At 43.4% G+C, this 1,057,550-nt stretch overlaps 4 protein-coding genes, 4 long non-coding RNA genes and 1 pseudogene across 32 annotated transcripts; 4 read left to right on the top strand and 5 right to left on the bottom strand.

Moving 5' to 3' along the window:
• The first annotated feature begins 16,560 nt into the window (after positions 1-16,560).
• Positions 16,561-33,348, top strand: LOC109445524 (uncharacterized). 2 transcript variants are annotated; one of them, XR_012497525.1, is made up of 4 exons: positions 16,561-16,708; positions 17,096-17,223; positions 28,017-28,175; positions 29,424-33,348. It is a non-coding gene; the product is annotated as an uncharacterized LOC109445524 (long non-coding RNA). The 2 variants fall into 2 exon arrangements; XR_002137049.2 differs by lacking the exon at positions 17,096-17,223.
• Positions 33,349-39,283: 5,935 nt separating this feature from the next.
• Positions 39,284-42,563, bottom strand: LOC141572450 (large ribosomal subunit protein uL24-like; annotated as a pseudogene).
• Positions 42,564-95,461: 52,898 nt separating this feature from the next.
• LOC141572238 (uncharacterized) lies at positions 95,462-120,044 on the top strand. Of its 3 annotated transcripts, XR_012497522.1 has the most exons (6): positions 103,298-104,243; positions 107,551-107,795; positions 108,591-108,752; positions 108,889-109,956; positions 111,637-116,473; positions 116,603-120,044. It is a non-coding gene; the product is annotated as an uncharacterized LOC141572238 (long non-coding RNA). The 3 variants fall into 3 exon arrangements; XR_012497523.1 differs by lacking the exon at positions 103,298-104,243 and adding an exon at positions 95,462-95,700 and having other exon boundaries at positions 108,591-109,956; XR_012497524.1 differs by lacking the exons at positions 103,298-104,243; positions 107,551-107,795; positions 108,591-108,752 and adding an exon at positions 95,462-95,700.
• An 88,237-nt stretch (positions 120,045-208,281) lies between these two features.
• On the bottom strand, positions 208,282-214,600 carry RASSF10 (Ras association domain family member 10). Its single transcript, XM_019729463.2, has one exon. It carries the CDS (start codon positions 212,877-212,879, stop codon positions 211,380-211,382), a length of 1,500 nt encoding a protein of 499 aa, XP_019585022.2. The 5' UTR covers positions 212,880-214,600; the 3' UTR covers positions 208,282-211,379.
• Positions 214,601-261,356: 46,756 nt separating this feature from the next.
• On the bottom strand, positions 261,357-515,902 carry TEAD1 (TEA domain transcription factor 1). Of its 8 annotated transcripts, none has more exons than XM_074336011.1 (14): positions 515,487-515,902; positions 436,957-437,212; positions 337,974-338,038; positions 335,537-335,599; positions 335,385-335,447; positions 322,592-322,603; positions 321,645-321,779; positions 320,430-320,476; positions 319,502-319,563; positions 318,410-318,534; positions 301,547-301,720; positions 279,388-279,528; positions 275,178-275,330; positions 261,357-269,115 (listed from the first exon to the last, which is right to left on the bottom strand). In XM_074336011.1, the coding sequence occupies exons 2-14, from the start codon at positions 437,111-437,113 to the stop codon at positions 269,002-269,004; spliced, it is 1,311 nt and encodes a 436-aa protein (XP_074192112.1). In that variant the 5' UTR covers positions 437,114-437,212; positions 515,487-515,902; the 3' UTR covers positions 261,357-269,001. The 8 variants fall into 8 exon arrangements, with proteins under 8 accessions (XP_074192112.1, XP_019584935.1, XP_019584946.1 ...); XM_019729376.2 differs by lacking the exon at positions 515,487-515,902 and adding an exon at positions 514,753-514,896; XM_019729387.2 differs by lacking the exon at positions 515,487-515,902 and adding an exon at positions 451,633-451,750.
• Positions 337,046-359,714, top strand: LOC141572236 (uncharacterized). Of its 2 annotated transcripts, none has more exons than XR_012497518.1 (4): positions 337,046-337,184; positions 337,282-337,417; positions 337,864-337,959; positions 359,113-359,714. It is a non-coding gene; the product is annotated as an uncharacterized LOC141572236 (long non-coding RNA). The 2 variants fall into 2 exon arrangements; XR_012497519.1 differs by lacking the exon at positions 359,113-359,714 and adding an exon at positions 338,391-340,607.
• On the top strand, positions 515,438-671,556 carry LOC141572237 (uncharacterized). 2 transcript variants are annotated; one of them, XR_012497521.1, is made up of 3 exons: positions 515,438-515,514; positions 608,559-608,670; positions 671,394-671,556. It is a non-coding gene; the product is annotated as an uncharacterized LOC141572237 (long non-coding RNA). The 2 variants fall into 2 exon arrangements; XR_012497520.1 differs by lacking the exons at positions 608,559-608,670; positions 671,394-671,556 and adding exons at positions 558,344-558,427; positions 558,898-560,036.
• On the bottom strand, positions 628,895-783,464 carry PARVA (parvin alpha). The gene is made up of 13 exons (XM_019729368.2): positions 783,046-783,464; positions 680,334-680,423; positions 680,182-680,252; positions 678,501-678,603; positions 658,380-658,520; positions 654,186-654,301; positions 650,612-650,670; positions 648,192-648,211; positions 646,718-646,779; positions 645,736-645,804; positions 642,080-642,181; positions 641,260-641,332; positions 628,895-630,909 (listed from the first exon to the last, which is right to left on the bottom strand). Exons 1-13 carry the CDS (start codon positions 783,299-783,301, stop codon positions 630,833-630,835), a joined length of 1,239 nt encoding a protein of 412 aa, XP_019584927.1. The 5' UTR covers positions 783,302-783,464; the 3' UTR covers positions 628,895-630,832.
• Positions 783,465-797,803: 14,339 nt separating this feature from the next.
• Positions 797,804-1,001,108, bottom strand: MICAL2 (microtubule associated monooxygenase, calponin and LIM domain containing 2). 13 transcript variants are annotated; one of them, XM_074336000.1, is made up of 36 exons: positions 1,000,953-1,001,108; positions 974,652-974,722; positions 951,001-951,341; positions 913,907-914,114; positions 910,308-910,424; positions 908,850-908,951; positions 905,091-905,246; positions 901,651-901,751; positions 897,129-897,386; positions 895,828-895,943; positions 894,857-894,983; positions 894,155-894,245; positions 892,866-893,013; positions 891,605-891,804; positions 891,135-891,241; positions 884,433-884,504; positions 881,043-881,192; positions 879,450-879,572; positions 878,079-878,297; positions 877,749-877,850; positions 876,412-876,537; positions 867,086-867,193; positions 865,916-866,102; positions 864,562-864,650; positions 863,201-863,303; positions 852,433-852,616; positions 850,699-850,868; positions 845,965-846,039; positions 841,183-841,337; positions 838,617-839,940; positions 824,727-824,833; positions 820,286-820,378; positions 817,411-817,504; positions 802,651-802,753; positions 801,301-801,374; positions 797,804-798,151 (listed from the first exon to the last, which is right to left on the bottom strand). In XM_074336000.1, the coding sequence occupies exons 3-36, from the start codon at positions 951,262-951,264 to the stop codon at positions 797,967-797,969; spliced, it is 5,838 nt and encodes a 1,945-aa protein (XP_074192101.1). In that variant the 5' UTR covers positions 951,265-951,341; positions 974,652-974,722; positions 1,000,953-1,001,108; the 3' UTR covers positions 797,804-797,966. The 13 variants fall into 13 exon arrangements, with proteins under 13 accessions (XP_074192101.1, XP_074192105.1, XP_074192104.1 ...); XM_074336004.1 differs by having other exon boundaries at positions 802,651-802,750; XM_074336003.1 differs by having other exon boundaries at positions 838,617-839,937.
• Positions 1,001,109-1,057,550: the final 56,442 nt, after the last annotated feature.

Genomic DNA, 1,057,550 nt, shown 5'->3' with positions numbered 1-1,057,550 from the left:
AATCCATGCGCTTTCCCTGGATTTCCTCGCCCCTGCCGTCTCCCTTTCCCTTCAGGTCTCTCGCTCGCCTTGGCCACTGCGGTTGCGGACGCCGCGCTCCTTGCAGTCTCCTGGGATGTCCCTCTTCTCTAGGTCCCTGGCTTGCGCCTGGCTCACCGCTCTCACCTCTCCTTCCCCTCCTTTACTCGGGGCACCCTGACCAAAAGCAGCATTTCCTCACTTCCCTCCCTCCAACTCTATCTAAGAAATCAATTCTAGGACAGAGCCTTCCTAAAATACTCTGGTTTGCAAAATTCCAAACGAGAGAACGCATACTTAGAATTAGAAGGCTTTTTCATCCAAGTGTTCTAACGTTCTTTTCGTTACTCTTGACTTCCAGGCGTCCCGTTGGAGCTATCATTCTCGTAGTTCAAAAGAGAAAACTGAAGCCCGGAGCGATTCAATTGCATTTCCTTCCTTTAGCAGGGTTTTGACTACCTACTATGTGGCAGACACCGTCCCAGAGGCCGCCGTCTCTACTTCAAAAACTGTCCCCGGAGTGAGAAAGAAACAAATAGCTACAGAAAATAAACATTTCATAACAAGATACAACTTGAGTACTGAGAGGACGGAGAATCCGTCTTATTTTGGCATCTCAAGCACTTAGCAGACGCCCTTTAGCACAAAGAACTCCCAACCTTTCTAGATGTTAAACTCCCTGAATACAACGACCGTGCCCCTTTAGCACCTAATGAGTGGGGTGGAAGCGTGGGGGCAGGAGCCTGGCACCGTGTAAGTGTGCCATAAATGGGTGCTGACTGAATAGTGAACAAATGGAAGTAAATCACTGCACTCGATTCTGTGATCCAGACTAGACCCTATGATTCTAAAATTCTAGCCTTGTTCCTTGAACACTGACACTGCATTTTGTGGAACTGGGCCCCATCCCCAGCTCATTGCCAGGCACAGAGTGGAGTGGTTGCCCAGTAGTGCTTGTGGCCTGAGTGTTGACTGTTTTCAAGGTCAACCAATTTCCTTGATAGCTTATTACTTCTAAGTTCACATGCAAGTGGAATCATACTGCTGTTTACTTTGTCTCTGCCCTGATGTCATAAGGAGACCACTCTATGTAAGTGGGATTTTAGCGACACTCTTGCCAAGATACTGTAGACAAGATGAAGAAATACAGGCCTGGATTTTAGTATAATTAATTGGACGTATAACTGGTTAAAAAACCATAACTTAAAGATACTGATTAATGAATCCATGATGACCAGAAGGAAGGGGGAAGAGAATCAACATCTGTGCAGAATCTACTCTATGCTAAATGCTTTCCCTGCATCTTCTCCTTTAACCCTTACAGCCCCATTTTATAGACGAGGAAACTGAAACTCAGAATTTAACCAGCTGGCCCAACGTGAAACAGTAGGTGGCAAAGCCATAATTCAAACCAGACTTATTTGACTTCAGAAGCTTCATACCACACCACTTACAATCAGGATGACAGAAGGCTCTCTCCAGGGCCCAGATGTCAGGACTTTTATCAGTGCTTTGACTGGAACCCCAGAGGATTTGTATCACATTTCCAGATGACACAAAGCTAGGAGGGGAAGAAACACCATTACGCTATATGAATAAGCCAAATGCAATGTTGGAGCAATAGGCTGAGTCTAACAGGGATAATTGTGGGGTTCCCACCCTGGGACACGAAGTACTGAAAGGTAGGCTGGGGGCAGAGGTATCTTAACAGTTGCATGTCAGAGCAAGACTAAAGGGTCTTAGGTGACTGACATTCCAATCTGAGTCCTCAGTGAAGTGTGACTGCCCAAATATGTGAATGCTGTCTTAGGCTGAATTGATGGAAGTGTGATATATAAAGCAAGATTGGTATTACACTGCTGCCCAGCGCTGGTCATTACATACATTGACTATTGTCTCCAATTAAACCTTGGCAAAGAGAAATTTTCTACATGCACAGAGAGGGGGGCCAGGGTGTAAAGAGGCTGGAAATTATGTCATATTAGGAAAGATTAAAGGAAACAGAAGCTTTTGTCCCAAAGGGTACAAGGTAACTTTCTTCACATATTTGAAGAGCTGTCAAATAGAAGAGAAATTAGACTTATTCTTCAGGGCTCTAAGGGGTGGAAAGGGGACCTGTGGGTAGAAACTCTACAATGAATAAATATGAAGAATTTTCTAACAACTAGAGCCTCCTCTGCCTTGATAAGTTGAGTTTCTTGTCACAGAAAGTGTCCAAGTAAGAACTGGATGACCACGTGGTAGGAGTGGCGCTGGAAGAGGTGTCCATTTAGGACTGTGCCCCTCTGAGATGATGCAAGTTCTATCCTCGCATCTTTGTTTTCGTTTTTTAAAGTTTATCACCCTGCCTTTTCCTACCCTCAAAACAATCTGTGGCCTCAGTGGCTAAGCTACTGTTGCTCCTCACGTGCTCCTGATCTTTCATATATAATTATACCTTCACTTGTGTTCCTCTTTGTTGGAGATCCCAAACACCTCCATTTTCCACTAGTACCTACTTTCCCTTCATTGTCTACCTTCCAGAATATTGAATTTTCAATTCTCTGGGCACTGTTAAGATCATAATATTATCCTCAATCTGAGGTTCGCTGAGCATGAATAGAATCACATAGATAACAGAAAGGGAAAAGAAAACATTTATTGAACACCTAGTGTGTGTCAAGTGATTTAAGTACATTATCTAATAGAATCTTCATGTTAACTTCAGCAGTTGATATGCTCACGCTCCACACTTGCTGGCTGAAATGACTTTTACCAACTAACTTAACTTCTTTGTACCTCAGTGTTTTCATCTGTAATATGGGGATACTCTAGTGTCTACTTCACAGGATTGTTGCGAGAATTAAATGAGATAATTGATAGAAAGCCCTTAGCACAATACCTGGCACACAGTAAAGATTCAATATGTATTAGCTTAACAATTATATGAACTAGATAGTTACTGTGCCCATTTTAAAGATAAAGCTAATGAGGATAGAATAGTATAATCCACAGTAGTTCCCCCAACTCTGATTCAATGGTCAGGTATATTAGAATTAACTGAGCGGTTTTTTAAACCACAGATTCCCAAGACCCAATCTGGAAGATTCTGATTCAATATCACTGGGATCTGAGATGCGGTCAAATCTGAGAACTGCTGGTCTAATGGAATAAGCACAGGCTCTGAAGTCAAACAGATTTGAAAAGCCAGTGGTGGGACCAGGAAGTTATGCAGCTGTGCTCTCTTTGGAAGGAAGTTGGGAAGTCCTGAGATGGACATGTTGAAGTTCTTGAGGAAAACCAAGAGGAATGTGTTGCTATAAATAACAACAACACTTACTGCAGGCTTACAATGTGTCAAGCACTGTTCTAAGAGCTTTAAATGCATTACCTCATTCAATTCGCATAAACCCTTATAAGATAGGTATTTCAATTATTCTTATTTTACAAGTGGGAAAACTGAAGCACAGAGAGGTTCTGAGGTCTCAGGCTGCTTAGGCGGTCTGACCCCAGAGCTCACACTCTGAAGTACTTCAGTAAATCACCTGCACCTTTGGACAATTCCTTTGGAAAACAAAGAAACTTACTAATTTAGACACATAGATTCAGGCATCATCAACTCAAAGGTGGTGTCATCTATTCAAAGGTGGTGAGTATTGTTTTTTAAAATTCTCCAATTGATTGGGGTTTCATGTGGGGGGATAGGAGAACACCCAAGACTATGTCTCAGGGATGGAGGCATTACTGTCTCACACTTAGGGAATGCAAGAAACAGAAGCCTCATCAACTAACTTAAGCCCCAAGGGGGAGATTTATTAAGAGTTGACAAGTGTATCTCATGGACCCCTAGAGTAAGAAGTACAGCAAGTCCTCACAAAAGACTAGACCTGGGGCACCATTGGGTAGAAAGCAGTTCCTATCTCTTCCTGTCTCCAGGGTCATGTGGCCTCTGGACTCATCTTCTCTCTGCCCATCTGCTTTATGATTCTCTTTTTCTGTAGCTCTTCACCCCGCAACCCATTTGCATGGGGGCCTTCATGAATGCTCTCAACTACTAAAGTGGGGAGGAGGGAGAGGGAGGGGGAAGGGGAGGGGGAGAGAGAAGAGGGAGGGGGAGGGGAGGGCAGGGATAGAGGGAAGAGGGAGAGGGAGAGCAAAAAGGGAGGGGGCGGGGGAAGGGGAGAGGGCCCACAGGCTCAGACAGGTATTTCTCTAAGTAAGGGGCATGAGCTGAGCAAGATTTCCCCCAAAAGTGCTTACTGAAGTGAAAAAAGAATCAGAACAGGAGCAAATACAGAGTAATAGAGCAAAAGAAGAAGCAAGAAGTGAAAAGCCAGGTTTAGAAAACTTGGGAAGAAAGTCTCTAAAGACAGGTTTAGGGACAGCCAGATGGCTCAGTTGCATAGGGTGCGAGCTCTTAACAAGGCTGCTGGTTCAGTTCCCACATGGGATGGTGGGCTGCACCCCCTGCAACTACAGATTGAAAACAGCAACTGGACTTGGAGCTGAGCTGCGTCCTCCACAACTAGATTGAAGGAAAACAACTTGGAGCTGATGGGCCCTGGAGAAACACAGTTTCCCAATATTCCCCAATCAAAGAAAAAAGACAGGTTTAGAAGCAAAATAAGGAAACTTACACTCGAGAAAAAGGTTTTGGTTAGAACAACAAAGAGATTTGACTGTAAGAAAGCTGTTCTACTAAAACGACTTGTAGAACCAGGAGATGTACCAGAGGATATTGGGGAAATCGAGAACAGAAACAAAGATGACATGGTACCAGACAATAGAGATCACTTTTTGAAGACATTTGTTATTTAAGGGGAAACTAGATAAAGAATCATAACTATCTCTTAGCAGCCAACCTAACTGAAAGTGGCGTATGTTCATATGTGTATTCGTGGTTTGATTTTTTTTTTTTAATCAAAGTTGACATATCTGGGCATGCAAAAATTGGAATTTAAAACATTAACAGGCATTAATAGGTAACCAGTGTTCATAACTCTTTCAGTTGCTTTTGAAAAGATCTTCCTTGGCTCTTTTTTGAATGGGATGGTCATAGCAGCTCAGGATGGGAGAGCAGTAATACCTCAGTTGGAATGTGTCCTAGACCATGTAATTAAGCATTAGGCTAGATCTTGCTTGCAGTCCTGGCCAAGATTCCAGAGATCTCGGTGCTCTAATGTCAAAGGGGCTTTTCCATTTGGCTGAGGGGTGTTTGCTAGAGGGAGCTAAAGCACCAGTGACCACATAGCTTCTCAACAGAAGCCCTAACAAACAAAAAGACACTGTCTTCCCAAAACTGGCATAGCTTTTGCCCTGCTTTGCTAGAATGAGCAGCACCAACATTCACTTTCTGGATAAGATTTTTTTTTTTTTTTTTAAAGAAGTACTCTAGTTAGTAAAGCAAAATGAAGTGTTAAGACAAGCCATTTAAGAAATGCATTAACTCAAAAAAAAAAAAAAATGTCAATGTGCTTTTGAAAAAAGAAAAAGGGGATGGATTGGGGGATTTGATCTAACATTATCAAAGCATACTGTAAAACTGTGGTGATTAAAATAGTCTGGTATTGTTTAGAAACAGACCAATAGATGAATGAAGAGACATAGCATCCAGAAATAGACCCAAAGAATGTGAAAATTGAATATAATATAAAGGTGAATTTTAAATTCTTTGGAAAAAGATGGCTTTTTCAATAAATGCTACTAAAACAACTAGCTAGCCATACGGAAACATATAAAGCTTGCTCTCTTCCCTAATCCTTACACTAAAATACAACCCGCTGTTATTTAGGATTTAAAGATAAAGTGTGAAATCTATAAAAACAGTAGAAAAAATATGGGTAAAATTTTTATAAACTTGAAAGGTCTTTCTAAGCATAATACAAAATCCAGAGACCATACAAATAAAGGTGAATTTCACAAAAACACACACACCCCATGAACAAAAGAAAGGGACAACCAGCAAACAGGCCCACAACACACTATTAAAAATGCACCATACACATTCCAGTTAAAAGGTCAGAAGTCGGGGTAGTGAGCTCCTAGGGGCATTATTTAAAATTGTCATTCGGAATAAAGGAATTACTCTTTATAAAGTTTTACTCCTTATAAAGTTGTCTTATTTCATTGGCCCTCTCTTTCTTTTTCTTTTTCTTTTTTTTTTTTTTAAATAAAAGTCAGTACTCCTCAAGCATTATCCCAAGTAACAAAGCCTGTTCAGATCCTCTGCAGCCATTCACATAAAAGGTAATGATCCAAAACCTACCTAAGGAAAATACACCTTGCACAATCATAAGAATGATTCCTTCTCAATGAGTCCTTTCTTTCTCTTTGCAATAAAAAAGCAAAGAACATCCATTGCTTTTTTTTCAGATTATAAAACCAATATGTTTGTGACAAAAAAATCTGGAAAACACAAACATGAAGAAGATAAAAATAATCTGTAATTTCATTAAGCAGGTATGACCCCAGTTGAAATATTGGTGTATTTTCTTTGTTGAGTTTCTTTTGTAATTGTATCATATTGTGACCTAATTTTTATCACACTGAAATTGTGTTTGGCAACCTGATTTTAAAAATTAATCTGTTGTGAACATTCCCCCATGCCATTAATCCTTCCTCTTCAACATGATGTCTAATGGCTACAGAATATTGTGTTGTATGGAGGAGCCATAGACCATTATGCAAACTCCTCACGTGATTTCTAATTTTTCTCTATTATAAACAGTTTGAGTAGAGTATAGGCTTATGAGATGGGCCCAGAGCATCCCTACCCTACAGCATTACCATAGAGGGTTTTAAAGAACCAGTTGATAAAGATAAGGAATAAAACTTACATATTTTTTGTAAGGTTGCTGTGTTTTCTCCTCCTGCTACTGCTTCTCTATCATCAATCTTATGTTAAAGACACCAGAAAATTTATATGCTGTCCAGTTACAAACAAAACTGGAAATGACTATAACTTGATAAGTGGTCTTTGGAAAATTTATTACCCCAGTTCTGTGTTTCAAAGGGCACTCCAGCTAACCAAAGGATTGATTAACAATAAAACTTACTGTAAATAAAGATCTCCAAATCTTGAGTACAAATAGAGTCATGTAGTTCTGGTTGTATTGTTATTATTTTCGCCCCAAGTGCTGTCTTTTCCTTTATTCATCGACTGCTAAATCATTTCTTTGTGCATTTGTACATATGCCAGAGACGGGCAAGGAAATATGATCAAATGATGCTATTTCTTAGTCCTTGGGAGATTGGATATATGACAAAGTTGAAAGTCATCAGCAAAACAAGGTTGTAAAGTGACTATCTGCTTGTAAATTTCCCTCTCTCGGTGCCTTTGTCCACATTAATCTGGCTCACACCTGCTTCTCTGCTTAAAGGTCACTTCCTCAGGGAAGCCTTCCCAGACCTCCCCAGCCATAAAAAGCACCCTGTACTTCCTCTCTCAAAGCACTATCACCCTTGTAATTTTTTGTCTTCTCATATACTCTGTGAAGCAGATACCACGCCTGTATAGTTCACTCATGTCTCCTATAGCTATCGAAGTAAGTAGCACATTCACAAAAACAAATATTGTTTGAAAAATGAATAAAAACCAATGAAGAGATGTAAAAGTGAGCTGTACTTGTTCCATGGATACACACAAAATACCTCTTTCCACAGAAAACATAGGAATCACTCCCTTCAGTTACCTGCCCCGCCCCCATCTGAAAAAACTTCCCAAACCATCCTTTCTAAACTAGCAGCCTCCCCATTTCACCCCACCCCTGTCATTCTCTACCCCTTTATCCGTCTTGAGTTTTTTCTTCTTTTTGACGTTTCTTTGTAACACTTACTACTACCTGATATTTCATTATATATATTCATTCATTTATTATATGTTCCCTGCAATAACGTCTGTGAGAGAAGGGGTATTTTTACTGCTGTACCTCCCGTACTTAGTATAGTCTCTAGCATATAATAGGTGTATAGATATTAGTTGAATGAATGAGATTGAAGGGAGCAGCACAATTGGGCCACTTTGGGCTTCAAGTAGTCTTATCAGACCTCAGCAAAATCCACTACAATATGACATAAGGAAAAAAGAATAGACACATTTTCTTCATTTTTTTTTCTTTAATTAGTTGCATTGTTCTTATCACGTATTAGCCATTTTTAGAGTTGCCACTATCAATATTTTTATGTTTTACCCTCTGATAATGAGTAGACAATATGTTTGAATAAAGTATTTCATTGGGTATAAAAAGAAGCAAACTTTTCTGAATATTATAGTGAGAATGTTGCAGGGAGGATTGTTTGTTTTATTTTGTTTTGTTTTGGGTTTTTTTGGTCAGAGAGTCAAACAATAGAGAGTAGGAAGTTGATTTGCCTTTGAGAAAATAAGTTGTTATATCAACTGGATAGTATGCCAGCCTTTAAAATGTTACATATGAAGTTAGACCACAAATATAAAAAAAAGTCAAAGAAAATGTTATAAATAATGCTACATGAAAAGTAAGACCCCCATAGTGTACAGAGTGACTATAATTTTGCAAGATATGTACATAGAAACAAAGTTGTAAGTGTTCATAGAGACATGCCAATCATTTTATTGAAGAGGTTGTAAGATAAACTTTCTGCACTGTTGTTTTTAATAATAAAAATAATGTTTAAAGGAAACCGGGAGAGCCAAGTGTCCCAGAACACTTCTTGTGCTCTCTGGCTTCACTTGATGTTATTCAGGTTTTCTCTCCTTCAAGCCACCAGTTATCCACCTTGAAATTGGACAGCCCTTGAGACAACTTGCCCTGGTTGGGCTGGCATCCCTGGAAAATTCCAACATGATCTGCTCTTGGGCCTTGGAGACCTTTTTGGTCTCAATAAACTAATTAAGAAATACCAAGAATTGTATTGTGAAGTTTCAGGTTCAAGATGAAATTCAAAGTAACTTACCGCGTCCCCTTGGTGCTTAGCATTATTTTTATTTTCAGATATTCTCTAGCTTGAATCTCTGCTTCTGGGGAAGATGCTTTGCCACACAGGAACACTGGGAGCTAAGGGATGGCCGCACCCCACACTAAGTCATTGTCTTAATCAAGGGTACAGTCTGGGCCCCAAAGAGAAGGGTTTATATTTGCCTCGGGGTCTCAGTGACTTCATGCTTCTTAGAGACAGTGGGTTTTAGAGACTGAAGCTGACTAGCTCTTCTGACGTAATCCTTTCCTCATTTACTCCTCCACTCTCTTCCGTTCTCACAGGTGCCATGTCGGCCTCTTGGAAGGTCGATCATGACTCCTGTTTAGTAGCTAACCTTTCCAAGCAGGTGAAGCTAAAAGAGTTGGCAACCTCCCTATTGAAATCACACGTCCTCCCCCACCCCTGCCTAATCCTAAGAGTGAAGGATACATCTGATAAACAACAATTTCATTGTACCAGGGAAAAAGAATACAGGAAGACTCCCAGTCTATTGAATACTTCAGACTGGGTTTCAAGTATCCAGCTGTCTTCATTTGCAAGGCATCAAATATTTTCATATTCCACGAATGGGGCTATTGAACAATGATGAATGAATGAAGTCCAATGCAACCATTTTTAGTATGGTAATTGTAATTAAAAGGCAGTGGAATGATAATCTTGTCCCAGCACATCTGAGATCTCCTTTTCATTTTCTCAAAACAATACTTTCTATGTCTGGCTGCAGAGACTTGTTTCTTATTTTCCTCTTGGTGAAGAATAGGTAAGACTTGACACTCTTCTAAAACCAAAGTGCATTTGAAATTGTGGTTTTGGCTAGGCACAATCTTCCTTTTCTCCATTTCTTCGTTTGCACATTCTGGGGGATAAAATTTCTGTTCCATATCTAGTGGTAAATTACCATGAACCAAATCTATGTCTTAGGAATGTAATTCTATTATCTATCTATAACTATTTTTTTTAGTTCAGGATAATTTGTTATTACTGTTTAAGAAGAGACAAGAGGCATACCTAATAATAATGACTAACAGTTTTATTGTGCTTACCATATGCCAAGTATTATTCTAAAATGAATGCATGGACTCAACCCAACACAATTGACCCAACAACTCTGGAGGGAAGTCTCTATTTTATCTGCATTTTATAGATGAGGAAAGTGACACAAAGAGAAGTTAAATAACTTGTCCAAGATTCTCAGCAAGTAAATGACAGAGCCAGAATTCAAAACTGGGTATCAGATTTCAGAGTCTCTGCTCTCAATCCATGTGCTGTCCTCACAGAAGCAACTGTGGGATAGAAGCATTATCCACAAATTTATGGGTGGCCACTGAGGCTTGGGCAGGTAAAGTTATTTGCCCAACATTGCAAAACTGGTGAGCAGCTAATCTAGATTTCAACCCAGTCTTCAGGTCTCTTTGGCTCTAATGTCTGTGTTCTTTCCATCCCCCAAATAACGCTGCCTCAGCACTTTTTATTCCAACTGTCCTTTTAAGTATATCGTGGCTTAATTAGACTTGTGTGGGCTAGTGTGAAAATCCAGTCATCTCAAAGAACTTTTTTTCCCCATTACAACATGTTTACAAACTCCTAAAGGATCGCCTTATAAATGACTGTTTGCAATTCACTACGTCTGAACGTTATGGATTACTCAAGATGAAAAAATAGGATCCTAGTCTAAAATCGTAGGTACCAGTCTTTTGAAAAGGCAAACAAACAGTCCATTTTGTTTCTTATTCTGCAAGCGTCTATCAGGTTGGTTGAACTAGAAAAATGCATGTCCTCTAAAACAAAACAAAACAAGAATAGAAAAACAAAAACCATAAATAACGTTTTAATTTTCCCCCCGATTCATTACTAACCATGCTTCTAAACTGTGCTTATTCTCTGCAAAGCAAGCAGTGAGAGGCCATTAACTGCAATGCAGAAAGCTTCATTTATTTATTTTTTAAAGCTTCCCTCTCCAAGTTTCTGTTTCCAGGAAAGCTCTTGGTGCACAGTTGAACACACGGGGGAGAGTGCACGACATAAGCTTGCCTTGAGAACGAATCTAAAGATAAAAGCTTCTTGAAAAGCAAGCAGTCAAACCTGATTATCACAGAAGCCCACAGAATAACATATCACTCATATTTTTGTACACATGAAGACCCACAGGGCCTTGTTCGTGTATGTGTTTATTTCTGTTTCTGCAAATTTTAAGCTGAACTGCAACTTCCATGTTCAGCATTAAAGAGGCTTTGCTGTGCTTTGAAATTTGCTGTCATCCATTTCCTGTGCATTATTACTCTTTTGGAGACCGACTCAGCCAATGACAGGGTCCTGCTTGCTCCATCCTGCCTGGGTCATTAGAACCTGATTTATTGAACAATGTTCTTCCTCTCACCATGTGCTGTCCATTAAAAAATATCTATCCTTGAAAACAGCTACAACCCTTACAATGGAAACATTTTAAGTACTGGTGAAAAGACTATGCTTGGGAATCCATTGGTAAAGGAACCGCTCTTATGAGACATTAAAAGGAGCTTATGTGTATTTGAACATTTACTTCACAGAATGCAGACCAAAAAAATTGTAGGACTTCAGATTTAAGAATGCCTGGTATTTTGCCTTTAAATCATTTGAAATCTTATCTATCTATCAATATATATCTATCTATATATCTATATATCTATATATATATGACTAATTAATGTTAATGGAAACATTTCATTTCTATAGCTACATTGTTCAACAAAAAGTTGCTATTCTCTCCATATATATTTGTTGGTACACTTCTCAAAAATAGTTGTCTATATTTCTGGCCTCTTCTTATTCACTTCAAAAAACTTCCTTATCCTCTCATATACCCATTTTTCTGAATGACAGCCTAAGTCCAATGGCTTTTCTTTAGTCCTCAGTCTCCTTAACTGAACAACACAATGAACAGAGTTTAGTGTTGGAAAAATAATTATCAAGGTTAATTTGACATATATTAGGTGATACGCAAAATAGTATTCTGCTGCGTGGTAATTGTGCATAAATATAAAGCACATATTGTAAAAAGTTTTTCATTGAGTTTTTACAATAAATTTTCATTTTTCAATTGTTCTTTCTGCTTTATTTGATCAAATAGTTAATTTAACTTTATTTAATATCATCTATGTGCTAATCGCCACGCTAAACATTTTTTACATATTATTCCATTTAGTTCTTACACACATGCTAAGATTTTTGTCCTTATTTTACCAATGATGAAACGGAGGCTCAGAATGATTAATTTATTCAAGAGTATATAGCTAATGATGGAGCAAAGATTTGAACCCAACATTGTCAGACAAGAAAGTACTCGCTCCCAGCTGTCAATGCCTACACACAACATCAATTGTGATAGTTTTTCCTGGCACCACAGGCATTTCAATACTCATTAAACATATCCATGTAGCCAATCAGTTGGTCTGGCAGTCAATAAACATTTAAGTGTTATGTGAGATTCCCAGATCAATAAGACACTGTCGCACCCCTCAAGGCAGTCATGGTCATAGACCAATGAGATAGTTATCATAATAGAGAGATGTAGTAAGTGCTTGGAGAGTGCAGAATGATCATAATCAGCCTGGGGAAGTGAGGAACATTGTTAGAAAATGGTTTTGATTTAAATAGAGACTTGAAGGATATATCGTTTGCAAGCAGAGAGGAGATGGACTGGATCAAAGGCAGCTAGGCTCCAGCATCTGGAAGCTGGTGTTACTATGCCTTCAGCTGGCTCTGTCCTTCTCAGATCTCTGGAGTTTGTCTGCGTAACTGGAACACTGGCCAGCCTGTTCTCGTCAAGGAGAACAACATATCTTAGAGATAAGAAGTATCAGATTCTTGGGACTTCATTTTCTGTTAATGCTCTATTCCCTTTCCTCCCTAATACTTTTTCCAGTGGTTCTCAAGGTGGGGCTCCTGGACCGCAGCACCTGGGAACTTGTTAGAAATGCACTAGACCCCACTCTAGACTCACTGAATCAGAAACTCTGTGCGTGGAGCCTAGCAATCTGTTTTAATAAGCCCTCCAGGTGATTCTGCTACGTGCTGGGGTTTGATAACTACTGCTATATACCTGTCTTCTATAAACTTTGGAACAGTAAAGCTAATGTCCCTAAGAAGCGTTGAAGTGTATTGCATCTGTTTTGTTCACCTTGGACACCCAGCATTTAGGCCAGCATGGAACACATAGTAGGTGTTCAATAAATGTTTATGGAAAGAAAGAATGAATGAGTAATTAAAAAAGGAATTCCACAAGTGTACAGAAAGCTTCAAGTGCCAATATCCCTAGAAGAACTAACGTAATTCCACTAAATTTTAAATGTGTGATAAGAATGGGAGGGGGCAGAATGTGAGAGTTCCTGGGAGGAAACGAGAATTAACATTTGTTGAGCACTAACTACGTGCAAGGGGCTTTTTAGAGGCTTTCTGATCTTCACCTGAAAGATTAAAACACTGAGGCTCAGAGAGGAAATTTTCCTCGAGTCACACAGCTGGCTGTGGGTGGCACAAACCCAGGGCCCTTACTCTTTCTCCTCTCCGTGGTATCTCTAAAGAACACCCCTAGCCCAGGGATGGGGCACGTGGAAGCAGAAAGCCCTGAACAGAAAGACAAAGCCCTTCAACCACAACTTTGCCTGTCATCATCACCATCCTCTACATATTTGTTCCGGACACTGAGCTAAGCAGAGTCTTTCACCTATTAGCAGTGAGTTCTTAGGCGTTTGATACCATTGCCAGTCTCTTCTTCAGAACCCTCCTTCTCTCCATTGGCCCTGATGTCACACCGTCTCCGTCTTCTCTTGTCTGAATGTGACTTCTCAGCCACCTTCACTGACTGACCTTGAGCGGAGACATCAATTTGCAGTCCTGTCCGCATATGGGCGGGGTGACGTTTCCCCATGCTGGGTCAAATTAAGCTGCCAGCTGCACTCCTGATGTTGCCCTTCATGAATTCCTGTAAGTTTCAGTTTTGCAGTCACATTCACCCCAGAACCCAAAGACTAGTTCCTGGAAAGGGCTTCTCTTTTTCTTCTTTCCCGACTCTTTAAAGACTCCCTGTTTCCCTTAAAATAAAACCTAGCCGGACCATCAGCTCTAATGTGTCTTTTGGAGCAAATATTAATATAAGACTTGATATTATATTATATTAATTATATTATATTATATTATATTATATTATATTATATTATATTATATTATATTATATTATATTATATGCCTGGTATTATAGTAAAATAAGAGTGGGTTTTATATTAATTTTTGCTCCAAAAGACTCATTAGAGCTGATGGTCCGGCTAGGTCTTATTTTCGGGGAAACATGGTTTCTTCCATTCTGGGAGCTTCAATAATGTTTTCATGACTTTCCACCTGGCAGTTCCAGCCCTGTGTCTCACTTATCTACCTATTGGATGTTTCACTTGGGTGTCCTGCCCTCACTTTAAATGCAACATGTTTGAACTGAACTCAATTTATTCTCTAACCTTATTCTCCCTCCCAAATTATTACTGGTTCTGTCACTGGCACCACATTCTACTTGTCATCAGGCTTTTAAACCTACCCACTTGAGTACTTAACCTGTCCCTTCCTTTGTAGTTTCTCTCTCTTCTTCCCTCCATCACTCCCTCCTTTCCCCTTTTCCCTCCCTTCCTTCCTTCTTTCTCCTGCCTTCCTCCTTCCTTCCCTCTCTCTCCTTCCTCTTTTCACAAGTATTTATTGAGCACTTACTATGTGCCAGGCCCGCATTGTATTTGCCTAACGGGAACCTACATTTTAGAAGAGAGAGAAAGCCAACAAGCAATCAAATAAGCTAATCATAGCTTGTGACAAGTACAGTAAAATAAATAAACAGGGGGCAATGTAGAGAATAATGAAGGGGGCAGCCAGGAAAGACCTCTCTGAGGAGACGACATTTAAGCTGAGACCTGTGGGTAGCAATGAGTGTGGGAGGGTGGAGTGAGGCTCCATTGGGGGCCGGAGCTTAATGAACTGCTGGGGTAGTGGAGGGGCCAGGAACGAAGTGGGCTGGGGCAGATGATGTGGGACCAGGAGGACAAGTAAGGAGTCTGGAAGCCTTCAGAGAGATTCAGGTGGGGAATGGCCTGGTCTAACTTACATTTAGAGGAATTATAGAGCAGATATTTATCTTTCCAGCTGCTCTCTGGAGAAAGAATTGGAGACACGGGGAAACCTGTGAATTTACCTTTATCTTTCAGCATCTTCCTGATAGGATGTCCTTCTACTGATACTCTCCCTTCCATCAAAAGGGTGAGCGTTAGGTTCTGCACTACTGAATAGCTGTTTCAAAAAAACAGGGTCTTGGGCATTGGTAATGAGCAACATCAACAACGATAGTAAATCTTATTGAGTGTTACTATGTGCACTCAATATGAGTACTTACATATGTTACAAGTTTTAATGGTCAACGGTACTAGAAGGGGTATCTGATTATTATAATTTCACAAGTAAGAACAGAGAGGTTGATTAAGTTGCCCAAAGTCACACAGTTACTAAGACAAGAAAGACTAAAGAGATCATTTCAAAAAAATAAAAATGGTCAGGCTTTGATTTTTTTCCCCCCCTTAATGTTTTCCATACTCGGAAAATTCAAACTGTATAAAACTATACAAAGTAGAAAGTTAAAGTTTCCCATAATCCTGCCTCTAAGATGTGATTTTTGGACTTTCACTGTGGTTTTGCCCCCAGCAATGTTGGAATACTTCATATTGGCAATGCTGAAAAGTTCTTGAATGCCCAGGTCCTGTGAAGGGGCTGGTCCTCTCTGAGGATGGTTTAGAAACTAAGGGATGTGGAGCCAGTTTCTTACCATCGCTGCTACAGGAAGTAGATGCCAAATTGTTCTGGCTCCAAAAGGAGCCACACCCATTTGGGGTGAAAGAACTTTAGCGAGTTTACATCACTACTTGAAGAATAGGCCAAAAACAGCAGGAGGAGGACAATGAGAGCTTACCTACACCAACAACAGGACATGAAAAAGTCAGAGGCGATAAAGAAAGCAAAACAAAACCTATGAAATATATATAAATCTCTATACTCATCCCCCACCCCTGGACTTCCTGAAACTGCCTCTTTCACGAGAAAGCAATTCACTTCTCACTTGGCCCTCTTCATGTTTTAAAATAAACTTTTAAAAAGGAAAGAAAAAATTCAGATGCGAAATCTGGTAGTTCATTCCTCCTAATTTTCATGTCTCATTAAGAGAGATTATTTGGGCTTCCTCTGTAACGAAAACTACAACTTCAGCAGGAAAACTAATCACAGCACGGCGATATTCTGGTGTCATTGTATAATTCTGAGTAAAAGCTAGAGGTGTTCAAATTTCTAAACCCGACAGTCCAGAGGCAGTTTTCCAAGCGCAGCTAGGCCACGCTCACTGTTGAATAGGAAAACTAATTAGCATCCTGTGTGAACTATCTTGTCTTTTTTTAGGACCGGAAATCAAATGGGAAGGGTTCCCTCCTGTTCCAAGTGAGTTCCAAAAGAATTACTCATGCTCCTTAACCTATGAGTCAGGCAGGAGTCTAGGAGAATGTTTCCAAAACAGGCGGACAATAAGATAAACAAAACCATTGATAATGTGAGAGGCAGGGCTGTCTGGAGCGGCAGGGCTGGATCTGGTCTAGAGCAACAGGACGGTAAACCTGGGATGGCTGAGCTTCCCTGGAGAACCCGTGGATAACGAGCTCAGCAAACCAACTCGGAGCATTTCCTGAAAGTGAATATCCAGGAGGAGGTTTGTTTTCAGATCCTTTATTCAACTTCTTTGACTTATAGAGCACCTTTCCCCCAAGTACAGGAATTATAGCATTTTCCCCCAAAGTGACTCAAGGGGCTGACTGCCATCACGCTGCACAGCCTGGCTCTCTAAAATCTTTGGCTACCCATGTGTTTTGACATCTCACAACACAGGATATTAATCATTTCTGGACTCTGGGCTTCTTCCCAGTGTCCATGTTTGCCACTGTTGATCTACAGCCAGAAAAATAGCTCTCAAATGACAGAGGCTTTCCCAAATCGAAATATAAAGCAATCGAGAAAGCTCAGCTTCGGAAATAACCCAGCACTGAGCTGGATTGTCTTCTGGGCACGTAAAGGTCAGCCTCCTCTTTTCTCCCTTTAGGAAGGATTCTGAAGCCAGGTCTCCGCTCTGAGCCCCGAGGGCTTATGGGCATCTCCTGAGCAGGGGAGTAAGGAAGAGGACACCGCCCTACCCGCCGGATTCCTCTCATCCCCAGAGAAAATGTCAGGGTGGGTGTGCAGGGTCTGACTAGTGTTTTTCTTCCTCCCCTATTAAACCCACTGGGTACAGAGGCCACGCTGGGGTGAGGGTGGGGTCCGTCCTCCACAACGTAGTCAGCGTGATCGTAAACACTGCTCTGATCAACTCCCTCCTCTTAAAAAGTGTTGAGGGAGCCCTCCCCACACACACCTACAAGAGAAATTCCAAAGTTCTCATCGGCCATCCAAGGCCCTTCACTCCTTGACTCTCTGCCTAACTCTGAGCTTCAGCACCAGCCACTTCCTGTCCCTCTCACCACGCTGGCCTCATAGTTATTTCCTGTGTACTGTCAGCTCCCCTTTCTTTATTCATGCTGCTCCTTCTACCCTGGAATGCCATTCCCCTACCGAGGACCTCCTGCCCAGGCCCTGAAAAATCACTTCTTGGTGCAGGAGGGCCCCTATTCCCACCCTCACTGAATTCCTTGCTTCCTGACCTGTGTTTCCCCTGCACTTATCGGCATGCTCTCTTCTAACAGTTATTATCTGCGTGGGATTGTCCATGTGTCAGCTTTCCCCATTTGACTGTGAGCTCCCTGAGGACAGGCACTCCATCTCCTCTATCTTTGGCTCTTGGAAAACTGACAACGTTTGATTGAATCAAGGGGAATTTTATACATCAGTTATTATACTCTTTGGTATTCAGATAACAGCCCGAAGTTTAAAAGAAGTTGCATTCGAACAATGGTCAGGTTCAATGTGCCCCTTCCTTGTGGCTTTTTGCAATTTCAATCTGACTTTTAGTAACATTCAGCTTGCACCACAAGATTTGTGGTATTCAGTTTCAAAAGGGTTTCAGAGTGCACTGATATCTGTGTTCACTTGTTTCAGATAGGGACAGAAAGCATACCTATATTCTACTGCAAATTTCTCTTTCACACACACGCACACACACACATACACACACACAGCCCACAGAGATAGAAATTCCTAATGATACATGAATGAGGCTTATGGTATAGAATTTAATATATAATAAAAATTTTAAACGCTATGTAATACAAAAAGCTGATTAGCTAACAGGTGTTTACAGGAAGGCACAGCAGGTCCTCGGCAGGCTAGGTGCTATAACAGGACACCAGAGAAGGCAAATGCGTGGTGTGATTTGGGAAAATGTCACACCTATCTGTCTTCCATCCTTAAACAAGCTTTTGCTCTCCTCAATGTTTGTACATGCTGTTCCTCTGCCTAGAAAGCCTTTGCCCTCTACCCAACCCCTTCATTAAGCAAGTGCCTTCATCCTTCCTGTTTCAGCTTAAACATAACTGCCTCAGAGGGGTCTTTCTAGACACAACCACCTAATATTCTCCATTTCAGCCTTGTTGATATTTCCTTCAAAGCTCTTGCCAATTATTTTATGTTATTATTATTTTATTTTATGTCTGCCTCTCCCATTGGACTGGAAGAAACTTGAAAGGAAAAGGATTCATGTGAGTTTTATTTATTAATGTGTCCACAACACATAGTAGGTGCTCAATAAATACTTTGGGGTGCATGACAGTAGTCTTTTAAACCAACATTTCCCTTGGAACTTGGGGGAGTTGATTTTATTAACTCAGTGCCATTTCCTTTCTGGTCAGCACTGGTCCCACTCCCCCTGAACTTGCTTCCCATGCTCTTATCCTGGGGATACCTCTCATCACCTTCTCCACCGACCACATTCCTATTCAGCTTGCAACACCTTTTCATTCGCCATCTCATTGTGACACTTTCTCTAGGCTGTTAGTTCCTGCTGCTTCTCGCTTCCTTAAACACTTTCATTTTCTTCCACATTTTGCAGTAAAAGAAACAAACATGTTTCTTTGATTACAAAAACTTGAAAATGCTCCTAGAAAACCTTGAGCAACTACCATCTAGGTGTATAAGTTAAAAGTAAAATCCTCCCTTCCCATTCTCATGGTTCCAAGTTACATTTGGTACCACTGAGTTCTTTTCTCTGCATTTACAAATATACATTAAATCCTTTTTTTTCAATAAAAAAGGGGCCATTGTGTACTTTTAGAAAGCAAAAAACAGATCATACAAAAACACTGTGTAGTGACATTTTTCAATTACTATCTCTCATTTTTCACTTCACATTAGAATAGAGAGAGCAACCTTGATTTTTCAATGGCTGATTGTTGGTCCATTGTGTGCTTGTACTGTCACTTAAAAAATCAGTTTCTTGGTGCCTACTTAGCTCCTATTTTTAAAAAGTACAAGCAATACTGAGATAAATCCCCTTATGTATTTGAGTGGCTATCTCTCGGGGATATATTCCTAAGTGTGGAATTATTGTATAAAATGGCATTCTACTCGGTATTTTGATATCTACAGCCTGACTGTCTTCTAAAAAAGGAGTGCCTACAGTCCCATCCATAGTGTGTAAGAAGGTCTTAATCTTCACAGCCACGACTAGGTATTATCACTGTATTTCATGTTTGTTATCTAATTGGTCAAAAACTTTCCTGTATTCAATTGCTGTTGAAACTGAGTGTTTTTCCTATTTAATTTCCACTTGTATCTTTTGTTTGTAAACTATGTTTATATCTGTTGCTTATTTTTAAATTAGTGTGTTCAATTTCATTTTTTCTCTCATTTGTAATGACTTTTTTAAAATTGTGGTAAAATACACATACAACATAAAATTTACCATCTTAACCATTTTAAGTGTACAGTTCAGTGGTATTAGGTACGTTCACTTTGTTGTGCACCTGTCACCACCATCCATCTTCAGAACCGTTTTCACTTTGCAAAACCGAAACTCAGTGCCCATTAAACAACTCTCCATCCTCCTCTCCCCGCCAGCCCTTGATAACCACTACTCTCTTTTCTGTCTCTATGAATCTGACTACTGCCACGACTTTTCAAATAGCATGCATATAAACTTTTGTTTGCTATAGAGGGTAAACATATTTTCCCAGATTTCCAGCTTGCTTTTTGACTTCCCAATATTTCTTGTCATATAGAAGGTGCACATTTTTTAAAGCTTCACATTTTTATGTCAGTAAATATGATCATCGTTTGCTTAATGGCTTTTGAGTTTTATATTTTGTATGAAGAAACACTTTGCCCTAACATGATCGAGTATTTTCCTGATTTCTTCCAGTAATATAAGTACACTAGTCATGCCTATGTTTCAGCACTTCTCCTTTTGTATTCTAATTTATACTAATAACTAGCACTAATGAGAACTGTGTTAAGTTCTATTCGTGTATTATCTCATTTGATTTTTATAACAAGTCGATGAGGTGGGTCCTATTATTAACCTCATATAATGATGACAAAATTGAGGCTTCCTTGTCACTCCAAAGTGGTAAAGCTGTGATTTGAACTCGAGCCATCTGACTATACTCTAACCACGAAGCTATGAATCTATTTTCTCTGTTAAATGGTGCTTCTCGAGGTTGTTAGTTCTGTCTTATCTGTCTTCCAACTCTAGTGCACAGGTCATCAACAATTATTTTTGGAGTGAATTAATTCTCATTATTTCCACTCAGCATTCCACACACAGCCTCACATACTGCTGTTCCTATCTTTTCCTCCATCATCTCACTGCTCTATGAATTCAGTCTTGACCTTCCTTCTAAGCACAAAGAGCTGCTTCTTTTTCACTGGGAATCAGCTCTGCTGGGTGCTCAGTGATCTCCTCAAGCAATCCTGCCACTGTCTCAAGGTAATCTGACTGCCTTGTCAAAACATTGCTCCCTTCACAGCGTTCCCCCCTGGGACCACTCCTACTTCATCTTTCTGTCCTCTCTCTTCTTGAAGGAGTAATAAGCATATGCCTTCCTCGCTGGCTCATGGACCATAATTCTATCATTGTCCTTTTCTCTCTGGAGCCCACTCCATCCTTGTATGACTTAATTGATTTCCTGTTGAGTCCCCCTCCTTCCTTAAGAATTTTACAGCCAGGCTCCCAGCGTTTATTTCTCCAGCTCCCACCATCTCCCCTAAGGACTCTCACTCTTCTATGGAAGACCTTTTCTATAGTCTGGCCTCAAAACCCTCCATTTTCACAATCAAATATCCTTCCTCTCCTAACATCTCTTACATCAGCCCAGTCCTGACTCCTGATTTAGTCATTGTGAAGATGCTCCTTCCTTATCTGCCTCTCTTGTCTTTCCCCTGCAAGACAGAAGAATTGAATGGGGTCAGCCAGGTTGATGGAGACTCAGATTTCCTGACACCTGCATCTACATGCTGGGGTGGGGTGGGGAGGAGGGCTCAACAAAGAAACAATGGATTCTGCCAGCACTTCTGTCTGGGAGAAAGCTGCCCCTCCAGCCCTCGCCCTGAAGTAGACAATTCAGTTCCTCCCCATATGTCCCTGGTGCCTTTTGAGCTGCTGTCCTGGTGCTGGAGCTCAGAGCGAATGAGTCCATCAGTGAGAAGTCCCTGCATGAGCCCTTTAAGAGGAATGCCTGGGACTCCAGCCACCTTCTGTCTCACTCAGCCACAATCTCCACTGGTTTTCACAGCCAGTGGTTGTGGGGATTTCTCTTCTCAGCACTGGAACCCTGGGCTGGGGACGTGGTATGGGGCTGGGACTCCTCACTCCTCCAGGGGAACCTCCCCAGTGAAGACATGCCTCCTGATTTTTAAACGCCACACACAGGTGTGGGACCAGCCCATTCCACATCTCTGCCCCTCGTACCAATCTCGAAGTGGCTTCTTCTGTATATCCTTAATTGTAGGACTTTGGTTCAGCTAGACTTCAAGAGATTCTCAATAGTGGTTGTTCTGTAGTTTAGTTGTAATTTTGATGTGACCATGACAGGAGGCAAGGACAGCATTTATCTACTCCTCCATCTTGACCGGAAATCCTTCTCATCACCATGTTTAAATTAAGTCTCTAAAGCCACAGTAATCTAGGCCTTTGGAGTTTGGTTTTCCTTGGTCTTCAGCCAGCCACATTTAGCTGCTGCACTCAGCTGCAGTGCCAATGTCCTGCTTCTGCCTGAAAAATCCACTTTGATCTCATGTCACTGCGCGTTTTTGGTTCTCCTCCTACATCTCTTGCTACTCCTTCCGTTCATTCATTTAACACATTTTTTATTGAGCATCTATCATATACCACGATGGTGCTAGGTGCTGGGGATACAGTGGTGAACACCACAGGCTTCATCACTGATCCACTGGTCCCTGAATTGTATAAAGTCTGACAATTAAGTTCGCAAACTTGTTGGAACGGAACGATGTTGCTAACATTTTTTTTGATATCAGAGGGATTATTAATTATGATTTTGTACCAATTGGACAAACAGTTAACCAAGTTGACTATTTGGAGGTGTTGAAAAGGATACATGAAAAAGTTAGATGACCTGAACTTTTCACCAACAATTCATGGCTCTTGCATCACGACAATGCACTGTCTGTGAGGGAGTTTTTAGCCAGAAAACATATAACTGTATTGGAACACCCTCCCTACTCACCTGATCTGGCCCCCAATGATTTCTTTCTTTACTCTAAGATAAAGGAAATATTGAAAGGAAGACATTTTGATGACATTCAGGACATCAAGGGTAACACAACGACAGTTTTGATGGCCATTCCAGAAAAAGAGTTCCAAAATTGCTTTGAAGTGTGGACTAGGTGCTGGCATTGGTACATAGCTTCCCAAGGGGAGTACTTCGAAGGTGACTGTAGTGATATTCAGCAATGAGGTATGTAGCAATTTTTCTAGGATGAGTTCGCAAACGTAATTGTCAGATCTTGTATGGTCTAAGAGCATAGACATCAGACAAGCAGTTATGTATATTCTCTGTATCAGCTACTGGCTGTGTGTGTGTGTGTGTTTGTATGTGTGTGTGTGTGTTTACATATTTACAGAATGTTATAAAAGCATATACAAAAGGGAGGAAGAGTGGGAGAGGGGAAGTCAAGGAAGGAGAATTGAGGAAGTAATATTTAAAAGCTGAGATCTGCAAGATGTGTGAGGAATGGAGAGATTGGAGAGTTAGCTTCCAGGAAAAGGAAGGAAAATTGTGAAGGCTCTGAGGTGAGAAGGAGCTTGGCAAACTCAATAAACCAAAAGAAGGCCAGTGTAGCTAGAGTGCAGGGAACAAGCGGGTGGGGAAATGAGGCTGGAGCCATGAACGAAGGGCAGAGCGTGCAGGATCTTGTAGGAGCCTGGACAAGGTTTGGGGTTTACTCCCAAGAGCAATGGGCAGCTATTAAAAACCCTCTTTCCCCCTGCCTGTTTCCTCATTTGGGGATGTGCCTCATACATGGGTCTTTGGTGCTCTGTCCTCTCTTGCCCATCCAGTCTCATGTCTGAGTCTCTGGTTGATTCCTGAATCCTAACACCTTCCTGAATTCCAGAACTTTGCCCAGCTACCTGTTAGGATTATCTGCTGGGGTCTCTTGCTGGTACTGCAGACGTAAATATTGGAAATCGACCTCATCTTCCTTTTGAAAATCCTTCCTTCTTTTGTATTTCCCATCTTGGTCAATGGCAGCTCCACAGGCCTCCCATCTTCCCGGAATGGAAATGCTGGAATCTCCTTGACTCCCCCTCTTTATTTACTTATTTATTCTGAGGCTATAGCAGGGACCAAAGCTGATGGAACTTGTATTTAAATGGGGAGGACCAACAGTAAAGACATCAGGGTATAGCATAATGTCAATTCGTAAATGATAAGTGCTATAAACAAAAATAAAGCAGATAGAAAGTGATTGGGTAGGATACCGCTTATTTGCATCAGAGAAGGTCTCTATGAGGAGGTAGCGTTGAGCAGAAGCCAGAACAACATGGGGGATCTAACCATGTGGATATTTGGGGAAAGACTGTACCAAGTAGAGGGGACAATTAATGCCCAGGTCCAAGGGAAGCAGCAAAAAAGGTCAGTAGCTGGAATGTATCATGTGATTGGTTCAAAGTAAAGAGATGAGGCCAGAGAAGCAGAATTTACAGACTACAGACTATGCTGTAAGGTATGGACAGGGGGTTAACATTTAATTCTAAGTGAGATGAGAAGCCTGCAGAGGGTTTTCCTCAGAAAAGTGACGTGATCTCACATACGAAGACCAACGGGCCCGCTGGCTGCTATGTGACGAATAGATTACTGGGAACAAGGTGAAGCCCTCACAGCATTCCATGTTTTCTCCACATTCACAGGGTCCTGCTCACATCCATCCCCTTCACCCATCCTCAGGGCTACCACCCTAAATGAACCCCTTCCATCTCATACCGGAATTATTACTGGGGTCTCATAAATAATCTGCCTGCATCCTTCTGGATTTATCTTCCAGTTGCACAAATTTCAGCAAGCCATTGCCTTGCTCAAGCCTTCAGTTCCTCCTCACCCTATATGAATGAAGTACAACATTTTTAGCTTTAAATTCAAGGCTCTTCCTTCCTTCCAACCTTATCTCCCACTGCTGCCTTTTACACACCCCAAGCAAAAAGTCTTACTGTACCGCTCAGTTCCCCGTTGAAGCTTCTTGCCTTCCACCTCCAAGCATCTGTCCAAGATGTTCCAGCTCCCCATAAAGCATCCTCGCACTATCCCCCATCTCTGGAAGACCCAGATTCCTGACTCTTTCCTGGTCACCACAGGGAAAAGGGATTTTTCTAGCCTTTGGATTCTTACGACTCTTACACATTTTCACTAACACTACGCATTCTCTACGTGGTTGTAACTCTTTATCATTCACATCTCATCTCTCTCATTAAATTGTAAATTCCTAGACATTAGGGTCCAAGCAATGTATCTATGCACTTTCCATCCACACTGCCTTACCCAATGTGCATGGGGAGTACATTACAGATGTTTGTCAGATGAATGAATTGCTGGTTCCAGAGTATTTAAGCAGTCCATTTGGAGAGACACAACCAAGTTCCAAACCCATGAAAGTGAACAATTTAAGATAGCGTATAATGGAGGGTAGCACGTAGGGACTGCAGGAATTCAGAAGGGACATCAATAGAAGGTGGACTGATCAGGGAAGAGCTGATAACAGCTGATGTTTCTGGAGTGCGTACCATATGCTGGGCTCTAAGCTAAACACTTTACAAGCACTAGCTCCCTCTTCTCAACTATCTTATGCTTGAGGCACTTTATATGATACTACAGATCAGGAAACTGAGGTAGGAAGGTGAAGTCGTTTCCTCCAAGTCATGATACTATGAAATCTGCAGAGGCAGGACTTGAACCCATGTCTGTCTGACTGGTTAGCCTGTATCAACCACTCCACTTTTCTGTCTTTGAGAATGAATGAAAGACTCTGCTGTGAAAATGGGGTCCGTGTTTTATTTCGTATCTTATTCCAGCATGAATCTGAAGCAACTAAATATGAGCTGAGCCATGCCCGAGAAGATAACTAGGATCTGGAGATGAGATAGGTGTTTCAAGTTAGGGAAGCAGGTATGTGTGGGCTCTAAGGCAGGCCTGAGCAGAAGGAGGAAGCTGACTAAATTGGAGGATGTGTCTAGAGACTCGTTGGGTAGGCAAATGGAGACAACGTGTGAATGGTGTTGAATGCCAACGAGAATTGTTAGGTGTTGATGTGCCAGGACCTAAGGAGGTGTTGTAAGGTTTATGATCATGTCTGGACATAACCCCATTCAAAGAACCTTCACTGGGACAGAGTTGGCACTGAGCAGGCAAAGGAAACTGCGGATTCCCTGAGTAAGCCCTTGTTCCGTGAGAGCTGACAATGTTTTGGGAGCAAAAGCCTATAGGAGGCAAACAAAGCACAGAAAGCTATAACTGGTGGAGAACAGTGGGAATGAAGGAGTGAGAGAACTTCCTAAGGCCGTGGCGTTTGAAGCAGGCCATGCAGATGAGTGGGGATGGAGAAGAGAGGATGGTGGCCATTTCCAGGTCTGGGGAAGGAGGTTTTTAGAGAAGATTATCCTGGTAATCATATACAGGCTGGGCCATTGAGCAGTCTCTAACATATTTCTGGGGGGTGAGGTGCACTTAAGGCCAAAAAAATCCACCTGCACAGGCAGCAGCATCGTAAAAGAGACTTAGGGGTCTCCGCAGTCAGCAAGCTCAGTGTGAACGAGCTGCTTCACCTTCAAGGAGACAAAGCAACCTGCCTCAAAAGGTGGTCAGTGTCGCACCTCCAGCTCCCAGACTGTATCCTGAGAATTTTGTCAGTTTTGGGGGCCACGCTCTACACTAGCCATTCACAACTGGGAGTGATTTTGACCTTCAAGGGACATTTGACAATGTCTGGAGATATTTTTGGTTTTCACATTGGGAGGGGATGCTACTGACATCTAGTGGGTAGAATCCAGGGATTCTGCTAAACGTCCTACACTGCACAGGGCAGCCTCTTCCCCCACCTCCCCCCGTACACCCCCCCAACCTACCCCACCCTCTACACCCTCCCCGCACCCCCACACCACAACAAAGAATTATCCAGACCAAATGTCATTACTGTCAAGCTTGAGAAACTCTGCTCTAGAGAATGAAGATTCCAGAGCATGTAGTGAAGGGAACCATTTTTATAACACAGTCATTAGGAGCAGCTGAGGAATCTGGGAGTGTTTATGCTGCAGGAGATTTAGGGATCTGAGAAATAGCTCAGAAAAGCAGAAAGAACTGAATCGTCCAGAACAACCGCCCAAATTTCTACCATCACTCTCCCTGACTATTGTAATAGGAGTCCAACCAGACCTAATGTCTAGAAGAATAAGAAAGTCATTTTAATCACACACACTTATATAGCATTGACTGTCTTTCAGTCCCTAAGAGCTGTACATATGCCAATATATTTAATTGCCACAACAAACCCATCACAGCCATTTTTCTAATGGGGAGACTGAGGCACCGAGAAGAGGATAAAAAACTTGCATAAGATCACAAATCTTAGTGAGTAGCAGAGCCAGAATTTGAACTCAGGCAGCTGTGCGCTTAACCACTGTGCTGCATTTGAAAGAGCCAGGTCTCGGCTCACATTCCAGCTTTAGTGCTTATTAGCTGTGTAACCATGGATATGCTGCTTAACCCCTCTGAGCCTCAGTTTCTTCATCCTAGGGATAATAAGATGCTCCATAGCTGTTTTGTGCTGTGATAAATGTAGTTCTCACAAGACTCAAGGAGGTACATATTTATTGCCCTCATTTTACATATGTGAGGACTATATAGCTTAGAGAGGTTGAGGGAATTGCCCTGGGTCACACAGCTAGGAAGTGAAGAGTCAGGATTTAAACCCATCTCTGTCTGGCTCCAGCACGTGTTTTGAACCACAAAGCTATACACTTGCAAGCTTGTGGCGAGGGTGGCATGACAAAGCATATGAAAATTGCCTGGAACATAATAAGCAATTAACAACAGCGGTTTATTATTATGTTACTAATCATAGTTATTATCTTCATGACCAGCTCAATCAGGTGTGCAGATGACAACACAATACTCCAGCCAAAAGAACAAGACTAGCAGAAAATGAGTGGTGCGGTGGTGTGTGTAGCACATAACCCCTCAGCCAGCTATCCCATAATCCTGAGCTTCCGCTTCCCTGCTAAGGTGGTGTCACTTTCGATTCATATGTCTTGCTCTTTGCATAATCTGCTATTCATAGAATAGGAGTGGGAAGAGCAGGGACAGTGTGAGGCTAATCTAATGTTAAGGTTCCATAGCCCATACATTTCATAGAAACCATTTAGTCATAATGTGTGTTTTTTTAAAGATGAATGTAGCGCCTTGTGCAAAACCAGAAGAGTCACCACACACTCCACATTGCACTGTGAATAGAACCACAGCTCACTTGATGGTTAATTCCACCCAGGAAGGATTTAGTTTTAAAACAATTGCCTGATTTCCTTGTAGGGAACACTGTGTGAGTGTTTTCCACAGAGAGGAAGTGACATCTGCTCGCTGGAGGGCTGACAGCACATAGAATCTGCCTGCAATGGATTCTTAAACATGGAATCGTGGCCAAAGGGATATCAGACAGGAGAGACCAGAGAGCTGCTTGCCGTGATGGAGGTAGGTACAAAGGGCACCGGGCACCCTGGACAGGGGCCCACCAACTGCCTTGTCAGGTGATCAGAGAAACTTTCACAGGAGGGGATATTTGAGCTGGATCTTGAAGGATGAACAGGAGTTTGCCAGGTAAAGGAAGGGGAAAGGTACATAGACAAGCCAGAACAATAGCACTGCAAAAGTTCCGTGCCTGGGAGAACATGGCCATTCCTGAAATGCTTCATGGCTGGTTGTGGCAGGAGCTCAGGGAGTGAGGATGGTGAGGCTGGAAACGTGGGCTGGAGTCAGCTCATGAAGGGCCTGTAGCCCTACGATGCCCTCTGGACAGTGTATTGTAATGGAAAAGATTTCTGGCAGTGCAGGATGAGGAGAAACAACCTGGGGGGGTTCGCTGTGAGTCACACCTGGTTTTGAATCCAAGTTTCATTACGTATTGGCTAGGTGACTGAGGACAAGTTACTTTACCCCTCTGAGTCTCAGCATCCACACTTATAAGATGGGGACATGATGCCCCCCCCCACCTCACAGGGATGGTGTTAGGATGAAACAAGGCGAAGCATAAACTCCTAGCACAGTCATAGCACATTGTAGGCTCTCAGTGACTATAATTTCCCTACTTATTACATAGGTGAGGGGCAGGTATATGGATGGGATTACAAATTATCCAGTTCAACCAGTTGCACACCTAGAGGGAGCAACTTGCATTTGGAAGGTGCATGGGACTAGGAGACAGCTTTTGTCTTGTCAGAGGCACTGATGTGTGACGCTAGGCAAGTCACTAAACCTTCCTGGGCCCCAGCTTCCTTTTCCAAGAAAGAATAAACTGCTCTGTCTACCTCCGAGGTTTGCTTTAAGGAGCAACTGCATATGAAAGCCATATATAAGGAGTAGACAGAACGAAAGTCACCCCTTTGTCCTACACAGACAACAGGCATATTCTAGTTATCTTTTGTGGGGTAGCCAATTTCTGGTATATCTAGGCAAATGTGATTAACAAGGAAAAATTTAATACAGAACCACTCCCTTTTCTGACTCACTAAGTAAATGAGATAATCTTGAATATTGTATTAAAATAAAGAATTTGAAAGTTGAGTTTGATTTTTGGCTGCTCTATGCTAAGCATTTTCATATGCATTTAATCTCCAGTTGAACAAAACGAGGCTGCCAGATGGTTAAGTGATTTGCCTCCAATCACACACAGTTAGTAAGTAGTGAGAATTTGAAACCAGTGCTGCCTGTTTTTACCTGTAGGTGTATTTCCATTGGAGCAAGGGCTGAAACCAGATCCATTTGATTCGATTATAGACGCAAACAATTCTGTCTTCATGGGACCCCATCGTTTCAAGTGAAGTCACCATAACATCCCCAGGAATGCTCCGAACATCTCGAGGCATCTGAAATACAAGAGTTTCTGGTTTGTCCTGGGCCATGTCACAGCCTAAAATTTAGCGAAATGCAACCTCAGCTAAACAAATGAACCAGTCTCAAATTGTAGAAGGGCCCACAGAACAAAAGATATGGGTGTCACTTGCTGAAAGATAGCTTTCATAGCTTTGAAACAAAAGAGGAATTCAATTTTTAAAAAAAGTTATGGATTATATTGAGTGGGAAACTTATTTAAATATAAAACAATGACATGAGATGAAAAGGTAAACAACAAACTGAGAAAATATTTGTACCAACGATGATTATTCAACTACATGATATATGAACATGAAGAAGTAACTTGCATGAAAACAAAACAAAAAACAAGATCTCAATAGATCAATACGACCTAGAACATGAAGAAAAAATGTACACAGAACAAAATACAAATATTAAACACTTATCTTGGGAAACATTTTTCTGAGTAGTAATCAAAGAATCATACTGTAAAATAATCTTTAATATCATAGTAACAGGTAATAGTTTTATATTTCTTAATATTTACTAAGTGCTTAACACATATATATTCACTTAACCCGAAAACCACGTTAGGAGACAGTGCTATTTCCATTTCATAGGGGAGGACACTGAGGCCCTGTGAGGTTTAGAAACTTGCTCAATTCAGACAATAGTTAGGGAATAGCTGAGATTTAAATCCAGATAGTCTGGCTCTTACATCCATGTTACACTTAGGAAATTAACAAAAATAAACATACTTAGAAGTAGAATATTCAGTGTTAGTAAAGTTCTTAAGAGACTCAGTGCCTGTGCCTTTATAAACTGGTACAATTCTTTTGAAAAGCAATATAGTGATAGGTGGCAAGGACCATAAACCTATACCTTTTTGTTCTAGTGAGCTCACTCACTGGAATGTAGATTGAGGAAAGAATTCAACAGAGGCAGAAATCTAGATGCAGGCAATTGTTCACTGAACTGTTATCTAAGGCCAGCCCTGTCTAACATAAATATAATTCAAACCACATATGTAATTTAAAATTTTCTAGGAACCATATTAAAAGAGATAAAAAGATACCTGTGAAATTAATTTTAACAATGTCTATTATTTAACCCAGTATATACAAATATTGTAATTTCTATATCAATAATCAATACAAAACACTTTTATTTATTATTTATTAATCATTCGAATTCTGGTGCATATTTTCTACAGTAGCCCCTCTTATCTGCAGGGGATACTTTCCAAGACCCCCAGTGGATAGTACCCCCTGAAACTGTGGATAGTACCAAATCCTATATATGCTATGTTTTTTCCTACACTTACATACCTATGGTACAGTTAATTTCTAAATTAGGCACAGCAAGAGGTTAACAATAATTACTACTAATGAAATAGAACAATCACAAGATACTGTAATAAAAGTTATGTGAATGTGGTCTCTCAGTACAAAATATCTTATTGTACTGCACTCACTCTTCTTCTTGTGATGATGTGAGATGATAAAATGCCTTATTAAGTCAAGTACTTTCACCTTTTCACTTACAGGAAGTGCTTTATGGCTACTTTTTTGGCATATCGAAATTTCCAGCATCTCCACTCTTGCATTTTGGGGCCATTATTAACTAAAATAAAGGTGACCTAAGCACACGCACTGTGATACTGGGACAGTCGATCTAATACCTGGGAGGGCTACGAAGTGACTAATGGGCGGAGCTCACACAGCTTGGAGATGCTGGACAAAGGGGATGAGTCACACCCAGGGCAGCACAGAGCAGAGGGTGCAAGACGTCATCATGCTCCTCAGAACAGCACTCAATTTAAAACGTATGAATAGCTTATTTCTGGAATCTTCCATTTAATATTTTTGCACCTTGGTGGGCCCTGGGTAACTAAAACCACAGAAAGCAAAATCATAGATGAGGGTGGGGGCTACTGTACTTAAATTACATCTCAATTCAGACTAGAGACATTTCAAGTGCTCAATAGCCACATGAGGTTAGTGGCCACCATATTGAATAGCACAGATACAGAATAGCAGAATATGGGAAATGGACCATAAGACCTAACAGTGAGGAGAATGGTTTAGAAAACCATGGGATATCAGTCTCTGGAATTGGATAAAGTCATTACCAATAGCAATAATAAAAGCCATAAAGAAATATAGAAAAAGTTTATGCTTTTTTAAGTAAAAGAAAATCTAAGAATATAAAATATTAGGTTAGTAGATATTGAAAATGTGCCTATATGCAGACCATGGTGAAAGATTTTAATGTTGTGTAAACATTAAAATAGTTGTGTTAGCATACTGGGATTTAAGGTTAATTTCTTTGTCCAATTTTCATTTAAATAATCATTCAACATTTATTTCTATTAAGAAACTTTTTTAAACGGAAAAAGGACAATGAAGGAACCTTTCATATACTAACACAAGTATTCAGACATTCAATTTTTTGTGTTTTTATAAACCATATGTCCTAATACATTTCACAAACTATTTATCATGTGCCTTTATCCATATTTTGGTATTCTCCTGATACGGAATTTGGAATTGGCGATTGCTGGTCTTTTTTGTTTGTTTATGTTTATACTCTTAAAAGGGTTGAGTTTCTAAGAAAACCATTCACAAACCTTTGAATAATACTTTATTTGGACAGTGTAATGCTAAGACCATTGTCCACACTTTGTAATATATTTAATACACATTTTTGTGTAGTATATTTCTTTTCTTTGAACTAAGTATGAGCTATACTGAAAGCTCACCCGAAGATATCCAGTTTCTGTGCGGATTTCTAGATAGAAACCAATGAATAAAATCCTAGCTACTTCAGAAAAATGTATAAATTTTTATTTCAGCTTTCATTAACACGTCCAGGTCAGAAGGAGAGAAGGAGAGAAGTAGATGAGTTATATAAAGAAGGATGACTGGAACCACGAAAAGGATTCCAAAATAGAATCCAGATTCCCTCCAGAATTCAAATCGACTTCAGAAATGGCTGGTTAGATAAAGAATGCTGACTGGAATCACAGATGGCTGTGATCCTGAACTTGGAGAGGCAACCTTTTCAGAGGCGATGCCATGAGTTTGAGGTCAGAGAAACCAATTCTCTGCCCTTCTACTACCTGGTGGAGCTGCGTCTTCACTTCCATATTTGTATACCTGGAGGTCATAATCTCACCCTTAGAGGGAAGGAGGATTCAATAAGAGAAGCTGCTTCTCTAAAGATCTTGGATTCTCAGAGATCATTAATTGCATACTCTTATTTTACATATGAGGAATGTAAGTCCAGAACGGTGAAAATGGGCTTGGAAGCCAGATGTCTTGCTTGAGTCAGGGTTCTTTGAGCACAAATGCTGGACGCCCAGTATCTGGCGTCTGAGTGCTGAGTTCCAGCATTGGCTCTGCTGAGCTCTGACACGGGGACCTTGAAATAGTCGCTTACACTCTCTGTCTCAGTTTCCACACCTGTAAAGTGGGGACAATAACTACCTAATTCAAGACCGAGTGTGGTGTGTGGCGACTAAAAAAAGTCAGACTAAATATGGTGTCTGGCACCTTGCAAGCTCTCAGGAACTCTTTCCTATTCTTAGCAGTAATTTATGAAACTTTCTTTGAATACTTTCAGAGTTCTCAAACCACTTCTTATAATTGTTCTTATTTTGCACTCAGCATGTATATTTTACTCATTGATTAGTTGACTCTTTAGAGCTTAAATGCCAAGGAACTGAATTTTGGTATTTCATAGAAAAATAAAATAGGGAGTTGGGGAAGGACCATCACTGGACCACCACTAGAGGGAGTATTGGCGGAATTTTGTCTCAGACATTTTGGGGCAGACAAGTTCTGTCTTGGGAGAGGGACTGATGGAAGGAAGGGAAGATGGGGGTTCAGGAAAAAGTTAGGTATGGAGGTGCCATCTTGATGGAGGAGAGCTTGCAAAAAGTGAGCGGGAAGGCAGTGATGCATCCTGGTAATAGCCATCATTTATTGAGCACTTACTGTATGCTAGGTCCTGTGCCGCATCATGATTAGTTTTTGTCTCTGGAAAATGGGAGTAATAATAGTACTTCCTTTGTAAGAGTAGTTGTGAGTACTTAGGAGATACTATGTATCAAATATTGGAGCAGTAGTGCTTGACACATAACATAAAGTTAGTTGTTACTACTATTACTATTAAACCCCTCATGTTCGGGTGAGGAAGGCTAACTAGCAGGCTCAAAACCATGGAGCTGCTAAGTGGGCAGATAGTACCTGTTGTCTGACTCAAAGCCCTTAATTCTCTAGAGTTCCCTAGTCCAGCAGTCTCCCATCGTCCTCCTGCCCATTCCAGCCCCACCTTCAACCTTCCAATAATGGCAGGGTGGGTTCTGCCATCACACAGACCTATATTAGAGCCCTGGCTCTGCCATTCCCTGGCTGTGTGACCTTGGCAAGTCATTTCACCTCCTTACAACTCAGTTTGCTCATCTGTGAAGTGAAGGGTCATATATTTCATAGGGATTTTGTGGGGATTCCATAAATTTTCCAAGTAGAGTGCTTAGCCCAATGTTTGGCACACAGAAAGTACTTGGTGGTATTGTGCCATTATTATAAAGTGGAACCCTGTGTTCTTCTCAAATAAAGTTCCTAACCATTGACATTTCCATACCTAATGTTTATTCTAAAACAGTCCGTGATAAAAGAAAACTATTGGAAAGCTGAGCTTGGACAGCTCTCTCCCTCTCTTTGTAATATGCCATTTTCTTAACTCAGCACTGAATGAAACTATGTGGCCATCTCTTCTGACTTCTGAATTCATCGATGGTGTCAGTCAGTGATGAAATGTCAGAGCACTTGAATCCGACTGTCCCACTGCCATTCTCTGGCTTTCCCTGGGTGAATAGTAACATTTTCAAATGGATAAAAATCTCCAGGCAACGTTACTCTCCTCCTCCAGAGCAGATTTATTACAGAATGGTTGGCATTTCCACACGCTCTGCATTTGTCAGTGTCAGATTCATACGCATTCTTAGGTCTCTATACATATACAAGCATAATTTAAATCTCCAGCGAACAAAGGCTATTTTTCTAACTTGGAGATATTCCAAAAGAGCTTTGCATTTCATCTATCTTTAAATGTTTGTGCAATATAACAGTATGGTAATATCAACTGGTACGGGGAAAGACAGAATAATCAGCTCCCAATAACAGATCGTGTGCCGTGTGTCAGGCACTTTTATATACAATATTTTACTTAACTGTGAGATAAGTATGCATTATTCTCAGTCTACAGAAGGGGAAACTGAGGCTCAACAAGATGAGCTACTTGCTCAAAGTCACACTTACATGTATACATGCAAGTCGAACAAGCTAAGAGTGGCAAGGGTGGGACACAAACCGTTCTGATTCCATATCCGATGTCCCTGACATTTTATCACAGCTGCCTCTGCAGGATAGCACTCATTCATTCATTCAAAAACTAATTACTGAGCACCCACTATGTAACAAGCACTATGTGAGGCTCCGATGATATAGCAGTGGGAAATATGAGCAAAATCCCTGCCTCCAAGGAGCTTACTTACATTCTAGTGGACAAACAACACAATTCTGTGACTCAGTGAAAAGTTCGTCTTCTCTGGGTGGAATGGAGGAGGGACAGGGCAGAATACAAGGATGGCTGAGAGTGTGGTTTCTGTTCCTCCCCAGATCACACCAGTGTGGGACATGTCCAGGGTGGGCATTTGGGAAAGGTTTGAGAAGAATGATGGTTCATGAAACCGTGACAGTTCCTAGCAGGTGTCTATTCTCTCTCCCCTGCAATATTTGAGTGGCTGTCATTTTAGGGCTCAGGGTTTTGACAGCACACATTGATTGCTGCTCTAGAGAAAAATATCAATTTATCTTCCTGTTGCTATTATTTTCAAAAACAATATTGCTAGCTACCATTTATTCAACAATTTCTCTGTGTCAGACGCTGTATTACATTCTTCGTGTGCATTGTCTAATTTAATTTCAAACACTGAAATTGAGATGCAGGGAAGCTAATGAACGGAGAAACTGAGATTTGAACTTGAAGCGCTCAAATTGTAAAGCTCTAGTCCTCTCCCCCCACACCAAGCTGCCCCCCTGTGGTTCCCCACAAGGCTTTGGAACTAATTCATGGTTTGCTCTGTGTCTTCTGTATCTTTGCACCTCAACATGGTCCATATACCAGCAGCATTGGCAGCACCTGGGAGCTCGCTAGAAATGCAGTCTCAGGCCCAGCCTAGACCAACTGAACCAGAATTTGCTTTCTTTCTTTCTTTTTTTTTTAATTTATTGGGGTGACAATTGTTAGTGAAATTACATAGATTTCAGGTGTACAGTTCTGTATTACATCATCTATAAATCCCATTGTATGGTCACCACCCAGAGTCAGTTCTCCTTCCATCACCGTGTATTTGATCCCCCTTTACCCTCATCTCCCACCCCCCACCCCCCTTACCCTCTGGTAAGAATTTGCTTTCTAATGAGACTCCCCACATTCAAGTTTAAGAAACACTCCACGGCATTCCTTGCCAAAAGATATGACATAAACACTCTGAAAGATGGTGGGGTGATACTTCTCTGACTCCAAAAGTTATTTCTAGAATTGAGTTGATGGGTATTGTTAAATTTAATAAGAAGCGAAAGGTTTAAAACTTGTGGTGGCACCTATTAAATAAAATTGGAATGGAAGAACTGCCGAGTGATCTAAGAAGTTAGCTCAAGTAGAAGAGGTGAATTTGTGTTTCACGGATGCTTTCAGAGGCTTTTTAGTGAAGGGGTGCTCGCTGTAAATGACAATTGTTTTTCCCCCAATGGAAATCTAAATCTTATAGACAGAAGTTTGGAGGATAAATAGTGTGTGGGTTGCAGTCCATTAACCTGGATATAGGACAAGGTGTGGTGAACTTGAGCTTTTATCACAGATTTGTCCATTGATTCACTTCATAGTCTTGGGCAAATCATCAGAGCCTTTCTATGTATCTAGTGGTCTTGACCTGGGAAAATTCTGCATAATTGGTGGTTGTTCTTCTGTCATTATAATGATGAAATTGGGAAACTTCTTTTTAAGGCAAGTCTATTAAGTGAGCTAATTTTAAGGAACCTCCCAAATTCATTGGCGCTTCCTAAACTATTTGCTAGTCCCTTCCATCAAGCGACAACCCAATCAATCAAACCATTAAAGAGTATTGGAAGGTTGCCACATGTCTTGGAGTACAAAGGGAATAAGGTTCCTGGGACAGAAAATAGTCATTATGAATCACTTTTCATCTGCTCTTTGTTCTGCAAAAACTAAGCCGGGTGATGAGTAGATAAAGAAGCTGAGATGACAGGATGTGGGCCTCGGGGATTAGGTGGGCGGCAGGGAGAGGACGGTAGTTCTTTTCCTGTTTTCCTACTCGGGTTTGGCCCGACCCCTCTTGCCTGGCAGCCAGAGCAGAATTTCCAAAGGCCTGTCAAGCATCTACCTGTGGAACACAAAGGGAGTTCAGGTGCCACACTAGGAAGGCAGAGGAAGTAGAGACTCAGAGTCATCTTACCTCCTTCTCTCTCCCTTCTATACCCAGTCCTGAATCCTAACCCTTACACCATATCTTTTCTACTCGCCCTCCACATTCCATTCCTTAGTTCGAGCCCTCTATTTTGAGGCCTTCCTAACTTCCAGGACAACTGAAATCCCTTGCTTCCTCCACAATATTTAATGCTCCCCGTTGGTCTCAGAAGTCCCACCACCTTGGCCTAGCATTTGGGATCCTGAATGACATGGCCCCACACCGCCGTTCTAGCCTCTTTTTTTATTGTGGTCCTCTCTTCCCAAGCTCCAGCCATGATGCTGTCATCAGCATGTCCACACCGCCCCACGCGTGTACCCCGCTCCCTGCTTTTGTCCTGACCATTCCACGTAGACTGCTCCTCACCACTCTCCGACCATCAAAATCTTCCTGCTCCCTCCAGTGGGTTTACATTGCATTCGAAGTCTGTGAAGGCTTTCCTAATTTCTACTTATGCCTTATCAGAGTCTGTCTGGCATGATGGCTTATCACAATTGTTTTCTCCTTTGTCAGGCTGTGGGTTCCCTGAGGACAGTGACCATATCAGAACCATTTTTGTGTCATCACAGGCTAACAGAGTCCATGCTTCTACAATGAAGATGATTGCTGGAGAAGGGCCACCACCCATGGGATGCTACAGGGATATACTTAGTATGTATATACCTCACACTAAGGCAGAATGGTGCCATTGCTGTGAGATGCAGGGAAAATGAATTAACCTTTCTGTGCCTGCGTCCTCCTTGGTAAAATGGATAATAATGTCTGCTTCACAGTGTTGTTGCAAGGATGGGAATGAACGAAAGTTCAGGAACATGCAGGTCCTGCTGTGTGAACGTTTGCACTTCTGTGACCTTTATCCTTTCTCTTCCTCCTGCCCCTTCCCTTTGACTTGACCTCCCCTACTAATTCTTCAAATCCCCACTTTGATGTCACATTTTCCTGCAAGTGTTCCCGACTGTCTCACGTCTGTGGGAAGTGCCCCTGACCTGTCTTACAAGACCCTGGCCCTCTTCTGTCACACATTCATGTCACTGTGATGTAATTCCTTGTTAATAAGTCAATAACTAGAGCAAGAACATTAATATTTATTGAGCTTTTACTATGTGCCAGGGATTATGGTAGGTTTTTTTTTTTTTCCTGGCACTATTTTCATCCTCACAATGATTCTATGAGACAAGGTTATATTATTTCCATTTTACAAATGAGGAAACAGGACAAAACAGATTCAGTAAATTGTCCACGATCACTCAGCTAGGGAGTTTCAGGATTGAGCTTCAAACCCAGCTCTGCCTCACTTTGGACTCATATTCTTAATACTGTGCTAAATGGCCTCTGCTCCAATGTACATCGTGCTCTAGAATATGCTACTTTAAAAAAGCAAAAGCTGAAACTGAAACCATGTTTAAAGCAGTGCTGGGTTAATTGATAAGCTCTGTAAGACTCCCCCACCTTTCTCATCGTTCTCTGGTTGGTAGCATGGTCGGGACTAGGAGACTGCTGCAGTTAACTGAGCTCATTAGAAACCCACGGAAGTGAATTAAAGAAACACGACTGGTGCCAGCCTACCTAGCCACATTTTAGGTTCCTGGGGCATATGGGCACCAGCTCATTTAAAAACCATTTTTAACAAAAGCACACAACAGAAATGTTCAGCATATGTTAGAGTAGGTAGAGACTCATGGAATCCTAAATCAACTTGCTTTTTATAGCCATTCAGAGAGGGGCCAATTATCGTGAACCCTTTTTCCTTTCCCTGCATGCACACTGGGGAGAGGCCAGGCTGAGGAGAAGGTGGAGTAGTGCTGTGGGTTGGAGGGTCTCAAGTTCCCAGCCCCCACCCTCTCTCCCACCCACCTGCCACATCGTTTGAAATATGCCGTTACGTCGTCCTTTCTCTCCAAGGCACCACCACCTCTAAACAACACCTCCCAAGAAAGTTTTTTTAAACGATGACATAAGTAATACATGTTAACTAGAAGATAGGTTTTAGTAAAAAAAAAAAAAAAAAATCCTTACTCCCACTTTCCTAAAGAAAACATTTTGGTGTTTATCTTTCCAGTTATTTTTTTGATAATATATATGATATTATATATATATATGATATTATGTATATATAAATACATATTTTTTCACATATGTACCCATACACGTTTACATACATGAATTCCTTTCCTTTCCCAAATTGTGATTATATTAAATATTGTGTAATTTGTTCCCCCATTTACTAGTACCATTTCTAGTTAATAGCACACATCTACATTGTCTGATTGATTGATTGATATTTTAACCGTTTTTAATGAAAGCTGATATAAGATTACTTTATTCCTACATCTTCTCGATTGTTTCTTCCTTGTATTTGCTCTTTTCCTTTCCTACTTGGAGAGATTTGGCTTTCCGTTCAAGGGTCTTTTGGCAGTCTGTGTCCCGCTTCGATCCAGTGATAACCCCCATGCTGGGGTGCATGCCCCCATGAAGAGTGGTGCCGTTAGCCTCCTCCCACTGCACTCATTTGGCATAGATGACATATTTCTCCCTGTAACCTTGGATTACTTTGCCAGTTTGCTGCCCTTTGTAATGCCCTTGCACAACCTGAACTTCACCATCCTTCTGAATGAGCACAGATCAAACTTTGTACTTCTGTCTCAGTTCTCTGGAAAGAGAAGACATAATCTTCCTGCGAATGTGGGCAGGTGCATGAAAATACCTTTTAGGGTTCTTGCTCCCGTCAGAAGTCACAAAGGGGTTGAACTTCATTTTGACCATGGGCACTTCAGCAATGGCTGCAGAAGGGAAGAGCTGCATGGTCATTTGTAATGGTGCTATGGCGTTGCATTGTATGGCTCATCATACTTTATTTAACAATCCAGTATTGTTGGATATTTACGTTGTCTGACCAGCTGCTGTTGTCAACAACAGCTCGTGGGACACCCTCAAACACCCCACTCGGAGCATCTGTGCCATTAGTCCTTAAAACAAATTCCCCAGGCACCATATCTTAAAAACAAATTACGAATTACCACTGGGTATTGTAATCACTCTTTAGTAGCTTGGTGTGAATTAATTTGAAGGCCCCTTTCTGTATAACAGTTATGAGCCTTGAAAAAAAGGATGCTTGTTGAAGGTGAGGGTGGATGGGTGTTCGGGAGAAGTGGGTGGGCAATAGGAGAAAGTATGTCTTGGGGCTTGAAGACATTACTGGAGGAAGGCAGGACTTGGTGACATGGGACTAACTGGGAATTCTAGGGTCAGACAGAGGACGTTGGATTAAAACAAAACAAAATGAAACAAACAAAAATACAGAGAGGAGAGATGGGAAGCCTTCAACATTTGCCTCCTTGGTTTGCAATATCACCAACACCAAACCCTTGGCATGAAATCTTGGAATGGCCATCTTTGTTGGCCTTTTGGAACATATTTTGACAATCAAGAGCCACAAAAATATTCAGACTATATGATTCACTAATAGCCCACCTGGAAATACGTCCTAAGGAATTAACACCAAAGAAACATGAAGCTCTGTGCCCAAAGATGTTCCTTGCAGTTACTTAAGTAACAGAAATGTGTATTTGATGAAAATAGTCAACAGTTAATTATGGTGCACCTACTTGATAAAATAGCATGTAGCCATCTGATACCAGCTGTATGATCTTGGGCAAATTGTTTAATCTCTTCTCTGTTAAATTGGGGTAATAACATTAATTCTTGCACGTGTGTTGTCAGGATTAAATGAGATAATATTGGGAAAGCACCTAGCATGGTGCGTGACACATGATAAGTATTGAACAAATAGCAGCTAAGTACACAAAGAATCTGTTGCACTTATAGAAATGAATGTCATATAAACAAAAAGCTTCCCACATGTACCTGTCAATCATGGAGAACCCCTGCATCTGGAACCTTATATCTATATAACCATATATCAGTGTGGACTTTGTGGGTCCCCAGTTTTAAGACCTGGACACTCAGTTTTGTCAATGCCCTGGGGTGTCAGGCTCTGAGAGTCTGTCCTTACTCTAAATTAACAAAGGCCTGAGGTAGATACTAGAGTGCCAGTATATTGGCTGATTAAGAGTAATATAAATATTATGTGGAACAAAGATACCTGTCTGAGCACAATGATGCTTTTACTCCCCAGAGGAAAGGAGCAGAGGGAGCCAAAACAGAAGCAGAAGCTACAATATGGGGTAAAATTATAGGAAACATCAAACCCTAATGAGAGAAACAACCCAAATGTTCATCAATGTATGAATGAACGAAACAAAATGTGATATACACATGCAATGGAATACCACTCCGCTTTAAAAAGGAAGGGCATTCTGACACATGCTACAACATGGATGAACCTTGAACACATCATGCAAAGTGAAATAAAACAGGCACAAAAGGACAAATACTGTACGATTCTAGTTATACGAGGTACTGAGAATAGGCAAATTCATAGAGCTAGAAAGTAGAATAGAGGTTCCCACGGGCTGCGTGGAGCATGAATGGGAGTTATTTTTTAATAGGTATAGAGTTTCAGTTTGGGATGATGGTCATGTTCTAAAGACAGATGGTAGAGATGGTTGCACAATATACTTAATATACTTAAGGCCACTGAATTGTACACTAAAAAAGGGTTAAGACAGTAAATTTTTATGTTATATATATTTTATCACAAAGAAAAACCCCTTAAAAACCCAAAACCTAACAAGAGAGGCAGTGCAATGTGGTGGCTAAGAGCATGGGCTCTAATGCCCGACTATCTGGGTCCACAGTCTGCCTCTACCTCTTCACTAGCCATGTGCCAGTAGACAAATTACTTATGCTCTCTGCTATCCATCTGCAAAGTGAGGGCTTAATAACATCTACAGCTCCTAGAGTCATCATGAGGATTAAAACGAATAGCTCTATGGAAAGTACTTAGTCTTAGAACAATGCTGGGTACATAGTGAGTCCTATATAATTGCTCGCAAAAAAAGAAAAATGCTTTCATGGTTTTTCCTGAGTGATCGTTAAAGTGGGGATCAGAAATACTCCGTCAGTAGGACTGGCGCGTTATCTTTGTGCGACAGTTTTAGAGAGTCATAAGGTTGCTTGGCAGACATGGAACCAGAAGAAAGGACTTAGAGAACAGTGCATCTAATGTATCCAGCTAAGACAGCCTGCAGAATTGGAAACAGTGAAAACCCAGTGACTAAAGCTCTTTGTCTCCCAAGAGGGCGCTAGGCCGAGTGGCTGGGGCTTGCTCGTGGTCCATTGTCGGCACTTCCAAGGCTCCTCTCCAAAACGTGCGGACATCCCAACTCCCTTGGATGACCTGCCTTTCTCTGCCCCATTCTAACATGGACGGGTCTTTGCAATTTTGTTCCCTGAGCGACTTCTATTTCTCTGGAAGAACACACGGAAAATGACAGCGGCCTGATTTATTGGTGGTTGCAAAACTGTGGGTGAAATATTTTTTCATTCTGTTACTGGAGCTGTAATGGCTGTAAAATTTAAAAAACAGATTTTAAATAAATCATTGTTGCCCAGTATTTTCCCATTTGTAAGCGATTTTCAGTTGGACGTGTCTGCTTGTTCAGAGCACTGCATGCAGCATGAGTAATGAGATGTGAAAGGGATGCTGGATCAGGCCACTGGGTCCCATATTCATTCCAGCCTGTTACCCATCTCTGGATTGTCTTTAAACCCTAAGTGAGTGTAATGAGGGGCTTGATGTGGTGTCGGAATGTCTAATGAGCCCTATTCACTTGCTTTTACACAACGGTAAACAGCTGTTGAACTTCTCCTTCTGAGTGGTTTATTCTTAGCTTTCTATGTCTTGAAGTAACTTTAGAACCAGCAATGCTGTGTACACACGTGTGTCTGTATGTCCACACCCCTGGGACAGGAGCTGCTGTCACTGCTCTAAGGGTGTGATTCCCAGATGTGGCTCCACCTGAATGAATGGGTGCTCTTAAATCTTTTTTTTTTTTTTTAATTTTATTGGGGAAGGGGAACAGGACTTTATTGGGGAACAGTGTGTACTTCCACGCCTTTTTTTCCAAGTCAAGTTGTTGTCCTTTCAGTCTTAGTTGTGGAGGGTGCAGCTCAGCTCCAGGTCCAGTTGCCATTTTTCTAGTTGCAGGGGGCACAGCCCACCATCCCTTGCAGGACTCGAGGAGTTGAACTGGCAACCTTGTGGTTGAGAGCCCACTGGCCCATGTGGGAATCGAACCGGCAGCCTTCGGAGTTAGGAGCATGGAGCTCTAACTGCCTCAGCCACCGGGACAGCCCCAGGTGCCCTTAAATCTTACCCTACGCTAAACAGGGGCTGATCTTCCTGGATAGTGTTAGAGTCTGAGATGATCTCTACTTCTACGCCTGGCTGGTAAAGAGAGGAAGGCAGCAGCTGAGGCTGGGCTCCCCTAAAGCAGAATAACAGACACTGACAGTCTGTTATTCACACCCCTCCAGGCTAACTGAGCCAAGGTGCTTGGTCAACCTATCTCTGCTTGGGTGTCGGAGGACTTTTTTTTCCAGAACTGCAGCAGGCTGGAAGTGCTGTGGAATTAACACTTCTGGGAGTATCCCTAAAGCAAGGACTCTTGGTAACTGAGGCAGAAATAGCCCAGCTCCCTCACCCCTTGGTTGGGATAATTACAAGACATGTGCTTTATTTTGTTTTCCCAGATGTTTTCCTGTGGGATTAAGTTCCAGTTGCCCACTGTGGTCGCTGGTTCCACACACGCTCCTGACAGGGGGGTCTTCTCCTTGCTGTGTCACTTTCCACACTCCCCTGCTGTCGGTTCCGGAACGTTTCAAATGCACCCATTACAGCTGAATTCCTGTCTCGAGGTCTGCTTCTGGGAGAACCCACCGTAAGATAGATGATATCAGAAAAGAGCACAAGATTTAAAAGTAGAAGATCTGGGCTTCGTCCTGGCGCTGTCACATATCACAGGACTTCAGGTAACCAACTTCAACCTCTTTGAGTTCTAGTTCCCTTAATAATAAAAACCAGATCATAATAACCCCTATCTCATTCACTGGTCCATGTGTAAAGCCCAAGTGAGAATAAGAAGAGGAGGAGCTGACTAGGAGAAAGTTCTTTAGAGATATTCATCATATTGTTTTAGGTGGCTCTGCCCTTCCCCTATGTCTGCAGAAAGCCCCCCCCCATATTTCTCTACACTCTTCTTCTCCATATTCTTACTAAACCTGTGTACAACTCAGATGAATCAGCGTTGTTATAAAAAAAACTTCAGGATTTTAGCATTTTTTAATGGTTAATTCTTTATGATTATTTTAACCCCGATTTCTTAATATGAAAATTTTCAAACATAAAGAAAAGTTTAAAAAAAAATAAGCCGATAAACCCTGGACCTTGCTTCAATAATTGTAAACATTTTTCCATATTTGTATTAGCTATTGGTCTATCTATCATCGATCTTGCTGTACTATTTGAAATTAATTTCTAGAGCCCATGACACTTTACCCCTAAGCACTTTAGCATACATTTCTCAGCTAGGCCAAGCTCCTGCATGTACAATACCCTTCTTGCACCTAAGCAGATTAGCCTGATTTCTATAATATCATCCAATATTATACCTATATTCAATAGTTCAAATTGTGCCAGGAATGTCTTTTATAGCTTACTTATGTTTTTAGCCAGGATCCACTCTAGGTTCATTGCTGAATACTTTTGCTTAAAAACAACCATCTGGGCTCTGATTCTATGTGTGCGTGTGTGTGTGTGTGTGTGTGTGTTATGCTTGTCCCTAAGCATCCTTTTTCAATGAGGCCAGATCAGTGTGTGGCTCTCTGGGCCTTCGGCAACAATGGGACAAACCTGAGCCTTGTCTGGACATGCTCAGCTAGGTCTCCGCTGCCAGCAGCAGAGAGTTCCAAGCAGGTGGTACCTGCCAAGTCTGCCTGGCCATTCACATCAGGGCAGCAATAACCACCTCTGTGGCCATCGGTAGTGGTCACACCTGCCAGACACACACACAGAGGTTCTGCCAGCAGCATCAGTTGTGGGTTGAAGAAGATGGCATCCTGCCCAGCGATTTAACGAGAGATAGATTTTATCCTTTTTGGGGACAAGAAATCATACTACTTGGCAGGTAGAATGCCTATGGAGACAAGTCAGTAGACGCTGTTTTTCCAAATTGCCTGTGTTCCTCTGTCCCTTCCTGTCTTCACAGAGATGTTGAAATAATGGAGACAAAGGATGACGGAGTTTAGAGAGCAAGCAAGAACACAGACCAGAATAATAGTAATAGAGACTAATCCCACATGGAATTCATCTAAATCTTCCCTGCCAAAGCATTCTCCTGTTTCTATACTTCCTATGTTAATTCATGATCCCACCATACAGTCACTCAAACCAGAAATCTTATATCAAGAATGACAAACAGATTTTCACATTCCTGTCAACTCCAGTCAGGTTGTAATGGCTGCCGGGTGCCCCGTGTTGAGGATTCTGAGGCCATGGCAGGGGCAGGGGATGGGTGCGATGGTTAGTGATCTTTGCAAGCAGCATGGGAAGGGGGCTGCAGACACTAGGGCCACATGTATGCTAGGTGACGCTTACGGTCAGCCGAACTCTTCTTTTCTCTCACCTTTCAAATATAGTAGGTCACAGAGTCTTGTTTCTCTAGCTCTGATTCTTTTCTCTCCATCTCTACTGTTCCTTCGTAGTTCTGGCCTCCTTGTTTCTCACCTAGCTGTCTTACTGGGCTCCCTGCCTTTAGGCTCTCTCAGATCTAATCCCTATTGCCCACAGACAATTTTTCTCAGCACATTGCCTCACTGCTCACATCTTCCATTGGCTCCGCACCACTCCCAGGATAAAATCTAAAGTACAGCAAGACATATTAGACCCTTGATGATTTGGTCCCTGTCCATTATTCTGTCTCATTTCCTGTCACGCCGTGACTTCCTCCTTAGGTAAATATTCCAGGCACAACTGCTTTGTACTTCCCAATAGGGCATGCTTCTCCGCGTCCTCCGTGTTTTAGCCCAAGCAATTTCCCCTGCCTGATATGCCCTCCTCTGCAGCCCTGGCTCTATGTCTCATCCTTTAACATGCTGATATATATCACCTTTTCTTACTTGGCAAGTGTCTCTCTTTCACCCTCCCAAATCAGATTTAGTGGCTTCTTCTTCCATGTGCTTCTGTAGCATTTCGTGGATCAAGCTATTATTACTTAATTCATTATATTTGCACTTATACATGGTTCATTCATTTATTCATTCATCAAATGTTTATTGAGCAGCTTCTATATACCAGGCACTGTTCTAGGTGCGGGAGATAGAAAGATAAACCTAACAAAGTCCCTGCTCTTAAGGAGCTTATATTCGTGTGTTTGTGTGTGTGTGTGTGTGTGTGTGTGCACATGCATGTTGTGTATACAATATGCAAATAATCAAATCCATAATTTAATATCAGATGAAAGGTTGACAGAAAGTGGGGTGCTGCTTTAGCTAGGCTGGTCATGAAAGACATTTTTGGTCATGTAATCTTTGAGCAGAGATTTGAGTGAAGTGGAGGAGTGAGCCAAACTGACACCTGGGGGAGGTCTGCTGCAAGCAGAGGAAACGGCGCGCAAGTGCCCGGTGTCTTGTATGAGGGAGAGCAGGAAGCGAGTGAGGCTGAGGAGGAGTCAGTGTGAGGGACCATATCAGAGTCAAGCTCAGCGAACGAGCAGAGGTGCGGGCTTAGCATGTAGATCCTTCTGGAATAGAATAAGGCCTTTGGAATTATTCTGCCTGAGCACAGCAGTGCCTGATGCATTTTGTGCAGGGAAATGACATAATCAGCTTTGTTCTTTAAAAGCACCAGGCTGGCTTTTGTGTTGAAAATAGACTGTAGGGATGAGGGTAGAAGCAATACTCCAGGCAGACAGGATGGCATGCACCAGGGTGGGAGCAGTGGTAACAGTGAGGAGAGGATGAATTGCTGGCCGATTTTGAAAGCAGAGCCAGTAGGATTTCCTGACAGCTTGATGGGGAGAGAAAGAATCAGTCAGTCGAAAGTGATTGTAATAAACTGCATGTAAAAATTGGTTCACATGTCACTATGTCTTTCAGTGGTTCTTAACCATCCCTCCCCGACCCCACTTTTCTTAAATGCTGGATACCTTTGAGAATCTAATCAGAGCTATGGATTTTCTCCCTGAAAAATTCACTGTGCGCATACACATAAACAAAAGTGTCTATAATTTCTGAGGGTTCTGGACCCTCTAAATCTCACCCGTGAATACTGAAGTCAGAGTTCCCGCCCTAACCTTTGGGTTCCTTGGAGCTGGCCACGCCATATTCGTCTTTGTTTCCTGAGCCCAGTAACCTGAAGACAGTCACTGCTCAGTAAATGTGCCGGAATGAACCAGTGAAAACTAGCTACTTCTTTATTCTAACTCTTCAATTGTCCTGGCAACAAGGAAGCATGTTCGATGTATACCCTTACCACTAACTGGGAGCTATTATTGCACTGTAATAATAACCAAACCAAACCAACAAACAGAAAAGCTGGAGAGAGGGGAGAAGGAAAATACCAGGCAAGGGAATTACAGCAGGAAAGCATTTTTTAAAATGTGTCTTTCAAAAAACATTGGTGGAGATACATAAGGGAGGAAAACATGTGAGTAAAAATGTAATCATTCTATTGGTAAGGTTGGGACATTTCCACCTGAGCTGCAGGCAGAGGGGGTGGCTTGCTTTAGAATTTCCGTACAAGATGAGAGAGATTCTGGGGTTCTGGCTGCAGCCAAGGCCAGGCCAAGCTCTGAGAAGGAGGGACGGAAAGAGGGAGGGAAGGAAAGAGGGAGGGAGGGAGGGAGGGAGGGAGGGAGGGAGGGAGGGAGGGAGGGAGGGAGGGAGGGAAGGAAGGAGGGAGGGAGGGAGCACTTTATCCTGAGCTCAGAGCCCATGGGGGGGGGGGTGGAGGTGACAGAGAAAGTTCTGATGGGATTAGTGACCCAGAAGCAGGGCAGTTTGAAATGACCACCCTGGCTCTCAGGAATCAGTTTGGTTGTGAGGACAAATAGCTCACATGAAACAAGCGGCCTTCAAGCGGCCTTCTAGAGGGCCCAAGAGGATATTGTCAAGACAATGGCCTTTCTCCCCGTGAATTTAACAGGAACCTTATTTAGAAGTTGAAGAAATCCAGGAGGCAGTCTCCATCTCCTTTTAACTCCTTTTCACAAAAGAGTTAGGAACCATAAAAATAAGCGCAAGCAGCTCTAAATTGTGCAAATTATGCTTGTTATTCCTGAATCTGCCTGTTGAGCATAGCTGATGATTCCAATTTAGCAGGCAGGTATGTAGTCTGGCCCTTCCTCTGCCATAGTTCCTTTCCTCCTGATACTGATCTGTCGCGTTGTTATTACTCCCCTTCCCCTTTACAGGTGAAGGAGATGAGGCTTAGAGAAGTATTCACCGCTAGAAAGTGGTAGAGGAAGAATTGGGACCCAGATGTGGCTGACTCCAGCCTGAGTTGTCTCATTCACTAGGCTGGGCAGCCTTTTTAAATGCCTACATCCTCATCCAGGAGAAAAACAATTAGTCCTTCTTTGTCCTGTGAGTCAGAGGGAGGTTGGAAAGCGCTGCCTGCTCACCCCTTCCCCCCAGCTTACACATCTCATAGAAGAATACCACAGGAGCCCCACTCCTGGCAGGGATCCAGGCTGGGACAGGCAGCGGCCAGGAAACAGGGCTCTGGCTGCCTGGGTCCTGCTGTTGGCATCTCTTTTGTACCTTCTTTGATAGCTCCTGCTTGAGAAGCCAACTTGGAACATTGCTGCTGTTTGGGGAGGAAGAATGTTCTCATCTTGTCTTTTTCTGGGATGAGGTGGCTGGCCCAGTGGAGACAGCAATCAGAACAGATTAAATTCAGATCGTGTGCATTTTACGACCTACGCCCAAGGGTCCAAGGATTGGTTATAATTTTGGTCTTCATTTTCCAGACATTTTTTTTGCCTCAAAGTGTAAAAAGGCACATGAACTTTTAAAATGATGCACAGCGAAGAGCAAGAGAAGGACATGGGGGCACTCAGGAGAGAAAACTACCTGAGTCTCTAACGCGTCTCTTCTGAGCGTCTTACAGGAAAGACAGAAGAGCTCCCAGACAAGGGGAAAACAAGTCTTAAGAGGCTCTTGTTAGGAAATATGCTGGCACTTGTCATCTACCCAATGGTTCCTAATCCTCTTGCATGAGCTGAAATCCCCTTGAATTGGATTATAAAATTCCTCTTGGTAGGAGGCACTTCTGCTTCAAAATGCAAAGCCCTTGATTGAGAAAGAAAACAAACACTAATTTGAAATTTCTTGCCTTACCAAAGAAGATGTAGGCAGACGCTTGGAAGGAAGCCCGCGCTTGCCTTTTGACCCCTCAGTTCCCAGATGTGTGCTGGGCTCTGAGACCGCCAGGTGAGGGCAGCATCCTGCCTTCCACGCTCTTCAAGTCAAGCAGCATTTCCACGGGAGCTGCGACTTTGACGTGCTTTAAAAAATTACTTTAAACATTCAGCAATGAGAAAAGAAAGCCTTGTTTAGACACCGAAGACCCTTTTAAACGACCAATTAATTGGATCAAAGCTTCCCTCAGTGCAGGGATAATTGCATGTAACTGGCTAAAGTCTATGACCTGGGATTGGATGGATAAATATCAGATGGCAACTCAGGGAGATAAGCTGGCAATTGCAAAAGGTTGAGGGCAGTGGCTGGAACATTTTCTCGCTGATGGCAGCTCAGTACTCGCTGTGGAATGTATGATCTTTTCCTAGGCCTGCATCCCACCTCTGATTTGTGTGTCACCTCTGACCTATTTCTGTCACCTCCGATGATTACATCCTGAACTCTATTTCACCTCTTGACTTGTAGTTTGGCAATAGCGTCCCTTAGTTTTCTGAACACCGCTCAGGTATTAGAAGGTGCCCTGGGGCTCTGCTGTGGCTGGAGGTGGGAGAGTTGGGTCTGGGAACAGCTGGGCCTTGGTTGGGAGCAGAGGGGTGTCTCTTAGACCTCATGCCAGCAGCAGGGCACCGGCCGTGGGATGCCATTAAACATCTCAGAGCTCAGCGGTGGGAACAGAGACGTGCTGCTGTTTCGTGGCTTTGTGCTTAATATTGTGCAGGTTTTCTAAAGGGCTGGTGGTTATGTGATTTCTTTTGTCAGCTGTGTTAGGATCTGCGCAAACTGTGGCTGTCTCCATACTCTTAGGGGCCTTTTGATCACAAAGAAACAGGAATTGTGAGTATCCAGGAGCAGATGGATCAAAGGGTCTCACTCTTACTCAAATCCATGCCACCTACTACCCAGCCTTACCCACCATGTTTCCTGCCCCTGACACGCACACAGATGTGGCAGGGCTTCCTCAGTAAAGAGTAAATCACAAGCTCATAGTGACACAGTTTTCTCTTGCCTTATCCGGATAAGGATGAAAAAGTTTCTTCCTCTTTCTCAAACACTTGAAAGTTAAGCAAACAGGATTTCTAAACAAAGAGGAACTTCAAACAGAGGATTTGCTGTCATTGCCAGTTCTTTTCTCTCAAAGTGTGTCTACAGCCTTTTTCTGGGAGGGGCAGGGAGACCTGCGTGAGGCCGCTGAGGAGCCACCTCGTCTGTGCCTTGAGAAAGAAAACAGGATGTGGCAGAGCCAGGAGATTCTGGACCCAAGGTTGGGGAGATTCCCAAGTGGCCAGCTCAGATGGGACAAAAATGGATAAGGGAATATAGGCTTTGTTTCAACCGATTCCTGAAAAGAAAAAAAAAGAAAAAGAAAAAGAAAAAAAAAGTCTTTCTCTCTTTTTTCTTATTTTTATAAATTGATAATCCATGTACATGATGCAAAATTTGAAAGCTCCCAAAAAGTAGACAGGGAAAAATCAGTCTTTTTCCCCTCTTCTGGGCCCCAATTAATCTCTGTGGAGGCAACAGTGTGCAGAAGAGACTGGGAATAGGAGACAGTAGTCCAGCACTCAGCTCACAGGCTGGTCTGGGTCAGAGCCTCGCAGGGTGTGAGGAAGGAGGGCTGGCGCTGGGGAAGAACAGAGGAAGCCAGTGCGATGTCATTGGAGGAGGAATGGGCAGCTCATGGGGGTTGACTGGACGTGAGGAGTGGGGTAGGGTGTAAAACGTCAGAAGTGGGGATCCCATGACTAGAGAGTCAGTTAAGGGAGGCAAAGGAGGAGCCTGGCTGAAAAATGGATGGTTGGGACCACACCAGTTGCAGGCTCTGGAAAGTACAGAGAAGACAGACAAGTACAATGTAGAGTTTAGTTCCCAAAGAGCAGGTGGAGCTTTGCTGGGATTTGTAGGTCAAGTAGGGTTTATGCATGGGTGGCCGTGAAAGGGAGGGCATTCTACAATATGGGAACTACAGGGTCAAAGGGCAGGAGATCAGCTCGAGAGAATAACGGGGACATTCCACTGGGCTGACATACCAGAGTATGCTAGAAAACACAGTTGGACCTGATTATAGACAACTTTGAAAACTGGCCAGAGATATTTAACCTTGAGATGAGACTCATGAATACATTTGGGAAGATGAGGAAAATAAAGAACGTGGTTTCCAATGAGATTTTACGTATGTCCTGCTAACATCCTATTTGGGCACCTTCTTACTGAAGCTTTCTTTATCCTTCTCTCCAAAAGTTAACCCTTAGCCTTGTGCTTTGTATAAACTTCTGCTTTTCTACTCACTGCACCGTGTTGTTAGTATTCATTTACATACCTGGCTTCCCTACTACAGTGTCTTTCATATTTCTCATTTTTATATGTTTGGAACCACCAATAATAACAGTAGCAACAGTAATAGCTAGTATTTGTTGAGTGCTTACTGTGTGCCAGACACAGTTTTATGTGCCTTATTTATTGATAATTCCTTTCAATAACCCTATGAAGCAGATATCTATTATCAGCCCCATTTTATGGATGAGGAGACTAAGGCACAGAGTAATTACTTGCCCCCAAGGTCATAGTGCGGGTAGGAAGGGGCCAGGATTTGAAGCCCAGCAGTTTAACTACAGAACCTATACTCCGCATTATTTTAATAACAATGATTCCCTGGAGATAGAGCCACGTGTTTTACATGTAATAGGTCACACACTCCCTCAACAACTTTAGGAGGCAGGTCTCATTACTGTTCCCTAGTGGCTGATGAGGAAACTGAGTCTTACGCGATAGCTAAGTCATGAAGGAAGAAAGCAAAGGACCTGGACCCAGACTCTTAGACATGATTCCGTACTCCCCGGCCTGTGCTCATTAGGTATTTAAGGATTAAATAAATGAATGAAATAGAGGAAGGAGGGAAAAAATGAAGGAATAAGGGAGGGATGGAGGGAGAAAAAAGGAAGGAAAAAAGGAAAGAATGGAGTGAAGGGAATAGAGGCAAAGAAGTCCAACAGGATAGCTCTTACTCAGTTACCTCTTAAAGCCAATCAGTGCTGGTAATGTAAACACTACATCAAGTAAATATTTTGTAAGAGGACTCTGGGATTAAAACATTTAAATCAAAAGACTCCTCACTAATGTGAAACTCTGAAACATCACAAGCTGATGGGGGAAATCCTTGGGGGTAGAAAGACCTTCCTAGAGTCCAGGTATATAATACAGCAATGGACTTAGTTGCCTAAGTCCTGACATACCTCCTTGGAACAGCAAATTATGAGTGTTGGTTACTTAAAAATCACCCATATCTAAAAGACGCCTTCTTTTGAAGCATTTTTTGGTGTTTGGTTGTTCTCAATGGATACTATGAATTTCCTCTATTATTCTATGAGCCAAAGTGACCATCAAGATGAATGAAAACTCAAATGGTTCCCTTTTTTCAGGAGGATGTTTTTTGGTTTTATAAAGTGTGTGTGTGTGTGTCTGCTGCTGTCTGTCTGCCTCAGGAAGAGAGAATTTCTGCAGGGTAGGCAGGCCTGCTGGAGAAATTTTTCTTGGGTTATTCAAGCCATGCCTGGTGGATTTGTCTACCACACAGGAAGGCCTCAGCTTAGCATATTGACAGGAGCCATATTTTCCAAACCCCAAATAGGGGCATGGTGCTGACCAAGCATTGAGTTCTTCTGCTTTATGAATGTAGTCCCGTGAACTTCTCACCAAGACACATCTGTCATTAGTCATTTTACAAATTGCCTTTATGGGAGGTATAATGGCAGGATGTCAGGGCCATACAGGGGTACAGGGACAAGTGACCTTTGGACCCCCCAAAGCCAGGGGTCTTTAAGGAGAGAGGGGTGCGGTCTGCCCCACACAGGGAGCAGGCCTTGGTGACAAAGCATTGCTCAGACTCCTGTGGTTAATGAGCTCACCCTGGGGCCGCCAGGCGGTCTGCTGTGAGCTAGCTGCCAGCCTTTCGGGCTATGAGTCAGCTGTGGGCTGTCATTCATCCAGCGGGGCTAGGCTGTGGGTCCTCAGGAGGCTCCCAAACCCAGCGCGGCAGCCTGCAGCTGGAGAGCAACGGGAAGGCTGCCCTGCCCAGGCCATCCTCCCTGCTTCCCTTCCCTTGATGCAGGGGTGGGGGTGGAGGGGGGAGCAGCTCCGTTGATTAGAATTCAGGGCATTGTGAAGAAGCCCCTTGTCACACCCACAGCCCGCCCACCCCTGCCAGAGAAGGAGAGCACAGCTTTGTAAGGGGACTCCCCGCATACAGAGCGTTTCTTTGAAGCGCTCCAGAGATTTTACTGAATTATTCTCCTTTGTCCTTCATATAATTCCAGTGGCATTAGTCAGCTTAAAGGGTAGCATCTCATCCTACTTCCCTTTCTGCCTGGACATACATACACCCACTAGCTTCTCCCTCCAAACCCTTTTCTTTTTCAGCTCCCAGTTGGTGGTTATTCGGACTGTGCTCTTAACCCTTACATTGGATGAGGTGGAGGGAGGGAAAGAATATACATTGAGGTTTGCTAAGGTAACCACTGTGGCAGGAACGTTTGCATGTTTCATCCTGTTGATTCTTCACCATAGTCCTCCAAGGTAGGACTTATCAGTTTCATAGATGAAGAAACTGAGGGTCAAGCAAGTTATGTAATTTGCTCAAAGTCACAAAGCCACTGAGGGGCAGAGCATGGATTCAAATGGAATTGCTTAAGCCTTGCTAATTCTATTCACAAAGAAGTAGGGTTGTTTGAGGGAATCTCTATTCTTCACATTGTTTTTTGTTTATTTTTTTGCAAAAAAAAAAAAAATTCCTTCCCATGTCCCTCACTTGAGAAGACCTTCTCATTGACTGCAGGACCAGGTTCTCGGTCATGGGTTGATTTTTGGCAATGTGATGACACAGTGTTGCAAGTTGCACACAGGGTGTGGTCACCCACTTGACCAGGCTGCATACCAGCCTGGATGATACAGAGAGCCTACAGAAAGCTGAAGATCAGGCAGTCGATCTTTCTCAGTCCTTGGAGTTCTGAGCACAGTCACTGACCAGGAGTGTCCACTCTCTTCTCCTCCACCCCCCCCCCGCCCCAATCTCCACACCTCACACTCCTACCACGGCCTCGAGATCCTCTGCTCTGTGCTCTTTCCTCCATACTCTTCCTACTGGAATTTTCTAAACCAAGGTATATCCACATAGCATCATCTTCTGTTTAAAAACTACCATGTGATCCAGCAATTTCCCTCTGTGTATACATCCAAAGAAATGAAATCAGGATTTTGAAGAGGTAGCTGCACTCCCATATTCACAGCAGCATTATAATATAATAGCCAAGGCATGGCCATGAATGAATGGAGAAAATGTGGTGAATCCACACTGTGGAATATTATTCAGCCTTAAGAAAGAAGGGAATTCTGTCATTGGCAAGAACATGGTTAAAACTGGAGGACATTATGCTAAGTGAAATAAGCCTGACACAAGACGACAAATACTGCATGATCTCACTTAGATGTGGAATCTAAAATAGTTGAACTCGCAGAGTAGAATAGTGGTTGCCAGAGGTACAGCAGTAGGGGGCAGGAGGAAGGTGGGAGAAGTGGGGAGATGTTGCTCAAAGATTACCAACTCGTAGTTATGCAAGATGAATGATCTCTGGAGATCTAATGTACAGCACGGTGACTTTAGTTTTAACAATACTATATTGCATACTCGAAGTAGATCTTAAGTTTTCTCACCACCAGGAAAATAAAGGTAACTATGTGAGATGATGGATAGATCCTCCAGCTTGACTGTGGTGATGAATTCACAATGTATATGCGTATCAAGACATCACATTGTACACCTTCAATATATACATTTTTTTCCTTGTCAATTATGCCTCAATAAAGTTGAAAGAAAACAACAACAACAACAACAGCAACTTCCCTGCCTCCCAAACCTATGAGAAAAACTGAAAATCCCTCAGTGAGTCACAGAGGGCCCTTCCCACTCTGCCTCCTTTGCCAGAACCATCGTTAGGCATTTCCTTCCATGCACCAGAGTTAAGCCACTGCAGAGTGTGCTCCCACCCCTAACTGGGCAGCACTTTTTCAGTCCTTCCAGCCTTTGTAGGTGTTCTTCCTTCTACCTGGAATGGCCTTCCCTCCTGCTCTGGTGGCAACCTCCTTCAAGAGCCCGCTCAAATGTCACTTTCTCTGAGAAGACATGCACTTTTCATAACCCACGGTGGGTGCTAACCACGCCCTGGCTCCCTGAATTAGTGCCTGTCTTCTTCAGTAGCCCAGCAGCCCTCAATGACAATGGCAGGATTCGCTGGCGTGTTGCTTTTGCGCCTGAACTGTGTGTAGCAAGTAATTTGCATTATTAATCGTAAAAGCGCTCAAGTTTCTGATGAGCTGCTTTTGTTATAAATTGGAGTGGATTCAACGTTATTCTTATAATAATGTCATTTTCACTCACATGTTTTCTGGAGTAGGCGAGAAAGGGGCGGGGTTGGAGCTAACTTGCTGATAATTGTTCCAAATGTTAAAGAAAAAAGGTTAAGAAGGGATCAACAGATCTTGAGATACATTAGTGGGCTGTGGATAATCCATGATGCAGGCGGGGTGCATATTTGCATGGAGAATTTATTCGTGTGTGTATGTGTGTGGGCATGTACATGTGTTGGGGGCAGGGGTGCTTTATATATTCATGTTAAAAAAATACCCCCGGGGTAAGAGCAGCAATTATTTTCAACATATTGAAGGTTAACTGTGATCAAGATGGAACGATGTGGAAAATAATTGACATAATGTTAAGAGGGGAAAAAAGGCAAAATCTCAAACTATGTATACATTATAAGTCCGTAAAAAAAAAATCAATGCAAATCTGGATGAAAGGCAAGCTAAGAAACAAACAAAAAAAAGCTGTGATTTGTCAGATGGTGAGGCGATATATATACAATGGTTTGTGCAGTAGCTGTCTCGTAGACCCAGGTCTCGTAGACCCACCTTCTGGGTCCACCATCACCCAGGCTGGACAGGGTGTGGTCGGAAACCCTGTAGCTGTTATCAGCCCATCTGTCTAGCTTGATGTTCCCAGAGCTGCAGGGGGTAACAGAGCACACCATCTGCAACCAGTAGACCTGGTGCCCACCCTCCTCAAAGGGATAATGGAAACGAAATTCTTCATGCTGGTGGTTCCTGTTTGAATCAGTCAACACCCAAGTATGAGTCATCTCAGCCCTCACTTTGTTAATATTTCATCCTTCCCATCATGCGCTGGACCTCCCCTGCCTTTGACCTAGCGCTTGACCTCCCAAACCCTATGACAGACGTTTGGAATTGCTTGTTTCCCAACCACCAAACCTCCAGAGAGCTTCAGCTTTTTCTCTGAGTGCTCCTTCCCACTCCTTCCTTATGATGAAGGCTGGCTTGCCCCGAGGACACGCACACCCTGCTGCCCTCTCTAGTCTCTGCTGTTGATCCTCCACACCCTGCAGTCTTCGGGTTGGAAAGTATTTGTAACTGTCCTTGTTCCCAAATGCTGCTTCCACAATATTGTTTCTCCACCCTTTGAGGGTCATGCTGCTCAGCTCCACTGCCCTCTTCCTCTCCATGGTACCATCATTTTCCAGTCCCCCATCATGACTCTTCATCCACTGAAGACTGAAGGTTTATGACTTTCCTATACCCTCCCATCTCGGTTTTCAACCTGGTCGACCGGTATCTGCACGGATGTCTCATCCAACACGTGGCCCCATCCATTTCTTTCTTTTCCTTCCCAGTTAAGTTCCTCCAGAGACTTGTCTCTACTTACTGTCTCCATTTTCCTTACTCCCCTCCCCTCAGCCACTCTAAGCAGGATGCCGGTCCTGCATGCCTTCAGAACACCTACTATTTGGGTCACCAATGACCTCCATGTCATCAAATCTAAGATATTTTTTTCCAGTCTCACCTTACTTGTCCTCACAGCAGCAACTGATACTGTTGACCATTCACTCCTAAAAACACTTTTCTCTTGGCATTAAAGACAAAATATTTTCCTGGTTTCTTTCCTAGTTTCCTCGAATGTTTTGCAGGCCTAACCTTCTCATTCTGACCAGCAAATGCGGATGGCCCTCTCCTCTTCTCACTATACAATCTCTTCCTAGGTGATCACATCCTTATCCCTAGCTCACTTCTCTGTAGAGAACATGGCAATTTATATCTCCAAATGCGACCTCTTCTCTGAGTTCCAGGCCCACAGAGCTAACTCTTGATTTGAGTTTTCCATGTGGAAGACTCAAAGGTAGCTCAACCTCAGCAGACCCCAAGCCAAACCCACAGTCTTCCCCACGTAGCTGGGCCTCTTTCAGTGTCCTCTGTCTTAGAGGACAGTCCCATTGTCCATCTAGCTGCACAAGCCAGAAAGCTAAGAATCATTCTTGGTATCTCTGTATCATGCACATCCTATCTGCAATTTATCACCAAGGATTATTTCGTTTCCTTCCTTGAAGTTTCTCCATCTACTCCTCTTTATCTGCAACTCTGTGCCCTAGTCCTAGTCAACATTACCATTTGCAAGGACTATTGCTATAGTTTGGGCTACCCCATATCTAATCCGAGTCCCCCCAGTGCTTTATAGGGCACTGGTAGGCATCTTCTTGAAGTCATCACCTAGTATGTCATCTTATGCTTAAAACCCATGATGACTTTTCATCCGTTTTAGGACAATGACAAAACCCTTCATATGGCCTATAAGTTTCCATTCATTGTCCCCACCCACAATTTCATTCTTTCCTCTCTAGCCTACTTCTTTCTTTTTCCCATTCTCCCTTGTTCCCCTTTGCCACAGGGCCTTTGCATGGCAGTCTCCTCTGTCTGGAATATTCTCCATACCCCTGGCTTAGTTAACTTGTACATATGCTTCACATATCAGGGCAAGCATCACTTTCTCAAGGAAATCTTTCATGACCTCCCCTAAGAGGTCAAATTTCCCTTCAATAAAGTTTCATTACACCCTGCATGTACTTCTTCATGGCACTAATAGCAATAGACAAGTCTATGTGTCATTGTTTGAGTAGTGGCTTTCTCTCCCACTAACATTAGAGCTCCATGGGGGGTAGGAATCATGTCTGATTTTGATCAACACTGAGTCTTCAACACATACTATAGCACCTCAGCTCCTAATTTAAAATAACAGCCTCCATTACTCTATTTCTTATAGCTTTATTATTTTTCATAGCAGTTATAAATAGCCGTATATGCATGTACTTATTTATTTATCGCCTCACTAGATTGGAAATTTCATAAGGACAGATAATTTACTTGTCACTGATGTATTTTATTCCCAGCATTTAAACAGTAGTGCCCAAAACTACTCTATAAGTAGTTTTTGCATATATAGTAAGCATTTAATAAATGTTTCTTGTTGAAAGAATAAATGTATTTTGCACAGTAACAAAAACAACAACTTTCCCCAGCAACAGTACAGTATTTAACTATCCCATCTAACTATTATGTACTTGCATGCCTGTATTTGCCATAAAAATTTCATTAAAGAAGAACTCCTAAATTTACTAAAATGACAAAAGGAGGACATTCAAATAGTGATACAGATCTCACCCACAACGGCAGTGCAATCTTTTAAGTAACTCTTGAGTTATTACTCGTCTCCTTCAGGCTAAGTGTTCTCCTTTTCATAGGCATTGCTGAATTGCCCTTCAAAGGGGTTTTACTAATATTCATAGCCGCTGGTGGAAATGGAAATGCTCATTTTTCCTACCAGAAGGAGGGTTTTCAAAGAACAAACTGGCTATAGTAAAGGTAGATTGAAGAGGGTGGAGATCAGCGGCTGGAAAGCCAATTATCTAGGAGCTGAAATCCTAGGGGAGAATACTGATATCTACCTTTATGTCTTGTACAATAGAGCAGAGAAATGACAGGCTTAGACTGACGCGACAATCTTCCCAGTTTCCCAAAATCTTACCATGTGGCTTCTTTAGGTGATAGCCAAGGAAATCTAGGTCATTTGCGCCACCTACTGTCCAGATTGGAGAATGGCTGGCCGATGTCAATGCCGGGGGACTTTCGTTTCAAGAGATTTCTATCCAGCTCTCTCTTACCCGTGACTTTCTTCTCCTTTCCTCCTTACAGCACACTTTCTGAGCTATGAATGGACACAAAAGCATGGTTTGAGAGGGTGGCTTTGGGAAAACAGGCGCTCGGAGCTTCCACCCGTGCTTATTTCTGGCAATGTTTGAGCCACCTGTTTCAATTCAATGCGCTCTCAGGTCCAAGTAGGCCCTGGAGTGACTAAGATGAATGAGATGTGATTCTTCTTCCTAAGGATCTCAGAGCCTAGGGGGAAAGTCAGATACAGAACAAATCATTGAAGTGCCAATGTCGTGACAGAGACAATACAGACACGGAGGGAGATGAGAAGTCCACTGGAGGGCTTCAGCGAGGAGATGATATTTCCCTATGCCCTGAAGGACCAGCAAGGGCTCACAGGTGGAAAGGAGGATTGCCATGTTTGGCAGATGGACCGGCATATACAAAAGTAGGGTGGCAAAAACATCTATAGCCTATTCTGGGAGCAGCAAGAAGTTGATAACTACAAAGAGTTTGTTATAGATCCTTGCATGCTTTTGAGATGTGCTTTTATGTGATTATTTGTGGACAGAGGTGTGTGTGTGTGTCTGTGACTTCCTTTCATTTCACTAAACATTATATTTTAGACATCTCTCCCTGTCGGTGAATCAAGACCTGCAGTGTTCCATTGTGTTGCTCTATCACAGTTCCTCTTTCATGGACGTTTTAGGCGGCTTTCAGCTCTTCACCTTGTCTGCCTATCTTAATGCACATGTGCAGGTATTTCCTAGAAGGGAAGTTGCTGAGTCATTTAAATTTTAAGAAATGTTGCATACGTTTTGCAGAAACGTTGCTACATTTAAATTTTGATTAACATTTTTCAATGGCCTTCCAAAAATGTTCTTCCAGTGTACACTCCTTATGGAGTAGCTAAAGTAAGTCTTGTAAGCTAGTAAATTTTTCCCTTTTCGGTTTAACCCATGTGCGTAATGTTTTTCTTCCTAAAATCATGATTCTGATAGTAATCCTGCATGTATTGAGTGATTTGCTTCTCACGTAGTCATTGCAACAACCTTCTAAGACTGTTGGCATTATCCCCATTTTACAGATGGTAATAACTTGAGGCGTGGAGGAGGTGGGTCATATCCACAGTGCCCCAGGTAGTCAGATCCAGAACTAGAACTCAAGCCTCCGGAATCCTAAAGCTCGTTCTATTGTGTTGCTAGGCAACACTTCTCTCTTTTGGTTTTTGTGCCAATGCTACTTGTTGCCATGGTGCTGCTGGGACAAACAGCAGTGGGTTGTAATTAAGCAGTAAGCTAGAATCTTTGCTCCTAACAGAAAAGGGTCTTTCTGCCCTTATGTGTAGGTGGACAGAGAGGGACAGCTGGATGGGGCTGGCTGGTTATCACGTGAGCTTCAAGTGGAACAGATGTTGGTCTTCACTTCTGTCTGCTTGAAAGCACTCCCCAGGAATACATGGACAGGATGTCTTGTCCAAAATCAGCATCCATCCTCAGTGTGTGCCTTTTCTACTCAGTCTACAAGAAATAGGGACATGGCTGTAAACAGCGCCCGTTCAGGAATTAGACAGACCTGAGTTCAAATCCTACCTCTGCCATTTTCCTGTAAGTTACCTACATTTTCTGATTCTCAGTTTTCTCATCTGAATGAGGACAGTCATACTCACCTCACAAAGTTCTATGTGTGAATTGAATGAGATAAGGGGCACCAATCACGTAGCCAAATGTTCAACGTTCACTACCATTTTTTAAGTGCTCAGTACATGCAGCCAATGTTAGTATTGTTATTTATATTTTTCACACACCCATTCCTCTTTGGATGCTTTGCAATCATCAAATGGGTTCCCCAACATCCTTAGCATTCCATCACTCAACATCGAGTAGTGGGAATTACAAAATCTCATCATGTTTTTAGACAACAACACTCATAAGCAGATTTTCAGAAGATTTGATGTAGTGAAGTTCTGTACTTCAGAAATGCAGTATTAGCCCCAGGAATGAGTCATCTGTAGTAGGAGGAAAGTGAAACTATTTTTCAAAAAACGACACAATGGAAATTGCACAATCCAAATTACTGCAATTGCCTTTTCAGAGGAATCCAAGGAATTTTTTTTTCTTTCAATTCATTCACTTGACTTTTTGAACATCTATTGTATGTCAGGCCCCATGCAAGGGGTGAAAAGATGAATAGACTATGGCCCTTGCTCCGGGGAGCTCACAGATTAGCAGGGGAGACAGGCATTTAAAACAATTACCGCAATGTGATAGCTGCTATAATGAGATCTGTCGATGGTATTCTAGAGACACAGAGCAGGAAGTCCTTAACATGCCAGGGGGAAGGGTAGTACAGAAAACACCACACAGAGCTGGAACCAGCTGAGCAGGCAACAGGAGCAAAGGCACTTAGAGAGAACGATGGGAAAGCCAGAGAGAGCGTGTTGTGTTCAGATTGGGGCGCAGGCTGCACACAGGAAGGGGTGAGGAATGAGAGTAAAGAGGCAAGTGTCTGCACCCACATGCAGCAACACTGGCCAGGCCTGGCCCTGCACTGTAGAACTCACCCCTCCTAGAAGCACCCCCTGCCTGCTCCCCTTCTTGCGGTTCTCACAGCTTTAGGCCTCAACCTCCTGTTTGCCCTGTGTCTGCTCCTCACCTTGCTCCTAATCCCTTGCCTTCTTGCCCCATGAGTCATCTTCTTCCTTTGTCTGTCACACCTGACACTCAGATCCTCATCTTTTGCTTCCCTTGCAAAGATGTTTCACCGCCTCTGGACTGTTAGTGTAAAAAAAAAAAAAAAAAAAAAAAAAATTCTTGCACTTGGTCTGGTCATTGGTGTAACCCTCAGTAGGCACAGAACCTAATCCTGGTTTTGCCCTGATCATAATATGAATCTCACTCCAGGACAGCCAGGAGGAGTTGTCTCCATGGTGAACAGCACCGATTCCCTTTCCAAGGCTGTGTCCTGAGGACATGGCTCCTCTCCAAGCCCTCTGATGTTGTCAGAGGAGGCAGAGCAAATGCCATTTCTGGCCTATCATTGACCTGGAAGGGAAAGACATAGGTCATCCCACACATGTGGTTTCCATGGAGTCCCAGCTGTGCCTAAGGATGTGACTTTCTGTCCTTCCACCTCTGATTAGTGGGAGAATACCAAGTTGCCTTTCATCTTTTCTCCTGGGACATTGAATCAGTCAGCTACTCCTCCGCAGAATTCTCCTGCTGGCTCAGGGCTCTTCCTTGGAATGGAATTGTCTGCTCTGTGGGTGCAGTTCCGGGAAGGGCTATGAACCCCTCCACGATGAACTGTGCCAGACAACTGAGGACAGATGCTTGCGTGTGGCTGCTGGTCTGGCTGGCCCTCCGGATGCCTCACTAAGTTAATCTACTCTAGCAGGGCAGGCTGCAGACTGTATGACTCATGGGGATGCCATGTGCACGGACTAGGGTGTGAATGTCACCTCCTGGGGTTGTGCAATGCAGGGTCCTCCACCCCAAACTCTGGGGGCAGGCCCCCTTCAAGGCTGAGGACATACAAGTGTGTGTGCATGTGGATGGAGTGGGGAGAGGAGCACAGGTATATAGCAGCAGCACACGCACCCTCATGATGGTGTCTGAAGGGACAATGGGATGTTTGGGGGTATCAAGGACTGGGTAGGTCAGACTCCATGATCCATCACCTCCCTTTCCAGCCCCTAGGGATCCCTGTCAAATTCTGTTGAGTCTGAATGGACTCAAGGGCGTGAAGTTTACCACAATCATCGTTGTATTTAACCTTGGCTGGATGAAGCCTAGGTTCTTGTCTATTTCTTGGACTTCCTGGTTTAGATGAAGATAAAGTGAACTTAGAAACCATCCTTCCTTCACAGCACATAGAAGTACATCTCACTCCTAGTAACCTATTATGAATTTTTTTCTTGAATGTATTATTGAATGAATATATTATTGAACATTAAGCTCCTAAATATTATTCTTTGGAATGTCCTGTCAGGCAAATGTGGAAAAGTGAAAAGAACCCAAAGTCCTGTTGCACAGTCTAAAAGAAGGTTAGTGAAATTCCAAAATGTCTTTCTATTACCTGCTGTAGGATCTTGGGCAAATTCCTAAAGTCTCCATTTTCTCAAACAGATATAACAATAGTGCCTAACTTAAGGTTGTTCCCAAAATTAATGACGTAAGTTACATGTAAAATACTCAGCACTGACCTGGTACAGTAAGCTCTCAGGCATATTAGTTATGATGGTATTGTATTACTTTCATTGATAAAGCATCTGAGTATTTCTCATAAGGGAGCAAAGCTAAATGGACAATTTGGGGCAGTGGCTCTCCTCACTGAACACTGTCTGGGCTATGCACTGGCTAATCTGACATACTCCCATCCCCACCTCTGATTTTAAAAAGTGTAGGTTCAAAGGAATAGCCAGTTGTTGGAGTCAAGCCAGGAATGGGGTCACTGTAGTTGGTGTCTCTCAACTGCCTGAGAGACAACATGTCAGTCTCTCCACTCAAGTCCTGAGCTGAGCCCCATCTGAGCAGCCAGCCAGGAGAGGTCCAGAGAAGAGCTCTGCCTTTGCATCCACTCTTTTCTGCATGAGAAGACTCAACAGCCATGGAAGACCTAACCGTAAGTCTACCCTTGCATTAACAGGAGGGGAAGCAAACGGGAAGGTGTGCTGTATTTCCGGTCTGAGGCCTGGATCTAAGAAAATAGCTTTTATTTTAAGGTCCTTAATGTCAAGAAAGCTTTCTTTGAACTACCCTTGGGTTGGAGAGGTTAGACCTGGCTTCTTTCTACTGCCAGGACAGTAATGCTGTTACCTATTGGTAGCTTAGTACCATTCCCCATCTTACCTACTCTCCCCCAAGCTGTGATTGCCGAAAGCCCAAGTACTAGAATATTCCAGCACTCCTTGCCAGCATTCTGTGGTAGATTCCGCTGATCAGAGGCACTTACTTGCACACGATTTGGAATGCATAAAATAATTGGAAACCATTGTATCACTTCTCTGGCAGTGATGAATAAACATGTGGCTTTTGCAGATGTGAGGTATCTCAGAGTTCTGCACTTTCCTCTGTGAATCACCACCAGCCTTGGGGCTACAGCCAGCTGTGATCACTGCTAGTTTCCCCTGGCTGCTGGGATTTCCTGCTTCTGAGACCTCATAGAAGTAAATCTGAGAGCCAGCCATGGCTTTCCCTGATGTTTGCTCCTTCAGCCCCTTTCCATTGTTCAGTAAGTATTGAATACGCTGGATTAAACCCCTTCTTGCTTAAAAACCCTAGCAAGGTATTTCAGTTTTCCTGACAAGTAGAAAATGCTTGGCTTGAAAAATCTTATTGGTAGGATTGAAAACTTAGATTGAGAATGTGAGTCTTATGTCTGCCCCAACAATCCAAAACTGTTCTTTATTTCTGAGAAGTGAAAACAGAAAGAACAGGTCTTCCTGCCCAAAGATATACACCACGCTTTCTATCAATTTAAAACATCTTTTAAAAACGTAAATACCTACCGGGAAACTAATGCCCCATACATTCTTTGATTTGATAATCACCTTATCTAACCCATAACTAATATCACTTCAGGAAAAAGCTTAATTTAATTTTGTGCATAAAGACCATTAAAAATGCATTCACAGTTATCAAAAGCCTGCCCATATTTTCAGCATCCTGACAAATCAAGTTTTGACTTTTTTTGTTGCCTGCTTTGTCTTATCTACAGGCATATATAATTTACACAGTACTAACTATTGTGAAAACACATTTTTATATTCTGCCTTTTGCCCTTAACAGTACATTAATAAGATTTCCATCCTGTTATATAGACTTCCTGTCATATTTAATTCATAATATTTAATTGAGTAGATTGACTGTAATTTACTAACATTTCCCCCCTGTGGCTGAATATTTAGGCAGGTTCTAATTATTTTGTTAGTATGCTTAATACTTTGGTGGACATCTTTTTGCTTCTGTTGATGAATCTCCTCAGGATAAATTCCCACGAGTGGAATTTCTATGCTAGGAAGCCTAACTGCCACCCCTGGAACGGATTTCCACTCTCATCTCACCTAACCCCTCCGTTTTATGCTTGGTTAGTTACTTGAATGGGATAGGAGGGAAAAGGGAGAAGTAATCAGAGAACCTGCAGTTCTAAAGTCAAGCTGACAGATAGGAGAGACTTTGGGCCACCAGAAAGCTGTGTGAAGGGAAATAGTCCTGAGAGACTGGGAAGAAAGATTCCAGGCCTCTGAATTAGTCAGGAGTAGCTAACTGCAGCCACAAAGAGCCCAACATAATGAGTAAATGTATTTCTTACTTAGCAGTAGGCAGGGTTACTCCAGGGACCTCCAGAGTTATTCAGGCTATTTCATCCTGAGGCTTTTCACACTGCTGGGGTCCCTGGTGTCCTCTCCATATAGCCAGCAGATGGAGAGAGAGAGTGAGTACAGTAGTCCCTCCTTATCCACAGTTTCCATTCCTGCAGTTTCAGTTACCTGTGGTCAACCACATCCAAAAAAATTAAATGGAATATTCCAGAAATAAACAATTCATGAGTTTTAAATTGCATGCCATTCTGAGGAGTGTGATGCAATCTCCCGAGTCCCGCTCCATCCCACCCAGGGCAAGAATCATCTCTTCATCCAGCATATCCACGCGATACCTGTCCATTAGTCATTTAGCAGCCCTCTCAGACATCAGATCCACTATGGAGGTATTGTGGTGCTTGTGCTCAAGTCACCCTTCTTTTACTTAATAATAGCCCCAAAGCACAAGAACAGTAATGCAAGCGATTTGGATTTGCCAAAGAGAAGCCATACAGTGGCTGTTATGTATCGTCAGTAGGTCAATAGTAGCTTAACTCATCGTCCCGTTACCTGTGTGATTCATTCACCTCATTTCATCTCATCACATAGACATTGTATCACATTACATCATCACGAGAAGAGTGAGGGCAGTACAATATTTTGAGGGAGAGAAACCACATCCACATAACTTTTATGACAGTATGTTGTTATACTTGTCCTATGTTATTATTGGTTATTGCTGTTAATCTCTTACTATACCTACTTTATAGATTAAACTTTGTCACATGTATGTATGCATAGGGAAAAACAGTGCTACCCACGGTGTCAGGCCTCCGCTGGGGGACTTAGAACATATCCCCTATGAATAAGGGGAGGTTTTCTGGGTCAGGCGTGTAAGCGGTCTCCATCACTTCTGCTCACATTCCACTGTCCAGAGCCCAAGTCACAAGCTGTCACTCAACTGCAAGGGAAGCATAGCTCAGGTGTATGCTCAGGAGAAAGAGGGAAACATGGATGCTGGGTGCACACAAGCAAGTCCCCGCCAGAGTCCTTCTCAAAAAGGAGCCAATCAAGCCTGAGAACAGGAAGGGATGGGTGGTGGAGAGAATGGAGTGCTGCTGCTTGCACACACTCTGCATGCAAAATAATGCAGATAGAACATGCCTTTCCAGATTCTGACAGTTTTAAGCAATAACTGCTTAGGGTCACACAGTTCCAGGGATTTCCACACACACATCTCCCATTCACCCCCCACCCCCATTCACACAGGAAGAAGGACAAAAGGAGTCACTTTTTACTTTTTCCTGGATTTTAAGGGAGGCAGGCACTAGTAATATTACATGTTAACTTTCTCTCTTTTCTCCTCCCTCTTTACAGCCTGGTTCCTTCAGTTCTTAAGCTTCATCAGCTGATTCTGTCTCCAGATCTCTTTTTTTCTTTCTGTATAAATTCCCCCCCCCCAGTTTTATAGAGAAATAATTGACATATATCACTGTATAAGTCTAAGGTATACAGCATGGTTTGATTTACATAGATTGTGAAATAATTACCAAAATAGGTTCAGTTAACACCCATCTTCTCATATAGATACAATAAAAACAAAAGAAAGAAAGAAAAAAAAGGAAAACTATTTCTCCTTGTGATAAGTACTCTTAGGATTTACTCTCTAACAACTTTCTTATATATCATACAGACCGTTAAGTATAGTCATCATGTTGTATATCACACCCCTAATACTTGTCTTGCAACTGAAAATCTGTACCTTTTGACCATCTTTTTCTAATTCCCCTTTCTCCACCCTCTACCTCTGGTAACCACAAGCCTGATCTCTTTTTCTATGAGTTTGGTGAGTTTTGTTTGTTTGTTTTTGTTTTAAATTCCATATACGAGCTTATACAGTATTTCTCTTTCTCTGTCTGACTTATTTCACTTGGCATAATGCTTTCAAGATCTATCCGTGTTGCTGCAAATGGCTGGATGTCCTAGTTATTTTATGGTTGAATAATATTCCATTGTATGTATATATATAGGTATATATATATACACACATATATACACATATATGTATATATATGTATGTGTGTGTGTATATATATATGTATATATATATGTATATATATATATGTATATATGTATATATATAAATCTTCTTTATCCATTCATCCATCATTGTTGTTTCCATCAGGTTGTTTCCATATCCTGGCTATTGTAAGTAATGCTGCAGTGAACATGGGGGTGCAGGTATTTTTTCGAGTTAGTGTTTTCATTTCCTTTGGCTGTATTCCCAGAAGTGGAATTGCTGGATCATGTTGTAGTGCTATTTTTAATTTTTTCACGATCCTCCATACTGTTTTCTGTAGTGGGTGCACCTGGCTCCAGATCTTTAGTCTCATTTTTCCAGTTTCCTGATCTCAGGTCATCCTTTCCTGCTTACTGGATGTTTATTATGTGCTAGTCATTGTATTAAAAACTTACATATGTAATGGGAAGAAGAAAAACATTGCTGCAGTTTGAGCTCATTAACCTAGAAAGGTGGCAGAAATCCATTAAGGGGGAAACTGTCTTTTTGTGAGGGACAGACCTTAATGGACTTGCTTGGCTATAAAAGCAGAGGCTTCTCTGAGAAGAATCGAACAGAAAGAGGTTTTGCTACAAACAAACATAGATCGGCTATGTCCCTCGGCTGACGGCCGCAGCTCCACTCCAATGTCCCTTTCTTGCAGCTATTCTCTCTGGGTTCTGGTACCTTCTCCCTTCCCTTGTCCCTTCAGGCCTAGAGGTGGTAAATGGTTACTTGTCCTCTTATCCAAGGTGCTTCACCCTAATCCTTTTCAATAATCCTTTCCCTAAACTCTTTTTATTTAACCTGTTGGGTGGAGGGTAACATCAGCGCTCTGCTGGGACCTGAACAATCCAACGCATGGCCTCCTTGCTCACACGATGTGGTCAGGTCCTGGGATTGGACCAGATTGAAAACCAGAGGCAGAAAAGAAAGGGAGGGATCAGATACCAGCCCAGGGCGTAGAATTTGCTCTACTGGGGTCAACACTGTCAAAAGCCATGACCCACAGCTCCTCCATGGGTCTCCAGCCCCACCCACCTGTTCCCACCCCTCACCCTCCTGCTCCCACACTGCTGCAGCCCCTGCTCCATGCAGCCCCCCCTCCCCCCCACCAGCAGAGGCTTAGGGCTGGGAGAGTCCCTGCTGTCCCTGCCTGGCAGATATGGGAGACGGACGGATGACACAGGAGGATCTCCTGTTTGCACCACACAAAAGACTGTGTGGTTAGAATCGTAAGGTCTGGGGTTGGAATCCTGAGGGAGGTTTTCTCCAGAAACTTTTTACACATACTTCTGTCACAACAGTGATATTTTAAATAATTACATGAAGAATAACTTTCAATGATAAATGAATTCTGTGGATGGCTAGCACCTAACATTGTTCCTATGGTGATGTGTTTCAAATGTGTGTCAACCAAGTACCAAAGACAAGGAAATGTCCTCCTTTACTAGGTGAGGACAGAACACACACAACCCAGGCCCCTATTATTTATATTGATGCCAAGTGGGAGCCTTGTGGTTCCTGAATAGCATAAAAGCTATCCCTGCCCTTCTCTCTCTCTCCCTCCCTTCTGAGAACTCCCAGCTGCTCTGTTTGGAGACTCAGGGAGGATGGAGTGAATCATTTAGGGAAACCACTGGGCTCCCAGTGGCATGGGCACATCAGTCGAATGATTAACCCCTCACCCCCCATCCCCGCAGACCTGTGGCCTGGAAGTCACTCTGTCAGACTTCTCTCCTTCTCCTCGGACAAATTAGCAATCTAGCAGCGGCTGGAAACACCCTGCCTAGAAGTGAGATTGCTTGGTTTCGGTCTTTTGTGGCTGTGCTGAATTACTCCAAGAGTCCCAGTCCCAGTATTTAAACAGTCATGCCCTGTGGATGAATGATGATCCTCAGAAATGGCACCAGCCCTGGGACGCATCTCACTGGGGGACTTAGATGCTGTGGCCTGACCACACAAGTGACCATGGAGAATTATGTGCAACGAGACAGCACATTTGCAAAGTCTAAATGTTCCCTTGAGCTAGCATTTGAATGGCTGGCTTGTCTTTAAAATGTGTTATAATCAATTTTGTGTTTAAATATGTGTCTGAAATGATAATGGATATCAATAAGTATATGAATGTATCTGCTTAACAAATTGTAAGATTATAAACAAGTTAGAGGCAATGTGACGTAAACAAACAAACAAACATGAGCTTTAGTATTAGACAGACCAGGGTTACAATCCAGGAACTTTTGACTTATCAGCTGTGTGTCCTTGGAAAGGATACTTAACCTCTCTGAGCATTTCCCCTTGATTGTGAAGTAGGAATAATAGCACTTTACTTATCTCACTTGGCTGTAGTAAATATTCAGTGGATCAAGCCTATAAAGTGTCTACTCATTGCCTGGCATATTTGAAGCTGCTCAGTAAACATTCAGGATCTCATCTCAAACATAAATCTATGGAAATTGGCTGCACTTAACTATGAAGAACAGTAGAGGGCAGACTTTACAAAGATATTTGTAAAATATTGTCTTTCAAACCATCTTCAAAGAGGAAGGCCAAAATTTCAGAAATCACTTTCTTAAGTGCTTTGGTTGAAAGATGCCTCTATCACTACTTTTAATTTCTTGACAGAAATCAGAGCTTTCCTATGTTGCAAGAATTCCAAAGGAGGCTATTGGGCAAAGTTTAACTGACAATTTTCATCACCATCACCGTGATATGCGTGCCTGGCTCCCAGATGATGGTGGAGCAATTTTAACAGGTTTCTCTGACCAACTTTCTGCCAAAGATTTGATGACAAATAGAAGAAATGAAAATTGCCAAACTCTCTTTACATCATTTCAAATTGCATCATTTCAAACTACTCTGAAGTTGGTGATGAGAAGCATTGTGGAACACAGAAAGTCCACTTGCACTGACTGGAAATCAGAACACATTTAGTTAATGATTAGGATTGCAGTGGGTGCCAATTCCTTTCCATGATGAAGGAATAAATGGGCAGTTTTATCACTGCTTGATATTTTCAGTAATATAGAGATAAAAAATGGCACCTCAAGTTGCTTAAAACTGGCATTTCTTGGGTTACTAAAGATGAACATTTTTTTACCTGTGGATTTGAACATTACTTCATTTTTTATAAATGGCTTGATTATATTTTTGTCTCATTCTTCTATTTGAATCTTGATAATTATTTTCCCTTAACTTCTCCAAAGGGTTTGCTGTAAATCATTGATTAAATCATTGATGTCATCCTTAGAAAACATAAGCTATCCAGTTCTCCCAGACTCTGATTTTTCTACCGTGTTTTCCCAAAAGTAAGACCTAGCTGGGCAATCAGCTCTAATGCATCTTTTGGAGCAAAAATTAATATAAGATCTGGTCTTATTTTACTATAATACAAGACTGGGTTTTATATAATATAATATAATGTAAGACCTGGTCTTATTTTACTATAAGACCGGGCTAATATAATATAATATAATACCGGGTCTTATATTAATTTTTGCTCCAAAAGACGCATTAGAGCTGATTGTCCGGCGAGGTCTTATTTTCGGGGACACACGGTAGCATATCCCATAGCACATGGTTAGCACTCAAAAAGTTTATTGAATTGTATTTTTCAAAATTATTTTATATTTTAAAATATAGCATTTAAATATAAAGAAAATATATATTCATTTTTTAAAACAGTGAATACATAAGCAAAGTAGAAAGATCACCACTCAAAGGCAAACACTAGTTCTATTAGGCATTTTTTGTTTATTTTAATGGCTAAATACTACGCAATCAAGTTATATTCTCCTTTACGTACATTCTAACTCTCAGTTTGTTTTCACTTTTGTTCTATGATAAATAATATTGTCAAAAGAGCAGAAGCACCAACTTATAAATATTTGTATTTATGGTCTCTCTCTTCTCCATGTCACATAATTCACAACATACACCAACTTTTCACTTTCCCACCCAGAACAGTAGGTCCAGAGGAAGACAGTTTTGCTTTGCTGAGCTGGGGAGAGCAGACTTACGAATGGCTGAAGGTATAAGGAGTAGTTTACTAAGAAGGTAGCTGGAGTTGCCCAGAGGAAACAAATATCAGAGAAGTACATAGGCTGTGAGATCGAGAAAATGAGAGAATTGAGCTTTGGGGAGAGAGAGAGAGAGAGAGAGAGAGAGGATCAAAGAGGATTTTAGGAAAGTTTTGATGTCTAAACCAGTGTTATACATGCTGGTTAGTGAACTGTTTGTTATCTTTCTGTGCTAAGCTAATTCCCAAACTCAAGTACAAGCATTTAGAAACTTTTATAGAAATTTGACATTGCTGCAAAACCCAAGTGGACTTGTCTTGCTGAACAGAGTGTGGGCAAGCTGCACACAGGTCTCATGCAAAAGGACCACATTACAGCATGCAATATTCAGCTGTTATTTTATCAATGGTAACTCAAAAGTTTATACAAGTCTGAGAAAATGCAAGATTAAAAAAATGAACTCTTCGTATTTTTGAAAGATTAGAAGCCATTTTGATCAACTTTTAAAAGATGTGAATTAGATAAACTGACTTGCTTATTTGTCTGATATTTTGATAATTTTAATGATCATACTTCCATGCTAGGAGGTAATGTAGTATATTTTTTTCAATGGCAGATAAGATCTAAGGCCATTAAAAAAAAGAAACTTGGAAGAACTGACTTTCTACAGATTTTTACAGCATGCTCCATAATGCCACAATAATTATTAATAAAATGATGATCTTGTTACTACATATCTGTAGAAAGTTATTACTGAATACTTGTCAAATTCGAAAACACATTTTAAAATTTTATTTTCCATCAACTGAAACCTATGCAAAGACAATTCACAGATTTAGAATCCATTTCTTTTATCAAAAGATAATTTAAATTTAACCTCAATTCCACAGGCTATTTTGTTGGAACTGGCAACTGTTGAAAGATTGAAGATGAATTTTGAAAATATAGCATCACTTGATTACTTTTGTATAAGTTAAAAACCAAGTATCACGTGTTTCCTGAAATTGCTTCAAATCTCTTCTCCTAGACTGTCAACAGACCTCTGGGAGACAGATTTCTCTACTATGAGTGTTATTAAAACAAAATATAAAAAGAGTTTAGGTGTACGTTATCTACTGTAAGTCATGTGTCACCAATCTAACCTAGATTAAATAAGTTAAAGGAAGAAGCAAGCTCAATTTTTACATGAAAAATTTCAAATGCTTATACTATTACAGTATTCTTTCAAAGTGTGAGTGAAGAAGTTTAATGTGGATATTTTGGGAAGATTAATATTTGCTATTTTACTCATAATTTTTTGTTTGTTTACATTGTTTAGTTACAATTAAAGAATGCTGAAAGTTATAAGTATAATAATTATTTTCTTTTTTAATCACAAGTAGTCATAATTTCAATGTGGAAAGTTCTTATAATTTTTTTCTTATCTCCTATGTTATTCTAGTTCTGGTTATATTTATTGAAATTTAATTCAATGTTTGTTGAATCTAATAATAAAAATTGGACTTGTATTATATGTATTTTTAAATTTTATTTTTGTAATTACTCATTTTTATTGCATTTTATGAAAATATCAGTCCATGATGGATTGGAGATTTTAAAATCCTGGTTCTTCAGCACATGGTTTGAGAAGTACCCATGAAACCACTTCTCAGGGCCCATTAGAGCTTTTCAGTGAGAACCTGCATTAGCAATCGAGGCTTTGGGAAGGCAAAGTTATGCTTTATTTCCATGTAACCCCCTTGCTGAAGGAGGCTTACAGCAGAAGCAGGCTCAGGGTTAGCTGGATCACACATTGTGTCATTCTAAACTTGGACTGCATTTAGTATTATTTCCTCAGAGTTCATTCGAGGAGTGAAACGTTAATATATTAATTAATTTCAAGGCTGGAAATGATAGGTCTCATAAAATTTGTTTGAAAGATTAGAAACAAGAGACACAAGGAGAATAGAGTCCTAAAAGTCAGAAGACCTGAAGTCCAGTCTTAGCTCTGGGTTTTGCCTGCTTTATAACTGGTCAAGAGGAACAAGCATCTCCCTTGATCTTGCTTCTTCTACAGGCCACCGTCCCAATTCTCTTTTTGACATGGCCAAAGGTTTCAACATTTCTCAAGAACAGTCTCCCACACTTACCACCTTCCTTCCTGGCTCCCTTTGGGTCTCCCCTCGCCACTAGCCTTACCCTCCCATGGCATGTCTCTCACCCAAGCCCTCTGCTCGCTCTCTCTGTGGCCTTTGGCGTCACTGATTTCCTGTCTCTTGCCTTCTGTGATGCTCTTTTGGTTCTTCTCCTGCTTCTGATTCCTTGTCTTTAATCTCTTTCACTGTCTGCCTTGTTCTCTCTCTACCCTCTAGGAAGGTGTTCCTCAACCCCCTTCTTTGCCAGTCCCTTGGGGACCTCATTCAAACTCACACGTCCCAGGGTTCATCTCTCACACTTATGTAAGTCACATAGCTGCAGATACAACTTTTCCAAAATTCTAACTTTTGCTTCACAGCTCAAATTTTGATACTGATTTTTTTAAAGTCAGTTATTTTCCCTGAAGGGATGGGCTTATTTCATTCATTTTCAAGAAAATATTTGCCAATTACCCAAGTCTAAATGACCATAGTTTATCAGTCCTTCAAGTAAAAGAGGTTCTCCATGAAGAAAAGCAGCTAGTTCAGCTCATATGTCAAGTGATTACACAGTGCTTTGCCTGGTATGCAGTATCCTACTTGCCCTATGGCAGTGTCGTGGCTGAAAAAATAATATGCTTTCTCTTTACATCGAGCCTCAACTAGCCTTTGAGCCTAAAACTATGGTGACTTTGTTTCCTGGATCTCAAATCGGACCACGTGGTTTGCAAAAGGATTTTTAGGCCAATTTGAAACACAAGGGACAGGCTGAAAGGTAGATGTTCTGATGGCTTTGATAGCTTGTGTGACTGACCACGAGAATGCTTGAAATTAGAATTACCTTAAACATCCCTGACATAAGCCACCAATGACACTGGTGAATGCCGAGTGCCTCGAGGAAAGTAATGAGGAACGGTGAGATCATGTCATTATCCCACTTGGAAACAGGCAAATCCTTGAATGTCAGACGTAGCATGGTCTAATTCAAGTTGACATTCCATAAGGGCGCCTCTTAGAACTGCCTCTGTTAACAAACACCAGACACCGAAATACCAAGTCAAAAAACAGTCTGGTAAAGACCACACCTGCCCTACTCTCTTGCACACACAGCTGATGAACATTTAGACTAGAAATGCTGGGTAGACTGTTCATCTGCCTAACTTTGGAGGTGGATCTGATATGGTCATGTGATCACAGGTACCACCTGTTGGGGAGACAAGACTCATAATTAATCCATGATTGTTGGACAGGTGAAAAAATGGGGCATTGTTGAGAAGGCGAACTGATTACGGTCTTGGTGCCTCGCCCATCTGGCTGGTTAGAACACATGCTCACCCTGCCATATGGTCCGTAGATGGAGAGAAGGGAGAAGATTACAAGATACCAACGATAAACGGACACTACAGCTTTCCTATGTAGCCAATACGGGAGGGGTCTTATTTTTAAATTTTCTTAAAAATATTCATGAAGAAAAGGGTCTTTAACTTTAGTCCCAATTCTGTCATTGGGATATTTTGAGGTTCTAGCCAAGCATGCCATTTCTCCATTCTCTCAAACAGAAATTGTAAATATTTCTACCCTTTGCCTTTTTGCAATGTGTGTATATTAATTGATGTTTGATGATGGTTGGGGAATTTATGACAGAAATGTCATATATTTAGCTATTATCACTGTATTATTGTAATTTTATCATGTTACTTATTTAATATAAAGGCAATATATAATGTCAACTGAAATTTAGTGGATATATTAGGTGTTAGGCATTTTAAGTGCACTACATGTGCTAACTCATTGAAAGCTTACAAAATCCTACAATATAGGAACTATTTACCATCCTTATTCTGCAGAGGAAGAAAGTGAGGCATAGAGTAATTAAGAGACTCATCCAAGTGCACACAGTTAATAAATGGTGGAGAGCCACCAAATGGTGGACTAGCTGATTCCAAAGCTTGTGTTTTTCAGCATTTTACTTTATTGTAGGTAAAATGCCGTGTTTCCCCGAAAATACTGTAAGACCTAGCTGGACAATCAGCTCTAATGTGTCTTTTGGAGCAAAAATTAATATAAGACCCAGTGTTATGTTATGTTATGTTATGTTATGTTATGTTATGTTATGTTATGTTATGTTATGTTATACCCAGTCTTATATTAAAGTAAAATAAGACTGGGTCTTATATTTATTTTTGCTCCAAAAGACACATCAGAGCTGATTGTCTGGCTGACGTCTTATTTTCAGGGAAACATGGTGGAAAGAACATAAGAAAAGGAGAAGATTCCCATGGACTTTTTTGTGCTTCAACAGTATCCAAAATAAAGAGCTTACAAGGTTCATTTCTAGTTTGAATGCCCATGATTCTGTATCTCTCTGCTTTCATCCTCCGCAGAGAGGAGTGAAGTAGAGGAAAGAGAATTTGTTCTGGATTAGGGAAATCTGGGTCTAAGCCCTGCCTCTACCCATTTAGCTTCTCTTCATTGACCTACATTGTCCTTGGGTTCAAAATGGAAATGATGATCCACCCTTCACAGGAATACTGTAGGAATTAACAAAATGATAGGTATGAATAGTACTTTGTAAACCATCAAGTACTTTGCAACTGTTGGTAATTATTAGCATAATTAGACTATAATTACTCTAAGATACCCATTTGTGGATTTCTTTCCCACGAAGTTTTCACCCTTTGTGGTGGGAAGGGTGGCCCGTATAGAGGCACTCAAGTTCCAATACCCAGTTATACCCAAGGAGAAAAGAGAATTGTTATTAAGCGCTAATGTGCAATTAGTACTTGAAAATAAGATTAATTGTGCAGGACTTTGTTCCACTAAATGGTACCTCTGTGGCTTTCCAAACTTTACATGCTTCAGCGTAGTCAAAGGGGAAACAACAGACATTTCTCCTATTAAGTGATAAAAATGGGAGGAAAGCTGAGTTTGCAATGAGGCTAAAGGGCTGTGCCACTTTAGCAGTGCTACAGATTCTTGTAGGCTGGGACCTAAAAAAGGAATTCAGTTCGCCTCAACTCAACTTGATGCAATAAACTGAGCTTTTTAATTTACTGGACATTGTGCCAGGGGCAAGGGCTACAGAAATGAGTACGACACAGCCTCTGCTTCCAGGAACTCCTAGTTACAGGGAGGACACAGACAGAAACTCGAAGTTAGAGTGTGGGAGGAGTAAGGCTGGAGGAAATCCTAGAGGGGAGCAAAGGCAAGGTTTCTTCTTCAAGGGACTTGTTCTCACTTCAGGAGCAAAGGAGTGGGAGAGATTTATAAGGACAAAGAGAAATAAGGCTCTCTTTTTGCTGTTTTTCTCATTCCTAGGGAAGGTCCCTGCCAGCAGGGACTCTGCCATTAGCAAGTGTCTACAGAGAGGTTTTTTTCTCACTATGTCCCACCTTTTTAATGACTATTTTCGTTCCTTCAACTTGAGATGCTGGCCTGATTTTAAAACACTTATTTTTAACAGCTACATCAATGGGAACTCTGAATTTAGTTTTGCTGACGATGTCCTTGTTTGAAAAGTGGAAGAAAGCAAGAAGGTTTACTTGTTCAAAATTTATTTCTGTCAAGAAAAATTGTTGCAAGCCTTTGAAATTCAAAAAGGAAAAACATTATTGGGTGTCCTGTCTAGCGCATCCAGTGGGTTCTTTCATATATTTTATCCAGAGTACAAATCTTTAAGTTGTAGAAAAGTTCATGCAAACGATTCTCATCTCTGAAAAGCAAATTAATTGTGTGGATAGAGTAATTTTGCACCACTTTGCAAATTTATTTCAGCAATATTCCTTATTGCCTACATACGTGTGATTCTTTGAATTATCCTTTGAGCGACTTGTACATCTTACTGATTTCCTCATTCATTAATGAGTTAAGTAAAATTTTTAATATGTGTTCATTTTATGTTTGTATCATAGTCATGATATATTTTTCTTTCTTAAAAAAAATTATCTTTTAACACTTCTGAGCTAAGAACTCAGAAAGAACTGAGAAGTCTCAGAATCTGAGAAAAAACTGGGTGGTGATGTGGGAAGGATAAGAAGGGAAGGAAACTTAAGTTGTGTTACATACCTATTAAATATTATGACTATTATGATGGAAGGAGCTCGTACGCAAGTATATAGATGATGTAGTATAGAACTGTACACTTGAAACCCATATGATTTTACTAACAAATGTCACCCCAATAAATTTAATAAAAATTTATAAAAAACATTATTAATATTAAACGTTAATACCTATTAAATATCAAACCTTTATGGCATCATTTTGTTTAATCCATACAATAGTCTTGTGCCTTTCTACAATGCCTTTTTTTTTAACCAAGGCCTCCTACTGTTTTCTAAGTTAACCAGGATTATACTGGTGTAGTGATAGGCCATGTTATGGGGTGAATTGTGTCCCCCCAAATTCAGAAGTTTTAGCCCCTAGTACCTCAAAATGGGACCTTATTTGGACACAGTCTTTATAGAGGCAATCCAGGTAAAATGAGGTCACTGGGTGGGCCTTAATCCAGTATACTGGTGTCCTTATAAAAAGGGGACATTTGGACACACATGTACAGAGAGAACATCATGTGAAGATGAAGGCAGAGGTCTGGATGATATATCTACAAGCCAAGGAATGCCAAAAATTGCCAGCAAACACCAAAAGCTAGGCGAGAGGCATGGAACAGATTTTCCCTCACAGCCCACAGAAGGACCCTGCTAACAGTCTGATCTTAGACTTTTAGACTCTGGAACTGAGGCATTAATATCTGTGGCATTGAGCCCTCCGGTTGTGGTTCTTTACTATAGCAGCCCTAGCAAACAAATACAGGCCATTTAAAAATTCTATCTATTTTTCTACTTTAAAGAGTCACTGCTATTTTATTATATGTGTAAGGGACAATCTAGTGCAGTAAGGCCCATTTCTTAGCCAAACCCCATGGTCAGCTCACAAGCTCACAGTGAGATCTCAGTCAAGTCTGAAGTCTGAGCAATGGACAGACATCTTGACGTCAGGCAAAGGGATTTTCAGGCCAGGGGATTTCTGTGTGTGCCACCTCAATGAAAGGACCAACAGCAAGGACATACTACCTCCCTCTCATCAGATTCGGGTGACGAGAAAACTAGCTCCGTCTCAATTCTCACCAGCCTTAATGGAACATATTATCCTCTGCTGCTCTGAAGTTCAGTGGCATTGACTGCATCAAACTGAAGTCACACAACTTATTCTTTCTGGAATGATCCCAAAGAAATGATCCCATGAAAAGGAGCTGAGGTTTTATTGTGTTACAGGGAAGCAAAGAAGGGTACGACCAGCAGTGTGCCCTGAGCTAACCGATGTTTCTAAAGGGCCCCTCTGGCTGCTGAGCAGAGAATGGAGTGGATGGGGGGTATGTTGGGGAGGAGAGAGCAGAAGTGGGGACATCACCCTGGAGGCTGTTACAGTACACTAAGAAAGAAAGGAAGCTGGCTTGGATCTGGAGGCAGTGGTAGAAATGTTAAGAAATAATCAAGCTCAGGATATTTTGAGGGAAAATGGTAGGACTTGCGGAAGAATTGAACGTGGCAGGTACAGGGAAGAGAAAAACCAAGAACGACTCCAATGTTATTTTTCTTTCCTTGATAAACTGGAGGATAGTCTATGAACCAGGAAGGGAAAGGCTTGGAGGAGGGCTTAGGTTTTATGCCTACCACGGAGGTAAATGCTGGGAAGGGAAAAACCTCATGCCCTGGTCTCCTGGAAAGCAGATTCATAGAAGATCAAGTGCTCTTTCTTCCTTTAGATAAACAACGTAAATTATATGCTTGTGACAAAGTGCTATGTGGGCTACCAAGGAAGCTGCCAGTCTCCTATACAGGGCTGGGGGCCAAGTGAAAAGGGCCGTGGGAATTCTAAGTATAAAAGAGAATCCTTCAGCACGCCCTCCGCCCTCCTGGAGGAAGTGTTGTGGGTCCAGAAGCAGGGGCAGGTTGGTAGGAAGCTTTTCAGCCAGAGAGAGCCACTGGGACAGAGAAGGCTGTCTTTGCTCAGGAAGCTAAGGCTTGGAATCCCAGGGGCAGGGATCTCATCCTGGCTCCTCTCTCTGTGGGAAATCCAGTTCCCAACTGGATGTCTTGCTGACACCTTACTTTACTCCACATTTGTGCTGCATGCTTCACCTTCTGTCCTCAGTGTCTACACATAGGAAACACCCAATAAACCTTGCTGAATAAATGAAGAAAATACGTTATGGGTGCAATTATTTCTTTTTATAAACAGGTCAAGAAGTTGGCAAGTAAGTGGATACTGAAGAGATGGTGTGTCTTGATTTCAACAACACATTTGAGAGAACCCTCCTAATATTTTGAGATTATTATAGAAATATTGGAAAATAAATATGGGTTGGATGATAATCTACTTAGAAGAGTTCATTAGTGTTTAATTTATTATACAAAAAGGAAGCTGGTATATGAATTATTGTCCCATATGGGAGGGTAGCAAGTGACCTCCATATGCCTCAGTGTTAAGCCCTGTCCTGTACAACATTTTTAGGAATGACTTGGATTAATATATAGAAGTTAAAAATCATTAAATGTGTAGCTATTTTTAAATTGAGAAGGCTAGTAAATGCCAAAGAGATAAGACTCAAGATTAAAAAATTATCTAAATGGAATTGGATACTGTACCACAACTAATAAGATTATATGTAACAAGAATACGATTCTTTTTAATGTAATAAATAAATGTGAACAAGAAGAGAATAGGGAACTCTTGGTTTTTCAGCAGTTCATGTGGAAAGGCTTTGGCCTCTATCGAACGTAAATTCAATATCAGCTCACATATCAACTAGGCTGTTCAAAAAAAAAAAAATCAAATGCAGTATTAGGATGCGTTATAAGAAGTACAATATCTAGAACATAGGAGGTGGAACCTATAGCCTCTGCAATGCTTTGAGTACCTCTAAAGTACTGTCCACAGTTCCAGGGGGTATATTGATAAACCAGGGTTTGCTAATCCTAGTTTTATAGTTTTCTGACTATTAAAGGACTACTTGCTTGTGATAAAAATTTTAAAAATATGAAAAACATAAAAATCGCCCACAGTCCCATGACCCACAGACATTTCTTTCCAGGTTTTTTTCTATGTATAATGTTTCCACTATCAGTATTGTACCATATATGTAATTTTGCCTTATATTTCTTTATATAACATTCTATAAAACAGTTTATCAGAAATGAGTAAGCATTTTGGCTCTGGAATCAGATAAATTACAATTAGAATCTTGGTTCCACCACTTAATTAGCCACTAAAGTTAAGTCACTTAACCTTAGTTTCAACATCTGAAAAATGAGAATAATAATAGCACCAGTTCAAAGGGTTTGGTATTCATGTTTCCTATGTCATCATCATCACCATCGTTATAAACTCCTTTTCGTATTCCTATTTGATATCAGAGCTTTCTCCCCCCCCCCAAACTGATTTCCAGTTTAATGTAAGACAAATTTAGTTTAAAACAAACAAAATCCTTTTAAAAGAAGGGTTTTTGAAAGTATATCAATAAAGAAAAACAATTGTTTAGTATTTTATGTAACAGAATCTTACTAGTTTCTTGTGTAGCAGTTTGGATTTGGTCTCTATCATTTTATGGAAGCAAATACATTCCAAAAGGCTTTAATTTCTGCGGTCCCAAGAGAAGACATACTGCAATCAGGGGATGAGCTCCCAAGAACAAGCAGAACTTCTCTGATCTCCCAACCAGAACCTGGCAAGGGGCATAGTTAGTATTTGCTGATGACCTGCAGGGTCAGCCTCTTGGGAAAAGACACCACAGGATGGTGACAATGGAGCTCAAAGAAGTAGAAACACTCCTCCATCTGCTTTTCCTTTGACTTAACATTGCCAAGAAAGTGGGTAAATACGTTGTTTCCCCGAAAATAAGACCTAGCTGGACCATTAGCTCTAATGCGTCTTTTGGAACAAAAATTAATATGCTAAAAAATTTTAGTATAACATAAGACCGGGTATAATATATAATATAATATAATATAATATAATATAATATAATATAATATAATATAATATAATGTAATGTAATGTAATGTAATATAATAACATAACATAATATAATACCTGGTCTTATTTTAATATAACATAAGACCCAGTATAGTATAGTATAGTATAGTATAGTATAGTATAGTATAGTATAGTATAATATAATATAATACTGGGTCTTATATTAATGTTTGCTCCAAAAGATGCATTCGAGCTGATGGTCCAGCTAGGTCTTATTCTCGGGGAAACACGGTAGGAAGAAGTGAGGACATTTCTGGCCCTGCAGGAATCCCTGGCCATCCTTCTGCTTTGCCTCAAAGACCACCCTCTCCCATTTCCGAACGCCTGTGGACCTCCTAGCAGAGAATGCCTCCAGCCCAGCAAAGGTAATGGGGGGGGATGTCCAGAATGAATGTGCCCACATACTCTCTTTCACCTGAGGATCTCATTGCCTGCTGCCCCGAACACCTTGTCCTTCCCTCCAACTTCAGAGGAAATATATTCTCAACCCCTCTAAAAAGGCTAATGCTTCTTAGAAGCCCAACACTGATCTTCTCCAGAACAAAGCTTCCACAATTATCATCTCCTTTTTCAGTCATCTCAATCCTTCTTCCTTTTACGATCCTGAAAGCCTTCGTGTTAATTTGAGTAAATATTTTCTAATGACTGTGGCAGCCTATTGTAAGAGATCAATGGACACCACACAGGTAACAGATTGTACTGTGTCAACTTTCTCTGAAGCCAACTTCCATATGTCCAATATCTGCTTCCAGCCACACATCAAATGCAAAACCTGACACTGTAGGTTGGAGGTTGCCTCTAGTGAGGTCTCCTCCCATCTTTCCAACTCTGTTCAACTCTACTGATCTTTTCATATTCCAAACTATCGGGTATGTCAAGACTTAAGATTTTTCAAAAGATGCCATTGAGCTTCTAATAAAATACTGACTTCGTACTGTGGCCTACAAGGCCCTCCATGATCTGACTCCTGCTCTCAGCAACCTCATCCGGTACTGCTCTTCCACATACTCTTTGACCATGTTGATTTCCTCTCTGTCTTCTTAAATGCACAGAATTTCCCTTGCCTGTCCCCAACTATTGGGAGAATGACCCAGGAAGAGCCATATATAATTTAGGCATGAGCAGCCCAGTCCTAGGACACAGAAGGCACACAGTAAAAATTTGTAACATTAAAAATGAAAACAGGGAGGGGCTGGCCCAGTGGCTCAGGTGGTTGGAGTGCTGTGCTCCTAACACCGACATCGCTGGTTCAATTCCCACATGGAACAGTGAGCTGCACCCTCTAGCTAAGATTGTGAACAACAGCTCTCCCTGGAGCTGTGGTGCCATGAGCAGCCGGAGGTTGGCACGAGCCACCGTGGGCTGCTGAGAGCTGCCACGGGCTGCTGAGAGCTGCCATAAACTGCCACGGGCTGATGTGGGCTACCGTGTGCTGCCACGAGTGGCCAGTGGTCAGCGTGAATGTGCAGCAGCCATCGTGAGTGGCCGGCAGCCGGCGAGAGCTGCTGTGAGCTGCTGTGAGCAGCTGACTGATGACCGGCAAGCGGCTGCCTCAGCCAAGGGGAGTGCAAGGCTCATAATACCAGCATGGGCCAGGGAGCTGTGTCCTACACAACTAGACTGAGAAACAACGGCTTGAACCAGAGTGGGGGGGAGGGAGGCGGAAGAAGAAGGGGAAAATCATTTAAAAAAAAAAAATGAAAACAGGATTTCCGGTTAAGATGCTGGAGTAGATAAATGCTCACTTTCTGTCACGACCACATAAAAATTACAACTAAACTACAAAGCAACCATCATTGAGAATCGCCTAAAATCTTGCTGAACCAAAGCCCTGCAACTGAGGACATGCAGAAGAAGCCACCTCGAGACTGGTAGGAGGGGCAGAGATGCAGAACAAGCTGGTCCCACACCTGCCTGGGACCAATTAAAAATTGGAAGGGATATCTCTGCTGGGAAGGTCCCCCCCTGGAGGAGTGATGGGTCCTAGCCCCTCTCCAGCCCAGGGTTCCAGTGCCAGGGAGAGAAGTCCCCATAATTTCTGGCTGTGAAAACCAGCAGAGCTTGTTGTGACTGAGTGAGACAGAGGGTGGCTGGAGTCCCAGGTGCTCCTCTTAAAGGGACATGCAAGGACTTACCGATGGAATCACTGGCTCTGAGCTCCAGCGCTAGGGCAACAGCTGGAGAGATGACATGGACATACTGGGGGGCTAAGGGGAAAACTGAGTTGTCTGGTTTCAGACCGGGGTCTGAAGGGGCAGCTTTCTCCTGGATGGAGGAGCTGGCGGAGGCCATTTTTTCATTGTTGAGCCCTCTCCTTTCCTTGTATGCAGACACAGGTGGCTGCTATATCTGAGTCTCCATCAAGCTGGCTAATGCCGTTCATTTGCCATGCCCTGGTGATTTGAGACCCCACCCCACCCAACTTTCAGGCACACCCAAGCTGCTTCCTGTGGCTTTTTCATACAAACCACCTGCCTTAACTTAAGCTACAGACTTTCTTAGGGTCTCTTAAAGGTTCACAGAACCCAGATAAGCAGCACCTGGTTTGAGCGTGTCCTGTGCCTCTGGCTGAGCAGCTCTAAGCCGACAATAGTGGCAGCCAGCCTTCGTTCGCTGCTTGGCCTCTCGAGGCACCTCCTTGCTTTGTGGCTCAAGCCAGGTGGCCCCAGGCAGGGCACAGGCTGCAGCTGAACTTGGCCTGAATTAGGTCCCCACCCAGGTGGCCCTGGGGCTGGCACACCCAATGGCCAACTTTGAACTCAGCTGGAGCATCACGCAGACACCTCTAAGGATGACACACCTAAAGGGCAGACTGGGCAGGCACCACAGCCCTGCTAAAGTGAATCCTGCTCTACAGGGTCAGCCCTTCCACAATCACTCCTTTACTATAGTAACGGCCAATCGTCACAACCAATAAGCCAAAGGTCAATTCCTCCCATTGATGTGCAAAAACAACGACTTGTCCTCCTGTCAACTATAACAGGAGGACATATACACTCCACATAAGAGACACACCTGGAGCACCTGGCTCCGGTGACCAGGGAGACTGTGCCACAGCACCCCACAGGACACCTACTACATAAGACCACTCTACTATGACCAGGATACATAGCAGCCCTACCTAATACATAGAAACCAACACAAGGAGAAGCCAAAATAGGGGGAGACAAAGAAAGAGGTCCCAAATAAAAGAACAGAATAAATCTCCAGAAAAGGAACTAAACAAAATGAAGATAAGAAACCTACCAGATAGGTGGCCTGATGACTCACTTGGTTAGAGCGCAAGCTCTGAACAACAGGGTTGCCAGTTCAATTCCCACATTGGCCAGTGAGCTGCACCCTTCACAACAAGCTGCTGCTGAGCTTCTGGAGGGGTGGCAAATGGCTCAGTTGGTTAGAATGCGAACTCTTAACAACAAGGTTGCTGGTACAATTCCCACTTGGGATGGTGGGCTGCGCCCCCTGCAACTAAAGATTGAAAATGGCAATTGGACTTGGAGCTGAGCTAGATTGAAGGACAACAACTTGGAGCTGATGGGCCCTGGGGACACACTCTTCCTCAATAAAATTAAAATAAATAAATAAAATAAAAAATAAATCATTTTTAAAAAAGAAACCTACCACATATAGAGTTCCAAACACTGGTTATAAGGATGCTCAATGGTCTCAGGGAGAACTTCAACAAAGAGATAGAAAACATAAAAATGGGCCACCTGGTGGCTCAGGTGGTGGCTCAGGTGGTTGGAGCACTGTGCTTCTAATGCTGAGGTCACTGGTTCGATTTCCATATGGGCCAGTGAGCTGCGGCCTCTACAGCTAAGATTGTGAACAATGGCTCTCCCTGGAGCAGGGCTGCTGCGAGCAGCCAGAGGTTGGCATGGCCTGCTGCAGGCTGCTGTGTGCTGCCATGGGCTACCATGTGCTTCCAGGAGCAGCTGGTGGCCAACGTGCATGGCCAGCAGCCAGCGTGAGTGGCTGTGGGGTGCTGAGTGCTGCTGTGGGCTACCGTGTGCTGCCATGAGTGGCTGGTGACCAGCATGAGTGGCCTGCAGCCGGCAAGAGCTGCTATGAGCTGCTGTGAGCAGCTGATGGACGACCGGCGACCAACTGCCTCAGCCGGGGGAGTGCAAGGCTCATAATACCATCATGGGCCAGGGAGCTGTGTCCTACACAACTAGACTGAGAAACAATGGCTTGAACTGGAGTGGAGCAGGGGGAGGCAGAAAAAGGAGGGGGAAAAACATAAAAATGCATGTAGAAAACATAAAAAAAAACAACTAGTCAGAAATAAAGACAATAATGAACTGAAATGAGTAATGCATTATAGGGAATCAACAGTAGATTAGATGAAGCAGAGGATCGAATCAGTGACTTAGAAGATAAGTTAGCAGAAAACACCCAAACAGAATAGCAAAAGAAAAAAGAATCAAAAGAAAAAAAAAGAAAAAGAGGACAACCACAAGCATACCAACATTCACATTATCGGGGGACCAGAATGCAAAGAAAGAAAGCAAGGGATTCAGAACCTATTTGAAGAAATAATGACTAAAAAGTTTCCTAATCTGGTGAAGGAAATAGACATACAAGCCAAAGGAATGCAGAGAGTCCCAAACTAGATGAACCCAAAGACGCCCACACCAAGACACACTATAATTAAACTGCTAAAGATTAAAGACAAAGAAAGGATCTTAAAGCAGTGAGAGAAAAGCAGTTAGTTACCTACAAGGGAGCTCCCATAAGATTGTCAGCTGATTTCCTAACAGAAACTTTGCAGGCCAGAAGGGATTGGCAGGAACTATTCAAAGTGATGAAAAGCAAGGACCTACAACCAGGATTACTCTACCCAGCAAAGCTATCATTTAGAATCGAAGGACAGATAAAGAGCTTCCCAGACAAGAAAAAGTTAAAGGAGTTCATCACCAACAAACCAGTATTACAACAAATCTTAGAGGGATGTCATTAAAATGGGGAAAAAAATTAAAAATATGAATAATAAAATGGCAATAACTACATACCTATCAATAATTACTTTAACTGTAAATGGATTAAATGTTCCAATCAATAGACATAAGATGGCTTAATGGATAAGAAAACAAGACACATATATATGCTGCCTACTTCAGATCAAAAGACACACACAGAATGAAAGTAAAGGGATAGAAAAAGTTATATCATGAAAATGGAAACTAAGAAACAAAAAGCTGGGGTAGCAATACTTATACCAGACAAAATAGACTTTAAAACAAAGCCTATAGCAAGAGACAAAGAATGACCTGGTATTCTCACTTCCGGGTATTTATCCAGAGTTACCCAAAATATTACCTCTGAGGAGATGTGTTGATCCATACATTCATTGCAGCATTATTTGCAATAGCCAAGATATGAAAGCAATCTGAGCGTCCCTGGATGGATGAATGCATAAAGAAGAGGTGGTTCATATACACAAAGGAATATTACTCAGCCAATAAAAGAATGAAATCTTGCCATCTGTGGCAACATGGATGGATCTAGAGGGTATTGTGCTGAGTGTAGTAAGTCAGACAGTGAAAGACAAATGTCATACGATTTCACTTATAAGTGGAATCTAAAGAACAAAACAAACAAACAAACAGGAACAAATTCATAGATACAGAGGACATTTTGATGGTTGCCAGATGGGAGGAGGGTTAGGGGTGGGTGAAAAAGGGGAAGGGATTAAGAAGTACAAATTGGTTGTTACACAGTAGTCATGGGGATGTAGGGTATAGCATAAGGAATATAGACAATAATATTGTAATAACTATGTATGGTGTCAGATGGGTACTAGATCTGATGGAGTGATAGATGGGAGGGGGGTTGGAGACAGGGTGAAAAAGGTGAAGGAATTAAGAAATACAAATTGGAAGTTACAGATTAGTCATGGGGATGTAAAGTAAAGCATAGGGAATATAGTTAATGATATGGTCATAACTATATAGTGTCAGGTGTGTCGGGGGGATCATTTCTTAAATTATGTAAATGTATAACCATTATGTTGTACACCTGAAATTAATATAAAATAATATTAAATGTCAACTGTAATTGAAAAATTAAAAAGGGGGAAGATATAGGTGAATAAGAGGTTCAAAGTTCCAGGTATAAAAGAATTAAGTAAATAGGATATGCTGTACAACATAAGTTAATAATAATTTGACAGCATTATATAGTGTCACATGGTTGCTGGACTCACCATGGTGATCACTTCTTTAGGTATATAGATGTTGAATAATTATGGCTTACACCTGAAACTAATATAATATTGTATGTTAGCTATATTTTTAAAAATGTTTTTCTAAAAAAGAAAAAAATGGAAAATGATCTTAAGAAGGAAGTGAGAGAAAAAAAGAAAACAGTTTTTTTAAGGCAGCCACAGGAATTCTAGCCACTAATCCCAGGCATAGATTGAAAGAAGAGACAGAGATCTAGGAGATTTTGGCTTTTGAGAACTAACCAAAGAAAGCCAAGGTTTCTCCAGCCCTTCTCTGCCAAGAAGCAGTGAATATTTTGGTAAAGAGTTTGTAGGTCATTCTGAAGGAAGAGGAGCCAGAAAAAGAGAGTAAAACAAAACGGCACAATGCACTCTCAGTGGGAGAAGACAGTATATATATTTTTTCTACCTGACTCCCTTGTCTCTTTCTTCCCTCCTCTTTCTATCCACATCACCCTATGACTACCATATCCCATAACCCAGGTCCATCTGGTATTTAGTCTATTTTCTTATCCATACTGATATCGTCATATTCAAATTCACATACATAAAATGGGGGACATTTTTGGTCATTCTTCCTTTGATACAAGAATGAAATTGGTGTTACAGATGTGTCTGATTTTGTTGCTTAAAAACACCTTGTGGAAATTCCTTGAAGTCAAGCTGTATAGCTTGTCATCGCCTCAATTGATTCATTTTCATGACTGCACATATTCTATGGATAGGATATACCATCACTTATTCAACCATTCTCCTACTGATAGGCACTCATTGTTTAAAATTTTTTATCATGGAAAATTTCAAACATATACAAATGTAGAGAGTCTAGAATAATAGATCCCATACCCTAGTTTTCATGATTATCAATTCAGGGCCAGCCTTGTTTTTTTTTTGTTTGTTTGTTTGTTTGTTTGTTGTTTTTTTTCCTAATACCTCAGTTCATTGTCTTTACCCTCTTGGAATATCTATCAAGGAGCAAATTCCAGACCAATATTTTACGATGGGCATTCACCTTATTTATGTATTTTTGCCACTCTAGGCAAAGCTGCATTAAAGATCCTTACGCATCAATTCTAAGATACTGGCCATTCTATTTCTCTGGGATAGATTTCTAGGAGTGAGTTTGATGGATTGAAGACTATAGATATTTTTAATTTTATGGACATGACTCTAGAATTTTACTTGTTAATGCATGTATCTAACTTTACCAATTCTACTGCAACCATCTGAGGGCAGGACTGTATTTTATGCCTCTTGGTATCGCTGGTCATGGCATAGGACTTGACAAAATGTGGCAAGTGCCATTACTTCTCTTTTTTGTTGTTGTTGTTTTTCTCCCTCTCTTTTTTCTAAGCACACCACAAATGTCTTCCTACGCAAATACAATAGTCAGTTATGTGACGTTAGGCAAATGCCACTCGATGCTTTTGAGGCTATTTCTTGCCCCATCTCTAATGTGGAGATGTGAGAATAATGTGGGATAATATATGTAAGAGAATATTGAAAGCCAAAAAATGCCGTATGAATACAAGGGGATTTTCTGTTGTTGTTGTTGTTGTCATTGCTATTATTACTTTAAAAATTTTAAGAATTTTTCTAGGGGCATTTGCTTGGCATGAACTTCTTAACAAATAACACTTCCACCCAGCTGAGTTTTTTCTGCCCAGGCTCCTGGGAGGGTGCTCTGCTCAGCACCATGGGAGCATGTTCTTGGTTCACACGGTGGGCAGTGCAGAGCGGGCTGGAATCCCAGCTAGGGTAAGAGAAGCGGGCAGCATGGCAGCTTGGAGCCTCCCCACTTGCTGGTGTGGGCTTCATTTCAAAAGCTCTCAATTCTCCTGAAAATCCCTTTGTACTTCCTTAGTCCCAGTGGCTGAGTCACAATTTTCAGAAGGCCTTAGATATTTGGACAACCTACAGAAGCCCAGGGAAGCCTTCCATTCCATTTGATTATTTATGGATTGCTTCCTGTGTATAAGGCCTTCCATCAGGTCTCGAGGGAAAGATGCGGTCAGGTAGGAAGAGCAGCGGGCAAGGAGTCAGACTGAGGACAGTTCTAGTCCTTGCTTTACTCATGTGCCCATGTTCAAAGCATCCTCTGTGCCTCAGTTTCTACTTTTGTAAATCAAGAATAGTTTTCCTGCTTGCATAGCCATGGGACACCAGTCACACTATATTCTATATGGGTGGTACCTTCTAAATATATGCGTTGAATGGTGCTCTTGGATTTGTGCAAGGCCTACTTATAGGTTTTGTTTCCTCCCCGAGAATTGAAACATAATATATACAGAGGTTCGTATAAACGGTAATCCCTATGTACCTTTTAAATTAGAGGAGTTTCCTCATTGATAACTAATCCTTTTTAGAGCCCCTTTAAACCTAGAGTAATACTGTGGGCAGACTCAGGATGGACTCCGATGGAATTTGGATGTCTTCTGCTCATGACCATAATCGGAAGGCCAGGATATGCTCCTGCTTCAGAGAATGGCACAGAGAGTACAGGTCACCCAGTCTTTGCAAAAGCTTCTCAAGACTCAAGTTGATGACAGTGGCTCGCCTCCTTTGTAGTTCTCTTGCTCTGGCAACATTCCAGATGCCCACAGCTGGTGTTTTGTCAACCACAGGGCACGGTAATCCATGGTCAACCCTAAAACCTGGTGGAATTTCTTGGCTCAGAGATCCAGAGGGCCCTGGAGTCTGGGCAATCTTCTTTGCCCTGCTCAATTGCTGGTTTGAATGAACGTTAAGAATGATTCTCAGATGCAGAACACCGGCAGTGGTCGCTGAAGCTCTTCTCTTTCCATCAGACCCTTCCTAGCACAAACAGAAACTCAGCTCCCTCAAGGAGCACAGGAAAAGTCACCTAAAGTGATAGCCCCATGCAGATGTGTGCATTTGATGTGTTAGTCACTTTGTGTTTACAAAAGCAAGCATGCTTACGCTGGGAGAAGGAAACTGGAAGACCTGCTGCACCTTTTCCTTGAGATTAATGGCTGTGAGATGTTGCAACAAACGTGAACCCCTTCTGGGAAAGGGTGTGCTGCTTACCTTCGGAGCCCGCCAGCATGGTGGTGAATGCTAAGGGAGTGCTCCACACCCTTTTTGTGTAGCTCCTTTCCAACGTGCAGCCTCTCGCTGTAGCATCAGGTTCCAGCCTACAGAGCCCAAGTGGGCTGCTGGACAGAAGGAAATGTTACTTTTCATGTGGTCAACGTGGGCTTCTGTCCAGCAGGAGAACACTGTACGTCCTCTGAGGCTTGCCTCTTTAGTCTTGCAGCTGAGCCAAACGGAGATGCCAGGAAGAAGGTGCTGCCCTCTGGTGTGTGTATCTCTCGTTAGCCAGGGCCAAAGAGACGTCAGCCCGGGAGTGCCTGGTGAAAGGCGCTTTCAGTCCTGGGCACCCGCATTCCCAGTGCGCCTCCAGTCTAACCTGAGAGGGCCTCCCTTTGCAGTTGGAGCAAAATCTCTCTCCTCTCAACACTATGGGAGGCTGGGGTGGAGATGAGGGTGAGCAGAGAAGAAACCCGCAGTTGTGTATATTGTATAGTCTATCCCCACTCACAAATGGCTGACTCACCAATGGGACCCTTTCCTGGAATTCCTCTTCTCACTTACAAAGATTTGAATATCTAGAAACAAAAAAGAAAAAAATAGTAGGAAAGGGAGAAAAAAAGTACTTTTGGCTTTTCTCCTCTTTGGGAAATTAGCTCTAGTCACACACAATAGAAAGCTCTGTGTACATTGTGCTGACACAATGGGCTGGAAGTGAACCAAACAACCGTATGGATCTCTCTCTCTCTCTCTCTCTCTCTCTCTCTCTCTCTCTGCGTGTGTGTGTGTGTGTATGTGAATGAATGACTTCCAATGGACTAATAGCCAGTTTTGTTTTGCTCTTTTGGTAAAAAGAAAAGGAAGTGCCTAGTACACAAAGCTGGATAAATAATAAATGTCTTATCTATTCCTGAATACAGATTTCAGAACCAGACAAGAATGGATTCAAATTCCATTTGAGAAATTTGGCAGCTCCTTGACTTTGGCTAATTCACACAATCACCTTGAGGATCAGGTGAGAATTTCTCACCTTTAAAATGGTACTGACAAGCCTGGCTCATAGCTGATAGTGAAGATTAGATGAGATAGTGTGTGTAAAAGCACCCTAGTGAGTGATGGGAAGGTGAGTCTGGAGAGAGAGGCAGGGACTGCGTGTGGCAGCCTTGGAAGCCGTAAGAAGTATCTTGTCTTTATCCTAAAAGCAATGGGAAATCAAAGAAAGTTTTAAACAAGGTAGTGACTAATGGCTGTGGCATGGAGAAGGCATTGTCAGGAGCAGAAAGGGTCAAGATCAGAGACAGATAGACCATTTGGTTGTTGCAGCAGCCCGAGTGACTACACACATGACCCTCTGTGACCCGAGTGACTTCACACATGACCCTCTGTGACCCGAATGACTTCACACATGACCCTCTGTGACCCGAGTGACTTCACACATGACCCTCTGTGATGTCCTGGTTCTTGGCACTGCACCTGCCACTAATTCCATAAAAGTGCTTTGACCTTCAGGTTCCCAATGGTGGGCCCACCATTCTTACTAACTTCACTCCTTGGGTCAAGTGTAGCTTTCGTTTGGTTTTGTTAAATCAATATTTATTAAATACCTATCATGTGCTAAGAACTCTACTGGCTGAATATGGAGTTTAATGCAGAGATGGCAAGTAGGTTTCAACTATTCACTAGTAGAGCTCGTGTTGAAAGGGTTCTAGGACCCCACAGTTAAGAGGGCCAGGATTAATTAGTTATGTCTGCTTTGGGTGAGGGAAATGTTGGCAGCATGTGTGTCACATAGTCTCCATCTCTGGCGCGGGGGCTCCCAGCTCCTATATTCTACCCTAGCTCCATCCTAGTTCTGCCCAGACCATATTACCTTCAGACTGCTCCTGCTAGTCTAGATACAGTAGTGGACATCTGTAGTTGTTTGCTGCCTATGAACTATTGAAAAGAGGCGTTCATTTACTGTTGGGACTGTTATACTAGCAGTATGTTAACTGATAGGGACCTCCATGTGGAGAGAGCGTGCCTGATAATGAACACAGAGGAAAGAGGAGATAAAGAGGCTGAAGAGGAGTAATAGTTTGAAGCCCTGGGTCTTGGAACATATCCCCCACAGATAAGGGGGGATTACTGTAAAGGCAGTAATTGGAGTAAATGATTTCTGCAAGTTGGGGAGATTTTACAAGAGACTCTCACTCCCACCTAACCTCTGACCTCTGCTGTGGAAAGCTAGAGGGAGAGGATGCAGTGCTCAGGGAAAAGCTGGCGTGGGGTGGGGTGAAGAGCAAGAGTAAGAGGGAGAAAGCACAAAAACAGAAAAAGAGCATGAAGGCAGCAGATTTGGGAGGAGAAAAACTTACTTAACTTCTAGCATTGCAGAGAGATGTCAATAGGGAATTTACACCAGAACAATCAGTTATTGAATACAGGTAGAAGATGCTTGAATAATTGCAAGTGAAGATGCTAATAATTCTCTGTATTTATTAACAAAAGCCATTACAGCAGATGTGTATTCTGATGTGATGGACCCAGATTAGAATTACCAAATAATAATAATTTTCAAAAGAGATGAGCATCTGAGCATCCAAATACAACCAATATGAAAATATTTTCTTTACCCTAAAAAAGAAGAATTGGATATTAACATCACATCAGGGTTGTACGGTTTTCATTACTTTGTTTAATGTTCCCCTGTGGCTGCAGTGATACGAATGGGAATATTTGCTAGAGACAAAATAGGTGTGGGTCTTCTCCATAATTGACATACTTAGTACAGCTTAGTGAATTGGAGGAGCAGGTGAAACGTATGGAGTCAACTGTTTCATCTATGCTTCATTGATTCATTAATTCATTTACGCACTCAATCAGCCATGTGTGCTGAGAATCAACTGAAATGTGCTTGGCATTGGAGACACAGACATGAGTCAGTTCTCTGTTTTCAGTGAGCCCGGAGTCTAATGGGGAAAGCGACCATGCAAATAAACCAATTATTACAGTGTGAGATGTGCTGTCATAGTGGAAGGTACAAAGTGTAGAGAGCATAGCCTTGATGGGATAGTATATTCATGATCCTGTAGGAGTTTCCAGGTCGAGGGAATAGAAAGGGGATTCCAGGCAGTGGCAGAAGCATGCCATGTACAAAGTCAGCGAGGTGAGAGGCAGGGCATGTTTGGAGGACCAAGAAATATTTGATATGACTGAAACTTGGATATGGCGAGTAAGAGCCCAGAGTAAGAATGACCTCCTGCATACAACAATAGCCATTCTCAAACTTGGCTGCACATTGGTTGGGGGGTTTTAAAAATATTGATGTCTGGATCCCAGCCAGGGATTCTGATTTAATTGGTCTGAGTGGCCTGGGCATTGGCACCTTAAAATCTCCCCAGATGCTTCTAATGTGCAGCCAGGGTTGAAAACCATTGCTCGAGGAGATGGAAAGCTATTGAATAACTTAATCAATTTATATTTTTATAATATTACTTTGGCATCAATATGGAGACCAGAGACTGGTGGCAGGGAGACATATTAGAAATTGATCTCTAATATCACATATATGAGTAGAGAAGATGAAGGTTTTAAACAAGACCTCCACGAAGAAGGAGGGGAGGGAACAGATCTGAAAGATATCAGGGCAGGAGAATTGGTGTGCTGGTGGTGGGGGGTGGACGTTCTGACTTCTGGGGTGAATGCTGGTGCCTTCACTGAGATAGGAAATCTGGGAGAGGAAACAGGGTTGGTGCATGCTTAGGTGTTTGGGAAGCAGGATTGGAAATGATCGGTTCAATTTTCCTCTTGTCGGGTTTAAGGCACTTGTCGAAGCTTTTCATCTTTCAAGGCCTAGGCAACACATTATAGGCTTTTCCAGTTGTGTGGATACCACGGATCAGATTGCTCAATATTCATTCCATTCTTCTAGATGCTTTCTGATAATGCAAAGGCTGGAGAGGAAAAGAATCCTCTCTTTGCTGGACCCCAATGCAGCTGGGGTTCTGCATGATATTTAGGCTCTGCCAATCAGATGTATCCTCACGAGGTTCAATAGGGGGAAGTGAAACATGGTGAGGAGGAAGCCAGGCTTCTGTTGCTTCTAGTTCTGCTGACAAGAACGGTCATGCAGGCATTTGCATTTTGAGTCTTTGTTTTTTGTGTGTGGAGACATTTGAACAGAGGTCACAACTGCCCTCCTCTTACTTTACAAAAGAAAGTGGCACCTGTCATCCCTTCTCCCCCAAATCTTAACAGAAGGCTGCTGGTGAAAAATCCTCCTGGGCTGCAAACAAAGGAAGAATTTGAAGTATTGCTGTTTATGAAGCCTCCTTTAACCAAGGGACCATTGATTTGTTACTGGGCTCTTCTCCTGCCTGGTATGTATTTCCATCAAGAGAAAAGTGGGGCTTCAAAATATTAGATTTTGGTACACACTGGGACGTTATAGCTTCAGATCTATTATGGTGTGATGGAGGGGTGATAATTTTCATTTAACCACCTCTCTCAGACATCCCCCTTCTTCTGACAGTAAAGCCTCTTAGAATACAGCCGAATACCAGTGAGAAGTAATGAAAGCAGACTTGCCTCATTTCCTCTCTCACCAATAAACTCAGGGCAAAACTCTACTCTGTCCCTCTGTCTGTCTCTCTGTCCTATAGAATCAGCACACTCAACATCCCAAAAACATGCTGGGAAATACTAATCGCCTAGGAGATGTGCCCTCTGCAATTTTCTCCATTGTCAGGAAGGGAAAAGAGCTTGTTGAGAACTCTCATTCCTCTGGTTCTGACCCATGTCTCATTTGTATATGTTGTATTTCAAGGAAAAGGAGATGGTAAACTTCATGTTTATCTCCCCAAAATACCAATATTATTTGTTAAAGTAAAAGTAACACATGAGAGGTAAGAAGTGTTGTATATTTTTCTGTACACTTATTTAGACTCTTTTGTATTTGCTTATTTTACAATAAGATTATTGGATAACAAATTTAACACTTAGAGACCTGTCAACGGAAATGAAAAGAAGTAAAATCTTCAATTTATATACTTAGTTTTGTTGCAGAAAAAATATTGACTAATCAGTAAAAAATTATAGATTTAAACAATACATTAGTCTAAAATACAATATAAAATGGAATGGAAGTAAAAATTATAAAATGGAAGAAGTGAAAATCACAATGTTAAATGTTAGACAACGAAAAAGATTTGCATATGTATTTTTAAAAGGATAATGGTGAGAATTAAGGTTTATCATAGTTATGTCCCACTGGGTACATTAAAAATATGTCAGCTTAGATTTTTAAATTAGTATTCACAGTGTATCATACATTACATTATTTGCAGCCATTTAACTAATGATGAAATATTTTAGGTGCCAACTTAAAAATATGCAAATAGGTACATAGTTTTTCCAAAGTTTTTTGGAGGGTATGACAGTAAAATACAAATGCAAAGACCACTTGTCTAGGGACAGGTCTACGGACCTTCTTGATAACTTCCACCTTCTCCTTCTAGTCCAGCTGCCCCACCCCGACCACCGGGAGGGCTGAGCCTGGGTGGGAGCAGAGAATGCAAATTAACTTGAAACTTGGCTGGAGGGCAATGCCCCTGGAAGCCTCAGCCTGCTGCTGAGGACCAGTTTTCAGATACATTCCCAACTAAAACACAAGGAGAGATGTCAGGTCCTTGGCTGTTTGCATTACTCATGCCTACAGTCCCTTCTGTCAGGCTAATCCAGACTTGACAAAAATTAAAAGTGTGGGCATGTCTTGCTGGGATGCGTCACACACATGTCACTCCACCATTTACACATGGCTGACTTTACAACCATTTACAACTTTCAGTTACAAGCAGGAACACGCTAGTTTGTTTATTAATTGCTATTTGGATAAATGTTAAGGGTTTATGACCAGTTGCCTATAATGGAAGAAATGAAAAATGGGTCATTGACATGCTTTTCTCCACCTTCCTTCTTGCCTTGGTCCCCGTCTTGAAGAGTCTCTACCAGCACACTTCAGGCCACATCTGGCTCTTGTGAATTAAAACGTTTTAAAACCCAGGAGCTTTCACTCACTAAGAGATTTGGAGTGGTCTCCGGGAGACTTCTTGCCTCAAATTGTCTGTCTGTCCATGATTTAGAAACCCCACTGAGATCCTGCCATCTTGAAGTCTTTGTTAGGGAGCCAAAGCCCTTCAGGCAGCTTCTCCAGATGTCAGCGCCTTGGCAACGCCCTGGTTTGAACATGATTTTAATAGCGACTAATTCCCTCGGCTGTGGCATTGCCGCAAAGGGCTCATCGTTTTACAGGCAAGTTTCAACAGTCGTGTAACCAGATGAGAATATTTTCCCAAACAATAGCATTGTGGCAGAAAACAGCTAAGGCGTGTCATGGGGGACAGCTGTGAGGCAGGTAGCAAATGGAAGGTGGGATGAATAACCTACTTGCTGGGGTGGTTACTTGTTTACAGCTTTAATAGTTTCTGAAGGGAAGGGGGCTGTGGGCAACTATGGGCAGATTATTTTTGGTACATTTGTAATGTCCAAGAGGGAGTTTGCACTCAGGGATAATGGCTGCCCGTAGAGTTGGTGTAGATTGTTTAGAGGAGTTATTCCTCAGATCTAAGCCAAGCTTGGGGGGAGGGAAAAGCCACCATCCAGAAGCACTGCTGGGCACACATAGGTCTGAAGCAGCAAATCCATCCTTTGTATTTGATGCGCCATCATGCGATCCTCCTGTCCCCTACACCCACCCGATATGGGTCATCAGAAATCCTGCTGCCCCCTTGGGTAAGCTGCTGGTCCTTTTCTTTAGGATTCTGCTCCATGTGCTCCGGAGGTGGCTGGTAGGTGGGTGGGTACCAAGAAACTGTGTGCCTGAGGCTGGGATGTTCCGTCTTTGCGATGTCAACCTCTGAAATCCATGGCATTACTCAAACATCTGTCATTTGCCTCCTAGCCTATTATAAACTAACTCACCAATTCATTTAAACCTACATGGACTCTTGCTGGAGGTTCAGCTTAGGCTGCCTCCAGCCATGTAAAAGCACAGAGGACATGTATGTAGTGGTACTCGCAAAAAGGCCACCTTTCCTTGCATTCATTGCCAATGAGCGTTATCACTCCTTGAAAATCTGCTTTATGGCAGGTTCTTTAAGAAGATCAGTGTGAATTCTTATCTTTGGGCTACCAAGCAAATAGTCTTTTCCCCTTTTCTCCAGATGAAGAAGCTGAGACTCAGAGAGATGACTGAATTTTTCCTGAGTGAGTGGCCCCTATGGAGCAGACCCGTCTGCCTCAGTATGGAATCTGGGTTGTTTCCACTCCCTTTGCTGCCATAACTCTGTTTTCCCTGAACTTGGGTAAAAAGTCCACAGTCTGGCCATATGCCTTGTGATTTTGTAGACTTTGGCCCTTCTGAGTTTTCCCAGCAATAGAGTCCTGTTTGTCTTAGATTCCTTGAGAAGATAGTGGCTCCAGACTGCCACTTCTCTCAGCTGCCCTTCTCTGGAATTTCTCGAGCTTTGCCAAGGTTTCCTTGCATTTCAATGGCCAGGCCAGTGCTCCAGAGGCTAATGTCCTTCTGTATGTATGATGTAAGGATAAGGAGCCATTTCTGCCTTGGTTTTTAATTCCCAACATTGGCTATATTCTAAAATTTTTGAGTTGGAAAGAAGCTTAGGAATCAGCTATTCCAGTGGTACTCAACCTTAGGTGTACATGAGAACCACCTGGAAGGTTTGTGTGTTAGGTGTCTATTGCTATATAACACATTCCCCCAAAATGTAGCAGATTAAAATAACAAAAATGTATTATCTCACACAATTGTTGAGGGTCAGGAATCCAGGAGTGGTTGAGCAGAGTGATTCTGGCTCAAGGTCTCTGATGAGACTGCAATCAAGCTGTTTGTTGGGACGGCAGTCATCTGAAGGTTTGACTGGGGCTGGATGATCTGCTTTCAAAAAGGCCCACTCACATGGCTAGAGGTGAGGTCATTTTTCTTCACCGTGTGTACCTCTCCATGAAACTTCCGGAATGTTCTAAAAACCTGGCAGCCAATTTTCCCAAAGTCAATGATCCAAGAAAGATCAAGAGAATAACCAAGGCAGAAGCCACAGTGCATTTTGTAATACAATCTTGGAAGAGACATGCCATAACTTCTGATGCATTTTAGTCACCAGACAGAGCAGCTCTAGTTCAAGGTGGGACAGGTCGACACAAGGATGTGAATTCCAGGAAGTGGGGAAAACTGGGGACTGTCTAGGACTTTGGATAACACAGCTTGTTGAAACACAGATTTCTGGGCCCCAACCCTAGAGTGTCTAATCCCTAGGTTTGCAATGGGATCCAAGACTTTTCTAACAATTTCCCAGGTATTGCTGGTGCAGCTCATCTAGGACACACACTTTGAGAACCACTGATCTATCCCTTATTCTGATTTTGTAAACGATGAAACTGAGTCTCACAAAAATAGAGAAAAAAGAGAAGCAGAGAAGTATACCGACAATTAATTATTAAACACCTATGAGTTAGGCACTAGTCAGGAGCCTTTATATACATTTTCTTGTTTCATACAACAAATCCTGTGCATTATGCACCATTTCATGAGTGAGGAAACTGAAACTAAGTGAGATTAAGCAACTTGCCCAAATTCACATTCATAGTTACTGACAGGAGACAGGACTGGAACCCAGGTCTCCTGATTCTCAACTCAAAGTCAAAATGCTTTGTATAATCGAAAAGCCCCAAATTTGCTATTCTATCGTAGGTGGAGTTGTTTTCCCTCAAAATGCATTAGCTGTGTTATTATGACTCTATCATACAGGTTAGGAATCACCCTGTAAATTGTACCCATTAAATTCTGCAGCTCATAGACCAAAAATTAACCTTAGTTTCATTGGAAGACTTAGAGAGTCAACATTTGTGGTGCTTTCCATTAGGTTGGTGCAAAAGTAATTGTGATTTAAAAGGTTAAAAATAATCATGAAAACCACAATTACTTTTGCACCAACCTACTAAGTCTTGTAGAACATGTCTAAGAAACACTGGTCCCAGCAGGGATCCACAGAGGACTCGACAATTACACCCATAACCCACAGGACATAACCTCAATCTGTTCAAGTGAGGAACTTGCTTGCTGGTCACAGTTCCACCATAATCTTGGGCAAATCTCTCAAAAACCCTGTGCCTTTAGTTTATCATTTGTAGACTGGAAAGAGTAAGAATTGCTCATAGGGATATTGTGAGGGTCCAATGAAATAATACACGCAAAGTCTGCAAATTGCCAAGTGCCTTGTACATAAATCCTATTGCTGCTAATGCATTTGTCAATCCAGTGTCTGCTTATTTCTGCTCTTTGGTTCTTATCTGCTGTTCTTAAGAATAGGATGCTGGACTTGACGAAAAGCCCTTTAGACATTGAGATGACTGTTTGTTTTTTCTTATATGATGTATATTTCTCCAGGCAGAATCAGCTGTAGGGTAAGAATTTTTTAAAAATGAAAAAGAGGGAGAAAACAAACTCTTACTATATGCAGGACCCTGTGCTGGATACTTCACTTATTTACTCCTTGTAACAAGTCTATAAAGGCGATATCAATATCTCTGTTTTAGATGTAGGAACTGAGGGAAAGAGATATAAGGTCTTTGCTGTAAGTAGGAGAGCCAGGAGTTTACTCTCTTACATTAATCGCACAGGGCCTGGCTCATAGGTGATGTTTAATGAATGAAAACTTTTAAATATTGCTCTCATGCATCTATCGGTGCTGAGTGAAACCACCCTCTCACCCTATTGGATGGACTTGCTGGAATCAGATATTTCAAAAGTAGCCACATGAGAACTTACTAATCCTTTTTCCCAGCATGGAGCATGGTAGAAAGGCTTTCTCTGGTAGAAGGTGAGATTTCTATTAAGCCTCTTATTGCTGACTTTTTCCTCTATTATGGACAATCCTGGGAGCCAAATTCCCCAATACTGACCACTTGGTAACATTTTAGAACATCCAGAAAGTGCAATGGTCACTAGGCGGCAGCATGGGTTAACTAAGAACCAATGTGCTTTGGGGGCAGGATTAGTAGATGTGCAGATTAGAAAAATTCCATCAACGTAGTACCTCTTGATTTCCACAAAATATTTTGAGCCAGATGGAGGAAAGGGAACTGGACCCAGGGAGCTTCAAACAGCTGTTTGAAAATTTTATACTCAAGAAAATATTAATTCAGTGACATGTTATAAGGTTCCATCCTTGATCCTATTCTATGCAACACTTTTATTTGTGCTTTTGTCAAAGGTTAATGACCTGCTTATCAAAATTAGAGATGACATTAAGCTGGGAGGGATGGAGAGCATGTTGTATAATAGAATAAAGGTTTAAAATAAACATTAGGCAAACTAAGTTACAACTTAACAAATATTAACATTAAATCCACTGCATGGATTCAGTAAAAGCAATTATCATAAAAACAGAAAGGAGAACTGGTTTGTCTGTAGTAATGACTTGGTTATTTTAATTAATCATAATTACAGTCAGTGTTTTGATTAAGTTCATTTTAGTTAAGAAGGTAGGTAGCTAAAGGGCTCGAGATAATATACCTTATCATATGGTCCCCATAAGTAGTTGGGCTGGGCTGTTGGATGAGCAGGAGAAACGAAGTTGTGAATTTTCAACACAGCTGTATGGTTTCTAGAGGGATATTGACATATCATAATACACAGAAGACGGAAAGTAAAAGTATTAGAGAAATGGACACTGAAAACTTTTGTAGGACTTGGAACTATTCAGTCTGAAGAAGAAAAGAGTTAAAGTAAGGCAGTTATGCTCAAATGGCTGCTGGAAGGGTTAGAGCCAATTGTGGGTCACGTACACCCAGTGCGTAGGTCGTTATGGTCTGCATTATGGCCTTCATTCCTGGATCTACTTTATTTTCTCAACCTTTTCTTTTTTGTTTTGTATCCTCTTTTTAATTAAAAACTTTTACTGAGGGCCAGCCCGGTGGCTCAGGTGGTTAGAGCTCCATGCTCCTAACTCCGAAGGCTGCCGGTTCGATTCCCACATGGGCCAGTGGGCTCTCAACCACAAGGTTGCCAGTTCAATTCCTTGAGTCCCTCAAGGGATGGTGGGCAGCGCCCCCTGCAACTAAGATTGAACACGGCACCTTGAGCTGAGTTGCCTCCTGGATGGCTCAGTTGGTTGGAGCGCGTCCTCTCAACCACAAGGTTGCCGGTTCGACTCCCGCAAGGGATGGTGGGCTGCGCCCCCTGCAACTATAAAAGGCAACTGGACCTGGAGCTGAGCTGCACCCTCCAAAACTAAGACTGAAAGGACAACAACTTGAAGCTGAACAGCACCCTCCCTAACTAATATTGAAAGGCCAACAACTTGACTTGGGAAAAAAAAAAAAAAACGTCCTGGAAGTACACACTGTTCCCCAATACAGTCCTGTTCCCCTTCCCCAATAAAATCTTTAAAAAAAAACAAAAAACTGTTACTGAGATGTAACATACCGACGGTAGAGTGCACACTTGTGATGTGTACAGCGTGATGGATTTTTACATATGTATCTACCTGTGTAATCCAGAGCAAGTTTTAGAACAGGTTCTTTTGTACCCCAGAAGTAACCACTATCCTGACCTCTATGACTATAGATTACTTTTATCTGTGATGGAATGACATACTTGTAGGATATATTCTTTTTGTAGAGGCTTTTGTGACCCACATTATTCTGAGAGCTTCAACCATATTATGGGGGAAAGTGGTAGTTCATGATTTTTCATTGCTGCATAGTATTCTGTTGTAGAAATATACTACAATTTATTTATTCAGCCCACTTTGAATGACATTTGGCTTGCTTATAATTGTGGTCTATTTTTATGTGCCCTCTTTTAAGCTATGTTAACTTGTCTTCTTATAAATATTTATAATTTACTTAAAGTAATTTTTTGATATAAATACCTAATGTGCTGAAGAATTAGATCCATTCTGTGTTGCTCCACAGACAGAAACCAGCACTTAGTGTGTTTCTTGGCACATAATAGGTGCTCAACAAAGGTCTGATGGGTTTGATGGATTATTGGTTAATTGCTTAGAACCAATGATTAGAAGTTACATAGGTATACATTTTAGTCCGATTGATACAGGTTAGCTAGCATGTCCCTAGGTAGACAGGGAGGTAGGTCCCTGGTGGAATAAACAAAGACAGTCATATCCTAAAACTGCAGGTTTTGAAATCACTCCTTCGCTCCAGGACGTAATGTGACAAGGCCTTGAGGTTAATCATAAAATTCATTTTGTCCTGACAAATGGAGCAGATCTGATAGATAAGAGTAGGTTACTTTGAGACAGGTTAGTTAGTATGATTGCTAGGTAGATAGGTAGGTCCCTGGTAAAATAAAGAAAAGACAGCCATATCCTAAAACTTCAGGTTTTGAAATCACTCCTTTGCTCCTGGACATAATGTAACAAGGCCTTGAGGTTAATCATAAAATTCCTTTTGGCCTGACAAACGAGCTGATCTGATAAAGAGTGGGTTACTTTGCTAATTCCTTTAGGATGGGCACGCAGAACAACCCTGGTAGACGAATTTCATTAGAAGGCACCAGTTCCCTTCTTCAAACAAGTTCCCTTCTTCAAATAGCTCCCCTTCCCCAAGCCGGCAAGGGAAGGTATAAAAGTAAGAGCTTTTGCCTCAGTCATGGGGCACCCCCCATTCGGGAACCCCTCCCTCTCGGGAGCTGCAACCTCTTCTCCTGCCTCTAATAAACTATCCTCTTTTTAAAACTTTTTGCCTCTCCCTGGTCCGTGTTTCCATTCTTCGGCTTCACGAGACACGATCCCGGCCCACACTCAGAAACTGCTGACAGATCCAACATCACCTACATCACCTATAAAGAAGAATTTTCTTAACATCAGCCCCCTTGAAACTGGTAAGTGATGAACAATAAAGCAGCAAGTTCCCCTTCTCTTGGAGGGGTGAAAGTAGACGATATGACCCTCCAACAGGGAATTCAGAGTAGTGGACACTGTGGGGGCTCTGTCCAGATCTCCCTGGACCCCCTTTGCCATTTCTTGTGCCTCGTTCTCAGCTCCTGTGTTCTTTTGTTTCTAATGGCCAAGGATGCCATTGCTGGGAGCGCAGCTCTCTTGCACTTGGATAAACTCTGAGGCGTAGTTTATCTTCAGAGCTCCCCTGTGGCATCAGGCTGAGGCTTGGTCTCCAGTCTCACTCTGGGCTGTCTTCTTTCTCTTCCCTTCCCTGCTCCTCCCATTCTCTTACTGGTTTCTTTCAGGAGTGCTTCCTTAATATATCACTTGGACATGAATCCTTGTCTCAGGATCTGTTTGTAAAGGACCTGACCTAAGATATTTAATGAAGAATGACTTGATCCGATCAATTCTGACAGAGGATAAGTCAGTCCAAATAGTATGGAAATAGGTCAACTTGTCAAGTCCACTGTAGCTGTCTTTTAAAAACCTAGATGATGTCGTCTTGACTGTCTAAAGTCAGGGATCCCTGTTAAAATCTGGAAAAGCTGAGTCATTAGGCAACGCTGGGAAATCAGAAGTGGACCAGCTTGTGGAGAAGGAAAAGAAACTGGAGCAAGATGGGCTAAGAAAATGGTAATGTAGGAACTGACCTCAATGAGGAGCTAATCAATGAGGAGGTAGTCAACAGTACAAATCGCAAGATCCAAATTGGGTGACTAACTCAGACTCCAGCATCTATCTGCAAGGGAAATACGCAGGCTCCATTGGAAATAGCATCAAGGTTCCCTGAGTTTAGACCAGGATCCCAGCTAGTGGCTGGTGGCCAGGATCCAAGGCAAAAGTCTTATCCATGCAGGTTATACATAAAAGTCCGGACCAGGCGAATCTTGTGCCCCACGCAGAACTTGTTAGCAAAACAAAATTCAAACGTCTTATGTTAATGGAGCAGAGATTTCTAATAGGCTCTGTGCTCTGGTTAGGGTTGGAGACAGGGAGAAGGAAACAGGGAAATATCTGTGGGGACTAATGTGTCCTTGGTGCACTACTGGGTACTTTCCATGACCTTGAATCTTCACAACGCCTCTCTGAATAAAGTGTCATTAACCTCATTTTTCAAATGTGGAGAATAAAGCTCCAAGAGGTGAAGTTAAGTGCCCTGTCACTGGTTAGGGCGGAATTCACACACATCAAACAATGGCTAATTGAACAATGCCCTCTGCTGGCCTGTACCAGGGGAGTGGTCCAAATGATGATTGCCACAGGGTGTAAACAGAACTGGCAGAGGTGCCAAACCAGCTTTGTAATAAATGAACAAAATACCTGTCATCCTCAGGGTTGCCCCTTAATGCCAGGTATTGGGAAATAGAGCATTACTTGTCTCAAAGCACTTTTCTAGATCTATAAAAAGTTCCAGAAACTTTCCTTAATTATTCATATAAACTCCTCAATTGGCTTGGGGCAAAGGAGGAGGAAGCAAATTGTGTTAGTCCTTCTATCTGTTACCTTATTTAACCCTCTCAATACCAGTGAAGAAGGTATTAATCTTTTTACTTAAGAGATGGGACTACTGTGGTGGCCAGTTAGCTCAGTTGGTTAGAGCGTGGTGCTAATAACACCAAGGTTGCTGGTTCGATCCCCACATGGACCACTGTGAGCTGCGCCCTCCTTTTAAGAGAGAGAGAGAGAGAGAGAGAGAGAGAGAGGACTACTGAGGTCAAAGAACTTGAACTTTCCTAAAATCACACAACCTATAAATGTTTTCTCTGATTCTGAGTCTATGTGAGTTATTCTTTACCTGTGCCTTGCTTTCTGCAGCATTCTTGAAATTATCATGAAATGTATCTTTATGTTGCTGGTTGGTTGGCCTCTATAACTGCTTGTCTGCTAATTGAGGGATTTGTTCTTTGTTCAGGACTTGTGATGACTGTCCTTGCTGTATGTTGCCTAGTCAGGCCACAGCACAGTAGCTCCTTGGGTCCTTGGTCAGTGTAGACAACCAAACATGAAAACTTGGGCTGCAGAGTCTGCTTTCAAATTGAGGATATCCACATAGGTGGTGTATATGTATGAAATACAGATATTTTCAAAGTCTCCTATTATGAGTGTGTGTTACTCTGTGCGTCCAGCACTTCTTCCTTCTTCTAGAAATAGCCCTCCTTCATTTGGAGAACTTTGCCCCCCTCACTCTGGCATGGTCCCCATGGACTGTAGAAGTTGATCCAGGGAATGGACACGTGATCCAAACCAGACCAATCAGAATAGTTCCTTGGGATTTTTTTGAACTGGAGCTGAGAAGAATTTTTCTCAGATGGTAATGCAGGGAAAATAAGAGCCTGGAACTTTGGGGAGCATAGATCCATCTTTGGAGAGAAAATCAGTTTGAGAGGATGAGGTTGCCATGTAGAGAGAAGCAGAGATCCGAAAGAATGAGAGAGAGAGAGCACGTGAGTGATGGAGCGCTGATGGAATCCATCATCCAGTTCTCTAACTTCAGCTCACATGTCACCCCATGGTTATGTGACCCCCAAAATGTCCCCTTGTTCCCAAAGCTAGTCTGAGTCATGTTTCTGTCACTTGCAACCAAGTCTGGTATAATATATTCCATCTTTTTTTTCTATTGCTCATTCTTAGCTTAAAGCTAAGACAGCATATGACTCTGAAATAAGCAATTTTGATTTCAGTTAGGCCTATGGGATTGCTGCAAAGCTAATAGCTTCATCCTTAAGTTTGAAAGTATCCTCGTTTGCTCAAAACAGCCCTGGTTTGTCCTTGTTGCCTTAATTGTTACTCTAGTGCCTCCGTTCAGCTTATAAGGGCCTAACTTGGATGATAAACCATATAGTTACTTTATTTCAGGCTCATCTAAACATTCCCTTTTTGAAGCCTTTTCATACTGCCTCACCCTCAACTTTGAGCCATCATCCTATAAGTGGGAGTCCCTGAGAGACAGAGATAAAGCTCACCTCATCCCTCTGTGTAGCCCAGTGGAGTTTTGTACAGTACCTTGCATACTGTATGAACTCAGCCAGTGTTGGCTGCATTGAGTATTTATGCCTTAAAGTGACTGTTAAACAGACTCACCTAAAAGCAATCAATTTGATTGATGTGCATTAGTGATGACGTGGATTTCTAGTCCTTCAAGTTTGAAGGGAACCTAACATTTATGGGACTTATTGTTATTAGAGAAACTTTGGGTATGTGCTTTCATTTAATTCTCTAAGATAAGTCTTATCTCCATTTCTACAGATTAGGAAATTGATGGTCAAAGAGGGGAAGAGCGTCCCCTTGAACCCGAATGTCCACCGTACCACGGGAGCCTGCACTGTTTCAAGGGTTCACTCCTTCTAAGTGCCAGTCTGCACGGCAGGGGCTGGAAGTTAACTGCTATACTTCCCACACGTTTTAATAGTTCGGGTTCTGGGTGTGATTTTAGGTCCCCTCCAATCTGATGCTGTGTTCTACTGGCTGGAGAACTGAGTTCATTCCATAGGGTGAGAAGTGGGCACAAAGCTTCCATTTTTCTGGTGCAGGTCATGGCAGAAGCATGAGAGTTCTGGAGACAGCAGACGTACTTTCCCCTCTTTAGTGGCTTCCTGATTGTGGTGGGGGCAGCAGGTCCCTTGAGACGCAGACATGCATTGTGGTTTTGGGTGTCATTCCTAGAAGCTCAGCCTGGAGTCTGTTTCTTCAGTTCTGCCATTGATTCTGTAAAGTTAGTACCCTTACAGCAGGTATAGGGGGAGTTCCCCTTTCTGCAAGCGAACCCTAACATTATGTGAGATTATGTCTGCACATACACAGGGGCATCACAGTTAAGATTCAGGGGAGCAAGATGGATTGATTTTCTTTTCTATAAATACAGAGGGTGCCAAAAAAATGTATACACATTTTCAGAAAGGAAAACTGTATTAAAATTGTAATACTCTGATGCTAAGCGAAATAAGTCAGACAGAAAAAGCAGAGAACCATATGATTTCACAGATATGTGGTATATAAAACAAAAACAACAAAAGAACAAGACAAACAAATGAGAAACAAAAACTCATAGACACAGACAATAGTTTAGTGGTTACCAGAGGGTGAGGGGGGTTTGGGGGTGGGAGATGAGGGTAAGTGGGATCAAATATATGGTGATGGAAGGAGAACTGACTCTGGGTGGTGAACACACAATGGGATTTATAGATGATGTCATACAGAATTGTACACCTGAAATCTATGTAATTTTACTAACAATTGTGACCCCAATAAATTTAAAAATATTTTTTTAATTGTAATACTCAATATAGACCGATAACAAGAGATGAATACAAGTCACATTTGACTCCTGGAATTACAAGAGGTGCTCAACGTGGTTACCATCAGCGTCCAGACACTTTTGATTACGGAGAACTACTGCTTGAGCAACGTTGACCAAAGTGTCCACTTGTATACACGTTTTGGCACCCCTGGTATATATGCTTTAATTCTCTTCTTCCCTTTGGTAGTGGAGACAGAGTCTGAGGACCTTCATCCAGGCTTCTGGCCCCTCATGTAATAATATAGAGTTCAATACCTGCTCACTTTCTATTGCCATTTGCCTGGCAGGAGCATGGTCTCTGCCCAGTCTGATTCAGATGACGTCATATGGAAGAAGGAACCAGCATAATCATGATCTCACTGCTGTACTAATGTAACCATGAGAAAATCACCTGGAGCTTTCCTCAGATTTATATATATGTTAAGGTAGAACTTTTTTCCCCCCCTTTATATCAGAATCAAGTGAAGGTATGTGTCTTTTATTTATTTCCTTGAAATAATTTTCTTTAGCATAATCACAGTTTGGTTTCATTCTCACAACTGAGCATTTTTCTTTTCTTGTTTGGGGGGAGGTGACTCGGAGTCATAGAGAAATATTCATCGTTTGGTGTGGTTTTCTTGATTAAAGGAATTGTAAATGGCTATTTGAAAAACTCAAGAAAGGCTTATTCTTGTATTAATATCAGATAAAACTTGTGTCTACAATTCATCTCACAGAGCAATTGGCTATTCTTTAAAAGTTCAAAAACGGTAAAATAAGGAAAATGAGAATAATCATGTCATAAGTCTTAATTAGCACAACATCTCAGGGAATGGGCTGTCCAATCATTAGGGTAAGAAGAAGCATTTTTCTTACTAATTTCTATGTAGTATAATTTTGGCAGACTCCAGAAAGATCCATACATCCAAAGACATTCCACTGCCCTGGCTCACAAATTGCTTTGAATTTCTTTAGGAAGGTGTGATGGTTGATTTTGCTTGTCTTGACTGGGCCTTGGGGTTCCCAGACATTTGGTCAAACATTACTCTGGTGTTTCTGTGCGGTATTTTTGGATGAGAGTAACACTTGAATTGGTAAGTAGGTGGGCCTTATCCAAACAGTTAAAGACCTGAATAGAGCAAAAAGTCTGGCCTTCATCTAAGAAAAAGAATTCTCCTGCCTGACCTCCTTTAAGCTGAGACACTATTGTTTGTTTCGGTTTGTTTGTTTTTTTCCTGCCTTCAAACTGAAACATCTGTTCTTCCTGGGTTTTGAGCCTGCCAGCCTTCAGAATGGAACCACACCATTGGCTCTCCTGGTTCTCCAGCTTGACAAGTCACCTGCAGATCTTGGGACTTCTCAGCTTCCATCATCACGTGAGCCAATTCTTTATGATGTATATGTACTGTAATTATATATATAATATAAATATATTACATTCATATAATATATATAAAAATATTGTATATGTGTATGTACTCGTATGTGTGTATATATACATGTGTGTGTGTTTGTGTGTGTGTGTGTGTGTGTGTGTGTGTGTATTTACCCTATTGGTTCTCTAGAAAACCCTGACTGACAGAGAAGGGACAAAAAATATATATACCCACACATGCCAGAGTGGAAGTAGGACTCATATCTGCACACTAAGCAATGAGTGACTGATCTCCCTGATTTCATGCCTTTTTCTCCATGCTTTAATGCACAAATGTGTTGGAGCAGACATTATTCTCAACAACACACTCTTCTTTTTCAAACAAAACTAAATAATAGTATGTGTTTTTGCTTGTTTTGTTTCTTAAGAAAAGATGGTTATCTTCATGTTATCTTGGTAATTACAAATTGCTTACACCTGGGAAATTAGTCGCCCAAGGGAGAGGAGGGACCCACTTGAAGGTGGTTATCACAGGGCATTTGCTGCCTGCCCTGCCCTTCCTCTACCATCTTCACATCTTAAGCCTCTCATATCCCTGGCTGCATAACTCCCATCCATCTCCCAGGGTGTGGTGTGACCTCATCAGGAATTTTTGTCTTGACCCCTACAATTCAGTCGGGTGCCTATATCAGACATTGAGGCTCCATCAGATCGCCTGTGATCCTTTTAATATTTCTGTATACCCCTCCCTGGCTTCCTGGCTTCCTTCCATTTTCCCTTTGGAAAGCTTTTGCTTCCTGTAGCCTACACCTGTGACTCTTCTCCAAGGGAGGTGCCCTGGGCCCCCTGGCAGGGGCATGTATAATGTCTGGGGATGGATGTGCCCACCCTTGCAGCAGTCTCTAGCCAATGACTGGCAGAGTGGGAGTCTGAAAGCCCAAGTTCTTCACTCCTGTTGGGACAAACTCTGAGGCCTGGTTTGTACTCCAGAGTTCCCCTTTGAGTGAGCCGGAAGCCACTCTCAGGGGGACTTATGCCTCTAATCTCACCCTTGTTGGTCCTCTTTCCCTTCCCTGTCTTGCTTCCCCCACTCTCTGGTTTTACCTAGGAGCACTACTTGAAAAATTGCTTATCACCAATCTATCAGGGGCCCTACCTAAGATGGTGCCCCTCCTATGTGCTCCCATGGCCCTCTGGGCATTATATAATAGTACTGATCAGGATGAGTTGTAATTAATTCTCTATCCTCTAGCCAGCCACCGCCACTGGACTGGGAGCATTCTGAAGGCAGGACTGTGTTTTGTCCATGGCTATATCTCAGGACTAACTCAGGACCTGCCAATGGACTCAATGAGAGTTTGCGAATGAATGAATGAACCTTGAACCCCAGCTATCCGAACCAATCCCAACAGAAGGTTGACCCCGGGAAAATATCTGGGTACCTCTAGGGAAGCACAGGTTCTGAACAGAAATTGAACTAAATGCTTTCCTGCAAATGGAAAGAGAGTGTTAGGGGACGCTGGACACGGGGCCTGGGCCTAGAATAACTGCTTCTTCCACATGCCTTTCTGTGTGTCTTCACCAGCACAGTCTTTGCTTTGGGTTGTGGCTCGCATTTCCCAACAGGTCTTACTCTCAGAAATGTGCAGATCTGTTTTCATCATTTTTAATTCCTCTGCAGCCTCTGTATCCAGCCTCGCAGATTCCGTCACAGCATCGATATTCATCTCTTAGCTTCCAGCTCACTGTTGGCTACTGACCTGCCTCAGAATTCCATCCTGATCTTTGTATCCACCCCATCAGGTCTGCTGACTCTTGTCCCGAGTCTCCAAGTTGTCCCATAAGCTGTCTTTTCCAGATGGCAGGACCCAAAGTATTGGATTCTAATCACAGCACTCCCAGCCCACTCTGCTGCCCCCTCCCTGTGCCAACCCAGTGTGGAATGTGGTTGTGACCGAGAAGCCCGATCTGTCACCATGGCACCACCATCTCCAGCATGTCCAGGCAGGCCTGGGCAGGTCGCCAGGGTTTTGTTGACATGAAAGGTGGCCCATAGGTTTTCCAGAAGAAACTGTGATGATGTCTTGGTAATGACACTGGCCCAGATGGGGACCTGAGCAGGTTGGAAGGCTTTACATGCTTAGTCATTTGGAGTTCGGGAAGATGGTTGGCCACGGACTGATTTTATCCTGAGGGAGGATACCAAGGTCTACTTGTCCAGTTTATTGGGGGTCAGGGTGAGGCATAGAAAGAATAAGTCATATAAAAGAATCAAAGAGCCTGAGAGAAAGAGGGCCCTACTGGAAGGGACGCCCACCACCTCAAGGAGGGGGCCCTCCAAGCAGGTGTAGGAGGGGAGAAGGCCATTGGAAAACGCTATTTGGTTGTAGAGAAAAGATGCCTAAATCTCGTGGACTGAAAAAAAGAAAGTACTTGAAAATGAACTTCGTGAACTCCTGTTCCTTTCCCCATGCTAATGTGGCAGGAGCCATCGTTTTGTCAAACATTCACAGGCAAGCTATGAGCACTTGGGAGTCAGGCGGTGCAGGAAATGATGGTAACCTTGGCTGAGCAATCAAACAGAGGGCAGAGGAGATGTTAATGATTTACAGGCAGGAGGCCTGGGGATTCCTTCCACCGACTCACTGGGATCACAGAACAGGAGCTACAGAAGGAACTGCAAAGATAAAAGGCTCCGTGCAAGGTGATCCCAGGAGGAAGGTCTGGGCAAACAAGTCTGGTTTCAAGTTTTCTCTCTCTTTATCGCTACCATCCTGCCCATTCCAAGTCCTCATCTCTCACACCCGCACACTTGTCAGAGACGCCAAACAAATAAATCTCCTTGCCTTTCTCCTTCCTCCTTTTCTTCAGCAAGGAGTGTCTTCCTTGCACCAGGCATTAGGGAAATAGCAGTAAGCAACGCAGAGCAGAATCTCTGCGCTGTGAAGCCGGTGCTCCAGAAGGAGAACATAGACACACGTATAGCATGTCATAGAGCTGTAAGCCACGGCGAGGAGGGGGAAAGGGAATACTGGTGAAAACAGGTCGGGGAGGGGTCGCATGTTAAAGACAGAGGTCAGGGAAGCTTTGCATTTGACGTTTTTCCTGAGCTCCTTCTCCATGCCAGACATCATGCTAGCCACTGCGTATTCACTGGACGTACATTCCAAATAAAAGGATGTGATTCCCGCCCTTGTAAAGCTTACAGTCTGGCTCCTTTTCTGCACGGCTTGAATCTCCCCTCAGTATGGCTACCCTGGTGATCTCCCTGCAATATGGGGACCATCACATCACCACCGTGCTCAAGGCCCTTTGATGACATTTCAATGCCTTGAGGATCAAATTCTGGCTCCTAAGCGGCTTGAAGCCCTTTGATCTCTGTCCCACCCACGTACCAGTCCAGTGTCCAGTCATGGCCTTCTTTCCCTCTAGCTAGGTAGACACCCAGTCTAATTTCCCTGGAATAGTCCTGCTTCATGCTGTCATCCTGCCATAGTCTGTCACTTTACTTTCAAAAGTGTCTCAGTTTGGACAACACATTATACAGTCACATTCTTTGTAATACACACTCAATGCTTCAGTTGTACAAACTAGCCACTGTTCTTCCCAAACACGTCCTATTCCCAGCTCTGTACTTTGCTCACACTCTCCCCTCAGTCTGGGTTACCCTTTCTTGCCTTACTTGTCTGATGAGACTCTCTTTATCTTTAAAAAGCAACTGAAATGTTACCGTCTCTCTGTTTCCTGGCCTCTCACCACCCTCCCCTCTCCAGTTGACAGCATTATTTGTTCCCTTCTCCTGCTCCTAGAGCAGCCATTCTTTCTCTAGTGCTGTGGGCTATACACCTTCATCTTGGTGTGTCTCCACCTCTGTCCTGGGGTTGGGGCCTGTATCCTGTTCAGCCCCGTGTCTGCAGGGCCTGGCACAGCATCTGATCCCCAGCAGTTTCTGAGTAAGTGTTGATTAGGTTGAATGCACTCAGGGTAAGCTCTAGCTGCAAATAGAATGGCTTAAAGTTTTAAACGCTTTCAAGGAAACTATTAGAACTTGAAGATGGGGTCCACCATGCATTTTCACCCCAATCTGTCACATAATTTCTTCAACGTAGAATGAAGTTGGTGCCCCAACAGTGGATCTCTTGTTGAGCTGCACCTAATGTTCCAACTCACCGGTGCTCACTCACCTGTATTCCATAATGGATCACTCTTCCAGCTCCCCTGCCTCCTGGGGGAGAGCTGTTGTGACATGTACTCTATGTCACACCAAGTCTTTGGTCAGGGGAGCAAAGAAGGATATTCTCAGTCCAAGGACTGGGATAGAAGGGAAGTGAGATGTGGGGTAAAGAGCAGGAGCAAGAAAAAAAGCATCCCTAATCCAAAGCTGACATGAGAACTTTCTAAAAAGAGAACCATCCAAAGGAAAGTTTTGGTATCAGCAGCAAATTTTCAAGCAGCTGTGTCATGCAGGGTGCCATGTGGGGTCTAAGCTCCCGCTCCCCACATAAGAACGCAGGACATGGTGAGGCCAAAAAGGAACACCCACAGAGCCACAGATAGGAGAATCATACCACTATAGTCTCGCTGGCGGCTGGGTTGGAGACACAGGAAGCAGGAGCCACACGATCTGCAATCTGCTGTCCACTTCTCTGCCAACCAACCAACCCCACTGGCTAGCTGCAATCTGCTGTGCTACCTGTAATCCGCACTCGCTAGCTCAGCCACCATCTTCTTGCTAGCCCCCATTTGCTGCTAGCGTAGCCACGGCAGTTATATTAGTGGCCAATGGCTCACTGGTTACAGCTGACGGCCAACTAGCCACAGCTGATGGCCATCCAATCACAGTTGACGGCCATTTACTACCTGAGCCAGCACCTTTCCTTGTGAGGCTGAGAGCCTGGAAACTGCACTCCTGGCTCTGTCCCCACAAGCTGGAAAGACCATGAGCAATTTTATGTTTATCAATCCTGAGAAAGGGAGAACTGTGGAGGAAATTTAACCAATGGCTTTAAAGTTAGGAAACCAATGGTTAGGAGAGGGGATGAGAGGCAATGGAATGAGTACAAAGTACGATGTTTAAATCCTGGCCTACCATTCACGCAGGTGTTGATTTGTTCATTTCTATGCAGTCAGATTCACACAACAAATACAGAGTGCCTCCTTTGGGCCAGGCACTGAGTAGGCGTTCAAAATACAATGGTAAGAAAAATAAAAGACCCAGTCCATGCCTGTCTAGTGAGGAAGTCAGAAGGTAATCAAATGCTCATGAGATAAAAATGCCTGTTTTAAATAGTGATAAGTGCTCTGAAAGAAGCACACACAGCCCTCTACGTGCGTATAACAGTGATGGGAGCAAGTCCAGTCTTGCCTGGGAGAAGAGATGGGTGAGTTGTGAACTGAAGACGGAATAGGAGGCGTGGATGGGGCCAGGAAGATGGGCCTGTGGTGGCTCCCCAGGTGGAGGTAATAGCATGTGGGAAGGTCTTGCGCCAGAGAGAAGCACGGCACACAGAGTTGGTTTAAAGCCCAGAGGGTGACAGGAAAGGAGGACAAGATGAAGCTGAAGAGAGAAGAGTGGACAGATCAGACAGGGCTGCACTGGTTACCTTAGCACAGGTGATCTAAGAGCACAGAACGACAAGGGAAGATTTGTAGCAGTAGGGATGGGAGTGGGGTATGTATGAGTCACCTGATCAGATATATGCTTTGAAAACTTCATTTTAGCTGCAGGGTGAAAAGATTTCGAACTGGAAAGATCCCTTGGAAAGCCACTGCGAGAATACAGACCAGAAATGGGTAGGAGCTTGGACTAAGGAGGGGACCATGCAGCTTCCCATACCCAGAGTCCTTAGTGTGTAATCCTATAAAGGAGATAATGAAACAAAGTTTAGGGTGAGTAAATAGGCAAAGTGGTCTCCCTTCCTCCTGACATTAGACAGGCAGCTGACGCTTGGCCAAGGCTTCTGGGCCTGTTCAGCTCTGCTTTCTGAGATGGTTTTTGTTTTATTCACAGAAGCAACCCTGTGTTTGTACAGGGAAATGGGGACAGGAAGCAGCCCAAGACACATTGTAGAGAAGTTCCTTTCCAAAATATTTTTGAGGTGTAAAAAAAAGAGGACAAACTATATAGATCCCAGCTCTCTGGCTCTCTCTCTCACACACACACACACCCCAGTGTGAGGTTCCTTGGGTAAAAACTGACATTGGCCTCAACTCGTGCTAGGGAGGGCCAGTGCTCTAGCTAGGAAGACTATTGACTCTGGGGAGTGCTGTTATATCTGAGGCTTCCTTGGAAAAGAAAACCCTTCCTGTCTCTTGCAGCCAACCCAGTAATGAAAGTTGCATAGGGCTGTGATCGGGTAACGCAGATAAAGGCCTCTTGTGTTCATCCCGTGTGTGCAATATCAGGTAACGTGCCCTTCCAAGGAAAATAAAGAGTGGCCATCCTCCAACTCAGCAGAGAAGGAGAAAAAAACCTCCCCCATTTCATGTGGACAGCTGGAACAAAGGCTTCAGCGCTGGTGAGTTTACAAAGTGCACAGCTCACAGAGACCCACACATTTGCATTAATCAGATGGGGTTACTGTAAGCACAGTCAGAGATGCTTCTGGCTGAAAGGAAAATGTAATTTCATTCTTTTTCCCTCTTAGAGAAACAACCAATGAAGGAAAGCTCATGTTGAAGCACTGACAGTGAATCACTCATTCCTGAAGACGAATCTGGGCAGGGACACTTTGCAAAGCTGACTGTAACTAAATTATTCCTGCCTTAAAAGCCTGCAATCAAGAGGGCCACACTTTCCTTTTCCAAATCATGATGGCATTAACCTCTGCAGCTGGACTGTCAATAAATAGCTTCCCTCAAAGTGTCCCTAGGTTATTTCAGCAAGTCCCCAAAGCAATGCCCCAGTCCAGTGTCTCAGGGCAAACACCTTGGGACAATCCCCTCTTCTTCCTCTCTGGGTTGGCTGCCCACTCATCCCACACTCCCCTACTGTTCCAGCCTTTTGGGAGAGTGCCAGCGACCCTACCAAGGGGACTTCTCTACCCAAAACTAGTCAGGAAATATTGGAGGGTTCTGAGCAGAGGAGCGCATGCTCCCCTTACCTTTAACAGGAGCCCATTGTTGCTGTCTTGAAAACAAACTGTAGGGGCGGAGAGTGGCAGCAGGTAGAGCTGTAGAGCTTACTGATATGCAGGTGAGAGATTGATGGCATTTGCACCTGGATAGTGGCAGTGGAGGTGGTGACATGTGGTCGTACTCTGGATATCTCTCTCTCTATATATAGATGACTATTTCTTTAATTATTATTGTATGGATATTTATGTTATTTACCATCCAGGAATATAAGAAACATTATATAATGCTTAAAGATGAGAGAAAAACTAATAAAACATTTTTTTCAATTATAGTTGACATTCAGTATTATTTTATATTAGTTTCAGGTGTACAGCATAATGGATTGATATTTATATAATTTATGGAATGATTTCCCCGATTAGTCTAGTACCCACCTGGCACTATACGTAGTTATTACAATATTATTGACTATATTCCCTAAGCTGTACTTTACATCCCCAAACTATTTTGTAACTACCACATTTACTTCTTAATCGCTTCACCTTTTTCACCCAGCCCCTCAATGCTCCTCCCATCTGGCAATCAGCAGTTTGTTTTCTGTATCTATGAGTCTGTTTCTGTTTTGTTTTCTGTTTGTTTGTTTTGTTCTCTAGAGTCCACATATAAATGAGATCATATGGTATTTGTCTTTCTTTGTCTGACTTAATTCACTATTATAATACCCTCTAGGTCCATCCATATTGTAGTAAATGGTAAATTTTCATTTTTTTTATAGCCAAGCAATATTGCACTGTATACATGTACCACGTCTCTTTATCCAGTCATCTATTAATGGACATTTGGGTTACTTCCATATCTTGGCTATTGTAAATAGTGCTGCAGTGAATGTAGAGGTGCATCTATCTTTTTGAATTAGTGTTTTGGATTTCTTTGGGTAAGGATAAATACCTAGAAGTGAAATTGCTGGATCATAAGGTAGTTCTGTTTTTAATTTTTTGAGGAACTTCCACAGTTTTTCCATAGTGTCTACACCAGTTTGCAATCCCACCAACGGTGCATGAGGGTTCCCTGTTCTCTACACCCTCACCAACACTTGTTTTTTGATTTACTGACGATAGCCATTTTGACAGGTGTGTGGTGGTATCTCATTGTGGTTTTAATTTGCATTTCTCTGATGATTAGTGATATTGAGTATCTTTTCATGTCTGTTGGCATTCTTGGATGTATTTTAAAGATGTAGTATTGCCTAATTGGAAAAGAAAAGAAAAAAAGAAGTTCAGAATAGCTCCAAGGTCCTTGGCTGAGAACTAACATGGACAGAGCTGCCATGAAATGACATCACATTCCTTGAGTAGGAAACTAGCTTCATCCATGCTGCTTGCCTAAATAAGCCCCAAAATTGTTACCTACTAGTTATTCAGCTCAATACTGGGAATGATGAAGGCTGTTTTTCCACCTTATTTATTGAAGATTATATTTACTTGTAGCAAACACAATAGAAGTCACTTGTTACGCCAACAAAGAAAATTTTAAACATATCATTTTTAAAGTAGCAATTGGGCAGGCAAATTTTTTTTATCATAATCTAAGAACTGTAAAAATAAATTATTAAAAGGTGAAGGAAAATCTTTTTTCCAGCTTTATTGACATAAAATTGACATATAACATTGGGTAAATTTAAGTTGTACAATGTGACCATTTGATACAAGTAGATATTGTGAAATGTGTACCACAATAAGATTAGTTAACGCATCATTTAGCTCATATAATTACCATTTTGTTGTTATGGTGGGAGTACTAAAGCTCTAATCTCATTGCAACCTTCAAGTATACAATAGAGTATTGTTAACTGTACATATAATGTTGTACATTATATCAGAATGTATTCATTTTATACCTAAAAGTTTATACTCTTTGACCAACGTCTCCCCATTTTCCTAGCCCTCAGCTCCTGACACTCACCATTCCTCCTTCTGTTTCTATGAGTAGCCAAGACATTGGAACAACCTAAGCATCCATCATCAATGGATGAATAGATAAAGAAAATGTGTGTGTGTGTGTGTGTGTGTGTATTTCACCCACAAAAAAAGGAAATTCTCCCATTTGCAATGACATAGATAGACCTTAAAGGCATTCTACTAAGTGAAATAAGCCAGACAGAGAAAAATACTATATATCTCATACTATATGGAAAATCTTTTATTGAAGAATTAAGAAGTATGCACCTACATAGTCTTTGGCTCAATGAGGACATTAAGAGGAAAATTTTTATTGCTAAAAAGCAATAAAAAGAGGAAACAAAACTAAATACCAGTGACCCGGCAAGGGCTGTCCTCAGAGGAAATTTATGGCCTATAATGTTCTTACAATTGGAGAAGAAAGAATAAAAAGTAAGGGAACTAAGGACTTGTCTTCAGGAACAGGTGAAGCAACAATAAACCAATATGAGTTAATTAAAATTTAATTTATTGATTTAATAAAATTAACATTTACATAAAAGCTTATAATAAACCTAAAAGCTGATTCCTTAAAATAGCTAAACGCTTAAGAAACCTAAGTAAGTAAAAAAGAGAGAAAACAAAAAAGGGAGATTCAACTCTTCGCAATAAATTCAAGAATTTAGAGGGAAAAGCTGACTTCCTGACACAGTACATATTACTAACACCGACCTAAGAAGAGGAAGAGAGAAACTGGAACAGACCAATTACCACTACTTTGAAAGGTGATTAAAGATGTACAATTCAAAATGGCCCCAGAACTATATGAAACTTAAAAGCTTCTGCACAGCAAAAGAAACCATCGACAAAATAGAGACCACCAACTGAATGGGAGAAGATTTTTGCAAATAGTGCCTCCGATAAGGGGCTAATATCCAGAATATACAAGGAACTCATGCAACTCAACAACAAAAAAACAAACAACCCAATTGAAAAATGGGCAGAGGACTTGAAGAGACATTTCTCCAAAGAGGACATACAAATGGCAAATAGACATATGAAAAAATGCTCAACAGCACTAATCATCAGAGAAATGCAAATCAAAACCACAATGAGATATCACCTCACCCCAGTCAGAATGGCTATCATCAACAAGACAAATAGTAACAAGTGTTGGAGAGGCTGTGGAGAAAAAGGAACCCTCATACACTGTTGGTGGGAATGCAGACTGGTGCAGCCGTTATGGAAGGCAGTGTGGAGGTTCCTCAAAAAATTACGAATAGAATTGCCATATGACCCAGCAATCCCTCTCCTGGGTATCTACCCAAAAAATCTGAAAACATTTATAGATAAAGACACATGTGCTCCAATGTTCATTGCAGCTTTGTTTACGGTGGCCAAGACATGGAAACAACCAAAATGTCCTTCGATAGATGAATGGATAAAGAAGTTGTGGTATATATACACAATGGAATACTATTCGGCAGTAAGAAAAGATAATATAGGAACATTTGTGACAACATGGATGATCTTGAGAGTGTAATGCTGAGTGAAATAAGTCAGACAGAAAAAGCAGAGAACCATGTGATTTCACTGATATGTGGTATATAAACCAAAAACAACAAAAGAACAAGACAAACAAATGAGAAACAGAAACTCATAGACACAGACAATAGTTTAGTGGTTACCAGAGGGTAAGGGGGGTGGGGGGTGGGAGATGAGGGTAAGTGGGATCAAATATATGGTGATGGAAGGAGAACTGACTCTGGGTGGTGAACACACAATAGGATTTATAGATGATGTAATATAGAATTGTACACCTGAATCTATGTAATTTTACTAACAATTGTCACCCCAATAAATTTAAAAAATAAATTAAAAAAAAAATGGCCCCAGAACCAGATGGGTTCACGGGCTGGTAACAAACCGTTGTTTGTTCCTTGTCTCTGTCTTAAAACCCAGCCACACCACTTGGTTCTCCCACAAGTGACACTTAAATAATCATATTATTTGAATTCTATTCATTGGTTTTCTGCTTTAAAAATCAACCCGCAGACAAAGAAAACTTAATTAGGATTGTACTACCATATTCAAACGTTATAAATAATTCGACATGTTAAAATATGGTCATTTGACAAAAATAGGGAGGATATTTTAAGGAGAAAGGTAAATGGCAATGTAAGTGCACTTAACAGAGAGCAAGTGTATAAATGTGTATAAATTTGATGGATCAAGATGTAGCGGTTTAAGTATATTATTTAATGATAATCATCAGAAGAACTCAGAGTAAGACTATCACTTACAAAAGTCAAGAAAGGGAAGAAGGAATGGAAAAGAAAGTGGGAGGTGGAGTAAGTATGCTGATTTCACCCTATTTCATATTGAGGAGTCAGTAGATACTACCTAAGATGGATAAATCATAAAATAAAGATCTAAGTATAGAAGTTAAAGTTAGGGGGGTAACGTCCAGAAGTATTGAAAATAGAAACAGTGGAAAGTAGTGACTTCTGGGAAGTGGGCTGGTGTAAAAGAGATACAGTACTTTAATTTTATTTTGCACGCTTATGTTCTGTTTGCATTTTTAAAATCAATTCTTATAAATAGCAGCATTCATATATGCATGCATAGAAATGGAAGAAAAATGAGCCAACACAATGGGGGACTTTTGGGGAGAGAGAAAGTCCCTGGCTGTGGCATGGCCAAGGAGGAAATTTCATGGGAAGACACCTGATGAGCAGTTTTCAGTTGTTTGTGGTGGGGTGTGCCCTGTGAGTCACACTTCACCACACCCACATAGTCTGCTTTGCTCCCAGATAGATCAGAGGTCCTCAGGAGCTACTGAGTTGGACATCCAGGTGGGCTCTGGGTGAACACAGATGGCACATGTGGATTCTGGAGCTGTCTGACCAGGAGACAGCCAGCACCCTAGTTACACAAAGATGGATCCAACAGTTTCTATCCTGAAGAGTTCCAGGTCTATAGCAGGAGCCAGATATGGAAACAGACTTTTGCTTGGGACTGTTTAAAGATGAAAACAAACTGCCAGGTGAACATGGAAAAGGAAACTCCTGGAAGAGTCAGGGAGGTCACTGTAGAGAAGGTGACCTCTGAGTGAGCGTTGAAGGTTGGAGGTTGTATCTTGCCAAGAGAGAGGTGGCTTGTTCCTGGAATGGTGGGTGGTGGGCGTGGCTAGACTAGAGGTTGTGTGGGGTAGGGAGATTGACACGAAGTAAAGCTAGAATGGTAGGCTGAGGTAGGTCATGATGACACTTGTATATAAGCAAAGAGCCTGGCCATTAGCTGATGGCCAATGAAGAACTGCAAGTGGGAAGATGGCATGACCATCAGATTTGCACTTAGGAAAGATCGCTGTAGTTTCTGACACTTATTAAGGGCACGATTAATATTAGCTGTTATTATTAATACTATTTCAATGGAGTCTTCTTATCTTGGGGTGAGGGAGAAGGCATACAGAAGTTTCTACGTGTGAAAGGAAGCCTAGAGGGACACGGTAGGGCCTATAAGCATTAGGATGCTGTTTGGAAGTTGAGTTCAAAAGTAAGGATGATCCTTGGCTACAGTCCTGCTATAAAGGAATAACTATGGCCATTTTGTCCTGCGGTCTGCCTGCTGGCACCACTGAGCTGGGGTGGGGGTGGCAGAGGGGCACAGCAACAGCAGGGACTCTGTAACCAGGAGAAACTGCCTTCATAGAGTGAGTGTGAGCCACTCCCACACTCAGCTATAGGGTCTCATCTCCCCCCAGCCCAACCCCAGCCCTAGGTTTTAAATCATGTTTTCCCAATACAGCTGGCAGCAGCTGCCTTCATATTTCCTGGGCCTCCTCTCCACTGACAGTTCGTTCCACATGACCACTCTCAGCGGAAGGGCACTGAGAGTCGCCATCTGTGACACAGGCCTATCCAATATACTTTTTAACAGATCAGAGGCCAGGGTTTGTTTTGTTTTGTTCATTGCATGCCAAGCTGTCACCTAGAGCTTAGCGAAGGGTATGAACATACCTATAAATTATCCAGTATTCAAAGGCGATTTTGATATTCCTATCAGGAGCCTCTTTATGCTCAAATGAACAAGCGGTATTTTGCAAAGGTAAGCACTCAGAGGGAGCTGCTAATTATTTGAAACGGGTTCTTGGGTGACTGCAAAAAGCGATCCAAGGAGTGGTTCACCATGGAAGATGAATCTACACTTGCTGGCGGGGGATTCACTTGGGAACTATTTCAAAAAGTAAGAGTGACCCATTGAGTGTTTCATAATTCAGAAGTAGCTCATGTGACAGCAGCAATGGGATTCAAAAGGAACCCAATGGATTTTTGTTTCCCTGATGGGACAGAGAGGTGCCCCAAAGCACTGTTATTATTGAGGGGTTAGGGTGGTGGTGTGAGGGCAGATTGAGTCACAATTGTTGAAGGAGTGGACCCTGCAATGAAATTCTTATTAGGTGTGGGAGAAGGGGACATTTAATCTCAGATCCACCTCCTCGTCCGGCTTTCTCTACTCCTTAGAGCTGGATCTGCTGATGGTTCTCACTACAAGGTCTCAAACTCTGAGCCAATCTCAACAGGCAAAGGCAGAAACTTTCAGTCATTCATCTTTTTATCCGTTCATTTATTCAGCACACAAACACACACAGTGACAGGTATTGTTCAATGCATAAAGGGATAAGAGAATATAGAAGGCATGTTTTATTTCCCCTCAGAGTAGCTCACCAGCTAGAGCTGGACACATAAATAACCTTAATCTTCAATTTTTTCTTCCAGGCCCTGCCCTGCCCCGGAGTTGGTCTCTGCCCAACTCTGGTTTGCTGAACAAATCCTGCCCTATACGCTCCCCATTGCCGCCCTATGCTACCATGAAATGATAGTCCCTTGCACCTAGCTTCCAAGTTATGGGACTGTCTCAAACATAGCAGAATGAAGAAGAGGATGGTCAGAACAATGAAGGAGAAGTGAGAAGGCAAGGTTGTCAAGAGCAGATACAGGGCAGGAACAGAATATGAGATAGGGGAGGGAGGAACGGGGCTCCAGTAGCTCACCCCATATCTGTATATTATCTAAAACTTAAATGTCTAGTGTCATAAAAAAAAAAAAAAGGGTTTTGTATGAGGCCCAATATTTTATAGCAGTCAGGATCAGTGATTTGAAGTCAGGCCAACCTGAATTCAAGCCAGTATTTTTCTTAGACCCAGGTAAACAGGACCCTGCCCTGGTGCCCTCCTCCCTACCCTACACACACATGCACACACACAAACACACTTTAGAGTGACTTTCTTAAAATTTTCTAGGTGCCTCTCTGGTCTATCCACATCCCCTAATCCCAGCTGGGATCTGCACAGGACTTATCCTTGTTTCTCCCTTTGGAGGTTGTCTCTGACCCTCTAGCCCATATGGGGGTCAACCAGATGTCCTCTTTCCCCTTCCTAAGAGAACAGCCTGGTTATTGAATTGCTTCTGCTGGGTCGAATGGTACTTCTTGCATGAGATTGAGCTGCCCATACAGTACTGAATGCTGATTTTGGTACTTTCACTTTTGAACCACAGTGGACATCTGGGCTACCAATGTCCACTGCTGGCCCTCGGGCTTGAGCTGCATGTGTGCCTGTGCTTGGACTCCCCTGTCCCTGTTCTGACCACCGTGCTGGCTCCAGGGTACAGACCCAAGAATGATGGGGTGATGGCAGACTTCCTTTGTACACATCTCCTCAGCTTCATATTATGCAAATCAGCAGTCTTAGGGGGAGAACAGCCTATCTCCTCTGGGGGAGGGGGTTTGAGACCAACTGTCACTCTTACAAGATCAATGGGTCTTCTGATTGGTGACGTTTTCTCCTTTCTCTAACCAGTGTGATAACATGTCCTTCCCTGGGTTGGTCTTGAACTGTGTTGGACCATGCAGACATTCTTGTATTGAATGGACTGCTCTCCTTGCTCTGTCATGGACCCCCTCACCTACCTTAAGAATGACTATCTTGGTTTCACGATTCTTCTTCAATTCTAGTCCATGAATTTGGAACAGAGCATTCAGGGAAAGAGAGAGAGATTAAAATGACCATAAGGAGTTAAGGTTGTGGAGGAAATAATGGATTTGATAAGAAAACAGTTAAGGAATCAAATTTGTTTTCTTTGGAGAAGAGAAGGCAAATGGGTGGGTTAATTCTCACCTTCACGTATAGGCAATTAGTTCATGCAGGGGATATAGACAAATTATTCCTTATGTCTGCGAAGATAACAAGAGGGAATGAAATTAGGTGAGAGCTGGAGAGATTTCAGAATGATAAAGGATAACTAGAGAAAGCCTTCCCTCTGGAGGACATTGGAAGGGAATTAGACAACCACTCACTCAACCAGTGTTCTCTTGAGATTTGTCAGGAGGTTTTGGGGAGATGGAGACAGGTGAAGTGGGAGGTGCAGGTGCAGTCCCAGCTGTTTTTATCCAGATGTTCAGCCTCAGCAGAAATGTAAAGTACTTAGCTGGTGACCCTGAAGTATTAACAGTCTTAACACCCCCTCCCCCCCTCCAGTAGCAAATGGAACTAGGATTTTCAGGGACCATCCTGAGCAGCAGGGCAGCCCTTCTGGACTGTGTGTCTCCCCTTCTCTGACTGTAAAAAGGGATCATAAACTTGCTTTTTGCTCTTTTATGTCTGGGAATAGTTGTTAAGGTTTATACACAAAAATAAGTTCCTTGGAAGATTCAGTCTGTTTCCAACCCACATCAGCCAAATTCCTGCAGATCATGTTCTCGGCACACCAGGTATTCCCACCGTTTCCCAAACATACCCTGCTCCTTACCCCTGGCATCATGTCTGCGTAAAATGAGCTCCCCTACCCTGTCCCCTCTCTATTCTGGCCAATTCCTACTCATCTTTTAAGTCCCAGCTTAAATGCCATTGTCTCTGTGAAATGTTCCCCCACTGCGTCAAGCTGAGTCAGACTGAGTCCTATTTCTGTATACTTCTTTGTCTACACTAGTGTCTCCTCTCTGGACTGAGCTCAATGTGGATCAGAGTTGTGTTTCAGTCAGTCAGTTGGTCAGTCAATTAGCAAATGTTTGTTGGGCACCTACTATGTCAGAGGCACATGACAGGCACTACACATACACCCATGAACAAGAGATGGGCTTACTCCCGCTAGGAGCTGACAGTGTGGGTGGGATCCGAACAGATAAAGGGGCAATTACAATTCAATTTGATAAGTAAAATTCCTATAGATGAAGCATGTGGGAAAGTGTGTTCCAGACAGGGAACGACATGTGTAAATATTGGCCAGATAGAATGCGGTACATTTAAGGAAGAGAAAGAAGCTCATTATTGCTGGAGGATCATACAGGCAAGAGATGAGGACGGAGAGGAGACCAGGCGCTGCATTATCCTGTGCCTTTTGAGCCCTTTCAGAAGACTAAGAGCAAGGAGGAGCATCTGAAGGGTTTTAAGCAGGGAAGTGACATCCCAGATGTGCACAGTGAAAGAGGATTCTGTCTGCCTTTTGAGGACCAGACAGGCAGGAGATGTTGTTGGAGGCAAGGACAGCAGTTAGGAAGGATCCTGGTGAAATACGGTGGCCTGCTCCAAGAAGGTAGCAGCAGAAATGTAGACAAGTGGGTTGAAGCATCGATTTCACAGGCGGAATGGCCAGTTTGGTGGTTTATTGGACATGGCTACAGGTGGAGGGTACAGGTGGTGATGGAGGGGACGACTCAATGGGAGCGGCTGTGCTTCTTTCTTGAACAATGTTTACTGGAGCTGTGTCAGTTTCCCAGGGCTGTTGTAACCAAGCACCACAAACCAGGTGGCTTCGAACAACAGACATTGATTGTCTCATGGTTCTGGAGGTCAGAAGTCTGCAGTCGAAGTGGTGGCAGTACCACGCGCTTTCTGAAGGCTCTAGGAAGGATCTGTTCCAGGCCTCTCTTAGCTTCTGGGAGCCTCAGGAGTTCTTTGCTCTCTGTGTCTCTTCACATGGCATTTTCCCCATGTTGTGTCTGTGTCCAAATTTTCCCTATGTATAAGGACATAAGTCATTGGGATAGGCCTACTCTATTGCAGTATGACCTCATCTTAATTAATCACATCAGAAACAACGCTATTGTCAAATAAGGTGACATTATGAGGCACTAGGGGATGAAGACTTCGATATATGAATTTGGGAGGGGCACATTCAACCCATATTGGGGGAAGGAGAATCATTCAAGAAGACAAAGGGCTCATGTGGTGGAACAGGTTTGATGATAGAGAGATGAAACCTTGAGTGTGGGGCATGTGGTGTTCAGTAGCCATGTGGAAAATCGAGGAGATGCTTAAAAATTGTTTCATATAGGGGCTGTAGGGCTGCCGGACGGCTGAGTTGGTTAGAGTCCGAGCTCTGAACAACAGGGTTGCCAGTTTGATTCCCACTTGGGCCAATGAGCTACGCCCTCCACAACTAGATTGAAGACAACAAGCTGCTACTGAGCTTCCGGAGGGGTGGCCGGATGGCTCAGTTGGTTAGAGCACGAGTTCTGAACAACAAGGTTGCTGGTTCAATTCCCACACGGGATAGTGGGCTGTGTCCCCTGGAACTAAAGATTGAAAATGGAGACTGAACTTGGAGCTGAGCTGTGCCCTCCACAACTAGATTGAAGGACAATGACTTGGAGCTGATGGGCCCTGGAGAAACACACTGTTCCCCAATATTCCCCAATAAACTAAAGAATTATTTCATATATTGGACTAATGTCCAGGAGAAGGAAGGTATGGGCTGGGCTAGGAGTATAGATTTGAGAGTCTTCAGCATAGAGGGTGGATAAGATGGTGAACCTTTGGAGAAAGTTGGACAACATGGGGAAAGTGATAAGGAAAATGACCAACTCATCTTTGCAACCCCAGCACCTAGCTCAGCCTGTGCCATTGCTTTCAATGTTGAATTAATAAGGGTCTGATGAAATAAAAATGTTTCTTCCACTCTCCATTAGTTCAAGATAAGAAGGCTTTGCATGAATGATGGCTCCCCCACCTCTGGCTCTGTGACATGAAGGGAGTGTACTTTGTAGGAATGAGAAACAAGCATCCTTAGGTTTCACCTTACATTCACCTGGAGACCAGGTTAGTAAATTTGTTAAAGCCTCCCACCAGGGAAAGCCACAAGGTCAGGGTGAGGGATCCTCGGGTCATGCCCATCTCTTGACTTATAAGAATATGAACAGAGGAGAGGCATGTGAGTCTTGCTGTAGCAAGATTTCCCTTTTACTTGAAAATCTTCACCTTTGTCATAAGTCCAGCTTTTCAATAAACTAAATTGAAGTTCCCAAATAAAGCCTTTTCTACACCACCTCCTTTTCCCCCAAATTCAGAGACTGGTCGTAATATGATCTTAGGGGAATTGGAGGCCAAGTGACTCTCCCACCTGGCTGCCCCAGAGTGCAAGCTGCAGGGAGGGGGCTGGGGGAGGTGTACTCATCCGATGGGTGGTTGATCCAGCCGCCTTTGTGCCTGTTGCCTGGTGACGTCCAGAGGCCCCTATCTGAGAACCATACTCTGGCTTGCTATTGGTCCGCTGGTGGCATTTGTTGACAATAGACACATCCCTGGCCCTGGACTCTGAAAGAGACCTGGGAGCTTGGATTTCAGGCTTCAGTGCTTGTCCAGATGCAGTTCTTTAACTCTTCATGTTCCTGGCCAGGAAGGCCCAGCTGCAGCCACTAGAGTAGGTGCGTGTGTCCACCCAGGTCTACAGCACCGTTCTTCTGTGCTTGGGAGTGTGCAGCCAGGCTCGGGGCTTGTGGCAGGACATGGTCTTCTTCCCTTCTCACGTTTTCCTGGGTTTCCTTGTCAGACAGTTTAAACAAACAGATTTTGTTGGCATAACAAGTCATCTGAGCTGAGCTAGGAAAGGCAGTGAATATTATTATTAGCAAGAGAAAAGGTTTGTTTTGTCAATATTCTAGTCTGAAGAATCTGAAAGACCTAAACCTCTTCTTGGAGGTGCCCAGGAATCTGCACATGTGATCCACAGTTTCCTGGGATGGAACTGGAGCTAGACAAGAGAAGAGGCTAGAAAAAGATCCAGGGACTGTTGGGGGAGGGTTGAAGGGGGCAGGAAACCAGACAAAGAAAGGATTCTGGATGCTTCCAAGGTGGACCCTGTTGGATCAGTGAGTAAATCCGCAGCCCAAAGGGGTGATGCCATTTATGGAGTTCAGTTCTCCACTTGGGGAGCACTGGCATCTGGGGACCTCAGGGAACTCCCTGGACCCTCCCCATGTCTTGATTCCTCCCCATCTTCTGCCTCCAGCACCCTTTAGAGAATGGGTCAGCTGAGGGTCAGGCTGTGACAACCTGAATCAGAGCAGCTGCAGGGAGGACTGAAGGTTGCCCAGTGAAGGATAGGAGAGTTCTGACTGGTTCCTCAAAGGTCCCAGCTCCGATCGTCTAAACCTGGCACTGCTTGGAGGAATGTACAGGCCCAGCCTCCTCATCCCTTTCTCTCCTCCTACCTGTAACAAACCCCCTAACCTGTAGGCAGGGAAAACAGAGGATCTTGCAAAGACCAAGTAAGTCTGTGTGTCAGGCATGAGGGGACACTGGGAAACAGGAGGAAGGAGAATGGGCTTCCATCCCCTCTGCTGTAGCCAACTACCCAAGCCCCCAACCTACATTCCAAGAGGAGGTCCCAAGAGGATCTCAAGACAGGAGAGAAAGTACTATGGGTTTCAAGCTGCCAGCTTAAGATTAACTGACCTATGTCTGCAGCAACCAGCACTCCAGAGCAAGTAGGATATGGGCTGGGGCGGAAGGGCCAAGACCCCATGTTCAGGGAGACATGTACTGGGGCCCAGTGACCTGTGAGTCATAGGGATTCTGCTAAGGCCCACTTCTTTTTCTGAAGGGCACTGTTGGGTGGGAGACAGTGAAAGGACCCCTCTCTCCAACAGGGATGTGGATTATATTTATGCTGCTCCTTTCATTTTCTTAGGTCGTTTTTCTGCCATTAACAGTTGCTCCTCGGGGTTTCTAGTATGACTTTCTCTTTTCTGTGCACCTGAGATCGCAGGAAAAGTAGCCATTTATGCCCAATGCAGTTGTAATATGCCCACTGAGAACTCAGTAGTACTTTGCCACCATCAGTTTCCACATCCGTTTAGCGTTAAGAACCATAGAAATTGGGCACAGGTATGTTTTAGTTCTACCTCCCCCCACCCCCAGAAAGAGGGGACTGGTTCTAGTTCAAGCACAATAATTTTCAACCATTTCATGGTTTTGATTGTTTGTTCCTTATAAGCATTATTGAGAATGGAAGAAGTGTTGGGATAATAAATATGGTAAGAGCCATTCCAACATTAAAAGTGGAAAGAAGGTGGATTTCACATAGCATAGTTCAGTGACCTTGAAATCAACTCTGAGAAAGATTCTGAAACAAAAATTGTAAGAGAGTTTATTAGCTTGCTAGGGTTGCTGGAATGAAGTACCACAAACTGGTTGGCTTAAACAACAGGAATGTATGGTCTCACAGTTCTGGAGGCTGGAAAGTCTGAGATCACGGTGTCAACAGAATTGGTTCCTTCTGTGGGCTGTGAGGGAGACTCTGTACCATGCTTCTCTCCTAGCATCTGGGGGTTTGCTGGCAACCTTTGGCATTTTTTAAGAAGTATCACCCCTATCTCTGCCTTCGTCTTCACATGATGTTCTCCCTGTGTGCATGTCTGCATCAAAATGTCTCCTTTTTATAAGGATCCCACTTATACTGGCCCAGGGGCCCATCCTACTACAGTATGAGCTCATCTTAACCAATTACATCAGCAATGACCCTATTCCCAAATAAGGTCACATTCTAAGGTACTGAGGGCTAGGACTCCAACACATGAATTTTGGGGGAACACAACCATAATAGAGAGCTTTTAAGCATTTGGTAAAACAATCAGTCATCTCTAGAAACCAATGTGAGTCTACTAAGAACACACCATATCAGTCTAATCAGATTTCCTGCTGTCACATGGTTAAAGATGAGTAGTCAGATTTACCTGGAGAGATGGGCAGGGGCCAGAGCCCAACCGCCCTTATGGCCACACCAAAGGAAGATGGGCCTTTGCCTGCGTAATGTAAGGTCTGACTTCTCATTTGTTCCAGGGTTTCTAAAATTCAGGAGTGAAATAGTACGACAAGGAAATTAACTCCCAAGTGGCTTCAACGTCAGTTACTAGGATGGCAGTCACCATATGTGTGTGTGTATATGTGTGTGTGTGTGTGTGTACATATATATACATATATATATATACACATATATATATATATATATACACACATATATTTAGGGAGGCAGTTCTCAGAGTCATTTATAATGAAATCTCTCAATCTTGGAAAACAATCTCCCTACACTTCCTTTGTCATCAGACTACTTCCTTTTGATTTCCAAGCCTCATTTGCACCTCTTCCCACAGAGTCTGTCTGAACCAAAGCAAATCAGTCTTTTCGCCAGGAATAACAGTACAAAGGAGTGTGGGTGGCAGGGCCCGAACGCCCAAGCTCGGGCCTCCATTTCCCGCCATTGTTCCCTCAGTCAGGTTCCCAAACACTCTTTTGGGCTGTCCTGGGGGGAGTTTTTCCAGATAAAAAGTGGCCTGGTTGGCTGCCAGTGATTCAGGCAGGTTCACAGCCTCAAACCTGTTTTATCGCTCATGCTTATCACTGATCATCAGCTGCCAGCAGACAGACAATAGGGGTAAAGAGGCGTCTTGGCTGAGCCAGGTCGTAGGCAGCCCCAAGGGTTTCAGAGGCCTCCACACAACCAGACTCAGGCAGTCTCAGCAGGTTCCTCTAAGTTTCCCGGCTTGGAGTCCTTTCCATATGAAAGCAGCACGGATTCAGTGAGGTCCCTTGGCAATATAGCATTTCCTTGGGGCCCATGCAGCAGAAATGGATCTCTCTGTGTATATTGATTCATCCCTTCTTCAGCCCCATTGTTCGAGAAGCCTGGGACCTCAGCGACTTCAGCCAGCCATTCCAGGGTCCACTGGACAAGGGGCTCCAAAGGAACTTTCAGAAAGTTGTTTTGGGTTGGGTTTGCTTTTCCCGCTGGAAACTTTATTTAACTTAAAAAACAATCCTGACGCTACAACGAGTGAAATCTGAATAAACTCTGAATTGTACAAATGTCAAGTCCCTGAGTTTGCTATTGTACTACAGTTATGCAAAGGTACATATTTTTTCCAGCTTCCTGCGAATCTGTTATTATTTTAAAGTAAAAGCATTATTTAAAAAGTAATCTTGATTGTTTCCCAAAACCCAGTCCATACGCCTTGTCTTTGAAAAGCCATATAGCATAATAGCTGAGAGCACAGGACTTAGGCCAGACAGACCTCCGTTTCAACGCAGGTTTCACGCCTACAAGCTCTGTGACTTTGGGCAAGTTACTTAATCCCTCTGAGCTTGGTTTCCTTATCTAGAAGATAAATCTGTGCTTCCCTGGTGGTGTGAATACAGGACTAAATGAGGTAACTCATGGAAAGCACCTAACAGGATGAATGCTAAAGCACATAATAAATGTTCTTTTAAAACGAATCTATTGAATAGAAGAGGCAAGTATGTGTTTTCAACAAGGTCAGAAAGTCATGTGTGTAGCTGAAAGAATTTTTTTTAGAGGACTCAATGGTGAGTTAAGAGGGCCCACACCTGGACATAATACAAACATGAGTCAAATGCCTGTCGAATTGTTTGAATTCTGTCCTAACTTTTTTCCCTATAAATTGTCCAACGTTTCAGGTTACCTAATGTAGAATTAGATTCAACAGTTAACATCACAGAATAAGCAACATTCCATTTCCATCACAACTAGGAATTGGCTGAAGCCTACCAGCCGGGTGTCTGGGGCTGCGGTGGGGCGGGACGCAGCAGGGGCTGAAAAGTGTTGGGCCCCATTGCTCCCTACCTCCTGAGTGAGAGCTAATTAAGGGAAACAAATGTTTGTGAAATATCTCAGGTATCTGAACTCCAGGAAGAGAAGGGCCACTTTGTCCAGGAGAAGCCTCTTGGCCACCCATCAGTACCTCCTGGAGATACAAGAATCGGTCCTGCAATGCAGGGTCTCAGCTCCCACTCCCCACATAAGAATGCAGGATATGGTGAGGCCAAAAAGGAACAACAACGGAGCCACAGACAGGGGAGTCATACCACTATATTCTCGATGGTGGCTGGTTGAGACACAAAAGCAAACATCCGCCAGTACCCCAAAGAGGGGTCTCCCTACACCCCAGTCTCACTGGCAGCCTGGCGAGACACAGGAAGTAGGATCAACACGGTCCGCAATCCACAATCCACTTGTAACTGCACTTGCTAGCCACAAATCCGCGCCTGCGAGCGTAGCCACGGCAGTTATATTAGTGGCTAACTGGTTACAGCAGATGGCCATCTGATCACAGCTGATGGCCATCTACTACCCGAGCTAGCACCGTGAGGTCGAGAACCTGGAAACTTCTCTCTGGGACTCTGTCCCTACAGATCCCAAAGACAGACAGCTTTTGTCATTCTCTTTCTAGACCTCCTCCCCTTCCCAAGCTCTATGTTCCAGGCATCCTGATGACTCATCATTGCTCATATACCACCTGGGTTTCTCCAAACAGGTAGTCCATATACCTGGGAAGCCCTTCCTTCCATGCACTCCTTTAGTCTCACTCACCTTGGCTGGTTCCATCCCATGCATTTTTCAAAGCTTCCAGCAAATGCCCTTGGAGACTTCTCTGCACCACCATTCAGAGGTCATCTCTCCTGTTTTGAACTCTCCCAGCCACAGGTTTAGCTCTTTCTTGCAGCCTTTACCACGTTAATTCAATATAAATCTACGTGTTTTATGCACCAAGCTCTGTGCTGGGTCTCAGAAATGCAGGCATGGATAACAGAGCATCTGTGTGTTTGTGTGTTGGGGTGGGGATGGGGTGATGGGTGTCAAACAAATAGTCACACAAATAAGTATATATTTGCAAATTGTGATCAGTGTTTTAGGGGAATGAATTACAGCTCTAGTTTAGAAGGGGAAACCAAGAAAGACCCTTCTGAAGAATAAACATTTAAACTGAGACTTGATGGATCAGTTGGGGTTGTCTGTTACCTAAGTGAAGAGTGGGGGTAAGAGCCTTTCATAAAAAACAGTAGATATGAAGCCCACAAGGCCAGAGAATAATGCGGTGTTTGAAGAATTGAAAGGAGACTGGTGAGGAAGCACAGAATGGAACTAGAGTAAGTGAGGATAGTAGGAAGTTCAATCATGGACAACCGGGAAGTCATGATAAACACTTTGAAAAATTTCTCAAGTGCAATAGAAGCCATTAAAGGCTCTTAAACAAGTAAGTAATGTGGTCTGATACGTAATTTTAAATAGTCCTCTGGCTGTTATCTAAAAACAGAAGCAAGAATACAAGTGTAGCTACCAAGAAGACATTGTACCTTCTCCATGGGAGAGATGGTGGTAGCAGAAGGGATGGTGGGAAGAGGAGAGATCCTAGATCTGTTTTGGAGGCCTGGCATTTTATTGGATGTGGAGACTGAGGGAGGTGTTAAAGATGACTCCCAGATTAATGGCTTGGACATCTGAGTGGAAGATGGTGCAACCCAATGAGAAGAGCCATGTTAGAAGAATAGCAAGTTACAGCAGAAATGTCCGAAGAGGAATTTCACATCTACTGTGTTTCCCCGAAAATAAGACCGAGCTGGACCATCAGCTCTAATGTGTCTTTTGGAGCAAAAATTAATATAAGACCTGGTCTTGTATTATATAAGACCAGGTATTATATTAAAATAAGATCGGGTCTCATATTAATTTTTGCTCCCAAAGACACATTAGAGCTAATGGTCCGGCTAGGTGTTATTTTTGGGGAAACACGGTGATGTTGAAAGTAGAGGTGTCAAGTAGGCAGTTGGATCTACTGATCTTGACTTCAGAAGAGAGGTCATGACTGGAGACATACATTTGGAGAACCATCAGCATATAGTTTTAAGTCATGTGAGTGAATGAGATTGCCTCGGACCAAGGTGTAGAAAGAGATGAGAAGAGACATAAAGAGGAGAGGAGAGGGAAGCAGAGGAGAGTTGAGAAAAGACTGGAAGAACATACAGGCTCAAGGTTCAGAGAATTCAATGTTCTGCTTTGTATTAGAATAATCTCTGTTCCTTTGATCTTAGTCAAATTTGTATCCTGGATTTGCTCTTTCAGGGTTCGGCAATGAATTTGAAATTAAAGAATCTGCTTGGCTCTGAACTGTAAGGGATGCTATAAATTCATTCAGCAAACCCTGATTGATCAGCTACTATGTGCCAGGCACTGTGGTAGAAAATGAGGGTAAAATATAAGTAAGCCAGTCTCTGCTTTCAGGGATCTCACAGATTCCTGAGGAAAACAGACAGGAAAAAACACCAACATCAGTGACACCTACGTCAATAACAATTAATTGCTCCCGGGGTCCTAGGTATATGCCTAGGGATTTCCATTCACTATTTTACATAATACTGAAGTTGACCCAATGGGTAATATTTTCCTCGTTTTATAGACAAAGGAGATGAGACTAAGCGAGTATAAATTATTTGCATAAGACCACACAATTGGCTGCTGGCAAAGTGAAAATGTGAACTCATCCTTGCCTGGCTCCCACTCCGTGCTCTAAGTATCACCTGAATATTTCTCCAATCTGGTCCCCTCATTCCAGGGGCAGACAGCACCGCTCTCTTATCTCTTGCTTTGGGTTCCTGCCACAGCCTTCTTATAGTTTCTTGCCTCAAATCTCTCCCTGGTTTGATCCATTTTTCACATTGTAGCCAGTGATCTCAAACAACAAATCTTGGGTCTATCCCTTGCTTACAACCCTCAGTGGCACACCACCAACCCTCAGGATGGATCTAAAATTCTAAGCCTGATCTTCCCGGCCCTCCCATTATATCTTGCACATTCCATACTTTAGCAACATTCTCTGCTCCAGCAAGAAGGGGCTGCTAGCAATTTCCTTCCACACAGTTGGCTGCTCCTCAGCTCTGGCCCCCTATTCTTTTGTCCTTCTTGAAAACAGGCTCTCTTCCCACCTTCACCTGGCCAACCTCAACTCATTCATCAAGACTCAACCTGAGCAGAGATCACACAGGAACCCGTCTCAGACCTGCACTCATCATATTGTATGACCACCATCTCCTTATGTGTTGGTTTTCATCACTAGACTGAATTTCATGGGGACAACCAACATTCTTCTTCATCTCCATATCTATCCAGCACCTACCACAGTGTCCAGAAAATAATAGTCACTCAGTAAATACTTGTTTGAATAAATGAATGAGTGAATGATTAATTATAAAGCACTAGGATGTATTAAGTGCCAAATGAGTAGAACAGACAATAAGTTTAAGAGAAAGTGGGAAGTGGTCACTTCCAGTTGGGATAGCCCTAGAGGCTTCACAGATAAGAAGAAATTTATGCTGGGCCTTGCAGGATGAGATAACACATGTGAAAGTGCTGGCCCAGTGCTGACCTGCAGTTGGTGTTGAATAAAGGTGAAATGAAGCTGATCTGGCTAGGTGGAAAGAAGTGGGCAGGACATTCCATTGGGGCAGGTGCTGGGGGCAAATGTGTTGAGGTGGAAAAATACAAGGCATGTTCAGGAAACAACCAAGAGACCTGTTTGGGGCAAAGGATTTGCATCCAGGAAGACAAATAGGTTGGGAGTGTAAGGTAGACAGTGCAGGTTTCTCATAATTTTGTCCAGGGTGGTCAATATACAAGAGCCACAATGTTGCCTACACCTGTCTTTTCCATCAAGGAGGTGTGAATTTGAGTTTAGGGAATCTTTGAAAAATGCAGGCAAAACACTTAAACACTCGGGGTTTTGGGACAGGGGCTGAGTGGGGGAGGTATAGGTTAGGTAACCATTTGGTGTCTCTGTAGTGTGAACAGCAGACCAGTGTTCATTTTTGCTCTGCCTCTCTAGCTTTGCTTGAATCAGAGAATAACTGAATTGACCTAGGAAAAAAGTTACTTTAAACAGGAAATGCAGTAGGGAGGAGAATGGGAAATCCTAAAATCATGCCAGGAGAGGAAGCAGTCAATACTGGTCAAGCTGAGAAGAATGGGGCCCACTTGCTGTACTTGGCTCCTGGCCTGCTCTTGAGAACACCCTACCTGTAAGATGCTTGATAGCAAAGGATAGTGACAACTGGGCATGTGTCATGGCAGCCACTACCAGCTGTTTGGAGCCAATACCAATAGTATACTGTGTTTGGAGAAGGAAAGCAAAGAATGTAGTTGAGCAACACACAGGAGAGCTCTGTCCCCTCACCAACACCCCCACCCCCACCCCCGCCACACACACACACACCTGCATCCTGTGTGTGACTCAAAGGAGATAGCATGCTGTAGCGAAAAAGAAATTGAGCGAGAAGTTCTGAGCCAAGAGCTCATCCACATCTGTGCTATATACCGGCTGCATGGACTTTACAAGCCACTGAAACTCTCTACGATGTGGTCTTCTTTTTCTTCTGTTGTTGAGGGAGGTGGATTAAGGGTTCCTTCTAGATCTCAAGTTCTACTACTCATCCATGCTTTGGCTCTGAAAAAGCAAAACCAAAAGGATGTGTGTATATAAAAAAAACTGATTTATGATAAGGACTTGGCAATTATGGAGGCTGGCAAATCCAATATCCCAGGTGGGTTGGCAGCTGAAGATGCAGGAGAGTTGATGCTCCAACTGCAGTCTGAAGGCCGTCCCCTGTGGTACAAGGGAGAGACAATGTTGCAGATGAAGTCTGAAGGCAGGCTCTCTTGCTTGGGGGAGGCCGGTCTTTCTGTTCTATTCAGGCCTTCACCTGATTGGATGAGGCCCAATCACATTAAGGAGGGCCAGCTGCTTTACTCAACGTTCACTGATTTAAACATTAATTTCATCCAAAAATACTCTCACAGAAACACCCAGAATAATATTTGACCAAATATCTGGGTACCCATGGCCTAGCCAAGTCGACACATAAAATTAGTCATTACACTTTGTTATCTAGCCTTAGATTCTATGCCAGATCTCACTCTCAGCCACAAAAGAACATTCCCTATACTGCCCTATATTTTCCATCCCTTATTCTATTGCTCACATAGTGCCTTCCACCCCATATTTCCTTCCCCATCTATCTCTTAGTTCCATTTATTGAAATCCGACATTTCTTTCACATGTAATTCATTTACCACCTCCTCTTGAGAGCATTGTCACATTCTAGTAAGAAATCTCAGATAATTTCCACAACCTCTGTATGCCTCGGTTTCTTCTTCTGTAAAATAGGGATAATGATTCCTAATAGAGTAGAGTGTATGAGCTAATACATGTAAGATAGAATAGTTGCCTCACTGTCAGGAGTGTTGACTTTTTATTGTTATTCTTTACTTGTCCCTCATTCCCTACTAGAGATCTGTAAAGCATAGTAAGTGTGGCTGGGGATTTCACAGTTATCTTAAAGGTAATGTGCTTTAAAAACAGACATCTACACGCAGTGACTTTACTTTTGTTCCTCCCTTTCACTTGTAACTCAACAGTCTTAAATTTCTAATGGTTATAAGAATTTTATTCCCCGGGGTTGTAAACACACAACAATGTCTGCTTTCTTTACAGGCATTAAAAGATGTTGAAGGATAATTGTGACCACGTGTGATTTTTATCTTATGCAACGTGGGATTAGTTTTAACAACTGAATCCTTCCTCCCTAGGTTACTAATGAAGCCTTGGGGATAAGCGGCCAGCCAAAATGTTGGCCTGAGGCAAGGTGGAGTGTTCTCACTCTGCCTCTGCTTTCAATGGTGGTCCCCAGTGCCGCTGCCTATTGATGCCTGTGGGTTTAGCGCTCTCAGACATGCTCAAGTCCAAACCTTAAAGGGCTGGCTTTATTGGCTCAGTTACTAGCTGTTTAGCAACTGTATTTCAACAGCCTGTAAACCATTCACTGTTGTGGGGAAATGTAAATGAGGGACTCTGAGCCCACAAGGAGCAAATGCCTAATCAAGTGGGTGTCACCCAGGCATGAAGGCCACAGAGATGCAAATGACCAACTTGAGACAAAGAGGCCCCAATTGTCCTGCTTGGATGTCAGAAACCATGATGGGAAGAAATGGGCCAGAGGACCCTTGATGTAGATGGAATCAGAGGGGAGGAAGGGAGGCTCCGCATTATCCTTGGAAATCAAAGTGGAGGTTAAAGACTCCCACATGCTCTTATTGACTACATTTTGGGAGCTATCAGCAAGTCTGGCCCAGTGGAGAATAAAAGCTTTTATTTAAGAGTCCATTTTTCTGGGTTATTTCCCCATATTTGCAACGTGTTTTCTCTCTGGTTGTGTTGTTGCTGGGAACAGCAGTTAGGCCTGTGGAAACTGGCGCCAGGAGAGATCACTGGAGTAGCTGCCTCCCTCCTCACCAGGCTTTGGTGAGGAAGAAAAGGTTCTTAGGATATCCAACAGGTGGAGCAAGCCTCTCAAAGGCCACGTCTGAAAGCCTGGACCTGCTGTAAACCAGCAGAGAGAGATTAACTCGCGGGCCGGGGGCTGAGAAGGCCCTAGTTCCAAGCAATATGAAGTTCCTTATGCGTCTCCTCAATAACCTCTGCAATGTTAAACTTCAAATACCTATCCTCTGGCTCCAATATCCCACAAAATCTTATTTTTATAAACATGTGTGTACTGCCCTTTTTTAGAGTCTAAGCTCATGGAGGGCAGGACTAGCTACATTTTAAGTGCTTACGAGCCACATGTGACGAGCGGCTACCATATTGGACAGTGCAGAGCTAGACAATCCATCAATTTTCCTTATCTCTATAGTAAGGATGATAAAGTAGAATAGGCAAGCAAGCACAATAATGTGTATATTTTAGTGCTCTTGTGACTATAAATGAGAAAGAATACACTAAACACTTAGCAGGTACCTTGCATGCAATAAGAGCTTGTTAAATGTTTGCCTTAGCTCATCTGGGCTGTTATAACAAAGTACTGCAGATTGAGTGGCTTATAAACAACAGAAATTTCTTTCTCACAGTTCTGAAGGCAAGATCAAGGAGCTGGCAGATTCAGTGTCTGGTGAGGGCTCGCTTTCTGGTTCATAGACAGCCGTCTTTTTGCTATGTCCTCACACGGTGGAAGGGTGGTAAGGTTGCTCTCTGAGGCCTCTTTTCTGTGGGCATAAATCCCATACATGAGGCCCCTCCACTCATGACCTAATCACCCCAAAGGTCCTACCTCCTAATAGCATCACAATTAGGGCGGGTGGGGGAGTGGCACATAAACGTGCAGTCTAATGTTAGTCCCATCTCATTCTCTATGGATATTTCACACTTCCTCAAGTAAGGTTACACGTTCTTTGAGCTGAAGAACATTTATAATCTGCTTTTACCTGGTGCTCTTAACCAGGTTTCTCATTTTTCTCATTTCTCAAATTTTCTTAAAATTCTGTTTCTCTCTGCGTATCTACTTTGCTTTCTTCTCCCCACTGACCAGCATCCTTTGTCTACATCATAACTTCCCCCGCCTTTCTTGCTATGACATGACCTTTTGATAAACTATGATGGACTGATAATTGGTTTGGGTTCTCATTATTTCCCAGTTCAAATTTCCAGGAGAGGTAATCTGATTGGCCTGATTAATCTTTTCATGCCAGTTCATGACCTATTTCACCTGAGAATTGTCTGCCTTGGGTTCAGGTGCCCATCTTTGATCTAATCAGCTGTGGCTAGGGATATAACTTCTTATGGTACTTAATATGGCCGCCTGGAAATCAGGGGATGTGCGTGGGGTGGTTTCCCTGAGTGGGGGTGTGGACACACAGTCACTGATTAATAACGCAGTATTCTGTTCCTCTCTGTCACTGGGATTTCCCAGTTGAGCTTATCAGTCTGAGCCTGACAGAAGGAAGGTTTCTTCCCTTACTTACTACTGTCCTTGACCTTTGGGATAGCTTCACCCAAGAGCAGTGCATATAATTGGAATCTGTAGGAACCCTGTTTGCTGGAGGCTGGTTAGGAGCAAGGCAGTACTCAACCTCCCAATGGGAGGGGGCTGCATATTGTCTACCTTCTGTAGTCCCTGAGGAACCCATTCTTGGTCCAGACATTTATTATAACAGATTGATGCAAGTGCTTACTTTGCCAATGTCCCCATAAATCAGGGTTTTTCTAAGTGGAATTTGTGGTGTGAAACTCTCGCATTAGAATCAGTTGGGAATGCTCATCAAAAATGCAGATTCTTAGTCCTGAATGCAGATTCTTAGTCCTGACTGCAGACCTATGGATAAGAAGCCCAGAGAATGTGGCTTAGGAATCTGCATGTTTATAAACTCCACAGGTAAGTACAATGCACAGTGAGTTTAAGAAGCATTGCACTAAACCACCCTGTGAATCTCATCTGCTTCAAACTGTACTGCTCCATTCTCTGGACTTCATGAAAACACTTTAGGACACTGGAGAACCTAGAACTTTTCTAGAACTTTCCAGGTAGTCTAAGGTCCATCCAAATATTCTCAGAAGCAGATATAAATAAGCATGCAGGTTCTGGCCACCATCCCTTCTGACCCAAACCCTGGATTCAATCAGGGAGCACCCAAACTTTACCCCTGACTTGACATTTCCCATGGAACAGCAAAGGGATTTACTTGGTGTTTCTTGTGCAATAAATCAGCACAAATCTCAAGGCACCACCTTGGATAGAGTCCCTCTGGGCCAGTTACCGGAGTCACAGCTCAGTGGGTTAAGCCCACAGAAGCCCCAGGCGGGTAGAAAGCAGTGCAAGTGGGGCTGCCTCTCTGCAAAATCACAATGGAGCCAGTGTTTGCATTAGAGCCAGACAATAACTCTGATTCAAGGGACAGGATGCCAAGCTGAAGGGTGCTCTGGGTAACGGAGAGGACCTGGGCCCCTTTCTTGGCTCAGTTTCTGCCTGGAAATGATTTCACGTTTGTCTTTAATCCTATTTGTCTTTTTTTGATATCTTTAGGAGAGTGAATAAAAATGGTCATCCATTTCTTCCAGGGTAGTCACATATTTTTCATATTTGATCCACGAATGTAGACACTATCTATGCCAACCTGTCCTTGAAGTATATGAGCAAGATACGTGCTTTCTCCAGATTCTGGAGCAAATGAAGTCATGTCCTTAACAATGGGTCAGAATTGACATTCAGCCTTTCTCAGCAGTCGACACTGAGCTCTTTCCGTGATGCCTCGCTGCACTGTATCACAGATTTCCAGCTCTAGTCACTCCACATATTTTAATTTCTACTCTAGGACAGAAACCACCATTTGATTTGTGAACATTTAATGGATTATGTGCTTCCTAGAGAGACTTTCCTCTAAGAATCTGTCTTTAACAGTCTGAGAAGTCTTCAAAGTAGGTCAAAGGTACAAATATGATTCCTATGAGGTATGATCAAACAATACAGTGAATGTTTAAATAAATAAATAAATTATTACAGTAAAAGACACATTACCATTAATCGCCCTCAAAATACTCCCCCTCACTTCAAACACACGTATCCCATCGTTCTTGCCACTTTCTGAAGCAGTTCTGGAAGTCCTCTTCTGGGAGTGCCTTTAGTTGCACTGTCGTGCTGCCTCGATGTCCTGAATTAATTCAAAATGTTTACTTTTCATGGTCATTTTGACTTTGGGGAAGAGCCAGAAGTCGCACAGTGCCAGATCCAGTAAATAAGGTGGATGAGGACACACTGTAATGCTTTTATTTGACAGAGGTTACCACACCAGAAGGGATGTGTGACACGGAGCATTGTCATGATGGAGGATGAAGTAAAGACACTCACGAAAGAGGACTTCCAGAACTGCTTCAGAAAGTGGCAAGAACGATGGGATAAGTGTGTTTGAAGCAAGGGGGAGTATATTTGAGGGGGATTAATGCAATAAGTCTTTTATTGTAATAATTATTTTTTTATTTAAACATTCAACATATTGCTTAATCACACCTTGTATATGGTACCTGCTTATTCACCTAACAGAAAACCTACTATCCTCTCTCTTCCCAGCCTGGAGCTTGGTTAATTATATTTAAGTTTCAGCCTTGCCCTGAATATATCTCACTCTAAAAGGATGGTTATATAGAGAAAAATTAACCTAGGCTTATAAAAATCAACTTTAGCACAAGAGAAGGAGAAAAATGGCCCAATATTCTAGAGTAAAATGTCGATTTTTCTCCCTCTGATGTAGACTTTTTTTGTGTAAAATCAAAATATTTTTAGAAACTATTTGCCTTGTGTTTTCAGGAATTATTATTGAAATTCGCCCATGAAATAGGAACAATTCTTGTTGAAAATAAAACTGGTCAAATTAGAAGTGACTTCATGGAATTTAAAATGCAGTATACATTGCCATCCATTTTGGGTGTAGAAAAATAATAAAATATGACACTGTATGAAAAATATGTTGATGAGAGGATAAACTGAAGAAATTATACTAGAAAATAGAAAAAAAAGATATGTAAATGAGAGATAAAAATAAGCAGAATGAAAAACAGATCCCAGGATCTATCTTCTTAATATTATTGAAGAAGGAAAGCTGAAGCAATAATAAATGAAAATATTCTTGACTTTACAAACAAAATCAACAATCTAATCGAGTGTGTATTCAATGTATTTTATCCAAAATAATCAACAGCTACAAAAATATTGGCAATTAAAAAATATTCCCCAGAAAGAATTATCTAATAAAAAAAAAAAGTGGCTATTGACAAAAAAGAAAACAAAAGATTGGCCTTCCTTAGGCCATCCCCACATAATAATGAATGCCAAGAGGTGAGGAAGAAATGTAGAGATGAGGTTATTACCTATAAATTCAGGAGAATTGTTATCTGGGTGACTTAATAGAAAGATATCTCAGAAATGCAAGAACTAAGAAAATGTTCTTCTCATTCACTCCTCCTGAAGGTTCCCCTGAGAATGCAATGAGTCCAAAGTAAGAGCTTGGGACAAGTAGGAGGAAACTGGAAATAAATATTAAAACCAGTTACACACACACACACACATATATAAACACACACACACACACACACACACACATTATATATGTGCTGGTAGGGACTTGAATATAAAAATCTGAAATGGATAATTATTTTTAAATTGTTCAGTTAAAATTACTGGAAATGGGGAAAAGGACAAGTAGCTAAGGAAGAACACTTGATTCCTCATTCCACATAAAGAGGAATAAAAAGCTAATGTTTACTTTTTAAGAAAACAATAAATATGGTCTTCTGGTTGTCTATTATCAACTTGCTATCATTCTGCGTGGCTGCAGAGAAGCCACAAACTACCTTTCCTAGAATAGCCTTCCCTGTATGGTTCTGGTTAGATTTTACCTGGGAGAGACACTCTTGAGAAGACTGGAAGGAGAAGTCATTGTTCTTCTGAGACAGTTGTGACCACAAAAGTGGGCAGTTTTGTGATTTTACAGGGTCTTCCCAGGGGGTCCCAAGAATCGCCAGCTTCAGACCTTCTCGCTCAGATCTTGGTGGCAGATTCGCTGACCTTCCAAAGCAGTGCCAGCCCCTAGTTCCTGTATCAAATCTTTCATTCCTGGAATAACCTGACAGTCACTTTCCTGACTAAATCCTGCCTGATACATTTGAATTTAAGAATTGCTTCATAATTTAGCGATCACTCATAGAATTTAAAGCAAGAAGTCTAGTTTCCAAATCATTGAAGAAGGTAAAGCAAACAAAATACTATCCATATAGCAAAAGACAAAGAAAGAAAAGAAAGTAAACAAAGAAGAAGTAAGACATAAAGCAAGATGACAGAAGTGACACCAGGCATAACAGCCATGTCAACAAATGTCAACACTTTTAAACCCCTTTAAAAATATGCAAAGACTCAGGTTGGAGTAAAAACAACAAAGCAATTCAATGATTGCTTACGAAAGATAACTTAAAATGCTATTAGAACGTTGAAAATAAAGAATGGGGTAGGGATATGTCAGGCAAAGGCAAACAAAAAGAAAACAAGAAAGATTTTAAGGTAATAAAGATTAAAAGGAAAACTCAACTTAAAAGATGAACAACTAGTTCATGAATACCTTCTCATGTAAAAAGTTCAAACAATACAGAATTAGATAGAAGTAACGATAACCACTGCTAACACTTTTGTGCATATCCTTTTAGTCTTCTATCATCTATCTCTTGATCATCGTCCTTCCTTTCTTTCTTCCTTCCTCCCTCCCTCCCTACCTCCCTCCGTCCCTCCCTCTGTCTCCCTTTCTTTTTTTCTTTCTTTCTTTCTCTTTCTTTCTTTCTTTCTTTCTTTCTTTCTTTCTTTCTTTCTTTCTTTCTTTCTTTCTTTCTTTCCTTCCTTCCTTCCTTCCTCCTTCCTTCCTTCCTTCCTTCCTTCCTTCCTTCCTTCCTTCCTTCCTTTCCTTCTTCCTTTCCTCCCTCCCTCCCTCCCTTTTTCTCTTTCTCTCTTTCTCTTTCTTCCTTTTCTTTCTCTCTTTCTTTCTCTTTCTTTCTCTCTCTCTCTCTCTCTCTCTCTCTCTCTCTCTCTCTCTCTCTCTCTCTTTCTTTCTTTCTTTCTTTCTTTCTTTTTCCTTCTTTCTTTCATCTATCTATCTATGTCCATCTATGCTGTGTTGACTCTCAGATGCATCTATTCTAAAAAGTACCATTCTTTTCTGTACATCTAAGAAAGGAAAATACTACCAGTTAAATTACAACATGCCAAAAATTGTGAGACACATCCCAATTTCAGACAGTAAAAAATACCTAAATCTTACAATGTATGTATTTCTAATATATTTATTTTTGTATAATTGACTTATTTTATCTATTTATCTACTGTGATTTTTCTCTCTTCTTCTAATGATATGACTTAGGAAATTTTTTCTCTATCAGGTCATAATTATCTACCCCATCAAAAATGCCACATACAATTGCATAATTTGAATGTACCATCATTTCATCATTTATTAATTCTTTCTTCTGAATGTTAAAATTAATATTTAGGTTTTCTCTTTCCTTCCTTCCTTCCTTCCTTCCTTCCTTCCTTCCTTCCTTCCTTCCTTCCTTCCTTCCTTCCTTTTTTTTGCAATGACCACTGTTATACATTCCTGTAGAACATTGTGTTTTTTTAGATTAGATAACTAAGTGTGCATAAGCCCTTTCAAATACAAGCACCTTTAAAACTTGGGTAAATGCTGGCAGATTGTCTTCCACCAAGACGACATCAATTTACATTTCCATCAATACTTGCTTCCTCGTCAAATTTAATTTTTTGCCAACTTGATAAGTTGTTTTTGTGTTCATTTTCCGGATTACCAAAGAGGTTGATCACCTTATGTTTACCGTTTCAGCACAATTTTTCTTCTGTGAGTTAACTTTTTATGTCCTTTGCTCATTTTTCTACTGGAGATTTTTCTTTTCTTAGTGATTTTTGGATATCTTTAGGATTATGGATAATAGTCCATTGATCACTTATGTACCTTGCAAATATTTTCTCCCCTTGCACTGCTTCCATTTTTCACTTTGTTTGATGAAGACAATCATTTGGAGTATTAAATATATGTAATCAATTATGCCAATTTTTTCCTTCACAGATTTTAGCATTGTGTCCTGATTAAAAAATATCTTTTAATTACAAATTATTTAAAGTGTTCTCCTATATACTCTCACAATAAGGAAATGTATCAAACGTTCTAGGGCCACAGTCCTATTGGATTAGGGCCCTGCCCTCATGCCTCATTGAACCTTAATTACCTCCTGAAGACCCTATTTCTAGAGACAGTCACCTTGGGGGTTAGGACTTCCACGTATGAGTTTTGGGGGGGACACGAGTCAGTCTATAGCATTAAGCTTATTATTGATATTTCATAGTGTTTGAAGCTACTGTGAGCAGAGAAAGAACTGTGTGGCAGAGCAGAATGCAGAGGAGGCATGAGGAAGAATAAAAAGTGATCTCTGCCTGTACCTTATAGGGACCCTCTTATTCCAAAAAGGTTTCATTGATTTATTTTCCAAACAATGGCTATACTAACGTACATTTCCACCAACAGAGTCCCTGTTTTCCTACATCCTTGCCATCGCTTTCATTTCTAACATCTTTGCTACACAAATGAGTGAAAACTTGTACCTTGTTTTTATTTGGATTTTCCCGACTGGTAGCGAGGGTGAGCATCTTTCATGTTACTGCTTCTTTCAGTTTTTCTCTTTCTGTGCATTACTTGTTTGTGTCATTTCCCATTTCTCTATTGGGTTGCTGTCTTTTTGTTTTAATTTGTAGACTTTCTTTATATGCATGGGATACAGATACATTGTAAGTTCTCCATGTGCAAATATTTCTTCCATGTTTTGTCTTTTCATATTTTATAAATGATGTCTTCTGATGTGTCAAAGTTTTTCATTTTAATATAGCCATATTTATAACTCTTTTCTTCATGGTAGATATTGTCAAGAAATTCTTCCCCACCCAAGAGCATAAAGATATTGTCATATACTTTATTTGAATAGAATTAAAGGCTTATGTTTTACATTTGGATATTTAATCCTTCTAGGAATTAAAATGAAGTATGAATATAATTTCATTTTTTTACAGTTAGAAATTCAATTGTCCCAACACCATTTATTGACTATTCTGTCCTTTCTGCACTTATTTGCTATATCTCTTCTTTTGTGTTATACGAGATTCCTTTCCTGGAGATTTTAATTTCCAGGCTTTCTACTCTGTTCTTTCAATCTGTTGGTCTCTTCCTGCATCTAGGAGCAACTTGCCATATAATAGGGAGGGTTGTGCACACACACACACACACACACACACACACACACACAATACTGACTCACACTTTCTGTCTTCTATGTAGGCCTTCGTCCTCATTATTGTAACCTCATTGTTACAAAATGACTGCTGCTTCTCCCGACTTCATGATCATGTTAAAGGAAGAAAGAAAAAGGAAAAGGAAAGAGGAAATGGTGACACCTTTATTAGGAAAACAGAAGCTTTTCCAGAAATCCATCATAGTTGTCTGCTGATGTCTCATGGACCATGACTACCTGTAGTTAAAAGGGGTTCTGTTGCATGGAACACTGTAAATCAGGGTTTGGCAAACGATTGCCCACAGGCCAATCTGGCCTGATGCCTATTTTTGTAAATAAAGTTTTATTAGAACACAGACACCCTCATTCACTTACATAATGTCTATAGCTGCTTTTGCTACAACAGCTAATTAGGTAGGTGCAGCAGACCATATGGCCACAGCTGAAAATGTTTACTAACTGCCCCTTTGTACAAAGTTTGTGGACCCCTAATCAAACGAAGAAGGGGAAAAGGATAGATAAAGAAAAAAAAATCCTACATTTTGTCGGTAGCCAGGGACCCTTGAAGAAAGACTCCCACTCACCCTGAGGAGGGCAAGTTGTCTTAATGCACACATCCCACAAAGAAAAAGACAGATATTTAAAGATAAAAACTAAAGTAAAAAGGCACTTACTGGAATAAATACATACTCGTATATATGACTTCTGGCAATTAAATTCGCAAACTTGTTGCAATGATGTTGCTAACCTTTTTTGATATCAGATGGATTATTCACTATGGATTTGTACCAACTGGACAGTTAACCAAGTTTACTATTTGTAAGTGCTGAAAAGGCTGTGTGGAAAAGTTAGACGACTTGACCTTTTCGCCAACAATTCATTGCTCTTGCATCACAACAATGCACCAGCTCACACAGCACTGTCTGTGAGGGAGTTTTTAGCCATAAACAAATAACTGTATTGGAACACTCTCCCTACTCACCTGATCTGACTCCCAATGACTTCTTTCTTTACCCAAAGATAAAGGAAATATTGAAAGAAGACTTTTTTTTTTTTAATTGGGGAATATTGGGAAACAGTGTGTTTCTCCAGGGCCCATCAGCTCCAAGTCATTGGCCTTCAATCTAGTTGTGGAGGGTGCAGCTCACTGGCCCATGTGGGAATCAAACTGGCAATCCTGATGTTCAGAGCTTGCGCTCTAACCAACTGAGCCATCCGGCCGCTCGAAAGGAAGACATTTTGATGACATTCAGGACATCAAGGGTAATACGATGACAGCTCTGATGACCATTCCAGAAAAAGAGTTCCAAAACTGCTTTGAAGGGTGGACTAGGCACTGGCCTCGGTGAATATCTTCTCAAGGGGAGAACTTCGAAGGTGACCATAGTGATATTCAGCAATGAGGTCTGTAGCACTTTTTCTAGGGTGAGTTCACGACCTTAATTTTCTTACCTCATATACAGTGTCCACGTTCTGCTGGGCAGCAGCCCTGATGTCTGAAGGGCAATGGTTTAATCCTCTAACCCTATTATTTTCCTATCATTTTCTTCTCATTAGGACAGAGGAGAAAGCTCCTCAGGTTTCATAAGTCCTTTCTTGGGTTTGGGAGGAGAGCAGTAAGGGGAGAAGGCTGTGCGAAGCAATCTCTGTTCTCTGTCCTCACCCTGCAATGAAAGGGAAACATAACACCATCTTGCAAGTTACACCAAGAGGAAATAGTTCTCATTGTATCTGTAAGAGTGTGTAGTGGTAGCTGAAAAAGAGATCACAGGATTCTGGAAAATGTGCCCTCTGAGCTTTTGTACAAGTCTTAGTGGCCACTGATAGCTTAGGTTCCCTTTCAGCAGTCTCACTGTATAGATTGTTTTATACCCTTGACTGGCCTGAATGTGGAAGATCAGCCCACGAAACCTGGCAAATGAAGAGTGCTGATCTTGCTGGATCCTAAATAAGAAGAATAAATCCATGTTGGTGTAGCAACTGCTGAAAGCCATTACCTCCCTTGGGCCGGGAAGGGTGTGAGATGGGAGTCATTACAGGAAGCCACAGAAGTTCGCTGTTTAGAGAGAGCTGCCTGCAGGAGCTGTGGTCTCTTCTAGGGGTACAGCCCACAGCAACTCTGAAGGGAGGGGTTGAGGGAAATTGATAGCCTGATGTCACTGTTCTCCCTTCCTCCCATCACCCACCAGTACTTCCCATTGACATTACCCAACAGGAAGCTGGAGGATAAGGAAACTCACTGATGCAGCTCACACAAGCCAGCCCCTGGGTACACAGCAGGGAGGGGAAGGGCGGGAGTGGCTCTGGAGGGACAGGCAGAGGTAACTATCACAGCGGTGGTCCTTAGTTAGCTTGTTGACTGGAAAGAAGACTTGGAGTCCTAAGGTAGATGGGTGTAACTTTTGAACATTTACTTTAGGGCAGGGAACCTGTTATTAAATTTGGGAACTCCAAAACTGCAGAATGTAAAGGATGTTACTATAGGGGGACAAAGGGGGAGGGGGTGGGGGGAGTCAATTTCCCCCTAACTGCCCTAGATCTTCCTGGATATATGGCACACATTTTCTTTTCTTGACTGTCTTAAATAGATTACTTAATTATCTTTTGATACAAACCATTGCTGTTTAGAAGACTGATGATCTTAGTTTTTATTATATGCCAAAAGAATTGTTTCTTTTTCTTTAAAGGGCACTAATTACTAGAATATATCTCTGTGATGTTTGTTCCAGGTCACTGTTTTTTGGTATGTTGTGTGCTTTTCAATATGTTTCATATCTTTTTTTTTTTTTAAGAAAGTTTTATTATAGTTTTTAATATTTGTTGCATCCTCTTGTTTTGTTTTCTTATTCAGGGACTCCTATTAGCTGCATGTTAAATCTTCTTTATCTATCTTCAAATGTTTTCCACTTTCTAATTCTTTTTCTCTCTCTCTTAATTTCAATTTGAGTTTTAAAATGATCTGTTTTGGTTATTCATTCTGTTGGTCCTTCTAGTTTATTCTTCATTTCTAAGAGTATTTTTTTCTTCTATTTATGATTTTTCCTTTGAGTGTTGTCACCTCATTTCTGAGGTTTTTAAATTCTAATTTATGTTGGTTTTTTCATATATGGTTTTCTTCATGTCTTTTGGCTAATTTTGAAATAAAAATTTATGGTTTTGATATTTTCTATGGGTACATCAGTCTAGCATTCTTTCAGTGTCTGTTGGGGATGGTATAATTGTTATTCTCTTTTTTCTTTTGTATATAATATAATATAATGCTTTTGTATTACATTTGACCTCAGTAATTCTCAGTTGCTCATTTTAATGCAAAATTAATTTTCCTGAACTTTTCGAATGGGTCATGGTTCAAGGTAGCTTTATTTTCTGTTGTGTTCAAGTAGTGAAGAGAAAAGCAAATACAAATCTTAAAAAAGTATCTATTGCACTTAGGTCAAATCACTGCTTCCTCCATGGCAGAAGAAATCCAGTGCAACCACTTGCCCCCAGGGTAGAATACCATATTAGGAGTTCAGGGTTGGTCACTACCAACCAGCTGAAAGCTTAGCAGCAGCCAGTCAGCCTTGGTAAGGGCAAATCCATTTTGTTGAGTCCATCACAGCTTCCATCTGTGCAACCATGGTGGCTTTGTTTATGAACCCCTTGAGAAAGCAAGAGGATGGCTGCAGAAGAGGTCAAAGGACATCCATAGGGCAGTGCCATTTGTCTGCCTGTCACCTTCTCACTGATTACTTTTTATGCCATAGGATTTTCCCTGGTTAAGACTCTTCTTATTAAAATTCCAACTCTGAGGCCTATTATGGCGACCACACTAACTTTACCTCTGGTAATTTAATGCTGCTACTTGGCTTCTATTACGCTGCCTGGGCTCTTTGTCCCATATTTAAATTAGTAGGTCAATTTTAAATGCAGCACTTCTTACCACAGAGCCCACTACATTGCTGTTCAAGGATGTTGGGTTTTCTTTCATCAACGCTAAAGGGTAAAAGTTAATGGAAAACTACAGTAACCCTAGAAATCAGGACCACCAAGGCCAATAAGCATATAAATATTAATAATTAAAAGCTACAAATTAAAACAATGAAAAGATACCATTTTTCACCTATGAAGTTGACAGATGTACTTTTAATGAAGCCCTATGTTGATAAAAGTATGAGAATCTTACATACTGCTGGTGCAAGTGGAAATCTGTACAACCTTCTTGGAAAGCAATTTGGCAACATTAAGAGCCTCAAAACCGTCTGAACTTTGACAACCTTGATAAATCAGTTTTACCCCAAGGAATGCATCCTAAGAAAATAATCAGATGCACAGAGAGATATACATACAAGAATTTTCGTTGCATCATTATTTATAATGGGAAATTTTTTAAAAAAGTAAGTTCTAGCAACGGAGGTGGTTAAATAAATTGTGGTACATCTATAGTACATTGAAAAGTACTATGTTCTAGATCTGTGCTGTCCAATATGGCAGGTGCCAGACACATGTGGCTATTGAACACTTGACATGTGGTTAGTCTTAACGAGATGTGCCATAAGTATAAAATACACACTGGAGTTTGAAAGACAGAATAATAATTTAAAAAAAGAAGTTAAAATAACCCTTTGGCAATTTTTTATACTGATTACATGTTGATATGATAATATTTTGGATATATTGGTTAAATAAAATATATTATTAAAATTAATTGGTCCAATTTTTTTTACTTTTTTAATGAAGCTATTAGAAAATTTAAAATTAATATTTGGCTTGCAGGATATATCTATCGGACAATACTGTTCTTGGTAACAAATTACAAAATGGGGAAAAATATGTTTTCAAGCACCATTATGACAGGAAGCTTTTATGGTTTAATATTACGTGCAAATCAGCATGCGAACTTATAATGGGGCAAACTGACATCACGGGCCTTTTGATGAGATATACCAAAAAGAGCACAGCATCACTCAGGAAATATTCCTGCCCAAAACATATGGCCTGAATCTAATCAGGAGGAAACATCAGACAAACCCAAACTGAGGGGCAGTCTAGCCTGTACTCTCTAAATATATCAACATCATAAAAGACAAAGAGAAGCTGAGAAACAATACTAGATTAAAGGAATTTAACAACCAAATGCCACATTTTAAAAAGATGCTCTAAAGAGCATTATTGGGACAATGGGGAAAATCTGAATATGGACTATAAAATCATATTGTCTTAATGTTAAATTTCCTGACTGAGAGTACTGCTTTCAGGACGGCTCACAACTCTCTGGAACTGATACTTCTAATTCTTTGCGTGACTGGCTCCTCCTTATTACTTCTTATTGCTCAGGCCTCAGCCAAAATGCCATGCTCTTAGAGTGCTTCCCTGACCACTCAGGTAACGCCACAACTAGCAACCCCAGCCCCACTCCAATGATGTCTTCTCTCCCTTTTATCATCTTCATAGCACTTAACACGCCAGAAAATATCTTGTTCATTTATTTGTTCCCTTTTTTATTATCAGCCTCCCTGCTTCTAGACGGTAACTTTTATGAAAGCAGAGAATATTACCTGTCTTAGTTATCACTATAGCCTCAGTCTAATAACGGACAGAGAGCAGACATTCAATAAACATTTGTTTAAAAATGTATATCCAGAACGCAGCCTTCTCAAGCTTTCCTCCTAAAGCTTCTCTCTGTAGTGGGTGTGAGCAGCAAATCCCAAAAGGTCAGGGAGCATGGACCTGGAGAGCTCACAGCAAGCCAAAAGTGCGTATGAAATAGTTCTTTTTCTAAAAAGCCAATGTATTATTTTTCTATTGCTGTATAACAACTTACCAGAAACGTGTGTCTTACAACAACACGAATGTATTGTCTCACAGTTTCCATAGGTCAGGAGTCCGGCATGGACTAGCTACGTTCTCTCCTCATTCTCATAAGGAAATGAAGGTGTCCAGCTATCTGTGCCCTCATCCAGAGTCTTGACGGGGGAAAGTTATGTTTCCAAGCTCCCCCCTGGGTGTTAACAGAATTCAGTTCCTGTGGGAACTAAGGTCCCTTCTGTCTTGCTAACTGTAGACCAGTTACTGCTCTTGGTTACTAGAGGCATCTCTCAGCAACTTGCCATGTGGTCCCCTCCACCTCAGCAGTGGAGACCGCCCCTCACCCCCCACCCCCTGCACTTCCCTGTACATCAAATCCCTCTCACGCTGTGAATCTTTCCAACTTCTCCTTATGCTACCAGCCTGAGAAAATGGTTTGCAGTTAAAGGGCTCAGGTGATTATGTCAGGTCCACCTAGATAATCTCCCCATCTTAAGGTAAACTGGCTTTATAATATAACCGAAATCCACAGTTCTGGGAATTGTTCAGGGCATATACACCTGCACCAGAAAACCTTAGGGGACATCTTAGAATTTTGCCTACCACAGTCAAGTTCATTTTCCTGTCTATTTCATTGTATATTTATTTGCTTTGATAAATATGTTTATTTATATTTGTATATAAATATATATATTCATAATATATAGTGTTTATGTATTTGTATTTTATAAATTATATCTTACTTATCTGTATTTATATGTAAACAGCATATAATTATATCATAATATATTACAACTAATTAATATATTCTATTTTATATAAAATAATTTTATTATATCATAATATAGTTATATGTTATAAATAGGAGTTATATACCGGGGTGCCAAAAAAATGTATACAAGTGGACACTTTGGTCAACGTTGCTAAGCAGTAGTTTGCCATAATCAGAAGTGTCTGGACGCTGATGGTAACCACTTTGAGCACCTCTTGTAATTGCAGAAGTCAAACGTGACTTGTGTTCATCTTTTGTATATATTGAGTATTACAATTTTAATAATTTTTTCTTTCTTAAAATATGTGTATTTTTTGGCACCCTCTGTATTTATATACACAATAGTAATGTCTATATAAGATATATATGTATATAATTTGTATAAAACAATATTTAAATAAAATTAACTGGCTAAGAAAATGTAGGATGGCTTCCCTGTGGCATTATGTACCATCTGCCCACCACTGCAGACCCAGTTTGAAAAGCCCAGACAGCATGGCTCCATCAAAGGGTTGCTGTAAGCATCACATGAGGCAACACATGAGAGAAAAAGGAGACCAGCCATGTAGTGGGTGCTCCATCTACTTTTGATGAAGTTGAATCAAAGCCTTAGCCTCCATCACCTGAGAGTGTCCTAGGCTTAGGCAGATGGTGGCAGGAAGCTAGGGCCTGGCAGGCGTGAGGAAAGAGCTATAGCCGCTATTTGCAGAAGGGGAAACAACATGAACTTCTGACGTGGAGTCAGACAGACACAACCTTTCACCCTGTCTCTCCCACTTGCCAGCTTTGTATCCTTAGATCATTAATTTGTTTTTGAATTTTGGCTTCTTCATCTTAAAATGGGGACAATTAGACTTACCTGATAGGCTTGCTCTGTATCAAATGAAATCATGGTTGGAGAAGTTCTCAGTCCAGGGCTCACACTAGAGTAAGGACTCTATAAATGCTTGTGGTTCCAAATCTGGAATTTTCCCCACTGAGCTAAGCGTCTCAGGTAGGGCATTATGTCTCCGCAGGGCTTCTAGCACAAGGCAGATATGTTCCTAGAAGGGGTAAGACCTTCTTAACCTTGGCTCTGTGCTTGGCACCTGCCAGACAAAGAGACAACCCTTTGGTTCTGAGCAGTCAGCCCTGGGGAGGGGAGGGCAGCCCTGGCAGAGAGCTGGCAGCCGAGGAGCCGGTCACCAGGGCAGAGAAGCCTGGGAGTGCAGGGGTGTGTGAGCAAGTCCAGATCAAGGGTGGCTGTCTTTGGGGCTCCGGACTTAGTGGGCAGATCCAGCAGGCCCTGGGACTCCCTGAGGCAATGAAAACTCTCTGCACCCACTTTTCCCAAGGAGTGGTGTCAGTGCGCCACAGGCCAGAGGCCAGAAGCATCCTCCTTCACCCAACTGTCCTGTCATTCCACTTCAACAGCCCTCCCTCCTCTGCCCTCATTTCCTCCCCACGCACTCCCACTCCATCTGCCCTCCTAGCAGATTTCCACTCTGACCTACAAATTCAATGACTCTTATGTGAGGAACTCTCACAACACTTACAAATAATCGTAACCTAGACAGATCCATTTGTCCGTAGGTACAGGTACAAAGTGCTACTGTAGCAGCAAGAAGGACCCCTCAGCCTGGGGCAGGAGAGAAGAGGGGAGGGGAGGGGTCCTCTGGGAGGGACTCCCAGGGGCTCTTCAAGACTGGGCGGGCTTGTACAGCTATAGAGGAGGGGGGCTTCTAGAGGGAATGGGGGTCCACAAACATTCAGGCTGTCCTCTGGACATGGTGCGACTGCAGCTCCCTGCTATTGCTTTAGAATTAGGTGGGGAGAGAGCGGGGGAGGGTTGAGGGCGGGGAAGTGTGGGGGGAGGAAACAAGAGAAGAGGAAAACAGACAGATGTTTTTCTCAATCTTTTTTAGACTGTGAAGAAAGAAAACATCTGTGAGGAGTGTGGTGCGGGTGACGTGAGGAGGTAGTCTAGGGTGTGTGTGTAAGTGTGTGTGAGAGTGAATATGTGTGTATATTTGTGTATAAGTGTGAGTGTAAGTGTGAGTATATATGTGTGTGTCTGTGCATATTTGTCTCTGTGTGTGTGTGATGTGTGAGTGTGTGTGTGTGTGTGTGTGTGTGTGAGAGAGAGAGAGAGAGAGAGAGAAACACGGGGCAGCCAGAGAGCATTTCAAAGTGGATCAAGCAAGAACCAGGCTGACTAGGAAGCAGCCCGGAGTCCCCTCAATGCAGAGATAAGTCATGCCATCTGTCCTGCCTAGGCCACTGAAGGCACCAGTGCAAGCTCTGGGTCCAGGTGTTATTGCCCAAGTTGTCTGTTCTTCGGCCATATCCCTCCCTGTGACAGGCCAAGCCAAAAACAGGCAGGATTTACAACGTCCCCACTACCTCACTACAGAGGCATTTTTGCTAAGATTAGGGCTGGTCAAGTTATGAAGCCAGTGGGTCCAGGGTCATAGTATGTCTTAGGCCTTCTTCTAAGCGCTTTGGATCCCATCAATGACACTGGCTGCCATGGCTGCTGGAAACTGACTCTCAGAAAGAGGAAGGGCCTCCCCAACCCCACCCAAGGCAGGGAGTCTACAGCCCAATAGGAATCCTATGGGACTAAGTTTGTTAGGGTTGTTAGGAGCAGGTCCCAGGTAGAGCAATTGCCCCAACACCTTGCTTACCTGCATGTGTTCTGACCTGAATGGCATAGCCTATAATTAACTATGCTGATCATATTGGCATTAGCAAATCAGCTAATCAAGTCACAGGGTGATTAGTTATAAAACCAAACCAAACAAAACAAAACAAAAATCCTGGGCTTGCAAATTCTTTAGCTCCAACAACAGTAGCTTTTACTCCCACACTTGCCTAGCCCGGGCATTTTGATTTGCCCTCCATCCAGCCTAGAAGAGGGGACTCAGGTGGGTGATCAGGACACCAGGAAGAGGAAAGGGAGGTGGAAGAGAGGGGGGGAGGAAAACGCGTGACCAGATGTTATGCTTCTGAACAAATAATCTGGATGTCATAAATTGAGAGGAATCATGAGATGGGAAGCAGAGTCTCCTATCAGCATAAAAGAGTGAAAGAAGGGAAGGAAAGAGGGTCCCAAAAGATCCGGCTCTGGGACACTGGGAGGGTCTTGTGATTTTTCTCTGATACTTGCCATTCTGCACTGAACGCGATGCATTCTTGGTCCTTGACAACAGGGAAAGGAGGAAGAGGAAGTAAGCACAGCCTGGGCAAAGAAAGTAAGGTAGAGTGGACAACCAAGAAAGATAACCTGCCCTGTGACGCAGCCCAGCAGAAAGCAGCAGAGCAATACAGGTGTGTCCCCCTGCAGTCCTGATGGAAGCTTATTAGAGAGAGAGGAGCTGGGCCGCCAGCCAGCGCTGGGTGTGGAGGAGCGGTCTGGAGTCCCCAGAGGAAGTGTCAGGGGAGATGGGCATCCATGTACCCTCCATACCCGATCACATCGCAGCCACCCACTCCTCTTTCTATGCCGACCCCCTCCGAAGTGGGCCTGTCTGCCTCCGTTTCCTTTCCTTAATTCCCAGGTAGGGCCACACCTCCTCTCTGGGCCAGGGGCCCTGTTCTACATCTCAGTCAGCTGGTGAGGCCCCAATTCCTGACCTAGATTCTGAATGCTCCTCCTCAAGGCTGAAATTGCTTTCCCATCCTGGGCCTGCTGCGGCATTTGCCTGCCCTTGGCTTATCTGGTTAGATCTGCCCCTGCTCACTGCTCAGGCTGAATGGGAAAATTGTCTGTTTGCTACTGTATTCCTGCTGTTCCCCTTGGGGCTAGTTAAACCACTTCCTGAGTCTCTGTATCAGGACAATTTCTAAAACCCCAGGCCATACGGTGTAGACATATGGGCTTTGAAGAATCCAGCACCTGTGAGTGGTGTGACCTTGGGAAAGCTAAAATTTTTACTCCCCAGTTTTTACAAGTGTCAAAGGGGATATAAGACCTACCTCATGGCATGTTGTAAGGATTAAATGAGGTAATCCATGTGAGACACATAGCACCACGCATGGCACATACTCAACTGCCACTAAAAGGCAATCATGAAAGGGTTTAAAGCAATGGGTAAAAGGATGTTTGTTCATTTTTTGGCACTTCATTTTGTGTTCACATATTTCTTATTGCTCTGTTTTCCATGCAGCTCACACTGTCCCCCGCTGGTATTCAGGACCCAAGGGGGGTTTGAAGGGCTCTGAGGTGGGCAGGACAGAGCCCATGCTCCCTGGTACTGGGCAAAGTGGTCCAGGGGGTCCAGCCACCTCTTGGTCACCAAAGGCACAGGTGTTGCTCAGGACATTTGATGTCTCTTAGCACAAGCACAGCCCAGGGAAGAGGAGAAAGCAAGGAAAGGGGATAGAAGGAGTGGGAGGACCCAGGAAATGGGAATGCAGACACCCAACAAGGGCCTCCCTACAAATAGGGCAGAGACAAACCTAAAGGCACTGCTGTGCCAGGACAAATTGCACTTGACAAGACTCCAAATGCCAGGCTGTGCCTCCACCCTCTCTGCTCCACACTTTCAAGACCCATGGGCAGGGCTGGGCTGGAAAGATGCTGCTGTTCCACATTGATGCTATCTGCTCAGCGCTTCGCCCAGCTTCATCAGCCCTGCCAGGCTCCACAGGGCTCTAATTACTCTTCCCAGGAAAAACATGGTTCACAGACGGGGATGGGGATACACGCCATTAGCCTTGGCCCAAGCGTCTGATCCCGGCCTCCCAAAGCACAGAACAACCCCTCATCCCGAGGAAGACAAGCAGAAGAGGGCTGTCAAATCAATAGGTCTGGGGCAAAGAAGGTCACAAAGCAGGTTCCTAGAATGTCCTTCCTCTGGTCTCAAGGTCAGCTTAACTACAGCCGTCATGAGAAGAAGGAGAGGACCCCGCCTGGATAGGAACTGGAACATCGGAATTCCAGGGCTGGCTCTGTCTCAGACTCCTCGTGTGAGACACGGAACTAAACTAACAATGGACCTTCGTGGGCTGAGGCTGTAAGGGAACAAACCATGGCTGAAGGTTACGTCACAGACTCCAAGCACTCAGAGTCTGGGGCCATCTCAGCCTGGACAGCACATGATCACCAGCCTGATGTGGATCAGCTGTGTGTGGCTACAATCAGCTGTGAATGTGCGTCATCTAACCAGACAGCTTGTTAGTACCTGATGTGTGCTCCCCAGTATCGCTTACCTCAGAGGCAAGAGGGGTCGCCTTAAGCCTCACCTGTTTCCCAATCAAGAGAGCCCTCTCTGCAAGAATGGAAGTTCCATGAGGGCACTGAGCTTTATCTGTTTTGTTCACTGCTATATCCACAGTACATAGTAGATAGTCAATAAATATCTGATGAATGAATGAATGAATGAGTGAAGAATGAATGAATGAATGAGTGAAGAATGAATGAATGAATGAGTGAAGAATGAGTGAATGAATGAGTGAAGAATGAATGAATGAATTTCTCCACCTTACAAGGCCAGGCCCACAAGTGTCAGCCTGGAGCCATGGTTGCTACAGAATTCTGCCTCCCCTGTCTACTATAATTGGACACACTTGGCCTCTCCTTAATATCTTCCTCCATCTCTAGACCTTAACTATACATAAAAATTGCCAGAGGAACTTCTAAAAAAAAAAAAAACAACTCGTGGCATTGTATAGTTTTGAAATACCAATTAAACCTGAGTGATCCTACCACGCAGCTGAAGCTGAGAATCGCTGCTCTCGGCACAGGGGAAAGACAGGACAGAATGTCTGTAACACTTTTAGCAACTTTCCCCAACAACACACCCTGCAGCCTTTTCCTGTCACCTTTAAACTGGCAGGTGACCCTCTCTGGAAAGTCCCACCTCCATGTTTCAAGCCTAATTATCTTCCTCAGTATATATTTACCCCAAAGGAAAATCATGCTTCCTTTTCACAGGAAAGCTGGTCTTTTTCTGCTCACTCTCTTTGTTGTGCCTTAGTGGGTGACGTCAAGCCACCCTCTCACCCCCCAAATTCAGTAGGGGACAAGGCTGGGCATCTCTAGATTCACACACACTTCTAAATCCTAAGGGCATAAATGTCACTTTCTCTCACTAACTCTCTCAAATAGACCCACGATTTTTGCAGCTCATCGGGACTGTAAGATACCAGTCCTCTTTTTATTTAGTCTCAATTTCGTCAGTGTCACTTGGTTTGGGCTGATGGAAAGGGAAGAGATTATTCACAGCACCACCTGCTAAGCTGACAACTTCTTACCTTAATAATTCTGCTAAAGAGCCCCCGTTAACTGCCTTGTTTTCTGTATAAACCTGGAAAGGTTAAGGGTTGCTAGACCTATTTTCATTAACCTCTGAGAAGTCCTGCATGGCTATGTTTAGCACCTCTCCCTAGAGCAGGGGTGTCCAAACTTTTTTCAATATTTTTCACCAAGGGCCATATGCGGTAAAATACACAAACAGCCGGGCCACTCACTCGAGGTGAAGTACGTATTGCCTCACCTGGTTTATTTAAGTAAACTAAATATATTTTTGGAATTTGCTGTGGGCCAATAAAAAATGGATCGCAGGCTGCAGTTGGCCCATAGGCCGCAGTTTGGACACCGCTGCTCTAGAGTATGTGGGTACTTCTCCCCTATGTCTTGTTGCTTGTGTCACCTTCCCAAATGTCTACCAGCTGCAGCTCCTGTGGGGCCCACTTCATGTCTCATGGGAGTTTTGCCGATTATACATTTCATGCTTATTTTTCTGTCAGTTACAGACCTTTTGCTTTTCTTTCTCTTTATCCTCCCCATTCTCTTCTAGCCTCTTTCTGCTTTTTCTTCCTTTTTCCCACTTGTGCCTCAGTTATGCTGGAGACCCTCAAAACAAAAGGTGTTTTTGAGCCCTGACTAAAAGCTCAAAATGGTTGTCTCAGTGGCTCCAAAATGCTCTGTGGTCTTGCTTCTTCTGGCTGGACTGGGGACTCTACGCCCAGCTTCAGGCCACTTATATGTTGTAGTCACTTTGGCAAAGGCTGTTGATGCCCCACTCATATAGTCTCTACCCTTTCTACCTCCAGCCTACCTCAACTGCAGCATCTGGCCCCTGGGCCTGGGGGTTTTCTCCAGCTGCTGAGCACACCTGGTGTGGGTCAGGTGCTAGGAATTAACACCTTTCCTCTCCCCCAGGAGCAGCTCTCAACCAGTGACTTATGGGAGCTGGTGGCTAAAGCCCCCATTTCACTGCTTCTTTGGCAGGATAACTCCAAGTGCGTTTTCTACACTGGCTCCCAGACTTGCGCAGAGGGAGGAGGCTCCCCCTCGCCACACCTTCACTGGCTGCCTTTCCTTCCCTGTTAAACTTTTCTACTCCCCTAGTAGTCACTATGCTGGCTCAGGGTATGCTTCTAGGGGAATCCAGACTAAGAAAGGTTCTGAGCGAGAAATGAAAATCCTGTGGGCAGATTGGCAGGACCAGCAGAGGCTAAGTCTGTATTGCATCTCTTGTACGACTATGTAGAGACAGGACATTTTCAAGAGAGAAAACCCAGAAACAGGCATCCAGGAGAGAGTGAAGAGAATTTATTGCTCTCTCTGCTCCTCTTCCTCCTCCTTTCTTTTCTGTTCTTTCACCTCCCTTCCCCTCTTTCTCCACAGCCTCCCATCTTTAGAGTATGGCCCCAGGCTCTGTAACTCAGCCCATTTTTCCTCCCTTTACAGCTCCCAGCTGCAAGCTGACCTGGATGTGGGTGTCTGTCTCCCTTCTCTGCCCTGCAAGTGGCCCTCAAGAGCACCCATCATCTCTGAGCACAGCCCAAAGTGCCAACCTTTGTCTCAGGTCTTTTGGAAAGAAGTCAGCAAAATGATTCACTGATGAAAGAATCCAGTCTTAGGCAATAAACCCAAAGTCAAACCTAGGCATTTTTTCCCCTATTAGATGACAGGAAACCTCTTATCTCTCTGTCAGCTGTGTCAAGAAAGTGACTAACATATTATTTAATATTTGCAGAAGTGATTTAAGGACTTGGGATCGAGGCCACTAAAAATGTACAACAGCAGTGATGGGGGTTGTACAGAAGGAGGGGGTGCCTGTTCCGCCCTCCGAGCACACTGGAATCACACGGGCTGCTTTTTCACTCTATGCATGAGTGCATGCAGAAACCCCACAGGGACTCTCAGATGCATTCTGACTGGGGTATAGGTGACCTGAAGGGGCTGCAGCAAAATCACAGCCATCGAGAGCCACTATTGCTGACTGCTTGATATCGTTGCCCTCAAGGGTATGGGGTGAAGGTACCCCTAAGAACTGTGACAGTTCCCCCCTGGACCACTCCTCACGGACCAGGTAGTGTGTGATACCCACCTACCATGTGTGTTCTTGCAGGGGAGGGGAGTTGTACAGTGACTTCCATTTCCCCTCCCAGAATGAGCTCGGGGGCCCAGGGGGCTGTCGGGAGGGGTGCTGTGCTGCAGCAGGGCTCCTGGCCCTGTCTGCACGGGGTGGGTCAGAGCAAAGCTGTCCTCTGAGCTCAGGAGCTGGAGGGATGTCTTGCCTGCACGTTCTGCCGACACATTTGAATTTTCTCTGCCAGATAGAATGATTTATTTGTATGTCTTCATCGAGGGCAATTATTTTTTAGCACCTTGCTGGGCCTGTCTCATGAGTGCCTGTCTCACTTGGAGAGAAAGTGAGAAAAACAGCCTCCCTTCTTCTGTCTCATCCAGAAATTCTCTTCTTTCTCTGGCACCATCACACAGAGATGAGGAGTTTGCCTTTTCTCTTGAGAGACACTGATTCACCCATAAAACTCATCAAGGATGGTATTTAAAAAGCACCTCCCTTTTGGAGAGTGTTTTCTTTTTTAGAAAGAAAAAAAATTCAACTCGCCTGCTTTTTAAATGAAAAACAAGTAGCATAAAACTTTGTTCAACAAGTAAACCTAATACTAACCATGTCTTAGATATCCAGATATAAATAGGTGGGTGGGTGAAGAGGAAAAAGGGAGGAAAGGAAAAGAGGCAGAAAGACACAGGACAAGCCCTGGTAACAGAGAAGAATCCATGGAAACTAGGGCAGAGAGACAGAGACAGAGAGACGGCTCTGTCTGACGGGGATGGAGGGGAGAGAGGGAGAGCCAGCAGGCAGGGAAAGAGGCGAAAGGCAGGCACATACTAGGTCAGGGGTAGAAAGACACAGGGGAGAGACAGAGCGGGAAGGGACAGGTGCGCAGAGGGCACAACCCCTCTGGAGGCCTCCTGGTTTCCCCAGGAGACCTCTCCTTTCCCCACTCACCAACTTCTTAATTAAGGGTCAGTTCTGGCTTCTGCCACATCCTTGCTAACCCCCACCACTCCCCCACCCGTTTACCTCCACCTTGGACCTCCTCTCCCACTGGCCCTGCTCCTAAAAGGCTTTTACTGGCCAGATGTGCTCCCTCCTTAAATGAGAGCCAGATCTGACACTCTCCTTCCGTGTCACCCACAATGGTGGGGGCCGTGTCTATGGGATATGAGTTCTGGTGTTTATTAGCTGTTACACGTGGGGCACGTCCCTTACCCTCTTTGAGTTTTCACATTTGCAAACTGGCAGTAATAAGAGGTCTTAGCCTGCTCCAAAACTGGCTTCTGGGGTTTTTGTTGGATGTGTCTGTAGGTGTGTGTGCACAGGTGCGTGTCTGTGTATGTATAAGAAATAAGGAACACGAAGACTCACTGTGAGCTGTAAAATTATATACAAATAGGTGTTATTACTCTGGTTCTTCTGCTCTTACTGTCCCGTTTTTCTCTCCTCTGCTTGCTCTTTATCTCACCCCCTGTGAACTGACCTTCTCCAAGACTTGTTTTTATTCTTCTCGGTTCCTAATTTCTCTTTTACTTCCTCTCTCTTATTCTATAGACTCAACTGTCACCCACAATAGATGACTCCCCAAATGACATTTCCAGCCCCCCTCCTCCCCCTCTGGAGCCGCAAGCCAGGCTTCGCTGCCTGTGTGCCTCGGTGGTGCTTCAGATCCAACGTGCCCAGTGGGGCATGCCTAGAACGCCTCCACATGCCCTCAGACTGGCCCTTTCTTCTAGAGGATTGGGACAAACACCATGTCTAAACAAACAAGACTTGGTTTCCAATCCTGACAATTCTGTGGATGTGTTACCTTGCACTAATCTTCGCAGTTGCAATTTGCTCTCCGACAGAATGGGAATAATCAAACCTGATCGAGAAACAGAACGTGGCCTCACAGTGATGAAATGTTAAATGACAGCACAGAGAGGCGTGGCTGAGAGGGCACATCTGGGGCTAGAGATTCTGCAGACACTTCTCAAGCACCAGTGAGTAAGAGGCTGCAGGAGGATGACGCGCCCATTGGCAGGGTGGCAGGCTTAACTCTAGCGAGCTGGTAAAATAACACGGAGGTTAAGAGCCCAGACTCAGGAGCCAAAGGTTGGCTTTACTACTACTTACTAGCTGTGCTGCTTTGGGAAAGATTCTTAACCTCTCTGTGCCTCAGTCTTCTTGCCTGTAAAATGGATTGTCATGAGGTAAAGTCATCAGGTAGATAAATTCATGTGGGCTGCTTGAATAGTGCCTGGCATGAAGAAAGTACCACACCACTGTTTTATTTAACAAAAGATATGCTGGCTGTTAGTGACATTATTTATCAAAAGTTGCATATTCATTTCTTACTCAGGAGGTTTTGGGGGACTTGTGGCAGCTAGAAAATAAGGGGCCTGAGGACAGTCCCCACTGTGTGTCGTGCCAAGTCTTGCTTCACCTCCCTTCATCCTGTAATCCTCTCTCTGCAGGGAGACCAAGCGGGCGCTCATCACCCCCCACCCACACCCCACCCTCTGCCTCAGAGCCCTGATGTGAGCTGCTACACGTGAACCCAGGCCAGTGACATCACCAGGCTAGACAGACATGCTTGTGCGGGCAAGAGGATGACGTGAAGGGAAGGATGAAAAGTGCCTCCAGGTCCCAGTTTCCCCAGCCCAGGTGACTCAGGCACATAGCATCATGGGTCACTCCTGGTGCTGTGGCCGGGCCAGCAGGGGTAAGAGAGAAAGAAAACAACAAAAAGGCCTGAGGACTCCAGAATGGGACCGTGGAGGGGCTCATGGCCTGTGAAGGGGCTGGCTTAATCCGAAGAGCAGTGAGGAGAGACAAGAGCAGTTTTAGTCAAGAACAATCTCTCTGGTCCCTGGGTAGAAGATAGGGCTTAGTATAGGGAGGGATGGGAAACGAGAAGAGCAGGTACAGAGCTGTTGTGGAAGGAAGATACAAAGACCTGAATCTAGGTGTCGGCAGGGGGAGGGGTGGACAGTCTTGGCTGGCATGACATCTCCAGGACAACAGAAGGGAAAGTACTTGGTCGACTGAGACAAGCCCTATGCCTGTCAAAGGGTTGCTTCACCTTGAGGAGACTCCACAAGGAAAGGAGCAAAACTGCAGTATTTATTGCTTCCTTTGACACAAACAGATTGGGTCTGTACCAGGAGCAGAAGCCAGCAAACCCAGAGAGCAGGCAGATGTGGTGGTGCCTTTGGGGTCCTCACACTTGAGCTGGGGAGGCAGGTGCTCTGGCTGAGGAGACCCCATATTTCCTGCCTCAACCAGGTTCAGGCAAGAGCCAGGGAGGACCTGAGCCTCCCCCAGGGGAGGGACCTCTAAGTCAGACCAGCCTGAGATTCTACCCTCTCTACTCCTCACACCAGTCCCCAGAGCAATGGGTGGCATGTAAGTTCAGGTAAATTACTGCCTTATCAAGACTTTTGTCAGCTGGTTGCTTCATCTGCAAAATCGAATGATGATAAGAGAAGGAATAAGTTAAGTGATACGTAAAGCTCCAAGCACAAGGCTGTCACACAGTAAGTGTTCAATTAAATGAGGCACTATGACGATTACTACTTATTGTCGAATCTCCACCTGGCTCTTTTCTCTCCTTGTCTTGAATACCGCCAACACTTCCCAGTCTTTCTTCTCCCTCTAAGACTCATTTGAGACACAGTGAAATCCTCCCCTATATGCACAAGAGAACTTAGTGGCGGGGGGGGGGGGAGCGGGGGTCTAAACAAACCATCATAGGTTCCAGGTGTGTAGAGTCTGCTTCCTTCTTTGAATAGATCTACTCTACTGCCAAGCAAGGAATCAGAATCTAAGAAGAAAGGAGCGTCCAGTTATTAAGCGCGGCTCACATCAGGCACGTCACTGCACTACCAGGTAGAATCCTCACACCCCTAGCAGGAAGGATCCTTGCCCTCACTTTACAGTGTGAGGACCGCAAAGGCACCGCCACATCTGCCTGCTCTCAAAATATGAAATGAAATATGGAGAGGTCAGCTGGCATGATTGAAGGTCACACAGAAATAATCAGGGAGGCCAGGGTTAAATGGGGGGCTATCTGATTCCAAAGTCTGGGCTCTTACTTGTAACTTCAAATGCCTCATAGAACCTGCTGCCCCTGGGTGAGCTGGAATGACCATCCTTTTGGTTAACAGCCAGAGAAGGAAAATAAGTCATCCCGTTCCACGTGGCCTTCCAAATGGAATCGCCAAAGGAATAATGTTCAGACCTAACTAACCCAACGTAGCTGTGTCGGGGGAACTGGGTCACTGTGTGCTTCCAGCCCTTCTCGGTGTGGCCTGGATGCAGCAATGGTTGTAAAATGGAAGGGCTGTGAAAGGAGACGGGCTGAAGATGTATGTGGGCAGACAGCTATCTGGGCAGCGTCTCCAGTGCACCCAGAGCCCCAGCCCAGCCTTGACCATAGCCAGACTGCAAAGCAGGAGAAATTCCAAGTCAGAAACCCTCTGAAGGGCAGACAGCACACTCCCCACCCTGACTAATGGGACACATAAACTTCATCTGCTCCCATCCCACTCTTCCTAGCTTCCAGTCCTGGGAGGAGTGTCCACAGTTGTCATAGCCAGTGCTTCTGTGTGCAGTTTAGACGTCTCTTCCCCCGCCATGATCTCATTCAGTCACGTGTTGGGGTAGAATCCACAGTCTGGGGTTCGAGTACAAGCTCTGCCATTTACTGGCTATGAGCCTGGGGTAAGTTACTTCCCTCACTACAGCCCTGAGAGATTTTCACTGGGTAGAGAAGGAAATGGCAGAAAATAGTTTTGTATCCCGGTCTGTGTGAGTCCAAATCCAAGCCTCTTTCTAAGGGAGCATGTGGTCCATAGTGAAAGGAAAACCTCAGCAAACAGGGTTTTTGCTCCTACTACCATCTGAAACACAGCTCAGCAAACTCAACCATCAGCCAGTTCAGCACGTTAGGCAGGAGGGCAAACAAAGCTCTCTATGGAGCTAGAATGCACGCTTTCTCTGTCTTATTCAGGTTCCGTCCCTGAAGACACCCCTGGCTGCATGAGCTGTTCCTTCTCTGTGGGACCCCATGCCATCGTCTGGATAGTGTCTGGTTCAGCACAGACTGGCTGTGGGAAAGCTTTAGCCTTGGGGATGCAGCTTCTCTCTGGGGTGCAAATGCTGACCGGTAATTCAAGGTGGTGGGAATCTGGGGACTGGGGCTGTGACAGCCCAGGTGCCCCTGAGAAAGAGCCCCGTAGGGCACTGGCTGGCTGAGGACCACGCACAAGGCCCGTGGCAATGGGAAACCTTCAGTTCTGAGATATTCCCACCTTGTTTCCTATACCTGTGAAGGGCTCAAACCAGTGTGACTTCTGGAGACTGGGCTGTGATCCAGCACCCAGCAACATTGCACAAATAGGGTGCCCTTTCTCTCTGACTTGTCCTTCTTGGTCCCCTTTTTCTAGGAGGAGCCAGAGCCACACTTTGCAGTACCTGGTCACAGAGTCCAAAGAGTGGCAGTTTCCTACTCTGCCAAGCACTAGGGATACTATTGTAACAAGACACAACATGGCCACTGCCCTCTCTGGCGTAGTGAAGAGACATGAGTTGGGGCAAGAGGACCAGGGCTCTCCTCCCAGCCCCAGCATGTACCACCCAGATGATCTCACCCTTTTCTAAACTCTCTGAACCTCAGTTCCCTCAGGTATCAGATATGTGTAATGATGCTTCCCTCATGATTCAAGTGAGTAGAAGGATTTAATCAAATAAAGGCGAAAGCACTTTGCTAATCATAAGGATCATATCAATCTTAGTTATTACTGTTAGTAACGTGAATATTACTCTTACTGGCATTGCTACATTTTTCCATTCAGGAAACTTTCTCTGCCTGACCTGATTATTGTGCCAGAATCTGGGTAAAATTTCCTTTGCTCAGCAGGCTCTGACAATATTGATTGATCTACTCTGGATCATTAGCCTACTTTTTTTTTTTTCGAGACATAAATTCACATACTATACAATTCAACCATTTAAAGTACACAATTCAGTATTTTATAGTACTTTCACAGAGTTGTATAACCTTCACCAAATCCAATTTTAGAACATTTTTATTCCCCCTAAAAAAAACCCTATACTCATTAGCATTCACTCCCATTCTCTCCCATCAACTTCCTCTCCCCACCGTAAGCAACCAATAATCTTTTTGTCTCTGTAGATTTGCCTGTTCTGAACATTTGATAGAAACAGAATCACATAAAATATGGTCTTTTCTGTCTTATTTCTTTCACTTAGCACAATGCTTTCAAGGTTCATCCATGTGGTATTTCATATTTTTATTGCTGAATACTATCCTATTACATAGATAAAACACATTTTATTTATCCAATCATCAGTTGATAGGCTTTGGGTTATTTATATGTTTGACTATTATAAAAAAATGCTGCTATGCACATTTCATGTAGACGTTTCTATATAGACATATGTTTTCAATTCTCATGGGTATATATCTAAGAGTGGAATTGCTGGGTCACATGGTAACTCTATGTTTAATATTCTGGGCAACTGCCAGGCTGTTTTTCAAAGGAGCTGCACTATTTAACATTCCCACAACCAGTGTACAAGTGTTCCAATTTCTCCACACCCTCACCAACACTTGTTATTATCTGTCTTTTTGATGATAGTCAGCCTAGTAGATATGAAGAGATATCTCACTGTGGTTTTGATGTGCATTTTTCTAATGACTAACGCTGTTGCACATCTTTTCGTGTGCTTATTGGCTATTTGTATATCTTATTCAGAGAAATGTCTATTCAAATCCTTTGCTCATTTTTTAATTGTGTCGCTTATCCCTTTATTCTGAGTAGTGAGTCCTTTACATATTTGGGATACAAGTCCCTTATCAAATACTGATTTGCAAATATTTTCTCCCATTCTATGAGTTGTCTATTCACTTTCTCGGTGGTATTGTTTGTAGTACACAAGTTTTGAAGTTTGATAAAGTCTCAATTTATCTATTGTTCCTTTGGTTGCTTATGCTTTTGGAGTCCATAAGGTCTACTTCTTAAATGGGTTCTGCCTTTTAAAACATGTGTCTATTGTTTAAATAAAACTTTGATATTAAATATTTAGCACTCATTCCAAATCAAGAAAAATATCAGTGAATCATCACTATAACCTTAAACAAGTTGCAATAATTAAATAAAACCATTTGGAACCTTCCTGCTATGAAAGAAATGGGGGCAAGGACGGTGTTTCCAAGCTGGCTGGAAGGCGGTTGAGGTGAGCGAAAAGCGGTGTGGGAGTTGGCTGGGAAGGACTGCGGGTAAGGGACATTCCAGGCAGAGAGAACAGTATGTTCAAAGGCTCTGGTGTCCTGTCAAACTTCTTACAGAGTTCCATCAACCCCACGGACCCTCCCAACTGGTAAATGGGAAGGGAAGGGTGAGAAAGGTGGCCTAGGAACCCAGCCCTGGCCTTGCTTGGCCCTTGGAAACAGATGCAGGACAGGTAACAGCCTAGCTTCATTCCTTACTAATCGCAGTCCCAGTACTTTTCTCACTCCTTTTTCCCTTATAGCAAGTCCCCCTGAAAGTGTTTTGCATTGGGCTAACATAGAGTGGATGCTCAGTACATATCTATGGAATTAATCAATGAATGAATGAATGACCACAGGAACTAGAAACCCCTCTGGAATGACCTATTTGTTTTCTCAGGGGTTTGTTTTCAGGGTCTTCATGGAACCAGAGTAATATAAAAAGGTTACTCCCCAGGAGACAGAGCAGGAAAAAGACCATCCTTTCTGTCTGTGAGGTGGTATCAGGAGTTCAGGACATGCTCTGCTGTGGAAATGGAAAGGATCCTCAGATGAGCAAGGAGAACGTGGAGGCAGCATGAAGAGCACAAGTAGCTCATGAGATCCTCATTTCAGGGCGGCAGGCAGAGAGATTTATTATAAGGTATCGGCTCATGTGATTACGGAGACGGAGAGTTCCCACAGTCTCTGTCTGCAAACTGGAGATTCAGCAAAGCCTGAGCCAGAGAGCCAACGGTGGAGATTCCAACCCAAGTCTGAAGGCTTGAGAACCAGGAGCATGGCTTTGGTTTCGGCTCAGGTCATCAGGCAGAGAATCAAGTCAATTTTCCTCTAAGTTTTTGTTGTATTCGGACCTTCAGTAACTGGATGAGGCCCACTCACACTGGGGAGGGCCATCTGCTTGATTCAGTCTACAGATTCCAATGCTAATCTCTTCCAGAAACATCCCAACACACACAGAAACAATGTTTAACCAACTATCTGGGCATCTTGTGATCCAGTCAAGTTGACATATAAAATTAACTCTCATGTGGGGGTAGAGAGGCAGGGTGTCAGGAGCACACAGAGCTCATGATTTCACTCTGGACTTCTGATGATGGAGGCAGGGAGCTTGGAGGAGAGCATCTCACAGAGAACAAGGGTCGCTGTAGGGCGCTCTCTTGATTTCTGCTGATGGCAGCCCAAGAGGCTAGGGGAGGGCATTCTTAGTTTGCAGAGGTCAGAGGAGAGAACTCAAGATAGAATCCTGGTGGAAACTTCAAGGTCAGAGCCAGGAAGGTCAAGGCACTCAGGGAAGCAGGCAGTGGTACTTCTCCAACAGAGCAAGGATGATGGTTGGGAGGGCAGGGGTTGTCTGCTAGACGCTAGGCATTGCCCAGTGGCTCAAGTTCATAGTATAGGCTATTGTATACCTATGCTATGAGTGGCAGGTGGCATTGCTATGTTAGTTGTGCTGTGGCCCATGAGGCTTCCTGGATTCTTACCCTCTAAATGAAACCTCCAAATGTTTGTAAAATGTAACTGAAGAGCTATAAATAAAGATGAGTCTAAGTTAGTTTTGACGGATTGCCTTCTCTCCTCATTTGGGTCAAGTTTTCCTGCTTTTTTACACTCCTGAAAGTTTTTTTTCTTTAGATTTTATTGGGGAAGGGGAACAGGACTTTATTGGGGAACAGTGTGTACTTCCAGGACTTTTTTCCAAGTCAAGTTGTTGTCCTTTCAATCTTAGTTGTGGAGGGCACAGCTCAGCTCCAAGTCCATTTGCCATTGCTAGTTGCAGGGGGCGCAGCCCACCATCCCTTGAGGGACTCGAGGAATCAAACTGGCAACCTTGTGGTTGAGAGTCCGCGCTCCAACCAACTGAGCCATCCGGGAGGCAGCTCAGCTCAAAGTGCCATGTTCAATCTTAGTTGCAGGGGGCACAGCCCACCATCCCTTGCGGGACTCGAGGAGTTGAACCGGCAACCTTGTGCTTGAGAGCCCACTGGCCCATGTGGGAATCGAACCGGCAGCCTTCGGAGTTAGGAGCATGGAGCTCCAACCGCCTGAGCCACCAGGCCAGCCCTGAAAGTTTTTTTTTTATTGGATACCAGACATTGTAAATTCTATCATGTTGGGTGAAGGATATTTTTATATTCCTATAAATATTCTTGAGCTTTGTTCTAGGATACAGTTAAGTTTCTTGGAAACAGTTTGATCCTTTCGGGTCTTGTTTTATGATTCATTAGATTGTTTCAGAGCAATACTCAGTCTAGGGATAATTATTTCCTACTACCGAAGTAAGATCTTCTAGAGTGTTTTACTCAATGCCCCGTGAATTATGCATTTTTCCTCTATGGCTGATGGGAACAGCCCTATTGTGCACTGGGAACTATTCCTTTAATCTTTTTGGATAGTTCTCTCTCCAACCTTTGGTAGTTTTCTCACACACATGTGTTCATCATACCCTGCTAAAACTTGAGGGGGGCTCTCTGCAGATCTAAGGGGTTTCATCTCTGTGCAGCTCTCTCTTCTCTGGTACTTGCCCCTGTAATGCATATTCTAGCTGCCTTAATCACCCTGTTCTCTCACACCATCTCCTCAGCTCAGGAAGCCTGCTGGGCTTAGCTTGGAACCCCCCTCCCTGCGTCATGACCTGGAAAGTCTCCCAAGGCAGTAAGTTCGGGCAATCATTGGGCTCACCAAGTTTGTTTCTTATCTCTCAGGGCTCACCACCTTTTATTGCCTGCTATCGGTGTCTTGAAAACTTTTGTTTTATGTATTTTGTCTTTTCTCAGTTGTTTCAGAAGGAGATACCCAGTCCCTATTATTCTACCTTGGCCAAAAGTGGAGTCTCTTTCCATTTCTTCTCCCTTTTTCTACAATGAGATGTGTGTAGGAAGATTTTGTAGAAATTATCCATAAGCTGTCAAATGATCATGTATGTCATTCTTCATTGGTCCAGATCACCGTACTAATGTGACTGCATTTGATATTAAAAAAAACAAAACAAAAAAACAAAGAAAACCAACTCTTTACTCTTCTGGAAGCTTGAAGATTTTTAAAAAGGGTACAACACATGGCCATCAACCTCCAGAAACTCACACTCTAATGAGGCTATGGCTACATTAATAAATAACTCCAGCAAGACTAACCACTCTGCCATCCTAACTGTTGAAAAGCTGATGTGGCACCTCTCCCTGTGGGCTGAGAAGAGGATAGGGTGGGGCCTAAAAGGGGTACACAACCCAGCAAATTCATCCCTAAATTGGAGATTTCAAAAGACTTCCTGATAAATGGAAAGCCATAAATGTATCTGTGATGTTTATCTTCAGAGACTTAGAGGAGCAGCCTGAAAGACGCTAATATAGATGTAATCTTAGTTTCAGTGCAAGGTGGCAGCTGGGTTTGGTGAATCTGAAATTAAAGTCTTCCTGAGGCCCCTGAAAGTGCTATTAATATTCTTGCCTACAGGCAGCTGCAGGGCTCGTTGTTCAGGTGGTTGGTTCACTGAGATGCGGGTGGCAGCCTGTAACATGCGTGGACATGAGGCTTTGGGGGAAGACAGCCTGAGAGTAAAATCCCAGCATTGCTGTTTGCTTTTTCTGTGAGCTGGGGCAAATGAATAGGTCTCTCAGAGCCTCAGTTTCCCCAAGCTATATATTTCTATGACTACTGAAATCACTATATCACACATGAGAAAGTAACATCAGTAACACCTCCTTTTCTGAAGTCCCATTCAAATCATCTACTTTCTGTTAATAGTCCCCTCTCACACAGTAGTATACAATTATTTAGCTTTCAGCTTTCTTATTTCCAAAACATTTTGTGCTTGTCAGGCTCAGGTGTCTTCGCTGAATTTGTATGTTCCCAAATCTCTGAAATCTTTTATTTGCAGACTCGCCTTGGGCTACTTCTAGTGATGGTTACTCTCACGTGTGCCATTTCCATCATCCTTTGGGAGACAACCTGTTTCCAAAGACTGATCTTCATTACAGTGTTTATCACATTTCTTTGTGAATTATTGGCCATTTTCCCTGATTGTCCCACTAGAAGATGAAACTCTTAAAAGCTAGTATTATTCATGTTGGTATGACTGACACCTGCTATATTGAAGAAAACAGTAGGTCCTTTTTGAAATAAGCAATAAACAATGAAGGGACATGGTGTCTGGAGAGGATACACCTGAAATGGATCAGAGGTGGGAGATTAGCGAAGAGCCCTGTTGGGGATAATAATTCAAGTAAAGTTAGTCAGAACACAAAGGACATGCAGGACATCCTTTCTGAAAAGCAACTGTGAAAGAGGCAGTGTGGCAGACAGAAAACAGCACAGACTCCACTAGCAGGTGGGCTTTAGTTCAAACCCTAGCTCTTCAGTGGTTAAAATGTGTGACCTTGGACAAGTGATCACACCTGTCTGAGTTTTAGTTTTATTGACAAAGTAAAAAGGGAGAAGTAATAATGAGTAATAAGATTGTGATAATCATGAATGCGCTTCACCAAATAGTCCTGGCTCTTCTTCTTAAGGTACTTGGTAAGACTGCACTTCCCTTCTTCCTTGATTTCAAGCACGGCTGTACTATTGACTTTGGCCAATGAAATTTGGAAGCCTTTAAATTAGTGCAAGATTTGTCACCGTTTCATCCTCTTACTCTAAAGATTGGGAACATTCCAGAGGTGAAGTCTCCTCACCTGGGTCTCTGAGTGAGTATGAATTGCAACAGAACCCCCACTGACCTACAGAAATAAACCTTTGTTGTTTTAAGCCATTAAGATTTGGGGGTTGTTACTACAGCATAACCAAGCTCATTATTGACTGTTACAAATCTTTATAAATTTTTGAAATAATTAAATGAGATGTTTTAAAAATGTCTGTGTCAATTTTTAAGTCTTTGTGAGTTTGACATTACTGGGTTGAAAAAGTTATTGAGTTTGAATATGGTGATATTTTTGGTGAAGCAGTAACCCTGTGAAGTCTATCCATAAGACAGCTCCCAGCCTCAATAATTCTCAATTAATTGAGGGGCTTCAGCTTTGTTGGAAAGAAAACACACACACACACACACACACACACACACACACACACACGTCAAGAGCAAGGCAGTATATACCAGCATAGATATCTAGTGTCGACAATCAGTATTCAGCAAGCTCTAATAAAGTGTGAAATGTGTGGCAAAGGGAGTTAGTAAAGGGAGAGACCAGTTGTAACTAGAGGAAACGGGGAAGGGAGTTTGGGAAAAGCCTTGAAGGTGGGTCAGGTATGAACAGATGGAGAATGAAGAAGACAATTTATAAATCTCTAAAAACTCTAAGATACACCTAAAACATCTAAGTCTCGCTCTTCGTGTTGTAATCCTCTAATAAGAAACGAAAAGTTGCATTTTTACTTGTCTTTCCAGGGATATCATCAAAATAGCATGTCTTAGCACAGTTCTTGGCACATAATAAAGACTCAATAAATATTTGTTGATTGAATGCAGGCGTGTATGGATGATTGGGCTTTATAGAAAGACAGACCTGGGGTCAAATCTCAGCTCTCTCTCTCTTACTGTGCAACCTTATAAAGATGATTGATTGTCTCTGTGGTTTACTTTCTACATCTTAGCATAGCTTTATGTTTAAACATGGCACAGTGCTTTGCATAGTGGCAGCTCAATGAAGAGAACAGTCTACTGTTTTTCCATGTTGAAACATAGCTTTCATAATTATCACAGTCAATATTCTTCACAAAGTAGAAATACATTCTTGGCATGAGGGAGCTTTCTAATATATCACTAACATAGAAAATAAGCCAATGAGCATCATTATACCTACAGTTTCTTCTTTTTGTTGGCTATTTTCTTTAGGATCAGCTCCAAAGTCTGGACTGAGTCACAGGAAATAAACATATTGATGGAAAAATCAACATCTCAAAGGGGTGATACAGGAGGCAGTTCCCAGCCAGTGGTATCATGGAGCATAATTACAAGAGCGCAAATTCAGCTGACGAACTTAGATTGGCTCAAAAGATCTGCTTAGGCTTGTCGGCAGACTGCCTAGCAAAGTTGTTTTCCTGTGAAGACTCATTCTCAGTTTTAAATTAGTCTTTAGTCTTCCATCCAACCGCTCTCTCCCATCTCCCAAATTTATCACTCTCACCTCTGTGGTTATTTCAATTCCTTATTAGTGAATGATACCATCTGAGGGTAGTACAGCTGGCTGAGGGGTGCTGGTTAATTATTTCCTGTGTAGTGTGTGGGTCCTTCCTTGCTTCTCAGATGCCCCAAGTTCCTTTTCGTATCTTTCTGTACTTAAAGCTTTTCTGTGTTTATCATATAAGTCATAGGTACTGAGTTAAGTTGCAGCAAAGAAGGTAAAATCCGTAATTCTACAATAGATGACATTTCTAAATATTCTTCTTGTAACTAAACACTGTGTGTGTGTGTGTGTGTGTGTGTGTGTGTGTGTGTGTGTGTGTGTTACTATCCTGTGTATCCAGTTCATTCAACAATACTTCATATCTACAAGCAAACTCATGATGTACGTTCTCGTATTTGGTCTTTTCCAGAGTTAACTTGGTGAATGGTACCAATCGTCCATCCAGTTGGGCTAAGGCAGAAACCTGGAAGATTTTCTTGATTCCTCTTTTTCCCTCAATACATCCACCCTCTCCACACCCAATCCATCAAATGCTGTAGCATTTCAGCAAGTAAACCACCCTGGAATCAGGCCACTTTTCTCTGTCTCCACCGCCACCACACAGGTTCAAGCCACCATCATCTCTCCCCTGGACTCCTTGGTAAATAAGATCCCTATAACCTCTTTAGTAGAAAAGGACATGTGCAGCTCAGATCCCCCTTCAAGGAAAGACTTACTGTCCAGCTGTGGTGAGTGTAGAAGACAGGCTGCCTCCAACTGTTAGTTTCTGCAGAGTCTGCCAAAGCTACAGACAGCCACCTCGCCCGGGGTCATGCCCTTCCCAGGCATCCCATAGAAGTGGGGGTACAAAAGCCTGGTAACCTCAGCCCAATGAGGCACAACTCTGATTAATAAGACTCCAGAACTTCCCCGCAGCTTAGCTAAGCTTTTGTCTGCTTATCTCGGAGGATCTATCTCAGGGTCTCCTCCTGGAGAACTCAGCCTGAAACACCCTCCATTTCCTCTCTACTCTTTCTGTATACCGCAGCCGTGATGATCTTTCTACAGTGTAAGTTGAATGATATCACTCTCTCACTTAGAACGCTTCAATACTGCCCCATTGCTATAAGGTTAAAGCCCCAAATCTTAAACACAGATATCTGGCCCTCCCTACCCTTCCTTTCTCATCTCATACTCCTCCCTCCCTGTCCATCTGACAACTCAGCCATACGGGCTCCGTTAGTTTCCTGGGGCCCCGGAAGCCAAGTCCCACAGACTGGGTGGCTTAAACAACAAAGGCTGATTCCTGATGCAGGTGAGATCTGAGGCTAGAAGTCCACAAACAAGGTGTTGGCAGGGCCATGCTTCCTCTGAAGACTATAAGAGAATCCTTCCTTGCCTCTTCCTAGCGTTTGTGGTTTGCTGGCAATCTTCGGCGTTCCTTGGCTTGTAGATGCATCACTCCAATCCTCCGTCATCACATGGCCCTCTTGCTGTGTCTCTGTCTTCATATGGCCTTCTTCTTACAAGGACACCTGTCATATCGGATTAGGGGCGTACTCTACTCCAGCGTGACCTCATCTTAACTAATTGCATCTGCAACCACCTATTTCTAAGTAAAGTCATATTCTGAGGTATAGGGATTAGAACACATCTTTCTTTCTTCATCATATCTTTGTTTCAGCCCAGAACACTGGGTTCATTCATTCAGTCCCTGAAACAAGCCACACTCATCTTGCTTCAGGTCTTTTGTATGTTCTGTCCACAATTTCCCAATTCTTATCCAAGTCCTTCATCCTTTCAATCTCAGTTAAAAACTCATTCTCCTTAGGTAGACTTTTCTATCCCACGGTCCCCTCAACTTAGGTCAGTTCTTCCTACGCACAACATCTCATATTTTCTTTCACATATGACCACTTCTAATTGTATATTTGTTTGAGTAAATTCTTAAAAAATGGCTGTCTCCTCCACTAGCCCATAAGTTCCACGAGAGAAAAGACTATGACTGTCTTGCACACTATTGTATTTCCAATGCTGAGCATGGTGCCTAGCACATAGTAGGTGCACCATAAGTACGATTACGTAATCAGTGATTTCAGAAATCTTTTATCGGACTATTAGGTTTTTTTTTTAGGATTTTTATTGGGGAAGGGTAACAGGACTTTATTGGGGAATAGTGTGCACTTCCAGGACTTTTTTCCAAGTCAAGTCGTTGTCCTTTCAATGTTAGTTGTGGAGGGTGCCGTTCAGCTTCAAGTTGTTATCCTTTTAGTCTTAGTTGTGGAGGGCGCAGCTCAGCTCCAGGTCCAGTTGCTGTTGCTCGTTGCAGGGGGCACAGCCCACCATCCCTTGCGGGAGTCGAAACTGGCAACCTTGTGGTTGAGAGGATGTGCTCCAACCAACTGAGCCATCTGGGAGGCAGCTCAGCTCAAGGTGCCATGTTCAATCTTAGTTGCAGGGGGTGGAGCCCACCATCCCTGCGGGACTCGAGGAATTGAAATGGCAACCTTGTGGTTGAGAGCCCACTGGCCCATGTGGGAATCGAACCGGCAGCCTTCGGAGTTAGGAGCATGTAGCTCCAACCGCCTGAGCCACCGGGCCGGCCCCGGACTATTAGGTTTTATTCCTCCTTATGGTTTTTAAGTCTGAAGTGTCCCTGTTTCCAGGAGCTATGGTGTTCCCCTGACACAGAAAAAACAACTTGCCGAGGAGATGGGGAAGAGGGAGAAAGTCCCAGTGAATGGTGCTTGAAGTTGACCCCAAAGATAGTCCCTTAAAAGAGAGCATATTCCTAGAAGACAGAACCTTCTTCCAGGGGCTACTTACAAGTCTTTGCTATCCGACATAAAAAGAGCGCAAGAGACCTATATTACGTTCTGCAGATGTGAACTTTCCTTCGATTGTGACTCTGCAGAATTCAGGCTTCTCACAGGACCATACCAGAAAGCTTAATGGATAGCAAGGGAGCAACGTGCAATTCCTTAAGTATTCCTCGTAGAGGAGAAAGGATGCCTCATTTATCCAAGTGATACTCTGGAAGGTAGAGCAGGGAAACAGTCCAAATACAGGAAAATAACTACTGAGAGAAGGTTGAGGTTGGCAGAAGTGGAGGAAAAAAGTTCTAGTTAAGATGTTATTTAAATGTACCTATTAAATGAAGGGTGTCTTCTAGTCTATTTTTTGAGTTGAGAGGAGCGAGTAGTTCTTATTTGATGAAATCCCATTTCAGCTCTCTGTGTGCTATGCTTCCCGAAGCTTCCCTTTCCCTCTTGAAGATGTCCTTTGGCTGAGATTCCTTTCCCTCTTGTTTTTCCAGTCAGAGGCTCTTATCTCCTTCTGTCATTAGCCACAGCTATTGTCATCCCATCCTTGGCTGGGACCAAGATTTATCAGCTGACCGCGGCAAAGAAGTTTCCCAGTTGGAGGTATTATCGCACAGTGCTGCAGTGTGCCAGAGTAGAAGCAGGTCTAATAGAAATAATTAACATTCTGAATTCTTTAAAGTTGTTTTTTCACCTTCCCAAGTACATGACCTTTATCATAGAATGCCTCAGGAAGATTGGATTTTTATGGCAGAAAGAATGTAAGAAGACTTACCAAGGTAGTAATTAGCTCTGGCAATCACAATTTAGGCAGCAGGAGAATAGCTTTGCACCCAAGGCTACCATCTTGAGAGATGGTTTTCCAAATTCTTTTGTCTCTCTCTTTAGGTGTCAGGGTCCAAGCCTGGAGGACCTGGTTCAGAGAGTGCTTCCATGAGGTGCAGAAGACACTCTTGTCCTTTGGGAGCCAGCACACTCTATGCAAGAAGAAGTGGAGTAGAAGTAAAATACAGCCCTCTACTTTCTAGCGCAGGAAATGGCGGGAGACAGAAGGCGCCATGGAGGCCGGAGAACAAAGCTATGGGTCTTGTGGGCTTCCTCCTGCCAGGCCAAGGAGCGAGAGGTGTTAGGTAAGTCTAGGAGAGCCAAGAAGCCTGCGCTCTCTGTTCCGCAACCCACTGAAGCCTGGGAGGAGAAGGCTAATTCCCCGCCATCCACGCGGAGCTGAGGGACCACCCTGGTGGCTCAGCAGTCAGCAGAGTCAGGCCCTATGGTTCAACTTTCCGAAGTCATTTTTGGTTCCAGGGTGGTAGAGACAGTCTTCAGAAATACCTGACAGGCCCGCAAAGGAGTTTGCTGGAAGAATCATCATGGCAGGGGTGAGGAATCTCAGTACCCAGGATTACTGAGTAAAATAGTCACTCATGCCAAATGAGAGTCTCATCAGAGGCGTTTCTGATGCCCTAATCCAAGGCCAGGATGAGTCAACCAAAGGTTTCCCCCAGGTCCTGACCAAGCTGAGTGAGGCCAGATCACAAGCACGCTTTCATACAGACCAGAGGAAGCAGGGCATCTGCCCAGAGACCCTGACTCCTCCCCATGGCTGTGAGGTTGCATAAGCCACCACCAGCCCTCACACACACGTCTGGACATATCTTTGGGAACAAAAGAGATGAAGGAAGAATTTTATCTGAGAGACTGAGCAATTTTACCCAAGAGAGTTAATCTAAATAAATGTTAATATTGGGTTTCATTGAGTTAAGCTTTAAGGGGAACACTTAGATTTTCTCTTTGCTAACCAGCTGGGTGTGGGTTTGGGAGGAAGGCTATATTAGATAAAGAAAAATAAAGTATATTTTCTTGGCACATCCAAGTTACAGTGTGAAGCTAATATTCTGCCTCTGATACACAAAAATAAAGAAACCATGAAAGCACTTATCAAAAATCTGCACAATGCTTAAAAAAAACAAGCAGTCAGTTGAGGCAGAGTAAGATGGGTCACATTCCAAAGGCCCCCACAAGCAAGGCTGACTGTAGCTTTCATGACTGCACAAAAATATAGGAAGAAATTCAAGAAGTGAACCAGGATGGTGGATTCCTCCAGCAATTATTCTGTCCTCCACTTGAGAGTGGGGTCCCCACACTCAGTCTTCAATCAGACCCACCTTCTAAGGGTAGATAGTCTGCCCATGGAGGACACCAGGTGATGTCCATGGAAATGAGACCTTCCCATTCCCTTCCCTTCTTTGGTAATACCTGTAGGGGTTATGTCAGCAAAAAGATCTGTTTAAAATGACAAAGCTGCTAACTTAAGCATAAATATTGGCATAGTAGAAAAAAACTAGTATATGATTAAAACAGCCACACACATCTGGTGACCACTACCTGTCCCTCCCCATTAGGACAAGCCGCAGTGACTGGGGCAGTCTCTTCCCTGTTTCTCCTGTAGATTCCTTTCTTTCATTATCCATGTGATTCTTTCCCAGATCTTCTGCAAACTGTGCTGAGCCCTGTTCCATCAAGACCTCAGCTGGTCCACAAGGGCCAGTCCTTCATTGCATCTGGGCTGAAACAATAATAATCAGCAAGCTCTGGGTCCTTCCACCTACAAAGTCTTTATCTCCCATAACTCTCTATCCATCCCTTTTTTGTTTCTATCTGTACAACAAACTCCTATGAGCTGTGGTTCTCCTCCAGTGAAAACCCATTTGGTCAAGTGCCTACTGCCAAAGGTCAAACATCCATTTTCCATCAGGGCTGAACACAACCCTCTTTAACTGCTGGTGGGAGAGGACAACGCCCAGGTTAGGTGCCTCCACTTCCCCAGCCCACTGTTCACAGGTTTTTACTCTGAATTCTGCCTGTGCCAGCCCAGCAGGTTCCCAGGTCCTGGCTGTGTTAGAGAACTGGCCACCAAGTAGTTTCTGATGCATGTGGAAGGCATATCTGGGCCCATCTCACTATTTCCGCTAGTGGGGACAGAGAGGGAAGGGCTGGCTTGGTGGGGTCCTCTCACCCACAAGGCCCAGGCTAATGGCGTTAGCATTAGCCCTTTTCATTAAGAGGGTAATGTGCAATCCAGTCTTCCCAACACAAGGAAATGACAGGGGAGACTCCCACACCCTGCCTGTCTTTGCCCATGATGGTGCAGAGTACCAGGGGTCATCCCTTGAGGAAGCCATAGGGCCATCCATGTTCTCTAGCCAAACTTAGCAGGAGTTCACAGGGACATAGACAGCTGGGCCCCAGGTCGGTCTCTCCTGTCCCACTGGCACATGCACCCCATGAGAGCTGGAACCTTGCATGTCTTGTTCACTGCTGTGCCCTGGCGCCTTGTGCCATGCCTTCCATGTAGTAGGTACCCAATAGACATCATTGAACAAACAGACGATCAGACAGATGAGCAAAAGAACCATGAGGTTCGGTGCATCTTGAATGCATAAAATCCCATCTGCAAGGGAAGCCTACAGTCAGGCATCCTTTTAAAAAGTCCTCCCATTACACCTTGCCAGTCCCACTCCCTTTTTCAACACATACTGTTTCCTGAAAAAACATCTCTGAATGATGTCTAAGCATTGCCCTTATGCTGGCACCTTTTTTCACCAAAGTCAAGAAAAACTCGTCTATCAAGTTTCTCTTCGTTTGAGCAGAGGCAACTACCTACCGCTTCAAAACCAGGGCTCTCTCAGCAGCAGCTGAGGCTTTCCACCTAATACCACTCCCCTGAGTTGGAGATGGTCTGGTCTTGGCTCTCCCGGCCTCAAACTGCCTGGGGCAAGCCCCATTCTGAGGCCAGGCCCTGGTGGACATCTGAGAGAGGTCACAACTCCCTCTGGATTCTGGCAACTCTCATCTATGCTCTCACGCGGTTCTCTGTCCAAGGGAATCTGTAGGATGTATGGCCAAGAGTCTCACTGGATATTTGACCACAGGAAAATCTCTTAACTTGGCTAAGCCTCAGTTTTCTTATCTATAAAATTAGAATAACAATGGTGCCTGTCTTATAGGATCATTATGAGAACTAAATAAGAGGATATATATACAGTACTTAGCACAGTGCTTGCAACGTAGTAAGCTCAATAAATGAGAGCCATTATTATTCCTGTTTGGTGTGGTTTATTCCAGTTCTTTTGTTGTAAAAAAAACAAAAACAAAAAAAGACAACCCACAATCTGAAATAAATGGAAAAAGCTCTCTATCACTATGAATTCACTCAACAAAGACTGCCTCAGGGCCCGTGCCAGGTCCTGGCTGGGACAGGGAAGGCCTGAAGGACATCTAAGCTGAGTCTTTAAGTTCGCTGGGCCTTCATGGATGTGGATACCTGGAATGGCTCACACATACTCTCTGTTTGCATGTCTCACTTTTAGTCTCTAAAACTCAGCCAATGCCCTCTGCCAGTATATTTCCCTGGCTGCACACATCCCAGGCTAGATTCCTTGGGAGACAAATTCTGATATTAGCATGTAGGAAATTTATAAGGGAGCCCTCTTGGGATGGCTACCTGTGGAAGGGAGCAGAAGAAAGCAGACTGGGTAGAGGGAGCGGCTGAGCAGCAATGCAGCCCCAAGAAAGGCCTCAGCCACCGCACGGACCTGTCCCACATTGCAAGGAGTGGGCTAGGCCTGGTGCTCCCAAGTTGAATCAGTCATCGGATGCAAGCTGCCTCTGAGAGATGTGACCTTGGGCGAGACAATTTTCTTCAGCAAAGACAATCCCCAGAGAGGGCTGTCAGTTGCGGGTGATCTCTGGAAGCACACTCTGAAGATGGAGAGTAAACGCTTTCATCCTGAAAGGGGACATGGGTAGCACGACATAGCATCCGCCACATACTCCAGCCTAGATTTTACCAGTAATAATGAGATGTTGATTTCCATCTGCTTGACTCCCAGCTCTCAATTGGTCTATTACATGAGCGGGAAAAGTGGAAAGGAATTGATTAGTCCCGTGAACGCTCCACCCCATTAAAATCTGTGTTGTCCAGATTGGAAGATTCTCGTCTTCTCTTCCATAGCTTCGAGTCTTTTCTTCATTGCTAAGCATTCCTGCTGTCAGGACTAGAAGTCAACCAATGAAGGGGGATTCATGATAAATGTAGTGAATCCAAAAAATGCAAACTAATAATCATGGAATAATGGCCAAAGAGTGGGAGACAGGACAGGAACTGAGCTCATCTCTACATTGGCCTGGGCCTAGTTTAAGACAGTTTTGACACTTCTACTGCTTTTTTTAAGAGAGAGGAGGGCAGGCAGATTTCAGTCTCACCTGCGAGAGCCTTGGGCTGTCCGGTAGATCTGCTGTCATTATCAGTTTGGCACAGTCTATCTTAACAAAATGTAGCTGGTTGTTCTGCTGTCTGTTGGCATGCTCCAACAAGGCCAAATTCGAGACGTCCTGAGCATAAATGCCTATTTGAATGAATGCCGGGATCACACAGTAGATTTGCAAACATGTTCTCAATTATAGGCTGTTCTCAGGATACTGCAGCTGCCTTTCTACCCTAGAAAGAAAATATCTGACTCCAAACTGAGAACTGAACTTGTATCTCAGGCTTATAGCAGATTTTCCTCAAGTTTCTGAGTCCCCAGGATATTTTTCAGATTTGTCATTAGGACCCTTGAAAACTTTTATGAATTTTAAGAATTATAAACAAATCCTAAACTCACTTTAGTAGGTTTATTGTAAGGGCACAGGTGAAGCAATTCTGAAGCTATTGCATATGTGGTTATAGAATTGAGAAATAAGTGAATATATTAATGTTGAGATCCAGGGTTTTCACTATGAAAAAAGGGACATATAATATGGATGGATAAACATATTAAGTAATATGTTAATTAACTAGATGGTGGGACTCCTTTCATAATGCATCCCTATATCAGATCATCATGCTGTACATTTTAAATAGCTTACAATTTTGTTTGTTGATTATATACCTCAATAAAGCTGAAAAGAAAAACAAATATAGGTTGGGAGAAGGCAAGAAATTTCCACGGGTTGGAAATGGAGATATCAGGGTAAAATCATGATTTCTAAAACATGTATATGTATGTGACGATGCGTGTTTTATGTGCACATATGTATGAATATGTGTGTATATCCCCTAGATCTAGCTACCAAAAGGGTCAAGAAGCACACATACCCCTAATGAGCACACCTAGCCCTCAGAGCTTGGTCTCTAATATCATCCCCCCCAAGAGGAAACAGGCTTCTCAGCGAAATGGCTGATTCCAGGGTGAGGTAAGGTAGGGACAAAATGAGCCTAGAGCATCTTATGCCAGAAATGCTCAATAGAGAGAGGAGGAGGGAGGGGGGGCGCTCTACTAAGGCATGTCACAAGGACACGGGAGCCAGATAAGAGCACTCCCGCTGGCCAAATCAATTAAGTACACTAATGAATTATAAAGCATTGGAAAAACACAAGCATTTGTAGCTCTTTACCAATAAAGAATTGATAAATACATAAATGGAGAAGGAAGAGCTCCATTTATGGAGGGCTGCAGTTGGAAAATGCTCATTTTACAACCATCGTGATAAACATAGGATTAGGCAAGACCATCAATGGGAGCAAAGTCTAGGAGGAAAGTTTGAAGAAGCACAGAATATGTGAACCACCTTAGTCTCCACAGATTGTTCATTAGTTACAATCAAGAAAAAAATAGGAACTACAGAGAGGAAAAATCAAACAACACCTCGACCAGGTGATCAAAATTAATATCACCACGATGGACAGACAGACATCATGAGTTTCCAGATGTGACACCCTGAGAAGGGCACCATGTCACCTATGCAGTATCCTGGTCAAGAATATATAACCTGAATTTAATAATGAGGAAACCTCAGATAAACTTACAGAAAAGATCATCCTATTGACACAAAGGGGAGAGGGACTGAATTCTTCAAAAATGTCAAATCATAAAAGACAAAGAATAGACCAAAGAAAAGATGCAAATAAAAAAGACCAAAGACAGACAATAACGAGTGTTAGGGAGGATGTGCAGAAACGGGGACCCTCATACGCGGTTGATGGAATGTAAAATGGTGCAGCTGCTTTGGAAAACACTCTGGCAGGTTCTCAAATTTTCACATTGAGTTACCATGTAACTCAGCAATTCCATTCCTACATATATACCCAAGAGAGATGAGAATGTATGTCCATATAAAAACTTGTACATGCATACTCATAGCAGCACTATTCATAATAGCCAAAACGTATATAATAGGCAAATGTCTATGCATTGATGAATAGATAAATATAACGTGGTATATCCATACACTATGGGTTATTATTTGGTGGTAGAGAAGAAAAAAATACCAAGACATGCTACAACCCAGATGATCCTTGAAAACATTTCACTATGTGAAAGAAGCCAGTCACAAATGTGCAGAACAGGCAGACCTATAGGGACATAAAGTGGGTTAGTGATTGCCTAGGCTAGGGAAGGAAGGGTAGGGGGTAATTGCTAATGGGGGAAGGGTTTACTTGGGGTGATAAAAATGTTGAAACTTTGGTTGTGATGCTGGTTCCACAATTCTGTCAGTATACTAACAATCATTGAATCTATGCTTTAAATGGATGAATTTTATTGTATGTGAATTATAGCTCAATAAAGATGGTTTTAAAAGTCTCATGTTCTTTATTTAAAACACCTGGAGCAACAATATCTAGCAGTATAATTTATCTCTATAAAGAGAAATTGTTAAAAATAAAGAAATAACACACACACACACACACACACACACAGATTGAGAAGCATGGAGGCCATTTGTGACCTTGGCAGGAGAAGCTTTAGTGGAAAAACGAAGACAGAAAGCAAACTGCCCTGGGTCAGAGGAACGGGAAGTAGATGAGTACGTTTGCAGTGTAGGCAACTCTTTCAAGGAGCTTCCATGTGAAGGAAAGCAGAGAGATGGAATGAAAGCTAAAGAGGCATGTAGGGGCTGGAGAAGATATTTCTTTTCCTTTCTTTCTTTCTTTCTTTCTTTCTTTTTTTTTTAAGCAATGGGTATGTTTGAATCACAATTCCGGACCTCTGCACTGCATTTGGTTGTTATGTTTCTTAAACCTTTTTAGACTACAGTTTTTCTTTCCCAAGTCCCTACTTTGAGTTTTGATGCCAATGTTTTAGGGGAACTAGACCCTCTGTCCTGTAGTAAGTCCCACATTCTAGATTAGTCTTTTTATTTCCTTGTGGTAAAATGTAACTTGCTCGTTCTCCCCCATAAATCTTGTAACCTTGCAGTTGGCTTTAAACATTTGATCCACTTTAAGACTTGGCAATGATGCTCTGAGGTGGTGCTGTGTCTACAAGTTGGACCACATCGGGAAGACACTGCTGACTGCCTGGTCTTGGCAATGCTGGGATTGGTCAGTGGGTCCAGGTGGTTGTCCTGCCCTTCTCCGGGGTACAGCGACCATGAAGGGAATTACCAAAGGTCAAATTAAAAGTCTTCTTCAATCCATTTAGGAACCATTACCTGATTCCCTACCACCTGCCAGCCACTCCATTGAGGAGATGCAGAAATTTAAAAAGGAAAAAATTCCTCCCTGCCCTTGAGAGAACTCAGTGGGAGATAAAAGAAAAAAAGAAAATTGTGAACAGCTCTGGCCTTACCCCATGAATGCCTTCTACCTCGGTAGGTTCACAGACCTCGAAGCACTTACAAGACACAGCCTGGGGGCCAGGTAGAGCTAACATAGTCTCCTAAGATATCCGGGAATTCTGGTCAATGTGAACTTTCCCGTTCTCCCTGGAGGAGTGAGGAGTTTTCTCTAATAACCACAAGGCACCCACAGGCCCAGTCCTCTTTGAATCCCGAATTTGAATTTTGTGTGTGTGTGTGTGTGTGTGTGTGTGTGTGTGTGTGTGTGTGTGTAGCATGAGCAGCAGAAGTTTATTAGTAAAGTACATGGCGAGACACGGAAGGGGCTGACCTAAGGGAGGGAAGCAGCGAGTCCCGAAAAGTTTGACGTCCTAATTCAGTGGGCGATGGACATTTTGTTCTGTGTGTCAGATTTTAAAAAGAAAGTCTCACGTCCCATGGAGTGAAAGGGTCTTAAACACAGTTGCTTTAAAATGTCTATGTCTTAAGTACCATAAAGCTACGTGTGAATGGGGAGACAAGTCAGCACTTGGCAAAACTAGAATTTTAGAATTGGGTCAACTCAGCTTTTATGTGCTGCCCAAATGCCTCGCCCTTCCAAGGCTCTCACTCGGCTCAAAGCCCTCAATAAGACTTCTCTCCTTGAATTCAAGAGCATTTTGTATTTTGCTCTGGTGTGTAGGATAAATGAAAATGGGGAGCATAACTCACCACTAGTGCCAACACCTCAGAGAAAGGGTGTCAAGTGTATTCTGAGGTTATCTATCCTTTTTAAAAGAGGCTCTGCCAAGTCACCTGGTGCCAGGTATCCTTGGAGGGGAAGAGAATGGGGGCAGCTGAAGGCTTTGTTTCCGTAGCAGGGTAGACACTCCACTTGGGGCCACTTCTTTCTCAGAGTATTTCTATTAGGGATACACACACCTTTAGAAAGTGATGAAAGCACTCTGTATTGCAAAAACTCCCTCTGCATTTCTAGCAATGTTTCCTAGCCTGCTCTGTAGTTGGAACAAATTCTTTCCTCACCTGCCCCTCCTTCCCCATTTCTGCTCCTGAATGCCACGCCAGCCCTGGAGACTGAAACAACAAATGACACATCTGCCCTGCTCATGATGGAGAGGAGGAGGCTGTGGTCTCTCCTTAGCAGTCCCACCTACCACCTCCGGACCTCCTCTGTGGAGAGTTCATCCTGGTCCTCACCAGGGGTAAGTGCCTTCCCCACAGGTTGAGTTAATCAGAGTTCCCCAACCAAGTTCCCTTGACTGAAAAGGAGTCTGAAAAGCACAAAGACGGGGGATTTGCCTCCCTCCTCATCTGCACTGGAGCCCAACCAACAAAAGGCCAGAAGCTATCACACCAGTTGCATCATCCCCAGTCACCTAGTTTCACACAGTCTCTTTCTTCTGTTTTGTTGTTAACTTTACATAACTTCGGCTCGTGTACCACATAACTCATTGGGAAGCCTTTGAACTTGTCTGTTTGGCGATGTATAAGAAAATTCTGAAGAATATCCAAATTAAGGAAAATGACAATTCCAATTGCTAGGGGTATAAAGTTAAGGTGAAGCAGGGTGGTCTTGCATATGCTTATATATCTGACATCTATCATCCATGCACACGCTACGAATGCCTCCAATGACACTGAAGTGATAGTTGCCGTGGGGAAGTCATCAAAGTCATAGGCGGTCTTTTTCACCAGCCTGTCTCTTTTTTATTATCTTTTATAATAAGACATTTGGATTTATTTGCAGGTTCTTACATTGGGATCATAAATTAATACTTTATTTAAACAAATTGACAAACTCTGAGTCAGATATTCCCCTACTGAATCATGTATGTATCCTTTGCATTAGAAAGAGGGAACAAAAGAGACCTACAAAATCTGAAGCATTATTGAGAACCTTCAATGTGCTCAGTCCTTTTCTAGGGAGGCGGGTGGTCTAGCTCTTCCTACTGCGCCTGGATTCAGATCCTGAGCCAATCAACCACTTGTCTGTCCTCCCAAGTGAGACTCCACTTCCTCACACATAATTAGGCAAGATAACACTTAACACTCATGCAGGTGTTGAGAGACTTAAAAAAGAGAGCATGTGTACAATATTGGCTCCTGGTGGGTGCTCATTTCCAGTTAGTTCTCTTTCCTATCACATTAAAAATTTGGAAGCTTTTTAAGAATTCGTTAAATCAGTACAGCAACTTTGGAACATGAGTTTTGAAGTCCAACTCCCTGAGTTTGAATCCTGCTTCCCTCTCTTATATGTCCTATGACCTTGAACGTGTTCATTATATTTGCTATGCCCCAGTTTCCTTATCTGGAAAACAAGGATAGTGGCAGTACCGATCTCATAGGATCACTGTCGGGTTTAACTGAAATGAACAGTCCCTGGCATATAATAGGTGTTCAATAAATAGTAGCTATTATATTCCAGAAGCTGGGAAATAAGAGCGTTGGAACAAAATTACACTTTGTCATTAGGAAAAACTTGCTCAATTGAAAAGGAAAATACTGTCCCTTTTCCCTAAGAGGAGCAAAACTTCCCCATTAAGGAGGTACTTAGGTTGAAATGTGCTATCAGGAAGCCAAACTTTTGATGGATTGTGGAAAGTTCTGTACAGCACGCAACCTGTGAAATGAAATAGGTTACATTTTTGTAAACTCTTCCCACTCTGAGGAGGTTAGTGCCACTCGGGGTTCCCCAGGGACAATGCCTGCTTTTGTTGGGATTGACATTTAAAAGTGTTTGACTGTTCAGTACACCTTATTTGAAGAGTTGCTTTTACTACAATTTAATGGCAAATTCCACTCTGGATTTCCTGCCAACAAATCTATAAAGCTTTGTTTGAGACTGAAAGCATTCAGAAGTTTTTTTTTTTAAAGTGGGAGGTGCTGGGTGTACATGAAAAAGAAAAAGGAAAAAAAGGAGAAGGAGGAGGAGAAGTTCTGTGGGTGTAGGATGAGTGTTTGATGTAAAAACTGGCTGGTTGGCTCCAGAGTCGAGCAATTACAAAAGCTTTTAAAGGACCAAGACGAAGCATGGGGTAGAAGCGCCAGCAGCGCCATCTGCGCCGAGCCTAGAAGACACAGCCCGGGCTCAACAGCTTTGTTCCGGTTCCGAGCTGACGTGATGACAAAGCAGCTTTGAGGACATTCTTATCAGAGAGTGACATTACATAACACCTGCTCTGCATGGCCTGATGCGGCATCACAGGTTGATATCCAAGACTGCACGCGGATGTTAGGCTCAGGAAATAAACGTGTAGTGGTTCTCATGCCGCTGTTCACGGAGGGCACCTGGTTGACGTGCGTTTCGGGCTTATGTCCACAAGGTTGCATTTGCATAAACCCCCTGTATCCATGTTGGAATAACATAGATTAAAAATAAAATTAAAGTGTCCATTAACAGAGGACTTTATAAAAAGATGGATAAATATCATACATATAGTCTTAAGTGAGAAGAGCGGTTGCAAAAGGTTAGTAACTGTATGAAGTAATGTATGTGAATTTTAAAATAAGACTATATTACATGTTATTGACAGAAGCAAAAATGTGTTGAAAAGTACAAAAATTTGCCCAGCAATCCCACATACCAACTTCAGAATAATTAGCTCTGGAGAAGAATGAAGGGATGAACAGGAAGGGAAGGGAAGGGATGGGAGCAGGGCTTTACTTTCAGTTGAAATGTTTTTCTTTAAATCCAAAATAAAGAGATCTAGATAATATGTTAAAATGCTAACCTCTATTACACCTAGGTGAGAGGTACATGGATATCTGTTGTATTTTCTGTTGTTCAAGTATTTCAGAATTAAACATTAATTAAAAATAATGGCATATCTGTATGATGGGATATCATGCAGCCATTAAAAAGAATAAGGGAATTAAATAGGTTATTAGAGAAATATGTAGAAGAAATATTTTAGGTAAAAAACAGGTTTCTGTACAGTATGATCTATTTTTGTTTAACAACACACACACACACACACACACACACACACACACACACACACACACACACTCTCCTAACCCTTTTCCTGGGCTCCACATATTCGATGCCTGAAATCTCTATTCACATGTTACTAAAGCAATCAAAACACCCTACTGGATCCAAACCAACCTCTTGATCTCACCCCCAAGACATTCTCATCTCCCACTGTTCCCCATTTCAGTACACGACACCATCATCCATCACTCGCGCAGGTGAAAAGCCTAGGAGTTGATGACAATTTCTCCTTTTCTCTCAAGCCCTGCTGGTCCTACCTGCCTAGTCTCTCATCCACCCCTCTCCCCAGTCCATGGTCCCTCATTGGAGGCCTGAAGGATTTTCCCAATCAGCTCTCCTAGCATCAATTGTTGTTCACTACGATCAGCCAGGGTGCTGTTCAATAAAGAAATAAATCACCCCTTACCTAAAACCCATCAATATTTCCATTGTTCTCAACTCCTTAATACAAGTCTGTATCTTTGCCCTGCCCCTGCCTCATCCAGCTCTGTCACCCCCTTCTCCCCTGTACTCGTCGCTCTGGAGTAGTTTCATTTCCCTGGGGGCATCAAGCTCCCTCCAGGGCCACTGGACATGCCGTTCCTCTTGCTTCAAATGCTTGATTCTTTTTTGTTTTGTAATCAGAAATAACCCATACGTTTAATTAAAATGTCCACACTGAGGGAAGATCAAATAAATTTGTTTAATTTATTTGTTTAATATTTCATTTATTTATTTAATTCAGCAAACACTTAACTGAATACCAACCATGCTCCCAGACTGGTGCTGGATGTTATGGCTCCGTTGTTTGGCTTTCACACCTCAAGCCCAATTGCTACAAGGTTTACATAAGGGCTTTCACAGACAAACAGGAACATCTGTAGCGGAGCCTACCTCTGCTATGTGATGGGTAGAAATGCACACACTTTTATTTCTCATAGAACAGAAGAACTACTAAAATAAGCCATCTTCTTAGGGAGACAAGGCGAAACAGTTGCCATCCAATCATTTCCCTCTTGCTATAGACAACTACAAGTCCAGAAAACAAGTGATTTTTACCATGTTCCCACTGACCACTTATTCTGCGATTTCTGCATCGACCGTGTTGTAAGTTTACAGCCCTGTTGCTAACTTTGTGTATCTGAAGGACTTGCCTGGAACCTCACTGAGGAGCTTCAGGGTTGCAGCCCAGTGTGAGCAGTTTCTGGGATACACAGACAAGTGCCCAATGCACTGTGTGCCCTGCCTGTCGGAGCTTTCTTGTCTCCTTGGGCAGGGTTCAGATTAATGACTCACTTCAAAATCCTCAAGGCAAAAATCGGCAAGGAAAACACGTCTTTGTAATACCTGAATTCTCTAGGTTGATTATTGATATTAATTCAAGTCAGTTTCTGTTTTTCCTTTTTGTCTTCCTAAAAGACCTGAGCGTACAAGAAAACACTCAGTGAACATCTGACTAATTGTAGATAAATGGGGATAGTTAGGTTAGCATAGCATTTAAAGCATGGGCTTTAGAACCAGAGAAATCTTGCTCAATATGCTCTTTTTTTCATGCCCTGCCTTTTGCTTCCAGACAAACTCCTACTCATCCACCAACACCCACCTTAAATATCACTTCTGGAAAAAATGCCCAATGCAATCAATCTGAGTAAGCAGTTCATTTCTGGGTTCCCAGAGCATGTCTACCTTGTTTATTTTAGCATTTGCCATATTGTCTTATAATTATTTGTTTACTTGTGTGTCTCTCGCATTGAATAAGTAGGTTCTCCGAGGCCAGAGCCATACTTTACTTGGTTTAGTGTGGGGTCTCTCCTATACAATAGTGGTCAAATATGAGCGCTGGTAGTCAATCAGACCTGGGTTCAAGACCCAGCTCCACCTCTTCCTAGTTATTTGACCATGTGAAGTTACTTAATCTCTATAAACCTCTGTTGCATCATCTAAAAGACATCTACCTTTAAGGGTCGTAGAGAAAATTAAATTAGGCACTGCACATAAATGTTTGACATGGTACACACCAAAGAATTTTGAACTCTCATTTTTATTAACTGCATAAATGTTTGTTAGCCAAACTAATAAATGAATGACTCAAACCTCTAATCACGCCTCTTTCATGCAGACCGAAGAAAATGTTGTAGAGAATGTCATTGACATATGTTCACTTTTTTTCATAAAAAATATAGTTAAAAATAGATGGGTGCTGTAAACGGTCACTTGTGAAGGACACCTGTTAGAAGAAAATATGCTAACTTTTCTAAACTGCTCCCTGAGTTATGGTATAAAGGAAACAATTCAAATGCTGAAGGTCTTATAATGCATATTTCAGTCTTCCTGTTTGGGCAAGTGATTTTCTCTGGGAGCCGCAAGAGCCAGCTTAATTAGTGGTCATTAGAATAGATGCAGCTAATTGCACATCACGGAAAAGCATCTCATGTCTATTTTTTTTTTTTCACTTTGTAATCTTCTACCCTTATGTTTCCCCAGCAATTTTTCTGCGTACTCCTGATTGAAGTTGAAAATATAGACACATTTTCATAAAAGTTTGCAGCGTGTCAGCCTGCCTGAGGCGCTTTGTCTTTCCTTAATTATGTTAATAGTAGTACCAATTTCCAGAATGGCCACGGTGTGCTAATCAGACCGTGTGCTACGTGTCAGATATACCTTCTCGTCACCTTTCCCAGAGCTTATCATTGTCTAACATACCAGATAATTTGCGTCTCCGTTATTTCATTATGTATCATCTATCTCTTCTCCCCTCCTAGGAAAGTAAGAGCCTAAGCAGGGATCTTTGTCTGTTTTGTTTCCTAACATATCTCAAGAGATTAGAACAATGACTGGCATACAGTAGATGCTCAATAAACATTTGTTGAATGGACGCATCTTCACACAACCCTGAAGTAGTAGCTAGTATTACCTTTACTTTATTTTCCCTCTCTTCTTCTATCTCCTACCCCACCCACACACTCTGGTTCATGCCATTGTTAATCAGTCTAGTTGTGTAGGACCCAGCTCCCTGGCCCATGCTGGTATTATGAGCCTTGGGCTCCCCCCTGGTGGAGGCAGTCTGTCGCCAGTCATCAGTCGGCCTCTCACAACAGCTCTCCCCAGCTGCCGGCCACTCATGCTGGCTACTGGCCACTCACGCTGGCCACTGGCCTCTCATGGTAGCCCGCAGCAGCACTCAGCAGCCCCACGGCAGCTCACGGCAGCCCATGAGAGTTTATGCCAACTTGGGGCTGCTCATAGCAGCCCAGCTCCAGGGAGAGCTGTTGTTCACAATCTTAGCTGTAGAAGGTGCAGCTCACTGGCCCATGTGGGAATCCAACGGGTGACCTCAGCGTTAGGAGCACGGCGCTCCAACCACCTGAGCCACCGGGCCAGCCCCCATATTACCTTTATTTTAACTGAGGTCCAGAGATATAAAATAAACAACCCATTACAGAGCTAGTAAGTAGCAGCTGTTCCCCCCTGGACTCAGGGTTGTCTGACTCTAGATTCTGTACTTTCTTCACTAGGGAATTCCTTATTGAAATCAAGTCTTTTTCTGGAATACATGCATCCTCTGTGCCTGGGTTGGCTTGAGACAGGATTTGAGATCGTGATTGTGTTGTCAGATCTAGATAAAGAGACAGGTCAGACTGCTGGAGGGGCCTTGGAGCCAGGTTGTCTGATTATAACATGCCCTGATTCTGTACTCTAAGAGAACTTTCTGGTCTTTTCAGAACCCCATTTTTTTCCCCGTGTGCCAAAAGTTAATACAATCTCCTCTGCCTCATACAGATCTCCCAAACTTTCTATGAAGTCTCATGGTGTCTGGGAGAGATTCCAGCTCTTTGGAGAAAGGTGCACTCTAAATGCTAGGTGTTATTAAGTGTTATTAGAGCGATCATTTACTGCTAATTCTTTCCCTTTGATATTCAGTACTAGGCACCTCGGTTCCTGGACCTCTCTAGTCAAAAACTCAAACCTCTTCCATTCCCAGCTCCTTTCTTTTGTGTACTGAAAGTTAAGAAAACATTGGCTGAGTTCCATATTTCCATTCTGAATGTGGATTTTGGTGAATGAGCCAAATGAAGAAACCATGACCAACTGTGGGAGGTTTGGTGTCCTCTCCTCTTATTATCGTGCCTACTTCCTCAGCAAGACCTCCTAATTCCATAGTTTTCGGCTGCTGTTTTCACGTTGATAGCTCCCCAATCAGCATCACCTTCCCACTTCGTTTTCCAAATTCCAAACCCATTTTTGCGACGGCCTCTGGCACACCTCCACCTGGATGTCTGAAAAGCAGCTCATATCCAGCATAGTCAAAGCTCAACTTTTCATACCACCGAGTCTGAACACCCTCTCAGTTCTTTGTCCAAAAATGAATGGAATCTGTCATCTTTTCTCCTCAATTGCCATTTCCTCACCACCGACATTCTGGCATCACATTCTGTCCCAAAGCAGAGCTGCCTCATCCCTCTCTCCTCCCCTCCATGTATACCCCAGCTCTGGACCCACATCATTGCTTACCTCCTCCCTGGTCTTTCTGCACATGGTTTCTTCCCATCACACACAGCTACCACAGCTGTCTTTTGACAGGACAGATCTGATGATATTACACACTCCAACTCTGGGATCTTTAGAACTGGTCCCCAGTCGATCACGCTAACATCATGTGCCCCATCATGTGCTAATATCATGTCCCCATCACCCTCTTCTGTGCATTCCCTATGCTTCACACTCTCTACCCTCCCCTGCAGTGGTCCTCATTTCTTCATGCTTTTGCACACTCTGCTCCACCTGTCTGGAATGCCTTTCTTCCTCTTCGCCACCTGTCATTCACGTACATCTTTTAGGCCCCATCTCTTCTGCTTTTCAAATTCCTCTAGGTGGAGGAACATCCTCCTCTGCAGTTCTGTAGCCCTTTATAAATGCCATCTTATATTAGTCAGGGATCTCTAGAAAAACAGAACCAACAGAATATATGTATATAGGAAGAAATTTATTATAAGGAAATGGCTCGTGGTATAGGGAGGCTGAGAAGCCCCACAATCTGCTGTCTGCGTGGTGGAGACTCAGGAAAGCCAGTGATGTAATTCAGTGCAAGTCCAAAAGCCTGAGAACCGGGAGCACCAAGGGCAAAGCAAGAGCGATGACCCGGCTCAAGCGATCATGCAGGAAAGGATGAATTCCTTCAACTTTTTGTTCTATTCACGCCTTCAGTGGATTGGATGATGCCCACCCACACTTGGGAGGGCAAACTGCTTTACTGAGTCTACCAATTTAATGCTAATTTCATTTGAAACACCCTCCCAGACACACCCAGAAATAATGTTTAGCCAAACATCCGGGCATCTGTGATCCAGTCAAGTTGACACAAAAAGTTAGCCATCACAACTTCTCACACCAGTTCTTAACAACAGCAATCATATAGCACATGTTTTGCCACAGGCACTTTTCTCATCTCTATACACTCATCTAATTTTTGCAACAACCCAAAAAGTAACTGTTATCTTTATCTTCATTTTATGAATCAAGAAACTGAGACCAGAGTTAAGTCACATGATCAAGGTCACCCAGCCAGGAAATAGATTTGCCCAATCAAATCAAGACTGTGCCACAGTCCATGCACGTGACCATTCTCCTTTTTATCTCTCACTGTGAGATTTATGTACCTGTCTAGACAGTAAGTTTATCAGTCTTCCCAACTTTAAAACTTGGATAATTATTACTAACACCTATTTTTCAGGCTTTGGAAGAACATTAACAAAGTTTAGAAAATAGATGAAGATGGCGAAATTAGCAAATCAAATATTAAGCTATTATGATTATCACCGTCAATTATCACAGCAGTCTCCTGACTGTAATCCATCCTTTCAGTCCATCCTTCTCTTTGTTGCCAGGTTAGCCTTCTAGAACACAGAGGAAATAATACAAATCTACGCCCTAAAATCCTTCAGTGAGTCTGTACTGTCTAAAGGACACAATCCAAACTCTTTAGCTACACCTATGGCTCTGCTGGTTGTTTTCTCTACTGTTCCCTTACAGGCAACTTATACTCCACCATATAAATTAACTAGCCCTATTCTGAACACACCAATGACCCTCCTTACGTATTGAATGAACGTCTACTCATTCACGAAGACTTGACTGTATGAAAACCCCTCTGTGAAGCCCACCCTGGCATCTTCAGGCAGAATTAGGCCCACTTTCTTCATGCTGTTACAGCCCCTTGGACATAGTGTTTTATCTGTCACCCCACTATCAAGGAGATTTCACTAATTCAATTTAATGAATTTGTGTAACCAAGTGTCAGCTGGACCTACCGCCTTCATGGATATATTAGTTTCCCAGGACTGCCATAAACACTACAAACGGGGTGGCTTAAAACAACAGTTTTATTGTCTTATAGTTCTGGACGCTAGAAGTCTGAAGTCAAGATGTCAACAGGGCCAAGTTCCTTCGGACAGCTCTAGGGGAGGATCCTCCCTGCCTCTTCTAGCTTCTGGTGTTTGCAGCCGTCCTTGACGTTTCTTGGCTCACAGATGCATTACTCCAGTCACATAGCCATCTTCTCCCTGTGTGTCTTCACGTCATCTCTCCTCTGTGCGTGCCTGTCTCTGTGTCCAAATGTACCCTTTTTATAAGAACACCAGTCATAATGGGTGAGGGCCCACCCTAATAACTTCATTTTAACTTCATTACCTATGTAAAGACCCTCGTGTTATATGGATGCTAAGATTACATTCTAAGGTATTAGGAGTTAGGACTTCAACATACTTTTTTTTTTTTGGGGGGGGGAGACATAATTCACCTCATAACAATAGGAAATTTTACTCATCCAGAACCTTTAATTTTGGACCCTCAGGCAGTGAAAAGTCTTCCAAAGCATTTCTGTGATTCTCATGGCTTACTTCATTCTTTTTCTATATCCTCTCCTGTGTTCAGACACATTGTTTCAGTTCCAACGCATTATTCCCACAACAGCATATCTTCAATATTTTCAATAACTAATCCAATAAGATGAGGAATTCCAAGCATTTAGCAACTTCACTTAATAAGAGGAGCCAGGTGCATCAAGCATCTGCCATTTTTCTCACGGCATCTCTTTCCAGAAGCTTGCTCAGTTTCCAACCCAGGATTCTCCCAAGAGACCTTCTTCATTGCCTCCAGCTCCCTGGGAAACATAGTCCAGTTCTCACCTCCCACCCCCCACTTGTACTGCTTCCCTCACTGACAGCACCCCTGTCAAAGCAGCTTGGCTTCCCCAGCCACCCCTCTCATGCCCAGGATATTAGCAAAGAAAAATGTTGTCCACTTGTTGCATTTTTATTGATCAGTTACATGCTGCCATAAGGCTAGATGCGGATGTTACAACAGAGAGCAAGACAGATATATGCCCTATATATATGAGTGTAGAGTCTGGTGGGAAAGATAACTCTTAAGTGTGTGGTTGAAAGTAGGATGAGTATTATGATAGAGGTTATATATAACAACAATAAAAACAAGTGATACAACTTTATAATGAGGATATACTGTGTGCCAGGCACTGTTCTAGACTGTGAGACATCACTATTCTCATGGAGCTTACATTCTTTTTTTTAATTCATTGGGATGACAATTGTTAGTAAAATTACATAGATTTCAGGTGTACAATTCTGTAATACATCATCTATAAATCCCATTGTGTGTTCACCACCCAGAGTCAGTTCTCCTTCCATCACCATATATTTGATCCCCCTTACCCTCATCTCCCACCCGGAGCTTACATTCTAATGGGAGACACAGACCGATAAAAATGTCAGGTAGCGGTAAGCGTTATGAAGAAAAATCAATCAGGATAAAGGGGGATAAAGCAGTGTAGGAATTGTATTGGTTAGGATAAGTTTCAATTGCAAAAACAGGCAACATCAATAAGGAGGCTTAATATTAGGTTTGCTTGTTTCTCTGAAATCCAGAGGTAGGCAGTTCAAGGTTTTTAGAGTAGTTTCCAGGCTCCCTCTATCTTTCTTCTCTGTCATTTTTAATGTCTTACATCTTCAAGATTGCCTCATTGTGCAAAATGGCTGCAAGAGTACCAGCCATTACATCTGAGGTCCAGAAATGAAGAGGGGGAAAAGGGAGTGAGGGTAAATAGGGGGCACCTCTAAACTAAGTCTGCTTTTTTTTTTTTTTTTAAAGCAATTTGCCAGAAATCTCACCCAACTTCTTCCTCTTAATAGCCAGTTCTAAATGTAAGGGAGACTGGAAAATGCAATTCATCAGCTGTATATAATGCTATCCAGAATATAACCAGAGATTATTCTCAAGAAAGAAGGAAAAAATGGTATGGGATAGATAACTTGCCATATTGCCTTTTTCAGAAAAAGCGTTGCTTAGGCTGACAGCTGAAAGAGGAGTAGGTGTGGCCAGGCCAAGAGGAGGGCAAGGGAAATAGCACTGCTGCAGGTAGAGGCATAGGGGGGCTGATGCACCCCAGAGGGATGGGACCAACTTTGTCTTTTTTCTGCAGTGTCTAGCTTAGAACCTAGCATAGTGCTCATCTCAAGAAGTAGTTGTTGACTAAATATTGGCCACTAATTGGGAGCTTATTCCACCCAATGTGTAATCTCCACCCCCAGAGGAATGCCCCCTTAGTTATTTCCATCCTGCTGACATTAAAGCAAATGACTCTTGGTGAAAACTCATCTGGTGTACAGATACAGACAGGCTGTGCATACAGGTACCCAGAAACCAAGATATGAAGTTATATGTTGCAATAAAACCTGACCACAGCTTCCTAATGAGTCAAGAACACTGCTTCAAGACCAATGCATCTCGCATATTAAGTGTCCTTTGTTGTTTATAGCTGTCTAAGCTTCTGAGGTTGGAATTAAGACAAGGAAATGAGAGAAAACCTGCCCAGCCCTTCCTGTTGATGAAATTCCAATGGAGCCTGGCTCTCTGGTTTGGTGATTATTGAGCCACGTCTGGAAGCTCTGACACTGGGCTAGTCTACTCTTCTGAGCGACCTGGAAAGCTTCGATGGGATGGCACAGAGGAAGACCAAATCAATATGTGCTGCATTCAGAGCCTGGCTCATGCTAGAGGTTCAATAAATACCGGCTCCCTGAATGGTTGGGACAATTGAGAATGGGTTTATAGGAGTATGACATTTGAACTAAGCCATAAAGGGTGAATAGAGGTTCTTGCAAGAGTAGGAAGAAGAGACAGATATCCTTCGAGATGGAAGAAACAGTCTGTGCAAAGGGAAAGAGGAAAACTCAAGTGGTTTAATGATGCTGGGGAGGGTGGAGGTGGGAGATGAGGCTAAGATGTCTTGTGTAGGACAGTGTTAAGATGTCTGGACTTTCTCCAGTGGGTAATAAGGAACTTTTGATGAATGCTGAGCAGGGGAGGGACATGACTAGAATCACAGGCTCATTCATTCCTCTCCTCCCCAATGACAGCTCTAGTGTAAGCCTCCCCTTTAGTCACAACATTGCTTCCACTGAATACCTCTCTCCATTCGTTCACTCAGACTTTTTCTTCTCTCCTTCCCAATTCCTGACATCATCATGGGGGCCTTCAACATCCATGCAGACATAGCTCCCAACCACTATGGCCTCCCATCTTTGATGGCCGTGACCTTCAGCCATTCTCTTTAGCCATGCATTCCCAGAGCCACATCATGGACCTTTTCCACTTTGAGAAGCTCAAAGCCCAGTTGTTCCTTTCCTTTGTCATCCATGAAACAACCAGAAGAATCCAACACATCATTCCCCTGCTTAAAGCTCTTCAATGATTCCCAGGGCATTGCGGGAAAAAAAAAAAAAAAAAAAATACACTCCAAACTCCTTCCCGTGGCCTTCTGGACTCTACATGTCATGGTCTTTCCCTACTTCTCCTATCACATCTTAGGCCACTCTCCCCCTCACCTTTCATTCTTCCTTCCTTGGCCTGTCATCTCTTTACAACTCATTGTATCTCTATCCCCATCCACACCAAACTTCCCAAATTCTCTTTAATTGCTGTCCCCACCTTTCCACTTCCTACTCACTCCTTAACACTTCATTTCTTAAACAAGAACCCAAAACCACAAACTGTAAGGAGTTTGTGGGGGGGGGGGTGCTAAATTTGACTCTATTGAAATTAAAGACATTTTCGAGAATGATCAAAGATGGCAGAATACATAAACACTGTGCCTGTGTCCTCCCATCAACACATTAAAATTACAACTAAATTATAGAACAATCAACCTGGAGAACCAGCTGAAGTCTAGCTGAACAGAAGTTTTATAACTAAGGATATAAACAAGAAGCCACATGAGACTGGAAGGAGGCACAAAGACGTGAAACCGGCTGGCCCTAAACCTCTGTGTGGCGGATGAAAATTGGAAGGGATATCTGGGCTGCAGAGGTTCCCCATGGAGGAGCAAGGCACCCCAACCTCCCCAGCCAGGAGTACTGGTTCCAGGAAGAGGAGCCCCCACAACATCTGGCTGTGAAAAACAGCTGGGATTCCAACCGTAGGGATAGGATAGAAGACAGTGGGAAACCCAGCCGTCCTCTTAAAGGGCCCGAGCACAGATTCACTCGCTCGCAGGTACTCACCCTGAGCTCCGGCAGAGGGTCGGTGCCTGGGGTTGGGTGGGGGGCGTCGGAGACATATGGGGTCAGACTGAGGTGTAAGGCCTGGTGGGGCAGAGGCCTGGAGGACAACCAGCATTTTCTCTGCGTGAGGTCGTCCTCCCATGCAGCGGCAGGCAGACGCCATCTTTCCTGTGCTGAGCCCGCCCCCTATGCTTACGGCCAAATCTGAATCTGATTGACTTGATGAGCTCCACAGCTCCACCCTGCTGACTCACTGAGACCCCACCACACCAACTCCCTACCTCAGAAGGCTTTATCCAAGGCTGAACCTTATCCGAGGCAGCAACCAGCAAAAGACGGCAGCAGGCCTTGGTGTGTCCTGGCTTTTTGTGGTGCTACCTCAGGCCCCGTACTGGTGGCAGCTGTCCACAATTTGCAGTGTGGCCTCTCCCACATGCCTCCAGGTCCAACACAGCAGTGACCAAGTGTGGATCACTTTGTAGCTCCTACCATGTAGTCTCTGGCTGGTCACAGGCAGTGAGTGACCTGGGCTGCACTATAGCCCCTCTCAAGAGGCCCAAGAACCAACATACCAGGAGGTTGGCTTCAGACCACAGCAGATCACTGCCCAATTAGCCCCTCAAGTGGCACACCCCAAGGGCAGTCTCAACAGGTACCAAAGCCCACTGGGGCAAATCCCACTCCATGGGGTAGGCCCCCCAGCCCAGTAGCCCATAAGCTGTGGACAAGGCCAAATCCCACAGCCAATCAGCTTAGGGGTCAGTCCCACCCACTGATATGCCAATAGCAATCAAAGCTCAAATATAACAGGTGGGCACACACAAGGGATACAGCTGGAGTACCCGGAGCAGGTGACCAGGGAGACTGTGCCAGGGCCCCACAGAGAATTGACTACATAAGGCCACCCAGCAAGAGATATAGCAGATCTACCTAATACATAAAAACAAATAGAGGCAGTCAAAAGGAGGAAACAAATATGTTCCAAATGAAAGAACAGGAAAAACCACCAGAAAAATAACTAAATAAAATGCAACCTAATAAAATAAATAAAATGCTTGTCTCTGGCAAGCAACCTACCAGAGACAGAGTTCAAAGCAATGGTTATAAGGATGCTCAAGGAACTTAGTAGAACTTCAACAAAGAGATATCAAGTCTATAAAAAGACATAGAAACCATAAAAAAGAACCAGTCAGAGGTGAAGAATACAATAGCTGAAATGAAGAATGTACTAGAAGAAATCACCAGCAGACTACATAAAGCAGAAGATTGAATCAATGATTTGGAAGATAAGGTAGCAGAAAACATCCAATTGGAAGAGCAAAAAGAAAAAAGAATTTTTAAAAAATGAGGATAGGTTAAGATACCTGTGGGACAACATCAAGCACAACAATATTCACATTTCAGGGGTACCAGAAGGAGAAGAGAAAAAGCAAGGGATGGAGAACCTACTTGAAGAAATAATGACTGAAAACTTTCCCAACCTGGTGAAGGAAATAGACATACAAGTCTTGGAAGTGCAGAGAGTCCCAAACAAGATGAACCCAAACAGACCCACACCTAGATACATTATAATTAAAATGGCAAAGGTTAAACAAAGAGAGTATCCTAAACAAAGAGAGAAAGGCAACTTAGTAACTTATAAGGGAGCTTCCAAAAGATTGTCAGCTGATTTCTCAACAGAAACTTTGCAGGACAGAAGGGATTGGCAGGAAACATTCAAAGTGATGAAAAGCAAGGATCTACAACCAAGACTATTCTACCCAGCAAGGCTTTCATTTAAAATTGAAGGACAGATAAAGAATTTCCCAGACAAGAAAGAGCTAAAGGAATTCATCACCACCAAACCAGTATTATAAGGAATGCTAGAGGGCCTTCATTAAAATGAAAAAAAAAAAAAAAAATATATAAGTAATACAATGGCAATAGTTATATATCTATTAACAATTACTTTCAATGTTAATTAATTAAATGCTTTGATCAAAAACATAGGGTGGGTGAATGGACAAGAAAACAATGCTTTACATATGCTGCCTCCAACAGACTCAGTTCAGGTTGAAAGAAACACAGAGACTGAAAGTAAAGGGATGAAAAAGGTAAATCGTGAAAATGGAAATGGAGGGAAAAACACACAAAAAGAGCTGGGATAGCAATACTTAGACCAGATAAAATAGACCTTAAAAGAAAGGCTATAACAAAAGACAAAGAAGGACCCAGTAATCCCACTTCTGGGTATTTTTCTGAAGAAACCCAAAACACTACTTTCAGGGGACCTGTGCATCTTTATGTTCATTGCAGCATTATCTACAATGGCCAAGATGTGGAGGCAGCCTGAGTGTCCGCCAATGGAAGAACGGATAAAGAGGAGGTGGTACATATATACAGCAGAATGTTGCTTGGTCATGGAAGAGAGTGAGTTGTTACCATCTGTGGCGGCATGGATGGACCTGGAGGGTATTGTGCTAAGTGAAATATGTCAGACAGAGAAAGACAGACGCAATGTGATTTCACTTATATGTAGAATCTAAAGAACAAAATAAACAAACACAACAGAAACACACTCATAGATACAAAGAACATTTTGATGGTTGCAGATGGGAGGGGTGTTGAGGGGGTGAATGAAAAATAAAAGGGATTAAGAAGTACAAATTGGTTGTTACAAAGTAGTCATGGGGATGTAGGGTATAGCAGAAGGAATATAATCAATAATATTGTAATAACTATGTATGGTGTCAGATGGGTACTAGATTTATCAGAGTGAAAGATGGGGGTTGGGGGACAGGGTGAAAAATGTGAAGGGACTAAGAAGTACAAATTAGTAGTTATGAAATAGTCACGGGGATGTAAAGTAAAGCATAGAGAATATAGTCAATAATATGATAATGGCTATATGTAGTGTCAAGTGAGTACTAGACTAGTCAGGGGGATCACTTCTTAAATCATACAAATGTCTAAGCACTATGCTGTACACCTGAAATTAATATAAAATAATATTGAATGTTAAGTGTAATTGAAAAATTAAAAAGGGGAGGAATGAAGTGGGATAAAAGTTCAAATTTCCAGGTATAAAACAAATAAGTCATAGGGATGTAATGTACAGCATGGGGAATATAATCGAAAATATTTTGATAGCATAGTAGTGTCAGATGTTCGCTGGACTTACGGTGATCCCTTCCTTAGGTATATAAATGCTGCACAACTATAGTGTACACCTGAAACTGATATAATATTGTATGTTACCTATAGTTTTTAATACAAATCTTTAAAAAAATAAAATTAAAGACGTGTTCAACAATGGATACCAGTTAAAAGATGGAGGACAGATTACAATAAGCTATTTACACTTGCTGTAAGGTAAAAGAAAAGGTAACGTTCAGAACATATAATGAACTCCTACAAATCTATCAGAAAGGGGAGACCCAAAGGAAAAATGGTTGATAACAATGGGCAGTTAACAGAAGGGGAACCCAAAGAACAAGCATATGAACAGCAGCTTCACTAGAAGTCAAAGAAACGCACACTAAAGCAACTTGTAAACAGTAGAAAGTTAGATAGTATCAAGTGCTGGTGAGGCTGTGGGGAAAACGGGAATCTTCACCTCTAATAAATCCCTAACTTGGTGTAGCCCATTCAGGAGAACAACTGAGTAGTTTAGCACTCAAACTTCTGGGTTTTAAACCTTAAATTCTCACATACATCCACCAATTTCTATGTGTGTTCATGCCAACACTGTTTGAGATAGCAAGGACTTGGTAACAACTTAAGTGTCCCTCACGAAGGAATATATCGATTAAAGTGATGGAACACCATGCAGGTCAGAAAATAATTAGATCTACATATTGCAATGTGGAGTATTCACAGGAACGTAATGTCATACGGAAAAAGACATAATGAGCTTTATAGCCCAATAAAGGTCATGTATATTAAACATAAGCACACAGTTTCATTCTATTTTTCAAGGATGCATACACATACGTGAGTAAATGGATTGAGTCAGCACAGTGCTCAACTTCAGGGTTACCATTCAGTTTCCTATGTGAATGGTGCCCTCTGGAGCATGATTTCAGAATGTAACATGAATGGTGCCCCCTGGAGGTGTGCAATATGCAAGCTATGAATACGTAAAATGGTTTGGAAGCTCATGGATTAAACACACTGGAATTGGTGCCTATGGTGGGAGTAAGAAAGAAAATGGGAGTATACGGGAAGAAGGGGAACCTGCCGTGAAATAAGATACAAGAGGGCCCTTGCATGAATAACCTGAATGAACAAAGAGGATCCACTCAATTCTGTGGTCTTAAGGTGGGGGAGGGGGAGGGAAGGGTGGACCTGGGAGAGGGGTCTTGAGCTGGATAACCAGCAACCTAATAAATCCAGTTAAGAAATGTACATTTTAGCCTCAAAACTGTGGGGAATCCTGGAAGAGTCTGAAACAGGAAACGTTTTCATAGGAATGGGTAAGGGGCAGAGGCTGGGATAGTGTCCTTCAAAGTAATCCATGCTCAGTCTCCACATGAGCAGTGGAGTCAGCGTGGCCAAAGACGCCCTCAGTCAGGTGTGCCTGCCTGACACAGAAGTCCTCGGAGGGCCCAGCACACCCTCCCTTAACCCTATGTCACCTTCCAGATGTGACTATGAATAGTGCACTGCTGTCTGCCCTGATGGCCAAGGAGTCCATGTTGCTGATGATGCACCTGTGCCCTTGGGGCCTTCAGTCAAGACCTCCATGCTGATACACAGGATATTAATTTTTTGTGAGAATTTTTTTTCATTGGCAAAGACTTCACCTCTCAGACAGATGCCTGGCTATGTATGCAGGAATTTCTCCTCCTTTGTCTTTTCCTAAACCCTCACCTGGAACATACTTATTGGCTCTATGATTTTGAGAAAAATCACTCCACCTCCTGGGTGGCAATACTTGGACAAGATTTGATCATCTCTGAGGCTCTTCCAATACCAACCCTCTGGGACTCGTGAGGGATCTTTTTTTCTGGGTGTGCCAAATACTTCATGGGTATAATGCGCCTGGTGTGACATAACAATTTGGCACAGGTTTTGGAGTCGGGCTTGGGTTAGAATCCTGCATCTGCTACTTACCAACTGGGTGGCCTTGATTTCTTTATCTGTAAACCTAGAGGTTAAAAGTTCTGTCTCATGAGATGAATGCAGAGACAGTACATGTGAAAATACTCAGCACCGGATGTGGCATTTGGAAATTACTCAAAAAAACACATTTTTTTCTCCATCCCTTTCCTATTTACGAGAACACATTTAACAAACATTTTCAGAACAAATTTCACAAATGTCATGATCAAATTTTCTCTTTTCCATAATTTCAGGATGAGCTCAGGTGTGGTATCCTGTCTAGAAAGAAATTCCTAGGAAAATCTAAACTGTTAATTAGAGGCTGTTAATAAACAACTGGGCTTGTGTATTTATTTTGACTTCATTTTTGATACGGCGGGTAAGGAGAAGCACAAAATCACATGCGATGTATGACATCACCTTCTAAGCATAGGAGCTTTTCTGCTTGACTCAAGATGAAATAAGATAATGAATATTTTCTTTTCATAAGTCTGGTTATCTTATTTGTAAATCCCCTTAATCTCGCTCGTGTGGAGTTTTGGCCCCTCCTGCTGAGAGAGAGACCATGCTATTACTAAGCAGTGCTCATGGAAAGCAAGAAAATGGGAAGGAGAGAAGGTGCCATGTCCTCTTAACATTTCTGGGAAGATGACCTGCTCTTTCTATTTTAAGGATCTTTTTAAGTCAGTGGTTGCCAGATCCGGGTTCTTGGGGCCACCAAGAATTAATTCATTAATTTTGATTAAAATATTTTCTTACCAAAATATAGTTATCTAATGAAAGTCAAAGGGTGATGAAATAGGCACTGGCATGCATAGTGGATTGTAATTAGAATAAATCTTTTGAAAAGAAAGCAGTTTGGCAATTAAGTATCAAGCATTTAAATGTTTGTGCTCTTTGAGAATTCTCTTTCTGGGAACCTATCTGATTGGGGGAGGTCTAATTAGGGAAACGTGCACAAAGAAGCTTTTCACAGTGTTATTTTATAACAGTAAAAAATATTGGAATCTTAATAACAGGAGAACAGTTACATGAACTATGGTGCATCCAACAAATGGATGGAGCCATTTACCAAGAGTCAGTGAGAACCTGAGCATAAAAGCACGTATACAATCTCATTAAAATAATATATATTTAAAAAAATAAACAAAATATGAAATAATCACAATTCAAAAGATCTGGAAGGAAATATACCACATTTTGGTAGTGGTAAGCTTTTGGTAACAAGATGTCGAATCATTTTTCTTTCTTTTTACTTACATTGTTTTCAGGTCCACCATAAGGACTATTGTATATCACTTTCCTAATTAGTAAATTGTCATCAGCAGCAGCAGCAGCAACATCTTGTTTTATAAAGAAATAAACAGAAATGCCATATGGAATCTTTTTGGTTTGGTCAGATGGCCAAGAATGGGGTAATTAAGATTAGATACAATAAATTGTATTAATTCCAAAAAAGGATGGGGCTGGCTGGTGAGAAGCCTACTGTGCTTCATACTCGTCTCCCCAGGATTTATTAGCCTTGGAGAACAGGAGAAGGGTTACTTTTCCCAGGGGCACTGAAATCCTAGTGCCGCTGTATTCACTGCCATGCATTCATTTTCATTCTTAGTGCCATGATGATCATAAAAGTGAATGCAATTTTTTAAATGTCTAGCACTTATTACCCACTTTCTAGGCACAGGCACTGTCTTGGTGCTTTTTATACCCATAATTCACCTTTCTCAGGCTTGCAAAATCTCTTAGTAAAAGGAACCATTGTCTCCTTTCCTTTTCCCTCACCTGTTCTCCTTTCTCTTACCCACACAGAGAGTGCCTTTTGAGGATATAATTGATTTGGATAAAAGAAAAAATGGGCAGACGGGGCCACCTTTTGTTATAAAACAAAGGCTGCTTGGTGCCTGAAGAGTTGACTGGAGAGGCATCTTCAGGTGGCCAGGACAGGAAGGTTCTGGAAAGAAGGCACCAGAAAAATTCCCACAGGCCTTCTCCCTGTGATGTGGCTTATTTGCTTTACAGGCTTCAGGCATATTTGCTGACGTCAGCAGCCTGTCAAAGTTTAAAATAATAATAGTGAAAAGGAAAACAGCCCCTTCTGTCAGGCAGTCCTGTTCTGCCAACTTCTGTGTTCTCTTTTGAGTTAATGAACGTCCAAGAATCACCTCCCCTACCACCCTGGGGGGAAAAAAAAAGCACAATAATTTTAAAACCACTAGGTCAGCCCATTGCCAGCATAAACCATTCAGACAAGTCGCGTTTGTCACACTCTAATGAGGATTTTACCTCTGCCTCAAAAGGAAAGCTATCATTAGGCTTTGTGTTTATGGGATCAAATGATTGTCTAGGGACAGTGGGTTCCTTTCGGTCCCTTCCTCATTTTAATCATGCTCAAGACCAAATACATAGATGTTTTCTGCATCAGACGAAACTAAAAAACCATAATTATGCCAGCTAATGTCTTCTGAAAACATCAATTAAGAAACCGGCCTTTTAATTCCCATTTTACTTGAAAATTTGAAAATATCCACACATGTTGTAATAGCACGGCGGTGGGGGGCGGGGAGGCTGATGGCTGACTCTCAAAAAGAGACAGTCCACGAGGCTTGCGGAGGTCAGGTGAGCAGGCCCCCATTGGCAATAAAGAGACAGAGAATCTCTCCAAGGGAAGAAACTTCTCTATAAAACAAGACCTCTTAAGTTATCTTCACATGTAGTGTTGAAACTGGAGCCAGCCCCTCCTCAGTTAGGTTGATACCAGGCTTCTGCACCAGGCTGGCACCACACACACACCCCATTGTTAACACCTCCTCAGGACAGATTAGATCCCACATTCCTCAGAAGTACTGAGCTCCAGAGGGAACACAGCCAGCAGAGCAGGCTCCTTCCACAGGGGCAACAACTAGCTACAACTGATAAGTTTTCATTGAAATAACTGGACTGATTACACTGAGTCCCCACCAGGGTTCTGGAGAAAGGGAGGGAGGGAAAAAGAGAGAGAGAGAGAGAGAGAGAGAGATTGAGAGGTTGCACTTGCATCTCCTGGAGAGTGCAAAGGTGTGAGCCAGACAAGAGTAATTCAAATCATTACCTCACTTTGATACGCTTTTATCTACGGCTGCAGGCTATTGGTAATCAAACTATTCACCTAAGGTGTACTATTAGATGTTTGATTGTATTTTTTCTTTTTCAGGCCTTATCTAAGAAACCCTGGTATTTAGACGATCTCAATTTCGGTTTGCGCAAGTAACATTAATTCCTGACCAAAGATCCTGAAGGTAGACTTAGGTTTGAGTAAAATATGTTGAGGTCATGGTTGGTTTTAATCATATAACTCAGTTCAAAAGCGGAACTCTAACAAAGAGCTTTGCTTTCAAGTCTTAGTTTCAATGGGAGTGCTTATTAAACAGCAAATTTAGTTGTACTTAACTTGAATCCTGGAACTTACCTTTTATTTTTTTCTGAAATAACAGTGATTGAGCGGATGAAGGGGCAATATAAATGAAAGGACAACACGCATACCTTTTGGGAGGCAAATCCCAAAGAGCCAGATTAAATTTTAACCAGAGATTGTGTCTGTCATCTGTATCTCAAACGGGTTACGTATGGCTTTTGTAACAATAAAAGGTTATTTTGGAAAAAGGATCTCATTTTAACATATACTGTATTTACTAGGAGGAAATACGGGCTTAGACTTCGATACAGTTCAGCCTTTGAAAGGAACTAAAAGGCAAACAATTTAGCAGATGGGTAATTCCCAAATCTGCAGAAATGTAAACAGGCAGGATTTTGGTGCCTATGGATTTTATCAAAGATGTAAGTAAGGCTGAGACCAACACCAGTGCCTCGTCCTCTTTGGCTAGTTTTAACACGTTCACAGTCACAATTAACATTCAAGGAATTTCCTTTTCATCCAAGTGTTTCTTTTAAAAGCATTTTATGCCACAACCTAAAATTCTAGCTGCCATCAGTCCTTCCCATACAGAAGAGTAGTGAAATCCCCATAATACCCTTTTTTCTGTTTTTGAAATTGGGTCGGACTACGTCCATTTCCCTGGGGCATTTGTTTTCCAACTTAAAGGGTTCTCACCTTCTCCCTCCTTCCTTCCCCGAAAAGAGCTTGGATTGGAGACCAGGCTTCCTCGTGCTACACCCTCCTCTACACTCACCCCGAGCCAGAGGAGCGCCGCTGCCAGGCAGGCGTCCCGAGCCCTTCCGGGCCCCGTCGGAGCGCTGCTGAGGGCCAGACGCCCGGCCCACCCGCAGCCTGGTTTCAAGTCCCCGCCCCGGCTTTACAAGAAAGGGAGACGCGTCCGTCTCCCTCTCGGGCCCTGCTCTTCCTACACAAGGGATTCACACACGGGCACCGAGTCCGAGTCCTGGCTGTGCATAGAGCTCAGCCCCGTGTCCGAGTCCTCGTCGTTGCCAGGACAGCTCTTGGCCAGTCCGCGCGCCTGGTCCACCCACACCTCAGCGCAAGCCTGAGGCCGGGCTTCCCGCGACGGTGCGCCGGAGCCTGGAGTCCCATCAGGCGCTGTCGTCGGCTCCAACGTGTGCAAAGTCTGGAGAAGGCCCTGCAGCTCCAGCTCCTTGCTGTCCCATTGCTGCTGGCTGTAAGCCAAGTCCGACTTGACCGCCTCCAGGTCCGTGTTGAGCCGGAGCCCGATGTACAGGCTGGTGCTGAGCTGCGTCCGGACCCGCTCCTGCTCCAGCAGCAGCTCGCCGTCGAGGCTGCTCTCCGGCTCCAGGGGCTCCTCGCGCGCTGCGAGCTCCTCCTTGCGCCGCCGCATCCACCTCTGGTTCAGCTCCTCCTGAATCTCGGCCGAGAGGCGCTCGAGCAACTCCTCCTGCTGGTCCCGCTGCTCCTGCAGCCGCAGCAGGTCGTCGCAGCGCCGGGCAAGTTCCTCCAGCGCCGCCGCCTGCGCCTCGCCGTCCAGGGTCCCCGACGCCGCCGACTCCGGGTCCTCCCCCCGGCTGGGCCCGTCGAGCTCGGGGCCTGCGCCCACCAAGTAAGTGTCCTGCACGTAGTTGACGCCATGCCGCCGCATGCGGTCCAGATGCACCTTGGCCTCGTAGCGATCGATCTCGCGGTCCAGCTCCCGGAGCCGCTGCACCTGCTGACGGATGGTGTGGTCCTGGGAGAGCACCAAGTGTACCAGCGTCTCCATGCGCTCCACCGATGCACTCTCGGTGGCCCGCGGCGACGACGAGCAGGATGAAGCTGTAGACGAGGAAGTGGACGAACAGGGCGACGACGGCTGCTGCTGGCGCCGCCGATTGAGCTTGGCCAGTTTGCGGAAGGCCTTGCGCACCACCCGCCGCTGCTTCTCCTGGGTCATGGCCGGGCTGGGCCGCGCCGGGACCCCCCGGGCCGAGCAGGGGCGCTCGCGACTGCGCACCACGCGCGCTTCGGCGCTGCGGGGACCGGTGTTGGGCAGCGACGCCTCGCTGCGTACCAGCACGAAGCGCACATTCTCCTGCTCGTCGCCCCAGGCGGCCCAGAGGCGCAAGATGCGCGTCTTGTTGGGCAGGATGCGCTCAAAGCCCCGCCACTTCTCCACAATGCAGTAGCACTGCGGGGGCCCGCACAGCAAGCCCGGAGGCAGCACCTCGTCGTCGTCCTCGTCGTCCTCGTCCAGGGGTTTCGGCAGCTCCCCCGGGCCTGGCGGGTCGCCGGCCGAACCCCGCCGCCGGCCCCGCCGCTGCTTCCGTCGTCGCCGGCTGCCGTCTTCCAGGAGCACCCGCACCACGTCCGAGCAAGTGGTGCGGCGAGAGAGGCCGGACACCAGCTTCTCCTCCTGGCAGATCCACACCGATATCTTCTTCTCCGATGGATCCATGGCGCAACCGGGAAGCAGGTGGCAGGCAGGGCGGGCTGGGCCCCGCTGGAGCCGCAGGGGCAGCGGGCAGCTGGGCAGCTCTGGAATAGGATAGGAGCGCGGGACCCTGGCCCGGGTCAGCACTGGCCCTTCTCCCTCTCTACGCACCGAAGGCAAGCAACCGCGTGGGCTAGAGCGGCTGCGGCTGGGCTCGGCACAGACGGCGCGGTTCCCAGGGCAGTGCCACGGAGCTAGGGCTCCAAAGGCTCTGGCTCTGCCCAAGACTCCCGGGGCCTCCGGGTTTTGCTCCTCCCCACGTGGCTCCTCCCCTTCCCGCCCCCAGCGCCCAGAGCGGCGGCCTGATCTCGGGAGGCGCAGTGCCCAGACCCGCCCCTCAAAGCTTAGCCATGCCAGGCGCGCCCAGTCCGCCCCTCTGCAGCGCTGCCCCCAGTCGGGAGATTTGGCCCCTTCCGCAAACTCGCCGCTAGGCTGCGTGTGGGATCAGAGGACTGGGGAACCCCTGTGCTGCAGAGCCTGGAGCCCGTGCCTAGGCAGGGATGAGCTCTGCATCCTCCCTTTGCCCACTGGCTGAACTTGCTTGACGACGCATCTTGACTTTCCTGGTCCCCAGACCCAGTTCCTGGTCCTTCAAGGTAGGGATGTCTGGGGAGTGCCCCTTGCAGACAGGGAAACCAAGGCATGCGGTGTCTCTCACAGAGACAATTACTGATATTGCATGACCTCCAGCAGGGAGCTGCCTTGAACGTGGACGGCCTTCCAGGCTTCCTTCTCAGGAAGCAATATTTGCTTATTTAAGGAGAATAAGATGGGGCAGTGTGCTTTGTGAGCAAGTGAAGTATAGATGCACAGTCACAGAAGGATAGGGGTGTGTTCTGAGAAATGCCTCCTTGGGCAATTTTGTGGTTGTGTGAACATCATAGAGCGCCCTTACACAAACCTAGATGGTGTAACCTACTACACACCTGGCCTGTACGGTACAGCCCATTGCTCCTAGGCCACAAGCCTGTACAGCATGTTATTGTACTGAATACTGTAGGCAACTGCAATACAATAAGTGTGTATCTAAAAATAGAAAAAGTACCATAAAATACAGTATAAAAGATTTGAAGTGGTATATCTGTGTAGGGCACTTACCGTGAAGGGAACATGCAGGACTGGAGGTTGCTCTGGGTGAGTCAGTGAGAGTGGAATATGAAGGCCTAGGACATTACTGTTGTCAGTAAAAGGTTGGTGTCACCAATCCAATTCCAACAGGAGTCTCCAGTCTGGGTGTGATAAAAGGACAAACGTTATTCAGGTAAACAGTTTGCAAAACAACGGAACACAGCTTCTACTGGAAACATAAGTGCACTCCAGAAGACAAACAGGAGGCCCACTTATATAGAGAAAGTGCCTGCCCTGGGTCCTGATTGGTCCATTTTTATGCAAATGAGGAATCCAAATTTGCTCAGTTTGATTGGACCAAATAGCACTGTCGTGATTGGTTGGATTCACGTGTTCTTATTAGTTATTATGGAGCTGCTCTGATTGGTCAGTGCAGATACAAATAAGGATATAATTGTGCAGCTCTAATTGGACAACAGAGGCAGGTCTCAACCCATTGGTTGAAAGATGATTTGGGGAACACTTTTATGAGGGTTGGCTCACACAGCAAGAACACTGTGCAGAAGTCTGGTTGTTCTGTCTGTGACTTTCCCCTGAAATGCAGAGTGTGTGAGAGGCTCCTGTCAGGAATGGGGGCTAGACTGATTATGAATTGGAACCCAATTAACCACAAGGAGTCCTTGGCAGGTATATTCCTTCTTGGGGTCAACACTGTACACTACTGTAGACTTTATAAACACTGTACACGTAGACCATACTAAATTTATTAAGCAACATGAGATTAAATCAAGTCAAGCACAAGAGAAAAATGATACAATCAAAAGACTCGGTAAACACAAGATGTCTGATGCTGCTGTGTGTAACAGGGTGTACTGTTTTACAGCAAACCTTTCTTTACAAGTAGAAAGAGTACACTGTAAAATAAATAATGATAAAAAAGTATAGTGTAGTAAGTACATAAACCACTAACATAGTTGTTTATTATCATCATCAAGTATTATGTACTGTACGTAATTGTATGTGCTATACTTTTATACAACTGGCAGCACAGTAGGTTTGTTTACACAAGCATCACCATAAACACGTGAGTAATGGCTACAATGTCAATAGGTGACAGGAATTTTTCAGCTCCATTATAATGTCATGGGACCACTGTTGGATATGAAGTCCATCGTTGACCAAAAACATGGGTTATGTGGTGCATAACTGCATAATGGTCTAGGTTGGAGGGGCACATTCAGAGGCTGCTTCCGGTTCCCTGCAGAGTCATGTCTGTGGCTCCCCACACCGCCTCGGCTTCCCACAGCCTTCTTGGCATGGGGACTCCTGTTTCTAGTGAGAGTTTGGGGCCCAGACCCAAGTCACAAGGTCTTTTCCCACATCTCACCTACAGAAAGGGAAGCCTAGTAATTACCGTGACAGTTTCTGGTATTTTCCAGCATCCAGATGTGGTCAAGATAGGAGCCAAATTTCACAGCTCAAGAAAACCAAGGATACAATGCAAATGAGCTTTTTTCATCTTCAGGTGCTGATTATGATGGTCCCTTGTGGGCAGGGCTTGCCTTCAGCTTATCCTTGTGAGCACAGGTTTGATGTCCCTCCCTTGCTTCAAGACCTTGGGGGCTCCCCTTTGCCTTCTGAATACAGCACTTTTATTTATTCCCTTATTCACTTGGTGAATATTTATTGACTACCTACTGTGCGTCAGGTACTGTGCTGGGGGTTTGATGATGAACAAGTCACAGCCCGGCCTGCAAGGAGCTCACAATCTAGTGGAGAGCACAGCTGAGTAAATGTTTCCCACACAGGGTCTTCTGTGATCTGATGAGGGAGAGCTTGAGGTGCTAGGGGAATGCTGGAATAACATTCAACCCAATCTGTAAGCGTCAAGGAAGGCTTCCCTGGGGAGTGTTGTCTTAGGCAAGACCGGAAGCACCATATCAGTCTGCCAAAGGAACACCAGATAGAGGGGAGGAGGCAGGCAGCATTCTAGGCAGAAGGAACCATATGTGCAAAGTCAAGGAATGAAAAGAGCATAGTAATTGCTGGAGCTTCCAGGGGTTTAAGGGAGAGGAATGTCTAAGAATGAGGTTGGATGAGTGTGTGAGCATGAGCCGGGTCAGGAAACACCTTTAATTCTATGTGTTGGTATTTGGACCTACCCTAAGGGCAGTGAGAATCCAGACAATGTAGATTCTGAGGTCAGACTGGATTGAGGGGGGATTTCCATCTCCCTAGCATGGTATCAAGGTCGGGGAGGGGGTCTCATAATCTGTCCCAGCCCCCTCCCTCAACTCCTCCCTCTTAAGCTTGGATATCCCTTTCTTCTTCCCCTCTCACACATGATCATTAGGGCTTTGTTATCAGGTGCCATCCCTACTGGATTTTCAGTTCCACAGGGGTAGGGATCATATCTGTTTTGCTCACTGTTGAGCCCTCAGCATTTAGCACAATGCCTGGCACATTCTAAGTTTACTCAGTATCTGTTGTAAACAAATGGATGAAGGAATGAGTCCTACATTATAGCAAGTCAACACCTTGCTCATACAGAACAGAATCTGCATCATAGTGCATCATACTTTTGTACCTGCTTTCCCCACTAACTAGGATCCCTCTTAACCGGGAAGCTGCTAGTCAGCCTTCAGAAGCTCAGCTCGAAAATCACGTGCTCTGGGAATCCTTTTTTCCCTCCTCCAAGAAGAATTAGTTCTTTGCTCTTCTTCTGCCTCTCTGAATGCAGAGGTTACAATGTGTTGCCATGCATTTATAAATGTCTGTTTTACCCCACAAGACTTAGCTTTTTGAGAGAGTGGATTGACTATCCTATTTATATTTTGCTCCCCAGGACCTAGAGAGTGTCTGGCACATAGTAGGTCCTTGATCTTCCACTGAGATATTGTGCTACCCTCCAGGTTGTTATAGTTTCTTTCTAGAAGCAGACAGATTTGTGGAATCCCTGCTTGAGGAATGATACATATGAAATTTATTCTGGGGTAATGAAAGGGTAGAGTGAGGGATCAAGGGATCCTGGGAAGGTTGAAGAAGGTGGGGCTTTAATAAGTGGAGAGAAGGGGTTGAGGATATCCTTGGTGGGAGAAATTACACACATTAAAATGCTAAGGTGGATATGTACATGGTCGTGTACCAGTGTTTTAGAATGGGGGTTCTGGGGGCACCTGCCTAGATTTAAATACCAGCTATAAATTTTCTAAACTTTAATTTCCTCATTGGGGAAAAAAAGGAGAATAATAAAACCTTCCTTATAGATTTGCCATGAACATGAAATGAAATAATGTACAACACATAAAAGATTTCGCACAGTGTATGGCACATAACAAATGCTTAATAAAACATAACTAGCTTTCTCCACAAATTTGATTGGGTACCTACTCAATAAAGGCATTGAAGAGACAGCAGTGAACTAGACAGGCATGGTCCCTGCCTTACAGAGCCCCCGGTTAGGACTAGTTTGGGTATTTGTTGAATTAGGAATGTATTTGTTAGATTTGGCTAAGCTATAGTAACAAATAGAGCCAAACATATATATTGGCTCAAACACAACAAAGGTTTGTTTTCTCTCACATAATAGTCAAAAGCCGGTGTCCTGTTTGGTAGGTGGTTTTATTCCAGATAATGATACAGGGACCCTGGTTCCCTCCATCTTGTGGCCCCAGAATCCCCTAGATTTCATCATCGACATCCAGCCAGAGGAGGAGGGGACACACCCTGTTCTTCAAGGCCCTGGCCGGGAAATGGAGCACACCACTTCTGCTCGCATCTCACTGGCTAGAACCCAGTCACATGGCCACCTGTAACGGCAAGGGAGCCTGGGAAATGCAGTGAGTGTGTCAAAAGAAGAGGAAGTAGATTTTTATAAACAGCTAGCTACCTGCCATAGAACGTTTATAAAAAAATGGGAGATGAGGCAGAGAGAGAAGTTCCAAAAGTCTCTAGGTTGCAAACAGGTAGCTAGGCCAAAGGCTAATTCTGGTTGTCTTTGACAGAGCATACCCTTTCTGGGTAGCCATGAACCCAACACTCTCTGTGTCTCATATATGACCCAATTCACATACATTCACAGCACCACCTGACCACTGTAAACATTTGAGTTTGTGACTCTTGCTTCTATGCATCCTCCTAAGATTAAGTATCCCATTTACTGGTAGGGATTTAATGCTATTGATATGCCATGGCTCCCATATCTGTGGTCCCTTTCAGATCTCCTGATCTCCAAATATGCATATTCAGCGGCTTGCCTTATACCTTTACTTAGATATCCCCCAAACACCTCAAACATTTGTTAAAAAGATAAGCTGAACCCAACAGCTTTCCTCCCAAACCTGTTCTGACTCCAGAAACTCTGTCTTGGAGAATGGCCTCAGCATTCACCAAGTGAGGCCAGAAACCTGAAGCTCAACCTCCATCACTCACCACCTACCTCCTTTTCCCACAGAAGTTCTATGATGAGGGCAGGGGATTTTGTCTGTTTTGTTTTCTGCTTTATCTCCAATGCCTAGGACATCGACTGGCACCCAGTATGTGTTTGTAGAATGAATGAATGAATGAATTGCCTTAATTTAGACCCTTATTATTTCTTACCTGGATTCTGCACTTTCCCCCACACTACTCTCTTTATCTCTGGTCTTGCCTTTCTCCCATACTCCCTATTGTCCAATGTTTCACGACTCCCTGTTATGTTCAGAATCAAGTCCCAACTCTGCAGCAGAGCCTGTCCACCCTCAGGATCTGATGCCTGCTTTCCTCTCAGCCTGTCCACACCAGCCACCTCCTTGTTCACTCTGCTCTTTCTGACGCCCTGGCTAATTCCTACCCACCCTCCAAGTTTCCACTTAACTGTCACCTCCTCTTCACACCCTTCACTCACAACAGCCTCCAGGAAATAATGCAAATAAAACTGTGCTTTATGAAAATTAATCTACATCAGTAGGTGTGATCCATTGAATTTATGATACGTTTCTGTTAGGAAGAACAATGAGTTGTGGGGGAAGGTAAAGAGTGGACTTAAAAATTCAGACTGTGGGCTGGCCCGGTGGCTCAGGCAGTTGGAGCTCCATGCTCCTAATGCTGAAGGCTGCTGGTTGGATTCCCACATGGGCCAGTGGGCTCTCAACCACAAGGTTGCCAGTTGGACTCCTCGAGTCCCTCAAGGGATGGTGGGCGCTACCTCCTGCAACTAAGATTGAACACGGCACCTTGAGCAGAGCTGCCGCTGAGCTCCCAGGTGGCTCAGTTGGTTGGAGCGTGTCCTCTTAACCACAAGGTTGCCAGTTCGACTCCCCCAAGGGATGGTGGGCTGTGCCCCCTGCAACTGGCAATGGCAACTGGACCTGGAGCTGAGCTGCACCCTCCACAGCTAAGATTGAAAGGATAATAACTTGACTTGGAAAAAGTCCTGGAAGTACACACTGTTCCCCAATAAAGTCCTGTTCCCCTTCCCCAGTAAAATCTTAAAAACAAAACAAAAACAAAAACAAAAAACATCAGACTGTTCTCATTTAAACACTTCAGTACAAACTGAGAAGATGCATCCCAGCACATCATGGACATTTTGGGTCTTCATTCTCAGGGTTGCACTATCCAATACAATAGTCACTAGACACATGTGGCTATTGAGCACTTGAAATGTGGTTATCTGAATTGGGATGTGCTATGAGTATAAAATACACACTAGGTGTCAAGACTCAATACAAAAAAAATTTCTTACTACCTCATTAATAATATGCTATATCACTACATGTTGAAACAACACTATTTTGGAAATATTAGATTAAATTACTGAAACTATTTTACCTTTTTCTTTTTATTTATATATTAATGTGGTTACCAGAAGTTTAAAAATACGGAACTCATGTATTTCCGTTAGACAGTACTGCCTATGGAAAGGCCCAGAAACTTGAGGAGATTGAACTTCTCCATGTGTGGAGTTACCATAAATATCCTAAACAAGTGCATGTGTATCTGGGTTATGGCCATCTCCAGAGGAACCCATTGTATATCTTTTCTGATTTTGTAGTTTGAATGTTTCTTTTTGGTTTACCATGTCCCTTAGAAAAGCTTCTTGCTACAATGTAATCTACTCCCTTTAGGCAGCCTAAGAAGCTTACTCCTGAGTTCCACTCTGCAGTTGGATCCAATGGAAAGTCAAAGTATAAATAAATGGTTGCCTCCCGGACAGGACTTCAGCGTCCTTGATCATCTACCACCCCTCAGCTCTGAGAGAGGGCACATAGATTCAGGCAGTGCTCTGAGCCAGAAAAATACATAGGCTTCCTAATAAGAAAAAATATACAAAATATAATTATAACCTGGCAGAGGCATTCATAAACAGGACATAAAAATACAAAATTCCTAAAAGATAGGATCGATAAATACAACCACATTAAAATTTGAAACTTCTGATTGAAAAAATGCACAAGTCTATCATATCTAATGTTAAAAAGTCCAACAATAACACAGAAGAAAATATTTGCAGCATAAATACTGAAAGGTTAGGATTCAGGATGTATAAACAACTCCCAAAATTTAGTTTAAAAAATATCATGCAACACTATGCAAAATGCATGAAGAGTAGATTACCAGTAGACCACAGAAGAGGAAACAAGTGGCCAAGAAACATGAAATAATACCCAACTGGATCAGGAATCAGGAAAATGTAAATTTAAGTGAAACAAGGTGCCCTTTTTCTGCCAGTAGATTGTCAACATTTAAAAAATGTATAACATCATTGGCCAAGATGAGGGGCTATATCCTCTCATATACCACTGGTCTAAGTCAATGTATCTATTTTGGTCATGTCTATTAAAATAAAAATGTGTGTACTCCATGTCCCAGCAATTGGACTTTATAGTATGTACCTTAGAAAAACACATGTGTGCTCAGGAGGCATGTACAGGATGTGTACCATTTCACAGCCTGGTTACATTGAATACATTGTAACAATGGATACATTGAAGTGTTCACCAGCTAGGAAATGGCTGAACAGACTGGGGGATATCCACAATTTGACACCTTGGGAGCAGTTAAAGCCAATAAATTAGATGTATACGTATAGGCTATAACAAACCTCCAAGATGCATTGTTCAGTGCAAAAGGCAAATTTCAGAGTGCTGTGTCAGATGGGATCCCATTTATATGTAAAAATATATACACTAAACACATATACATAAAGTCACACTGTATGTTTTTCAGAGGTACGGATAGCTGTGTACCTGCACAGAGCAAGGCACCCAAGGATACTCCTCAATTTGAAAGCAGTGCACCCCTTCTGGAAGAATAAGATGTTAGTAGAGGGAGAGGATCAAAGAGAAAGTTAGCTTCATCTGCAATGGCTTTACAAGAAGAATTTAGTCACGCATCACTGAATTATGCACTTACAGTGTATAATTTTAAAAAGTGAAAGGGCGTGGGTTGGGATCTCTAAGTTCTGGGTCTGCTTTAGACCTTTCCTTTACCTGAGTGTCTCCTTTCTGCGGCCGCCGCCCCAGGAAAAGTAGCATCTGTTCTCTGTCATCTGAAGGAACGCGCATAACCCACTACTTTGTTTCAGTGCTGTGGAGATTAAGTGTGCTGCTGGCTGAGGAGGAGTCTAGTTAAGTACCTGGTTTGAAAAATGTGCTTCACACCAGATCTTTTCTTTCTCTTGCAAGCGGCCTTTTAAGAAGACAACACAGTTCTCACAGTGGCAACAGAGACCTTTGCTAAATGTCCTCACCTTGGATCTCAAGGGTGGCATGTCATTTGACATCGTGGTTTTTTATTCATTTATCTTCCTAAAACCTAGGAGAGGTAAGACATCGCTCCCTCACTCATGAGACAACTGAGGCCAAGAGGAAGGGATCAGCCAGTTTCCCAGCTCACAAAGCTCTGTGGGAGCTGGTATTTAGTCAGGAATTTCTACCTGTCCAATCTGTCAGTCATAGTTCATGGCAGCTGTGAAACACCCAAAACAGAAACTTCCGCCCTTAATTATTCTGAGCCGTGCAGAAGTGTGACTGGACCTTACTGTCTGAATCAGTTCCTCATAATGATTAACCACAGAAAATAATCCAATTAATGGTGTGTACGGAAACGTTTAGTTGCTCTCAGATGCTTTTGGGAAAACCTGGGAATTGCCACACTCCTCTAAGAGAACCCATTCCTGACCAGATGGAGCTCCCAGCTGGGGCAGAGATGCTGGACTGTCTTGCTTAGGGACACGGCTTCTTACCGTGAGGTTAACAGGCCACCTGCTCAGAATTGCCTGTGGTGTTATTAAAATGTAGGTTCCTGGGCCCCATTCTATACCTAGTGAGTCAGAGTCCCTAGTGGTAGGCCCAGGAATGTGCATTTAAAGCAATCTCCCCAGGGGATTCTTATGCTCACTAAAGCTTGACCCCACCTGCATTAGGAGAAAAGACCCAGAGACAAGAATGCTCTTAGCCGGAATGCTCTTTAGCCATCTTGGCTCCATAGATGGTAATGATATATAAATGACACGCATACACAATAGGGTGGTGGGCAACATATGACAGATGAGAAAGAGATGCCCCTGGGAAGAGAGAGAAGGGAAGAGACAGAGCAGAGCAGGGAGCAGCTGTTCATTCTTTATCCTCTGAAATCTTGTTTTTTCGGTGAAAGCCTAGGTTACAAGGTGATAACATAGAAATGTTTAAGTAAGGGAGTCTAAAGTAGCAGTGACTTCAGCCACCTGAAAGACATTCTGGAAGATATTAAGCATTCTTAGTCTTTGTTCCAACAAAACCAGCCTAGCTCCTGATTCACAAATCATCCTGGGAATATATAGCACTTACAGTCAGAGAGAAGTCTCTCAAACAAAAAGCATCGTCTGTTCAAAAGTCTATGACATCACCAATGAAGATTATGTCAAAAGGGGTTTTGTTTGATTAATTTTCATTATCTGTTGGTACCCAGTTAATGAAAGGTGATACTATTAATGAGTGTGTGAACGGGACAGTGTCTTCGTTGCCACATCTGAAACATTCCCAGCTTTTTCAGGGTAGAATAGCCCTGGCCTAAAGTATGGCCTTTCTTCAACGCAGAGAGATACAAACTCTTTCTCTCCAACTGCCCCAACGCCAAATTATTGTGTGTCAGCTGCTCACCACCGGGACACAATATAAGGCCTGTACTTGAGTTACTCCTATTTAATGTGAGCAAAATGCTAGCTTTCTTTTTGCAGTGAAGTCGATTGAGTTGGACAAAGTTTCAATACCACATTTCTTGGTTTGAAAGCGTGATTGTTTTAGTAGCTGGTGTAACTGCAAAGAACGCGCCAACTCCCTTTAAGAAATATTGTGTAGACGAATTTAAATTTGTTAAATGGAACCTTTCATACAAATAATAAAACCATCTTCATTCACAAGATGTTCTTTTCCCCACTGAGGAAGAAATAGAGACACGTTTCCATTGTCATTGCGTCCTGTCCCGACTGAAAAGGAAGGCTGTGGGCTAGATAAGCAAGAATAGGTTACATCTGGGTAATGCAGCAGCCTCACCACGCTTGCTGAAGAAGTTCCTCTTTGTTTCACCCCTGAAGCACAGCCTTGTTTTCTTGGGACCATGCTCCGAGTTAAACCTGGGGTAGACTATGGATCCCTTACACTTGATTTGGTGATTGGGAGACCTACACAAATGCAAACCTAGAACACAACTGAACCCTTAATTGCTTAAATCTGTGAATAGGAAGGAAGCCACTCAATCTTCCAAATGTTTTGTCTGGTTGCTTTCTCTTTGAAATCGACTGTTAAACTATAAAATTAAATCACTGAGTTATCAGTCTGTGAGTATTTGCTACTTTGGACTATATGTTAAAGAATTTTACAAAAAAAACACACACCATACCATAAAAAGTATTGCATCCATTTGATCTAGCCTTCCACTTCTCAGCATGCATATACCCAAAAGGATTGAAAGCAAGGTCTCAGAAAAATATATGTACACCCACGCTCATGGCAGCATGAATCATAATAGCCCCAAAGTGAAGCCACCCAAATGCACATCGATGGATAAATGGAAAAATGAAACGTGTTACATACATGTAATTCAGCCTTAAAAAGGAAGGAAATTCTGCACATGCTACAATATAGATGAATCTTAAGGATATCATGCAAAGTGAAGTAAACCAGTCACAAAAAAGACAAATACTGTCTGATTCCACTCAGATGAGGAACCTAGGGTCGTCAAATTCAGAGACAGAAAGTAGAATGGTGGTTGCCAAGGGCCGAGGGGAGGTGGAAGGAGAATTTATTGCTTATAGTTATGGAGTTTCCGTTTTACAAGATAAAAAGAGTTCTGGGGATGGACAGTGGTGATGGTTTCACAATAATGTGAATGTTCTTTAGTGCCACAAACTGTACACTTACGGAAAGATGGTAAATTTCATGTTTTGTACATTTTACCACAATTTAAAGTCATAATAATTTTTAAAAGTAGTTCCGATGTTACGCCTAAGCTCTTATTAAAGGAAACTTCAACTTTTTCAAAGTGTCAATGCTTTCCACATGACTTTCAAAGTAAATATAATATTTTGTTAATTCCATGGGTCTTTCAGGAAACCAAATTTCTGATCACTGTTCATTTGAAGAAAGCCTTGGTTTTCCTTCTGCTTTCACATACTTTCTCCATTAGCTCCACCTACCAGGAAGCTTTGTTGAAAATGTGTGTTGATCTGTGGCGTTAGTGTTCTGGTCTTTATCAGAAATGTAGGTAAAGAGTTGCAAGCTTTGGTAAGTTTGAAAAATGATATCTGGGTACTGATAAGTCTTTATGTTGAGAGGCTTGTAACTATAAAGCATATTCTTAATAAAATTAATGTTCTACCCAGTTCACAGAGCTGTGCACAGATTAAATGGCACAGGCCTGCTGAAGTGCCTGGAGACAGTTGATATGAACACATGTTGTCATAGTAGATATTTGCTTATTAAACTATAACAAAGAATGGAGCTGGATGGACCCAAAGACATTATTGTTGCCCTAATGCTCCCTCTTTCCTGGAGGATTAGGTTTCTAAACCGGTCTCTTAGGAGCCACAAAAGATAGGGCTCTAAATCCCCATTCCTATATCAGCTTGTGAAGCTTCATTGGTTTATATTTTATACGTTGGGGCTTTCCTTTCACCCCCAAAAGCTTGAAATCCACTGACCACAAAAATGCATTGCTTGCCTCTGCCCATTTCGTTCCCTCCTTCCTGCTCCCCACTGTTCCAATTCCATATAGGAATGAATGCAGTCATAGGGAGGCTGCATCCATCCTCAGCAGTGGGAATGGACCTAGCACCCCATGACCTAGGCCTGGCCAATTATTACGTTCCATCCCCCCTCACAATGATTGATGCAGAGACAGGTATGTGACCTTAAAGGGTGTGGCTAGAGTAAATCTCAGGATTTTTGCTGATAACATTGTCACCCAGATTTTCTCTTTGTGCTATTCTTAAAGGAGGTCATGGCATGTAGCCCCAGGGAACACTTGGCAGCCATTTTGCAACCAAAGGGTCTGCCAAGGTCTGCCTAAGTATCTTCACTGAGGAAGCAGAGCCAAGAAATGGTGAGAGGGAAATCAGTTCCTGGTTAAGTTGTTTGAGCTAAACCTGAAGCTTTCCAAATCTTTTTGGGCTTTTCCACTCCATGAGCCTGTAAATTCCCTTAATAATTTAAGCCAATATGAGCCAGCATCTTTGTTAGTTAGAACCAAAAATGTCTTGATCCATGTCAAATGGCCCCTTCATTTTACCGATGAAGAAAGTAAGTCCCGTTGATGCTACATGGTTAGTTAAGATGCTACTATCCTAGTCATTTAGAGCATGTGTGGGATGAGTTTGGCAGCCATGAATGAAATAGGAATTCTTTTTATTACTAAGCACTAATTGGATGTGCTCTGAAGCACTGAAACTGATTTTCCTCGTGCTTGACTTCTGGCAATCAATCTCATTGCTTTAGGGCCATTCTGTGTATTATGGGCCCTGACGATTCATTAGAAAGAAGAAAGGATCAATTACTTGGAGAAAGGTGTGCAGATCTCATTTAAGAATTTTATTTAATTTATAGCTAGTTTCTCAGCAACTCAGGATGCTGCTTTGCCATTTCCTCCTAAACTTGTCATGTACTTTCATTTCTTGATAATCATCCCTTATTACCAGGCATTTATTTTTTGAAAGCACAGCCTTACTGCTCTGTCTTCTTCCCTTCTGGGCCACCTCTACAGCTAGGATTTCCAGATTCTGTAGGCTCTTCCCCTGTGAACTCTGAAACGTCTATCATTATTACCTGTATATAACATCTACCTCAACCAAACATTGATCTCATCTTTCCTTGGGACTCTGTTATCTATACCTAACCCTAACATTACTTAAGAAAATGCTCACTGAATCTTGAAGGAAATATCCCCTAATGGAGAGAAAAGAGAGGAATCCACATTTATTGTGCTGGGAGAGGTACTAGATGCTTAACAGATATTCTCACAACCACCCAATGGGAAAGAGGTAGTCTAAAAATAAAGAAACTGAGGGTGGTGAGTTGTAAGGTTCAGATTCAAACCTACGTGTGTGCAGTTACAAAGACATTTCCTTCCACTCCTGGCGCTGAGCAACAGGCTTTGCCTTTTTGTGAAAACTCCAAATAACAATGACTACCTGGATCTAGTGTGGAGAGACTGAGGCCTCCTCCAGGTCAAAAGGAGAAGACAATAGAGATGTTTGTCAAGCTTGCCAACCGGGGGGAGTGACCGCCCACACACCACGTATTTCCCATGTCTGCTACCTATGCCACAGCTAGTTCTAGAGGTTTCCTAGGAAGACAGATGGACAGGTGCACCAAGAAGTCTAGCTATAAAGTTTGTAAACGCGAATGTGTTGGGAAGAATGGTTTTGCCTAAAGATGAGTTTACATTTGTAGTTTGTGTCTGAGAAAACTGAAAGTCAGGTAGTTAATTATTGTCTACTGGAGGTGAATCACGAGCCAGGGCAGGTGACAAGTTTGGGCCCTGAAATGACCAGTGCACTTCTGTGAATGCACCGGGCAGCATACTAGCATCCTTTTTCAGACCAAAATTGACACAATGAAATACGAGAATGTCACCCTCCAGAGTTGACTCATTTAGGAGGAACCACTTTACATGCCATGCCACAAGCTGACTCCCAGGGTCTGTCTGTCAAAGCACACAGTGTGGTATATAAACAAGCAGTGAGAAATGGTCAGTTTTCTCTCTCTGAAGAAATAGGGGAACCAGGAAAGGAGAGAAGGTAGCAAGGTAACTGGCAGGAAAGATACTGTCCCTTTGGAGACATGCATATACCTTAGCTGGGTAGTGGACGATACTGGAAGTGACATGTCTGATGGTTGCAAAGACAGTGGTCCTCACATGGGGTTAGTCAAGATATTCAGAAGGAAAGAGGCTGAATCTGGTCACAGAATGAATGAATGAATAAGCAATGCAGTAGAAAACAGTGCAAATTGTGGATTCATAAAATTGGAGCCACATTTGTCTCATTTCCTCATCTGATGAATATCAATGATTTTCAGTTTTTTGGGGAAGAATCTTTGATTGTAGAAGGCAAGGAGGCAGATTTCAGGGGCTTTTGGGGCTGAATGAAACTGGTGGTCCATCACCATAGCCAATGATTTAATCAATCTTGCCTACGTAATAAAACCTTCATAAAACCCCCAGAAGGACTAGATTTGAAGAGCTTCTGGGTTGGTAAACACATGAGGTGCTGGGAGAGTAGCACGCCCAGAGTGGGCATGACAGTATCTGGGTGATGTGAATACCATCCCACCTGGATGCTCTGTAACCAAAGTCAAAAATTTGAAGTTCACCACTGCCACCAATATTTATATAAATTATAAGGGAAGAAAGAAAAAGAGAGAAGAAAGAAGTGTGTGTGTAAAAAGACATCATAACATGTAAGGAAGAAATTGCACAGCTGTGACAGTCCTTGTTTTTGTCGCCGATCATTAGGCAGAGCTGATATTTATAACTTCCTTCCTCCGTTATTCATTCCATGTTTCCTTCCTTTGCTCTCAGCCAGGATATAGACTGGTGCGGGTCGAATGACCTCAATTTTCATTTCTAAAGAGTCTAACTCTTCAGCGGTTCTGCCTGTTTTTCTGTTATGTATGACTATTGTTAATAGTCCTAAGAGGTGCCCCCAACCATCCCCTGGGTTCCAGACTTTATCCTCCATGCCCTCACAGTGAGGCAGCCAGCCAGTTTTTCCCTGGTTATCAGAACTTACCATCCAAGCAGGAAGAATAACTCCCTTCTTTGCCTTTTAGTTTAGTGATCCAATGAGCCCAAGCTGGTTCACTGCAATGGCACGTTGTGTCCCCTCGTGGGAGCACTCTTCCCTTGGGTACTCAGACCTCCAAAACATCAGAACAAAGTTCTGTAAATGCTTCCATCCCTGGATACTTGGACCTGTGTGTTTTATCTATGAGAAAAACAGAAACATATATTAGTTGCTGATTCAAAGTATATGAGGTCTGGCAATGAAGTTTGCGAACTTGTTGCAACAATGTTGCTAAACTTTTTTGATATCAGAGGGATTATTCATTATGAATTTGTACCAACTGCACAAACAATTAACCAAGTTTACTATTTGGAAGTGCTGAAAAGGCCGTGTGAAAAAGTTAGACGACCTGAACTTTTCGCCAACAATTCTTGGCTTTTGCATCACAACAATGCACCAGCTCACATGGCACTGTCTGTGAGGGAGTTTTTAGCCAGTAAACAAATAACTGTATTGGAACACCCTCCCTATTGGCCCCCAATGACTCCTTTCTTTACCTGAAGATAAAGGAAATACCGAAAGGAAGACATTTTGATGACATTCAGGACATCAAGGGTAATACAACAACATCTCTGATGGTCATTCCAGAAAAGAGTTCCAAAATTGCTTTGAAGTGTAGACCAGGCACTGGCGTCAGTGCATAGCTTCCCAAGGGGAGTACTTTGAAGGTGACCATAGTGATATTCAGCAATGAGGTATGTAGCACTTTTTCTAGGATGAGTTCGCGAACTTAATTATCAGACCTCATATGGTTTGGTACCTTTCAGGTCTAAGTCATAAAAGACATTGTGGTTTCTGCCTCTCTCTCAGATCACTTGCTCTGGGGAAGGAAGCTGCCATGTTGTGAGAAAAGATCCAATTGGTGAGGAACTGAAGTTTCCGGCCAACAGCCAGCAAGGAACTAAGGCCTCCAGCTAAGCGACGTGAATGAGGTCAGAAGAGGGTCTTCTAGCCCCAGTCAAGCCTTTGAACACCTACAGTCCTAAATGACAGTTGCCTGCAACCTCATGACATGCTATAAGCCACAACCACTCAGCCAAACCACTCCCAAATTCCCGACCCACAGAAACTGTGAGCTAATACATGTTTGTTGTTTTAAGCCACTAAGGTTTTAGGCAATTTGCTATGTAGAAATAGATAAGCGGTATAAAATTATAGCAGCAACACAGGCTCAGAAGCCTAACGTCGTTCTCAAAATTCCAAAGTTTCTAATCTGGGCCTTGAAAGATGAGTAGGAATCATCTGGGAAGAATGGCAAGAGACACAGCAGATGCAAACATAAGAGAGTACGGGCAGCATTTGAGAACCTTTAAATAGTATGGTTCAGCTGGGAAAAGAATATGTTTAGGAGCAGAAAGAAATGGGTGAGCAGGCTGTCAGAGGCTAATTATGAGGATGATATTTTTGTCATTTTTAAGATGTTTGGACTCTAGCCTGTAGGTAAGGAGGAGCCGTTGACCAATAACAATAATGGACCAAGACAGTGAGGAGGATAGATTTTTTTCAATGATATAAGGAAAACAACTCCATGTTTTAATTCTCTTTTTAAAAACGGCTTTACTGAGGTTTAATTAATATACAAATTAATTGCAGATATTTAATGCATACCATTTGATGAGAGTTTGGACATCCAAAAGGACCGCAATCAAGGTACTAACCATATCCAGCACTTTCCAAAGTTTCCTTGTGCGGCTTTGTGTGTGTGTGTGTGTTTGTGTGCATTAAAAACACAACATGAGAGCTACCCTCTTAACAAATTTGAAGCACACAATACAGTATTGTTAACTATAGGCAATTGTATAGCAGGTCTCTAGAATTTACGTAGCATAACTGAAATTTTCTATCTACTGAACATCTCCCTGTCCCCGACCCCCCAGCCCCTGGGAGCCACTGTTGGTTGTTGTGCTTCTATGAGTTTGACTATTTTAGATAAACTCATATTAAGTGTAATCATGAAGTGTTTGTTCTTCTGTGACTTCTGTCGAGGACATCATGCTAAGTAAATGAAGCCAGTCACAGAAAAACAAATGTATCTATTCTTAGATTAAGAATTTATTCTTAGCTTATCAGATGTAGTCCTGGCCCGTCTATTCAGAAATCAGAGGACTTGACACGCATGTCTTTGATTTCTCTTCCCTCAAAGAAAACTTTAGTGTTCTTATTTCAACCTTCCTCCCCTGTCTTCTCTCTCACTGTTCTTCTTCAAATATATTCTACATGTACTCTGGTAAAAAAAATAATAATAAAATAAAATAAAATCCCATTATGTTGACTCAAATGTGCAAAACTCTACACAATTTCTTTTCATTTTCATGTGTCTTTCCACCAACGATTGAAAACCTTGATTTTGCCCATTAAAAGTATCTAGCCTCTCTTGATTTAAAATAGCTCCCGTGGGTTAAGAGCTCTCAGAGTTTTACCCTTTCTCAACTGCTTTGTCCTTCCCTACCTCCTTCTCCCGTTGGTGCCTGTGGACAGAGGGAGTCCTGGGAGACATGGAGGAACGTCCGCCTACGTTATGTTGCCCCAAACAACTCAATTGTTAAAGGAGCAAAAGATTTGAAGACACTCCACTAAAAAAAGATATGGATGGCAAGCAAATAAGCAAATGAAAAATGCTCGGCAACATCAGTCATTAGGGAAATGCAAATTAACATTACAGTTTGATAGCATTATACACCTATTCGAACGACGTGCATTTTTTACAAATGTATTCAAGTCTGACAGTACTAGATGCTGGCAAGGATGTGGATAAACTGAAACTCTCCTACAACAACCCCACTCACAGGTATTTACCCAAGATAAATGAAAAGCTATGCTCATACAAAAACCAGCACGTAAATGTAGATAATGGCTTTATTTATAATCACCAAAAACTGGAAACAACCCAAATGTCCTTCAACGGATGAATGGGTACAGCAGCTGTGGTGCTTCCCTGCGATAGAACACCACACAGACAGGAAAAAGAAGGAACTACTGATTCCTGCCACACGGAGGAGAACCAAATGGAATCAAAGTAACATTGTTCATAGGTCTAAAGTTACCAAATGATCCTGTCATTTTGAAAATCCATGCTTACCACCTTAAGAGACTTTATAACTACTTATTATTCTTGCACAGCTGTCCTACATGTGGTGAACACGACAAATGTTTGATGATTGTGCCAGAAGGTCTAGAGCTCTTCTCCACTTGTAAAATATAGTGTAAAGATAAATACAAATGATTGCTATTTTTTTTGTCATTTTGGTATATACTTATATAGTCAATATGTGGTTTTCTGTATATGCCCATATACGTTTTAATTGGAAAGATTTCTGACAGCATTCATTTATCATTAGAGGTGATCAATCATGAATGCAAAGAATTTTTATAAAATCAGACCTAACGGCTTATGAATTTTGCTTAGTTCTTGAGTTTGGGCTACACTCTATTATTAAACATTTTTAATCATCCCAAGTCCCTTTTGTGATGCTACATTTAAAGAAAAGTACAAGTCAATGAAATCTGATATTCAGTCCACATTCCCCTCCCCCACCCTCAAATGATATGAGACCATAGAGATGGATACTTATTAGGAGGCTTATTGCACTGGTCCTGGTGGGAGACTGAGAGCCTGGAGCTGGGTAGGGATGGAGCTGGGTGAGGGTGGAGAGGACGGGACAACGCATGGAGTAGAATGGGCGGAAAAATTATGTGTTCAACAGAGAGAGAGAGAGAGAGTAGTCCTGGCAGAAGAGACACTGATTTGTTGGTTGTGTTATTCTCGAAATATAGGACAAGTCTTGGAATTAACACATCAAAAGAATCTATAAGGAAAACCTTTAAAATATAGGATGATCTCTCTTTTTTCTTATTTTTCTTTGTCATACAGGGGAAGTTTAAGCTCGCTTCAATATGAATTTTTGAGTATAAAAGACTTTTTCTTCCAAGATATTGAGATCCGTGGGCTGTTGAGATCAGGATAAGAGGGAAACGAGGGAAACGGTTCAGGCTGCAACAAGAGATCTGGGTTCAATTGAGGCTTCCGCACCCTGAGGGCTGCCAGACACCCTGAGAGAATAAGGGGCTCCAGGACCACACAGTAGCTTCTTTAGAACAATCATCCACAGGAGAGGGTAGGCTGGAAGCTCCACGCAGGTCTCTTAGCCGTTTGAGCGCCTGAGGTCTGTGGCCAGATTGAGCTCTCTAATCATGGGCTCAGAGGAGAATGATCGCTCATCCATCACCAACAAAATGTTGTTCCTGCACTTCAGAGCGTCCTCTTGTTATTTAAAGGGCGTTTTTTGCCTTCTCAGGTTCCTTTGTCAACAATCCCCAGGAAGAAGGCCAGGCTGCTGCCTGCAGAAATGAATGCAAGCTCACATTTTATTTGCGACGGTTTAATCATTGTCTCGATCACCACTCCAGCACTGCCTTTGTTTGGAAAGGTGATATGTGGGAACACTTCCCTTTCTATGTGGAAATTCACAGTGGGGCCGAGAGAGTCCAGTGATTAGCAGAACCTTAAAACTCACCTAGAGAAAGAACTTTCCTTGAGCATGTGTGAGTACACTCTAAGGAATTAGGTAGCGTGATAGCAATTATCATCGCAGGTAAAGGAAGACATCTCTACAAATATTTTGACATCTCTGTATACTCACTTCCCCTCCTGCTGGGCCTGTAACACAGACACAGCTATCAAGACAAGCAGGCCAAAAGAAAATGTAAGTTAAAAAAACAAACAAGTGACAACTTTGGGGGGCAGGGAGGATGAGAAACATAGGAGGAAGACAGGGTGGCTCTCTTTCACTTCTCTCTCTTCCCCCCTCTTTCTTTTTTTAAAAATAATTTATTTTTATTTTTTAAATTATAGTTGACATGTAATATTATGTTAGTTTCAGGTGTGCAGCGTAATGGTTAGACCTTTATATAACTTACAAAGTGTTCACCTGGATAAGTCTAGTACCCACCTGACACCTGACACCATATGTAGTTACTACAATATTATTGACTAGATTCTTTACGCTGCACTTTACATCCTCATGACTATTTTGTAACTACCAGTTTGTACTTCTTAATCCCTTCACCTTTTTCACCATCCCCCAACCCCCCCTCCCATCTGGCACCCTCAAAATGGTCTATCTATGACTTTGTTTCTGTTTTGTTAGTTTATTTTGTTCTTTAGATTCCACATGTAAGTGAACTCAGATAATTAAGTTCGCAAACTCATCCTAGAAAAAATGCTACATACCTCATTGGTGAATATCACTATGGTCACCTTCGAAGTTCTCCCCTTGGGAGGCTATACACCAATGCCAGCATCTAGTCCACCCTTCAAAGCAATTTTGGAACTCTTTTCCTGGAATGGCCGTCAGACCTGTCATTGTATTACCCTTGATGTCTTAAATGTCATCAAAATGTCTTCCTTTCAATATTTCTTTTATCTTCAGGTAAAGAAAGAAGTCATTGGGGGCCAGATCAGGTGGTAGGGAGGGTGTTCCAATATAGTTATTTGTTTACTGGCTAAAAACCCTCACAGACCGTGCCGTGTGAGCTGGTGCATTGTCATGATGCGAGAGCCATGAATTGTTGGAGAAAAGTTCAGGTTGTCTAACTTTTTCATGCAGCCTTTTCAGCACTTCCAAATAGTCAACTTGGTTAACTGTTTGTCCAGTTGGTACAAATTCATAATGAATAATCACTTTGATATCAAAAAAGGATTAGCAACATTGTTGCAACAAGTTCACGAACTTAATTGTCAGACCTTATGGTGTTTGCCTTTCTCTGTCTGACTTACTACAGTCAGCACAATACGCTCTAGGTCCATCCATCATGTTGAAGATGGTAAGATTTCATTCTTTTATGAAATATTCCGAGTAATATTCCATTGTACATATGTACCACCTCTTCTTTATCCATTCATCCATTGATGGACACCCAGGCTGCCTCCACATCTTGCTGCAATGCTGCAATGAACGTACAGATGCACATGGCCCCTCAATGTAGCATTTTGCATTTCTTCATAAATACCACGAAGTGGGATTGCTGGATCCTTCTCTCTGTCTTGTTATAGCCTTTGTTTTAAAGTTTATTTTGTCTGGTATAAGTATTGTTACCCAGCTTTTTTGTTGTTGTTGTTTTGTTTCCATTTTCATAAAATATCTTTTCCCATGCCTTTACTTTCAGTCTGTGTGTCCCTTTCAATCTGAAGTGTGTCTCTTGTAGGCAGCACACACATAAGTAACGGTCTTATTTTCTTATCCATTCAGCCACCCTCTGCCTTTTGATTAGATCATTTACTCTATTTAGATTTAAAGTAATTGATAGATAATGTAGTTATTGCCATTTTGTTACTCATATTTTGATTCCCTCTTTTGTTTTTCAAGTATCATTTATCACCCTCTGCATTTATCTTATCCGTGTATTTGTTTTTATTATTATCTGTCTCCTCTCCTAAAATGAAAACTCTTTGAGAGCTTGGCTATTTTCAGTGTTGCTTATCATTGCATCTCCAGGGCCTCGAACAGAAGTAGACATTCAATAATATTTGTTGAATGAATGGAGATGACCCCAAAAGTGGACTCTTAGGAAAGTGGGCCTGGGAAAAGATCTTTGGCTCCAGCTCCATCCAGACCACATCGCGGGAAGGCATTCATTTCCCTTTGTCATACAATTACAGACTCTTTTGGAGAAACAAGCATACCTTAGAGCTGCAGCCATGCGCAGGGGTGTTAGTAGCTGTTTATAACTTCTCCTGATCTCAGTGTGAGTGCTCTCCCAAGGACAGGGAGCTAAGATCCCCAGCACTGAGGAGATGGGCATTAAGCGGGGAGAGGGGGGCATTTGGGAGTAGGATAGCTTTGAATGTGTCCATGTCATCCTGGGTTTAGGACCAGCAGGGAAAGTTCCAGAAGCAAGAGCAGAGAGGTGGAAGAGTACCCCATGTAAACTGTACCTATCTGTTTATGAGCTTTCCAGGCAGCTGGGCTCGTGCCTTGGAGAAAATAAAATTTGTTTCTCCTTCTCTGTCTTCTACATCCCTTGGCCCTGGCCTCTGCGGTACTAGAACGTGGGTTAGATCTGGCTGCCTCATTCATTCACTTATAAATTCATTTAGCCAATGTTTATTGAGCACAAATTTGTGCTGGAAATTATGCCTCTGTGTGTTCTCAAAAGGTTCCGTCTTGTGGATTCCAAGAGCTTTTGTGATCTGCTGGGTAAAACATTGCTTTCTAAGGAAGTCACGCTCTGATAGCTGAATAACGTGGAACACGAGCCAGTTTCAAACTGGGATTTGTCTGTATTGCCTGCCACTGTCAACAAATTGTTTCTCAGGCTGATGGATGCTCCTTGACAGGCCTGGGTCGAACCACTGCAGTGAGTTTTGCTAACGTGGGGGGTCTAATGCTGCTGCTTTTGTTGCTGCTTTTTGTTTATTTCTGTTGTTTCTTGCGAGATTGTTTCCCTGTGTGTTTCATAGGTTTGGATTATGGGCTGATGTTCAAGGGTGTTAAATTGTGGGATTTCTATGTAGTCTGGGTTGTAAATGTGTCTTAAAAGAGGTTTTGTTACCAGCTCAGAAGGTTTCTCATGTCAAATTCCTGGAGACTCCCTTGCAACTCAGTGTAAATTTGAACCTCAAATCCCTGTGGGTATAATCCTTTAGTTACAATTGGCTTCTGGTTACAATTTCTCAAAAGGGAAAAAAAATTTTTTTTCTTACCCAGAGCCCTTTAAGATGGGCAAAATTTTTCCAGAATGTACCCTTAAAAGATATTGGCTCTATGCTGAGGTCTGTTTAAGGCCTTGTCCCTGTCCCTGAATGGACAAGGAAACTCAAGCTTGACAACTCTGCCCTCAAGGACAGCCGAAGTGTCAGATACTGCTTACAACTCCTTTTTTCATCTTCTGCTCCATTTTTGGACCCTGAGCATTTCCTTCCTTTTCCTTTTCCTTTTGCAAAAGTGTATTGCAGAAATGGATGTCCATATTTATTATACATCTGTCCTCTAATGGTTCATAATCCACAATAGACATATTGTTTCAAAACTAAATCAATAGATATTCAAAATGTGCTATGTATAAAGTTCCACGTGGGACACAAAGAGGGATAAAATACTCTGAGCTGTGCATTCTTAGGCAGTTTCACATATATTGCTTTGTTTCATTCTCACAACAATATTATGAGAAAGTTATTATCCCCATTTTTCAGATAAGGAGACTGAGGCTCCAGATGAAGCAGCTTGCTCAAAATTACTTGTCTAGTCAATGAGAGAACTGGCATTAAACCCATGTCTGTCTGACTCCAAAGTCTATGCTCTCCCACTGTGCCGTGCTGAGGGTTCAAAGAGAGAAGCCATAACCAGCAAAGAGCTCAATACAATGGAAGAGTAGAAAAATAAAACAACAAAAACTGCATTGCAGGAGATGCTGTAAAGAGTAAGGACATGAGTGGTTGCTGGTGACACAGGCCAGGGGGCTGTGGCTTCAGGGGGACTCCAGTGAGTTGAGAGGAGAGACTTGGCTTCGGCTTTGAAGATATTGTCTCAGTGGAGAATGGGAGAAGCACGTTCTTGACAAAGGGGAGAGCACAAGAAGAGGAGGGGGGAAAACGCACATGCAGGCTACGGTCTCCATGAGCAGGCATGCGTGATTATGTACAAGTGTGGCTGGAAGACAGGGGAGAAGTTTGAGGCCAAGTTTGGAGGGCCTTGATTGCTAATGGACTTGGGCTCTACTGGGTAGGTAATAAAGAGGCTTTGAAGGCTTTTCGGGGGTGGAGGTAGCCAAGGCAGTAGTTTAGGAATATGTAAATAGAAGTCAGTTATAAGATTGGCTGGGAGAGAAGAGGGAAAAAGAGAGAAACTAGTGATCCTGAATTAAAGGGAACAGTAAAAAGCAAATGGAAAATATGGCTAAATAGCCATTCCTCCTACTAAGAGTGCTAAGGACACTTGTTCTTAATTAAGCACCAATTCAATGGGAATTTGAGCTCTTATCAGGGTATAAAGCACTGCCACATTCTACGGACTCAGCACCAGCCAGGCCACTGGGGCTGAGTCCCAGGGGCCAGAGCTGGTCCAGTGAGCAATTAGCCAAAATTGCTGGGAGAAAGGGGATCCGTGTAGGCCGCTTCTTGGGAAACACGCTGAATGTCAATGCTGGAAAATCTTGAGTTCTACGTCTAAGCTCATGGGTGAGTATGATACAGAACAGAAGGCAAAGATAAAAGGTGGAAAGACAGGTAGTGAGTGTTAGAGCAAATGGGTCTGAGACTTGTTTTAATTGGTGGTAGGATGCTTAGCACATTGTGGGTCCGCTTAGTTTAAAGACAAGAGGCTAAAATGAGCAGCTTTAACATCTGAGCTGGAAGGAGACATAAAGATTATATCCCCTCCTTTAAACTTCCATGTCTCTGTCACAGCACTTATCATAATGCATCGCAGTTACCTAATTCCATATCTCTCTTCCCCACTAGACGATGTGCTTTCTCTGGGCAGGTACTGTGTCCTATTTATCTACAGTCCTGGCATCTGGTACACATTCCAGCACAGAGCATATGCCCAAGTAAGAGTTAAATTAATGATGGCTTGGGCCAGGGGAGTAGCAGGGAGAGTGGTGAGAATTGGTCAGTTTCTAAATACATTTTTGAAGGTAAAGCCAAATGAATTCCTAATGGATTGGATGTGGAGTATGCAAGCAAGAGTGGAATAAAATGAGTCAAGGTTTTTGGCTTAGGAAACAGGAAGGATAAAGTTACAATCATCTACGATGATGAAGGCTGCAAGTAGGACAGGTTTCAGTGAAAAGATCAGGGGTGCGTGTTTGAACATGCAGATTTGGGGTGTCCATTAGATATCCAAGTGGAGATATCAAGCGGCAGTTGGTTTCTCACGTTTGAAATCTACAAGAGAGGTTTGGACCAAAGATAAAAGTTGGGGAGACATACGCATAAAGATGGTATAGAAAACCTGAAACTGAGTATTATCACCAAGAGAATGAGTTTAGACAGAGAAAAGAAGTCCAAGGTCTGAGCTCTGGGATATTGCAAAACACCTGGGGAGAAGACACTAGCAAATAAGACTAATAAAGAGGAACCGAGGAGATAGGGAAAAAAAACCAAATGAAAGGAGAATCCTGGAGGCCAAGTTAAAAAAGCATCTCAAGCAGGAGGGAGGGAGCCACTGTATCAAATGCTACTGCTAAGTCAAGCACGATGAGGAGTGAGCGCCGGCCACTGCATTTCGCACGTGGTGTCCTCGATGACCAGGACGAGACTTCGGTGGCTTGCTGGGGGCAGAAGCCCGGGTGGGTTGAGTTTAACATTTTCGCTGCAATGTTTGTCTATAGTCGAATGACATTTCCATGCTGCTGACTGTGGCGTTCGACTTTTTAAGAAAGGAAGTTTAGGAAAGCAGATGTACATTTTTCTATATTTTTGTGTTTTTCAAGAATGAATAACAATAGTACATTTTTTTATACTTGAAAGTAATCATTTCTTTTAATAAAATGTAGCACCTTAACTGTACTTACTTAAAAATATAAATACTGTAATTATTTTCTGTGGATGTTTGATACATTTTGGAGAACAAACTTGAAATCAACGCAGCGAAAAGGTTAAACGAGAACAGGAGGAATGGCATTGGAGACGAGTGCAGACAACTCATTGTAGAGGTGCTGGAAGGAGAAGCAAAAAGCTGGGGCAGCAGCTGGGTAAAACGGGGTTAGGGGAAGGCATTTGTTTGTTTGTTCATTTGTTTGTTAAGATGGGAGAAATACCAGCATGTTTGCACACCGATCCAGTATACTGCAAAGGCTAAGATTTTTAGACAGACCTAAGTTCAAATCCCCAGTCTTCCATCTTCTAGTTATTACTCCTGTGATGGTACTTCGGGAGGTAATTAGGATTAGAAGAGATAATCAGGGTAGCGCTCCCACGAAGGGGATTGGAGGGCTGACAGGGGCCGTTCGAGGGCTAGCTTCCTCGCTCTGTTCTGTCATGTGAAGAGACAGTGAGAAGTCCGAGGTGTGCAAGCCGGAAGAGGGCTCTCCCCAGAATCAGATCATACAGGTACCTGATCTAGGACTTCCAGCCTCCAGGCCTGTGATAAATACATTTCTGTTGTTTAGGCCACTCAGTCTATTATACTTTATTACAGCAGCCTGGGCAGACTAAGACCGACTCCTGGGGTGACCGGTTAGCTCAGTGGGTTAGAGTGCGGTGCTCTTAACAACAAGGTTGCCGGTTCGATCCCCACATGGGCCACTGTGAGCTGCGCCCTCCACAACTAGACTGAAACAACTACTTGACTTGGACTTGATGGGTCCTGGAAAAACACATTTAAATAAATAAAAGTTTTAAAAAAAAAAAAGAGAGACCGACTCCTACTTTGTGAGGCTTTTCCAGATGGTGAGCTCCTCAAAGGTGAAAACTAAATGTATTTCCTTGACTCTTGACAATCGCTATATAGTAGACTCTTAATAAATGCTTTTCAAATAAATACCTGTGCATAAAATACTTCTTAACCTTTTTGAGCCATAGTTTTACCTTTTAAATGAATGTGATGGCACCCAACTCAGAAGATTAAATAAGATAAGGCACATACAGTGCATAGCAAAGGGCCTTGGTACTTAGTATGTGCTCAGTAAATGGCAGTTTTATTATAAGTGCAATGCCTTCGTTTCACCGATAAGGTGTCTGAGGCCTAGAAAATAGTTTGCACAAGGTTGCAGAGTGAATGACAGAGCAGAGTTAGCTCTTGGACTCAAATTTCTTAACTCTCCACATAACCAGAGAAATCACCTACAAAGCCCAGGTGTGTTCCATGGACAGCGTGTGTTCAAGCCTCTGAAGACTGAGTTGTTGAAACACGTGGATCTGAGGAGTTAATGGCAGCTCTGAAATCTCTGTAACCTCCCTACACGACCAACGTAGGACTTCCTGTCTCATTTTGTTGGGATGCTCAGCAAAAGTGAGATCCTCACACAATGGTCCATGTTTCTCTCACAGCGTTTTCTTGTTTGTTTTTGTTTTTACTTTTACCAGAATTCTGGTTTTAACGTTTTGGGTAATAATCCTTGTTATTATTTTCATACCTAGGTCAAGGGACAAAACTGTGCCACATTGCTCGTTTTGTTCATTATTAGCTTTTAGATAATTATAAATCTAGACGGCTGATTCTATTAATTATAACTCCAGGTGACAATGTATAGATCTAAAATATGTTTCTGGGCAATATTACAAAATTTTACGATGCTGGAACACACCCTCTTTCATCATATTTGTAAACAGATGAATAGTCCTCGTCAGGATGAATGTGGAACATTTAGTCAACCTTTATTAGTGGAGGACTATATCCTTTAATAAGACAGTAAATCTTCAGCAGAGTTTATAGGTTGTCTTTCATCCAAAGACCTCAAAGTAAGTTTGCTAACTCTGTGTCATTATTAATCATCCAACCTGCCCAAGGAGGCAAGCGGTGGCTGTTTCAAAGCGAGAAACTGAGGTTCCAAGAAGGCTCTGTGACTTCTTAGGGTCATGAGCAGGGTCATAAGAAAAGAACTGGGCACAGAGCCCAAATTCCTGTCTCTCAGGTCGAGGCCCCAGCCCTCCCCACAAGCTCTCTAAACATGTCCTTTTGATAGAAACTATGGCTTGCTACCTTGATCTATTAAGCAGAAATGAACGCTGGACCCTTCTTCAATGACTTGGGGAAATGAAAGTTTATTTTTAAAGTTACTTCAAGTCATAAAATGCTCAGTTCAGTGTATTAAATAATAACACTGAAATAAGTAAACAGCTTTGTAGTCATAATGATAGTTTGGATTTAAATGGAGCCTGAGCTCTGAAAAGCACTGTAGTTCACAGGCTTCTACAGGTCTTTAGTCATTCTGGCTGCCTCTCTTTTTCTTTCTCACAAGTCTTTTCTCCATGTCTCCTTCACACACACCCTTTTCCTTTTAGGGAGTTATGTCTTCCTATGATCAGGACCGCTCAAGACGAAAGAAAGTCTTTCCTGTCACTGGATATAGAGACCTTCAGGCCGTCTGGAATAGGATGGGGGATCCCATTCCACAAGATCCTCCAACAAGCTCTTATGCAGTTGAGTGTAGATCCAATTTTGCTTGGAGGTCAAGGATGAAAGTTACAAAGACTTATTGGAACGTATCAAACTTTCAAATGGTCCTCTAACTATTCCAGCCACCCTTCTATTTGGATTGGGGCCTTATAACTATTCTGGCCTTATAACTAGTCTGACCACTGAAAGGAAAGTTAGTTGAGAACAGCATTCTCCCTTCACCTCTCAGATTAAGGCTGAGTGACTGTGGAGTGACTTTCTCAATGGTGCAGATACAAGATGGAGGGTAGCTGCCTACCTGACTTCAGGCTTTTAATGAGCAAGACAGAAACCTATGTCAGGTTGACCCCCAGAGATTTTGATTGTGTCAGCTGTTGTTAATTATCCTGACTAGCACAGGAGTTGAATAGTGCCATAACAAAGACATTCAAGATATGTTCATTCGCTTAGCAGTTAGGCTAGAAAGACTGCAATCCATGACATGCAATGGTAAGAAGTTGAGTAAAGCTGGGCCTACAATAATTTGGAAAGCAGACCCTGAGCTGACTGAATTTTTAAGTCTAAGACACAGGTCAGCAAACTTATCTAAAAGAGCTAGATAGTGAATATTTTCAACTTAATGAGCCATGTATTATAGTTTCTTTTGCAACTACTCAAATCTACCACTGCAGCGTGAAAACCACCATAGACAATATATAAACAAATGAGCATGACTATGTTCCAATAAAACTTTATTTACAGAAACAGGCAGTGTGGTAGATTTAGCCTGTTGGCTGTTATCTGCCCACCCCTGGTCGAGGGGAAGAGTTTGGAAAACAGAATGTTAAGTTTGTGTTGCCATTGGCTGTATTTGACAAGAAATTTCAATAAAGAGATGAGTTCCAAAATTATTGGCTGGTGTGCAAACAGAAATTAAAGAGAGAAGTCAGAAATTTGGGTCTCCGACTTTCCATAAACTGTAAGTGGGCTATGAATTAGCTTAGCTGCCCCCAAAACCCACTCAGATGTGGAGGAAGAGGACAAATGTACAAGGAGAAACCTCCTAGAGAGCAGAGCAGGCTTGGGGTGAGAGAGGTAATATTTGAATAATGATCTGAAAAGAGTGAAGGATGAGCTAGGTGGATAGATGTGGAGAAAACAGAACAACAAGAAAATGCAAAGGCCTGAGGCAGGAATGTGACTCGGACCTTCAAGAAACCATGAGGTTGCCACTGTGGCTGGATTAGAGGGAATGGGGTGGAGGGACAGCAAGAGATGACATCAGAGAGGGAGGGTAGATGGGCCTGGGGGCTCCTGGAGCATAAGTCACACAGGGCCTCGTAGGTAATTTTGAAGATGCTGGCTCTTATTCTGAATGATTTGGGAAGCCAATGAGTGTGTTGAGAGTGTGAACAGGGACACGTTCTGATTTATGTTTTTAAAAGGATCATTCTGGTTGTGGGATTGAGAAACAAAAAACAAAGAGGGGAAAAGATGTAAGCAAGAAACCAGCCAGGAGTCTGTTGCAATAATCCAAGCAAGAGATCATTCATTCATCCACTCACTGAACAATCATTTCTTGGCCACCTCTTAAGAAGACATTGCCAGGGATAATGTTTCAGTTATTGTGGGAGATTTCCTTTAAACAAAAATGCCATATGCATGCTGTGAGGGCCAAGGTTAAATGTGCTAACATGTTGTGAGATCTTCCAGATCTAAAAGTTTGGAAAAATCATGAGAGAAAACTGTCCTGTGAATTGTCCAGTCAAGATGGTGCAGTAGGTAAATGCTGTGCTTACCTTCTCTCATGACCACATCAAAATTACAACTAAACTACAAAACAACCATCATTGAGAATCACCTAAAATCTTGCTGAACTGAAGCCCTACAACTAAGGACATGCAGGAGAATCACCTTGAAACTGGTAGGAGGGTCAGAAATGCAGGACAGGCTAGTGCCACACCTGTGTGTGACCATTACAAATTGGGAGGGATATCTTGGCTGTGGAGGTATCCCCACCCCAGTGGAGTGAGGGGTCCCAGCCACTCCCAAACCCAGGGTTCCAGTGCTGGGGAGAGAAGTTCCCATAATATCTGGTTGTGAAAACCAGTGGAGCTTGTGACTGAGTGAGATGGAGGGTGGCTGGACTTCCAGGCGCTCCTCTTAAAGGGACTGTGCATGAACTTACTCACTAACAGAATCACTTGCTCTGAGTTCCAGCACTGGGGCAGCAACTGGAGAAGCAGCAGAGATATACAATGGGGAACTGAGTTGTCTGGCTTCGGGACAAGTCTGAAGGGGCAGCTTTCTCCTGGAAGGAAGAGCTGGTGGGGGTCATTGTTTCTTTGTTGAGCCCTCCCCTTTCTTAAATGCAGAGGTAGGTGGCTGAAATATCTGTGTCTCCATCAACTGGCTAATGCCATTTGTTCATCACGCCCTGGTGATTCCAGGCCCCACCCCACCCAACTTTCGGGTACACCCAGTGGCTTTTTTGTACAAACCACCTGCCTTGGCTCATGCTGCAGACTTTCCTAGGGTATCTCAAAGGTTTGTGGAACCCAGACAAGCAGCATCTGGCTTGAATGTGTCCTGTACCTCTGGCTGAGCAGCCCTAAGCCCGGTACTAATGGCAGCCAGCCTTGGTTTATGGCTTGGCTTCTCAAGCACGGCACAGGTGGCAGCCATCTGCAGATTTATTTGTGGCTCCTGCCAGGTGGCCCTGGGTGGGGCACTGGCTGTGGATGAACTTGATCTGCAGCAGGTCCCCTCCCAGTTGGCCCTGGGGTTGGTGCCCCTAGCAGCTAGTTTTGAAGTGAGGTGGAACAGCCACCTCCAAGGATGACACACCCAAGGGGCAAATTGGGCAGGCACCAGAGCCCTGCTGAGGCAGATCCTGCTCTGTAGGGTCAGCCCCTGTTCCACAACTCCTCCACTGTAGTCAAGGCCAGTCCTTACAACCAGTGAGCCTAAGGATCAATCCCTCCCACTGATGTGCAAACAGCAACTAAGGCAGAAGTACAAAAGGAGGGCACATACAACCCACATAAGGGACACACCTGGAGTGTGTGGATCAAGTGACAAGGAAGAATGCACCACTGAGCCCCACAGCACATCTACGATGTAAGGCCACTCTACTAAGACCAGGAAACATAGCAGTCCTAGCTAATACATAGAAACAAACATAGGGAGGCAGCCAAAATGGGCAGACCAAGAACATGCCCCAAACAAAAGAATACAACAGAGCTCCAGAAAAAGAACAAAACAAAGTGGATATAAGTAATCTACCAGATGCAGAGTTCCAAACTCTGGTTGTAAGGGTACTCAATGATCTCAGGGAGAACTTCAACAAAGAGATAGGAAATATAAAAATGGAGATAGAAAACATAAAAAAGAACCAGGCAGAAATAAAGAATACAATAACTGAAATGAAGACTACATTACAGAGAATCAAGAGTAGATTAGATGAAGCAGAGGATCAAATCAGCGATTTAGAAGATAAGGTAGCAGAAAACACCCAGTCAGAACAGCAAAAAGTAAAAAAAGAATCAAAATAATTAAGGAGAGTTTAAGGGGCTTCTGGGACAACCTCAAGCATACAAACATTCACATTATAGGGGTACCAGAAGGAGAAGAGAGAGAACAAGGAATTTAAAACCTATTTGCGGGGGGTGGGGGGTGGGAGATGAGGGTAAGGGGGATCGAATATATGGTGATGGAAGGAGAACTGACTCTGGGTGATGAACACACAATGGGATTTATAGATGATGTAATACAGAATTGTACACCTGAAATCTATGTAATTTTACTAACAATTGTCACCCCAATAAATTTAATTAAAAAAAAAAAAAACCTATTTGAAGAAATAATGACAGAAAACTTCCTTAACCTGGTGAAGGAAATAGGTATACAAGCCCAGGAAGTGCTGTGAATCCCGAACAAAATGAACTCAAAGAGGCCCACACCAAAACACACCATAATTAAAATGCCAAAGATTAAAGACAAAGAGAATTTTAAAAGAAACAAGAGAAAGGCAGATAGTTACCTGCAAGGGAGCTCCCATAAGACTGTCAGTCGATTTCTCCACAGAAACTTTGCAGGCCAGAAGGGATTGACACAAAATATTCAACATGATATTTTGGACCTACAATCAAGATTTACTCTACCCTGCAAATCTATCATTTAGGATTGAAGGACAGATAAAGAGCTTCCCAGATAAGAAAAAGCTAAAGGAATTTATCACCACCAAACTAATATTATAAGGAATATTAGGGGGACTTCTTTAAGATGAAAAATATATATGAATAATAAAATGGGAATAACTACATACCTATCAACAATTACTTTCAGTGGAAATGGATTAAATGCTCCAATCAAAAGAATGGATAAGAAAACAAGACATTTACATATGCTGCCTACAAGAGACTCACTTCAGATCGAAAGACACACACAGACTGAAAGTAAAGTAATGGAAAAAGATATTTCATGAAAATGGAAACAAACAAACAAAAAGCTAGGCTAGCAGTACTCATACCAGACAAAATATACTTTAAAGCAAAGATTATAACTGGAGACAGAAGGACCTAGTAATCCCACTTCTGGGCATTTATCCAAACAAACCCAAAATGCTAATTCAAGGGGACATGCTCATCCATATGTTCATTGCATCATTATTTACGTAAGCCAAGATATGAAGCCAACCTGCATGACCCTGAATGGATGAATGGATAAAGAAGAGGTGGTACATATATACAATGGAATATTACTCAGCCATAAAACAAAAACAAAACAAAAAAACACCTTGCCATCTGCAACAACATGGATGGACCTAGAGGGTATTTTGCTGAGTGTAGTAAGTCAGACAAGGAAAGACAAATGTCATATGATTTCATTTATAAGTGTAATCTAAAGAACAAAATAAAGAAACAAATGAAACAGAAACAAACTCATAGATACAGAGAACATTTTGGGAGCTGCCAGATGGGAGGGGGTTGGGGGCAGGGTAAAGAGGGGAAGAGATTGAGAAATACAAATAGGTATTTACAGTATAGTCATGGAGGTGTAAAGTATGGGAATATAAAGTAGGGAATATAATCAATAATATGGTAATAACTATGTATAGTGCCAGGTGGCTACAAGTTAGGAGGAACACTTCCTAAATTATATAAGTGTCTAACCACTATGCTGCACACCTGAAACTAATATAAAATAATATTGTGTCACCTCTAATTGAAAAATTAGAAAGGGGGTGGCGATAAAGAAGAATAAGAGCTTCAAAGTTCCAGGTATAAAACAAATAAGTCTTGGGGATATAATATACAGCAGAGGAAATACAGTCAATAATACTGTGATAGTGTGGTACAGTGTCAGATGGTTGCTGGACTTATCATGGTGATCACTTCTTTAGCATAGGGAATATAATCAATAATGTGATAATAACTCTGTATAGTGCCAGGTGGGTGCTGTTGAACTGTGATGTACACCTGAAACTAATATAATATTGTGTGTTAGCTATATTTTAATAAAAATCTTTTTGAAAAATCATGAGAAAATTTTTCATTTTTTAACACTTGAGAAATTTTTAATAAAAAGCTTTTGCGGCTTATGAATTTGGGGAATGAAAAATAAAATGTTTAAGAGCAGATGACATCTTCCTGATGTTATTTGCTATATTATGCAGTAAGAAAATTTTAATGTACATCTCTTCCCTACCAGGAAATTTAAGCTGTAAACAACTGCAATGTATGATTCTAGATTGGACCCTGAAATGGGGGGAAAAATCTATGAAAGACACTACTGAAACAATTGGCAATGTTGGAATATGGACTGCAGATTAGATAAACGATGTGAAATTTTCTGAATTTTATAACTGCACTGTGTTTATATAATATCCTTGTTCTAGGAAATATAATCTGAAGTATTAAAGGGCACATACACAGAGAAGAGGCACAATGTATACAACTTACCCTCAAATGGTTGAGAAAAAATATGTATAATGCACATATGTGTAATGTATGCACATACAGAGATTGTATATGTATGTGTGTGTATATATAGAGATATATGTATATGTGTATATATGTACCAGACGTGTCAAAAAGATGTATACAAGCGGACACTTTGGTCAATGTTGCTCAAGCAGTAGTTCGCCATTATCAGAAGTGTCTGGACACTGATGGTAACCACTTTGAGCACCTCTTGTAAATGTAGAAGTCAAGTGTGACTTGTATTCATCTTTTGTTATTGGTATATATTATTATAATTTTAATAGTTTTTTCCTTTCTTAAAATGTGTATACATTTTTCTGGCACCCTCTGTATATATATATACACCTATGTATCTATGTGTGCCTATATACGAACAAATATGGCAAAATATTAACAATTAGTGCTTCTGGATAAAGAGTATATAAGGGTTGTAGCTATTATTCTTGAAATTATTTCCCCAAAAAAATGTTTTTTAAAGGTTTTATAAACACTCCAAACTCAATTTCCCCATCCCCCCCCACACACAAAAAAGGACAAAAAACCAGTTAAGCTAGCTAAGCTGTCGAGTCCCCTCCAAAGGAAGAAGTAGAAATATTTCTATCCCAAAGAATATTACAATTTTCATAGGAAAAGGTGGAGGATGCTGAGTCTTCTCTGCTTGAACACTTCCTTTTCCAGCCAGAAGCTGATAAACTTTCTTCTCTCTGTCCACTTGGCCCTGGCATTTCAGAATCATCTCAACCATTTGACATCATTAGTTCTCAAACTTGGCTGCATGTTACAACAACTAGAAGATCTTGAAAAATGACTAATGCTTGGATCCTACCTCCAGAGATTTGGGTGTCTTGGCTATGGGGCGTGGTGGGGGGAGGTGGGCTGGGCATCAGAATTTTTTAGAACTCCCCACGTGATTCTCCTGTGCAGCCAGTTTGGAGAACCCAGTGACCCACACTGTATTACCCCCCATCCCAAACTGAGCTCAGAGCTTTCTGGGGTCCCGGGTATGCAATAATCCCCCAGGTCTCTGGCCTCATTCTTTGGCGGCAGGGAGCACCTTTCCTTTATTGATGGCTTTGTGTCCCCATCTGGGATGCAGGCTGCAGGGTGCTTGGAAGTGTCCATTCTTGGGGTCCTTGGGCATCACTCATTTGTTCCAGAGTTTCTACAGCCAAATTCAGCACTTAGGGGAGTAGGTGGGGACTGTTTAGGCATTACTGTGGGAAGGTGGCCTTCTGAAGAGAGATGGTGTGGGGGGAGACTTGTCTTTCAGTGGACACCCCTGTTCTATCCTGAACATCTTGACTTGCTTCTCTAACAGCCCAGAAAACCCAGGTGCAGTGTGCAACACTTATCAGCATCTGCGACTGGTGATCACAGGACAAGTCCCTGAACAAGCACAGAGTGGTCAAGCAGGGTGGTCTCCAAATCTTTCCTACTGCACAGACAGGCTCTTTGTTCCCTCTCCTCTTTAAGTCACCCTTCTACATTCTTCCACAGGAAGTTGTTTTCACCAGCCTCGGGATGCCAGAGCGGAACAGCCTCTGGCATCGTGGAAGGTACTGCACAGGCACTTTTCATCTCTAATCGCCCCTGGTCACCTATTCAAAAATACATTTTTAAAGCAATGGGAGCAAGTTACTCATTCAAATGCTGTTAACAAATAACAGGATTTAAGTGTGTAATTGGTAGCTACCTGCCTTTGAAATTTTGCCCTTAAGAGTTAAAATTTCTGCTTCACTGGGGATTGGGGGTGGGGATAGGGGAATGTCCTTGTGGGAGGAATTTCCAGTCCCTGGAATTTTATGTCTGATCTCCCTCCCCTGCATCGGAGCTGGAACTCAAGATCCAGCGCGAGATTGCAGGAGAGGGTGGGCTGGGGACAGTCCTGGGGCCTATAAGTGTTCAGCGGCTATACCAGCAACGACTGCTCCCCCACCCCATGCCAGCAGACACCCACCAGGACTTGCTGGATCCCATGTCAGGGGAGTCAGCTTACCAATTACTCTCTGGATCATCATTCCAGGTTGGATGGGATCATAGAGGGCGGAATGAAGAGTTGCTGCAGCCCAGGCTAGAGGTGGAGGGCTTCTTGGAGGAAGCCCATCAAGGAAAGGCTGAGGTGTGGTGATGACATGCCAGAGCTTCCCAGCAAACTCAGCTGGGCCTCTCCTTTTCACTGCAATGGCTGCCTCCAAAGCAGCCGGGAGCCAAAAGCTGGTGGACAGCACTCTCTTCTCCCACCTCTAATATAATTATTGCTTTTTCTTTGAATAACTATTTGCTGAAGTCCTACCCTATAAGACACCCCACACTATCGTACCCGCCAGGGAGGCTGCAGAGTCTGGTCCGCAGAGTAAGTGCCCAGTAAATGTCAGTGCTCTTCTGTGGTTTAAGAAAATATGAAGGCTGCCAGGGGGTATTAAGAGACAACTTGTGAGTTCTAAAATGGGGTGAGTAATAAGGCCAGTGGATGGGAAGGATGTTAAGTTTACATTAAGGCAGGAAAGGGACCTTACCCGTGTTGGTCAATCCATCACCAAGGATTGACTCTTCTATGGACATGTCCAAGTTTAAAAGACTACTCAGGGTCTAGGAATTCAGAAAATACTTATTGAAAGACACAACGATGCTAAATTAGAGGTGGGAGAGGGGGTGCAATGAGCCAGGCAAGAGGAAGGAGAAAAGGACTGGAGTTTCAACTTGAGGTGGCTCCTGAGACTGTAGGTAGAAAGCTGGGGAGGCAAAGGGCTGTATGGAATGCCACTCACCCCGCCTCCCTTGGGGTTTCAAAGGGGATTGTGGGGGAGGGAAAAAGGAAAAGAAAGAGGCTGACATAGAAAGAGAAGGAAGATAGGAGTCAAGGGTCAAGTTCTCCAGTTCTCTGGCTCTAGTAGTGAGAACAGCAGGCTCTCCTCAGGGGAAATTCAGTCCCCTTAATGTCCCCCTTCCTATTCTGGATTTGACCTCATCAGGCTCCCCACCCTGCCTCACTCCACCCACAGACAGGGACTCAAAGATTATACCTTGAGAGCAAATGCATTCAAGACCCAACCCAGTACTTTACATATCTTACCTCCAAATCTAGAAATCAAAGCCTTAGCTCCTCTGATCCTACAGCTGGGCTTTCTCTGCTTAAACCTCCTTTCAAAGTTCTTGTTTTGGATCCAGTTGACACTGATCTACATTTTTTGTGACAAGATTTCAATTACATTTGCATTTATCTATTGATTTTTCACACCCAGCCTTATTCCAAGAAGGATTGGAGGCAGCTTCTAAAGTTTCAATGTAGTAACTACTTTGATCCATCTGGCTTTTCACCCCTTTTCACAAACAGCTGTAGCCATAGACACAAAATACAGATTATCTTTCTAGTTTAGTTGTAAAACAACATACAAAGCACCTTTGAAATCTGGCACCAAGTTTTAAGACATGTACAGTTTACTTAGTATCCCGAGAAAATTAAAACAGTACGGGACGTCCCGGTCATAGAAAACTATGAGTGATGTTGATACAGGAGAGTTAGCAAGTCCCTAGGTAGACAGGGAGGTCCCTGGTGGAATAAACCAAGACAGTAATATCCTAAAACTTCAGGTTTTGAAATCACTCCTTTGCTCCAGGACATAATGTAACAAGGCCTTGAGGTTAATCATAAAATTCCTTTTGGCCTGACAAATGGAGCAGATCTGATAGATAAAGAGTGGGTTACTTTGCTAATTCCTTTAGGATGGGCAAGCAGAACAAACCTGGTAGACGAATTTCATTAGAAGGTGCCAGTTCCCTTCTTCAAACAGCTCCCCTTCTCCAAACAGGCAAAGGGAAGGTATAAAAGTAAGAGCTTTTGCCTCAGTCATGGGGCACCCCCATTCGGGACACCCCCACCACACACACACACACACACACACACACACACACACACTCGGGAGCTGCAACCTCTTCTCCTGCCTCTAATAAACTATCCTGTATTTAAAACTTTTTGCCTCTCCCTGGTCCATGTTTCCATTCTTCGGCTTCACGAGACACGATCCTGGCCCACACTCAGAAACTGCCGGCAGATCCAACATCACCTACATCACTGTGGGCGACCTGGGTGGGTTAAGGTTGGAGCTGTTTAAGACATCCAGGTTCCCCCCAGAGTAGCCCCCCCGCCCCAGCATGAGGCTGGTGCTTGTGCTGGACTTGGAGTCAGAGCTCGGGACATCCAGAAGAACAGGCTCCTTGATTCTTTCTTTGTTAGGTGCAAAGGAAAAAAGAGGCGAAGAGGTTGTGCTGGAGAGAGGTGTTTTGTTCAGACCAGAGGGGAGTTAGAGGAGGAGGGGTTTTTCTCTCTCTCGAGGAGTCCCTGCAGGGCCCCTCGTTTTGCCAGCTCGGACCTTTTCCCAGCCACACTTCCATCCTGTTTCGCAGGGAGTCAGTTGATCCAGCTGGACCTGTACTCCTGTGCTAAAAGGCCTCTTGGCTGAAGCCCAGACTCAGCAGGGAGGGTTCAGCTTTGCACTGGCGGGCTTGCTATGTGGGGTCCCACCCTTGAGGGCTCCCACCCTGTGGGAACCTAGCAGGCGCCCCTTCCCACATTCACAGAGGTTGCAACACAAGACTCGTTTCTCTGGTGTTACCTGAGTGAAACCCGAGAAAGCTTCACCTGGGGTTAAGGAGCAGGGCCTGTGCTTTCTGCCTGCGACTCGGGGCCAAATCTGTTCTCTCCTCACCCACAGCGCTACAGAGAACGCAAGGGGGGGGGGGAGGGGGACTTTAGCTCATTTTCGTTGTTGGTTATACATTTACATTTAAATGTATACATTTAAAATAGACACCTTTCTTTTGAAAACGTCCGAGAGGGCTTCCAGGAAGCACAGCACGGGGGAAGAGATTTAAACATAAAATGAAGCAGCCTCTTTGGCCAGAGCGGAATACTTGCCCACAAATACCTGCTTGAGCACAGAGGAGGGAATAACCTAAGAAATTCCTTTTGTGAGTCCATTCAACACTTGGCATCCATCATCCTATTCGTTTTTCACAACACTATGATGGTCAACCTTGTCACCACTGTTTGACAGATAACAAAATTGAGGCTCAGAGAAATGGAGTAAATGGTCCAAAGACCCACAGTTAGGCAGTGGTAGGATCAGGCTTTGAATCTAGGCTGTGTGATTCGGAGTCCTCAGCTCAGCGCCCCCATATACGCCTCCTCTGTACTGTTACCGCCCTGAACCATTCAGGCCTGCTTTCCCTAGCTACAAGGCAAAGCCAAATAGATGCGAGCAACGTGACGCTCACGCCTCACTCTGATTGGCTGAGGAGCCCCGTGTTGGTTGTTTGAATCTTGAATGTTGGTCAGGGAGGCAGGCACTGCCTTTCACATCTGACATGCGTCTCCCATTTGTGGTTGTTGCCTGATTCCAGCATGCACTTGAGTTGGCAATCTCTGTACTACAACATTTCCATTGACTGCGAAAAATTTCAGCTCTGTCTTGCTTTGACACCAGTGTAATTTGAGGCTTGCCTTCGGAGGTCACAAAGTTCTCTAGGCAGCTTCTAATTTTAATCCACTTATATAGAACTTTTATAAATTAATTGGGAATGTGGGAGAGTGGTCACCAAAGACAGTTTTCATTAGGTTTGAATCAATGCTGAGCTTTTCCTGAGAATAACACTGTTTCAGGGGAGAGCAGAGTGAGCTGTTGGATGACAGTAAAAACGAAAAAAGAAAAAAAAAAACCAACTTTTAAAAAGTCCTTGTTTTGTTTGATGAGAATGTAATCCAGGTTACAGGCCTTGGGTGGATGAGAGTTTTTCTGTTCTCACGCTTCCCCCCAGGGCCTGGGAGAGGGCTGGGGCATAGCCCTGGGGAATTTGTTTCCACCTGACAAAGGCAAGAAAAAAACGGTATTTTCCTGTTTTTTTTTTTTTCTTTTTTAGAGGCAGAATGAATTTATGAGAGTGAGCCTTTTTGAATCCAGGGAGAGCAGGGTTCAAATCCACATTTTTCTCACTTCATAGCTGTGTAACCATGAAAAGTTACATCAAAGTACATTTTTGAGTCCAGTTTCCCAGGAGTAAAATGCAGATGAAAATACAGACCTTGCTGGGGCGCTCCAAGGATGAGAGGCAACCTGTAGAAGACAGGACTCCATGCCGGACTCCAGGGATGGCTCTTTGTAGTATGTCTGGCTCTTAGCAGGAGCAGTGTGGCAGGCACTGCACGTCCCTGATGTCACGGTGAAAAGGAACTGCTCTAATTCAACATGGACAGACAGGCTTCATAAGACTAGCAAATGCTGCATGCCACCTCACCTGATGTGGGACGAGTGTCTGGTTTTCAATGATAAAGAGAAGCAGACAACCCACAGCACGCTCTCCCCGGTCACCCACCTTCCCCCAACATCAACATTCAGAAAAGTCTCCTTCAAACCCCTAAGTCCTCCTGGGCGAGAAGCCCTTAAGTGGCAGTTTGCTGCCCTCTGCTGTCCAACTGGGAAACTCCCTGGATGTCTTTGGGAGCATTGCCTGCCTTAAATTTAATTCCAAGGAATTTGGGTACCTTGGGTTTGCCCAACCCTTCACCAAGAGTCTTATGATGTAGGGACTCTATTCCCGCTCCCAACACAAGAACACAGGATATGGCAAGGCCAAAAAGGAACACCAATGAAGCCATAGATAAGGGGTTCATACCACTATAGTCTCCTTGGCGGCAGGGTTGGAGACACAAGAAGCAGACTCCACAGGATACGCAATCTGCTGTCGGCATCTCTGCCAACCAATCCTACTTGCTAGTTGCAACCCGCCGTCCATTTCTCTGCCAACCAACCAACAACTTGCTAGCCACAATCTGCACTTGCTAGCTTAGCCACAGCAGTTATATCAGTGGCCAATGGCTAACTGCTTACAGCTGATGACCAACTAGTCCCAGCTGATGGCCATCTACTACCTCAGCCAGCACCTTTCCAGGTGAGGCTGAGAGCCTGGAAACTGCTCTCTGGGACTCTGTCCCCACAAATGTGTTAGTACCAGGACCGGCTACATAATCTGAGGGGCCCAGTGAAAAACGCAGGGCACCTTGTTAGAAAATTTATGAAGAATTTCAAGACAGTGACAACAGAGTACTAAAACCAAGCAATGGGGATTATTATTGAGGGCGGGCCAAGTGCAGCTGCATGCGTGGCATGCAAATAAAGCTGGCCTTTTCTGATTATCACCTGCTCCTGACATTAGACTTCTGGACTTCTGACGTGGTCTCGACAGTTCCTTGAGAAACTGAAATTTAGTAGAACATGTTTGGGGGAAAAGGCCTCTTCTAATAAGCTAGATTGGCGTGGGGGAGGCGTAAGTTTCTCTTGACTATAATGCGGTAGGTAGCACAAATCTAATCGCTCTCCTGCTTACTATTGGAATTTGAGGGAGGCATCCCCAACCACCAAAAAAAAAAAAAAAAAAAAAAAGAGAAAAAGAAGAAAAATAGTATCCCCCACCACCAATTCAGACTCAGGAATTAGATAGAGATTCAAATATCCATTTTATTACAGAACAGCCTATGTTGGACAGAGCTTACCTATAACTAAAGAGTGTGCTAAAATTCACTCTCAAATTTCACTAGGAGAGATCCACACAAATGAGAATGTAGACCAATTGCTGTCACCCGCTAACCCAGTGATTCAGTGCACTTCCATGGGGAGAAATAAGGAATGGAACAAGATGCCTAGAGTAACTAGAGGAAAATCTCTCTCTATGGAAACCAGAGCGGTGAAGAGAAAGTGTTCTCCCCGTGTTAGTTAGGCACTAACTAGGGAAATAGAAACCGCGTCAAGTATCTACGACAAAGGGTATTGGGTGCCGGGAATTGGTTTCACAGGTGGTGGAGGTTCTGAGACGCTAAAGCCCAAGGTGAACAGGAATAGGAAATTGCTCCCACTTTCAGGGTGAAGGAGCAAAGGGAAAAGGTGGTGTTCCCAGATTCCCGGGCCAGATCCCTGGTAGAAGCTTGGACCCCCTGTGGGTCCCTCACATAGGAGCTACAGCCACTGCTCTTCCTGAAGTGGAAAGAGACAGGGAGCTAAGGCCTAGGCCCTCCCTTCTTTCCTCCTTGGTCTCCTACCAGTACCTTCCATTGGCCACACTCAGCTGAAAGGCAGCTGACATAGCAGCCAGGAGAGACAACATACAGGGCTCAGTTCCCCTCATTTCAGAGGTGGACAAAGGCAAGAAATGGATCTGAGCACACACGGCCTCAGAAGCCTTTTCCATCCCTCTCCCCGCTCCCTCTTTCTTTCCTGCCTATTAATGCGCAGATTGAAGTCAAGATCTTTATGTACATTGGTTGTTACTGTTTTCCGATAAATATTTCATAAAAATCAAATATTGAAACACATTGTAACCACTGACGCCCCTTAGCCCACCTCCACACCTAAGAAGCCCTAAATCCATAGGTAAACTATTAAATCCAGTCAGAACTTTCTTTACCAAGCCACTAGATGTCATATTGATTTCACAGCAGAATTGGGAAGCCCCTGCAAGAGCCCAACACTTGGCCAAAAAAAAATGAACATCTTAATACTTGCCCTTAAAACATCACAGTCAGACTTGTTTATATAATGATTGAATAAGACTTTACTGGACAGACATCACAAAAGGGAAGCAGTGAAAGCACTGGAAAGTGAACAGAAGCAGTTAGATTTTGGTGGAAAGTCCATTTCGGTGGGAAGCACCCTCCACACGTGGAGAGAGAAGTTATAGGACGTGAGCTCCTCATTTCTGCTGTGGTTAGCCAGGGGCCTGGTGTGGGCCATATAGTGTAGGACATTGGTGGTGCTGGTGGAAAAACAGCTATCTTTTTGGTCCATGAAAACAGAACATTGAGTTTAGGGCAATTACAGCTGCTAAAGGGATCCCCAAATTCTATCTATTCATACCTCTGGCTGACCGCTGGACCATGCATACACACAGCAGACGCACAGCATCTCAGCTGAAGACCAAATGATCTGAAAGAGATTACAGCTGCCACCCAAGAAACAGAGTTTATAGTTAGAGTTCAATCAAGGAAAGCACCTGTTAAAATGAAATGAAAAATATCATAATTGAGAGCCTCCACAATTAACATTAACAATATATGCAATCCAGTTACCCACCATATGAAGAACCCTCCCCCAAAAAAATGGGACCCATTCTTAAGTGACAAGACGTTATGCTAAGTGAGAAGAATAAAACACAAAGAACTATATGCTGCATGATTCTATTTATGTAAAATTCTGAAAAAGGCAATATCGCAGGCACAGAAAGCAGACCTGTGCTTGCCTGAGGCGGAGAATCAGAGAAGGAGATTAATTGCAAAGGGGTATGAGAAACTTTTGGGGTGATGAACATTTCTATATCTTGATTGTGGTAGTAGTTATACAACTACGTACAATTGCCCAAACTCAACAAATTACACGCTTAAAATGACAGAATTTTACTGCATTATAAATTATACCTCAATAAAGTTGGAGAAAAAATAAACGAAAAACAATCACAGCCAATGGGCTCTTCCTCGTGGCTGCAAGATATCTGTGCATGTTTCAAGTGTCCTTTGTATTCATATCATGGTCCATTACATAAATGAATCAACTTTTTTTTTCTTCAGATTTTTATTGCAGAAGGGGAACAGGACTTTATTGGGGAACAGTGTGTACTTCCAGGACTTTTTTCCAAGTCAAGTTGTGTCCTTTCTGTCTTAGTTGTTGAGGGTGCAGCTCAGCTCCAGGTACAGTTGCTGTTGCTAGTTGCAGGGGGCGCAGCCCACCATCCCTTGGGGGAGTCGGACTGGCAGCCTTGTGGTTGAGAGGACACGCTCCAACCAACTGAGCCATCTGGGAGCTCAGCCGCAGCTCAGCTCAAGGTGCCATGTTCAATCTTAGTTGCAGGAGGCAGAGCCCACCATCCCTTGAGGGACTCGAGGAGTTGAACCGGCAACCTTGAGAGCCCATTGGCCCATGTGGGAATGGAACCGGCAGCCTTTGGAGTTAGGAGCACGGAGCTCCAACCGCCTGAGCCACTGGGCCGGCCCGAATCAATTTATTTTTTAATTCTACTGTTGCTGGACATTTGCAATGTTTCTTGTTTTCCTTTGATTGGACTAATAGGGCTATAACATTTTTGTACAAATCTGTGGAGCACTTTTGCAAGTATTTCTTATAAACCTAGGTATTAATTTTGTTTGATTATAGATTATACATATGTTTGCCTTTCTTAAGCAATGCTAGATTGTTCTCTAAAGGGGTTGTACCAATTTCCACTTCCACCAGCATGTATGAAAGCTCCATTTCTCCGTATTTTTACCTACACTTGGTATTATCAGATTTAAAAATTTTAAAGCTGCTGGACTAATTTGATTTGAACTTGCATTTCCCTGATAACCAGTGGAGTTGAGTATCTTTTCATGTGTTTGTTTATTGGCCGTACAGATTTCTTTTTTGGGTGGAAAAACTGTCCTGCTTTGGGCACATCGTGAGAAGGCAGGGTTCTTTGGAAAAGACAAACATGTTGGGAAAAACAGAAGGTGGCAGGAAAAGAGGGAAACACAATATGAGATGGATGGACTCCAGGAAAGAAGCCATACTCATGAACCTACAGGTGCTGAGCAGGGCTGTGGAGGACAGGACCTTGTGGACGTCACTCATTCAGTTTTGCCAGCGGCCGGAGCTGACTCAGCAGTATGTAACACACACCTCTACAATTCAGGATTTAATATCCAGGCAGAGACAACTGGGAATCTTGTGTCCGCCAGACAATGTGCTCCTACAGCTTGGAGGAAATGGTGGTCTAGAGTAGAGAAAGCGGAGGTGCTAGAATGGCCTTGTCAGAAAGTTCAGAGGCAATGCTAAGATGGATTTCTAATTTACTCTGCACCACCTGACTATGTGCCCCAGATGGACAAGAAGACACTTTCTTCACTAAAATAACAGGGAACGCACTAGTGAATGGGGGCACCAGCAGTGCTGAGAAACTCGGGGGTGGCTTGGAGATGGCTAGTAGACCATGGTAAGATCGGGACAAGACAGATGGGTACCCATCAAAAATGTTCCCTGACTGTTTTAATTGTAAAATACTATCATTGGGTGAGAAGATGTCAGCTGTTGCGATGAAATATCACTATCCTTCACTCGCCCTTTTGGGAATTAAGCCTGTCCTTAGACCAAGAGCCCCTGATCAAAGGGGAGGCTGGGACACTTGAAGGGTACTGGAATGCCACAGAAGGCCATCAAAGGGATCTATAGGCATTTGCCAGAGGATCTGTACACTAGGGAAAGAGAAACAGGTATCTTTGTAGGATTACTGGGTGTAGGACCTTGCTGTTTGGTTTAGGATGGGAGTTAGCAAGTTTCTTTTTCCGTAAAGGGCCAGGTAGTAATTATTTTAGGTTTTACAGGTGACAGGGTCTGTTACAACTAATCAACTCTGCCATTGTAGCATGGAAACAGCCATGACAAGTAAATAAATAGTAGTGGCTGTGTTCTTATAAAATTTCATTTATGAAAACAAATAGGCCAGGTTTGGCCCATAGGTCATAATTTCCAGATCTTGGGTCTTAAATGCATTTTTTTCCCCCCAGAATTAGGAATCACTTTATTTTTTTAATTAAAAAAGTTTAAATGACAGGTGATGTTCAATATTATTTTGTGAGCTTCAGGTGTACAGCGTAGTGGTTAGACATTTATATAATTTATGAAATGATCCCCTTGACTAGTCTGGTATCCAGCTGGCACTATACAGTTGTTACATTATTGACTCTGTTCCCTATGCGGCAACTCATCCCTGTGACTATTTTGTAATTACCAATTTGTATTTCTTAATCCCTTCACTTTTTTCACCCAGCCCCCCTTGAACACAATTTTAATAAAAATTCCATATAAGCTTGAAAATAATGTATAGTCTCCAATTGTTGAGCTCAATACTTTGTTCAAGTCCTCACCTACACTTTTTTTGGTCTGCTTTATACATTTGAAGCTATGCTGTTAGGTGCATAGACTAGAGTTTTATTCTTCCTGGGTAATTGAAATTGTACTGATTGAAACTTGTATCATTTTGAAGTAATCCTCATGAACTCTAGGAATGCTTTTCCCTTGGGCTATACTAGTGTGAGAAGATAGCTACAACAGCTTTTGGGGTTTTGCTGCTGTACTTTGTATCCTTTCTGTGCTTTTATATTCTGATTCTTTCCTTACCATTAGCACAGAGCACAGCTTTTAAGTCTCAGCTTTTTGGGAGTCAAAGCCAATGTGAGAATGTTTACTAAAGAAAATGCAGTTAGGATGTCAGCAGCCTGTTACAACCTGGATAAATTTACCATGTGGGGCATTACACAGAACAAAGGTGTCTTGAAGGCAGTTTAAAAAACTCTAAGGCTTCACAGGCTTATACAACACTGTTTTTTTTTATTGGAATTATATCAGTTGCTCACTGCTTACTTAACAGCTAATTTGGCTTTCAATAAACAGTGATGTTTATTAGTCCCCTGCAGCCAGTAAGCTAGGAAGAAATGATCAGGGGTTCCCGGCAAAGTTGCTTATTCCCTGATCTTACTAAAAGGCTTTACACTTCCCTTGGCTCCTTCAGTCTCTTTACTCAGTAATGTTAGTTTACCGAGTGTGTTCCTCTTTCTGCTGGACTCAAGTTGACTGGAACTGCGGGCACTACCAAAGGATCTTTTTGATGTATCAAAGCTCCTTGCTGTAGAGGAGGCAGAGGGCAAAAGGTGCCGTACAGCCAGTGGTAGGGCCAGAACTGCAAGGCAGGGAGCTTTTCCACCTCTAAATTCTTGACATTTACTAGCTTTTATGACCCTAACAAGGGCTCAACTTCTCCAAGCCTCAGTTTCCTTATTGGGAATGATTCCTTTATTGAAGAGTAGGCGGGTTAAAGGAAATAGTGACCATGAAGGTGCCCGGCATATAAGGCCTCAACAAAATGCTCTACAGTTCCCTTTCCTCTGCCCTGAGTTCACTGGACACCAAACATACCTCTCAAATTGTGGCAGGTGAAAATACGTATCTTCAAAGGAAATGCAACGTTATTTCTCCTCTGTTCCCACTCCTACCACTGCCTCTTGGGATCCGAGATAGGCTTTACCTCATATTTCAAAGAAATGGGGAGAAGGAAGACCCTCTGAGGTCTAGTTCAAACCGAAGGATCCCAGGATACATTCAGTTCTGTTGTTAGGCGCCCAAGGTCATCGTTGTTTAATAAAGTTCTTACCCTCCTCAATCCCGATTTCCCCGCCAGCCTTGAGCTGCTTCCACGGATTCTCAGTGAGCCAAAATGCAGGGGCCAAGAGTCCAGGTTTAAGAGACAGCGTAACCTATAAGGCCCCGCCACTCATCAGTCATGTCTTTGGATAACCTATCCTTTCGAAGCCTCAGTTGGGGGGTAATAATGTAGTCATCGGGACCATTGTGAGAATCAAAGGAAACAATGTATACACATTGTACCAACACTTGGCCTGTGCCCAGCTTATAGTAAAAACCTAGGGAATCCAAGGCCTCATTATGCATGTGTGTGCTGCACACGCGAATCACGAAGCCCACAGTGATGCTGAGGACAGAGCTAGGGCATCGCAGCTCAACATACAACCCAGCTACTAAGTATGTAAGCACCGTACAGGCAAGAACGGTGCTGTATTGTCTGCTCTGCCCCTGGGCCCTGGCACATGCCCAGCAAGGTGGGTTAACACAAGAAATGCTCAATGGCTGGGCTGGTGTGCTTTTTGGTTCTCCAAGGCCCTACTAAGGTACCATGGTTTCTCAGGGGTGCCTGGGATCCACAGAAAAGCTGTTCTGTAAAACTCGTCAATTTTAATGAAGCACTAAAGAGAGAGACAGATGGACAGACTGACTGACTTGAAGATGTTTTTAAGAAACCCTGCTAGACATAACACCTAACTAACATTCCAACTGCTGAGCTTGGTGGACGCTGTCAAAAGGTTCACGGCTTTGACCTTCTTACTCTGTCCTCATATATATAATCACCCACAACACACAAAGCACATTTCATTTTCAACAACATACACTTTTGCAGATAAAAAAGGTGACCCACACTTTCATTTTCTTTATTTTTCATTGATATCGTATGAATACAAAGTTTCTAGAAAGCTACAAAATGTCTACCACTTTATCAAGAAGGCATCAAAATGTGTCACTTTGCAAAGACATGAAAACACCTGCAGGAACTGACACAAAAATAGCATTTTTAGAGTGATGAAATAATTGCACTTAACTGTCATGGATATTAAAGTTATCACACATATGTACCGCGAAAGCTAGAATACATTTTTTTTTTTTACAAAGCACTTTATAAAAAAATTCTCTGCACACAAACCCTATAATTTTCATATAACTATCATACTAAAGATAAATTCACTTTAAAGCCAACACTTAGAACATTTTTAAACAAAAAGGTACCAGTACCTAAACACAGACATTAACAAATACGAGAATACTGTACTGCCAAGAGGTTTAACCAAACGCCTTTTGAAAGTTTCTGCAAATAGGTTAAGAAAACGTGTGTGAGAATTTGCCCCCCACCCCCCATCTCTCCAATCTACCAAAGGGGAACCTTCTTACCCAAAGGGAGGTTCCGTAGCCCACTCCCAGCAGCAGTACAATATCAAAGGAACCACTGACCAGATGAAACGCTTACATCACAAGCCCATTTTATACACATGACATGAAGACACGGACCGTGAAAATCCCATTAAGTCATTTAGAATGTGAACAAACACACGTGGCAAAAACCAATTAATTTACATAAAATTTAAGCATATTAAAGAATTAAAGGCTATTCAGGTTTCTCTTTTTAAATGTTACAAAATTTTTTTTTGTCATTTTTTTTTTTTAGGCACATACTGTTTTCGTTTTTACTTTATCTGCAGTCATGAGCCTACTGAAAAAGGCCTACAGAAGTGAATCTTTCAAGGAGGTAACAGGGAGATTTTTTTTTTTATAGAGGTGCAGTTAATAGCTAATTTACACAGTGAAACTAATCACAGAAAATGACTGATGCACAAAAATGAAAAAAAAAATCAGATTGGTTTCCAATTGATTTACGCCTAGATTCTGTCAGCCTCTTAGAGAAAGGGTAGGGAGAAACAATCTCATAATGGAAGCCAGACGTAAGAGAGTCAACCTGAGTGGTGGAATCTACTGGAATCTGACTCCATTCAATGATGAACGAGTGAGGAACATAAATGCTATTTCAAATACTAAAATGACGTAGTGTGGCATATGACTGACTCAATGTAAATTCACAGAGAATAAAACAAGTTGCGGCTTAGGAAGTAGGACAATAAATACAAATATTTCATCTTATTTAATGGTGCATGACTTCAGTGAAACTATCCTTTGCAATGCAATAAATTTTAAACACAAAATCTTCATTCTTAACGATGTAAGCAATGAGTTTCTGAGAGAAAACTATTGCTAAACAAAGCACAGTAACAGTTGAAAAGAGAAGAGGAAACAAATATTGGACTAATTTCTTCCAAGTCGTGGTATATATAGTACACTGACAGAAAGGGGCTGAATTCAAGCAGCTAACTATAACTTGTGTTGAGTAATTTTTCTTTTCATTTGATTTTTTTTTTTTGTAGAAATTTCTATAAATACTCACAACTTGGTGGGGATAGAAATCACTCCTGAAATTTCAGAGCCCAGAGAGGGTGTTCTTAAAGACACCAGATAGAGAGACAGACAGAACATATGCATTAAGAGTTCAGAGGCTAACTTTCAAAGATGTCTGCTGTCATTTTTAAGTCTATATTGGTACAGAAAAATCTTTTTTTCCTTGGCTTTTGTTTGGCTGGTGTTTTTGCCTTCTTGTCCTTTTCATTCCTCTTCCTTACCTATATCAGCTTTCCCAATTTATGCAATGCTTTGATCAAAGCCAACATGGACTTTCAAGGGTTGCCCTTTTGAGGGCTGGAACATTCTTGGAAAATGCCGAATTGTGAATGGTGCTCTTTGGAAGTTTCTCACAGCACATTCATACACAACACTCAGAGTCAACATTTTCACCCTAAGAAGAACACTTCAATTGTCATGACCCTAACTCATTTTTGTTCTGCACTGGCATCTCAGTTTGAGGCTTCCAACTCTCCAAATGGTATCATCGTGGGAACCAGGTAAGTGCGCACTGTCGTCTGAATGGAAAAGAAAGCCTCCACAGAGACTGAACACGAACGTTAGGAGGAGGACAAGTCTGTCCAGTGGCCGAGAGTCTGTCGTTTGTGTGGAAGTTCCTTCACGCGGATGCAGGGCTGGGTGATGGGCAGAGATGACACATGGGGTCATCGGCACACACAAACACAAGTTCCTGGGTCCACTCCTGCTGTTGTGTGCTCCCGACGAGTGGTAGTGGGGGGGTCTCCACGGCAGACAGACTCCCAGCAGGCAGCGGCCATGTCGTGCTCTTGTGAACAGAGGCTTGTGGTTGGTTACTCATCCCGGTGAACCAAAGGCATTACGGTGATCTCAAAATATTTTTGGTCTCTCTACAAATGATCGTTATTATGGCAGCACTTTTCTAAGCTGGAATCTCAAACCAAAGGCACTTTCATGCTAGAGTGCAGAAGATTCACAAATAGCTAAGTATTTGGTCGTGAATTTAAAAGGCAACATTAAAAGTACAATTTGCTTTTTCATAGTCAACTATGAAGTTGCAAAACCTTTCATTTTGGTATATACATTGACGGTGTGGTCAAAGAGCGACCTTCTGTTCAGTTTCAGCTTTTAGACCAAGTGGTCAGTTGTCTCTAGAACTGGAGAAAAATGGGCTTACCAAACAAAATGCAAACAATTGCTGCTTGTTCTATTTTAAATACTGGGCCAATTAGTCAATGGACATTGAAAACTGGTGTAAGAAAAGGCTGGCGGCACAACTAAGGTATCACTAAGGCACTGCTTACTGGAACGCTTTGGCAGCTCTGAATTTAAAACTCTCTAAAAAAGTAACAGTAGTAAGAGAAATGCTTCCAGCTTACAAAAGGGCTCACAGTTCCGAGGCACCCTTTTGCACTGCACACCCTACACGCAACATCTCAAAGATTTAAGGCTTTTCAGAAATGACTTGTGCAGGGCTTTGCCACAGAAACATCAACATAAAGAAATGAGCGGTGCTGACATATCCTCTTAATGTTACAGGTGTGAACACCAACAGACAAAACTGGTTCTACCCTTCATTAGGACAAGCGTAGTGTACCAGAGCATATACAATATTATACACATTATAGGTACCAGGATTTGAAAAGTTGACTGTCATCTCATATGATTTAAATAATTTATGGTTGTACAAAAACAAACTGCTAAAGCCACTACAGCATTGAAACCTACAGACTTGGGTTTTAAAGTCATCCGGGGACTTGTAACACCAAGTGCTTGGAACGGGGCCTGTTTTTTTGGCTGGTCTGAGTGTGGGACTCTGCTGCTGGGATGCTTAGAAAAGAGACATTTGACTCGGAGCCTGTGGCGGGTAAACTGTCCTCAGAGTAAGCAAAAAGGCTCATCAGATTTCATATCCGCTTGTAAATGCCTCCGAGAGCTCCAGGCAGACAAGGCCCTGTGGGGTGTGAGAAGCAGCATCAGGATGGGGGTGATGCTGTGGCAGAGGGGGCTCTTCATCTCCCTCTCTCTTCTGAACTGGTGCTGTTCGCACATCTGTAGGGATCATGTAAGCCTGAGCACCAAAGAGGAACAACCTCCCCAGAAGAGGCTGAAGAGTAGGCGGCAGGCATCCCAAAGCTTCCCCCTTAATTCTGCCACTAACCAAGCTGTGTGATTTGGGGCAAGTCATCTCCCTTCAGAGCCTCAACTTTCTCATCTACAAAAGGAAGGAGAATAGATCATGCTCTCTTTGAGCTCAATAAAGAAACAAAAGTTACTATCAGCCCTCTTCTGGAACTGACCCCTCTCTCCTCCATCCCTCCAGATGACAAGACATGTTCCAGAGGCTTTCACAAATTACAAACAGCATTGAGCGTAAGGCAGAAAGTAGAAGCCCAGAGGAAATGTACTGAAATGATGAAAAGTTTGATAATGAGACCCATGAGCTTATGAGAAATAATGAAAATAGCTGGGATTTATTTTTACCCAGTAAACTAAGAGTTAAAGATCAAATTAGAAATGCTCTTTAAATAGGTGTGAGTTGATCAGAGGGATGATGGTGACCAGCTGTTCCCAACTTCCCCAGGGATGAGTGTAAGAATACTTGTGGCAAGAGAGAGTCCGCTGTGAAGTAGAAGTTCTAAAACAGGAAGAAACACAGACACAAGGTCACTTGCGTAATATTCCTACCTGCCTCTTGATGACTTGAAATAGGGAGAGACACTATCTTGGGGGGAAATGGAAGGAAAAAAGAAAATCTCAAATACGGTATTTGTCACCTGTAAGATCCAGGGCAGAGGTTCTCAACTTTTGTGCCCCCTGGGACATTTGGCAATGTCTGAAGTCATTTTGGGTTGTGACAACTGAGGGCAGGGGTGCTACTAGCATCTCGTGAGCAGAGGCCAGGGATGCTGTCAAACCTACAATGTACAGGACAGCTCCACACAACAAAGAATCATCTGGTGCAAAATGTCAGCAGTATTGAGGTTGACACTGGTCTAGGGTAGTTTGGACATTCTGGAATTCTAGGACATGTTCTTGAAGAAGTCCTGATTTTATTGTAGGTCTTGCTAAGATGGAAAAGAATGCCAACAGACCAGAGCCCAGCTCTTCAGCTACTCCATTTAAGTTGTGGAACACTGGCCTCCAATTTCTCCAGTGAAAGCATGAGAGGTCCCTGAATGAAACCTGGTAGTGGAGAGTCACCAGGAGAGGAAGCACCTGGGAGCGAACAGTGAAGACAGAGCCTTGGAAAGGCTTCTTTATGGTTTAGAAAGCTTTACCGACAAAGGGAGGAGAGACTGCCGTAAAGGGCCAAAGACCAAAGACAGATGTGGATTTGATGTTGAACACAAATGCCAACCCAAGGTCTAATATGGGAGAGATGAAGAGGGCCAAGAGTTTGGGTGACTGGACCAGTGGATAAGATAGGAAAAATATATGCCCTGGAGAAAACTTGAGAAGAGCAAGACAAGAAATAACTTTAATAGATCTTAGAAATGTTTTAGGAGCAAAATGTAATCCTCAAGGTTGTTCATGTAAACCCCCCAAACTCAAATACCAAGGCATTTGGGGGAGGACATTGGTGGTGAACCATCAGAGGGCCCAGGAGACTCTGAGTCAGCAGGCCAGGGTATGCTGTTCTCTGCAGCCAACAGAACTACCTCCTAGCCGGCCTTCTTGGATCTCAGTGTGTTTGTGCTTTGAAAAGTAAATCCCAGGAGTCCTCCTGGCAGCACGGAAGAGACTCATTCCTGGGTGGGTATCAGACACCTCTCCCCTGGAGTTCTGGGATGGCCTGGCTTTGAGCCGTGTAAATCATTTGCCCACCTTCATAGGATCCTGGTCCTGGAAGAGTGGGGGTTCCTTTGAGGGAGGAAGATGCAGGACAGGAGCAAGAGAAGCATCCCTACTAAAAGGAGCGACCAACAGAAGTTGTAAAGATGATGATCATGGAAGCTTAAGGGCTTGGGCTGAAGAGCAGATGGAAAAGCAGACAACTGGGGCAACCCTTCCAAGTCCCACTTGGAATCAGGAAACAAATGGTAGTCGCTTTACGAGGGAAGATGGGCACCATCCTACTAGTTTATGTACGGGATGCACGTTCCACATGGGGTAGGTTTTGCACGTTCTCCCCTGGTCTTCCCAGTGACCAATGGCATGAGTTTGGGAGAGGTCAGCCTTGGTCCAGTGTTCTATTGCCACGAGCTGGCCACGCCCTCATGCTCATGACCACCAGATCCTAACCAATATACAAGCAGGGTCAGAGCAGACAGTGAGACAGGAAAGGGGGTGTATAAGTTACTTGGATGCGATAAAACAAAGTTAAAGTTAGTATTTTCGGGCTTGATATAAAAGTCTTGACATGTTTCACATCTTATGAAACTTATTTCATGGTCTACGGTGTTAACATATTCCTCACAATTACAAAAATGTCACTTTCCTCTGGGAAGTTGGGGGGTATGCCCATTGGGGGTATTTCCCAATGAAGCACTTGTGTAAAGAACTCAAGATAGGTGGCTATATCCAACCAACTGTGCCTGTGCCGTGCTTTGGAATATTTGGGTTGGAAAGTTGAATCTCTCCTGGGAAGGGAACACCTCCCAAATGATCCTGTTTGAAAAGGTCAGAGATAGATAGCTGGGCCTCTTAAACCTCAGTCAAACAAGTACTGTGACTAACTGAGAGATGACAAGAAAATGGATGATGTCCTTGGAGAATATATCGATCTACAGAAACAGATTGAGATATATATACATACATATCAGCACCTAGCAAACTGAGTGACACTAAATAGATGTTCAATAAATATGTGTTGAATAACTATATATGTATATGTGTATATATGTATACACAAACACATAGATACACATATAATCATAGCAGGTTAATATGCATATTGGATCACCAGAAATCAACAATTTATCCACAGGCTGGTGAGGATGCTTGTGAATTTCTGGGAAGCAGAGATGCTAAAACTGAAGAGCCTTTAACTTGTTTGGTTGATGAAATGTTCTCCCAGCCACAGGATTTTCTATACTTTGCAGCTCACAGTGCAGTACTCATGCCAATTTTAATTTTTTTGTTATTAAATTTCAGTGGTTCAAATATTTACGCATCTTAATAAAAAATTTGGTTGTCCATATAAAATATAACTGCACACACAAGACTATAAACATTGTAAGTTTAGATTTTCAGTATTTATCTACTTATTGCAAAAAAAAGCCATCTTTTCTTTTTCATTAAATAATCAATCATCACATTAGTACAATACAATTTTATATTTTTAAATATACTATATATGTTAAGGATAAGGGGTGAAGGTTTCTTCTTTTGTAATACCTGTTCAAGAGTTTAATGGATTAGGAGATTAGTTTTAACCTTGCAAAAAAAGTACAAATTTGTCTCATTAGGATATTTCTACCAAGCATTTCTTAAGGCTATATTTTAACATTTGGTTTCAAAAAAGAAAGAAAAGTTTCATTTAAAAAATAATTTAGTGAATTACATTCTTTCATAACTTCCACCCTAATTAGTTACAAAGATAAGTCTAAAGATTCTTAGTTTTGTGTACTAATTTACATTTATATTTAAAGATTAATTTTACTTGTATCTTAAAACAAGAATTTTATGTTGGAAAAACAAAAGAACTAAATACATTTGTATAAAGGCTGTAAATGTCCCATGGCAAATGCTCTGTCTGAATATTTTCTACCACAATTAGAAACAGGTCTCTGCAGACAGAGACTTGGGTTCTTAAGGTTCACCTTTCCCGAGAAATTGTGGGCTGCAGATCTGAAGAACACATAGAAACAACTCGATTTCTCTTTTTACAACTGTACCAGAACTTCACAGCTACAATGATAGTATGAATACATGAAAAAATGACTTCACTCAAACAGGATTTAGAAAAGTAGGGTGACCTCAGGGTCAGGGGACCACCCCTGCGCGGTGAGGTTTACAGTCATTCAATAATGGAGAGAGTGTGTGTGTGCGCACATATGTGTGTGTGCGTGTATGTGTGTGTGTGTGTGTGTGTGTGTATATACAGGTATCTATATATATAAATAACCATGTTCAGTCCTTTACAAGCCTGTAAATATGATGTTGTGCTCCATGTTCACTATTTGAAACTTCAAATACACAGGCCATGCAGAGGAGAGTTTCTTGTGTATCCCTGTTTGTTACCACCTGTTAAAAAAAAAAAAAGTATATATACATATAAACACCACATGGATGAAAACATATTCCATCTATGCCATGATGACTATGATTTACTTGGAAAAGAACAGTCTAACGTCCAACAAGTGGATTATCAGAGAGCTGTTTGGCCTCACGCTGCCCCCTCTAGCACTACTTCAGGATATGATGGGTCTGACTTGAATCCTGTCTGAGCTGAGTTACCATATGTAAGAAAGACCTTACAGACAGGGTCTCACCCATAATCTGAGCCCCAGAAGAATTAGTGTGGGGTTTTTGGGGGGCCAATTTCTTTACAACAATGACAATTTTCTAGAACTCTGTCCCACGGGACAGTCATTTATCCTCGGAATTGTCTGCCATCTTATTTCTAAACTTGTACTAAATTTGTTTCACAATAGCCAATGACAGACACAAGCTCCATGAGTGGGCTGCCCAGCACTATTAACCAGCAGTGCCTGGTACAGTAAAATATGTGCGGAGTAAAGGAACAGTGGTAGAATCACGTCGAATGGATCATTCTTTACGCTTTGAATTGGGGAGCCTGGTCCAGTTCATGGAGAGCCTCATTCCCCCCACGTACAGGTTGCTTTGCCCAGTTAGTTTCCCCGACCCTTAAGGCATCCAAGTTCATGGTCTCACAGAGCTTGTAAATTTTCCCACCATAGCAGTCTGTACTGTAAATACTTCATAGGTTTGTATGATATTATTTTTAATGTCTATCTCATCTAGTGGACTTTAAGTTCCTGAAGGACAGAGACCACATTTCCCAGTAATTAGTTATCAGTTTACTTTTTGGCACACAACAGTTACTTAATAAATATTTGCTGAATGAAAATTCACATACTAGCCAGCATACATTGACTGCTTAATATGTATCTACTCAGTATGAAATGCTATATACACATTGTCTCATACAATATTACAACAAATCTGTGCCCAGGTGCTATAGCACTCCCTTTCTGACCGAGAAGGAGGCTGGGGGGTTAATTTGTTTAAGGTTATACAACTGTCAACTAAGAAACCCAGCTCTTCTGATTCTGAAAACCTTTTTCTTAACCATTACGCCATGCTGCTCTAGATAAACGAATTGATACAGTGATGAATTATTTATGTTTTTTTGCCCCTGGGCAATAAAAACTTTTCTCAATACTGGTCCCCACATGCTTTTCTAGTCTTCCTGCCACTTCCCTCACAGATCAAATACTCCAACCTGCAGGTCTTTCATCCCTGAAACCTCTCTCTTTCTCATCCCCATATCCAAACAAATGCCATGTCCTGCTGCTTTTACCTCCTGCATCGTTCTTGACTCCATCCTCTTTCCACTGCCAAGGTACCACAAGCCTTATCTGGACGTCTCTACCGGGAGCCACGCTGCTCAGCACTAGTCCCACTGGCACACAGCAGCCACCAAAACTTTGTGAGAAATATAAATCTGAGCAGATGCCTGACCACTGCACTGTACACCTGAAGCTGAAGCTGAATAATATTGTATGTCAACTATAATTTAATATATATATATAGTTACAGGATATGGAGTACAGCATAGGGAATAGAGTCAATGGAACTGTAATAGATATTTACAATGTCAGAGGGGCAATAGATTGGGAGACGGGGGTTACTACTTTGTGAGGGGTGAAATGTCTAACTATTACATTGTTTTGTACACCTGAAACTAATAATAAAAAAGTGTGTATGTGTATATATATATATATATACACACACACACACACACACATTATATCTATATCTATATCTACCTATATCTATCTATATATCTGAGAACAACACACTCTTGCTTGAAAAGCCTGATGGCCTATTTTAAACTCTAACACTTTAGGATGAGGAGAACACCTGTTCCATCCCACCAGGCCAAGGAGACCCTGCCCAGGCTGGCAGTTCCTCCCCAGCCAGCTCACTGCTCCTTGCTCTCCACCCTTTCTCCACAGCAGCCACATGACCCCGTTTTCAGTCCTCCACTTGCCGCCTGCCTCCTATCTGCAGTCGGCTTCCCTATCCTCTCTGCCTATTCTTCTGGCAGGTATCGCTTAAGGCTTCTTCCTCAGGAGAGCCTTCCCTGACCTCATGAGCTAGGTCAAAACCTTCCAATACATGCTCTCTTGGCACCATACACCTATCTTTGCAGCCATCGGCCACAGTTTAGTTTCCATTCATTTTGTGATCACTCGAGGAATGCCTGTCTCCCTCACCAGACGCCAGGGTGGCTGCCCTGCCTTTCTAGCCCACAGCACCCCAGCACCTGGCACTTAAGTATATGCCCATGAAATGGCTCCTTTCTTGATAAATCTGAAAAATGTCTGTTTCTCCATCAAGGCAACTTAAACTTCGTCTTTTAACATCCCTGAGAACTCCCTACGTCACTCCAAGTACAGGTACCTGCTCAGGTAATTAAACTTCCCTGTACTTCACGATGCCTGTCTTACAAGTATATTACGGCCATTATTGCCTTGTATTGCAATCATTTATTTACATGCCTTTTTTCCCCTACCAGGCCAAGATTTACTATGAAGACAGTCTTTCTGTCTTATTTGTATTGTATTCCAGCAGCTAGTACATACAATCTCTCCATAGTTTAGCTGAAGGAATTAAAACATTCTTAATAACCTTTGAGGTGGAGAGTACAGATTTGAGCAGTTTGTTTGTAAATAGATGAGGACACAGATCCAGATATTTTAAATGACTTCTCCAAGGTCATAAAGTAGAGCTGGGTCTTAAACCCAAGTCTTCTGATTCTACGCTCATGAAATACTCTGCAAAATGTCTTTTCCATTAATTTAAATCTTAATTTATGCCTATTACTGATTCTATGACCTTGGGTAGGCCTGACATTACTTATCCATAAAATGGGAATAAAAAGGACCTCACAGTTCTGCAGTGAGAATTTTATAATAGAACATTTACAAAAGGTTCAGCACGTGCCTGGAACCTCTATGATCTAGCCTACCTGCTCGCCAACTTTCTATGAAAGAATACATCCTGTTTAGGCTTCATGATTGAGATTCTAAAGGAGGAAAGAAAAAAAAAAATGTTTCTAGCAGCCTATATGTCTGAACACAACCTCAAAAGACGATAGGAATACCGGGCCTGAGGTTCAGTTGCCGTCTTCCACAGTCTCTGTTTGGATGTCGTCACTAAGGCCCCGCATCTACAGGTTCTCCTCAATTCCTGAATCACCCCAATGAGATCAGCAAGTCTAACCCACCAGCCAGTAAGGTCTGGATCTGGTCTTGTGCACACAGGCTTTGTATCCAACGGATCTAGTAAAACACCTACAACTATGTCCAGCAGCTGCCATCCTGGCCATGTTCCTACATGCCGCCCCGAGGAAGAGCTGCAAAGTGCTCTTTCTCTTGTTATCCGTGAGACGATGTTATTCTGCTAATCCAGGAGTGCTGGTTTGATTTCAACTTTTCTAAAGCTAAAATATACTATTTCTAGCAAATGCTTATTGAGCACTACTAATTCTTTATATCAAAGATGCTTATTTAGTTGCTTAATGATACACTTTGAAATTCATTTAACATGGTGTGTTATCTGGACATCTACGATGCTTAAAATCACATCTCCTAAAAGGAGCATTACTGACAGTTAGATGGACTTTAAATTTTTCCCAGGCCTTATTTTCCTCAGTTATACTCTGTGAGGTAGGGTTTTAGGGACTGAGGACATATTCTTTAACACGTTGCGTACGGATCACGAGAATCTTCGTTTTTTTCTGAGCCATGCGTTAAGGACGGATAACGAGAATTCTTGTTTTTACAGTTGACTCTTTTTATTTTGCATATTTTATTTAATTATTTGTAGACTAATTATTTATAGAATAATTTATAGAATAATTTATTTGTAGAATCTATTATTTATAGAAAAATAATAAATGACATACAAGCATTTACGCTTTAAAGAGAAGAGTGCATTTTAAAGTAGTTTCTTTTAAAAACCTGCCGGAACAGAGGGGTATGAGGGATTTAAACCCCGCCGTACGCAACGTGTTAAAATGCTGAAACAGGGGTGGCTGGTTAGCTCAGTTGGTTAGAGCGCGGTGCTCTGAACTAACAAAGTTGCCGGTTCGATTCCCACATGGGCCACTGTGAGCTGCGCCCTCCACAACTACATTGAAACACTTAAATAAATAAAAGTTAAAAAAAAATGCTGAAACAGACTGAGAATTAGTTTTTAAGAACTAGCTAAGGCTCCTTTCAAGAGAGGTAGGCTGGCCATCCACTCAGTTTTGGTAAATTCCCGAGGCTATTGAATGCCTGCACCAGGATGCCACACTCACCTGCTGCTCACCTGAGCAATACGGTGACCTGTTCTTACATACAACAGATAGTACCCGTATGACAGCCAGCACCCCAAGGACCTGCTAGCACCCCAAACCTTGAACTGCTCAATTTTCGCCAAAGATCATTAGAGAACAGGATACTAATGAATCATAGTTACTAAAGAACATGTCTTCCGAACTTTCCCTCAGATTGCTAGTTTCTAAATTTTAGAGGGACTTGGACACGCTTGAGCATCCACTGAAATTCTCTCCCTGCAATAAATGAAACCCGGCTCATTTACCAATCCCCTAGAGCAAGGATCTCCACCCCGTGTGCAGAAGAACCCCTTGAGGATTCTCATTTTATTAATCTACGGGGGGGTGGTGGGGGTGGGGTGGGTGGGTCCAGGCCTCAGAACTTTTAAACACTTCCTGGACCGATCCTAATTTGCAGAGGCTTTTAATCTTTAAAGTTTTAAATCTTCATTTCTTTTTCTTTTTTACATTGGTGTGAGGGAACTGGCTCCTACTGGCTCTTGAAAATTATTATTGCATATTCAGGAATTTCATGAGCTGGACAACCACTGGTAGCTTGAAATTGCCTATGAGGGGGCATTTACACCACAGAAATGAGCAAAAGCTATAAATCAGGGTGTTTCTTTTATGCGGGGGTGGGGGCGGTTTAAGGTAGAGCCTTTTCTTTTTCCTACCAGCACATGACTGATTGAGGACCATGGTCTGTAACAACGCAGGCCTTCAGAAGCCTACTTGACCCTAATATTGTTTTGCTGACCCTTTTAGCAAAATTGCTTCCACCAAGTTTTGTTTGGGCATTTCTCCTTCTGTTTAATCAAAGAATATTATTATTTTTTTCAATGAGCCTTATGAAACTTATTACTATATATCTTATGGGTATATTCTGAGGAGAGCACTATTCTTCATAACCTTCCCAAGTGCCCTAACGAAGCCTCCATGAAAAACTTGTTTTAAAGTGAAATATGAAGCACCCCTCTCCTGCACCACGCACCCAGAATTACCCAGGGGAGCCAGCAAGTGCAGCACCTTTGTTTTTTCCTTTCCCTGCCCATTAAGTTTTGACCATACTTTTCAGCCTCTGGAGAATATTTCTAACCCTTCCTGGTCATGACATTCTATTCTAATTTATATTTCTTCTGGTACTGAGCTCTCTTAATGTGTGTTACTTCTTCTAAGACTGCAAATCCTTCACAAAATGAGTCAAGGTATGTTTGAAGTACAAAACCTACTAACTCAGCTTTTGCCTCATTTATGATTTGCACAACACGTTGTTGCTAAGATTCAAACTTGGCCGACACTGGAATTACCCAGTGAACTATAAAAAGTATACATGCAGGGTCCTATCCTCAGAGACCCCAATTCAATGAATATAGGTTGCAATGTTGGCATCAGGATTTTTAGATATCAAGGTCTTTCTCAAGGTCTTTCTCATTTGTAACCAGAATTGAGACCCTCGGACCATGACTTTTTATTACCCCCCTGAATTCCGGTGGTGCCAAGTTTAGAAACCCCAGCCAGATGAGACCCCGTCTCCTCTATACACTTAAGCCGAACCAAGCTCAGGCTTGCCCCTTGGATGTATGAATCCACTGCTGATTGACTGCCTAAGGCCCAGCTCAGCAGCGCGGTCCGATCCCTGGCCCCGGCCCCTGTGCCTGTCAGATCTACCTTCTTATCTTTCCCCACCAGCCTCATGGCTGAATCTGTCAAAACAGGGAAGAGACAAAACAGTTACCAATAAAATTGTGAAGTTTTCCAAAACACTATTCATCATATATTTCTCTGGTAAGTGTTTGAGCTTGTGGATGAAGTTGATCATGTATTCACACATCGGGGAGCGGTTTATTCGGTATACAAATCGGCCATTCTCAAACCTTGCGTACTCCGTCTGTGAGGGAAAAAGGTTTTGAGCAATTTGAGACTTTTAACTTCAAAATACATGAAAAACAAAGATACTAGTGCCTATAAAAGCATTTTATTTTTTCAATATGAAATGTCTGCTATATACTGTACTATTTATGCAGTTTATTTAATTTAAAAAAATCCTATCTCCAAATTTAATTCATACTCAGAAACCATTATTTTTCTGGAAATTAAAAAAAAATTTGGAAAAATGATCACTATAAATAAGAGTTGTAGAGATCCTTTTCAGCAAAGGTCAGAAAAAAATATAACCACCTACTTAGTGCTTTTCTACCTGGAGATCTGAGAGAGCAGGCATGCCTAGTTAGAATTCTTCAAAGAGCCCACAGAAAATCTTGTTTTACTGTGATAAGGTCTCCCAGGCCAACAACCAATGCAGCTAATTTCTTGGCTTTAGGAAAAACGACTTCAGACTCACCATGAGCTCCTGACTGTTAGTTATTTATGTCTTTAGTTAAAAAAGAAAGTAAGAAAACACTGGTATATATGCAGTTTGAAGATCCCACTGAAGCACTCAGAAATAAGAAACACACTCCTGGATAACCTTGGATCAAAAAGGAATTAAAAAGGAAATTATAAACTATCTAACGAGTAATGAAAAGGAAAATACATCAAAACTTACGGGACTCCATGAAGCTATACTTGGAGGAAATTTAATGAAGCAGCTTCATGTCTTCATTATTAAAGATGAAAAATTACAGAACAAAATACACATCTTTAAAAAAAATTTTAAACCCCACAAAATAAAACAAAACCACAAAAAAATAAAAAGAAACCAGGAATAGGAAATAAATAAAGATAAAATCACAAGTCGATGTAAAATAGAAATTAAAAATGTAGACAGAATAAATGTAAAGAGGTTTTTTTTAAAAAGACAAAATAAACCCTTCACAAGCTTAAGGAGAAAAAAGAAAAGCGACAAAACCATAATTACAGTAGAGATTAGAAGATTTACAAGAGGTTAAGTTCACACAACTCTAAGGGAGAAAAAAAAAAAAAGCAAAGACAACCTAGAGAACAGGATGCTTTCCCAGCAAAACACAAATTGCTGATACTGAACCAAAAAGCAGAAAACTTCAATTGGTCAGTTACAGTGGAAATACCTAGAAAGTTGTTTAGAGACCTATAGACCAAATGGTTTCATGCTAAGTTTTATGTAACCTTTACAGAACAGTTATTTTCAATGTTATTCAAACTACGCCAGACCACAGAAAAGACAGGTGTCCCAATTCTTTTTATGAAACTGATGTATATTCAATAGAGAAATTTGATAAAGAGATTATAAAAAAGTACAGACTAATAATCACTTATGAGATCTAAAAATTGTATGTAAAATAGCAAACAGCATGCATCAATGGAACCAAATTAGAACTTTCTTCAGAAATGCTGTGGTGGTACACACATAGGACATGTATTAACTTGTGAGGTCAACAAATGGGAGAAAAATTGGAGAAAAATCATATAGTAAGAGTTGCTGAAGAGGCATTTGATAAAATATTACAGCTATTAAAAATAAAAACCCTGAATAAAATAAGTATAGAAAGAAATCACTTAAATATAAAATAAAGATCACTTATAAACCAGTAATAAATATAATCCTAAATGGCAAAACTCCAAGACAATTTCCACTAACTTCAGGAAGGATATGAGGACACTATTACTTATACATCAGTATTTCTTTTTACAACTATGTTGGAGATTTTAACAAATGAAAAGGTGAGAAAATAATAATTTTTAAAAACTGGCATAAATGTTGGCAAAAGAGATAACAGATAAAATGTGATGGAAATGCAAATAGTTCTTGATTGGAAAGATTTCATATCAATAATATATTGATTTATCCCAAAATAATATCTAAATCTAATGCAATCACAATTAGAGTGCTCAAATAAGGTTTTTGTTTTGCTTTACATTTTAAAAATAATCTCATTATTAGTAAGAATAAATGCTGGTTACTAGCTTAGAAACTATTTGAAAAAGATTAATGAGATTGACTTCCTCAGCAGATATCAGAACATATTATACAGCCATTGTAATTAAATCAACATGGCACTGGGATGTGTAGAGATAAACAGAGGGTAGAGAGAATAGAAAAACACCAGGAACAGCTCCCAATATATGTGGTCACTTCCAGGGGACAGATCCATTCCGTCAGAAAAGGATGAGTCATTTAATAAATGGTCGATATAAACACCTGTCTATTTGGAAGAAAATAGCAGACTCCCCTTTCATACCAAATGCAAATACATTCTAAATGGATTAAAGGCTCACTTATAAAACTCTACCTGCCACATTCACACTCCTTTCTCCTTGAAAATTCCTGGGATTTCATCAGTCAAAAACAACCTTTCACTGCTCCCTGAACTAATGCAGAGCTTTGGGTGTGTTATCTGAGGACACGATGAAGGATAATTTGAAGTCTGGGAAACTGAGTAACTATTTTCTCACATGTACCTGTCCAGGCAGGAAGTCTACCTACAGATAAGCCCTGACAACAACTGACAACATGGCTATTGGGTAGCAGTGCTTAGCACTAAGCTTCCGCGTTCCCAGCCACGTTCCAGGTAACACTGCTTCCTCCTCCTCAGAAGCAATGAAAGGCACCTGGTTCTACGTCTCCGGCCCTGTCTCACCACACAGCCACCTTTTCACCTGCCCTTCCTTGGGCTTCCCAGACATTGCACTGAGCCAGTCCCCCAGCACCCTCCTCCATTTTTGTCCTCTGCTCCTCTTTTGTGTCTCCCTTCCACTCACCCTAGGGCTGAATGCAGCTCCCCAAATTGAACCCTTATTTCTATGCCCTTGCTCTTCCCTCTCTGCAGCTAGTTCTCTATTGCCATAGCTTTAATTATCCTTAATGGTTAGGATTCCCAATTAATATCTTCAGTCTTAACCTGTATGCCAAATTCTTGCATCTATCATCCCCTACTTCCCCTTGAATTCCTTATCTCCTTATCTGTCCTTCCAAGCATAAAACGTGTGTTCCTCCTCTTGAATCTGAAATATCCAGTTTCTGAGTTCCATTCAAAATGTCTTACTGGATTCCCACTGTCACCATTTTAGTGAAACCCATGACCCCTAAGCTGAAAATGACCATCTAGTCAAATCACCTGTATCCTCTTCTGCCAGAGTAACACTCTTAACACCATTCTTAGGGTGCCTATACTATACTCAGAAAACTGAGGGCCTGCAGCACCCCAAATCCTCATTGTTCAGCCCAAGGTCTTAAGAAACACACCCTCCCCCCTCTTTCTCCGCAGTGCATCGTCTCTCTCCCAGGCCTCAGCCCGGCCTTTGTCATCAGGTTGGGCTCCTGGACCTGCGAGATCCAGGACAGCTGTGAATAACAGCGTCTCACTAAACATGGATCGATTGGGTGAGGGTAGCAGACACTGGAAAACACACCTTTCAATGGACTGTCAACTGCAAACATCATTCACACAGAGCAACCGACTCTGAGAAAACGAATATATGAGTTTTGAAAGGGAGGAAGGCATGAAATCACAAAGCCATAAATAGGGATCCTAGTATGTACTGGAATAGACTTAAAATAATTATAATAAAGGGGGTGGAAATGGCAAAGCAATAATACCAATCTCAAGGTATCTGGGTTTTAGAAGGCCAGAGCCTATCAGCTGAACACCACCCTGGCTGTTCTCTACAGGGCCTGGGGGTGCCCTTGGGCCTGGGGGGGGGTGGGAAGGCCTCATCCGATGGACGGCAGCTTCCACACCAGGACACCCCGTGAGAACTCATGTAGGACTGAACACTGCTGGCTGGCCGGCAGGGCAGGGCCGACTTCAGAGACAGGGAGGGCTGCCACGGGACTTCCTCCTTGCCTTCTTTCAGTTGCTTTCATATCAGTCTACCTTTTTAGAAGTAATAGGGGAAAGAAGTGGGAGAAAGGGGGATGGGAAGGAGGAGACACCAAACAAAGTAAAACTCTTTGCCCCAACAAAGCTTTGAAGGACAGCAACAATCTGGCCTTGAATGAAGGTTCTGGTGTACAGAGGCCAACTTACCTCTACTTTTTCTACTACTTGCTTCCCAAAGGAGCAAACTTTGGTGGAACAGGTGACTGTCATATTTTCAGAACTCTCATACTGACTGGTTACACCGTAAAAAGCCCCGGCATCATCTTGAATATTGCAGTTTAAATCGGCCTGTTGGAAAGGAAATGCTGGTAAGGGTTATGCTCTCAAGTCATGGCAACGAGCAGTGACCGGCAGGGTCTGACCTCCATTCTGGCTGAGTAGAGGGCAGAGGTGGTTGGGGAGATGGTGATGTGATGCTCATCTAGAAAGAAATCCCATAGCTCCTTGGGCATTTTTTTTAAGAGATTGCGATCTTCTTTGTTTCATTTTCTTGCATTCAGTATCAGAATAATGCTGTACCTTTGTAATAAAAGATCCCTGAGGTCTTTGGATATGTGCAGAAAGCAGTATAGTTGACCCTTGAACACCATGGGAATTTAGGGGCTCCAACCACCGGCACAGTCGAAAATCCATGTACAACTTTTGACTCCCCAACAATGTAACTACTAACAACCTACTGTTGACCAGAAGCCTTACTGATAACATAAACAGTCAATTAACACATATTTTGTAAGTTATATGTATTAGATACCATATTCTTACAATAAAGTAAGCTAGAGAAAAGAAAATGTTATTAAAATCATAAGGAAAACACATTTACAGTATTAAAAAACACACCTGTATATAAGTGACAGTATTAAAAAAACACACCTGTATAAGTTCAAACCTGTGTTGTTCAAGGCTTGACTGTATATGAATTGAATTCATATTCACTAATCTTTAGAGATATTTAAAAGCACAGGAGAATCTGTAACTGACTGGCCATTTGTTATATATAAAAACAGAAACTTCATTATAAATTATAGCATGTGGAGGGGAAACGGTTCCTACTAAAGACTGGCTTATAAAGATGGTAAATAATTAACATAAAGCACCACTCATTTAACACATTTTCATGAGTACCTACTATGTGAGGGGTCATAACAGACAGGTAAGACTGGATTACCACCTAATAAAGGAGATATGTACATAAAATAGCTATAATTTAGATAGAAAAATAAGTACCATGTCAAAGGTACCCTGAGTTGAGACCATAGGAGACATTGGTTTCAGCCAGGAGTGTTATTTAAGGGATGGTTAAGATTTACACATGCAGAGAATGGCTGAGGGAACAGTGTGGGCAGAGGACGGCCACAGAGCTTCACTCTCGCTACAGTGCAAAGACTGAGGAGACTGGGAGAAATGAGTTTGGAAATGCAACTAGAGCCCAGGTTGCTGAGGGCTAAATACAGCGTTTGGCTGTATCCTGGAGGAAATGGGGACACCTTGAAAGCTTGAGCACACAGACGTGATGTGATCAGAACTGTGCTTCAGAAAGAAATATCTCAGCGTGGTATAAGGTCCATGGGAGAGGGAGGCTGGGAGGCCGCAGCCTCTACATTGCTGACTGATGGTTCCTTTCCCTTGAATATGTCCTGACCCCTACTGCACACCAGGCACTGGGTGTGGAGCTGGGGGTCAAAGAAAGAGCACAAGCTGAGCCAGTCCCTGCTGTCAGGCGGCTTACGATTTAGTAGGGGGACATCACAACAGAGATAAGCACTCCTGAGAGAGGCACAGAGAGGCATGAGAACAAACAACGGCGGGGAGGGGGCTCTTGGGGTCCAAGAGGCTTACGAGGACGATGCAGCTCAGATCCAAGGAAGAATCGCTGGTCTAGGCAGTCGGTGCATGGGCGGGGAGGGGTGGCCAAAGGGTCCACGGCTGGAAACAGTACTAAACAAAGGCTGGAACACAGAGAGCAAGGGAGAGAGGGTGGCAGGAGGGGTTGGGCAGGAGGGAGGGTTTGGGTCTTATATCCTAAAACCAGAGGGAAGTAGGAGTGATAAGCATATGGATGGTGAGACAGTGAGGGGTTTGGTCAGACTTGCATTCCAAACAGGCAGCCCCTACCTAAGGCTGGAGGACCCTCTGGAAGAATGAGAGCCCGTGAAGGGTTATATAAATAAAGAGGCCACTAGAGCAGTCGAAATGAGAGAGGTTATTTGGACTACTGTGGTGGTTATTAAGACAGAAACAGTTAGGTCTAATATACAAATGAGACTATTTTGAGGTCTGGCACATTTTCACTCATTTTAATACCTTGACAGCACTAACCACCATGAAGACCTGAGCCGGCCCACCGTATTTTGCCGTGTATAATGCGCTCCCGGGTATAATGTGCACCGATGTTTTTGGCCCAAACTTTCAGGGGAAAAAAATCTTTCGTTTCAATTTTTTAAGTCAAATTTTTATTTGTTTACATTTAGGTACTTGATTTTGTATTATAAAGGAATTTTAGCATTTTTTTAACATTATGGTACAAGAAATTTTATGCAACAAATAATTACAAAACACAAGAACAGATCATGATACAAGAAATTTTATGTACCGGTAACAAATTTACGATGTTTACGCATCAAGAGGGCCAACAACTCTTCGTCTTGCAAGTTCATCGTAAGTTCAACAAAACCGATTATTGTATTCCAGGGTATTATTTTGCATGCGAATATCGTTATTGATTTCTAGAGTTACACTTTGAACTCATAAGCATAAATAAAAGAGTTAAAAACATTTATATAGATATGGAATTAGTACTATCCAGGTATAATGAACATCTTTATTTTTCTCTCACATATTGGGGCAAAAAGGTGCGCATTATACACGGCAAAATACAATAGTATGCATCTGCATTTGAATTTCTTGAGTTGAGTATCAGGAAAATGTTCATTTCCTTAGGCAAAACTTCATATCTTCCGACTTCATTATAAAAAGAGCTATATATATTTTATATTCCTTCCCCCTTTCACCTTATGTGCCAAGAAATTCAAAGCTAAATTCAGTGCTCAACTGCAGGTACTTCTAATAGCTGCTAACAACCAGTGTGCAGCTCCTTTGACTGGATTCCAATCTGCTTGTACTTGTCCAGTTTTATATTATCCATAAATTTAGTAACACTCCCTCACATTTTGCTTTGTGGAATTATATATGTGGGCATAAATCATAAATAAATAAAAATACCCAGGTGTGCATTTTTCTCAAGTCAAAGATTTGACATTTGGCTCCAGGAAAGAGCCGCTTAGCAGGAAATAATGGATGTCTTTCCCTAACTGAGATCTGTATCAGAGCTACCCAAGGCTGAAGAGGCCCAGGGGTCTACCTGAGCTCCAGCCTTCAGGGAAGAAAGGTACCAACACATCCTAGGCACACAGGAGCTCTGACTCTGGAATTACCACCTAGCTGCCCACAGGGCACTGAAAGTGGGCCTTCAAGAACTGTCACTGCCTTGTTCTGCCACCAGCTGAGAACACGGGGCTCTGAGAAGCAACTCAGGTGTTCTGCGGCATTGGGACTGCAGTGATGTTCTTCCTGGGATTTATGCTCTTACTACAGTCGGCCCTCTGCATCCCCGGGTTTCGCATTCGCGATTCAACCAACCTCGGATCAAAAATATTAGAAAAAAGTTACATTGTTGCTGGCGTGGACTATGGTAGTTAGGCCTAGGATGGTTGTGTCTGCACTGAACACGTACAGACTTGTTTCTTGTCATTATTCCCTCAACAATACAGTATAACAACTATTTACATTGCGTTTATATTGTATTAGGTATTATAAGTAATCTAGAGATGATTTAAAGTATATGGGAGGGTGTGCTTAGGTCATTTGCAAAAACTAGGCCATTTTATAGAAGGGACTGGAACATCATGGATTTTGGTGTCTGTGGACATTTCTAAAACCAACTTCCTTGGATACCAAGGGATGACTATATGATGATGTAGTTTGTGCCAACAAGTTTTAGCATTTTTAAAAATGTAAATACAGGGCGGCCGGATAGTTCAGTTGGTTAGAGTGCAAGTTCTGAACAGGGTTGCTGGTTCGATTCCCACATGGGCCAGTGAGCTGCACCCTCCACAACTAGATTGAATACAATGAGCTGCTGCTGAGCAGCCAGAGGGGTGGCTGGAGGGTACATTGGTTAGAGCACGAGCTCTTAACAACAAGGTTGCCGGTTCAATTCCCTCATGGGATGGTGGGCTGCACCCCCTGCAACTAAAGATTGAAAATGGCGACTGGACTTGGAGCTGAGCTGCAATTTCCACAACTAGACTGAAGGACGACTTGGAGCTGATGGGCCCTGGAGAAACACACTGTTCCCCAATATTCCCCAATAAAATTAAAAAAAAACACACCAAAACATAAAATGTATAGAATGGTTCCATTTATATTATAAATAAATAAATAAATAAATAAATAAATAAATAAATAAATAAATAAAATGTAAAAACATACATGTGGTAAGTAAAGAAATCAAACTGGAAAAAGGGTGCATATTTTATTTCTATCCCTGAACTTGCCAGCCTCCCCAGAGGGTGACTAGTGTTATCTGATTCTCACATGTCCTGTTAGAGTATTTAGCATTTAGATATTTAAGCATCTACTTTTACTTGTACTTGTCCAGTTTTATATTATCCATAAACTTAGTAACACTTTTTTGCACAAACAGTAATACTCTTCTAAACCTTGCTTTAAAAAAAAATAACGACATTTTTAGAACTCATATAGTACTGATATAGAATATCAGTGTTACAAAAAGCAGCCACTTAAAAACCGAACAGCCCCAGTTCATAGTGGCTGCATACTATTCCATTGCCCAGATGCACCATAATTTAGTACGTGCTTGACTGATGAATACCGTGTTTTCCTGAAAATAAGACCTAGCCGGACAATCAGCTCTAATGTGTCTTTTGGAGCAAAAATTAATATAAGACCCGGTATTATATTATTATATTATATTATATTATATTATATTATATTATATTATATTATATTATATTATACTTGGTCTTACATTATAGTAAAATAAGACTGGCTCTTATATTAATTTTTGCTCCAAAAGACGCATTAGAGATGATTGTCCAGCTAGGTCTTATTTTCGGGGAAACATGGTATTTAGGGTGCATCCCAACAACAGCACAATGTGTATGTGTGGCAGAAAAAGTGCATCAGAAATTACTGTTACTGTCCTTTCTTTCAACCTTAAAAAATTCCCAGCTTTGAAAAAGAGTATTAATGGGCTATAAATACATTGTTAGCTAACATTGTAATTTAAACAAACATCACCATTCTGATGTAATCAAGTTGTTTTGAAAGACTGGTGAGCAATCAAAAGCAGTTTGGTGTTTTTGGCGTCAGGAGTGGAGTGTGGGAAGGAGCACAGGGAAATAAGCAATGTGTGGAGGAGTCAACTGGAGAGTAAATGGAGTAGGTTATTTATTTTTTTAAACCGTCAACCTCCACTTACTGCAGTGATTTAACCAGGAGGGAGGTTCCTTAAGAATTTTACCTCAGTTCCCTCTGCACAATGTTTTGTTTTCTTTCATTGCTTTTAATGCTCCATTTTTCACTTTATGCACTCCTGTGGCATTATTTTTGACAAGCAAAAGATGTGCAATGTAAACAACCTGGACACTAGAGATCTAATGCAAACACAGACATAAATATACCAAACAATCTGTCAATAGACACAACTGAAAAATGTGAACCAAGTTCAGAATGGTATTTACCATTATTTGATGTTTACAAAATTGCTGAAAATTTTTTCACAGCTTTCATGTTTCCATCTCTGTGAGTTTCCATGCTTATGTGACACTGGTGAAAGGAGCTGTCCCATAGCAGCAGCATACCTAGTAGATTTTTGACACCTCGAGTGGATCATTTTTAAGAACACTCCTTCCTTTACTGTACGAAAGTATTTTCAGTAAAAATCAGCACTCTGTTTTAACTGTGTTTAAACACGAAAAGTTTAAACACAGAAACTCCCAGTCGTAACAGAGAATGACAGAACTGAAATACCTCAAGCTCTGTGTTTTCATCTTCATAGTTACTGTGGTATCATTGCTCATGTGTGACTCTACTATTTTACCCTGAGAAGACGCAGTACCACGGAGACTGCAGCTCAAATGATTCCAAACTGTTAAGAACTTATTCTAGAAATGAATACAAGGCCGAGTCCACATGTGTTGTTAAAGCAGTAGTAATACAATGAATAAGTAATATAAGTGTGATAATTTGAAGCATATTATATATATGCACGTATAAATGAAATAAAAACTCAACACACACCTGAAATCTATGTAATTTTACTAACAATTGTCACCCCAATAAATTAAAAAAAACAAAAAAAAAACAAAAAACAAAAAAACTCAACACTAATTTCACCAATTGTTCAGGACTTAGGCCAACAAAGGAGTTTGTTTTTTTTTTAATTGATGGCACTGTTTAGAACTGTGGACACATGGGGATAATAAAAATGAAAACAATTTTCAGACGGTTTTGCCATCTAAAATTCTCTATAAACAATGAACTTCCTGATTGCCTGGAACTGAGGCAGACCACGCCCACCATCTCACCTTAGGTTCACCACTGTCCCTTAGATTTCCCAAAATAATGTTAATTAGTTTTAATTGGGAATGGATGACCTGTACTTATAATGACAGGAATGATAAAAGAATGAAACTATTAAAGAATGCACATCATGAAATCCTGGCCTTAGAAACTATCTCAACAAATTATGAGTTTTAAATTTATCCTGGTTATCTTTTTTTACATGAAGTTAAAGTATAATATATATTCAGAGTAATGCACCAATCACAAGTTTACAGCTTAATTTTCATAAACTGAACACACCCATGTAACCATCCCCAGATGAAGAAACAACAGAAGCCCTCCCACCCATGCTCCTTCCAGTAAAATCACCCCCACACCTCACATGGGTAACCTGGATCCTTGTATAACATTATACATGAATTCTGTCTGGTTTTCTGAACTTTAAGTAAGTGTAATCACACAGTGTCGACTTCTTTGTGTTGGCTTCAATCGCTCAGCATCACACCGTGAGACTCCCCCATGCTATTGTGTGTACTTCATTCATCTTTGTTACTGTAGCGTATTCCATTGAACGAAAAATACCACGATCCATTGATTCCACTATTGATGGATATTAGCAGTGTCTTCAAATTGGACCTATTATGAAGAGTGCTACTTGGAACTTTCTTAAATATGCTTTTGACGAACACGTATATACATTTCTGTTCGGTGTTCCTAGGAGTGGAATTGCTGAGTCATTAAGTCTGTGTGCATTTTAGCTTTCACTTAGATAAGAGGGACGGACGGTTTCAGAGTTACTATCTTTCCTTTTTCTTTTTTAAGTTTGAGAAAACTGGATTATTGAATTATTAGTGTAAGTTTAATAAGTTAGATTTTAAAAGGCCTCTCAACCAACAGTAAATAACCAATTTGCTATTACAACTACTTTGCAATTACTCTTGAACATGGAAAATAATCATGTAAAGCCATCCAACCATATCACAGCTGCTCTTCAGGAATTTTCTAGGAGGAGGTATTGATGTAAAACACAATTATCTGTCAGCTGATGACATTATGATGATCCCAGAAAGAAATGCAGTCACTGAATTCCCATGAAGCAAAGGTAATCTCAAAGAAGGAATGCCAGCATTAAATCAACAACAAAGGAGACAAACTCTGTAATGAGTCTGGGAGTCACGCCGTGTTCATTACACACCCTACTGACAGCTCAGAGCACACCTCCATTACAGAATTCTGAATTAAGAAAATGAGAACACAATGTGCTGGTATCAGAGATGCAAACTATTTCTCCTAATCGGTTTTTCTCCGACCACAGGATATTTTCTACAAGCAAATGTATATTTTAAAAAATCTAAGAAATGGGTAAAACCAGCAAACTTATCTTCCCAACAATTTCCAAATTCATACCATATTCTAGCCCTTGGGGACAAGTCAGCCTAAAATATGTAGTTGGTTACGGGCCAGGTTTGGAAGTGTTTAAACACACACACACACACACACACACACACACACACACACACACACACACTTGCAAGTATGGCTGGGTGGGTAGGGCAATTCCAGGTAAACAGGCCCTTCTAAGGAATCTTTGCCCATTTTGTCCTAGAACAGACTACTACGTATGGACTGGGTTCAAAGGCCAACCCAAACAAAAATCCTTTTTACAGTAGCCGGACCTGTCTGTCTTCTGGCTAAATACCTTCAGATACTTTAAGAGAAAACTTACTATGTGCTGGACAGATCTTATTGTTAGGTATCATTAGTTTTCCATTGCTGCTTTAACAAACTACCATGAAATGAGTGGCGTACAACACCACAAATGTATGATCTTATACTTCTGTAGGTCAGACACCTGACATTGGTCTCACAAGCCTAAGATCAAGTTATTGGCAGAACTGGGTTCTTTTCTTGAGGCTCTCTTTCCTTGCCTCTCCGTTTCTAGAGGCCACCTGCATTCCTTGTCTCTTAGCCCCCTCCCCCATGTTCAAAGCCAGCAACCCCAGGCTGAGTCCTTCTCACACTGCCAGCTGTCATCTCTCTAGATCTCGTCTTCTGCCTTCCTCTTCCACTTTTAAGGAACGTTGTAGTTACATTGGGCTCACTCAGATCAAGATATCTTCCCTACCTGCTGACTAGCAACCTTAATTCTCTTTGTCCGTGTAGTGCTTCGTATTCCCAAATACCATGGATAAGGGCTTGGACATGACCCATTAAGGTGCTACCGGCTCCCCTGTAACTTCCACCTACAACTCTGCCTTCCGGAATCATGCAGATCTAAGAACACATCTGTAAGACGATTCTGCAATTTGCTTTCATTTCCCCCTTAGTCTCACCTTTCCTCTCCCCCTTCTCACCTACAACGCTGTTCAGGTGCTATCTGCTCCCCAGGATTCAAGTTTTACGTTTATTTTTATTAAACTCCATCCTCATTTCAGACTTCCCTTTCATCTAGTCCAGATACTGACTCTTCATCTGCCGTTATCTCATCTCAGACATCTGATCACAGCATGGACAGCAGTCACTTCTTTGAGTCTCACTGTCCTCATCTGTCATCACAGAGAAGAACTGCTTCCAACAGTCACCACGGTAATGGGAGGAAATAATGCATATGAAACTCACCTGTACATTGGAATGTGCTAAACAGATGACAACGGTTAATCATACTGATAACCACTCCTAGCAGCTTATTGATTTAAAATACAGACCAGGACAGCGATAAAGACAGAGCCTCAATCACATCTACAGAGGTATGACCCAATGTAAATGGTGGCTCGTAATCAATAAACAAACTAAAAACTGTCTCCACAGAGCCAGTCCGAGCACCAATGGACACCGATTAGGTGTGCAGCACACATACAACAATGGCTTTTTCCAAACAGAAAAATCAGTAGTTTTTTTGATTTGTGAATTTATGACAAGTCTTAAGTTTGGGGTGTAACTGCTCAAACAGGTACCAAATTACCATCTTTCTCACGGAGATATGATTGAGATATTATAGAATTCTTTCTGGAAACTCACTAATAAATGTGTGTTGAATGAATGTAAAACCTTAGGGTGTATTTGTGGTCCTGGGAAACAATACAAAGCCAAAGGAGAAGCAGGTTACAGGGCTGGACAGAGAAAGCTGCCTGCGTCAGACAGCAAGGAAACAAGAAAACGGAACATCAACTTTTCCCACATTTTCCCTACCTCATCCTTGTCTTACACTCATTACTCCTGTAGCTAAAACATTCCTGTCACCAGACAAGATGTCGGATTGGTTTCTCCCCTATCCCCTCTTATCCAGTTAGCCCATTGATTCACTGATGTGTTCCACTGTTTGACTTCATGCTTTTGAAATTTAAAAAAAATTAAAAATGTAATTTTTAATTACATCTTCAAAGAATGATCCTTCCCATTTCATGGGTGAGGAAAAACAAGACCTGGCCATTATATGGGATCCAGAGCTCTGAGGGGAGGGCTGGGCCAGGAGATCGTCTCTGCAAAACCTCAGGCGTCTGGAAACCTGGCTACAGGGGGCTAAAGTACCAGGAGAGCGTGCGAAGGTTGCTAAGAATGAAATTGCATAACTCAAGCAGAAGAGGTATTAGACTGATGACAACTACTTTGTCAATGGCTTCGGAAGGAAAACGCCTCCTGGAAGGAACAAGGAGGAAGCAGATATAACCCCAAAGCAGGGTAGAGGGCAGGGGCACCCCGTCTGGAAAGGAGTAGTCTGTGGACACTCCTTTCCCGCCCGCCTCTCCCTTTCACCCTGAGGACTTGGAAGGGCTGGGTGGGAATTACTTAGTTGCAGAAAGAACACATCAAGAGGATAGTCCTTGACAAGAGAGAGTAATAGGCACTGATGGATGCTAGCAGAAGCTGGCATTTTCAAACCACCACTTTGAACCTCTCCTCTTCATCCTCTCTGAGCAATGATCAAAGGACCAAGATTTCAAATTGTGAAGCAATTTTTTCCAATGGCAGCATCTGGCTCCTTGGCAGGCGGCACTGGGAGCTGGTTCTGCTACGGGCGGCGATCCAAGCCTGCCACATGGTGAGGCTCGGCTGGGCAGGGCACCTAGTGGGCCTGGCAGGTGCTCTGCAGGCACCAAAGGACAACTGCTTTGCACTGAGCTGTGAGCGTTAGGCAGAAGTGCCCCACGAGGCAGTGTTGGCAGGGGGGTCTCTCTGGCAGGGGGCGTCTTTCCAGGAAGCTGGCTACTCCCAAACCCTCCTGCCGGACACATTTGCAAACATCTGCTCCTGGACAAGACCTCTGAAGCCAGCCCATATAAGCAAACAGAGGCTTGGGGTGGGGGAAGCTGGATGACCATGGGACAATTTCCCAGTAAGGCAACCTGCATTTGGGACCTCGGTAAAGTTGCTCATAGGGAAGCAGGCCTTTGAGTGTGTTCACTGTGGGCCACTGGACCCCGGCCCAGCACAAAGGGACAGCAGCTGTAGTTCTCCTGCCACAGCTGTTTTTAATAAGAATAACAGGAATAAACTCAGCCCCCACTCTTCAAGTTACTTCCCGCTAATTATGGAATATATTTACATCTACAAAATAGGATGTAAACTCCACCAAGTACCCTTTTATTGTGCAGATTGACACCCCTATTTGAATTTCATAAACATTTAGTACTTCAAAGAATATTAAAAGCTTACTCTAATTACGATACGCACTGCTTGAAAGGCTTTCTGTTTGCATTGCAAATTCCTACAAATACCAGTCTTCATTAAGAAAAAATTCAATTACTATCACCCACACAACCTCAGGTAACTGCCACTGGTGGCTTTACACAGTAGCAGGAATGAAAGAGCCCAGGTCTCAGCCCCAAGTACAAAGCAGCTGTACAGGCTGGTTCTGTCCAATGGAGGCAGTTAGAGTCCTGGACGCCCAGCTGAGCTGGCCCTTCACTCACCACAGTGATCAGGTGTGCGAACGTCGGTCCAGGACCACCCGTTCTAAACCAGGAAACAAGATGTTTTTTCTGGTCTGCAGTTTTTGTTCAAGAGTCTTACACAGATCAACAAAATCAACCAACTAACAAGTGCAGAGTTGCCAAATAAAATACAAGTGACCCAGTTAAATTTGATTTTTAGATAAATAACATTGTTTGCTTTAGTACTGTAGATCCTAAAGATTGCATTGGGCATATGTACCCTAAGAAAGTATATGTTGTTTACCTGAAATTCAAATTTAACTGGCCACTTGTATTTTTATTTGCTAAATCTGGCAACTCTCCCAACAATTCACCTTTACTGAAAAGAATAACAAAAATTGGGACTTTAAAAAGACGTCTTATGCTCAAGCTATTTTAAGTGAGAAAAAAATGAGGTTGCCGAATAATATACATAAAGCATAGCTTTTCTTTTTTTCTTTCTTTTCTTTTTCCTTTCTTTCTTTCTCTCTCTCTCCTTCTCTCTCTGTCTCTCTCTCTCTCTCTCTCTGTCTCTCTGTCTCTCTCACTGGCTCTCTCTTTTTTTTTAGTAAAAACCAATGGTGTTTGTCCAATGTTTGTAGAAGCATATAGAAAGTCCAGGATACGTGGCTGAGGGGGAATCTCACTTTTTCTTCTATGGTCTTTTGAACTGCTGGCACTATTTACAATAAACTTGTATTGCTTTTGTAAAGTAAAAAGTAAATTAAAATGGGGGTGGGTAGGTAGGATGCACCTTGAATCTCCACCAGCACAGGGAGAACAGATTTCACATTTCATCAAAGTGTGAATTTTAGACAACTGACCAAGATCCCTGCGGCGTTTATGACTATGTCCACATAATTCACATATTCCCTGCAAAACTGGGTCTGGAAATAAGCAATCAACTCTTTTATGCCACCTCAACTCTTTCCTTCTCAGGCTTTTCTTGAGGTATGGCTAGAGAGAGAAGCCAGTCATGCCTCCATCAACAAGGCAAATGCTGAGAAGTGCAGGTGTACCGTGTATCTGCTTTCCCCGACCTCTGATTAGCAGCAGCTCTTGGAGGGACAGTGGCTTAGCATCTCAGCCTGTAACCATGGCAGGGAGCAGAATTAAATAGCCCCATCCAGGAAAAGATGGACCCCTGACCTCAGTTTTGTCAGCAACCACTGAGCCAAATGACCCAGGACAGAAAGCATTTAGAGGAACAGCTGTCAGCTGGATTCTCCTATGAGGTCCAGATAACTCCCAATTTAGATTCTGCCTAGATGTCCTGAAGAGTTCAAGGTTAAAAAAATATTTATCCATGGTGGACTGAGGTTAAGGGATTAGGGAAAAAGCAGAGTGAGATTCTGATCCCATTTTCTAGGCTGTCTTGTTCTGCCTTACATTTTCAGGGGATTCAGAAAGGGTCCTTTTAAATAAAGTGACTGTCACAGGGATCAATGTTTCCACCCTCAATCTCACTATTCTTCAGGTTCTGTAAGGTCCAGTGGCTACAGGGACTTCTGTCACCTCCCAATAGGACTGTGCACAAACATCCACTTCCCTTGAAAACTCCTTCCCACTCCCCTTCCATTGACCGTACTCATTCAAGATTTAGCTCAAATGCCACGTGAGGCCTTCTGGAATGTTCTCAGGCAAAAAGAGTTCTTCCTTCTACCTCTGTGGGGCCACATTTCCATTACATCTCTTGTCCCGTGGTGCTGTATTTATCTGCCTCTTACTCATGTCTATATCCCCAGTTCTCTAGGAGCAAAGTCAAGTTCAGTGAATGTTTGCTGAATGACTGACTCACTAGTGATGTATTTATTGCTAACACAAATGATTAAACTATTTCTACAAGAGCTTAACAACTCCAGACATAGATTGGAACAGATTTTGTGTGAGTCTCTTGCCTGCCCTTCAGTAAATTCCCTGAAAAAGATTGCCCAACAAGCTATCAGATTCCTACTATATCTGCCTATGATATCAGAGCCTGGCTAAGTGGCACTTACAGCACTGATAGATAGCAATTTCTCTAGGTGTACTGAATGAAATAACATAACCTTTCAGATAACAAATTAAAAAAAAACACAACTGTTGAAAATCTGCTACATACATTGCCCTGCTGAACACACAATAGCTACAGATAGGATCCCTGCTCCCTGGGGCTGGCCTACAAAGTTTAGGACAAGGGGCTGGAAAACAGGAAGAAAGCAATAACAGACAGCAGTAAATGCAGAAAGTGCTAACAAGCTCCAGATATTTTTCTTACAAATCAAACCAAAATGGGCGGATGTACAAGTTTGTTGACTCCCTTATTCCTTTATATAAAATATCAGAACCGGCCTGTCAACAGATGATTTTTCAAACAGACCTTCGGTGAAGATCACCATACAATCCCAGTCTACCCCAAGGGAACTTATTATGTATTAGCCCATAAGTACTTCTGAATATGGTGGTATTTCTTGCTAATAATCTTCCTTCCACTTACGTCATCCCATCACTTAACACTGTTCACATAATTTCAGAACTTAACGTCATTTTGAGATGAGGTAGAAGTAGAGAAATGGAAAACTGAAAGGCCCTTTCCTTATTGATAGTTTAAAACGTGGGGAGAAAATCATTCCGTTTTGCTAACTTCCTTTTTAATAAATTAGCAACAGGGACATTTGGTTCCCAGTGATAGACTCAAGTCTACAAATTCAACCTAAATCATGGAGAATCCAATTAGAACCAATCTGAATCTCCAGAGGGGGTCCATTCAGCCAGTTTACATGTGCGTCTGGTTTCTCCTCCTTTAAAAACAGCCCAGTTGTTTTTTTCTTTGTTTGTTTTTTTAATTTATAGTGCCTGTCATTTTGTCCAACAAATGTGAATTCATTCCTACCAGAATAAAAGCATCTTCTAAAGGCTCCCTCTTGCTTTCCTTTCTCTGTTTTATGAAATCTTCTCATATCTGCTTTGGTTAATAAAACTAGGCTTTCTTTTTCTTCCCCTAGAAAAATAGGTTAAGAAAATAAGTTGAATGACTATAAATATATTATTAATTGTTTACACTGAATGATCATAATTCTAAGAATTTAAAAAAGTAAAACATGGGCAGCCGGTTGGCTCAGTTAGTTAGAGCGCTGTGCTCCTAACACCCAGGCTGCGGGTTCGATTCCCACACAGGCCAGTCAGCTGCACCCTCCACAACTAGAGTGAAAAACAAAGGCTTGACTTGGAGCTGAGTTGCTGGTGGGCGGCTGGTTGGCTCAGTTGGTTAGAGCACAGGGCTCATTACACAAAGACGCCGGTTTGATTCCCACCTGGGCCAGTGAGCTGTGCACTCCATTACTAGGTTGAAAACAACGACTTGACTTGAAGCTGAGCTGCACCCTCCACAACTAGACTGAAAACACACACACACACACACACACACACACACACAAAACGACTTGACTTGGAGCTGATGGGTCCTGGAAAAACACACTGTTCCCTAATAAAAATTTAAAAAGAAAAATAAATTAAAATAAAAAAGTAAAACATAAATAACCATAGGGTAGCACCATATATCCTGATTTCTAAGACACTAGTACTTTAATAATCATTTCAAAGAAAAATGAAACATGATATTAGGTTGGTGCAAAAGTAATTGCGATTTAAAAGGTTAAAAATAATTGCAAAAACTGCAATTACTTTTGCACCAACCTAATATTAAATGTATATAAAAAATTTGTTTAACAGGATACCTACCCATACAGTTTCATGTTCATATTACTTTCTTCTTTTTTATTCCAATCAAATTTGAGACTAAGCCTTCATCATACTAATGATTCTTCTGAATAGTTTTTGGCTATAAGGTTTATAAGTAACATGTTAGTAACATGTGATCTCTTTGAACCACTGTCCCAAAGCTTCACACTCTTGAGCACTGTTAGGACAGAGAATAGAATTTTGAGGCCCCTCCAAAAATAACAGTTTCACTGAATTTCTTATTTGGTTAAATCCATAATTTTGTTTATTTCCTTGAGTAAACTACATGCGTCTGGAAAGGAACTTCTTTTGAAAGTCAGCTCCAGTAGGTGGGTTTTTGTTTTTCAGGATGCATGACTCACACCCACCTCTTCTTGCTTTGGTATTTCTGTGATCAATTCCAAGACAGTTGGCATTTTTATCTTAAATTAGCTGCAGTATCTGCCATTTCACTGGCATCCCAGCCGCATGAATCTCAATGCGGAAACGAAGCTCAGCCCTGTCCATTTGTGGGTGGACGGCTTCCTTTCTTAGGGCCAATCATTGTATTATAAGGAAAAAAGGAAGTATGGCTTTCTGCCACTACCAAATGTTGGCCTCACTTATCTCAAATCTGCTTCCACACTTGTCCTCAATAATGACAATTGTGACGCTGCATCAAACTGTAATTTTTTGGAGACATTTCAATTAGGGATTCAAATTTAAGCTAAAATTTGTACTAGTTGTATACAGTACTACTAGCACAAAGAACTAAGGTGACAAGGAGATGGTGAGATGCCCTTTACACTGGCCAGAGTCACAAAGGGCCGGCGATGGAAACCACATCATGGCTTATTATTCCTCTGTGGAGGGGAGGGCCAGGCATTTATGAAATTGACTGTAAGAAGCATCCCACTTTTAGAACTGTTGAAATGGGAATAAGTGTGTCTTAGAAGGGAGGGAATACGGTATGTGTAACCTTATTAATAGCTGTTTCCATAGAGAATGAAGAAAGAATAAAGACGTTGAGTAGAAAGAAAAAAGAACTGCAGATGTAGAGGAACTCAAAAAACAAAATGGCAATAGAAAGTTGCTTTGTTTTTAAATTATGCCACGCAAGGCTGATGAAGATACTTGGGGTACTTACTCACTCACTATTTGACTTTAGAAAGCAACTTGGTGATTTACACACATACACATACAGACACATATATATTAAAAGCCATATTATCAATATCTAATTAAATAAGAGTGGTTCAACTATGACATACCCAGTAAATAAGATATCACAGAGTCATTAAAATGGTAACTAGGGATATGATAACATATGGTTACATGGAAGGGTGTTTGATAAAGAAGCAGGGTACCAAATTTAATGCATTCTTTGATTCAAACTACATAAACATGTATTACATTAGGTTATATTTGTGGTGCATTTAGGAATGAATTCAAAATTATCTTTTACCTGGACTGTCTAGAATATTATGATATTGCCTTTGTATTTACAATGTAAGAACTATGCTGCTCTCCCCTCCAAAGGCCGCTAACAGGGAGATATTCCTCTCTCTAGAATCCGTAGGCTGCAACCAGAACTTCCTGGTAACAGAAGTCTATTCACCTTAGCCCCCATGTAAACGTACACCAGAGCATCCTCTAATAACAGGACTTCACAGAGAAACCATGCTGCTTCACTTATCATCACTGGCTTCCATGCAAGTGAAGTTCTGTGAGGTGTTTCTAGCAACAGAGCTGCTCCCTGAAGAGGCCATGCACGGGTTCAGTGGAAAGTGCATGGATGCCAGAGTCCAGCAGATCAGGCATTGATTAGCTGTGTGATTTTGCAGAAGTCACATTGCCTGTCCATGTCTCAGTGTCTTTCCATGTACAATGAGAATAGTCACGTACCTCCCAGGGTAAGTGTGTGCTTAAGCCCGGCACGTGGCTTGGCTAAACAGGAACTTATCAATGGTCATGTTCACACCTGCTGAAAAAGAGAGGCACCCCTGCCCTCCTATTTCTGCAAATCTCTTCTCTTTGTAATTAAATACGGTGCAGAATTAAAATGCACAGGAGTGGATAACAAATAGGCAAGGAGGAAGAGAAAGGAAATAAATAGGGAACTATTACGAGAAGGAAAAGTTAATGAAAACAGAAAAGGCAAAATGCAGAACGAGTCACTGTAAAAAAAATTCTATTACTCTTTTGGCTCAATAATTGTTAAAACCACTGACTGCTCCCTACTGCAGATACAACTGAAGCCTGATTCCTTGTGCTTCCTAATTTTTCTGCCCACCTACGTTTCCTATACAAGTGAAGACCCACCTGCAAAGCACCTGAATGCACATGAACTCAACTGAATGCACCTGGCATGTACCTTGTCGTGATGCTTTCACTCACAAGCCCCCTTTTCTACATGTTCGCTGTCACCTCTGCCTACCTAATACTTGCAGACATAATGATTGGAAGAGGAGGTAACCCCTAACATCTCACTGGTAGGAATGTGAAGTGGTACAATCACCTTGGAAAAGAGTATGGCAGTTTCTTAAAGAGTTAAACGTAGAGTTACCATATGCCCCAGCAATTTCACTCCTAGATAACTATCCAAGAAAAATGAAACCATATGTCCACCCAAAGACTTTAGAGAAGCATTATTCATAGAAGCCTAAAGTCGAAACAATCCACAAGTCTATCAAGTAGTGAACAGAGAAGGAAAATGTGGTATATCCATCCAACGGGATAGTATTCAGCAATAAAAATGAGCTCACCACTGACTCATGCTACCACACAGACGTACCTCAAAAACGTTATAAGTGAAAGAAGCCAGATGCAAATAACCATACGCCAAATCATTCCATTTACATGAAATGTCCATGAAAGGCAAATCTGTACAGGCAGAAAGTAGGTAAGTAGTTGCCTGGGCTGGGAGCGGGAATAGGGACTGACTGCAAATAGGCACAGGGGGTCTTTTTGGAATCACAGAAATATTCTAAAATTTGGTTGTAGTGACAGTTATACAAGTCTGTACATTTTTCTAAAAACCATTGAATTTTATGAGTAAATTTTATGGTGTGTACATTTTATGGTCCATAAATTACACCTCAATAAGTCTCTTTAAAAAAAATAAAAAAACAGATCTCAGCAGATACACGGCCATTCACAGGGGCCTTCAGATGTCTCACACTATTAACACATGAGAGGTTATAAGGCTCCCAGGGTAGAGGGGCAGCCACGCTGGCAACCTTGGTTCTGCAATTCATTGATGTTTTGGGGTGCCTGAAACAAGTGGAGTGACCGCTACTTGGCTCACCACCATCCCATTTACCTCAAAGTGTCAACTGGCAAAGAACTGAGGTGTCCAGAGCGTGGCTTACGTGCAGGTACTTCAGGTAGCACTCAGGATTCCTTCAACAGCAAACTCCTGACCTAGTCTAGGCCAACTGAGCCCAGGTTAAACATGGTGGACATTTTGAAAATAGAATTTCAGGAACAATCATATGACCCAATTAATAGCCTGATTTTGACAACCTAGAGGTCTCAGGCACTTTGAGAAAGGAAAAGGGGAGAAGAAAGGAGAGATTGGATAGTGGGTCTCTGTTGAAATATACTGAATTCACATAAAAATAAAAAATCTGCTAAGCAAATTGCTAACACAAAAGATATTTCAAAGAGAGTATTAAACTTATTTAAGAAACACCGATTGGAGATATCTACTGATAACCAAGGATAGATATTCTAAGAGTAATTCACTTTTACATTGGAGGAAGCCAATTATATTTCAAATTTCAGCAAATTGTAAACCTAATAATTCAAATTGTCTTTCTTCATTTAACATAGTTACAACTAAATTTCTTTACAAAGGTTAAGTACTACTAACAACTATACTAAGGAGTGATGTCTTCTATCGTATTCACAGGAGTGCTCAATTTTAATTCTGCAACTCTTAATTCACTAAACGAATATCTAATTCGGAGTAATTGTTTCTAAATTTGCACATTTCATACTAGGCACCACACTAAACATCTGCAATCTAGACCTCACTATTTGGAGATTCATGACTAAAGGGCCTCATCACTGAAAGCATTTATTAAAATCATCCCAAGCAAAATGGGAAATTTTGGAAGCAAAGCAAAAACAACTTTCTAAGCACTTTCCATTCCACTTTATAGTCAAATAACATGCTAATTATAAAAAAACTTATTATCATTAAAAACCAATGCTATTTAATTTGGAAGTACTGAAAATGGTTTCTTTTCATCATATCCTATACTTTCTGATTAATTTTAATTAATTTGGGTAGAACAGCCTCTTTTTATAGCCTTCACAATAATGATTCTTATACTTTTTGATCTCAGGATCTGTTTCCAATCTTACAATTTAATGAGGACCTCAAAAAGCTTTTGTTTCTATAGATTATATCTACCTGTATTTGCTGTATTGGAAATTCAAACTGAAAAATTTTTTAAATATTTATCACCTAATTTTGAAAAAATAATAAGCTCATTATAAGTTAACATGTATGTTTTTAAAAAAATTAGACATACTTTTTCAAAAGTAAAAATAAATTAGTGAGAAGGGTAGCGTTGTTTATATTTTGCACAACTATTTAATGTGTGGATTAATGGAAATACCTATATTCTCATACCTGCTTCTACATTCAGTTTGTCATGACATGCTTCTTTGGTTGAAGTAAACAAGAAAATCTAGCCTCCCATAAATATGTAACTGGAAAAGTAGAGTATTTTAATAGGCTTTTCAGATAATTGTGGTTATTTTTCTTTGATACTATGCCAAAACTTGACAAGTGAAAGTTGCTCAAAGGTTAGCTGCAGTCTGGATTCTAAAACCATATCAATGAACTTTCATACTCTGATAACATCAAAATCCATTGGCGTATCTTGCACAATCTCAAAAAAAAATCACATGTTAATATGACCGTGGATCTCATCAGAAAAGTCTTTTACATATTGGGAAGCTGTCAAGTTCACCGACATGTTTGAATACAAGTTTTCCAAAATTCTTATTTTTACTTAAAAGCTCAAATTTTATCTTTGGCAACAAATATTGCCAGTGGTTTTCCTTGACATGGCAGGCAGAGTCACTGCATTCATTTTCACTGTGTACTCTAGGTTCAAGATATAGTAAAATTCATAAAGGACATTCTTGGTGTGATTCGTTCTTTTTTTTTTTTTTAAACCTGTGTGTGCATACCAGCCTGATTGAGCTAAGGCTTCAGTAATTTTACCCTATTGCTTCTAAACCACCAGTGTGCATATCAGCAGAGTGCAAAAGGCAAATCATGTCTTAGTGTCATAGTAAAAATAGTTTCGACCTTTTCAACCCATTGAAAGGATACTGAGGAACTGTCTAAGGGTAAGCGGGCCACACTTTGAAAACTGCTGTGTTATCACATAACTGACTCCCAACCACCATTCAAATCACTAGGTGGCAGCCACCAATTTAGAAAGCGGAAATGACTTATTGCTTTTTCTGATTATCCACATGTATTACCCATCCCAAGAACATTAATATAAGTAGAAGGGTATTCCCACATTCAAATTCAATAAGCATGAAAAAAGGAAATTTAGTAACTATACAAGGATGGTAGAAACTAAGCAAACTAAACTTAATAAGTAAACTTCCCTCCAAAGAATTTAAAACCTGAATTTTTCTTTAATTCATCCATTGGTTTCCCCATTTGTTGGGCTTTTTTTGTGTAAGGCACTTGCTTGGTATTGGACACACGGAGAGTCCTCCATTGACGGGCCCTGTGGCCAGGGGCCAAAGGATGTGAAACAGCCAGGAAACAGAGCAGAGGCACTAAAATCAAACATGATCCAATTTCAAGTCCCAGATCCCCACCTTAATAGTTTGGTAGCTTGTCCTTTGTAATCTCTGCGTCTCTGTTTCCTTAGTTGGATACGAGGCAAATTCCACTTACCACTGTGAGGACAGGAGGAAATGCATGTAAAGCATGAGTGCAGTTCCCAGCCCCACAGCAGGTATTCAATAAAGAGTTGCCACTGTTATGAATAAGGTCCCCAGAGGCAGCCGGAGTCCAGGGAGGAGTGGGACACACATCCAAATGATTGAGACTCAGCATGGGAACTGATTAACTACAAAACGTGATGGGAGTAAAAGAAAAATCAATGGTCTGCTTAAGTGAGGAAGGTGCTATAATAAAGGAGCCACCATCTCAAGGGAAGGAGAAGTTGGCCTGATGGGAGAGGAAGAGAAGGGGGAAAAGCACATCCAGACACACACAAAAGCTGGGCACACGATGGACAGCAAAGAAAACACCCTGGAACCAGTTCACTTAGGGCCTTTAATGTCATGCTAAGGAGCTAAGATGTTTGGAGCAATTTCCTTTTTATTCTTCTAAAGACTGAGGAATTATAAACACTCAGCGCTAGTAGGTCACCTGGTCTCCTGTTGCATGCCTGGCCTCCCAGTATACACACATTAATACTGACGGCTGCCCTAATGTCTCTGACCCATCAGCAGTCCCCTGGCCCGAGACTGACTAGTGGAGAAGGAAGAGCAAAGCTCCTTTCAGAGGCTGTGAGACGTTAGCAAGCCCCAGCAGCTGGGGAATCTGCACTTATTCTTCTAAAGCACACGTGAGGCACATGCTGGGCAAAGCCATTGTGCGTTCTCTCACATAAAATCTTGAAGCACACAGCTTTATCTTCATCCCAGCCCCATCTTTGCCTCAGGTCCTATGCTCCAGTGGAATTTATAGGTCACTTTACTGAATGGACTGAGAAGAACCAGAAACAGGGTTTAGTGCCCCATGTTTTCCATCATGATTCCAGCCATCTGTGAAGCCTCTCATCATTGCATGAGTGAGCCCTGAAGCCCCAAGTGGCCGCCCATCTCTTGACCTTTGAGATGGGCAGCAAAGGCCACCTAGGTGCATCGTGGGGATGTACCAGAAGGCCAGCATGGGGACAGCCCCTCAGGTGCGAGTCTGTGACCCCTCGGCGATCCCGCAGACGCATATGAGGGTGCAGTCAGTGTGAAGTCACGGCCAGTTGTGCTGCTCCGTCCACACTCATGTAACGGATGCGATCATTCAGACAAAACCACTGAAATCACAGCAAGGTCTTACTCACCCAGAATTTTACGAGGAAGAAGGCATTTTGAGGGCCCTTTCCAAACAGTTCCTTTAAGCCACCTTTCTTTTCAGGAAATTTGTCATAAATCTGACGAATGTCCACTGATTCGAGCAATGGGTCACTGTAAGAATGGTTGGCATGCCCAATGTGCACGAAGAGGTGTTTGTTGTACTGTAAGAAACCAACAGAAACATTCCCATTACAAACCCTTTGATCAACCTGGGACACATCCATCTTGAAATGGATAAAGAGCAGTAGTCTTGAAATCCTGGAATTACACCTTGAATAGCCAACAGTCTGTGCCTTTGAAAAAAATGAAGATGTTAAGAAAAGTCATTATAGCTGAGGGTAAAACAGTCAGTTTTTTAAAAAATTAAAGTTGATATATAATATTTTATTAGTTTCAGATGTACAATATAGTGAAACAGTCATTGCCTTTTATTGACAAGGGTATATATTTTCCCAAATGCCTAAAAAAGGCTTTCTGTATACACAGTAGTAAACAATAGCTTAAGTTACCCAACTCCCAAACCAAGAAATAATTCTGTTACCCAGTTTCACCTGACTCAACTGCAAATGACAGCGGTACCCTTTGGAGCCCATTACTTACAGTGTGAGCCCACTAAGTACGTGTGTGGTTAGCTAACATCATCACCCAGAATGCACGTCTCATGCCAGCTCCCCCACCTGCATGGATGCAGCCCACTGAGCAACAGAACCCACATATTTCTTCCAGCAGGAGTAAGAGTGCTGAACCTCTTTCTCACCAGTGCACTTCGTAACCAATCTAAAACTACTCCATAAGGGCTGGTTAATACGTGGTTGTCAGAGCCAAGTTAGAGTCAAGGGCATAGATCCTGGAGAGGATTCATGGTACAGGGCTATGAAGGGCTGGTAACAACACAGACAAACAAACAAACACGGGGTCACTCATTCACACAAAAAGAAAGAAACAACAACACCAGAACCTGGTTAAGACATTTAACTTACGCAGGAAATCCTTTCTTCTCCTTGCTTTGGTATAAGATATGGTAACTGGATCACAAAGGAGTGTGTCCAAACCAGTGGTTCTCACCCAGGCTGCAGCAGAATTACCAAGGAGTATTTAAAAATCACCAGTGCCTGGGCCCCACTCAGGGTAAGCTGGAATCCCTGCAGTGAGGGCAAACATTAGTCCTTTTTCATGCTCCTCAGGTAAATTCCAATATGCAGCCAAATTTGGGAGCACTAGCCTAGACTCTCTACTCCAGACCTTCCATACCTGCTTCTCTTGCTGAATAGGCCGTAACACCAACCAGATGTGCCCCAGACAAAGATGTCTGGGCTGCCGGGATTCCAGGAAGCTCAGAACCCAATAGGGTTCGTAACCCCATGTCCCTGTTTGCCTAGCAGCCCCTATTCACTTCTCGAGTTTAAACTGGCAATTCTCCAACTAGTGTCCTTCCGATTACTGATCCCATAGGAAATGACAAGTCACAAATAGAAGAAGGCTTGGTCACAGCTGCCTGCCGGGAGTACTGCATACAGGTTAAGGGTATGGGGTCTGGACTCAGCCTGCTCAAGCACAAAACTTTGTGTCCACTGCAAATTAGCTATGACATTGGGCAAGTGCCTTCCCAGTCTCTAAGATGGGGACAACGATGGCCTCTCTTTCCCAGGGTTGCTATCGGGGTTAAATGAGACACTGCTTACGAAGAGCTTACTAGAACTCCTACCCAACAAACAGCAAACTCTCACTAAATGGTAGCTATCATTTCTTTTTATCAAGCTCTCTTGTTTGACAGTCACAGTGTAGACTAGCATATTAAAAGCACTGTGGTAAAGAAACATTTTTTAACTTTGTATAACCCAAAGTTGCCCAAACTCATTTGATCACAAAACCCTGTAAAAATATCCTGAGGACGTGCTAGTTTACATCTGTGACCTGCTGTGGATCTCTGGCTGCGATGCCCAAGGGCACAAGGCCCACCCCTTCACGCGATGCCAGCTGCCCGCAGTGTTACACACACGGGGTGTGGCCAGGGCCCGGCTAAGCCCCTCTCCTGTCCAACATCAGAGCGATGGACAGCTTCACCACGGCTTCAAAATCCCTCAAAGGTATCAGATGAAATGACAAAAAAGGGACCCTCTCAAGCTCTGACACGTACCCAGCCTGTTTCAGCTATCTAGTGGCTTTCAGATAGGACTGAGACTGGAAACGACTACGAAAGAACACAGTATGTCGGGGCTGGAAGAGAATGAAAAAGAAAATTAAATAATGAAAAGCCATTGCTGCGCTAGGGAGGTGTGGTTATGGGGTGGGGTCGGGTGGCGTGCCTTTGATCACTTTGTACATTTTCTCCAGTGCTGTCACATCCTCTTTTCAATTATAAGTAAACAAAAGCCCACAGAAACGTATGAGGCACTACTGCTAAGGAGCTTGCAGTCTCATCAGTGGCTAAAAGGAGAAAAAAAAAAACCCAGGCAAAGTTGGGGGCACAGACTCTGGGGAAAGGCGACGTGAGATGAGAAGATGCATGAGGGTGTCGTGCCTCGTGTCTGGCTGCTCTGTTCACTCTCTGGTCACCCACCATGACAGGAGCTGAGGCAAAAGCCCATTCAGTATCCAGACCAACTGGCCCTCTATATGTCTACCCCCCAACCCTTACTAATAACCTCTGCTTGCAGCAAGCTCCCAGCCCTACCCATTTGTCATTACTTGTGCCAGCTGTGGACAGTGAGTGTATAGGAAAGAATGGAACATAAGCAGAGCCTTGGGGACATCTGTGAATGGGACCTGAGTCAGGTGAGCGCCAAGTTCTCAGCTCTTCTGCCTCCCCAGCCACTCACAGGTCAGAGCAGAGCCAGCGTGAAGTTAACAAGCAATGAGACTTAAAGTCTTTCTACTCTCGACATCGAAAGGTCCTGGCAAGGTACTGTTGGAACTCAAGGATGACAACCCAGACTGCTACATGTCAAGAGGTCAGGAAAACGCACGGAGGGTAGAAGTAGCCACACTTCAATGGGAACCATGAAGACACAGCTGCAAAGCAAGGTGTTGAGTGCAAAGCCCTAAAACTCTGGAGCCAGATAAAAACCTGAAATCTTTTCCTCCTCTGGACAATGGGGATACAATATACCTGCACTACAGAACACATCTGAGGATGGAAGGAAATAACGCACAGAAGATGCTTGGCATAGGGCCTAGCATATAAGAAGTGCTCAATAAGTTGTAGCTGCTGAGGCTACTAATGTGCTGGTGTATTACTATGCGAGATTAACTAGATCCTGGGGCAGGAGCAGAATAACGTTTCTGCTTCAGCTATCCCTTCTGCCTAGCAAAGAAAAAAAAATAAACACAAGTAAGCCCAGAGACGGGAGCAGGTGTGAAGTTGAGTGACTGTTCAGATCCATGATTACGGCCCATCCATGACAGGCTCGGGGTGTGGGCCTCTCACCTGCGCCTGATGGACGGAAAAGAACTTCCATCCATTCAGTGTTATGTTCAGCGTGCTTTCTCTACATGTGCCTGAGGTAATCCTTGCCTCACAACGACACTGTACGTGGGTTTTATTAGAATCATTTATAGATGAGGAAATAGACGCTTCAAGATGAACGGACTTGCCTGAGGTCACACATCTCGGAATAGTCGTGGAGTTAAGAATAAAACTTGGATCTGTTAGGGCCCCCGCCTATGCATTTGCTGCAAATATCAACCACACAGTCTCCCAGCAGAAAATGCCTGGACCCTTCTAATGCGGATCTACTTTTTCTGTAAGTTGATTTGAGAAAAAAGGAAGAAGCCAAATAGAGATTTTAAAACTCTAAGATGTTAAATTAGAATTTGGGACAAACATCAATCATGATTCACAGATACATCAGATAGAGCCTTCAAACGTTTCTATTTTGAGGAAATTACCTTTGTCCCAAGTGGCTCAAGTGAACTGAGATGGGGCACACTGTCTTTGCCAAAGGAAATCGGGCCCTGCCTCTCCAAGGCTGGTGACTTTAAACCCAACCCTGACTGCTGGCATCTGAGTGGCTTTATTCCTGCCAAGAGGTGACTTTGTTTCTAAGAATACAAAAGACTAAAGAAGGTGTCCTGGAGACCATAGTAGTGAGACAAACAGACGTCCTTCTCCCCTTAATTCAACCTAGATAGGTCAGGAGTCCCTTTGCCCCCAAATCCAGAAGGCTGAAAAGAAAAAAAATCTACCTGACATGTTTGGGTTCAAGTGTTAATGAAATTAAAAATCAAAAAACCACTTGGTGAGGCTCTAACTACAACTTCCCATCCTACCAGTTCTCCTTCTAAAGAGAGAAGGCTAGGGCGGGTTCTTGACTTACCTCCCTCCTTCCCAAATAAATCCCATTTTCTTTCCAGCAGTGGTGGTTTTCCCAAAACGGAAGGCAAAACACAAAACCAAGAAAAAAAGGGTAATTCTATTCTATAAGGCAGAAAACAAATATTTGCAAAAAAAAAACCACAAACCAAACCCCCAAATATTTGGGGTAATATATCAGCAGAAATAGGGTGAATGTCAATGAGTCATGTATTCGTACTAAAAGCCCAAGGCAATTTCCTCAATATCTAAAATAGGGGTTAACACTGGCTTCCATTCATTTACAAAGGCACTCAGTACATATGTTGATTATCAAGAAATCAATGACAACAACACAAAAGGTACTCACTGTGCTTATTTCTCTTATACATTTCAGAACAAACCAGCACACCTGGCACTGTGCTACGTACAGGGAATCCATGAGCTAATAGTACAAAGCCCCTCTCTCCATAGGCCCTACAGAGGGACTGTATGGAGCTAGCTCACTGCCTCTAGAGTCAGAATCATTTGTTTGCCCATATATAAACATACATGTTCTCAAAGATTCCTATAGAGAAGACTGGGACTAAAGACAGTCAAAATCCTCACTTTTGCATATCACATGACTTAAACCAGCATTTACCTGCTTTTCCGTATGGATGACTTTGTTCTCCAGCATTACACATGCAGTGTTACTCATTAGCAAGGAGAACATCTGTGGAACTCACCTTGGAAATGTGAATCAAGTTACACAAGTTGAAGGTAGCAACTGTGACGAAAACCAGGTTATCCATCACATGTGAGATATGTAAGATTTCAGAAAACTGACCTTCCTTTCAACTATTCTCAGGTAACCACAAGAGGATACGTTCATGAAATGACGAAGTAAATAAAAAAAGAAAAAGCTGGGGCCCTAACTGAGGAGACAGAGGAACACACTGACCAACAGCTGGGCTGCTGACCTAGAGAGCAGCCAGTGTGGAGTGGGCAAGGAGCTGCAGAGCTCCTGGAGGAATGTCACCAACAGACCTGAGAGAGTCCCTGCCTTATGTGACCACCTGGAGGAGAGTTTGAGAATTCTGTTAGAAATTTTGAGGATGAATTTGTGTAATGTGAAAACTGAACAAATAAAATAAGAGGCAATCACAACCCTACAAAAAACAAATGGCACAATCAAGAAATCGTTCTAATAGATCACACATTAACCACACTGTGTGCAAAACTTACACTGGTTTGCAATATAAACACTGAATGTTAAACCAAAAATTGTGACATAACCACATTGGGAGGGTTACAAGTAAAAGGGGTGGGGGACAAGTGCTAAATTTAGAGTTAACTCCTGAGTTTCCATAGTAAGAAATAAAAAAAAAAAGTCTAAAATTGATGGATAGAGATATATTAGCATGTAATTTAGAAATACAGAGATAACACATGAAGAAACGGCTGATGGGCTGTAAGCAGCTGTCCCTTAGAAGCTGGGAGATGGGGAAACTTGGGGCAGTGGCCTGCTGCTTTTCTATAGGCCATGAATGCGGTTCAACTTTGCTTATATGTAAAGCAGGTTTATTACTTTATTAAATGAAATAGACAGCCAATCAAAACCTATCATGAAACATCATGGAGTTTTTTGAGGCAGGGAAAGAACTCTAAAGGGAACAAAAATATTAAGAGTCGTGCTTCAGGATGTTTATCGAGGTTGGCTACCAGTTCCCTGGACTCAAAAGGCACTTGGTCAGATCACAGAGCCTTCCTACAGCTCAAATACTCAGGACAACCGAGCAGAAGCTGGGATCCCTGTCTGCCTGTAGGGCTCACCAGAAAGACCAATGTTACACCGGCAAAATCCTGTCTGGATCAAAACATCCCACCACTCAGCAGCACCGGACATGATCTTAGTATGCTGACTTCTATTTTGACTTGGAGAAATGCACATTTTCTCCTTTTGTTGCTGTAATTCCTCCAGTTCTTCTTCACAGCAGGGACAAAGGTGAATGTAATCCTAAAAACTCAACAAAGTTACTTGCAAAGGGTTATTTAGTTACCCTCGGGATTTCACATTTCCTCCACCCCCAAAGCTGTTCTAAGAGGTTCCTTTTTCTCCTAGTCCCTGGCTTTCCTTCTCTCTGCCGTTGAGGGAGTAGGGCTGAGCTGTCTGGACTCGGGAGTCAGACGGGTCTGGTCTAAAGCCTGGCGATGGCACCACTGCCTCGCTGAGCCATCCAGGATGGGCGATTCTAGCCCTCTCTGCGGCAGTTTCCATACCCATAATGCCAGGCTAACAATAATAATGCTTACATCAAAGGAGTGTCACGAGGATTAAATGAGATAATGCATAGGAAATATATAATGCTGTGCCGAGCACGTAGTTTATTATTACTATTATTTTCCCAACTAATGTTTCTTTTCTTCAGATGAGATCATTTGAAACTAAGACTATCCCTCTGACAGCAACAAAATGGAAATACTAAAATTTAATGCAGAAATTAAGAGAAGAAAATTTCAGAAACATTAGGGTGATTCCTATGGTTCCGACACTGCCATTAGCTACTGTAAACTAGGGTGGCTGAGGTGGGGGCACACGGGGCGTGGAGTGATCTGGCCCCTGCTCTTCCCTTACGCTCATCAGAGTCCACTCTGAAGCATGGGAGACTGTGCTTGCAAGTGGGGCTGGGGAGCCTGGGACGGTGCCATCATCACAGATGAGACAAACCAGAATAACACAACTCCCACTGAGGGTTTATTTTCTTTGTTTCTTCTCTCTCTCTCTGTCTCTCTTCCTCTCCCTTTCCCTCGCTCTCTCTTTTTGAAAGGACTGCCAATGCATTGTCCTCCAGAGACCTCTGATGAGGCAGCTCACTTTTTGTGGAAAAGGAAGGAAAAGCCCTATAAATCTGCTGGTTCTTTGGCATCAGGGCAGCTCCCTCGAACACTGCATTACACTGTCTGGCCTGAAGATGGCGGTCTTTTCCTAAATTTATTCCAAAAATTCCAGGTATTTGAAGAACGTAGTTAAAACCTTGAAAAATGACTGCTGTCATATAATACCAAGAAAAAATTATAATCCACTTAGGAATTTAAAGAAACCAAGACAAATCACTCATGTCAAGGGATGATAATGTACAAGTTGGAACACAACAAGGACAAATCACCTACATTGGCTTCCTGTCATGCTCCTGCCAGGACTCTTGGTCCAGACACCCCCAAGGCAGTCTGGGCAACCTGTCATGACCCCTAGTCCCTGCAGGGCGGGGAGTGACTGCGGGGCCGAGCTAAGGAGAGTGACCTGCATGGGAAGGGCTTGCCCGGGCTCCCGCCCCAGCACCAGCCCTGTCCTGGCTATTTAGCCCCAGTGCCACTTCATTTCTTCCCTGTGCTCTTTCCAAAAGAAACATCACTGAAAACAAGAAACTAGGAGCAAGTCAGTCTTTCCTTCCCAGATCTCACACCAGGATGCACTGCCCTCACCCCCACCTCTCACCTCCACCATCATCTCCACAGAGGGGCTGCTGTTAGAAAGAAGTGCAACGTCCCCACAGAAGTGCAGCTGTAAGGAAGAGCCCACTGTGAGTGCGGGGACAGCAACCAGGAAGGCAGGCGGGTGTGGTGCTGACCTGCCAAGGAAAGCAGATGGAGCCTGGCTGGGGCCTCTGTGAAATATCTATAAAACCCAGATTTCCAGATGCTTTCAATTGCCTCATCCCCAAGTGGTAATGAAGAGGGTGAGTGTCCAGAGCAGCTCAGATGCTGAGAATAAACCACCCACTATTATTGTGAGAGGTGCACGTATGAGCTGACACGACAGCTCAGCAGTCATACAGGACAGGGTGGGAAATCCACGCATACCACAGTGCAACGTCGCCTCCATCACTGGAAGGCACTTATCTCCCGTGTCTCACTGGAAGGCCACACTGGGTAAAATGTATGAGAAAAACCTGGGAGAAACAAACACTGGATATAGCCAGCCATCAGGCCAGCTGTAGCCTTCCTCTGAGAACCGGGAGGGCAAGTGTGTTTTCTGATCATTTATTCTAAGCATGGGATGCAGACATTAACAACACATGTGTTAAAATCCAGGCTCTGCTGGTTTTGAGCTGTGTGGCCTGAGGCAAGCTGCTTAACTATGTGGGCCTTGGCTTCCTCCTCTGAACATAGGGATGACACCTGGTCTGCTCATCTCTAGGGTTCAATGTGAAGGTCAAATGAAACAGTAAACATGCCAGTTCTGTGTGAGCCACAGGGAACTGCACAGATGCAGGTTTGCAGGTTTACTATTAATGAGATCCACACACACGCCATGAGCTGGAGTAGAGGACAGAAACCAGATGTGCCCAAACAGTCATTTCCCATAAATATAGGACCCCACCATGAGATGTAGCGACCACCTCAGCAGCCACTGCAGGGCTTGGAAACTTCTCCAGAGGAAACTTGTCCTTCCCCATCCAGTCCAAGATACAGGCAAGGACCCTGCTGGCAATCTGGAACTTGAACCTTGCTTCTGACCTTATTTCCTTATTTCTCCAACCTACTCCCCATTCAAACCATCTGCCCTGGTTTCTGCCAGAGGTCTCATGCATGTCACTTTTCCTTAGAGTGACGCTGGTCACATTTTCCAAACCAAAGTGAGGATTTGTGGTTTAACAAAAGAATTTTAGCTGACCTGTGCATTTAGGCCTTTGAAAGAAGCTATAAAGATACGAAGATTAAATCATCCTTGGGCCTACATCTGACCAATTGCCTTTATGGAAAACAATAAGGTTATCTGCAGGATCTATATGCAGAACTTCAGTGCAGGCTCCCTGTCATGCGGGGGACCCGGCTCGCTGCGCCATTTATCTTGTGGGGTGGCCTACAGGGTCTCTGCTCCTGCTCCCCACATAAGAACGTACGATATGGCTAGGCCAAAAAGGAACACCCATGGAGCCATAGATAGGGGAGTCATACCACTATAGTCTCACTGGAGGCAGGATCCACCCGACCTGCAACCTGCTGTCTGCTTCTCTGCCTGCCAACCAACCGACTGACCAACCAGCACAGCCGCGGCAGTTATATTAGTGGTTAATGGCTAACTGGTTACAGCTGACGGCCAACTAGTCGCAGCTGATGGCCATCTACCACCCAAGCCAGCACCTTTCCACGTGAAGCCGAGAGCCTGGAAACTGCTCTCTGGGACTCTGTGCCCACACTCCCCTAGAGGGGAGAACTTGGGGCTCCTTCAGGCGGTGAAGATTGATGACATACTCCCACATATCCAGGAGGTTCTATGCTTTCCACTGTTCTAGCCAATTAGAAATAGAGACCAGGACATTCCATGCGGCAAAATCCCTTGCCTCCTGGCTGAGAAGTTGCCATCACCCAAGCCTGGGCACCCTTCTCTCCTCCCATGTAACCCAAGCCAAGTGTCTTTGGTTTGCTCTTTCTACAAATGTCCTAATCACCTTCCTTCACTGGCTGCCCCCTGTGAGCTGATAACAAGCCCTGGCCTCTCCACTTCCCGGGATGGTATTAGGTTGGTGAGAAAGTAATTGTGGTTTTTGCAATTATTTTTAACCTTTTAAACCGCGATTACTTTTGCACCAAACTAATACATAAGTATCATTCTCTGTGAGATTAATACATGGGAAAGCACTTGGTACATGGGAAGATCTCCCTAAATATTGGTTATTGTTGCAACCTTCCCCAAATTCCTCAAACCATGGGCTCTGGATTCAGACAAAGTTCAAATATGCAACCCCACCATCTATGAGCTGGGTACTGGGCTATTACTTAAACTCTCTGAGCTTCTCTGTTTCCAATATTCATGTCAACAGGTTTCTTTTGAGGACAAAAAAGAAATAGCATTATCACAAAGGCAATCGTGATTCCTTCTACGTTCCATGACTCTTCCAATTATACCATCCTCGCTTTCAAAAACTCAGTCATTTGCATTATCCTCTTCCTTCTACAAGTAATTATTCCCCATCACCTTTTGATGTCATCCACACAACGTCTCTCCCCTCTGACATTCACTATTTTCTGTCCCCTCGGCCACTGCCTGTGCCCTGGTTTGGTCCCTGTCACCCATTTCCAGGACCAGTAACGTTCCCCTACCACCAGCCCGTTCTCTAACCTGCCAGTCATCATCTGCTGACACACACGTCAGATCCCATCTCTTTAAAAAGGGGGTTAAGGTGGGAGAATATATGTTCGTATTCTGCTTTGCATGTATTAAGATCTCTGGAAAGATTCACAAGAAACCAGTTCCTTACTTGGGGTGGAATAGGAATTAGAAAGAAGAGAAGTCTCCCTCCATTTGTTTAAGACTTTTGACCACGTATGAATTTACTACCTACTCAAAAAAAAAAAAATTTTTTTAATTTAAAAACATTTTCTGGCTCCCACCTGAGTTTCAATAGTGTTAAAATCACCTGCTGTGCAGAACCTCCCAAGCCAAATCCTTTCCGTCTGTCTGGCTGTATTTCCTGCTACATTCCCACAAGGCACTCTGGTTCAAAAACATTTGTGGCGTACTTAACAGGTTCAGGGATGTAGCTAACTGTAGTTGCCACAGTTACACAGTGAGACTAGTCCTATTGTGTCCCCTGGACTGACTGAAGGTGGGGCCGTGAAGTCATTGGCCCCGAATCTCACATCACTGGTAAGAATTCAGATATCAGCCTCCTCATTCCATGAGAACGAACATGTTGTCACAAGAGCACGAGGAGAGAGAAGTTCTCAAGTCGAGGTGGGAGCATTCCTTGCTTCTCTTGCGCCTTGCCCCAAACCTGGAGAAGACTCCCAGAACCACAGGTCGGAAAAGCAGCTCAGAGAAAACCCAGCCCAATGCTCTCCCCAGGGTGAAGGACCTTGCACATCCAGCCTGTGATTGGGGAGCTCATACTTTGGAAGGCAGTTGCTTTTATGTTTAAGTAATTGTTCGTGTCTTCAAAACTACAGTGAAGTGGTTAAGAATACAGAGTGGAGCCCAACCTTGGCACAGCCACGTCCTGGCTGCGGGTCTTGATAAATGTGCCTTCGTGTCTCGGAGCCTCCGTTCCTTCATTGATAGACGGGACATAAGAACAGTACCTGTGTCAACACGCTGGGCACGCTGTGCTTATAACCCCGCTCAGGAAGAGCTAGTGGTGGTCAGTGTTGCTCTCACACATAAAGGTGTTTCTTAGGACGTGAGTGTGCTTTCCCTGTTCTCGTTTGTTCCTGTACCACACTGTGGAACTTTTCTTCTTCAGCGAGACAGTGCTTTTTCAAAACCTAAAGAGACAATGTCCTTGTCCCTCTCTCGCCATCCCAAAGCTCTCCCTTCTCTGGCCGTGTGACTCCGACCTCGCGAAACCCTCACACTCTTTCTGCACATAGTCCCCCTTGTTCTGCCGTCCAGACCACGACAACATCAAACAGACAACCTTGTGCCGGGGAAGTCTGAACAGGCAGGGGTTTGCCAGCTGTGGAGCAGGATGTGGCTGAGCTGAGCTGGGGACGAGGGGGGGCGGCTGGAGGAACCTGCCGTGTCCCAGGGTGGGGTAGAGGAATTCCGCTGGGCTTTATCAGGAAAACCACTCCCCATGCATGCACAGGCTCCCGCTTACAGCTCACCAAGACCAGGCTGTCATCTGTCTAATGCGGCAGCTGCCTCACGCAGTCTCCAGGAACTGGGCCCTGATTAGGGGCAAGGCACTTGTAAATAGCCCACCATGAGTGGAGGATCTTATACTTAACATTTGAAGTCCTTTGATATGCAACACTGAAATCATGTAGAAAGTGTGTTTTCAAGCAGTACTAACCACTTCTAAAACAGTCTTAGTTTTTTAGATCTTCCTTTCTTCACCCTCTGTTGTTTTTCTCTTAGCTTCTAGCAGAGCCAAAGGTAACAGAGAGGAACTGACTTGCTGGTTCTCCACCAATATAAACAACCACCGACTTGGGGAAATGTTGCCATCTGGTTGATACACGATGCAGAGCCAGCAGGGGGCGCACATCCCCCGGAGTGTTCAGCCTTCAGCTCCTCAGTGATGACAGCCCGCTGTAGACTACAGAACAGGCTACTCACTGGGTACAAACGGACCACAATCTTTGGTTACAATCTCAGGATGTGGAATCAGCAGACAGACCTGGATCTGAATCCTATTTCCAACAGCAGCTGGCTGCCTACCACTGGGCCGGCTACGTCAGAGGATTAAATAAGATAAGATACGGCTATCACTACTATTACGGCTGCTGGTAATACTAGTGCTAAGGGTGGCAGAGTCATGACGGAGTCTTTAGTGGTGGCAATGATGACCTATGTGGTCAACTTAAGAGAGAATTTCCAGAACAGTGGTAACTAACGGAGACCACCCTAGACTGAAGACTCGGCAAACGGGGTTCTCCTCTTCGCTTTGCTGCTCCCCAAGCATCTTTTGCGCCTTATCTCCTGTTGGGAGATAGCACACCAGAGAGTTCAAACCTAGCACAGCCATTGATTAGCTGCAAGACATCAATCTCTCCAAACCTCTACTATAGAATGGACTAGAATGATGTACCTTATAGGGCTGTGATGAGGATAAAAGAAATCACTAACGACAAATGGGAAGCACTGCACCCACCTCATTAATGTGTTTCATTTTTGCCACCACTATCTATAACCCCATGATTCCAATACGCCTAAGCCATTACAAAGAAGTAGGGGGAAATGTGCGTGCATGCTTGTATGTAGACAAAGATCTAGTGAATCCAAACGTGAATTCTAGTGACTTCACAAAGGTGACTCTGTTTAGGGACCCTGGATTATGATTCACTTTGTTGGCTTCCTTATCAAATGAACATGCTAATGTTCGATGTTAAGTTTTACGTATAGCATATCCACATTTGTTTAAACATACCAGACACATTTATTTTAGATGACTTTAAATCTTCCTATAATTGGAACAAAAATAGAGTAAAATTAAAGTCGGAGAAGCCATGAAAAGTCTTAGAGCCAAAGAACCCACTCTCATGCTACAAATTTTTCAGTGTGACACTACGTTGGTCTTGAAGTGCCATTACACCTTCATTGTAATAGCACTTTGTGTTTGCAAAACACAGAATATATTATATAATTTGGGAAACTGGTGCTTGAGACATTGTCAAAATGCTTTAAATAATTTTGTTAATTCTTCCCCATTTCAATTAATCAATCACCTTTTTTTTCCCCGTCAAGGATCTGCTGCTTCCTCTAGCACAAGAACCATAGTTCAAGCACTCACATTTCCACTAAAATCAAATATATGTGCTATTCACAATCTGCCATGAATTCATTTCTATACATTAAACTCATTTGCATATTATTGCAAAATAATGATTTGTAACAGGACTAGTAGAAGTGACATTAACAAGTGAGACTGACGTTATGATTTAGTAAAACAATTTCACAATAGTGGTACAGCTTTGGCTGGCATTATCTGATACACATCATTTAAAGTTATAATACACAAGCCAGAAACATCAATATATATATTATTTTCTGAAATTATACTTTTAAAATCTAAAGAGCAAGTAATTTTCAACTGTGAAGAAGGATCCTTATTCCATATTAGCCCTTAACATTACCTCACATTCTGCGCGTGTATGTATGTGTGTGTACTTGTTTGGCTGGTTATTGCTTGTTTTCTGTACTAGGATGGAGGCTCATGAAAATAAGGACTTAGTTTCCTTTGCTGTTGAATCCCTAACACCTGAAACAGTGGCTGGCATGTAGTGTTTAAAAAATACTTGTTGAATGAATTCTAATTTCTCTCAGCCCCAACTCGTGCCCTCTAAAATATAATTATTTTTTCAAGAGGCCCAAGGGTGTTGACTCCCTCCAGGCCTCCCATTTATTTCAGGACCGTTGACGTCACGTGTTGGAGTCCAATCTATTGAGCCAAGCCTTTTCATTCATCAGGAAAAGGCCAAATCCAGTTGAACCGCTCAGACTATTATGTGTAATCCTGAACATACATGAAACGTTATCTCTGGACTCTAGTCCAAGGACTTGGTGGGCTCTGCCTTTAGAACTATCTACCAACTTTCACTTACTGCTTTCATACCCCCGAGTCATCAACTTCTGGAATGTTCTCTCTTCTTCCCATGACCATATCAACCCTCTGCCTCTCAGAGTAAGGGTTACTCCTCAAGGAAGCCTATCGGTTCCCTATTAATCACAGCATTCGATATTCTTCCTTCCTAACAGTCACCACACTTTGCAGTGACCTCTTGTGTGATTACTATTTCAAGTATGTCTCCTCAGTAGCCGTGACACTCCATAAGGGCGGAGACTGGCTGCGTGTCCCGTACGAGGCCCCTCCTCCGTGTGGCACCTGGCACGTGCAGGTACTCATGAATGATTATGGAATGGACTAAACGAGTCTATCAGTGATTCACAGTGTGAAGCCCAACAACCACGAAGAACAACAGAAAGAACTGGCATCCTGGGTCCCGCTGGTCCTTCACTGAAGAGGGCAGTCACACTGAGGGGCTGTCATGAGCTTTTAAAATAAAAAAAATATTTTTTTCTAACAGTGATAAAATATTCTAATCTTTTAACCAGGGAAACAACGGCCATCTTGGGAATTTTGCTTCCCAGTGCCTTGGAGTTCTAGTCCTAGAAAAAAATTAAAAACTCGTATACAAGCAAAGAGAGAGATTTGTTCACACAGGAGATAGGCAGACTGAATATACGGTTTAAGAGACCTTTGTAATTGGTGGTGGTTTGCAGTAATATAAAAAAGTATATTGAAACAGAAGATTTGGGCTCCTAGCCCCTACGCTTATTGGCTAAATATCTTGGGTAAGCCATTAATGTGTCTGGGCCTCAGTTTCCTCACCTGTTAAATGGGGAAAACAGAATCTACCTCATGGCACGATGAGGACAGAATGAAATGATCAATGATAAAGTACTCTGTAGGCAATGAGGTGTTACACAAACGAGTTATGAAAAGCAGAAGCATCATCTAGGCCAAAGCAAAGCCTTCAGCCAAAGAATCATCTATACTTCCCAGAAAGAAGTAGCAGCCTAGAATCAAAAAGTAATCTTATTTATTTCAGTGCCCCCACAGATAGGGATTTAAGCCATCACCACCACCCTTCCTGTAAAACCACTTAGCCACTTGAGAAAAGAGTGATCCAGTTGGCCTTCTCTTCCCTGTTTTCTTTCTTTCTTTCTTTTTTGAGGTAAAAGCATTATTATTTTATTTTTCCTCGTTTTTATGAAATTCCTTATTTTCAATAACCTAATTTTCCTATACCTGCCGTGATGGACCCAATCACTGACTTTACATCTCTTTCTTCAGTTTTCCCCCTCATTTTGGAGCAGGCTCTATTTTTGTACCAGCTCCCAGGGTTCACAATTCATAGACAGAAATGTCAGTGGGTTACCCTGGACTCCCCTGAGTCTCCGCTGTGGTGATGGCTGGTGGAAGCCCCTCTGCCCATCCTATCATCACAGGCTTTCCACTGATGTCATGTACAAATACTCCCTCGGGAGGTCACCTGCCATTGTTCAGTATCAGAGTTTAAACATACCGGATACATTTATTTACGACAGATGGTGAATTCATTCATGCCACTTTCTCCTGATTAAGAGAATGATAGCAAAGCAGCAGACACACAGAGAGCCTGGAACCTATGTGCTTTGGGGGGCCCTGGAGATGAGCCGGGTGGATGAGACAACATAGAAAGGAGTTGGTGAAGATCCCAAAGACAAATTCACGATTTCTTCCATTTTTGCCTTGGGCTCACCCACACACAGACGCAGTGCTCATACTCACAGCCAGAGAGGGAGAGTGAGGAAAGGGTCTTGAGCTGGCTGGGTGGGAAAGAAGGGGAGGCTCACATGTGTATGAGGAAAGCTGGGCCTGGCTGAGAAACAATGGGATGATGGGCACTTGATGGGGTGGGGGAGACAACACACAGAGTCCAGATGCCAACCTTACTGGCATTTATGATATTATAGTGCATCGCCTTCTATGTCAAACTGTTAAAAGTACCATCTTGTTACTTGTCCTTAAGAAGATAACGCCTTGCTATCTTGAGAAAACACAGACTTGGAAAGGCAGTATAGAATAAGGGCTAAATGTTTAGGCTTGAGTTTTAAAGACATGAGTCTGAATCTCTAATCCATCAGCTATTAACTGTGTGACTTTAGGGAAATTACTTAACCTCTCTGTTTCCTCATCTATCAGACAACGCCTACCCTTACAAGGTTTTGGTGAGGATCAAACGTGATTGTATACATAAATAGCTCTGCCTTGTACCAGCCATGTGGCAAGGCTCCATAAATGTTAAATTTTACCCAATGTGAAAGCCTAGTAAGGCCCTTCCCTTCAGCTCCAGAACTTCCTGGAGATTCAGGTCCAGAGCATCCATAACCTTTCCCCTCTGAAGTTCTACAGACATGCCAATGGAAATACCTTTTCACGTCATTGAAAGGCTGCTTGGCTATTCCTCCCCAGATCTGTGTTCACACAGGTTATTTGTCGGGCACTGAGGGCAGGGTAAAGGAGTGTGAAGGTGAACAGCGATGGAAGCAAATTCTGGATTCGAGGCACACCTGTCTGAGCACACTCACCGAGTCTGGGTCTCGCTGCTGTTCGAGGAAAGCGGAGAATTCCACCAGGCGAAGTTTGGTTGTGCCAATGGAGCGGCCCTGCCAGGCAGGGACTGAGGGAGCTGGGGCTGACGCAGGCTCAAAACCTGAAAGACCAATCGTCATCTTTAATGCTGGCCACCCGCCTTCCCTTGAGCCACAGGCCAGTACTGGGGCAGGGCCTACAAAATGGACGACCCAGGAGGAAAGGCCAACAGTCTGTTCCACCCATGTCTAGGGGTAGAACTAAGTTAGGCAATGGAGAAATTCTGGCCAAGGATCCCAGAGGCAGTGGCCCAGAGAAGCACAATGCATGTGGCTCCTCACAAAGCCAACTTCAGCTCAGGTTATGGGCTGTGGCATGAGGACACCTAAGCCTGGACAAAGGGGCTGAGCTGGGGATCAAGGCGAGAGGGACTGAAGAGTAGAAATGAAAGCTTGCAAAGATCTCCTGTGAGACTGGCACATGCTGGACTATTCTTGTGTTCATCCCCCTCCTTTCTTAAGACTGAAGTCACCAGCACTATAGAATATTCTCCCAGAACGCTCCACGGTATTAGAGCAGAGCATTTTCAGTTTGTGCCCTACAGCAGAGAGCAGCTCCACCACGTAAATGCTATGTGCATATGTGTGTGGCGGGGAGGGCTGGACAAATTCATGATGTCTAGTTTGCGCTCTCATGGAAGCTCTCCTGTAAAGAAAGGGTAGTGGGAATTGAGACCTATTTATCTAAGAAAGGGTGAAAAACCCTATCTGCCCTCAGGACTGGGATTGCCCAATTCAGCTGTTAATGATGAGGAAGGAACCACAGCCACTTCCCCTTCCAAGGATGACACAGGGTACTAAGTGAAAGTGCTCAGCTTCCTGTTTCCTTAAAAACCCATCTGAAGAGCTGTCAGGAGGTGACCGAGAGAAATGAGGGACCTGGGAGGGGACACACGTGTGACCTTCCTGAGCTCCAGGCTAACCCTGCCTTACAGAAGGTGGGGGCAAGGAGGGGTGTACATGGCTCTGCAAGTCAGGGGGGACATGTGGCTGTGGAACAACAGGAGAGGGAGCCCCACAGAGACTCACCTGGAATGGGGGCTGTGACCGCTGGCTGAATGGGGTAGGCCTGCTGCACGAAGGGCTTGACACTGGGGACAGAAGGATGGAGAGAGTTAGGAACAAAGACTGGAGCAGCAGCTACTCCCCAGGCCTGGCTGTGGCCTCTCGGGGCTAGGGACCAAACCTGGGGTCCTTCCCACTGTGAGGTTCCCTGCCTGCAGGTGGGAGCACAGCCCAGGCAGAGCTCCGCCAAGACAGAGACAGTTACTGTTTCCAATGGAGGCGGGCCAGAGGGTGCTGAGGACTAAACCACCACGCCTCACGCCAGTTCCATGGGACAAGCTAGCCATCTACCTCTTCACCTCTCTTCTTGTCCCTGCAGAGACTAAAGTCAGTGGTCACCATTTCCAGGCAAGGTTTGGCACGTGCTTCAGGCTCTCCTCTAGGCCAAATAGCTCAAGTTCTTTTGAAAATATAGGGGCAAAATTTCCATTCTGCTTTTATCCCTAGACTGCCCCCATCTTCGGGTTTACTGAGCTTGCTTCCCCGGCGCTCAAAGCATCAGCGGGATTTTCTACTAGCTGCCCAACCACAGGGAACGCCAGAACAGGATGGGCTATAGGATGGCATCCATTGCCCTCTCTCTCGGGCAGGCACTTCTCAGGAAGAGCCCAGGCTCTGCCCTTCAAAACCACGAGGGGACAGGGACTCACTTCCTGTTTCCTGCTGGATGATCACTAAATGGAAGGTGGGAGTGAGGTGTTTCCATGTCCCCCGGGTCTGAGTAGTCTCTTTCCTGCTATTGGCCTCAGTAGACAACAAAGGGGGATGACTTCGGTGATTTCAGGTTAAATGTCCCCTCTAAGCCCCGAGGCAGTCTGGTCCCAGGAAAACAGTACCCGGGGTGGAGTGTGACCAGCCCCTGCTGTCCATACCAATCCCTCCTCAGACTTACTCTTGCGAAGATCCTGGCTGCCCTGTTTGTATCATTCCCGGCCAGAACTGGAAAGCAAATGCAAGAGGCTTCAGGATTCTGAGTTCATGTCAAAGCACCGTTCAGGATGTCTACACATTGCAACCCCTGCTGAACAGCAGGTTCAGATCATCTACCAGCTGCAAACTGAGCCTCCCGAAGAGCAGACGTGGTCACTGCTGGGCCTCACACTGGAACCTACGTCCTCGGCCTGGCAACCTAGGGCTCCCTCTCGTTCCTCTTCCAGATAATACCCAAGGACAGCAAACAGGCAGCAGCGTCTGTGTTCTCCTGACATCTGGTAGGTCTGGGTGCACTGCAGAGACTTCACAGATATTTCGTCTGACTGCTCTATTCATACACCCACCCAGCCTTGTCTTTCTTCCTCCATTCGGAAACGCTCCTGTGCAATGTTCTGCTCTATAACTCACAGCACCGAGGGCCCAGCCAGGGAAAGGACAAAGCTCAGAACAAGAGGCCGGGAGCTCCAAGCCGCAGTGCAGATACCTCTGCTGTGAAATTTCCTGAGGCTTTTGGTGCCTGCCAACGCCCTGCTGGGGAGGCAGCACTGTGTATAGAGAGGTATAGAGCCCTGGGTTTGAGTTCTGATGTTACTATCTAGATACTTATGACCAAGTTACCCAAAATCTTGTTTTGTTACAAAGTGACCTCAGTTTTCTCATCTGTAAAATGGCAATAACAATAAGGGGCATTTAAGATTATTATGAGGATTAAATAGGATCATAATGTTAGGCTTCTCAACCCTTGGTACATACAAAATGAAACTGTTAATAGAATACTTTGTCCCTTTAAGGGCTAGTTGCCATAAAGTGATCCTGAGGACACAGGAACACAGACCAAGGGCCAGAAAAAAAACAGAGCAGAAGAGATAGATCACAACATAGAAGGGCTCTGGAAAAGTGATACTTAATTCCATATCTTCAAGGACTAAGGATTTCTTCTTCCTCTCTCTCTCTCTCTCTCTCTCTCTCTCTCACACACACACACACACACACACACACACTCCCTGCCTCCTTCCTTTCCTTTACACCCAGCATCAATTTACTACAGGATGGTCTTTTCCCTCTCTTACACCTGACCCAATCACAAGAAGTGCCAGGCAGACAGCGTCATGCTGGCCTACGGTGACCCCATGCCCCTAGGGGCCATCATTTCTAGATTTGGCCTGTGACTCACCCCCGGCGCCCCCGGGAAGGTGGGGCGTGGAATCCCAGGAAGCCCCAGCTTGTTGTGAATGGCAGTGGCCGAGACGATCTGGGCTGACGACATGGCAGCCATATGCTGAAGTGCCTTATCCTTTGCAGTCTGATCCTTGAAGGTGACAGTGACACACAAACTTAATACAGAACGCATGGCTACCAGGCAGCTTACACAGGCACAGCCACGAGCACATGGACTAAAATACAGAGCCACAAAAGAGGCTGGAAAAGCAAACATGCACGAATAAATAAACACAGCCAGAAGGCTAAAACACACTCAACCTACAGTAACTCTGAACATTCACTGAGAACACCGAGTGGCAAGTTTTTTTTTTAAAAAAAAATTTTGTTAATCCATTTTCCAACAGAATGGGAAGCCTCTGAGAAGGGCGGGCAATGTATTTATTTTTCCAGCTTCCAAAGGGAGAGTTCTCTAATTACTTAACACATTCAAGGTAAAAAAACAACAACAAAAAACGGCCCTGCTTTTTTTCGGGGGGAGTGATTGGGGGGAGAAGAGGCGCAGTTGTGCATCTGGGGTAGGATCATCCAGAGTGTGGGGAGGCCCTGGCTATGTGCGCTGTCAAGGGGCCACAGTCCCAGGAGCTGCTGGAGTCATGCAAGGCCTGGAAGCCCTGGCAGACACCTGGGGGCGGGGCTTAGAAGCAGCGGGGCGGGTAGGGGCGACGTCGGGCCAAGCAGCATGCTGGCGGGGCGCATGCGCTCTCAGGTATCCCCGCCATGGGTCTAAGGCTACAGGGGTTCTTTTGTAGCTGAGGACACGGGATGCTACCAGGTAAGTGGTTTCTCCTTTTTCTAAATTGATCTTTTCTAGAAAAGCCAAGGCTGATAACACAAAGCTAGCCAAAAAGTCTGCCAAGCACAGCTAAAATACAGAATACTCAATTTGGTGAAAATACTTACCATGCTTGTCACCTGGATACAACAATAAACAATTTGTTAAAAGGATTGCGTACAAAGGCAGGGTTATTTTTCTTCTTCAGTTAAAAAATATATATGTATACAAACATACAATACTGGGGTGTAATAAAATGCGTAGGAGTGTGGGGTTTGTTTCTGTTTTTTCACATTTTAGGAGGAATGTACGACCCAGATATCTAGAAGGGCAATTACCGATACCTGCAACAATAAAAAACTACGCCCAACTCCTTAGAGCAGGTTCTGTGGCTTCCCCAGTACAGATGGAGACATGGTCAGACCCCTGGTGGGGGACAGGCCCTCATGATGCAGGCAGGGCTTGCCGCTTGGGAAACATGTCAAGGTTCCTGGGTGCTAGTAGAACGTGTATAAATCTACCTGGCCCAGACTCCATCAAAGCAGGAACAAAACGGTGACATCAAAATAAAAAGAGTACCCTCCACAACTGCCATTCAGAGTTCAGACAGGGAGGAAGGTCAAGGGAAGCTTCAGGTAAGACACTGAGTATCAGTGTAGAGGTGGCTTCAAGGTTTACCCAAAGGTGATGAATAAACACACTGAAACGCCAAAGGCAAGGCCAAAGGAGAAGGAAAAAAACGAATCAAAGCCTAAAACACAACTACTAGGGGCCTCTAAGAGAGACTGATTTGGTGCTCCCCAAATGGCTTAGACACCACTTTGTCCCGTAACTGCCAGGAATACCATGTGAATTTTCAAAAAGTTTCTATTAACCCTTGAAAAAAGAGCCTAATACTTCATAAATTTTTGTAATATTTTTACACATTTCTCTAGCTCTCAACTGAAGAAATAATGAGCCTCAAGGAACAGTTCTTCAGGGACGCATGCGGTCATTATGAGTATCTGTAAGGTAATGTGCTATCGCTGAATGCCACCATGAGGACCCTGGAAGGCTGAAGGATGATGGGTCCCCAAAAGAATGGTGACTAGAGTGAGGCTTTTGCCGCCTCTGGTCAGATGGCATTCTTCGAGTTGACACTCCATTTGCTAACCTGCTCAATGCTCTAACCTAAAGCTAGCTTTCTCAGGTAACTTTTTAAAAAAGATCTGAAACATTTCAGATACTGAGATGTTGGGAAAAAGACAAATCATTAAGTCTGGAATTTTATGTTAAACTGACTAGGTGTGTGCAAATGCCCTAAAGCCAAACCGAGCCTGACACACACAGATCTCAATACCAGTCAATCTATACTTAGCTGGTCCTATGGTTTCACCTGCCACCTGCCCCATCACCCCCTCAGAGGGTAATCCATGTACAACAGACAGAAAACATGGCTTCGTCACACTTACTCCCTTCTCTGTCAAGAGTACCTTGACATCGATTCAAACTGGTTGGTTTCTCTTTGGACCAGTCAGTTTGGACTTCAGCCCCCAAGTCACTTAATCCCTAATGACAGGTTTTCAACACCCTCAAGGTTGACTTCTGAAATTGAATTAGTGGCATAGGTATAATCATAGGTGCCTTCTCCAACAAGGAACAAGCCTTACAACTTCTCCAGGGACCAGACTGGGAGCTGGGAAAATGGCAGCCCAGACTTCCTGCCTACCTGGCTGATGTAAATTGAGGAAAAACTACAAAAGAGCTGTGGGCTTGGCTCTATTCCAAAAGTACGTCATGAGGCTGCTCTTAGACCTGAGAGTGCTGTGTTTATGAAATGCTGATGACAGGGGCAATTCTGCCCGCCCAAATACACAGTGCATTTGTGCACACTTGGGTGGAGTAACTCAGGAATTGAAAGTCCAGGTCCAAGTGGAAATGAGTAGAAATGAGGAAAGGAGAAAAGTCACCAGCTTTGCTGTTTATGTCACACAGCTTCAGAACATGGTCTTTTTCTTTTGTTAAATAAAGTAAGGTGTGACGCTGTTGTTACCCAGCATTCTATGAAGTACCTGAGTGAAAACAAAAGTTCAAAAGCAGAGGAGCAAATCAATTGCTTCTGTCGCACTAACTTGCTGTCAGGAAAAGGCGAACCTGCCAAGACCTGGTTCTACACCAGCCTCTGTCTGACATTAGTGGGTTGTATTATCTTGGGCAAGTCATTTAACACTCTGTAACTTTCTACAAAATAAAGAGTTGCACTTTTTTCTCTAAAGCCCTTCTGGTGCTAAAAGTATTAGGTTGTACTTTTACTTTTAGGTTGTGCAAAAGTAATTCCGGTTTAGAAGGGTAAAAACAATTGCAAAAACCACAATTACTTTTGCACCAACCTAATATTTGTAGCTATGAGTGTGAGTTCTATTATAAGCAAATACATCTTAATACGTATAGCCAAAAATCCACTAGTGAAAAGAGCAGAATGTTAAAATTTGGGCAGCTCTTGGCCACCTATCCTAATAGAGAAAAAGCCAAGTGTGGAGAGGAAATTTTATCTCAAGTAGAGGTTCTGTCTGCACTTGACCTACCTACTTGAGAATAGGCAATTTTCTGCAAATGGACTAAAATATCTATACCAGTGATTTCCTACCTTTTGTAGTGGAGACGCTCTGACTACACATTTAATTTTATAACATCTCCCCTTTATATATAATATACATGATACACATTTACAAATTAAAAGGATTAATATTTTTTTTGTTTAAAATCTAAAGTAACCCTGCAGCTAATAAGCACTGCCAGGGAGATCTCAAAATCAGAACTGAAAGCCTGGCTGTAGACCCACTTATCCTGAAATGGGAGTACGGAATGATGCCAAGCTGAGAGATTTCAATGGAGGGATCTCTAAATTGTCATTTTCGACCTGGAGATACATGGTTGGCTTTGAAGAAATTACAACTCTTAAGAGTCAGTACTGAGTAAATTGTTTCTGTGTCACTCTAGTCTAATATCCTAGATTTTTAAACATTCCACTCTATCCTCACCACTCCCATCCCCAGACTAAAGGGAGAAGTAGGGGGTGGGAGTATTGCTAATCCATCCAAACACTGAAGCTTAAGTAAATTAAAAAATACATGTTACTTTTGTTCACTATATTAATTTTATTCTAAAATGTTTTCATACCAACATTTCTGAGATGTGGATGAACTTTACGAAGGATGAGCACATTGTTTTATCTTGAAAACTGTTTCAAGTCAATACTGAGTTATCGTTGACGGTATCTTAGATTACAGGAAACACTCTGTATGTGTATGTGTACATATGAGCCTGCATGAACAAGAAAAATGTGTCCCAGGAAAAAGCTTGGACAACTTCACACTGATTCCATATTACTGATTTTAAGCCCCTTTATGAATGAGGCCACAAAAAAAGGTGCATGTTTGGGGAATAAGGAAAGAAAAGGCAGATCTTCCTTTTCCAACGGAACACTAACTCAACACTAACACTGACCTAAAATGTGGAAAATGTTTATGGAGCTGACGACATGGGTCTAAGACTGTTTGTTGATGGTGTGCTAGGAACAAATAGCCCATCTGACCTGAGAACGAGGGCAGACCAAGCACTCTAACTCAGGTGCATGTCTCAGTACCCACTTGCCTTTCCTCCTTGTCCAATTTCTGGCATTCCACGGTATCAATGGCCTCACTACCTTAGCCGTCTGGGGACCAGCAGGATGTGTCATGCATAAACGCCTCAGCCCGAAGCCTTTCAGGTTGTTATTGTTACTAAGTAAACAGGCTTTCATATTTCGTATTTCATGAAGCAGAGCAAGGCTGCCACTACAACTCTGGGTTCCACTAACTCCCTCCTTTTAACTGTTAAAATGTACACAATGTTTGGAAAATGTCTACATGTAATATACATGACAGGAAGACAGCCACATCACAAATGCACATCTGGAGTGGTGTGCTACTCCAACTTGAGAACATTTTATGAATCAGTTTCTGGATAGTATGGGAGTCTTGTCCCTCTCACTTCTCTGCTTCCCCAGCTTTTGATGATTCTGGGGGAATCAATTATCTCATAATTTGTAGACATTAACCATAAAAATCATATTAAAAAGATAATATTAAAAGGTCACATGCTTGCATGTATAATATTATAGCTGTCATATATCAAATTTTAGTGAAGAGCCTACTAAATCAATATATTCCAAACAGTTTATTTATTCAGGGACCATCATTTCATAATTTAAATACTCCAATCTAATTTATTCATGTAGAAGTCCACCAATAAATCAGGAGAAATATATAAAGTAAGAAAAGAAAAAAAAAAGAAAAAAAAAGCAACAACCATGGATTCCAAAGCTTTTGATAGCTATTAAATGTTTTCTCCAAATACACTTTTCCCAGCAATATAAAATGTAGTACAAGAGAGGAAAAGATAGCAATTTGCTTGCGAAATCACTTTTACAGAAAAAGATAAAACACAGAGTATTTCCCTAAAGTAATTTTGCAGATGCTGTTTCTAATCTTGCACTATGTGGATTCACATGACCTCTACAATTATTAGCAGTAGCCCCTGATCAGATAAACATCACACAACTCTATGAGGGTTTTGAAGAAAGGCTGCCGGGCACTTGAATTTTCTAGCCATGATCTCCAATTTGTTTATTATTAGAAAAAGCAGGAGTAAGTACAAAAGGGGGCTATTTCCGTCAGGCAATAGCTCATGCTGAGGAGAGAAGGCACATTCACACTTCTCCTGACTTCCATGTAATGAGGAGCAGTTAATTCATCTTATTGTATTTCCAAATGCCAAAGACTCCATTCACATCAAAGAAGAATGTTTCAAGGCTTTTGCCATTGTTCATTTTTAAATGTATTGAGCTATATTTAGTATTCGGTAATTGTCAATAGTGTTTCCTTTGATTCTGATGTGGGGCTTGGGATTATTCAGGATTGGAGACAGGATCCAAGTGATTGATAGGTATGCCTCACGACTCCACCAGGAACCTCCACCAGGAAGCCGGGAATTTAGATCAGCGAATGCCAGGTCTGGGTGCTGGGGAGAAGGCACCCTTCTCATCTTAGCCCCCTTGCCCTTCTTAAGTGACAGCAAGAGGCGGGAGGTAAACCTCCCCCTGAAACATCAGAGGAACCCAAGTAGACAGCAGACTCAAGCTTAGGTCTAGACAAGTACCCCACCATTCATCTTCTCTGTTTAATTAAAGCATACAACACAATGAAAAGAGGGCTTGGTGGAGGGGACACAATGCAAAGGCATCCTGAGTCAGGGAAATGAACCCTCACCCTTGACCAGCACCCTTTGGGGAGGCAGCATGCCAGAGAGCCCTGGGATCAGACATGTGAACCTGGGCAAGTCACTTAGTCATCCTGAGACTCTGCTTCCTCATTTATAAAGTGAGGGGAACAACGCCCACCTTCAGGACTGCTCTGAGAAGTGCATCAAGCACTCCCTCTGCAGCGCCCACAGCCTTGCCATGTGGTGAACTTGCAGTCTGGGGGGCCCATGTGACCAACCACCCGGCTGGATCCTGCCTGAGACCTGAAATGCTTAGTGAGCCCTGGTCCTGAATACATAACCTTGGCGCTCACTGTTATTCTAGGGCATTTGTCTACATTAGAGACCCATTAACAATGGGATTTCTCTAGGAAGGGATAAAAATGTAGAATGAGGCTGTTTCAGTCGCCCTTAAAAAGAAAATCCAGACCTGGCTCAGTTCACATGGAAACGTAATGTGTTCAATCCTCTACTTTACACTGAGTTCTGCATCACCACACCACTGATGACAGGTTCTAATTCCATCAGACCCAAGCACGAGAAATTAACTGTCTCCAATCTTAAGTTTTCACTCAGTTACATTAAAAACAAGGCAATGAAAATATCGTTGAGGAGACAGGGTACATGTCATGAATGCAGAAGAACTCCCCAGGGAGAAGGAGATGCCAGGAAAAGCAATGTATCATTTCCCAAATCCCGCGACAAGGCCAAGCATCTTGGTGCTGGCGCCCAGACAAAGGAGGTAGCTGGCCGTCCCAGGCTTTCTCTGCCTTTGCACAGCTAGCAGTCACCTCCTGACAGAGCAGAGTGGCTCAGAGGGCCATGGGGAGCAGCACCAGGTGAAGTGAAGCACGTCTCCCCGGTGGACAGGCCCATTCCTGGATGGCATCAATGGTGACACAACCAGGATTCAGCAGTGTGGACTGCAGCACTGCCCCAGCGAAGTTCCTGAACTCCTCAAGAGAATTAAATCAACAATTTGAACTTGAAGCTCTCTGCTTAGTTGAAGGAATAGCAGATTGGGGAGAATGGCCTGTTCAGAAATCAAATCACACAGGCCATCAGGTCGAGGATGAAGAAAATGGTTCGGGGAGCACATGTAGCTCGTAAATGAGTCACCAGCAAACGGACAGAATCATAGCAGTGCGGGCCTTTTTCTGCTCTGCTGGGATGATGCAGAGTCAGCAAGTACAGGCTTTTCTTCAATACACATCCAAGCTTGACATGAATACGTCTACGCCCTACGATATCTTCCTGCTGAGCTTAGTGCGGAGTGAAGTCTTCCTGTCCTCTCACTACTGTCCTGAATCATGCACTCACCAAAATACCCTCCAGACCATAAGTGGCCTGGTCCATCTTTACAGGAAGAGGAAGCTGGTCTGCAGGGTGGTGGTGGTCTGAGGAGCTCGGCTGGGGCTCCCACAAGCCTCCGAGCCAGCAATACAGGATTGCCTTTCTGCTGCGATTTGGGGAAAGGAGGTCTCTGGGCAGGGCCTGAACAACCTTTCGGGACAATCAAACATATAGTCTCAGAGAAGGAAACTTTTAAGTAGGAACTCTGAGTAGGAAAGAAAACTGCTTAATGCATGGAGAATGCTTTGCATTCTTTCTACAGGCTGGGATAACAAATCCCTGGCGCTTAAAAAAAAAAAAAAAAAAGAACAGTTAATGACCTTTTGATGAATTAATGTTGAGTGAAATAATTCAAGTAGAGAATAAGGTCTAAATTTTCAGGCCAGTCCTCAGACCATACCAAAGTCTTTTCAGATAGGCTGTTGTCCTCTCACTGCTCAGTTGCAGAGTCCAATGAAGGGCTAAACTACGCAGGGGAAAGGCAGAGATGGAAGACAATGAGTGAAACTGTATGGGTGATGCTGCTTACAGCTGCAGCTGGTGACACAAGGTCTAAGGGACGTATCTAAGTCAACAGCCTTGGGATTCCTAAATCATGTTCTACAGACCTATAAGCCACTTACACAGTGTAATTGCATAGACCCATTTTCTACTTTATAACTAGAACCAGGCCTAGCTATACAGCTGTGGGTCACCTAAAACCCACCTAGCACCTAAGAGTGGTGGGTCAAAAGGATTTTGTCCGGGCACTGGCCAAACACACGGTACTCCCATCACAGAGAAATGACCCCCCCCCCAAGCTAAGTTCTCTTCTCGAGCAGCGGTTAGCACTCTGACTTGTTTCTTGGATACTTTAGCCAAAAATATTTTAAAAATAAAACAAAAACCGAAAGTATATGTTTAATGTCCAAAATTCTGGCACTCTTATCCATCCTAGCAGGCATTTCCTTATCCATCCTAGCAGGCTCTTGAATCTGTACTGCACTCTGCTGACCCCTGCACCCTGTTTCCCTGCTGCCCCCATCTCTGCTCCTGGTTCTTTGTCTTCTCACGGCACTCCCTGACCATTTCAGTTATCCCCTAGATTTTCTTGTTCCTTGTATCTCTCCCTCATGTTTGTAGTCTCTGTCCAAAACCATCCCAAAGTGTTGGCCGAGTCTAACTTGGTATAGGCTGCTATAAATTGTGGAGAAAAAGTCTTATGTTGGTGCCAGTGACTTCAGTAGAAATCCACAGTAGACAATGGGTAAAAATCTAGAGTAGTTTTAGGACAAGGGCAAAAGGGGAAGAGATAGTTTTCACTGGAATTGATTTTTCTCAGGGAAATGAATGGCAAGGAAAGACACAATTGGTGGGGGCTTGGGGAGAGGAGGGAGATTGAGACTGTTGTGGAAGGAGGGTGGGCAGAGGAAATGAGGAAAAATAAGAATAAGGTTTTGCCATTAGACTTTGTTCGCTGAAAACAACTTTTTAAAATCTCATCATGAAAATGATAATTTCTGGACAGCACAAACATGAATGTTTCGTATGTCATTCTCTGCACTTTTAAAACTTTTGTTACATTAGAAAATTTAGCAACAGCAAAAAGTTCATAGCTAATTTTGATGTACACCCTCAGTTTACTGTCATTACTTTAAGAGGATGCAACCTTTAATAACCCAAGTTGTAAATGCTGCTGTTGAAAAGTTTTCGTGTATACTTTTCAGAATTAATAAGAATAGAACGTTTAAACATAATGGACTCTTTAAAAACAACGAGGAAGAAAGAGTACCCAGCAGTCAGAGAGGACTGGAGGGGGAAGCCCACACCTCTCCCTCAGACTTCACAGCAGCCCCTAAATTGGTCTCCCTGCCTCGTTTTGCCTCTCTCCTACCTAGCCTCCAAAAACTGTGGGGAGATCTTTCCAAAGTGTACATATGAACCACCCCCATGTGCTCCTCACGGCCCACAGATGACCCTCACTCCTGCATGGCATAGGATCCAGGACCTTTCTGTAAGACTCCTCCAGTGGCATTTCCCATTCCATGCACAAACTACACGGCGTTCTTCATGGTTCCCCAAACACCCCTGTATTTCAGTGGAACTTCTGCCTTCCTCTATGCTCAATTTTAATGGTACCTCCTCCACGAGGCTTTCTTTAGTTCTCCCTTAATCTTTCACTGTGCAGTCTTTGCACCACTCTGTTAAATTTCTACTGCCGAGTCCCCCGACCTTCCCCCAAGCTGGAGACAATCCACTGGAAATCTTGTATTTTCCCCAAATGTAGCCAAAAATAACAGAAAAGTTTAGTGTTCCTGAAGAACACTCTGCTTATTTAACTCTCTATGCCTGACATCTCCTGAAGGGTATACAATGCATTGGATTCTCAATGGAAAGTTTACAGAATTGAATTAAGTCATCATGTCTGTGCTTTTAGAGTTCAAATCTACATGGAAATCTTCAACTTTCACTAAAACAAATTTTGTTATAAAAATTTAAATGAAATTAAAGTGCACATATTTGGGGGTGACCTGGTTCACAAACAAGCCCTTTGAGAACCACGGCAGTTAGCAGAAGCATAAAGCTGACCTTTGGAACTTACTCCAACAGATTTTCAAGAGCGTGACTTTGGTAGCTGGGATGACTCATCCGTAACTGTGACATGAGAATGACCACTCTATTCTTGAGTCTGTTTTCTTCAGACGGATATGGCAGAACAGACTGCAGAACTTAGATAATGCGGAATTTAAAATGGAAAACGAGGGTTACCGCGTTACCTGGGAGGGACAGCTGGGAGGCAGCCATCTCCTCTTCTGCCTAAAGCAGTGTGGTTTTTCCAACCTTACTCAACGGAACAGCCAAAGAGGCCATTGCTAAGGATCAGAGTGTGAGCTTTGATTAAAATTACCTTTACTTTTTTATGTATTGAAAGTTTCAAGTACGATTTCAATCTGAAACATGAGTTTTGCCGCTTAAAAAGGGCTGGAAAACCATTCGCCTAACAATTCTACCACACCCTTCCCCAGGAAGTGAAGAGAGGCTTATAGGCAGGAGGGAGCCCACGAAGCCACACCTGGCAGTGGCCCCAGGTGTGAGCAAACCTCATATTTAAACTCCAAGGGAGGGCAGGGAAATGGAGCTTGGCGTCAGTCTTCACAGGAGAGCCACAGGCCTTTGTCCACCCCCGAGAACAGAAATCCTGTGGCAAAATGGTGAGCAGCTTGGCTGAGGCAGGCACTGCAAGGACAGGTCCTGAGATGGTCAGTCACCAGCCACCTTCTCCCAGAAGCCTTGCTACATCTTCTCAGGCAAAGCACCACTGTCTTTTTTAAGTTTGGATACTTCCTGCCACCCCCACTGCCCACCCAGAAGCTATCCTTGCTGTCGGTTGGAAGGACTTCAACTTTCTGTAGCAAGTTTATCACGTTGGTTATATGTGGGAGGCCAAGAAGACATGCTTATCAGCTTCCTGACCCCACAACAAACTCAACAAGGATACTCATTCCTGCCTCCCACTAATGTGCTGTTAGACTCCAGAGCTGACCCAGAAAATGCGGATGCAGGGGTGAGGTCTACCTCTCTTACAAGGAAGCCAACAGACCTGAGCCCACTTCCTGGGGATAGCAGGCTAGGAAGAGCAATGAGGGCATCTTTAACACCAAATGCCACGGAAGGTGAAGGCAGCAACGTCTCCTTAGGCAGGTGACAGACAGCCTTATTCTCCTCAATTGTCCTAATGCCCTTAGCGTGGTGACACAGCAGCTCGGCAGATAGGATCACATCACCCCCTAAGTTACTGACAATCACCACAGTGACAGTCAAATTAAATCCACATTTTGACCAAGAGCCCAAAGTAAACAATATCTTACTTCTAAAATGTGGGTACAGAGGGAAGGCTGGTATCAAGGGCTACCTGCCTAGATCCAAGAAACTTGAGGGGTGACGGGTTATGTGCTGTATGAAGCCTTCCACATGGAAACATGTGCTGCTGTGAAGCCTTCCACTTGAAAACATTCCTCCGTCTCTATTAGATAAAACCCTGTCTGAAAGAGCAGTGGTTTAGGATTCAGAAAGATCTGAGTTCAAATCCTGACTCTGACTCTTAACTAGGCCTGATGGCTTTTGCGAGTAAATTCCTGGAACCCGGGCTGCCTAAATGCTATTCCTCAGAAGCCACATAATGGAGCTTCCTTTGTGGTGTGGGTAAAGGAGAACACACACCAGCGGCTCTGTACCACACTGACTCCTGCCTTTCCATTCCCTCACTGCAGCACGCTCTCCATTCTGCTCGTCCGAGATTCGCTCCACATTTGCTTTTGGCTCTTTCTGCTAACACTTATCCAACAGTGCCCTACATTTCACATTCCCATTTACATGGCCTGCTCCGTGAATAGGGGTTGGCTGTTAACTGCCCACCGTGATGAGCGACACGCCTGGAACACTCAGTTGGTATTAGCTGATGGGAAGAACAAAGGCCTCCATTTTCCCAAGAATAATGTGGTAGGGAGGAAGGAAAGAAACGACAAGAAGATGGAGGTGGTTCTTGGAACTGAAATGCTGAGCCAGTTGCTACTTGACTGCCTCTGTGTCCGCCTCCTCCTCGTGTCTGCCCCCAGAGGAGAGTGAGCCAGGGCTGCGAGCGAGGGGAAGCCTTCTGTTTTGCTTTTTTAAGAACAAATACAAATACAACTGTGTGTTTGTGTGTATGCTATGTATACAGTAATGGCAAAACTGTTTCCAGTGAGGAAGAGTCTGAAAATCGCCAAGGGAGAAAATGAGTGCTTCCTGTCCCCCACGGGGATCTTCTGAACAGGAGAGCCTCACTTAGAGGGCCTTGGGTCTCGGGCTGCGTACCCTGGAGAGCCTGTGTGAACCACACAGTGTAGAAATAGAGCAATTCATAACATCGCAGACGGAAACACAAAATGGAGGTCTATAAACTTCTTTGTACATCATAAATCCGTTAGCTCAGAGAAACTAGAAACAGAGTCAGAACTTGAGCAAACATTGTGGTAGTTATATCCACATAGAGAGGACTGCACCTTTGGTTAAAAAGCAGGATCGAAGAAGTTATCGTAGTCTTCCAACTGCTCAGCCAGTGCAGCTAAAAGCCAGCCACCATCAGCCACACGTGCGAGCGAGCCAACATGCTGCCCACTGCAGAGGGCACACCAAATGCTCCTTCCTCGTCACTAGGCCTACTCCACAGCCAGCCTCATTTGCATTAAAAAAGTTAGAGGACTTTGGGGGGGGCGGTCCCAGTGTTCACCACTCAGTGCTGTGAAATTACACTTTGTTCTTTATGTTTAGAACAAACACATACATTTACTTCATGTATGGGAAAATATAGAAGAGAACAAAAAATGGCATATGGGAAAGGCAACAACAGGAGCTACAAATTTGTTTTTTATTATAAAGTAGAACTCCTCTGTGCAAACGATAATCCCTTTGATTTTTAAAACCGGGCATTATAAAGAAAAAGTTGTGGGCTTTACTGCAAATTTTGGAAGGGGAAAAAATGGGAAGTTGCATTTAAAGAACTTCCCATGCCTCAGTTTTTGCTATGAAATATATTTGAAGAGATGGGAAAATGAGGCACACGTAAAAAAAAATTTTAGAGTAAACTAAAGTATAAATGGAATTGCAAACATGGATATTTGATCAGGAGCTTTCCCATCTTTAAAATCCATCTTTTTTTAAAAAAAGTTTTAAGACCTCAAACTAAATTTCTTTTTTAATAGCTTAGAAAACAGTATTAAACAACGTGGAAGAAATCTGACAGAAAATATGTTGGAAGAACATGTAAAAAAATTACATGAAAAAGGCGTATTTTTCATAAGTATCTTGAAAGTACATCAAAAGCACAAAATAACTTCTAAATATTTTCTAAAAGTAATTACATGATTACTGCTGTGGAAATGATTCTTGTTTATAATTTCTACACCAACTTCGTGTCTCTGAACTTTTCCTCCTCTCCTATCTTGGTGGATATTCGGAGGGTAAAAAAAAAATCAGGTTTCTGTGCTGGAAAGTTATTAAGACCAGCTCTCTGCTGCATTTGCATTGTTATTAGGGGCATACACACACACACACACACACACACTCACACACACACACATACACACACACTGAGCTTAATGTGAGGCTAGTACAGAAACAGAGAGATTAGACACAAAGAAATGTAAACAGCTCTCACATGCGAGGAAACTAGGTTACAAGAATCCCAGCACCAGGCATTCACCAGTCACCATGGAAAACAGGAAGTGAGATGCATAGCAACCACAAGCCAAAAAGCAGGAAAGCGCATACCTTTAGCTTGGAATGAAAATCACGAGATTTCCTTCTGGCAAGAACCTGAATGTGACTAGACACCTGCAGGGTAGGGGAAGGGAGGAAAACAAAGGAAAAGCCTGTAACCATGGAGATGAAAAGCCCCCTACAACTGGGCAAGCCAGACGTACCTTAATGGCGGCTTGAATTTCTCGAACTTTCTTTCTTGCTAAGACCTGTATATGACTAGACACCTACATTGTTCGGGTTTATGAGGGGAAACAAAACAAAACAAAACAAAACAAAACAAAAAAGGAAATCAAATATAAAATTGCTACTCCTTAGGAGGGTTTGGGGTGGGGTGGGGGAGGGAGGTTATTTGCATCTCAACAAAGCTCTGCAGTTAGGAATACACAGTCCCAGCCAGACACCAAGCCCCCAGCGCTGCTCTAAGCTTTTCAGACTGGGTCATCACTGCAGTGACTTGATTCAGGAGGAAAGTTTAGGCTAATCTAGTTTTTTCTCACCCGGGAGCAATCATGGGCACGGGATGAGAGGGGGAGAGTGGGATTGTTTTCTTTATAAAATTAAAAAGGTGGGGGTAGAGGTAAATGAAAATATTTATAGCTTCTCAGTATCAGGAGGGAAAATCCCTTTTTCTCAATTTAGAAGAGACGATCCATAAATTAGCACATTCTGCAGAATCAAAAAGCTGAAGCTGTCGGTTGTATTCTGATCTCATTAAGAGGCTCTGGATTCTGTAGCAAATGTTAAAATAATACTGACATGTAAATTAGATCTCAAAGTGAAATGGAAAGACCCAGTTAGCAGAGCATTTTTTTCCCCCTTATAAATATCTTTAATCCTTCCACTCTTTTGGGTATTGACTGGGTGCCAAGTGGATTTACATATTATTACAAAGCGCAAAGTGTGAATACAGCCAGCCAGCCATCCTGTTAAAAATCTGGGTTGAAAACCACACGGATTTGCTGAACAACAAATTCACATTGGAGAGGTATCACCAACTGCTGCCTAAAAACATCCCCAGGATGCCGGAGGGTGGAAACCAAGCCAAGCCTGGCTTCGGAAACAATGACTCCACTGGGTAAACAAATTTGCATCTCTTTCGGAGGGGCTTGGTTAAATTTAGAAGAGTCCCCCATTGAAGGGGGTTGGGCACATGACCAGAGCTCACAGACCAGCAGACAGCCCAGGTCCAGCACTTTCAGTATGTTGGGAATTAGATCTTGTCTGTTTTTACACATTTCAGAAATTTAGAACCTTCCATGTAGAAGTTCAGCGACTCAGCCTGCGAGACAATTACTTCATTTTCAACACTCTAGCAACTCTAAAACACAGGATTTACGACAATGAAAGATCCTTTTATCTTTAACTTTGTCTTGGAGTTTAAATTATTAAATTTTTTTTTCCAATTTGATTTTTTTTTTTTTTAAGTATGGAGAAGCAGGATCTCCCCCATCCTCTTCACCTCTCCATCCGGCTCCTGCTTTCACTTGTATTCCCCCAATTTTGTTCTGTGATTCTCTGACTTAAGGAGGACCCCTGGCCACTGTCGGGGAACACCCACCGAACAATGCCCGGCCTCTGCACGCTGGCAGGAGGCCACTTCCCTCCATGCTGACTCAGCAGCCAGGCTCCCGGCTGGGGCACATGTAGCATTCCTGGGGAAAAGCTCTCCCCCGTCATATACACTCATAAAAACAACTCATCACTGAGCAGAGCACTGGAATCGGCTGCTCAGGCTTCAAGAGACCGCGCTGAGCGTGCCTGGTGGTTTCAGTATAGTTTTTAAAATCCACGTCAGATCCATGAGCACAGGTAAACATTAAAAAATAATTTCTTTTTCTGTTAACAACTCACCCGTGAGGTTTGTCTGATTAGTTTTTTCCCTTCCCCTTTCTTTCTCTGTTTTTAGTTAAATACCAATTGCTCATCCATTCCAGTTCTGAACTGGGTCTGAGATGTGGGGCTGCTTTACATCAGAAAGGAGGAGGAGAGCCAGAGCCCTGACAAAGGGCAGAGGAAAATTCCTGACACTGCTCTGCACAAAGGTATTGAAGTTGTAACTTCATTTCAGTCACAGCAGCTACTGACAAAAAGCCATAGCTTAAGGAGCAACAGTTCCCTGGACGCACATCATTCAGTACCATAGTCAGGCCAATACTCACGGCTGCTAGTGTTACTTTTTCACTGAAATGACTCAGACGTAAATTGTTCCAGGATTTTACAATGCGCAAAATCTCACAATTTCATGACGTGCAAGTATATTTGCACCTGTAGCTTTTGCAGTGTTTGCCGATGCACAGTTTGGGAAAGAAGTAAAACTTTTAAAATACAGCACAGGAGCAGTTCATACACTGTCCTTAGCAATAACACTTTCCCACACATGTATAAAAAGAACTCTGGAGACCACTTAGGAAAGGGTCACTGAAATGATGAACAGTGAAAACTGAGCCAATTTAAAACACCAATTTAAATAGCACTGACGTCCTTACAGGGAACTCAAATTGGGGGCTCCTAGGAGCCAAAGCACAGACAGCCACTGCAGCCAAAATGCCTCGTTGGGCCATTCGCTGACATGCACAATTTCCAGGTAGGTTATTTTACCTGTTTTCTGGTCCTCGTCTTCCCTGTCCTGAGTTTGATGTATCTGGCTATCAATTCATTCCTACCTGAAAGAAAGAAGAATTTACAATAAGATGGGTTACCAAAAAAGGCACCTAAAAGCTAAGAACAGAATTCAGAATCAGTTGCAGCTGTAAGCTTATTAACGCTAGAAAAATAAAACAGTAGTGTTTGTAAAATTACTAAGGAAAATTAGGATGAGGGGCATTTAATTATGAACTGTGATCAGCAGTGGAGGATAGGTATGTGCTTTTTTAAAATGTGCCTTTTCGTTTCTTTGCATGCTTGTCTCTAAATGGGTGGTGATTTGTATGCGCCACAAACACGAGGATTAATGTGGGAGTCCACAAACCCGGTTCTGTTTAGTCTTATTTTTCATATTCATTCCTCCTCACTCAGGTTTCTGTTTGTAGTTACCTTCACTTAACAGTCGTTGTAGATACAAAAGAATGAACTGCTGTGACCACGGAAAGCCTACACTAAGAAGTTAACAGCATGAAAGCAGACACCCCCTAAAGGTAGTCACTACCCTGGTAACTAACTATACAGAAGACCCTGTCTTTGAAAAAAAAATGACTCAACCTCCTCAAAGCTTTATAACCTCTGGAGGAAAAAAAAATGCCTAAAAGTATAAACAAATACCTCCTATCCGTACCACACCAGGAGACTGAGAGGTTTCAAACAGATAATCTGACTCTCTGAAGGACTATAATATCATGGGAAAGTATGGCCTCAAAGCTAAGTGGGGGAAATGTAATAATACTACGTGAAGTAGAAACCCACTCATACAAGACATGACTCCAAACTGTAACTATAATCATAACTGTTTGGGTAGTTGTATGATTTGTGTTTGCAGTCTGACTTCCCCGACATACTGGATACCTGAAGAGAGCAAGAGCTTTATCTATCTCATTCCCCAAAGCCTCCCCAGCACCCAGCACACTGTAAATGAGGAAATAACACAGCTTCTGGTGAAAGCGAGTGACCACAACCACCAGATCGCCCCTGGCAGAGTAAAGAACTGGCAGCACTAATGAGGACCCACGTGAGAATGTCCTTATGGAAACCTTGCCTGAGAATTTAAATGCTCCCCCACCGCTGCCTAGAACGTTCCTATAATCATGGTTCCACCCTCCACCTGCCTATGTTAGGACCATGCAATACACAGTCACCACTGGAAGACAAAGGAATTGTGGAATGTTGGGGCTGGAAGGTACCTTTGGATCATCTATTCCCACTCCTCAAAGTCCTTATTAGCCAAAACCAACACTTCTAGAATTCAGGAAGGAGTCCATTTTAAAACATTTAAGAATAAAAAGACCCTCCTTATCTGTGGCTTCCTGTAACTTTCTCCTCAGATTCTTCTTGTTCTTCCTAACAAGAAACCAAGCTAGTTTCTTATGCACATGACTGCCTTGGCGATGTTAATGACAGCTTTCAGGTCCCCCTGGAGTTGTGTCCTTTGTTATCTGTGACAAGCTTTGGAACTCTCCCCATACATCCTGTGACCATCCTTTGTCTCCTTTCCTTTCCTCGCCTGGAGCCCAGAACTGCGGTGATGTCCCTGCTATGACAGGTCCACAGCAGCCTGGGTCTGTCACCTCTCCTCCTTCATACTCCACTTCCGTCAAGGCAGCATTTGATTTTGTGGGGCCAGAATAAATAGTCAACTTAGGTCAATTTGAACTCCTAGGACTTTTTCATATTGACTACTCCTCAGATATATCCCTACCCCTGTGCGCAGTCTCTTCATGCATAGTTAGGATTTTCAGATCCAAATACAGAATGTTACAGTTTCTTTCTATTGCGTTTCATCCTGTTAAGTAAAGCCTGTCACTCCAGCCGGTCAGGATCGTCTCAGATCCTCACTCTGTGACTGAACTTACCCTTTAACCCTAGGAAAAAGACTTCAAAATTCAGTTTTGAGGACTGCTGCGCTAAGGATTCTCTTTCAAACTTTTGAGAACTACCAATATCTCCTGTAGTGTCATCAGGTCTACTTCTCCATCTCTCAGATGGTTGTAGAGATTTTGCAATTTGTCTCAAAGGCTCACTGATAGCAGAGCCCAGATAGGAGCCCCTAATTACCAGAAGCCAGACCTAAATGACAGTGTCTGCAGATGAGCCGAGCATCCTCCATCTCAGGGCCTCACTGCGCACCCTGCTCAGCGCTGAGCGGCCAGGTCAAAATAAATCCAGGGCTCTGTACTTCTGTACTACATGCAACAATTTCATCTAACCTTGTCCAGACGGCAAAAATGTCTCTTGCCCCCATACTCAGCTTATTTTCTGGGAAAGCAGAAATATCTGGTTAGATGTGACTCATCACCCATATAACTAATTTCTCACGTCTCACGGCGTTTGGTTGAATGGATGTGATCAACATCCAGGACAGCCACATGTGACTATATATCCTGCAGTCTCTGCAGATGACACCCCTTGGAGTTAAACAATGTCAACTCATACTTTGATCACAGTACTTCTAGAAATCGCTACAACGACCCTCATCGAGTGCTGTGTACAGCGTACTATGCTACAGTCACCACGCCACTGAAAGCTCGTCCTAACTCGCATATCCCTGTGCTTCAGGCGAGTACGAGCACCTTTCACAACCCATGTCCTTTCTTTCATACCATGTTTCAAGCCATGACGAATAATTAACTTGAGGTTCCCATGAGTTTCTTCTTGCCTCCATAAGGAATATCACTTATTCACTTTTTAAAATTCAAATTCAACTAATACTAAAGCTGCTACTGTGGTCTAGGCAGTGTTAATCACTTTATTTCATGTGACTTTTTTAATGACCATGAGGGTGACTTTGTGTACAGAGAACACTATTCGCGTTTACCTACTTTTTAAAAATGTATATTTCACTTGTTCAGTTATTAAGAAAAAAACTTAAATACCTTTAAGTTCTAAGTTCAACTCATATGTCTCATAATTTTTACAATCACTTTCAAAGGTCCATTCAAATAATGTTTGGCCCATTTTACAAACCTAAAGTCCTTTAAATATTTAAATCTATGTATTTAGTTTAGAATGTACTTAATTATTTTAAATATTAGAACTGTTTAATTCAACTTATAAAACTTTCCCTTAACCAACTCTTAGAAACCTAATAAATTATCTTCAATGCTCTAATATTGCTTACAAATCTAGTTAAGACTTCAACACTTCCAAAAAGCAAGTCTAAATCAATTAGTGCATGGCACATTTTAATTTGGAAATAAAATATAGGCTAACCTGTTGTATGGGCCAAATTATTTTAAGTAATTTCTTGGACTATCAAATGTGCATAAATCCTTTAAATAAAAAACATTAATACTATAGCTTTAATTCTCTTAAAATCTCCTATTTTCAATTCTAAATTTTCCCAGCACTAAAATATGCTTACCATTAGGGAAGAAAATATGCCATTCCAAATGATTTTGGAGTACCTTTTTGGTTGCTTGGGGTTGTACATATTTTGGGGAAATCAACTAGGTCCTAAATGGATTCTTGTCAGGGACGCTGGCTGATAGGATGCCCTGAGGCCTATTTACATTTCTATAGCACAACCCTCTAAATGGTGTGGATGCATATAGCCCAGAGCCTGGGATTTGAATCATGGTACTAAGGTACAGGATTCCCTTACCAAGGACCGAGAGCTCAGCAGCACCAGCTATCAGTGATGTGACTGGCAGTGGCCCTCTGGCCCACACAGCACGCTCTTGTTTGGTAGCCATGATCAGAATGTTGTGGATTAGGAATGTTACCCCTCACTTCTCTCTCTGTTCCAAAACACACACACACACACACACACACACACACACACGCACACGCACGCGGTAGTGCTTCCTCCAGCAAGCCTTGCATTGCAGAAAAGATTGTCAACGAAGTTGACTTTCAAGTTAATCATGGTATTCCTAACAAATCAGACAGTCAGTCATGTGGGGACCGTCTACCTGGTGCCTTGTGACACCTGTCTGGTGCATCCGGGACATAAGGAGCGAACAGACAGCCTGCCTGTCCACAGAGAGTCCAACATAAGGGCTAAGATACAAGGGCAAATCAGCTCCAACATCAGACGACTCGTGCCATGAAAGAAGTTCTAGCAACGTGCATGGGTAATTGGCCACAAATAATTCAGAAAAATCTAGAAAGCCTCCCCCAAAGGACTGGAATATAAGCGAGGCCTTTAAGGAGAGATGACATCCTCTCCATCATTTTATAATGGAAAATTTCAGACATACACAAAAGTTGTTTACAGAATGAATTTTACATTGTTGTTGTTGCATTTCAAAATCAATGGCAGGCATAATAACACTTCTCCCTAAAAACTCAATGTGCATGTCCTAACTAGTGATAAGACTGATTTTGACAGGCAGAATGGGGCGGGGGGGGGGGGCGAATTGAAGACCATTTTAGACAGAGGATGCAGCATTTCTTTAAATGCCTAAGCAGGAAACTGAGACTCTTTAAAAAAACCACACCCGCTGACCCTTAAACTCCCTTGATCACTGCACACCCTTTCTTTCTGCACCCAGGAGTCTCTGGTCCTCCATTCATAGCATACACAGTATTCATGATTCATCTTCATTATTCTCTATAAATCCTTGTAATAGCTCATAGAGCTGAGTGGCCAAGTCACACTTCACCACTAAGTGTCATTATACTACTGCTTCTATGTGGCATAAAATTCCTTTTAGGAATGCACACCCCATCCTTTCTTTATGTCTGAGATGCTGCGGCTGAAGCTGCCCTTGCTTTTCCCACAGGCAGTCGGCAGCAGCAAAGAGAAACACAGCCTGACCTGCCAGCCACTTTCACACTGTGATCCTAACCAGGCACTGCAATCCAGTTTTTATGTTTTTCTCCTAGATAGTATAACACAGTTGAAAGTCAGCCCATCATCGGCTTCTCCTGCATCCGAGATTGCCGTGACATTTTCTTCTAAAGGGGCAATTCAGAGAGAGGTCCCTGCAGAAAGGCCTGGAGTTTGCACTGTGTTTGCCTTACCCAGACAGAAGACTGGTTAAGGTTGTTGTGGGCTGTGTGTATAATGGGATGTGGCCTCAAGGTCGTGTTTGAGGCACAGCAAATGCAGGGTCTGTGGCTAGAAATTGTAGCCCAGAGACAGTCAGCTTTAACAGCCTAAGAGCCACTTTGCAATTGAATGGAGTCAGAGAGCCACAGAGAAAGAAGTAACAAATGCTCCTCTTCCTTGGCTGCAGCCATGTCTAAGGCAAATTCAGACATGCAGAGAGCTGAGCTGTCCCGGGCCTGGGGAAGGTGCTCTGGCTGTGTACTCTGAGGAAACCTCTGCTGGTCCTCCCTTTGCTGGGAAGGATATGTGAGGATTCCCCACATTAAAAGAATGAGAATCAGAAAGAAAACACAGCCTTCTCTTGATTGCTAGACCTGTTGTATCAAATGGGCATCAGTGCTATGGTTGCAGACACAGGGTCCTCCACACCCCCTAACAAACCCTAACTCAGTTCAACAGCACTACTGGAATGTTCCTTGCTAAAACCTTGAGCTTTCTGAGCTCTGTACCTGTGTGCCCAATTGCTTTCATGGCCTGTACAGTCCTCACCCATTTCTGCATGTCTGGATTCTGCCCACCTTTCAAATACCTTGTTCTTCATGAGTCGTCCAGCTGGAAGATGCCTCCCCTCTCTCTAAATGTCCAGTTCTTGGCCTTGGCCTCTTTGCTGCGGGCCCATATCCTTCCTGCCTTATAGTCTATCATTTTGGTACATGTCATGGCTCCAACCAGATCATAAAGTCATTGAGAACAAGAACCAATGTCATCCATCTTTGCTTCCTCTTCCCAGGCAGCCCAATTTTTGTGGAATGAGTCATGGTTAGAGGCAGAAAAAGGGCTCCTACATCCTTACAATCCAGTTTGACCCTGAATCATCCACAGAAAGGGAAAAAAGAGAAAAACAGATGACCCAGTGGGAGGAAGCAAAGAAAGATGCCTTCCACAAATGACAGCAGCATGGGGCAGGGCTCTGTCCTTCAACAGGAGACGGAACAGCAGCACCCAACAGAGCAGCTTACAAAGCACATTCCCAGGCAAGATTCTACAAGATGGGGTTAAAATGCTTCCTAGCCACGGACCCTTTTTTATCATCTAAAGGAAAAAGATATCTTAGGACAGCAAAGTCAATAACCAAGAAGCACAGATGTAGGGGGCCCTGTGGGAACCCAGTGGCACCAGTTAGGGACCGTTGTACACAGGGATATGTAGTGACCCTGTCCTCCTAAGGATCTGGGGCTCTTTGTATCTATGGATGTGGCCAGAGGAGGCAGCAAGGTGTCCTTATTAACTAACCAGTGAGGAATTAATAATTAACCTTTGCTTCCATACTACTGCCATTTTCCCAGCAACGCTGGGAAAAAATGAAGGTCTACCAAGTTGGCGAGTCACCCATTAGTCAGACAACAACCGCACCTGCACATACAAAGCACAAGCAACGTGCTAGAATTATGGGGGTAAAAGATGTCATCGCTGCCTTCAAGGAGCTTATATAGGACTGTCACCCATGAGAACAGTGTCAAGCCACCCTATCCTTCCCGAAGCCTCTCATTCATGGCACACAGCACAGCTGTCACGGTCCATTTATCGAATGATTGATTGCATGATGAACGCCTGCCCCCGCCCCACTCCCAGACAGGAAGTTCCACAGGGACACAGACAGAGGTTGGGTTTTACTCATCCCTGCACCCTGGTGCCAAGAAGACCACAGCTCCTCAGGAAGTAGACACTGGTGGAAAGACTGAATGAGAGAGATGGAGAACCAGAGTGGGAGAGAGGTATAAGACTAAGACGGGGTAGAGGGAGGTTCCTGAAGAATAACATTTGAACCATTCCCGGAGTGTTGCTAATGAGGAAGTTTAGACACCAGTGTCTCGGTTAATCCCCATTATAAATCATTGACCAAAAATCAGCACTGATGTGGAAAATCACCAGGAGGGGCCAGGCAGCCTGTTCTGGGTTGTCAGGGCTGGTACTGCATGTTCCTGATCTAAAGGTTTACAAAACGGACTGATGGCCTTCAGGAGGTAAACAGTGGCAAGTCCCTGAAATAACCTGTGTCTGCATCCACCCAGGGGCTTAGAAGGAACAGCTTTAGAAGATTGAATACACAGAGGAAGGCTGTATTAACCCCTGGTTAGTCAGAACTTACTCCTGTTAGCCCTTCAAAATGGCAATAACCCAAGTCCCACCTTCTCGGAGTTCGTATCAGTCAATGGCAACTGATAAGATTATCAAGTGATGGCTCCATAAAACACTGTGTTCTCTTTCATTTTAGTGGGACAGCTTACCACACATTTGCGTTAGACTACAACGGTCAAAAAGAGACCAGCATGAAAAAATGTCTAATGCTATGTATTGACTACAATCCCTCTATGTTGTATAGAAGATATTTTTTTGGGGGGGGTACTTATTTCTAGAAGGAAAATATGAAGTAAGTTTTTCTAATGGCTCATTCTCTATGAAGCAATAGATGCTACACAATCACCTTCTTAATCCTCTAATGAATAATTTAGTAAGCCTTAATACTTTATGCCTCTAGTTATTCTTCTTTTTAATCCATCCTACACACAGCTACCTAAAACACAGCTCTGGTTTATCCACTCTACTGCTTCAAGACCTTTAGTGGTGCCCCACCGCCTATAGTCCGAAGGTCAAACTGCTTTAGTGTAGTATTCAATGTTGTCCAACCATCTTGCCCTAACTTTTTATTTTGCATCACCACAACCCCCCAAACCCCCTAATTCATTTTGCCGCCATCAAAAACTCCATTTTGCCGCCTAGCTCCAGTTCCCTGAACCATTCTGTCTTTCTAAGGTTTTGCTCACAATTGCACTGTCCCCTACGACTACCAACCAAAATCCTTCCTGATTCAGCTCAGATGGTATCTCCTCCATGAAACCCCACTGGAAGCATGTGTGAAACATGCACTAAGTACGGAACCTGCGGAGAGGAGGGAGCCAGGGAGCCAGGTGCCTGGAGCTCAGCTCACAGACCAGTGGTTGGAAAAAAACCCACAATATTACAAAGCAAACTGAAACCAAAGACACTGTGAGTTAAAAACAAATCGCTTAGTATATGAGGAAAGCGATGGCTTGACTCTGACGGGGAAAGTAGCATAGATGAACCATTCTGTCCCGGGCGCATAGTGCATTACTTCTGCATGTGTCAGGGCACTGCCCACATTCTGGGTCTCTTAAGAGTTCCTCGTGTAACAGACCATAAGCTCCTTAAAGGCAGGGTCTATGTCTTCAGCATCTTTGGATTTCATACACTCAAGGTGTGCATGGAATTTAATGGAACCTAAGTTTGTTGCCCCCAACAGCAACCTAAATCGACCCCTACCCACACACTGTCAGGTGAGTTTTCACTCATTTTTCATGCTCACATCTGATTATGTTGCTTTTCTATATTTGTAGGTCCTTGTCAACTATAAGAAAAACATACACTCCTTAGCCTAGTACCCTGTAGAAGACTCCTCTATTCTAGTACAAAAAGCTTCAGAGTTCCCCAAGTCATTGTCATGCTTTTTCATACCTCTATGACCTTGTAAAACCATCTATCCTTAAATGTCCTTTCACGTCTCTTTTGCCTGAAAACTCCTATCCATCCCTATGAGCCCTAATTGAAGTACTCCTCCCTGAAGTCTTCCAGGAGCCATCCAAACTGGGTCAGTCATTTCCTCATTCACATCCTCATGTGCCAAGCATATACCCCTGCTTTTGCTGCACTGCCATTACTTATCTATGGGACTGTTCATTCCCTGTTTAGAATAGTGACTGCTCCATGGCAAGAAGCTATCTAATTCTCTGCAACCCCAGATCTGGTACCTATGAAATACGGACTGAATGAATGAATGAATGAATGAATGGGCTCTCCTTTACTATACGAAGAAAATCAGAAAAAAATGATCTAGAAAGATTATATAAATTGGACAGTAATGACAAAATTACCTGAAATCTATAAGCCCTTGTACAGTTATGACTATTTCAGTGACAGGCAGCACAATTTTCCAGACCTTCGTTCTGCTCTCTTAACTTGACACAAGAAAGACCAACACATGTGCTTTTGCTCCTGACTCCTCTCCCCCGCCACCGACCTCCACATGCCACGGTAATATGGACCTGGTCCAAAAAAAAAGCTAATCTCAACATTAACCCAGGAGAGTCTTGTTAATGAAAAACTTCACTAAGAACACTCTGTTCATTTATTAATTATTTGGCATTAAAGGAGTGTGAAATCCACACGTTCAAAGTGCTAAAAACTGCCAGTCTTTAAAGGAGAATCTCTAATGGTGGCAATGCTGCAGACTTGGTTTTGCTTTTCTGTTTCGGACTCAGATGTATGATTGCCTAGATCTTTTTGGGGGAGCTGGACTTGTGTTATTAGCTATGTGAATGTAAGCGACTTGCTTAACTTCTCTGGATCTCTAATTTCTTCACCTGTAAAATAGGGGATAAAATACGGAACCTGAAGGCTTGTTGCATTAGCAACAACAAATGGCAGTTCTGGCACCTCAAGGTGACTCCAAGTAGTCCTGTAACTATTATGTAATGTCCCTGCACTTGGTTCATGTGTTTTCATGGCTTGAGATAATATACAAGGTTTCCTTCCAGGACGCTGTACCACATGGCATCCAGTATAAACCTACAATGCTACTTTCAGTGTTATTGAAATTGAACATCTTTTCCATGCTATACTGAAAAATGTTTTCAAAATGTTGGCATCATCTTAAATTTTCAAAATGATACGGCCATGATCATTGTTTCCAAGTAAAAGGAGCACTTTATTGTGATATCTTCACATTAACATTAAGAGGGCATCATGCAAGCTACTTACTTGCTACAATAATCTTTTAATTTAGAATAGATTCTTCACTGAATAAAATAGCAGGGATTAGGTTTTTGCCAAGGGCTAAGTGTGGCCAAAATTCTTGTAATTTGTGGCAGATCGTAAAATTATCTCAGTGAACAGGCCGGAGGCATTGCATTAAACAGCATGTCCTCCACTGGGTTTCCAGAATTTAGTTCTTAGTGAGTGTAAAAATACAACTATCACTGGAAGAATTAAGTGTCAACTTCTGCAGCTACTATAGCAGTAGCTACACAACAGTGAATTATGCAAGCATTAAATCAAAATGACACTCACATGGGATTACCCGCTGCTTAGAAAACATGCTCAAGAGAAATCGAACTGTCTAGGCCCTTAGTAATTCTTTTAAAAAGAATATGGAAACCATGATCATAAAGGACATTAAAATATATATATACTCAAACTGGAGAAATTGAAATTTGGGGGTTAAGCATATGAAATAATATGGTTTAGCGGGTAGAGACGAAGCGAGGTGGTAGGAAGCTGGACAGTAACGTGGTGGAAACCTCCTACGTGTCAGCACAGTCCTGATTCCCATTTTACAAATGCTGAGCCTGAAGTTCAAAGAAATGAAGAAACTAACGCGAGTTCCCCATCCCATTAAGTGGTAGAGTCGGGATTTGAAAGCAGCTTTACCTTCCAAGCTCATTATTCCTTAGCTTTAGACCAACTGCTCTGAAAATCATATAATAAATTAACTTGTCATCAGATCACTACTAAGTGTTTAGTAAGAACACAATCTTAGAAGGGGGCACAAACCAACCATGAAGGGGCCTGAACGGCATCTACACCATTTTCAAAGTCCTGCATGTACCATGTTCAAAACAGGATAAAACTTCAACTCCTCTTACTGTGCTCAAGGCCGACATCATGTGGCCCAAGGAACCCCCTCCCCCGTGTTGAATATTTTCTACATAAAAGGCACTGGGCTAAGCACTGCAGGAGATACACGCTAGAATAATACATATCCTCTGCCCTCAAGGAGCTTATAGCTTAGGAGGAGAAATGAGGCGAGACGCCACACAATGGGAATAAAGGGCAGAGTATTAGGAGGAAACGTACTGAAGAATAGTCTGAGGTCAAAGTCCAGAGAGGTTTCTTCCTCTGGTTGCCGTGCTCAGGCCACACCCGACTGGTCTCAAAACTAGGAGTAGCCAGAGGCAACGCTGTCCAGGCCAGTCATTAAGGAGAGCAGTGGCCTATGAAGTGAGCGTTCTATTTTATTTAGACGGTGAACAAGCAAACCAAACAGGTTACGTCCTTAGGTTGAGTTTTAGATTCAGGAGAGTCGACCCATTTTGATTATTCTCCTTTTAAATTTTGAATTACCCAGCTAATGTGCAATATATTCTCCTTTGTAAAAAATCAAAATGTTACCTGTATAAACCCACGTATTTTATCTTTTCTCCTGCCACTCTCTACACGCACTGCCACGTCAGGTTGGGTACCATTCCTTTGTGTGAATGATGCCCCCTTAGCCCTCCCTGCCCTGATGGTCCCATCCAAGCTTGCTGAACACTGATTTCTGAGTTGCCAAGACCCAGTTCAAATGGTCCTTCCTAAGCGCCTGGCAGTGGGCATGCTCGGCCCTCCAGGCTCAGCAGAGTCCATGCAGACATGTAGCACGGTGTGGCCACACAGTGCTCTTCCTGTGAGTGTCTTTGCTCATCTTTGACAAATTATGAGCTTCTTGAAGGCAGGACCCACATCCTGCCCCTGTAGTCCCCCCTTTAACTCCTGGCTCTGTTATTGAGAACGTGCTACTTAATGATACTGCTACTGCGGATTTTAGCCCCTTCCTGAAAGAAAAAATGTTGGAAGAAGTGACATCATGGCACACAGGAGGTGGTGACTGAATGTTTTCTTTGAAGAGGCAGGAAGAGAGGGAGGGAGAAGGAGCAGGAAGAACAGAAAAAGAACTGTGCTGGCAGGCACTGAGATATAAAGAAAAATACAACAGGGTTCCTGCCTTCGAGGAACTCATCGCCTAGCTGAATGCTCATGGAATGCCAAAACCCCCATGGAACCTTTCCTCTTCCTAAGCTCCAAGAAATGGAAGAGGCACCCACAATTAGAACTGCGATCAGGGTGGCAATAAAGGATGGTGAGTGGCTATTTTATTCCCTAGTGGAAAGAAACTAGAAAACTGAAAGCTTCTTTAAAATAAGCTCAATCTACTCTGTTTCTATTCTTGTGATGTTCGGCAATTTCAGATTTCGCATCCTGCCTTAATCCACCAACCACACAGAGGTTAACATTCAGTATTTCAGAGGGAGAAACAAATTTCCTAAGAAACATCTCCACTTTTACCATAGGTAGAATAGGTAACAATGAACCGGATAAGATGCAGATGAGTTGATGTGGCTTCATCTGCAAGCTCATTCACTACACGTCAGTTTGATTTTTAAAGGCAGAGCCCAAGCTACTTATCCTTATGTGGCTCCAGCCCTGAAGGTTGCTTTGAAAAGACATCTCAGAGTGAAATTATCCAGCAAACCCTTGTATGGATAGAAGGTTCCACAAGTCAACAACCGCTTAAGCAGTTTAAACCAACAAGCAAGATGCCCTCTATTTAAATGCTATGAGTGAATCTATTTTAAGCCTTTAAAAATCCTTTGGGCAGGTGTTGAAGCTGTGTACAGACTGAGCCTGTGCAGGCTCTGGGGGCAGGGGAGGGCAAGCTCCACTCTCTATGCAGGCAACATTTTGTTCAGACAATCTTCCTGCAGCAGGTCATGTGACGAAGGCCAAATAAACAGCATCTGGGGATTTTCAATTACAGACCTTCGCCCAGCATGCCTGCACTGTAATCTCTACCAGATGAGGCTCAGGCCTCCCTATTTTCAATAATTCACACATTGTGTACACATAACATGACAATAAGGGCATTCATGGTGCGGCCTGATTCGCAGATCAAAGCTAGCAAAGGGCCAGCTGTAAGATTCGTGCTGCTGGATGATTCGTGCTTTTTGCACAGGCTTGGAAAAACTCTCTGCAGGACCCGGCAAGCCGGCCTCTTTCCTGTGCGGTACGCTGAGCAAACTCTGAGCATGAACTGGGCAAAGCCCCCTGGGATGGCTGGAGTGGCGACCAGTTCCATGTGTATTTGCGAGTACTGGGCAACTGCAAACTCCAGTCTACTCAACAAGCTCCTCTTACAGAGGGGCTTGCTTGGCCAGTGCATGACCTGTGCAAAAAGCTCTTCCACTCCAGGGAGCAGGTGGTTCTTGAAAACAAACCTGTTCTTAAAAGATAGTGAGGTTCCTGTACTTAATAAACCCTCAGCTAGATGCTCGAGTTTACAAATCCACTGGACGTGTAGATTTCATTTAGCTGTCACACACATACAAGCGACTCAGACACAAACTACACAGAGGTGTATTTTTAATGCGTGTCCAGAGCTTTGGGTCTGGGAGATGAAAGAGGACACTGTTGTTATTACTGAAATCCCTATACATTAACACAATTAACTCGTGTGTGTAGACTAATGCATTTAGCCACTGTGTGTGTGTGTGTGTGTGTGTGTGTGTGTGTGTGTGTGTGTGTTTACGTACATGCACGGGCACATGAGTGGTTTGAAAGCATTCAGAATTCTCAAGCCTACAACATTCCAAATGTCTATTGCCCTGCAGGGAGGGTTGCAACTGGAGGAAATAAGGACACCACTTCCTCATATAAAGATTTCATACCCTTCAATCAGGGCAGGAACCCGGAGAAAGCCATAATGGTGACTTCCTCAGCAGCAAACACATGCTGCTCACCAGCTGTGGGCTGTGTGTCCTTACCCCTTTTCTCTCTCATTCAGAATGGTTTCCTCTTAATCACAATAATCCCAAAAGTGCTAAAACATATCAATCGTTGGGTAAGCCCTGCCTACAAAGGGCCAGCCGGCTGGCTTTTATAGCCTTGTCCAACAGCAGCTGATACTTCATTCAGTGACAAATCCAATTTAGCAGTTACAAGAGGTTTAGCATCCCTGAAAAAATATTGGGGTTGAGCTGGTATTCTGAAGTCAGCAAATGCTCCACTGCCATATTGTTGCAGAGATTATTCTGCTGTCATATTTGGATGTCTACAACCGTCTCGCACCTTCTCTACTCTTGCCCCCCATGATTTGATGATGGTGATGGTGGTGGTAGCAGTGGCAACAACAATTCAATCCCTGAATAAACAGGCAACAATCATACTTGGAAACTGACTAAATAATGTGATTTCACTCCCACACTCCCACCCCCACCCCACCCCCAAACACACACACACACACACACACACAGAGACAAAAAGAGAGTCAGAGAGAGAGAGAGAGAGAGAGAGAGAGAGAGAGAGAGAGAGGTAATTAGCTCTATTTTTCAAATGGGAATTTCTAATACATTGAAGGAAAAAGCTATGGGGTAAAATTAATTTCACTCTAACCTTTGGATTCTAGGTCAGCTTTGAAGAGTAAAAGGAGACAAAACGTAAAGATTTTACCCTGGGGTTGAAATTTGTCTTATTAAAAACTACTGCAGGACTAACGTGAAGACCTTGTAATTAAATTTTTTACATCTATTTTAAATATCAAAAGGTTAAAACAAAGAAAAGTTTTAAGCCATGATAGATGGAAGCAAAAAAATTGACAAGAAATCAGTTTTTGAATATTTAATATAATCGAAAGATATATAGTCTTTACAGATAATTATATAAATTCAATTTAAAAGAATATCCACTGAAAATAAATTAGGTACTTTAACTATAAAAGGATACACAACCAACAAAATACCATTTTTAAGCAATACCAAAAGGTAATGTACAAAGTAAAATAAAAGGGAAATGATCTAATAGGAACGTGGGCTGATTATTCCTTTAATATTAGACTTTGTAGTCAACAGTTGGTTATTTATCCCAGCTTCAGTTTTAACGATACCAAAAAAGTGACCACAGAGACATCTGGTTTAAAAAAAAAAAAAAGTTTTCAGTGCCATAAATGAGACGCGCGCAATTGTGGTTGGCAAGATATCAACAATGGAATATTCCATACATGGAGTTCTTATTTCATGTGGTTGTAAAACTTTATTCTTTTCTCCGGATTTTTGAAAACATACACTGAAAATTAAAACACAACAAACACCCAAAGCCTGCAGACTAGAGAACACATTTAGCTTCTGTGAATAACAGTCCATTAGATTAATATTTTGTCAATGTCACTTGTCACAACAAAAGCAGCAGCATTTATAATTTACTCTAAAACTGGTTTAATTAAAATTAAAAAAACCACGACAAAGTTATACTGAATTTCATCTGCCGCATTGTAATTACTTACTTTGTAGCTGACTATAAACAGTATTTTATTACATCCACAAAAATGCATTTAAAAACTAACAGCAATTTGCAGACACTGGAAGAACTGAGGGAACAAGTCCTATACTTCTACTTTGAATAGAGAGTTACTTCCTCTTCCTCTATTTAATGTGACATCAGAAAATGAGGACCCATGACCTTTCTCAATCTGAGGGGACCTACAGGTCTGTCCACATTATCTTCTCTTAGAGCAGGACTTGGACTGCTCGAGAACACAGATTTGGCAGAACCAGATCTATGTACCTCCCTCCCAAGACCAAGAAAGAGACTCACTTGGCTCAAATTCAGCAATGAGACAATAGAGGCTGCCAGGCATGATGGATGACTTAAAAGGCTGAAAACCACCATTTGCATCCTCCCAGATAAACAATTAGCTGAAAAAAATTTTTTTTCCCTTGGAGGCAACTTCCAATACTGTTAATATGCCTGGCAGAGGTGAGTTAGTTTAGTGAAATTGTTCTTACTTTAAGAACATTTGTCTAAGACATTTTCTGAAAGTGTCTTACTGGAATGGAAAGAAACAAGTCTTTTATTTTGGATAAAAAACACACAAAGTTTGGAATATTAAAAGTTAGGAAAGGCTTAGAAACTTGTAACTCCTTTAAAGCCAGTATCAAGGTTTTCAATGTTATTTGATTAATTTTTCCATTCCCTCTTTGTTTATTTCAAATCCATGTAACTCTTAAAGGCAGCATAATACAAAAAAAAAAAAAAAAAATACAAAAAAAAATCACTCATTGAACAAGGCAGGCAGGCATAAACACGATTTAAGCATGAAAGAAAGGAAATGGTCTTCACACACAACTGCTGGATAAAAACCGGTAGTTCTGAAACTGCACATGGGCAATTTTATGGAGCTCATGAGGATCCAGGAGGGAATGCTTCAGAAACGAGAGAAAAATATCTTAAAAGTCAACCTGCACTTTTCTCGAATGAATTTACAGGACAGGGCAAGAGTACCTCCGGAAGTTCACCAAGCCGCCATTAATAAATGAGGCAGCAGTGTGGTTTCCACGGCAACCGAGACTCCAAGTCTCCAGCAAGCTTAGTGCATAACCGCCAACGGTTTCTCCTCAAGTCTCAACTTCCAGTTTCCAGGTGCTGACAAAACCAAACGTACTTTTGAGCCCAGGGAAACAGTGCAGGAGCTTTCAAAAGGGATTCTCATAATGCTGGTTTGGGCAAACGTGGCATGGCAGCATCACAGAACTCTGCAGCTCTATCTTGCTAGAATAGACGCTTGGAACATGATTTTAATGGGAGTTAAGAGTCCCCTGAGAATGTTCCGTGAGTTAAATGTATTTGCTGTAATATTATAATGTGTTATGACAAGTTATATATCATTATAATAGGCTCCCATGATTAATATTAGTCCAACTGGCTTTTTGTTTGCTCTGCAGAAATGATGTGAGGGGTTAGGATAAGCCTGCTCACCAGAATTCGGCACCTGAGGAGCACAGGCTACATCGCTTTAACATGTGTAACCTTGAGGTTTATACTTCTTGAGGTCATGATACATGTTCAAAAGAGACCTTTCTAGACTCCTGCACATGAACAGGGAAGTGAGGAAAAGTACAGGCTCTCTAATGCTGCCATTAACTAGCGACTGAATTTAGGAGAGTTATTGACTTTTTTGAGCCTCAGTTTCCCCAAAGGTCTAATACCCTATTATGCTATGATACTGAGATGACGAGATCTAGCTATGTTTATATTCCTTCTGAACACAAACAGCAGTGGACACGAGAAAGCACTGTCCTCCGATCCTCCACCTTCCATTTCCCTCTGAAATTGAAAGAGCCGAGTCTCCAAGGTCCAAACCAAAGGAAGATGGCACACTTCCCAGCAAATGCAAGTAGCTACAGGAAGGGCCAACCTCTCCAAGAACACAAACCCAACATTCACCAGAGAGTTTCACATGGGGAAAGATGATTGAGGAGAATAAGTACAGCCTATGTGCTAAATAAAGCAGGAGCACACTTCTTAACCAGCATCCGTCCTTGGTCCTTGCCATCTCGAGAGCTGTGCTAAGGGGAGAGAGACGCTCTCTATCGCAGTGGCTTCTAAGCATTCATTATGATTGGCATGATTTGGGGTGGGCACTGAAGAAAGACAAAAGACAGCACTTCTGTCCCCAGAGGGCTTACAATCTATCTACCCCTGGTGTATAAGAGATGCAGGGAGGGGGAAAAATCCACAGGGGCTATATATTTTTAGGGATTTTCCTTATTAATTCTGTTCCTTTTTTTTTCTGTTCACATATGAATAGTCTAGTTTTAACGCCCTCTCTGCATCCACATAACAATGTAACTTCCCACATGACACTCTCACACAAGTACTGACTTTAGCATGTTTTTATGCTAAAAGGCTTTAGCAGACAGTAACAAATTCCTGACAGCTACAACTGATAACTTGAGAAGAGAAATAGTATTCCATTTCAGTTTTCAGACAGGTCTGGCTCAGGGACAAACCAGCTGAAGGACAGGGAGGGTAAATTTCCAGTACAAACTCCTGCTGTAAAACTCTCTCTGTAAAAGCCATAAAGTTACTTTCCAGGGGGAGCAATCAAATATATACCAGAACTCTGAACGCCATTGTGTATCTAATTTCATTCCACTCATGAGGTCACATGTAGGGAGCCACCATGTATGTATAAACTCCCTTAATATGAAGTCTACACCTCATGTTTCTACCTCAGAGAAAAATGAGAGGTTTCTGATGCAAATGGGGCCCCTCTATCCTTCAGGAGATCTGCAGACAGCTGGATATACCTATTAACATCCACAGCACTCCCAAATTACAAGCAGAAGACACAGAGGAGTGCCACCGTGACACACCTGAACCCCAGCTCTTGGCACCAAGGGGCCAACACATGATCATTTACGTCATCAAAATAAAAATAAGTAAAAGTTGACAGAGAGCGAGAGACTGATACTCAGAAACAACCATTGCCATTACATGCATTTTGATTGGCCTTTCTACAATTTAATTAAAGGCCTTTCAGTGTGAGTGAGCAATTGGGAGTATTTATCTAACTTGGTTTATGAAGTAAGTACCTAGCTAGATGAATAGCAGAAGATGAGCTAAGTTTGCTATAGTGCGACAATCAGGCCAAGGATTTAGGTTGCATCCTGCAGACAATGGAAAGTGTCATCAGATGTGCTCATGAAAGACATGCTTAAACATCCTACCTGGGTTTTGGAAGGATCCTACCTGGGATTGAAGGCTGATCTGAAGGGGCTAAGTGGAGGCAGGGAGATAGGCAAGGAGAACACAGCAGCAATTCAGGTGACAGGTGATGAAAGCCTAAATTTGCCAAGTAAACCTGAAGAAAGCAAGAGAAGGGACCAAGACAAAAGGTAGAACTGCCACATCTTCTTGCCATACTTGGTATGGATGGGAAGGAAGGATTGCAATGTCAGCTGATATGGTTAGCTAAAAGAGAGTAGTCAAATCTTGGAAACAGAGAATACAGGAAAACCAGGAGACCGGAGCAAAGGAGGCAATACGTTTCCTTTTGGGTAATTCCATTTGAGGCCACAAAAGGGTGTCCATGTGGCATCCAGCAAGCAGCTGGGTGTGCAGGGTTGGCAATTAAGAGATTCAAGCTGAGCAGGAGACACAAGTCCCGCCACCAAGAGCCTATTGCTGGAAACTGAGAGCAGCGAACCCTACCCAGGCAAAGTATAAAAGCCAAAGAGAGCTGGGGACAATTCAGGTTGAACAGAGGAAAAGGAATCAGCAGAAGAGGCTGAGAACTAGAAAAGAGAGATGCACTTGGTCCAGTCATATCAGGGAAGGCAAGGATCAAGTTGAAAAAAGAAGAGGGCTAAAAGGCAACCATTTAAACTGCTGTAGAAAGGTCAAGTAGGATGAGAAGTAGGAGGCTGTGTCACGGGACACATTAAATCCCATCTCTTAAATGCTGTAATAAACATCCTCCCAGGCAAACGCCGCTGTGGTTGTGTGTGCTGCCCACCCACCCATCAGTCTGACCTAGGATGTGACATCTGGTTCGGTGACGAGAACTCTCAAGGGGGGGTTCTCAGGATCAAGGGCCCCTTGGGGATTTACACGCCTCATATGGTCTCAAATGCCTGGACTCTGGTCACTGAGCTAGGATGTGGGGGAATGAAAGGAAACAAAACCCAAGAGCAGTTGCTGAAGGGTGTATGACCCTGGAGAGAGTGGGGACAAAGTGGGGCCAGTGTCTAGCAGCCCTTTGGCAGAGTGCGGGAGGTGAGGCGGTAGGGACCACGTTCCCAGACCTACGCAAAGGCTGGCAGGAGGCAGGAGGTGTGTGCGTGGGGTGGGGGTGGGGTGGCGGCTGCAGGGTGATTGTACCCTATGGTCAACTGACTCACCCGCTCATCTCCAACCCCGCACACCCAGCTGCTTGCTGGATGCCACATGGACACCCTTTTGTGCCCTCAAATTCAAATACCCAAAATGAAGCTTACTGCCTCCCTTGCTCCCGTCCCCTGATTTCCTGTATTCCTTGTTTCCAGTCATAGTTTGGCTATGGATACAAGAGTTCAGGAGAAAAATAAAAATCAGTGAAAACAGTTTATGAGAATCAACTGACTACATGGAATTTACAACAAAAGGATCTTGTACTTTATTTGTTTATCAATTGTATGCTACGTGTGACTCATATTAGTAAAAAAAATTTTAATCAACATATATATGTATACATGTGTATCATGTGTGTCGTGTACATGTGTGGTTTAAAGTATATACCAGCACATCATTGGCTACAACCTCTTAATTCTAGTCATTGCTTCTAAAAGTTTCACCAAAGGGGCAGCAGGTTCCTAAGTTGGCAAAAGATGTCACATTTGAGGATCCAAAGACCACTCCCTTGCCAGGGAGTTTCTCAAGGGGACCTGATCATCTCCCCCAAGTTAGGGACCTCACAATCATGCACGGCTTCCTCTTCTGGCTCCCCATCTTGATGTAATCCTTACAGCATCACTCAGCTGCATAAATATCCATCTCTCGGATCCATCTGAACCTCCAACCCTCCCTCCTGCTTTTGCCCTCACCATTTTCTTTCTGATATTTTGAAGTAGCCTTATAACTGCTTTCTTTAACAACCACCTCTCCCAACTCTCACCCTTTCTTACGGTTACAACCATATTGCTTTCTAGCCTGCATCCCCAGCTCTCGTTGCTCCTTACAAACTTCTCGTCATCTTCCAGGAAAGCCTTTCACGACGTGCAAACAGTGCTTTCCTGATCATGCTCACGTTCTCCTGTGCTCACAACCCCGCCATCCTACCATTTGTTTCCACGACCACTTTCTCTACTAGTCGTTAAGATACTAGACGGCAAGGGCTTTTTCCTATAGCCCCTCTATTCCCAGTCCCCAGGACACCATAACCTAGCATATAGGTGATCAATAAACGATAACTGAATGAATGGACCAGAAATATATACAGAGTGGGTACAGTACTGCTTTCTGAAGCTTAGGATCTTCAAAAAAAAATTTTTCTGAAATAAATAAGTCGGAAGAAAAATATTACTAAAAAAATATTATTTGGGACTATTCCCAAGTCTACGAACAGCAACGCTCCAAGGTCTTTCATGAGTTGCTTGTGTAATGCCATGTTTTCTGTCAAGAGAGATTTATAAGCCCCTTTCTCCAGTTTGAGCCATACAGATTTTCTGTTGACAAACCTTTTTATGCCATGTGTGTGGTTTCTCATCTATCCCAAAGCTCATAATTACAAAATATTATCACAAAAACCAACACGCAAACGATGAAAATATTTGCAACCATAAAGTCTGGACTTAGAGGGACTCTCTTAGAAATTTTAGAGAATCAGAGAGGTTTGGCTCCAGAAGGCACTTTAGGGATAATTTCATCCAACAATTTTAACTTGTTTTGCAGATGAGAAGACGAAAGCAGAGAAGCCAGAAGACATGCCCGAGGCCGCACTGCTCCTGAGTTCTAGCGGGGAAGACCTGAGGACTCCTGACTGGGCAGCGCTCATTTCAGAACCACTCTATAATAAACCTTTGTCTTCTATCAACTTTTTACGTAACTGTTCAAATTTATCTTTGAAGTGCCTCTGATCATTAATATTTAGTATGTGCATGAGATAGGTCCTTAACATTGCTTCCAACAGGATTTAAATCCAAAATTCTTCTTAATAAGACAGAAAAGGCTAATCCGGTTTGGAATTAGGTCCCAGAGTCTATTGTGATTACAATTACTTAATCAGAAAGTAAAGGTTGATTCTCCACCTTGAAGCATCAGGGGCCTTGGAACAATCTTGGAGACCATGGAACATTGTCCACGTTCCATATTACCCAAGGAAAACACAGTGTTTCAAATGCCCCTCCACAGTGGAATCCTGTCTGTCACACATTTCTCCTAAATGTATTCAAAGTTTCACAAAAGGAGGTCCCACATTAACGCAGAACACAGAACTTCTGTTATTAGGATTCGTCGGGATATACCATATGTCACGAAGTAACAGTACTGTTTTCAAAATCCCATAGATTTCAAAGTCCCCCTAGAGAGAGACAATGAATCTTAACTGGATTGAGAATATGGCAGAAATAAGAGGAGGTAAAAAGACTAGTTTTCAGCAAGTCCACAGTGCCTTCTCCCACATGAAAGATGACAGATGCTGTCATTTTGAGCCCTTGCCTTACCCCAAAGACTCATCTATCGGGGCAGCAATGGTCTGCCCCTCGGGCCAGTCTGCACGGATGGGTACCTACAATGTTCTACTAGGGGAGAAATTCTGGTCCTCCACCCCAAATTCCAACCTTAAAAAGTCAGAGTCCTCTCTAGCTAACACTGCTTCTCTGAATCATTCATTCTCTGAATCATTCTCAATGAATAGATCATTCCTTCATCCACAAAACAGCTGAACCAATTAAATTTCAGCTGTTAAGATATACAGAGTAACAAGATTTGAAACGTATTATGCAACCCTCTGTCCTAATAAAACCTCCTTTGTCATTTCTAATTACATCTACATTGAAGCATTTAGGAAAAACACTGGCTAAATCTACACTTATCCTTTTTGATTTTAAGTTTCCTTTATGTCTCCCTTCGACTTTCTTCTTTCTAGACAGAAAGGGCCTAATGTCTTCATCCATCCTTACCAAAGGCAATTCTCAGGATCATTTTCATTGCCAGGAGGTGTGTTTGTCTCTTTATATCCTCTGAGAGGAGCTGCGTGACACTGGGCATGGCGTTCCAGGGACCAACACAAAACAAGATTAGATATTTGTATAAAAATACAGACACCGGATATCTCATAGAAAGGGCAGGTTTGATGGTTTAGAAGAAAGGGTCCTGGTCCAGATGTCAAGAAACCTGGTTCAAATTCCAATTTGAATTTGTCTGAACCTCAGTTTTCTTATATGTAAAAAAGAATCTGAAGCTCCCTCAATAGAAGAGTTGCGAAGATTGATAAAGAATGTTTCTGTGAAGTCAGCTGGCACAGTACCCGACACATGACACTGTACATGTTAGCTGAATCCCAAATTAGATATAAAGAAATTCATTTCTCATCACCATTATTATTTCTCACTCGCATTATTTTAAGTGTGGTCTGCACGCAATCTTTCCCACGGTCAAACAGAAACAAGCCCACGCGTCTCCAACATGCATCACTGCCACGTTCTCTAAATTTAATGAGAGGAGAGAGGACAGTCATTGCTCTACAAGTTTTTGTTTCCCTCAAAGCACCATTGTACCAATAGAAATATTGATCAAAGGACAGCAAAGGGTAATTCACAAAAGAAGAAACACAAATGATTTGATAAAATGAAAAAGGGCTCATCCTCCTATGTAATCAGGTCAATGCAATATAAAACCCCAATAAAATACCCATTTTTACCTATACTGATTAGCTATGTTCCCAAGAGCATATATTGCTATTGGGGGTATATACTGATTCAACTTTCTTAAATAGCAATTTGATTATATGTATCAAAGCCTTAAAAATAACTTTTTCCCCCTAATGTAATTTGGGGATATAATCTAGAATATTGGCACAGGAAGGTGGGAATGGGTTGCAGGGGTGGGGGAGAGTTGCTAAGAGATGTTTGTCATAGTTATTATCTTGGTGGGTAACACAGAGAAACAAGCTAAACAACTGAAATTCAGGAATTGTTAAATAAACTCCCTGACTACAACATCAGTCATTAAAAATTACATTTAACAGAAAAAGCTGATGTTATAAGAAAGCAAGATAAAACATATAGAATGATCACAACTTTGTAAACTAAAAATAAAGTTTAAAATTCATCAAAATGTGAACGGTGGTTGGTTCTGGTTAGTAAGATTATGGGTGGGCTTTCCCCGTTCGTTAATCTACCTTTTTGTTTGGGCAATCCACCTCAGCCCTACACCCACCTGCCAGACAACTGCCTGCGCAGAGGCTGCACCTGGACGCACCTGGACGGGGTGAAGGAGACAGCAGGTAAGAAAGTGAATCAGAGCAGCGCAGGTGTATGGCGGGGGCCGGGGGTGGGGGGAGTTATATGATCAACCCCGTTTCATAACCCTGACTCTCCACAGGTAAAGGTGACTGCATTTTGTCCCATTTTCATGTCTAACAACACTCACAAATCCAAGGACAAGGTGCACTGAGTTCTTCTGAGATGATGCAATTACAGAATACAACTTGTATGCACATGCATTCAAATGGAAGACTGAAAGAAAGCAAGTATTTCTAAATCCAGTCACACTGAATTATCCACCACATTCTCTCTCAGGTCCTCTGGACCTTCAACCATGCAGCCTACAATATAACTCCCCTCCCTCTCTGCCTGGCCAACTCCTACTTCTATGTCAATTCCCCTCTTAGACAGCCCTTGTCTCCAGTAAGTCTGCCCTGACCAAGGGCAGGGGACCAACCCTCCCCATGTCAATAAATATTAATGTATGTTACGGACTAAATTGAGACCCCCACTGTGACTGACTGTTTGGAGACAGGACCTTGAAAGAGGTGATTAAGATGCAATGAGGTTATAAGGGTGGGGCCCTAATCTAACACGACTGGTATCCTTGTAAGAAGAGGAAGCGACAGGAGGGATGGGTGCACACGGAGGGAAGGCTGCACAGTGAGCTAAGAAGAGAGGCCTCAGGGGAAACCAAACCTGCTGACACTTGATCTTGGACTTCCAGCCTTTAGAACTGTGAGGGAGTAAGTTGGTTGTTTAAGCCACCAATCTCTGGTCTTTTGTTATAGCCACAAACTAACACAATGTGTCTGTAGCTTCCAAAGAGATTAAAGTCCTAGTAGCCACATCTGCCCTGTCCACTACCCAGGGCCCAGGGCCTGGCACAGAGCAGGGGCTCAAGGAAAAAACAACACATCTTGAAATAAGAAACAACAAATCCTGAGAGTTAGCAGAAACGAAGAATCATTTCAAGCATGCAGCCCCAGAACATGATGGGAGTAAAAACTATTTATATTCTCAACAACGAAGGCAAAAAGAGGGATGAGATGATAACCAACCATGTCAGTCTCTTTTATGCAAACGGCTTTTAAGATATACTTGCAGTGTGGACTCTTGGACCTTATAAATAGGTCATTTGGAGATAATTATGGATAAAAAGTACGTTAATTAAGTTGTGTGCCTTTATGCACTAGGGTATATGCGAGTGCGTCTGGCTTGAGAGTCACCATGGGATGTACAGCCATTAATTAACTTGGGCTTAGTTGTTGAACGGGGAGGGGGAAAAAAGCACACATGAAGGCTGAGCTAGTGGTATTTAAGGAAACGGCATTTCATAATACAACACTTTGCAAAGGTGAGCTCTGCCGCAGGAAAGCAGGTCCACTTATCCTTCCCATGACAAATGGGCCATTACTCTCCACCTTTACCCCACCACATCCACCACATGGCGAAGGCTTATCAAAAGAACCCTTCAGGCAGGGCAACTAGCAGGGGCTGTTTTCTATGGCTTGAAGTCAGAAATTGAAAGGTGATAGAAACTTCCCCTGAAAGACAATGTGCAGAATTAATTTCCAGCTAGCCCACAAAATCTTGGTGAGCTCCTAAACGCAAAAACCTATCTAACCACAAGAGTTAAGACTCTTAATAGAGACTGCTTGTTTTCTGAGGTGCTAAGAGTTAGAGGGAGACTTCATCCACTTTCCCTCCACCCCCAAGCTCGTAGGAAAAGTAATTTTCTTCTCTCATTCTCCTAATTCTACTTCTTCTGCAAATCCCATTACCTCTTTCTCCAGGTCCCAGGTGCTCTACCCTGAAAGTCCAATAGGTTCCAAGTTAAACTCCCCCTCCCGCAGTGCGATGATCCCAGGTAGGGGTTAGGAGGAACCCACCTGACTGGCCTCATCGACACGACACTCAGTGCCCTGTGACATGGCAAGAAAAGGAACATTTTAAAAGATTATTATTCCTTTCAAACAAAACTCCAAATGGCAGTATTAAGGCATTCACTCAGCCATCCAACAACTTAAAAACCTACTCTGTGCCAACTCTTTCGTGTGGAGAGATCTGTGTCAGTCAAGTCCACATATAAGTATCTACATTGGTTTCCCGGGCCTGAGGTCCCCAAGTTTGCCTCTTTGCAGAGAAATTCTCTTCTTCCATTTCTAAACCTGCAGGTTACAGAAAAACAGTACATACTTCCCGACCAGTCATAAGTCAGAAGCCAGGGTTTGTTTGTATAAATGTCACTATTTAAAATCTTGCTGCCAAACAAATTTATTCTCCTACAAGTACGAAAATGTTCTGTAAGTAAAACATGTTAGATCTAGATTGGGTAATAAACTATTGGCATCACCAGCAATCTATCCCAAATCAGTGAAAATCAAATACTGTCTACCATAATGGCAGATCTGCTGCCTTCTAGTAAAAACAAACAAACAAAACACAAGGTTGATTTTACATATAATCACGGCTGATTTGTTGGCACGTTGCAGCCACCCCTCCCTCTGCTACATTCTGAGCTATAACACACTGCTCTGAGTTCTCCACAGGATTACATATAACCTCACAGAGACAAAGGCAATCTCGTGCAACTAGAGGCAGGGTAAAAAAATCACAAAACTCTAATTTTCTTCACATACACAGCTGTATTTACTCTCCACCTTTCTGAACTCTCAGAAGGAAGCATCAAAACATAACGTATTTTGCCATGTACAATGCGCACTTTTTGGCCCAAATTTGTGAGGGAAAAATAAGGATGTGCACTATACATGGGCAGTACTAATTCTGTATCTATATAAATGTTTTTAATTCTTTTACTTATGCTTATAAGTTAAAAGTATAACTCCAGAAATCAATAACGATATCCGTATGCAAAATAATACCCTGGAATATGATAATCGGTTTTGTTGAATTTACAACAAATTTGCAACGACGAAGAGTTCTTGGCCTTCTCTAATGCATAAATATCATAAATTTGTTACTGGTACATAAAATTCCCTGTACCTTGTATCTGTTCTTGTGTTCTGTAATTATTTGTTACATAAAACTTCTTGTACCATAATATGTTAAAAATAAATGCTAAAATCCCTTTATAATACAAAAAACAAGAAACTAAATGTAAACAAATAAACATTTGAATTAAAAAATAAATGAAAGATTATTTTCCCTGAAAATTTGGGCCACAACCATGGCCCAAACTTTTGTATTATACACGGGAGCGCATTATACACGGCAAAATACGGTAGCTTAAATCAGTAACAACTGTCATTATTGAACGCGTGTACGGCTACTGTGCAACACACTTCCCAAACACCTCCCTTCATTATTGTAAAAGTCCTACGAGAGAGGTACTATTATTATTCCCAGTTTACAGATTAGGAAGCTGAGCCTTACATCAATCAGTTCAAGAGCTCACTCAAAGCACACAGCTAATAGATGGCAGAGCTGCGAAGTGAGCCCCGGTCTGTCAGATTGCACTGCCCTTTAGAAGGAGGCTGTGTCAGACGTTCAGAAGGCAAAGCTTCTGTGGGTATCTGTTCCAGCCACTGTCCAGCCTAAGTAATGGATGACCTAAAAAAGATGAATAGTCTGTAAATCAAACAATAGAAAACCTATTCTGCATAACTCATACCTCACCCTCCCCTCTCCAAATGTGAACTGGGGAATTATCTTTCACACCTCTAATGGCTTGTTTTACACCAAGCTGTAATTATCTCTCAATGCTGGTTGCCAGCCACTTGTTGACACGGGCTATGAGACATATTGCTTGATATCTAATTTTATCCAAGTCATTTTTGTTGAATTCAAACTTTACATTCTCATTTCCCCCAAGATGTAACTCTTGCAACGCAATTCAACAAATATTTATTAAGCTGTTACATAATTACAGGTGTCAAGCACACCATGCAGTCCTTGCCCAAGGCTAGCTCCAAGTCTAGTTGGGGAAACCAGGAACCGAATGGGTAAACACCAAGGAGGAGACGGCTCATCTGGTTTGAGAAATTCAGGAAGGCACCTGAAAGGATTCTTGAACAATGAGTGAGAGTTTCTAAAATGGCTATACAGTATTAGACCTTAGAAATAATCGAGTAATTCTGTGTGACTAAAAGAGTAGAGGGGATACACAACAGTAATAAGTTGTGAACATTTTTGTACATGAAAAACTTTATCCTGCAGGAAAAAGAGAGCCAAAGCTTTTTTTAAGCAACATAGCGACAGGAGTAAATTTAAGTTTCAGGAAGATGAGGCAACTTATCCAAACATTCTGGGGGGTCTAATTTACTAAGTAAGAGGCAAGAAATTTCCACATTTTCAGATTTTATATGCCCAGTTTGTTGGGTTACTAATGATGTATTCCAAAAAGAGCTCTTCATATTTCTCTTTATTATCTTAATTGAGATACAGCATTCTCCTGCTTTGCATATATGAGATTCAAGTTGTACCCTGTGTTTAAACATTTCAGCACACGATGGCCAGCGGGGAGGCAGATCTGCATTTTAGCACATCTCTGTGGGCTAGAACGCAGCGTTCATAATTATGATGATCTGAATTCCCCCAAATCTTTTTCTTTTTTCCCCCCAATTCATTGATAAAGTCTTGATTAAAAATACAGACATTTTGTCATCCTGGCTACATTTACCTCATCTCAAAACTCTCCTGACTGGGTGAAAGCTAATGCTGCTTCTTCTGTCTGGTCAATTATTGCACGGACACAAGGGACCAATTAATGCCATCCATAAAAGCCTGAATCATTCTGTCAATTAACGAGAACTAACTATGTCATCAGATATATTACTGGTGAGCGAGTCTATTTGGTTGCAATATGTCTTGAAGGAGAGCAGTATCAAATGAATCACAATTGACTTGGACAACTGCTAGCATAATTTCGGAAGATGAAAAGACAGATGTGGTAGTTATTAGTGGTCCCCTGAGGAATTACAGCCAAGCAATTGTAATGTGCTAAGACTGCACTAGCAGGTGCCTGCAGTACAAATCAGACAGAGGGTTAAATCAATATTTTCAATTTCTTAGGATCAATCTGGTGTTTGAACAAGATGGAAACTTGTTAGCAATTGGCAGGACGTGTAAATGAAAAGTCAAACTTCTTATTATTTGTTAAAAAGGAAGGAGTATACTGCATCATGCCCTTGGCACTAGGTAATGCTTTCATGATCCAGTGGCTGAGGCATTCACTGAGAATCAAAGGGTTCTTAAGTTTTAATAGAGTGTAAAAGCTTAGCTTTATACAGGTTGGACATTCAAGATCTTTAAGAGTGACTGACGGGTCAATAGGAAAGTTTTGAGCGGTGATAACAGTCGAGTTATTAATGATCAGTGCCAAAACCCAAAGAAAACCTTAAGTTCAATGGAAAAAAGAGGAAAACTCAGGTCTTACCAAGAATGCACAGATTAAACACGGCCCTGGGAACATGACTACTTTTCTCTTATTTTACTAAGAATCAGCCTGGCTTTGACCAACGATTTAAGAAAAACTTTGATTATTTTTTTCCCAGTCATCTATATCATATTTATAATCCATCTTGAGTGCCTCGAGTCACTGAATGACTGTCTCTGATAATGTTCCATCTTGGTTTTTGCTTGTTTGCTTGCTTTAAATTTAGGGGTAGACAATCCTTCCTATACCCTCCAAATTAGGAAGATCCAATACATACAAACGGAGGCTAGAATTGTAAACAAATAAAACTTTCAACATAATGCATTTTCTGTGTACATAGTCACCAGCTGAATAATTATTGGGGGGCCGTGTGGTTCAATGGAAGGAGACAGAGCAACGTGAGCGTGAATCTGGAATATGCGGCTTCCTCACTGAGCCTCTGGGCGAGTCACATTATTGCTCTGGGATCGGTTATCCCACAGGCACTAAAACTGGGGCAGGTTTCCTATCTCCTACACCTGTTGGAAGCAGTCAACTCCTGCCTGGCATATCAGTTAGAAGAGCAAGTGCTTTCTTCCTATTTAAAACAAAGTGGTATATTCCAATGAGAAATAAATATTAAGTACAATATGAAAACTAAATATTTAAAGCCAATATAAGTAGTCATAGACAAATTGAGATATTTTCCTTTAGCTTAAAAAAAAAAAAAGAAAACCTCTCCAGAATTTGTAAAAACATAAAACTAATTCAAACAAGTAATTCTTGACTATCTTTCCAATTTTTAGTATATGTGCTGCCGAAGCGAGCACAATTCTTGACTATCTAAGAGCAATACGCACCCAAGGAATGTGAAAGGAGGCAGATCTAAGACCAGCTCAGGGTACTGGGGGAATTCAAGGAAAGGAGAAAGCCTTTAGGCAAGGGCTCCAAGGGAAGGGCAGTTTCTACAGGGAAAAAAAAAAATCTATGGAAGCGATATTTCAGACAGGCTCTGAAGGATAAGATTTAGACAGGACAAGCTGGAAAGGGATGGGAAGCAGAAAAACAGACAAGGCAGGCTTCATGGAGGAGGGATCCTGGAAATTCAGGGAAGGAAAGGGGACGAGGGTGTGCATTTCATGCAGAGAGAGCTACATCTGCCAAAGATATTTCATTTGTGGAACAAAATGCTGGGAACGTGCCTATACCATGGAATAATGGGGAGAAAGGGAGGCCGTCACCTACCTACTACCAGCACCAGGGCCCTGGGGCAGACGACAGAGAGGAGGCAGAAGGCTCAGCCAGAGAAAAGGCAGTAGAGAGAGGGGAATGGAGGGGTGTGTGTGTATGTGTGTGTGTGTGTGTCTTACTCTCCTTACACTTTTGGCTAGTTTTTTGCTTTTACACTGGCCACAATTAGGAACTAAAATTAGGGTGCATGTGTGTGCAAAAAGTAATTATAAATACAATTAGTGTATAATATACATACAATTCACTTATAATTGTGTAAAAACACTATGTGTCCATACATTTGTGTGTATTACACACACTAACAGATTTTGGAAAAGAACGAACACACTCCAGATCCTGTTTCTTATAAACACACACAAGCAGTAGACACCTAAGAAAACATGGGAGGGGGCTGTGTTGTGCAGGGAGGCAGCTGTCCCATGGAGATGAGGCCCTGCCAGTTTGGGTACTATCCCTGCCCCCCTCCAAATATAAAGATTTCTATGCCCAGAGGGAACTGGGTGAAGCCTTTTCTTCAACAGCTTATGACAGGGAAAGGCCAATTCTCAGGTAACTAGGTTTGGGTTGAGCCCTCCTTAGGGACCCGAATTCAGGTGCGGTGGCACCAGCCATGGAGGGCAGCAGCAAATTGCCCAGACAGCCCAATGAATGAAGTATGTCCATAAACAGGGGGCTGCCCACTTCCTGCCAAGACAATACAAGTAGGTATAACGTAAGTTAATACAACATAAGTGGAGAAATAAGACAAGCAGTTCTGATTTTACCAAGGGATTCAGAAATTAAAATAATAATAGAAAAAAAGTAATGCCTTAGAATTTACAGTAGATATTTCTTTTTAGTAAAGAAATGCTCAAGAATTCACAGGAGGAACCAAGTGTCTTGGAATTTGTGCAGAAATATAAGAGTAAGCCGACCGCCCTAAGACACAGCTGGGTCTTCCAACCTCTGGGCGACTTGCTCATCCTACTTTGTTCATCAGGACACCCCCCTGACCCCCCGACCCCTGGGCAGCCTATGCGGGTCTCCACAGGGCAAGCTGTCCTCCGACCTCGTCTGCCCAGTAAGGTGAGGTACAGCTCAGTCTCCAGCATGTTCTTTTCCTTTATTGGGTCACTGTCACCCTACCTACCTCTCTGTCAATTCCCTCCTCCAATTTCAGGAAGACTCATCCTCTATTTCCTAATGACACAGCGGCCTCTCCCACACACTCTTGCAAGGTCCTTTCTCTGATGCTCCCTTGGCCTCCATGTCCTTGCACTTGGCGTCCCTCAATCTCTCCACCCCCAGCTCAGCAAACTTCTCTGATCTTCCCAGTCAGAAATGCCCTTGTGCTGTTTAACAGACAGCTACTGTTTCCCCAAAAATAAGATGTAGCCAGACCATCAGCTCTAATGCATCTTTTGGAGCAAAAATTAATATAAGACCCGGTCTTATTTTAATATAAGACCAGGTATAATATAATATAATATAATTAATATAATATAATATAATATAATATAATATAATAAATATATATAAAATAATATAGTATAGTATAACACCTGGTCTTATTTTACTATAAGACCGGGTCTTATATTAATTTTTGCTCCAAAAGATGCATTAGAGCTGATGGTCCGGCTAGGTCTTATTTTTGGGGAAACATGGTATTAACCACCCCCACCCCCACCCCATGCTCCATCCTTCTGTTAAAAAGCCCTTAAATGTCTTATGGTGAGTGTTATGGAGAAATAAAGATGTCCTCAATAGTCCTATGATGCTAACACACGTGTCCTGTCTCACGAATTATATAATCAATTATAAGTAAGGCACCAAGTACTGTCTTCAGGATATAGCACGTATTCAATATACTCTAACACTTGTAGCTTTCATGATGATTATGAGGCCTGACAATTAGGGCCAGAAATTCATCCTAGAAAACGTGCTACATACCTCATTGCTGAATATCATTATGGTCACCTTCGAAGTACTCCCCTTGGGGAGCTATGTACCGACACCAGTGCCTAGTCCACCCTTCAAAGCAATTTTGGAACTCTTTTTCTGGAATGGCCATCAGAACTGTCATCGTATTACCCTTGATGTCCTGAATGTCATCAAAATGTCTTCCCTTCAATATTTCCTTTATCTTCAGGTAAAGAAAGAAGTCACTGAGGGCCAGATCAGTTGAGTAGGGAGGGTGTTCCAATACAGTTATTTGTTTACTGGCTAAAAACTCCCTCACAGACAGTGCCGTGTGAGCTGGTGCATTGTCATGATGCAAGAGCCATGAGTTGTTGGCGAAAAGTTCAGGTTGTCTAACTTTTTCATGCAGCCTTTTCAGCACTTCCAAATAGTCAGCTTGGTTAACTGTTTGTCCAGTTGGTACAAATTCATAATGAATAATCCTCTGAGATCAATAAGAGGTTAGCAACATCGTTGCAACAAGTTTGCAAACTTAATTGTCACACCTGTATCCTGCAAACACCCAAATTCATGCCTAATCTCTACAACGAGGTCGTAAGGGGCCAGCAGAAGCACACCACGTCTGTATGCTTCTTCATCTCCTGTGCAAACAGTGGAGCCTCCAATGGAGAATATGCTCAGAAACACACGGATAAAGAAAGAAAACTATTGGCTGGAGGATCAGGATGAGCACTGTCAGTCAACGTCAAAGTCAGCAAGAATAAGAACTAAACTCAAGGTCTTTTTCTTTGGTTTAGATTTTTTCCTTTGAAAGACAAATATTGGGGTCAGCGATGTTTCATGCTTTAATCACAGTTGGCACTGACTGTTCGGAAGAATTCAGTGGCTGCTCAAGGCACACCCCGAGTCCCTCGGTGACCACAGCCACATGGCACAGCCAGTGGGCTGGGTGAAGACGCGCTGCTTCAGGTGAGGTTTCAGGGATGCTTACACAGAAGGAGGGAGAGGCTGGGACGGCGGGCTCATTTGCTCCTTCAGTCTCTCATGTATTTTCTGAACACTGCCTTGGGCCAGGCACCAAGGAAGGCTCTGAGGATTCAAGGGTAAACAGGAGTCTCTGCCACGCAGAATCATATGCTCTACTGGGGCAAAGTGCTCTGGAGAAAAACCCTGCCTGCTACACTTCGGTCTAGGGGGAGCTCCTCTGACATGTGTGCCCTCTAGCTCCACCATCACTACATTAATCAATCCGGGAGCTAAAACCACAGTAAAGGAGATGGAAAGAGGACGCAGGAAATTTTCCAATATTTAAAAATCCTCATGAGCTTTAAACAGTGAATCTATGCTCCATAAACATTATCATCTACAGAAACAGTTTCTGGGATATACGTAATAGAATTTAACTAATTTACTCATACTACAACTTGTTCCCAAAAGGGTTTGAGGCAAGTTCCCCACAGCCAGAAAAAAAAAAAAAAAAAAAACCAGGGTGAAGAAAACAATTAGGACAAAACAGAAAAAATAAAACAGGAGTAATGTTATATAGAAAAAGTGTAGCAAGAAGAAACAAGGATTCTATATAGGAAAGACTGTGCTGGCACCAGTGAAGGAACTGTGAGTAGAAAAACCATGCACTTGTATTTCTGGTTAGTAAGCACTATAAAGAATATACACATATATCAATTGGTTAAAAAAAAAATAAAAAAAAAATCACACTGCCCTGAGGTGGGATTATGTATTGCTTGACTCCAATTCTGTGAAAAGAAAAGCTATGGCTTTAAGAAACTCAACTCCCCAGCCAGCTTTTGAAACCAAGGTTCAGCCAAGAAGAGCCAATAAAAAAGCTGTAACATGAAACCAACCCACACAGCACAAAAAGAAAGGAGAGAGGGCAACGGGTCGCCCTCGAACACACCCTTCTAACTGGGTTCTAGAACAGCAGCTCCCAGTTTGCAAGACAAGAAGCTAATTGACTGGGATGTCTGCTGCATAAGCTATAAAATAAGTACATAAAGAACAATATGAACATACAGCGCCATCAGTTACATAAAAAGGCCTGCTGTCGGACGCCACACTGCGCACCAAACAAGCTGGGCGATTGTTTCAGCAGGCTGCACGGAGGAAGAAGGAATAATTAGTGTACTTGTGAATCAAGTGTCCACCAGGAAGAGATCTCCATCCTCGGGCACTGGCAGGGCAACCCTTCAGCACTCAAGAGTCAAGCTGGGGCTTTTAAAGATCTTTATTGACAATCATGATGCAAGGAAATATATTCTTCAGCCAAATAAACCAACAACTGGCTCCACTGTGGCCATTTCTTCTTCACTGAGTCTCTCTCTCTCTCTCTCTCTCTCTCTCTCTCTCTCTCTGTCTCCCTCCCCCCAACACACACACTTCTCTTCTAAAGTTTCACCAACTGCTACTTTCCATTACCAGGAAATGTCATTTTCTCTCACTCATTTTTCATTGGCTAGGGAGAAAACTCCTGCCAAAAAAAGGAGGGGTGGTGACAAAAGCATGAGCTGTCCTGGCACAAAGAGGGCAATACACAATATGAGGTCCATAAACCATAAACGTCTGTCCAGAGAGTTGTGGGGAGGGGGAGTGAATACCTTTGGTCCTAGGATTTCTCTCATTCTCCAACATACTGAATGTGAAAAACCTTTTTTCTTCCTGCTGCAAATCTAAAAATAGGCAAGTGGAATTCCTGGTCTACCACTAGGACAAAACCTATTGATCTGGTGGAATCTGATGCACGTAACCATCTTCAACATAAGCAATAGGAAGCAACAGAATGACCTTACAACCTAGGGTCAGCAGATCTGAGTTCAAATCTCTGCTCTCTTTCTTCAGAGCTGTAACATTTTTAGCAAATCATTAACTTATTTGGGCCTTAATTTTTCTACATGTAAAATATGGATAATGTGTTTTCCTTCTGATAACCTCCCTCCAAGGATTGTTGAGAGAATGAAATGAGACTATGCATATGACTGTCGTGACACAAAAATGATTCCTTAACTTCGTCTATTTGGAAACTCAGAAAAAGCCAGGCACAATCCCAGCATCTCCTGAATGCTTACTGTTTGCCTAGCTGCAGGCAGGTGCCTAGGAGATGCAGAGAATTAAAAGGAGCAGTTCCTGACTGCGAAGTATTCTCAGGCTAGTCAGAGGCAGGATATGTAAGTTTACGGCTAAAGCCAGATTAGCCACAGTTCACTGGAGATAATAAAGTCTAAACGCTTTTCCCTCACCTCACTTAATTCTTTTGCACTCAAGAAAATCCACTGGGTTCCATGCAGAAGGCTTACAGCCCTAAAAACAATAACAGAATTGATGACTGGCATCTCCCCAGCACCCAGAGGTATTCTCAGAGACAGCGTTGAGAGGCATTCCCTTGTACCCCTTAGTTACTCTATGAATTCAAACCGTAGGGAGCATAGCAGCCCCAAAGGAAATCACATCTGGAGTGACAAAATGACCTTGCTCCCCATCTTCCAACTGAAGAGAAGACTCTGCATGGAATGCCTGGAAGAACCTCCTTCGGGAAACTTCTGAGTCCCAAGCACAGGGATCTGAAATCCAATCTATAATGATACTAATTAATAATGGGTTTTTATATGCCAGGTACAGTGCTAAACCTGATTTCGTCTGATGAAATAAATGACACTCATTATTTCATTTGATGTTCAAAGCAGCCCTGAGAGAGAAGTAATTTTCATAGCTCCATTTTGCAGATGAAGTTAAGGACGTGATAAAGTTAGCTAACGGCCCCTAAGGTTTGCCCAGCTGGTAAGAAGTAAACCATGGTTTGAACCCAAGCAGGCTGATTTCAAATCCCACACGATTTTTTATCACACCTGATTATTGTATTAGTCTGCCTGATGTCCATTTCCCACTCTGCTGTTCAGGTTTTGAAAACTAATCAGTCTCACTATATTTTTTGTAGACAGACAAAAGACACTATGGATCTACCATCAAACCACAGCTGACAAGGCAAAGTGCAAGCCAACACACAAAGCACCACAAACTATGTTCTTCAAGGAAATATGTTCTCCTGAAAGCTTTGTTAGGATAGGAAAAACAGGACAGAGACCTAGGATAGTCCAGAAAGCTTTAATAATTTGGAGTGGTTAATACATTTTAAAATTCAATCTTACTATGAACAAGAGAATATAGTTAAATAATGTGTTCACTTTTCACCCACTGAATGAGTAAATATTTTTAAAAAGACAATCTTCAGAGCTGGCAAAGGTATATTGAGGTCTCATAGGCACAGCTATCAACCCTTTTAGAAAACAGTTTTGCATGCTGTGCTTCTGGTTTCATATCTAAGAACTTTTTGCCTAACCCAAAGTCATGAAGATTTTTTGACCACATTTTTGTTCTAGAAGATCAGCTTTTACATTTAGGTCTACAATCCATTTTGAGTTAATTTCTGTATACGGTATGAAGTAAGGGTTTAAAGTAATTTTTTTTTTTTTTGGGGGGGGGGCATATGGCTATCTAATTGTCCTAGCATTACTTGAAAAGACTATTTTTAAAGACTGTCTTCTCTCTTAAATTGCTTTGGCACCTTTATAGAAAAATCAGTTGACAATAAATATAATAGTTTATTTCTAGACTCTCAACTCACTACCATTGATCTATCCTTACTTACATCAGTAACACACCATCTTGATTACTGTAGCTTTAGAGTAAGTTTTGGAACCCAAAAGTATAATCCTGTATTTTCCTCTTTTTCAAAATTGTTTTCTTTATTCTGGGTCCTCTGCATTTCTGTGCAAATGTTAAGAACAGCTTGTCAATTTCTACCCCAAAAAATCACGCTGGGATTTTTATAGGGATCTCATTGAATCTATAAATCAACTTGGGGAGAATTAACAATATTGAGTCTTCTAATCCATGAACATGGAATACCGCTCTATTTGTTTAGATCTTCTTTAATTTTTTTTCAATAATGTTTTATAGTTTCCAGAGTGGAAATCTTACCTTTCTTTTGTGAAGTTTATGTCTAAGAATTTTATTTTTGATGCTATTTTGAATGAAATTGTTTTTGTAATTTCATTTTCAGATTGTTTTTTGCTAGTATATACAATTGATTTTTGTATATTGATTTTGTATCCCACATGTTTGCTGAACTATTAGTTCTAATAGATTTGAGGTGTGTGTGTGTGTGTGTGTGTGTGTGTGTGTGTGTGTGGTGTATTCCCTAAGATTTTTCTACATACAGGCTCAATTCTTCTGTAAATAAACAGTTTGACTTCTTCCTTTACAGTCTGGATGTCTCTGATGTCTTTCCCTGCAGTACAATTTTGAATAGAAGTGGCAAGAGTGGGCATCACTGCCTTGTTCCAGATCTTAGGAGGAAGCCGTATTCATAATTTGCACAAAATAGTCTACTCATGCTATTATCTTTCATGAAGAAGTTACGAGACAGAGCTGGATAAATATTTTCTTATACTGGTGACCCATGATCACGCACAAATAAAAAACATACTCACGCACTTAAAAAACGTCAATATGTGCTTTAAATTAAGAACAGAACCCAAACTATCATCTAATAGATAAAATTACTGAAAACTAAATACATGAAAAGGCAGCACTGTCTCATGTAATGATTGTGCAAAGAGGAGACAAGGTGATACAAGGGAAGGCAAACAGATCAGCAGAGTCCAGGAGAAGGTGACATCACAGCTACCTGCGGAACGGCCTCAGGTTAGCCTGGCCCTACCAACTCTCTCCACCATCCACTCGCCCCAAGGACTGGGAGGGACGGGAGGAAGGGGTCTTAACAATCTGGCCCACAGCCTCTGCCCAGTCACCACCTGAGCCGCCAGGAGTGAGCTGCAGCGGTCTGGAAGAGAAGGACCACCTCCAGTGGGAGCTCTCACGCAGCAATTTTCACACGACAGTAGCTTATCTGAACAAAACAGCCGTACTTCTTTTAAAACCAACTTAGTTCCAGGATGGAAACAATCAGGCAGCATCCAGCACTGTTTGAAAGAACTCACTGGCTCCAAAGATCTTGTTTTCTCTGAAAGGTGAAAGTTTAGATGCCTCAGTAAGAGGCACAGATGGGTGTTCAGAATCTTGACTGTTTGACAAAACTGTCGGCTCTGACACACCCTCACACTCTGTCCTGTAGAAAACTCCCAGCCTCTGTCACAGCACCTGCCTAGAATGACTACTGTTTACACGATGAGACGAGTCTGCAGGCAATGGCTGAGGACCGAGGGTTTGCAGGAGCCAGTGCCCGTAGGGTACATCTAGTTCTTTGTAATGTACATATTCTGTCACACGGTGCAATAAATCTGCTAGAAAAAGACAAATGGATGAATAAACAAACGAGGCATTGTAAGTGGAGATTTCATAGAAAATAAATTTAAAAAATGAAAGACTCAAAGGATTTAAAATCTAACCAGAAAAAGGGGGGGAGGGAGTATATGGGCAGAACTAGATCTCATTTCCCTAATTTTACAAAAGTTCCCATTTTCCAGTATCTCAGGGAAATGAAAAGCCAGAACCACTTGTTTCCCCAAGATCTAGAATAAATATTTGTTTGGGGTGGGGCAGGCGGGCCTCCATCTGCTGAAGGGAAAACTGGCAACACTTAGGTGCCCCTCCAGGGCCCTTACTTCCATGTACATGTTTACCACCTTTTAAGGACAATAACTTTTTAGTTCCCATCCGCAGCTCTCACGGCCTCTGTGCCCGCCAGCAACTGGCACTTTTACCTCTGTGGCCCTGTGCCTGTAGCCCAATAAGTGCCAGGTAAATGCATCTGTCTCCTTTCCTCTACTAATGCTATTTTGGACAAGAAAATATGACACTGGACACATTCCATCATAACTTGAGCTTTTGTCACATAAAACATTATACCATGTTTGTCACATGTACATTATACAAGGAATGTGGCATGTCCCAGACTTGCGCCTTTTCCCATACAGAGCTTGGTCTACTATCACAATGGTCTGGAGAAAGAATAAATGACCTATGACACAGAAGCACCTGCTCCTGCTTCCCTCCTGCACTTCCCAACTAGAGAAAGCATCTCTGGATGGAGAGGGGAAGAGGCCAGGGTCTCCTAGGAGGTCCCCGGCATCCCCACCTGTGCAGCAACCTGGGCAATTTTGGCACCTACGCTGCCTCAGAATGTGACTTTCAAATGCCTTCTATGGACCAGCTTCTCAGAGAATTACCTAATTGAAGCTTGAGCACAACTTCGTGAAGCAGGCTTTGCCTATAAAGTGGGAACATTTTATACACAGGGATATCAGAGCTCGGAAGTCAAGTAAACTATCCAAGATCACACAGCTCACAAGTGCCTGCAATTTGGCTTTCCATTAAGAAAAGACCCCGAGGCTCCACATACAAGTCCTGCAAGGTCTTATTAGTCATTAAACATTTCCTAAAGATCTGGAGAGATAGCCTGATTAGCAAGGTGAAGGAGATGCAGGACAGCCGCTCTCTGTCTTCACTGTTACAATCAAAGATGAGTGTGCTGGGGGAGTGAAAACTACAAAACAAGTGAAAAGTGACACATGCAAGAGAAAAAAATATGCTGGTCAATTTCCTATGAAGAATGTTGTCTTGAAATGTAAGAACTACAAATTAAACTGGAGCTAGGTTTGAATTGCTTTTCTAGTTCACTTATTACGTAGTCTGTACAACATGTAATCAGGACCTGCTCTGAAAATTACCCCAATGAGCTTTGAAAAGAGCACGGTCATTAAATAAAATCATGAGATAATTGCATGGTTCTTGGCGTTGGGCGTTACTAATATGGATGCTAATTTTTTCTGTGCAGCCACGCTGATGTCAGATTGACGGTGCCCCGAAAACGGAAGTTCCTTTAGCAGAGCTCCACCACACACCACTCTGCAGCAAGGCTGGGGAAAGCTCTCTGGTCTCTACTTAGCTGAGAGGGGCAGAGCGGATATGCAAAAGGACAGCCCCGGCCCCAGTTCCTGAAAAAAGCATTGGCCTTCTCCAACCTCATGCCTTCTTCCGCCTCCTCCCAGTACACACAGCAAGGCCTTCATCCCACCATCTTCCACTGGATTCCTGTGGAGAAGCTCAGGATCAATGATCTGCGCTCTCAGCCAGGAGGGATGCGGCAGGGTGCGCACAGCACACCACCTGCCTTCCCCAAAGCCTCATCTGGCAGTCTGTGAGGCGTGTACACACGGCTCCTTCAGTAATCCTTTCCACACCTGTTCTACACTTGTGGGAGAAGTGCTCTATACGTTCACCGACAGAGCACCAGTGTGGGAGAAGCTATAGCGCTGGGTGAGACAGAGCAGTTAAGAAGAAAATGGAGGAGGAAGTGCAGAGATGGAAGGAGAGAACAGGAGCTGGAGAGGGTGTAAAGGGGAGGGAGGCAGACAGGTGGGAGGAGGTCACGTGAGAGACTGGGCTCACTCAGGTGTGCGCAGAAACCCTCCGCCAGTGCTCAGCCCATTACTATCTGGCTACAGATTCCACACAGGTTGATCAATAGTTTAAAACTACATGAAAATAGAACTGGGCATTTTCTTTGAAGCCATGTTTCACTTTTCCAATAAGCTTCAATTGAGCATCTATGATGTCCTTAGCACCGCGGAGTCAAAAGATGAAAGTCATTCATTATCCTCCAGAAGAGCTGGCAGCTCAGGGTTCCAGATCACTTGCTGTAAACAGCAAGAAAGGGCTGTTGGGTGTGTGTGTGTGTGTGTGTGTGTGTGTGTGTGTGTGTGTGTGTTGGAAACAAACACCAGGGGCAAGGACCTATATGATACATAGAAAAGGAGGATGTCTGCATCCAGGTCAAGAGAAAGCAGTGTGAGCGCTGGTCTGTGATATCCCTGACACACAAAGGCCCAGTTCCTCAAACCCAGAGAGCATGAGGTCCCCAAGAACGGGCCTAAGCAGCCAGTCTCCACGAGGCTCACCATGTAACTCGGGCGCTGCTTAGACGGTGAGCTATCGCCACGCGTTCCCCACAGCACTGAGAGATTTTAAAGATCATGGAACTCTTTAACTTGGGCTCAGCTTCCCAAGCCTAGTTTCCTTTCAATGTGGCAGACAAATTTTGCATGTTGCCAAATGAATCAGAATCCATCAATTGGAGAATATCACACCCAACATACCTGGGGCTTATTAACTTGACACAGCATGGCGTAGTGGTTAAGAGGAGGGACTCTGGAGCCAGACTGCCTGGGTTCAAATCGCAGCTTTTCCACTTACTAGCTTTGGGATTTGACCACCATGTCCCCCAGTTTCTCCAGTCTATTAAACAGGAACATGACAGTACCTATTGCACAAGGTAATCGTGAGGATCAAAACAAATTCATCTACATAAAGAGTTATAAAAATGTTATTATGATGACAGAATTTTTGTACAGTGTTTCCTCAATGCACACACAACTAAATGTTTGTGTCCACCCCCTCCATTCATATGTTTAACCCTAATCCACAATGTAACGGTATTTGGAGAAGGGGCCTCTGAGACATCATTAAGTCATGAGGGTGAAGCCCTGGTGTATGAGAATAGTGCCCTTATAAGGAGCTGAAGAGACCAGGGTCTCCCCTTCTGCCACGTGAGGACACAGTGAGGACACAGCGAGGACACAGCGAGGACACAATGAGGACTCGGCAAGGACACGGCGAGGAGATGGCGAGGACACTGTGAGGACACGATGAGGACACAGCGAGGACACGGCGAGGAGACGGCGAGGACACGGCGAGGACACATTGGGGACACGGTGAGGACACGGCGAGGACACAGCGAGGACACAGCGAGGACACGGTGAGGACACAGTGGGGACACGGTGAGGACACTGTGAACCAGGAGGCTGGCCCTCCTCACCAGACACCAAATCTGCTGGAGCCTTGATCTTGGACTTTAACTTCCAGAACTGTGAGAAATCAATTTCTGTTGTATATAAGCCCCCCAGGCTACGGTGTTTTGTTATAGCAGCCCCAACAGACTAAGACAGCACACGTACGGAGACATCAAGATTCTTACACTCAAAAACATTTTCCTTATCACAGAAGGAATTGCTAACATTCTCCCTTGTCTCTTTTGATCCTCCTGTTTTGTAATTATCCTTACTGGATGAAAACTCTGAGTTGCAAACAGGTGAGCCAACTGGGTGGAATCACACAACGAGCATGTGGCAGACCTGATGCCAGGTTCTGGATCCTCATATGTCCCCCCGGCACTGGGCTACCTCCTCCCCACGTGACACAGGGATTTCCCGTTACATGAGTCTCTCTCGGCCTGGACTAGAGATGGACGGTGTGGACGCTCCCTGGAGTATCTGCTAGGATCCACACACTGTTTACTAACTTCAGATCTGACACACCACAGAAAAAAATTCACTCCTGACTACAACCCTAACCCACGTAGCCAAATGGAATCCAAAGAGGTAAGCTATGAATGAAAGGAGACGTGACCTGCACACCTATTCAGAGGCCACCCTATGGTAGGACTCCCAACGACTATTCTAAATCCAGCGCTACCCGTACACTTCAGTTTTCTCACAAGACAGGAGGCAAACTTCCATCCCCCAAAGACCTTCTAACGACCCCAGAACCCTATACATGAGGTTCTAAATTTCCATTTGCATGCTGAGGGAACTCCCAATGAATGTTCCCATTTTACTCAAGAAATTAAACTAAACTGTGACAGAGGTTAACTTTCCTCTATGTCCACATTATATGATGCAATTATGAATAGAAATATTCTCTCACAGGTGGATACAGCTTTAACAATTTTCAAATGCTTTCAACATGTCTCCTTTCAGGTGATCCAATTAAGCTTTCCTTTTTGTTAAGATCAAGGCTCAGGAAGGTTTCAGGACTAGACCAGAATCACAGGGAAAGAAAATGATAGAACTGGGGCCAGAACTAAAAAAGCTGGACTCCTTGTTTTCACATAAGGAATGGCAAATCACTATACTGAAAGCACCACATGCTACTAAAGCACCAAGTGTTACCTCCTGAACTTCTACTCAATGGCCCATCACACCGGGGCCTTGAAGAAAGTCATCCCGCGTAGAATCTGGCTTTGAATAGCAACAAAGAAATGGGCAAATTGGTGAAAGGGATTTCATCCTCCAGAAGCCCTAGGAATGTACTTCCCCAAGTTCAAGGGCAGACAGGCTAGTGGAGAGGCCAAGGCAAACACTAGAGAAAGCACTTAGAGAGGTACAAAACCCCCCAACACCTCCCTTGCCTCCAAGCCCTTTCTGTTATTAGCCTGGGAGAGACTGATGTACCATATACCTTCCTGGGTTCCTACCTTGACATCCAGACTCACTCTTGCCATCGTATAATTACTCATATTTGATTTCTTTACATTAATGTACATCAGTGACCCACAAAATCATTATCATAATGGACTTATTTTATTTTGGGAAACCAGCACTCATCATCCCACAGCCCTTTCCAAGGCAACAGTTTTCATCTATCTGGGTTCCCTTCTAGTCCTTGTGCCCGGAAACAGTAGCCATAATCACGGAATAGGCACGACTTTGTATTCTACTTTTTTTTTCATGTAATCACATTTCCTCTGTCAACCCAAGCATGTCTCATGACCCTGGCAAGTTACTACTCCAAAGCCTTCTTTTAGGGTGTTTTGATTGCATCACCAATGTAGACAACTGATTTCAAAGAAACTCAGTGACACATCTGACTTGTAACTCCTAAGGTCTGAGATCATGGTTTGGGTGAGAATGAGAACGCTTTGAGGGTGGGAGGAGAGGACGAAAGGAAAGACAACTGTGCCTTTCTTCTCAGAAGACAAAGTCCTATTAGAGATGAAGATTTGGGATGGCCCATGGGTGGGTGGGGGCAGGGGTGCCTGTGCTCTTAGGCCACACAGCCATCATGCTGCCATAAGGATCAAGCCACTCTCCATTCCCCAGAACAACGGTGTCCTTGGGTTGCTGAAAATTACTGTAGGGCAAGAGCCCTGAGCATATTTCATTCAAAGCAGATCATGTCACACCAACATGCTTTCCCACGTATGACATTTGCCATCTGGCTCGGCACTAACGGAGTTTATATTCCATGGCATGGCACACAGTGCCCTCCAAGACCTAGCATTCCACCCCTTTCACCTCTTACCTTCTCTCCTCCTTGCGCAAGCCCTGAGCTCCAACCACCAAGTTGCTGCCCACCTGTCCACTTGTCACTTAGATCTTCCACCTCCAACCCCAAGAAGTATGAGAAACTGTCCGTGCCCTCGAGGAGTTCACAAATCAGGGTAAGAAAACAAAGGTTTGGAGTATATGGTTTATCATATAAAAGTCATTAAGCCATTTAGTTGTCTGTTAAACAATAACAGCATGTTTTTAACCCATCATTTCAAATGGCTTAAAACTGGGCCAATATATGACCAAATAAGATTGCTTCTTAAACCTTTTCTACAAATTTTTTGTACTGTGCAATATAACATACATATGTAAAAGTGCATAAGATATAAACGTACTGTTTAAGTGGAGGATTATAAAGTGAATACTCATATAGGTGACTCATTTATTATTATTATTATTAAGAAAGTAATCTCCTCTTCACAAGCACCTCAAGGTTTCCTACCAGTGATGATACTGCAACCGTGTAGCCTCTATTACTGGTTCAAGGAGAAGATACTGAAATGCAAACCTTTCTCTTAATTAGCTCCTCATTTGCATTACTCTCAATACCAGACTGTCTGTATTAAAGTCAACATATGTTCAGGTTTTCGAGGACAATCCCCATTCCAAAATTTAGGTTCTCTGGTCTCCATAAATCATCAAAAGCGACCCCAGATTTCTATAGATGTCCCAGATTTCCTGTTGAACCAGAAGGAGCAGTAAAAAACCTTGAACACACCATGAGTGCTAATTTGGGGTTCAAAATATATTTACACTTAATTCTGGCCTATGTTCTGTGTCTGCTTTCTATTTGTAGTTCGCTTGCAAAACCAAAGAGGGTTCAGTTGCTTCATATGGGTCCCAAGTCAGTCCTAAGCTGACTCACATAGATTTTCTCATTTCCACCAGTAAGCATGATAAAGGTTCCAAGCATTTCCGGTGCCATTATAAATTGCATCTGCACATCGCAGCTTGTGAGTGCCGCGGGACAATTTCATACTACTATGGTTCAATGTCTCCCTGATGCCCTCTGAGCTTGAGAAACCCATTGATACTGAATCTCCTTTGACAGCAAAGGCAATTATGAGAGTTCCATGTGAGGAAAGAGGGGAGGGCCCAGGAAGGCACAGACAGAGGGCAGTTCTGAGGGGCTGCACTAGACTGACCCTCCCTAAGTCAAAGGGCTTTCATCTCCCAAGGAGCCGGACGCCCTGACTCTGGGTCATTAGCACCAGCACTGAGATCCAAACCAGACATGTGCCCAGGGAGGCCCCAAAGTGCTACTTCCTCAACTTTTATTTTTTGATACTGAAAAAAAAAAAAAAAATCCTGTATCCTTGGGAAGGGCTTAATGAGATCTGGCCACGTGAGAACTGTTCAAAACGCATCCACTCTTTATACAACTGTTAACAGGGGTTCCAGAGACAATGTGTGTGACCCCAAATTTAACGGAGGCAGAACAATTATTAGTCTAGATACACTCTGGAGCACATCGGTTGTATGATATCATATGATGAACAGTAAGCATACAAATTCATTCTCTCAAAGAGTTTAGGACAAAGGGTAAAAACAAAAGGTGTTTAATGGTTATTAGGCACAACCACCCACCTATATGAAAAGTAATGAGAGCATGTCTCCCAATTTCCTACAGGTTGTCTGCCAAATTCCTGCCTCCTTCATGAGAAGACAGAATCTGCAGTGTTTTCTTTGCCCTACAGATACACCCCATGTCACTATAAACAAACGCCGCTTTCTTTCCAGCTAATAACCACAATGTGTGGGTAAGAAACCTCTCCAGTATAAATCCGTGGGGACAAGGCTGCATTGTGGGCATTAAATAATTATAACAATCTGACATGAGTCAGAGGATTGTTTTTCAATGGCCCTGTTGCACTGCAAACTTTCAAGTCAACCCCAAAGTCTCTTTCCTGGCGCTCTGTCCATGTGCTGGGCTATTGTGAAACAATTCTCATTCTTCATAGTTTGGTCCCATTGCAAGGAGCTGGCAACGTGGGCACTCATGAAATATTAACACGTTACATTGATTTTTTTTTTTAATAAGTGTGGCCAACAGTGGATCAATTATATTACTATGAAAAGCTTTTCATAATTCATTTGAGGGGTATCAAGATCTCATTTCTAGACAGTATACGGATGATGGTCGACAGTTTTAAAGAGGCCGGCGCTCACGCACAGAATACATTAAATGTGACAGACGGAGTAAATACACTGTTCACAGAAGAAGAAAAAAATGTTTAAATCTTGCAAACTGGTTAAAATAGGGTACAACATATCAAGTTAGGAATTATGTCCATGGCAGTCTCTGTCTATAAACACAAATGGAAACACCCCAAAAGCTGGCAACCTATACCCCTTCTGGCTGATGACCCTATGTTTATCCCTGCATCCCTCAAAAGTAAAATTTGCTGATTTTTAGATGATAGAAAAATTATGTCAACCTATCCCTGCTCTGAGGTACCTTTTATTCCAAGAACATTAACAGTTGGCCTGAAGGAACAAGAGTCTTGTGGCTTGTGTGAGCCCACGGAGTGCCTGGCATAAGGTTTTGCCGATCTGGCAGTTGGGAACACGAGAGACTTTTCTCTCTAGTTGTGCGGTGTGCATAAACTTCACATAGGCTGCTCCACCAAAGATGGGAACCCTTCCTCAGACACGGGAACAAACAATAGTCCAAACCAGGAGGCTTCCCGCCATGCTGCCCAGAGAGGGCATCATGACTAGGGAGGGCTAGCAGTTAGTTCTCGGTTCTCTATTTTCACATTATAACACTGTAATGACCGGTGTCCAACTTTGTCTCTTCCACTAAACCATGAGTAGCTCAACAACAAGAACCAGGTGTTATTCATCATGATATCCTTTATCCCGGCAAGAGAGACTTGCACAAAAGATGTAGTAAATGAATAGCCACAGGTTGTAAATTCTCCCTTGCACTCTGGGAGTCTTGCATCTGGCTTGTGTGTACAAATTAAACTTATCCTCTTTCTTGCACTGAGGCATAGCCTCACCAGGAGAAAAAGGTCACCCAAAGGGCTATCTTCCTGATCTCTGTGGGATTAGGGGCCCAACATAGAAACGCTCCAACAAATGTTTTCATTACTTCGGGCCTTGTAAGCCACTAGGAATACCAAAAAAGAGGTGGGGTGAGTTAAACTATTGAACCAACCCTGAAATCCCCTGCAAAATAGATATGCAGAAGAAAAGAAACTCCCAGGGACAACTGACAACCTTGGCTCAAGTGTCCTGAAAACTGGACCACACGTAAGAGAACTGTTGCTAGAATGCTTTCCAAAATCCTACGGGGGCTTTGTAGAGGGCCAGCTGGGAATGTGGTCACACAGACACTAGAATGAGAGAGAGTGATGGCAAGGTGGGCAGTTTGATTTCTATCTGGCCCCAGGTAGGACATAGGTGCAATAGTATTGGAATGATGAGAAAACCACCCAAGGCCTCGCATGGAGGTAGATGGATGGCTCATGAGACATTTGGCTTCAGCCGCTCAGTGGCTTCTAGCAAAGAGAGGACAGGACGGTGGCCAGCTTGCTCAGCCTCAACAGAGATCCTGCCTGGGCTCCTCAGAAGCTTCCATCTTCTGAAAAGCTAAAAGGAACTTAATTAGGGCTAAATCAAAACTGAAGTGCTGTATAAAGTAATTTAAGAGGCCTAGGTTTATTTCATGTTAAGGATCTGAACTTACTGCCTCCCTTCTTGCCCCTGAGATAGTGAAGTAACAGAAAGAGTTCACCAACCTGGCAACAATTTATGTGTTGGTGTAGCCAGCACCTGCTCCTCTGATGTGCTCCAGTGCTGAAAACACACACTTCTCTTTTGGTTCCCCCCATGTTCTGAAGAACATATAAAGCAACACACACACACACACACACACACACACACACACACACACACACACACACACAAGAGCACTCTATAAAACTATCAAATACCTATGCTTCTGCCTAGATTACAATTTAGTCTAATCATCACCCAATCGTCAAAACTCCTTATTACTTGGTTACATTTAGCTGCATTTTCCACCTAGAACACACCTGTTACCCGGAACACGAAATCACACCCATGCTAAGTTTTAATTAAGAAGGAAGGTCCAGGGGCAGTCGGTTAGCTCAGCTGGTTAGCGTGCGGTGCTCTTAACAAGGTTGAGGGTTCAATCCCTGCCTGGGCCACTGAGCTGCACCCTCCACTAGATTGAAGACAACAACTTGACTTGGAGCTGATGGGTCCTGGAAAAACACACTTGAGAAAAAAAAAAAAAAAGGAACGTCCATGCACAAACAGCCAGCCGGTGTTTTACATTTTTGCAGCTTACGTCTATTCCCTTTCTGGGATCTCTTTTCGTCTCCAGATTCCTCTATTTAATATTCACATTTTCTGAATTATTTTAAATGGTTTGTTCAAGTAGGAATAAACATTTTTGAAGAACAAAAATCAAATGGAAAGGATTGAGGTGGGAAGCTTTGTTTACTTCAGAGGCAGCTGGGAATCCTCCCTTTCCCCCAAGGTTCTCCATTGCAAATGAGGGCAGTAGCCTGGCTGTCTGGGAAGGAAGGAAGAAGGAAGACTTCCTGACCCCAGCAGGCCTGTCTGCTGGCTCACTGGGAGAGAGAGACACAGCTTCCATTTTAAAACTCACCCTGTCTGAGATTTGGGGACAGGGGCTCTGGAGCCCACAGAGTGAAACCTACTCTTATCTATAAACAAAAACCAGCTTTGATGTTGGCCAGCTTGCTTGCCTCTTTCCCTTTTCAACTGTGGTTTATCAGCAGCAACATCTCCATTAAGCACTTAGTCAGCAGTCAGCAGCTGTGAGGGGCCCAGTTCTGCACTGGGTGCCTGTTCCTGAGAGAAATGAAGGGGGAAAGCGTGTGCCTTGCCCATGGGGAGGGTGCATTCGTGGGTGTGTGGGTGGGCAGACACACAGACGGTGCTTTGGGACAATCACAGGGCGGCGGGACTGGACATCCCAATTCCCGGCTCTCTTACCGGGTGACAAACTTCCTAACCTGTCTAAACCTCTACGCCCTTCCTGCTGGTGGGGGATGAAATGAGACGACACGTGCAGAGTCTCAAGTGCTGTTGCTTTATTCCTTTACTTGACTTCTGAATCACTTCTGATCCGGACTTCCTCTCTATTACACGGGGGCAGTGCCCTGGCATTCTTGACAGGGACCAGCCCCTGAAACTCTGTCCCAGCCAGGAGTCCCCCTTCCAAGCAGCTCTCTAGACAGGCCAGCAGGGGCTACGGGATGGTGTGTGTGTAAAGGATATAAAGTGAAAACTCTTCGGTGCTGGCCAGAGCTGCTCTCACACACTTTTATGTTGTTCCTACAAGCTTCTAAGGTGCTCCTGGCCACATACATATCGGTTTCAAAGGGGAACAAACTCTCTCTTCAAAAACAGGACCCCATCCTCTGAAGACAGAAGCTCACAACGCACTCCCAGGGTGCCCAGGCCCCACTGTGGCCTCAATACAGGGTTCAACAGCCAGAGAGCAGACTCCGGTCTCTGCCGGACACCCTCCTTCCAGAGAGCAAATAATGACACACGCTGTCGGCAAGGCTGCTTTCCACCTCTCCCCATATGTCAGCTCCGGACACCAGTGAGGGTGGCGGGCAAAAAGAAATAAGAAACAGCTTTCTGAACAGTTTGTGTCAGACTGCTGAGTACTCAGTGAAGGGCCGATGGGGAAAGGAACACCCTCCTTGTAGCACTTCTTCAGGGCCTCAGCCCTGTGGTCAGCACCTCCTAACCTTGTCCAAGAGAGCCAGATCCAGGCTGGACCCCACTCCTCTATGATGGGCGGCAAATCAAGACACCTCCTGCAAGAGGAGGGGATACTAGCCTACCAGCTAAGTCCAAACAAAACCTGGAGGGACCAGGTGAACTTGCAGCTCAGGGTTCCATTACCCAACCTGAAGAAAGGAAGGGCTGGATTACCATCAAGTCCTTACACAAGCTAGCAAAGGAGGTGCAGACTGAGCTCAGAGAAGTGAAGTAGTTCATACAATGTCACACAGCTTTATCACAGAGAGGCCTCTGGGCTCCTCATGGTTCATTTCCAGAAATAAAAAGCACAGTTCTTGGCTGGACTATTATACTGCATATCAGAAGCACCACTGTAAAGAATGGACTGAACACATACACACACATACACACACACTATGGGAAATATTATTTTCCCAGGCCGAAACTTGGGATGCACCATCCACATGGGTAGCCGAAGGGCAGGAGGTGACTCACGGTGTTTCTTTACCTCAGCAGCTCTTCCCTCCCTCTTATCCCCTAATTTGACTCACTTGAAGCTCTCTTAAAGGCAGCTCCCTAATGGTTAATTGAAAGATGGCATTTCTATAATTTCATAGGGAAAAGAAACATTGAACAGCTCTCCCTAGCATTCTTCCGTCTCTCAAGCATCTAAAGTGACAGAAGCTGCTGCCAGGACTCCCAGGGAGCGCCTGACTTGCCCGCACCCAACCTCTGCAGCTCTAACACCCTCAGCCCAGGGAATGTCCTCCCCAGGACTGAATTCCCCCTTCCGGCCCCAGGCTCACCTGAGATGTCTGACTCAACTGCTACCCCAAGCCATGTCTGTCCAAAGAGCCCATTGGTACAGGTTTAGCGGGGGCATTTGGTCACCAACAAGTCTGCCCATAAATAAATACGCCCCGAGCTCAGACAGACCGTGTGCTCTGAGTCTGGCTTCTGAACATCATGGTCACCAACCCTTTCCTTCATCCCGCGCACCTGCGACCATATGAGCCCTTTTTCCCCAGCCTGGCCAGGTGCCTTCAAAGAGGTCTCATTCTGTTATATCACTGCTGTGTTCACAGTCTCACTGGGTATAGAGATGACCTACTCTGAAGCTCACTAGGGGTGATTCTCTGGCTCAGTATTCCTCAACCCAAAAAAGTGCTCAGCCACCACCGCCCCAAAGGAAGTGAGCCAGTGAAAATGCATGGCTAATTCTCTCTAGTCCTGAATTTAGAGGATTCGTGCTCAACCAAGAGGAAGTCAAGAAAAAAAATGTGGGCTTCCAGCATCTCCAGCACTAATCTTTCTCTTGATAAACTTGATAAGTTTTGTATTAGACACTATATTTGAAAAAAGAGATTGGGTACCAATACTAATTCAGAATTCTGTTTAAAATTTTTTTGTTTTTTAAAAACTTGTGCCAATGTGAATCTGTCCATCGATTATTACTTGTCACATTTATTACACATCTGTTTATTACAGATACGAAGCTGAGAGTGCCTCCAGGCTATGGACAAAATCTTCATCATTTCCTTCTCCCCAGGGACTGACAGATAGTAAGTGCTCTTTTAACTGCCACCTTTTGGGGATTCTATTGACGACAGGTAAGGATTAGCCCCGTGTGCTAGGATGTACTCTTCCACCCTGCCTACCCAGCCACCTCTCTGTAAACCCCTGAAGTCTTGCCTGTCACTCACATTCAATCCCAATGCCCACGCCAGGAAGCCATCAGTGAATAAGTGGTGGCAGGAGGGTCATTCCCCCTCCCCTCCCTGTAAACCCAGGAAGCAATTTTCTCAGTCCACAACCACAAGCCTGAAGCCACAAGCTCAAAAGCCCATGTGCATCATAAAGACAGTATTTCTGAGCAGAGGCCGGCCCTGTGGTTAGCTCTGGCTGGTGTGTAACTGCAGTGTGTCAGACGATCTAGCCAATCATTGGTGTGTGTCAGTATCGACAACCAAACAAACAGTGGCTCGGAGGGCTCTTCTCAGCATAGAGGCAAGAGCTTCACAAAGCAAACGACGCAGAGACCACTTCGGGAGAAGTGACATCTATATCACCCCAGACTCCCCAACATGACGGACTCCCCATTACCCCCGTTTCCCACACATCTGTCAGTCTATGACAACTGAGGACCTCCATCTCCATCCTGGAACCTTTTTAAAAATATGCTTCTCAGAGAAATTTTAGTTTCACAACAATATTAAGCAGAAGGCACAGAGATGTCCCATGTACCGCACCCCCACAAATGCAGCCTCCCCTATGATCAGCACCTCCCACCAGAGGGTACAGTTGTTACAACTGATGAACCTGAACTGACACATCATTATCACCCAAAGTCCACAGTTTACATTAGGGCTCACTGTTGGTGGTGTATGTTTTACAGGTTTGGACAAATTTATAATGACACATATCCATCCTGGAATCTAGAACGGATTACAACTGGGGCCAAGGCTGCTCCCTACTACCAGTCCAAGACCTCCCAACGATCTCCTCCAAATCACGGCTCCTCTCTCAGGCTGTCTTTCTGTGGGGATCACAGACCTGTTCTCACGGGCCACAGTCGGCAGAAAGGGGGAGCCATGCTCTGGATCCACCTGCCACTGAAGGGGGGAGGTCACTGGCCCCATGGATGCTGATACTCAGCCATGATCCAGACTTGGAAAGAGCCTGTTGGAAATGCTTCAACAAATTCTCAACAGGAAGGGTTTTCATATCAGATTCCTATGTTCCAAGAAAATGAAAATTCGCTTTTAAGCAAAGGACAGGGGGAATGGGCTTAGCAGCTCATTTAACTAAGAAGTCTTGTTCTAGCAGCTCAGATGACATCATCACAACTCTACCTCCCACTGGGTTAGCTATTGGTTCTGAGTGACCAGTTCTGTACATATATAGGTGCCTTATGAAAGAAAACTGCCACCATAGTTCCAGACCTCACGTCCTCTCACGACACCATCAGCCATAGGACGTGAGAGTCTCATCCAAATGCTTTAGTGAAAGAGAGCTTTTCTATTCTAGAAGCCCAGAAAAAACCTCTCATTTACTTCCTTGGCTCTGATTGGGTGACCGATCACCGTGGCCATCAGCTGTCTGACTTACGTAAATCACAGCTCACCTCGGTAGTTGTGAGGGAGGTCACCACCACCCAAATCACATGAAGGACAAGGGGCGCTTTCAGTAAGAAGAGGAGGGTGCTAAGGAGGCTTACAAAGTCCTCTGCAGCCCTGGGCCGTTTAAGTAGACTCTGGCCACCTCTGTACAAAGGACTCCCAGCCTCACAGACTGTCTTGAAAGCACCCAGCACAAGGAGAGAAATTTAACTGTAGACAGCCACCAGATGAGGAAGAATCAGGCCAGAGGATTTACCTTCTTACAGGACCAGGGAGTAGCTTCTTTAGAGACACAGAACCATCTGAGACCTCTGTGGCCAAAAGCTATAGTAAGATCTTGATGAGAAATCCCCATGGTAACTAAATGAGTTCCAGAACCCAAATTCCCATGTGTGGAGGGGGCAATTTCCTATACCACCAACAAGCAATTCTTGGACAACAGCAACGTGTGCAAGAATTCAAGTCAATTCTGACACCTATCTACTCAGAGACAGCGTCAGATTCCAGGTGCAGCCCCACAAAACTGTCCCCCACCTCCTCCTGACGCCAGTTGCAGGCCAGGTTGTTACAGTTGTGCTTCTGACCTACTGGCTGCAGACTGGAGGTTCCAAAGACCCCTCCAACTCAAGATGCCAATTGCAAGTTATTATCTGTACTTCTGACCAACCAGCTATATAAATCAGACCGGCTATAAATCAGAGGTTCCCCAAACCCCTGTTCACCCTTCAGTTGGATTAACTTGCTAGAATGGCTCACAGAACTCAGAGAAACATCTTACTTACTAGCTTACTGGCTTATTACAAAGGATATAACTCAGGAATAGCCAGATGGGGGAGATACAAAGGGCAAGGTGTGGGGAAAGAATGTGGAGTTTCTATGCCCTCTACAGGCACACCATTCTCCCCAAATCACCAGCTGTTCACCACTCTAGAAGCTCTCCAAACCCTGTCCTCTTGAGTTTTCATGGAGGCTTCATTACATAGCCGCGATTGATTAAATCATTGGCCATCGGTGATTGGTTCAACCTCCAGCCTCTCTCCTGAGGGGGTAAAACTGAAAGTTCCAATCTTTTAATCACATGATGGGTTCTCCTGCAGACCAGCCCCCATCCTTAGGTGGGGTTCAAAAGTCACCTCATTAACATAACAAAAAACACCTTGGCCATTCTCAGCATTTATGAAATTCCAAGGGTTTTGGGAGCTGTGACTCGGGAACTGTGGAAGACCAAATATACCTATATGAGAAATATATTTTGGTCATCTGAGTGACCAAATATATATTTTTCTTATAAATCGCAATACTGCAGTGCCATTACCCACCATGCTTATCAGCATGAAGGCTGCTGCACTGAGAACCAACCCATTGCTGTGACAATGCCAGACCCAAGGAGGTGTAGCACTGCTTCTGGTTACACCAGGAAGCACAGAACTTTCAGTCACCAGAAATCCCAAGTTCTTCTCGTACACCTCTAATTTGAGAAAATGGGAAAATGTCTCTTGAATTTAAACTGGCCATTTTCCCAGGCGTAAGCCTCAACAGAGAAAATGCTCCAACTTCCATGCATTTTTATCTAAATTCCCAAGCTCTTTAACTTCTAAAAAGCTTTTCTCTGCTAGCAAGCAGTTACTTAGGATTAACACAAGTTATTTATTTATTTGTTTGTTTATTTATTTATTTACTTATTCATTCCTTCAATTTATTTTGTTGGTCCAAAGAAGACTCTTTCATGCCTCAGGAGCACTTCTACAACATGGCCAACTTGTAAGGCACTGGGCTTGGAACTTATACTCCAAGGTAAAGCCCAGTCCTGGCTGGAGCTGGGACTGAACCAGAGGGTTTCCGTCAGCCTCTCCTGCGTACAGAAGTCTCCACTTCTAAAGAGCTTAGTGGTTGCCCATGCCACCTCCCGTGGTTAAGGCCCAGGAAGTTGGATTTTGGCAGCCCCTCCGTGAGCTTACATAGCAGCATTGCTTCGAAGAAGAGCAGTATCCCTGGAGGTGAGGGAAGGCTGTGTCTAAGACTGCCGGGGACGTGGGTCCTCTGGCCAGATCAAGAAATACAGTCTTTGAAGATGTGGGGACATGCACACAAAGACACCAACCACATTGGTGACATTCCTCCAGCTGGTGCTTCTTTAATATCTATTAGATACTCAGCTGGGTTCAGAAGTGGGCGGGCGCTGGCGATGAGTGAAACACAATGCCTCACCCTCACTCTCGCTGTCAGTGGGGAGAAGCAGTGGGTTTGAATCTTCCAGGTGCCACAGGCCTCCATGCAGAGGGAGCTATAAGGCTCTGCCACTGAGGAAAGGGTCCACTATGAAGAAGTGGGAAACTGAACACCTAAAAATCCTACTTGTATGACCTATGGGATGTGGTAGGGCCAGGGCTGGATTGTGACAGGATCCATCACTGAGGGTTCACTGCTCTCCCTTCAAAGCCTGTCCCCTCTGGGGTCCTCTGAGTCTCCAGATCTGTTCACTCTTGCGAGGTCAGGAACGGTGTAGCTCTTATCTTTACCACTCTCATTAAGAAAGAAAACCAATGCTCATTCCATATTCAATAAGGACATACTTGGTTTCTACTTTGGGATGGGTCTCAGGCTCAAAATTAAAACCTCCAGTTCAAAACAGGACTTCACAGCCCCCTTCCTCCTCTTCTAATGAATACGACTGCATTTATTAGAGTTAGCGAGCCTTTCGCCTGTATCTTTCCATCCTCGCAGCCACTTTATGAGATAGGAGCTATTCTTTTCCCCCACTTGACAGAGGAGAAAACTGAAACTTAAAGGTTAGTTTTTGTTGTTGTTTTTAATTTTATTGGGGAATATTGGGGGACAGTGTGTTTCTCCGGGGCCCATCAGCTCCAAGTCGTTGTCCTTCAGTCTAGTTGTGGAGGGCACAGCTCAGCTCCAAGTCCATTTGCTGTTTTCAATCTTCAGTTGCAGGAGGCGCAGCCCACCATCCCATACGGGAGTTGAACCAGCAACCCCGCTGTTCAGAGCTCCTGCTCTAAGCAACTGAGCCACCGGGCGGCCCCTAGAGGTTAGGTTTTTGAACACCAAGAATGAAAAAGAAAACATAGTGGACAACTTTAAAGAATGTGTATGAGGATGGGTAAGGGTAGAAATTTTGAAATTGTGCCTGTTCAGGAAATTCAGTAAATCACACGTGTTGCTTTCTCCCTAGTGTCTCAAAGAAGGGAGACTTGGTTACCTCCACCATTTACCAAACAAGAGAGAGAAGGAGTAAGCTAGCACTCTCTGGTCAGTCCCATGCTGGGTGCCTCTTCATTCTCAGCACCTTGGCAAGTTGGCCACTTGTCTCCCTTTTTACAAAGGAGAAAACTGAGGCTTAAAGAAGAGGAAGGAGCAGGTGCATTCACCGGGGCTGCTAGAAATCAAGGAAGTAGCAGCTACTCCCCAAAACAAGTCCGACTTCTGCTTCGCATGGACCACTTGACCCCCACTGGGGAAGGCTCCAGCGTAGAGCTGAGGACACAGAAATGGTAGAAGTCTGCTGGCGCATTCCATGTCCAATCCCGAGTTCACTCTAGGCACTATTTTATGAGTCTGCGATGACCTGTAATTTCCCTATGTTTGAGGCCAGGATTTGATTATTCCCAAGGGAGACTATTTAAGCATAAACCACTAAAAATAATAACCACGTTACTTAGGAAGGGAGATGAATAGTGCATTTAGAAACAAAAAATAACTTTCCTTCTCATCCTTTCCCTATATTTTCTGAGGCTGTGCATTGTATTCACTTACAAAAAGAAACTTCCTAGTTTTTCCTTTGTCCTCTTCCGTTTTGTATTCAAAGAGGAAAAATCATATCCTTCAGAACTACTTTGTGGGCAAGTAATAAATCCTATCTGGGGCTCTGGCTGCTTAGGAGTCTTTGCAGATGGATGAGGGGTACAATCTGCTATCTAGGACGGGCAGCAGGGAGGCAGCAGCCACAGGAACTGCTGACCAGTGAACCTGTCCGGGACTGGTCACTGTCAACACTTCAAAACACTGCCTTACAAGGTAAATTCCAGAAGAAGGCCAGTCATCCACAATGCAGTTTTCCTTGGAATTTTCTTTTCCCAGCCTCAGGATTTTGCCGGGGGGGGCCTACCTACCCATTTGTTTGTTCAGCACAACCTGTAATTCTTACACACAATTTCACAGTTGCAGGGATTTTAAAGTATATGTCTGTATGTCTACAAACTAAAAAATATGAGAAAATTCAAATCTGACCTGATCATCGTCACTTATTTTTTACTCAACTCACAGACCACGATGTTTAGATCATTTACAAGGTTAAATGGCAAAAGTTACTTAGGCCAACACAACTACTTGGTTGAAACTACTCGGTTTCCAGCTCAGAAGCTTGAAAGCCAGTTGGAAACTGGTCATGTTTTCACTCAGATTCAGTACCGTCCACTTGGAACCCCAGGCGTTAGAAGGCCCTGCTCTGCTCTTCTTTCAGCCGTACTCCTTTCTAGATGAGGAGTCTTTGAGGGTCAAGGTAAGAGCCCACTCAGGCATCCCCTTTCCTTTTAGACCATGGACCCAGGACCCGAGGCTTCCTAAGTCCCAGGTCAAGAACCCCAATCTACTTCCAGGACCAGTAGAAGCCCCTTCCCTGATCTGTTCTCAAAAGGACACTTGTGTCACTGGTGTGTCCCCTTAGGTGCAAGGAATGGCTAAGGGGCAGCTGTTTGGGGGTACAGGGAGTAGAGAAAGGTTTGCTGTGCTGTCTGGGGTATCCACATACACCTATCATTCGATGCAGCCAGGATGGGAAGAGAAGGGGGCAGGGCCCTAAATTTGAAGGTGGTTCTAGGTTATTATGAAGGTATATTTGTCAAAATAGGAGGTTAGAGAATGTTATTTAACAGTTTATTATACCTTGATTTATAACTTTTAAATATTTAGATCTATAGCATATAAGCTTCCACTTATACTCTTGTTCCAGGGTCCATAACTATTAGGGGCAGGTCTGGCTACATTCAAACATGAAAGTGCTGCCATTGTAAACAGACAAATGAAGAAAATCACACAGACCCTCAAAATGTATAAACCGGTCTATTGATTCAGACATTAAAAAACACTTAGCAAAACTCCTAGTGAAAGAATAAAAGAAACTCTATCAAACTACCTAATCAACCTAGAGAAACAACAAATGGAGCTGTGATACTAACTCGATTTTAATAGACCACTTCTTCAGAAGGTACAAGGTGTATCGATCAATGCTTCAACAAGTTCCTGTAACTACTAATCTTTAATCACTCAATGCTTGATTTTGCAGACATCATCTCAAGTTCTAAAACTCCATGGATTGTCTTAAAACTATGATATACAACTATCAAAAGCAAAAAGATCACTATTAAGTCTATCACTCAGAGACATTTGTACCATCTTTAGGATCAAGCATTTTGAAAAGAAAAAGAAAAAATTCAATGAGTAAACCTAATAGATCCGAACTTGAGTGGTTCTACATCAAAGGTAGTTCGTATAATAATTGTAATACTTTTATAATGGCTAGGATATATGTTACACATTCTTTACTTCCAGGTTCAAAAAGGAATCAGACACCCACAATACATAATTATGACAGAACAACTATAGTGAATTAGACCTGTGCTGTGATTCTGAAGAAAAGGATTTCTTCCAGTAAAGACTGCCCATCTCATAAACTATAAATGCTCTAATGTCTCTAAATTGATCATATTCAACTGTATCTTAAGAGATAAATAAATAACAACAAGTAGACATGTTAATTGTGATATATACACTTCTCACTATATCCTAAAACAGATGCCAGGTAAGGTCCACCCTTGTTGGACTATTAGAAGATAATCTTTTTTATAATTGAACCAAAATTTGACTGTTTCCATTGTATCGAGGGCCTACAGGACAAATATGCTTCCTCTTGACCCATGAGCATCTTTCATTTATTTTAAATAACTCTCATGTCTTTGCTGAGTCTTAAAAAGCTGAGCCAAATAGCCTTCAATACCTTCAATGATTTTGTGTAGCGTGTGGTTTCCTGTTCTCTTTATTACCGAGGTTGTTTTCCACCGAACACGCTCCCTGATATGTACATTCTCTTGAAAGAGGGCTTCCTTTTGCCCACCCTTGTATCCCCAACACATAGAATGGTACCTGGCACTCAGTATATACAAGAGAGGTAAAGGAGGGTAGAAAACGGGAAGAAAACACCTGACTCCAAGCATAGTCCAATATGGTGATGGTCCTTCTCTCTTCTATTAATATAGCCCGAGATGATATTCACGTTGCTGAAGCCATGTTTATGAACCTACTATAATCTCACAGTCCACAAAATTCACATAGTATTGCCCAGTCACATGTTTACCATCTACACTGGGACTTCCGGCAACCCATAATTCCACTGAAATATGTTCTTTCTTAAATGGACCCATCCCTCCAGCACGGGCAGAGTTTTGGACTCTGAATCAGGCCCTGACCGAGCATGCTCCCCCTCTCCAGGTTTCATGTGATCTTGACCAGGACACCATACAAAGGTTGGCCAGGGCGCATGCTAGTGTGGCAACCACCAGGAAATGATCTCCCATTTACCACCTGCTCAGCACCCTGAGGCATTAACCCCACCGCGGCTCAGAATCACAGTCCTCGCATTCAGCACACTGAATAAACACGTCTCCATTTTTGACAGAGGACATATGATTAAAAATTGTATCAAATGCCTTGTTTATCCTCTAAATCAAGTGTAGTTTTCTGCTCTATGAGTTTAACAAATTTTTCAAGGAAAGAAAAAAAGCTAGACTAGCTTGCTTGGTATGAGCCGTTCTTAGTGAATCCGTGCTTAGGTCCAACTGACCGTCACCAGGGAAAAGCCATACTTCCCAGCCCACAGTACGGGAGTGAAGTGCCCAAGACTGATCTGTTGAATTGGATTCAAAGCCATGTTGCGAGCTTAGAAAGCACCTTCCCCCCTCAGAGGTTCCTTAAAAAGTTTTGAAGAACGGGACTATCGTAAGGCACAGTCTTTCCATGTTAATACTTTGAAGAGAATGACACTGAGTTAGGTATATAAGCTCTGGCACATGTGCCTAAACATTAAACTCGACTACTTTATCACTGAACCCAAGAAAACCTCAGAAACAGCAGGGCTTCATGATTTTCCTGGACGTAAGGAAGAGATATGATTATACACCTCCACCACCAGATTCTCACCAGCTCCCTGGGGCCAAAGTCTCCCACACACATCCTAACCAAGCCATTCGCTAGGTGTGGGGAGAACCCCAGCAGCAAACACAGACAGAAGACACTGCACCCATCGTGCCACCTGACTTCAGGGAAGAGCTGTGCTTATAAACCAGCAGACCTGGGCTAGCAGGCAGCAACTCCTTAGAACACTGATTTCCGAGCCTTAAAATACAGGTAACAGAGCCTAGCTTGCAGGGCTGCTGCGAGGGGTACAGGAGACTGCCTTCTGGGAAAGGCCCAGCTCCATGCCGGGGACATGCGGCAGGCACGCAGGAGATGCGATCTCCTTCTCTCCTCCCACCTCCCACCCTTGTTGCAGATGTGACTTAAAGCTGCTAAAAGTCCCAGCATGCTGGGCCACACAGTCGGCACTCAACCCACTCAACCGGAGACAGCGTGAAAATGATCATCTTTGTTGCATGGCTTAAGGAAAGCCACCGCTCCTCTTCCTATTTACTAGCAGGCCACGCGAAGTGGTCTTTTCCTCACGCGTCATCTCCTGAAACCATGTATGCCACAGGTAAGGAGAACAGCTCATTATGACTGAACACAAAGCTGCTCTAATTCACACGCAGGCTTGTCACCCTTCATCCAAGGGCCTTCAGAAACGCCAAGACCCTCAGGGTAGTGAAATTTCCTCGAATGTACAGCCGCAGCCGAGAGCACCCGGGGTTTCAAGATGACTAATAATGGAAATGTGCTATAAACAGGGAATATTAAAGAGCTTAGAAAGCCTCTCAGGGAAAAGGAGGAAAAATCCTCATAATTCAGGGCTTGGTGGAGAGCATGGCAGTTTTCTGGCAAACAAAAAAAAATGTAGGTGAAAATGTGAGGCCCTCAAAACTTTTGTATTCACAGAATCCTGAGCCCAGGTTGGTTGTGTTAGGGGAGAAGGCTCCCCGGCTTCTGGCTACCATGGTGTTTTTTTCTATCTTGACAATTCACTTCCCCAACAGGCACGCCGCCAACTCAAATGAGACTCAGAGCAGTGAAAGCCCTTCAGGTAAACAGTGTGATAAGCTAAACTGAAAAACTAGACAATGTTTTTGGACTATGAGGTAGTTGCTATGGAGACAGTTGCTAATTAACTGCTTTCAACCAGGAGAACAAAGGGCTCGGGGCAGGCAGGCCTCTGTATCTCAGAGTGAGCAATGCTTCAAGCCTTGTGCAATCGGCACACGCTCATATCTGGAATACCTGAGACCCGGCTGGGATTGCTACACGCCTAAAGAAATGACAAAAGTGTATTTTCTTCATCTTGACCTGGATGAATAGCACCTGGCGACCAGTACCTCTCGGGGAAGCGAGCTGCACAAGGAAATAAAGATTCGTGGGCACCAACTCACCACCTACCACCTACCAGGCACTTCCATAAATACTGTTTTCCTCCGCATCTGGTGACAAAATTGAACTACGGGAGTGGGGGTCGGGGGGGGGGAGGTAGAGGGGACACAACAACATATAATTGTTTTAAATGATATATTTTACTTTACATTTTTTATTAAAGAAAACAAAACTTATAAATTCAAAGGGGAATAGAGAAATCTCCACTTCTTTGGGACTGTCGTCCTCATGTGGAAAAAGTGACGGGATATTTCTCAAAAAGAAACCACAAAATCCATCATCATTCCACATTTCTAAGCCCCGTGCAATGTGGACCTGCTATGAATAATAACAAAAAACTTAACTGTAATTTAACTTATCACTAATAGCTTTTCTCCTCTGACACCATCCCACACTGACCCAGCTGCCTTGAATGTGGTCTCATCTTTGGAGGTTAAAATTGGTGCCTTGAGACCGAAATGCTCTGTTCCAAAGGGCTGACCTCTGAGCTACATCCAGTTAAAACCAAAGATCTATTTTTTGTTCAGGAATATTTAAACTCAAGCTCAAAATGCGAAGAAGCCAGCGGAGAAGAACTACCTCTATGTAATCCACAGCAACCCCCGAGGGCTTATTTCAGCCCTCTGCCTAATTTCAGTTTACACTAAATATATCCACATTAAGTAAATGTCAAACTCAGCCAAGCTATGGTGTGATCCATTCTGCCTCTCCAGTGATTGTAAAAAGCACTGATCAATATAGCCTATGAGCCATCCACCTTCATTATCTGAGGCAGAGTCTGGATTAAAGCACAATATGATTCTGAATGGAATACAACAGTATGATTCTCAGTTTGATGCTGTGGCAAGGATGCACATGAATCTCTTCACGCAAGTCCAGTCATCGGGCCTCACTGAAATCCATGTAAGAGCAGGCGCTTTGGAAGCACACAGGCTTAGGTTTGCACCACAGCTCCACCTCTACCAGCTGCTCAGCACAGACCTCTTACAGGTTCCATTTCCACATCTGCAAAACAAGAACACTAATACCTACTTCAGAAAGTTACCAGAATCCAGTGAATCAAATGTTTACAACAGTCCCCTAGCCTATGGCAGGTACTCAAGATATTGTGGCTATCAATTAAAGCCTCCATTCATTTACTGCTTTTCTTAAAAATGGGATAAAACTGCCGGAAGCCCAGAGTTACTACATCTACAGCCAAATTCACGAAAAGAGAAAAGGAGAGGACTTTGAGGCCGAGTGGGGACCCTTTGCACCCCACCAAGAACTCATTTCTCTCCAAAAAGACCCATCCTCACCAATCACCAGCTACTACGGGAGAGGGTTTCACTACAAGGCAACCTGCAACTATTAGGCCTAATTGTCAAATCAAGCCATTTCTGGGATAAACTCAGTCCTTTCTTGTGAAACCAAGGAGTTAAATTCTTGCTTTGCCGATGGCAGGTTTTTAATAAGGCTTCCAGCACCAGCCCCTCCCAGCCTGGGTTAAATTTCATCAGCCACTGCCCAAGGGCATCTCACCTCTTCTCATTTCAGTCTCTCTCCTCTGTTCCTTCCAGCTGTTCTTCCAGCAATCCCCATCCATCCATCCATCCATCCATCCATCCATCCATCCATCCACACCCTCAAGAGAATTTACTAGCTACCAACTTTGTGCCAGGCGGTGCTGATGCTGAGAACACAAAGGTGTAGCCGCCTCCATTTGCAAGGAGTTCTTAGGCAGTGAGAGATACACAGGAGACTTAAAAATCTCTGAGATTGGCCCTGTGGCAGGAGAAGCATGTGGTCCCCAGGGGATCAGATGCCTGAGCACAGTATTCACAGGGGAGCAGGGGACCATTCACTTTCATCAGATTCCCTAATGTTCCGCCACCTCTAAGCTGAGTACAGGGGTCAAGAGGGGGCTTCTGATAGGGAAAGGAAGGTGAGTTGGGGGATGGGAAGAGGAGGAAAGCTGACATTAACTCAGTACATTAAGGGACATTCCCTGATTGACACCAGTTCTACTGCAACTGGCTTACTGCCTCCCACCACCTCATGGGCCTGTCTCTAGCACAACAGGAACCAGAGCTGAGTTTCCTGGCAGTCTCCCCCACTGGTCCGAGAGCTCTCCAACAGCTGAGACTTTATCTAATTGAAATTACTATCTGGAGGACCTACCACAGTGCCTGGCACATAGCTGCTCCATAAAAGCTTGCTACACTGAACTGACACTCCAAGCTCTGACTCATTCCTTCTGCACAGGGCGGCTGCAGGATCTTCCCAGAGGAAACCATTTAGCTCTGGAACTACTGGAGGTAATGGTCTTCAGACGTGGATATTTACATAACAAATGGGCTCTCCAGCCTCAAATCCCTCCTTAAAAGCCTCTTTCACCCAATTTGTAGCCCTGTGCAGGTAAAACTGAGAACACTCCTTTATTAGAAACTATAATTATTAGCACTATGCATGTATTCCCCTGCAGTGCCCAAGGCCAAAAATACCAAGAAAAACCCTGCAAAACTTTCAACCTTTAGTTATCAATGAAAAATAGAAAGAAAAAAAATTCTTTCTGGCATCTGATAATCTCCCCTCTTTCAAAAAGACTGCATTCTCGATACCCCTACTTTTCACCTTCGACCATGCAGGCCTAGGATATATGTTAAAAACAACAACAACATCATTTTTGCTCCAGGTGTAAAGAGCAAAGCGCATCAAGAAAAACAGAGACTCCAGGGCTTCCCAAGTCACAAGCCGTGTTTGTGTGGAAAGAGTAAAGGCTTAAGAGGACTTGGGTTCAAATTCCAATGTATTCACCTTGGTGAGGCTATCGACCAGTCTCTAAACCCCCCTAAGCCACTCATTTCATTTGTTAAATGGAAATTAATTAACTCTTCCTACCAGGATAGTTGGACTCAGGAGATCACATCTGAAAAAGCACTTACCAACTGTAAAGCAGTGTAGGCGACTTTTTTCAGTAGGTGTCAAAAATGAACACGCACACACAGCTGTTGCCAATCTTAGAAACACAAGTATAGCCATGACCATAAAAAGGAACCCGAATAATTTATGGGGATGAAAGTTATAGAACTAGACATCTGATTGGGAATAACAGACATTTAGTCGCTTGAATGATTACTGGAGGTCAAGAAATAGGAAAGACAGTAATTGTTGAGTCTTTTAAAAAATAATTACCCTGAACTAGGTGTGTGATCATTACCAAGCCCCTCAATCATTTCTGTGCCCAGATTCCTTACTGAAAAATGAAAGTAATGAGCGCAGAGTCCCCATGGTATGGGGCTGTTAGGAAATTTAAATGAGTCAATATCTGTAAAGTGCTTAGATTAATGCCTGGCTGATAGATAGGTAGATAAATTAACAAATAAATAGTGAATAAATATGTATCTTTTCACTTTTCTATGACATCTATTCAATTTTTGACTCCCCCACAAATGAGGGAGGCCTAGTCTGATACCTCAAAGTTCCCCTGAATGAGTGACCAGATACTAAGCAGTCAAATCCTTCTATTTTAATATGATACTAGCAAGCAGAAAGCCAGATTTATTTACTTATTTTTTTCAGGTGGGGCAGTAGGGGGAGGAGAGAAAAAGCAAAGCGATTCCCAGACTGAGCTTAGACCAACACTGCCTTGCTCCCCTCGTAAGTGGGCCGGCACCGCCTCAAGACATCCGACGTTAATCACCACCTCCACAGAAGTGCATGTTCCTTTTACGGAAACAGAGCATTCAAGGTTTTCTAACATTTGTACCAAAGAAGGAGAAACCAGTGCTGATCTGGTGCCAAACTCAACTGTAAATACAAGGTGTTTTTTTTAATTGGTAATTACAGATGAGAACTTTAGACTTTTGGCATACGCACTGTAGACATTCTTGGTTTACATATTTAAATAAATATACCTACCACATGTTCCAATTCTCTTCGTGCATTTAGTTAGTTGTAAACTTGCCTTAGCACCAAGTTCCTACTGTGCGCAGGGCAGTGCCTTGCAATGGGGGGAGGGGGGGGTGAGGGGAAGATCAGGCCCTGAGGAAGACAGTCTAACACCAATCAAATCCTGCTCTTAGGGAGCTTCCGGTCTGAGGAAACACAACATCAGCATGTTACAAATCCAAAACCAATATAAGGGAAATCAAAACAGTTAATGAAAAGGTACTAGAGAAGATGAGTACTCTTTGAGTTAGAAGAAAAGAAAGAGAAGTCAAGGCAGGATGGAGTGGCCAGAATAGAGCTGGTAGAAGTGAACCTGGAACCAGGAGTCTTCAAAGACAGGAAAGCATGGATAGGCAGGGGGAGGCAGGATATCTAGAGGACAGGCATGCATCACCTCCAATCAGCATTCAGCAAACTTTCACAGCAAACTTTCCTATGTGCCAATCACAGAGTGTGGGTGTAGAAGGCAAGTGTGGGGAAAGCAAAACATAGTCGGCTGGAGCTGAGCCCACCAAGGCAGTAGTGGAAGATAAAAGTTGTAACAGGTACAGTTTATATGTTATGCAAAAACCTTCAGATCTCATACACACACATCACTTAACAAGGGGGATTCTGTTCGGAGAAATGCATCCTTAGGCAATTTCGCCATTGTGCGAGCATCACAGAGTGCACTGATACAAACCTAGATGGCATAGCCTACTACACACCTGGCCTGTATGGTACAGCCTATTGTGCCTAGGCTACAAGCCTGCACAGCATGTTACTGTGCTGAATACTACAGGCAATGATAACATAATGGTAAGCATTTGTGTATCTAAACATAGAAAAGGGACAATGAAAACTCAGTATAAAATATAAAAATTGGTACACCTGCATAGGGCACTTACCATGAAAGGAGCTCACAGGCCTGGAAGTTGCTCTGGGTGAGTGAGTGAGTGGGGAGTGAACGTAAGGCTCGGACATCACTGTACAAGAGTGTGGACTTTATAAACACTGTCCTACAAGCCCTCCCGCTCCCTCCTTCCAACAGGGTTAGGGATAGAACACAGAAGCTGTCAGTGCTGTTCCTTGAACATAGATAAGGGCTGGACTGATTGGAAACATCGAGGAGAAAGTGGCGGGGTAGGACATATAGATCGCTACAATAGTGACTGCCAGAAGGGACTGAAAGGTGGCCTGAGGATCAGAAGGAATAAGAAATCAAGATGCAGAGATCAAAAAACATACAGGATTCTCACGGCAATTTTCATGGTTTTGGCTATTGCATGTTGGAGCTGTGGTCAGATTAAAACACTTTTATGGTATTCATCAAAAAAACAGAGGGTGTTTAACATGAAGAAGGTAGAGAACTGAGGACTCAATATTTGGACTTCAGAAATTTGTTTTTGGTTCCATTGACCCTATGTGACACAAATGCCTCTCTCTAGTACTGAACTGATGGAAAAAATAAAACTTATCTTTACATCATTACAACCTGAAAATATTTCCAAAGTACAGGGACAAGCTGGCTCCACACTTCCACAGGAAGCTTTTCCTAAAGTGGCAGTGGCACTGCATACTTGTTAAGGTAGCGCCTGTGGACCTGTGTCATTGTACAGGATCTTAGGACCTCAGCAAAGAATTTACAGCAACATACTCTGAAGACCATCAAGCTAGATCTGAATACACAGAGCTAGGAGACAGGCTCCTCTCTGCTGAAGTAAGGCAATGACTAATTGGGATGCAATCTGTACACTCAAAATTGAGGTGCTGTGAGTGACGGGAAATCTACTGTCAAGTCCCACAGATACTGTTCCCATCACAGAAAATTTAATTCTCCCTCCATTTCTTACAGGAAATTCAGTTCCTGTGGGACCACTGTCATATATGCGGTCCGTCGTTCACAAAACTGACATGTGACTCTGCGTGTGCGTGTGTGTACATATATATGTATGTGTGTGTATAGATAGATGGATCCATCTCTATATCTATCTATCTATCTATCTATCTATCTATCTATCTATCTATCTACAAGAAATAATCAAACAATACGGTGAATGCTTAAATAAAAAAATTTATTACAGTAAAAGACACATTGCCAGTAATCCTCCTCAAAATACGCCCTCTCACTTTGAACACACATATCCCACCGCTCTTGCCACTTTCGGAAGCAGTTCTGGAAGTCCTCTTTTGTGAGTGTCTTTTAGTTATGCTGTCATAGCTGCCTTGATGTTCTGAATCATTTTGACTTTGGGGAAAAGGGAGAAGTCGCACGGTACCAGATCCAGTGAATAAGGCAGATGAGGACACACCGTAATATTTTAATTTGACAGAAATTGCCATATACCAGAAGTGATGTGTGACATGGAGCGTTGTCATGATGATGATTGACAGCACACTTTAAAACACACCTGCTTTCAACTGTAGCTCACACCTGACTGACTGCACCAAACAAGTTGAAACTTGTCACACACTGTTACTAAGGTTCGACGCACCACTTCTCATATTGAAGATCCCTGCCTGTCCGTTGGATGGCACTTGGTAGCAGCATTCACCATATTTTGTCATCATAACGGAAAGGCTCCGTGTCACACATTGCTTCTGGTACACGGCAATTTCTGTCAAATAAAAACAAGACAGTGTGTCTTCATTCACCTTATTCACTGGATCTGGCACCGTGAGACTTCCGGCTCTTCCCCAAAGTCAAAATGACCACGAAAGGTAAACGTTTTGAATCAATTCAAGACATTGAGGCAGCCATGACAGTGCAACTAAAGACACTCATGAAACTGCTTCAGAAAGTGGCAAGAACGATGGGATAAGTGTGTTTGATGAGAGGGGGAGTATTTTGAGGGGGATTAATGGCAATGTGTCTTTTACTGTAATGAATTTTTTTAAATTTAAACATTCACCATATTTTTAGCATACCTCATATCTATCTATCTATCTATCAATCATCTATCTATTGAGAGAGAGAAGGAAATGGAGGGGGAGGAGGAGAGGAGGAAGAGGAGGAAGAGAAAGAAGAGGGCAATTTCACTTATACGGCAGTGATAGAAAACATGGCTAAGGCTCCTCCAGGTACTAGGCAATTAGGATTTGGGTGGAGGGAATGGTAAGGAAAAATGGACATGGAAAAGGAGACTGTAGGAATAAGGGATTGAACAAATATCCCACAGGATTAATCAAAAGGTAGGGTTAACTAGGTTTCAAAGATAAGGGGCTAGGAAAAACAGTACATGGGGCCAAAAAGGAAGCCAGAAAACCAGTAAGGGAAGTTGGTGGGTTCCACTTTTAATATGTGGAGCATTTAGCAGATAAAAGGATATCTGCAAGGGCCACCTGGAAGGGAAATGATAGTCTTTTGCACAGAGATAGTAGTGAAGTTGGCAGAGTGGAAGCAAATCCTAGAAGGAGAAGGAGAACAAAACCTTGATGATAATCAGTTAGTGGAGTCAAGAGGAGGAAGAAAGGCCGCTAAGAGAAGACCGAGAGAAAGCATCTAAGATGTCAAGACTGTTCGTGTAGTTCAAGGGAGTGGAGACTTTCAGGATGAGGGTGGGGATGGGGAGGGTGGGTTGGCATCAGGGATGCAAAAGGTTGCACAAAAATTAAAAAGTCCAAAGACTGAGAAGAGGACACTAGAACTGCCCATGAAGAGGTGTCCAGCATCTCTGAGAGCTCTGGTCTGAGGACTAACTGCATGTTAAGGTAAAGCCCAAACTGCAACGGGTCCTTTCCCCACACTCTAGGGCTTCCCAAAGATCAGCTAGGAGGAGGACTGATGAATCAGTTTGAAGGAAGAGCAGGGAAAGGTGTTCTGGACACGGTCCCTTTCCTACTTCAAGCCTATTTTGGTGAAGGGTTAAAATCAAGATGTTACCACCCAAAATACCAGCATCAAAGCAAAACCTCCTGCAGGAAACAAAGCAGTTGGTGGTAAATGATACTTTATTCTCAAAAGTTCTCATGACTCATTTATGTTTGCTGAGGTATCAAGAATTACTAAACATCCTAAGTGCTTGTGTAGTCCTCCACGTCTGCAACTTTTCCTTGTACTCCCAAGTAATACAAGGACTTCCCTATAAATGACAAAGCTCAGTGAGACAAACCAGGCTGGTTTTGGTTTTTCGCTTTTTAAAAAAATTTAATGCCACAAACACTGAGTGCCTGCTCTGTACGACCTCCATCTCCATACCACTTTTCATGCTCCCCCAAGTTCCCAGTCTCAGCTAATAGGTTGCTGCCCTTCCTTTAGTATTTGTAAGAGGTAAAGTCATTTCTTTTCTAAGAAATGCAGTGTGATCTTCTTTGCGCCGATATTCTGCCTTCCTGAAATAAATGCCCCCCCCCACCCCCCCGTTTCTGTGCCAAAAGAATCTTCAATCTCAGCAGAGCGTTCTTGATACTCTTCCAGAAATGATCACCTCCATCCCCCCAGGGGTTCTCATGTCCCACCCACGGCGAATCAGAATGGCCTGGGCAGCTTCTAATAGAACAATGCCCGCTGCCTCATTAGAGGTTTGATCCAACTGGCTTGGGTGAGGCTGTTGTTTTTGTTCGTGCGTTTGTTTGCTTTAAAGCTTCTCAAGTAATTCTAATACACAGTCTGGGTGTGAATGTGCACACAAATCCCTGGGATCTTGTTAACTGCAGTGTCAGAGTCAGTATGTCTACAGTGGGGGCCTGAGAATCTGCATTTCCAATTAGCTCCCGGGTGATTCGAAGCCTCCGGTCCAAACATCACAGACAGAGGAACAACAGTGTGCAGCCCAGGCCGCTGTGTTTTTTATTAGCTCCCCAAGTGATTCTGATGCACCAAAACACAGTGGAAAGAGAATGAATTGGCTGTGGGGTCCGAATGACCTGGGTTATGGTCCTGGCCCCAGCACATTCTAATTGTGACCATGGCCGAATTACTGATCTGCTTTAAACCTATGACCTTGTATACAACTTGAGCATTACGGATTGAATTGTGCTCCTGCCCCAACAAGATATATTGACGTCCTAATCCCCAGTACCTGAAAGTGAGACCTTATTGGGAAGTAGGACCGTTGCAGGTATAGTTAGCTAAGCTCAGATCATCCTGGAGTAGGGTGAGCCCTTAATGCGATATGACTGGTGTCCTTATAACATCATGAAGAGACTTACTAGGAACAAACATCATGTGACAGCGGAAGCAGAGACTGGAGCGATACAACCGTAAAACATGGAAAGCCACGGACTTATGGTGACACCGGAAACTTCGAGGGAGGCGTGAATCAGACTCCCCCCAGAGCCTCGAGCGAGAGAGCTTGGCCAGGCTGACACCTTGACTGTACACTTCTTGCCTTCAAACTGTGAGACAGGAAACTTCTAGGGTGTTAAGCCACCCAGTGCATGGTCTTTTGTTAAGCAGCCCTAGTAACCTGATACAACGCACACTGCCATCTCCCTCTCAAGGCTGCTTCGAGACTAAATCAGGCTGCCCAGGAAGGTGCGGTACTGCTGATCCCTGCAGGACAGACTTCCTTTCTTTGTCAGAATTACTGGGGGAAAGCACCAGGCCCTAAGGATCCCCTTTCAAGGAAAAGTCATGCTCAGAGATGTGTTCCGGCACCTGGCCTCGCAGAGGGCTCGCACCGGCTGCAGCCATGGCAGGGCCCATTATGTGTCTGCACACCCGCTCAGGCGTTCCCAGTAGGTCACAGGAGCAGCTCTGCTCTGTCTTGAATGGGAACAATTACAGGCCTGGCTGGGCCTTGGCAGTCCATTCTGGCCCAGTAGGTTCCGACAGGCACCGCGAGGGCCGCACAGAGGGGAACTCAAGGTTCCAGGGCCCTCCTGGCGAGGACCAATCAGCACCATCACGTCAGCCCTGGCCCTAACCCAGACAGGCCCTGCCACAATCTCAAAGGGAGGATATTCCGGGCTCCAAATTACGCAGGGCACTACCTACTCAGCGTACCTTGATTACCCACAAGTCCTCAAAAACATGAAGTATTTTTAGAAACACTTTCATATATGTATATAACAGTAATACACAGAGAACGTTAAAGGTCAGTGCCCACCCTTCACAGCACACCTGCGCTTCATTAAGCTGCTGTGCTTGGTCGCATTCATTGGGTCATCAAATAATCATGAGGGGGCTACGATGTGCCTGTGAACACAGTGAGGGATGTGGCCTCGCTGGGGCCTAAAGAAGTTCGTGGTCTGGGGCAAAGAGGAAAAATAACTGCTTTAATTGCTCAAGAAAAGGCAATGGATTGAATAAAGTATCACTCACACACACACACACACACTCACACACACTTCTAGGTAATTTTAAAAATTACTTTATAGATTTTCAATGATATGCAAGACTCTAAATTACAATCCCAATGTTCAATTATGTAAAATAAAATATACAGGCATAGAAAAAAACTGAACAAATATATAACAAAATGTTAAACTGATTAATTTCCAGATGATGGGAATTTGATTTTCACTTTTTATGCTTTTCAATTATTTCTAATGTTAAAATCAGAAGAAAAATAAATGAGCATGTACTTTAAATCTAGTATTCCCAATTATAACTTGCAGTGTAAGATAATTAATTCTATATAAGATAATGGAACTAACCCTTGAGCATTTACCATGCTCCTGGCAATATCGGGGACATTTTACTATGTATCTCATTTACTTCTCATAGCAACTGCACGTGTTCAGTGTAATTGCCCCTATTCAAAGATAAAGAGAGGCTGGGGAACTTGTCCAGAGTTGCTCAGCTAAAACCTAGGCGTCCATATCCAGGCCTGATGTTGTAACACCAGGACATTCTCTAACAGAGCAACACAGTGGGTCCTGAGAACAATTCCGTCTGTCCTTTTCGGCGACCATCATCACAAGGCTTACATCAAAGAAGGAAAACTAAACAAAAAAAACACAACACGTTTGCAGATTTGACTATATTTTTATGTCTAGCCCAAAACTTTGGTCATAGTACTATACAGTACAGTTTAAACTATTTTCCCTTTACTTTCCTTTTCTGGTTACTCTTCTAATAGCTTTTGACCTGCTCCTCCCCCAAACATTTGAGGGGTCAATAACAGTTACCTAGAGAGAAAATGCCCTACAGCAGAGAGGCACTATTTATCTACCAAACAAAGCTTGATGGAAATCTCCCTTAAAAGCACTCACTGGCTTTTGTTCTATTTCTGTACTCACCCAAGAACTCTGTAATCAGTGAGGTGATCTCCAAGTGTCCCCATGCACCTGGAGGAGTGCCCCAAGCACTTGCCCAGTGCCCATCACCCTATTAGGGGCGCTCCGAAGTGCCCACCCATACTTAGTTTCAGGGAACATTCAAATCCGAGTCTCTCGGGCTCATTTTGTTCCCTTGGTATTCTTGTTGTTCCAATGTCTGTAGGTTTCTGTAATTATATGCTGTGGTTCATGGAGAAGTTTTAGTTTAACTTGCTTTATGTGTAATAAACATTTCACCTATGTTCTACAAACAAATAAGACTGCTTGCCTTGTGCTTTTTATTGTCTCCCTAAGGTCACCTCGCTTTATTCTGCCTGTCATTAAGAAAGCACTTTCCTCTACTCCATTATAGTTTTATTATAGAATGAACTTACTTCTCCGATGTAAGAAAATAACTGCTTAGTGAACTGGCTTAAATTGGCCCCAAATATTCAATCAAAAGGCCCTCTCCTGAGGCTGATACTGATTCTTCAACTTTGCAGACATATCTAAGGTGTTCCACTCCCAAGCCCACTGGTCAGAGCTATAACCCATCACTGGTCGGAGCCAGGAAAAAGCCTGCTGACCAGGTACTTCAATCATAAGAAAACTCTGTAAGGAGGATGTGCCCACTCCTGAAACTGACAAGGTCCTTATCAGCACCTTCCAGAAATATCCCATTACTGCCAGAATCTTCAATCAGACCAGGAATTCATCTTCAAAAGCCTGAAGTGTTGAAAGCAACTCACATCATGACAAGAAAGGGTCCTCCAGGCTGACTACAAGGAATGCAGGAGTCCACAATCTGGGAGACACCAGATACCTTCAGTTGGTACGGGTTTCTACAGAAGCCCTATAACAAACTCCCTGAGTTTGTGTTCTTAAAACAGACCACACTTAGGCTGTTCCCTGAAAGTTATAAATTATAGAAGCCAAAGCTAGGCATTTCCTAGGCATGAACCCCACAGAAAGACCCAACAGGAGAGCAGCCATCCCTGGAAAATCTCCTCTACACAGGATGTCCCAACACCCAGTCCGTAACAGCAACCAGGGCACTCAGAGGCAGCCTATAAGAATAATTCTGCTATGAGCAGTGGCATACAAGTCTTTGTGTGGACATATGTTTTCATTTCTCTTGGTAGATACCCACAAGTAGAATTATTCTGTATTTAACATTTTGGGGAACTGCCAGACTGTTTGCCAAAGAAGCTGCACTGTTTTACATTCCCATCAGCAGAGTATGAGGGTTCCATATATGGCCCATCCTTGCCAACACTTGTTGAGGTTTTTCTTTTTGACTATAGTCATCCTAGGAGGTGTGAGGCGCAACCTCGTTGTGGTTTTAATTTGTGTTTCCTTAATGGCTAATGATGCTGAGAATCTCTGCGACTGCCTTTTGGCTCTATATAACTTCTCTGAAGAGATGTCTAGTAAGATCCATTGGCAAAGTGAGGAAAAGTTTGTGTCATTAGGTGAATATATACAAATGTGCTTCTTTTTAAGTTTGAAGTGTCTGAGATTCTTTCATATGGGAAATATAGAAAGAGCAGAACCTGGGGAAATGAAAGGGTGCCCTCACCTACTCCCCTTTGCCACAATGTACTAGAATCACAAAAGTTTTCTTTCTTCCTCAGTACCACTCAGAGATATGGGCAACACATCCCCATTTTCTCTTCAAATGTAAGCTGCTGTTTACTGAGCATCTACTATGTCCAAGGAACATGGAGATAAAGGTGACATGTTAAAAACCTTCAAAATGTTCACTATTAACAGAGGACATGAATCCACATGGTAAACTGACTTGTCCATGTAACCTTGATGTCCAAGGCCTGGGTGTCACAGTCCCCTCAGGTGGGGAGAAAACAAAACCGCAGGCGCCGGCTCTGCTGTGGAGAAAGCTCCACAGCAGAGCGGGCAGGCACTCTAGGCGTAGCAGAGCCCCACACTGGGGACGGGGTTGGCCTGGTGCAGGAGGCTGCAGTGCAGGACTTGCCCCCACCCAGCAGTCGGACGGGACACCCCCCACAGAGGTAACAAGCTGAAACCTGTAGCACACACACACCGCCTCTGCTTAGGCTGGAAGTAGTCACCAGTGATGATGGATTTAAATAGCAGAGCAGGCGCTGAAGTGCCCTGGCCCAACAGATGCTGCAAAACAGCTGGAGGCCACAGCTCCCCCCAGGGGCACGTCTGCTCCTCTGAGCCTGCTAGGTGGGGGCAGTGTCTGTGTACCAGCTGAGACCCAGGAGGGCCCAATTTGGGGCAATACCTCCATCAGCCCAGCTGAGCCCGGCCACACAACCAGCTCGGGTCTCCGGATGCCACGGACTCCTCTGGCTACATATCCATGCTGCAGAAGAGCAGCCCAGGAGACTCTCGGCTCGCGTCTGTTGAAGCTAATTATCAACCTGCTGAATGGCCATCTGGAGGGTGATGTCAAGTGTAATGGCACATTCACCAGGATTCTGGGTTCCTACCTCCCACCTGTTCTGAGCCAAACTCTCAACTGCCTGCTCCCTCTCTCTCTCAGGGCATTGAAAAAGATGTTAGCTACGTACCCAAAAGTTAAATTCGGGTGCCCTGGAAATCATTAAATAATATAAATTATACAGTCCTAGGAAATAATAAAAAGCACTGCCAATAAGAATGACATGGGCCACTACTCACCACGAGCTCGCCATGTGCCAGTACTGGCTAAGGAACTGGTACGAGGCTCCTCGTTTAACTGGCACAAACACTCCACAAGGTAGGTTTCACTGCCCCCATTCTACAGAGAGGAAACTAAAGCTTAGAGAATTCAAGGTCATACAGGCAGAGGGGTAATGATCTAGCCATACAGGCTAGATCTTTCTACCTCCACAGTGAATACACTTCTACACTGTAATTCCACACTGAGGTGGCCAAAATCTCAATTTATCATGGTTGGGTCTCAAAAACATTCAAGTGGTTTACACTGAATATTAGTTAGTTCCTGCTTAAGAAAACAGTGAAAATCACTAGCCTAGAATAGGTTGACTCTAAAACGCCCTCCTTTTTAACTATACAATGTACATACTTGTGTCTTAGCACATATTGCATTTAGTCGATGTTGTTTTTACAATAGTCACCCCTGCAATTCTGTATTCTTCGTGCCCAGCATGTAACCCAGCACAGGAGGTTCTCTCAAAACAGTCTGCTTAGATCTTACTTTAAATATTGACTCAGTCTTAATATATTCCTCACAAGTCTGGAAAAATAATCCATGTTCACATTTGGAATGTGTACACTATACCTTTTTAAAAGTGTTTCATTTCTGTGTATTCTCAAATAAATTTTATGGCTATATGTGAAATTTTAAATATTTACTTAATAATATTACCTATCAAAGCTTATTCACCAGTATGTCATCTCTAAGTCAACAGGCTTGTCAAAGATATTTGGAAAATATTTGCTACCCCTTTAAGAATTACAGCTCGTCATCAATTTGCTGACATTTAAAATAATCTTACTTAGATGCCAAGCTTTTATAGTCTCAATATTTTTCTCTGAAGAATACAATTATTTAAAAAATTAAAAAATAAAATGCGTATATTCTTTAATTTTTACATTCTTTAATTTTAAATGCAAACTATATTGGCTTTCTTTTAAAAAAATAAAAATTAGATCAGAAAACTTTATGCAGGTAAAGCAGAGGAAGTTCTATACTATATAACCAGTTCAATCTTCTTTCCTTTACAAAGACTGGAAAACACATGCTTTCAAACTCTTCAAGCTCTCAAATAATTTAAGTTCAATTTTCAATTAGTCTAAAAACAACAACAAAAAACACTCTTTCCTCTACTTAAAAAAAACCCGGCTTTGAAACTCCAGACGTAGAAGTGATGTCCAGCACGTCACTATATTCTCCAGTGCTTCATGGGAAACCTTAAGAAATAGTCCCTCAAACCAGGTATAACACACAGTGACTGGCAAAAATGGATACACAGAATCACAACTGCCTTTCCCCTTCTTTCATAGGAACATTTCACTCAAACAGAGAAGAGAGAAAGTTAGGAGAAAAGATCCCATCAAGTGTAATGTGCAAGTAGCAATATCCCTTTATTTCAAATGACATGCGTGTCTCAAACCCCCCAGCCCACCTCTGAGGACAGGGTTGGAGAGCCGGACCCCTGGCTGGCTTTCAGTCTGTTCTCCACCAGCAGCCACTGACTCGCCTAAAACCTAATCAGATCACACACCTCCCTGCTCAATACCCTGCAATGGCCTCCCGGTCAGAGTGAAAGCCAAAATCCTTACAGAGTTCTGCAGGGCTACAAGCGCTGTGCCCATGACGTAGCTCGCTCATGTCTCACACTTCCCCGCTTGCTGACTCCCCTGCAGCCCACACTGGCCCTCACAGCTCCCCAAACACACAGGCACACCAGGGCTCTGACGTGTATGCTGCCCTCTGCCTACAGTGCTCTTCCCCAGTCTGCTTGGCCTGTTCCCTCAATCCCTCACCTCCTTCAGGTGCGAATCCTCCTGATATTCCCTCCTGATGCCCGCTTTCTCTGCCTTATTTTCCTCTTTATCACTTTCACTATCTAACACACTTACTTATCTCCCTCCCCCCACTAGATGTCTATCACCCCCATAAATGTAAGCTCCATGAGGTCAGGAATTGTTGCTGGCTTTTGCTCCCTGCAATAAGCCCAGTGCCTACCTAGCGCAGCATCTGACATAGCAGGCACTCGATAAACATCTGTTAAATGAAGGCAATACTGTGAATGGTTATGCCATAGTCCAGAGGTAAGCAAAATCTGACCAGTCCCTACTAACTAGGGTAGCCATATAAAACACAACTATGGCGTGGGATGAACTAAAAATGATTCCTTATCTGCAATTCAAAATTTAACTGGGCATCCTGTATCTTTATTTGCAAAATCTGGCAACTCTACTCCTAAGTCTAGTGAGAGAAGGGTCAAATCTAAGCCATCCAGGTCACCTTGGAGAGGCAGAGGTCCAGGACACAGTCAGAAGATCAAGTGAGAAGCCATTTCCTCTCCTCATACCTTTTTCATGGCGGTCCAGTGGTGATCTGGGTTATGCCAGCTTTGGGTAGAAAAATCAGGCCAGGGCAAGCTGAGAAAGCTGCCAGGCTGAGCTCTCATATTGACCTCTTCTCCCAAAACACAATACCTCCTTTTCCTAAATCCCCATTTGGCTTGGTCTCAGGGCAGCTCAGATGCTCATGTTCCCTCCCACCCTTCTCCGTGACCGTGGAAACCATAAAGACACAGCATAAACAAGTCACCTCTTCCCCTGACCCCTTCACACTCCCATCAGGAACCCAGAGCCTTGGGCTCCCCCGTCCTGGGTCAGAAGACTGTGGCTGAGTTTCTGAGCTCTGTATAGAGCCACAGGCTCACAGAAGAGGATGTTTCTCGTCATTTCTTTGTTACCAGCACGTCACCTTTGCTACAGGCGAGAAAAGACTGAATATATGTGAAAACAATTTAATGCTTAGAATTAAAAAAAAAGTTAGTAAATTCATGAAAATCAAAGTTTCTAAATCTTGGTTTGAACAGTCATTGATTTTTAGATATATGCTCCCCTTGGTTATTCCGAAGTTTCCTGATCCTTTCAATGTGGAAGATCCCTGGGTTCTGTTCCACAGACCAAACCTCAAAGGACCGAAATCTGTGAGTTCCTGGCACCCAAAGTCACGTGGGCTATGGGATCTGGGGAATCGGGGTAAGTAAGGTAGGAGCACCTGGGGTGGAGGTGAGAATTAAGCCTAAAGTAAAGGCTCAGGTAGAAAGATCACATATCCTGGTTTGCCTGGGAGGGGGTCCCAGTTTATTTCTATTTTCCTGGTATTATCATGAACTGCTCCGTTTTATTCTCCAAAGTGTCTTAGTTTGGACATTAAATTATACGGTCATCCTAGGCACAAGCCAAACTGGAAATGACCTCTGTACCCTGGGACTCAAGATCTGTGGGTTAGGAGGGAACAGCCACGTAGGAGCAGCTGTGATCAAGCCGGGCCAGCTCGCCCCCAGACACGGGAAAAAGGCATTTACGGGCAGCAGCATCCACTATGAAAGCTGAGGAGGCCAGGCTGACTCTCCAGATCCCTCCAGCTCTGAATTCTAAGAGAGCAGCTGAGAGAGGTGCTTGTCAGAGCACATGCAGGCCCACACGTCCCCAGTTCCCAGGGACAGGCCAACAGGAGGCCCAGCCTTGGCTCAGAAACATCCTCACATTAGGGTGTCAAGGGACTGAAAAGTCAGGCTTTGATCTGACACACAGAGGATGGGTAGGCCTGCTTCTTCTGACAGGTCATGTGGACTGTCCCTGGGTGTTCTCCAGTCTCCTCACCCTTAGCTTAGGCGGGCCCCAAAAGAGCAAGGTGAAGCAGATTTTGAAAGGGGGCTGGAGCCCTGAGGCTCCAACACAACTGACATGCCCGCCTGGGGCTTAGGCAGCGTGTCACTCTCATCCATGGAAACTGAGTCTACTTCTCACCTGTAGGAGCTACAGTGAACAGGGTGGCTGGTGCCTCACAAATGCAACTACCAAAGGGAGCCAGCCACACTCCCAGGGAGCCTGGAAGGAAGGAAATCACACTTCAGGCCGAGACCAGACTTAGCTTAAGGAAAAGGAGGGAGCCAAACTAGGATCACGGTCTGACCCGTTAACTCCCCCTAGGGAGCCACAGAGGGGAACGTGCCAAGATATTCAGCACCCCGTTAACCTACAAGAAAAGTATCCCCGCTTCCATCAGTACAGGCCAAGAGACAAATATTTCAGCCTACTTAGTATAGTAAAAATGCAGGCATTCAGGCTCCCTGGCTCCAGCATTTGTGAGGTTTCATGTGATGTGGAAGACGCTTACCAAGATGCCCACATACGTGTGAGTTAAGACTTGAGACACTGACTCTTAATGCTTCAAGTGGGTTCTTCCCTTAGCCTTCCTTTCTCTTTGCCTTTTTTGTCTCTTGAACCATCTCACCCACTTTCAAACCTTGAGATGTTATCTTCCAAAATATTCTCAACCTAGAATGCTGAATATCCACGAGCCTGCTGGCCCCCTCCCCATGGAGAACCCCAAAGCCCTGCAGACTCCATACAACTCAAACTCATGGCTCCAGTTCTACCCCTTAAAACCCGTTCTCTCAGGCTGTATATCTTCCTTGTCTCTATAAAGACACAGCTGTCCACGCAGATAAAACACCATCATCTCTCCCCTCGTCATCAAATCCTACCGAGCCTTCTGATCTCTAATATACCTCTAAATACCCGTCTCTAACATACTGATCTAAAATCCCTCTCCCATCCCAGCCCCTCCTTGTCGCTCCTACGGACTGACCTAGTTCAAGTCTGCCTACTCTCTTGCCGGGAGCACTTCAGTGACCTCAGGCTCCGTATGGGTCACCAGGCCTCCAGAATAATTCTCCTCAAACGCTGGTTGAATATCCTGAAAACAAGGGATCCCATCCATCCCTGCCCCTTTCAGGAATGTGCTGCTTATACAGAAAAGTTGCTCTTTAGTGTTCAAATGCAATCGCCTAGCACCGCTACTCCTCAATCTGTCCTCTACCTTTCCCAGCTCCCGAGCCACTCCACGCCATCCATCCTTTTCGGCACTCACACGCTAGCTCTCCCAGACTCCTGACTGTTCTCAGAACACACACGTGTGTTATCATACTTCTCTGCCTTCAGCCCTTTTCCTCTACTTTGACCATCCCTGAGAGGCAGATCAGCCTAACCTGCCTTAGCAGTCAGATGAACATGGGAGTTTTGTGTGTCCTGGCTTCCCCCCTCAGTACCATGTGACCATGGGTGCCATGGTGTGACCTAAACATCTGAAAAGCAGCTCACTGGTTCTCCTCAACATTGAAATGGGAAATCCATAGGTAGATCCTTTGGAAAAATACTGAGACGTGTCAGCAAATTAATGAATCTTAGCAGAGAAGCTCCCTCGAGTTGGCATATGACTTCCAAGTTCTAAAGGAGGAACCACTGGTCACCAGCATGAGACATCCACGGGGCTGATGCAAAGTGTCTGCAGGGACTCACTTCCAGAATGTGAGGGGTTCTAATGCTCAGGCCCCTGTAAAGATGCTGCAAAGAAAGAGAAAAGCTGTCCACCTTGGGCTGACTGTTGGAGCTGAGTTTCCCCAGACACTGCCTAGAAAAAAAGACAGTGCCAGAACTTAAACCCTGGTCTTTGTTAAACTTACTGGGATTTAAAAAGAAAACACACATCTGGTTTAGTGACTCCTAGACACAAAGACTCTGGCCTTTATCACACTAATGATGATTATTCTTTCGTGAAGAACATCTGGCTTGGTGACATCTGAATCTCCAGACCCAAGTTCAACCACATTTTAAGGATAACTAAATTCAGATTTACTTCACAGTCTCGATGTCTATGCCAGGCCCTTTTCACTTAACCTTTACATTAGTTTTCCGAAACCAGCATTCAGCTCCTAGCCCAGAGCTGCCACAGATTCATCGACCTTCTCTATCACCTGATAGCTGAATTAATTAGTATATTCACCTACTTTCTCAGCATTCTCCTCATTCTATCTTTACTGCTATAAAAGTGAAGGAAGAGAGTTGTTATTACAATGTTAGCTAACATTTACTGACTACGTTCAATGGGCCAGGTAGAAAGCTAAGCATATACATATATAGATCAGCTTAACTGAGATAGAATTCATATACCATATAATTCACCCATTTATTCAATTCAGTGATTTTTAGTATATTCACAGAGTTGTGTAAGCATATCCAGAACCAATTTAGAACATAGTAATCATCCAAGAAAGAAACCTACCATGTTTCCCCAAAAAGACCTAGCCGGACAATCAGCTCTAATGCATCTTTTGGAGCAAAAATTAATATAAGACCCGGTCTCCTATAAGACCGGGTCTTATATTATAGAAAAATAAGACCGGGTCTTATATTAATTTTTGCTCCAAAAGACGCATTAGAGCTGGTTGTCCAGCTAGGTCTTATTTTCGGGGAAACATGTATACCCATTAGCAGTTACTCCCCAATTTCTCGCAAATCCTCGTCCTAGGTAACCTCTCATCTACGTCCTGTCTTTCTAGATTTTGGAGGCATTGCACATAAATGAAATCATACTATATGTAGTCCTGTAACTGCCTTCTTTCACATAGCATGTTTTTAAGAGATGTTCATGTTGTAGTATGTCACTCATTTTTAATGCGAAATACTAACCCATTGTATGGCTATACCACATTTTATTTATGCAGTCATCAGTTGACAGACATTTGCGGTGCTTCCAGTTTTTGGCTATTATGAATAATGCTGCTATGAATATTTGTATACAATTTTTGTACGACACATCTGTTTTCATTTCTCTTAGTTTTATACCCATGAGGAGAATAGCTGGATCTTATGATGATTCTATGTTGACCCTTTTGAGAAACTGCCAGGCTGTTTTCCAGCATGGCTGTGCCATTTTATAGTACCACCAGTAATGCATGATGGTTCCCATTTCTTCACATCCACGGCAATACCTACTATTGTCGGTCTTTTTGACTATAGCCATCCTAGTGAATACGAAGTAGTGTCTCACTATGGTTTTAATTTGCAAGTCTTTGGTGCCTAATGATGTTGAGCATTTCTGCATGTGCTTATTTAGCCACTTGCATAACTTTGAAAAGTGTCTGTTCAGATTCTACTTTTTAATTAGATTACTTGTCTTTTTATTAGAGCTGTAAGAGTTCTTTATATACTCTAGATATAAATCCCTTATCAAATTTAAGATTGGAAAAAAACTTTTCTCCTATTCTCTGAGTTGTCTTTTGATTTTCTTGATGGTACCCCTTGAAGCACAAATGTTTTTAACTTTAATGAAGTATCAATTTATTTATTTTTACTTGTATGCTTTTGGTGTCATGTCAAAAAGACATTATTTTGTCCTAGAGTTTTATAGTTTTAGCTCTTATATTTATGTCTGTGATCCACTTTTAGTTAATCATAGTACAGGATGTGAGAAAGGGATCCATCCTCATTCTTGGCATGTGGATATCCAGTAGTCTCCGCACCATTTGTTGAAAAGACACCCCCCCCCCCCCGCCTCTGCATTGTCTTGGCACATTTGTTGAAAATCAATTGACTGTAAGTGTGAGGGCTTATTTCTGGACTAATGATTCTATTTTATTGATGTATATGTCTAACTTTATACCACTTCTGCACTATCTTGATTCTGACTGTAGCTTTGTAGTAAGTTTTAAAGTAAGGAAGTGTGAGTCCTCCAACTTTGTTCTTTTTTTTTTTTTTTCAAGATTGTTTTGGCTATTTGGGGTCCCCTGAATTTCCATATGAATGTTAGAACCGGCTTGTCAATTTCTACAAAAAAGGTCAGCGGGGGTTTTGTTAGGGATTATGTTGCCAGCTGTAGATCAATTTAAGGATTATTGCTGTCTTAACAATATTAAGTCTTGTAATCCACAAACATAAAATGTCTTTTAATTTATTTGGGTTTTTAAAATTCAATTAATTTCTTTCAATAATATTTTGTAGTTCTTGGAGTAAAAGTTTTACATTTCTTTGTTACATCTATTTCATGCTATTGTAAGTGGTGTTTTCTTTTTCTTTTTTAAATTGTTTTATTAGTTTCAGGTGTACAAAGCAAAGTAATAGTTAGACATTTATACCCCTCACAAAGTGATAACCTCCCCCCCCATGGTATCATTTTCTTAATTTCATTTTCAGATTGTTCATTGTTAATATATATAGAAATACAATTTATTTTGTGTATTATCTTGCAACCTTGCTGAAATTCTGAGTGATTCACTTAAATATTAGCTGTAATAGTTTATTCCCCCTATATACAAGATCAAATAGAGACAGTTTTACTTCTTTTTTCCAATTTAGATTTCTTATGTTTCATTTTCTTGACTAATTTCTTTGGCTAGAACCTCCAACACAATGTTGAATAGAAGGAGTGAAAGTAGGCCTCCTTGTTTTGTTCCTGACCTTAGAAGGAAAGCACTCAGACTTTTATTAATAAGTATAATGTTACTTGTGCGTTTTCATATGTGTCCTTTTCAGGTGAGGAAGTTCTCTTCTCGTCCTAGTTTGCTGAGTGTTTATATCATGAAGAGACACTGAATTTTGTCAAATGCTTTTTCTAAATCTATTGAGAGGATAATGTGTTTTTGTTCTTCATTCTATTAATATGTATATGATATTAATTAATTTCAGATTTTAAACCAACCTTGCATTCCTGGGATAGATTCCACTTGGCCATGGTATAGGATTCTTTATTTACATGTTGCAGGATCAGTTTGTGAGTATTTTGTTGAGAATTTTGCACCTATATTCGTAAGAGGTTTTAGTCTATGGTTTTCTTTTCTTGTGATGTCTTTGGTTTTGTTGTCAGGATAATACTGCTCTCGGAATGAGTTGTGCATGTGAAACATTTTAATGCATTATCTCATTCAACCCTAGCATCAAAGTTGTGAGATGGGCACTAACATTAGCCCCATTTATCAGATGAGGAAATGGAGGTTCGGGAATATTAACTTGCCCATAGTTACACATCCAGTGAAGTGGCAGAGCCAGGATTTAAAAACCCAGCCAGCCCTCACTCCTGACCCTATGCCCTTAATCACCATGATGAACTTACTCCTATGCGCTGACTGATAAACCTCTATATAAATCAGCCACTAAACAGATTAGTGGCAGGTTAAATGTACACAAACCAGATTGTGTGACCTGGTGGTAAAGGTCTGATAACCTTCCCTAACCTAACATCCTTCTGAACTCCACAGTCATACTTGCTCAGTTCATTGTTCCACTTAAGTGAGTCATTCAGGATCAGCAATGTCATCCTACAACAATCAGCGGCAGAAGTGATGTCCAGACAGCTAACACTAAACCCAGAGTCAGCCTGGGAAAAGTCATGCACACACATGCACACATACACACTATTTAGAGACATCTTGAATAAGCTTACAAACATATTGTGTCAGGTATATACTGCGGGGGGGGTGGTTATTGTCAAAGACTTACTTTCTAGGGATATGGTTTCCTACTGTTATAAAAATCAAATCAGCATTTGGTCACCACAATAACAAATCAAGCTCAACAATCCTTTTTAACCAATGAATGTCCCACTTGGGCCGAATCATTGTGATACTAACATAAAATTTAACTAACGTGTTCCCATTCACATCTCAGGCACAGGATCAAGGTTGTTGTAATAGAAAAGTGTCAACACAGGCATGAGGTGCTGTTGGTTCTACCCTAAGTTCTGCTTCACCAGGAAGTTCCTCAAAATACGATGTCCTGATGGAAAATATATTGAGCTCTGTGCCTCAGCTTCTTAGCTATGAAATTGTAATTGTTGCCCTCAATTCATGAGAATGTTATAACTGTGATAACGATACGAATATGGACAAGGACACCTTCTAGAAATAAAACATGGAATTGTTCTTACCAACAACTTTCACTAATTCAAACATTTTTTGAGGGCCTAATGTGCGCCAGGTACTATCTAGGGACTGGAGACCAAGATGTGCCAAAGCCCTAGAACCTGCTCTTGAAGAGGATGGAGACACAGACACGCACACTAAAACCGAGTCTGAAAAGCGCTTTGAGAAAAGGTTAAATGACGAGCAGTGGAAGCACAAACGAGCAAGCAACTAGCTCTGCCTGTGAAGCTGAGGGAAGGGTGCAGAGAGCAGGGAGATCTTCCCAGGGTCTTGAAGGAACCGTAGAAGTTTACCAGGCAGAAAACAGGAAAAAGCGTGTCCCAGACACCAAGAAAGCCATTCTGAAAAAAAAAAAGAAAGCCCATTCTCCTTTTTTCATTGTTTGCTTGGAACCAAAACTCTGTTCTACACTAGCAGACAGCAATATAGGGACACTGAGCCCAGAGAACTTCCAATTCCAGTTCTGTCATAACCCAGAGACAGCAGAGAGTGGTGGTCTCTAACAGCTCAGGCCTTGCAGCCAAACTGATAGGGGTTTGTATCTTGGCTTCTGGAATTACTAGTTGTGTGACCCTGGGAAATTTACTTAACCTTTCTGGGCCTTGGTTTCCCCACCTGTGGTATGGGAATAATAGTAGCTATTCGTAAGATTTGCAATGAGGCTTAAATAAACTGAAGTTAAGTGTTTAGAACAGTACCTGGCACACTGTAAGCACTAGATAAATGTCCATTACTATTGTTGTTGTTACTATTATTTTGAATCTCTGTCACAAAGCCTGCCCTGGTCCGTCCAGGCCTTTCAGAGATTTGTCCATTTCAAAAGGCTCTTATCCCAACGCATGTCGTCATCCCACCTGGCAATTCCCTTCACCTAACAACTGTTCACGGTTGCTGTCTCAGGACACATGGGGACTGAGAGAATGCTTCCTAATACACGTGGCTTACAATCCAAGCAACCCAAATAACATCTTCCATAATCAGGATCGTATGGCCATTGCATTTGTGTGTTGCTGTGAGACAGCAAATACAAAGGCACATCCGAATACAGAGATTGCAGTAACAGTTGAATAAACATGCAATCCGATACCTCACATATGGCATGTCATCAGCCCCAGTACCTCCTTCACAATCAAATATGTTTAAGGCTGTGGCTACATTATAGGTACAAGTGTCTTTATCAGGACATTAACATGCACCAAACCTCTCTCAATAAAACCGGTCATAAACAACAATCTCTTCTAAGCTGTCACGGAAGCTACTGTGTTTGTAATAGAACCATTCATCTAAGAGACAGTTGCCAAAGCCTGTCTCAACACAATAGCAAGCGAGTCACAGAGCACAGAGACAGACCCAGGGAAGAGGGCAGGCACAGAGTGAGTCATTGGGATCTTTGTAAATGGCTGAAAAAACCTCAGCTTATTAACATATGTTAAATATTACCCCGGATGCTGCAAAGCTTTGTGGTGATCAATTACATTTCCCCCACAGCATTCTCTCTTAAGGTAGCCTAAAAGTTCCTCTGGCCTTGGCAAACGGAACAATGTCTATGGAAATTTTCCAGCTAATGACCAATTTCACTGGCTGTGAAAAAAAAGCTGTAATGCTATAAAAAATAAATAAATAAGTAAATTGAATGTCCAGGACAGCAGGTTTCATTGTCACAACTTTCCGACTGTGTCTAAAAGGCTAAGGAGAGAGGAGTATACCGGTACCGAAACAGACTTTAAAGAAATAATGTCCATATGGGCTTTGAAGAACAAATTTCATTTTTTATTATTTATCTGGAAGTGAAGCATTTGAGAGAAGACAAGGTACGCAGACAGAATAATCTGGAGTGTGTGTATAGCAGGTAAGTATCAAGCAAATGAAACCCTGATTAAACCAAGTGATTATAATCAAATGAGAAATGAGCATTACAGCACACTGGAAAATCTCCAGAGTATTTTCAAACTCTGAAAGCCACCCACCTCTGCCCTAAGTCAATGTAAGTGCAAGACTAGCTGGCCAGGAATCTGTTACAAAGAATAAAATGGTCATACAAAAAAACAACTGACACTTTAAGAAGAGAGGCCCCTAACCCTCCAGGAATAAAGCATGTCCACTCTCAAGTACAAGTTAAACCATAAATTCTGGCTCAGCAGATACATGGCGTGTTAATTCCTGTTAATTCTGGTGTGGCGCTTTGCTGTGAGCGTGTGGACATTGGAAGAAGGGATTTGAATGCTGCCCTCTACCTCTCCCATCCCCATTTTACCATGATACATGAATGTCAGGAAAATACCACTGTGAGTCTGGACAGCTGACTGACAGATCCAGCTGGCTGGGCACCTGTTGAACTCCCAGACCGATGTCCTAAAATCTATAATAAGAACACCCTGTCCTGTTTCCCCGCCCCAGCACCACCATTCTCTGACCACCTGTCCCCCAAGATCGCTGGCCCAGCCACCCATACGTGGAAGGGAGAGCTCACTCTCCCAACACCACCCTCCTGCCCACCATGACCCTGCAGCAGCCTGCCCCCCCCACCCCCCGCCCCATGAACCCCTGGTAAACAAACATCACACCGAAGTGAACCTGGACAATATGGTTTGTTTTTAATTCGCGGTATTTTCCACATTTCTTTAATGAGTACCCCTTATTCAGAATCAGAGGGGAAAAAATCAACCTGATGTAATTATTTTTTCCCTCCAATTCCAAAAGTAACATATGTTCACTATAAAAAACTCCATTAATACAGAAACATATAATAGAAAAGGAGTGAGTTGCTTATAATCCCTGCGGCAACCACCATTTCTAGGTTGTAAATTCCTTCAGATTTTTTTCTACGATCCTAACCGCACACCACATCTATATATTTATTTAAATTTAACGAGCTGAAGGTTCTCTAAGATAGAACCTTTACTAAAGAGATCAACACAACACGATCATAATAACAATGCTCGTGATCATTAAAATGCCCACTCTAAGCACTTACGATCAATGGGACACAAATAAGTAAGTATAACAAGAAGCTCAGAAGCAATGAGTTCTCAGGTGAAATGCAAGGCTGCAGCTACAGAGGAGCACGGAACTGCAGCTCTGGAAGTGGAGTCATGGGGGAAGAGGAGAGAGACAGTCTTGGAAGCCAGGACTGTGCTGCTAAGAACACACAAGTCTGCCCGCTGCCTCCTCCCCTTGGATGCCATGGAGGGCCACTGTTCTGGGGCCTGCCCAGCCTTGCCAGGCAACGGGCTCCCCTCGGTCCCCTCCATCATCTGCAATTCTCATCCAGACAGTTTGCCCTGGGTCTCCCCTCTCCAACCCTTTCTTTGGCAGAAACCCTGAAAGGGGTGAGGGGTCAGTTCAACCAAACACCCCTCTATCTAGGCCAGGGAAGCTGAATTCAAAATATTCTTTCCTACCGTTCCAACAGGCTTTCTTGAATGGGCTTAACCTCACTAAAGCATTCTGTTTAGAATTCAGTTTAAAGCACTTTTTCACCCATAATTGTATTTCTCTCCAGATTGCTGAGAGGTAGGAAGAAATATGTTGATTTCCTCGTTCTGTTCTACAAATGCTGGCAACAACACACAAAGAGCTTATATAGCTGTCCAAAGATAACATCGCAAATAGGTGTAGCAGTTTGGGGCCAGCCAAAGAATTGGGGAGCAAGGAGGTAGGGAATATTAGCATTTTCCTGTGACCCCAATGTTTCTTCCAGCCCACCATTCTGTCACCTGCTCTTCACTAGGTCCATATCATTCACTTATTCCAAACTCTTTCCATTCACATCCAGGGGATCATGTTCTCCTCAAAAACATTCCCCAATATCTGGAGACCTTGGTACATTTATTTACAAATTCACACTTGACGACTGTTAACCGCAACATCAGTGATTAACCAGCCCAATGCTGACGAGCCTCACGGGGTTTGACTTCCTCGTCTCCAGTGGCCATGGCCCACGTCCATATCAGTTGTCCACATTTGTGGCCACACCTCGAAACTCATCACCTGAAACCTCTCCACCTCTCATCTCCAGCACATGACCACAGCCTCCTGCCCCGCCGCCCTCGCCTAAGGAAGGCAGCAGAGCCTCTGAGCAGAGCACACATCACGACTTAGCCCCTCCGGCTTCACCTCGACCCTTTCCTTCCTCACCTAGACCGGGGCGACCCCGCACTCACCAGTACCTTAGTGTCTCAGGGCCCAGCCCTACAAACTGTCAAAATATGAATAAATCCGAATCCTCTGGGGAAATATTATGTAATCATGCCAATGGGTTCCCCAAAAAGTAACACTCTCTGCCTTCATTCCAAATGGATCACAGACTCAAATGTAAAAAAAGAAACAAATCATAAAACTTTTACAACAAAACAGGAGAATTATTTTCAGGAACTAGGACTAGGCAATGAGTTCTTAGACTTGACACCAAAAGAACAGTCCACAAGAGGGAAAATTAAAATACTGGATCTCATCAAAATTTAAAACTTTTACTCTGTGGGAGCCCATGTGAAGAAGATGAAAAGATAAGTGACAGACTAGGAGAAAATATGTGCAAACAACATGTGCAGCAAAGAACTCGTATCTAAAGAACTCCCAAAATGCAACAGTAAAACCATAAATAATCCAATTAGAAAGTGGACAAAAGACATAAACAGATATTTCACGGAAGACAATATACAGATGGCAAATAAGCACATGAAAAGATGTTCAACATCATTAGTCATTAGGGATATGCAAATTAAAACCACATGAGATAGCACCACACACCTATCAGAATGGCTAAAATAAACAGTAGTGACAACACCAAATGCTGGGAGGGGTGCAGAGAATCTAGATTGCAGGTGAAAATGTAAAATGGTAAAGCTGCTCTGTAAAATGGTTGAGCAGTCAATTAAAAAAAAAAAAAATACTAAAGGCACAACTATGATATAACCCAGCAATTACACTCCTGGACAATTAATCCTCAGAAATGAAAACTTAAGTTCACACAAAAACCTGAAAATAAATGGTCTTGGCAGCTTTATTTGTAACCACCAAAAAAGAGAATCAGTACAGATGACCCTGAAGAGGTGAACAGTTAAACACACTGCGGTACACATATATACCAGGGACTACCAGTTAGAAGAAAAAAAGTATTGATACGCGGGACATCCTGGATGAATCTCCAGGGAATTATGCTGAATGGAAGAAAAAAAAAGCCAATCCCATACCATATGATTCCATTATATAATGCATCTGAAAAGACAGTAGTTTAGAAATAGAAGATGAATTAATGATTGCCAGGAGTTAGGGATAAGGTACTGCGAAGCAGGACCGAGGTGGGTATGGTTATGAAAATGGAATGTCAGCAATTGTTGTGGTGTTGGGACTGTTCTGTATTCTCACTGTGGTGGTGGATACCTGAACCTACACAGGTGATAACATTGTACAGAACTTAATACACACACACACACACACACACACACACACACACACACACACAGAATTGGGGGACTCTGAATAAGATCAGTACACTGCTCAGCAATTCTTTTATCCCTGTTCATCCAGATCCCATTCCCCCATAATATCTCTTCTAAGCTCGCTCTCCTTTTCAGAAGCCCCCCGCCCGCTCAGCCCACATGTCCTTACTCCTTTTCTGAAGAAAGCAATGTGCTCCCTCGACTCCCCACCCATCTGACTATGCATCAGAGTAAAAGAAGGCTCACTCCCTTTCAAGTTTCTTCCGGGTTTCATTCCATCAAATATATCTTCAATTCATAATTTTTCCCCCTCTACTAACCAGATGGCTAAGTCTCTCCTCTATCCTACAATTAGTCTTCCTTTAATTTTTATGCCCTTCAAGATACCATCTCATGGCTCCTTCCATGCATGGCCAAACGTTCCCTCCTGGTACAGAGGGAGCATAAACTGAGTAAGGTCGTTCATTTCCTGCGTTCGAGCCATGCAAGGACTGCTTCAAACGTTGGTCTTGCTCTCTGCTCATTTGTTTCTTTTACCAACTCTGAAAATGTGGTCCTGTCCTCCAGCACCCAGGCTTGTAGCTTAGCCCAGGGGCTCTCAAACCTGGCCGATCACCCAAACTACCCAGAATACAGATTCCCAGACCATACGTATTCAGAGACGCGGACTCAATTGGTTTTCAGTCTGTTTTGCCTTTTTGTTGTTGTTGTTGTTTTTTAAGCTTCTTAAGTACTTCTGATGATGATGGGCAGGCTTGGGGACCACTGATGCATCTCCCTTCTTCTTGACTCCCCCACTCTTCACTCTCCCACTGCCACAGAGACTTTAAAATCCATGCCAGTTTGACCACAAGACACTGTGGGCCTGCATGTGGCAGGCCATTCTCACCCACTCTCACAGCTTTAGGGAGAACTTCTCCGATGGCGAACGCAAACTACCCCTGCAACTGAGTTCTAGGTACAGATTTCCAGCTCCCTGCAGGTCACCTCATCCGGATGGCCACCCAATACCACGAGCACATTCCTCTCCTCTCTACAAACCTGCTTCTCCTGTCTCCACTCCCCATTCCATGTAATAGTCCCACCATCCTCCCTGCTCCCCAGAAGCAGAACCCTGAAACCATCTTCAACTCCTCCTTCTCTTTCACAAATGACATCCAGTCAGCCAGTCCTGTTGGTTCTATTTCTGGAATGTCCCCACCAACACTGCCCGTACCCTGGTTTAGGCCTCATCCTCTCCCACTGGACTATTGCAAGAGCCACCTAACTTGTGTTCACGCCCTGGGAACTGGCTTCGTAAAACACAGGCTGACTCATGTCATCTCTCCTGAAAAAAATGTCATGGCTTCCCTCTGTCCTCAGAAGGAGCACCGGACACCACGGCGAGGCATTCAAGGTCCTCCATGATACAGTGCCAGCCCACGTTTCCAAGCTCATCTACCATCACCCTCCAGGATACACCCTCATTTCTGAGAGCACCAGAGCTGGGCCCTTTCCGGACTCTGTGCCTTTATCGCACTGTTCCCTTAGGCATGAATGCCCTTCCCGTCCCTCTCTCCTCACAGTAGCAATTCTGAACCAGAAATCACCTAACGTTATATGCAAAAATCCCGTAACTACACACACACATGCATTTTTTCTGCAGAAAAGATCTACAGCTTTCCATAGATTCTCAAATGGGTCTATAATCCAAATTAAGTTAAAAAAAAACCCACAAAAAAACAAAAAAACCAAGTGGCCTTTTCCCACTCAAAGTTAGCTCAGATCACTTCTTTCTGCTTCTCTTCCACTCTTAAATACAGACATCTGCATTCCCCAATCATCAATAATCTCACTTTCCACTGCCCTACCACTAAGCTGTGAATATAATTCTAGTATAGAAAATACTTCCTTCTATGGAAGTACACAATATAGGAAGTACAGAATATACTTCCTTCTGTGTCACTGTTGTAGACGGTTATTGTATTGGCTGGCTTGGTTTCAAATGTCAACTCCACCACTTATTTCTACGTGACCCTGAATAAGTAACGTGACCTTGGTGGGACTCAGCTTCCTCAACTGTAAAATGGGGATAATCACAGTACCTACCTATAGCGTTAGATTGTTGTAAGGAATAAACAGATAACTCATTCCAAAGCAAAGAGAAAGTACCTAGCACATAGTAACTGGTCAAATAGGTCAGCTGTTTTCATTATTTTTGATCTGCTGTCCCCACTGCTGTCAAAGCACAGTGCATGCCGGCCCTCAATGAAAGATTTAGGAATCCATGTTTTCCTCCATCCCAGGGCGCATCCAGCCACTGCTACAACAAAGCATAACTTGGTAATAACTTAACATCCACTTCCTTTTGCTCCACTATGACCAGTTCTTGAGCCATCCTAATTAACTATTTTTTTACCCAGATTGCACAAGGGCTCACACCTTGTCTATAAACCTCCACATGGCCCCCGCACCCTCAACTTCCCAATCAAAGCACTGATGACGTTGGCTTTGCTATTCTCACAGGAACCAAACTATTTCAAAATCCCCCATTACTCATCGGTGCTTAGGACTCTAGAATTAACCCTTGTTCTGCTGCTGTGCCTATTTGGGCAGAAATCTTTCCTACCTCTTGAGCTAACATTTGCCAACACACATAGCAAAAACCGGGGTTTCCTCTTTCTCAATCTAGAAAGACAATTAAATATACAAACATCTTTCCTTTTTTTTTTCCTTTCTCCCTTTCTTTCTATCTAGTTCCTCCAACAGTAGAGGCCCTGGGGCTTAGAAGTTTATTTATTCACCTTCGTTGGTTTCAACTAATAATTCATGTATGCATATATTCAATAAACATTACTGACACCTTCTATGAGTACGTCCCATCAGACAGCAGGGTGGTGGCCCTGCCTTAAGGAGCTTCCAGCCTATTTCTGGCCAATTCACTTGAAATAACGCCCTGCAACACAGATCAGACCAAAAGAGGAAATCAAAGATGCCACATGGTGTTCACATGGAGAAATGGAAAGAACAAGTTCAGCTCAGACCCCAAGGCTCACTTTCGCAAGGCCTGGAGAACCTCTAGGGCTCGGATTATATAGCCATTTCCACATCAGGGCCTTGGGGGTCTCCACAGCCATAGGCCACTTCCTGGTCCTCAAAGATACGTTGTGAAAGTCCACTGTCTTCCAAAGGGATGATCCTGCATTTCCTTGACCAGTTCTCTAGATCATATTTCAGTGTCTTTGCCACATGATTAATTAGTGTAGGCAAACCTGCTTGTATGTGTTCATTCTGATGTCCCCTTGTCAGTGCTGCCACCACCTCATAAAACAGCCCCCTTCCTTCTTCTTTCTTGTGCTTATATGAAGTAGGCAAAGGGCAGATTCCCCGTCCTGTGCTCCCGTGGCTGGCAGAACTCAGGTCGGCAATTGGGGAGGGCTCGCCCAGAGATGCCCTCCTCCTTAACTTCTCTACTCCTTATAACTCAGCTCTCTAAGGCGAACCAGTAGGCCTGGCATCACAGTAAGAAAAGGGCATCCCTGGAGCTGTCGTCATAAGCAAGGACCCTGAAGACATCTGCTCCGAAGAAAAAAGTCATCGCCCAGCAACTGTTCTGCCCAGGCTGCCTGTAGGATCCTAGGGCACCAGAATCTTCCAGACATCTTCCTGGCCACCACCAGGGCCAGCCTTGTGATCTAGGATCCTCCTGCTGTGTTATTTGAGAAGCTTTCTTCCTGCCAGCATTGGGCCAGGTGCCCTGGACAATGGTGGCCAAGAACAGGCTTCAAAAGGCTAAGTGGAAGGTGACCATCTTCAAAGGGCTCTCAGACTTCCCAGAAAGCTCTGGCACACAGCCCTGACCTCAGGTCAGTGTTTCCTGCAAATGAACTTGTGAGGGCTCCATGAGGGCAGGGACCGCGTCTGTCTGGTTCACTGCTGTATCTCTGACAACCCTGAGCCCACGGCTGGAATACAGGTGGCGCTCAATACTGACTTCTTGAATTAATGTTGAATGACCTCCACCAAAGAAGCACAGAGGAAAGAGCCCAGGTTTTGGAGTCAGACAAGTCCTGGGTTTGAAACTCTCCTGTTCTTCCATTTATCCTGGTCCCTTTGTGCAAGCCCCTGTACCCCTCTTAGCCCCAGCTTCCTCATCTACAAGGTGGGGATCAGATCACCCACCTCAAACTGTTGCTGTGAGCTTGTTGTGAGCACTGGAGGGAAATACTATGTAAAGCCTTTTTAACCCAGTCCCTGGCAGGAAGCACTGTTTGGTTTTAGTTCATAAACACTTTTACAGCTCTCACTGTATACCAGGCACTGCTCAAACGTGGGAGGGAGGATCCCAGGTCTCTATTAGTTTGTTTACTTCTTCTAACAATCCTGTGAAGTAGGATCTAGTTCTATGCCTTTTGCAGCTGACGGAATGGATGCACAGAGGCGGAAAAGCAACGTGCCCCAAGTCTGATGTCTAGAAATCAGGATTCATGTCCGTTTCAAAGCCCAAGACGTGAAGTGCTACACTTTTCTGTCTCTAAAGCAAGCAGTGAGTGAATGTCAGCGCCTGTCCCTACCCTGGTTTTGATTATGGGAGAAGATACGTATGTGACCACATTGCCAGACCACGGTTTTCAGTTGCAACAGAAACACATCCGGGTATTCCCGTGGTTCGCTCTTTTGCCGTAGTTTAAATTAAGGTCTGCTCCGGTGAAATTCAATCCCAGACAAGTTTGTTGATCAAGAACTTCTCTTCCATCTTGTCCTCCTGCTACCTCCTCAACAACTACTTCCCAGAAAAAAAGACGCATAGCTATGTATAAATAAGGAAAGGGAAACACAAGGAAAAAGAGTGAGCTTGCAAGCTCTCAGGAACAAATTCAAAGAGGTCTCCTCCTCTTTCTAGTGATCCCTACGAACAGCTGCCACACACAGGGTGCCCAAGGCAGAAGTGACGTGTCCACATGGAGACCAACCACGTACAGTCTCAGCTGCCCCCCAGACCCAGAGAGCAGCGAGAAGCCATCTCTTCAAATGGTCCAAACCTCATCGCAAAGAGCCTGCCATTCTTCCCCTCTATAAGACTGCATCTGTCCTACTGCCAACCACGGAGGAAATTTCATTACCAAAATAAGTCAGCGCTGCACTTGACCTTCCTTCTCCAATGGCTCAGGATTAGTGACATCACAATGTACTCTACAAATGCTGAGAAATATCGCAATAGCCCGCTCAAGTCAAAAACACTTGCTATTTCACTAAAAGACATTAAATTATTTTGATTTTACTCCATGGAATCCCAAATGCTTTCAATGTTTTCACTTTAAAAATGCTCAAGAGAAAAAGTATGCTCTCAGGACCTTAAGCAACCTCGATTCCTGGTCTGGTTTGTGTCCTGATTCACGTACGGTAAGAGGGAGAACAGGCCAGAAGCTAAGAAACAGTAGCTCTGGCCCACACTGCTCACATGACTCCATCCCCAAGTGGCTGGGGCCTCACTGTGGAGTCTCCCAACCCAACCTTTTCTCATCCTCCAAGTAACAAGCAGGTCACAGGAAGCTCCAAGGTACCTGGGGCAGTTCCAGTTACGGGGTCCAGTCTCCACCTCCCATAACCCAGCAACCACATTTCCCTTTCAAAGTAGCAGTAGAAGCAAAGTTCCTTCCTGTTGTCCAAAGAGAGGGAGTGGAAGGCAATGTTTTCTCCCCAAGGCAGCTGCCTGGAGGTGGGGTGGCTTCAGGGCCACTGCAGCAAATGCATCTCCTGCACCCCCAAATCAGGACACATGACCCTGCAGCTATAACTCCTAATGTTGCTTGCTCAAATGGATAGCCCCATTTTAAATCAGGTTGGTCACCAACATGGTTAGTAAGTGAAGGCTGATTTAAGGAAAAAAAGAATCTACCCACCAAGAACATGCTCTGAGGAAACATTCAGAATCTGATTACCCTGGGTATTAAAGACATGCTCCCACAACTACCATCAGGTTTGTCAAGGGACTGATCACTCTTACTGAGGAACAAGTCCCCAAATCACAGCATCATAACAGAAGAGTCTCAAGGACCCACAAACATCATCTACTTTACCCTCTTTTCTTACAGGGGAAAAAAACTGAGACGCAGACCCAGTACAGGACTATTCAAGTTCACTACTACTAGATGACTCAAACCCACAACTTCTCACCATTCGGTTTCCTAGCCCGCTGCCTCTGATACCCAATCACCAACAAGAGCTCTTATGCAATTATTTTCACACACACAAAAATATTTTTTTGATGGAGCTACAGGCAAATTGTATATCCATCACAGCTGCTACCTCATAAGTACACTCAACAAAGAAAATAAAACTGGAGTTGAAAAAATTAACTTTTGCTTTGAATTATGTTTTCAGTCCTGAGACCTCGTTCCTAAAGGGACAATGCCTTTCCCAGAATTCCTTAGGAGAAATGAAGCGCTGTAGTTATTCCCAAGCAGGATTTTCAATACTAGGCCAATATTTTAGATTATAACAATTTCTGGGTAACAAATGGGAGTTGTACAAGGTAGACTGGCTCGAAGCCACCTTCACTACTTGTAATAAAATCAGCTTCAAAGATGGCTCAAAGATTAAAGTGCTTTTCTCTGTCTTTAGAATGGGGAGGTTGCATTTTTCAGGTCTGAAGAGAAGACCCTGAAAGCAAAGAGCCAGGCTGAGGATCAGGTAGCCTAGGAAAGACACAAACACACAGAAAAATCAAAGGCCCTGAAACTTTCTATCCACAGCAACTGAGATGTTTCCTCTTGAGTCCAATTCACCAGACCCGAAGGAGCTTCTCTGGCTAGAGGATCACACGAGAGCATAAAACAAATGCTGAAGGTTTGGGTTCTCCCCTACCCCACCCCGTGTGTGTGACACTGACAGGCTGAGAGACTCCAATGCTGCAGAAAGCAAAATTTTCCTTGTTTCCATTACATCATCCAAGTTGGAGAGGAGGAGGGTGGGGGGGCACAGCTGGTGGCAGCTGCACTACCATCTGCTCTCTCCTTAGCAGTGTGTGCTAGTTTGAGCTGCAGCCTCCTATGGCTCCTGACAGAGGAGGCTCAGGAGTAAAGGCACAGCACCCTATTATGGAAAAGCTCTCAAATTATTTAGAAATAAATCACTCTTGTGATAAGTTAACAACCTCAGGTTGGTGGCTGAGCCGGGTCTCTTTGAGTTTCGGTTATTGGTTTGCATCTCTTTAGACTCAGCTCTAGTACAAACTCTGTCAACTCAATATGCCCCATCAGACAAGTAGAATGTACAAGCAACCACCTGCCATCTGCTTCCCAAAAGGGAGGCAGCCACAAAGTACAGGTCTACAGCTGGACACATTATGGAAGGAGCGGGGAATGCCCAAAGCCCGCATGCAAACTCCAGACCACGGATGTGTACGTGCCACTGCCTTTGGCATCCCAAGCCATCTGGGCAACTGCTCTTGCCCTCTTGGGCTCTCATGGAGTTTCCTGCAGAACACACCGCCAGGTGTCCCCTTATAGAATGGGAGACAGGTGAGAATGGCCGGGGGGGAGGGGTTAATGCCTTGTCTGCCATTCAACTACAAACTGGCAACAAAGCAGCCAACTGGCTGATCAAGCCACGCACATGTTTCACCTGACCTGTACAAGGTTGTGTTAAAAAAAAAAAAAGTGCTGGCTTTTTAAAAATGAGTAGATTTCCTACGTAAACGTCTACGATTGCTAGCTCTTCTTGGGGAAAAAAACTATATGTGTGTGTGTGTGTGTGTGTGTGTGTGTGTGTGTGTGCGCGCGCACGCGTGTGTGTGTTCAATCAAGAGATTTGGCAGCACCAGGCCCCCATTTCTAGGTGGCACCAGTCCGTTACCTGTAGCGAGTGGCAGCGCTTCCTCTCAACGGGGTACGCACTCTCAAGAACTAGTCCCCACGTTCACATCTGCATATGCCACTGCAACTATCTGTGTTCCTACCTGGACCTTGAAAGCTTTTGCTATAACGCCACTGAGCAAGGAGAAGGAGAAGAAACCCCAGGGAATGATTTCCCAATGGTCCCTCAGTGACTCTCCTCTTTAGCTGAGCTGCAGTCTGCTGGATGGCCAACTACAGTTCTACGAAGCTCATTCAGCGCAACATAATGAATGGATCTCAGCAGAAGGCGAGTTATAATGATCTTTTACTACGAAAGCAGGTTGCAGCATTTCAAAGGAGCATTCCAAACCACTTACCATACATCTTGCCTTCGTCTGATAAGATGATTTTCCTCCTCCCACATGGTGGATAGATAGCCAAGGCTTCCTGAAAGCTCTGCTCAATATCAGGGCTCCAGACCCCTTCTGCATCGTTGTCAATTGGCTTATCTGCAGAGTCACTCATCCTTTCCATGTTTTCGGCAGGGCTCTCACTGCCGCTCCAGCTGCTGGGCTCAATTTTGGCGGTTGGATTTTCCAAGCCGAAGCCTGGAGCCTTTTCAAGAAAATAAACCTAAGAGAGAAATCAAAAGATAGTGTGATAAGGACGAGGTAGCCACCAACATACTGCTACTGCTCTTGGTAGTTTCATTGCACATTATTCCGTCGGCAGCTTTGCTTGGAGAGCAACTCCTACCAGAAAATATGGAATTTTCAGATCCAAGGGGCTTTTGTTCTTTATGCATCATGCTATACAGAAATGCAATCATCTCAATACAGAAATGCAAAGGCAGATAGAAGCTGGACAATCTTCACGGAGGAGAGAGGAAGTTTTCATGTGAGAATGGTACACATGTTCACAGTGGATCATACAAAACATTTACCCAGTGCCTCCTATCAGGAGCACTTTGCTCACTGATAATCAAATCACCACAGCAGCGCAAGTTGTTTAAAATAAAATCAAGGAAAACAAAAGACGTCTGCCTCACTGTGGCAACTGACATGAGAACTCTGAAATGTTAAACCATTCCGGTATTTGTGACTGAGATCACCCGGATGCAAGATGGTGGCAGCATGGAGGAAGGACGGAGGGCGACTATTTTGTTATCACAAATACACTACTGAGACAGCTCTGCCAGGTGACCTGGACCTGCTAGTCCCAAGCATTTCTCTGTGGGACTTTGACACTGTACAGTCAGGTCACGTTGCCGCTCTCAGCTTCTGGACTGTAACCTTGAAGCAGAGACCAAGTTGTCCCCATTCCTGCCTTCCCTGCAATGGCTACAAGTGGCCAGGACATTTGCAGAAAGAAATGTTTTACACCTATATGGGCACTTCATCCGGCAACCTACTCAGAATTCCTGATTGTAAGAAAATCATGGGGAAGGCTTTCATTTATTTCTCTGTAGCACTGAGATTACAGAACCAAAAGAAATCTTTCTCAAAGATATAGTCCCCTTAAATTATGCATGAAACGTATGGTTTTAAAGAGATAAGCTTTCCAAACAAATGTCAAACGGGCACAAACACCAATGTGAAAATGATCTAATCCAGTACCCCATGCTGTCCGCACACTAACATATCAATATTTCTTTGTTGAAAAGGCATCAGATCATTAATTCAAAGCCTTCTCCAAAAATGAGAAGAATTGCTCCTGCGCACTGATGGAAGAGGGGAGGCACAGGGCCTGAGTAGGGATGGCTTAGTGGGACCACCATTCCCCGCTGTCTGCCCATCAAGTCTGTACAACATTACAACAGAGGCAGCCAGGAGGGGAGCAGGTGCTGGCGGCCTCACCAGGCACCAGGGACCGCTCTGTGTTCCAGTGCAGTCACCTGAGATCAAGCAGCCTGTCTTCTTTCCTTCTCCCTCCCAATTGTATCCCTTTCCCCTGCCCTCCCCCACTGGTGCGTATCAACAGATCCCAGGTGCAGAAACTCTGGGGCACATGAACATTACACAATTAGTGGTATAAATAGTGGGTACTTTTGGCTGCGTACCCTGACAGATTTTTACATTTGGCAGCACCTGGATCAAAGAAACCCTCAGGTTGTCTGCCTTTAAATGCTGCCACGGATCCATCATTCAAAGAAGCTGTCAGCAAAATATTTACTACTTCTTACCAACACATGTACATTGACACAGGACGTTAAAAACTGCCAAATGTTGAGGTATAAATTATGCCACAAGAAAGGGTGTTCATCTGACCCCCAGATGAACCGTGCGATGCCTGCAGTGTGGGTCTTTTGAATTCTCAAATTATTACATTTTTTGTTGGGATCTAAGAGTCTTATAAAACTCAAGCTGTACTCTCCCCTAGAGTCTGTTCTCCAAAGTGGTTCACTGGAGAAATTATGAGAAAACAACTGAATGCTCTGAGAGCAGTGGCTAGTCCACCTTCTCCTTCTCCACCTTCCCCAAAAGAAATCAAAACAATAGACACATACAAAAATACAGGCCAGTCCTGGAGCTCTGGGCAGCTCAGAGCAGTATGAATTCACTCCAAGGAGCCACATTTTAAGATAAACAGTGGATGTCCCCAGCACGCAACCACTGTGGTAGAGGGATGGAATCCAGGCCAGTAAGGGCCAGCTGAAGGGACCACGGGAGCTTTCCTTGCCTAAAAAGAATATTATCATATAACTGGAAGCTTTCAAGTCTCCAGACGAAAACACACCAAAACCTCCTAATTCAATGTGTGAATTCCCTCTAACACGTCTCATTGACTGGCCATCCGTTCTATGCTTGGACGTCACCAATGACAAGGAGCCCACTACCTCCCCCAATACCAACTCCTTTGCACTGACCTACTGAAATTCTTCCATCTCTTAGGCTAAAACCCATGTCCTGGTGAACTTCCACCCACCCATCCTATCCATGCAGGAGGATATCGCTCTCCAAAACACCCACTTAGGTATGACAGGTGCAGCCCCTGGGCTCCTGACTGTCTCCTAGACTAGACATAATTCACATCCCCCCTTGCCCAGCCCTCACGAACACATCCCAGTTTGTCCACAACCCTCAAGAAATGACACTCAGAGGTGGATTGACTGTATGATCCATAAAACTTCTAAGCTCCCACACTCCAAGTGCTGTTTCTGAATTCCCTCTCTTGTGCAATTGGTTTAGGAGCTAAACACAGAAGTTTATATTTATTCCTATTAAATTCCATTATTTTTAGCCTGAGCCCGTGGCCCAAAGCTGGTAAGAGCTTTCTGAATTATAATCGCTATGCTTAGTGTCCTTAGACATTAGAGAATCTCTGAAAAGCCATCTGTCACATGGAGAGAGTGTAAACCCATTCTGTGGAAGTTCTAAGATTCTAGATCAACGTAAGAAAAAAATTTCCTGCTAGTTCAACCAGCGGGAGACTGCCTTCAAGACGAACAGCAGAGTCTTGCAGACAACCCTTTCAAGTTACCTCTACAGCAAGGGTCACAAGCTCTTGGTTGTTTGGGGAATGCAGTACTAGCTAGCATTCATCGACCCATCTACTTAGTAAGCACAGGCACTGTTCTGTTCTAAATGCTCACATGCTTTTATTCATTTACAGCAAAGGGAAGAACTCTGTGTCCAGGCTCTTGCAATTTGGTCAACTGGAGCTTAGCAGGATGGAATTACCTACTCTGGACTAGGGCCAGGACACAACCTCAGAAGCTACCAGATACATAATCCACAGAGTTATACAGACCCTTGGTTTTACAACCCAATTGTAAGATGAGGCCCTGTGTGGGCAGAGAGTTTCCGATCACAAGATTGGGGCTGGCTGAGAAAAGCTCCCCCCCCCCCCGCCCCCGTACTGGATACCGAAATAACCATTCTGGCATTCCTTCCCTCAGGTCCTTCCAGCCCAGCTCAAAATCCACCTCATCCTGGAAACTGTCCTTGTAGCTATCTAGTGGCTCAGAGTATCAGCCACACACTAGGAGTGTCCTGAAAACGTGTGGAACTGGTTAACTACCACGCAACCTACCTGGTTTCCAAATACGTAGCAAGAATCAGCTGCTTATTGCCAACACTACGGTCTAATCGAGTGAATTATGCATAGAATACCTGTGTCTGAAGAGCTGATGTCCTCACCTCCTCATCCATCCTTTGAGCAAAGGAGTTACCTTTCGGTCAATTCACTAAATGAGGAACAACATAGAATTGGGGTGGAGGGGGACATAATATGAAGGCTCCAACTGATCTGGGCTCCAGACCTGGCTTGCCCACTGACCATGCCGTCCAGACTAAAGTCCTTAACCTCTCAGAAGCTCAGGTTTTATTTGTAAAAGTGGAGATAATCAATTCAATTCAATCCCAATACAGAAAAATCACTAAGGGGTGAAGGGACTCTACTCCACAGGCTGCCGTAAAGATTTAGAGATAATGAGCGAAGGTGCTTTCATCTGTAGAACCACAACCAGATGTTCATTTGTTTTCAAGTCCATCATTTCTAGACAGTGGTATGTACCTCGTGATGCCCAATTTCCCACTGCTAATGGGACGCTGCAGAAATGAAGGTACTTCCCTTAATGGTCCCGTTTGGGAAATAAATTTACAAAGGATCCCCTGTCTTAGGTCTTGAGGTGACTAGACAGAAAATTTAAACTGATAAACAAACACTTTTACTTCTAACACTCATCTAAATCTAAACTTACATTCACAGGGTCAATAACTTTCATATTCTAGTTTGGTTCAGGGGAATAATCCCAAACCTAAATGAATGCCTAAAATGAAAGAGAGAAGGGAATTCTTGTTTGCTAAAATTATACTGTGTATCATGTGTGCTTCAGTTTCCATCATTAACATTTTTTTTCCTACAGGTTCCTTTTTTTCCTGAAACTATTCCTACCCACACCATAATAAATTCCAAAAAGAACTATTATCAGAGACCCAAATATTGCTGCTAAGTGCCCCAATAGCCATACTCCCTACATGGATCATCCTTTTACAATTACCCACGGACACTGCCAGCAGGGTAGCATGAGTACAGTGGAATGACATCATTTGTGTATTCGACCAATACGCATTAATACTAGCGCCTGGGGGAAGAAGGGAGAGAGACAGTCACATAAAGGTGCTTCTAACACCAACTCTAGTCAAGGAACGTACGAGTACATACAAAGGATATGACATAAGACACAGGAATCTGCTGCTCCTGTCATCTGAGTTCCTATGGGGCTCCCGTAATGTAACCATCTCACCCACTTATGGATGATTTAAGAGCTCTTAAATAAAAGAGTTAGTTTTAACTAACCCTCATGATTAATAAAACACCACCGATCATGAAGGTCACAAAAAAAGCCATCCCGCTTGTTTTCGCCAATGACTTAATACACTATGAGGCAAGAGGAAAAGAGCTGGACTAGAAGTTAGGACTCTGTCTCCACCTCAGCAACCCAGGACCGCATAATACTTACAGCCCCTGTTGCCTCAGTTTTCACCATTAACTCTGAATGAGGCCAACTTAGTCATTCATCACCTTGTGTTCCCATGGACTCTACACCCCAGTGTCCTGAGGGCAGGGACTGTTACACTCACCACAGTATCCCCAGTACTAGCAAAATAAATACTGACATAATAAATACTCAAAGAAAGAAAGACTAAACCCACAACCAGATGACAGGAACACTCTTTGATAACAACATGACTGAACTTATCATCAAGCTTTCCATGAGACGGGACTGAGTTTCAGCTCCCTTTCCATTCCTCACCCTGACTCTGGCCAAGGTCTAATGAGTGGTAAGAGCCCAAAGGATGTCACCAAATTAGGAAGATCTAAGAAGGCAGCCTTAAGCCGGCAGTTTGGATAACCAAGAATTGGCTGTCTGATCCAATTTCTTATTTATTAATCATGATTACTGACAACCAAAAGTCCTTCAGTGTTAAAGGGACAAATATCGTTTGGGTCGCTTAGAAGGTAAACTTCTTCTACCACAAACAAACCTTATTTTGAGATACAATATTGTAAGAGAAGCAGAAGGTGACAGCTCTAAGAAAAACCATACAGGAAGCAAAGTAGTGAGGAGGTAAAGACCAGAAGCCAAAGAAGTGGCCAAGGAAGAAATTCAAAGAGTTGAAAAATGGTAGCAAAGCAAATTTGAGTGAGTTGGTGAATGAAAAAGGCAACATATAGGGAGTGGCACTGAGAAGAAAGCTAAGACAAAAGATTTCTAAGCACTCAGGAGAATGTGGAAGTAGACACAGGTGGGTGCCATTTTAGTGTTTAAAAAAAGAGAATCACATAGTTGGAATGGTATTTGCAGTAGACGATTCAACCAAGCATTTGATGGTTCAAAGGTCACTGAGATCTTAGTGAAAGCCCAAATTTTTCTCAAGAGAAAAACTGCCCTCCAACAAAAAGGGTAGGAAAAGGGAAGCTTTACTTCCAAAGTGAAGTGGTACATGAAATCCAAAGCCAACCACCTCCCTGTGAACCACGTTTCAAGCACTGTATTTGAAGCTTTCACCGATAGGACCTTATTTAATCATTGCAATACCCTCACTGGGTATCATCCCCACCTTATGAGGTCCAGAGGCCTAAAGAAGTTGACCAAAGCCAAATACTTAACAGAATTTGAATGTAAGAATCATTTGTCCTGAGAGAATGTACATTCCATGGGACTGTCAGACACACTACACCCTTACTGGACAGTAGGCTGGAGGCTGGATTTCACAGGGAGAGAATATAGGCAGCGCTCTAGCCTCAGCTCTGTCCATGACCAACACCATCAAGCATAGTCTAATTAATTCCTAATGAATACTGATGATACTGACTCACCTCCCTGGGTAGTTGGGAGGAATGTCAGGCACTAATGATGGTTAATCGCTTTTGCATATGTAAAGTGGGGCAAGTTATTATTTTCCTACCATTTCAGATACTAGCCAAACTTGCTAACAAGTGGCTTGAGAAACACAGGTGAAGATCAGCAGCCTGATTTTGAACGCAGCCTCCAGGGAGGTGGAACTGTAGAACGTAAGTCACTGTCAAAGAGAGAGCAGAACTTTCAGGGAATTCTGACACAGAGAATTGAGGCCACATCTGCCAGTGAGCTTTGGTGTCATATACTCCAATTGCCAACAGGTTCCCTCTAATTTCAGCAAGAAGGAATGGATAATTAGTCCCTCTCATTTTCAAAAATCACTTCCATATCAACAGGCTCCATCAACAAGCCAAGCCCCTGATGCTGGGCACCCCATTAGAAGACTTAGCATTGCCTTCCTGAGATTCCCTGATTAATTCTCAGCCCTAAGTACGTGCCCAGGTGACAGCTCAAGAAAGGCTTTGATTGATTTCATGCTATGCAGCTCTGTATTACCAGCCTTTAGGGGAATCACCTTCCCCATCCCCTTAATGAATCTGTCAGCCTTTGAGAACAGAAATCCGTGCCTCTTCCTTTCCCCCATCACCACCACCAGTGAAGCTAATCACCGCTCTCCTTCATGAGTAGACTGCATCAGAAGGACATGGCCCTAGACTCAGGTCCAGACATCCTGTCCCATCTGACCATTCCAAAGTGAAGGTCTGACATTAACAGTACACTCATGCAGGAAGCATGTGTTGGATGACATGACTTGCAGCCTGAGTCACAGACCCCTGGGAATTGGACAATTTAACCTCAGGAAATATATTTCAAACCCGGAAACCGAAGTTTTTTTCCTGCTCTATGAGAAAAAAAAAAAAAAATGCCACAAGAGTTAGCAGTAAATAGCTGTCAGTAAGCATTTCAAAAGGAAAACGTGTAAGCCCTTTCCCAGCTATAACAGTCAAAGAAAGCCCCACAATTAACGCCCCCAATTCCAATGGTTCTGTAGATTGAACATACATGACAAAGACTCACCAATCATATTGCTGACTAAAAACAAAATAAAACAAAACCAATACCCAGAAAATGATACTCTTTAGTCACTACGTTGTGGATACCATCACTTTCTTAGTTGCTAAGAGTCACCACCAGATTATCACGATGCCTTGGCATTTTAAATGATAATTAGTACAAATTCAAAATCAAAAGTAGACAGTTCATATTTTAAATGATATCAACACGCAAGATAAATACATACAATGCATTTGGCCAATCCTTACGACAAGCATTTCAAGAAGGTCCATCTCGGCCCCATGCCCGAAGGAATGCCTACAAATGGGCCTCATACAATCCGAACGCTGGTTCCCTGGGTGGCAAGCCTATGGGTGGTGCCTGGGGTGTCATCCTTCTTACAAGAGGACAGTGGAGACTCACTCAATGTTTCACAGCTTGTTGCAGGCCAGCTTAATGATATGTTGGCTCTGGACTGACTCGAGTCCCAGCAGCTCATCTGCCCAGATGCAGCTCCTTTGGCTGATCCGGAATTCTAATTCTGCTGCATCAGAAAAGGTCTTCTCCGCTCCGCGTACAGCATTTCCCCGAAAATAAGACCTCGCAGGACCATCAGCTCTAATGCGCCTTTTGGGGCAAAAATTAATATAAGACCTGGTTTTATATTATAGTAAAATATGACTGGGTCTTATATTAATTTTTGCTGATTAGAGCTGATGAGTATGAAGAAATGGTCCTGGATCTCCTTCTCCAGCTTCTATGACTTAGGAGGCTCCTCTCATCGTGGCCATTCCCCGTCTACCCTAGACAGCACGCTGGGGTACAGAAGCAACAGGCAAATCCACAATTTACTTCTGATTGGCTAATACGCTAATTAGTAAGGCAAACTGGCCCCAAGATGGTATTTGAAAGTGCTGCAATGTGAAGGCCAAGTCCTGCTCTGGTTCTTGCACTACACGCACAAATGCTCTCTAAAGACCAACTGATCCACATCGATCTATCTCATCAGCACTCGCCTCAGAGGATCCAACATCTACGCGCCAGCAAGTCCAGAAGGAAAAACCTCCTGTTTCCTGTCAACTTAGGGTGACCGAGAACACAATTCATCACAACACACTTGGTCCCTTTCCATCATCTCAACCATCAGAAATCAGGGTATCACTTTTGTGTGAGGGTATTGGGTCGGGCCTATCTGCCTTTTAAATACACATGTCTAATGGATCTAAACATACAGACCCTGACATACTACCCAAGTCATCTGGGATTGTTTTCTGAGTCCCAAAACATGATCATGAAACTCCTTGGGAGCAGACATACAGCTTGTGTGACCAGTAGGACCGAGACAGGGGCATGTAGCATTAACACAGGACAAAAGTGAGACAACACAGAACAACAGAGAGAACCAACCTGTTTGTTCCAGTACCTTTCTGATTCCAGTTGCCTTAGAGAAAGTTTATTCCAGGAGCTCTGAATAACTGCTTTTATTAAATTATGCTTTTATGTGAGGGCATGAGCATACTAAGAAACATCCCGTCAGTCACTGGATTTTCTACAAGGATGGTGGGGTATCCATTGCAACATTAAGGTTTCTCTTCACAAAGACCCCAAAGGAAAGTTCAATCATAAACAAAATGCTGTGTGTTTTTTACCTTGTGGTTAGTTGTCTAGGCCTTGGCTTTCCTCAGTGGCTGCCAAGGAGCAGTGAGCCACACTGGCAGGCCCCTCAGAGAAAGCACGGAGGCTATTTTGGTCGGCAAGTTTGGTTTCATTCTTAAACCCACTCTAGGTCCCTACCTCTAGTCCCTTCTTTTTTTTCCTTCTTTTCCCCACTTTTAATTTATGCTATTTTACAGCCTTGCAAGCTGCCTTAAGTTCATTCTGAAACAAGATAGGGTAGAAATATGAATGGGGAAATTATTTCTGTTTTATAATGCCCCCTCCCCCCACCATGTGCCAGGCACTAGAGCTATGAAATAAATGGGTTACCCTCCCTGCCCTCAAGAAGCACCCTTCCAGCAAGGAGACAGATAAGTAAGTTATCCTTCAAGACTTCAAGCCCCTTGGGAGGGAGGCCTGGCCTGCCCTCCCCCCTCTCCCTCCTCAGAACTTCTGCACGTAGCACCTTTGCTCACTCACCACATAGGAATGATTTGTTTACGTGTCTATCACCCTCGTGGGTTTGTGAGATCCGTGCCTTTAATCAGTTTTCGATCCTGGGTGCTTAACAGGATGTCATCGGAAATGCTCCCCCAAAATAATGCTTGAATAGATGCCTAAAATAATGAGTCCATGGGTGAATAAATGAACAACTAAATGAATATAAGATGTCAAAGGAGGAATAAACAAAGTGCCGTTGGAACACAGAAATAGGAGTAGATGCTGTGTCTCGGGTCAACAAGCGCCTCAGGGAGGTGACGTTTAGGCTGGTCTTAAAGCCGGAGTAGGACTCACTGGGCTAATTACCAGAAAAGCACAGGGAGGCCTGTTCAGAAAAGATGTCCATGGAGGAGAAGTGGTGAAGAAAGGGCAAAGTGAGAAAGCAGAATGGTTGGGGCAGAGGCTGGGAAAGTGAGCTCAGTGAGATGGCAAGGGGCCTCACACACTGTGACAAAAGGTTTGGACTGTTTCATACAAAGGCAACAGGGAATTAGGGGGTGAAGAACAAGTAATTTCATAAAGTTGGAATCAGAATTTTTTAATCAAAAGCATTTTCAGTGTGGCCCAAGGCCAGAACAGTTCTCTAGACAAATTCAAGTGTTATAATGTGGCACATCCCTTAAGCATTTCCAATTTATAAAGGCGTTTTAATGCACCATAACATAATGACAGTTTATAAAGGTGTGCTTGTTTAAACAGCCCAGAGCCACAGGATTAACTGTTAGGTACCAAGGCACACAGCTCTTCCAGTAAACACTCATCAGACTTTGCCTTCAAGCACTCTACATTATTTCCCCGGTCCCTAAAGAGGGCTGTGCGGTCATCCCTACACCTAGCCTGGGGACTAGAATGTTTACGCTCACACGGAGACACCCACATCTGTGAATGGCCAGAGTGGAAACAGTACCTAATGCCCCCATGAGCAAATGTACCAACTAACCAAAACTACATGACGTTGTGTGTTCACAAACGTCCACTGGTTCCCAGGGTTCACTGATACAACTGAGTCCCCACCCTTCAAGTGAGAAACATAATCTGCCATTTAATGATGACACAATGATGGAGCAGCTACAAAACAGGTCTTACACAAAGACGGATGCAAATTCAGGGGCCCATTAGAGAACCTGGCTGGAGTAGCACCCAAAGTTGGCCCATCATCCTAGGCTTCTCCCATCGTTTCTGAGGCAACTCATCACTAAGAATACCCACTCATCCCTCACCTCTCAACTGTATCCCCTCCACACCTCTCCACCCCACTAACTCTGCTTCTCTCTTACAGGCAGAAGCTCCCCTCTCTGTGAGCTGGGCTGTCACGTATGCCCCCACATGCCCACTGCTGCCAACAACCTGGTTCTGCCAGGTTCCCAAGTTTGGATATACATCGGGATGACATACGTGACTTCTTAAAAAGAAAGATCCCACCTTGAATGCCAGAAATACTAAATCAGCATCCTTAGGAGATGTATTTGTAGCAAGACTCTCCCAGGCTTTTCCTAAAATGCAAATATAACTTTTATCATACACTCATTTGAGATCTTTCGGCAGATCCCCATCCCCTCCAGGACCCAACTGCATAATAGGGTCCCAAAGCCCTAACTGCCTGATCCTAGCCTGCTTCTCAGTGCCTGTCCAGTCCCTGACCTTCCGGCCAGACCAGCAGTCCAAGGTGCCCAGACACAGCAGGCTGCCTGCTTCATGCCTTCAGCCACCTGGGTCAGATGCTTCTCTCCCCAGTTACTCCACCTAATGAATGTCTATGGTTCCTTTCAAAACGAAAGCAAAGCCACCTACCTCTCCTCTGGGAAGCCTTAGTCATTTCTCCGCTCAGAAAGTCATTTGTGTGTCCCCACGCACCTCAAACAAACTTCCAATACCATACTTGGTACACTTCATCATGATTTCTCTTAAGATACTGTCTCGGGGCTGGCCCAGTGGCTCAGGTGGTTGGAGCTCCGTGCTCCTAACGCCGAGGGCTTCCGGTTCGATTCCCACATTGGCCAGTGGGCTCTCAACCACAAGGTTGCCGGTTCAATTCCCACTAGGGATGGTGGGTTCTGCTCCCTGCAACTAGGATTGAACATGGCACCTTGAGCTGAGCTGCCACTGAGCTCCCGGATGGTTCAGCTGGTTGGAGCACGTCCTCTCAACCACAAGGTTGCTGGTTCGACTCCCACAATGGATGGTGGGCTGCACCCCTACAACTAACAATAGCAACTGGACCTGGAGCTGAGCTGTGCCCTCCACAACTAAGACTGAAAGGACAACAACTTGAATTGGAAAAAATCCTGGAAATACACACTGTTCCCCAATAAAGTCCCGCCAATGAAGTCCTGTTCCCCTTCCCCAACAAAATCTTTAAAAAAAGAAAAAGAAAAAAGAAAAGATACTGTCTTCCAGCTAATCAGCAAGTTCCTTGGCATTCCTACATTGAACATTTCTCAATACCAGACAAGTTGTTGGAACGCAACTGATGTTTGCTCGATGTTTTCCTTCATGGATATGCCTAGAGTTGCAGGGACCACGCCGTGCATCTGGAGAGTCTATATGGAAAAGCAGTTCAATACACACATATATAAAACATATGTAGGGTTTTGGAATCCCAAAGAGTTTGAATTTTGAGTTCTCCACTTATTAGCTGTGTCTCAGGATTTTCTTTTGTTTTTGTTTTTTTCTGTGCAAAATGGGAATTAATCATTTTACCTGGTGCAAAAATTAAATGAGATGATGATCCATGCAAAAGTACAGTTTCTCAAAGTCACGGGCGTTATTACATACATTACTTATCTGCAGCTTGCATATTAGAAGGCATGTGTATACGCACGTATGTCTTGGAACTGTGCCTGACACAGGTTCTCAAATAACTGTTAAACAAATGTATATAACTAATTAATAATTACCGCTAATGTATCTGTCTTTCCTGCTATTCTGCAAATTTTCAGAGGCAGGGACTCTGTCCCATTTATTTCTGTACCTCATCCCCACTCTGGCTCAATAAATTGTTCAATTCAGTTTAACATAAAATATTAATACAATTTTTATGACTATTAAGAAATTCATCCTTGTCTAAGGAATCACAAAGACAGCCTGAGGCATACTCAAGAACAAATTAAAAAACCCACTGGCTTGGAAATCTTCCTCCTGTCTGCAAAACCCTAACTAGCAGGCCTCCAGGCTCAACATAAACTCTTCCGGCCACCACCTCAATGCAGGGCCTGTCGCCTCCTGAGGCACAATCGGAGGTCTTCCTCATGATACACACCACCCCCCAGTCTGTGGCATCCCAGCCCTGCTGCTCCACCTGGGAGATAGGCAGGCAGCAGGAGCAGGAGCCTGCCTTTTCAGCTCACAGCCAGTTCACCCCCCAGGGGGTTCAGGGGCACAGTCAGGAGATGTGTCAGGTTACCACAAAAATAACAGAGGACCTACACTACACCACGCAGGCCTGCAGGCCAAGTGCAGGAAGAAAGAGGTGAAAAATAAAGAAGCCCAGGAGAAGAAAAGAAGTAGACATTTGAGTTTGAGAAACAGAGAAACTGGGTTTTAAGTAATGTACTTTAAATTTATAACTACACTCAACATCATTACTACAGCCCCTATAATAACTCATTCATTTAGTATCCAGTCCAGAGCAGCTTATATTTATATTATACTTAACTTTGAATGTGCTTTAAAAAATGTTATTTTAGGGCAAGTGGGGGATGGGTTTTTTTTGGGTAAGTTTGCTTATTTAATGCTCTCTATAAAAGTCAGATTTGGGTCAGTGAAGGTTTTGACAAGTATTCCCATTCAACAAATTCCTGATATTACTCAGCTTTAATTTTTTCAAAACTAAATCCAAACATGACAGAGCTAATTAGGTCTGTTGAAGGAGGGGCAGACCTTTAAGGAAAAAGGCTAGTAAAAAGCATTTATGCATTTTTGTTTTCCTAAAATGAAATCAAAGTTCACTCCCGTGCTGCCCTTTTGCAGGAACCCTGCTGGCTTGATGTGGTCTGACCCAGCCTGGGCACTTCAAATAAAGTTAACTTCAATCACCGGAGCCAGTTAGCAGGTTACTGATTCTCCATCCCCTGTTCTTTCATCTGGGTTTACTCCATATACTGTGCCCCTTTAATTCGCTTCTAGCGACTGTTTTATAAGAGGGTGGGTAAAGACCCAGTTACAAAAAACGATGCCATGCTTCGGCTGGGCAGGTAAACCCCAAAACCAGACCATACACCTGGTGGATGAAGTTTCCCATCGTAATCCCTCAAGTGGGAGACTTGCTGGGAGCGCCCTGGCAGGGAAGGGCAGAGCTCAACTCGAACAGGCGCAGTAGATTCATTCCCAGCCGGAAGGTGTTGAAAAGGACGAAGATTAAAAAAAAATTCCAAACCCCAAAAATGGGTTCTCTACGTTATTTTAAAACAGTTCATTCTGATAGGGAAAGGCGCCCCACTGTCACATTATTTTGTAGTTACTGATTTAGGTTTCCATTTAAACATCAGAACTATGAGTATTTTAAGGTACAGCAGAGTTCTGAACAGGACTCGATTGCAAATGCTCCAGAAAGCAGGGGTAGGGGATGGGGTGGGGTTCAAAATGACAATTTTTAGTGGCAGCCAGACCAGCAGCTGGTAGACATGCAGACAGGCAGATTCTGTGGGGTTTTTTTGTTTGTTGGTTGGTTGAATATTTAAGAAATAACCCTCTCCCAATCAAATCAATAAAAACTTCAGAGAAAGAACTTAACTACCAGCAAAATTTGAGTTCTGTACCTTTAGAAGAAAACCATATAAACAGTGAAATGAACGGCAGTTCCATTCTGGCCTTAAAAACCAGAAACGAGTCTAGTTCCCGGAAGAAAGGATCTCATCCACCTCACTTCTCGTCCTGCGGTCAGAATTCACACAGTTCATGCGGGACACATCACACCGTGCAATTATCAATCAGCATTGCCATTGCTAAAAGATCTTTAAGAACCCTAATTTTTACCATAAAAGCTCTCATTATTATCCCAGTTCTCTTTGCTTGGTCAGCGTGCCTGGTCACTTACAGGAGGATGAGAAAACACCGGAGACTCAGCTCATCTTTCCCCAGCCGTGTCTCCCAGGGAGCCGTTCGTGACTCCACAGCGCATTGCCACGCCACTGCGCTGGCTGACCAGGTTTAAAATTAGCTGAGCCCTGAAGAGCCACCGGTAACCTTCTGACAAGGTTAGCCAGCAGAGCAGAGCCCGGCTCAGGGAGGGACATTAATAAGAAGCCAAGCGGAGCCTTTCAGCAAGCCCATTAGGGCCTCTCGGAACCCCAGCCGCCTGGGAGCCTCGAGAGGCCGGCTCACCAGGCAGGCTCACTAGCACGAGGAGGCTGAGCCAGGCTCATATTTTTATCCCACCAAGTCAGCAGCTTCCTTCACAGGTGACAAACACAACTCCCGAATGTGTTTCTCCAAGTTTAAATTCTACATACTGGGCTACTGATTATACAGTAATTTTTAAAAGTTTAAACTGGACTTTTAAAATACAATATTTATGGAACACTTCTAATTATAAAGTTAATACTCATAGATGATCCCAAAAGTGGGGCATATAGAAAACCTACAGAGGAGAAAAATAAACTTTCCCCCAGTCCTTCAAACAGTAGTCAGTGTTAACAATGCATTTTGATATATTTTCTTGCACGAACGTATTCTTATTTCCTTTAGTTTTGGGTCCTTTTATTGCCCACCTAACATTTCACATTCAGCATTTTCATGAGTTCTGAAATAGTCTTTGTATTTGTGATTTTTAAGAGGTAGAGTATTCTGTGTTGTGAATATACCATTATGTGGCTGCTTCCCCATCGTCCGACATTTAGATTTTGCCCAACTTTTCGCTAAGGGTAGGGGAAACACCATTGTCATCATTTCCTAAGGACAGAGTCCTAGAGTCCAAGGGCAGGAAAAATGTGAGGCCACTCATGCAGACTGGGGAACCCATGAAGATAAGAACTGGGCCTGTCACACTGCAGGTGTTTCTTGAATAAAGAAAAGTGTCTCAGTACTTTCCAAGCAGACAATCCTCAATTCGAATGTGACACTTTCCAAGCACCTACAGGGAGACCATCAGGCCCAGCACTCAAAGGTCCCCCTGGCAGTGAGATAAAGGCATCGACCTAACACCTCTGAACACCTGTCAAAGGTAACTCAGATGCTGCGCCCCCCACCCCCACCCCCACCCCGGCCTCCGCCAACACCTCACTGGTGCGGCCAGACTGCTTGTTTACAATAGTGAAATACTTCCACACACGCTGGTGAAGAGTCAGTGGCCCAAGCCCGCTGAATGCCCATCCCCACGGCTCCTCACTATCCAACAAGTACAGGTAAGTGCCTCCAGTGCTTTCCGCTGTGTCAACATTCGTTCTGTTCGTTCATTATTTTAAAACCACCCCTGTTCATAGATCTATAACTCAAGACTTGCTTTTTAAATTTTGTTAACCCTCCTCTCCAACCAGCTCTGCAGACACCACCGTTTAAAATCTCAATAATCATCACTTCAGCGTTGTTTCTTAAATTCATTAAACTCCCTCGTATTTTTTTAAAAAAACGAAAGTAGACAATGAACAGGAAGCACTTACTTGCCAAGATACCGAACAGGGGGCGTCTCCCACTAAGTTATTCTCTACAAAGCACAGGGAGGTGGATTAGGCAAAGATGAATGCCATCATCGTAAGAGTCATGGACCTCGTACTAAAAGCAGTGATAGCGATTCCCCCAGGATAAGAGCTATCTGCTTCAATCCCATGAGACTTTGAGGACCCCTCAAATCATCAAGTGTATTCTTAAAAAGCTAAAGCAAAAATGCTGAAATGCTAAAATCTAGGGAAGAAGTAGGAGCATCAAGTAGCGCCTATCCTACGCCCAGACATCTATTATACCGACAAAAGCAGTATCGGGGGGCTGAGCATGTTGCTATGTACTTGGAGGCATGATCTCTACCTTAGCTCTCTTTGCTAAGCTAAACTATTTTCTGGGGGAGGGAACAGGTAACTAGAAAGTGGAACAGAGTTCTGTTTCCTCTAAATATTTGTGTCCACGCTCTACTGGGGAAGCCAGGCTGGAACACAAGCCAGGAAAGGGAAGAAAGACCAACCAGGCGCCTGTCAAATCAGCCTTTGAAAACCAACAAAGTGCTGCTAGCCCGGACCCATTGCTGTCCAGTCCAGCAGCTGGGATGAAGGGCCAGCTGGAATCAAGTCGAAGACAATGCCCACCACATCTCTACTAAAGAAGAATGCACTTCCAATTCCAAGTCACCATGGGAGCTAAAGGATGAGCTGTGGCTTCTCTGCCAAATCAGCAAAATCCTAATTGATGGACACAAAAATATTTTTGGCTCACAAAATCAAATATAATGGCAAAAGTTTAAGAAAATACCTTGTAGGAGCAACTGGAAATAATATTCACGGCTAATATTTACTCAGCACTACTGTGTGTGAGGCACAGGGGTCAGGAATCTACTCTCATTATTTCTTTGAATCCTCATCACAACTGTATGAAGGTAGAGATGTGATATTACTATATCCATTATTCAGATAATGAAGAAAAAGAAGTTTAGAGACATTAAGACATTTGCCCACTTGTCAAATCAAATTCAAACCCAGATCCATCTCACTTTGAGCCAAAGGTCTGTCTTTGCAAGATAGTGAACCTCTCATCACTGGAGGTAATTACAGAAGAGCTGAGAGATGGCTTCACAGGGATGCTGTAGAAGGAACTGGAGTGGGGAGAAAGATTTCAGGGAAAGTCCACTCCAACCTCTGATCTATGACAGATGAAAACAAATTGCCTACTGTGTGCTAGCTTTGCCCTAGGTGCTTATGGGACACGAGGAGTAGGAGAGACCATGTGAATGAAATGAACACGCTGGTAGAGCTGAGATAATGCACAGCCACTCTATTCTTCTGCTCATAATAAAAGGCAGCTGAAAAGCAAAGCCACTGGAGCGTCCAGACTCTGGCCACCGTGATCCCAGCAGAGACGGCACATGGCAAGCACTAGTGCTTCCTGCTCCCTCTCCAGAAACACAGAGGCAAGGATGAAAGCCTCGCTACTGCAAGGCAGGGAGGTTTTGTCCTTCATTTTTCAAATTTCCTGCACCTGGATTTTTTTCCAACACAGAGCTAACATTTATGATAAACTGTTCAAATTCATATTAGAAAATACCAAGAACACAATGAGAAAAGGAGAAGAATGGACAAGCCACACAAGAGAATAAGCATATGATAATATGCATCTTCACTAGGAGGGGAAAAGAATGGGAAATGCAAGCAAGTTTAAGGTGTTATTTTAAACCTAATCAGCAACCCTTTAAGGACAATTAACAACCTCAGTAGTGAATGTGACACAGGGAACATGCCAGTGGTGTTATGGATATGAAGAAGCAAACGCTTAGACTTTTTAGGAGCCTCAGAAGGGTTAGATCCTTTGACCTAGGAATCCCCTCAAACCACAAATTTATCAAAAAGAAAATTCCATGGAAGAAAAACAGTCGGAGCACAAAAGGTATACATTACAGAATCATCTGTAACACTATGAATAGCAGAATGACCAGGAAAATCACAGTACATGAATGCAAAGGAAAACGGTGCATCCATTCACAAGAAAAATGTAAAAGAACAGGCTGAAACAGAACAGAAGATGTTTCTCAAAGAGTATCAATTTAAAAAAGCAAAACACGGGGCCAGCCCGGTGGCTCAGGCGGTTAGAGCTCCATGCTCCTAACTCCGAAGGCTGCCATCTCGATTCCCACATGGGCCAGTGGGCTCTCAACTACAAGGTTGCCGGTTCAACTCCTCGAGTCCCGCAAGAGATGGTGGGCTCCGCCCCCCAACTAAGATTGAACACAGTACCTTGAGCTGAGCTGCCGCTGAGCTCCCAGATGGCTCCGTTGGTTGGAGCACGTCCTCTCAACCACAAGGTTGCCGGTTTCGACTCCTGCAAGGGATGGTGGGCTGTGCCCCCTGCAACTAACAACAGCAACTGGACCTGGATCTGAGCTGCACCCTCCACAACTACTATTGGAAGGATATCAACTTGAATTGGAAAAAAAAAAAAGTCCTGGAAGTACACACTGTTCCCCAATAAAGTCCTGTTCTCCTTCCCCAATAAAATCTTTAAAAAAAAAGCACAAAAAAACAAAACTGAAAATGAAATTTTAAAAAAAGCAAACACAACATTCTGTGTATATATTATAAAATATGTATATATAAAAATTGTGTATATATATATATATATATGTGTGTATGTGTGTATGTATGTAATTACAACTTTAGTTTTATGCATGTATCTACAGAAATAAAGTGAAAATAAAAAGGAAACATGTAGTTGCCTGTTAGGAGGGTAACATTATAGGGTTTTTTTGTCTTATACTTTTTTAATGTTCTATTTAACAAATGATTCCAAAAATGTTTTAAAGAAAGTTTACGTAAACATCACATACAAGTTGAGGTATTCCATCGAGCACTTGAATACAAAAAGAAAGCTTAGAGGTCAGATATCCATAGATTTTTGAATCTGCTTTATCACCAGGATTCATGCACACAGCACAGACTGTACCTTATTCTAGACCTAAGGATTTGATGTCTCCGTAAACACTACAGCAGCAGCAATAGTAGCTAACACTTAGAGTTTATATTCTGTACCTGGCCCTCTTCTAAGCACTTTATATGTGATTCATTTCATCCTCATAACAATCCTATGAGAAAAGTAGAAATGAAGATACTAAGACACAGAGAGAGAACATTAATTGCCCCACATCACTCCAATAGGTGGCAAAGCCAGGATCTGAACGCAGACAGTCTATTTAACTACAAACTAAAATGCCTATTCGATAGACACGTCTCCTGCTGCGCTGTTCCTCTTTTCTGAAATGCCCTTCCTCCCCTTAGTCACCTATGACACACCCCGACATACTTCAGAGGCCAATACAATGGCTACCTCTCGAGCAAAACCTTCCTGGCTCTCCCAGGAAGCATCTGTTTTGTTTCTTCTTAAGTCTCACAGAACTGAAAACATACAACTACTGTTTCACCGATATTGTTTAGTAATCGTCTGAGTCTCATAGACCACAGGTTTGGGGTGGGGAGATGGAGGTAGTCTTTGTATCTCCAGTGACTAGCCCGGTGTCTGGCAGGGAACATGTAATCAATAAGGGAGGGAGCGAGGGATGGACACCTGCATGAGTGACTTCAGGAAAGAAACCAGAGACACTAATGTTTTGGTTGGTGAGTATTTCACACATGCTTGGAGATAAAATAAAATGGGACGTTGACGAGTCTTCAGCCTTAAAAAAGGAAGGGAATTCTGACCCATGTTACAATACGGATGAACCCTGAAGTCATTATGCTAAGTGAAATAACTCACAAAAAGACAAATGACGATATAATTCCACTTATATGAGATCCCTAGAGTCGTCAAACTCATCAAGACAAAAAGTAGAATGGTGGTTGCCTGGAGCTGAGGGGAGAAAGGACCGGGAAGTTATTGTTTAATGGGCACAGAGACTCAAGTTTTCAAGATAAAAACAGTTCTGGAGGTGGATGGTGGTAATGGTAGCAAAACAGTGTGACTGTACTTAATGCCACTGAACTATACACTTAAAATGGTTCAGATGGTAAATTCATGTATGTACATTTTTACCACTATTAAAGTTATAAATAGATGGATAAAGTGGGACCTAAAAGCAATCAGACCAATTCAAAGTATATATCTCTAGGGAAACCCAAACAGCTCTCAGTGCTGGAGCACTCACCCTCCCAAAGACGCTTCACACATACACAGAGATGTCGCCTGCATCTTTCCACGACTTTTCCCCCTCTCCTCCAGGGAGCCTTCCCGGATACCCAAGTCCTGCCTGGTGAGGGGGGAGGGGAGGGAACCTGCAGCATGCTCCCACAGCATCACGCATTGTCCCAGAAACACGTCTGTCTCTCCAGTGTCAAGCTCCATGAAGGCAGCACCTTTATCTTACTTGGGTGTGTCCTCAGGGCCAGGCTTCACACACATCACCTTCAGTAAGTATGGAATTAATTAACTAAATGCCAGAAAAAGGGGGGGCTAGAATACTATTGCGTTTTTCAGAGCTTGCACGCAGGGTTGTCTTCAGGGGTGGTTAACAAGGCAAGTTAACACAGAAAACCCTACGATTTTCTAACCTGAAACTGAAAGGGAAAGGATCCAACCGCAGAGGATTCCCAGACAGGTTCCCGCTGCTGCCACTTCTATTAGAAAACGGGGATTTGTGAGCAAGGTGATTTCCACAATCTACACCCCATGAGCGTTAAAGCTCCAGGCCCATCTTCTGATACTCCAGGCTGAGACTCAGGCGCCAGGCTCGGTGCAGTAGCTTAGACACATCATCGCTTCAAATTTTCTTGAGATCAAGGGAGTATTTTCTTCTTTGCAGGAACAAAAGTTAAAGTTGCAAGCTTGATCGATTTGTCAAGCACCTATTCTTTGGGCTAAAATTAGAGAACATTCTTTAAGGCTATTGAATCTTTATCGATACTGAGGGGTCAGCTCAGAAGTCAGGGACACTAATCGCTGTTCTTTGCCTAGCCCATTTTCCGTTTTTTAAAGCTGCTGGTACATGTACAGCATTTCTTCTTGTGCTTGTTTCTGTCATATAAATTACTTAATTACCCCCTAAAACTGTTCTGCTATACACACCTCCAAGTCTACTCTTGGTGTAGGTTTCACACAGGAGAACAAATTGATGCATTGCTATTCTGCTATGCCATCACCCCCCCTCACTCCCCCCAGTTACTGAACAAACTATAAGAGTGATGCTAAGAGGCAAGCAAAGGCTAGGCTCATCCATACTTGAACCCGACAGTGCAGCAAGCTACCAGAGTATACAGCACCCCAACTGAAAGCACAGATGACTTCTAGCATGACTTAAGTTTAGCTGCAGGGGAAACCCAACGTGGAACATTCACACATTTGAGTTCCTCACAGCTCCAAACAGGTAATGCTGAAATGACACTGTAAATGGGAGATGCATCTGCTCGTGAGATGTCTGGGCCCCCTCAAGACACAAGCAAAGTCTTTGCACGATGCTTAGGTTTTAATTCTCACCCATTCACAAAGAAATATCACAGGTAAAGGATGTTTAAGGATCTGAGATGGGAAGATGAAACTCAGGACATTTTGAAATGTAGATAATGATTACTTGTTTTTTGGTTTTTTTTTTGCTTCGTCATTCGTTTATTTAATCAAACCATCCTTATTATGTGAATTGCGAAGGCAGAGATGTGTCAACTCATAATCTGACTCTGAAGAGCTTAACTTCTGCTGGGTAAGATAAGACACAAATATCCTGTAACATTAAGAAACTTGGGTCTCAGTTTCCTCATCTATAAACAAGGGAGCTAAAAAAGGACTTGTAAGTAGCTTTCAAATGTAAGTTTCTAGTTTTACTCCATTCAGCTGTCTACCAAAACAAGTAGATTTCTGGATTCTATCTTATCTATCTATCTATCTATCTATCTATCTATCTATCTATCTATCTAGATATATCTATCTTCATAGATATATAGATCTGTATATCTCTATCTATATCTGTATCTATGTACTGACAGCATTTTTGAACCTAAAGAAGCAGACTATTTCTGACAGAATAAAATGATGATTTTAAATGTATCCAACTGTTTTATTTTTCTAAAGATTTTTATTGAAATATAGCTAGTATACAGTATTATATTAGCTCAAGATGTACATCAGTTATTCAACATTTATATACCTAAAGAAGTGATCACAAGTCCAGCAACCATGTGACACCATTATCACACTATCACAATATTATTGACTATATTCTCTATGCTGTACATTACATCCCCATGATTTGTTTTATTCCTGGAAATTTGAACCTCTTATTCCCCTTCACCCTTTTTCCCCTTTTAAAATTTTTCGATTACAATTGACATTCAATATTATTTTATATTAATTTCAGGTGTACAGCATAGTGGTTATACATTTATATAATTTAAGAAGTGGTCCGCCTGACTAGCCTAGTACCCACCTGGCAATACATATAATTATTACCACATTGACTATATTCCCTATGCTTTACTTTACATCCACATGACTATTTTGTAACTATCAATTTGTACTTCTTAATCTTTCCCCCTTTTCACCCACCACCTCAAGCCCCCTCCCTTCTGGCAACTATGAAAATGTTCTCTGGATCTGTGAGTTTGTTTCTGTTTGTTTCTTTTGTTCTTTAGATTCCACGTATAGGCAAAATCACATTGCATCTGTCTTTCACTGTCTGATATACTCCACTCAACACAACACTCTCTAGGTCCACCCATGCTGCCGCAGATGGCAAGAACCCATTCCCTTCCCTGGCTCAGCAATATTCCATTGTGTATATATACCACCTCCTCTTTATCCATTCTTCCATCGACACACAACCAGTCTGCCTCCACGTCTTGCCCATGTAAGCAATGCTGCAATTAACATATATCCCCTTGAAGTAGTTTTGGGTTTGTTCAGATAAATACCCAGAAGTGGAATTACTCGGTCCTTTTTTGTGTCTTGTTATAGCCTTTCTTTTAAAGTCTATTTTGTCTGGTATAAGTATACCTACACCAGCATTATTTATTTTTTTCATTTTCATGAAACATCTTTTTCCATCTCTTTACTTCCAATCTACATGTGTCTTTTGATCTAAAGTCAGTCTTTTGTAGGGAGCACATGTAAGGAGGGTTTTGTTTACTTATCCATTCAGCCCCCCCTATCTTTTGATTGGAGCATTTAATCCATTTACATCTAAAATAATTGTTGATGAATACGTAGTTGTTGCCATTTTATTATTCATATTTTTAATATTTTTTCTTTCTTTTTTTCCTTTTTAAAGAAGTCCCTCTAAGATTCCTTGTAATACTAGTTTGGTGGTGATGAACTTCTTTAGTTTTTTCTTGTCTGGGAAGTTCTTTATTTGTTCTTCAATTCTAAATGATAGCTTTGCTGGGTAATCTTGGTTGTAGGTCCTTTTTTTCATCACTTTGAATATTTCCTGCAAATCCCTTCTGACCTGCAAAGTGTCTGTTGAGAAATCAGCTGGCAGTCTTATGGGAGCTCCCTTGTAGGTAACTAACTGTTTTTCTCTTGCTGCTTTTAAGATTCTGTCTTTGTCTCTAATCTTTAGCATTTTAATTATAATGTGTCTTGGTGTGGGCGTCTTTGGGTTCATTTTGTTTGGGATGCTCTGTGTTTCTGGGCTTGTATGTCTGTTTCCTTCACCAGATTAGGGAAGTTTTCAGTCATTATTTCTTCAAATAGGTTTTCAATTCCTCACTCTCTTCTTCGTGTACTCCTATTATGCAAATGTTGGTACGCTTGATATTGCCCCAGACGCCCCTTAAACTATCCTCATTTTTTTTGGATTCTTTTTGCTGTTCTGACAGGGTGTTTTCTGCAATGTTAACTTCTAAATCACTGATTCGATCCTCTGCTTCATCTAATCTACTGTGGATTCCCTCTAATGTAGTCTTCATTTCAGTTATTGTATTCTTTATTTCTGACTGGTTCTCTTTTATGTTTTCTATCTCCATTTTCATGTTCCCTATCTCTTTGTTGAAATTCTCCCTGAGACCATTGAGCATCATTGTAACCAGTGTTTGGAATTCTGTGTCTGGTAGGTTGTTTGTCTCCATTTTGTTTCGTTCTTTTTCTGGAGCTTTATTATTCTTTTATTTGGGAAATGTCTCTTTGCCTCCCTATTTTGGCTGCCTTCCTGTGTTTGTTTCTGTGTATTAGGTAAGGCTGCCATGTCTCTCTGTCGTGGTAGAGTGTCCTTATGTAGTAGGTGTCCTGTGGGGCTCAGTGGCACAGTCTTCCTGGTCACCTGAGCCAGGTGTTCCAGGTGTGTCCCTTGTGTGGGTTGTGTTTGCCCTCCTATTTTAGTTGAGCCTTGGCTGCTATCTGCACATCACCGGGAGGAATTGACCCTCGGGCTCATTGGTTGTGAGGATTGGCCATGACTACAGTGGAGGAGCTGTTGTGTATGGGCTGACCTGTGGAGCAGGATTTGCTTTAGCAGGGCTCTGGTGCCTGCCCAGTCTGTCCTCTGGGTGTGTCGTCTTTGGGGGTGGCCGGGTGATGCTCTGGCTCAGTCCAAAGCTGGCCACTGGGTGTGCCAGCCCCAGGGCCTACCGGGAAGGGCCCTGCTTCAGGCCAAGTTCAGCTACAGCCTGTACCCTGCCCAGCACCACATGGCATGAGCCACAAAGCAATTTGTAGATTGGTAACACCTGCAATGGGGCTGGAGGTGCCTCAAGAGGCCAAACCACAACCTGAGGCTGGCTGTCGCTAGTGTAGGGCTAGGGGCTGCTCCATAAGAGTTATGAGACAGGCCAATGCCAGATGCTGCTTTTTTGGAGTTTTGTGAACCTTTGAGAAATTTTAGGAAAGTCCACAGCATGAGCCAAAACAGGCCATTTGTATGGAAAAACCACTGGAAGTGACTTGGGTGGGCCCACAAGTTGTGTGGAGTGGGGTCTCAGGGAATCACCAGGGCAAGGCGAACAAAGGGTGTTAGTGAGGTCAATGGAGGCTCAGATATGGAGGCACAGCCATCTGCACGTTGGGAGGAGAGAGGGCTCAATTCAACAAAGAACCAATGTATCCTGCCAGCACTTCTGTCTACCGTGTTTCCCTAAAAATGAGACCCAATCTTATAGTAAAATAAGACCGGGTCTTATATTAATTTTTGCTCCAAAACACGATTAGAGCTGATTGTCTGGTTAGGTCTTATTTTCAAGGAAACACGGTAGAAGAAAGCTTCCCCTCCAGCACTCACTCTGCAGCCAGACAACAGTTCCTCCCTGTAAGTCCCTGGTGCCTTTCGAGCTGCTGCCCCAGTGTTGCAGCTCAGAGCAAGTGAGTCCATCAGTGAGTAAGCCCATGCGCAGGCCCTTTAAGAGGAGCGCCTAGGACTCCAGTCACCCTCCATCTCTCTCAGCCATGATCTCTGCAGATTTTCATAGGCAGAAGGTATGGGGACTTCTCTCCCCAGCACTCCAACCCTTGGCTGGGGAGCCTGGTGTGGGGCTAGGACCCCTCACTCCTCTGGGGAGGACCTTAGGAGGCGTGATATCCCTCCTGATTTTTAATGGTCGTACACAAGTGTGGGACCAGCCCATTCCGTGTTTCTGCCCCTCCTAACAATCTTGAGGTGGCTTCTTCTGTATGTGTTCATGAGAAGAGGCCAGCAGAGCATGTACCTAATCTGCCATCTTGACCAAGAATTCTGTCCAACTGTTTTAAAAGGCACTTTTCAAAAATAGATGGTATAAAGGAATTATAAGTAAAATTTTAAAAGAAAACATATTTTCATGCATAACAATTGATTTAAAAGAGAAGCAAGGCCCATTTTTCTATCTCAAAGAAACAATCTTTTTTTTCTCCTGTTTTACCTATGATATTTCTTTGTGAATGGATAAGAATAAAAAATTAAGGTTCTAGCTGGAACCCATTACATTCCATATGACCATCAATTTGATAAAAATTCTAAATGTAATTAATATGTTCAAGCACCATTCAATAAGCTTTGTGGATTATACCTGCATCTGAAACTTGGAATACAACAGTGAATAGTCATACACAGATTTATAGAGAGGTTAAGAGTAATCATTGATAAATTGTACCTTCAAAGGAAGAGAGGTGATCACTTCTATCCCACTTTACAACAGTAACTATTTGAGTTCAATAAAATGTCAAAAATTTTAAATACAAATAATATTTCTAACTCCATCTCCTTCTTTAAAATGAATTCATTTTTGTTTTAAGATACATTACTACCATGCAAACCTGTCTTTCCTGAGTACTTTGTTTTATGTGGAGCAACGGCAAAAGTAGAAAAAAAAAGGCGGGGGAAAAAACCAAAACGCTTTGGTCCTAATAGGCTGTTAAACATGTTCACGTATTCCAGTAAAAGGGAATAATAAATGAGAGAAAGAAAAAAGGATGCATTTGGAATTCCAGGGCATTATGTACTGATTCACTGAAAGGAATCTGAGAAGCAAACTATTTGCCAGAGTAAACAATTGTCACAATCATATTAACATTTTAAAGGATACTTCTGTTCACAATTCACACATAATGTTGCAGTGCGTGAGGGGCTGCCTTGTTCACTTCTCTAGATTTCTAGGTAAAGTATGGCCTACAAAGTGTTACTTTGTGGGGTTTCTTCTGCAGGGTTGACTAAGATAGAGAGGTGGTAGGTACCTTGATTATTTGCAGTTTAATTGGGTGTCATATAGCACATAAAAGCATTCATTCAATCGCCTTAAGCAGGCATGCAGCCAACTTCAGGTCAGACTGTGCTGGAAAGATAAAGATGAGTAACAAATATGCTCCTCCCTCAAAGATCTCACAGTCCAATGAAAGGCTGATACATCAACACATAAAAGGAATGTAACCCAGTAACTGCACCGATACAAAGATGTGCTGAGAATACAGGGATCATAGTGGTGATGGGGCCAGAGGATGCATCACTAATGGTCTCTAGATGTCTGCTTTGGTCACAGATGTAACGCTGGAATCAGAACAGTGCATAGCACATAGTAAGTGCTCAAAAAAATGGTTAAGAGGTAGGGAAGGAAGGGCAGGCAGAAATGTGCCAAGAGACCTGGAGTTTGGTAGGAAGCCTGGCTCTGATGTAGCGGCTTGGGTTTGAACACCCACTCCACCACTTTGTAGCTGTGTACCAGGGCAATGCATTTAATGCTGCCATGCCTCAGTGTCCTCATATGCCCCCTCCTACGGTAGTGATGACATAACACACACGGAAATGCTTCACCTCTACTCACTGCTACCTTTTGTCTGGGGCAGGGACCAAGAATGACACAGAACCACCACAGTAGAAGACTTTTCCCCCCTCTTCTTCTTCCTCTTTCTTTTCTAATCTTCCCTGCAGTGGCCCCTTTCCCCAATGCTAGCTCAGACAAGACTGGGAGTGAATGAACCAAGAAGGAATTGGGAGGGAGAGAGAAAGACAAACCTCTGGCTACCTATGGAGAAAGGAGAAGATGGCCATCCTTTGGCATGGTGCTGACAGTAGTTCTAAACTGGAGTTAAAAAAACAAACAAGGAACTGCTGAGTTAGACACCTAAAAGGTTCCAACTCCTGTTGGATATACTGATTTTCTGGACTGCCTTGGATTCTGACAATTAGCTGGAATTATTTTCTCCCCATCTCCCTGCATGAATTTCCCTGACTAAATTAAAATAATTGCAGCATGATAACACTTGATCAACACAAAAGACGAAATCAAGCTTTAATATAATCTTAGATATTACATTTTCGGTAAAAACAATACACGGATTTGTGTTTGTATATTTGTCTATCTAGTTGTGAATGCACGTGTGTGTGTGTGTGTGTGTACATTCACACACACATGTGTGTCATTTGACTAGGGAGGCAGCAGCGGTAAGTTCTGTCTTCCTCAGAAACCTGCAAGCTCCCCGCTACACAAATGACCAAGTTCCCACCCAACGAAGAAGCCCTGAAATTTCCAAGACGGTGACCACGGCGGTAGGGCTTAAGGTGCTCGAACGCCCTGAGACTGGACCCAGCCCCAAAGGAACCTCTGTCCCTTCCTGAAGAAAAGCTCCCCTTTTCATGAACAAAGGCCTCTGCCCTAACCAGGAGAGTTAAATCTGTTGGAGGGTGGAGGCCAGGGGCCCCAGAGCTGCCTGGGAAATACCAGCCACACCAGGGGAGCCGGAACACTCAGGCTCCTGCTCCTTAACTCTCTGGGGCTAAGAAATGCTGCCAAGTTCACTATCATTCAACTCAACAGGCCTTTACTTAGAAATGGCTGTGTCCAAAGCCCAGGGCTGAGAGCTTACTTCTTCTCATAGCCCTGTCTTAAGTGTGTTTTACAACAACCCAAAAAAGGTAAGCAGGGTGTGGTTACTCTCATTTCACGGGTGAGGGGTCTGAGACTCAGAAATGCTGATGGAGCCCAAAGCAAGCCTCTAAGTGGGTAAACGAAGGAGCCATCACACTGCCTTCACAACATGAATCTGGCTGAGAGTCTGGCCCAGGGAAAAGAATCTGAGCTCCCAGGTTCTGATTTCAGTTCAGCCTCTCATCTAAGGTTAGTATCAATCATGAGTAGGTATTAACTTTGTGAGCCTGGAGCTCAATGAATAAATAAAGAAAAAAGAGGGCAACTTTTGGTCTGCATCTCACAGAACAGAGTCAGATAAGACCCCGCTATGCAATCATTATTTAACACAATTCTCAAAACAGTGGATGTGTAGTTTTTCTGTCATCAGCTCTCCTAGCCAACATTTCCACTGCCGTCCCTCTTGTCCCCAACTCAGGTTTTCACTGCTGTGGGCATTTACCCACTGTCCCCACGGAATCCTTCCACTGCCTGCCTTTCTTTCTGCAAGACATCAAGATTCATCTCAACAATTAGCTCAAGCCCAAATGGTCAAACCCTGAGCGACCTCAGAAGAGTGTCTGAACTTATCTTTACTCACTTGTCTGTTATTCAGTTTTGTCTCTTCGACCTCACTGTAAGCTCCTCACTGCAAGACCCAGCCTAGACTTCTCTACATTCTTTGTCACTGTGATACCACCCCCACCCCCACGCCTTCATCCACAGAGTTAAGTCAAAACAAATATTTACATGGCAGCATTTTCTGGGTACCCGCTAGGTCACGTGTAATAAAATGGAAGTAGGGATGAGGTTGTTAAAGAGAAATCATAGGATATGGTCTCGTCCCCAAGGAACTCACCATCTAGTGAGGACGACAGAGACATAAATGACTGCTGGGATTTGCTGAATCATTTGACACTGGAATTTGCCAGTGACTGGGAGTTGGAAGGGACAGTGGCTATGAAGGATGACAGAGTCTGCTCCTGATACTATCTCAAAGGATATGATGACCAGCTGACTTTAACAAGGTGGAAATTTAATAAGGATAAATGTCAAGTCATGCACTTAGGTCCAAGAAGGAAAAAAAAAATCAACTCACAAGTATACGGTAGAGGCAATCACATGAGAAAGTCTTAAGGGATTGGGTTGCCCACAAGCTCAGTGACTCAGTGTGACCAGGCTGCTGTAAAAGCTGGTGCACTATTAGGCTGCCCTGCTTAGAAGTGCTACATTCAGACTAAGAAAAGTGAGACCGTCAAGCTGGATCCCAGAGACTATAGAGGGAGGAATGGTCAAAAGTGAGCATATTAAGGCAGCAGACAGAAGTGGGAAGCCACATCCTAAGAGGAATGAGGACACGTGGCTGGAGCATGAATAACTTACAGGGCCATGAGAATCGTCTGTAAACTAGTCCTGCGCTTCACTGTTCGAGTCCCAGGAATAGAGAACAGAAACACAGTTTATCTAAATGAGAAAGGCACTGAGATGAACCTACAAGAATGTTTATTACAGCGTGGTTTATAATTGCCCAAAAATGAGAGGAACCAGGCAAGATATTAAACAAGAGAGAATAAATTACATATCATACTGTGAAATATGTTACCAATTGCAGTGTCAAATATTTACTGAAATGAACAGATATTAGATTCTATTCACCAGAAAATGAAATTACAAAATATTTATAAACAAACAGTGTATTTTGCAAAAATGATAATACACACATCAAAAACTGCACTGAAAACGGTCTGGAAGATGTGTGAAGGTAGCAGCTATCTACGAGTGCTGCAATTATTAAGAGTCACTTTCCTTTTGGCTTCTCTGTATTTTGTTTCCCCATATCTTTTCAACGTTTCATAATGGACATTTATTGCAAATCTGGTAAGAAAAATTTTAGATTTTTCAGAAGAAAAGACCTAAATGGGCTACTAGCATATGAAAACAGGCTTGTGTCGTGTGGCTCCAGCTGGAGAGGAGGGATTAGGATTAATGGGCAGATTCTAGTAGGCCCTACCTGAGCTCAACATAAGAGAATGGTCTGTCAGTGAAATAAAAAGCCCTTGGTTGTAGTGAACTTCCCATCGAAAGAACTGTGTCTGTAGGACACATTAAGACTGTTTGGGAACGCAATGTGGGAGAAGCCTCCATGGAGTTCGGGGTTAGCATCTCCTAACTGACTGTCAAGGTCCCCTCTATATACAGCAAGTCCTCACATAATGTCATTTCATTATAATGCTGATGAGATGCCGTAGAACTTATCTCCTGTCTATGTCTATTAGCCTATGGTAAACTTGCTCTCACTATATGTCATTTTGCTTGAAATTACAGAACCCTTCGATAACGTTAAGTGAGGGCTTACTGTCCTCCAATTCCTTCAACACTGCTTAAGCCATCTGTGCTCCAGAATCCAGAATGCCTCTATTTCTCTCGTATGAGCTCAAATCCTCAGCTAAGCTCATGGGATCTGCCTCTCTGCTCTCTCACCAAATCTAGGCCAAATGGAATACAGTTAAAAAAACATTCAACAGGGAATCAAAAGGTTCGGATCCCAGAGGTGCCACCAGAAAGAACATGGCTTTAGACAAGTCACTTACTCTCTAGGAGCCTCAGTTTCTGCATCTGTAAAATGGCAATAAAATGTATACAACCTCAAAAGGCTTTCCTGACAATTCAAGGTAGAGTGCTTTGCATGAGTGCTTTGTAAACAAAGGGCTACACAAGCAAGAAACGCTATCTCCTGTTGTGAGAGCATGACACAGAATCTGGATGGCCAACTGTTAGGGCAGCTATAGGGATCCCATTGGATTTAAACCTGACACAACTTTAATTCCAAGAGCCACTGATTCTATACTGGGGCTCAAGCACCACCTCCCTCAGCTTTCCCCTGACTACTGCTCAGACCTGAGCATATAACGGGGAAGTTTCCTCCAGCTTCTGAGGATGAGTCTTGCCTTTTCACTATGAATACATGTTCTTCTGAGACTAGCACCAAGGCTTCCGTCGTTATCCACAATCGCTAGTGCTACTGGGAACTCATTAAAGACTTATTGATGACTTGACTGAACCCTAATACAACCCTGCTGTAGTGCAGCCTATGGACCAGTATTATTGGCATAAATGCAGATTCTTTGGATCCACTGATTCAGAATCTGCATCCCCCATAACCCGTGTGCTCATAAAGTGATCATGTTGCTGGTCGACAGACAAACTGGTCATTCACCCACTCAACAACTATACATTACGGCCCTACATTGTGCCAGGAACTTTCTAGGCACCGAGTCCTGTTCCAGCCAGATGTCACTAAAAGGTAAGGCTCCTCTAATATTAGAGAGACTTGTCCATTACAGCTGCCTGCGCACAGAAGTCAGCTAAAAACAGTTGAAGAACCTCCGAATCCCCACTCTTCCAACCCTGGGCCAGCTCCTCAAATGCTTTGCAGGTGTCAGAGTGGATATCTCTTCACAAACCCTCAAGAAATCACCCAGACAGTAGCCACCGCCCAGTGGTTTGGGCAGAGCCCCTTTATATTTCTGCAGGTGCTACATTCCAAAAATATTTCTGCTTATAAAGCATGGTAGGAATTCTACACTTAGAGAAGAAAAGAGGTTAAAGAAGGGCCTTATTTTTCCCTGGGGAGAGAAGAGCCTAAAACCTCTCATGGAGAGGTTTACATTTTTAAAATGTATTTATTTTATCAACCACATGCTTGCAAGTCAAACATCCTCTCTAAGACATTTTGCAGACAGAGATATTCTGGGAACACACTAGAAGAAGCTTATTTACTGCCACTATTACAAGACTAGCCCGAAGGGACGAATATCAGATGCTATCTCCTGCTGAAATGACTGTCTGTCTGCCTGGCACCTCAAGGCCAGGTCACAGCTACTTCCAGTCCCTCAAATACCCCCTCCTGGGCCCCACGCACTGCCTCTACCCTACTGGTCCTTCCAATTAGCCCAGGTCACTCCTGATGGGGGAGGGCTGTTGGCTCTATGTGTACCACCGTTTGAGTCTGTAAACTGACAATGGAAAGTACAATTAATATACAGGCACAACATTAATATCAAACATTGCCACAGTGCTGGAAATCCCTGGGGGCTGGTAGGATCCTAGGTAAACACAAACGTTCCGTGTCATTGTCCAAAAGGAAATTCTAAGAACGGATAGGACTCCCGTCAGCCGCAGCTGTCCCTTAGCTCCCTCGTCTGTAATCTTTAATCAAGTCATCCGTGGAGTCACAGGACTTAACAATTAGGAATGCTTTCCACATCTCCCCCAGTTCTCTCCCTTGGCCTGGTAACGGTCTCCTTCCCAACTGTGAGCCCCTTGAGGGCAGGGCCTCTGTCTTGCTTAGCTCAGCGTAAGGTCCCTGGAGCCCCCAGTGACCTGACACATCCAGGTTTTCAGCAAATATTGGTAGCATGATAATTCATTCCCCAAGCACTTAATGAGTGCTGAGTTTCAGGAATACAATATTAAATACCTGAAGATAAAAGAGAAATAAAGAAATGTTGGCCTGTTCAAACAAAACCAGGAAGAAGGACGAGGAAAGCGTGGATGCAAACTCCGATGTGAGGGGTGAGGGAATTCCTGGAGCAGAGCAAGCCAAGGGTAACAGAAATGGAATTTTCTTACCACAGCACCTCACACAGATCAGTCCCGGCCTGCAATTCATTGTGTACTGAATGCATTCCCCACATGGCAGCCTCTTATCCTGCAACTGGCCCAATTTTTCGTCTGTGTTTTGAAACATCAGTATGCTGTGTAGTATGTATTACCTTCATCCTCAACTGTTTTATTACAAGGAGGACCACAGCTCACAATGGGATGCTCTTTTCATTTTGACTTCATGCGTAACCCCAGCTGTACAGCTGTTAGTGCCGTGTTAGAGAAGAGGGCAGGGGGTCCAGGGGTGTGAGAGCCTGCCACAGATTCTACCCCCCGGGACCCTTCACACCTCTTCCGCCTGGGCTGAAGTTGGGGTGCTCTCATCACCACCCGGTTCCTCTCCCGGGCCCCTCTCTCTCCACCTAGCATCACTGTCCAACAGAAACGCCATGTAAGCCACTCGTGTCGTGATACATAGTCTAGCAGCCTCATTCAAGTAAAAAGAAACAGATAAAATTCATTTCAATAACTTCTTTTGTTAAGCCAACACATCCAAATATTATCAAATCAACCCGTCATCAAAATGGAAAAAAAAACAAAAACTGTTAATGAGGTATTTTACATTCTCTTTTTGGACTGTCTTCAAAGTCCAGAGATGATTCTACTTACGGCGACTCTCACTTCAGATGACACCTTCCAAGCACCGAACAAACAGCACACGTGGCTGGGTGCCCCGGGCAGCACAGCATGGGCCCAGAGCGAGCACTTCTCACACACGCTTGGGCCTCACAAAGCCTGATGCCGTTGTCTCTGTGCACACAAAGCCTTTGTCCTGGCACCGACTTCTGTTGGATTTGAGAATTGGGAGGCCCCCGTTTTCAGCTGAAAATGACTTTCAGCTCCATCCTTCAAGTCTCACCATAGGTACCACTCCTTCAAGGAAGCCTGCCCTGACTATACAACGCCCCCCACAGTTATGTGGGGGCCCCGCCTCTGTGCCCAGGTACCCTATCACCCACCACCCCTAACATGTCTGTTGTAACCTAAGTGCCTGCTCCGCTGCATTTTCCCCTATTGTATGTTCCTTGAAGACAGGACTGTGAGTTTCATTCACAGCTCGAGCCTTATCTCGCAGCCCAGCACAGGCTTAATAAATATTTGCCAGATGCACAGATGGATGGTTGGATAAATGAATGGAATTCCTCCTAATACAAACTCTCTCTCTCGGCCATAGTTTCCTCATCTGTAAAATCTCCATGGTTCGTTCCAGCTCTGAAAGTCAACAAGGCCATGCACAGAGATTCGTGTCACTTACACCTAGGTAACAGATCAACTAGGACATTTACATTTAGCCCTCATCCGACAACCAGCTCAACCAGCCATCTGACACAGAAAGGAACACTTCTGAGTTTGTAATCAACAGTTTAGTTTACTTTCCTGAACCAGTGCAAAATGGGGCAAAATAAATTGCTTTTACTTCTCCAGAACGTATCCTGTGACCCTCCTGCTATTCCATAGAACACAGAAATGCATGTATTCGCATGTAATTCCTGAAGAGCTTCCCTGTCCAATCACTTATACATTCCTTACATAGAAAATGCTAAATTTTGTCCTTAATGAATAAATGTCATAAAACAAACAAACAAAGAAAAAACTTAAGGTCGGGTTTTAAACTCCAAAAACCTGGTTTCATCACCTTTTTACCAGCCAGCTGCTTGACCATGAACATGTTATTTAACTTCTATGCACCTCAGTTTCCTCATCCATAAAATGGAACAACAATCTAACCAACTCAGAGTTGTCATAATGCCGGAGTGCCTTATATACTGCAAAGGGCCAACAACTGTTAGCTACTACATACACCATTTCTTCTGAAGCATGTCAAAATGGGGTAACAGAGCAACCTACAACCCACACAGCCATGGCCAAGGCCAGGCCAGGGGAAACCCAGTGCGCTTGAGGGTTAACATCAAATAGGCCCAGAATTCACAGCCAGGGGAACTCTGGTAGGAAGCAGCCAAGAAGGGCAGGCTCCCCCAAGAAGGGCAGGCACCCGGCCGCCTGGCCCCACCAGGAGAAGGCGGCAGTGGAAGGCTGCCTACTGGAGCACACAGGACGGCACAAAGGAGCCAGCCTTCCGAGGCTGGACAGGGAGTTTCTGTCCCAGAAGGGCAGGGCTCCCACTAATCCAAGGGTCCTGCCCTCAGTCAGGCCAGGGAGCTGGAGAATGAGCTTTGCTTGCCTTTTCTTTCTTTTTCTTATAGTGTTTCAGAGGTGCCTGAACTTTCCCAAACTGGTTCTGCCGATTTCAAAAAGGAACTAGGTTTGCAAGTACGCGTGCGTATGTATGTGTGTGTGTGTACGCATTTTATGATTTCAGAAGAAAAGCACTTTGCGGTCTGAGAATGAGTCATCAGTAATCCTTGTCAGTTTGCCAGCAGCCTGCCCCTCTTCATTACTAACAGAAAGATAAAAGCTCTTGCACTACATTAGCTGGCATACGCCTCCACAGACAGTACAAATAAATTAATTGTGCCTCATCTCAAACAGCCTGAGAGGTGTGCGGGAGGGGAAAATGCACTCCGTCTTGTTTCATTAACAAATTAAACTGAAATAGAGCCGCGACCATTCTCTTTTTGTATACATACACCCTGCTTGCTATTCCGCCAACATCAGTCTCCTAATAGGCACCCATTTGGGGCAGCATTACCCAAGGAGAGAGTAAGCCCATACACTCCAGACATGGTGTGTCCTTAGCTCCTTCCTGGTCCCTGTGGGGGGAGGAAGAATAATGACCACTCTTAAGAGTTCCTGGGGACCACTCTAGGGGTTCCTGGGGCACAAAAGCCTCCCATCAAATGCTGGGCACTGCTGCAAAAGGAAGGGTGGTTTAATCATTGACCCCAGGCAAACAAACAAACCAGTTCAGTGGCCTGGTATGTACAGCAGAGTGAAAGAGTTTGTCATCAAGCAAACTCTGTAATGCTGAGAATGGCGAGCATTCCAGAAGGAACAAAGTTATTCAAGACCAACTTGAAAAACAAGTTGGACTCCCCTTCACCACACGCTAAGATGACACCCTCAAACATACCTTTCTACTATTCCACGTGAGACATCTGCTTTCGCAGTGCGGTTGAAGGTAATTTCTAACAATGCTGTGATTTTCTTTATCCTCCTTCCGTACCTAGTACATAATTTAGGCAACCCACGTGTTATAAGTTGAAGGAGCATGACTGAAAAGCTGATCCTTTTATGTTTTATCTCCAAAGAGACAAAAACAGTGCTTAGAAGGGGGGGGCGGGGGGGGCAGGAAATGAGAGGACAGTGGAGGGAATAACAAAGGGGACTCGCACCTCTACTCTCCAAACATCACCCTATTGACTGGTGACTTGAGAGGAAGTTAAGATCATGAACAGCTAATCCAACCGCACAATATGTCCAAAGTATTTAAGGATTTACTATTCAGATGGGCTCTGGGTTGGTTTTTGTTAGTTTGCTTTGTTTTTTTTTTAACTGTAAAACCCAAGAATCTAAAAAATTCTGGACAGAAAACCTGGATAGGTTCCGCCTATAACAAAACCAAGAAATTAAATAAAATCTAAAAAAATAAGAATAATAAAGCCATACTCAACCTTACCATCATCAGAGAAATACCAATTGAACAATGAGGCACCATTAAGCCAAATCTTTGAAAAAATGACAATATCTAATGCAGGCCAAAGTGTTCTAATTGATACCTACCTCCCTGCACTGATGGTGGCATTGTTATCTGGTACAACTCTTTTGGAAACCAATTTGGCAATATCCATCGAGAGCCAAAAAATAAAAAATGGTTGTGCCCTTTAACCCAGAAATCCTGCTCTTGGGGATTCACCCTAAAGAAATAATCTACAATAAGGATGAAACCGTATCTCCAAGCATTACTTATAATAGCACCAAACTGTAAGGAAAAAAGCTAAATGTCCAATAATAGATGAATGGTTAAATGAATTCAGCCTGTGGGATGACAGACTGTAAGACCATTAAGAATCATCTTGAAGACTATGTAACCATTTGGAAAACATTTGCTTAAGGTTTACTGAAAAGAGCAGAATACAAAATTGAGTCTCCATATGATTACAGCTATATAGAAATATGCCTGCATACAGACAAAGGCTAAAAGGAAAAATGAAAACAGTTGTGTTAAGATGGTAAGCTTGTGGGTAAACTCTTTTCTTTTGTTTCATTTCTTTCCTTTATTGTGGTTATAGCCTTTTATCTTGTGAAATAAAGAGAAATCACGGGGTGTATATGCAGCAGCTCAACTCACATTCAAAAGATGAATCAGGAATCTGAGAAACCAATATGCTAGCTTTTGGCATGGTGCAATACCTAGCACGCAAGTCTCTACCCTATGCTTTGCCTGGGTCCTTGCTCTTACATCCCTGCCAGCAGGGCAGGCTGATGAGGAAAGAGATGCTCAGAGAAGCCAGACGACCTACCCAAGGCTGTACGACGCTACGAGATGACAGACACATGATGAGACGTCAGACTATTCTGCTCCACAGCCCTGGCCCAGCACTGTGTGAATCCTATCCACGTGTAGTTCCTAGGCCACTCGCATCCAACTCACCTGCACTGCAGCTTAAAGCACAGATGGTTGGCCCCCACCCAAGCCTAGTGAATCACCGTATCTGGGAGGGAAGCACCTGAATCTGACTTTAACCAGCTGCCCAGGCAATCCTTATGCACAGGGATATTGGAGAACCACTGGTCTAAGAACCATGCAAACAGCTGCCAGATCGAAACACTCCAACTCATATGTCCAACTCCCCCCACCCACCCACCCACCCCCACACACAAAATCTGCTTGATGTGGAAAAACATATTTAGAAACTTATACATGCTCAAATGAGCATTTAACCCTCAGGAGTTAAAATGTTTAAGATGGAAGAACACAAGAGAGTGATCTGTGTTTCTCAGATACTGTTTTCCTGGTGAATTAATTCCTGGGATACCAGACAGTATCCAATTTCACATGACCCATACTTAGCATAGTTCTGGGAACATAGTAAGTGTTCAAAATGCTTGTTGAAACAATGGGTGAATGAATGAAGGAGTGAATGAATGAATGAGCTGCTAGACAGCCTGGGGCTATGTTTAGTATTAATATTGTCTGTTTGTTTGTCTGTCCACGACATGAGAAAGCGCTAGGACATGGGGTGTGGATGGGGTACAGATCACCCGTCTTGTGACAGGGGCTGTGATTCTGGCCACTCATCAATAGTGGCTGAATAAGTGACAGTAAGCACTAGCAAGAGCCAGACAAGTGTAAGTGTCCCTGGACCCAGTCATCTTGTCAGTAAATGGATGCTGTTCTCACAGGAAAAGGGAACGAGGCGGGAGCTTCCTTACTGGGGGCACTGGGCCCAGCGCCTCCACACTCACGTGTCCTCAAGGGAACCACAACTACATCGTGTGGACTAGTAACTAGCAACTACCGTAGGACTAAACGCTTTTCGTGTTTGTAGTCAAACAGGAAAGGTAAGAATAATAAAAGAAATATGTCTAAAATAATGTCCCGTAAAAGATACATGGTCCCAAGAAAACCCGCACTCCAAAGATTGACCGTGCTGAATGCGTGGCTTCCCAGAGGTAGTAGCGCCCAGCCAACCTCAGACAAGTTGCGGACAGGGAGTCACACTTACTGAGGAATCGACCCTTTCACCTGGGGACCCCAGGAGACGGCCTCAGTTGGTCATCTCGGGACCCATCTCTACCTTAAAGCAATAACGGTAGCGCTGATGCCGCCCCATATTACCAGCAACTGCAAACCCTTCAGAATCCAGCAGCTGTGACACGGAGACCACTACAGAGTTCTACTGGTTGTAATCACTGAGAACCCCTCCCTGGGAGCACCTCAGGGGACGCAAGAGTCGCTTTGACCTCAGTCTGGCCAGGGTTCCTATTCTGCCCTCACCATTTGCTGACTGCAAGACCTTCGTCTCTCGAGCCCCAGTTTCCTCATCTATAAATGGGGATAATAATGCTTACCTCATAGAGTTATTTTGAAGATTAAATAAAACAATTTACAGGGCTGGCACACTGTAAAGTTGGAGTAAATGATACCTGTTCCAACACTTACTACAAGCATTATAAAATCTGATCTGAACGCCAGACGTTTCCCCAATGCGCATGGACAGGCTACCTGAATGTGCTGTATTCGCTACTAATTTTTTCCCATTCCACATAAAAACCTTCATGTAGCAACAGAGCATATACTTGTTATTTTTAATAGGCCAGGAATAAGTACCTATTCCTCTCCCTGGGGATCTAACTTTTTAATGATTTCCACATTAGATTTAACATTAAATGCAAATTAATCCACAAAGTCATCTAATTAGAAATTAAACAAGTCATAGATGTTATTCATGATTTAGTTGGAAGAGCAACACGAGATGATGAGAAAAACCCCTCACTAAGAGGAGACGCTGGGGATGACGCCCACCTCGGCCAATTATTGGTTGAGATCTACAAGGTCACTTAGCTAGCTTGGGTCCCCACAAAATGAGGTTAGATTTCAAAAATCCTTTCTTGTCAAAGAAAACAAATCTATAATTCAAATCACTACAGTAAGTAGTTATGGAGAAATAGGTTCTAGGGATGCCAAGACTCAATCATGACTTAAAAAGTTTATCGATTAGGGAAACCACAGCCCGTTCCACCCACCAGCACACCCTGGCTTGCAAAGTGGAAGGGTTTGAATTTTCATTCTAGACAATGCTGCCATATGGTGTATGTTCCGCCAGCCCTGCCATCCCGTTGGGAGGCTGTGTCCTCAACGTTTATTTCCCAAAGCATAATTTTCAAGTCACTGAGTCTCAGAGCCCAGCGCTCAAGACTGGTATAGCTGGTTAAGCTCTTTGCTATTTAAACTATTACCCCGACCCCACCAACCCTGGGCTCCTCCCAGATCAAATTCTGAAAAAGCGGCCAAGATTTCCCTCTGCACTGCTTGTCCTTTTCAGTGTAAAATGATTCTGTCTCTAGCTTGGCCTTTTGACCAAAAGGTAGAAGGGAAAGAGATGCAAAGGTGTTGAGAAGTCGGCTGGAATTAAGCAGGTGTCTAGTGTCTGAGACACCAAGGGGCAGGCACACAGTGTCGTTAGGGATGCCTGCTGCTTGCAGTGACAAGGCACAAGGCTAACTCATCAGCGACATCTCTTCCTCAGGGAGCTCATGGGACCATATCTCACCCTTGTTAATAGGAGTGGTATTTGAGATATTCTCCTTACCTCTCACTGTGTGACAAATACATCCTCCATAGCATGCCACTGCAGTCCCTCCTCCCCTGGGCAGAGGCAAAGACCCCCAGGCCTTCATCATCTCCCCCAGTTTGAGGTGAGCTAAAAGGGGCAGCTGTTCATGGACAGACCCCGAGGAGTGGGCTCAGGATAACCCAGGCCAGGACAGCAAGACCTGTACCGATTCCTGGAAACATCACTGTCAAAGAAAGAGATGGCCTCCCAAGCCCTGGGAATCCCAGAAAGCAACCACAATTCCTAAGTGGTTGTTCAGAAGACCCTCGAACCCCCAAGAACACCCCAAAGTTAAGGAACTGCCCTTAATTGAATGGGATGATACATGTAAAGCATATAGAAGTAAAATTTATACTACTCAGTCCAAATTCGAGTAGGGGAAAATACTTAAGGTAACATTAGGATGGACGTTATTGGAATTTGATGAAATTTCTCCTTTTTAAAAGAGCCTGGATTGCAGTAAAATAAATGTAAAAAATTACCTGATATAGACCACCAGCCTTGGACTATGCTTGAGAACCCTACAGGGATTAGAGAAGTGTATTAATTTAGAGAAGAAAAAAGAAAAGGAACTGGATTCAGAAATAATACCCTCCCATGAAATCAAAATGTTATTCATACAGAACTTCAAACTTGAATTATGCCAATAATTCCACCCCCTAAAAAAGTGGGGGGACATCAAAATCTTTATTGAAGAACTGCATGATTCTATAAACATGATACCAAATCCCCTGTCCCGCAGGGGGTGGTGGGAGGCAAGGGGAGGCATGGGACAATGAGGGAGATGGCCACAGTAATGATACCTGCCCTCTGAAGAGGAGTTTTTCAGCTTCCAAACACTTTCATTTTCACCATCTTCTTTGATGCCCCCAAGGCAGTCCTGGGGGGGAGGCTGATTATCTCTATTTCATGCTTTGAGAGGTGAGGAATGTGCTGAAGGCCCCCCAGCCAGTTAGAGTGTAGCACGCAAGCCCTGGGTCACGTGAGGGCCAAAAGCATCATACATGGACCACTCACTACTCACAAAGAACAGCCGTGATCTTTCCTAGGATGTTCCCAAGTCTCTGTATGAGAAACGGCGGAATGAGGGGGTGGAATTACGAGCTTGAGCTATTACTACAGAGCTGTACTTACCCTACCTCATAGCATGAGGTTAGGGGGGAAGAACGCCACTTCCTCCTTTATCTCCATAAAGATGCAGATGAGACAGGAAGGGTTGTAAGCACTTTATATACATTCACGCATTTTACTCTTACAACAGCGCTGTGAGGTAGATACTCCCGTTAATACCCCATTGTATGATTCAGTAAACAGCGAGGTTAAGTAATGTGCCCACAGGCAAAGAGCTAGGAACTGGTGGGCCAGGAGCCAGCAGTCTGAGCTCAGATGCTATTGTTCCGACCACGAAGCTACAGTGTCTCTCAAGAGGCACCTAATGTCAATGGGCCTGGGATGAGGGGCGGGGTACAGAACCCTAACAGCTCACGGTTAACACCACACAAAGCTTTCTTAACTTCCGGATGCTTCCAACTTTCAGAAATATGCGGGTCACCACCTTCTCTCCCTCCCTCCTTCCACCTTCCATTATTGGGTTACTGCAGGAGGATCGTGTATTAAGGCAAACACCACTTTGACATAACCTAATAAGCACCCGTCTCCCAGCATTCAGCAAGAATGAATGCTACAGGGCACACGTGCAAACCTGATTCTCGGTCCAGGAGTGATTTCTGTGGGAAGTGTAATTCCATTGTCCACCTCACCCAGCACATCTTATAGCCATAAAACATGAAACCTCCATCAGTCAGGACACCCAGGAATGAAAGGCCCTGCCTCCTAACCTGTGTTTCAGGTACAGCTAGATCCCATCTGCTGACAGAAAATCAAACCTAATCTGATCTTTCCATTTAGAAACACGATACCAAACACACACAGCTGTATGTACAAGGCAGCTTTATAACAGAGACATATAATTGTTCCACATTCAATTCTGCTGGTTACATATTTATTAGTCGAAAATTACTCCCGATATTGTAGCCTATGATCACCATAAACTACATTCATTATAATACTGACTCTATGGCCACACTTGACGGTTAAATGGCTCCCTCTCTAAGGAAGATTTACGAACCTACACAGGAACCTTTTCTGTACAGCAAACTATGGGATGTGGGTTTGTAACTGCATTGTAGGAAACTGAAAAGCAAACTCCACTGTTTAAGATCCCGGCACAGTAACCTGTTAGCAGAAGCTGTGACCTCTGGGGGAGAAGCCATTCAGCCCCTAAGTGGGAACTGAGAGCCAGGTTTTAGATCTATAATGTTCTCTGCTGCTGACTTAGAACAGGGTTGACAACTGTAGTTTACAGGTCCAATCTGGCCCACCATCTGCTTTTATAATATATGGCCCACAAGCTAAGAATGGTTTTCACATGTTTAAATGGTTGAAAATAATCAAAGGAATAATACATTACATAGCAGTCATATTTCAGTGTCCACAAGAAACTGTTATTGGAATACAGCCACGTCCATTGGTTTGCATCTTGTCTAATGTCTATGGCTTCTTTCACACCAGCAGAGTTGAGTAGAGGGGACAAGACACCTCCTGGCCTAAGAAGTCAAAATATTTACTAACTGGCCTTTTAGAAAAAGTTTGTACAAATATATGGTGATGGAAGGAGAACTGACTCTGGGTGGTGAACACACAATGGGATTTATCGATGATGTAATACCGAATTGTACACCTGAAATCTATGTAATTTTACTAACAATTGTCACCCCAATATATTAAAGAAAAAAAAAAGAAAGAAAAGAAAAAGTTTGCAGATCTGATTTAAAAGCACTACTGGAAATAAGACATTGACAAAACATAAAAAATGTCCAGGAGGAAAATATGGTCACTTCTTGATCAATCGTTCATGTCTAGGGTTCAGACAGAATATGAGGCTAGATGGGGATCCAGTGAGTCTCCTTGTGCTGTGGCTCCAACGCAACCAAAAATGAGGGCAGAGCAGAAAGAATTAACTGGAGCTCCTTCTAGCCCTCAGCGGGAAGCTGACAGGCAGAGTCAGAGAAGGACAGGAAACCCATCCTAAGTCACTAGGCTATGACCGCTGCCTGTTTTCTAGGGAGGGTGGGCGGGGTGAACTAGGAAGTGGGCACAATATTCCTTTGTCAACATTTTATTTTTATAAAACAGGTGATTTAGGATTATCTTTGTCCTCCTTTCCCCATCTTCTTCATCACCTGTTAATCCAGGAACCCCTAGAGCGGACGGAGGTTGCCAGATTTAGTAAATAAAAATACAAGATGTCCAGTTAAAATTGTAGGGCAGATAAACAACAACTGATTTTTTTATTATAAGTTGGTCCCAAATATTGCTTCTCTAAAATTCAAGTCATGGAATAGACTTACACGATAAAAGTACTGATTATTTTTCTGATATTCAAATTTGACTGGGCACCTGGTATTTTATCTGGCAACCCTACAAAGACTCCACATGAGGCAGACTCCTCGACCCCAGCCCTTTCTGGGGAAGACCCTGCATGGCGGGCCCTGTCTCCGGGAGCCCTGCTTGCCCTCACAGGGCGGCCTCCTGGACTCCCCAGTTGGGGGCTGGTCGGCTGCAGCTTCTAGAAACAAGCTTCTCCAGGAGCAGCCGAAGGGAATGCAGCCATATCTTCCTCCCCTGGACAGGCCAAGTCACCTGACGTGTACATCTTTGGGATGTGGGAGGAAACCAAAGTACCAGGACCCCTAGGCGCAGAGTCTCTTGGGTTCCTGGCGAGGTTCATGGTATGCAGTATCCCAGGAGGCGGGAGATGCTGGGCTAGGAAAAGCCCAGGGTTTGGCCTCAGGGAGTCACTGGCTACTTGTGAGGCGGCATCACACAAACCTGGATTAAATGAGCAAATATTATTTCATAACTAGGCCAATCTCTTCCAACTCCTGTTCTGCTTAGGGCTTCTGCTGCTCACCATCACTAGTCCTGCATGTTCTACCACTTAGTTCTTCCTTCTGCCCTGACACAGCCTGACTATCTCTGCTGACTGGCTTTCTAAAAATTAAATATCTAATTTTTCTAGCCTTCTCTTTATAAACAGTTCAAGCAATACGGAAATGTAGGAGGTAGAAAATGAGAGTCCTGACATAATGGTAAATCCTAAATGGTGATTAGCATTTAATGTATAGTCTTCCCCCCAAAATGAATGCATATAAAGACACTATAATGTACTCCTTCTATACACACATACTGGAAATAGAAATACACTGTATATACTGATCTATAATCTAACTTTCTCACCATTTCTTTGCCATTTTTCCATAACATTACATAACTCGACCTCATCATTTTCAACAGCTTTATAATATTCACTATGTGGTTTTCTTGGCGTTTCTTTAACTGTTCCTTTATTGACGAATGTTTTAAAGTCCCAGTTTGTCACTACACTCAGTGGTATGGTGAGGAAGACCTTGTACATACTTATACAATGCTGCCCTTAGGAGGAATTCTGTGAAGCAGAGCCACCAAGTCACAGGGGACAGCACTCACATTAGATATTTTAATCCCACTGTCAAAATGCCCTTCAGAAAAGCTATGAGGTTTAGACTCCTGCCAGTAGTATACAAAAATTTCCCCAACCCCCACCTCAATCAAGGTTGTTTTTAATCAAAGGAGTTAATACCTTCAGCAAGATAAGGTCTCTGACCCACAAAACTGTCCTTGGCACTAATCCATACTCACCTCGCCAATTCTGCATCTTCAAGAACAACAGGCATAGTTCTATGCTTGCCCAGGGTTCAAGGGCCTCACCAGGGTCAACTCAGGGCTGCACTAGAGGATGAATTACACAGACCTCAAATGAAGACAACTATTCCACAGAGAGGTCCTGAGCTCTGAGCTCTGACCACAAAGCAAAGAGATCACAGGTAGGACCCTTGCCAACAAATAGAGAGCCTTAGCTTCTGCAAGACAGACCCCTATGAATGAACAGCTGCTGGAGCTGAAATGTATATCCCCACTCATCATTCTTGTCCTCTAAGGGACTTTGGAAACCACGAGAGCAGAGTCAGGGCCAAGAGCACATATTTTAACAATAGAAGAAAGTTCTCTACAATGAATCCCACTGCCACCAATCAGTGGAGCATAAGAGTTCATGTTACCAGTATCCTTAGGGAAAAACTGTTCTTTGTTATACTTTCAGCATGAACTCTAATGAACACTTTGAGCATCAACATTTTTGTTTAATTTTTTGAAAATATTTCTACCATTCTTCCCTGTCTTCTTAAGCAGCGTTCACTGGACAGAAATATGTTGCTACTTAAGGACCAGTCATATGAAGAGCACCCGCATCCCACAGGGCGAGGATGATTGTGTTGACCACTTGATAAAACAGGGCAACGAAGGCGAAAAGAATCCCCGTTTACTACACTTTTTAAATGTGCCTACTATCACGTTTCTCTCTTCCCACATGATCAGCTACCACCTTACCTTCTCTCTCTCGAGCAGATGCCACCTTTCCACTTTAGAGTCATAAATGGCCCCCTCCAGCCTTTTAGGCTGTGAGCAGACATTAAGCAGGTTAGAACTGCAAACACATTATGAATAAATAGGTAGAGCATAGAGAGAATCACCTGTGAGTCATGTAGCTAAGTTTGAGAAGGTCCCCGGTGAGCTAAGTGGTGAAGTTCTGGTTCACAGACTTTGTGAAACTATAGTACCTACAAGTGCCATCCTTACATCTGATCATGTGCCTTAAAATGGCCTGCAGACAGCTCTGTCACGTCCTTAGTGAAAGGATTTTGTTTTTGACAGAGGCAGGCAGCTGGCGGGCTGCCAAGCAAAACGCATGAGGAAGAGTCGAAGGGTGACCCTACATCTCGGTTCCAGTGTTTTCAAAAGAACGTATCAACTGCTTTCCTCCAGAGAAAGTGAGACAAACATCTAGTCACACAAGTACAGCGCCACAAGTAAACAAGTCTTCTGCTGGCATTAAGCTTCTGCTAAAAAAAAAAAAAAAAAAAAATGCCACAGACATTATTCCTTTTCCTCGTCTGGAAAAATCTCCAACTACAGCCTACAATTTGGAGAGAGTTTTACAAACCGAAACGTTCTTCCGGGGCACAGCAACTGAGACCTACAAGTGTAATATCACATGGTGAAGAGAGTGCTGGGGTCAAGGTCAAGAGATGACCTTGGGCCAGTCACCCGTGCTTTCTCAGCTTGGTTTTCCCATCAATGTGAAACTGGGTGACGCCTGCTCTTCTTCAGAAAAAGAGGGTCACCACGGAGAGTGTGAGGAGATCTAACAGCGGTCAACACTATTCTGATGGAGGTCAGCCAGGCTGCGCCTCTGACCCAAGGCTGGCATGTTCACGAACTACAGGATACGTGCATCGGGGCATCATATCTGGTTCCACCACACCAGGGGATCTTCAGAGCCCTAGAGGGAGCCAGGTGGGAACTAAAGGAGCTCAGTGAAGTTTCCAATTCAACCATGGCACGTCGCCACCTGGAAGCTCCACTGTCCACGTTAGAAATATCTATGGCAAAAGCTTTTTAACAGCAGAATCACCTTCTGTCAGAGGAAATCTTATATATAACCTCAATATATAAAACAGATAAAAAGTGCAGTTAGAACGTGTTATATTATTTGCTTATTATAAATACAAAAATGAGACTACTTGTGAACATGTTTAAATCTCAAATGAAGCATCTATTTCTCTTTTATTTTGCCTACAATCCAGAGATAATTCTGATTCATATATATGGAGGGTGCCAACAAAATGTATACACATTTTAAGAAAGGAAAAAACTGTATTAAAATTGTAATGCAATGAATGATGCTAGGATTCATTTAATTAACGCCATCTTTTGAGCGAACATCATACTACACATTGCTACTGAAATTCAATTCAACTTTGAAAAGTAATACATAACATCTCTTAAAATGTGTACATTTTTTTGGCACCCCTGTCATTATAAATAGTACCTATTGAAACTTTTACTTATAGCCTCAGGAATCTACTCAATGAAACTAAATCAGAAACCTGAAGGTAGGACAACAGGAAATTTTTAAAGTTAGGTAACATTTCTTATTAAGAAATGTTCAATTCAGGGGTTTCACCAGACAGTTTAAGCTTTTATTTCTGGAGAAAAACACTGTTAAAATGTATCTTAGAACATAATTCAATGTTCAGTGAGGTCAGCTCTAAAAATCCCCAGATACTTGGTACCAGGTTCTGACCGATATTTATGCAAAATTTCAAAAGAGTCAAATTTATTTTGTTTCGCACATTATGTTCAAACAGTTTCGATTTCATCACTGACACGCTACCAGCCTTTATAAATAAGCCTGGTGAGAACACAAGCCTGTATTGCCTAATGGCGATCACCTAATTTATTTTAAAAGTTTCACCAAGATACACAAGTGACGGCAACCAGATTATGTTTGAGAGATTTAGGCAATGGAGTTTCTTTGTCAGCCAATGTAGAAAAGTGACTTATTACCTATATGAAATATTTGTTGCTCAACCTTTCCTTGAGTGGTCAACAACCTGCAGTATGAAACAGTAAACTCCTAAGAATTATTATCCACAATACTACAAATAATGCATAAAAGTGAAAAAACAATTATCTCAGTCTAACGTTCATATTGTGTACTACACGTATAGCATCATCCTAAAAGGTGACACCACCTCTAGTAATAGCTGGTATACAAAACAGCATTTCAGTAATTTTTGCTGTTATTGTTCTCACAATACAAAATATTCTTGGCTCCTGTATGTGTCAGTGTTCGAGAGAATGGGTCTTTCTCAGGTTTGCCAGGATAAACACATAAAAAAGCCAGCAAAACGCTGACAACTGTAACAGCCACACTTCCACCGAGATGGATCATAAGAGCATGTGGATCCAGCCTTGGAACTTTCACTACCCAGGGTGAGCACCAGGGCTCTGCTCTACACTACATCACTCTAAAACATCACCAGCTATTTTCACAGAGGACAGTGAGAACTTTGAAGCCATGAGTTCATTTTTCATGTTAGATTAAAACATGGTGGTAGAATTCTAGGATCCTGAAGAACAGGATAAAAGCTTGGGGTCTAGGAAAATGTGAGAAGATTTGGTTCTCAAAAATGGAAATGATTAAAAAAATATGGATTCCCAGAAAGCTCTGTCAGCTCACTCAGCTCCTGCCTCAGCCCTCAAGCCAAGCAACCACTTCAGCTTCAAGAGCAGTGTAATTTAGTCCATTCCACCCTTCTTTCCTTCCCAGAGGATGGAGGTTCTTTTCTTCCATTCCCTCCCTCACTCATTATTCAGTCATTCTGCAGATAGCCATTGGATGTCTACTTTGCAAAGCAAAGGGCTGGGCACAGGTGTGGGGTATGTTTTCATTAGCATCAATTTAATTATACTTTATTTGGAAGAGTTCTGCTATATCCTTGAAGACACCAAAAATAAGTGGCCATCACCAGAACTAGGACTCACTTCTGTTACTAAAACAGTTACAGAGCTTGGCAAATGTTCGCTGTTACTATCACATCCAAACACTTTTACTTGTGCACGTGCGCTCTGAGCTGCTCTGTACCAGGCGGGATATAAAGATAAGATACAGTCCTGCCCTCAAGGGGCTCAGAGGGAGAGAATGGGGTAAATCCAACACAGGAGGACAACGTGATTAATGCTAATGTAACAGTGTGGGGACTAAGGGGAAGGAAGGCAGGCTTAGCTACAGTATCCTGTAGCAGCTGGGAGGGCTTCTGTGAAATGATGTACATGCTTTTCGTCAGAGAGAAGCAAGAGCTGCACAATGGCAAGAGCGGATCCTGGGTAGATGCGGGGGGAGGAGAAGGCATGGAGGCCTAGAGCCGGCTGACTGTGGCTGAAATAGGGGAATACTGGATGGGAGTGGCTGGCCAGGAGGTGGGAAGAGAGGTCCGAGACTTTCTCTTGGGTGATTTTTATGACTGGAGTCACCAGCTGTCACACACCTCCATCACTTGTAACTTCTCAGAGCGGGAAAGAGTGACTCCTCCAGCAAAGTCCACGTACCAAACCGAGAGGTCCCACTGCACGCTCCCTGTGCTTGGCAGGGATGTGTCCAATACACACACCGTCTTCCTCTGGTCTAGGAACACGGAGGGGAGCTCCCCAAACCAACCAACCGCAATGCCGACTCAGCAGTCATGTAAGATAAATACAATAATACATGTCTCTGACTTGGCAGGAGTCAAGTTCTTCTAACATAACTCTTTCCATGCTCTAAAATAAAATCCATGCAGTTTTTTAACAGCACGTCCAGGGTCCCTCTGCTCCCAGGGGATTTGGCGTTTTAACCAATTTGCTTAGAAGATGGCGGTGCAAATTTGCACTGCTTACCCCACGAGCCTGAGTTGGAAAAGGCAGGGAGGCATCTCTGGCTGTCGCAGGGAAGAAGTTAATAAAAAGCAGAACCCAAGCCCATGCAATAGATAGTTTCTCTTGCAGGTCAACGCACACTGGGAACCGCTCACCCAGCTCTCCCAGAAATGCGATGACTGAATTCCAGGGGCCCCAAACTCAGTCACTCCACAGATATATTCTGAATGCCTTTCACATGCAAAGTGCTGCGGAGAATATAAAGGTGTATGAGCCACCGCCCCTACCGTGCAAGAGCTTATAGTTTAGGAGGAAGAAAGGACACCCACAAGGAACAGTGAAATATGCTGGATGGTGAAAGTGACATTAAGACAGACATTGATGAGCCAAAGGAGGTGAAGATCTCCTTCTGGCAAAGGAAGAACAGGCTGCCAGGAGACTTCCCGAAAAGGTAGTTGCAGAGGAAACTGGAGGTTTTGACAGAGAAAACAGATGGAAAAGGTGGCACTCTGTTCTGAGCACTTGCTATGCCTCACTCCAATCTCCCAACAAACCAGTGTGGCAGGTGCCACGATCCCCACGGATTGCGCAGGGAAACCCAGGCTCAGCAAGCAAGAGGGACTTGCAGAACGTCACACACATCATGGGTGGCAGAGCCAAGAACCAGCGGCCTCATTCTCTGCTAAGGGAAGCCTTCCTGGTAGATGGAATAGCCTGGTACAGCACATTTGGGAAGTGGTGAGAATGCAGTTTATAGGAGAATACCCAATAGGGCGCCAGGCTAGAAAGATAAAGAGACCGCACTGCAGAAGTCTCATTCTCCAGGCTGAGGAAAACGCGCACATTGGGTGGGTGATGAGGCAGGGAGAGAAGAGGAGGCTTTTGAGAAATCGGTCTGGGATCAGGTGCAGTGACTAAGAGCCATGGGGGCCAGCCAGGTTGGGTTTAAAGCCCAGCTCTGACACCTACGACCGACAGAAAACTTTGGACAAGGTATTTAATTTCTCTGTGCCTCCACTTCTTCATTTATTCAATGGAGATGATACTATACCTACTTCACAGAATTATTGTGAAAATTAAATAAATTGCAAAGTAGTAAGAATAATGGCACCCATAAGAACTGCTACAGAAGTATTATTAGATAATGATGGTGACAGGGATGCAGCGACTTAATTAACCAGATGAGGCACACTGAGGGTGGCAGATTATCTCAGAGACAAGTGGAGTCATGCAGACAAGAGAAGATGGTAGGAGCTTCAGGGAGAATGGAAAGGAAGTATCTGACTCGAGAGCTCAGAGCATTGGGAAGGGGAAGAGAGATGTTTCATGGAGGCTGGCGACCTGGGAGAAAGGCAGTGCTGCAAGAGGGGCCAGTCAGCCATAAAAGACTCAGAGGATTCTCTGCTGGACTCTGCTCCTTGCGCATCCAGGTACACTTCTCTGAGCCTCAAGTCTTCCATCTCTACAATGGGGCTAACAATCTTTCCTTTTCCTATCTTGGCATTGTTGTGAGGATCAAACAGGACGTTAATACAGAAAGCACCGTACAGATGGATAAAAGGCATGAAGCAAAACAAGAGTTGTAGCAAGGGACCAGCCTGGGGCATGAGATCCGGGAGAGACTCTATTTAACCTTGTCCGCCCATGAGTTTCCCAGATAGCACAACTGGGGGTCAATTCTAACATCTTCGCCTGAACAGCTGAAGGTTGGTACCAGCTCAGGACCTTGACACCTGAGGCTGCCATACACTGAGGATAAAACACACAAAGGGTCTGGCTCACGGGGCAGACCAGGAGGCAGCCCCCAACGCTGACAGCAGAATCCACCATTTCAGGGCACACCAAGGATAAAGGAAATCCAGAGAAAAATAATACCAGTTGGCTCTCCCTCTTCCAGCTCTCCAATTATAAAGCCTGTGAAGAGATCAAAAGAAAGGTTGTGGAGCCAGCCCGAGAGATGAGGGAGAGAAAACTAGCCCTCCAGGGCGGCACCAGGGGCCCTCCAGCACTCGCCTGCCACTCTAACCAAATGTTTGTTCACATTTCCAGCATTAGCTTGTCCCTTGTTGGATAGGATTTCTTATAGAAACTCATCTTTTTTATGGTGATCTTTTTTTTATGGAGATCTTTATGGAAACCATAAAGATCAGCAGCTCATATTCCCACGTAAGTTTTATTTTATCTTCAGTTGGAACTCAGGACCCCAGCCCCAGTCTCTTCTCTGGTAGACCCCAAGCCCCCCTGCCCCCATCACTCACCACAGTAGGCTGGAATGGTTTCCTTAACACAACTCACTCTCCAACTAGCCTGGGGTTCCTGGAAGGTCTTTGAACTAGCCTGAGGTGTTCATTCTTCTCTGAATCCCCACCACCCACCACAGACCCTGTTCACATCATAAACTGAAATTTCACCCCATCTTTCGGAACCCAAAGACAGTGAGAACCCACAGGCAGGACCCACTTCAATTACTCAACTTTCCCCCTGACTCAAAAAAGACTCCACAAAGCAGCACCTCATGCACTGAATGCTGCTGCCCTGTTTGGTTTCCCAAAACCCCATTTCCCAGATCAAAAAAAAAAAAGGCCTAATTTAGGTCTGAGATCTTAGTTTATGTTTTGTTTTAGTTTTATTTGATACAGGTTCTGGAAAAGTAAAAGACCTTATCACTCCAAAATACCGTCACTAAATTCTAAACACTCCAGAACTGTGCATTTTCCCTTCAACCAACTTTTTCGTCAGACTTGCAACAGTTTTGAAGTTGACAAACTGGAGGAAGCCTTTATTTAAAGAAAGAAAGAAAAAAAAGATTTAAGTAAACAGTTCCTAGTGTTCTCTAAGAATTTACACTCTAAGAACACAATCTGTCCACACAAGGATAAATGCAGTTTTATTAAAGAAAACACAACGGGCTTATACACACTCTTCCAGTAGTGTACACTGTATACACAAAGAAGCAAACACAATTCATAGTGCCCACAGTCACCAGTGGGGGACTGCTGTGGTTTTGCGCCAACGCTGAACTAGAAGGGGAGCCTGCAGGAGAGACTGACTCCTCACTTTGTCCCTCCCAAGGTAAGTAATCTCTCACTGACCATCAAATAGAGCTCAAGGAGATGACCACAGAATCATGCAGTGGAGTTACTGTGACTGTTTTCAAAATAATTTTTATTAAAGAAACAATCAACTTTATAGATTATAATCTATAAAACCAAGCCCCACAGCACCAAATGCGTTAAAGGCCTCAAATACTATTGGAGTTTCAGTCTATTTTAAATATAGACCTGAAATCATGAACTAAGGAGTTGGAAGTGATTGACCAACTCCATCCAAATATCCCACACTTCTCATCTGAGAGGGAAAATAAATGAGCCAAGAAATACAAGCTCTAGGGCAGCCAGAGGGCTCAGCTGGTTAGAGTGCGAGTTCTGAACAACAGCGTCGCCGGTTCGATTCCCACATGGGCCAGTGAGCTGCGCCCTCCACAACTAGATTGAAGACAACGAGCTGCCTCTGAGCTTCCGGAGGGATGGCCGGATGGCTCAGTTGGTTAGAGCACAAGCTCTCAACAACAAGGTTGCCAGTTCAATTGCCGCATGGGAAGGTGGGCTGTGCCCTCTGCAACTAAAGACTGAAAATGGCAACTGGACTTGGAGCTGAGCTGCGCCCTCCACAACTAGATTGAAGGACAACGACTTGGAGCTGATGGGCCCTGGAGAAGCACACTGTTCCCCAATATTCCCCAATAAAATTTATAAAAAAAAAAAATTCTCCTTCTCAGATCCCACCCGTTAAACAAAGAAAAAAGAAAAAAAAAACAACTTCTAGAAATTCTCCCACCATGGGAGGAAAAGTTTTTTAGATTAGTGTGTCTTTTAAGAACGCTCGCACAAACTAAAATATATGCAAAACTTATTTCCACTGCACTCCACAGATAAAATGTCATTTTTTGTTTAATAACTTAAAAATATATGTTTTTGCAATGTGTTTTATATATACATATATGTTTGTTGCTTGGATTCTCTCACTACTTGAGCATTTTCAAGCACCCAGATGTCAGAGTTATAAAATGAAGATTCTGTTCCTATCCATAAGGAGCTCACAAATTGAGTACTTGTACCTAAAATGAAAAGGTTTAATAAATTTTCAGATTAAAAGACTCCCAAGCCTGTGTTTGATTCAATGGCAGATAACTAATGCTTTCCCTCCAAAGTTCACACATGCACTTTAACCATTTGAATAATTTCTCAAACAGTGAGCTGAATTCAAACTGAGATCCAAGTTCAGACAATTCTATACGAAGCTAATCTTCAACTAGAGGGTGGGGAGTTCTGGTTACTGGGATTTCATTCATTAGAACTCATTTAACAAATATTTATTGAGCACCAAGTGCCTGGAACTTTCTCAACACGGAGCAATTAAACTGGCAAATAAAACAGACATAGAACCTTCCCTTGTGGGGCTTACAATCTAGCAGGGAAGTCAGGTAATCAACAAACTGATTTTACTGAGGGAAATGAACAGGATGCATTTATTCAGCGATTCTGAATAACAAGGAGCTGGGCTGGGGAGCAGAGGGTGTAGGCACCTACCAGATGGGACGGTTCGGTTAGGGAGAGTGTCTCTAAAGATAAAATCCTACAGAAGATATATTCTCATAACTTTCAAAATATCTGTTACAAAGGCTGGTATGACTGTTACTGAAAAATGTTTCTGAATAACTAGTGTGCATATATATGTGTGTGTGTATATATGTATATAGACATATAGACATATATATAGAATTCAGAAAATACAAAAATATTTTTAAAATTAGAATGTGGCTAAACTAATTTATAAACTTAATGGAACCTCAATAAACACTGTTTCTGCAAAATTCTTTGAACTAGACAAAGTGTTTCTAAAATTAAATAGGTACGTAAACTTGTGAGAAGAGCCAGGGGGAAATCTTTAAAAAGGAGAGTAATGAGAAAGGAGAACCTGAATTTATATACATATAAATGTTTGTTTATTTTTTTAATTACAGGGCTATATCAATTAATGCTCCAGGTAGATAGCGGAACATGTATGAATCTAATGTACGCATCCACAGAGAAAAGATGCAATGAACAGTTGAGACAAGCCAAGCATTAAGTAGAAACGTCTGGATCCCTACCTCACTCTTTATACCAGATAAATTCCAGACACATTCAACTGTGTGAAGTATGTTACGTCTTCATTTTTTTAAGTGGAAGACTGTTTTCCAGTACTTTCAGGGTAAGTTAGGCAGTCTTTTTCTGCATGCAAATGAAAAACCTAGACACCAAAAAGGAAGAGTTGCTAAAGCTGATTTAAAATTAATTTCTGCCTGGAAAAGTTACATACACAACAAAGAAAGTCAAAAGGTCAATGACAAACTTAAACATATGTGTAATTACTCCACTCCAGTGTGCCCTGAAGTTTCCCTGAGATCTTAGCAGTGCTTCTCAAATTGCATACTATTCACCTGGAATCTTGTTAAAAATGAAGATTCTAATTGGGCAGGCCTGGAGTTGGGGGGGTCTCAGATTCTGCATTTCTAATAAGCTCACAGGAGATGGCATGTATCTAAATTCTATAGAACATTTCTAGTTAAAGAGACGTGGGGCTAGAACTGCGTAGGACTCAGATATCTCCCAAGAAATCACCTGGGAAGGTTTCCGAACACTCACCCAAGCTTCACCTGTGGCCATCTGAATCTAGATCCAGGGTGAACAGTAGGAATAGTACTTTTGTAAAAACTCCCTGTGTGACAACGATACTCAGCCTGGTTTGAAATCCAGCGCCCGAGATCATCTGAGTCCCTTCCTGCTCTTTCTGTGCTCTGAGTACTACAGAGAGACCTGTCTGAACTGGTAGTTAAAGCCATTCCTTTCATATCCCCAGACCCCACCTGCTCTCCCTCCCTCTCCCCCACCTCACCTTTCTGCAGCTTTGTCCTAACACCGTCTCCGCTCACAACAAAGGCTGACACACGGGAGAGCACAGCAAAGAAGGACCAGGAGCATGGCCAAGTGGCATCTCGCGACGGCTCAGTGGTCACTGTTTAACCACACTACTGGCTATGTGATCCTACGCAAGCTTCCGAATCTCTTAGACTCCACTTCCTCATTTACAAAAACCAAGTTGTTGTTAGGGATAAACAAGCTAACCTGTTGAGAGAACTGTGTAAATTGTAAAGCATCATAGGAACAGTAGTATTTACAAGAGCCTTGATGTCTGAGAACATAAGTCTGAAACCCTCACACCAACATCCCAATAACGTTCCACATCGTGCCCATCCCCCGCCCTTCTCGCCTGTCGCAAGTTAAAGAAAAAAGAGTTCTCCAGGTTTCCACTTTCTAAATATACAAACTAACCTTTATGAACCAAACAGGTAGAACATAACATTTCATATCGAGCCTAAACTAAAAAGGCCTTCAAATGTGTAAAAAAAAAATGCATTACATCTGTTCATGTACATAGTAAGGGTTTTCCAAAACAAATTCTATGTTCTTACACAACCTACTGTTATCTCTCAATGTTAAGTCTCACCTACATTTTCCTCCTTGCTCATTTACACTGCTACACCCTCTCACCCCCCACATCTATCTAGGCAACAGTGGAGGAAGTGGGCATTTTCTCTCAACACCATCCACACAGGCCACACATCTTTACTGGTCTCTTCAAGAGAGACATTTGCTATTTAATCCATTTGCTAATAAAATTCATTGAATTTGGGAGATTCCCTGACAGAGGAAACTGGAAGCACGTGCACCATATACACACTGGATTTATCATCGGGAAGCATCTGCCGAGGGCCACTGAGAGCATGCTTTCCACATTGCTCAGAGATGGGAGGGGAGGAAGTGCAGGGTGGCGCCAGCAGGGAGGCCACTCAGGTATAATGATACACCTGGATCGCCTCTTTCCAGGTGCTCAGCCAACCAGAACTCCTCAGGGCCTGGGGGTGTGACTGGGAAAATTCCTCACTTGCCACACTGGAACCAAGCAACACATAACCTAAATCCACAAGGCACACCAGGCAGCAGAAAAGGCCTAAGTCGGGCTTGGAAATGTTCCAGTCTGAAACACAGGCTAAGGGGTAACCCTTACTGTTACCACGCAATTAGCTAATCATCCAATGCCGCTCCCTCAGCCTGAATCCATACTGGAGGACAGGGTACAGGACGGCCGCCCTGCATGACAGACCGAGCAGACGGCAGGTGCTAGCTACCACACTGAGCTAGCTGCCTTTGCTGAGAGGGGCCTCTCCAGAACACCACACACAGCACACTTCCCAGCAAACTACTTGGCCAGACACCATTTGGTTTCAATTAAAAGAAACCCACTCTCATTAACCTAAGGGACAAAAAAAAAAAAAAAAAAAAAAGTAGGGAACATGGGTTCATTATAAGGCCAAGGAGTCTATCAGAAGACCCCAAATTAGGAACTGCAGGCAGCTCTCATGGGAAATAGAAACCAGGGAATGGAAAACCATCAGGAAATGATACTATTCCCAAGGTCTCTCATCTCCAACTCTGCACAACCGCTTTGTTCTTTGCTCTCTGCCAAGCCCTGTAAGCCCATGCTTCTCTGTACCCGTGGGTCAAACGTCTATTCCCCAGTCAGCTTTCCCCTGAACTCCAGGATGAGCATCAAAGACAAACTAGGATTGCTGTCTCGATCCCCAAATATTTAGGAGACGGGGTTTAACTCAGCTTGGGTCAGATGTCCCCCTTTGATCCAAACATCAGAGAGAAGGTGGGTGAGCTGGCCTAACTATACAGGATATCTACCTGTCCAACACAATTACAAAAAAACAACAATATAAATGACAGCCTAATGAACTCTGACCTGTGTTAAAGCCACAAGGTTTCCAAAGGTACCATCTTAACTTCTTATCATCACTGCAAAGCAGCACAGCTGTATAGCCAGAGCCTCAAATAACAGATAAATGTCTTCTTTGTAGCTTGCTTGTTGGCTGCTTGGGTCAGAGAAAAAAATCATTTTGCTATTATTAAAGAGGAATTTACTTCTGATTCTTCCTTTTGCCTAGAAACAAGCAGAACCTGGCCAATTCATGAAAACGTCCTTGAGACCCTGAATGCATGGCTGAGGGCGAGAGGCAGCCATGGCGGAGACACACGCAGCGCACACACAAACAGAACTGAACTGAAGCCTTCTGAGGCGGACATACAAAAACCAATTTTCCACAGGAAGAACCCATTCAGTGTAAAGGGTAAGCAAGGCTCCTTCCTTACAAAAGCCACTGGGTTTCTCATAAAGTAGCCCCAAAGAGTCCATCCGTTGTGGTCGCCTTCACTGAGGGTAACAAACACATTCCTTACACATCACGGGCTGCTCTGCGTGGTTGCTAATAAGATATCTGTTACAGCAGGCTTACAAATCCATTTACATTGATTTTAATTAATGAATCAATCTCTGGCCCTGAACAACTTGGTCCAGAGACGACAGGCAATTCACGATTCAGTCTGTACTCCCAGTCAAAAGTCTACATTAAAAAGAAGTTAACGCTCAGCTCAATGCAGGACAAATAAAAATAATTGGGTTTGTATCTCTCACAACAAAAGGAGACATCTCTTCCGAGTTTCGATAGTAGCTCTTCACACATTAATAAGAGGAATATATCTTCAGTGATTACACTCACCTCGGACTTGGGTTTTTTTATACAAGCCTGACATCTGGAAAACTGAAGTCAGATATTATGACTCTCAGTCAAACCTCTAACATCAAATGAGCCCAACTTTCTCAAAAAGCTTATCAGAACATTTTAGCCCAGACTGAAGTTGAACAGTTACCCAAACACAAAATCCAAATGACAAGTAAGAACAAAGTGGCACTCACCAGCCTGGCTGTGCTCTGAATCAGCCATGCTTCATTAAAGAGGCAGGCAAACTTTTGCATTTGCTTTTATTTTATCTTTTACAAAGGCTGGAACAGAATTTGACCTTTCTGAGCTACTGCCATCTATGAATTGGAAACAAGCTCAATTTAAAAGACAGCATCAATATATGACTACTCATCATTTCATTATTTTCCCTTCTTTTTCCTAGTCTTTCCACAGGGTTTTGTCTACCCGCTCTATTTTTAGACTTCTATCAGAACTTCCAATGACTCCACACAAACCTAAAACAGAAAAAAAAGTCTAGTTTCAGTCCCATTTTCTCAAATCCCACAGCTAACTAACACCAATTAGCGTAGGAAAAGAACAGAAGAGCTGATAAATGAAAACGCATCACACTCGATTTTAATTTTTTTCAAGATCGAAAAAGTCCATAAATTCACAAGCATAAAGCGGCAATGAGCACAGGTAGACACACCGACCTGCGTGTGCTGTGCTCCGACTTAGCAGCTCAGACAAGCGGAGGCTGCTCATAAAAGAGAATAAATGAAAGTTGCAACAGACCCATGATATTGGGAGACCACCACTTCACGTTTCTCCCTTACTTTTTAAAATATTCAATGGAACAGTTATGAAATTGATTTTGAAGTCAGTAAGACTGGCCTGAAACACTGCAAAAGAAAGCCCCCCAAAAAAGACCCTGTGTTTACAGGCCAGAGCTCAGGCTGCTGGCAACCGCATGTGTCTGTGTCTCTCTCTCTCTCTCTCTCTCTCTCTCCTGAGTGAACATAACAAAGGGAGTTGACACTTCAGCTATACATATGGACTCCAGAGCTCTCTGCCCACAAGTTTTAGGATTCACTGGAACACTGAAGCTCCTCGAAACACTGCCACATGTCTGTTGGGGCATTTCGGCTGACTCGGCCTGCCACCTTCCCTGGCTGGGTTGTGAAGGGCTGCACAGCAGAGCAAGGTATGCCGGCACAGCGTGACATTCAGATCACGGCCACAAATTATAACCCGTTTCAGTAAATTGACTCAAGTGCCTTTGTTCCTCAGACATACATCTTCCTACCACTTCCAAAGTCAGGCAGCAGAACCTAACCACCAGCGCGACTACAGCCAGCACTGGGAGAGGAAGTTATTGAAGCCTGGATTTCCTGCTTTTGCTTGTAGCCAAGAACTATGAGGCTTGTAGTGGTTTCAGGAACTGACTCATCTAATGATTCATGGATAAGATACTGCTTTTAATATGTTTCTGACCTGAAGACTCAGGAACCTCAAAACCCATGTGAACCTATGCTTCAGTCTTATTTGCCAATGACTATTCACAGCAAAACAAACAGGACGACAACGGCTCATGAAACAATTAAAGCATCACGCCAAGGACAGCAAAAGTGGACTGCGGACATCACATGTGAAGCCATGATCAAAAGCCTAATCCGTGGGCTGTGACTTGACAGCGTCCAAACTTCCCAAAAGTGGATAACAGGTGGGATAAGGTTTATTTTTAGATGTCATTCCCCTAGATGTAAAAATAGATTTAGCACCGCAATATTTTAATTCAGGCGCATCTGAGGTTGTGACTCGAAATACCCAAGATGTAAAGCAGCAAGTAGTTCCGGATTTAACTGTTACCAGTTGCAAACCAGGGAGAGATCAGGGTTAACTGAACAATGAGTAATGGGCGATAAAGGACTTACAGTGGAACTCACTCTTTTAAATCATCCTCTACAGAAGACTGCAATTCGGTTATTTCCACCCATCCTCGGACCATTCTCTTCTTCCCTACTACCCCCACACCCACACTCATATAAGAATACACACACACACACGCACACACACACACACCTGGTACTGAAGAGCAAAGCTCTCTAAAATTACAGACAGGAGCTGGCACCTCTGGCTACTCCCGTGATGTCCCCATGGAATCATTCATTATAGAGAAGTCCCACTAGGGAAAAGGTTTCAATCCTTCCTAGCCCACCAATTCTTGGATTTTCCCCACTCCTCAGTATATGATGTTAAGCACAGGCCCAGTTTCTGGGGTGTCTTCCCGAGTGTTTACCGGTTTTAACGCAAGCCCAGTGGCACAGAGGGAAATGGTGGAAAGAAGAAAGAATGGAAGCTGGTGGGGGAGGGGAGGACAGGAGGAAGCAGTGAGAACAGTTGACCAGGCAAGGCCGAAGTGCAGGGGCTGCCTGGCAGGCGCTGCTCAGCTGGGCTCCTTCCACAGATTTACTGACATGACGTCAGTGGCTCCAGTCCAGTTTTTTCTTTGGTAGCTTTTACCACTTGCCTCCTGAAGTCTCCACTATGTTAGGGAGCAACAGGACCACAATGAAAATTCCCTTTGTGAAACCGAGTTTCCCTCAGGGCACAGAGGCAGGCCTGTGAATTATAGGCTCCTCGCCCTCTCGCTGTGCCCAGAGGAAAGGGGAGGGAATAAGCCCCTATAATGCTACACTTTCCTTAATACAGAGAACCCATTAAATGAAGCTAACTTCCTTTAAAAAATAAATAAATAAAAGGCGTGGGGGGGGGGGCGAGGTGAGCAGGGGGTGGGGTCTAAATGAGTATCCTAAATTTCACAGGCCAGGATACTGGTTAATTTCTCAGGGATGTCATGAATGATGACAATTTCAAGACTATTCACTCATTCTGCTGTGAGGCTGTGTTGGCTGGACTGTGAACGCATACGGTTTTGTTTCACCAACAAAGCAAAAACGTATTACTAAAGCTGAAACTCTAGGCCTGAATGGAACCTCTGAAGAAGGCATTACAGCTTGTCTTTAAAATAAGGGTTTTTGATTTTTTTTCAATTTTTTTTTCAACTTTTTGTTTTTCCTAAGTGCCTGTTCTGTGATACACCAACAAGGGTATAAAACAATTTCCAAGAAGCAAAGATAGGAATTACTAAAAAAAAAAGTCTAATAGCAGATCTGTTAAACAAAAAACATTCATTTTAGACTTATAGACTTACTGTGTATACCCACAACAGCACAATAGCTGAGTTCCATTTAGGACTCCATTGCATAAATCTGCCTAACATTACAAAGCTTTAAAAATTTTTCAGCTTATAAAATTAATGTATTAGTGATAAATTCTTTAAATGATTAGAAGATTAAATATATTCTGTTTTAAACACTTTAGGAGAGGAAGGTACAAAACTTAACTCAGCAAGTATTTATTCAAACAGATGTGTGTAACCCAAGATGGTCATAGTTTGCAGTCTAAATGGTTCAGAGAGGTAATAAGATAAGGAATTTCTCACCTTCTGGTTATTTAAACTAGGCCGTAGAACAAACTATCGGCCAGCCATGACTGAAGGCAGTGACTTAAAGTCTTCTGTGAAGTCTAAATTAACGTGAGCTTTGGCCCTCAAGATGAGAGTCAAACCATGAACCACCCATGGGGAATCCTTCCGTTGGGCCTTTTTCTTAAGGGAGAAAAGGATACCAAGACAAGCACATGCATTCAAGTGGCAAATGAGAGTCAGAGGGGCCAGGTGTGCAAGGAAACTTTTTCACCATGGACCCACAAGTTCACGTGGTAGACGGGATCCATTTCTGAAGGAGTGGGAGCAGGAAAAAGGCACGCACGTCGTAGCCGTAAAATACCATTTCCCACGAAAAGGAACCAAAACTCTGCAGAAATGGTTCATTTGAAGGCCAAGGATATTCAAAAACAGACTGGACAGCAAGGAAGCTCTCAGAAATGATTAGGGTCATATCAAAAGGTCTCAGGAATCAGTTAAAGAAACTCACACTGGCCACAGATAGTACCATTTGAGCATCACCAAGAAGAGAAACTACCATGGATTCAAAAGCATCCAATCATGTAACATCTGATTGTATAACGATACCCAAACAAAACAAACAAACAAACAAACAAAAAAACCCAGAAACCTGACTTTCCTGTATATACCAAACCCCGGGTTAACCAAATAATTGATGAGAAAAAGTCACTCTCTATAAGAATTTCTAGCTAATAAATGAAGAAAGAATGAGAGGATTGGACTATTACAATTTACAAAGCCCATGTGAAATAACAGATATGCAGAGATCATAAATCAATGGCTGCTAAGATCATAAACAGAGACACTGCACATTATGGGCCTGGGTCCCCCGGTAGAATACTCGTTACGAAATATTCCTCTCAAAAAAACAAAAAAAATTAAACCTGAATCAGATCAAGCATCTAGAGTCCAATTTATAGGAAATACAGAGGATAGTAGAACATAATAAACAGAACCAGGAGAATGCAACTGCAAAATCAGAATGAGAGAAACTCTACAAGAGAAACAATGAGGCTTTTATAACAAATCAACTGCAAGAAAGAAAAAAAAAAGGACGGAGGAGAGATCTTTAAAGAGTTTTAAGAAACATATTAACCAAATATAACCTGTTGATCTTGTCTGGAACCTGATTTAAACAAACTAACTGGGGGAAAAAAATTATGAGACAATCAAGGAAATCTGAACAGTGACTAGATATTTAATATTAAGGAATTATTATTAAAATGTTCATATGATGGTGTACTTGGTTTTTTTGTGTGTTTTTTTTTAAGAATCGTATTTTTAAAAACATGTACAAAAAATGTATAGATGATCCGGTATGACATCTAGGATTGCTCCACAATAATCTGGTAGGAGAAGAGGCAGGTGTTTAGAAGAAACAAAACTGATAACGACTGAAGCTCAGGATGGTGCTCCATGGAGGTCATTACCCTCTACTGGACTGAATTTTTTCCTTAAAAAAAAAAAAAAATTGAAAACCTAAAATAAGTAGTCACTGTTCCTGTCCCCCTCCTTCAAGAAAGATGCTAAGGGAAGAAGTACTTGGCCCTTGAATTCATGGCTACTGGGGCATGGTAATCACAATCATAATTACAGTCAGCAGCTCACATCTATGGGACACTTACTTCTCTGCAGGGCATCGCGCTAACCTTCAGCGAGCCCTCACTATAACCCAGAAGAAAGGCATTACTCTGTCCATTGTACAGGTAAAGGAACTGGGCTTCAGAAAGATTAAAGAGGTTGCCCAAGGACAAACAGACAAGTGGATGAAACGCGTGTGATTCCACACGTCCATTCAGCATGATTAGAATCAGAATGAGTTATGTCTTTTTAAAATAGTAACAACTTTTAAGAGGGCTGGTACTTCCATCATCAAAAAGAGTCAATGTTCTCCAGTGTTTAACACAGCAGAATCAAGAAGTGGTGGCTTTTCTGATGACCATTTTTGGCAAAACCTAGGGAACTGCAGGGGCAGAGTCTCTAAAATCTCAAAGTGGTAAGAGCAGAGGAGAAAGTATGAAAAGTGGAGGGTGTGTGTGTGTAAAAATATGAAAGCAAAAGGGAAACTGTCTGAGGAAAGAGAGAGAAAAACAACAGAGCAGGAAATCCAGCAAGAGGGGAAGCTGGGGAAAAGCTTAAAACTAAACCCAAAGGAGGAAGATAGAAAAGCAAATAAACGAGCTTCTGTCAGACGAGTCCATTCTAGTTGGGACAAACCCTCAGGAACTTGGACAGAGAACTGGAGGGCAGAGGAAGCAGGAGACTGCAGATGGGTTGAAGGGACCAATGAAAAAGCCCACTGTGGGCCATTCACCATATTTCATCCTATTTCACTTTAAACTCACACTCGTGGAGTAATATTATTGTCTTCATTTTTCAGATGGGGAAATGGAGGACTAAAGAAATTAAATACTTTACCTGATTTCACAGCCAATAAGCAGAACTGGGACTGGAACCAGGGTCTGACTTCAAAGCCATGCTTGCAGGCTACTTTGATAAATACATCAAGCACCAGAGAACTACACAGAGTTAGGTCAACGCCAAAAGCAGAAGGTACCACCAGAAAGGCAGTGGGAAAGAGCCTAAGAAAGGGACACGTCCTGGGAAGGAGAAGAGATGAGCACAGGTCTCAGAAACTGCCCATGAGCGGCCCCGACCCCTTGTAGCCCAGAGTCACCAGAACGAGGTGAAAAGGAGGAAAAGACAGTATTGACGAGCCCCCCACTCCCCCCACTCAGATGTCAAAGACGAATAGCAACCCCATTACCAACTCCATTTCAAAGCCCTTAAGGTCTTTTTCAGAGGCTCTGAGCAGGTATTCTCCCCTCCACCCCTGCCACTGCTCAGCAGGTATCACAGCCTAAGACACATTTTCCAGCCAGGTACCCAGGTTAGGGATGGGAGACATTCACCTCATCTACCAGGTTCCCAAGCACTCCCACTATCAAGGAGTGAAGTCAAGGTCACCTGCCTAAACCCTATCCCCAGCATGAAGCCATTTCCATATCCAAGCCTTCAGGGTGACAGAGGGGGTAACTTATTCTGACAGCCTGCCAACAGAGCACATTCCAAAGAAAAAACCAGATAAACTGGCAGGTCCAGTCCCAAGTTTCCAAGCCACCCCCCGACACACACACACACATACATACCTGTAGAGTAGTTTGGATCAACCCAACACCCAATGGTAGCCTTACCCTTTTATTTTCAAAGGCCAGTACAACCAGTCTGAGAGGTGAAGGGTCTCCACAGTCTTTAAGCACTGAACCAAAAGAGAGAGGTAAATAAATCTTGCCCCTTCTCAAGACAAACGACTCTGGTGGGACAGTTCCCCTAGGAAAGGCTTGATTGGGTCACACCCAGCATTTAAGATCTTAGCCAAGTTTGTTTTGAACGTAGAGTAAAATGGGCCACCATGGAACACAAAGCAAAGTATTCTGCACTTGGCCTTTTTTGGGCAGATAGTCCAAGTGAGGGGAAGTCTACTTGTGTTTCAATGTCACACAATCTAGCTTAAATACAGTCAAATGCCACAATAAAACCTGACAGGTGACTTCATATGCAGTCTTTTGTTAGCTGAGCAGCTGTGAAGTCACACAGATCTAGGAACAGGCTTCAAATTTTGGCCCTACCACACAGGCTGTGTGACCTTGGGCAGTTTACTAAAGCTCTCTGACCTCCACTTTCTTCGACTACAAATGGAGCTCCTTGGTTTAAATAAAGTAATGCTGAAGAATGGGCTTAAGGCAGAACCTGGCCGGTCAGCCTTCCTTTCTTATCCAAAATCTCTCAGAGCAGTCCTGGGAATTAGTACAACTGAAAGAAGAGTTATGGTGTGAACGCAGCAGAAAACTGCTTCTCCTCCACAAAACCTGGCTTTGGGAGGGGAGTGTGGGGCTGTGGATCGGATGACTCAGATAACAACACAGTTCTCCGGGATCTTCCTGCCTAAGGCTCTCACATTTTATCTCTTTCATCTAAAGCTCAGCTCAAAAGCAGGCTAGAGAAGCAGGTAGCTCAGTATCACCTTCCCAGAAAGGGAATCCAAAGATTTTCAAGTGACTTGCCCAAGGTCACAGGGAGACCAATAGTACGGGCTGTCCCACCACGCCTTCCCTCCACACAGAAATGGAGACACACAGATCCCAGCCGCCGGAGGACCCTCCAATGCCTTCTCCCATCAATCTTCCCCGAAAGGAAACCGTTCTCCAGGCTCTCAACAGCAAAGTCCAGCTGCCATTATTTCACCAAGATCTGAAAGACACTCCAATGGACTGAACACCTGCCCAAGTTACTGCCCAAAGCACAGAACTCAAGGACTCAATAAACAGTGGTGTCCAAAGAACCACCTGGAATTGAGCAGTGTCATTACAACTACTTTCAGTTTTAGGCAAAGTGCTAAAATTTCTTTAATTCCTCCCATTCCACTCCCTTTTCCCTGCCTTATATATTAAGGTACATCACAGGACATCATTACCCACTCTCTCAAAGAACACAGATAAGCAAGGTTGAAACCAAAGACCGTCAAGAGCGCCGAGACCACAGGTTCTGCAACAGAATCAGAAATCCCCAAACTTCACACAGTTAGCAAACCTTTCAGAATTCCACTGGGAAAAACTTCTTCCTACATTAAACTGTGCTGGTCAGAAAGGAAATGAACCAATGCTGAATCATCCCTATGATGATGAGAATTTATTTATTTGTTAATAGGTTAGGAATTGATCCTTAGAGTGGGTTTAAAACAATTTGGCTCCAACGAGCACAGGTTTATAGGGCAAGTTGTTCCCTGAAATTCCCTTCTATTACAGCTGTGGTCTCAGAACAGCTTGGGACACTCCTGCAAGAATAATATTGTCGTGAGCACAACACCAGGGCACCACAAAGGACTCCTGCCTGGATTTTCTCTCCATTCTGCGGAATTAAAGGGAGTCAGCCAGTTTCCTCAACAGTTTCCTATTAGTAGAACGGCCATGCAGTTTACCGTCCAAACCGGGACATTTTGAGAGTACAAAGGGGTGCTAATTATTGAAGAGCAGGCCAAGACAAAAAGCAGAAAGCAGGCCTGCTCCAGGCAAGCAGTTACACAACCACAAGGAAGAGTGAAGGACAACTTTACTCTTCAGAAAACACAAATGGGTAAAAAGTGCCACAAACAGTTATTATGAGTAAGACAGTCAGCATTTGGTGAGAGGATACAGGAACTAGAAAGACCAAATAGAAAATAAGAACAAACTGGGGAGAGCAGCGCCTGAAATGTGAAGTATAAATTAACTTGATTCTAGGGTTGTTGTTTTTTTCCCCCACCTTAAATCAATTTACAAATCAGATTCAATACTTGACTTGTGGCCTCCTGTGCCTTCCAGGTCTCTCTTCCTCACGATCCCCTCGTTTATCCTTTATGATTTAGTTCTTACTGTTTAAAGGATAAGCCATATGGGCAGTTAACACAGTCAACATTTATCACTAAGGAGCGAGTCATTCTACATCACTGAAATCATTCTTTAAAAAGTAAAAAGTCTTCTCTTGGATACTTCTGTTGGATACCTTTAGGCTCCTCACTAAAACCGGTAAACTAGAAGAAATGTAAATTCTTACTGGGACATCGCTCTAAAGATCAATCTTCATCACTTGACCACACGTACACGCAGCACGAGTGCTGGGCCATGGGGGTGGGCCTGGCAGACATTGTTCAGTGTGATAACGAGATGCAGTGTTTTGTTTTTTCTATGAGATGTACTCTACATACAAACACACCCTTTAAAAGTACAGTAAGCTCTCACTTAACGTTGTCAATAGGTTCTGCAACTTGAAGCCAAAAGACATATAACGACACCAATTTTATCACAAGCTAATTCATATAAACAAGAGTCAAGTTCCTAGGGCATCTCAGCAATGTTATACCGAAACAAGGTTGAACAACACAACATTATCTGAGGACCTGCTATATATGAATCCGTCGCGTTTAGCAGATTCGCAAGGTTGGGAATCACTGTTTTTAAATGTTTCTCTCTTCAACTGTCAGTTGGCTGCCTCTAAAAGCCCCTATTCCCAACAAGTTTACTCATCCCTCAACAATTTTTGACTTTAATTTTTAACTTAAAGACTGGGAAACCACATAACTAACTTACAGTTCTACATACCCTGGTTGAGACAATAGAAGGTGTCAATAAAATGCAGGTGGTCCCCAGCCCAGGCTCACACAAAGCAATCTTAACTGCTCAAACCAGTCACCGTGAGTGACCCAGGTCAAAAAAAACAAGGGGACACTGATACACTGAAGGGTAGCTGGCGATGTGACCAGAGGCAGCAACAGCTTAGAGTAACCGACTGAAAACACAGGTCTCTACCCACCAGCTTCCAAAAAAGATTGAGCTCACCTACCCAGCAAGTATTAATACCTTGGTACCAACCCAAGTAGACACATCCTCTTAAATATGTAAATACGCTGGCAGAAGGATGGGCTACTATTCAAGCAGGAGTGTTAATTGTTAGTATTTAAATTATATTTAAGGTCCAAAGAAAGGAATCTGATGAAAGGGGCAAAGACGTCCTTCCTGAGCTTGGAACAGGCACTTGCAGGAACAAGGTGGTCTGGGTTTTAACAGCAGTCACACCTACAGCTGTAGCACACTGAGCTAGCGCTGCACTAAACTTCAGCACAGCTTCTATGTCTTCAACGTAGATAACGCCATGCCCATTTTCCAGATGAGGAAACTGCCAGCACAGACAAGTTAAGCAGCCTACCTGCAACAGGTATTAATTAGTACAAAGGAGGGAGGCAGCAAAGGGAGGGGATGGTACCTCTCCCCACCTCTTGTTCTCTCTCTTCCACCAGGAGCTTCACGCCCTCAGAGCACCAGAGGGGGTTACTCAAAGGAGCTGCCAGCAGGCCCAGGGCCCTAAGCACAGATTCTCTATAAAGAGTTCCTTACAACCACCTTAGAGAACTTTTAGAACCCAATCCCAAAGTTAGGAGTATGGCTTCCACGCAAGAACCAAAGGAGGAGGTTTCCTTTTGGGCAGAGGAAGGCGCACCATGCTACCCACTTTAGAAGCATTTCCATTTAATTCCATTTAATTTGGCAAAGAATGACCTCAAATATGATGGATTTCCTCCACTTTATGAACAGGGGAAGTGTGGTTCAAAGCGATTATGGTCCAGGACTTTATGGGATGCCCCAGCCTCCTGGATTTCAGTCCATTTGCCCAGAGAACAGCAGTCTGGCTCTTCTAAGTAACTCTGCCTCCGTTCTGGCTGTTCCACAAGCGTCCCTGTCCAGGCTGACCTGGCAGGAAATCCGTGAAGACCTGGTATGTAAGATAACATTTGAAGCTGTTATTTACTGAGCACTTACTAATGTCAGGCATACAAGAGGCACTCTATTGGAATTTCCACATGGGGACACCGAGGCTCGAGAGGAAGTGATTTGTCCAATGCTCTAGAACTAGTAAGTGACTGAGCTGAGAGTCCAGCTAAAGTATGTCCAACTCCAAACCCGTGTTTTTAAACCTACATTATTAACCTGCCTTTTTCCAGACGAGAATCAGGAAACTTCCCACTCCCTATGTCACCCAGTTCCCTCCTGCTTCCATCCTTCCCTTTTTCTGCTTTCAATGAATTGCTCACAGCCAAGTTTCAGATCTACACTACATTATTGTCAATACACCTTTAGCACTATTTCAGGTTGAGTTCATTACTCTGGAGAGTGTTTCAGGGAGGTTGTTTGTTTTTTAACAACTTAGCCACACGCTATTCCCAAAATGGCAAAAAAAAAAAAAAAAAAAAAAGGCCTTTCTCTTTAAGGTCTGACTCCAACATCACAGACATGGCCAACCTTTCTTCAGTCCCCACCATTGGGCAACAAAGCTCTTTGGAAATGTCACCACAAGCACTTACCCCACTGAGTGTTTTCCCTTTATACTAGTATTACATAAGGAAATCCGTGCTCCTAAAAACACAAATGTGTAAAAACATGAAAGCCCCTCCCCCTTCCCAATCCACTCCCTCAAAGCAACCAGCCAATAAAATATAATCTCCCAGATCCTTCTGGATAGAGATGTGTATGTGTTTTATCAACTCTAAGACACCACTGACTGTAAGATACAGCACGATGTTCTGAGAAACATTGTTGCAAACAAAACAAACCATCCCAGAAAGCTGATCACTTAGAAGTCATATTTTATGCATATTGAAACTTTTTAATCATGTCAATCTTGTGCATAAAGAGGAAAGTATAAGCAAAATAAACTGGGTAAGATACACTTAAAACAACTTCTCAGACAGATCAATACCCATGCTTTCAACACACTGTCATATCACCTTCTGTGACAAGAGCACTGGTGACAGCAAGAGCACTCTGCACTCGTTCTGCAGGCTTTGACGGGTGTATGCAACCACAGCATGGGTCATGACCACGGCCTGGCCAGCCGTGATTGTTCAAATATGGAAAAACTCTGCCTCTTGGAACTCATAAACGACGGCATATACAATTTCCCCACAGGATTGTGGCTCCTTTACATGCCTGTTTCCCTTCCTGTCAATTCCACAGGGGCATTTTACTTATCATTCATTGACCACCTTTTGCGGATCACAGTAGTCCCTGTAAATGTTTGAATGGCGAGCGACAAGTAGCAGTTCTATGCAAAATTGGGAGCATCTGGATTTCAAAACACCCGAGGTGGAGAGAAGGGAGGAGAACGAAAAGCCTTGTACGGTTTATCAGCAGCAGCAGAGCTGTCTCTGGGATGTTGTTAGGATCACCCTTCCTACCCACTCTCTCTGCAGGGTCAAGAGCTGCCATCTGAGGAGCTCTCTGAGCGTCCCCACTACTCAGAAATTACCTCTGCAAGCCGCCAGGCAAGAACTAGTCCTTAAACTCCTCAACAGCAAGCCTGACACACGCATCTGGAAACAACGGCTACATTCCCAAGGCACAACAGATGAGTTCCAAGCACAGAGAAGGGGATTCTGCTCAATGTACTGCTTCTCAGGCACAGAAAGGTGTGACCTTATTTTTGTGCAGCAGTGTCTTTAAAACCAACCAAGAACATTTTAGTGAATTCCATAACGATTCTTAGGTCCATCGCCTGACATATATAAGAGGAGGAAAATCCCATTCAGAGTTAGGAAGGATGGCCAAATTGTGTCTGATTCAATCTGAGGATAAAACTTACGCGTGTCTAGGGCAATGGTTCTCAATTAGAGGTGGACACCACTATGGAGTCTCTCAGAAATACAGAAACGATGCACTTTCCCCCGACCCTCTTAAATCTCCAGGGCTGACGCCCAGGCTGTACAAAGTTCCACAAAGGCTGCAAAGCACACGCTTAAATGGGGACCACTAGTGTGGCAGAGGCTCCCTGGGGCAGGAGTGGAAGGAAAGAGGCTGCCCTGGATATGAGTCAGAACCATCCTGAATCAGCCACGTAAAACGATCCACGTACCATGAATTACAAACCTGGAAGTCAAAATGTGGGAACGGTGAGGCACCTGGAAAGGTGAGTGAGAGAATGCAGGGAGGGTGGGCTGGGAAAAGGGACAGATGGTCTTATGTGGGCTTCCCCAGTGCATGGCACACGTCACGGACACAAATATTTGCTGAACGAGAGTCACATGGCTGACAAGCACATGGTCATGCACATCACCTAATTTCCACTGAGCGACCTACTGTGTGCAGAACATCCAGCTCTGGCAGCTCAGGCAACAGTCACCCACCTTGGCAACCTCCCTCAATCCACAGGGAAAGAGATTTTAGTTTTGCTTCAGCTTCACCTGACATCTGAGTAGAGGTGTTCTAGAAGCATTCGCCTCTAACAATTCCTAGTCATAAAGGAAGCTGCTTCTTGCCTCCAAATCACAGAAAACACTTCCTGTGATATCCAGTTATACAGATGCTAATCATTTTTACATTTTATAATTAAGGCAAAATTCAAAGATGAAAGGATATTAGGGAGATATTTTTAATGAACAAAAATGGAAATCTTTTTATCAAAATAAAAATAATATCGGCTTAGTCTCCCCAGTATTCAAAACAAAAGCAAATTTTGAATTACGGGAATTTCTTGGCTCTGCCAGTGTGAAACGCTATTGAGTAGCTTTGTTTCTGTTTTCCTCTCAATGAAAATACCTGATGAGGTCTTCTAAGTGGCCCAGATTTCAAGACGGGGCTGGGGGCTAAGGACTGACCTTTCCCTCCGCTGACGGCGCTCTTTCTAACTCCAACCACCATTGTCTTCCAAAGGCTTTCACATGAAAAGGCAGCAAGGGAGAAAGGGTTGAAAGAGATTCCACCAAAGGAAGAGATTCCACTCACAATGGTTTCAATAGTTTCGGAATCGGTTAGCCCCCAAGACACCCCCAGCCACAGTGATGGGTGATCTGAAAATGAAGCATATCAAAATGCTATTGATAAGCTAAATTACCAGACAGCTTATCTGAGGCCCACATCCGCCATATGGTGCTCCAACTTCTGCCGCCTGTTGCTGCCACAATAGGCACGCCTACCCAGAAAGCACCACTGGACAGAAACCCAGCAGCAGCGGCATGCAGGAGGGCTACTGTGTTTACCTTTTATTTTGTGCTATCAGCTTTGTGCCTCCCCCTGTTCCAGTAGAGACTTGACACACACACATACGCATTCAAGGTCAAAAATACGCGTTACCTGGAGGACACACGCATGCACAACCCATGTGTGCGCATATACGGGTATATATCAGGTGAACAGAGAGAAAACCAGATGTCAACTTCAGAATCGGAGCTGCCTGGTGGGGGAGGGCGAGCCAGGCAGGCTCCCAGCTAGAGCTGCTAGCAGACAATGCGCTTTTCTCAAAACACTCAGGCGGGCGGGCCTCGGGGAGTGGCTATTTAAAACACTTGGCTCCTTTTATTTCACCACCATGGAAGTGAATTCGGCTCTGAAGTGCCAGAGCAAATGAAGTCATTTGGTTTCCGTGGGCTCCCTTTGCATTCGAGCAGTAGAAGTGAGACCAGACGGAAGTCGGAAGGTCCAGCTAAGTTGTTCTTTCTTCCAATTAAAACTGATTCCACAGAGGATTTGGCGCCTGGGCTTCATTAACTTTTTTTCTTTGAAAAGACACTAAGGTCATAGGAAATTTAAAGGACACTGGGCACTGGAATGAAGGCTGCCAAAGACAAGTCCCTTCACAAAATGCCATCAAGTCAAGGTGTAAAGACGCCCAGATAAGGAAATTACCTTCTAAAGGCTCGGTTGGTACACAAGATTAATAGTGATTTTTGTCACATGAATTCATAAGATTTCTGCATTTCTTTCTACTTTCTACTCTCTCTAAAAAGGTTCCTATCTTTGCAGAGACATCATTGATGGTAATGAAATATTCTTTTTTTTTTTTTTAACTTTACTATTATGGAAAAGACATGGGTTTTCAAAGAGAACTCAGCAACACATAACATCTGGTTATGCAAAAATGCACAAGATGCAGGTTTGGATAGGTGCAATGCAAAAAAAATAAAAATACAAGTCTTTTCCCTAATATTCAGATCGAGTTAACTATGGCATGAAGGCACTCATTTCATCCCCAAAATTACCCACACCTAAGCAGACAACATTCTTGGATGAACTTTTCAAATTTTCTTATACATTCTCAAAAAAAAAACCAACCTCCTTTCAAGTTAAATTGAGATTGCACTTGAACTCCATCCAAGAGTGGAGCTGAACTGAATTATGATAATTAGAAAGCTGTGCCTATAAAAAAGCAGCGCAGTTCATGCTTTTTTTTTTTTTAAGTTCATGCCAGAGAATATAAGTTCAATATGTTCTCACATAATTAACATTTCCCACCATTAGGAGCAGTTTTTCAGTTTATATATCAGTAAAAACAACAGAACTCATCATGGCTATATATTCCCAGTCAATATACAAATACAGCTAAACCTGTCAAATGCCTAAAAGCAACCAGGATTTCCCACTGGAAACAACAGCTTAACTTGTTCATCAGTGAGCTGACATTTTCTTTTAAACCCATTTCCCAATGCTGGGCACTGTCCCTTAAACTAAAACTGCTAATGAAATCCTAGGACAGAGCCTTAAAAATTAATGTGAAAAAAAGGCAGAAAGCATTGCATCAGGGTAGTAAATACTGATTTGAAACAACTGGGGGAGTAGAAAGGGCTCCGTAACACAATGAGCATGGAGCCTTGCCTTGGCCTGCCATAAAAGTGGGAAAGACAGCCTCTTAGGAACCCCCCCACCCCCATATCCAATCAGAAGAGAGACCAGTGGTTTCACAGTTAGCCAGGACTCCCAGACTATGGAAACTATTTTTTTGAGACTCTTCCCAACCATGCAAAAAGCCAGTGGACAAAAGGAGAACCTAAGAGCTGAGCATGAGCCACTCTGTAAGGAACTCCGTCCTGAAAACCTACCCTTCAGGGCATCCCATTGGCTTCGAGTAAAATAAAAACACACATTTTGAAATTCTCGTATTCTGTACCACTACGAAGCCCAAATGTATCTGAAGAAATGGCTGACTTTCAACTGTGAGTTCAAATACAGGATAGGGGGTCAAGGAAGCTGGTGATGAGTATGTTACAGACTAAGGACTCTCAATAGTTCACAGCTTTGAAATAAAACAAGATAAAAACCCACACAAAAACACTCCAGATATTTAGATCCAAATATTCTAGCATTCCAGAAACTGTCCCAGAAGAGGGAAGGCACTGAACCTTCCTGATTTCAGAAGTATCCAGTAACTACAATGCAAGAGGGTCTAACCCTAAAACATAAGTGCTTAGGATGAACCTGAATTACTTGATTTTTATCAACCTTTGTGAATATGAAAGAATAAAATATATCACTGATATCGCTCAAACATGATTTGGGATCCAATTTAAATCCCACGGGGTAATCTGTGGCTTCTACAGATAAAGTAAGAAAAAGCATCATGCAACTATAAAAGATTATTCCAGCCATCCGTCAGTCCCCAATAGCCTAAGTTTGTCAAAGGGCAAAACGCTTACAATATACTTTTCCAGCCGAGTTCAGAAGTAGGAAATTAGCACTCTGCTGTTCCAGTCACTAAACTCCAAAGGGGAAGCTGTCATGCCCTCAATGTTATCAGCAGAAAGGTGGGCTCTGATTTCCCTGCAGTTCTACAGAAAAAGCTGGACACTTGCTCTGGCCAGCATTCTTCAATCTTTGGAGAAAACAGGCCCCAAAAGTTTTATCATGAAACAGATCCAACCTCTAAGCACAGATTTCACTCAGCAATATATTTGTTTTCTCCTTTTGCAATTGTTTTATTGGGAACAAGACAGAGTGCCTAAACAAGCTTAGAAGTGTTATCCACCTACTGTCTGTACGGGAACACGGTTGTTTTACATACCCTAGGTCATACATGCAGTTATTTACACCAACCTTTTGGGTGATGAAACACAATTTTCATTTGCAGGCAGTATAATTATGCTCACAATTAACACATAATAACACAAGAGATTAGAGAAGAGTAATCCTACAGATGTGCAGGCTCTTGTACAACTGCCATGTATGAGATATCAATCCTTTTCTGAAGCAAGGATTCTTCAAATATTGTTAATGGCACAACTCGTGTCTTCAAAGGCCTATCTCCAACTGGGATCTACATTCTCTAACTGTTCCTGTTACATACTCTTCTACTGAAAATGTGACAACAAATATGATCTAGACGCAGATGACAGATGACTTCAAGTACATCCTCCCCAAATTTTCCCATTAAGAAATGCCCTCTTATACGTATTTGCTGTTCTGTATTGTCAGAGTCAACAAAATACAAAATTGTTTATAAATGACTGAAGCTCAAGCAGCAAAAACACAGAACATTGTTTTTCCTTATGACTTGCTTGTCCTTTCTCTATGTAAAAAGGATGCCGGCCCCCAAAGCGAGTGTATGAATATATAATTCTTGCTGTATAAATCAAAAGAGGGGTAGAAAAGAGGGGAAGGGAGAAGGAAGCGGACTTCCCCCAGGCTGGACCCTCCCCGACCCTCCCTTCTGTGTAATTAGTTTGCTGCTGGGGCCCAGACACATTGAACCACAATGCAAGGAAGCAGCTCTCCGTGAGAAATTCATTTCAATCTGGTTCAAACTAAGCTAGATTGCCCTCCCTCTTTAAATTAAATTTCATTAAGTATGTGTCGTGGTGAGTCCTGGTTTATGTTTTAGGAAAAGAAGGAAAAACTCTAATAATCTTTCAGGCATATTCTCTGGATGGAGGTCTATTTGTTACTTTATAAAAAATCACACAGAGGAGGACTCTAAACAAAGATTCTTTCCTCTAATATTTTTTTTACTCTCACTGTTAAGGCAAAGTGCCACATTGGTTTTGTTTCAAACTTGTAAAAAGAGAAAAAGAAAGAAAGAAAAGGTATTCCAATATGCCCCTAAAACTGTGGATCAAATAATACTTATCATTAAAGTAAAAATAAAATGGTCTACATTGGCACTTTTATACCATCAGCAAGCACCAGTAATGGATACAGCTTATCAGTTCATTTTTTTATACTAACAACAAATAAAATGGTAAACTCTGCTTAAAACCAGAAACCTGAGAGTTCAACACAGTTGTGCATATAAAGAAATGCTAAACAAAAATATCTGTGACCATTTATGGAAATAGTGAGATTAGAAAAATAAGCCTTTCCCCCGAAAAAGTAATCAACAATTCAAAACCTCACTGTTGACAAAGGTTCAACTAATCCATTTGTCTTTCCTGAGTCACTTTGTAATTAGTTCTACTATTTCCTCCTTAAGAGGAAAGATTCTTACCAAAGTTGGATGTAAGTCTGGCCCTTATAAGCATTCAGATGTGTTTGGGCCCAAAGATCCTGTTATTTACAAAAGGGCACAAACCCAATAATAAAAGGCACAGCCTGAGGTCTGTTCCCCAACCACTTCTTCAGAGTCCCCTAGAAGAGAAGTCCCCCCCTTACCCCCCCCCTCCTCGGAATAAGACACAAGCAAGATCCGTGGCAGGTTGCAGAAAAGGAGTCCACTCCCTGTTTTGACAATGCAAGGAGATCACATTTTCCTGAAGGGAATCTGTCTACTCAGGTGTCCACCTGCAGGTACCCAGCACACCACAAGTGATCAGACCACCTAAACTTCCAGAAACAATCATAGTGAAAGGTGAGGAGGAAGAAACATAGAGGTGTCCTGAACTGATCTGTTCTGCTCCTTTGCCATATCTGCAGCATTTTAAATATTTTTAAACACTATTTTGAAATGATAGATTTTGCAGACTTTTCTGTCCCGAGATCTAGGCTTCCTCCAAGGTACTGTTTTTAAAACACGGCTTTTTTACATTACCTGCTCCTGCAATATCATCTGTCTCTAAGTTTCCAGGACTTACTGAGGTCAATTTTCATTTCTGCAAATCACAGGCAGCCACTTGCTTCTGAGAAGTTAACAAGCCTTCTGAGAAATGCTGGTGGCTGGTATTTCATTGTTTCATAAATATTTTTATACAGTGACACCATTTAACTTTAAATAAATCTTTAAAAAGAAAGAATTAAAAAGCAAAGAAAATTATGATCTGGATTTTATTTCTTTTCGTGGGAGAATCAGGGAGGTTATGAGCTCTCCATTGTTTTCAACTCATTTAAAATGTTGCTTCAGTTTGTAAAAAAATACATTTTTTTTTTTTAAAGGAAACTCATAGAAGTTGAACTTTCTTTAAAGCGGGCCTCTGGACTTTTGAAAACAAGTGTTGCTGCTACGAACAAAGACTAGAAGTGCACCCTGATTTTTCTCCCGTCCTTGGGGATCATTTCTCTTCCAATAAACAAACAAATCCCCCAGTATTTCCTACCGAAGGGAAGTTTTCCAGGGAGAGTCTCCTCCAGGGTTTGGTGGTAACTGCGACTCAGTCTTTTTTGGACACAATGTTTCTGCTGACTCCTGAAAATTTTCCACTTGAATGTGCAATGAAGCAGCGGCGGAGGCAGCAACAGTCCTGGAGAAGCGGCAAAGACAACCGTGCCTGCTTTCATCTTTAAGAAGGAGCGAAACCCCGCCAGCAGCACAAGTCGGAGCAGACCCCGGGCCGGCCTTGGGGGGCTTCGACGCCTGGGGCGGACGGGAAGGCTCTGTAGGGAGGGGGGAAATCGGGCCGGCTTCGGGCTCCAAGGCGGCGCCGGCGGCTCTCCCCGCCCGCGCTCGCTCCGAACTTCTGACTTCTCCGAGAAAAACGTGAAAACGGCCCGAGGATGTGAGGGTGTGCGCGCGTGCGGGCGGGAGAGGGGGGCGCGGGGGGCGCGGCGCGGCCGGCCCGGCGCCTCCAGGGCCGCTGGCGGGGGCCGCCTGTTGCCGCGCGAGCTCCGCAGCGCGCGGCCCAACTTGGCGTCCCGGCAACTCGCGCGGCGGCGCCTGGCCTCTCACCTTGAAGGGGACGCGGGAGGCGGGCGCGGGGGCCCAGCCCCGGCCCTCCGCGTGCCCGCCCGTCCGCCGGCCGCACACAAAGCAGAGCCCCGAGAGAAAGAGCGGCCCGAGCGGGTCGCCCCGTGCGCCCCACGCACCCAGCATCAGCCCCGCGCGCCAACTTACCTCGCGAAGGGAGCAGCCGCAGCGCCCGGTGAGTCCGAGGCAAACTTCGGCGCCGCTTTCCCCGCCCGCAGCTCGGTGCCCGGCTCCCTCCCCAGCTCTCGGTCCCCGGGCTGGGCCACCCCACCCCTGCTTAGCACCGCTCCTGCCCCGGGGCCGGTTGGGCGCACTGGGCTGCTGCCCGCGGCTCCGGGCAAAGGTGGACGGGGTGGGGGGGCTTCACTGCATGGCCTGTCCCCGGACGCGGCCGCCCCGGGACCGGGCCCCGCCGCGCGGACTGGCCCGCAGGGTGGAAGCGAGTCTGCAAAGTGCTTGGTGGGCGCCCGCGGCGGGCGGCGGGGCCGCGGCGGCGGCTGCAGAGGCTCGGCTCGGCTCGGGCGGCGCGGCGCGGCGCGAGCGATGCTAAGAATGTTCGGAATGAGGACAGGAATGAAATGAACGCCAGGACCGAACTCGCTCCGGAGGGGTGGGGCCTCGGTGACGTCATGCGGCCTGCCGCCTGGGGCCGGGGGCGGGGCCTGCCGCCGCCGGTGACGTCATGGGGATTCGGGGCGGGCCCGCCTGGGCCGCCTCGCTGTTGGGGCGCGGGCTCCCCCCCGAGGGGCGTCAGGGCGGAGTCTCGCGCCCACGGAGGAGCGGGGCGCGCGCGGGAGCCGCCCTGCCCCCTCCCGGCGCGGGCTCCCGGCTTTGTCCGGAGCTGGGCGGGGCGGACGGGAGGAGGGCGGCTTGGAGGTGTCTGCGCCCGCGCGGAGATCTCTGGAAACTTGGGTTCCCTCCTTGGGGCGGGCGCCGAGGCTGGAGCTGCCTCAGTTTCCCTCCTCCAGGACGCGGAAGCTCGGGCGGCCGCTTAGAGCGGTCCTGGTCTCGCGGAAATCTGCAAGTCTGGGAAAGAGAAGTTTCTTTTCTGGAAATTCAGGTGGTGGTTCTCCAGCGCGGTGGACGCCTTCCCGGGGCCGGATTCCCAGCCAGCCATTTCTTCCCCTCTTTTCTTTCACTTTATAAAAGTTCAGGGCTCTCTTTCAAGTCGAAGTCGGTCCTATTGTTGGATAGCAGAGAAGGCATAATTACAGAGTTTGTAATAACCCTGCCCTGTTAGCACGGTCTTCTCCAAGTCACTCGAGAAATTAAGTTCACTCATCGCTGTGGGTTGTACTTTTCTAAAGTAATGGGTCAGGTAAAAACGCCCTAATTTTAAAGTGCTACATCGAGCAACTTCACACCTTTCCCTCCCTCCCACCCTTCCTTCCATCCTTCCTTCCTTTTCTCCTTCTCCTCCTCTTCCTCCTTCTTCTTTCTCTCTCTGGATAAACTTCAATAATAAGAGATTTAATTATTTTAATGCTATCTTTGGAGGTAGTGACCCAAAAGTAACATAGTAGAGCCAGTGGGTAAATCAAAAAACAGCTGGGTAAAGTTGACCCACTGTGACAAAACTGTCCAAAGTTGAAGGTAATTGTAATCTGCGATTTCAGTTAGATCAAAATAGCCCGGGCTGGCACTTTGCTCTTCTGTCCAGTGGAGCCTCAGGATAAATAACACCACCAAATTTATGGGCCCCAGGAATCTCCTACATTCATATAACTGGGGAAGGGGGTTGTGACTCACTTTCTACAAAACATAACTTTTTCTATGTCATTTTTTAATTGAAATTTTTGTTGAAAAAATTGATTCCCATGCAGTTGTAAAAAATAATACAGAGAAATTGTTCAGTTTGCCCAGTTCTCCCCAATGGTAATGTCTTCCAAAACTGTAATATAAAATCACAATCAGGATGTTGACATTGATACAACCCACGGATCTGACATTTCCCCATTCTTACTTGTACTTATTTGTATGTACCTGTATTTAGGTCTATACAATTTTCTCACCTGTGTGGGTATCTACCACCACGGTGAGATACTAATGCATTTTATCTCTAGTTTGCATGCAGTAATAAGGTGATACAATGAGATTCACAATAATGACCCCAGCCACCTTAGCATTGATTTTTGGAAATGTGTAAACGCATAATTAATTTGGGCATTAAAACTGTAGGAGGCATGTCTCCCTCCAAATATCATCTTTTAAAAGCACCTGATAGAGTCTGGTGGCAGTGCCAGCCAAACAATAGGGTTTCTAAACCACTATTTATTGGCCCGTTGCACTAGGGTACCTTTCAGATTCTAGCTCCCATCTCACAGCCACCTGGTAATACAAGTTCTCCCATTCCTTACTGAATCATGGAAAAATACCTTGGCCTGGGATTCAAAGCTCTTCAAGATGTGCTGTGACTTCCTGACCAGTATTTTCTTCAGTTTCTCCCATCTATGTGCATATTTTTTCAGACTCATCTTAAAAACCTTTTCTTCCAGGAAGACTACTCAACTAGATACTTCCTCCCTGGAGCCCTCAAAGCTCCGTCCGCCAGACACACTACTTGCCTTATGTTCGTTACCAGTGTACTGGGATGCCCCGTATGTGAGACCATAGAAAGTGTACTGGGTCTCATTCAGCTAAGCACACACTGCTCCGGGACCTACAGATAAATGGGAGTAACTCTCGTGTTCTCTCCTCCCTATCTTCCACATATTTTCACTCTCCTCAGCCACCCATAGTTCAGTGCATAGGACCTAAGGGTTTAGGGCCCAGGAGCTATTCACCCAGCATCTAAGAGCAGAACACTAGCTGCCACATGCTGAAATGACAGCAGCTATCTTGTACTATACCCGTACGCAGCACTTGGCATTTTGCATTTGCCATCTCAGTGAATCCTATGGCACCTGTACAAGGTAGCCATTATTAGTCCAATTTATCAGGAGAGGAACTGAGGTGTAGGGAAGTTACCTGACTTGCCCATAGTCACAGAGTCAGGAGAGTAGAACCAGGACCTGAATTCCTTCTGTCTTTAGCCCATGTTCATAACCATTGACCTCTATTGCCCCCAAATTGAAATGGATATATATCAAAGCAATAGAATACCAGGCACTGTTCTAAGTACTTTCCATATATTTAACCCTCATAGTCCCCCTTATGAGGTAGGTACTCTATAATTCCTCTCATTTTATAGATGAGCAAGCTGAAGACCAGAGAGGACCAGAAATAATTTGTTTAGGATCATGCAGCTAAAAAGTAGAGTGACAATTCAAACCCAGGCAGTCCAGCTCCAGATATCATGCTCTTAACCTTCCACTCAACCAACCAAATGCAGTACTACACTGAATACAAAAGATCAACTATCTGAGGGGCCTACCCTAATGGTTACTTGTATCACTAATGATACAAGAGAGTTTACCAAGTATTACCAAGGAAGAAACTAACTTGTAACACATTAAGGAAACAATGATGCACTTAATTGTAACAAATCACTGCGATAGAAACTGTGAGTCTGCCTTAAGCTAGAAGGAGAGCCAGTGGGTTAGAACTTATCCTAAAGAAGCATCTGGCTCAAGAAGCTAATGCTTTGTAAAAAAGAAAAAGTAAAGATGTATTAATAATAATGATACAATTTATTTCATCCCCTAAGGAAATCTAGCACCTCTTCTTATAGGAGTGTAAATTGGTACAACCTGGAAAAGTTTGGTGTTAGCTAGTGAAGTTGAAGATAACGCATACTCACTGCATACTCCATAATGATTACACTTCCAGAGTGTTCTACCAAATTTGGGAAACGGAATACAGCCAAGAGAAACTCATGTACATGTGCACCAGGACACATGTACAAGAATGTTCTCTGGGACTTTTTGTAATAACCCCAAACAAGAAACAACCTAAATGCCCATTAATGGCACAAAGGGTAAATGAATTGTGATACAATCATACAGTGGAATACTATACAGGGTTGAAAATGAATGCAGTATATAGCTACATACAACAACATGGATGAATCCTAAAAATATAATATTGAGTCAAAGAAGCATGAAATAAAAGAATCCATGAAGTATAGTTGTGTTTATACAAAGTTCAAAAATAAGCAAGATTTAACAGCATTGTTTAGGGATGTATATTTAGGTAGCAAAACTAGAATGAAGGGGAAAAAAACTAGATGGGAGAACATGAAGTAATTACCAATAAATCTGGGGTAGTGGTTGTCACTAGGCATAGAGTGTCGTGACAAGAAAGGGAAACGGGAGAGAGGGCTTTTGGAGTGCTGGCAGTGTTATATTTTTGTCTGATCATACAGGTATTCAGTATGCTATGCATTTGTCTTAAGCATTCTTTTTTACATATCTATTGTATTTCACAATTTTTAAACATTAAAAATAAAAAAGAGAGCCGCCCATATTCAGACGCCTCCCATGTGTCCAGGGCTTGACTGGTTCTGAATCCTATCCCCTCTCATATTCTTATAATCCTTTTATTATACATTCTACCCTCTCTTCCAGACCTTCAACTTCACTCTATACTGGATCTTTTCCATTAGCATTTAAACATACACGAGTCTCTCCCTCATCTGAAAAACAGCAAAAGTAACCTTTTATTGTTCTAACCTTATCCCCTACTGTCCTCTCTCCTCCGTTTCACAGCTAAATTTTCTGAAAGGGATTGTCTGGCCTCATTACCTCCATTTTTTTTTACTTCCCACTACTCCTTGACCCTCTTCAATTGGGCTTCTGCCTCCATTACTTATTCCATCAAAACAGGCGTCGGTCTAGCCTTCCTGACTCAGTGTAGCTAGCTCAGTAGGCCTTTCATCCATGCCATCTTGGATTGTTCAACATCGTTGACCATCCCCTCCCTGAAACAATCTTCTCTCCTGGCACATTTTTTTCATTTTTCTCCTACTTCTGTGGCTGCTCTATCTCCTTTTTCTTTGACCCATTCTACTCTAGCTAGCTGTTAAATCTTATAGTCTGGATCCTAGGTTTTTTTCTGTTCTCACTTGCTATCCAGTCTCCAGCAGATTCTAGCTAATTCACTCCTTTGGTTTCAATTACTTATTTGTTTGCTGTTGCTTCAAACATGCACATGCAATCCATATCTCTCCTTAGAACGCCAGATGTATATATTTAATTTCATGCCTGACAACAGCATCTGGATAGCTCAAAAATATGTCAAACAACCTGTACAAAACTATGATCTTCCACTATGAATATGGTCCTCATCAGGTGTTTCCCATTTCTCGGGAAAGCACCAGAAACCTAGATGTCAAACTTGATACATCCCTACCGGCTGACTACCCTTCCAGAGTGTTCTACCAAATTTGGGGAAAGTCAATCTAAGGTCCTGCATGAGCCGACCCCTCCCTACCTTCCCAGGCATCTAGTATCTCTTCCTCCTGATAGGGTGTCCTAGCCCACTGGGTAACTTTCAGTTCCTCAGATTTATCGTCTTCCCACAGGGCCCTTGTGTCTGTTAGTACAGATCCCTGGAATGCTTTTCCCTCCTCTTTATCTAATTCATTCCCCTCCTCCTGTTATTAACTCAAATGTTATTTCATCAAGTCAGTTTTTCCTGATCCCCAGGCTTTTATCACATGGTTTCCTATTGTATTAGTTATCTAATACTTGATAACAAATATCTCCAGAATGTAATGTCTTAAACAGTAATAATCAGGCATTATCTCTCATGATTGCTGTGGGTCAGGTGTTTGGGAATGGCTTAGCTGGGTGGTTGTGGCTTGTGGTCTGTCATGAGATTGTAGTCAGATGTCAGTGGGAATGCAGTTACCTGAAGATTGTAGTCAGATATCAGCCAGGAATGCAGTTACTGAAGGTTTGCCTGGGACTAGAGTTCCTGCTTCAAGACTGTTCACTCAGATGGCCGGCAGGTTGGTGCTGGTTTTTTGTCAGAGGACTCAGTTTCTTTATACATGTACCTCTCCATAGTTCTTGGGCTTGAGCTTCTTTAAAACATGGTGACTTGAATTCAAAGCCAAGCATTGAGAAAGAAGGGAGGGGAGGAGACGGAGGAAGGGAGGGGAGGGGCAAAGGAAGAGGGAGGGGAGAGGAAAAGGAACAAGGAGAGGGAAAAAATAATTACTCATTTTATGAACTAGCTTCAGAAGCCACATAGCATTATTTCTACCATATCTGTTTGTTAGAAGTGAGTCACTAATTCTGGCCCCTATCCAATGGCAGGGGAATTAGATTCTACTTTTTGGAGGGAGAGTGTCAAAAAAATCTGCAAACGTGTTTTAAAAATCACATCACTTATATTATCCTTTCCTGGACCTATCAAAATCTTAAATTTTACATAACAGTTATATTATAAAGGTATAGTATATAACTATATAGTACATACTTCTGTGATTATTTGACTAATGCATAGCTTCACATACTAGAACATAAGCTGATGCAACAAGAATCATATCTGCATTGCCTGCCATTTTATTCCTAGTATCTAGCACATTAGCTGGCAATCAGTGTGAAATAAATATGAATAAGTTAATTATATGTAACGCCTGCAACAGCCTGTTTAAGTATCATTCTTTCCATTTTATAGATATGGAAGTGAAATGGTTGGATAACTTCCCCAAGGACCAAAATTTGAATCGAGGTCTCTCTGATATTAAATCAGAACTATTTCTAGGACTCCAGACTCATGACCACAAAAACAGGCGCAGAAGCTACTTTGACCTGAGTAAACAGTCTCCAGTGTTTCCACATTTCCTCATCAAGAAGCCCAGGGATAGCTGATTTGACTTCCCTGGTATATGGATTTATGGACAGGACTATCCCTAAGGGAAGAAAACATTCAGAATATAGTTATGAAAAATTGTTTTCCAAAATAATTGATCCTTGTGAGTGTGTTTATCATGAGCAAAAAGAAGAAAATGTGGAGTTTCTGAAACAAGCTTCCCCTTGGGAGGATCAACCAGAGTCCTCACTGGGAAAACTAGTGCCTCTCAATAAAGAGCAAAATCTTCTATCTGACCGCATGCATCCCTCCACTCCTGTGGAAGGTCTTATCTCCTTCCTCACTAAGGAGAAAGGGGCCATTCAATAGCTGCTCTGTCCAGTGACGGGACCATTAGTTACGTGTGGCTATTTAAGTTAATTACAATTAAATACATTTAAAAAATTTTTTAATTCAGTTCCTCAATCACATTAGCCACATTTCAAGTGCTCAAAAGCCATCATGTAGCCAGTGGCTACTATACTGGGAAGTGCAAACACAGAATGTATGATCACAGAACATTCTGTTGGGCCGTGTTGCTAGAGAACGTAGGTAAGCCTAACCCAGAGAATTCCAAGGCCATGGGGGAAGAGAAACCAACGAGCTGGAGGAATTTATCCACCCCAAATGGAGCTCCAACTCATCCGTAGGAGATGGGCTTCTGGGTGTGGATTTTCCTCTGCTCTCTCATCAGCCCTCTGCCTTTACTCCATCTACCCTGTGAGCTATCAACCTCACTTTAAATAATCACCATCACTCTCCCAACCGGGCCACTCCTTTTGTAGGGACAGAGTCTCAGAGAGCAGTTTCCAGGCTCTCGGCCTCACATGGAAAGGTGCTGGCTCGGTTATTAGATGGCCTTCAGCTGTAATCAGATGGCCATCAGCTGGGACTAGTTGGCCATCAGATGTTACCGGTTAGCCATTAGCCACTAATATGACTGCGGTGGCTACGCTAGGGGTAAGTTGATTGGTTGGTTGGTTGGTTGGTTGGTTGGTTGGCAGAGAAGCGGACGGCAGGTTGTGGGTAGTGTGGCTCCTGCTCCCTGTATCTCCAACCCAGCTGCCAGCGAGAATATAGGGGTATGAATCCCCCATCCATGGCTCTGTTGGTGTTTCTTTTTGGCCTCGCCATATCTTGCATTCTTGTGCAGGGAGCAGGACGAGAGTCCCTGCATGACACATGGCGCAGTGAGCAGGGTGTGGTGTCGGCCAAAACTCTCTGAAAGGTGGTGGAGCAGCTTGTGCTTATGGGCGCTCAGTTTCAGGAAGGCCATGGAGAGCAGTGCTGGGAGCAGGAAACGCAATCTGCCTGGGAGAAACATGACCCCTTGGTGAACTGGTGGTCCTCTGAAGCCTCCGGGTGGCACGCCACCCTGTTGGCCGTGGCAGGCGTCACCTTCCTTTTGGTGACGGTCTGCTGCTGCCGTGGGCTCCTAGAGTTGTGAGCATCTGACCCCGAGGCCACCACCCAATTGGACGCCTGGCACGGCGAGCAGGATTCCGGCCAGGTAGGAATAGAGTCTGACTCTGGTCAGGAGGACGTGTGGCCCCCACACAGTGTGTGGTGCCCGGTGGCCACTGTTCTCGGGAGCTGGACCCCCGAAGAGCGGTGCGAGGACATGATGGCTCTCCAGCCAGCGTGGAGAGGGCCCTGCAGGTTCTGGCTGAGCGGTTGCCGGAAGAGGTGAAGGGGACAGCTGGCCGTGTGGGCTGGATGTTCCTCACCACGTTGCATCGTAACACAGAAGACGCGCTTAATGAAATAGCCCAGGAGTGGGACCAGAGACCCTGCATGACACCTTGTCTGCTGCCCTGAACCCATTGAGCCTAGGCCTCGCCTGGGACAACACATCTTTTACCCTTCTCTCTGCTTCAAACTATTCCACCTCTGTATTTAGACCAGTCTCTGTCTCCCCCATCTCCGAGTACATGATTTCCCTCCTCCTCAAAGATATTCCCCTCCCCCAACTTCTCCATCGACATGTTTCTGGATTCAATGCCCCTTCACCTCACTGGAGAACTTGCTTCACTAATTATTCTCTCTCGATGATCTTCCGTCTTTCTCTCTCCACCAGCACTGTTTCTTCAGCCTTCAAGTGGGCACAGCTTCCCCAATATTGTCAATAACTTTAATTGACCCTTTGGGTGCACCATCCTCCCTTCCCCTTCATTTCCGTACCAATGGGCTCCAAGAAGCTGCCTGAAGAAAGAGTCTACATGCTCATTTCCCACCAAGGGCCTAGCGCTCATCCAACCCAGTTGCCTCCCATTTAATAAAATTTGTTCTGGATTTGGCATTCAGGACTCTCCACAATCAATCCCTGAGCCAATGTCTTACCCATTTTTCTCTTTGTCACCTTCTAACCACACTCATCTCCTCACTGTTCACCACACATGTCTAAAACATTCCTGCCCCTGAATCTTTATTAATATTATCGCTCTTGCCAGAAAGACTTGCTCCCTGTACAGCCCCTCCCCCATCATCAGAGGCTGAGCTCAAGTCCCTCCTTCCTGATGAAATCTTGCCGGTGATAAAAGCCCACCGTACTTGTCTGCCTTCCACCACTGAGCACAGATTGCCTGGTGCTACTGTGGACTGTTGAATGGATATTTATCTTCTCTTCCTAGTTGAATTTCCGGGTGCTTCCTGGCAAGAGATTAGCATTCGCATCTTTGCACTCCCAGGAGTTTTTAGATGCAGAATCTTGTACACAATTGAGATATTAGTTGAGTGACTCATACACTGACACGTCCCATCATCACTTCGAAAGGGGCCAATGGTAAACCATGCAGCACTATTTTAAATAAATCTCCTGAAAAGAATATTATGCAATGGGTACTGTCACAGCTATTAGCTATGTAAATGGCCCGAGGATGAAGGTTGTTCATTAAAACATAATATACCTCTTTGGAAGATCCCGGGACTATGGGCGTGAATGGGTGCCAGGAACTGCAAAGAGCTGTACAGTTGGCAAGCGTCATTGCCACTGTTGATGGGTGGGTGAAAAAGAAACTGTTTTTGTTTTTTGTTTTGGTTTCTGTTTGGGGGGCAGGTAGTGGGGTTAGAGCAGGGAGAAAAGGTGCAGGCTTTGGAGGGAGGCAAAACTTGCCCTGGATCTCAGCCTCATTGCTGACTTAACGTATGAAAGTGGGTAAGTAATCTCTGTTTATATGGTAAAAGGATATCATTGGCCTGAGGAAAGGTTTATGATAAAAATATGAACAATATGATATCATGTTTATAATTGGTTTTTTAAAAGTATATGTGAATATATATGTATGCACACAAAAAGGACTAGAAAGCTACATGCCAAAATACTATGGATTTTTTTCTTGTTTTCTTTGGGTTTTTCTGTTTCTCAAGTTTAAAGCACAGCGACTTTTATAAAGAAGAGCTATTAAAAAAATAAGCTGGGTTAAAGAATTACAATATAAAACCCCCTAAGCCCCTGCGTTTTAAGTAGTTTAAATTATTTCTTTGGGTTTAAAGGTATGTGTGTTTTTCTTTCAACCATCTCAAATATTCAGTAAAGATGAGAGGAAGTTGCAACATGACCCCCTATCACTCCCAAATTCTTTATTGTGTCTTTCCTCCAAACAAGAAAATTCCAGTACACAGGCACAGCTTGGAGATATCATGGGTTCGGTTCCAGACCATCACAATAAAGTGAGTATCACAATAAAGCAAGACGTAATCTTTTTGCTGGTGAAGGATCTAGCCTTCAATTTGTAAAAAAAAACAGTGTCTGTGAAGCACAATAAAACAAGGTAAACCTGTATAACCGTACACAACCATCTAAATTAGGAAATTAACACTGACCTCTAATCCTCAGACCTCATTCAGGTTTCCCCAATTATTTAATAGTGGCCTTTATAGCAAAGGATCTAGTCCCAAATTATGTGTTGCATTTCGTTGTCATGTCTCTGTAGTCACCTTTAATATGAGTCAATTCCTCAGCATTTTCTTCAGTTTCATGATTTTAATGGTTTTGAAGATTACAGGTCAGCAATTGTTGTCCCTTTATTGGGGTTTGTGGTAGCCACGTTCTCACCTCCTGGTATTCACGTCCTTGTGTAGTACCCTCCCACTCTGAATTGGGGTGACCCATGCGACCAGTGGACTGCTGCCAAAGTGATGGTATGTGCCTAGAGGCTAGGTCATAAAAGATATTGCAGCTTCTGCCTTGGTCTCTTGCATTGCTTGCTCTGGGGGAAGCCAGACATTGCATCATGAGGACACTCAGATAGCCTTGTAAAGAAGCCCGCACAGAGATGAGCTCAAGGATTTTATTAGCAGCCACACAAACTTGCCAACCATGAGGCGAAGGCACCGTGGAAGTGGATTCTCCAGCAACCTCAGGGGACAGCCTAAGCCAGAGCCACCCATCCAAGCTGCTCCCAAATTCCTGACCCACAGAAACTGTGAAAGATAATGAATACTGTTTTAATCCACAACGTTTGAGGGTAACTTTTGACACAGCAATAGCTAACTGATACAGATTTGTCTGTGTCCTCATGGTCAGATACAAGTTACCCATCTTTAGCAGGCAGACCACAGTAGTGATGCTGTGTTCTTCTGACTGCATGCTGTCACGCCATGCATGATTTCAATTTGTCACATTATTGGTGATGGTAAGTGAGGTCACCTGATTAAGGTGGTATCTGCCAGGCTTCTCCACTGTAAAGTCACTCTATTTGCATGTCTATAATTAATTAATCTGTGGGAAGTAACTTTGATGCCATCTAACTGTATTGTGTCTCACCAAGCTTTCACTGTATCATTTTTTATATCTGCATACTTGCTTGGACTCCTGTTTTATTTGATGGGTTATAATCCATCACTATCATCATCTTGATGCTCAAATCATGCCATATTTGGTTAGTCAGACCCCCTTCCTCGGGTTTCTGTGTCCTTTTGACATGTCTTCATCATTTTTTGAGCACTTTACAACTTTCTGTCACCAAAAAATACACTCGACACAGGTGATACTTTCCTTGGCCAGCTCTTGAATTAGCCATTTCATCAAAGAGACATGATTCCTTCAAGTGAAGAATGGTTTTTAGAAATCAGGATCTGGGTACTTAGTGTGCTCATTGCTACTTGTCTCAGTACATCTTAATGGGCGGAGTTAGGTACTATATTAACGTATTCACACCTATACTTACAACTATATTTCTCTATCTCGTTACATATTCACAACCATGAGTTTACATTGGTACCTCCAATTCCAGTCAATTACCCTTGGATTTAGTTTTCTCTTTTCCACATTTGCAACTCTCTTCTCCAACAATGAGAAAACTGGCTCTCACTATAGTTAATATATGATTTGAACAATTCCCTATTGTAACCAATTTTTCTTCACCACTTCCTGCCTTCCTCCCCCCAACAGGGATGCCCTCATCACCCCTTTTAGTTTCCTAACCTCCACACTGGGGACCTCCTTTTCCAGCCAATCCAATGTGGTGGATTAGATATCCCAAATGACTCTTTGTATCAATTTCCTATTGATGTGTAACAAACCACCCCAAAAACTTAGTGGCTTAAAACAAAAATAATTTGTTATCTCTCACAACTCTGTGGAGTGGCTGAGGGATTCTGCTTCTCTTGCCTGAGCTCACTCATGCGGCAGCATTCAATTAGTGGTTTGGGTGGAGAATGGCCATTCTCAGATGTCCTCACTCACATATCTATCTCGGCTGAGATAGCCGCAGTGGCTCGGCCTTTCTCCTCATGTGGTCTTTCATCTAGGTCTTCTTCATGTGATGCTGGAAGCGTTCCAAGAAAGCTAAAGCCGAAAGACCTCTTAAGTCACTTACACCACATTCTGTTTATCAAAGCAAGTCACAGCACAGCCCAGATCCAAGGGGTGGGGAAACAGACCTCACTTCTTGATAGCCAGAGCTAGAGCAGCAAAGTTACATTACAAAAAGCGTACTGATACAGGGAGGCATAATTCACTGGGGCAATTAGCATAATAGTTTGACACACTTTCCTAATTAAATGGTAAAAATATCAGTTGAAATGTTAAAAACAAACATTATTCTAAATGTTTTCCTGAACTGGAAAAAAACGCAAAGAATCCACAGAACCCTAAACAAAGTACAAGCAGGAACCTTGGGAGACAAGTGACCCCCAGATTTGTCTCTTCCCCTGAGATTTTCTGTCAACACTGCAGAAATTATCTTTATAGTGATATGAGGCTTGGGGAATAGAAGGAAAAGCTGGGGGCTACAAAAAGCAAGGAATCAAACGTGAGACACTTCCATAAAGCTGGGACCCCACCCTCAGTGTAAAGTGAATAAGAGAAACAATCTTATTGGAAAAAGGAGACAGCAAGAAAAACTTGCATACATGTCTCGTCCTTGGTGCCAGATGTTGTAGAAAAGGATCATCTGAAAATTTGTGACCACACACTGAACATCACATGGATTTACAGAGTTTTCTGAAAAGAAAAATGCGAGCTGATGGTGTTATTTAAAATGGTCCCCTGTTGTAAGGCCCCTAGTTGGCTGAGAGATGCAAATGTAAATCTTCCCTGGAAAAATTCAAACTCAATTCAGGCTCCTAAGAATTCCTGCAGATGAAGGTCCAACAAAAATGAGAAATTCACTATAAAACAAAATCACAAAACATTAAAAGGCAAGGCATCGTCTGTGAGAATCCACAGACAAAACACAAGACAGTAATAGAGCATTTAGGTGTTCAGATGATAGGCTATAAGACAGACTTTGAAGTGACTACTGGGTTTTCCTGAAAATAAGACCTAGCCGGACAATCAGCTCTAATGCGTGTTTTGGAGCAAAAATTAATATAAGACCCAGTCTTATTTTACTATTATATAAGATTGGGTCTTTAACATAATATAATATAATATAATATAATATAATATAATATAATATAATATAATATAATATAATATAATATAATATAATATAATAAATATAATATAATATAATAAATATAATATAATTAATATAATTAATATAATATAATATAATATAATACCGGGTCTTGTATTAATTTTTGCTCCAAAACATGCATTAGAGCTGATTGTCTAGCTAGATCTTATTTTCAGGGAAACAGGGTAAGTTTAATATGTGTTATGCACTGAATTGTGTCTCCCTCGAACCAGTACTAACCTCTAATGTGACAGTATTTGGAGTAAGGAAATAAATAAGGTTAAAAGAGGTCATAAGGGTGAGGCCCTGACAAAATTAGTGTCTTCATGAGAAAAAACACCAGAAAGCTTGCTCACGCTCCACCATCTGAGGACTCTTTGAGAAGGTTTCATCTGGAAGCCAGGAAGAAAGCTCTCAGCAGGAACCTAACCATTCTGGTATCCTGATCTTGGACTTACAGCCTCCAGGCTGTGAGAACATACTGTCTGTGTTCAAACCACCCAGAGTAGGTATTTTGTTATGGCAGCCTGAGCTAACTAATACAATATACTTAAATAAATACAAGACAAGCTTAAAATACAAGCATGGAATAACTTGGCAGGATTGAGGAAAGTTCACATAGAAATTCTCACGGTTAAAATCTTCATAGTTGAAAGTAAAATACCTACTTGAAAAATAGGTCCCTCCACTGGAAATAGATTCTAGCTCTGAGGAAGAATTAGTGAGCTGAATAATAGACTATGAATTTATATAGAATATAAAGGGATTGAAAATATGAGAAAAACAAGATATGGTGGATATAGTGAGAAGGCCTAGAATATGTCTAGTAATATTTCCAAAAAGAGATGACGGGGATAGGAAAATTGGAGCCCTCACACATTACTGATGGGAATGGAAAATGGGGCAGCCACTTTGGAAAACAGTTTGACTGGTCCTCAAAATCTTAAACATAGAGTTTGTATGTGACCTGGAAATTCCACTACTATGGTAGGTACGTATACAATAGAAATGAAAACATACATCTGTATAAAAACTTATACATGGCAGCATATTCACAATAGCCAAAAAAATGGAAACAACCCAAATGATGAATGGATAAATAAAATGTGGTATATCCATACAATAGGATATTATTTGTCAATAAAAAGAAATGAAGTACAGATATATACAACATGAATGAATCTCAAAAATACGATCGTAAGTGAAGTAAGTCAGTAACAAATGATCACATTTTAGGATTTTATTTATATGAAATGTCCAGAATAGGCAGATATATAGGGAAACAAAATAAATTAGTGGTTTCCTAGGACTAGGCAATAGCAAGTGGGATAGAGATGGGGAGTGACTGCTAACAGGTTCAAGGATTCTTTTGGTGGTAAAGTCCTAAAATTAGGTTATGGTCACGGTCCACAATTCTAAATATATGAAAAACTGTGGAACTAAACACTTTATACAGATAAACTTTATGTATATAAATTGTATATCAATGAAGCTGTTTAAGATTAGATAAAGAAAATAGGAAAGAGGCAATATTCAAATTCATAATAACTGATAGTCTCCCAGAAGTGTTGAAAGCATACATCTTTAAATGCAGGAATTCCAGTAAAACCCAAGCAGGATAAATAAAGATGAAAGCCATACCTAGACCCATCATCACATAACTGAAGCACACCAAGGAAAAAGAGATTCAGGTTTAAAAGCATCCAGAAACGAAAGACCATCATGTATAAAGGAGCAACACTGATTGCTCTCTGACTTCCCAACAGTAGGTCTAAGGAAGCTAGAAGGCAGTAGAGTAACCTCTTCATTGTGCTGAGAGAAAATGAGCTAAAATTCTAAACCATGTATAAACTATATGCATATATATGTATAATAAATTTCAAGAATGGGTTAGAAATTATTAAAATCTTCAGACAGATGCAACTCTAAGAGATTACACCACCCACAGACATTCACGAAAGGAAATTTTAAGGGATGTACCTCAGCCAAAAGGAAAATGAACCCATATGGAAATCAGAGGAGCATGAAGCAATGATGAACACATTTATACATATGTCAGTTACTCTAAGCAAACATTGTATGCAATTTTAAAAATATATTGTCCCATTTGTGGAGAAGTACTGACTAGAATTAAGATACTGGACAATAATGTCATATAAGGTGGGGAATGAGTTCATGTATCCTAGTAAAATGGTTGATTGCTAATCTCCAAACAGCCAGCTCACCACTTCCAATGTCCATCCCTACTAGATTATGCTGCACCTCGTTTTACAGTATGACCACTGATTTAACCAGATCCAGTCTCACTTTTCTCCCCTTAACTCCTGCATTCCAACCTCCTGTTTTAGTTGCACGACTGACTAGGCCTGTTGGAGCAGTTTTTTCTTTAAATATTAAAAAACTTAAACAGGCCCATACAAGGATCAAGTTCTTAAAATTGTCTTCATTCCAAACTGTTCTTTTAAATTTTAGAATGCTTTTTTTCCTTTCTTTTGATTCAAAAACAAAATGTAAATTATATTAAAGTTTAGAAAATTAATGAAAATATAAAGAAAATAAGTATTGCCTATTGTACCATATCAAAAAACTGCCCACTAGACATTTTAAAAACCATTTTAAACTGTTGATAAAATACAACAAATAGGCAATGTAACAATCTTCACTCAGGACTGAAAATTGCTAACATTTTGTCATATTTACTTCTAGACAGTTCCTTACATTTTCATAGCCTAGAATAGATTGCAGATAGAGGCCCACATATCTTATGTCTAAATATTCAAGATCTAAATCAAGTCAACAAACTGTTTAAGTATATTTTACCCTCCTACAATGACAAGTATATTTTTATGACAAAAAAATTATAAAGGTATGCTTTTTTAAGGCTAAAAATTTAATAAATAACAAAAATAACTTATTTTTAATTATTACTGAGAATGTATGGGAGTTTGCTGATGGGCTTATAATATTTAGATGATTAATAAACTAATATATATATAATTTATGAATAGTTATATATTTTTCACAAAATTTATTTTTCTTGCCTCCATTTCACCAAATCACTACTAATATTGTTAAAATCAAAATGTTTCCCATACTTTGTCTTCTGTTGATCATAAACCTAAATTAGACAACTTTTCTTCAGTCATTGGGGTTCTTAGTTAATTTTTTGTTAATTTCAGTTTGGGCAACTTCTTTCATCGAGGACAATATCAACTGGAATTATCAGTTAAATTCTTTTTTTTTCTTTTTCCCCCCTCTTTTTTAATTTATTAAATTTATTGGGGTGACAGTGGTTAGTAAAATTACGTAAGTTTCAAGAGTTCAATTCTGTATTACATCATCTATGTTTCACATTGTGTGTTCACCACCCAGGGTCACTTTTCCTTCCATCACAATGTATTTGATCCCCTTTTGCCTCTTCTATCACTTTCCCTTAGCAGTTAAATTCTTAAAATTTCAGAAACAAAACAAAACATGAAGTTTACGTATCATGTTTGCGGTAATGTGTATTACATGAGAAATACCACAAAATATATTACAAAATATTTTAAGAATATATTAATTGCTGTCACTTATACAGTGATGCTCACAGTCTAATAAAATATTTTCATATAATAGTGTAAAGAATTGTTGCCATTTTTTACATATGTTGATCTTATAGCACTGAACACAAATCCCAAATAAAAGACGTGTGTGCATGTTTTGAAAATTATATTTTTGTGTTTGTGACTATATGAGAAAGTTTAAAGGAAAGGCCAAGGAGATTCACGTGTTTCTAAGGTAAGGGTGATACTGTTTCCTTTATTTTCTAAATAAGGGAAACAAAAGATTACTCACCAGTTCAGAACTGTTTCTGACTCCTTCCAAGTTCATTCTTCCTTCCACCTCCTCAGATACCAACACTATCATGGACTTGGTGTGTACAGTTCCAGGTAGCTTTCATATATATTCATGGGTAATATTTGTATTATTTAGGGAATATGTCTTTAAATTCTTACATATGACATCATACTATGTGTCATATTCTGCAACTTGTGTTTTAAAATTAAATTTCTGCGATCTAGCCATGTTATATGTAAGAGTCTATTTCATTTGTTTTCACTGTGGATTATATCATATTGTCATATCTTATTTATCCAATTTTGTATTGATGAAACTTCTGTAACTTTTTTTTAAAATGTAACAATGTATCTTGAGGACTGTTTTACACCAATACAAAAAGCTCTTAATTACCCATTTTAAATGCTACATATTTCATTGTATGGATGTAGCTTATTTAATGGCCATTTAGATTTTTTTCAATCTCTTGTATTTCAAACAATACTATAATAAATGACCTTGAGCAAACTTTATTTGGAATTTATGTGTGGATAGTTGCAAGATATATTCTCAAAAGTAGGGTTACTGAGCCAAAAGCTATGTACATTTTTAGTTTTGATAGATATTACCAAGTCACAATTTATATGTCCACCAACAATATGAAAATCCTGTTTCTCCTATCCTTAAAAATTAAACTTTTTATTTGAGCTAATGTTCTGGATTTTAAAAATAGTATCTCCTTGAATCTTTCTTATTGTAAGTTTAAGTAATATGTTTATGTTTTATAGCCAACTGCATATTTTTTCCTGAAAATTGTTCATATCCTTTGCCAATTGTTCTATTGGATTGTTGGGTTTATATTCTAGTTAATTTTGTAGGAGTTTATTATATATTAGGGAAATTAACTCTTTGTAACAGGAATTGCAAATTCATTTTCCCCAATTTTTTGTTTGTTTTTTGACTTTATGATGGTTTTTGTGATGGATAATATTTTAATGAACCAGAATTATCAGTCTTTTATAGCTTTTGTGTTTTATATCATATTTAGAAGGGCCTTCCCACTATTTCATATATTATATTATATTACATTACATTACATTATATATAAACATATATAATATATAACATACATTATATATAAACATATAATATATTGTAGAAATATATAATATATAAACATATATATATATACTATATATAAACATATATAATATAAATGTATTACATAAATATTTATAATATATATGATTAGTTTTTATATTTAAACATTTGATTTACCCAAAATTCATTTGGTATGTAAGGCAAGCACTCATTTTTTCCCCCCAGTTGGCCACTCCCTTGTCCCATTAATACAGGGGTGTCCAAACTGCTGCTGCGGGCCAACTGCGGCCCGCAATCCATTTTTAATTGGCCTGCAGCAAATTCCAAAAATATATTTAGTTTACTTAAATAAACCAGGTGAGGCAATACGTACTTCACCTCGAGTGAGTGGCCCGGCTGTTTGTGTATTTTACCGCATATGGCCCTTGGTGAAAAATGTTGAAAACAGTTTGGACACCCCTGCATTAATACATGGTTAAATAGTTCTTGTTTTACCTACTAATACGTAAATGCCACTTTATAATATGAATTTCCATATTTGTAAATCAGTTTCTGAGTTATTTATAATAGGACACTGATCGATTTGTACATTCCTACACAAATGCTACATTGTTTAAATTACTATAGATTTATGTAGATTTGTGTGTGAGGGGTTTTTTTTTCTTACTGAATTGTAACTCATATACCATAATATACACAAATCTTAATTTTACAGATAAAATAAAGGTTTACGTGTATATAAACCTATCTAACGAACATTTAGATCAGGATATAGAATATTTCCAGTACTCCAGAAATGTATTTTATGCTCCTTCCCTGTTAATATCCTCAAAATATAACCGCTATGCTGACATCAATCATTATTGATTATTTTTGCCTGTTTTTGAGTTTCACATATATGGACTCATACAAGATTTCTTCCTTCGTGTCTCTGTTTGCTCAGCTTGTTATGTCTCAAAGATCTATCCATTTTGTTGCATTAAGCAATAATTAGTACTTTTTCATTGCTCTGTAGAATTCTATTGTGTGAAAAACCATAATTTACTGATCTATTTCACTGTTGATACACATTAATGTGCTTTCTGGTTTGGGGATATTGTGAATAATCTTGCTTTGAATATTCTTGGACATGTTTTTTGATGGATATAAATAATTATTTCCGTTGCACATATACTAAGAGATTGAATTGCTAGGTCCTAGAGTACAAGTTTATTCAGATTTAATAGACACTTTCAAACAGTTTTCCATACTGGTTATACAAATTTAAACTTCCTCGGTAGTGTGTGCGCCTGCCCATTTCTTCACATTAGCATCAATAGTTGGTATTCTCTGCTTTTGTGGAGTGGGGTATGGTAGTATCCGATTATGGTTTTAATGTGCATTTCCCAGATTATTGATGATATTGTACAATTTTTCATATACGAGTATTTATTAGTAATTTGGTTATCCTCTTTTGTGATGCGCTTGTTTAAATTTTAGCTAATTATTGTGAAAGTCATCTAACTTTTACTTTTGATTGACCAGAACATGTTATGTATTCTGTATAGGATTCCTTTGATGGAGATGGACACTGCAACTATGTTTTCCATGTCCATAGCATGCATTTTCACTCATTCAGTGCTGTGTTTTGATAGGAAATACTTAATTTCAATGAGCTTCAATTTATTATATCTTCCTTCTGAGTGATTGTAATTGATACTGTACTTTTAATTTCATATTTTTTACTTGTTCTTTTCTAGTCCCTAGAAAAACAGTTGATTTTTGTGTGTTGATCTTGTATCCTGTGGTTTTGCTGAATTCACTTATTAATTTTAGGGGGTCGGCTTTTTTTTTTTTAAAGATCCTTGGGATTTTCTGTGTAGATAATTATGTCATCTGCAAATGGGGCCAGTTTAATGTCTTCCTTTCCAATTTGTGTGCATTTTATTTCCATTTATTGCCTTATTTTGCTGGCTAGACCTACCAGTACTATGTTGAACAAGAGTGGTAAAAAGCAAATATTCTTGTCTAGTTCTTGAATTTAGGGGGAAAGCATTTGGTCTTTCACAATTAAATATGATATTAACTGTGCAGTTTTTCTTTTAATAGATATCCTTTATCAACATGAGAAACGTCCTCTATCCATAGTTTGGCTGAGGAAGTGAATTTTGTCAAATATTTGTTTTTGCAGCAATTGATATGATCATAGGGTTTTTCTTCTTTGATCTGTTAATATGGTAGATTGCATTAATTGATTTTTCAATATTGAATCCATTTATATATGTTTTAAATTTCAGCAACATATTATAGTTGTCAATGTAGCGATCTTAAACGTCTTTCATTAGATTTCTTCCTATATCTTTGATGTTTTTGCTTGTAAATGGTATTCTTTAATTTCATTTTCTAAATGTTTATTATTGGGATGTAGAAATAAAATTGTTACATATTGACTTTGTATCCAGCAACTTGCTAAATTTACTTAATAATTTCAATAGTTTTTCTGTGGATTCTTTTTTATTTTCTATGTACTCAGTCATGTTTTTGTGAATAAGAATAATTCTACTTCTTTCTTCTTTACTGTTCTTTATTTTTATTGGGGTTTCTTGCATTTTTGTACTAATTAGAATCTTCAGTACAAAACTGAGTAAAAGTGGTGATAGTGGGATGTCATTATTTCTGAAATCAGTGTGAAAACATTCAATATTTCACATATTATTTTTGAGTAGGATTTCAACTATAGATTTTTGTGGATTTTTTTCCCCATGTGCAAAATTCAGAACAATTCTTTAAAATACACTTTAGCCCCACAAATCGTATGAAGACCTGCTACTGTAAACTCTGTGGCTGGTAAAAGAAACATAAACAGTAAAAAATAAGTAAAGTAATTTACTTTTGATTATGATTGAGAATGCAGCAAATGTTTCAATAGTTTTTAAAGTGTTTTAAATCAAAGTAAAATTTGCATAGAGAAAAATGCACAGATCTTCTGTATATAATTAAATGAATTTTAATATATTAATATATCCAGTACCCTAATCAAGATTTCAAACATTTTATAACCCCCTCAAATTTTATCTTGCCTCCTTTTGGTCACTACACACAGCAGATAGGCAACCATTGTTCTGATTTCTGTCATTGTTTTAGTTTTGCTTTTTCTCAAATTTTACAAATGTCAAATTGTATGCCTGTGTTCTTTTGTGTTCGGCTTATTTGTTCAGCACGATATTTTCACTATACCATAAATTCCATAAATTTTTATTTATACTCTTATTTGACGAACATTTAAGTTCTTTCTAGATTGGGGTGTAATAAATAAAGCTACTATAAACATTTCCAGAGAAGTTCACTTGTAAACCTAAGTTTTAGTTTTTATTGGAATAATACCTAGGATCCGAATCATTGGGTTATAGATTAAGTCTATGATTAACCATGTGAGAAATTTCAGAACAGTTTATAATAGTGGTAATGCTGTTTTCCATTACCACTTAGCAATATATGAGTTCCAAATGTTCCATATCCTCAACAGCATTTGGTGTTAGTCTTTTTAAATTTTAGCTTTTTCCTTTCTTTTCTTTTTCTCTTCCCCTTCCCTTCCCTGCTCTTTCGCTCTCGCTCTCACTCTCGCTCCCTCTCCTTCTCCTTCTCAATAGCCTTTTCATCAGGTTAAGGAGGTTTTCTTCTGTTCCTAATCTGCTGTGAGGCTGTGTCATGTTACAATTTTATCAAATACTTTTTCTGCATCTATTAAGACACTTGTAGAATTCTCATTTATTTTGTAAATATGATGAATTATATTGATTTATGCTTTGACATATTTATTGAAGCACAATTTACACACCTTAAATTCACCCATTTTAACTGTACAGTTTGATGAGCTTTAGGAAATGTACAATGTTGTGCAGCCACTGTCACAAACTATCACCAAAAGTTTCCTTGTTGCCTTTTGTAGTTCATACCTATTCTTATTCCAAACTCCAGGCAAACTCTGCAGTGCTTCCTGTCTGTATAATTTTGTTATTTCTAGAAGTTCTGTATCAATGGAATCATGAAATATGTGGCCTTTTTGTGTCCTTTTCCACATGGCAAGGAACTGAGGCTTCCTGCCAACAACCATGTAAATACGCCATCTTTGAAGCAGATTATCTGGTCTCCATCAAACCTCCAGATGACTACAGCCTCAGCTGACATCTTGACTGCAACTTCATGAGGGACTCTGAAAGCCAAATCTACCCATCTGAGCAACTCTCAAACCCCTGATCCATAGTAACTATGAGATAATAAATATTTTTGTTTCACCCATTAAGTATTGAGGTCATTGTGCAACAATAGATAATTAATACACTTGCGTTCCTAGAACAAGTCCAATTAGTCATGATTATCCTTTTGACGTATCCCTGAATTCAATTTGCTATTATTTCATATGGAATTATTGTGTTTAGTTTCATGAGAGATAGTGATCTATAATTTTCCTTTTTTTGATGTCCTTTTCAGATTGTGGTATCAAGATTATGCTACTCATAAAATGACTTTACAACTGCATTCACATTTTTATTATCTCAAAGAATTTTTGTAAAATTAGTAGTATTTCTTTATTATGTATTTAGAAGACTTCAAAAGTGAAAACACTTAAACCTGGGGTTCTCGCTGGAGAAAGTTTTAAAATTATAAATGGAATTTCTTTTATAGGTATGGAACTATTCAAAATTTCTATTTCTTATTTAATTTTAACTTTTACTGGTACAGAAATTTATCCATTTTATTATAATTGTCAAATTCCTTGCTTTAAAGTCATTCGTAATCTCTCATCTTTCGTAGTAAGATCTGTAGAATTCCTTAAACTTACAGTTTGTGTTGTTTCTATTTTTTCCATCAATCTTTCTATGTATTTATTGATTTTAGTAATTTTTTCAAAGAACTTTAGACTTTATGTTTCTCTATTGTATGTTTGCTTCCCATTTTATTAATTTCTACTACTATCTTTATTATTGCCTTCTTTCTAACTTTATTTGGGTTGATTTCCTGTTCTTTTTCTAGGCTCAAAAGTTGGAAGCTTTCATAATTTATTTTCAAACTTTCTTTTTTTTTGTAATACATACATTTAACATTTTAAATTCTCTCTAGGCATTGCTTTAGCTTTTATCTATAAGTTTTTACATGTAGTATTTTTTGCTATAATTCATTTTTAAATGTTTTCTAATATTTATTGTGATTTCTGATCCATTAGCTATTTAAGTGAGTACTTAATTTGCAAATCTCTAGAGATTTGCTAATAATCTTTTGTAAAATTGATTTATAGTCTAAATTGACTGTTGAGAGAATATATTCTATATTCTTGCTATTCAGAGTGTTGTTTATGAGCCCAACACTATCAGTATTATTTGGGAGCTCCTTGGAAATTCAAAATCTACATTTTGTCAAGATCCTGGTTGATATCTATGCTGACTAAAGTTTAAGAAGTGCTATTCCATATTATTTCAATTTTTGCAAATGTGTTGAGATGTACGTTAGATTCACCATATAGTCTATTTTGGTGTATGGTCCACCTGCATTTGAAATAAATGCGTTGTGCAGTGGTTTGGGGCGCTGTTTTATAAATGGTATTAAGTCAAGGTGGTTAATCATAAATTTCAAATATTTTATATCCTTACTGCGTTTTTGTTTGCTGTTGTATAACTTCTTTAAAAAGGCTCATTAAAATGTCCAATTGTAATTGTGGATTTGTGTAGTTCTTTTAGTTCTGTTAACTTTTGCTTTATGTATTTTGAAACTATGCTATTGGATGCATATGAGGTCAGACAATTAAGTTCAGAAACTTGTTGCAACGATGTTGCTAACGTTTTTTGATATCAGAGGGATTATTCATTATGAATTTGTACCAACTGGACAAACAGTTAACCAAGTTGACTATTTGGAAGTACTGAAAAGGCTGCGTGAAAAAGTTAGACGACCTGAACTTTTTGCCAACAGTTCATGGCTCTTGCATGACGACAATGCACCAGCTCACACGGCACTGTCCATGAGGGAGTTTTTAGCCAGTAAACAAATAACTGTATTGGAACTCCCTCCCTACTCACCTGATCTAGTCCCCAATGACTTCTTTCTTTACCTGAAGATAAAGGAAATATTGAAAGGAAGACATTTTGATGACATTCAGGACATCAAGGGTAATACGATGACAGCTCTGATGGCCATTCCAGAAAAAGAGTTCCAAAATTGCTTTGAAGGGTGGACTAGGCCCTGGCGTTGGTGCATAGCTGTCCAAGGGGAGTACTTCAAAGGTGACTGTAGTGATATTCAGCAATGAGGTATGTAGCACTTTTTCTTGGATGAGTTCACGAAGTTACTTGTCCGACCTCATACTTGTTTCAAGTTTTTAATCTTCCTGTTTACCTTTTTATATATGAAATTTTCTCTTTACTTTTAGTAATACTTTGTCCTTAGAGTCCTATTTTATGATTTAGAGAGATAGATACATAATAGATGTATCTCTATATATATAGCTTTTAACAAATAAAAAACCCTGTAGATATAGATCTAGATCAGCTTTCTTTGTGTCAATACTTACATCTTATGTCTTTTTTCTTTATTCTCTTGGTATAAACTTTATATTTAAAAGTCTTTTTTTGTGTGTAAACAGCTTATATTTGGCCTTTCAAAAAATCCAGTCTTTTAGTATTTACTTTTATGTTACAGTTTTTTATTCACTTCTGCTTATTCTCTTCTATTATAAATGTACACTTAGTAATGTAATTGAATTTAAGACTACCATCCTTCTACTTATTTCTGTTTGTCCATTCTTTTTCTTTCTTCTTTATTGCTCTTTCCTTGCCCTCTTTTGGATTTACAAAATATTTTAATTATTACTTTTTTTCTTCTATTAGCCTTTGAGTCTTATATTCTTTTATTATTTAGTAATTACCAAATAAATGACAATATGTCCCCCAATTTATTAAGGTCTACTTTAAATTAATATTTTTGCCACTTCCTGAACAATGAAAGAAATTTATAAGTTTAATTCCACTTTCTCCTTCTCATCTTTTTTGTTGTCACATATTTATTGCTACCTATGTTTTAATCCCCACATGACATCATTTTATTATTTTTCTGAACAGTAAAATTCATTTATATTATCTACATATTTATCCTTTTCAGTGGTCTTTACTTCTTCCTTCAGTTTCATAGTTCAATCTGGGGTCATTTTCATTCACTCTGAAGAATTTTCTTGTAAGTGCAAGTCTTCTGGTGACAAGACTTCTCAGCTTTTGTGTTTTTGAAAAATCTTTAGCTTAGTTTTCAAGGATAAAATTCTAGGTTGGCATACTTCTTTAAAATTTCAAATTTTTAAAGACATCATTCACTGTCTTCTGTCTTTCATAGTTTCTGCTGAAAAGGCAATTGAGTTTTGTTGTTTTCCTTTGAGGATAATGTGCCTTTTTGCCTTCTATTTGCTTGTATTTCACTGTTTCCCTTTGCTTTTCAGAAGTTTGTTTATATTTATTTATTTATATTTATTGAGGTATAATAGTCAAAAGACATTGGAATTCAGCAGTTTGACTGTAGATACAGTTTTCTTTATATTTATCCAACTAGGAGTTTGAAGAACTCTTTTAATCTTTAGTGTGATATACTTCATTAGGCCTGGAAATTTGGAGGCTAGTATATCTTCAGATATTGCCTTTGTTGCTATCTCTTCTCATCTGCTTCTGGGATTTCAATTATATATGTGTTAGATCTTCACATTGTATCCTATACTTCCCATAGTCTCTTCTCCATAATTTCCAGTTTTTTTCCCACTCTGAACTTCAACCTGTATATTTTCCATTCTAGTTCATTAATCCTCTTTTTGCTGTGTTCTAATCTAACCTTAAACCCATCCATTGAATTCTTAATTTTAGTTACACTTTATTTTTTCATGTCTAGAGTTTCCATTTGACTTTTTAAAAAGTTGCCGTTTGTTGAAATTTTCTATCTTTTTGCACATTAGTCATAGTTACTTTAAATGCTTGTTTGATAACTCCAATATCTAATAAACTCTAGATATTTTGTGACTGTTGCAACTCACAGAGAGAAGACCTTACTTCCTACACCACTGACAGTGCTTAACTGATATCTACATTTAAAAAGTATTGCTTAATATGACATCAAAAGCACAGGCAACAAAAGTAAAAATAGTTAAATGATCTGCATTAAAGATGAAAACTGTGCATCAAAGGATACAATCAACAGTGAAAAAGAAATCCAATGGGAGATACACTTGCAAATTATATATATGATAACAAGTTAACATTCAGCATATTTAAAGAACTCCTAAAACTCAACAACAAAAAAACAACCAGATTGAAAAATGGACAAAGGATTTGAATAGACATTTCTCCAAAGAAGACTTGTAAATGGCCAACAAATACATAAAAGATGCTCAACACCACTAATCATTAGGAAAATGCAGTTAAAAACCACAATAAGAAACCAGGTCACACCCATTAGGATGGCTACTATTAAAAAAGCAGAAAATAACAAGTGTTTATGAGACAGTAGAGAAATTGGAACCCTTGTGCACTGTTGATGGGAATGTAGAATTGTGCAACTGCTAAGGAAAACAATATGGTGGTTCCTCTAAATGTTAAACGTAGAATTACCATATGACCTGGCAAATTCACTTGTGAGTATATACCCAAAAGAATTAAAAGCAGGGTCTCAGAAAGATATTTATACACCCAAATTCATAGCAGCACTAGTCACAATAGCCAAAAGGTGGAAGCGACCCAAGTGTCCATTAATGGTTGAATGGAAAAACAAAATTTGATATGTGTATACAATGGAATATTATTCAACCTTAAAAAGAAAGGAAATTCTGACATGCTACAACATAGATAGACTATGCTACAACATAGATGAACCATATCTATGCTACAACATAGATAAACCTTAAAGACTTTATGCTAAGTGAAATAAGCCAGTCACAAAAACAGAAATTCATTTACATGAGGTATTTAGAATAGTCAAATTCATAGAGACAGAAAGTAGGATGGTGGTTGCCAGGAAAACAATATCCTGGCCGCCAGGGGTGGAGTGGGGACTGGAGACTGATTGAATGGGTACAGAGTTTCAGTTTTGCAAGATGAAAAGAGTCTAGAGATTCCACAACAATGTAAATATGTTTAACACTATTGAACTGTACACTCCAAAATGCTTGGGCTGGCCCGGTGGCTCAGGTGGTTAGAGCTCCATGCCGGTTCGATTCCCACAGGGGCCAGTGGGCTCTCAACCACAAGGTTGCTGGTTCAACTCCTCGAGTCCCGCAAGGGATGGTGGGCTCCGCCCCCTGCAACTAAGATTGAATACAGCCTCTTGAGCTGAGCTGCCGCTGAGCTCCTGGATGGCTCAGTTGGTTGGAGCACATCCTCTCAACCACAAGGTTGCCAGTTCGACTCCCACAAGGGATGGTGGGCTGTGCCCCCTGCAACTAGAAATGGCAACTGGACCTGGAGCTGAGCTGCGCCCTCCACAACTAAGACTGAAAGGACAACAACTTAAAGCTGAACGGCACCCTCCACAACTAAGATTGAAAGGACAACAACTTGACTTGGAAAAAAGGCCTGGAAGTACACATTGTTTCCCAATAAATGTCCTGTTCCTCTTCCCCAATAAAAAAAAGAAAAGAAAAATGCTTAAGATGGTAAATTTTATGTTGGATGTATTTTACCACAATATAAAATAATAAAAATCTTAAAATATTAAAAACGTATTATTTAATATATTTGTTGCAATAAAGGTGAGCTTTTAGTAGAGACTTTTAGCACACCAAACTGGAAGGTAATAACATGTTTTTAAAAATATATTAATGTTGTAAATTAATTGATAGGGGTTTTAATGTGAAATGATCCATGCTTTCTTGGATAAATCCAAATTAAGCATTTTGTTTTATTTTTAATAAAATCTGTATTCAATTTGCCAAATTTTAAAAGGACCTGCTTGTGAGTCTAATTTTATTGGACAGATGTGTCTATAGTTTTCTTTTTCTATACCATCCTTGTCTAGTTTAAGTATCAATATTTTACTAGGATCATAAAACAAATTGGGTATCTTATAATCTTTTTCTCTTCTTTTGAAAGCTTACATAAGAAATGTTGTCTCTGTTTTTAAAGGTTTGGTAAACTTCACTCATAATACATGGTGCTTTTTGTGAGAGAGAGATTTGGCCATTAATTCAATTTTTTATATAACTATCAGTCTACTCAGGTTTTCCATTTCTTTTAGAGTCAATCTTGGTAATATAGTTTGCTAGATTGGTAATTTAATTTAAATTTTATTAGCATAAACCTCTTCACCATATTCTCTTATGATGAAAATAAAACCTACGGAAACAAGCACTCTTCTGGTTATTACATATACTCAATCAGGTTCCAGAGTTCCAAAATAGTGTACTCAAGCAGCTCTTTTGAGCTTATACATGGCTCTGGTGAAGGGACCAACTCTTAGACTTTCCTGCTCCATCATTTTGCATGCAGTCACTCTGATCTGGACTGGTTTCATCTTTAAGAAAAGCTGAAGCTAGGAACAAGAATGTTGGACAGTCTTCAATTTCACTTTCTCATTGGTATTTCTTGTAAAGCATATCTACTAGCAATTGTTCATATGAAAATGTCTTACCTCACCTTCATTATTTTTTAAAGATTTTTTTTTTAATTGGGGAAGGGGAACAGGACTTTATTGGGGAACAGTGTGCACTACCAGGGCTTTTTCCAAGTCAAGCTGTTGTCCTTTCAATCTTAGTTGTGGAGGGCACAGCTCAGCTCCAAATCCAGTTGCCGTTGTTAGTTGCAGGGGGCACAACTAACCCACCCTTGCAGGAGTCGAGGAGTTGAACCTGCAACTTTGTGGTTGAGAGCCCACTGGCCCATGTGGGAATCGAGCCAGCAGCCTTCAGCATTAGGAGCATGGAGCTCCAACCGCCTGAGCCACTGGGCCGGCCCCTCGCCTTTATTTTTGAAAGATAGTTTTTTTATTACAAGATATTTGGTTAACAGGTTTTTGTTTTTTGTGTGTGTTTTTTAAATTTTTAGTATCCTAAATATTTCATTTCGTTGTCTTGTGGCCTCCATTCTTTCTGATAAGTAGTCAACAGTTAATTTTATTGGTGTTGCTTAGTACATGACCAGTAGTTTTTTCTCTTCTTGCTTTCAAGATTTTCTCTGTTTATAATGTGTCTGGATATATGTCTCTTTGTTTTTATCCCACTTAGAGCTTGTTGAGCTTTTTGGACATGTAGGTTAATGTTTGTCATTAAATTTTGGAAATTTTCAGCCATGAAGTTTTTTAGTGTTTTTTTGTCCCTTTCTTTCCCCTCTCTCTGATATTCCCATTATATATATGATGGTGCATTTAATGGTGTCCCATATTTCTATGAGACTTTCCATTATCTTCTTTTTCTTCTGCGTTCTTTAGATTGCATAACTTCCATTGATGTATCTGCATATTCGTTGGTTCTTTCTTCTGCCAGCTCAAATCTACTATTGAGCTCCTCTAGTGAATTTTTCATTTTGATTATTGTACTTTTCAACTCCAGAATTCCATTGATTCTTTTAAAATTTTCTAGCTCTTTGTTGATATTCTCTATTTGATGAGACATTGTCATCATACTTTAAAAAAATTATTTTCGTTTCCTTTAGTTCTTTGAACATATTTGTAATAACTGGTTTGTTTTGTCTGCTAATCCTACTATCTGCCCTCTTGAATGGAGGATTTTGTTGTCTGCTATTTTTCCTGTATATGGGTCATACTTTCCTGTTTCTTTTCACCTTATAGTTTGTTTGTTTTTTTGTAAAAAATGCAACATTTTAGATTTTATAATGTAGTAATTTGTGCTCCCTTATTATCCCCTTCCCAGGGAGGAGTTGTTCATTTTCTTTGCTTGGTTGTTAGCTTATTTCTGTAGTGACTTGGTTGAACTAATTATGCAAAGTCTATTTCTCTTTTAGTGTGCAGTGTCTAATATACCTATTCAGGTTTTTGCCCTCTGTTTTTATCTTGTAACCTGGATACCTAAGGTCCACTCCTTGGTCAACATAAGTCACTTATTGGTCAAAGGTTATGCTTAAGCTCCCTTAGCCTGTTGGATTCTTTACCATTTACTATTAGATGTACAAGTATGTGGTTTGCAGTCTAATATCACAATTCTGGAAGTTCATTTTTGTACCACATTCAGCGAGGGACTGGTAACTTGGAAGTTCCCTCTCTGATTGCTGCTGAGAGGGTGCAGTCTTATGCACTACACATTCTTCCAGATTGCTAAGAATGAGTGTGATTTCATTTTTAAGCTTGGCCTCTTAGGTGTTGCCTCTAGAGCAGAGCAGCTTATGATTTAGTCAGTGTTTGTTTGTATGTAACCTTCTTCTTGCTCCGTGGAAACTTCACCTTATGTTGATAGGTCTTTGTGTGGCTCAGGGAATTCTTTCAGGTCAGCCCCATCTTCGTCTCTGACTGAGCCAGCATGGGTGCATTCTTGGACATGCACACAGCCTTCCCAACCCCAGAGTTGACTGTGACCCCAGGAAACCTCTTCTTAGCTATCTCTTTATTCTATTAAACTTCTGTCTGCTCTGCTATCTGGCTTGTATAACAGAGCTACCAGCCACCTCTTCATTGTTCTCCACTGATCTTCAATGTTTTCACAGCCTTCTTAGGCATGAAGTTCTCCAGTCTCTGTCCCAAACCGTCAGACTAGTGGAGTTCTTCTCATGGCCTCCCTCCCCCTGGGCATAACTCCGTGCCACTGCACTTGACCTGGGGGTGGAATCCCACTTTTATTTTGGTAACACCCTTGCTGTATAAAAGAACACTGGGAGGTGGGAGAAGGGCAGGGAGTGGCAATCCTTATCTTGGTTTGACCCTCCTGGCGTGGAGACTTGGCTCCATGAGTACATGGAGTGGGGTGGGGGTGATGGAGTCCTAGTATTCTCAGCTCTCCATGCCTAGGGTACAGTTTCTACCCTACGAGTGGGAGCCGGATGGAAAAAGGCAGCCCTGGTCCTCTTGGCTATGTCTGCCTGGAATAGAGCTTCTGCAATGCAAGTTTGGTGGTGGGGCAGGCGGGTGGTGTTGGATGTGAAACCCCAGTGGCATACTCCTCCTGGGTTGAACCTACAACTCCAGACCGGGAGATGGGGAAAGAGGGATTTCTCATCTTCTTGCCTGCTTCTTGACAGCGATTGCTCTCTGAAGCTGAACGCCTGAGCTTCTATAACATGGAGCTGGGGGTGAGTAAAGGAGTGGGTGGTAGCTCACTGTTTTAAACAGGATTTAGTAGATTTTCTTGAATGAATGTTTCTCCATTTGCTGTATGTCTTTAGAACAATTTCCAGAGGCTTTAAATTGTTGTTTTCTTAAAATAATTTTCACCAGTTAAATTGTTGTTTTGCTGGGGAGAGGGCCCACTGAGCTCCTTACTCTAGAAGTCCCACCCCAAAAATGATCTTTTAAAAAATGGAAACTTAACAATGAATTTCCTGCTCTGAAACTATTTCTCCTCTCGAGCTTAGAGCAGTTGAATGACTCCCAATCTAAAATTCTTAAGCTATCCAACCTATATAATCTAGTTTCTCTCTCTAACCTCAGTTTGAGCCAGTTACTTCCTTACTCTTCCACCCCCCTCCCGTCACATAAGGTCTCTCCCTGTTGCCCAAACATGCAGAGTTCTCTTCTGCCTCAGGACCTACCACATACTTTCATGTGATTGAAAAGCTGTGTCATGCTGTCTTTATCTACCTCTTTCCTACTCGTTCAGAATTCAGCTTAAGCATCACACTTCAGCAAAGTCCTCTCTTTGTTCCTTTCCACACCTGTAATTTATTATGAGTTGCTTATTACTCAATAATGTTTCCTTCGCTATTTGATTTTAAGCTCCCTGAGAGATGGTTTTCTATTATGCATTCCCAAGGAGCTCAACAAAAACTTGACCAATAGACTGATCCACTGCAGAGCTTCTACACAGGGAGAACAATGCTGGATTATCATGTAATATGAGGTGGGGGAATAACACAATGGTTACTAATATTTAATTTTAGCTTTTTATCTCTTCACAGTTTATGCAGTTATTCCAAGCACTTTTGTTTTGGTCATGGCATATAGATTCTTTTGGAGTTTGGATGCCCAGTTCCAACACCCTTAAATCAAAGAGACAGTGATGGGATGCATCTTCTAGTACCTCCAATACAAATGGGAGCTTCCCTCTTCCCTCTCTTCCCCAGCTCTCTCTCTAAAATCAAACGAGGCCAGGGCTGCAAGGAACTTGTGGAAGCCAAGACAGTGAATATGCTGACTCATGTCTCCTCCCCGTCATCTCTTTCTTTTGTCTCATGTAGAATTACGAAAACACGTCTGCCTGGTTTATTGGCACAAGTAGACACTTAATAAATTCCTCTTTCCATTTCTTTTCCAGCCCATAGATAATTGTTTTAGTTCTCTTACATACCTATGAGCTCTTTGAGCTCCTTTCATTGTTTATTAGTTCTTGTCCAGTTATCTCTGGAAAATTCTGTAATCATACTTTTGGTTCCGTTTGACTCCTAGCCCCCAAAATGGCCATGGTCATGCCAGCCAGTGGCATGGATGGTGGTAGTGTACCTGTGACAAGAAAAGGAGGAACAGTGCATTCAAAAGTGAAATTACTTGTAATTAGAAGAAGCGTATCTCTCTAGTGCCTTGACAGTGCCCAGAAGCCCCATTCAGAATCTCTGCAAATGTCACTGACACTTTTTTTATCCTTTTCTAAATACCACCTGAAATGGTTTTTGAATGATGAAAGAACAATACCTGCTTCTCCTCAAGGACTAGAAAGTGAGAAAAAATAATTTTCTTACTGAATTTTGTTGCTTTCCTGTTTTGTTTAATCATCGCAAGCGTGGCCACAGAAGGCCTTTCAACAGTATTCAGTGGGAAATGTACAGCATGTTATCTTCAGTATGCGCTTCTTCTTTCACTGGATTTTCTAGGGGTCAGGGGGTGTCACCTCCATGTGTACCATTGTTTCTGCCTATGGGAACAGGATGCATTCCAAGCAACTTACTTATAAGTGGATTTTCAGAATGCCCTGGCTCTGAATTTTAGGAGAACCAATACAATACATAGACATCAAAAGGGAGTCATTTCTTTGGGCTTTCTGAGTTTGTTTTTTACTTGACCTTTTTGTTCTATTTCCATTTAAAGTTATTGTTGAATGAAATATAGAAACCAATTCCACTGTAATGAATCGGATTCTTCTGTCACTCTGTGGTACATGCTGTATCTCAGTCGATTGTCGCTTGGCTCAGAGTAGACAATTATCAAATGAACAGATGGATGGTTGAATGAATAAATGAATGAATGAGTAAACAAATGAATAGCTCATCGAGCATAGTTGAAGAGATTGGAAATTTTTAACTGGAGAATATTTAGATAAAACTTCATAATTTCTTCAGAAATTTGAAGGTCTGCATTTGTTTTTTTTTAAGATTCAACACATTTATGAGGCAGATGCAGGCAGAACCAAGACACTACATAAAGGTTCATTTCGATATAACAGACATGTACAGAGGACATACTATGTGCCATATTTGGCCCATTGGAAATAGAATCACTAAACAATACAATCCTGTGCTTCTGCTTTGGGTCAAGTGGGGATCGGTGGTAATGAGGGCGTTTCTAGAGAGGAAGCAATCTTATTGGGAAATGGGGGCTGGGAACTTGTCTAGAAGTTGTGTTTGCATAATTAGTTCAATTTTAAATTAAATTTTGTTTCTATTGGAGTGACTGGGGGAGAGCTAATAATATTTAGGGTGTGTGTGTTGGTAAAGGGTATAGTGGACTCACTTTTTGGTACCATCGCTTATGAGGGTTAATGTTTAATGCTCTATGAACCGTCCCCTCAAAACCTTTATTTCTTAAGGCAACATGGATGACTTTGATTATTAGATAAAAGGTCAAGAAGTTCCCAGAAAGAAAGACAAACTTTAATATTTTGGGAATATTTTCCTGCTATTGTATTTGTAAAATAAAAGGAACTTGCTAAATAATTTCTTACCCTTGTGAGAAAATGTACTGTTTTCTGAAATAGTGCAATCAGAGATACCCCTACTTTGTTAGATGTCCTGATTGGGTTTGTTTGGACAATGTGGTCACTACATGTATAGGTTTGCAAGGGGCTGACTTCCAGCCATTGTCCAGAATTGCTGAGCCTTTGCCAGGGGGCCTCTGGTGTGTCTTGACCCAAAGTGTTCGAATTAACTGAGTTTGGGGAAGCAGGCTGATATTTTCCTACTTCTATTAATACCCCAAGGGCCCAGGGAAGGCCTGCAATCTACCAGTTCCTTAAGAATGGCAGTCTGGGGAACTGGAGGTTGTCACATGCTGGAAGCAGGGCCAGCAAGCAAAGGGTGGGCTGTAAGCCCATGAGAATGTCCAGGGCAGGATTGGGAGGAAACCTCAGATAAGAGGGCAGGATTCTGAGCGCTCAGCAGCACGTGATTGACAGTGGGCAGGAAGGGAGGCCTGCAGCTTAAATAATGTTACATAAACTCTCTCAGCGTGAGGCCTTATCAAAGGACCTCCTGGGCAGTGGAGAATTCCACACCTCCAGGAAGGGGGAATGCACATTCCCCAGGGCTGAAGGTCCCCCTTCAGGAGCCATTTGCTCCTCAGCTAGCAGACAGGGCCCTGGACTCCCACCACCCTTCCATCCGTGGGCACGTCCCGCTTGCCCTCCACCACCTGCCCTGCTATTTCTGACTGGAAGACTGGGAGCCAAGGAAATGCATGTGTAATGAGATTTGCAGCCACATTTTCCACACCCCATCTGGGAACACAAGGCCTGACACACACGTGTGTGCTAGTGGGATTATGACCAGAACATGTGTAATCAGAGCTGCATCCATCGCGGCCACGCTTTGTGCAGTAGGACCTCAGCTTCTATGGCCCTCACGACTCTAACAGCTGCCTTTTCTATGCTGTTGTCCACGCTGGATTCATTTCAGGTGACATTCAGGTGACAGTAGGACTCTGTGATGATGCCAGAGGCCCTGAGGTGCCTCTACTGAATACATAATCATACCTTGATGCAACCCCAACTTCAGGTAGGGTTCTTAATGAGGATGCTTTTCAAAAGCAATGTTGGTAGTCCAAGGTCAATTTTTGTCTTTTAGATTAGCAACATTTTTTTTTTAAGTGATAATATTCACTTTGGTGAACAAAGAGGGTGAGATGGGTACTACAGGTAGGAGTATATATGAATGAAACTTTTATGAAGAGGAGTTTGCCAGTCTGTCTAAGGAGCCTTAAAAAATTAGAGTTCTGCACAGGTCTGATTACATGCATTCTGTCTCATCACGCACTTTGGGCCAGGAACTGAACAATCTCCTTTAAGGAAATAATCAGCTATATGGACAAACATGTCTGCTGTTTATCCCAGTATTGTTAATGTTAAAATGTGGAAATTCAATTCAGTGTCTAATAATGAAGGAATGGTTAAATTAGTCACATTAAACTTGTATGATACAATATTAGGCTTCCATGAAAAGTGACGTATTTAGAGAAAATACAAAGTTCACAGGAAAGATGGTGCAAATCCTCTTAAATATACATTAAAAGCTCTGACTTGATGTGGGAGGAGAACACGTTCAGCTATAAATACTAGGTGAGGATTATCAGGGCCACCTAGGAGGTCTACATAATCCATAAATGGGAAAATAAATTTCACAACCTTCTTGGAAGATGGCTGGCAATAGCGATCAAATTTGAAAATGCAAAAACTTTTGTATCTAGGAATTCTACTTTTAGGAACTTATCCTGCAGACACATTTGCATTTGTCTAATGATATATGTACAAGGAAACTTAATACAATATTGTCTTAAAGGCAAAAGCTGGAGCAACCTAAATGTCTACCAGTAGAATGTGGGGTAAATACACTATAGTACAGCTATTAAATGTAGTACATTATTCAGCTCTTAAAAAGAATGAGGCTATTCATATATAGCACTTAGCTATTATAATAGTGCTGTCACGCTATATCCTAAATATATTAAATGAAAAGAGTATGGCACAAAAACTAACATACAACTCATGTGCGTGTGTGTATAAATTTATAGACTATCTCAGGAGGGACATAAAAAGTGGTTAATAATAGTGACGTGAGGAGCAGGACTGAAGGGAACACTTATTATTTACTCTATGTTCTTTCATATTTTTCAAACTTTGTACCATGTAGCATATAACGTATTCAGAAATTAATTTTTAAAATTAGAAGTAAAAAAGAAATAGAAATACATTTTAAAATTACTAGAGAAATGCTCATAGTATAAAAATAAATGGGGAAAAGCAGCCACCATATTTATGGTATAATCTCATCTGTTTAAAAAAAAAATGTACATAGAAAAAAGACAGAAAAGAACACATCAAAATGACACTGATTGATAGATAAGTTGGCATTTTTTTCTTAATATTTTTATTTTTGAGGTTTTCCGCAATGAGTATATTTGTATATTATTTCTGTAATCAAAACAAAAAACACACACCTTATCTCTGGTTAATGAGATTAAGGGAAACTTACTTTCTTCTTCATTCTTTTGGGTATTTTTTAAATAATAGTTTTGTACTATGTTTAAATATATAAAAAAGGAGGAGGGGAGGGGAAGGGGCGGAGGGGAAGGGAGAAGAGAAAAAGAGAAGAAGAACAAGAAGCCTGGGTCAGAATTTCTAAAACTGTGCCTGGGGCCTCTGAGCATGCCTTGCAGAGTGACAGGCATCTGTCCCTGGACACTCTTCTGGCCAGGCTGGGCTTGGTCCCACAGTGACCACCCACTGGCCCTGCAGAGCAAGCGAGAGAGCTTCTGCTTAGTGCTGAGTACCCCTGTCGCCCAATCAATGACCTCTCTGTTCAAGCAGCCACATTTGCTGCTGCAGAGGGACCTTGGGAGTGAGGAGAAGTCCAGTGGGGAGAGTCAGGAGGAGCCAGAAAAACAGAGGCCAAGGGGGAAAGCCAGGCACAGAGTAGGTTCCAGGCTGCAAACATCTGGGGCACAGTGCTTTAGGCTGCTTGGAACACACATTCACCCTTGCTCCTTTACTCTCCAAGGTTGCTTGAGGTTTCTTGAGTATCTCTCTCGCTAGAATTCTTTGCCTCCTCTGTTTCCCAAGGGTTGTGCCTGTCATTCTAGATAGACCATGAGTGCCTACAGCTGTGAAATTCCTGGCACAGAACACTGACCCATTGGAATAGCTGCTTTCTAACCAACAGCAGCCATATAAAAGTAGTGTGCTACATGCAACAGTGCGGAAAAACAGGGCCGAGGAAGGACAACTGCTGCTTACTGCACTGAGGTGGCTGCTTGTCTAGGTTACGTACTGCCTCATCTTCCATTAATAAACTAGACATTGTTAATTTGTGTATTTATTACAATAATTTTTCTGGAAGATGGCTATAAATTATTAGCAAAATTAGTAGCTTATGACAATTTTCAGACGTACAGAAGAAAAGTATCTTGAGGAAGGGACACCTTTTTCCAGTTGGTCATATGGATCAGTAGCAACTCTGTTAGTAAATGCTAAATTCAAATTCAGGAGCTCTCATCTTGCCCTTGTTCACAAACCAAACCAATCTGCTGTGAAACTCCTGGAGGTTAGCATGTGTGACTGGGCTGTACTATAACGGTAGTCTCAGATGAGTATTTACAGATGCTAAGGAGGCAGGACCATGTGCCTTTTTTTTTTTTTTTTTGTGCCTCTTGAATGGGCATAGGAGAGGCTGTCAGTTCTGCCCTCACACTTGGATTTCTAGCTTCCTCAGTTATGAGAACTGCATGCTGATATGCGGATTTCAAAGCAATTATTGAGACCTAAGGGCTCTATTAAGCAGAAATTGCAGCCTGACTCTGCAAGCTTCAGTAACTTGGTCGCTATGGTGTTTAATCCTGACTCGTGGACCCACGTGCTCTCCCAGAGTGCCGAGTGCAGATTCTATGATTGACCACATCTGACTGCTCACATCCTTTGCACCGCGTGTGTGCGTGTGTGTGTGTTTGTGTACAAGCATGGGTGCAAGCTCACTCGTGTGCATAATAAATACACATTGAACTTTTAAAATTCTTATTGAAATACTGATATAAATTACTTTTGTCCACATTCAGTTTTAAGGTGGGAAAAACGATTTTGTTCTGCTGAGACAAATGTAGCTGAAATGTGTCAGCCACCTTGGACTGCCGTGATGGGGAAGTGCTTTACTAATGAGGGTCCCTAAGTCTGGGAATGGCCCAAGGTCTACCACATGGGGCTTCTTTCTCTTTCTTTCCTCTCTGCTCTTTACCGCCTTAACTAAGCTATTTGTGCAGAAAGAGCAGGAGGTCACTGAAATCCCAGGACTCCCTTAGTACTCTTGTCTCCTTTAAGGAGATACCGGAGACTCCTTTTCTCACAAAGCCCTCCAAGGCACCGCTCCCTAATATCCTATCTGAGCAACCTAGACCCACTCTCGAATTCTAGACCTGTACATTTTGCTGGTTGCCAAATATCTAAGAGGAAAAAATATATCAAACCTAGTATTTCCAGAAAGTGAACCCATTAGCCACCTCCCTCATTTACCACAACTTTCGTCTCTCCCTATATTCCCTATCTTGGTGCGGTGGCTATGAGAGAACCGAGCAGAATGCCAACTACAGAGAATGTAGTTGACCAAGGGCCCAGCTTCTGTGCTCTAAAATCCATCACTGGGTTTGCACGGAGACCCACTTTCCATGGGCTGCTCTCAGCAAAGACCACGCATGGCAAGGATTCTAAGGCAGGTCCATTCCTGGGTGACGTGGGACAACTCTGACAATTCGCTTTAACTGAAAAACTCCCTGAGGACCTTGTGGAATCTTCCATAGGCTGCATGGCCATCTAGGATGCTTTTACCCAAACTTTCTCCCTCACTTCAACACTTAGGGTCTCTTGCATCTGTGGTCTGATGTCCCTCCCGGGTTTCTACAGCTCCTTTCCTATTTTCTTAGATGAAAATCTTTGCACGTTTAAACCCACCTTGGCATCTTTTTCTGAAGGAGCCAGAATAACAAAAGTTGTGCCATGAGAGGTAATAATAGTACAATTGGCCCCTTTTAGTTCTGGTGGATCCAGCAGTTCATCCTCACAGGGATAAATATTTATTCCAAATGTGTGTTTACATCTTCTGCCTCTGGATAGTGTGGTAAGTGCTATGATCCAGGGCTCACATTTACCAGGGACACAGGCAGAGGGATTCTCATGAGCTATGGGGCATTGACATCTAGACCCTCTTTCATCAAAAGACACCATGAAGAGATTGATAAAAATCAAGTCCACACAACGGGGAAAATATATTTGCAATATATGGATCTGATAAGTCTTAGGTACAGGATGTGTGAATTCTTATACGCCAATAAGAACAGAAGCAGATAACTCAATAGAAAATTGAGCAAACTATTTGAACAGGCCTTTCACAAAAGACGATATGCAAATGGCCAATCAACATTTGAAAAGGTGTTAACCTCTCCTAGTTATTTGGGAAATGTAACCAAAGCTTCAATGTGATGCCACTCGAAATGGCTACCATGAAAACACCAGACAAGTAACTGGCTTTGAGAACGCTCACACTCCGCTAGTGGAAGTGGATAGTAGAACAATTAGTTTGGAAAACTGACAGTATCTACTACATGGTCCGTACACATTTCCTATGAACAGCAATTGATTGTGTACCTAAGTTCGCCAACAGAGAGAGCAAGAATGTTCCTAGCAGCACTATTCATAACGCCAATAGCAAGTAATAACACAGTTCTAGATTTTAAGTGCTTACAAACATACAATATCAGTTTAGACTGTTAGAAACCCGAATAGTGGTTATCTCTGGGGGAAGGGTAGTGACTGGACCTGGGCAAGAGGGTGGCTAAGTTATGTTTCATGATCGGAGTGCTTATTACACTGGTGTGCTCACTTCAACAAAATTCATTAAGATATTCTAGGATTTGTGCAACTTCTCTGTATGTTTTGCTTCAATAAAATGTACCAAAAAGTGTGCTTTGTTCCTAAATATTTTTGTGATCAAAAACTAGGAAATACCGACTAGAAAAAGAGAAAATGCAATGTAGACTATTCACTTTGAACCTTATCTCTTTGGCCTTTTCCCTGCACACTCAGATGTCATCTCTAGTCCCTCCTTCAGATAAAATCAGGACCATGATGTTATTTTCTGCACTTTATTTTGTAACTGCTTCTTACAACTTTAAATATATATTCAACTACATACATTGTAAACATCTTTCCGTGGCATAGCCATGGTTTTACCACAAAGGGCGGCTTGTTGTTCATTGAATTGGAGTGCCACTGCCTATATAAAAACACATTTTCCACATTTAGGTTGTTTCCAGCTTTTCAGTGTTATGACCATTCTTGTACCTAAATGGTGACCATTCTTATACCTAAATCTTTTCCCCACACCCATGATTATTCCTTTAGTCTCAGGTCCTAGAAGTTGAGTGTCTGGGTATCTAAGGTGTGTACACTTTTGAGACTTAGATATCTCACAGCTAATTTTTTAACCGTGTAATAATTTGTACAGAGAACGTGCTTTGAAATGGCTCCTATCAGTCAGGTGGTTCTCTGCATCCTGAGAGCCACAGCAGTGATGACAATGACAGTGTCAATAATTACCACGGTACCTATTGTATCAGTCACTTCATTTATTTCCCACCAAAATCCTGGTCAGGTGGTACTAATAGCAGCCTTTTACAAACAACAAGACAGGTTCAAGTGAAGGATCTTATTCAATTTCTTACAAAAGAAAGTCGGATTCAAAGGTAGGCCCATGGACACTTGTCTTATTGGGGAGAGCACTTCAGGGATGGTGTAGATGCCTGACCACTGCACTGTACACCTGAAGCTGAAGCTGAACAATAATGAATGTCAACTACAATTATATATAGTCACAAGAAGTGGAGTGCAGCATTAGGAATAGAGACAGTGGAATTGTAATGGCTATATGTGATGGTAGAGGGGTAGTAGATTAGGGGAGGAGGGTTATCGCTGTGTGAGGGGTATAAATGATAAATGTCTAACTATTACTTTATTTTGTACACCTGAAACTAATAATAATAATAATAATAAAAAGGTAGGCCTGTCCAACACCGAAGCCCTCTCCCCTACCCCATGCTGTTTCCCGGGAAATGGCAAGTCATTTTGCTGAGTTGTACCAGGGAACCCAATTGGACCAGTGATTAAGCTATAATAACAATAGTTACTAATGATCATAGTGAAAGCTAATGCTTAATTTATATTAAAAGACTGGTCAGGAAAAAAAGTAGGATTGAGACAGAAAAAGAAAAGGAGTCTGGGGGGGAGGGGGGAGTTGCATGGGCGGGGGAATTCTGAATCTGATGGAAGTTGCCAGAAGATAAAAAAAAATTGAAATCCTGTGTCAAAAGACTTGTTGATGACATGTCACAAGCTTGTACAAGCCTCCTCAGCCACCAGGGCACCAGGCTGTTTGGCCCCATTCCCCTGGAGTAAGATTGATAAGCACATTCCACTGAGACCAGATGTAGCTGGGAGAGGCCAGGAGCCAGTTTACGAGAAGATACAGAGGGAGTGGAGAGGCTTGTGCAAGCTTTTTGATTGTCTCAGAGTTTTTAATGAAAGACCAAGGAAGTGAGACTTTTGGGGGATGTTTCAGTAAAACTCTGGATCAAGCTACATCCATTTTTCCATGAAGCTATTAGGGCTGGCTACTCAGAAATAGCTAGAAAACTTTGCATGCGTATATGTATGCGGGAGCATGGAGAGCATAAATGAAGGAAATGCCGTGACTGACAAGTTTGTGAGAAACTGGATGTGTATGCCTTTTGATAATTTGTTCTTAGTTTTTCTCCCTGCTGACTTACATTTTACCACATACTCTACTTGTCAATTTATAGGGTGAGTAGCTTGGACAGGTATAGAGAAGAGTCAACATGCGGAAGTGGGAGAGAAAGCTTTGGAATGCTGCTGATGTAGCTTCTAATCCAAATTTAGCCACAGATTAGCGTAGGGTAAGAGTAACAATAGCTAACATGAATTCCAGGATCTGTGCTACATGAAACTCTGTATCTAATTTGATTTTCAATACCACTCCATCACAAAACGTTCTCCTATGGTCTCTGTTTTACAGATGAGGAAACAAGTTCAGAAGGCTTAGGAAACTTACGGCAGATCTCACACAATTTTCTAAGAGGCAGATTTGAACTGAGGCCAATCTAAATCCAATGCACTTCCTCTTCCTAATGGCATGATTTGGAGAGAATTTTTAAAGCTGGGCCTCAGTTTCCTTTTCATTAAAGTGGAAATAAACCCATCTAGTGCATGGCATTGTCTGGAAGTCTAAATTAAATATGGTATTTTAGACCAGAATATGGCACATAATAGGTCCTCAATGAATGTTACTTTTTTTCCCTTCCCAGGGCTTTCAGAAAGGGAGAGGACATATGAAAAGAACAATCCATCTGATAGCTTGGATAAACCTAGATTGGACAGAGCACAATGCTGTAAGTAAGAAGGATCCAGATTCTACTACTGTATTTCCCTGAAAATAAGACCTAGCTGGACAATCAGCTCTAATGCATCTTTTGGAGCAAAAATTTATATAAGACCCAGTATTATATTTATCATATCATATCATATCATATCATATTATATTATATAAGGCCCGATTTATATTATATTATATTATATTATATTATATTATATTATATTATATTTATTATATTATATTCCCGATCTTATATTCTTATATTATATTATATTATATTATATTATATTATATTATGTTATATTATATTATACCCAGTCTTATAGTAAAATAAGACCAGGCCTCATATTAATTTTTGCTCCAAAGACGCATTAGAGCTGATTGTCCAGCTAGGCCTTATTTTCGGGGAAACACGATAAGAGTACTAACAGGATAAAAGGAACTACAAATACAAGGTCTGACATTAAGTTTGTGAACTCATCCTAGAAAAAGTGCTACATACCTCATTGCTGAATATCACTACAGTCACCTTCGAAGTACTCCCCTTGGGAAGCTATGCAGTGATACCAATGCCTAGTCCACCCTTCGAAGCAATTTTGGAACTCTTTTTCTGGAATGGCCATCAGAGCTGTCGTCATATTACCCTTGATGTCCTGAATGTCATCAAAATGTCTTCCTTTCAATATTTCCCTTATCTTCGAGTAAAGAAAGAAGTCATTGGGGGCCAATCAGGTGAGTAGGGAGGGTGTTCCAATACGGTTATTTGCTTACTGGCTAAAAACTCCCTCACAGACAGTGCTGTGTGAGTTGGTGCATTGTGGTGATGCAAAAGCCATGAATTGTTGGTGAAAAGTTCAGGTCATCTAACTTTTTCATGCAGCCTTTTCAGCACTTCCAAATAGTAAACTTGGTTAACTGTTTGTCCATTTGGTACAAATTCATAATGAATAATCCCTCTCATATCAAAAAAGGTTAGTAACATCATTGTTGCCACAATTTTGCGAACTTAATTGTGTACTGACTTGGTATACTCGCAGTGATGATGGTATTGTGCCTAATTGTCAAAAATGGTCCTCTAAAGGACTAAGTACCTTGCCCTAAGTCATATTGCTGGGATTCTCTCTAAGGGTATGAGCATGTTTATATTATTTTTTATTGAGAGAGAATATACCATGAAATTCACCTTTTGAAGTATACAATTCAGTGGTTTTAGCATATTCACAAAGAAGTGCAACCATAACCGTTAGATAACTCTTGAATTCCAGGATCTTCTCATCGCCCCAAAGAGAATCTCCATAGTCATTAGCAGTCACTCCTCATCCCTCCCTCTCTCCGACCCTGACAACCACTGATGTGCTTTATGTATCTACTGATTAGCCTTTTCTGATCATTTTATAGAAATAGGATCATACGGTGTGTGGCCTTTCATGTCTGGCTTGTTTTACTTAGCATAATGTATCAAAGTTCATCCATATTATAGTGTAAATCAGTATTTCATTCCTTTTTTGACCCAGTAATATCCCATTGTATGGATATATCACATTTTGTTTATCCACTCATCAGCTAATGGAAGTTATGATTGTTTCTACTTTTTGGCTATTATGAATAAAGTTACTATAAACATCTGTGTACAAGTTTCTGTGTGGACATATAGTTTGTTATCTTGGGTATATACTTGGGAGTAGAATTGCTGAAAGGGTACTGGATTTTGTCAATGCTTTCTCTGCATCTATTGAGATGAATATGTGGCTTTGTCCTTTATTTTATTAATGTGGTACATTACATTGATGTATTTCATATATTGAACCAACCCCAACCCTGAATTCCTGGGATAAATTCCTCTTTGTCATGATGTATAATCCTTTTTATATCCTCTGGATTTGGTTTGCCACTATCTTGTTCAGGATTTTTGCATCTATGTTTATAAGAGATACAGTTTTCTTTCTTATGATTTCTTGTCTGGCTTTGGTATCAGGGTAACGCTAGCCTTAAAGGATGGAGTAAGAAGTGTTTCTTTCTCTTTTATTATTGTTGAATTGTCTATTTCTTCTTTCAAACCTGTCAGTTTTTGCTTCCTGTATTTTGGGGCTCTGTTGTTAAGTGAATGGATGTTTATAATTGTTTTATATTCTTGATGGAGTGACTCTTTTATTATTATAAAATGTCCTTCTTTATCTCTAGTAACAATTTTTGCCTTAAAGTGAATTTTGTTTGACAATAGTGTAGCCACTCCAGCTCTTTTTTTTATTGTTTGCATGATATGTATCTTTCCCATCCTTTTACTTTAAATCTATTTGAGACTTTGATTCTAAAGTGTGTCTCTTGTAGACAGCATATACTTGGATCATGTTTTTAAATCTGTAATTCCAATCTCTCCCTTTAAGTTGGAGTGTTTAATCCATTTATATTTAATGTAATTACTGATAAAGTAAGATTTGCATTGCCATTTTCTTGTTTTCTACATGTCCTATGTCTTTTGTTGTTCTTTTATTCCTCTACTACTGTCATGTTTTGTGTTAAATACCGTGTTTCACTGAAAAAAAGACCTAGCCTGACCATCAGCTCTAATGCATCTTTTGGAGCAAAAAAATTAATATAAGACCCAGTCTTATTTTAATATAATACAATATAAGATCAGGTATAATATAATATAATATAATATAATATAATATAATATAATATAATATAATACCAGGTCTTATATTAATTTTTGCTCCAAAAAATGCATTACAGCGGATCATCCAGGTAGGGCTTATTTTCGGGGAAACACGGTAGATATTATATAGTGTATAATTTTAATTCCTTTATTGTTTCTTCTATTCTGTTTTTTTCAGTGGTTGCCTTAGGTATTATAATTAATATCTTAACTTATAACAATCTAGTCTGCATTAATACTACCGTAATTACAATAATATACAAAATTGTTACTCTTATGTGGTTCCATTACCTACCCTCTTATTTGTGCTGTTATTTTCATATACAAGGTATGATCAAACAATATGGTGAATGTTTAAATTTTTAAAAATTTTACAGTAAAAGACACATTGCCATTAATCCCCCTCAAAATGCTCCCCCTCACTTTGAACACATTTATCCCATCATTCTTGCCACTTTCTGAAGCAGTTCTGGAAGTCCTCCTTAGTGAGTGTCTTTAGTTGCACTGTCGTGGCTGCCTCAATGTCCTGAATAGATTCAAAATGTTTACCTTTCGTGGTCATTTTGACTTTGGGGAAGAGCCAGAAGTTGCATGGTGCCATATCTGCTGAATAAGATAGATGAGGATGCACTGTAATGTTTTTATTTGACAGAAATTGTCATATCAGAAATGATGTGTGACATGGAGCCTTTCTGTTGTGATCACAAAATATGGGTAATGCTGCTACTGAGTGCCATCCAATGGAAAGGCAGGTATTTTCAATACAGGAAGTGGTGCATCGAAACTTAGTAAGAGTGTGTGACAAGTTTCACCTTGTTACTTGCAGTCAGTTGGGTGTGAGCTACAATTGAGAGAAGGTGTGTTTTAAAGTGTGCCATAAATCATGGATCGCGAACAACACATTAACATGAAATGGGCAAACAATTTCATCTTCCATCATGACAACACTCCATATCACACATCACTTCTGGAACAGCAATTAAATAAGGTGGACGAGGACACACTGTAATGTAAATAAAAACATCACAGTGTGTCCTCATCCACTTTATTCACCGTCTATGGCACCATGCAACTTCTGGCTCTTCCCCAAAGTCAAAATGACCATGAATGTTTTGAATCAATTCAGGACGTTGAGGCAGCCATGACAGCGCAACTAAAGACACTCATGAAAGAGGACTTCCAGAACTGCTTCAGAAAGTGGCAAGAACAATGGGATAAGTGTATTTGAAGTAAAGGGGAATATTTTGAGGAGGATTCATGGCAATGTGTCTTTTACTGTAAATTTTTTTAAATTTAAACATTCAGAGTATTGTTCGATCACACCTTGTAAATTAAATCTTTAGACATTGCATGGCCATCAATACAGATTCATAATTATTGCTTTATGTGGGTGTCTCTTAGATAGGAGAAGAGTTACAAACAAAAAACACATTGATATTGCCTTTGATACTTAACTATATCATTATCTTTGACTGTATTGTTACCAGCAATCTATACTTCTTTATGTGTATTCAAGTCACTGTCTAGTATTCTTTCACTTTAGCTTGAAGGGCTCTCTTATTACTTGTTTTGTATAGCGGGTCTTATAATAACAAATTCTCTCAGTCTTTTTTATATTAGAATGTTTTAATTTCACCTTCATTTTTAAAGCAGTTTTGCTATATATAGAATTCTTGGATGAGAGTCTTTTTCTTTCAGCACTTTCAATATATTATCCCACTGCCTTCTGGCTTCTATGGTTCCTGATGAGAAACAGCTATTAATCTTATTGAATATCCCTTATAAGTGATACATTGTTTCTCTTTCTGTTTTCAAGGTTCCCTCTGTTTTTGTCTTTTAACAGTTTGTTGTATGTCTAGGTATGAATCTCTGACTTTATTGGAATTTGTTGGACTTCTTGGAGGTATAGATTAATGTTTTTTCATCAAATATGAGATGTTTTTGGACATTCTTTCAATTATTTTTTCTATCCCTTTCTCTCCTCTCTTGGAACTCCCATTATTAATATATTGGCACACTTGATGGTGTCCCATATGTTTCTGAGGCTATTTTCCTTTTTCTTTTATTCCCATCCCTCAACAATGGGAGAGTGTCAGTGAGACAGACTAGAAGGGGATGCGTATTGATGGAAATTCCTTCTCAGTGGAGGTGTCTACAAGCTCACAAGGCTCTCACATGACCTGCTTGAACATGATGAGTCCAAAGCAAATAGAAGCAGAAGGAGTTCCCATTTTTCCTTTACTCTCCTTGAGCAATCTCCTTAAATTCCATTTCTCCCTAGGACCTCTGAGACTCAAATTCTCTCTTTTCAGTCCAGTCATTTCTTTTGCAGCCTGGGCTTTTGTGTCCAGGAGTTGAGGTTCAGATCCAGATCTGTCTGACTCCAAAGTCTATGGGGTCAGTCTGATTCCAAAGTCTCTTTTCTACTATTTTTTTTCCCTCCAGTTTCTCAACATAACTTCCCTCACAGTGACTTAGCTCTTTAGCTTGTGGTGGGGTACGGTGAGAAATGAGACAGCTGAGGAGAGCTCCCTGGCTGGGACTGGATCAGAAGCTAAAGTCAACTGAATTTATAATTCAGGCCATGTCTGTCCTGGCTGTGCCTCTTGAAAGGTCTTCTTTGCTTTCTGTGCTCCTGTTTACCAAACCAGGCTCGGAACAATGGAAACCGAGTCTTGAATACTGCCTCTGATGAAGGTGTAGATTGAGGCAATTTTACAGGATAATACGGGGAGGGAGGAAGGGCTCTCCTTTCCTGCTTCCCACTCAGGTAGCTCTACAGATGGACAATGTGGGAAAATGGAGGAGTCCTCTAAGAATTCTAGGAGCCACCCCGTGTAATAGTCAAACAACGGGGAGTCATTTTCATCCTCTCCTTTCCTCTCTTCTTCCTTCTCCTTTCTTTCTTCCTCTCCCAATACTTTTATTCTTCCTTCTCTGTCTCCTTCTCCATACGTTCCTAAATCCAGTAGGCCTTAGTATCTCTCTTTTCCACGCCCCTGCCTTAGTCAAAATCTCATTGCCTTTCCCACCTGGAGAAAACCCTCAACTGGCTCTTAACTGGTCTTTACCTCCAATCTTGAAGTCTCATCTATCCTCCACACCAAATGTGAGAGACAGTTCTAAAACCCAAATCTGTCCAAGTCGATGAGATATTTTGATATATACATTTTCCAACTTCTTTCAGCTACAAACTCATCTTGATTTCTCATAAGTGGTCCTTCCTAAGGTATGTTTTTATTTTTACTAAATTAGCAATGTATCTTTTGACATCCAGTACATTAAAAACAGAACTTTATTTTGGGCTATGGTGGGCCAATACATGAAATGTAACTGACACCCAGGGGTTTATGATGATTGTCAGATCCCAAAGTACCAAAGAAGATGCCGTCATAATGTAGGGTAGGTAAACCAAGTACATAGCTAGTCCCACGCCGTCACTACATGTTTGGCCTAGTTTAAACAGAAAAACCCATCTTGTTTGCACTATTTATAAGAGAATCCCAGCACACAACCTCTTCTTGTTTGCTGGCTGTCTTCGGAACTGCATTTTACTCTTTGTTTGAACCTCCTGGATTCTCTTGGCTAAGAACCACAAAGCTTGTTCTCCCATTTTTCCCTGCAGCACACCTTTCTTGTTTGTGACTGTTTTCAGTCTGATTTTATCTCTGTTCAAACACTGCATGTCAAAATAGCTCAAGGAACTCACCTCCTTGTTATCTTTTGTCCTACAAATGCCCTTTTTCAAGAGACTTTTTGGGAGATTCCAAGCCTAAAATGTCTGTGGAGGGTTCAGACAGTTTAATGTGTGTTGACTAAGAGGGAAAAAAGTAAGGTGTGCGCTGGATCACACTGTGGGGTCTTCATGGACCAGACACAGAGTTGAGTTGAACCTGAAATGTAGGAAAGACTTGCAGTACAGAGGAGAGAGGGGTCAGTCCAGCTTCAGGAAACAAGGTAAGAGGTTCCCTGCCCTAAGGTGAAATGTATGCTGCATTTGTGTAGCACTGAAGAGGTAACCTGATTGGAGCTGTGTATAGGAAATTTGGTAAGGTAGACAAACATGCAGAGCAGTTTTAGAACTTGGAATAGCATCGGGATCCTAGTTCACCATTCCCCTAACTACGTTTCCTAGTACACTAGTGTCTCTCTAAGTATTTTTAATTGAGATACAATTGACATATAACATTATATTAGCTTCAGGTAACAACACAATGATTTGGTATTTGTATTTGTATGTATTGTGAAATGATCTCCACAATAAGTTTAATTAACACCTATATATAACACCATGTATAGTTACAAAATCTTTTTTTGTTGGGATGAGAACTTTTAAAATTTACTCTCTTAACAACTTTCAAATATACCATATAGTGTTATTAATTATAGTCACACTCTAAATATTAATAAATGTCTCCCAATTTAAAAAGTTTAAGAGGTCTTGTAGTCAAATCCGTCTGGTGAATACTGTTAAAGTCATTGTGGAAGGGTGTCTGAAAACCTTCATTAAGTGAATACTATTATGAATCTCCAAATACTATTATGAATCTCTGTAGTATCTGAAGTTTCCGTGCATTATTTAGCCATCAAGTACTGTTTTTAAGAAGATTCAAGCAAACAGTTAAGATAGGATATTCCATGAAATACAGGTTTGTACAATGTTGATCTAATCCAACCCCTTAACCTTTTAAATGTGGCCTTGGGGGAAGAAGTACTTCTTTAAGGTCATACATTAAGTCAGAGACTGTGCTGGAGCTAAAATCTAGGTCTGCTAACCCTAGAACAAGACAAATTGTTGTGGGTCTTGGTTGTCATGTATGTCAGTTGGGGAAAACACTAGATGCTGTGACAAACAAGGCCAAAATTTCAGTTTTGGCTGAACAGAAGTTTATTTTTCATTCATGTGGCAGTCCTGTGAGGGAGTTTGTGGTCAGTGGGCAACTTGCTTCCCTGTGGCTAATCCAAACACAGGACCCTATAATTGTGTGGCACTGCTATCCCCTAGGGCCACAGAGTAGATAGAGCAGCCCTGCTTGCTTTTTAAACGCCCCGGCCCAAGGGGAAGCATACTTTAGTGGTTAAGAGTATGGACTCTGGAATTAGACTTCCTAGGCCGGAATCCCATCTTTGTGATTTATTAGCTGTGTTTCCTCTGAATCACTCAACTACTCTGACCCTCAGTTTCTTCATCTGTAAAATGGGGACAATCCTTACAGGATTGTTATGTGTGGTAAATGAGTTAATGTTTTTCAAATACTTACCTATACCTGGCACACATTATGTGCTTTATAAGTATTTTCTGTATGATAATAAAATGAAAAATAACTCCTGCTCACATTTCATTAGCTATACATGGCTGTAAGTGGAGCTTAGCAACTATTTTCCAGTGACAACTCCACACTCTGGAAGGGGAATTTTTGAAGTTTTGGTAGAGAAAAATCTACCAAAATGTAGCCATCTTTGCCAAACTTAATATTAAAATTTGGATCTGAACAGGTAGATATTGGAAAATTTTAAAGATTTTGAGCAGAGAGGTGAAATAATAACAAAACCCACTCCAGAGACTTTTTTCCTACCTCAAATATCTTTTCAAAAAAATTTGAGTCATTAAAGATGAAATTATTCTAGACAGTGAATATGTCTAATTGAGAATATGTGAATCTTCCATTGTTATGAGGAGTTAAAAATAAAACAAAATAGGATCCTGGATTGAATATGAAACAGTAGGAAAATGCCTTTTCACAAACATTATATTTATATAAATTGTGTATTTTACAAATATCATATATACTAAGCAAATTTAAGATACAGCTAATACAGAACCTACTGAGGAGAGAAATTTTAAATTTTGCAGAGAGAAAACCATGATAATAGGAAATAATTGTATAGAATCTTTATTTATAATTTAATATGTATTTAAAAACTAGTGCTATTTGGTGTGCTGAAGTAATTGCTTTTTTATTGAAAGTTTAAAAGATATTTCATTGGTCCTCACTCAACTTTTCCCGTAAGGTTGTATATTTCTCTAATTTAAATTCTCCTATTATAGAAATAGGAGTTAGAAATAGGCTGTTCACAGTATTCTATTTCTCTCTGCAGGCACATGGTAGGATAGCATGTGCCTGCCCCATTTTCAAGTCAGGCATAGTTATGTGACTTGCCTTGGCCAAAGAAATATGAGTGGCCATCATGGATGTCACTTTCAGGCAGAAGATTGAAGTGTCAGTGTGTGATTTGCCATGTTCCCTTCCTTCCTTCAGATCATGACCTATTATAGCCTTCCTCCCCCTGGGTTAAGTGTTTTCAAAGAATACAGTCCCACTGCCAGTCAGCATTGAACATGCCGCATAAGCAAGAAATAACATTTTGTTATGTTAAGTTCCTAAGACCTGGCAATGTTCACTGCCTCACCACGACCTAACCAATCCTAACTGATACGAGGAACTAAAGACAACTCTCTAGTTCTTTTTGTTGTGGTGGTGGTTGTTTTTGAGATGATTTCACTGTGGTGTGCAGCATATGGATAGAGGCATTGGCTAGAGATAGGAACATATTGCAACAGTCTGAATATCTGTTTCCCCCAAAATTCATATCTTGAAACCTAATGCCTAAATATATTGATTTTGGAGGTGGGACATTTGGGAGGTGCTTCAGTCCTCAGGGTGGAGCCCCCATAAATAAGATTAATGCTCCTATAGAAGAGACCCCATAGAGTTCCCTGGCCCCTTCTGCTACGTGAGGACACAGTGACAAGGTGGTTGTTTATGAACCAGGAAGCAGACCCTCACCAGACTAAGCACCTGACCACCTGAGCACCCTGATCTCCAGCAGCCAGACTCCAGAACTGTGAGGAATAAATTGTCGTTTATAAGCCACCCAGCAGCTTGAATGGTCTAAGACACATATGTTGCATGACAAAGGCCTGACCTAGGCTTTCTAGAGTGGGAACAAAGGACAGTAAAAAGTAAAAGTATTACCCACGTATGTTCTTAAACATCATGCTCTCCATTAGGCTTCAGCCAGGCCTAGATACAGAGGTGACTTGACCTGCCTGTGAATACTTTTTAAAAACCTAAGGCGAATTATGTGTAATTCACTGGACAGTTTGGTTATTGGTTTATTGGATATTATCTAATTGACAGGATTTCTTGCTATCTTGCAGACTGAAATCTCTTTAACACAATAATTATAACTGGACAAATATAGTATTCAGTTTACTCTGAAAGTAATCATGCTGTAACATCAAGCTTTGCTTTTTGCAATCAATGGAGATAATTTTTTCATTATAACAGAAAGAAATACTGATTTTAGGAGCCACAATAGAAAGATAAGTTCCAAAGGAGCCATTATTGGTATAGGCAGCTGATTTCAGAACACTAGGTGTACTGTGTGCTGAATCACAATAAAGTCCTGGGGCCATTTGTGTAGATAAAGGTACTGATGTAAAATATACACCTACCTGAGGGAATTACTGGATGAGCCACGTGCTTCCTAGGTATCAGCAAAAGTACAGAATTGGTTCAGCTGTCTTCTTGGTCTGTAGATCATTAAATTAGGAAAAACTGACTCATCTGATATTCAATATCTAAGATCCAAGTTTAGTATATGGTCACATTATTTCCCCAAATCACCAATGGACATGTATGGGGGGATTAGTCCCTTTTGTTGATGTGATATCTCTTATTTAAAAAATTGCCAAGAAAACTGGGTTGTGAAAGTCTATTCAGAAAATATTTCCTGAGCACATACTTTCCCCATTTATTATAAATAAAACCCTTACTGCAATGAATGTGCTTACTGGAAAATGGAGGGTAGTGAGTGAGAAAGGTATAATTTAAGAGCTATGTCTATCTGGTTCCCCTGTACACATTGAAGTTTTTAAAATGCTGCTTTAGAATTCAATTGCCACATAGCTTCTTTATATTTTTAACTTTTTATTGACATCTAGTTGTTTAATTCCAACTTTGCTCTTTTTTCATGTTTGTCTTAGCTCTTCTCAGCTTTTGCATTTTCATATAAATTTTAGATAAAGTATGTCAATTTCTTCCCCTCCCCCACAAAAAACCCATTACTGACACTTTAGTCAGGATGCATGCAATTTATAGATTGATTTGGAGAGTATTGGCATTTTAAAAATATTAAGTCTTCCATTCATGAAAATGGTATATCTTTCCATTTATTCAGATTTCTTTTCATTTCGCCCAATAATGTTTTGTGGTTTTCAGTGTAGAGGTCTTTCATTATATGTATCACTAGATGCTAGATGTTTTTGATGCTACTTTTGGTCGGCTAAAAAATGGTCCCTCAATGATATTGGGTCCTAATTCCTGAAACCTGTAAATGCAACCTTATTTGGCAGAGTCTTTGCAAATGTGATTGGGTTAAGGATCTTGAGGTAAATAGGTTGTCCTGGATTATCGGGATGGGCCCCAAATGCCATCACAGGTGTCCTGATAGAGAGGCAGAGGGTCGATTTAGGCACACAGAGAAGAAAGTCATATGAAGACGGAGCAGACAGAGGTTTGAAGATGCTGGCCTTAAAGATTGGAGTGATGTCAACACGACTACAAGAATGCCAACAGCCTCCAGAAGCTGAAGAGACAAGAACAGATTTCCCCTAGAGTTTCCAGAAGGAATGTGGCACTGCTGACGTCTCGATTTTTGTCCCAATGAAACTGATTTTTGACTTCTGGACTCCAGAACTGTGAGAGTTGTTTTTGTTGTTTTAAGATCCTTCTTCTGGAGTTGGTAAGTGTCTCTAGGTTAAAGAGGCCCCAGGTTCCTTGATACCTCCATATTTCTGTCTTCCTTTCTTCTTTTCTTTCTCCTGTTTTTTCATTTTGTCTCAGTCTGTTATGGTAACATAAACTTTCTCCAAATGCCTGCTGAGCCTTGTTTTTAAAAATATATCTATTTGAAAACAAGGTACCAAATGCTTATTGGAGATTGTGTGTGTGTGTGTGTGTATGTGTGAGAGAGAGAGAGAGAGAGAGAGAGAGAGAGAGAGAGAGAGAGAGAGAGAAACGTTGTTAGTAGACTTCACTGATTAGGGGTAAACTGGCCATTTTTTTTGAGGGGACATCAAAATGTCTCTGTATATGTAGGTCCTTTCCCTTGAGCATGGGTACACTCCTGGTTTCAAATGTCCTGGGAAGTCTCGTCATTCAGTTTGATGACTTTTCACATTTCTTCAGTATTCAGGCCATTCCTTCTCTTACTTCCTTGAGTTGTTTGCTGAGTTGAGATCATCTCAGCCCGGGGCGGGGGTGGGGGTGGGGGTGGGGTGGGGAAGCGGGTTAGAGTCAGATCAGCTCAATTTCTGGCCCAATCAACTGTGATCAACTGGTCACATAGTGAATAGAACTGCCACTTTTGCACTGAGGCTAAAGTGTTTTTACAAGAGGGCCCTATGAGCATATTCTGCATAAGGCACATTTTTTTAAACATCTTGACTTGCTTTCCTTGAAGCACTTTTGAAAGTTCTGAAATCTCTGTATTTCCAGAGAAACCACTCCTCTTGACTTGGGTAAGTAAGACAATCATCAAGCTCTCTTGGATAATCAGCTTCTTCTTGTCACAGACTTAAAAGTTTTTGTAAGACCCACCAAGAACACAGTCCAGGTGATAAGAGTGTCCATCTGCTCTTGACTGTTAGTCCCTGGCCCCTCTCAAGGCAATGTCATCTGTGGCATTTGCAGGCACAGTAAAATTAGAGTAGAAACTTCCTTTAGTCTTTAGGTGAATTCTGTTAGTTCCCAATTTACATGGAGAGACTTAGGGTTAAGCAGGGTCCTGCTTACTGTGCATATTCTCCAGTATCAACCTGGTCAAGTTGACCAAGAGAGAATAAAATTAGTCAGAGAGACTCTAATCTGAACCAGAGCCACTTACTAGCCGTGTGACCTAGGGCATGTTATTCAAAGTTGGCGGTTCAGTTTCCCCCTATCTTTAAAATGGGAGAATAAAGAAACCTTGTTTTGCTCAATTCTGTGAAAACAGTAACCATGTTAAACACATGGTCATTCTTCCTTATGCTTTTATGTCTTACATAATTCCAGTGACTTGAAGGCATCTTGTAAAGTTTTCACCCCACAGGGAGGGCTAGGACATTCCTGAATCAGGATATCGTGTCTGTGGCACTTGGGTCAATGACAGGTGGGAGCATCATTCATCCAAGATCTGAAATGGATAGTCTGAGGGAGTGACAAGCGAGACAGTATCTTGTAGAAATTAAAAGTTAGACAGTCAATTTGTCAATTCAAAGGAGCTAGGTCAAAAATGAGAAGCTCAGTTGTGTATAAGTTAGACTAAAACTTGAAAACATCAATCATGAGTATAACTTTGAAGTGGGCTTGGGAGGCAGAGTCTGGAGTAATTCCCAGAACCACTTGGTATGGCTCCTCTGCTCCACGGAGGGCATGGCCTGGTGGCTTAAAGGCCGGGTCCTGCAATACATAGACTTATGATTTTTATTTTTGATTTTTATTTTTGCTCTTTTCAGTAAAAAATCTAATGTGTACATAAGTGTGAGGACTGAAAAGTGAAAGCCCACCTCTTCCCAAATGGAATGCAAACATAATATATGCGTTTACATGTATATATACAAAATAGGTTGTTTTTTTTACATAAATGAGATCAATCTGTACATAGCATTAATTTTTATTTAATAATATGTTTTGGCCATTCATTCACTCAACAAATATTGATTGTGCACTATTTTAGGTGACAGATGTGATAGTGAATAAACAGACAGAAATCCTTCTCCCCAAATATCTTTTCATATTGATACATATCATTTATTTTTAGTAGTGGCAAAATTATTTTACATTTTAAAGGCTATTTATTGTTTTCTCTCAGTCTGAGTCTTGCCTTTGCATTTCAAATGGCGTCTTTTAAGCAACAGTTTTAAATTTTGATTAAGTCGAATTTATGATTTTTTTTTCCTTTCATGATTAATGCTTTTGTGGTGTTTTATTTAAGAAAACCTTTGTCTGTTCCAAGACTGTAAAGATTTTATCATGTTTTCCTTTAGCAGTTTAATGGTCTAGCCTTTATGTTATATCTATCCCTTGATTAAGACTTGGCGTGGTCTGACTCATAGAGATTTGTCCAAAAATGGGCAGTCATAACTCAAACTAGTACATGAGAGGCTCCTTACCTTTTGGGGTGGTGAATTTTTGAGATAGAAGTCTGTCGTGCGTGGCAGCCTGCTCGCCGCGCCATCTTTCAGGCGGGACGGCCTGCGGGGTCTCTGCTCCCGCTCCCCACACAAGAACGCAGGATACGGTGAGGCCAAAAAGGAACAGCCACGGAGCCATAGGTAGGGGAGTCATACCACTATGGTCTCACTGAAGGCTGGGCCCACCAGACGCGCGACCTGCCATCCGCCTTTCCGCCAACCGACCGATGACTCTCCTCCACTCTCCTCGGCTCTCCTCCGTAGCCGCAGCAGTTATACCAGCGGCCAATCGGCCAACCGGCCACAGCCGACGGCCAATCAGCCACAGCTGAGCCAGCACCTTTCCACGTGAGGCCGAGAGCCTGTAAACTACTTTCTGAGGCTCTGTCCCCACAAGTCTGAGGGGCTGTTGGCTGTTTTTGCTGCCTGAGAATGAAGCTTATGCAGAAGAAAGCAGAGACAAGAGACAGAAAGAGGCAGGTTCCTGATGTTGTTGGAATACTTGGATGCCGTTGGACCTAAAGCCATATATTCTTGAGCCTTTCAATTACAAGACACAGTAAACCCCTGGTGTGGCCTCAGGCAGTTTGAGTTCTATTAATTTCAACTACAATTGACTTTTATGTGACTAATGAACAAAGTGAGGATGTCGCATAACTTATTTAGTCAGTCCTCTATGGGTGGACATTAAAGTTGCTCCAATGAGATTTGAACCCCCGGGGCCTGAGGAGAGAGGAGAATAGAGGAAGATTTTGGATACATGGAGGGGCTCTGTTTTGAGGAAGATGCAGTGGATTTCAAAAGAAGAATAAAGTCAGCAATGGGCTGCTTTGGGCCTGTGTAACTAAGCCAAGGAGAGGGGACTGTTTCATCAGACTCTTCTTCATTAGAGGACTGGAGGCCTCTGCCCAAGGGCAAAGGAGTGGCCAGGGAGAGATGGGTTGTTCCACATGCTTCAGTGCCAGTACCAGGTGAGGGGAGAAGGCAGGGGGGAGGCTGCCGCCATCATGTGTGCTCCTGAGCTGGATGTGGTGGATCCAGCCCTCTCCACAGACCTCTTCCCACCCATACACGAGAGCCGACTTTCAGACCCTGAAACACAAGGTCTTTCTGTGACCTTGAATATAATCTTGAATATAAATAATCATTAGATTAACTTAAAAAGTTTGCAATTCAAAATCTGTGACAAAGGTATTATTATTATTATTATTATTAAGGCTCATTTGAAAAGTAAGAGTATTCTGGAAATAGAAGAGTACTTCAGCATACCTTTGAGTCAGAAAGATCTCAATGACTCTACTGGATTAAAACCTTAGATGAGTTACTTCTTATGCCTCAGTTTCTTAATGTATAAAATGGGGATAGCAAACACTTCATATCATTGTTGTGAGGATGAAATGAGATCATTTTTCGCCACATGACACATGGAACAGGGCCAGTGATTGGTATTGGACATTATTACTAGTAAACAAAGGGTCAGAAAAGTAGAGATGTGTCCAAGTTTTCATAACTAGGGCAAGTCCAGAACATCTTGAATCCATGACTTCTGACCCTTGTTCTTTCCATTGAACTACATAGCTTCTGAAAAATCTTTTAAAAAGACACATGGGGAAGGCACAGTCTAGCCTCTCAGCCAGTGAAGGAAGAGTACGGAGATAATAGGATGTTCTCTAATTCTTTTTCCTTCAGTGTTGGACGGTTTTCCTTTCTCAAACCTTTTTCGAACAGCGGCTTGTTTAGAATGAGATCCTCACAGGCACTGACCTAACGACACCACAAGATTTCCTACTGCAACGAAGACCTCAACAGAGTTGTGCAACTTCCCAGAGCTCCGGCCCAGGCTCCCCCTAGCGGCCGCTGCGGGACATGCCCAGTACCACTTGGACCAGGAAGCCTTGGCGCCTGTGGAGGAAAGGGGTCACTTACTAAGGCCAGGCAGGACAAACACTTCACAGAACGTACCCGGCTGTGAGGCAATGCTTCCCCAGGGGGAGGACATACATTCTGCTCTGGGATTCCAGGGCTAAGAGGATAAACAGTGGTAGGGGACTGAGCCTTTCATGACCTGGTAGAGTCCTCAGTAGTTCATTCATGTCCCTCAGGGCTGCTGTGCCTTGCAAACTAGCTGAGGGAACATTCCCGTCCAATCTGGACTTGCTCCTAGGGGACTGGCACCAGAGCTCTGTGCCGCCTGTGCCTGTTCTTGGTCACGTATTCACACAAACTCCTGTGTCTGACAGCAGTGCCTCTAATAGATTTTGGTGGAAGCCTGTGCTATGTAATCCTCAGGACAGCCTATGAGCTTGATTCTTCTATTATCCCAGTTGTAGAGATGAGGAGACTGCGATTCAGAGCCCCTACCTCTGCTGCCAAGGACCGCACACCCATGGAATGGAAAAGTTGGCATTCAAACCCATGGCCAAGAACTTCAAAGGCTGTTTCCTTTCTACCCTGCACTGGATCGTATAATTATTTGTTACCTACAGACACCATCGATCATAGAACTGAAGAAAGAACTTGGAATCACAGTAGAGAGAAATGCCTTGTTACCCTCAGTTCTGCTTGTATCTCCTTTCCCTGCTTCTTACCCATCTTTCTCCCTCCCTCCCTATGGTTTGTTCTACACCCTTTCCTTTTATCTAAGGAACACTGCCAAGCCACAATTTCCTGTGTTTTGTCTTATTATTCAGGGAAGAAAGTAGTGTCTGCTGGCCTGATCTGTGACTCCGAGCCATAATTACTTTTGGACTGTTTGAATCCAAAGGGCTGGCTAAACATCTCAAAAAAAATGCCACAGCCTTACGATTCTTTCATCTCCTTGGTAGACGTTAAATAAAAAAGGATTAACATTATTGGAGCACTAATAAGTATCATATTCTGAATATATATATATATATATATATATATATATATATATATGTGTGTGTGTGTGTGTATTAATTGATATACATATGTATGTAAATTTACTCCTCACCACAACTATTTAATGTGGGAATCAGTACTCCCACTATATAGATGAGGAAACTGAGGATCTGATAGGTAAAGTGACCTGTCCAAGGTCACATATCTGAGATACAAGATTTGACATATGAACCCAATCTGTCTGACTACCAGTCTATGTTCTATGTCTTGCATCTCATTTCCCTTTTAAAAACATGTTTTTCTTTTTAAGTCAACTTTAATTAGATATAATTAACTTATATTTTATTATATTAAGATGCCCTCATTTTAAGTGTACAATTTGATGAGTTTTGGCAAATGTATATACTGCCACCACAATCAAAATATAAAATATTTACATTACCTTAGAAGTTCCCTCATATACCTTTGTGGTCAATTCCAGCCCCAACCCAGGTAACCACTAAACTGGTTTCTGTAACTATGGATTAGTTTTGTTTTTTCTAGAACTTCATATAAATGGAATCATATAATATGTACACTTTTAGGTCTGGGCTTTTTTGCTCAGCATAATTCTTTTGAGATTTATGTATGTTGTTTCGTATGTCAGTAGTTTGTTTCTTTTTTATTCCTGAATAGTATTCCATTATGTCGATATACAACAATGCTTATTTATTCACTATTTTTCTTGACAGACATTTGTGTGGCTTCCAATTTTAAACTATTATGAAAAATGCTGCTATGAACATTTGTGTACACTTCTTTGTTTGACATGTATTTATTTCTCTTGGGGAAATCCCTATTAATGGAATGCAAAACTGTATGTAAAGTGTTTAACTTTTAAAAACACTGGCAAACTGGTTTTCAGAGTGGTACCGTTTTACACTCCTACCTACCAGCACTCTTGACGTTTCAGTTGTTCTCATCTTTGTTAACACTTAGTATTGTCAGTTTTTTACATTTTAGTTAATCTAGTTCATGCGTAATGACTTCTCATGATTCTTATTTGCATTTCCCTGCAGATCAGTCATGCTGAGCATACTTTTCACGTGTTTATTGGCTACACACTACAGAGGGTACCAAAAAATGTGTACACATGACTTGTATTCATCTTTTGTTATTGGTATATATTATTACAATTTTAATACAGTTTTTTTTCTTTCTTAAAATGTGTATACATTTTTTGGCACCCTTTGTATATCTTGTTTTGTTAAGTGGCTGTTCAAATCTTTTATCCATTAAAAAAATGTGTTATTGGTCTTTTTCTGAATGAGTTGTAGGAGTTTTTAAAAAATATATTATGGATACAAATCCTTGCAGGAGTGTATGTGTGTGTATGTGTGTATGTGTGTGTGTATTCACACACATATACATATATAAGAATGAATATATAGCTATATGTTATATTTGTGTGTCTGAAACTTGACTAAATTTTTAAAAAATGGTATCTGACAAAGAGCAAGAATTTTTAGTTTTAAGTCCAATTTTTTCATTTTGTTCTTTTGTGCTTAGTACTTTTTTGTGCCTTTGTTATCAAAGAAATCTTTGATGGCCCCTAATTTGCAAAAATTTTTATGTTTAAAATTTTGACTGTTTTAACTTCTTTGTTATATCTATGATAATTTTTGAGTTAATTTCATATATATTTGAGGTAAGGGTCGAGGTCGTGTTTTTCTTAATGGATATTCACTTGTTTTTGTTCCAACACCATTGCTCGAAAAGACAGTTCTTTCCTCACAGAATTACCTTGACAACTTGTTAAAAAATAATTGACCATATATATGTGGGTCTAGCTCTGGACTATCAATTCTGTTTCTTTGGTTTATAGATTTGTCCTTACAATACCATATTATGTTCACTATTGCAGTTTTTATTAGTAAATCTTGGAATCAGGTAGTATAAATCCTTCAAGTTAGTTGTTTTTCAAAATTGTTTTGGCTATTCTATGTTCTTTGTAAATTTTGGAATAAACTTATCAATATCAAAAATAGTCTGCTCATATTTTGATAGGGATCAAGTTAAAGCTATAAATTAAGTGGAGGAGAATTGATATATTAACAACATCGAGTTTTCCAATCCATGAACAGGATATATCTTTGCATTTATTTAGATTTTCTTTATTTTTCTCAGCAATATTTTAGTTTCCATTTTACAAGTCTTTCACGATTTTATTAGATTTATCCCTTAGTAGTATTTTCAAAGGATAGCAAATCACAATCAAATGAAGTTTATTCCTGGAATTCAAGCTTGGTTTTATATTTGTAAATCGATTGATATAATTTATATCAATTTATTTGATAGATATAGGGAAAGTATTTGACAAAATTCAACATCCATTCATTAAAAAAAAATCCACTTCTTGGCAGACTAGGAATAAAGAGAACTTCAACCTGATTAATAGTATCTGTATTAAAAAAAAACCTATATGGTATCTAACAGCATACTTAATGGTGAAAGACTGAATATTCAAAATTTTTGAATGTTATAATGATATTTTAGTTCCTTTTACAATTTTTTGTTGCTAACATATAGAGATGCAGTTGATTTTCATATATTAATTTTGTTTCCTGCAACCATGTTAAACTCACTTGTTAGTTATAATAGGAAGACAATTTAGGATTTTCTAGGTCTACAGTCATGTCATTTGGGATAAACCTAGTTTTACTTCTTTCTTTCCAAACTGTATGTCCTTACTCCAACACCGCCCCCCCCCCCCTTTTTGTATTGTCTAGGACCTCTAGTATATTTCCTTGTTCTGAATTATGGGGGAAGATATTCAGTCTTTCACCATTAAATATACTGTTAGATGCTGTATACATTTTTGTTTTCTACTTTATTTTGTTTTGTTTTTTTTAAATAAATACTGCTAATCAAGTCGAAGAAGTTCTCTTCTGTTCCTAGTCTGCTAAGAGTTCTTTTTTTTTAATCATCATGAATGGATGTTGAATTTTGTCAAATAACTTTCCCTACATCTATCAAATGCACCATATTCTGTTAATGTGATAAATTATATCAATTGATTTACAAATATAAAACCAAGCTTGAATTCCAGGAATAAATCCCATTTGATTTGCTATTCTTTAAAAATATTCCTGGATATAATTTGCTAATTGTTTTTGAAGGATTTTGTGTCCATATTCACAAAGAATAGTAATCTGTAGTTTTCCTGTAATGTTGTCGTGTGGGGTGACAGGCGGGGTCTCTGCTCCTACTCCCCACATAAGAACGCAGGACATGGTGAGGCCAAAAAGGAACACCCGTGGAGCCATAGATACGGGAGTCATACCACTATATTCTCGCTGGTGGCTGGGTTGGAGACACAGGAAGCAGGAGCTGCACAATTCTCAACCTTCACTGCTTCGTTTGCAGGCTCAGCCGCCATCTTCTTGCTAGCCCCCATTTTCTTGCTAGCATAGCCACAGCAGTTATATTAGTGGCCAGTGGCTCACTGGTTACAGCTGACGGCCAAGTAGCCACAGCTGATGGGCATCCAATCACAGTTGATGCCCATTTACTACCTGAGCCAGCACCTTTCTATGTGAGGCTGAGAGCCTGGAAACTGCTTTCTGGGGCTCTGTCCCCAAAAATGTCTTTGTCAGGTTTTGGTAACAGGGAATGCTGGCCTCATTTTCTATTCTCTGAAGAGCTTGTGAAGAATTTTTATTATTCCTTCTTGAAATGTTTGAATATTGAATGTAGGATTCGTAAAGGAAGCCATCTGGCCACAGAGATTTCTTTGTGTGAAGGTGTTTATTTTAGACTGCCCAGGCTGCTATAACAAAAATACCATACATGGGTGGCTTAAACAACAAATGTTTATTGCTCATAGGTCTGGAGGTTGGAAAGTCCAAGATCAAGGTGCTGATAGATTCGGTATCCAGTGAGGGCCTGCTTCCTGGTTCATAGGTGACCATCTTTTTAGTTTGTCCTTACCTGGCAGAAAGGGAGAACTCTGGTCTCTTCAGCCCCTTATGAGGACACAAATCCCATTCAGGAAAGTTTCACCCTCATGACCCAATCACCTTTCAAAGCCCTACCTCCAAATGCCATCACATTGAGATTAGGCTTCAACGTATGAATTTTGGGGGGATACATACATTCAGTTCACAGCAGTGTTTAATTATAAACTCAATTTCTTTAATAGGATATAGGTCTATTGAGATTTTCTATGTCTTCTTGAGTCAGTTTTGGTAAGGTGTATTCTTTTAGGGGATTTGTCCATTTCATGTAAGTTGTCAAATTTGTTGACACTATGTTGTTTATATTTCCTTATTATCCTTTTAGTATCTGCAGTATTTATAGTGGTGCTTCCTCTTTCATTCATGAATTGGCACTTTCTGACTACTCCCTTTTATTCTTGAAAAGTCTAGCTAGCGTTTTTCAATTCTATTGATCATTTCAGAGAGTCAGTTTTTACTTTGATTGTCTTTGGCTCCTGTTTATCTGTGTTTTTATTTTATTGCTTCCTGCTCCTGGCTTTACTATTTCTCTCCTTCTACATGTCTTGGATTTAGTTTACTCTTCTTTTTCTAGCTTTTTAAGGTAGAAGCTTAGATCACTGACCTCATTCTTTGCCTGTTCAGAGTTTACGTTTTATCTGCTTGATTTTTCGTAGCCAGTGTTATATAAATATTTTCTCCATTATTGTTCATTCCTTTACTATTTGGGAACACGTTTTGTTTTCTCTACTCTAATATAGACATAGATATTTTGATAGATTTGATAAATAGAACCATACCTTATTCTTCTTTGCATCCTATATAAATATTAACATAGTATTCTGCATGTAGCAGGTACTTGATAAATAATTATTAAAATAAATAATATTTTTGTGTATTTCCAAGCATTAGATATATATGGAGAGTGGGGAAGAGTGCACATAATAGGGGTTGGACTTAATATCCCTGGTTGGTCATCAAAAGTTAGCTCAAACATCATCTTTTCTTGGAAAGAGTTTCCACTGGTGACAGCATTGCTCTCTCATTCAATTTTCTTTATTTTGTAATTATTCCTATTGTTGCACTTATATTATATCATAATATTTAGAAATTAGATTATAGGTTGGTCTCTCCTATTCTAGTCTTAGTTTTTTGACAACAGGGACACTGTCTTGTTCCTTAGTGCCTAGCTCAATACCTGACATATCTGACATATAGAAATAATTCAATAAATGTTTGTTGGGTGAATGAGAGAACAAAAGGCCTTTCTCTACCTCTGGAGTCTGGTGAAACATTCAGAACATATGTAACAATCTGTGCACTCTATTGTGCTATATTTCAGAGAATAAACATGCCGGCCTATTGTATTTTTGAAATACATTTTAAATGGAAAAATGTTCAGCATGTGTTGTAAGTTACTGCTCTCACTCCGAGTAGGGTCCAGAATCAATCACTGTCTAGAACCCAACAGCAAATGGACAACACCGCCGCTCCTCCCCTACCATTTCCTTTGTCTTGAAAGAAAATAACTGGTTTAAATCAAACTAACCTCTCCTGTCTTTGTCCCCAGAGATGAGGACTGTTTCACAAAGAAAGTAGGGGCTGTATCTCCACTGTTTCAGAAATATTGAATTCAGAGTAATCACATAACAGGAAATGTCCCTAAATTCCAGCCAGATCAATTTGTTCCCCCTCCCCAGAGCTATTACCTCAGTCCCCTTGCCAAAGCTCTCAACAAGTCTTCATCGTCTCTTACTTGCTCAGTTCTCTCTGGAGTTTTCCAAGCACTTTCCCACCCATTATCTTTTCTAATTGTCACAACAGCTGCTATATGTTCCAGAGGGCATTGAATGAAGGAAAGAGATCCAGCTCTGGAGCCAGCAGCACTGATTCCACTTCTGCTCTGCCACTTATTGGTGTGTGGCAGTGAGGAAATATCTTCGTCTTGCCTAACCTTGGTTTTCTCATTTGTAAAATGGGGATAATAATACTTACCTCACAGGCTTCTTATGATGGTGAGAGCTAATATGTATAAACCATGTGACATGGTGTTAGGCACATGATAGGTGCTTGCTATTATTACTGGTAGTTATTATTTTCATGTTGTGTAAATTTGGTAACTATTTTGGGTTCTTGTAGCAATTTAGGGTAGATTAAACCAGGTGCAGTAAAACAGTGCGGAATCGGCCTTAAATATGCCACCAATTTACTGCCTCCAGCACAATTTTGAATGGTAAGAATAGAAGAAACTTAAGCAAGCAAACAAACAAACAAAAAAACAATCTTAGATCCCCCAACTGCATGGTACAAAAGGAGGCTCCATAACTTAAGAAATAATGGAGTGAAATTAAATCCATCCTGGTATCTACGTAGACTTTATGCTTAAAATGGTTGCTTTGGAGAATGTGGTACTAGTTAACCTGTTTCTATGAATATTCTTTAACAAAAATTGAACTGGCACCTCCTCTGTACTAGATGCTAAGGTAAGAGAGATAAATTAATGAATAAATCAGTAACTGAATGAATCTTTGCTCTCCAACAGAAGGTTGTGCAAAGACCACAGAGGACAGACTCACTAACGCTGTCCAGGAGAACTGGGAAAGGCTCCACAAAAGAGTCTGGAAGGATCCGTTGGGTTTTCCTCAGGTGGTGCCATCACTGTGTTGTGCAGGTGTGAGGACATTTTGTGAAATTCAGCTGTGGGGAGCAGTGGAGTTACAGGGATTAGCTTCGCATCATGGTCAAGTGTTTGCTTTAGAGCTAGACAGAACTAAGTAAGAATCCCAGCTCTGTCACCGATGAGCTAGGGAACTTTAGATAAGTTGGCTCAGTGCTTTTGTTTACTCAGCTTAAACTGGAGATACTAATAATATCTACTTTGGGATTTTAAGGGCTCAACAAACAATTTCCCGTCTCCCCCGTATAGGTTTAAAATAATTAAAGGGGCAGAAATTAGATAGATGGATATTAAAATGTCACTTTACTACTAATAAAACTGTATTCAAAACCTTGGATGCTTAGAAATTATGGGATTCCTATTCTTGCACCCCAATATTAAACATACTCACTAGGCACAGGCAGAAATGGAAACTATAAACCTCTGTCCTGCGGCAGATCTGCTCCACTAAGCTTACTTTGAGACTCAGCCAGCAGACCAAAATGCATTCGTTCTCTAGGTAGGTAGGTCAAAGAGTGGTCCGAGGCGTGGCCGGCTCAAGCATGTCTAGTTCCTTTTTCCCAACCAACAAATGATGTGAGTGACCCTCCCCAGAGAAAGTGAGAGGCCAAGAGTTTTACTCTAATGGAGATCCTTCCACATGAAAACATGAAGCCAGAGGAAGGGAGGTTGCTTCCAACACCTACAGTAAAGTGTTATGAGGATGAACTATGAGGTATTCAACATACAAAGCACAGTGCCTGGCACAAAGTAAACACTCAAATGTCAGACACCATTGTTGTTGTGATAGCAGATTGTCAGGGCCCAATATATCATCTGATATCCTCCCACTAAGATATCCATGAAGATATGCAAAAAGAAACACTGGAAGCTAACGAGAAGACCATATGCCAAAGTCTAAAAAGTAATTTCTTCTAGCTATACTGTTGATAAAGACACATATCTGCCCTACTTGTATACTCTCCTTTAGAAAGCATGGAACTCCCTTTTGGGCAGGAGTCTCAGCTGACCCAAAATATTAACAAACCCTATGCAGCTCCATCCTTTCTGCATTTGGGGATTCTCTATTGAGCATGATAGGAGTGGTTCTATACGCTCATTTTCATAAATTCTACTCCACACATATCCAGAAGCTGCAATTCTCAGGACCTGTGATATATTGCCTCTAGAAATGAGTAGCTAGCCAAGGAAAACATTCTGATAGAAATGGTAAGAATTCTAGGAACAGTGCAATAGGTAGAGGTGGAGTAATGGTGGTGGAAGGGTCCGGGGAAAGGATGTGGTCTTTTATGCTCTATCTGACAAAAAAACTAATGAATGCATCAACCCCAAAGTCAGAGGTAGGGGAGACCCCACCTCAATCTTGCTCAGTCAAGTGAGATGATTGTCACCCCTATTCTAAGTCTAGATCTTAAAGAAAAATACTCCAGTACCCAAGTGTACAGGGAGAGAAACCAATGAGATACCATGGTGTCTACCTGTTGGCAAAAATTGGGCCTTGTTTAAGGGTAAGTCAACAGGAAAAAAAAGGAGCCCCATAAGAATTATCATAGCATAAAAAAATGGAAAGTTATTCTCTAGGCTCAGAGGAAAATCTTGACTCTAAAAATCACTCCAGGAGTCAGAAAAATTTTTGGAAGATATTTGCTTGTTTTTTTCAATAAGATGGAAGAAGTCATGTCTCTCTGAAAAAGGATAAGCAAGCTTTATCAGTAATGGTTTAAGATAAAAAGGGAGCTTGCAAGTGAACTTAAAAAGTAAGACTAATAATAATATCAATGTTGGGCATAATTTAATAAAATTGAATTGTTTCTGAAGAAAAGATTAAAACAAATAAAACAAACATAAAAAAAATCTAAGTCTTAATGAAAGAAATGATTCTTTAGTGGAATAAAAGACTGGTATTTGGAGATAAATATAGTTTAGTTTGTTTCAGTTAAGATTAATATATACACCTGATGACATTTCTGAATTTTAAGGAAGACAAAAAATTCTGTAATAATCCATGCAAAAACCAAATATGACTGCCCCGCCAAAACTCCACATTATCTATAAAGGAACAAAAATTAGATGTCTCTTTGGCAATATTGAATAGCTTAAGAAAATAGAGCAATGTCTGCATGGTTTTGAAAGAAAAAAATGTGAATCAATTATTGGTCGGAGAAACGAAGTGAGAGACGAATCTAAAATAATTCAAGAAAGTTAAATTGTAATATGATAGGACAGGTGGTAAGCATGTGAAAAAAAGTGAACATGTGAACATAAAAACGTAACTGTGTCAGTTAGGGTCCTATCATTAAACAGAAACCATCCAGGCATTTCAAACAGAGGGAATTTGACACAGCCTATTTGTTACTTAGGGGATGGTTGCCCTGAAGACACAAATAGCGCATAACTTCTCTAACTTTAATGTGTATTCAAATCACCTGGGATTTTAAAAAGTGCAGATTCAAATTCAGTAGGTTTGGGATGGAGTCCGAGATTTTGTATTTTTAAGAAGTTTCCAAATAGAGCCAATGCTTCTGGTCCATGAATCACTTTTTGAAAAGCAAGGAAATAAGGGAAGTTGAGGCAACTGGAGATTAGCCTTACCAGGAAGCCATAATTTTCCTTAGAGTTGAAGGAACACTGAAAGTAGAGGCTGTTACTAAAGCCTAGAACTTGGAGCCATCAAGCCGTGGCTGGCAACATGGCCAGGCTTTCCCGATGGAAGCTGGGAACAAGGGGGTGGGGTGGTCTGGCAGGATCTGAAATTACAGTGGAGATGCAGTTGCTGCTGGAGACCCAACTCGAGGCAGAGAGATAGGGAGTAAGTACCCTGGCTTCTCCCCTCCCTTCTAGCCTCTGATCTTCAATTATTTTTTTATTAGTTTCCGGTGCACAAAACAATGTACTAGTTAGACATTTATCGTTTGTATCCCTCACACAGTGACAGCCCCCCTCCCCCATCCACTATCCCTCTGACATCTCACACAGCCATCACTTTTCCACTGTCTGCATTCCTAATGCTGTACTCCCCTTCTTGTAACTATATACATAATATATTAACTTGTAGTTGACGTTCATTATTGTTCAGCTTCAGCTTCAGGTGTACAGTGCAGTGATCAGGCATCTACATCTTCCCTGAGGTGGTCTCCCTAACGAGACAAGTTCAAATTTTTCCTACTAGCTGAAACTACCTTCCCCAGCACAGCATGCAGCCTCTCTGGCTCTCTGCTTCTCCCTCTCAGTCATTCTTAAACTTCTGATTCCTTTAATATCGACCAATTAAGTTGATCCCAACCCGGTTCCAATTTCTACCTCCAAACAAGTGCATTCAAACGTATCACAAAGTGCTTTCTAGGATCTACCCTCTTGGAGTGGTGCGGTAGGGGGTACATAAGGAGGGAATAGCAAATACAGTTTATATTACTAATAAACAGTTTTTTCTTTTATGCTTATTACACTTTGTAGCTCTTATCTTTCAGTGCCTTGAACACACCAAGCTCTCTCCTGCTTCAAGGCTTCAGCAAAGGCTAATCTCTTACCATTGAATGCTTTTCCTCATAGTCTGTGGCTAGGTAACTCCTGCTCATCATTGAGATCTTAGGTTAAGTGTCTCTTATGAACAAATAGCTCTTCTAACACTCCAGACTAGGTAAGATCTACCTGAAATAATTTTTCATGACATCTTTTCCTTGCTCTTAAATTTCAGTGTGAAATTATATACATTTGTGTGATTATGTTCTATGTCCCCCATTGGGTTGTGAGTTCCATGAGGACAAAAAATTGTGTCAACTTTGTTAAGTGCTGTATTTCCCATGCCTGGAAAACTAGACTGGTAAATGGATGTACCTCTCCATCACATTAGTATGAAAAAGCAGGTTGGATGTTTTAGTGGTCAAAGAACGTATTCCTGATTTTAATATTTGAGTGTGAATATTGAAATGTGATTTTTTTGTTTTATTGAGGAAAGGGAACAGGACTTTATTGGGGAACAGTGTGTACTTCCAGGATTTTTTCCAGGTCAAGACATTGTCCTTTCAATCATAGTTGTGGAGGGCGCAGCTCAACTCCAGGTCCAGTTGCCGTTGTTAGTTGCAGGAGGCGGAGCCCACCATCCTTTGTGGGAGTCGAGGAGTCGAACCAGCAACCTTGTGGTTGAGAGCCCACTGGCCCATGTGGGAATCGAACTGACAACCTTTGGCATTAGGAGCATGGAGTTCCAACCGCCTGAGCCACCAGGCCAGCCTGACATGTGATTTTTGGAAGTCATTTCGCTTTGGTGATGAGCTAGTTAATTGGGAATTGATACTATTCTAAACTTTCATAAGTTGCGTCATATATGTATTCACATTAAAGCTGGCCTTTAAAAACAGATAATAGCAACAGTTAGCATTTGTTGAACATTTACTCAATGCCAGACACTGCTGTTTTGTAGACACTATTGCATTTATTCTTCACAACTACCCATGAGATTATTATTCCCATTTTTTTCTGTTGAGGATATTGAAACTCAGAGAGATTGATGTCCTGCAGCTCATACCGTAAGTAGCAGAATGAGGATTAAGACTCATTCTTCCTGTTTTTATCAACCAATGTAACTAACTTTTATAATTTATAAATAACTGGTTTTAAGTTTAGTTTAGTAGGCATTCCCCTCTCCTCCCCCTCCCCCCTTTTCCTATGTGACTCAAGGGAAAATGAGGGAAATGACCTAAGCTGTGAATAGCATAGTATTCAGGAAAATTTCCTGCCTGGGCATAAGGTAAGTAAAGTGGGCACCTGTTTGTGCAGAGGTGTGGCAGCCCCCCTCAAATCCAGTGTGGATATATACACATCTCCCAGCTGCAATGAGCCAAGAGAGGTCTTTGTGGGAAGTTAAATTCAAATTGGAACCATGAGAAAGTTTGGCAGGTCGAATCCAGTGGTGTGCCAGCTCACAAGAGCTGATTGTGAAATTTTCAAGAATTTTGCAAGCTGGTTATTAAATGCAGCCATTATTAAAAATTAAATTTTATAAACTCATAATTAAAACTGTATTAAAACAAAGATAATAGAAGCTCAAAACTCATCACTTCCTGATTATTTTACTACATTTTACTCTTAACTATGCTCTCGAGTTGTTTATTGCACCAGAATGGTGGAAACACTACATAGCGGCGTGCTGCTCTGCCTCTCTTCCTAATTCCATGTTGAGTGATGTCAAGGTCGGTAGCTTGAAATGGTCCACTGTGGGGTACCATGTTTCCCCGAAAATAAGACCTAGCTGGACAATCAGCTCTAATGAGTCTTTTGGAGCAAAAAGTAATATAAGACCCGGTATTATATTGTTATATTATGACCAGGTCTTACAGTAAAATAAGACCAGGTATTATATTAATTTTTGCTCCAAAAGACACATTAGAGCTGATTGTCTGGCTAGGTCTTATTTTCGGGGAAACACGGTATTTACACAATGGAAATCAGCAAATGCTGCAAATCAGCCTCCAACCTTCCAAAAGCTGGTTGCTCAACATTTATCAGGACACCCTGGGAAAACAAGTTTCAGAGCCAGGATTGAAAGCACAAGCACAGTACTGAGGAAAACTGTACCTACCTGTGGTTGCTCCCCTCTGTTATTTGGGATAGCCAACAGTCAGGGGCGAGGGGGTAATGAGGAATGGGTTTTGGTCATTACAAATAGAAATGTTTGGAATAGGTGTTCTTCAGTTAAAAAAGAAAAGAAAAATGTTGACGAGAATGCAGTTATGAAGTAAAAATGAGACACTATTAATATGAACTCAATTGGTAAATGTTTTAGGGCCTAGAAAATCTCATTATATTACACAGTTAGAAATGGGATGGTAGCATTCGTTTTTATTTTAGAGCTAATTGAACTTGAAGGTGATACATGAGGTTTAATCTATGTTTGCAAATTTTACACTTACCACATCCCACTGCTGTCCTGCTGCTGCCTCATTTTCCATGGCTCTGGAAAGCTATAAGACATTTGTGTAAATTTGGGAATGTTCTTGGCTCTTTTTATATTTGCAAAAGGCTCTGGGATGTGTCTAAAGAAATGAGAGTTATTTGTAACAGGTAAAGTTAACTGTCATATAAGGTGGTGGTGGGACTCCTGTTAGAATTATTGTCAGCACTAGAATTTTGGTTGTGCTTGTATAATAGGTTTTCTGTAAGGGCTTTAATTGACATTTGAAATCTGGTTCTTAGCAACCTGGGCAATATGGTAAAGAATTTGAAAGTTTGTGGAAATGTTCGATTTGAATATTTTGGGTGAAAGTTGACTGGCCCTAATGCCTAGTACATTTTCTCTGACATGATTTTCCTGGTTGTTTAAAAGTCTTACTTACAAAGTAATTAATTACTAAATGATATGTGCTTATCGGAAAAATTCAGGTAACAGACTATGAATATCTTACAAACTCACAACCCAACACCCCAGAGGCTATATCCCATAAATTATGCAGTTTATGTAGCATTCCACAGTCTTCGATTCATTAGCACTTAGCATATATGTGTAAATATGAAAATTAGGTGTGATCATATTGCTCTGCAATCTGATTGTTGTTCTTTGTAAAAAAATTGTGATATGTTATCATACATATAATGATTGTATAAATGGATGTGTACATTTCAATGAATGATAATTAAATGTGCACCAGTGCAACTTTTACTCAAATTAAGAAATAGAAAATTGCCTGTGCATTAAAAGTTCTCTGTGTCCCTTCATGCTCACAAGCACGTCTCCGTTTTCCATAGGAAACCAATCATTGTCTTGCTTTTCTTCATGTTTGATATATATATATATATATATATATATATATATATATATATACACACACATACATATATATACATATGTATGTATATATATAGTATTTGAGATATATATATTTGAGATACTATCATATCGAATATCTCATATTTGAGATATATATAGTATTTTGTTTAGTTTTGACTATTTTGAATGTTATGTGAAAGGAATCACAGTGAATGCATTTTTCTGTGACTTTTTTCTTTCATTCAGTATTGTTAATGAGATTCATTCATGTTGTTGCATGTAGCTGTGCTTTATTTATTTTCAATGATGTATAATATTCCATTGCATGAATATAAATCAATTTGTTTATCCATTTGTTTAGACATCTGAGTTGTTTCTGGTGTTTCGATGTTATGAATAATGCTATTGTAAGTATTTTATATACATCTCCTGGTGTACGAGGTTGGACAATTAAGTTCGCAAACTCATCCAAGAAAAAGCGCCACATACCTCACTGCTGAATATCACTACAGTCACCTTCTAAGTACTCCCCTTGGGAAGCTATGCACTGACACCAGTGCCTAGTCCACCCTTCAAAGCAGTTTTGGAACTCTTTCTGGAATGGCCATCAGAGCTGTCTTCGGATTACCTTTGATGTCCTGCGTGTCATCCAAATGTCTTTCTTTCAATATTTCCTTTATCTTCGGGTAAAGAAAGAAGTCATTGGGGGGCCAGATCAGGTGAGTAGGAAGGGTGTTCCAGTACAGTTATTTGTTTACTGGCTAAAAACTCCCTCACAGACAGTGCCGTGTGAGCTGGTGCATTGTTGTGATGCAAGAGCCGTGAATTGTTGGTGAAAAGTTCGGGTCGTCCAACTTTCACATGGCCTTTTCAGCTCTTCCAAATAGTCAACTTGGTTAACTGTTTGTCCAGTTGGTACAAATTCATAATGAATAATCCCTCTGATATCAAAAAAGTTTAGCAACATCGTTACAACAAGTTCACGAACTTAATTGTCAGATGTCGTAAGTATATAAAACTTTTCCTATGCTATGTACCTTGGAGAGGGATTGTTGGATCATAGGTTTTGCACATGTTATCTTTACTAGGCAATCCAAATTATATTCCAAAGTGGTTTTACCAATTTACTCTCTGGCCAATAGTGGATGAGAGGTTTTATTTCTTCACATCTTTGTCAATACTTGGTGTTTTCAGACTTAAAACTTTTTAGCTATATGTAAAATTTTATTGTGGTATTAATTTTCATTTACCTGATTCCTAATGGAGCTAAATTTCTTTTTGCATGATTATTGACCATTTTGGTTTTCTCTTCAGAAAGTGTTTATTCAAGTCATTTGTCCATTTTTCTCTTGAATTGTTTGTATTTTATTTAATGATTCTTAAGAATTTACATTTTTCATCAAATCTAAGATGACATTGATTTAAAAATGCACTGCTATTTTATGTTACATTAAGAAAAAAGAACGTTATCAATTAAATAACTTGCCACTGATCATGATATGCACCCAATTTTTGTGATGGTAAATGTGGAAAAATGTGTGCCTTAGGAACAAAAAATATAGTATACTGAGTACCATGCCAGTCATGCAGGTTGCAAATAGCTTTCCTGATTCCTGGCTTGGTTTTTCCCTCTTTTTATGGTTCCTTTGATTTAACTGAAGTTTTAAGATTTAATGAAGTCAAACTTATCTACCTTTTTGACTATGGCTTTTTTCTATATTTTTGTTTGTTTTTAACCTTTCTCATTTAATCTTTCATCTTCCTATAATTAATTTTAGGTATGATCTGAAGTAACGATCCAATAATGTATTTATCATTGTGGCCTATTTGCTTGTGAATGAGTTTGAGTCTGGTTTCTATTCTCTTCCATTATTTGTCAATCTTTGTGTCAATACTGTATTGAATTTCCTGTAGCTTAACCTCTATTAGAGTAAGTCCTCCCTTTGTTCTTCAAGGGCATTTTGGTTATTCTTGACCCTTTACACACATTTATCACACACACACAAAATACTTGCCAAACAAACAAATTGCTAGAACTTTTGATTGCATTGAATCTATAGATAAATTTGAGAAGAAAAGACATCATTATAATGTTGAGTCTTACAATTCATTTATGATATGTATCTCCATTTTGGAGTCGTCCTTATTAATTTCTCTTGATGATGTTTTATGGTTTTCCGAGTGTCTTGCACATTTTCTGTAAGATTTATTCGTGGGTATTTTTTATGCAGTTGAAGCAGTATTTGTGTTTTTATGGGTTGTTGCTATATATAAAATTATATACATTTATACACAAATATAATTGAGGTTTGGATATTGTCTTTGTATTCAGTTATATTTTATTAATTCTAGTTTGTTAATCCTAATAATTTATTTATACATTAGAAATTTTCTACATATAGTCATAACACCTGTGAGTAATATCAACTCTGTTTCTTTTCTTTTCTTTTTTTTTGCTTGCCATAATGCATAATCTAGGATTTCCAGTATAATACTGAATAGAACTGGTAATAGTGGATAGTCTTGTATTAGTCCCAATCCCTCAAACAGTGTACCATAGTTCAACAGTAAGAATGATGTTTGCTATTTTTTTTTGGAGTTATACTTTATACAGCATTGATTGTTTAAAGGTCTTACTTACAAAGTAATGAATTACTAAGTAATATATGCTTACTGGAAAATTCACACATCACTTTTAAGTTTAATAAGCTCTAAAATAAAAAAGACTCCATCATTTTTTCTATAACTATTTAATATAATGAGATTGTCTAGACCCTAAAAATTTTTACCAATTGAGTTTATATTGTCTCATTTCTACTTCATAAGTACATTCTCATCAGCATTTTCCTTTCTTTTTTTTTTTTTTAAACTGAGGAACACCTATTCTTAGGTTAATGAATTTCCCTGGGTTCAAAGCCAAGCTTTATGAATAACTGGCTGGATAGTCTTTGGCAAGTTGTTTTACCTCTGTGAATTTTCTCATGAGAAAAAAAGGGATGTCCTGCTCTAGTTTCCCTAATACACAGAGATTGGGACAATGATTAAGTGCCAATACTTTATATGAGAAGTTTAATCCCAGGGTAGCAAGAATGAGTAGAAACGAAAATGAGGCAGGGAACTATGGGAAGCAATGCAAGGTAACACCTTACTACCCCAGCCATTGTCTCATGACTAGCTATGACACAAAGAGAAACAGTTCTCCGCGGGTGAGCCACTCAGCCAGGCAAGACGCCTTCAGATATGCTGAATGCCAACGTGGGTCTCAGAACTAGTCAGTGGGGAGGAGAAGTGAGAGGGATTTTATCCCCCAGCTTCCTGTCTTTCCCTGGGATCAATATTTGCTCCACTGGAAGTTCCCTTTCCTTCCCTGTTGAGTGGCATTTCATCTGAGTTTGGAGGTTGTAGGAGGAGACATAAACTCCAAGGTAAGTGACTGCCCAGCCTCAGGTAACACAGCCACAATGTCCTACATGAAGTCCTTTGGCTGAAGTGGTGAGTGAAGTGGAGCAAATGGCTGAGAGTCCAGGAGAGATTGAGAGACTCTGAGGACGTGCATAAAATAGACCAGGGGCTGCTACTTTGTTGTGTGGGTTAAATACATTACTAGTTGGAAAATGCTTAGAAAAAGTGCCCGGTACAGAGTGAACTCTCAAATACTACTAGCTAAAATGTAATCCAATGTATTATCTTTTTCTCTATAAACACTGATCTTTGTGAAATGCTTAGAAAAGTCTTCTCTACTCAGTTATTATAAAAATAGCATCCATCTGGATTTTATTTTGGCATATGAAGTGAGGTCAGAATCACGCTTTATGTTTTTCCAAATGACTTGACATCAGTCCAAACACCATGTATTGAATATTCCATATTTTTCCCTTTGCTTTGAAATTTGATTTATAGTATATTAAATTTGCATATTTATTTGCTAATTTACTAACTTTTATTCTGTTCCATTGATATAGCTGTAAAATCTATTGTACTGTTTTAAGAATTGTAGCTTTGAAAATAATGTATTGTAAGACATGTTCCCATTTCTTCTTCTTTTTTTAAAAAAGGATTTTCCTGGCAATTTTCACAGATTTATAATTTTAGATGAAGTTAAGAATCACTTTTTTTTAGTTCTTCTAAAAAAATTCTGCTGGGATTTTGATTGAAAATACATTAAATTTATTGTTTACATTGGGAAAAATTTGTGATGTTGAAATTTACTTTTCAAAAACAAGATATCTCTATTTATTCAAAATTTAATGTTCTTTAGAATCTTGTAGTTTCCAACACATCGCAAACATCTCTTGTTACACTATTCCTAGATAATTTGTAATTTTCTATGGTTGTAAATGGAATGCTCTCTTCTGTATTTTACTTGATTGTTGTTTTATGTCAGAAATCTATTAGCTTTATTTCTAATTTTTCAGGAGCTTTGTTGAGGTAAATTTTATGGTATCATAGAAGTCACCCATTCAAGTGTTATTTTTCAATACTTTTTAGTAACGTTACTAAATGGTGCAACTATCACCATAAAATGATTTTGGAATAGTTTCTTTCCTCCAATAAGGTCTCTCATGACTATTTACAGTTAATCCCAGTTCCCATCTCCAGCCACAGGTGAGTATTAATCTACTTTCTGTCTCTAAAAATTTTCTGGACAATTCATATAAAAGAATCATACAGCATGTAGTCTCTTGTGTTTGCCGTTTTAAAATTTAGCATAATGTTTTTCAAGGTTCATCTATGACATAGCATGTGTTAGTAGTTTGTTTCTTGTTATTGTTGAATAATATTCCACTGTATGTTTATACCACATTTTGTCTATCAGTGCACTGGCGTTGGGCATAGGTTGTTTGCAGTTTTGGACTGTTATGAATAATGCTACTATGAACATTTGCATGAAGTCTTTGTGTGGACATATGGTTTTATTTCTCTTGGGTAGATCATGTAGGAATAGAACTGTTGGGTTTTATGGTAACTTTTTAAGAAACTGCCAAACTGTTTTCCAAAGGGGCTACACTATTTTATGCGTACATTCCCACCAGCCATGTATGAAGGTTCTCTATTTACTTTAAAATATTTATCTTGTATGTGACTATCTTACTGAATAACCTTTTATTGTTTAATACTTTTTCTGTTGATGCTTGGATTAGTATGCCAGTATTGTAAGTGACAGGATAAACTCAAACTAGCTGAAGGAAAAAAGAGAAATGTATTGACTCACGTAGTTAAGGACAAATGATGTGCTGATTATATACAACTAGAATTCAGGGACTTAAATATAATCAGGAGGTCTCTCTATGCTTCTTAATATATATTAGTCTTGAGCATCGTAACAGATGAAAAATGCTGAATGGACAGATGATAAGTACAGTTTTTCTCCTTTTATTTCTTTATGTAATAGATTATGTTGATCAATCTTCTGCTATCGTACCATCCTTGAATCTCTACAATAAATCCCAATTGATCACATGGTTTTATCATTTTATTTATATTGCTATTGTAATTTTATTTATATTGGTATTGCTGCACTGTATTTGCTAATACGTTGTTTAGAATTTTTCTTTCTAAATAAATTGGTGAGCTTGATCTGCTTTGCTTTGTACTATCTTTAACTGTTTTGATGATTGAAACGTTTGTTAGTAAAATGAGTTGGAGAGTTTTCTATATTTTTATGTGGCTTAAAATAACTTAAGTGGAATTGTATATAATAGTTTGTCCTATAGCTTAGATGAAGCTCAGTTCTAAATCCATTTGGACTTAGTGCCATTTGTAATGGTAGATTTCCCGTCGTTTTTCAACCGCTTTTATAATTGGTCAACCTTTCTACTTCTTCATGGGTTAATGTTTGCAATTTTATTTTGTTAGGAAATTGTCTAGTTCTTGTAGCTATTCAAAATTGTGGCTATAGAGTTATGTGATATTCTCTCGTAATTCTTTTATTCTCTATTATGTCTTTGGTTAGAAATTGGTTATACTAATTTACAATTCTACCTAAAATACAAAAGAGTTTCTATTTTTTGTATATTTGAGGTATCAAATGATAAAAAAATTGCGAAATTGCTGTGTATAAATTTTATCACATTAACTTCCAGTTCCCTGATTATAAATAAACATCAATATATTTTCATGAGTGTTTCAGTTTATGTTCTCTGTCACTGCTGAATGTATGTTCATAACCTTTACCTACCTTGAAAACTTATTTGTGGCTTCTGCTGCTGGTCAAGATGGATTAAGTCCACTACAGCCTCTTTTTTCCACAGATTACAACTAACTCTGAATGTAATTTTTTTAAAAAACCTTACTGAAGACTCTGAAAAATAAACAATGATATTCAGATTGGGGAGGGAAGCCAGAACTTGAGCAATCAATAAGGGAATGAATTTCCTGGTTTTGTTTCTCCTTTGTCTTCCAGCTTTAACACTAGGGAGGTCCCCATTATAAAACTGTAAGAGGTATGGACAGCAAAAACTCAGAGAAAACCTTTTCCTTCTGGCAAGAAGAACAAAGGGGAACCTCTGCTGTTTATATTTGAAGTGATTTTCATATAGGCAGCATATAACTGGGCCACACATTTTTTAATCCAATCTGACAAATTTTGCCTTTTAATTAGGGCAATTAGGTCATTTACATATAATATCATTTCTGATATGGTTAGGTTTGAATATATCATCTTCCTTCCCCCACACACATTTGTCCCATCTGTTCTTTGTTCTTTATTCCCTGTCTTTGTAACTTCTTTTGCATTAATTGAATATATTTTGTGATTCCGTTTTATATCCTATTTTAGGTTATTAGCTATAACTTTTTATTATTTTAGAAGTTGCTTTAGGGTTTATAATGTACATCTTTTACTTACTACATTCTACCCTTCAAGTGATATTATACCACTTCATACATAGCATAAGAACTTATCAATTATATGCCTCCATTTCTTTCCTCCTCAACTTTATGCTGTTTTTGTCACGTGTTTTACTTTTACATGTTATAAAACCCATATTAAATAGTTATTACTTTTGTTTAAAGAGTCAATTACCTTTACATTTGTATAACAAGAGAAAAATCTTACATATTTACCTGCAAGTATGTAGTTACCATTTGTAGTGCTTTTTCTTCTTTTGTGTATATCCATATTTTCATCTGATATCTTTTTGCTTTTTCCTGAAGAACTTCTTTTAATATTTCTTGCAGTGTGGGTTAGCTGGTGGTGAATTCTTTCAGCTTTTGAATATATGAAGTCTATTTCACCTTCATTTTGAAAGACATTTTTCCTACATTTAGAATTCTGGGCTGACAGGTTATTTTCTTTCAGCATGTTTAAGATGTTGTCTGTTATCTTCTCACTTGCATTGTTTCTAGCAACTCATCTTTGTTCCCCCACATACTACTTATTGTTTTCCTTTTCAGCTTAATTGAGGAATAATTGATCACTAAAATTATAAGATATTTACAGTGTACATCATGGTGATTTGATATATATGTGTGTGTGTGTGTGTGTGTGTGTGTGTGTGTGTGTATGCATTGTGAAGGGATACACACCATCTAGTTAATTAACACATCCATTACCTCACATATTTTATTTTTTTGGCAAGAACGTTTAAGTTCTACTCTCTTAGCAAATTTCATGTATTTTATATTAATACAGTGTTATCAACTGTAGTAACCATATTTTACATTGGATCCTCAGACTTTATTCATTTTATAGCTGAATGTTTGTAACCTTTGTATGGTGTAAGATAATGGACCAATTTCATGCTTTTGCATATGGTTGTCCAAGGCTTTCGCGGTATTCTTAGAATTCTCAGAGACTGTCTGAGTCAGGTAGACTCTTGGAATTCCAGTAAGACTTGAGAGAAAATAAGATAGACTTCTCTGGCACACAACTCTGTTCTTATCACAGTCTGACTGCAAAGAGAAGCTAAACAATATTGGTGTTGGCCACGGAGCTTTTCATAAAGACAGTTACATTATTCCATTGACTTTTTGAATTGTCCTTGTCTTCCCAGAGCATGGCACGGCTGGCAGAATGACCAAAGTGAGGTGCTATGTTTAGATTATTATATGTTAGATAGAGAAGTGTGTAAGAAGGAAAGCTTTTAATAGTTAGATTTAGTTTTCATTTTAATAGTTAGCTTTCATTTTAATAGTTTCACAATTTTGCAAAAAGATAAGATGTGTGCACCAAATAGTGATTTTTCCAGTCATAATAATTTCCCCTTTGAATGTTATTAATCTTAGTTTCATTAAGGGTGCAACAGGCTGGGCTGAATTTAAATCAACACCCTTGGACTTGAACTGATTGCTCAAGAATCTGGGACCCAGAGAATAGATGGGTCCCGAATAATACTGTCATAAGCATTGAGATTAAATGGATTCACTTTGCCTGTAGCATAGCATTTACAGAAATTATGATGAATTTTAGTTTGTTTCCAGTTTGAACCAGGACTTTCTTGTATAGCTTTTTTGTCTGTTTTTTTTCCTGGAGTTTCCATACCTTTCTGTTTTTGTGTTGAAAAAGGATAATGTGCCTTCGTCTTATAATCCATCTATCTAGCTTCCGTTTTTAAGCACAATTTTCTATTTTATTTTTTCATTATGGAATATATTCCCGAGGGTCAAATATAAGGAATTCTAAAAAAAAAATCCCCTTCCCTTTTTATTCCTATATTTTTTCAGTTCCCACAATAGGTAACCACTGTTAGTTTCTTAATAATCCTTTCATTGAATTTTTATGCGTTTGCCAGCCAATGCACATAAATTTTTTCTCCCCTTTTTACACCAGTGATAACATAAATATTTTTTCTGTGTCTTACTCTTCACTTAACACATCTTGGTGATCTTTTTGTGTCAATCCACAAAGAGCTTTTTCATGTGCTTTTATAGCTGCATGTTTTCATTGTAGTAATAGCCATAGTATATTTAATCCTTTGTTATTGACATGCTAATCTTTGGCTAATGCCAACAACATTACAATGAATAACCCTGTCCATCGGTCATTTTGCATATGGCTAAGTAGAGGATAAATTCCTGAAAGTGAATTTCTGGGTCAAAGGTTATATCCATTTGAATTCTGGTAATTATTGGCAATTGTCCTCTATACAGGTTGTACCAATTAAAACGTCTAATAGAAATGTATGAAAATACATGTTTCCTCAGAGCAGCCTCATTATATACCATTCCAAAATCTTTGGGATTTTTGCTAGTCTGCTGTGTGAGAAATAATATCTAAGTATAGCTTTAGTTTGCATTCCTTTTACTTATGAATAAAATTGAGCATCTTTTCATATGTGCTATGAACTGTTTATATATTTTTTCTGTGAATTTTTCATATCATTATTCAGTTTTTTTAATTGAAGTTTAGTTTTTTTCCACTCTATGTCTAGGACATTTCATAAGAAGGAGAGATTAACCTTCTGCTTTCTTATGAAGTGCAAATATTTTCCTGATTTTTCATTTATCTTTTGTTATTTTGATTATTTAATAAGTTAAATTTTACTTTGGTTATAGTAGTTCTTTTTTGTCTTAAAGTAGTTTTTTTTTGTTTTGGGTTTATTTTTCACTGCTGTCAAATTTAATAGTCTTTATTTGTGGCTTTTCAATTTTGTGTTTTAATTGGAAAGGTCTTACCCATTCCAAGGTCATAAAAAAAATTATTCACTATTTTTTCTACTATTTTATGATTATTTTATTTTACATTTCAAGATTTGATCCTTTGGGATTTATCCTAGTATATGAGATATAGATCTAACTACAGTCTATCCTCATTATTCACAGATTCTGCACCTACAAATTCGTCTACTTGTTAAAATTTGTTACCCCCAATTCAACACTCGCAATGCTTTTGTTATCATTTGTGGACATACAAGAAGTGATGAAACTTTGAGTTGCCACATGTATGTTCCCACCTGAGGTTGAACAAGCGATGCTCTGTCTTCTTGTTTCAGCGCTAGTACTGTAAACAAGTGTCTATTTTGTGGTCTATTTAGATCACATGTTTTGTGTTTCCATGCTGTTTGTTAGTGATTTCTGTGCTGTTTACGGCCCCCACATATAGTGCTAAAGGGCTATCTAGTGCTCTCAAGCAAAAGAAGTCTATAATGTACCTTCCAGAGGGAAATATGCACGTTAGATAAGCTTTGTTCAGGTGTGAGTTATTGTGCTGTTGGCCATAAATTCAGTGTTAATGAGCAACAGTGTGTACTAATAAGGTAGTTTTTACACAGAAGCACACATAGAACAAGGTATGTATTAGTTGATGAAAATGTTATGACCAGAGACGTGCAGAAACCTAACCCTGTATTTCTCCTAGCAAAAATGGTTCAGTTTTCATGAATTCAGTATTTCAAGCATCTTTATAGGCTATAACTACTGCTAATGAGAATTGACTATATATGGTTTTTCAGGATGGCTGCTAACTGCCCCAACACCATCACTGAATAGTTCACCTTTCCCCACTGATTGGAATATCACCTTTATCATACACTAAAGGCTCATTTCTTATTCTAGTCTATGGGACTGTCGTGCGGGAGACCCTGCTCGCTGCGCCATTTGTCGTGCGGGGCAGCCTGCGGGGTCTCTGGTCCCGCTCCCCACATAAGAACACAGGATATGGTGAGGCCGAAAAGGAACACCCACGGAGCCATAGGTAGGGGAGTCATACCACTATGGTCTCACTGGAGGCTGGGCCCACCGGACGCGTGACCTGCCGTCGCCTTTCCGCCAACCGACTGACCGACGACTCTCCTCCACTTTCCTCGACTCTCTTCCTCTCTTTCGGCTCTCCTCTTCCGCTCTCCTGGGCTCTCCTCTTCCACTCTCCTTGGCTCTCCTCTTCCGTTCTCCTCGGCTCTGCTCGGCTTCTCGGCTCCTCGGCAATCCTTCGTAGCCACAGCAGTTATACCAGTGGCCAATCGGCTAACCGGCCACAGCCGACGGCCAATCAGCCACAGCCGACGGCCATTCACCACCCGAGCCAGCACCCTTCCACGGGAGGCCGAGAGCCTGTAAACTACTCTCTGGGGCTCTGTCCCCACAGGGACATTCTGTGAATTTATGTACCAAGACCAACTGGAGCTTTATAAAAGAGTTTTAAAATCTGCTAAGCATAGTTCCCTCTTCATTTCTCTTCTTTTTCTAGTTTTCCTGGATATGTTTTTTGTTTGTTTGTTTTGTTTTGTCTTTCACATAAACTTTAGAATCCCCTTATCTAGTTCTGAAAAACTTATTGGTATTTTTATTGAGTTAATTTGCAAATTAACTCAGGGATAATTGACATCTTTATGATATTCAGTCTCCCTACCCACTCAGGCAAATCTTTCATTTCCTTCAGAAGAGTTTAAAAGTTTTGTTCATATAAGCCTTGCAAATTTCATTATTATTATTAATAGTAGTAGTAATAATAATATTTTTACTACTGTTATTTCTGTGAGATAATCAATCTCAGAAATTTATGTCTGTGGAAGATGGGAAAAATAATGTATGTATTCTGAGCCTAGTTGATAGAATATTTTCACATGAATATTTAATGAGAGAGAAACATACATAACAAACCAATTGTTATGTGCAGTGGAAGGAATGACATGGGGAGATTAATGAAAATGTAGGAAAGGCTTTGTGGATCATTTTGTTTATTGTTATAAATACTTCCAGGGTTTTATTATGTGTCAGGCACTGTTCTGAGTACTTTACAATTATTAATTCATTTAGTCTCACAACAGCCCTGTGAGTATATTATACTCATCACCCCATTTTACAAATGAGGAAACTGAGGTAGGCAGAGGGTTGAGGTTGCACAGCTGGCTGAGGGGGCAGCTACGTTCAGACATAGCCGACTAGCTTTCAGGGCTATGCTCTTAACCAGACGCTGTCCTGAGTTATCTGGAGGAATAATTGGAATGAGGACTAGATTATTATGACCATAAATATTAAAACATCAATGTGTAGAAAATAGGTCACTTGCAGAACAAATCGGAGATTATTATTCATTACTTGAGAAGGCTCGCGTGCAGCCGTTGACACTATGGAGACTGGAACTGGACTGCAATATGGTGAAAGGAGAATCGCCCTTTTTCAAAGAGACAGACCTATGAGAAGGGGCTGGATGAAACGTGGGTCACTTGGTGAGAATCAGTGAGGACACCCGTGGGGTTCTGTGGCAGGCCACATAACCATGGAGGACATTGAATGGTGCTATCTGACCCAACCAATGGAGAGGACATATTGGCACATATAGCCATGATGGGGAGTCATCTCTCTGGATCCTTTCCCCCAAACTCACATTCAGTTAACAACAGAATAATTGACAAACAAATTTGTGAATGATTTTATCTCCAGGAACCCTAAGAAACCTGAAGAAATTCAACTGTCTCTTTCTTTCTTTCTTTTCTTTCTTTCGGAAGGGGAACAGGACTTGATTGGAGAACAGTGTGTACTTCCAGGACTTTTTCCAAGGCAAGTTCTTTCAGTCTTAGTTGTAGAGGGCGTAGCTCAGTTCCAGGTCCAGTTGCCATTGTTAGTTGCAGTGGGCGCAGCCCACCATCCCTTGCGTGAGTCTAAGAATCGAACCAGCAACTTTGTGGTTGAGAGCCCACTGGCCCATGTGGGTATCGAACTGACAGCCTTCAGCACTAGGAACACGGACCTCCAACTGCCTGAGCCACGGGGCTGGCCCCCTCCACTGTTTCTTATTCTCTTCAATGAAGAGAATTGGCTGGTTTAGAGGACTGGGAGGAAACTATGTTACATATAAGCTATAAAGCTATAAAAATGATTTGATCCCTCTCTTTTCATTAGATATGATGGTAGTCAGATGTGTACCCTAAAATTCAGGGTGAAAGATTCCAAAATAGATAAAAAAATAACATAGGCATAAATCTATTGAATTGAAACTGTGGAAAAGAAAAGAATATAGGAAGGTTAAGAAGAGATGAAGACAATTGATGTTAATTTTATACTGATTGTGCTTCCATACTTTATATACATGTTGTGGTTCAAGAATCGATCGAGACAATGACACATAATAGAAAGCCTAGAAACAGACTCATGTATTTATGGAAATTTAATATTCGATAAACATAGCACATCAATGAATAGTGATAGGAACACTGGATATCCACTTAAAAAGTTATAGCCCAAGTTACAGCCCCAAATAGGTTCTAGGTGGAATATGAAGTTAAACATAAAAATAAAATTTTGGAAGGACAAAAATAGAATATTTTATCATTGTGAGTGAGAAAGGACGCAACATTCAGAAGCAATACCAAATTTTAACTTATATCAAATGTTAAAAACTTTTGAGTGACAAACTATATCACATAAACAGCCTAAGTGAAACTTTTTGCCACATTTGTAATAATATTCAGTGTTCCTAAAACCAATAACTAAAAGACAATCCAATAGAAAAAAATAGGCAAAGAAAATGAACAGGCAAGTCATAGCAAAAATACAAATGGCCAATAATCAATGGAAGTTGCTCAATGTTCCAATAAGCCAGGAAATACAAATTAAATGAACAACAAAATGTTATTTTGTACCTGTGTTTTTAAATGACTTAAAAACTGATAACATCCACTGTCAAAGATGTTAGGAGGCAGGTTCTCAAACAACGACAGAGTGAATTCACTTGACGCAGCATTTTTGGAGTGAAATGTTCTTTTTCTGAGACATAACAATTCAATTTCAAAATAAACATCCAAACAAAGGAGCACAGTGACATGAACTTGGCCTTTGGAGCAAGGTTGCTTGGGGTCTAAATCCTTGCCTGTTCACTTATTCCTCGCTGACTTTTGGGGCAAGTCATTTAACCTCTTTGTTTTTTGGTCTTGTCTGGAAACTGAAAAATGGAATTCTAATAATGGCACTAACCTCAAATATCTGTTTTGAATATTAAATAAGTTAATGCATGTAAAGTACTTATATTAGCATCCGTACCTGAGTGAGTACTCAATCATGATAATTATTTCTGCTATATAAACACAGTGGAGCCAGGATGTTCACTGCAGGATTACTGGGAAAGGTAAAAAAACAAACAAACAAACAAACAAAACACACACTCACAAAAACCCTCCAAAACAGGAAATGACCAAAATGGTTACTTCAATAAAGAAAGGTTAAATAAATACTATTGAAGACCATGTAGGCATTGTAAGAACAAAGGAGACTGGTCATTTATTAGTTGAGCCTTTCTCTATTGAGTTCCTACTATGTTCCAGGTACTGTTCCACCACTGGACATACACTTGTGAATAGGACAAAATCTTTTACTGAAAAGGAAAAGGCTCCGTGAAAAATTGTTCAGAAGCCATTAGGAGAACAATATGCTTAGAATGAATCTCAATGATAAAAACTAATAACCATACAACAAGCTACAGTATGTGGAATGTCGAGGAAGTTATTTGGAAAGATACCTGACACACTACAATTGGTGGCATTTCAGATTGCCTAAAATATGACACAAGCAAGAGTTATCTTGGAGGTAGGATCTATGATTAGGTAGGTATGAGGAGAGACTTCTGTATTTATTCTATATACTTTTATATTGTTTGAAACGTTACTAAGAGAATATAAATGTGACTTACTTGTGTAAGAAAGCAACAGCAACAAACCCTTCAGAGTTTGGGGAGGAGGGCAGTCCAGACCAGCTGAGGACCGTTGCAGTTCCATCCTGAAGCCCAGGTAGACAACTTCACCTTATAAATCTTACCTGAACTCCCTCTGTTCTTACCTTGGCCTATTGATCTTCCTGTGCTTCTGCCTCAGCCAGTGTTCTTTTGGTTATAAGTAACAGAAACTCACTTGAATTAGCTTAATCACAGAAAGCTGGGGTGGGGGGGTGGGAGAGGAATTACTACAAGAATAGATGGGTTTTGCAGAATCCGAGATGTGACCAGGCCTGAGCAAAGATGCTTTTAGGAGCCAAAGTCAGGATCTTTCAGAGACTGTCTGGCCCTATGTAGTCTCTCACTCTCTCTCTGTTTCCATTCACCTGGTTATTAAGCCATATTTAGGCCAGAAGCAGAAACCTTATCTTAAAAGCCATCTTGTCTTGATTCTGTCTTGCTTTATCTCCTAGGGGCCTGTGATCAGTGGGCCTGGATGGTCTGGATGGCGACCTGGGGCCTAGGTGTGGAGCTGGAGGGCTTAGTCATGCCCTTAAACCCTTTGTCAATGACACTCCCCTGAAGCATCATCCCTCCTATAAAACTCCACACCCCTCTTTCCTAGAGGAGGTTATGATCTTTCCCCTCTGCTCTAGCCTGACCTCCTACAGCTCAAACACGCCAAATCAATTCTAATAGACCAATCTTGGTCTCCCATGACTCGTTCCTCCAGCCATGCCTAACACTAGTCAGTTTATTCCCCCCCCCCTTCTCTCTCTACAGAGGGGGGTTAAAGGCCGCCAAATTATGTCTCTTCAATTCCAGTGACCAACCAGTTCAAGGGACAACAGCCTCTCTGGATCCCAATTCTAAACTCCTGGGAGAGAGAATATGATTTGTTCAGTTTGGGTCACTTAGCCTGGGAGCAAGGAGCAGAGCATGTGTTCAGATAATGCTGTAGCCAAGGGCTATTTTTGTGGCCAAAGGAATGCATCTTCTCTGGAAGGTGGTTTATGGACTGGGCAGATGACTTCATTAGTACAGCTCATTAATGTCATTTTCATGCCATCTTATTCCCTTTATTCTTTTTGTTCTGGTCCTAAAGTCTTCTAAGGTTTTGATGCCCTGTGGTATCAACAAAGCCAGGATGCTGTTTCCCTCCCTAGAAACTACTGTTTCTCCTCAAATGGTTCTTTCTTTGTAGGCTTCTTAGCCTGACTCGCTGAGCATTAATTAGATAGGGCCTCACGAATAAAGCCTACTGGTTTATCTCTTCGCCTTTGGGGATAGACAGGGAAGGTGTCTTTTTGCAGACACTGGGTGTAAGATAAAACATAGAGAAAAATCAACTGTATAACTCCCAGTGTCTCCATTCCCTCCATATCCTAGCCTAATGGCCCTAGGATAAAACAAAGTCTTAACCACCGGAGTTACTACTGTGGACCAAAAAAAAGATGCTGTAATAATTCATAAATTCCTAACTAGCCAAGTCATGGTGGGTCGTTATGCCCCAGGCATATAACTTCTTTAGTAAAAGGTTTATTTTTGCCTTAAGCAAGCCCTGTCCATTGTTTCTGTGCGTCTAGGTTAATGCACCGTTGAAATGCCTCTTTTTAGACCCCTCCTTTAAAAATGTAACCCCCCTCAAGAAAACACATAATCTTAACTATCCTGTAATCCAATCCTGCCTTGCTTTCTCCCACCTTTACATAATCTTTCTCACATCTCCTCCTTAATTTCAAACGCATAAAAGAAACTGCAAAACTGTTATTCTCTGGAGCATTTGAGATCTTGCTCCCTGGCATATGTTGTCAGTTTGGCTCAAATAAACTCTTATAAAAATTCTCTACAGGTTTGGACGTTACTTATGCTGACACTACAGAGAACTCTTCTCAAGTGCTTACCATTCCCTGGTACCCATGCCACTGAGTGGGACAAAAAATCAGAACATGGGGCTCCCTCCTCATGTGGGGAGCATTTCTCAGTATGACTGGCACAATGGTAGATGTTTGGGGTACACACATGTCTCTGCTTGGACAGCTCTAGGCTCGAGCTTCTTTTTTACGGTGGTAACAAGACATTTTTTTTAGGATCTGCTCGTTAGGGGAAAACATGAATATCACGGTTTCTATTTTTAAATGGAAAATCCAATTTCCACCGTCATCATCGATCAGATGGAGCCTTTTCAAAAAACCGGAGGGAATTGTAATGCAGGATTCTACTGAGCTCACCTGGTCTCTAGACTACATTTTAAACAAGGAAGTACTTGAGGAAAATGAAAATGCATTGGGTTTGAGTTCTGTTTCATGGGGAAGGACAAAGAAAGCTGCAGGGGTTGAGAAGATGAGAGGAAGAGGGAATTGGGCAAATTTCTCTGAAGTCATTTTCTTGAGGATGAGAGAAGAGGAACAAGTATAAAGATCAGCTGAAGAAGTGGGGCTCCTTGATCAGATTCTTGTAATGAACTCATCCATAGTGGTGCGTCAAGTGCCTGTCCAATTCAAGGCCAGGGCAGCTGCAGGAAAGAACTGGACAGTGCCAATTCCTGGCTCTTTGAGCAGGGGCGGAGACTTTGCTGCTTCTCTGCACAGCATCCTTGGGCCAACAGCGCTCCATGCATTTTTCTGAGACTTTGGATCATTTGCAATTTGTCCCACAACTCCCACACATTTGTCTCTTAGTGTCCCAAAGCGCTCACTGCTGCAACGTTCCCATAGGAATGTGGACGCCTGCCAAACGACCTCATGAACATTCCATTCATCTCTTTGGCTGGGAGGCAGCAAGGAAGCCAAATTGGCTGGTTGCTTAACTGTTTGGATCCCAAATTCACCCCAAAGTGAATGGCCAAGCGTGTTGGACTTTTTCAACAATCATGAAGGAAAACAGAAGATTAAAAAAAAAGAGAGAAGTATTTATTCGAATGATCCCATCTGAAAAACATCTATTTTTAAAGGTAGCCTAATGAAAACCACATTCCCTGGTTCTCTTTGTTGTGAAATCATCTTCCACCAGAAAGGCATTTTGAAGTAATGAGGTTTTGTGAGGTGTGACTAAAAACAATGTGACTATTTTTTCTTTTTTTCTTTTTTAAGCAAACACAGCGGAATACAGCCATCCAAATAAAGGTTGTTGTCTTCCAAGTAATCTCAGTGGGATATTATCCTGTAATTCCAAGATGCTCAAACATGTGTAAAATTCCTTTTAGGGAATTACTGGCTGAATCTTGCTCTCACTGTTTTGCTTTCTGTTTATCATTCGTTCAGCATGTATTAGATCCCTCCTGTATGCCAAGCATTTTGCCAGGCCCTGGGGACAGAGCGAAGAGGGAGATGCAATCTCATTGAATGTTTGATGTAGGAGGCCCCCAGGGTCCAGTGGAAAGAGTTCGCCTGAATCCCAGTTTAGCCTATGCAGGTTGTGTAACCTCAGGCAACTTTCCTAAATTCTTTGAGTCATGGTGTCCTCATTTCTAAAATAAAGATGGCAAAATCTGCTTCATAGGGTTGCTTTGAGGAGAAAAATCAGATGAAATGTGTAGTAAGTAGCCTGAACAGAGGCTGATACAGAGTAATTGCTCGGCAAATGAGAGTTCTTGGACTTATAATTGAATTGTATAGCGAGTTCAACCATCTTTCTTTTGTACTAGACTCTGAATGCACTTTTGGGAAAACCGATCATTTTATTATTATGTATATGGGTAATACAAGGTACAAAATTCAAAGTGTACAAAAACTTCTTCCTTCCCTTGTTCCTCTGCCACTAATTCTCCTCCCCAGAGATAACCAATAGGACCAGGGTCTTGTGTGTTTCCAGAGTTAACTCTATTTCTTGGCGATAGGTCCATAACAGCACTTGTTCATTCTTGCTGCATCCTTTTGTGAAAGGATTGTATGGCATTCCATTGCCTGGATATATCATAATTGATTTAGCCAGTCCCCTATTGATTAACAGTTGTTTCTAATCTTTGGCCATGACAACAATGTAGCAAATACACTCCTTCTGCTTAGTTTTGACTAAGAATGATGAAACCAAAGATGTACCATAGGCTGTTAAAGCAGCTTTGGGCACTATCATTGGAATAAGGCCTAACTGGTTGGAAGCAGATAATGCTGACCTGATTGGATACATTCTGGATTCTTTTCTCAAAAAACATCTCACTGTTCTATTCCTGGGATACTTATACCACTCCTCTAATGCTACCTATTTGAAAAGTACAGATTCTAGAATACATAGTAATATTACAGGAATGATGGCATTTTAGGTCAGACTCTCTTAAAACCCCAACATAACAGAATAAATACATGGACAAGTTTTTCTTTGGTTGGCACCAAAGAGTCAAGGAGGCAGAGATTCCAGACAGCCTCTCTAGAAACAGCTGTTAGGAAGATTTGCACTCCAATTTGCTGCCTCAGCTTGAAACAGTGAAATGTATTAAAATGTGCCACATCGGTTAACATGGGTTCAATTAGATGAAGTCTGCCAATTTGGAAGGAGGACAAGTGTTCCTTGGTGGCCATCTTTGCAGATGTCCAGGCCTGCACAGACTGTGTGTGGAACTGAATCAGAGAGAATCTATACGTGAGGTTCTGGCACAATCCAAGCACAACGAAAATCTGGGAATTAGCCTTCCTGGATGAATAATTATTTCTGAATCATGAGAAAGGCACACATGAACAGGAGGCAGGGAAATGGAAGTCTTTCTAAGAAGTCTCCTCTGTCAGAGGCGCTCGCGGATCCTCAGATGAGCTCCATGGAAATGAAAACTGGTCCCAACGACATCTTGAGCCAAAGAAAATTCTTAGTTGGGGTTGAAAAAATGTCAGATAAATAGTTTCTCCTTGCTTCTCAGCAGGCCCCAGCTATCACTGCAATCCAGATCTGGCCTCTGAGCAGTTCTGGCAGGTTTATCTTGGACCAGCTGCTGTGATGAAATCGCAGTAATTCCAGGTTTCCCTCAAATCTAGATTGAGCCAAAGGCAATCTGGGCTTCTAGCATTCGGCTTACTTCATTGCCTCTCTCCAATATCTCATCAACTTTCAAGCTTCTGATTTTTTTTTTTTTTTTTTAACTGAGATAGGGGTGGTGGAGGAAGCCCTTCCAGAACAGCCCCGAGATCTGGAAAATGTTTATGTCAGATTAATTCAGGAAACCTACGTGGAACACTAGTAAGTCTATTTCGGTGGGCTACATGGTGTGACACTGACTAACATGGAGTGTGTATCTGACAATATGTTAGGCTATATGCTAGGCTCCCTATGAAATATCTCATTTCATCCAACAACAGCACTATGAGACAGGAACTATTATTCCTATTTTTCCAAAGAGAAAATTGGGTCTTAAAAAGGTTGAGTCCCTTACCTTAGGACTCGCTGCTTATAAGTAGAACCGTCTGGATTTGAATCTGGATGTAGCCGGAATCTCAGACCTCTGCTTGTTCTTGCTATGTTACAGTACTGTCGTCAGCAAGAAGGCCTTATTTGGAGTCCAGGAAAAGAGACTGGGACAAGGAAAACTACAGTGAACAAAAGGGAGGAAACCGAGACCCAGATGAGCGATGGGAGAGGTAAGTGGGTAGAGTGTGCTTACCCTGAGCCCAGCCTCTGAAGATCTTGTGGGTCCTGGGAACCCAGTGGGAGGTTGTGGACAAAAAAAGGGGTTTCTATGGACAGTAACCTCACAGGGTGATCTGATCATAAATTCCTAACAGGGCAAGTCATGGTGGGTCGTCATGCCCCAGACATATAACTTCTTAAGTAAAAGGCTTTTCTTTGCCTTAAGCAAGCCCTGTCCATTGTTTCTGTGCATTTGGTTAGCACAGTTTGAAATGCCTCTTTTCAGACCCCTCCTTCTAAAGCATGACCACCCTCAAGAGGACACATAATCCTTTTAATATGCTATAATCTACCCCCACACATTGTTTTCTCTCACCTTCATGTAATCTTCCTTAAGTTCCCTCCTTAATTCCAAATGCATAAAAGGCACTGCAAACTTATTCTCAGGAGCATTTTAGATCTTGCTTCCCGGCAATTTTCATCAGTTCTGGCTCAAATAAACTCATTAAAATTCTCTAGTTTTGGATGTTTCTTAGGTCCACAAGGTTATTGACCAAATTTCACCAGAAAGTGCTTATTTAAGGAGAAGAACTTCCAGTAACTAACACAGAACCTAAGGTGTCCTGAGAAGTTGCCCATTGCTCCTTGCCCCCAAAGGAAAAGGCGAAAGTTTCCTGAGTGTCTTCAGTGTAGAAGTAGTATGTACTCTAAAAGGTTCAATTCCAGACACGACGGACCAGGGTGCTGAGAGACCTGCAATGTGACTCACTAGGGCTTAGGGAGGGATGTTTATTGAGTTTCTTATAATTCCTTTAAAACAAGCTTCCTGGGCCAGACAGGCAGCTCACTGCTTAGTGTCCCCCCTGCCCCTCAGAATTCTGGGCTCCCAGGAGGATGGTGGCAGGTCAGTCTTAGAGCACAAAGCGTTCTTAATCCAGAGAGGGAGAGGGACTCTGAGCAGAGTACAACTCAGCAACGTCCAGCAGCTTGTGTTGGTGAAGAAGAGGAGCCACTGGGACTCTGAGCCACAGGACATATCAAGAAGGACACTTCTGAGCAAAGTTGGCCAACAGGTGTCTTTCAGTTTTGCATCTTAGGGCATGTTCTTTGGATCAGCCTGAGGCAGCTCCAGAAGGCCACGAGATACCAGAAGGCTAGTGGTAACGCAGGTCTGACATTCAAAATGGAGGAACTGCTGGATTCTGGAAATGACTCACCAGTGATAAGGACCTGAGGAAAATTCATTATTTAAAAAGAGAAAAGAAGCATTCCGCTTCCCTGACTGTTGGTTCTCCCTGGCACAAGTCTTCAGCTGAGGGAGGGGAGACATTTTAATCTTTGGATTATTTCGTTGGAAACTTAATGTGAGGCATTAAGAGCCAGAAGAAAACGAAACTGCTCAACTTTGCATCTCTTGGTAGGGGAAGGGCAATCCCCACTGAGGAGAGCCAAAAAAAAACAAGGAGAGACAAACAAAAATCGGTCATGACAACTTTTGAGACCTACATATCCACATATGGACATTACATTATGTTTTTTTTTTTTTTTAATTGGTAAGCTAGAACATTCAGTAGGGCGAGAGGCACAGCGATAAGATTGACAGAGAGCGTGGGCTCTGAGTTAGGTGGACCTGAGTTTGTCTTGGGTCTGACACCCATGAGCCATGAGACTTTGGGCAAGTTACTTCTTGTCCCTCAGTGTCATTTTCTTATTTGCCAAATGGAATACAAAAATTATCCTGAATCTTGACCATGAACATTATATATATTCCCAAAATACCTAGCACATTATATGTGCTAAGTTAATGTTAGTTAATAATAACAACAAAAATATCATAATAACCAAAAGGTACCAGATTGTAAGCTCAAGGGTAGAGACTGCCTAGTTCATCTTTGTATCCCCAGCACCCTACGAACTGCTTGGCATATAGTAGGCAACCCCTAAATATTTGTTGCTGGTTTGTTTTGCACCATTTATATGTTAAGTGTTGTTCTAGATACTCTTGGGATTATATAAGTGAGTGAGATGCTGGGTAAAGTCCAACAGACAAGGGTTCAAATCATTTAGTTCTCAATCTCAGTTCTTTTTCACTTGTAAGTCAGAGAAAATAGCATCTACCGGGATCAGAGATAGTAGGTCAGCTCCCCCCAAACCATTCTCCCCTTTTTTCTTGCTGACAGAACCCTGGTTGTATTTCGGGCTTCCTGCTGCCTCTCCGTGACTCTGGGAGACATAATAAATCTTCAGTTTCAGGCCAGTCATTCTGGTGATCTCATTCCCTTTGCCTGTGATTGGTTTAAGGGTGGCCATGAGGCTCAGTCCTGGCCAAGGAGACATGAGGGAATGTCACTAAAGGATGCCAAGAAGTTTCTTTGTTTCAAAAGGAGGAAGAAGACATAAAGGGAAAAACAAAACACTACAGAACAAAACCCTGTTTCTTTTCCGCTGGCTATTGTTGAGGCTGCATGTGAAGCCTGGAACAGAGGCAGCCATCTCAAGCTCCGTGTGGAGAAATGCCAACCCCCTGAGGATGGCAGAGCTGAATGCTGGAAAGAACCTGGGTCCTTGATGAAATCATGGAGCCACTGAATTAACCAGCCCTGAAATTCTTGTTACTAGATGAATCTCCTTACAGTTTAGGCCAGTCAAGTCAGAACTTACACTTTTTTGGAAGTGAAGGTAATCTGGATGATACACTTCTTCATGGACTTGTTAATGTTGGTTCCCCTCACGTCTCCTAGAAAATAGGACATTCACCCACCAAGAATATTGTAGGAGGCAGTTCCTGCCTCGTGTGGAAAATGAGATAGTACCTTTCAAAGTCTGGAATTCTCTGCTTCTGTGCTCTTCAGAGAGAAACTCTGAGAAGCCATTGGAGGGAGTGCCTTAGGGAGACAAGACGTAGCATGGGGCACTAGAAGAAAGACTGCAGGATTGGGAGGCGGAAATGCTGAGCTTGCTCCTGGCTCTTCCATTGCCAACCCTGCAGTTCTGGCTGAATCATAGAAGCTCTTATAACCTCAGTTTTATTAACTGCAAAATGGGGATGAAAGTAGCCCTTACCTCAGAATAAGGATTAGATGAGAAAATGTCAAAGTGCTTTACAACATGAACTCCTATTTATAGACAATTACTCTAAAGAAAAACCCAACACAAAGAACAGACAAGGAAGGCTTGCATTTACTTTACTGGAAACAGAGAGATGAAGTGTATAGACATTTGTTAGGAAGCAAACACTTTGGGCAAAGGGGTGGTCTTCTCCAGGAAAGATTTCATGCCCTCTCTCTCGCCAGCTTTCCCAAACAACACAGCTCTTTTTAAGTGGTTCTAAAGAGCAGCACAGCTGAAAGCAGAGGGAAAAAGAGGAGCCCCTTGGACAGTGGCCTGCAGCCCTGCAGCCACAACTATTAATAGCCTGTCAACCCTTGGAGTGGAGCCCCAGCCCCTCCCTCCCTCCTCGGGAATAGCAGCGGGGTCAGAGCATTGCCTGGTATCGGAAAGAATATGGGTGACCCTGGAGTTCTCCCAGTTAGGGAACTTTTTTCCTGCTGGGGTGGGCCTGGCTGGGCATCTTCCTTCAGAGACCCCAGCCTGAACCGCTGGTCAGGTTCACATTCTGCAAGCATTCATTGACCCCTTTCTGGGTCGTCAGGCCACACATTAGCTGCCTCACACACATGATCTCATTGTACCCTCAGAGCAATGAGCAAAGCTATTTTACAGAAACAATCCGGCTCAGAGAGGGGTCATGACCTGTTCAAGGTCATTCAGAAAGGACATTAGGTTCTGGAACCCAACTCGCCTGTCTCCAAGCCAGTGCTCTAACATTTGTGTGACATCGTGAAGTCTGGGAGACTTCTGGGCCTTCAACAAGACCATCCAAACCCCTTTTCATGCTGGCAAGAGGAGCAAGGAGCCTGGGGTAAAGTGAGGAAGAGAGCAAGGAAAAAGCCAGCCTGGCAACTGGACTCTGCGTCAGAGGAACTGACGTGCTTGTCAGCACTGCTCTGGTGGCTCGGGAGCTGTGGGCTCAGGGAGCAGGCTGGGCCCCTTTCCTCCTCTTTGCAAGGTCACACCTGATCTTATCACTTCCAAGCTTAGAGACCCTCTCTGGTTCCTGAACGCAGGACAAAGACAGTCCCTTAGCTTGATATTCAAGGTCCTTCATAACCCAGCTCCTGTCCTTCTTTCAAAACTTACCCTCTTTGTGCCTTCTGTTCCCATCCAGACATATAATATTGGAAGGTCCCAGGATAGCCATTTTGAGGGCAAGGATTGTGTCTCAGGCCTTTTAGGACACCCAGAGTCTGGTCCAGCATCTGGAGCAGCTGTGATGCTCAGGAACTGCAAGAAGAGCTGTCATGCTTGTCAACTGGGTCCAGATGGCTGGAATAGCAGGGCTGGGGCATGGGATTTGGGGCAAGGAGTCCACAGACAGAGGAAGGCCCCGACTGCCCGTCCGAGCACAGGGCTGAGTTCGGGAGACCCTGGGCCTAGGATGCGTCTCTTAGTTAACATGTGCTGGGACTGGAGTGTTGGTGTTGTCTAGGGCATTGGGTCTAGGCTGCTTTCAGAACGAGTCCTTTTTCAATGGGTTGGGCCCAAATATTAGACCATGAGTGTTAGTTTTCCTGGGTTTGGAGGGCAGTTCATCCCATGAAGGAATGAGCATAAACATTTACTGAGTGCCCGCATGGGGCCAGAACGGATGCTGGGAGCTGGTGTCCCAGGAAGCACATGTAGAGAGGAACCAGTCTACCTACGACGTCATTTTTTTCCAACAAAGAATAGGGAATGGGGAGCTTCTTTGTTTGGCCTAGCCTGAGAACTAGTCTCATGAAGCTTATAGATAGAGTGCACCTAGGTTGGCTCCTCTCGTTACCAATATCGGGAGCTCTTATAAGGATGACAGAAGGGTTTACTGGGAATGACTGGTCCCACGCTTGGCAGTGAGAACCTTACCCAGTGTACTGCATTCTAGTGCACTGTGGGTGAGGACGTTCTGAGAGTTATAGGGGGAGTTATCTCTGCAGGACTCAGCTAGGATTCCTCTACTTCCAGCTTCGGTCATTCTCAGCCTTGGATCTTCCTGCTGAGTTTCACTGCGATGGCCCTTCCTTGGACTTGCAGGGAACTCTCAGCATCTGCAGTGATTGAGTTTGCTATGAGCACAGTCTTAGTGAATTCGTCACCATGGAGGTCAGGTCTGTCTAATCTGTCTGCCTTACAAGTGCCACCCCAAATCCCCAAATGACTTCTCTCCCCATGACCTTGGCACTCAGAGTTTTGGGACCTGGGGGTCTGTGTTCTCAATCGCCATCAGTGTATGCTCCCTCCTGCTGTGGGGCTGGGAAGAGTTAGCCCTTCCTCTGCCTTTGATGGGAAGAGTCATTTCTTTACTATGGCTTCTCTGCTTTGCAGCAATAGCCTCGGGGAGAGCCGAGAGCGTGTGGCATTGCTCTTTGATCACGCCCCACCCTTGGGTGCATATGCTTTTCCACATTCTGGGTCCTCATGGAAACTCTGTGAAGTGGAGATTATCTTCCTCCTATTCTGCAGATGAGAAAAAGACACTAGAAGAGAAGCTGCAACTAGTGGCAAAGATGAAACTGAATTCAAGACGGCTGGCTCTGAATTCAGTTTCTTCCTCAGTACCCAATTCATGTCCGTCGTTTAGCTAATGAGGAGTTGGCCCCTCACCCTGAGGAGAGCACATGCTCAAAGGTTTGCCCTATGTGCCTGTCCCAACCACCAGCTACTTGGAAGCCACTGGATGCCCTTTGAAGAAGTATGTGCTCACCAAGACGTGATGAGCCAAGCCAGGGGGACCTGGGGCTTTGGCTGGTACGTGCTTTGGACCACAGGCCGGCCTGTTCTGCCCTGAGGCTGAGTCATTTCTGGACGTTCACATCGGGTCACTCTATGGTCTCATGTTACTTGTCTTACAGCACTTCTGGGGTTCTTGGGGACCTTCCCCAGCCTTCCTTTAGGAGGACTGGTTTGGTAGGCAACCCATGTCCTGAAACACACTGAGCTCACTTGCTTTTTCATTTTTATTTTCCCTTCTCACTAAGTCCATGCCATTTTCTTCCATGTCCTGTGTTTGTAAGAAAGGAAAGAGCCCTATTTAACGAGAACACATTGTATGCCAGGCACTGTGACACATCATCTCCTTGAATTTAATTCTCATCACAAGCCTGTGAGAGTATATTCCCATTTTTACAGTTCAGGATGGTAACACAGAGGATTTAGTATTTTTCCTTGCACAGCTAATAAGTGGCAAAGCCAGAATTTGAACCTGGGACTTTTAACCATACCTTTTCCATATACCAACTGTCTTCTAAGGAAGTTGGTTCCAACTGTGATGGCCACTTCATCCCCAATTTAAGCTTGAATTCTGCTGTGTCTCCAGCTCTGTGGAGCTTCCCAGGCATCCTGGTTAGTCCTTCTTTCTAGGGACTTTATCTGCTGAGAATCCTAGGCTCTGAGAGCTGAAAGGGACTTCCGAAGTCACCACATCCCTCTCCTCTGGAGCTTGAAGCTCCTGCCTGATCTTCACAGCCTCCTTGGAGGTAAGCAGGACAGAGATTGTTTCCTTGCTTTTTGTATGAGGAAATGTGTTCCGTGAGGGTGTGCTGGCTAGTTCTCTGTTTATTCCCCAGGCCTGCTTTCAAACTTTCTCCATCAGTCTCTGTGCCCCAGGAGGCTGCAACAGCTGGGCTGCCTCGGCCTCTGGCTTCCCTCTGGGAGGCACTGGCAGGCAATTCAAGGGAGGGCCTGAGGAGAAAGAGGGGGTATTCACCCCCCACCCCCACTCCCTCCCGGCCTGGCCTCACTTTGATTTCTCCACTGAAAGCCCTGGTTCCTGTTTGGCGGCTCTTTCTTGTAACTACAGATCTTGTTGGGTCCCGTAAGAGCCCTCTGCTCCTACCCCTGGCATGGTACCCATGCTGCTCCTCTCTTGTGCTTCACCGTCCCTCACTGCTTCCCTCAGGCCTGCCTGCGACTGGGAAAAGAGTCCCTTTGTTGCATTCTCACTAACAGTCCCATTGTTTATCTTTCTCACTCCTTTGAGTGGCCCTTCCATTTCCTGCAGGGACCCACCTGAGACAGAAGTGAAGTGACCTGCCCGTGGTCCCTCGGCAAATCGGGGGTGGAGCAGGTCCTTGCACATGGGTCTCAGGGCTCCTTGTCTGACAATGCACCTCACTGTGCTACCCGGCCACCCTGCTCTCCAGCCCAAGCACTTCTGTCCAAGACTGAGCTTCTTAACAGCTTGTCTCTTTACAGCATGCATTCCTGGGTGCACCATTGCCCACCCTCCGTCACTTTTGGGGGACTTTTTCTTAGCTGTTCTCAGGCCAACATTACTGAATGCATGAATACCCCTGGGTCTAGACCCAGCACTTTTTGCCCTGGCTTCACCTTTTCCAGAACTGCTGGCCCTGATGCAGTTCAGTCCTTCAGGCTAAGGGTCAGAGTCCAGCCCTTGAGGCCTTTTCTGGCCTGGGGCTCAGCCCTGAACTCCAGGGATTTCCCTGAAGCTTTGGAACTGCCAAGCTCCTGCTCATTAGCTGGGCAGGTGGCCAAGACCACTCCCTGCTGCCTGACGTTGCATAGTGGACACCATGTGGGCCTGTGGGATTGTCTCTTCCCAGGTCTCCCTCATCAAAACCTTGTCTGAGCTTCAGAAACCATTGAGTGCTACCTCCTCCTGACCATCCTCCACGGTTGGACTCCTGGTCCCAGGCCTCTGCCATCATCCACAGTGGCTGAGTTCTGGGAACTCTACCACTCTGAGGGGGACCACAAGTGGCCAGATTTTAGAGCACAAATACTGACATCCCTTAGCCTGGAGGAGGAAGCGAGGCTGAGCACGATGTCAGAACCTCAGGCAAGCAGATTGGACTCAGTGATCAGCACTAATTCCTTTGGGAAAGAAGAGTGCCAGGCTAAAAACAAAAAGTGCCAGGCCAGATAACAGGCAGAAACTCAGGTATATTGGGGGAATGGCAAGAGGCCACTGGGTGTGAGTAAAATACTGTCATTAGGGCGCTGAGAGTCCCCCTGTGGGCTCAGAGCCTGAAGGAGGCTGAACTTACAGGGAGAAGCCTTGTTGCCTGAGATACATAGGGTCCAGGGTTGTGTGTGCGTGTGCTCGTGTGGGAGCAGTGAGGGGGGCCACAGGGACCCAGGCCTGTGCTCCCGGTTTTCTGTTTCCCTTCCTCGCCTCCGTAGAGGTAAGTCCTTACTTCTCCCTCCTGGCTGCTATACCTGAGGCTTTTACACTCATGGCGCCTCCATTGTACATCACCTCGGAAGGCTCCTGCTGCCTCCTCAGTGAGCCACAACAACTGTGGCACATGTAGTGTATAGAGCATGAGTGTGACACATTCCTGTCACTTTTGGGGACATCCCTGGGGAGTGGCAGGGCATTTGGTTTAAATCTTGCCTGGACAACCTCTGGAATTCTTGGAGTGCCCTGAGGAATGAGTGGGAATTTAATCTGCAAAAGGAGCAGCTCTACACAGGGGCCCTGTTTGGGTCAGGGCCCACTGAGGCCTGGGGGTGCACCCCTCTTTCACAGAGGGCCTCCCTGGGGATCCTTCCCCAGAGGTAGCAGGGGACAGGACCCTCGCAGGTCTTGAATGTGTCATAAACAATCCAAAGACTCTGTTTTCCCCAAAGCGCTAGAAGCACTGTGGCTGGTGCAAGGAACACAGGCTTGTGAGTTGTGCAGACCTGGGCTGGAATTTGCCTCCACCCCTTCCAAGCTGTGCAACCTGGGCAACTCATTTCTCACATCTGTAAAATGTGAAAGTAATTACACGTCCCTCAGAGGGTTGTTGTGAAGATTAGGGGAAATGCTTATATACAAAGTAGGTGTTAAAACATTTCAGCAATTTTAATATTGTCCCACACAAATGGAGGGCAATGGAGTCCAAGGGCCCTGGGGCCAGCTTTGCCACCAGTCAGCTCTGCGACCTCGGGCAGACTATTTCCATCTGTGAGCTAGTGGGGCTGGATGAGACTATTCTCAATGCTCTGAGCGGCTAGACCTCGTGAGTTTGCCTTCCCTTTCCAAGCGGCCACAGGTGGGGCTCCTGGGAAGCAGGCTCTGAGGTGGAGGTTTGTTTGCCAGCAAGAGGCATACAGGGGATGATCGCAGGAACACCTGTGAGAGAACACGATACACCTGTCGGGAGCACAGGTCCCAGCACCAACCGCTGTGAGGGACAATACTTATGAGGGAGTGGGAGTGGGCAGGGAGAGAAGCTGAACTGTGAGGCAGCTGCAAGAGTGGTTTCAACACTCAGCTGGGACTCTGAGGATGGGATGGCCCTTCAGAGACATCCTAGAAGGAAGCAAGGTACTGGCACTTGTGCCCACATGGACCAGTTGTTGGTCCCCAGGGGAGGGCCTATAGACTAGGAGCCAGCATCTTCCTTGGCTGAGGCCGATGGCAGAGTGAGAGGCCACAGTAGGGGCGAGGGAGGTGAGGGGCAGGGAGGGGTGCCTGGCTCCTGAGACGTTCTGGGTGAGCTCCGCACCATCCATGAAAAAAGCCATCCCCACCTCTGGACTTTTCTAGAGGAGAGACTTGGTCTGCTGGCTTCTGGGTCTTGGTGCTGGCCTGGCCTGACCTTCCCCAGTAGAGGAGAGTCAGTGTCTATCCATGAGTACTCACCCTCTGCCCGGGGCTGCCAGAAATTCTGCAGGCAAAAGCTGAGGAATCTGAAGCATTTATGACTTAGCAGGATTGTTCCCAAACTGCAGGCTTCTCTAAAGAGCCTTCTGGATTTCATTGTGGTTGCTTCTCCACACTTAGAACCGAGCCAAGGGCTCCCTGGGTCTCACTGTCCAGGGCCGCCTTCTGGCTGCAGGGTCCAGGGGCCTCTGTGAGGTTGGCTGTGTAAATGTGTGGGTGTTTGGAAACCTTGCTGCTGGCCCCAAAGTGAAAAGCACAGAGGCTGGAGTCAGAGGGTCCTGGCCCTTTCCAGAGGGTCATCTTGGCCACACTACTTAACCTCTCTGGGTTTGTGTGTTCATCTCCCACATGGCTTGGTACTACCCTCAGAACCTAGGGTAGTGTCTTTGCTAGAGGAGAACAATTGTTCTACTTGAGCACACAACATGCTTTCTTCTAGTAGGTGTTTCCTTCTCTCGAGTTTGAGTGGTAGCGACTATCTTCTGGTAGATTCTGCCTCCTGCCCCTACCCCATTGCAGTTCATTGGCCCAGGAGTGGGCCTCTGACCTGTGATTAACATCGGGCACTTATTTGGAGACTTGTGTTGGTATCCTAAGCTATAAATTCCGTGCAGCCCCACAATGACAAATGGCTTTCCTTTTCCATTCCTGCCCTCCCTCCCACTCCACTGCAGACATCGGCAGTCAGTCTAAAGGGGGAGGGTGCTGGATTGATTAGTAATGTCTTCCATAGGTATGTGAGGAGCAGAATAAGCATGCCACTATTTGCCCACCCTGGTCTTACGCTTGTAGGAATAACAATAGCAATAAGAACTCACATCTGCCATGGAGCTTTTGGTTTCAGTGAATGTCCACACTTGCATTCAATCCTCTTGACAAGTACTAGGTTACAGACTGGTCCTGCTGAGTCTGGGATGGTTACTGTCATGGTTAGAGCACTGTGTCAGAAGGAGGCCTGAAATGAGTGTGGTGGGAAAGAGACACTGTTGAGTCAGGCAAGCAGAACCAAGCCCAGTACTCAACCTGTGACAAGTCCCCCTTACATCTCACTATAAGGAGGCTCAAAGAGGTAAAGTGACTTGCCCAATAACACACAGCTAGCAAGTACCAGAGCTGGAACCCAGGTCCTTTGCTCTAAAGAGAACTTTTCAGCGTTTCTGGCTGTACCTAGAAAATGTGCTTGTACCCTCTCCCCTGGGTCTATGCTGGGTCTGTATAACTTGACTGTGAGACATTGAGAAAATCTAAGAGAAGGAGATGGTTGCTATGTATGACTTGCTTTCATTTTTCCCCTGGAAATCCGTTTTGAAATATGAGCTTATTGAGCTATTATAAATATGCGTCCATGTGGCATCTTTCACTTTTCAATCAGCATTTGTGCAGAGGCCGTTGTGAGTAACCTGGGTCATGAATGGAGGAAGCAGAAACGTTCACACATGGGCACAGGCCATGCCAATGGAGCCATTTGCTCTCAGCCGGGTGTTTGGGCTGGGCCTGGACTGTGAGTCAGGACTGCTGTCCTCACGTTTCTTTAGTTCCCCACTGCTGGGTCCAGTGATATTCCCAGTGGCAGATACAAGTGCCAAGCCCCTGACTGGGGGGTGGGAGGTGGTAGGGGAGGATTGGAGAGCATGGGGGCAGGGTTCATGGGCATGCAGCAGCTCAGCAGCCCTGGACATTCTTGGTTATTAAAGACCCAGAGTCCAGCTAGGCACTTTGATGGCAGCGCCCTCTTCCCTGGGTCTCTTATCTACCTAGCTGACAGCCCTGCCTCCAACCCTGCCCGGTTCCCCAATTCCCCAGTGGGGCTCAAAAGGCTGGTCTGTCCAGTTGCCTTTCTGAACGTGTCAGACCAGTCAGTCCCCTCTGTGCAGGGTGCCTCCTCCCCCTGATCTCTAGCCTTGTTTGCTACCTGGGCTTAGCTCTACCTGGGCTCATCCGCTCCCTCCCTCGCTCCCCTGTGAGATCTCAGCAGTCTGGCTGCTTTCCAGGAGCCCAGCAGCGGTCAGGTGTCCCAGCCCACCTAGGCCCTTTCCCTCCCTCCAGCCACATGACTTGTGCTCCGCCTGTCTGCTTTCTGCCCAAAGCTGGACAGCCCCCTGATCCCCCACTCCCCCTAACCCCCAGTCCCCTCCAGGACAATGACAGGCCACTGCTTTGCTGGAGAGAAAGTGAGGCTCCCTCAGGCATTCACACCTGCACTTCTTCCCAGAGCACTCCCGATAACCAAGTGTTTGGCAGGAAAAACACAGAACATACCCTCAAAAGAATACCTTTGGAGCTTTGTTCAACCTTTTTTTCCATTCAATTTCAGAGTTTCCTGCAGTCAGTTATGGAAAGCCCCACCACTCCACGTCTGCTAACCAACTGGATAAACACATGAAATAAACTCAATAAGGCATACAGTCCTGAGATATTAAAAGCAACACTGGTCCACAGTTGCAGGCAAACCTCACTGGCATTGCTCTTGACCCCCATCTTCAGCCCTTGTGGCTTGGGGTAGCCAGTATTATAGGAACACGGAGGCAGCAGAAAACTGGAGAGAATCAAGACTTCTGATTCTCAGCTGAAACCTCTTTGAACCTCTGCTTTCTCTTCTATAAAATGGATAAAAATAGCACCTACCTGAGATGTCGCTGAAATGTCTGTGGGAGCGAACACTGTGCCTGGCACATGGTTCGAGTCCAACGAGAGTTTGTCTAAAGCCTGTCAGAATTGCTGGGGTCATCACTGAATCACAGCCGCCTAAGTGGAAAGGGGCTTGTAGCTGAGCATTCCCGAGAGGGAGTATTTGTCCCCTTTTAGAGCATGGGTTCCATTTGACACAACCAAAGGGGGTCTGATCCCAGAGACAAGTGGATGAGCAGGGTCCTAACAGGGATGCTGCTGGAAGGGGTCAAGACCGAGCAGGAGCATGGGCGGAGAAGCAGCCCAGTTCCATCTGGGGTCTGAACTGGTGGCCAGAGGCAGGTTAGCAGGGCTTGGAAGTCACTAACGCATACACACGTGGGGAAGAGGCCATGTTTGTTTTGTCCTTGGCAGTATTCTCCTGTACCTAGCCCCATAGGCAATATTTAAATATTTATTGTACAAATGAAGAATCAATGAATGAATGACAACCTTATCAGTCAGAACCTGGTTGTTTCAGGAATTCCATTTGAAAACAAGGCAAAAGAACAGCTGCTGGCAGGAAGTAAAGGTTCTCTGGCAAACAGATGGGTCTGTCTGGATGAAAAGAGTCAGTGATTGGTCAGGCAGAACAGAACCAGACTCCAGAGGCCCTGAACAGACAAAGGGATTCTGGTCTGTGGACAGCGGGAGCCACTAAAGTTGGTGAGGAAGACGTGCTGAGTTCAAGAGGTTAGAGCCTGAACTCTGGAGCCAGACTGCCCAGGCTCAAAGCCCAGCTCTGATACTTAGGAGGCATGGGACCTGTATCAAGTCACTAAATCTCTCTGCGCCTTCAGTTTTTCTTCTTATTATTATTAGTTTCAGGTGTGTGTCTTCAATTTTTCATATGTAAAATAAAGATGGAAATTGTACCTACCTCATAGGGTTGCTGAGAGAATTAAATGAGATCATGTGTATAAAATGTACATTGTAAGTGCTCAGTTAGTTATTTGAGAGGGGTGTGAGATGGTCTGAGCTGTGTTTCAATAAATGTAAGCAGGGAACATGTGCGGGATGGATTAACCCAAACAGAAACGAGTTAAGAGGCCATTGTAATATCTACGCACCAGAGGATGAGATCCAAATTAGGGGAATCACTGGGGGGCCTGAAGAGCTGGGGCTCAATGCAAAACATTGCTGATTGGCTGTGTTGGAGGAGGTCGTCATGGGAGAGAAGCAGAAAATTCAGAACTCCTTTGTGTGCCTGAGAGCAGGGGTGCCTGGGAAGGAGATGACACCTCTGGATGAGACCAAGGCTGTCTAAAGAAGGAGCAGCTCTAAGGAGGAAAGAACATGAAACAACCAACTTTGATTTCTTGGTGAAGGAAGCGTTAAAGACATAAGGGTGGAGAAAGTGGAAGGAGAGGCCTGCTGAAAAGGTAGGGAATAGGTGTTTGTGGAGATGAAGGCAATTCACGAGAGATGAGAGAGGACTCGAGGAAGCCAGAGGGCACCCAGTGGCAATTAAAGGGTGACTCAGTGGTTAGCTCATGGCGTATCCGTTCTGTGATTTCCTGCAGCAGTTCAATGCTGGGGAACAAGAGTAGAGATGTGTCGTGCGGGGAGGCCTGCGGGGTCTCTGGTCCCACTCCCCACATAAGAACGCAGGACATGGTGAGGCCAAAAAGGAACACCCATGGAGCCATAGATGGGGGAGTCATACCACTATATTCTCGCTGGTGGCTGGGTTGGAGACACAGGAAGGAGGAGCCACACAATTCTCAACCATCATTGCTCCGCTTGCAGGCTCAGCCGCCATCTTCTTGCTAGCCCCCATTTTTTCTGCTAGCGTAGCCACAGCAGTTATATTAGTGGCCAATGGCTCACTGGTTACAGCTGACGGCCAACTAGCCACAGCTGATGGGCATGCAATCACAGCTGATGGCCAATTACTACCTGAGCCAGCACCTGTCTATGTGAGGCCGAGAGCCTGGAAACTGCTTTTTGTGGTTCTGTCCCCACAAGATGCCTACCAGGGGGGCTGACCAAAAGGTGATTTGGAGAAGCAAGGAAACTTTCAGTGTGAGGACAGTCAAAATAACTTGCAGTGGAGCCCAGGCTGGAATTTGGGGTCTTTCACGACTACTTGGAGTCTGTGGAATAAAGACAGTGATTTTTTCAGCAACAAGTTAGAGAAGAAAAATAATGTTGTCTCCATTTGGCTTTAGGGTGAATTGTGTGCTTTTGAAGCACCAAATCTGTATGAAACATGAAATTGCTGATCCTGGAGGCAAATGCCCCTAAAAATTTCAGGCAGCTTGGGCTGGGGTATTTTCTGGGAGAATCTAACAGGGACTTTCAAAGGCATCCGGCACTCTCTCATGCCACTGAATTATTTTAAATGAGCTACATCTGTCACCCACTTTAGGATGGAAGAATCCATTTGGGAAGGGACTGTGTGCTTTCTGATCCCATTTCGTGCATAGAATGGGGCTGAACCCGGAACAGACATTCCAGAAACATTCCTTGACTTGACTACATTCTGATCATGCACAGTTTGGGGCTCCACCCAGGGAGTCGACAGGGATTCTTCTTGTCCCATGGTGTTCGGTGTCCCAGCCACTATGGGTGAGAACACTTCATGAGGGGATAGGAATCGTCATGAAAAGCACAGAAGACAAAGTTCTGTATTTTGACAGATCCCATCGAAAGCATGTAGGTCAGACAGTCAGTCAATCTGTTAGTGCAAATGCGTGGACAGGTGAATGTTATAAAGTAATCTGGCAGGTGCCCTGATTAGAGTGGTTGATGGTGAGCTTGGCCTCTCACAGGCAACGGCAGACTTAGTTATGGGTCTGGACAACACACATTTCCAGTGCGGGATTGTAGGACATTCTGGGAATTAGCTGGGAGAACCAACGACGCAGTAAGTACAGGCTCAGATGCTGCACAGAGAATGCCCCCCCCCCCCCCCTGAGTACACCGCATCAACCAGAAACTCCAAACGTCAAGAAATGAGGCGTCTATGCCTCAGTGACCTAGCCTAGCACATGCTCCCTGGCCATCTTCTTATTGTCCATTATTTTAAGCCAAATGTCCCCAGTTCCATGAGAGTTTATATTTCCAATGTCATGACAAATAAGGATAGATGGGGTAACCTCTGAAGCTCAAGTGGAAGGCGGCTTGCTTCCAGGAGCTGCTTTTCAGAAACATGGGCAAATGTTTGCCAAGGGCAGGCACTATTTATATGGGCAGGCGGTGAGGCCATTGTCAGCGTTTCCAGGAAGACATATAAAAGCCTGAGAGTCGTGCAATGCCAGCCCTGGCTCCCATACCGAACAAATGTGTAGCAGATTAAATATCTATTGTCCTGTCCACCTCAATAAAACATGGCACTCTTTAAAGCAGTTACCTTAATGATGTTTGTGTGTCTTGGAATGCCGCCCTGGGCTAACAAATTACATCTGAAGATGTGAAAACATGAAAATCGATAACAAGAAATGAAAAGTCTGTTTCACTGATAAAACATCATTTATCTTAATCATTGGGCTTCTCAAAATTTTCTAAGTGCCCTTTTAAATGCCAGCATCAAAGCTAGTACCCATGTGTGTGCAGAAAGCCTGGGGGTCAAGGCAAGGATATGGACTGCGAAGGCCACAGATCCTGCTAAAGAGAAGCATCTTTCTGGGGCAGATGCCCACTGGACTGGTTTCCGACCAAAGAGCGCTCAGACGGGGCTTTCCAGGGATATTTCTGGTATTTCAAAATTCCCGGTGAAAATAATATACCTTCCTATGAAAGATATTTCTCAAGACACTAACTGTGAAGCACAAGTGACCCACTTTTGGTAGGCTTTATATAATGCGTAGGCATTATAACAATAATAATTTATGCTGATTAATATGATTGGGAAAATGAAATTATTCTACCTCCAGGAAGCCTCTACCTTGCCCTGTCCCCAGGCTGGATGACAGCATTCCTGCTCCTCCTTCCCCCTCAAATCCACATAGGAATAAAACAGCAGAAGTCTTTCATGGGTGAGAAGGTTGGAAGCACTGGTCCCCAGGGATCAGCTCTCTGGTTGCTAGTCCCCTTTTCCTTTGTTTCACATGTGCAAACTCATCCAGTTTTCCGGTTCTCTTAACTCTTCTCAGAAGACCAAAATGGGGAGTGGTTGGAGATGGTCTAGTGGTTTCTGCCCTCTCAGCAGCCCCAGGGAGGTGAAGTGTTAGGACCGCCCAGCAGGCACTGCCGTTAAAAGCACACCCAGGCTTCCACCACTTGCTTGAGACAAAATTGGGGGCAGGCAGAGGCTCAGTCTCACCTGGTCTCCTTTGCTCTGCAGCTATGACCGTGGTTTGCAGATGGGAAGGGCAGTCTCAGACCTCCATATTGCTGACGTATCTTTCTCCAATGTTTTCCTACACAGTGGCTAGAAGACTTACCATACACTGATTCCCATTTATCTTATGGTAAAACCTACAATCCTTTGATCCCTCTAATTTGATACATTTTCTCCACACTGTACCCTGAGCCATCCTGGCTTTCTGCCAGTTCCTCCAGGGAACCAAGTCGTCTTCTGGCTTGGGATGCTTTCCGTGCTGTTCCTTTGAAAGGCAAGCTCTTCACTTGCGTAACTCAATGATTCAGGTGTTACTTTAAAATGACTCTTTGCCAGAGTTCTGTCTTGACCTTAAAATCCAAATGAGACTTCTTTCATAGTTTTTTGTGCTTCTCCACAGCAGTCATCGCAGTTGTAAGTATAGCAGGTCCTTGAATAACATCGTTCAACTTTGTTTTGTTAGAACATTGTTAAGAAAAAAAATTGATTCCTGGGCAGGGCTACTGTCTGTATAGAGTTGGCATGTTCTCCCCATCACTGTGTGGGTTTCCTCTGGGTCCTCCAGTTTTTTTCTCATATCCCAGAGATGTACACGTGAGGTGAATTGGTGTGTCTAAACTGTGCCAGTCTGAGTGAGTGTGGGTGTGTGTGATGCAGTCTGGGGTGGCTGCCTGCTTGTGTCCGGAGCTGCTGGGATGGGCTCCGGCCGTCCACAACCCTGAACCGGAATAAGTGGGTTGGAAAGTAATTCTTCTGCTTTTATTAATCTTTCGTAAATGTATATATAGCTCACATTTATTTTGACGTTTAATATTAGAAGTGTTTGGAGTCTTTATGTAGAAGTTTGGTGATGTTTTTTTGTGACCAGAAATACATCATAGGAAAACTCTTGTTTATATCAGTTAACCTAGGGTAAAATTGGTTTTGTTATATGTCTTCTTAAAGTTGCAGTTTCCAAGATCCTACCTACGACGTTAAGTGAGGATTTACTGTACCATTGATTTGTGATTGTTTTTTGCATGACTTTCCCATTAGGCTGAGCTGCACGAGTGAGCCTCACTTGCCACTGGACATGGTCTACCTAACACGTTGTAGACACTCAGCATATACTTGGTGACTAGATGGCCAAGTGGCTGAATGAATAGAGGGATCTACAGGGGACCCATCCTGCACATTTCTCGGGAGGCAAATAGGCTCCATGGTCAAACGTGACTGGACATGCTCTATTCTGTCTCCCCTTAGAGAGTCATAGTAGGCGTTAGTGTGGGCAATGTTGAGATGGGCTCCAATGAGAAAACAGAGCAAAACATAAAACCCACACTGTAGAAAGTGAGTTTAATTTTCTTTCAGCTGTCTCCCAGACTTATTTGAATGTGTCACTTTTTCCCTGAACCTCTATTAAACATCCCGCAGAATGGACGGTAAGAGCTACTTCACTGGTGGCTTCCTACCTGGGGGGCCTGAAACTCTCAAGATTGCCAGGTGGGGGTTGCTCATCCTGCATTGAGCCACCCTGGCAGCTGCCTTGCTGGCACCATGGACACACATGCAAATATTTACATGTGCAATCACCCTAGTAAAGCGGTAGCAGGAGCAAATTTTGGAGCCAGCCTGGATTTATATTTTTCAGGGAAAAAAGAACAATTGAAACTTGGTGTTCGTAGATAGAATCTTTGTGGTCATGACAACGAGCAACTCACGCATACTAACTTGCATTTTGCTGATACCCGCATCTGCAGGTATCGGGGAGCTGGAATGTAGATGGAGGCCCCTCCTCTGGCAAGTCCACTTACCTCCCAGTATTTGCATCTCAGTGCAGGCCTCTTCTTCTTCTCACTTTCCAAAACAACTCTCTTGAATTTCCCAACAGACCTACGTGAATTTTATGAGGGGAGATTGCTTGTAACTTTAACATGGGTGAAGGTTTTAGGACATATCCCTCTTGCATACCTATGATGCTTTATGTAGGTAGGGCTGTATTAACGGCAGTGGATCTCCAGTTACTTTTGGTCAGTCCCTCCTTAGGCAGGCAAGACTGCTTGACTCACCGACTCCGTCTAGTCTCATTTTCCAGTGGAAAAATAAATTAGTGATAATTTGGGGAGGAATGGGTTATGTATACATTTGCTCTAGCACTGGAGTATGGATAATTCATATTTGAACCACAATGTATACATCTTAGAGTCTAGTTATTGGAAAATTACAGCCCCAGGATACTGTTGATGCAAATAAGCTTCAGGATACTTTGTAGGGTTAACCAGGCAACCCACCACAAAATAAATAGATAATGATAAAGCTAAGCTAACAGTAATTCATAATTAGAACAGTACTGTTAAGAGTAGCAATTACAAATCACAACCAACTCAGGCAACACTGATGATGTGCTGATAAAGAGTCCTTGTCCCAGAGTTTGGAAATGTCAACTCTGCCTGCACATGTGAAATCCAGGGACTTCTGACTGAGTCAAGGAGCGCCGTGTGGCGGCTGGGCTGGCAGCAGAACACGGCAGGGCACTCAGTCACCTGGAGGACTCTCTTAATGAATTCCAAATTAGCCCTAGTAATACGTACAAATGAAAGCTTAATCAAACTGCACACCACTCACCATAATCATCTAAAGGAGGACTTCAGGTTAGGCAGGGCACACGAGAATGTTTCTGGTAACACCCCCCTTACCCCCCACCCCAGTAAGTCTGTCTCTGACTTTGGAAATCACTATGGAGGCAGCAGCACCTCCTTTGGGTAGGGCTTTCATGTCCTAACTCAGGCAGGCCAGAGATGGGTCCTTGGATTTACAAAGTGCTCAGATTCTCATTTTTTTTCTAGTGTGAAAGGTTTTAATACCCAGTGTAAAATAATCTCCAAGATATAATATTACGTGATAGCAATGTGCCTGATAGTATGTATAATATGCTATTTATGTAAAAAACCCCAACAATTTTTTATGTGTGATGATGCTTTTTATGGCTGAAGTATCTCTGGAAGTGAATATAAGAAATGGATCAAAAAGTTGTCTTTAGGGAGGGGTATTGGCTGCTGGGAGGGAGGGGAGAAGGAGGGAGGGAGATTTAGGTTTTTCACTAGATACCCATTTATGCATTTTGAATTTTGCACCATGTATTAACTATTAAAAATATCAATGCATTTAAATTTAGAAAAAAAAGAAAAGCCTATAGAGACTAGACTTATCTCAGCTTCTTTTTTTTAAAAGAGATGAGGGTTAATTTTGGTTTATTTATTGTTCTGATGCCATTTTCCTACCTTTAAAACCATGGCCATGTATTGAGCAGCAGAATCTAAAGGAAAACCTCTAAATGAGATGACAGAGTTTTAAAACCAGGCCCAGGTCCAGGGATTCTGGATTGAGGCTAAGACCTCAGTCTTGAAACACTATTTTCTGAGAAATTAGACCTGTTATTAAAAAAAACTTTCCAAGTGTTCTGATGTGTTTTCATCTCAAGTATATAAAGTACAAAAAGGAGTGATCTTAATAAGGGGTCTTGTTACACTTGCAGCTTGAAAACAAAAGACGAAAGACAAAACAAAGACAAAAACAAAAGACAAAACCAGAGAGAAAGGTTGTACAGCAAAGCATGTTTAAATGAATGCATTCTTCTTATATCATCTCGCTTTAGTATTGCTCAAGGAGGTAAAGCAATGATTTATCTTGATTTCCAATCAGGAATTTAAAAGAGAGCAAACAAATATTATACTACTTAGTATTTCCTAATGAGAAACATAATATTTCATAATTACATGAAAAATAACTATCCTTTTACATAAATGGACACAAGAGAGTACATTGTCATTACATCTTAAATGCTCATTTTGCTGAATAACAGTTCTTTTTTAGAGCAAAATATCTAAAGAAATATGTAGTGTCTCTAAATTTGTTGGGTTCTGAGTTACTGCAGATAGACCGTAGAGTAAGAATTGTTTAGGAGCTGGAAGAAAACGTTTTGGACCACATGGAGGCCTAACTCTGGGTGGTGTAGACAGGGTTCAGCCTCAGACTAGAGCAGGGCTTTGTGCAATGGGCGAAAGTAGTGACAAAGCAAGCACAGACTTCTGGAGGCGGGTACACAGGCTGTGTCCATCTGGCATATTTGGGAAGATTCTATAAAGACATATCAGTACAAGTTATTAATTATCCCACAAGCACTTGGTCAATTTACAAAGACTGTAAACCCCACAAGTCCCATCCATCCGTCTGCCTGAGGATATTCCCCTATATGTTAAGTGTGCAAATATTTTCCCCAAGCTTCTTGTCCCCCGAAGCACCCCCCATTTTAGTCCCTTTCCTATTACTACAGGACCTGGCAGCCTGGGACAATTAGAGCCTTGTATTTAAAAGTTGGGTTCACAGAGAGGGGATACAAGTTACCACAAGCCTGTGAGTAGCCCACGCAAGGAAACCACTCGGCTTGGGTCTGAATGACTTACATTTTTCCTCGCTTGAATTAGCTGGTAATTGCATGTAGGCAGACTTAGCCAGAAACGGTCTAAATGATCAATTAGAAAGCAAAAAGGAGTTCCTTTCTTTAAAGTTCAAGGGTCCCTGTTGAAGAGCCCTACTTCCCAAGCCATGCTCACGTGGGCCTGCGCCTAGCTTTCTGTGGTGCAGGCGTATATTATACATTTGCCTAATGATAATGAATCGAGTACTTATTTTGCAGGAAAATATAGGGCACTTCCATTACATGTAATCAAGCAAAAAGGCTGTAAAATGTGCCACTCCATTAATTTTAAACAGAATCCTTTCCAAATGTCACCCTGAAACCAGAGTATGGAGTTATTACAAATCTGAAGGAATTAAGAGTAATTTTCATTTGTACAAAGGAGTTGAGGGACATGACTCCTGCCACACATACACTATTAATTGGGTTAAATTTCATTTGCCAATTTGAGTATGAATCACTAAGCCCTGACCCGGCCTGGTTGGTGGTGGCGTTAGTGGGCCCTGTCTTCTCTGTGGGCACATGTGCACACATACACACACGACAATAGGACGTGCAAAGAATGGGATGTAATTGGCTAGTTATTAGCAAATATGCTGTTCAAAGGGGAAAAAATGCCAACTATTGGCAAGTCACTGAACCTCTCTGAGCCTCAGTTTCCTCATCTGTAACACCTGCTTCAAAAGGAGTCGTGAGGACTGAGTTTGAGTACCTCAGAGCCCGTACTGTGGTGTCTGGTACATGGTTTACACCCATCAAATGGAAACTCTTATCTTTATTTTCATTTTCTGTGTGGGCCTCTCGGGCCTGAGCGGGTTCCCAAATCACACTGAGGGAAATCTGGACCCGACACCAGGATGGGGATGACCTTCTTAGGCCATTGCTGGGTCAATCCCCAGGACCTGGGAGGTGTGGGTCAGCCCACTGAGTTACTGAGTATTTCCTTCCTAATTCAGTTCCCACTGTCTCTGAGTTATAGCGGACTGTGGGAGAGCAGAGAGCACGAGACAGGAGTAAGCAGGTGAAGGAGGATTGGAGGATGGTCCCATCTGCCCCTCATTCCACGTTCCGGTACTTGGTGAAGAGGTTGTACAACACTCGCAGTGTGGATTTCAGGTCACAGTTGACAATGTCTGCATAGAAAACAAAAAAATACACAAAGCTTCATTGGGGTCACGTGACCCAAAGTTGGCATCTGTTGTCCTCTTCCGTCTATCACCTCGTGCCCAGCATGGTGCTGGGGGAGGTCACACCCCTTACCCACGGGACATTATTCTGTGCTCTGGAAGAGCTCCCCGTTCTCCTGGGAGACAGGAGCCTCCCCTAGGAGATGACACAGGGCAGGTGGGTGTTGAAGTGTGCAGTGAGAATTCAGGGCATGGGGCTAGCAAGGGGCAGACGTGTTGGGCTGTGGGGTTTCACCTCAATAAAATGAAGCAGGCCCCAGAGCATGCAGCCTTCACCCTGGAAACAGCATCTTGAGAAAAGAGAGGTGCTTGCTGTCCCCTGAGTCTCACCTACCCCCGGGGCCCCTCTCCCACAGAGCTGGCCCTGAGTGGTAGGAAGGAGGGAAGCGTCTGAGGCTACAGCGGGGGAAAGGTGAGTTACGACCAACCTGCCTCACCCTTAGGAAGGGCCCAGAAGCCAACCTGGCAGAGAGTACTCAGTAAACATGTGTCTTCAGGGGCCAGACAGATTCAGAGTAAGGATAGAGCAAGGCAGCTGGGTTTGAGGCTGGGTGTTGGAGGGTATTCAGGAGAGTTCTACCATGGGTTGCCAAGCTTTTAAACAACCATTTCCTGTGTTCCCTCCTTCCCTTCCTTTCATTTAGTCCTCTTCTCGGCTGCCCCTCTAACCTCTGCCAGCCCCTCCGCCTTCTCTTCCCCCCACCAAGGCCCCCTCTCTGCTCCTGTGTTTTTGTAGTTTTATCCCTTGGAGGGCTTTCCTCTGAAGAACTGGAGTAGAGAAAACACATTTAAAAAGGAACTCGGCCTACTATTTAGGAATGCATACTAAGGTAATAAAAGTAGAAAAAGAAAAAAAAACAATTAAAAAGACAAAAGCCTGATGCCTGTAAAAGTCAGCAGAGTGGTCATCTTTAGGGAAGAGGGAGAGGATTATGTTCAAAAAAGGTGAGTTGGAGGGAACGCGCCGGAGCTGGGTGATATCCCTGAGCTGGGTGGTGGTGGCACGGTGGCTCTCTGGGTAATGTTTCACTAACCTGCACATTTATACTTTATGTTGCTTTCTGGCGATGTGACATTGTTCACAGTAAACATGATTAAAAAGACACCTAAGGGTGCAGAAGTTCAGGTGAGATAAATGATGTTAAGAGAAAACAATGAATGGGATTTCACGGTGGGAGGGATCAGGCTGAGCCTCCTAGAAAGGAGGGGTTGGGGACATGTCAGGACTCTAAGAGGTAACACCCTGGCGAGAGGACTAGGGAGGGATCCTTTAAGCACCGAGGTGAGTCGTTAGTCAGGCTTGGTTGTGGCTCCCAGGCTTTAGCCTTGGGACCTTTGCAGCTGCCACAGCCAGGTCCCAGGCCCCACAAAGATGAGCACGCATGGGGCCCTAGCCGAGGACCTGGGGAACCTCCTTAGGGCTTCCCCCCACCTCTGGGCCTCCTCCTGTGCGGCCCTCCCCAGTCTCATCCCAGTTGCAGCTGGGCTTGGACTCTTTCTCCTCCTGGTAGACTAGGGCCTCCCAGGGATCCTGGGAGGCCTGGAGCTCAGTTTCCCTTTCTGTTCCCATGTTGGTTCGTGCATGTATCTGAGCCTCTCTACCTGGGACCCTGCCCAGTGGCTGAGCCCTGCTACCGTCCCCTATTCATGTTGCATCACTCCATGCCCTGTGGGTGGGTTCCTGTCCTCCCCTGACCACTTGGTGTTTGAGTGTTTCTTAAATTCCACTCAAGTCAAAGATTAGGAAGTTACCCCAGGTGGGAACTCCTAGGAAGGCAGAGAGGAGACAAAGTGGGCTCACCAAGGGAGTGAGGGTGAAGGGGCAGGGGGCGGAGTCACTGCAGCAGGCTCCTGCCTGGGCGTCTTAAAGCCTCTTCCCCTCTCCAGTCCGTTCTACCCACTGCAGCTGGACTATGCAGCCTCTGGGGACGGCTGTTTCCAGGGGATGTCAAGGTGCAGCAGTGCCCTGAGTATCAAACAGCACGGCAGAGAACGCGTTTCCTGACTTGAACACCATTTTGCCACGAAAAACGCGTCTACCGTAGTCAATGCGATTTTGCAACACCCTCAGGGAATTAGCCACGTCCTCTGTAATTACCCACCTTTTGTAAAATCTGCAGCATGTACTGCTGAATCTCCCTGTCCAGGGAGAAGCACAGACACCAGACAGAGGGCTGGGGTAGACTTCTCACAAAGCACAGGTCCACAGAATACCATTTCGCTTCTCCGTTATGTACTGGAAATTTTCAGCACGGGCATTATGCCCAGTGTAACAACAAATAAAACAGATGTTTTTCCATTCACATTGGTCAGGAAGTTTCATGTTAATCAGTTCAATCATTGCACAAGAAATGTCATCTATATGCTGACATATCCCTACAGATTGATACTGGGAAAACTGTCCTGAGGGCAATAAGTGCCTAAAACCTGAAGTATAAGAAGGAGTACTTCCAATCTGTTCCCCGGAAGTCTCCTGTTAAGCAGCTCAAGAAAACACGCAGACATCCTGGCCTGGGCTCTCCCACTGTGTTTCTCCTACCCAGAGATGGGGTGCTCATCGTCTGGCCACTCAAGAGTACTTTTCTCATGGCTTTAGGATGCTGGAGTGGCCTTGCCAGGGACAGAGCCCCTCAAGGGACACCAATCTTTCTAGAGGTCCTCCTTAAGCAGTGACCAGGCATGTAGAATAAATGAGAATAAAGGGTGGCTTTTGTTGGCCAGAGCTGATAGTTACCGAGGTCTGGCATGAGGCATGAGACAGGGACCCAACCAACATCTATCTACACCATCCACCTCTCGGCTCAGAGTTTCCTGTTTTCTCCTCTATCTTCATAAGGAAAGGTGTTCGTTCCCACAAGGTGCTTCCCACTATATAATCACAGCCCCGATCTTTTCACCCAACTGCAGTTCTGCTTGTTCAGTGCCTAGGTGTCAACGTCAAGGTTTTCAAAGCTGACATCCCTATGTCCCTCCTAAGCGTGTTTTTCCTCCTGGGGTCCCCCATGCTGCCGAGGGTGCCCTATATCTAAACATCTGTTCTTTGCACTGCCTTCCAAATGATCTCCCTGGAACAGAGCACTGATCAAACTCACTTACTGCTGAAGCACCTCCAAAGCTCCCACGCCTACAGAGTCAAGTCCAAACTTTCTGCCGTGGCATCTAGGCCCTCACATCAGCTTGCTTTATCCCCATCAACCATTACTCAATTCATACTCTTAATGTTCCAGCCAGATAGGTAACTGCTTACATTTATTGTTAGGTGCCAGGTGCTGTGCAGTAGGCGTTGTCACATTTAATCCTGTAATGTGCAGATCTCTAGGAGTTCCATTTTTTATAGACATGAAAATGAGGCTCAGGGGGGTAAGTTGCCCAAGGTCACACAGATAGTAGGGTAGGGACTGGACTCAGCCAGAGCTGTCATGGGCTTCAGCCACATGCGATTCTGTCTCAATAACTGAGCCACTCTCCCCTCCCCAGGGAGAACTATCGCACATATCGTCATCCTGTCTGGGATGCCTGCACCTTTATCCATTTTTAAAAATATTTTTAATTACACATATAGTACAATACAATGTTATATTAGTTTCAGGTGTACAACATAGTGATTAGACATTTATATAATTTACTTATCACCCTGATAAGTCTAGTACCCATGTGATACCAGGCATAATTACAATATTAACTGTATTCCCTAAGCTGTATTTTACATCCCTGTGACTATATTTATAACTTCCAATTTGCACTTAATCCCTTCACCCTTCTCACCCATCCCCCCAACCACCCTCCCATCTAGCAACTATCAACTTATTCTTCACATCTAGGAGTTTGTCTTATTTTTTCATTTATTTTGGTTTTTAGATTCCACATATAAGTGAAATCTGAAGAACTGGAGTAGAGAAAACAAATTATTGGTATTTGTTTTCTTCTGTCTGACTTAATTTCACTTAGCATAATACCCTCTAGGTTCATCCACGCTGTTGCAAATGGCAAGATTTCATTATTTTTCATGGCTGCATTATTATTCTGCATTATTTATATTTCATTATTTTTCATGTATATATGTTCCACCTCTTCTTTACCCATTTATCTATCAATAGACACTTACCCTGTTTCCCTGAAAATAAGGCCTAGCTGGACAATCAGCTCTAATGCATCTAATGCAAAAATTAATAGAAGACCCGGTCTCCTATAAGACCGGGTCTTATATTATAGAAATATAAGACTGGGTCTTCTATTAATTTTTGCTCCAAAAGACGCATTAGAGCTGATTGTCCAGCTGGACCTTATTTTCGGGGAAACACAGTAGGCTGTTTCCTTGGTTATTGTTAATAACGCTGCAGTGAACAAGAGGGTGCACATATCTTTTCAAATTAGTGTTTTGGATTTCTTCAGATAAATACCCAGGAGTGGAATTGCTGGGTCATGGTAGTTCTAATTTTAATTTTAATTTTTACAGGACCTCCATGTTGTTGTCCATAGTGTCTACACCAATTTGTAGTCGTCCCGCAGTGCATGAGGATTCCCTTTTTTCCACATCCTTGTTAACACTTGTTGTTTGTTGATGTATTGATGACAGCCATTCTGACAGGTGTGAGGTGATCTCATTGTGGTTTTAACTTGCATTTTCCTGATGATTAGTGAAGTTGAGCATCTTTTCCTATGTCTATTTGCCATCTGTATGTCCTCTTTGGAGAAATGTCTGCTCAGGTCCTCTGCTCATTTTTCAAATTGACTTGTTTGTTTCTTTGGTGATAAGTTGAAGGAGTTCTTTATATACTGTGGATATTAACCCTTATCAGATGTATCGTTGGGGAAGATTTTTCTCCCATTCAGTAGGTTGTCTTTTTGTTGCATTTGATTTCCTTCACAGTACAGAAACTTCCTGTTTGTTTATTTTTCCTTTTGTTTCTCTTGATTGGGACATGCGAAAAAAAGCATTGTTAAGATCAATGTCACAGACTTTACTGCCTATGTTTTCTTCTAGGAGTTTTATGGTTTCAGGTCTTTTTTTTTTTTTCCTTCCCCTTACCCCCTGCCCCACTGCCAACTCTGAGTCAAACCGTTGTTCTCAGTCTAGGATGCGTCTCACTGGCCCGTGTTGGTATTAGGAACATTGCTCACTGGCTCACAGCCGCATACAGCAGCCCAGCTCCAGGTCAAGCCGTTGTTGTTAATCTAGCTGTAGAAGGCGGAGTTCACTGGCCCATGTGGAAATCGAACTGGCGACCTCGGTGTTAGGAGCACAGCGCTCCAACCACCTGAGCCACCCGGCCACCCCTGGTTTCAGGTCTTATACTTAAGTCTTTAATCCATTTTGAGTTTGTTCTTGTATATGGTGTAATTGGTGAAGTTTCATTTTTTTTTTGCATCTGGTTTTCTCAGCACCATTTATTGAAGAGGTTGCCTTTATTCCGTTGTATATTCTTGCCTCCATCATCACTAATTAATTGGCAATATAGGAGTGGGTTTATTTCTGGGCTCTCTATTCTGTTTCTTTGATCTGTGTGTCTGCTTTTATGCCACTACCATACTGTTTTGATTATTATGACCTTGTAGTATAGTTTGATATCAGGTAGTGTGACACCTCCAACTTGTTCTTCTTTCTGTGTGTGTGTCTTTCAATTGCTTTGGCTATTTGGGGTCTTCTGTGGTTCCATATAAATTTTAGGATTATTTATTCTAGTTCTGTGAAAAATGCCTATAGTATTTTGACGGATTGCATTGAGTCTGTAGATTGCTTTTGGTAGTATGGACATTTTAATGATGTTCATTCTTATCCATGAGCATGTATATGCTTCCATTTATTTATCTCTTCTTCAATGTCTTATAGTTTTCAGAGTAGAGGTCTTTTACCTCCTTGGTGAAATTTATTCCTAGGTATTTTATTCTTTTTGATGCAATTGGAAATGGGATTGTTTTCTTAATTTTGTTGATAGTTTGCTATTGGTATACAAAATGCAACCGATTTCTGAATATTAACTTTGCATCCTGCTATTTTACTCAATTCATTTATCTAATAGTATTTTGGTGGAATCTTTAGAGTTCTCTCTCTATATGTAGTATCACGTTACCTGCAAATAATGACAGTTGTACTTCTTTCTTTCCAAATTGGATGAATTTTATTTCTTGTCTGATTGCTGTGGCTAGGACTTCCAGTATTATGTTGAATGAAAGTGTGAATGTGGACATCCTTGTCTTGTTCCTGATGTTAAGGAAAATGCTTTTAGCTTTTCACCATTGAGTATGATGTTAGTTGTGGGTTTGTCATATATGGCCTTCATTATGTTGAGGTATGTTCCCTCTATCCTCACTTTGCTCAGAGTTTTTATTATGAATGAACGTTGGATTTTGTCAAATGCTTTTTCTGTATCTATTGATATGATCATATGATTTTTATACTTCATTTTGTTTATGTGTTGTATCATGTTAATTGATTTGCGGATGTTGAATCAACACTGCATTCCAGGAAGAAATTCCACTTCATCATGGTGTATGATTTCTTTAATGTATTATTGAATTTGACTTGCTAATATTTCATTGAAGATTTCTGCATCTATGTTCATCAGGGATATTGGCCTATAATTTTCTTTTTTGTAGTGTCTTCATGTCATTTTGGTTATCAGTAATGCTGGCCTTATAAAATAAATTTGGGAGTCTTCTCTCCTCTTCAACTTTCTGGAATAGTTTGAGGATAGGTATTACTTCTTTGAATGTCTGGTAAAATTCACTTGTGAAGCCATCTGGTCCAAGACTATAGTTTGCTGAGGGTTTTTTGATTACTGATTTGATTTTGATTACTGATTTGATTTTTGTAGTTATTAATTTGTTCAGATTTTGTTTATTTCTGATTCAGTCTTGGAATATTGAATGTTTCTAGGAATTAATCTATTTCTTCCAGGTTGTGCAATTTGTTGGAGTATAATTGTTCATAGTATTTTCTTGTAATCCTTTGTATTTCTGTGGTGTCAGTTGTCACTTCTCTGTTATTTCTGAATTTATTTGGGTCCACTCTCTTTTTATATTGATGAATCTGGCTAAAGGTTTGCCCATATTATCTTTTAAAAAAATCAGCTCTTGGTTTCATTGATCTTTGGTATTGTTTTTATAGACTCTGATTCATTTTTATCCACTCTGATTATTATTTCCCTCCTTATACTCACTTTGGGCTTTGTTTGCTGTTCTTTTTCCTAGTTCCTTTAAGTGTAAGGTTAGATTGTTTACTTGAGATTTTTCTTCTTTCTTGAGGTAGGCCTATATTGCTATGAATTTCCCTCTTAGCACTGCGATGGCTGTCCCACAGATTTGGGGTCATTGTGTTTTCATTTTCACGTGTCTCAAGGTATCTTTTGGTTTCTTACATTATCTTGTTGTTAACCCATTCATTGTCTAGTAATATGTTATTTAGCCTCCATGTGTTTGTGTGTTTTTCAGTTTTCTTCTTTTAATTGATATCTAGTTTCATATCGCTGTGATTGGAAAAGCTTGATACGATTTCAGTCTTCTTAACTTTACTGAGACTTATTTTGTGGCTTGGCATGATCTATCCTGGAAAATGTTCCATATACACTTGAAAAAAATGTATATTCTTCTGCTTTGGGGTGAAATGTTGTCAAATTATCAATTGAATCCATCTGATCTAATGTGTCATTTAAGGCTACTTTTTCCTTGTTGATTTTCTGTCTGGATGGTCTATCCATTGATGTCAATGGGTTGTTAAAGTCCTCTACTATTATTGTATTACTGTTGCTTTATATATTTAGGTGCTCCTATGTTGGGTACACAGATGTTTACAAGAGTTATAGCCTCTTGTTGGACTGATCCTTTTATCATAAAATTCCCTTCCTTGTCTTGTTACATACTTTGGTTTAAAGTCTATTTTGTCTGATATAAATACTGCTACCCCAGCTTTTTTTTCCCCATTTGCATGAAATATCTTTTACCGTCCCCTTTTAGTCTGTGTGTGTCTTTCATCTGAAGTGGGTCTCTTATGGGTTGTATACGTACTGGTCTTGTTTTTTTTAACCATTCAGCTACCCTGTGTCTTTTTTTTTTTTTTTTTAACAGGACTTCATTGGGGGACAGTGTGTACTTCCAGGGCTTTTTCCAAGTCAAATTGTTGTCCTTTCAATCTTAGTTGTGGAGGGTGCAGCTCAGCTCCAGGTCCAGTTGCTGTTGTTTGTTGCAGGGGGCGCAGCCCACTATCCCTTGCTGAAGTCGAACCAGCAACCTTGTGGTTGAGAGGATGCACTCCAACCAACTGAACCATCCGGGAGCTCAGAGGCAGCTCAGCTCAAGGTGCTGTGTTCAATCTTAGTTGCAGGGCGCAGAGCCCACCTTCTCTTGAGGGAGTCCAGGAGTGGAACTGGCAACCTTGTGGTTGAGAGCCCACTGGCCCATATGGGAATCGAACTGGCAGCCTTTGGCGTTAGAAGCCCTGAGCTCCAACCGCCTGAGCCACTGGGCCGGCCTTTTTCTATGTCTTTTGATTGAATCATTTAGTCCATTTACATTTAAAGTAATTACCAACCGGTATGTAATTATTGACACTTTATTGTTTTTGTAGTTTTCCTCTGTTCCTTTATTGTATTGCTCTCTTCTCTTGTATGTTGATGACTTCCTATAGTGCTGTTTTTTTCTGGATTTTGTTTTGTTCTTTTTCTGGATTTTTGTCCAGTTCTTTCATTTGGGGCATTTCCTCATTTGGCTGACACTCTGTGTTTGTTTCTATGTATTAGGTAGACCTGCTACATCTCTGGGTCTTGGCAGAGTTGCCTTATGTAGTAGGTGTCCTGTAAGGCCCAGTGGTGCAGTCTCCCTGGCCACCTGAGCTGAGTGTTCTAGGGGTGTCCCTTGTGTGTGTTTTGTGTGCCCTCCTACTGTAATTGAGCCATTATTGCTGCTGGCACATCAGTGGGTGGGACTGACTCTCAAGCTGGCTGGTTGTGACTATAGCAGACAAGTTGTAATGAGGAGTCACTTTAGTGGGGCTCTGATGCCAGCTGAGTCTGCTCTTTGGCTGTGTCATTTGTGGAGCTGGTTGGGTGGTGCTCTGGTGTGGTGGTCTGAAGCTGCTCACCAGGTGTGTTGGTTCTGGAGCTTCTTGGGAAGGGCATTAGCTCAGATCAAGGAAATCCACCACTTATACCCACCACTCCTCTATCCCACTCTCCAAACAAAAGCCCTAGCTGATCCTTATGGTTTACCCCAATTATCAACATCTCCGTCAAACTAACCCCCACCCCAAACAGAAGAGAGCATTACCTCCTCAATTCTGACAATCTCTTAGTTGCACCTCTTTCATGGCCGTTATCATGACTGTCCTTCTATTCTGGTGACTGGGTGCATCTTTTCTCTCCCCTGGGTGGCTGCAAGTACCTTGAGGTCAGGGATGGCTTGCCCCTCTTGGCATATCATGATCAAGGGGGTCTCTGGCCCACTGGACAGTCAGCAAACAAGTCCCTCTATGTGGAGGTTTGGGTAAAGGAACTTGGAGCAGACACAGCAACAGGGAGTGAAGGCATGCAATCCCTACTTATCCACTTGCCTTTAAACACCTAGGAATGTGCAAGCAAAGGGCCCACATATGGCATTCTTAATGTTCCAAATTGATATAAACAGAAAATTATCTGTAATACAGCATTGACGCACTAGTGCTTGTAAAATGGAATATTTCAGTAAGTGGTAGAAAATAAACATCTGTACTAAGAAGACTACGGAAGACATGTACCTCCTACATGCACAAATAGATCCAAGTGCCAGCGCAGGAGGGCTGCTGGAGCATTTTGTTCCTTGTGCATTTTTTTTTTTCAGTCTTACATTTTCAACCCAAACCCAACAAATCATCCTTGGGCAGAGCTGGAGTAGGAACAGGACAGGAAAGGCGATTATGCTCAGAGCAGAGCTGCCAGTGAGACTCCTACAGCTTCCCCCTTCCTGACTGGGATACAGCTCTTGGGCAGGTCAGCACCCTGTCCAGGGACTGAAGAACCTGGAAATTAGGCAGAGGGCTGTTCCTACAGCAGCACCTCTGCCCTGTGCCACATCTTGTCAGGCCCTTATTTATCCCTGTGATCCCATGCATGGGATTTCAGATTCTCTTTCTTCACACGACCATGTGGTTTGCAGCTCTCAACAGGATCTCCAGGACTGGGCAGCTGTACCCTGTCCCACTTCCCCTGCAAACGGCAAAGGCTTCAGAAAAGAAACTCTTCTCTCTGCTATCAAACATGAGTCTTGCCCTGTGCCCTGAACACTTGTGTGCAGGAAGAGGGTCTTGCTGGGGGAAGAGCAAAGTACCTTCTGGCCGTGGTTTTGGCTTTTCCAACCCTCCATCTTGCATGAGCTCAAAGGCAAAGGAGACGTTTAAGACCTGGAAAGAGAAATGCAGGGCATATTTAGTTACACACTCATTCTTGGACCCTCGGGGCTCCCAGGACCTGCCCCAGGGAAGCAATAGAGCCAGCATTATAGCCAGAGGGGCAGAGGTCCAGCTAAAATGAGGCCCGAATTTGAAGGAGAAATGAGGCTACCAAAATGGGAAGGCCATGCAGAGTGTGAGCTGCCTGGACCCAGCCTGCTGTTAGCCCTCCTGGAGAAGTTCAAAATCCTCTTCCGGTCCTGCTGTGTTCCTGTGTCAACTGGCAGGACTTTCAACTCAGGGACATTAGTGCACACAGTTGAAAGGATGAGATTGCAAACATGTCCAGGAGGCAGAGAACAGTGTCTGCTTTGCACCAACTGCCCCTTGTCTAGCGTGCAGGCTGTGGCAGCCTATGAGAGGCGTTAGACTGAGTGTGGGTCTTCAGGTCTGATCAGCCTTGCAGCCACTTTCCCTGTCACTTCTGGGGAGATATGAGGTTAGGCTATGGCACATGGCAGGAGCATATGGCGAGGGCACCGGGGCCAGGCTGGAGAGGGAAGGAAAAGCTATTCACGATGCTTGGTGGTCTGCAGCTAGCTCCTGCCTAGCATGGGCCCTCCTCCACCCATTGAAGGGGGAGACAGGAAGGTGGGCAGACAGGAAGCTGCTGCCTTTTTCCTGGAAGCCCCAGCATAGGTGAAAGCAGATGAGTTAGGGCCCGTGGACTAGGGCCTCCCTCACATCACTTCCCCTTACCTTCTGTTCAAAGCTGTCTGGGGTCAGGAAGAAGCTGTGCAGGGGCACGAAGTAGCCCTCTAGGAGCCCCATGAGCAGCACCAGGTACACCCCATCTGCAAACTGGAGGGAGAGAGCCAGGTGAAGGCACTGGACCCCTGAGCCCCCCAGCCAAGCCCCATCCAGGGAGCCTGTCATCTTCCATGTTGATCGCCCAAAGGCGACACCCCCAAGCAGGTTCCAGGCAGGGGGTGAGGGGCAGTGGCCCGAGGCAGGAGGGTCTGCTCTGCAGCAGGCCTGCCCCATGCGTGCCTGGTCCTGATTTCAGCGGATCCAGGATTTATTTAGCATTGACCATGTACCAAGCCCTGATCGGGCATGGGGACCATAGAGAGGGGTCAGGTGTGGCCCCTGACCTCAAGGAGCTCATAGTCCAATGGGGAGATTGACGTGGAGGAAATGCAGCAGCTAATTTGACGGAGAGAAGCATGTTGGCCTGCGTGAGAGTGACAAAGGTCACTCCCTCCTACTGAAGGCAACAGGGGAGGCTTCTGGAGGAGGCTCTACCTGAATGGAGACCTGAGGGATGAGTGCGAGTTAACTAGGGCAGAAGGAGGAGGGAAAGGGGATGTGTAAGGCCAGTGGCATGAGGCTACTAGGGTAACTTTTGCTTTATGAATAGAGAAAGAATTCTAGTGTCATTCAGGCCTGGACATTCCCCCTTCTCACCCCTCTATTATTGCTTGAGAGGCAACATAGTGTAGTTGTTATGAATGTGGGCTCTGGAGCTAGGTCTCCAGCTCTACTACTTACTGGCTGTGTGACCTGAGCAAGTTATGTAACTTCTCTGTGCCTCATTTTTTTCCTCCTCTGGTAAAATGGGGTTGACTATAGTATAGTATCTACTTCATGGGGTTATGATGAGGACTAAACCATTAACATGTGTAAAGTGCCTAGAACACTGCTTGGCATGTAGGCGACACTTAATAAATATTAACGATAACAAGTCCTCAAATAACATCATTACCTTTTAACATTGGTGAGAAAAAAATCAATTCCTGGCCGGGTCCACTGTCTGGGTGGAGTTGGCACATTCTCCCCAGGTCTGCATGGGTTTTCTCTGCATATTCATTTCCTCTCACACCCTGCGATGTGTATGTGAGGCGAACTGGTGTATCTACATTGTTCCTATCTGAGTGAGTGTGTCTGTGGGTGTGAGTACGCCCTGCGATGGAAGGGTGTCCTGTCCACAGTGGGTTCCTGCTTTGTGCCTGGAACTGCCAGGACAGGCTCCATCCACCTGCAACTGTGAACTGGAGACTAAGTGGGTTGGAAAATGATTATCTTACTTGTTTTTATTCGTCTTCCTTAAATGTATATATAGCTCACATTTATTTCAATGTTTAATATTATAAGTGTTTGGGGTCTTTATTTAGAAGTTTGGCGATATTTCTGTGACCAGAAATATACTGTAGGAACTTAACTCTTGTTTACATCAATTAACCAATGGGAAAATTGGTTTTGTTAAATGCCATTTCACTTAAAGTTGCACTTTGCAAGAATCTATCTATGATGTTACATGAAGACTTTCTGCATTGCTATTACTATCCGGGCAAACAACAAAGCACGCAGGACACAGCTTACTGGCAGCTCTTGTTGACAAAGCACAGCTGTGTGACAAGGGCCCTCACAAGAGGCTTAGAGCACCATCCTTTCCATCAAGGACAGTAGAGGCCCGAGTGGCTGGGAACCTGGTCCAAGGGACAACAGATGCCTAGAGTAAACAGAGGGATGCAGGTCTTCTGCTCAAGGGAGGGTAAGGTGAGTGTGCACTGGGCACTTGGGACAGGCTTTGTGGAGGAGTGGAGGCCTGTGGGACGAGGGAAATTTGGAAGGAGTAGGTGTTCCAGGTATGGAGGATGGCCTGAACAAAGATATAGAGGTCAGATGCATATCTGATATTCTAGAACCTTTCAAAGAAAGCAGGGCCACCAAATGTTTGTGGGCATAAACAACAGTTGCTAGAGATTGCAGGAGGCCAAAGTTCTTGGAATTATCTTAGGAAACTTAAAAAAAAAATCACAAAAAACTAAATTGCCTGGAAAGTGGGCTAGGGCTAGAGTCTGAGCTCTAGTGGGTGATTGGCTGGTGGGCCTGTGTCTCAAGCTTTGTTATGGGCATATGACCCTGAGCATGAACTTGACCTGGAAGCAGCTTCCTCCCTGCTTCCATTCATCCAGACTTCAACTCAGGTGGGTAGGGCTTGAGCATGACTCATCCCAGGACACCCCAGGGTGGACAATGTAACAGCAGACCCCAGCGTCTGTGTCAAAGTCAAGGCCCTCCCACTGAACTAGTTAACTGGGTCTCATTTTGGCGGTGGCTGGAATGAGTTGAGAATAATAAGAATCCAATCTGTCAACTCAGGGGAGGACCTTGGGTTAGGGTCAGGGTTACTCACAGCTCTGAGTGCCACTGACTTAGATTGCTCCCACCCCCCGCGGCTCTTTCTGATGACTCGGTGGTAACACCCACAGACAGACACCAAACATGATTAGTAGGGACCCCCTTTCATACACGTGCTGTCCATGAAAATTCAAATGAAAGTTCCAGAGCTCATTCTAGCTCACTTGAGGACACATCACTTTTCCAAGGTGTTCCCTAACTCCCAAAGGAGTACATAAAGCTCATTTCACAGAGTCCAGACACACTCAAACTCAGGCACAGATCCAGGAATTGCTTTTCAAAATAACGGGAGATGCCTATGTGCTCAAAGGAAAACAACATTTTAGAAATTCATCACAAATGAAAGGAGGTTGAGAAACAGAATACATTACACAGCCTTAAAGTATCTCTCAATAAATATTAGTTATTAATTATAAAGGTGGGGAGAGCTTTCCAGTAGGCAAATCTAGTGGGCACCAACTTACCCAAGTGATCAGTTATTATCACCAGTAATGGGACTAATGGACAAAAGTGAGAAGAATATGGCATTACTTAGGTGGCATTGTTACTGAAAATGCATAATCTGAATCTAAGCACAAGGAGAAAAAATTTAGAGACGTTCAATGAATCAAAAGGTCTTCACTCTTTAAAAATGACAATGTTATATAAAGACAGGCTGAGGATTTGTTCTATAATAAAAAAACTAAAGAGACATGACAACTAAATGCAGCATGTGAGAATATTAGGATGACAGGAAAAATTTGAATATAGTTTTTTTGAACCATATGATATTGTCAAAAGTAGTCAAATATCAGAAATTTCATGTGGTTCAACCTAAATAAATCCATGTATTATATCAATGTTAAAATTACCATTGATTATGGTTATCAAAGAGAATGTACTTGTTCTTTAGAGATAGATGTATGCTGAAGTACTTAGGGTGGAGAGAGAGAGAAAAAAACCCCAAATGTGGCCAAAATGTTAACCATTAGTATATGTAGGTGAAGAGTATATAGGTATTCATGATGATATTCTTGCAACTTTTCAAAATAAAAAATTCAGAGAAATTCCAAGCAGTTCACCCCTCTGAGTGGAATAGAATCTCCTTTCTCCTGGAAAGGCTTCAGGGTCAGTGTAGAAAGCCTTCCTGGCAATGCAGGGATGAGACACTTGCAATGGTGGCTGTCAAGCAGGGCCTTGCCCCTTACTCTGCACTTGGGGCTGTCACCTACCTGGGTTTCCAGTTCTGTGACCTCCAGGTTCAGTTTATTCAGGTGCTTGTTCACGAAAGTGATGAGAGTCTAAAAGAGAAGCACAGGGCGGGCACTGAGATGGAGGCTTTCACGAGTGCCAGACCCTGGAGGCCACCACTGTGACTCTACTGTGAGGACAAGGACCTGTGTGATCACACAGGATGAGGTGAGTGAAGGGCACTCATGTGAGCTGATCACTGTGCTAAGCTGAGTGACGGTGAGCAGCCTAGGAGACTCTTCTTCAGGGCCCTCAAGTTCATGGGAAAGGATGGCACCCAGGACTTACAGTCCCACACACTACGTGATTCAAATGACCAGTTTTAGGACTGTGAAAGGAGCAGGGAGCCCCAACAGGGCAGAGTGAGAGGTGGCGTGTCTGAGCCCAGGGGCAGGGGGCCAAAGGGAAATTACCGTGTTTCCCCGAAAATAAGACCAGGTCTTATATTAAGGTTTGCTCCAAAAGACGCATTAGGGTTTGTGTTCAGGGGATGTCGTCCTGAAAAATCATGCTAGGGCTTATTTTCCGGTTAGATCTTATTTTGGGGGAAACGCAGTAGGAAGGGGTGCCAGAGAAGAAATTCCACTAGGTCCTTCCTTCCCAGTCCCTTCCTAAGCACAGGGGCCTGTGCCCAGGGAGACAGAGGGAGATCTACGTAGGGAGGCAGGGACAGCTGAGGCTTCAGTGCGGGTGGGAAGACAGGACGCCTGTAGCCTTGGAATCCCCAAGAGATGCTGTCATCCAGTGGGAAAAATAAGAGACTAGATGAGGTATCCCGTGAGAACAAGATAGGTAAAACGGACATCAAGCAAGAAAGCCCCGTGTTTGCAGAGATCTGGTGATGACCCCAATTTCAGGAAGGTGGCGAGCTGCAGGGATGGGTTTTCCTCAAATATTTGCTGTCTCACTCTCCTCCCAGTCCCCTCCTTCCCCCCCCCCCCACCCCAGGCTCTTCTTTCCCACCTTTTTCACCACGTTGAGCTTGTCTGGTGCATGGTCGAACAAGGTGTCAAAGGCATCACGTTCTGAAAAAGAGGGAAATGTCAAGTAGAACAGAGCTGATTCCTGGTGGGAGTCCCACCCCAGGTCCTGGCCATGCGTCTTTGAAGGCCACATGGTCAGCTACCGACGGGAACTCTTTGGGGTATGAGGCTGTGCTGGGAACTCTGGAACCTGGGTTTAGGGCAGAAATTTGGGGTTGATTCTTACCTTTGTATGTGTGCACGTGTGTGTGTGTGTGTGTGTGTGTGTGTGTGTGTATGTCCATGTGTCCACGTCCATCCGTCTGTCCGTCCACCCACTAGGTCAACCCTCTTCTGGGCTGCGGTTGGGGGCTCTGTCAGGCAGTTTGACTTGGGACTGGTTATTACTCTGCATTCTTTGTGTTCCATTCCATCATGATTTAGTCATGGTTCTAAAGTGTTTCTGAAGCTTTTTGGAGGCTGATTGTTATCCAACTATCAGATCAATCCCTAATTTTCAAAACCAGGACACCCAAGACAAACATCCTGGTAGAGTGTGCAGATAAGCGGATTGGGAGCCCCGGAGCCCCGACACAGGCTGTGAGCTCCTCCTCTTGAGTGATCTAGTTACTTCAATGCTTTGCACCTCTGTTTCCTCTTCTATTAAATGCCATCTGAGAAATGAACTTCCCCCACGTGTGTCATGAGGATGAAAGACGGGACTGTATATGCATGTGTTCTGTAAACTTGGAAGCATCTACCGACCCTCATTGTTATTCACATTATTGGAATAATTCAAAATAGTATCCATAGTAAATACAGGGTCATAGAAAATAGCAAAGCCACGCTCCCTGCAGGGTCTTCTCTTGCTACAGCCTTCATGTTCTCTGAACTGAGAGGTGGAATGGTGGAGGGGCTCCGAGGCAGGGAATGAGAAGAGTCTCCAAGTGGAACCTGGGCTGGGCATGTTCACGGTCCTGGGGCCTACCTTTTCTACGCTTGCACCAATGGGTAAATCTGAGATGGCCAGAAAGGTGCTTGAGATCCCTGACATTCAGACTTTATAAACAAACCCCAAATCCTGGGAAATGGGAGAGGCAGGAGGTGTGATGAAGAAAGAGGGAAAAGGCAGCTTCTAGAACATCGGCACAGTGGGGAGAAGGGGCAGTCCGAGGGTATCCATATGCCTCCTTCCTTTACTCTCACCATATGCTTAGACTCCCCTGCAAATGCCCCGCAGCCAGAAACCCAGCAATGTCAGTGGTCTGGTGACTTGCTTTTAGGACCGTGCAGCTGTGGTTAGTTTCCTCTTCCCACCAGGAAGCTGACCCTCCCTGCCAAACAGCCCTGTCACCAGGCTGGTGTAGACACACTTGCAGGAAGCACATGCAGTGACCATTCTTTCCAGCTGCTACAGAATTAACTAGACCCCCGTGGCAGTCACCAGCAGCAGAGGACAATCTTATGCAACTCACCATGCCTCCCAGAAAGAGCCCTGTAGGAAAAGGAGAAAAACTGTGAATCTTCTCTGCTCGCCCTTGGTGAAAGAGCCCCCAAAGCTTCCTTCCTTGGCATTTTATTCTGCACTAAGTCTCCAATTATCGGTGGTCTTTAGTACACTACCACCTATTTTCCTCTCTGCTGTACTTCGTTTCCACAAAGTCTGGTACAAAAGATGCTTAAAGGACCTTAAATAAAATCACACCATTACTTATAGTTGAGAAAGAATACTGGACTCAGGGGTTCAAGATTCTCAATGACCTTTTAGGAGCAGAGCTCCAGCAGCACCCCAATGTGGAATTTCACTGCCCAGGTTGCTGTGGGCATCTGCTTGGGGAGGTCAGGTTTGTCTCATTCCTGTCCATCCTGCGATACCCACCAAGTTGTGCCTGCCTTTGACACAGGATAGGTGTTTTCAAAGAGGACAGAAATATGGAACCACACTTATAGCAGTAAAGTACTAAAATCACAAGCATTAAAGACAGACTACTTAGGTTTAAATCCCACAGAGCCATTTGCTTGCTGTGTGACTTTGAGCAAACTACCAAACCTCTCTGGGCACCAGGTCTCTTATCTCTAAAATGAAGATAATGGTACATACCTCAATAGAATGCTATGAGCATTAAATAATTTAATATGTAGAAAGACTTTAGCATAATTCCTAGTATATAGTAAATGCTCAATACATTTTTCTCAATGTTTTTAGTTCTTATTAGATTGGATTATCCCAACTGTGCATCTATCACTCAAATGATGACCCGCAGATAGTATACTGGGAAGAACAGTGAACTTGGAGTTAACTGTTGGCTGGAGATATCACCGGATATCTCCTTCTCCACCTTTGGACTGTGGGGTTTTAGGAGGTATAATCGTTACTTCATGTGTTTTTTATGACCCTCAATAGATACAAAAGTGCTCCATAAACTGTACTGTGTTGTCATTATTAGGAGTTTGCAACCATGTTTATATCTAGGGGGCCAGATGGCAGACAGAAAGACCATAGAAAGCATAATGGGCAATTGACAGCTTGCTCAGAAAACCAAAACTTCACGTTCCCTGGTTCGGAAGTTTCTCCCCAGCCACACTCCTCTCAGATATGCCTTCCTCTTTTCCAGAAAGTGAAATATCAGGCATGGACAAGCCCCGCATAGGGAGGGGAGGGGTGGGCAGGATGGGCAGGAATTCTGTTCCTCTCCCGGCAGCCTGAGCCAGGGCAGCTTTCCTCCCGCCCCTCACAGAACCAAGGCCAAGAATCAGTGTGCCTCAAAGATCAACTGCCCCCTCGGCTGCCACGCCTGGGCCCTCGAGTGATGTGGAGGCTGCCTGATAAGGTCTCTGCAGGCCTTAAACTGGGCACCTGGGGAAGGGCCACTCCACATCTCTGCCCTACCCTGGGCCTGAAATGCCCACACCCCTGCGCCCTTTTTAAGGCACATGCACAGTTGGGTCCAGGCAGGCAGCACCCTGAAACCCCCGCCAGCCATGACTGCATAAGGGGAGCGTCCTAGAGATGGGGCAAGTCTTGGATGGTGTGGGTCAGCGGTGATGGGAAAAGCCAGAGAAGCCAGGAATGAAGGGGAAGGGAAGGAGGGCAGGGCCTTTACCATGTGGAATCCTCACAATCTCTCTGGTTAGGAAATGCTGAGGTCAGAGAGGGCAAGGGACTCACTGGTGAGGAAGCAGCAGAGCTTGGATTGGAACTCAAGTCAGGCTGGCTTAGAGGGCCCTGCTCTTTTCATTTAGCTCCGATTCAAGGGAACACAGAGGAAAGCTGGGGGTGCAGGGGATGCTGGCAACCAACTCTGCCCGGCTTTGCGTGTGGTCAGGGCTCAGGCCTGCCCAAGTAATCTCACACCGATACACCCAACTGTCCTGCTCTTTCTGCTTAAGACCAAAACCTGTTTTCCTCTCAAACCTCTTACATGTCCTGATATTCCAATTTATTAACGTAAATGAAAAACAACAACAAAAAACACCACTCTCCGGTAGAGAGGGGCTTTCTGGGTCATGGCATGTGACCAAATAAATCAGATTCAGAAAAGGAAGAAAAATGTCCTTTTGAAGGTTAACAATTTAAATTCAACCCCATATTTATGGTGTGATGATTTCATGCTGGTTGGCTTTTTCGGGCACACTTTTTTCCTGGAGTGCCACAAAATTAGAATTTTTCAATCACTGCTAATTCTCTCTCCCCACTTCCCCACCCAAGTTTGTACCTTAAGCATTGAGAAGCATGTTTTGAATGCATGGAAAAGGCTAAACTATAATCATTGGCTGAAGTCTAATCCCTCTTGCAATCCCAATAAATGAAAACTAAATATCAGCAAATGGACAAATTTCGGAGAAACATCTGTGTTCCATTACAGAATTGCTGGCAACAATGGTGTTGACATACTCTGTGTTACCAGTTATTTCCTCTTGGATTTGCCGAGACTGGAGGATTCCTTCTCGTTTCTGAAACGGGGGTGGGGAGAAAGGGTGGGGGAAGGAGAGAAAAATATGCTTTAGAAAAATATGAAAAACTGATTAGCATTCCTGATACTGAGAACGTTACTGGTGTTTAAGAAATGACTCTGGAGATGAGAGACTGCTAGAAGTGAAACAAGTCCGCTACCTTCCAGGGTCTGGACTGTACCATTTGTACTTAAGTGCAATTAGTGTTTAGTCCAAACAAGTAGGCTGTTTCTTGGATGGTGAATCTTTTCTTTCTTTATTGGAAGACATTCTGCTGGAAGCAAACTGTTTGCCTCCTGGAGTAATCCACAGTAAACCAAATGGAAACGAAGGCCAGGGTGTGTCTGCCTTCCAGCTGGGGCCACAGAGGGAAGCTGAGAAACACATTTAACTAGGGGGCTGGGGTGGAGGAACTGAAGCCAACTTGGAGAATGCAAATAGACGGAAAGGAGGTTCTTTTTGTTTTTGTTTTAATGATATGGGAGCTTTTACATAAGTAGTACAGTCATCAGGCAAATAGTTTACTCTCTGAGAAAAGGTTCAGTTTGGAGGCCCACACATCTGTCCATCCATCCATCCATCCATCCATCCATCCATCCATCCATCCAACATCTACACCACCTCCTCCCATCAATTCATTCTTTCTTCTTTATTTCACTAATCAGTGTCTTCTATGTACAAAACTGTGTTAGACTTGGAACAAATACTACGGAATGTATGACAGTTTCTGGCTTTGAGGAACTTAGAGTCAAATGGTATAGATGAAGCAGGCATGTGAGAATGGTTTCCCCCAAACAGGGTTTTTGCCTGATTACCCAGCTCAGTTATTAGTAGGGTCCCCCTTGCACTCTCCAAAGTATCATGGGTAATAAATTATGTGGTCACCCTGTGTGGAGAAGAAGTGCTGAATGCAGGACAAGAGTAGGCTCTTTCAGATGGGATGGTCAGGGAAATCTTCCAAGGGGATGGGTCCTTGAGTTGGAACTTAAAGGACATATAGGATCTGGCTGGACATAGAGGAGAGAGGCCATTCTAGGGGGAGGAATGGCCTGAGCAAAAAGGCAGAGTCAGTGGAGTCAAATGTATTCAGAAGGTTGTTTGGAGGGAGGGTGCCATTACTCAATGGGGAGTCAACTGAATGCTGGTGTAAGAGTTTAAAACTCATCGTGTGGGCATGGGAACCAATGAAGGGGTGTTAGGATTCAGGAAGACCTTCCGGCGGCTGTGAGGAGGGAGATTTATTTTATCAGGTCAGTTGCCATTCACGTGGAGGACAGTATGTGCATGGAAAGCAGTAGTCAGCAAATTCATCTTCCACAAAGGTTGAAGTGAGTGTCAAGAAGGACCCTCTAAGCTCTGGTGTCTTAGATGAAACCTGCCTCCTTGACCATCCTGCCCAAACTTCCAGAATCTTCTCTTCACATTCCCAGTAGCCACAGAACGTAGTGTCTTTGCAAAAGTACTTTTACAGATGTAAAGGTAGAGCTGGATAAAGGCCCAGGGGGTATTTGGAATAGATTAAGAAAAATGGACCATCAAAGCAAAAAAGAAAGGGAAACAAAACCATTTAAAGGAGATCTAGTGAGGAGAAATCATAATTTTTTCCCCCAAATTCAGCTTCAACAATGTAAAATTTTCACATGGGGCTGATGGAATCTGTGTCCTTGTCTTATGAAGCCATTCACAGACATGAAACCTCACCTTCAACTTCATGCAGAATTAAATGCAGAATAGAAAAGAAATCTGGATTAAATAAGCCTTCAGACGGTCTCCCGATTCACCTCAATCCATTATTTGTTCCCTACAGAGCTCACTCTGTGGTTCAGTGACTCACAGCCAATTCCGAGTACTGCTTCTCTGCCTGCTTAACTTGATAAAGCAAAACACCCCATAAAATCTGACATGCATTGATGCCGTTTTATATAACGCGTCCTCTTTTCCCCCTCATGCTAACAGAACTGCTTACAGGAGAGATTAAACTGACAACAGCCTTCAGATGGCCCATAATTGAGCTCCAACGAAGGCATGAGACGTGGGCTTGCAGTGACCACTGTTTCAAAATAGCCCCCCCCCCACCTCAGATCTTGAATCATAGTTTTAAAAAATATAATGACATGGATTCACACATTATTGATTGGCAAAAATAACATAATAGAGAAGGCCTGGATTCACTAGGGAGATGCTTGTACCAGGATGCTCTGGCTGGCCACATATCCATAGCAGACATGAAATGCTTAGCACCATGCTTGACACAGTGGAGGGCTCAATAAATGAGGCCAATTAGTCCCTTTCAGTCAGCTACACTTAGTGTCTGAACCACACACATTCGTAGTGACGATGGGCTCCTAATAGCCCTCTCTGCTGCTTATCTCTTGGCAGGCAGGGCCAAGGTGTCATATTCCTATTATAGCCCCTTGATGTTTAGCAGGTTTGGTACCCAGACGGTGTAAAAGAAATACTTGTTCATTAGGGCACGACTGAGCAACTGATTGAGCAGCCTCCCCCTGCCCTCTTCCTCTCCCATTAACATCTGATCCCTGGAAGCTCAGCTCGAAGGCCTTTTGTCCTGGAAGCTGGTCTGGCCTGGTCAGGCAAAGCTTACCAGGATAAAACTGGATAAAGGTCTTCCTTACCAAGGGACAGTAGACCTGCCATACTGTTCTGTATTCCAGAACCTTGGATAACCAGGGAGCTGCTTATAAAGGGCGTTCTCCCTTGCAGCATGTTTATTTGGAAAAGAACAGAAACAAGCAAACAAAATGATGACCTTTTGCTAAATGGCATAAAGTTGGAAAATAAAATTGAATTTGAGTGTCTAATGGGGTTAGGAGCAGAGTGAGATAGTCACAGGGAGAACGCACACCCTCACTGTGGAAATTACACGGGCATATGTGAATGGAAACTCCATCCAACAATCTGGAAAAGATGGCTTGAGATCCCAGCTGTGCTTCACTGGGAGGGTGAACAGTGGCAGTGCCCTCAAAACAGGCATGGCCAGTTGGGGTCTCTCTCAAACATGCATGCACACGTATATATATGCACACTTGCCCTCACATGTGCGGATATCTGTCTCTCCCCAATACCTGTGCATCGTTTGTTTAATCAAAAAATGATTCTCTGTGGCTTGCAGGGCACATGTGTGTGTGCACGTGTGTGCACACACATAGATACATCTTTCCTCCTGATCCTACTATGCACATGTCACAAACATACACCGTCAAACATACGTTACACAGACACCCTCCTGACAAAAACATGTAAACCCCAGGCACATGCCCCACACAAGGCTGTCCCATACACAGCACAGACTCTTCTATCTTTGCACACTTCTCAGGGATAAGCCCACGTACATGGGTAGGCTCACTCCCAGGCCTTCCAACATACAGCGAACCCAAGGACACTCAGCATTCATTCAGCTGCCTTCCTAACAAGCTACCTGGGGTGCCTTAGCTCTCATAGGAACAGCCTCCACAGCTGTTTAAGGGTCCAAATATTTGTAGTGCTTTCTTTCTTACCTGGACCACAACCACTTGGATGGAAACATGGTCTGGGAGTCGGATGGGTGCCCTGAAATACTGGGACAGAGCAACTAGCAGATGCAAGATGGCTACCAGGCTTTTGGCATGAACAGCTGAAATAAAAGATGATTTGAAAATTAGAAAATCTTCTTCAAAGTTCTAGGTAGATATATACAGATATGCACAATGTAGCAGTACCACACCCATGTCCCTTTTATCCCACCCCTAAGGATCAGGGGACACCCTGGGTCATCACAGGGCTCACCCTGGGCTCCCTCATTCTTATCTAGGCTCCATGGAGCTGCTTCTTGGGTCACGTCATTGCTGGCTTCTAAGACAGTGCCTCTCTAATCCAAGGTTCCCATAGACACCCTAACAACTGCTGAATTCTGGATTCAGATCAGCTCTTCCCCACCTCCACGATCTTGTTCACTCTATTCTAATAACCATGGGCATGTCTGCTCTGCTCGCCCCCTCCATTTCCACCTGAAGGTCAACTCCTGTGGTTATGACCACTACCCTTGTCCTAAGGCGCTATTCAAAGTGGCCCTCAGTAAATGCACACTGAGTCAGGAACATGGTGTTGCTTCCTTTGTTCAGGGCTGTAGACCCCTGGGGGAAGGGATGAGAGACATCTAAAGGGCTTTGTGGCTCTGAGTCTCAGGTATGGTCAGGGTAGGCAATGTCCCTTGGGGAATAGCTGGAAGGGGATGTTTCTGAGCCAGGTGGCTTCTACGGCTACTGAGCAATGTACTGGATGTTAAGCCATTTACACTAGAGAAGGCGGGGCAACTAGTGGGTTGTAGTTTTCTCAGTAGATGAGAGAAAAAGCCTGTGATGTAATGGGACACACACATGGCTGGGAAGACTGAAGCGTGAGCTCTGACTTGACAACTCTGCCATTTATTTACTGCCTACATGACCTTGCGTTGGCCACTCACAGCCTCTGAGCTTCAACTGCTCATCTTCCCAAATGGGGATAACCATGCCTGTGCAGAAATACAGGTTGTGAGAAGATCCAGAGATAATGTGGGCAAAGCTTCCAGCCCACAGCAGATGCCTAGGAATGGTTGATATTTTTTTACTATAATTTATGAGAAAGTGCCTGGCATCTAGGCAATTAAAGCATGTCGACTTTCTCCCCTTCGTTTCTCATAAAAGGGAAGATTCACCAGATACTTTACCTCCTACAGCTCTCATGGCTCTGCATTACAGGGGGCATTTAAGGAAAGCACAAGAACAAAAAAATGCCCATTTTGTGTACTTAACCTAAACTGGGCCCAGTATCAGGGTGTCCTTCTGTCTGCCCTGGGATTGATGAGTCTGCTCTAACAGAAGCTCTGAGAAATCACCAACGAAAGGAAATGATTCAGACATTCCTTGGGAATTCATTTGAGTTTCTTGTTATCACTGCTGCTTCAGAGAAGGTTTCCCACTATGAACAGCTCAACCCCACCAGCAACCAGCACACGATCTGCTTCTAACGCCGCCTTCCAGAAGAAGTTTTCAGTTCTGGGCTTCTGGGCATTGTCAAAAGTTTCACCCACAGTTACAGCCTCAGAAAAGGCTCCTGGCATGGGACTGATGCATCAGGGATGTCACTGGCGGACAGAGGCGACATCCGGGTTTGCTCTTCTGGTCAGAATTGCCACTCCATCAGCCCCGTTATTGGGGGGTGTAGGGCATTTGCTACCTCTCCCCCTTTTAAGGACAAAACATAATGCTAAAAAAAGCTGTGGTCAAGAAAGTCGTTCTTACACACTAGTGACATTGTATGTCACTTTGGGTGAGCAATACAGAGCTAGATCATAGGCACCACACAAATGTCATTCTTTCAAGGAGTAGTACTCGGTCCTCCTGGCAATTTTTTTTTCAAAAGAAATACAGTTTCTCTTTCTCTCTCATACACTACATGTACAAAGATGTTAATTATTGTGTAATATATTATCACTGAAAAAAAAATCTGGAAAACAGTATGTCCAATAGCAAGAGGAGAGCTTAGGCCAGTGGTTTTCAATTTTTTAATTATTATTAAGCAGAGAAATCCTTTCTTCTAAAAGCTGTTAGGCAAAACGGATAAAAAAAGTTTAACTGCTCTGGTCCCTGAGTCCTAACTGCAGCCGACCCACAGCTGCTTCTCCTCGCCACCTTTATCCTGCGTGGAAAGACGACGCAATGTCCTTGGAAACGGCCAAGGAAAGTAACGGAGAGGAGGGATGGACGTCCCCCCGAGCTGTGCCTGTTGTCACATTCCTCATGGAAGAAACCACTGCTGCTTGTAAACAGGCCCAGCATTTCTGGCACCCGAGGCATCACAGGGAACTAGCCATCGAGATAATTATTCCCTCCGACCTAGCAATTCATCTCCGTTCTGGAAATCCAGGACAGGAAGAATTCAAGGGAAGCAAAACGAAACACAACCTACGACATTCAACTTGGCACTATCTGGTATTAGCAATAGGCTGGCAAACATCCAAAAAGGCTCAACGTCAGCGTAAGGTTAAGCTAACTATGGGCGACCTACCCCATGACATAGAGCAGCTATCAAAAACGGTAACTACCAGGACCATGTGGGAATACAGAAAATATGTACGACATGCTCTTAAGCGAAAATAACAAAACGCAAGATGTATATGACTTCATCAAGTAAAAATATGCATTGATATGGACATTCGTGGGCAAAAAATGAAAATAGCCAGAGGAGAGTGGTAGTCTGAGTGTTTATTTTGCTCATACCCATTTCCCTAAGAGAAAGGAAAGTAAACATGAACCAAGAAAAATCATTCAAAGCCAATGATGGTCCCCATGTGGCTTTTAAAAATTCCATTCTTCTAGCTCAGCCTTTCCCAAACGGGGTTCCCTGGTAAGTTAAAGGGTGTTCTGTTTTGTTTGGCAGGGTACGCGGCGATGGTCCATAGTCTCAGGAGTGGGAAACAGGGTCAAACGAAACTAAACAGCGGTCTTCATGAGAGGACTATGATGCTTATGACTTTATGCTTTAGAGTTTCTGACTATTGTGGATTTCCAAAATGCAGACATGTTTCTCAAACTAGTGATCAAGCCCCCCTTTTTTCTCCCCCACTGAACACTATTAGCATTCCTGGGACACAGCATAGATAGCATCTAGGGCCCAGAGTTGTGGTCTCCCCTCCTCCCGCCCTAATATGTTCTACTTAGCAGAGGATGCCCTGTTCTAAGTGCTGTGCTCTGCGAGGCAGCTTATCACCCTGCACAAGCAAAGGTGTAATTATGTTGAAGGAGGCACTTGGTGTCTTGCCTCCCTCCAATGTCAGATGTTAGGTACCTGCTGAAGAGATTGCGACTGACAGCTACTGGGTCTCTAAGTTAGGAGGTGAAGATTCCTTTTTCTTTCCCAAGTTTGAAAGGTATTTTTATGGGGGGGATGTGTCTATTCTAAGTTGCCTAAATTGGATGTAATAAGGTATAGCATTGAGCCCGTTAATACTTAAAACAAAGGCAAAGAACATAATTTAAATCATTTTACCAATATAAATTCATATTTTTATCTATTGCAAAACACAAAACAACTTTGGACTCCCTACGGGAAATAATGTTGTCACCAGTCTGCTGATTTAATGTTGGTTCTGATATGGACTCATTAAGTCCCTATTAGACAACAAGGCCCTTGAGGCAGCAGAAGAATGAATGGTTTATATTTTCTGAAATCCTTGAGCTGTACTAGCTGTCAAAACTGAATTTAAAAATCCTGTTCCAGTGCCTACAATCTCAGCCATATCTTTGCTTTTTCTGGAAAATAAGGGGGTGAGGAGAAAGACGTGGGCTTTGGAACAGAGCCATATTTCTTGCTCCCCAGCTTCTCAGCTGCCTGAATGTAGGGATCTCAGCTCCCCCAAGCCTCTACAAGCTGGAGACAGCCGCATTCTCAAAAGTTTGTCTGGCATGCGTAAGTAGCTCAACAAATATGAGTTTCCTTCCCTTCCCAATCTCACATGAGCTTTCTACAGAAAGCCTTTTATAGGAAAGTGTCCTGGATTTTGACATGTTATTTTTCCCAAAGGTATGTAGGATGAGCTGTGTCCTTCCTTAGAAAGATAAATGGGTTTGCACCCACACAGGGCCTGCCAGCTTACTGGATGGCTTCCTGGGGAAACCTCATGGTAGGGACCACAGACATCACTTAACAGTCCCATTTTTCATTGTACAACTCACAGTCCACATTCCACTTGATGCTTCTGGGAGGAAGTTTCAGGGTTTCGTTGATCTTCTCCAGGACAGTTTGCAGCTTTTGCTTCTGAGCAATCTCTGACTGGGTGACCTCAGCAACGTTCAGCTTCTCACTCTCAAGTTTCTCTGGGGTGACAAGGGAAAACACAGCTGTTAGCTGCAGCTACAGACAACCCTAAGTCACATGCATGCACTTACACATTCATGCACTCAACATATACATACACAGGCATGCGTTTTATTGTGCTCTACTTTAATGCCCCCCACAGATACTGTGTTTTTTACAAATCGAAGGCAAAACCCTCCACTAACAAAAAAGATTATGACCCGCTTTGCTTTGGTGACCTGGAACGAAACCCACAGTATCTCTACAGTGTGCCTATACGTGAGGGACACTGCTCCCCCTTTCTCCTGACGGTGGCTATGATAGCACCAGTACCGTGAAAACCTTGCAATGTCTTGAATCCCCAAATTTTAAGATCCCAGGACCTTAGAAGTGAGCATTTAACCGAGTCTGTCATATGTAAACTCTTTTCTATCATTCTGGGGTTTTCGCTCTTCAGTTCTGCCTTCTCCAAGGACGTCTCTGTGCCCCAACTGGATAGCCTTTTGTGCTTCCCCTGGGCATGGGTTATTCTTTATTCAGTGCATTTTGTACATTCCTTGTAGTACAATATGTGTCATGCTAAATTATATTTATCTTTTTTTAAGCACCTTCTTTCCTTTAAAACCCTCCTGGGAGGTAACTTATTTAGTATGTTCTATTTCATCAATTCTAAGACACACATTTTAACAGCCCTGAAATCACGTTGTGTCTTAATATTGATGACATCCTACAATTGCTGTCAAGATGGGTGGAAAATATTAAGACTTATCACTGCTTCCATGGATGAGTGTTTGGTCATAGCTCTGCATAGTGTAGTCACTTCTATGTCTCAATAACCTGACAAAAGCACTTTCAAAAAAGAGAAAATAAAAATTCTAAGCCATAAGAAAGCTTTGCCCAATAGTTTTTTCCCCTTTTGAGTGATACTTATAGAATCGTGTTTTAAAATCAATGGTTCTTGTATGCAATGGCATAACCCCTTAACACTTAAAATGAGTAGACCGTGTTTTGCTTTTTATTAGTCTAAATTCCTATTTTTGTCTATTAAAAAGAACAACTTTGGACTCCCTAACGAGAAATATGTTGTCTGCTGTTGGACTCACTTAATTTGCCCTAGACAGCTCTTTCAGGATTAATAGAACTGACATTCTGAAACATTTAAAATATCTTTTCCCCTCATTTTTAAGGCTGCCATCAAAGTAATTAAACTTTACAATATATCAATGATTCCCTTATTTCTTACATTATTTATTTTATTTTTAAGTAGCTCTAGCTTCTCCAAGTCAAAGGCCCCTTGGGTAACTCTTTGGAGATGGAGGTTGCCCACTGGAGAATTTCTGCAGGTTCTGTGGAGTTACGAATTCTTTTCAGCACTTTAATAGGATGACCTCAAGCTGTTCTTATCTGTGATGGCCTGAACTATTATCTTGCTCTTTAGTTGCTTAAAGCCATCATTCTTTATTTCTCAAGTTCAGGGATTTAACAAGCACATGTCTAAATGTTTTCCTCTTGAATGTTAAACCTTGAAGAGACCCTGTATACCTTTTCCATTTTTAGGTTGTGAATTCTTATCTTGTATCCTCTTCTATTGAAGAAATGACGAGTTGTTTTCATCCTGCATTGCAACTACAATTTTGATAGTTTGGTAGAGGCTGCCGAAGGCGCTAAGTTAAGGAAATTTGTAAAGCCTTATCTTGGCTCAGAGGGAAACACTGCTGGGATAGATTAGTGATGGCTGTCTTCAGAGTGGGCTGTGTGTCTGTGTGTGTGTGTGTGGGGGGGGGTAGGAAGGGGAGCTGCGGCAGCATGAGACACACTTGTTTCCTAGCCCTGTTGTATTACATTATTGCCTATGAATTTTCATATTTATAACCTTCTGTTGGCATTGGATTTCTTAGAGTGAATAGCTTAAGTCTCTGAGTCTGTTTTCTAGGTCAATAACTTTTTTTTTTTTGCACTATTGGTCCATTCTGTTCTCATTCTTTAAAAACTTGGACTTTACACAATATGTCCTGGAACACTCATTGTTTTTCTGTTTCCACCAGTCTTTTAAAGTAGTCTATGATACTAAAATTATAATACATTCTTCCTAAAATTGAAAAAAAAGTCTGTTTTTTTGTTTTGTTTTGTTTTTTTGCATCTGGCATCGTTTGTTCAAAAAGGTTTTTATTGCTTTGCTTCGTTTCTTTGGCATTACTAAATTTTTAGAAAATGTAATTCTGCTTTATTTTTTTCCACTTTTGTTATGCTTTGGGTTTATCTTTTTGCTTTTAATTTTTGTTGCTGCATATTGTATTTTAGGCATTGACATTGGTATTATTTGGATCTGAGAAAGAGAATATCTTGAAGTGACCCTAATGAACAGTTTTAGGTGTGTCCTTCATGCTCAGAATTCACACACAAACAGAGCGTTCTCGCTCAGTTCTCGCTGTTAATGGAAGTCAGATTACCATGTATACAGGTTTCTTTCCCACTCAAACACATATCATGAGTATATTTCTATGTCAATATATATCCTTTTTTCTTTGTAGTATCTCTGACCACTTTCACCCGTGTACTCCACTCCCCACCCCGATGCCTGGTCTCTGACAACCACCAATCTGTTCTCTGTATCTATGAGCGTGGTTTTTTTTGGTGATAGATTTGGCATATAAGTGAGATCATATGGTATTTTTCTTTCTGTTGTTGCAAATGGCAGGATTTCATTCTTTTTTATGGACAAATTATATTTCATTTTATACACACACACACACCCCACATTTATATGTACATATACATCCATCCATCCACATATACATACACATGTATACCATGTTTCCCTGAAAATAAAACCTAACTGGAAAATAAGCCCTAGCATGATTTTTCAGGATGACATCCCTTGAACATAAGCCCCAATGCGTCTTTTGGAGCAAAAATTAATATAAGACTCGGTCTTGTTTTGGGGGAAACACAGTATATGTACACACACACCATATTTGCTCTGTCCATTCATCTGCTGATGGACATTTAGGTTGTGTCTATGTGCTGGCTATTGTAAATAATGCTGCAAGGAACATGGGGGTGCAGGTATTTTTTCAAGGTTGTGTTTTTGTTTTTTTCAGATAAATACCCAGAAGTGAAGTTCTGGATCATCTGGTAGTTCTATTTTTAATTTTTTGAGGAACTTCCATATTGTTATCTATAGTGGCTGCACCAATTTACATTCCCACATACAGTGCACAAGGGTTCCCTTTTCTCCACATCCTCACCAACACTTATTTCTTGTCTTTTGATCATAGCCATTATAACAGGTGTGAGGTGATAGCTCATTGTGGTTTTGATTTGCGATGATTAGTGATGTTGAATACCTTTTCATGTACCTGTCGGCCATCTGTATGTCTTCTCTGGAAAAGTGTCCATTTAGATCTTCTGTCCATATTTTAATCGAACTTAAAATAACTTACTTTTTTAATCCAACTTACTTTTTTTCTATTGAGTTTTATGGGTTATTTTTGATATTGAGTTATATGGGCTCTTTATATATTTTGGTTATTAACCCTTTATCAGATATATATGAGTTGCAAATATTTTTTTAGGGTGTTGCCTTTTCATTTTGTTGATGGTTTCCTTTGCTGTGCAGAAACTTTTTAGTTTTATGTGTCCCACTTTTTAATTTTTGCTCTCATTGTCTTTGCTTTTGGTGTGAAATCCAAAAAATCATAGCCAAGACCAATGTTAAAAGATTACCACTTATGTTTTCCTCTAAGTGTTTTATGGTTTCAGATCTTATGTTCAAGTCTTTAATCCATTTTGAGTTAGCTCTTGTGCATAGTGTAAGATATTGGTCCAGTTTTATTCTTTTGCATGTGGCTGTCAGTTTTTCCAACACCATTTTTTGAAGGTACTGCATATTCTTGGCTCATTTGTTATAAATTAATTGAACATATAAGTGTGGCTTTATTTCTAGGCTTTCTGTTCGGTTCCATTGATCTATTTTCTGTTTTTATGCCAATACCATACTGTTTTGACTACTATAGCTATGTAATATAGTTTGAAATCAGGGAGCGTGATGCCTTCAGCTTTCTTTCTTTTTTTTGTTTTAAAGATTTTATTGGGGAAGGGGAACAGGACTTTATTGGGGAACAGTGTGTGCTTTCAGGACTTTTTTTTTCCAAGTCAAGTTGTTGTCCTTTCAATCTTAGTTGTGGAGGATGCCATTCAACTTCAAGTTGTTGTCCTTTCAGTCTTAGTTGTGGAGGGCGCAGCTCAGCTCCAGGTCCAGTTGCCATTGCTAGTTGCAGGGGGCACAGCCCACCATCCCTTGCGAGAGTCAAACCGGCAACCTTGTGGTTGAGAGGATGCGCTCCAACCAACTGAGCCATCCGGGAGCTCAGTGGCAGCTCAGCTCAAGGTGCCGTGTTCGATCTTAGTTGCAAGGGGCACTGCCCACCATCCCTTGTGGGACTCGAGGAATGGAACTGGCAACCTTGTGGTTGAGAGCCCACTGGCCCATGTGGGAATCGAGCCGGCAGCCTTTGGAGTTAGGAGCATGGAGCGCTAACCTCCTGAGCCACCTGGCCGGCCAGCTTGTTTTTTTTCTGTCCAAGAATTCCTTTCACTATTTGGAATCTTTTATGATTCCATACAAATTTTAGGATTTTTGTTCTATTTCTGTGAAAAATTCCAGTGGAATTTTGATAAAGATTGCACTGAATCTGTAGAGTGCTTTGTGTAGTATGGACATTTTAACAGTATTAGTTCTTCCAATCCATGGGCACAAAATATCTTTCCATTTATTTGTGCCTTTGTCAATTTCATTCATAAGTGTTTTATAGTTCTCAGTATACAGATCTTTCACCTCCTTGGTTAAATTTATTCCTTGGTATTTTATTATTTTAATGCAATTGTACATGGGATCAGTTTCTTAATTTCTCCCCCTGATAGTTTATTATTACTGTATAGAAATACAACAGATTTTTGTATATTGATTTTGTATCCTGCAACTTTACTGAATTTGTTTATTAGTTCTAATAGTTTTTTGGTGGGTCCTTTAGGGTTTTCTATATCTAATATCATGTCATCTGCAAATAGTAACAGTTTTATTTCTCCTTTTCTGATTTGCATGATTTAATTTTCTTGCCTACTTGCTCTGGCTAGAACTTCTAATACTATGCTGAATAAAAGTGGCTCGAGTGAGCATCCTTGTCTTGTTCCTGATCTTAGAGGAAAAGCTTTCAACTTTTCACCATTGAGTATGATCTTAGCTGTGGGTTGTTACATATGGTCTTTAGTATTATTATGTTGAGGTATGTCCCCTTTGTACCTATTTTATATGGAGTTTTTATCATGAAAGGATATTGGATTTTGTCAAATGCTTTTTCTGCATCTATTGAAATAATCATATGATTTTATTCTTCATTTTGTTAATGTGGTGTATCACATAGATGTGTGGATGTTGAACCATCCTTGCATCCCTGGAATAAATCCCACTTGATCATGGTGTATGGTCCTTTTAATGTATTGTTGAATTCAGTTTGCTAGTATTTTGTTGAAAAATTTGCTTCTATGTTCATTAGGGATATTGGCCTGTAATTTTCTTTTGCTGTGGCATCCTTGTCTGGTTTTGGTATCAGGGTAACGCTGGTCTCATAAAATGAGATTAGAAGTGTTCCCTTTTCTATTTTTGGGAAGAGTTTGAAAAGAATTTAAATATTTGGTAGAAGTCACCAGTGAAGCCATCTGGTCCTGGGATTTTGTTTGCTGTAAGGTTAATTATTGATTCAATCTCGTTACTAGTAATCTGTTTGCTCAGATTTTCTATTTCTTGATGATTCAGTCTTGTAGGTTGTGTGTTTCTAAAAATTTATCCATTTCTTTTAAGTTGTCCATTTTGTTGGTATATAATTGTTCATAGTAGTCTCTTATGATCCTTTGTATTTCTGTGATATCAGCTGTAATGTCTTCTCTTTCATTTGGTTTCATTTGAGTTCTCTCTCTCTGTCTCTCCCCCTTTTCCTCTTCCTCTCCCTCTCTCCACCTCCTCTTACCCTCCCTCGCTCTCATCTAGCTAAATGCTTGTCAATTTTGTTAATTTTTTTCAAAAATACAGCTTAGTTTCACTGATCTTTTCTAGTGTCTTTTTAGTCTCTATATGTCTCTATATGATATATGTGTCACTCAAACATATATCACATATTGGTGTCTTTCTACATCAATATATATCAATATAACTCTTTCTTTTATCTGATTTATACAACCATTTCCCTATAGATATACACTCAGATTATATCCCACTGTTTTCCTATTTGTAATAAAGTTGTAATAAACATCATGTATGTTTATTGCAACCAATTGATTATTGCTGAAAAAAAGAACAGCTGTTGTCTTACAAGATTATTTTTTTCATGAATACAATCATCTTACCAAATCCTCTTGTTAGTTCTATAGCATTCTTTGGGTATGCCAATAAAATAAAACACATTTCTCTCTATTTTGTAAGCTTATATCACTTATTTCAATTTTATGACATTTTAAAAGATTGAGAACTTCTGCTATTCCTAACCCCTATTTTATTTTTAAAATAATCAACCCTCAAAATTTAAGAGATCCACTCCAATGTTCCTGTAGTTATAGAGTAATTTCACTCAGTGTTGCTAGGAATTTAAAGGTAATTTATTTTTCAAGACTCCTGGTTTTCCTCTTTTTTTTCTTTATCAGGCAAATTTCAACTAGCACTGTGAAAATTTTCTTTTGCAGAAAATTTAGTATTCCAGGAAGTTGTTTCTCTCATGTTTCTATAGTTCTGAATTATTCATCATTAATTTAACTTGTTATAAAGTAGTGAGCATGATTTTTTAAATAGATTGCTTTTAAGAAAATTTTCTCAGGTAGGAATATTTCGTGAATCTTTCATTTGTTTTTGACGTTAGCATCCAAATACACTTTTGGAGAGATTATTTTTAGAAAACAATGAAACAGTATTCAAAAGTTCTGAAGTATCAAGACAGGGAAGAATAAACTCAATTACTCTGAATGGTAGAAGAGCTGAGATGTTCAAATGAACGCAGTTGCCATATAAATCATACTATATTAATGTAACCACTCCTCAAAGTATTAGAATACATAAAATCCTCTTTCCAGCATGAGCAATTTATTAATGTAACCACCCCTCAAAGTATTAGAATACATAAAATCCTCTTTCCAGCATGAGCAATTTGTGAGTTATTATATTTGTGTTTCCAATTATATGGGGAGGGTTAGTTAATATTTCTTAAATTATTGCATCACTGTCAGAGAATTTAGTCTGTAATAATTTGTTGAGACTTACTATGTAGACATAGTCAAATTTTGTAAGTGTTCCATGTGCAGTTGAAAAGAATGAGACTACTCCAGTTTTGGGGTATGGCCGGTTATTTGGACAATTGTATTGTTCAAAGCTTCTCTATACTTACGATTTTTTTTTTTTTTTTTGGAACAGGACTTTATTGGGGAACAGTGTGTACTTCCAGGACTTTTTTTTCCCAAGTCAAATTGTTGTCCTTTCAATCTTAGTTGTGGAGGGTGCCATTCAGCTTCAAGTTGTTGTCCTTTCAGTCTTAGTTGTGGAGGGCGCAGCTCAGCTCCAGGTCCAGTTGCCATTGCTAGTTGCAGGGGGCACAGCCCACCATCCCTTGAAGGAGTCGAAACCGGCAACCTTGTGGTTGAGAGGACACACTCCAACCAACTGAGCCATCCGGGAGCTCAGTGGCAGCTCAACTCAAGGTGCCATGTTCAATCTTAGTTGCAGGGGGCGGAGCCCACCATCCCTTGCGGGACTCGAGGAATTGAACTGGCAACCTTGTGGTTGAGAGCCCACTGGCCCATGTGGGAATTGAACCGCCAGCCTTCGGAGTTAGGAGCATGGAGCTCTAACTGCCTGAGCCACTGGGCCAGCCCTATACTTATGAACTTTTTAATTAATGTGTTATTAAGAGAAATATGTTAAAAATCTATCACTGTGATGGCAGATTTCTCAGGTTTTTCTTGTAATTTTGATTGTCATTTTTTAATTTTCATATATTTGATGCACAAAAGTGCATTTAGGTATAATATCTATATTTTCCTGGTAACTTTAGTCTCATCTATATGTAGATTCTCTGTAGTAATGCTTTTGCCTTAATGTCTATTTTGTCTGATAGTAAAAGTTACCCCAACTTTCTTTTAACTAGTATTAGTCTAGTATGTATAATTATTTACACTCTTTCAAACTTTCTGTGTCTTCATATATTAAGACAGTCTCTTGTAAATAGCCATAGCAAGATTTTGTTTTGATTCCTAGTCTGACAGTCTTTGTCATTTAAATGGGTAAAGTCAATTTTCATTGACTGGGTTTACCACTATACTTTAATTCACTTCTACCAACTTATTTTGAACTTTGTAGTATTCTGCTTTTCTGATTCTTTATCCTCCCTTGCATCCTTGCCTTCTTAGGATTAGGGTCTCTACTCCGGCTCATTTCATTTTCTCCCCATTGTTGGTAGGAAGGTTACACACACAGTTTTTATTATTTTAATAATTTTTCTAGAAAATTTATCATGTGTATTTAATGTAATAGAATCTTAATTAGTACCTTTAGCAACACACTAAATAATACAAGGACCTCAGTACACTAACTCCAATCACACTCTTTCTGACTTAAGTGCTATAATTCTTTGGGATTCTGATTCTATCTTAATTTTTTTAAATTAGACATTATTGTGATTGTTTTATATTCATTCAATTATTACTTCAATCTACCCACCATGGTAATCTTTTCTCATCATTTTTTGTTGCATTTCAGATCTTTCTTTTTGGTTCATTTTCCTTTTTCCTGGAGTATATCTTTTAGAAATTTCTTTTAGTGAGGGCCTGTTGGTATGCTTGTTTAAAATTCTGTCATTTCTCATTTTTAAAAGCAGGGTTTTTTTCTGAGTATAAACTTATAAGTTGACTTTTTTTTTCTCTGCACTTTGAAGATTTTACTTCATTGTCTTTTGGCTGTAATTGTTCCTTATGAAAGACAGCTTTCAGTCTCTTGTTCCATCATCGGTAATCCATCTTCTCTCTTGGCTTTTAATCATTTCTTTGTCTTCAGTGTTCTTAGGTTTCATTATGAAGTCTGCAGGTATAGACTTGTTATTTATGTGGTTTGGGATCCCCTGAGCTTCCAGAATCTGAGAATTCATAACTTTTATCAATTCTAGAAAATTCTCATTCACTATGTCTTCAAATATTGCCTGTACTCTCTTCTCTTTCTCTTCTGCTAGAATTCCAATTAGGCTTATGCTGAATCTTCTTAGAATAATCTCTATGTCTTTTAATTCTCTTTCTATTTTCCATATTATTCTCTCTATACTACATTCTGGGTAATTTCTTTAATTCCATCTTCTAGTTCACCCAATTCCTTCTTTAGCTGTGTCTAATCCCCTGAGATTTCTAATTTCATCATTACTTTTTTTTCATTCCTAGTTCTATTTGGCTCTCTTTCAGATCTACCTGTCCAATTTTGATAGTTACTTGTTCTTTTATCCTTCCAATAGCCTTTAAAACTTTTATTTTGACATATTAAACATACTTTATATTCCATAACTGGTAAATTGCTAATCTATATAGAATTTGTGGGATGAATCTACAGTCTATTGTTTCTGTTGGTGCTTGCTCATTGTAGCTTGTTTCTCATGTTTGGTGATTTCTGATTTTGAGCTCATTTTCTTTGGAATTTTATATCTGGGAGTTCTTTGTGGCCTTGGATTAAAGTTCATTTCTCTAAAAGGACATATTTTTGCTTCTGTCTTGGGGAGCACTGATAAACTGGGACAACTTTTAACTACATTTTCAACTTGGACATTTTAAAGTCACATAAGTACTGTGAATACTAGTCCTAAATCTGTGTGAGTACAGAGATTTGATAAGGAATTATCAAGGGCAGACTTTTATTTTTCTGTTCCTTTCATATCTAACTCTCTCTTTGTGGGACAAGATTTTATAATTTACCCACTGAAAGTATTGCCCATCAGAGATCCTGGCTCTATTTAGGGGTCTCTGATCCAACGTCTGCTCTGACTCTGTCCAGGCTTTGTCTCTTGACCCTTATAATGGCTTATAGCCTGAGGTTTAATGTGTAACCTATTAAACCTCAGGCTATAAGCCATTAGGAATTAAGACATATCTCACTGGATTTACATTTCCTTGTTTTTGGCATTAGAAGAATTTTCTTCTCTTCCATACCAATTTAGCCATGCAATACAAAAATGTGTTTTTAAAGACTTGTCTGGATTTTTAAAGTATGCAGTACACAGAAAGTATACAGAATTTGTCTGGATATCTAGTTAGCTATAATGTTGAACATGAAGATTTTCCTGTTTTATTACATCATCCAAAACACTTATAACAGTGGTGAGAGCCGTCATCTCTGACTTGTATCTAATACCATGTCTTTGATATTTCACCGCTTAATATGTTCACTATTAGGTTTTATATAATGGTCTTTATCATATTTAGGTAGTTTCCTTTTCTTTCTATTTTACTTGGGATAGCTGTTGTAATGGATCAACAATTATTTGACAACTACTAATAGATTCAGTTTTGTTACTGAAATTTACATATGTACTCTACCACTTTTTATAAGATTGATAATATACAAACATTGAAAAAAATTCAAGTTATGAAAATTAAGTCTCCTCTTCTCATGGTAGTCTCAAGTTCTCCAGTCCCATTTTACAGAGACAGTTTATTGTCTACTATTTATAAATAAAATAATAATAAGAGTTTTATCCAGCTTTTGAGCTTTTCAGAGACCAGAAAATGCCTCCTCCAGTTTAAGAATAGCAGTATACATTATCTTAAACTATCCTAGAATCAATGAGTGGTATAGCAGGAAGACCTTAAAGCAGTGCTGTCCAACAGAACTTCTATGATGGAAATGTTCATTTCTGCACTATCCAATATGGTAGCCACTAGACACATTTGGCTATTGAACACTTGAAATGTAGCTGGTGTGTGACTAAGTAAATGCATTTTTTAATGATTTTTAATAGCTACATGTGAATAGGTGCTGCATTGGACTGTTCAGCTGTCCAATGTAGGCCATCTTCTTGGTTTTACAGAAGAGGGATAATAGCTGCAGAGAAATGTTTTAGTGGTAGAACCAAGATTGGAACTCAGATCGCCTTTCTCTTCATTCCTGTTTCAATTTTAGCACAGCTGCTACTTCAGCTTAAGTACTTTTGGGTGTAAGAAAGCAACTCGCAAAACCAATAGGATCAAAACCCTTCAAGACGCTGCTCCTCCTAGATTCATGGGGTAATCCCCATCTGACATCTACCACTCAGTGTCAGCCTGGTGTACGTTAGCTGTTCATTTCCTACCTCACTAGGTTCTCTTAAAGCTTGTCCCATCTATACTGCCACTCCTCTAGTTTGATACCATCATTATCTCACAAGGAGATACTTTGCTGGAGTTTCCTCCATTGCCTCTCAGCAACCCTCCTACTGTTCCTAGGTTACCTTCTTAAAGCCCCCATTTCTGATCTTGTCACTTTGCTCGTAAGCCATCAGTAGTTACATGCTATCAATATGACTTATCACTGACGTTATTAACTTAGATCAATTGTCCCAAGTAGTGTCTGTACTACAATCATTGGAAGCCAGTCACTACATACAGTCCAGTCAAGGGAGTTAATCTCTACCTCCTTGAAGGGGTTGTAACTACATAAATTATTTGGAATTATTCTCTAAGGAAGAGTTGTACCTCCTAATTTATTTATTCAGCCATTCATTTATATCAATATGGACTTAAGGCTATTTATTTTAGACTTTGGGTTGTAATCTAATGCTGTCATTCTTCTTTTCTTTCTTTCTTTTTGCTCAAATTATTTCATCTTTTTTTGCCACTGGGAGATCTTTCAGGTTGGTCCTGAACACTTTCAACAAGCTGCCCCATAGATTATTATTCTTTTTTCTCAACACCTCTTTTTAGCACAGCAAGCTGCTCCAGGCTCATCTTCTATAGGCCTTGTGTCTAGTCTTCTAGTCCCAGTGTCTGCCACTTCTCCAGACACCCTGGTTTCTATCATTGGACAGCGGGGTTCGAAGCCAAGATCTGGGTTTACATCTGGGCTAGTCACATACCCCACCCCACAGGTCCTGACGATCACCTACCCACTCGCTCCTTTTCTCTACAACACACTCCCTTCACTCACACTGAAATCAACGGGGCTTACCAGCAACACTTGCATTGTGCGGACTAGAATGTTCTCCTTCCTCATGTGGTTGAAATTCTGGTCCTTCCATAAGGCCCCATTCAAGATGCCCCGCTTTCATGATGCCTTCCCTAAGCTCCTACTTGATATTCCACAGCCCTTTGTGCTACAAGGTTGTGAGTTACCTGAAGGCAGCACTGTGACAAATGTACCTTTATAAACCCTAAACTCAGCAGTTAGCATATAGCAAATCCAATGGTTGTTGCTTAATAAACATTTGACCAAGATCAGTGTAAGATGTACTCTCTAGGGCCTATCATAGAGAAAAACATATATATACCAAAACAAAACGAAAAACCCTCCTGTAGAACCTTTAGGCCCAAGGGACCCTTTGGTCTCATTCCTTAAGAAGATGCTATTTCCGTCATGTGCTATTGTGAAAATCAGAAGGAAGAACCTTATGACTTTCATCTCTCAAAACAAGCCTTTTCTGTTCCTGGTACATGCACATGTTCAAAGATAAGACCCAGTCAAATAAAACATACCATAAGGAAACTCACATAGCCATCTCAAGTCAGGAAACCTCAGTAAGAAACAGGCAGCAGCCCATGGTCAAATGAAATGACTATCCGGTACAGGCACTTTCCCAGAATCCTTCATCTTCTGCCTCTCTTACTCAGTTACATCTATCGCCTAGGTATTAGGGAAGCAAATGTAACAAGGTGACCACAAACGCAACTGCATACCTGAGAGGTTGGGAAATTCTGTGACTTTCCTGATGGTCAGAGGATAGCCAGAGGGAACAGAGGATGCTGCTTCTATCAACACCCTGAGAAGTGGCTAATGCTGGGAAAGGAAATGAGGTGAGTTTTTGGCATGGGGTAAGAACTTTCTCTTCATTCTGAGGTGTGGAAAGGGCTGGAGCCATTGCCATGAGACGGTAGGGGTAGGTGTCAGAAATAAGGCACGCCACAATGGCCAGCATCTGATTTTTCCCTGGTGCATTATGAGTGGTACAGAGAAAGCTAAGGTCAGGAGGAGCCACTCTTAAACCAGAAATTGTATCCTCTGGTCCCCCTGGATGATGTTACAGCCCCTTTCTGGAGCTCTCTGGCCCACCTGTAGCTGCAGACAGCTCCCAGCACACTGATAGTTCCCATCTCCAGCTCTGAAGCTCTCTTTCTCCGCCAGGAGTACAAACGGGAGGTTCTTAATTCCTACACAGGCAATCCTTAACCACAGGGTGATGGGAGCCATAAGATAAACACCCCTTCCTACTACATCTCCTGGGAAGTGTTGTCACCTGGTTTCTCAGAGAGACCCCCGTAGGACTGAGCCCTGGTTGCAAACAGAGTTGCTATCCTTACTAATGCACTGTTAGCTGGTGTTTCTCTCCTCCCCTCTACCTCCCATCGACACCTGCTTCCAGGAAAAGTTACACTCAGTTCTGCTCTTAGGGCAAGAGGGAAGACCCCGCGAACAGCGGCAGCAGTGGCCAGCAGGGTTAGGCAGCTCGGAAAGGACGGGAGGGAGGCTGCTCCAGGAGAACCTCACCCACATGCGCAGGGACTCTGAGAAGGGCAAGCATACCAGACACTGCGGTTGAGCAAGTAGCATCTGGCCACACAAAGGAAAACCAGGTACGGTGCTGCCCTCACAGAGCTTGCGATCAGAGAACACCCAGCCAGTGCTTTTTAGCCAAGTCCACCTGTCATCTCAGGTATGCTCACCTACTCAAGCTTTCACCTAAACATAACCTTTGCCAAGAGATCCTTCCACATATTGCTCATCTCTAGGTTCTGAGTCCTTGCTCCATAATATCAACAACATGGCTTCCTGGACTCTAGATCCTGCTGCCTAGTGGCACATCTGGACTCCTGGATTACCTACACACACCTTTTCCATCTTCTTCTAAGTGCCAGTTGTTCACGGTTAGTTTACTAATCCCAAACTTAGCCCCCTCCTATTCTCCATACCCAGCTCAGGGACAATTTGAAGCTGAATTTCTGGAAATGTCATACCTGATTCATCTTAGTGCTATACCTATGCATAGATGTTTGTGCTACAAGTTGCAAGTTAAAACATACTAATAACTTACAGTGAAGATGGTGGAGTAGGTCAACACTGTACTCACCTCCTCCCATGACCACATCAAAATTACCACCAAATTATATGACAGCCATCACTGAGAACCACCTGAAGACCAGCAGAGCAGAAATCCTATAATTAAGGACATAAAGAAACAGCACACGGAGACTGCTGGAGAGGAGGGACAGGCGTGTTCCACACCCACACGTGGGGGTTAAAAACGGGGAGGGATAGCTCAGCTGCAGAGGTCCCCTGTGAGGAACGAGGGGGTCCCAGCACCAGGAAGAGGAGTCCCCCGAATAGCTGGCTGTGAAAACCAGCAGGGATTGTGTCTGAGTGAGATGCAGGGCTGCTAGAGTCAAAGGCACTCCTCTTGAGGGGTCCACATGGGGACTCACTCGCTCGCAAACTCACTTGCTCAGGGCTCCAGTGGTGGGGCAGCAGCTCATAAAGTGTCAGGAACATACAGGGAGAAACTAAATGGACCAGCTTTAGGGTGAGGGCTGGAAGAGTAGGGGACGGTGCGGCTCTCTCCAGGGATGGAAATGCTGGCAGGCACCATTGTTCCTGTGAGGAGCTTCCCTCTCACCCAGCCAGTCCATTGCAGGTGCGCGCCAAATCTGAGCTCTCCATTAACCTAGCTAATACCATTTGCCTTGCCTGGGCAAATCCATGAGACCCTGCCCCACTCCAACTTGCATACCAAACCTAAACTTCTTCTAGTGGCTCCTCCATGTAACACCCTGCCTCCGCTCACGCTGTGGACTTGCTTAAATTCTCTCAAAGGTCCACAAACCCCAAACAAGCAGTGGTTGGCCTCAGCATGCCCTGTACCTCTTGCTAAGTGGCCCCAAGCACAGCAGAAGGAGCAGCTGGACTCAACCTACATTGTAAATCCCAGCACATGGTCCGAAATCTGGCAGAACTGGTGCCCAGTATTGGCTTGGAACGTAGTTTCAACTAAAGCAGACATAAGCCCAGCACAAGTGGTGAATGGCCTCATCTCACATTGTGGTGCCCACCAGAGTCCCAACCTGCTACCAAGTGGCAGCCAGCCTTGGTTCACAGCATAGCCTCTCCAAAGTGCCTGCAAGCCTAGCACGAGTGGCAACCAACCACAGATAACTTTGTAACTCCCACCAGGAGGCCCCAAGCCTAGCACAAGTGGCAGCTAACTTTGTTTGGCCCACACCAGAGCCACTCCCAAGGGATACACACCGACACACATTCACAAAAGAAGTGAAAAAGAATGACAAAAGCATAAACATGGATGGGCTAAGTAAAAATAGAAGTGATTTTAGAATGTGTTCAAACTTAAGTGACCATCAACTTAAAATAGACTGCTATAAACATAGCAGGGCATAGATGAAGTACTTGGTAACCACAAACCAAAACTTTAGAAGAGATATACAAGAAATAAAGACAAAAGAATCCAAACACAACACTATAGAAAAGTCATCGACATGCAAGAGATTAAGAAAGGAACAGAGACTACAAAACCAATCAGAAAACAATGAATAAAAGTGCTCTAACTGTATACCTGTCAGTAATCACGTTAAATGGAAATGGACTAACTGCTCCTATCAAAAGATGTAGGGTGGCTGAATGGATAAGAAAACTAGACCCTTACATATCTGCCCACAAGAGACCTACTTCAGCTGGAAAGCGCACACAGACTCAAAGTAAAGGGATGGAAAAATACATTTCATGCAAATAGAAATGAAAAAAAAAAAGCTGGGGTAGCAATACTCATATGAGACAAAATGGACTTTAAAACAAAGGCTGTAACAATTGACAAAAAAGAGTATTTTATAATGATAAAGAGATCAATCCAACAAGAGGATATAACTCTTGTAAACATTTCTGTACCCAATGTAGGCGCACCTAAATATATAAAGCAAATATTGATGGACATAAAACTCCTAGAAGAAAAAAAGTAGGCAATAAACTCTTTGACATTGCTCTTAGTAATATATTTTTTTTTTTTTTTGATATGTCTCCACAGGCAAGGGAAACAGAGGCACTACATCAAACTAAAACGTTTTTGCACAGCAAAGGAAACCATCAACAAAATGAAAAGACAATCTAAATGTCCATATTACCCAAAGCAATCTACAGATTCAGTGCAATCCCTATCAAAATACCAATGGCGTTTTTCACAGAACTAGAACTAGAATAAGTAATCCTGAAATTTATATGTAACCACAAAAGACCCGAAATAGCCAAAGCAATCTTGAGAAAGAAGAACTACCTGTTCGTGCTACCTGTTATCACACAAGTCTACAGTAATCAGAATAGCAGGGCACTGGCAGAAAGACGCCTAGATTAATGGAACAGAATAGAGAGCCCAGAAATAAACCCACACCTTGATGGTCAATTAATCTATGAAAAAGGAGGCAAGAATATACAATGGGGTAAAGACAATCTCTTCAATAAATTGTATTGAAACAGACACATGCAAAAAAAACAAAAAAAAAGAAGAAAAAAAAAGAAACTAGACGACTTTCTTATACCATATGCAACAATAAACTCAAAACATATTAAAGACTTAAATGTAAGACTTAAAACCATAAAACTCCCAGAAGAAAACATGGGCAGTGAACTCTGTGACATCACTCTTAGCAGTATTTATCTGAGTATGTCTTCTTGGGCAAGGAAAACAAAAGAAAAAATAAATGGGACTACATCAAACTCAAAAGTTTCTGCACAGAGAAGAAAACCATCAATGAAATGAAAAGACAACCTACTGAATGGGAGAAGATATTTGCCAGTGATATTTCCAATAAGGGGTTAATATCCAAAACATAAAAGGAACTCATACAACTTAACATTAAAAAAAAATCCAATTAAAAAATGGGCAGAGGACCTGAGTAGATCTTTCTCTGAAAAGGACACACACATGGCCAATAACATGAAAAGATGCTCAGTGTCACTAATCATCAGGGCAATGCAAATTAAAACCAAAATGAGATATAACTTCCAACCTGTTTGAATAGTTATCATCAACACATCAACAAATAAGTGTTTGATATTTAGGGTATTCCATTTTCTTCAGCATGCTTACTTTCTCCATTCCCACTAACAATTGTCACCCCAATAAACTTTAATTAAAAACAAAACAAAACACAAATAAGTGTTGGCAAGGATGTGGAAAAAAGGAAAACCCTCCTGCACTGTTGGTGGGATTGTAAATTGGTACAGCCACTATGGAAGATAATAGGGAGGTTCCTCAAAAAATTAAAAAATAGAACTTACATATGACCCAGCAATTCTACTTTTGGGTATTTATCCAAAGAAACACAAAACACTACTTCGAAGGGACATGTGAATCCATATGTTCATTGCAGCATTATTTACAACAGCCAAGATATGGAAGCAAGTGTTCATCAATAGACAACTGGGTAAAGAAGATGTGGTACATATATACAATGGAATATTACTCAGCCATAAAAAAGAATGAAATCTTATTACCATTTATGACAACATGGATGGGCCTAGAGTGTATTACGTTAACTGAAATAAGTCAAAGACAAATACCATATAATTTTGCTTATATGTGGAATGTAAAAAATAAAAAAATATATGAACAAGGAAAACAGAAGCAAACTTGTAGATACAAACTGGTGGTCACCAGATGGGATGGGAGTTGAGGGAATGGGTGAAAGGGATTAAGATGTGCAAATTGGTACTTATAAAGTAGTCACGGGGATGTAAAGGACAGCATAGGGAGTATAGTCAATAATATTGTAATAACTACATATACTGCCAGGTGGGTATTAGATTTCTCAGAGTGATCGCTTCATAATATATATAGATGTCTAATCACTGTGTTGGGTACTTGAAACTAATATAATAGTGTATGTCAACTGTAATTAGAAAAACACTCATTAATATTGATTTTGAAACACCATTTTTTTTTTTCTTTTAGGTGGGCATAGCTCACAGTGGCTCATGCGGGCATCGAACAGGCAACCTTGGTGTTATCAGCACCACGTTCTAACCAATTGAGCTAAGCTAACCAACCATCCCTCTAAATACTATTTCTGATAAAAGAAATCAGGGCTCCTTGGAGAAGTGGTTGATTCCAGAGCCAGAGTAAATAACACATAAGATGGGCCTGGTACATCTTATAATGCCAGAAAGTAAGGAAGTGCTAAGAAAAAAATATGAGGCAGTATATTGAAAGTGTCCAGGGGCCAACCTGAAAGAGCTCCCAAGGGTCAAAGCTGGAAGAATATCAGAAAAAAAAAAAAAAGAATGATGATAGTATTGGATTATAATGTAAAGTATGAAATAAGTACCCTCGTGTCCATACTGACATAAATAAGTAAATGAGGAATAGGGGACAACGTTTCCTTACAGAAGAATTCCAATTAATAAATGCAGAAGGAATAAGGAGAATAGAAAATCTCCATAAGACCACCACAGTAATAATTGAGGCAGATGTGTTCCACCAATTAAAATTAGTGGGAGCAGTTTAAGGAGAAACAAGATATTTGCAGTCTTAAACTATCTCCCCTCAAATAAACTAATTATAAAGAGAAAAACAGCAACTTTACAGTGAAGAAACCTGGAAGACACTATTGTAACCACATGATCAAGTTTAGCATCACTTGTAATAAGATGTTAACATCATACGTTCCCTGATATGCTCCAATGAGAAGGAAATATCACTTCTGTGGTATTCCTCCCCAAAACATATACCTTAATCGAATACCGTGTTTCCCCGAAAATAAGGCCTAACCAGAAAATAAGCCCTAGCATGATTTTTCAGAATGACATCCCCTGAACATAAGCCCTAATGCGTCTTTTGGAGCAAGACTTAATATAAGACCTGGTCTTATTTTCGGGGAAACACGGTAATCATTTTCTTTTGTCCAAACCTCTGAGGTAGAAGAGAACCATGGGTTCAGGTGTCTAGTAGTGGGCAGTTAAGCATGAAAAGTCTAGAACCTGGAACAGCTTTGGACAAGAGAAAACATAGAGAACAGGGAGGGGAGAAATTTATTCAAGATGAATTTGTCCTTTCAACACTAAGATCATCCCTGAATTCTCCTTTCTCTTCCCCATGGCCTTACATTTTCATATGCATAGCTGTGAACCGACGTGGGGACACATACCTTCACAGAGGTGACAGACACAGAGGCTAACACCACAGACATATATTCCCACACACTTGCACCCAACCTAGACCGGGAAACACAGAAGAACACACGCATCCATAGGACACAGCGGTACACATACACACGCACTCATACATGTACACAGGTCCACAGGTCACCCAGGTCCATACACACATACTCGTGCTCCCCCCCACACACACACGGGTGACAGGTATATAAACACATAAATGTGCCCCCCCACACACACACACACGTCGATATACCTACAGAGGCCACAAGCGCACAATTTCCTGGAGTGGGTGAGGCATGTTTTCCAGTACAGTGGAGTCTTTTCATCTACTCAGCTGATGATCCTCAACTGCTGGGGGCAGCAGACCCAGCTGGTCATTGAGAGTCCCTTTGCAATTGCTTCATATAAAACAGATTCTGAGAGGACATCTAAAGCCTCCACTGTCTGTTAACCCACACTGTACACATTCACATTCCATTCTAGGTGAACCGCTGTGAACTGGGAATAACTCCTAACTACGAGTACGTAACCCATCCACCTGCTATGTAAAGAGATGCCCGGCAACATTCAACTCTCCTCTTACCAAAAAGCTTCTGCAAGACTTGTCCATCATATAAATCTTCAGCCAGGTCTTTCACAATGATTCTCTCTCCAACCAACACATCGTTAATCCAGTCAATTAATACCTAGAGATAGAGAATAAGAGAACAGTCATGGGCTATGTTTCTATAGACCAGCTTTCTTATCCTGGACAACTGAAATCTAAATGAACTTCAGATTTTGAAAGCAGCAGAACTATCCACATGAGCCACATGTGTGGACAAGTAGCTATAAGTGTGAGCCCCAGAGGCTCTGATAATTTTCAGGTATAAGCCCTTCTCGTGCTGGTGGCACCAGTGTCCCTGCTAATATATTCTGGCCCCCTACCATTCCTTACCCTAATGGCAAGCAACATTCACACAGTGTTTGGCTGTGTGGCTTTGTACCAGCCAAGGAATGGGCTTTGGAGTTACACAAGCTAGCGTTGAAATGCCAGGTTTACCCACGAATGCCGTGATCTACGGCCCTCTGTGTGTGTACCTCCCTGTCCTCTCTTCCTTTGTTTCCTCTCTCCCTCCATCCATCCATCACCCATCCATCCACCCACCATTTATTAATACCTGCTACGTGTCACACTCTGTGCTGGATCCTGAGGGTGCAATGATAAAAAAAAAAAGAGACAGTCTAACCTCGAGAAACTCACCATTTAGTGATGAAGACAGAAGTATCACGGAGGTGACTACAGTGATAGAACCAAATTCAGGGACCCATAACAGCACAAAGAGGGGTTGAGTAATAGCACCAGGGTTTACAGAAGGCTCCCTGGAGGACATGCCCCATTTTGCCCCCACCGTGAAGAGTAGGTCGAGGCATCTGGTCAGAGGGGCTGCATGACAGTGGGGAGTGTGGGAAACAAGCACAGTGTGTATGGAAAGCCACCATGAGCAGGTCTGGTGTTTCCGTGTCACTAGGCAGGGGACAATCTGAGGTTGAAGAGGCAGGTAGGGTGTGGAGACACCAAATACCACCACCAGGAGTGTGGGCTTCAACCTGCGGTTGATAGGAAACTGCACGTAGGTTTTCAGCAGGAAAATGATATATTATTCAACTTGCATCTTGAATGAATCAGTCTGACATCCAGTGCCCTTTTTGGCTTGTGTTAAGTGAAGCTTGGAGAAGTTGAAGAAGAAGAAACAGGATGGGGAATTAGAAGAGGGATGAAATGAACATTTTTCGAGGGATGACCACATGCCAACCCCTGTGCCAGGTGCATTATATATAATATTTCATTTAATCTCCTTTATTTCTGCTTGAATTCCATCTCCCCCACTCAGCTGTGACCAAAAACAAACCATTTGGTTTTTCTGAGACAGTTTCATCATCTGTAAAATGCGGATGATAGTAATTCCTACTTCACAGCGAGCTTTTGAGGGTCCTTGAGAAAAACAGTGAAAGGACTGTGTGAACTATAAGATCCTAGCAAATGAACTTCTTTGCACTAACTTCTTTGCTGCTTCTGATCAACATAATTAATTGGACATTCGTCATGTCCCAGTTTTGTGAAATTTATATGTCCACCTACTGGACCAGGAGCTGCCGGCAGGCAGGGATTGCTGTGACTATTCTCTCTGCAGTGGCTCACGTGGTACCTGCACAGGGCAGGTGGTCTAGAGACAGCTGTTCAGCCTGAGAGGCACTGGAAGCCCCTCCTAATGTTTTCTTACCTTCATTAGTTCTTGAAGCTTGGGGTCACTGCGTGAGTTTGGATCCACCATTGTTCGCACTTCATTCTCCTCTTTAAAAAGAAAAGGAAATCAGTGGGGATGGTTCCACTAGAAGGCATCAGGCCACCCCAGAGAAGAAGAGACCCACGTACCCAGCATCGTGTCCTCAGGGTCCAGCTCGAAGGGGATCGGGCTGAGGGGCAGGTTGATTGCGTTCATGCCCTCCTCCTGAAGCTCTGACACTGCAAGGAGAAGCAAGTGCGGGGTCACACTGCAGCTCATTGGCAACACATGAGAAATCAAAGCACTAAAGTTAGATTACAGCTGTTGCTCAGCCTGCAATCGATTCCCTGCCTTTCCCTGCAAATAGGACCAAATTGTTCCTTTCCTCTCACTTCTTCCAACTGTCACCTCATTCCCTTCCCTCAGAGAAACAGGGAGTTTTCTGCTCCTCTCAGAAATGATCTTGGAATAAATGGAAGTGAGGTGGGTACGGACGGCTTTCTTAAGTCTTTGCCTTTCGCCTCCTGTTGTCCCTCCTTCAAGAGCTTGCTGTCTGGTCACAGTGGACACCTGACAGTGGTGGACTGGATGAATGAAGTCACCATGTGAAGGCCACATTTATGTTGTAAGCCATTTCCATCCTTGGCTCAACCCTGCTGTGACCTCTCTCCTGATTTGGCTTCGCTGAGTATTTTTTTTTTTTATTGTGCTACCTCCCCGTTTCACCCCACCCCAGTGCCACTGCTCGACAATGTCTCAGTTTAGCCTCTTCGCTGGTCTCTGGTCCTGTGCCTTCGGCTCTAACGCATTGTGGGCCCTGAGGCCAAGAACCTCACCCCTCTCTCTAGGCCTGTTTCCTCAGCTGAACATACACGGCACCACTGGAGAACCAGCAAGCCCTTCTATGGTTTCCAAATCCTAGGAACCTACAATTCCACTTTCAAGAAAAATAAAAAGAAGTCAATGACCATGAAAGACTTTCAGCCTGATCCTTTCCCCTTACCCGTCTCCTACATGAAGTCTTGGTTAAAAAAAACACACAACAAAAAACAAACAAAAATTCCTACCAGAAAACCCGTTGTGTGATAGACTCTGCTGAGTGCTGACCTTGGATTACCTCTCCTAAAAGTGGTGACTTAAATCCCCTCACCTCTATTCAATTGCAGTTTGGATAATAACTTTTCACCAATTAAGCACAAAAAGACCATTTTCTCTGAAAGCATAGACCAGCAATAGGTCCTTAAAGAGCTAACATGGCAGCTGCAATCAACCTTAATAGAAGCAATGTCCCATCTTTCCATTTTATTTTATTTTTTATTGACTCTGGCTTCACCGATTGCCAGTATATACTTGCAAGAACTCTTAAGCACAAGGCAGCCGCTTACAAAGAGTTCTTTCATATTAGCAAACTCACTGATGGTTGCAGTTGGATGGAGAACGAGATTGCCTAACAAAGAGTGAAACACACTCTACCCCAAAGAGACACGACTAGCATTGTGAAGCTGGTATTTATTCCCGTGGCTGTGGGCCCTTGACATTCATAGGGGATATCAGCCAGTCACCGTCTTGAATCTCCAAATTCACAGATGCCCACCACTATATAATTCTCCCCCATAAAACATAATGAAAAATATAAGCAATATCTTCAAGGCTTAAATGATTCTATAAATATAGGACTGCATTTGCTTTCTAGCGAAGAACAATTGTTTCCTTAGATTTCTATAATTTCTTCTAATATTCCTCCTAGGACTGGCAGTTTGCTTCTTTTCCAGACTATTTCTCACAGAGAAGCAAGATTTCCATTACTTAAACAAGCACAGCTATGCAAATAATGGGCAGTGGAAATCAAGTCATGCTGAAATGTGGGTGCGAGGCTGGGCTTACTAAACAAGGAAGACACTAGCTCCTGGCCAGGACCTTCTCTGTCTACATTCTCCCCAGGTCTGTGCTGTCCAATATGGTAGCCATTAGCCAGTCTTACTCGGATATCTCCTTGTATGTCTATTAAGAGAGGTTTCAAATTTACACAAACAAAACAGAACTCGTGATTTTCAATACTCTCATCCCCACCATAACAACACTGATACAAGACTGTTCTTCCCCTATTCTTATCCTCTTTAGTAAAGGGTCCCACCATATATACAATGGTGTAAGCCAAAATCCGAGGAATTATTTTTAACTTCTTTTTTTTTGCTCACATTTAGTAGCCAATACGTTGGCAAGTTTTGTGGGCTCCACCTCCAAACCAGGACCCAATGCCAACTGCTTCTCACCCTCTCCACCACCATCATCCTATTTCAGGCCATCTTTCGCCTGGACAACCAGAACTACCTTCTAACTGGTCTACTGCTTTCTGATCATATTCTACTTCCAATAGCACAATCAGAATAATAAAGATGTAAATAGGGTGATACAGTCTCCTGTAGCTTCCCATTATACTCAAAATCAAACCCCGACTCCTAAGACCTATAAGACCCTCTGATTAACTACCTGCCTCCCTCTCATGTTTTCTGTTCTTCAAGCACTCGTCATGATCTGAAATGATCATTATTTACATGTCTTTTATCTATCTCCCCCCACCAGAATGTAAGCTGTGGGAAGACTGGCACTTTTTTCTTGTTTACTATTAGATCCCCAAAGAGGAGCCAGACTTCCTAGATTCAAATCCAGGATCACTTACTAGCTATGTGACCTTCGGCAAGTTCATCGACCTCTTATACCTGTTTCCTTATCTGCAAAATGGGGATGATAATATTGCCTACCTGCTAGGGTTTTTAAGAAGATCAAATGAGTTAATATATGTAACATGCTTAAAAGAGTCCCTGGTACCTGGTAAGTACTATATGAATATATGCTATTATTATTATTACTTAAAATAATACCTTATGCACAGTAAGCACTTAAGAACTATTTGTTAAATAAATGAATAATCAAAACTGTTTAGACCATCCTTCAATAGCACAGGCTATGAGTTGAAGCACAATTTGCCAAAGCAGAATACAGGATGCAAAGAAGGATTCCAGCTTGTCCTCAGGAAAAGTAAATTATATTTTGGCCTGACCCTGTGTGGTATGTGTACATACATGTGCATGTGTGTACATTTCTGGGGCAGCATTTCTAGCTTACATTTTGTAAGCAGGGAAAAGCTGCATCTCTCCTAAGACTGTTGTATAGCCAGAGCCAATTTGTGAATATAGAGATATTTACACCTCTACAGTGCGACTAAAATTCAATATTTGCAGCCAGGACTCCTAAAGGTAGGTCAGAAAGGGATCTCTTTTTACATGGAGATCATTGTTAAAAATGTTTTCAGATGAAAAATCCCCAGTCAGAAACCTCCCCTCAGCCCTGCCTCTTTAATTCACTCACAGAGACAAAACAAACTGGAGAAGAAAGGCTGAGATATGTTTGCAATTGGAAATGTTTTTTTCAGGAAATGATTTGGTACAGGAACATCATTCCCATCCCATTAACTGCTGACTCTGAGCCAACTGTTTGTAAAAGTGAATATGCAAACTGCCCAGTTCAGGCCTGGCCCCGGCCCCATGGGACCGCATTAGTGGCCACTTTCCCAAAACAGCCCGCCTGCTTAGGAGGTTTCATTTCTATTAAACCAAAGCAGGACCCAGCAGAAGCCCCTCGCCAATCCTACACTCTGAAAGAGAAAGAGCTGCAATTGAATTTTCTCAGCATAGAATATGAATATGATGTTTATCCCTTGAACCTCCTCTAACTAAAACTACCGTGTTTCCCCGAAAATAAGACCTAGCTGGACAATCAACTCTAATGCGTCTTTTGGAGCAAAAATTAATATAAGACCTGGTATTATATTATATTATATTATATTATATTATATTATATTATGTAAGACCCGGTCTTATAGTAATAACAAGACCAGGTCTTACATTAATTTTTGCTCCAACAGTCGCATTAGAGCTGACTGTCTGGCTAGGTCTTATTTTCAGGGAAACACAGTAGGTCTGAATGTGCAGCCTTTTGGTGTCTTGCAGCGCCATTGGTCATAACTTAATAAACAGATTAAATGCCCAGCTGAAGGTCGGCTTGGGAAAGCAGGGTGATTGCCTCAACTCCTGAAGTGCTCACCATGAGAGAGGGGACTTTGGCTTTTCTGGAAAATGAAGTCTGACTCTGAGTCCAGCTGTGCAGCAAAAAGAAGTACATGGATGGGCTTTAGAGTTGGAAAGAGTTGGATTTGAATCCTACTTCTATTTTTATCAGCTGTTGGGACCTTACGTAAGTGACTTAACCTGAAATTCAGTCTAAAATAATTCTCTATGAAAAAAAGGGTATAGCTGACACTGCTAGTTTCCGCCCCAATATTTATTTCTTTTTTCCTACGGAAAGAACGCTCATTTTCTAGTATACAACCCTCCCTCCTATGCCTCTAGGTGAGATCCTGATTGGTTTGAGCTAATTTTGATAACCTCTATTTCTTTAGCAGTGATTGGCTCAAGCATTGTCATGTGATACAATTCTCATCAATGAGCCATGAGAGGAAATTTCTAGAAGCTTCTAGAAAAGCTTTCCTCCATTTTAAAGAGAAGCCCAAGGAAGAAAACCTATCTTTCTCCTTCTAACCATTATTGCATTAGGATGTTATTCCTGGATTTGCTGATCCCATTGTTGCCATGAGGTGAGTCAGCCCAAAAGAAAAGCTAATATGCTAAAACTGGCAGAGAAGAAAGAATGAAGGGGTTCTTGATGATACTGTTAAGCCACCATCCCTAAAACTACGCTAGCTTTATATGTCTTGTTATAAGAGATATAATAAGGTCCCTTATTGGTTAAGCCAGCTGAGTCGGCATTTTCTGGGACTTGGATCCTGAACTCCCTAATTAATACATGAGACACTAGGATTATGAAGTTGATGGATGAATACAGTAGGTCTGCAATGAATGATAATTTTCCTTTTATTTTTATCATGAGAAACAGAATAGCTGCAGGCATCTCTTACACTCCAGAAATACGCGTACGTACAGGGACTCAAAGAACACCAGGCAGAAAACAAGTATGGAAGGAAGAATGGACAGAGGTTTCTAAGAGTATGAAAGGGTCCATTTATGCAAGGCCAGTAATTTCATTCACTCAATCAATAAACATTACTGGGCACCCTCCTCTGAGGTAGACCCTGTGCCAGCACAGGGCATTTGACATGGGTTTGCCTCAATCTGCTCATGGGTGGGTGAGGCAGACACATAAAACAACGTGCAGTACGCTGTACTTGCAGGGATAGATGTGTAACGAGAGGGCTGTGGGAGTTCAGAAGGAACAAGGCTAATTTTGGATGGGGACGACTGGGAAGGATTCCCAGAAAGGGGACATTTGAGTTGAACTTGGAAAAATGTATATTTCATCTGACACAGGTGCCCCACAAAAGGCACATCGGGTATAAAACCAGCAAAGTGTGGACAAACAGGGCAAGTGTTAAGAGAGTGATGATTATGTACGAGCACCAGGAATGTAGGGAGCACACAGGGAAAATGGGGGAAGGAACAGAGGGGCAAATAAGTAAGTGGGGTCCAGCGTGTTAAGGACTGTGAAGTCACCTGTTCCCCAGCACTCCCTGGATCATGCTCCCCATGTCTACAGACAAACAAACAAACAAACAACCTACCGAGGGAGGGCAATAGAACAGCCAGGATATTCTTTCTCCCTTAGCACAATTGGCCCCAGTGAGATATACAGTCTGCTCTAGATCCTTATCAGGATTCAGATGATTGCTTTCTGGTCCTCTTGAAAGCTACTAATGCTCCCTTAAATTCAAAATGGCTCAAGGGCCCCCACAGAAGATCTTGGCAGCTAGAGACAACTACAATATTTGATAAGCAAACCCCAACAACTTTTCTTTATGTGAAAAATCAACCTGAAAGAACATCTTCCAAAAAACTACAGCTAATGTCAAATTTAATGGGGAGAAACTAGATACTTACACCCCAAAGATTGGGAACAAGGCAAAGATATCTCCTCTCACCACACCTATTCAAAATCATACTAAAAATCTGAGCTAGTACCATAATATAAGAGAAAGAAATAAAAGGCACACAAGCTGGGAAGGAAGAAATAAAACCATCTTTTTCTGTAGATGATATGACCATAGAAAATCCCAAAGAAAGTATCAAAACAAAATAAAACAATAAAAAGTACCCAAACTCTTAGAACTAATATGCAATTATATAGCAAGGTTGCATGATACAAGGTTAATATACAAAAGCCAATTGTTTTGCTATGTACTAGAAATTAATGATTAGAATTAGAAATTAAAAACACAATTATCATTCACAGTAGCACTAAAAAATGCAATACTTAGGTATAAGTCTAACAAAATATGTACAGGGATATGCAGGAAATTATAAAACTCTGATGAAAGAAATGAAAGAAGTTCTAGATATCATAAATGGAGAGACATTTGGTGTTCATTCATTGGAATGTTAATATCATTAAGATGTCAATTCTTCTCAACTTCATCTATAGATCCAATGCAATCTCAGTCCAAATCACAGCGAGATATTTTGTGGATATTGACAAACTGATTCTAAAATTCACAAAACAAGGCCAAAGATTAGCCAACATACTACTGAGGAAGGATAACAAAGTTGGAGAACTGATACTACCAGACCTCAAGTCTTACTATAAAACTACAGTAATTGAGACAGCATTGTATTGGTGAAAGAATAGACACAGATAAATGAAACAAAGTAGAGAACCCAGAAATGAACCCATATAAATATATTCAACTGACCTTTGACAAAGGAACAAAGGCAATTCAATGCAGAAAGAATAGTCTTACCAACAAATGGTGCTAGAATAATTGGGCATCCATATGAAACACACATATATACACACACATATGAGCAAATCTAGGTGATTTAGGGTTTGGCAATAAGTTTTTACATACAACATCAAAAAGACATCCATGAAAGAAAAACTGATAAGTTGGACTTCATTAATTTCTACTCTGCAAGAAATATTGTGAGGAGAATGAAAAGACTAGCCATAGACTGGGGGAAAATATTTACAAAACCCATATCTGATAAAAGACTTGTATACAAAATATACAAAGAACTCTAAAAACTGAAGAATAAGAAAACAGCGCAACTACAAAATGGACAAGAAATCTGAAGAGTCATGTCACCAAAGAAGATATACAAATGGCAAATAAGCATCATTTGTCATTAATGACAAATTAAAACAACAATGAGCTCTCACTACACACTTAATTAAAATGGCTACACTCCAGTAGAAATGAACATACCTTATTCCCAGATCTTGGTTTCTAGTACCAAGAAAGGGAACCAGGGCTCCTTGGAAACATGGCTGATTCTAGGACTGGTGAGGAAATACATAGGAAATATACAAGATGAGTCTGGAAACAGAAAGTAAGGAAGCTGAAACAATTTGAGCAACAAAATAAAGTAGTATTGGATTATAACCTAAACCACAAAACAAATATCCATGAATCCATACTGATATAAATGACTGGATAAATTAATCAATGGGGGAGAGGAGACAAATCTCCTTTGTAGAATTCCAAATAATTGATGTAGATCCTGTGCTCTCAAAGAGGGAGAGCATAAACCCCACACTCTTTAAATGTGAGCTCTGCATAGTAACTTCCTTCCAGGGAGTACAACATAGAAAAGAGGAACAAGAGGAACGTTACAGGGGAGAAATATGACAAACACTACCTCAGCCAGGTGACCATGGTCAACACCACAGTCATAAATCACGGGATTTCACGTGATGAAAATAGCGCTTACTTCTGTGATAGGCCTTCCCCCAAATCCATAACCCTCGCCTAATTCTGAAAAACCATCAGAGAAATTCCATTAGAGGAATTTTAGAGGAACAGCCTAAAAAACACTGATTAGTACGCCTCAAAACTTTCAAAGCCATCAAAAACAGTGAAAGTGTGAGAAAATGTCACAGTCAAGAGGAGCCTAAGGAGAAATGATGGCTAAGTGTAATGTGGTGTCCTGCATAGGATTCTGGAACAGAAAAAAGGACGTTAAATAAAAACGAAAGAAATATGAATAACCTATAGGGTTTAATTAGTAATACACCAATGCTGGTTCACAAATTGTAACAAAGGTACCATACTAATAGTAGATGTTAATAAGAGGAAAAACTGGGCGTAGGGCATATAGGACTCTGTACTATCTTTGCAATTTTCCTGTAAAACCTAAAACTATTACAACAATAGTCTATTTAAAAATATTAACCAAAATTTGCTATTTTTCCAACCAAATACCGTGTTTACTGGGGAGGAACCCATGATTTTATGGAACACACATTTCCTTCCATCAGCAAGAAGACAGGTAATTATTTATCAACCTTTAGCTGAGCTCTATGGAAGCATTAGTACAGGAGGCAAAGCACAAAGACCATTTCAAAGCCCTACAGTTGAAGCTGTACTCTTCCCAAGTGAGAAGCCAGGTTTTCAGGAAGAAGTGCTTGTTTTTTTGTTTGTTTTCGTTTCGTGTGTTTGTTTCCAAGGCTGAGATGAGAAGACAGAGCTTCCTCATAGCTTCAGGAAGCCTGGCAGGGTCATTTCTGCTTTCCCAAGAAGGGGTCTATGCCACTAGTATGACCATCACTGGCGGTACAGTGGTCACTTTACTGATTTCCTCAGGAACTGCTCTGGAAATACCTATCCATGGTTCCTCAGGGGTCTTTACACCATGGGCTTTTGCATTAGTTTTCTATTGCTGTAGTAATAAATTACCATACATGTAGTGGCTTCACACAACACGGAGTTATTATCCTTATGGTTCTACAGGTTAGAAGTCCAACATGGGTCTTACTGGGCTAAATCAAGGTATTGGCAGGGCTATGTTCCTTTCTGGAGGCTCTAGGGGATGATCGATTTTCTTGCCTTTCCTAGTCTCCAGAAGCCACCTGCATTCCTTGGCTTGCAGCGCCTTCCTCCATCTTCAAACCAGCGTGTGCGTGTGCGTGTGCGTGTGCGGGGGTGTCAAATCCTTCTCACTGTGCATCACCCTGATCTCTTCCACTTTTAAAGACCCCATACGTACACTGGGGTACCTGAATAATCCAGGATAATCTCCCTGTTTTAGAGTTATAACAGCTGATTAACAACCTAAATGTAACCAGCAACCTTCATTTGCCTTTGCCATGTAAGATAACATTCACAGATTCCAGGGACTGGGAACTGGACATCTTGGGGGGGGGGGGCATTATTCTGCTTATAAAAGCTTTCCTGGTTAAGCGGACAGGTTCTGTTCTCAATACTCGCCCTTGTCTACAACATTGCGGGTTCACTTTTCCTCTGTATGAGACTGCCAAAAGAAAATGCAAAATCCCAACCCTCTTCATCCCAGCCTTTAAACTAGAGGAGTTTTATTACTTTTAACTAAAAGGATACTTGTTTCAGCAGCCATAATATAAAGAAAGCATCATGTAAACATGGGAGCCAGCTTGTGGTGGCCTCAGCAGACTGTCAGGGTCTCACCATACTTCCCTCTACTTGATACAGCTATTTAGTCACCAGGGTCTGACATCCAGCCCTTGGAGTGCAGCCAAAAAGGGGAACTTAAAGGCTGGTGTTGTGATGGGAGCTGACAGGGGGATTTACAGTCCTGAGTCTTATCGTTTCCATGAGCGTCTTTGTTTCAGTCAGTTTTATAGTCTCTGCAGAGTTGGAAGGCTGCCAAGGCTGGACATTTATTCGTTGTTCAGCCAAGCACGTGATTCAGCTACCCTCCAATTATAAGTAAGCACAGAGGGAAATGGATACACCATTGGCTAGTTTTGGGCAGTCAAAACAATCTGAATTGAAACATTGGTGGAGGTCTCAAGTAAGCCATAGGAGTTTAATTGAAATACATCACTGTTCTTTGTCTTTTGCCATGCCATGTCCCGTTATCTCTTTAGATTGAGAACCTGAACCATTTCCATGGTTTTAAAGGTCTGCTCCCACTTGAGCAGAAGGTGGTGTGGATGTGCCATGGTGGGACTTCATAATGGAAAACGTCAAGCCATTGTGCCTGTGTGTGTGTCCGTGTACATTAAGCACTTGTAACAGCCTTGAGGAGTTCACAGGCATTGATCTGGTATGCTGGCTAATTACATGTGAAGGGTGGGTACAGTGAGTGACCCAAGACAGCCAGTGTGGAACTGGTACTACTTCTCCCTTTCATTCGTAAGCATGTGTGGGCATCTCTAGTTCCAGGGGCTGGGCCGGGAGCTATGAACACAAAGATACACAAGCACTTCCTGTCTGGGGTCAGTAGGTTCCTGAAAGGCAGCCACTTGTGGTGGCCCTCAGAGCCCAGCACAAGCCAGGCATACAACAAGCCCTCCACAAGTGCTCAGAGGATGCTGCAGTTAGGAGAGGGAGGGACAAGACGCATACAAAAGTTTGGTAAGGGCCTCCACCCAGTTCTGAACCAAGTCCTGAGAGCAGAGTTCCCTTCCAGGGTGGAGAGAGCAACAGGGGCGTGTGGGATACGCAGAGGCCACTGGAGGCCATAGCGCCCCAGGCACCAGGTGCAGCCTCTGCATCTCACTTGAATTTATCTTTGGATATAACCTGAGTCAAGTTTCTTCATTTCATTTTCTGTGGCTCTTTGACCTTCACGTCTATGTCGTTATTTATTAACCCTGAACAGATAGTCATTTATTTTTGCAGTGGCTAAATGCTGCCTAAAATGTACCACATCAAGTACTAGTTCACTTGAATTCTCAAGTGGTGAGCTAGGTGGAAACAAAAGCTCTGGATGTGGCTGGTGAGTGAACACAGCATAGTGTTTTATTTGGATCGATTCACTAGAGGTCTAATTCTGGGTTTGTCTGAAGGTCTGTCAGTGGTTTATCCTGAAGGAATACAGTTTGTATAAATACTCTCTTGAATGAAGAATGATGATGGTGGTAAGAGAACACACACTTACACTGCACTTCCTTTGTACCAGGTGTAGATGTGGCACTTAAAAAAAAAAAAAAAAAATATATATATATATATATATATATATATATTCACTTATTTAATCTTCCCAATCTAACAAGTAGGTACCATTATTCTCCCCATTTGACAGATGAGGATACTAAGGCTCAGAGAGGTTATGTAAGCAGACCAAGGCCACACAACTAGAAAGTGGAACCCAGAGTTGATCCCAGGCCAGCTGGCTCCCGAGTTCACATCCTTAACACTACATTGTATGTTGTCTCCATTTTATGTAACAGCTTAAAAAAAATATGTATGTGTGTATGTACGTATGTATGTGTGTATATATGAAGTCTGACAATTAAGTTTGCGAACATATTGCAACGATGTTGCTAACCTTTTTTGGTATCAGAGGGATTATTCATTATGAATTTGTACCAACTGGACAAACAGTTAACCAAGTTTACTATTTGGAAGTGCTGAAAAGGCTGCATGAAAAAGTTAGACAACCTGAACTTTTCGCCAACAATTCATGGCTTTTGCATCATGACAATGTACCAGCTCACACGGCACTGTGTGAGGGAGCTTTTAGCAAGTAAACAACTAACTATATTGGAATACCCTCGCTGCTCACCTGATCTGGCCCCTGATGACTTCTTTACTTAAAGATAAAGGAAATGTTGAAAGGAAGACATTTTGATGACATTTAGGACATCAAGGGTAATACGACGACAGCTCTGATGGCCATTCCAGAAAAAGAGTTCCAAAATGGCTTTGAAGGGTGGACTAGGCACCAGCGTCGGTGCACAGCTTCCCAAGGGGAGTACTTAGAAGGTAACAATAGTGATATTCAGCAATGAGGTATATCACACTTTGTCTAGGGTGAGTTTGTGAACTTAATTGTCTGACCTCATGTATGACAATGTATATATATGTATATATATATGGCAATGTCTAAAACGTGGCCACTTCTGCATTCCCACAAAAAACCAGAGGGTCTCATGGGGAATAATCTTGTGTATGCTAAGCCCTATGGGTTGTCTGGTCACTGTACTGGGGCTCAGCTTCTGTGAGGACAGATTAAAAAGGAGGTGATATTTGAGCAGTATTTTTGTTTATTTTAAATAATGGGTTGATTTATTTCTGGACAGAACGCTCATTTAAGAGAACCTTGAAAATATAAAAAAATAAAACTAAGAGAATATAATCCTACTGCTTAGAGATAAAATGTTAACGTTATATTTTCTTACAAGCTTTTCTATGTTTTATACACACACACTAACATACTGGGTACACGTATAGCCTGCTTTTATAGTGTCACATAATCTCATTATCTTCCGTATGCCATCAAAAATTTCCCTTTAAATGGCTTTCTCAATCCCTCTTGATGGTACGTACACATTTTGCTACTTAACCGTTCCATAGCTGTGGGACATTTAGGTGGTTTCCAATCTTGGGGAGAGGCGGCTGAGTCTGGAAAGTTGAGTCATTTGCCAGCTATGAAGGGTGAGTGGGACGAGCAAGTGTGAACCGTGGTGCCTCGGGGACCTAGATGTACAGCCCTGTGTGAGAGTCAGGCCACAGGTCTTTCTCCCTCTTTCATGGGCCTTGAGGAAGGTATCATTCAGAAAGTTTAAGAGATTTCCCTGAAAAGTTGCCTAGATGATTCTAACTAACACTTAGCCATCTCCTGTCCCCAGTGTCTCAGTTTGGAGTCGTTTAGAAGCAGGAAGAAATCCTAGGGAAAGGGCTGAGGGGCGAGGAGAGTGACAGAGACATAGGAAAAGCCAATGAAGGGGGTGCACTGACTGAGCTGGTTACCTGTGGGCCACTGAGCCTCAACCCCTACGTGGGCTTTCAGAGGAACTGTGGGGACAGTGCCCCATTAGTTGAGGTCACCCCCCAGGGTACTACCTCTTTGTACTTCTAGGTTGTCGCTTGCTGCCAGCTGAGAGAGCTTCAGAAGCTAGAGCCCTGGGACAGAAAAGGAGAAGTGCCAAAATAAGGTGAGATCCTGCTGTGTGCACCACCACAGCCAGGCTGAAACAAGAGGTAGCTGGGGGGTGCCATGTGCAGTGCGAAAGCAACTGCTATGCTCATCCAGGGATTCGGGGGCCAGGGCCCTCCCTCTGCTTCTCCCAGGAGACCAGGTGGGAGTTAAGAGAGTATATTTTTAAAAACAAATCAGGGAGGGGAACATACTCCTTTTCACCAAGGAAGAAGCAAAGAAGAGTGGATGGGCTGCAGAATCCCGTTCTTCATAATTTGATGCTAAGTCACTGCTGTTCAAAATAAACATTTCCTTAGTCCTGACTCCAACATGCCCATGCTGGAGATTGGGAGGTGAGCAGGACGTGAGTCCTGCCCCTGACCTTGCTCAGGTCTAGTCTGAGAGGACACTAGGTAACAGTCGGTGGGCAGGTTGTTTCTATCAGAGCACGGCACCATCCTGAGAAAACTATGGAAAATCGGGGAAAGGAGGTAATCTGCATTGAGCTCCTGCCACCAGCCCGGCCACGCACCGAGGGTTTCTGTTCATTATTCATTGTCTACAACCCTCCCGGAGAAGAGATGCCGTCTTCTTGGGGACAGTGCGGAGGTTTCGGAACTAGCTCGTCATCATCATACCATCAGAAACATGGTCGTGGGGCTGACGGAAGTCTATGACTCCTTCATGTGATGGAATGGGAACTTGTAAAATGTGCTCTTTCCCTTCCTCCCACCCTTAAGCACTGATTGAGCACCTACTGTACGCCATGTACTATTCTAGGAAAGAACTAACTCTTGCCCTAGGAGTTCAGTCATATACACACAGAATCTCAGTAGGCTGAGGGCTGACACAGGCATGGCTCCAGGTGACAAGGGAGTACCAGGCTAGCCTTACCAGGGAGAGCTTCATGGAGAAGGCATGTGCCAGACCCTTTTGTGGACAGATCTCTATTCTTCTTTCATCTCACCATTGTTAGTAAATATAAGATTTGACAATTAAGTTCATGAACTTGCCATTGTGTACCTACACTGGCAGCCCTGTACAAACAGCTCGGTAAGATTTCATAACCTTGGTATGTCAGTGTCTCACAGCTGTGTTCATGTTAACGTGTGGCAGTGTCTTGTTGAGTGGTGTTCATTATTGTTATTGCGTGTTTTTGTGTGCCGTCACGAGAATGTCTGAGCTTGAATTAGAGCAATGAACAAACATTAAATTTCTTGTTAAACTTGGCAAGAGTGGAAGTGAAATCAGGGACATGTTATTCTAACTTTATGGGGATAATGCCATGAAGAAAACGACATTGTACAAATGGATTAAATGTTTTTCTGAAGGGAGAGATCAAGGTTGCCAGTACTGAGCAGAACTGATGAAAACATTGCAAAATTTGTCAAATTGTGTGTCAAAATTGTCAGCTGACTGTGAGAAGCATAGCAGACCAAGTAAACATCAATAGAGAAACAAGAAAATCTTAACCGAAAATCTTGGCATGAGAAAGATGTGTGCAAAAATGGTCCCAAAGGAGCTCACCAATGAACAAAAGCAAAGGAGAGTCAAAGTTTGCCAAGACCTTTTGGAGAGGCAAGATGATGTTTTGGGCTGTGTTATCACTGGTGACAAAACCTGGGTGTACCAATATGACCCTAAAATAAAATGTCAAAGTGCACAATGGAAGTCAGCCAATTCTTCACGACCAAAATAATTCCGTCAGTCCAAAATCAAGAGTCAAAATGATATTGCTAAACTTTTTTGATATGAGGGCTTATTCATTATGAATTTGTACCAATTGGACAAACAGTTAACCAAGTTTACTATTTGGAAGTGCTGAAAAGGCTGCATGAAAAAAATGAAAACAACTTGAACATTTTGCCAACAATTCATGGCTCTTGCATCACGACAATGCACCAGCTCACACGGCACTGTCTGTGAGGGAGTTTTTAGCCAGTAAACAAATAACTGTATTGGAACACCCTCCCTAGTCACCTGATCTGGCCCCCAACAACTTCTTTCTTTACCCAAAGATAAAGGAAATATTGAAAGCAAGACATTTTGATGACATTCCGGACATCAAGGGTAATACGACGATAGCTCTGATGGCCATTCCAGAAAAAGAGTTCCAAAATTGCTTTGAAGGGTGGACTAGGCGCTGGTGTCAGTGCATAGCTTCCCAAGGGGCGTGCTTCGAAGGTGACCATAGTGATATTCAGCAATGAGACATGTAGCACCTCTGCTAGGATGAGTCTGCAAACAGATTTGTCAGATCTCCTATACATCTGTATGCAAATACGAAGAACATCTGTCTCCTTCACTATTTTGAGAGCTCCAAGAGGACTCAGTCCCAGCACTGCAGTGCCAGCACCTGCCACACAATAATTGCTTAATTCATATTTACTGAATCAATGACTAGTGCAGCAATGCTGGCCCCTGGGCAGTCTTCCCCTTCCAGCAGAGTCCCCCAGCCAAATGAACAGCTCTACCTTCTACATCAGAGACAGACATTAAATTTGGTTGGGTCTGGGCTTTAAGAAGAGAACGATAAGGAACCGGAGGCAGCAAAGGAGAGAGTAGAGAGTACAAATGTATGCTGGTTCTGAGACATTTAGTTGGAAGAAGTTTTGCTTATCATTTAGACCTCCCCAGCATTCATGACTAAGTCCTGTCCCAAACTGGAAATCTGTGGACCATCGCACTAAAAGTAACGAAATGCTGCCAGTCGTGCCTCACGAGAGTCATTGCAGCTCTGTTTTGTTTTGTTTTTGTTTTTCCTCTAAACCAACAATCCATGTTGACAGCACATCTGTACAGAGAACCTATTAAAATAAATTGCAGCAAATCAGAGATGCTTTAACTGTCTGTCTGGCATCCCGCTGATTGCATGCCTGACACTTCCACTGCAGCTTCCTTTTGCACAACCTTCCATTTGATTCAATTCCACGGATAATTATTGAGTCTTGACTACGTGCAAGGCAATGCGTTGGGGGTCTCATTCCACTTGCATCTTCCAGGCCCAGAGCATAATTTAACTTATGGACAAAAATAAACACACACAACAGAAGCACAGAGTCACAGAGGCCACCAGAAACCATATAGACTATTTCCAACAAGATAACGTTTTACCCATGTGAGCGAGTGTGGGCTAGCTGGTACCATGTACTCATTCATTTGCATAGTCATTTCACATCACTGCTGAGCAACGTCCCTGGGCCAGGCCTGTGCTGGGTCCTGGGGTCAAAAGGATGAATAAGACCCAGCCTAGAGTACAGCACGGTACCCTGTGGGAGCCAAAGCAGTATCACTTAACTCACTGGGAACTGGAAACCAGGGAGGGCTTCTCAAAGGAGACACTTCTTTTGCTTCTTAAACGAGAAGTACGAGTTCACCAGGGGAAGAGGGAGCAAGACATACAAAGGAGCTGGAGACGTGAGAACAGGCACGTTTTTGGGAAGACAGCTGGAGAGTAATGGGTCTGTGGGGTATCAGAGTTAAACCAAGGGCCAGAACATACAAAGTGTGGATTTAATCCTGAAAGCGATGGGGAGCCACTGAAGGATAAGACAAGTAGAGTTCTGCAAGGTTGCAGGAAGGCTGGGGAAAGGTTCCCTAGTGGACGCCTCTAAGCGGAAAACTTCCTGGGATGGGAGGTACAGCAGGATAAGGTAACCTGAGCTGGCCTGGACGCGGGCCAACTCAAGGGAGATTTTGGTTAATCCCAGTTCCGCCTCTTATTTACCTTTCTTTCCTTCTAGAATGGGACTCATAATACTTAGCTCACAGTTTTGTAATGAAGCATAGACAACATAACACACACACAATGCCCAGCCTCGTAGGACATGCCTTAGTAAGTCTCAGTGCCTGTCAGTCTACCCTTCCCCACGTTTCCCACTGTGGGCCTTAGTAACGCATATCAGCAAGGGGAGAGAGGACTGCTCAGAGATGATCTAATAAAACAAGAATGAATTCGGCAAGCCAACAGAGCTCAAAAATAAAGTTGGAGGAGACTAAGAAATTATGATCTATGCCCTTGTCTTGGGTTTCAAACAGATGAAAAGAGACAGGATAGTGAAAGAAATTTTTCAAAAAGGCCCATGATATCCTTTATAAAGCAGGACATTTTGGAGCAAGTGGCATGGTGAAAAGTACCCAGGCAGGTGGAAGAAAGAATATTTTATGAGTGTTATGGAGACTGGAAGGTGGATACTGGAGGAAGGTGGGTATTGTATAGCGATACCATTGGGGGTGACAGCGGTGGCGGTTTTAATGGGCAGTGGTACTGACAGTGGTGACTGTGGTTTAGACGAATTTTTAGGGGTAGGAAAAATGGTGCTCAATGTCTATAGCACTTAGATTGTGGCCTCTAAGTAATAATCCCTTTTCCACAGAGGAATCAGAGCTCTTTGGAAAAATAGATGATTCTAGATCTGAGGCAGAACATATACAAGATGAGACTGGAACAAGTTATTATCAGAAGCCAACAAATTAGTAGGAGTTTCTACTAGGTAAGGTCGTATCAGAGAGGCTTCTACTGGTCAAAGGCAGAAACATTTGAGCACCAATAAGGTTAATACGAGGTCGGACAAGTAAGTTCGTGAACTCACCCTAGAAAAAGTCCTACATACCTCATTGCTGAATACCACTATGGTCCCTTTCAAAGTACTCCCCTTGGGATGCTATGCACCGATGCCAGTGCCTAGTCCACCCTTCAAAGCAATTTTGGAACTCTTTTTCTGGAATGGCCATTGGAGCTGTTGTATTACCCTTGACGTCCTGAATGTCATCCAAATGTCTTCCTTTCAATATTTCCTTTATCTTCAGGTAAAGAAAGAAGTCATTGAGGACCAGGTCAGGTGAGTAGAGAGGGTTTTCCAATACAGTTATTTGTTTACTGGCTAAAAACTCCCTCACAGACAGTACTGTGTGAGCTGGTACATTGTCGTGATGCAAGAGCCATGAATTGTTGGCGAAAAGCTCAGGGTGTTTTCGTCTAACTTTTTTATGCAGCCTTTTCAGCACTTCCAACTAGTAAACTTGGTTATCTGTTTGTCCAGTTGGTACAAACCCATAATGAATAATCCCTCTGGTATCAAAAAAGTTTAGCATCATTGTTTTGACTCTTGATTTGGACTGACGGAACATTTTTGGTTGTGGAGAATTGGCTGACTTCCATTGTGCACTTTGATGCGTTGTTTCAGGGTCATATTGGTACACCCATGTTTCATTACCAGTGATAACACGGCCCAAAACATCGTCTTGCCTCTCCAGAAGGTGTTGGCAAACTTCGACTCTCCTTTGCTTTTGTTCATCAGTAAGCTCCTTTGGGACCATTTTTGCACACACCTTTCTCATGCCAGGATTTTCAGTTAAGATTTTCCTAACTGTTTCTCTATCGATGTTTACTTGGTCTTCTATGCTTCTCACAGTCAGCCAACGATTTTGACACACAATTCGATGAATTTTTGCAATGTTTTCATCAGTTCTGCTTGTTACTGGCCACCCTGACTTCTCTTCATCGGTGATGCGTTCTCTCCCCTCAGAAAAATGTTTAATCCATTTGTACACTGACATTTTCTTCATGGCATTATCCCCATAAAGTTGGACTAACATGTCCCTGATTTCACTTCCACTCTTGCCAAGTTTAACAAGAAATTTAATGTTTGTTCATTGCTCTAATTCAAGCTCAGACATTCTCACGACAGCACACAAAAACACGCAATAACAATAATGAACACCACTCAGCAAGACACCGCCACACATCGACACGAACACAGCTGTGAGACACTGATATACCAAGGTTATGAAACCTTACAGAGCTGTTTGTACAGTGCGGCCAATGGAAGCGCACAGTGGTAAGTTTGCAAACTTTATTGTCAGACCTTGTGTTTAAATTAATGAGTTAATAATGAAACTAGAAAAATAAAAGAAAACAACACCTCTCTAGTCACCTCAGGCAGATGATAAAAAAACCACTCATTTTTAGAACTGGTAAATAAAGGGAAAAATCGAACAGTTATCAAATGGTACCTGTGGCTGACCATGTATTGAATGAGGGAGTTTATCTTTCTAAAGCATTTTAGCTAATACATGATGATGGCATAAACGAATTAGAACACAACTATTTGGAAACTTGTAATGAATGAATGTGTCTAGGCAATGATGACCAGTGGCTCCTGAGAAATGAAACAACCAGACACAATGCCTCTCTTTGTCTTCTACCCCCAAAGAGACACGCCACCATCAGTCCTAGATCTACCCATTGATTTTCAGGAAACGCAGGGGTCAGAGGAACATGGTACCTGATACCATCAAGATACAATAAGCAAAATCCAGACTGTGGGAAACTATGGGTTTCTTCAATAAGTACATTTCAAGGAATAAAAGAGATCTGAGAAATATCAACCAACGGTAATGCACAGGCCTTATTTTGATCTTGATTCCAACAAACTGTAAAAATAATAAATGAAATCATCAAAATTATGAGACTGAATAGCTGAAGATGTTAAGGAATTATTACATTTTGTCTACATGTCATATGATTATGTTTTAAAAAAGAATCCTTATCTTTAAGAGTTATAACTGAAACATATATACTGAGATGATATGTCTGGAATTCACTGTAAAAAAATTTTCTGGCAGGGGCTGAGGGTCAGACGAGAGGTATAAACGAAACAAGATTGGCCATGGATTAATCATGGTTGAAGTGGGTGAGGGGTTCATTGAGGGTGGGTTGCACTATTTTTTTCTACTTTTGTATATGTTAGGCATTTTCTATAGTAAGTAGTTCTTGTTTTGTTTTCATGGTACTTAAGAACTAGATTCTGGATGTGGAGAGCAGAAGAAAATCACAAGCTTGTTTTGTAACATAAGGAGACAGGTCAGGGAAAGAAACTAAGAATAAGGTTGATCTGGAAAAAATAATGCAACTAATGTGGCAAGTATAGATTAATATTCTTAATATATAATGACTTCATTATAAAAATCCATAATAACAGTCTATCAAAGCCCCTAAGATAAGTTAATGAAATGTATTAAGTGGTAATTTATAGAAAGAAAAAAATATATAAGTAACTAGTAAATATTGGGGAAAATATTCTTCTCCATTGGTCTCCACAGAGATGTAAATGAAACGACAATGAAATGCAAGTCAATAGTAGCCCCGGACCCTCCCAGCACCTTCCTTCCCTCTCACTACCCCAATCAAAGGGCAAATATCAGCTCTGCTTAGGAGCTTCCCAGGGGTCAAAACCTCTGGATCCCTTCAAGTCTCCTGCTTTCCTGCCACAGTTGCTATTCTCTCTGGCTGAGACCTTCAACACAAATGCCTTCCCAGAGGGTGCATATGAGTGAATTTGGGGTTTATACATTCATCAGCTAGAAGCGGGCTGTTAATCTGTGATGAAAGCACTGTGGACCCCACGGGGAGCCAAGTCTCCCCTACACAGCTTCAGGGGAGCCAAGAAAACTCACTCACCATCCCTCCGTCTCCCATGTGGCTAAAAGTTGCTCATAGCTACCCTTTCTACTCCTTTATTAATTGTGGTCTTTTCAGAACTGGGATCAAAGAGCCCAAACTGATGTAACCTTTAACCTGTCAAAATCCATGGGGAGGCATTATAGCCCAACCATAAACCCAAACATGCAAATTTTCAAACCATATTTAATCTGGGTGGAAACTGAGAAAAAAACCTTGCCAAGAACTTGCACGCACATCAATCAAACCCATTTCAGTTCCTGTCTTAATCTATTTATTCCAAACTATTTGGGAGAATTGGAAAGGTCCATTAGGCATTACTGATTACGAGCTCTTAAAGTAAGATATTTGTCCTGCTCATATTGCTGTCACTAATGATAATTACAACACCCTCGCTGCTCCAGCACAGAGTAGAGCTGGCTGTTAGGTCTTAGGAAACACATTTAGCAGCCTAATAGCTACGGAGGCCAAAAGCTTCTTTCTACACTTTCAGAGTGCATGCTTAGATTTACCGTTACGTAGGAGAAGAGGACAGCAAGCAGTAAAATTAGGTAGAGCTTTTCTTTCATAAGTCTTCATTCCTTTATTTCTTTGTTCATCCTCATCTTCTCCCTCCACCCACATGCGTGCACACACACACACACACACACACACACACACACACACTCCCTTCCTCCCTCCCTCTAGAGCTATGTCTAACAACAGTGCTAGGCTAACGCAAGTCAGGTCCATATTAAAAAAACCTTCAGAAGAAAGAGGAGGGGACACCTACCATCTCAGAAGCCCAACACCGGAGATGAGCCAGGAGCTGGCCAGGTCACACCCAGCAGAGAACTGACCCCACTGTAGCATATCCAACTTTGTCCAGGCTCTGACCTACCTTTAGGGCAAAGTGCCCCGCAGCCCATGGTCTGGGATTTCAGCCACAGTCATGGTATCTTATGCCCAGAGCTGACCTGTCCCTCTGATGGCCCACACCCCTCTGCTTTCATGCTAATTTTCCAAGGTCTGCAGAGCTATAGGATCTTTTCAACCGTTTCCCGAGGAGAATGTTGCCTGCTCGATACAACTGTCAGCTCAGTGCATTGGTTGAGAACAAGTGGCTGCCTATATAATTTAATATGATGCCACATGAGACTCATAGACCTGCTGCAAAGCAAGCAGGAGTCTGCCTCTCGCCTCTTGGCAACTGGAAATCTGGAGTGCCTGCTTGTTTCAGCTCCATCTGGGTATATACCTCAAGTTACCTGTCAGAGGGGGACTGGGTATTTTCAAGGGGTCAACTGCTGGGGATATTCCCTGGGGGCAGCTGACATTTCTTAGTCCACGCACAGACTCAAGGACTTAAGCATCTCCTGAGGCAGAGGCAAGTTGTGGGACAGCTGGGTGACTCCAGGCAGCCCTGGACACAGAGTGGCCATGCTGTGTCCCTGAGCCTTTTCTCAATAGTTGTGGGGAACCTGTCCTTTCAGGAGAGAGAAGCTGACCCCATATGTAGTTAATGAAGACGTGAGAGTGTCTCCACACACATCATAGACATGAATTTATAATCTTAGGCTTGTGTGAAGGACAAGAAGAAAACTTCTCTATATTTGAATACTTGTCACTGTGGCCCTTTGAGTTTGTTGGCTGGTAGGTTTACCGCAAAGCTCTGCCAGGGAGGCAGGCCCTGATACTGTGCACCTGTTTCACTTGTAGACAAAGCAGGGAGGCGAGCCAACACCAGCAGTGGGCTGAATGGATTCCTCAGACACTGGGGCCAGCTCATCTGTGCCCTGGTGGAGCACCCCGGCGAAGACCCAGGGCTGGTTCCCAAGAAGCCATGATGGCCACCACAGTGCTCAGTCCTCCAGGCCCTGTGCCCAAATCACCGTGCCCCAGGGGTGGGGAGAGTCTAGGCAAGGGGAGAGTCAGTCCTAGAGAACGTCTCTGGGCTGGAAAGAGGCCCCACAGCCAGTCAAGCAGGGGATTCTTCCTTCCTGCTCCATCTTACCCCAAAGACCAAGGTGTGGATCGTGCTGGGAAACAATCCTGCAGAGGTACCCAGGGATGCCAAGGGCGCAGGGGCATCAGACACATGCAAGTGGCTACAGACGCATTTTCCCTGGCAAGGGGCTTTATGCCCCGGAAAGAAGGAAGCGGGGTAAGCTTCAGAGGCTGCCCCAGACCCTGCTTTTCAGTCCCCTCGGGCACGCTGGCAGCTCCAGCGATGGATGAGGTGTTGTTGTTATGGGGGGCAGGGGACAGGCAGCAGGAGGCTCTCTGGTACACTTTTCCCTTTTGGAAAAGGGTAATACGACTCTAAGGCCCTCCAGACCACCCAAAAGCCCTAGAAGGAGAAATCCTAGAATGTAATGGCTATGCTACCAATGCTCATGTGAAAACAGGGCCCTTTTATAACCATCTGCTTTATACTTATTATCTAAGAGCACAATATTCTTTAAATAGCCAACACCTAAAAGGCATAAAGTATGCACGTTCAGCTAACATTTTTGATTAATAATTATTATGTGGCTAGCATTAAGTTGACCTTGCACACATTATCTCATTTAATCTATGGGATGCAGAATTTATAAGACTGAATTAATGCCGTCCCTGCTGTCGAACACATCAGAGTATGTAAAAGACAAGTCTAGAAATAGCACTGCAGGACTGGACTAAAAGGTTTTGATTCACAGCAAAGGAAATTTAATTAAAGCATGTAATGTCAATTACTGTCATTCATAATCATATTATACCTCCCCAGAAATAACACAGATATAAAAGTCTAGAGTTACCTGCATGTTTGATGTAAATAGGATAAAATTATCTAAGTTCTGAAAATATCCAGATATCAGAAGGAAAAAAAGTATCTCTACCTAGTCTCACGTGGCATCAAATCTCATTAGCTACGGACACGAGCATCCAGCCCCAAGGAAGCCCATCCCTCCTCTGAGCGCAGGTTGTAATGACTTTCGAAGGTGCCTGGAAATCTGGAGTTTAACAGGTCCCTTTTTTTTTTTTTTTAACCTGCTGTAAATAATCATACCCTTGTTTGTTTATTTTGACAAACCCCAGGATAGAGTGGATGCTTTCAACCCAACCCCATCCCTTTTTGGACTCTGTACGGTGATGAGGACCAGACCCTTTCATGGGGCAGCTTCAATGTCCAGTGGAAGGAAGGAACCACAGGAAGCACCAGGGCAGAGGAAGCGTGGCACAATTGCCAAGACACAGATAGGCCTGGACAGGTCCGTCCTTTGGCATCTAACACCCTGTCACTTCATTCCCTTGTCCCTTCATCCCTTTTGAAGTGCACACTATTGCCAGACCCTGAGCTGAATAGTGGAGTCACTACAGGGAGCAAGAGAGCACCAAGGTCCTTGCATGCTTGGGGGTGCAGCCCATGGGAGAGATGGTCATGAACTTTGAAAATATACAAATTCATAAATGCAAGGCAAGCTCCACCAAGTCCTAGCATCTGCATATCCAAAACGGGTTAAATTTAAGAACATCTAGCCCGTGGAGTTACGACAAAGATGAAATGAGTCAATATGTACAAAGTCCTTGGCTTCATACAAATGAATAAAAATTCTACTGCAACGACTAGTACTATTCTTATCACTAATGTGTGGCTTCACCAGTTACTAGCTGTGTGACCTTGGGCAATTTTACTTAACCATGTGTCAGGTTTCCCATCTGTAAAATGGGATGAGAATAATTCCTAAAGAAAAGGATTAAGTTAATATGTAGGAAGTGTTGGGAACAATGCCTGGCGCACAGCAGGCGTTTGATAAAAGTGAGTTGCTAGTGGTGATTATTATTTTGCCACAATCTTAAAACATTACGCCATCTCATAATATGCTTACAACCTAACCCAGGGTTTCACAGCAGAGGCTGTGATGTTTTGGACCGGATAAGGCTTTGTTGTGGGGGGTGTCCTGTGCATTACAGGCATTTAGTGGTATCCCTGGCCTCTACCAACGAAATGCCAAGAGCATCCCCCCCACTTCAGTCATGACAACCAAAAATGTCTCCAGACATTGCCTAATGCCCCCTGGGAAAGGGGGGAGGCAAAATCGCCTCCACAGAGAACTACTGGTCTAGCTGGAAAGAATAATGTACCGATTGGAAGAGAGACAATGCAGAGCTACAATCTGTGGTCAGGAGGAAAAAACGAGCAACCGTAAGCCAACGAGGGGAGTCTTTCAACAGAAAGCCAGGGGAGGCCTGCTTCAAAGAGGGGCTGTCAGTGGTGTTTCATGACTATTTTGAATCTATGTCCCTTTTGCTAAACGTAAAAATTGCTTTATTGAGATTGGAGATTTCAAAACAAGCTAAGCATCATGACTAAATCCAAATTAAAGCAACTAGAATACGCTGAATATAATTTTCCATTACATATAGTTCCCTCCTCTCACCAAAATTCTGAGAGCTTCTTGGCCGAATGTCACCCCACAGTGAGTTAGATAATCTGGGGAGAGAAAAAAAGAGGAAGGAGCAGGGAAAGGGAACCTTCCAGGTCACCCATAAAGAACGTTGGAGCAATGTCCACTGACATCTGTGGAGACAAGTCCAAATTTTAACCAAGAGACAGCAAATGAGTTTGTTTTCAAAAGGGACAATGTCTGGTCCACTCTAGCCCTCAGATGCTGTATCCCATCCCATCCCCATGATTGGGACCATTTGAGCCTTATCTCTAACTCAGTCCTGCTTCAGCTTCTAGGAATCAACTTGACCCAACACTGTCTTGGGCTCAACAGCATCATCTTCTGACCCCAATACAGTGTCTCATTCCAGTACTACCCGACAGAATCACAGTCCATCACGTGGGTTCTTGTTGTTGAACTTCAACCTCAGTCCCTGTTGATGAATCTCTGTCCAAGAATGTGCCTGGCACACTATTCCAAGTACCCTGATCAGTACCTGGAGCTAAAACACAACACAAAAGCTGACACTTGCCTTTCTGCACATCTGAGCATCATCCCCCGAATTCCTGCTGCTGTGCTCTGTTTACCCATTGGGACATCTTACCACTTCATCTTGGACCCTTTTTTGCTGCTGTTGATTTGTTGGGACAGTGATCAGAGATTGTTGGACCCCATATTGGCCAGACTGCATCTTCACTGTCAGGCTGTGGGCCAGCAATCTGAGTGCAAGCCTATCCCAAAGGAAGGGTCAGATCAAAGTCCCATTCCTCCCCGTCTTCCTCTTCTGTTGTTGGTAACTGGCCATGCCCCAATATGACCAACAGAAATCACATTACGGGAGTTTGGTTATTTGTGCTGTGTGGTAGGTGAATCAGACTGTAGCCCTGTACATGTGACTCAATTATAATGTACATCTGTGATAAACAAAGCACTCCCATACGCAAGATACCCTGTTAGGTGAGGGAAGGAGAGCTAATGCTTCTTGAAGGTTTATGTTGTACCAGACATTCATTTATGGGCTTTACACAAAAATTTTAACTCACAACCACCCCAAGAGGTAGATATCTTCATTAACTTTTTCTGCATGATGAAGAGAGCCAATAAGGCATCAGGTAGGGATATAAACAGTGGTCCTGCTGACTTTAAAACTAGTGTTCACAAATGGCCTGCAACTTTCCTAAAACCTCTCAAATGTACACAAACCCCAAATAAGCAGTGGTAGGCCTCGGTGTGCCCTGTACCTCTTGCTAAGTGGCCTGAAGCTCTGCACTAGTGGCCGCCGGCCTCGGTTCACAACATAGCCTCTCCCAGGGGCCTCCAAGCCCAGCACAGGTGGATGCCAACTGCAGACCACTTTCTAGCTCCTACCAGGTGACGTTGGCCCAGGCACAGGAAGTGGCTGAACTTAGCTTGCACTGGAGCCAGTCCCAAGAGGCCCCAGAACCAATACACCTAGTGGTTAGCTTCAGACCACTCCAGAGTACCACCCAACCAACTCCACAAAAAAAATACCCAATGGACAGACTCAGTAGGCACCAGAGCCTCGCTAAAGAGAATCCTGCTCTTTGGAGTCAGCCCCCATCCAACAGCTCATCTGCTGTAGTCACGGCCAGTCCTCATGGCCAGTCAGCCTGAGGGACAACCCCACCTACTCATGTGCCAAAAGCAATCAAGGCTCAACTACAACAGGAAGGCACTGATAACCCACACAAGGGACACCACTGGGGACCAGAGGACCCCTGCTACATAAGGCCACTCTGCCAAGACTGGGAGACGTAGCAGATCCCACTAACACACAGAAACAAATGCAGACAGGCAGCCAAAATGAAGAGATAAAGAAACATGTCCCAAATGGAAGAACAGGACAAAATTCCAGAAAAAGAACTGAATGGAATGGAAGCAAGCAATCTACCAGATACTGACTTCAAAACACTGATTATGAGGATGCTTAGTGAACTTAGGGGAAGAATACATGAACTCAGTCAGAACTTCAACAAAGAGACAGAAAACATAAAACAGAACCAGTCAGAAATGAAGAAAACAATAACCGCCATGAAGAATACAATAGATGGAATCAACAACAGATTAGATGAAGCAGAGGTTTGAGTCAGTAATTTAGAAGATAAGGCAGCAGAAAACACCCAATTGGAACAGCAAAAAGAAAAAAGAATAAAAAAATAAGGATAGTTTAAGGGACCTCTGGGACAACATCAAGTGTACCAACATCATAGGGGCACCAGAAGGAAAATAGAGAGAAAGCAGGTGATTGAACTTATTTGAAGAAATAATGACTGAAAACATTCCTAACCTGATGGAGGAAATAGACATATAAGTCCAGGAAGCACAGAGAATCCCAAACAAAATGAACCCAAAGAGGCCCACACCAAGACACATCACAATTGAAATGCCCAAGATTAATGACAGAGAGAGAATCTTAAAAGTAGCAAGAGCAAAGCAGTTATTACCTACAAGGAAGCTCCTATAAGATTGTCGGCTAATTTCTCAACAGAAACTTTGCAGGCCAGAAGGGATTAACATGAAATATTCAAATGGTGAAAAGCAAGGACCTACAACCAAGATTGCTCTACCCAGCAAAGCTATCATTTAGAATCAAAGGACAAATTGTTTCCCAGACAAGAAAAAACTAAAGGAGTTCATCACCACCAAACCAGTATTACAAGAAATGTTAAAGGAACTTCTTTATTAAAAAAGAGAGAGAAAGAGAAATAAAAAATATGAATAAGAAAATATAGCAAGACAAAAATTCTGACTGAAAAGACAAACACATAATAAAAGCAGTGGATTAACCAACTATAAAGCTAGTACAAAAGTTAAAAGGCAAAAGTAGGAAGATCATGTGTAATTACAATAAATTAAGAGATACACAACACACACACACACACACACGAAGTAAAAAATAATGACAAAAACACAAACATGGATGGGGTAAGTAAAAAATAGTAATGATTTTAGAATGTGTTCGAACTTAAGCAACCATCAATTTAAAATCGACTGCTATAAACATAGCTTGGTATATATGAAGCACATGATAACCACCAAATATCTATAAAAGATATATAAGAAATAAAAAGAAAGGAATCCAAACACAACACTATAGAAAGTTGTCAACATACAAGAAAAGAGTGAAAGAGAAGAAGGAACAGAGAAGAACTACAAAAACAATCAGAAAACAATAAAATGGCAATAACTACATCTCTGTCAGTGACTACTTTAAATTTAAATGGACTAAATGCTGCAATAAAAAAACACAGGATGGCTGAATGGATAAGAAAACAAGACCCATACATATGAGGCGTACAAGAAACCCACAGACTGAAAGTAAAGGGATAAAAAAATACATTTCATGCAAATGGAAAAAAATAAACAAAAAGCTGAGGTAGCAATACTTGTATCAGACCAAACAGACTAAAGAAAAGGCTATAACAAGTGACAAGAAAGGGCATTTCTTAATGATAAAGGGATCGACCCAACAAGAGGATATAACTCTTGTAAACATTTGTGCACCTAACGTAGGAGCACCTAAATATATAAAGTAAATATTGACAGACATAAAACCTCTAGAAAAAAACATTGGCAATAAACTCTTTGATATTGCTCTTAGTACTTTTTTTGGATATGTCGCCTTGGGCAAGTGAAACAAAAGAAAAAAATAAAGAAATTGGACGACATTAAACTAAAAAGGTTTTGCATAGAGAAGGAAACCATCAACAAAAAAACAACCTAATGAATGGGAGAAGATATTCAGCAATGATACATCTGATAAGAGATTAATATCCAAAATATATAAGGAACTAATACAATTTAATACCAAAAACCCCCAAACAATCCAATTAAAAAATGGGCAGAGCACCTGAATACACATTTCTCTAAAGAGGACATACAGATGGCCAATAACATGAAAAGATGCTTAATGTCACTAATCATCAGAGAAATGCAAATTAAAACCACAATGAGATGTCACCTCACTCCTGTCAGAATGGCTATCACTGATAAATCGACAAACAATAAGTGTTGGTGAGGATGTGGAGAAAAGGGAACCTTTGTGCACTGTTGTTGGGATTGCAAATTGGTGCAGCCACTATGGAAAACAGTATGGAAGTTCCTCAAAAAATTAAAAATAGAACTACCATATGACCCAGAATTCCACTCCTGAGAATTTATTCAAAGAAATCCAAAACACTAATTTAAAAAGATATATGCACACCTATGTTCATTGCAGCATTTTTACAATAGCCAAGATATGGAAGCAACCTAAATGGCCATCAACAGATGACTGGATAAAGAAGAAGTGGTGACTATATACAATGGAATATTACTCAGCCATAAAAAAGAACAAAATCTTAACATTTGCATCAACTTGGATAGACCTAGAGGGTATTATGCTAAGTTAAATGTTAGACAAAGAAAGTCAAATACCATATGATTTCACTTATATATGGAATCTAAAAAACAAAATAAACAAACAAAACCCAGAAACTCATAAATACAGAGGACAAATTGATGGTTGCCAGATGGGAGGGGTTTTGGGGTAGTGCGCAAAAAATGTGAAGAGATTAACAAGTATAAATTGGCAGTTATAGTCACAGGGGTGTAAAGTACATCATAGGGAATATAGTAATAGTGTAATAACTTTTCGTATGATGTCAGATGGGTACTAGACTTATGGGGTGATCCCTTTGTAAATTACATCAATGTCTAATCACTATGTTGTACACCTGAAACTACTATATTATATGTCAACTCTAATTAAGTAAAATGAAAAAAATAAAGTGATTTAGTAGCATTAGCTCCTAGTGGTAGGCAGAATAATGGCCCCTCCTAATATGTCCACATCCTAATCTCCAGGACCTGTGAATATGGAAGCTTACATGGCACAGTGGACTTTGCAGATGTGATTAAAGATACTGAAATGTGGGAAAGTATCCTGAGTTATCCAGCTGGTCTCAATGTAATCATAGGGTATTTGTAAGTGAAGGAGGGAGTGTAAGAGTCAGAGTCAGAGAGAGATATACTGCTGGTTTAGAAAATGAAGAAAGGGGCCCCAAGCCAAGAAATGCAGGCAGCCCCTAGAAAAGGATGGAAAAGGCAAGAGAATGGATTCTCCCCAGAAGCCTCCAGAAAGGCACACAGCCCTGCTGATACACTGATTTTCGCCCAGTGAGTCCCATGTCAGACTTTTAACTTACAGAGCTGTAAGTTAATAAATGTGTATTTTTAAAGCAAAAACAGACACCTTGTATTTATTCCTTAACACTGAGAGTGGTCTTTGTGATGAGTAACTGGAACTCTACAGGTTTCTTTCTATCCTTTTTATGTTTTGTTTTCTTTTGCTTTTTATGAATTTTCATAATATACATGGCATCTGCTTTCAGAGCTAGCGACTGAACTCAGAGTGCTCACACAAACTCTCCTCCGCCTCCTCTCCCAGGTTGTCTTCTACTATGAAAATTCAGGTGTGCAGTACTTTGCTCACAGTCACACAGAAAATGAAATGTGAATTCCACAAATACCCTCAACGGGTCTGTGTACAAGTACTTATTGTATCTTTATGGGAACTGCTGCCCCAGGGAGCAAGAGACCAGTGTGACCTGGATTTCCCAGACAAAGTCAATGAACCCAAACAGACTGGGACACTCTGCATGGCTCAGGCCCCTCATTCCCGCTGGGGACACGAGGTATGCATGCCACAGATTGAAGCGCTGGCTACACACCAGTCCTTGCTGGGTGCACGTCTATAGGAGGGACATGGTGTACTGTATTTACAAATTTCACATTTGCACAAAGGACTCCCTCTCCCTCCCCCTTTAATTTTTAACTGATTAGTATTTAAGGCTTTAAAAATACCACACACAAAAATATACACTGGAGATTGTATTTGCTTTTCCCTGCGGTCAGCGGGTGTGGGTGGATAACTAGATTGATCTTTACGTGGATGGGTGGGAAACAATTGTACAGCTGAGTAAAACTGCTACATTTGAGAATTTGAGTAACACACAGAAGGGACCTCATCACCTGTTAGAAGCAGGCACCTGGGCATTCATGGGTCATATTTAGGAGAGAGAAAAGAGACAGAGGAGAGAGGGTTTCCCACCCATTGAATACAACACTGTACTGAAAACAGCTACCCAGCCCCAATGGAGATCTACATAAAGAAGCAAATAGCATTCACCCCTGAGACTGAATCTACAGACCTATAGGAGTCACAGCCATGTTCTTACTTTTCTCATTATTTTTATGAAAAACCTGGCTACCTTTAGAAGGTCTAAAATCAACAATAATGAAACAATGAGCCAGAAACCACACAATATACTTTTACGATAGGAAACTTGATGAACTGCACAATTTAGACTCTTATCTGATCCTTATAATTGGACAAAATTAACTTCCACATGACCACAATCATTACTGCTGTGGAGTTTCATTGTATTAATATTTTTGTCACTCAACATTTAAAAATATATCTTCCCTCATGTTTACAAAGTGAACATATTTGATATTTTAATAATATAATATTTATCCTAGACTATTACATTTAAGTCATCACACAGTTATTGGTAATTTGGGTTGCTTCAGTATAGGTAGAACTATATTTATATATAGTCTTTTTTCCTAATGTCATTTCCTTGGGAAATATTTCCAAAAGTGGAATTGTTGGATCAGGTCGGAGAATTGTTTTTTTCCCCATTTATTTTACATATCATCCCATTGTTCTCTAGGAGAAAAAAAAAAGATAATTTTAATGCCTTCTGAAATATATGAATACATGTTTCCAAAAAGACCTACTTATGTTATATTTTATACTTTTATTTATTTTTGATAACACAATAGGTGTGATATGGTAACTCATAGTTCTTTTAACTTGAATTTATACTAGTACCTCGCTGGGATTTGTTTACAGTGAATGTTTGTCTTGTGTGAATTATCTACTCATATGCTTTGACCATCCGTCCAGTGAAGTCCTGATTGCGCCCTTTAAGATTTATATAAAACTCCCCCAAAGTGTCTGGATATTAAATTCTTAGCTGTTCTGTTTATTGCAACTATTTCCCTAATCTGTTGCTTTTCTTTTTACTTTTTAGTTTTGACTTTCTTCATACAAAAAAAAGGTGGGTTATTTCCAATGTAATTGAACCCATCAAACTTGTCACTGATAATTTCTTGAATTGCTTCAATAGTTAGAAAATTGTCTTTTCTCAACAATTGGGATAAGTATACCATTAAAAAAATTATCTCTCTAAACCATGTGGCATTTGTTGTGGTCGAGGGATACAGTGAGCATATTTTCTGAATCAAAAACTGGAACACGTGATCTCACAAGTGCCAGGATTCTTAGGGGCAAAATGGGACAGAATATTTGCAATTGAGACTGTCCTGGAAAATTGAGGACATATGGCCTCCTTATGTATGGCGTGAGCTGGTATTTAAAGGTACAGTTCCAAGTCTTGCTTTTCTCAGCTCTTATCAACTCTAAGCAACAGAGATTTTCAGCCTGAAGCTCACCTCACCTGAGTCCCGAGCCCAAACCCGCTAGGGCAGGCAGGATGTCAGCAGGGTCAGTCCCACCAGAAGGAAGGGTCTAGAAGGAATTATATTGCGAAAGCCCAGTGTTTGCCCCTCCAGACCTATATCTGCCTTCCCCGCCCTGCTCCCTGCACCAGAGTAGCTGCATCCGTGAGCACGCCTGTCTTCTGCCTTAAGTTAGATCAATGGGAAGTGCCCCCAAGAAGACTGGAGGGAGACTAGCTGGGGTATGGATTTCCTGATTCCCTTGCTATGGAGTCATCATGACCAAAGGCTCAGTCGGTTGCACAGCCTTCCCCACAACACTTTATCTGGAATTCGGTAACCGCTCAGATCTAGGAGTGGTAACAGCTCCCAGGGTGACCAGCCCAAGTATACTTAGCTTACTCCTTTTAAATACCCCCTTTATTAAGTTCTTTTCAAGTCACACAATTTGAGTCTGCAGGGACTCTGTCCACACACCCAGGAGACACATGTAATCGCAGAGCGCTTTCCCCAGACCCTAGCACTAAGTTGGCAGTTTGTACCAACGGTTACGAGTCTAGTTTTTGTGTAGAAGTAGAGCCCTCGCCTAGACCACAGCCTACTTGTCAATTTTGCCAACCAGTTCCCGGGAGGAAAGGATCTCGCCACTTCTCCCATTAACTGCAGGACCACTCGACCCTGGACAGATCACCAAGCACTGCAATCTAACTGCTCACATTATCTTAAAATTCTGGATTTTCTGTCCTAGTTTTACCCTGTCCCGGCTGTATTCTCTTCCCCCAGGCCGGGGCTAAGATCTCAGAATGTCTCAGGATTCATCTATGTGGCAACAGCCAGAGGCTTCTTTCTTTGGGGGCAACCAGAATGCCAGAGACTACATAACACCTTTAAAAGACACGGCCTGAGTGTCATAATACATAAAAATCCGTTCAGTTACCATAAGCACTGGCTGATAATCTTCTCTACTGCCTACTCTCGGTCTCCTACACCTACGTTTGTGGGGACCCATTTCTTCTTGGCCCTTGAACTTGAGCTCGTAGTACTGTTTCAAGTACCTCACAACCCTGCCTAATGCCCTATTGTATGTTTCTATTAACAATCCAGATTCCACTTCTGCCAAGTCCATATTACTTGGGGGGCAACACTGATGTGCTCGCTCTGTGGGGAAACCATGAGCAAAGAGAAGCCAGGAAGCAGGAAATGTAAACCTGCCTCCTTGCAGCTGCCACACAGCCCCAGGAGCGATGACCACTAGGTATAGCTCACCGAGCACCCACAGAGCCAGGCTCAGGACCACACTGAAAACGATGAGGTGAACAGGAGTAGGAGCATGAGACAGTCAACTTGGGGCACAGATAACAGAGAAACGGTGACCCACGTGCATGAGATTTGGTAAGGCTTTGGAGCAGGCGCAGGCTCAACCTTGAACTTGAAGGTGGAGAAGAGGAAGCTCAAGTCCAGAAGCAAGGTCTTAGGAACGGGAATCAGCAACAATGGTGACTATATTAAGTCACTGTTGGCTGAGGGCATGCGGGAGAGAAAGCAAAAATTATGCTACACCTACTTCCTTCCCAGCACTACTATGCTCCTAACACCCACTAGGAGATATATATGAATATATGTATATATGTATATAGTCATATAAATATGAATCCCCAGGAGGATTCTGGGAAACCATAAAACAGGGTTGAGAAACAGCAGGCATGAATAAAGAAATAAATACACTTAACCCTGTTATTGCCAAAAGCCCAGAATTCAGCTATCTTTGAATCTTACATCTCCGGGAGAAAATTGTCATCCAAGAGAGGAAGCAGTGTCACTCAGAGATGGATGCTTTTAAGATGTTAAGTCAACAAGATCATGAAACACCTGGCTACAGCTTCCCAATGCCTGTGGAAGCTGCATTTATTTTATTTAGGGGCTGCGGCAGCCCTCTGCCTTCAACTCTCACAAAGCTTCAGGGCAGGCTCTTGTCCCCCCAGGGAGCCAGGTGAGTGTCTCCTAAGAGCTTTGCTCTCAGGCTGCGGGCTGAGAACGCAACTGGTATACCTAAGGACACCTGAGCAGTGTGGGCTTTTTGTTTTCGGCCTGAGGCTTCTGCCCTAACGGTGGCGACCCCTCCCCCCACCCTTTTTAAAGAAGCTTCAATGTCTTTCCCTGCATTTCTATACCCGTCTTGGGCTCCATGTCCCTTTTCTTCAGGCACGGACCATCCACCACTCAAGGTGAGACTCTCAATGCCTTCCTCTTAATAGTACTAATACAATAACTTACAAGTGCTTAATGATTTACAATGCTTACACATGTGTCTTATTTAATTCTATAGCAACCCTGCTAACCAGGTAGCATGATCTACCTCCAACGGACACTGAGGCTCACAAGTGCCGGGTCCCTTGGCGACAGCACCAGACACTCCCCAAGGTCTAGGACTCCTATCTTCATTCCTAGTTGCTGCCTCCTTATCTCTTCTCACTCACTCGAAAGAATAGGATCAAGCCATGCTGATGACCTCCTGTCCGTTGATATTGAGTTGGTCTGTGCATCAAGTAAGGGCTGGACTAGGCTATGGGGGGTGAGGCCCCCTCCAACTCTGAGCCTCTCTTATTCTATAATCTCACAATCTTTCAACCTACCAGCAATTTTCCACAAAGTAAGTTTCCTCTCTCAATTCCCCCCGACTTACCACATGCTATGTTTTGACACTCAATTACTACTATACATTTTTTGAAGCTAGGCAGTGAACTGGATAGCAATTCCACATCTCCGATTTCCTACAGCGTTCTGGAAAATTGTGTTACATCAGGCAAATGGAAGAGCTAGCAGCAGCAGGAGAAAAAAAAAAAATCATACAAATGTAACCATTTTTGTTTCATCCTACCTCCCTCAGCGGATTTGGTTGGTGACCTCTCTCTCTGAGTCATGAAAAGATTTAAAACTTGCTCTGATTTACATCTGTAGGAAACAGAGTTTATGTCTTCCATTTTTCTTTCAAAAATTTTTGTTTTCATTCCCAAACCATAGTTTATTCCCGAATTTCTTGATAATACCTCAGGATGAAAATATACATGCATAATAGCTTTTCGGCTTCATGGTGTGGATTAACCAAAACCACTCATTTCCACAAGAGCCTGGAGGCTTTAAGCCAATTACCCCAGAATGTATTCTGTGAGATTTCGCTGGGCGGTCCTCTCCTCATCAGTTAAGTCATGGGAAAAGGCTCAGAATCACCAATGATCTCACTTGGAAAGTGACCTGCAAGGAAAAGCATTCGGAAAAAAAAAAGTTTTCTACCAGAGAGTTTAGAGGCAAGGGGCTATTTTCATTATTTTTGGCATCTGAAGTATGGCAGATGGTCTAATCTTTCACATCTCTATATTCTGAATTCTGTTCCAGAGGAAAAATGAAGAACCACAATTTAGCACAGGTCATGAAGACCAAGTTTATTACTGCAGGCCTAGTCCCAGGCTAGGCCTCTGTGGACCATGGCCATTGCTCTAGTTTCAAGCAACAGATCCCCCCCCTTTCATCCTCCCCTCCCTCCCCAAACTAATTAATTAAAAGAGATTTAAAAAGTAAATGTTGTGGTAGGCAGAATTCTAAAATGGTCCCTCAAGATTTTTTATCCCAATGCTAGGACTATGAGTATGAGGCAATCATATGTCCTGACAATGCTGAGTTAATCAATAGATTGTCTGGGTGAGCCTAACATCATCACACGAGTCCTTTAAAAATAGAAGCAGAGTACAGCATTGGGAACAGAGACAGTGGAAATGTAATGGCTGTGTGCGATGTCAGAGGGATAGTGGATGGGGGTCGGGGGTTCACACAGTGTGAGGGATATAAATGATAAACGTCTAAGTATTAAAAAAAAAAAAGAGAGAGAGAGTTTTCTCTTATTGGTAACAAGAGGAAGTCAGAGAGCCTAAGGGAACGACGGGATATGTGGAGGCTCTTTATGGCTGGTGTGCCCGGGGCCACATGGCAAGGAATTGAGAGTGGCGTCTCAGAGCTAAAGGCAGTTCCTGCCAAAAGCCAGCAAGAAACTAGGGACCTCAGGCCGATAGCTACAAGGAAGTGGAGATTGCCAACAAGCTGAATGAGCTTGGAAGAAAATTCTTCCCCAGGATTTCTGGATAAGAGGCCAGTCTCATCAATACCTTGATTTCAGTCTTGTAAGACCCTGAGCAGAGAAACCAGCCCACCTGGACTTTTGACCTACAGAACTATAAGATAACAAATAGGTGTTGCTTTAAGCTGCTAAGTGTGTGATTATTTGGTATCTAGCAAAACTAATACAGATACCCAGACAAGTCCACAGGCAAAAGAAATACAAATAAGGTCAGGCCATAATGGGAAAGACAAAAGCCCCTAGGCAGCAAAACCTTCTCTTCAAGACCCTTTCAGAGACACTTGGATTCTCTCTCCCCTCAGCTTCTCTTTTGATCTTGACCAACTTCCTCTGCTTACATGTGATGAACATGACTGTCAGCCCCAAGCCTGACTGACCCAAAAGGGCCAGAAACCATCACCAACCAAGAAAGTCACTGTGTTCTTAATTTGGATTCCTGAGAGAGAAGCTGGTCACTGGACATTCATTCATTCAGCGAACATTAATTGGGCACATGGAATGTTTTAAGAATTGTTCTGGGTGTTATAGAGACACAGGAAAGGACAAGATAAACTCCTGCTCATAGGGGGTTTGTACATTCTAGTGAAAGGGAGAAACAATGAAAAGGCAAGCAAACATACCAAGGTCTGACAATTAAGTTTGCGAACTTGTTGCAATGATGTTGTTAACCTTTTTTGATATCAGAGGGATTATTCATTATGAATTTGTACCAACTGGATAAATAGTTAACCAAGTTTACTATTTGGAAGTGCTGAAAAGGCTGCATGAAAAAGTTAGACAACCTGAACTTTTCGCCAACAATTCATGGCTCTTGCATCATGATAATGTACCAGCTCACACGACACTGTTTGTAAGGGAGTTTTTAGCCAGTAAACAAATAACTGTATTGGAACACCCTCCCTCCTCACCTGATCTGACCCCCAATGACTTCTTTCCTTACCCGAAGATAAAGGAAATATTGAAAGGAAGACATTTTGATGACATTCAGGACATCAAGGGTAATATGATGACAGCTCTGATGGCAATTCCAGAAAGAGTTCCAAAATTGCTTTGAAGGGTGGACTAGGCACTGGCATTGGTGGTTCCCAAGGGGAGTACTTCAAAAGTGACTGTAGTGATATTCAAGAATGAGGTATGTAGCACTTTTTCTAGGATGCATTCGCGAAATTAATTGTCTGATCACATATATGTTACGCCAGCAATGATAGGTTATAAAGGAAAATAGAGCAGGGCAATGGGATTAAAGAGAAAGAGGAAGTGCTATTTTTAAATATGTGGTCATGGACCCGAGGAGCACTTGAACTGATATTTGAGTGAAGGAGCCAGATATACAAATACACGATGGACGGAATATTCAAGAAGAGGAAACAGAAAATGAAAAGGCTTTGGGGTGGAAATTTACTTGGCCCATGAAGGGAACAAGGAGGCCAGTGGAGCTGGAACAGAGAAAGCAAGGGAAGAATGACAGGAAATGAGGTGGGAGAGGAAGCATGGGCGAACACAAGTAAGGCCTATAGGCCACGGTATGGACTTTGGAAATCTACATTAGAGAGTTGAGTGCAAGGTAGTGACATGGGTCAGAGACATGGGCCGTGGGTCAGAGATCCAAACAAGGTCTAAAGCATGGCCTCCCAGGCCTGCCCCTTTAGCTGGGTCCCTGGGTGCCATCATTCCCAAAGAAAGTAGTAATAGGTGAGTTAGACTAGACATTTACCTCATGCCCCCATCATAGCTAAGACAAACGTTGGTTAATTCAATCATGTTTTGACCACCAGCTAAAGTGGAAGCCTGAGGACTAAATGAAGAGTGAAGTCCACAGGCAGCAATGGATCACTGGTAGGTATAGTGAAAGTGTCTGTACCAAAGGCTCTTCCCTACAAAGGCAGCTGAGCCCTCCTCCCACCTCTCCCACCACATAGTTTTGGAGAAGAATCAGCAGAACCATTGGCCAAGGAGTGGTCCCATTCCCCATCATCCTGTGTCCCAAGGAAGAAGAGCACATGAGGTCACATTCAGCTCAGAAATCAGAATAGGGAACCCGAAGGAGTTACTGTTCATAAAGTGCCCCTGGGAACCAGTAGGGTCTCCTCTGCCATCCCCACACCTGTCCATTCTGCATCCTAAACACAGTCTTACTCAGGCAACCTCTCTTTCCCGGAGACATGAGCCAATCTAGGCTGCATGGTGCTTACCCGAACCCTGTTCTTTCTCAATCTTCCTCTGAACTGGCTGAACCAATCCTTAACCCCAAACTGCCTCTTCTGTCCTCTTTCTTCTCATCCTGGTCCAAGTTTTCATGAAATTTATCCCACAAACATTTATTAAGCACCAGCCTCAGGACACTGTGCAAGGCAGGAGAGAGTAAGCCCTGGGTTCAAAGCTTGATTCTGCCACTGACTAGTTGCCTTAGTTTGGGCAAAAAAACTCAACCTCTTGATCCTTTTCTATGAAATGGAGACAATAATATACTTACCTTGAAAAGGGGTTCAGGGGTTGGGTATAATGTAAGTAAAGTCTGTAGCAAGAAGTTGGTCACAAAGTAGGCCCTTAGGACATTTTTACTGAAGAAATGAATGACAGGGTTTGACGTGTATTTGATGATTAGATATTGATGAAGTAACTCTGATGAATGCTTCAGCAGAGGTACAAGGTCTAAGAGTGAATAGGAAACAGAGACATGCTGCTGTCTCTTCCTTTTCCTCCCTTTTTGCCTCCCCAGCAGATTCCCACACGGGCTGCCCAACTCCCCTTTTGTGCTTCAGCTTCCATGTTTTCCCCACGCATCTCACTCACGGTAGGTAAATGGCCTCCTCCTACCTTCCCCAAGGGGACTTGGATACCACGCATGGCTTGATGCTCTTTTATCTTCACCCCCACATATCATAATCTCTCTCCACCCTATAAGTCTGCTCTCTAAATTCAGTTCTATTCATGTGAACAAAGCTTCACGGAGCACCTGCTGTGCACAAAGCAATGTGGGTATAGAGATGAAACACCACGGTCTCCACTCACAGAGCTCATCTTCTAGTGGGGGGACCATTGAGATGGCCAGTTCAGACAGCAGCGTGGTGGCAGCAACAGAGATATGTCCTTGGTACAGGGGCCACATAAAGGCTGATTAAGCTCCACTGAGGCTTGAGAGCTTTGGGGGGAGGCAGGGAAGAGAAGGCTTCTTGGAGGGAGGGACCCAGGAGTTGAGCTTTGAGAATGAATAAGATCTTATCTGGCAGAAAGGGGAGAGGATTATCCTTCCTACACGTGATGTCACCTCTTCCTTCCCAGAGACCCTCTGCCTTTCTCATTCCTTCAGCAGAGTGTTTCTCAGGCAATCTGAAGAAAAGGACTAGTTTCTTTTTTAAATTTCCAAATCATTGTAATACTGATACTTTGCAATATGTGATAAATTACTAGGAAATGTTCAAATGACAAAGCATATGAAATACAGGCCATGCGCTGAGATATCACACCAACGGCAAATTGCTATAAAGTTTCTCCTCCGGTGGTGATGGTAGAACAACATGAATGTACTCGATGCCACTGAGTTGTGCACTGAAAAGTGGTTAAAATGGTAAAATTTATGTTCTGTGTATTTTACTGCAAAAACGTTTCTCTTTCATTTTCATAATATCCCTGTACTTCTTCAGATCAGGTTCTGGTTCCTGCAACAGTCTGTCCAACGTCCTCTGTGGCCTCATCCTCCCAATCAAAAATGTCTTATAAATAAGGAAGCTAATTTTCCTAAAACACTGTTTTCACCATGTTCTCGTTCTAAAGTATTCAATAGCTCCTAGGGGGCCCCTGGCATCTATTTTAATCCCCCACCTAAGTTAAACAGAAGGCTATGACTACATCACTCATCACTGGCTTTATAACAACGTGACATTTTTATTCCAGGCAGCCAAAGGTTTTCCAAGGCCACTTGTCCCATCCACTCCAGCCCACACTGATCTCTCCATCTCCCGAACTTCTGCTACCCAACATCATCTACACCTGGATGAGAGACGATCACTGAATGGGCTCTAATTATGTTGTGCCTGACAATGAGCCTGAGATGCAGACCAGTTCTGCTCATTCTCTTCCTCCATTCTTGATACGAGTCCCATAAAAGAGGTGATAAAGTAATTTTTGGTGAGTTGTCAGGTTTGTCAGGTTAATAGTTAGCCTAAGAGAATAACGCTATTTAGCTCAATTATCTTACTGAATTAAGTCTAGCAAATAATATCTTCCTAATATGTGCATCCTCCCTAATCCTCCGAAGAGGAAGATAATGGTACCTATTTTACATTTGAAAACACTGAGACACAGCCAGGAGCGAAGTCGATTGCCCAAGGTCACATAAGTGGTAAGAGGAGAGCAGTATTCAAAATACAATGTCTAACTCTAAACCCCACACAGTTTCCATTATACACCCCAGCTTTTGAAATGGTAACTCTTCCCCAGGTTCTAGGAATGGCCTCTTCACCACCCCTGATGGCCTATGAGAATCTGAACACCCAACATGGCAGCTCAAGCCTTCCGCTAATGCCATGGGCTTGCCCATCCAGAGCCCACAGACACCAACACTTGCTATCACTTCCGAAACAACACTTTTTAGTCCTGGGACTCACGCCCATCATCTTAGAAACAAACTGTTAAGCACCATCAGTCATCTGGCGTATTTGGCTTCCCATCTGTGTTGAATGAGAAGGATGTTTTCAGAAGTGGCCTTTGGTGTGGTCAACGCGCTTTGTTTGTCCCCGTGTTGCAGGGTCTGGGTCTTGGCTAGAGTGAGAGGAGAGGAAGCAGAGGATAGGAACACAGGGATGAATACTTTTTAAGTAGAAAGAAAAGGAAGAGTTCCTAGGGAAAAACAGAACACATGCTCAGAGAGAGAGGGGAACCTTGAGCGATCCCTGTCACAGCTGAGGGAGAGGAGCGCTCCAAGAAGCCGAAAGCTGAAGAGAGATCATGTGAGGTGAAAAAAGACAATCTGGAAATTGGGAGGTCACAGGTAACCTATGCTGGAGCAATTTCAATATGAGCAGAAGCCAGACTGCAGATTGATTCATGAGTGGAAGCCAAAACGCAGTGCTAGGGATGAGTTTTCAAGACATTGCGTGAATAAAAGAAGAAGAGGAGTGGATTGAGAAGGGATGGGGGGTGGCACTGGGGTTGGGATGACATTAGAAGCCCGGGGTTTGCCCTAGTCATTTAGACAGATTAAATGATAATCTCCAGAAGCTTTCAGCAGGCCCTTGGCAGGCTCAGGAGAAAGGCCTTGTGAGTTGATTCAGGCTGGCGATTGCTCAGCTGGAGCAGTGAAAGAACAAAAGGGATGGGGGTGGGGGGGACTAAGGATGCTGGAGAATGTGGCTGAAATGATCTGCAACTGACCAGGCTAGATGGGAGGGGACTGAGGATCTGGGAAAAGAAGAGGGTCAGGAGCTCGAGGTTGATGGGCATGTCTTCAAGGGAATTACATAGTAGAGGACGATGAATGGAAGTTTGTGGTCAGGATGGGAAGGTCAGAGGGCAAGTGTTCAGGATTCCAGACATGAGCATGGAGCAAAGTCACGTGGCAGGGTGGATGGGACAGCCATGGAAGCAGAGAAGACAGAGGAATTATGTGGTTGGTGGACAGGTCAGTAGGGAAGCTGTTGAGTTCACCAGAGAGGAAGGCAGGGGCGTGTGACAATTCCAAGTGCTAAAGTCCTGCATGAGTGCAAAGAAGCATCCAGGGGTTCGTAAAAGATGGGAGTGGGCTAACCAGGCACCTCAGCTTAAAAGGAGACAGGTTTCAAAGGAGTCAGGGGGACAATAAACTTAAAACCAGGGACTCATGGGAAGAAGGCAGGGTCCAGGGAGACCGGCCCAGATTTCCTGGAAAATGCGTGAGGAATTAGGATGTCCGATATTGGGGAGTTTATTGACAGTAGAGCCAGGACTCCAGAGAGCCTGGTGGAAAGGGATGAGTAAAGAAGTGTGTTAGGAGAAAAGGGAGCTGAACTGGATGGGAATGAAGACACAAAATACATGTGACCGGAGGAGTTGGTCCCATCGCGTGTGGACCCCACATAAAGGGAAAGCAACCCAGAAGACCACTTTGAGAATTGTAGTCCATGGGTAATTTTGGCCCTCACTGCCTCAAGCAGACCTGCAGTCAGAAGTCTAGTCACCTGATAGTGGTGGTTACAGCCACAGGCAAAGGCAGCAAGTGTCACAGAGAAGGACAAGAGGCAAAAGTCAGCATGGCCTTGGCAACATAAGCAGAACTCAGGAAAGCGGAGAAGAGGGAGTGAGTGAAAATAAAGGGACTTCATAAAACCTAGTTTATGACTTTGGCTGGAGAATATGCCTCTGAAAGTTTCAAAAGGCATAAATGACTTTATAATCCTAAAAAGCGTGCCGTAAAGGAAAGCATAGGCCTGTCTCAACAAGTTCTTTTCTTCACTGGGCCCATTCGGAGTAGTCAATTCTTTTGTAAACTCAGAAATACATTCTCAGAAATAACGAGGGCCTAGTTCTAATTAATCTGGCCCAGCCTGCAGCTGAGATAGCAATCAAAGCAACGGGAATGCAGAATTTATCCACGCTCCTCAAGCTGCAAACTGCCACTCACTTCTCTCCTTCAGGGAATGGAGGACTACAAAATTGCTCCATGTCAGTCTGTTGGCCTTGCCCCCTGCCTTTCAAAACAGGATGGAAAAACTGCTTACATGGTATGCTATTTTAACTGGAGGGCACTTGGAAAATCAGAATTTGAGGGCAGCCTGCACATGAGTCTTGAGGCCAACCATGGGTTTATGAAAATGTAGAACAGAGGGCTAATGGCGCTCAGACCTGAGCCATCGAGGTAAGGCAAGCTATTCCTCCGCCTGCCTTCCATTTCTCTATTTTTATCTGTGGGATCAGGCGTGCTGGAGAGAAAAGAGGAGGCCTGGTAACAACAGCTTCCCCGTCATTCTTGGTTACTTACATCTGTGGTCAATTTTCCACACTTTATTCCATAAAAGGTAAACGAGGCACGGTGCTTGCAACAGGATAATCTAAACAATATGAACCATGTTACTGTTAAAGACCATCTGGTTGATCAGGCTCAGCCTCTGACTTTTAACTCCTTGAGGTAAGAAAGATGCCAAACCCAGAGAGGCCGGGCCCTCCTTTGGTCTTTGACTCCAGAATCTTTTCCTCCCTTTTCAAGTCAATTAAAACAAGGACCTCTAAGTTCTCTGCCAGTCCTAATATTCTAGGCTGGCTGCCGGTGAAACTGCGAGCTTTGTGAATGAGCAACTCGCAAAATGCTTCTACCGAATGCCTCTTCTCTTGTTTCTCTTTAAAAGGAAATATTAAAAGCTTAAAAAAAAAAAAAAAAAAAAAAAGAAAGAAAAGAAAGAAAAGAAAAAAGTAGCCCTACACACAACCCGAAGTAAAATACACTCAAGTGCTGGGGTTGCTTCATTTCTGTTTCTCCTACGTAGTAAAGCCAAGGGATCATTTACATAATTTTAATTTTAAAAGGCAACTGACACCAGTGAAGACACAGTAAAGACCATGCTTTGCTTTTATTTGGGCTTACACATTTTCTGGCCATCTGTTGTTCAAGAAAGTTGCAAACTCAAATAAGAGATGGGAAAATTGGAAGTCAGATGGTGTTTTTCATCCTTTGGGTGGGGAGCTAATGATAAGAGATTCCGGGAAAGTTTCAAATGGGCAAGGTCATCACAAAAATGAGACTTGGCCTCCCTTGTAAGGTGCAGCATTTCCACCTGCAGAAGGAATTCAGCATCTGACCTCAAGGTTCAAGTGCATTTTATTCTTCAAGTCAGTCATTAAGAACTCTAGCTTTCCCCAGCGACCTCTAAGGGTATTAAAACCATCAAAAACAATTCAATTTAATACACCTTTTAATATTTTAAGCCATGCCTTGCAGTATTCCATCAGGAAGGCATCTTCCAGTATCACAGCCACAGCACAGCACTCATTTCTAGCTACCGTCTCCTTTGTGTGTAACCACAGATCAGATCTAAGCTGTCAGTTCTACGGAAAAAGGTTTTCAGATGTTAAGGTAGAAAACAAGCTCAAATACAATGGCTATGCCAGGCTTTAACAGTAACGGCTAAACCCAGCTGTGCTAGAACTACTACTAACTCCCTTTTTAAAAATCATTCTGAAAAATCTCAATGATATAAACAGAAAAAGAAGATTTAAAGCCCAAGGGAAGACCCGTTGGCATCATAGACACATGATAGTATGTGGCTCTTGGTTTGTCAAACCACTTTAAATTCCAGAGGCCTGAATAAAGCAAGTTGTTTTTGTTTTGCCCTGTTGACTTGTCAAACACACTGCAACATCCGTCTTCCCCCATCCACCTTGCAAGCTGCCTCTTCTGGATGCACAGAGCACTGAGTTGAAGGAGTTAATGGTCACCAGGAGAGCCCCTTGGGAGACAAAGCTTCATATCCCATGATCATAAATCTCTTTCAAGGCAAGTCTGAACCAGGACTCCATTCTACTACGGCTCCCCAAATTCAGCATTCATCTTTAATTAGATAAGATGACATTCATCTCTATTTATACTCTCTTCATTTCCCAGCACATTTATCTCCTGAAATGACAACTGGAAAACCCTCCTGTCCTAAACATGCACATTATTTTTTTTTAAAAAGCTCCTGAACAAGGCTGAAGAACTTTAATTAATAGGACTTTTACTGGAATTCACTTTTAATATAAATTCTTAAACATCTGTGAGCAATGTTTTTAAAGCAATAGCAAGAAAGAAACTGAGGGAAAAAACACCATGATTTAATTACTCAATTGTAGTAGTGATTTCACAACCCACTGCAAAGTAGGAAAAAGTTCATGTTAATTGGAAAAATGATTTTATTATGATTCAATGATTGGATATCGATCCCATTACAGCTCCTTTGCAGAGCCCTTTCTCTTTGGAGAAAAAGGTTCCATCCCTTTTATGATTTTGGTCAAATGGACAGGAGACCCCAGTGTAAACTAGTAGCCTTGCCTCTTTTGAGGACCAGGGTTGTATCCAGAACAGGGGAAGTTGGGAATTCCCAACAACTATGGGATTCAGATGAGTGCTCAGGTTTGGGACCCACAGCAGAAGATGAGAAAAAGTACCCATGGGCAACTGAGGCACTGTGACTAAGCGTTGATAGCACAAAGAGAGGAACAAGAGTCAGAGAAGTCAATAGAGAGTGAGGTGGGGCACAGGTAGGGTGGGGTGGGGTGAGGTGGGGGTCAGCCCCAGGAGAATCTGGACACAGGCATGATAAGGCCCGGTTGCACAGATGGTGAGAGTTTGGAAGATCTAATACTAGATGGTAAGGCCCTAACATGGGACAGAGGGGCCTGTCAGGACGGATGAGAACACATAGGGTTTTAAAGGAACTGGAATGTGAGTGAAACCACCTGGAAACCAGCAAAGGACTGGAAATGCTCGGCAGACACATTAGCAAAGGGGCCTTGCAGGCTGTGAGACCCTCACCTGATTCTAAGCTGTTGAGTTTTTTTCTATTGAAAACAAGACGGATCCCACAGCCACGTGGTGGGCTTGAGCCTTCTGGCTTGGATCTGGGGGTGAAGGTGAGCACACAGGTATTTTGTGGCTCATATCCTGAGATGGGGAGGAGGTAAGCAGGAGTGATGGTCAAAATACTTAACAATGGGCAATATCCGGGCACTGTCCAGTCAGACATGGGAGCCGGTCTGACGGCGCCTCTCGTCACAGGATTATGGGAGGGCCCAGCAGGGCCTGGGGAGGAGCAAGGTTGCTTGCAGGGTAGGGGGCACCGGTGGGGATGGGGGGATCAGCTACTTACCAGCCACTGCAACAATCAACTGCCATGGCTCAGCCAGGGGCGTGGGGCAGACAGGTTACTCCCGCCTCCCACTTGGCAGTTTTCCCCACATTTATGTGAAAGGGACATTGCTTGAGAAAGTAAAATAAGGCCGAGGGTGGAGCCAGGGGAGCTTGTTTTTGTCAAATTTCTCTATAAAAGTTTGCTCTGCGGATAAAAGTTTGTGCTTTTGATAGCAGGAATTGTGTCTCTTTGTCTTGGTTGAGAGACAAGAAAGTCACCAACTTCTCCAACCTGTCGGGCAAGTTTGGGGTCCCTTTAGGAGGCAGTCCAGAGGGAGCTTTTGAAGAACACTATAGGGTAATTAATCGGACGGCTAGCCCAAGTGCTCTGTTTATAACCATCCTCTGTCGTAGCCATACAAGATCCTTCTTTCTTGTTTTTAATCTTTAAAGGAAGATATAATGGAAAATAAGTGTGAAATGTAAAGTCATTAGGGACTATACTAAATGTCACGATGAGGGTGAGTAATGCAGCTTAGGCAAAATCTATGTCAAACTCCCCACAGCATGCAGAATCAGGAAAGAAATGAGCTTTGTTTGAGTTTTTCTGCTGGAGGCAGCATGAGCAACTAAGACCTGGATCTCTACTAGGGGCAAGGTGACAAAAAGTACAGCGCTCCTCACCTGAAGAGGAGACTTTTACCCCACTAGGAATGAGGGCAATGGGTGTATTAGAGCTGGTTCCTACTAGCTCTTGATTATTACATTTTCAGGAAATTCATTGAGCCAGTTGTTAAAAACAGCCATTACCACAATTTAAAACATAAACTTATAATTAAATAAATGATGCTTAAAAACAAAGGTGATACAGACTCAAAACTCATCACTTATTTTGTTTCCTATGCTCTTGAGATTATTTACGTTTATAGTATCTATATGGTAGAAATACTACATAATGGTGTGCTGTTGTGTATCTCTTCCCAATTGCATATTCACAAAATTGGACACGGTGGGGGTATTCACACCTTGGAAATCAACAAACTCTACAAGTCAGGGCTTGATTTCTTGTTTTGTTGATTATCTAGAGTTAAGAAAGTGATAGAAGAAATGTCAATAATGCAGATTAAACTTAAAGAGAGTCATATCTGTAATAATTACCGTGCAAATAGTATTTAAAAAAAAGAGGAAAATAATCTCCTAGTATCTGAAGACTATTATCTGATTCAGCAAAGGTGTTCATGTCATTGGTGAATGAGTAAATCCTGACATACTTAGTGCTGAAAGCTGGAAAAGATTAAGGTTTAATAAATATAATATGCAAAATAGTGAGAAATAGTTTAGCGGATCACATATCAGATTTAACAACAATAAATGTACTGGGAAAGAGCAGATAGGGATAAAATTCTACTAGTCAAATCATGGTTGAATTGCAACCACAGGTTAGCTATGGATACAAAAAGCTCAACAAAAACATTCTGTGAGAATCAATTGGCTCATGGAATTTAGAAGAAAGAGTCGGATATTTTATTATTATTTGTGAATTGTGCACTACTACTCATCCTTTGTCAGTAAAATTTAAATTTTCATATGCATTCATCCACATACTTTTTTTCCGGAGAGCCAGTTGTTCAATATTTACCAGCACACATTGCAAACTCATGTCTTGGGGAGTGGTTTATTCTTCCCATTCCCACTGCCAAAGGGTTAAAGGGTTAGCATTTTTTTTTAAAAACTCTGAACTTGATTAGATTCTGGATTAATACATGTCACAACTCTCCCTACCAACCCACAGAATTTCCTCCTCCCCCAAATTCCTGAAGCTCCTTCTGTTTTTATTCACTTGGCACTTAGCAAATGCTAGCCCTCTATGTTGGCTTTTACAATTTACAACATTTTAAAAATTTATGCCCCATCTCATTTTAGGACAAAGATTGGTCTCAGAAGCTTTCTCCATGCCTTTTAACGGTGCCTGCGTGGAGTGGGTGCTCAAAAATGTATTCATTCAGTTAGTCAATGGGTAAACATACGTTCATGGATTCTGACCTCTGCACTAGACACTTTGCCAACCCAGGGATTGTAAGATGCATGAACAACTCGTCTGTCCTCAGGGATCTCATAGCCTCATAATGGTGATGGTGATGGTGATGTGATGACAACCAGGGTTTGCTAAGTACCAAATATGTGCCAGATACTATGCCAAGGACTTTGCATGTAATATCTAGACACACCAGTATCTGTGAACATGTGGTTGACTATTCAAAGACGGTACCTTGAGACTGTGCCTTCATCATCTCAGCTCTCAGGACCCCACTCTATTCTGACTTAGTTATGTTGAATGCATGCATGAATGAATGATTGAATGGCCTCGTATTAGCATCTAGCTATCCATCCTTTCTGTTTTTTTCTCTTCTTTCTTCTGCTTATCTTACTTTCCTTTTTCATATGAGGGACTCTATATGGAAAAAGACACTAGAGTGGCCTGAACCTGATATATGAAAGTGAGACTGCTTTCCTAAAACCTGTCATAATCTAGCAATGCCTAATGCGCACAGCTTGAGATGCCACCTTTTACAACCTTCTATGCTCACCTACCATTGCTCTGCAAATTTCCCAATCACCTCATAGAAAGCACTTGGTACCACTTAAAGGGGCTGTTCGGTCTTTAAGGGAGGTCTCATAGGCTGGTAGTGAGCTCTGGCCCAAGTATTGGGAGACTTCTCCCAGGATAAGGGAGACTTGCAGAAGATAGGTGTGAGGTGGGAACTGGCAGCCACATTGGAGATCTCTCTCTCCGGCCCTGGTCGTTATAGGAGCTTCTAGGGTACACACTGAGACTCGACCCACTCCTGCTCACTGAGAACTGGCAACAGGTTTCCTCACATCTCAGCTGGAGAACCTGATGGGAACTGACTTTTAGCCATGGTGATTCACCTTTTCTCAAAAGAATAAGTTACTAACATGGCAGCTATATTTAAGGTTTTTACCTAAAAACTATAACCTAGATTTGCCCACAGACGCTTCATTCTAATTATTCGGCCCACTTGGTAATCCACATAATGAAAGTGTCTAGATGATGTTTATGCCTTTATGCTCCAAAACTTGCTTTAAAAAAAAAAAAAAATGTGTCTGTGGTGGTAGCAAACATTTCTCAAGCAGATTAAACCCACCCCTGCTCGCTTCAACAGAAAAGGCTGAACATCATGTAACCTTTGCTTCCACCCTGCAAGGCCATCTGTACTGCTGGTAATTGTTGATTTGGGCTAAAATAACCATGTATTCATGTCAATGGTTTTGTTTTTCTGTTTTAGAAAGGGATTTGAACAGGGCTATGAAGACTGGTCAGACTTCACCAGGCAAGGAAATGAGAGGGAAAGAAAGGAAAAGAGACAGTAGATGGAGGGCCGTAGATCTCATGCCAGATTTCATGACACGTTTTTGACCAATTTCACTATATTTAAGCAGTTATCTATTTCAGCTTGCATAGCTAATTTAGCAAGGAGTTATAAATTCCATACAAATGACACATTTTCTTTTATAATTATCGTATTTCCTTTCTCACTTCTTATTTTCTTTCTTTCCACTGTATCAATTAAAATTTTTAAAAAAGAACTTGTTTTATTAGTGTGATTTGTACTTCATTTCTGATCCAATTTTTATTTCCTTTTCATGCTGTGCTTCCACTGATTGCTTTGTTTCTCTTCTAAATTCTTTAAAACGAGACTTCAAAGCCTTTTTTAAAAGTCTAAATAAATTAGGTTGGTGCAAAAGTAATTGCGGTTTTTGCAATTATCTTTAACCTTTTAAACTGCAATTACTGTTGCACCAACCTAATACATTTATTTCCTTATACCATGTTTCCCTGTCTGTCTCCTTGCCCTGACCCCAGAATATCAACTTCTTCCCAGTTACACAGCACCCCCTCACAGTTATGACCTCTCACCTGGACTATTGAAAGAGCCCCCTAATGTATCTGTCTGCTCGTACACTGCCAAACCCCATCAGCTACACAGTGGCCAAGTGATTTGTGGCAAGGCCACCCAGTGGTCACAGCTTGGGCTCTGAAGGCTCAAGACAAGCTGGTTATATATTGTATTGGCTCCTTCACAAACATACTATGTGACCATCTCTGGGCCTTGGTTTACTCAACTGGAAAATGGGCATATTAAAAGTACCTAAGTCATATGGATGTTCTCAGTATTAAATAAGGTCATATATATATATATATATATATATATATATATTACTTGGAGCAATACTAGGCACATATATTGGCTTAGAAAAATCTCTTAAAATGTACACCACATTGCTTTAAACCCAAATACCCAACTCTGGACCATAAGTGCACTTTGGATCAACCCATGTTAACTCCCCCCTTATTCACCATGCTCCAGTCACATACTGGCCTTTGGCTGTTTCTCAAACCCACTGAGTTCTTTCATATCTCAGGGCCTTTGCACATGCTATTCCCTCTGCCTGGCTTCTTCACTTGGTTTCACTTGGCTAATGACCCAACCTTCAGCTTTCAGCTTAAATGTCATTTCCTAATCTGACTGAGGTCCTGCCCAACCACCCAAACTATCTTTCCTTTACAGCACTTAGCACAATTTGTAATTATGTATTTATTTGTTGGTGTGCTTGTGGAATACCAATCTCCCCTACTAGACTGTGCACCCCATGAAGCCAGGGGCCATGTTCATTTTGATTAACCACAGCTACTGTAGCACATGGGAGCTACTCAATAGCTACTGCTGAGGGAGTGGGAATGAACAAACCTGGAAGATGAGTACGATCCTTTCTGGAAACTCTTTTGCCTTTTTCTCCAAATAGGTCACGCTAGTTTACTCAAGCTAGTAAAACCTGTCTTTGGCCACAGATTTTACTGGCTTTGACTGGTAATGAAGTAATAACCATTTATTTATCAACACACTTATTGAATAAGTATCTCTTAATGTCTGCCACATTCTTAGCACTAAACAAAAGAAATAGAAAACCTAAAAGCTCCCTCCACTCTCACCCCAACAGGGATATTAGATATATGAGATGTACATAATAACACAGACAATAATTAGATAATATGACAAGGCTGTGAAATTATTTGCCAAAAAGAAAATGATACACTCGAGGAATACATTAAGATGAGAGCAGAGAGATATCACTCAGGGAAAATCACAAAGACGGGAACTTTGGGTGGGTCCTCAGGGTGAATGAGAGGTGAAGAGGAAAAGGACATTCTCTGCCAGAGAAACTACGGCAGGAGTTGGGAAGAGGATAAGGTCAATGTATTGGGGTCGGGGGTGTGGAAGACTGACCTGGTGAGTCATGTTGGGGAGTACAGTCGGGGGACATTGAGGGGTGGAGGAGAGCCTTGAAGAATCCAGTGAGGAGGGAATATGAAAATCCTCATTCTTTCTGATGGCCAATAGCACAGTCATCTTGTCATCCAGCACGTCACCCAGTGTTTTACAGGAGGTTTATATTCAACGGTATAATTGTGAACTAATTATGTTGAATAAAAAATTAAAAACATGTACCGACTCATGTCAGAGGGACTGTTAGGGAAAGTTCTGTCCCTTCCACACATTTTTTAAAGAAGCCACTAATGGATTCTCAGGAGGAGATCTCAAATTTTTAAATACCAGTTACTATAAAGTTTTAGAAATATAGACAAGATTGTATGTTATATAACTCATATTAGGAAGTAAATAAGATGTTCATTTAAAACACCTAATAAGGACAACACGGGGGGGGGGGCGGAGAGAGGGAGAGAGAGAGAGAAAGAGAGAAAATCATAGGATTGTCTTATTCAAGAATTTAGTTTAATAAATCATAAATAATACCCTACAAACAGAAAGGGAAGTGTTCCCAAAACAAACAAGTAAGAGCTATCCAACAAAGACAGACAGAACTAGCACGACAAGGGAAATTATTAGGATAGTTCAGTACTTGGATAGAAAAGCATCTATTTTTAAATCTAAGAATTCTTTTGGTGGATGCTGAGAAGGCCATCATTAACATTGATGTCTTATAAGAACTCTTTGAAAGAGGAAGATGAGATTTATTCCTTACGATAAAAAAGATTATAGATTTAAATATGAGTTTCAATATTCTTTTTACTATAGATATGCTAGATAAGGTCTGTCCACTAATATTTTCAGCAATGATGAAAATATTTATTTCTGCATTGTCCAGTACAGTCATGACGAATCAGTCACATGGGGCTACTGTGCACTTAAATATGGCTAATGTGAGGAACTGAACTTTTCTACTTTAATTTTTAATTTTTTGAAGTGTGTTTAAATAGCCATGAGCAGCTAGTAGCTAACATAGTGAATAGGAGGGCTTCCCTTTGCAAACACAGGCAGAAGCCAAAGATGCTCTTCTCCTATAGACAAGATTGTATGTTCTGTAACTTATAGTAGGAAGTAAATAAGATCTTCATTTAAAACACTTAATCAGGACAACAATGGGAGAGAGGGTTGAGGGGACAGGGAGAGAGTAAGAGAGAGAGAGAGAGAGAGAAAATCATAGGATTGTCTTATTCAAGAATTTAGTTTAATAAATCATAAATAATACCCTACAAACAGAAAGGGAAGTGTTCCCAAAACAAACAAGTAAGAGCTATCCAACAAAGACAGACAGAACTAGCACGACAAGGGAAATTATTAGGATAGTTCAGTACTTGGATAGAAAAGCATCTATTTTTAAATCTAAGAATTCTTTTGGTGGATGCTGAGAAGGCCATCATTAACATTGATGTCTTATAAGAACTCTTTGAAAGAGGAAGATGAGATTTATTCCTTACGATAAAAAAGATTATAGATTTAAATATGAGTTTCAATATTCTTTTTACTATAGATATGCCAGATAAGGTCTGTCCACTAATATTTTCAGCAATGATGAAAATATTTATTTCTGCATTGTCCAGTACAGTCATGACGAATCAGTCACATGGGGCTACTGTGCACTTAAATATGGCTAATGTGAGGAACTGAACTTTTCTACTTTAATTTTTAATTTTTTGAAGTGTGTTTAAATAGCCATGAGCAGCTAGTAGCTAACATAGTGAATAGGAGGGCTTCCCTTTGCAAACACAGGCAGAAGCCAAAGATGCTCTTCTCCTATAGACAAGATTGTATGTTCTGTAACTTATAGTAGGAAGTAAATAAGATCTTCATTTAAAACACTTAATCAGGACAACAATGGGAGAGAGGGTTGAGGGGACAGGGAGAGAGGAGAGAGAAGAGAGAGAGATCATAGGTTTGTCTTATTCATGAATCTAGTTTAATAAATCATATAGTGATTTAGGAAAGGTAATAGTAGAAAATACTGCAGGACAAGATGAGAACGAAATAGAGAATACATACAGGAAAGGTAGCAATAGGATATCACTTTTTTTGCAGATGATATAATAGTGTAAATAGAAAATGCAAGATCAACCAAGTGTATATTAATGATGTAAAGGTAGAAAAGGCAATGAAAACTGGTGCTGTTCCCATACTAAAAAAAAAAAAAAAAAACAAAAAAAAAAACCTTGAGAATTTATATGTCGAGATAAATAAGATATTTAGGGAACTGAAAATTATAAAATCATAATGGGAAAAATAAAATGCCTAAATAAAGTTATATCCACTGCACCTGATTTAGAAAACTTAAGAGTAATATCAGTAACATTAGTCCAAAAAACCAAAAAATAGATTAACATAAGAACAATTAAATCCCTGCTAGAATGCTATAGGATGTAATACATCACTGGCAAAATTAATAAGGAAAAGCAAGTACACACTAATACCAAGGAAGACTGAAGGTGGATATAATAATCAAATTTAAGGATATGTTATAAAATGATCATCAAAACTGAATTTTGCAGGATCAAAGCCAGGACAAAGATTCTAATAGAATAGTGATTTCACAGATGGATTTAAGCACTTATAAGTCCTTAGGATACAGCAAACAAACAAACAAAAACTAAGAATCACAATAATGAATGTAGAAATCACCATTTAATAAATGCTGGTGGGACAATCTGATATCAATATGAAAAAATGTAGATTATATTCATAACTCACCAAATAGGATAATACTTTCCAAATTGGTCAATGAACTAATTAAACACAGAGAGAGAGGGGGAAAAAAGATAGTGTATTTATTCCAACTGCAGCAGAAAGACAAATTCATTATAATTCAAAAACAAAATAAGGCTGGAGGAAGGTGGATTCAAAATTGTTTTTAAAACTTTTATTTATTTTAAGTGTATTTTTCCAGGACCCATCAGCTCCAAATCAAGTAGTTGTTTCAATCTAGTTGTGGAGGGCGCAGCTCACAGTGGCCCATGTGGGGAATCGAACCAGCAACCTTGTTGTTAAGAGCACCGCACTCTAACCAACTGAGCTAACCGGCCGCCCCGAATTCAAATATTTTAAAGTCTATTTAAAGTCTCCTACATAAAAAGTAACAAAACAAATACAAAATAGGAATCTCATTTTGGGATATAAACATTTTATCATCAGTAATGAGACCCTATCTGACAAATGGCTAAAAAGGAAAGGGAAAAAGGGAGAGGTAAGGAACAATAACAAGGGGCAACCTTGGGCCTGGTAATTTAGATACTATATGCATTATGCACACTGGGAAATGTAGCTGATGAACCAACACATGGGAAGATGTTCAGTCTAATACTTAAAGAAGTGTGAATAAAATAACTGAATACTTATTTAAAACAATATAAGGTACAATGAAAAACCAACATTGGCAGAGCAGTTGGGATCAAGCATACCCAACAATTGCTGGCGCACTGTAAATTACTCCAGTGTTTTTGCAGGCTGTCTGATAATATGGAACAAGAGCTAGAAAACCTTTTGATCCTTAATTCTTATTTGGGACTCTATTCCCAAGGAAATACTCAAAGGGAAAAGAGAGACAGAAAGATGTGCAAACAATGTGAACAAAGTTTCTAACGGCATATCCATAAGAACCAAAATGCAGTTGTTTTAAATGGTCAACCACAAGGGAACAGGTTAAATAAATTCTGTAGAGCAATTCAATGGGATTCTACGAAGTTATTAAGCACTGGAAGTGATCACGTGAGTAGATCTATGGATAGCAAGGTAAAAATGGAATAATTTTAAGTTAAAGAAAAGCATAAGAATGCTAAATGGGGGCATACTGTAAAACATTTCAAATTCTACACAGAAGATGAGGATTATGAATCAAAGCCCTTACTGTACTGATAGACCCTCCAAATGCAGGGAGAAGTCAGGTTAAAGCAGCAGCATCTGGCTTGCACAGCCACCTGGTAAGGTTTTGGATTCTATCAATAGATCTTGAACTACTCAATCAAGAATGCTCCAGCCCTGACCTGTTCCAATATTTCTAGAGCTGAGATAGTTTAACTTCAAAAGAATATAATCAGAAAAAGATTTGATCAGCCCCAGTATTTTTTGAATACATCCTTTTGGTTTTTTCCTCTGATTTTGTTGATGAAGGAATGGAGTGTACAATATTTGTACAATTACAGTTGAAGAATTTAAGCCTTTGTTTCCCACCAACATGCATCGACGACTAAATGCACTGCAACTAGAGCGTTGCCAGTGACAGCTTGCTTTGTAACTGCCCTTGCAATCATCACTAGCCTGTCCATAAAACACGGCCCGGGCAGTCTGATATCACTGAGTCGAGATATGCACCGGGGGATATCCTAAGACGCTGTGAAGTCCATTTCAGCAAAACCGTGCTGCAATTACTGCAAAAGTAGGAGATATTAAAAGGCAGATTAAAGAAATCTGTTTGGAGGATTCATCTGGTATTTAGATTTGCAGAGAAAGAATCTGTTAAATGTAGTTGAGAGTCCCCACCTACACTCTCTAGGACACTTCATTTGTTCTCGTGCCTTACTGGCCACGGCCACCCCCACCTCCAACCTGAATTTTCGTCCCATGTCTTTGCCTAGATTTCCTAATAGGATATAATGTGAACATTTCTATTTAGGACTGGGATGTCCGTAATCCCTCTGTTACCATGCTTGGATGTCCTCATCTGTGTCACTCTTTGTAGCTGGGTCAGATCCTCAGTGGCCCTTCTTGCCAGCCCATCTCTTTGCCCATCCCACATCAAGCAATCCATAACGGCAAGCACCTGAGTCCATCAAAATATAGCACATAGTAAATTCAGGATCGTACCACCTCTCAGAGCTGGTACAGATTGGGGGGGAAAAAGTGTCCTAAACAAGTTAATATGAACAGGTGGTTGACAGCTGCTTGGGTGGCCATTGATGGAAACAGGAATCTAAGACCTCCTGCAGCTAACTCCTTCCATCCCTGCTGGGAGGAAGTAGGGTATTGTGAAGAGCACAGGCTCTGGAACCTGCTATCTGGACCTGAACGCTGGTTCTGCCACTTACTAGCTGTGTGACCATGGGTGCATTGCTTTGCTGGGCCTCAGTTTTTTCCATCTATAAACTGGGAATAATGATGGTCCTTGCCCCACGAGATTGGTAAACAGATTAAGTGATTTAAGACCTGGAAAGTGCTTAGAACAGTGCCTGGCACTTGTTGGTACTCAATAAATGCTAGCTATTATTGTCATCCTCACCATCCACGAAGAACAAGACTGGGGCTCTGGACCTGAGCCCCCAGAACACATTTACTTCAGGCAGATATGATGGGTCAGCAGAAGCACAGAGGGAGAGAAAAGATCCAGAGTGGAGGGTTGGGTGCCGTTCAGGAGCAAGAGAACAAAACAGTCACGTTAGTGGCAGCACCCCAGACTGAAAATCCAGAAACTTCTATCTCCACGGCCTCTCTTGCTGCCTTAGGCTCTGAGTACCCTTTGGATTCCTTCCTTCTTAAGGTCCAGTTGTCCTGTTGTGGCTGCTCAGGCTGTGATCCGACTTTTCTGCTTTTTCAAAGTTCTTGTCAATATGCATCTTTAAAATAAACTCCCATTAGATCATTGAATAAGACTCTTTGCTTCTCTGAAACTAAGATCAACTAGCTGCGGCTTTTGTTTTCTAAGATGAGGATGTGAGGAACCACTGAAGCTGAGTAAATTCAGGCAAAGCTGGGCCGCCACAGCTCTGACTCCCAGCACAGCGCTCTCTCGAGCGGAACGTCTTCCTGGCTTCAGGTGATACAGCTGCTGTCTTAAGTCTGCTTGCCTCAGACATTTAGACTTCCCTGCCTGTCAGGGGTTGGTAGCACCAATGGTGGCCAGGGTTTTTCCTGCCAAGGTACAGTTCTCTCCATTTTTAAAAATAAATAACAGAAACCAAAGGACGTACATAGGCTTCAGATACGTCTCTGTATGCTCTTTAGCACTCCCATTCTTCCTGTTCCCTAGCCCACTCTGGCTGTGCTGATTCTTTGTCACTGGAACCCCTTATCGGGAAGGCTGAAAGGGACTAAGAATTTAGCTCTGCAGTCATTTCCTTGGGTCTCTGAAAAGCCCCCCCCCCTTAATTAGCAGCCTCAGCTTCCTCCCTGTCCTGCGTTTCCTCCTGTACCATCGCAAAATCCATTTTACCCCAGTCAATACAACCTCCTTTTTCCCCAGCTAGGAGAATTTATCAACTTGTGTGCTTAAATTTCAACCCAATCATTTGTTCCTTAATGCACACCACCTTCCCCTCCTCCTTAGATCGTCAAAGGCCCATCATGTCCCCATGTTCTAATTTTTTACTCTCATTTGGACTTTCTGGCTCTCAGCCCTTTAGAACCCTTTCTTTTTTCTGCTTCAAATAGTGTCTGGTATTATAGTATTCTTAGACTTTTTCTCTGGGTTTCGGGCTGTGATCCAATCCCAAATTGCCTTCCCTTAGTTATGCTTTCTTACCTTTGAAGTCTCTCTGCACTGCTCAACACCATGCAGACTGGTGGCTTCTGTCTTCAAGTCTTACTTTCCACACAAAATGGGTAGAATTTGCTTTTTCCTCATCTTACCTCAACTATAGATCACTCCTAAAGAACCCCTTGGTCGGATATGGCACCGAAAAGCACAGGCAACAAAAGCAAAAATACATAAATTGGACTATGTTAAAATTTAAAACTTCTGTGATCAAAGGACACAATCAACAGAGTGAAAAGGCAACCCGTGGATGGAAGAAAATATTTGTAAATTGTGTATCTGATAAGGGGTTAAAATCCAGAATAAATAAAGAACTCCTACAACTGAACAACAAAACATACAACCTGACTAAAAAAAAAAATGGGCAAAGCACTTGAATAAACATTTCTCCCAAGAAGATACACAAATGGGCAATAAGCACATGTAAAGATGCTTAAGTCATTGATCATTAGGGAAATGCAAATCAAAACAACAATGAGATGCCCATTGGGGTGGCTATTATCAAAAACACAGAAAGCAAGTATTGGCAAGGATGTGGAGAAATTGGGACGCTTGTGCACTGCTGGTGGGAATGTAAAATAGTACAACAGCTATGGAAAACAGTATAATGGTTCCTCAAAAAATTAAAAATAAACTTATCATATGATCCAACAATTCCAATTCTGGGTATATATCCCAAAATCGAAAGCAGAGACTTAGATACAACCAGGTTCATAACAGCATTATTTACAATAACCAAAAGGTGGAAGCAACCCAAGTGTCCACTGACGGATGGATAAACATGTATATACATATGATGGAACATTATTCAGCCTTAAAAAGGAAGTAAATTCTGACACATGGTACAGCATGGATAAACCTTGAGGACTTTATGCTAAGTGAAATAAGCTGGCCACAGCAAGACAAATATTGCAAGATTCTACTTATATGAGGTATCTAGAGTAGTCAAAATCATAGGGACAGAAAGTAGAACGGTGGTTTCCAGGGGCTGAGGGGAGGAGTAATGGAAAGTTGTTTAAAGGGTATAGAGTTTCAGTTTCGTAAGACGAAAAGAATTCTGGAGATTGGTTGCACAACAATGTGAATGTAGTTAACACTACCGAACTGTAATTAAACATGGTTGAGATGGTAAATTTTTTCTTATGTGTATTTTACCACAATTAAAAAGAAAAAGAATTCCTTTGTCACAGCCTGGTTATTTGAGCAATTCACTTAACTAACTTGGGCAATTTATTCAGTCTCTCCATGGCTCAATTTCCTTATCTGTAAAGGACATTAGTTAGTATCTACATCAGAGGCCGCTGTGATGATTGAGTAAATTATTACATGTCAACTGTTTATAAGAGTGCCTCGCACGAAATATTGTTCAATGAATGTCAGTTATCACAGCAGTAACAACCATTATTACGTGTGCACAACACTATCCGAAGCAGTTTCCTATGTTATGGCACATAGTCTTCACCCCCCGCAACCTCCACCCCCCAGAAAGCTGCAATTTTACAAATGAGAAAATAGAGGCCCAGAGAGGTTCAGTGATCTGCTTGAGTCACAAAGCCAGTGGGTTGTAGGATAAAGATTAAATTTGGCTCCAATGAGGTCCAGTTGCCTTACAGAGAAGTAAGCAGTCATCACACTGGCTCCAGATCAAGTCAGAACTGGAGCTTATGTCCCAGCCATGAACTAGGGGCGGGGGAGGCTGTGGTAGGGATGGCTGAGAAGCTCGGCTCTGCTCCAGGCCAACAACCCACCAGCTAAAGAATCCCAACTGTCTTCGTCCTCCTCCCACACCCATCCTGCCCCAGGGATGAGACCAGCTGGATTCAACAAAAGGAAATAAGACAAAAATGGGAAGCTGATCCCAGAGGTCACCACAGCCCCCAAGCAGATGGAAGAGCAAGATCCAGAGGGGAGGCCTGCGGTCGGGGACTGCCTGGCACTTCGCCATGCCCAGACGAGGGGACAATGGCCATGCCACCCAGCCAGAGACTGGGAGCATCTATGTGTAGGAGGGTGGCCTGTGCTCCCACCATGGATGCTCCCTGGGCCCATGTCAATTTCCTTGGAGAATTTCTGAGAATGGGGCAGGAATTAAGTTCCTGACTTTCTTCAGGGCCCAGAAGGGTGTGCCAACAGGAAACTTCCAATGACTTGCACTTTGGAGGTTATTTTCTTTCAAATAATTGATTTCTCCTCCCTACCCCCCTGTAAATCTTTTAAAACACCCAAACTGGCCTTGGGTGACTTACGGTCACTTCCCATCAGAATCTGGTAGTGGTGGGGTTCCAATCCAGAGGTGACTTGCTGCCCCCTCACTCCCACCCCAGAGCTGCCTGTCTAGAAGGCTATCTGCTGGCTCTAGCCCTTCAAGCAGACTCAGGACAGGATATAAGCAAGAAGGAAGGCTTGACCCTTGAAGGAAAAAGATCCAGAAACAGGATTTTGACATTTGGGAAAGTTTTTTTTTCCCTTCCCGACGTTGGGAGGGGCTCTGTAAATACAAATTTAACTTGGGCCCTTCTCTATGGAGAAAAAGCTCAAATAAATCCTCTTTCAGAGTAAAAATTCCTTCTCTCCTACCAATTGTTTTTTATATTAGGCAAGTAATACATATTCATGGTGGAAAATAAATTAGAAAATGCAGACAGAAAAATTAAAATCACTCCAAACCCTATGTTCCAGATTTAATCATTGCTCACTTATTAGGTATCCATTTCCAGACTTTGTTCAATGCAAACAGAAACATACATATTTTTACATACACAGAGGGTGCCAAAAAAGTATACACATTTTAAGAAAGGAAAAAACTGTATTAAAATTGTAATACTCAATATACACTGATAACAAAAGATGAATACAAGTCATGTGTATACATTTTTTGGCACCCCCAGTATATATTATACATATAAATATGTGTAAATGCTCTTTGAGAAAGTTTCAATTAATATGCTGTGAAAATCATTCCATGTCAATAATATAGAACTGTATTTTTTAATGACATTATAGTATGTTATTATGATATTTCATAATTTATTTAACCAGTCTCTTCTTATTAGACATATAGTTTATTTCAAGATTTACACAAGTATGAAAAATGCTGTTAGCTACACAGGGTTTACATCCTTGTCCAATAATTTTTTAAGAATAAACTCCTAAAAGTGGAATTGCTGGATCAAAATGTTTTTGTGATATGCATAAATCTCCCTAACCAGGCTATTTCATTGAAATGCAAGTTTCCTTCAAGTGACAGACTTTTGCACTGTGCTTATAATCTGAACCAGCCCTTGGTTTTCTCAAACACAGTTCTTCATTATAAGTAATTCCAAAATAAAACTCCTTAAACCCCTTGTCTATGAGCTCATAAATGACTCAGTGGCATTTAAAAGATACACAATTTTATTTTGACTTTAGAAATCCACTAAACAGAGACCCACATGACAGATGTACCAGGATACTTGCCACGCAAAATATATTTGTGCAAAATGAGACTTCACTACCCACCTTCTGATCGCCTCTTATTCTCTGTCTCACCATCTCCCTGCCCTTCTCCCGTTTCTTCTTTCTCCCCTCCTTTATTCCCTCCCTCTTCCTTCCTTCCTCCATCCATCTTTCTTCCTCTCCCTTTCTTTTCAAAATTGTTTCCTTTCTTTCTTTTCCATTCCCTCCCTTGTTTTTCTCTCTTTCTTTTCTTCCTTTTTCCTTCTCTCCTCCTCCTTCCTGAAGCAGCAGGGACTCTTACTTGAAGCAGACAGTGCCAGAGTTGGGCGAAGGCTCCAGCTGCACAGAGAGCTGTATAAGCTGTCTGTGAACTCTTTAGTTTTTGGTATTCATTATTTAAGTTCTGTGGAAATGGGTTAGCTTTGAAGTCTACTGACTCATCCTCCTCTTTAACTTCTTATTTCCTGTAAATGATCCATTAGTTTTTGGCAAGGTTCATGTCACACAGCATTCCCATCAGAAGGGGCTGTTCTACAACCCTGGACAGTTTTAACACTGCCTTTTTGCTGGGGAACTGGAAGCAAGATGGGGATGTGTAGGTTCTGCTTTCTTAAAAGTTGCTTTAACCAGGCCTCACGCTGCTTCAGATTAACAATGTGAAACACATGCTCCATCTGCCTGCTAACTGGTGACAAAGCCATTTATGTTCATAATGGTCAAAATTATTCCACCGATGAAAATTCTTCTAAAGCTAGTTACACAGGCTAGTCAATCAGTTTCACCAAGGGGGAAATTCCCCCTCAATCATTCCACTCTAGACCTCTTTGCCAAAACAGCCAGTTGACCTTGGCATCACGATGTTGAAAGGGCAAACAAGTGCAGATTATAAACAGTTCTCCTAAGTTTTCAAACTTTCTGCCCCGAATAAGGCATGCACAGATGAGTGCCAACAGCTAAGCGGGAAAGGCCACGTATCTTTTCATAAAGATTCAGGGAGCTGTGCGGGACTCTTGTGGATTTCAGAGACCAAACAAATCAATTACAAAGCTTCTTCTTTAAGAAAAAAATTAAGTTGGGCTACAAAAATACTATTATCAGCAAAACGCTAAATCTTTCCTTTTGTTTCCCCTGGCTGATGGGAACAGAAAGATATCCCTTTGATATCACAGCAAATAAAAGTTTGAATTATTGACTGCTCATGTTAATGCTAAATTTTACTACCACCATATTTCAAAATGAAATTATTCTACATCTATGCCTCAAATTAAGATCTGTGATAATATATATTGCAGTCCAGAAAATGTCTTAGGATCAGATGATGTAAAGGCTGATTCCCCTTGAGAGTAAACACTGGCCATTGTTTCTCATTGGCTAAACCTCTCATCTTTCCAAATAAATTTAAGTATTGATGACATCAGGGAGTGTGGCCTAGTTACCAAAGCACATCTGGGGGTGGTGTGGGGAGGGAGAGCAATGCCCCTTAATAGTCAAAGTGGTTGATACATCTTAAATGCAGGGTTGTCGAAATATAGCTTTTACCTATGATTTACAGAAATAAAAGACTTAGGAGAAAGTTTTGAATACAGTACACGAAACTTTCCTCTCTTCCCACTCTGCCATGTTGGAATCCTAGTTTCAAGTTTCTCATTCCATCTTTGCTGCCATGGACCCTGGATCCTATCATGTCTTTGGGGGATATTCCAGTACCCAAACACCCATCTGTATAATAAGTGCAGCCAGCAGCTCACTTGTCAGAAGTAAATAAATGCTCTCCCCAAGTCCCAACGTCCTCAACACTGGCCTACTGCCCTCAGCACATCATTTCATGGCGGGGGAGATATAGGTGAAAAGCAAAGAGTTAAGCTAGCCTGCCAGTGCCCAGGCGGGTTCCTGTGTCCAGACTTACATTCTGAAAAGAACAAGACCCTTTCATCTGTGGCATATATTACTTCCTCTGACACCCAGGAAGAGTATTCTCCACCCAAAAGCCTTCATGTAGCAAAACTTCACCAAGTGCCACCAGGCCCACGAATGAGAGGTTTGTTAACACCCACCAAGCCAGCCACACCCCACAGAACGCTTCTCCCACCTCACAGATGGGTTCACGGGCCAAACAACATTAAGAATCTAATTCCAGTTTTAAAATGACTCCTCACAATTCCTTTCGCTGCTTATGAAAACAAGATCCAACATTTGTAAGGACTCATTTGAATATTTTCACTTTCTAAACACAAGCTGGGGGACAAAAAATCCAATTCTCAGCAGACACAAGTCCACTACGCCCCCACCCCCCACCCCCAATCAGAGCATTATGCTCATAGCAAGAACATGATGCAGTAAAAACCATCTCCAAACACTTTCTGATACATTCTCTCATTTAATTTTGCAATTCCTTCATGTTTGCATTTTAATTTCGGTTTTAGAGTCTTAAATTCCTCCAGAGGTGCTAAAATACACAAGAATTTGAAGGATTATTAATAATAACTTGAACCAAAGAGGAGTTTCAGGACCCTTAAAAATATTTAAACCGCTTAAACACCTCGGAATCCACGCACAAAGCGAACTAAGTTTGTTGAATCTTTGGGGAAGTGGGCTGCTGTAAAATGTAAATAATTCCTCATTGGCATCTCTAGCTTTTTTTTGGTTGTTTTACTTTTAAAACTGGAGTGTAAGAGTCACAAACACTGCCAAAGGGAAAATAAACCACTTCTTTTGGGATGAAGTTGCTGACAAAGGTTTGACAAAGAGAAATAATTAAGAGCCCCGTGCTGGCACCGGGTGAGGCTCTGAGCGCAGCAAAGTGAACTTGCTGGGGTTGTGCCAGGCACGACCGCTGTGTGGCCCAAAGGTCCCCAGGGCCCGGTCAAGGGCACGGCACACACCCAGTCCTGAGATCCTCGGCGGCTTCTGGAGGGACTTAGGCTATCATGTGAGACATCAGTCCAAGGGGCTTGCACCTCCTCCTTCAGTCATGGTTTCGTGCAGAAATTGCTTTGCTCTCCAGTAACAAACTCTCTCCTGTTTAAGAAAGCTGTTCATGGACCATTAATGTCTTTCAGCTGGGGGCGTGAGTGTCTCCAAGTTTGGTTCTCGGCTCTACCATTTGGCGTTGTCGTCCTCAGACACGGTGGGGAGAGGGCCTTGGGGACAGGGAGCATCCAGTGTTAGCTGCCTGGAGTCTGCCCGATGGCACCTCTCCTGTCCACCCCTGCATTCGCGGGGCCCAAACAGAGGAGACGTATGGGAGGGTCCCACGCAGCTGGATCCAAACCCTGTGACGGAGGAGTCCACCTCTTAAAACATGTGGGTTGAGAAGTTCCAGCTTAACTTTGCTTTTAAGCTATGCAAAAGTCTTTTGAATACAAACAGTATTAAAGGCTAACAGATACATCTCTGTATTTCCATTGTCTACCAGGAATGCTAGGAAGCTCATGGCCCCAGAAGAGTACGATATGATCATTCTTTTTCATCATTATTATTGCTATAATAGTCTTGTAATGCCTACAGTTTTCTGTCTTGCGTGATTATCCTTTCCCTTCCCCTGGAGCTCAGTCACGTTTTATGATGGGCAACTATTTTAGATCCTTTTGAGGTGTATTTGGGTGACTGACAAGAGTTCAGTTCTTGAAACTAGACAGAATTTGACTTCCAACTTTGACAAATCACTTCACGTGCCTGAGCTTCAGTTTCCTCATCTATGAAATGGAGCTAATATCTCTGTAACCGAATAGGCATGGATTATGCTGCTCTAATTCCTCTTGGATGCCCAAAGGCAAATGCCTGGCCCAGGCAGACATCTCCACCCCAATGCCTGGCATGGAGTAGGCACCTAATACATGTGATCTATTGTTGTTATTATTCTTACTGTTAATAGTATCAGCCACAAGAACAAAATAATAGATATTATTGACCTCAGAGAGCAATTTCTAATTCAAGTTTCATTATCTCAAATTAACTCAGCTTTCTTTTTCCTTTTTTCCCCCCCTCCTCATTGAATTCAAAAAAAGCCGTGAGATTTTTGGCTCCAACTTCTCAGTGATAATTTTGGCTTTAGGAATATCCATTAAGTGCTTCTGATCCAAAGAGAACTATTAATGCTGAAGTGGAGGCAGAAATTGGGAAATCTGAATGAAGTGAAGGTCTGCTGGCGGCTGTAATGAGATCATTTGCTCCTGCAAATATCATTTCTTGGCTATCGGTATCTTTTGTCCTGATTTCTACAGGCAAAGACCTCTGGGGGAAAGAGGCCATTAGGGGCCCACACATGTTTTCAGAACAGGCTGGTACATCCTGTCCTTGCTACAGAGCCTGGCACATCAGTAGCAAAACAGACCTCTCTTTTGACACACTTTCTTTGTGGATCCTGCTGAACCCAAGGCTTACTACAAAAGCTACCTCTGAGCCCTTCCTTCTCTGGGGCTGGGCTGGTGAATTGCTTCCTGGAGCCCCCTGGTGGCCCTTTCCATGTTCCTTCCACATTCTCACACCCCTTTGGGGCAGGGAGAAAGGAGCTTTAAAAGATCCACCCAAGTATTCATCACTGGCATCCATCATCCACTGGGACACCCCATGTTCTTAGGACAAAGGTAACATGCTCTGTGTTAAGGCTGGTATAGACACAGCGCCTCTCTCTTATGTCAGTCATTCACTAAGCATTTCTTGAGCACCTACTGTACGCCAGGTCCCCACTGGGCAGGAGGAATACAGAGAGGATTATGGGTCAATCTCTGCTCTCAAGAAGTTTCCAGCCTAGAGGAAGAGGCAGAGCTGTGACCCAAAAAGGACAATACAAAGAGATGTGCCAAGTTTTGGGGAAACCCTGGGGACAGCACCAGTTTCCTTGGGGAAGTGGGAAAGGGATCAGGGAGGAGGTAAAAGTTAAGCTGGATCTCAGAGTCTTCCTAGGGACCCAGAGTTAGTTGCTAGAGGTTAAGAGAAAACTACAGCTGCCATCGATGATCCACTGAGTTCAAATTTCCGTGTTCAACTCCAGTGGAACCAGGAGAAAAACAGACAATTCCAGTAGAGGGGCGTTCTACAAAATACCAGCCTGAAAACTGACAAGGAAGGTCATCAAAAACAAGGAAAGTCTGAGAAATTGTCGCAGCCAAGAGGAGCTTAAGGAGACGTGACAACTAAATATAATATGCTATCTTGGATAGAATCCTGGAATAGAAAAAGAGCATTATTTGGTAAACACTAAGGAAACCTGAAAAAGTGTGAACTTTAGTTCATGATAACGTACCGATATTTGTTCATTAATTGTAACCAATGTGCCATACTCATGGAAGATGTTAATAATAGGGAAAGCTAGGTGCAGGGCATATGAGAACTCCCTGTATATTCTCACAATTTTTCTGTAAATCTAAAACTGTTCAAAACAATAAAATTTATTTTTAAAAATTCTGTGTTCATCCAAACAGCCAAATTATTGTCCCTGATTGGCTTTATGATAATTAATGTTATAAATGAGAACTTAGAAAACTCATTTATATTCTAGTAACAATACCAACATTTATTGAGTATCTACACCATGCTAGACACTCTAAGTACTTTACATATCTTATCACATTTGAAACTCCACAACAGACATGAACTAGGTACTGTCAGCACCCCCATTTTACAGATGAGAAAAGTAAGGCACAGAGCAGTTAGACAACTTGCCTGTGGTTATATAAGTGGCAGAGTCTGGATTTGAAACCAGGTCTGTCTGCAGCCAGAGTTCAGATGCGTTATAACTTTATTGCCTCCTGACTTTCAATTTCATATATTGATATATCATTGAAAAAGAAGGTTCTGCACTGACTTTGTTTTCTTTTTAATATTTGCAACCACAGCTATACATGGGGGTGGGGCAGCAGGTGGGACTAGGTCAGAGTTGAGTTTTGGGGAGAAGGTTCTGGCAGCCGCAGCGTGAAGGATGGACTGGCGCAGGCACTGGGCCTCTTCAGCCCCGATTTTCTAGCACGGTCTCCAAGAGGAGGAGGAGCAACTAGAGAGAATGAACTTCCCTAAAAGGATAAAGCAAACGCTCTTGCTTAGGAACCCTTTTTATCCAGCCCCAGCCAAGCAAACCTCAGGCGTTGCTGAGCCCCTAAATGTGTGCCTGGCCCAGGGCCTGCCTCCAGGAGCTCATTGTCTGCAGACTCCACAGACAGGAGCCAAGTTTAGTAAAGGGAAAGTGAGCGCAGCCCAAGTGTTGAAGCCATTGGGCCCAGAGCCCTTACCAAGGGAGGGGTCAGGTCTCCGAGGGAGTGGTTCCTGTGAGCTGGGCCCTGAAGACTAGGAAAGGGCAGATGGCGGGACTTAAGCAGGGCCCAAGGCCAGCACAAGGCAATCCCACCCCTCGCTGGAGGGTATGAGGACTGAGAGCCCAGTGTAGCTTCTTCTGCCCTCCCTGATTAATGGAAAGTAGGACTCATTTCCCCAGTGTGCTTGAGAGGCTACGTATCACTATGTATCACCCAGAGGCACATGGAATTTGGTACCCCTAGAGGTTACAGACAACACCAGCAAGTCTCCTAGCCAGTCAACTCACCAAAAGCACAGATACTATCTTCATAGCCTGGCACGCAGTAGGAACCCATCCATAGATGGTAAACTAAACAGTTTAAAATACATGGGTCATAGGTCATATTGAGCGGACTAAACTGGAGTTTAGAATATTTGGTGCCAAATCCTTGGATTTGTTTCCTATGGCTGTTGTAACAAATTACCACATACTTAGTGGCTTAAAACAGCACAGATTTATTATCTCACAATTCTGGCGGTCAGAAGTCAAACTGAGTTTCATTGTGCTAAAATCAAGATATTGGCAGGGCTGCATTCCCTTCTAGAGGCTTTAGGGGAGAATCCATTTCCTTGCCTTTCCATCTCCTAGTGGCCACCTGCATTTCTTGATTTGTGGCCCCTTACACCATCTTCAAAGAAACGATGCATCTCTCTGACCTTCTTCTGTGGTCATCGCTCCCTCTGATGCTTCTGCCTGCCTCTCCCACTTTTAAGGACCCTGTGATTACACTGGACCTTCCTGGATACTCTCCTTTTAAGGCCAGCTGATTAGCAACCTTAATTCCATTTGGACCCTTCATTGTCCTTTGCCAGGGAAGGTAACATATTTCCCGGTTCTGGAGACTAGGACATGGACATTTTGGGGACACCATTATTCAGCCTATTACAAACTTCATCTTTTAAGGTCAGAATTATAGGAGATAACCATTCTTTCTCCAAAACATGAAAATAATAATTACCACTTATCAAGCACCTATTGTGTACCAGGCATCCCACTAGGCACCTTACATAATTTAATTGTATTTAATGTTCAGTGGGGCAGGCACAGTTAATAAATCAGACCATGTCATTCACCTGGCTAAAAATCCCCTAACGGCTTCCCATACGTCTTTGGGAGAAACCCACAGCCTTCCGATGGCCTCGTGGGGTCCTGTGGAATCTAGCCTTGGCCCAACTCCCAGCCCACCTCCCACCAGCCTCCTCTTCACCTCAATGCTTCAGTCACGTGGCTGAAGGTTCACTTCCTTGAACTTCTGTGGCTGCACTTGCTGACCCCTCTTTCCGAAACATTTGTACCCCACATCTTTTTATAGCTGGTCCTCCCTCATTACTCAGATCTCTATCCTATTCCATGCTGTGTCCCCAACTCTTAAAATAGGGCTTAGCATACAGTAGGCACTCAATACACATTTGTAAATGATGCAAAAGTAATTGCGGTTTTCACAATTGTTTTTAACTTTTTAAAATGCAATTACTTTTGCACCAACCTAATAACAAATCTGAATTATGTAAGTGAGGAAATGAAGTGATATGGCCAAGTTCACAGAGCTGGTCAGCTGGAATTCCAACACAGCACGTATTCTACAGCCCAGCCTCTTAAGGAGAACCTCCTACCCTGAGCTCCCCAACAGAGACCCATGGCCCACCAGGGAGATGCAGGGATGAAAACACTGGGTCCAGCTCTCAAGCAGTCCTCTGTTCAGTGAAACAGTGACACAGGCCTGCTGACCGGGCCACCATGTCCGAGTCAATCAGCAAGCATAACTGAGTATGGTCTGCATGCTTGGCCAGAAGGGCTATGAGACAAGGAGAGGACATGGTCACTGCAAACCAGGAATTCCTAATCAAGTGGAGGAAACCAATCTAAAACATGAAACAGTCAGATGCACTTGGAGGTATATGATCCAGGGTTCACTGGTATGACAGGAAGGGCTGCAGGGCCAGACATGTGAGAGCATAATGGGGGCTGCAGTAGCTGGGTTTAACTCGCAGGGCAGGGGAACGCACAAGCAAACGCACAGACCCTAGCACTGGCAGCACACGTGTGGAAGACACTCAGCAGAAGGTGCATAATTGGAACCAGAGGAAAATAAAGTCAAGTCAGAGCCAGACTCTGGAGACCTTAAAAGCTGGACTGAGGAGTCCTGGCAGGTTCTTGAGCAGGAGAGAAGTCTGTGTTTTAGGGAGACTTATTTTAGCAGTGGAAGCCAGCATGGATTGGATAACAGGAAGACCTGCTCTCTACTAGGTGGAGGAGGTGCCAAGCACAAAACACCTCTGCACCGCAAAGCTTTCTGTTGGGCTCTGTTCCTTGGGTTAAGCATTGCCCTTATGCTGAGGGCCTTTAAGAGGGGGAGGGATGACACTCTGAGGGTGATGCAGGGAGAACCCAACATCTCCAGGCCATGAGCATGCTCACTGCTTTCCTCTGTGGTCACGATCACCGGGGCAGCTGGGAACACCTGGGAGGGTATTAGAAGCAACCAAGAGGAGAAAAATTGGGAACTGTGACCTGTAACTGGAGCTATGTAATCCCTTCTTTTTCTAACCCCCAAAGTAAATATTCCCAGTTTCCTGATTTTAGAAAACAACTTGAAAAGCTGGCTAGAAAGAATTTTTGATTCACCAAGCATGTTTCAAATGAAACATTTAAAAATATCCTGTCATGGTTTATCTCCTCTATGCTTCAGCTCCAAAGAATAACAATCTACATTTCTATGGCCTTTCCCTAGCATCAGTTCTACCTACAATGCCTGGGGTAGAAAACTACTTATATGCTATTTTTCCTGAAGACATCCAACGTAGAATCGAGGCTTCAGAAATAAACCTTAAAAAAGAGAAAAAGACGGTTCCAACCTCCAAAGGAATTGATCTTTCCATATTCTAATAATCAGATAAACACCTTTTACATATCTGAATTTTCAGCTCACTTTGCTGTTATTTGTGGGGAACTTAAACAGATGTCATGTTTTCCTACAGGTGATAGCAACAGCAGCCCTGAGTGCCATTATCTTAATGTGAAGGAGAAGCCATTGCATCATGGATTCCAGAGACCAAAATCCCAACCACGCTCCCCACATTGAAGAACTCCAAAAATCCCCTGCAGGGCCTCTGAAGACCCAAATGCGGGCATCAGCCATGAACCAGCCAGCCAGCAACAATCTGAAGAGTATTCTAACAATGGGACCAACATCGGAAGATTTCTGTCCCTTGTCATCATATTCCGTCAGGTCCCAGCTATAGATAAGACAAACACGAGAAGGAAGTAGAGAAAGAATGAAAGACCACACCAGGCTCACCGCCTACTCCCTGTAGCCTTTCCCAGGTGCTTGAGTAAGGGGGTGGGCTGAGCGAGGAGGCAGGGAAGAGCATGGAATTGGATGGGAAACTTAAGTTTTGATTTCAGACTGGCCTAGAGATCCATACCTACAATTGAGTCAGGATTACTTAAATGAGACTGTCCTATTAGGCGAAAGAGACTAGAAAGTTGTCAGATCCGCCTAAAATGTCACAGAGCATGTTTTAAGGTGGTGCTTAGGGGGGGAAAAAAGCTTTTTCCTGATTGAACTCCTATGGAAGTCAGCTTATTCAATAAATTTATTATACAATAAAAATTTAAAGAGAAAAGGAATATCATTTTTTGGCTAGCAAATGAACAAAGATGCAACAACAAAATAATGCCCAGTTTTGATGAGAGTGAAGTGAAATAGTTATCTTTGTGTACTTCTGGTATGTCTTAGCCCATTCAGGCTGCTATAACAAAATACCATAGATGCGTGGCCTATTAGCTAAAGAAATCTATTTCTCATAGTTCTAAAAGCTGGAAGTCCAAGATCATGGCGCCAGCAATATTCAAGCCCTCTTGCTGGTCCATAGCTGGCCCCTTCTTATTGTGTCCTCATATCACGGTGGAAAAGGCTAGGGATCTCTCAGGAATCCCATTCCTGAGGGTGCCACCTCATGACTTAAGCACCTCCCAAGGGTCCCACCTATGAATACATCAGGTGTTAAGAGTTCAACAGATGCATTTTGGGAAGACACAAACATTCAGACTAAAGCATGGTAGGATTCTAAATCAGTACAAATTTTCTTGGACAGAGCCTCTCAAACCGTAGTATGCATACAAGTCACCTGGGGGAATCTATTACAATGCAAATTCGGATTCAGGAGGTGTTGGGTGAAGCCCAAGAATATGCATTTCTCACAAAGGATTGAAAGGATTATAACTTTGAGAAGCAATGCCCTAAAGAAAATTTAGCAGTGTATATCAAAAACCTTCAAGTTTTCCTAACTTTTGACCCAGTAATTCCTTGTTAATGCTACATTCTAGGACTAACAAGAAATACACAAAAAGAAAATGCACCCAAAGATGTTTATCACAATATTATATCTACAGTAAAAACTGGATACAACCTAAATATCTGGCAACAGGAAAATTTCTAAATGAATCATGGTAAAGCCATTTGGTGAATAAACAATTTGGTGATAAGTCATTAAATATCAAGTTCTCATGAAATGTTTTATGCTATGGAAAAATATTTGTGACATGCGAATGACAAAATCAAAATACAAAACTGGGGTATAGCGTATATGATGGTCAGTTTTATGTGTTAAGTTGGCTAGGTTATACCATGTTTCCCCGAAAATAAGACCTAACTGGAAAATAAGCCCTAGCATGATTTTTCAGGATGACATCCCCTGAATATAAGCCTTAATGCGTCTTTTGGAGAAAAACTTAATATAACACCTAGTCTTATTTTCGGGGAAACACAGTTATTTAATTAAACACTAGATGTTGCTGTGAAGGTATACTGTAGATGTGGTTATCATCTTTGAGAAAGAAGATTACCATCTATAATATAGGTGGACTTCATCTAATCAGCCTTATGAGCAAAAACTGACAGTTCCCAAAGAATAAGGAATTCTGCCTCAAGACTACAGCATTAACTCCTGCCTGTTTCCAGTTTATGGGGTCTGACAATTAAATTCGCAAACTCATCCTAGAAAAAGTGCTACATACCTCATTGCTGAATGTCACTACAGTCACCTTTGAAGTACTCCCCTTGGGAAGCTGGGCACTGACGCCAGCGCCTAGTCCACCCTTTAAAGCAATTCTGGAACTCTTTTTCTGGAATGGCCATCAGAGCTGTCCTCATATTACCCTTGATGTCCTGAATGTCATCAAAATGTCTTGCTTTCAATATTTCCTTTATCTTTGGGTAAAGAAAGAAGTTGTTGGGGGCCAGATCAGGTGAGTAGGGAGGGTGTTCCAATACAGTTATTTGTTTACTGGCTAAAAACTCCTTCACAGGTAGTGAGGTGTAAGCTGGTGCATTGTCGTGATGCAAGAGCCATGAATTGTTGGCAAAAAGTTCAGGTTGTCTAACTTTTTCATGCAGCCTTTTTAGTACTTCCAAATAGTAAACTTGGTTAACTGTTTGTCCAGTTGGTACAAATTCATAATGAATAAGCTCTCTGATATCAAAAAAGGTTAGCGGCATTGTTTTGACTCTTGATTTGTACTGATGGAACATTTTGGTCATGAGTGACTTTCATTGTGCACTTTGACGCTTTGTTTCAGGGTTGTATTGGTACACCCATGTTTCATTACCAGTGATAACACAGCCCAAAACATCATCTTGCCTCTCCAAAAGGTCTTGGTAAACATTGACTCTTCTTTGCTGTTGTTCATTGGTGAGCTCCTTTGGGACCATTTTTGCACATACCTTTCTCATGCCAAGATTTTCACTTAAGATTTTCCTAACTCTTTCTCTATCACTGTTTACTTGGTCTGCTATGCTTCTCACAGTCAGCCAACGATTTTGACGCACAATTCAACAAATTTTTGTGATGTTTTCATCAGTTCTGCTCGTTACTGGCCACCCTGACCTCTCTTCATCAGTGATGCGTTCTCTCCCCTCAGAAAAACGTTTAATTCATTTGTACACTGCCATTTTCTTTGTGGCATTATTCCAATAAACTTAGACTAACATGTCCCTGATTTCACTTCCACTCTTGCCAAGTTTAACAAGAAATTTAATGTTTGTTCATTGCTCTAATTCAAGCTCAGATATTCTTGTGATGGCACACAAAAACATGCAACAACAATAATGAACACCACTCAACAAGACACTGCCACACGTTAACATGAACACAGCTGTGAGACACTGATATACCAAGGTTATGAAACCTTACCGAGCTGTTTGTACAGTGCTGCCAATGTAAGCACATGGTGGTAAGTTCGCAAACTTAATTGTCAGACCTCATATTGGCTTCCTCTAAGGATTTTAGACTTGCCAGTATCCACAATCATGTGAGCCAGCTCCTTAAAATAAATCTGTCTGTCTCTGTCTCTGTCTCTGTCTCTCTCTCTCCACAGACACATGCATGCATATGTATGTGTACACACATAAATATACCCCGGTGGTTCTGTTTCTCTTGAGAACCCTGATACACAATATGATTCCAATTTTGTAAAAAGTAAAGCTAAAAACATACACAGATGCTTCTCAACTTACAATGAAGTTATGTCCCGATAAACCCATAAGTCAAAATGTCGTAAGTCAAAATGCATTTAGTACGCCTAACCTACGGAACATCATAGCTTAGCCTGGCCTGCCTTATACGTGCTCAGAACACTTACATTAGCCTACAGTTGGGCAAAATCATCCAACGCAAGGAATACGCTGCAGAGTCTGGGTTGGTCACCTCTGTGACCGTGCAGCTGACTGGGAGCTGCGGCCGCTGCCTCTGCCCAGCGTCACGAGAGAGTATCTTATCTCATATTGCTCAGCTGGGAAAAGATCAAAATTCGAGATATGGTTTCTACTGAATATCACTTTCACACGACCGTAAAGTTGAAAAGTTGGAAGTCGAACCACTGTAAATTGGGAACTATCTGTATATGCATAAATTACATTGAAAAAGCTATGGTCCCATAACTGAGTATATAGTATGATTCTAATTTTATTATTAAAATATTATACATGTGATTAATGAGAACGAATAAAACATATCCAAATATTAACAGTAAAAGGCTATTGTTTAATGTTTCTCTTTGTATTTAATTTCTTTTCTAATTTTTTCCCTATCAGCATATGTTAATTTTGTAATTAGAGAAAACATAATTACAATATGATTTGAATTCAGCAAAGCAATTTCAATGTCCACTAAAAAGTATACTGTGTAATTATAAGCAACCTGGAGAAGAGAACAATTTTCTTTACCATCCTACTTGCTACTCAAGTCAAAAATTATGTTCTTGGCCTTATCTGTTCCAGCCCCACTTTTTTTTTCTTTTTTTGCCCCATTCTGACTCCTGCCCCTTCCTTCACTCTCTTGAATGAAAAACCCACCAGACAGGCAAGGCAGTGACTTTTATTATTCCTGTTTTATAAATGAGGAAACTGAGGCTAAGAGGGTTTAAGTGGTTTGTACTTAGATACCCAGCTGGTAGTTGACAAAGCCCAAATTCCTTCCCTTGTAAACCATAAAACTAGGCACATGTGAGTGACTTTCATTAATATTCCCACACGGACTGTATGAAAACCATGTCAATTACATGATGGGGTCTTCTGCCTGGCCTTCCACAGCCTTCCTCAGAAAATGGCTCATTAAACTCCACAAAAGATGCGAATGGCCAGGGTCAAGTCCCAGGACCAAAAAGGCTCTGTGCTCTGTCACATGTCCAAAGCACCCTAGTCAGGGCCTCTGATGACTCAAGCTCCATAGCTGGATGCCTGCAGGGCCACCCTGGCTGCCCCAAATGGGGCCAAATTCAGCACTTTCTTTTCACTCTCAGCAGTCTCTTCAGCCCCCACCTAATTATTGGCACAAGGCCCTGGCCGGCTGCCATCCCCATGCCCATGAAGGGATGGCCCCACTACACAAGATTTAGGATACAGAATAGTACCCACTGCCAGCACCTTCAAGTTCTTGGATTGGGCTCCAGCACCAGGACTTTTCCTCTTCCTTCCTGTTGAGCTTGCCCAGGCTGAGCATACTCTTCCGTTTAGGACTAGATCCTTTTCCTAGGGTCCTGACACCCTCCTTGCTATCCCCAGGGAAATGGACCCTGCTATACCAGCAATCCTGTAACAAATGGGCTGATCTCCCCAAAGATGACCCCTTCACCCCCAAGCACTGGGGCCCCTGAATAGCCTGCTGTATCCTGTAACCCCAAGACCCAAGGATAATTTAGGTTGTTATAATACTCAGTGATTGCTGAACAAACGAATAAACATATTCCACATAGGCCACAACTGGGGTCCTGGTAATTCTCTCTAAGAATGATTAAAGAAAAGATAGCCATATTAAATGGTGAGCCATCTGGGCAGCTGCTGGGGGTACCAGTTTATAAGAAATGCTAAAATATCCCTGGAATAAGTTGGAAATATGGTACCAATTAACTCAGGTTTCCACATGTTGCTTCTCCATAACTGATAAAGTATAAATTGGTCCCACTTCTGCGAAAGATAGTGCACTGTAGTGGGAGGGGATAAAAAAGGCACAGTTCTCTCTGAAAGGTCATTTAGATGAACATGTTTGCACTGGCAAATGTGCGAGCTGCAAGGTACAACTAGAGGCCATGCCACCAACCCTGAAACCAAGTAGCTGACAGGAACCTGAAGTCAGCAGGTCCAGGTCAGCTGGAATGTTGAAACCAAACTAACCTTAGACATTAGAGCTATTTAGTGGGAATAAGTGATATATTGAGTAATTAAATTTTAACTCCTTAACTATATTCTCCCAGACGTTGCTTAGTTCAGAAATTGACATGTAACCCCTTATTTGGAATATAAAGAAACAGGGTTTACCTAAATGTGGACACATACTTCAAATATTTGGATGGTGCCGTCTGGGTGCCAGAATCCCTCGGGCACAGCTGACACTGGCTGGGCACTAGGCAGGCGAGGGGGTACCTAGCATCAGCACGTGAAAGCCCCTGGAATCAGCCCCACTGAGGGTTACCTAGTGTCCTCTCACCCACTAGGGGACTAATCAGGGCACCTTCTCCCCAGCCTGGTGGCCTCAACCTCAAGGGCTCGGGCTGCTCATGGCAAAACTGGAAAAGCAAGAGGATGTCTTCTCTCATTCCTCTCACCGTTAGGATTAATAGTAATGGCCGAGGAAGGGGAGGAGAGGGTGAAGGAGAAGGCAGAGTGGAGTGGGGATTTCACAACGAAGACTTGGAAAAGAGAGAGAAAGGAAACGGAAAAAGTGGACAGGACCTTGGATCTACCCCACACTGGCCTCTGTGGGGAGGGAGGGAGGCAGCTGGGATGTGCTAGTGGGGTGGATGACGTGCTTCAGCACAAAGATTTAATGGGCAGAGCTAACCACGGGTTATAGAGAGGGATTGAGAAATAGTTTATTTCATATGAATTTCTGAGAAACTTCTCAGCTGTGCCAAGTACATTACAGAAAAATTACCATAAACATCAGAAAATGTGTTCAGGTTTCTGGTACTGAGTTGAGGCCCAGAATGGAGACTAAACAACTGAATCACAAAATCAGAATAGTATTAAACTTTCAGATACAAGGCCAGACCCTGGAGGAAGATAAGCTCCTTCTTAGATATATGTGCATATTTTCTGCAACAAAGCAGAATGTCGACATCTCTTTGAAACCACAGGGAAGGGAAATAGCTCATGGTCTCACATTTATTCAGAGCTTATTATGTGCCAGGCACTGTTCTACATGCTTGACATGTATTAACTCATTGTCTTCCTCACATCATGAGAAAGGTACTCGTAGTATCCCCTTTGGAGAGAGAAGGGGAAGCTTCAGCACAATGAGGTTGAGTGATTTTCAGTTTTCCAAAAGTGACACAGACAGTAAGCAAGAGCAGTCCTGTAGAATTTCTTGTGACCAATGGAAAAAATGGAAATTAACTGCATGGTACCCATCAAAATTAGTTTACACATACCGAGCCTTTACCATTTGAGCTATCCATTTTGCGGCTCCATATCCACTGTCTGCTGTGGTCGGGTTGGCTTTGGCCAGTGGATTAGCTCAGGATGTTTATTCCCTGGCTCCCTCCCTGCTGGGCCATGAGTTGGCAGTGACTGACAATTCTCCAACAGCCACTACTTTCTCCCCAGCTACTGGACATACCCTGTTCTGTTACCCCTTGAGGCCTAAGGATAGTAACTGCTCCCGGCTGGTATCAGCACTGGGGTGCTTCATCCTTCACCCCCACCCACACCTTTGTGAAGGGCTCTTCATGATTCTCTCCAATTACTCCAGGTAGAGTGCCAACTGTTCTCGCCAGGACCTCGACTGATACATGAAATTCTGAGCACTTTATGTGCATTTTTAATGCCGACATCAACCCTACTGGGGGAAATTATTATCCTTATTCTATAGTTGGGGAACTCGAGCATTATAATGGGTTGACTAACTGTCCAAAGTCACACAGCTAATTAAGTGGCAGAACCGGGATTTGACACAGGCAGTTGCACCCCTGTGTCTATGTAACTCCACTTCACTGCTGTGTGACACTGCCCCTCTCACCTAAGTTGTGTAAAATGTCTTCCCTTACTGGAATATCTTGATTGTTCTGTTTTAGTAAGAGAAAGGAACATGTCTAGTGCCATGTAAGACTTGACTTGTCATCGTGGTTTCCCAGTCCTATTTCTCCCCGGGGTTAGTGGTCTACCAGAGGGCAGAAAGGGGAGTTGGTGGTGAATAAGTGCATTTCAAAACCAACACTTATAAAGTACGGGCTATCGTTCCCATTTCTCAAATGAGTCTATACTGCAGTACAATGATCCCCAGCTTCTTAAGATTCATGACCAGGGTGAACATCAATGCCACAGAAGGTGGGTTGGCCCCAACATTGTCCACTGTCTGTTGTGTGCTGCCAATCACTCTTTTGCGAGAGACTAACAGGAGCTTCTTGAAAAATAAGATCCCAAAGGCAAAAGAAGTTTTGGAAAAAGTATACACTACATCTCATATTGCTGCTGCTTGGGAAATTCAGAGTGTATTAAGCCTTCACATCAAGAAAAGAAGCTCCTTGAACCTAGTTTTCCCCAAATTAATTGGAAAATAGTGTACTTTTGTGTGTGGATACTTATTAATAGCTTTCCTAAATATAAAATTAGGTAAACATTCATTCTAAATTCCTTTACTGTCCATATATTTTAGCTAGTTATAGTTATTTGCCTATAAGGTCACTATATGTTCCGATTATGGTCTTTTGTGTTACTTAAAACTATTGACTGAGAAGGGGAGGGGGTAAAGGGGGGAGCGGACCCAAGGCTTGTTAGGATGGAGTCACCACTATACTCTGCCATCGGCATATACTTAGAAAGAATGCACTTTGGGACACACTGAGAAATCAGTGTCTCATTGATAAATATCTCCCACTGTTATTAAAGAACAAAGAGCCCTCAATAAGTCTCTTTAAGGAGAATATAGGTCAACATTTAGTGCCAGACTCCAGCCCAAACTTCCCACATCACTCCTCAGGCCTCACTTTCCCCACACATCACACAAGAACACGGTTAAATGTTTGTGTTCAGCCATCTCGAATTTCCTAAAATCATCCAGATTTCAAAAATTCTTCCCACTTGTCCCATAATTAACAAAAATACGTCAGAAATTCCAATGGGTCCATAGATTTCACAATTGATTAATTCAAGCTGGCATATAATACTTACATAAGAGGCTGAAATTGTATGAGAGAGAGGAAAGAGAGAGAGAGAGAGAGAGAGAGAGAGAGAGAGAGAGAGAGAGAGAGAATGAGAATGAATATAGCTGAAGAAATCATTGGAAATACTCAAGAAAAGTTCCTGTCTCAGTCTGTTCAGGTTACTATAACAAAACACCATAGACGGAGTTGCTTATACACAATAGAAATGTATTTCTCACAGCTTTGGAGGCTGGACGTCCAAGATCAAGCTTGTGTCTGATGAGGACCCACTTCCTGGTGCATAGGACCCTGTCTCTGCGTCCTACATGGAGCAATGGGGCAAGGGCTCTCTCTGGAGCCTTTTTTATAAAGGCGCAAATCTCCCCAAAACTACCTCCCTGAGGCCCCCACTCCTAATACCCTCCCTCGGGGGGTTAGGATTTCAACATATGAATTTTGAGGGGACACAAACATTCAAACCGTAACATTCCCATATACTTGCTACATTATTGATGTATATAGTATTTGGTATGAATTCAGATGTTTTGTTTTTTTGTGTTTTCTTTTTTAAAGATGAGAACCATCAAGTTCATATAAAAGCATCCTCCAGTTCTGGCAGCAGAGGAAAGGGGAAGGACCTAGACAGTGGAGATAACGTGCGTCAGTATGTTCAGACTTTATGCATGGATTTACTTGGCGTTCAATCTAACGTCGTTTGAAATCTGTTCAAAGTAAGACAATTTCATCCTCGTGTCCAAATGAGTATAAAGCAAGAGGAAATATAGATGGCTACGTGCATGGAAAATGTCCAACCTTACCACTAACCAAAGAAATGAAAAACAATTAAAGTTGTTTTCATTAATTGCATTATAATAATGAATGCAGAAAAGGATGTAGTTAAATAGGAACTCTCACAGACTACTGCTGGGAGCACATATTGACACATCCCTGTTAGAAATTGGGTAATATCTATCAAGAAATTTAAAAGGCTTCATATTGTTTGACCCAGTAATTTCATTCTAGGAAATCTACCCTATGGAAATAATATGAAATATGGGAAAATAAATACACTGAAACTATTTACCATCGTATTTTTACCAGGGTAAATAACAGGAAACATACCAAACTCCATGACAGAGGGAATAGGTTGGTAACCTATGATACATCTTCCAGGTGGATTATTATTATAGTCATTAAAGATTATATTCAAGTATTGTTTACAGTAACATTGTAATGGGAACTGTAGTGAGAAAAAAGGAATATATATCTAGACTAAAAAAAAAACACATAGAAAAAAACTGGAAATAAATATGCTACAATGTAAAGTGTCTCTCTAGGCTACTCAGAGTGTGATCAGGTTAGCACCAGTCTCTGAACTGTGTTACATGTGTATCATGGACAAGATAAGAAAATAATTTTATAGTATGCATTTAGAAACTTTTATAATTTGATATTGCTGCAACATCCAAGCACATGTTCACAGAATTGTGTAGTTGGACAGGGTATATACCAGCTCGAATGTCACCAAACTTGAGTGGAGAATTACAGGGTATGCGAGCTGCACAGCAGTCACACACAGTAGGACATCACAGTCCACAAAGGATTAGAAATAAAAAACTGGCCCTTTATCTAGACCACTAGTCTAGGTGGTAGCACTGTAGATAAATACTTTTATCTATATTTTCCAAAATTTTTCTATAATGCTATATTGCTAGTATAAGAAATACCAATATAGTTTATTTTTTAAAGCACAGCAAAAAAAAGGAAATAAATGGCACTTGACTATTATATATTTGGAAAACATTCCTATGGAAATGTAAAAACATATACTGAGAGGCAGGATTGCATAGTGGTTAGGACAATAGATTCTAGAGCTGACAACCTGGGTTTGAATCCTGGCTCCACAATTTACTGTGGGCTAGTTGCTCAACCTCTCTGTGCCTCAGTTTATTCATGCATAAAATAGGGAGAATAGAACTTATCACATAGCTATTCAAAGGGTTGGGCAGGATTAAATGAGTCAACATACATAAGGCCTTGCAAAACACTAAACTCTATATAAATGTTCACTATTGTTATTACAAATCATGAGCAGGCGTGACAGCCACAGCCAGACCACATTTCTCAATTTTTTATTTGCACAATGGGTCAAGAGGAACAGTAGAAATAGTAGTAATAGCAAGTAACATTAAGTGCTTTCTGTGTACCAAGTTCCATGCTAAGCACTTGACATGAATTAACTCTAATTATTAACAACCCAAGAGATTGGTTCTTTTCATCTCCATTTGTAGAAAGGAAAACTGAGACTCAGAGAAATGAAGTGACTTGCCCAGGGTCACCAGGCAACCGTGTTTCCCTGAAAATAAGACCTAGTCAGACAATCAGCTCTAATGTGTTTGTTGGAGCAAAAATTAATATAAGACCCGGTCTTATTTTATTATGATATAAGACCAGGTATAATATAATATAATATAACACAACACAACACAATACAACACAACACAACATAACATAACATAATATAAGACCGGGTCTTATATTAATTTTTGCTCCAAAAGACGCATTAGAGCTGATGGTCTGGCTAGGCCTTATTTTTGGGGAAACACAGTATTAGGTCTGTTTCTCTCCAGGGCACTGGGCTAGGCACAGGAAGACAGGGATCCCTAGAGGCTAGACCTGGAGCCCCTTGAGATCAGAAATGTACTATGTCTTGTTTCCAGGTGGAGCCAGGGTCACCAACCTATTCAGAAGACCTGGCCAAAAGAAAAATCCAGGACTCATTTCCAGCCAGGGCCTCACTGGGTCCCCCTCACCCAGGCCAGCAAACAGCAGCTGCAGCCTGGTCAGGGTGTTGCTGTTAGGGAGTGATTTAAGCCCTGAGGAAGTCAGCTCGTGGAATGTAACAGGAGTATACAGGGGTTCATGAGTCATTCTGCTTCCCCTCCTCGTCGCGGTCCTGGACACCATTTATTATCTTCGTCACTGAGTTTTCTGCTCATGGTTGGTTAGGGGTTGACGGAGCAGCCATCCCTAAAAGGAAGTCAGTCTGTTAACAAGTCCCATCTCTCCTTGCCAAAGGGACTGGAGGCAGAAGGAAGGACGCTGGCAGGACCCAGACGTTTCCAGGCCTGCAGGAATTCAAGGAAGCAGAGGCCCATGCTAGGCTGGTGGAATACTTAGTGACACTGGCTTCAGACATCCGCGTGGGGATGCTTTTCTGTGATTTCCTCCTCCAATGAGAAACCTGGGCTCTCTGCAGCAAACAGCGTCCATTCCAGAAGAGTGTGACATCTCTAAATATTTATCTGAAAGCTGAAGGGAGAAAACAAAAGTCCTTCCTTCAGAGAACAGGAACAGGGAGCCTGGGAGTGAGGAGACAGTTAAAAACACACAAGATTTTGCCTTGCGATTCAGAACATTCTGTCTGTACCAGGAGCCTGAGAATTTGATGCCTAAAAATTTGTGGCCAAGGAAAAAGATGTCCAATAAAATCAGAGGTCAGGATAACTTTTGGTTTCCACCTTCTCTTTTCAAGACTGAATTCTTAACAAGAAATAAGAGTTTTAAACTTTGGGTAGGCGTTTTTCTTCCCTGGTGATTCCTTTTTGGAGAGCAATTTGGTAATATCCTACAAAATTCAAACTTAACAAATATTTGACTCAGCAATTCCACCTCTAAGAATTTATTGTACAGATAAACAGGTATAGATTGCTTTTTTTTTGTTTACAAGCACGTTTAATGCAGCATTTTTTGGAGTAACAAAATATTACAAACAACTTAAATGTTCATTGAGAAGGAATTGGTTAAGTTTAACTATGGCACGTCCAGGCAGTACATAAAGTTGTTTAAAAAATGAGGTAAGACCATATGAAAAAGATAGTCAAGACAAAGAGGTTAAGTGGAACAATATAAACTGCTAAACACTCTTGACAATGGTATTGCAGTTGTATAAAAACAAAATGAGTACATATGCTTGCAAAACAGAACATTTCTGATACTATTCTATTATTATATTATTGTACACTGTTGTCACTATTATTATTGCTATTATATTACACTAGCTATACTATAATCTCTAAAGCCTGAGGGTAGGAAAGTGCAGAGGAGCCCTTTTCAGTGTATGTTTCTGGCCTCTTCAAATTTTTTGCCATAAACATAAACATTTATGCTTAATAAAAATAGAAGTGATAATATCACTGGCTAAACATAAGAGGTAGATTCCATGACAGCAAAGACACAGCTCTTTTTCTAGGACCTCAGCTCTGTCTGGGAGAGGCTCACGTCCATGGAATGCCCAATGAGGGCCAGGCCATCCTCTGAACACTTTTAAAGTACCAATTCCTTTCATCTTCATGACAACCCTATGAGGTGGTCCTAGTAACATCCCATTTTGCATATAAGGAAGCAGGGGCTCAGGGAGACTGAGAAACTTGTCCCGGGTCACACAGCCAGCATGTGGTGGGATCAGGCAGTCTGGTGGGCTCCAGGACCCAGAAATCTCCCCTCCAGGCTGTCTTTCAATAAATGTTTGTTGAACAAACGGACAAACTAGAAATAACTGCCAATACCTTTTAAGACTAGAGAAAAAGTAAATTATTAAACAGTTACTATTGCACTGTTTATTCATCATTGTTAATGATTACTGATGAATGAAAAACAAGTACTATTCAGAAAAGCCAGCTCTGTTACAGCTGGCAAAGCACTGGACTTCAGTATGAAGAGAACCTTCTCTGCCACTTAAAAGCTCAGAGACCTTGGGCAAGTCACTTTACCACTCTGAGCCTCAGTTTCCTCATCTGTAAAACGGGGATGACAAGACCTCCAGGGGTTACTGTAGGGATTAAATGTGACATCATATATGAAAGCCCCTAGGCGCTTGACATCTGTTGAATATGTGCAAGAATGGGAAAAAATGCTGAGGATGGAATAAGTTATGCTCAGAACATTGCCAAACAGACTCGATCTTTCTCAACCTGCTGACTTTTAAAAGTGAATTGAAAAACTTATATTCATATATACTCCAATAACCTGAGGAGGAAATCAGAGTTTTTAATTGTTCTGATCTCGCCTCTAGATTATTGATTTAGGACATTTAATACCATCTCCAAATGCCAGGCTTAATTTGCATCGGGTCGGTAGCTGGGCTGCTGAGCGTTGGCTGTTGATTTTAGGTGGGGACTTGGGAGGGCCGGCAGCCCACCTTCCTCCTGGCCCGCGGCCAGCCCAGAGCTGGCTTTACCTGGGACTCAGGAGGACTGGCCGGCTGAGGAGGCAGCGTCTTTCATGGATTTTCACTGTTTAATTAAAAGTACAGCTGGGGCTGTGCTGTACCTTTCAGCAAGATGTACATCATGGGTTGCACAACTAGCCTGTACTGAGGCCATTTGGCCAAGGCAGAGCCCAGACTTTGGCCAAGTCTCTCCCTTGCTCAGGAAGCCTGTGCGCCTGCCTTTTGAAGGCGCCAGGGCTCATCTTTAGAATATCAATTCTCCAGGCACTAAACGCTGCCTTCTGGGGTATCTCAGAGTCAGAATTCAAAAACTGGCCAGTGACTCCCAAACAGAGTCCCTGAAGACCTCCGTGACAGTACATTCCAGGCTGCTAATCTGTTCTTTAGCAAACATGTTCTGCGCTCTCAGCCCACCCCCATCACTTCATTTACCATCTAGGGGGCTACAGAAAGTCCATCCCTTAACATTTGATTCATGAAAGTCTTCTTTTTTGTTATAATTATTACAGAAAATTTCAAATATACCCCAAAGCAGAGAGACTAGTACTGTATCCTCCCTATACCCACCATTATTGCACAATGAGCAAATCGCGGCCACGTTTGTTCATCTACACCTCAGCCCCAACACTGCGATATTTGAAGCCAGTCCTCGACATTTTATCATGCCATCCACACACACTTCAGTACGTATGTCAAAAAGATAAGGACTGTTTTCTTTTTTAACAATAACCACACCGCCATTCTCACAGCCTACAAATGAACAATGGTTCCTTAATGTCATCAAGTCTCCAGTGAGTGATTACATGTTCCAGATTGTCTCATAAATGACTTACAGAAATTGATTTGTTTGACCCAGGATCCAAATAAGGTTCTGGTTCGGTTGTGACTTGTACTGATGGTGGCTGTGGCCTTCTTATCCCCTCTTCCCTTCAACCCCCACCTAGCACCATGGTTTCAGGTGAGGGCGCTCAAAGCCCAGAGACACCTCTGGCTTACATGGCCTTGGACACATAACCAAGCTCTTTAGCTCTCTGCTTCAGCTTCCTTACCTGGAAAATGGGAATAAAAAACATTCCCCATCTCAAGGGGTTATTGTGAGAATTAAATGAAATAAAACAGGGAAAAAGCTTAGAACAGTGCCTGACACAGAGAAAACAATTAATACTAGTTCTCATGGTTGTTCTTTTCTGGAAGACAATGACTTTAATGAAATTCCCAGGCATAGCATCCAGGCAACTAAATACAGTTACATGTGGGAAGAAAACTGAGTAAAACCCTGTTCAACGCTCCACATTTTTCTCAGACTTTGAGCCGCTGTTCACAGTGAGGTGGTAGAATGTGCTAGTTAAGAGCAAGTCTTAGGAAACCATGAATGAAACAAAAAAGACATCCTATCGAATGGGAGAAGATATTTGCCAATGATACATTTAATAAGGGGTTAATACCCAAAATATATTTAAAAAACTCATACAACTCAATACCAAAAAAACAAACAACCCAATTAAAAAAATGGGCAAGGACACGAAGAGACATTTCTCTAAAGAGGACAGACGGATGGCCAACACACCTACGAAAAATGTTTAACATCTCACTCCTGTCAGAAAGGCTATCATCAATAAATCAACAAACTGGGCGGCGCGATGGCTCAGTTAGTTAGAGCACGAGCTCTGAACAACAGGGCTGCCAGTTTGATTCCCACATGGGCCAGTGAGCTGCGCCCTCCACAACTAGATTGAAGGACAACGACTTGGAGCTGGTGGGCCCTGGAGAAGCACGCTGTTCCCCAATATTCCCAATAAAATAAATAAATAACAATAAATCAACAAACAGTAAGTGTCGGCGAGGATATGGAGAAAAGGGAACCCTTGTACACTGTTGGTGGGATTGCAGACTGGTGCAGCCACTATGGAAAACAGTATGGAGGTTCCTCAAAAATTGAAAATGGAAGTACCATAGGACCTAACAATTCCACTCCTAGGTATCTATCCAAAGAAATCCAAAACACTAATTCAAAAAAAATATATGCACCCCTATGTTTACTGCAGTGCTATTCACAATAGCCAAGATATGGAAACAACTGAAATGCCCATCAATAGACAATTGGGTAAAGAAATTGTGGTACATTTATACAATGGAGTAGTAGTCAGCCATAAAAAAGAATGAAATCTTACCATTTGCAACAACATGGATGAACCTAGAGAATATTATGCTACATAAAATAAATCAGACTGAGAGTGACAAATACCATATGATCTCACATGTGGAATCTAAAGAACAGAATAAACGAGCCAAACAAAACAGAAATAGACTCAGAGATATGGAAAAAACAAAACTGATGGTTGCTAGATGGGAGGGGGTGGGGATGAGGGAGAAGGTGAAGGGACTAGAAAGTACAAATTAGTAGTCACAATACAGTCACGGGGATATGAAATACAGTATAGGGAATATAATTAATAATGTTGTAAAGATTATGTAGGGTGCCAGATGGGCACTAGATGTATTAGGGAGACCACTTGTAGGACAATGTAGATGCCTGACCACTGTGCGTACTCCTGAAGCTAAAATAGAATAATATTGAATGTCAACTATAATTAAAATACATACATATTTTTTCCACGGGATATAAAGTAAGCGTAGGGAATATAGTCAATGGTATTGTAACAGCTATGTACGATGTCAGAGGGGTAGTAGATTGGGAAGGGTTATCACTTTGTGAGGTGTGTAACTGTCTATCACATTGCTTTGTACACCAGAAACGAACTGGAAAAAAAAAAAAGAGCAAGTCTCTGAAGCCAGACTGCCTAGGTTCAAATCCCATGTCTTCCGCTTGCTAGCAATGGCAAAATAATGCATGTATTTGCCAAATCTCATTTCCTTTCCCTCTGGGCAGACAACTACATTTCTTGGCCTCTCTTGCACATAGGTGTGGCCACATAACTGAGTTCTGGCCAGTGGGCAGAACTGATATACATGTCTGTGCCTGGCCCATGAAAACCTCCCCCTGCAGTCTTGTTCTCTTTCTCACCCACTGGCTGATTGGCGAGGACTGAAAGAACCTGGAGGTAGGCAGAGTCATAAGCTAAAAAGGGCCTCGGTCCCTGAGTGACCATGCAGAAGGCAATCCAATCAACAATGATGCCACCGGGTTCCGCTATAAACAAGAAATCAACTTTTATTATGTTAAGTTCATGAGAACTTGGGGTGTATCTGTTACAGCAGCTAGGGTTACCTTAACTAGTGCATTAGTCTAGGCCCTGGGTAAATTACTGGCCTCTCTGTCCTTTATTTTCCTCATCTATAAGGGGGCAAAGCTGCTAGTAATACGTATTTCATGGGGTTGTTAGGAAGATCAAATAAGTTAATACGTGTAAAGGATCAGCCACATTGCCTGGCCCACAATAGCACGCATAAGTGCTTGCCCCTGAGGCACTTACTAGTATCATTGGTGTTACTATTATTATTTGAAAAATCATGGTATATCATGAAGAATTTCCACATTCCACTTTAAATGTACATGTTTTAAATCTTTGCTGTTTTCCTAGGATGACTTTTTTTTTTTTTTTAAACAATTGGGAGCTAAAATGTTATTCCAGCCACACAATTTCCAACTTAATAATGAAAGCCAGTGGTATAGTAAGATTATGACCATTTGCTTAAAAAGCAATATTTCAGGAATATAGTTATTCTGCAAAATGAAATGCACCTAACATAAGATGCAGCATGTCACCGACACTCACTGCCGATGTTAAAAAAGTGGGAGAATGAGACTTCCACAGCATGCAGCTTTCGGGGTTAGTGGCCAGAGCTCTCACCATGCTCAAGACGGAGGAGATGTGCACTGAACTCTATGGAATTTAAAAAACCAGTTCTCAGAAGATACACACATGGCCGAAAACTCATGAGAAGAAGCTCCACATCACTAGCCATCAGGGCAACGCAAACGAGAAATGAGATACACTCCACACTTACTGGGATGGCTATAATCAAAACGACAGATAACAACAAGCGTTGGTGAGGATGTGGAGACATTGGATCCCTCATACACCTGGTGGGAATGTAAAACAGTGCAGCCCCTTCGGAAAACAGCCTGGCAGTTCTTCATAATGTTAAATTTAAGAGCCACCATATGACTTAGCAATGCCACTCCTGGATATATATATACTCAAGAGAAATGAAAGCATATGTCCACACAAAAACTTGTATTTGAAAAGTCATAGCCATATTATTCTTAATAGCCAAACAGTATAAACAGTCCACCAACTGATGAATGGATAAACAAAATATGGTATATTCATATAATGGAATAATTTTCAGTCATAAAAAAGAAGGAAGTAGATACATGCTACAACATGGATGAAACTTGAAAACACTATGCTAAGTGAAAAAGCCAGTAATAAAAGTCCACATATTGCATGATTCCATTTATATCAAATGTCCAAAAGAGGCAAATCTATAGAGATAGACTATAGATTGGTGGTTACTTGAGAGTGAGGGAATAGGGAAGGAAGAGAGAGTGACTGCTAATGGATATAGGGTTTCTTTCCTGGAGTGACGAAAATGTTCTACAATTGTGTCAATTGTTGCACAATGGTAAACATACTAAGAAAATCATTGAATTATACTGTTTAAATGCGTGAATATCTCAATAAGGCCACAATATTTTTTAAAATATACATTCCTCCATATGGGTCAGACCACCTTTCCTCCGGACTTGAGATGCCATCATAAACCAGAGCACATTCCCACCTCATCAGAAGGCTTTGGGAGCTTGTGCCCTATGTTAAAATCCAGGATCATCTCTGTGTGCAAGTGACAGCGCCATGACACACACATGCTAATGAGTCTGAAGCTCAGGAGACAGGTCACGGCTGGAAGGGTAGCTCGAGGAGTTACCAGCTCATCTAGGTAAGAGATGAAATTGTCATCTACGCGCCCATGAAAGCTGACAGCCCATTGACACCAATCCTGCACAAATATAACAGTCTGACACCAGAGATACAAGCAGAGTTGTGTTTTGTTTGTTTGTTTGTTTGTTTGTTCCCAAGTAGCATAGGCTAGACCGTGAATTATATCTTCCAAAATCAATAACACTGAAAGGGCTACATAACTGGAAGTCCAAATTACTTAAACTGATGTCATGTCATTTGAAAAACTGACATTCAGACCCTACAAACTGAACGAAAATTGCTATCCAATTCGTGGCCCTGGACTCCTGTTACCCACCTGCTCTAACACCAATTTAAGCAACTGTGAGCTTTGATCTCCGTGGCAGAATGTCTCTCATTTATTGAAGTGTCAGGTCCCAACTGTGCTAACATCCACCCCTGGCAGGGCCATTATAAGGTGTGAAATCTGGGTGCCCATCACCCCAGCTAAGTTCAGCACAGCGACAGTCAGAAGGAACAAATCAGTCTGCCTCTCCCTAGTCATCATGGGAGCCTTGTAATTTACCATAATGACAGGCATGGAGGAAAAGCAGGTAAAATGATCGTTCTGTTCTCCAGGCACTTGGCAATGTGCTGGAGGGGCCACTGAGCCCCTCAACAGGAGCCTCGCAACCCTTAACTAAGGGGCAGTTGCTACTCCTTGCAAGGGGCTATATATCCTGAGTTGCCTTAAAATGAAGTTGTGTTACCCTCGTTCCGTGTTCTGCAAACAGCATCAAAACTGTCTGTTCCTGTTGCCCTGCCTCTCCCAGCTGTCATGATTAACTAATTACCTGTCCTCTGCAGGTCTGTCCCACCAGGCTGGGAGGCAGGGATAGCTCAGCTTTATGGTAAAGGAAAACCCTTCCCCACTGAGAGGAAGGTTTATTCCTAAGCCTGGAGTGTAGGGGGATGAGGTAAGAGGCAAGACCTCGGTTCCTGTGTGAGTGCTGGCTGCCTCACCCACCTACCCACCTCCACTCTATGGGACCCCGCTGCCCCTCACCTACTGAGCTAGGGCCCTCACTTGCCTGCTAAGTTCTGCCAGCTTTTGTCCCCAGGGACCTGAATCTGGGACCCCACCATGGATTCAGATGAGCTTCCCTGATTCAGAACTCAGGCTCCCAGCAGACGCCCAGAGTCTCTGTGCCCTGCCACCTCTGAGCCTGCCTCAGCTGACCTGCAGTGCCCTGCCCCTAAACTGGTGATCGAGGTTGCAGACCCTCTTCCTGACTCCTTTCTCATTTCATCTCCCCACAGGGGCTCCCAGCCTGCCCAGCCAAAGCCACGTGGCCCAAGACAATAACTGCTTTAGGAACAATTGTTTAGAATTGAAAAGTCAATGCAATACTGCAATTGGCAGATTAATTATTCTCCTGATGAGTGTGCTCTGGAATGGCATACGTGCATTCCACTGAGACCCCTGGTATAATTGGGAGCCCTGCCACCTGGGTTTATGTCGCTGAGGGAACAGAAACAGGCTGGCAGCCTTGCCCCTTTGTAGTCGTCCAACATTATCACCACCCAGATCTGCTGTGTTTTCATGAAGGGCCTCATCCACGCTCCTCAGTGTCAGGAAGTGTTTCTCACAGCATAGAAGAGAGGAGTTGCCTCTGGATTTTCAAGAGATAAGGGAATGAGTGAAGGGAATGGGGCGTATGATTCAACGATGAAAGAAATGCCCTCAACACATCACTCCCAGGGAGGGCGTCTGCCTCCATGGGCGACTGACTCCCCAGAAATACTCCCTGGGGTGCTGGGTGTGATAATTACATGTTCCAACTGGCTCAGAGCTGTTCTTAGGAGATGAAATGAGACACCTGACTACTGCTGCCTAATGCAGGTTGAGGAAACAGCCCCTGAGGCATCAGCCCTGCCCACTCGGTTAAAATTCAACTGAATCTCAGAAGGATCCCAAATCCTGTCCCTTCTCTTGTCCATCTGGGGGCTTCCTCCTCGGCTTCGAGCATTTGTCTCCTAAGGGTCCCTCAACCCTGAGAACCTAAATTTGTCTACCATAGCACTTAGCCTACGGTCTTGCAATTCCTTCCTGTCTGACTGTCTGTGGTTATCAAGTTGTGGGGCAAGTCCAGGAAGTCAGAATTTGGGAGGTGAAGAGGAAATGATCAAGGGAAGGAGGGACTTCTTGCCCAAACCTCCACTGGGTCTCACGAGGGAGTGGTGGGAACTCAGAGGGACTCGGTGGGGACAGGTGGGGGGGGGGGGCTGTGACTCCCTGGGGAGCTACAAGGATGACTATTCCCAAGACAGCCACACCTGGGGACCTGTTATAAGAGAGCAGTCACTGGGTATGACACATGTGGCCATATATGAATGGGAGGATGGCCATAAGAAAATGTTCTGAAAGAAAGGCCTGTCTGGACTAGAGTTTACTTTGAATGCATTACTGGCTGGGCTGGAAATCTACACTCCCCTGACGCCTCACCCTCCCACCCCACCCCACTCCACCATGCACCTCAGGTGTCTTCATCCTGCCAGCCAGAAACTTTCAGCCTAACAACGTCGGTTTACCTTTCAAACAACCTACCAGGAAGACTACCCAGAATCAAAAGCAGTAATTTTTCCCTAATTATCGATTATAAACCATTGGTAGTAAGCAAGCCAGTTGTCAGCTTCTGACTCGATAATTGTACTTCTGGGACTCCATGCAAAAGAAATTATTCTGAATATTAAAAAAAAAAAAAAGCTTAGGCACCACTATTTCTAGAAGAAAAAAATTGGATTAAAAGAAATGGTTAAGTAGATAATAGGACAGTCACTCAATGGAATATTATGCACCTATAAAAAGTATGTATGAAAACATTTGCAATAACATGAAAAATATTTACCGCATAATAAATGAAAAACGATACAGACTATATCTATTTAATATATATGGCATGCTGACAATTATAAAAAAAGGAAGAAGTTATATTGAGGAAGAACAATAGAAATAAATAAATAAAAATTCTAATAGTTATTGCCTCTGGGAGTTGGAACTCTGTGACTGTTTGCATGATTGTTTTCTCTATTTCCCCATAAATCCCATAACCATGGGTCAATTTTATAATGGGAAAGAAAAAAAACTTTTATTCAAAAATATCAGATGCTAAGTGATTTGGTTCATTCTTCTTTCCTTCAAAAGTTCAGAATATTTGTTTAAACTGATTAAGTTTCTGCGTCTTCCATCCGTGGCCTAACATTTCCCTAAGGCTGATCTGAAGGGCAAACAATGACACTAGTCACAGAGGTTTTTTTTTTAAGGCTTTGGCAGGCTGGTGCATTCCAAGCAACTAGAATTATCAGTTAGTGAACACCAGCAGAACCAGACTGTAGGTGAGTCCTATAGTGATCCCCACACCATGCAAACATGTCTCAGGCCCGAACAAAAATGAAACAGCTGCAATGAACAGAGACGAGGCAAAGCTCAGCGAAGGTGTGGCACTGAGCCGTTCTTTCTTTTGGGGGGTTCTTTTCCTTGGTAGGTTGAAGTGAGGAGAGTTACAGTGATGGAACTGTCTTGCAGAGGTAATGACAGTGGCCCTGCCTCTGGATGACTGTCAGGTTTCCTTAACTTTGTACTCAGTGAATAAATGAAGCTGAGATGGGCGGGGGAGGACCCTGGGGCCAACTTTGGGGAATTAGAGGAATTCTGACTCCCTCGTACACATTTGTCTTGTCTCCCCCAAACCTCACAAAGAGGCTGTTTCACCTCAGCCCTTGTTTAGTTCAGCACTCTCACATGAATATGCGTGATGCCATTTCCACAAAGCAAGCTTTCCTGGATGAAACAGAAAATGCCGGCTCCTACACTCAGTGTCCTCACCACCCCTGACTACGTACGGGCCTCCTGGCAGGCTCACTGCCGCCAGTGCACAATCAGTACCCACAGATTCTACGACCCAAACCTCTGGTCTCAGGGGCCTTTGTGTGTTTGTCAAACAACAGGACTAAGTGATAATATCTTTCAGCAAAGAGTAAAGACATTCCTGGGGGGAGAGAGAAGGCAGTTTTATAAGACACACACACACACACACACACACACACACACACACACACACACACAGCCAGAAGCGAGGAATCAGGCGACTAGAAGAGTCATCTGAGGTTACAGTAGAATTTGAAGTAACCTGGGGACACCCTTATTTCTTATTCAGTTGGAATAAGATGCCCATTGATGATTCAGGCAGTTCGTTAAGAACCAGTTTAAAGGCACCTGGTAAATACCTGGTGCTGCGCTAGGCACCCAGGGATACAAAATGCGAGCAGAACAAACACACTTCTGTCCTCCTGGAGTCTGCAGGGAAAATGAAAGGGAAGGATGAGGTCCAGGGCCATGGCAGATGAGGCCTCTGACCCTGGGCCTCAGGCAAAGACTTCATTTGGATTTCTTACTGATTTCAGGCTGCAGAATATATTGAAAACTTAACAGACTGTTTACATTTTTTTTAAGTATTTTATTTTTTAAAGTCTTTTAAGTCTTGAAATCATTGTAGCACTTTCCCCAAATGTGTTCTTTTTTCCATGACAGTCATGGAGATTTTAGATGCTTACAAATGTTTACCTGAGGATCTCGAGAATCCCTTCTCCCGTACTAACGGCTAAAACATAATTACAAACCGTGCTTATTAACCAAATAGAGATATTCCGTGAGACAAGGAGACCGATTCCTAATATGGAGGTGTCCTTGGGCCAGGGCCCACTTATCCTGGTTTCCATCTCCTCCTCCCGACACAGAGGTGCCTTCATTAGTGGAAGAAAAGAAAGAGGTCTTTGTGATGATGTCATTCCCAGACCACCCTACACAGACAATAAAACTGAATTTCAGAGAAGCCTGGTGAAATGAGAGTGCAGAAATCACAGAATAGCAGAGCAGCAAGCACCCTACCAGGTTATTCAGCCTAAGCCCCTGATGTTAGAAATGGGCAAAGGGGAAGAGATTTGTCTAAGATGACACAACCAGCTTGTGGTGGGCTCTTTTCACCCAAGTGAAAATGGGGACATTCATTCCATAGAAATCCCAATATCATCATGGGTTCACTGTTACAAGAGGCAGGAGGGTTACAGGAGGAGGACTTAGGACTTACACCGGAGCGTGAGACACGCACACCCACAAATGGCTGTCATGCAATATGGCCAGTGCTACAACACAGGTGTGGACAAGGTGGTGTGGGGCCACCAATAAGGGAGCGTCTCACTCTTCCTGGGGGCGCCACCGAAGGCATCAAGCAGAGGGGGTTAGCTGAGTTGGGTCTTGATGACTGAAGAGGAGTTTATTGTATAGAGAAGGAAAAAAGGTCATTCCAGAAATATGGAACTGCATGTGTGAAGGCTAAAACATGTGAAAGAACGTGATGTGATTAGGGAATAAAGAGTGGTTTGGTGCGGTTAACATGGAGGCTTCCTGAAAGGGAAATAGAGGAAACAAGACGAAGGATCAACAGTGACGGTCTTGAACATCATGCTAAGAAGTCTGTCCTGGGGACCCATTATCTTTGTGTTTAATAAAATGACATATTGGCAAAAGCATGAAGGGTGGGCTGAACAAAACAGGCTCAGAGGCAGAGAGACTAGTAGGGTAGATACTGCAATATTTCAGGTGGAAAATAAAGATGATACATTTTAAAAAACAAACAATCTCAAAGAAGACAAAGAGCACTTAAGAGGCCCGAATTAAGACAGCGATAATCAGAAGGTAAAATCAGCAGGACTTCATGAGAGATGATTGGACGTGGGGGATGAAATGGAGCAGGGGTGGCAAACTACTGCCCACGGCCATAGCCAGCCTGCCATCTATTTTTTTTCAGCCCGAATGCTAAGAATGGCTTGCACATTTTTAAATGCTGAAAAAGAACAAGAATATTTTTGTAACACATAAAAATTATGTGAAGTTTTAATTTCAGTGCCCATAGCTAAAGTTTTATTGGAGCACAGCCACGCTTGTTTATTTACTTATCATTTATGGCAATGAGGGCAGAGCTGAGTAGAGACTGGAAAGCCAGCAAAGTCTTAAATATTTACTATTTGTCCTTTAAGGAAAAGTTGCTGGCACTGGACTTATCAAGGGGACCACTTCATATATTATATAAATGCCTAACCACTGCGCTGTACACCTGAAACTAATATAAAATAATATTGAATGTCAACTGTAACATATGTACACATATGTGCTACATATATACGTGTATACACACACACATATCTGTGTATATACATATATATACATATACTTATATATTCATGGGATGCAAAGTACAGCATAGGGAATATAGTCAATGGTTTGGTAATAGCTATGCACGGAGTCAGACGGGTAGGAGACTTGGGGGCGGTTTAATCACTTTGTGAGGGGTGTAAACGTCTAATCATTACGTTGTTTTGTACACATGAAACTAATAAAAAATTATAATTTGTAACAAAAAGAGTTGCTGGCCTCTGACATAGCAATAGCTGGTAGGAGGAGGAGTAGAAGCAGATTTGGGCAAGTGGGACAAATAATTCCACGGAGAGCACGTTGGGCTTGAGGATTCTGAGACACATCCAGGAGACGGGCGAAAGATGTATGAGGTATGGTTGAAAAATATGGTGAATGTTTAAATTAAAAAAAAAATTATTACAGTAAAAGATACATTGCCATTAATCCCTCTCAAAATTACTCCTCCTCGCTTTGAACACACTTATCCCATCGTTCTTGCCACTTTCGTGAATGTCTTTAGTTGCACTGTCATGGCTGCCTCCATGTCCTGAATCAATTCAAAATGTTTTCCTTTCATGGTCATTTTGACTTTGGGAAAGAGCCAGAAGTCACACGGTGCCAGATCCGGTGAATACGGTGGGTGAGGACCCACTGTAATGTTTTTATTTGACAAGAAATTGCTGTACCAGAAGCGATGTGTGACACAGAGCGTTGTCATGATGGAGGATGAAGTAAAGACACTCACGAAAGAGAACTTCCAGAACTGCTTCAGAAAGCGGCAAGAACGATGGGATAAGTGTGTTCGAAGTGAGGGGGAGTATTTTGAGGGGGATTAATGGCAATGTGTCTTTTACTGTAATAATTTTTCTAAATTTAAACACTCACTGTATTTTTTGATCAATCTAATATCTGGACTACAGGTGAAGCTCTGGATTTGAGAATCATCACTGGATAGATAGATGGTTGTCGAAGCCATGGGAGTAGGAGAGATAATCTATGAGAGAAAAGAAACAAAGGGCAAAGCAGGTGAAGTCAGAACCCCAGGAAATGCCACTGAGGCGGCAAACAGGTAAGAAAAGCCTGAGAGTCTGAAAAGTCATCAGAGACACTGGGAGCAAATTCGATGCGGATAAATAAGGACAAGGGAGAACAAAAGCTGAAGGAAAAGAGGAAGCTGAATAATGCAAATGCCACCAAGAGCCCAAGCGGAATCAAGGCTGAAGAGGCGACAGTGGGTTTGGAGACCTCGGCTCATGAAGCGTAAATAGGGGGATAGAATGGACACTCCAGCAGCTTCCACGGCTCCACATTCTCCTGGTTTTCCTCCTCTCATATTAACCACTCCTTTTCAGCCTCTCTCACGGTTTCCTCCTCATCTCCCAACTTCTAGATGCTGGAAAGCCTTCGGGCTCAGTCCTTGGACCTCTTTCTCCTATTTTCTATCCACGCTCCCGTCCTTAATGATCCTATTCAGTTTCATGGCTTTAAATGCACCTATACACGGATATGTCTCCAGCTCAGACCCCCAACACCCCGCTCACAACTAGACTCCTAGAACTGACTGTGAACTCAACATGGCAACTGGAACTCCAGTGGGTACCTCTAACTAAACACGGCCAAAACGTAGCTCCTGCCTTTTCTCCCCAAACTAGCTCTTCTGCAGAATTCCCCACCTCAGTTAAAATCAGTTCTGTCATTCCAGTTGTTCAAACCAAAAACCCTGGAGTCATCTTGATTCTACACTCTCACTTTCCATCCAATCTTTCAGTGAATCCTATCCATTATATCTTCAAACTATATCCAGAATTTAATGCTCACCCCCTCCACTGCTACCACTCATCTCCAGACCATGACCATCTCTGACCTGAATTTTTATGGCAGCCTCCTAACTCACTTCCTTGCTTCCACCCCTGCCCCGTCAGTCACTTAACACCATCAGTGATCCTATTAAAGCAAAAGTGTGGTCTTGTTATTTCTCTCTGCAAAACCCTCCAAAATCTCCCCATCTCACTCTGAGTAAAGGCCTTGGCGTCTAGGGCCCTGCACCACCCGATCCACCCTCACTAACTACCTCTGAGACCATACCACCTTCCACAGCTGTGTTCACTCTCTCCTCTAGTTACTGCAACCTCCCCGCTAGTCCTCAACACACCAGGTCCACTCCTGCCCCAAGGCGTTTGAATTTCCCTCGCCTCCAAGATATACATATGTCTCTGTCCCTTACTTCCTTCAGGACTTTACTCAAATATACCCTTCTTAGTGAGGTCTTCTCTATCCATCCTATTTAATTGCCAACCATCCCTCATCCCACAACACTCCATTTCCCTTTGTCTGCCTGCATTCACTGTATAGCACTTATCACTATTCTAACAAAATACACATATTTTACCAAGTTATCTCTTTATTATCTGTCTTTACTACTAGAATGTAAGCGCCATGAGGGCAGGAATTTTTGTCTGGTTTTTTTTCCTGCCATATTCCAGTACCTAGCACAGTGCTTGCTACATGGTAGGCACTCAATAAATAACTGGTGCAAGGTTAGAAATAGTGGATTGGGAAATGACTAGGACATAAGAAAGGGAAAGCCAGGACAACTCTTTCAAGACCTCTGTGAGTAGTGTATGAGGAAACCAGTATCAGGAGATTTTCTTCAAATGGGAAAGACTCAAGCATATTTACAGGATGTTAGGGGAATAAAGCAGCATGAAAAAGACTGAGGATATGAGAAAAAGCATATCTGGCTAAGCCAGTCTGGGAGAAGGGAGAAATGAATGCCTTGGGAGAAAGGGGAAAAGGTACCTCCTTGGAAGGGACTAGGGAAGGAAGGGAGCATGGAAGGAGAGGTACAGATATGGGCTGGGGGTGTGGGGTGAGCAGGGAGTGAAGGGAAATTGTACAAGCTCATACCTGGTACTCAGTTTTCTAGTTCTAGAGAAGAGCTTGAGTGGTGAGGGTTTGAGGAGACACTTTGGAAAATGAGGATGCAAGCTAGATTAGGAGAGAAGAGAAGGACTGCCCAGCCATGCTGAGGGTTCTGTTCACTCCAGAAACCATAAATCTGTTTCAGAGTTTGGGGATTTCCCCCAGTTACACTGGACAGGCAGTGAGAACCAAAGTGGTAAGTCTTAGTATTATAAGAATTACTAAACCCCTTATGTAACACTTCAGGTACTGGACGAAATGTAAAACTCTGAGGCATAATAAATAAATGGGTAAATGATCAGAATAACCATTGCTGCTGACCTAAATTAGGGCACTGTCAGCTGGCAGATATAATTCAAAATGGAATTCCTGGAAAGAGGAAGTCTTGAGGATAGATCTGGAGGAACAAAGATGAAAAGCAGCCCTTTGGCAAGTGGACTCTGAAAGGCTAGTCTAAGAACTGACACAGGAGAGCCATGAGTGGCATAAATTGTGACTGGAAACCCCAAAGTGAAGAGCCACAAAGAAAAATAGAAGCCTCTTAGCTACAACTCACTAGAAGGGACTCTGATATTTTAAAATGCTGGAATGTGACATTTTAGAAATAGGAGGATCTGACTTGCAAGGAAAAATCCGTAATTTCCAACGGAACCAAAATAGTGCTTACATGGGCTTCATACATGGGCAACTAGGCTATTTGTAGAACTTGTAGAATCTTCTGCAGTCCATAATGAAAACACTACTTCCAAACTTAAAGACTATGTGAAATTGAGCTGTCAATTTTAATAGCTACTATTATTTGTGCCATGCTCTGCATATTACATACTTTATCTAATTTAAGCCTCACAACCTCCATAAAGGAAATTTTATCCCCATTTTATGGATAAAGAAACAGAAACTTCAAGGGATTGAGGAACTTGTTTTAAATAATAGCAATAAATAAGGAACCAGAAGAGAAATCAAACCCAAATGTGTCTGGTCCCAAAGACCATGCTTTTAACCTCTATTCTCTTTTGCTCTCTCGTGCTATTTTTTTCTTATGAAACACCAGTGATGATGATACGTTTTAATGTATTCTTGTGAGACTTATAGTCATTCCATGATGTATATTGTACGTGTTCTTAGGAAGACATATTGTGATACAAAATTATTGATCTAAATAGTCTAACTAATGTGTGTTATATCTTTCCAATCTTTATGTCCTACAGTGGTATCAAATAAATGAATAGGCATCCTTGGGCCCTAAGCCAAAGCACTGAAATAATTTGTGGGTAGACCAACATCAGTGATCTCGAGGAATCACGGAGAATGGGAGGTTCTGGAACACTAGGGGGAAAGTGAAAGAAGGCAGTTTCTGCAAAGCAGAGCTAGCTGTGAGATGGTGCAGAACCTGGAGCAAGATCTGGCCTTATTGTTACTGAAGTGATGATTAGTGGGTCCTGACAAGGTAAAGCGCCGAGCACTGAGACCCAGCGCACGGTTACCAAAAGCAGGTCATTTCAGATCTGCCCCACTGCCCTCTCTGACTAGGCGCACAGAATCACCACGTGCAGCAGCAAGCAGCTGGAGCTGGGGGATGGGGGCCCCTTCAGGAGAAGCATATGCTCTTCGACCCACCCATTTACATCCCCTGGATTAGCTAATAGACTGAATGACAGACTCAGGACTTAAGCAGTTAAGTATAACAAGGATAAAAATAAGGTCTTACACTTGGTTTCAAAAACCCAGTTAAGTAAATCTGAGACCGGGAAGGGAATGATTTAGGAACAACAAACATAAATATCTTTCAGTCGATATTAAGTTCAATGAGCGACAACAGTGTGATGTAGCCACATAGCAAAATAAAGACAAGCAGACTTGGTTGCATTAATAGAACATCATATCTATACTAGAACAGAGGTGATACCCCCATTCTAATCGTGACTGGCTAGACTGGACTACTACTGTACTATGTCCACTTCTGGGCAGCTCACTTTGAGAGGATCTGCTAGTTATTCTCCCCTGCCCACAGCTCCACTATGATTTATTCTCTGCACTGCTCCGTGCCCTAAGGGAGCTGACCCCTACATACTGCATCACCTAGATTCCCTGGTGACTCCCCACTGGGTCCAGCCAATTGGAAGGACCAGCAAGAGATTCAGGGCAAGGAGAGAGAGAACATGCAGAGTCTCCACTGTGCCATGTCTCCCTGCTCCATCTCCACATTTCTAGCAGTGGCTGTGTCCCTCTATAGCTGCAGTTCCTGTCAGGCAGCCCGTCTTCCAGGCTCCAGCTCTCAATGGGCTCTGGTTTGCTTCCCTTGTGACACTTCAGGTCTAGAGGTGGTACCAGCTTCCCTCTATCTGCTGCTAGCCCCTAGGCTCCTCTGGTTTCCCTTAACCCTGCCCTCACCTCCATAAATAGTCCCTTCACTACATTATTTTCAAAATTCCAACTAAGTTGACCTTCTGTTTCCTGCGGGGAACCTGACCAAAACTGAAAAGACAGGATGTCAGTGTGCCGTAAAATCATGTCTAGGAGGACCAGCTACAGGAAGAGAGGACGTTTGGCCCAGTGAAGGGAATACTGAAGGAAACAGGCTAATCCACCTGAAAAAAGTGAAAGGGTCACCATCAGACTCATTCTCCTGGCTCCAGGAATACAATACTGTGTTTTCCCGAAAATAAGACCTAACCGGAAAATAAGCCCTAGCATGATTTTTCAGGATGACATCCCCTGAATATAAGCCCTAATGCGTCTTTTGGAGCAAAAAGTAATATAAGACCCGGTATTATTTTGGGGGAAGCACAGTAGTAGTAGATACACAGAGACAAACTTTTTACTTTTACAATAAAGTAAACTTTTCTAAAGAGTTGGCAATGGTAGGGTGAGCGCTCCTGGTAGGTCATGAGCTTCAAAAATTCTGAGTTGTCCAATATTAAGCTAGAGAGCCCATATCAGGAACAGCACAGGAAAAAGTTAGAAGGGGAGTATAGAAAAAGGCTTTCAGAACCAGAATTTCATGATTTGTTACCAACTGCATTCTACTCAATGGTTTACCAAAATAACCAAATAGGGGGAAACATTTTGGGGGATGTGTTTTGCTGCTTCTCACTTCAATACAGAGAATGGAAGGCTAGTCCTTTGTGTCAAGTTTAATAATTCTCAACAATGAAATTCTTTTTAAATTATTTTTTACACTTTAAATCAACTCAGGAACATGAAACTTATTTTACATCTCAGTACCACAGCCTTCAAACGAGTTATTCCCATACCACTGAGCAGTCTGACCATGGGGGAAAAACAGAAATTTGACCAAGCAACTTCTATCAATGCATCTGACAGACATACTAGTGCTTCTTCAGAACTGTCACCTCATTTTTCAAACCAAAAACCAAGATGCAAAATCTGCCCACGAGACAAAACATTTCACAGGCAAACTCTCCTGGAAAAAAATATGATCACTTCAATTTACCAGGGTGGGAAAAAGGAAATGGTTTTTGTGAACTCTTGAGTTCACAGAGGGGTCACAGCCATGATGCGAAGTGTGTGTCTCATCCATTACACAGCGGGACCGGCGGTAAGCCAGCTTTTCACTCATTCATTCAACAAACATTTGATGTTGATCTACTCATTAATAGAGCCCTACTGGGCCCCCGGCATGGACAAAAGATCCAGAGGCCAACGCTGCACCAGGACTTCAGCAGGTCTAGGAAACGACCTGATTTCAAAGACCAGTGAAAGACAAAAAATGAGAGGACGGCGCCCAGAAAAGTTTCAGCAGAAACTTGGGAAACGCCAGCCTTCGGGACCTGGGGCCTACAGAAGGATGCCACCCCCGGGCTGGCTGGAGGGCGGGCCGCCTCCTGGGCCCTTGGGCCACGCGGCCCCAGCTCCCCGCCCAGAGCAGGCGTTGCCTGGTCCCAGGCCCCGGGTGCCGCAGCCGGACGCCGCTGGGCTCAGGAGAGCAGCGCCTGAGCGACCACCAGCAGGGCGGTGATGATGGCCCGCGGGACGCGCAGAGCCCCGCCAAGACGTTCCCGGGAAGCGCGCGCACGCGTCGCCGCGCCCCCCTCCAAGCCGGGCACCCGCGGCGCGCTCCCGCCCGGCCCGAGCCCTACCCCGAAGGCCCCAGGTTCCCGGTTCGTGCTGCTTGAGCGGCTGGGCCGCACTCACCCTCCTTGGCTTTCTTCCTCCGGGCCAGAGTCCCTCCGAGTTTCCCCAAGAAGGAGTCATCTTTCTTCCGGGACGGGGGCGACTTCGGAGTGGGGGACTTGGGGACAGAGGGCGACTTTTGCGGGGAGGTGGCCATGGCAGCGGAGCGGGCAGCCGCGGGCCGGTCGGGACGCGGAGCTGGCGCTGGGCGGACGCGGCGGGCGCGGCGGGACTGAGACTGCGGCTTTCCAAACGGAAGCGGAATTATTCCAAGCATTTAAGGCAGCTCGCGCTCGCCTTTCCCTTCCCTCTCTCCCTCCCTCGCGCCGCCCTCCGCCCTGCGAGAAGCTGTGCGCTCGGGCCGTCGCCCCGGCCAGGCCTGCGCCCCTGCCCCTTGACTGCCCAGAGCAAGGAAGATGCCCCACATCGGCCCCTTGTAGGACGCGCGGCTGTGTGTGTGTGTGTGTGTGTGTCCCTCCAGCTTGGGAGCCTGGAAGCCTCATTTTCCCCTGGTTCTGTGTGTGTGTGTGTGTGTGTGTGTGTGTGTGTGTCCCTCCAGCTTGGGAGCCTGGAAGCCTCATTTTCCCCTGGTTCTGTGTGTGTGTGTGTGTGTGTGTGTGTGTGTGTGTGTCCCACCAGCTTGGGAGCCTGGAAGCCTCATTTCCCCTGGTTCTGAACCCAGCCCAGATCCTCACATAGATCCGGGGTTCAGTGATTGATTGCTGAACCTGTTACTCTGTCTCCCAGTGTCTTGGCCCAACTGCGTGGGGAGGTGCTTGCTCTTACCATGCATTTCTACCTGTACAGTTACTAGGCCTGAGTCTTGTGCCAGGAAAGAGAGTCAACCAAAATGTGTTCACGTCCCACCAACTGGGCACATTGGACTATTCCTGCACTAACCCACGGTTGTACCATAACTGGGCATATCCAACCTCTTCACCCCAACCCAAGACTGAGAAATCTGAAGTCCATGAGCATAGGGCTGAGGCTTCTTAGAGACATCCCTGTTTTGAGCAGCTCAGTGACTTGTGCAAAGGAGGATCACAAGTGTTGGTGGAAACGTGAATGGGAAGGTAGGCCATGGGCTCCTGTGAGAACCCCCGCCCCAAACTTACCCAGCCTAAAAGCAAGAGTGAACCAGACTCACTTGGGATAACAGGAATGACTAAACGGCACGTTTTATTGTGCGTGCCTGCTTTAAGTTGGACTCCTCTGTCTCTCAGACACACATTACTCACACAGCCCCTTGACAATGTGTTTTCTCCAAGTCGCTACAGCTGATTGACCTGACCCAAAGAACTGCTAATGCTTGACTGGAGAAGTCAATCTGATAGTCTCAATCAAGAATCTGAACTAAGCTAGAGAGACGTCAAAGGTGGAGCTCGTAGTGATGAGCATGCAGACTTAAGACTGGGGTGCCCACTTTTAGGCACATGCATACTGATGAGTAGTGAAACAAAAGAATAGAGCCAAGAAGCATGCTCAAGAAGTCACATGGTCTGAATAATGTAAAGCTGTGGGGTGTAACTGCCTGGACCTTGAATTTCTTCCCAGTGCCCACCTGCAGTTCCTCAGAGGGCCAGCTGTGTGTCCTTCCCAGGACACATTCCGAAAGCCTTTTAATAACCCATCAGCCTTTATTAAGCGAATCAGAAAACTAACAAGCAACAATTCTTGAGAACAAAAATGTAACAAAGATGGTAAATAGATTCAGTGGAGTATGTGTTCATTTTATCTTTGCTTAAGAGTCCTAATTTTACCTTGTTTGAAAACTTACACTTTGGCTGGTGCCTCTTCCTTAACAGAAAGCAGGGAAGTCATGTGACTGCTAAAACTTCCACCCAGGAGCAGTGGAAGATTGCGACACCCACACCCCCCTCCTACCACCACCCTGATCAATCTTAAAGATGTTGAGAAGCCAAAATAGAATTGCATTTTGATTGCATCATCAATCATTCTGTTCAGGATATTGTCTACATAAGGAATCTCCCAAATCTGATCTCCAGCCCTAGGAACTTTGTCAAGGAATCATGAGAAACAATAGCTATGTTTGATTTGGGGCATGTTGACTCCTGTTTCTGAGTCTCTATTTCTTCATCTACAAAAGGAAATGGTGGAAGAGAATAGTGGTTCTCAAACCCGACTATGCATCACAATTTCTTAGGGGAGTTTGTTACAAACATTCACAGGCCTCATCTTTAGAAATTCTGATTCAATACATTTGAAGTAAAACCAAGAGATAGGTGTTTTGTGACAGAAGTTACATCAGGTGATTTTGATCCCCACAGTGATGTTTGGGCACCTAAAACCACTTCCAGCTCTAACATTCAGTGGATCTCTATTCTTCACCACTTGCTAATATCTGTGTGCAGGGCTTAGGTCCTAAAGATGGCATGGTCAAAATTATACTACATGGAGATCTCTTAAATTGCTCACGCATGCTTTCATATACACAACCCTTTTCGGTAATTTTTATGCGTACTGAAGTGTGGAAGAAACTGAGCAAGACTAAAAGGAGGAACAGAGGAAAGTCTTGATTGTTGAATGCTGGCTCCCAGAAAATACCAGCACAGTAAGTTGTGGAGAAGGCAAAAGAGTTTATTGCACACTGTGATAAGGAGAGCCCTGCCTTCACAGAGTCTTAGCAACATCTTGGACTGGGGAAGAGCGTGGGCAAAGTGGGTATATTTATAAGGTTTGGAATCTGGTTTAAGGCAGGTCTTTCAATGAGGTGGTGCTTAGTTAATTTTGGCTAAGGATCGTGATACAGTTGTTCAGGATTAGTGGACATAAGCCCAGGCTTTCAAAGAGTCTTGGAGATTAAAGTCTTTTTAATGCTATCTATTGAAAAGCTTAAGGGTTTTACATTCATTTCAATGAGATCTGAGGGAAAGTTTTTGCGAAGAACCATAAGGTTATTTGTAACTTTTACCTATTCTATGAAATAAAGTCGTGTTGATAAAGACAGGAGAATGGTCAATTTCCATTAATGTACTCATAAGCAGTGCATGATTTTCAGGGTCTCAACATTACACAGATGTCTTTTTAGTCAAAGCTTTCTGCCTCTAAGATAATTATTAATCTCTCTTGAAAGCACTAGGGGGAATGGATGGTAAATTATAAATCAGAGCTATTCAAAGTGTAGTCTGAAAACCAATATCGATGAGCAAACTGAGTTATTGGTGCTCAATGATACAAATATACAAAAAGAGTGTAGAAACTTTTACAGTAATTTAATGAAATTTTTATTTGTTCAATTTAAAAATAAAAATTAGAAGCTTATAGTTTTAATGTCTTTTCGTTTTATTTTTCTAATAATTCATTTTTTATTTGGTAAAAATATTGGTCTACGATGGACTGGTCCTTCACCACAGGTTGTTTGAAAAGCACTGTTCAAAAATGCTCATTTGCTTACAGAGTTTATATATACTCCCTTTTGATATTATGCTTTTATAGTCCTTATGGATATGAATTGATCTGGTTTTTATACAAAAGATTAAAAGAGATAATATATGGGGAAAAATGCCTGGCACAGGGCCTAGCCCGGGAGTAGACTGAGTCTAATTCTAGTTATCAGGGACACACACCGCACATTGTTCTTTGATAAGATGCAGAGAAGAACTTGGCACTGGCTCCCTCCAATCGGAAATGGTCTTTACAATTTTGTCCCCACTGATCAGCTGCCCTTCTTGTGCTTGAACATTAGTTAGTCTCATCTTACTCAAAACTTAGATGGTAAGAACAGCTCATAAGTTAAATGTGGGTTCGTGAGACTCCACTGAATCTCTAGGCTAGTCTGTCCTTGAAATTTAGGCCTAGAAACACTGCACAGGGAGAGAATCACCTCAGGTTCCAGTCCTTGTTCAGGGGCTGGGTGACCTCGGACAAATCTCTGCCCTTTCCGTACTTTCATTTCTATCATCAGTAAAGCAAAGCCAAGGCTGTAGCTTATGATCCACAATTTCAATCTAGGTTACACCCAACAAAAATGAGTATATTTGTACACCCAGATACATGTTCTAGAAAGTTCATAGCAGCATCATTCAAATGCCTATTAACAGCTGAATCAATAAACAGTGATAGTCTCACATGGAATATTACACAGTGATGAGAATGGACAATATGCAACCATAATACAAGGAGCAGTAGGGATGGATCACACAAAATAATGTGGGGTAAAAAAAATCAGACACGAAAGAACAGATACTCTGTCGTTCTATTCGTGTAAAATTCAAAGACAGGCAAAACTAATCTCTGATGTTACGAGTCAGGATAGTGATGAGCTCTGGGCAGCGCCACTGGGGCGGAAGGCACGAAGGAAGCTCCTGGGGCGGCTACTGTTCCATTTCTTGATCTGGGTACTGGTTACACTTTGAAAATTCATGGAGTGTGCACTTAATAATTTGAGAAATGTTCTATATGTATTTACTGAAATAGATTGTACTTCAATACAAAATTATAAATTTATCACAAAATGGATCAATGTTTTTATAATAAATTCTTGGTACTACATGCTCTGCAGGGTCCCTTTTATCTCTGTGGTCTCCTTCTCTAACTCCCTCGGTGGCCCACATCACTCAAAAATCCATACATCCCAAATTAGTCCGTCCAGTTCTGACTCCAGCCCTCCCCTTAGGAGACCATTTTTCTAGCTATAAACACGTGCTGCCCTCAGCTATCTCACATTGTTTCAAATCTGGTCCTGTCTTCTTCCCTCAGCCATTCCAGCAGGTGGGCCTTTGTGATTTACAAGGCAGGATCATGTAGTAGTAAAGGCTGGGGGTTCAAATCACCATTCTGCAGCCTAGTATCTGTATAATGTTGTGCAAGATATTTAACCTCTCTGTGCCTCAGTTTTCTCATCATCAGGAGAACAAATGAGTACTTACCTCATCAGATCGGTGGTGGACTAGGAGAGTCAGTGTAAATAAATAACTCAGCTCGGTGCCCAGCAGATAAAAAGCCTTACCTCAATAAATCTTCATTATTACTTTCTCATTTGAGACTAATAAATGATATTATCATTGCCTCTATTTTACAGATGAGTAAATTGAAACCCTGAGAGTTTTAGATTTGATAGCCAGTGACTGAGAGACTAATATTATAGTCCCCAGAATCCGTTCTCCTAAATATCCATAGAACCCACACCGTTCAGCTAGGATTGTGGTCTCTCGGAATAAAGATGGTATTTTCCAGGTAATTGCAGTCACATGACTACACTTTGACCAATGGGCTATAAGCAAAAGTGTTATATGACAGCTTCCAGGAATCTTCGTAACAAATAGATGGGAAATGGCTATTTGGCTTTTTGTACCATCAGACTATGTAATGCAAGCCAACACTCCCACTGAGAACAACTGGAAAGCTGGACAAAATGTCAAGTAAATCTACTTGAGACCAGTGGAAAGCTAAGGAAACTCACAGAGCCAAGATCTTGAAGGAGGAGTTCCAGAAAGGTGAGTCTGTTACTTGGGACTACTTTCCCCTAGTGCATCTGTCATTTTCAGAAGAGGCAGCTGAGAAGCTAAGAGATTGAGCAGTGCAGTTGTCAACCTCATAAGGGTAAGGAGACCAATTTCAGGTGACTCCAGACTTACCTCATCAGATTGTTGATGGACCCTTGCTTTGGTTTGAGACTCCACTCCAGTAGACAAAGAGAAAATAAAGGCATTTACAGTTAAAAAAATTATACACACACACACACACACACACACACACACACACACATATATATATATATATGAGAGAGAAAAATCGTTAATAGCAGATTCAAAACAAGGGAAATACTAAAGTATACAGCAGAAGGAAAGTTGTTCCAGATGGAAGCTTGGTAACACATGGAGGACTAAAACACAAATAAAAGGGTAAATATATGAGTGCATCTAAGAGAATATTAACTACATAGAATAACAATAATAATGTCTTATAAGGTTTCAAAATAGATAAATCAAATTAAAATACACAAAACCAAAAGCATTTAAATTGAGAAGTGAAGTTAAGTGTTCTATGGCATTGTCTGGGAAGACGTAAAAGTAACAATTTATATTGGACTTCGATAAATCAGGAATCATGTTGTAACCTCGAGGGTAACCATTAAAACAATACTAAAAGAGTAACTATAACTTCTAAGATAATGGAGAGAAAATTGGAGTCTGTGTGCTCCATTCAGACAGATTTCATAAATTGTATTTGCAAGCTATATCTGTCATATTTATTCTTTTGTATTCTATTTTCTTTTCATTTTGCTGTGTTACTTTTTTTTCTTAAAAACCCAGAATAGAAGTAAACCAAGCATCTCAAATCAAATTAAGGTAAAACTCAAACTGGAAGGGGCTTTCACTGAGAAAAGTGTCACATTTCCCAAATCTGAATACCATCTGTTATGAGTTGAACTGTGTCAACCCCCCCCCCAAAAAAAAGACATGTTGAAGTCCTAACCCCCAGAAACCCAAAATGTGACCTTATTTAGAAATGGGGTCATTGCAGATATAGTTTCTGTTAAAACAACAGCATGTTAGGTCATACTGGAATAGGACGGGCACCTAATCCAGTCAGACCAGTGTCCTTATGAGAAGAAGAGAACTGGGACACAGACATGCACAAAGGAAAGATGACGTGAAGACACGCAGGAAGAAGATGACCACTGGAGTGACGCTGCCATAACCCAGGAACCTCTGGGGCTGCCAGAAGCTGGAAAAGGTAGGCAGCTATGTCCTCTAGAGACCGGGGAGGAAGCATTGCCCAGCAGACACCTTCGTTTTGGACTTCTCGCATCCAGAACTGTGAGAGAAGATATTTCTGTTGTTTTAATCCACCTACTTTGTGGTACTTTGTGATGGTAACCCTAGAAATGAATACACCATCCAAGGAACAAAATGGGAGGCCCCTGACGATCATGAAGAGGGTTTTACGAAAGGTCTGGATCCCAGTTAATAATTAGAGATTGTTTAACCACATCAAAGCAGCGGGGGTGGCAGGGGGGAGGTTAGGGAGAGGAGCCAGCCAGCACGTCTTGGGGACCTCTTTGATCACTGAAAGCAAGGTGTACTCTCAGGATGAAAAGAATGTGTGAGAGATGAAATGGCTCTGAGTGAGAGTCTGCAGTGAGAATTCTCAGTGAGTGTCCTCCTTGGGAACGCTGGGATATTAGCAGTGGTCTTGAAGGCCAGTTCCGCCAGTGAGCACATCCTTCAGGAGTCTTACTTGGCTGGGCTACGGCAGCCCAGATGTCAGGGGTGGGAGGGGACAGAGCTTCTCTGGGTGGACAGAGAAAGTAGTGGGGCAGGGAGAGTTTGAACAACCTCAGCCTTATCGCATGGTAGGCCTGAGGGCGGGGATGTTTTTGGAGATCACAAAGGATGGTGCCATTCAAATCACCTCTGAATCACCCATGGGGGAATGTGTCTCAAGTTCTTTGAGACAGGGGAGCAGCTGACCTATCTATCCTTCAGGAGTCCAGTAATGAACTCTAGACATTAGTAGAGGGATTTTCTTACCTGCGCATGAGAACCGAATGCCAACCACCTGTAGAGGTGAAGCTCTAAGATCCATGGCTCCTGCTCGAGGTGTGTAGCGGAGGAACGGAGAACACCCCACAGGGACAGCGGCAGGGGCACAGCTTTCAAGGATAGAGAGCAGCAGTTGTCAGCGACTTCACACCCAGCCAGGCAAGAGTACCAAGGGTCCCAGTGATTCTATTGGTCCATGTCACAGGCCACTGAGATTACTCCCAAGGTCTCCCCTCTCCCTTCCCAGACCCGTGTCATTGGAGGAGCAAGGTCTTCTTTGTCACCTTGTAACCCACCTGGTCCTCTCACATCCACCTGCTGACTTGTGCGTGCTGGAGGAGCAAAAGTTTCTGCTTCTATATTTGCTGGGGAAGATATTAAGGCAATTCCTACTTCAGATGTTTCCTTCGGGATGGGGGGGGCAAGAAGGGGAGAGGTCAGAAGTATTACATCTAACAGTGAGATGCAACCAAATCACCAGGGCCAGATGGTGTCTTCAGGGTGAACTTGAAGAACTGTTGGCCAAAAGGGTCTGCAAAAGGCTGCACATTTGGTTGGCAGAGGCCAGTTCAGAGAAAGAGTCCCAAAAGAGGGGTGACAATGCTCTGAGAAGTGTGTTTCCTGGCCTAGTTTACTGCTTATATCTCCTCTTGTGGAGACTGCCCATTCTTACCTGTTCTGCTGAGGTCTGAAGTGTTTTTCCTTTTTGTTGCTTCTGCTGTTGGGATTTGAACAGTTTGAGATTCACCATGGTCATTCCAATGACAAATTTATGTCAGAGCCTATTACAGCAGATGGGCTCTTCAAGGAATGTGTGAGGGAGGAAGAGAGGATCAGCCCTTCTTCACAGATGGAGACACTGAGGTACAACCGAGCTGTTCAGCATCATCTACTGAACGGTGGCAGAGCTGGAATTAGAGCCCAGAACTAGCGACTCTTAGCCCAGTTTACTGTGTTTAATATGATTATACTGGTTGATTTTTTTCCTCGAGGTATTGATTTGTTTTCAAATGATATACCGTGTTTCCCTGAAAATAAGACCTAGCTGGACCATCAGCTCTAATGCATATTTTGGAATAAAAATTAATATAAGACCCAGTATATTATATAAAATACCGGGTCTTATAGTAAAATAAGACCCGGTATTTTATATTATATTATATTATATAATATTATATTATTATATTATATTCCTGATCTTATATTATAGTAAAATAAGACCAGGTGGGTCTTACATTAATTTTTGTTCTAAAAGACACATTAGAGCTGATGGCCCGACTAGGTCTTATTTTTTGCGGAAACATGTTACTTATGGTTTTGGGACTACTCTATGCACACACACACATTTCCCCCAAATCCTTATGGAAACATTTTCTATTATCCTGGGGATGGGAAGGGGATTGAATTCATGTCCCACCAGCGCATTCGGAGCTGCTCCCTAGTATCAGGTTATTTGTTTTAGTTTCACACAGGACCATGAGAGCCATTGCAGTGACTACTGTCCTGTTCCCCACCCTCCTTGCTCCCCCTCCCCACCCTCTGCACAATCTCCCCAAGAGCCTGCAGAAAGCAACTCACTCTCAGCTAGTCCCCGACACACTCACTCTCTTGGTCCTTCCTCTCCCCTACCCTCCGCCCTGTGCTCTTGGTTCCCTACCCTTGGGACTGGGAATTTAATTATGTAATGCCATGCTTCTCAATTTGGGACAAAAAGGTGTCCTGGGGGTCCATGGCCGTATGTCAGGGGTACCTGGTCACTCTAGATAGACAGGACGCATCTTTCTAGAGTACCATATTTATTGAAAGATGATTGTGAGGAGTGGCAGAGATTAGGTAATTGAACTGTTCTAAACGATTGTTTTCACATGAGAGCATGTAAGAGGCAGTACATAATACAAAACACTGCCAAGTGGCAGCTTTGGCTTCTATTCCCAGATTTCCCTGAGCGGGGCTCTGCACTGGTGTCATGGGGGAGGGCGGCAATGGGCACTGATCTAGGAAAGGAAGGGAAGGAACAGGTACGCACAAGGCATAAGTCCAGGTGGGGACCAGAAGCGAGGCCGCACAGCCTGACGGTCCCGGGCCCAGGCTTTAGAGGCCGACATCTGGGTCCAGCCCCAGTTCCACTACTGTGTACCTGGACTACCAGGTGAGCTCCTGAGCTTCTGTGTGTCAGTCTTATCATCTCAAAATGAGGTCATGTGGATCTTAAGGATTTGCTTTCAGAATTAGAATAGTGCACGTACAGAGCTTATGACAGCACCTGGCAGGTGAGGCAAGCTGAATTCACAGGATCCGTTACCAGCACCAGGGTTGGAGGGCTCCTCAGGGGAGCCATTACAGCATCGGTTTTGCTTCTTTTTATGTCTATAAATGAGCTGGGAGAGGGAGTGGGCATGGAATTACCACGTGTGCCCTGCGGCTGAGGGACGGTGACTTGCAGCTAACAGATCAGCTAAAGGCTGAGAGTCTGTGACTCTGTGAGCAGGAGGAGGACACATGAGCCCCAAAGGTGGCTGGCCTTTCCTTGGCACTTTTCCCTTGGCATGTTAACGCTTGCAAAACAGGAGCTCGCATCTGCAATTATATTTATTTTGGGTTGGATGTTCAGTGGAAAAAAATGAATCATTTCAAATATTCTATCAGGAGACAAAAGCTTTCAAACAATGGGGGAACACAGCGCAAAATGAAGGGGACCGACCACGTCAGTAATCTGATGTGGCAATTCTGGTGTATGATGAACTCATGTTTTATGAATGTACATACACTAGGTTTAAGAACAGAAAACAGCAACAACAACTCAGTCCTGAAAGAGGGTGAGTTGAAGGAAGAGGCCAGTACTGTGCAGACGAGAGCATTCTTGTTGAGTGAATGAAATACAAAACCAGGCTACACAGGGAAGAAGTTAAGAGAAACAGGAGGTGGCACTTGGCTCGGCTCCATCTCTCCCCTCCCCAGCTCTGAGAATACTTTCTTTGTTGAGAGAATACACCTGAGGTGAGCCTTCTTCGTTCCTCCTCCGTTTGAATCCAATTTGCTGGTCAGGTAAGTTCTTTCAGGTGCCCCAGTGGGAATAAAGCATCCAACATAACTCACAGACTCCCACACAAAATCAAAGCTTTGCCCAGGTCCTTCCACTGAAAAGAAAGAAATGAAATGGACGCTGCCCTCAGAGGTGCCAGACCAAGCCCACATGAAAATGTTTTCATTCCTTGGGCACAAAACCATTTATTTTTGGTTCATTGGAGTATTTATAGCAATGGACATGAAACATATTTCAATCTACATGACTAGTTCCCAATTGTGGGAATGAATTAATCTTATACAAGCTACTCAGCAATGAGGTTAGAAGATAAACAGTAGCTGAAATAGCACACGCTCCTCTGTACATGAACCTTCCTATTACAATAAACTACTTTGGAGCTCTCCACATCCAACGACTGCCACTCTCTCTGTTGATGTGGCAGCCCCAGCTGCTCCCTGCCACCTCTGCCCTGCTGAGGCACTTGTCTGATCAGCCACCTCGGTGGGACATGCTGCCATTTTCAGTTTGGAAGGAAAAGCCTGTAAATCTGCTTCCTGGGAAGACAGACATTGCTGAATTGTTATTGGCCTCCAGAATGCAGAAAACATCAATTTCACTGCAGCTCATCAGAGCTGGAAACACCTGCCACTTCCTTTCTCAGTTGCAATTAACATGCGGCATCTCAGCATCGATTCCAAGCAGCCTGACACTGCCATAGTCAAGGTTTAAATGAAACAGTTCAACCTGATATTATTTTTCACAGTTTTAGAAACACAAACTTACCCATTTTTATTGCCAAAGAAGCACTGCAATAGTTGGGGATGTAAGTCTTTATGCTTGGGATAAATGTGAAAATAGGTTGGGACTTACAATAACAATAGTTCTTTATCTTTGTATTTATTTGGGAGTGGTACTTTGTGGAGCAACAAACTTCTTTCTATATCCTAGCACCTAGCACAGGGCTGCAGAACCCCATGGGTATTCAAAAAATGTTTATTAAACAGATAAGTAAGTGGTTTGGGAGAACAAGCTTCAGAACTGTCCCCTGGGTCCAACTTTTGTAAAATTCTGAACTTATAACTATCATGAACCCTTGGGTTTAACTTAGAAGTGGGGTGAGACTACGAAATACGACCTGAGGCTGGGGCTTTCTGTCTGGAAGTCTTCAATTGTTCAGACTTCATCACAAGTGTTCTTTCATGAGACAGTGAAGGCTCTGCCTGTGTTCATCATAAGCCTACTCACGTTGTATACAAAGAAACTGTCTTTAAAAATGTACAATATTATACATTTTGAGGGTCTTAGAACATTCTCTATTGCGAAGAAGGAATGGAATCATTTAAAATAGTTCAACAGCCACGATATTTGTGTCCTTTTGGAAGGATCATTGAAATTGTCTTTATATAGTACGAGTAAAACTGAAAGCCGGGGTAAGTAGAAAGCTGTTAAGTATGAGGTTTATGTTTTAACACGTTGCGTACGGATCACGAGAATCTTCGTTTTTTTCTGAGCCGTGCGTTAAGGACGGATAAAGAGAATTCTCGTTTTTACTGTTGACTCTTTTTACTTTGCACATTTTATTGAATTATTTGGGTTTTGTTAATAACAAAGGAAGCTGCTTTCTGCAGTATCACACCAGGAGGGATTACTAACATCATAGGAGAGTAAATCCTAAAAAATTCCATAGAAAAATAATAAATGACATAGAAGCATTTACGCTTTAAAGAGAAGAGTGCATTTTAAAGTAGTTTCTTTTAAAAACCTGCCGGAACAGAGGGGTATGAGGGATTTAAACCCCGCCGTCCGCAACGTGTTAACTTGGCCAGATAAGACATAGCCACAGAACACAGTCTTTGGAAGAGAAAATAAACTAATTGCTTCTTTCAGCTATTAACGGAATACTAAGGCCAAGAACCACCTTCTTTGTTGGCCCTCTTGGGAGAATCTTCCTTTTAGATGGAAATAGAACAAATTAAAATAAGTAGCAATTAATTCTTTTGCACAATAACAACTCCGATACCGTGTTTCCCTGAAAATAAGACCTAACCGGAAAATAAGCCCTGGCATGATTTTTCAGGATGACATCCCCTGAACATAAGCCCTAATGTGTCTTTTGGAGCAAAAATTAATGTAAGACCTGGTCTTATTTTTGGGGAAACATGGTACTACACAGTTGAGCATCATCTGTTAAATGTATGCAAGCATCCAGTAGTGCACTTTTATATAACTGACAGGAAAGATGGCGCTTGAATATTTCTACATATTCTAGAATGAAAATTTAAGTTATGCACCCCCTTCTTAAAATGAGTTAACATTCCTACACAGCTGTTGTCTTACCTCTAAATGCCTAATGGCTGAAAAAACTATTTTGACTATCTCCATAAATCTAATACAATACAACACACTGCCCCAAGGATCTGGGTTATTTGTATATTAAATAGCTTATATACCAATATCTTAGTGATAATAGGTCTTCTCCAAATTATAACACAGGAAAACTGAATTATGAGGAAATCATGTTAGCAATTTCCACCAATCATACAAATAAAAATAGATAGACATAAGTGGCACAGATTTCATAGATACATAGATGATAGATAGATAAATAGATAACTTGTACATATTTCCTAATAATACCATGCAGGCACTATAAGACCTGATTCTGAAAGAAAAAGGAAGGGAAAGGAAGGGAGAGAAGGAGAGAGAGAGAGAGAGAGAGAGAGAGAGAGAGAGAGAGAGAGAGAAGAAAGAAAAAAGAAAGAAAGAAAGAAAGGAAAAGAAAGGAAAAGGGGTAAAAACCCTACAACTTTAGGAACTTGATAGCCCATAGAAAGCTTGCATTTTAATACCACTCAGAACATTGGCTGACTCCAGAAACCCAGTTACACTTCTAATTTCTGGCTTGTCAGCTGGCCAGTTCAATGTACACAGACGGCATCTTAGACGGAAACAGTTCATGGGTAAACTTATATTGAGGAAAGTTAGGCCTCCAGTCAGAGCCAACTGTTGCAAAGCACCTTTTTTTTCACTGACACACTTAAACACTTGCAGAAATGAGATAGGCCAAACACACAACAAAGGGGTTCTTCAGCCTGTCTCTTGCCAATGACTGACTGAATCTTCAAAGAATCCCATTGAGGGAAGAAAACAATCACTTTATGACAACAGATCATCCTTTTGAAATCTTTTCTTTGATTCCGTATGAACCATCAAAATGTCCCAGAAATCCCATGTCAGTGCACAAACTCCATCTCCCAGCTTTCTTTGCCTTTTGAAAAAATGTCATAACAAATCCATGACCCATTGGCAAATAGGGTCACGGCACTCAACTTCACCTTGAAGTCAGATGTGGTTTTGTCCTTGTCCCATAGGGCTCCTGGGCCATCCCTGCAGAGTCTCAGAGGCACTTCTCTGTTTGGACCTAAGAAGACCACCATTGGGAGGTATACTTGCCTTGGGTCACTAGTAAGTTTTCAGTAGCAGCACCAACCTCACCCATATTTTATCAACACGTGAGTTTCCCTTTTTGCCATTACCAACAGTTATAAAAAAGCACTTCAAAATTATTCGTTTTCTAAAAACGCCTTTCAGTATGTTCCAGGGGCTATAGGACAATGCTCTGAGAATAAAAAAAGCTTTTCTACACCAACAGTATTTGGTGAAAACTCAGGATCCTGCCGGTATGAAGTTAAGGCTTTATTTCCCTTTTTCTTTCTTTTTAAAAATAAAATTAAGGCTCCAATGTTCTATTAAACTCTCATTGCATATGTATATTATATTAAGGCTTATAAATACACCTGGTAAATTAAATTCACCCTGGATTGAATTAACACCTGCTATATGAGTTATTTGCTTTCTGTAATCAGTAATCTCAAGGTTTCTCCTCTTTCTCTGGAAACGCAATTTAAATATTAACCTAATCTTTAAACTGCTGCTGCTTCCTTCTGACATTTGGAAACCAGTCATCCATGCAAAAAAGGCAAATATGGATATATTAATGAAAAGGCAGCTTCTTTAAAATCTTAAGATGTGTAAAAAATCTTAAGATGTGTAACTCAACGAATTGGGAAGACAAATGATGAAAGCAGCAGGAAAGTCAATCTCCGTGTCACTTTCTAGAGAAAACAATGCTGGTGATCTGCCAAGTCACCTCCAATCAGAGACCTGCTGAATTTGACTGCCAATTTCAAAAGCGTCTTTGTATTTTCTTCATTATAATCTCTGGAAGGATCTGGGGAAGCTGAAGCACATATGACAGAATTTTAATTTTTAAAAACATATTACAGGAGTGTATAACTTAAGTTGCGGGTATAACAAATCCTACAAAAGGAACTAGGAGTGTGTGAGGTGTGCTTGGCCGGATCCGGTCTTCAGCTTCCTTCAAGGGGAGGGGGGACCCCTGGGCCTGTTCACGTCCTGCTCAGCTGATAGCCCCTGGAGAATATGAAGCTTTCAAAGTGCTGGTCTTCCGCTTTTTCTTTTATACGTTGTTCCTCTAAGGAATTCACGAGTTTGTCCCTCTGCTCAATCACTTGCATCATCTCGGTGAATATTTCTCGCTCCTCAATTAGATCTTTCTCATCTTTCTGGCTCTCTGAAAAAAAAGAAAGAAAGAAAAACACTGGCCATCAGGTAAGATTTGGCCCCAGGAGAACTCTGAACCTGGGCATTCTTGATTGTTCTGGACTTGTTCTGCCCTTTAATTTTCACAGAGAAAACCAGGAAATGAATGGAACACCAGGGAACCAGCTTCAATGCCACAGATTAGAAAGGTGGGTGCTTTGTGCTACAGTCAGCTCAGTTTCCGTCTTGAGAATATATAGTGACAGGGGAGAACCCCTGTGTGAGAAAAAGAAGTTAATACCAGCCAAGCCCTACCAAGTCCTCCAACCTCCCCTCCCCCGCAAAAAAACAAACAAACAAAAAAACCCCACAAAACAAGACAAAAGCTGTTTTTCCTAAACATGTCTGAGCTACAGCAAGAAAAGTTTCTAAGTAAACTGTCTGCATCAATGGCTACTATTGCCATGACGAGAATCCTTTTTTCATTTGTAGCTAATGACACATTGCAGCCCTTTGGATAGAGACCAGGCAGAAGCAGAGTGAGGCTATGGCTGGCCAGTTGCAGGACATTTCCAGACTGAGACTATACTTTTCAGTTGTGCCTTTCAGAGTATGTGGCCTTCTTCCTAAACAGCGGGAGGCATCCAATTGCCTGGGGCGATCAGATTGTTATAAAAGCTAGGGAAAGAGGAAGAAACAGGTACTGCAGTGATGACTTTTTGACATTCAAATAGGATTTTAAAGCCAGATTTCTGTCTCATCAACCAGATTATTGCCTTAGAAGAGGAATTCATAAGTTCAAAGGAAAGCTAGAGAGCCCCTTCCATTTAACACATGGGGGGCGGGGGTGGTGAGCTCCATCCCTAGTAGAGAAGGTGCCCCTGCGTCACATCAGGCTAAGTTCTGAGGCAGGGTCAGGAAGAAGGTACCTATGACAACAGAAATAAAAAGATGTCATTCCCTTTGCACCTTATGTTTTATGGGAGGGTGAGAGCCTGCCTATGCTCGTCTCTCCATCCTGGGCCTTAGAAGACCTCGAGGTGGCAGGAAATGTCCTATCATTTGATGGGAACAATGGAGGCCCAAGGACTCTCACCCTGCTCCTTTATCAGAAGCCTGGGAAGAAGCCAGCTGCAAGGGCGTCCTGTGTGTAAACATGGGGTAGGACTCTGGTTGGGCATTGAAGTAGGGAGTGAAGGTGGCCCCCCAGATCTCCATCTGCTCTGTATGGCGTGGGTGGAGCCCAGAAGTGTCACTTGGCCCAGAACTGCCAAATGTAGCTGGCCAGTGGGCCTGCCCTGGGGTTCCCCCATGATGAGGAGTGAAGTGGCCCCCCAGTGGAGACTGTATTGTAGAATGACTGGCCAAGCGGAATGGAGGACGTGCTGAGGAGAGTCTGAGTGGGCCAGGGACCATTACCAGGCTCCAAGCAGGTTGAGAGAGTGGCAGGCTGTGGATTACCCCAGCCACACACCTTAGCTGCAAATGCCAGCAGAGAGAGTGGCAGCCTGACGACAGGAGACAGCTGTGTGGGGATGCAATGAATCAGTGCAACCCACTTAGATTCCTAATGCCGAAGTCACACAAACCTGTCTCCCACCATTACCTGGCAGTCAGCTTAGGGAGAAAAGCAGGAGGAAGGGGTGGCCACCTGCAAGACTGAACATTGTCATCCCAAAGAGACTAAGCATCTCCTTCAGGGACTGTTTAAAATATTGCATCAGACTAAGTTTACCAGAGAGAGATAAATAAAGTTTTTTTGTGTGTTTTTTTTTTTTTTTTGCTAATTAGTGGGATGAAGCTTTTGTGGAAGATGAGCTCAGTTACAGACAAGATGAAGAAGTTACTCTTCATTTATTTATTATTATTATTTTTTTGTATACCTGAGAGAAGTGAGAAAATGTATGACCATCATTCCTTAGTAAGAATTTTTTAAAGAAAGAATCAAAGGTGGCTAATAGAGTCTTGGTATTTTTTATTACCTAGAAACAGAGCTAATTAAAAATGTTATCAGATGTATAAATCAACTATACACTATGATTTATTAATTTAGGTATATTCCAGTGTTGGCGATACTTATTTGATAATCAACAGAGAAAAAAATTTTAAATTCCTCTGTTAATTTGGCTTGTCATTGTTGGACCCATCTGAGCCCCTTCCAACAAATAAAAGAAGACGTTTACCACTTTCATCTGTCCTGTGTAGTGCAGCCCTATAAGGATTTTGTTAGAAATAGAATTCTGTTGCTCTAAAAAAACAAATCACTACTATACATGGGAAAAAACAGGAGACCCTGAGTATATGGTGATCTGTTCTTTACCTTGGGCATGCTTTTGAATTTCTCAGACTTCATTTTCTAATCTGTAAAATGGGGATGAAATGACCTAAATAAAAATATTCATGATGATGATGTCTAATATTTACTAAGTGCTTGCCCTGTACCAGGCAGCCCCATAGGTAGGTGCAATGTTTGGTCCATGAGGTATAAAGAAATTATTTAACATGTCCTTTGAGACCTAGGTCTTAGTGTGAGAAAGCCAGGCAGGGATCTGGCCTCACAAACACACAGACACAAAACAGAGTGAATATAATATGCTTAGCTGGCTGGAGCCAATGAATGTATAAATCAGTATATCGTTTCAATTGAGTTTATTTCAATTCTCTGTCCTTTATGGTGAAAACAGTCTTCTCACATGTGATGCCCTGGGCCCACCCATGTTGGGAAGGGTGTCTCCTTTACCATGTCCTCTGCCATTACCTCTCCCAGAGCACCTGTGTCGTGGCCCTCATCTCACTGTGCGACAATTACTTCCCTGGGTGTTGGTCTACATAATGAGACCATAGGGCAGAGTTGATGTCCATAAGCCAGAGCCACACTAGATTCTCCCCCGAATATTTGTTAAACGAATGCATGGATGGGAGAAAGGATGCGTGAATAAATAACTTTGTTCCCATCAGCACTTGGGATGGAGTGAAGTTCTGCTCTCACGGCCCAAGTGAACAAAGCTACATGGGGACCTCCTGGGCTGGTAGTGGGAGAAGGAAAGCTGGCTTTGGGCTCCACCTTGACCCCCAGGCAGGAAGGGCACTCCGCTCTGCGATTTGCAGCACGCTCTCCTCAAGTGTTTTTCTGGGGAAAACTGTCTTTAACAAGGACCCAAAACATATCACCATACTCACCCTCCTTGAGCATTTTCTTTCTTAATTTCTGCTCCAGTCTGCTTTGGTGATCTTCTAATTCTAATTCTTGGGCCCTGGGGGGTGAGAAAATGTTCCAACTTTGTAAATACTAGAGATTTGTGTGACACCTTAGTAAATAAACCCACTGACAGTAGCCACTGCTTTCTTCTTTATTATTAGGTTGGTGCAAAAGTAATTGCGGTTTTTGCAGTTATTGTTAACCTTTTAAACCGCAATTACTTTTGCATCAACCTAATAAAACTGGGCTCTTGGAATATCTCTAAACTGCAAGCCTTGCTGCTGCTGGGGTCACTGATGGTGCCGAGAAGTGCTGCGGAGACATGTTGAGCTCAAGAGATGATGGAGAGCAGCTGAAGATTGTGAGGCAAACTCCGTAGGATTTTGGAAAGCCACGCGGGCTACCCTGTAGCGATGGATCATGAAGAAATGACTAGAACAGTCCAGGGGGGAAGCAACCATAACCTGGAACTCATCTCTCTTTGTAATTTGTTCCTCCAGGAAAAGAATACAGTTAGCAAACACCCAGACTCTCATATTTAGCCAAGCAATTATCAGTAATAAAGGCGAACTTTTGATTTTCCTGTTGACGTGGTTGTCTTTTTTCTCACCTGGTTCAGAATCCAGCCAGGGGAGAGGAATAGAATGTATCACACTTCCAAGACCCCCAAAAATGTCTCTCAGGATTGGGGTGAAAATGAAATGAAACAGCTGAAGTGAAAGCACCCAGTACAACTTATGGCTCTTAGTTGCTTTATACGAAATGTTACTTTCTTTCCCTCTAGAATGGTGACAGGTACGGTGACCTTCAACTTTTTCAGACTGTGTTGAGATCCATCTCGACTTTCTAATCTCCAAATCAGGCTGCTCCCTTCATTCAGAGGGAACATCCAGACAGAGTTCAGTCCTTCAATCCATTAAAGCCACAAAGAAGTGCCCAGGCAGCTCTCGCCAAGCAAGCCTTTTCCATGGTTCACACTCAGAGGCCAGACACATGCTTCCTTATTGCAGGTGTGTGACCTCAGGTGGCTCCCCCTGGTCTGGGTGACAAGGATGGACTGAAAATACATTATCCAAATACCCTCCAGCTCCAGACCCATTACCTGAAATCTATTTTAGACATAGGACTCCATAGAATAGACAACTGAAAATTCTCTGCTCTAACGCCAGCATGATATGCAAGACATCACATATCAGTTTGCCTCAATCACAATTGTGTATGCATAAGGAGAAAAAATCCTGGGAGTGCAACCTAGGAGGGGGAGCCATCCCACTCCCGACCCCCCCCCCCCCATGATTTTAGGACTCGCTGTTATCTGTTGCCTTACTTACATGATCAGTAGCTCCGACTCATATCGCATTAATTTATTCTTCTCCAGAACCAGCTTAAACCATTCCTGCAAAAGCTGTGCTTCATCCTGTGTGCCTGAATCTGCTTAAGAAATCAACGGCAAATGGGTTAGATTGGCGTTTCTCTCCACATGATCAAACTGCTTTGGAGCTACTTTAGCGGACAATGTTTGTAGCGAAAAGGGCTCAGCAGGCAGCAGCCCCATAACAGCCTGTTGATGCCTCAAGGTCATGGGCATGACAAATAAAACGCACCTGTGTATGCGCTGGGGCGGTCCCCTGGGACATTTAGGGCATGAATACTTCAGTTCCAAGGTCATATACCCTTGATAATGTTCTGGCACCAATGACCCTTCTCCTGCCTACTTGTATGTTCTCCATAAACCTTCTGTGTTTGGCCATCACATCCTTCACCAAAGAAAACCCTAATAACCATGCTGGTTACTCTCTCCGTCTCCTCCTTTTCCTCCCCAAATCAAATGCCTACCGAGTGCCCAGGTGGGGTGAGGCTCTCTTCATGGGGCAGAGAAGCTCACACCACATTTGGTCATAAAGGAGTGCTGATTGGCAGTTTGATTTTTTGCAAAAAGAAAAGGCAAACCATGGGGGAAATGTTATTAGCTTTGAGACATATAGGAAGAAAGTTATATCCATATATTCTTGTAACTTAGATTTTGACCTTTATTAAACAGAAGAATACTGATGAGAAAACTGACACCGCTTTTGGATATTCAATGTTAGATGCTAAATATCGAGATACTAAAAGGTTAAAGTCTGGATATATTTGAGAAGTAGCAACATTGAGATGGCTTTCTAGCATTTCACCCTGAAATGAGAACACAGGCAAAGCTTATGGCCATTCTAGAAGGATTTATACTGGAGGGTCCTGTAGGCAGAAGGAGAAGCGATGCTGACAGAAGATATGTGTGACTTTGGGCAAGTTGTTTAACCTCTTGGAGGCTCTGTTTCTTGGTTAAACTGAGCAATAAGACACACAGGTAATAATAATAATGAGTTACTGTTTATTATGTAATTATTACGTGCCAGTCAATGCGTTATGTGCCTTACATGCAGCATCTCATTTAATCCTCACAACAAACTCACCAGTCAGCTCCCATATTATCACCACTTGACAGGTGAAGAAACAGAGGTTTAAAAGATTAACTTGCTTAAGCTCACAGTAAGTGGCAGAGCCAGGGCTTCAACTCAAGTGAGCCTTATCCTAAGCCCGTGCTTTTCCCTGCTTGTGTAGCATTCCCTCCTGTCTCCTTCCCTCTCTCTCCCTCTCCTTCTCATAGGTGTGTAAAGTAAATAACGCCTCTTGCACATTTTGTTGCACATAGCAAGTCATCCATAAAAGTGAGTTCCCTTTTCTCCCTGTCTCCCTGACCACCTTTTTATTGATAAGGAAAATAGGGTCCAGAGAGATTTATATGCAATGCCCCAAATTACATATTTAATGTTCAAACTATTGCTACAGTGCAGATCTTAACTTCTGTTGAATTCATTCATTCATTCATTCATTTATTCAATAGCACCTATTTATGAAATAGGTGTTGGGTACTCCCTTAGGTACTGGAGATATAGTGATAGATAATGCTACAAATCAGAAGAAATTTGGAGATTGTGAGGCATACTACCCGCTAAAAAAGGGTATTTACTGTTAGATAATCTTTTGGATCAGATGAACCCAAAGAGCTAGAATAAAACAGAACATTAGAAAACTGTTACCACAACAAAGCAGCAAAAAGGACTCTGGGAATACAAAGAAGGGAGTGTTTTCCTGGTCAGGGCATGAGGTTGGGCTTCCCAAGGGAGGTGGTGTTTGAACTGGGACATGGAAGAATGGATAACACTCTGAGAGGAAATAATGAGGATGGGAGAGGATTTATTCAAGAAGAGGCAATAAATGAGCAAAGATGAGGGAATGGGCCAGAAGGTGGTGGAGACAGAGATTGGGAAGAGCAAAGGGGTATGGGGGGGGGGGGGGCGATCTCATCATAGAGGTCCCGGAACATCATGCTAAGGCTCACGTGCGTTATGCTATAGATACAAAGGGGCACTAAAGGTGGTTGAGTGGGAGAGCGATATGTGGCGTTTCATAAAGGAAGGATTGAAGAGGGGAGAAAGGAAGGAGGGAAATGAGTGTGATGTTATTCTTTCTTAGGTTTCTAGAATGAATGAATGAAACAAAGATTGAACGAATGAACACACTTATAGGCATGTTGAGACTAGCATCTTTGTGGTGCTGAAGGACAGGGATGAATAAACATTGGTTCTAGCTCTTCAGGAAACTGGGAGCTTGCAGTCCAGTGGGGGAAACCAACACAAATAGAACACAATGCACCCCCTTGCTATGCAACACAGAAGAAAAGCAACTAGTTTCGGGTGGAGGAAGTGGGGACAAGCCTCAGAGAGGAGACAGCAGGTGAGCTCGTCCTAAATGGACGAGTAAGAGTTTTCCAGGGAGAGGAAGTGAAGAACAAGGAATTCCAGGGCATTCATCCTTGAATAAAAGGATGAAGTATATAGACTAGGGATCATATATGACACAGAAGTGAAGAGCATACACTTTAAACTCAGATCTGGGATCTAACTTCCATCCTTTACCTACCACTACTATGTGGGGGCTTGAACATGTCACCTCCCTGAAGCTCAGTCTCCTCATCTTTATGAAGGTCTGTGCACTCACAGACCTGAACCCAGCCCTGGCACATAGTATAAGCTCAATGCATGGTAATGGTCATAGGGGCACAGAGGAATTCCCGCTGCCTCCCTCCCACTTCAGCCTCCCACTCCCTCCGTTGATGGTAGAATTCCCTGCTGCCTAAGAAGCCCACTGCAGGGCTGTGTACTCAAAGTATTGCAAACTTGTCTCTGGAGGAAAATAGAGAACACATCTATGTATTTTACATGCAAGACATTCAGACATTTTAAGACAGGTCTCATGATCCACTGAAGTGTTCTTTTTTCAGAGCCAGTACCTCCAGGTTATTTATCGCTTTGTCGTAAAAGGGCTGCCCACCTCTGCTTGCCCTCTAATTTCCCAGGATACTGGAAAATGCAGAATCAAAATATCAACAGCCCAGAGTAGTGAGACCCCTCTCACACCGTCACCCTGTGCCCTGGGGTTGCAGAATTCTTTTCAGCAGCCATGTCTTCAATGGGCTCTTACTAACTTGCCAACAAATAATGGTCTTTCCACACCCGTGGTGATGAAGTCTGAGGACTTCCTGTTCTATGTATGCAACTGATCATGTTATTAACCTAATTCAAGACTTTATGTGCTACTTGTTAAATATCATCTTGTTTATTTTGTTCTATCAGGGGGAAATCTTGTGAGTATTTTATCCATCTGACACATTTCTCCTAGGTTTGGGATTTCTGCAGAATTGATAAATGGGCATCCTGTAGCTTATGTGATATTGAAAAACAAAATGTCAGATGGGACTGGACCAAGAACAGAGTCATCTGGCCCATGAGGGACCTCCTCAGCCTTTGGGTGAGACTGTTCTATAGACTCTAAATGCACCCAACTGGTATCATCCAACCCACATTTCTACGTCTTGTCCATTAGGCTGTGATAGGAAATTTTGGTAACAAAATAATTTCCTGAAATCAAGTTTCACAATGTCTGCCATGTCCATTGGTACTACAAACCTCACAACTCCACCCAGAAAAGGAAATCCCATTTTTCACAGCTTCTCAGTAAACACCACTGGTACCTTAGTAATCTCTAAATGTCTTTCTAAATATTCACAATTTCTTTAATAATCCTTTCTAGAATTTTGACAAGGATCAGAATTCATGTTTCTTTCCCATGTGAAAAGTAGAAAATGTACTCATCTCTAGTCTTACGGCTCTGGAATTCTTCATGAGTTTTCAAAGACTGAGGTTTTATCTGCAAGTTCTTTCAACACCAGGGGGCTAACTCAGTTCATTCAACAAATTCGGATTGAGTAATGCCACATCCCAGACACCATGTAAGTATCATCTTTCCCCTGGGCTTAGAAACCTGAATTCATGTTCCCCCATTTGTTCTCACCTATCCAGATTTCACCTCCTCTTCTAGATAGCTGTTTAACATTTCTAGATTGAGGATCATTTGCCTTGAAAAAGAAAACAGAAAAGCTGCGAGTTGAAAATCCTGCTTTCCCCCATCATGTAACATTATACCATCTGCCCCAGCACGAGGCCTAGCCTTTCCTTGTTCCCAATCCAAGAGAAACAGCACTATTTTGCTGTCTTTAGAGTGTTTTTTGTTGTTGTTTTTCAGATTCAGCCTCTTTGCTGCATTATACCCACATGTTCTAGGCAGATTTCTTTCCCCCTGAATTACATGTCCCTTTTTCAATCTTATGTATTCTTCTAAAATCTGGTCCATTAGAGAGTTCCCTGTGTAGTCACACTGATTTCTATTGATGCTCTATTCACCAAACACAGGTTGAATTGAATTAGTTTCCTTTTTTCAAAGGAATAATTTGCAATTCTGTAGTGTACCGTTCATTGTTTTACAGTCGTCCTTTCCTTGTTAGTCAAAAATCTCTTTTGGGGATCTTTGAACATGGATTCATGCCCAGGTTCCTGGGAAATCGGCCTTCCCGAAGCACTGGGCACAGGTGACTGTGCCGAGCTTAGACTTGCCCTGCTCTCAAGCCCAATCATGTACTGAGACTTTGCCCCACGATTTCCATTAACTCACTACCATCCACCAGACAGCTTCCTTACAGTAGGTCCTGAGGAAGCCTAGACCCGCATTGCCCCGCACTGTAGATGCAGTGGAGGGAATGACAGAAGGCCTGGGCTTTGAGGTCAAGCAGACCTGTCTCAGCCACTCATGAATGTGTGACCTTGGGCCAGTAATCTCACATCTCTGCCTCCGTCTCTTCCTGTGAAAAATGGGGATGATATAGTACCTGCTTCATAATTGGTTATGGGGATGAAATGAGACGATGCGTGTAAAATGCTTACCATAGTGCTTGGCACATAGTAAACATTCAATAAACTGTCCCATTGTTACGGCTTTGTGGTTTCTTCCAGTGTGTAGCTCTACATAAGGCCACATAAATTACTTTCTGTTCATCTTTAAAACTCAGCTAGAGCGTAATCTCTGACTTGATTATACATGCCTAAACTTTACCTTGTAACTTCACTCGAGGTTAATAAAAACTCTTAAATCATTCTTCCTCTTTTTTGGCCCCATATAAACGCAAAGGTCATACGACTGGCTGGTTGGTCAGCACCTGCTTGGGAAGCCTGGAGTACTCCGTGCCTGCATAGGTTGTTGGCTCAGCCATGTCTCCATCTGGTCCCACGGCTGCTGCTGAACTGAAAGGCCTTTCAGGGCAGAGATGTGATTCCTACATCTGGGAACCAGGATGCAGCTAGAATGGTGTGGCCAGAAGGCAAGCAGCCCCTGGCTGGGACTAGAATACCTCGGTTACCCAACCCTCACTGCCAGCCCCGTTCATGTCTGCCATCGACTGGTTCTATATTAGCTCCTGTGCCCTCATACGATGCTTTTTCCTAGACAAAATGCAAGGTTTCCACTTGCTCAGGTGAAACAAGGTAATCAAAACTCCATACACAACAACTTTTTATTAATGGAGTTCTTTAAATTGACCCACTTTCCCCTGAGTGAGCTCTCAAAAATACAAAGCAAATTTGGTTACTCTTTATCGAAATTCTTCAACAATTTCTCACAGTCAAGTTCAAATCAGCTACCCTATCAACACTCAGTCCCTGCTTACATTAGGCACTTTATGGTCAATAACGTTTTTCCCCAATGAATAATAGCAGAATAAATGAACAATCTGTTCTTTAAAGTCATGGCTTTTTAACCCTTTCCTTTTGTCGGTAATGGTGAATACTTCTCTGATTGTGTATTGGTGTGTGGTTTTTCCAAGTTGGGTCTTGTTTTGCTGTCTGGTTTTCAAATATCTAATTCTTCAGATGTGATTTCCTGTCTCCTTAGAGTCTGCGAGAAGTCCTAGTTTGGTGTTTGCTGCAATTTTGTCAATGTCCTCAACATCCTTACTGGTGGTGATCTGGGGCAGGAAAGTGCATGAGAGCAATTGCAGCCAGAACCCTCGGTGCAGTGTGCAGGCCGTCTCCCCGAGAGCGGCTGTGTTTCAGCCCGTCTCTTGTTCTCCGGCCTCCGGTCAGCTCTAACCTTTGTGCTCATCCATAGACATATTTCAGTGAAGTCTCTGACCAGGCCTTCTGTACTCACTACTCTGGGGCCACTGACATCCCACAGGCTCTCACGTATGATGGTGATAATCCAGAAAGCTGCACTGTGGGTCCGGCCTCATTCAGTCCTGACAAAGCCAGGATGCTGGAAGCTAGTTCATGACTCCATTCAGGGAGCCGGAGGCTGCAGCTGAAAAACGAAAATTCTAGTCCTTCCTTTTTTAAACACTTTTTTTTTTTTTTTTTTGGTTCTGTTTTGCTTTTAGCTACGTATCTATTTATCATAAAGTTTTTCTTGCTTTTGAATTTTATTGAAATGACGTCATACTGTATGTAGTCTTCCAAAACTTGCTTGTTTTAAATTCCGTATTATGTTTCTAAAATGCATCCACGTTGCCATTCAGAATTTTCACTGCTGGGTATGTACTATTCAGTTGTAGATGCCACAGTTAACAATACTGTAATTTATCTGTTTTCTTGTTAACGGATATCTAAGTTGTTCTTAGTGTTTTGCTGTTAGGAAAATGCTGCTGCAAATATTCTCGTGTATGTCTTTTGGTCCATGTGGGCAAGAGTTTCTCTAGAATATACATTTCAGCAATGAAATTCTTGAGTAGTAGTGTATACAAATGTTCAATTTTACAGCATGAAGCCAAATTGTTTTCCAAAGAGTTGTGATTTTTTACACTCCCGGTAACGTTGAATGAGAGTTTCCCTTGTTTCTCATCCCTGCCAAAAATGTAGTATTATCACACTTTATAAGTTTTGATAATTTAAAATAGTTTATCATTGTAGTCTTAATTAACATTTTCCTAATTAGCAGTGAATATTTTACTGTGAAATGTATATTTGCATCATTTGCCTTTTTTTATAGTGAGTTGCTTGCCTACATTTTATTGATTTGTAAGAGTTCTTTACATAGAATACTGCTTCTTTTTTTATTGTATTTGTTGCCAATCTTTTCCAAATCAGTAGCTTTTCCTTTCTTTCTCTTTTTTATTTTTTAATATTGTTACAGACTACCAACATGAGGTTAAAAAAAAAAATTCTTTTTAACTTTTCAGTTTCGTTTTTCATATTAAAGTTTTTAAAATCTTTATGAAATTGATTTGTTTGTATTGTGTAGGCTATTTGTTTTTATGGTGTATGCATGGTAAGGCTCAATTTCATTTTTTCCTGTATGGAAACCCCGTTGTCCCAGAATCACTTACTTCCTGCAATCTGCAATGCTATATAGCAGGCTTACATCAGGTTTTCATGTACGAGTATGTGAGATAACGTGTGGGTCTTTTGGTGGCTTTCAGTAAAGTATTAAAATTGGCTTCATAAAGGTTATGCATACTTTTTGTTAGATTTATTCCATAATGTTAACATTATGCTAATGTTAGTGATATCTTCTTTGTTATTCCATTTTCTAACTGCTTGATGCTGAGATATAAAAAAGCAATTGCTTTTTACATTTTGCTCTTATATCCAATAATCGTCAATAGGCACTTATTTTTAATAATTTATTTGTACTTTCTTTTGGGTGTTCCATGTGGATAATCCTATCATCTGAAAAAAACAAAAATGTGTTTGTTCCTTTCCAAGCCTTATGCCATTTTTTCCCTGTCTTACTATATTGGCTAGGATCTCCTGTCCAATGTTGAAGAAGTGATGGTAGGCACCCTTCTCTTATTGCTGATTTTTAAAAAAACATTTCTAATAATTTATCATTCAACAAAATGATGCTGGTGGTAGGATTTTGGAAGATATCCTTCAAATTAAGAATGTTCTATCCTGTTCTATTCCTTTTTTGCTAAAAATTTTTTTTAATCCCAAATGAGTACTGACTTTTGTCAAATGATTTTTCTTTTTCTATTAAAAAAGACCATATGGTTTTCATTTTTAATGTTAATATGGTGATTGTTAAATCACCCTTAGATTGCCAAATTTTGAAATGAATTAGATTACATGTCCATTATATTATTTTACCTTTTTGAATATTTGCTATACTGTCGTTATATGTGCTCCTTTCATTTCTAATTTATTTATTTCTGTCTTCTATCTTATATTTTTAAATCAATGTAAGAGATTGACTCTAGCCTTTTATTAGTCTTTTGAAAGAACCAACATGTGGTTTGCTTGATCCTTCTATTTTATCTTTATTCTGTATATCATTTACTCCTGCTCATACGTTTATTATTTTCTTTCTTTGGGTTTATTTGACTTTCCTTTTTCTAAATTAAATTGGACACTTAGCTCATTAATTTTCAGACTTTCTTCTTTTCTAATAAAAGTATTTAAGGCAATACCCCTAAGCCCCACGTCCACTGCATCCCATGAGTTTTGATCAACTGTTTCCTTTTTCATAGTTAGTATATTTAAATTTCCAAGTATTTACTTTTTGTCTTTGATTCATGAAGAATGTATATTTTTAGTCTCCAAATGTATGGTTTTAAAAAATATCTTTTGGTTATTGATCTCTAAGTTAATAACATTGTAGTATAGAATGGGGTCTACATAATATAGCTTCTCTGAGATTTACTTTGTGAACTAATATGGTCAATTTTTATAAATCACCATGCAAAACTGAGAAGAATATACATTCTCTAATTTGGGGGTAAAGGGTTTTATAAGTGTCCATTACATTAAGGTTTTTAGTTGTGTAAGGCCATGGTGTAGGGTACATAACCCTGAGGCCTCAACGACCCTGGAATCCACACAATGGAAAGGACCCAAGTCATCTTCAGGAAGAGAATCTTAGCCTCACTTATAGTGGGCCCATTGTGTTATAAGGCCACTGACTTTCTACTGGGTGGCTGCTGAGGCTGGAAACAGGTGAACACATAATAAATAGATTACTGACATCTGAGTGAGACAGTCTGTCATAGGCCTCACACATCCTTGTTTATCTTTGCTGAATGTGCCGAAATGCAAGATCTCACCATTTTCTGACGCTGAGGCATTCCTACAACTGGTCAGGCAGGCAATTCAGTAGTGGGTCAGGATACCACAGCATGACTACTGTGAAACTCCGTGCTTCCAGGGAAAGGGGACTGGCTTGTTTGCTGCTTGCTATAAAAGCTGCTGAGTTCTTTGCCGTGAGTTCCTCAGCTATGGCACAATCCACTGTGTGCACACCTGCCATCTGAACCTATCAGGTCACACAACAGGACTTGAGTTGAGTACAGGGCAACTTGTACCCTGCAGCCACTCGTGTTGTTTCCCATACCATGAGTAATAAACTTGCTGCTCTGATGCATTGCATTTCACTGTTCACTTCAGCACTTATAGAGTTGTGGCAAATCCATCCAAACTCTTACTCACGTAGCCCTCAACTTTGAAGTCCTGTTACTCCTGGGCATTCTCTATGAGGTTGGAGTTCTTTTCTGACCATAAGCCATTGTATTATATGGTGAAATAATATTATCTGTGCTTCCAGTTTTATGGCCACCCTGTATTCAGACGATCAGACTCCTCTAGGATCAGAGAAGAATCTCAACCCTTTCTCTGCTCTGCTGACCTTTGAGGGCACAGCCATCAGCCACTCACAATGGCTGACAAGCCTTGGACTCACTACCTTGCAGTACAGGTAGGGAACAAATCATTGTGGAAGGAAGGTGACCTAAAGGATGTCCATTCCCTGAAATTTGTCCCCAAATTATGGCAGAATGTCAGAGAGGCATGTCTTAGAACCAGAGTGTCTGCTGTTACTGAATTGGGTGATTTGGATAACAGTATGAGTCTACACCTACACTGAGCTCCTCTACAGACCCAGCACTTGGAATTCATGTATTGCATATATTTTAGAAACTAGTTTAAATCTCTTCTAGGGAGTTATAAATGAATGTGAATGGATACATGAATAAATACAACCTGAGAAATCACTGACCATTCGGCTCTTATGGTCAATATCACTTCATATTGATAGGAATATGAAAGAAAAGAAAAGGGCTTAATCATTTTGAACACCGATTATATGCCAGGCAGTCTTTTTAGGTGCTTTACTGACATTATTTCACTTAGTCTTGTTTTTATACCATCCCTATCAGGTTGATATTATTAGTCCATTTTACAGGTGAGAAAGTTTGGCAAGAGGTAAATAATTGTTGTATAATAACCACATTGGGATTCAAATTTAGGAGTGTCTGACTTTAACTGAATTATAGAGTTGTGGCAAACCAACTCGAATTCCTTGCTGTTTAGCCATCAATTTTGGAGCGTTGTTACTCCTGGCCATTCTCTATGAAAGGCATCAGGATTCAGACTCAGGAGCATCTGATTCTGTTAGAATACACAGATATTCTAATATCTGTGTTCTTTTCAGGACACCTCACCATTACATTATCCAGGAAATTATTATTCCTTCTGTTCCTCAGCAGCCGTCAAGATAAAAACTACAGAGTGTAAGCCAAACTACTTCCCTCTTCCTGGCTAGATTTTCATTGCACTTTCTCTCGTTATAATGTGTGCTCCTGCTGCCACCTGCTGGCAGCCTTGCACATTCTGATTTTTCTTTATAAATCTATCTTTTGAAGGAGAAGCCATCTGTTTCTAAAAAAAAAAGAAAAAGAAAAAAAGCAAGAAGTTCAATGCAGATGACCAGGTGATAAACCTTCCCTGAAGCTGGTAAAGTTATAAGGGAGGAATAGTTCCCATACACCTCCTCTGGGGATAAATACTTTCTCCTTCAAAGTCACTCTGTTTTCATCACATTTCATCTGTCTTCAGGTATGGAAAGAAAGCACAAATTCCTTTATCCAGATCATCTAAATATGAATGGTGGTCTCTTGATAAATTGGGGTATTTCATGGCCCCGGTACACAACACTGCCACCATGTTGACAATCAACAAACCAGTAGGTAACAGAGCCTTGACCAAAAACAGTCTAAATGACTGGCAAAGCTCATGTTGGTCTCCTTACAGAAGGTGGGGCCCAGGGCAATCAGGTGACAGCGAGGACCACCAGGGGAATTCATTCCACAGTGAGCGTGTGCATGTACGTGTACACACACACACACACACACACACCCTACAGAACATGATGACTTTTCTTCTGGGATGGATTGCTGGATTTTTGTTTTTCTTTGTTTCCCTTTCCTTCACAAAATGGTGAAAAACCCTTCCTGGGGGTGGGGAAGCTTATTTCTGACCGTTGGGAGAAAAGAAAACAGGAATTGTTGTCATGACAATTAGTAGCTCATCAAAGCCTCATTTTGCTCATCAGCCATCATTGGCCTCCATCCTGCACCCCCGCACGTTCTTCTAATTCAATGCTCACCTAATGAATAACTCCTAGGAACAAAAGACCCTTTCAGGCTGGCACACATAATTATTACAGGAGACTTGCATAACTGTCGCAGACTACTCATGTTTTCAGGCCTGTCTCTAAATTTGGTTATTCACAACCTTTATAACTCAATATTATTGCCTAACTGTGATCATTTTCTAATTATCCTAATAATACCTATTAAATAATTCCCATTAAATTACTTAAACCAGAGCAGCACAGGCCAGCTCAAATACAACTTAACCTAATAAGCATTGGTCATTCATTAAGCACAGGGTAATCTCTTAAAAGGGGCTGAATAGAATATTAAACCGTAAAGGAATATCATTATTGCACAAATGTTATTACAAGTTAGAGTGTATTAATTTGGATGCCTGGTTTGCACATCTCCCATTTGGTTTCCTTTGGGGCCGCTCTTCTTGACTTGACTCTTAGTCTTCAGCCCCTGGTTGATCTGTATCTGTCACTCACAGAAGGACAATCAAGGACAAAAAGGCCCATAAACTTCACAGGGGAATTAAATTACCAAGGATATAAAGAAAATGAATGAAATCCATCTTCTGGCAAGTTAGCACACCTTTGAAAACACGACAAACTGGCTTGGTTTCTTTAGCTGATAACTCAACATAGCCTTTCTTTATATTCGAGGTGAGGGAGATTTTCAGAAACTTTAAAAATTTGCTTTCTAGAATTTGAATCTCAAGCAGTAAAGATTAGGATGTCAATTCTTTAAAAGCGTATGTGTGTGGATGTGGGGACAGAGTCCCAGAGAGCGGTTTTCAGGCTCTCGGCCTCACGTGGAAAGGTGCTGGCTCAGTTATTAGATGGCCATCCGCTGTGGCTGGGTGGCCACCAGCTGTTACCGGTTAGCTATTAGCCACTAATACAACTGCCGTGGCTACGCTAGGGGGTGTGTGGGTGGGTTGGTTGGCAGAGAAGCGGACAGCAGATTGCGGATCGTGTGGCTCCTGCTTCCTGTGTCTCCAGCGAGAATATAGTGGTATGACTCCCCTATCTATGGCTCCATTGGTGTTCCTTTTTGGCCTCACCATGTCCTGCGTTCTTGTACAGCGAGCGGGAGCTGAGACCCTGTATTACAGTGGATATTTAATATTATTTTGTAAAGTAATATCAAGTAGCATTTATTGAATGCCTGTAATGTGATAAACACTCTGGAAGACACTTTGCCCACCAATACCCTTAATTCTCAAAATGACGTGGTAATGTGGAGACTATTCGCTCCATTTTTCAGATAAGGAATCTGGGGCCAGAGAAGTTAAGTGATTTTTCTAGGACCACACAGCCTAAGTGCAATGAAACAGAATTTGAACTCAATGTTCTTTGATGCCTGGAATTCTACTTGCCCACTACGTCACACTGCCTCTCTAGCAAATGGAAACATGTCCTAGCTGTGCCGGGTTAGCCTTTTTATTTTTAAGGTTCCCACTGAGATCAGTGGATTCCTAAAGAAAAGTACCAGAGCTTTCTTGATCGGGACTGTGACCAAACATCAAACAAGTGCAGTTCATTGTACCAAAGTTTCTAGCAGCAGCTATAAAGACAGGCAGTGCCTGTCACTCCAAGCAGCAAGAAACAGTTATCACTTTTGTAATGAAGCCCATTTCTGGTGAATGGATTTGAGTTTTCTTTGCAAGGAAAAGAATAGCGTATTTTAGTAAGAAAAGGAACAAATATTTATTAACTATCTATCCCATCCACCCCACAGTTAGGCGCTATGCCAGGGCTTCCACATAAATTGTTTTAGCCAATCCTTACCACACATCCAAGAAACAGACCTGCTTACCACTCTTACTGTACCAAGAAGGAAACTGAGGCGCAGAGGGGGTAAAGGCAGACCCCAAAATTCCCCTTATTTCCAGAGACAACTTAACCATACAGCTAATCAAACTGAAACCACAGGCCCCTCACTTTGATGGGCCATTGCGAGGCTCTGGGAGCCGTCCCCACAGTATTGTAGGCATGACTTTGTCATACGGCCTTCGCAGGTGCTTCTCCCTCTGCCAGAACGATCTCCTCACCTCATTCGTTAACTCCTGTTCTTCCTCTGGGTCTCATCTTAATAGATCACCTCTTCCAGAAAGCCTCGCCTGACTGCCTCTCTCCCCAGGATCAGTTAGGAACCTCTTGATTCTGTTCCCATTGCACCCTAATGCTTGTTCCTATAACAGCACTTGTCCTCTTGTATTGTGGTTTATTTCTTTACATATCTGTGTCGCTCAACGGACTGTAAACTTCTCAAAGGCAGAAACTGTGTCACACTCATCATTATAGACCCACCATTTTCATGACCAACACATGGTAGGCCTTTACCAGGTAAATTCTGTTTGAATCAGAGAATCCAAAGCTATCAATGGAATAATTAATATTTAGTGTCAGACAATGTGCTAATTCATATATATGTATGAATTATATATACGTTGCTTGATACACACACACACACACACACACACACACACACACACACACATATATGTATCCTGTTTCCCTGAAAATAAGACCTAGCCAGACAATCAGATCTAATGCATCTTTTGGAGCAAAAATTAATATAAGACCTGGTATTATATTATACTATATTCTATTCTATTCTATTCTATTCTATTCTATTCTATTCTATTCTATTCTATTCTATTCTATTCTATTCTATAAGACTGGGACTTATAGTAAAATAAGACAGTATTATATTAATTTTTGCTCCAAAAGATGCATTAGAACTGATTGTCTGGGTAGGTCTTATTTTTTGGGAAACACAGTATATATAACATATATATGTAATTTCTTTTTTAATCCCTACATCAGCTCTATATGGTAGAAAACTACTATTATCCCCATTTTAGAGGACAAAAGTTCATAAAGATTTAGAACGTGACTGGCCCAAGGTCATCCAGTGAGCAAAGGGAGAAACCAGGATTTTGACTCCTAGTCTGGTTTATGAATCACTACCAACGTTGCTTGAATGCCCAAATATTTCTCCTGAATTTATCTTAACCCATGAATTTCAAAGAACATTTCTACTAGCAGTGGACAACTGGGCAGACCAGAAACCCAGTGACAAGGCCCTCAGGCGGACTGGTACCCCTAGTAATTCCAAAAGGGACTGCCAGGTTGATTGTGAAAGTGTGAAGCACTGTGGATTTAGCGCCGTCTGTCTATGCTGACACACCCACAGAGAGTGACAAAGTCTCACTGTTTTGCCCAGATGGTTAGACCAGCACTATACTCAGACCAGAGACCTGGGCCCAGGTTTTCCAGAAGCCTACCTGCTTCTCCTCTGAGCGCCTTCTCCAGCCTCACACCCTGGATCTCGGAAGCCCTCTGTCGTTCCTCCACTTCCTCCAGCTGCCTCTGGATGGCCTGCAATGCCAGGATTTTCCGTCACATGGGGACTTTCAATATGCTGAGTCACAGGAGGGGGCCCATTCTGCCATGTACTTTCCAAGAGGAAGAAGCCCTTTAATTTGTGATGTCACTTCCTTGGTTAATTGGATCAGGACCTCCAAATCCCCAAACAACCAGAACTCGACATTTTCCTTCGTTAGTATGAGAACATAAAGCAAGGAGTCTGTGGATCAGCGCAGTCTGCCCCCAAGTAGATGTTAAAATGGTCCCCTTTGACGAGGCCCATCCCACAGATGTGCTCTTAGGCAGAGGCTGCTCAGCTAGGTGGGCGGTGACCATGGCTCCTGGAACTCAGAGCCTCAGCCTCTGACTGTGTCATGGCAGAACCACCAGAGCTGCAGCCACTACTCAGAGTAGGACAGTTTGCCTATTCCAGAGGCAAACACAGAGCATGCTTACATTCCATTTTCCCAATAAGAGCCAGTAGAGACCTCCAAGAAGCTGGTCTGGAGCAGGAGACCGGGGCCAACTCCTGGGGCTGGGTGTTTCTTTCTTGGTTTGTCTGGCTCCTGTTCTCAGCTACAGATTGTACCTATTCTTTCATTGCGCCACGGGACTAAATGCCCAGGGGCCTTTTACTGTGCAAGCGTATGGTGGCTTTGTTACTAGCAGGTTATTAAGACACAAGATATTTGTCCCATTAAGGGACAACCTCACACCCTCCGTAGATTCACCATTGGCACCTATCGGTGTTTGGGCCATGACTGGGTTTGCATTTTCACGTTTACTTTCTCTACTAGCTAGTCCTCTCTTGTGTATATTAGAAAGGAAAACAAAGGGAAAGCCTTTCCTATGTACACGTTGTTCCTCATGTCAATTTTCTCTGCTTTCAGACGCCATGTTGCCAAAAGGCACCTCTCTTGGCAGAACAGACTTTGCACCTGGCAGACTAGGTATATTAAAGAAACTGGCAGTTGTTGGGGCAGGTAGAATGTGTGTGTTCTTCTTCCTCTATCTTACTCCAGCTCTGCTCACTCTGCTTCCTCCTTAATGCCAAATTTTTAAGTCTCCCCTGGATTCAGGGGTACAATTGCCAAAGCACCTCCAACCCTATGCAGAGACCTGAGCAGGGTTGGGGCTTGAGCAGCCACCTGGCTCTTCTTGTGCCAGCTAAGAGTGCTTAAGCCCCAAACATAAAATCTGAACTAGATGGGAATGCTATCTAAAACTACTTGTAATTTCATGCCCACTTCCTCTCTGTGTTTCTTTTAGGAATAATTATATCTTTATAAATCCATCTCTTGCTGGCATAGTGTAGAATTGCCAAAGGAAGGGAAACATTTAAATAACTTTATTACTGATTACTTTGCAATTATGGCTATGTGGTTGTTATGGACTGAGTAGAATCCCCCCAAATTCTTATGTTGAAACCCTAACTGCCAAAGTGACTGTGTTTGAAGACAGGGCCTTAAAGGAGGTAAAAAAGGTTTAATGAGGTCTTGAGGGCAGGGCCCTAATCTGATACGACTGGTGTCCTCATAAGAAGAGACACCAGAGATTGATCTGTCTTTCTCTTTCTCTGCATGTGCACAGAAAAGCAGGCCACGTGAGGACACAACAAGGCGGCTGTCTATAAGCTAGGAAGAGAGTCCTCACCAGAAACCAACCCTGAAGGCTACTTGATCTTGGACTTTCAGCCTCCAGAACTGTGAGAGAACAAATTTCTGTTGTTTAATCACCCACTCTCTGGTATGTTATGGCAGCCCAAGCTGGCTAATATAGTGGTCATTCTTTAGAAACTAAGGATGAAAATCTCAAAGACTAACAAGGGCTTCAAAATAGGACTCAAAAGGCCATTGTAATTCTTCTCTTATCACTACCTACTATCTGAAAATATAAGGAGAGGATATTGCTAATTGCCAATCCATATCAAAAAGACTTATCTTGTTCTCAGAAGGCAAAGAAACCTGTTTCAGAAGTTGAGAGTGGACAGAGGGGGTTGATGGGAATTTTCCCTGTCCACTGGTAGCTCTCAAGTCAGCCACTATGAGGGGTAAGGGAGGTTGGGTTCATTGACTTCCGTCCTGTCAGAAACAACAAACAGGTCTACATGGTCAGATAAAGGGGATAACTGGAGAAAAGGATATAAGCATATACTGGATTAATATGGGTGGTTATCCTAAGTCCTTTTGTCCTAAAACCTAACTGTTCTTCAAGGATAGCTTTAGGGTCTTCAGGGAGAGGGAGAATGCCTTGACTTTCTGCTTTATGTTGCCTGTCTGTGATAGAGGTGGGCAGATCCACTTGGGCAGAAATGTTTGCAGCATGCCAGGAAATGGGATTGGAATGCTGGATGCTTACGGTTTCAACGAATTTTGAAATAGAGGCAGCCCCTAATAGTTGTGACTTTAGCAAAGACACTCTCAGGAAGATGGAAGAAGGCTGTGCCCTCACAGAGGACAAAACTAAGGCCACTGCTACAAGGACAAAGTCAAGATCTGGGATGGTTCCCAAAGCCATGTGTTGGCTGTCATTTCAGGCTCAGTTTGCTGGAAACATGCCTGCAGATGGCCTGGAAGTGGGCCAGCTCAATAGCTGGGCTCTCCAAGCCCCAGGGTCCCACCAAGGATTGAACCAGGGTCTTTAGAATGACCACACACCTGGTGGCTCAGAGAAGGGGAATCGTCTTTCTCCAGCCCGCTTCCCTCAGTGCAATACACAGACTTCCAAAGGGCTTTCAGGTCCGGATTCCCAGGATCCCAGACCCCCTCACTCATCTCAAGGTTATTTTCTGACCTGAGCTTTATGAAGCCTTTTCAACTCTTCTTGCTTAACCAGTTGTTTTGTTGCCTTTTCTAGCTTCTTTCTTCTTCTAAGTGTCTTCTCCTCCTATAAAAACCAACAGAGAAGAAAAAAATTCATGTTTGAGAAGAATGGGGTTGAAATGTATCAAATACTGTCATAGGCTTCTGCCCTCTCCAACCAAACCACTGCTTAGCTTCTAGAACAATGACATCCAATAGAACCTTCTGCAGTGGTTGAAATGTCCTATGTTTGTGCTGTCTAAAAGTTGGAAGCCACCAGCCACATGTGGCTGTTGGATACTTGAAATGAGGCTAGTGTGATTAAGAAATTTAATTTAAAATTTAATTAAGTGTAAACTTAATTAAGTGTAAACTTAAATCACCACATGTGGCTAGAAAGTACCAGATTGGGAAACTGGTGTGTGTGTGTGTGTGTGTGTGTGTGTGTGTGTAGGGAGTAGCTTTATAGAGCACTGACTTGGTTCAGTTGAAGGAAGGAATAATATAAAAATTATACTCTATATAGGTGTTCCCAGAAGGCCCAGGGATGATGATGAGCCTGGGACAAACACACACACACACACACACACACACACACACACACACACACACACACACACACTACCAGAAAACAAGTTAACAGCTTTAAATAGTCCTTAGGTTGGGTCTACACGGCCTAATTAAACTTAAACCTGGGAATAGAGGAGCATATCTAAATCAAATGAAAGGGTTTCTTGGCTGGAGAGAGGCTTAAGATTGCTTCTCTTCCCCACTTCACTTTGCTTGTACAAATACATCACTAATGTCACTGGGTTCTCTGTGTGCCTGGGCTTGTAAAATACAGAACTTTCCAAATTGATGCTTTTAAAATAGATGTCTAGATCGTAATGGTGTCACTTCCAGGTTTTAGATACCAGAGAAAGAAGAAGTAGCGGTGAGGCCAGCTCCACATATTTGAAAGTTCAGGAGATACTTCTGACTGGAGAAACAGCAGATGATAATGGTTAAGCACTGGGCCCCGGAGCATACAAAGCTGGCATCCATCCCCAGCTGAGCTGCGTGAACTTCAGTATGTCATACACTTTCTGAACTTCACGTCTTCAGAGACATGAGTACGATTTAATGCCTACCTTGTAGGGATGTAATAAGGATTAAATGAGATAAGGTGGATCAAGCCCTTTGCAGAATACTTGAAAAATATATATGATAGCTATTCAGTAAGTACCATTTATATTATTAGTAGTATGATTATTATATTATAAATTAGCATAATTATAATTTTTTACTACAATCCATTATTTTCATCTATTATATGTGTTTTGGGGTGTAATAGTATATATGTATATATATATAATATGTGTATGTGTGTAGGAGTATATATATTATACATATGTGTACATCCTAGATATACAAAATAAGTGTTCAAATTGGGCTAGTCTTATTATGCATTTGCTTTCTCTGAGCATACACACCAATTTTCTACATTAGGGTGAGGATTAAAGCATGCTAGAGATTCCTTTTTAATGCTGGCAGAAACAAATATGGAATTAGAAAATTGTTATAGCTAGGCTGGTGCCTGGGTATTCAATAACTGTGGTTGAACTGAATGTTTGCCCATTAAAAGGACCATAAATTTACATGTGGGGAATAGACCTAACAGGGCTGACACCAGATACTGCCAGAGGACTCTGAGTCCATAACAGAGGTTAGAGATTGTGCCTGAAAAGCATGTGTCTTTCCAGGGCTTCTTGGATCATTGTCATTCTGTCATCCATTCCCTAGAGAGACCATCACTCTCCTTAGGAAAGCATCCAGCTTCAGGGTTCAGAATGTCTATAGATCATTGGTGAAAACATCTATCTCAATGAAGAAACTTGATTTTTCTAGAATTCTTACGATCTAGAATCCTAAAGATCTCATCCTTGGAAGGAAATTTTGGCTCTCAGAACTCAAACTTATTCCATATAATATCATCTCTAGCTCTAGGGGGTGACTTCCAGATTGACTGCCAACCACTTTGAACAGAGGTTCTGGGCCATTTGGGTGGGGGAACCCCTCTATTAGCCAGCCAGGACCTTTCTGGAAATGCTGGGGAGGGGAGCGTGGTAGAGATCACTGGTAGTTGTCATCCAGAGATAGTCTAACTTAGTCTATGGGGAGTCAGCTCATTTACTTAGCAAATATCTCTCGAGTTTACAATCTACTAACCTACGTAGTAACACCCAGCATTTATTGAGTGCTATGTACCAGACACTGTACTGATTACCTCACACGCATCATCTTATTTAGTCCTCAAATTTAACCTTACAGGTAAGGATATCAAAACTCAGAGAGGTTAAATAACTTGCCCTAGGTGACACAATTAGTAATTCGACCTTCCCTGTGCCACATACTGTCCAGGCACATCAACGATCTCTGCTTTAGAGAAATGGCAAAGTTTTCCTCCAAATTAAGACCATTTTTAATACAATTCCAAGGGAGGATGCTTCAACAGCACTGTGCCGTCTTAGCACTTCCCAGCAGCACAGCTGCCAAAACCCAACTGTTTTATCAAAAGTCAGCAAAACAGAACCTAGAGGAGGAAAGAAACTCCTTTGTGGCTTTTCATTAAAAGATGTTGACATAGAAATGAAGGATGATTTATTAACGCTCATATAGCCTTACGATGTGCCAGGCACAGTTCTTATATCCTCAGTGATGGTGATGACGATACAGAGAGGAAAAGAAAGACTAAGGACTAAAGAAAAAAAGATGCTCCAGTCTCTCAGACCCAGCCATTGGTTTGGGAGTAGAAGCCTTGGGGGGCAAAGCAATGAGAAGAGGTGGAGTGTGCATATCCTGTCTCCAGTTTTCTGTGCAAAGCTTCATTGAGCGACGTGGGCTCTGGCCCACATGTCTGGGGACACACCTGTATGGGACAGAAGGGAGAAGGCAACTAGGGGGGGAAAAACTCCCTTCGTCCCTTCTATGTGAGCCCTTGGGAAATTGTAAAGAAATAACCATTTGGCCACCTTCCCTTCCTGCCAAGAGCAAACCATATCAGAAACCAGGTGAAGGAGGTGAGCTGCAGTGATGCCTGGCTTTGTTCTGGGCCAGCAGGGCACAGGGGCTATCTGCAACATTTGCCCTAAATATCACTGTCTTGCTATTTTGACATATTTGGGCCACGCCGTTCTCTTATTTTCCAAGAGTGTCAGGATGGCTGATGCTGGGGCCTCTGCCTCATTTGAATACAGAAATAACTCAGGGTCACTCAAGGGGTAAGAGGGGCAGTAAGGAAATCCCCGAAATCAACACAAAACAGAATTAATTTATGTTGAGTAACAAACTAATCAGAGACACCTAGTTAGAAAAGTAAGAGTCCATCCATATTCTCTCATTCTTTCATATTCTCTCTCTCTCTCTCTCTCTCTCTCTCTCTCTCTCTCTCTCTCTCTCTCTCTCACACACACACACACACACACTCATGCCATGTCCCAGCCTCCTCCTGACTTGCTCCAGGCAGGGCCGTGGGGAGCTGGAACCCCTGAGTGACTTGAGATGACGCCAACGCTCCCAGTGCCAGATATGGAAAAGTTGACTCTAAGTAAATAAATTTGGTTCTCTCCCCTTCTCTTCAGATCCTCACTGCTCCAAAAAATAAACACTGCCAGAGCAGTGAACTGTGTCTCTGTCCACCCGGGAATCATTTTAGGTCCAGCCATTCAGTGCCCCAGCCCCAGTGAAACTGCTCTAGCCCCAGTGGATAAAGAAAACAATAGTGAGCTTTGGTCATGGGACATGTGTCTCTGTGTATGTGACAGATACATTTAAAGACATATAACAATTTTTGCGTTTTCAAATCTATGGGCATGGGAGTTGTTTAGCGTGTTCACCAGCAATATTAATGCTCATTAAGCAAGAAGGAGACCTGCCATCTCCCCTGCCAGCCCCGGCTAGTTCCTTCCACAGCAGGGATCCTTGAAGTATCCATGTCTACATGCAACCGCATGGTTCATTTCATATTTCTGATTAGAATAAACATAACATTTTCCATGCAATCTGCCTCGAGTGCTTCTTAAATGAAGCTGTGCTTCCCCCAGAGACATATGCATCTGCTTGTTGTAATTTTTTCGATAGTTTGCTTGTTGGACCACAAATTAAACCCACTGTAAGAGCTGCAGTCACCAAATGGTTTCAAGTAAATACGTGTTATTTTTCCCCTTTTCAATTTTACATCTCTGAGAAAGGCAAGCTTATAAAAATTAACAATAACAACAAGAAAGAGATAATTTTTGGGGCAGTCCAGGTAGAAAGAGCAGTTGCTGTCAGATGCAATGAAACGTGATCCTCCTAACGAAACCACTGCAGCTGGAGCCCACATTGGGTCTGAAATCTGGATGGTAAACAGCCCCACAAGCCAAGGCCCTTTTTGGTTTGCCAAGTGTTGTTACCTTTGACTGCAAAGAAAGCTGGGGATCAAATTCTTCATCTGCAGAGGAGGAGGTGGTGGAAGAGGCAGGCTCTGTCACCTGCGCCCTGATGGAGACGCGCTTGGGACCTGAAATGAGAACAGAAGAACTCACTGAACTCGTAGCTTCTTTTCTTGCTTAGTGACCCAAAGCTGCCTCTCCCTCCTCTCCTCTAGCCCCATTCCCTCCCTCCCTGCCCTCCCCTCACTGCACCTGCCGTGAGCCTGAGGCGGCAGTACCTAAGGGCAACTGAAAATTTGGCCCTCCATGTTAATTACATCTCTGGGTCCCTGCCAAGAGCTTTGCAGCTCTCTCTTCACGTTAAAAATAAAGGTATTATGCAGAAATCAATTAATTCCTTAAACACCATTTATATGGTGTATTGCTTAGAACGCATTCAGAGATGAAATCTATTATTAAAATGCTTGTCTGAAGTTAGCTGAGTTACCTAAATGCTTGTGTAAGGTTTGTTCTGCAGAGTAATTGAATGCAAAAAAGTCAGAGCCAGCTCTTAAACAAATCGCCCTTCTGCGGCTCACAGCATCTGGCACCCATTTTTACTACATGACATCTGCTCAGTGTAAAAGAGCTGGCGTCAGAATGTCTGGTCATAGAAAAAAAAAAATCCCAAATGTAATCAGAAGCAAAAGGACTCTAAGCCTAAGGTTTTATCACATAGTCTCATGCAACATAAATATTTCATTAATTATGGCTAAACAAATGCCACTTTTATTTTCCCAACTTGCAGATATTATCACATCATCGAAGTGATGATTCAAATGCCAGGAAAAGCGGTTTAAGATAGGGAGGGCTCCACAATGCTGGGCCCGCGGGAGAGCTGAAGTCGACGGGAGATGCCAACCTCCGAACAAGAGGTAGATGGTCCGAGGCAGCAAAGTGCTCATGTTCACGAGCATCTCTTTGTGATCTGGCTGTGGACCATGTGTGATAAAGTCTTCCAGGTGCCACAGGAGGCTTTTATTCTTCTCAGCAAAAACATCTGCCCCTACACATCAACCTGATGCCGAGTTAACGATTAATATCTGGATGAACGCACTCTAGACACTGACTATCAGAACTAGCTAGGACTCCGTGACAGGAAATGCACTACTCTTTACACTGCCACAGCCGCTTATACCTGAACAGAAATATGTGTTGGGTGGGGAGGAAGATGGAGAAGCAATTCCAAGCCAACTGACAATTCTGGTCTGCCTTTTTCTCTCTCCATAACTTTCAACTATTTACCCCAGTGGGAGAGGCCAAGTTTTTAAAAAATAATCATTTTAACCTCCAGGACCACATTTACATATGCTGTTATTCAAAGCAAAATAATGCAAAACATCTATAGAAGAACACGATGTCTCTGGGGAGGGAGTTATTTGCTTTCCACTTTAATTTGCCAGATGGGAAAGCTCAGGTGAAGATAGAATCAGGGAGCTGCATGATAATGGAGGAGTCATTGTCAGGGTTGAACTGAGATTGTTTCCCAGCTGCAGCCAAAAATTACCACTGAATACTTGAGAGTGTGTGAGCTTGAGGAACTTTTACCTCCCTGAGTCTCTGGGGAATCATGATTTCTAACGTGCAGATTTGTTGTGCAAGATTAAAGATAATCAATGTAAAGAGTCTAGCACAGTGCCTGGCTCATTGGAGGTACTTAAATAAATGTTATCAGCATCAGTAGCAGTCACTGCTTCATCATTATCAATGACTCAAATTAACAATACTGCAATATTAATAAAACTGCCTGATTAACCTTTCTTTAGTGGAAGAAGTATAATAACCTAAGGTTGAAACTTTTTCTAACTCTCAATAACAAATTTAATATTTCCACTGAATTTCATTTTGAAACCAAGGAGAAAATGTTTCCAAATATAATATATTTCTTAGACTTCTGGCAAAGGTATATAAAGTTATGTATGTGCCTCTGCACCTCTTCCCCTTAAGCCTCTTCCATCATAGAACTATCCATTCTAGGAGTTTACTGTTCATTTGCAAAGTTTAAAAAATTTGGCAGCATTATTTCACTCTGGCTAAAACAGAGTGACAGATTCTAGAATTGATCTCCCACCACAAAGCCCTAGAAGTCAGGACAAAATATATAAAGCAGCTGTTTCCAGGCCCTGGAAAACAGGCAATGCAGAGCTGTGATAAAGGTAAGAACAGAAGCAAATGAGGTCAGCCCCACAATTGCAACAGCTTCCTCTGTCTAGAGGCACTTCCTTCCAGACTACAGTACAGGTAAGAAGAACCTTAACAGAGCATAGCTGATGCATTGGGTTGAAAAGACAGAGATCAAAGTTTGGGCAGGCTGGGGCAGCTGGAATGTGTGAGGGAGAGTGCTGGAGAGGCGGGAGCTTGCAGAAGAAGAAAAAACAACTTCAGAAATGAACATAGAGATTCTCTTGAGTCTATTGCTTAATAGTAAACTATAGGTACATAGAGAGAAATGGCTTGAAGTTGGGCAAATAACTGCTGGGGAGTTATAGGCTAAATAATTTCTAAAGCTTTTGCAGGACTGGGAAATGTTCAAGTTCTGTCCATCCAGGGTAGAACAGACACTGGGGACATTAGGAGAGACCACAGAAAGAGTTCCACTTTAGTAGTAGGGATAATTGAGCTCTAGAATAAAAGTTATTATAGACTCATCTAAATAAGCCTAAACACAAGCCTTTAAAGAAATAAATTGATCTCCAAGTACTTTACTGCCTCTCCATACATTTATTTCCTACTTAATATTCTTTAAATGAATAAACAAAACCTAGACACGCTATATAATGTAATAGTCACAAAATCTAGCAGCTACCAGGATTCACCCAAAATAAGACCTAAACGGAAAATAAGCCCTAGCATGATTTTTCAGGATGACATCCCCTGAACATAAGCCCTAATGCATCTTTTGGAGCAAACCTTAGTATAAGACCCAGTCTTATTTTTGGGGAAACACAGTAGTAAACAATTACTAAAAAAACAAAACAAAACAAACAAACAAAAAACCATCACAGGACAATGAGTCTGGTAATCAAGAGAAAAATCAATCAATAAAAGCAGACTCAGAAATGACAGAAAAGGCAGAAATAGCAGACAGGATTTAAAAGTAGCTGTTGTAAAAATGCTCAAGATTTTAAAAGAAAACATGAACAGAATGAGAAGTAAAAAGTATTTAAAAAGAACCAAATGGCCCGTATATAGATGAAAAATACAAAATCTGAAATAAAAATTTCACCAGATCAGCTTAACTAACGGTAGATTAAAAACTGTAGAGGAAAATATTAAATAATAGCTATTTATCCAAATGAAACACAGAGAAAAAAAGACTGAAAAAATAAACAGAATCACAGTGATCTGTGGGACAATATCAAGGGATCTAAAATACATGTGATTGGAGTGCCAGAGGAGATAGGAGGAGACAGGAACAGAGAAAAGTAGTTATGGCATAACAATGCTCACACGTGAACTTAATAAAAATTATTAATCCACGATTCCAAGAAGCTCAATAAACCATAAGCAGGGTGAACACAAATAAAATCACAGAGATATATATGTTTTCTTAAAAGCAGAGAAAAATGACACATTGCATACAGAAAAACAAAGAATGTCCACGGATATCTCATCAGAACCTAAATAAGCCAAGACAATGGAACATCATTAAAATTGTGAAAGAAAAGCCTGTCAATTTATAATTTAGTGAAACAACCCATTCAAAATGAAGTAAAAGTGAAGGCTTTTTTTAGAAAATAAAAAAGCTAGGATGATTTGTTGTAAGCAGACATGCAAACAAAAAAAATGCTAAAAGAAATTCTGTAGCAGAAGGAATATGAGGTCGGACAATTAAGTTTGCGAACTCATCCTAGAAAAAGTGCTACATACCTCACTGCTGAATATCACTACGGTCACCTTTGAAGTACTCCCTTGGTAAACTGCACCGATGCCAGCACCTAGTCAACCCTTCAAAGCAATTTTGGAACTCTTTTTCTGGAATGGCTATCACAACTGTCATTGTATTACCCTTGATGTCCTGAATGTCATCAAAATGTCTTCCTTTCAATATTTCCCCTATCTTCGGGTAAAGAAAGAAGTCATTGGGGGCCAGATCAGGTGAGTAGGAAGGGTGTTCCAATACAGTTATTTGTTTACTGGCTAAAAACTCCTTCACAGGTAGTGAGGTGTAAGCTGGCGCATTGTCGTGATGCAAGAGCCATGAATTGTTGGCGAAAAGTTCAGGTTGTCTAACTTTTTCATGCAGCCTTTTTAGCACTACCAAATAGTCAACTTGGTTAACTGTTTGTCCAGTTGGTACAAATTCATAATGAATAATCCCTCTGATATAGAAAAAGATTAGCAACATCATTACAACAAGTTCTTAAACTTAATTATCTGACCTCGTATACCAAGTGGAATGAAGAGCTCCAGTAATGGTAAACATAAAATAATTTTTCTTTGTGGTTTTTTAATGTCTTTTAAAGATAATTGACTATTTAATGTAAGATAGCAGGCAATAACAAGAAATTCATATATTGGTCTCTGTCTCCGGTTCCCACTAATATTTGGTCTTTGACCCCAGTTGCTGACAGTGCTCCTAAAATCTTGTAATTTACTGAAAAGAATGTCTGACATAGAACTCGTAAGTCCCGTGGAATTTCCTGGGTGATAGGAGTGATTTTTGTTCTAACAAGGAGACTCTTTATGGGTTCCTGAATGAGGGCTGGTCACTAGAAAGAACAAGCCATGATCGGAAGAGTGGAACTTTTAATCCTATCCTCCAAGCTCCAGAGAGAGGAGAGGGGCTGGAAAACAAGTTAATAATCGATCATGCCTATGTGATAAAGCCTCCATAAAAACTCCTAAAGAACAGACTTCAGAGAGCTTCTGGCTTGGTGAACATGTCCATGTGCTGGGAGGGTGGTGCACACCAACTCCATGGGGACAGAAGCTCCTTCACTGGGGACCATTCTTGATTTCGCCGTATGTATCTCTTCATCAGGCTAGTCATCTGTTTCCTTTATTATATCCTTTGTAACACACTGGTAAGTATAAGTAAGTGTTTTTCTGAGTTCTGTACCATTCTAGCAAAATACTGAACACAAGGAGGAGTTTGTGGGGACCTCTATTTATAGCTGGCTGGTTAGAAGTACAGATGACAAACTGTAAGGGTATAGAAGATTTGAGTAACACTACTAATAAATTTGACCTAAGTGATAAGTATATACAGAGCAACACCCCCCAATAACTAGAGAATATACATTCTGTTCTAGAGCACATGGAACGTTTACTAAATTGGTGCTATGCCAAGCCATAAAGCAAGTATTAACAAAATTCAAAGGACTGAAGTCATACATAGTATATCTTCTGACAACAGTGAGATTAAGCTAGTAATAAGTAATTTAAAAATAAAACTAGAAAATCTCAAAATGGAAAATTAAGCAATACTTTTCTAAGAATCTATGGATCAAAGAACTGAAAATAATTTAAACTGATGATAAAAATATGGCAAAACAAAATGCCTAGGATGCAGCTAATGCAGTGGTTAGAAGAAAATTTAGAGCTTTAAATATACACATTATGCAAAGAAAAGTTGAGAATTAATGCTGTAAGATCTACCACCAATTGAACCTAAAGAAACTAAAAGGAAAAAGATAATGAAGATGAGAAGAGATTATGAAAGACAATAAAGATGAAGCAGAAATAAAACAGAAAATTAACAAAGCAAAAATTTGGTTCTTTAAAAAGACAAATAAAATTGATAACCTCCTTAGAAGAATGACTAAGAAAAAAGAGACAGAAAACACAAATTACCATTATTGGAAATGAAAAAGTCCTAGGGTATTAAAAGAAGGTATTATATAAACTATTTTATGACGATTTGAAATTTTAGATAAAATGGAGTAATTTATTGAAAAACACGATTTACCCAAACTGACATAAGAATAGAAAATCTGAATAATTATATGTCTATTAAAGAAACTGAAACCATAATTAGAAACCATTTTAGAAAGAAAATTTTAGGCTAGATGACAGCATTAGTGTAAAAATGTTTAAAAAAGAAATACCAATTTATTTTTAAAACTCTTTCGGAGAATAGATCAAGACAGAATCCTTCCCAACCTGTGTTACAAGGCTAGCATAAGTTTGATAACAAAACCTGACAAGGATATTGCAAGAAGGAAAAATTTTAGAACAATGTCTCTCACGAACATAGGTGCAAAACTACTAAAAACAGTTAGCAAAACCAATACAGTGAGAAAAATATAATACATTATGACCAAGTTGGGTTTACCCAAGGAACTCAGTAATGGTTTAACGTTTTCAAAATCAAACGTAATCCATGTAATTCAGCACATTATTGATTAAAGTAAAAAAAAAAATTATCTCATTAAATGTAGAAAAACATAGTAAGCTGGCTTAAGGAAAAATGTAATTCTATCAAAAGCAAAAAGTTGTATTCAATACATTTAATAGAAAAACATTTTACACTACTTCAGTTTTAAAATTTAAATTAACATGAAATAAAATTAAAAATTCAGTTCTTCATTAACACTAGCCATATCTGAATTGTGAAATAGTGGCTACCATATTGGGCAGTGCTGTTCTAGAAGGTAACACAGAACAACATATTTATGATCTCAGGAAAGATTTCATAAACAGGATACGAAGTCAATAATACAGGAAACTATCGATAAATTTGGCTTCATTAAAGTAAGTACTTCTTTTCATCAAAAGACGCTTTCGGAGAGTGAAAAAGTGAGCCAAACAGTGAGAGAAGATATTTACAATACGTATATCTGAGAGAGGACTTATATCCAAAATCTAACTGGATTACAAATCAATAAGGAAAGGGCTATCTACACAAGAAAAGCATGGGCAAAACATTTCATACAAGACAATATCTAAATAAGCATTTGAAAAGTAATGTGACATCATTATCAGGTAAATGCACATTAAAACCACTACACCTCCATAAAAATGGCGACATCGAAAAACCAAAACTGAGACTGTCAAGTGTTAGCAAGGATGTGGGTCAGTGGGGAGCTCTTATTTCCTGGAGGGCATACACAGTGGCACAACCACTTTGGAAAACTGACAATATTTTCTAAAGCAAACCATACATGTCTACCCCATAACCTATCAATTCCATTGCCAGGTATATAACTGACAAAGTTTCTCCCTTTGAACAAACTTCAGCCAAGCTCCTCTGGAGCTGTTTTTTTGACTAGGCCTTAACCTTGGCCTATAAAAACTACAGACCCTCACCATAAAGTATTTAGCCCACTCACTTCTTCCTACATTAAAAGACTTAAATACTAGCACAGTTTCTAACAGCTCAAGGCCCCTTCCCGAGGAGGGGCCTCGCCCTCCTTAAAGTACCTACTTGAGAGAACTCAAGGGTGACAAAAAAATGTAGCTAATGCTCTAGCTAACACATTCAAACAGGCCCCTGACCACCCCATTTCTTAGAGTTCACTATCATAAAAAGGGCTTAGAGTTGAGAATCCTTCCTCTGTCCCTTTGAGATGTGTGAGTATATGTATCTCCTACCCTTCAGGAGTGTCTTTCTCAAGAATCTGAAAGCCAGTCCTTTAAAGTGCAACCATCAGGAAGGATAGGGCCACTCTTCCCCAGTCTCGGTGGGAGGAGAGTCCTAACCTCAATAATTGCCAGCTAACAGATACAGCGGGCCTGATCAGCACTTACACTGGCCAGCCCTTAGTAACGTTTCACTTCTTTGTCTGCGGAGCCCTCCATTCAGCCCCTCTCCCTACTCCCTCATTCTCCCTATAAAACACCAAGCCACTTCTGTAAAAATCAAAGCGGAGTTCAGTTCATGCTGGGCTGTCTTCCCTGTCACAACAGTATACTGTAATTAAAATTTGTCCTTATTACTTTGACTAGTTATCTGGCTTTGTTTTATCTTTGACAATACTCAACAGAAAGGACATGTAGGAGTGCTCAAAGCTGCCTCACTCACAATAAAAACAACTGGAAACAACCTAAGTACCCAGCAACAGAATCCACAAATAAACTGTGGTATAGTCATACAAGGAAATAAAAAAATGTAGCAATGGAAAAGAATGAACCACTGCTACATTTAACTATTTAGATAAATCACTGCCTCAACATACATACCATGTGTAATGAAACAAGTCATGCACAAAGGAGTACATACTTGTATTAGTTCTCTATTGTTGTGGAAGCCGTGTACACCAATTTAGCAGCTCACAATGGCACCCATTTATTATCTCAAAGTTGTGTAGGTCACAAGTGCACACACAACTCAGCTGGGTCCTCTGCTCATCGTCTTCCAACGCTGCAATCAAGGTGTCTGCTGGGCTGGCTTCTCATCTGCAGCTTAGGGTTCTCTTCCAGCTCATTCTGGTTGTTGGCAGAATTCAGTTCCTAGTGGTGTAGTACGTGGGGACCATTTTCTTGCTGGCTGTCAGATGGAGGTCGATCTTAGCTCCTAGAGGCCTGTTCCCAGGCCTTCACAATAAGACAGTTTACTTCTATGGAGTCAGCAGGATTGTGTCTTTCTCACGCTTCAAATGTCTGACCTCAGGAAGGGCCCAGACCTTGGTAACAGTTAACCTGATTAGGTTAGGCCTACCCAGGATAATCTCCCTTTTGATTAACTCAAAGTTAATTGGTTTGGAACTCAATTACATTCTCAAAATCCCATAAACTAATCACAGCAGTGAAACCATCATATTCATATTCCCACCAATACTCAAGAGGACAAGATAATACTGGGTAAGTACATCAGGGACGGGAAGCGTGGGGTCCTCTTAGAATTCTGCCTACACTACTGAATGCTACAATTTTTATAAAGTCAAAAAACTATGAAAGTAATCTAAGATGATAAAAGTCAGATGGTAAGTACTTTTGTTTCGTGGCACCTATATTTGGGAAGAAGCACCCGGGAGGCTTCCGAGTGCTGCCCATGTTCTATCTCTTGATCTCAGACGTGATTACACAAATGTGCCCTTTGTAAAAATTCATCATGTGTGTATGCCATATTTGTGTACTTTATTGTATGTATGCTACACTGAAATAAAAGGTTTATTCAAAAAATAGAGAGGTTCTCAAGTGTCTTCTTTCATTTACATAAGGATAATAATTAGCATTAAAAGTGTTTGTATAAAATAGGCACTTGCAAGTACTTGAAATCAGTTTACATCCCTAAATAACTTAAACGCTCTGAGAAGTTTATGTACATTATTAATTTTCCTAGAAAGTTGTATAAATAAGACAGATTAAACTTCAGCAGGCTCTTATTTGACAGATGATAAACTCAAGATACTACAATTTGAATGACTTTTAAATTTCTCACTATCAATTTGAATACTGTTTTCTCTCTCCATTGCATGGAAGTACACAGCTACAAGCTAAATGTGTAAAGAACAGTGTCGATGTGTGTGTGTTTGGTGGGTTGGGCAGGGGCACGGGAATGAAAGCAGCTAATGGGCCTAATCAATAGGGTGGGTAAAATCTTAACATTCTTATGATACTTCCTAAAAACGTCTGAGAAAAACACAAAGCTCATCTATGATATGGGCCCAGGTATTCTTTCCAGAAATGGTCAGCCTTCACCTAATTCCATTCTCTACACTCGTATTCTGTTCCAAGCCAAAGAAATCTCACCATTTACTAAGGAACATACAAGTAGCTGTCCATGATAACTAAATCAGGAAAATACATTTACCCCAACTCATTAAAATCAGCACATATGGAAGTCATATAAATGTGATATAAATGAGCTAAAGGCCAATCTTACCTATGTATTTGATGCAAAATCTTACATATTAGGAAATAGAGCAGAGAAGAATAGTAAAATAATAAAACATCATGACCAAGTGGTATTTATTTCACCAATGCAAAGATGGTTCAATATCAGTAAATCTATTACATAGTTCGTATTAGTCAAACTGAGGAGAAAAAATCACACAGTCATCTTTAAAAGTGCTGAAATGATGTTTGATAAAATTCAACATCCATTTGTGATAAAAGTAGAGTTGACCCTGTTTAGAGATTAGGGGCACCCACCACCCATGCAGTAGAAAATTGGCATATAACTTAAATCACATACTTGGATTCCCAATTACCAGTTAACCCTGAACAACATGAGTTTGAACTGCTTGGGTCAACAGAAAAAAAAAAAAGTGTATAAATGAACCTGTGCAGTTCAAACCCACATTGTTCAAGGGTCAACTATACTTTTAATAAAATAGGATAAGATGACTATTTCCTTAAAATTATTAAATATATCTGGGTCAACCCAGGAGCCAGCATCATGATTAAATGGGAAAACATTATTATCATTAATGAGACATATTCTCATTAAGGTTAGGAATGTAATAAGGAAACCATTATCACTACCTTTATTTAATAGTGTTCTGGAGATTCTGAAAACCAAAGAAACTAAGGAAACAAAATAAATTAGACACACACAACTTTGAAACAAGAGGTAATATTATTATTTGCACATTATGATTGTACACTTGGGGAGGACACAGGAAAATTCACTGAAAAACTTTTACAAGCAAAGAGATTCAGTAAAATGGATGGGTATAAAATTACTACACGGGAACCAATAACTTTCATATACACAAATACAGTAGCAAGATAAAAATATTTTATTTACAATAGCAAAAAACCCCTAAACATATATAGCAATAAATATGCAAGAGTTATGTGATATAAAGTTTAGAATACTCCTGAGGGTCACCAAAAAAAGATATGAACAAATGGAAAGTCAAGTCATGTCATAAGATTGTAAATTCTTGCTAAGTTAGTTTATAAACTTAACTCAATCTCACAAAAGTACTCACAGGATTTTTTTTTTTTGATTCATATCCAAGCTGATACTAAGTTCATATCAAACAAGCAAGAAGAGCCAGGAAATTTTTGAAAGAGAAGATCAATAGTAGAATACTCTTCCTACCTGAGAGTATAATACAGAAATATATATATATATATATATATATATATAAATTAAAACAGTGTGATACTGATACATAACAGACAACTCAATAGAATATAATAGATGGTGTAGAAATCAATCCAAATACAAGAATTTGATGTATGATCAAGATGTCATCTCACATAAGAGAGCAAAAAGATGGATTAGTCACTAAATTATTAGGATAGCCAGGGAGATATCTCAAAAAAAAAAATAAGGTTGGATCCATATCTCATATTTCATACTAGGATAATTACTTGATGTAAATATTTAAATGCAAAAAATTAAAAATAGAAGACTAGAAGAAACTGTAAGAAAATTATTCTATAAACTTGGATGAAACTCTTTCTGAACTATTACATAAAGCCCAGAAGCCATAAAATGAAAAATTGCTTATAACTACTATACAAAAATAAAAATGTATACTCGTATGACAAAAACCACCATAAACAAAGTTAAACATAAACAAGAAACTGGGAAACGTATTTGTAATTCATATCACAAAATAGGGCTGACTTTCCCTTTAAATAGAATCCCTACATATCATTAAGAAAAATACCAACAACCCAACAGACAACTAGATAAAGAACAGAAACGATAGCTCACAGAAAAGGATATACAAACAACTCTTTAATATATGAAAAGATGCTCAATCACCAATCAGATTGGTAAAGATTAAAAACAAAAAATAGGTTGGGTAACACACTGGTTAATGCAAGCATAGAAACAGCACTCTCATACTTTGTTGCTGGGAGTATAAACCGGCATCACTTTGATGGGGGACAATTTGGAACTATCCATCAAAATTGTCAGTTCACATGTCCTTTGTTCCACCATTTCCATTTCTAGGAATTTATCCTACAGATACATTCATACATATGCCAAATGGCCTAAGTTCTTAATTATCATGTACTGTTTGCAATAGCAAAAGATTTAAAATGACTTAAACTTTCCATCATAGGGGATTTGCTATATGTAATAAATTATGGTACATGTACGTAATGGAATACCATGCAGTTCTAAAACAAAGAAAGGAAAAAGGTCTTTATGTTCTAATATGGAATGACCTCCAAAATGAAATTAACAGAACAAAAAAAAGTATGTACAATATGCTAGTATGCTTTCTGTGAAAAAAGAAAGAATATCATATGTAAATTTGCTTATATATTTACAAATTTTGTCTGGAAGAAAGCCTAAGAACCTAATAATAGCATCTGTCATCAGGCATTGGACCTGGATGGCTCAGGGACAGGAAAGGGAGACAGGACATCCTGTGCCTTTTGTACTCTTTTGTTTTGAACCATGTGAGTGTACTATCTATCAAAAAATGCACAACACATTAAGGTTTACGATGTGCTATAAAGAGTGTAGTTATAATTCAGCCTGTCCATGCTTATCCTAAACTTGGCTGAAAACAGTCTCTGGTTAATCTATATGGCTTGTTGATTAAGGCACCAAAGGAGAGAAATAATTTTTGCTTGAAAACTAAAGTTCCAAAATAAAAGTTAAATAAGAAAATAAAACGTTAAAAAAATAAAGAAAAACAAAGTAGCTCAACAATAAGGATAGTAGAATCACAGTTTGTTTAAAGTAATCAAACACATAATAACAAAAAAGAAATCATGTGAGTTTTAATTAAACTGTCTTTAAGGATATATACCAAAACTTTGGCAAGGGGGGGGGGTAAGAGAATTCATGTTTCTTTTTTTTCAGATATTTCCATATTGTTGAATTATTCTGATTCTTTGAGGTATTAATTAATCTTATAATTTAAAAATTATAAACAGATTTAAACATAAAAAGCCTAAGGGTCCATTGGTAACCAAATATACATAAACATGTTTAAGCTAGTAATAAAAAAAAATATAAGTTCAAAAGAGGAACCATTTTTTGATTAGTAAAATAGCAACATTTTAAAAATATGATACTCAGTGCAGAGTGTGGTGAAAAGGGTACTCTTAAGCATTAGTGGTGGAATGTAAACTGGTACCTTTCCCTTGTTTTAATGGACGTTCGCATCATACAGTTGTAAGAAATAACACAGATCGCATGTAGCCTTTATCCGTAGTGTTCTCTTTTAAAGAACAATTTGTCAGTGTAAGTTTAGAACCTTGAAAATATTCACATTTTCATCCAACAATCCCATTTCTTGGAACTGTTAAGTCCGGGAATCTTTCACCCCTTTTGACAGGGACCCCAGCTAGCTGGAAATAAACCTCGCTGTGTGACTTGCATTATTGTGTGTGTCTCTGTCTTTCTGAGGGGTGAAAGATTCCCGGACTTAACATTTGGGGGCTCGTCCGGGATCACCCCCCCCTCAGAGAAACAGACAACTCCCGATACCGAGGTTTACACAGGGAACCGCGGTAAGAGGTTTGGCCTTAAAAAAGTAATTCAAAGGGAAAGAAAAGCTATATGCAAAAAATGTCTATTTAATACTATATGTCAAATATAAATATATTCATATATAATTTATATAATATACATGCATATATATCTATAAGTTAAACAGTAAGAAAACAGTTCATCAAATGATAACACAGCTACTAGATAGAATGTTCTACAGCCATTAAATCACATTTATGTAGACTCTGAGGTAATTGGCTTAATATCTATAATATAATGCTGATTTTAAAAGATACAACATTTTACGTACAACTTAGTAAAAAATATTCATACATGGACAATGAGTGGGAAAGTGGTGCAATCATGGTTAATCCTTTGTCTCTTTCAAAACTTTCTATAACATAATTTCAAATTTAATTTTTTTCAGATTTTTCAAATTCAAATGTTCCTACTTTCAAAAGAATTTAATATGAAAAGCAAAACCAAGTGAAAGATGCCTGCTTATTAATCCAATAAGGATAACTAACTGCCCAGCATGAACTGGAGACTTTCGTTAGGTAAGAGCCACTTACTTGCATCTCGCTGTAGAGGAGGATGGATCCTCTGCCCCAGGCGGGTGCTACTGAAAAGCTGCACCTGCTTCTCCAGGGGCTGTGCATTGTCCATAGGCAGCACCTTCCCCTTGGGGCTGTTAAAGAAGTCCTGGAGGTCCTTTCTTGGTTTGGATTCTTGGAGGAAACTCTCAAAAGATTTGTCTTTGAGTCTGAGGGAAGAAAAGACTGAGGGTCTTTTCTTTGGAACCCGAGAAGCATCCGGGAAGGTCTCTTGCAAACTCACTTTCTCGAAGAGGGTGGGGACATCTTCCATCTTGTTGCAGGGTGGGGATGGGAATGCAGGAAACATCTTGGATGGCCGGCTAGGCAAACTATGGGTGCGGAGGATAGGGTCTGGAGGGCCAGGGTCTGCGGGCTGGGCAGCCTTGGCTGTTGGGCTGCGCAAGGAGAAGAAGGCTGAGGCCTTGCTTGCCATGTTTCTCCTGGGGGACTGCGGGTCCCAGTGTTTATTGGAGCCGATTTTCGGGAGGCTGAATGAGTGAGTGCAAGTGGGTGGATGGATGGTGGGCAAAATCTTTGATTCTGGTTTGGCCCAGACCTTCCTCCCACCTTCGGAGTTGGGGAGCAGGGGCTCCAGAGACCTTCGGATGGCATTTGCTATGAGCCGCAGTGGGGACTTGGGTGGAGCCACGCTTTGCTCCCCTGGAGTCCTTTCAGCTGGGGTCCCCATCTTCTCCTGAGTCTCTGTCTGGGCTGGCAGGGTCTCTCTCACTGTCTGAGGGAGGAGCAAGGGGCGAACTGGTTTTAGCACACGGCCTCCTTTACCATTCTCAGCACTTTTCTGGGAAAGCTGTGCCCCAGCTTCCAGGCGCAAGCCCTCAGGGTTAGAGTCAGTCCAATCCAGCAAACTGGTCTTCTGCTCCTGAGTGAGAACCAACTTCTTTAAGCCCAACTTCGCCCCCTCTGCGAGCTCTGACCCACCCTCCTCTCCCCTCCTGGGATCAGTGCTCCCGTCTCTTGAGTCCTCTCCAGCCCTGGGAGACATCTCTGGGTCTGGCAAACACCCTTCCTTCCCCCCAATGGGGTGTGGGCCTCTATGGATGTTTCTGGTGTCCCCAAGAGGGGCCTCTGCTTCCTGACACCCAACAGAAGCCATATCTGCAGGGCTAGGTGTCCTGGGGCTTGTGAGGCCTTCTCCGCCAGGCCTCACCAGGCAGTATTCTGCCCGCTCCAGCACTTGGCCGTGAGGCAGATATAGAGGGATTTCCTTTGGTATTCCTTGGGCTCTGGCTCGCCTCAGAAAGATTGGGGTGGAAGGACTGAAATGACCTCTTGAGACCTGCTGGGCAAAATATAGCAGTGATTTAGAAATTTCCAGCATTGATATATATAAGGAAGACATATCTCAGTCTATAGCCCATTCCCTCCATCTCTCCAGATTTCATATACTCAAAGTCAAAAAGAATTCTTCCTGGGATGATTTCAGAGAGCCACTCTTTGTTCAAGTGGCTTCCTTGAGACCTGCTGGGATCTGCCTGGAGCTCCTGTGTCCACATTGAGCAAAGGCTTTTCTGGGTCTTTATTAGGTGCATAAGAAGCCAGAAGGGAAGGCAAAGGCATCGACAAGTTCCTGGGCCAGTGAAGGGAGGGCTGGCTTGGCCCCTGTGGGTGGTCAGACACATAGGGAGGACAGATGCCCTGTGGCTTGCTCAATCATGGTCTCTACCAACAAGGACATTGCACCCACATCTACATTCCTCCAACTACCAAGAAACCAAGGCTTCTTCCTTGGAATCTATTGAGGCAAGGAGAGACAGCTACCCTTCTAGGCTGGAACTGTGGTGGCAGAATGGCCCTTAGGACCTTCCAATGACTTTTAAAACCTGACTCATGCCTCGTACCACTGAGAAATTAGACATTTCTAGCATGGCCCTTGGCCAAGGAAGATCATAGGTAGACTCTAGAAGGCGTGGCTGTGCCCTGCCAAGAGCTCTGGCCGAGGGGCAGGTCATGAGACAGGAGCTTCACAAGGGCATGTACTCCTCTGTCTGTGTACTCTCTCTACTTCCCACACCGTAGAGCAGGGTCTGGCAGGTCATGAAGGCCTGGTAAGTTCATGTTGAAGGAAAGAGTCTAACTCTGTGTTTCTCAGTGATGCCATTTTCTACTCAAGGAGGCTATTGCTTCCAAGGTTCTCAGCTGCTTCCAAAGGCACCCTCACGTGTGTGCCTGCCGTCCTGCAGCTGCCAGCTCCTCACACCCTTGGCGAGGTCCTCCAGGGCACAGCGTATGTCCTAGCATCTCTGCATCCCATAGCCCAGCCAGGATTCCATACCCTGGAAAGTTTGCTGAGTGAGTGAGTGGCTGTGCCCTTGGAGCTGACTGAGAAGGGGCAGGAAGAGCTTTTGTAAAAGGGACTCATGAAGGAGGGGTGGGGTGGACTCTTGACAGAGCAGCTCACCAGCTCTGGCTTTGCACTTGGGTGACCTAAGAGTGCTAAGAATTCGGAGTTAAGTGTGGAAGTAGGGGGAGTAGAGGCAGCTCACTTTCATAACACCTGTGCAGGGCCCTGAGGGGCACTTACCTGAGGTGGGAAGGAACAATCCAGAGGATGCCCTGGGACACTGCCTGAAGAAGATGGTGGGGAAGATGAAGCAGAAGACAATGGGGAAGGAGAAAGAGAAGGAGACACTTCCTTTGGAGGCAACACAGTTCTTTTGTTGTTCATTGATGTCAAACCTACCAAGGAAAGAACATGTTCTCCATTACAGAATTGTTATTGTCTTATTTTACCATGAAAAGAGGTTTTAAGTGAAGCGCCAACTCTATAAAGGCAGTCAGAGGGAGGAAGATGTCAGAGATGGATTTGAGGCCCCGGTGCCCACAGATTGGGACTTGGAGGAATGCATGTAGGAGTGGCAGCTCCTGTGAGGAAAAGGGGTCCCAGGATCAAAAGTCTAAGAACCATTGTGTTTCACACTCATGTGAGAATATTCCTGAGAGATGAAACAGGAAACCCCAGGGTGTTTCTTAGAAACGGAATCTACCACTAAAGTTCCCCTAAAGCCATCATGACTGGGGCCGGGGACTGCGTTAAATCACTTAGTCAATAAACCACTTGGCCTCTTCCCACACAGGCTGTGGGTGCGGACAGGTGAGGCAGTCACTGCTAATGAAACGAGCTCTTCCTTCTCACATGTGCGCCAAGGGTCTCTCAGATGAGATGGTTAGTTTGAGATTTTAAGAGAACACAAGAGAGGGAAGTTAGAGCGAATATCAAATCATTTGAAGCATATGGAATGCCAAGCTCCTGTTGGGCAGGGAACAAACAAGATGCAGTGTATGTGTTCAGAGCAGCATGAGGAAGGAGTGTGGATCTTCTGGAGGACGAGCCGAATTCTGAACTGTGAAAGCTGAAATCAATGTCACCTGACAGCAGAATTCTGACAGACGTAGCCTATAAGATCAATCTCGTGCTCTCTCTCACCATCTCTCATGAGTGCACATATGCACACACACGTGCACACATACCTTAAATCTAAAATCTCAAGACTTTTGTTCTCATATTGGACCATTTCAGTAATCTACCCTCCAAGGGATTCAGAAAATGCCATGCTCTATTTCGGATTTGCCCACTCAGGGTCTGACCCTTCGACCCAGCTCTTCCATGAACCCTCCTAGCACATAAAGGCTGCCCGGGACCACTGTCTCTAACTACCCATTCCCGTTGGACTCCCTGCTTCTGGCCGCTCAGCTGACTCATTCCAATTTTCCTCTGAGGTGGCCAGTCTTCAGATTTTAGCTTACTTCCTACCTCAACCCGATCCCCTGGCCTCAGTTTTCCCCAAAGCTCTGGGTGAGAGGCTTCTCCCCTGGGACCCCCCAGGCCAGGCCAAACCCAAACCCAATCTGTGACCCAAGAAGCATTCCTTTAAGACCCATTCACACAAGGGACCACGCAAAGGGATTTTCAGTATTCTGTCCTGTTTTCCTCATACACACATGCAAGCATATCAAAGCAGGTATCCCAGTCCTGGGCTCTGAAAAGATGGCCACCGCACACATATGGTCAGCCAGTTCCCAAAGGGAAGCCTCCAGAATGTTTCAGAGGGAAAAGGTAACTCAGGGGAACAGATCTGAAGGTGGCAGGAAGATGCTGCTGGAGAGAAAGACCGCTGGCTGCCAGGAGCTGACACCGGGAGGTGGCTGGCCGGCCTTCCTGTTACCCAAACCCCCATCTCAGCCTGTGAACCTCCATCTCAGCCCACAGTGAGATGGTTCAAGCCTAAAAAGGCAAAAGTTGTGAGTCAGTTATTGCCTTGCTTCCTGTCCTGGACTTGCCAAATTCCTGCCAAATTCCTTCTTCTCCTCTTCCTCGCCCCCTCATTCTTTTCTTTCTGCCACCTCCTGGATCAAAATTCTGAACTTCTCCCAAAGGCCCATTAGCTCAACAAACTGCCTTTTTGTTCCCCTAAGGAGCTCTCAGGGAACCTTCTGACATGGAGCCAGGGACACCTTGGCAATCAAGCCTGACAGGACAGCCTTGGGGTTCACAAGGTCATGACCCAGGAGCTGCTCCCTCTCGTCACCTTTCTCTAATCCCCACCCCCCACCCCACACACTCATTCCTCACACACTGTCTCCAGGAGAACTTGGGGAAGGCTTGAGGAGAGGGGGCTAACAAAACACCTGCCAGTCAAGCCTCTGCTTGGGAGGTGGGTGCTGCCCTGGAGGGGAAGGCGAGGCCAGAGCACAGCTGAGAGGTGACAGGGAATCGCCCTTGCCTGAGGTGGCTGATGTTTCTTCAGAGAATGGTAAGGGGAGCCTGGAACCCATATCCTTTACACCCACACCAGCTGCCTGACACGGAGCAACTTTCTTAACCCCCCCGCCCCCCTGTTTCCTTAACTGAAAAACAAGAAGTCAACTGCTGCTTCAGGGGAGAGTGAAGAAATGAGCGAAAAAGGGGTGTCCATTGCAGGATGTAAAGTGCTACACACTAGCTAAATATTAATTCCATCCCCTTCCTTTCCTCCCATGCACACAAGTGGTATCTAGTAAAGACACTGCTGAGCCGCTGACCCATTCTAGAGGGGGCTGCACACCCACCCCGGCCTGGGTTTCTCTAACTCGTGGGCCCAGCAACTCCTCATTCATTAACTCAGACCCTTCTCTGTTGACACTTTCTTTTAATTAAAACCTGGTATGGCCCAGCCAGGGCCACCCTGCCATGTGCAGGCGCCTCCATACTGGGTACCACTGGTCCTTCTGGTCCTTTTGTGAAAAGAGCGTTGATGAGCAGACGGGGGCCTGGATTACAGCCCCATATCCTGTCTGGGTCAGGTGCCTGTTCTCTGGGTCCTCTGGCAATTGTGACCTTCCCCTTGATCTTAGAGGTCATCCTGATGAACATGGTCAGCTGGAGTTCTGACATCAGTCACACAGAACCAGCCCTTGATAGGGGAATGAATGGCCAGAGGGGATGGTGCCCCATGTTCTGTTCCCTACTACAGGATCAGCCTTACCACTGGGGTTTCCTTTGGGGAAAAATGAAAATGACCAAAAAGATGGCTCTAGTGGCTTTCAGCCCTGGGGATTTTCACAGACTGGGATACTGGGGTGCAGCTTCCCAGAATTTTGAGCTTAGGCAATGGCTCAAATCTTCCCAAAGTCTTGGAGCACCCTCTAGGGGTGGCAGCCTGCACAGGCCTCAACCCACCGGCTGTATCTGTTCCTCCACTCAGTCTAACCTGCTTAGTTGCTGCTTCATTTGTTTGCTCTCTATTCAGACATTCATTGGCTCACTCATTCATTCATTCAGGAAAGAAGGACTGGGTGCCTTCTTTACCCCAGGCCCATGCTAGGCACCAGGACCACAGAAATGATTCAAACTCAAGGCCTGCCCTCAAACAGCTTCTACGTCCACGTGAGAACCAACGTGACATTCCTGGGATAAGTAGACACAGCTGAGGTCCCAGGCCCATCCCAGAAACCCCACTGCCGGTTAGCAGTCCCCTCTGTCCTGTGCCTCCTTCAGCACCCTGACCTTGCCGGGAGGGTCCCCCACCAGACTCCCGACTCTCACCCCAGACTGGGAATTTCTCAAGGGTAAGGATGAACCCCTTGCACTAGTGGCATTCAGTAAAGTTGACCGGAAGCACTGGGATGGACTCTGCACCCGAAGAGCAGAAATGGACCCACCCATAGAAGCAGAAATTCCCATGACTGGGGGAGAGGCTGTGGTGGGGCAATAAATGAGACGACTTGTGAAAAGGGCCTGGCCCAGGCCTTCAGTAAACATTAACTGGCTCCTTCTCCTCACTCTCACTGCCTAGGCTGCAAGACGATTCAAGAGCTATTATAGGTTGTCCCCAGGTGAAGTGCCCTGCCCAAGTGTGCAGCCCTGGTCCAGCTCCAGAGGCACCCATTGTCCCAGTCTGACCCAAGTGAAAGGGGCCGAGGGTCTGGGGGTTGTCAGGAGAATGACTCACTGGCGAGGAGTCAGCGCTGACTCAGAAGGAAGGAGTCAACTAAACCAGCATTCTGTTCCAACTACAACAATGTTTCTTTTTTAGAAACTCTTGTCTAACCCAAGGCTTTCCTGGGTCCACCTCTCCTAGAGCAAGGCCCAGGGAAGGGCGTGGAGGCAGGAGGAGGTGGAAGGTAGCAATGGACTTGGAATCAGATGAAGAGTCCCTGCCCTTCTCCCACAATCAGAGGGAATCACTGCTCTCTAATTGTTGCAGTGCCAGCAATGGGGGTATCCCCGGAAATGCTGTACAACTGTGTGCACGGTCACTGCGCCCCCTGGTGGGAGCCTGCTGCCTTGGTACCCGCCGCAGGCCCTGGTCCACGCCCACCCTGCTCTTCCCTGGGATGCTAGGACCAGAGTCTGCTCAGGAAGAGAGCACAGCAGTGTGTATTTGTGCATTTGTGCATGCTTGCATGCATGCACGTGTGTGTTTCTTCCTTCACTGCTTTGCCTGCAATTGCATGAAGCTAAGCTGATTCCCCCAGCCCAACTCCAGGGTACTAAATCAAAACATACAGAGACCCTGCATCTCAGTTTCCTCATGTTTCAAAAGGTTTGGAGCTGATGTACTAAGGTCCCTTCCAAGTGTTAACTGTACAGTTCTAAGACTCCATGATTCCAGAGTGGGGAGTGCGGGGCTACCCACAATTCTTCCTCTAGTCAGCAGCGAAAATAGGGTCAACCTTATATTTCTTTCCTTGCCCCTCACATGTAGGAAGCTAGGTCAGAGAGGACATGTAAGGAATGAGAACAGCTGCCCTGAAAATTAGTCAGAGAACTCCTGCCCACCCCCACCCTCACCCCCACCTCACCCCTAGAGAGCTCATGACTCACTCGACTGGAATTTTCTTCTCCAGCTCTGGTATTTGCTGGCTGTTGGAGAATGGAAGCTGTTGGCCCTTTGCAGAGCTGTAGTGGAAAAAAGAAAGGGTCAGGGAAGATCGGGAGGTCGGAAGTCTGTTAAATGTGTAGAATAAACAGAAAATTTTCTCCTATGGTCAATTTACCAAAAGTTAATCATTCAATAATCATAACTGACTGAGCCCCTTCTTTCCCTCAGACTGTACCTTCCTATTTCTATAACATACACCTCTAATTTCTCATTCATTCTTTCACCAAATATTTTTTGAGACTCTGCTATGGGACAGGTACCGCAAACTTCTAGAAAATGCTTCAAATTATGAGCCATCATTCTAACACACCCATCATTAATAAATGTATATGTTTACATGTCTATATGCATACATGTATATACATACATATATGCTCATATACATACGTGCATATACACACACTTTTTTTTTTTAGTACAGCAGTTCTAAAAAGCTGAAGTCTCACATCAGCGTCCCGTTTACTCGTATGTAATAGACAAAACCAGAGCTGCTCTCCTTGAAGCCTGGAAGCTGCAGAAAGCTCTATCCCCTCTGCCCCTTCCCCTCAGAGCCTGGAAAACCCTTTGGGAACCGATTTTAACTGAATCTCTGGACAATCCATTGCCATGAACCTCCTCTTGGCGTCGGTTCCAATGCAAACATATTTGCAGGAGGCTGTGAACAGTGTACTGAAGACCCAGCTGGGCCTTGAGAATTAGCTGAGCAAAATGAACATCACGTGCAGAAGAACATTCCCACATTGGGCCCTCAGATTGGGCCTCAGCTCCAGGTCCCTGTGGTGGCTCCTTCACAGCCTTGAGACAAAGAGCGGGGATGATGCATGCCTGACTGCTCACACAGGTGGGACCAGCAGGCATGAGAGAAAGCACACGGAGTGAAGTGGGTATGGAAGGAGGGTAGGGCAGACTTGCCTGTAGTGCTTTCTGAGTCCAAGGCCCGGCTGACACAGCCTCCTCTCCCTCTGTAGAAAGTCCTAGATTCCACTCCACTCCCTGCCAGTGCTCAGAGCTGGCCGTCAACTCTTACCAGCTAGGCTGTACCGTGCAGGGTGTCAACCACTGCCTGGGTGCTTCCTTTCCTCAGACAAGATCCTTCAGCTCCTTAGATTCTTGGTGCCCCTGCCTCCCTTACTCTATCTGGAGATGCTTTGAGCCTGCTCAGTCTGGCGGGTTCCCAATCCCATAGGCCTGCTTTCGTAATCACACCCATGGGTTCAAGGGGAGCCTGTGTGGACAGGCTCGGGGTGCAGTCTCCCCATCTCCCATTACATGATGAACAGTCTGCCTACAGTTTTGGTCCACTTCCTCCCACCAAGTGCAGGTCAGTGTTTTCCATGCTGGCTGTTTTGTACAAGGAGCAAGCCCGCCTCAAACAAGCTGCAGACTTCCGATCAAAGTTAACCTCTTAATCACCTAGTGGGGAAATTAAGAAACAGAACAGTGCTGAAACCTCTTACTGTTTCTCCTCAGCTTCTCACATTGTAGAATGGAATTTATTGGAAATGGCTAATGTTCATGAGAGATTTTTCTATCACTGATGTTCATAGGCCACACGTGCATACATTTCTGTCACGAGAGGTGGGTAGTAATAGGTGCCACAATAGGGTGGGTAGTAATTTGATCCGATAATTTTGAGCAGAATAAAGCAGGGCTGTACCCTTCTTTGTAGCTTGTATTTTACTTATAGTGACTTTATTTATTCATATTTATTTTAAGGGAGTACTTCTGGAGCTCTTAGTGCATGACCTGCTACAAAAGGAGTGAGAGAGTACCATATGCCACATGGTACAGATATCATTTTATTGTTACAAACTAGTAGTGTCCCTTATAGGTCATTGGAATATCCTGTTATCAAATTATTGCCAGAAAAAAAAAAGGACAATTGCCAATTTTTCTAAATCAGAGTAATTTGGGGGCAGATTGCCCTCCTAACACTAACTGGCTTATGTCCAAGAACCCAATGCACTAGTCGATTCATTTAGTTGCTTAGGCATGCATTTTACAACTAACTCATCCATGCAGGCCTCTAGGACGCTGCTCTTTTGTGACGCCCATAGTACAGGACTTGGTTGGCCCTCCTGCATGAAAGTATCTGGGATGCTGATATAAAATGCAGACACTTGCCCCAGTCTAGACCCACTGAATCTGAATCTCTAAAGGTAGGAAGCTAGGAACACGACTTTGCAACAAGGTTTTTAAGAATCACTAACCTAGGTGTTTTCTGAGAACATTACTGAGCATTTTCTATGTCCTTGATAACACAGCTCTATTTCCAACCACTATCTTGGGCAGGCTGCACGGTAAAGAACTTTGGGGAGGCAATAGTTTCCTTGATGAGCTGAGGTAGTCCCAGAGTCTTTGGGCCAAATTGTGTCAAAATGTATATAACATAAAAATGACCATTTTAATCATTTGTAAGTGCCATTAAGGACATTCATGTTGTTGTGCAACCATCACCACCATCCATCTCCAGAACTTTTTTTTCATCCCAAACTGAAACTCTGTACCCATGAAACAATATCTCCCCATCCACCCTCCCCCCCAGCTCCTGGTAACCTCCATTCTACTTTCTGTCTATATGACTTTGACTATTCTAGGTGCCTCATACGAATGGAATAATAAATATTTGTCATTTTGTGTCTGACTTATGTCATTTAGGTTAATCTATGTTGTAGCATGCATCAGAATTTCCTTCCTTTTTAAGGCTGAATAAATGCCATTGTGTGGACATGGCACAATTTGTTTATCTACTCAGCTGCTGATGGACAGTTGGGTCATTGCCCCCTTTTTGGTGAATAGTACTGCTATGAGCATGTTGTACAAACCAGGATTTTTTAAAGCAATACCCTGGTCTTGCCCAGCATTTCCTTGGCTCACCTCTGAGCCATTTATCCAGGTGAAAATTGTGAATAATGAAGCTCCCTAACACCCACAACAGAATGTCAACCCTACATTACCTGGTAAAGTGATGGATTCACCACAACCACAACACGAAACAACCCTTAGACTATGCCAGGGATTTTAAGCTTACAAAGTGGTCTGCCCAGCAGCAATCAAAACCATGATGGGTAAAGATGAAATTGATTGCTTGACAACCATGAGGTCTATCCAATTCTCTGTCTATATTTTATTTTGGAATTAAACTGGGCTGTCAGAAACAAAATGCTCTGGCCACACTGCCTTGTTCTTTCAACCCAACCTCACGCCCCTGGGAGAATTGCTCTTGTCTAGTCATGTTTTGTTGTCCTACCTTCACCTGCTAGCAAAGGATCCTGTAAGAAACAGTCTTGGAGTAACTACGGATGCATATTTTGCAGAGACACTGTTCAAGACACGATATAATACACCTCTTAATATCATCTATCTGACATGAGCTGGAAATTTTCTACAGAGTGAAGCATTAGGAAAAGTGGCACTTGCTCTGAGACCTGCTGCTGTGAACCAATATTTTTTCCCCTCATGAACAATGAAAATAATTACCTATTTCCTTTTTAACTCTGGCTGCCAGGAAATTCGGGATGAAATGTACGATTCTACTAGCACAACTGTTTCAGACTACAGTCTTCCTCTCTGGAGTCTATACCTCCTAAACTGGTTTTGTTAACCTTGATCTTGAGGCTTTATCTTTCATTTATACAGATATACAATTTTGGTTTATGTCGTTCTTGTGAATTGCCTAAAACCCCCTGGCAATTGAGGAGAGAGGAGAAATGGAGGGAAGGAATGAAAGGCAGGCAGGCCTCCTATTTATAAATGAGGCTGGAGCCCAGAGAGACGGAGGTGGAAATTCTGCTCTCAGCCACCAGAGGGAAGTGCAGGACAAGCTGAGCTCTGGCTGGCACCGGGCAGCTTAGGCGATTGCTCCCGCTGGTGGCAACTTTCTGTTAGTCCATTCTTCCCACCCAGAGATCACGATTTGCTGTTGACTGGATCAAAATACTCTATTCAAGGCCACCTGTGTTAAAATGGCTGGGCTTCTAAGGACAACTACTTCGTAGGGGGACCCAGCACTGGGCCACACTGCTTACTAGCTGGGAGACCTTGGCAAAGCACTCAGTTCATTTGCTTGCCTGTAAACTTAGGCTCTATTATACTACTTAGCTCACAGGGATGAAATGGGGTCAGGCATGGGAAAAACCCTGCCCATTACAGGTGCTCAGTGCACGTGCATTTAGCATTGTGTGGGCAATTTTGTGCATTCCACAAGTCCCAAGCCCTGGTCACGGCCCTGCACTGCCAGCAAGTAGAACCAGGGAAGCTGTGCTACCCAGGAGCTATACGTGGTCCAATAGCAGCTGAGCCCACTTCCCTTCCCTGGTGGGCTATGGAATGCCAGAGGGGCCCCAAAGGAGATATTCACAAAGCAGGCAGAAGGGAGAGTGCTCCACACAAGAGGGTCCTGTGACACACAAAGCCAGCCAGTTCCCTCTGCCACCTCCTTATCTGAGATTCCAAAGCTTTTCATAGAGATGGAGGCCAGGCCTGCATCCAGTCCCTTCACCCCCACTTGCATCACAACCCTCAAAAGTCCCAGCCCCCCTGCTTCTGAACCTGAGGGTAAGACCTCCTCCCACCTGGTCCTCCGTGAGGAAAAATTGGCTATGGGGCTCTCTACTCCCTCCCATGTCTCAGGATCAAGTGTGCCTGTCTCTTGCTCAGCCAGGCTCTCTGCTCACCATGCAGAGCTCTGGGTTCCTCAGGGCACTGCGGAGAGATTGCCCTGGTCAGGGCCTCCCTCAGGGAGGTGTGCCGGGTGAGGGGCTTCTGCAGGAGTGGGGGTTCCGGCCGCCGGGGTCTGTCTCCACCAGAGTCCTCACTGCTGCCGCAGTCCAACTCTACCTCAGAGCTGGAAGGAAGGAAGGAAGGGAGAGTGTGTGAGTGAGGAGTCCTGCAATTCACCCTCCACACCCACACTGTGCTCTGCCCACCACTGCAGCCAGCAGACCACGGGGTTCTGGGCCAAGGGAAGTGGTTTAGTTACTTCCGTACTCAGCACCAGCCTCAGGCTTTGTTATGAGCTGAGCTCTGTTTCCTACAATTCATATTAAGTCCTGACCCCTAGTACCTCAGAATGTGACTGTACTTAGAGACAGGGTCTTTAAAAGGTAAATAAGTTAAAATGAAGTCACTAGGGTAGGCCTAAATCCAATGTGACTGGTGTCCTTACAAGAGGAGGAAATTAGGACACAGATCGGTATAGTAAGAAAATGCCATGTGAACCTGAAGACAGCTATCTAAACATAAACCCAGGAGAGGAGCCTGGAACAGATCCTTCCCCTCACACCCTCAGAAGGAACCAACCCGGCTGACACCTTGATCTCAGACTTCCAGCTTCCAGAGCTGAGAAAACAAATCTCTGTTGTTTAAGCCACCTAGTCTGTGGTACTTTATGGCAACTTTAACAAGTGAATACAAGTGTGGGTCAGAGCAGGAGAAGGAAGCCCAGCAAATGTGTGATGAAGTATTGGTGTGAAGGCTGGTCCTCTCACCTTCAACCGTATCCAGACATAACTCGTAAGCTCTCCGGGGTAAAATGAGCACATCTTTAGGGACCTGGTCCTAACCTTCAGGCATTTAAATTCTGCTTGCCTCCCCTGGGATTGGATGGGGGAATGGAAAAGACTACCTGGGGGTGGGGGGAGTGGGAATATTTAACCTGGGTCTCAAATGACTGGCAGGAATTTAAGTGGCAGGGGAAGTGGAAACAGGATGTGCTAGGCAGTGGGGACATTGCAAGCACAGTCCCTGGTGACAAAGCACAGAACCTGATGGGCAGTGACATTTTAGTGAATATATAAATATTTACTCTCTCTATATATAAGCCCAGCATGCTTCTTTATATGAGGTCTCTGCCTATTGCCCCCTACATGCTTTGGTGAACTATCCATCAGACCGCCCAAGTCCGCTGGTCATGGTATCCCAGTTCTGTTCACCAATTAGCCCCAGAGGTGGGCATGTGACATGGGTGGAACCAGTTGGAGCCCTACCTTGAAATCTTGATATATAGACATTCATTCATGAATGTGTGCTGAGGCCCTCATTAACCAGAGTCCCACATGGAGACAGCCTCTCTGTGTGTTGTAATCTGAGTGCAGAGGGACAGCAGCTATTTGCATCTCTGGCTCCAACTTCACTTGAAGTGAGTGCCACCCTTGCACTTCCCCATCAGATGAACCAATGTACCTGCTTTGTTATTTAAAATAGTTTGCGTTGTTCTACAGTTTATGTATTAAGCTTTTGATCTTACAACTCCCTTTGTGACAGGTGCTAGAATTGTCCCCATTTTACAGATGAGGAAACGGAGGCAGAAGGAGGTCATATTGCAAGTGAGCAGACAGAAGACCAGCTCCTGAATGCTGCCCCCCTTGCCCAAGCTATTCTGCCCTCATCCTGCAATGGCCTGAGCATACCTGCTGTCATCGCTGGTGACCAGGACACAGACAGCCAGCACGTCCTGCCCAACCACATCCTCTCCAGGACTGATCCTCACTGAGGTCCACTCGGAAGGCAGGGGAGAGGTGACTCCACCTTCCACATCACTGGTCTCTGGCTCCGGGACACTCTTGGGCTTCTTGGGGGAGGTTGGCTCATCTGCTGAGAGGAGAAGAGGGTCTAGAGAGATGGTGGGCATGAACAGCCCCGCAGGGCACCTGCTCCTCCTCCAGAGGCTTGGGCAGGCTGCTAGTAGGGGCTGGAATATGTCCTTGTTTCTCCACTCCCTCCCGGTAACAGAGATGTGTTGTCCCGTGACCTTGCAGTCCTTCCCACTAGAGTGTGGGGGGGGTGCCTCCCTGCCCAACTGACGTGAGGCATCGCCATGAAGCTTGCTTTAACAAGTGGAAATTAGTGGATGCAACGTGATTGGCAGCTATAAATGACCTAGCTGTTTGGCTTGTCCACTCACATGCCTGCTACTTTGCCATAAGAAGAGCTTGTCCCAGATGGTCACTGCCCTGGTACGGATTGGTCCCCAATTGCGGGCACATGGAACAGAGCTGGAGCCAACCTGCGGCCTGGAGCCTGGCCTGGCCAATTCCATGGGAGCTCAGCCCACCCTCAGACCTGCAGCTTTAAGCAGAGCCACCCAGTCAACCCACAGACCCATCAAGAAGGAAAAGAAATGCTACAAGCCACTGAAATTTCGGAGGCTTGTTACACAGAGTCACTGTAGCAGAGACCTGATTCTATACTTGGCTTATATCTGAGCACAGGTATGTGTGCTTGTGAGCTGCATATATAAATATTTATTGACAGATGCTACGGATCCAGGCCCGTGCTGTAGATTTGGAGACGAATCAGGCATGGTCTCTGCCTTCAAGGATCTCTTTCTGCCCCACAGGGCAGATTAGGCATGTTCACAAATATCGACAATAGAAGGTAGACCATCTAAGCATGAGGCCGACACAAGGCGGAAGGGGAGGCTGGTCTGACTTCAGTCCAGTAAGTGCTTTCACTTGAAAGCACCATTTTAACAAGGGCTTGAGGATGAGCAGTCATTTGAACAAACAGAGAAGGGAGAGGTGGCTCTCCAGGGAGTGGACGTCTGTGAGCAAAAGCAACATGGGGAAGCACTGCCAGCTGCATGGGAACAGAAAAGAAGCCCATGCAGCTGGAGGGCAGGAGGGTACATAAAAGAAACCAGTGGGACATGATGGCATTGACATCAACCAAAAAGGACCTCGAATGGCAAGGTGAACAGTGGGTTTCACTCCAAGAGCAAGCACAGAATGGCTGGAAGACGGGGCGGGCATTATCAGGTTTCCCTCCTAGAAAGATTGTTCCAGCTGCAGAGTGGAAGACAGACTGGAGGAACCACAAGGCGTGGGGAGGGAGACAAGTGAGGAGACCTACAGGCCGAGAACGTGCACCCAGAGAAGAGGAAAGTGAGGGAGTCGACAGCAGCCTGGCAGGATGGAGCAGCTGCAGGCAGAGATCTGTGCCAGGCTGCACTCGCACCAGACCTGTGTCCCCCACACCTCAGGAAACAGGCACACCTGCAAGGAACACCCCCTGGGTCCGCTTCTCTCCTTCCTCCTCCTAGAGTTGGCTTTGCTCACCCAGGAACAGGGTGAGGGCTCAGCGTGGCTTCCTGGGCTTCCGGAGGGGCGGGCGCACGGCTGCCTGAGGATCCCTCAGTCCTGCAGGGCCGCGGCCAGCCTCGCTCCCAGTGAAGCAAGGGCAGGGGCTGGGGGCACTGGGAGGTGGAGACTTTGTAGACAAGAAGCTGATGCTTCTTCTGGTCACCACCTTGCCCAGGCAAAGGCCGCAAAGGAGGACATCCCTCCTTCCGCCCCCCAAGTCCTGGGCCACAGGCTACAGCTGGGTCTCTGGGGTTCAGTGCCAGTCCTCAAGCTTCTACTTCCAGACACCTCTTTTCATCCCCGAGGGCTCCTGCCCGCACGCACATACCGGCAATGCTAGTTCCAGTGGTACGCGTGCTAGTAATAGAAGTGATCTAAAGGCAATAAAGCAGTACCAGCTGATCATCCAATGCCCACGTGCCCGTTTAGCACTTCACGTCCATCACCTCTAACATCCCAGCAACCGGAAAGGACAGCACTGTCATCTTCACCGCATGAATGGAAGAACATGGAGTCCGGAGAACACCTCAGTCAGGGCTGTGCAGTGAGTCAGCTGGATTCGCTGCCGCTGGGACACAGCGCAGCCCCAGGTGAGGGACCAGGCTGGTCACCGGTACTGCCTGGCTCAGGCCTGGCTGCTCTTTGCCCTAGACTTTGTCTTAAGTTACCTGTGGTCAGGTAACAGGGAGAATCCAGGACTACCGTGGGGCTGGGGGGCTGCCGGGGGCGGAGGTACATGGGGTGGGGGTGAGAACAATCCAGCAGCTCCCAGGCCAGCTGCCCCTGGCCTCCCTGAGGGAAGCAGTGCTGCTCAGAGCTGAGCATCTCAGTTTCCTGCCAGTGCTCAGGCCAGACACCTGCTTCAGGGCGAAAGATGAGACTCAAGAGGCAGAGCCAGGCCGTTGTGGTGTCTGGGGAAGTGCCTGTCCTCGCAAGGCCACTCCCAGCAGCCACGCCCTGAGGCCCTTTTCTGGCTAGGCTGGGGCTGCAGTCAGGTGAAGACCCCTACCCTGTTCTGGTGGTGAAATTGTTCCTATTTCTACCCAAGCCTAGAAACCCGTCCATTCTCCCCCAGAACCCAGGGAGGCAACAGAGCAACCTGTTCTCCTATGTATCGTTATTTTACAGATTGAAGATCGTGCCCTTTGGAAGGCAAAATGGAAGCAAAATCAAAACTCTCTTCCCCACTCAGTCAAAGGGCCCTGTGGAGACAACAGGACTCACAGCGTCATACGTTTCTTTCAGGTACTCCCTCCTGTGCCATGAACCGACGCCAGCAAGACCTTTCCCAGCCCAAGCCAACTGCAGACTCCCCAGTCTGAGGTCCAGGCCAGAAGGCAGGGCCTGACATTCCTTTAATTCTACAAGTGTTTATTGAGGGCCCACTATGTGCCAAGCGCTATGTTACCTGTTGGGGAAATGAGTGTTCAAAAGAACCAAAGATCCCTGCCCTTGAGGAGCTTACGTCCTAGCAAGTGGGAAAACATAAACAAACAATGCACATGATTAATAAGCGAGTTATATAATATGGGTATGGAAATACTGGGCATGGGTATAGTTGGGAAAAGGGGATCAGAAGAGTGGGGCTGCAGGTTGCAGTGTTAAAGGGGGTCTCACTGGCAGGGAGACAGGGGAACAGAGATTTGAATAAATCAACCATATAGACGCTGAGGAAGGGTGTTCCTGGCAGAGGGAACAGCCAGTGCAGAGGCTCTAAGACAGAGTGTGCCTGGCATTCAAGGAGGTCAGCGAGGCTGGGACACAGTGTGAGAGAGCAGGAGAGCAGGTCTAGGCCATGGGGGCCAGTCCACATCGAGCTGAGTCCACTGCAAAACTAAAGCGAAACTAAAACTCCTGTCTGGCAGGTGACAGGAGGGATGGCGGTGCCAGAGCTGAGGCCGCGGTGTCTGAAGGAGGTGACCAGTTACCTTCAAGAGGCTGCAGTCATCAGAAAACTAGAGAAAAATCGATATTGCCACCCAGTGTGTACTGAGACCTCTGTTTAGTCTCCAACCTAAAGACGTACCGTCCGGCACTCTGAGCCCTAGCTGATCTAGAATGCCTGAAGAAAGTCTCCCTCAGGGCGTCCCTGCTGCACAAAGCCCTATGCCTGAGGCATTGGGAGCCCCAAGGGACAGAGGGGGCTTGTCCGATGCCACTGAGTCAGTACAAAGGGTCTTTGGCCATGTGCAGGGCTCTTCCCGGGGGCCAAGGCTCTCCTGAGAACAGCACCTGACTCCTGGCCTGGGCCCGTGGGACTCTCTGTTCCTTTACAGTTGAAGATGCTGCTCTAATCACTTCCCTGATATCAGGGAACTTCTTTAATATCAGCACCAACGTCAAGGTTGCCACAAGGAGGTGAAGGGCGTCCGAGGGGTAGCACATGAAGCGCTTGGCCCCGCGCCTGGCACGGAGGAAACGCTCTGTCAATAACAGCTGGCCCCAGGGCAGGAAAAGAAGAGTCACTGCTTTTCCTTATTTAAGGAGTTAAAGAAAAAGTTACAAAAGTGAATGAGTTCACAGAAATAAAGAACAGCCCACCCACTCTGCTTGTCCCACTTACTCTGTTTAATATTCTGGTTGCACGGAGATTTGTTCCTTTGGCTGGATGATTTCTTTAGGATCAGTTCCCTGGGGTAGGATTACTGGACCAAGAGGTCAGAGCCCCTTTATGGATCTTAATAATTGTTGCCATATTGCTTTCCAGAAAACATTGTCCCCGTTTATTTTTACTCAATACTAGTTATTAAGTTCATACTTTTTTTTTTACAATCTACTCTTTTTTTCTTTATGAATTCAGTGGGTACAGTCTAATTTGTGTATTTCCCTTTGAAAGCCAAGTAAGAACATTTTTGTAAATGCTTGCTTTTTTATTTTAGCATTTACCTTTAAAAAGTGCTTAAGTGTGAACTGTCTATGCATGGCTTTTGCCCATTTATCATTGAGTCTTTAATCAACAAATATTAACCGATCCCCTACTTTGTGCAAGGTGCCTGGAAACACCTGGTTTGCACAGACTTGTTAAATGCTGTAGCAACAGACGTCTTCATTATCACATCTAATTCAGACTTTTCTCCATTCTGACTTTCTATTGAATATTTTCATTTTATTGTAATACTTTAAGTTTTTTAAATGTAGGTAGATTTATGTCATGGTTTTCCTCTGTAATTTTTTTCTTCACAGGTTTTAAAGCTTAGAAACCTCCCACCCTGTGATCCAATCAATAGTTAATCCTATTTAATTCCATTATTTTACTTTTTTGATTTTAAGTCTTTAATCCAGTGTTCCTGGAACAAAGACTATTCTGCCAAACACTTAATGCAGAATGTAATGCGCAACACAAAAAACTACGCCCAAACAAACGAAACACCCATTTCAAATAGGTAGGGGAAGCCCGACCTGGGCAAAGTTAATTAAGCTTCTTGACTGGAGAATTCCTCAGAGACTTGAACACACTAACCAAACTGTGGATCTCTAAGGTTTGGGAGAACGGGCATGATGAGGATAAAACATTGCGCAAATGCTGTGACTATGGAACCCTTTCTTCACAAAGCATCGCGTGGAGCTAGCATGCCATTGCCACACTTTGGAAAATGTTGCTTTAACCCAACTTCAAATCAAAAAATCAAAACTAAACTATGAGCTCCATGAAAGCAAGGACGTTTGTTTGTTTCATTCCCTGCTACATGCCCAGCACAGCACAGACGCTCAGTAAGGATCAGTGAACAAATGAGTGCATGTACAAATGAACAAAACAAATCAAGTCTAGTACACAACACGGAGATCCACACGCGTACAGTCCAAGACGTAGGGAGGGGCAGGGACTTTGTGTGGTTCACTGCTGCATCCCTAGGACCTAGAATATGCCCAGAGCATGGTAGGCATTCCACAAATACTTGAACAGATCAATGAATAAAAGAATGAGTCACTTGCCTAGCCCAGCTCCTGACCTCACTCCCTAGCGCCTTTCCTTTCATGAAAGGGGAAGAGTATCTCACCTGGGTAAGAGTGCAGACCCCTGGTCATGACCTCAAGCAGCTCTGAGGGCAGTTCCAGATGCCTGCAGCTGGGCGGAGAGGCCCAGGGCCCCAGAAATACCCCTTTGGAGAGGCATGAGCCCTTGTGAAGTGCACAGATGCGTTTTCATACCAGTGTCAGAAGCCTAGCTACATCCAGCCTGGCAATGGCAGGCATCCCATCCTAGGGAGGCTGAGGACCAGACTTCTGGAGGCAAGAGGGGCTTCCCTTAAGGACATCCTGGAGTTGAGCCAGAGCCTGCCACACCTGTGAGCAGAGCCTTGCAGCCTAAAGCACTGAGTAACTAGAGCCTTTGCGGGCAGAACAGGTCTCTTAGGATCACAAATGGCTCTCCATCTGGATGACCACACCTGCCAGGCTCACCGCCATCCTGAAATCAATGTCCAGTCCTTCCTCCTTACCTTTCACCCATCACTCAGCAGGATCAGCATGACACTTGCAAGAGCAACCTTTGTTATATAGAAACCTAAATTAGTGCACGGTTCCTAAGTAAAGCTCTCCTATAGGTCCATGGCTTGGATGATGGGGGAAATGGGTGCAACAGCTGGGGTGACACTGACCTCACCAGCTATGTCCAGCATCTAGAACAGAAAGTACCATGAGTTTTCAAGAAAGAGACCCCAAAGCCTGGCCCAGGAGCATTGGTGACTTTTTCCAAATATTACCTTTGGGTAATATTTCCTTTGAGTGCCCAGCACAGCCCCAGAGAGTCCCACGTCACCACAAGTGCAAGTCCCACCAGCAGTTTAGGAAAGACTGACCCCCTAAACCAACCCGTGTTTCAGGTTTGAGCAGCTTCCATGGCAAAGAAGAGAGGAAACAATGAGCTTTATAAAGAACCATATTTATTTTCATTTACAGCATCAAATACCATAAATAAAACTAAACATTGTTTGCTGTGTGCAAAATACAGGGTTCCATGTGGCACTGTGAATGACTACCAAAGGTCACAAACATGCATTTCCATGAAATGGGGGAGGCTAGCTACAGAGGAGGCTGAGAGGGGAGGAGGGCACTCTTTGGTTGCCATTCTATAAAGGGAGGGAGACTCTGCAAGAGAAGATAAGACAAGAGCAATGACTTGGTACTGGCTGGGATCTGCACCGATGCAGTGAGTAATGCAGCATGCAGGGCGGTACACACACGCCGAGAGGTCAGCATGGCTCTGGGCCACATGCAGGACAGACAGCAGCTGTAGCCAGAGACCACGAGGCCTGGCTCCACCGTACGCGGTGTGCTGTTTCTCTGTGAAAGCACTCTGAATGCCCCGCTGCTCTATGTAATGAGTCAGTGGGGGGAAGTGGGTTTTGAGCAGAGCCATGAAACTGGCCGCTCCATGCCTGGGGTTGAAGTGAGTCATTTCTCAAAGTCATCCCTGGCCTGTGACGATGATATACTCTAGTTGCAGCTTCTACATCATCGGGGGCTTTATGAGCCAAGAGAGATAAGAAGAGGCACTGCAAAACCCTTGGATCTATAGTGCAGGCTGCAGTAGAGAAAGGATTTGCTAGGGAAATTGGGATGATGTAGTATTCAACCTACAGAGCATGGGTCAGGCTGCTGATGAAACTTGGGAGTATTTTTTCTTTTTTAAATCCCTCCAAAGAGAGTCATTTAATCTCTCCAAAGAGAGATAATATTATTGATCAATGGTATTAATAATCTTTATATTGGAACCAATTTAAGAAGATGCTTATAGGCATGTGCTTTTTCAGAGGCTGCTAGACAAAGGAGTTCTTTTCAAAGGTGACAGAGCCCTCCCCATGGTACTGTCTCACAGTCAGGGTTCTCCCTCCCAGGAAGGTCAGCGGCTTCGGAAATGCAACTGCAAAAGCATGTGCGCAGGCCACAAAGGGAACAGAGGGCAGGCGGGGCATGCTCCTGGCTCAGACTGGGCTGCCGGCTCATAGGTAAGTAGAATCACAAACGGCTTTCGAACTGAACACCACCCCACGCTGTTCACCGACCATGCCATTGAAATGAGTCCGTTAGTATGCAAGACACTCGCAGTTAGCACAACCAGTACCACGGCGGGGAGGACAGGATGCGGAAAGCGGCTTAGGGGTTAGTCCCACTCTCTGAAAATCGGCAAGAAAACCAGTCACCTCAGAGCAGAAGTGTGTCAGCCAAGAAGTGGGTGTAGCACTGGAAGGCTGAAATGAACTGATGGCCACAGTGTAAGGTTGGAAAGAGAGAGACAGAAAAGAGAATTTAGTTTGGGGAGAAAAAGGAAAACAGCTGGCAGTAAGAGAAGACATGGGAGTTGAAAATAAGGCAACCATTAAAAAAGGGGAAACTTGCCCAAACAAGTCACTGCTTGCTTAGGACAGATGAACCTTTCTGGCGGTGACCAGCTACTTAGCTGCAAGAGCGTAAGAGTGGATGTGTGTGGCTTGCACACACCAACACTCCATTGCTCTCCATTCAGGGCTCCACGTACCCCCAATTTCCTCTCTGCCCCAATTTTACTCTAGTGTCTCACATTCACTCTTGAACCCATTGTGGATGCTTAGAGGCATCTGCCCCTTGGGATCCACGGGGGGTTTGGTGCTGCCCACCAGAAAGGTTCGAAGTCTCAGGGCATACAAACATCTCAGGCTTCTGACAGGCACACCCTGTCTCACCAGAGTAATTCAAACCAGTCTCTTTATGGCCATAAGTGACATTCTCAGAGATTCCAACTCTGGCTTCATGGAGCATTCCACAGAGCATCTCAGCCCACCCTGAGCTGGTGGTAATAACAATAGCATGGCTATGCTTGTGTTCACATCACAACCTCGAGAATTTACTTTCTGGAATCAAACATAAAATGAATGAAGGGCTCCTCCCACCATGCTGAACATTCAAATCCCAGCAAAAATTTGGAAGAACACAATGCAAGTCATCAGCCTGAGAACAGTTCCAACAAGGACAGAAGGGCCAGTTCCCATGGACTTGGCCACAGCCATGCCCAGTTTTACCCAAGGACCTCAGGGAAGTGTTTGTAGAAATGTGTTCCCCCTTCTTCCCACCCTATAGAAATTTGTCATCTCAAAGCCCCCAAGAGCTCTGGCTCCAAACCCACACCAGGCTGCACCCTACTTAATCGAGAGGAGACCTCTGGAGTAACAAGTGCATGGAGCTGTCTCTGGCCCAGCAACTGAAGACACCTTTTTCTATCAGCCTCTCCATTGTTCAACCAGACCCAGCAGCTGTGCATGACCAGGCAGAGGGGAGCAGCAGGGAGCTGTGGCCTCCTCCAGATGCCCAGAGCAAAGAATGCAGGTAGTCTCAGTGACTGTTTTTGCCCTTAATAGGGCATATCTCTTTGCATTCATCAATAAACAGCTTCCACTCCCAGCTTCCTCTGCCCATCAAGACTCAGGGGAGCTTCTCCCTGGAGGTCAGACACATTCCTTTGCTGGGACAGTGTGAAAATAAATGGTTTCTGACTGTTTTGACCAAATATGCATGGTGGCTGAGTGGCTAAGCAGCCAGCATGTCTGTAAGCAGTGCTCACTGGGTATTCCAGAAATAATACCCTGAGGTGGTAACAAATGCTCTCAGTCCCAAAAGACGTGGTGTGAGAGGGCAGATTCTTCCCTCAGCCTGACCATTATAGACCCTAATTGGCCTTGGCTCAGACTGCAGCCTGGGCTGGGGACCTGACTGGGAGCCCCAGGGGTCCCAGCTCCTGGGCCACCAGCTGATACAGCGCCTCTTCAGCAAGTATTGCATCCGCCTGAGGGAGCCCTGCATGGGCAGGTGCCTGTGGGCTTTTGCTGCAGTGCTCATTAGTGGGGAGGGAAAAGGCATGTTTGTAGCAATCTGCTCAAAACCCCCATGGTTCTATGTCTCCTGGCTGTGACTTGGTATGGGAGGGAACTTTAAGCTACTATTTTACATCATAAAAAGGGAGCAAAAGTCTATCTCCCTCTGGGAGGACATGTAACAGCCAACTACACACTGCCATGTGCTTTTGTATGTTTAATTCTACTTTGTCCTTCTACTCTTTTCTCATAAGAGATTATGCTTTCATGTTGCAAAAAATTGCCTCCTCCTGACAAGTAGCATCCACGTACATAAATCAAAAGGCACTGGTCAGGAGATGGCACACTCATTTTTGTTTATGTAAAAGCTGAAATCATGAATGTTGCAGGCAGTGATTATTACCATGTTTTCCCCAAAATAAGACCTAGCCGGACGATCAGCTCTAATGCGTCTTTTGGAGCAAAAATTAATATAAGGCCCGGTCTTATTTTACTATAACACTGGGTCTTATAATATAATATAATAGGATCTTATATTATATTATACCCAGTCTTATATTAATAAGACCAGGTCTTATATTAATTTTTGCTCCAAAAGACGCATTAGAGCTGATCGTCCGGCTAGGTCTTATTTTGGGGGAAACAGGGTACAACTGCCTGTAGTATAGAAGGGGTTTGTAATACCAATTATAAACTTCAAACCCGTGTTTTGAAAAATTGACACACATAGTAAAAACAATGCTTTCTCTTGGCTTATTAAAAGTTAAAAATTGAAATGTAAACCTAGAAATACGGCTCGCTTTGGTATAAAAGAAGTACAAATCTATTCTTTTAAAAAAATCCTTCATGTGGTGCTGGCCCCAGCACCATGAGCCACCGGCTGGTGCAGGTGGCCAATGTGAACCTCTTTGGCTTACGGATTGCAGAACGCTCGGCTTCCTGACCAGCGCCTTCGCTAACTACAAACACATCACCATCTACCCTGGAAATGTGAAGGCCCTTTGGGGCGGCCGCCCATCAGTGGAGCTTGACCGGCAAGCACCTGAGCAGCCAGTCACGGATGCTCTGGAGGGATGCCTCAGACTCCCGGTACATGGAACCCAGGACCTCGGAGAACACCCACAGGAGGGGCAGCCCGAGGCTTAGGAGCTCGTACGTGTAGCAGTAGTTGTAAGCATTGTCCCTGAAATGCTGGCCGGCGGCGCGCAGGAGTCCCCGAATCCAGTTAAGCAGGCTCCGGGGAATGTGAAGCAGGCCCCATGGCATGAGAGGCCAGCTTAGCACCTTCCTAAAGGAGGAAGTGGTGATACCTGGGGGGCTGCCTGCTGGTGAGCCAATGGCAGCAGCTGCGCAAGAGCTTTCCGTGGGAGGGTCTCGGCGAGGGGCTTCTTGCTCCTTCCACATCCCCTCCTCCTGAGAAAGATCAAAGGGAGGGTATTTAATCCATGATACTCACAGAGACCCCTTAAAGGAAGCTGACGGAGAGAACCAATAAAAATAGAACTTGGCAGGCCCAGTGCCCTCTCCCCTCCCCCCCAATAATCTCAAGGCCCATGTACTGCTGAAGGGGGGACTGAATATGGGCGTGACTTTCCTGGGGGGGCAAATTGACTATAGAGCTCAATGAGCCTTCAAAACCCCTGTCCTTTGACTCCGCAATCCTATTATTGATTTATCCTAAGTGAATAATTTGAAATATAGGTAAGGATGTGCACACAGAGATGTTCGATGTAAAAATATGTATAAGGTAAAAATATTGAACAATACAAACGCCCACCAATATGGGGCTCGTTAAATAAATTACCTACCATTTTTTTACAGGCATCAAAAATTATGCTCCAAAAGAATGTTTAATGTTGTGGGAAACTGTTCTCGATACAGTGTTAGTGAAAAAGGAAGGATATAAAACTATAGCAATAGGATTGCAACGAGGTTAAAATACATTCACATAGAAAGAAGTCTGAAAGGAAATGTTACAGAATAACTATGGTTTTCTCAGGATAGAGTGATGATGGGTGATTTACCTTTCTTTATATATTGTCATTTATTTACCCATTTTTCTACATTAAGCCTATATTAATGAGTAATTGGAAAAAAGCTGTTATGTCGTGGGTCTTTGCTGGTGGTGGTGATGAATCAAGCAGTGGAAGGTATTGCTAGGAGCTGCCAGAGGGGGCGCTATAAGGAGCCGTCCATACATCCAGCAGGCTTGTCACTTTGATGACATTCAAGAACTTGGGGAAAGGACTTGGAAACCATGGTAAAGGTCGGCTCCATACCAGGCATCCCTGCAAACATTGTCCTGTGGTCACATGGGGGGAGTGTGGGGAAAAGACACGACACGGAGGACCATGAGGGGAGGACCATGAGGGGATGAACTTTTGCGTGGCTGAACATATGGTTTCATCCCTGGTGGACAGGAAAGCTCTTCTGGGCTTCTCATGAGAGGCCAGCACAGCCACTCACCTGGGAGCTGGCATCTGGTGGGACATACCCCAGAGGCCAGCTGAACAGACTGAGGCAAAGGGACCCTTCACACCGGGGAGAAGAGCCCTCTTCTTCCTCCGTCTCTCCAGGGCCAGAAACCTTCGTCTAACATGGAAGAACCCTTGAAAACCATCTCCTATCAAGGGGCCTTCCATTTCACGAGCCCTTTCAAGACAAAACGCACCTCTCTTTGTTGCTTCAACTCTGCCCGTCTCTTTCGTTGCTGAGTATTGGTTTTACAGTGAGTGAAATGAGGCTTGCAGAAAAACTTGCCTGTGAAAAGAAACACACATGCACAAAGGTTTTCCTCTTGCGAGCCAGAGGCATGGCAGACAGAAGGCAAGTGCTCGCCACTGTCTAGGTCAGAAAACGCCGATAATGGAAACAAACCCATGACAGCTCATACTTGGGAAGTGGTTTCTGTCACTTGTATTAAAGAAGTGGCACTGGGATGAAGCACAGGACACTTTGCTGCCTCAGAGGCAGGCTGCAGCCACAGGGACTCCCAGGGATGGGGCTGAAACCCTCGGATACTTCCCAAACCAAAGCGAGGCCAAGTCTCTTCCCAAAGCCAGTTGCCAAGCAGCAAAATGGACAGCTCTGAACAGCAGCAATATTTCTGGCTTCTTTTTCTGGGACCCCTAAGGGTGGGAAAGGCTCAGAACAGATGGCAGCAGTGATGGGGAGGCAAAGCCCAGAAGAGACACATACTGGGCCACTGGCCACTGCCCAGGACTATTGGGCGCCTTCCAGAAAAGCTTTCTTTGCTCACCGTTACAACAATAACAAGTGATGGGAATAATGATTACAATAGGAAAAATTTATGTAGGCCTCAGTATACCAGGTACTATTCTAAATACTTCCCATGATTTAACTCATCAACCCTCACAACAACCTTACGAGCTAAGTATTATTACTATTATTATTATTATTATTATTTTACAGATGGGGAAACTGAGTGACCAGGAGGTTAGAGGACAGAACCTGGAAGTTTTGTTTGAGGGTATGAAATCACGAGCAATGTGTTATACTGCTTCTCATATTGAACAGTGCAAATATCAAGTGCTGAAAACTGGAAAATAATCACTCATTCCAATGAGTGCAATTCCTTCATCGATAACCTCTGATTGGCCACTTGTCAGAACAGATGTTACTACTATGGTTTTTCTAATAATATAGACTTTATAAATAACATTCATATGCCATCCTTTATTGAACCCTTATTACGTGAGTGGTGCGGTGCTGGGCATGTGTTTCTCGACCACACAGGGGTGATGGAAGGTGGTGAGACTACATAAGAAAACATACACAAAGCTCTTGGCACACAGCAGGCGCCCTCCACGGTCGGTACACCAGCACTGGCAGCTTCATCTTCCCCCAGGAGCTCCTGCCCACCATAGGCAGCCTCTCTCTCTAGAGGAGCTCCCTCCCACCTTCCTGAACAGCTTTCCTGAAGGAAGACACTGTACTCCCCGGAAGCATTGGGCATCCTGGAGCCTCCAGAGGGACCAACGCTGTCCCTGGGGGAACAGGGTTACCTTCATCACCATCGAAGGCGTAGGCGGCCAGGCGCAAGGTGGTAGCACACACACTGCAGCGGAAACACTCTCGGTGGAAGAAGTGGCCCTCTGCGCTCAGCCGCTCCATCACGTACACGCGCTTCTTACAGAAGTAACAGGTGTCACTGCCACCCAGGTTCAGAGGAAACACCTTTCGAATAGTTTCCTGGGGAGCACAGGGCATCCAGAGAGAAGAGCAGTGTGTTAGGGCTTGTGCTGCATCTTCAAATGTGAGGCTTAGGCTTTTAGAAATTCCAACCTGAATCATGGGGAGCTCCTGGGCTCCTGTTTGCTGCTCACGTCACTGCAGGCACTGCAGCAACGAATGAGTGTGGGAATATATGCTCCCAACACACACCCAAAACCTGCAGTGCTGCTGTGAATGGTGCGTCCAGGCATAAGGCAGCTCTGGGACGGGCTGTGCCCTAAGCTGGCCACTCAGGTTTTGGGAGTGATGCCTCCTGGTCTAATGCAGTGGGCACCCCTCACAAATATACCTGCCCAGTGAAGCTCTCCCCAGGACTCTGTCCCAGGGGTTAGTGTTTGCCTGGGTCTCGAGGGAGGTCACTGACTTAGGTTAGGAAAGATTTTGGCATCAGAACTGTTCAACAGAATGGCAGAAAAGGGAGAAGCTGTGTCCCAGGGCCCACCAGGCAGCCAGTCAATTTTCTAAATGCAAGGGGGGAGAGAGCCAGGGCTAGGGCAGGGGGCACCTGGGTCATTCCAGGGGCATGTGCCAAAAGGACACCAAAGGAACTGTCAGCTCAGCTCACTAGGGATGGCGGGAGAGGCCTCACTTGGAGAAGGGGAGAAATCAAAGGAAAATGGTGCTTCTCTATTACTGAATTCTGAATCCAGTGCAAAAGGGCTACTTAGCTTGGACACTAAATATTGATAGTAAGGGATGTCTGACTATGTGGACGGCCTGGTCTGGCCTTTTCACTGAGTTCTCCAGAGCCCCAGACAGCAGGGAAGATGCTCTGCCTTGTGCAACCACCCCCAAGGGAGCCTAGTGAGGTTTGTCTTTAAGGAAATACAGCCTCCCTCCAACTCTGCTCTGACTCAGCCCCTCTTGTTCAGGGGAAGGGGCGCCTCGGAAGGGCCAGGGCCAGTATCTGTGGTCAAAGGCTGAGGGGTGTGTGTCCTTACCAGGTCTGGAGAGGTGGCCTGGGCCTTAGGTCTGTGATCGTTCATGTACAGATTGACCAGGACTTCAGCTGCGGCCCCTATTCCGCTGGACACTTTCCCTACCGTCAGCTACCCCAAGAGCAGAGGTAGAAGAGACAGAGACAAAGGTAAGGCCAGTTAGCACTGAGAAGGAAAACACAGACAGGTTGGATGTGGGAGAGGGCTCCACACCCACATGCAAACAGCACCCGACATCCTAGGAGAGGTAAAACCAGCCAGGAGCAGGCAGGGGAGCTCTGGAGCTGGAGCAGAGGACAGAAATGGAAGCCTATAGCCCTGGGTGGGCCAGGCGACTCAGAACTACATTCGCTGGGGGCTTTCAGGAGTCAATCGAGTTTCTCGGTGCACAGGCAGGATAAACAAATCGAGAGAGAGGAAGAAACTATCGACCACCACTCAGCAAATAAATGCAAGATTCAGGACTTGACTCTGGCCTCCTGACCCCCACCCGGGCACCTCCACACAGCCTCTCTCATCAGCAGCTGGGACAGCTTGGACTGCTTGGCCCAGTCACCACTGCAAAAGTGCATTTGCACCTGTGTCACCAAAGCCTCCAGAGCCTGAGAGGCACAGAAGCCGAGCAAAGGTGACAACGAGCTAAGGAACCAAGACCTCACAGATAGACAGCTGAAGGGTTAGGACCCTTCTCTACCACGAGCCGATTCTGAGACCAGGCACAAAGCTCTCCACTGAGCTCAGTTTTCTCGTCTAGTAAAATGGGATGGGAATGAAGCCGGCCCCCAGCGGGCAGGTGGAGGTGGCAGTGCCCAGAGGGCCCCGGAGCTGGTGCCGGGAACAGCCAGCCCAGAGTGGGGCGGGGGCAGTTCCATGTGGGCCCCAGGGACCACAGCCTGATGGGGTGTGGATGCCTGTGCCCCTGAGGGCATCATAGCTCATGCCTGCCTGCCTCTAAGTGCCTGGATCCCCTGCAATGTGTCCAGGAGCTAGGGAAGGGGTAGGAGCTGGCAGCCTAAGCAGACATGGCCCAATTACACATGCACCCCCAACAAACCCAGCCTGCTCCCCCTTCCCCCACCAGCTCTGAAAAACCACCTGAGAACGCTGCAGTCTCCTCTGCAGGGAAACAAACATGCACAGGATGAGAGTCTGTAAATGCTGTTCCTGACCCCATGACCCTGGAGGGAGGGAGGCACCAGACACTCCCCAGCCTCTGGGAGATATAGCAGAGAGTGCTGCAACTGGGCCCTCTGCACAGGCTGATGGCCATTCCAAGGACCTGTGTGTGGGTGAAGAAAGCCCTCAAGCTAAATCCAAGACTACTTTTGGAAGGCCACATCGAATTCCAGAACCGAAAGCCTCAAATACACAGCAGGAAGTTCAGGGAACAGCAAAGCAAATGGCAGCAGAGGCTCCCACCGCTCCCACCTCCTGGTAGCGGTGCCCATGCTCAGAAACTGAGACCAACTCATTGGATTCCAGCAAAAGCACAGGGACCACAAGGAAATGAATGGGAGGGGGTGCCAAACAGGCTGGGGAGAAGGACGACCCTGAGACACTCCCTTTCTCATTAAGATGGCCCCAACCTAACGGCAACTTTGGATCTGTCACTTCAGACTGTGTGTGGCTCTGGGGGACGGTAGAGAATGTGGCTGTAGGCCTGCCAGGGGAGTCTAATCCTACGACTCAGACAGATGGGACCTCCTGACTTTATAAAGCCTGCCCCTTCCCAGGAGAAGCAGCTGCCAGGCCGGTCACTCCTCTGCTCCCAGCCCGTCCCACAAGCTGGCCCAGCCTGGGAGAGATCAGGAGTCCACTTCCAAGCATACTTTGCCATTTTCAAGATTTCACAAATGCCAAGAAACTTGGCTCCTACTTTCAAGAAACGTTCAGGTGTACCGGCTTAGGACAATACACCACTGTTTGCCCGATGTTCCATCTCCCTGAAGCCCCCAAAACAGGCCCCTCAGAGGGGGCTGTAGAATACTAAGTACTTCCTGGGTTTCTATCAAAATAAAAAAGGGAGGTCAGATTTACCTCCCTGCCCACCCTACCCTTGTGTGGCCGCCTCCACTGGCCGGGGTGTGGACTGGCTCTGTGGTGCTTCTCCACAAAGGCACCAGGGCAATGTTGAGCACCCATGGGCAAGTAATGCCTCCCCTGAGTTAGCAGAGATTGAGACTATACTTTCTGGGGCTTTAAATACAAATCCCTAATGAGACCTTATTAATTAAGCTAATAAGCACTTGTGCTCTGAGCTTGTGCACAATCCTGACTCAGGGAGCGATCCCAGAAGCATGCAGAGGGGTTGGGAGATGGCTGGCGGGTGTTGCCCAAACACATCTGCAGTTTTGAGCTGGCTCAGTTGTCCTACCAGCAGGGCACTATCCAGTCACCTGGCCAGGGGATGAAGGGTGAAGACCACACCTGGTCTTTCATTACGGGCCCAAAAGATTCCTTTCTCCCAGTTGCGTCTGCACCCTCTCTGTGTGACAGCGGCTTTCTTAAGAATAATGAAATGAAAGCATCCTTAAGGAAATCAGCAGTGGGTCTCCTACATACCCGTCCCAACCTGACGGAAACCATCCCAGAATCCCCAGTGGCCAATACCAAGAGTTGCATGGGGGACTTCCTGGAAGGGTCACTAGGAGACCAGGTGATGGAGAACTTGTCTCAAGGGGTGAGAGGGGGCCCTTTAAGCCCACCCTAAAGACCAGAGAGAAGGTGAACATGACTGTTGGGATGTGGGTTATCTTGTTTCCTGACACCGTGAGAGTCAGGACGTGACCAGCTGGACTTGTGCGAGCTCAGTGCTCCTCACACTCTCAGTGCCAAATGACCAGTTTTTGCTTCTTCTTTTTAACCTCTAATCCCTTGGGGCCTGAAACTTTTGAATACGATACAAGGGGGTGACTAGGCATACGATCACACACTTGGCTGTGTGGCGATGTCACATTGTCCTGCAAGTGTCTAACGCTTGCTCTCACTTGCTGTGCTCATTGGGTCCTCAGACCACTGCCTGCTCGTGGACCACTCTTTGAGTAGCACTGCTCTAGTTGACTGGGAAATTACCAGGCTCTTGGGATCCTGAGAAAGACAGATGTTCCACTCATGGAGAAATGTCCAGAAAACTCAGCCTGGTATTGACCCCAGAGAAAGATCCACAGGTTCTCAACAAGGAGATTCATGCACTGAAAGGCAAGTCACACATGTTCTTGGGGGGGGTTGGTCAAGAGGGGACCTTATGATGTGGCTGGGAATCGTATGTCCAAATGCAAAGTTGGCCAATCAGATGATTTGGTTAAAAATGATCATGTCCCAGTCACTAGTTTTATAAGAACTGGTAATTTTGGAGAGTACGGGACTGTTTTTTTTTGTAACCCTTTAGGTATCTTTTAATATTCTTGTCAAATTAAAGAATTGGGGTATTTCGCATTACCTTTCCTTCACTGTGCATTCTAATTATTTTTCAGCTAATTAGTTAGAGCATGTTGGAATGGTTTAACAATTCAGGAGGTCCATTATCTCACATTATATTAGATTAACCTCACATACACCATTCCCCTCTGGGAGCCTCAGCTTTCTCATCTGTAAAATGGGGAGATGTAAAATCACCACCATCCTAGCAGGGGTGCCAAAGAGAGTCATTAAAGAATCTGGGCTGTGTCTCACATGGCACTGGGCTCCCAGCAGGATGCATTATTGACACCATGAGCACTTGGAAGACAGTTAACAAGTCCAAAGTGCCACCATTGGTGCAGCTTCACATTTCCATGTTCTAGGACTTCTTTTCCTCTCTTAGATGGCCTATACTAGGGGAACTTCCAGTGGCTTGGGTTCTGGGAGTAAGAATGATGTGATCCACCCAGGACGAGTGCACTGGCTTCTCTCCCCTGAGTAAACCCAGATACTAACATGGTGATGTATCTTGTCATAAGCACCGTCGCCAGAGGCTGCAGAAGATGGCTGCACCTCCACAAGCAGGCATTCCTGAGGCAATCCTGTCACTCCCTGCTTGGAATAGGGTTCTTGACTGGATGTTGGAGCTTTTCTCACCCTTCTTCAACTTGGCCCATCTTATCCCTGGTTTGCATCCCCTTATGTCATGACCCTGCCATGGTCCTCGCTACACTCCTGGCACAGGAAGCAGGCTCCTGGGCCCTTTTATGTCCAAACGATGGTAACTTCCCCCCTTGGGCTTGGAACTCAGGCGTCCAGGCTGTACTTCTCCACAGAGCTGGGCCACCTGTGACCAGTGACCACCTGGCCTGCTGTGAGCATCATGACGCTCACACGGGTCAGGCGGGGTGAGAGTGGAGCGTCCAGGGCCTCAGAGTTGGGGGTTCATGAAAGGGGGAGCTTCCCACAGGCAGGGCCAGAGGACGTCTCCTGGGCCTGCAGGAACATTCCTCACTGAGGAGTCCCTACATGAGAAACATCAGAGGACAGGCTGGTGGACCTGAGTGTTCAGCCATATGCCAACGGTAACGGAAAGGGAGGAAAAGGATGGAAACCTCCTTGTGGGAAAGGGTCTGGATGTTCCATGCTCAGAGCTGAGACACACAGGCCTTTGGGACTGTGACTTCACCGTGGGAACCCATATCTGTGCTTTTGTCCCCTGGTACCAGAAACCGTGCTGCTGATTACAGGCACATATGTACCCTCATGGCCCTTGTAAGGTGGGTCGTATAACCCCCTTCGCAACCAGAGCTGCTGAGATTCAAGGCGACTCTAAATCACCTGAGGCAGCACTGAGGTTCCTAAGTGGCTCGGTTAGAAATAGAAACCTAAAAGTGACTTCTTTGCCTTTAGAAAGAGAGGCATCAACATGCACTTTGGGCAAATGAGCTTCCTTCCAGAATTCTCCTCCACTTGGGAAAGAGCATATTTACTGGATACTTCAGGCATTTTCGCCATAGGCTAGGTCGTTGCATCACTCCAGTCACCCTCAGCAGTAGCTGCTGTCGCCTCCATTCTACAGATTAGGATACAAAGGTGCGGAGAAGTCCAAGGTCCCACAGTACTTGACGTTCTGCCCCCAAGTGTGACTCCAAGCACATAACCTTCTCCCTACAATACCCTGCTTCCCTGAGACATACCAGCACTGTGCATATTAAAAGCCCCCCAGGCTGGGATGCGTGCCGGACACCATCCAAAAAGCTGCCTGGCTCTACCCCTAAAGCTGCCTGGCTCTACCCCTAGGACACAGAAAAGAACAATGAGGTTGGAGGCAGCCTTGAGACCTATCCGGGGACAGATGAAACAAAGGCAGGTTACCCAGCCAAAACTGCCCAGCTTCCCTCTAATATGCAAATATATAGAGTAAACCCTGCAAATCCAGTTCTAAAACAAACACCCCCAAGAGTAGAGAAAGCTCCTTTTGCAATGTACATTGCTCTTCTGACCTAGGAGGACTAAACCACAGTTCCCCGCCCAGTGAGGCCATCCTTCTCACTCACTTGTACAAACATTCAGCCGCCATCTTTGCTCACCAGCCTATGGCAGAGGCCAAATGGGCAGCGGCCTCCCTTCTTAAGGAAAGAAATTAATTCATAGATGATTGGGGGTTGATACCAGGCTGGTTTGATGGGATGGATGAGTCAAATGGTGCTGAGAACACAAAACTGGACATGATTCCATAGTCTAAGGTCTTGAAAGATAAGACTCTGGGGTAAGGATCTGGGCCATAAATGAGAGGTCCCCAAGATTCCCTGTAATTGTTCAGGCCAGAAAACAAACAAACAAACAAAAACCCAGCAGGATCACTCTGAACTTTAAGGCGCAATGTCAATGTGAGAGGGTGGGCAAGTGTAATCTGAAGGCAGCTTTGGTGACCCACGTTTGCGTGCCTGTGAGTAACACTTGCTCCTCGTGGCATGTTTGGCTACGTGTGTTCTCATGAGGAAGTGACTGATTATCCCTGGGTCCTCAGAATTGTCGTGTAGGGCTCTAGGGCAGGAACAGAGACATGCAGCCTGCCAGGAGGTCGCCGAGGACTAAGCATCAGTTTCCAAGTGCACTTTCCTTCCTCTGGCTCCCCTGAATTGAGGCAAACTTGGGTGACTAGGCAATGAGAGCAGCTCATAGTCTGTTGAGAAGAAGCATTAAGACCCCATGCTCTTTCCAGGAGGGAGGTTCCCTCAGTTCTACCAAAACTGAATGAAACTGTGTCACTGCGTTGTCACCTACTTTAAGAGGCAGCTAATTGTGTTCTCAGAGGAGACCATCACTCTGGCCGTTCTGCATGTGCAAAACCCAGTGTTGAATCAATGGTGGAGTGGGGTTGGGAGGGAGAGAAGTCGGGGGTGGGGGTGGGGTGGGGAGTGCAGCTGGCAATATCCTCTCCCAGAAGCTCACCATTCTGCCTCTCACTGCCTGCAATGGCTTCACAGTGAGATCTGGAGGGGTCAGTGGGTATCGAGTCCAAGCTGGGTCGTTTTAACAAATGGAGAAACTAAGGCACAGAGAGGGTAAGTGACTTGCCAAGTGTCCTAGGGTGTCCCTTTCTAAGCGCTCTCCAATCATTCCCGGACACACTGAAAGGCACATCAGGGTGGAAACTATTAAAATAGCCCAAGTACACCACTAGCTGATGGCCAACACTGGCTTAGGAGATGGGATTCCCAAACAAAACAAAACAGGGGGCGATTGTTCTAGCACAGCCTGGGAGAAATAAGGAACAAGCTGTAGAGGTGGGGGCCAGGGGACCTGGTGGGCCGTCCCGAAGCCCTCCCTGTGCCTGGGTGTGAGGCTCTGCATGGACATAGCTGCTGGGCTGCTCCATCTGAGGAGGCCTCCATTCACCCTTGACCTCCATGGCCCAGAGGAGAGAACACGGGGCTGGAGGCAGGAGCCCCGGGCCCTGGTCTCCTCCCCATACCTTTGTTTTCTCTTCTGTGGCTCTGCTCCTGCTCAGTTCGCACTTTCCCTCTTGCTACCCCATTACAATGACTACTCTTCTCCCACACGCCAGGGCCCTGTAATCTGCTTTAATTTTTCCATAGGAAGGATCATCTTACATAATTTACTTCTATATCATATTATTGTTGGTTATTTCCCGCTGCTGGGAGGCAAGCCTCATCAGGACAGGAAGGTAACTCCTGGTCATTGATGCAAATCCCAAGAGCCTGAAGTACGTGACATGGAGCTGTCGTTCAACAAGTATTTGTCAAATTAATGCATGTTTACACATTGGCTTAATGAGTGACGTTGGTTTAAAGCTGCTTGAATAAGCCAGTGAAGCAGCCAGGGCCTTGGTGGAGTGTGCTGAGGATATAACAGGGGTATGCCCAGTGACAGGAAGTGTCTGTCACACCCGGAACCCCACATGTCCCCAGGCATGCTGCCTGTTGCTGTCACCTAGAGAACTAATGCCTACTGTAAACCACAGCAGGGAATTGGGAAGTGTGGTGGCTTTTCTCATCCCAGCTCTGCCTTCAGCTCTGAGCAGATAGTGACTCAGCCAGGTCTTCCCGAGGATGAAAGAAAAGCAGAGGCAAAGAAGGACCACAACCAGGGCCAGCCAGAGAGGGGCTGGGCCAGAGACAAGCGAGGTGTGGGCCCTGTTACCCAGCCAGGAGCACGAGCCACTGCCTGTCTGTGCCCAGGGGCCTCACCCCTCTCATCACCCTGTCAAGGGCGACAGTGACCTTTTCCGCAGCAGGAAGTACTCCCCAGGAAAGGGCAAACAGGCTGCTCTGAAGCCCTGGAGACGATGATGACAAAAATGCCAGTCTCCACCCATACAGCTCACTATCACATGAGCCAGTAATCACTTTCTTATTGATGAGAAAACAGAGGCCCAGACAGGCCAGCAGACTGAAGGTCAAACAGCTGGCCAAAGGGTGACCTGGAACAGGACGCCAGGCATCTCAGCCTTGGCTACTGTCAGTGGAGTTGAAGACAGAAAGTGCTTGTGTTTCTCTATGTCACCTCCTGCTATCTTGCCAGGGATGTGTCACAGCCATGTTGGAAGCCTTGCTCCTTTCTTGGAGACTCTACTTGCACTCTTTTACCCACAGTGGTGAGGATCGATGGGTTGGGACCCCCAGCTACATACCAAGAGACAACTCCTAATTTTCCACTAATGCAACAGCAGGGAGCTGGTTTGTGCATCAGACTTAAGCATGGAAACAAACGATCAATAAGTCTGATAGGGAGATATCAGCACCCCCTGCTGAGCCTAGGTGGGAACTAGACAGACTGGATGTGCTCAGAGGAGCGCAGTCTGTGGGGAAGGGACGCCAAAGCTACTTCCATGAGCAAAAGCTAAAGAAGTGGGCTTCATGTCCGTTTTCAGGCTCGTCCATTCCAGGGGCCAAGCTTTCCAGGAGGCTGCCTCTCTCCCACCCCAGCCTGGTAGTGTTTTCAGAATATTAGGTACGAGGAGGACAAGTGAAAAACATGAAAAGTGCCCCAGAACCCAAATTTAATAATTGTTTATGGTGCATTTCATTATCAACTTAACCAGAGTTAGCTCCCCACTTCCTTCCACCTTTCCTCCAAGCCAACTTCTGCACGGCTACCTGAGTCATCCTCCTAGAGCACAGAGCAGATCCTTTAGTTGCTCTTTATAAGAGGATAGAAGGAAATTCCATAACACGACAAGAGTGGGTTCACCTTCACACTCATTCTCTGGACCCCCATAAATACTTTTACCTGCAAATTCAAGTCTCGCCGGAGTTCTGACTTTCCATTCATGCAACTCCTGTCTGCCTTCCTTAGCACATGCGGGACCCTTTCTAAAACACTCTCTCCTTACACTTCTGTCCATCATCCGGTACAACCTTCAACACTCGACCCCCATGTTACCTCCTCTGTGACTCCTCCCAGGCTTTTCCCTTTTGGGTTTCTACAACCTTGCCTTTTACGCCTCTCATAGACTCAGTGAATAGTATTGCATTAGGCTCACCAGGTGAAACTGCCATTTTGTTAGGTCAAGAACAATGAAATATTGGCAATTTCATACGGTAAAAAGTTGCTTATTGCTATTCTAATGTGCTGCCTGCCATCTCAACTGTAGTAAGAGAACTGTACCACATCCTCCTTGCTGCTTCAGCACCTGGCATGGTGGTTGGCACACAGTAGGTGCCCAACGAATGCGTGCTGGATGGGCGAGCACTGCCAGATGAGTTTTTGTGTGCTGCCTGTTGTGCTATATTGCTGGATCCAACACAAAAACAAAACCCCATCCAGGACTGTTGTGAAGTATCTCACAAATTTTCATGTCAGCCAAGCCAAGCTCCAGATGTTGGCGCCGATCGAGCAGAGCAGGAGACCGTCTCAGAACATGCGGGGGTTGGGGGAAGCTAATTGTTTAGGACGACTACCTTTCTGGCAGGAGAAACAGAGTCAACAGTCGATGGATTGGAAGTGGCAGCTGGATCAGGAGATGGAAGGCAGGAGGGAGAAGACGGAGGAGGAGTATGAGACAGGCCTTTAGAGAGGAATTTATTCTGCACAGAACAGAAACAGAGGAAACCATGATTATCCCTGGGGAAAGGGACCGTGACGCTGGGCTCAATGATGCAGCCCTATGTCCACATATTCAAGGAGGGGAACGGACATCCAGGCCTGCGTCTCAGGACAAAACAGAAGCTTCTGTCCTTGGAGCCCAGCAGGATTGCCTAGTTCCTGGTTATGTTTTCTGCTAAAACGGTTCCGACCCCCTTGGCACACCAAAACAGCTGGAGAAGAGCCACGTGTGCCTGCCTGTGTCTGCCGCAGGTACCAGCACTAACTCTCGAAGCCCTCACTCTGGAACTTGGTATAAAGTGCCAGCTGCAAATGTAGGAAAGGAGAATCCTGAGCTGTTTGGGGACAGCTGGCCCGAGCTGGGGCCTCTGCAGCCTCCCGGCACCTAAACACGAACTAAATAAATGCAAAGAATCCTTCCTATGTCAATGACTGCCGGATAGCAGAGGGCACAGGTTTGGAGGAGACTGAGAGGAGGCAGCAGGGGACGTATGTTCTAGAGACCAGGCTTGCTGCAAGCAAGGGGGCACCTTACATATGTAAGTGCCACGGGACCTTACATCAATTCTTTCATCTCCTTGCGTGCACATACTCTTCTTTTCAGCAAGTTTCTAAATAAGTACCTGGCTTGGAGGGGGCTGTGCTTGGTATTCTAAGGCAAAGCCATTCTTGGCTCGATGCTGCCTTTTGGGAAAGCAGAGTGCAGGTTATGGCATGTGGTTGACCTCCTCATCAGTGTCTTCCAGATCAGGCCACAGGGAGATTTCCCCACCAGGCCCCAAAATGTCACGAGCAACTGGTTTGCTGTCACCTTAAAGGCACTGTAATGTGATTCTTGCAACTGACCAGCTTTCCTTCTTTGTGTTGGCCCTTAGGAAGCTCAGTGTCTACTCAGAAGCTATCTAGCATCTAACAGCATGTGTTTTTCTTCAGTAATGTTTTCCTTTGATCTGAGCCTACTTTTCTGCCTTGGTTTTCCCTTTGTCCTGATTTAGCTACTTACTTTGAACGTTCTCATTTGTGTCTTTTTAAGATACCAGCTCGAATTCTTTAGTGGCTAGAACAATGAATTGTGCCTCATGCTATGAAAGCAGGAGGAAGGAGGAAATGGGCTCCAGAGACTGATTCAAGGTCACCTCACTGAATTTTCAATGTCTGGGTTCCTGCGGACTCTGAAAGCTCCCCTGTTTACCTGCGGGAAATCCCCGTGTCCAAACATGGAGGCAAGGTGAGCCGCCTTCTCCTTAATGTTCTTTTTGTGAAATTCCCTGTTGGCCATGTTCTGAGCCCTCTTCTGCAGTCAAGGTGAGAAAGGAGAGAAAGAAAAAAAAGACATAGTGGCAGAGACCGGGATGGTTAGCTCCCGGAGAGAGGCAGGAGGCAGTCAGGCAGGGGTGTGTCACTCATACCACACATAGGACAGGGAGACAGGACACAGGCAGTAAGAGGAGGAACCCACCCTGGGCAGGCGGAGGGACGGGGGAATGGAAGGCAGAGACAGGGCAAAGGGCGCGGCTTTCACCTGGAGAATCTTCTCCTCCACTAGCTGCAGCCGCCGCAGCACCCCAGAAAGGGCCAGCGCTCCCTGGCAGGTAGGAGGCCGGGCAGCACGATTTTCTGGGCCCCCCAGCTGCAGGTCAGACTTGGCTCTAGCTCTCCATGGCCGGCTCGGGCACTCTCCACCAGCAGATACTTGATTTAGCTCTCGGAGCACATGCCCCGTCACAACCACCAAGGGGAACTGGGAGAGAAGGAAAATCAAGCTTCCTTCCCTACTGTGGCCCTTTCACAGCCCCCCTAACAAGAGGACTCCCCATGAGGACCAGGGACCAAGGGCACACGAGGGGCCACCTTGAGTGAGATTCCAAACTCCCAGCAGACTCTGCCCTCCTACCACCCACATCAGAATCACCTGACCTCCTCCTTTTATTTACTTTTCATTTTTCTTTTGTAAATTAACACCTTATGGTGAATAATATTATGCAAACCTGACATCCTCCTTAACAATAAATAGTCCTGGGCCTCACCCCAGACCCAGCGAATCAAAACCTGTACAAGCCTGGTTGTCAATCCTAGATACACACTGACATCAGCTAGGGTACTTTCAAAAAACAACCCGAGACTGGAACTGACTAACAGAGATTCTAAGTTCATTGGTCTTGGGGTGGGTACCTGATATTGGTTTTTTTTATACCCTTTTTCATGGGAAAACTAAATTGCTCCTGAGGTAATGCTTACACATGCAGACATAAAACCACTGCCTTATGTCCACACTGACCTCATTCAACCTCCACCGGAAGCAACACGAGATTTCTCATGCTGATCAGACATCTTTGAATGCTGTGGTCAATTATAGTGATGCTGTTCAAATTCCACATGCAGAGATGCTAGCTGGGAAAAGCCACAGCCCGTGGCTACAGCTTGCCTCCCTGCCCACCAGGCAGGCCCTCGTCTGCCCCACACCCCAGCCTGACCCCTTCAATGTGTGCAGCCAATTGGACCCCTGAGCCCAGTCCACCATCACTGCCACTTTTTCATCAGTTTAGAAATCAGCCTATATAAGTGGTCTGCAACTAAAGCTAAGTGTTCCAGGGGTATCAGACAAAACCCTGTGGTGTGGTCTGTTTTCTCCCCAAGCAAATAAAGCACCAAGGGCAAAGCAGCTGGTCAGTCGATACCCCTGACTGGCTGAAGAATCAGTGGCATGTATTTCAAGATGCTGCATACTTCGTTCTTCTTACCTATAAGGGTAGTGAGCTCAAGTTGGGTCTGCCTTCCCAAAGAACCCACAATCAGCCCTACTTGGGGCGTGCAGAGGACAACCGAGCCCACCCGCCAGCATCAAAGTCCCCTCTGGCTTCCCCAAGACCCCATCTATTGGAAGGAGCCCTACCTGCCTTTTCAGAGGAGGCGATGGGCTGGGTGTGGGCTCCTCCAGCTTGAGACAGCGAGAGTTAACAGGAGGGTCAGAAGATGAGCACAGGACAGGCTTACCTATCCCCGAGACATGGCATTCCTGGGAGGAAGAAGGTGAGTCCGAAAAAGCAGCCGCAGGAAACATGAAGGAAAAGCTGAGTCAGACTGAGACACTTGGAGGGAGGAGAAGAAGAGAGGCCGGGAGGGAGAGTTTGCAGGTACAGGGAGAGAGCATTGCACCGAGCTCCTGCAAGCTGGGCCCGACCAGGAGACCTGAACCCTGGCTCTCTGCCCATGTTGACAGCAAGTCCCGGAGTCCCCGATTTTAGGACAGTGTGTGGATCTATGGAAGGTTTTCTTTTGTCTCAGACCAGGGCACTGGGCAGGCACTGTCAGAGCCCACTCCAGGCCAGGGCCAGCCCTGGAGTCCTTCCAGAAATGGAAAAGCTTCCTGCCCACTAGAGGACGGAGTGCTACAGTCCTTCTGACAGAAGACAGCCCTCGGCAACACTTGGGAACTGCAAGGGACCAAGCCTCCAGCAGGGGTAATTCAGAAAAAAATTCAGAGTTACAAGTCCCTGGAAAATGGTCCCCTTATAATAAAACCTGGCTTCATGGGGAAGTTGGATTGTCCAGGAGGGGCATGGTCCACATCGGGAGAAAAAAACTGTCTGTGATCATCTCGATGCCCAATTAATCAAGAGTCTGTCTTCTTCCTGAGAGGAACCTATTTCTGTCACGTGACAGGTATTCTCTAAAGAAAAACCAAACCCTTTGTCTCAAGCTTTAGTAATATGACAATGGCATCCCAGAGGAATTCGGAGGTGCAAACTGAACCATGCAGCACAGACTTCAAGCCAGGGTCTGAGAGGTCAGCTCAGTCTGCTGCCTGATGGCTGCTGTGACTGCCTTCAGCCTCCCACAGACCCTGATCAGACACACAGCCCTGCCAATCTGATCCAAGGGAATGGAAGAAGGTTACCATGGGTACACCTGGGAGGTTGGTCCTCCTTTCCGGCAGATCCACTAGGAGCTAAAACCCATGACTCAGTTTCCCCTTGTTTGGACAGGTCTCTTCACCATGGACTAAGTGATCTTCCACGCATCTAGCACCTCTAACGCTCCCTCCAGCTGCCCTGTCTCATGGATGGCTGCAAACCAAGTCATGGTTGCAAAGCAAAACCAAATTAGGGGAAGGATTTCATCTCCACTGCAGAACAGGCACTGACAAACTAGTCCTCAGGCCAAATCTGACCTGCTGCCTGTTTTTGTAAATACAGTTTTATTGCAACACAGCCACGTGCATTTATTTAGGTATTGTCTATGGCTGCTTTCATGCTACAATGGCAGAGTTGAGTAGTTGCAAGAGAAGTCAGGCGGCCCCCGAAACCTAAACTGTTTGCTATCTGGCCCCTTTTACAAAAGTACAAACTCATGTTCCAGGAGAAGGCTCACCTGAGCCAGGCCTGGCTGGTATACCTGAAATCCATCACTAGCCTGAATATGTCTGCTGGCTTCTCAGTTCTGGTCACCAAGAAGGCAGGACCTGTGAACATTTGATGGGACTCACCTGCTTCAGGAGTGAGGGGTTCCGAGAGCTCTCCTCAAACTTGGCCAGCAGCTGACTTGCCATGGACTTGACTTTGTTCTGATTTCCACCTTCTTTACTGCTGCTGTCTTCTTGATTAGAGCCTAAGCTCCGGCTGGAAAATGCTGAAGGCTGCAAAGGCCAAATTGGTGCATTGGTTTTTGGGTCCCAGAACCTACTGGATATCAGGGAGGGGGCCTGGTGGCCGAGGGCACAGGACTAGTTTCCTGAAGAAGGATGCCCTCGATGGTCTGAGGAAATGAGACAGAAGCAGCAGGTGATGCCCAATGGAGACAATGTCACAGGAGGGGACGCATCTTCCCAAAGATGGGCACACCCATACTTGGGAGCCAGACCATTAGGATTTGAATCGTGACTTTTACTTCCCAGACCAGTGACCTTGGCAATTTAATTTCTCTGAGATTTTTTCACCTGTAAAGTGGGAGCATAACCCACTTCACATGGTTGTTGCAAAAATAAAATACAATAACGAAGTAGTGAGCAAAATTGTTCTCAAAATACATCATGTGGCTGCCAAGAGGTGAACCAGGAGGGATGAAGGAAGCAAGAGGGGTGTCAGTCAGGCAAGGCACAGACTTTGATTTCTTTCTGCTCTCTCCTTTGCACCCAACTCCCAACTTTAACCTGTCCTGCTCTGTTGGTACTACCTTTTTAAAAAAAACTTCTAATTTTGAAATAATTTTAGACTTAAGTTACAAAGATAGCACAGATGGCTCTACATACCCTCTCCCAGCTGCATGTAATATGACACTGCTATCATAACAAGGAAATGATCTCTGGTCTGATCCCATTAACTATAGACTTGATGTGGATTATAGCAGTTTTCCCACTGATGCTCTTTTTTGGTTCCGGGATACAATTCAGGATCCCACATGACAATTAGTGATTATGTCTTCTTAGTCTCCTCCCCTCCGTAAGGGTTTCTCTATCTTCCTTTGTCTTTCATGACCTTGAGGATTTTGGAGGGGACTGGTCAGTTATTTCGTACGAAGTCCCTTCATCTGTGTTAGTCTGACATTTTCTCATGATTAGACCAGGGTTACTGATTTTGGAGAAGAATGTCACAGAGGTGAAGTGCTCTTCTCATGGGTACATGGCATCGATGTGACTAACCACTGGTGAGATGTTGGCTGTGACCATTTGGTTATGCTGTTTCTACAGTGGAGTTCCATGTAAGATTTCTTTAGCTTGTCCGCTAAATACCGCACTCGGAAAACCAGCAGTGTTCCTGGAATGCCTGTTCCCCCACACCGTAGGATCTGCACCCCAGGCCCTGGAAGTGCAAATGGCACTGTCATGTCAAGGAGACAGTCCGATTTCCCGAGGAGACAACAAATCTCCCTCAGGAACAGACCGGAACAGATTGTTCTTAAGACAACAGAGATATATGCACTTAGAAGAAATTCATGGGAAGCAGCCAGCTATATAGTCAATTGTTTTTTAAAAAGATCCTTAAGAGTAGCAGCCCCGTGGGAAACACTGTATGCACAGCCACTCTGAAATGCTGGACAAACACAAACCAGTCACTCCCCACTTCAAAGGGGGAAATGTAACTGCATAGCAATACAGGCTCGAGTGCAAAGGGGGCCGAGCTCACTGGGCTGGTCACTGTTTGTTCAAGGCCAAAGTTGGCTAAGATAGGGGGTCACGCAGACAGCACTGCCCAACATGAATGTGCCCATGAAGTACTGGGGCTCCTTCAAAACCAGATCGGGTTCATTGGTCCGGGTGGCCCCTGAGCCTGCATTTTTAACCAGCTGCCAGGTGATGCTGACGCTGCTGCATCTTGGACCATCCTTGGAGTAGCAAGAATTGAGAATTCTTGTTTGGTTAAATCTCACCTGGAAGCAAAAACAACTGGCCTGGAAAATGGCCCAGAGCCACCTTAGAAGGGGCAGGTGCAACCAGATTTCTTCCCACACTCTGCTCCTGTGTGCTGCTATCAACAGAAACAGCACAAACACCCCCTCAAATAAGCCATGGATGAAAAACAGGAGAAGACTTCCACCCGAGACAAGGTATATCCAAGGGAAGTTTCTCAGAGGAGGCTGTAGCAAATTACAGACACCTCCGGCAAGAGCCACCCCCTGTAACGGGGGAAATGGGACGTCTCTCCTTCCCTGTTCATCAGCCTCTGCCTCCTCCTCTCAGTTATCTCTGTATTCACTGGCTTCTAGCTCATACCAGAGCCAAGAGATAGGGAAGCAACCGCTCTTGAAGGGATCACCCAAAGAAGTTCTAGAAAAGATTTGGACAAGGGTGATTTCAACTCATGGGATAAAATGAGTTTGTGCACATTTTAAGATATGAACTATATTCCTGGTTTTCGTAATCAGTGCTTCCCTCTGAACATCCCAGAGCAGGGGGTGGGCAGTAGGCATCTCCCCACTCCCCCAAGGTGGGCCGCGGGGCTCTGTTTGTTATAAAGTTCACTGTTGTGAAAGCCAGTGTCCGCACCCCGGTCAAGGCTTCCACATGACGCAAGTCACAGACATGAACAACAATGTTAGATAAATACACAGCAGTAACACCTCTTCAACCATATAAGACAGAAGTCTTTTCTAAGTCCTGAAACTCAGATGTCAGTGCATCATACAGACGATTCCACAGGGCGACTTGTCATAATTATGACAGCAACCAGCAGGCTAGCTAAAGCAGCCATCCTACAGTTCACAGACAATATCTGTGCTTGCTTTCGTGGGACTAGAATGGCTTTTTCCCATGAAATGTACATCTCGGGTCCCTTTCAAGAGCTGCCTGGGGAAGCGGAACTGATAGTCTCTTTTTCTGCTGATCAATTTTACAGTAGCAGGAGAAAGATTCCTGCCCAGTTTTCACAAAGTAGCCTGTGATTTTCTTCTTTCACCAGCAGGTGGCACTTATGGGCGCTGGGACATTGGCCTTGAAGACTAAATGTGCAGAAAACACAAAAGGTAGAAACACGACTGGGAGAGAAAAGTGGGACAGCTGGTGCCTCTTTATGACTCCCTACTAACAGTGATTATACATTGATTAACATAGGTTCCAGACATCATGCTTAGCGTGTTATATAACGTCTTCTTATTTCATCTTTTAAAATCCTGCCAAGTTTCCTAAGTTTCCAATGTATCATCTGTATTGTACAGACATGAGCCCCACCCTGGGAGGTTCTGTTTCTCACGGTTACATAGACAGTAAGTAGTGGAGCAAAAATCAGAACCTGTCTATTTTTCCATCAAGCCACGCTTGGAACTGAGTGGTTCCTGAGAGAGGAAAGGAAGAAGGGCTAATGAAGATGCCAGAGTGGGGCGGGCCTGTGGCCACTGGCTGTCAGGCAAAGGGACTTTGTCTAAACCGACACCGCACACGAACCTCGTACAAGTTGTTGAAACCCTTCCGTCTCCGTTTGTTCATGTCATTGTTCTCTCCGGTCTGGCTGTCCACCTGCAATGGCCAAGAAAGCACGGTGAGCTCAGGACTCTCAGGACGGCGCTTCCACTACTACTCTGAGTGGTCACTGGGCAGACAGCCCTGCCCAACCTGGAGACAGATGGCTGTCAAATACCCTTCAACATGACTAATGCTATCACGAGTTCTGTTCAGGTGTAGTGGAGGGAGCCTCCCTCCACCTGGGGAGCCAGAGGTTCTGTCAGGGGGTGGAAATCACAGTCCCATATCATGTGGAAACATGCCAAAGCACAAAGCCTCCCTCCGACCTAGCAGGGCAGGGATCATCTCCGTTGTCAGTGCGACCTTGGGCTCAGGGCAGTCACAGCCAGGCCTGCTGAAGCCCCTCGGGGTACTGCCTTACAGAGACCACCTCCTACAAGGAGATGGCACTAACTCACCTGGAAGGCAGGATTCTGGGGACTCAGAGCAGCTGCCCAGGGATTAGATGGCAAATTACGTCTGCCATTCAGTCACCATCACAGCTACCAGCACACGATATTTTATTAAGATCAAAGAAGCACCAGATATGGCCTGAACATTACGGTGAGGATACAGCCCTGTTTGCCCAGGACTGTTTTGATATATTGCTTCCCCCCCTCCAGTGTAATTAGTTATCGTGCCCCCTTTCACTCTCAAAAATTTGGTTTAGACAATAAATTACATGGTTGCCCTACCAATAACCCTTTATAATTGACTTTCTGCTGCCCGAATATGGACACTTAAATCTGGAGAAACTCACGCTCCCTCCCCAAGACCACTGCATCCCCTCTGCGAGGAACACCAAAGGGCCACCCATTGTCAGGCTTGTCTCCTCAAGGGAATGAATGGGACTGCACAAGTTGAGCTGATGCTATGGGCCTGGGCCTGGGGGACTGGACTGAGTGCTTCCTCTGCACCCTGCAGGGTAAGCCCATTCTTCACACTGGGGTTCAACCTCTCTTCCACCAGTCTCCAGCTGGGGACATCTCCAAATGGCCAGCCCCCTGAGGACCATGGACCCATCCCTATCAACTATGCATCCCTCCTGCTCGGAGCCTCCTCACTCTCAGAGGGTCCTCCATAGCAGGCCCAGATGAAATCCCAGCCTTTATTCCACTTAGGATGCAGTAAGAAGGGCTGCTGGCTACTCTCTCCCCTGAAACCCAGGCGTACAGCCCAATCAGTCCCATGCATCCCGAACTTGCCCAACCACAAGAGATGTTTTACCTCCCAGTTGTTCTGGAACCACAATAACAATAATTTTGGAGATTATTATATGATAATATGTAACAACAAGAATAACAACATTGGAGCCCCTCACACACAGTCCGCTACGTACTCACTTGCTTCCAACAGAAAGCACCTGCTTCCCCAGTTCTTACACTCCCCTGCTCCCTCTTCATATTTACCAGAATCTTTAATATTTTTAAAGACAAGATCAACCACAGTTTAGCTATTGATACTCGTTTAAAAATTCGACTCTTCTCTTGCCCAGGCGGCAAAACACAACAGATCAAAAGGCCCTGCTTTCCCTTTAACATTTTCCTCAGCTTCCAATAAATCATTATTCTGTGAATGGAAATTATTTCAACCCCAAGACTTGGGCAAGCACCAAGAGAAACAGATGACCTTATTTGCAACAATGTTGGGCCTTAGAGGCACAGGCTGCCTGGGCCCCCAACTCCAAGGCCTGTGAACGCCTCGCTGGCCTGGAGACCGGAGCCTAAGACAGTACAGGACGGCCTACCCAACAAAGACAACACGTGGTGCATAATCTTAGGGTTTTCTGTTGTTTTTTTGTTTCTGCCTTAAGGGAGGACGGGGCTATTCCCTCAAAGAGCAACGCGTCTTATTCTCTCTTCTGCATTCAACAACCCCGGGTGTGACTATTCGAACAATCAGAGCCTGTATAGATCCAAACCCAGTAATGTCAGCCATAGGTGCACAGAAAGCACTCCTGGGGGAAGTGTGCCCAGGAGCGGCACCTAAGAAGACCCCCAGATCCTTCAGGGGGAATCAAGGAAGTGGGTGGAGGCAACCACAGCTCCTCTGCTTCAGTCTGACCCCCGGGACAATAAAATGCAATCCCTACATATCCAGTTTCTACTCTTCCTTATGGGTTTATCATGGAAGCACTGATTCTCAACTAAGAACGAGGTTAAAACAAAAAGGTGGAGAAATGCAAACCTGAAGATGCACCTAATTTTTTCTTATCTGTGTGTCATTGTTTCGGAGCCAAAGCTGCCTCAGTACCCCCATCTCCTCGGGTTCTATTTTGCTCTACAAATAATTGGGGTACAAGAAGAAGAAAATACTTATTGTGCCCAGTCTGAGAGAGCATGAGAATAAATCAATGACATTCTTTTTTTCCCCTATTAATTTGTTGCATCCTTTTCTTCACCCTCAAAACACTTTCTTATTGTGATTTCCCAATGATTTGAAATATTCTGTATATATATCAAAAGACATTTATTAAACTAATTGGTGTCTCTATTTAAAAAAAAGACCTATATCTGCCAATCTGATCATTTATTTGATTAGCACAAAATAACCATGTTCCCATACTTCCTGACTTGATTTTAGTCCAAAGCAAACAAACTTTATATTTAGTTAGCCCGTGTAACCTAATCCTGAAGACATTTAGATCTGGGTCATAAGAAGACATTGGCCATCACAGGCAATGGGCTCCAAGAGGAGAACTCAGCATAAAGAGGCACTCAGTGAATGTGTGTTGAGTGGATGGATGGAGGCAGCCCTTTCCTACATAGCGCCCCCTGGCCCTTTGGAGAGTGTTTGTGCAGGATGGGCAAGCAGAGGAGAGCTGGGAGGGGGACCCGGGCTACCCAGACCAAACATTGACATGAGTCAGGCTTCGTGATTCCCACTCTACCACGGACCAGTGCTAGACGGGGACTGGGGTCAGAATCAGTCAGCCGAGAAGGACCAATAACCTGGGGCCACCGACCTGGCTTCTGGGATGGGCTTTTTATGGACAAATGACAACATCTATGCTGTGTTGTCCTCCAAGGAGTGGGCTCAGAATGGAGAAAACCAAGCTCAGGCACCCTGAGTACATATGTACTGTAATGTGTGTAATGGCCAAAGTGGCCATAAATACAGGCATTACCCACGTGTGGCAGGTCTAGGACAGTAAGGACAGAGACCACATATGTATGTTCAGGCGCCACCTGTGGTACATGGTAAGAGCTCTGGAGTCCCCAGGAATTGTCACTTGCCACGAGGCTTTTAGAGGCTGACCAGGATCAGAGGCAGGTCTGCAGAAGCAGACTAAGGGCTTCTGACGAGGAAAGTATAATCCCAAGCTCTTCTATTTGATTAGCATGGGCTACCTGGTCTTCAGAGCTAATCAATCAAACCCCAATAGTTATCACTCACCAGAGGAACAACCCTCTTGGAGGATGGGTAGGAGTTATTTTCTAAGTGTGAACAGGTCCTTGGTGGAGGAAGAAGTCTTTTTTTAAAAAAACTATTTTTTTAAATTATTTATTTCTTTTTCAATTACAGTTGACATTCAATATTATTTTATATTAGTTTCAGGTGGACAGCATAGGGGTTAGACATTTTTATAATTTATGCAGTGATCCCCCCCAATTAGTCAGGTACCCACCTGGCACTATACACAGTGGACTACAAATATTTACTCTATTCTCTGTGCTGTACTTTACAGCCCCGTGACTATTTTGTAACTACCCATTTGTATTTCTTAATCCCTTCACCTTTTTCACCCAGCTCCCAACCCCCCTCCCCTCTGGCAACCATCAGTTTGTTCTCTGTATCTGAGTCCGTTTCTGTTTTGTTTTGTTTGTTCAGGTTTGTTGTTGTTGTTCTTTTAGATTCCACATATAACTGAGATCATATGTGACAACATGGATGAACCTGGAGGGTCTTATGCTAAGTGAAATAAATAAGTCAGACTGGGAAAAAGCATTATTTTGCCTAATGTCAATCAGTGTTGCTGGGATTTTGATATTATCAAGATTAGGGATGAGAGAAAAATTTAACAGCAACAGTGAAAACTAGGAGGGAGAGAGTTTTTGAAGATTGTCTCAGAAGAGAAACAATGAACCCTCTTCAAACTAAGATGCCACACTGTGAACAAATGTCGGCTGCTCAATGCCTATATCATGATGCCCCTCCGGAAGTTAGTGAAGGGGCAGGAGATCAGTGTGAGGCCAACTACAGAAGCACCTATATGGACAGATACTGTGTGTGCACTGTGGTGGAGAATCATGCAAGCGTGGCCTGGCCTGCATCCCCAGTCCATAGGGGCATGTGACCTGGGGCACTGAGGGTTGCATATCTAATTGCACTGGTATCTTCTGGGTGTAACTGTGTGTGTGCGCGCGCGCGCAGTTTTCATAGTCTCCTTTGCAGACAGCCTGCCCTATGGAAAATGATTGGACTAGGTAGTCTTTGCTTGTGAGAAATGTCAAGACCAAAGAGCGTTGCAAATAAGTTTCCCAAACTAAAACATAGCCAGATACAAGAAGACATAAGGTCGAATGGCGAGAAGGTACTTTGTGTGTGGCCAATCAGTGCACTGGCTCTGAGTGGTGGACAATATGATGGGGTATTTCAGTGACCGATGGCCTTACTAACTCTCATCCCACCTAGAGGAAGCATTCAACTGGTTTTAGGAGAAAGAGAAGGACAAATAATGGCCATGCCAAGCACTTAACTTGAATGACCTAATCTCTCTACCTATCTGAAGAGCAGGGCAAGTTTTGGGCATTAAATGGGGCTGTGAGAGGGAGCAGATCTGTGGCTCTTCACCCTCTGACGATGGACAGCCCACGGACATGCACTGGAGGAGACAGGACAAGGTTCACAATTGGCCAGCGCTGGCCAGGCAGAGCCCACCTGCTCCCCTGCATTTTCTAGCAGAACCAGAGGACAGTGAAGCATGGGAAGAGGCCCCAGCAGCCCCAAGGGCCTGGCTGGCCTTGCTGAAGGCTGACCTTTGACCATTCCCACCTCCTGAGCCAGAGCTGCTGGCCAGGCTGTTTCAATTCCGTCATTCTGTAAACAGAGGTGTGGTGAGTGAAAGGTTTAAACAATCCTCTCCAGTGCCTCCTTCTGTTCCCAGCTGTAGGCTATGTGTGGGGAGAAACCAGGTGAATGGAGAAAGACGGTAAATGCTTGGCTCAGAGAGCTTCTAGAAAGGCCGCACAGGCTTGCTTGGGATGGGGCAGCCCCAAGTGGGGTCCTTCAGAGGAAACACGCCTGGGCTAGGGTGGAATAAGCATATGGCTAGTCTCTAGAAGACAGCTTTTGCTCAGTGGGACCTGTGGTGGGTGATGAGGTCCTTACAGAGCTTCTGAATGGGGCAGCTCGGGAGCAGAGGGGGACAGAGTGGCTGGGGGCAGCTCAGCCTTTTAGCTGCTCAGCTGAAAACCCTGGCAGACCTGTACACCTTCCTTCCCAGCCCTCGCCTGGCTCGCCCATTCCTTGCTACAGACAGGGCGTGGCAGAGCCTTAAGGATCCTTTCCCACTCCTGGAGTTAACACAACTGCTTGCAACATTCCAGGGAGTGCAGACCTCAATGGAAAAAGTGACCACTGCTCACACAGCTGACAGAAAGAAAGGAGGACACATGGCCCAGCCCCACCCTGGGCGGAGGGGCTGGCAGGACATGGCACGACTGGCCAGAGGTTAAAAGACTGTCAGCAACCTAGGGAGACTGAGACATGTAAAGGCCTGCAGCCCTTTAGGAGGACTGTCCTGCCACTCTGGGGAGGGAGGGCAAGCTCTGTGCCAGTACTTGCAACCCAACATCTCCGGGCCTCCTTTTTTAAATCTATAAAATGAGCACAATAAGCAAGATAACTTGTACTATCCCTTCCACAGAGATGCCATCATTTAGATAAAACGAATTTCTCATTAGGCCCATAGTTCCCAAACTGGGTACCAAGGCACCCATGGCACCACAGTCAACTCACACAGGAGTCACAGGACGTTTTCACTTTTCTAGGGAAACATGATGAAGTCTGTCATACACCTTGCAAAATACCCCTACCGAGTTCTTTGGACGTAAGAAATGGAACTTCTAGGTATTTCTGTTGATCTAGGGGCATGGTGAAAGAATTATTAAGACCCTAAGGATGCCTTCTGTCAGGAAAGGTTGGAAACCTCCTTAGGGGGCCCTGAGCTCTTCAAAGGCCAGAACCATAGAGTATTCATCTCTGTCTGTGTTCTCCCCTCGTCAAAAACAAACAAAAAATTGAGCCCTAATGTTGGCATACAGTAGGGCCCAATAAATGTTTGTTGAATGAATGAATAGAAAGAAAATAATGAAATAGAATGTGTAAATGTAGCAAGGCCATGTGCCTCTACCGCTAAATGGCCATTGTGTTCCAGATCTGAATAAGCCCAAAGGAGAGATCATCGCCTCCTCAGCTGCACAGCCGTGACCTTCCTATAACCACTTTAAGTCAATGAAGCAGCCACACGGGGCTGGGGGAATTGCCAAAAACACAGTTACTAAACTGAATTTTACTCACGTCTTTGGTGAGCACTTTATCTACGTAATTTATCAGCCCAAACAGACGAAGAGAACATGACATTCTCCAATCTCCTTGGCCCATCCATGTGCAACGAGAAACAAAAATCAGGCCGAGACTTACTCGTGGAGTCCTCTTCCTTGGAAATGTCAGGTTCAGATAGTTATGAGAAAGGGATGATTTGGCCATGCCGAGATCAGCATTTTCTCCATAGTTTTTGCCCCAAGAATCTGTCAGAAGTAAAAGTATAACTGAGATTTGGATCCTGCTACAGCTACCCCAGGAGGTATCATTGCTAGAAGGTCCCTCCAAAATAATCGCCCCACTAAAGGTGTAAATGGCCCGTGCAGGGGGCTGATGCAGTGACCTGCAGTGACCTCCCAGCGGGCAGGGGTCACATAGCACCTGCCAGACATACTCACACACACTGGTCTGAGCAGGTGGAGTCCACCTCTATTTGGCCTCAAAGTCAAAGGGAAAGCACGGGTCAGTCCCAGAACAGAGGACATCAGTGTGACGAGCAGCCAGACATGGCCATAGGGCAGAGTTGGCTCAAGGGCCAAGCAAAGCCTGGTCCCAAAGCAGATCCTTACCCACAGGCCTCAGCGGGGTGCCCCGGAAGAGCTCGTAGAACTTGGAGAGGTACATGACCATGCTGAGCTTATCGGGCTCCTGAGCTGATGCCATCTCTTTGCCTGTGGTCACTGGGGGGATGCCAAACTCACGCTCGGCCACGTCAAATGCCAGCTGGTTGTTCTCTACAACGTCATCTTCATTCAAAGAGTCAAAGTTGCTAGAGAATCAAAACAAGGTGCAATTCAGAGAGAGGAGGCAGAGGTGGAGGGAAGGCAAGGAGCAGTGACCCCAATCCCTTCCCCCAATTACCTCCCCCACCCCGCTCCCCAGGGAGGCTCAGCCAAGAGAAAATGCTAACCCTGTCTTTCTCACTCAGGATGGGACAAAATCAGATTTGGGCCATGACAATGTCATCGCTGCCTGGGTTGACAATAATCAGAAAATTATTTATACCACTTTGGAAAATGTGTGAGCTACTTTAAAATAGTTCCTTTATGTTCTTTTCCTTTTAATTACAAAACTAACATGGGCTTCTGGTGAAAATAAACAGAAAAAATCAAGTTATAAAATAACAAGTGCGAGTCCCACTGCCTTCTCAAGGCAACCTTACTTTCTAAAGTTACCAATTGATAACCCTTTGGTAGGTTCCCTTTGGATGAATTTGCTCATGGGTGTGAGGTTACACTACACACATTGGTTTAAATACATCAATAGATGTATTGTGCTTTCAATATCACAAGGTAGTTCCACAAACATAATACAATGTGCCTAATAAATCTGACATTATTTTCAAGGTATAAATGAAACAAACTCAGTGAAGGTAAGTGGTTCGCCCAGTGGTACAGAGCAGAGCTAATTGATCTTCGTCTCAAATCTAATTCTTTTGGCTGTAAACCCTCACATTGGTCCCCAGAATTAAGTCTTGCTCGTAATTCCTCTCTTGACAGTGGATCTCCAAGGTGTAAATGCTCAAATTTCCCAAGTGTGATGATGAGGGGGCAAGAGGGACGAGTGTAATCACTGAGCCTGAGTCACTTTTGCTCCTCACACATTAGGAATACAGATCAAACAAGTTGCAGGCAGAGCAACCAGTGCAAACGGACAAAAAATAAAAATAAATGAGAAAAACTCAAATTGAAAATATGCAAAAAGGAATGAGAAATTCTGAACCAAGTTCTGAAGATTCTGCATCTAGTAGAACAGCCCTGGTTTTCCTTGTCTCCAGGGTCCCCTTGGGCCGTGAGGGGCTTGGAGGTCCACCCTGGGCCCCAGACTCACATCAGCTCAGGCCGGAAGTGGTGGATAATGGCACACAGGGCCAGGCCACTCCGCCAGGATGTGGTCAGGTCAGTAACGTTGACATGCTGGTAGCCCTCAGTCTGCTGCTGGCACCAGGTTAACAGCTTGCTGGGCCGGATGTCTGACTCTGCAGTAAGGGGAGACAGATGGTGGTAAAGTGCTCTGAGGAAATCTCAACAGCCCACCTGTGGTCCTCCTCTGACTGCCATCATGGCTGAGGACCAGGAGAAACAGCACCAAGGCAAGGGGCCCTGTTAAGAGCACGGTGGGAGGGCAGGATGCTGGGATAGAAAGCGTGCTCTCTTGCAGCAACGAGTCCCTAAGACCCACTCTGGCCAGGCCCCCATTAGAGGCTAGGAACACAGAGGCGAGGATGGCACGGACTCTGCCAACGTCTCATCCAAGGGGGAGACAGACACGGAAGTGGGTGATGATGACACAGTGTTGCAATGGCAGAGAAGCAGGGTGCTGGGGGAGCCTGTGAGCAGGTCTGCTCTGCGTCTGCTGGGGCAGGGGAACTTGCCAAAAAGAGTCACAAAGGAGGGAGGCTTAAGCTGCTTCTTGAAAAATGTCTAGCAATTCAGCAAGCAGAAGGCGGCATTCCAGGAAAACAGACAGGACTGCCATGGCAAAGACTCTAGAAAAACCTGCTGTGTTTGTGTAAGATGGTTGACGACAGGGGTGGCAGCAGTGGGTGGGGAGGGAGGTAAGGGAGGAATGGTTGGTAAGGCCGAGTTTGCCCAACAGCAGGGAGGACGCAAGGTGTGGGCAGGCGATGGAAGACAGAGAGGCCTTCAAGCAGGATGGTGACCTGAGCAAAGCCTAATGGTTGCTGAGGAATTATTCATGTAATTATCCTTTCTGTCTGGGCACCGGCCTTGTGCCCTATACTGTGCCAGGCCCTGGAAGATCAGGAAAAGAGTGGAACACATGGAGCTTGTTAACTAGTGGGGAGATAAGATCCTCGTACTGGAAACAGAAGGGGGAAAAAAGCAAGTCCCAGCGACGTAATTCCACAGTTCACTTCAACGTGCTAAGCGCTTGCCACATACTGACTCCTTTATGAGGATTATACTGTAGGGTGTCAATGCCCTGATTTTACAAGAGGAAACTCACATACAGAGGAGAGGAGCCTGGCTAAGGTCACACAGGTCATCGGAGCAGAGCCAGGCGGGCTTTAGGACTTATGCCCCCATGGCCACCCAGCAGGCCTCCTACCCAAAAATCCCTCCCAGTGGCCTCGCCGGGGTCCCAGGAAGGTCGCTTACCCCGCCTAGAGAGGCCGACGGATCTCCGCATTGAGCCCAGCCTCTCGAGAGGGGATTGGTGCAGCTCCTTAGTGATGTACAAATGCTTCACCTACAAGTAAGAGAGACCACACAGCTGACCACCAGTGCTCCCCTAAATTCTAGTCTCAGGGCCTCTGAACCTGACCCACTCTTTTCTCCTACCACTGGACCTTCAGCAAGGGAACCCAGGCCACCTGAGACACAGAGCAATGACCTCAATTATCCACCCAAATGTGGAAGAACTCAAGTGTAAATATATGTCGTTGGCTAATTTTTAAAATTCATACCCTTCTTTGTGCTGTTGACTAAAGAGTTTGGGGGGGTATGGCTCTGAGTCAAGGGGAGGAAAACAATGGACTCTAGGACCGCGGACGGAAAGGACTTGATATTTAGCCAAGTAGATTATTTGAGAGAGGTATGCTTACCAACACACATGCACGGTGACACACCTATGTACATATGTCGACATGGACTTACATGTTTTTTAATTCTCCCCCGTGGGCTAGAGAGAAGCTGACTCTGTGTTTCTCTCATGGCTCTCCTAGAGAGAGGAACTGGTCCCACCTTTGAGTCAAGAGGCATTGGTGGCCTTGGTCCCAGGGATGAGCCAAGGTTTTAGGTGACCCCTCCTTCCCACTGCTCAGTGCAGGGTGACCAGACAGAGCCCCAGGGAAGGACTACCTGATGGGGCCGGACACAGTTGGAGTTGAGGTTTGGGTACCGCGTCCCCGGGTCCAGCGTGTACTGCTCAAAGTTCTTGTTGATGTTCTCTGGGGTTGTTTGAGGTAACAGCCGATACAGACTTTCTCTGGAGGGAGGCAGAGTCCAGGGTCAGCGACTGCTCTTGAAGCCTCAGGCCTTTATTCCCCCCTCTCTCCCCCACTCCCCTTCCCGGCTCTCAAGGGCTTCTTAGATGTGTTTGTATAACCCTTCTGTGCAACGCCTGGCCCTTGTGGTTTTTGAGATCTGCAAAGTAGGGGAGGTTCAAAGGGGCCGAGAGGAGGCACGAGGGAGTCCAGGAGACGGCAATGCTGGCCTCCTCCCCCTGGCAGAGCTGGCAGCACAGCGACCTGTGGTTTTGCTCTAACTGCCACTCAGCCACGCTGCCTCCTGTGGCCTGCCCCCCATGACCACAGGTCTCCACACCCAAGACCAGCAAAAGCCTGTCCCCAGCCAACAGCCCTGACTTCTCCCAGTCCACCAGCTGTCACAGACACGTGGCAACAGCAGGGGCCTGGGAGGGAGCCCAGGATCTCAGCACGGGAAGAGGCCCGGGAGGTCAGACATCCCAGCTCCCTACAGGGCAGGACACTCAGCATTTCACTAGAAAAGTTCCCTAAACCTCTTCTGGTGCCTGTGACTGAGCAGTGCAGGGAACCCCACCTTCCAGGCCAGCCCAGAGGAAGATTTCTCTTCAGCATCTAGTACTAGGTCCTGGCTCTCTGAGAAAGTCACTGAAGGAGGTAGACCATGGTAGAGGAAGTTTCCTTGGGGACCCCAAAGATCAAATCAAGCCACATATGGGAAGGCCGATGAGAGGATACAGGCTCCAGGTTCATCCAGGAGCCACCTAATGCCAGCCTCACTCCCTCTCCTACCTGTGCTTTAATCTGGCCCTGTCCCCAGCCGGGAGCCCTGCTAGCGATCCTCACCTTTCAGCCAGCAGCTCCAGGGGAGGAGCCCCCAGGTCCCAGCTCTTTACCATCCATGCCGTGTCAAAGGCGGCGAGGAAGCCACGGGCACAGCCTGTACCCATGGGCCAAAAGGGCTGCAAAAGAAAACAGGCAAAATTCCTATTGATTCTAAGGATTCCTTGCGTGCTTTCCCATTCTGTCCAGCACTTGCCGACTGCCAGGCCCATGCGAGGCCTGGGGGGAGAGAGGTGATGGGGCAGCCCGCTAGGTTTCACCACAAATACAAATATCTGTGGCGTGAAGGGTGCTGTGACACAGGAACAGCAAAACTGCTTTGGGGCTCACAAAAGGTGAAGGCAAATTCCAATCCTTAGGAAGGGAGATGGAAATTGGGACTGCTTCATAAAAGATCCGCATTTATGCTGATTTTAAAGAATGGACAGTGTTCTGATCTTGTGCGTTTCAGGAGTAGTGAGCAAAACAAAAATAGTGGGCAAAGGCGGGGTGGCTGGAAATGACGGAGGCTGATGGAAGAATAGGCCCTCTGGTTTGGGTATAGCAGAGGTCATGGGAGCAGAGTCCTGAGTGGTAACACTGAGAAGTGGGGTGCGGGGCTGGGGCTCTGAGTGCTTCACCAAGGAGCTTAGGTTACACACAGCCCACACACAAGGACTCATTCACCAAGCACAGTTCTAACTTAACCGTCCCATGTGCACCCAAAGTGTGGTTTGGGATTTGAGGCTTAACTTGAGATAAATACATAAACACTTTTTGGTTAGGGCTTACATTAAAGATAAAAATGTATCCCCTCTGAAAGCATGTATTTAACCTAAGGGTCCTAGCATGTGCCAATTTTCTGGGAAGAAGTTTGAGCAGGGAGGCAGTGAAGAGAAACTGGACTTTGGGCCCACGTGCCTTTCGTGTATCTTATACAATCTCTGTGTTGAAAGGCCACAAAGATCCAGCCACACGAGGAGGCAGTCTTGGCCTAGCTGAGGGCCCACATGCTCTGAGAAAAAGAGCCGTGAAGTCCAGACCCGGGCCGCCTAATTTTGTACTTCAACAAAGAGGTCCGCCCAGAACAACCCCACAGTGGGAGAGAAAGCTGTCTCGCTGATACGCAGGCAGAACTGGCTCTCCTCTGAGTTTAGTGAAAGGGCAGGCTCCCAGGCCAGGATGGGCTTGCCAGAGTCCTGCCAACTGGCTGAGGGCCTGTCCTTCCCCAGCTGCACGACAGCAGATGCCGCCAGCCGAAGCATAAATGCAGGAAAGCAGCCTGTCTCCGCATAGGGCGTAGGGGCACCAAATGTCGGCAGTACCTCAAGCAAGCTGTCGCCCACCAGGGCCACGAGCAGCTGGTGTGACTGACGCTCCCGCACCAGGGCTGCGTTCTCTGAGGCGTACATGGAGGTGAAGTCGAACATAGCCACGTCGGGCTGCCCGTAATGGTTCATGGCAAAGTCTAAAGACGGCAGCTGGTAATTGGTGGCAAAGTCTGCCGCTTCCCGGGCGTAAGAAAGCAGGTGGTCCTGGTTCACGTTCTCTGCACACAGCAGCCTCTCTGTGTCGATGTAGTCCTGGGGGTGGGGGTGGGGGTGGGGGGAGAGAACAGGAACACAGTGCGGCAGCCTGAATTCATCACATTCAGACCCACTTCTTCACAGACGGGCTCGGAGTGGGCGTGTACAGTGAGGCTCATCAACACAGAAATAGGAAATCAGGGCCAAGGGGACAAAGAGGAACCAAATCAGCCATCTGTGAGGATTAACAGAGCTGTGATTAAGCATCAAACTTGGCTTTGAGCTTCCTGGCACCCGGGGCAAAAGGGAAATGTGATATATTACAGGGCTCTCTTATCAAAAAGAAGGAAGCATAGAAATTCCCAAGGGGAGGCAATTTTTTCCTGGCACTAAATTCTAAAAGAACGGTCTCACGTAGGGATTTCAACAGAGAACACTGTGTTGTAATGAACAGTGTACTTAAAAAACAGTCTTGCAGCAAATGTAGAAGCATATGTCCTGTGGCTGGTTCTCATGATAATGTCAGTAAAAATCAATGACAAAAGAGCGAGTAAAAGAGTGATTGATTGTATAATGGACTAAGCGAGGCTAGTGTGGTCCAGATATGCTGTGTGGAGCAGTCCGAAACGACCAGAAGAGAAATGGGTACTTGACAGAATGAAAACTTTCTCTCCAGAATCAATCAGTCCCCCTTTTCCTGACAGACAGGGGCTACTCAGGGTCTGCTTGGCTTTCACAGTGTTCACTGTTCTAGAGGGTTAGGGTACCCACCCGGAGGGACACCGCCGGTGAACTGCAAGAAGCCTGTCTCCCAAGGTCAACCCTGTCTGTCGTGCAGCTAAAGAAACTAAAAGACTGTCTTTCCCAAAAGCTGACACAGAAAGTGCCCATCCCTGGGCGGGAGACAAGGGGAAGACAGGGACCAGTGTGTATAAGATATAAGACCAACACAGGCCTCGGGTCGTCAAGAGCAAGAGGTCAAATTCCCTTCTGCTGTTTAATGAGTGCATAACTTTGGAAAAGTTATGGAACTCTTCTGTGTTTCGATTTTTCTTACTTATGAAATAGGAATAAGAAAATCTAATTCACAGAGCCCTGGGAGGACAAACTGAGACTCTTACTAAATGCCCAGGCTGACGCCTGGCATGTGGGAAGTGCTCAACGAATGGAACTCCTGTCACTAATAGTAAGGTGGCACAAAATGCAGCTTATGGTGAAGCTGGCACCTGGACCCCCCCAAGGTGCCAGCAAGAGCATTTACGAAGGGCTTAGATGGCTCAGCCTCAGCTGTAGAGTGACCTGCTGGGTCAATTTTCCCAATCGCCATGATTTCAAATACCTGTTCTGGGAATTCTGATATTTCCAAACCCAAACCGCGTCACCCAAATTGCACCCAGCATTGGCCCAAGACATTTTGTAAGGTCATGGTGTGCAGGCTGGAGCTCCTGTTACTGGCTTTTCTTTCTCATACCTGTTCCTACAGTCACATGATCACTTTCCCCCCTTGAAGTGTGGAGATGAGATGGGAAAGAGTGAATGGATAGGTCTCAAAAATCCCCATTCTCAAACATGCTTCAAGCATCTGAGGTGGACCAGGTGACAGGTGAATGTGGACACTGTACAAGAAAGGTAATGCCTGGTGCCGATGCCCCAAACAGGAGTGCAGGGACCTGGCAAAGGGAGCAGACAGACCTGTACACTATACTGGGATGACAGCCCACCTGGCCCGGGGCTGCTCGGAGAAGCCATGGGGCTTTGTAGGGCAGGAGGTCCCAGGCAAGTGGGTGGATGGCAGAAGTAGACAAGAGAGAAAAAAGTGGGAATGGGGATATAAGGAACATGAGTAGGCCCAGGGAAGCAGTTCTAAATTCAGATAAAGGCAGAGGAATGAATTTGGGGTCCCATTTTCCACAGGCCTAGGGTGCTGAAGAGGCTGGATCCTAGATAGAGAGGTGGGGCAGTAGAGGGAGGCAGCAAAAATGAGCAAAGCTGGGTAATACAATAGGAAGAATAGTCACCCCAAGGGTTGAGCTGGAAAGAGGCTGTAGACCAGAAGCAAAAGTCAGGCAGTGCCTGTCCAGTGCTTCAAATGAGGGTGGACTCAGCCTCAGGGAACCACCTGTGACATGTGTCCACCTCACACACCTGGCAGCCAAGCTTCCACCATGAGGAGATCAAGCCTGCTGTGAGCAGGAATCCTAGTCTGCATGTACGTGGGCCACCCTCCTTGTGGGGAAAGCAAGACGGGCACAGCTGGGCGCCCAGATGCACAGTTTCTTGAGCAGAAACTTTCCTCTCCTTTCAGGAACCATAGAAGGAAGCCCAGAGATCAGCAGGAATAGATGAGGAAGCCGGTCCGTCAAGTCACAAGAACAACCACTGGCTCCGCACCTTCTGTGTGCCTCTAGGTGGATGCTGACCCAAACAGGGAGAGGAAAAGAGAGAGGACTTGCCGTTCCTCTGGGAGCAAGAGAAGAATGCTAGTTTAAGTGGCTCAGGGACGATGGGCCAGCTCCCAACTTGTGCGAATGATAGAGAGCCTGGCTAGACATCTACAGACTCAGGCCAGAGCTCTTGAACCAACTGGGTACCCAGTTCTCCCATGTCCCGTTTTCCCAAGTGTAGCGTCTGGCCTCTACTTTTCTAGACAGGAGTTCCTGTCTTACACCTAGAGGCTTCTCAGCACCAGCTCAGAAGGAGCCACCAGTGTCTCTGCAGGAGAAGGAAGCCTTGGTGAGGAAGCATGCGACTGAGATCTACTGCCAGCTGCCCCGTAGTTAGGATGGATGGGAGCAGAGTGTGTCATTCTCACCCGCCGGGGCCATGCAGAGAACCTGAGACAGGTGTGGAGGGGCTGTGACAACTGCCAAGCAATCGAGTCCCCAAGAGCAACATGTCGTGACCTGGACAAACGCCTTGGGACGACCGAGGGAACCTTAGCATTCCAGACGACTGGAGCACTCGGCCGGTGAAACAGGAAACCCAAATCACACTTTGCCTGATGCCCCAGGGGAGGGCTGACAAAAGCCTCCCCAGCCTCTGCAAAGATGCCCATTGCACCTATCCCCCTGGACCCCAAATGGTTCTTCACTATCTGACACAGGCAACATGGCAGAGGGGCAACTTCAGGAGGGACACCTGTGGAGCAGAGGGGAGAGGGAACACCAGCTTGCCTCCCCCAGACCGGGTCAGCAGTGGGGCATCAGATGTTGAGCCGATTGCTCACACATCTGCTGGCTGTGCTCAGCTTCATTCACATGTCCAGCAACTCAGGCTTTCAACAAAGACCTGACCAACGCAGAGAAGGCCCAAGGGAGGGCTGGGTTACTAATGCCACCTGGCAGGCTGCCAGCACAAGCCGGCGAGAAGACAGGCACATTCTTTTCTGACAAGCAGCAATGAATGGTCACCGTGCTGCCTGGGCTGTAGGCCCACGCCCAGAGAGCAGGCTGACCTCGGACGGCCTGGTCCTTATCTTGAGGCCATAGCAGTGGCAGGAACAGGGGCTCTGGAAAGGTTGAACACCTGACCAAAGCAGCTTCCAGCCCAGGGCCCACCACGGCATGGTCCTTCCTGCCAACCCTGCTCTCTGTGTAAGCAGGAAAATGCAGAGGCCAGGAAGCCAGCAGGACAAAAAAGCAGGTGTCCAAACCAGGCAGAGAAGTTATAAAGGGAAATCTCTAAACCCCTACATGCCAGGAACGGAGCTGTGGACTCTGAATACGTTTTTAAACGACTCTTCCCAACAACCCTTTCAGGCAGAAACTATTACTCGTATTCTGCAGATGAGAACACTGAGGTTCAGAAAGGTCAGCTTTGTCACCGTCCTGAGTTAATACCCGGCAGGGCCAGGTATTTTGAAGTCTTTTTAGCTGCAATAATAGAGCTTCTCCGCCATACCATGACAAGGAGGCCACAGCGTGAATTTCACAAGTGAAAGTGTCTCTGTGTCCCACTAAGACAAGGAGCCCCCATCTACCTCCAAATGACATTTGATCTCCCAGAAAAGCAGGCAGGGCTGAATCAGACGTGGGGATGGAAACAACTCAGCTGATCTCTTGGGAGTAATACCTGGGTAAGGGGCTCAGCACCCCTGCCCACAGCTCTGCGGAAACATGCCTGTGTGTATTGGTGTGGGTTCCTTCATCCAACACTCATGCAGCACCAAGGAGGAGGAGAGTGGTGGGCAGTGGGTCCTTCCCTGTTGCCCCCTTGCTCAGTTTCTGGCAGGATGATGTCTGCTCCTACACGTGCTGATGCCACCAAGCCCAGGTCACAAAGGGAAAGACAGTTAGGACCTCATCGCCAAAGGGATACATACATTGATAATGACCCCTTTGTCCAGCAGGCTCTGCTTCTTGGCGGTCATGACAAAGTAGTGGGTGCAGTCCTTGTAGTAAACAATGTTCTCAAGATCAATCCCTGAAAAGAGAAGTGTTCACAGACTCAGTCAGTATCGCTTCCTCAGCGCCCAGTGGGTCAGGAGCCCTGCTTTGCCTCCTTATCTACCTGTGGAATAGCATGTGAGACAAGTGTTGGAGAGAGACGGGGCTGGAAAAGGGAAACCCGAGTACCAGGATTTACCCAGGTCAGCACGGCTAGCTCCTACAGTCCCACCGGACACTACTGCTTTCCTTTTCAATTGAGATGTAATCGACATGTAACATTGTGTAAGTTTAAGGTGTACAACATGTTGGTTTGATACATTTATGTTTTATAATATGATTAAGGCACTATTTCTTTTCAAATGAAACAATTCTTAGGGGCCGTGGACCAGTATTTCCAACTTAGAGCTGAGCAAGTGCTACTCGGGGCACAGCAGCCACGCAACGATGGGGCCAGGATTTGAACCCTGGACTATCTGATTGCAAGTCCCACCCACCAACCCTCCATACGGCCAGAGATGCAAAGAGCTGAGTGAATTCTCCAAAGATTATGCGAAGTGATGTTTCTAACCATTTCCTTGCTGTGTGTGAAAACCCAAATGCCCCGGGAGGAGCACCTCAGGTTAGAGGGCTGGGCTGTATCTTTTTGCACTTTCCACCAATTGCAGAAACTTTATAGATTGGCTTTCTGCATTTAAAACAATGCTGTGAGATGCTTAGCTCAGTGGTTCTCAAAGTGGGGTCCCTGGCTAGCAGTATCAGCACCATCTGAGAATTTGTAGGAAATGCAAATGATCAGGGCCCAACCCAGACCTACTGAAACTCTGGGGGTTTCAGTAGGGGACCAGCAATTCGTGGTTTAACAAGCCCCACAGGTGAGCCTGATTCACGCTCAAGTTTCAGAGCCACTGGCTTAGATTCTTTGAAGAGAGAAAGGAAGAGATGCATGGCCGCTTATCAGAGTCAACACAGAGGTGTACGGGGTAACCATGGGAACCCCTTTATTACCATTAAATAGGAAACAGCCATCAGTGCAGAGGCACCCCCTTCCCGCAGAGGAAATTCATCCGAGTCACTGTGTGATGGGCACTGGTGTAAAACAATGGCCAAAGGTGACGAGGACAGCAAAGTTTAAAGGAAGCTCATTGAAACATTTGGAAAAACACACTCAATGTCCTATCATAATTTATATTGGGTGACCTGTTTAAGTATTTTCTTGGTTTTTGAGGGGAAGGGAGTGTTAGAGAGCTGTTAAATTATACAAAGGGACATAATATGCCGGAAGGAAATACCTTTTTTTATTTAAATAAGATAATGCAACTGTGGTGAAATTCAGAGGGTCATGCAATGGGCAAACATCACTGTGGCCAGTGAGAGGCAGAGTCTGGCTCAACAACGAATCCCATTCCTAGAAAACTATCTTATCCAAATAATGCACCAGAAGCAGTTTTGGCTGTAACAATAAATAAATGAAAGGTCTAAGTCAGAGGCCAGCAAACTTTTTTCTGTAAAGGGCCAGATAGTAAATATTTTGGGCTTTGTGGGGCATTAACAACTACTCATGGTGGAGCAGCCACTGGCAACAGTGTAAACAAGTGGGCATGCTGTGTTCCCCTAAACCTTTATTTATGGACATTGAAACTTGAATTTCATATAACATTCAACTTTGTCACACAATATTCTTTTGATTTTTCTTCGCCATTCAAAAATATTAAAACCATTCTTAGCTTGAAGGCAATACAAAAACATGTGGACAGCCGGTTTGCCACCCATGGTTTAAATGCTTAAGCAGTGACAATACAGTCACTTAATGAGCTGTTGTGCCCAAACCAACCATCAGGAGAACTAGGCTGCAATATGGATAGTATTTAAAATGTGATACTACATGAGAGAAGCAGAATAGCAAGGAGTACTGCTGTGGGGACAGAGCCAGGAGAGCGGTTTCCAGGCTCTCGACCTCACGTGGAAAGGTGCTGGCTCAGGTAGTAGATGGCCATCAGCTGTAATTATTTGGCCATCAGCTTTAACCAGTGAGCCATTAGCTACTAATATAACTGCTGTGGCTGAGCTGGCAAGCGCAGATTGCGGCTAGCAAGTGTGGTTAGCAAGCGGATTGTGGATAGTGTTGATCCTACTTCCTGTCTCTCATCCAGCCGCCAGTTAGACTGGGGTGCAGGAAGACCCCTCGATGGGGTCCTGGCAGATGTTTGCTTTTGTGTCTTGACCAGCCACCAGCGAGAATATAGTGGTATGACTCCCCATCTATGGCCCCGTGCGTGTTCCTTTTCAGCTTCACCATATTCTGTCTCCACCCGCCAAGAGCAGGACCAGAGACCCTGCATTACAATTGCACTATGATGAGAGCTACTAGATCCATGTAAAAAGAAAGGATGCAGGTGGAAAATTACCTAAAAGGAGACTATTCATGAGCTAGGTGGTGCTGGGTGTGGATGATCTATTTTTAGTGTAAAGATTTAACACTGTTGTTACATTGCCTTTTCCAGGAGAAATATAAATTTTTAAATCAAGTTAAAAACGAAAAAAAAATCTGGAATTTACTTAATTGGGAGCAGGTGTTTCATCCCTCACTTTCTTCTCACCCTGCTTTATTTCCCCCCACCATCCTTATAGACCACTTGGCGTGTTAGTTATTTGTTTAATGACGGTCTTCTCCCCTCATAGAATGTAAGCTCTAAGAGTGGGGTTTTTTTGGTTTGGCCACTGTTCTATCTCACATCCTTGAACAGCATTTGGCACTCAGTAGGCATTCAATACATATTTGTTGAATAAATAAACGGATACTTTCTTTCCTCAAGGCCCACGCCTGGGGGACAACTGATGCCCCTGGGTGAGGGTCATGCTCCCCAGTACTCTCTGGACACCCTCAGGAGGAAGGGCAGGCAGCGCACTGCACAAAAGCACCTACGCTTTTCCAGGGACCACTCACAGGTTACTGGCTGCCCACTCACAGCGCTCCCTGAGTCTCATGCTGACCTCTGGCCGTATGCCAACAAGCATGCATTAACATGGTTAATGTGGGTGTCCCTCCCCGGACAGAGCCACTCGGGTGGGGACCGTGTCTGCTACGACTTTATATCCCACACCATTGAGTACGAGCACACAATGAGCATTCAGTAACTGTCTCCTGAATAAATAAATGTGTATCTATATTCATGAACAACATGGAGAACTTGCCCTCAAGAAGCCCTCTTGTCCTCAGAGGAATCCTGCCCATCATTATCCTAAGGGGAAATCTCTGCTTCCACTTCATCAGACTGAGTCTCCCAGTCCCAAGAGCTAGAAAAGCCAGATGCTCCTTGGGTCACTTTAGGAAGCGTGGACAATGGCCTGGTTTGGAGAGAGGTGATGGTCTCACCTGTTTCTTCCTTGAGGTCCTGGAAAAATTTCTGATTGAAGATGAAAGCCACGCCACTAATCTCTTCCACCTTGGCCTCAGCTGTGCTGTTTCTGTTTATGAAGTTGGCGGTGATTGCAATAGCCAACTTCCCACGGAATTCTTTTCTTCTGAACCCTGCATGAGGAAAAGGGAAGACGTGGGTCTTTCTTCTGGATTTGGTGGGCAAACTGAAAAAGATTACTGAGAAAACTATTCTCAGACGCTAATGAAACCAGAATTCTGAGTGTCTAGAGAACAGGGGCAGGCAGAAACGCCGAGGTTTGCACGCGAGGAAGAAACATCACCAGAGGTCTTTCTACATCAGTGGGACTTGTCCCGTTTCTTAAATCTACAGGACCCATTATCATGGTTAGATTTTGACAAACTAAAGGCTAAACAATGTTCTCCAACAGGTAATCACAGGGTCACCCTGTTAACGATGTGTTAGGCATTGTGGCTAGGTACATTCATGAAAGACCCACATGCACTTGCAACTTAGACAATTAAACTACTTTGTCAGCACTTTTCATGTTTTTTTTTTCCTTTGAAAAGTAGGATTATAAAATTGAATTCCTGTGGAACAGGAATATGAACAAATTTTCTTTCTATCTCAGGTCCACAATGGCTGGCACTTAGTACACACTAAGTAATTGTATGATGAATAGATGGCATTCTAACTTGCAATTAATTTAGTACAGTGATTCCTTGGGGTTCTTATAGGTTTCAATGGTTTACATTAAAATTGCTTTCTAATGGTGGTAAGAACTATGTACCCAATTACAATGTGGATTCCACCCCCCTCTCCCCATACGCACACACCAACCAGCAATTCTAGGACACCAGCTGGGGGTTCTATAATTCATCTCAACTCTGACACAGTCTCCCCAGAGACATCGGATTCTAGTGGTAAAGGGCTCAGTACCATCAGACTGCCCCCCACTTCAGATGCCAATTGCAAGCCCATGTTTCTGACCAACCAGCTATGGATGGGAGTTTCCAAGGAGCCTCTGCTTGGGTTCGATTAATTTGCTAGAGCTCACGACTTAGAGAAGCATTTTACTTACTAGATAACTCAGGGAGAGTCAGATGAAGAGATGCATAGGGCAAGGTATGCGGAAAGGGTTCTGAGCTTCCACCCCCCTTGGAGCACACCACTTTCCCTAAATAGCTACTTGTTTACCAACACAGAAGCTCTCTAAACCATCTTCCTTTTGCGTGTTAATGGAGGCATCATCACTTAGGCATGGCTGATCAAATCATTGGCCATTTGCTATGTTACTCCACCCTCACAACCCTTTCAGGGGGTCAGGGGCGGGACTGAACAAGCCTCTAATCACGTGGTTGGCTCCCCTGGCAACCAGTCCCCGCCTCATCTTTAGGGGATTTCCAAAATCACCTTATTAACATACACTCAGGTGTGGTGGAAAGGGGCTTGTTATGAATAACAAGACACCCATTTCACCTTTATGGCGCTGCAGAGATTTTAGAAGCTAAGAGCGAGAGATCAAATATTGTAACAAGATGCTCCCACTGCTCTTATCAGGAAATTCCAAAGGTTTTGGGAGCTCTGTCCCACAAAGGGATGAAGATCCAATATATATTCCTTATTATAAATCATAATCTCGCAGGTGGTCACACAGAAAATAAGTAGCAGGTGGTCACATTTCAGTGCACCATCTTCTAATTCTTTTCAGCATCTTGAATTTTCCGTCTGACCCAGACACTGTTGTTTACTTAACTCAAGGCACTCATCATACTAGCAGACTCACTGGCCTTAACCTTTGTCTTCAGACACCTTTGGGAATTCCTCTCACATTCCCTCACCACGCAATCAAGCTCATGCTGATTCCCAAATTCCTCTGTCAAAAATGCCTTTGACTAAAAATCTTGGGTTTCTATTCAATACTATTAAGTTGTTCTTCATGAGACCTTAGTCAAAATGGTCAGGAATGCCCATTATTTGCCTGACCACTGCACTGGACACCTGAAGCTGAATAATATTGTATGTCAGCTATAATTTAACACACACACACACACACACACACACACACACACACACACATATATATATATATATTAGTCACAGGTTATGGAGTACAACATAGGGAATAGTCAATGGAATTGTAACAGCTATATACGATGTCAGAGGGGTAGTAGATTGGGGAGGGGGGTTATCACTTTATGAGGGAGGAAATGGCTAACTAGTACATTGTTTTGTACTCCTGAAACCAAAAAAGAAAGAAAGAAAAAATAAGAAAGAAAGAAAGAAAGAAAGAAAGAAAGAAAGAAAGAAAGAAAGAAAGAAAGAAAGAAAGAAAGAAAGAAATGCCCATTATTCTCTGCTATTTTTTAACTGGGGGTGATTGGCCTCCAAGGAAGGGCTTTTAGCAAAATGTGGAGACATTTCTGGTTGCCACAACTGGGGTTGCTACTGGTGTCTAGTGGGTAGAGATTAGGGGTGTCACCAAGCATCCTACAATGTCTTGGGGACAGTCCTCAAGACAAAGAATTATATGGCCCCAAATGTCAATAGTGCCAATTGAGAAACCCTGCTCTAGTCTACAGTTTTGGTCCTGAGATGCTGAAATGGCTCTCTTTCTTCTCACCCTTCTTTTCATGTTCATGAAAAGCCAAACTATACTCGAGCTGAGCATGGGTCCTGGATTTTCAAATATTCAGACTTACAGTTTCCTCAAGCCATCAAAACAGCCCCATAAACTAACAGCGCAACATTCAGATTGGCAGCTTAAAAGTCCTTTGTCAGGTATTGGTTGTTGATGGCAGGGGGCAGGGAGTAGGTAGGAAGTGATGAGAGGAAAAGCACTGGATGCATAACAAGTGGGAGGGGGCTTGGCTGGCCCACCTCACATCCTGAATTCTCTAACATCAGCCCCATTTCAGGGTACCTCAGAGAAGGTGCCTTCCCAGTCAGACATCTGCAGACTGCAGCCCTTGAGCAGGGCAAGCTCGAAAAGCAGACCTGTCCCCAGTCGAAGCAATGACATGTGGAACTACTTTATGCACAATCCATGTCTCAAATTAGTACAGTTAGTGCAAATTAATACAACCTATGTATCAGCTAATCTTGGGGCTGGGGTGGAGGTGATTGAAGGCATGTCCTGGCAACTGGGCACCTCTCTCAACCTAACTAGATCCTACCCCCAAGAAAACATCGTTATGCTTTCAAATTGAGAACCTAGAGAAGCATGGTTTTTGCACTTTGACAGTTTGGGCAAAACTGCCCAGCAGTGAAGGTGCTTAAAAGTTATGAAAAGAGATGGGTTCCTCCTTCTGGAGTATTATAGTTGACTGTAAACCAATTCCATTAATAGTATAAAAAGTGCTTCTCTTAGTTAGATCAAGTGTGAAAGTGCTTAGTACTATGGCTTGTACATTGGCAGGTGTTCAACAAATGTATGTCGGTTTTTTTTCCTTTTAATTTCCATGGCACTTTATAAAGCATTTTTTACATGAGTGTTTTTCCAACCCTTATAACAATGCTCTAAGAGCATTCTATGTTGCACATTTTACAGTTGGGAAAACTGAAGTTCAGAGAGAATTAAATAGCTGCTCTCTAAATGCTCAGCCTCAGGCATCAGAGGGCTGTCTGCCCTTCTATCAAGACCTTCAACTAGCTCTGGCATCTGTCATCTTGCCCTCTCTTCTCCACCCCGTTCCAGACACACCCCCTCCCACTCCCTTCTCCCCACCCTCAGCCCTAAGAAAAAGAGTCATTACCTTCCAATGTGTTCCTGCGGCCATCGGCACCAATGATGACATCAAACTCAAACTCTGACAGAGAGTGGTCTGCAGGGAGGAATTCTGCCCGCCAGCCAATTTCTATCAGGACAGAAAAATGAGGTGAGTTGCAGAGATAGGTGGGAAGAGAGGGTGACTACACCCCCCTCTGTGTTACCCAGGAGAAATAGGCAATGCCACCAGGTATTGGCACGCCAGACACAGGCTCCAGATGAAAGACGTGGAGTGGTCCAGATTCACATTCAAATCTGGAGTCCTTCTGGCTTTAGTTTCAGTTCAATGCAGAACAGGGTAAACCAGCAGCACCAACTCCATGCCTGGTTTTACCGGTTTCTATAAAAGTGGAGAGTCTATCCTCAGTGGTTCTCAAACCAGTCTCACTTGAGCCTTATTTTTCTCAATAGATTCTACCATGTTCTCTTCAAATTCCTGATGTTCTTCAGTGACCTCCCATTGCTAAACAGACCCCAAAGGATGTGTAATGAAACCAGTTTGAATTCTTATTTCATTCTGCTCAAAATGTTCTGTTGTGTAGCACACACTCTGTGAAACCATTTTTAGGTGAAACATTGCTGATTACTCATAATTAGGATTTCACATCCACAAGAGGTCTGGGAAAGGTAAGAGCACACAGGTCTCTGGAAGTTAAATAATGGATGCCCTGCTACAAAAGCCAACTAACGCCTTCCCTAAATTCTCAATATTCTGGGCAGATGACAGGAGAAATCAGAGTTGTAATCAGTGTGAAGCTACCAAGGTCTGTGGCACTAAACTGGCTCAAAACTGAAAGCCCTGCCCAGGCAGGAGATTTCGATAAGTAAGACGCAGAGGCACCATGAACACACTCTCTGACCACGGTGTATATAAGGATCAGAATTTACAAAAACATACTTTTAAAAAGGAACAAAAATTACTAAATAAGACATAACCACAATGGGTGAATTTTGTGATTTGCAAATTATAGTTCAAAAAGTTTTCATATATTATACACCAAATAATATTTTGAACATTTATTTCACATTTGGTCTAGAAACTACACTTTCTTTACTGGATTTTAAACACAGCATATAGGTACAAGTGTATCCACATATCTATGTGTGTACATGCATAGCTTGAAGAGCACGTGAATGAATTTCATTCACGTGAACCAAATCTATGCCTTCTATCCTACTTCCTGATTAGACTTCATTTGACAAAATACCGCCTCCTAGTGGCAGGGTAACCAAATTACAGGTTTAATGGCTTACTAATAAATCCCCTGGGAGGTGAAGAGCAAACCTAAAGTGACCGCAATGGTCAAAAAAGGTAAAATATCTTTTGATGGAATTATGCCCCCAATACGAATAACTCTTACAGAAACATCCTCTGAGAGTTGCAAATGTGATTTCCATTTTGCAATAACTGATTTCTAGACAGAAAAGGAAAATTATACAGTACTCTGATTTTCTTGATCTTCAGGAGGCTCTAGAACCTTCACAAACTCCACATTCACATGGATTTCAACTCCCAATATCAGGGCCACCTTGAATAGGATGAGCTGCAACTGACGAATACCTGTTAGAAAGGAGGGGGAAATGAGGTGACTGTCAATAGCAATGTCTGAGCATCTCTTGTATACAGAACATTATATAGTCACTGCTCAGTGAGCTCTGAGTATAGCAGCACACCAATAATGGTCATTATGGAGAGTGAACTGTGTGCCAAACATTCTGTTTTCTCATTTCACCCTTATGGTGACCCTCTGGGATAATTATTTTCATTTTATAGATGAGAAATTGAGGCTAAATGAGGCTAAGTGACTTGCTCAAGATGACACAGTTGCCAACTAGAATGTGGACCCAGATCTGTCTGATTCTAAGACTGTGCTCTAGTCGTTAGATAATGCTATAAGGATAGAGGCTGTCTCTTTCCTGTGTCCTTCCTGAGTTGGGTGGTGGTTTTGATAAGATAAAGATGGGAAGAGGAGTAAACAGAGAGAGAGAAAATAAAGGGCCATAAGTAAAATCAGGTATCACTTGGCTCATTCTGTGTGGGACGTGGCCTAAGCTCTTAGCCATCAGGGTAAGGAGAAGGTAGGCGGGGCTGGGTGAGTGGGGGAGTTATCTCCACAAAGCTGGACTTATGGTTCTTGACTCCTACCCACTATCCTAAACTCCTCCAATGAGTGGCACCCTGTTTCTCTATTTTGTTCCCTGCCTTTCAGCACAAATGGCTATGCCTCCAAATATTTTTCTTCAGAGCACAAAGTTTCAAACTTTCTGTGGGTCTCTGCGTTTTATGGGCTTCACTCATGTAACATTTATTGAACATCTACCATGAGACAGGTGCTATGCTAGGCCCAGGAGATATGGAACACCCCCAGTAATGGAGGAAACACAGGTAAACAGAATGGGGCAGGGCATGGTGGTTGGGGAGCAGAGGACTGGCAGAACAGTCCTGAAAGCCAAGAGAGGAGGAACCAAGAATATCAATTCTCACAAAGAGATTAAGGAATATGAAGACTAAAGGAGGTCAGTCACTTGGGAGTTAGGAAGATTCTGGAGACTTTGGTGAAAATCTCTTTAGCTCAGTGGCGGGGGAGAAATCAGACTGCAATGGAAGGAGGCATGAATGGATAGTATAGACAAAGTCTACATCTCTTCTTTCTAGAATAAATACTTTGAAGTAGAGATAACAGAGGACTGGAGAGGCATTGTGAGATAAGGAGCAGGAAGACTAAGTGATGGGGCAGGTGAAAAGGAGAAAAGGAATCCAAGAGGGACTAGAGTTGGAAAGGAGGTAGCCAGCTCTGCCTCTGACCTTGGGTTGACAGGAAGGAATGGGGTCCTGGATGGAGGTGAATGCAGGAGGAAGAAGAAGGGGTTGGAAGGGGGAGTGCCCCCCAGTTCTTCTCATCCCCAGAGCATAGGAAGGAGAGCATCTGTTAAGAATGAGGAAGCTGTGGTGGAGGTTTGGAACAGCCATGGTGGGAACTGGAGGAAGATGCAGACACAGGACACGTTGAAAACTGCTGAGCAATGCTGAAGTTCGGGACACAGCTGGGGCTGGAGACCACGGTCGGTCTGAAAGGAAGCCAATCAGCTGGGGCTTAAAGAATCCAATGCCTGGAAACAGGCATTGGAGGAAGCCTGGCCTCTCCTTATAGTTTCAAGGTTCCTAGTCTATCTGGTTCCAGCACATAATAGGTGCTCAATAAATTCTCCCTGCTCTCTTTTCACAGGTATTGGAGGTGCTTTTGACAATGATCACTCTGAATGTTTGAATCTCAGTTCCAGAATCCTGCCAGTGTTTCTGTACACTGGGATATTTCCAAGGACTAGGGGTTAAATGGGAACCCCACCAATGGGGCAGAGAGGGGCTCCTGGCCTAGAAGGCAGCCCAACAGGCCTGGGGCCCTCACAAGACTTCCTGGTGCCCAGCTAAGCCTGATGAGAAAGTGGTGCTCAATGTTATTGTTCTAAATTGGTAACCAATATACATTCTTCTGTGGGTGGTAGACTATATCCTGAAAGCTGACACTGCAGCTTTCTGGGCAGATCCAAATTACTTTCCAAAGGACTCCTGGAATTTTCTCATGTCAGAGCAGGAATAAACTCTGGGGCCACTGCTGGTAAGTTCTCCTGTATCTGAACTAAATTATATCTTATGTGGCTAACAATTCCTTCCAGTCATTCCCTCTTGAACCCCATCCTTTCCCATCAGTTCTGGTCCTCATAAAACATGGCCGTCAGGGTTCCCCTCCCACCCATGGGTTGAGAGACTATAACTCTGAATTCTGAAGTTTGGGCACACTGGCTGCTTTTTGCTCACTGTACACCATTGGATAGAAAGCATTTCCTGAGCACCTACCGGGTTTCCCCGAAAATAAGACTGGGTCACGTATTAAGTTTTGCTCCGAAAGACACATTAGGGCTTATGTTCAGGGGATGTCCTCCTGAAAAATCATGCTAGGGCTTATTTTCCGGTTAGGTCTTATTTTGGGGGAAACACGGTACTACGTGCCTGGCACAGTGATAAGTACATTATGAGCTGACCTTATTTAATCCTCTCAGCAATCCTGGTAGGCAGGCATTAATGACATTTATGGGAAATTAAACTGGGGCTTGAAGAAGGTAAGGAATTTGATCCAAGTCACACAGAAAAGGGACAAGACAGATTTTGGACCCAAGTCTGTTCAAATCCTTGAACTCTCCCATAGTATTAATCCCCCTGACTTTCGGGTAATGGTTACTATATATAAATGGCTGAAGACCTCCTCCTGCACAGGGTGAGGAGAGAGGCAGCTGTCCCGAAGCCCGTCTGTGCAGATCTTGCCTTGAGAGACCCAGGCTTGAGGAACTCTGGAGCAGAAGTGTGCCTGCTCTCACCTCACCCCACCTAGGCATCCAGGAATGGCCCAGGACTGGAAATCCATGTCCTCTATTTCCTCTCCTTTTCTGGATAAACCCCCATCATGATGCCCCCTCTCTTTCTAAAGCTCAAGAAAACTTGGTACCAGATCTCTCAACTGTGTCATTTGTCTGCCATGGTTCTCCAGAACCAGCAACACAATGTCCAAACTCCTCTGCCCAAGAGGCCCTCAACAACCTGACCCATTTAATGCTTTTCTGCGGCTCGCTCTTCTGAACTCCTCTAGCAAGTCTGACTACTCTATTAAAGCACATTTTACTATTGACAAAACTCTCAGGGAGTTCTCTGAGAGGGCAGACTATATTACTTACCTCTACCTCTGTTTTCCATCCTTCATTCATTCAACAGAAGTTTATTGAGCAACTTCTATGTGTCAAGCACTTTTTTATGCCTTGGAGATAGTCTGGTGAGCAAGGCATGCCACAGTCTCTGACCTCATGGTGTTTACAGCCTGGTGGGTCATAGCACAGGGCCTGGCACAAGGCACAAATATCTGCCAGTTCGAAGTGTGGAGCCCTGAGGGACTTGCAATATGGAACGTGCTGGGGACTCCTCAATGTGGAGAGACTGTGTCCCACCCAGGGTCAGCCCCTCCCCTCATGGGGTGCCTCATCGGCTCTACTCACTGATGTGGTCGATGGAGCCAGCACAGAACTTCCCATAGAACTTCTTGGCTCCCAGGCCCCGCAAGTCATGGATGGTGAAAGGCCAGAGGTGCAGCACGTTGTTCCGGGAGAAGGTATCTCTCTTCTCCACCACGACCACTTTGGCCCCTAGGTAGGCAAGTTCAATGGCAGTGCGCAAACCACATGGTCCTCCCCCAACGATGAGACACTACAGAAGTGAGAGAGGAGAGAGACACTCAGTGACCCCTAGCATTGTAGATACAAACTCCTTGTTAACAATGTAATTGAGGAGCATACCCCCAACCACCTAAATCAAGCAAGTGCAAACAAAGCACTTGTTAGGACTTGCCATTCATCAATCCCATGCACATTACCTGTGGGCCTACTGTGCACCGGGCACTGTGCCAAACCCTGTGAGGGACACAGAGGTAAAGGAACTTGGGGGGAAGCACAGTAAGACACACGTGGGGTTCAGAGTCAGACTGAACTGGGATTAAATCTCTGGCATTTGACCGCTTAGTCTTCTCAGCTGTGAAATGCATCTGCTACTCTTTCCTTGTAGGGTTATTGAAAATAAGATTGCTTTTCAAAAGCTTATGGTGCAACCTTGTGACCTTTGATTAAGTAATGATGTCTTAGATATGACATCAAAAGCATAAGCAACAAAAGAAGAAAGAGATAAATTTGACTTCATCGAAATTAAAAATTTTTGTACTTCAAAGACCACTACGAAGAAAGTGAAAAGACAACCCACGGATGGGAGAAAATATCTGCAAATCATATGTCTGATAAAAGACTAATATCAAAAATATGTAAAGAATTTTACAAGTTAACAATACAAAGACAAGTAACCCAATTAAAGAATGGGCAGATAATCCGAATAGATACATTTGCAAAGATGATATACGCATGGCCAATAAGCACATAAAAAGATGCTCAACATCACTAGTCACAGGAAATGCAAATAAAAGCCACAATATGATGCTACTTCATACCCACTAGGATGGGTATATTAAAAAAAACAGACAACCACAAGTGTTGGTGAGGATGTGTAGAAATTGAAAGCCTCATTCATTGCTGGTTGGAACATAAAACGGTGCAGATCCTTGGGAACAGTCTGGCTAGTCCTCAAAAAGTTAAACATAGAGTTACCATGAGACCCAACAACTCTCCTGCTAGGTATATACCTAAGAAACATGAAAACGTATGTCCACACAAAAACTTGTACACAAATGTTCACAGCAGCATTATTCATAACAGCCAAAACAACATATGTGCCCATTAATTGATGAAGAAACAAAATGTGGTATAGCTACACAATAGAATATTATTCAGCTATAAAAAGGAATGAAGTGCTAACATAGGGATGAACCTTGAAAACATTATGCTAAGTGAAAGAAACCAGAAACAAAAGGACACATATTGTATGATTCCACTTATATGAAATGTACAGAATAGGCAAATCCATAGAGACAGAGAGTAGATTAGTTGTTGCAAGTAAATAGGGGAGGGGAGTTTGGGAAATGACTGCTGATGCATATGGGATTTCTTTTTAGGGGGATAAAATGTTCTAGAATTAGATAGTGATGGTGGTTGCACACATTTGTGAATATACTAAAACCATTGAACTATATACTTTAGATTTTATTTTTTTTATTGGGGAAGGGGAACAGGACTTTATTGGGGAACAGTGTGTACTTCCAGGACGTTTTTCCAAGTCAAGTTGTTGTTCTTTCAATCATAGTTGTGGAGGGTGCTGTTCAGCTTCAAGTTGTTGTCCTTTCAGTCTTAGTTGTGGAGGGCACAGCTCAGCTCCAGGTCCAGTTGCCGTTGCGAGTTGCAGGGGGCGCAGCCCACCATCCCTTGCGGGAGTCGAACTGGCAACCTTGTGGTTGAGAGGATGCGCTCCAACCAACTGAGCCATCTGGGAACTCAGCGGCAGCTCAGCTCAAGGTGCCGTGTTCAATCTTAGTTGCAGGGGGCGCTGCCCACCATCCCTTGCGGGACTCGAGGAATTGAACTGACAACCTTGTGGTTGAGAGCCCACTGGCCCATGTGGGAATCGAACCGGCAGCCTTCAGAGTTAGGAGCATGGAGTGCTAACTGCCTGAGCCACCCGGCCAGCCCGAACTATATACTTTAAAAGGGTGAATGTTGTGGCATGTGAGTTATGTCTTAATAAAATCATTGAATGAGAAAAAAGCATGTGGTTCCAAGTTTGACACATGCTAATAAAGATGTTGTTATTCTTAATGCTGAGATCTAGTCCCAGGCACTTTCAGTCTAGGTAAATTCAGACTTGTGAAATAAACAACTAGAACCCCATGTGGCTAGTTCTATTTGGATCCCAGAAGGGGAAAAGCTAATCCTGCCTGGGAAGCTGGAAAAGGCTTCACAGAGACCTTTAAAAATGATCATCACCAACGTCTCCTCTTCCTCCTCCTCCTCCTCTTCCTCCTCCTCCTCCTCCTCCCCCTCCCCCTCCCCCTCCTCCTCCTCCATCACAGCCTACATGTGTTGAGCATCACTGTATGCCAGACACTGGTGTAAGTGCTTTATGTGTTTTAGCTCTTAATCCTTACAACAAATCTAAGAGGCAGGAACTATAATTATCCCCCTTCCACAGAAGAAAAACTGAGGCACAAAGCAGCTAAGTATCTGGCCCATAGTTTCACAGATTGAAAGGAACAGAGGCAGGATTCAGACCCAGGTGGTTTCACTCCAGAGCCCACCATGCTGTACTGCTCCTGGCTTGCCAGGAATAAAAAGAAGAAACAACATTTCAGCCCATTCAAAAAGAAAAGGAAAGAACTTCAAGGTTGAGGGAGAGAGGGATATTGTGCGGGAAGGGAAGGGAAGGGGAGAAGAGAGATGCAAGTTAGTGGAGAGCCAGATGGTGAAGGTCTTAAGTGCCAGGCAAACTACTAAGGCCTTGGTCCTGTAGGCACTGGTGGAGAGACAAAACAGGATCTTGTCCAAGTCCCATGCTAAGTTGCAATGGACAGTGTGATGTTGAACAAGATAAGAGTCCTGCCCAAGGGAGCTACAGCCATTTAGGAGAGAAAGTAAGACACATAATGACCCAGCTACTTATACTGGGCCAAAGCCCTTTACTCCAACCAAGTCTTATAAGGAGCACCAGTACTATTTAAAAACAGAGGAAAACTACAGTTTTCAGGCAGAACAAGTCAGAAACACCTGTACACAGTGCCCTGCCCTACTCCCGGGCAGCCCCTGAAGCAGCTTCCTGAGGCAAGAGTTCACCTGTGTGTGTGTGGGGGGTGGGTTGTGTGTGGGGGTCTAAATAACTGAGGATAGCCCAGCAAGGCAAGACCTCACTGCTAGACATTGCAGAGGCATCCGGAAATTTCCCTCCTGCTCTGGATCAAACCTTATCTTACAGAAAAGCACTCGCCTTCCCCTAGCAAATGTTCCATCATCCAGTTATCACCCGGCAGGGGCCTCCAGTGTCTCAAAGGGAAAGCACAAACAAGCGTATCAAAGCTTCCACACCACAATCAGTGTGGCTTACTGGTTGGAACCTTCCAGAAAGTCTGTGGAAACCCCATGGGGGAAATGTAGTCACCGCTGAGATACAGCTCACTCCAGCAACCTCGAGGGAGCGGGTGTGCAAATCCCTCTGCTTCCTAAATGATGGGAGCTGACTGGAGAGAACCCACTCCCCCCAGCCCAGCTTCACGTCTTATCTCACACCCCACACAGCCCGGACATAGGCAGACCATGACAGGCATTCCACAGCAAGGCTCCCAACCCCAACGCTTGTGAGGTTGGCTTTGGGGTTAAGTCTGGATTCACTGCATTTCTTTGTAGTTAGTGCATCTTTTCCTGTTTGCCGAGTTCTGTCACTCTAGGGCCAGGGATGGAGAGGGGGTGGGAGGATGTGGGGTGAGCAAGGGCAGGAAGAGAAGGAGGGGAGTCCTGCATCCTTCCATCCACCAGGCCTGACCCAGCACTGCTCCCAAAACGAGGCAGGACATCGCCTTCCCACCAGCTGGGGGGCTGCTGTGCATTTTTTGTGCGAACAGTAGCCAGAGGACTGTTTCTGACCCTCACCCCCCACCCCCCCAGCTAAACCTGAAATCCCATTGGCGAAAGCTCAGTTTTCCCACCACCCTGGGCCCCAGCACATACTTCGGGCCTGAAATTTCAGAGACGCCAGTCATACCATAATCTAAAGTCAAAGTAAATACCAGTGGGTCTAATTATATAAAGGGAGAAAATTCGGTGCAGATGTTATCAAGACAGGAGAGAAGGCGGTTGGCAGGGGCCAGGCCAGTTCCTCTCGGAACACTCTTGTTATGATTAACATGGGAACTCGGAGTTCTGACAAGAGGCCGAAAACGGCGGCTGCTACACGCGTGCGTAGAGGAGCTGAGAGGAGGGCTTCCCCAGCATGCCCACACTGATGCTGCACACGCCACGGACGCAAAGAGTTGTGGTAACTCCACCCCAAGCAGATCTCCACCTTTCCCAGACCCGGCCGCGCTATCACTGCTGAGGACTGATTCCCCGGAAAGAAAATTCTTCATTAAAACTCGGCCCTAACGCCTGTTTCCCTAAGCCCCAAATTATGCTGTGCGTTCCTCCCACTCGCTCTGTCCTTAGTGCTACCCCAGCACTAAGCTGCATGTGTTGGAACGATCTCCGTCTGATGCCCAGCTCAGCATTTCTGTATGCCCGGAGCCAGCACAGGGCCTGGCACACAGGAGGCCTCAATAAACAGCTGATGGATGAATGATCTTCCCACACCCTCCCCGCCCACCCAGGGCTGGCTCCCCCGTCCCTAACCGGGATGCTCAGGGCATGTCAATCAGGGTTTATGTCTGCAGATTCCCACCCAGGCTGGGGGAGCCGGGGTCTGCCAAGGCCACCAGGATCACAGACGTCAGCAGATCTGTGTGCTCAGGCGACATAAATTTATTACCCGGTGGGGAACAGGGCAGATCCAACACCAGCAGGAAGTACATTGTAGAGATAAGCTTGGCAGTACTTAGGCTTCCACATTCGCAGAGAGAGACAAACACCACATGGAAAAATCAGCTTTTTATTATCAAAGGGTGGGAAGAGGGGACAAGGGGACTGGCCCATAGTCAAGCCCTGAGGCTAGGGTGGCCCCAGCTCACACAGACTCCTGCACCATCCCAGGGGAGTCCTGCAACCACTACCCACCTCTTGGTGACATGACACATCTCTCAATCCACAAGTGGGTGGGGGTACTGGGACCATGCCAGGAATGTTAATAGGATTCCGTCCCCAGAGGGAGCCGCCAAGGGGCCCAGGGACTCAGCCAGGGGTTGGCAATCTCGAGACATGATTTCCAGCTCTGAACTCTTCCTCTGATTTCCTTGGGAGCTTGTGGCGCGGACACTCCAGTGAGGTGGAGCGCCACAGCCAGCACATGGAGGCAGCAAGCAGGTGAGGTCTACGTTCACTAACTATCTTTACTGGGCTCTGCGCCCCATTGACAAGGACGATTATCGTGTCAAAATGTCTCGCCCCCACTCAGAACTTGCCACGGGCCAGGCACAGTCCTAATCGCTTTGTGCATTTCATCTTTCCAACTGCCCTGTGAAGTGCATGCCATCATCAGCATCTCCACTTTGTAACTGAGGAAACTGAGGCATAGAAAAGCTCAGCAGTTTGCTCTAGGTACCTTTATTATCCCCATTGTTGAGCTAAGAAATGGACGCGAGAGAGGGTCAGAAACGTCTCCAAGATCACACAACCAGTATATGGTCAAGTTTGGATCCCAACCTAGGCAGTGTGGGCCTCAGGCCCGTGCTTGGAACTGCCTGTCTGACAGGACAGCCTGACCTCGGGGGGTGTGGTCAATGAAGTGAGTGCACAGTGGCCTCCGGAACGGAGCTAGGGTTCAGGCTGAGTGCATGGGCCTCTGTGCAGAAGGTCTAAGCCTGCGTCTGCATCTGGGCTGAACTGTTCTGCTTTCCTGGGGTGGAAGTTTACAGGCCACATGGAGCTAGAGCCCATGCACACACTGGGAAGCCACTCTGGCAGGTGCCACAGCAGCGAGGAAGGGGGGGGGGGTTGGGCATGGACAGTGCAAGCCTTCTCTGGTGCCCAGGCAGCGAGAGGAGCCAAGTAACACAAGGTCATGCGTGGTGCTGTTTCCCTGGTAGCACTGGTCCTCCCAGCATGCTGAGCCACAGGCCATCTCCCCGGGCATTGCTCTGGTTCCAGGGACGTGCCACCACACTTCCTGCTGTGGCTTCCCAGCCTCACTGGCTCTCAGGATAAGGTGCTTATCTAAACCCAGGCAGGAAGGCCCTGACTGTTACTGGGTTACCATGAGTAAAAACAGTTCACTTCAGAATCACAGGGCTGAGAGTTTTCAAATCCAAGGGGCTAATCACATGCTATCATGGGGGGGCTTGGCTTCATAGCCCCACCCTGCAGGACTGCGCTGAGGGAGCTCAAGAAAGATGCAACCACCTAAGGTTCTACATATGAAGGAGTCTGTGCAAGGGGGGTGGCCAGATGAAGACTTTTCATGGGGACTTTAAGGGCTGCTCTGGGTGGGGAGGTAAATCCCGTCTGACTTGACGTGGCCCTGTCCGGGTCCAACTCTCCTGTTTCTTGGTCACACCCAGTTATTCCTGAATAACAGTTACACACAACTTACCTACCTCAGAAACTTAGAAAGGAAATAGAAAAAGGTATCCTGTTCTCTCTGCCTGCTCTTAAAACAAATTCTTCTGAGAAATATTTCCATCCCTCTCTGCCCCTCCCTTCCAGCCTGAGCTGGTATTCTCCTCTTATGAACAATTGTAACCAGTGACACAGGGTCTGCATTTTGGGGGACAGTCTCATTTGCAAACATTCTGCCCCTGGGCCCTGCAAGTACACTCGTATAGGACCTTTGGTTTGACACTTGTAAGTACAGCCCTCAGGCTCTCCTGCCTGTCTCTGGGTACTGCTTCTACCTCACAGAATGAGTTCCCTAAAGTCAGGGTCTGTGTGCCACCCCCCCTTAGCTCCCCCACCAGTGGTCTCTTCCCAGGAGAGACCAACAAGCAGCAGCTTAGCGAGTCCAGGACTCCTTTCACTTCAGATGTCAAAGTACGTAATCAACAACGCCAATTCCGTCCCACCTTTGTTGGCACCTGTACATCGCCTATTAGGAAGAGCAATAGTAATCATAGTATTTATAATAGCAATCATAAAAGCCAGAGCCACCACTTACTGGCTGCTTATAATGTGCACGAACTGTGCTAAGCACTTCCTAAGAAATGCATCTCTTTGCATTCCTAGAACAACCCTGACTTAGGCATATTCGCCGCCATGCGGCAGATCAGAAAACTGGAGCGTGGGAAGGTTAAAGGGCTTGACCACAGGTGAGACCCTAATCTCTGATGCCAGAGTCCATGCTTGAGATCACAATGCTGTATTAATTCTTCCAGGTTTCCTTGGGGGCATTCCGTAGTAGAGTATTCATATGTTCCCTCCTCAACGAAGATCTGTAAGGACCAGTGAGACCATGTGGTAGAGGACGCAGGAGAAGGCTCAGGAAACAGTCCCTTTGGGGACTAAGGAAGAAGAACAGAGACAATGAACACTATAGTGTTTGGGACTACCTGTGACGACTGGAGGGATTTGTTGGAGTCATGGGTTGGTGATTTTGGTCAAGAAAGTGTCTCTGCAGGAGATGGCCCATGAGTGGAGAATTGCAGCTGGGGATTTGGAGAAACAGAAGAAATGGCACGCTGAGGTCTAGGCTGAGAAAGGGGAAGGTGGTTTGGCGGGAGTGGCAGCCCTGGTTGAGGTAAGGGGAGTGTGGTGCTGAGAAATGGTGAGAAGGATGAAACCAGACAGGGGAGGGAGCGGGAGCCAGATCGTGGAGTGTCTGGGCTGTCTGACTGAAGGGTCTGAACTTTCCCCCCTTTGGTTATTTTGGGGTTGGAGTACAATGAAGCTGCTAGTTTAGGATAACTGGTTCCAGAGCAGTAACACAGATGGTAAGAAGAGAGACGAGACACTAGAGGTAAAGAAACCAGTTGTAGCCGCATTTGAAACAGTCGGTCCACTCTCTTGAATGTCTCCCCTCCTCACTGAGCACAGATGCTCAGGTGCGTTGGCTGGTCCCCTCATCTTCCTGACCTCTACACTTGGGAGTGCCTGGGGCTCAGTCTCGGTCCACTTCCCTTCTTGACCTTTATTTTACATCATTCACTTCCATGGCCTGAAATACCATCTATATGTAGATGATGCTCAAAATTATCCCCAACCCCACAGCTCCCAGACTCTTATAACCAACAGCCCACTGACATTCCCAGATGCTCTAATAAGCATCTCACATGTAACAGATCCACAATCAAACTTCTGATCACCCAGCCCTCCCCTCCCCAAAAGCCCCGCTTCTCTCCTAGTCATTGCCATCTTGGTAAATGCAGATCCACTTTCCACTTTTCCAGCTCCTTGGACTGAAAATCTAGAATCAACATTGATTCCTTTCCTCTCACAACCCATAATAAATCCACAACCAATCCACCAATAAATCCTATAGACTCCACCTTCATAGATCCAGAATTCAACCAGTTTCACCCCTTCCATGCTGCCACTCTGATCCAAGATACTGTCATCCCTCCGCTGCTCTGATCTGAGGTCCCACCTGGTCTGCCTGCTTCCACTCATGGACCCTTGTAGTCCAACCCCCCACAGCACATGAGTGGTCCTTCTAAAGTCAGATCGTGTCACCCCATGGCACACGGAACTCAAAATCAGATGTTATCATGGCCTTGACATCCCATATGACCTTGCCCTCCAACTTCCCTTCTGTCTTTGGCCCCAACAACTCTCCCCTCTCTCTCTGCACTCCAGCATTAATGTACTCACTAAGCACACACAGGGTTTCCACTTGCTTTGCCTTCTGCCTGGAACCTTCTTTCCCTAAATACACACACACACACATGCACATGCACACACACACACACACACACACATATGTATATATATTTAATACAAAAGTATATATACATACATATACTAATATTAAAAAAATATATTGCAGAAAATATATAGGCCTAGTTTTACATTTCTTCATATTAATATCCACCTATAACAACATTTTAAATGTTTATAAATATTTCCAGCATCTGCTTGTGTATTTTTCCATTGTGGGCTTTTTGTTGTGTTTTTAATCTAGCAGCTTTACAATATTTTCCCCAACATTTTATTATAAAATTTTTTGAATACATAGAAAAGTTGAAAGAATTCTTGTGAACACATAGATACCCAGCACCTAGATTCTAAAATTAGATGTTACTTTTCTTGCTTTATCACATATCTCTTCTTCCATCCCTCTACCCATTCATCAATTTACCTAGTATTTTGGTGCATTTCAACTAAATTGCAGAATCAGTACATTTCTTCCCAAACACTCCAGGCTGCATATCATTAACTAGAGTTCCATATTGTTCAAGCTGTTTTTTTTAAAGGTAAAACTTACATCCAATGAATGCACATATCTTATACATACCACTTGCTGGGACAGTTTACGACATATTTTACTTCTTAAAGCATCAGTTTTCTCCCTAGCAGTGCTCTTCCTTCCGGTCAGTCCCGTGGCTTATTATTCCCTGGGCTCTGGTGCGTTGCTATCAGCAAGCAGCTTCTAGCCAGTGTGGGGGGTGGGTGGGGGGGATGGTGGGGGCTGACCAGCCAGCTGTCTTGGCTCCCTTCCCTTCCTTTGGGAGAGCAAAAGTCACATGGTCTTCTAAGACCCCAAAGTAGGGTGTGGAGGCATCACACATTCCTTTAGCAGGAACAGGAAAGAGCTTTCTGAGATGGGCTGAGTCCAGATGGATTCAAAGCTAAAAGCTCTAGGGCCAGTTATAATCCATATGTGGGGAAAAAAGTAGAGCTAAGATACACAAACAATCTAGCATCCAGAAATAGAGAGACTAGTCCATTTTTATCACTTTCTCTTTTTGGTCACTCAGTAAGCTTTTGCTTTTACAAGCTCTGAGCTCAGTCAGGTAGGGGTCCCCACGTTACAGTGATAATAGCCAGCACTCACAGTCCTTTATTCACAACAACCCAAGCCCATGGTGCCATTTTCATAGCTGTAACTATGAAGAGATGGAGCCAGGATTGAAACCCAGGTGGCTGGCTCCAGAGACCATGCCTTTCACCAGTGGGCCATAGAGACCACTGGCGGTAGTCAGGGAGTGGGAGATGGCAGACGAGGTATCCACGTGGTCCTCCATTGCTCCACTTCTCAGTGAGTTTTAATTAGTTTTCAAGTCTGTCTATCTGACTTCCTATGACCTCCTCAAAAGTAGAGGCATGTCTGGCTCACCTCTGCATCCCAAACAACTAGTCTGGCACAGGTAAGTACTCAGTGATAATTAGTAAAAAGAGGCAAGAGTACTTGGAAGGCCCTGGTGGGCCAGCACCCTTGGAGGCCAATTTGGGGTGGTAGCTGTGACAGCAGCAGTTACTGGCAGGATCCAGTAGGAAAACTACAACAATGGCAGGATTCCCCTTTCTGGCCAGGACTTAGTGACTCCCGGAAGGGACCAACATCATGGGTAAGTTAATCCAAGAGGAAAGGCAGAGTGCAGGTGGAACATCCACTGACCTATACGTTCCCAGTTCAGATGACAATCTGTCAATCCACCCTATGACAAACATTTCCACTCAACAGGTACCATGACCTGGGCCACCTGAGGTCAAGAGAAGCATCTACTGAGTATCTTACATATGCCAGCCCTGCAGCAGATGCTTTAAATGCACTAACTCATGTGCATTGTGAAAGTGGCATGGCCTTTCCAGTCTGAGTCTCAGAGGTGACATGACTCAGTAGAGCTGGCATTTGTTGAGCTCTGCCTGTGTGGTGTCAAGCACTGATCTAAGTGCTTCCTATGTGTCAATGCATTCAAACATCATGACATCCCAAGATTAGGAAACCAAGACACAGAATGGTTAAGTTGAGTGTCCAAGTTCACATCACGGTTAGGAAGGAGGAACAGGCATTTGGAATCAAGCGTCTAGCGCCCAACACAAACTCAGAGCTGCTATGTTCCCCGTGCCTCTGAGCACCCAGCTAATCAAGGGCAGAGCCAGGGGTCAGTACCATGTCCTCATGACTCCAGCATCCAGCCCTTCCTTCCACATTGCCCACTCTGCCACCTTCCTCCCAAGTGTTAGAGCCCACTGTCCCTTTCTGGCCCGTTGTCTCTCCGTCTTGGGTACTGTGACTCCTCTATCGGTGCCACCTCATCCCAAGGCCACAGGCAAGGCTGACCCGATCAGTGGATAGCATCCTTGCCCTGGGCTGGCCTCTACAGAAAGGCCACTCTGGGCCCGGTGATGGATCTGCATGAGGCCAGGTACTCCTGCCACATCACAGGCTCCTATTGCTCTGAGGTTTGCAAAGGAGAGACTATTTGCCTGAGCCCAGAAGCTATTTCTGCTGCCAGCCCAGTGAGGGCCCAAGGAGCACAAGGCTACTTCTGCCAGCCCACAGCCAAATCTGTACCAGATAACAACCCCACCAAGAGCCCTGGAGTGTTCCCCGAAGGAGGTGGCAGGTAAGAATGAAAATGCTCTGAGAACTCACTGTAAGAGTATGCTGTCTCCTTCACTTTTTCCTTTCAGAGTCTCTAGCCCCGGAGGGAGGTGCTGTACCAATAGCACCTAGGGGGCTAGGCTTAGTCCAGGTATGCAAACAGGAATAGATTCATCAGCCCTCCACGGAACACCACTGAGAAACTACATCCAGTGGTGAAGTGAGGGGCTGGGTTCTGAAACAGGCAGTCCATTTACCAGCTGTGTGACTTACAGCACAGCAGCTTATTACACTCAAGGTACTTGACCTCGCTTTCTTCAAGCTAAGAGAGAAATAGGGGTAGTTCCTACCAACTAGGGTTGTTACGAGGATGGAGCCAATGAACCGCAGAGTTGTTCATAAAAGAGCCTAGCACAGGACATGGTGAGCATTCAGTAAATGGCAGCCATGTCCAACAGCTCCTCTCCTCCCGCCCTCCCTTCCTCCTGAGGAGGAGTCCTAGAAGTGAAATCAGCATTCCGGCCTCTACGAGCTCATGGTCCAGTCCGTTTAGGGATACGGATGCTGTGATCCCACCAGTTCAAAGGCTATGGTTTGCAATTTTTGAGGGGAGCGAGGGCGGCAGACGTACTGCTTTTATCAGGGTATCTTCAAACATGTTGGATGAGCCTCAACTAGAGCCTGGGCCCCAGGAGGCTGCTGGCCTGTGGTCTGCTCTACCAGTGAGTTGCCCTGTGAACCCCGAGCTCACAGGTACATGCACTGTCCGACGCAGAAGGGACTTTAGATCAGAGGTTGGCACACTTTTTCTGAAAAGAGTCAGATAGTAAATATTTTAGACTTTTCCCCAACCGTTGGCTTTGATAAGTCTGTCTGATGTGTCCTTCCCTGTAACTCCTTGCCCTTGAGGGGTCCAAGAAGGCCTTTATGATAGCCCAGAGGCCATTTTCAGTATCTCCGGAAGTCTGAAAGAGCTTCCTTGCCACTCTTGCTGTCTGGGACACCCTCACCCAGATCTTTGCACTGGATGCCTTCTCACCACTCAGATCTCAGCTCAGACATCACGTTCCTTGGAGATACCGTCCCAACCCCACCCCATTTCCTCTATCACATCCCCCTATTCATTTTCTGCACAGTGCTTGTCACAACACTAAATCTCTGTTTTATTTGTTAACTAGCTCACTGTGTGTCTCTCCCTCTAGAACGTGAGCTCCACCAAGGCAGGGGATACCTGGCTGTATCCCCAGGGGCCAGAATAGTCCCCAACCCACAGGAGGAATGTTGCCAAATGAATAAATGAATTAAATCAAATCATACCTTTACCCCAAATCAGGATGAGTGCAGAGGCTAACTGAAATATCACGGCCAATATTTACCATGACATGCTGTCTTGGGGCTTGACACATATTATCTATTAAATGAGGCAGAAACTAACTTATGAGATAGGAACTCATTTATCTCCCTACTTCTGATGAGGACACTGAGGGTAAGGTCCCACTGCTCAAAGACACTTATTTATTAAGAGGTAGAACTAAATCTCAAACCCAGAGCTGTCCAACTCTGGGCCCCACGCTACTGACGGCTACTCTTACCTAACTTTACCTGGTATTACGTCAATTTGGCGTGAATCCAGTTTATCTGTGGCTGACTATAAATGCTGAGAGGCAGTGAAGTACCTATGAACTTACTACATATGGAGGGAAGAGATTATCTACTATATGTAAATTTGTTTGTGAAACTATTTTGAGGCATAGTTTTGGGGAGAATAAAGGGAATCAAAGTTGCACAGAGGTGGGGATTTTCTCATCTTTTACCAATGAAACAGCTAGGCTCCCGTGGAGGAAACAATCTCGACGTCACAAAGGCATTTAGAGGTGACAGCAAATCCTAAAGTTTCCCAAGGGAAAATCCATTTAATTATTGCACCTTGATCCTTCTCCTGGGGGCGGGATACACATCTAGTACCCAATCCACAGAAGACGGTGATACAGGAAAGTCCCTAACCTGGATATGGCTCTCCAGCTCCAGAAGATAACCCCCAGTGTATTTATATAGACGTCTTCCCAGCAAAGGAGCTTGAAGCCCTCACAGGTGACAGGAGAAAACTGAGTCCTTCCCAGCATCTCTCACATGCCTTCCAGGCCAGGGAACTCCTTCTCACTAGTGCAGCGTAGTTTCGACTCTACTTGCAGCTGCCACAAAAGAACTGAGTAAACTTGCTCGGAAGCTCTTGATAACTTCCAAGTGGGTCACCTTACACTATAAAGTGGCTTGTAATTAAAATATTTCAAAACTGTGACTAGATCAGTGTCTAGACATTGGGAAACTCCAATCCTACACATCCTGCCCACCCATGATTACAACCCGCCCAAGAACATGTTATGTTTTCTTTATCAGAGCATCTTTAAGGACATATTTCTGGAAAGCCTCTCCTCACGGCCTGCTGAGAGCTGCTTGGGAATTCTTTCTGCCACCAAGAGGAAGGCATGCCCGGGCATCTAGGGGACCTGCTCTGTGGAAGCAAGCCTGGGCCAGTGGAATGGCTATGGCATCATCTCCAGGCTGGCTGAGGAAGTCCACATAAGGAAGACGGGACTTCCGGGATCCTGGTGTATTGGCTATAACCCTCCCGGCAGAACAAACAAACTGCTTCCCCAGCTCACACATGGGGTGGTGGTGGTGGTAAGGGGGCTGGAGGATGAGGCAGATGGTTTAAGCTCTGCTGAACTATTAAATGGAAAATAAGGCATCTGAAAACCCCTATTCTAGCTCCCTGTAATACCTGATCCTACCCATAAGCCAAGGAGAAAAGGGTATGTGTCATTCATTTGTTCCTTCATTCATTCATAAAGCACTTAATGAACACCTTTCGTTAGGCAGCATGTTGGGTGCTGGGGAAATAGAGATGGACACGTCACGTTTCCTGACCACAGGTAGTTCCTCTTCAGAAAAAAAGAAAAAAAGACACTGAAGGTTCCTGAGCAAGCTGGAGTTCACCAACCATACACATGGAGGGGTCAGGAAAGAAAAGAGGCAGGGACTTGGAAGGAAGCCACTCGCAGGCTGGGTGAAGCGGTGGGAATAGAAAGGGAGGTTGGAGGAGACACAGTCCATAAAGGTTAAGGGATTACAAAGTTGAGTAAGGGGGTAGAAGTAGGAAGTGAAACTGACTCAGATTCTCAGAGTGGGAGGGTGATACCACTGTGAACTAATATTGAAAGTCAGAGGGAAGAATAAATTTAGGGAGTGGGAGGGGAAAGGAAGGGTGAAATTATAAATTCAGCTTTCAATTTGTTGAGTGTCAAGTATCACAGAAAATCCAGAAAGGCATGTGGACAGGCCATTAGTTGATCCAGAGATCCAACAGAGTAAAAGATACAGATTTTAAAACAATAATAGTAACTTCTATTTAGTGGAGGTCTACTATGTATCAGGTATGGTACATGTCAATCTCATTTCATCCTAACTAGAAACCTATAAAGTAGGAAATATTGTGCCCATTTCACAGATGAGGAAATGGAGACTCTGAAATGTTAAATCACCTGACTGTGGTCACAGGTACCTGACTCTGGTCATTTATGCTCTTCCTAAGATGCCCTAGGGCCTCCGATTTTGGAGTCACTGCCCATAAGAGAGGATTACATCATCCAAGGTGACAATGTCCAGTAGAACCAGTGGACACTTTGGGTCAGGTCATTTTTTTGTTGTTGCAGGGGCTGTCCTGTGGATTGCAGGATGTTTAGCATCATCCCTGGCCTCTCCTAACTAGATGTTAATAGCACCTCCCTCTCCCCTGAGCACAACAATCAAAAATGTCTCTAAATATTGCCAAATGTCCCTGCAGAATTGGGGGAAGGCAAAATTGCCACTAGTTAAGAACCATTGCAACAGAAATCTAATGTGAGCCACACATGTAATTTTAAATTTTCTGGTAGCCACATTTTTTGCGGGGGGAGGTAAAACAAAACAAAACAAAAAAACAGGTAAAATTAATTTTAGTAATATATTTTATGTAATTCAATACATCCAAAATATTATCAGTTCAACATGTAATCAACATTAAAAGTATTAATGAGTTACTATGCAATTTTTTCATACTAACTCTTTGAATCAAGCATGTATTTTACAATTTGGACTTGCCACGTTTCAAGTGCCCCAGCCATGTGTCTAGTGGCTCCCACACTGGACAGCACAGATTTAGAGGAAGAAAGAAGAGCTCAGCCACATTTGTGAACAGTGCAGACACAGGAGCAAAAGGCAACAGTGCACAATGGTCAGAAGGTATAATAGAGAACTTCTGGGGATGCTGGTAGTTCAAGCTTCTCCTGTCACCTCTGAGAACTGCCTCTCCCCACCGGCAACCCACCTACCCCAAGGGATCGGGGGTTGGGACCAGTGGGGTGGGACAAGTGGGTACTGAAGGAAGGTATCTATCTGGTGAGGAGAGGCGAAGGGGAAGTGAGAGCGAGCCCAGGGAGGGGCCCTGGAAAGCCCATCCAGGCAGGCTTCGGGGAGGCACAGGGGCCTTAAATGAAGGCTGCACTGACTTCGGCGAGGGAGGCAGAGAGGTGAGGAGCAGGGCAGCTACAGACTACTCATCCCCAATCAGGAAACACCTAGTCAGCTCTAAGAGCAGTTGCTGACGCAGGGCTGATTCCAGCCACAGTAACCACTGAAACAAAGCCCTAAAACCACAGCTTCTGAGTCAATCTCGAGTCAGATCTAGAAAATCAAGGCCCCTGCCTGGGACCGCTCAGCAACGATCAGCACATCTCTGGGGTAATTCACAGGGGAGGGCTGGGGGCTTGCCACTGTCTGGACTTCTTTTAGTCACTCATTTGGCCATGACCACCCTGACAGGAGCATTACTGTTCCCAGATGGAGACATATATAGGACCACACTTGTAGACACAGCCAGGGTCAGGAGGCATTACTGATTATTTAAAAAAAAAAAAAAAAAAACTGGACTGAAGCATATAATTCAAAAATAAAACTAAGAGATGGTCCCCCCTTGAAACATTAACTAATCAATGTTTATATAGGGAACAAGGAACAGAAAACCCTCTACAGTTATAAAGCAAACAGCATCATGGGATTAAGAGGCAGGAAGAAGACACAGGGAAGGCAATGGGGCAGAAAGAGGCTGGAGGTGATGGAGACAGAAGGGGCAGGGCTCCGGCCATGGGTGGAAAGCAGGAAAGTGCTGTCCACCTCTATTCTTCTGCTCTCTGAGTCTGGCACTGGGTCTCAGATTCTCTAAGGAGAAATGCCACTCACCACTGAGTCTCCTCTTAGGAGAATTGGCACAGTGGTAAATCAGGGACCCTACCAGATCGCCTCGAGGGCCAGGGTTAGAGGGCAGCTGGGGTGCACAGCCCCGCTACGGTGCACAGCCCCACTACCCATGGGCCTCGGGGGCTGAGCCCCTCCAGCCGGGCTCCACCCTCTGAGCGGGCAGCTCCAGAAGGGAACCTCCTCTTAGCTGCTGTCTGGGGTTCTATCCCCCCTGACCTGCCTCTCAGAAGCAATCAGCTCCCACTCCCCATACTCCTACCAGGCACCTGAGCTCAAGAGAGGCACATTCTCTTGTACCATCTCCCCTAACAGGAGCTGTCATCCTCATTTTGCAGATAGATAAACTGAGGCCCAGAGACTGAACGCCAAGCTGTGTTCTTTCTACTCTGTAACAGGCAGAATGAAGAGGGTGTGTGTGTGTGTGTGTGTGTGTGTGTGTGTGTGAGAGAGAGACATAATAACCTTAAAGAGGAAGGTTACATACAGTATTTATACACATACACACACAGTGTATGTGAAAAGAGCTTTATAAATTATAAAGCACTTTTACAAATGATAATTATTACATTTACTCTTAATACAGATAATACATTGTCCTCTAGACAAGCTTATGGACCTCTTTCAAAGAGACTAAAGCCCACTTACAGAGTTCCTCTTATGTTAATCAACTAAGCCAAAAAAAAAACAAAAAACACCCATGTCTAACCTCTGCTTCATCCCTGCATAGGCAAGGTCTTGTTTGTTTTTCAAAACCCACTTTTTAAGCACTGGAGAACTCTCTGCCTCATCCCACCATTTCCAGCAAAAGCACAGGCCCCAGTTACTCCCATAAAGGAGGGACTCCCTGCAGCTGCCTAGAGGGCTTCCACCTCCCACGCTAAGTGGGTCGGACAGGAAACCCTACCCGTGCTAGGAACGGGGCCTTAGTCAAAGCAACTGGACCCGCCTTCTAGTTGCAGGACTCCTCTGCTAAGCACCTACTATGTGCTTGGGAGGATAGGCAGAAGACAGTGTAGAGTTTCAAAGTCTTTGGCAGGATTTTGTAAACAGGACTGCAGGTGGGTTGGGATTCCAGCTGCAGCAGCTCAGAGGAAGCATGGTGGGGTGCAAGGGTGTCACGCTTTGCTTTCTCCAGGCCTCAGGGGTCCTAAAGCTTCTCCTGTTTTCACACCATGCTTATGGGCTTGGGTATCCTTGCTGCCCCCCCTGGGAGAGTTGAGCAGCGCAGCCAGGCCCTATTCTCCTCCAGCCTCAGTTTGCTCATCCGTGGAACGGCACCAGTAATAGCTATACACATCGGAGAGCTGCCAGGGGGCTCCAATCCAGCCCTGGGCTACACAGCAGGGCATGGCTCCGAGATGGCCAGATTCTGTCACCCGGACCGGAAGGAAACGGGAAAGGCTTAGAACGAAAGGAAAGCCCATGGGCAAGGAAGGTCTTCTGGGTGGGGAAGTGCTCTGGAACTAGTAAAGTGTGACTATTTCTCCACTGTTCCTTTCTGCACTAAATAGTAATGGTTTTTATTCCAGCAGCCACTATTTACTGAGTGCCCACGGCTTTCTCTCCAGCATCTACAACACTGCCATTATGGTCCTGTTGAATGAAAGCTAATCATTGTTCTCAGCCCTTTACAAACATGTCATATAAGCAGGAGGAATCTTGAGGGAAGCAGGTAAGGAGCCCTTCCTTTGGCCATCAGCCTTTTTATAACTTTCTAGGCCACATGAAGCTTTCCTGCCTCTCCTCTTGCCCTGAGAGCTCCTAAGGCAGAAAGATTCAGAAGGCCCAGCTAACTGGAGAGATTCTGAGCACCTAGAGGCTGAGGCTTAATGGGCAATTAAAGACTAGAGGGCCCAGTAGGGGTGGTTACCACTGTTGTTATCAGCCCCCAAATTAAACTCCACTCAATCCCCATCCCCAACAGACTGATGTGAGGGATCCCTAGAGCCACTCCGCCAAGCTCATTCTTGTGTCAGGACAAAAACAGGAAGGCCAGCAGTGGGCTTGGTTTAATACAACGTCTGGAATGTATTTGTGAAACCTCTTAGAGAGCCCAGACAATTTCATCACGAAACCCAAATGTCACACATTCTCTGGGACAGACAATGGGGAAGGACACTCAGGAGCTAGGTGTCCTGCAGACAGACAGAAAATGGCCCTTATCTCTCCTGACCTAGAATCTCAGAGAAGCAGCTGAGCACCAGCTCTGCAGCCTCGGTAGGTAGGTATGCCAGGAGGTTAGGGCCTGCAGGGAAGCCTTCCTCTGGGACACAGACACTCATACTTAACCACTAGGCAGAAGGTGAACAAGAAGCAGCTCAGAGGGCAGGAGGAAGCCAAGGGATAAAGACCCCCGCTGTCCAGATTCCTTTTCCCCTGACAAACGGTAATAATGGCCATGATGTGTCAGGCACTGTTCTAAGTGCTTTATGTATATTAATTTATACAGGTCTCACAGTCACCCAATTAGTTGGGTACCATTATCTTCCCCATTTTACAAGTGAAGACATTGAGGCACAGAGAGGTTAAGTTACACGCCAAAAGTCACACAGCCTAAGTGAGATGCAAACCTAGGTTGGTCTGACCCCAGAAACCAGGCTCACAGGCACAGCTCCACTGTCCCACTTCTTGGCATGAAGAAGTGAAAGACTTGAGGGCAGTCTGTCTCCGTAGAACCCTTGGAACACCTAACTCCTACGTCCTGGGGCAAAAGGTCCCCTTTCACCTCAACAGTCCCCAGCCAGCATCCTACCAGCGATATTGAAGACACAAGACACACCATCAACCCCTCTTGTCTCAACTTGGTCTCAGAAACATTTTTTCCTCCCACTCCATTCTCTCAGAGGCCTATGCAGAGCATAGGTGGTTAGTTGTGGGCTCGGAGCTGGAGTGGAGACCCTATGTCTGGGCTGGTACAGGGAAGAGGGCATGCAGAGTACAGACAATTTTCCTCCCCTGCTATTCTCCAAATGGGGGCCCATCAGGCTGAGACTCTCGCCATCACTTTAACAAATAGTGCAGTGATCAGCCGGGCACACCATACATTTTCCCCTCCTCTGAAAATTGAGTTGGAATAGACTATCACTTCAAGGACCAGGACAGTTAAACAACCGAAAAACAAAACCACAGTATATGTCATCTGCACTCAGTGACCACAAAGGCTTTTTTGATTCAGAGCTTAATTAAGAAAAACAAGAAAGGAGCAGGATATGGTTTCATGATGGCATCGAGCCACTTCCCCCACCCCCATTCCTAACTTCCTGTACAAAGAAGCATTCCGTCACTTTAGCACCTTCTCACCAAGACAACAATAGGCTCCATTTTTTCCACCTAAGAACAGTCATCATGAAACAACAGATGGAGAAGCAGTAAGAGTGGACGTGGGTCTGCAGGGCCACCAAGGACAATGATTAATGGGTTTCCCAGGTCTGCTATCAGCTGTCCCAGACGCTAAGTGTAGGGACTGTTCTAAGAACATGTTCCACCAAAGGCCCTCTCACAGGCACTCCAGGGATCAGGGAATCGGCCTACGCATTCCCAACCCGTGAGCTCAGCCTGGAGGTGAGCCAGGGAAAGCCAAGGTGGACGGCGGGAAGGCCGGAAAAGTCTGAGAGCCTCTGGTTCTCACTGCTGCTCCGGGAAAGGAGACGGGCAGTCCTGCGGGCATGAAGACACCAGCTCTGACTGGAACGACAACGGACTGTCTGGTTTGGCCTTAATTAAAAGAGAGAGACAGGATACAACACATTTAAGCTCTCTTAGAGAGGCCGTAGAGGCCTTAGAGAGGCCATCTACTAAAACCTCCCATATCACACAAGAGGAGACACACACAGTAGGGAGGAAGGGAGAGGGGAGTTGATGTATTTGAGGACTTCGTACATGTTAGAAATGATTCTTGTGTTAAAGCCAGTAAGGTATGCTTTCATATTGCTGCTTTACACATGAGGAAATTGGGACTCAAGCTACTAACGTGATTGGCCCAGGGTCACAAAGTAGTAACTGGAGGAACTGCGATTTGAGCCAGGTGCCCCCTGGGTTCTTCCCTACAGGCCCCCCTGCCACAGACAGACAGGCCCCAGGCAGCACAGACAGGCCCCAAGCAGCTCTTGACCCCTCGCTCCTAGATATTGTATCAGACCAGGGATTATTAACCATTTCTATGCCACGGGTCACTTTGGAAGCCCAGTGAAGTCTATGAATACCTTCTCAGAATAATATCTTTAAACACATAAAACTAAATGTTAACATATTCAACACACATAATGATATATTAAATAAGATCTAGTTGCAGGTCTAATACCTTATATAATTTCTGAATAAGTGTAAATAGAGATTGAGATATCTGTAACAACTGCAAAGATAAATGAAAATGTCTGTGATTTCCATTGGTGACAAAGTCACAAGCTGCCTACTTTCATGATTGGGGGAAGTGCAACATTTTAGTTAGAGGTTAGCGAAAATAAAGATTTTTTTCCCCCGCATCCAAGTTCACAGACTCCTAAAATTAAAAAAACTTCTTAACACTACAGATGGCAAATAAACACATGAAAAGATGTTCTCATCCTATGTCATCAAGCAAATGCAAATTAAAACAACAGTGAGATACCACTACAGGTCTGTTAGAATGGCCAAAATCTGGAACGCAGACAACACCAAGTGTAGAGCAAGAGGAACTCTCACTCATTGCTGGTGGGCATGCAAAACAGGACCAGCCTCTTTGGATGACAGTTTGGTGGTTTCTTACAAAACTAAACGTACTTCACCATATGATCCAACAATGAGCCTCCTTGGTATTGTCCCAACGAATTTGAAAAGTTATGTCCACACAAGAACCTGCACAAGGATATTTATAGCAGCTTTACTCATAATTACCACGACTTGGAAGCAACCAAAATGTCCTTCAGTAGGACAATGAATAAACAAACTGCGGTATAATACATCCAGACAATGGAAGATTATTCAGCCCTAAAGAGAAATGAGCTACTAATTCATGAAAAGACAGTGAGGAAACTTAAATGCATATGACTCTGTGAAAGAAGCCAATCTGAAAAGGCTACCTATTATATGATTCCAACTATAAGACATTCTGGAAAAGAATGTCAAAAAACTATGGAGAAAGTAAAAAAAAAAAAATGGTTGCCAGGGGTTTGGGCAGAGGGATGGATGCATAGGCAGAGCACAGAGGCTTTTCAGGGCAAAGACAATTCTCTGTATGATGCCATAATGCTGGATACCTTGCATTATACATTTGTCCAAACCCACAGAATGTACACCATCAAGAGGGAACTGTCATGTAAACTATGGACTGTGGGTGATTATAATGTATTGATGTAGGTTCATCAGTTGTCATAATGTACTCTGCAGGAGGCTGGGCAACAGCATAGGGGAAATCTCTGTTCTTTCCCCTCAATTTTGCTGTGAACTTAAACCTTTAGGGTGAGATAGTAAGTTACCACTTACTGAATGCTTACAGTGTTGTGGGCTCCCTACTAATAGCTAACTTACAACAACTCTTTGAAGTGGGTAAGACTGCATTCAATTCACAGATTTGAAAATTTGGGTTTCAAAGTTGAATCTTAAATATAGTTAGACACATGTACCTGGTACACATTTGAGTTCCTGGATTATTATAATGGGAGATTTTGCAAAGCAAGCTGTTAACTTGAAACTATTTTACTTGAAACTCCCTGTTTTAAATCTGTGTAAACAACACAAAATAAATGAGATGTTGAAGCCAATATAAGCCTGCAAATGCCATCCTTAACCCCAAATGTCCAACTACTACATCCATCCGAAGTTTCATGGTACCAGGATGTTAACTGAGAACCTCTAATAAGCAAACACTCAAATGTGAAGTTCTGAAATGGTCAATTCATAAATACAGAGTGATGCTGTTGCTCACCTTAAACATTTCAGGCAGCATTTCTTTTGAAAATAAAGGTAAGAATAATGTCTGTGCCCCCTGTATCCTTAACACCCAATACTAAGGTTGAAGACATGGTGTGGTTCGAGGTACGATGGACTTCAGATCTTTCTGAGAGTCACTGCCTACACAAAAGTCCGCAAACAAAGGTCTCTCACCTGGGCACTAAGGTCTGGGACCCTGGTTTTAAGCATTCTTGCATTCTTGCATTCTTCCATTTATCCCCTGAAATTCCTGAATTGATTGCCTGACATTCTAGACAAGTGATGGAATTCATTGAAATTATTGCCTGAAATTCCAGGCAACGCCTTTATCCCAATTAAGCCTCTGTTTCCTCATTTGTAAAGTGGGGATGATCATGTCAGCCCTTTGACCTCCCAGAGTTGTGGTGGAAATCAAATAAGATACTGAATGCAAAACCGCTTTGTAAGCAGAAAAGCTTTATACGATTGCGACAGATCGCTAAATTCTTTTGAACGATCAAGTCGTTCAATGTGATCTGGAGCCCTAGAGTAAATCTGACCGGGAGAAATACCAGAGGCTCCTAAAGCACTGGCAGGGATCATAAATCCATGCCACCCGCACCTGTCGCCGAGTTCGGCAGCATCAGCAGAGAGGCCAGGACGTGCTCTTTATGGAAAACCTCCCTGCCAAGAAAATTATGACAACACTGGGAGAGTTGAACCTGTTAATCCTTAGGTTTATAATTCCTTGCAAAGAAGCATAACCCACATTCTCCCCTCCTTCAGGGACCAGGGCTCATGGCTATCCCTCGGCGCCTCTGTAAAGAGAAGCATTTCAAAGAGATGGTGACTTCCCATGTCCAGTGTGTGAAAGAGGCCCCGAGGACGAGGATGCAGCGTTAACCACAGTCTGGGCTCACTCCAAGAACCCCAGTGACCCTGGAAACAGCATTTCTACTGGCGCAGTGGGAATACCTGTAAAGCCAGATGACAGTGGGGTGGGAATAAGAGGGAGACGAAGCCATGGGAGCCAGGAGGACAGAGATGATGTTCCCCAGGAGTTTGGTCGAGAAGGGAAGAAGAAACAGAGCTGATGATACCTGGTTTTCGTGAGGAGGAGGAGAGGTACTTAAAGGGACAGGACAGAAGGATACAGAGGCAGATAAAGGATGGCAACGACTTGGACAGAAAACAGGCTGGCCTTTTTAAAAGGCTGTCCCAGCAGCTCTAAGATGCTGAGCAGTGAGTCATCAGAGCTTGGTGGAGACCATCCTGTTGAGCTCTGCTCCTTTCTCCAGCAGTGCCAGGCCGCCCTCGAAGACAGCACCGAGTTAGCGTCAGACCTTCTAAGGAAGGACTTTGAGAAGCTGCTAAAGACGACCGCACAGAGAAAACACAGGCTTCAGCTGGGTGAGAAAATGAAGGCAAGGGGAGGCGAGGCTGATGGGTCGGTAGAAAAGGGAGGGGCTTTCAACCAAGGATGAAAACCTAGGTTGGCAGCAGGTTTGGTGAGAGTGACACAGTGACAGAAGCAGCAGCTTAGAGTTGTTGTGAGAGAGGAGCATTCCAAATGAGAGTTTAGGTGGAGAGTTTGGAGGGGGCAAACTCCTGAGTGTGTGCCTGGGAAGGGTTGCTGGGGTGACGTGGGAGGTGGAAGCTGTAAGGGTTGGGGGCCTCTGAGGAGAGGGTTTTCAGTAGGTTGGACCCTGGAAATGTAGGAACGCTGGCCAGATGCAGTGAGGAGGAGCAGCTGAGAGCAGAGGGGAACGTGGCTAGCAGAGGGCAGGTGAGAAGGGAGTTCTGGAACACAGGGCTGGTGAGGTAGGAGACGAGCAGTATGGACAGGGCACCAGGCCAAGCTGAAGGTGGAACTGTCACTTAGCACAGTGCTTGGGAGCCAGGAATTGAAGCAAAGAGCCACAGTCAACTCTGTGCTCAGAAGGACGCTGCTGCAGGGATTGGTGGCTGGGCTGGAGGGGAGTGAAGGCTCTGAGAGCTCAGAGACTGGGGAGTCACTTGGGTAAGAGAGCAGGGCCTTCACCAAAATGGGGGCAGTGGGGAGGGAGGGAAGGGGAAGAATATGAATAAACGTGCAAAGGAAGGTGCAGCAGGACCGGGTGGAGACCAGACGGGAGTCCTGCGTGACTGCAGGGTTTTGAGGTTTCAGGACTTGAAGAAACAGAGAGAAGCAGGTTTCAGAAAGAAGATGGTGAATGTGGTTTCATGGTGCCCGAAGGCCATCCTGGAGATGTCCGTGAGGCACCTAAGTGAGGCCATAGTGTGCAAGAGGGAGGTAAGGGCCCGAGATACGAATGTAGACAGTCATCTTCATGAGGGGGAGACAGCTGAGCGTAGCTGAGATTTCCCTCAGGAAGCATACCCAGCAGAAGCAAAAGGAGTCAGAGAAAAGCCCTTGGCAAACACTACATGTGTCCCATGGAAAAGGAGAAAGAACATGAAGGCAACTTTAAAATGTAGGTCAAAAAAAGATGTGTCACCAATCCCATAGGATAGTTTCAAGGAGAAGCATTAACAGTTACCAGGACCTTAAATGCTTTATGAGCATTGGGCATAGAACCCTCAGCCCAGCCCTATGAGACAGTAACTTATTATTATTATTTCCATGTCATAGATGAAGAAACAGAGGCTCCAGGAGGCAAGGTCACACTATGTAGTTAGTGAGCAATGGAGCTGGTATTCCAAATGAGTTCCTGGAATAAAACCTAAACTTACTACAATGGACTGCAACGAAGGGAAGGCCCTTCCACGATCTGCCTCCTGCCTACCCACACCCCCAACCTCATCTCACACGACTCTCACACTTGCTCTCTGCACTCCAGTCCCCTCTTGGCTGCCTGGCTGCTTCTTCCACCAGGCCAAGAGCTTTAGCTTTCCCACCTCATGGCCTTTGCACTCACTGGCCTCTTTGAACAACCAGTCTTTGCTGGCTGGCTGCTTCTCACCTGCAGATCACAGCTTAAATGTCATCACCCTGTCTAGAATCAACTTCCCTCCCCAGGTCTCCCTATCACAACAGCCATAACACAGTGTCCTTCTTGGGATGACATGGCCCAAGTATCTTTGTGTGTTTCTGTTGTCTCCCAACTGGACAGGAAGAAAGCTCCAGCAGTGCTGTCTCCGCTGTCTTCAGCCTTCTGTCTGGTGCTCAGCACAGAGAACTGGCACTTAGATGGCAGTCATTCAATGAATGAGGGAATGCGTAAATTAATGAAAAATACTCCTTCTTGGGTAGTGTTACGTGCTGTGGACATTCAGGAGGATTCCGTCCCTCTGAGGAGACTGAACCAGAATGCCCAGGCCTGCCCCAATCTGGACAACAAGGCTGGTTTCAGCCCGTCCCTCGTCTGCTGGTCTATGGGGAAAGAACAAGCAGCTCCTCTAAGACATGACAAGCACAGGATGCAATAAATTCCTTCAGCTTGAGACGGTTGTTATTCACAGATGGGAGAGACTTTGGTCTACCTTTACTTTTTTCACCTCTGAGATTTCATAATTCCTTTCATGAGGAAGTCAGATCACGTGACTCTCAGCTCAAAAGTCTCCTGTGACTTTACATCTCATTCAGAGTAAAAGTCCTTCCAGTGGCTTTAAGGCCCACAGACCTGGGCCCCCCACTCCCCTCCTAGACCCATATCTTCCCACATCCAGCCTTGCTCCTTCCAGCCACATCGGGCTCTTGCTGTTTCGAGAACACACTGAGCACTCTCACTTGTCAGTATCTGTGCCTGCTGTTGTTTCTTCGTCTAGAAATCTCTTCCCTCTAAGAGTCACATGTTCACTTTTTCTAGGTCTCTGCTCAAATGTCACCATCTCATAGAAGCCTTCTCAGCACATGCAATGTAAAACTGTGACCCACCTCTGCTTGGGGCAGCCACGTCTTCCTCACTTTGCCTTGTTTTCTTCCCAACACCACTGCCACCACACACATATGTGCACATGCCCCATGCTCACACACTCAGGCCACACACACTTGTTTACTGTCTCTCACTGAGAAGAATGTAAACTCTAAGAGGGCAGGGATTTTGTCTGTTTCCTTTACTGCTGTACCCCTGATGCCTGGCACATAGCAGACATTCAAAATGACTTTTTGCATGAATTAATAATTGTGAAAATTTTGACTCAGAGTTGGCAATTTGAAAAATAAGAGTAAGTGGACACAGCATGGTGGTTCCTCAAAAAGTTAGACACAGAATTACCATATGACCTAGCACTCTACTCTTCTGTATATGCCCAGAACAATTGAAAACACGAACCCAAGCAGATACTCTCAACAGTGGTCATGGTAGCATTATTCCAATAGCCAAAAGGTGGAAATAACCCAAGTGTCCCTCAACAGATGAATGGAGAAGCAAAATGTGGTCTATACATATAATGGAGTATTTTTCAGCCTTAAAGAGGAGGGGGATTCTGACTCATGCTACCACATGAATGAACCTTAAGGACATTTTGCTAAGTGAGAAGCCAATCACAGAAGCACAAATAGTGTCTGATTCCACTTATATAAGGAACCTAGAGTCGTCCAATTCCTTAGAGACAGAAGGTAAAATGGTGTTTGCCAGGTACTGGAGGGAGGGCAGAGTGAGGAATTATTGTTTAATGGGTACAGTTTGAGAAGTTTCAGTTTGAGATGATGAAAAAAGTTTGAAAGATGGATGGTGTGATGATTGCATGACAATGTGAATGTACTTAATGCCACTGAACTGTATACTTAAAATTGGTTAAAATGATAAATTTTACGTGATGTATATTTTACCAAAATTTAAAAAAATCCATACTTGTTTCAGTTATTAGAAAACTTTTAAGTCTGATTGGAATAACCTGGGTATGCAAATCTACTTTTTCAGCTGTAAATTTTATGAAATCTAAATACAGATTAAGTATTTCTGATTCACGTTTAGCATTCAAATTAAGATGTGCTAATAGAGTAAAACAGAGACCAGATTTCAATGGCCTAGAACAAAAATGTAAAATATCCTACTAATAACTTTTATAGTGATTGCACATTGAAATGATAGTATTTTTTTATTTGTTGGGTTAAATAAAATATATTATTAAAATTGAAAAAAGAATTCTGTTCTGCTAAATACTGCCACATGGATGAATCTTAAAAAGATCTTGCTAAGTGACTCCACTTATGAAATATCTAGAATAGGAAAATTTATGGAAACAAAGTAGATTAGAAGTTACCAGGTGCTGGGGAGAGGAGAGAATAGGGAAGTATTGCTTAAGGGTACAGAGGTTGTTTTGGGCAATGAAAAGTTTTGCAAATAAAAAATGGTGATGATTGCACAACACTGTGCGAATGTAATTACTGTCACTGAATTATACACTAAAAATGGCAATTTTTATGTTGTATATATATTTTACAACAATAAAAAAACATATCAGGAATGCAAAGAAATAAAAAAAGAAAGAAAAGAAGAAGAGTAAATGAAAGAGTTCATTTTCTTAAAGCAAGAGAGAGCATGACATGGCCAGTTAGCTCAGTTGGTTAGAACGTGGTGCTAATAACACACCAAGGTTGCTGGTTTGAACCCCTCATGGGCCACTGTGAGCTGCGCCCTCCTTAAAAAAAAAAAAAAAGGCAAGGGAGAGTAATAAACTGCTACAGAGTAAACATCGGTGTGCCAGCTCCTCGGGTAAAGGGGTAAAGGAAACTCTCCTGACTTGTTCTATAGATTTGGACGTAAAGGAATTGTCCCAGGTATGTTTCTCAGATTTAGACAGCTTGCCCTGGAGAGAGGATCCAAGAATAAAACTGTTGCCACTGCTGAATTCCCATGGACAAACCTTTGCTGACAGCTTGCTACCTTGTATTTATATCTCGTATAGCACATAAGAGGTCAAGTGGTATATGCCAGATGGCAGTAGAATATGTTACATACAGCTGAAGGCTCTGAACAGGTTCTGAAGTTAAGCATATTTGGTTTTTCTTTCCAAGATGCTGCGTAGAAGTTTAAGCTGAGTAGTTTTTATGTAATATAATTTTATATATCATACATCAAAGAATACATGTAAATACTATTAGATTTACAACTCACTCCCCTTAAACACACACTTCTTTAACTGTATGTTAGACAGTACAATATTTTTCTTGGTGTATATGTTAAATGTATTCTATAGAGAGCTGATAGCTCATAGCTGACAGTCCAACACCGCCTGAGGTTTGCAAGGCCTCCCTCCCTTATCTCTTACAAAAACTCATTTGCTAAAAGGCCAGGGAGGAAAAGATCCAATTGCTTGAACCTGCAGGCATTTGGTTCTCTTATACACAGTTTGAGGTCTTCTTCAGCCCAGTCCTGCTTCCCCCCCAGTTCCTTTCATAGGTGTTGATGGCGAATGAACATTTTCCTCGACGAATACATTCTAAGCATCTGCTTTTGAAGAACTCAACCTGAGGCAAATACCTACTGTGCATCAGACTTTATCCTAGGTGCTGGGGAATCAGCAAAGACTATGTAGACAAAAAGTCCTTCCCCCATGGAGTTAGTATCTTAATGGGGTTCCTGGGAACGCCCTGGCCCACGTGATAAGGCAATGTGTGCAGCTAGAGCAGCCCCTACCTTCTTCCTGCCTCTGAAGCAGATGTAACGGCTGCTTTAGAGGGGAAGATGGCTATCATCTTGTGACAACAAAGTGACAAGCATGAGGGAAAAGCCTAGAGCTGCACTACACAATTTGAAATCCATGAGACACATGTGGCTATTTGAGCATTTGAAAGGTGGCTCATCTGAGGTGAGATGGACAGTAAAACACACACAGAATTTCAGAGACTTAATGCAAAAAGAACATAAACTATCACAATGATATTTTTTTATATTGACTACATGTTGAAATGCTAGTATTGTGGATATGTTAGGTTTAATAAAATATATTATTAAAATCAATCTCACCATTTCTTTGCCCTTTGTAAATGTAACTACTAGAACATTTTAAATTATGTATGTGGCTTGCATTATACTTTTATTGGACAGCCCTGGCCTAGAGAATTGCAGAGGATATAGCCACTAAACCTGCAGCCACCATGTCTCTCCTGACATCTGGGTAAAAAACAACTTATTTGTTGAAGTCTCTGAAGTCAGTTTTCAGTTACTTGCAGCTGAGTTCAGGCCTCATGGACTCAGAGGGAGAACAACCTAAAGGCTGGGCCCAGTGAACCGCCCAGGACCTGAGCTGTGGCGGCCGGAGGCTGAACTCAGCCTGGAGCCTCACCCAGCTAAGTAGGAGATAAACAGATATATTAACACAAAGCAAAAAAATTCCCTCCCATGGAATACACTGATCTCCAACGTTTTTTTTTGTGTGTGTGTGGAAAAAAGCAAAGCAGAGAATGGATCTCGGATGAGCAGGAAAGAGGGCAGCCGGGGGATCCCTCCCAGTCTGGGAAGCAGAGCACGAAACGGCTTCATGGTTTCCTCTTGCCCTGCCCCGCGTACACATTTATTTGGATAATCTTAGCCAGAGATTCCCTAAGGCCTTGTGCAACCCTGGGTGGGCCAGGAACTGCAAGAGGGTTTTCTTTTTTTCTCTAAGAAAAAGAAGGTCCAACCCTTCAGCCTCCCAGGCCTATTCGCCAATTTCCTGTGCCCCTTGGAAGCTCCACAAATAGCCAGATGCTAGTCAAGGCCCAGACAAGGCTGCGGTCATCGTCCTCAGACCACAGGGAAAGGAAGCTCAGGGAGCAATGCTCCGATGCCAATTTGGACAGATGCTTAAATAAGGCAATAAAGGGATTGGCTGGTACTGGCTTCTGCAAAGCCACTATCAAGGCTTGGAAGTACCAGGACTCACCCAGTACAGCTCTAGAAAGAAGGACTATGTATGTTATACTACATAGCACACTATCTGTCCAGCTCCAGACAGAAGCCTCTTGAGCTGCAGAGTTCATTTATCTAGTCCCTGAGCAGCTTCCCTGTCCAAGCCCTGGGCTGGGTGCTCAAGACACAGGGATGAGCCAGACATAGGCCCTGTCCACAGGTTGCTCACGGTGAGTGTGAAAGAGGAAAGAAGAAGAAGAAAAAAGCAGCAATGAGGGGCGCTGATCCGTGAGATCTGGTAGGACTAGAGTCTGGGAGCCCACGTGGAGCCCCAGACCCAGACTGGGGTGGGATAAAGAAGGAAGTGGAAAAGAGTTCTGGGAGGACTCCCCAGAGGAGGTGATGCTTGCTTAAACTCAATCATAAAGAGAACGACTTAGCCAGGCCTGGAACGGGACCCCTTTTCAGCAGCACAAACAGTACTGGGCTCTCAAAGATCATCCCTAGGCCAGGGCTCTAACAGCTCCCATTCTCTGATGAAATATAGTCTACACTCGTATTTGTTCTTCTTTTAAAGAGCATTCACCTTATGGGATAGAGCGAACTTCTTAATGAAACCATGTATATGCAACAATGTTCTCAATTACAAAGCACTGAGCAATGTTGGGTGGTAACAGCGATGCGGTGACTGTGATTGTTACAGGGTGGCAGCATCCCCACCATATTCCTGCTACACTGCTCTCACTCAGTGGCCCCGTTCAAGGTCACCCAGCCCAGATTCCAGGACTCAGAATGTGTCCATCCCAATGCCTCCTCAGCAAGGCCAAGGAAATCCAAGTAGCCAACATGTTGCTTTTTAGAGAAGAACTCTCTTTAGCATCCTCCAGCTAAGGAAGGAGTGGCTGCTGGAAGAACCCCCAGGAAGAGACTTTGCCAATGCCTATAGTATCCGTAATGCAATGCACGTAGCCTTTACTCTGAAATTCTCACAATCTATCCTGTAGCAACACTTTCCTGTGCATACAAAGCATGTACGTCTGAGGAAGTATACTGCAGCACTGTTTAAAACGGCAATAGACTGGAAACAATCCAAGCAGGTAAATAAATTGTGATCTAGCCACAAAATGGGAAGCCATAAAAAGCTGTGAAATAATAAATGGGTTAGAGCCCGATGTACTGATATAAAAAAATCTCCAAGATACATTTTTGAGTGAAGAAAGCAAGATACACAATAAATACGTTAAAAAAAAATAACTCCATTAAAAATAAGGGGGACGCATATATCCATATGCACTCACGCACACACATGTAAGCGTGCACATGTAGAGACTTCCAGGAAGAATACACTGGAAATGGGACAGTGGTTGCTTCTAGGGAGTGGGCCTGGGGGCCTGTGGAAGACACTCGACAGCGTATTTTCTTGCCCTGCTTGAATTATTTTTCTATGGTGAGCATGCATTTCTTTTTTAATTAAAGAAAACTAATTGGTCATTTTCTTAAAAAGACACAGAGGTCTTTTTCATACATGTATTTATCAAATGAACCACAGTGAACCCAGATCAACCATTTCTTATGAAGACAGCCAAAGATGAGCTTTTTTCAACTCAGTTTAATATTGTTAGGAATTGGTTTTACTCAAGCTCATATGTAATATCCAACACACACCTTCATGCCAACCCCACACACTCCATGTGAAGTTGTGATGCTAAGGGGAGCAAAGAACACCACTGAATTGATCACCTGGGCATGACCATGTCTAACGTAGCAGTGCCAGGAGTCCACTGTCAGGTAAGTGGACAAATGAAGGGTTCGTCTAAGCTTTTTTTGTTCAACTGGAACAGAATTTCACACCCCGGAGACTATCGTCTGCTCTACCGGTTTTGTCTGCAACTGTCCATATTAGGCAAAGCGGTACTTGGCACGCATGGCCCAGTGGTGCAGTGGGGCCTGGCTTTGGGGGCTGCGGTGGATGATTTCAGAGGTCCGGAATGTCAGATAGGCTTATCTAGGCCAGGAGATAGCAGCCTTCTGCTCCCAGCTCCAGCCCTCCCAATCTCCCACCCAGCCTCCCTGCTTCCCTCTGCAGCTCAGAAACCACAGCATGAGTTGGGCCGCATGCATTTGGCAGCCTTGGCTATAACCCCACTGAGGTGCCACTGCAGAGGCAAAAATGAGCAGGGGTCATGTTCAGGAGCAAAAGGTGTGGGGTGACCCTGCTGGATGCTCACAAAATACAGACATTTCCCTTCCACAGGTGAATGCAAGAGTTTTCATTATACAGGCTAGCCCCACGTTTGCTGGTGACAAAAGAGTCCATGATTCATTTCCTGCACGCGTGTTTTTATGACAGTGCTGTACAAATGCCTTCTGGCCTGAATTGGTTACTCATAATTATTGAGCCACACTAGGGAGGGTGGTGGCAAGAACCCTGGAGTGGGAATCGGGGCTCATACTCAATGGTCCTCCAGGTCCTCTGTTTGACTGCAGGACTCCCTCTTCACAATCTGGCCCCTGGAGGGCTTTCTCTCTGGTCTCCTCCTGCCATCCATCCATTCAGCTCTCTCTGGCTCTCACCCTCTCACATGTCCCCACATGAACCTTCATTCCCATTTCATGAACACACTCTGCCTAGATTTGATCTCTCTGCCTGTGTTCCCTCTAGCTCTTTCCTCAGCAACGTATGGCTAACTCCTATTCATCTGTCAAGCCCCAAATCATACCTCCTCTTCCAGAAAGGATTCCCAGACTATCCCAGTCACCCATAATCCTGCAGAATAGTGTACACACCTCTCTCACAACACTCAGGATATTGATGATAATAATGGCTAAACATTTACTGATCACTTGCTATGTACTAGGCAGCATTCTACTTATTTAGTCATCACAGCAAGTCCATGAAATACCCTTATTATCCTCATTTTACAGAGAATGCTACTGGGGATCAGAGATTTATTTTAGTAGGTTGTTGAAGGCCATAGAGCTATTAAGTGGCTGATGGGTGCCTAGATAAATGCCTGGCACTAGTAGCTTCTCAATAATTATTCAACTCATAAATCATTAAGTGAATAAATGATTAAGTGATGGAAATAATGGCATTTCTGTCTCTTCTATAGAAAGTTCAAGTAAGAACCACTTCTTATTAATCTTTCAAACCATCTCCCCTGTTAAACACCTACTGAAGTATAGGGCACTGGAAATATGTAATGAATGAGTAAACAAAAGTATATATGAACAAACCAGTAAACAGAGCCCAAATCCTGGCAATGCCGCCCATTAGTTTTAGCTAAATAGCTTGTTTGTCACCCATGAAACGCAGAGATTATACACAACAGTCTCTCAAGTACCTTCTAGCATTAAAGGTACATATAAAATAAATGATAAGACTCCGATTTTGTGATTATAGTAATTCCCATACCTAATTATGTATTGCAGTTTCTTCTGGGTTGTTTTTCCCAGGAACGTTACACAACTGAAAGTGGCTTATGATCCAGGTCCTCTCCTAATACAGAGCCCATTATTAGTCCTGACAGAGTTCATTTGGCCTGATCTTTAGTTCACTCCATTCTTATCCACACGGACCACGCCCAGGGAAAGAATTACTGAGTGCCTGACCAAACCCTCAGAAATAATAATCAATAATACACAATCATTCCAAGTTAGATTCTGTAACTGGCATCTAAGTCACTGCGTTGGTCACGTTGCATTCCTTCTCCCTATCCCCTGGCACCTGTCACAGAAGCCGTCATTTCCAAATAGCGGTCGTTAATCTGCGCCCACCATCAACACACACACACACACACAGCTGGCAGGAAGGCAATAGCACAGTCTTAGCACATGGTAGGGGCTGATAAATACTCATGAAATTCTGAAGCTCAGATCCACTGCAGTTGGTGCTGAGCTGTGTCCACATCAACACCAAGTGGGAGCTCTGGCTGAACTCCATTCAGGCTCACCCTACCTGTGGCTACGTGTGCCACCTGTGTGCCCTGGCGGCGTGATCAGCTAACGTCCAGCATTTCTTGTTGGGCCGATGCTCAGTGTCAATGACTCACCGAAGGACACCTACATGAGGGGTGTGAGCAAGACAGCGCCTGTTCATGTCGCAAGAGTGGGGGGGACCACTTTCTCTGTTTTGCTCGACTCACAACAAGGAGTATAAGCTGAGCACTAACCATCCACAGGCGAGGGCCAGGATGGAGAGGGCCTGTGCCATAACTGGAATGCAAACCAATAGTCACTGTAGAGGCACCTGTTGTTTATCTGTCTTGCACCTTCACGTCCCTGGGGACCTGCTCCTCCCTCCTGTCAATCATGTGATGCTCGAAAGGGCTGCCAAAGATAGTGGCAGCCAGCTCCGTTGCCTTTGGCCACAATAACTGGCCCAGAAGTGAGCCTATTGGAATCCTTCGCTGAGATTTTATTTCAATATCAAGCAGGCAGATATAGCTCTGGGTCACAGCGCTATCAAGATATGGACTAGAGGCTAGCAACATGGAGAAAATCTGTTTGCAGGAGAGAAGAATAGCACCCAAACAGAGCTAAACGTTCAAGAGCTAGATGGAAGAAAAGAGGATGGGACAGATTTTGGATGTCTGGACCTTCCTGTTTACATGAACTGTTGATTTCCCTGTTTTCTTTAGGTTAGTTTGAGCAGCCTACGTGGCCTAGCACAGTCATGACGACGCTTAGAGTGCATTTTCAAATGCATTTCCTACTCTCCAGGTCGTTTTCATGAGATGGGCTACCACACATTTCCAGTGTCTTTGTTCCTCCTCCTAAGCAAGGTGTAAAAATTCCCGGGCAAGAGTCACTCTTACTCAGCATCACTAACTAAAGATGTTCATTCTTTCCCTTTGGATCTCAGGCATCAATGGTGGCCTGCCAACCACAGGATGTGACGACTCTTTTATTTCAAGCCATCAAATCTTGTAAAATAGGGCCTGGCCAGACAGGTGATTTTTGAAAGAAAGACAGTTGCGTGGTGGTCAGCCCTCCGTTCCATCCCTTTGCTGGCTGACTCCCTCTGAAGGTCTGTCTTCAGATTGCCAGGAGAGTTCTCTCAGCAGGTAGAAACTGTTAAGTGTATGAGGCGATGACAAGTGGAACTAATAAGACCTCGGAAAACCTTCCCTGAGAAAACCTATTGCAGTCCAGCCACCTGACTTCTAGGGGAACTTTTTAAAAGAAAGCCACTTTATATAATTACTGAGAAGGGTAATGTTTTTAAAGCTAAAAGCTCCCTTCCGGCCCCAAGTCTGAAGAGCTGCCCAGTGAATTATGAACCATGAAGTTACAACTAGGAAGGGAGGTGCTGGGTGGGGGTGGCACCCAGGAAGCTGACTTCACTCCTTTCTCCCGCTCTTTTTCTGTAACTCTTCCATTTCCTCTGTGTACGGCTGAAGCTTGGCAGGTTATGGGCAGGCACTGCCTGGACAGCGAGTATGCTCTGGGCTGAAGCGATCGGTCTGTTGCATCCTGGTGCAATGCTCTTTCCATGCGCTGTACAGTTGTACATCCCAGGCTCCGAGGAGCTTGGCAGCTGTCTCCCCTGGGGGCCAGGGAGAGCAGCCATATCCCACGGTGGACTCAACGGCTCCTCATCACCAAAACAAACACACAACAGTCCTGATCGCCATGGAGAGTTCAATCCTCTTGTCTGGGATTGGCACCGACTAGAATTCCAAGGGCTCTGACTGAGCTATCTCCTGTGAGGTCTAAATACAGCACACTCACTTTTAACTTAAACATACGGCCTGGACCAGTGCCCAGGGCTGACAGCCCCCAAGGCCCAGAAGGGAAGTCTTGACTTTTGGCTGCCCATTCAGCGATGGGCATTGCAGAGATAGCAGAGATGTGATGTGCTGGTCAGCCACATGTTCACAGATGTTGCTTATGGCCAAACAGTGGGGGAAGTCATCAGCTTGTGGAGGTTTAACTATAAGGATGATACTGAGCAGAGAAATGCATTCTGGGGAAGGGGGTGGGGAGAGGGAGAATGGGGAAGTGTGAGGAGGAAAAGAGAGGCAGGAAAAGGCAGTAAGGACCAAAGACCTGTTTCTTAGCCAGTGAAAGCCAGGGGATCTTTCTAAAACGTTTGCTCTCAGAGACCACAACTCTCTAATTATGCCTCTCCCTGGAATTTAGGGCTCAGTCCCTAGAATCAGATAGACCAAGGTTGTTGTCTAATTGTGTGATCTTGGGCAAGAACATTGACTTCTCAGTTTCCATATCTCTAAAATGGCCCAATGGACTACTATGGGTGTTCAATGTGTACGTAAAGTGCCTAGCACATCAGAGTTGCTCAATAAATAGTAGCTACTAGAAGTAGTAGTAGAAGTAGGAAAACGTCAGCCTTGGAGAGGGTATTGTCTCTGCTTTGAAGAGAGTGCAAGAGTTGCTGAGGCCAGAACATTAAGGTGGAAACACCCAACCAGGATAAGTTGGGCAGGTACAGACAAAGGAAACCTTCAACTGAGCAAGACATTCAAACACACCCATACCTGTTAAGAACCTTAAAATGTTAAAATGGCGACAGCTTCCTACCCTCTCAACAAGGGTAAGCAACGTCCACACAGGGGTTCCCTTACCTTGGTGTTCATACATGACTTCCCTCGCTTATATTCTTTGTGGGATCCACGCTTGTCCAATTTGTACCACAGGGCTTTGGCCTTCCAGGTGGTCACCTTGGACTTGAGCTTGGAATAAAAGTTTCTGTGGTCTAGAGGGTCCAGGTCCAGGTGTCGTGTGAGGATGTTGAAGGCCTGGAGGGTCCCTTTGCATGTGGAGGCCTGGACAAAGTTCTCGAAAACCTGCCCAGCGTGGAGCTGCTTCTCGTCCTCGTTTTCCCCCATGTTTCAGGAGCCGTGTGGAGCAGTGGTGTGGAGAGGATGCAGGAGGACACCATGAAGTACCGGGAGAGACGTCACACCTGCAAAGGTAGGTGGAGGCAGAGGTGAGCTCTGAGGGTGGGGTGGGGATGGGGCCTGGGAGGCAAAAATAAAACTCCTTTAAGATACTAAGCGTAAGACTTGATACTAAACACAAAAAATCTATAGCAAATGTACAGTCATACCTTCTAAACTGGTAATGCTGCCTTGCTATCGTGTTTCCCCGAAAATAAGACCTAGCCACACCATCAGCTCTAATGCATCTTTTGGAGCCAAAATTAATATAAGATCCGGTCTTACATTATATAAAACCCAGTCTTATATTATCGTAAAATAAGACCGGGTCTTATATTAATTTTGGCTCCAAAAGACACATTAGAGCTGATGGCCCGGTGAGGTGTTATTTTCAGGGAAACATGGTAGCAACGTCTTTCTCCCCAACACCCCACTCTTCCCGCTGGGTGAAGAGAACCAAAGCTATACCATGGCTGAGGTCAGCATTCCTTGGTCAATTTTGCTATGAGCCAGATGGTTCGAGAAATAGTAACTAGTGAAAGGGAAAAAACAGAAAAGTCTCTAGATTTAGCACCATTAAAAACCTGTAACTCTTGCTGCAAATTGGTTGACGAATATAATGTAAGCTGGCTACCTGATATTAGTACACAGACCAAAACAAATCCAAGCACATGCCTCCCTGGGTTTCAGGACCACCTTACCTATGGTTAGACATCAATTTTTAAGTCTTCTTTTGCTGGTTACCAGAGCGCAGGTCTTCCCACTATACAGACGACAGACAGCAACTTCTCAAAACCTCTCTCTATCCCTGTCATCTGCTGAAAGCACAGCATTTGTCCCCATCAGACATAAGAGACAGACAGGACGACACATGGGTCTCCGCCTGACGTACACAAGGAGCCTGGGCTTTGGAAGCCCAAGCTGTGAGCTATTTGGAACAAGTGCTTAGGCTGATGGAAGGAAAAATGCGATGGGTGTTCATTCGCGTCACAAAAATAGCTTGCCTGGGTTTTGGCCATCGTCCTTTCTCTCTGTACCACTCTAACCTCAGGCATTTTTTAGGAAAGTCATTTAAGTTTCAAAGGAACAAAAATAAAATTAGAGCTGATTTTCCAAAGCACTATTTTTCCAGAATCCAAAGCTAGTGCAAGAAGACAAGCATAGAGGAGCTAGGGCCGGCCCAGCTGTCAGGAGGGCTTGAGAGGGTCTGTAAATAAGAAGATACAGCGCAGCGAGCTCCCTCAGGCAGAGGCCTGGCAGAAGGAGACCAGCAAACAGAGACAAGGCCCTCAGGCTGGGCGACTTCCTAATTTCCAGATGGGAATGCTATTATGGGTGCATTTGGATTGGACCGGCTTTATAATACTAAAAGCAGAGACCCGTGTTTATCTTCTTCCTTAATCCTTTATTTATTCATTCAGCAACAATTGCTAGTGTCTTAGCAAGAGCCATGTATCACCCTAGGTGCTGGTGATAGAGATGGGCCCTAGGGAGGAAGACAGGCCAGGCCCATAAAGAGTTGATTACAAGACAATAGGCAAGGGCTTGTAGAATATGAACACAGTGCCTGCAAGCCCAGGGCAAGTGTCCAACCATGGAGTCCATAGGCACGTGAGAGGGAAAGGCCAAAATGCTACAATTTTAGGAACGAGATGATTTTATTAGAAGACTGGGGAACGGACATTTCAGGTGAAGAAAACACCACACTAAAGTGTGAGTCTGGGAAGAGCCAGTACAATTGCATAATGACAGCAAGTTCAAGGTGTCAGGAATTAAGGACTCATGACAAGGGGTGGGGTGGGGTGGGGAATGTCTTCCAGGGCAGATCGTGGAGGGCACCTGACTTCTCTAGTGGGCTGTGGGGTGCAGGAGATGAAGCAGGAGCTGAGAAAAGTCTTTGGGAAGAGGAGCCAGCAGAGGGTAGACTGGAGAAGGAGGCAGCTAGGGGGCTGCCCAGGAGACAATGAGGAAAGCAGCTGGGAGAGCAACAGGAAAAGCTCTCATGTGAATATTATATGGCAGCCTGGCTGGGCACCACCTATAAGGAGCAGCCTGCTGGGAGAAGACAAGCTCTCCAGACACCAGACACTGAGATGCTGACGGGTGAGGGGCACAGCATAGGACCCCTCCCTTTCCTCTTTCCCTGGAAGCTTCCAATATGCCTGGCACCATAGTCGGCTGAAGGGAGAATAGCACATTCCCTGCTCCAGACCTAGCCGAGTCGTACTCCTCAGCCAGGCCTCCATTCTTCATGAGAACTTACGTGGCTGCTCTGGTCTCCACAGCTCAACAAATTCAACAGACTTGGAAAGCTGGCTCTGAGTTTGGCCTGGCACTGAGAAAACACGGAGTCACAGATGCTCTCTCAGCTTCTTCAATGTCCCCAGTGCTCACTGTGGCATCACTCACATACACACTGCCTCCTCCTGTCCCCTCACCGCCCCCATCCCCAGCCAAGACTTGCCACCCAGACAGCATAACAGACAGCAAGACCAATTTGCTTCTCAGAGTGTATTAACATCCTCGGTCTTCATCTTTGGAACCACTTCCCCGCTCAGCATTGAACAAAGGCTACAGTAGCTGATTGGCAAATGCAAAGCTACTTGAATTCAACTGGTGTCCTGCAGTCCTTGCTGAGGGTGGGCCGGTGGTACAGAGAAAACCACAGGCTTCGGGGCTATTGGAGCTCAAGTCCAAAGCTCTGCTCAGCCCCTCGCTGGCCTCACACAAGCCATGCAAATTCTGAGCCTCAGTTTCTTTTTTTTTTTGGTAAGAGACAGGTAAGAATCTGCACCTTGCAGGGTTGCTATGAGATACACGTGTGATAGCAGAGCCTGGCCCGGGGAGGCACTCAGTAGATGTGGAAATGAACACTGCATCCAGCACATGGGTGTGTTTATATCTGGGGAAGGCACCAGTTTGAAAAACAGTTTTGTAAATCAATCCTCCAAGTTGCCAACTCCTCCTTGTCTAAAATGGTAAACTGTTTAGAGTTATCAAGCCAGACCTGACTGCCAGAGTCATTTACAAACTGGAAGAACCTGTCTCCTCCCAATCCCAGCTGCCTCCCCTCCTCCCCCCAAAAGGAAAATGAACAACTTAATCTTAGGGATCCAGTGGAAAGAGCCAAAGGTGGTGCTGAGGGCGCTGGGTGGGCGTGGGAGCTCCAGGAACTAGCTCTTATCTAGAGTAAGATAAGGGAGGTGGAGGGAGACGGCCAGACAGGAGGAGATAAGAGCTGCCTGGACGGTACCCACCGCCGGTACCAGGCTCAGACCTGCCTCCCTGGGTCTAAAGGGTCTGGTCTCAACCTTTAACATCAGTTTTCCAATTTAAGTCAGAGACCTTAAAGTGACTCTAACACTCACGCGGGGTAGGTTTCCTCACAGAATAACATCAGAATATTTAGAGTCTGGCAAACCTGGAGGAGAATCTGGTCCCATGCACTTGTCAGCTGTGTGAACCTTGGCAAACTATCTAATCTATCTCAGCCTATGTTCTCATCTGTAAAATGGGGATAATAATACTCATTTCCCAGGGTTGTAAGGGTTAAATTCGGTCATGTAGGTGATGAATTCAGCGCTTTGTGGCTACATGATAACGAGCATTCATTACAATTCTTCAAATGGCCCAAACCTCATCAAACTAAAAGGAACATACCATATTTTGCCATGCATAATGCTCACTTTTTTGCCCAAATTTGTGAGGGAAAAATAAGGATGTGCATTATACATGGGTAATACTAATTGTGTATCTACATAAATGTTTTTAATTCTTTCATTTATGCTTATGAGTTAAAAGTGTAACTTTAGAAATCAATAATGATATCTGTATGCAAAATAATACCCTGGAATATGATAATTGGTTTTGTTGAACTTACAATGAAATGGCAAGGACGAAGAGTTCTTGGCCTTCTATGATGCGTAAATATTGTAAATTTGCTATTAGTGCATACATTTTTTGGTATCTTGTATCTGTTCTTGTGTTTCGTAATTATTTGTTGCATAAAATTGTACCATAATGTTAAAATATTTTTAAAAACACATGCCAAAATTCCTCTACAATACAAACAAGTACCTACATGTAAACAAATAAAAATTTGAATTAAAAAAATTAAAATGAAAGATTTTCTTCCCTGAAAAGTTTGGGCCAAAAACATGGGTGCGCATTATATAGGGCAAAATATGGTAATTTATACCACTGGGACTAACTTCTCAGGTCAAGGAATGAAGTGCTGTAAAGTTAGAGGCTTTCAATTCAGAACATCTGGGTTCAAATCCACTTCCTAGCTAAGTCACATTGGACACCTTACCTAACTTCTGAGTTTTAAGTTCCCCATATATACAGTTCCCCATATATACAGGAGGAAATTTGAGTAATAAACTGAAAATATACATGACACAAGGTGGTTTTGTAAATGAACTAAGTCATTTTGTAAATGACTTAGAAAGACTGAGTCTGAGCTTCAAGCCTTTTCTTCCAGAAACTGGCATGTGATACTTTTGGTGGGTACCCCTTTTTCCCCCAAAAGGAGAAGATCAAGAATTAGTTAAACCAGAGGCCCCTGGATAATAGCTCGTGTTAAACATTTCCTTGTCAACCACTACCCAGCTGTTGCCTTTTTGGAGTTTGATCTGAAATATAAATAACCAACTACCCAAAAATATGAAAGGTTTCTGCATTTTCTGGGAAGAAACAAGACGTGATGCTTTAGTTTCCAAGAATAGCCTTGAAGCAATTTGTTTTTTGCCAACTGGAGTCCCTTATTTGCGGTTCTGCCTGTGTGACTTCATGAGTCACAAAGCAACTCCCTTCCCCTGCCTCTGGCTGCTACAAAGTAAAACTCAGGGCCTCAGATTGTCAGCGACAACACTGGTAATGGGCTCAGCCCATGGCATGTGGGAGACAAGTTCAAAGTTTTTGTGGAGTCCCTGAGTACCTCCCAAATCAGAGAAGGAGTCCGTCATGCAGGGTCTCTGGTCCCACCCCGGTTCTCGGCAGGTGGACACAGAGTATGGTGAGGCCAAAAAGGAACACCAATGGAGCCATGGATGGGGGTTCATACCACTGTATTTTCACTGGCGGCTGGGGTGGAGACACAGGAAGCAGGAGCCACACGATCTGCAACCTGCCGTCCTCTTCTCTGCCAAATAACCAACAACCCAACCCCTTGCTAGCGTAGCCACGGCAGTTATATTAGTGGCCAATGGCTAACTGGTTACAGTTGATGGCCACCCAGCCACAGCTGATGGCCATCTACTACCCAAGCCAGCACCTTTCCATGTGAAGCCGAGAGCCTGGAAACTGCTCTCTGGGACTCTGTCCCCACAAAGCCTCCTGGCCCAAGAGTTGCCAGTACAGTCACATTTAGGACTCTCACAACTTCTTCCTTCTCTGAGCCTCATCACCTGCCAAATGGCATCAAACTGTGTGACCAGGAGGTAGATAAATGGCGGAATGCTATAAAAACTTAAGAAGGGCTAGAGAGACCCTGGGCCGAACCTTCCTACAAAGCAGCAGTTTGACCCAGGAGAAAAGCTCAGCCTTCAACCCCACCCTCAAGACTCACAGATAAGATATGTTTCAGGGTAAATGCAATCTAAAAACCAAACCCTCCTGCCACTGACACTGCCAGGCTCCTCATTCCAACTTACCATCTCCCAGGTTTACCTCACTAAGAGGCCCCCGGGCAGGGCCAGTTACTTCAGCAACGAACTGGGTGTGTACACCCCCATGCGTGCACTCACAGAGTGGTCAGAAGGACTAAAAGCTTCAACTCTGTGCCTTAGACACAGAAGACCCTCAGTTGTGGCGACCTGGAGCCAGCCAGGGCCTCAGCAGTGGCAAACACCTCCCACACAGGCTGCATCTCTGCAGAGCCCAACAGGGGCTGAACGTCTGCTTCACAGAGAATGACTGCAGATGTCATCTTCTCACCCGGCCCAGGGATGCCGGCTTTCCATCTACATGGGCATGTGGCAACCGACTTGAACCAAAAAGGGTTGGGAAGGGACTGAAAGGGCTCCCTTGTCCTCCTTGTAATCCTCTTCCAGCCAGGGGTCCCCAGCCTTCCTTTGGTCATCTCTGTAGATGGAGAGTGCCCTGCCTCCTGGGGCAGCAGACTCCACCCTTGCCTTCTCTGACTAGAAGGCAGCCTCCGTGAGATCGACACTGTCTCTCCCACAGGTCCTCTCTGTTCCTGGTTTTAGCCCTTGAGATCACCCACAGTAAGTCAAAGCCCTTCTGTGTGGGTTAAACGCAGATGTGCAGCCTCCTTACACACTCCATCTGGGGCCCCCACTAGGAAAGGCTTATGGAAACATCCAAGAGACAAACTGAAAACCCAAACAGGTTCCCAGTCTGCAGCAAGGGGTAGACAGTGCCTTCTGTCTAGGCTGCCCTCTATCTATACTGCCCCGGGGTGGGGAGCTCCGGAAAGAGGCTCCAGGTCCACTGCACGCCCTGGCCTTCAATGCCATCCTCAGCTGAGGGCCCAAGGCCATTTGACCCTTGCCCTTCTGGCCCCAGCCGTCTCCTCACTTTTTCTCAATAGAGTTGACTACATTGGTCTGGCTTAAAGTGACCTCACACATTTCCACTTCCTCACCTCTGTCATGGAATCATTCACAGTAACAGACCCTCCACCCCCACTTCCCAATGAGTCAGAGACCTGCACGTTGACCAGTCACAGCGCCAGGAAGGAGCTCTTTCACCGGCCTTATCCTAAGGAGTCCTCACAACAAGTCTGTAGGGTGGGGTGGTTTCTCTCTCTCTCTCTCTCTCTCTCTCTCTCTCTATTTGTAGTCTATAAGAAAGGCCTTAGGGGGGAAAAAGTCATTCTAGTACTTGCCCATCTCTCTTTTCTGTAATGCAAATATAAGTTTGCCAAATGCTGTTCCTATTATGTATGTGTGTGTACACATATATGCATGCATGTACATGTATATATGTATGTGTGTATAGCTATGCATGTGCATACATGTATGCATGTACATGCATGTATATATGCATGTATATATACACATGCATGTGTATATATATCTGTGTGTATGCACATATATATGCATGCATGTATATATATTGTGTGCACATGTGTATGTATGTATAAGTGTGTATGTGTGTGCACACACACACATACATGTACACACACACGCACTTTAAACATTTTTCCATAAGGATTTCTAGCTAGTGCTCTATATTTCCTCTTGCATCAGTAAACCTCACTTCAAGAATTTTCTAGAAGAAGCCAAGCCTTTGAGGTGGCAGAACTCTGGCCTGGGCATGGGGAGACTGAGCTTGCCGTTCTCACTGCCCTCATGATGACACCGATAGCCGCACTGCTCAGCTGCTCAGTGCCGGGGCCCGGCCCAGCCCCTTTCCATCCGTGATCTCATTTACCCATCCTTGTTGGACAGAAGAAAAGACAGACTTACAGAGGTCAGAACCTCCTCAGTATCCCATAGGTAGTGAGTGGGGAGGCTGTGAAATGGGCCTGGTTCCCTCTACTTCAAAAACCCACACTCTTAGCCACAGATCAGTCTGAACCGTGCAGACAGAAACCACATGGCCCGTTCTGCAGCTGCCGGGTAAATTACATGGGTTCAGTCTGTCGTCTCTAGGTTCTTTTGGGCTCCGAGCATCTTCAAATGTCAACAACAGGGCGTGGTTTCATGCATCACGGTGCAACCAAACAATCAAGTATTAGGCACTCCGTTAAACATAATATTTATAAAGACACTGGATCCATGGGGAAATGCTTATGCCCTAATGCAGAGCGAAAAGAGCGGGATACAATTTCAGGGTCTCAATACACTCCAAGTCCATAAAGTAATATCTATAGGGGAATTGAAACAAGCCAAATGTGGCAGTGGTTATGTGTGAGGGATGGTATTTCAAATGATTTTTGTTTTTTAGCATTATGCTTTTCTGTATTTCCCAATTTTCTACCAGGAGCATGCACAACTTTTATAACCCCTTCCTGTATACACATTCCAAGTCCAGGGGTCTTCTCTCCCTGACTAGACTGAGGGTCTCGCCAAGCGGAGATGGGCTTCTGCATCTTATCTTCCTCAGGTCTAACAAGTGCTAGGTCCCGTGTGGCCCTACCACACTAACAGTGCTATTTTTCTCCAGAAAAGGGCCATCCTGCAAGAAGCCCTGACATGTTTGCTTAATGAATTGGCTTCCATTCTAGCAGGTCGGAGACGAGGTGCCAAGGCAGCTCTGCTCTCCGGGTCACAGGCCCTCACGTCCAGTGCGCAGGCCCCTTTCCAGGGGGCTATGCTGGGAAATGGGGAAGCCGATGCCTTTGACCCAATCTCAGCTGTGCACACAGGACCCATTGCCAGTGAACCCACAAGAAAGAAACCTGCATACCTGGCTATGGGCCAAGAGGTCACAAAATAACGTACATCTCAACACACACACACTGAATCCATTTTGCCAACAAAAACTGAGTCTATTCTGCATGTACCCTGCATTATCTTTACCACAGATTGGGTGCCTAGGAAAACTGTAAATTCCCATTTCCAGAAGGCCAAGCTTCCTTAAAAATAATGGTGGAAGGTACCCAGCATAAGCAAATTCACAGAGACAGAAAGCAGAATGGTGATTACCCCTAGAAGGGGATGGGGCAAGGGAGAAATGAAATAATTTTTAGCCTTCTTTTTTGGTAAGTCTCACTCTTCCTTCCAAATCTCATTTGACCCCAGGAAGCCTATGAAAGCTCAGCTCTGCCAAGTTGCAAATTTTTATCTCTTGTTCTGCCATTCCCAGGCTCCCCTCACTGATGCCTCCCTCCTCCCCCCACCACACCCCACCCTGGCATCTGTGAAATCTTCAACACCCCAGGAAAGGTTGAGGACCAGCTCCCTGGTCCTGTCTCCCAGGGCCTACCTTCCATTTCCTGGAGAGAACAGTCTTGTGCTCCAATGGGCCCTGCGTATGCTGTCAGTAGAATGCAGCTCCCTGAAAGCAGGGACCGATTCCCTGCAGTGGACCGATTCCCTAAAAGCTCCCCAAGGACAAGTCAGATCAGCCCGGATCTGTTGGACTTGTCATCAGGTTCAAATGAGTGCAAACAGTGGCTGTGTAATTGATGAGACCTCTGCCCTTCAAAGTCAGGGAGTGGCACATTTCTCATTGACTAACATCAATTTCAGGGACACTGGGTATGTATCCTTTCTGATATTAGGAGAATCCTGTTGTAAGGCAAAGACACTTCTCCACTGAAAAAAATCCAGTAAGTCTAACATTACATACCATCCTCACTGTTGTTAAGCAGGGTGCATGGATGTGATCGAATTTCACCTCACTAATGACCTCTATTCACCTCACTCTTCCTTCAAGGTCCTCTTCTCTAAATACTCCCACCTCCTTAGCCACAACCCTTTCCCAAAATGGGTTGGCTCCCTCCCATAGGAGCCTGTACTTACCTCAATGATAGTAAGTTATTCTGTGTTGAAATCAATTTTTTTATTTTCTTACTCCCAGTTCCTAGCACAAGGTCCTGTCTCTATACAGTAAGTGCTAAATAAGCAAATGAATGAATGTTCAATCCTGGGGACTATAATCATTGTTGACATTTATGAAGTCTCAAGCGATGTGTTAAGAGCTTTACATGTATTAAATAAGTTAATCATTGTAACAAACCAAGACATTACTAGATACTATGATTATCCCCATTTTTAGCAAAGGTAGCAACTTGCTCAAGGCCACATGTCAGAAGTGGTGAACTCGTGACTTGAAGCCTGATAGCCGGAGTTCAGAGGCCACATCCTAAAATAGCACACCCCTTGTGCTCCCTGGCAAAGTGGATGGAAGCACTCAAGTGTTGCTGTGAACACGACATCAGGGACATGGTCTATGGTGCAGACCCTTTAACTCATGGTACACCCCTACCTTTCTTTCATCAAACTCCAAAATGCTAGGTTCTGGAGTGATGAGATCTCAATACAATATCAGATGAGGACAGTGGCTAACATGCCCGTAACGTTCAGCTGAGAGGTGACTTTCAAGCCTTGGTGGGTATCGCAGAGATAGGCTAGCTGACCACCAGATGTGTGGCTCCTTCCTCCTGAGCACTTCCTGGCAGCTATGTGACCCCACATGACCAGGTTCCAGGTAATAGAATGTGAGCGGAAGTGACCTGTGCTGCTTCTAGGACCAACCATAAGAACCTCCCCTGGCGAACCTCTACGCGCTTCCCACTCCTGCCAGAGCACAGCAGCCTTGAAACCACACGTCGGAGACGGCAAAGTCAGGAGAAGAAAGGAGCCAGACCCCCCGGATGCCCACCTGGAGGAAAGCCCTCCATGACCATGAACATTTGGACTTTACCTGTGCGAGAAATAAACAGAAAATATGTGAAGTCGCTGAGACTTGAGGATTTATCTGTTAGGCAGGAAACATCAGCTTAACTAACACAGGAGGAAAACCACAGCATGGTGGGCATGTCAAATTGGTCCCTGTCAGAAAATACTCCCTCCCAATAAGAAGACTGATCACACAGGATTAACGTCCCTCTCACTGTCACCCATCCCTGTTGTGGGCCAACTTCCCAAACATCCAGTTCTGTCATATCTTCCCTTCCATTAGAACCACGCTATCCTTGAAAAGTTGCCTGACCCCCCCAGAAAGAAACTTGCCCAGCCTTCTACCGGAGCACCTCACATACCTACATATACCCTATGTTGAAAACACACATCACTTCCCTATTTGAAATGGAATAAGACAGGAGAATAGAACGGGTAGGCTAGTGTATTTCCTGGGTTTCCATAACCCCCTGAGCTCTCAGCTGAGTCCCTGGAAGCCAGTGTGGTGTGGTGGAAAGAATGTGGACTTCTGAGTCACTGAGCACTCCCTGAGCAGTCATAAACAAGAGTCCCTGCGAGAATTACATGAAGGCACCTCTTATGGCGCAGGTTCACAGATGTGTCATTAACTGTCCTTCTGGCACACTGCCCTGGGGACAACTCCCACCACCAGGAAATATCCCAACCCAAAGCGAGACTGAAATTGGTGTATTTTTACACAGATGGCAAGGGCAGCTCATTCTCCCCTTAGCCACCCTATGCTGACACGGGGCAGCTAAAAGCTTATTTCCACCAAGTCTTTGCCCAGCACATCCTTCACGTCGCTCCCCACGTGAACCTTTGTATCGAGATGGCACTACCTCTCCCGACTTGCCGAAATTAGGCCTCAGGGACTTGAACCCTAGTGATTAGTCTGGAAGAGAGAGAGGGATGCTGGGGAGGAGGCCTAGAAGTCATGGCAAAGTGAACTTAAAAAGGATTTTGCGATGATGCCTGCTCACTCTGCACACAGCGCCACACCCAGGAGGCTGGGACAGCGGCAGAGCACGTGAACTCGGGAAGCTCACAGCCCAGGTGTGTCTCATGGAATCTGCCTTTCAAAGCACCCCCCGCCCCCATTTTGAAGAATTGTGCCAAGCGACCACATTTTTCAAATAAAAAAACACAAAAAACAAAAAACGGGGGTGGGGGGGGGAGTTGAAACTCATTGACTGACAAAAGTCTTTTGGTTTTTTCTGGCTTGTGAATTTACCCATGTGAAGCCATTTTCAAAAATGTGCATGAGTTCAACCACAGTTAGATCCATATTTGCTTTTACTGGAGAAAATAAAATGGCACTCTCCCTCCTTCCCTTCACAGCCTAGGTTCCCAACGGAAGAGTCTAGCCTGGCAGTGTCCATTTTCTCACCTACACTTACCCTGCACCACCTACACCACCATCTCATTTCCACACACACACATAACCCACCCCAGGCATTATGTCCAAGGTCACCCCAGTTCTCTGTTGCTAAATCCAGTCATCACTTATGGGACCTTATCTTACTCAGAGTCTCTGCCCATTTTCAGTCTTTACAAACTTGTCTCTCTCTCTGCCCCTGAACTTTTGCTGTGTCCCAAGGTTCTGATCTTCATCCTCTTCTAACTGTCAAGGACCTAAACACCCCTGTGGCTCAACCAGCATCTCTACCTTGACTACCCACCAAGCTATCCCTCCTATGTAGCTCTCTCCCTGTTGCATTCCACGCCCTCCTGTCAACTGCCAGCTACACATTTCCCCTGACTCTCTAGCGGACGTCACAAGCAGTCAACTTACCTTTCACCCCCACCTGTTTCCCCCCTGCATCTCCAACCTCAATGACAGCACCATCTATCTGCTTATAAGTCACCTTTTCTGAACCCCTTTCCCTCATCTCCCAGAGCCAGCCAGTCACCAAGTCCTCATACCGCTCCATCTACTGCCTCCTGTCCTGTCCTTCCGTCGTGCTCTTACCTGAAACTCTCAAAATCTCCTCGTAAATGCCTTTTCTACTTCCAGATCACCTCTCTCCGATCCACCAGCCTACGCCTCAAACTGCTGCCAGAGAGAACTTTATATTAAAAATGCACACAGGTTCGATTCCTGTTTCAAATCCTTTAACAGTTCCCTGACAGTCTTCAGGGTGAAGTCCAAATAACTTAGTAAAGCAAACAAAACCCATCATGATTCTCCTCCCCTTGCCTGCTCTCCAGCCTGTCCTCTCATCACTTCCCCCACCTCTCCTACTCTAGACTTACTGAGCCAGCCGCTGTTCCCTAACAAACTGAACTCTTTCGCACCCCCTCCCTGTGCCTTTGCTTGGGCAGGGCCCTCTACCTACAATGCCCATCCAGACTCTGTTTACTTGGTAAAATGCCGGACAGCTTTAGAACAGAAACGTCAGAGGCGGCTGTGTCAGGAGTCTTGGTTTGGCCTCTGGAGTCAAGCAGACTGGTTGCAAACCTCACCTGCTACTTACTCGGTGTGTGAGCCCCGATGAGTTGTCTAACCACTTTGAACCTCAGTTTCTTCATCAATAAAACGGGGATAATAATAGTCCTGACCCCTGGGTTACGTGACGATGAAGTGCAACGACGCCTGGCTAGGCAGTATTTTTGGCTGCACTGGTCTTTGAAGCCCCACCTCGGCTTCCCCTCACCTCCTTTTCCCACACGTACTCTGTGGAGCGTCCAATGATGGTTTCATACATACTGTCGCTTTTATCTACTTGTGGGTCTGCCTGCCTCACCAGACAGTGAGCGCTCTGATGCCAGAGGTTGCATGTCCCGGGGCCTGGCCCCTGTGCCCCTGGCAATGGGCAATGGTGCATACTCAATAGTCATGCTTGTTGGTAAAATCTAATCAAGAAGAGCACAAAACCCAGGCTATGTGGTGGCTTGAATTGTGACTGCCTTTGCTTCTCACCAGAACCAGAACTACTGCAGGAGCCTCCTAATTAGTCTTCACGTCCCATCTTCCCATCTCTTGGGCACTACCTCCATCCTGCACGCAAACCCCTCACGGCTCCCTACACCCCACAGTATAAGTCTAGACTCCCTTACTGGGCTCATCAGTCCTCACCATGCAGCCCCCATTTCCTTGATAGGTTCCATTCCTCAAGGTATTAGGGCTCCCCTGGGGCTGCCCCTTCAGACCTCCATATCCGGCCTCTGCCTTCCTCTTCCCACCCCACTCAAATCTTACCCATCCTCTGAAGCAGAGTCAGGCTACACAGTACTAATTGAAGACCTACTGTGTGCTGTCTCCCGTATGAGCATCACAACATATTCGAGGAATCAAATTCAAACTAATAAATGTTGGTAAGAGCTGCAGTTGAGGCGGGTACCAAGATGTGTGGGCACAGAGACGGGAGGTGGCGTGACTGACAGCATGAAGAGAAGCTCACGGAAGCAGTGAAAGCAGAGCTGGATCCTAAGGAAAGAGCTGCCGTTTTCAAGCACAAAGCTTCCCTATCCCTTACTGACCTTTTTTTCCCCATGTGTTCTTCTAACTCCGGGAGTCTATGCCAGAGGTCAGCAAATCTGGCTCTAAGGCAGACTCACCAGACGAGTCCAAAAAGGCAGCTTCCTGGGCCCACTTGCGAGCAGAATCTCTACAGCCTGAGGTCCAAGGGGAAAACGTTTTTGACTCCCCAGGGAAGTCTGGGGACCGGCCAGGTTTAGCAATCACTAACCACACTTGCTTCCATTCATTCCCATTACTGAGGGCCTACACCGGGCGCAGGACCTCGAGCGGCACTGTAGGTACCAGGTGAGCAAGTGCTTTGCTGCTTCTGGGAAATTAATTACTGTCTGATGAGTAGACAAAGAATTATAACACAGGGGTCACACAGGGCATAGACCACACTATTTGGCACTTCATTTAGCTTTGAACCCAACCCATTTTTTATGCACCAATCTTGTCTGGACAACTAGTATACAAACTTCTTAAGGAAAAGCCTGGTGTCTTGTGTTTCTTTTCTCTTTCCCGGAGTACTCAGCTCTGTTCTGCGTGAGCACTTGGCATTCAATCTATATTTAAGATTCAAACAATTCAACTTTATGTACTATGTCCCTTTTTGACTAATTCACCCATTAACAAGTTGTCTACTGATTTTTATCTTTATAATTTCAGTGCCAGTGGGGTGTCTGCTCCTAATAGGTAGTTAGTATAAGTTAGTTGAATGAATGATTGTTTAGTAGTAAAAATGTGTTTTGGGAGGGATGGAACAGCTTACCTTGTAGCACCTCTAGAGTTTACTTAAAAGACTTCCAAATTTTCCTTTGAATTATAGGCCTTTAATTTCAGGATTAATTTCCTGATATGCAATTATACAGGCTTTGTTGTTTATATGTCATTAATGTTATTAGCAATGTAAATAATACCTCTCTGGATCTCAGCAGTCCTGCGGCCTCTGTGTGGGGGTGCCCCAGGCAGGAAAAGGATAGATGCTTATCCATTCCTTCCATTCAGCCATCCACCCACCCAGCCAGCAGTCCAGCCGGCCACGCCCCTCAACCCAGCCTCCACACAAGGGCCTCCTGTAAACTGCATTCAGCCTTTATGAGCAGGTGTGTGCACCTACATGGCAGGTAAACCCTTCCTGAGTCAGAAAAGTTTCATGGGCTGTTCAAAGCCTACTGATGTGTCAACATACTTGGGAAGCCAGGATCTATGATTTCAATATAAAATCTCCAATGCAGCTAAGAAGCAGCACAGCAAAGCAAGAACACCCATCTGGAGGTTCTCGGGAGACATGTCTAAGCATGGGACATTCAGTCACGTGGGGAGTGGGCGGGGCAAGCTGAGGGAGCCAGCAGAACGGACTCTACCCTGTTTCCTCTGGGCCCACATTCCCAGTGGTTTGCTGATGGTATTGTTGTTTGTTTGTGGATTTGCTTTAATCCTCCAAACAGGACTCATAGTCTTGAGGAGGGGAATTTCTGGATGTAGATCAAAGATCATCTGGCCCTCCCTCCAGGCCCCCAGCTTAGGAGATGACAGCTCTGTAACTCCCTCTGCACCAAGAACCAGAGGCATCTTTCCTGGCGTGCATACCAGATCCTGCGAGCTGACAGCACACAGGCAGCTCAGCCTGAGACCTGTTCACTTCTGTTGTGCTTCTGCTGGAAAATAGGAGGCTTTACTTGCTGGTGATTTATTTGTTCATATATTCATCCCCCAGATACCGATTACCACGTGCCAGGCAATGTGCTAAATGAACACAGCTTAACGGTTATCAAATACAACTCAGGACTGACAGGGTGAGACAGCTCTGAGAACGCATGTCTTGCCTTCACCAGGACCCACCCAAGGGGATCTCTGCCGTGTCAAATATGTTGATATCTGGAGGCAGTTCAGAGGTCTGAGCAGAAGTGAGAGAGGACAGTTTGGGCCACTTCCTTAATGTGCAGAGGAAGTGAAGTCTCCTGAAACTCTTTTCCCCAAAGCACTATGACACCGGTTAAGATTCTGGACAGTAAATACAGAAAGGCTTCTCTGATAAGACACAAGAGAACCAGTCCCTAAAATACACTCAACTGCTGAACTCGCTTCTGAGGAGATTGTTGGCTTGACAGGTTGGACTTCACATTCCAGGATGAGACATACAGCCCTGGGGTTTGACAGTCCTGTAACATTGGACTGCTGGTAATGGCCATGGGGCTGGCACCGGGGACAGTGTGGACCTGTAGGGCAGCAGAGGTCTGAGGAGAAGGGGGCTCAGCTCTCCAGGTGACACTCAAAGGCCGTGTTCCTGTGCGCTCAGAGATGCTTGGACAAGCACTCCAGGACCACTGACTGCCTTGACCATTGCCCCATTCAGTGGGTCAAAATTCTCCTCCCTGATCCAAAGCCCAACAGCCAGCAGTCTCAGGGGAGAGGACGGTAGAAGGTGTGACCGAGCTGGTGAATTTTCTGTGGCAGTTAAGAAGACAGGCCTCCCATTAGCCCTATGTAGTAAATTTGTGTCAGCTCAATAAAGATGCTGGACCAAAGATGCTCTTGGTGTTCAGGCTTATGTTCTGAAACACACATTCACTAACATAGGCAGCAGCTATCCCCAAAAGGATTTTCTCTTTCTCAATAAAGCGATGAAACCCAGCAGCTACAAGAGATGGACTGTGACATGAGACCAAGAAACCTTTGCCTTTAAATCACTCTGGGGTTTTTGTTCCCTTCTTCTCCATAAAGGACGAGTCGGGCTCAAAGGTCAGTTTCCAAAACTGATTTCCTAGGTTAGACCTTAGCAAGGGATTCAGTAAAGAGGAGACAGACGAGCGTTCCCAGAGGGCTCTCTCGCTTCACCATAACCCTCCCCACTCAAAAGACTTGATGTTTTTAAGGATTCTTCTGGCTCATTCTCACGGCAAATAATCTACTTCCTGGATAGTTCTGCCTTGCAAATATCCTCCTTAAAAACAGCTATATTTTTTCATTGGTCATTATTTTTAAGTAGCCTTCTCACCCCACACCCTCAGCTCCTACAGAATTATTGTGTGGCCCTGTCTGGAACACAAAACCCTCCCTGGAGACACACTCTGCACATGAACTCACAAGGGTGTTTGCTATCAGCTTATTTGGCAAAAGGAATCTAAGACATTTTAAATATGAACTGGCGTGTGGTCCATCCCACCCCCATGCCTTCACCCCATCAATAAACACTTCCACGGGTACGTGAGACACAAAAAATAGAAAATGAACACAAACTGTCTGAAAATGCGCCCCACCCACATTACCACAGGGAAAGGTACGTCCGGTGCCTGGAGAATTCTAGCTAGAGAATCTTTTCTGGTCTCTACTGATGTGTCTTTCAAGGACTCTCACATAATTAGCATTTTACAAAGCCTTTGACAGTCGGGTTCCAAACCCCCCTCCTCTTACCCCAACTTATCTCTCAACTGAATGTTCCACTCCTACCCTCCTCAGAGAGGACCGAAGCATGTCACTCCTCCTTACTTCCAAATACCTAAATAAGCCTTTCATACCCCCGTACCTTTTACTGGAAAACCTCCTTCTCTGCTTAGCAAACTCCTATTTAGTCTTCAATATCCAAGTCCCACAGCACCGGCATGGTGTAATATTCCCGTATGATGCACTCTTCTCAGTGTTTCCAGAGCACTTGGCATGTCTCCCTATAATAATACTTAGAACGGAGACTGTGACTCTGTCCACATCTGTCCTGCCGCCAGGTCAGGCCACAAGCTCCTGGGAATAAAGGGACTAGATCTTATTCACCTTTGTATCCCCATGACCAAGCCCAGGGCCTGGCACTTAGACGACCCGCAATAAATGCTTCATGCCTCAATCAGCACCCAGCCCAGTGAGCCCCAGCCCTTCCTTCTCTGTGCAGAGAGGTCATGTGAAACATAAAACGAGAAAACGCTTTGGGAGTCAGACACCTTGCATCTTGTGGGCAGGTTATTTAACCTGCCTCAATTTTCTCCTCAACACAATAAATAGCCATGCCTACCCTTCAGAGTGCTGCTGTGAGGAACTAACAAGATTAAATATGTAAACCCAGTGCCTTCCCAATGGAAAGAGCTCAAGATACATTTCCTTGAGCTCAGTAGGAAATGCTGAGCCAAAGGGGGCCCTATAGAAAAAAAGTAAATGGCTTCCGTCCGGGTCACATGTCATCGACACAGTGATGGGATGGCCAGCCTCTACCCAAAGAGCCCTCTATGGAAGCAAGGGATGTGAAGCCTGCATTCAGTCCTTGCCCTTAGCTTGAGAGTCTCAAAACAAGGGCTCCTTAGCAACCAAGGTGATTTTTATCTGAATAACAAACCACAAAAGGCCATTACTGCTGAGGCTGTGCCATCACAGCCTTCATTTCCTGCCTTGAATTAATCTTTCACCCCAAGACATACCATAAAACAGAATAATGCTGACTCAACAGCATTAAGTCACTAAGTACGAGTCAAACAGCCTGCACATGGGAAGCCTCAGCCTCTCCACGACGTTGCACCCTCGTTTTATTAGGCCTCAATAAACAATGAGGTGGGAGCAGTGGGGCCCTGCTCACACCTAAGACAACCAAGCTCAGGGTCAAAGAGAGGTGTGGAAAGTGTGGTGGCTGAACACGTGTGAGGAGGCAGCTTGGTGCTGGGGAAAGAGCCACTTCACGCAATGCTTATAATTTCCCCGGTTGGGAATCAGGAGACTTGACTGCCATCTCAGTTCCACCACCCACTTGCTTCATGGGTTTGGTTAAGTCATGTCTCTGGATCTCAGTTTCTTTACCCGTAAAATAGGAGAGTTAAATTAGATGATTTGTAAGTTCTTTCTAGCTTTACTGCTTTAAGATCAAAAATCTTAGAGACAGATCCGCAGTCGTTTCCGCTTTCTGTGCTGGTTGTCTGTCTGAGATATCCAACTGAGCAGCCTTTTACCAACACGAGGACCTTGATTGCTGCCGAGTGTCGGGTCACCCTGAGCATAAAGCCTGGCCAGGGAGGTAAAAGATGAACTCGGAGCCATATGCTTAAGAGCTTATCGATGACCCTCTGATCAAGCAACTCAACCCAGTCCCGGTACCTTGGGCATCAAGAGATCGGCTATCTCAATGTGGAAGAAAAAGGGGTGCTAGGGAAAGAAACCTCACAGGGTGATCTGATCATAAATTCCTAACAGGGCAGGTCATGGTGGGTCGTCATGCCCCAGGTGTCTGACTTCGTCAGTGAAAGGCTGATCTTTGCCGTAAGCAAGCCCTGTCCATTGTTCCTGTGCATCCAGCTTAACACACCTTGGCAATGCCTCTTCTCAGACCCCTTCTTCTAAAGCATGACCACCTTCAAGAGAGCACAAACTTTTAACTATCCTGTAATCCAACTCCCACCTTGCTTTCTCCCACCTGCGTGTCATCTTGCTTACATTCTCTCCTTAATTCCAAATGCATAAAAGATGCTGCAAACTGTCATTTCTTGGAAGCATTTATCTCAGTCTGTTGAGATCTTGCTTCTACACGTATACTCTACTTCATTCATATACATTTTTATAGTATTTCTGTACAGGTTTGGACACTCTTACATTGATACCAACCCCCCCTAAACATCTGGGCTGGCTTCTTTCCACTCAAGGATCTTCCCCAGTCCCCTCCTATCTCAACCTACACCCAGTAGGTCCCCAACACTCTTTCAGAACATTAGACTTTTCCCCATGCTGCTTGGCAGGAGACTAGGGCAGCAACAAGCAGTTCTTATTTGCACTCAGGCATACCTCAGGGTGGGGCAGGGGAGAGGTGGCAAAGCTACAAAGGCCACAAGAAAAGTGTTTATAGAACCATACTCTGACAACGTGAGGAGTAGGTGACCTGGAGGAGAAAACAGTGCTAATTGTAAAGAGAGATAGAGTGGGTACTGAGAACCAGAGAAGTCTAAGAGGTTCCTTTAAGATGCCACAACTCTCTATGCCCCCCTATTTCCTTAATAAGAAATCTGAGGGCAGGTAAAGTTCTGTGACTGGCCCAAGGCCATGCAGCTAAACTGTGAGCAACCAACTCTAGAACGTGGGCCTTTGGTCTAAGCCGGCTCTTTTTTCCACTCTACACTGTTGACCTCAAGAATCTAATTAGGTTGCTCTAATGAGGCCAGCTGGATCCCCTGCAGACTCTAAGCAACATGACCCAAGTGTCACTTAGGGAAAGAGCAGGCCCGGCAAGTATTTTGATAACTGTCTCCCCTGCCCCATATGTTCCTTCCCAAGCTGGCACGGCCCATGTGTTCTTTCTTCAGCCCTCACCACAAACTCTTGGGGAGTTCAGATGTCAGTGAGATGGGAGAGGTGTCTTTCTTGTTGCTACAAACCTTAAATATCTAAGATAACCCACAATGACCGTCTTCCTCCATCTGGAAGAGGCTGGTGAGGAAGAGTGGCATGGGTGATGGAATTAATTCCCTGGATGTCTGACCTGATTAGGCCAAGAGTATCCATTCGTGGGCAGTTAGATGGGTCATCTGAAGGTTTGTGACAACAAGCAATAAGATCAGCCACCGTCAGGGGCCTTTCAAAGATCAATGTTAGACAGATCGTCTCAGCACCGGGAGCAGGAAGCTCTGAGTAAAAGATTCAAGGAATTAATTATTTAGTGTGCATGACCCAGTTCCCGGAGGTGACGCTGGGTGAGAAGAGAACTCACCAGTTCCTTATCGTGGCAAGAAATTCAAATACTTCTCAGAGTAGTGTTCCTTTGCTGCCAAAGAGGATCTATTTATGGTTAAGTGTGGCCAAAAAAAAAAAAAAAAAGGGGAATACAATAGCCAAAGTTCACTCATTCAACAAATATGTATTGAGCTCCTCTTATGTCCTAGGCCCTCAGGGGATTTACATATGATTGGAGCATAGTAGAAAGATCAGAATTTATAAAGAGGCGGCTGGACTATGTCCCAGCTCAGCCCATAGGCAGATACATTACCCTGGGCAGGTTACAGCCCAAGTCAAATTTCTCATCTGCAAAATGGGCGTAAATCCACCTGCCTTATTATGAAGATGAAATGATCTTTATAAATGTAAATTGCAATGTAAACCTAAGATGTAAACAATAATGATATAACACTGTACGCTTTCCCTGCCCTAGAGAAGTTTATAACCTGGTCATGTTTTGGAAAATAATCCAAGGTGCCTATTAGGCAAACATCACATTCTCTGTAATCTGGGCAAATTGTATGTTTCAACTTGTCAGTGTCTCAAGATGGAGACTGCGATCGGTCCCAGCCCCTCCGTCTGTATGCCCAGGAAGTTGCAAAAAGGGGTAGAGTACAAACGGAATGAGTAGCCAGCACCTACCTGGCCCTGCATCCAGCCTCCAATGAGTGAATGACCAGGAGAGTCCCAAGATGCAAAGAGGGGGAAAAGACCCACTGAAAGTGTGGTCAATCAGAAACAAGAAAACAAAAAATCACTTGAGGGAGAAGCCAGCCAGAAATGCACACACTTCCCTCTCTGTACACATTTCAGAGCATGATGGCATTCAGTGTCCATTGCCTCTGTGGATGCACGCTACAGTCTGTTTCTCCAGGAGACAGGATGGATTTTCAGGCCACTGCAGACGGGCTAAGCAGGACCTCTTTGCCCAGACACTAAGAATCAGAATTATTGGAGCAGCTTTCCCTTTGGTCCAGTCAAGCCCTTCTCATTCTGCTGGTCACAACTGTCAAAATGGACTCATTACCCCAGCAGGCCAGCCTCTAAATGTCCAGACGTGCCCACCTGCTACCCCTCCCCGGGTTGCCCCTAGGCTCCAGCCTCTGGGTCACCCCTGAGGCTCTCTCCCCTTCCCTTCTCCTTTTCTCCCTTCCTCCATCAAGGCCCTGCCCTGGTCTCACAGAACCAGGAAAATTCCTAGAGGGCAGGGACAGTTTTATGCATTTCTACATTCCCTCTCACTCAAGGTATTCACTAAATTCTTTACCTTCCTGTCAATGCAGAATGACGGTCCGCAAATGTTCTCTGATGGCTGTATACAGAATGGAGGCAGAGGAAGGGGGAGCAGGAGTGGAAAGAACACTAGACTGGAAGTCCAGGGCCTGCGTTTCAATTCTCCATTTGGCACCAGTTAGTTATATAATCTTGAGAAAGTATCTTCAGGGCAGGCCTCAGTTTCCCTATCTGGTAATGAGGGGTTTGCTCTAAATTATCTCTTGGGTTCTCTCTAATTATAAAAATTGGTATTGCAGAAACCAGACTAGCCTGGGCCACAGGAGATGTGGGTTCTGGTCCTTATTAGGCCTGGGACGAGGTAGCTGACTGCTTAGACCTCAGCCTCTATGTCTATAAAATAAATAAGAATGATGTGACTACCCCTCCCAGGGTGCAAGGCTCCCACGAGACACTGAGACAGAACTTCATGAGCAGTAAGCCCTGAAGAAACCTCAGGGTTTGAACTTCTTGAATCAACAAACAGCTGCTGACCCCCTGCCATATGGCTGTACTGTGCCGCCAGGATGGCGCTGCCTGGCTCAGACAGGAAGGTTGGAGGACAGGTGCTTGCCCTCGAGGCTCCCACAGCTGGTGAGTGAGACAGACAAGGGAAGAAACCTTAACTCAGCCAGTGATGGGTCTGAAGTCTGAACAAACCGCTACAGGAGCGTCAAGGAAGAAGAGGCGTTGACTTTGTCGGGGGAAGTGAGGGAAGCTTCTTTGAGGGAACGGCATGTCCCGGATATGGAGCTCTGTCCCAGGAGTTGGGAAACTGGCACCAGGGCAGAGAGGGGAGGCAGAAGCGGAGGCTCTGGGATGTGAGGCTGAGGTCAGACTGCTGGCCTGGAAGGCCAAGAGCAGAGCCACTGTCGGGTCTTCGAGGAAGGTCTCTGGCAGCATTGCGGAGAACAGAGCAGAGGGACAGCGTGAGGCTAGCGAGCAGTGGGAAGACTCTTACAATAGTTCACGAGGATGACTGAGCAAAAACAAGCCATTACTGATCTCTGCCGATACCTTAGCCTTGTAGACCCTCCGCTACATGGACCCGCTGAATCTACAGAAAGATGTCAACTGGTTTGTTCTCCTCAGAATGAAACCCAAGCAGAGGAAGATGCTGCAATCACATTTTCAAATCTTGGACAAATGGTCTACAGTGCTCTCTCTGCAGTCACTCCCTACAGAAGCTGCCTGGCCAGATTCTTGCCTTGGCACAGATCGGGGCCAGCAGGAGACTGAAACATCATCAGAGTCGGGACCAGAGTCAGGGCAGCTGGCCTGCTGGTCTTCCTTAGAGGATGAGGGGACAGAAATCCCACCCACCCAAAGACCACGGAGTTAGACAGGTTTTCATGTCCCCAAACAGGCTCAGTCTCTATCCCTGCCTGCCATCCTCTTCTGACAATGTAGGAGGGCTGTGCCACCTTGGAGGCTGTAGGTAAAGACAGGGCTTTCACTAGCCATTGTTTCTCCAAATGGGCTCACGGTCACTTGGGCTTGAAGAAAGAGTGCAAATGCCCCTGCCCTTTCCAAAGCCTGAAGCCAGTCCCCCAAGAGCGACTCAATAGCATAGAAGATCCACTGTGACTTACTTGATTCTCAGGCATCGCAGTGACGGAAGTCCCCTCCTTCCAGGACGAGCCGTGCACAGATGGCCATGTTCCTTTAAAAACAAGAACCCAACAATGAACGTCAGCTCTTTTATCTTATATTACAGCCTCATATCTTCTCTCAGCCAAGAAGGCCCACATGCTTGTACACTTTGTCCCTTAATAACACGTTAGCCAATAGGAGGAAACTTCTCTCTGTGCTCCAAGGTTTGCATGTGAACAAAGGAATTGTGAGACAATCAAACCAATTTTATTGTCTGCCACTGTCTGGGCACCCTAAGGGCTTATCACACCTCTATACAAAGGCTTGCAGAGAAAGTGAAAAGGATCTGGAAAAAAATGCTTTATTAGGCACTTTAGTAGAAACAGAAAATGCCAGAATTTCTAAGCTTAGGACATGGGACAAATAAATCAAGCTGATGTAAAAACTCCATAACAAGTCAACAATGTAAAATCTGTTACATTTCCCAAGGTGGAAAGGTCCAAAATGCTAAATAAACAAGGAAGTTATAAAACTGGGCTACTTGATCATGGCTGAGTTTCCTAAACAAATTATTATTTTGGCTTCTGATGACCACCCAAATGATTTGGTTACATCTTACTGCTTTTGTAGAAAATGCCTCTCCGCCTGCTTGGGAAATGGAGCCCAGAGTCACAAGGCATTTCTAAGGATTTACTTTCACAATTCTAAATTTCTAAGAGGTAGCCTCAAGAAGACGAAACGAGCACAGATGTGAAATTTGAGACCTGCAAGAGGCAGGACCCATACCCCTTGGATACATACACTTTTGCTAAGTAGGGCGGTGTGCCTACTTGCCCACATGAACACACAAGTGTTCTTTCTCACACACAAAGGCTTGCCTTTAAAACACTGTTCAGAATTATCAGACTATTCGTGGGAAAGGAGCTCTTTCCTGAGCACCGGCCGTACGTGGAATGAGCACTGTTAGAGACTAGACATACTATGTCTCCTCACAGACACGAACAGAGGCTTGGAGAGCAGAAGGCATGTGCCCAGGCCCCATGGCATGGCAGGATTGGAGCCCAGGTCCGGCTGACCGGTGCTCATAGTCCATCCCCCCTGCTGAGGTGAGAGGTGTGCTAGCTGCACACCCCGTGAGCTGCCTGGCAGGCTCTCAGGGCAGCCACCTGGGCAGAAGCTGCCATCAGCTCTGTCATCATCATCATTATCAAGCCACACCTCTCTAGCCCACGGCAGCTGACAAACAGGCTGGCCCACCTTGGTTACATTCTGTCAGCCCTGTGCAGTCTGGAGCCAAGAGTCAGAGAGGCTGGAGGCCTCCACTTCTCTGCTCCCTGATTCTCAAGAGAAGCTTCTGGGCGCAGTGGAAGGGGGCGCTGGACATCCTGGCACAGAATTTACTGTCAGTCTAACCAGGTTTGAGAACCAGGGACCTCCACACACTCCCTAGATCTCAGGAACAGAAGCCCCACCTCAGGGGACATTGTTGCCCCCCGAGGAGATTGCCGAGACCAGCAGCAGGGAAATGGGGGCTCTCTGAGGTTCTGCTTGAGTTGTCTGCATGGTGGGTGCATATTGGCGTTTCTGGCCAGTCTACAAGGGCTGACGACAGGCCTGGGTACACTGTGACCTAGCCACTCCAAGGGCCAACTCATACCCTCTGTCTGACCAATAGCCAAACAGAGTTTGAGCTCCCTTTAAAACTCCAGTAAACCAGAAAGTCCTAGGGCCCAGTACCATCCCTCCCTTAGAGGAGTCTCAGTTTCCTCATCTGTAAAATGAGAAGCTTGAACTAATTTGTGATTTCCTCACCAAAGATCCCTTCTAGCTGCCCCTTTCCATGGGCCTGGCTTTTAGAGATATCTTCAAAACTAGTCAATCCTTCAAAGGAAGGAGAGGGTTTAATTCATGCGTAGGCATTGCGATGGGTGGTTAGCGTGAGCTATCTCAGATAATCCTCCCAGCAACCCCATGAGGCAGGTAGTACAGTCATGTCACAGAGGGGGAAACTGAGGCATGGTGCAGCCAAGTGCCATGTGCCTAGAGGCTCAATCAGCAATGACCACAGCAGCCTGGGACTCAAGAGTCGAGCTGGCCTACTCCATGCCTGTGCTGGCTCCCTGATAAAATGTTTGCTTTGTAATCAATCAGAATGGAGAAACAAGTCTCCTCTTGGATTTGCCATCTTGCCACTTCCAAGCAAAGAAGCATGAGGTGTCCAGGCACCTGTGGGCCTGAGTTGGGTGGTGCAGAAAAGGTTTCCTGTGAGCTTGAGTGGCCTCATGGATCCTGAGGAACATGAAAAGAACTCAAGGGACCTTCTTCTCTGCTGTTCCCCAAGCCTAGCTCCATAGAAGTGAGGTCTTCACCAAGGGACACCAAGCAGTTGGAACAGGGCCTGGCATCTACTGGGCACTCCACCAATATGTGATGAATGGGGGAATGAAGAAATCCAGAGCTTATGCACTGAAGGCTTATTCAAGAACCTTTGGTGTGAGACACATCAAGACCAGTTCAGAACCACAAATCCGGCCCCTCAGCTACGTGCACCAAGCAGGGGTCTCCACACCCCAAGCCAGCAGACAGAGGATGAAGGCACAGATGCTCAGCCAGGTCTGCTCTTCGTCCCAGTCACCAAAGGAGCTTCTGATAGAGCAAGAGAAGTGTCAGAATGCAGAGGCTGCTCAAAGTGATCCTAAACTCAGGCCCTGGAATCAAGCAAACCTGGCTTCCTATCCCAGTTCTGTCACTTTAAATGAGTCAAGTGACCCTGGGCAAGCCAGATAATTTCCATGAGCCTCAGTTTCTTATCTAAAAATAGGGATAATGTTAGTGTTTACTCCATGGGGCTGTTTTGAAGATGAAATGAGATAACGCTGTAAAGGACATAGCCCAGTGTGTCGTTCGGAGTCACTGCTTGTAGCTGACATCTGTTGTTATTGTCTGCATCAGAGTGGGTGGTGAGGAGCACATCTGGAGTCCTCTGCTTGGGTTCAACACCAGATCCCCCACGAGCTAGCTGTGTGACCTTGGGCAAATTGCTTAACTTCTCTGTGCCTCAGCTTCCTGATACATAAAATGGGGTTGATTGTGAAGATGAAATGAGTTATGTAGGTAAAGAGCTTAGAATAATGTCTGGCACAAAGTAAGCATGCAATAAAAGTCAGGTTATTTTTACTTATTAATATTACTAGCATCTTTCTACCTTTGTTCTGATAATAGATTCCACCCCATGTTCTACTCCCCAGACAAAAGGTGGGCATGGGACTCAAGATAGGTTCATCAGAGTATCTTTCCTTCTTGGCCACATTGATGGGTGCAAATGGTGTGTGCGTGCTTCAATCTGGACCAAGTACCAAAATGAAAAATCCCAGGGCTTGGTTCTCTTGGGTCAAGTGAGGGCTGTGCAGGGTTAGCTGGGAGCTGTCTGCAGCCAGGGACCACTGAACAGAGGGTGCTGGTCCAGGGATGCTGAGGTCACCTCGTCTCTTCCTGGGGCTGGATTCTGAAGTTCCTTCTTAGAGTTTCTGAGCCTCCCCTAGAACCTTCCAAGGCATCCCATTTTTGCTTAAGTTCCTGTCACTTGACACCAAAAGAGCTCTGCCCAACAACAGCATTCCATGATTCTCTGCGTTATCATCACTAAATCCCACTGAGGAAGAAGAGCCAGCTGTGCATTCAGGGAGACCCAGTTAGCCAGGGAAAAACAAACATGAGAAGCAAGGGGTCTCTACAAACTGAAGTGAAGAGGAGGCCACTGCAAGCCCTGGACCAATGTCTTTCCTGGGAGAGGAAGGAGTTGGAACCAAAAAACTGAAGAGCCCAGTCCCGAGGTTCCGAGGTTCCGGCTGGGAACCCAGCCTCAGATGTGCGCCCCCGCCCTTGCCATGAGCAAGGTACAACCACAACGATTGACACATAGCACTGTGCTAAACAATGTTATCTTTGCTTTGTCTTCTTCTCTAGCCACCTTCAGGGCTGGCACCCAAAGACGGTCTATTCCTGGACCTCCAAGCCTTCTACTAGCACCCTCTCAATTCCCTCCAGGAAAAGAAGCTCCACCTTCAGTTGTGTTTTAAAGGGTTTTAGAGAAACAGAAACAAAAAAATGTACCCCTGGCCTGCTAACAAAAACAAAGCCCCAAACCACACTGATGGCCGCCCCATCTCCTGCAGCGTTAGCTGTGGGGTGAACCCAAGCATGAGCACCCACAGCCGTCTTCTTCCAAAGGCCCTGCGAACCCACGCCAAGGTCTGCACAGGCGTAAACTAAATAGCCAGTGGGGTGAGGACTCTACAGACACAAATCGCAGCTGGGATAAGGGGAGACTCCGTTGGAGAAAGAAGTGGCAGCTTCCAACATTGGATGGAGAGAAACTGGAAACCATGATCTGAAACGATGTGAAAATCATCCTGACCACAGTAATGTCAAGAGCAGCCACCCTTGGCAGGCCAGAGGCTGTACCTGTGGGTCTGAGAAAGTTCAGTAAGCGACCCACTAACCCCCACAGGACACACACAATGCCACACACGGCCCGGAACCTGCCTGCCAGCTAGTGGCTTTTCTCTTTGTTTCCCAGCAACCAGCTTCACGGGGTGGCTGCCTCAGTCACGAGGGATTATCCAGACAGGTATTTCCCTTACTTTTTCTTTTCACAGCTTTATGCTCTGCTATTTAAAAATAAATAGATAAATGAAAAGGAACTGGTGGATTTCCCCTCAGGGCATGATTTGGTTTCGTGCTCCCTGGCTGGGTGTGAGGTTGGAGTCACGCTGCCCTGCCCTGCCTGGTATTGGGAGTGGTATGCAGTACACTGCCAGGGATCCAGGGGCAAGCCTGCAATCTGAGAGGGGATGGAGTGCTCAAGGGGTCTCATTTCCTGCTCCCCTAACACCCCCGCAACTTGGTTCTCCTTACACCAGCCCGGAAAGATCATTCACGGGGCATCTGTGGCGTGTCCTCACTAGGACTGTGAAGAATACCAGAAAGCATGGGGATGGGTCTGCATGTGGGCAGCAGAGGCACTGGAAGGAAGAGCATTGCCTCCAGCCTCACTGCCCACACTGTCCTGGGACCTTGCACAAGTCCTTTCGGCACTGAGGCTCGTTCGCTCCCCTTGGGGGATGAGGTCTACCTCATACAGCTAGGGTGTGAATTAAATAAGACAATACATGTCAAAGACTATTTAAGGCTGCCACCTGTTAGCCATTTAATACAAGCCAGGAACTGTGTGCTAAGTGCTCTGTGTGAACTATTTCAGCGGATCCTTACCACTTCCCTGTGAGGGAGGCAGCATATCCTCAAGCTCAAATGAGGAAACAGACTCAGAAATCAAAGCCCCTACCCAAAGTCACACAGCTCATAAGCACCGGAGCCAGGAACGACACCCAGGCCAGTCAGACTCCACTGCTCTAATCTGTGTTCTGCTGCCTGCTGTATGGCAGTTGCTCCAAACACATTACATAACATGTAAATGCTGAGCTGGGGGCTGCTGGCTCTCCACCCAGGAGGCATATGGAGAAGAGGGCTGAGTTTTGGCTGAGAGGGTTTAGGAAGCCTTTCTGAAGCAAGAAGTGCTGAATCTCAGTTTTGCAGGATGAGGATGGAAAAAGGCAAAAGAGAAGGAAGACACTGCAGACTGAAAAAACAACAACAACAACAAAAGAGCTGGAGGCAGGGATGACCCAGGCAGATGGGCAGAGCATGGCAGCAGAGACTGGCCAGGCTGGAACTGGAACAAAGTGGAGCCTGGCCTTAGTGAGGGATGGGCCATCTTGGGGGCCATTCTACCTGGGATCTTTTCCACCCACACCCCGAGAGGCTCTTGCATCTGCTCCTTTGGTCACATAATCACCATGGAGAGAATCAAGAACCACGACTACAAAGGCCCAACAGCCCCTCTCTCCCCACAGCAGGCTCAGAACCCAACTCAATGAGCAGGGGTTTTTGCCAGCAGCCAGCCTGTGTGGCAGGGCCAAGCTGCCAGGCCCAGATTCCAACCGAAGCTCTGGGATGCCAGGAATCCTCATGCTGCCCTATGCACGTAAGTTATCACCACCATCAGCCTGGCATTAAGGTTCCCAGGAAGGAAAAGATGCAAAAATGAGGCCTCAGGACATGAGCCAGGTCCCTACCTCATGGGACTTCACACTCCTCACACCTGCTGGGACGGTGTAGGTACTTCCTTAATAACCTCTTGTTGAGCTGAACTACACAGAAGATTCTTCCACTTAGGAACAAATCAGGAGCTTGATACATCTGGATTAAAGTCTGTCCTGGAGCCCGTGGTTTAGTCCCGCCTTAGCTGGAAGGACCATTTGCCTGTTTGCTTTCAGGAGATGAAGTGCCCCGACCCCCACAGTCTCTGCTTCAACCTCTCTCCCCGCACCCCAGCAGTCCCTGCACCCTGGACTCCATCCCTAGTGTCTGTCCCTCCTCCAGGGTGAAGCTGAGGGGATCCCAACCTCCTCCACCTCCATCTGCAGGTTCCCCCAGCGTGTGGCTGTGCCTGGGCACTGCTCCAAATGTTTAAAGCTACACTGCCCTCCCCACCGTCTCCACTCCCCACCAAGCCCAGAGTGCAGAGTCTCAGCCCAGACCTCAGACCCATGGAGAAGGGAAAATGGGAATGGGGATGATTTAAGCAACTCTGATCATTGGCTCACCTCCAGCCCACCCTCGGGTGCTTTTCTGGAAGTAACAGGACCTGGAGGAGGGAGGAGGATAAAAGCAGAACTGGATAAAGCTCTGTTGGTTCCATGGTCTCCTCCCAACCCTCATCAGGAGAAGGACAAAGGGGCAACAATGAAACGGCTTTGGGGGGATGGTCATTCGGAGCTTCCACACTACAGCTTCCTGGGCTGGGTACAAGGACACCCATTTCTTCATCTTCCACCCACAAGTCTATGGGCAAATCAGTTATCTCTGTAGAGCCCCAGTCCCCTTACCTATTAAATGAAGACAGTAACCAATGACCACATACGAAGACTGTGAATACTGAGTGAAAAATGAACGTGCTTAGCAAACTGTAAACACCCTTAGAAATAGCAGACATTTTTCGTAATCCTGGGCGGTAAGAAATTCAGGTTAGAATATGTGGTTTGAAGGGAAAAGAAGACCTAGGAATCCATTCCATTTGGCGAACTTCTTTCCACACATTCTAGGACAAGACACAAGTCTCCAGGTATTTAAAAAGCACTGATGGAGACCTATTCCCTGGTCTAAAGGACTCAGTCCAGTGAAGGGTAGAGCTCCACCCACATTTCTACAATAAGGCAAAACGAAATGTGGTACTGAGGGAATCACACAGAGAGGATGGGGCATTTCATTCTGGCCTCCTAGATCAGCGGAGGCTTTTATAACATATTATAACAGAACAATTATTAGCATAATAACTATGAGTGCTTGCTGTGGCCCAGGCAATCCTAAGTATTTACATGGCCATTTCATTTAGTTCGCATGAAACCCTGTGAGTGGGTTCACAGATAACAAAACTGAGGTACAAAGAAATTCACTCCTATGTTGGCCTTATAGCTGGGAAGTGGTAGAGCTGGGGTTTAAACCCACCAGGCTCTGCTCCTCTAGCACTCAAGGAGCTGGGTCAACCAAGACAGGTCTCAGACAGACTCTGTGTGACTGAAAGGCTCTGATAAGGCCTGCAGCGATAAATCACTGAGGGGAGGAGTTGACTCACCCACGGCCTCTCCTGCCCATGGCAGCTCTGACTACTGGCCCAGGGTCCCCCATCGGACACTGCCTCTGGTCTGTCCTGGAAGTTGGCCATGCCTCTACACTCCCAAGGCTCCATGTGGGCACCAAATATCAAAGGAGATTGATGTACATACCTATATGTCAATGTATATTTACGTAACAGATTACCCATAGACTAATTGTTCCTATTATAAAAGGTAGTTCAATATCAGAGGGAAAAATACTCTCAAATCCCAGCTCTGCTAGTCAAGGCTGTGTGACCTTGGGCAAATCTGAGCCTCTCTGAGCCTCAGCTTCCTCCTGTGTGAGATGTGGGTAATAGTGCTTATCTCAGGCAGTCATTGCAAAGATGAAAGGAGATAACATGTCTAGTGCAGCACCTGGCACACCATAGGCTTGATAGATAATGGTTGAATTGGATGACTTTACAAAGGATTTCCACTGGAAAATCATTTTCTTCACAATAATATTCAGTGGTACTAGTGGTACTTTTCGCTAGCATTCATCTGCCACTAAGCTAAATCCGTTACATGCATTACCTCATTTAATCCTTAAAGGATCCTTTAGTCCTTTGACTTAGCTTCAGGACAACAGCAAGGATATGTCCAGCATGTTGCTCTTACTCACACACACGTATATATGGAGAGAGAGAGAGACGGTCAAACAAGCTAATATTTATTAGGCACTTAATATATGCCAGGCACTGTTCTCAGTATTCTGCATTCAGTAACCTATTTCATCTTCTCAAAAATGTGCCTGGAAGGTAAGGACGACTTTATCCCCATTTTACCAATGCGGAGCTTGAGGACGGAGAGGTTAAGTACCTTGCCCAAGGTCACTTAGTCAGGATTCAAACCCAGGGCTCACATCCTTAAGCACTACACTATATGAAAATAATGAAAGAAAAGTCACAGCGTGACTGTGTAACCAACCCCCAAACCCCAAATGCTAAGAACTTCAGTGTGTTGCTTGTCAATCCCCCTCCAGCCAAACCTTGCCACCATTCCCTTTCTGCCAGGATCCACTGTTACCCTCACCCCGTCCCTCTGCTCCTGCGCCCTAGCTCTGTCCCCCCTATGCACAGGCGGGAAGTATCAAACTAGTGAAGTTTTTAAAGCCCTGGTCATCTCCTCCTGGGGTCTTAGTCTTATCCCCTATGGCTCATCCTGTGCACAGCCACGAGGGTCGTCTTCCCATACATGGCACTCTTCTGCTCAAGAGCACTCACAGGCTCCCTGCTGCCTAGAGCTGAAGACTCTATGGGTCCAAGAGGAACACCTGGGGATTCAAGATCCCCACTATTTGGCCTGGCCTCCTTCCCTGTGGCCCTGGGCTCCTCACTTGATGACTTACAAGTCCCAGCGACAAGGCTGGTCATTGAGGCCTTTCCTGACCACGTATTTAAAATGACAGCCCTCTGCCCTCTGCTTCCCTCCACCTGCACCCAGCACAGCCTGTTTTCTTCCTGCGGCAGTTCACCCACCTCTCATCAACTGGCCTCGGACCTTTACCTTGTTCACTGTCTCTCCCTCCACACAGCAAGGGATTTTGTCCTGGTTTTCTTTTTCCCTGCTGTAACCACAGTGCCCAGAACAGGTTCTGGCACAGAGTAAGGCCACATAAATAGTGAATAAATAAATGAGTAGACATTTAAAATGCCCAAGCAGAAAATACCCAAACAGAACAATGAAGGGTTCGCATGCCTCTGGCCTCCCTCTCTACTCCTGAGGACATGTGTGGAGGACAAGCAGCAGATGCCCAGATTAAATGTCTGGAGGCCAAAGCCCTTCCTTCCCATCCTCCCTAAGATTTACAACAAGAGTTGCCCCTGAGACTCTGGGCCCTCATCCTCCATGTTCTGAACTTACACATACACAAACATTCCTCTCTCTCTCTTTCTCTCTCTGTCATCTTGAAGGTTGTCTGTATCAGTTCTAAACTCATCTGCCCAGCCTCATTTCCTTCTACCCACCTTCAAAGTGGGCCGTTTCCCATTTCTCCCGAATTTGACACCCACTAGAGATGCTCTCTTCTTCCTCCCACTTACCCATCTGCACTTCGTCTACCCTTCAAGATCCAGAGCAAAGGCAGCCTCCGTCTCACCCTCCTCCACCCCCTCCTCCAGGAAGCTTTCCACCCCCTGTCCAGCCCCTAGAAAACACTCCCTGCACCCACTGCTGTCTCCCCCAGTCATATGGAAATTAGTCATGAACTACCTTGTGACTTGCCTTCTCTAACTGAGCTAAACTCTTAAATCTCCTCTTACTTAATTTTTTAAAACGCGTATGTCTTGTTTTCCTAAGTATCCTTTGAACACTTTAGGAGGAGAGGCTGGGCCTTAAACCATATTGTCACTCCCTTGGCAGACAGCCTAGGGCACACAGTAGGTGTTCAATGTATGCTTCTCAATTAACTGCCCAAGGTAAATAAGTCACCTTCCTAATCAGGTTACTTCCTCAATTATAGAAACCTGGACTGGCTTTTCCCAACGCCATGAATTTTTTCTTCAGGGCCTGCCCTGACTTAGATTATCTACAAACCCATCTGCCATGGGCTTGTGCTTTCAAAGGGTGTTAGATCCATTCTAATTGCACTCCCTGAACTGGGCAGACGAGTATGACTGGAAAAGAAATGCTATGTAAACTCCTATAGGTCTCAAAAAGGAAAGTACATAGTTGTTCCAGGCAAACCCAGACATTCAGAGAGTTTCAATTTCCTCAAATATTGGAGTTCAACAGAAGGTGGAAACATGGTATAAGTGTTAGGTGGGTCACAGCAGAAAACCAGCACTTGAGGCCCAGCTCAAAGTAAACTGAGATTACGACAAAGGGTCAAAATCTCCAATTACTAGTGAGCTTCAAGGAGATGAGTCAGATAGGAAGGATGGGTCCTTGTTTACTGAAGACCCTCCAGGTGTGGGACCATGCAAGCTCTAAAGGAGGGTCCCCTTGTGTCCCCACTGCAAGGTAAGTAAGCTGTGACTAGCCCAGTTCACACCTGAGGAACTAACTGAGGTCAATATGGCAGCACGAGGCAGACCAATGACTCAACCAGGTAAGTCAAACTCCACAGCGTGACAATCAGGACGCCCAGATTATCTATGCTTTCAAAATGTTCGAATAGGAAATACAGTCACTAGCTTTAAAAATAAAAAAAGCACAGAAGGTCACAGGAAATGTGTCCTTCCTACTCCTGGTCCTGTCTCCCCAGTCTGTCCCCACTCTAAGACAGACAGTCATTATTGTTAGTTGCTTGTACCTGTCTCTGTATACATACACATGCGCTATATATGCAATGCAAATACAAATAAATATAGATTCTCTTCTTTATATAACTGGTAGCAGACTGTACACATTTCTCTGGGCCCACTCTCATCTTCTAAAGGAATGGACTTGGAGTAGGGCAAGGTGAATAGAGCATCTCTTCATAACTAAAAACAAGTGCATCTGTGTGACAAGCCCATGAAACAAAGGAAGGGAATGTTCTGGAGAACACTAGTGTAAGGAGAACCGAGTCACCATGGACACCACTGATCCGCTGCTGACCCAGGCTCCAGGCCAACCAGAGAAGGGCTCTGGTGGTTGGGGCAGGTGGAGAATCACCCACCCTGACAGTTGTGGCTGCCCCACTGACTAAAAGCTCTGACTGGCCTCGCTGAGCGTTTCATCTTCCAGGAGAGAGAGGAAGCATCCATAGAAACAGGACAACTAGCCTAATTCCCATGGCAATGCTCAAGTGGGTAGTGACCAGAAGGACACAGGGACTATAGAGGAAAAGCAATTGTTTCCTCTGAAATGTGAGACCAAGAGGGGGAAGTTGGTGCCTGAGGCTCTAAGAAAACAGACTTCAAATGGGTGGGAGAAGAGAAGGGCTGAGTTTGAGGAAGTAAATGATTCAGACTCTCTGAAATGCAATTCTAGCTTTGTAATTGGGAGGAGGGGTGGGGAGGAGGGAGGAGTAGGGGGATGGGAGGGAGAGGCAGAAGGAAGAGGCGGAGAAGGAGGGAAGAGGGGGCCTTTTAGGAAGTGGGCAGTTCACCATAATTGTTGAAAGCTGGACGCAGGAGCAAACCGATTAGATTCTAATTCCCCCTCGACCCCTTCCCAGCTATGAAATTTGGAGTAAGTCAACTAACCCCTCTGTGCCTTAATTTCCTCACTGGTAAGTGGGGAGAATGACAATATCGACCTCATGGGGTTGGCACGAGAATTAAATGAGTTAATATTTACAAAGCCCTGACCCCAATCTTGGCTCACTGTAACTGTTCTGTAAGTGGTACAGAATAGGAGCCATGTGGTTGCACAGGAAAGCCTTGTTAAAAAGTGCAGCGCCATCACGAGGAGAAGGAGGCATAACCACAGAAGACCCTGAGACAGTGATACAGGGCCCGTCCCAGAGTGTCAGCCAGAGGAGGCAAGCCTGGGACCAGCTGAGATTGCACAACATGTCCCAGGGGGCAGGCAGGTTTAATAGTGGGTGGTCATATTGCGCCAAGAGGTCCAGAGGCATAAAGGGTCCCGAGACATTGGACCTTGGCTCCCACACAGGGTACATCATAGCCACTGTCAAAAAGAGTTACTGACAAGTAAAGATCAAATGTGGAGATAAGACAGAAAGCTGAGATGGGAGAAGAGCTTGGTTTTTCCAAAAGGATATTTAGATACTTTCAATGACTTCAAGTCCCCTGGCCCAGAACATTGGAAATTCTTGCAGATGAGGCCACTGAACTGCCTGTTGCATCACTGTGGGGTGGCTAGGGAATACCTGAAAGTAGTCATGGAGACCTCTGGGAACTGAGAACACGTGATGCCAAGACCTCACTTCTTTCTGTGATAGGATACCCAATGGTTGATGGAGAATTGCAATAGACTTGGCATATCTAGATTCAAGAAGGCAACTGGTCACAGGTCAGAAAAGCGAAAGGGCAAAGACTTAGGCAAGGGGCAGCTTGGACTACCATTCCCAAAGTGAGCCAATTAAAGATCATGTCGGGGGCTCCCTCGTGATGAGCATTTTGTCAGTGACTTGAGTGATGCTATGGAAGGCACGCTTGAATAGGATCCTGAAAGAGCTCAACGGAACAGCGTTGCACGGAATTGAACAAATAGAAATTTAACAGGAATGGTTGTTCTGAATCAGACGGGAACAGAACAGACGCTCTCCATTTAAATTCTAAAGCCACATACGTCCTAGGACACAGGCGAAGCAGCTTACCAACACCACATGTTAAACAAATCTGGTCAGCAATAATAATGTCAGTGAGTCAACGGTGTGATATAGCTGCCAGAAAAGCTGATGCAATCTTGGGCTGCATTAAGAGGAGTAGAAGGAACTGAACTAGGGAGGTGATAGCTCCCTTCCTCTGCTGTGGTCACAACACACCACAAATACCATATATGGTCTGGGCATTGCCCTCACTGTATTAGAATATCGGATTTTGTTCAGAGAAGAACCACAGGGCAGGTAAAAAGATCTGATCCTACATCATGGGTGGTTAATCTGGAAGAAGACTCAGGAGAGAACAAAAGGGCTGTTTTTAAATATCATATTTCACTAATTAGAAGATGTAACTTTTGTTTTCAATTATGAAATGTCTGAAAGCAGAATGTACCTTACAATTCCCTATCATCTAACAATGTCTCTAGGCCAGGATGCAGCTGTAGCATAGTTGTCATTGCCTCATTTCCATTGTCACATGGAAATTTGACTGTTATTCTCGTGGCATATCTGGACAACAGTCACCCCCAAAATTTCAGGAGACGAAACATCTAAGGACCATTTGAGGAAGGAATGTGAATCCTGGGTCTTGACTAAAAACACCCCATTGGCACCTTCTGATAAAATCAAGAAAGCAACATCATCAAAACTTAAATAATGGGTATCAGCAACTAGAAAAAAAAAATTCCAGAGACAAGAGAGATTAAGAAATACATCACCACTTTACCAGAATATAAGAACGTGCCAAAAAACCACATTGATGACTCTGAGTCAAAAAGTGATTCAGAACAAGGACTTGGATTCTGCAAGTGAAAAACTTTAGAAATGCCATAACCAATTCGTTTTCCTTTTTATGTGCATGCAAGAGTGATATGGAATGAAAATGTAGGTCTAAATTCTAAAATAATTATTTCAGTAAATATAAAATAAAACTTTCAAGTGATAACAAGACATGGTTCCACAGTTTAATTGGAAGCACTTTTTCTTTCTTACCAATAAAATAATGGCACATCTTCTAATTGATGGTATCATAGATTTAATTTTTAAAAATAGTATGTGAAGAGCTGTCCTGTGGAAGAGAGATGAGACCCCCATTCTCTATGACATTAAGGAGGAAGAACTGGGAACAAATGCCAGAAGCTATGGGAAGCCATCAGGGAGGTGACAAGAGGAGCTGTCCAAAGAAGGAACGAGTCACCTCCAATCTGCCCAGGCTGGAACAGCCTTGCGGTTCTGAGGTCTGATTCGAAGACCTCACCGTGCAGAGGAAGGCATCACACTTTCTTTGTTGCACACGTAGGTGCTTTGACTGAACCATTTTCTTAAAAAGTCACCAGTTAAGGGTAAAAGACACTTAGGGAACAGGACTAACTGGGAGGCCTGCGGCAGAGAGGAGCACTGCCCACATCTGTGCTCTAAGCCTTTTGTGGGCCAGTTCGGGAAAGGGTCAGAGGGGAGGAGGCCACCTACCTGTGTGCCGAGCCCCTGTGCACATTGCCCCATTTAATCCTCACAGCCACCCTGTGAGATAAGAATTATCACACCCATCTCACAGAAGAGAAACTTGAAGCTTAGAGAAAGTTAAGTGGCTTGCCCAAGCTTTCATAGCGACTCTGAAAACCGCGATCCGTCTGTGACAAATAGAGGAAACTCTGGAAGTTTTGGTTGGCAGAATGAATGACTTGAGTGATCAATTGATCAATCAATCAATGAACCAACTTGGTCTCATATTGGTAGAACTGATGCTAGGAGAACAGAGACGAAAGCCATTTCAGTAGCCCCCACCCCCATCAATAGCTTCACGGGCACTAAACTCATGCCGTTTGCCGTTTGCAGGAGCAATTTATTCCATCACAGAAAGCAAGGGTTTTTCTGAGACATCATCTATGGCAGAGAACAGGTGCCAGCGGCCCTGCTCAAATGTCAAAGCTGCAAGCACACCAGGTTGCCATGTCTCCCACCTGCTAGGTTAATACTGGAGCCGGCGGAAGCTGAGCTCAGCTTTTGGCCCCTCCCCATGACCAGGATGTCCACGGGGCTGGGGGAAAAGCTGAGAAACAGCCAACCCACAAATGTGTTCCAGCTGTCAGGTGACATCAAGTCCGGCCCCAGTCCACCAGCATGCTCAAGCCTCCTCCTTTACTGGGAAGTAAACTCCAAGTGTGCACCAGAGACCCAGGGCAGGACACACCTGCAGCGGGTATTCAGGTGCTTAGGAGACCACGGAAGGGAGAAGCCATCATTTCAGATCATGGCCACAATACTTGGCGAGAGCAGTTCTGATGCTTACATAACGGATTCTAACAAAGGAGGAGGGGATCACCTGCGTTCCTGTCCCATCCCAGCTTTGCTGCCTCATCCACACACAGGCAACTCCTGCTCCATAGGCACCGCCCCTCCCAGGGGTTCATTCCTCTCAAACTAACCTTGAGGAAGGAGAATGAGCGGGACAGAGGCCTTAGCTTATAGTGAGGTGGTGCAATGTGAGGCAGTCACCATTTTCTAAAAAGGACAGAGCCGCCGAAGCTCAGAGCAGGCACACGTGGTGGCACAGAAAGTGACAGATGTCCCATTTTCTAAGACCCTAACTGAGGAGTTCTAAAATGGGCTGTTCTCCTTCTAAACTGAAAGACGGGACCTCCCACACTGACTCTCTTCACACAGAAGGCTGCGGCCAAATCTGGACACAGACCAGGCCTTATCTGGGTCCAGCCTTAACTGACCCCTCCTGCCCCACCCCCCACCATTCCCTACTCCCCACACACTCCTTGGTCCAGATAACAGCTGCTGTCTGGTCAGTGTACACGTCCAATTTATGGAGGGCAGTGCAGGCCGCCTGACTCCCCCACAAGTTGATCTGCCTGAAGGATAGCTCTGACCACTCCTCTCCAATGGCTTCCCACTGTCTGCTTGGTGAGGGTCAGGCCCCACCCCCAGCATTCAGGGCTAGCCTGATTCCAGCCTTAACTTCCACAGTTTCCCTAAACAGCCCCCACATTTCCACCATGTGGCACCCTGAATGTACCCTCACTTTTCCACATCTCTTTGTGCTATCCCTCTGCCTATCTCTGCCTATGGAAATCCCTCCTATCTTCCAAGGCCCATCTCAATGACCAAGTGCCACCTTCTCCAGGAAATCTGCCCCGGTTCCCACATACTGTGTGACTCTCCAAAGCACATTCTGTGCTCTGTCTTGATGTGCAAGCATCAGTGAGCTTATCTGCTGCACCTCCCTCCATGAGTTAGATGAGCTCTGTGCTCCTGTCATTCCTCACGGCGCCCCCAGCATGGCAGCTGCCCCTGCTATGAGCTCAGCAGCCTTGGCCAGGGGTACTTGCTTGCCCTGCCAGCACCCTATTACACCCCTTTCTGATTCCTTCCTCCACCTATTCCCAGATGACTCATCCCCCATTCTCTCAAGGTTCAGCTCTGAGCTGACAGCTAATCAGAGATAAACTAATCTCTTTTGTCCTTCCCAGTTAAAAAAAATAAAAAATAAAAAAAATAAAAATATATATATATATATATATATATATACACACACACATATATATGTGTACACATATATATGTGTTTATACATATATATTTGTGTATATATACATATATATGTATATATACATATATGTGTGTATATATACATATATACATATACATATATATACATATATACACACATATATATGTGTGTGTATATATATATATATTCTTTTTTTTTTTTTTTGCATGAAGGCGTTCTCTGGAGACAGGGACTGAAAACAAAGGTGGGAATTATAGGCCCCAAAGGCTCTGGGGGAGGTATTTTTGGTGAGGAAAGATCTTGTATCACATGGTCGTGTAAACCAGTGCTACAAACACATACATCCTAAATTCAAAGAATGGGAAAGTGGTTAGAAAGGGGGTGGGGAGTGGGTGAGGCTCTGTCCTTCAAAAGGGAAGGCCAGCTGTAAGCAGGTCTGCCGGAGACTGACCACAGGATCACAACCGGGATGGAGAATAATAGACTTGACTGAAACCTGGCTGGGTGACCTTGAGCAAGGAACTGCACCCCCAGGCCTCTGCTCAGTATCAAGAACCCCGTGAGCCTAAGCTTCCCCATAGGTAAAACAAGGTGGCAAGAGTGAGAACTGGATACCAGAGGGCCCTTCCCATCTGACATCCCAGGATTCTGTGACTCATGGCCCCCACCTCTTTCTCCCTCCCAGGAAGTCAGTATCATTTCCAACTGTACTACTAGTTCCACTCCCTCTTCACCTTGAGCCCCACCTGAGTTCAAAGGGAAAGAAACCACTGAAGATCTCCCAGCCAATCAGCAGGTAGAATGGGTCTCTCCCACCACAGGTGGAAGGAAGGGGGAAGGTGTTGGTTTCTCTGGACACAGAAATGCTACTCTCATTCACACCATCTGTCTCAGCCCAGAAAAAGACAGTCAGCTTGTTGCCTTTGCGTCTCTGACCTACCTTTTTAAGAGATTACAACTGCCTGCCAAATTTAAATGCTACCCTAAAATCAGGACATATAAGGTCTCTCTGTCTGGATCTGAAGGGTTTCAAAATGGGTAGAGTGGGAGCGGTGAAGAATGAAACTTGGAAGCTACGTAGACTGTATTGTGCAGCCATGCCAATTAAAGATCTTCAAAAATAGCCTCTCTCTTCTCTCATGCTGAAGATAAAGATGAAGTTTCAGCAATAAACAGACATCTGCTAGGAGCTTCTGAAGAGATGACAACATAAGGACCTCAGAGAGCCGCCAGAAACAGCCCAGAGTCCTCTCCAAGCCGCCAGCAGCTTCCCGCTCAACAATGGTGGAAGGGTGGGGGGCAAAGGGACAGAGAAGGAGGTGACGCTGAGAGGCTGGGGAGATTGGGAGACGAGGCTCTCCATAAGCAGGAGGACATAGGGGAAGGCAGTGGTAGAAAATGGAGAACGGGCTGCCTTCTGCAAGGAAATAAAAGCTCAGGGACCCACTGAGAGGATTTCCAGGAAGCCATCCAGAGGGTACCATGCCAATGTCATTCATCCTGTAAATGGGTCACGCCTTCGAAGTAGAAAAAACATGACATTTTGGAGAGCCAACCTACACTGTGCCCTTCGCAAACATTTTAATTTCATCTCTACATCAATCATTGGAGAGAGGTATAAATACTTCCCTTTTACAGACTAAAATACTAGAGATCATGGACTTGCTAAGGCCACATAGCTAGGATTCGAACCCAGGTCTGTCTTAGTGCAATGTCTGTTTGTTTGTTTGTGTGTTTGTGCCTCTATCATCTGCACGTAGAACATGCCTCTGAGGTTTATTCTCAGTGCCCAGACTCTCTACACCCACAAATCTAACACAACGAGATTCCTAAAGGGGAGAGGTAGCAAAGTAGGGTGGAGGGGCAATAGTTGAGCTTTGGCTAATTCAAATAACTGCCGAGTCTTGGCAGCCCTGTAGGCTGTGCCACGTCACATGCTGGTTGCTACCCAGGAGGCCTGAGGAGGAGCAAAGGGAGAAACGGGCACAAAGTTATGCCTACGGATCCACAGGAGACTGGGACAGCAGGTGCTCCTGAGGAAGAGAACCCAGAGATGAAGGACAGGGGAAGGAAGGCTTCCTTTTCATTCAATTCCCTTTGCACTGACTATTTTACCACGCTTCCATTTATGTGTGTGGGTGCATACCACGCATCTGTGCGCGTGTGCCGGGGTGCGTACCACGCATCTGTGCGCGTGTGCGGGGGTGCGTACCACGCATCTGTGCGCGTGTGCGGGGGAGCATACCACGCATCTGTGCGCGTGTGCCGGGGTGCGTACCACGCATCTGTGCGCGTGTGCCGGGGTGCGTACCACGCATCTGTGCACGTGTACGGGGTGCGTACCACGCATCTGTGCGTACCATGCATTTATGTAAGTATGTGGGGGTGAGTACCCTGTATCTATATATGTGTGTGGGTGGGTGAGTCATTTTTAAGAGAGCCCAAAATGTCAGATACAAGATAACAGACACACCCAAGCTGGAGGTGGAAACCTGGACCAAGCAGGAACTTTTGGGTCCCCTGGTTATACCAAGCCTGGAATCCAGAAGAAACCTGAGACTTTAGCTGGAGCCCCCTCCTTCTTTCACAACAGAAATGTGCCACAACTCCAGGCAAAGGGCTGAGAAGCTCTCCCAGCATGGACCTCAGAGTCCCCAAGGCCATATCTGGTTTCAGGAGCCTCAAAGGACATTCCCTAAGGAGAGAGATTGACTGAATCCTCTCCCTGAGAATCTAGAAAGAGGCCTTCCTGATCCTCTGCTTAATCATCTATTCTTTTCCCTTTCATCCAGCTCTCAGACTCCTCCCTCCTCCCAGCAGGGAGCTCCTGACTCTTATTACCTTTGTTTGCATCAAGTTGTGAAAAGCCCAGCTGTCCGGATATATGGAGTGTCAGCACCCTGACTTTACAGCAGCCATGGCCCCCCACCTTCTGCTTCCCTGGGATGAACAGCTGTCCAACAGAAGGGTCAGCAGCTCTGCCAGGGCCCCAGCAAACTCTAGACACAATGTGCTCCAGGGAGCAGTTCTCCTTAGTGACCAAAAGTCCAAGTGACGCTTTTCCAGGCACTTCTTCCGTACATCTCATCCTCCTGGCCCCGGACACAAGTTAAACCCTGAGAGCCTGCAAGTCTATACCAACACAGTCAGTATTTAGATAAGTAGCCAAGGCCAGACATTCAGAGTCGTGAGAGCAAAGACATAGTTTCCACATCTTAACACATTGATACTACAGTGGCCAGGCCAGAACGGGATGTCCCTAGACTCCCACTCCCATCTCTGACATGGCCGAGCTTCTGGACTCGGTGTGTCAGGAGCTTGGGCCTGCAAATGTCCCATAAACCTGCTGTTGCGGCAGCTCAGGGACCAGGGGCTGCCACCCAACTCCTTGTTGCCCCCCAACTCCTTGCTGCCTCCTCCTCTTGCTGCCAGCAGAAAGGGTATCTGTACTGGACATCCCCCACTGCCCAGGAAGGAGAAGAACCTGAGCCTCAAACCAGGAGGAAATAAGTCACTGTTCTTGGGCCTGCCTTTATTTCCAGATTTCCCAAAGAGAAATCTGACCAAACCTTGGAAGGAAATACAAGTGCTACAAGGTATCTGGGCGGCAGCTGGGAGGAGGGGATTGAGGATGGGAAATTACACCGACTTTCAGGGAAGAGAAATACTAGTACAAATAAAAAACACACACTAAAAATCCCAATCCCAAGAGCGTCAGCACCATCCATCCACACACAGCACTCCCTGCCATCCGCCACGGAGACAGGACAGGTTTTCCTGTGATGATCATGCTATTTAGATGCGTAGATGGGGACAAAGCAATTGCGTGTAAGAAACGCTACCATGCCTGGTATTTACAAAAGGCTCTTCTTTGGGGGCACAGGGATGGGCGCTTCCTCAACAGCTGATAAAGAAAGGAAGCTTCTTAAAAATCAGACTCCACGGTGACATGATCCTGCATCGAAGGTCTGTTTGTGATCAGAGAGCCCATGTCCCCTTCTATCCCTGCCAGCTCTGAGTTTCTGAGACCAGATGATTAGAACGGAGGAGGCTTATCAGCACAGACCAGACTAGCCATGTTTTCTACCTCTGGGGAGGATACAGGGAGGAAAACAGAAAATGGTGGAGGGAGGGGTCAGGGCCCCCCAAAGTGAGGTGACCGAGATGTTTGGCTATTAGTCACTTTCCCAGGAAGACAAGACTGGCCATCCGAGGCTGGAGCTTTGCCCTGCCTGCCTTGTCTTAACATACTACGTCATCCTGTCTTTCTCAGATAGCTCAACTTCCCTGAGTAAAAATAAATAAATAAATAAATAAATAAATAAATAAATAAATAAATAAAATGAAAAAATCAAAATTGGAAGCCTAACATTAGAACAATTTCACACTGAAGAAATCAAATGAAATTTTCAGGAAGGAAGGGGAGGAAATAGAATGGGAGAGAAGGTGGGGCTACATGGGTTTTCATAGCTTGCCATCTCCTCAGCCCCAGCTTTCTTTGTTTTCGAACTTTTAGGAAGTCCAGGTATGTTCTCTAAAATAATATCATACAATAAAATAAGTAAATATCAAAATTCCAGTGGCTCAGTGACCTTATCCACACATATACCTGTACCAAATGCATGTGTAATTTTGTCTACCCATCCAAATCAGTTACAGGAAGATCTCTTTTTTAGGAGGAAAAAACCCAAATTTGGGTTTTTCATTAGAAAAATAAAGTATTTTTATTATAAAAATTTTGGGAAAATCCTGAGAAGTAAAAGATAAAGGAAAACAATCAACCCTAGCCTGACATCCAGAGAGAAAGACTTAATATTTTGGTGTATTTCTGCCTAGTGGAAAAGACCATCTACGGTTAAGAAGAATGACGAGGAGGAGAATGAGGAGGGGAAAAGAACCCCTTCAGTGAAGGGCTGTCTGCAGAGAGGGGTCCTTGCTGGGGGAGTGGGGTCAGAAGAAGTCTATCAGAGTGCCCAGCACCCTGAGGAGACGAACAGGGAGTCAGGCGTGGAGCTCGTTATCCAGGGAGGGAGCATACCTTTTCCTTTCCCCTGAGTCTCGGGTCTCCTTCGCTAGGACCCCAAAGACATGCCTGTGGTGATACTATTATATCTTTACCACAAATTCAGACAAGACACTGAAAGGTCAACTGTTCATGTTCTGTCACAACCTGCCAGTTGCAGATGCATCATGAGTTGAGAAAGGCTCTACAATGCGCCCAGGTGTGAGGTAGGTTAGAGAAGTTTCCTGAAGGCACAAGGGAGGACGTACTGTCCAGAGAGAGGACAAAGAGAGAGGTATACAGTGTTCTCCTCGCCGCCCAAATGCCAAGTGTGTGGGTCATAACATGGTAATCCCTGTGGCTGGGTAAGTGAGGATTCAAAGCTCCGGCACAAATGACCTCAGTCCCTGTGAGTCTCACATGTGACCTGGGGAGGCCAGTTGCTGATCAGGGCACAAATGTGGCTGGCTGGGCTCCCCACCACAAACCAGAGCGGCTCAAGTAACACAGCAAATAGTTCTCTTATTATTTCAGGATGTTTACAGACTGACGTTTGCTGAGAAAACATCCACACACGAGCAAGTCATCTTTTTTTAAAAACCACTTATCTAAACACAGGCACGGGCAGTCATACAGAGACACGACAGGGTTCATTCATTCAAAATGCATTTCCTGAGTGGCTAGGACACAACTGGACAGATGTTCAGTGGGTGTCAGCCCCAGCACAGACCCAGCGCTGGGGATCCAGCATGGCACAGAAGCCAGCTCCACTCTCCAGGGGTTTGCTGTCCAACGGAGGAGATGGGCACGTAAAATGGAAGAGTAACGGTTGGCTAAAAAGGGAGACACTGCTCTAGCTTAAAATAGGCTTAAAGGCACTAATGACCAAATGCAGCATACAGACTTTGTCTACATCCTGATTCGATCAAGGGAACCTGAATATAGACAGATGAGACCCCCAAAATTACTGTTAATTCTGTTATATGCAATAATGGCAGTGTGGTATGAAAGAGACTGTCCTTTCTAAAATACATGCATACACACACACACACACACACACACACACACCTATATATTATATAGGGGCAAAATGACATATCAGAGATTTGCTGTAAAATATTTCAGGAAGAACACAAGGAAAGAAATAGGGAGAGAGAGAGAGAGAGAGAGAGAGAGAGAGAGAGAGAGAGAGAGAGAGGATATGAAACCAGTCTGACATAATCTTGATGACTATTGAAGGTGGATAATGAATATATGGGGCTCGTTATATTATTCTCTCTATTTTTATGTTTGAAAATGATGATATTTTTAAATAGAGGACTGCAATACATCATGGTGGATATCCTAATGAAGACTGGCATTAAGTCTAAGGGAATACAGAGCAAAGAGAATTTGTGAGAACCAGAAAATAAATCTGCCAAGTTCACGAGTTTTAAATGACATTTCATAGTGGAATGGGAACACATATTCACAAATACTTGCAGCAGGTCCCTGAAAAACATTTCTTTCTACCTCATTGCGTTATAACGTTGATGAGATGCCAAAGGAACTTAACCCTTGCTTAAATCAATTAGCCTATGATAAAGTGGTTTCACTATACATTGTTTCACTTAAAGTCACAGAACCTAATGATGACATTAAGTGAGGACTTACTGTACAATATAAGGTAGGGAATAGTAAGCACAGCAGGGGAGCTGCACATACCAAACCCCCAGAGTTCAGAGGATGGCCACAAAGTTTTTCTCCTTCCCTTAGTGTTTAATTCACCACACAGACCTCTCTCAAGCAGACAAGGCCAGAATCCTAGGTTGGTTACTCACTAGCTGTGTGATAGGGGCAAGTTTTAACCTGAGTCTCAGTTTTCTCAACTGTAAAATGGGAACGACCCCACCTACTTCTTCAGAGGGCTAATGTGGGGATCAAATAATATAAAGAATAGAAAGACCCAGCATAATGAACAGTATTCCATTTCCTGGCTCATTAAATACCAGAGACCCTTAGCCCTGGGAGGACTTCAAAGATTAGCAACATGCAGTCCAAATCTTCTTATACGCATACCCCACCCCTTCCTCCAGAGTCAGGGCTCACCACTAAGAAGGCAGGACTTCTAGCCTTCATTAGTAGGCAGTGAAAGGGGCAGGCCCATGACTGGGGGACACACCCAGATGGGGGTGTAGACATGAGTGGAGAGAACAGAGACACACCCCAAACCTAGGCAGAGAGGGATCACCCAGCTGTTCGTCTGCTCCTTGCAGCTCCAGGGAATGGGCCTCCAATGCCCACAGTTACAACCAGCCTTAGTCCTTGAGCTGATTCATGCTAGAGCGTAACTGGTTGGGTTATTAAAATAGTCACAGGAATGTAAAGTACAGCATAGGGTATATCGTCAACAATATTATAATAACTACCCAAAAATAAGACCTAGCCAGGCAGTCAGCTCTAATGCGTCTTTTGGAGCAAAAATTAGCATAAGACCCGGTGTTACATAATATAAGACCGGGTCTTATATTAATTTTTGCTCCAAAAGATGCATTAGAGCTGATTGTCTGGCTAGTATGTATATGGTTTCAGATAGGTGTTAGGCTTATTAGGTGATCACTTTGTAAAGCATATAAATGTCTAATCACTATGTTGTATACCTGAACTAATGTAATATTGTATGTTAACTGTAATTGAAAAATAAATAAATAAAAAAAGCTTTTTACAAGCTTGCTACCCTTCACACACACACACACACACACACACACACACACACACAGAGTCTCAGGCCCCTCCCTAAAGATATAAATTAACAAATAAACAAATAAATTAATAAAAATACATGTAACTGGTTAGTATTAAGCTAATCGTGATTCTTTTTTTAGAAGAAGGGGATGAGCAGAAAGCCAGAGCCCAGGGCCTGAAGAAGGAAGGAGGTAGGGATAAAAGTGATGTCATTTTTTTATGAAGGTATAAAAATTGTATTGTAATTTTTTACTCCAATTGTAACTCTCAGTCACCTTGTAACTATAAATGGTATACTCCAACACCTACTACCCGCCCCCGCCCCCCAAAAAATGACTTCTAAGGTAGAGCTTATTTCAGCTAACACAGTACTCCACGACCATCCCAGAAATCAACTGTCAGAGGTGAGACCAAGTCCATGGCAGAGGCATGCTTCCCCTCAAAATAGCACCCAAACAGTCAATCCCTTCCTATCCTAGCATGGCCAACACCAGCCATCACCCTTGACTGGAGGACCGCTGGACAAGGGATCTGAGGTTAAACAACCTAGGATAACATGGGTCAGGTTCAAGCGCTTTACCAAAGAAGCGTCCCCCGACTCTTTGGACAGAATCTTTTCAGAGACCTGGAGCCTCCAGTCAGCACACGGTAGGGCCATGATCCTGCAGCACAGCACCCCACGTTCCACAGCCACGGGACACTGGGCAGAGCACTGGACTGAGCTCCAGCAGAGCTAAGGCGGGCTTAAACCCTGGCTCAGCCACCTTCTGTGTGACTGTGGGCAATCACCCTACCTTAGTCTGTTTCCCCATCTCTAAAATCGGGAGGGCAAAACTGCGTTTTTGGAGAGTAACCATGAAATCGGCTAGAAAGTGCCACAGGGGAGGACCAGTTCCCCCAGTAGGCACTTAATAAATCTGTCTTCTGTCTGCCTAAAGGCGAGTTCTTACTGCCATTAGAGTCTCCAGAGCATCCGGTGCGCTACCCTGGAGACTTGAGGCCCACTTGTTGGTCCATTTGCCCTGGGAAGGGGACAGGAACACAGCTGGCACAGGTGCAAGGGCACCCAGGCATGAAAAAGTCAGAGGGCCCACCTGCCACTGGCTTTCTTACCTTGGGACTGTGTCAGAAGGGTCGGGTTAGTGACTTCACCTTCACCTAAACCACTGAAGATTGTAGTTGAGCAGGCAAGACTGACGACTGCAAGAGGGTCTGCAGGCTACTGAATGCCCCTCCTCCCCCGCAGGGCCTGATGCGCCTCCAAATAAAAGCTCTTTGGCTTTAAGAACCCAGGCTTCAGAATAAACAATGTGGAAGGAGACACACGTTTACTCTGGTTTCAACACGCCTCTTCGCCATCCAGCAAAGGCCATTCCCAGCTCTGCTGGCCTAGGATAAAGTTAACCCCACCTGCTCCAGATCAGTGGTGGCAGAGGCTGCGGACAAGACCCCACTTCTCCCCAGGGCCAGTAGGGCACCTGCAAGGTGGGCGCCGCGGACGCCCCGGCAGGGGTGCCCCTGGGCCTGGGGTGAGCTAGGGTAGCTGTGGGGCGCGCGGCGCCGACAGGACAGCGCCGCGGCCGCTCTGGCCACCGCCACGGCCCCCGGCCCCAGACCCGGTCCCAACCAGCAGGCAGCCAGGCCACTGACATTTGGCCCAACTTAACTTCCTGTTGTTAAGGAGGGAGGGAGAGGGAGGGGGCCAGTGAAATGTGAGGAAAGAACGTGAAAGGCGCGGAGCCCAAATCGTGGGAAGCAAAGTTTGGGGATGATCTTCCTCCCTGGTGGCAGGCGGTACTGCTGGCGCATCGCGCCCACTCCATGTTGACGTTTGGCGATTTTCTGGGCTTAGAATTGCCGCGTTTGGCTGTTGAGGGGCAGAGTAAGAGGTAGTTCAGGGTGCGGATGGAAGGCTTTCATTGTATTCGAATCCGTTCAGAGACCGATCCCCGCAGCGCCACCTGCTCGCCCCGCGCCGAGCCGGGTGAATTTGAGGCGGGAGATGCTGCGGCCGCACCTGACCCTCCCGGGCACGGGCCAGAGTTTGGAGTCCAGTCTCTACTGGCACGACTCCCACTCGCGCCTGCCCGCCCGCCCTCCCCGAAGCCCTGCGCGGTCCCTGCCTTACCGAGAGCCGCGCTGGCCACTGTGCCTCGGGCTAGTTCCTGCCTTTGCCTCGGACGGCGGGCGCAGAGATCGGGAACCGCAGGCCGCCTGCGGAGCTGGGAGCGAGCAAGGCGGCCCCAAGCAGGCTTAGCCCTGCGAGCTCCCGCAGTTCTGCGCTGCGCGGCCCGTGGGGCTGGGAGTCGCCCCCATCGGCAGCGCGGCCAATGACAGAGCAGCCGGGACGCGACTCCGCCCCTGGCCCAAGGGCTGCAACCAATGGCAACGCGGCGCGGAGCCCACCCGCTCCCGGCCCGCCCCGCCCCTGGGGGCCAGCTGTCACCGCGGCTGCTGCGGGCGCACGTGGGCTGCAGCTGGACCACCAGCTCAGGGAGGGGCCTGGCTCTCCCACCTTGACCAGCACACGTCTGAGACCAGTGGAGGGCTGATAGGGGCGGGGCGTGGTGATGCTGCGAGATGAAAACCCAGGTGCTGGTATTCTAGTGTCAAGGGAGAGGCAAGGGCTGGGCCTCATGCTCCTCCCCGGCCTAGGCAACTGGAAAGCAAGCCTCGTCGTCCCCTTGTGGACTTGGGAAAGCAGCATAGCACTTTCAGTACCGGCTGTGGACCTCCCTCCTTGCTTTGCATCTTGACCACCCTGGGCTTCAGCGAACCCCCTGCCAGCTGATAGGCTCTTCCCCTCACTTGGACTGCCTTTACTTAGAATAAAGCTGGTGGGAAGAGGAGGAGTGGTGCAGACCACCTATGTTACCTAAGAACCCTCTTCTCCAGGCTGTCAAATGGCTGGCTGCCTTAATCTCTGCTCTGCCCCTTCCTGAGTTGCCCATCGCCCACAGCTCCAGGAGCACCAATCACAGAAAACACAGCATGAATGGTGTGGGCCCTAGTGAGGGGTGTGAAGCAGCTTTGCAAACTGTAAATGCTGCAAACACCTTGCAGTGATCATGAGACAAGGATCCCATGGGCAGGAGTCATGTCTTGCTCACTCGGGGCACCCAGGGCCCATCATGGGCTTGGCCCAATGTAGGCATCAATAAATGTTCTTGGAACTGAGCTGAGCCAGGGGAGGGGAACAGGCAGGCTTGGGCAGTGAGAAAATAGCATTGTGGCTCCAGGCTGCTGGAATTTCCACTGCACCAGACCACCTTTTCCCTGGAAAGACTATGTTCCCTTGCCAAGTAAGTACAAACAAAGCAGTTTGCCCCCATCAAACGTGGGGCTTGTGTTTTTTTCTCTACTCCTTACCACGTGATACTGCTCCAGGACTTTTGGCTTTTCCCAGGGATTGTCCTACCTGGAAGCTCTCTTAGCATCTTTGGAGTTCGATCAACTTCATTTAGATGAACTTTCAGTAAAAGCTGTCCCTGCTCAGTTTGCAAGACTCAGTCAGCAGTGACTTGCAGAGGGCAGCTCTCAACTCTGATGGAACTCTGCCTGTGATGCCAGTGGATGGAGTGTTGTCTATGCACATTATCTCCTTTAATCCTGGCAATGGCTCTACAAGGTATGTGTTCCTATTATCGTCCCTTTTACAGATATGGAAACTGAGACTCAGTGAGGTAAAGCAACTTGTCAAGGTCACATGGTTAATAAGTGTTCAAGTCTGGATGTGAGCCCAGAGCCATCTGATTCTAGAACCTGCTTGTCTAACCACTGTGCACTAGGACCTCTACAGCCCTGCCCATACCTCTAGAGTGCTGGACAGGCCAGATCTATTTCTGAAGGACCTGCTCTGGGGCCTGACCTGCCCAAACATTCTGTTGCAATCAGGAGTGGGCACTGTCAGAGACAGAAGATGAGAGCAGCATGGCCCTGCCTTATGTACAGTGAAACAGAAAAGCTGAGACAGAGAGGAGCTTCAGCAACCAGCATTACCTCTGCCGCCAGCACAAGGCCTCACCGGACACAATGCCTCTTGCTTCTGGTCTAGGCCTGAAACACCCATGTTGGCAATGGAGATGGAGACAGGTCACTCATTTATTGCACAAATGCTATTGTGAGGTGGATGTGGTTCCTGCATTCACGTAACTCACAACACAGCTGATAAATAATCAGAAGTACATGGTACTATGGGAGCTGTGTTCTTGATTACTTTTATTTTTTATGATTCCCATCAACTTATCTATAGTGCAATGTTCTCCAAGTTAAACAAATTTAACACTACTTCAGGAACACTGTAGGCCAACTAAGTTTTACAGAGATAGCATTGCTCAGTACAGAAATTCTAGGAGTTCAAAAACTAAAACTTTCCAGTGTGTTCCTAGGACCTCTGCCTCCTCTCCCCCTCCTACTCCCACGCTTTCTAACTCAGGGACTTAGGTAAAAAAGACTCTTGCTGAGGGGTGAGATTTTCCTTGGATATAGGGTAAGCTGGGAGCTGCTGAGGGCTAACATGACAGGGAGGTAAGCCTCTTGAGCCAGTGGTCAGAGCCCCTCACATAAGCACCCTTGCTGGCTATTTCCCTGGGGGGTGGAGAGAAATGGGGACAGGAGGTCACAACTCCCCCTCTTCTGAACAAAGCAGTAACCATAGGCTATCCTGTGTCTGGGAGTTTATAAAATGAAGATATTCAAAGGAAAAAATCATGCAATGTTAGAACAGACCTTAGAGGAAATATCTAAGCCCCTCACTTAACAAATTAAAGAGATAAATTTTTAAAAAATGGAACTCCAGAGATAAAAAGGCACCTGTGAGCATCACAGAGTGTGGGAGTGGGTTCCAGGTCTCCAATGCCCCTGCCTCGCTCTTAGCATGTCAGGCAAACTCAGCTTCTTTATGCCGCCGCCCAGTATTCTATATTTAATAACAACCTCTTCCCAGCCCACTCTCCTAGGATGGCAAATGTGTGCGTGTGAAGGTTGTCTGGGAGATGCAGATGGCCACATTAGCATCAGAGGAAGAGAGAGAAGGAAGGCTCAGATTCATCCCTAATAATACCTGCATCTCAGACTGGAAGCAATGGGTCTCAACACCAGCACGTGTGCCTCCCCCTGAAAGAATTCCAGGTGGTGTTCCCCAACAGCACTGGTTATCCACCTGATGGAGTTCCAAGAGGGCCCTGCAGCCGTGTTAGACTTGGCTTCTTTTTATTTCCAGTCCAGCAGTTTGCTTGAAGAACGGTCAGAAATGAACTAAGTGGATTCCTGATGCAGAGATTTTCCATAGAAAACCTGTAGAAAATCCAGGGTGCTTCTCACAGCATTTGAGTGTCAGGGAAGGAGTGGCAGGGAAAGGAGTTACCCCCTGTGCCTCCCCTTCCAAATGAAAAAGGGTCTATGCCCTCTGACCTCTTCCTCACGGGCAAATATTCCAGGAAGAGGTAAAATGCCCAAGCTGCTATCTAAGCGCTTTAGGCGTTCAGGAAGAGGAAGGCTGCTATCTGTCGAGTCCAGTGACCTTGTTAAATGAAGAGAAAAGGCCCGAGGCCACCTTGGGAACTATCTTGGAGAAGGACTTTCTAAGCCAGGAAACAGAAACATTTGGAACTCCTGCAAACAGACTCAGGCTTGTGTGAGAAGCAAGATCCCTGGGGATCTTGTTGCAGCCGTTATCATCCTGATAGGCCACAGAACGCACCGTTTTTCATGGATAAGACATAGACACGTGTTCAAGGTCACTAGAAACTCATCAGGCCTGCACACTTACAGTGGATTTTCCAAAGGCAGTTTGGGCAAGAAATGGTACCTGTCAAAGTCAGACATGCCCCCAGAGAAGGCACCACAGCACTTTGGAGAATATGTGCATGTTGGCAGCAATGATGAGAAAATCAGTGCTGGAAAGCTGAGGTGATGTGCCAACCAGAGCAAATAGAGGTGGACAGAAAGTGGGTGTGCAGAACAAAAGAGGAAGAAACACAGGGTCACAAAAGTAGCCTAGCCCCAGCCCCAAGTAGCCTGGTGACACACACACACACAGCCAATTGTGAAATCCAAGGGCATAATTCTGGTCCCTAGAGACACAAGAAACTAAACAATGCCACAAAAACCACTGCACCATACGGAGGGCTGGGCCACACCTGCAGCCCAGGCAGACTCCTGTTCATGCAAACCTGACGCCCATTCTAGAACATACTGCTATAATTGAATGGCGCTAAGGAGGCAACTCCTGAACCCTCCACAGAGCAACTGGCCAGGGGCAAGGATGAGGGTACTCTTCTTTATTCTAGCCCATGGAGCGGATTCACTCAAGCTTATCTGTCTATCCATCCATCACACCATTTCCCTGAAAATAAGACCTAGCCGGACAATCAGCTCTAATGCGTCTTTTGGAGCAAAAATTAATATAAGACCCGGTATTATTTTACTATAATATAAGACCTGGTCTAATATAATATAATATAATATAATATAATATAATATAATATAATATAATATAATATAATATAATATAATACCGGGTCTTATATTAATTTTTGCTCCAAAAGACGCATTAGAGCTGATTGTCCGGCTGGGTCTTATTTTCGGGGAAACACGGTATATCCAACCCATAAATATGTACAGTACAGTTATCCTAAGCGATATCATAGCTGAGTAGTTAGCAGCACCGACTCTGAAGTCAAGATACCTGAGTGTGATCCCAGCTCTGCTACTTATTGTGTGACCTTGGACAAATGACTTAACCTCTCTGTGTAGCAGCTTCCTCATCTGTAATAGGGGCACAGTAAGAGGGAGCTATGTGTGTAGAACAGTGCCTGATACATAGTAAATGATATATAAAGGTTTTTACATAAAATAGATTGGGGGCTTATATTAATAAGGGTATAGAGAAGAAGAGTCGATAAGGGGCATTGTTTGAGCCGCTCCAGGTCAGGGACATAAGCACTCCCACCACTAAGGTTGTGTGTATATCTCTCAACCACATTTTGAGGTGGATTCTATTATCACCCATACCTTGGAGATGAGAAGGTGGAATCTTGGAGGAGTGACATCACTCTCCCAAGGTCTGTTAGGAGCCAGCATATATATGGCAGGGTGAATCTGACTGGCTGATTCCTGAGTCTGTGCTCTTTCTAACCTCCTGGCTACAAGACTGGACAGAGCCCCCAGGCCTGGACAGCTGTATTGCCTCAGCAGTGACTGATCCAACAGACATGCATTTGGTCCAACCAGATTTCTTCTCAAGATCAGCATTTAGATGTACTAGCGAGAGCAGCTGTCTTTCCATGGAAGTCAGGGTTACCAGTAAATACATTCCACAGGCAGTAGAGGGGATCTGACTACAATAGAAGAGAAAGAGATGCCTGTGACTGAAGAGTCCAGAAGTAAAAGCTCCAGCCGTCTTTCTTTGCAATTCTCCTGGCTCTGTGCTCCTCTGTGTTGGCTTTGTCTTCAGGCTGGTTTTCCTCATTGTAGCCAGTGCCAAGAGCTCTTGTTGCTGCAAGCTACCTGACACAAAAGAGAACATTTCTGACCCAGCATTCCAAGCTGGAGTCCTGAGATCCACTCTGAATGGATTGGGTCAGTGCCCACTTGAACCCATGCCATAGCTGGAGGACGAGAATGTGCTGGCTGGCGCTAGACCTGGGGTGGGCTCAGCTTCCCCTGAGACACACAGGCTGCATGGGAGAGAAGTAGACACTTGAATGAAAGTCGAGTACAGTTAGGAAGAGAGGAGGGGGTATAAATGGTTCTATGTTGGGTAGATATAGCAGATGCCGCTGGTTTCCCTATGTGCCACTGACTTTCTATTGCAAGCACCTAGGGCACTCTGCATGTGGGTTTTCTCTTGCTTCAGCAGTAAGCTCAGACAGTGCACAGGACTCGCCAGACTCTGGGAGAACAACCTTCAAGCAAGGGTGGGCAAGAGTTGGTGAATACATACTCCAGATGTCTCACCACTCAGGTGGAGTATCTTGAAGGTGTGTGCTATGTCTCTCTCTCTCTCTCTCTCTCTCTCTCTCTCTCTCTCTGTTAAGAGGAACCTACTTAAAAACAATCTGCAAAGCAAGGTGTTTGTACCTCCTACCCACTCTTTCTCCAATGGGCCTGGACCACAGCCATTGACTTGGGCCCAAATGAACTCACAGAATTGATGCTTTTTCCCTCTTGGAAAGTTATGTCACCCTGACCTCCTCTCTTATTGTTGACTCCACACTCCCACCCCATCCACAAGCCAGTTCCCATTAAGCTTTTCTCTAGGTTCAGTGCATTTTGTAGCAGTTAAATACATTTTAATTAAAGTTAAATTTCTGCCCAACTGCTTTTCTTTTCAAATCTCTCCCCTGGAAGCAGCTTGGATGGCAAGTGACTACCCAGAGCAGCCCAGCCTCTAATCCATTCAGAAGGCATCATTCTTCCCCTTGTCAAATAAATGGGGGCTGTAGGGGCACTGAGAGTATTACCACGCTGGAGCTGGCGCCCCCGAATAGAAGAGCCTGACCCTGTTTCACAAGTCAAGTGCTGGTGGCAAACGCTCAGACTCCAACACCCTGGCTTCCAACCTGTGCTTTCCCAATCTTGTGACTTTGAGCAAGCCAGGTGAGGGAGTGAATGACCTTTACTTAGTGAGAACAGAGTGTAGATCAGATGAGATGACATACACGAAGGTATAGTATTGGCCAATTAAGTGTTAGTTACTTCCCCCCTTTTTGTGAGTGTGGTGGCTTTGTATTGTAGCAACTTACTAAGCTAGAACTGGGTTTCCCAGAACTCCCTTTCTTGGATGGTTCCAAGTGAGGCCTGGCCATAAGGGACATGTGCACAAGATTAGGAAGGTGGAAGTGACAGCAGGCTGTGCACTTGAAAGGTCGGTGCAGGGCCCCAGGCACTGCCGTGGAGTGCCCGTGTTGTTGGTGGGGCAGCAGCCAGGCACCTGGACACAGCCTCCTCCAGCTCACACTGGTCCTCCTCCTCCTCCTCCACTGAGCCCAGGGCCCGGGCGTACGCTGCAACTCGGGAAAGGTCCAAGTTGCTTCTAAGGGTCACTGGTTGTCAAGGGTGAAGGTGATGAGAAACAGACACCAATTCTAGCTTCTCCTCGGGGATTCCAGGTCTTCTGAGTTCCAGTTTGCTCTTGATTTCTCTTACTTCACAGCCAAGTTTTCTTCTCAGCTGCCAACCCTGCTGACTGACTCAACTTCAGGCTCACCTAGGGTTTCCAGGCGGGAAGTCCCACCCATTCTCAGGAATTTCTTTTTGCTTTCCCTTTCCCGAATCCCAAGATATAAACTGTTTTCTGTTCTCCATGATGAGTCGTTTCCACAAAGTAATGGCCAATACTACCAACCACCCGGGTTCAAGGAGCCGATTTCCCCAATTTCCTGACCAACTTTTCTCGGGATTCGGGAATGGAAAAGTGAAAAAAATTCCCCAGAATGGGCAGAATTCCTGCCCGGAAACCCTAGGCTCAGCAGTGGACATGGAGGCAACAGCATTCCGTAGGCCTGTTCACCAGCTCCCACAATTATTTGAACTCTAATTGCTATAATAATCCCTTATTCCACATCACATTAATGGTTCTGCTTTCTTGATCAAATCCTGATTCAATAAGCAAAAAAAAAACACCACCAAACACTGCTTCTCAGATACCTACAATGGGCCCATATGTGACCTTATTAGTCTTCAAAACACCCACATGGGATTACTTCTAAGGGTTACTGATTAACCTCATTACGTCCATTTTACACTCAGTGTGTTAGTCAGGTTTCTCCTGAGAAGCAGCACCAAAAGGAGATAGATAGATAGATAGATAGATAGATAGATAGATAGATAGATAGATATAAATAGATGATAGATGGATATTTATTAGGGGGAATTTGCCCATGTGATTATGGAGGCTGAGAAGTTCTACAGTCTGCCATCTGTAAGCTGGAGACGCAGGAAAGCTGGTGATGTAGTTCTAGTCCAAGTCTGAAGGCCTGAGAACTGGGGGAGCCAGTGGTGTGAGCCCCAGTCCAAGGGCAGGAGAAGATCAATGTTCAGCCGAAGCAGTTAGGCTGACAGAGTGAATTTTCCTTTCTTCTGCCTTTTTGTCCTATTTAGATACTCAAAGGATTGGGTGATAACCCACCCACAACGCAGAGGGACATTAGCTTTACTCAATCCCCAGATCCAAATGCTAATCTCATCAAGAAACACCAGCACAGACACACCCAGAAATAACGTTTAACCAAATATCCGGGTGTCCTGTGGTTCCGGTCAAGCTGACACATAGAATGAACCATCACACTCGGAGAAACCGAAGATCAAGGAGGTTAAAGACCATGTCCTAGTAACTGGTAGAACTAGGATTCAAAGCCTGCTCTGTCTCCCTCTTGTGCCTGACTTCTTGTCACTGAGTCACCCTGGAACAGAAGCACATATCTCATTCGCTATAAAAGTACTGAAAATATGATATGTACTTATTAGAAATAGGAAAGACTCTGAAACATATTGGTTTAAAATGTTTAAGATACCAAAGACACGGCGACAAAAAGAGATGGACTTATCACCAAAGATGTACAAACACTGTCAAGAGGGACTAAGCGGTGGACCTGCTGTTCATGGGGTAAGTCGCACGTTAGGCAAACTGGTTGAGGTCATGTCTCAGCTGAATGGGACCGATCCCTCTCTGTACAGGCCTGTCTGAAAAGAAATTTGACTTCTGGCAGAAAACAAATGCAATAGCTGTTTCTTTACACAGTTCACAACTCAGCACCCTCCCACTGGCCAACAATCCTTGAGCGTCCAACTCGGAGAAAATCAAAGAGGCATTTGAGGGCTGCTCTGGGTTTGTGCCCGAGAGTCGCAGGATCCCAGGACAAAGCGGGAAGGCATGGCCTCAGCGGCCCTCTAAGAATGCCTGAGAGGCCAGCCCTTGAGGTTTGCTATTTCCCTGAGGACCGAGGGAAGCATCTTAGAACAGGCTGTGGCTGCCCTGTGGACATCATGCAACAAAGCAGATTTATGTTGCATGGTTCACTCAGGGCTGAGTGGGAGGAAAGGCACCCGGAGAGGGGCAGAGAGAGGCTCAGGAAAGAGATGCATTGGGTCGCCAGCCCATGGGATGCAGCACATCTCTCCCCATTCCTCCCTCATCCCTCCTGTCCTGGGGCACTATGCCTGCTGTCCTCCTCCAAAGGACCCTCCCCCTTCCTCCCCTCATGAGGACTGTCACTCCCTTTCGACTGTGCTCTCTCTAGGTCACCACCTGGAGAAGTCTTCCTTACGTGGTTCATGCTCCTTCCACATTCTGCACTTACCTGGGAAGGTCCACATCTTCTCTAGGTGTTTCTTACACGTCTATAACATCTCTTTCAGAGGGGGCTGTACCTCAAACCTCTTTTGCTTCTGTTTATTAAAATTAGGTCTTATCCTTTTTCAATCAAAGCTGTGCCCAATCAAAAAGAAGAACATAAAAAATATAGCTAATCGCCTCACCCAGAGATGCGGAGCGGCAATACCTAGGTGACTGTGCATCTGTTCACATTATCAATATATGCACCTAGGAAATCATGTAGCTGTAGACACAGTATGAGAGAGGATTACGAATTTGGGCTTTGTAGTTAAATCAGCTTGGGTTAGAATCTCAAATCTAGCTGTGTGACCTTGGATAAATTAATTAGTCTCTCTGAACCTCAGTTTTCTCTTTTGTAAAATGGGGATAGTAAAGTTATAAAGTTGCCATAGGGTGTTCTAAGGATTAAATGACATGACCCACATAAAACCCAATAAGGATGGGATATAAAAGTCATTGTGTGTGTGTGTGTGTGTGTGTGTGTGTGTGTGTGTTAAAATACACATAACAAAAAGTTCACCATTTCAAGGTATAAAACTCAATAGCATTTAGTAAACTTACAATATTGTGCAACTATCACCACTATCTAGTTCCAGAACATTTTTATCACCCCAAAAGGAAACTCCACACCCTTTAGGCTGTCACTCTCCATTCCCCTCTCCCCTACCTCCTGACAGCCACTAATCTGCTTTCAATCTCTATGGAAAATCACTTTCTCTTCAGCTTTTGTCTCTCTTTTACTTTTTTCCTGACAGCTTGGTTAACCTCTCTCATCAAACAATCCAAATAAAACTTTTAAAAAGGAAACAAACAGAAACAAATAAAAATAAAAAACCAAACATATAAAATGTTTCGGCACATCTCCTCGAGCCAGTGGCCTAACAGTCTCATCAAACCTGTTGAAGAGCGATGGACCCACACTGGATCTGTCTGCATCTTCCAGGCTCACTCATCCTAAACCCTGTAACCTGACTCTTGTTAGGGTGACACCCTCCCAGTTGTCAAATCCATGTTCTATGTCCAGCTTTCATCCTCCTGAATTATTATGCACCACATGATACTGTGGACCATTCCCCCTACTGGAAACCCTTTTTCCTTTGATTCCAAAGCCACTTGTCCTATCTCTCTGGCCACTCATCTCAGTCTCGCCTACTGGTAAGCGCGCCTGCTCTTCTTCCTCCACATATCACATCCATTGCCCCTGCTTCAGCTACCATACAGATACTGACGACTTCCAGCTCTTTCCTGGATTCCAAATTCATATGTCCATCTTCCCATTGGACTCCTAAATGTCCTCAAGACGTGTCAAATTCAACACGTCCTAAATGAATTCTCCAAAACCTAGTTCACGATGTATATTCTTAATCTCACTAATGGTATACAAACAATCCTATTTCTTAAACTAGAAATTTCAGAGTCCTCTGTGGTTCTTCTCTTTTTCTAAATCTTCTTTTCCAACTAGATAAAAATCCTGTCAATATTATAGTTCAGAAACATCTTTTGAGTCCCGTTCCTCCTATCCTTATTGCCACTGTCTTAGTTTAGGTTCCTAACACCTCTTTTCTTGACAGCTACAATAACGTTTTCTTTTTGGTCACATATGTCCTTTCCATAACTGTCAGAATTATATTCTTAGGATACAAAAGTGATTGTGTCATTCTCCTATTTAGATATCTTCATTTCTCCTAGAAAATACAGCTGAACTTCTCACCCTTACCCTATCTGGCCCTGACTACACCCTTACCCTCAGCTCTCAGACATACCTGGATCTGTCACAAATTTTCTGCTCTCCACCATAGGCTTCTAAGTGAAGCTGCCTCCAATTCCTGGCCCCAGCAGTGGGACACATGACTCAGCTGAGCCAATTAGCTGTCACAACCTCTCTAGTCTCAGTCATTGGTTCAAGCCCAAGTCAGAGCCAATGAGATGCAATTCTGGGCTTTTATTTGAGCTGCAAGGAATCAGACCTCTTCTTTGCACTGGACATGAAGAAAGAAGGTACAGAGACCGGAACTACTGCAACTTGCAACTGAGGGGAACCTGAGAATGGAGCCATCACTGGGGAAAGAGGAAAACCTCACCCTGGTGACATCTTTTGAGACCTGGATCAAATTCTACCCAAAAATACATTCCCTCCCACACACTTTTTGTTTTCTTAAAATAGTTTAAGTTGGTTTTGTGTTACTTGCAAACTAAACTCCCTACTCATTACCATTTGGGCTAGTGTTCCCCAAATTTTGCCAAACATTAGAATCACCTGAGGACCATTTAAAACTCCCACTGCCAAGTAAATTATAACATCTGGGGGTTACATCTGAGCCAAGCATCAGTAATATTTAAAGATCTTATGTTGATAATATATAGAGAGAACCCCAAAGATTCCAGCAAAAAATTATTAGAACTAATAAATGAATTCAGTAAAGTAGCAGGATACAAAATTAATATTTAGAAATCTGTTGCATTTTTATACACCAATAACAAACTATCAGAAAGAGAAATTAAGAAAACAATCCCATTTATAATTGCATCAAAAAAAAAATACCCAAGAATAAGTTTAACCAAGGAGGTGAAAGACATCTGTACTCAGAAAATTATAAGACATTGAAGAAGGAAATTGAAGAAGATACAAATAAATGGAAGCATATGCCATGCTCATGGATAGGAAGGACTAACATCATTAAAATGTCCACACTACCCAAAGCAATCTATAGATTTAATGCAATCCCTACAAAATGCCAAGGGCATTTTTTCACAGTATTGGAATGAATAGTCCTAAAATTTATATGGAACCACAAAGACCCCAAAGAGCCACAGTAATCTTGAGAAAGAAGAACAAATTTTGAGGTACCACACTACCTGATATCAAACTATACTAATAGGCTATATTAATCAAAACTGCATGGTACTGGTATAAAAACAAACACAGATCAACGGAACAGAATAGAAAGCCTAGAAATAAATCCATGCCTGTACGGTCAATTAATCTATGACAAAGGCGGCAATAATATACAATTGGGTAAGGACAGTGTCTTCAATAAATGGTGTTGGGAAAACTGAACAGATACATGCAAAAAATCAAATGAAACTAGACCACGTTCTTACACCACATACAAGAATAAACTCACACTTGATTAAAGAATTAAATGTAAGACCTGAAACCATAAAACTCCTAGAAGAAAGCATAGGTAGTAAACTCTTTGACATTGCTCTTAGTAATATTTTTTTTAGAATATATCTTCTTGGACAAGGGGAACAAAAGAAAAAATAAACAGGACTATATCAAACTAAAAAGTTTTTACACAGCAAAGGAAACCATCAATAAAACTAAAAGACAACCTACTGAATGGGAGAAGATATTTGCCAATGATACATCTGATAAGGGGTTAATATCCAAAATTTATTTTAAAAAAACTCATACAACTTAACAACAAAACAAACAAACAATCCAATTTAAAAAATGAGCAGAGGGCCTGAATAGACATTTCTCCAAAGAGGACATGAAGATGGTCAACAGACGTAAGAAAAAATGCTCAATTGTTGCTAATCGTCAGAGAAATGCAAATTAACACCACAATGAGATAGCAGCTCATACCTATCAGAATGGCTACCCTCAGTAAATCAACAAACAAGTGTCAAGGATGTGGAGAAAAGGGAACCCTCATGCACTGCTGGTGGGAATGGAATTGGTGCAGCCATTATGAAAAACAGTATGGAGGTTCCTCAAAAAATTGAAAAATAGAACTACTGTATGACTCAGCAATTCCTCTTCTGGGTATCTATCTGAAGAAATCCAAAACACTAATTTGAAAAGGTATGTGCACCCCTATGTTCACTGCAGCACTATTTACAATCACCAATACATGGAAGCAACCTAAGTGTCTATCAATAGATGATTGGATAAGGAAGATGTGGCACATATATACTATGGAATATTAACCATAAAAAGCAATGAAATCTTGGGGTGGCCGGTTAGCTCAGTTGGTTAGAGCGTGTGCTCTTAGCAACAAGGTTGCCGGTTCGATTCCCACATGGGATGGTGGGCTGTGGCCCCTGCAACTAGATTGAAAATGGCGACTGGACTTGGAGCTGAGCTGCGGACAATGACTTGACTTGGAGTTGATGGGTCCTGGAAAAAACGCACTGTTACCCAATTAAAAAGAAAAAAAAAAAAAGGTTCTAGATTTTCTTTAAAAAAAAAAAAGCAATGAAATCTTATCATTTGCGACACACTGGATGGACATAGAGGGCATTAGGTTAAGTGAAATAAGTCAGACAGAGAAAGACAAATACCATATGATTTTACTTATATGTGGAATCTAAAGAACAAAATAAATGAACAAAACAGAAACAGACTCATAGATACAGAGAACAAACTAATGGTTGCCAGCGGGGAGGGGGGTTAGGGAGCTGGGTGAAAAACGTGAAGGGTTTAAAAAGTACAAGTTGGCAGCTACAAAATAGGCAAGGGAATGTAAAGTACAGCATAAGGAATATAGTGAATAATATTGTAATAACTATATATAGTGCCAGGTGGGTACTAGACTTATCCAGGGAGGATCATTTTGTGAGTTATATAAATGTCTAACCACCATGCTGTACACCTGAAACTAATAAAATATTGAGTGTCAACTATAATTGAAAAATATATATTTTTTTAGATCTCACGATTCCAATGCACAGTGAAGATTGGGAACCACTGCTTTAAGCAAAGCAAGCTGCTTCCTCTGTGCTTCCCCAGCTCCCTGCCTACCAACTTCCCAGAGCTCTTTTCATACTGTATTATTGGCCTGCCTCCCTCTTTGGATTCTCAGCATCTTAATGGCAGATTCACGTCTTTATCCTTCTGCCTTGCACATGATAGGTTCTCAGCAAGTGCTAAACAATGAATGAATGAATGAATGAATGAATGAATGGGACAAGGCCATGACTTCTTGTTTTGTGTTTTTTCGTTCAAGGCACCCTATACTGAATACAAGTTTAAGAATGTTCAGTCTTTGGAGACAGAGTGCTTTCCCCAAATTCTGGTTCGATATAACCCAAGCTAAACTCCATTTCTCAGTGCCTCCTTTCCTCATCTATAAAATGTAAATAATAATAGCATTTACATTACAGTGATGTCTGGATTTCATAAGTTAATACATATGAAATTCTTAGAACATTGTTTGGTATATAATAAATACACAATAAATATCAGTTCCTTCCCTCCCTCCCTCCCTCCCTCCCTCCCTCCCTCCCTTCCTTCCTTCCTTCCTTCCAGATTACCAATAATCATAGACTTCCTGGGTTGGCTAAGAGGTGAATGGGAGGTGAGGTGGGGCAGAGAGTGAAGGTAGATGACTCCTTGCAGAATCTCATATGACTAGAAGGGGACACACAGTGGGAACAGGCTGAAGAGAGGGTGATTTCTGGTGTTGTCATTTTCTAAACTGAAAGCCTGAGCATGTTTAGATGCTGAAAGAAAGAGCCAGGTGACAGTAGCCACTGAAATGTCAAGAGGAGCAGATTCAACACCTGATAGAGCCAGATCACAGGAGATAGCCAGAGACCTGATGGGGAAGGCTGTCTGGAGACCAGAGGAATCACAGAAAGGACGGGTGCAGAGATATTCACACCTGTATGTGCTTTGGATGTCGTTTTGCTTTGTGTGCAGTGTGTTAATTGAGGTGTATTTTGTTCAGGTGGCTGGAAGTTTACAGTGCTGGGGTGGTGAGCCAATTACGGCATGGAGGCAGAACAAAAGACTGGTAAAGTTCTCAGCATTGCTGGGCTGGCACTGCCCACAATGCCAACAGCGCACAAGCAAGTGTTTTTGGAGCGACCTGAATAGAGCCTGTTATTTGGACTGAGGCGGTAAAGGGCTATTGTTTTGTATTATTCATGGAAGAGAATTCGGTCTGTTTTAAAGAAACTCTTACTGCCTGAGGGGAAGAGAAAGCACTTTCTCATGAAGAAGGCGGCTTTATAATAGGATTCATTGTAATAGAACTTTACCTGTACAGACTTTGTCTTTAAAAACCTATGTGCTTATATATTTGTTAGCAGAGGGTTTGCAGTGTTCTCTGCTGTTTGAGAGAGAGAGACAGTAAGCATTCAGCTAAGGACGTCCTTGAAAGCATCACTCCCCCTCTGCAGCTCTCAGTATTCTTATCTGTAAAAGAATAGCATGAGCCTGGGGCCTCCCTGCTCCCTTCCATCACCACGCATTCACTGAGCTCCTAACAGATGCAGGATAGGTGCTGCAGGGTCCACTGAGACAAACAAAACCTGATGAAGCCATAGGCCCTAACCTCAGCTAATTTGCAGTTTTGCAGGGAAATTATAACCCAAATCACTGTGTTGTAGTTCAGGTTTCATCACGTTTCATTGAAACACTTTCCCTGACTTTGTTCCATTTTCCTACCACTTCCAGGAAGATCTCTCTGAAGCACGTGTCCCATCTGGGTGATGCCCTCCGGCGCCATAACTCAGCAGGCAGTCCCATGCCTTGTTTTCTTTATTCGTGCTATACTCTCCTCACACTCAACTTCTTCCAAACTCCTATTCCACCTTCAAGGCCCATCTCCTTGCTTTCTCTGTACCCACCCCTTTGGCAGAATGAATTGCTCCTTCCCACTGTTCTATCGTATACATTTTTTTAACACACCTCAGTTTCAGCATTTATCAGAGGATGGTCATTTACCTGTCTGTCTACAAGCTCCCATATTGGGGAGGGACAGACCTTAATTATTTCGTTTCCTCCGTACCTGGCACTTAGCTAGTGCTGAATCAGTGATAATGAAGTCATTGAATGTCATAGGTGAGAAGTGTGTTAAGAAAGGCACAATCTCTAGAAAAACTCCTGGATATAAATATAAGGGCAAAAACATTTCTGCCTTTTGCTTTCCCAAGCCATAGCCATGTATTTGGAGGAATCTTGAAGACCAAATACCCAGGGTGGGGGTAATATTTCAAACATAATGACACAAAGTATAATGCATCAAACACTCATGTACCCACCACACAGCTTTAACAAATTCTTGTCATTTTGCTACACTTGCTTCAGACAGTTTTCTTTTTTTAAGGCATATTATTGTTAATGCATGCTCAGTACCTCAAAGGGATCCATTCCCTTTCCTCATTAATTTGGTGTTTATCTTTCTAATGTATGTTTTTATACTTTTACTACATAGGCATATATTTCTAAACAATGTTTTGTACTGTGTTTCATATTTTAAAACATACTAACTTGATATAAACTCATACTATATGTATGAAATTACAATTTGTTTTCCCCTTAAGATGTTTTCGAGATTTATCCATGTTTTATTTGAGATTTATTCATGAGAATACGCTAATTTCTTTTGACTGTTGAATAGCATTCCAGTAAGTGAATATATCACATTTTATTTGCTTATCCCCGTTGATAGACATTTTCTTTTTTTGCTATCATAATAGATATCACAAAAATCTCCTTGTATATGTCTCCTTGTGTATATATAAGAGAGTTTCTCCTATATATCTAGACTTGGTATTGCTGGGTCATAGGGAATATTCACTTTTAACTTCACTAGGTAGTATCCCATTGCTACCCAAAGTGGTTTTACCAATTTACTCTCATCAGTGCTGTCCACTGTTGGTATTGTCACACTTCCAAAGTCTTGCCAATCTGATGGGGATAAAAATGATATCTGATTATGATTTTATTTTGTATTTTTTGCAAAATGTGTCTTTGTATTTGTTTGCATTTTTAAAAGATTTGTATTAAAATATAGCTAACACACAATATGATATTAGTTTCAGGGGTACATCATAGTTATTCAACAGCACCCACCTGGCACTATACAGAGTTATTACCACATTACTGATCATATTCCCTATGCTAAAGAAGTGATCACCATAAGCCCAGCAACCATCTGACACTGCACCACACTATCACAGTATTATCAATTATATTCCCCACGCTGTACATTACATGCCTAAGATTTATTTGTTTTATACCTGGAACTTTGAACCTCTTATTCTTCTTTATTTTTACCCCCTTTTTAAAACTTTTTCAATTAGAGTTGACATTATTATTTTATATTAGTTTTAGGTATACAGCATAGTGGTTAGACGTTTATATAATTTAGGAAATGATCCCCCTGAATGGTACCTACTGTACATAATTATTACCATATTATTAATTATATTCCCTGTAATTTACATCTCCATGAGTATTTTGTAACTACTGTCGAATTATGATTTTAATTTGCATTTCCCCAATTACTGCAAAGGTGAACCTTCTTACGTTTATAGGGCATTTGGGTGTCATTTATTTGTGAATTTCCCATTTATATCCTTTGTTTTTTGTTCTACTGGGTGACATTTTCCTTGTTGATTATAGGAATTCTTTATATATTCTGGGTATAGTCTGTGACTAGTCTTTTTATTTGGTTTATTGTGTCTTTTCTTAAACATAAGTTTTAATCTTAACGTAGGCAAATTTATTGTTTCCTTTATGACCTGCGGGTTTGTTGTTGTGCTGTTACTCTCTTCTTTAAAAAATATTTTCTTACCCCAATGTCACAAATATATTCTCTTATATTTACATCCTCTTCCAAAAAGTCTTAACATTCTACTTTTGTGTATGTGTGTTCTATCTTGAATTTTAACTTTTCCATATGGATAATTGATTACCCAACACTGTTTATTGAATGGTTTATCCTTCGCCTATTATGTCGCCTCTTTCATATATCAGGTATTCAGGTACACGTGGGTCTATTTCTGGGCTCTCTGTTCTATCCTATTGGTCTATTTGCTGATTCCTGCACTAATTCCTTCATACCAATGGTTTCATAATAGGTCTTAAGAATTGGCAGGGTCAGTCTCTCCTTCTTGTTTTTGAAAGTCATTTAAGCCATTCTTTGGCCTTCTTGCTTCCATATGAATTTTAGAATCAGCTTGTAAAGGTCTAGGAAAATCCTTATTGAGATTTTGATTGCATTTCATTAAATTATATATTGATTTGAGAGAAATTCTCATCTTTATGGTACTGAATCTTCAATCCACAAATCACATAAAGCTCTCCATATATTCATGTTTCCTTTCTTGTAGGATATGGCAATGAACCCCAGAACATCATTCTCAAAGGAATCAATCCCGATTGAAAGAGTAAAGAACATCTGAGAAAGCTATCACTGTGTGTGGGCAGAGCCAAGCCAGCAGGAAATGAAAGCACGCTGCTCCAACTGACTGCCAAGGTTTGGCTAATCCAGAGCCGGCAAACAAGCTCCCGCTGCCTAATCCCACTTAGGCAGGTACTGCTGTTCCACCATAACAGGTCCTCTGTGCCTCGGGTTCTCAGCTTTCTTTCCCACCTGGAACTTTAAGCAAGCCCCTAAATTAGTTAGAGCTGGCACACTGAGTGAAACTAGACTAAACCTTTCTAAGCAGACAGGCATTTGCTAGGATCCTATGACAACCCAACACTGGTGGCTCCAAGGGACTTTGCAGGCCTGCACAGGGCTCTGAGCTTGCTGTCTTCCACAAACACAACTACAGGCACATCAGACATAGAACCTCCTCCAATTATTGAGATTGCATTCCCCTTGCCGAAAACAGTAGGTTTTAGGCAAACCAATTAGCTGAGTAGACTGAATGGAGATGTACTTTGCCACAGGATCTGGTTTTGACTTTTCATTCCAGCCACCAGGCTACTCTGTGTTTTTAAGTGTACAGAATCCCTTGAAATCTAATCCCTGATTACCTGGCAGTAGAAGCTCTTTATTTCCTTTTATTACACATTTTATGGAAACAAATTATTATAATATCTTGTGAAAAGATTACAACAGAGGCTTGTTTAAGGATCCCTGCCTTGCTCCCTTCTGGACCTTTGCATCTGTCACACAGTAGGTGCTTACCTGATGCAGATTTGAGTTGTTAAATATCCATTAAGTATCTATCATATGTTATGCACTGGGCTAAGTGCTTAAAAGATATGAACCCTTTTTGTCTTCATTATAGAGGCATTATCAGCTCCATTTTGAGATGAGAAATAAAGGTTCAGGTTGCTAAAGTGACTCATCCGATGAAGGTCACACAGCCAGTCAATGATCGAATTGTGAGCAGAGCTCTATCTACCTGTGACTGTAGAATCCAGGTCCAGTGCCATGTACCCACTTCTGCCTATTATGGGAGGGAAGGGAAGAAATGGAAGAAAAGAGAGAGATGGGCAGGGAGAGACAGTGGAAGAACGAGATGGGAAGGAGGAAGCTGAGAGAGAGGAGGGAGGCTGGTGGCGTTAAAGGCTTCAGGCTTCCTCCTCCCTTTCCCAGGGTCTGCACCCTGGGTTCCTAGGAGTATAGAAGCCCCGTTATGACAGCCTTGCCTGAGTGCTGTTGTTTGTCCCTCGGAGGAAGGAGAGGAGAAGGAGAGCAGACTTTCACAGACGAGGATCCTCTCTGAAGGAAGAGACACATTCTTTGAGGTCTGGTGGGTGTAGGGGAGAATCCTGAGCCCAATTATTGAGGTACTCCTGCCCTTTATGATGGGGACAGAAAAACCATAGCAACCTCATGACCTCTGTAGGCTGGGAGAGCGGCTCAGCTAGAGACCAAAGGGATTAATATCAGGAGATGATCAGATGAGTATAAATTGGTTCAACATTAAAAAAAAATCTCCAGAATATACAAACTATGCATCTCTAGGAGTGGAACTCAGGAAATTTTCTTTCCTGTATTTAAACATTCTATTATATGTATGTATTACTATGGATATAATGCCTTTTTGTCTGATTTGTCAGATGTTGTTCCCAGATCACCCCCACCTCTCAGTGGATGGATGGGAAGGGTATGTAGGTGCAGAGGACGTGGCTGTGGGCATGGAGAGGCCGTTACAGGGAGGGGCTGGCAGTCTTGTGGGCACAGACGCTCAGGTGAGCTACATAACGTGCCATTACATAAGGCACGTTGCAGGGGCATTACCTCAGCCAGGAAGGAAGCACTCAAGACTTCTGACTTCACTCTCAACTGCTCCTTGCCTGCTCCCAGAACTCTTCCTTTGCCTGATGGAGGCTGAAGGAGTTCTATGAAGCCATCTCTTCCCCCAGGCTCTCTGGGGGTATGGGCTTAATTAAAAACAAGTCCAGTTCTCCCTCAATAGGAAATAGGGCAGACAGGATGTTGGTGCCAAAGCAAGCCAAAACCCCAGTCGGCATGGGAGGCATCCACAAGCTTCCTGTCGTGGTCCACTGGGCTCAGCTACAAGGCCTGCTGGGACGGGGGCAGCACGGGCTGGGGTTCTCAGGGGAGTTGACTGGTGGTAGACCTGGCAGGGGCTCCTGGGCATGTGGCTGGGGCTCTGCCAGGAAGAGTCTCCGGTATTTGTCAAGAATATTTGTCCTCGGGTGGGCAGCAGCATCTTGCTCCTGAGGGGCTTCCTGTTTCAAACTTCCTGTTTGAAACAGGAAGTAGTTTGAGATTCAGGAACAGGATCTGGCTTATAAGAGGAAAGGTGGGAGACATTAGCAATACTTTAGCATCCCAGCCAAATGGGATCCAGGGGACTCCCTGTTCACTGGGGAGCCTATGAGAATCAGAGCAGGAGTTTCGTCACTCAGACTGGGCTGGCGAAAGGCTAGAGCTGAGAAGATAGGCAAGGGCCCAAGGAAAAGGCTTCCGCAGGAGCACCTGGCTCATGAACACGGATCTAAATCCTTCCTCTTTCACTGCACAGATGAGGTGCCCACTGTGGGTCAGGCCTGGTTTCCCACAACTGGGTCATGGGCCTGGGCAGAGCTAACCAGGAGAGTTCAAATTTGATCTACAGTTAGGCCTTGTGAGGGCAAGCAGAGACTGACACCTTCCCCCTCACTGTATGAGTAATAAAGTGAGACTCTCAACTTGAACCTGTGAATCATCTGACTTTACCTTCCACAGCACCTGGTATTGACAAAGCACTTGGCTGGTGTTGACCTATCTGTTCACTTCTGAAATCAGACAATTGCATTTCCTCATTCCCATGCTGAAGAGTCCTTAGAAAAATAAGACAGAGGAAACCAAGGCCCAGCGGGGTAAAAGGTACCAGCTAATACATACCAAGTAGGCTACTTCCTCCCCTCCTGGCCCTTGGCAGGCAATGATCACCGTGCAGTCACTGCATTCTTTCCCACTGAGCCCAGAGGAGAGGACAGCGCTCAGCAGGGCCCTGCTGGTCTTCCTATCCAGTCGCTCAGCCTTTACCATTCCCTGTGTGATTACGTGAGCAGCCACGGACAGAAAGCAGTGCTGTAAGGAAGAAGGGACCACAGAAAACAAAAATGTCGGTCTCTGTTATCCTTTACCCAAATAACGCTGTGCTACTATGGTAGATTTTATTTCCCAAAGATGGTCCTAACACTATCTCCCATCCTACATTCTCTTTTGAAATGTGATCTTGTTATTTCTCCTTCAAGAGGTGGCATCTATTTCTTTACCCTCTCGAATCTGGGAGGACATTATGACTGTTTTGATCAATAAAATATGGAAGAAGGCATAGCATACCAGAGCTAGCATAGTTCTTAACTGGCTTGGAAGCTTCCCTTTTCTGCTTCTTGGAACCGAGAGGCCATGTTATAAAAAAAGTCATGCCACATAGAAAGGTCATGTGCACACAATAGTCCCAGCTGAGCCCAAAGATGACAGCCAGGATCAAGCACCAGCCATCTGCATAGGCCATTTCAGATGCCCAGTCTAGTTGAAACTTCAGATGACTTCAGCCCCAGCTGACACCTGACTATAATCATATGAAAGACCCCAAGTGGGAATTGACCAGCTGAGATTAATCAATGCACAGAACCATAGAACATCATAATAAGTTAGTATATAATAAATTGTTTTAAGCTGCTAATTTGGGGGTGGTTGTTACTCAGCAATAGATAGGAAGAGAAACAGACTCCCCCAACACGTATGCCATAAGTAACTGCCGTATATTATTTCCCATGAGTCTAGTTGATCATGTGTCTTCAGTCTGTTGGCAGGTTGGCTGGTCTGAGGTGGCCTCAGCTGGGGCAGCTCAGATCTTTCTATGTGATCTCTCATTCCCCAGCAGGCTGACCGAGGCTCTTCTCATGGCAGTATCAGGGGTTTAATAGACAGAGTAGAAGAAGACACAGGCTTAAGACCTAAGTCTGGAAATGGCACATTATGACTTCCACTAAATATTATTCAAAGCAAATCTCAAGGCCAGCGCATATTCAAAGGGTGGGGAAATGGATTCTATCTCTTGATGGGAGGAGCTACAAAGTCACATTACGGGGTGTGCATATTGGGAGGAGTGGAGAATTGTGGCTATTGTTGCAATCTATCCCAATATCTAATGAGGATATTAAGAAGTTTGCTGGGGCTTGTGAGATAGAAATCCCTCTTCTGTTTTGACTGACATCTTTAGTGAAATCTCCGTCACTCAGTGTTACTCTTCATTATTTTAACTTTCCAGCTTATACATGGAGGTAAGGAGAGAACGGACCATGAGGAGGAGTTTTTGGATGGCCAGCCACACTTGTCAAACTACTCCAGCGGTTTCCAAATGGTGCTCTGTGAAGCCCAGGGCTTCTGTGGTGGCTTCTGTGGTGGCTTCTCAGTGGCTGTCAGGAGGGGAATGGTGTGTATAAGTGTGAGGTCCCCTCCTTAACTAGGGCAGCTCTGTTCTCTCTTGTGATTTCCACTGGAGAAATGTTATGCAGCTTTGAAAAACATAAAAGAAAAAGTTTGAAAGTCCACTGAATTAGCCCAACCACCCCATGTTGTAGAAAGGGAAAAGTCTTAGTGAAGTCAAGGGTCCACTCCAACTTATTCAGCAAAGGAGTTCTTGGCTGGTACTATGCCCCCCATCTGCTGACCTGCCATTCAATCCAAAGCTAATTTTCCTACCTCACTCTCCCCTGCTCTCACTTAGTTCCACATGGGAGAAGATTGCTGTAGCTTAGTGGGTAGGGGAAAAACTAAGGCAAGCAGAAGGGATAGTCTAACCCCTTTTCAATGTTCTACTTCCCCAACAAGGAGATCATTCATACATAGTGCTTGTGCCCTAAGCCTCAGTGACCCCTGTACACACACACACACACACACACACTCACACACCCTCACATGGCCCTTACAAAACTTGATCCCCAGAACCACAGACAATTCAGGCATCATACTGGCAGGTAGGCTGGGCTGGCTGGTCAACCCCAGGGTGGCACAGGGCACACACAGTAGAGTTGACCCCTCCAAGGGCAGATGGAGCTCCATTTGGGAGAAAAGCTCATTTCCCAGGAGAAATGACTGGTCTTGCTTGGAGCCTGTGATCTTCTTGTTCTCCTTCTCTTGTGTTAATTCCATTTCTTTCCAAGTTTGTTTTTTTCCTAAGGACTTGGGCTATTTATAGCTCCTCCTAAGCCCTTTCCAGTCTGTTTCCTGTTCAAGTACTGCATTAGTCACCAGAAAGTGTCTCAGACAATCTCCGCGTGCCTGCCTGATCAGACTCACAGCGGGTCCCAGTGGGCAAGGGGCAAGCAGGACAAGGAAGCTGGGGACGGAGACAGAGGGAGCATCTCGTCCTTCATCCTCTGTGACATGAAGCCCCGAGACCTTATGGCTTCCCGGTGTTTCCTTAGCCCTTGGAGACACAGAAACTCTGCACAGGCACCTCCATTTAGCTGCATATTTTTGCCATTACTTGATGACCTATTTGCATGCAGCTCCATGCAGAGAATTTCCTCCCAAGCCATATACGGTGATTTCATTGCACCACAAACTGAGGTTTCCGTTTGCAGTCAGTGATAGATGCGCCTCTGCCTTCATCCTGCCTGTCCCCACATCCCTCCCTGTTACTGTAGGCTGCCGAGGCTGCTCTGAGCCCTCTCCAAGCTATGGTGTCACCGAGAATGTATGGTCCCAGGAACTTACCAGCTTCATCTGAAGGAAGGGCCCCTGATCTGAGCTGAGCTTTTGTATCCACAGGCCCAGGGAGCAGTAACGTCTTAGGTCAAGGGGAGAAAAGGGAAATTTTAGACAGGTGAGTGGGTGAAGGGGACAGTAACCAAGCCCTCCCTGCCTTTCACCTTTTCATGCCTTTGTTCATGTAGTTCCCTTGTCTGAAATGTAACACATCCTGGATGGGGGAGAACGTATCAAGGGATCCATTTCTGGAAATCTTCAGCAGGCCACCAACATCTCCTGGCAGCCCCTGGCCACCTTGACAGCTTTGATCAATGTCTACGCATCCCTAGTGAAGGAGGTGAGTGCAGGGTTTCTGACTCTGCCTTGCTGGGGACAGAGGACGGAAAGGTAGAGAGAAGTCTGAGCTTCTATTTGCACAGCAAGTCATCAGGTGTCCAGTAGCCCAGAGACTCAGGTCTTTCTAACTTTAACCTCCTCACTCCTCAAGCCCCACAAGGGCTCATGTACTTTGAACAAAGCTCTGGAGGGCTTCAGACACAATTCACTTCAGGCTCTCCTCAGAGATAGTGGCCTTCTCCCACTATGATAGTCCCAGTGTCAGGGTGAAAGGACCACCAAATAAATACAAGACAGTCGCTGAGCACCTGCTCTGTGCCAGGCAGCCTGCCAAGTTCTACAGAGACAAACACTCCAAACACCCAGAAACGGTCTTGGTGAGAAGGTGCCTACGTACAAACAACCTTCCTGTCTAACTCAGAGAACTGGCGTGCACACCAGCACCCTGAGCAGAGGAGGAGGAAGAGGAGGAAATTAGCTGTGAGACGTGCATGCCAGGTGCCAGCAGACCCAGGCCTATCAGAACAAATCCTGAGCTATGATACATACCAGCAATCTGTACCACTATTTTGATTCCTGTTCTGTTCTCATCCTGGGGAATTTATTATAGGCTGTCTCCCCACAGAGCACGCTCAATTACATCCCTGGGAGTGCAAGAGTCCAGAAGATGCAATCAGAGATGGCTGAGTCAGGCTTAGTCAAGGGTAAGATTTCTTCTGCCAGAGCTGGAGGCCTTGGGACTGACTCCCAAGGGATGGGTGATCCAGGAGCCGGATGGGGACATGAGGACCAAGTAGGGACGTGTCTCTTCTGGGATCATATGCTAGGTTCTGAAGCAGAGAGCATGAAATGATGAAACCCTCATCCAAGCTCCTATTACATGAGGCCCTCTTCCATTTTTTAAGTGATGAATATTAACACACATACAGAAAAGTGCACAGATTATCCATTCTAATAAATAACTATAGAGCAAAGGTCCATGTACTCACCACTCATATCCAGAAATAAAATACTGCCAGCACTCTGAAGACCCCTACGTGTCCCTACCTGATCTTGCTTTCCCTCCCCCCCCTAGACTTTTATAGCATTTACTTCTTTTTCTTTTAGTTTTCTGACTTGTTTGCATCTCTAAAGAAAATAGTTTTATTTTGTCTGTTTCGAGCTATTAATATATATGAATAGAATTGTATTTGGGGGATTTTGTGTGCCTGGTTTCTTTTGCTCGGTTATGTTTATGAGATTCATCCATGTTGTAGTGTGTAGCTGTAGTGCATTCTTTTTCATGGCTATATAGTATTCCAGTGTGCGGATAGTCCATGTTTATTTAGACATACTTCGGTTGATAAACATGTAGATTGTTTCTAGGTTTTGACTCTTATGAGCAATGCTGCAATGAGCATTCTTAGTATGTATATCCTGGTGCAAATATGCATGTATTTCTCCAGGGTTTATATCTGGAAGTAGAATTGCTGGGTTATCAGATATGTGAGTTTTTACCTTTACTAGATAATAACAAGTGGCTTTCCAAATGATTGCACTCCCTCTTGCTCTCTGTCTCCCTGTTGCACAATTGTAGCAGCGATGCTGAGGAAAGGAGACCCTGGTTCAGAATCGCTGGTCCCACAGAAATAGCTCCAGGGGAAGAACTTTTGCTGAGAAATCATATCCACGCCTGCCTTTGTGTCTTCCTCTGTCTGACTTACGGTGCGAGCCGTCTCCTGCCTCACTCCCAGCCTCTGCTGTTGCAGCTCCCCATAGTAAGCCCATGACTCCCCAACCTGAGGTTCTCTTCACTGTGGTTCCCAGGTTAGTGGAGTCAAGGACATGGGGGGCACTTGTCATCTGAAGTAGTTCAAGGGTATTGGGACACCAGCCACCAAACCAGAAGCAAAAGGAGAATATACAGGGCAGGGGTCTGAGCAGCGCTGGTGGCAAGATGGAACTGTCATGTCTGGGACCATGATGGTGCCTCATGGAATCCTGGGACAAGCAGGGAGGAGGGGTGCAGGGGTCCTCACTGGCCCCGAGATTCGGGGGCAGACCCAGGACTGCCTTCAGCATAGCCTATCACTTATAAATCTCATATTGCAGCAAAAATGCAACTTGACTACTCTTAAACAAAGAGGGGAATTTATTGGCTTGTGATAAAATATAATGACAGCCCTGCCTTCAGGAGAAGCTGGATCCAGAAACTCTAACGATGTCGTCAATGGAATATCTTACCTCTGCTTTAGGAAAGTCAGTAGTTGCTAAGAAGTGGTAAGACGAAGGGGCAGAGAAAAGATATGTTTCTGGAATAGGAATGGAAACAAATAACCCTGGCTGAGGCCAGGCCTCAGCAGGATGTATAACTGAGGACAACCCAGAGAGTAATCCTCTGTGTCTGGAGACAGCAGGTGCCCCAGAGTTCCTAGTGCCACTTTCTGAAGCTTGATGATTGGCAGACTCACAACACTATAAAGGCATGTTTGAATCCTCAGGTTCCTGAAAAAATAATGTATTTTTATTCTGAGCATCTGATGGTACAAGGTCGGACAACTAAGTTTGTGAACTTGTTCCAAAGATGTTACTAACCTTTTTTGATATCAGAGGGATTATTCGTTATGAATTTGTACCAACTGGAGAAACAGCTAACCAAGTTTACTATTTGGAAGTGCTGAAAAGGCTGCGTGAAAAGTTAGATGGCCTGAACTTTTTGCGAACAATTCATGGCTCTTGAATCATGACAATGCACCAGCTCACACAGCACTGTTTGTGAGAGAGTTTTTAACCAGTAACAAATAACTGTATTGGAACACCCTCCCTACCACCTGATCTGGCCCCCAATGACTTCTTTCAGAAGATAAAAGAAATATGGAAAAGAAGACATTTTAATGACATTCAGGACATCAAGAGTAATACGATGACCGTTCTGATGGCCATCCCAGAAAAAGAGTTCCAAAATTGCTGTGAAGGGTGAACTAGGCACTGGCGACGGTACATAGCTTCCCAAGGGGAGAACTTCGAAGGTGACTGTAGTGATATTCAGCAGTGAGGTATGTAGCACTTTTTCTAGGATGAGTTGGCGAACTTAATGGACTGTCCAACCTTCGTACTCTCAGCGAGGAAAGGAAGAAGATGAATGTTCCTACTAGACATGAAAATTTTGAACATATTTTCTTTACTAGAAACTGGGAACTGAGGTCTGATTTGAGATTTGGCACTACTTCCAGGTAGGTAAGGAAATGTATGTTCCAACACAGTCAGAATTTCTGTGGTGTATGAACCAAAGGGACAGAATACTTGAACTCAGGTGTATCTTAGAAACCTTAGAGGTACAGTAGCTACACTAATTTTTAATAACATTTATTCATTTTTTTAATACAAAAAAAAAAAAAAGTAAAAACCAATTGATCCAAAACCCCACTGACGAGATAACCTCTGACATTTTTCAACACTAATACCTCTGCATGTTATTTATACAGAAAGCTATAAAGTGAAAAAGCTAAATCCTTTTCCTGAGCACCCGCCCCCTCCTTCCCACAGGGACCCACTAGTCAGACTTTATTATGCGCTTTCTAGAAAATCATTTCTTCAGCAGCCAGACGCAGAGTAAAGGAGGACTGGAGAATTGCTCTCTTAGCTGTCCCACCTAAATGAAGGGAGACCCAAAGCATTCCAGGCCCTGGGGCCCCTTCCCTCGCAGGCCTGCTGCTCTGGCTACAGGTGATACAGACTCAGCTAGTGGCTCCAGGTAACCTCCCCAGTGGGCCGGCTACACTGAACCGCCACCCCCAGCCCCACCCTCGCCATTCACCTAAGCATCCCCTTCTGAGGAAGCTCACAGCAGGCGGAGATTTACTGAATGAGAATGGCCTGAAGGGAAAGGTTTTCCTATTGATGACATGTCTGGAGCTGTAGAACATCTTCTCTCTGTTTTTTCCATGGTGATTCATCCAGGAATCCGCAGCGGGACAGCCTGCTAGGGACGATGCCCTCATTTTCCCCACGCTTTGATCAGGGTTACACAACCCTGTGCTGATTTCTGCTTGCTGAAAAGCCTCCTCACTATCCCCTTGCCACCGGTCCCCAAACCTTGGGGAGGAAGACTGAATATTGCCTGGGGTTTCCACTACCATGAAATCCTTTTTCTTACACATCAAGTCATGTGTATCCACAAGCATGCCTTTGCCTAGCGCTGTACCTGGAGGAAAAGCGCAGGGTTCTCAAAAATCCTCATTCTTCATTCATTATACAATTACTGAGAGTTTACCATATACTAGGCACTGTGCTAGATGTTTAGAACCTTTGTATTAGGGCGTAAAAGATAGCCAAGTTCTCCTGAGGCTGAGAGAGAGAACAATGGGCTCAGAGGTACAAATGTCTAAGGGGAAATGACTCCTTATGATTAAATTCCAGAGTAAGTGAAGGCCAGTGGCAAGAACCAAGCTGGAAAGGTAAACGGGGCTCAATAATGAAGGACCATGAATCCCAAGATCATCAATTTGGATTTTATTTTAAAGGCTGTGGGAACCTTTGAAGGTTTTGAGGAGAACTGAATCATTCAGGGACCCAGCAGGAAGAAATGGTACACTCAGATGAGGACATTAATAGGTGTTAAATGTAGGGGCTATTTACTAAGGTTTGGGCAGTGTACAGCCAAACTATAAAGTATAATGTTATACCTGCAGCAAGCAACAGGGGGGCTATTAGGCAGGAGGGAGTGCAAGGAAGGAGCAGTGGCTATGAGTCATGCAAAAGTCCCCTTGCAAGGAATTGTGGCCTTTGCTTGGGGTGCATGCAGAGTGAGGGAGCCGGGGTGTGAAGACTCCAACCTCACTCCCCTCCCCTTTGGACCTCCTGCAAGTACTCCCCATTGGCTAAAACCAACCAGAGGCCAGAATCCAATGGACCCTCCTAGGGACACTGAAAGCTTAACATCACCCAGTTCCCAAGCTCCACCCAGTCCCCCACCTCCTCAAAGAACAAGAAAAGCAACGTCGTGCCTAAAATACTGGCAGACCCTAATCTGGCATTCTGTATTACTCAGGACCTTCGATGGTGGGTGTAAATTTTGACTTTGGCTTCTAAGAAGTGTGTGATACATTTGAGGATGGGGAGACCGAAACATAGTCTAAAACAGTAAGGCAACTTCAGAAAGCTTTGTGAGCAGGGTCTCCAGGAGGGCCCTCTGCTCCCCCCAGAGAAATCCAATTGCCCTACCCACAAAGAGGTGGCGTTGCTAGGCTGCTGGCTGCTGTCTGCAGTTGCCCTGGCGATGATGGTTTGTGTATACGCGGAGGGTGCTCATGGGTACTTGCTGGGTATCTGTATAAGGAGGCTGGACTTTCTCACCATGATGCATTCCTGGACAATCATGTCATAACGTAATTTGTTAAAATTTCCCAGAGGAACAGCATTTGTTCTCCTTGAGAGGTGGTGTTCATGTTCCTGACTAAAGATACAGCTGGAGATCATAAGTGTGACCAACAACCTGCCATGAGTAGAAGACACAAGTGCCCACATATCCTCAGGGAGTCCTAGGGCTCAGATGATGCTTCAGGCCTCACCATCACAAGATCATTTCACTCCACATAAAGCCCCATGTACCGTGGTCATTCGTTCTCTCCTCCATTCGTTTGAGGGCTGTGGGGATCACTGTGGTTCACTTCCAACCTCAGTTCTACTTCAGATGGTTACTTTTCTAAGCCAGCATTATGGGTGTAGTCCCCCAAAAAGATATGTTGACATTCTAACCCCTACCACCTTAGAATGTGACCTTATTTGGAAATAGGGTCTTTACAGAGGTTATCGAGCTAAATGAGCTCATTAAGGTAGGTCTCATCCTCTAAGTGGTGTCCTTATAAAAAGGGGGAATTTGGACAGACAGACATGCACAGAGGGAAGGTGATGTGGAGACACAGGGAGACGGCCATGTGAAGATGGGGGGTCAGAGAGATGCATCTATAGGCCAAGGAATGCCAAGAATTTGGGGTAAACCACCAGAAGCTAAGAAGAGACAAGGAAGGATTCCCCTACAGCTTTTACAGGGAGCATGGCTCTACTGACCCCATGATTTTGGACTTCTAGCCTCCAGAATTGTGAGACAATTAATTTATATTGCTTTACGTCACCTAGTAAGTGGTACTCTATTATGGCAACCCCAGGAAACCAATACAGCCGACGATGGTGATCTCACCCTCTTGGCCCAATCCTGGCGAAGGAGCTGTAAGGGGAAGACTGCCAGGCTGGATTCTGAGAAAGGGTTCCACTTCTCCCTCTCCACGTACCTGGATGTGACTCTGGGGATTACTGCAATCACCGTGCTGTGAGCCTAAAGGGCAAAGCCCTCGCTGAGGAGGGCAGAGAATGGATGGAAAGGGCCTGGGACTGAGGATCTTGCTGAGCACCCGTTCCAGCCAAGCTGGAGTGTGCCCAGCTCCTGCACCTTCTGTCATGTGAGATAACATGTTTCCTTGTAGTTTAAGGCAAAAGGTGAACTAAAGTCTCCTCACTGACACAGGTCCTCCATGTGTGGCTCGACTGTCACCTGTGGTCAGCACTTCTCCCTGCCACCTCCATCACGCTTACTGGGCCTCCAGCTCCCTCCCAACCTCTATTCTGTATGTCCGTATTGACTGTGGTGGATTGTTTGCAAAGATGGCTGCAACAGTTCCTCCTAGCCTGTACACTTTGCAATGTGACATTGCCTCTCCTGCCATCAAAGGTGGAGCTTATTTCTCCCTCCCTTGAATCCAGGCTTGGCCATGTGACCTGTCCTGCCCAACAGGAATGAGCAAACCCTAGCAGTGTGACGCCAGAGCTCCAGAAGCTTCAGAAACATTAGTGAATCAGGGCTTGCTTGTTTGGCTGCAGTTGGAACCCTGGGACCATAATGCAAATGGGCCCAGCTCCTAGCCTGCTGCAAAGGCCATGTGGAAGAGAGCAGAGGCACTCCAGGTGACAGCACTACCTGCCAGGTGTGCGAGTAGGGCCATCCTGGATCATCCAACTTTAATCAATTGCCCATAACTGCAGCCACATGAATGATCCCAGGTGAGACCAGCAGAAGATCCAATGAGCTAAGCCCAGCCTGAATTGCTGACCCACAAAACCACGAGCAAATAAAATGGCTGCTGTTTTAACTTCCTAAGTTTGGGGGGTGATTTGGTCCCAGCAATAGCTACCGGGTACACTGATAGGCAATCTCCATTCTGGCACAATCTCTGAGGCTCATGCTCATGCCAGGCACTGGCAAGGCACCGCAGGTACAATCATGAGAAAGAACAGACCTGGTCTCTGCTCTCGTAGGTGCACTTATGATATTATCATATGCCAGGCACTGAGCAGATGGCTTTGTTAGATCTATTAACCCACGTGAGAATGTTACAGTTATTGTCACTACCTTCCTGTTGAGGAAACGGAATCTCAGAGAAAGTAACAAAATTGCCAAATGTTATAATGTTTTTCAAAGACAGCTGCAACAGTATCTGCAGTCTGATACATTTATTAGAACCTTGCCACTCCCCGTCAAGAGGCAGAATCTAATTCGCCTCTTGGATCTGGGTGGGCTTATGATTTGATTGTAAACTAACAGAATGCAATAGAAGGGACACTGCATGACTGCTGAGGTTAAGTCATAAAAGAAGCTTTAAGTTCTATTTTATGAGCTGGGGCCCTTGCCTTTGAAGCCCCGAGCTTCCCCACAAGGTCGCCATGCTACATGTGGGTGACAGCTCCCGCTGAGGGCCCGGCTGACAGCCAGCCACATGAAATTCAAAATGATTCTAGTCACCAGCTGCCCAGCCTTTGAATCCCCAGCACCACCACCCTTAAGGGCCAGAAATCACAGGTCAGAGAGAAGTTGTTCTCACTGTTCTCTGTCCAACCGACCGAATGCACGAGCATAACACAATGGTTGTTTTACACCACTAAACTTTGGGGTGATTTGTTATGCAGCAATGATCATACAACACCTAAGGTTACTCAACTAGATAACAGGAAGGGGAATGAGGTCAGACTTTGAACCCTTATAATTTAACTCCAGAGCCCAAACTCTTAACCACTATCCCTTCCACTCTTCCCCTTGGCAAGCCTTTCGCTCTCATGCTCCTCAGCTTCCTCCCCAGAATTTTGACATGTCTTCATGAGAAACCAATCCATTCCCCACGTGCTGAGCTCAAAGAGTGACCAGGAAAGGAACAGGCACGCTTCTTACTCTACTGCTTGCTTCCAGGCCACCACCTCCAAGTCTTCTGTTTGGAAGTTCAGTCCCCTCCCTTACTTCAGTTCCATGACAACCCTCTCCCAGCCCTTAGGACACAGCCCCACCATCCTTGATGATTTCAGTTCCTGCTTGCTTTGCTCCCCATTGAACTGCATATGAAAATGCACCTACTATGGGTCAGGCACACAGTGGGGATACAAAGTACAATGAGCTCTGCATTCGTTTTCTACGGCTTTGTAACAAATTGCCACAAACTTAGTGGCTTAAAACAATACATTTATTGTCTTACAGTCCTGGAGATTGGAAGCCCAAAATGGGTTTCACTGGGATAAATCTAGGTGTCTGCAGGACTGCATTCCTCCTGGAGAGTCTAGAAGAGAATCCATTCTCTTGCTTTTCTAGCTTCTACAGGCTGCCTGCATTTCTTGTCACATAGCCCCTTCCTTCAAAGCCACCAGCATAGTATCATCAAACCCTTCTGACTCTCCTGCCTCTCTCTTCCACGTGTAAGGACCCTTGAGATTACACTGGGCACACCTGATTGCCCAGGAAAATTTCCCGATCTCAAGATTCTTAATCACATCTGCAAAGTCCCTTTTGAATGTAAGATGACATGTTCACAGGTTCTGGGGGTTAGGACGTGGACATCTTTGGGAGGCCATCATTCTGCCTACTACAAGCTCTTTGAAGGAAATATATGACCTATGTTCCAAATGGTCCTTTCTGAGAAAATGAATGGAGGGTCCAACATCTAGATGACCATGTGCCTGACTAGAACAAGAGCTGAGGCTTCCTGACGTTGTTTATCAGTGAAGAGAACCTGGGACCCCCAGCGATGGTATACACGAACATTGAAAGAGAGCCTGCGGAGACCCTGTAACACCAGAGCAGTTACTTTTAGGCAGTGGTCAGCATCTCATCTGTGGTACATTATTCCCATAATTGGGTCTATGGCCGCATCAGGATTGGGTGGAAGGTGAGTCCTGAGGAGCCCGTTCCCTCTGGCACCAAAAGAGGTAGAAAGTTCTGGAAGCCCAGTCAACAATCAGACAAGGCAAGGCTGAGAAGCAATCCCGGTGTGGAGAAGGCAGCTTCTCCCAGACTGGCCTGGGCAGCCCTCACCAGGAAGGACCCGCTGGGGGAAGGACAGTCCTACTGACCGAGCACATTCTGTGCCAAGCTCTGTGTTCTGCCCTCTGCTGAACAATATGAACCTTGTGTGGTAGGTACTTTTAATCCCCATGTTGGAGACGGGGGCGGGGAGTGAGTCTTAGCAACACTGGAAAGTCAGCCCAGCCATGGCCACTGCCAGGGGCGGAGCTGGCATGCTAGCACAGTGGCGCCAGAGCCAGGTCCCTGCGCTCAGACACCTGCTGAGAGGGCTGCAGCTGCACCCTTCAGGCTGCTTACATCATGACTGCTGATTTTTTTCCTCTTGACTCGGCTCTGACTGAAATAGACCAGAGGAGGGAGGCACTGCGGCCCCCACTGCCACAATTAAAGCTATAACTGTTGCCAGGGGGGTGAAACTGCTGACCTTGCCCAGCCATGAGTGAAATGGTGCTGCAAAGCCAGGGGACACGGCGTGCACCGGGAGCGCTCACCCCAGGCACCAGGGTGGCGGGTACTACGTGCTCCCATCTTCATCGCCTTTGGGGCCTCGGATTTCACATTCCCAGTGACACAGACCTTCCTGGACCAACTTGAGGGCCCTCAGAACACTCTGAACTGCTCATTGTTTACCCAAGTGGCTGCAGTGCGCTTTCCAGGGTTAATCACGGTGCAACTGTGAGCGTTAGAAGTGGAGAGACTGAAGCACCTCAAGGCCTGCATCTAAACCGGGACTCAGAAACCAGAGAGCAGGCCGTGGTTTGAACAGCAGTGGTGGTAGTGAATACTTCCCGAATAACAGTCTGACTTTTCCTCTGTGTGGGCCCTGCCATTTGTGACCAGGTGAGCAGTGGGTGGATGGCAGGGCTCAGAGTTCTGGATGTCTGGAGGTTGACTGGTGGTAGAAAGCACTCTCATCCACTCCTCAGATCTGGTGGTTCACCTGCCGGAATAAACACCTCATTCTCACTTGGCCACCTACACAGAATGGGGGTTCACTTCATTGGTGGTTTTCCTAAGACGCTGGTTTTCACAAGCCCCCAAACAACAGGTGTTAAAGTTTTTGTTGTGTGTTTGTTTTTTTTGACAGTGTGGGATTGTATGTCACCTTTCCTTTCTAAGTGACATTGACAGTTACCTGAGTCCCAGCAGCCCACTGAGGGTTTCACAGATGAAAAAATCCATTCTGTTCTTTTCTTTAATAAAGTTGTCACCCAAACCGTTTTCCCTTCAACTCTCCCTTATAAAATATGTCAAGCCATGGTATTTTCAGAATGATATTGACGTGCATAGACCTCAGTGATAAATGAGTTGGGGACAGATTATTGGACTAGAAATTGACAGGAATGTGAAATTTTCTACAGAACTCTAATTTTGGTACTTTAAATTTTTTGGGGGGAAATGAAACAGCATTTATATACAATTGCCTTTTCCTAGGCATTTAGCTTTTATTTTTGAATGTTCTATTTCGAAATTTCCAAAAATTCCTTAAAGAGGTGAGGCTGCTAGAAGAAGAAAAGATGAGAGAAAGAACCAGCCTGACTACAGTGGACTGAGAATACGTGTTAGCTGAGTGAGTGGATGGGTGGATGGGTGGGTGGGTGGGTGGGTGAATGAATGAATGAATGAAATTATTATCAAGCAGTGAATCTAAGTGATCCTTGCTCCTCCCTCCCCTCATTGTCCCCTGCAAAATAGTATCCAGACATCTCATGTGCTTCACCCAAACACCCACTGTTCAGGCCTCAGGGATTGGGAACTACCTCGGGCTCAGGCCAGAGCAGTGGCTGCTGTGGGCCAGATACCCTGAGGCAGCCACCAGCCCTTCCCCACCTGGGCACTGCTGGTTTATCAAGCCCCCGTGTGGTTCCCTCCTAGGCTCCTCAGAGAACCCTTCCAAGGCAGAGTGGGGATCATTCCTGTTGTATCCTTGGGGTCCCTCACCTAGGACCAAAAGGGGCGTGGCTACCAGCTGGAGGAGGGGCCGTCGGGATCCACAACGGGACATCGCTGTGGCTTGGCCGCCTCAAGCTTGGCGGAGCTGAGTGAGTGCAGTGTCCCAGCCAGTTTCCCAGTCTTTATAAACTCACTCCCCAACGACACTTGTACACTTTGTTTTCTCTTTCCACTGGGCAAGAAAACTATCGAACTTTGACTCGTAGATTAAATTAGGAGAATGATAAGAAAATGGTATGTCCATTTGCAAATGCCACATCCCCTTCGTCTCAGACTCTGGTAGCATCCCCTAGGGGTATGAGACCCCCACTTCCTCATCTCTCTCTCAGGTAAGCACTGCCCTTACCTGCAATGCTTACAGAGGGTGGTCCCCATCTCCTCTGGCGGGTGGGACCGCACACTGCACTCTGCCTTCAGTGCCACACCCCGCACCCTGAACCTAAGAGTTATGGGAGCGGGCAAAGTCAGTAGAGTCATTTGTCCCCCCAAATCCAGGGGCCTCTACTTTTTGCTGCTATTCACTGGAAAATTTGGGCAGAGGAGCAGAATGAGAACTGGTTAAATGTATCAATCCTCACTTAAATCCACTGATTCTTTTTCTACCTAAAAACTCTGAGCAGGAAGAACGGATCTGCATGTTGCTGGGGGAGGAGGGTCTCAAAACTTGCAAGCTGCAGAGACTTGCTAAGAGTCTCAAAAGAGTAAACCTAACTTATCGAGGGGCAGAGACCCAGGCAAGCCCTTCAGGGTGACTAGGATGGCACTCATATGTGAGTGACAGCCAAGAGAAATGGTGACATTCATCTTGGAAAGCATGTGGGTGGCCACTGTTTTCAAACCTCTGCATGACTCCGATGGGGGAAGGGGAGTGGGAGTGTTCAGAGGGGCCCTACAAGGGAGGACACTGAGGAAGTCCGCATGGTGGTGGAGAGCAGCAAGCTGGGGAAGAGCCAGTAGTCAGGAGCCACCCAGACAGAGGCCAGGCTGGCCTGTGCGGTGGTGAGTTCCGTGCCCCTGGAAGCATCCAAATATCCATTCATTCGTTTACTCCATCAACATACAGTATTGAGGTCCAGCAACAATCTGAGTGCCAGACAGGCAAGATTCCTACTGTCATGGAGCTTACATTTTAGTGGGAAATACAAACCACAAAAAACCATAAAAGAAAAAAACACAAAATACATATTCAGTAGCGATAGGGTTACGAAAAAAAAAAAAAAGAATAGGGCTGTGGGAGAGAGCATGCTAGGTGTCTCCTTTAGGTGGGGTGGTAGGGGTGAATAGCAAACAGAAGCAGAATGGCCTCTTGGCAAGGAAGGTGTTAAGGAAGCACCAGGTGGAGGCCTTTGAAATTCCTTCCATCCTAAGTCCACAATCTCATATAATACTACTGGCCCATTCATTCATTAATGACCACGCCAGACTCCTCCCCAGACGGTGGATATGGCTAAAGACACCTTGAACCAAGCCCCACATGGGTACCTGTCTGGGGCCAGGGGTCCCAGGCACGGTGGGATGGTGGCTTCCCCTGTCTCCCATCTGCCACCTCCTCGCATTCTGCCTGCCTCATAGGCTTGATTGCGTAACTGCTGGGCCTGCATTTAGAACCTAGCGCAGCGTGGAGCTTGTAAATCTTCTCTCACATCATGAAATGCCAGCAATTTCACAGCCAGGGATTCCTGTTCTCATAAAGTCCCCACACCAGCAGCCTTGCATCTAAAAGTGTCCTCCGACTGAGGAATTGATGTCAGAGCGGCTCTGGAGCCAAACACGGGGCCAGCAGCCTCCACCACCTGCTTGGCTCCTCCAAAGCCCCCAGAAGTGAAGGTGGTGATTGCCAGGCCAGAGCTGGGGCTCTGCCTGCAATGTGACCCTCGCATATGTCTCTCGTTGGAGCAGAGCGACAGAAATGGCAGCCCCACAGTGGGAACTGAGGCCATATTTATATTTGAGACTATTTGAGGGGAAAACACACTTCTATGTAATAGGTGCAGTTGTAATCCATGTGAGGAAACATTCACTTATATTAGTCAGTGACTCTCAACCTTGGCTCCTGTTACAATGGCCTGTGGAGTGTTTAAAAGATAGACTTACAGAGAGAGGTAATTGCCACCCATGGAGATTCTGACCCAGTAGAGTCTAGACTCTAAAAAAGGGCCCCTGCATCTGTATGTTCCACAGAAACGTTGAGATAATAAGCACATCTCATTTGAAGCTGTTATGTTTTCAGGATAATTTGTGAGGCAGCAATAGATAACCCAGATATGTAACAAGACATTAATAGTGGTTTATCTCTGGGTAGTGGGATTATGAGTGATCTGTGTTTTCTTCCTTTTGCTCATGTATATTTTCTAAATTTTTTATGTTACCCTAGATTGTATTCAAAATGAAAAACAAAAATCATTTTCAAATTGTGTTCAAAAAAACTTGTAGAGTAAACCAGAGGAGAAAATCTTTGTGACCTTATGTTAGGTAAAGCTTTCTTAGACAAGTCACCAAAAAAGGTGATCCAAAAGAAGATAAATCATCTTTTATCAAAGTTAAAAACTTTTGGTCTTCAACAAACATCATTTTAAAAATATGAAAGACAAACCTCAGCCTGGGAGGAAAGATTTGCAAATCATATATCTGATAAGGACTTGTTTTCAGACTCTATAAAGCATAATAAGATAAACAACCCAATTAAAAAATAAGCAAAAGATTTGAATAGATATTTCTCCAAGGAAGATACACAAATGGCTAATAAGCACATGAAAAGATGCTCAACATCATTAGTTATTAAGGAAAGGTGAATTCAAACCACAAAGAGATACCAATACATACATATTAGAATGGCTATAATCAAAATGGCAAGTGTTGGCGAGGACGTGAAAAAAGTATAACTTTATACATTGTTGGTGTAAATGTAAAATGGTGCAGTCAATTTGGAAAACACTTTGGTGGTTTCTTGAAAAGTTAAATATAAGCTTCCCTTATGACCCACTCCTAGGAACCTACCCAAGAGAAATAAAAGCATGTCCACACTTGTAGGCAAATATTCATAGCAGTATTATTCTTAATAGGCAAAAACTAGAAACAATCCAAATTTCCACGGACAGATGAATGGACGAACAAAACGTGGTATATCCTTACAATGAAATACTACCCCACAATAACAAGGAACAAAGTCCTGACTCATGCTATAGCATCACTGGACCACAAAACAGTATGCTAGTTGAGAGAAGCCACACAGAAAAGAATACCTACTGTATGATTCTGCTTATAGGAAATGTCCAGCAGAAGCAAATCTATAGAGACAGCAAGTAGATCAGTGATTGTCTGAGGATGGAATGGGAGTGAGTTTGACAGCAAATGAATATGAGGCAATGTTTTGCGGTGACAAAAATGTTCTAAAGCTGGATTGCGGGAATGGTTGCACGACTATATAAACTTATTTAAAATCACTGAATTATATACTTACAATGGGTAAGTTTTATGTTATGTAAATTATACCTCAATTAAGCTGTAAAAAAGTTATATTTATAACCTTGGAACCGAGTAATTTCATGTCAAGGGCATAATCAGAAATGTACACAAAGACTTACGTCTAGTATACTCATAACAGTGTTTGTTTGTCTGTTTTTTAAGTTAATGAAAAAGTAGAAGCAACCTGAATGCTTAGTAATAGATAATAAATGGTTACTAAGTGGTAATCCACTTGACAGAATAGTATGCAGCCATTAAAAAAGGTCTTTACAAATAATTTGTAATAACCTGAGGAAATGCTTAGGATAGAGTAAAAAGTTGTTCTTATGGCCAGATTTCTCTGAGAGTAAAAAGAGTCTATATATAAATGTTCATTTTTAAACCTAGTTGAATTTGTTCTGTGAATGTATGTGTCTATATATACAGCATAACCAGATGCATATATGAATATAGTTTTTTTTTTCCTTCTGGATACTTATAAATAGTAAACTGCTGGTGACTATATAAGTAATTTCTGTTTTCTTTTTTGTTCTTCATTATCTTTCCTGATTTTTTTTTCCCCAGAAAGCATGTATTCATTTTAAAATCTGGGGGAAAAATGTTTAAATAAAGGAAAACAATGGCAGGTCTCTCTTCTCCTGGTCAGAGGAGAGATTACGGTTTCCTCAACAAAACGATGTAGAAGGCCTATTAGCAGCTGCAGATATAAATGGCTGTGAGCTCACCTGGAGATTTCTGTCAGTCCCATTCATCCCTCCTTGGACTTATCAGCCTGTCAGAGAGGGAGGAAGAGGGCAGGGCCTAATGCAAGGATACATCCCTCATCATTAGCCAAGAGGAAGAGGGGCTCCTGACATGGCCTCCAGGGCTGGTTTCTTTGTCACTGCAGGATGACAGGTAGGAAAAGGAACAATGACCTTATAAACAGATGCATGAAACTTAATAGAAACTGCTGGAAATCCAGGTCTACAAGCTGTGGCACCATAAAGAAAGCCTAAACTTGGGGGACAGAGAGACCAGGGTTTGAAACCTGGCTCAGCAATGGAAGCCATGCTCTGTGGGGTCTGGGACAAGCTACCAATCTCCACAGAATCTCAGTTTCCCCACCTGTAAAGTGGAGACAGTGGGAGTGCTTATTTCTAAAGTGGAAATCTGTATCATGGGTTAGTAAGATTCAAGGAATAGAAGGGTTGTGTTAGTTCCCAAGGCTGCTGTAACAAATTAGCACAATTGTTGACTTAAAACAACAAGAGAAATGTATTCTCTCGAGTTCTGGAGGCTACAAGTCTCAAGGTATTAGCAGGGCCGGGCTCTCTCCACCGGCTCTGGGGATGACCCTTCTGGCTTGTTAATGGCAGAATTCCCAATGACTAGAACAGTCGCTAGTACATGCTAGATGCTCAATACAATTTGTACAAAGAGCAGACTGGTTAATCATTCAGAGGACAGTGGGTTCTTTTTTGTTTCGTTTTATGATAACCTCTTTTTTCCTTAAAACAAAGGGACACATATTCATTTTATAAAATATCAAAAACACACACAAGTAGAAAGATCAAAACATACCAGAATCATACCTTTTACAGATAAATTACTGCTAATATTTTTTATAATAGCTATCCAATATTTATATAGTAATGTTTTTTAAAAACATCATACCGTAAACAAATTTATGTAACCTAATTTGTACACCTAAGATTTTATAAATGCAGCAGTCCCCCTTTATCCACAAGGGATACGTTCCAAGACCCCCAGTGGATGCCTGAAACAGCAGATAGTACTGCACCCTACACATACTATGTTTTTTCCTATACATACCTACTTATGATAAAGTTTAATAAATTAGGTACATAGATGAACAACAATAACTAATAATAAAGTAGAACAATTATAACAATATACCATCATAAAAGTTATGTGAATGTGGTTGTCATGCAGGGTCTCAGCTCCTGCTCCCCGTACAGAACGCAGGACATGGTGAGGCCAAAAGAGAACAACAACAGAGCTATAGATAGGGGGTCATACCACTATATTCTCGCTGGCCGCTGGGCAAGACACAGAAGGTAGGATCCATCCGCATCTGCCATTCGCGCTTGCTAACCCCACTTGTTGGCCGCAATCTGCCGTCTGCTTCTCTGCCAACCAACCAACCCCCTAGCGTAGCCGTGGCAGTTATATTAGTGGCTAATGGCTAACCTGTAACAGCTGGTGGCCACCCAGCCACAGTGGATGGCCATCTGATTACAGCTGATGACCATCTACTACCCGAGCCAGCACCTTTCCACGTGAGGGCGAGAGCCTGGAAACTGCTCTCTCTGGGACTCTGTCCCCACAGTGGTCTCTCTCTCAAAATTTCTTGGTGTACTGTACTCACCCTTCTTCTTGTGATGAGGGGAGATGATACAGCGCCTATGTGATGAGATGCAGTGAGGTGAATGACGGAGGCATTGTGACGACGCGTTAGGCTACTAGTGACCGACGGACAAGTTACAGCTTCTCTTCGGCACATCCAGGTCGCCAGCATCACTACTCCTGCACTTTGGGGCCCTTATTAAGTAAAATAAGGGTCACTTGAACACATACACTGTGCTACCGAGACAGTTGACCTGACATCCAAGACAGCTAATAAGAGACTAACAGGGGGAGCGTAGTGTTTACGTCTGGGGCGGGATGAAGCAGGACTCGCGAGATTTCATCACGCTCCTCAAAATGGAGTGCAATGTAAAATTTACGAATTGCTTATTTCTGGATTTTTCCATTCCATATTTTGGGACTGTGACTGACTACAGGTAACTGAAACCACAGAAGGCAAAACCATGGAGAAGGAAGGACTACTACATCTTTCTGAATCATTATATATTATCCCAGCTTTCTTTCTTTCCCTTTCTCATTTCCCCATCGGCATTTCCTGGGGTCACCTTGCACGAACTAACTGCATTCAACTTTTTGTGCCAGGTGTTAATTTTAGGGGATTAAGATACATATTATTAAAGAATGTGTCTAAACAGTGAAGCACACACACACACACACACACACACACACACACCACAGGGGCACATTTGTGGCCAGCAGCACACGTACTCTGAGTGCCACTCTCCCCAACTTCCCCCACTCCCCCCACGCCCACAGGTGAGGCAACCGTGTCAGGTTCAAAGTCTCGGGGGCCTGGAATCCGGCATTAAAGGACATCAGGAGGCAAGACCTAAAAGGGCAGCTGGGATATAGGCAGGACAGGATGCACATGTGTGTGCAGAGAGTGTGCACAGGCCCGAGTGCCATTGTGAATTTAGGTCAATGATAGCTCTCCTCTGCTCCTTACCTGGAGACTCAGAGCCTCTGGGCCATCTAGAATGCTCTCACATAAATTACTGTGCATTTACCATGTGGTCGATGCCTCTTAGATGTAGTACCTTGAAGCAGTGAAAAGCCTGATTCCTGAACATGAGCTGGAAGGCATCACTCAGGCAAGGTCTATGAGCTGCGCCCAGAGTGGCAGACCCCACCTGGTGGTGGGCTGCGTCTCCCCAAGACCGTCGGGCCCTGCTCAGTGCAGGTCCAAGGATGGCGCTTCACTGACTTGAGCAGGGAGGCACTAGGGAGGCAGAATCCACTCCAGGCCTCGGCCACCTCTGAGATAGTTCTCTGGGCTCAGACCTGCCAGTTAAAGCCCTTGAAGATGAAAGGGAAAGGCTTTGCCAAGCGAGATGAAAGCCAAGCGCAAGTGGTGTTTCACAGCCTCCTAAAGGGAGGATTCTTGGTGCTCCTTATTATGCTCAATTAAGAGCTTGTAATTACAGAAACCCAGAGAGATTCTCACAGAGGATAGCCACTTGGCCTTGGTTTTCACTCCTGACGTGCTCTGACAAATCACGTTTTCATCTCCCCACCAGCAGGCATCTGCGGAACACACTAATTGCCCTGGTCTTCTGGCAACAGGCCGCACCCACCCCCGGACCAGAGCCTGCATACCTGCCCTCTCCACGGGCCAGGAGCCCCTGAGCCTTAGCTGTCTGTCAGACCAGAGCCTAAAAGCACTGGACAGAGCAGCCCTCGTCCTTCAGCCATGTGCACATGGAGGGGCATGAGGAGTGGAGGTGTCCATGGCAGGGGGGACCCCTGACTGACAAGCTGCATCTAGCCTGTTCTGTGCTCAGCAGCCCAGCTCATCACCCCACGGGAAGGAAAGGAAATGCCCAGTCACACACCACATATTTCATTTATTTCCTTACTGCCTATCTTCCCCTATAAGAATGTAAGCTCCACGAAGGAGAGCTGGCATTAGTATTTTCCTGCAGCTACAACAAATTCCCACAGGGGTTTAAAACCACAAAAGTTTTATCATCTTACAATTCTGAAGGTCGGAAGTTTTACTGGGCTAAAGTCAAGGGCAAGGCTGCATTCTTTTCTGGAGGCTCCAGGGGAGAATCCGTGTTCTTGCCGTTTCTGGTCTCTATAGGCCAATCACATTCCTTGGCTTGTGGTCCCCTCCATCTTCGAAGTCATCATTTAGATCACGCTGGTTCATTATCACATGTCCTCTCTGACTACCTCTCCTGCCTCCCTCTTCCACTTAGCAGGACCCTTGAGATTTTGTTGGGCCACTCGGGTAATCCAAGATAATATCCCTATCTTCTGGTCAGCTGATTAATGATCTTAATTCTTCCTTACCATGTAACATAATATATTTACTGATTCTGGGGATTAGGACATGGGCATCTTGGAGGGGAGGGCTCCATCATTCTACCTACCACAGGGTTTATTGTCTCTTGTTCATTGCTGTATTCCCAGTGTTTGGCACATAGTAGGCCCCCTGTAAATACTTGTTGAATGAATAAGTGAATGAATAAATCACTAAGAATAATATTTAATATCATAGTAAACAGTAATTGTGCTTACTAAGTGCCAGGCACTATTCAAAGTGCTTTATGTATATTAACTCATTTAGTCTCCAACAGTTTTATGAGGTACATTTTATTATTATTATCTGTATTCTAATGAAGGCACAGAGGAGTTGCCTGCCCCAGGCTACACAGCTAGTGAGTGGTGAACCTGGGATCTGACCTCAGATTTTTTGAGCATTTGTCTCACTGGCCCTGACTGGGCATGTTACATTTCAAGTCTCATTTCATCCTCATGAGAGACCAGGAGGAAGATGGTCAGAATGTGAACCCTGATCTTGGGCACGGAATGAAGTCTCCCAGTTAACGATTCTGAGGCATTCTGTGGCTCAGTGGTTGGGGCAATGGATTGCACATTGCTTCTTGAGTCTCTTTTGATTCCAATCAGACCAGGACCCAGCACCACCACGAGTGCTCATGTTCCCACCATGAGGCCGTGCTCCTGCTTCGGACCCTGCTCTCTGGTTCTGTTCCTACTTTATATAACTAGCACCCAGGGCCCCGGCAGGCCTGTAGCAGACCATGACCTTCACCTCTAGCTGAACCCGACAGCTGTAACTCCTGGAAGCCTGTCTTCCTTCCGGGGGACAGGAGCCTACTTCAAACCTCACCTAGAGCTGACGTTGCGCTGCCCATTTTATTGATGACAATTCTGGGGACCCCCATAGCTGGTCCCCATCCATGTTTTGCATGTGCAAGAGCTGCTTGCTCTCTGTATGCTGGCCCGTCACTGGCCCCCGTGACAGGCTGCCCTTCCAGAGCCCCCTCCCTAGCCCCTTAATTTCCCCTGCTAGCCTGTTCTTCAAGGACATGAACACATAGGAAACCCCCAGACACGGGCTTCAGCTTCCCCCAGCTCTTCGGGAAGAGTGTTGCTCAGGCAGGGAGGTGGCACTGTCCCCTCTCACTTGCATCATAACCTTTGCAATCAAAGCCAAGAAGAGTGAAACATGCTTGTACCGGCCAGCACAGTGGGGCACTGCATTTTCTGTTCCCGCCAGCACATTTTTCTAGGTCAGTGTCAGATCAGAGATATCCAATACCACGTGTCCCAACTTTTTATTTGAAAACAGATAAGTTGCTCTCCAAAATAAATAGGGTTTACAATAAAGCCTGGAGAAACCTCCATCTGAAACACACTCAGTGAACAGGAAGGACAGACAATTTGTGGCTTGACAGCTGTAAACCCAACACCAGCCCCAGCTCCAGCCCTAGGAGGATAGGCCAGGTTGGGGAGAACAGGTGTATACACACATGTACATTGATGTGTGCCTGTACATGTGTACACACATGCACCTGTATTTGCACAAATATGCATGTTTCTTTAAGGGTCTCTGGGAGATTATCATGCATATGTAAATAGGGAGGGTTATACATGTATACGTGTGTGTGTGTGTGTGTGTACCAGGCATGTGCCCATAGGTGTGTGTGTGTGTTTCTGCCTGATGATTTTGCACCCAGCCCTGCTTCTCAGATACCTGGTCCTCTCTATAGACACTTTCCTCCTCTCCTCACTGCTACCTCCAGTCTTAGCCCTCATCCTGTTACTGAATAAAGTGCTGGGGTTCAGATATCGATATGCTGTAAATGCATCCCCTCCATCCTATCTCCTCTCGGTGCTCACCCACTGCCCACTCACATTAGACGTGGTCATATAGGCCAACTGAGGTCTATTTCTGGTTACCGTGTTGGGATCCAGCAATTTGAGCTCACCGTTTGTTAACAGCGCTTGGTGAATGGCACCTTGGGCTGCCCCAGGAAGGCCTCTTGTGTCACATCTTGTTGATGGTCACCTTGACTTCAGGATCTCGCTCAAAGACCCTCCTACTGGCGCTGCCACCACAATCTTCCCTAAGTTCTGCCTGTTTCTTAGCCCACGACCCCAGCTGCCTGGGAACCACCTGCTTCACCAAACTCAAGCAACTCAGCCTGACTTCCAAGAGCTGAGTGATTTCCTTAGCAAACCCTCCTGGTTTCTCCAGGAAAACCTCAGGAGGGCTGCCCCTCACTGGGTGTTAGGTCAGGCTCCTCCCTTCCCAACCTCTAAGCCTGCCTTTGCTCCTGCCAGTCTCCTGCCACCACAACATTCTCTGCTGCCACTTCTCTGCCATCAGCTCTGCCAGTCCACACCCTACGCTGCCTTTCAACCAGTTCTACTCTCCCCCCTCCCCCCATGAGGCCTTCTCAAATAAACCTCCCAAACCACGAAACGCCTTATCCGTTGGGCACGGTGTCACTGGATGACACACTGCCCTGTGTATTACCTAAGAATTGTTTTCAGGTTGCTTCATGGCACTTATCTCGCCTTCCCACCTAGATTGCAATCTCCTTCTAGGTAAGAGTCAAACCCTGTGCTCTCTTTGAAAGCTGTGGAACCCGACACAGGTTGGACACAGCATAGATCAGTGATAAGGGTTTGTGGGTGAGTGGATGCAAGACACAGTTGGGATGGAGGTGGTCAGGTCATGAAACTGCGTGCCAGGCACTGGTCCAGTGACTCTTCTACCCTACCGCATCTAATCCTCCCATAACCACGGAGCTGGGTAACAGTATCTCCGTTCCATAGATGAGAAAACGAAGCCAGACAGAGGCTAAGTGACTTCTCCTTAGTAAATGGTAAGGTCAGCGTTTAATCCTCGGTCTTCCAACTGCACTTCCTTGTTACTTTGCAACAACCGTATCAGTGGAAGACTGTGCACTAGAGAGTCAAGAACTTTCTGAAATTCTAAAGCACACCCTGCCCCGAAAAAGTGCAAGTAAGCACTAGATCAGTGCTGTCCAATAGAACTTTCTGCGATGATGGAAACGTTCATTTTTATGCTGTCCAATATGGCAGCCCCTACCCACAGGCAGCCATTCAATACCTGAAATGTGGCTCGGATAACTAATGACCTGGATTTTAAATTTTATTTTATTTTAATTAATTTAAATTTAAATAGTCACCTGTGACTAGTGGCTATCATATATTGGACAGCATAGCCCTAGGTGACTGCTTCCAAACCATATTCATGCTGAGCAAATACAGGAAATAATAATCATATAATTAATGAGGCTGCTTGTTAGTGGGGGGCAACAGGCTCAAGGAGTCCTGCCCTCCGTCCCCACCCCGCCGCCCTGAGGGTTATGATCCTGAGGGTCAGTGTTACAATAAACTTGTAATCCATTCCAGACACACCAGCTCTTAATGATGGGCACGTTCCCCGCCAGCTCCAGCCCCTAAGCCGAGGGCACTGAAATCACCGTGGCTATGAGAAATCCCAGCATAGGAAGTGCGCAGGACCTTGTCAGGCCTTGCATGACATCCTGTACCTCCATTTCCCACATAGTCAGTGCCAGGCCCTAGACAGAGCTGGGGTACAAAATGTGACTCAGAGCCCAGCCTCACGGATCTCAGGCCACAGTAATGAACAGAGCCTTCCTGGCCTTTCACCATCAAGGAGACTGCAGCCCCACAGCTGTTGGAAAGCAGGACCCTGGTCACAGCAACAGAACCCAAGGCCAGCTCTGGCCCTGTGGGAGGGGAGCCCAGGAGCCCAGAGACAGAGGGATCCGGGATCCCACCTTTTTTCTTGGCAGCACTTTGGCGCCACCTCCTGGGCCCCTTGCAGAATGCCAATGCTTACAAACTTGCCAGGAGGAAGAAAGGACTGGACACTGCTGACTGATGGGAGCTGTCAGAGACCTCCCAGGCCCCGCCTGGCTGGGCAGAAACCGAACGCCTAGCCGCTTGCCTACCCACGACTAGGGCACAGCAGTGGGGTCAACTCCCTTCCTGCAGGAAAGGGCATTTTGGGATGGAAGGGAAACGCGCAACAACAGCAGCTCTGGGGATGTGGGAGGGGAGAGAGCTCAAGCATTCACTGTATGAGTCTGGAATAGGAACATTCCAGAATCCAGGATCTCATTCACACCTCCATCGTTAAACTGCCAGGCCCTGGATATACAGGGAGAAAGCAGACACAAGCCTGGTGGTGGCTGGAATTGGCTGACTGCAGGAAGCCGGGTGAAGGGTGTGTTGTCTGGGTTGGTCTCTGAGGGTGCAAAGAGTTGGGCACACATAGAGAAGGGAAAGAGAGAAGTTTTCAGAGGAGGGAGCAGCCTGGGGGGCCAAGCCCTGGAGGTGAGGAGGAGGGTGGTCCAGTGGAGAAGTGAAGTGGCTCAGGGTGGTCAGAAGGTGGAGCATGTGTGTGGAGAAGGGAGCTGGAGGTGAAGCCGCTGGGGTGAGGAAGCAGCAGCAGAATCCAGCTGACACAGGGCCTTGTTTTCTGTAATCCCTACCCTGTCCAGCAGACCCCCAGGGTCAAACCCCCAGGTGCTTCTGAGTTTCAGTGGTTTTGTCCATGGCTACCGTGACAGATCCCAGTGACTAGCAAATGCAGCAGAGAGACACAGGCTGCATGGCTTGGTGCTGAGGAGAGGTGCGCGGAAGTGAGGGGAGAGCCTCAGGATGGGAGATGAGAGACTGTGCCACTGACTAGCTCCAGAACCCGGCAACATTTCTCCTCTCTGGGCCTCAGTTTTCCCATCTGTAAACTGTAGGGGTTGACTGATGGTCTCCATCAACTCCCACTTAACCAGTCTGGGTCCTAAAGTATAGGAAGGAGGTGAGGATTGGGATGTTTGCGCTCTGGCCAATGTCCCCCTACCCAGGTAGTGTGTGAGTGAGGGGCTGTCCAGCCATGCTCCAGTTACATGGAAATGCTGATGGGGCTTCTTAAGCTGACTGAAACTTGAGTTCTCTCAGTAAGAGAGCTGGGGGAGTAGGGCCCTCATGGAGGGTTAGATACCCGGCTGAACCAGAGGCTTGTGGGGTGTGGGTCTCTTGTTCAGACTTCAGCCTCACATAATCTACCCACAGCACAAAGGGAGGCCTTCTGTCAGGGCGCTGGGGTTGGGGATGCCCAGAGATCTGGCCTAGCTCTAAAAGTCAGAGGACCCCACTGTAGGTTTCTTCCCAAAAGATCCCCAGGCTCAGGAAAGATGGAAGAGAACCCCAAACGAGCCAGAGAATCCTCTGGGAGAGGCAAAGTCAGCAGCATCTTTAGCCCTGGAGTAAACAAATCAGGACAGCTTCCCGCAATCCGCAGGAAGCTGGGATGGGGAGACAAGGCCTCCAGTCACCAAGCACAGCTCATTCAAAAGTACTTCCTGGGTATCAGCGAGCTCTCACAGGCTGCCCTCAGCTGAGCCTTTCATCAACCCGTAAGGACGGCAGGGCAGGATTATGGACGAAAAACTTCCCTCCTGGAAGAAAAGCCAGAGGTCAGCAGTCCAGCCCCATATTTCATAGAAAAGGACAATAAGAGCCACATTAGATAACGACTTGCACTGAGCCATGTGGGGTACATTAGTGACTTAGTGACAGAGAAGTAGCCCCAGATCTCCTTAGGGGCCAGGACTGCGGAGGGAGACATGCTACAAGTGTGACATACACACAATTTCAAAGACTTGTACAGAAAAAAAGGATGTAAGATATCTTATTACATACTGATTTTTATTTTAATTACATGTGGAAATGGCAAGATATTGGATATATTGGATTCAATAAAATATACTAAAACTAATTTCACCTGTTTCTCTTTACTCTTTTAATGTGGCTACTAGAAAATTTAAAATTAAATGAGTGGTTCGCAGTGGTGGCTCTAGTTATATTTATACCCAACAGTGCTGCACCAGGCTGCTGTGCTGGGTTCACTGCTGTCACCCCAATGTCTAATTGTCATGTGGGGTCTCTGGTCCTGCTCTCTGCACAAGAACACAGAATATGTTGAGGCCAAAAAGAAACACCCACGGAGCCATAGATAAGGGAGTCATACCACTATATTCTCGCTGGCAGCTGGGTTGGAGACACAGGAAGCAGGAGCCACATGATCTGCAATCTGCCATCCGCTTCTCTGCCTGCCTGCCTGCCAACCAACCCCCTTGCTAACCGCACTCTGCGCCTGCTAGCGTAGCCATGGCAGTTATACCAGTGGCCAATGGCTAACTGGTTAAAGCTGATGGCCATCTACTACCCAAGCCAGCACCTTTCCACATGAGGCCAAGAGCCTGGAAACTGCTCTCCTGGCTCTGTCCCCACACTAATCTACAGAGTGGGAGAAGGTGGGGACAAACATGGGAATGTTTGAGGACTTTTCATGTGCCAGACACTGGACTAAGTCTCTTACATCTTATCTTCCCAGCAACCTCATGCCAGGGATAGGAGGGCAGTGAGAGAGGCAATAGTAGGAGGGTTCATTCAGGGCCCTAACTGGGGTCAGGGTGAGGTCAAGGTAAGGAGTAGAGTCCTCTCTTCTATGCATGCTCCTGGTTTTCTGGACAGAAAGATTGTCATGTAGGGTGTCATGTGAGGTCTCTGGTCCAGCTCCCCACATAAGAATGCAGGATATGGTGAGGCCAAAAATGAACACCCACAGAGCCATAGATAGGGGAGTCATATCACTATATTCTCAACGGTGGCTGCGTTGGAGACACAGGAAGCAGGAGCCACATGATCTGCAATCTGCCGTCCACTTCTCTCTGCCAACCAACCTCACTTGCTAGCTGCAATGTGCCACGCTAACTGCAATCTGCGCTTGCTAGCTCAGCCACCATCTTCTTGCTAGCCCCTATTTTCTGCTAGCAGAGCCACGGCAGTTATATTAGTGGCCAATGTCTCACTGATTACAGCTGACGGCCAACTAGCCACAGCTGATGACCATCCAATCACAGTTGATGGCCATTTACTGCCTGAGTGAGCACCTTTCCATGTGAGGGTGAGAGCCTGGAAACTGCACTCCTAACTCTCCCCACAAAGATGCCTCTTCTCCCTCTCCCACTATGTACTTCCTGGTCACCCATCTTCCCACTTGGCCTCAACCATATCAGTTGTGCAATTTGTCCCTTCTCCTTTAAGGTTCTGCCCCAATAGATACTGTCCCACCAGTGATAGCCCAGTTCCTTCAACAACCACATACCTGCTCTGGTAGCCTTCGTGGGCTCCAGCAGTATGGTGGCTTTCAAAGAAGGCTCCCAAATCGGGCCGCTGGGTCTGCTGCAAGGCAGACATGTGGCCTGGAACCCAACCTGTGGTTTCAGAAAGCCCCTTCCCAGTTATTTCGAATCCCCAGTTCCAGAAGTGCAACCCTCCAAGGACCCACCCTCAGCTCTGGGACCTATTGGGCTATGCTCAGGAAAGTGACCCAAGAAACCACAAGGTGGCGCTGTTCCCACAAGGTCCCCTCCCCAGTAACCTCCCTTCACACCTGCATCTAAAACATGTTCCAGTATTTGGAAGTTTCCCCCAGACCAGCTGTTGAATTTCTTTCTCAGCCTTTAGCTGCCAATAGTTATTCACACTCATTCTGCAATGAAAATAGGTCACCTCTGAGTGCAAACTTTAAAATAAAAGTCAAGCAGGCTACTAACTCGTCGTCAGTTCTTCTCTACAAAGGAATTCCGTACCCAGAGGCCCTCACACACACCTAACATGTACAAGAGGAATGCACACATGTTAAGCAAATAACGCACAGGTCCATGTGTGTGTGAACAAGATGGTCAGAGCCAGAAAGATGTTACAGATTATTTAGCAGTGGGGTTTTATTTTCCTATTTGTTTTAGCTCCAGGAATTTTTTTTTTTTTTTTGAAAGCAGAAGTAATTTATTCCATTTCTTTTTTAAAAATATTTTTATTTGAAAATATCACTAATATACAACATTATTTCAGTGTCAGGTGTACACCACAGTTATTTAACATTTATATACCCAAAAAAAGTGAGCTCCAGGAATTTTTATTCAAAAAAGAAAGAAAAGAAAAGAAAACCTTACATTGAAGCCAAATATGTAAAATGAGGGGAGAATTTTTTTAAATTACAGCTGCTTCAGTTGCAGATGTGAGGGTAGAAGAATGTCCCCAGTGAATAGTTTTCTGGAGCATACCTTAAAAACCATTAGTCTAGTCCCACTGCCTTATTCCACAGGAGGGAAAACTGAGACTCAGAAAGGAGAAATGACCTGTTCAAAATCACAGATACTTTCAAAATGCTTTCATGTTCAATCTAAGCCCCAAAGGCAGGTGTTTTCACTGAGAAATCAAAACAATTTCTATTTTCTCTGACTTATAGCCAGACTCTCTTCAAATTATGGTGATAACCCAGGGCAGAATGACAGTAATGGATGACACTTCCACCCAGCTCTGTTCATTTCAAGCCGTTTCATTCTGCACACCCCTCACAATGCGCCTGCGAGTTAGGAAGGGCAAGCAGATACCCCAGGGATCTGAGGAGAAATCAAGGCACAGAGAGGCGACTTGACTTGCTCTCGGAGCACACAGTGAGTGTCAATTTAAAAAAAATAAAGTAAAAGACTAGCACCCAGGGCTCCTGTGACAATTCTGCACCGTGGTCTAGAGTTGAGTTTATTCTAGCCTTGGTGGAAAAAGTTTTTTTAAAAAAGGAGGAGGCTGTTAGGTGCTGGTTCTCAAGCTGACAAAAAAGCAGAGTGAGAACAAGAGACTCTGCTCCTGAAAAACAGGACCCTACCGCCTTCGTTTTTATATCTTCAGAGCCAGGCATGATCTCTGGTACATTGTAAACCTCTAAATATTCATCGAATGAATAAATAAATGGGACACAGACACATCAATAGATATATTTGGCTCCTGAGACAAGAAATTAAGATTCTGCACATGTTAACACCATTTCCATAGTCTACTAGACAGAAAGCTTTGAGAGGTATCTTGAGAGGAGGAAAGCTCACCGCACACAGGGATTTGTTAGTCTTTCTCTCCTGTCACTCTGAACAGTTCCCCTCTGGGAAACAGCAGCTTCCAACTGCACTGAGCTCCTGTAGTATTTTTATCATTCAAATCACTAATTTAGCTACTATTTTCTACCCAGCTACTAAGGATCACTGTTCATTAGGTCCTGAGGGGTATAGAATAGACTCCTCTGTGTGATAGCATATTTAATAATATAATATTTCAGGACTTAGATTTAAAATGAGAACATTTAAAGGAGCTGTGTGATCTTGAATAAGTGCTGATCCATAGTGTCGGTGGGACAGGGAAGCAATAATTAGCAGTTTAATCCAGCAACAATGACTAACCCCTACCCTGCCCAAGAACAAGCATTGGGTAAGTGGGGAGACAGTCATAAGTAAGACAAGCCACGGAGCTCACTAGATAGATATAAATCCCATGTGAGGTGATCTACAATAAAAAAATAACTGTTGTTAACCTCCGCATTCAGAATCATTAATTGATATATTTCCCATGGTTATATAATTGAACACACCCCCTTTGTACACATAATGCATTTCCCCCCCTACAAAAATGGAATCCTATTGTACACAGTATTTTTCTATAGTCTTTCCATATTAACACATTGAGAGCAGCTTCATCCATTCTAAAGAATTTTCATGCCATTCATCCTTCAAATACTTCCTGAGTGCCTACGACGTACCAGGCACTATGCTGTATGTTGTGTAATAGGGAGTAAAACAGCTCCCTGTTCTCAGGTAGCTTAAACCACATGAATGTATCATAATTCAGTAAATCATTCCCCTATTGCTGGGTATTTCTACTGTCACATTTTTTTCTTTCTTGATAATAATAATGATAGCTAAGATTTATTGAGCATCTATTATGGAACGAGAAGAAGCACTTTATGTGGACAATGCATAATTTTGCTTAATCTTTGTAAACAGCCAACTCTTGTAGGTTCTATTGTAGATGAAGAAATGGAGGATAAAGGTTTTAATAACTTACTCGAGGTCATGCAGTTATTAAGTGTCAAAGCCAGGATTCAAACCCAGGCATTTTGACTTCAGAATCTAGACTCTTCACCAGTAGGAACAAAGCTACAATGAACGTACTTGTTCATACACCTTTTTACATTTATATGAGCATTTCTGAAAACAGATTCTTGGAAATTGGAATTAGTGTGCCAAAGGGTATACAAATCTTTTTTATGTCCTATAGAGTGAGTTTTAAGAGGGAAAGTGAAAAAATTTATTAATGAATTACTGAGAGATCATTTCTGTGGCTGATTATAACTCTGTTGTTCAACACGGCAGCCACTAGCCAATGTGGCTTCTGAGTACTAAAAATGTGGCTAGTCCAAATGGAGATGCGCTGTATGCATAAAACACACATCAGATTTTAAAGACCCAGGATGAAGCAACAACAACAACAAAAAAGTAAAATATCTCATTGATAAGTTCTACATTGATTATATATTGCAATGATAGTATTTTGGGTGCATTAGGTTAAATAAATTATATTATTAAAATTTATCGTACCTGTTTCTTTTAATCTAAATGTGAGTAGAAAATGTGAAATTACATTTGCATTGAATGGCGATGGATTAAAGAATGGACACGGTTCGAGTGGAGGCTGGAAGGCCCCTTTGAAGAGTTTGTGAGCAGATAATGAGGACAAGATTGGAGTAGAGGCCCTGGGAGTGGAGTAGAGCTGAGGGGCTTCAGCAATGAGGTAATGAGGTTTTGAGCCTGGTGCCCGGGAAGATACCATTTCCCTGAAAGTAAGATCGGACCTTATATTAATTTTTGCTCCAAAAGACACATTAGGGCTTATGTTTAGGGGATGTCATACTGAAAAATCATGCTAGGGCTTATTTTCCAGTTAGGTCTTATTTTTGGGGAAACACAGTAGGTGGTATCAGACTCCTGGTTCCCTGTCCCTGCAACAACTTCCCCTTTTTTTCTCCCCAGGCTCTGTCCAAGCAGAAGCCACTGTCCCTACCTGCAAGGCTTGGCCAGTCTCCCCAGTGTTCAAGTTCACTCCTAACCCAAAGCAATGCACACCAAAGCCACCCTAGCCACCAGGAACTTGGCATCTAGTTGGCCTCCCCACCCCCACTTTTTAAACCAATTCAGAGATAAGAATGGGATAAGTCAAAATTTATTTTTCACCAAAGAAAAACAACAGAAAAGAAAAACAGCAACAATGGTTATGAGAAGAGACTGTCTCACCATAGTAATTATAATGGTTTCTTACTCAACAGTGGGGAAAATATCCAATCCTGAAGTAGATCTTTCTTTGACAAGTTGTTGTTGACTTATTCTTATTTGTACATCTCATTCTTATTCTCAATGAAACTTAAGTGATATCTGACCTTTGTATGAGGATACAATTCATGGACTGGAAGTACCTGTTGTTTAAAGGTATTGCAAAGTTAAGGCTTGTTTGTCAGAATGTGGAAAGGGCACATGATTGGGAAACTTTTTCTACAAAGGAAAAAAAAAAGACAATTAATAGCCACGATTCTAGGCCCAAGAATCTATTACAGCAGAATTTTTGATGTGAGGACCAGGCCTTGATAGTTTAAATTGATAGTTTAAATGCTTCCTGGAAAATTCTAATGTGCTATCCATCCAGTGTTGAGAAATACCAGCTAAAACTAATATTAGTAACTATGGCCACTATGTATCACCTGAATTTTGAGTAAAACCTCCTCTCAATTATGGGTTCCACAGCACAAGAAAAAAATTAGTCCCATATGGAAAAGGTCACTGTTTCTATTTGTATTGGTTAGTGTACAGTGAAGATTGGCAAAACTAAATGGCTTTTCTTCTTCTTTTTTTTTTCTACAGAAATAAAAACCGTGTTTTTCCTTCTGAAACCAAGGGTCCTTATGAATTTGATTACATTTAGTTTTAAATCCTAGCTCTAGAAATCATATATGTGTGTGTGCGTGTGTGTGTGTGTATATTACTCAAATATATGTATATAGTACTAGGTTGGTGCAAGAGTAATTGTGGTTTTTGCAATTATTTTTAACCTTTTAAACCGCAATTATTTATCCCTCAGAGACCAAGCCTTTCCCCCGGATAATCAGCAACCCCTGAGGCAGCAGCAGACAGTAGCCAGATCTGACTCATGGTCACAGGTCTGGACCTCTGGCAGGTTAAAGATAACATCTTGACCTGAGTTATGTTTCAGCCCCTGAGTCCTAAGGTGGAATGACCCCCTGGCTACTTTCCCATGAAACCAGACAGAGGGAAGCTAGAAAAGACCTCAGAGCTGTCCTCAAGACCTGAAGAAATGTTTATTATCCTTACCTCATTCCCAACCAATCAGCTCCCAGCCGGACCCCAAACCCCTAACCCACAGTGTCTTGTAATTTTGCCCCATATAATCTGTAACCTACAGATTATACAGGAAATCATACTGCAGGAAGGGATGCACAGACCCCGAGGGAGAAAAGACAAGAAGTCTAAAATACAATAGCCTCAGCAACAGGACCTAAGCCGTGGATGTGAGCATGTTTATTAAGGGAATTTCTTCTGACCTAGCCATCCTGACAACCCTGTGTGCCAAGGCAGATAAAAGTTTTGCGTGCGTAAACAGAAAAGAGCTGTCTGCTCCAAGACCCTCCACAGCCTTCATGGTCTAAGCAAAATTACTGTGGACACTCCCCTCACCTTGTCTTCCCTTGAGCCCGAGCTGAGCACACACAAAAGAAGCTCTGTTCCCTGCTCTCTTTACAAGAGCTTTGTTGGCCAGGCCTGGTAATGATGGGAGGATGATAATATCATAATAATT

Source organism: Rhinolophus sinicus, linkage group LG06 (assembly GCF_036562045.2).
Source record: "Rhinolophus sinicus isolate RSC01 linkage group LG06, ASM3656204v1, whole genome shotgun sequence".
Lineage (NCBI taxonomy): Eukaryota > Metazoa > Chordata > Mammalia > Chiroptera > Rhinolophidae > Rhinolophus > Rhinolophus sinicus.
The sequence above is the reverse complement of the archived record's forward strand: the minus strand, read 5'-3'. Positions and strand labels throughout refer to the sequence as shown.

Bases quoted from the DNA above. Each gene is read 5' to 3' on its own strand.
- MICAL2 (XM_074336000.1), bottom strand. From the start codon at position 951,264: ATGGGGGAAAACGAGGACGAGAAGCAGCTCCACGCTGGGCAGGTTTTC. The intron at 910,425-913,906 runs GTGAGTAGAGCC...CCTTTCTAACAG, and splicing joins TGGCTCCATCGACCACATCA to GTATTCGTCAGTTGCAGCTC. The intron at 852,617-863,200 runs GTATCACCACTT...TTCTCCTCTCAG, and splicing joins ACCAGCAGGCAGCCCCCCAG to CAGATGAGCCAACCTCCCCC.
- RASSF10 (XM_019729463.2), bottom strand. From the start codon at position 212,879: ATGGATCCATCGGAGAAGAAGATATCGGTGTGGATCTGCCAGGAGGAG.
- PARVA (XM_019729368.2), bottom strand. From the start codon at position 783,301: ATGCTTGGAATAATTCCGCTTCCGTTTGGAAAGCCGCAGTCTCAGTCC. The intron at 645,805-646,717 runs GTGGGAAAGAAG...CTTCTCTTTTAG, and splicing joins AGCTCAACGTGGTGAAAAAG to ACTCTCATCACTTTCGTGAA. The intron at 630,910-641,259 runs GTACTTTGCTCT...TTTTCTATGCAG, and splicing joins GCCAAAACCACGGCCAGAAG to ACATTGTCAACTGTGACCTG.
- TEAD1 (XM_074336011.1), bottom strand. From the start codon at position 437,113: ATGGAAAGGATGAGTGACTCTGCAGATAAGCCAATTGACAACGATGCA. The intron at 335,600-337,973 runs GTAAAATAACCT...CGAACAATGTAG, and splicing joins AGACGAGGACCAGAAAACAG to GTGTCTAGTCATATACAGGT. The intron at 275,331-279,387 runs GTAAGTTGGCCT...TTTCCCTCACAG, and splicing joins AAGTAGTAGAAAAAGTAGAG to ACGGAGTACGCAAGGTTTGA.